The sequence below is a fragment of the Aquila chrysaetos genome, chromosome 8 (genome assembly GCF_900496995.4).
Source record: "Aquila chrysaetos chrysaetos chromosome 8, bAquChr1.4, whole genome shotgun sequence".
Taxonomy (NCBI): Eukaryota; Metazoa; Chordata; class Aves; order Accipitriformes; family Accipitridae; genus Aquila; species Aquila chrysaetos.
The window spans coordinates 25430346-26583778 of NC_044011.1; the positions used below are offsets into that span (position 1 = coordinate 25430346).

At 41.2% G+C, this 1153433-nt stretch overlaps 16 protein-coding genes and 2 long non-coding RNA genes across 87 annotated transcripts in view; 12 read left to right on the top strand and 6 right to left on the bottom strand.

Moving 5' to 3' along the window:
* The first annotated feature begins 21737 nt into the window (after window positions 1-21737).
* LOC115344842 (vesicular inhibitory amino acid transporter-like) lies at window positions 21738-47169 on the top strand. Its single transcript, XM_030022791.1, has 2 exons — window positions 21738-21974; window positions 46018-47169. Exons 1-2 carry the CDS (start codon window positions 21738-21740, stop codon window positions 47167-47169), a joined length of 1389 nt encoding a protein of 462 aa, XP_029878651.1.
* Window positions 47170-96211: 49042 nt separating this feature from the next.
* On the top strand, window positions 96212-513258 carry PTPRK (protein tyrosine phosphatase receptor type K). 19 transcript variants are annotated; one of them, XM_030022191.2, is made up of 35 exons: window positions 96212-96801; window positions 187231-187353; window positions 236751-237022; window positions 288995-289076; window positions 290996-291111; window positions 305381-305555; window positions 341254-341547; window positions 415785-416087; window positions 426584-426693; window positions 427940-428141; window positions 431078-431183; window positions 438235-438508; window positions 441339-441375; window positions 475703-475841; window positions 476953-476994; window positions 479120-479149; window positions 482662-482831; window positions 484974-485009; window positions 488020-488031; window positions 489201-489385; window positions 491154-491241; window positions 492057-492133; window positions 492328-492345; window positions 494777-494813; window positions 496516-496613; window positions 497343-497459; window positions 498216-498370; window positions 499473-499608; window positions 501493-501642; window positions 502213-502386; window positions 505416-505547; window positions 505778-505903; window positions 507853-508016; window positions 509304-509439; window positions 511984-513258. In XM_030022191.2, the coding sequence occupies exons 1-35, from the start codon at window positions 96690-96692 to the stop codon at window positions 512035-512037; spliced, it is 4482 nt and encodes a 1493-aa protein (XP_029878051.1). In that variant the 5' UTR covers window positions 96212-96689; the 3' UTR covers window positions 512038-513258. The 19 variants fall into 19 exon arrangements, with proteins under 19 accessions (XP_029878051.1, XP_029878052.1, XP_029878055.1 ...); XM_030022192.2 differs by having other exon boundaries at window positions 96217-96801; window positions 475706-475841; XM_030022193.2 differs by having other exon boundaries at window positions 96218-96801; window positions 482671-482831.
* On the bottom strand, window positions 434320-436253 carry LOC115344603. Its single transcript, XR_003924566.1, has 3 exons — window positions 436095-436253; window positions 435876-435976; window positions 434320-434512 (listed from the first exon to the last, which is right to left on the bottom strand). It is a non-coding gene; the product is annotated as an uncharacterized LOC115344603 (long non-coding RNA).
* Window positions 513259-532384: 19126 nt separating the features above from the next.
* THEMIS (thymocyte selection associated) lies at window positions 532385-613165 on the top strand. Its single transcript, XM_030023567.1, has 6 exons — window positions 532385-532475; window positions 547749-547907; window positions 555928-556386; window positions 559429-560471; window positions 603498-603651; window positions 613005-613165. Exons 1-6 carry the CDS (start codon window positions 532385-532387, stop codon window positions 613163-613165), a joined length of 2067 nt encoding a protein of 688 aa, XP_029879427.1.
* Window positions 613166-628405: 15240 nt separating this feature from the next.
* C8H6orf58 (chromosome 8 C6orf58 homolog) lies at window positions 628406-642681 on the bottom strand. The gene is made up of 6 exons (XM_030022807.2): window positions 642360-642681; window positions 637030-637116; window positions 633239-633423; window positions 631922-632055; window positions 631233-631471; window positions 628406-628760 (listed from the first exon to the last, which is right to left on the bottom strand). Exons 1-6 carry the CDS (start codon window positions 642679-642681, stop codon window positions 628573-628575), a joined length of 1155 nt encoding a protein of 384 aa, XP_029878667.1. The 3' UTR covers window positions 628406-628572.
* A 34618-nt stretch (window positions 642682-677299) lies between these two features.
* Window positions 677300-689836, bottom strand: LOC115344251 (THUMP domain-containing protein 2-like). Of its 6 annotated transcripts, XM_041125049.1 has the most exons (11): window positions 689035-689836; window positions 688253-688685; window positions 687734-687866; window positions 686066-686478; window positions 684804-684881; window positions 683404-683456; window positions 683001-683088; window positions 682314-682385; window positions 681575-681689; window positions 679693-679810; window positions 677300-678151 (listed from the first exon to the last, which is right to left on the bottom strand). In XM_041125049.1, the coding sequence occupies exons 2-11, from the start codon at window positions 688655-688657 to the stop codon at window positions 677833-677835; spliced, it is 1794 nt and encodes a 597-aa protein (XP_040980983.1). In that variant the 5' UTR covers window positions 688658-688685; window positions 689035-689836; the 3' UTR covers window positions 677300-677832. The 6 variants fall into 6 exon arrangements, with proteins under 6 accessions (XP_040980983.1, XP_040980981.1, XP_040980982.1 ...); XM_041125047.1 differs by lacking the exon at window positions 689035-689836 and having other exon boundaries at window positions 679693-679768; window positions 688253-688762; XM_041125051.1 differs by lacking the exons at window positions 677300-678151; window positions 689035-689836 and adding an exon at window positions 678160-678667 and having other exon boundaries at window positions 679693-679768; window positions 688253-688968.
* A 94-nt stretch (window positions 689837-689930) lies between these two features.
* Window positions 689931-737691, bottom strand: GPCPD1 (glycerophosphocholine phosphodiesterase 1). Of its 6 annotated transcripts, XM_030021217.2 has the most exons (21): window positions 736841-737056; window positions 728200-728285; window positions 723787-723871; window positions 722824-722908; window positions 716228-716303; window positions 714346-714387; window positions 712949-713072; window positions 710029-710275; window positions 708767-708929; window positions 708545-708677; window positions 708261-708315; window positions 706208-706300; window positions 703845-703922; window positions 702670-702709; window positions 701817-701878; window positions 700842-700907; window positions 699714-699850; window positions 698882-699017; window positions 698378-698538; window positions 695345-695445; window positions 689931-691703 (listed from the first exon to the last, which is right to left on the bottom strand). In XM_030021217.2, exons 2-20 carry the CDS (start codon window positions 728246-728248, stop codon window positions 695391-695393), a joined length of 1887 nt encoding a protein of 628 aa, XP_029877077.1. In that variant the 5' UTR covers window positions 728249-728285; window positions 736841-737056; the 3' UTR covers window positions 689931-691703; window positions 695345-695390. The 6 variants fall into 6 exon arrangements, with proteins under 6 accessions (XP_029877077.1, XP_029877071.1, XP_029877074.1 ...); XM_030021211.2 differs by lacking the exons at window positions 695345-695445; window positions 736841-737056 and adding an exon at window positions 737571-737691; XM_030021214.2 differs by lacking the exons at window positions 695345-695445; window positions 736841-737056 and adding an exon at window positions 737571-737687 and having other exon boundaries at window positions 728200-728282.
* Window positions 737692-737910: 219 nt separating this feature from the next.
* SHLD1 (shieldin complex subunit 1) lies at window positions 737911-822509 on the top strand. Of its 9 annotated transcripts, XM_041125572.1 has the most exons (10): window positions 737911-738147; window positions 738650-738701; window positions 743231-743671; window positions 747716-747788; window positions 749919-750029; window positions 751596-751679; window positions 772048-772207; window positions 772775-772889; window positions 776036-776205; window positions 819342-822509. In XM_041125572.1, the coding sequence occupies exons 9-10, from the start codon at window positions 776043-776045 to the stop codon at window positions 819860-819862; spliced, it is 684 nt and encodes a 227-aa protein (XP_040981506.1). In that variant the 5' UTR covers window positions 737911-738147; window positions 738650-738701; window positions 743231-743671; window positions 747716-747788; window positions 749919-750029; window positions 751596-751679; window positions 772048-772207; window positions 772775-772889; window positions 776036-776042; the 3' UTR covers window positions 819863-822509. The 9 variants fall into 9 exon arrangements, with proteins under 9 accessions (XP_040981506.1, XP_040981505.1, XP_029879405.1 ...); XM_041125571.1 differs by lacking the exon at window positions 751596-751679 and having other exon boundaries at window positions 737919-738014; XM_041125570.1 differs by lacking the exon at window positions 751596-751679 and having other exon boundaries at window positions 737949-737972.
* Window positions 822510-822701: 192 nt separating this feature from the next.
* On the top strand, window positions 822702-849514 carry CHGB (chromogranin B). Of its 4 annotated transcripts, XM_030023533.2 has the most exons (7): window positions 822702-829392; window positions 834257-834315; window positions 837394-837526; window positions 842980-843023; window positions 844337-844430; window positions 846129-847894; window positions 849102-849514. In XM_030023533.2, the coding sequence occupies exons 4-7, from the start codon at window positions 843021-843023 to the stop codon at window positions 849183-849185; spliced, it is 1947 nt and encodes a 648-aa protein (XP_029879393.1). In that variant the 5' UTR covers window positions 822702-829392; window positions 834257-834315; window positions 837394-837526; window positions 842980-843020; the 3' UTR covers window positions 849186-849514. The 4 variants fall into 4 exon arrangements, with proteins under 4 accessions (XP_029879393.1, XP_029879392.1, XP_029879391.1 ...); XM_030023532.2 differs by lacking the exons at window positions 822702-829392; window positions 834257-834315 and adding an exon at window positions 836389-836884; XM_030023531.2 differs by lacking the exons at window positions 822702-829392; window positions 834257-834315; window positions 837394-837526 and adding an exon at window positions 838697-838862.
* A 3810-nt stretch (window positions 849515-853324) lies between these two features.
* TRMT6 (tRNA methyltransferase 6) lies at window positions 853325-869902 on the bottom strand. Of its 6 annotated transcripts, XM_030023536.2 has the most exons (12): window positions 869732-869889; window positions 869002-869169; window positions 867438-867565; window positions 866912-867021; window positions 863923-864014; window positions 863751-863834; window positions 861632-861756; window positions 860016-860380; window positions 859691-859776; window positions 856386-856488; window positions 856215-856301; window positions 853325-854811 (listed from the first exon to the last, which is right to left on the bottom strand). In XM_030023536.2, exons 6-12 carry the CDS (start codon window positions 863780-863782, stop codon window positions 854638-854640), a joined length of 972 nt encoding a protein of 323 aa, XP_029879396.1. In that variant the 5' UTR covers window positions 863783-863834; window positions 863923-864014; window positions 866912-867021; window positions 867438-867565; window positions 869002-869169; window positions 869732-869889; the 3' UTR covers window positions 853325-854637. The 6 variants fall into 6 exon arrangements, with proteins under 6 accessions (XP_029879396.1, XP_029879394.1, XP_029879397.1 ...); XM_030023534.2 differs by lacking the exon at window positions 869002-869169 and having other exon boundaries at window positions 869732-869902; XM_030023537.2 differs by lacking the exon at window positions 866912-867021.
* A 163-nt stretch (window positions 869903-870065) lies between these two features.
* On the top strand, window positions 870066-888099 carry MCM8 (minichromosome maintenance 8 homologous recombination repair factor). Its single transcript, XM_030023674.2, has 19 exons — window positions 870066-870125; window positions 870366-870536; window positions 870721-870795; window positions 871306-871388; window positions 871566-871715; window positions 872471-872574; window positions 874566-874764; window positions 875613-875698; window positions 877235-877386; window positions 878460-878658; window positions 879460-879490; window positions 879772-879912; window positions 881647-881788; window positions 882403-882598; window positions 882874-883087; window positions 884063-884272; window positions 885346-885422; window positions 885938-886127; window positions 887377-888099. The coding sequence occupies exons 2-19, from the start codon at window positions 870410-870412 to the stop codon at window positions 887467-887469; spliced, it is 2469 nt and encodes an 822-aa protein (XP_029879534.1). The 5' UTR covers window positions 870066-870125; window positions 870366-870409; the 3' UTR covers window positions 887470-888099.
* A 2122-nt stretch (window positions 888100-890221) lies between these two features.
* CRLS1 (cardiolipin synthase 1) lies at window positions 890222-896318 on the top strand. The gene is made up of 7 exons (XM_030021964.2): window positions 890222-890791; window positions 891160-891297; window positions 891918-892047; window positions 892531-892616; window positions 893044-893112; window positions 893447-893538; window positions 895128-896318. Exons 1-7 carry the CDS (start codon window positions 890396-890398, stop codon window positions 895213-895215), a joined length of 999 nt encoding a protein of 332 aa, XP_029877824.1. The 5' UTR covers window positions 890222-890395; the 3' UTR covers window positions 895216-896318.
* A 756-nt stretch (window positions 896319-897074) lies between these two features.
* Window positions 897075-980614, top strand: COMMD1 (copper metabolism domain containing 1). The gene is made up of 3 exons (XM_030021966.2): window positions 897075-897316; window positions 919795-920076; window positions 980479-980614. The coding sequence occupies exons 1-3, from the start codon at window positions 897116-897118 to the stop codon at window positions 980584-980586; spliced, it is 591 nt and encodes a 196-aa protein (XP_029877826.1). The 5' UTR covers window positions 897075-897115; the 3' UTR covers window positions 980587-980614.
* Window positions 919973-1019476, top strand: B3GNT2 (UDP-GlcNAc:betaGal beta-1,3-N-acetylglucosaminyltransferase 2). 8 transcript variants are annotated; one of them, XM_041125067.1, is made up of 2 exons: window positions 919973-920076; window positions 1017024-1019476. In XM_041125067.1, the coding sequence occupies exon 2, from the start codon at window positions 1017033-1017035 to the stop codon at window positions 1018224-1018226; it is 1194 nt and encodes a 397-aa protein (XP_040981001.1). In that variant the 5' UTR covers window positions 919973-920076; window positions 1017024-1017032; the 3' UTR covers window positions 1018227-1019476. The 8 variants fall into 8 exon arrangements, with proteins under 8 accessions (XP_040981001.1, XP_029879164.1, XP_029879160.1 ...); XM_030023304.2 differs by lacking the exon at window positions 919973-920076 and adding an exon at window positions 992949-993061; XM_030023300.2 differs by lacking the exon at window positions 919973-920076 and adding an exon at window positions 995592-996233.
* Window positions 1019477-1049301: 29825 nt separating this feature from the next.
* On the top strand, window positions 1049302-1060329 carry LOC115344845. The gene is made up of 8 exons (XM_030022797.2): window positions 1049302-1050950; window positions 1052511-1053614; window positions 1054566-1054631; window positions 1055625-1055725; window positions 1056470-1056534; window positions 1057137-1057288; window positions 1057373-1057525; window positions 1059865-1060329. The coding sequence occupies exons 1-8, from the start codon at window positions 1049327-1049329 to the stop codon at window positions 1060182-1060184; spliced, it is 3585 nt and encodes a 1194-aa protein (XP_029878657.2). The 5' UTR covers window positions 1049302-1049326; the 3' UTR covers window positions 1060185-1060329.
* A 21269-nt stretch (window positions 1060330-1081598) lies between these two features.
* On the bottom strand, window positions 1081599-1086580 carry TMEM17 (transmembrane protein 17). Of its 5 annotated transcripts, none has more exons than XM_041125456.1 (6): window positions 1086354-1086468; window positions 1084261-1084379; window positions 1083436-1083505; window positions 1083053-1083156; window positions 1082684-1082797; window positions 1081599-1082279 (listed from the first exon to the last, which is right to left on the bottom strand). In XM_041125456.1, the coding sequence occupies exons 2-6, from the start codon at window positions 1084309-1084311 to the stop codon at window positions 1081938-1081940; spliced, it is 681 nt and encodes a 226-aa protein (XP_040981390.1). In that variant the 5' UTR covers window positions 1084312-1084379; window positions 1086354-1086468; the 3' UTR covers window positions 1081599-1081937. The 5 variants fall into 5 exon arrangements, with proteins under 5 accessions (XP_040981390.1, XP_040981392.1, XP_040981391.1 ...); XM_041125458.1 differs by lacking the exon at window positions 1086354-1086468 and adding an exon at window positions 1085977-1086056; XM_041125457.1 differs by lacking the exon at window positions 1086354-1086468 and adding an exon at window positions 1085774-1085884.
* Window positions 1086581-1086649: 69 nt separating this feature from the next.
* On the top strand, window positions 1086650-1142601 carry LOC115344607. 4 transcript variants are annotated; one of them, XR_005933018.1, is made up of 9 exons: window positions 1086650-1086784; window positions 1089332-1089478; window positions 1089915-1090118; window positions 1102858-1102931; window positions 1113987-1114056; window positions 1119818-1120043; window positions 1124152-1124338; window positions 1141647-1141790; window positions 1142495-1142601. It is a non-coding gene; the product is annotated as an uncharacterized LOC115344607 (long non-coding RNA). The 4 variants fall into 4 exon arrangements; XR_003924569.2 differs by lacking the exons at window positions 1102858-1102931; window positions 1141647-1141790; window positions 1142495-1142601 and adding an exon at window positions 1124433-1125349; XR_005933017.1 differs by lacking the exons at window positions 1086650-1086784; window positions 1089332-1089478; window positions 1089915-1090118; ... (2 more) ...; window positions 1119818-1120043; window positions 1124152-1124338 and adding exons at window positions 1134035-1135053; window positions 1137734-1137868.
* Window positions 1142602-1146853: 4252 nt separating this feature from the next.
* EHBP1 (EH domain binding protein 1) overlaps window positions 1146854-1153433 on the top strand; it is a 231399-nt gene continuing 224819 nt past the window's right edge. For 11 of the 12 annotated variants that reach the window (XM_030021255.1, XM_030021258.1, XM_030021259.1 and 8 more), the window contains exons 1-2: window positions 1146996-1147295; window positions 1148367-1148776. In XM_030021255.1, the coding sequence (XP_029877115.1) occupies window positions 1148673-1148776 (104 nt within the window). In that variant the 5' untranslated portion in view covers window positions 1146996-1147295; window positions 1148367-1148672. Of the gene's footprint in view, window positions 1146873-1146995; window positions 1147296-1148366; window positions 1148777-1153433 lie in introns of those variants that run through there. The other variant, XM_030021257.2, reaches the window with a different exon arrangement.

Below are 1153433 nucleotides of genomic sequence, written 5' to 3' on the forward strand. Positions count from 1 at the left end.
GCAGAACTGTGCACACAGTACAAAAGTATATCCTACCTGTTCTAGATATCCAAAATAATACCGTTTCTGCACAGAACCAATAAAACACAGGAAGAAACAGGCAGATGGAAAGTAATTCTGTTAATGAAAGAGTTGATCTTGTTGAATCTTTATAGGCAAGAAACTGAATGTCTTGCAGATCATCTCTCATCAAGCTTTAGCTTGACAGCTTGACTAAGATAAACAAGATACATTCCTAAGTTTGTTTTATATGATGCTGGTGACTGGATGTTCAGAAAAACAGAAGGCTCTTCATTCTGTTTCTCCTCCTCAGTCCAAGGTTGTAGACTTCTAGAACGTGCTCCAAATCTGCTTCTTCATGAAAGAAATGAGAAAAAAATGAGAAGAAACACGTTTTGAGCTTAATCTAGACAATAGAGTTCTGTATATTCTATATCAGACATGGGGTTTGTTGTCTTTTCAGGTTATTATCCCAAAGATGTTGAGATAGCATTATTTGATTTCTTTGCCATGTACAGTTGGCTTGTGGAGAGTTCATTTGCTCATGCATTTGTTTAAATTCCAGGCACTACCTTTTTTTGTTTACAAATAGTAAGGAATGGCTTGACACATACCAGAGTAACACAGTAAAATATGACTATATGCATGTCATGGTTTAGCCCCAGCCAGCAACTAAGCACCATGCAGCCACTCACTCACCCTCACAGTGGGATGGGGGAGACAATCAGAAGGGTAAAAGTGAGAAAACTCGTGGGCTGAGATAACGACAGTTTAATAGGTAAGCCAAAAGCCATGCATGCAAGTAAAGCAAAACAAGGAATTCATTCACCACTTTCCATGGGCAGGCAGGTGTTCAGCCATCTCCAGGAAAGCAGGGCTCCATCACGTGTAACAGTGACTTGGAAAGACAAACGCCATCAATCCAAACGTCCCCTCCTTCCTTCTTCCCCCAGCTTTATATGCTGAGCATGACATCATATGTTCTGGAATATCCTTTTGGTCAGTTGGGGTCAGCTGTCCCAGCTCTGCCCCCTCCAAACCCCTTGTGCACCCCCAGCCTCCTTGCTGGTGGGGTGGGGTGAGAACCAGAAAAGGCCTTGGCTCTGTGTAAGCGCTGCTCAGCAGTAACGAAAACATGCTTGTATTATCAACACTGTTTTCAGCACAAATCCAAAACATAGCTCCATACTAGCTACTATGAAGAAAATTAACTCTATCTCAGCCAAAACCAGCACAATGCACTGGGCAGCTGCAGCTACTTTTTACTTCTCTGCTGGCATTTATTGACCTTTGTTGGATGTAATATACTTTCCTTTAGTAAGACTTTTGACATCATCTCCTACAGGGTTCTCACTGGGAACCTGAAGACATATGAGCTGGATGATTCAACTGTTAGATGGGCTGAGAACTGGCTGGACTGCCAGGCTTAAAATGTTGTAATCAATGGCTTGACATCCAAATGGCATCTGGTAGCAAAATAACCAAAGGCACATAATGCTTAATTCATTCATCAAAACAGATTTGCAGATGACACTAGACTAGTTGAAATGTCTGACACAACAGCTTCAGTTCAGAGGGAGTTGGAGAAACTCAAGGACTAACAAAAGCCAGACAGAGCCATGTCTGACCTGATACAATGTTGGCAGAAGGACTGCATCAGGCAGGAGCCTGGACTAATGGACCTCCAAGCATCTCATCCAACCAACGTTTCTGTCTGTGATTCCTATGGCTTTTCTATGGCATGCTTGCTGTTGCTCAAAGAATATGATTCTTTCCTTTAAAAACTGTGAATGATCTTGTAAGAAAGTAGGGAGACTCTCATAAATTAGAAGAGGTAGAAAAAAATACATTTCCTTGGCAGACTGTAGTTAATGTATTGCAAACCATTCTCTTTATAACTAGTTTTCAAACTTGTATTTTATATCTTCTTATCCAATTACTACATTTATAAGAGACTTGTTTTTACAAATGGATAATGAGGTATTTGACATAAACTGTTTGCTGTGTTTGGAAAATTAGACTCAATAAAATCTTAAAATACATATGAAATGAATATTAAAACCATGCATTATGCTTTAATAACATTAAACATAACACTAAAATAACAATATTAAATGTGTACATATAAATATGCTTCTAACAGTTGCTATATATGGTTTTAATTTTCTGCTGATATACATATATATATATACACCCACTTGCTCTATGTTAAATACTACTTTTTAATGAAAGTCCATTAATGTATGTAAATGAATGATATATGTATCTCATAAACACTTTTCATACTATTAAAAGTTTTAGTAATACCATTGGTGTAAAGTTTACCTGAGTGGAATTGGAAAAAATCTTAAAGTTGTTTGAAAATTACCTGTAATTCCAGACTTTAGGAAGCTAATAAATTAGTACAGGCAACTGTCTCCTAGCTCCATATTTTGATTTTCTTCTACTATAAGCTTAACAAAATCTTACCAGGAACTTATCAAGACTAATCTATTGTTTGTGAAATCACTTAAAGCCTCCTGGTTCAGATTATTAAATATAAATAAATAAATAAACAATTGAATATGTTAAAACATAAATTAAATTCTATCTCAAATCTCCAAGAGGAGATTACTGATTCCTTACTGCTATGGTAGAGGGTATTGAAGCAATATTGAGGTTGTCCTATTCTGCAGGATATACATACATACAGAATGCAACAACACTCAGCTTCCTAATCTCTGGGTTAATACAAAATGGGTTCACACTCCAAAATGGACTAAATCAGTTAATTACCAGGACAGCTGGGAACTACCAGCATGAATCCTCCCCCATCCTGAGAATCTGGCTGCCTGGACTCAGGGCCAGCTCTGATACGGTGAAGGCCTTGAGAAGAGCTATGAGAAGCCTCTTTGGGGAGTCTTCCCCCACTTCTCCTGGGACCAGGACTTAAGCTCAGGCTGTCATCCTGGTTCTGTGCCTGAGTCATGCTGCAGGAATGGTTGTGCATACCTCCCTGATTCTGACCCTGACCCGCAGACTTGGCTCTCTGTCCTGGTCCCAGACCTCTCTCGGCACTACAGACTTGTTTGGTAATCACTGGACTATGTCCAGCCATGGCTACAGTCACCGGACCTGATCTGCCTTCCTTGTTCAGGTACTTGGTTCTTGTCAGTAAGACTGCTCCCCTCCCTGCCTTGGTGTTGTCCTCAGCTTCAGGTTTGCCTCTCCTTGTGGAGCAAGCCCCTTCATGCTGCTCCCTAACACTGATAGGATAGCATGCATAAGGATTCAAACTCTGCATACAGTAGGAAAGTGACCTGGCTAGGCTAAGACCGCTGTGGTTCTCCAAGGATGTCCCAGGAAGCCTTGTATTCCCAAATTAGAGATTAGGAGCAGGGATTAGGAGTAGGTCACAGTCGCCTTCTCTGAAAGGAAGGCCCATATTGTTGAGGTGCAGGGGACGATGAGGCAGTCCTTGAATCACAGTGCTCTGCTGCCATTATGTCCTGCTGGAATGGATGTGGATCCTTGGCCCAAAGGACTTGAATCGAACAGTATAGATACAAACCCATTTACATTACTTGGTATAGAGAGTGTTTTTCAGCATAATGACTGAAGGCAATACAAAATATAGCTTTAATGAGAAACAACCTTCACCTTGTAGACCTTATAAATGAAGAGGGGTAAAATAAGCAAGAAGTGGGAAAAATCCTTGGATTACATGTGAACCTGATTCTGAAAGACATTCTCTTAGTAGGATCAAGTGTGAACAACGTTGAAGGTTATAATCAGTATGAGTGAAACAATGATTTTTTTTTGCCTCACCTCATAAATGAAAAAGAAAAAACGTGTTTTAGAAAGTATGCGTATGAAAGTTTAGGCTTCTGAGTAGCAAGCAAGGATTACTTTGGCAAGATGTGTAGGCACTTATATCTGAAAAGCAAATGGAATTTAATTATTTTGACAAACCACTGTGGTTTTCAAGATTCATTGCTCATGAAGAAAAAATAATATGCTTAATAAGTGATCATTCTTGTTCCTTCCTAGTAGTTCCAAACTTTTAAGTGCTCTCTTCTTAATTCTAGTTAGCATATTAAGCATGGAATTATGTACTTTTCAATATATCATTTGAGCTATAGTGGTTTATTTAGGAAATGTGTTGCAGTCCTGGTCTGAGCAAAAACTGCTTCATCTTCTCTGCTACCAGGTATTAGTCTTCATTTAGCCTCAGCTGTGTTTTCAAGCAATATGAGTTCCCTCATTTTTTGGGTGCATTTCACCTCGGTTTCTGTCATGGCAAGCTCCTAGCTCACCTTCCATTGTGGCACAGCCTACTGTTGGTGCTCCCCGACAGTTCTTACCAGAAAGCTGGTGTATTTTATAACTAGATTGTGGCACTTGAACAACTGCAACACAGAGATCCATATCCACATTTACAGTGTTCTCCGGGACCTGTTCCAATGGCTGCCCTAACAAGAATATCTAGGGGGACTCACAGCTTCATTCACATCCATACTTTAATTTTCTGGGGCCTCTCTGAATATCATACCTGATGTGACTTCACAGTCCCGGTTGAGAGGAACTCAAGCATTAATGTTTACTGATAGTACCATTTCATCTACCACGTTCTGGGTTGATTGACAGTGAGCTACTAATTTCAATATACCTAAGTCACTCTTCCAGGACTTAACACTAGGTCTGGTTATTTCTGGTCCCCCATTTGAAACCTAAGATGACATTATCATGTTCCAATGGGGAAACATGCCCAGCTGTTCTCAGCTTTAGGCAGATACACATTCCTTCCAACATCCATGGAAAAGGATCCATGACTGGTATAAGTAACTGAAAGAAGAGACAGCTGCTCACTATACTTTAGGGTCTCTCAGTCACTTCCCATCAGCATTAGACACATCAGCCATGTTTATGATGCCGAAGATTTTTGAAATGCCAAACAGGCACCCTACTGTATTGATATTCAATGCATGACAGTTCTTACCTTCGTTGTCAGCATTGATACTTGTTTGCCATTGCTGAATGTTTAAAGTGTTATGGTCCACCAGGGCTGCATGTGATATTGATTTGATCACGTGTGCCCTTTACAAGCTACAGAAAGCAAATGAAGAATCTTTCTCACTCACATAGTTCCAGTAAGAATGAACGTTTCCCAGACCTTTGCCCACCTGATGCTGTATTAATAGCCTTGTGGATCTGGTTCCATGAGGAAAATATTATCCATAACACTATCTGCACTTACACTGATTCCACGTGCCCTAACTTACTCTAGAGTCCTCCTCTTTCCATCTTTTCCATATCTCTCCTCCTATCTTTTATCCTTCTTTCTTCCTGAAGACACTAGATTTCTTTCTTCTCCTTATAACAGTTAGCAGATGCACTGCGCTGGCTAGAGTAGGGAAAGAATGCTTTTTGCATCCTAAATGATAACTTTCTGCTTTACTCTCTCTTTACTCTCAAGTTTCACAACATCAAGTCCAAAGTCCCTCTCATATCCGTAGGTAGCATCCTGTTGTTGTACATGCCCTGTCTTTTTCGAGAAGTCTGGGTCCTGTGAGAGTTGAATGAAAATCATTCTATTCAATGCCTAACATAAGGCATAGTGGGTGGCTGCCCACACATGCAGCAAGTGCAAAAATCTGTCTGCAGTATAATTCCCACATATTTCCCTACTTTCCCTTGCTCCCCTGCTACTATCCTGAACTTGGAGCCTTGAGTCAGGACATATTACCCCATCTTTTATTCTTTTATCATCTTCATCTGAGGTCTCTGCTTCTAGGCTAAAAAGTGCTAGAATGTGCAGAGGTTTCCACCACTCAGCAGAAAGCCATGAAAGACATGTCTCCTGTTGCAGGGATGACAAGGAGAAGGGACAGAGAGAGAGAAGGGCTTTGAGGCATCAGTGCATGAAGAACAGGCTTATGTCCCCTTTCTCTCTCTCCAAGTAATCTGTTTCATTTTATAGCACCTCTCTACATAAGCACAGACCAGTTGCTAGTGTTAGAATCCCTTCCTCTACTAAAAAATTGTCTCCTGAGAAGAACAAGTTACTTTCCGTATCAGCCTAATCATGCAATTTGGAAGAAGGGACAGCAACCAAAGATACAGCAGTGGTGCCTCACTGTCTCTTCGGGGCCCACCGATGGAATGGGAACATATTTACCTGCTTGAAAGCCCAGTTTCAGGCTGGTGGCATTTGTCCTTAATGGGTATTCCAGAGCAACAATGCTGGAAAGAAGATGATTTCTGGGTGTCAGCTGACAGCCTGCCTTTGGTATTGAATTACCTCTGGTGACTGAAGGCCTGAGGAACTCAATTCCTTGCTCCTCTACATTTTCTTTTGGGTGCTTTCTGGGATGGCCTGACACTTTTACACAGTGTGCCAAGAAATAAGCACATGATGAGTGAGGTGAGGGCAAGGTTGATCTCCTCCTCATCTGCTTGACAAAGAAAGGGAAGGGTTGAAGAAATAGATGTTTCCAAGGCAGAAGACAGCTCCATTGATTACTGTGGAAAAACATCAGAAACATCCCCCATGTCTAAACAGGGACTTCATCTTTCTATGCAGGGCAATGATAGGTGTCTACTAGCCCAGACCATGCTTGTGGCCTGGTATTTTAAGCAAGAATCAGCAGTGAGGTGTTTCTTCTCTGGGACAGAAAAGTAGCCCTACATTAGCCTGTGTAGAGACAGCTCATACTCATTTTTTCAGGAAAAATAAAACCATCTTATTTTGTGAAATAAGAAAATCTCAGTGGAACAAGAATGAACAATCGCAAGCCAGTTATATATAAGCATATTAATTTGTCACTAACTTCCATATTGTTTGCATGTGTTGAATGAATTTTCCTAGGATTTCATTACCATGATCCAGCACTGCCTTGCCTTAGAAGCAGTACTGTAAAGGGAATATTCAGCCTTCCTTTAAGGTAAAAGTTTCTAGCCCTTTTGCTTGCAATGATAGAATTTAAAATATGTTTAAGTGCTACTACTGAATCACTAGTTTTAAGGAAATGAGCAACTGAATTTTACCTCTGTGTCAAGATACAATGAACTTTACCTTTGCATCAAGATACAATACACACAACTTTGTGTGAAGTTAGAAATATCTCTGGACACATCTTATTTCTAACCCCTAGCCCTCTTCAGAAAAAGACCTTTAGCCAGGTGTGTTCATAATGAGCATTACAGGTGAACAGGACTTGCTGAGAGGTGAATAGTGAGAGCAGAACACACAGAAATTGTTAGAGAGGGGAAAAATGTTTGCTTTATAAATCCACCTCAGAAGGACAGATTTGACTCTAGAGCAAACAGACATTGTACAACCTATACCAACACAACTGTTTTTAGTGAAAGTAAGTATTTTCCTGGTCTCTTGTCTAGGAAAAGAGTTGGGTTATTCACATTGTATTTTCAGCATTCATTACTTACTCCTTTCAATGTCTTGTTGTGAAAATCCATGATACAGATAATAGGGATACTTGCACTATACTGTGGCTGTATTACCTTAAATCAACAGCAATTTACTTTAACAACTTCTTATTATAGATTTTCTGCATATGCCAAGGAAACCTTCCTTTTATTGCACATTAATAATGAGAAGTCTCTTCTTATTAAAAATCTGAGAAATTGAGAATATCTGCCAGACAAAACAGCCATATGTCCTGACCATAGGTAATTTTTTTCCCATTCCTCTGGTTTACATACAACATTGTGTGAAGCCCAATATTGCTTTTCAACCTTTTTTCCTCTTGGTTGCAGCTAACAATCTCTGGTTGGGAAAAGTGATGATAATATTTAAGGGTTTCATGGAGCAAGAGATGCTTATCAGTCCTTAATTTTCTTTTCTTTTCTTTCTTAGCATGCAGTGCTTCTTGTTAAACTTTGCCTATCTCTATCAGCAAACACTTTGTCTCTGGGAAACATACAACACAAATTCAATCCTGTTATGGTAATAACAGTTGGAGTTAGAATATATGTTGAACTTTACATTCTTTTGTTTCCACACAAGGAAGAAGCTAAAAGGTTCTGGCTGTGATTTTTTCATTAAGCCACCAGTTCCTTGCTCTAAAGCAAGTGTTGTTTCAAAAGTAATCAGTGTCTTTAAAAGCAAACCAAAAACGATCTCGTGCTTGTTGTTGAAATACTAATTTTTACAATATAGACAGATATGAGTATATAACATCAAAGAGCTGTAATCTGGGTAGATAAATTAAGTATATCTATTGTTGTGCATATATCCTCTATATAGCTACTGAAAAGATTATTGATCTGTAAACCAAGAACATGTAGAAAAACTGAAAATTAAAATCATCAGCGTAACAAAAATATACTAAGAAAGACTTTGTATATCTTACAGGAAGAAATGCATGACCTTGAAGACAGGGTTAATAGAAGTGGGATGGAACTTGAGAATTAAGAAGCGCACAAAGGGCTAACAAAAATGTCTGCAGTGAAAGGGTCCATTGCAGAATACAACTGAAAAGGTGAGAGACTTGTACATGTTAGTCAATCACAAGATGTCTATGATTCACAAATGTGATGATATCATGTAAAAGACAAATACACTCTTCTACATCTCAAACATTTCCCACAAAAGAAGGCAAGATTGACAGCATTGTTCAAGCTCTGAGAGATGTCATGCGAGGTACTGTGTACAATTCTGCTTATTCGCATTCAGGAAAAATTAATTCAAAATGAAACAAGACAAAAGATTATTAGGTGAATCTATGGGAAAAGACTAAGAGACACTGGTTTCTTTCAGGAAAAAAAAAAATTTAAAAGCTCTATGACTACTGCCTAAGAAAACATTTGTGTTAGGGCAAAAGCACAGAGCTAATTCTTGTTACTATAAATTGGCATAAGTTAAGTAAGAATAAATGTAAGCTAGAAATAATAGTGCAATTTCAGTGCAATACCCACTAAGGACAAATGCCACCAGCCTGAAACTGGGCTTCCAAGTGGGCAAATATTCTCTTTCCATCAGAAGGTCCCTCAAGAGACAATGAGGCACCGTTGCTGCCTCTTTGGTTGCTGTCCCTTCTTCCAAATTGCATGATTAGGCTGATATGGAAAGTAACTTATTCTTCTCAGGAGACAAAAGGAAGACTAGGAAAAACACAAGCCCATTGCTCAATAAGACAGGGGACCTGGTTACACAGGACACGGAAGAGGCTGAAGTAATGAATGCCTGCTTCACCTCAGTCTTTAGTAGCAAGATCAGCCTTCAGGAATCCCAGGTCCCAGAGATGAAGGGAAAAGGCTGGAGCAAGGAAGGTCTATCATTGGTGGAAGAGGATCAGGTCAAGGAATACTTAAGAAAACTGGGCATGCATAAGTCCATGGCCCCTGACAAGATGCACCCACGAGTGCTGAGTGAGCTGGCTGATATTGCAAAGCCACTCTTGATAATCTTTGATCAATCATGGCAACTGCAAGAAGTACCTGATGACTGGAGGAAAGCAAATGTCACTCCTATCTTCAGAAAGGGCAAGGAGGACCCAGGGAACTACAGGCCACTACTACTCACCTCGGTCCCTGCAAAGGTGGTGGAGTAGCTAATCCTGGAAACTATTTCCAGGCACATTAACAACAAGAAAATAATCAGGAGTAGTCAGCATGGCATCACCAAGTGGAAGCCATGCTTGACCAACTTGGTAAACTTCTACAGTGAAATGTCTGGCCTGGTAGATGTGGGGACAGCCGTGGATGTTGTCTACCTGGACTTCAGTAAGGCCTTAGACACTGTCTCCCATAAGATCCTCATAGATAGGCTGTTGATGTACAGGCTGGATGAGCGGACAGTGAGGTGGATTGAAAACTGACTGACTGGCCAGGCCCAGAGGGTGGTAATCACTAGAACGAAGTCTAGTTGATGGCCAGAAACTAACGGTGTACCCCAGGGGTCAGTACTGGGTCCAGTACTTTTTAACACCTTCATTAATGATATCCATAGTGGGACAGAGAGTACCCTGAGAAAGTTTGCTGATGACACCAAACTGGGAGGAATGGCTGATATGCCAGAGGGTCATGATGCCATCCAGAGGGACCTCAACAGGCTGGAGAAATGAGCTGACAGGAACCTCAAAGTTCAACAATGAGAAGTGCAAAGTCCTGCACCTGGGATGGAACAACCCCAGGCACCACCATATTCTGGGGACCACCCAGCTGGAAAGCACTGTGGCAGAAAAAGACCTGGGAGTCCTGGTTGACACCATGTTGAATATGAACTAGCAATGTGCCCTGGGGGCGGGGGGGGGGGGGGGGGGAATGGCTAACGGTGTCCTGGGCTGCATTAGGCAAAGTATTGCCAGCAGGTCAAGGGAGGTGATCCTTCCCCTCTATTCAGCACTGGTGAGGCCAGATGTGGAGAGCTGGGTGGGATTGTTCAGTCTAGAGAAGAGAAGGCTGAGGGGCAATCTTATTAATGTATATAAATACCTAAAGAGAAGGTGCAAAGAGGACGGAACCAGGCTCTTTTCAGTGGTGCCCAATGGCAGGACCAGAGGCAATGGGCACAAACTGAAACACAGGAGGTTCTGTCTGAACATCAGGAAACACTTTTTTACTGTGAGGGTGACCAAGCACTGGCACAGGCGGCCCGGGGAGGTTGTGGAGTCTCCATCCTTGAAGATATTCAGAAGCCATCTGGACTCGGTCCTGGGCAGCTGGGTCTAGGTGGCCTTGCTCAAGCAGGGCGGTTGGACCAGATGACCTCCAGAGATCCACTCCAACCTCAACCCTTCTCTAATTCTGTGTTTCTTCTCATAAGAATAATTTAGAGAAGAAACTTTAGAAGTTTAAAATCAAATTTGATCAGTTTAAGAAACAGATTACGTGAGAAATTTGTGCATAATAAGAGAAGACGAGGATTGATGATAGTGGAAGTCTCTCATTCATATGTGTCCTACTTTGAAGTTACCCTAAAAAAAAAAATCAGTAATACCTCTCATTGAAAATACTTACTGATAGATGTAGAAATGAGATACTGCAAATATTAGGAGATTATGGTGTTTAACCATGCAGTGATATGTGTGCTATGCATAATGTAGGATGCTTTTTTACCTAACAAATAATGAGCTAGGTATTTTACACACACAGCCACAAGAAATCTTCCCCATAATCAAACCACTATGTCAACTCTCTTTACATTTAATGAGCTGGTTCACTTGGAATATACAGCAATACCCTTTTTTATGGGTAGATGTATAATATAAAGGATCTTGATAACAAAGAAAGAGCTGCAGGAGTTGGCCAAATGTGAGTGTCAGCAGAGGGACTCACTATAGGGACACACTGTTATTTCCATTCTCATTTCTAACTTCTACTGCTATCCCACCTACCTTGCTGAGGTTCAGAGTTTATTCAGTTCCCTTCTGTGAATTTGGAGTCAGCAGCTGGGTGTTGTACATACCCAAACCCCTCATGAATCTTAATTATTTTATCATCTTATTGACTGACCCTAAGTGAAAAGTCATGTGCTTGTGACTCAAAGGGAATTGTGCACAAGGGTCTGCAATTTGGCAAGAAGTGCTCAGTAATTCTGTGTTTAAAATATGAATAACTTCTTTATACACAATCTTAGAAGTAACAATAAGTCTATTGTATTGTTATTACAGTGTGTTGTAACACAGCCTGTGCACCAGCTGTTCTTGTTTACAACATGAGAAAACCCTTCATCACAAGGGTTTATGTTTAAACAGAAAGCATGTCATATAATCTGCTCATGCTATAAGCATGTAATTCTTATGAATGATTATATGTGCTAACCATACTATTTGATGATCAGATAGATCTAACTAGGTTGTAGTTGAATGAACTTTGATCTTTCATCTTATAATCTCCACATATATCTGTGCATGGATGTATATAAACAGATTTAACTTAGAAAGAACGTATTTATTATTATGCTTACTCTACTGAACAGGTAGTAAGGTGCTAATAGCACTATGTAGAATTAATTGCTTTGGTTTAATTAACTGAGTTGATTTGTATCCTCTTCTGTTTTCTCAAAATCAGCCTATTTTTTAATCTAAAAGACTGTGTCGACATATGCAATATGTAGAGTGCCCTTCTATTTATGTAATACTGATAATAAGCCACCACACAATTCCTCTTAAGTTCTCAGTAATGAAGTGCTGGCATGTGTCTGATTTTTCTCCACATGGTTTTAACGAAGAGCTTTTCAGTTTTACTAGTACATAATTAGAATATATGCATAAATCCCACTCTATTGCTCCAATGTAATTAAAGATCTTTCTTCAAGAAGAAAATTATAAAGCTTTTTTAAGCAGAGTTGCTGAAACTTGAAATCCTTGACTAAATGCATTTTTATGCATGAATCAACCTTCCAAAATAGTTCTGAAAACAATTAATAATGGTCTGCTTAAGAGAAACCATCTTAGTTGTTTAATGTGGGAGAGGAGTTTCTCAACGTTGTCTTCTGCACAACTTTTATAACTGTTAAAAAAAGCAAAATGTTCAGGCATTCTGCTCACATAGAAGATGCAAAACCCCTTTGTGATAATTAGCTTAAATAAATCTCTTGACAGGTAAAGTTATTTACCTATCTGCATGCTTTATACTATATACTCCAATAAAGTATAAAGCAGAATACTCGCTCTTACTCAAAAAATAGGCATTATAGGGCTATACAAGTAATATTTATTTAAACTTCACCTCCTTTGCCCAGGGTGCAGCAGAGGCAGCTAACAGACACAACACTTTGCACAGAGATTTCTGGGCTTCCTTTATTGCCTGGGATGGTTGGAGGACTTCCTGCAATTTGTCTAAGAATTCTTGGGTACCTACTGCTGCTGGAAAAGTGTGAGTACTAGAGGTTTTTGCTTCTAGCAAATTCAGTTTGTAAAAATGTCTGCTAGTCTTTCCTGCTCAAAAGGTGCTTAGACATTTTGTCTGCAACTGACTCCTGATTAGTGTCAAACACCCAATGAGCTAGTGCTAGCAAAAGATCCGTGTAACTACCACACCTACAGTGCAGCAAGTAGTAGGTAGTAGTTGCAGTAGTTTGTGCACAAGAGTTCACGGAAGGGAGCTGGAAGGCTACTTAAAACAGCGTGGGTCTGCTCAATACACTTGAGCACATGCCACAAAGCACAGTCCCTAGCATCAGCTGGAGCAACTAGTGGTACAGCAGAGGCCTTGACTCAGAGCTCTGAAGGGCAGATGTGGCCATCCGGGTCTGGGGCTACAGGAAGGGCCTGATGCCTCTCCCTGGGCTGGGGTAGAAGATCGTGTCCTTGCCTGCAGCAGGGGTGCTCTGGCTGAGGGCCTGCACTGCCAACAGAAGGCGAGTAGACAGTGCCCTGTCAGAGAATGCAAAAAAGATTGATTGATGGGGTCTGCACAGAGGTCCTGCAGAGACAAAGGCTCAAATCATCCAACTGCACAAGAGAAACAACAGCCAGAGATTTGTACTTGTTTAAGCAGCAAATGAAACTTCCAAGATCAGGAAGGCTGGGACTGATTGGGGAGCAGCTCTGCAGGGAGGGCTTGGGGGTCCTGGTGGGCAGCAAACCAAACATGAGCAAGTGGCTGAGGGAGAGACCAGGGCTTGTTCAGTCTGGAAAAGGGAAGGCTCCAGAGGTTCTGGGGAGAGGGAGAGCCAACAGCAGCCTTCCCATGCCTACGGGGACATTATCAAGAAGATGAAGCCAGGCTCTTTGCTGTGTTACGTGACAGGAAGTCAAGAGACAATGGGCATCAGATGAAACAAGAGAGGTTCAGACTGGCTATAAAGAGGAACTTTCTTCCCATGAAGACAGTCTAGCAGTGGAGCAGGTTGCTCAGAGAGGTTGTGTACTCTCCATCTTTGGAGTTTTTTAGCCTCAACTGGAAAGACCCTTGAGCAACCTTGTCTGACCTCACAGCTGACCTGACTTTGAGCAGGAGTTTGGACTGGAGACCTCCTGAAGTCCCATCTGACCTAAATTATTCTATGATCCTATTACAAATAAAATATTTCATGTGCTCTGACCAGTACTTGCACAAAACATGAAAATGTTGTGAAGGTTTCATATGGTAACTCTCCAAGCACAGAGGTTTGAACTGCTCTGCGTTTGGTATTTATATTTAATCAGAAATGCTTCTTGGTATTGGACACTGTCACTTCCCAAAGGAGCAGTGGTTTAAAAAAAAAAAAAAATCATTAAAAGATGAAAAGATGAGATAAAAAGAAATAAAATACATTGGGTTTTAACTGAGTTCTTGAAGAAAGATCATTGCTGAAAGGGAAAAATGGAAGAGGTAAACCACCTATGAAGTTTGAGTCATTTCTAATCTAGAGAGCAGAGCATGGCAATTTTATAGTAAGGAACAATAGTGGTCTATTCAGCTGTTCTCTGCACCTTTGTTTTCTCTGCTTATTCCAATTTAACCACCTGCAAAATTTTCTATTATTTTTATTTAATTACTGCATACTGTTTATTCTAATCTGCAGAAGTGCTGATATTTAATCTCTGTTGGAAAATGCAACCAAGCTTAGCACCTCAGAGCATTTGTTCACCTGTGAAAGGCAATGACAATGATATGTTTTGCAGTTCTTTCTTTTTTCATATATACTTACAACGATGGATGTCTGCGTTGTAAGACTATGTGATTTCACTATTTATCTACATATTTGAACTTTTTACCAAAAAAATTCAACAGAAAAAGAACTGAGTTAATGTGCCTTCTAGCATTGTGACTAAAGTTTAAGATGGAATTTGTGTTACTTTCAGTCCAGTAAAAGAATTATGCTTTGAATCACTGTATAGGTACAGTTTCTGCATGAGCTGTATGACAGACTCTTGGCATATTCCCCACAATCTGAGATCCTTTTCTAGTTCTATGAAACAGGTGCACCTCTACAGAACAGTGTAACCCAAGAACTGTTTAAAAAGTAAGCCTGAAAAGGCAATGCTGAAGAACTGTAAACACTATTTATGATTTGCTATTGTAATCTTAATTTAGCTCCTTTATACATCATTACAATAGTCATTTACCACATAATCACATATTTTCACCCCATCTTATCCTGTGCTCAAGGGATGGTCTCCACGTAAGACACAGGTATTCAGAATCTCTTTGTAATCCTCATTCTCACTGTGGAACCTCATACAAAACAGAGTGCCCAACATCAAAACCACACCTTGAGCACAGAATCATCAAATTCCTACTATCCATAAGGTTATAATTTAAGAAATGTAAGCATCTAACTTTCTAAATCAATGAGAGCAAACTACTTCCAAATAAATTAGATTTAAAATCTTGCCCTTATTTCTTTAAAAAGGAGTGAATCATTTTCTACTATAGCATTTAGCAATAGGGTTAATTACTTTCCTTTACATATATTTACATGTCTGAACAAAAGCACAGATTATCAGCAGAAATGTCAAAAAAGCTGATGAATTTGAATGCTAAATTTAATCAGTACTTGGTGAGAGCACCAAGATGGCTACATTGCAGCAGCAGTTATTCACAAATTGAAATGAGCATTCAGGAAATGCATAATATGGGATTCAGCTCACCTGCCTTCACATGACTACAGTACAAATAGGTATATAACTTTAAGCTAGTGATCCCAGATTTCCTTTATATACAGAGGAGGAAAATTATCAACTTTATGGCACTGACCTATGGCATCTGACCTACTTCAGGTGCCAGCTTTAGGCTGAAACAAACCATTCTCTAGAAGCACCTGTTTTATTCTACTATGTATATGAAAGGGGCCTAGAAAATTTCTCTGCTGCTCAGAGAGGTATCCCATCCATATTCACTCATGTAAAAACCATGGTGCAATTCACGAAGCTGTAACTTAGTGTTGCAGTCAAGCAGAAAACACATTTCTCCATTAGCTACAAGACTATCTTGTCTCTTCTTGAGATCATCAGTCGTCTTAGCTCCGTAACGATAATTCATTCCTAGATAATGGTGATTTCTCTTCAATGAGCTAGCCGATGGGAAGAAATAAACCTCTATACAGTTAAGGACTACATCATAATGCATGTGTACAAATGGCCTGAATTAAGGTCAATGCCTACTTCTGGCATTTACATCTCTTGTGAGCTTGATTTGGAGACCATATATTCCTTGAGCGTCATCCCTGGGATATGTTTAAATAGCCACTCCTGATGAAGCGTATCTCTGTCTTTTTCCTTGGCATTCTTTCTGATCCTCACAAATTACATTTCTTTTTCCAGCAGAATATCCTTAACTGTGAAAATTGCCAGAACTGATTCTCTTTCCTTCTATTGCAAGAAATAGAAACAATCTTAGCATATAGCAACTTTGAGAAACTCAGAAAAGGATTCACAATTCTGGTTACATATGGAGATTTTTGTAGCATGTCTTAGACAATATTCTATGTAAATAAGTAACGAAGTTCTTCATACTATGACATCCTGTCCTTGAACACTTGATCTTTCCAGTTTCCTTTCTGTCTCTAAGCCTGTTCTTATTTTCTCTTACTTAAACCATGCAGATGTGTGTTTCTTACAATCCTCTTTACTACTGTTTTCCTTATGCCTCCACTATTGGCTTAATTCCTTTCATGTCTCTTAGGCTTTGAATAGCTCCTTCTTCTTTGACAACAGTTGTCCTCTACAAATTCTGGCCAATGATCAAGTTCTTTCAAGAAGCTTTCCAGTACTGATCTGTTCAATGTTAAGCACTTCATTCTTTCCTTTTTGTTTTAAATTGGTATCACATTAATTCTTTCTGTCTGGATTAGAGTTTATCTTCTTAGGGGAGGGACCTTATCCTTCATGCACTTCATGCACGCATTTATAGTCATATATATTTGCATGCATGAACATAATTTTGAATAACAAAAGAGCTGTCAGAGTAATATGCATAGAGCAAGAAACAATACAGAAAACTTTACAGAAGCATACAAATACATTTAAGTGAATGCAAAGAAACCTTTCCACAAACATACAATCAACTACTGATACTATCTTTCATCATGTGCTATGCCTTCTCTGTGTCCGGTTTCCAAACTTGTATAATTGGCAGAAACACCTGAAAAAGATGAATTTTGGTAAGAAACCTGAGCATTCATAAGAAGTATCAGTTACAAGTGTGAAAAAATGTTGCAAATATTTGTAGTAGGGATCCACAGTACCAAAACTGAAATCCTTATTTCACTACAAAAAAGTACTCATCTCAGTCACCATTAACCTACACAAGGCAAACGGTGGATGGATAGTCTGTGATATTTTTTCTGGATATGCCTGTCAAACTGAACACTGTTTTGTTTCAGGTATTTTTTTCATTTTGCACCATCATCTCTATTGTAGTTTAAAGTCATTCAGGCAGCACTGAAAGCTAGACTAATACCAAAAAAAAGAGCTTCTTTACCAAAAAGGACCCTATTGAGCTTGTGCTGGAGAGTGGGATAGTCAGGATGTACCTAAACTGTGCAACATGGGCACTCAGCAGTGCACCTGCATTCCTAGTCACTCCATCATACAGCTTCATGGTTCTGTGGAAATACACCACAAATCTGTCTTTGTTTAACTCGAATTTTCATGCTCTTGGACCCAGGTTTATACATAGGCCTAGTGCATTGACATGGAAAGACTGAAAAAGCCCTTCAGTTGTAAACCGATTCCATTATGGGAAGTAATAGCAGTGCGTATGCTCTAAGCAGACATTTGTTCGATAGAAAATGTATTACATATCTAGAAGTGCTGTATTTGCCCCAGCTAGCCTCATGACTAGGAATGGTGACTACTTAAGATACCTTTTTTGTGGAGAGACATCTTTTGCCTTGTGAAAGAGTATACTAAGCAGCCATGACATGCTTCTACCCCAGTACTTGAACCAAACCCATGTCCCACAGCAAAAAGTGAGATTATAAGGAAGACATAGGATTGACCATTATATAAAAAATTCTGTTAATACACTGCTATGTGAGATAAAAGCACATGGGGTTGAGAAACTATTTTGTTGTCCTGCTTTTCACTGCTGTTCTGAAACACTGTCCTTGAAGGGTATAACTGAAGGATCCTACAGTCAAATAGATTTTGAAGAAAACATGGCCAAAGCAAGCAGCAGCTCTGAAGACCTAATTCCCTCGGGCATAAGCAGCTGCACTGTGAAATTCTACTGACCAAGATGTCTTTTCCAAGCCTATCCACCCACTCTTCCTGTTCCTGAAATTCAGTCCTCTCAAGCTTATGAATCACAGTGACAGTGTGCTGCTTTACAAGGAAAAAATTTTAATCTCAATTTAGGTACTGAAATAGAAATAGGTGTTTCGGTGACAAGGACAATGGTAACCATACTTATGGGCCTACCATAAATCAGGAAGTTTTTCCTAAGACAAGGCATAAGGTTTAATTAAACTTAAAATATTAGCTTATATGGATAAAGAACATCTGTAGAAAGAATGTCTAGCAGAAGTAGTGCATGGGAAAAAATGAAGAACTGGACTACCCGTTGACTGAGTCCAGTTCTCATTTCTTGCCTTTACTGTTTATTTCATATGGCCTGGAAGTAACACAATAAATATGAAATTTGCTGCAGTCATCTAGATGGCATTTTAATGCAATAATAAAACCAGATTTGATATATCTTCCTTTGCTCATTATTTATGTCAGTGAAACAGCCAGTAGATATACAGTGATGTAACTAAGAGCATAATTTGTCGTACTGACTGCAAAAATCAAAGCTGCAGGTAATGTATAGAATGAAAACTCCATGCCCAGTAGGCAAAGAAGAAGGATAGACTCCCAGATTGCCAAGTGTATGTCTGTCTTCTCTTGTTAAACTGTAAGCCTTTCATAAAGAAGCTATCTATCTCCTACTATTTGATTTTAAGACACTTAATCCAAAGGTGGCTGCTAGGATCTCTAAGCAGTATTATCAATACATAATAATAAATATTGTACAATGATAATCTGTGTTGTGCTGTATGTCAGAGATTAATAATGATATTTCATTGAAACAAATAGTCCCAACAGTATACCAAGCTTGGGAGATCCAACATAAATATTTTATTAAATTCAGATATTTCTGGAAACATATAAACTTACTTGCTTTTGTATCTGGTAGTCAGTAGGAAAGCAATTAATTTAAACCAACTAAAAGTTATATTTTAAAAGAGATTTTACATTATGTTTGAAGTTCTTTCGTGTAACTGTGAAAGAACATTGTTTACTATTATTTAATTTTTCTGACTTCCAGATGTGATGTGTCTGGCAGATAAGAAATCTGAAAATGGGATTCTTTCTCCTGCTGTCAGAGGGCCTTGGATAAAACTGGACAATTCCTCCCTAACCGTGTATAGGCAAATGAAATGGTCCTATATTCAGACGTATCTCTCTGTTCCTAAACTTGCTTACACTTCCCTTGATTAAGATGGCTGCGTGAAACCCTGACTAATTTACAAGGAAAACCAAACTAACTTAAAAAAAAAAAAAAAAAAGCAACAACAAAAAAACCCCACCAAAGAATAAAACAAAAACCCCACCAAGCAGCACTGATTGCTGTCTCAATAAATTCTTTTAGACAGAAAAAAAATTCTACAAACACCAGATAAACAAAGCAATTTCTTATATATTGCATCATTTGTAAATGAACAACAACTTTTGTATTTGATTTAATTCAGTTCCTCGGGATGTTAGAATTGTTCTTATCTGTATTTAATTAATAAAAAATGGCTTTTTAAATGCTAATTGTGTCCCCCATGAGGCTACACCTTTCACGAGATAAAGTCAATGACAACAAAGTGTTTCTGTGCAGAAATGTAAACATCTACAGAAGTAATGCTTAAGAATAGACTGAAAATACATACTAATATTTACCAATTCCCATGGTTCCATTTGTGTATCTCAGACCATTCTGTATATATTAGGAAAATCAACCTTGTAATTTTTATGTTATTAGTTTCACTCCGTAGATATTGTTACCAGGTTTACTTAATGTGAGTAGTGTATACACCTATCATAGAGAAGTTCCCCTGAGAAATTTCCCTGAAGCTTTCTGTTTGAATGGCTTTGATGAGAGAAGGACTAAACTGAGGTCAAAATTTGCTGTAAAAACCATAGTTGTATTTTCAAGCACCTTCCAGGTCACTCCAGAAGACCATTATATGTTTGTGAGATTGCTAGTGACATTCACTTCCGTCTTCAGAAATACCAACAAAAGGATATTTTGACAAGCAAGAGCCACTTGTTGTTCAGCTCAGGTCAACATTAGCAGATTTCACAATGTGTAAAAGAAATACTCTAGAGCATCCAGCAATAAACCCATGGACATAGCCCATACAGGTGTCAGTGATGAGGCTTGAACAAGGTAGGCACAGGAACATAATTCTGTACTGGTTGTATTTCTGAAATATTTTAGAACAGATGGATAAAATTTGGAAAGCTTCAGAATATTAGTTATGCGATGAGAACAAGACCAATTTCAGTGTCTGATCAGAAAAGACAGAACAGTGAAGGTTGTCTCCACGTTTATTTAATCCTGAGCACATAAAAAACAGACAAGGCCTGCATGAAGGATATTTCATTTTGAAAATGGGCAAGACCTAAGAGTTACTAGTGAGACTGCAGTTCATATCTATCTGGCAGAAAAGTCATCAGTTCAGAATTCTAGTTCAGAAATATAAGCTTCTAAATTTGTTTTGAGATTTCCTGAAACTTCAGCTAACAGGAAGGATGTGCTAGTGCAAGCAAGGACTGTAACTGATATCACATGGTCCAGTTCAGATCCATTATAAACAAATACTTTTTTTCAGCTTGATCAGCAGTGTTGTACCAGTTATTCAATTGTTAGTGTAGAAATATAGCCATTAAAACTCAGTACTCTTAATAAAGAAACAGAGAGGGAAGAGGAATGTAGGGCAGGCATAGGAAAAAACAAAGGAAAATGGGCATAAATAATCCTATACCTGTGCAACCCAACTCTCTCTCTTTACCTTTCTTTCACAAATTCTGTGGGCCATGCAAGGAGAGAAGAGGATACTTTCGTAAATATTATTTTTCGGATTTTGCAGTGTGAATAATCATAATGTATCACCATTTACATCCATACAGTAAACATACAATCACAGCTCTATTTCATTCCCCTAACTGTCACTAGCAACTGTGAGTTAGATATAGTTATGAACAAGCTACTTTTTTTTTTCTTGCAACTTTGAGCTTTTTTAAGAACATTTTTAAAGTTCTACTGACCTCTGTAGACACTAAAATACAGAAGAAAATTCTCACATCTGGAAAAGTGAACTTGTTTACATTCATTTACTTAGCAGTCAGTCCATCAGCTCTAGTTTTTAACGAAGCATTTTTTTTCTTTTGGCAGAACTACTTATTTGTATTAGAAACATGCATAATTTCCAGGAAGAGATTCTTGCAGCCACCTGTAGATGCTCCATGAATGACTGATCTAAGTAGATACCATAGGTAAAAGGGAAAAATATTTGAATTGTAAATTGCAGCTTGCAGACTACTAAATCTCACTGCAGACTACTCTGGGCAGTATGTTGAAGACCCAGGAGATATTTCTTTAGCTGGTATTTGAAACGGGCACAAATAAATGAACTAAGGACAACAAACTCCATTAATCATAGCTACAGTATCAAGGCTAACCTAACAAAAGGATTAACAATGTACAACTGCTGAAGAATATAAAGACGTGTAAGGAAAGATTTTACTTTAATATTCAGGATGGCTTACCTGAAGCAGACTTTTTCATCTCTTTTCAACTGCTTTAGGGAAACACCGTCTCTCTTTTTGGGAATGGCAAGATGGGACAGTTGCCTAGACACTGATGAAGAGCATGTGAATTTTGCTAGAAGAGATGAACTGAACTTAGCTCACAGTGAGGAGAGAGAGGAACCAGATGGACCCCTGAACTTTGAGCTTGATGTTTGCCACCAGGATCCAGAATACAAGTCCCCAGCTCCCCTGCCACGTGCCCAGGTCAAACTGATCACCAGCTGGGAAGCAGGATGGAATGTAACAAATGCCATTCAGGTAACCTTTTACTTCCCCACTCATTACAATCATCATTTGAAAAACCTGGTCATCAGTTAGCCTGCTTTATTTTACTTAACTGTACCATCATTTTGCAATATTCTAAAAGGTTTCTATGAATTTATCAGTAACATGCTTCAACCTTTCTGCATACAATTAGCACTCTGAAAAAATAAAGTTCCAAAGGGAATAAAAGATAGATATGTTAGCTAAAGTTTAAAAAATCTTTAAACTAGGTGAAAATGAAAAGGTGGTGATTGCACCTGTTTTGGAAGCGCAGACATTATCTTTAATATCTTTGAATTCAGTGACAGAGAAGTTTGATAGAAATGTGAGGTAAACATCTATTAAAAAGAGCCAGACTGACGTCAGACATAAATTTACTGACATGTAAGCTAGACTAGATATAAATTAGAGCATGAAGCACAAGATTGTAATAATACTTGTCAATGTTAAAGAAAATAGTCAAGTTGAAAAGACTGAAAGCATTTGGTCCCAGCATCTTGTGTGGAATTTGAGTATCTTTCTGAATCCTTAAATTTAGAATTAAAGGTTTCAGATTCTTTTTCTCACTTTTCATGATTCATTTCCTTACATAATTCTATCATTACCACTAACTTTCTGTCTGACATGGTAAGAAGAAAGCAGTATCCACAGACCCATCTAGTCCCAGTAACTGTTACTTAAACACTTTTTATGCCACTTTAATTATAGAAATATAATCTTTCCAGTGTCACACAAGTCTGTGATTATGCTGATGAACATTTGTTTATGTATCCAGTTCATCCCATAGCTCTGCAAAGAAGGAGAAAAAGGACCTCTTTCTAATCCTGCTGTATTTTCAAACATGAGCACCACCACATGAGAGCCAATACAATAACAGGGCAAAGTAGCATATCATACTCAGAAAGCGTTCAGCTGTGAATAAAAGCATGAAGTCCTAAAATACCCCAACTACATTCTAGTAACACATTTTATCTTCAGTCTCCCTCAGCAGCATCTAGTCAGGACAGGAGTCTGGGATGAGAGCCCATTGTTGTCTCTGTGAGCTTTGCCTTTGATTTCACCGACACCAAGATTTCATTCTGAAAGTCAATTTTGTCAATATTTGCTGTATGACCTTTTGGCAAGTCACATCCTCTCTCACCCATTGTTTTACTTTCTGAAAAACAAAAGTAATAATGCATCTGTAAATACATCACAGTGCCTAAAAATTTCTGAATGTCGTTATGTACACAATTACTATTAATTATTAATATTATAGCTTCCAGTTAAAAAATAGACTGATAACACAGTGTAAAAACACAAACATACAGTTGCCTATTTAAAAACAGGACAAATTTAAGCTAAATTATCCAATCAGATCAGTAACTATGGTCTTAGTCAAAACTCTCAGCATGCTGAGTGTTGCATACTGCTATTGGATCTCATTTGGTCAAATATTTTAGAAATCAATTAAAAGAGCAGTTGTCTACAGCTGTATTGAGCTGTCCTCTTAAGGCAGGCTGAGGATGGCAAAGCCTGGGAGCAGCGGTTTCATTAATAGTACAGCCAAAGTGTCCTAATGACACATTGTGAAACTGTGTGCATATGTGAACACATATGTGCATATATGTACACATGTGTGTATTCTTCCTATTTCCCAATACCTTGGCATTTGGTTTAGGGACAAAGGTAGAGAGCAGAGAAAGGGAAGGGGAAGGGCAGGAGGGGAATGGAGAGGAGAGAATTTTGAACAGGCAACTGTCAGTAAAAAATAACAGTTTGAAAAAAATTCTATGAATAGCTTTGAAGAGAAAGTCAGAGTTGTGAACAGAATGATTAAAACAATCCAAACGTTCTTGACTGGTGAAGACAATCTATGCTAAAATGACAGTTGGTTTTGCCCTACCCAGAGGAAAGGGCAGAAGTGTTTTGCATGGCAATTAGAGGTAAATATTTCAGCAGAATCCAGAAGTGTTCTAAACAGTTATTCTGGTGAATACAATTAGTCTAAAAGTGAAATTATTTCACAATCCAGATTTATTATAGGAACAATTAATTCTTTGCTTTCTGAAATTAAATACAAAGGCTTTCTTACAGTGTTTTAAATGCAAATATTTGCACATGTTTTCAAAGAAACAGGTAGGGATTTTTATTTTGGTTTTGACTTCAGCTGAAAAAATATGCACTTTTGGAGACGATACCGTATGTGTAAATGATTGCTTCAGACATTTAAAGTTTCCAGGGAAACATGCTTCATATTCCAACACTGCATAGACAAATGAAAACCTGTATCCAGTTAATCTAGGTAAGGACAGAGACCATAAAGCTGAGTTAATTCAAAAGGGAAAATGAACAGCATCATCTGGCAGAGTGATGCAAGTTGCATTTGTTTGTATATAGCAATGAAAGGCCAACAAATTTTGTACTGACTTCTACAGTAGTGCTGGATAGTTAAGCAAAGCAACAGTCACAAGGACGAAGGTAGTTTAATGGTACAGCATTTCACAGCAGAACCAAAGGACAGTAAAGTCTATTTATTTGCCAGCCACATGTAGGAGGATTGTTGTGAACACTACAGAGAATGTTTGTCCAAGAAAGAGAAAGCCAAAGTAAAAGAAAAAGGTATTCAGTCTATAGTATCAGTCTATAGTATCATGAAGGGGTACAAGACAACAAAAAAATGGAGAAAAACCAAGAAAGAGAAAGGGAAGAAGTGAAATAATGGCAAGAAGTGAAATAATGTTCATCTCAGCATAACTGTAATTTACACCATTGTGACTCTATCTCCACTTAGGTCTAAGGAGCACAAACAAATTTTAACAGTGCAAAAAAGTCAACCACTTTATCAGACAGCTCCAAAGTGCTTTCAGTATTATGATGCTTGTACAATCTTTAAAACACAATGTAATATAAGCACACAATTCTTCCCTGCACTTTTGGTAAAACATGATGTATCAAAGCATACTGAATGTGCCATTAGATCCAATGCATCTGATACTTAATGTGGCCATCTTTTGTCCCTGTCTTTTGCAGAGATTAGGTTGTGCAGAGATTAGGTTGTACAAAGATTAGAAATACCTGCAGCAGAGGCAGTTTTCTTGTTTCGTGATCAGAATAACACAACAGGGTGCTTGTCTGTTGTGAGTGCTTGTAGGAATGACAATAATGCAATTATAATAAATAATAATTATATTAAAATGCATCAATGATAAATTAATAATTATTACAGTAGTGATCATAAATATGCTCATTATATTTTATTCTGTAAATTGTACATTAGCTTAGAAAAGACTCAACACTTCCAAAATCACCATTTTTAAAAATGAAAGTGTATATCTATATATCCTTCATGGTGTGCCATTATAGATACATTTCCATATTGGGTTCCAATTTGGCTTATTTTTATTTATGTTACTCTAAAAGATTCACTTGAGAATATCTCATAGTTAATATTTATTTTTTTATGCTGTTTCCTCTGAGTTACTTGCCTTCATCTCCCTGGTATAGATTGAATCTTTAGAATGCTTACTGAGTATCAACAACTCCCAAAGACTTAAGTGGAAAACACAGTGATGCTGAGAAACAGAATTAGCAGACATGCCCCTAAAGATATAACGGCAAACATCTTTTTAAGGCATCTAAACACCCCTCCCATTAAGCTTTACTGACACCATATTTAAGCATTTTCTGAATATAAATATGTACGTGCTTTGCTTAGAAAGTTAAATGTTTTCACCATCAGGTCATTAGATGTACCGCAATACAAATCTTCTCACCCTCAACCTTAAATAATTTAGTCACATTTAACTAAATAATCACTTGGATCTTAACTGCAGTACTTGATCTTAAGTATTTATTTTCCAGACTTGAGAACAAGGGTCAATCCTTTCTGGTGCCCAGAGCAGTAACTTCCTTGAATTAAACACTGAAGCTAAAGTCATACTCTGATCTAAATTATAGATATCTGAGGGAAATAAACTTCTGCATTTCATATGAAAAGGTGATACTGAGAATTAAAGGGAGATGCCCGATGCTGATATCTAACCTAGGACCAGTAAGTAATTCAAGTTTCCAAATGGAGCTAGTCAAAAAATAACAGCACAAAGTAAAATTCCAAGACTGTAGGACTACTGTGGTGCACATAAAAATGCCAATTAATATGATTTTAGCTGAAATGCACCTGCAGTACTGGCCAAATTTATTTTTCATAGGTTTGCAACCACAAACCCATATAGCCACAACTGGAGACCCAAAAAAAGCCTAGAGCCTGGTGAGAGCCATCTAAATTCAGATCTGTTTTTCCTATGATAGAATGTCACCATTATGCAATGCAATTGATAAAAAATGTATTTTAGGGAAGAAGACTCTGTAACTAATGTTTGTGCCCTGTTTTTCTCTTTGGATTTTCTCTTGAGGGAAAAAAAGATTCCAGGCATACATCACTACTTCATATAACCTTTTATTTCAGCTCAGATGCTGCAGTAGATTTCTTTAGTTTTGTGCACATATTCATATAGCACAGAGAAGGCTGCATACAGGATATATATTCTCTCTATTCCCAACCGTACTTTCTATCACAAAAGCTTTTTATCAAAAATGTGTTATCCTGCAACAATGAAATTATATCTATTTCACAGAAATCTCTTTATTTGACATGTAAGCGCTGTGCAGTGGACTGATTTTGAGTTAACTAACTGTCATTCCCATAAATCTCGTTAGAGAATGCACTATATCAGTCTACTTTTCCCTTGGTCAGCTGCAAATACTAAAAATGTTATGAAGCCAGAACTCCTAAACATAGAGAGGTGTCTCATCTAAAATTGTTTCTTGTTCCAGGAAGAAATATTTAGATTGTTCTCATGGGATTTAAGTTGCTGTTTTGTAGGTTTTGCATTTTATGTTGTTTGTCACATCATCTGGGCAATGAACAGATGGAGGGAGCATTGAATGGATTTACCTCAGCATATTCTACTGTAACTATTATGGAAATGTTAGGAGTGGCAAATCAGTTTTCCATAGCCCCTCTGTGTCAGATTTGCCACCAAACAGGAGCTGTGATATAACATAACTACTCCACAAATTATTCCCTGGACATACAGACTAGTCCCAACATACTGGGAATTGGTTCAGAAAGCACCATACTAGCTCTTGAAGCATCCCAGAAACAAGTACATGGGTTACACAAGTAATGGATATAAGTATTGCAATTCTTGCAGCCTTCTAGATGTTAAAATGACATATTAAAAATCTTTAGAAGTTAAAGCAGTGTCATGGTTTAACCCCAGCTGGCAACTAAGCACCACACAGCTCCTCGCTCCCTCCCCTCCCCGGTGGGATGGAGGAGAGAATTGGAAGGGTAAAAGTAAGAAAACTCATGGGCTGAGATAAAGACAATAGGTAAAGCAAAAGCCACACACGCAAGTAAAGCAAAACAAGGAATTCATTCACCACTTTCCATGGGCAGGCAGGTGTTCAGCCATCTCCAGGAAAGCAGGGCTCCATCACATGTAACAGTGACTTGGGAAGACAAATGCCACCACTCCAAACGTCCCCTCCTTCCTTCTTCTTCCCCCAGCTTTATATACTGAGCATGATGTCATATGGTCTGGAATATCCTTTTGGTCAGTTGGGGTCAGCTGTCCCAGCTGTGCCCCCTCCAAACCCCTTGTGCCCCCCCAGCCTCCTTGCCGGTGGGGTGGGGTGAGAACCAGAAAAGGCCTTGGCTCTGTGTAAGCGCTGCTCAGCAGTAACGAAAACATCCCTGTATTATCAACACTGTTTTCAGCACAAATCCAAAACATAGCCCCATACTAGCTACTGTGAAGAAAATTAACTCTATCTCAGCCAAAACCAGCACAAGCAGTCCTGCTTGCCCGAACCATGGGCCCCAAATGGCATTTCCTAATAGATGTGTTGCAAGAGGTACAGGAGATGTCTCTCTCTCTGTCTCCATAAATGACTCTAATAGCCTCAATAGTTTGGCTATGACTGATACGCAATGGTCTATAATTTATGATCTTGATGTTTTAAGGTTATTACTGTGTGAGATAATTATCTCATATGAGATGAGAGGAAGACATTCTCAATTATAATACTCAACACAAACATGGATTTTAACATGCAACCTCAGCCTTAAATCTGAATATCTCGATTACACTGGATGTAAGATAGATATATTTTAAAATATCTATTGTTAACCAATACCTTTATTTTATATCTTTAACTGATTTTTACCTGAGCTTTACTGACATAGCTGTCCCATATTACATCCTTTTGATAACAGTAGCCAGAAGCACTGCTGTGCTTAAAAATATCTAAATAATTCTGTTTCAGAACCTCAAATTGTAACCTTACATTTCAAGAATGCATTTATTTGACACCTGATTTTTAGCAATGTCAATTATCTATCATTTCCAACAACTTTAGCTGAAACTCTTCTTGGCTAGTACTTTTGAAATCTGTATATTTCAGCATCTAAATTTCAAAGCCACCATATTATCTTGCAGGTTATTCTTAGAAACAGTAGCTAAGTCACTGCAATGCATAGTATACTTATCCTGGGGTTGATGTGCAGTTTGTCACAGTCAGGAAAGTCTTGTGGAATTTGCAAGTGCCTGTTTCTTGTAAGGGGAGACTTCTTGTTGTTTGTTCACTTGTAATGTAAGTTTGAAAATCTTTTGATCTGGAAAATCTACTACTATTAATCTTTTGGAACAGTTGTAATATAGGTGTGAGGCTATAGTCCTCCTACATGAAGTAGCTGGTACTTCAAATTTTGTGCATGTAAAAGGACAAATGAACTAGCAAGTAAGCATACAGTAGTGTGGCAGGTTAGCCTTGGCTAATAGCCATGCTCCCACCCAGCTGCTCGCTCACTCCCACCCACCCACAGCTGGGCAGGGGGGAGCAAAGGGAACAGGAGTGAGAAAGTGCGTGGGTCAAGATAAGGACAGGGAGCTCGCTCACCAGTTACGGTTGTGGGCAAAACAGACACAACTTGGGGAAAATTATTATTAATTATTGCTAATTAATATATATATGTTTAATTACTGCATCTGGTATTGGGAAACAAAAAGACAAACATTAAGGTAATACCCTTCTTCCTGCCTTTCTCATGGTCAACTTCACTCTTTCACTCCAGACTCCTCTACAGCCCCCTTCCTCCTCTCTGTGTGGCATTTCCAGCCCTTTTTTACACACACTTTCCCTGAGGCACCGCCATCTTGGCTGAGGGGCTCAGCCATGCCCTGCAGTGGGTCGGCTGGAGCTGGCTGGAACCAGCTGTGTCCAGCCCGGGGCAACCCCGGCCTCTCCTCACAGAGGCTGCCCTGTAGACCCTGCTGCCAGCACCCGGGCGCGGACACTGGATACAAGTAGTAGACCACATAGATCTTGCTGGTGCTTATCCTAACTAACTGCTGCATTCCAGTGCAAAATGGCAGTTTTGTCACTACCCAGTGTGTGTTTGAGGACAAAGAGGCAAAGTGCACAGACGCAGCTGAGTACTTGGACACTGATTTTCAACCACCCCTCTAACTCATTTGCCAGTAAAGGCTATGAACAAAGCTTTAGTGGTCAAAGGTAAACATGACCTCATGCTGGGGGCCCTCCCGCTTGCTCCCTCCTGCCCCGCAGTGAGAGGGAGCTCCCTGTGGGTCTGAGGGAGTCAGAGCAGGGAACGGGTGTTCCCTGGTGTGGGGTTGAGTGGAGAAGCTGGGAGAAACCAGCTCAACTCTTCTCCTTACAGCAGTGCTTTCTAGCCAGTAATAACAGGAACTTTTGTGTTAATAGGAATTTGCAAGTTGGTTTGCCATGCTGCCAAATTCAGCTTGCCAACAGACACCCTTAGTGAGGACGTCAGTATTTCTACTATTTTATATTTCAGTCAGCTTAAGTACAGTTACGTGAATGAAGTGAATGCACATCTCCACCCAAGTGCTTTAAACCCTGCCATTCTTCAAAGGCCAACTGCTATCAATGGTGTTGCTAGAGCTTGATAGACAGCCTGCCAAGTGACAGGTGTGATTTACATGCACATTTACATATATATTTGCAAAAAGAGCGTGTCAGTTTGCATTTCTCCCATGACGTATAAAATAAATTGTAGTGTGAGTAACACTGAGCATTGTGGTTCCGCCTCCCAGACCTCTTTTTCTTTCATTTCATCAGTAGGAAACTGTCAAACCTCCCGGGAGATGGCCTACTCTGGGGGTGTTAATGCCTAAAAAAAGCTTTTTCATTGGTAGGTAGATAACTACAGGCACACACGCACTTCACCACTCTATTTGTATTTTTCATTGCAAGAATTTTTCATAAGGAAAAATATTACATGAATTAATACACAGGGTCACGACCAGCTTCCTATGCTCTATACAGCTGTCCGTAACGAGGCACACAACAAATGCTGGCAATCTCTCTGGAACTTCTGCCTCGCGCCTTCCTCCCTGAGGTCATCACTTGCAGCAGACTCAGGCTCTTGGGGCTGCTACAAACACTGCCTATAGACACCACATCCTTCACTGCCTGTGGGAGTGTGTGACGACAGCAGAGTGTGTTTTCCTGGGCCGGTTCAAGTTCTCATCTTATTTAGATCCCTCTGCTGCCCATATAAAATACTGGTCTGTCTGTTCAGCAGTCAGGTGAAGCAGCTAAACAGAGCTCCTTGCCTTCCATCCAGAGCCTGCCCACACCAACCTTTCCTCACCACCTGTGAATGTCTTTGTCCTTGCTGCCATGCAGGCCTATCATCTGGCATCTTGTTTCAGTCAACCGTCTTGCTAAATCTTCACACTCAGACTTTGTCGAGCTTCTGCTTATTTTTACTGTAAAACCTCACTAATACATAGTCTGATTTACTGATCCACAAGGCTAAAACTCTCATCTGAGCACTAGTAATTCCCCATCTGGGTCACAGTAGCACACTCTTCCCTGACCTTGCCAAGCTCACCCCGTGCACACCCACCTGGAAAGCTAATGCAGTTCCATACCCCATGTGTCCACCAGCTCTTGCAAGAACCTCTTCAACCATCAAATCAAATGTAAGCTACTCATCTTTTCTTTAACAATCTACCATTTATCCTTCTGCATCTATTGACTCTGATCTCTGTTCTTCCAGTTACAATTACCATTGTCAATTTGTTAAATATTTAAACAAGCATTGCTATGAACTTATATGAAGATATTTATTTACACTCCTCTGATCCTCTTAGAAATGTCCTTTTGCTGAAAATTTCACAGTTATAAGCTACATTAAAACCACCATTTACTCTCTTGACTCACAGTTTCCAGTATTGACTCAAGGTTTCCTTGACTGCCTGTATTTGTTTCCTGTTATCTTACCCCTAGATTTTAAGTTCTTTAGAGAAGAGACCATCTTTTTGTACTTTGTTTGCACAGTGCCCTTCACAATGGGATTCCAATCAAGGACTTCCAGGTGCTCCAATAATGAAAACAATTTTGAAAGTAAGTCTCAAAATGTTTTCTATTTTACAGAAACTCTTTACAAAATAATGATTGTTTAAATGTGGCCTGTGATAAATCAACTTGGCATTTGATTGGATTTCCTCTCTTTTTTTCTATATAGAATGGATTCTCCTTGCTATTGAGACCCATTGTAGGGGCTGAGCACAAGGTAAATCAGCAGACTAATGTGATAAGAGTACCTTTAGAATATTCAGCCATTAAAATGGGCATACCATCTTAAAAATCCAGATGGTCAAGAAAGAGAATGACAGAACCATGATATCAAAGATAAATGGATAGTAGTGTTATGAAAATTATACCCTTTGAAATAGTAAATATTACCAAACAGGATCAAGTAACTGTCAGCTACTTGAAAATAATAATCACTTTATTCCATGGGAGAACCCAATGCACCACAACTTGTTGCAGAACAAGGGTCTCTGGCTCCCTCAGGTGAAGGGAATAGCTGATGTACTTTCCCGCTACAGTAAAATCAAATTAATCTACCATGCTTTTTGGTCTCATCAATCCCTGAAAGCATTTTTAACAAGCTGAATGAAAACAGATGGTATAATTTCTCCTTTTTTAATTCATGGCAGGTCACATGGTATTTAAAAACACTGTTATTAGGCACCTTTGAATTTCCATAGCTGTTATAACTGCTTACTTTATTGTTGTGATATTGTTTAACAGTCACCTTTCAGAACAAAGCCCAAATTACCTATTATAATTATTTACCAGTCTTCTCTGGCCGAGATCATTTGTACACTTGTGCCTCTCTATAGCACATGCCATTGACCAGCTATCACTGATGGAAAATATTCTTCTTAAAAATGTTCCTTCTGTCCCTTATTCTTAAACTTATGAGGTGTGTAACCTCAGTGAATTTGCTTTAATAAACCATATTTACACATATAACTCCTTCCAAGATAACATTCTTCCCAAGTCAGCAAGAACATAGTGATAGGCAGCAGAAAGTAAAATATTTTGTCAGATTGCATTCCTTTCCTGTTTGTCATAAACTTCCTTCACTGCCATTAGGAAATTTTCAGAAGGGAGCTCATTTTTTTGTAAAAAGAAAGAGTGAGCCTTAGGGTTCATCAAGGAATAAATGTTGACAAGCTCAACATCTGCAAGTGTGTATGAGAATTTAATGCTGAAAGTAAAGGATATCTGAATTATTATAATGTACTGATAGAATCAGAAATAGTAATGTTTCTGTAACAGACTTTCCAAATGGTGAAGCTTCTTCCACACAATCCGTAGATGGTTAGTCTACAGTTTACTTCAATGTGTATAATTCCTGACAGCAGGAGATTTGCTGAAATGGCACAAGCTCTGTCTGAATGAGCAAATGGAGCTATTTGAGAAAATAAAAAGCCCCAAACACTGATTACACACAGTATTGAAGATGATATATTGTAACCTAGTTTTAGCACAGTAAGCTGTATAAAACATTTTGCCCCTAAAGCTAAATAAAAGAAATTGACTTCTATTTGCATCTATTCTCCCTCTTCTCCCCACACACACCATGTTTCTTGGAAAGCAACATTTCTCTGTATTCTTGGCCAGTGGCACTAGTTTTGCCATATGTACAATACTGTGTTCACTAAATAGCTAACAAAAAAAAAAAATCAAGTTTAATATTTACTTCTAAAAAATGTAAACATATGAGTCAAAGTGAGGAAACATTCGCTTCAACTCATACACACATACTCTGCTATCCATTTCAATTTCTCTCAGTCCATTTCTTGAGTTGACACAAATAACAACACCACCAGATTATGTTTTGTAGGTCCCTAGAGCAAGCATTTTTGGTTTTTTTATGTTATCAGTTTTTGTAGCTACAGCTTTTGCCTTTACTTTACATGGGTATTTCCATTCATGATGGGTTTTTTTATTGCTCGGTTTTCCCCTCTAGGAAATATGTTTGATTCAGGCTAGTTCCTCCCTGATAAGCTGAGGATTTTTTTCAGTTTTAAAACCCATTCTAGTTTGATTAGTTCAAACTAAATCTGGGTATTTCAGAAATTATGAATGGTTCTACTGAAGCCTGAAGAAATGTAAATATAGATATAAGAATTATATGATGCAAGATATATTATTTCTCTTTAATAAGAAAGTTATTTATAAGTTATTTTTTCTTTTATAATGACTGTTAATTCCCTCATTTTACTATTTGTATCATATTTAGAAGTTGGCACTTCTATCTCACTACATTTTAAAGTTGTTCTCTTGTCTCGTTGTCTGCATGGTTTCTGCAACTCCAAATGACATCTCCCCAGCCACCTTCTCTTGTGGGACTTAAAAATCTTCTTCTAAGCTTTAATTGGGATCTGGAGTTTAAAATGAGTTCTCCACTCCTGCTCTTGTTGCTTTTGCTTGCCTGCTGACTTTTTTTCACTTCAGCTGGGAAGCCAGCTGCTCTCAGAGCTCTTCCTTTTGTACTTTTTATTGTTGTCATCTCAAGTTAAAAATACAATACCTGCACAAAACTGTAGGCTTCCCTTTGCTGCTTGGATGGGATTTCAGATACTCTTTACTATCTACTAAATTGTGAGGAGCTGCCATTCCACCCCTGAAGGTTTCCCTTCCTAATCTGAAAGGATAATCAGCTGCATAATGCATACTTTCCATCTAGCCTTCTACTTATTTCTGTCTTATGCCTGTAGTTAGATATTTCTCATATCCAGTCATTTTTCCTCACAGCCCCTTGCCCATCATATTCTCCTACCCCTTGTTTCTACCTCATATGGTTCACAACCTTATGTTCTAGCATTCTCCAGTTCACCTAATGACACCTTTTTCCCCCTGTTCCTGCTTCCCCTGGTGCAGTCATATTCCCAAGTTATCCAGCTTCCTGCTCTTCATTTGCTCTTCCAAGGCACCTCACAGTCTCATGGCCTTCATAAAGGAATTCATCTGACTCTACAGACCACATAGAGAGACAGGCCTCTCTGATGGAGATTCACAAATCCTAAAATAAGTGCCCTACACTGTTGAAATGAATAGTCCTCTGGTGATCCTTATTTCTATCCATCCTTTCCAGAGCTAGTAGATTAGCTTTACTTTTTGCTGTATTTAGATAGGTGAAGTTAGGAATCCCATTCCTAGTAAGTGTGCATCAAAGCAAAGTAGATTCCTCATGTATGTCTTTTCTGCTACTGTGTGTACTCATTCATTAGATGTCTGTTTTAGACAGAAGAAGTTGGGTGAGATTAATCCAGTTCATAGATGCTAAGAAGCGATCATTTTCTTGGGTACCAAAGAGTGTAAAAAAAGTAGTCACTTCAGTAACTTTAGTAATAGTCACTGAGTTCTCACTTAAAATCCATTCATTTCACCTCATGAATAAATTGGGACTTTGACTAAAAATTTGAATGTGGGAAATGAAAGTTATTTAGGAGAAAGGAACAGAAACTAAATGCAGTCTTAAAATAAATTTCTCAAATATGAAATCACTACAGCTCTCAACAGTGACGTATGAACAAAGGACAGATCCAACAGAGCTGAGTTTTCCTAGCACTGTCAGAATGGCTCAGGTTAAGAAAAATAAACAAAACTGGTTTTTAAAATATACAAACTTTTACAGCAATTACTTAACTAACTTCATTTTAATAATGAAAGAAGTGTTTTTCTCTCTATCCATACAGACAGTATTTGTATCTAAAAGTTAAGAATAAACTTGAGGTCTTTGTCAAAAGTCAAGAATAATCAAGGTCCCCGGTTTGTTCATCCAGAGATCCTCAGCTGTTGTTTCCAGACAGCGTCCTGTGTCCAAGTCTTTCCAGTGTGACTGCAGACTAAGAAAATAAATTTTTAAAAAATGGAAAATGAAAAGAGAAAAAACACAGTAAAGGAATATGACTTACTTTATACCTCCAGTACTTTTGTTCATGGGCCAGTAGAAGTCAAGAACTACTTTGTCACAGTCTGTACAAACAGAACAAGAAATACCTCCTCAAGTAGTAATACTTCAAGTATTTTACCTCTAGAGACATTAAGAAGACATCTTCAGCATGCATTTTACATGCCACATGCCTGGTTTCACAATGCACAACTATGTTCAAAATTTAATTTTTTTTTCTAAAAGGAGAGCTTAAATAACTTTGCTTTTATGCTGAGTACTCAGGGCGTGCCAGAAAACTCAGTCACATTTCTTTTCTGATCTTTAGTTTTTATCTTTATTATTAATTATAGACATTTGGGAATGTTTGTCTAATCTACTTGAAATTAGGGGAATTATTCTACTTTGCTGAATATTAAGAATGATGTGATCTTTTATGTCATTATAGGAGAGAGACACTTCTATTACAGGAACTCATTTGCAACCTCAACTTTATCTGTATCTGTGCATGATGAAATATCAGCAGTAAAATCAGTTGCTGCTTCTTTCATCCCAAAGGCAGAACCCTCTGGGGCTGCCACTGAAGTTTAACTGAGGTTAAGAGAGGAAAAGCAGTAGAGATTTGTTGTCTATACTCAGCCTAATTGTAAGACAGCATCTTTTCTCACGTATTCCAGAAGAATATACTATGATACTCCATATCAGTTTACTGATTCCTAGAGACCAAAAATAATAGTATCCCAATATTTATGTCTTTCAATCAGACTATTAACTGTATTCTCTCCAGGCAGTGCTCTAAGACAAATATCCCCTTTATTGCTGATCTCTGGGAGTCATTATATCTTGAGTAAGAGTCCACCTATAACTAGTGGTTGGGCCTGTGCTGAGGAAAGAAGAGGTTGATATTAGCCAGGGGAGGATTCAGGCGCTGCACGTGGCCTTTTGTTCTGCATGCAGTCATGACAAATCCTATGCCAGTTTTCAGAAAATACAACCCATCTTCCAGAAGATGTAACCTGGCTTCCTTTTCACCTCTCAGATGTGCATAAAGTTTGTTCCAGTGCAAAGTTCTTTGTAGTATGGGTTTGGTTTTTTCCATTTCCTCTTCAACCTTACTTGTTAAAAGTAACAAGAACTGTGGCTTGTCCCATACAGGCAGCATTCAAGAAAAACTCCTAACTAGCCAAATGCTTTCTCCCGGCCTGATTTTGAACTTACTATGCACTTTAACTCTTCCTTTTGTTATGTCAGTGCACACTCAAATAGTTATTTGGCTCCCCACTGCTTTGCTTTGCTTTGCTTTTAGTCTCCCAAAGTCCCCTCTCTGCCTGCCCTCAAGCTCTTTTGACCACATTTTCATGGGAACTCACTCGCACTGGATGTTTTGAGTACTTGCTTGCCTTCAGGTGAAGATCTGAGAATCTGTGATGAGCTATAATGTGAGAAATAGGTAAGCAGCCATGTTAAGGGTCCATGTTGCTTGCCACTACTAACTTTGAAAATAGTGTTTGTTTTAGTTTTGACTGCCTTACATTTTCATCTCTTTTTCCTCTCCGCTACATAACACGTAATAAAAGCCCTCATTCTTTTACCAAAGCCTGCTTTCTCCTTTGGGACCAAGCAAAATAATATGTTTTCTTAAAAGGTAATTTGCTTGGGAGATTTACTTAGTGTGATTCAGTGCATTCTTGCAGACAGCTCTGAATTTATGCAAACTAACATTTTGTATCAAACCATGCAGAATTAAGCATCAAGCATATTATTTCAGTTTTAGAACAAATATTTAAACCAATAGCAAAGCCAATGGGATCAGCTGTCACACTCAATAGCAGCAATTCCTTTTTTGTTGAGACATTTTGTTTCCTCTGTTCCCTTTCCTAATCTTTAGGAGATTCATAAGACTAATCTGGCCACTAAAAGGAGACTAAAATCAGTGGCTTCTGCCAAATGTTCACATACATTTTGCAGTGCAGACCACGCTACTTCCTTACTTGCTCATCTTATCACAGCATCTCCTGAGCAGTCTATCTGCCTTATCATCTGCTTATGGGACCTGAAGGATTGACAGAACAACACTTCTAAAGTTTCTGTCAGTATATAAGGTGATTGTAGGCATTAATCACAGAATAAACACCTTAGCCACTTTTCTTCCTGCAGCTAAAACAGGCTGGCATTGGCAGAGAGAAAGAATAAGAAAAATCAGGAAAAACAAGTTTTCTGGGGTCCAATTCAACCATCCCTGAAGTTAAAGGAAGATTTTTCACTGACATTAAAGGAGATGGATCTGCTGCTAAGGTCATACAGGCCATGGACAATATTTGAAGTTTTCCACAGAACAGCTTGTAGTATTTTTTAATACAAACTCAGCTGAGCTGTGAACAAACTGTGGAGTGGGAAAGCAGATGAATTCTTTCCCTGGTGTCTGTAGAGCAGTGCCAGGAGTCTGGGTAGCCAGCTAGGGAACCAGAAATTTTTACTGCTGAGAAGAAGTAGGATATAACTGATACTGCAAATACATGGTGGGATGATTTATGTGACTGGAATTTAAAAATAATTAGATAAAGCATATTTACAAAAAAAGAGTAGGTAAAAGAAATGAGGGTGGCACTCTGTGTTAGAGAGATGATTATCTGTGTTAGAGATATTGTCTGGAAAGAAAAATTTTATTGTTCTTGGTGACTTCAGTTTTAAAGACTTATGCTGGAGATTGTATGCAGTCTGTAGTAAAACATCATTAAAGTTTCTAAAAATGATAGATGATAATTATCTAACACAAAAGGTAATGTACCTAGCATAAGGTAATTCTATTTTGAGCCTCATTACATTGAATAAAGATGAACAGATTAGTGGATCTAATTACATTCATTATGGGAAAACAGAGGACAGTAATATATATACTTGGTACTTCAAAAGAATGAATTTTACAGACCTGGAGAAAATTATGAGAGATAATTGATTAGGAAGAATAAATACAGACAGCCAATTGTGGAAGCAAATTGAAAGTTGTTTAACAAGAATTTATGAGATGACCAGAAGCCACATCTCATAATTAAGAAATAGTACGCCTATGTGTTAAACCCCCTCCTACTTCAAGTGTGAAGTGAATGTATCAATTAAAAAAAAAAAATAGCAAAAGGGAGAAAGGGAGGGTGAAAGTAATCATTGTAAATTATAAATTACGAAGTGTAGCAAAGAGATATAGGAACCCAAAGAGACTAGGAAAAAATGCATCTCCCAGGGATTAGGACAGTAAGAAAATAATTTTTAGGATTTAAGGAAAAAAAGGCTAGGTTTAGTGTAGAAATTTGCAACAGAAATACTAATCACGGTATAAATTAAGTATGAATGGAAGTGTGTGTCTATATATGTGACTGTGTATGCTTGTCTAAAAGCACCAGGTAAAACAGCAGAACAAAGTTAAAAAGAAAGGTATGTGTTAACTGCTACAGAGCACCGTATATGTGATTTCATTCAAACGGAGAGGTAGAAAAACTGACCTATAGATAAGTGTTAAGGGAATGAAGTAGAGGACAGCATCTATAAAACATGCAGATAAGGAAAGCAGCAGTACTGTGAAAGTCAGGAATTCTGCCTAATATTTATGAGGGATGAGGCAAAATAATGAGGCAAAAGATCCAAAGCTGCATCCATTCCAGGACAGTATAGAAGGTAAATCCAAAATCTGTTTGTCACCACTAGTCAAGATGAACACCAGACACATCGTGAGCACTTGACTGCCGGCATCCCTTGTCCTCCTCCTTGTACACAAGTGATCCTGGCAAAGCCACGAGGACACACACACCAGTGCTGTTGAGTATGTGGATGTGAGAGTGGGAAAAATCAACTTAGAGATTTTCTAATGTAAGATCACCTTCCTCTTCTTTAAGATCTCTCACTGAATTTTGCTACACTGATTTCCTACATTAGCAGCAGAGGGAGGTTCTAAAATTGTTCTTAACTCTGAAAAAAGATGCAACTGTTCTTAAGTAGTCTCTGTAGAGAAACAGGAGGATGTACTCACAGCACAGAACAGTGGGCCATTTTGTAATTTTTCAGGATGGGCATCATGCTGTTCTGCATAAGACATTTAAAAGTTAACTCTCAGAGTTTCTAGCTGTGTGTCTATACTTCACTGTGTACACACTGTCTTGCCCAGCAAGAGAAACAGGCATCTCTGAAAGGAAATTCATCTCAGCTCTGCTAATGACCTATCTTAAGATAGGTGTGAGTTATAAATCAAGGTGCCTATTTTTTCCAAGCTTAGACTTGGACAATTAACTATTCGATAACTACAGTTACTATTTAAAATGGATGTTAAAACGTATCTCCTTAATATTTTGAAAGCAGAATGCCCAGCAAGTTTGCACTTGGGAGACATAACAAAGGAGAGATCTGACCTGATAATACTCTTATTCAATCACTATTACATGTGGAATTTTCAGAATATTGTGGATATCATTCCAATATTTAAGAAGCCAGTTAAATCCTGACTGGGGAAACCTAGCAACAGTTCCGAGAAAAAAAATGTAATTGTTAATACAGGTTTTAATTGATACAGATTAAAAAGCTAGGAATATAATTAGCGTCAATCATTATTGTTTTGGAGAAAGAGTCCTTACACTCCTTTTTAAACACACTTGACATAATTCTTTGATGAGATTTTAATATAGTCAGTGAAAGATAAATAATATATTTAGAGTTTTAAAAGGAATTTTGACACATTAATACACAACATTCTGATTTAAAAATTAGTGCAACAATAGAATACATCTTAAATAGATTAACAACTACCTAAATGACAAATCCCCCAAAAGTAACTGTCAGTGTGGATCTATTGTCAAAGGAATGAGTTTCTAGTAGGGTTAGGAGGTTATCTAGTAGCATAATTGGCATCTGGTCCAGCATTATTCAATGTAGTCAACAGTGATCTGGAAGAAGATACAAAATCACCATTGATCACAGTGGTGGCTGAGAAAGAAAAAAGAGCATGGAGGTCAACAAGCAAGTAGCTCTGTTATCATGGCATGAGATTAAGGGATTTGCTATATTTTCTAATTTAGTGCTAATAAAGTTGTATCTTCATATAAATACCACAGCAACACAGGCTTGCATCAGTTCAGGAAAATGATTTATTTTAAATGACAACAAATGCTAAACAACATAAATAAATATTTTGTAAAAGTGTACTGAAAAAGCAGAGTTCTTGAATTCATCTCCCTACTCTTCCAAGAAGATCCATGAAGGAGACTTTCCTGTATAGTTTCTATGCCTAGCCCATGTTCATGCAGGGAATCAAATACACAGTTGGGAAAATAGTTAGGCTTAAATGAACTGTTCCAGTGGAGTAACTGCAGATGTTGAGAAAGGCAATCAGAGCTAATTCAGCAGTCTGGCATATTAGCATGTATTCTGCATATAGGAGTACTAACTGAATAATTTTCAGTTAAATTCTTCTGAATTTCTTAATTTATTTTTCCACCTGATTAAGTCTTAAGGTGAAATCTTTTTTTCTCTCTTTTTTTTAGCATTCCTTTTTACTCCATTTTATTTCATTGTCTTTTGGCATGTGTCAACTCTGACCATGATTTGATCTTCTTTACTTTTTAATTACCTTTCAATCTGCTTTTTTTTTTCCAAAGTGTCATATTTCAAGTTAAAACAGTCTATGAAATGAAGCATTTTACCTGGGACTAAAAAGTCTTACAACTGAACATTAAGGAATTTTGATATTTTCTCAGACTGCTTGACTGTGTTCATTTATGCATTTTTCTAAACACATTTTATTCCTTGGGGAGGTGCTTGCCCTGAGATGACGTAGTATCAAACAGCAGTATGATAGCAGAAGGCCCACTTTTTGCATTCTACACTAATCCAGATAGATAGCTAGTGTTTTTAAAGAAGCGGCCAGCCTTGCTGGTGTGGAAAACACTCCCATGTAGTCCAAATATTGCAGTCAAACCATCGACAAGTGCAAAAATGTTTTAATGTGCAGATGTAATTTGGAAATCCTGATCTGCTTGTTTTGTATTGTAGGTGGATTGGTAATTTCTGGTGGTACCTGTCATACCTGGCTGCTCCCGCTTGGGGGTATTCTGACACGGCTAATAAATAGCTTCTAGCTGAGTCTGACCTTTCCTTACATGCCCTTTCCACCCTTCTCCTTGCCATTTCTTCAAAGGCTGATCACCAGTTCAGCCCTCAGTCCTTTCTTCTTTCCCGGCCCAGCCGCCTATGGCTGCTCTGGATGTTTGACACAGACCTCCACCCAGGCACATGTATGCACTCGTTGACAATGAACAGTCCACTTCCATCCTTAGTCTAGCGTGAAAATACCCAAGTCTTGCAAACGTCTTGGGAGACAAGGGAAGATGCAGCCTGCTGGGCAGGTTTGGGATCCCTCCCTATACAGGGTGGATGGACGGAGTGATGGCAAATAACACAACCACTCAAGCTGAGTCGTGATAGAGGACTGTTTCAAAAACCCCAACTCCCATATACCCAACTGCGTGAGTGCTTTTTCCCTGTGCTATTGTATTTTATAAACAGATAACCTCAAACCAGCAGATTTAGAGCTAAGATATTTGACTTTGCACTAGAACAGTTGGAAATAAAACCACTCAGACAGGAACACTTCCCAGACAGAACACTAAAACTAAGAGCTGGGGGGCAATTTAAGAAACAGTTCCTTTTGCTGATCATTTTTAATTGATGCCTCACAGCTAAGGCTGTCTGTGCCATAATTTGGAGGCGAGAACGTAGGATCAGACGACTCAATAAGAGCAAGTGCTGGGGCCAGGCTGACCAAATGTGCATTGACAAATGGTGTAGGAATTACCTGTGTCCCTCTTCCACTAGCAAAGAATCAGTGAAATGTTGACATGCTCTGTCTACATTCTCTGTACACCCACTCCTCATAAGAGGGGTGCAAAAGCTACCTTCAGCAACATCCATGAAAGGATTTCTTGATGGAGGAGGAATTTTCCAAAGATAAGTCACTCTAAGCAATGCTCTAAGGTTGCTGAGCAGCTTTAAAATGGAGAACACAGCTCCATGCCTGTATTGTTACATTACATTGACAGCAAAATAAGTGCTTATTAAAGATATCTTCTTCTTTGAAACTAAACTATTTAAACTTGGTGACATTCAGGAAATGGTCCTAACAGAAAGTATTGTTTTTGGAAAGATAAGAACAGAAGATCAAATCCAAAATGGGGTTTGAAGTCTGACAAAGGGGTTTTCGTTCTTTGAGTTCTCATCACTAACATTTTTTTGGCTATTTTGTAGAAATTTGACAACGTGCTGATACATGAAACCTTTTTTTTTCTTTTCTTTTCTTTTTTTTTTTTTTTAAATGGAAAGAAACATTTCTGGCAAGGCAGGAAAAGCAGTCATTTCACCATGTACATACTTACTGTATTGGCATGTTCAGAGTTCTCCCATTTCTCTCTACTAACCATGCTCGTATCCAAAAAGCTGCAAAACCAGTTATGTCCACAATGTTTGCTTTCTGTTATTAACTGAAAACTGAAGTTTACAAACTCTGGGAAAAAGATGTCAAAGACATCAGCTGAAAGGAAAACTTACAATTTCTGTAGAAAGGTTCAGTTTAGAAATTCTAAACTTTGAAATTGGCAATCACTGATATATGACTTTAAGAAAGAATATATAGTGCAAAGTTGGATTTGTTTAATAAGGTCTGAATTCAGAAGATGAAAAAAAAAAAACCGCAACCAAAAAACTGCACCTATCATCCTGTGGTCTATGTTAGGTACCAAACAAAATTATTTGATATAAACAACATCAAGGAGATGTCAGAGGTTAGAATTACATTATGCTCTGATTAAACTAACCATTAAGCATGGAAAGGCAGACACCTACAGTGGGGAGGACTGTAAATGGCTGTCTAATGTGATAACGTCTCTGAAAGACTTATGCTTTGGTTTAGGTTGAGGCTAGTCATATAAACGTTAATAGACTAAATTCAGCAGGGGAGAAGCCATTGTGTGGGTAAGGCCTGTGCTGACACTTACCTGTGGTTTAATTATACAGTAACCCTTTGGGTCAGCAGATACAATTTGAACTCCTAAAAGCAGGTTAAGGGGCAAAGTAGTAACGCTGTGAGTATGGAACAAATGAGATAAGCTTGCTACAAACTGCAAGGAACTGAGAAAACATCATTGTTCTTATGTTAATTTGGAAGATGACTCTGTGGCTTTTATCTTCCTGATTTTTTCATAGCCTTGGTTTATTTGTGATGGTTTTAAACTTAATCTGTTATGTAAATGTTCTCCAAGGATTGTTTTCATAGGAAAGAAATCACATTTTGTTCTTTAGGCAACTATCTAATTTGACAGTCAGTGAAAACCACAATTAAAAAAGGCATGATATCAAAAGCTACTGTTTACATGTGTGCTACCTGCAGTCTGGATACAGCCATATATCTAGTCTTTTTAAGGAAGTAGACTGTTAGGCGGCAGAAACGGTAGAATTTTGAACACTTCTGTGAAGCTCACGTACAAAAGAAATGCTAATTTCACGGCAAGCTAATTGGGTCATGAGACCTGTATTAGAATGGAGCTAAGCCATTGGAGTGGGGAGATTTGGGTGACTGAAGTGCCACAAGCTATGTAGCTGAACATCCCAGCTCCTAAATGAAATGGCACTTGTGACTTATACAAAACCATTGCTGTAAATGAAGTCATTGAAAACAACCAAAAAAGGTGTCTAGTCAATAACTTTATTATTATATCAGTAATTATAACTGAGGTACTTCCGTTTTAGTACATAATGGCATAGACCTTTTTAATCAAAATGTACTAGGGCATGTATCTAATATGATTCTTCCAGCTCTAATTCAGCTGAAAGCTGAAGATATCTGCATCTAGAGTGAAGCCTGCTGAAATAGGCAATGCTGTTCATTCATATGATAGGCACTCCATTTTTCTCATTGACTTCGAGAAAAAATACTACCCTAGTTTAAGGACATCCATTTCTCTTTTCTGGTTGATGCTCATCCCACAGTCTGCCCAAAAAGGACTGCTATTTTGTGGCTGGAAGAATAGGAGCATACTTTTTATACATCGATGATTATTTAGTGTTTGAAAAATTGCCTCTCTTCAGAGCCCTTCTTATGGATCAGGCCTGGGAGTACTTGTATCACTTAGAAGTGGGATGCTAGGTATAAACCCTACAAAGCTGAGACAGGCACCTGCCTTCTTGATGAGCTCCAGCAGAGCTGGGCTCCTAGACTGCCCTCACAGAAACTGTCTGCTGGGTATAAAACCTGAGGGAGTTCATAGAAGACACCAAAGATAGAAGCATGCCTGAAACACTTGTCACCCGCATGGCCTCATGTCCATGATTGTAGATGGAAAACTCTGAAATTAAGGTTTAGACCACCTCTAAATTAAACTCACCTCTTCTGCTTTGGGTCCTGAAAGCAGTCAGTGGCACTACCCATTTGGGAAGTGAGAGAAGAGTGGGTTGTCCCTTCTGCGAGGAGGCCTGTTTCTGTTGGGTATTCATGGGTTTTGCAGAGCAGATGGGGTTGCTCAGGTTTGGTCAGCAATAGAGTTTAGATGGGTTTGATCCAAATCAAGTCCTTCTGTCAGGCTGGAATAGCAAACATGAGCACAAATGCTCATATTTCATCGTGTCATCGGTGCTGTAAGAAATACTGAAGTAAAAATTTCTGTAGAACTAGTTAACTGTATTTTGTTTCCTCCCTTCCTTTCTTCAGTCATCAAGAATAAAAACGCCTGACCAGTCTGACTAATGTGCAATGCTTAATTTCAGCTTTGTAGCATAAAAAGAGAAATGTCACCGAAGCATCTTTCCTAAATTGGATCTTTTTATAAATAACTATTATTCAAGGGTTTTGTTGGTTTTGTGCTGATGGAAATTAAACCACATAAAAGTGCTGTTTGTCCTTAAATACAGTGAAGAAAGAGGGGAAAATACACAAGAAAACAAAGAAATACACACAGTGTTCTGTGAAACTAAAATGCCACTTTTTTTTTACTGGATAAAACAAGTAGAATTCTGTTCCTTTCAGTACCTGTTTAGAGAAAAGTATGTCTATATGTTTTACATGTATTTTTAAACACCCAAATAAGTTTGCACAGTCTGGAATCTCAGCTGTGAGAAGAATCACTTTAGCAGTGAACTTAACAAGAGCAAAGGCTGCATGAGGCACACAGAAGCCACAGAGGAAACACAGGTGAAGCCTGATGTCACTCTAATGCCATTTTCTTTCCAGAGGTCTGTTGAGAATTTTTAGACTGAAGAGAATTGTCATTACTGGATCTGCCTACAGTGCTATTTTTAACTTGAATGAAACTTGTACAGATGATGCTACAGTTGCTTAATTTTACTGATAGTGAACCCGTTTCATTAATATGCATGTTGACTGAATAACTGCCTATGCACCTTCTAAAATGTGCTTCTAATCACATCAGCATTAAATATTAACTAGGAACCTGACTCTATCATTCAGTCACATTCTCTTTTTCTTAGCTTATCATTACATGTGTGTTGATAGGAGCAGTTATTTTTGCTGATAATTTCATTTATCATAAATAAACACATTTCTCATGATTGTTACTTACTTAGGTGAATGTAGCAGGACTTCCACCATGCAGTTAGATGAAAGCAATGTTCAGTGGAGGGCAGACTTGGGAGTGTGGCTTCTAGTAAACATTTTGCCTCAGGGATTTTGTGCTATCTTTTCTTTCTCTTTTTCCTCTTCAGGGAATATTTGTCCTAGGATTGCCGTATGCTCTTCTCCACAGTGGATACAGTGGCCTGTTTCTTATTATCTTGGCTGCAGCATTATGCTGTTACACAGGCAAAATTCTAATAGCTTGCCTGTATGAAGAAAATGAAGATGGGCAGCTCATAAGAGTGAGAGACACGTATGAAGATATTGCGAATGCCTGCTGCAAAAAGCTATCTCCCAAACTAGGTGGCATAGTTGTCAATGTGACCCAAGTGATGGAACTGATCATGACATGTATTTTGTATCTGGTTGCTAGTGGGAACTTGCTGTCACATAGTTTTCCATATGTACCAGTGACTGAGAAAACTTGGACTGTAATTGCATTTGTTACACTGCTGCCTTGTGTATTTATCAAGACTCTCAAAATTGTTTCCAAACTCAGCCAGCTTTGCTCCTTAGTCCATTTCATTGTCATCCTTGTAGTGATGACTTACTGCCTCACCCAAATACATCAGTGGTCCTGGGCAAAATTCAGACTCTCCATTGAGTTTGAGGACTTCTTGGTCTCTGTAGGGGTGATCATTTTCAGTTACACTTCACAAATATTTCTTCCCACACTTGAAGGTAACATGAAAAACCCAGGGGAATTTAGATGTATGCTGAATTGGACTCACTTTTTTGCTTGTGTCTTGAAAACAACCTTTGCACTGACTGCATTCTTGACCTGGGGTGAAGAGACAAAGGAAGTTATTACTGACAACCTGCCATCATTTCTTCAAACCCTAGTGAATTTGTGTCTCTTAACCAAGGCTCTTCTTTCTTACCCTTTGCCCTTTTTTGCAGCCACAGAAATTGTGTATGCTTGTATTTCTAGAGGCAACCATTCCAATTACAGATCTCCACTATTTGCTCTGGGTGTAAGAGGCTCATTTCTCGTGCTAACTCTGCTGATGGCCATGTTCATACCACATTTTGCCCTGTTGATGGGTTTAACAGGCAGTGTAACAGGTGCTGCTATGACTTTTCTTCTTCCTTCTCTCTTCCATTTAAAACTTAAATGGAAAAAACTGTCCTTCTTGGAGAAATGTGCAGATATCTCTGTTTTTATTTTGGGTTTCCTTTGTAGCCTTGCAGGCATAGTTTGCTCAATAAAAGGGTTGCTTGAAGTATTTGAAGGAGTGTAAAAAGATTTCCTGAAAGCCAAATAAAGCCCAAATCTTATAAATGCCTTTACCCTGTTAGTAAGTATATAAGAGATTTTGTCACTAGGTAAAATTAGGCATATGCTTATGTGTTTGCAGTATCAGGGCTTTTACTGTAAAAGTATGTGGCTCTAAGCAAATTGGAAAATAACCTTTATAGCCAAAAAGTACAAAATTACCCATCTAAAATGTTGAGAGGAAAGAAGGTATTGGAGATGGTTTAGCATGAAAATGATTTTAAACTAGTCCTATATGGTTTTGTTCATACATGACATGCACATCCTAAAATGGATACTGCAAGTGATTCCACCAATTTAGCCAGAATTTCTCACAGGGTTAGATACTGTTCTGTCTCAAAGCTATCAAATCTAGCTTACAGGATATGATAAAGCTTGAGAGAGCTATCACTGCAAACAGATGAAATACAATTTGACATTATTGGCAGAATTTAATTCAACATGTGAACAGAACAAATCAGTGCATTTCAATTTTTATGTAAGACAACTTCTACTACTTGTTTTTTAAATGAGTAGGCAAAAAGAGAAATCAGTTTATAACAGCTTTGAAAGCCTGCTTTTATCATGAGTTCAAATGGGAATGCAGTCAGAATAAAATGGGCATTCTAACAGCTCACAGTCATGGAAAAGGGAATTTGTTCTGAAAGAAGCTATAGCCGATGACTGCAGCTTTTCTGCAAGTCTAATTCCTGAGATTCATGCCTCTGCAATGCAGTTATTCTATTGGTCAGGTTACAAGAAGTCTCACTGGTAGCATGAAAAAGTTAATATGCAGTTCACTTTCCCTCTTAGGCAGGAAATTTCTTTGATCTTTGCATTTTATCTGATGATATTAAAAGCTCAATGAAATAAATCAAGTTCAATAAACAGACACACAGTTAACTTCCTGTGTGACTTGATAGATCTTTAGCTTTAAAAGATATTGGCTTAATAAAAAGATCAACATTGCAATGTATTTCACATTAGTGATAAAATGTTATGACAAGAAGCAATCTAATCAGAGTACTCTAATGAATACGTATCATCGTATTGTACTAAATCTGTGTTATATTAGGTGATTAAAGTAATGATTTGAAAGAAGAAAGTTTACATTTTTGTTATGAACAATTTCACACAACCTTCTACTGCATCATATGAAAAAGTCTTTGCATGTCAACATAAGACTGCGTTATAGAGTAAAAAGCCTAGTAGTTACTGCTTAACTAAACTATTTTTTCTGTGTAGTATCTTAGCATTAATGCTTCTGTCCTGCATGAGCAACAGTGACCTCTCAAGGCTAATTTGCTGAATGATAAATAACATGCAATTACACTTAAGAGAGGAGTTCTGATAAGCCTTGTATGTCACTCTGTTCCTTTCTTTGCCTCCTAGTGTACACTTGTCATGTGGAATAGTGATGAAAAGTTTATTAAATTAATTGTGTAATTACAAAATTATTAAGAAAACTGAGGAAATAACTAGTCTCTTAGAACTTGTATTACTTCTTTGGTACAATGGGTCAAATTCTGCACTCAAACACACAACAGTTTAATTTATTGATATTGAGATTGTGCTGGCACAAACAGGAGGTATGTATTTTTAAGGAGTCTTTTTATTTTTATGTGGAATGTCAAAAATACATTACTCATTGAAATACTTGAAAGCTTGTTATTACCCCTATGACACAATCAGAAGGATATTATTACTTGGATGATGTCAATGAAAGGGTATAATTACTCTTTGTGTGGAGAAGTTTCACAGATAAACAAACACGAAGGAACAGCATTTGTTCTATCTATCCTATATAAATCTCTGAGGACAGAGGGAGGTTGTCCGAAGAGTTTTGTAAAAATTCTTCCAGCCACTTTACTTACAAACTCTCCACAAACAATTCACTATTTTTTCCGATCTCCTGCTTTTATTTAATGTGTTTTGTCTCTAACTCTTCAGAAATTCTTGGAATTGCCTCAGTGCATTTGCTGTTGAGGAGAGCTTGGAAATGGGATAAGCACTTTATTTGTATGGCAGTTTTAGGAATTCCCTGGCTCATCAGTGTGATTCAAAACTGTCTTTAGTTGGACTTTCGTCTCTCAGCCTTTTCAAGAAGCCAATGCCTATTCCTTTCAAGCCAAAGATGGTCATTCCCCGCCACGATCATGATCTCTCACTTATTCCAGCTTTCTTACAAGGGGAGATGATTTCATGTTTTATAAGACATGTACTATTATTGTCCTTATTTAATCATTTACATAATCTCAGTTAACATCAGGGAACAGCAAGAACTATGATTAACAAGTAAATAAAACTGTAAATGCACAAAAGTGAAAGGAAAGTCATCCAAGTGCCAGGCCTCGAGAAGTCACTTAGCAGAGGCCACTAGATTAAGAGAGAAAACATAGTTCAAAGTTCTCTTTTTGTGGCCGGCACTCAGGAATTTTGAAGTGTGCCATTGCTGTGGGACACAAAAGCTGTATGAGCTTCCCTTTAAAGCCGTGGCCAGACATCTTCATGAGAAACTGTCTTCTGGGTCAAGATTAAATGAACCTTCCAACTCAGAAAGGCAGAGATACACTCTCACGCCCTACAGTTCAAGCCAGAACATGGTGCTCAGCACATGCTAAAGGCAAAAATAAATATTCATAATATAAGGCTGACTCACTGGATTTCACTTCCTAAAACACACAATTGTGTATTTTTAGATATAGACTTATATCTGAATACTTTCCAAAGGCAAAATTCTATTAATAATATACCTAAATATTTGCAACTGTCTGTATTAGACATTAAAATACCATCTATAGAATATGTTCAGAGAATCTAGAAAGGTGGTATTACTATCAATTATGAAACAGGAGGCACTGTGTTTAGCTGTATAATGACTATGGGGAATTTTTGTCACTAAATTTATACTACCAATCATTAGAATCACTGAAGCTAGAAAAGTAAAAGACTGACTAAATATTAATCTATTATTTTGGCCACTCCTGGATTATTCATTGTAATATGACAGTGCTTTATCAAAATTAATCCTGAAAGCAAACAACCAACAGTAGTGAACATGAAGGAAATGCTAAGGAACAAATTATGTGCTGAAATAAAACATTTTCAAACAGTCTTGCTTCATTTGTTGTGCCAGCAAAAGTATGAGTAAAGGAACCTGTTTCCTTTCAGCAATAATATCACAGGCATTGCCCAAAATGCTTCTCCCATTTTATAGGGATTGCAGTGTCAACACCAAACCCAGAATTCCTAGTTCTGACAGTAGTTATGCAGATTTAAGTCAATCAGATTACTCTAAAATTAGAATACAGGCTCAACTAATGTACGTCTTGCACATAAACTAAGGAACTTCAAGTGTTTATTTATGAAGGCTTTCAAAAGCTTAAATCTGAAGTTAGGGTGAAAACCTCGCTTCCATTGACTCAGTGGGAGTATAATCATTGACCTCAGTGCACCAAGGCTCTGAACATCTCTAGTCCATTATCAATGCTTAATTTACTTTTACACCAAAGCTTGGTCGTCACTTCACTTCATAACTGAGGATTCTTTTCCACATTATCACATCTTTTCTCTTTTACCAGCAGTGAGATAAGTGTTTTACCTATCGATGCAACTAAAGTATTAGAGACAAGTCAGAAGACCTACTGAAAGAAGTTCTTGAGGCTAACGCTATTTCATTAACTCTTCATCCTTGATTATTCACTTCATTTTTATTTTGTGAAGTGAATTTTGAACTACATGTACAAAATTCACTTTACATTAACTGGTTACTCTGAAGAAGTGGTTGTACAAAAATGGAACAAAGAAGATCTCCTGCTAATGCTTCATTAAATCAAGTTTCAATTTTCAGTATTTTTCAGAATGACAACATTTTAAAAACTGATAGCTGATTTCTGGATGATATATTGGTCTTAGAAAATATTTATCTTCCAAAATTGAGTAGAAAAGGACATGTATCTCAAAAAATATTTTGATAATATGCTGAGATTTAGTTGTCCCAAGAGCTCATATGGGAAATAAAATGTTGGAAAATTTATTGTGTTCTGTAGTAGCTGGCAATGAATTTGAAAATACACAGTTTGAGAACCACTTAAGTATTTTTGTCCACTGCTTAAGTATTTGTCAAGCTGTTGCCACTTTGAAGTTAACTGTTTTTCATTCCTTTATGGTGTCGTTACCTTTTTTATGTGGTCACCCCTCAAACTTCTAATATATTTGTCTTCACACTGCCTCTTTGAGGGAGGGAAATTCCAAAATCTTCATTTTACAGTTGCAAAGGCAATACTCAGAGCACAGATTAACCCAAAAGGGAATCCCAAGGAGGATCTAAGCTAATACTCTTCACTATACCATGCCTTCATGGTGATCCTGACAGTCAACACTTCTTTTTTCCCCTCCTTCATCCTTCATTTTATCTCCTTTGTCAGTTTGTACCATGATAACATGAAGGTATATAACACAGCAAGCAGCCCTTTATGCAGCATAAATATTTAACTGAAAGCTGCATTTCCCATTTAACTTTTTTGTCTTTTAAGATAGAAGTATAATGACATTCAGGGAAATGAAGTAGCTAAATAATTACATATAGCGGGAAGCAGCAAGTGATAGGAAAGAAAAAAGGCACATGGGAGAGAAAGTAAAGGTAGAGCAAATGCAACCAAAAACGCAAAAGGACAGAGGAGGAGAAAAAGTGTGGTGAGGAACTGGAAGAGGAAAACTGGGAACTAGCAAAAAGTGAGAAGTTGAGAGCAAGTAAAAAGGAAAAGAAAGAGCATAGAAAGGAAAAAGCTCAGAAGAAGAGAAGGGAAAGGCAAAGCAAAGGACGTCATCTGATGTAAGAATAACATCGCCTGTAAATATTTTCTACAGTTTTGCATGAGCAGTAATTCAAGCTTCTCTAGCTGATGCAAGTTGATAAATTCTGTGTGTGAACAGTTTTCATTTCTTTCACTTCCCCAAACCTCTCATGAATTCAAAACATTTGAAATAAAATCCTTCCAATTTCTCCAGAATTATCTCTGTTTAATGTTTCCCAAAGGAATTTGAAAAAAATGCTAAATAAATAATACTATAAGCAAATTCTATTTCTCTCTGCATCCTTATCTATTCCTCTTCCTGACCTCTCTTACAGCATTGATTCAGAGATATGCGCTGCTCCTAAGCAGTTATTGCCTTGCAGCCCCAAAGACGTGCAAAAAAGATCTTAAAATGGGAAAAATCCTCTTACAATGACCACCACAGAGGGTCTTCTGCACCTTGGGCTGGAACCAAAGCTAATATCCCTGCAGAATTTCCAGTCTGGAAATTATTTAGATCCACTTAGGTGTCTGCTAGCAAACTCCGGTCAGGCAGGAGTTGGGAAAAGGTAACACTGAGATGGCACTGTACTGTACCTCTGTTGCTCCCCAGGTGACACAACATGTAAAATGGCAATTTCTGCCAGGATACAAATTAAAGTATCTCTGTGAGCTCCTTCGCATGGTAATAGGGACCTAATTAGCCTGTCAGTTCCCCCAAAATCATGAATGTGTGGGAGCAAGATCCAGTTCCCTCCAGAGAGTACGTAATACACCAGCAGGATATCAGGCTGCCTTTGGATGTAATGTGAGTACTAATCCAAATTCTGCACGGATGCTTCAGAGAAAAATATTTGCTGCAACGTCAAGAGGAGTTTTACTGTACACTTTCTGTGCTAATGCAAAGCACTAATAATGACACAGAGAACGATAAGAGATAAAGGATTTATTAATAGCTAATCAAATAAATAAATGCAATGGGAAAGAGGATGGGATAAGTATTTTGAAGTACAAATTTGGAAGTGACTGGAGAAACAAAGCAGAGGGATTAAAAAGAAACACTAAGATTGCAGTGGAAAAGAATTTGAAAGGTATAACATTAATCTTAATTTCACTCTGTGCAAAATTGAACATAATTTAAATAATAGCTGAAATTTAAGTATTCTATCAAGGTTGTCTTTCAACCTTGTCTTCTGGCTTCAGTGATAGATTCAAAAGGGACTGAGTTCAATAATTAAGCCTTGCATCATGTTCTTGTGTCATGGACTACCATTTAAAATGCTATTTACCCTTCCTACACAAGGCTCTTGGCACCCGTAAAATTGTTCCTACTCAAAGTGGAAAGCAAAGCAAAAAAAAACCCCAAAAGACAAGAAGAGTAATAATTAGCAATGAATGCAGAGTGTAGTCTACATTAGGCTGGGAACCCAGAGAACACAGGACATAGGGCTGTGTCAACATGTTACCATATTGTTAGTGCTTTAGCAATGATCATAATTCGTAATAATAATGTAATGAGCAAAGATAAGGTGAAGGCAGAAGGATTAAAGGAGAGCACTCAGTACACATAAGCCATGCTACATCTACCAAATTCCCAGTGCAGCTGCTTCAGGGATACTAAGCCTCATGCAGACAGCTGCATCCCCTTGTTGCCATCTGTGGCTTGCATCTCTGGTGCTACTACTCATGACAATCTGCACAGTTGCAAAGGCATAACCCTCCATCAGCAGAAAATATCTGCTCCCACACCTGCTTGCAGGGAGCATGGCTAGCACCCAATCCATAGGATACAAGGGCTTTCCTGAGATTTAATCAGCTGTTAACTAATCCTGGGAGTGATGGCTACAGAGAGGAATGTCTTGCCAGCTGAGGCATCAGATGGGAACACAGACCAGGCATTAAGTTATCAGTTTTATTAGACAACACTAATCTTATTGGTACAGACTTGCTAATTATACTTCAGGAGAAAGTTTTATTAAGAATGGTGGAATGGGAATCTGAAATGGGTCAAATTTTAAAGGTGGATCAACCTAAATCAATCCAAATCAAAGGTGGGTCAACCTTTTTGTGAGTGTTCCCAGAGCTCCTGAAGCACTGATTTCCAAAAGTTGTCTTATTGGCACATGGGAACTTAAAGGAACATAGTGAAGTAGATCAGAAACAGATGATTTACAAACAAATTTCTCCTGTGGCCCAGACATCATTATTGGGCAGACCCCTTCCTTCAGTCTCACCCTCAGCCCTGCAAATCAGAGATTTATTGGGTTGCAACAAATTCCACTGTCTCCCCTTGCTCCCCAGAAAAAGACTTTTCCATCACAGTTAGCACCCAGTGAGATGTCTGCTCCCTGTTCTTCTTGGATATGCCCTCATTCTCTTCTTGTGCTGTTAGTCCCTGCCTCTCTCACTTGCACACCACAAGCAACTTGCTCCTGTGTGTTTTCAGCAGCTCTCAGGAATGAAACAACTTCCCCAAACCTCCACAGGCTGCTCTTGACCTGGTGTGGCAGGCAGGGAAAGGGAAATGTAAGTGAGCAGCCTTCTCTCCTGGTTCAGTGGTGCTGGTTCAATGTGCTGCTTTTACATGATAATCTGCAAACAGGTAACAAAACTCATAGGCTGGTTAACACAGGTGGTCATTTGAATTAAAAAAAAAAAAAGTGAATGCTCCCATCATCTTTCTAATCATATCAGTCACACACCTTGCTATTGTGGGCCCAATCTTAATTGTCTAGGAACAGAAGTCATGCAAAACAAGACAAGTTACTACCAAATAAAATGTATCTGATTTAGGTATTGCAGGTAAACCAAATCTGAGCTTGATAGTTTACATTTCACAGTGGCTGCGTGCATGAAACATGTGAGAGGATCAGGCCTAAAATACCAATTCAAATCAGTTAAGCATCATGCTTTCTTATGCTCTCAAACTCTGTTAGTCGCCCAAATAAAAAAAAACCAACATAATGGAAGTCTTGTTATCAGTCTTGCCATAACACACCCATACAGAGACCTCTAGGCCAGTGTGTAATGCATCAATGGAGTCCGAAGTACAGTACAGCTATTTTCAGAGCCCTGGAGCAGCACCAAACAGGATGAGAGGACACAAATTGCAGGAGTTTTGAGAGCTGTTAAGGCCACAGATCTCAAAGAGGGAAAGGCTGGATCAGATGTCCTGAAGAAGTCCTATACTCCTAGGATGGACAATATGAGCAGCTCTGAAGGACACTTCTTAAATAAATGTCTAATGCAAAGCGTCATCCCTGAATGTTGTCCATCCAGCCTCATCTTGCAGATCCAAACCCTCAAATATGAGTCAAGGCTACAATCTAAGACTTACTTGCAGGCCTAACTTGTTTGCCTACCTGGGAACAAAAGACTGACCTTGATTTTCAATGACATTCCATCTATTTTAACTCCAATAGTTGGAAATGCTGTTATTTGACAAGGCCATCAGCTGAAGCAAATGCAACATCTTACTTGCTGTCCAGCTTTTCTGTCAATGCAGCATTTAGCCTAAGGCCTGATTAGGAATCTTTTAGGGTGATTGGACATGGTAAGCTTCTGGAATAGTGCTAAGCCAGTACAATTGGAAGAGGCTCTTAGAAGAGATCTAGCCTCTTAATGGCATATGGACAAAAGGTTAATTTGAAAACCAAGAAGTCTTTCTGCCTTCAGTTTTCAGGTCTGCAGATTTCTTCTTGGCTGAACCTGGGGATGTAGCTCTGAGACTTTCCTCTAAAGATAGAATAAGGGACACAAAGCTTTTGAATACTGACTTTGTATGGTAGAAATGGTGTATTGGAGCAATGAACACAGCATTTCAATGCCTGGGACTACTGTATTTTACTGCTTAATGTTATTAAGACTACTGCTAAAAGATTGCTTTATCTCAATGGTTAATTTCTAATACATAATATATTACATATAAGAACCATCATTTCATTCACCATTGAACTGAAACAATCTTAGAATATATAATATAAAGTGCAGAACAGAATTGGATAAGACAGGATAGGTAAGAAAAAATAATTCTGTATCATCTTCCTGAAAAGAGACACCATTGTTATTTTAGGGAGGGGCAATTGTAAGACAGTGACTATTACTAATATTGGTCACATTAAAAAGTATGATTGAATCACAATACTATCAGAATCTTGCTTTTATGCAAGAATAGCTATGTAAAGTATCATCTATTTAGTAATTATAGACCTAAGTCATGTTTATTTCACTGAGGATCCCCCCCCCCCCCCCCCCCCCCCCCCCCATTTAAATAGCAGAAGCAGGGAGCTCTGGAGGGAGAAAGGTACAACAAATCCATAAATCAAGGCAGAGGTCTTTGAGGGAATATGGAATTTCCCTGCCTACAGTATGAATCATAATCTTCGAAAACCTTAGCTTTATGGAAAAATACTATTTGATTTCATATAAGAAGCCTATAATATATTCTACTTTAAAGCTCTTGACAAAAACAGGTGACAAAATCATCCAGAGCTGTTTTGTGATACAGCCTACTGTACGAAAGACAAAACAGAGAGCAAGCTGCTGTTTTAATTATACACTCGGAGCAAATGCAATATCTGCAGTTTTAATAAACATTGACCCTTTAACTGAATGTGCCCTACAAACACATTAATGCCCATCTGGGAAATAATCCAATGAAATAATCCAATCATACCAACAGGGAATGACTGTTAGATTGGCAAGTGAGAGCTCATATACTTTGGGCTGTAGCAGGCTTTTCCCTATTAGTTTGTTGCCAGAGCTGTGCACCTTTCATAGAATTTTTCATCTTTTAAAAGCAACTTGAAAAACCAGTTGTCATGAAATGAGTGAAACTAACATGACTATGAAATTAAGCCCTCTTGGGTTACACAGACATTAGTCGGCAGAAAAAAAGGTAAACTGAATTTCTCTTTGCTAGCTTCACCCCTTGCTTCACAGAGGTGCTTTTTTCCCAGCAAAAGGGAGCTGATGTTGCTATTGTTTGCCTTCTCTTTAGTAAGTCTTCTGAATGGGGGCTGTGGTTAGAGAGAAAAATAAATTCAGTTGAGGAGACTCTTCAGAAAATTGACTGAATTCAGAAAATCTCCCAACTGCCTGGAAGGACCCAGCCCAGTTTCAGAAGCAAAGGTTCAGTGCTACCTGCTTATCACCTTTGAGACTCAGAAAACATGATGTCCAGTAAACAGAAATGAAAATTTTCTCCCTATTACCACGCTGCTGATGTTTATTGCCACCAGTTGTACCCAAACCACAGTGAAAGACTGAAACTTTCCAATTTGGGTGTTACAATGGGCTACAAAGTTGTAACTGGCTAGTGTCTCATGGCTAGGCAAAATCTCTCTGAATCAGTGAGGTCCAGCCAGACCAATATTGACTATTGCATTAATTTAGAGCCACTGCATCCTGAGAGCTATCAGGAATTTTTGAACTGCAGAGGAGTTACATTGCTGACAATATACATCTGCTGGCATAAATATAAAGCTGGCAAAAGAATAAGAGAAAAAGAGAGGAACAGGTAAGTGATTTGTCCAAGGGTGGAGAAAGAAATCTTGTCTTTCTATTTCCTGCCCAAATACTCTGTTCATTCTTCCTATAATGACATATTTTTGAATTGCATGTATAGGTGCCTACCTTCTGGTCCATGCAACTTCTTTTTGTATGGATTGTCTCCAAGGAGAAAAAGTGAGATCAGACTCCAGTCATTTGATTCACAGCAATTGGGGACTGCTAGCGAAGTTCCCATTCATGCTAGTTTTTTTGTTTGTTTGAATGTTGATTCTAGAAACCAAAAAGCATGCAATTAATTCCTGTAAGGTCTCAAGCAACAAGCAGAAGGTAATAGTTTGCATTCATTTTTACCGTTAAAAAGCAAGGGTTGTCATGAAAGTCAAATATTCATCAGCGAAGTGCAAAGTGTGAAGGAGCGTTTTATTCCTACTACCTTCATCAGAAACTCTGTGTGGAAAATGGCCACATACAAGGCACATGAGGACCTCTTTCTAATTTAAAATTCCAGCTCTAATTCGGCAACAGAGTTGTCCTGATAAATCCCTTCTCTGTTAGAATTCATAACTGTCTAATATCTACAGATACTGAGCCTTAAAGGAGATCTAACTTTGTTGTATGTTGAAAAAAAATCCAAATACAGGAAAGATTTAGAATTTTTTGCTTCTTTTTATTTTTTGTCCTCACTCAAATGATTCCTGGGTGCAGATTTTCCTTATAGACAGTTTGGAATATTTTATTTTTGCTCTATCTTCTCTTCAAGATGATTACACAGATCTTCACACACTTCCTCAGAAGCAAGATGCTGTCTGCAATTAATACAAAACAATAATTTATTATTTCAGACCAACAATTTTTTTCTTATTTCCTCAAGATCTGATTAAGTAGTTTGCATTTTTGAGAGACCAAATATTAGTAGTAGCCATGCCATTCCCTTCACACCTAAAATTTAGCCACATTTATGCCTAAGAGAAACAGAAGGTATATTCTGACTGAGACTGTGTCCACACACCAATGCATAAGGGACTTCAGAAATTACCTTTGATATGCCTTATAACATCGTACAGGGTATTCCTATATGCAAATGAGGGACTATAAATATAGCTTACTGTATTAGATCAAAAGTCCATCCAGAATTGTAACACCTCTTTGACAGTGACCCATAACAGATGTCTTGGTAATGGTGTAAAAACGAAGCCAGAATATGCGAATACTTCCCCACAATACTTTTCCAATGTCCAGTGATTAGTGCTTCAGCAAATTCCTGAATAAGAGGTATTATCTTTATGTGTATAGTATCAGGTGGATTTTTCCTCCGTTAATTAGCTTTCTGAACAGCTGTACAATTTTAATATCAAAATATCCTGTGGGAAAGAGTTCCACAGTATAACTAATTTTCTTCATTTTCAACCTACCCCTCAAAAATATCATTTGAGCTCTCACTAGCATTTGTAGAAAAAAAGTCATTGACTGTTTACCTTCTCCAGGCCATGATGGCTGTACAAAATTAAGTTGTCGCTCCCTGGCTGAACAGTGCTAAACGATTTAGCTGTTCCTCTTATGGAAGCCGTTTCATCTCTTTGATCACTGTTATTGTCCTTCCTTGAACCTTTCCTAGTTCTGCCCTGTCCCTTCTGGGGCTGAGAGATAGGAGGGAAGACTAGAAACGTAACAAAGTATTTAAAAGTGGACATAGTTTGACATGCTGTTTTGTTCTCTATTCCTGCAGTAATAATTCCCTGCTCTTTTATTGGTAGCATTGTTCTTGCTGTGGTGGCCCAAGGACTTATCAAGGCAAGCAGCTTGGAAATAGAGGTAATATGTTTATCAGAACAAATGAAAAAAAAAACACTTTTGGCATGTGTTTTGCAAGGGGGCTCATATGCTGAAGAACAAGTGTAATACCCAAAACTTCTGTCTTATTTTGTAGTTGCTTCTTTGACTTTTACTGAACAGGAAGCTGACATTTTCACAGAATTGTGTGTTACTTATCCAAGACCTTTTTTTTCTGAGTGGCAGCAGCTAGTACAGAGTTTATCACCCTGCATGTAAGTTAGTTAGGATTTTTTTTTCCACATTGTGCGTTACTTCCCAGAAATCAAAATAGCTCATCTGTAATCTCAGAATCCCTAATTGAGATGCTTGTAAAAAGTTACTGTCATAGTCGCCACCTTCCATATCTTTAGTATAAAGGCAATTTTCAGGAAGATAGTAGTTCAGCTATTTCATCCTCAATTTCCTTTAGATCTCCTGGGTAAATACCATATGGTCCCGGCAGTTTGCTACTGTTCATTTTGTAAATTTGTTCTATAACCTCCTCCACAGACATTTCAGTTTAAAACAGATCTGATATGTCCTCCTAAAGACGACTTCTGGAGTGTGAATCTCTTAGATCTTCCAGGATGAGGAAACATGCAAGAATCCCTTTCTTTTTTTCTGCTGTAATTTATCCCCTCATTGATATGTCAATTGGCCTTAATGACTCCAAGGGAGGGTCCCCACTCCCAATGGCTTTGAGGAAGGGTTTGCTGTTAGCTTTTATGCGTTTAACAAATAGTCCCTAAAACATTATTATTGGCCTGTGATTTGTGTCATTATGCCTAATTTGCCACTTTTCCCATTCTCTTCTCTTTCGCTTGCTTGGACATGGCTTTAGTTTTTTGAAGGATACTTTCTTACTTTTTTCAGCATTTTTTAGAATCGCTTTCAGTCCAAATCAAGATTGTAAAACTACATATTTAGGGGGAAAAAAAGGACAAAACCCGTTTGTGAGTCTTTGTTAAAAAGTCTTTTTTTAAACTGTGTCTTTTATGGTCTTTCTTTTCTTCACTACTTTTTAAAGACTGATTTATTAATTGCTTTCCTTTTTGCCATGTCATATACTCAACATTCAGCTCATTTATTGTTCTGTTCATGCTTTCCTGCCCTCTGAATTTTTCGTGGTCATAATTTGGTATAAATTGCTGCATTTCTTTACTCTCTGACTTATTTTTTTCTGTTGGCTGGAATCCATGGGGCACATTTTTAGGTTCACCTATGTCACATGCTGACTGCAAATGCTAAAAGTCAGATAATTGTGATTGACACGCAAACACTAATGCATCGGAAGAAGAATGCATCATGTAAGCAAGAATTTTTCTGAGCTGATCTACAGAGTTAAAGTATATGCTGTGATCTACACACATAAATGAAAATCAATAGATAGCAATGAAAAGAAAAGTACCTCCGGGTGACTCAGGTTCTACTGAGGGCATGCTCTTGACGGAGTGCAAGCATTTCAGACCAGAACAAAAGCCATTGATTGCAAGCCGAAGAGGAACAGAAGTACCATAAGTTCTTTGTAGGAGGCTTGTTCTGTCCTGTACCCTGAGCACCCTACAGGTAAGCATCGGGTGAGTTTAATGTTTTTCTTCAACTGGCTTAGCCACAGAGAAGAATTGCTGTCCTAAGAAAACATGTGTGAAATGTCCAGCCTAAGATGACTCACCTACTTAGAAGAGAAGACCTATAGATCTTACCTTTATCAGAGCCACAGAAAACAAATTTTCAAAGGATGGAGTGTCTTAGATGACTGATGTAATGAATTACCTAATCAATTTTCTGCTGAAGGACAAGGCAATTTCCTGTCTAGACTGTATTGTAGAAGTGCTCGATACTAATTTTCAGCAAGCAAAAGAATAGCTGTCTGTATTTTCTGCTCACACGAAGCCTGCAGAAGACTCTGCAAGTTTTTAAAAGTAATACTGAGCAGACTAAAAAACAGGATACATAACAAAACTTAACATCCTGCTCTCTTCAGTGTTTCTGTTGAGAGCAGACAGTGTTTATGTCAATTGAAAAAAGTCGTGATACTAAAGCTAACCTTGCCTCAGGTCTTCACTTACAACCTCAAGGCTGCATGACTTAACTGTGATACTCTCCGATCTGTTATACCAAATTAATAGAACTATTTGTGAAATAAAATGCTCTTTGAAAGTAAAGGTATCACAATTTGACTGGTAGGTTGCTTCCCCTGCTCAGCCATTTTTGACTCTATTATTAAAGTTACAATTCAAAGGACAAACTGAAACAATTCTTTTTGTTTCTGGACTGGATTTGACTCATTAAATATACTATTACTTTGTAAACAATTTCATTTCTTTGATTATTTGTCATACACTTGTTACCACTATATATTTGTTACCTGGTACTTGCTATCTCTCTGGTATAGGTGAATCACCTATTTGATGTTAGTCTTAGTAGTTGCTTGAAACAATTAATTCATAAATTGCAGTGCTTCAGTATCTCTTTATTGGTCACATATGTTCCACTAATAGCAGAAAAAATGGCTCTAAGGTTACACAGGTGGCTTAGGAGCACTGAGGTCTTGCTTAAGGACATGCATACTCCGTTTTATTCAGACATCAGGAGCTGAGTTCCATATATCAATACAATAAGAAGATATTCAGAGGCAAAGCCAAAAGAGAAATATATGCCATTAATCCAAGGCTGAAGAACTGAGTGGTAGAAATGCTCTGAAATTTCTTTTAAATGTTGAGAATATGCAATAACTATAAATAGATGCTACATGAAAAATTGCTCATACTTTTCAAATGAATCACACTGCAAAGTAGCTTTTTTCATAAAAACACAAAATCGTAAACAACCTAGGTTGGAAGGGGGCCGTGGAGGTCATCTTGTCCAATCTCCTGCTCAAAGCGGGACCTACTCAGAAGGCAGGTCCAAAGTGGGTCTGCCTCTGTCTTTTCCGCATCCTGAGGCTGAGAGGTACTCAGCTCTTCCCTGCCTCTGCCCTTCTGACTTCCCAGCCCTGTCCCTTGAAAGGCAGAGCTTGGCGGGTGAAGCACTGAGATAGGCATCACTAATGGAAAGGGGAGAGGGATCAGACAGGATGGCAGATCCTGTCAACCTCTGCAGTCCTGGGGACCACCACCTTTGTCTCCGGGGACAAGTAAACTTGCCCAGGGCAGCCTTAGAGCTGTGCTGGGGAACCTCCCCATGATCTAACAGGTGGTAAGGAGGTCACTTACTTCTTCGGGGATCTTTTTTTCTAGCATATTACTTTATTTAAATCCTTAGTAGCACAGTGTCAGATATCCTTTGATAAGTGAACTTCATATGAGACAAACTGATAGGTTTATAATTTAGGTTCTGAGCTCCATTTCCATAGGAAGTTTTTTGCTATTCAGTAGGTCCTGAATTTCAGCGTGTATTTCCTTGCCTTTGCAATAACTTAATTTCACAATTAGAGAAAGGAAGTTCCACAGAGGGTTTCATTGTAGGACCAGGAAAAAAAAAAAAGAAAAAAAAAAAGTTCACTTGTTCACAAAGGTTTTGAAATCCCATCCTGCAATTACGGTTATTGTTATGGCCCTGTGGAAAATCTGAAAGAGTCTTTCATCAAAAAAACTGGAGTTATTTGAGTTAGTCTGTAGACACTGAAGTATATAAAGCATTTTAAATGCCTGAGATAGATAGAAACAATTACGTACTTGACAGTACTGAACACACTGTTGGCACTAAACAAATACAGATCTAATTCCTGACATGTTTAATCAGTCCTATTCTGAAAAAAATCTTTTGACTTTAGGGAGAACTGTACTGGAATAAAAAGCATGTATGGACTTCAGGGTCTAACCTTATATTAACGAACAGATAAAATGTCCACCGTGTAGCCCTTGGTACACTAGGACAGAGCTGGAAGGCCGGTAGCTCTTCTCTATCTCTGCAGAAGCAAAAAAGGTGGATTTCTGACTGTAAAAGTATTTTCAGCAGCTCTAAAGATCAAGTAAAAAGACTATTTGAGGTTTTCCAAACTTAATTACTTTGTTTTATTATGACAGAAGGAGTAACACAGGCTGTCAGCATACATCTCAAAATTAAATCTGCGTGCTATGTAAAATAATACTCTCCCGCTTCCATGGCACTACTGTGGACTTCCTGAAATTAGATATGACAGGAACAGCACAGTTAATCATATTCTGACGTCAGAATTTTTCAGAAGAGGTGATTTTAAGAATCAAATTTTCAACAACCTGTACCTAGTGAAAATCCTTTCCTAATTATAACCTTCCTTTTAAAAAGAGTCAGATCACACTAAAGAACTACCTATACACATGTTGCCCTTGTATCTAGGTGCAGGAGCGGTGGTTGTGTAATGCCAGAACCAGCACGACTGCAAGTACCAGTGGAGCTCAGGCCAAACTAGAGTTGACTGGTACAGCTCAGATTTCTACCCATCTTCAGGCCAAATCTATTCAAGGCAAATTAATTTCAAATTTTAGAGTTTGTCTTCTTACAGGTCTTTCAAATATTATTTCAAACTGCCTGCCTGCTAATGCAGTGGTGATACAGCCATTTTAAAATGCATGCCAGAACACACTCCACACGTTGAATGGTGGCAGAGGTGTCAAAATTATGTTGCTGTGTACACAATAGGCAAATTGACTGGCAAGTCAGTACCAATGACAAGTCTTTACCGTTGCATTTAGCGCATCAAGACCTTGCCTGGGCTTGGATGCAGTGCTACAGCAGCTCCAGCATTCCAGCGGCAATGGTATATTTTGCAGCTTACGATCACAAGAAAAGGTTAAATTCTTCTTTGTCTTGTGCCTGATGCAGTCATTTAAATCTGCTCGATTGAGCACAATCCTGAATCAAAGCAGCGGTGGTGCAGGTACACACACCTACACTAGAGCCAGGCAGTGGGCAAGTTTGCATCAGCTGAGTCACCTCAAGCAGCTGCCACCCCTTCCTCCCCAGGCACTTGCTCCCAGCCCCTTGACCCTCCCACCACCATGCCAGCAGAAGTATTTCTACTGCTGTTCATTGATCCAGCACAGGAATTTGTGCCGGATCCAACTCAGAAAATAGGCGTTTGATGCTGGCGTGGGATTTTTTTTTTAAACCAGGTCAGTTCCCCACATGGTTCCCACGCAGAGCTGTGCAGACTCCGCGGCGTTCGCACAGGAGCAGAGGCAGCAGCACTGCCGCAGACTGTCAGATCGCAGCCCGAGGGGCAGTGTCTTGTTCCAGCAAAAGGTGCGTCCAATAGCCAAATACCAATTACAGAAAAGCCTGTCAAAACTGGAATTACATACGACGGTTCCCATAACAGCAGGGAAAATTACTGGAATCTCTCACCTCAGGCAGTAGCCATGCGGCCGGTACCATCGCACTCCACATCTCCAGACCTGCGTTCCTGCAGGCTGGCATCACTGAACTTACATCCTACTTGTAAAACTCCGTTAGGAGAATAGGCACACACATGTGCTTTCCACAAGAGGAGGACACCATACAAAACCTCTTTGACTGCTGTGAGGCTCTATAAGACTGTTGACAAAGTGTTGCAAAATAAACCTCAGTCTCTTGTCCACATTAGCCTTTGCATTCTAACTGACTGGTTGCATATTTTTGGATTTCTAAAGGAGGAAAAGCATAGCATTTTTTGTTGCCAAAACCCGGTGTAATGGTCACACTTAACCACCATTTCCCTGACTGCATCCTGTATTTTATCCTCTCTGCATGAAACAGTAGCAGTACATTAGGTATGTTACTACAACATCTGCCTTCAGTAGGAGGGAATACGTGCTTGCGTTGCACCAGAGAAAGTCTATAAATGAAGCTAATATAACTACCAGCCAGTTTGAAGAAAACACCTCTTAAATAAATAAAAACAAACTAAAGAGTAACCAGTGCATTATCACGTATATAGAATTTTTCAGCCATTGGTATTCATTTTATTCTGGACTAGTTATTTTTCTCTTCTATGTTAGCACAGTTCTGTGTCTTTGTCAGATACAAAGCTACATGCAGACATGTACATTTCCTTCTGATGCCAGTATAGATGCTACTAGATGATACTAGTACAGATAGCCATAGATGATATCTCTGGGCCAGATCAGAAGCTGGAGAAAATTGGCTTCAATGTACCGCTGACACTTTATACCAGCTGAGAATCAAGATTGCTATCTCTATGTGAAATGGAGTTTCAAAGACACATCAGAGGACTTTTATAAACTGGTTACAGTTCCTTCAGCAAAGAATTATCTTTATACTCCCCAACTCTCCAATACGTGGTTTTCTGCTTTTTCTTCCACTCATTTTAACAGTTAGTTTTGTTGACCTTTTTCTCTTCGGTTTTTGTGATATGAAGTGGAATTTGACTTGTTGACTTAACCTTGATGTTAAGGTTGTTACTTCAGGCACTTAGAAATAGATCTAAAAAATTATTTAGGCATCTGCAAGTAACACACATGTACCCAGAACTGCACTCCCTATAGCCTACACAGGATCATTGTACACTCCAAATGATTATCAAGAAATGTCATACACTGAACATGGAATTGCCTATACACTAAAAACCACTGAGTCCTACGGAGTATCTGAAATACCCATCTCTCTAATGTTCAGGAGCTAACCAGGACTCACAGTCTCAAAACCTCCACAAGAAGAAGCACTTACATGTAGGTTTTTTAAATAACTCATTCTCTTGGGAAAGGGACACCTTCGGTTCAACACCTCCTCAGGTAGAGGTTGCAGACCTACATCTCTCACCACTCAGGGAAGTGCTCTGGCCGGGCTAGAGAGCCTGGGTGGTGCAGCTGGGACGGCTGTGCGTCCCCTGCACTGCCGGTGGAAGTGGGGCACTACGCGAAGGGGCACACAGTCCCTACGGGGCTGGGGCACATTGCTCTGCAGTCGAGAGATAAGGCACGCAACAGCGGGAGAGAGGGTCTGGGGGAATTTCGTCCTTTCTGAATCAGGGATTCTGCATTTTGTGAGGGCCTCCCAGCCTGCCAGAGCATACCTGTACAACGGGGTACCTCAAGGCAGCCTCTGTCCTGGAGCCTGGCTCACTCTGCGTGGCACACAGCAGGGATGCTCCAGAGCAGAAGCACAGGACTCCATGCTATTTCCAGGTCTAACAGAAAGACAGGAAGGCCCACTGTACTGGATACCTTCAAGACTAGGAGGCAGTCTGCACAGGAATTTTTCTGAAACAAGATTTTCAACGTGAGCTTTCTCGTTTGAGTCTTACTCACTTTCCATAGGTATCTCCATCCCTTATCCAGATACCTCCATGTAACAGGAGACTGAAAGGCTTGTTTTATGATCCAGATCAAAGATTATTCTTCGTCCATCACACATAATTCTGCTACCCTTGGTACCACATTTCTAAAAAAAGATTCGGTATTTTATTTTTTATTGACCTGCGCTTGTTACATGAGAGCACCATTTCTCCAATGCAATTAATTACTTGCCCAAATCCTTCTAATTTCTGGATTCCTGTCAAAATGCTTTAAATTCTTTAAAGTATTAAAGTTCACCAAAGTACTTGAGCACATATTGAACCTTAAGCGTACTCTCAAGGCAATCTCTCTGCAGAGGCGCTCTTAGCAACACAGTTTAAGTATATGTTAACAACTGGTTTGCTGAAAAGAGGATATACTGCATCAGATCCCATCCTGATCTGGTTGAAGCCAGTATAAAAGGGTATCATCAAAAGCAATGGCTATTGGATTAGGCTGTTAACCCTCTGCTTTGAGACTAATCTTGGACAAAGTCTGATGTCCTTAATTCTACAGTAACTCTTTAGAAACTCATAGCACTTCTTCCTTACATGTTAAAATCCAAGGTATCTTATATTATGAACAGTAATTTGTACCCTCAATTTCTTTAATGCAATTTCATTATTAGAAAAACAAAACCAACAACAATCTACAAGGAAGCTTCTTGCACTTAGGAGGTCTAAAGCCACTTAAAATAATTAATAATATTCATTTATGTCATCTTTGTCAAACATATATATATTGGAGCAAATTATGTGCCGTGGCCTGTTTGGAACAGAATGATTAATCCCGCGTGCACTGGCTGAGATCACCAACACAAGCTGCACTGACAGTACAGCACCGTTTATGACTTGAGAACATTTAAAGGCTTTTGATAAATAAATGCAGTGTTAGATTAATTAATATTTGTGAAGTGTTCTGACTTCCTAAGATGAAACGTGTCAAAAGTGCACATGCTTATTTCTTATTATTTTGCACTAATGAAAAGCAAAGAAATTTACTGAATTGCAAACAAGGGCTTGTTAAGCAAGAGCTTTAATTAATGCAAAATAATGGGAATTTTCTGCATTATGTCTGGAAATATCCACATAAGCAACAAACATTTGGGGTTTTATGCGCAGCTGTTGATCTCTGCCTGGTGCTTGACAAGCATAGGGCTGGAAGGCAAGCTCAGAGGGGAGGGTGCCTAGTGAGGAGGCTGCTGCCCTGGTACTCGATGCTGAGCCTGGATCTTGCACCATGGACTCTGATGCCACCAGAGCTGTCATGGGCTTCTTAGCTTGACTCTCACTTCTCCTCAGCAACAGCCCAGTTTTCAGAGGAGGTGTAAGAGGTTCCAAGTCTCATCTATTAGAATTAAAGACACTGACCTTCATATCTGAATGTGCAGTTTTCACCACTGGGTTTATATATTTAATGTATGGAATTACATAGATTAAATATATTAAAAAACAAAATTTACAGTCATTTAAAGTTTGTGTAATTTTGTCATCATTCTTTGAATTCTTCAGGATGAAGGTGAGGATGGCTGTAAAGCAGGCTGCCTGTGAACCTGCAGTCCATCTCAGAATGGATAGTCTGTGTACCTGGATTATGAGACAAATGCTTTTTTTTTTTTTTTTTCCATTTTGTGAATTCTTCTAGACTATACCAGAGATCTAGCACTAAAGCTTCAACACTGGCTCTCTGTGAGCAACACCACGTGTGCTGTGGCAACTTCTCCCTGACACCACATATCACTGATGTGGTCTCTGTTTCTTTACCATGATGTGTATGAGATGCAATAGAGACTGTAACCACTGAGAGGAAGCAGACTTGCTTTTGTTCACGGCTATTACGCTTGGTCTTCCAACAACAGTGCAGAGTTATTAAGCTGGGTTTAAACTCTAAGAGATTTTTTTTCTAGAATTTAGGATGGTAACAGTTGGCCAGTGCGGTCTGGCACTAGACAATACACAGTTTTCTTGCTCTGTACACAATCTACCTCCTAACTGAAGCAGTCTGGGGAAGATCAAAATAAAGGTGAAAAATTCCTAACATACACTGTAGAGGGAGAAAAAGGGCTACAACTGCTTTTCTCAAAATACCACAGATACCTTTGTATCTCTGTTAGTTTGGAAGAGGGAAGAATTTGGCAAACTAGTGTACAATGGCCTGCAAAGCATTTACTGCCTGTACAAAAATTTCCCACAGGGAAAGTTCAGGCTTTCAAGAAGAAATCCTGCAGGAAATAGCTCCTTATCCAGCCACAGGCACCACTCACAAAGTGAAGCTCTGTTGCCAAAGGGATCCAACAGTAGAGAGAAATTTCACTTTTATAGAGATTTTCTTACCTCTTACTGTTTTCTGCATATCTGTGCAATTTTTTGTGTATCTGTGCATTAAAGGAATCTTGGCACTTGCTGTATCAACAACCCAACTTTCAAGCTTCAGCTCTCTTATCTAAAACCCATTCTCTAACTGTAACCTAGCTATTTATACATATATATTGATCCTATATGGGAAGAAAAATGGCTGGTGTAGTTTCAAATGGTGCAAGTGCTCCTTTCTTTGATAGATTAGTCAACAGAATAATAGATTGCAGAGTAGGATCTTCTTTTTTTTTTCCTGTGGGTTAATTTTGCTCAGATTTGTTCAATATTATTAGAATTTTTACCACTGCATCTGAGGTACGGTCTGTGATATCTCACTAACAGAGTGCCTATCATCATGTGTGTACGTCTGCATGAAGATTGGCTATTTTATCTACTGTTGCAAATAAGATTAAAAAATAAAAGTGTGGAGCATTGCTTCCCTTGCAGCTGCGTGGACCACAGACTCTTATTGAGTCCTGAAAACTTTGGAAAGGTGAAGTCAACAGAAGGTTTAACCCTCTGAAGTTAGGACTCTTGATTTCAAAGGCTCATTGCTTATAAACTTTGTTTGAAACATATAGGTTTGCACTCTGAACCGCTCTGCAATCCTACTGTTAAGATTGTATGAGGGTTTGGTGAGCACAAGATTCGGCCCCAAAATCCCAAAATATTTTAGCAGCCTCTAGCTCTAGTAAGACACAGTGAGCTCAGCAGTGACTTTCCACCATTATATCGGAAGCAGGTTCTTTCCAGTGTGCCTTATTAAAATAATTTACAACCAGAAATAGCATCACTTGCAGAACTTCATTGCCACCTTGTTCATGCCTTCTCTTGTCTGTCCTTGTTTTTCCTCACACCACTGGAAATGCATTACTTATATTTTTTCAGCAATTTGAGTGTTTATGAGGTGAGATACACTCCAGATTTTGAGTGGGAAATTAATTAATTAGGGATATTTTGCTTTTGAAAAAACACTGCTTTTTTGTCTGTTTTTATGTCCACGTTTTACACCTTCATCTCTCTTGTAATCTAATGATTAAGACCCGAGGGTGCCACCTTAGTTCAACTTTTAAACATGGAGATCACTAACACTGTCTCATCCTATCCACTTAAAGTCTTTGGCAAAACTCTTTGTCTTCCACAAAACTCAGTAGAATTTGAAAGTTAGGTGTTCCCTGACCCTAATTCTGGCTTTTACAAAGACTGATGATGTTGTTTTCTGGAATTGTGTCTAATGCAAGCAAAAGGCAAAGAAAAGACAGAAGCAATCCCTCTAATTACATCATTAGCGCCTTCAGAGCATTTACCTGGAAGGTAGGCACAGGCCTGGGTACAATCTTGATCTGCCTGGGGAATGACTGTACTTGGCAATGCCAGAATATATACCACACCCCTGGCAGTAATGGGAGAAGTTATTTCCCACTACTAACTCCTTCCCTTATGCCCAGTAAGGCAACATACTTAGGATACACAGAAAACTTTCATTCTTGCTTGACTGTTGGTCTCTTAATTTGTCACACAGCATATTTTTCACTAGGCTATAGTGGTTTCTAAAGCTGGTCTCTCCTGCTCTCTTCTGTGAAGATTTTCTCTTGTGCACAGATGTGGAAATGTGTTGGGTCAGAGAGCATGAGCTGCACCCTGCCTGATAGAGCGCCCAGAGACCTCCTAGTTTGGGAGGCTTCCTGGTGCTCTTTGGATTGCCCTATAGCCTGTGGTTAACTCATTTATCCATGAAACTGAAACAACCTTCAAATTCCTGCTTCAGCTCAGGCAAAGGACTGATCTGTATCCTGCATGCTGCCCCCCATCTTTACTTTCATCACTGTACCATCGACTATCAGTAGTGAAGAGGGAAATGGTACATGTCTGTTTTCTCTGTCTTGGAAAGGGAAGGGCTTGGTTCCTAGGTCCCTACCATTGAGAAGAATTTGCAGCTGGGAAAAATACTTATCTCTGTGAAAGGAGGAAGGAATAAATCCTGTTTCTCTTTTTGAGATTTCCTTCCAGTTAAGCTTTGTGACTGTACAAAGAGCCAAGGCATCTTAGAGCTGCTGCTTTCCCTAGGTTACGGGCATGTAACCTTTATCACAGGTGCCTCCTGAGCACTGCTCAGTGCTGTGCTCCTCAAATCCCTCTGAGCGGAGTTCTCAATCTGTTCAATTTTCAGCTGTGTTGAAGTCAGCGAAAATTACAGACTTCAAATTTCTTCAGGAAGTTATGAAATGTTTTGGATGTCACGTTACTCATCATAAGCAAAACCTTTGGGACCCAAAACAGAGTAGCAATAAAAAAGATGTTTTATGTTCCACGTTCTCTAATAAAGGAGAGGTAATATCTGCTTTGGAAGGAAGGATTCAGAGGAGTAACCTGAGACACTTCAGGGAAGGAGTACAGCTGGAGACATGCTGCTCTTTGGTAGAGGTCCAGTTTAAGCCTCAAGAGCAGTCTCACCCACCACTGCAACAGTTCCCAATGTGAATAAGCTTCCTGACAGAGGATGGGTGAGACCACAAGAATAACCATCTGCTGTCTCTCCACAAGTCAGTTTACAAACCCTTTTGGGAGTCCTGGACTCCTTGAAGGCACACTACACTCCTCCTGACCTGGGGAAAGCCTCAGTGGAATATACTTGAGTCATGACTGGCCTAAATTTCTCTCTGATGCTTTCGCTGTATGATTTTGTCTCAAATATAATTAATGGGAAAATGACCTGTACTCTTTCTCCCTTCTGTCTGTCTGAGATAATATCCAGGCCTATTTCCTTTAGCAAATAACTTTACAGAGGGAGCTCAACTTCCTTGTTTTCCAGATTAACTCAGGTTAATTAATAACAAATTCTTAGTCATTAAACTAAGGATAATTCCTTAGGGAAAAATCCCCTTTTGTTTAATCTCATTCTTTTATCGTTGTACAAAGAGAATTTTCATTTCATAATGACACACCCCAAATAATTCTCTTTTGATTAAAACCAAAAAATCTTACCCTGCTTATTCCCATACTTCTGCTATTCCTGCAAAACTCTGCAGGTACCAAAAAACACTCCCAAAACAGCCCCAGCCCCAACAAACAGAATGTGAAATTTGCCCCTTTCACCCCCCCTTCTCTCTTTCCACACACTGAGGACTACTTGTATCCGACACATCAGCACAGCCCCTGAGTCAGGTGTTCAGAGATGTGAATCTAGACTTTGTATTCAGAGGCAACCAGTTAGGGGAACCAGAACGTTTCATTCCAAAACATACATTTTGCCCTACGGTACTTTTGGAGGACCATAATCAGGGAGTACTTGCAGAGTATCTCAGGTGAGTAGAAGTGTCCCAAGTTGCTTATTTGTGATTTCAGTTCAATAGATTTAGTGACATTTTGGCAGTGACTGACAATCTAGGTATTTAACCTGTCTAGCTATAACACAGACAAGGTCATACTAATCAGCAAGGTAAACAGTGCATTTGATGTACTACAGGGGCTGCAAAGATGTTATAGACTAAAAGATGCTAGTCTTTCTTAGTTTATTTTAAGTTACTCCAATTCCAGGAATTTCCAATAACAGTGATATGACTGTACATGTGACAGGTATAACTGTGTTTGTGAAGAAGGATCAGAAATGTCGTGTTAAAGCAGTCTGTTTCCTACCACAGTGTACCTTAATGCTCAGAAGCATACGAAACAGAGCCCTGTTCCTAATGGCTCTATCCACAAAAAAAATTCAATCACTTTGTGTTGATTGCTTGCTCTGGACACCAAAACTCCCTCTAAAAAGAGGCGATTAAAGCTTTCGATTTTAGTGTTTCCTGTCAAGGCACCAAGGGAGGAGGTGAGTGAGGTTTGGGACTGCAAATACTTTTAACTGTCTCAAAGCTTGTTACATAGGAAGTGAGGCAATTCACAGGGCAGAATACTTTGTACCTCCTGGCAGCTGTATCTTTCCTTGTTTAAAACTGCCTTGTTTGCAAAAGGGCTACGCATGGGTGTACATGAAAGCAACTAAAGCTGTTGCTCGCAAGGTTCCCTAAATACATTAACCTTGTCTTAGAACGGGGCAGGGATTTAGTTTAATGGTTACAGCAGGGGCAATGAGATTCTTGGATTGAACTCTAGCTTACATCAATATTTAACTTTGAGGAAGGCTACAATTCAGAGAGCTATTGCTTTTTTCCCCTTGTTTTAATTGGTATCATTCTCCTCTCCCAAGGTATTTGAAGGTTGTAACGAGAAATATTTAGATCCCTCTTTCCATATTCATTGAATATACTGATATTATATTTTATTAAAGAGTCTCAAATAGCTTACATCCCACTCTTAATAACCCTATGCATTACAAGCTTCTGTTTCCTCAAGCTACAGACAAATCCTATTACAGGGAGTAGATTAAACTAGGCCTTGACAGATCTTTGCAATTCACTGACAAAAAAGGACAAGTTGTCTTACTAATAGGATGACATCATGATCACACTAATATTATGCATCTCACTGCTCTCAGATGCAAAAACTTTTATGCACACGCCCTCCAGCAGGCACATTACCCAAATAAAACCCAAGCAATTTTCTTTTAACAATAAGCTAAACTATCTAGTAAAAAGAATTACTTCAGATTCACATTGTGCAAACGAGCCATCAGTCAACAACTGCATGCAACAACTCATGCCCTCTGGCTCAGCATCCGCAAGGGACCCAGCTCATCCAGATTTGCTTCTGCCACTATGAATGATGTGTATGCTTTTGTGTACAAACATGAGCCTGGAACAGAGGGCAGAGCCAGGGCTGAAGGGAGAGAGCACAAAGAAGCATTTTGTTCTACTTTCTCTTAGGCTCCACAGTGTAGCAGAGGATGGACCTTGGGTTATGAATGCAAGGGAGAAGGATCACACTGCATAGAAAAACAGTTGTATCCCTTTAAAATGCTCTGAGCTCTCTAATAATCCCTAATATACAGCCATTTTTTTTTAATTAACAGAAACTAGCCTGAGTGGTCAGGTGCTTGTAATCAGATTTTAAAAGGGGCCATGTGTCTTCACATTATTTTGATGTGTGCAAGGATAAAGGAAACTGGTGGCACCACCAGCAGAGTAGCAGACCAGCATTCAGGGCAGCAGTCTGAGAAGAACCTGCCCTCCAGCAGCAGTCCTGTTATCCAGGATTTCCCACCCTTGAGAACACCCACAATGATTAGTAATAATCGATTCCTTGGATATTGCTGCGGTAAAGTTAATAAAACCATAACCAGCATACACTGAACTGGGAGACTGGAACTCTTACCATTTTCCCAAAAATAGATTTATCACCAGACTTAGTAGAAAATACCTGCAAATTATTCTTGCTCTGTTTCTCGATAAAGGTAGCTTACAACAAAACCTTAACTGTTATGCTGTCGAAGAGAAAGGCAACAGTAACACAACAGATCAATCACAAGTGGTTGCTTGGAAGAGGGAATTTAAAATCTTGCCCAGGCTTGTTTAAGTACAGTCTTAAGATGGATGTTCTTCAGAGAGAGAAACGTGACCACGTGGCTAGCTGTGGTTACACACTGCTGCACAGCCTTCAAGGGGAAGAAAGGGTCTTAGACAGCAAACGTGGTCATGATTCATGGGTATCTTGAACGATTACAGTAGATTACTTCAGCATTATACCAGATAAAACCAGCACTGTCCTTTTCGTTCACGTAGAAATCTGTTCATAGGGAAAACACGTGAACAGATAAGCACAGTTCTGGGTGTTATTTGTGTATTATTTATGTTATTTGTGTATTATTTATGTACTGAACCTACAATATACTTGCCAAAATAGATCTGTGATGCCACTAAAGAAACTCAGGCCCCAGTAGCTATTGCAAGTGACCTAAACTCTTCAGAGGAGTGTCTGGTACAGACATGCAATGTCTGCATATTCTCCCAGATACTATTTTGATACTAATAAACTGTTATCCAGAAAGATGTTATAATGCATCTCTGAGCTTTGTAAACAGAACATGCATATTTGCTGGTAACTTTTAAGCATATCTAAGTTTCTGTATCCTTTTATATTAAAGGTTGTGCTTATTTGCACCAAGGCTGTTCTTTGGTGACACTGTCATCCAATGAAGCACTACTTTTCTGTGACCTGTCAATTAGACCCATGCACGATATAGGGATCAACTAGTATGTTTCTAATAGTTTGTAAAATAGCTTATTCACTGTAAATAGTTATTCACTGTGTTTCAGAAACTCTTAGAAACCAGCCAAAGCATTATAGGCACAGCAAGGTCATTGCATGTTTGTCCAGTGTTTGTAAATAACATCTTCTGAGATACCACGTCAGACTTTCTTCATGTTGCTGTTAACTGTGTAAGGTGTAAAATTCACACAGATGGAGTTATGTCAGGCAGGGATTATGGCTGGGTGGAAATCAAAGGTGCAGCAATGAACATTCTCCATCAGTACCAGCCCCTTCCTTTGGAGAGATTAGAGACAAGTTACAGGTCTCAGGTACTTGTTCCCTGATACTATCCCAAAGGATAGTAGTGAGATCTCCATTTTCCAGGCAGTCTGAATGTACAGCTGAAAGAAGAATCACCTCCTTAATGAGCAACAATAAGTTTAAAAGTGTCTATTAGCATATCTACCACCGTGTCTTTATCTTTTTAGAGTTACAAAATGGTACAGTGGTCCTAACACTCTCTTTCTCTACAGGCTACAGTATGGACTGTGCAATAAAGACAGATAGAATAGAACTGCCTCAGGATAAATATGTTTTGAGAGAGAAAAAAAGAGTTTTAAAAAAATCAATGTATATAAAAAAATTAACCTTTCACCATGTTCTGCAGCTGGGGCTGAATCTCCATGCAGGAGTATAGATCCATTTTTTCTGTTCCTTTTGATAGCTATTTGTTTTTCTATTGCCACAGACTGGCAGAAAAATGATCATGCTCAGGTGCTAGTTCAATAAAATTTGAGGCAGATATATAAAATCTGAGACATATATATGCAGCAGTATGGGATCCTGTTGCCAGATCCATCTAGTTGTATTCAAACTCATCATGCTTTGCCAATTATAATTTTGTTACTATTTAAGACTGACATTATTTTAGGTTTATTTTTCTTCCCATGATGCTAATCATACCACTGTACGACTGACTGGAATCCTGTCCAATATTTTTTTGTCCATGATCATTCTGTACACCTTTTTTTTAATAAAACATAGTAGGAAAAAAAAAAAAGAATGCATAAAAAGTCAGGAATTCAAAGTTATGGTTCCCATGGCAACATTAAGTCCCTCATGTTGCATTGTACATGCACTAAAAATAAACATGTAATGAAATACCATATTTTGTATGTCAAGGGGAGCAAGTGAGTGCAACTTTAATTTTACTTGCCTGAGTTTTATAGATTTAAGTTCTCAGCCCCAATATTGCAGGAATGTGGTTTTACACTGATACAGATATATAATGCAAAGCATCTATTTACAGCAAGTACATACAGTCTGCTGGATGGGCAGCGCTGATTTACACCAGCTGAGCTGGTGCCATCTGTGCATACACATTTGGGGGTGCGCTGAGTCTGCAGAGGGGTGGGGACAGCAGATTCCTGTGCAGCACACAGACATCCTGGGGGGTTCCCTTATAGCTTCAGCAGTACCAGAGAGAGGAGGAAGGGGCATCACAGACCTTGCCCAGCCTGTCATTGGCATCTCATCACAAATACCAGCAGGAGCAGCAATAAACTGGTACACCATCCTGCTTTTCTCTACAAATTGCAACCCCTTGGCAATCTGAAGGTATTTCTACATGGAAAAATAATTTTAAAAAAATTAGAAATTCCACGCAAATCAAGAGCTAAAGCATCTGGGAGTGCAGAATAAGGAATAGCAGCATAAGCAAAGAGCTCCCTTTCACATTAGGAAAGGAAGAAGTATTTTGTAAATACTTCTGGTCTTCAAAGGAATTTAAATGCAATCAAGAACTTGTAGGTACAGATAAATCTGCTTCCAAGCTATTTTTCCTCTCCAGAGAATGTGAAAAACAGAACTCAGAGTACATTAGCAGTTCCAATATTTCTTTTATATGAAGGTGTCCTCAAAACCAGCTGGGCAACTGGTGTTCAGTCACTGACACATTATTTCCTTTTACCTCCAGACCTGTTTGTACATGTGTTGTGTCCTTTGCCCTAGACCATCTTATCTTTGAAGGAGGGATTGTTTTCTCCTGCACTGAGGATGCAGCACGAAACACCACATGGCTCTAACTCATGACAAGGCTCTGAGATGCTGTAATACTACTAATGCATCCCATAAGCCACACTAATACAGTTTCGTTCGACCTGCAGTTACTAAATAAATAATATCCCTTGCATAGCTCCATTTAAAATAAATGGATATCTGAAGGGTAGCTGTGGCATGAGGTGAGTTTAGCTTAAAAACAAATAACTCTTTGGGTTTGAGGTTGGTTTTTGTTTGTTTTGTTTTGAATGATCCTAAAAAACAGCATGCAAAGAAAGACATAGAAACATGCACGGTGTAAATGCTTGCAATAAGGATCACAGGCAATAGGCAGAAAAACTGGATATGTTTATTTCTGGAAAAGGAGAAAGAGGCGATAGGTCTATTACTGCACCTTTTCCTGTGTTTTGGAAAGAGGAAATCCAGGCGTACCCCTGACTTTCCTAATACTTATAGTTTATGAAATTAGTTTAATGTAATGACTGTGTCTTAAAAATATGATTCCAGTTCTACAAGGTAAAAACACTTTCTGAACATTTTTATGTGAATGGTATGATGTTTGGACTTACTAAGTACGTTTTGACTCAGAAAGCAGGTATAAGTCCATTTGCTACAATGTTAACATGAGACAAGGGACATCTCTCCTACAAGTTTAATGACCAGATTATTCAGAAATATCTGAATTTCTGAATGTGTGGAATTCAGATGCATGAAATCCTTTGCTCTGAGTCATCAGAAAAGAGAACTGACCTTAGAGCTCCTCCATGACAGGTGTTTGTGCTAATGATGATGGGAGAGCCTCTCTCAAAATGTTGTGTTGAAATGGCACACTTGTGAAACAACACATTTCAACAGAAAAAAAATAATATTGAAATTCTGTGACCAGCTCAGCTGCAGAACCATGACACCCACTTCTATGGTGATTCTAAAACTACTCCCTATAATACAGTAATTCTCAGTATAAAAACCTCAGTTCTGGAAAGTTCATGACTTTTCACAATCTTTGCCAGTTAATTTACTTACTGACTTATTTTCTCCCTTCCATGAAACCACAGAATTCACTGATCAGTTTTATGTGACAGTAAATATTCAGTGAAGACAGCAATGTCAGGGGCATATATCTATTGAGTATAAAGCTAAGGGGTCAGAAATTAGGTTTGTTTCACAGAAAGCACACACCAAATATTTAGTACAGTGACATTCTGTATAACAAGATTTACTGGTACATCTGAAGTCTTACCGATGATTGGCATAAGTTTTCAGAAAATGTAATGCTAGAACTGGCCCCTCTGGAGTGTGTGCCTCAAATGAACTCAGATGTAGAAACATATTTTCCTTTCTCCAAAGAGAAAACTGTGATGGCAGCTGGATAGCAGAGCTGTTTCACACAGATGTTATTGAAGGCAGGGTTTGCATCCTAGCTGCAAATCAACATATGGTATACTAGCTACAATTTTATTTTTCTATCTTCACTGCTACTGACTAAAGTTATTTATTACTGGCTATTGTAAGACTGAAAGAGGAACAAACCAGAAAGTATTCCGCCACCGCAACTACCATGTAAGACAGAGATATACACTCACTTTCAAATGGATGAAGTATTTTAAGACACCTCCTGGCACTCTACGGAGCTGGTGGCCTGTATCAAGGGGACATGCCTCACCTGCTTCCCTGCAAACTGGGTCTGCTTCAAGTGACTACCAGATAAGACTTACCTGAATGACTTTGTACCACAGTGAAGTAGAGAACGGGCAGTTATCTTCGGTTTGCCTTGGGTAGCAGGTAGTGAGAAGTGGTGATATCCTTCTGCCCCAGTTAGCCAAGTCCTGATAGAGGTCCATGCAAACAGCCACTTAAGGAGAATAAAACCCAATAAACCATGAGAATGTTTTGTGTTTATCTGTTGGATTTTTTTAACTGTATGACCTCTATCAGGCTAACTGCAGGTGTAAATGCAGTGTAATTAGATGCATTTTAACACTTCTCACCTAATACTTTTATCTCCTCTAGACCAAGGATATCACGAGTTGGAGGGAAAACAAACACAAAAGCCTAAGCAGTCAGGATGTTTCTATCTGTTAAGGCAGTGCAAACACTTGACACAGGGACCCAGGTTTCTGACAGGACTAATCAGTCAGAATTTGGCTTGCCATTCCCTTGATTAACCATAAACAAAATACCATCATAACAAACTCTTCAATAGTGCTTTAGAAGGGCAATTCTCTGTTCAGTGCTTCTCCACCACTACACTGCACACCTCAGCTATAGGGCATTCGCACTGTCCCTGTGTCCTGTTTCACTAATGAAGTACTTTATCGTAACAGGTCTTTTCAATCTTTTGCCTTCCTGTTTATCCCAGAAGAAATTCTCCAGACCTCTCCCCTTGGGAGTTATCTTTTTCTTCTTGTCTTTGCTCCCAGATCCTCAGTCCTTACTGGACGTTCAGCTCCACAGCAGAAGAAAACCAAAAGCCCATTGCTCAGGCTGTTGCGCTGCCCTCATCTTCCTACAGCTTTCTCAAATTCTGTTGTTTGCTGCAGTTTTATATTCCTCCAGCTTTCTGGAAAATCTAGTAAGCTTTTTTCTTTTCTTCCAGCTCTCAGTGTTTTATGGCGTCCCACCTATTTCCATCCTTCAGAAGACTCTTGCAAACGTCTTGATCTCTCACTCCCAAGCTCCTTACAATTCCTAGTAAGAAAATGTGTGTATGAGAGCATATATTTATTAATTCACTGATGCTTGTGCACTTTTCATTCTTCTGTATGTTTAATTCTTTCTTTCTGTATATCTAACTCCCTTTTTCTCTGTAGTTCTTGGGGAGTACCTCATTTTTTATGAGAACCATACCAAGGACTACTTTTTCCAGTTCAGATCAGCTGATTCTTACTAATTACTTAAGGGTAAGTGATTGTGTAAGAAACACTTGAAAGGAAGCACAGATGAACTACTGGACCCCAAAAGAACATTTCAAAATATTATAACTGAGCAATGTACATTTGTGGCATATCAGTCCTAGTCATTATGTAAGTGTCAAAGTTAGATCCTTTTACATAAAAAGGGCTACTACAAATGTTATACTTGGTACAATAAATAACTTTAGTCAGTAGCAGTAAAGATAGAAAAATAAAATTGTTGCTAGTATACCGTATGTTGATTTGCAGCTAGAATGCAATCCCTGCCTTCAACAAACAAAATTTAAAAATAGTTGAGGAAATACATGTTCTTTGGACCACATACAAAGAATGAGAAATCTCTAAGGAAGAGGTAGGTTGCAGAAACAAAATGCCTGTATTGATAATTAGTTGATGTTACAGAGAGTCAGACTAGAGTAATAAGGTCATTAATTCTAAATTTCTTCAGTTTCTATGCTTTGTGGGTTTGTGTTTTTATACATATTTGCACAGTATCTAACTGTAAGTGGGTGCTTTTATAAAACAGTTTACTATTAATAATGGATATCTGAGGTGAGGCTGACGTAGAGAGAAAAAATTATAAACAACTCAGGCAGCTAATATGTTGACTATTAATTAACATGAGCGATTCATTCAGTGCTATATCCAGACATAAAACCAGACTGAAAGATGAAAGGGCAATTTAGAAAAAGACTATAACTTGCACAGTTACTAGCTGCAGCATCTGAGACCTCAAATAATGGCCTAATTACAGCTCATCTGAAAGGTATCAGGGCCTTATCCTCTACAGGAAGTATTAATGGAAAATTACTTGCTTTTCAAAGCCAATAAGCCCATCTGCAGGTGCCATATCAGCTCCCACCAGACATATATCTTTTTACACATGGGTGGTCTGTCACATGATGATTGACTCAATCTTGACAAGGAAAGGGATAGAAAAATTATCACTTTGTGCAGATATGACCACTTCTGACTTTGGCAGGTGAGGCAATCCGGATTGCTCAACACTGACCTAATTGCAAAAGATAACGTTTTCTTCAATTCTTCCATTTTCATAAGCACCAGCCAACATATCTGTCCTTTCTGCATTCACTAATCCTCTCTCAGATTATGACTCTGCCGTATTTTGTCCATTGGGACCAGCCATATAGGTAACACTTTTATTCAGTAGTACTGAACGCTACTGAGTATTCTTTTGCATAGCAAAGTAGTGCTGAATAGCACTTTGTTACACGAATGCAGCTACTTGTAGCTGAGGTACTTCTGATTGTAAGCAAGTACATCACGTTTCTGCCCTTTTACTGAGGTGATATGTATGATCAAAGGCAAAGGAAAAACTGTTCTGCCAGGATACTGGCACCCTGGATTACAAGCAGAAATAGTGATGTGCGGGTAGTTTGAATACCAAGACCTCAGCAAGCTTGAAAAAAAAAAATAATTTTTGCCCAGGATTAGGATGTTGACAAAGTTACCTAGGATGATAGTCCCTGGGACCATGGGATCCAAGCCAATTCTGAAATGAGACACCAGGATATTCAAATCTCCTCAAACAACAAGTTTGACAGCATTCTTCCTTCCCTCCCGAAGGCTGTCCATTGACCATGACGGCTGGCCTTTGACCATTTGATTGAGGTGTTCGATACAGTGGTGTAGCTGGTCACACAGATTATTTCTAAACTTGCTCAATCTTGATTCTCTTGCAAAGGAACCAATCTCTATTCTTGCCTCATGAACACAGAATTAATGTGAAGCCAAAAGCAGGAGGTGCTGCTACACCAAACACGTCCAATGCTTACTCACATTTATTTATTTACAAAACAGATGCTTTCCAAAAGGAAGGTACAAGAAGGAATACAAACAACTAGTTACCAGATCAGTCTCTAGGCTATGTTTTAAAATACCTTTCACTGCACCTGAATGTCACTGAAGCTGGAAAAAAAAAATAAATCAACCACTACAACCTCACTTGAATAGTAAAGGACCAGCAGATGTGGCATCTGAATATTCAATAACTACTAAGCAGAAACAGTAAGTGTCTCAGTGTGGGACGGATTTTTGTTTGTGTTAATTATACTAATTAGAATTAGAACTTCCACCACTTCAATTTCATGCAGCTGTGTGGTGCTAGCTGCTATTGTTAGCACTCACAGAAAATACTCCAACAGAGGGCACCAAGAAAATTACTTATAATCTGAACACCCACACAATCCTGTCACATTGGAAAGACTGCAGACAGCATAACTAATGAAGTTATTGTGCTATTTTGAAAGAATAATAGCATGTTTGAAGAGACCATATTAACCCTGTTGTAAAGTATTGATTGCACTCTGTAGTAAAGGAAATGAAACAACAAAGACATAGTGTTTTAATTCTTTTCCTGTTTGCCTTTGCTAGTTTTACTCTGTTTCAATTTACACCTATATTTGAGAACACAGAAAATGTATCACCTATGGTTCACAAAGACAGTTTTATTTTCACAGACAGTGTTTCAGCAACTCGACGCTTTTAAGACTGTACTTCAGTTCAAGCAAATGGTTGTGAATATGAAGGAAATCCCTGTCTAAAATGCCTTGAATCCTGTTTGTCGTGTTTACTTCTGTGCAAAAAAAAGTCAACAAAAATGTCAAAATATGTCAGCTGATTGGCTCCAGACATTTCAGTTTAGATGTGTTACCAAAAAACCAAAAGGTATAATTATCATTTCAGTCTCTAAGGAAATGCTTTAATTCCATACCAGTGCATTATAAATGAGCAAAATAAGTAGTGTGTCTTTTGTAACAATTTGCTGTTGTTTTGAAAGCACATCTGCGTGCATACGTCTAACAATACAATGCCATTGTGTAAAGCTGCTCTAGATGCGGTTGAGGCAAATATTTAGGATGATTTTAAGATTTAACATTTTCACAGCATTTAAAGCACTGGTTCTCTCATTAAAATAATCAGATTCAGTTAGTTCTACTAGATTTGTTTAAACTTGATAAAAGCTACTTTCTTATTCTGTGCTAAACTGTAAGTTTAAAGGCAAGAGGAGAGCTCAATTAGCAGAGAACGGACATTTCAAACATCATCTTGTATATACACCAATATACAAGAATCAGTTCTCACTCTTCTCTATTGTAAATGAACATCATTTGTAATCATTCTCTGAGGTGATCTAGTATATATAAAATCACTTCACCTTTTTTTTTTTTTCTCAAATGGTGCTTTTAAGAGCATGATTCCTGTAATTGCATTTCCTTCCTTTTCTGTGAGAGTATCTGTAAAGACATTTGGCATCTCATCAGCAAAAACAGCAGATGGAGAAATGCCTTCCTACGTGCTCTGTCAAGGGAATTGCAAGTTTAGGTGGGGTTTTAATAGACATCAAGGATTTAGTGACATGCCAAAGATTGCATGCCTCCACTGTACCTATTATTTGTGCCTTTCTCTTTTAATAGAAATGAAAACAATTACTGTGCAGAAAAGATTTAGCTTGTCTTTGAGAGTGTCATACCATATGGTATGGGGGATGTATAGCTGACAAAATCAATGTAAAAATGAAGTACATACATTTCAGATGATGTTAGTTGAACTAAATTTATGTTTCAAATTTTAACTGAACTGATAGAAAAGTTTACAAATAGCAAAAAACTTCATATGCTAATAGCAATTCAAATAAGACATAAAAATACTTGTTACTGCATTTGGCTTTATATAAAAATGGCCTTGGGGACCAGACAGCATTTCAACAGACAACTAAGAAAGCACTGTAATTATAAGAATGAAAATCAACAGAGTTTTTCCAAATAACAGTCTTGTTATCACATGATAGCACATGAAATTGCAAACAGAGCAAATATTTTTCTCAGTTACTGAGAAAGATTTTCCTGATAGGATATGATGTTCATATATGAGGCACAAAGATATTTGTACTCGACATTCAAGGATTAAAAAAACCCCTTTTGGTAGGAGGGCAAACTCACAGCCTGTATTTTGCATATTTCTCAGGAAGCCATTAAAAAAATCTGTATCCAATGAGTTAAACCCTCAGCAAACTTGCCAAAAAACCTCCAGCTATCCTGAATTTGCACTTTTTGTGAGTAACTAAATGTGCTCCCGGAAAGCTCCTTAATGTGCCCAAAATTCTACAGCACATGAAAGCAGCGTCAAAATTCTCTATCAATCAGGCATATATATGAAATGTTTAGACTTGCTCAGATTCTAGAGCTGGATGGAAAGATTTTGTAAAGGACCTTCAACGCCCCAAACTCTTTCACTCTTTCATGATATGAGTTCCCTCCTTGTCTTGGAGGACAGAGGGAATTGCTGTCAAGCTCTAGAATTCAGTGCAGAAGTACAGAAATAACAGAGCTCAGCATTCGGTAGACCTTTGTCAACATGGAGAGAATATTCACATCCTTGCAGCAAATGTTATTTGTAGAAAATGGGAAAAAAGAAAAAAAAAAGACGAAGTAAGATTTGGGGACTTTGGGAATAGAATAGCATTGAAATATTGGTTACAGTGTTATAAAAGCACAGGGGAGTTGTACCAAGAACACTGCAGCTGCAGCAAGATCTCTTGAATCAGGTTTCAGATGGCTCAGTATCTTGGTGCACAGGGGAGAAACATGAGCTATTAATTGCAATATTAATCATATACTGCCACCGTAGTAGTGCAAGGTAGCAGTTCACCGCATGTTCACAAAGACCAAATGTCTCCTCAGTAATTTCTGCAACTGCTGAATCCTTGCACCAGGCCTCTACTCAACCTTATTTTCCAGGGTGGGGGGGAGTGTATTTCACTTGGGCTGCCTGAGCAGATCGCTGACAAAAATTCACCACAGTCACATAATCTTAAACTCACTTTCTGACTACTAAACACCAGGCATAAGACATGAAGAAAGATCCCGAGGAGTTTCTCCGGTCACCTTTCCTCTGCACATTTTTTCCTGCCTTCTCTTTCTCTCTGATCACAAGAGTATTCTTGCCTCAATCTCATCCTCTCCCTCACCAACACCTGCTGTCCTGAGAGAGCTGTATGCCCAGCCAACATGCTCCTTTCCCTATCCCCACCACAGAATACTGGTTTAATTTTGGCTTCCTTGAAACAGGAATGTGCTAAGAAACTGATCATTAACCATACCTCCTCATTTACATCTCCAGTGTACCACTTCCCAAAATGGTACTAAAGCATTTTACGACCTATAATCCTCCTAATCTGCATCTGTGAAAATCTCTTGCAATAATCAGTGTGCAAATAACCACACATTCACTATGTTATTCACTGTCACATGCTCAGGCTGCTCCCCCAGCTGTTCCCTCTGAACTCATTGAATGTTACAGCTGTGCAAGAAGAATCACAAAAAACTCACGGTGTATCCCCACCGGTTTCAAAGAGCCACCAAAGCACTGAAATGAATGTGATCGTTTATCATCAGCTAAGATCCCTTTCCCCAGTCAAACAAATGCAAAATATAACCTCTCTTTCTTTTCCTTTCGAACAAGGGACACTCAGAGTAGCTGGAAGGCTCAGGTGATTGGAAACAAGACATTAAGGCATTTATCTATGAAACACAGTTCAAATTCAGACCAGATCAGTCTTAAATGAAAGTCACTACCATGTGATGACTGCTCAATGAAAGCTGATGTTCTCAGACATCCAGATCACAGAAACTGCCACCACAGTGGTGGGTAGGTTTGGCAAAGACAAAGGACCACGTAGCCTGGATAACTAAAATAACCTCTAGCATCCTGAATGTTTCCGGGGCCGTGTAGATCGGGGCTGAAATACATTGGCAGGGTAGCTCATGGAAAGTTGCATTTTTACTAGTTGTGCTGTATCTGTACTGGGGATAAACAGAGGGCTTTCAGTCTCCCAGGGCTGTCAATCTGTCATCTTCCACACACACAGAGAACAGGTTTTGCCTTTTAAAAGAAAGAACACTGTGAACAGAAACTCATCATTAATCAAGCCTCATATCTCCATGTGAAAAAAAAAAAAAAAAGCAGAGTCAAGTCACCATCTCCACATTTGGAACCCTATTCTACTTCACAAGCTGTGGATAAAGAATATAAAGTAGAATCAGAAAGTTTGTCCTTAGAGAAAGGAAAAAGAAACACTTAGGTCTCTGTGTGGGATATGCTGGACTGTGGAAGTTGAATAAACTGGTACAATACACAATGCTATGACTCACAGTGCTGGATGGAAGAGCACTGTATGCTATCCATCAAACGTTTGCTTCAAGACAATCCTTAAAACTTTGAACACAGCAGGACGAGAAGATCACAAACCTCTCTGGAATCCATGAATGCTGCTAGGCACTCTACCTGCCTTATAGCAACCGTGGTTATAAAAACCCCTTCATGTGCTAACCTGAAATAAATTAATGAGACTGCTTATAATTTATGACTGGATAGGTAGGTTTCCACTTTGTGATCCCAAAGACTTGTTGGAGTACTCTTTGTTAGCATAAGCCAATAGAATAACCTACCTTCTCCAGGTGTTAAAAATGCAGATTTCGTTGTAAATCGGGCATGACTCAAAACCCTGACAGTTGATGATTAAAAAATTACAGTAAAAATTATTTTAACTTAAGTGCTTGCTAACAGTATATTTTTAATTATTTTATTACTGACAACCCCCTCTGAGATCTCTAGTATACAGATAAAACAATAATTAGTGTAGGCAAAAGCAAAGACTAATTTAGAGAGATATTGTCAAGAACAATTTTTGGAACTTAGAGCTTGACACATTTCCAAAATTAAGTTGATTAGTCATTGAAATCCATTATGAGGCAAAGTGTTGGTTAAAGACTTCGAACCTTCAAAAATAAAGACTGAATGCCTTTTCAGACCTTTGATTTACTTGAGCCCATCTGTGGTCACTTAACAGAGGGTATTGTTGGATGACACTATTACTGACCGTGTTACACAGAAAGACAACAAATGATCCTTTCTAGTGGCCTTAAAAGCTAAACCTTGTGATCTTGTCTATTTTTATGGGTACTTTGTATTTTTACCAGTTTGGGTGTTTTAATACACATTTTTCTCTTCCAAATGGTTTGAAAACACCCTCAGAAAGGGAGCGGGGGAGGAGGGGAAGTCATGAGATCTGGTCCAATCTAGCAAGCCATTATGATCAGGCATAATGAATGAGGCCCTGATTTCAGTGGGACTATTCACAGTACCATGTGGAGAGCCAGTGTTGCTGGACAGGGCTCTCATTGATTATATAACAAAAAACCCCAAATAACTAGACCTGCAGTGCTATAAAATGTATCATGTGAGCGCGCCGAAAAGTAGAGGGAACTCTCTAACCACTCAGGTACAATAATTTGTAGATGTTACTTGTAATCTTAAATGTAAAAATGTAGGCAGAAGGGAGATTTTAAGCAGACTATACTCCTTATTAAATGAAATATTTAGCAATTTGGAATTAACAATTCTAATCATAAATGCCAGGCAACCACTTTTGAACTGCTACCATAGCTAATTACTCCAGTGGGAAAGGAAACAGGAGAAAGGGCATTCCAGCTGTGCAAGGACAGGTTCTCCCTGAATCTATATTTTGCCCAAATAAAACCTGTAGTTAGACAGAGTTTGTGGGAATCTTAACCCTTCATCTGTAGAAACTGCAGGGTTTCTGATAATTGTTGTCTTTTTCTTCCTGCTGAATAAACTAGTGATTTTCTCCAAGACTAACATCATTTATATTTATAGTTTTCTTCTTTTGCTTCATCGCTGTCTATTATCTCCTCTGGGAAAATGATTTAATGATATTGTTGTTTTAGTGGTGCTATCGCTGGTGCTATCATTATAGTGGTGCCACATAGTCAGCAGTCATTAAGTTCTGGCATTCAGGTGGGCACTGTAAGAGGAGTAAACAACTAGCCACTGCCTCTCACTGGGACACCAAAAATTAGACAAATGTGCTGAATTATTGTGAAGAGGTCCTAAAAAGTATTTTGGAATTTCCTGGAGACCAAAATCTTACTGACTTAGAAAGGCTCAAGATCAGGTCCACTAGAAGCTACTATGATACACCTTTTGGGAGTCAGATTCATTCTTAAACACCTCCTTGAGGTGTCTGAGCCTAGAAGAGAACCCTGCCCTTCTTCTCTGGAGGATAAGCAGCCAAGAGGGGAGAGGAATAGACTGGAACATGGAGAAAAACAGGCTGAGATCCTACAGATTGCCTCAGGTCTCCTGGGGCAGTTTTGACTCAGGAAGATAATAAGCTACCCAAACCCAAGCTCGACGTGAAAAATGGCCAGTCCTTCAGACAGAAACACCACTGTACAAACTGTATCAACACTAGTACTGCTATCAGTACTGTAAGGATGTAGGGTTCCTGTTTGTATCCAAAATGCCCCTACCCAGAAGAGATGGCAGTTCAAGAACAGGATGGGATAATGCAGAGTGCAACAATAAGACATATCGATCCAGCCTTCGAACCTGGAGAAACTGCCTTCTTGTAGGCTAAAGGAAGGTTCAAAACCATGTTTCAATCTACAAGCAAATATTGCTGAGAACCTGAGGACCGTGATTTGTCTGAGGGAAGTGGCATCTGGAAGGAGTTAGGCAAAACAAAGGATGTGGGATTATTTACAGCATATGAAAGGATGGTAATGTAGTACAATATATTTTTCAGAGCTGATGAAGGTTGGCATTGCATTTGCCATAAGTATTCTTGAACTGTTCTTCTGTCCCCTAGTCTGTCGTCATTGAGATAAAACGGGCAGTAACACGGCTCAGCTGAGTAAGCGATAGCCTTGATAATGAAGAATCACTCCAGTACAGACAGAAAAAAACCCAGCCATGTTCATTATAAAAGCTGCCAGATTATTCTACATAAAATGTAAAGACATTTTCCTTGGACCTGCATTAAAACAAAAAGAATTTCAGAATCCAGTGGAGATCTACTTTTAAAACTAAAATCAACTATCGGGCCAGGTAAAACATTTTTCTCAGATCAATGGCTGTGTGAACCTTCTTTTCAGGAAACAACACATTCTAAAGTAAGTTTTCAGGTAAACCCCACTAATTCTGCTCTAAAAAGTTTTTACTTTTCAACACTCTCCAGACTCTAATAAAATTATTATTAAATGTATTACAATATCCTGTCTGAGATGATAGCATTGTCTTTCACAATGCTGTTTTCTCCAACTTTTCTGATTTGTTCCTACAAACTTATTCTAGAGAAAGAAGAAATATTCCAGGTATTACACAACTTTAACTGGGTATAAGAAACACAAGTTTTAAATTTAGAACTAAAAAAAGGGGGGGAAAGAAGAATAGAATAGCTTTACACATGGCTCCAACATCCTGACATACAGTAATTCAGAGTGAGTCACTTGCCATCCAGCAAAGACAAAGTATGGTAATTCAACTGCCGATAAACTCTTTGGGCAGAAGTTAACCTACTTTGGATAAGATATATACACATCTACTCTTGGAGTAGGTAGCCTTTTCCATTTTAGTAGCTTATTTAAAAACTGGGAATTGAAGACAATACTTCAGCTCTGAAATGAAGGAACATAAAAGTGGAAACTTAGGGCTTTATGGTAGATATCTGAAAGTCACACTGAAGTCTTGGAGTTAAAGTACACAGAACTGAGCCAGTAATATTCTAAGAGCAACCAGAAAATAGCTGTCAGACCCCAGAGACAAAGTCTTTATGAGTTTGTAAGATTTATCTGATGAGACTTTCCACTTTGGAAGAGAAGTTTAGTAGCATCTTATGAAAGACTGTTCTAATAGAGAAAGCTTTTGTGGAATGACATGAGCAATCACTATACCAGGCGTCAGTTATGACTTGTGAGTCTGCTGAGTATGTATTAATGTAGCTTGATTAATTTCCCTCGGGGATGAAATCTGCCTAAAACTATAGACAAGATGTCACCCATGAATTTTTAGCAATTGTTTCTGCAAAAGTGTCTTCAGAGCATTAACAATTTCTCAGTTTTATATGAGATGAAGATATAATTCAGTATCTATTCCTCCATTCTTTAAGAGGTCATATATCCCAACCCCAGCTAACAAATTTTACATGGTAGGCTGAAGAAGAGAGGGCTATATTTTGTTTAGCATCTTTCCCTGCCCTGTTGCAGGTAATGCTGGAAAACCTCTGCCAGATGTGACCTTTCTTTTTCAGGTGGGCTGTCACTGATCAGCAGCGTAGCCACAAGTATGAAGTCCACATACCTGGGCCCCAGTTTGGCTTTCAGTTGGTAGCCAGTGAGATTGCAAAAATAAATGTGAGTATAGTGCTGGACTTGAAATGTATTTAATCATATTCTTGTTCCCTTGAGTACAGACTGATTGATTGCAGATCCCAATTTTCATTCCTGGCTATCATTAAAACTTGTGAAGGTAAGGTTGAATCATATGCTGGGCTTCTTGAGCATCTTTCTTATTCAAATCATAGCCATCTCTTGGTTAACAGCAAGAACCTGAATATATTCCTTTTTAATGGATAAATGTGCCAGAGGAATGGGTAATGTTTTTTTATACTGTCACTTACTCGTGCTTGTTTATGCTCAGGGTTGTTTTCTTTAGATCATTTTATATTCAGGCAGACTCCTCAGCTACCCTCATATGTATCAATTTCCAATTAACAAGAAGAGGTGGAAACATGCAAGAATTTGGATCTCATAAAAGTTTTGAATACACCACTGTAACACCAACAATTACTGCAGGGAGAGTAATTGTTCTCCTCCAAGCCAAGCCTAGCTTTCTTTAGTTTCAGTAACAGGTTTTGCAGTAATCTATATTGGACATTTATGCCTGGATAAGCCAAAGTCACCTCCAATCCCAGTAGACCTGCTAAACACTACAGAGCTCTGTGTTACTTAAAAGTAATTTTTGATTTATAAGCTTTATTTATTTCACCTCAACATTTTCTCAAATAGGTCTTCTTTCAGGTAAGACTTCAGCAATGTCTGGTATTGAGGATCTAACGATAATCTCAAGAACGCTACTTCCATTATGGGAGGGAAGACTGAATTCTCAATTTATTGTAAATCTAAATAATTAATTTGCCTCCAAGGCCCCTTAATAAACTGATCACTGGATGTAGCACAACTGGACGTAACAGCACTGTGAAAGGTCTTGAGGCTATGGACTACTTGCATGTCATTACTCTCCCTAGATAAATCACACCATTCAGAGGAAGTCGTCAATTTTTTTATCAGTAATGGGGGCAGGGTCTGACATTTACAGATGCATTTCTGATGTCTGTTTTGTATGAGATGTATCCTCTGCGACCTCCGACTCGCTTAAACCTTGTAAAAAAAAAAGCCTACGAAAGAGATATTTAAGTGTTTCCAGGCCTATCACTCCATGATGTTCACAAACTGTGTGCTCTTTAAATGTTCTCAAGAGGAAATTACCCAGCTCTTGCATTTCTTTTAATGTACAAAGTATCGCCATGTTGCTTGTGACAATCGCAACATGCTAAGACTGGGTAAAAGCTGGATGAAAAGTACAATGTGATTTTGGATCACATTGATTTTACTTTCGCTTTGTTTCTTTCATCTATTAACTTTTTAGAAACATTCTACTCACTGAATTTTAAATGTGCATGTTTACCCAATTAAGCCATAAATATATGCATGTTTACCTAATAAGGGAACAGAAACAATACTGTGTGATTTATCCTGCTGATCACAGCCAACTGTTTAGCCCAAAAAGCCTCTGCTAGATGGCCCATCTATATATTATCCTTTTACATTCATTTTTCTATCAGTTTCTAGTTTTCACTGCATCAGATTAACACTTGCAAGACCTCATCCAACTCAACTGTTCTCTACCGTTGGATCTCTTTGTCTGCTGTACTTCAGTGGCAACACATGCTCTAAGGCCATCTGTCCATTTTTCTCCCAATTTCTTAATGAATCTTTGAAGGGCACACTGGGTGCCCTTTTGGAGCTGTTCCAAAACCTGAATGAACACCTTCAACTGATTTCAAGCTCAGCTTTAGTGTTGTGGACTTTAAAGTTCTACATGCTTTCAAACCATTGCAAGCAGCAGGTACAGGTACAATAATCTAAAAAGTATTAGCTAATCAGTACAGAAATGCAATGTACCTCTGCAAGTCCCCAGAAACTTCTTAAGTCTTGTTATCTTCCCCAATGGCATAAAATTGTGTTTCCTCCTATGTTTCTAATGAAGAACGTGAGCATGATGCTGTGATGAATGACATGCGGGTAGAAGACAACTAGTAAAAGGCTTCTAGGTAATGTGGAAAGATGTACTTGCTTAAACCCTGACATACGGAAAATGTTTTGCAAGAACTTGTTTAAAACTAAACAGTTCTGAGGAGTTTAATGCATTCATAATCACCAATAGATATACTGTGCCTCACCTACTAGCAGCCTCCCAAAGACCAGCTCTCGATGTCCCTTGCTTTAGCCAAATAGTGTCTTACAGAACAAGACTCTATTAAAACAGAGACTTTTACAGAACAGTTTCTTTGATGTTTAGACAAACTCAGAGACTAGTTTCTTTCTGGGCTGGACCCTGACATAAGGAATGCACAGTACAATGTAATTTTGAAGGGATGGAATTCAGTAAAAACCATTTATTTCAGAACAAGGCCATGCCTCACTCCTTCTTGAAGGCTATTCCCATGCTGTATTTCAGTTGTCAACTATTTTGTCTGCTCAAAGAGAAAATAAGACAGGATTTGGTCAATAATAGGGAATGCGCTCTTCTTTAAAAATCACAGGCTATTTTATCAAAACAGCAGAAATGACAAGCAGACCAAAGTAATATCCTGCCTCTGGGTAAAGAATGGAAAGTTCTAGCCTGAAAGGTGGATTTTGTTGAGAATGGTGGTCAAGTGAGAACAGGAGGCTCAGGATGGGAAATGCCACACAGCTCTCTCTAATCACACAAACCTGTCACTAACTCTCATGACAGGGGGGCTGGAGAACATGAGCAAGAGCTGCAGAGGTGCCCCTGGTGACCGACAGCCCCAGGGCAGTTCCCCTGTTGCATGCCCTGTTCCCATCACGTACCACGAGTAGTTGGGTGAACATGGGGTGCTCCCATTTGGAAGCTATTATCCTAGTCCAACCGTGCACACGATATGCAGCAGTGATGGTCGCTGGTTCTCTGTGGAATTAGTATGTTCTAAAAAAGCCTCTGTGAGCACTAGGCAGTAAAATAATACATTCAATTGAAATTTGCAGTACATTTTACTGAGATACTTTTTTCAGAAGTCAAAATACAATGAAGACCCTGCCATGGGCATTATTGAATAACACCAAGAAAAACTGAATCAGTACAATTCTCCATTTTCTCTAGAATCTCCAACCTTGAAGAGCCAGATCTTCAAGGCCTTGGATCTTGCTAAGGCTCATAAAATGAGAAGAGCAGATTTTCTCAAAGGAAGCAAAAGTACAGAGGGGTGGAAAGTTGGGCGGGAGCAGCAGGATAATGAGAATCCTTGACTATCTGATCTTTTGGCTAGAAAAATTTCATTTAAATCTCTCAAAATCCCCTCACGCTCTAGGAGAATGGTTAAAAGTTCCTGGAAAAAAAAGAGGGAAGAGGGAAATATTTTTGCTGTTTAGGAATATGTATTTTACTATAACATAACTATATTTTACATACTATTCAAATACCATGGGAAAATACCATGTTAGATATGAATTCTATCATATAGCATTGGAATATTGCTAATTTAAGATATTTTACTGTGAGATGATATATTATGCTAGACATCTGTCAGTCATTATGAACAAAATTAAATGATAACTTGTGTTAAAAAATGTGTTATGATGGGCTTAGCAACACCCAGAAGTGTAATGGGAAAGTTTCAACAGGGAATGCAAAGAGCAGAGAGGCATCTAGTAGAGTTTCAGAACCAAACTTTCTTGAATTTGACAGAGATTTATCTGACACTTTATTTAGAGGTTGTAATTATCAGGGTAAAGACTGTACCTTCCATGAGTTCCAAATAGCCCTCAGGCTGGAGGGCAAGATGTTATTGGGGGGTCTCTCCATCTTTCTGCTGTTACATTTGGCTTACGGTTAGCATACAAGTTGTTAGCACAGACAGTTTTTAAAAGATGTGCAAGAGGTAATATACATATGCTTTGCTCCTAATTGAAAATGCAAAAGACTGTAAAACATTTAGAGCTCTAAAAATGTAAAAGCTGGAACAAAAATAAATCCATTCATGTCATATAACATAAAAATAATCTCAAACCTGATGTGTAAGTTTAAGTATTTGTCAGGATGCCAGGTGCAGTAGAAGGACCCATAGAGTGAACTACACATAATAATTCCAGAGATACATACCTGAAGGAAAAGTGGGGTCATGTGTGCATCTCACCCATACCTTTCAAGCTCAAACTCTCCAGTCAAGGAAAGAAGAGCAATCAAAATCCTCCTTGTTGCTTTTTAACAGGAATGTGAGTAATGGGAAAGGATGAAATCCCAGGAGACTTCCACCAGAAGATACGGAAACTACCTGGATAAAGCACAGGTGACTGTACGTCAGTGGAACCCATCACCTCACAGCAGTGAAAGGGAGCGGTGACCTGGTGCTGTGCATCCACCATCACCTAACAACCTCTCGCACACTCCGGACGTGGCAATCTGCACTGGAGATATATGCGAGACTGCCATGGAGGTTAAGGGGAAGCAGGCATTAGTCCTCCTCTCCCCTGCCCTCCCAAACCTTTCACGAGTTATCTGGCTTGAAGTCATTTTTACAGTGTTAGTTCTATAGCTCCCAGCATAAAGGATGGCATCAGATACCTGTGTCCTCCCCCACCCCTATACCAAGGTGACTTGGTACATCTTTTTCATTAAAAGTTTCCACATAGCAACAGAAATGGCGATGTAACCTAATGCATCAGAAGCCACGCTGGCACACTGCTGTCTTTCACCTTGTTCAGAAGAATTTCCCATGTTTACGTGGACCTAGTACGTGGCCCATCCTTCCTGAAACACTGGGTGTCGTGAGATCCGCCTCACTCAGCTTCCATCCTTCTCGAAGTTCAAACAAAGAGCCAGTGTTCACTGAAGTGCATAATTTTATAGTTCACAGTAAGCATGCAAGTTGGTTTTCAGCCACTCCAGCCAAATGAAGTACAAGGGTTTCCAGGGGTAGAGCTTTTTTAGTGTTGTGAGGTTGGTTTTTTTTTTTTTTGGGGGGGGGGGGGCTTGAAGTACATGTTAGTGTAACAAACTGTTGTGTTTCACCTTTTTTTTGCTGTGAAAATATGAGGGTTTGCAGGATTTAGAGGCAAACCTATCAATTGCCAGACATTGGCTGGAAAGGATTTTGAATCTCAGCAAACCTTTGATGAACCTGGATTGAATTTCGAGTTTGCAATAAAACCTGTGAGTTTCCAGTGGTTTCGGGTTCTGTTGTAATCATTATACAACATCTCTAGTTACAAATTGCCACGCAAAAAAGAAAAACTAATAAAAAAAAGGTTAAAAAAATGGAGGAAATTATGCTTATCTAAACAGAAATTCCAGCACTGGTGCCTTTATCTGTTATTCCGAAGGCTTTTTAGGGTCCTAAGCTCTGGAAGCATACAGACCTGCGGTGCTTTCAGAGACAGAGAACGAGGCCTTTATTCTATGCCATACCTGGAGTCTGGATCTGGCAAGAAGATCCTGCCTCGCAACCCGCGGCTGTGGGAGTCGTATAGCTGCACACAGACCTCTCTAAAATGTCAGTTATTTATTACAGGTGGAGATGATAGCATTAATGGCAATACTGTTTATTACAATTTCAATTCCGATCAATGAGAGTTTTCTGGCACTACGAGCCAGACAAGTGAGAGGGGAGCAAAGAAAAAACACAAACCCCGACTCGAAGATGCAGCCAGGCTGCTTGATGCACGACGATAACGCAACGCTCGCTGCCCAAGCTATAGAACGCGTTTCTAAAAGCAGGAGCAGCCAGCAAATCACAGCCGGGGCGCCCGGACTTCTGCCCGGCAAATAGCGCCCGGGACCCGCCGCCCCCTCCCGCCCCGGCCGCGCTCCCTGCTCCGACCTCCTCACCCCGCCGGCTCAGCCGGCGCCTTCTCCCTTTTGCCCCTCTTCGCCTCCCCCTTCTCCTCCAGAGGCGGCAGGTTCCCCCGGGGCGGGGGGTTGCGAGCGGGTGTCTCGCAGAGCCGCCGGTAGCGGCTCCCGCGCCGTGCTGTGCCGCGCCGAGAAGAGCCGCGCCGCGCCGCGCTGAGCGAGGTTGCTCCGTGCCGGAGGGAGCGGAGAAGAGTCAAGCCGCGCCGGGGAAAGCCGTGCCGTGGCGAGGCGAGGCGAGGCGAGGCGAGGCGAGGCGGTGCTGGCCCCCGCGCCTGCAGCAGGAGGCGCTGCCGGGCGCCGCTCCGCCCGCGCCGGGCTGCCGGCCGGAGTCCCACATTCCCCCTGCCAAGCGCCGGGGAGCGGGGGTTGGACGTGCGCGCTCGGCTCCTCCCTCCCTCCCCGCTCGCCCAGCAGCAAAGTAACTCCGGAGTACGAGGGGAGCCGGTGCCGCCGCCGCGCTCGTCGCAGACGGCTGCCCCAGCGGGCGGCCCCGGGGGCCAGCGGGCGCCCCTCGGCGCGGGGGGTCTCCTGGCGAGGCGTCGGGGCGGGAGGGGCGGGCGAGGCGAGCTCCGCCCGCCGCCGTCGCCGCCGCGGGCCGGGGCAGCCCCGGCCTCTTTGGGAAACTTCTCCGCAAGTCGGCATGGGCAGGGGGGCCGGCGCCGCCGCCTCGCTGCCGCTGCTAGCGGCGCTCGCCCTGCTCGCCGGCCGCTCGCCCGCCCTGCTCGGGGCGGCCCGGGCCCAGCTCTCCGCAGGTGAGTTGTCGCTCGGCGCCCAGGTGAGGGCGGGCGGCGCGGCGGGGTCGCGCCGCGCCCGGGGTGCCCGCCGGGGAAGGGAAAGGAAGGGAGAGGGTCGCGGGTGACACCGCGCCGGGACCCGGCTCCCGCCCCTGAGGAGCAGCGGTGGGGCTGCAGGAGGGGCTGCCTCCCCCCCTCACACCCCCCTCGCCGCCGCTCTGTGGAGCGCGGTGCGGCGGGGAGGGCGACCCGCGCGTGTCCGCAGGCTGCCGGTGCAGGGCGGGCAGGGCGCGGGCTTTGGGCGCCTCACAAACTCCCCTTCTTCCCTTCCTCCTCCTCCTCCTCCTCCTCCCCGGCCAGCCTCCCAGGTGGCGTCGGTGCTGGCAGCGGGACCGGAGCCGCCGCCACCCCTTCCCCCGCTCAAACTTTTCCCGGCATTTCCCTGCCCGGCGCGGGGGGCGCAGCCTCGGGGCGCCCCGGCCGCTTCCCCGCCCGAGAGGGGCCCGGCGCCGAGCTACCCTCGGGCCCAGCCGTGGGCACGGCCCGGGCTGCCGCCGGCTACCGGAATCCTCTGCCCCCCCCCCCCCCCCCCAAAAAAAAAAGAGTGGTGGGCGAGAAGGGGGAGGGAAGGCAGCATATGGGGCCGGCGTCTGTTTTGTTTGAAAACCTCAAATTTCTCGCCCCTTCTTCCCCCCCCGCCCCACGCCACAGGGTTTTGCAGAATGAAAGCCCGCGGGGCCGGGCGGTGGGAGCTGCGGCCGGTGCAGCGGTGAGTTTTTGGCCCCGGGGGAGCCTCCGGGCAGAGCCCGCGGCGGGGCTGGGGCTGGGGCGGTCGCTCCGGGAGGGGAGGGGAGGAGGGGAGCGCAGCAGCCCCTGCGCTGTGCCGGGGCGGTGGGGGCAGTGGTGGCTCGTGCGCCGGACCCTGAACCCCAACTCCGCTGTAGTTTATGAAGCGTCCTTCGTTTGCTTAGGAGGAAGCTGTAGCGTGAACGTGTTCTTATTGCTTGCGGTGTGAAGTATTACGCGAAGGACTAGCTGAAGTAGACTTCAGGCTTGGTTTGTTTTTTTTTTTTTTTTTTTTTTTTTAAGTAGTACTTGCAATTACACCGGGTGCATCAGTTGGACAAGCGTTTGAAGCCTTTATCATAGGATACTGATTTGAAAACTGCCGTTAATAAAATTATCTACACTCATGAGACTTGGAAGCACAGTTTTCATAAGGACTGATGTGTAGTTAGGAGGCTTATATTTTTTCCCCCAGTCGTCCTATAAATTAATTTTTAATTGAGACATTTGAGATGTGTCGTCGATTAAGAAATGTGCTGAAGCAGTAAGAGAAATTGTGCTGGGCTGAAGAGATTACAGTCTTCCTATGTGGCTGATTTTGGTGTGTATAATTTAATGTCTGCATATCAGAATTGTAAGATTGCGTAAGCACCTACAAGCCTTTTACCAGGGGAGGGGAAGTGCACCATATATGCAGCTAGTATGTTGTAGGAATAGCTAGAATAAAATATGCCCAAGCATAACATCTTTGCATTCAAAACCATATTGAAATCAGACCAGTGATTTTTTGCTTTACTGTAACTTGTCAGGCTAATGTTAATACCAAAGGCAACTCTTACATAAAGATTTTTTTTATGAGCTTGTTCACTGGCATAAGAAGAATAGGAACTTCTGATAACTTATATGGTCTGTGGTATTTTATGCTGAAAATGTGGCATGCAGCCCTTTTTGGAATTTCAAGTACAAGAAGCCAGGTTGGTACCGTGGGGTATGCGTTAGGTAAGCAGAGAGGAATGTTCAACATCCTTCTGACCAGAGTAGGTGAAGCTTGTCAAGGAGTTGAACAATTTTATGTAGGAAATGTGAGGTTTTTTGTTTTGGTTTGGTTTTTTGTGCAGCATGTCAGCAGCTTCTATTGCCAAGCATCAAAAATACTGATGTGTAGCACTGGTCAGATTTATTAATTGCAGACTTGCTCAGACTTTCTTGAAGGTTTGGAGGAATAGATTTGTTAGTAGCTGGCGCTTTCAGTATATTCAGTTTAAGGTATGGTGCTCCAACTCTTACTGAATACATTCAATATCCACATGTAGAGCTATGTCCTACTGAACACTTACTTACAGTTAATCTTGGTTTGAAGGCTCTGAATTTAATAACTACCACAAACTTTGGTTTTGTTCCTTATTCTAAACTAGTCCCTGAAGAGTGTGTGTGTGTGTGTTTGTTGTTTTTGTGTGTCTGTTGATGAGACACCTTCATCCTGGTGTTAGTGGATGCAGGACACGAAGGCTGGAGTTCATATATCCGTTCCAGTGAGGGCCTCTCTGTAGCCTGCAATGAGATGTTTCTGTGTTTGGTGCACACAGGAGCATCTGTTTTCTTCATAGTCGTCTCCTCTGTTTACCAGGAGTACTGTTTTTCAAGCATCTTCCTTTGACTGCCTTCCCCCCTCCTCACCTTAATATAATGGCCTGTACTTTTCCATGTTAAACTGAATCTAACTCATTTTCAGCTTCCTTTTTGTTAGTATTCTTATTGTCTGAATTGTAAGTATTTAAAACTGTTAATTTTTCTTTGCCATTAATGAAGCTATTAATTCAGGCTGGACCTTTCACAAATCTCTCTCTCATTGTAATTCGATTTGTATTTCCTTTTTATGATGCTTTGTACTACTCCTGAGTGCGAGTGTTGGCGAGATCCAGAATTCTTCATAAAAATTTTGATATGTTTATTAAGAGTCTAATCATCAAATTACAGAGTATGAATTTCTTGAAAGTTGGCCTTCTTCAGGAGCGTGTGTGTGTGACGGTTGTTATCTGTTCTTCCTCACAACATAAATCCATGCAAGCAAATGAGAAGGCAAGAGGAGGAGCAGCAGCAAGTTAGGAAAAGGAGCAAGATACATCTTGTAATTTGTTGCTGTCTTAAAAATTGTGCTTGTATATCATCTCCACCCCCTTTGCATGTAGCTGAAACACCATATATTTTGTCTTTCCCTACAGATCTCAAATGAAAAAACCCCCAAGCAGCTTCTCTTTGCCCCCCCCCCCCGCCATAATCCACAGTGTAATGTTTTCTGGTCTCTGTAGATTGTTTCTTTACACTGCTGCTTTCCATGACCCTTCAACTTGGGTGCGTGCCTGTCAGAATCTAGGCCAAAATGTTTTGGCAGCGCATTCTCTGTTGAAGTCTAGCTATTCCTTATATAGCACCTCCTTTCATCTGCAACTCCTACAGTTCGATAAAGAACAAGTTCAGCTTGTTTTCACAACTTGGATCACTTCGAACTTACATTTTTTGAATATTATTTTTAGCAATTTGTGTGTTTTCAAATTTTGAAAAAAAAGAAGAGAAGGAAATATTTCAAAAATTTATTTGAAGAATGCTGCAGGCTTGTCAGCTAGCTGATGGAAATATGCATCGCACTGCCTCCGATGGTGTCTGTGCAAGTATGTGGTTTTTTTAAGACTAAATGAAAGATACAAGGATAAAAATTCTAGAAATGCATCAGCTTACCTGAAGTTATTTAAGTGTGATATTTCAGACCATAGGGATAGTGAAGCATAAAGAGGACTGTATGTTTTACAAGTTCAAGTCCTTTATTAAAGTAGTTATTCCTCAGACTTTCTCATGCAAAGTAGTTAGTGTGTCACAAATGAACAGGCAAGAATAAATATTTCTGGATTAATGGCACCTCCGCCCCCCCACGATAAAATAGTTGTAGTCTCTCTTTGGGAGATTATCTAACTCAGAAATTTGATATTACAAAGTAGAAGATATTACTTGTTTTATAAGGATTTTGTAATTAAATATATTTACAGAGAAATACACGAAAATTGTAATAAGCATATCTAAACATTTTTTATTTGTAATCATGTAGTCAAAGAAATTAAGGGCTTTTTGAAAATGTTTTAAAATACTTTTAAGTAGCTAAACTCAAATTAGCCCTTTGCTGTCAGAACAGCAAAAGTTGCTTCAGTCATATTTTATCCTTGAATATGATACAATTTGCATGTGATACACAAGAGACACTTGTGCAGGTAGGCGTGTATGTATAAGAGATTTCTCAGTAGCTTTTTTTTCCACCAAGCTGTTAAAAAGTATTGACAAATTATATGGAAGATGAGTGGAATTAAAAGTGAAGTTATCTTCTCGCTTTCACACCCTCCTTCCCAAATGTTTTCCTTTCCCTTATACATTCAGCTCCTTCTGTGGCACTGTTGGTTCAGAGATCACTTGTCTATCTGTGTTTTCAGATGCAATATTACGATTATAAAATGTATATACATTTTCAAAGTGGAACTTAACTGGTGCAGATGGGATTGAAAGCACCCAGAACACAGTGACCCCAGAAGTCTTGTTTAGTCCCTTTTGTCTGAGAAATCACAGTACTGCTTGATCAGTTTGGTAGTGATGTAAGCAGTGTATCTTAAACCAGGTACATGTCTTGCCCTTACTCAAGATCTACTTAAGATAATTAAAAATAATAATAATAAAAAAAAAGGCAGGGGGGGTAGGTAAGAAATCTGCACAGGATCAGGGCAGAGGTCCACCTAGCCCAGTGTCCAGTCTCTGACAGTGGGCACTCAGGGGAGAGGGATTTTGGCAAGGTGAGTGACTTCCTCTGAGTACTGTCTGTCTGCAGAGACAATGTGTCGATATTTAATGTTGTAAGTGGATTTTTGTAACTGTGATTGTGCCTAATAACATCTTCAGCCTGTATTGCTTTTAGCATTCGCTTCGCTTTGTGACAAGGAATCTGTATGTTGTGTGGAAAAAGCTATGCGCCTTTGTTTTTTGAAATTGCTAGTTGTATTTAATATCTCCTAGCTCTTGTATTAAGAGATAGTTAATAATTTCTCCCAATTTACCTTCTTCATGCCATGCAGGATTTTTCCACCCTCTCTCAACTATTCCTTTTCTCCTTGGAAAAGTCCAGTTGTAGCCACTTGCTATGGAGGTACCATTCCATATCTTCTTTTCATCCTTTATCAGCTTTCTCTCTCCCAGCTCTACATTGCTCAGAGTATCCAAGAGACAGCTGCCTGATGGATTTATGTAGTGCTTAATGATGATTTCTGTTCTGTTCCCTACCCATAGTGTGATGGTTCCTGGCACTTGCTTTGCTTTTTTGACTGTTTGTCCCGCTCCTGGTTGTGAGCTGACACTTTTATGGAACTGTCTATTTCATTACGGAAGAGCTGAGATCTTGCAGTTAAATGATAGTCTGTGGGGTGGCTGTGTCAGTGGACAGTAGGACTCTTGGAAGGGGGAAGGTCTTTAACCAGCCCTTCTGAGGGGGGTAGAACTTTTGAGCAAGGCTCTTGAAGGACCTATGACCTCATGTTGGATGTGTGGGAGAGTTAACCTGTGTAATGCTTACCACTGTGGTTCGTCTCCTCTTTCTGAAATGCTGTTAATACAAGTGAGTTAAAAAGAGTTTATCCTCTTACATGTAAAGATTGACAGTTGCGGAGATCTGCAACACTGCTGTAGAGTTGCTTCTTGCTCTGGAGTCTTTATGATGTCTTTGTATTACCTCTTTAGCTGGAATACCTTCAGGTCATCTTACCTCTCACACTAAATGTCAGCTTTGTTTTACATTAGCACCTGTTTTGGTGAAATCCCTACTCTTCCTTTTGCAACACAGATCCTGTTGAATGTGCAACAGGAAGCTCCCCAAACTATTACTTTAGTCCTGATAACTGAGTCAGTCAGGGCACACCTCATGTTTTCATGTGCTGATGGGATCCCGTCTGTCATAGTCATAGATGCCTCTCTAGTGCTGCTCCCAGGAGTGTGCACTCAGATTTGGAGCTTCAGTTACAATCTGCCCATGCCATTAAGCTAATTTAAGTTACTGCTGTCGCAGAGGGGGCCTTTTCCATCACTTAAACGGCTCTCAGGTCTCTGCCTGTGCTAGGTCTGGCTACCGTGTGGCCTGTGGGTGAGCTGGTTTAGCTTTATGTGAGTCTCTTTGGAGGGAAGATGGGACTTGGGATGAGTTTCCTTTGATCGGTGAGTTTAGCTGACTCGCAGATGTGGGGTCACATAAATGTGATGTACTGGAGGATGAAGACTGGTGGTGGGATGGCTGGGTTTGACAACAAGCTGTAATCGCAGCACAGCTCACGTAAGGTGAACCTGCGCTGTTCTGAGTCGTGTTGGCTCCGTGCTCAGCTTGTCGTGCGGTGCGTTGTTCGCCTGAGGAACTGCAAAGAGGAGGCAGGAGGGTACAGAGGGGGGTGGGAAGAGTGGTCCAGCGGGCGGGAGGGGTTAGACTGGGAGAAGGTGGTTGAGGCTGCATTCTGGCTGACTGCACGCAAACCAATGACTCAGTGCTAGTGTCTCTTTGCCTGACGTGCATCTTTGAGTATACTGGGCTTGAGTATGTTCTTTTGTTATAACAGCTAGCTAAGGCATTTATTATGTAAATGTAGAAGCAAGAAGTGGTGCTTAGTAGAGGGCAGGTGTGATGGCAAGCAGTAGAGGGCTTGGAGGAGGTGACACCGAGCGAGGTACCAGGCTGGAATTAGAGGATGTTGTGACACCCAGTTTGGGGTGCAGCAGGAACCTGTTTAAAGCCCAGTTCTGTGGTTTCACTTTTTTTCCCCATGTGATCTGGCCTTCCTCATCCCATGGGGTGTTTAAATAGGATTGCCCATGAGACATGTGGATGTGGCTAGAAGAGGAAAAATGGCTGTGGTTTCTAAAGGCCAGGGTGAGCCTGTTGAGAAGAGGTAAATGGCATCAGTGAGAATTTTGTAGTGTCTGGCTGAGCATAAGGTGCTGCTGCACCAATTTTGTAGGTCAGAAAGGCCATTACCTCGTGCTGCTTCCTGGTAAGCCTTGAATACGGGTGACTTTAAACTACATAGTTTAAAACTATCAAACTACCCAGTTTGAAGTCACCTATAGTGCATGCTTACCATGTAGTTTAAAGTCACTTACAGTTTACTCTTACCAAGAAGCTATATAGCTGAAAGTCGTGTTTGCATTTTCTAGAAGTTTTATAAATATTAGAAGGTAACAGAAACATACTGAAATCTTTTCCTGAACAAGAAGTTATTAGTATTTGTGTCAACTCAATGCTGTGTTTAAACAAAGGAACAAATAAGCAAAAAAGCCACATGCTGCCCCAGCCCCCAGATCACTGAATATGACAAAAATAATAGCTGTTTGTTGTAGGGTTGTTTGTAAGTACATGCACACGTACCCTCAGACTTGAAAAGCTGATGTTGGTTGCATGTGAAACTGTTTTAAATCTGTTTTGTCCTTCTGAATGTTGAGCTGCTCAATAACCATTAAAATTGTGGGAATAAGCTTAAAACTATCCAGTATAAAGAATATTTACACACTTAAGGAGCCCCTTTAGTTTACTTTGTATCTGATACATTTCTCTGTAAATAAGCTGCATTTGTCTATTGAAAGGTAAATGCTAAGTATTGTTCAGTGAATTTGAAACAACAGAAGTTTTCAGGTTTGCTTTTTGTTACTGAAATTTATTTTCCATAAAAGTTGGAGTTTTTATTAACAAATTTCTATATGTATTTCAGTTAGGAACCATTTATTTGTTGATCTAACTGATTCTATTTTGTGATTGCTGTCATGGCCAAACCTTTGCCATGACAGCCTTTGCACTGTTTTATTTTAAACAGTCTAAAAATATTCAACAGGATCTAATCTCTTACCTAGTATGAAAACAATGAACTAATGGCACAGTGCAGGGATTTGTTTTATTTGAAGGACTGCAGACGAAAAGTTCTGTGATGTTGTTAATCAAGGTAATTTCTGCTGTTGATTGATGATGAGGTTGTAGAATCGAGGCTGCTGAATTGAGCCTCAACAGGGCAAGGTGTCCTTAAAGCACTGGGTGGATGATCAGGAATTTGAGTCAATGTGTTTGTTGAAACATCTGTAATATGTAATTGCATTCTGGGGTAAGAACATAGCATAAGTACATAGCAGCAAGACCTGCTTTAGAGTAATAACATGACATATAAATGATACGCTAGTCTCTGGTTAAAAACATCTGAGTCTCCTTATGGTGGAGGGAGAAGAGCTGGCCACTGCCAAAAGGAAGGAGGGCCTCCCAAAAATCACAGCAAATGTTACAGCAGTGGGGCAACCTTGTACTGATAACTTTGACTCACTTTCTCAAGCAGAATAAGCCGTAATTGTAAACTTATTTTCCTGTAGGTTTAAAACTAGGGACTACATTAGGATTTTTTTGCTGGCATAGCTTATATTTGCTAATAGGTTTGGGGTGGTTTTTTGTTTGTTTTTTTTTTTTTTTCCCCTCAAATTACTCAATGGTAGTTGTGCAAACAAACAAAAAAACCCCTTTGAGTGTGGATGAGGTCTAAAAGAGACTTTCTGGTCTAATAGTCTGGGGTGTGGGGGGGAAGCAGTATTTTCCATAAGCATGAATTAACTTTAACATGTAAAAACTTGTTTTAAGCTAGAAAGTGCTGTACGTGGGCTTGTCAGGCATTTGTTCTTTTTAAGAAGATCGTATGTATATGGAATTCGCTGATATTTACAGTAATGCACAAAGTGTATGCCTCAGTAAAAGATTTGAGAGACTTAATTTCTTGAGGATTGGTGCTGTGAAAAGATTAAATTCTTTGCTCAGTACTATGGGTAATATGAGGTTATTTTTGTTAGCCAGTGCATGAAAGATTGGACCCTTCAGTTTGCCAGAAAGTCATTTACTTCTGCTACCATTTACTAAAAACATGTGATTATATTTATTAATTGAGTAGCAAAAGAAGCAGTTTCTCAACTACCATGTCATGAATTTAATTCTACTGACTTATGAGACACTGTTGTATACTTTAAAACCAAGTTCTGCTGCAATTAAATTATGGTATGTTCTTTCTAATTATTACACACTGGTTACTCAATTTATTCTGAGGTGGAGTTGTATGCTTTCTTTTGTGTGTAAACACTTGTTCTGTAGCAGTAAAAATGACTGATGAATATTAACCAGAAGAGAAAAATGTTATGAAGAACAGTCGTGGCTGTAGTTCAAATGAATTCAAAACAGCTCAGAGTGCAAATTTTGACGGGATAGATAGCTGACTTAACTGTGCTGTTGTGTTGGGTTTTTTTTGTTGTTGTTGTTATTTCCAAATACAGGTCGTGTTTGGTTGTGAATCCTATAGTGTGATTTAGGACATCTGTTGCTTTTTAAATAATTTAAGTAATAAAGAAAAAATGTATTGAAGCTCTGAAATTTGAGGCTGCTTTTGTTGTCTTTGCTACAGTGAAAAATTATAAGACCTGGCAGAGACTTGCCCCTATTAATTATAAAAATGCTCTGATTTGATATTTTATCACTTCATTATATCTGTATTTTCTCTGTGTGGTATTAGGCTAGAGTAAGATCAAAATGGGGCATATCAGTTGCCTTGGTTCTCCTAGTGTTACCCTGTTTGCCTGTTCTTTGTAAATGTGAAAGCACTTATCGGCCATGAGAAAATGTGGCCGAGTTCATGACTTCATACAGCAGGGATAAGTTCTCAGTGCTGACTGCCGTGACTGTGCTTAAAATGCTTTAAAAGGACAATTTGTTAAAACCTACTAATCTGAAATGCTGAAGGCAGTTTTATATTTTGTTCAACTTCTGGTTCCTTTGAAGAAATGCTTTTTTTAATATTTGTAGAAGACATTTCTTCAGGTACCTCTCAAATTAGTATGCTGTAATCTGAGTATTGTATATGTTTTAAGCAGACAATACACCAAAACATTGGTGTATTAACTTTTCAGTGCTTTGTCACATGTTTTACAGAGGAGATAATGGTGTAGGTTTAAAAATAATATTAAATAAATAAAAAACCCCAAACCAAGCTCAGAACCACTGAACCATCCCATAATCCCTTCCCCAGTCCCTGAAAAAAGAACTGGATTGTCATTTTCCCACTATTCTTCTTATCCCCACCCGCTGCCCCTTTTTTTTAATCTCCTTGGCTCTCCTTGGTTTTTGTTGGAAGAGTTTTATGGCAATGTTATGGGGTTTTCTGCTATAATTGAAGGGAGGCAAGGTATATGAGATTCCTTACTCAAAAATGGTTAATGAGCATAAATATAATGAGACTTTCAGGAGATTTTTATATGCTCCTTCGCTTAACTACTTAGCTGTGTCTTTGTTCATGTGACAATGTTGTTTGGTGCATTTGATGTTTAGCTTTTCAGGCTAGAAAATTTCTAGTGAAAAACGCTTTTCTCTTTTTCACAACAGATATGTAATAAAATGGTCTTTTCAGTCTTTTCCTTATTCAGTTCAGAAAAGCCAAACAAATATTCTTTTTTGCAGTTAGTTTTTACTAGTAACCCATCCTGACCCAACTTGTGAAAAAATTATAAATTGCAAACTAATTCCACAGGCTTGCCAGCTCTTCAACATGTGGATGCTTTTTGTGTGTGGTCTTGTTTAGTGCAAAAGTTTTATTTATATTAAGTTTCTTGCATTTGTAAATCTCTGTGGCATTGGCTTTCCTCTTCCTTGCTACCTTTCAGATAGTATGACAAACTGTTAACAACCCCCACCCCCAAGAAAACCCTTCATTTCCTTGCTACATACATACATAAAGCTATAATGTATGTACATTATGTAAGTGTAAAATAAGGGCAGACTATTTCCAGGTGAGAGCAAAGCCTTTAGTGTGTAATGATTTGGATTTCTGAATCAGTTGAAACAAAGCTTGGTAATGAAAGGGAATATAATTTCCCTGGTAAACACAGACTGAATAGATGGGTGTAATGTCATGGAATGTAAAGATTTTTTTTTTCTGGCTGAGGTGGCTGAAACCTGGCAGTGAGAAGTTGTCAGTCAAATTACTTTTTTTTTCTCTTTTTAATACTAAATGTTAATATTTTTAAAACAATTCTATTAGTAGTTACTGAGTTTGGATGCTGTTCAAAGCTGAGCTGTTTAGCTTTTTCTTTGATAAAGTTAGTTTAATGCTTTGATTAATCTTGCCTAAGTAGAAGGTGTTGCATTCTTAGGTGGTGTGTTATTCTCAGTACTTTTTTTTTTTTTCCTTTTCCTTTCCTTTCTTTTCCTTTCCATTGAAATCCCTGTATACTGATTTGGTTAAATACTACAGGGTAGGTTAACAGCTCCTTCTGAGTCATGTTGAAGGCATGAAGTGTTTCCAGGTTTGCAGTCCTTTCCAGGGATGAGTGAGTTCCTTGCTGGTTTGTTTATCCTGTGTCTGCACAGCAGCAGTTGACTACCAGGCTCAGTTTATAGGTTGTTTTAAACAAGTTGAAGTAGGTATACCAAACAGCTTTTTTTGAGGGTGGTGGTTGTTCCCTCTGGCTCACTTATCTGTATTTCTGAGTTTATATTCCAAATGTGCAGTTCCTCTGGTAATTTATTGGTGTTTCTGTCAACTGTTGAACAAGGGGTTGCGTTAAGTGACCAGCATTTGGGAAGGGCAAGATTATGCTCTTGTTTAGAGAGACTGCACAGATGTTCTTTATGAGCATTCAGAAGAGGAGAGACTGTACATTACTTTCAATTTGACAGAAACCATGTCTTTAAAAATCTTTGGTCTGAGCTTTATGGGCTGCATGATGAGGCTGTGAACCTGAAAGAGTAGCATTTGTGATTAATAATGACATTTGCAGACCCTAGGAATACTGAAATAATCTGTTGGATGGCTTTGCATGGTGATAGTATCCAGATGCTAACTATAAACATCTCCTTCTGCTTAAGCATGGAAATGGGAATGAAAACAAGTATTAGGTAGTTTGTGTTTCAGGGAAAGAATTTTGGCCATCCATCTCTTAAAACACCTATTCTTCACTTGTCACCTGAAAGCAACCTGAAGTAATTTATGGGTCAGTCTTATTCTGTGATGTTGAAGTTCAGAGAAGTAGAAAAAAAATCCATTTAATGGAAGTGAATGAATGATTAAAAAACAAACAAAACAACCCCTGCACTTGGTTGTGAAGCATTTGCATTGTGAGCCTAAACCTAAAAAAAAGTTAGGCAACCAGAACTGAAGCAAATGCCAAAGAAAATGCTCAAATTTAGTAAGTTTATGTATTAGTCCCTAGAGGACACAGGAACAAGTGAGTGAAGTTGGTAAATGTTTATTTATCTCCTAAATAAAACAACAATTTGATTAACTGTGGTGGTGCACTGCAGTACTGATGTTGATTACCTCACAGATACTTTAAGTTCTTACTAAATACTGTTCCCTGGGCACTGCATGGGTAGTGCTGGTAACAAAACTGTAGAGAAAAGTACTTTTGGAGAATTTCTTGCCATGAATACTGCTTTGAAAATCGGGAAAACATAATATAATCTTAAGTTTGATTTATGAAATATAGGGGAGGCATAAAGGTATTGCTCTTCTTTTTATGGCATCAAAATCCATATAATTATCTTTAGGGCGCTTCTCTCAAAGGAAAAACAACTGCTCTTATGTTTGTTGGAGGAAAAAATATTGGGTTCTGGAATCACAATTCTATAATAAAAATTTGTATAATAAAAAAACCCTTAAGCCATAATGATCCCAAATCCTCTTCCATGTTCTTCTACACTACATCAGTTATTGCCTTGTGGTTGAGGATTGAGTCCTGAGATGGTGGCAGCCTTGCAGCCACACATATGAAATAGTTTGAAGAAGAAAGCGTAAAAGTGGCAGAAGGGTCTGTAAATCCATTGCAAAAAATCTTGAAGTTGATGAGTTTCTCCAGTAGTGTGCCATCAATGAGGAGGATGATTTTAATCTCTATAAGATGCAAAAGGTGGACTGAGAGTCAAAAGAAGTTAAGCCCATGCTTGTTGCTGCTCTCTAGCTTTTAGTGCTTTAGGAATAACTCATGTTTTATCATCATCTTGTTACACTGACAATTGTAGGTGTGTGGGCAGTAATAAGTAAAATTCCAACCACTCTACTCATGCTGTGTGTTGACTGTGTTGCCAGATTAAACAGGACAGAAAAACAAACCAGTGTACTTGCCTGTGGAATAAATACCTTCTTGCTTAAGACCTCACTTCCCAGGCTCCCAGCCGCAAGTCAGGGGGTTTTGGTAACTTTCCTGATAGCTTCCAGTTTCTTCCTTCCTTCTGCTCAGCCTTTGTTTTATTGGTGTGGGGTTTTTTAAAACTCCCAGATCACAGTATCTTTATCCTCCAGTTTACTGTATTAAAAAGGGCCCATCAAGGAGGAATCCAGGTAAAACTGGTTTCTGTTTACTTCCTAATCCTTTTCTGAGAAATTCTGCATCTGAGATGAATGTGTGGTCTTTGTGACAGTATCCTTCCTGCCCTTCTTTCACATTCTCTCTCCACCTGCTTGTTTACTGTATCCCAACTATAGTAATCAAGCATCTGATTAAATTTACATTTCTTTGTGTGCGAGTTAAGAAAGAGAAGGCAGTACATGGCCACAGTGTTTAAGCAAAATGGGTCTTTCTTATGTAAAAGACTACTTTGGCTATGTTTAGGCCCAGACAAGTTGCTATTTCCTTACAATTCTGAGGTTCAGAACCCAATTTGGGAAAAAAAAAAAAAAAAAAGAAAGGGGGGATCAGACCTCAGAATTTCCCTCATCTTGGGGCAAGGGGAAAAAGTAGAGAAAGTATAAGAACATTAGAGCTGCACATATTGAAGATTTCTGTCTAAATAAGTTATAATTAAGAGGATTTGCCTTTAGCAGTGTATAAGATAAACTACCAATGATTGTATCTTCTATGTAGATGTTCAGTAATTGATGTATAGCTCATAAATGGACCCAGTGGCTGTTTGAGGAATGTGTTCATATGTGGTAAAAATCCCCTGGTTTCTTTCATATATGGTTGATCAGTTTACCTAAGACAGAGTAGTTTGTTCTCAGACACAGTTTACAGATTCTGGCATGATGAAATGTTGTAATAGCAGGGGATGAAGTGCATGGGAAAAGAAGATATTCTTAATGGGGGACAGTAATTGGTGTTTGAAAATTGGCTAATGGATTGCAGAAGATAATAGCCTAGCAGCCAGCCAGCCATAAGGACCATGTATGAAAATGCAAATGCACAGCAGAATTAAATGAAGTCAAAGCTTGGATAAATGTTCTGAAGTGTAATTAAGTTTGCTTTCCAAAAAGTTTTGAATGGAAGACTTGGAAAATCCACTCACCTGGGTAAGTAGGAAGGCTTCCTTTTTTTAATTTAAGCTTTTAACTTGAATGGCTGTGAATAGAAACATTTTAAAAAAAAATTTCCAAAGGCAAAATAAGGTTATATTTGGGTAGGATTGTCTCTGCATACTTACCTGCAGCTGCCTTATTGCTCTTGAACTTTTATGAGCTGCTACGGTGAGAAGTTAGAAGGATCTTGGTGGTTTTGTCTGTGACACTAGTAACTGTCAGGGCAATTTTGTTTTGCCATGTCTTAGGAAGACTGTGGCTGTATCTACATTGGCAAGCGATTTGTTGCAATAGATACTGGCCACTAAAAAGAAGCATTAGGGAAAGTGAGGGTCTTGGAACTATTGCATGTGGTATAGCCAGGCAGGGTTGCCTCAGATTAGATAGTTTTTTCCTGTGGGCCAAATGTCTCTGCTACGCACTTGAAGTTTTCCAAAGGGAAAACAAGTGTTGTGTTCCTAGGCATCTCACGGTGTATCATCTACTAACTCTGAACTGAGCTTCCATGTGAAGTGTTGGAGGGCTTCAGATGTCAAGGTTCTGGTTTGCTCTTCTCTGAACGTGATGGTGTAGCTCATGTGTATGAGAACGTGCTGAGAAACAAACTAATGCTTGGTAAATGGAGGCAATCAAGGTGTTTGCTTTTTCGAACCAAATTCCGAACACGAGTACAGCTTATTTAAAAAAAATTAGGCAGGACATTAGAAAGGCTGCCTGCAAGAGAGTATATAAAAATTAGTGGGACAAAAAATTGAAGAGAAACATGCTCTGAAAGAGTAGTGATATTTTTGAAATAATGTCTTTTGCTCTTTTTACAAACATGCATCTCTCTGTGTTTTGGATTTAACCATTTGGCTAGTAGGTTTTTTTAAGTGGTGAGCAAATGGGAGGTGAAGATGATGATTACATCTTAATTTGGCGATGAGAAAGTGATTATGTTTTCAAGGCTGAGAAGCAAACCTTGCAGGGAAAATGGAAAGCTTGTTTAGATAGTGAAATTAAATACCATATTCGTACAATGCTCTATATTCAGTGGGAATAGCAAAGATACAGTCTCAAAATGTTTGAGGCCAGATATCATGCAGGCTAAAGATCTCTGGTTCTGTTTTCCTCCTCTGAGATACTGTTGCCCCTTATGAGACTAATATTTGAGAGACCTGAAATACTTTAGCCTCATGATGTTCCTGTGAGGTCTGTTTGTACTAACCCCCTCATTTTGCAGGAGGAGGACTGTGTGCCCAGAGACTTGACTGTCAATCAGAAAGTCTATGATAAGGCATTATACCTTAATTTCCTATGTTCTGATTTGCATCCTAGTTCATTATCTAGCTGTGGGGTTATCCCATCCTGAAACAGGCAAGTGAAATTTTATATGAAGGAAGGCTGCACAAAATTAAACCCTGCAAAGAAAACTAGTCTTTCATAAGGCAAGCATTATCAGTATGTTTGCAAGTAGCATTGATGGCAATAACACCTATTAACAATAACACCAATAAGGCCTCCACCTGGCAATAGCACCTATGATGATTTTGAGGGAAATGGTTGGTGAAAGGGACCAAATCAGTAGTTTTCCTGTGAAAATCTCTGAAAAGTGGCAGAGGAGGGAGACAGGAGTCTTGTTGAGAAGAGCGAAGTAGAATATATTAAACTTGAAAGAGGAATATAAATCACAGGAAATTGGAATTAAAATAAGAATTGACCAGAAGAGGGGGAGCTGCATGCTGAGGCCAGCTGAGATGCCTGCCCCTATAGAGATTAATATCTCACTATGTGTGAAGACTCTGATCTGGAAATGAGATTAAAACAAGAATTGACCAGAACCAGGACATGAACCATTGCACCTTCACAGAGGTGTCCACCCCCATGGAGATTAATATGACACAGAATAACGAAACTCTGTTTTGGAAAGAAGATAAACGTGCATTCTCCATACCAAGGGGGTTATCTTATAGCACTTGCATAGTAAATAGCCTTGACTCTCTTTCAGAGACTAATGCTCTGTTGTCAAATAGATTATTCCAAAGCCATTTGAACATTTTACTTCAGCAGACTTAGCAACAAAACTACTATTGAACATTTTATTAATGTTGCAAAGCAAATCGTAGCAAGTTCACTCTTCTCATATTTAATCCTCTTTCTTACACAGTGTAAGTAATAGGCACATTGGGTTTCTGCTTAAGCAATGGAGGATCAATGTCATTATTGACATATCAAACAGTTCTTTCTACCTCTGTCATTTCAACAGCTCCTGAAAGAGTAGAGTTTCAGAAGTTAGATGTCTTTTGGGGAGGAGGGAAGTGCAATCTTTCCATATCTATGTTTATCTGCTAGAAAACTGTGTAATATATTTTTGTATTTAACACTTCAAAGTTAAAACACAACCTTTTTTTAGGAAAAAGGTAGGTGTGTGCTTATGCTTAGTTTTCCTTAAACTTCATTCTAATTTATTAGGACGAATGTGTTCCTTTGACACTTTTCCTTAAATGCCTGCAGAAATTGACTTTGAGTCAGCTCTTACTCAGAATAGTAGTATTATGGTTCATATTATGGATGAATCAGGTTAGACATACAGATCAGTTGAAAGACACTTTTTAAATTCCAAACTCTAAAGATTTGTTGCCCCTTTTTTTCCTCAAGTTCTCCTAGTGCATGTTTTCACTGAAGAAGTCAGGCAATTAATAGTATATCAAACCAGTGATCTAAAAGTACAATTCTAGACGAGATATGTTCGGTTGCACACTGGGGAAATCTGAAGATGGGGGAGAAAGTTTCCCCCAATTTTTAGCTGCAAAACTTTCAGGTGTATAGCTTTGCTTTTGCTAGAAGTCATGTGGATGCCAACTCTCAAAGGTGTGCATTTTAGTCGGCACTTGGAATTACAACTGTGCTCCTCTTCTGACTCTACTGCTTACTGCTGTCTTCATTTTCAGTGCCAATTTTTTAATGGAGGATGACCAGTGCTCCTAACTGTTTCTGATAGGGACTGTCTGTTGTTGAAATAGCGTGATTTCCAAGTGAGTTGTGGCGTCACTTTATTCTGCTACGGTAGTCATGACACATGGTGTGTTACTGCAAGTCTGAATAGTTTGGGGTTGATCATTTCATTTTGAATGGAGTCATGAAGGGCATCTGGACCAAGAACAACAGTGCATGGGCCAATCTCAGCAGGAGGAATACCCATGCCTGGATGCAGGCTGGATAGTGCCTGGGTGGCAGTTCTGCCAAAAAGGGATCTAGAATTGATAGCCAGCTGAGTATGAGCCAGTTTTTGTTTTGTTTTTTTTTTTTTTGCGAACAAAGCAAATGGTATACTGGGCTGCACTGGGAAGAGTGTAGCCAGCAGATTAGGGGAAGCTGTTGTCCCCCTCTATTCAGTGCTGGTGAGGTATGTCTGGAGTATTTTGTTGTGTACTGGGGCTCTTGCCCTCTTCCAGGTCTAGAAGGATGTGTGGAAACTGGAGTGTGTTGAGAAGCTGATGAGGTTGAGAAGCCGAGATGGTTAGGGCCTGGAGGGTGTGACCTACAAGGGGCACCTGAAGGGAGCTGGGCTTGTTTGGTCTCAAGAGGAAGAGTAAGGGGGTAATCTTAACAGGAGCTTGCAAGAACTTGAAGGGCAGTTATGAAGATGACAGAGCTGAGCTCTCTTTGATAGCAGCAAACAATACAGCAAGGGGTAGTGGCCACAAATTGTAGCTTGGGAGGCTCAGATTGGGTGCTATGAAACATTGCTTATGTGGAGGAGGGTGGTGGAGGAGAACAGACTGCCCCAGGGAATCTCTGTCCATGGAGGCTTCCAAGTCTCAGCTAGACAGAACCATGGCTGACAGTATAGTGTTGGTCATAGTTCTGCTTTGAAGGGGGTATTTGGCCTAGATGGCCTCCAGAGGTGCTTTACAAGAAACACTTCTTTGATTCTGGTAGAACTGTAGTCTGCAATTTCATGAGGTGTGGGAACAGGTTGATGCAGGTTGAAAATGCTCCAGCCTGGCAGAATGGCTGGTTGGTCTCTGCTCCAGAGAGACTTTTTCATAACCTTCATAACCTTTACTCCTTCTCTGAATAGTTGGATGGGATTTTTTTTTTTTTTTTTGAAGTGATGCATTCCCAGCTAGCCTAGTATCAAAGAACTTTCAAAAGGTTTTGTTGCTGATGAGGAACGGGTTTGCAGAAATACCTGCACTTTTTTCTGGTTTTTTTTTTGGTTTTTTTTCTCCTCCACCACCCCACTCCCTCAAGTTGTGAATTGAGCAAGATTTATGGTTCTTAATGCAGACTCATTCACAAACTTAAGCTACCTTGCAAGTCAAGCATAAAGACAGCTAGGGTTTGGAATTGAACTGCTTGCTTCTGTTTTTTAGTAAGCATAGGTCTGCTAGGAGGAGGATGTCTGCAGGTTCTTCCATATGATTTCCACCTTTCCACAAAAAAGGTGTCTTACAGTTGTATTCAACAGCACTTGCTGAGGTGAAACCCCTTGTGCCTGTTTAACCCTTGGCTTTTTAAGGAGGTGGCCAAGTGAGAAGCTGCCCTTCCATTGGGGAGGACACCTTATGTGAAGTTTTCTGCCTGGCACAGCAGTGTCCATAGATATGTTGTTCCATGTCATCAGGCCCAACTTCTCTGTTTCAGATGGCCTTTTTTTCAAAGCATGGGTGAAAGCTTGTCTGTATGTGACAATAAGGTCACATTTAAATTAAAAATGAATTTAAAACAGCTTAGTTAAATTGTGTTAAACTTCTGTGTGGGTTGCTTTCATTCAGTATTAAAATGACATATTAAAATTCACTTTAGTATAATTCACCTTAGGAATGGATTAGGGTAAATTGGATTAAAGTAGACTAATTCTGGAAAAAGAAGCTACACAAGTTTTTCAAAGTGAAATAAATGACTTCAGAGTTAATTCAGACTAATTTTCATCCTAGGGCACATACACCTTATTTTAATCTTGGCGAAAGAGTGTTTATGATCCAGCCCTTTCCTTGCTCTGCTGGACATAAACCTCAAATCACTTTTTTTAATGTTGAGCCCCTGTTTTATCCTTTTCTACTGGGAAGCCTCCGAAGGCCTTGTTGAGCCTTCTTTCTCGGTGTAACAGGGAGGTACTTTTTTAATGTTCTCCAGTTAGGTTACATCAGAAGAATGAACTCAGTTGATATATTTGGCTTATTCATGTTGAGCTGTGTAGACCAGGTAGCTTTCAGGACAAGGCTGCTTTTCAGGATATCAATAAGGAAATGTGTATGAAGAGGTGTCCCCAACAAAACAAGTCACTTACCTAAAGGTATGGCGTTAAGGTATATCAGCAAGAGTGCATTATATGTTTGTGCAGTGCTTTCATTGAGACTCGGTTGGCTTCAGCGTCAGAAATAATTCCGATAGCTAAGGTCCCTGAGGCGCCTCGTGATCTGTTTTGGGGCAATTTAAGGAGTTGTTATCCTTGACTGTCTGCTCCAGTAACTCCCATCAGAGCTTGAAACTGAAACGCATATCACGGAGAGGGGAGTGTGTCCGCTCCTTTGTGGCTGCAGTTGACAGCCAGGCTTCTGCCGAGGGGGTGATGGTTACAGATGATGTGCTGGGCTGTGACCTCCCTGGCTCCCATTCCCAGTTTCTGTGGGCATTTGCTCTGCGAAGAGGGGAATTAACTCCTTCGGCTGCTTTAACCAAATCCAGTGGGAGTTGGAGCGGCGAGCACGCTGTGTCGGCAGATTCTGAAAGGGATTAGTTTAAGGCTCCTTGAAGCTGTGTGCTCTGAAGTCATTATAGGCAACGTTCTCATGGTTAAAAACCAAGAAACAAGCTGCTGCTTACCAAGGCAGACATGCCCCCTCTCCCAAACCCTTAAAACCAGATAGCACCTTTGTGTGTGATGCATTTGATGTGATGTATACTAATATTTGGGAAACGAGCTTTATTCACATTGTCAAAACTTTTTGAGCTAATATATTCAGAATACTTGGTATTTGGGAGAAGTAGTTTACCTGCTTATATTGGTTTTAATTTATGATAAATTGAGTGACTTTTTTTGGTGAAGTTAGAATTTGAAACAGAAGCAGCTTCTGTTCCAGAAGTATAGGATTTATGTGTGGGGTTTTGTGGTTTGTTTGGTTTTTTTGTTTGTTTGGTTGGTTTTTTTTGATTTTCAGAATTTTTTTAAAGGAAGCCCCTTTCATTGTATTAAGTTTAACCATGCATTGAGTACATTGTAAGGTAGTGACATCTGGCTCCAGCTGCCTAGTGACTTAATTCACTAGTTCAGATAGAAGCTTATTACCCCTTTCTAAATGGCATCATAGCTAAGACTGCTAATTATTTCATGCTACATTTTCTTTTCAGCAGAAGCATTCAACTTTTAACTGTTCTATGATCCTAAAATCCTATCCTTATAGCAAAACAGTGGGCTGTTCCTAGAGCAACCAAAGCTTCAGTCTGTTTTGTACAAGATCGCTACAAAATTTTGTGGCATATAGACAATTTAGTGTAGATTCAGTGTAAAGTTTTAATATCCAAGTAATTTTGACTGGTTATTGTATTGCTTGGTGCTTAACTAGAAGATTAAAAAGGCAGATTAAGAGTTCTCTCTTGCTTCACTGGCACAGAATTCTTCAGCAATTTATATGGACGAGATGCCTTCTGTTGTGGGACGCCCACTACATGTAAAGATTGCTCTTAATGTCGTTAAGACTGCAATTAATATCGTATTTAAGGTATTTGAAAGAATAGTCTCTTATTCAAAATGCATTCAGTTCAGGGTTACATAACACTAATCTCTGAGACTGCTGTGATTGTAGGGCTTTGCTCCCACTTTTGTATCCCCTCTATGTATTGTGTGTTGTCTTGCTTTGTCACTCTCTGTTTGTCATTTGCATGCTGTGTTTTCAGTCTGATGAGGAATTTGATGCACAGTCTGGAAAACTGCACAAGACTAGCAACCTGTTGTCATAAAAATGTACTCTGAAGGCAAATATGCAGATAATCACAAAATGCTTGCCTTAACGTTCTGCCTTGAGAAAGGTCAGGAGCTTTAGCTGTTTTAGATGTGGAAAAAACCCCTTCCTCTCACTGGTTGCTGGTAACATCAGTTGAAATGATAGTCCAGTTGACCCAGATATGTGTTAGCTTTTTTCGTACAGTACATTGATCCTGATGACTCCCTGCCATTCAAAAATCCAGGAATAATGATAATTGAAATGCTTTTCAAGTAGGAAAACCACACTATTAATGAAAATGATGAAAGAATGAGAAGCCAACAAACAATGGAAGCACCAAAGCAAGGAGATTGTGTTTAGTGAGGTGGCTAGGTTTTGGTTTTTTTTTTTTTCATTCTGTGTTTTTTTTCCACTCTCCATGATTTAAAAGAAATATGAAGTTAGGCAGGGTCAAATTCTGATCAGATAGATGATGTAGTACTGTAAGAGGGGGATTTAAAAAAAAAAAATTAAGACAGTATTTCTTGGCCTAGACCTTTGAATCCCATTTTTAAATGCTGGCAGTGTTACATCTTGTTGAACATACTTGAAACTTTTACAGTTCCCTGGAATTTCTGGGAAAATGCTTCAGCTGTAAAGGGTGTTTCTTGCTTGTTCTTTTTAAACTGATTGTGCTTAGAAAAGTTAAGCAACCCTGTTCAGAGAATGCTTCAGGACTACCCAAACCAATTAGCATAAACTTTGTGTTTTCCAGTTAAAACTTCTCATTCCCAAGAAAGCCTATCCCATTTTTGGTTTACTATTTTGAATGCAACAAAAATTCTCAAGCCTTCAAGACTGCATTTGTAAAATAATTTCCAATATAGTGTGTAGGCTTCCAACTCGCTAGTGGAAACTGGTTTGTTCAGAAGAACATCAAAACCAATTAAATTTAAATTCTGTGTGGATTCATGTATTGGAGAATGTACTGTGTAGGATCTAGAGCTTTCCTTGGATTCTGTAGTGGTAATATGTGCTGCTTGAATGAGTTGATTAACACTGCTGGCAGTTCAAGTAGAAAGAAAAACCTGAGGAGAAATTATGTTCAAGTGGGTAGCCACTTGCAATATGATACCAGTCTTTAAATTCCTAGAGCCAGATTAGTATGATCTGCTTTATTCTTACAAATACGGGCCTTGGGGCTTTCTTCATTGTCAAGTAAGTACGTTGAAGTCACAGTTCACTGCGGAGCCATATGTGCTATGGATATTACATACTCTAGCTTGAACGAGGAGGGGAAAAAATGAGAAGTGTGAATATTTTTGTTTTCAGGCTAGGTCGATGTAAGCTTCTAATGTACGGAGAGGCAATTTTATAGAGGATTTGGCAGTGTTAGATGAAAAACTCAAAAAATCTGCTTACATTCAGGAAGATTGGTACTTTATTTTCTTCTTTGTGTTTCTAGGAACACCTTAATTAAACAAGAAATCTTTCAAGCATTGCTGAAGCAATGCTGCAAGATTGTTATACCTGTTTTCACTGAAGCTATACTTGCCCCTTTCTGTAGCAAATTTGTGAATCAAACATGACTCACTCTCCTCTTTTTACATGAGACAAGAACCATTTAAAAAGTTGTCAGTAAAGTGCATGTAAGTATCCCTATATATTTTTTCCTTATTTTCTGCATATTTGATTATTATTACTCCCTGCTTTGTTTTCTAATTCTTGAGCACTCATTCCAATTGCTTTCACTAATGCAAACAGAAGGGAAACCAAGAGAGAAACCATGAGTAAACTGAAAAGGTTACTTTTCATGCTGGCAAGTTGAAATAATTTTATTCAGGGGCTGTGTTTCTGGGTTTTTCTGGGACAGTCAACTGCAAGTTGGACTCCATCATGTGGTTATAGATTTGTCTGGCCTGATGTATAATTTGGAGCCGGTTTTATAGTGCTTTTTGGGGACTAGCTGGAGGGTTGCTTCCAGCCCAGCTGAAGTTTTCCAGCATCTGGGAGCAGGTGCTTGAGGGTCTTAAGAGTTCCTCTGAAACAGAAACTTCAGCAGGTACGGGGTTGTGCTGGAACCAGGGATTTGTGCTTTTGCCTGTCTCCTTCAGTATTTCTGTGACCTTCCTGCTCAGCCTGCTCCGAGGATGGTAGCAACTTCCCTGCGCAGACTCTGGAAAAAAGTGGGAAGGGACTGGATGAAGCTTCTGACTTGTGAGCTGTGGAAGACAGTATTACTCATGGTAGCTTTAGGCTGTCATGGGATAGAGTTTGGGCTGAACTTTACATATAGGTTTAGTGGAAAGTAGGTGGTTATGGTAATTGCATCTCCAGACCTACTTCATTTCTATGAATGGAATGTGGAAATAAGGGTATTTTTTACTTCTCCTCATGCTTGAGTAGATTTTGACTGTTGTCTAAATAACTTAAAAATGTTAATAACACATTTGGGTTAAGATGGCAAGCAGTTGTTCTTTTCCTCATTTTCAGTGAGGTAAGGTTAGGAGTTGGTTCCTCGCCAGCTGACCTGAATTGACGCTTCCCTGGTGCCTCTTTTCTCCTTTCCTTGGCATGAACCTGCCTGTTCCTGGTTTGCCAGTCCAGCCTGATAATCCAGCAGGAAACTATTCCCCGAGGTGCCACGCAGGTGGAAGGGAGGGCCAGGAGCCATGCTGTGCTGCAGGGAGGCAGCAGGGCCAGCGGTAATCCTGGGAGTGCAGGGTCGAGCTCCCATCTTGGCGAGCTCCAGGTCCCTGGCTTTGTGGCTCAGGTGACCATGAGTACCTGCACAAAGGATGGAGGCCAAAGTCGGTATGGCCACTAGGTAAGGGTGACGAATGTTAAATCGTGCCCCTAAAGTTTCCCTTCATCTGTCCTTCTGTTTACTGACAACCCTTTCAATTTTTTTTCCCGTCAAACACGGCTGGGTCGCTTTTCAGGGCTTCACAGTTAAGGCTGTGTGTATTGCTTCAGCTTGGGTTGACCACCTGCTCTTAGTTAGCAAGGGTGAAGTGCCCACTCCTTGTCCCTGGGCTCCCCACAGTTACAGCTACAGCTAAAAGGTTGGAAATCCTCCAGAATCCTCCATCCACTTCTGGGGAAAGGATGCCATTTATTTAATCCTGAAACACTGTGCAATGCTCGTTGCCACCAGTCATAGATGTACACCAATAAATTGTGCACTCCCATGTTCAGCTGTATGCTGGCTTGACCAACTCAAATGCCAGTGTGCTCTGTAAGCCTCCTCTATGAAAACATCTCCTAGCTCCTGTGTTGTGTCTCCTTTGGCCTCTTTGACACTTTATTAATATCTGTTTTCAACTCTCAAAAAGGCTATAATGTTACCTTAAAGGGTTTTGCATGCCTGTAATTCTGATGTTATTTTTCTCCTGTGATTTAAAGTAGTAAAAGTTCAGAATTGGTAATCAAATCTACATCCCTTTCTGGACTCAACTTAAAATGTATGCTTCCCATATTACAAATTATTTAGTAGTCAGGCTGTTTGTAACTTTCCTTGGAAAGTGGAAACCTTTTTATAAACATGAGCATGCTATAGTTAGTATGCCAGCATGTTGGATGTGTTTTTCCTATTGCAATTTTTTTTTCCTAAGTAGTGCTCCTTTAGTGTTAGGCAAACAGGCAGGCAGTCTCTTACTGATGTTACTAATTTCATGCTGAAAGTCTTGAAAAGGGCAGGCTAATGAAATAGTTGAAGTGAAACAATTTCATTTTTTTACTGAAGGTTACTTTGAGATCCCTCTGGATGGCATTGGTCCCATGTGAAGGTTTCTACAGTGATTTCTGTTCAGAAATTTGAAACCAGAGAGTATTTTTGTAAAAGCTGTGGTCTGTACAGCTGTAGATCTGTAGTTTGCCATTGTAGGTTAGTACTTTCTTTTTCATAAAAGACTGAAAATGCTACCTTTTCTAAATAAATAATTCTAATTATATCCTTCCACTGTAATTGCATGTGTAGTATTATTAGGTGGCATTAAAGATGTAAATGATCAACAGTTATTGTCTGCAGATTTATTCTTTTTATTGTGGTTTCAAGGCTGTTTTCTGAATTGTTGGTCCTGACAATGTTGTGTGGAGGTATAGTCTGCTGCTTCTAATCACAATTTTATTTTACGGCTTCCATGTACCATTTGATGTAGATGCAAATCAGGCTGTAACTATAACACTTTGAACAGATCTATATTTTTCTTGGTGTGATTGAGGAGGGATAGTGTTACGTGATTAAAACCCCTGAGCTTATTAACTGCACAATACAGAAAGTGTGACCGTCTCTAACTGTAGGATTTTTATCTGTGACATTCTGTTTTTTTGAAGGGGTTTGAAGCAGACAAGTGATACTAATTAAAGTAATCTTGATAGGACTATTAACAAGAATATGTGGTTAGGGAATGCTCTATACAGCCTTTTTGTGTTACCAGCAGCAGTATTACCCATTAACATGTTACCACATTTGCATTTACTAGAGCTGCGGGGTTTTTTGTTGTTGTTTATTTTATTTATTTATTTTTTAAATAAAAAAGCCATTTGCCAGTGGCCGCTGTGGCCTTTAAAGTTTACTTTGTAGAAAATTAGTCAGGAAATAACTTGTGTCATATTCAGTACTGACCTCGGGGATGTAAATACACAAGTATCTGATTTTGACAGACTGCTCCTATTATTTTTTTAATCTATTTTTTTCCCTGACTTAAACAACCAAATTTTAGCATTGTATGTTCTTATGCCTAAGCTCAGAATCAGATTTTGTGCTTCATGGGCATTTAGAAAAGAATCCGTCTATAGAAACTTCCCAATGATCTCACTGCAAACAGGGAAAGTAGAGTTGAAGATACAGATTTGAAACTCTTTTCACTGTTTTGTTTTGTTTAAGTAGTGTTGGCTATATCTAGAACAAACAGTAGAAAGATTTTATATTATCGTTCTGTATTGTGCAGACAAACTAGAATCTGTGGTGTTGACTTATTCTCATGGTTGAGTCATTCATCTCCAATTTACAGCTGTGGAAAATAAAGGGGTTTTCTGGGAAGATATAAACGTAGCTTAGAGAGGTTGCTATGCTTGTCAGTACAGTCTGGATTTTGACCGTCTTTATAGGAGGGACAGGGAGCACTGTGACGTGTCTGAGAGGTGTTGAGGTTTGTGACAGTCTATTCCACTTTGGCAATAGTATATTCATGTGACATTAGATACGGTTTTGCCCATAGTTTTCTAAAGACACAACACTTAGTTGTTGTTTAGTCCTTATAATATGCACTGAAGACTAATTCCGAGTTAGTTAACTCGGTGTTAATTGGAACATTAATTGTTCTACCAGTCAGACTCCTAAGAAATGGGATCTCGGATCATTGGCAGTGGTTGCAAAGGGGCTGTGAAGAAGGTGAGGTCGGTGTCTGGGTGGATAGAGCGGCAAGCATTTTAAATATGACGTTCTTAACTAATACTTTGCTACAAAATTACTTCTAGAGGTAAAATTTTAGACTGTCCTCATCTTGAATCTTGTTGAAAGGTCAAAGTGGGTTCTAGGTCTTGTAAGAGTCAAGTTTTGCAATATTGTCCGCTACTACCAAGTAAGGTATTACTTTGATACTTCTGGGAGAACTTGGAATAGATGCCTGCATTTTCTCACCCTTCCTGTTTAATTAATTTTTGCTGGTCGTTAAATCTATGTAGATCCCTTTGTTCAAGTCACGGAAGGAGGATGAGACGAGTAGGATTTACTTAAATTATTTATGGTGTTCCGTGGCCATCAATATAATAGCTGAAAGCTTTATGAAAACTATGAAATTTGATGTTATAACTTCCCTGTTTTTAAATAAGGTTTGTGGAATTTAATACCTTCTCTCAGACATTGTCTGCAAATGAGTAGCAGAATGTACGACAGAAAAAAAGAAATAAAGTTGATCACACTTTGCATCACACAACTGCATTTTGTAATCTCACGTGTTACAAATGCAAAGTGTCTGTGTTGGAGGTAATAGAAAACATGAAATTGCAGGTGCTTACAAGCTGTGGTTACAAACAAACTTTGGAATTTACAGGAATGGCAATTTATCTTTTTTGAAAAGTAGTCACTTTAAAATACCTAATTCTGATTAATGGGCTGGTACTGTGCTTCGTTGCAGGCAAAGTCACTCTCTCTTTCGGGTCTGCAGTGGGAAAACCTCTAACTGAGGGTAGTGAAGAAGTAATCTTCCTCTTCACTGACTACTACTCCTTATCTGTGGAAGAAACCCTTTGAGAACTTGCCCTTTATGTTCCTCTTGATTTTTGTATCTTTTTTATCTGTTCTTGCAGATAATGGAGTAAAGTTTTCAAGTTACCAAGTGTCATAACTTCTGAGTGGTTGTACAGAGTCTGAGGACTTCTACTATGAGTGGTGGTGACAGCAAAGAGCGAATCTAAACTATGTTACTACTAAGTTTTGGCAGATTTAAACTTGTAACTTGTTTAAACTTTTGAATGTTTCTAACAAAGCAATTTGTGAGGGAATTTGTGTGCATGCTGTTTGTTGTTTCTATGGAGCTGTAAATGTGAATGGCTCTTCTTTACACAAAAAATGAGTCTAATTTCCCTTCTCTAAAAAGCTTATGATCTGAGACACAAGGCAAGCTGTGGAGCAGTAGCTTAAATCAAGGAGGTAAAAGAGTATGAGCAGAAAAAAAAAATAATGGTATAATCTTCATCTGAACTGAGATGAAATTCCTGATTTTATTTTCAGATTTTAAAAGTTTTTTTCTAATCAAAGCTTAGTAGAAAACCTCAATCTGTCCATTATAAGTAGCAATTTTAATGGGAAATAGGAAAGCTGGACGTACAGCAGTTTATGAGCCCATAATTTATGATCCAATGTGCAAGCACATATGAATTGAATAACGTAAGTTAGTAGAGGAGGCAAAAGTGCCATTTTTCATAGAGGTTGAATCTACAGGACAGCATTAACTTTGTAAACATTTTAGTAAAGGTGAGTGTTAGCCAAGCAGTGATTTATAAGGAATGGCATAATTTTTTTGGTCAACACCCAAAGCAAGGTTTAGCTTCTGTCTGTATTCCCTTATTACTTGCTGGTGTTTCTTCCACTCCCTTCTGGTCCCTCGCCCCCCCTGCAAGCATTCCAAAGATAGCCCAGAAATACTCTTCGGTAAAATCAACTTGAAGGCTCTGGAGTGCTTGTTGTAAGGAAGAGATTAGATTTGTTTGGACAGGAATGTACAGTTGAGTTGCTCATAGTGTGGTGTCACACAAGTGCATGTAAATTGTTTTAACAAACAAAGTTGGTCACATTTTATTTTAAGTGTGATGTTGTTATAAGATCTGTTTCTATAAGCAGTCTATGTTGGAGACAGTGGAAGACATCAGACAACTTCAGATGCTTGTAAGCCATGTTTATAAATTCCAAAAGTGTGGCTTGGTTTTTGTTTGGGGTTGGTTGGGTGTGGTGTGGGTTTTTTTTGTTTTGTTTTGTTTTTTGTTTTTGTAAGAGTAGTGGTTAATTTTTTTTTTTTTTAGGAAAAAACCTCTTCTGTATAATTACATGTGCACTAATTATAAATGCAACATTAACTTGAAATGTAACCACAAAATAAATATGTTTCGCCAGTTGTTTAAATAGTGTGATTTCACAGATGTTGCACACATGAATTCTATCATCTTTCTATTGACATAAAATCTTGGGTGGTGGTCTGAAGTACAATTAGGTACAACCACAAGAAAAGTATCAGAAAAATTATGTTCTTATTTTTTGTAAATAGTGCATACAATTTCATGTATTAATTTTCTGACTCTGAACTTTCATTTCTCTTGGAATTTTAAGCTTCATATATGCAGCAGTTTTCTTTAAAGCTGTGTCTGGCATATTTGCAGAAGCACATCCCTTTTGTCAAGAATCAGTGTCTAAGTGCAAAGAAGTAAAATGATTAAAAAGCATTGGAGAAGAAGCCATAAGAAAAGACTTGAGGTGAATGCTTTGGTTCTCCCTACCTTGCACAGAAGCACCTTTTTCTTCTCTAGCCATTTGAGTGTGGGCCTGAAGGGATTTCTGGTGTTTCCAGGTTGTCTTTTTCGAACTAGTTGGGACCTATCTGAATGGTGGATGGGGGAGATGTTGCCTGCTGCAGTGAGGTTTAAACTTTCTGCCAGATGAGCTCGTGTAGTCATGAAGTTGTTTGGAAGCTGTGGAGGTTGTCATTGTATGGTATCTCCTCCTGGTAGCGCAAGCCATGAAGGACCCTGTTTGGGCGCCCTTTTGGGGCCTTCAGGAGGGCAGGTGGCAAGACGAGTCAGCAGATGGGTAAATATCCAGGTGAGCCCTCCCCAGCTTGCAGAGCTTGGGGTCTTGGGCTTGCTGTGGGGCAGGAATTTTGTAGGTACTCGATGGTTTCTTTTTTGGCACAGACGAAGCTGCTTTATTGTTCCCTATTTCAATAAAAACTAATATAGTCGGGGGGGTTGGGGTGTCTTACGGTTTGTCTTTTCACCACGCTGTTGGCAATCGGTTGGCCTGAGCTTGTCAGACTTCAGACTCTTGGTGTCTGTGTAGTCTGTGTCTCAGCCCAGTAGTTTCTCCTCCTGCCTCGATCAAGCCTTTTTTCCTCCTTTGTGGGGGAAGCAAAAGAAGCTTTAAAAAAAAAAAAAAAGTGCAAACTTCCTCAAATATTGGAGTGGGGTTTTTTTTGTGCGTGTGTGTTTGGTTTGGTTTGGTTCTCCCTGCTGTTGAGTTTCTTTCACGACCACCGCCAATGTCCGCCCGTCCGTCCCCAGGTCCTGAGCCCGGCCGCCTCCCAAGGGAAAACCTTTCCCCGGCGGTGGGGGTTCCGCGGGCCTGGCCGCCGCCAGCAGGTGGCGGTAGAGAACACGCACGAGCCCCGGGAGCTGGCAGGAGGCGCGGGCGGCGCTCCAGGCCCGCGGCCCTTCGTCTCACGCAGGCTGTGGATGGAACCGCCCGCCCAAAAAGGCTTCACGCATCCTTTTCTCATAGTGGCCGCTCATTCACTTCACGTCTGTTCCTGAGAATCGCTGTTTAAAATGGTGTGTATATGAATGTGATTTTTTTGTTGTTGTTTGTTTGTTTTGAGATTTTGCTAGCCCAAACGAGGGAGAAGAGAGGTAGTACGTTAGCGATACGTGTGTCTAAATTTTAATAAGCATATTCTCTTAAGGCTGGAGTCTGGTGTAAACAGATAGTGACTGCTTTAGTTAAGGCTGTGTGAACTGTTCTCTCCTGAATTCCTTATCCGTCACCTGCAAAATTGGAATCTCTTGGATTACATTTTACCAGCCATCCCCTTTTCCCAAAGGTTTATCGAAAGTCATGAGTTTGAGGCGCTAAGCTGTGGAAATGTTAAAAATTAGGGAAAGCCTAGTAGCTTTATTGAAAAGCTGATGTAGCTGAAACGGTTGGGAATTTGAATGTGGAAATGTAGCAGTGAAATACCTCCTCCCCTCCCACTCCTATCTTCATGTTGTTATGAAAATGTAAACTCTATTTGACCAACTGACAAGCCAGTGCAACCGATGTGTGCTGTATTGAGTGACAGTTCTTGCACCCTGGCTTTTCCAAGCCCACAGCATGCTTGGCAAGGGTGATCCTGCACACAATTTTACCAGCTAAGGTTGACATCCATTCCTCTGTCAGTAAATTGAAGGTGTGTCTAGCTGGTGGCAAGGGCTCCCTATCGAAATGTGCCTGGCAGAAGAGAGTGTCATGCTGTCCTGCTGTTAAATTTGAATTTTCGAATTCTGCTGCCGGTCTGCGGTGGGCACAAGGAAAGAGACGTTTGCGGCCTAGGACTGCTGTTGTCTGTGTAGCAAGACACCCACCACAGGCCTTGCGAGGTGCCATGCCTTAGGTGTGTGCCTGCAGCTCCAAAGCGTGGGGGAGGCTGGACCCAACCTCCTCCACCTTTGGTGGGTGGATTGCAAGCGGATCCCCTCTGGCTGTCCAGATACTTCTTTATTATCTTAATTCTTACATATTGGGACCACATACACTGATTTTTAAAAAGTTTTGCATATCAAATGATATGATTCAGTCATTCACAGTCGCTTCAAGAAACAGTATGTACGAACAGTAACTTCAGTGCTAACTTGCATAGAGTGCTAGTTATATATTTTGAGCAGTACGTCTGTTTGACTCCTGGGACTTTGGAAGTAGTTTCCTATTCAAAGTCATAATTAGCATAACATTATTATTTAATAGTTGTGATGTCTTACGTTTTCTCTGTCATCTCTACCTAGTGTTGAATCACTGGTCTACAGAAGAGCAAAGCAGTTCCCCTTTCCTGCCTCTTTCCCTCCATTTTGAAATTCTGAAATGCTCTAAAAGGCTCTTCTGGAAAATCGATTTGCTGTTTGTGTTGGTTTAATGCTTAACACTCGCTGTGTGTCCTTTGTACCAGCAGCTGTGGAATGCTCTGCTGCAGTTGAATTTGTGTGTTTTCTGACATGCTAAACACAGTGAGAAACTTCCTTATGAGAGGGAGGGATTTAGGTTAGTTTTCAGTATTTAATTTTTTTGAAAAAATAGTGTTTGAAGAGAAACATTTCCATAGTTCTGTGCATGAATGTTTTGTGCAATCTTGTACAACTTTTCCTATGTTGCACTTTGCTAATTAATTTTATATTCCACTTAGTAAACTTGCAACCGTTTTAGAACAACTTTAAAGCAGAAGTGCTACTGCATTTGTATTGCTACCTGCCTCTGGTGTTGCAGGGGAAACCTGAGGTAGGAGGGAAGAGAAGTTGAAGTGTGCTAGGTATTGTAAAAGTTATGTGATAAAGTTTATTTTCTGGACTTTGTTTTGTTGTTTGTTTTCCACACTGTAGGGAAGAGTGAGTTATCATCCTGAAAACTTGCTAATTAATACTTCTATACTTTGTATGGTACAGCAAGGCTGACAGGCCTAGTATATATTTTCAGGAGACTTGCTCATGCAGAATCTGCTTTGTCAAAAGGAGTAAATGGAAACTCAGAAGGGTATTAAGAATACTGCTTGGTGATCTTAAGCTGCCGTCACTATTGGGGCAAAACAATTCTGTAAGTTTTTTGGGGGGATTTTTTTTTTTTTGCCTGTTAAACTTGTTATAGAAAGTTGGAAAATCATCTAGCAGCTTTTTTTAAACTGTAATTTCCAAACTTCTTTCTCAGCAGCTTCTAAATATGAATCTTGCTGATGACTTCACAAGGACCATCAACTGCTTTGAAGTAGTTGCTGTCCTTTTGAAAACCACACAAGGAGTAATGATAAGATAGGAGACAACAGGAGAAGGAAACTTTGTAGTTGTTGGCATGTATCTTGGTATTAGCTGTGTTTGTATCTGGGAGGGAAAAATGCCTAGCAGCAAGGCTTTGAGGAATATTGAGAGAGACATTAGTTTAATATAAATCGGAATTTAATTTGGTAATTGATAAGGGACATTCACAACATGTTCATAAAGAAGAAAACAAGCTTTCTTTACAGGGAGGTATGCAAAATTGCAAGTGGTGAACTTAAAAATAGTTTAAAAAAAAAGGGGGGGGGAAGCTGAATACTGACTCTGATTGTAATTCCTTTAAGAAATTCAGTGAAACTGTTAAAAATGGGAGACACGCATTTAAGCCACTGGAAAGAGTTCTGTGGGTCAGAGATAGTCTCCTGAGTGCTCCTAGGCCAGATGAAACTTAGAGGGTAGAAGCAAAGACCATGAAGGCAAAACTGCCCAAAGAGAAGTTTTACCAGTAAAATAAGTTTTGAGCTGAGGGCTATTATCAGTGGCTGCTAACAAAAATGAAGAGTATGTATTTGAGACATGAGTGGAGAATTTCTGAAAACTCCTGGTGTGGAATTGGCTGGGGGGAAGTGTACCACAGACATTAGTTGGTTTCAGTGCTGGCTGCTGTAATTGAAATGAGCGATTCATGAAACTTTTTTTCAAGGCTTGTATCAGGAGTGGATTTCATCCAGCACATGCAAGGTTGGTCCTAGAGTATAAATAAAACAAATGCATGCTATTGAGACACAGAGCTGCATGCAAATAAGGGCAAGCTTGGACTTTGAAGGACAGTTTTTGTGACCTCTGATGTGCCTGTAGGGAGACACTACACACACTTGTGCAGTGTTTTGAACTAATCAGGTCTGTGCAATAATACCTCTAAAGCATTATGCTGTTGGAGTGAGCCTGCCAGGATGTTTCAATCCACAAATGCCTTGTCAGCACTGTCTAGTGGAGCTCTGGTGCTAGGAGAAAAACAGGTTTTGGCTGATAGCAATTATAATATAGTTAATGAGGAGGGTGCAGCTTAAACTCAGACCTTGAGGGTAGAGTCCACTGTAAAAGGATTTTCAAAGTTTGTCAGAAGATATGAGATGAAAAGATACCCTATTGATAGAGGCTTTCATAGCAGTTAATCAAAGGAGGTAGTTACCATGAAGAGCAGCTGCTTATCCAGAATGCTTTCGAAGACAAATGAAGAGGTTGAACTGTGTGATGAAGGGTAATGCTGCACTACCTTTTAAGCTGGGGTGGTGCTTCTTCAACACATTACTAACAGTCCTTCTGGGGTCAGATAGTGGGGAAAAAGTGTTAAACCGAAGATAGCCTAGCTTAGCAATATTCACCATACTCACATGCCGTGGAGTTTGAAGACTTTGATGTGTATTGGCTGTGGACTGATACGTAGGTAGCCTTGCCCTGAAGACATACTCCATAAAAATGCAAGGAGCAAAATATTTAGCAGGTTTTTGTTTGTTCTGATTTGGAATATCCTCAGTAGCTTTGGTAGTATGGGAGGAGGAGTAAAGCAGGAACTCAGGTTATCTTTGTGTATTCAGTGATTTCATTTTTTGGCATGAGATGAGTAACATAGAGGTTTGGGGTTTGTTTTTTTGTGGTGGTTTGGGTTTTTTGGGGGTTGGGTGTTTTGTTTTGTTTTGGTTTGGGTTTTTTGCCTTTTGCTTCCTGTAAACTGAATTGCTGGTCTCTTCTCATTATTAGTGAGATGAGTCTCAGTCTTACAACTCAATATGAGAAAGTTTTGTTTCCCATAAACCTAGAGAAAGTATGTAGTTAGTGGATTCACAAATCTGTATGTTTCAAAGCCTAGCAGCAAAGTGAGTAACTTTGAGGAGGGGAACACTGAAAGTCTTTTAACCCCTCGGGGAAGACTTCACAGCTGTGTTTGCCATGCTTGTGCTAGTCCACTCAGTCATCAGTGCTGTCTTCAAGGTTGCTGAAAACGTATTGCATGCATTTTAATGTGACCATAAATTAAATGGGGCAAAGTTATACCTGGGATTGGTTGTGGAGGCCTTGCAGACCTGTGTCCTGTCTCCTAGAAAATGAAGGTTACAGTAGTTGTAGAGCACTATTTTCCTGTGGTGCCTACAGCTAGGGCGGAGGCCTCGTCAACCCCAAAGGAGTCACAGTTCAGAGTTACATTTATAAGTGAAATGTGGTTACAGATCTTTTTAACCGTAGGAATTCAGCTGTGTGAAAACAATAAGAAGCAGCAATTTGTGATGGTGTCTGGTATCAATCACAGGAGCGATAACTTGGCACCCCTGAGAAAGGCCCAGAGCAGGATGGTGCAGTACAGTCCTAGAAGAGTTACCCTTAGTATGTTGGGTGGCAAGGTGTCCAAGTATCTGTCACTTCAACTACTCTTTCAGTGGAAAAAAGTAGTTCACTATTTTTGAGAAAATATTTTCAAGGTATCTACAAAATCATTGTCACTAGGGTGACTCTGTAGGCTTAAGCCTTGGCTACCTAAAGTTGGATTTCATTTTTGGGTTACCTACGGTTTTATTTGCCAAATATACACAGAACACAATACGTTGAAGTTTGCAATGCAGTCCGGCGAATTACTGTATTGTGTGGTGGGTCGTGTGTGTTCGTCTGTGGTTGGGACAGCATCTGCATCGGTGGAGTGTCCCATCTAGTTGGTTCTCTTAAAAGGAGAATGAATTAATGGAATAAGGAAGGAAATGGTAGCCGTCTTCAGGTAAAGTTTACCATAGACCATTTAGAAGAATTTCTTTCAAATGCTTTCTGCATGTAGCAGAACATGTAAATGGACTGGATTACCAGGCCCATTTCAGTGGTGGCTGATAGCACACCTCAGCGTAAAAATGAATTCTTGAAATTCCTCTGCTAGTGACTGTGAAAATGTGAAAAAAATACAGTGCTTAGTAGCCAAGCAACATAAAATTGACATCCTGTTATTTGTACTTTGATCTATGATATAAACCAGTTGATTGTAATAGGAAATGAAGTAAAGTTTTTTAAGACTTAATCCTAGAGAGACTATACATGTTGCAAAGACAATCTTTAAAGATTGTCAGCAATGTTTGTTTTTGTCACCTCATAGAGGAAGCAATGTAATGAAATAGCCGAAAATGCTATATATCTTTTCTGTGATCAGTTATGTCTCAGACCATGGAAATAACAAAAGATTTGTGTTAGCGTTACTACTCTTTTGAAAAGGGCAAGTGATCTACATAATTTTTAAAACATGGTGAGCCTAAGATTTTTTTAACTTGGACCAAGAATCATGTGTAGTTGACAATGTAATGCTTAGGAGATACTGTCCTGTCTACAAATCAGTGGAAAACAGGAGTGACTGTTTTCAGTAAATAAGAATATCATATACTGCACAGTACAGCGGAACGTGCTATAGAGTAGCAAACATCTGATTGTGAATTACAGGACACGATTGCTTTTGTCAGTCTTGAGTATATGGAAATACAGAGGCATGCTCCTGTAAGCTGTATGTTCACTGCAACTGAAAGGGTCTTATTAGATAGTCCAGATACCAGTTACTTTTGTACTTGATAGGAGACTCTTCCAATTATGGCTTTCAAACCATTTTTAAAAAAACCAAGTGAAATGGGAATAATGGCTAGAAAAATTGATTGACCAAATACTACTTTTTATTATTACAGTGCACTAATGTTATGCAGTCTTACGTGATCAGTTTATTATTTGTGTACTGCAACACGACATACAAAGATTGCTTGTTGTGTTACTTGAGAGGTGAAACAGGTGATTAAATCACAAATGTAACTGTTCTGTCATGCTATATCTTCAAAGTAAAACAAAAAGAGGGTAGAGGGCTCATCAGTAAAATAAAAAAAAAAGGGGGGGGGTTATATAATTGGTGTCATAGTTTGATTCCAGGGAAAAAAAACCCCCAAAAACCAAAAAACCTACTGTGACCTTATTCGGTCACTTCCTCTGAACAATTTTTTTTTATTAGATGCATTATTGAAGAGCTGAAGTCTGATATACCTCTAGATATGGAATTTTAGAGTGATATTGGAAGACTCACTAAAAAGTTCATGCAACCTTCAAAAATCTTGTCTTGAGAAATAGCTTTGTGTTCTGTATTCGAATACTAGTCCTTTTAATTTGTCATGTTCTTTTATACCCTGAATGCATCAGTCAAAGGTATTTGTGTAAATACATTGGAACAGACTGCAGCAATTTGTTACCTATAGATTAAGGCTTACCTTTAAATTGTTGATTTAAATTGCATCTCTGAACAGATTTTTTTTATCTTTAAAACAAAACAAAAAACCCCAAGCCCTATATGAATTGAAACACCTCAACAGTTATGTTTATCACTGTAGACTGTACATCTTTACCATCCTCAGATATATAGATGGTAAGCTAGGAAAATGATGTTTCCTTTGTACCTCCATTTAGGAAAAAGACTTTTTTCCCCCTCATGATTACCCTCCCCGCCTTGCTCACCCCACCCTCAAATTGTTCTCCTAGCCATTATGTTAATATGCAAAATTAATCATTTTATGTAGATCTGCAGAGAGCATTCTGCCTGTGATGAAGCAGTTGATATTTGTCACCTGGAAAGAAGTGAAGGTAGAAGGGGAAAGACACCTGGAAAGAAATACACTTTCAGATTGAGATTCAAGTTTTGTATTCAAGTCAGCTTCAGACTGGGTTGAGGTTTTTAATCGCTTGCTCTGAATTTTATTTTATTATGTTAATCAAGGAATAGCTGAAGAATAGCTAACTATTAAGCTATCCGAATGGCTATTCTATTAATAGCTAAGGACCAACATAGCAGTTAGCTTGCTGATTTATTTTTTTCTTTTTTTTTTCTCACCAAACTGTATCTATTTTCCCTTGCTTCTCTTGCACTGTATATGGCTAGTCCCACTGACTGAAGATGCTAACAGAGTAAAGCATTTCCTACCAGTTGTTCATAGCACTGGTGTAGCAATATATCTGTTTTATGCAATGTGGTTCTAGCTATGTTTAACTTTCCTCTATTTTTAGAGATAGTGCTTAGAACATTTTAAATAAGCCTGGAACCAGATTTCTTCCTCCAACATTGTACAATTCAACCCTTTAAAATTAGCAGAGTATTTTCCAATAGAATTAACACCTGTGGCAATTGCCTCAGTGTGTAGATATATCTATCTCCCTCTAACTACAAAAGATTAGATATAGGTCAGAAATTTACTTGTATATACCGCATCCATGGTTCATGAGCCTGTTATAAAATGGAGGAAGCATAAACCGAGAAATGTTGTTGATTGTTCTCTCGAATACTCAGTTTTCTCTTTGTATTTCTTACTCTTTTGTTAGCTTGTTGGTTAGTGAATCAGATTCCCTTTCTCTGTTCAAGCTAAAAGTTAGGAGCTTGAAAAATAATCTTTCAGTATGCCATTAATGGGCTTGTCCTTCCTACAGATGCTTTAAAAATGCATTTTTAAAATTCATGGAATCTTTAATACAGCATCACTGCTACTGAGCCAGTCGTTTACCAAGAGTTAGGAACCTTCACACGTTCTGTCGCTGGTGCAGTTAAGCCTTTTGGTACTTGGCTTATCTGAGCAAGGAAGTTGTCTGATTCCATTTGTAAAATAGCCGTGACTAAAGGTAGTCTTTTGGGGAAAGGTTAAAAGTTCTTTTGCATTAAGAAGTGTTGCACCCTTCCACACAGATGTAATATTTGCTGGAAGGAATTAATATTTGCTTCTGGTGGAATCCTCAGCTAGACTGAAGTCCACTCATTCTCGTGGTGGATTAAGAGTCAGGGAGACGAGTCTGGCTGCTACTTATCACAGTTGGGTGAATACAATCTCCAGCTGTTAGTTCTACCTTCCAACTCTCAAATCCTCTGGTTTTACCTGGCTGCACTTTCACTAAACCTGTGAAATATAGATTTAAAAAAAAAAAAAAAGTTTTTCTCTTTACTTATTTATTTATTAAAGAAAATCTGGCATAGGGAACACTTGCACTTTTGTTGTTGTTGTTATGGTGGAGATTAGGAAACAAGATTTAAGTGACTTATTAACAGTCAGGCAAGGGCCAGTGATGAAGATAGGATGGGCAGTCCACACTCCATGTATAGAGTATGTAGAGATAGGTATGCTGAAGTCAGGCCACCTTTCTCACTCTTCCTGGAGATGTCTACACCCAGTGATTATCTTCCGGATGATTATGGTGTTCTGTACTTGCCTGTACAGGATTTGTGTTTTTCCCTTAATGAAGAGCATGAAGGAACTTGTAGGGCTACAAAAGGAAAGATTTATGTTGTTTGTAAGCTGATCTTTCCTCTTTATAACAACAACAAACCCAACACAGGAAGTTTTATGGGAGTAGGAAATTTACTGGGGACATGGTGGTACTGGTGGAGAAGGAGCCTGGAGGATGTTTTCTGTTTAAGAACAGAAATAAAAATCTGTGTAATAAAAAGTGTGTATTGCTGCCAGAAGGGCAGGGTTTTGACTTCTGTCCTGCTCATTTGTATCGTTTCTCCGATGCCAGTGAAAGGATGAATGTCTGAGGACAGGGCCACCTTTTCAGGGACAGTACCTGTTTATGCTCGTTGGCTTCATCAGAACTGAAGTGTAGGTCTTGTATAGAGAAATGCAGCTTTAGTATAGATCTTGACAGGCTTGAATGCTTGTCAGTATTGTTTTCCTTTTATTCAAATTTGGCAACTATTGCATTAGAAGATATGCTGGCAGATCACCTAATGGAGAGTTTTGAATTTGCTTGGTTAGAAAGATTTGCTGAAATAGGATATGCTTGACAGATTGGTTGCAGACCTTCTAGAGGGAAAGATGCCATTATCAGTGGTTTAAATGCCAAGTTGTAAGAGTGTATAGGATAGTTGTAAATACTGATACATTTTCATCACATCTCAGATTAAGAAGGATTTAAGCCGTGATCTCAGTCAGAAACTAAAAAAGAAGATATTGGCACTTTTCTGATAAAATGGGCAATTTAATTTAGACTGTAGATCTGTAGTCATTGTGAAGTTTAACCTGTGTTATTTCCATTAGGGCATTTTGTGCTCAGGATGAGTGAGTGTTGCAAACTGGGAATCAGAAGTGGTAGACGTAGGGATTTTAATGGCTTTTTTCATGGTCTGCAAGTACACAAAATATTGTCTAAATTTATCTGATTGCATTTCAGTTTGGTAACTTCAGGGAAGTTGGGGAACTGTTTGAGGAGTAAGACAAATAGTTTGGGAAAACACCTTTGGAGGCAGAACCTTCTGTTTGTGTAGACTGCAGTTATTTCACTTTTGCCACACAGGAGAAACCAATTCTCCTTTGTGAGAATTTCTATGTGATGCTAAGCTTGACAGCCAGTTATTTGCTCTTGTTGGAATTGCTAAGTAAAATTGACTAACTGTTAATGAGGCTACTTATTCTTGCCTCTACTTTACAGTTTCTCTATAATAACTATTGCAAGAGGTTGGGGATATTTAATTCTCATAACGAAAATAGATAAAGAAGATATTTGCTGCCTTGCTTCGGATGTTATCAGACTCTACAGAAACTAGTTTTTCAGTAATCATGGATGTAAGACTAGGGTATAGAAAGCTACTTTGTATAAATTTGAGACTTATTTTCAATAGACAAAGGCAACTAGACAAAACTATTGTGAATTTCTGTGAAATTTGCTTACAGTAAGTTTTCATGAAAACTTTATTTCTATGACACTGGTAATGGGATATTGAGCTTTTCACTTTGAGATCACAACTGCTTATGTGGTCCTGGCTCAGTAGTCCAAAAGTCATTAACACATGACGTGGAAAATGAGATAATGCAAAATACTGGAATGGTTAATCCAAATTTATGTTCAATTGCAGAAGAATGAAAGAACAAATACACAAAGAGAGGCTGAATCATCCTCTTCGTTTTTTAAGTAGTGTCTTCCCAGAAGCCGTATTAGCACGATCACACATGGAGTTTCGTCTCGGAGTTCCCATGTTGTTTTAGTTTTTAAGGAATAAATGAATGAATCTCACTGTCACTGTCATGACTGGGAATATTAAATTATAATTAAAAATGCTGCTTGTATAAACAAAAACATTTGGATGTTTGTGGATAATGTGGTATCCAACCTTATAATAAACTTTTATCATAGATTAAATCAGTATTGTTCGAATACATATTAGGTTTTTCATATACCACCTACCATGAACTATTAAAACCTGGTAGTTTTCCTCTAGTTTTTTCCTTTTGAATCTAGAAGGAGGAAACAATTAATGACCATGTGCTGTCAAAAAGTCCAAGGCAGAATGCAGTTATGAAACAGTGTTCTGTGTAGATATTTAGAGAGTGAAGAAGAGCTAGTGTTGACTCACACATAGCATAATTTACCTTTCCTTTTTCATTCCCCCAGGCCTCGCAAAATTGTTTTGTATCTTGTAACATGTTTAATGGAGCCATTAAAAAGTAATATCTTATGTTTAGGAGCTGCACAGGTATCATGGGATACCACCAATGAACCAAAATCACTGAGATCAGAGTCTAGCTCTAAATATTTAAAAACAACTTCTAAGAGCATAATTTTATTCTTTTTTTTAAATTGAGATGATTTAGTATACAGAAGATTTTATGGGGCCAAAATGTCAGTTTGAGACTTTGTGGATAAATGTAGGCTCTTAGAATCATAATTTTTCAAATTTTAAAGTAGTTTGGCTAACTGTCACAGCTGAAGTAATACTTCGGCCAAAAAAAAGTTATTACAGGTGATTAGACCTCATAAACTGTGAAGGTAGGACTAGATACAGTGTTCTTCATTGTGATGTCTTTTTGGAAGAGGAAGAGGCCAATTCAGATAGAAATTCTGAATGTTTACATGCTTATTAAAAAAAAGGGTTAATGTGGGATGAGGTGATTGTGCCTTGGTGCTGCATTTGATGTTTGACAGCAGTTACTGAATACAAGTGGGTTAGGTTGCATCCAATCTGTTTAAAGGTACTGTTTCAGGGAGTTATAATTGCCTTGACTGGGTTTCCTCTCAGTATTTAGGTGTCAGGGAAGTGCAAGTCAACAGTGTTTTTCTCACTAGGTAGGCTCGAATAAAAAAAGTGTAAGGCTTTCTACCCCTACAGGAGGCACTGTAGTGGGAGAGGGCAGCATCTGCCAAGCACTGCGTTCTGCATATTTTTGGTAACTCGTATTGTGGATCAGAACAGCTTGGATTCTGCTATGCTTTCCTCAGCGCAAAAGAAAATGAATAGTAAGTTAAGGTTTCTTAATCTCCTTCCTTCTTAGCAGCACTTTGTTTCCAACTTGCCTGTGTAGCTAAAGGTATTGGTATTTGAACAAGTTGTCACAGGATAAGGTAGGGCATGAACTTCAAGCATGCCTATGACTGTAGCAGCTGTGGACTCCGTGTATGCTGCAGTACATGTGGAAAGAACCTAGTGCTTAAGTTGTGTTGAAACAGGATTTAATGGATAGTCAAGGAAGCAGGAACAGAAATACTGGGAACTGTTTTCTTCCTTGGCATTTAGCACAAAGTTGAAGAGGAGCTACTGAGCAGCAGCAGCAAGAGATGAGGGGAAAGCCTGGGACTGTACTCGCTGTGCTTGATTCTGCACAGGGGGTAGTAGCAGTACCCCTGATTGATTTCTGCTGTGAAATGGAGGTTATTGGAAAACACTGGTTTAATAACAGTTGGATGCTTCTATAATCAAATACAAAATGGCATTGCCTTTGTGGTCTAACAAGGAAATGGTTTGGGAAGGAGGTCCGTGAGACAAGCTAACCTGGATAAAGTATCTTTAAAGTTCTTTGGGATACGTTGAAAATAGGGGGAGAAAAATAGCGTGAGTTCATGTGATAGGTGTAGGGTTATAGAATGGTGTCCGTAGAAAGACTTATGGCTGTCCTCTTGTATCCAAAATAATCAGACATTGGGTGTTTTTTATAGTACAAGATTGCTTTGTAAAACAGTGAAAAAAAATTCAAGTGATCATTAACACACGTTGTGTGTGTTAACATGTTTCTAGATGCCTGTAATGTCTCCTTTATCTGATCTGTGTGCTTGGATATGGATAAACTAACTCTACAGGAGCTCTACTTTGTCATATGTAAGAAAATGTGAGGTGTGAAGAAATAAGTGTAGTAGTGATAGCAGAAGGGGATGGTGCATGGCTTCAAAAAAAAACCCACAGTCTCATGAGCAACCTGTAATGTGTATGAAAAATTCGGTGTTAGAAAGTCTTGATGTAGCTACATCTGTGATGTAAATTCAGACTTCTCAGAAAGTAATTTAAAGCAGCCTTGTGTCTGGACAGCATTTCATGTGAGGGTTTGCTTTCAGAGTGTAAATTCACATGTTTTTGTCACACATGTCATGTTATTTTTCCACCAGATTACTGGAAGATGATTTTGACTGTTTGCTTCTTGGAAGAGTCTACGCTGTGCTTAGCTGTCATGACTTTTTTTCTTTTTGTTGTTTTGGTTTGGCTCCCCCCTGCCCCTACTGACAGTTTAAACTTTCAGAGTAGTTAAAGGCAACCTTTTCTGGGGGCCTTTCTGAGCCGGGAAGTGTTACTAGATTGGATTGACTCTCGTCAGGTTACCAAATATCTGTTTTGTCAGGGTGCATGCATTTGACTGTTGTAAAAAGAGGTCAGGTTTGTTTTCTTCAGAAGGTCTTTTAATACTTTGGAGTTACGCTACTGCTGCCAGCACGAAAAGTTTAGACACCTCTTTTTCTACATAGAAGCTTAACCTAACCTCAGAGAACAACAGCAAATGGGCTGTTTTTTCATTGCCATTTGTTACTAATGTCATCCTCCCCTTCTCTAGTGGTCCCCAATCAATTTTACGATGCCTACACTAAGTCAGTGTCTCCTGCCTTGTCTTAGTTGATTCTTTATCAAAACTTCTGGCTGGTAGCTAAGATGACTGTTGTTTTCCAGATATGAAAACATAATTGGATATGCATTTGTATAATAGGTGTTTGAATTCTGCTAAGGACTTTTGAAATTTGGGAAGTGCTGTCCTGTGTTTTGCCTTGAACCCTACAGTTAATTATTGTACTTTTTGTGAACGGACTCTTCCTGAGACACTTGGTGCTAGCAGACAGATATTGAGTGAAAATTTGCCATTGAAGTGGTCAGAATTTTACTGTAAGTGCAGAACTTGAAAAGCATCAAGACTTGTACTGCTTTGACTGCTGAGTATATTTCTCTTATTTTCTATTTTCTGGTTCACTGGGAGGCTTTTGATACTTTACAGCGTACATGTACAGTTGAATTATTTCATCTGTTTTTAAGAGTTTGGAGTTCTGTTTTAAATAATTTCAAATGTTAGTGGATACTTGCACTTCTTAATTCTGAAAGCAAGATTAAGTATTGTATCCGATACAATGGCACTGTGTGCTGGGGAGATAATGAAATACTAAAGAGGTACTTAGCATTCCATGTATACTTACTTAATCTGAGTGTATGACTGCCAAATGTTTCAAGGGAGTCATCTTTCCAAAGTTTGACTCCTCCAGTGAGCTTTTGGGGTGAGGGAAATGGTCTATGTCATTAACCTTTGACGGTATGTATATTACACTTGACATAACAAGGCAATTAAGTTATTGACAATGCTTTTTTAAATATTAAAGTTGTATGCCACCCAGAAACAAAACCCCTCTATTTGGGGATATAGGTATGTTTCTTTGCAAGCTAGCACAAGAGTGGCAGTACACAGAACTATACTGTCTGTAGGAGCTTATGGAAATCCTGGAGGGTGCATGCCAGCATTGTTCTACACTTGGTCAACGGGAGGTAAATAACAGTTAGAAGGAAGAGTGGTTTTATAGGCATAAAAAGCAGTGGTGGTAGTTTTCATGCTACGTGTAACAGAAGGCGTTTAATTAGGTTGCAAGTTTGCAGTGGGGTTTTTGGCAGTTTGTTTCTCATCAAGCCATAAATCCCTTTCTTCATGTAAAACTAAAGCTAGTTTTGTTTGTGCTTTAATGAGCTACAGTTTATGCGATGACAAAACTGCCTTGGTTCACTGATATCTGAATGACAAAGCTCTCGGAGGGGAGAGGGGAAGAATTGTTCTGTGTGGTTTTTTTTTGGGTTTTTTTTTTGTTTGTTTGTTTGTTTTTTTCTTTCTTTTTTTCTTTTTCGTTTTTCTTTTTAGGATTACCAGTATTTATACCAAGTATATATTGGGGTACAGAAGTTGTGTGTGGACTGTTTCTGTGAGCAAATAGGTGGTACATATGGGAAGGGTGTTTTGGTGCAGGGTCCTGCCTCTTAACCAAACGCAACTGTTATTTTTACTAGCAAAATATAAAAATTTTGTTTATGTTCACATGTTAAGCATAAAGATATGTGTTATAAATTGAGGTAAGAGAAGATGATAGGCTGGTTAGTAGAATTTCTGATACATTATGGAATGCACTTCTTTTTGCAACATTTTGTCTTTCAGTTGGGGATTGTCTGGCAAAATTTTCAGGCTTACGGTATCAAAGCAACTTTGAAAAGGAAAAGAGTCTACCTCTTCAGAATTGATAAATACAGATTATGTACTTTCTGTCCTACAATTTAAGTTAATAGATTGCCTGGTTAATAAAGTTACCTAGTGACTTACCTTGCTGTTGACCGTGAGTGGGAAGGGAACATGTTAAATGACAGCAGTTGTTGTGCGAGATCCTCCCCTCTATGGGCTAGTGTTGATGTTTGGTACTTTTCCATTAGCTGGAAGGGCAGATACGGCTGTCATAGCACTGAATGCTTGGCTCTACATTTTTATCTCCATGATAGGAAAGTGCCTCAGAGAATAGAAACAAGTACAGTGCTACATGAAGTGTGTCTTGCACAGTGTATCCCTGACCTTACTGTCTAGGAGTCCCTGAATCTGAGCCAGCCCACTCCTTGGGTGGTTTCACTGAGCTGTGGCCATATTAAGGTTTCTTCTGTATAGGCGAGGTTTGTGTAAGGCACTACTGAATAGTGGGATGAAATCTGGATGGTTTTGGCCAAATGTTTACCATTTCTTTACTTGCAATTACCTTATTGAAGTAACTTACCAGGTTTTTTTTCTTGCTTCCCTTTCGAGTAGTTTTGTCACTAAAAAGGTCAGAAGAAATATCATGATGAAAACGCTTCTAATTTCTGTATGCAATGTTAAGAATAGCTGTGTACTTTGTTTCTAAATGTGAAGTGATAAGCAAAGATACAAGTTTAATATTTTAGCAAAGAAAGCATATAATAGTTTTAGTTTTGTCCCTAGCCTATCTACACCTCCTGATACTCACTTTTGATGGGACCTGAGGGCAGAGATATTGACCGTAATTGGGCTCAATTCACCTTTGCTTTTTTCCTCTCCTCTGTGTCCCAGTTTCTTCCCTGTGACCCATGCCCTTGCTGTTCTACAGATGAATGTAAATATCCTCTTGAGCAATCTCTGCAAGATGAAGTATTCTCTTATTTCTGGCTCTCCCCTTTCCAGCATCCACCATGCCTTCTTTAAAAAAAAAAAACCAAAAACCAACCAAACAAAAAAACCCAACCAAACAAAAAAACCAAACCCAAGCCTGTGACATATAGCAGAAACAGCCATCTATAAATAACTGTTAATAAAACTGTTTGGCTGAGCAATGCAAAATGATGTTAAATGTCTCAGGATTTTTCCTTTCATCTTTGGTGTAATCTTAATGGTTATCAGTACCAAGTATTTTTTGCTAATGAAAACAATTTCTAAGCTGGAACATGTCTTTGTAATAGGGGTTTTGTATCACTGCATTACAAATGCAGGAATGCTTCTAAGGGGGAAGAGGGCAGGGAAATATGAAGAATCCCAGATGCAGTCCCAGATGTGTTCAAAGTTAGGAGGTACAAGTTTTCTAACTTTTAGAGCTGTAGAGGAAAATCCTTAGAAGTCACAAGGATATGGACAAGTGTTCCCTTGCTGAAGCTTTGCTGGCTGAAGAGGCTGCTGCATGTAGCTGCTTGTACTTGCTGCTGTGCAGAGATGACTGCCTTCTCATGTTTTTTGCCTTCTCTCTTCACATGTTCAGTCTTCAGTCTGCTTGTCCAAATCAGCTGGTTTCCTATGTAATTTTATCTGAGAGCTAGGTTAAATAACCTTATCTCCTGATGGATCTGGGAGGGAGCAGGGAGTGATGGTCTCCGTTGGAAAGGTGCAAACTCTTGAACCCAGGCTGTTGACCTTGAGCAAGGTAGTGCAGGGCTTGGACAAACCACTGTCTGCCTGAGCCTGCAGTGGTTTGTACCCCAAAGTTACTGTTTTATTTTCAGTTGGGACTAACTTAAATAAAGAATTCAAAGTGACAATGTTCTTAAATGTTCTAGCTTATTTAAAGGGGTTGGGGGAGGAGGGGTTGGGGGAAAGGAGGGGTTGGGGGAAGGAAGAAAAAGAAAAGGGTTGAGGGATCTTGTGAAGACCTCTCCCAGCATGTATGGTAGGTACTTGCCAGGTAGTGTCTCCCACCTGGGGGACGGCTGGCAGTTTTCATGCCGTGTCTAGTCCTGGTGGATGGGCCAGGGTGTGTTTGCTTTGGAGAGGTGGAAGGGGTGCAGGGGGTATCCTGTTTTCCAAAAGCAGGAGAAATCCTGCTTTTTAACGCAAGGCTATGTATTTCTTGTTTCCCAAGGAAGGCTCTAACTTGAGATTCGGCGATTTCTGACCACTGTGGAGAGAGGCAGCTCGCTTGATATGACGAGCGGTGCAGACTTGCATAGACTTTGCCGCCTCCTTTGTGTGCATGCCCGTGATTGATGTTTTTCATTGCTGATCCTGACAACTGGCACTATTGTACTGAGGTGAGGTGGAGAGAAATTGTCAGATTGCTTAAATCCCTGTGAAGCCTGGCAGCAGAGCTGTGGTGGAGGAAGAGGGAATACAAATAATGTGAGGCTGATTTCAACCCCCCGCCTTCCTTCTGCCCAGCCAGTGTCTTTGCAAGTACGAGGGCAACACAAGGCAGTTCCGTGTGGGAAAGTTAAGGAATTAATGTGCCATGTCTTAGTGTTACTGTACTGGGGCTAAACAGATGGTGTAATTAGCCTACAGCGGTGAAGAGCTATTTTTCTGATAAGATAAAAGGAAGTAGTTGTGGGTGGTGGAAGAAGAGTCTCTTGAATTGGCAGGGCTTGTAATGTGTTTATACAAATGTATGAAATGTATGGGTATTATAGTTCCTTTCCAGTTGCAGTCCTTTTTTCTTTATTTTTTTGTTTATTGAGTAGCTTGTGAGGGAAAAAAAAAAAAGTTGAATTACTCACCAACACTTCTACCAAGCTTATCTGGAAGAGTGAAGGAATCAAAAATAGACATTCCCTTTTCTTGGCTAACGGCGATTGTATCGCTTTGGAGCAATGGTGAAAGAAATCTCCCTTTTGTTTCTTCCCACCGTACGTGTTGGGAGGATGGTGAGGGTCTGTAGGAGGTCTATTCTTGACTGACCCCACATGTTGTGGGTTTTGAGCTCCTTCACTTTTCATCTCTATTTCTGGCTCCCACTTAACTTATTTTGGTTGGGATATTTTAAAAAGGACAGGAGCAATTATAAATAGAAGTTACAAGCAATAAATGGGATTAAATTTGGCTTGCACTGTTCGAAAAAGAAAACTTCATCTAAATGAAAACAGTAGAAAAACGAAGGAATGGCAACAGAAAGAGAGGAAGAAAAGGGTTATATTAGGAGAAAACACATCTACAACTGGATCAAGGTTCAGTTTTTGTTCGTTTCCAAGTCCTTTGAATCACTTTTGCTTCCTTGTGAAAAGGTAACAGGCTTGCTTTTCAAGTCCAGCTGTTCATGTTTTGACCCTGAATCAGTAGTATCTGGTCTATCAACGAGTTAGTAATTCTGATTTTTGTATGGTTTTGTTAAAAATGGCTTCTCAAATATGTTTTATAAAACACATAGTGAGTAGAAAATGTGGCAAAAGCAATTGCTTTGCAGATTTTTTTCCTAATATTTTTCTGTTATTTTTCCCAGGAAGCAGTTAGGTTTGGTACATTGGTTTTATTTGCCTTTGCTGATAGAGGCTGTGTTCTGTTGTGCAGAGGTAGTTCCTGCCTGTCTTCAGAGGATTTAGTTTCTCCTGTTTACTCGCAGGAATCTGTGCCCTCCTTTATCTGCTTGAGAGTATATAAAGTCTCTCAATATGTTGGGGTTTTCTTTTTCACCAAAAAAACCTCAAACCCAAACAACCCTCCAATCTAAATTTAAGCCTTATTTCACAAGTCTCCTTTTTGCATCCTCTTTCCTGGGACAGGAGGTGGGTGGGGAGGGCTGCATTTTGGTGGTGGTCTGTATTAAAGCTTACAATACTGGTTCAGGAATGTCCACTGGATTTCCCCCCCCTACCCCACTTGTAGTCTAAGTGACACCAGAAGATGGTCCACAAAGTGATTTATAAACTCCATCCTCCAAAGAATGTACCTGCATGTTTCCTTGTATGGAAGCGATCAAAAGGGAGGGAATAAAAATAATAAAGGAATGTAAAAGACTTTTATCCTAATCAATACTTAGCCATAAATGAACACCATTAGGGCAACAGTTTATACAGTTTTTTTTGGGGGGGTAGCATTTTCTGAGAAGATTAGGTAGCCTTTCCATTAAAAGTGGCTGAGGAAACATGGTACTAAAAGTGATTTTTCATGAAGTCATGGTAGGTTCTTGTCCCTACATCATGAACATCAGTTGGGTGTCTAGTGTGTGAGTGTGTGTCATAGCTTCTTTCAGGCGATTACTAGTGTTACAGAACTTCCCGCTTTCATAATGCCCTTTCCTCTAGCAGCCATGTGAAATGGGCATGTATGAGTGGATGCAGCCTCTTGGCACCACTTACATAGAAAATTTCATCTAGTTCTGAATGCTCCCAAACAGGCACAGGGGCCAAAGGATCCAAGCAGCAGCCTTAAGGTCGAACTGCAGCCCCTCGCTATAGCCTGTGCCAGCTGCCTGCTTTCCTTGGCTTGACTGAATTCTCTGAACACCTCAGTCCTGGGCAGGTGTTACAGGTTAGACCACTTGAGGGTAATGGAAGAAGATTTTAAAATTTAACGGTCTTCTGTACTGAATCCATTACTCCTTCAGGAAGGACTAAGGATTAAATAGAACAAGGAGGGCAAAAAGAATAACAATGCAGTTTTTCTTTCCTGAAATACCATTTGTTTTCAAGGAATTACATACAATGTAATAATATGTTAAGGATATTTTTGAAAGTACACTTAATTCCTACTTTCGGAAAAGGCTTTAACAATGTAGCTGACACTTAGGTACCTAGTTTTAATGAAAGAGAGGGATGGTTGGATTTAGGTTAAATATCATTCCAAGTCAGCTCCTCTTCTGGTTTAACAAAAATGTGTGTGTGTGTATCAATACATATGTGTGTGCATATATATTTTTTAAATATACATACACACACTCTCTCTAGTGAATATAGAAAACTAACTATATATAAATAAAAACCAGGTGTGGGAGGATGTACATTTCTTCTTTCTACCCTTCCTCTTTTGTGAGGATAGAAACTTGAGAAATAGTGATTATGTTCACTTTTATTTGTAAGAAGTCTACTGTAAGATTTAAAGAGATATTTATTGCATCTTTTTCTGGCATTGAGAAGGATGAAGAGGTGTTTGAATGTCTTCCTGCTAGTCCTGATGTTCTAGGAGGGGTTTTCCCAGCAGGTATTACCATCACAAACGTTAGAGTGAGTTTCAGGGAGGGAACCTCTCCCCTGTGCTTGATCTCAGTATTGCAAACACTCCGTTCTTATTGGAAACCTGCAGTTCTCAAATGACAGGACAAATTCAGAGTGCATATTTTTTTACTGGATATATATTAAGTTAAAATATTTTGTGCCCCAGTTTCAGCTATTGAATTTTATTTTCTGCTGCTTTAATGTATGTAATTGTTTCAAATGAAGATTTTTATGAATAAAAATATGCTTTAATTGAAAAGTGGCTTTGAGTCCCTTCTAGATTTAAAAAAAAAAAAAAAGGACAATTGAAAAAACAAATATTTTTGACTTAGAATTCTCCATTATTCAGACCTACAAGAAAATACTCAGTGGCATTACTCTTCTTGCTTGAAGGTGTATGGACTAGAGGCTTATGGTTAAAAAATGGATATATGCTAAAAAAGGAACCTGTTTGTATAGTCATATTCTCTATGAAGAATAGAATTGTCTGAATAATGTATATTTTTGGTCCCAAATAGTCTCCCTAATTCTCTATTTATTTGCCTGAGAAGTCAGTGTTTGTATGTTAGTGTCTTTCTACTAAGAGCAAGTCTTTAGAAATCACTAACAAACTTTAGTCTCTATTACATTTCTCTGGAGCTGAACAAATTCTTTAATTCACTAGAAACTGCCTTTCCTTATATTTTAACACTCTCCAGATAAGCCTTCACCACTCTTCATGAAACAGAGGGATAGCAGGCCCAAGTTTGCAATTTTTTTTTTCTCTTCCATGAAATGATTCTTAGCAGCAGTTAAAAAATCTGAAGCTGAATCTTGGAGGGGTATGAGAGATAGGAAGCAATAGGAGGGCAAAAAAAAGTAATGGCTTTTTGGTATGTAACACAACTATTCCAAAGAATTTATGCCTGATGAGGCATTTGGGTTCTTACCTTCTTATAAAAAAAGCTACTGAAAGTGAATGGTAGTCATGTTTTATGAGGGAATATGAAGACTTTATTTTCCTAGAAAACTGAAGTCGTATGACAGTAAATTAAATGTTTATTATTTTTTCAAGTAATTCTAATGTTTACTTGATTACATTTCTGCTTAGTTCCATATCAGATAGGTACATCCTTTTTTTGAAATGTGTTTTTGACTTCCAGCCCAAGGGCATAAGTTGGGATCTGACTTGACTTCTTAACTCGTTGCAGACAACAAATACTTCGTGGACCAGAGTAGGTCCTCTGTAATAACTGTACAGCACTCTAATTTTTTTTTTTTTCCTTAGAATTATGGTGTTTTCTTCACCACCCCTTTTTGAACAAGGCTGAATAGGGTTATGGAAGTTGTTGTATGTGTTGAGTTAATGAGCTCATTAAGAGGTAAAATGCATAGGCTGGAGAGATCAGAATTAATCCTTGGCTAACAATTTGTTGATGAAATGCATTTTTCAAACATATCTGAACTTAATTGAATCTCTTTATTTAAACATTGTATAACCATTGTCTTTTATTGTTAATTCAGTAAACGAGCCAGATGTCTGCTTTGACAGACTGAAGAAAAATCAGGCAAACTTTCAAGGTTGAAGCCCTGTCCTGAAGTTGATCTGTTCTGCGTTTTGTCATGCCATGCTCTTTGCGGTGGCACGAATGTGAAACCAACTGTCAGCTTTTGGGGACCAAATACCCTGGCTGTCTTTTGAAAAAGACAAATACTTCACTTTGCAAATAATACAATGTAACATGAGTTTAGAGATACTGAAGGGCAATTCCAGAATCACTTTTATTTGATGTCTTTTTATCTTTAAATAAAGAGATTATTTGGGGGGTGGGGGGAGACTACTGGCCGCAGTAGTGCTGCACTGGAAACACTCACTGAAGCCCTGTATTAGGCCATAGTTGAAGATAATGCATTTCCTTTGTAGTAGCTATTGCTTGCTCTTAAGTATGTGTACAAGCTAGTTTGGAACAAATGTTTCCATTTAGTTGCTGTTTTGATATATTTACGTTGCTTAGTTTCTCTACTTATTGAGTCTTTCTCTCGCCCTCCCCCACCCCGGACAAAATTACAGTCACAATAGCAACTTTTGTCTGTAGAGGAAGTGATTTAAATTAAGTGTAATAAATGTCCATCATATAATGCTTGGCTTAGTTCACAAAAATTACTGTGTCCCTGTGCAGCTTTGCTCAAGATAGCAAAGCTGTGTTTGGAGGCCAGGGTGGCCACAGAAAGTTAGAGGTCATCTACTGCAGCTCGCAGGTGTTTTTACAAAAATGCTTTTACCGGTATTAGTATTATACAGCATCCTTGCATGAGCATACAGACAGCAGAAAATGTTTAGGAGGTTTTAATGTACAAATATCCTTTCTCTAGAAATGCACTGAGATTACCTACCTTGGCAGAAATTCCCCAATAGACTAGGACATAACTGTAGGACACATTATTTAAGGCACTTTTAGGGACTTAAGATCAGTTGGTGATAAATCTCTTACCTTTAAACTTTAGTTCAGAACTAAAGCAAACGCTAACCTTTTGTGGTATAAACCTTGTGTTCTCATTGACTCTTAAAGGTGTATCTCAAAGGAAAAACAGTGAAGCTTTGCCATGATTATGTATCAAATAGGCTGAACACTCTGCTTTCTGTCCTGCCCTGACAAAATATTTTAGGAGTTTTGAGTAGTCGGCTTTGATGCATTCCATATATTGTGCTTGTAAACTTCTGGGATTATTGCATTTCAAGAGGGTAACAGGGATGGTGTTGTGTTAATGTAGGACTACTCCAATTAACTTTTATCTAAAGCAACACAGTAGATATTATTTTGACTGGGCTGTCACTGCTACTTGCTGTTCTCATGTCTGGGGACCTGCAACAGTGCATTGTCACCATTTTCCAAGAGACTGGGAAAGGGTAAAAGAGTTCTTACAAAATGGAAAATGTCAGCTGGCTGTGATCTTTGGTAAAAATCTGACAAAAGCTCCAAGGTCCAAATGGCCTGAGCCATTTGAATTGACCTGGTTTTAAAACATGCGGTATATTTAAAAATGTTTTTTGTTTTAGAAACAATTCATGTTTTCTAAATAAAATGTTCCTCCCATCCAACACCCCCTACCCTGTAGTCAGTTTACGTCCTCATAAAAAAACAGAAGACCAGACCAGGTATGTTGATGCCAATCTTTCATCCTTGACATTGGCACTTTTTTTTTTGTACACAAATGTAACATAGCCTTTTAATGCAACATCTGGCCTGTTCAAAACATACGTGATGGGCCAGCTGTGGGGTAAAGAACTTCATTCCTATTCATAGTTTATAAACATTTCAATTAAAATGATGGTGGTGATAATGTGGTTTTTCATCTCTGCATGCACTAAAAGCAGTTGGGAGGGAGCTCTTCATGAGACTACTGAACTCTTCTTTCTTCCCCCATTGCTTTGTGGATGACACATTGAGCAACACTGCTGAGGGAGTGGGTTGGAGTGAATGATTGTGCCACAGGACACTTGTATATCCTGATCCCTCATTCTAATTAGGTTTTAAAGTGTTGATACACTGAATTTCATAAAATAAAAACAACTGATGGGTGGCAGGGAGAGTGTGTGAGTTAGTGCGTGTACTTGTTTGTGTCTTGAGGGAAGGAAATAAGGATGTTATATTTTGGGCAGACCCCAGAAATGTGGACAACTGGGGCAACAAGATTTTTTTGAGACGGAAATAAAAAGAGGATGATTCATATGGGAGGGTGTCTGGAATAGAGAATGAAAAGGATGAATCAGCAGGAAAAAAGAAAAGCGATGAGGTTTACAGAGATCAGAGCTTTAGAGTGAATGTGAAAGGGATTACAAGGAAGTTTGGGCTGGGAGGGAGAAGTAATAATGTAAGAAAGCCAGGTATATAGCATTGGCTTTACCAACAGAAACTATAAAAGAATGATCTGACCTTGCAAGCTCTCAGGTGAAGTATTGCCTACCTTTCTAACACAGAAAAGCAAGCATTTCTGCCCCACCTCCTCCTCCCATTCCCTTCTATGTCTCTATTGTCTTTACAGATAGTGCACGGGGCTTCCAGTCATCCTTAGTCACTGGCAGGATGTCAGAATTTCCTTAGGAGCTTTAATAGTGATTTCATAGTGTCTTGAAAGTAGATATACCTATTTATGGAAATTTTAAATGATCTCAGGGCTTGACAATGGGAAGTTTGTAATTTAATGTGTGTGTCTTAGCTTCAGGCTGAACAAACAATAAAGTACTTTAACCTTGCATGTACCCATTTGGTACTGAAAGGCTTTCTTGAACTTGATTTAGACAACTGTTTAATGCTTGAACTAAGGCCACTTTAAACCTGTAGAAGCATCTGTACAGATTTAATTTATTTAAGATTTGTGTTTGGAATTATGCATTCCATTTTCCAAATATCTTGGGTCGGAGCAGCTTGATGGGTTGGTATAGTAATCTTGGTTTGAATGGCTGTAGTTTACAGTGATGCTCTTGCTATTTTTGGCTGGAGGCAGATTTCTGTAAGAGTGCCTTAAAAGCACAACATTGCACATGTTCACATTTTGAATGCTGTTTGCATTTTTCATATTCTTTTTATATCATCTATCTTGCAAAACCAAATGCTTTCGCTCTTTTTCAGAGTACATAGAAGAACTATTTTTAAAACTTCTTTTCCATTTGTTGGTTTCTCTTATTAACAGAGAAGAGAGACAGTGAGGGAGGTGGAAAGAGATACAGTAGTTCAAGCTGGTGTTTAATTCAGCTCAACAAATAAGAACATTTTTAATTATCTGTACGTAGCTACTTCATTCAAAATTCTCTTAAACAAAAGCTTCCTTCTGTTTTGAAGAGCCTAAAATTATCTAAGCACGTCAGTGCAGTCTTAACTTACGTTAGTGGTTGTTAAAATAAGAGGTGAGGCTACCCTACTGGGGATTTTTCCTCCCCCTCTCCCTCTCTGTGGCGAGCATGGAAGCAAAACTGTTCCTCATTCTTGAGGATTTTTCTTCTTAAAAAAAGTCCTTTTATACAACATTTCATGACAATTTAAATTGAATTAATAGCAAACATGCTGAAAGTTTGCCTCTAGGTATTTTCTGGCAGAACTTCAGAACACTTTGTAGAACTAGCGGAAAGTAAGTCACTAAACTTTTCCGGCTAAAATGGGCTTGTATTGATTTCTCCTCATCTTAAGCCAATATACATATGCATACAAGGAGGAAGCAGTATTTGCATTTCTAGTCATTTTCTGTAGTGATGGATTTAATTAAGTGACTGTAATTTCAGTGAGTTGTCCAACACTGAGCCACTTCAACCTTGTTTTAAGTTTGAATTAATGATGGAAAAAGGGATTCCATGCTTGCTGACATATGGCATTTTTCTCAGTGCCCTGTCACAGTGCCTCTTATCGTTAATGCTAGTGTGCTGATTTTGCTTCCCCGGGGCAAGAAATAGTCATCTGGGCTATCTGGTCACCACTGTTTCCTAGGGTATTTGTGAGTCAATATGTTTGCTTATTTTTAGAGAAGTCGAAGGAAATGGGGGAAGGCCAGGAAGTTGATTTCTTGACAGAGATTGAGGGGAAAATGGTTTGCAGCAAGAGCTTCATCTTTCCTATGGTAGGAGGCAGCGGGTTAGCCTTTCCCCCTTCTTCTGCTGGATTCCTTGGCAGGAACTGGATAGCCTGCTTTTGGACAAGTGAAGCTGTAGACAAGGGATATTACTTAGAAGCAGGATGACGACTGAGCAGGACTGTGTGTGCATGGAGTTGGGGAAGGACTGTGTTGGGTTAAACAGCCTTTGGTCAAGCCAGACCTTTTATCTTTGGTTACTGAAAGCTAGTCGAGCATCTCTGCTATGTATCCGCTATAGCATATATGTTACTAGTCAAGCAGCATAGATGAGCCGTAATCCTTAAGGCAAGAAAATAATTATGCATCTTGTAATAAACATTGGTAAATGGTAGGATTTGGGCAATTACATTCTATTCCTGGAGATGCTTAAAAATCATAGTGTCTTACTGCTTTTTTTCTAATGCCTGGGATCCTTGATATGAAGGTGGCAGGTGTTGTAGAGCGTGCAGTTGGACACGTTTGGGTTTTTTTCCAACGATCTGCATTTAGTCAAAATATTTCTGAGAAACACGGAGTTTAAAATTACATGGCTCTCTCCAAACTGGTGATGAAACCTTTACATGTGCTGCTATCAGAAGGTGAATTTTAATTGTATTTCCTCCCTGTCCCCAATTTTGAATAGCACAGCTGGGAAGAGGGCAAATGGGAGGCAGATGGTTGTGTCAGAAGTTTAACAGAACTCTTTCCTGGAAACTGTTTTGCAGAATTCTTCACATTAATAGCAATGATGGAAGACTCTTGTTTGAGATCCTGCATCCTTCCTATGGTAATGGGGAGCAGCTTCCATGACTGAGGAAAGTTGCTTGCTAGGCGAGGGCTTCTTCCATGTTCTCCTGTCTGTGTGTCAATGCCTGGTTTGAAGGGGCTGTGCCCCCCTAGATGTTTCTGCTCCAAGTGGTATTCCTTCTGGCACTGGAATGACCCCTACCCTAATGGGGCTCTCGTCAGGCACTGCTAGAACACAGTCTGTTTTGTTGTGACAAAGTCATAGCACTACCAGTTTTCTTATTATTCCCTGACCTTTATCTAATTAACTTTGGATGTCTTCATGTGTATTCTGAATTACTGTCTGTTCAGCTCAGTCCTTGGTGATTGGCCAGAAGGTACTGAAACAGTACGTCTTGTCACACTGGAAAGATAATTGTATGAAATTATGAAGATGTAGTTAAATGTCTTCATGCTCCACCCCCCCCCCCCCCCAGTTTTGTTTCATGCTTTTTCTTTCTTACATATTTTTGAAATACAAAGCCTAAAGAAAGGACCAGCAGGATGGATGCTCAAGGAGCAGCAATATATAGGATATGAAGAAGGACCCATTCACGTCAGGTCACAGTTTGCAATACAGTACACAGATTGTGGGAGTAGAGTGGATCTATGCTTAGGACTGTGTGCTCTCACAAATTTTGGTTTAGCACAATATAATTAAAAGTGAGCGTGTGGTCAACCCTTTAATTTACAATATAGTGTAGCATTTTCTGCATAGAGCATCCTTTTAACAGGGTGAACAAGCTGAGTGAGAGAATAGTGTTCAGTGAAGATGAAGGTTGTGAAACCCCTGCTCTCCCTCTGCCAGTTGTGTTGGTGCTCTTCATGTAGTTTGATCTATACTGTCTGGCCTAAGACAGCTTTTACAGAACTCTGTTTAGAAAGCATTTACATTGCACAGACTTCCTCTTATGGAATAAATATACCTGAAGTAAAACTTTATGTAATAGCGGCTGTGGAAGATGGGATTTGTAAACCTAGTTATTTGAGGTCACTTGGAAAATCTTCCACCAGTTTTGTGTGATTATGTCACCATCTGAATGTAGAATAGATTCCTGTTAAGTAAAACAAGGCCTCTCTTAAAGATCTTACTGGACTTCTTACTCTTGGTTTGCATTTGGTTATTTACAGGTTGGGCCAGGTATTAAAGTTGATGGGGAAAAGGGAAGGAGTAACTTCAGGGTCATGAAATGTGGCTAATTTCAAACCCTGTAATTTAATTTAAATTGAAACTTAACTGCATTTGAATAGATGGGCTGCCAATCTATTTTCTAAACCAGACATACCAGCCTTCTGCTATTTATTGTCTGTATTAAAGCCTTCTCAATGCTTGAGTTTGACAGCTCGCACGTGACCGGCATAGCGCAACATTGCATGGTTACAAGTCTTTCTTCTCGATGCAGCTATGTAAAGTATTCTATGTGTGTTCCGTAACTTGGAATTTGGCTTCCGTAAGATTAGTCATCATAGATAAAATTCAGGCCTGCGCATGCTTTGCTTTCTCTGTCACTTTGCGTGGAGTGGCAATTTGTGAAGGAGAGGGTACAGACAAGGGATGCTGGGGGGAATGGCCGAGGAGAGGCCGGGGCAGTGGGACATTGTGCACCCACAGCTGCCTTCCTGGCATGGAGGAATCTAGAGGGCCTTTGGGAGGTCCAGACTGCAAATTGGTACTGCAGCAGCAGAAGAGGCTGTTGAAGCTTTGTGGTTTTTTTTTCTGGGTAGTCAGGATTGCATGTGGATTCCCTTTCTCAGATCAAGTTTGGTCTGGTCACCTGGCGAGACTACGGAGGCTCTGCAGCTGTGCCAGCATTTCCGCAAAAGGTTTTGTCGGCACAGCTCCGGTGTTTGCAGCCTTGGCATAGACCGGAGTGTCTCCCCAACAATGGTGTCTTAAAAATTGCAAGTGGCCGATATGTATTGGTGCTCGCCCTCAATAGAGCTTCAGGCTCATTGGGAAGGAAACGTGAAGCAAAATGCTACCCTAGATGATGCTTCTGTATAAGAGAGCGGTGGAGTTGAATGCCTGCTATGGGGGGAGGAGTGGCTCATCACATAGAAAAACAGTTTTCTTAAGAGCCAAGAGGCTTGGATTCAAGTACTGTTTATCCTTGTTTCAGGGCTACATCCTCCCTTAAGATCAGTGACTTACTATATAAAGACAAATAGAGGGCACTTTCAAAAACAAAGGTGATTCCCTAAATGAAGAAATATGCTATTTCATTTTCTTAGTATAGAAAAAAAAATTAATTTTCTTTTCTTGTATTTAATGTTCTCTCAAGAGCACTTGCCTATTGCACTTTGCCAGTTCCTGTTCGTTCCAGTTGATTTTTGAATTAAGAAAACAATATGTTGAGATATATTAAAAATCAGAATGGAAAATAATTCTGATGCCTGCTAGCTTAATATTTGAGTTTGCTAGAATAGTGAAAAATATCTGTGCTGCTTGTGGTATGTACGGTACACTTGCAATATTTTCTAATAGACTTGAAGCTGTGGTGAGCTTTTAAAATAATTTTGAGTGGCTAGTAATCTTCTCTAAAAATGCCAAAGTTCATGTGTACCCTGTTGGTAGGAATTTATACTGGTATCAGTATAAATTCATACTGTTATCAGTATTGTTTTTTCCCCCATACAAAAATAAGGATGCCTTATCTGGGCTTAGCTTATGAGTTACAATATCCGTATTAATTTGGGTTTTTTTTGTAATTGAGCATTTTAAAGCAGACTTGGACTAATTAACAGTCCTGATTTTATGCAGACTGAAGGCCTCTGTGTTCTGTTGTCTCCCCCTTTCTCCCTCCCTTTGTCCACACTGGCAGTTCATGGCTTTACTGTGTCCCTTGTGATAAAGATAGTCTTTTTAGTACTTTGTAGTCTTCCCCTGCATTTCCTCCTATTGCCTTCACACTTGTATAATTTTTTCTGTCCTGTACTACTTTCTCAAATTTCCTCTTATCTATTCCTACACTGCTGTCAGAGTAGCAACTTCTAATACTTCCCTCTCTTGTGTTTTATAAAATGAAACAGGTTGTGTTATATATTAAATACTTAGTTATGCTTGTCATTTAATATGAGTTATTATTTATATATATATTAAGAAAAAAACACTCCAAGGAGTCTTCCTCTTGTTTGATTGGGAGGGACACAGCTCTTGCATGTGTGTGCTCATATACAGCTTATGACTTGACCCTTCTGACGTAAAAGACTTTCTTCTCAGGTTTGAATATGTAGGTGTTTAATGAACATTAATCCTATAGAGATGAAAGATAAAGAAATGTACATGATGATGATGTGAGACCTTAATTCATATTGCAGCTTAAGAAAGGCTTGTATAGGCCCTTGAGAAATTTGTTACTCAATATTACACTTAATGTGAGTACAACAGATTTTAACTAGCTCGCTTTGTTTGCTGTTCCGTGATCTACTCACTGCAATATAGAAAGCAGATACAGAGCTGGCCAAGTCTGATTTGGAGTTAATAATATCCATCTTACTTTCATCCTGAGTCTTAAAGATAGGACTCCGTGTTTCACAGTCATGTGGACTTAGGTGTTTGACTGGAAAAGGTAGTCTGTCATGTCAAAGATGAATTGGTCTTGTATCTTTTACTAGTGAATTAAGGATAATGTTTTTCTAGGTGTGCTTCTAGTTCACGTTTGCTTTTAGCAGCAGGGGACTGTCATCGGACTCTCTCTTCTTTCCCTTCCTAGTTAAAACTTCTTTTATTTAGTTGAGAATTGTGGAGCCTTCTTCAGTAAGCAAGGCAGCAATTGTTATCAAGTCTTTTTTTTTTTTTTTTTTTTTCTTTTTTCTTCCCAGTAATAGGTTCTCCTCCCCCTTAATTATTTTCCTTTTTTGTTTTGTTTTGTCAGATTTGTACTGGATGGAGTCCTTTGTCAGGGCTCACTATGCTAGTCTGCTGCAAAGAGACAGCCTAGTCTGTGAGAATCTTGTTGTGAACAGAAATTGTTGGGAAGGTTTCCATGCTTTTAAGGGGATGTGAGGTAGGCTTTGAATGAACTTCTACCCGATGTCAGTTAATTTGCTTAGAGACAATAGGCTGGCTTAAATGCACCTTTGTTTTTTTTGCATTACTCTTCAGAATAAAATTTAAATATGCATGTTGATTATTCAACCACAGAAACAGATGATGTAGTCAATTGGCTTCCAGGTGGAGTTGCTGTTATCAGGCTTACACAAGTGTGTGAAGTGGTGATGCCTGGTCACAATGGTGTCTTTTGAGTTAGTATTCCACAATGCCAATACCAAATATGCTGCTGAGGTGCTGCCATTCCTGCTGGGTGAGGAGGCAGCAGGAATTGGGTTGAAGATGTGTGCCATGTGTAACCTGGGGGCTCTGCAAGTGGGCCATAAGGAACCTTCTTGGTTTCCTGCTCTTTTTTTTTTTCTTTCTTTCTTTTTTTTATTTTTTTTTTCTTTATTTATTTATTTTCTGTCCCAGTGTAATCCTCAGGCTCCTCACACAGCAAACATCACCACTGTGACCATGTGTGTGGTGGCTGTGCTTTGCTTCAGTGCTTTTTCCAGAGAGGTGGACAGCAAGCATCCCTTACCCCCAGCCTGTGCCCTCCCTTGGTCCCAAAAGAGAAAGGGCACAGTCATACCCTGGGGCCGGAGGTGCGGGGGTTTGAGGGAGCAGTGCTGCACGCAGCTGTGCAGCACTGCAAATCCTTGCTATCCTTTATGTCCTGAATCACGCTAGTACAGGGCTATTGATGTATAATCACCCGTAGCGCAGGAAACAGTGTTAATGTTTATTGGCTTTGTGTTTACTTGGTTTGTTCGTGCCAATTCTCATCTATAATACAGCATGCATAAAGACATAAAAATGCATAATGAATACTGAACATCTGTACAGAGTGCTTTTGAGCACTTGTTTGGTAAGAGTGTTTGAAATGCTGGCTGACTATTTAAAATGCCCACAAAGGGATCTTGTGATCCTACAATGTTTTACAAAACTTGTCCTAGACATTTAAAGACAATTTTGAGCTTTGCAAAATAGCTTTATCTGGTGTTAGTGTTATCTCTTGGGTTTGAAATGTGGTTTTTCAGTAGGCGTGTGTTTGAGAGAGAAAAGTAAGCCAAAATGATTATATATTAAACTGTATGTGATAAAATGTACCTGGGCTACGTAACATGTTCAGTATTTTTCCTATTGATGCTCACTTGAATTTGAATGCCTTCCAGAATAAATCTTTTTTTCTTTTTTTTTTTTCCCCCCCAATTAGCTATTAGGCTTACAGATCGTTATTTAATGGATGGTGTATTAATGGACTTCCCACCCTAATTACTAAAATGAGTGCTTTGCAAATGCACTAGTCAATCAATGATTGAATGTGTGTTGGATCTTGAACTCTCTTCTTTTTCACTGAACTGTCTCAGCTGTTTAGAACAGAGATATCCTGGGAATCTGTCTTCTGAATTTTAGTCACAGCTCAACAATATATAGAAATACCAGTTGTAAACATTTTGTCAATGACCTCAATGTTATTGTTAAGTTGTTACTTTAACTGTTCTTTTTGATGCTAATTGGAGATGGTGCTTTTGTTGAATGAGTAGAGCCTTGTTTGGTCCTGCCGCATAGCTCTTAAAATTCTATTATTAATGATAAGGTATGAGTTGGAAAGGTGTGAATGTGTGTGTATTGATAGCTATCTGTCAGTTAGATACATATAAAGGCACTTATATGTTTATATATGTTTAAGGCTCTGGCCTTAATTATTCATATGCTGCGTTAATGTAAAGTCCTTACTCTAAACTCAAATAAGGTATGTAGCTTAGCAATAATGTGTTGCATTTATATCAAGGTTCAAGCTGCAGAATAGTTGTTTAAGCTATTTTATTGAAATCAGTCAAAAGATGCATGCTAGAAACAGTAGCAATAAGACATGGCCAGGGCTACTGTTTTGAGTGCTGTTCTTCTCTTAAATCTTTAGGATATATTCCACAGATCAGGCTGAAAACTCTAATCTTCCAGGAACTGGAACCAGGAAAGTGGAAGCTCATTGAATAGCTTGAAATTCGGTATGAGGCTTAGTAGCATGGCTTGTAAACAGCAATAACAGCAAAAAAAGGTGTGTTACTTAAGCAACCTGTGCCACTTTCGACTTTGCGTACCAAAGCTGTTGTCTTTTCCGAATGCTCTTGGCGCATCCCAGGGTTTGGGCAGTGGGAGGTGGTTGTGTGTGCACTGCCTGTAGTGAGCCTATTTGGCTCATTAGTCTTCTGGGTCAGGTGTCTGGCTGGAAAATCCCAGAGTGCTAAACTGAATCAAAGAAAAAAAATCTGGTTTAAGTTGAAATCATTCAGTGAATGTAATAAACTTGCTGGTGAATATACTGGGAGCTGGTAAAGCCTTTTTTTCACTTGGGTCCTCACTGCTGAGCCAGTGGCTACACAGGTAGCTAAAGAGGTGTGGGTTTTGTGCAGGGGATTGCATGTTAGGTTTCTGAACACTTGCTTTCTGTCTTTTTTTTGGTCATTGCTAAGAATGTTATGAATTGTTGCTAAGAGTTACCTCCCCCCCCCCCCCCCCGCCCCACCCCCCCCAACAATTCCAGGTCAAATAGACTTGAAAGAAGATCGCTAGCTGTAGTGCAAGGCTGGGTCGACAATAGTGTAGTAAGGCAGTATAATCCTAGCTTTCAAAAGACATCCATTTTCTTCTCCTCTCATGTGGATTGCTCTAGAAGTGCTGAATAGCTTCTTAATGAGTCATAGGTTGCAACCCAGGCTGTGCAGTCTGCGCAACCCTCTTTTCTCCCTTTGGCCAGTTTATCACAGAGCTGACACAACATGACTCTTTCAACATAGCTTCCAGTCAATTATTCTGAGGCCTTGGAGACAGCCAATATCAAGAAATACTGATAAGAGTGCAGGCTTTGCAAAAATGTTAATGGTAGATAGGAGTGCATTTTTACCCCTCCAGGCAACCTGTCTCCTTGAACCCCTGCTGGCCGGGCTACTAGGAAGGAGAAAATGACCTTCATAATTTAATAAATTTTTGTTACTAAAGTTAGGTTTTTGTTTCATTTTTAGGCAAGCCTTTGAATTTAGAAGTAAGCTTGCTAGTGTTTTACAAGCAGACTTCAAAGATTGTGTTGGTTTTAGAAATGAAGTGGTTCCAATGTTTGGGTATTATGTATGCTTTGTTGAGTCTATTCTCTAAAATGACTATACCTACCATGGCCCAGCCATAGGTAAACTAGATGCATCTATCAACAACCCCTGGCTTTTTTTTAAGGAAGACATTATGGTAGATGTTTCAGTGGTTTTGTGTGTTCTAAGGTTTTCCTTTTAGAACAGGAGTAGCTACCAATAGCACTGGAGACAGTAATTGATATCTCTTAATATTACTAAGAAGTTACATTTCTGTATCCTTAAATGAATGTGATAACCACTTTCAGTGGCTTTGATAGGCTAGTTGAAAAAAAAAAATAAATGCATGTAATGTTACAAACTAAAAAGATGATGTATATAGCTACACACCCCGAATAAGTGCGAAAGAAAAATGTCAGTGTTGCAGTAAATGATCAGTTACTGGCTCACCAGCCTCTTGTAGTTCCAAAATCAAGACTTTGTGTATATGAAACAAGCAGACCTGCGCTGAGGAGTTGAAACTGTTGTAAAAGTTGCTTAATCTGTTGGAGAACATGCCTAGTAAATCGAACTTTTGGGCTTCCTGTAAGTGAAGAATAACATTCACGTAATGTGAAACACGAATATAAAGTTGAAAAACATTTGTGCATATGTAAAGTAAGCAGGTCTATTCAAGAAGAATTTAATGGAAGGAGATTAACTTTTGATGTGAATACAGAGACTGATGCCAGGATGAAGCAGAGTTTGACAGAGCTGTAGTACAGATCTGTTGTGATTCTGGGTGGGCATTTCCATTTATGAGCCTCTTTGCATGGCCAATGAATTCTGCTGCAATGAATACTCCTTAAATTTTACACTTGTGTTATAGGTGATGCTGTTGTATGATCATTTAACTCTGTCTTCTCCAGCTGCTTTTGGACGTAGTTTGTGTGAGATAAGGTAGTCTCATACACCAGCAGCAATATATCAGATGTTAAAAACCCAAAGTGTGCACAGCTATAACATAGAGACTTGCCATGCTAAGGTGATTATCGTTTCAGAATGTTATTTAACCTCTGTAGGCTACCTCTTATCATCTTTTCATAGCTTAATCTGAATCTTTCTCATCCAATTCCTTCACTTACATGAAGCAAGTCTGGTTTACTCAGAGATGGAAATGGCAAGGAAGGGCTTCTTCATCCAAGAAGGTCAGAACAACCTAGTGGAAGGAAATGTAATTATATTTGGAAAGCTTTAGTCACATAACTATGAAGACAAAGATGTAGTGGACCTTGATTAGGGTCTGATGTACTAATTAAGTATTTGAAGAGTGTTTTAATATAGAGTAAAAGTTTTAAATAAACAAAAAAAATCTTTTCTGCATTGTTTTTGTTTCATATGTCCTTCAAGCAATGTTGTGGCTATCAAAATACTTCAGCTTTCTGAAATTTGATTAGCTGCTATAAAAGTGGTCTTTGCTTTGAAACAATCTGCTGTGAGACGTGTAGTGACAGTACATTGGACAAGAGACTGGCAGCTGTGAAGACTCCACTTCAATAACTTTCTTAGGTGCTGCAGTTCTAGACATATTATTTAAGAAATATTAGAAGAAGCATGGAAAGACAATTTTTTAAAACCAGTGAAGTCCAAAAATTATACACTTCAAGTTTTTCTGTTGTCAACAGGGCATTATTAATCTTTTAATTGAATTGTTCCATGTAAAGAGCTGTCAATCATATACTGCCCTGCCTTCCCCCCACCAAGAATAAATGCTTATTTTGAGGCACAGAAGTTACGTTTACTTTTTAAAATTGAAATATCTTTTTAAGGTGCTCCGGTACAGTTTTATTTCTCTATGCTTAATCTGTTATATGGTGACTTTTCTGATGGTTTTTACAATTTCATCAACTTTGTTGTTGTTGTTGTTGGTCGTTAGAATCTTTTGTCTCTTTATTTTCATGACATGTACCAGCAGGGCTGGATTTGGGAATCTCTGGCTGGTGGCAGTAGAAGCAGCAGCTTGAATATCACTGTTTAATTTCTTCCCAGGGCATTTAAGATGGATTATTTTGCCTTTGGGGCTGTATGCATGGAGAATTTTCTAACCAGTTTTAAAACTGGTTGGAGCAGTAGTGTAGATTGTGGTCTCTTTTCTTCAAATAGGGCTGGTTTGTGTGACCTGTTTTCTGTTGAAATAGCTCAGTAAAATGCCCCCAGACTGCAGTGTTAATACACAGCTTACTGCTCTTCAAACACATTAGGAATTTCTTGTTCTACTTAGAGCTATTCATATGAAACTCTGGATTTAAAATCACTTTGCATTTATTTCTTCTTGTTTCAGTATGGTACGTTGCTGTCAAGCTCGCCTTCTTAAAGGTCAAAATGATTTGTAGGTGTGAGCACAAATTTCAGAGTGGTAATTTGGGAAACAAATGTAGAAGATGTCTATTTGATGCATTTATCTGCTACTAAATTTAGTTTGAGTTGCCTTGCATTGCATATAAACTTTGGTCAGACCTGCAAAACTATTCTGACAAAAGATTTGTTCATAAATCTGGTATTTAACTGATAGCACAGTACTCTGTATTGGGAGGTTAGGGTTCAATTCTCTCCACTGTCATTATTGCTCATGTAAATCTGGCCATTTTTCTGTGTTATGTTGGCCTTTTGCTCTGGTGAGACTCATTTTTTTCTGAAGTGGCAAACTGCGTCAAAATGTTTTACAACTTTGAGCAGAATGTTTTAAGTTTGGGTCTCCTGCTGACAGGGAAGGGTATTTACCATTAAGTCCTTATGGCAAGGAAGCATCATGACTTGTTTAAGGCTTTTTCTCAATTCCTTCTCTATGAAAAACAAACCCCCAAAAGTCACCATGACTGGCAATGTTTTTGGCTAGGCTCTGATATAAATAAAACTGTTGTTGTTTACTAGCTTTACAGTTTCATCTTAAGCACTTAAAATGATGTCTTATTTTGATAGGAGTGTTTAACATACTGCATCACAACTGAACTTCTTTTTATTTTTTCCCCCTGCTTTAATTTCTAGTATAAGCTCTTATGGCCATTTTTCAGAAGTGAAAAATGCAAAAAGCTGTAGCTTTTTCCATGCAGATGACTAATACTGGGTATGCCCATGTATTGTGCCCATTTGGTTTGCAGCAGACACAGCAGAGCGTGCTCTGAGCCTGCTGACCCAGCGCCGTGCTCAGATGAGGCTAATGTGATTTTTTTTTTTTTCTCCTTACCCCCCCCCCCCCCCCCCCCCAAGCATGGCTTTTTAGTTCAGGCTGGCCACCATGTTAACACAGTTACAAAGCTTTCCAGCAGCTCAGAGCGCTGGCAAGGCAGACTCACATCTGCTGTGGAGCTGGGGCAGAGCAAGTCACTGTCTGCCCAGTGTGGACATGCTGACTGTGTTTAGCGAGCCTGACAAATCACTGCTTTCCGTAACCTGATGTTCTGTGGTTGCACCAAATGGCAGAAGCTTGAGGAGAGCCTGCAGGGAGGCATTAGGGCTGTGGGCATGTGGCTGAAGTGACAGCGTCAGTTTCATCCCTCTAATAAGTAGTTAATGAGGAGCCCACCTACTTTTGGAGAAGCAGGGATTAATTTTGTGTGTGTTACTTAGGATGCAGTAACTGGAACACTTATTTGATGATGGGAAGACAGTTTTTAGTCTGAGGAAAGGGAATCTTTTATGTTTGTGCTCATTAGAGAAAGATTTCACTGTTCTTCCTGGACTTGGCTTTGTTCTTCAAAAAAAGACTGTAGATTTCAGTAATTAGTGGGATTTGCACATCGATGTGAGAATAGACGTTTTTCAGGTAATGGTGACAAACCTTTATCTGCATATGCATTTTAATTAATAAAGGACATAATTAGGCTCAGTGTTCTTTACTCCATTAGCCAAGTTCTAGCCTCAGAAACCAAAATGGCTAAGCTGTTCAGACTGTCTCATTTCTTAAACACTGACTGTCAAAGAGAAAAAAATGTAACAAGTAGCTACAGTTCTTGTACTGGACGCTTCTTTTCTTGTTGCTTTTAGGTTTTGGATTTAGAATTCTAATTTTTTTTTTTCTGGCAAATTTTTAGAACACAGCTCCCACCCCCGCAAGCAACACCAAAAACTCCCCACTTTACTCAAAACTCTAAAGGTTTTAAACTTTACTTTTACAATTGGAAGAGTACTAATGTGGAGTTGCTGAGAGACTGAATTTGCTTTTCATCACAGGACAAAGCACAAAAATATCTTTTGGAGAGGAGAGATAAATAACAGTAAACACTTTTATAGATCACAAGAAGTCTTAAAGACATTGTGTAGATAAAATCTCATTTGTTTGTCATACATGAGAACTTTCTTGCTCATTGCTATTTGTTAGCAGTAGATCTATGTATCTTCACTTCTAGACTGAATCTATACCAACCTTTTAGTCAAAAGCTAATGCCAGCTGCTAGTATCCTCTAGGATGAGAAATTGCTGTTCCGGGTGCCCATGTTTTGCTTGTAGGACAGAATAAACCCCAGGTATTCTCTATTTTGTATTTTTGCATTTCATTTGTTGCTATTTAAAGAATAAATTGTAGAAGGAAAATGACAATTCTTAGCATACAGACAAATAAGGTGAAAGACAATCACAAGTGCTACATTTGGAAGAAAAAGTCGAATTGGAGAAATCTGTAAGAGGGGCATGTGTGCTATCAAAGTTCTTTGGTCCCCTGTCAGCTTGTGTGTTATGGAGGAGACTGTGGAACTTTGAGGGAAAGTAATGGTTACTCCCTGGTGCTCGCTTTCCTCTCTCTGCTTAGTAAGCAAGAAGGAAGTGCTAAGTGTAGAGTAAGTTGGGTTTGAGTCCTTTAATGACCAGTCAGTTGCTTTGATTTGCTAACCAGAAGAGTGGGTTGTGAAGGTGGTGATTATATTGATGCCTCCTGTATGTAGTGGAAGCTTCATGTTCTCACTTTCTTCCAGGAGGGTTTTGTACTTGTGACACGATATCCAAACGTCCTAAGCATCTACAATATATAAATAAATTTTATACAGTTCCATAAAAATATAAATTTAAAAAAATGGTCCTGTTCAGAATTTCTATCAATTTAAAGCTGACTCTCTGCTGCTCTTTTCTCAGCTAAAAATTGTGAAGCTATAATAAATGACTGATGCATAGCTGAAAGCATGGCAGTGACCATCATCACTGGAAGTTTAATGTTCTGACGTTCCAGAAAAACTGATTAGTAACAGCAGTGGCCCAGCAAGGAGCTGTTGCAGTAGTTAAAGGCAGCAAACCTCTAGATGTATCATAGGCTCAGAGATGAACCAAGAGAAAACTCTGATTGTTTAGGAATTGTTAATCCACCCTATCTTATAGCTTCCTCAGAAAGCAGATACTGCCTACCAGTCTCTCAAGAGAAACTTTGAAAACAAATGAATCTGTAAGAATAACTTTAGTTTTTAAGCACCATGCTATATTATTGAAGACAGACAACTGTGGTACAGGTAGTGCTTAATAAAAGCTGGAACTGTTCTAGTTTTTACTGTACTTGGTTCTCATGAAAATAAAATGGAGCAGAAAGACTTGGAACTGAGTACTTCAAATAGGGCAGGTGAAAATTTCCAAGCCTTTTACAGTAAAGCCCAAATAAGAGTAATGTCATATTGCACAAAAGCAGTAGCTGCTCCTGTGTGATCACCAGCCCTCTATGTAACAGAGTAATGGGAGTGAAATGTTGACCAGTGGCTTTTGTCAGGGCTACAAAAAGTGTCTTATTGTCATCGCCCTGGGTGTATTCTATTTTGTTGAGTATATTAGTTACAAGTGTATTTTTGAATATTTTTTAATTCTAATATTATTTATTACAATGCAGAAATTTTACAGCTATTTGGTCCCATGCTTATTTTAGGAGGATATATAAAGTATTTTTTCCTGCAGAACAGTACTTGAAGACTTCTTTGTATAGATGAGTTGGCCTAAACTTGACTAAAGCTATTTATTACTTTTGTAATTGGTATCTTTAGGCGCTGAATGACTTAAGACTTGTTCCCGAAATGGGAAGTTTGACATTTTATTGTGATAATTTATCATGAAGTAATTAGCAACAGTGATTCTAACTAGAAATATTCTTTATTAATTTTTTCCAAATATTCATTCTGTTTGATTTGTATTGATGGCTTATATAAAAAGAATTCAATATCAAGTCTTTTTTTTTCAAGAAAAAAAAATAATAGTATAGTATCTAATGCTTATTCACTGCTAACCTTCTCTTTCCCATTTCAATACTTATTCTTAATTTTCCTTTTATCCTTTCATCCTATCCATTTAAAGAAAGATGCTGCTGATAGAGGAGCACCTCCCCTCCTACCCATTCCCTTCTATTTTTAACAGCCCGAGTTGAAGAAGGCTGCTGCATTAGAAGCATTAACATGTGTGTAAATAGCCCCTGTATGCATAACATCTCGACTCAAAAAAAAATCTGTGTTAAAAAGTTCTTGTAAATTTAGCATCAATCTGCACTTATGTATTCCTACTGTATTTAATCCTGAGTAACAGCTAAAGCTTACTTCATGTTGCTTTTACATATTTCAGGGACAGCTGACAAGAGGACTCTGTGGCAGGGTTCTGTCCTAGGGCAGAACTGTGTCACTCCAGTGCTGCTCCTCAGCTTCTTACTCTTCTTGAACTGACACTTTCTCCTTCTTGAATTCTTTACGTCAGCAGCAATGTTCAATGCTCCCTCCCATAGGCCAAGTAGTATATTTGTCCAAAATTCTGACTACTTTGTTTCTGTCAGCTAGTTGCTTACAGATTAAAGCACCAGTGTTTGCATCCTGTAGAAATGTAAGAGCATTTAATTTTAATGATTAAACAACATTGTGAAATGTCAGCTGATAAAAGGTCTAAACCAGAGGTATTCCTGTGCTTACCTCAGACTATGACCGCTGTGTGATAATTCACTGATAAGTTTTGGATGTCAGTGAGGTGGCAGTTTTGGGGGCTTACATAGTCACTGGCCAGCTGGAATAATTTATCTGTCACCACTTACTGTGTGGGCTTTGATGACAATGATGTCATCTGCAATTCCTAAATGACAGGTTCTTGAATAGATTTTTGTCTTCCCATTAGATTTCTGATATTCATCTTGTCTGATCTAGTATTTAAAAGTGCTTAAAAGTATAAATTGACCATAAGTTTTTAAATTGCAACTTGCGGATTGGATAAAAAATTAAAAACTTAAGGTCTAGCTTTTTTTCTGGAAATAGTACAAACTGAACACTGTTTTGAGACTTTAGAAGAACCAAAAAAGTAAATTCATCCTCCTTCTGCTTTTCAAGGTCTACAGCAACAAATATGAATTTCCTTTTCAGTGGAAAGAAAGATGAAACTGAAGCAATTAGTCTAGCACATGAATCGGTAGCAGGATGTTTAAAGGTGACCTGAAAATGTTGATTGAATAAACATAATCTTAATTCATTTATGGCTGTATAATTTAAAACCAGCTCAAATTAGATCCTCCTCTGCTTATTTTCTTAAATTGGAGATGTGAATTTCTGGTTTGCTAGACCTAAAAGCAGCAAAGAAATAAATGACTGTATCAAAGGATGAAGATGTCCGCTTGTTCCCGAGGGCAAGAAAACACAAAATTTGAACCCCATCAGCGTAGCATTGATAATAAAAACTATCTGGCCTAAGGAAAAATGTCCTTAGTTCTTCCTCTTGTCTCCTGCCATCTTAACTGTTTCTAAGTGTCTTTCAATATTTCTAAAAAGTATGATTGGTTTTGGTGGTGTAGATTTAGTATGTTCTTTTACATTTCCTCTGTACAATGTACAAATATAAAGATGATGGGGTGAGGTGGGGGGAATTGTCTCACCTAATCAACTTTGTGAAAGCTACTTTTCATAAACCCCACTGTATCCTAGTAGTGCTATTCCTATTGTGGCAATGGAGTTTTGAGGATTAGGTGGGATCCTAACTTTTAGTGGTTGTTATTTGCTGTTTGATTTAGAGTCAGTGAAGACTTTCTCTCACTTTGGTTGTCTTTAGTATTACTAATTGCATAACTATAATGTGGTAGGTAGTCACTTGTCTTGAATAATATTTGAGAACACTTATCTTGCCTAACATTTTCTTTACGAAGTATGGTGATGGATTGTGGGGCGTGTGCCTTTTTCTAACTGAATGCTGAAGCAATTAAAATATTTTCTGGCAGTCTCCTTCATTTTGTGTTCTCTGTTAACTAAGAAATTACTATTTTTTTATTTCTAGCACTTTTCCTCTTTGGGATTTTCTAGTTCTCTAGCTTATGGATTGAACGTAGTAGTATTGAGTGGGTTGAAGTAGATGGATTAGGAGGGAGGTATCAAAATATTTCCGGTAATCAAGTTTCAAATTTCATTACTACTGTTGTTGACGTATGTACAAAAACCAAGCCACAGCAGTTTTGGAAATGGAATTTCTTGCATGAGCCCGTGACTGCTCTGGGTTGAAGCCTGTCCTCTGTGAGGCTGCTGCTCACCGTATCTGCATGCAGATGTGCCGGCCCCTCCTCTCAGCTGGAGCCCAGCTGGGTCCCGCACTGCTTCCTTGCGCCAAGGGCCTCTCTGGCCAGCACACAGGCCGTTCAGGAGCATCCTGAAGTAGCGAGGCAGAGAAAAACCTGGTTGCTGAGTGGTATCTTATCCTCTTCTAGTGAGTTCCCTCTGACAAACAGCAACGTGACAAAGTTGGCAGTAAGAAAAAATTGAAGTTTGATACCAAAATATATCTGGGTACAATAAGTCAGATGAGCTTTCAATCTTTGCGACTATTTTAGCAAATGCGTATTCAAAGTGAGCAAATGGCAGAGCAGTATGACTCAGCAGTGGCAGCTGGGGTAGAGCTGCCATCTGTAGTCTGAAATGACACTCATGGTAGTGTGGAGTTGCATGACAGCTAACTGCACGTAAGGTAGGTGGGCCCAGAGTGATACATGATATTCAGGCTGTGGAGTAGCAGCACTCAAGAGCAGATGTCCAGAGAGTATGAGTGATCCCTGGGTAGATCCAATATTGCTGTTGTGTAGACTATTATTGTGATTTTTGGGCTTGGGGGGAGGGTGTTGCATCCAATTTTATCAGATGGCCGTGGTAAGCCAGAGACCTACTGAGAGTGATGCTGAGAGAGAACAGATGTGGATTGTTTTGGTAGAGCTCTTTTTTGGAAACGCTGTGCTACCGAGTCGCAAAAGCATTACTAGAGATGGAAAATACGCCAACTGTAGTAAGAGTCTGCTATAACTGCCAGCTCGCAATTCCTGGTTCCCTCAGGATTAGAAAAGGATTGAGATTAGGTACTTGGGCAGATGTCATCAGCATAGATAACTATACTGTATGGATTGAAGGGTAGCACTGGTTAGGGCTTTGAAAATGTGGAGCACTAGTAGTCATGCTGACTCTTAAGGTCTGTTCAGGTGAGCTGTTCTGTAGACACTGAAAACAGTGGCTGGTTACAAGGGTGTTGCACAGTAGAAACAGATCACTTAGGGGTTATTCTGGATAGGTTTGTTAGTAGACTGTCTTAGTATACCTTCTGAACAGAACAACATGGCATTGGTCATCAGCATTTTCTACTATAAGTTTGCAAAGTGGGGTGTCAAATTGAGACCTTGAGAACAAAGCCAGTGCTTAAAACTATCTCCGTCTTGTTAGCTAGTCCATGAGATGGATTATTAGAGTACCTTGCAGCAAATTCTGAGCACTGATTTAGTTCTACAAAATATAACTGATCTTTAGCCTGACTTGAAGATGATTACTTCTGTCACCAGAAGGTGATTATTCACCTTAGTGAGAGGGCTATGGACAAGCAAGAAGTTGAGCTAATGGGATCAAAAAGGTGTTCATATGGCTCAATTTTCCCCTGCCCCCCTGCAGCATACATCCCTTTCTGGATTGCAAAAATGAAGGCTGTCTCTCAGAGCTTGCATATGTAATGTTGTGTCTGCCAAGTTAACTCTAGGTGTAACTAATTTGGACCAGAAGATGAGCGTTTTCCATATAACTGGGCTATATAAAGAACAAGACAAAGGTGTAATGGTGCATGGGTGCCACAGCCACTGATAGACAGAAGACCCCGCTTGCCATCCAAGGACAAACTGATCACTGTTGAATTTTTACCTTCCCTGAAATCTGATATGTGGGCATTAAATGCATGTAAACATTACAAGGAGTTGTCTTGTAAAAGAAGGTGCTGACAATGTCTCTCTCTTCTTCAGCTAGTGAAAAACATGTGCTGACAAAGTTGGTCTTTTTTGGTTCCCTTTGCTCTGTAGCAGGTAGGAGATGCACACAGTGCAAGACTGCAGAATAGTGCTATTGGCTCTGAGTTTTGAGATATGGTAGCACTTCTTCGTGCTCAACCCCAGAGACAGTGTTGGGGCATCTATACTTAAAATATCTTTAAAGAACAGTTGCAGTTCATTAGCTACCTACAATACTTGTGCCTTTGCCAGGTTGGCCATTCTGACTCTAAGTAGATGTTGTTGGCAACTTAGATGAGTGGGACAGTGTGTGTTGGGGGGGGGGGGGGGGGTTGTTGTTTTTTTTTTTGTTGGAGACCTATGGGCAGCTGAAAGCAGGAAACCTAGCCAACTGAATGATTTGCTTGCCCATGCTCCATACTCCATGCTTTCTCATCTCCCTCTACACACATCTGCCTTATTCTAGCAATAGACTCTTGTAATCTCCTTTTTGGGGGCTTGTTTGACCCTTTAATCCACCTCCCCCTTAACCCTCTGGGTTATTTTAACCAGCTAAACCAGAGGAAAGCAAATCCAAAAACAACAAAAGAATAGGTTTCTGCCAGTTGCTGCCACAAGTTCTGTTGAGTTGAATTGGCTGGCTTCCTGTAAGTGGGCATAAACAGTGAATGGTTACAAAAATAAGTTTGTTCTGTGAAAATGGAGAGAGAGGAAGTGAAAGTGGAAGGCAGCCAAAGCGATGGGCTGTAAAGAGTCTTTTCAGCAGTACTGTGAATAGATAAGAGTGGGAGAAGATGCATTTGTCAAGGGCAGAGAGGAGATGTCGAAGTGATTGGGTTAAGGGGAGATGAAAGCTGGAAGAGAGTTACAGAGGAGGTGTGTCTTGGAGAAGCTTTTTAGTTACCCTTCAAAAATCAGGCATAGCTGGAGTGAAGGACACAAGAAGAGGCTTGAATGCAGATGTGAGTGATGGATGATGGTGTCTGTAATAATTGAGAAATGAGGTGCTGACCTGAGATCAAGATTGGAGTGAAAGAGTAAAAGGGTTGTTTAACTTTGTTGCGCTGCTCATAATAGCCAGAGGTTGTCAGAAAGGCAGGCTGAGGTTCAGTTTAGGCAGAAGGAAACCACTTCAGATCAGTGGTATGATGGAGTCAACCCCACAGAGAAAACGTTTTCAAATGTATTTGTAGATGAGGATAGCCAGAGATGAGATGCAGGCAAGAAGACCTGGAGTCCATCTTTGTCCCTTTGCAGTGTATGCAAATATTCACAATTACAGGGATCAAAAGAGGACCATGCCAGTGGGTGACATGAATTTGTACTTGAACTTAAACCAGAAATTCTCAATAGTCTGTATCTGTCATTTCTTGTTCCTTATGAAATTGTGATTATCTACTGGTGTGGGTGGTATGAACAAAACATTTCTGTTTTTCCACTGTCTCGTACATTTGTGGGGTGAACTGTGATATGGCAAAAAAAAAAAAAGGCGGGAGGAGGAGAGCTTTTGGTCACACCTTGAGGCTATTCTTTTATTACAAATTACATATATTCCTCTGGTACTAAAGTGTTTCAATTTAAAATCAGCAAAATTTTATTATGCTTGTTGCTTTATTCATTACATCCAGATTATGTGTTGGTTAGTAAATATTTATTTTTATATTGTATTAAACATTATTATGCTTTTCTTGGCTTTTGTCAGTATTTTCTTCTGACTATTGCTCTGCATTATGTTCTGTATTTTAACTTTGATAACTTGGTAGCGCAGAGCAAATTTTTAGCTTTCTTTAAGTTATAGTACAGAAAAAATAAGAAACAGTCAGAGAAGAATGCTTCTTTTGTGGAGGGTTTTTTTGGTGTGGTTTTTCTTTTTTTTTTTTTTTTTTTTTAATATATATACAGTGACAAGTAATGCAAACATCAGGACACACATTGCCCACTGAAACAATTCACACTTATTCTCCTGGCTTTAAAAAACAAAAAAACCCAAACCCCAAACATGAAACTCCTCAGATGTTTCCTCTTTCCATGATGTTTTCATTTTCAGATGAGATATAGTATGAATTTTAACTGATACTTTTTAGAAGCTTATCCTGCTGCTGCCTGTCTATCCTTTCACTAGCAAACTGCCCCCAAAAGTGAATACTTTTGTCATATACACATTTTTGTGAATATACTAGCAAAGGATGACTGAAAAGATTTTGTGAAAACATGGGCATGTAATATTTGCACAAGTTCTAGTTAAATGTGTAAATGCCTCGCTTAGCTTGAAAGAGAGAAGCTAGTTTAAGAGCTACGTGTAAGACGTCTTCCCCCCTCGCTCTTCCCCCCTCGCTCTTCCCCCCTCGCTCTCCCCCCCTCGCTCTCCCCCCCTCGCTCTCCCCCCCTCGCTCTCCCCCCCTCGCTCTCCCCCCCTCGCTCTCCCCCCCTCGCTCTTCCCCCCTCGCTCTTCCCCCCTCGCTCTTCCCCCCTCGCTCTTCCCCCCTCGCTCTCCCCCCCTCGCTCTCCCCCCCTCGCTCTCCCCCCCTCGCTCTTCCCCCCCTCGCTCTTCCCCCCTCGCTCTTCCCCCCTCGCTCTCCCCCCCTCGCTCTCCCCCCCTCGCTCTCCCCCCCTCGCTCTCCCCCCCTCGCTCTCCCCCCCCTCGCTCTCCCCCCCTCGCTCTTCCCCCCCTCGCTCTTCCCCCCTCGCTCTTCCCCCCCTCGCTCTTCCCCCTCGCTCTTCCCCCCTCGCTCTCCCCCCCTCGCTCTCCCCCCCTCGCTCTTCCCCCTCGCTCTTCCCCCCTCGCTCTTCCCCCCTCGGAACGGGGAGTACAGAACATACTTTATGATTCACTCTGAAGAGGACTGAAATACAGCATTTTTTTCCAGAGCCTAGTTTGATTGCAGCCTAAGTTACTAAGCTCTCAAGTGCTATTTGAGGAAAAAAGTTACTAGGGGGTTTATATATATGTGGTTGACAATTGCTGAGAAAACTACTGCATGTATGTCTTTTAACTTTATCACATCAGGAGTACATCTGCATCATTACTTTATTCTCAGAGCTGTGTATAGCCATTTCCTTATAGAGACCTATATATGCTTCCCTGCACTGGTCAGTACTTTGACTAATGGAGTCCATCGGTGATTGCATGTGGTAGTAGAGAATAGAGTGATGGGGAGTTACCAGCACAAACCTTCAGATATTAGGCTACTTATAACAATGCATATTCAGGACATGATTTTTTTCAGACTTCTTCGCTACTGATCTGTGTTGTAGTCCTCCTGTTACTCTTTCTATCTGGTTCTCTTCCATTCAATATAATATCCCTCCCTCTCTCCTTCCTTAATTCTTAGTGTCCCATTTTTGCCCTCTGAGATAGATTACATCAAATAGTCAATTATGGCTTTATTTTGTTGTACATCTTATATGTTTTCTTCTTTTTCAATACAATGTGTTGGTCAAAAGACTGATAGAGCTCAGTATCTTTTTTCAAAATACCCTGATTTTATACTCTTTTCTAGTCACTGGCAAGTCTGTAGGTATGCTTTCCCAAAATACTCTCGTAGTGGCATGTGGTCTTCTGAGCCAAAGGTGCTCAGTTAGTGTTTCTCAGCTGATATCAGTGATTCTGTCCGTCCTTCCCGCCCTGAATATCTGTAGCAGCCGTAGCATCCTGGGGCAAGGACTCTCACAGCTTAACACTGTGGTGTTTAATTTGATCCTGACACCCCATAGCTTCATTTGAAGTCCTGTAATGTTATCACACACACACAAATAAGTGGTTGATCTCTATTTTCCTCTTCATGTCACTAAGGATGCACTGGTCCTATTTCCTGTGTCATCTCTGGCTGAAAATTCCTAGTCTTTTAAGTTTTGTCTAATACTTTAAGCATCCTATGATCATCTTTATTGGATGTTCTCTAAGCCTTTTTAATTTCTGCTATAACCCTTAGGAGATGGAAAACCAGAACCACGCATAGTGTCTGGATGTGGCTTATAATGTTTCAAAGAAATGTTCAGTATTCTTTTCTAAACTTCTTTCCTTATAACTTCTAACTTTAGAATTACCTTTTAACTACTATTTAGCACCAAGCTGATGTTTTCATGAAAATATCTAATTCAGCCTTAAAATCTTAAGACTGAGTAGTAAATATCTGCTCAGAGACTATTATTGGTACCCTGTCAGTGCCTACCAGGACAGTTTTCAGCCATAGTTTTTCTTGTACTTGACTTCTGTGCAATGTATAACATAAAGGGATGCATTTGCACTTGTGTGCTGAAATTGTAAGATTGTAGGAATCATGTTTCACTGTTCTCCTTACTGTGCTTTGGGCAGTATGCCTTCAGGACACGGACAGATGATTGGCTCCGAAGTGCTACAACTTCATCGCACAGTCTAAAGTAGGATTCATCTAATCTTCAGGCTTATATATTACACCATTTCACAAAGTCACCCCAGAGAGAGTATTTCTTCGTTTAAGAAGTGGAGGGATTAAATACAACTTGAATCTGCTTGAAAAATACTGTAATGCAGCTAAGTATTCTTGTAATAGTTACTTCTATTGAAACTAAGGTGCACATTTGCAGATAAAAATACAAGTTTTAAGTCCTTGAGTTCAATTCCCTGGGGAGTCACAAAATAACATTTTCTGTATTTGTTATATTGTAGTAGAATTACAGTTCTGATTGTAAATATTTCTACCCTAAAACAGTGATTTCTTGCTAGAGCTTTACATGCCTATTGTGATTTGTCTGGAGAGGATATTTTTTACTGCACTTAGATAAAGCTAAGTTTGATGGCATATCAGTAAGCTTTGTCCAAAATGATGTGCTGGCTTGTGTTGTTTGTTCATCAGAGGTTTTGTTGAGGACTAATTGTGATGAGAGGAGAGACACTATGTGCACAATTTGTATGTTAAATCTGTTCAACAGTAAGCAGTGATTTACCCACAAGGTGTAAAGGAAGAAAGTGAGTTGTTAGCATCTTATTTTTCTGTATGTGTGCTCTGAGTGTGTTAAATAGCTTTGCTGTCTGGTGACTCTTTCCTAATGAAATCTACCCAAAATATTTTCCTGATAGTCTATGAAGTATTTTGATAAATATTACTTTGCTGAAGAAGGAAGTAACAACTAATAGAAAGACTAGCATGTGAGATGAATCATCCATTTGATGTTCATTTGATTCCGTAGGGCACCTTTAACAAAAGACTTAGATTTGTAACGCTAAAGAGGAAGGGTAAAAGACATATCAGAAAGAAAGACAAATGTCTATTTCTGTGTGTTTGCTGTTCTCAGCTTGTTTAATATGAAAAGTTTTCATATAATTCTGGTTTTTATCTTAGCTTTTCTCTGATACTTTATAGTCCACGTTTAAGCATGATATTGCAGAGGGCAATGCTATACTTGTCTGTGTGATTGAATAAAAGGTGTTAAAACTTGTAAGGATGTGCAGAGCTTTCTTTTGATACCAGAGAAAATATGAAGTATTACTGAAAAAAGTTTAAGATGAGACAATATTTTAATAGGCGATTGGGCGAGGAGAACCCAGGGAACGACAGGCCAGTCAGTCTAACCTCGATCCTGGGAAGGTGATGGAACAGCTCATCCTTGAAACCACTTCTAGGCACATGAAGGACAGCAGCAAATATCATCCGCCTAGACATCAGTAAGGCTTTCAACACTGTCTCCCACGCAGGGAGGGTCCCTCTGAACATGAGGAAACACATTTTTTTACAGTGTGGGTGACTGAGCACTGGCACAGGTTACCCAGGGAAGTTGTGGAGTCTCTGTCCTTGGAGATACTCAGAAACTGTCTGGACATGGTCCTGGGCAACCGTCTGTAGGTAGCCCTGCTTGAGCAGGTGGGTTGGACCAAATGACCTGCAGAGGTACCTTGCAAACTCAACTATTCTCTGATTCTGTAGACTGGGGACCAGTGCATCTGAAATCTGTTATTTGTTGATCTGTATCTCAGCAGGTCTTTCTCTAAATTGGGGAGCTTGGCTGTTTCCTATGGGTATAGAAACTTTTACTGTGTTTTCAAAATACATTTACATTGTTCTTCTTTGTAGCCTACCTTTCATGAGAATATTGCTGGATTGCATGAAAAGATATGCCAGCTATTAAAATGCCTGTGGCTATTTTCTTACTATAAAATGGGAAACTAGAGCAATAACTGCACTTCTGATATGAAAGGATTTGGCTTTTAGTTTATCAGTGCCTGTGTGCGTGAAGATACATTTTTGATCTCAATATTGCACATTACTGCTCTCATTCATGTGCCTGAGTTCTGTGATTCACTGCTACCTTAATTCTTCATGTACCTTGATGTTTCTTGAAAGACCTCTTCTGAGAGGTTCTTGTCATCCTCCTGTGACTCTGGATTTATACCATGACCGAACTCTTCAATCATCTCTCCGCCTTCTTGGACTTATCTTCTTCTGTGGCTTCAGAAATGACCTTTTGTAACAGCTTCTGTCATTTTCAACATCAGAGCTTTTTCCATTTCCTTGCATTTAATTTGATCTTCCTTTTTGCATGACTGTTTAAAATTTTATGCACAGCCTTATGCTCACCTTCCCCTAGGAAGTCCTCAGCTTTCATGTTGGCAATCTTGAGCTCTTTGCCCCCCTGATCCTTGAGCTCCTTTTATAGTTTAGTCTGTATAACTTACGCACTCTTCCCTCATTTCCTCATTTGTTTGTCTGGCTTCTGCACTGATGCTGTGGTAAGTTGTGATCGTTTGTTGTCCTCAAATTAAACTCCTTTCTATTTTTGAATGGTTGCTCCAACTGTCCAGCTGGAAATTCTCATTTTCATCTGTTGAACAAAATTTTGATATCCGATATCAAAAGAGATGGGGTTTAGAACAAACTTTAAATAACCTGTTTTTTCCCTTGTCACCTTGTTTTATGGTTAAACTGTCAAAGTTGTAATAGGGTGGCTAGTGTAGTTGTTAGGCCTGCTTTTGTGGTTGAATTGCTGACGTGATTAGTAGAGGTAAAAGTTTAGCTATAATTGTTTTTCTTCCAAGTCCTTATTTCAGCTTTTTCTTTTTTTTTTTTTTTTTTTTTTCTTGGAGAGTAGGTTACAAAATAACCTAGCACTCTGAATCTGTAGAAAATTTTGTGATTTAATGTAGTGGTTTTAGGGCTGTCTTCATTCAGCACTTCTACTGAGTTTAATCGCATTCTTATCCATTAACTTTTAACAGCATACTGTGAGAACATTTAGGAGAAATGCCAGAGACTGTGATATCTACATAAGATTTTCTATAAATAAGCACAACCGTGTCTTGGAAAAAGGTGTTATTTTCAGAAGCAGTATTGTAAGACCACACACATATCCATAAATAATCAAAGTGATTAATTTCATTTTGGAGCTCTCAACTGTGTCCTTGAAGTCATAGAATTTGCTTGCTGGTGTTTTAGTTACTATTGGTATAGTCATGAAAATATTTATTAATCTCAAGTACATGCTTCCACCCCTCACCACCCCCCCCCCCCCCCCCCCCCCCAGTTATTTGTATTCAAATGGTATAACTCCTTGTCACTAGTGCAATTGGTCAGAAGTCTGCTCAGTGCACCAGAGGAATACTAAAGCTTGCAGCTTATGAGCTGAAATATGAAACAGCTTTGGTGTTTTGTGGATGTTGACACTTGTGTGTTAATGAAGATCTGTTCATAATTTCATGAAACTGTTGAATCTCTTTGTGGTTTCAGAAATATCTTGTGAACTGAAATGGAAATTCTCTTGGTAGCTTCAGTTATATAAAGTGATCCACATATTCAGGGCTATTTGCTCTTCGTTGCCTTGCCCGTGCCAAGGAAGGGTGAAGAAAACACGAAAAAGACTTTAAACAACTGTGACTCTTCACAGCTACCTGTTGTCAGCTCTCCAGTAAAGAACAGAAAACCTCCCTTTCCCTGGAGAACAGGAGGAAATTTAAAGACACTTTTGTTTAGTTTAGATTTTGTTTAGTTTGGAAACTGAAGGACAGATAGTGTAATAGAGACTGATCTCCTCCCTTCATCCCTTTCCTTTTTCCATCCTGTTCACTGCTGGTAAAGCATGGAAAGGTTTCCTGTTGCCTGTCAACATGAAGTTTTTCAAAACCGGAGATGAAGAAGCCTTTTCCAGGCCTGGTATAGAGGGAAGGAACCTAATTTAATAGAATAAATCTAATAAATGGCATGGCCAGGTAGACCACATCTAATTGTGAAGCTTCATGCTCTGCCAAAATTTGGGGTTAGGATAAGTGCTGGGATTAATAGTGAAATCTTTCCCTGAAGATTACAGGAAAGGATGTCTACGTGAGGCTTCCTGCATTCCTGGTAATTTGTATCTAATATTTTTCAAGTTCCCATCTTTCCTTTCTAAAATAAGCTACTACGTTTTATTAATAAGGAATATGGAAGACATACAAAATGAGAAAAATTATGCATAGATCGGACTTGATTATGACCTGTTTTGCTTTTTTTTTTTTTTTCTTCTTCTTCCCATTTTTCTATTGGCTATGGTACTACTTTGTGGCTATTGGGGCATGGAATTGGTTTTTAATGTCAAGGTGATTTATAGCATGTAGTGATTTAGGAGTGGTTTTGTCCACTTCCTTCTCTCAAAAGTTTACATTAATAGGGTTATTTAGATAATTTGTCTGTTCTAACAGCACCAACAAAAGCCCTACACTGAAAATAAAATAGCGCTAACTTAGGAATAATTGGCCATACTTCATATTAAGCTGTTGGTGTTTACATTCCATAGGTGCTTTTGAATGAGACTTGGAGTTCCATGTTCAAGGTAAAAAGCCAAGAGGATGATTTAAACATACTGATAGTGGGAAGAAGGCTAGAAAAAATTTAAAAGGCGTTTGTAGGTAATTGAGTTTACTTGGCTTTTATTGCTCTTAACTGTAATCAGTCGTGTTTTGTGTAATGAATTCTAGTACTACAAAATAAGGTACCACTGCAAAGAAGATAAATATTTTTAGTATTTAGTATGACTTTTCCCTGTAGTGAAGGAGAATGTGTCATTTTTCTTAAGTGCTGCTATTTTCATAGTTATTTTTTAAAACTTAAATAGTGCCTCTGACCTTCTGCCTTTTTGGATGCCATAGGTTAATTAAGGTTATTTCAGAGTTACATTTCAGTGAGTAATACTGAACATAAGCATTTTAACATAAGTCATTACAATTTATTCTCAAACTGTATTAACAGCAATTCATAGTATATTCTTAATAGGTGTCTGAATGCTCTGCAATCAATGTGTTTTGAAATGCTTGCAGCAGAAGTAACGTAGTGCCTTTAGAAGATGAAAATAACCTGTGCTTCAAGGTGTGCTGTGACAGAAACAGGTAAATTAATGTGGTAGGTGGGCGATTTTAAAAGCAGAACCTTTTCCTGGATATATGACTGACAAGAGACCTGCTATAGCACCTTTATGCTCTTCAAGCTTTGAATTCACCAATCGATGTGAGGAGAAAATTAAATTTGCATGGGACTTTTACCTGACATCCCAGATAAACATAATTTTGTACTGGGTTCTTATGAGGGAGCTATCTACTTAGATAGATTTAGAGCTAGTCATTATGCTTTTACAGCAGGTGGTGGAGAAAAATAAAAGGATGCTGTTGAATAAAGGGAGCAGATTGTTCCAACTAGTCATTTGAGCTGAATGAGAAAAGAGTATTTCATTCCTGGTGTGACACCTTTGTGCGTATGAGCCCTAAAGAAACCCTTGGTAACTGAGCCCTGTGTAAGGGAAAAGTTGTGATGATGAAAGTTTGTTGTGGGCCTGTAATACAACTCTTCTCTCATGCTAGAATTTTTTTTCTCTCCTGTATTGGTGATCTGCTTGTTCTTAGTGGATCAATTTCTGGGCTTATAACCAGCTCCTTAAAATTGAGGAGCATGAAATTTAAGCTGTTACTAGTTTATTTTGTGTTTTACATAACACCAGAAGTAGTTGGATGCAAGAAGAGATCTCAGAACTGTAAAGTTGTGTTCTTTTGACTGTCCTTCTATACATGCCATTCTATGGCTGAAAAAATCCTTGCAATGCTGATAGGTTATAGAAATAGGTAATGAAGAACACTTCTAAAATCAGTTTGTTTCAGAAACCTAATCAGGTACTCCAGTTTCCCTTCTCTACCCCTGCCCCAAATCCGGAAGATGCAGTTTTCTTTCATTGCTTTCCCTTATTAGTTGCTTAAACTTTGTGCCAGATTTTGGTGAGAAGGTACTTGGCAGTTCTAGTGGATAGATATTGTTACTATGGGAGACTTAAAAATAAATGCCTTCTTACTGTTGTTGCATATAATTTGCTATACTAATTTTTTTCTTTATTTTTAATTCTGTACAAAGTGTGATACAAGACAAATATATTCTTTGTTGGATTTAGAAAAGTGAATGCCAGCCACTCCCTTCTCCTACCCCGATGCTAAGGGCCGTCTTTTTTGTAAAGGTGGTCTAAATCATGGCCAGTAAATGTGTGTTATTCTTTATCAGCTAGATTTATCAATAGGTATTTAATTTATCGCATTTTAGTAGTTTTCTCAATGTTTTGAATTGTTTGTTTTACTATCGCTTTTCTGAGTGTATATTAAAGGGCAGTGGAGTTGTTTAGGTCTAATTAAATATGAAAACTAATATACAGAATTTTTAGGTGATATGTGGGAATACTGTCTTTTATCTAGAAGTCAGTAGAACTCCAGTATAGCAGCCTTATAATGCCATTCATAATAAATGTTACAGGTATCTTAAATTCATGTAATATTGTGTACAACTGACTGTTTCTATTCTAAATAGTAAAAGTGATATGATCTGTAGGAAGTGTAGTGAGAACAGTGGAACTGTTAGATAAAGATCGATAGTTCAAAATCTGAATCAGTTTTCCTTTCTGTCCTGAGCTGATGAGCTGGAGGCCACTGTAAAGTTGTAGTGGATGTCCATTTATTAGTTGGAGTTACTGACCCGTACTTCTGTTAGTCTTAAGCTTATTTGTATTTTCACCTGGTAGGGAAAAATCTGATTCTTTATCTGTTCAGCTCTTCTTTCCTGGGTTGGTATGGAGGGATGTAGGATAAATCAAAATCACAGAGCAGTGTCAGTACTGAGTGCTGCTGCTAAGGAAATATTGTGGTAACATTTTAAAAAATGGGATTGGTCTTTAAATTCAAGCCTCTTTAAATAGCTTTTTATAAATGTATTGGATTTGCGTGGCAAGGTTTTGGCGGGGAGGGGCTACAGGGGTGGCTTCTGTGAGAAGCTGCTAGAAGCTTCCCCTGTGTCCAACAGAGCCAGTGCCAGACGGCTCCAAGACGGACCCACTGCTGGCCAAGGCTGAGCCCATCAGCGACAGTGGTAGCGCCTCTGGGATTACAGATTTAAGAGGGGGAAAAAGAACCTGCACAACAGCAACAGCAGCCAGAGAGAGGAGTGAGAACGTGTGAGAGAAACAATCCTGCAGACACCCAGGTCAGTGAAGAAGGAGGGGGAGGAGGTGCTCCAGGTGCCGGAGCAGAGATTCCCCTGCAGCCTGTGGGGAAGACCATGGTGAGGCAGGCTGTCCCTCTGCAGCCCAGGGAGGTCCACGGTGGAGCAGATATCCACTTGCAGCCCGCGGAGGACCCCACACCAGAGCAGGGGGATGCCCGAAGGAGGCCGTGACCATGTGGGAAGCCTGTGCTGGAGCAGTCTGTGCCTGAAGGACTGCAGCCCGTGGAAGGCACCCATGCTGGAGCAATTCATGAAGCACTGCAACCCGTGGGAAGGACTCACACTGGAGAAGTCTGTGGAGGACTGTCTCCTGTGTGAGGGATCCCACTCTAGAGCAGGGGAAGAGTGAGGAGTCCTGCCCCTGAGGAGGATGAAGCGGCAGAGACAACATGTGATGAACTGACCGCAACCCTCGTTCCCCGACCCCTGTGCTACTGCAGGGGAAGGAGGGAGAGGAACAGGGAGTGAAGCTGTGCCTGGGAAGGAGGGAGGGTTGGGGGGAAGGTGTTTTAAGATTTGGTTTTATTTCTCATTATCCTACTCTGATTTGATTGGTAATAAATTAAATTAATTTCCCCAAGTCGAGTCTGTTTTGCCTGTGATGGTAATTGGCGAGTGATCCCTCCCTGTCCTTGTCTCTACCCAAGAGCCTTTCAGTAGATTTTCTCTCCCCTGTCCAGCTGTGGCTGGGAGTGATAGAGTGGCTTTGGTGGGCACCTGGCATCTAGCCAGCATCAACCCACTGCAATAGGTGATGTGTAAACCTTGACTACATGATCTTTATTAAATTTAGGTTAAGATTAATTTTAAGATTAAATTTAGGTTAATCTTAATGACCTTGTTATTTAGTGGAGCTTTAATTTAGTTTCTGAGAGTTCAGTGTGGGATATTCATATCTTTCTTTTTATAATGAACATTTAAGATTCTTTATCTTTTATAAATGAAAATGGACATGTCAGGAAATTTTTATGAGGCTAGTATAATTTATCACTTATCTTTTAGAAGGATGTTGAAGAGGAATGTGTGAGAGTTCTAGGTGTGTTTAAGCTGAAGTTAACGTCATGAAGCATATGGGAAAAGATAATGGAAACAGTGAATTGTTGATTTCCTTGGTTTCTGTGGAATGTACATGTTTCCCAAATACTTCCTCAGCAACTGAACAAATTGGATTGACCCAAAATACAGTTAGCAGTTTGACAAAATAACCATCCAGACCTAAAATTCCTTCTGTCTTCCTAGCTTACAATTCCAGCTGTCAATAGGGTGTTTGTTTCTGATGGACTACCTGATTCTTCTTTTTGTTAATTTGATTGTTGAGGCTTACTTGATGGCAGCTGCTGCTGCCACTGCAGGTGTGGCCAGTCATGGCTGGCCGGTGCTGCCTATCAGCAGAGCGTGCTGCTTGTCCCTGTCCGGCCCTTCTGGGCCATGTCCTGGTGGCAGCATCATTTGAAGGGAGGAGATGCTGGCTGCCTTGCGTGTGAGCCCCCAAGCCCACATCAGGCTGTTGAGGTTGGACCAGTCTGGTATATTGCTGTAATTGCTGCTGCTGCTGCCACCTTTTTCTGAAGCATGACATTAGAAATCTAAAGTGAATGTGGATTTAGGTACTGCAAGGTCCAAGAGCATATGAATGTCAGCACTGTGTGCTTCCAGCTGGGAGATTGAGCAGGGGTGCACAAATCAGTTTGTGGCATGGTGTGTGTGTTGGTAGGTATGCACAAATTCCAGTAGCAGGGTAGTATTGAAGATAAATTGTAGGTTATACATCAGCTGTAGCTAAAGGAATGCAGTGGTGATACATAACGAGATAGTGGTTGGTAGCGAAGTACCTTTTTACTGAGTTTTGGGGGAAGTTACAAATGGCTGAGTTGGAGATTTCTAACTTGTCATTTGTAGGATATTAGCAGGCTGTTGTCAAAATGTTTGGCAACAAATACGAATGTGTATTTGAGTTCAGCTGCTGAACCTCATTGTAAGGTACTAAACATTCATCAAGCCGATCCACTTTCTTCCCTGAACGGTGCTGTTACATTATGGTGGAGAGTGGCCCAGTAGCTGAGTTAGGGTGCTAACAAGTCCTGACCTATGGTATAATTCTGTCAGATGTGGTTTTATTTTTGAGTGGTTAAAGACTGATTTAAAATGTATATAGTTTTGAACAAATGACTGGGAACAAAATGTATCATTGCAGGTTTCACTCACTCATCATCTCTTCTTGTGTTTTCCACACTGCATGTTACCCTAGGTTTATCTCTTAGTATCCAGAGTTACCAAAATAGCACGCAGGCAGTTGACTGTTAAAACAGAGAAGGGGAGATCCAAATTTGCTCATGTTTTAAGTCAAAAGGAGTAGCCTGCAAGGGGTTTAAAATGCGTAGTCTCTCTCATCGTGTTATACTGGATAAATTGCTACAGCATTGGCTTTTACTTTACTTGCCTTGAAATGTGTTGATATGTTGGTAAGAGAAGGTGGTGTGCTGCATGAGAGGAAGCCATTGGTTTAAGCAGTTGTTACAGGGTGGATAATCTGTCCTGATAAACTTTGTTCATGTGTATGCAATAAATGGACAATTTCTTGTTCTGTGGATGCAGCCATGATATGCTACACACAAGGAGGTTTGGATTGCTTGCTGTGTATTAAGAGGTGTGTTGTTATCGATAATCAGAACCCTGATAACTAAAATTAATAGTGGGCACAAAGACGAGCAATTAAGGACATTAATTTTCCAAATGAGTCTACAAGATTCATTGGTAGTTTAAATTTATATACTGGGGGCACTTAAACCATTAAAAAGGGTAATGGGTGCCCTGCAGGGATGTGTTTCAAAGCCATATGTCATTTTGGTGCTGGGACAGCAGACAGTGATAACTTCCCTTTAAGGGAAACTGCTATTCATTTATCAATTAAATGTCGAAGGAAACGTACATTTTTGCTGTAGAGTGATCATAGCAGTGTATTGTAAGTTAAATAAAAACCCAAGATTTATGTTCTAAGCTTTTCTGGCTTTATCATGATAGATGTTAATTAGGAAAGTCTCTCGGTGGTAATAGGGCATCGGAGTTGGGACTTTTAAAGGCATAAATGTTTCTTTGATGCACAAATATTTCTCTTCTTGTGCCTTGCAGTTTTTGACAGTGACACTGATGTAGTAACCAACTTAGTACAGAGTATGAAATGTTGGGGCTTCTTTGTTGTTGCTGTTGATGCTGTGCTTATGTGTCACAGGGTAACATTTGAGAAGCTTTTGCTAACATGTAGCTGAATATGAAGTTTTAAGGTTTTATGGTACAAGGATTTAGCAGAAATTTTGCTACAGTGTAGAGTTTTCTTTCTCTCCTGGCATTGTTCTTGCCAGCACACTGGTTAACAGGTGTTTCTGGGAGTTCCCAGGAATGGGTATCTGGCAATGGTTTTTGGTGAAGTAGAGTTAGCTAAGACTTGGTTTTGTCATTTGTTCAAAATAACAAATACTTATGCACAACTGTGGGAATTATCTGAGTTGTCTCTGATTGAAGATGAAACATAATCTCAGTTTGGGACACAGTCTAGATTTGCTGATGAAACTTAGTAAAAGGGACTTCCCCTTCCCCAAATATGAATACTGTTTTTACAAACTCTGCCCATTATGTGACATTTGAATACTCCATTTTTGGTAGGTAAAAAATACTTTTATCCTCAATTTGGTGACATACATGCCCATTCTTCCTTTCCTTATTCTCTGGCGTGTCCTAGTTCCAGGTCATGAATGTCTTGTACAGAGGGCAGAAATGAGCACAGGCTGTAGTTCTTCATGGTCCTCAATCTCATGTCCTCTTTCATACCTCCAGCCCATTCTCCGGGGTGTAGTGTGGGCTGGTGAGAGCCTGGCAGGCATGGGAGGCTGTTGATGCAGTGGCAGTGACTCATCTTACAGTGACACTAGAATTTATCATAATCAGGGTTTGTTTTTTGTTCTTGGGACTTGCAGTACTTGCCACATATTTTATATTCAAAAAGTCAGACAATGAAGTCAACACAAATGCTCCTGTTATTCTAGAGGTGTCTTCTTAACAAGAGGAGTTTGTTGTAACAACAGTTGTTAATTGGATTGATATGCCCTAACTACTGAGGACACGGAGAAGAGGATGCAAGAAATATCTCCCCTGATTTCTGAGAGTTGTTTATAATCTAATTCTTGAGTTCTTATATAACTTCTTTTCTGGATAAAAAAATACTGCCTAAATAAAGATGAATGCACTGTGGTTTCTCTTTCACTCTCTCCTAGTCTTGCCTTTTTATTTTTGAGCAGGAGGAGCACACTCGAGGACTGTGTGCCATGAATGGAGATAACAGATGCTGCAGAGTTGTGTGCATGACATCTGTATTTTTTTGCGTTTACGCTCTACTTTTTCTTTGACCAGGCTCTTTTGATTCCTTTTGTTTCTTTTTTCTCAAACCTTGATCTCTTTCTGTGATCATTATGTTTTCTTCTCTCTTTTTCCCAGCCTACTTAATTGCCTTGAGTGAAGAATGTAATAAAAAACTTACTGAATGAGACGGGGCAGACATTCCTGTGTTCCACAGGAATTTTGGGGTTTTTTTTCTCCCCCATCTTTTACATTCCTCCCTTCTTCTTTTTCCCTGTCACTTCTGCTCACAACTTTTGTTGTAAGGTTTTCATATGCATTTTTTGTGTGACCCTGAAAAAGCACCTTTAATTTGTGGTGTTATGCTAGATTGATTTAATAAAGCAAGATTATCCAATTCATTCTGCAGCAATTATTTCATTTCTAAGTAACTTTAATTATTTTGTCTGACTGGTTTTGTTTTGGGCACAGTATTTATCCTCGTCGTTGCTGTTTGGAATACTTATGCTTTCAGCGCATCAGAGTTGTTGATTTATACTTTTGTTTTTTGAGCCTAGTCCATTATTTTCTGTTTCCCCCTTGGTTTAGACAGTGTGTTGCTTTTTGTCACGCAGACACTGGGCCAGGTTTCATTTTGGCTGAGTGACTCAGCCTGTGATCTCCTGCTCTGACAGAAGGTGCTCTTGGGGGAAATCGGTTGTGTGAAGCAGAGACGGTTTAAAAAAGAGAGGGGAACGCTGATGCATGAGCTGCTTGCGGGTGTTAGCTTTGCATGGGCAAGCCTTTGAACTGTGCCACAGGCTGTGTGGGCTCTGTAGTTGTGGTGTGCCCAGGAGGAACACCTCTGCTTGACTCTTGAAAGAGCTCTGCTTTTAAATAAACTAATAATAAGTTTCTTCCCTAGGGGGATGTACGTTTGATGATGGCCCTGGACCCTGTGACTACCACCAAGACTTGTATGATGACTTCGACTGGGTACATGTCAGTGCTCAAGAGCCTCACTATTTGCCGCCTGAGATGCCTCAAGGTGAGAAACCCCACAGATACTGAAGGGATAAGTTTATTACAAAGCTCAGAGTCTCACTGAATATGGCCTCAAGGCCATACTCTGTGATCTCTGCTTTAACCTTGATAATGGAGATAATCAAAAGAAAGAAAAAGAATAAATATAACAGTCTTGGTAATTGAGAAACCTTCTTAGATCAAATCCCCCTTTAAAGTTGGGGGACACAGGGAAGGGAGAAAGGAAACCATAACCTCCTCTTTATTCTGCATCAAATTCCTGTTGACTCGCAGTAAAATTCTGTGTCTTAAATGACAGCTAATGTATTGATTGAATTATTCAGGAATGCATTAGAAGAAATGGTGAAAAAAAGGATACATGTAAAAACCTATACACTGATTCCTTCCCTCCCCTCCCCCCAACTGCTCATCATCTGAAGGTAATCAGAAAAGTTTTGATTTTGGAAATATTGCTCTTGTTAATTACTATTTAGGACAAGTAATGAATAACTGAAGAGGTACAGCCTACATGACCTTGCCCGCTCACCTTTGATGAACAGCTTAATCGGCGCTTCCCAGACAGCATGATATGCTGAGAAAATGAAAGCATTTGAAATTCAGCTACATTTTCCAATTAATAATACATTAAGTAATTAATCATGCAGAGGAGGAAAAAAGGTCATGGCTATTTTATTTGTATCTAAAAGGTTTTGTGAAGTGAGGTATGTGTGGAGAAGGAGTGCGAAATGTTGCCACACAGAAGTAACCTAACCTCTGCACCATTCCTTCCCCTCCTTTTTATATATTGTTGTGCATTATTAATGGCGGTGAGTTTATGTAATTTTACTTCTTAACTGCTAACTAGCTGAGTTCCCCCTGCTTTGGAGTCACTGATATCAGCAGCTGTTAGCATGCCCCATATCTTAGAAAACAGGTAATTAAGCAAGATCCACACTTTATTTAATGGACTGCTTGGTGCTTCAAGTTTGCATATGGAAGAGCAAATTTAAGCCCTGAAGCCTCAGCATTCATGATGGTCTTGTATTAACAAATTCAAAATAATATCTCCCCTAGGAAGGACGAAATCAGTTACTTTTCAGTTTGCGTTTTTCAGAGTCTACATGGTTTGTTAAAATGGTTGGCGATATCTTAATTGTGATGGAAGCACCATTTTGTAAAAAATTTGGTTTTCTCAGACCTCAGGCACACCTCGTATAGGAAAACCAGCAATTTGAGGAATTGTATTTTGAATTAATCTAAATGATAAGATAGCTGCTTCTTGCTTCTGCCAAATAACATACTTGTCATCCTTAGGCAGTTTTCAGAGTTAAATGACACAGTGCTCTCTGACTTTGGCACCTGATTTCTGTTCAGTTCTGCTACAGACCCTTTTTCCTCTGAGTGTAGCACATGGACTCTTCTGGAGGTCTTCTGGAGGAAGTTCTTTTTTCACATCTGTATGTGAAATTGTGGCTGCTCAATAAAATCTAGCAAAATAAAGGAACGTTTCAGAGATAGTCCAAAACAGAGACAGAAGAAGCTCTAATTATTATTACTTTTTCTTCCTCTGGTTAGAATTCTAGACTTCTTGGACCACTGTTAAAAAGTTTGATGTTCAGTTTTTGAGATCCAGACTAAAAGTGAGCAGTCTTATGTGATGAGCTGCCCTTAAGAAGTTCACCGTCTTCAGATTCTGAGGATCTATGCTGAATCTAAATACTTAAGCTCGTTTGTGTTTGAAATAGCATGATTTTAAATTAAGTCTAAGAATGTAAAACAGTTCTAAAACCAGTGCTGAATTCCTCTGATGGGTCTGCAGGAAGTGGAGCAGCAAGAGGTTCAGGCAAAAGCAGAAGTGAAGTAACTGTGCAGTCATCTGCCGTGCAGTTTTTTAATGGTGCTGACCCTGTCTGATTACTGTTGAAACTGTAGATTATAAAACAGTCCGGTACTCATGAAGAAGTCATCCAAGTAGAAGAAGATGTGGTAATGAAGGTATAGGTAAAACTAAACTACTAGTGTTTTCACTTTGAAAAATGTCGGGTTTTCGAACATGTGGAAGCCAGGGATCTCCTAGGGACCAGAGTCAGCCCACTTTTTCCAGCTCAGTCAGAGGATGAGAGGAGAGAAGGGGTACCCAGAAAAACTGAGCAGCACAGATACTGAAGTGCTAGGGTAGGGACCTTTTTCTTTTCATCTTTTCTTCTCACGCTCTATAATGCTTCAGCTAGGTGCAGAGCTCCTTAATGCATGTGTTGATGTTCTCTCCTTTATAGTGTTTGGAGCCCTTGTCTCTTGCATCTCTCTGGAATCCAATATGATGTCCTGACCTTGGCCTTAGTAAGGGAAATATGTATTCCAGTACAGCTTTGTCTCAGAAGGACCACTGTTTTACCAGTATGTTAAAAAGATAATACCCTTATGCTGAGTATGTGACTTTCAGGGCTTTAGTTTTACCAGATTTACCCAGAACCATTGTAGTCATAAAGAATTACAATGAATTTTCAAATGTCAATTTTTAGTCTTCAGTAGCTTTAGAAATTCTTATTAAAAAAAAAAAAAAAGAGAGAGGGAGAAAAGGATGCATAAAAATAGGAAAAGGGAAAAATTTGTCAGTTGACTTCATGTTTTACTTTGAGTTAAACCCCTCCCTTGAATCAAATGTTGTGCTTCAGAGAAGGATAGATCATGGGAAATGTCAGACCTAATGGCACGTGCTTCGGAGTGCTATGAAAATGTGAAAACTTGTCCTAATGGAAAGCATTTTGTAGGTATAGCAATAGTAAACACTACTGGTAAGGCAAGTGTAATTACCCCTGAGTAATTAATGCAACTTCAGAATTTTTTTTTATACTGATCTACATTGTATTTCTCAAATTATGAGCAGAGGCAAAAGCCACTTATCTTCTGTTATGGGAAAAATAAATGCAGTACATAATGATTAATTCCGAAATAAAGCGAACGCTTAGAGCAGGTGCTTGTGTACAGCTTTAAATACCAACTTGTAAATTGTTTGAACCGTAGCTTATGTGATAAAACCTTTGGGTTACTTATTAAAACCTTGGAAAACACCTGATGTCCAACATTAGGTTTCTAAGAGCATATAAAAGCAACTGTGCTAGATCAAGCTACGGGTCTGCTGATTTTGAGAGTAGCCATTAGCAGTTGCCTAGGGAAGAATGCAGAGGTAGGACAAATGAGAGGTGATCATGCCCTGAACGCTCTCCCATCTCCCAGCTGTTTGGCATTTAGGAATTTCCTCAACCAGAAGTGGTCTTTATTTGTGATGTTCTCAATGAATTAATGTTTTTTCCCCGTCAACTTTGTCTTACTGCGTGTGGGCTCCTTGAAGCCTTCTAGTATCTGCTATGTCCTATAACAGAGTGCTGTCTTTTGTTACAAATTATGGGAAGACACAGCTCTTACTTGTTTTGAACTTGCACATGACTTCTGTTTAATACATGTTGGCCTCTTGTACAGGAAGTGAGCAAAACTGGTTCCTAATCACCTTCTCCCACCCATTCAGGTTTTTTTTTAAATACCTTTTAAATAAAATACGCACCCTTCCCCTGACATCGTTCTAGGTTGAATGGTCCAAGACTATTGAGCTGTTCCTTACGCAGAAATGGCTCCACAACTGTGGATTTGCATTTTATGTGAGGCAAGGGTGGTAACCAAGTGTTACGTTTTTGTAGACATAGTGACAAAAATGAAGTCAAATTATTTACCTGATGGTCTTTGTACCTCTGAAGAAAGACATCTTCTATATGTTGAAGCAAACCCTTTAGAGCATGCATTATGTTTTCAGGTGTATGATTTTTATACATTATACTAGACAAGATAGAAATCAGAGAATGCTATTAAGATGAAATCAAATTTTGGCTATGGATTTTTTTCCAGTTATTTTAGGAGACTATTCATTGTGTGTGGATAAATTCATTTTGCAGAAGATGCAGTAAATGATAGTGCTTTCTTATATCACTGGGGATGTGCAAACGGGTGATTTTATCCATTTTAATAATACATTTACTGATGGTTTTTACCCTTAGATAGAGAAGATAGTTTATTTACTGTGTTTGGTTTGCCTGTTAAAAGCAGCATTATTCTGAGGCTATGCAGGGTCAGGGCATGAGAGCCTGTAATGGGCTGTGTGACGGGGAGCCACTTAATGAAGGGCTTTTTTAATGTAAGGGCTATTACCCTCCTGGATACAAATGCAATTTGAAGAATGTCTAAATTTAGTGGACAATAGTGACATGCTGAGATGGACATCTTGTTTCCGATCTCTCAGATGGATAATGTGCCCGGATTGGATATGTGCTAATTTTTTTTAATTGGTTTTCTAGAAATCAGAGGAAAATAAATTAACAGTAGTGGGGGAGGTTCTTAGTTGCACTTGTTATCTAGCATGACTAAAAGAGAACAGATTAAGTCTCTAAAGATGTTCCTTAGTAGTAGAGTGTGTTTCACAAATACAAACTTTTATTTTTTACTCTGAAGACTATTGCAGAAATTATTTTACATTGCAGAAATTACGTGTGACCTTACATGTTGGCTCATTTTAAAGAATAAAACTATATTCACTACTATGCAAAAAAGGAAAAGAAACGAAACAGCCCTGAAAAGTAAAACATAATATATTCTGGTAGGCTGACATTTTGGGGTCCCTGGTGGAAAACTGCACAGTTACCTCAGAATGCAGAACATACATAGTGAAAGGCAATGGAGATGGGAGGAAGTGTGTTGACAAGTAATCTTAGGCCACACTTTCATGGTAATTTGTTTTCATATGGGTTTTAGGCAGAATGTCTCTGGCTGCTCATTCCCATGTCCTGTCATTCCTAGAGGCATTCTCGCGTTGCTGCCTCCTCCTGGTTGCTCTGATGTGCAGGTGGTTGCAAACTGGTGTGGATTGAAAATAATAATGGGGTGGGGGGGGGAGGCAGGGGGCAAAGTATGCAGCATGGGTCAGTTCATTAACCCGGTTCATTGTGTAGCTGTAAAAAGAGTTGTTAACACTGGTGCAGCTGATGAGGACCATGGAGCTGGTGGTGTTGGTGGGGACAGGGATTGTATAAACCTCTGGGGCACCTGGAAGAAATACGGAAGTTACACCCTTAAATTTGTGTGCAACTTTAATTTTCCTGTACAAATAGCATTGAGTAATTGTTGTGATCTGGAAAGTCAGTTGTGTGCTATTTAAGTTCTGTCTTGTACAGAAAGGAAATAGCTTTTGTGTCACCTGCGTGACCCAAAATGAATTTCAGCACAGGACCAATGTAAGTGTTTATGAAATGTATAAATGAGAGAGGGGAGCCAGAAGGTCATGGAACTTGTGCTTTAATATAGATCTCATGAGTGTGGCTCAGGAAGGAAAGCTGTAATGTAGAGGTCCTATAGATGAGACTTTTGGCCTTTTACTTCACTTAAACCTGAATTTTTCTCCTGTAGAAATGAAACCACCAACCCATAGATTTAAATTATGTGGATGTGTACAGATACAGTCAGACAAAAGTTAACTAGGAAGTAGTGTCTGGTGAAAGCTGGGTGTTTCTTGAGGCATTGAAAAGTCAAGAGCTTGGCAAGCAGCAGGAGAACCCTCACCATGTCCCAGGTTACTGAGCTCTTACACTGAGACACTGCTCCACACATGATGCGTCAGCTGGCTGTTTTGCACTATAGAAGGGTGAAGTTCAAAGAGAATGCTTTCTGGGTCTCTTTATTTTAATAGACAGACTAACAAAGTTTACCAGTCCACTGAGCAATTGAGAACTGACTTTTCAAGGTTTTGCGGCTGTATGGCTTGCAGTGCCAGTATAAAGGTAATAGATCGGAGAAACTGTGCGCAAGGGAATTTATTGACTAGTCCGTGGATTGGCAAATGCAATTCAGGAAGGTAGTGGTTTTAAAGTTTGATCATTGAAAGCTGAACTGGGTCATTACATTATGAAATAAATTGCAAAAGCTTGGAATCTGTGTTTGGGGCTGCTAAGACGTTCTGGTTGTCTCTCTTCCTTTTACATTTCATTGTGATGGGGTAGATTGTTTTATTTAAGGTGACTGAGAGAATTTTTTTTCCTCCTTAGATACTTCAGTCTTCATAAACTCCTTGTCCCCAAAAGTTGACTGATACTTGTTTCCTGTTTAACTTGTCAATATACTACATAGCTGAATTTATTTGAAGTACTTACTTGATCAGAAAAATATATTTTACTGCTTTGCTTATTCAGTAAGCCTTGTGGTTGGTTTCTTGTCTGTATTGTTAGTAGCAACTTTAACAGAAAGAAGCCTAACTCGTTAGTGCAGTGCAATTAATGTCTACCTCAAGAACACCTGTAAACATCCTGATCCTGTTTGGCTCGCTCAGTACAGTGCACTAATCAATCTATTGACTAATTCCAAGGATTCCCTGTTGTTCTCAAACACACTTCACTTGGTAAAAAGTGAAGAGAGGAGGGATGCAGGGAAGGCTTTATAGATAACACAGTGTAGCAGTGCTTTTGTACATTTCTATAAGCCATTTTTTTATCAGGAAATTTAGGCAGGGGGTTAGTAAGGTTTTTGTAGTAATACAAATTATTTTTGCCTATGAGTAACATCTATGGTTTGGTTTTTCATTCATTGACACGGATTTATTCTGTTACATTTGGGTGGTGAAAGACAGAACATTTGAAAAAAGATTAGTTGCTGTATTTGCACAAAAAAATACTCCATCTTCAAGGCCAGCTACTATACCTGCTTATGTAGAGTGGTGTTTGGTTGGCTGTGCTTTTTTTTCCTTTTCTTTAAAGTTATTATAGTATTTTGTTCAGCCATACCTCTTCCATGCAATATGGATTTTCAAAAAGCTAATTTATTCTTGAATAGCTTGTCTTTTACTGGCTTGTATGTGTCAAATAAGTGTATTTTACTGGTGTCAGTTATGTTTTAGAAAATCTGTCAGATTCTTACTTTGAGTGTAGTGTAACCAAACTCCAGTGGAGGCTGTATAAAATGCTACCTTCTGAGAAATTGTTCCTTTTCTTTCTTAGTTTCTTCTTTTTTTTCCTAGTTCAGTATTTGAAGTATATTAGTTTATTACTCTGAATCTGGAGTAATAAAGCAAGGTGAGAAATCTGTTTGCTATAGATAGAGTTCCAAAGTAGCAGGTTAATCTTGAGCAAATCCACTTTTGCCATGCCGGTACCATCAGAGCATTCATAATAGTGTTCTTGCTCATGATGCAGCCTTCTATTGTGCGGTGCAGCTTTCAAGCTTCCGATACCTCTATCATGAGGTGTTCAAATGGTACTGGCCATCACTGCAACACTGTTGGAGGATAAATGACCAGTTCTTATTAACTCTTAACCACTGTTAGTCAGGAGCCTGGGCTGTCAGTGGAAGTGTTTCATTGCTTATACGAAGTCAGCTGCTGCTTGGGGAACTGTGAACGTCAGTAAGAGGCGTTACCTGAAGCTGCTATTCTGGTAGCATTGTGAAGAGTGAACAAAAAGCAAAAGGGTACTGTGCTAGCCTTTCAGAGTTGCAGGAAAAACAGGGTTTGAATAGCACCTTGGTAGCCTGGAAGGTGTTCCAGATTATTTGAGGCATTTAGTGTTCAGAGTGTGCAAGGCTGGAAGCCTGAAGCACAGCTGAGGACTAGTGCTTGTTTCATTTCTCACTGCTTCCCTGCATGGAGAGGAGCAGGCCAGCCCTGCTTTTGAGTACTGTTTCTGCCTGTTGTGCCATTGTCCTACCGTCACTCTCAGCCTGCTCATGTGTATGTGTGTGTGTGTGTATATATATATATATCTTTTTTAATATATATATATTTTTTATATATATATATATACACACGCACACTTTTTTTTTTTTCTTTTCTCCTGAAGATAAAAGTAGTTTGCCTTGCCTTCAAATTTTCTGGCTATCTTGGAGTGTGGTGGAGGGCCAGACCTGAGCTAATGTACTGCTGCTTCTCACATGGCTTCGTTTGGCTCAGAGCATGGGGACACCTCACGCACTGCTGCCCACAGAGCATGGCATGGGGTCAGCACATCTGGTAACTTTGTATCCTCTGTTTGGCACCCTTTGGCTGGACACTTTCACAGAAAAGATAAAAAGTAGACAACTAGTGAACTTATTTTATGTTTACATGGCCACTTCAATTTGCTCTAAGTGTAGCTGGCCCCCTCCCTTCTGCATCTTTCTGGCTGCTCCTACTCTTTAGCTTTGACATTTCTGTAGGTTGCTCTGACTGGAAACCTTACTGCTCTGCTTTGCACTCCCACTCACCTGTGTGTAATTTTTAGCAGTCCAACAAATGCCAGATTCAAGCAACAATATAACTACAGGCTCTCCTGTAGGAGATGGGGAAACCAGGTTAGAAGAAGGGGAACAAAGTAAAATAATTTTACTACTTAAAAGAGGGGTAAAGAAAACCAGGGCCTGGGAACTATTTGGGGGAGGGAGTGAAGGAAAAACACCATGGTGTATGGAAAAGAATGATGTTGAAACAAGATGGAAAAGAAGCCCTGTAATAGAATGAGTAATGTACAGTGGCTGCTAATGCAGATTATTATTTCTGAAGCAGTAAGCTTCAGAAATGTTATGTATTTCTGCAGTCAAGGTGCTGTGGTAACCCTTGTGCATGGTTACCTCACGATCTGAGAGACTATCTCCCCTTCCCTGTGCTAACTTCTCACTTCCCATCACATCAGAGACAAAGCCTCTTAGTAGTAGTGGAGCTGTGAGATACTTTTCATTGCAGAATGAGGGCATTCCCAATCCCACTTTTAATATAGGACCTATTATGCAACTGAAAACTAATATCTGAATTGTCTGCGTATCAATAATCTGAGCAGTGACAGCCCCAAAAACAGAAGCAGTGATGCCTGTAAAAACAAACAAAAAAACCTTAAAGTAAGATGAGGTGAAATTCAGTAAGCTGCATAATAGCAAGAAAACAAAGGAAAGTGATGCTTTCCTCCATACTTTTTTCATGTACAGTGCCTGAATTTTTCCTGTCTGCTTAAATATTGATTTCTGAGCTCTAACCCTTTTGCTGCTCAGTATGTAATTTATGTTCCCTTGTTGTGCTTTTGCTGCAAGTCCGTGCTGATGCAGCAATCATTGATGTTTGTGAATAGTGACTAAAGCTGTGGTAATAATAAAACTATATATTTTTACAGAACAGAGTTTGAGTCAACTGAGAAGATTCAAACTTTTTTCTTAGGTTGTGGTGAACTAGTGAAACAACTGTATTCAGAAAACAGTAAGATTTTTAATTTGGTCATTTCTATTGCTACTTGTACAGATACTTGTTCAAATTGCTGTTATCACAGTAATTACTATCAGTAAGGCTTGTTTAATCTCCCCCCCCTCCGCGCCCCCCGCCCCCCCCCCCCCCCCCCCATCATTGCTGGGATTATTTTGTTCCCTTTCCCACCTTTCTATATAGAGATACTTTGAAAAGGCAAATCTGTTGTTTGAGGGTCATACAAACCTCATTTGCAAGCATGTAGGCTGTGAAGAGGCAATTGCTTAGGTGGATATATTAGAGAAGGAGCAGGTTTATGTCAGGTACAGGAACAGATTCAGTTGTGTTGCTTTGCCTTATATGTGATGTTTGTGTTTGTTTCTGAATCTTGCTTAATCATTAGCATGGGTAATGTTGCTGCCACAGATACAGCAACATCCAAAGCTGTCTTCCCTTTCTTCCCATCTCCTCCTGGACTTGAAAGCATAACCTCCTTTAAATATGTTTTAGTGTAGAGTTTAGAATATTATTCAGAAATTAAATCCATAAAGATGATCCACTAGAAAAAAAAAAGACTTTTAAAATGCAGTGCGTTTTTTCATTCCAAAATGTGTTGTTTCTGTCCAAAGGTGGGTGGATTTTAATCAGATTTAAACTGTAGTTAAAATTAGCAAGCCAGAAAACTTGAATTAGATCATACATTTTTAACTTTGATTTGCATTTTACATAGTGTCTATTTTGGATAAGAAAAAAATATTTTTTTTTTTCCCCCTTGTACCCTTCCTCTCAAAGGATTCTTGTCTCCTTCAAGAAGCCATTCACCAGAGCTGTCAGCCACATCACAGGCTCAGATGGCCTAGCTATCAGAAGTTATGTGGTCCTCTGGTGAAGGCGATGTCTGTGTTTTATAATACTTGTTAAGAAGTTGAGTTTTCCTGGAGGTGTTTGAAACCCCACACTCCCCCTTTCCTGAGGAGGTACAAGTGGGAGTATGTGTTGTAGGGAGGGCCAGCACTTGCATCTATCCCAAGGGAGATGCTGGGTGCTTTACAGGGCAGCCTGTGTGTGACTTGGGAAAGGATATGCACCTCTTCGCATCTCCTCTTTTCAGTTCGTATACCTGCAGTGTCAGTTTGGTTTACTCCCACTTCCCTACAAGAGCTTGAGCCCTTTTCATTACTGACATAGCATACGTGCTGGTTTCTTCAGGGCCTGTTGCTGGAGCAAGCCATCGAGTTTCTTCCAAGAAGGAACCTGGGTCTAGGTGCTGAGAACTTTGGATATTCAGGTAGTGGCCACATTGCCTCAAGTTTCCTGCTTCCCAAATGGGGCAGTCTTCTAATGCTATTGCAGCTGTGCTTGTGTCCCAGAGCATCCCTTCATGTCCTGCAGTTTACAACGCATGTGCTGCACCCTAGGTGTTATGCTATAAATATGTCTCTTGGGTGGACGCAGAATTTCCTTTTTACTATTTCTGATAGTGTGAACTGAAGAAAAAATGTCATGTGGACAGCGGTTGTCAGCAGGGCTCCAGAGGAGAGCTGGGCCAGTTATGAGCCTGTCTTCTCCAGAGGGTGATGAACCTGGCCTACATGGACAAAGCCAGCTGTCATCAGTTAGCTTGGAAGCTAAAGTTCATTCCCCCTGCCATCCACAACAGCAGGATAGACACAGTGATAGTCTACCCAGGTCAAGTTATCAAAGTATAAGCAGAAGGAACAGAGGTTCCTGGCAGGTCTTGAAATAGATTGCTTGTAGCAGAGTCTATGCATCAGTGGAAAAGTATAGAGAAGACAAATATCCTACCAGACAGCTATGAAAACACCAGTCTACTTTTTCACTGAATGTTTTACACCTGTCCTACCAGAGTTGAAAAAAACCTGCCTGGTATCAGGACCCTACTTTGGCTGGGAAGGTATAATTAAGAAACACTCTGGACTAATAAAAGCACAAGGGTGGGATTCTTCCCCCCTGCCTTTTTTTTTTTTTTTTTTTTTTTTTTGGGTGCACTTTTGGTTTTGCTCTTTATTTCATGAAGGGAAGATGCATTTAGCTTTTATTTTGTTTCAGAGGAAATAGCTTTTAAAGCTCTCAGTCTGTTCTACAGTATAATCACAGCTTTAGAAAAAAATGGATAAAAGTGCAGAACTTACAGGTACACTTACAATGTACAGTGCTGGACTATCCAGAGATACTCCAGCTAACCTTGTGTTCCTGAGGTAGGAGACATGGCCCAGCTCTGAATCTGTTATTGAGTTAACTTGGTTGTATGCTGTACTGGAGTAGCTGTTACTGGTTCAGGGACACATGTATTGCGCAGCGCTGGGAAGACATGTTTGTGTTCCTGCATTTAATATATTGTGGAACCGTGTATGCACCAAAATGGTGATCACCAAGGGATTCATGAGTACTTTGTCAATACTTCAGTATTTTGCAGTTAAAGAAAAAAAAAAAACAAACAAACAATAAAAACTTTCTCCTCTTCTTTTGTCTTTCTAAAGAGCAGCTGTCAGGATGTAACAGCTATTTACCCTATTTTGGATCAAACCATTTTTAACTCCCTTGAGGAACAAAAGCTAGCCATGTATAAACACAAATCAGATATACTGTACTATTTTAGAGAAAGCCAACAAACAGTATGAACTAAGCATTTCTCTTGTGCATTTGGTTTCTCTTAACTAATTCCCATGAATGAGGGATCAGCAAGCACGTGGCATTCAAACAGAAGAAACTGTTGTTAATTTTTCCTGTTTGGTGTAGCTGACATCTGCTAAGCCAGCCTTTACCTTTACCTTCCATCAGCTTCTCCCACTATGTATTTGTGCCAAGCTTATGGAACACTCTGAGATCTACAAACTTGTGGACTTTCTTAAAAGAAATAAAGCAAACATGCAGCTGAGTGACATCTGCAGTGCCAGTAGCAAATGTCCCTTGTGCAGGCAGTAGAGATGGCAAGCTCTTTGTCCCTGTTGGTTACAGTGACTTGAGAGCAGGTTGCTTTTGCTCCAAGTTTTGTAGGTGGGCTTCTATCACTTTCCTCCTGAATGGCAGTAACAACTCTGCTTTCTAATTAGACTGCATTTTCAGGTAGATATTAAGCCAATATAAGTTTCCAATTACGCTGCAGCTTCACAGGTCACAGTGAGCTAGCCTAATACCTTACTGTTGAGTAAAGGGATGGTTCTGCTCCTCTTTACTCCTCCTCCCTTGCCTTCATGCTTCAGCTAGCTTCACTAGTTAGTTTTACTCATCAGAGCTTACTGAGAGCTGATATAACTCATTATCCCAGAGAAAATGTTGTTGTTTTTCTGGATTCAGCTGGCTTAGTGAATTGAGTTGACTCAGGGAAAGGTCTGACAAGCATCAGAGCCAGCAGCACAATGGAATGAAGGAGCTGGAAGGAGGAGAGGCATAAAAATGAGAGGAGAGGCAGGCAGGGAGTTGTTAGGTCATGCCACCTGTAAGCTGTGAACAGCAGCTTGTGTTTTGAGTTTCATGATAAATATAATCTCATTTCCACCCTGTCAGCTCCAAGTTTTTCATTGCATGGACCTGCCAATGCCCTTGTATTGGATCTTGTGTGAAACCAAGAGATGAGTCTGTTCATCTTGCGAGTCAGATAATGGACATAGGCATTTGGGTGTAAGTGCCCTCTCCGTATGTGGAGAACCATGTAAGTAGCTTCTTCAGAGGTTTCAGTCGGGTATATAGTCCAGACCTTTTGAGTGTATTGATAGCACATTGTTGCAAAACATTCTCCACTGGACTTCATTAAGTGCAGAAGGAAGATGAGGTTATCACCAATTAAAAAAAGTGATGGTTACCTAGGAGCAGGTGACTGCACAAAGAGAACTGCTGCATCAAGCAAATGCAGCCTACTCAATAAAAAGGTTGGTGTATCATAGCTTAAAGCAGTCATGGGCAAAAGTGTATGAGAAACTTTTTAGACAAAAAAAATCAGATTATTTCCTCTAGAATAAATACATTTTGCAACCTCATCAGCTGATCTAGTATTAAAAAAAAAGCCTTAAGATTACCATGTAAATTTACTTACATTTGTATAAAATTCATGTTACTCATAATATATAAAATTTAATTTACATATATAATTTATATAAAATTAATGTAATATTCATGTAGACTTTATATAAAGGTTTTGATTAAGGAGGGTGAAAGAAGGAAAGCTACAAAGCAGTAGATAGCTTATGGGTAAGGATCAGAGGATAAATCAGCACAGTTGATATTGCAGGAAGAACTGTTGGAGTATGGTTGAAGGCAGCCACAGCTGAAATGACCATGAGACTTGAGTTTAAGATCCTGAGAGGAGTCACCAAGGCAAACAGCAGAATTACAACCTTGAATTTTTGAAGAGCAGATTTTGACCTGTTCAGGGACCTGCTTGGCAGGATCCCATTGGGAGGTGCCCTGAAGGGCAAAGGGGCCCAGGAGAGCTGGTTGATCAAGGATGGCCTCTCGGAGCACAGGGATGGACTGTTGCCTTGTGCAGAGAGTTGAGCAGGCATGGCAGAAAGCCATCATGGATGAACATGGTGATCCTGACTGAGCCTGAGCACCAGAAGAGACAGAAGCAGGGACAGGCTACTTGGGAGGATATGGAGACATTGCCTGATTGTGTAGGGATGGAGTCAGGAAGCCAAAGCTCATCTGGAACTGAAGCTAGCAAGGGAGGTGGAGGACAACAGGAAAGGTTTCCTCCATAAGTATGTTAGCAGCAAGAGGGAGGCTAAGGAGAGTGTGGGCCCATTACTCAGTGAGATTAGGGACCTAGTGACAAGGGAAAAGTGGATGTACTTGATGCCGCCTTTGCCTCGGTTTTCACAGGTAAGGCTTATTCCCAAACCTGGCAGAGTCTGTGGGAGTGAGGCTGCACTTGCAGGAGGTGAGGACAGAATTAGGGATCACTTAACCACTTTGACATGCACAAGTCTGTGGGACCAGCTGGGATGCATCCAAGAGCTGGCTGATGTCATTGCGAGGCTGCTCTTTGTTATCTTTGAAAGGTCATGGCACTTGGGGGAGGCTTCTCAGGACTGGGAAAAGGCAGTATCACACCCATCCTTGAGCTGGATGAGAAAAAGGATACAGGGAACTACAGGCTGGTCTTCAGCCTTCCCCTGGGAAGGTGATGGGGAGCAGATCATTATAAAAACAGTTTCCAAACACATGAAGGACAAGAAAGGGGTTGGCGGGAGCAGCCAACATGGGTTTGAAAAGGGCAAATCATACCTGATCAGCCTCACTACTTTCTGTGACATGAGGTGGACAAGGAAAATGTAGTACATGTCGTATACCTTGGCTTTAGCTACGCCTTTGACACAGTCTCTCATAGTTCACTTATCACTGAACTGGTGAGAGATGGGCTCTGCAAGTAGATGATGAGTCGAAAATTGGCTGGACTCCCAGGCTCCAAGTTGTGATCAGGGGTGCAAAGTCCTACTGGTAGTCAGTTTAATGTCTTCAGTACGCTGGCGGGCAGAGCTGTGGTCAGAGGGTCATGGACAGTTTGCAGAAACAACAGGTTGCAGAAATGGACAGACAGGAACTTAATGAAGTTTAACAAAGGGAGATGGAAAGTCCTGGCCGTGGGGAGGAGCAGCAGCCTCATGCACCAGCACATGCTAGGGCCAGCTAGCTAGAAAGCAGCTTTGCGGAACCTGAGAGTCCTGGTGGACCATAAGCCAGCAATGCATCTTTGCAACAAAGGTGGCTAACAGCCTTGTGGGCTGCAGTAGGCAGCAAGTGATCCTTCCCCCCTGCTCAGCACTGGTGAGACACATCTGAAGTGCTGTGTCTGGTTGTGGGCTCCTCAGTGCAAGAGAGGCATGGACATACTGGAATGAGTCCTGCAAAGGGCTACCAAGATGGTCAGGGACTGGAGCACAGGACATGCAAGGAAAGGCTGAGAGAGCTGGACCTGTTCAGCCTGGAGAAGAGAAGGCTCAGGGGAGACGTCGTTTGTTGTCTAGAACTGCTTGATTGAAAGATACAGAAAAGGTGGAGCCATACTCTTTTCTCATGGTGATGGGATGAGGGACAGTGGATGAAAGTTGGAATATGGGAAGTTCTGGTTAGATCTCAGGAAATATTTTTTACCATTAGAGTGGTCAAATACTGGAGCAGGTGCCTAGAGAGAGTGTGGGATCTTCATCCTGACAGGCCTGCTGTGTGGTTTAGCCTAATTTGTGCAGTGAGTTGGACTACAATGATCTCCAAAGGTCCCTTCTGACCTGAACCACTCTGTGATACCATGAAGGCAGGTACATGAGGATGCTGATTAAGAATGAATATAAATCAATGATTAGAAAACTAAGATGATGAAAATTAAACAGGAAAAATAGACTAGTGAGTTGAACAAAACAGAAGGAAAATGATGTGGGTTTCTGCTTGTCACAAATTGGTATTAAGCAGTGGTAGTATAGATCTGAGTGAGTTGATAGTTCTGCTCAGGAATAGGTAGGGTGCAGCACTCCTTACTTGGGTAGTAACGTACTTTCTGCTTCTACTGGTAATTGGGATATCAGATGGCAACTGCTGAAAAATAAATACATTTTAAATCTGTATGATGGTATAATTTACACGTAGTACCCCTTGAATCAAACCCTTGATTCAAGACTTTTCCAAGCCATTGATACTAATTTTTTAAGATGAGCTAGATATTTTTAAAAAAGACTACAGGTTATTCCAAGTTTTTGTGCTTTTCTTTTTTTAAATCTGTGAGCTTGTTGATGTGATGTTGTCATTGTATGAGCTAGGATTTTTTTGAAGACTAGAAATGAAGCAAAACTTTTGGTGCCACTTAAAATAACGTGCTTGGGAGGCAGTTAATATATTGTCAGCAGAGCAGTATCATGGGATGAATGAGGCTTAAAGGTGGTAGCATAAGTAGATTTTTTTTTTTAATGTTTTTAGTGTTTTATTCCCAGAGTATTCCTTGTTTTGGTACCTGTGTTCAGTCGGCCATTTATGACTAAATGTATTTGTGGGACTGCCACTTGAAAAACAATGACTCAGAAGGTCTCAGGAGTCACAGGCAGTCTTACAGCCATGTATAGATGTAAGTACAGTTGGAGTGTGAATTGTTGGTGAGCAGATGCAATTGTGTCTGCAGTGAGCATTTGCCCTTGTGATATTGTCCATTTCAAAACCAGATGCTGACAAATGGGAAAGAACAGAGCAGTGCGCAAGGTTAAGGATTCGGAAAGGGCCTCTCGATGAGGCTGAAGAGTGACAGTCTCTTCAGTTGATCTGAAAGAAATTTCAGCTGTTTTGAGGATGGCCAGAATGTGGCTGCATGAGGAAAAGGTTTAATTGATGATAGCTGTTTAACACAACCAACAAAGACATCATAGGATCTAGTGATCGTAAGCTGAAGTGATATAAATTCTTCTCAGCCTTATTTTAAATATTTCTTTCCCCAGTGAGGAACGTTAACATTAAAACAATTACAGTTACTTTAGATTTTTTTTATTGTTTGTTTGTTTGTTTTGCCAATTCTTAGTTTTCAGTGACTCTAGCTGGCCTACTTCAGATCTTGGTTTTGTAGCTTGTTTACGTATTTATTAGTTTGCACATGTGCAATCTGAAAACAGAGCTATCTGCTCAGTCTGAACTGGAGAAGTGATTGCACGGATGTGTGCTATGAAGGTGCAAAATGAGTGATGAGCTGGAATGGAAAACCCTGAAGGCAGATAGGCTTGTCCTTGTCTGTCTTGGGGAGAATTAAGTTTATTCAGTTCCAGGAAGTTGCTTGGTGGAAAGTGAATATATATATATATATATATATATATTCAGAGTGTGGCAACGTTTTAAAGTCTGTACTAGGGATGTCCAAAACTTTCAGATTTGCAAGTTGGGAAATTGTGGTGAGGCCAAGAGTTCAGCACCATCTCCCTAGGCCCGGATGACCCCTCACCAGCCCAGTACTCCTCCACTCTGCCATCCCTCCCATCTCCTAAAACCAACTGCCCCCTCTGTATTCCTTCCCCATTTCACTGAGGCAGGTTCCCTTTGCTCCAAGACTCATTCAGGCTTGAGTTCTCAAGGGATGACCCCATCTGCTCAGTCACATGAACCAGCAAGCAGGTTCCTGAGAGTGGAGCTGGGACCAAATGCTACAGCTGTGGTCACTCTTGAAACCATATATAGCTTGAAACTGTATAATGCTTCAGCCTCTCTTTCTCCTTGGTCTGGTGTGGCCAGTGTAGCTGGCTGTTACAGGTGCAATCCCTAGACGTGGGAGATTGCAGCGGTGCTGGAGAGACGCATGCATGCCTCCTCAAAGGGACCTGCAGTATTTGTATGTTGTTATATATTATTTGTATAATATCTATATATTTAAGGTGTGCTTTGATAAGGTTTTAATAAACATCATATGAAACTGCTTATTAAACTATACAGAGCTGCACTGCCGCTAGCTTCTTGGTTCTGGAGCTTCACGTGCAATAGAGTCTGTTTTAGAGGTAGTAATATTTTGCGATTTCAACCTTTCTAAGATAGGAGAGCAAAGGGAGTATTTTCTCTGCCATCATGACAGCTGTGGCAGGTGTGTATATTGGTGAGCAGGCCTTCGTTAAGCCAGGGATTTGACCAGATCCCTCACATAGGCTTCCCAGTGTCAGCTAATGGATTACAAGAAAGCAAGTGAAAATCACAGTTAGGTGTTAGTGAGGGTTGTAACTTTTCCATGAATAAATCAGAAATAGTAGCTTTGGGGGGAGAGCAACATGTTGTCGCAATGCAGCATTCAGTGTTTTCTGCTTAATGTGAGCAACAAACAGTGATAGCGTTAAGAAGAGGGAAGCAGTATTCGTACAGATCTTTGCTAAGTGTTTCCTATCAACTTCTGAAAAGGCAACTGGGAAAAATCTTTGCTGCTCTTTTTTGAGTCATGTGCTGACTGTTACTGGATTGCTTGGAGACTTAGCTGACTTTCCTGCTGGGAGAAACTTTCAAATATATCTGACTTAAATAGATGAACACTTATCTTCCACGTGCTTTGATAGCTCCTCTTAACAAGTTTCCTGTTAACAAAGATATTTGCATTTAAATGTTTGTCTCTTGCATCCCATCTGCTCCATCTCTTTGATCCTTAACCGAAATCCTAATTATGATAGCATTTATGATTGTTCCCCAAGTAAACTGTGATATCACTCATATAGGATCTAACATCAATCACTACAGCAACATTTGAAAAGGTAAGGTTGCAGTTTGACTCTTTTTTTTTTTTTTGAATAAAAATTTGATCTGTACAAGGAACCAGATTTCATGTTTAAGAGTGTAAATGGGGAATAGAAAGGTACTTATTCAACAGTGTTTTACTGAACTGGAGAGAGATGTAATGTGATGCATGGTTGCCATAATGAATAGGTACTGAATTTAACAGATGAATGAAGTTTGTTTATTACAAATCTTCATGTTCCTCAATTGTGGAGTAGGTTATGTTGTTCTATTCAGGTCTGCTGCATTGAATTTTTACTTAGAAAGTTAAGTAAAACAGAAAAAAAAATGAATTAGTTGTAAAAATAATGAAGAAAACCCTTTGCTGGAGAGAAAGAAAATAAAATTATGCAAGCCAGAATCTTGTGGAACTAAAACCTATGATACTTTCAGAATAGCCTAGAAAATGATAATTTCTTTAAAGATTTGCATAAGGGTTTCTATAATTTACCTACTCACAATCCTATAGATAACTGGTCAGGATACTGCAGCATGTTTGCAGAAGAGATCATATAGCCTTTAGAATGTAATTTTCTTTTTTTGGTCACTGCATGAGTCCTGTTGAAGATGAACAAATATGACAACAACTATCCTAAAGTTAGAGGTATAAAAGCTTTGTTGGAGGTATGGAGGGTGTTACATCTCCATGACCTGTTTATCTTCCTTCACTTTGAGACTCAGCATGACTTGTTTGAAATCTTTTGGGGGTATGTGGGGGTTAAAATGAAGAAAATTGACTTAATAGAACAGAAGACTAAGTATCAGCTGAAAATAAGAACTGTTATGTGCTTGCATCCCTTCCTCCATATATAAACTGTAAATGTGGGACTAAAACCTCTTTGGTGATATACTTCTCTCTGAAAATCTAAGTGAGGTTGGACAGTTACGTAGAAAAAGAAAATCCAGAGTTAATGTAAAACTGGAAGTAATATTCAAGGAATTTTATTGACAAGATTATAAGATCTGAAGCTGATGGTCTGAAAGTTAAACTATTTGGCAGGTTTCATAAATATTTTATAATTTTGTTTAAAAGTTTATATTTTGAAATAAAGTTTGAGAAATAAAACAAAGGCATGATCTAATCTAAAATAAAAGTATTTTTTAATGTGGACTGCTACGCTTTTGTATGTTCGATCACTAAGTTCAGCTCCTATACCTGTCTGCCCTCAGATCATTCCCAGGAATATGAGGCAATGTTTTATGGTAAATGTTAATCAGAAGTTGCTTTTAACTCATCATTTACCACAACTAAGTCTTTGTTCCATAATGTTATCAGCATATTAGTTTTCTGTAAGATCTAAAATGCTATAGATCTTGAAAAAACAAACTTTGATCAAAGATCTGAACTTGAAATATGTATACTAATTCTTCCCATATTTGGAGTTGATAGGATAGTGAATATTTTTTTGTGTTAAATAAGCAAGTTAATTTTAATATTTTTAAAAACCTATGGTAATTTGCATGCTTCTCTATTGCCTCTGTACTTGATTGTAATTTACAATAGGAACAAAAATTACATATAATGATGTTTGTCTTTGACCTTCCATGCTAATTAAAATGGTAACTATCTCTAGTTCTAGTTCATCACCTAAATGATGAAAAACATTGATTTTGTACTTCGTCACTTCTTAGCCATCCCTTCCCCTTTTTGCTCTGACTCTTCCACCTCCCTCTCCCACCCTCCTGAAGTCTTTAACCTACCCTTACATATATAGGCACAAGGTCATACAATAAAAGGACATCCAAAGCTGCAGCAACACGACTTCAGTGCTTCCCAATTTGTTTGTTTGCTTACATTAATACCTATGCACAAGATCTTAAGGATTATACTATTCCCTTCATGTCTTTCCCTCCCTCAAGTACCTTCGTATGTGCTAAATGAGACTAAGTGATGCACTAAGGAAGCCTGAGGCAAAAGAACAACCAAGCATTTTTCATACATCTTTGCACTGCTTATCAAAAAAAATTAATGACTCAAGTTTTAATCTTCTCTCAATTTGATGAGATGCCAGCCATTTGCAGAATTCGTAATTGACCGTTGAAATATAAATCAAGGAGTTTTTCACCAAATTAATTCTTCTGAAAAGAAGTCCTGAAGACAAAACTCCCCATGAGTAGGTGGACATGTTGGAACACAATGTAAATAAGGAGTATGTAAGATGACCCAGAGTTTACAGGATGATTTCTTTGCTTTTTATTTATAGAAGACTGACTTAACATATAAGGATAAAGAATTGCTCCTGTTGCTTTAGAAGCCAGAGCATAAAGAGAGTTAATGTTGCCATTGTATATGCCAAAATTTAGGTCAGATATCTTTGATTTGGAATTTGTGGCCGTGTCATAATGAGGGAGAACAGAGACAGAGTGGCTTTCTGGCTCAGATTTTGTTCTGGTAAAATTGGTGTGACAAAGGCCAAGTGTCCTGATGCTTTGAGCTTCGTAAGATCACAGCTGATCTTCCACATCTGAATGAAATAAAAAGCTAGATCACCAATGAAAATAGATGGTTTTACCGAAAGCACATGTTTTTGCTTTTAAAAGAGTTTCTCTACCCAAGGGTTTTCTCCGGACAGCCTGCTTAAATACACAGTTCTTGCGTGATGTTTCATTTTTTTAGCTGTGGGCTTTCTTTCACCTGGTAGTGCTAGTGTTAGGCATGGAGCCTATGTTACTTTTCTCTAAATCTGACAAACGTATAGTCTTGTGCATCAGTGAGCTAGGAAATAGGGGAATCTTATCAATGCACGTAAATTCTTGCAGGGAGAGTGTAAAGAAGACTGAGCGAGGCTGTTTTCAGTGGTGCCCAGTGACAGGATAGGAGGCAGTGGGCACAAACTAAAACATAGGAACATCAGGAAACACTTTTTTACTTTGGCTGTGACTGGGCACCTGCACAGGTTGCCCAGGGAGGTTGTGAAGTCTTCATCCTTGGAGATATTCAGAAGCTGTCTGGACGCGGTCCTGACCAACTGGATCTAGGTGGCCCTGCTTGAGCAGGGGGGTTGGACCAGATGACCTCCAGACGTGCCTTCCAACCTCAACATTCTCTTATTCTGTGAAATCTTTGAATTTGATTTTTTTATTTTCCGTAACTGTGGAATACTTTTAAAATAAGATTTACTGCTTCTGAACACCAAGACAAAGGAACTTTCCATCTCTGAAAGTATTGTCCAGCTTTTTTATTATTGTGGTCTGTCTATATGGAAACAGATTTGGTTTTGTGTAGACTTCTATTGGGAACAAAACTAGAATATCATTGGAAAAACTGTTCCCTCCTTAAAGTGTTGCACAGCTGTTATGATTCCTGTTTAACTTTTCCCATCTGATACAGGCACTATTGCTCACAGTAAGTGTAACTCAAGCAAAACATCTTCATCTTATGCCACTTTTTTTTTTTTTTTTTTAATAATCACAACTTTAGCATGATTTTTCTGATGGATTTCTCATGTTGGCAGTGTTAATTATATATAGTTCCCTGGGGCAACACAGACAGTTTTATTACTGTTATGGCTTTTCGTTATAATGAAAATTCTACAAATAAGTAGCATGCATGTCAATATTGGAGACTTGTGGGAGAGAGAGGAGGGAAGAGTAGATTTGTTCAAATTTTCTTCAATCTTTGTCTAATTTTTTTTTTAAATATAGCTGTAAAATAAATCTTTTTCAAAGATTTAATCTACTCAGTACAAGTTTGTAAAACTGCAGAAGGTAGGTATAGTTTTATTTTAGTGTTTTTAAAGTTTGAGGTTTATGACTTGCCATATTGTATTAAGTGTATGCATAAATGGTAGCACATTGGGCCATTAACTGGCACGATATAGTAATTTCAAGTCTTTAAGCACTTTACTAAGGGATCGAGAAATTGGAGATTTTTTGCTATCCAAGAGAAGAGAACATAATTAAAGGAGGCGCAAACTCACATTTGTAAGATATATGGCACATCTGGCAGCTTGTGTGAAGATAATATGTTTGTTTGGCTGTGGAAATGCCTGCAATTGTATCTGCTGATCTGACACAGTAGGAGTTTAGCTAATGAGGTTGCCTAGCAAAAAGTGCATCAGGAGGAAGTCAGGGTTAAAAATAAGCATACATATGAAGAGAGTGCAAAAGATTCATAATGGATGTAGAACTGTTCCAAGTTGTTATGGCAACTAACATTTTAGACCCATAATTACATAATAATAATAATGCTGCCAATCCTAAATAGATTGCATTTTTATTATGTGTTTTTTCAATATTTTTTTAAATCTTGAAATATTTTCTAAAATATTCACTATTTGAAATACTCTGTCAATGATTATGTAAAGCCCATATATTTTCATTTCTGTAGAACTACAGTGAACAACAAAATAAAACTTAATGGAATAAATCTAAAAACTAAAATACAGGAAAACTGTGTGTGATTTTGATACGAAAGTAATTTTTTTTGCTTAAACTTGCAGAACAGCTATAAAGATATAAATCCTAGTAGTATTTGTTAGCTTAGACTTAAATCATGGATTTTTTTCTAACTTTTTAAAATCAGGCTAATTATGCTGTTTACTGTCTTGGGATAATTTGTAGGAAAACCTTTGAAAACATACAGAAATAATAACCAGAATGCATAGTGTAGTTATTTGCCCTAGTTGTCCCAAGAGGGAGAATAAATCTGTTTTGTTCCTGTCACCTCTTGAAGCCACGTTTTTCAGAAAGTCTATGTAATAGATGATATAAGAAATGAAATAAAATAGAGTTGCAGTTCTTCCAGGAGTGAAGAAAAATTTTAAGTACAAGCTTTTTGCATAGCAGGATTTGCACATCCAAAGAAGAGCAATGAAGCTGGTGAAGGGTCTAGAGCACAAGTCTTATGAGGAGCGGCTGAGGGAACTGGGGTTGTTTAGTCTGGAGAAAAGGAGTCTGAGGGGAGACCTTACAGCTCTCTACAACTGCCTGAAAGGAGGTTGTAGTGAGGTGGGGGTCAGTCTCTTTTCCCAAGTAACTAGTGATAGGACAAGAGGAAATGGCCTCAAGTTGCAGCAAGGGAGATTTAAATTGGATATTAGAAAAAATTTCTTTACTGAAAGGGTTGTCAGGCATTGGAACAGGCTGTCCAGGGAAGTGGTGGAGTCACCATCCCTGGAGGTGTTTAAAAGATGTGTAGACATAGTGCTTAGGGACATGGTCTAGTGGTGGACTTGGCAGTGTTAGGTTAACGGTTGGACTCGATGATCTCAGAGGTCTTTTCCAAGCTAAATGATACCTAATTCTATGACTATTTCTTGTCTCTTAAGAACTTACTGTGCCATAGCACTCTTAAGATTTGGTATAAACAATTACTAAGTTTGGTCAAATCATAATAAAAGTAATAGTGACTTACACATTTCGTATTTAGAAGCCACCTTGGAGTGGTCATAATGTGACATATGCATAGTCTGCCTTGACGTTGTTCTTATTTTAGGCTTTATTTTTTATTTGAGGAAATCAGAATTCCAGCCTTTTTTTCCCCTGATGTAATATAGAGAACTTCCTGCATCATCTGTGCAAGAGGGTTGAGTCAAATATGGGAAGGTAGTTGCTGTAATCCAGAACTTGCCTCTTTTTTTTTTTTTTTTTTTTTTTTTTTTTTTTAATGAAGTGGGCTGAAGCAAGATGATACTTCAGTTATTTGAAGAGTGTGAAGATGTTGTGAAGGAGAGTAAGCTGCTCCAAAGACATGCTTAGGTACAGCCCTCTAAATTTCTTCCAGGAGGAGCTGTGGCAAGGGATTGGATATTTAAGGAAAGATGTCATTCTGCCCATCTCAAAAAATGTGAAATTGTCATCCCAGCTTAATTAAGTGCTTTTGTGACACTTGGAGCACTGCATTGCTCGCTTGCTCACAAGTTTTTCTTGATTAAGAAATAAGCAACGCGGGTATACTTAATTCTTCTTCCAGCTCAGATTACTCTATGGTGTTGTGTTTTCAGTTCTTTAACCCTTCAGTTTTTCACATGTGTGCAGGGACTGAGCTGTGTAAGTTGCTTGGAAAATCAGTGGACCTTAAGTTGTTCAAGTTGTGCATAAAATTCTTGTGGTCTTATGAAAGACTGGACTATGTTCTTCCATGATTTGTGAAGGTCATTACTAATGTCACAGAATTGTTGGATTTATATTTCTGCCATTGCAAGGACAAGCAGTTGCTTAATGCTCCCAACTCCAGATTCAATAGCGTTACTTAGTATAATGTAGTGAAAACTATTTACCCTCCCATCTTTCTAATAAGGTCATATTTACAGTGAGATGAAGAGAATTGCTATTGATAAGTGTGGTGGTTGATATATCATAGGCATGTGTGCATAAAACGGTGACTTCAGGTTTTTTGATAATTTGAAAAGTAGGGAATTAAGCTGGAAAGAAAGCTAACAGCCTGACAGAGAGCTTGAGTTGTGAATCCAAGCTTTGTTAGCCATAATTGAAGAATGAGGTTACTGGTAATGCGCAAGGTCTTATTTTTTTATTAAATGTATTAGGAGTGTGAATTATGTACCAATGAGGAAAACAGGAAAGAGTACAAACCCTAGAACACTAAATGCCATGTTGCAATATGGCTGTCAGACAGATTTTTAGTAGGAACTTGCTAAAAGCTTAGAATTTAATTAAAACGCCAACTTTTTGTGAGACATCAGAAGCTAAGAGCTTGGAGGGGGCTGTTGGGGAGAGCACATATTGAAGGATTAAAAAGAACATTCCAGCTCACCTTATTACAGGAAAGCCGAATGTGTTATTTGAACCATATATATGCCATAGAGGAACTTTTTTGTACGAGAACATCTATGGCTCTGTTTATAGGATGTCCCCATAGCGAATACTGTACATTGCAAGGAATCACTGGCAGCAGCGATAATGTTCCAGACAGCTGAAAGAAACTCTAGTGTGAAATTGTGGAAGTGTCAGCTGGTGTCCTGACAATTGCTGACACTGCAAAGTGACAAGTCTGGTTCTAGCCTTTTAAAAGGGCTACAGTAGGAAGTAGGAAAGATAGCTAGTCTTCACAGTGGGGAAAGTTATCCGTAGGATTTCCAAAGTATGTCCTGTAACCTTTGAGGTTCCACATCAGATGTTTTGTTAAATGGGGTAGATTCTGGGACTAAAAAGTTGCCATGTAAAATTAAGTTATTAAGGATGATTAAACCTGTGGCTTATTCCAGAGAGTTGCAGAAGACTCTCATTAAGTGGCTGGATGATATCAACAAAGTATTAAAGTGTGTGAAGTACAATGCACTAATCTAGTTATCCCAACTATGGAATAAGTCTTCGTTTACTGTAAAAAGTGCCTGGCAAATAGTCAATTATTGTGTTACTGTGGAAGTTATTGGGTGGGAAAATGGAAAGTGTTTGTAGGCTAGAAGAAAATTGTAGTTGTGTGCTGCCTGTGGACCTTGCCCAGTGCAAGGCAGATGCAATAGAGAAAGACCGATCTTATTAGAACTTCTTTTGTTAGATGTGGGGCAAAAAAACCCTGACAACTGCTGGTGCTCCCTTGTACTAGGCAATTTTAGGTAGCTCTTCTGTGCATGGCAATATGTCCATGGTCAATGGTTGCACAGGTGGCATGATCTTCCAGTCCAACTCACTTTTAGTACAATTACCTTTGCAGACATACATTGGCATGTATACTGCTGTTACAGATGTGTTAAAATACTGCGCTTTGAAAGACCCTTAGCTTTGCAGTAGTTTGTAAACCCTCTTGTAGAGCATTTGTTTTCGCTAATTTGTTCTGTTATTGTGAGCACACAGATGTATTATGTGGTTAAGGAGAGTGTGGTCAGGTGGTGGGCTTGGGTTGATGGAATTTTCTTTACCAAAGTGGTTGTATAAATCAATGATGCTTTCATCTCTTCACATGATCAGGACTGAATTGAGTATTATCTGAAAGGTTGTAACACTTCTAAAAAGATAAAGCAGCAGAATAAAAAATGAGAAAGGTATAGAGAGTGATGGCTCTGTTCCTGCCTTTACTTGAAGGTGATGAATTTTGAAAAACACTGAGTAATGTAGAGCAGTTTGGACAGGAGAAGTGAGAGAGCATGTATGTTAGACATTACATACAACCATGAAACAAATAGTATATATGAATACGGAATAGTTTTTCTTAGAATACCAGTAGTAGGCTGAGACAATGAAAACAAGCAGCACATCATGGTGAAGGATGATACGTATGTTTGCTCGTAATGAATTTTTTTTGACAGATGAAAGTATAGCTGGACTAAAACAAGTGCTGGATGAATTAATGGATGATAGGACCCTTAGCACAGGAGTTCAGTTATGAAGTATGGCTCATTAAGTTCCTGATTTGCTTGCCGGAAGAATGAACATAGGAAAAGATTAGTCCTTTTCTTGTGCTGTTCCTTAAACATCCCAAACAGCCAGTGTCACAATTATTATTATGTTATTTTAATGTTTCATGAAAGAATGGAAGAGACAATTTCAGAAGTTCCTGCCTACTGCTTTCTGCAGGTCTATGCTGGCATGACTTGGAGAGAAAGTGGCTGGTTCTAAACTACCTTTGGGAAGCAGAAGCGTTGGCATGATAGATTAGTATTCAACTTTCGATTCTGCCAGGAGATGGAACCGGTGTGGAGTGGCCCACAAATGGATCAAAGGGTTTTAAGAATAGCTTTAAAGTGGCATGTGAAGCTGCCCCTCTAAGTAGCTTCCTGCAAGTTCTTCTTTTTTCCAAACAATATGGATGGAACCTACTGTAAAACTATGATTGTTTCTGTGATAGATAATAACAGGACCTGAATATTCTCAGTTTCATGCTGCATGGCTTAGTGGCAGCTGGAAGAGGCGTGCTGGGAGCTAGCTTGTAGTCGTGGATGTTGCTGAAAAGGTTGGCTGTTACAGTTAAGCAAGGAGAGCTGACTCAGATTCTGCTCTTTAGAGGAAACCTGGATTATTGCAGGACTGTTGTTGTTCGGATACACCTTCTGGAAAGGTGTAGGCCTTTTTGGGTTTAGTGATCGTTAATTTGCATAACACCTTCAGCATCTTGGATTAGGAATTCTTGAAGTAGAAGTAGTTCAGAAGGGAACTGTGAGGCTGCATTCATTTTATGAAACAACCTGTAATTTATTTTCTGAGTGGTAACTTATGTAGTTCTGTGGTGTCTTCAAATTAGTAGAAATCTTGTTGAGTAATCAGGAAAGTATGAATCACTGATGAGCATCTTCATACAGTCAAGAGTACTGTTTTCTGTCTAGAACTGATTAAAAATATATTTTTATGGTAACAGGATGTAATTGAAACAAAACAATTAATTTTAAAAGTGCATTTAAAAGCATTCTCTTTTTGCCTTCCTTTTTCTGCGCTGGAAGGCAATATTCAGCTTTGGTTTTTGTTCATTTAAGGTGTGAATTTTGGTTCAGAGAAAAATATTCTATAAAAAAATTACAAACAAAAGTGTTGACAAGCTGTCTAGCTGTAAACGGACAACCGTGTTTTTGCATCCCTTTCTACTACACAGAAGATTTGATTTGATAGTCTCATAAAGAGTTTATGGGGAAAAAACTCTGGATGCTGTTTTTCTGCCCACGAGTATCTTCTCCATCTTGTTGAAAATTTAGGCAGCAACAGGCAGGTCCTGAAATTAGCAATGTTGGAGAGATGCATCTTCACTCTCAGCATTGTTAGCAGTAGTGTGCTAACAAGGGAGAGGAGTGTGGTAGCCAGCTTCTAGGAAGCTGTGCGTGGTGGAGTTGGCCCATTTATGTGTCTTAAGCATCTCCCTTTATAGGTTTTCATAAATAGTGAAGTCTTTTGTGTATATACTACCTATTCTTTTGCACTGAGAAAACAAACAAATGAAAAGTACTGCCTTTCCCTTGTAAGTTATATGGTCTTCCTAAAGAACGTTTTTATCTCTTTGTTTTGGTACATGTTTTTCCCGTTTACTATTGTTTCTCCTTAAATTTAGACTGTAGTTTCTTTAGGTTAAGGAACAAGTTTATATGTACAGAAATAACATATCCACTCAGTCTCATGTAATCCATTTTTAAAATAAATATTTTTAAGATGAGTTGCATGGACTGGAGAAGATGCCTGGTTAAAATGTGGGAAAATATTAGCAAACATTTTAAGCATAGAACTAGCAAGTTGAACGGTAACTCACTGGAGATGATTCTCTAGTAAGTCTGCTCAGTAACATGAGCTCAAGCAGCTCATTGCTTTTAGATATGTGCATATGTGTGTTGAAGGATTTGTCTTGTTTCTTAAATTATTAAATAATATTGATTGGTCAATTGGAATTACTAAATTGTATGAAAAAGTAAATTAAAAAAATACATAGGTTTTCGCGTTCAATGAGTATTTGAAAAACTCGAGTGTTATCCTTCCTTGTCATTTGTAGTAGTCTGGAGGGTGTTCATGCTAGACAAGAATTGTTTTTTTTTACAAGTGGTAATTTCACAGGTTCTTAGTTTTGCTATTTTTGCAAAAAGACTTGATCCAGTAATAAAATTAAGCTGTAATCAGTTCTTCTATTAGATTAAAAGTTTTTATAGACTTGATCAATGGGGAGTGTCGTGAAATACATGTTGAAGTTGCTTTCAGTGCATTGTTGCCAGCTCTTGTTTGTGTCCTTCTGCCCCCCCCCCTTCCCAGGGAGTTGCAATTTCTTAGATATTCTTGAGAGAGCAAATTCTTGGATATTTTTCAGAAGGAGTTGAAATTCAACAGAGAGTCCAGGTTTGGCAAAAGAGTTTAAAGTTTCGTGTGAGTAGTCTTTTATGCATTATATGGCTAGGATGGATATGGGCTAATATTTCTGTAGTTTCCCGTGAAATGCATTTTTTCAGATGTGTTAATAATTTGATTTATTTAAGGGTTAATACATGGGGCCCAGTTCAGTGCCATGTTGCGTTTGCCTTCACAAGAAAAGCACTGTGTATTGAGCAGGCTGTATTAGGGAAGCAGCGCACATGGACAGAATCTTTTTGTAAGAGACCTGGTGCAATTTGTATGAAACAGAAAGGAGCCGTGGCAGGTTGAATCACTTCACCAGCGTGGCAAAACCTTGCTTGGCAAATATGGCAGCACAATATACGTGCTGGAGAGCAGGAAGAAGATGGAAGATAGAATCTACACTTTGTCAGTGGTGAAAGAGATTTTATTTCTGTCTCACAAAAAGGGAATCTAGGAAGAAGTGGGAAAGGTCACATTAATAGTCAAAGGTCTGGTAACAAACAGAATTAAGGGGACCAGGGCTGTGTTTGCTGGGCTGTGCTGTCCATTTCTCCAACTGCAGTTCTCAGGTATTTCACTATCAGTTCTGGTCTCACAGTTGCTGAGATTTTTTTTTTTTCTTGACAGAAGCTGAATGGTAACATATTTTAAAGGGTTGGCAGTGTTTCAGTATGATTGGTTGATGTTGGAGGAATGAAAAATGACTTTTCATCACCCTTATCCCCCCATCCAAAGCTGTATGTGGGGATTTCTTGTGAATGTGTGTTGGGTATAAGGCATATTTTATTTGAAGAACTTACAACAAACAACCCCTCTCATTCCCCTCACACCCCCACCCCCCTAAACCCAGAAAACAAAGGCAGTTCCTCAAAATCTGATTATAGCATCTTAAATCAAGAATTTAAAATTGCACATTTTTAAGGAAAATAGTCATCATACAGTAGCATGCTTCATAACTTTCATTTAACAGTGCACATTACAACTGCATCAAAGGTGTGAGAAAAGGGTCTTTTTTTGTGTTGCTGTTTTCCATTGGCACTTACAAGAGTGAACAGTCTTTCTAAAATCTCAGAATTATTATTAAAACCCCTAATACTCAGAATTATTTCTGAATGAAGTGGCAGTTTCTCTTCAACTATCCAGTTAACTCCTGTTCTTTGCCCTCTGTTCTAGCCTGTTCTACTTACTAGACACTTTTTTCTTTTCTCTGCACCTCTACATTTTGGATTTACAATTTTATTTTGTATGATTATCGAATCTTAAGAGACACAAGACACTGGAGAGGCAAATTGGGAATCCTTGTGATTTTATTTCAACAATTTCAAACATTTTATACCTCCCCTACTCCTCTGTAAGATACCTATACCTTCCATTTGTATATTCTCTATAGCTAAGCCCTTTACAGAAATACATAACAGCAACAGTTAATATGAAAGATAGGAAATTGTTTTGGTTTTTTTTCTTCCTAAAGTAGAGCTACAAGTGGAATAAGTAATAAAATTTTTCACTTGTACGTGTGCCTCAAATCCACAGGAATGTATAGACTTTGCTTATCTGTATCTGAACAAGCAGATCAGAGATTTGTAAGAGAACTAGAAGCAGTTTAGTGAGAAGAAAAATAATAAAAAAAGAAAATCTCCAAATGTCATGTTAATCTTCAAACAAGATGCTGCAAAGCCAGCTTGGGAGCCCTTTAACAGTTACTTCCACAGCCTTTCCGCAAGGACCCAGAGAGGGACACAGAGCTTCAGAAAACCTGCATTGGTCTCAAAGTGTGTCTCCTCCATTCAGTCCTTCCTCAGGGAAGGTTGAGGAGAGCCCCAAGTGGGGCTTGTTTGGGGTTTTTTTAAGCCTATTTTCACTGCTTGTGAAATATTTGAAGTTTTTTGTAGTCTGGAGGCCTAATTATTTAGCTATCCACAGACAAAGACTGGAAGAGTTGTTCCCAGTCTAGTCTTCTATGTGTTGCTCCTGTGCCTGCTTACGCAGAACAAAAACCCTTAAGTACTTTGTTTTTATTGCTTATTCTCTTAATGCCGTCTCTACTGAAATTAAAGTAATAGAGAGTGGGTTTTGTGAGGCAGATATTGGCCTTAGGTGTATTGAAGTCACTAAATTGATGTTATCTACCAAAGGATTATATTACCAGATACTTGCTACAACAGCAATCCTGTTCTTGAATTGGTAGCCTAAAAGTGGAAGGTTTTGCTTCCTAAACATGGGTGGGGTCTGTATATAACAGAAACATATCCTGGAACTCTTGAAATAAAGTTCCGAGGGCATGTTGTTTTGGGAAGAAGATCCTTCCAGGTTTAATGTGCAAAATCATTTAGTAAAAGCTCTATTTAAGAGGGTGTTAGGATCATGTAGCGTCATCTTTCAACCACCCATACTGTGTAGCTGGGCTTGGTGAAGTTCTACACTGCTTACCACTATTTGAACTACAGCCATCTCTCTCTTGAACCCGTCTCCGGCTTCTCTGTCTTTTCAGCTGCTGGAGTCTTACAGCTAAACTCTTTAATTCCTGACATTTCGTGGTTTACAACTGTATTTCACCCCTTACTCTCCTTTCCTTTGATACCCTTTATTTGTTACACTCTTGTTCTCTGTTAGTTTGAGATGTCTCCCAGCTTTGTATCACAAGCAATCTTGCAGAATGTTACTGCTTTTTTGTACTATGTTGTATTCTAGGGCTGGTCCTGTAGAACTCTGTTGTTAACCTCTCTACAGCCTGATAGTTGCCCTTTTAACAAAGTATGTGGGGTTTTTTTTCTAGCTATGGTTTCCTTTCACATATTTATATTAATTTTCATCTCTGCTGTTCCATCTGGTTTTGTGATGCTTTTTTTTCTACCAGCATATTTGATATGATTTTTATGAAGAGTTTCAGGGTGATGAAGGCCATATTTATATGTAAGCTTCAACTGAATTTGCTATTTGTTGATTTTTTTTAATTTTTTTTTTTTTTTTAAATTCTCTCCCTCCCCCCCCCTTGCATTTATTTTGTTCTGGGCAGTAAGGTTCTTGCCATAGGAGTGTGAACTAGCTAGCAGAATGGAGCTTAAATCTTAAGAAGAATTTTCTGCCTACTCATCTCATAGTGATGAGTGGTCTTGAGTATAAATTAATAAACCTAACAGAGAATTGTGTAGTATTAAATTTGTCTATTAAATTGGCTAACTCTCAGAAATAATTCAGAACAATATTGAAGTGTCTCCCTATGTAATTGTATGTAGGTATGTATGTTATTGTCTTGTTCCTTCCTCAGCTTAATTATACAGAAGCCAAAATGATTTGTGGAAAGTGAAGATGGTTTCTGTTGAATCTGATGGGTAGGGTTACTCCAGCGCTTATCATTACTTTGGGTACCACAGGTTAGTATGTGTCTAGTTTGAAATGAAAGGGTAAGTGTAAGAGCCTTGTTACATGACTCACTATTACATAGAGTAGAAATTTTCCAGTATGCTGTTTAAAGTGAGTCTCTCTGGCAACACGGCACTTTCAATAGTGTTATGATTTATCGGTATAGAATCTTGCTATCATACCAATGTGATGCCCCTATCAGTCTGCAGTAAGTAATCAAATTTTTAAGGCTTTGACTGGAGGTGAAACTTTATAACCTTTGCTTCTTTGAAGATGGGAACAATTTTTTTAATTGTTAGAGATGATAAATAGCTGTCCAAGTAATTGTACCTTATGAAGACAGTAAGGCACTTATCACTCAGAGTAGCAAATGTGCTTGCTGACCTTTGAATTATAGGTGAAATTGTGGCAGATATTAAAAATCATGGTCTATTGGTAGTTTTCCTTCCCCAAAGTTATGCCTATCTGTGATTTTGAACTTGAGTAGCATGGTTTAGATAACATTATCATTCCTTTTTTCATGGAAACTATTGATTAATTGGATATCATATAATATGAAAGCGTTAGCATTCTCAAGCAAATGCTAATTTGCCAAAAATTAATTTATTCTCTGAATATAAATTACAAAAACAAACTATGACAATTGATTAGTTGCTATGAGACAACTGAATAAGTTCTGGCAAAAGAGAAGCATAAAATTAAGGACAGAGTTTTGGAGTAATTGTTTTAGATAAACTACAGGTGTCTGGCATTACATAGGTGTACATATTATGTGCATTCAATATATGCTTTCATTTGCTTCTGTTGGCTTCACCCTCCCATATCCCTGTACACCCACAGTGTCTGAAGATGCCTTTTGTGTAGAATTATTGAGCCTTGTAGGAGAGGCATTTTTCTTGATAATTCTAGCAATATGCATCATTTTATATGCTGATTTTATCACACATTGTTCAAATTGGTTCATTAAAATTAAACATCATTGAATACTTCCATAGCCACCTGCACTGCCTTAATTCCTGTTTCGCGAAATGACTGAGCCATACGGTTGCTGCAAGCCTTGCCTCGCCCTTGCTATGTTGCATATTACAAAAATGCTTGATTATATTAAAGAAAAAAACAAGTACTTGTTTTCAAAATATATCTTACATCTCTCAGTGTATTATTTTTATTCTGAAAAGTTTCTTAGTAGATTTACAACTAAAATGGTAATTAGTACATGACATTGAAAGTAATTAATGGGTTTTTTTTAGCTGTATAGACTTTAAAAAATATTTTTAGCTTCTGAAGGTATTTAAGTTTTTTTTGTTTATTTTCCTTTTTGTTCAGGCAAAGCAGTTGTACCAACCCAAGCTCTACAGCCTAATTGCTCTTGTGGGTCCCCAAATCTCTGGGCTTGCTTATTTATTTAATTTATGTTTCATGTAATAATGAGAACATTGGAGAAGGGAATGGGAGAAGTTGAGATTGCAGATGTGTAGAGTCAGAGTGGCTTTTTTGTGTTTATAGTCACAGGAATCCTTCTCTACCTCACTCGTCTTCATCTGTAGTCACACAGTCGGTTACTAGCAGCTTTCCCAAAACCAGTCAGCCAAAAAGCCCCAAACCCAAACAGTTCATTCCTATATGAAGTAGATTATGAGAATATGCATAACTAATTTCTGTTGTTAGTCTCTAATTTTTGCTTCATAAATTAACACTCAACACTCAAAATGGAAATAGCTGTGTTGCAGTAAACTTTGCTTTAATGGGGCAGACATATTCCAGAGCTGTAGGTTTCTTTGCTTGCATGCTGTAGTCTGTAGTTCAATAAGAGGTACCTAAAGGAAAGCCGAGGTGTTTACGCTGTCAGCTGGTCTCGTTCCCTCACGGGTCCGGGTTTTGCAGCCCTCCGTGCTGGCCTGGTGTTACCTGACTCCCAAGTCCTCGAGGTGCAGTTCTGGGCACTGCTTGGCTCGCACGAACTCTCTTCCAGTTCATGCCTTACGTTGTCCACCAGCATTTCAGCACGTCTTCTCCTTCCAAAAGGCTAGCTTGAGGTGTGCAGCGATAGCCTTGGCATCTACAAAAGCTGCTGAAGTGCAGCCCCCTTCCCCCCCTTTCCCACACCCAGTGTTTTGAACAGAGAAAGCACCCGCAGGGGCGTGGGGAGGGTTCCATCTTGGAGCTGTGGAGGTGACACACAGGGCGAGTGAGCCAGGCGTGCTGAGGCTGCCTGGCCCATCTGGATGGAGTTACCCATACGTGCCCTGGGGGCAGGTGTCCTCGCTGATCCCCGCGGGCCAGGCAGCAGCTGCTCCTGCTGCTGACCTGGACACCTTAGGGGTAGGCATTGAAACGCGGTGTCTGCTGTCCAGCGGAGCTGATCATCTTCAGCTCCTTAACCACCTTCCAACACAACAGTGTATTTTATGTGGTGGTGAGCAAAGGTACACGTGCTGGGGAGTATGGAGAAGGAAGTTCCGTAATATTTAATGAAGTGCAAATTTACTTCTCTAAATATACATAAGGAGAAGAGAGTGAAGCAGTAGATACCACACATCTTAACCTATGACACTTATTCCATTAAGCTTAGGGAAGAAACATCTTGATGAAACTGAAACTGCTTTACAGTAGGTGAAAAGTTGCTTGGAAAACATTGATAGTGTCTAGTCATTCTTAACATTTTCATTAGTGCTGTGGGTGATGGTACAACAAGTGTACTTCGAACTTGCTGAGGATATCCAGGTTAGCGAGCCTGCAAGCCTATTTGAGGGTAATCGGGTTTCAAAATGATTATGGTGGATTGGGGTACTACTAATCAAGAAGAATTGAAAAACAATGAAAAAGAAATTATTTGGTGAAACTGTGCAGGCTTGCAACTACGCTTAGGTGAAATGATCAGCAGCATGAGTGTTAGATGAAGTAGTAGATCCACGCAAATAGTTTTTGTGGTTGCTGTGAATTACTAATTAAATGCGAGTCCACATTGTTATGCTCTTGTAAAAAAGGCAGCTGTTGTGATTGCTTTGTATAGGATACTCTATATTTAAATATATAGTCTTTTTGTTTTGTTTTTTTTTTTAGTGCAGTTGGAAGAATAAGTACTTGTATTCATTTTGGACTGTTGAAGAATTCCCATTCTGGGAAGGCTCAGAGGAAAGCAGCAGAAATGACAGAGGGCTAGTTAGCAGCGTATCCTCTCTGGAAAGACTGAAGAAATTAGGATTGTCTTTTCTACAGGAGAGAAAAAGGAAATGGAAGTTTTCAAAAAGTAAAAGGTTGGGGCAGAGAAGGTCTTAAACTAGTCTTAGTGTTGGCTGGTGACAGGTTAAGCAGTAATAATCTTAAACTGTAATAAGAGAGATTCAGGTTGGTGATTAGCTAAAACATTAATTGAATTCTGGAATTGAGTGCTTAATAACTGGCTCTTACCAGAGTCATAAGTGTTCTGCTATCTACTGTCACAGTTTTACCCCTCTGAAATGTCTCTTATGTGCATAAATGCAAGGAAAAGTTGTGTGTCTTCTGTATGTGAGAAAAGAACATGTCAGCTAAGAATACGCAGACTTTATTGCCTATTTTTATCTATTTTTGTTGGAAAGTCTAAATTCCTTTTTCTTTCCCTATTTGTTGTGGATTTCCATTCTGTGTAGGGAAGATGCTGATTAGCCCTTGATCCGCCTCAGGAGGATTAATAGGTAAAGCATAAGAGCAAATAATTTTTTTAACTTCTTTTTTTTAGAAACTGTTGTCATGATTAACAGTTGTGTCTGTTTTCTAAATTTGTTTGATATTCCCTTCAGAGAAAGAGGTGTTTTTAAAAAAAGTTTAGTGTTAGAAGACAATACTATATGATTAATCTCTTCATTTTCTGAGATGCTTCTTGACACTTGACTCTGAATATCTTATTTGGACATTCAGAACATTTGAAGGCAGTATTACGATTCATAGTTGTTAACAACTTCAGATTTCCTTTATGGTTTCGGCAAATTCTAATTTTGAAATAAAAGTTTTAGATGCTGAAATCATACTCTTAGTTCAGGATAAATTACACATTCCCTTAGGAAGTACAAGTGCAAAAACTTTGTTTAAAAGCTTAATTGCAGTTTAAAATAGAAAAGAAAATGAAATGGCTCCTTGGATGACTTGGTACTCTGGTATCTGTACTGTGTCATTGGAGAAACCAAAATGTGAAATAACTCAATCACAGAAGAAATTTGCATGAAATTACATTTGGAACATGGGTTCAATTCCTAGTCCTAATAATTAAGTACAAAGTTTGACTAATGAATACTAGTGTTAAAAGTTCACAAGTTGTCTGAAACAGAGAGTAGGTTCTCATCTGTCACTTGGTACATCTTTTGGTAGATTTCTCTGTTATGTATTTTTTAGAACTTTAGGTTCATCACATTAGTTGGTGTCAAGCATTAGCTGGTAACCTCTTGCAGGTAGAGGAATGTTTTATGGGCTTGGATGAATATGCTTAGTGTATTTTGTTGGCATTGTGAACTTCAGTATTCAAAATAAAGGAGGATTTCAACAGCATTAGCATGTATAAACTATTTGGAAGCAAAAAGCTATTTCAGATTTTTGTTAATTGGAAAGTGCGGTGTCAAGCGGAAAGATGTTTATCTTCATAAACTGAGATGTTTTCTGAGAACAAAACAAAAATCCCCCAAACAACAAGTAAAAAACCCACCAAACCCCATTAATAGCTGTGAACTTCAAGTTTTCTCTAAAACAGTGTCCTAGTTTATATGCAGTCTTTCTCCTTGCTGTTCTTCCCATTGCTGTACACCTAGGCCAATTATTTCTTTCAAAACAGTATAAAAAACCATGCTAGTATGTTAGCATGAGTGATTTTTATAATAGGTAGGGTTGTTTCCATCCATCTCAAAAGTATTTCCCTGTAGAAGAAAGATGGTGTGTACTAGAGTGTAAAACCAATTGAGCTGCTAATATAATTTGAGAGGCCAGGGTTTATAGGGAGAGCTTATTTATTTATTTATCTATTCATTTATTTTAAACCAACTAATTCAGATGGAAAAGATGACGACTTCTTGGATGTCCTAGCCTCCATCATGTCTGATGGAGATGCAGCAAACATCAAACTAAGTACAGGTTATAACCATTACTCCAGATGTAATGTATTAATGCTAATCAGTTTAAGTATTTGGGAGAGAAGAGTAGTTGACATCTGTGGAATGGAGGGCTGTTAGCAAGAGGTGAAGCATGACGAGCATTGTCACACACCATAAAACCCATGTGTCTGTTTTAACTGTGAGCTCCAGCATCTAGGAGAGAAAGGAATTCTAATTTCTGAACTTAAGTTTTTAATGTATTTTCTAAGCCTTCTTAGAGTATCAAGACAAATGTTTCAACTGTGTTTTGGGTGGGTTTTTTGTCTGTCTATTTTTGTTGGTTTTATTGCCTGTATGAATTCTTTCTGGTGCACAGCAGATATTTAGGGTTTTTAATCTTGTTTTCATAGTATTTAATATGATGGATTATGAATGCTCATATTCTTGGATAGGATTCTTCAATAACTATTTTGGATATGTAGGATCCGTGGATTTTGACTGTTCTCTTTAAGTTGTGTTGAGTTATTTATTATGGTTATCATAGAGATGCATTAGAGGGCTGTTTGCACTTGCAAGATCAGCATCACAGTCAGTAACTGGAAAATCAAAAGAAATTCCAGACGTAGCTGTCTGTAGATGTTCCTTTTTTTAGCCTTTTCCTTTCCATCTATGCACAATTCAGAGCTTTATGGGGCATTCAGTGTTAATGTACCACGCTTGTTAAATTGCTTAAGATTGTATTTTACAAATATGCATAACCATGTGTAGCTGATGGTCTGAAGACAGATTGAAGACTTCCTTGGTAATAATAAACTTTAAGGTTTACAGCTTTTTTTTCCTTAAGCAAGTGCTTAAGTTCACTAAATAGTACTGCAATTGTATTGATAAAGACATGACTGCTGGTTATTCTCAACTGGAGCATGAATCACTGCAAAGTAAGGTACCTACTTCAGAGGGGAGGATGGGTGATATTTTGAGGAAGAGGTAACAATTTGCTATTAGATCTATATTCTGAACATATAGGTATTATTTCCACAATTTAAATATCATTCCATATTGTTTTTCAAAACTTCTCGGTGGTAACTTTTATGAGTAGTTGGTTCTTAATTCATGTTGTGCATTTAATCAAGGGATATACAGCTCCTTGAGTATAGGTCCTATACCTGTAGAAGGAATAAAATCTGAAAGTAAAAGATGATTCTTCAGGTTGCTGTTGCATAAAGCAGTGTTCTCAGGAAAATTGTTTTCATAGCAGGAAAAATTATTATTTGGTGCCAGGAAAAAGTGGTCCCAAAATAAAGGAATGAATACTCTTCCAGTTACCAAAAAAAAAAAAAAAAAAAAAAAAAGTGTTAATGAAACTATTTTATAAACCTCCCATGCTTTAAATAAATTCTAAGACGACTTTCAAAAAATACAGGGCATATAATTTCCTCTTCTGAAAGGTCTGTAATAACAATTGTAATCTGCTGTTGCATATGGCAGTGATTACAGCTTTTGAGCCTTTATTTAACTGTTGGTGATCCTTGGGAGTGGTATTCTCAGCAGATTGTTAATTCCTCTTTTCTGCTGTCACGCTCATCCAGGGAATGACCAGTTTAACTTCTGTTTTCAATTTCAGTGTCTTAAACTGATAGGAATAAGTATCTTCTCAATGCACTTTAAATACTGTTGCTTTTGGAAGAATGATTAATGTGTTAAAGACACTCTGAATATGAATGCTGCTTCAAAAATTATATTTTCCCATTCAGTTAAAATCTAAATGCCACTTAGGAGGGGGGAAAAAACCTAAGGAGTTTGCAGGAGTTTTTTTTAGTTGGCAACAAAGAGAAAATAATCCTAAAGCTATTCTTTGAGCTGTCTTTCTCTAAAGACTTGCCAGCTACTTGAAAGAAGTTACTTTTAACTAATTTTTTCTTTTTTTTCTTTTTTTCCTGGGGAAAAAACCTGTATGTATTGCAGCTTCAGTTTCCTCTCATATCTTGACTTGGCTCTGGTGCTAGTTGGGCTGTTCCAGGAGGCAGTTCATTTCCCTCGCCTGGGAAGAAATCAAACTTTGCTGTCTCCTTGTCTCTCTCAAGAGCGTGACACGAGACCTGGCTCATTTTTTGCTGGATTTGCGTGTTGATTTGGCTCATGCAAGGGTCCGATGAGCACAGATGGAGGAGGACATGAGGTGTATCTGTGTGCTCAGAGGAAAAGCCCTGTGTGTTTCAGTGGCAGTGAGCTTTCAGGTTGCCTCGGCTGACATTTGTGAATTCTCTGTGAACTCATTTTTGTGCGCTGCAGCAAATACACAGTACACTGAAGACTTATGCAAATGCTTAGCGCTCACATTTTCTGTAAGACTGTCTGCCTTAGAATACTTTTAATATTTTCAAATTTTACTTTAATTTCTTTCCAAATAAATAATACTCTGCAGAGGAAGTGGATAATTTGATCTCTGTCTGCTTGTAACCTTCTCAGTAAAGGAAAGTGTGTCTCTCTAATCAGCATTTGAAAAATCTAAGTGCTCCTTGGCTTGAGGGTCTGTTTGGGTGTTCAGTTTGTGTTTAGTAGTAGCGATGATACGGTGTTGTCCTAGTCCTGTAGGTGGACACAGAATGGCCAACACTGGTCTTTCATCCTGGAAGGTCTGCCGCAAAAATGGGTGGAACAAAACTACACAGGGAGATGTCTGTCTGTGCATTACTGCTCATCTTATCCAGCCAAGTAATATCAGAGCAGTTTGCAGCAATGGTGAAGCAAAATGGATTTCAACTCTTTTCTGCACGTGTATTTCATACAGTGAAGTTGTTGCAAGTGTTTGTAGGTTTCTGTGTCTTCATGGGACTTAATTTTCCCCAGGAGGTGCAGAATGCCTTGAGGTTTGGCAGTGTCAGCTGCTGCTCTGGGAACAGCTGCATGTTGGAACATCTTACTGGCTTTAGGCTGTGCAGGCACGAATGGTACCCGGTTACTTGACATGCCAATTGGGTAACTTCATACTGAGTTGACACTATTCTAGAGTAGGAAGTTTTTGGAAGTGTTGCTTAGAAAATATTTTTTCTTGCAGACAAATAGCCGACCAATGCATGCTGCTTCTTTGGCAGCCAGATTAGCCCCTAGGTGACTGAGCAGCATCCTACAGTCGCCGTGTCACCACCTGTGGGATATTTGTGGGTTTACAACAGAATTTCAGACAACTCAGAGCTGTTGTTACTTTCATCTTAGCCATCCATTCATGGACGCTGACGTTAGAAATTCATGACTGAGTGCCTCGCTTAACTCTCAAATAAATATGAAACTATTCCATGTGCCTTTTGGTTACTTAAATGCAGCTTACTGTTCAGTAACATTGTCCTTTTAAAAGCTTGCCTGATGCACTGTATCAAATGTCATTTTCTGAATGCTTTGTTGGAAGAGACTGTTCAAAGGAGCACATCATAAGATATATGCTATTTTGTACAGATGCTGCAAGCTTGCATTACAAATTTCAGTTGCTGACATTTTTCTGTCTCAGATTTTGGAGTGCTTAAAGCCTATGTATTTGCTAAAGATCCATCACAAGAAAAAACAGGGTGAAAAGACTTAAATTATCATACCTCAGAAACTGGTATCTCATCATGTTTTCTTTCTCTGCATCAGTACAAACAAATCCACAGGAAGCTGATGTTATGTATAAGAAAACTAGGAATTCAAATACTTCAAAAGTGTGTATTTTTCATGTTTATTCATATGTAAAATGTTGATAAGGGGAACAGAACTTTTGTAGCTGGTTATAGCCTCAGGAATGATTTTCAGTCAAAACTTCTTCATAAACTTTGCTTCAAATACAGGAATACCTTTGAAACGTGGCAGGTTTTTTCTTCCCCCCCCCCCCCCTTAATTGGCAAACTTTTTTGTGTTATTATGGAATAGATGAGTCATGAGTAATAGCAGTATCATGCTAGTAGTATCATAGGTGTGAATACTGGTAAAGTGTTGTGGTGCCTGTAATACTAATTCTGTGGCTGACCTGGTTCTGCTTTTATTTGCCTTGCTTGGATTGGTCTTATTCTGTGCTGCCTTATCAAGCTGTCTCACTGTTGCTTGACCTCCATGGGTGTGGAAAATGGGGAAATCCCAGTTACATGACCCTGCTGTAGAACAGTGCTTTTGGCATCATCAAGTACAGGCTGGAGGGCAGGACACCTCCTTTCGTCATATGAAAGTGCAGTGTCTGTGCAAAATTGATGAGCTTTTGCAGTCCACTAGTTTTTATTTGCATGAGTGAGTACTCTGCCTTTATTAACACAGTGTAGCTTAATGCCTGTTTCGGTTTGGTTATTTTAATAATTTTCATTCTCTGTTGGAAGTAGGGGGAAAAAAAAAAGGGTTGCATTCTCCAGAAAAATTTCCCCTGTCTTTGTGTTGTGTGGGTTTTTTTGTTGGTGGTTTTAATCATTGTAGTAAATTGAGTCTTGACTTGCATTTTTGTTGTGGTGCATTGGCAGCGAGCTATGCAGCGAAGCTGAAGTTGGTGATCCTGATTTTTTTCCCCCTTTCATTTTGACAGTCTGTAAAGAAATTGAAACAGGCCTTCAACAATTGGGTCTTGTGTATGGAATAATACTGCAAGCAAGTGAAGTGTGTGGAAAGGTACCTCTGAATTGTAGCCATTTAAAGAAACTTTGGAGAACTCTTGTGTTGTTTATACCAATAACATCAGTTTTGATTTTTTTTTTTTTAATGAAAGCAGCCGACTGACAGGCAAATCAGGATATAGTGATATTGTATATTTTGTGTGTGTATCAAGTATATATCTTAAGTGGGATTATAGTGTCTTTACATTTAGTTCTAGATACGCTGCTTAAGGCATGAAACTGAACAGGTGGGACAGGCCATTAAAATTAGAAAGCTTAATAATTTCTCTGGTTTTTCTTCATAATTTCTTTAATATTGTTTTTTCTGTGTCCTAGGGTGGCAGATACTCACTATGTGTTGGGTAATGAAAGGAGAAAGAGGAAGAGGAGGCTATAATGGTTTAGGTTTTTTTTTAAACCCAAGCAGATGGAGGTTTATCTAGAGTATATTTAATTTATTCACCAGCTTTGGTTTTTGGTTTGGGTTTGGTTTTTTTTTTTTTTAAAAAGAATATCCTTCGTGAAAGAAGAAAAAGTTAATAGCTTTTGAGGTTTTGTCATTAGCCTTTACTTTTTCCCTTCTTGCAAATTACAGAAAAACATGTAACAGGCGCTCTGTGAAATGATCACAGGGATATTACTCTGAGGAACAAAATAAGCATAAATACTAGTGTGTGGGAAATGTAAGTTTTCTGTGAATTAATATGGTTGTTTCTGAACTTCTGTTTGCAGTCTACTTCCAGTTGCAAGCCTATTTCTGTATTTCAGTGTCAGTTCATTGCCCACTGTGTCTCCTAAACGTTGCCTGAAACCTCATCGGGGACTATAATGTTATGTAGTTGTTACTAAAAAATGAAATAAAAAGGTCACATAGTCCTGAGCTTTAGGATAATGCACTTAAGTACCTTGATTCTCCACCTCATGTCATTGACGTTGCTATGAAGTAAAAACAACACATTCTTTTAGCTTTATGGGGAAGGCTTCTTTTTTACCTGGTCTTTTTCTGTGAATCTGTGGGGTTTTTTCCCCATCAGCAAACCACAAAGTTGAATCAAGTTCTCTACCCATAAGTCTAGTTGCATATGAAATTCAGAACTTTCTGAACTATTTTTTTTTTCACCTGAAGGTGATATAATCGTGTGCTAGTAACTGAAGGAGCACACTCACAGGTAGAGATGTTACCACAGTGTGCCCTTGAAACGGAGATGGTTTGATGGTTAGTACTTGTTTGGAGGAAAGAGGATTTGCAGGAGTTGAAGACCAGCCCGCTGAAAATTACAAGTTTCACACCTCAAATAGAAGCCCGTTTTTCAGGGAGCAAAGAAGTGAGAGAAAATAATTTGATCAGGAAACCGATCTGCCACATTGGTACATTACAGCAGGCATATTTTATTTAAGGATTCCGCCCCCAGTCTTAGCATGATTTCTTACCTGCAGTTAACTGTTATATGATACGAAAGCTTGGTTTTCAATAGGGGATAAAAACTAAGGCTTTTCACAACTGATTAGTTAAGGAATTCATTAATTGTGTAATGATTGGTCCTTGCCACTGAGCTAGAACATAAAGTTCAATGCTTATGAAAATAAACAAAACATGGTGAAAGTTAAGAGGAATATAGAGATATATTTAAAAAATATGGCTAAGGAAAAGTCTGATGTCTCTTACTCCATACCTATGTAGATGCCTTTTAGCGGGTTCATGAGTAAGTGCTGAATAGGCATCAAAATATTCCTGAAAGTCAGATCCTAAAGTTGAATTCCTGGCGTGAGCTGGGTAAAGGCTCAGGAGGCAGTGCCATTTAGCTGTTTCATACTCTGATGTTTCTATTCTGTGCAGGAGAGAATTGGATTGACCTTTTACATCAGGAATAATATTAGGAGCTATTAACTGGCAAATAAATTGAAGGCACTTAAGAGGAGAAGAGCAAAAATGAGAGGGTGGAGTTTGATTTAGAGAAATACAAACTACGTGTAAGTAGGAAAAATTAGCACTTAAGTGTGTTGGGGGAAAGAGAACATGCATTATGAATTTTAAAGATTGTAAACTGACGCGGATGGGGAAGACTTTTGGGAATTACTGAAAGGAGGGTGAAGCAGCATCAATGTCAAACTATGTGTTTCAAGAAAAATGTTACTGATGACTTACGATGCATTTTGTAACTGCCCTACTGCCAGAGTAACTAAAGACTTTGTGCTTGGGCATGGTAAAAAATAGACAGTGAAATGAATAGGTAAGAGCAATGGCTCTTTTGTTCAGAGCTCAGCAGTGACTTTGGATAATTTTCACCTCTCATTTCTTACGGCATCATCCAAAGATGAAATTCATCCTTTCTGTCTTGTAAGAAGAAAAAATGAACTTTTGCTTTTTCATGGTAAGTTTCTCTTTCTTCATTGCCTAAAATATGGATTTATTTATTTATTAACATTTGGGGGTTTAATGAGGCAATTCAGTTGCATTGATATTCTTCTTGTAAAATTCTACTGGAAACAGAGCACAGGTCAGTTGGTTTTTTTTTTTTTGGGGGGGGGTTCTTTTTCTTTCTTGTCTGCAAGGGAAGTAGGTGTATTTAGTGTTTTACCTCTGCTTGTGCTTGATCTGTTAGGTCAATAACAATGGGAAAAATCACAGAGCCTGTCTCCACTGGGATTTAATAAAACAGCTAGTATATGCAGTTAGCTGCATTTACAGTAACTGGTTAGCTAACACTATCTAACTCCTTCCCTTTTGGCAACTGTGGTGAGTTGACCTTGGTCAGACCCCCACCCTGCTGCTCTTTTGCTCTCTTCCTCAACAGCACAAGGGGAGAAAATAAGGTGGAAAAGCCCACAGGTCTAGATAAAGACAGGAAGATCACTTCTTTGGTAAATCACCAGTTACTGTCAAGGGCAAAACAGACTCAACTTGGCGAAAAATTAGCTTGATTTCCTCTCCACGCCCCCAGCACAGGGGGATAGGGACTGGGGGTTGCAGTCAATCCATCACATTTGGTCTCTGCTGCTCCTTCCTCCTCACCCTGTTCCCCTGCTCCAGCTGGGAGCACCGTTGTGAGTAGTTAGCTCTAACATTTGCTCTACACTCTTATTCAAAATCTCAAATAGTTAGTTAATCTTGGGGATTAATAAGATTGTGAGTGTTTCCCTCATTTATACTTTGCATTTCCACCAAGTCCGATAATATCTTACCATCTAGCTTGCAATCACCTGTCCTCTCGTTATTTCTCTCTGTTTGAATGTTAAATATCTGTGTAATTGTTCTCTGTTGCTTGAAGAAGTTTGCCGAGGTTTACATACTACCTCTTGATTTTGTATCTTGCCAGTCTTACCAATAATAATAATCCAAGTTGTTGGTTAGCTCTGTGAAATGGCGTCTTGGCTGTTTTGTCATCCCTTTATTAAGTATATCTATTAATAGAAAACTTTTGACTTGGTAATAATACAATATTACAGACTTATTTCCTCTGTGACTTTTTTTTTCCCATATGCAGTTATGCCTATGTTTTATCGTTTGTACATAAATATAAATGCTGTCTGCCCATTTACATGGTCAGCTGGGCTCGCGTTAGCTGTACATGAGAACAGGTCAGATGTCTGCCTGACCACCTGGGATCTCTGTGTGCCAATATCTGTGCGTACCCTGGAGCATATGTTGTCTTTGAAAGTCTTGTTTATAATACCCATATATTTTGATGTTTATTTGGATAGCATTATAAATTACTTTCTTCCTCAAATCAACACAGTTCCCATTCTCTATAGCTAATTAATTATTTTAAAAAGAAAGGAAAATCTTTTGACACTGGTTTTATTTAATCTTTTTACTTCATGTCTCATAACATTTATGAAATACGTACATTTGTTTTGGTACATGAAGGGGCACTTGGTGCTAATACTGTGAGTACTTATTTTCATAAGGATGCATCCCCACTGTGGTCCTTCTTCCAGAGGGCCTTGCTTTATAAAGTAGTCTAGCATTAGCCAATACTTTTCAAATCCGAAAACTTTATAGCTTGATCTCATCAATGCTATACTACCTCAAAGTTTGCTGGACATCTAATTATAAATGTTTTGTTTCAAACACTATCCTTTCTGTAATTTCTATTATTCATATTTATGTGGCCTCATTTATTTTAATAGATTGCACAGAAACCTGTGCTACGTGCATAGTACTACAAAATAGAGTTTTCAGTGTTAAAGGAAATATTTGTTTAAAAGAAACTGTAGAAAGAGTATGGCTTAAGTTTTGCTTAAGGGTTTAAGTTTTGACATAGCATATTACAAGCATGTATAAATGGGAAAAAACCCCCAACTCTTTCAATCCTATAGTATTTCTTTACAAATAAAGAATGACTTTATTATAAAGGATGTAAGAAAATATTTTCTGTGTTTTTTCAAAGATGTAAATTTGATGTATAGTTTACTTTGGCATAGGCTTCTGATTTTCTTGGAGTAGGTAGACAACTGAGGAAAGAGCAAGGTTGTGTACATTCATGGGATATAGCCTCTTAAGTTTAAAGAAGGGGGGCAAGGGGAAGTAGTTCGCGAGATGCTGAACAGATGCTTTTGCTTTGTGATAAATGGTTTATGAACGCTGTCTGGAGCTTTCATGAAATGCTGTAGCATTAACACATGTAGATAGATATATGCAAATTTACTGCTAAGTATCTGTAAATGATGAAAAATGAGGTTGAAAAACTGGAATACTATAAAATGTGTTGATATGCAGAAAAATGTATGTTGGAGCTTCCAAAGGCTATAGCAAATTATCTTACTATAGGAATAAGACCTTGTTTATTCTAGTTTATTTGTTATAATTTGATTGTGATTTTCTTTTCCTCCCAATGGTTTTATCTTGAGATACATTGAAAGAAACAACGTTTCAAAAATTCTGCAAAGGTCAATTCTTATATTCTGTTCCTTTCTTCCCCCTTCCCAGATTCCCTTCAGAAAATTTGGAGGGTTTACCTGCTTCCTGATCTTAGCTTTAGAAATGTTAAAAATAAATGTTTATTTTGTGTAGGAAAAAATCAGTGGCTTTTTGTGTATTGCTTAAAAATATTTGTAAGATAAATGTAACAAAAGCTAACAGGCAATGTAGACGGCTATGGAGAATCTGTGCTAACAGTGTGGAAAGCAGTCTTTGTAATTTTTCCCTGATCCTTCTCAGTTTTCTAACTCTTATGTAGAAAAAATCCCCAAATTGCTGACATACAACATCCCCCAGCCACATGCATAGTATTTATTAACAGGACTTTGAAAATATTATTCTGTAGTGTGTCAATCATGAATAATCAGGTGCTTATAAGAGCATATGTATGATTAAGATAGAGATTACAAACAAGCATATTACTGAGTTTATTCTAGAGTCAAGGGGTGTAAAAACTGCACACCAGTGGATGTGGTTTACAAGCGCTTTTTTGAGCGGCTCTTGTGCAATTGTCAATTAATTCTAGCCAATAATCATGAAAGACTTCTAATAACAGCAAATCTAAATAGTATAATATGATTCCTTTGTGTCTTTATAAACAGGTGTTAATGGTGAAGAGATCATCAGAAACTGATACTTTGCCAAATTCTCTAATAAAAAATAAATTCAATAATGGATTCTGTATATCATTCTAAATATGAACTAGTTGCTTATATTACATTATAGTAGAATTTTCTTTAAACTTTTTTTTTAAGCTTAGTATTCAAATAAAGATCTCAGCACAGTACTTTAATAAGAGCTGCTTTCATTCTATAGTATTGCTTTCTGTTTTGTTATAAATTTTTTAGCACAGAATTGGTTTGCAGGCTAGTAAATTAGCATGTCACACAGATCACTTAATCCATATACATAAATTTTTATATTTCCCTGAGCAACAGCTTGTCAACAGTTTTCAGAATAGTTAATACAGCTGTTTAGGACATGCTAGAACACAGTAGTTCTTTGCTGCCTAAAAATCAAAAAACAAAACTTGACATACAGAATGATCATAATTTATACAAATATATACTTAAGAGAAGATTTTTCACCAATAAATGCTTATTCGTGTATATATTCTCAGGACTTCTGTGAGTCTACTCATTTGGGCAAATGCTCACAAATCTATGATTTTTTTAAAATTTTGGTTAATTTTTGAACTTTATTTTTGATGGACTTCATCTGAACCTAATTCAGGAGGAAGGGCTCTTTATTGTGGTGCTCTTTAGGACTTAAAGTAGAAGGAAAATCTGTCAACGTGAAGTTTCTGGAATCATTAAGCAGGAGGGTAGGCAAGTTCAGGTTAGGACACCTTCCTGCAGGTAGGATTCAGATTGTATACTGAGTTGGATTTTCTCACTTGGTTGTAAAGTTTTGCCTGGCACGTCTCAGAAGCTTTGTTCTGTGGGGTTCATTTACTAGATAGTACCTGGTATGGAGTTGTTGCTCTTGAAGAAATTGGGCTGCTCTAGGGCTAGCATAGATGGTAGCCCTGTCTTTACTGTCCATTCTGCAGAGCAACAGGAAAAACTGTTTCAGCATTATGTCCTGTATAACCTGTTTAAACATCTGATTTCTGCTTTCTGCCTTTGTAGCTAGACAGGCTCAGCCTGTTCCGTCTTCTGTATACTGGTAAAATAAATTTACAAGATGGGCTCTCTTCCAGCTCTAGAAACTTCTGTTATCCCTTCAAATCCATTGGCCAATGGAGCAGCAAACCGAACTTTTCAGGACAAATGTGGCTTGCTGTCTTAAGTGAGCTATTTCTATTGCTAATGTATCTAAAATTCAAATCTGCCTCCTCTTCTGGGTAGAAAAAAGTGTGATAAAGCTGCATGGAGGAACATGGACCTTATTATTCTGTATTTTTCATTTTCAGGAAACCTGTGGAGCAAGTTGAGAGAATTTTGACCTCAGTGACTTCAGAATAATGATGATCCTTTGCTCCTCTCATTATTTTTATTCAGTCTGTCTGTGATCCTATTTCCAATTATCTGATCCTAAAACAAGAGAAAGAAAAGTTAGTAGGTGGAAGCATCTGGATAGGTTCTCAGAGATATGTGATGTCCTCTGTAGATACTGCTTTAGTGATGTTTCTAGGCATTTTATAGCTTGCTGGATTTCTTGCTGGTTGAATTTTGAAGTTTTGGGACATGAGAACCTATCATTCTATCCTTTTTCACAGTGAACAATCAGTTTCTTAGCATTTATCTTTTCCTTACTACTGTTTTGGTTTTTTTCCTTTCCCACTCCCCCTTTCTTTAGGATCATATATGATAGTGATTTCCTCAGACCATGACCCCGGAGAAAAGACTCGACTCCAACTTCCAACGATGAAAGAAAATGATACTCACTGCATCGATTTCAGCTACCTTCTGTACAGCAAGAACGGAGCAAACCCGGGCACTTTGAACATCCTGGTTAGGGTGAACAAAGGGCCACTGGCTAATCCCATCTGGAACGTCACCGGCTCCACTGGCAAAGACTGGCTTCGAGCTGAGTTGGCTGTCAGCACTTTCTGGCCCAATGAGTATCAGGTAAGCTTGCAATAAATTCTCACCACTTTTTAACATTTATGGTGAGGCTCTATGCAGTTTGTGTTCATTTTGGTCTGTTCTGATAGAGTATTTTCCTAGTGTCCTTAAATAAAATGTTCTGTTCAGAATAAATAATTAATTGGGGATGGGTATTTTTTATAGGACGTGATCGTTCAAAGTTACCTGTTACTGTATAATAGGAAAAAAATGGGCTGGAAACAAGCCTCATTAAAAGAAATTGTAAGGTTAAAGTCCAGGAACATCAAAAATGATAAACTCCCAGAAATAAATTGCCTGTGCAACTGTAATTTGTACCTGTCTTCCCTCCTCTTTTGGATATGCCTGTGTTACTGTGTCTAATTACATGACTGTAAACTGTGGTTTTTTCCCACATGACATTTGCTTCATTTGCTGTGCAGACAGAATGGTGCTCACCTAATGAGCAGCTGCTCAGGACGTGTTTTTCTCCTGTTTGCTCACTATGGGACAAAACCACCTGCAGTGTAGGGCTGTTGTTTAGAGAGAAAAATCGTCTTTTTATTACTGGATGCTGTTATTTGATTTGTTTGATTAACCTGAGAAAGTACCTGCAGCTGTTTCGCTCAGTGGGTATTTGATGTGAAGGATGAATCTCATACACAGGCATTTTTGTCCTGGCGTATAGGAGGGGGAAGAGTTGGATTAGATGCACTCATCTGAGTTGTTATACCATGAGGTGTTATGTCACTGTTGTACGTAGTGCTTACAGGCCTCCTGTCTAAGGATGCTTCAGGTCATTAGTGCTCTTGCAAACAGTTTGGATATCCAGACTAGTTATCAAATGAAGCAAAGTGGCCTCTTTTTTAATGTTTTGGGTTTTTTTTTTTTGACTAGTGGTATTGTAGGAATATTTCTTAAAGTGCCTTTTCTAAAGTTCTTCGCAATTGCCCACGATGAAAATAATGTCCCTAAAGAAATAAGCATCAGCATCAATGCAAGCAGCCTTACTTATATGGTGAAACTGATGTAATTTACTATCACTTTATGTTTTTCTTTAGTTTTTGTTTCCGTGTTTTTAATATTTTTATTTAAAAAGGAATTTAATCTATCAGTGACATTGAAACTGGGTGAAATTTGATTTAAAGTTCTGAAACCTGGTTTCATAAAGCTTGGCTTCTGAGGAGGTGTTTTATTAACCCTTTTATGTTGCTAGAAAGTAGCTTTTGGTGTGCTTAAAAAAAACCAGGAGCCTTTTATAGCAGTATAGTAGTAATCAAGTATAGCAGTATTATATGCAGTAAATCAGGTTTCTGCTGACAGATGGCCAGGCTTGACAACGAGATTGGTGGTTGGGGCCTTATCTTAGCAACATGGCCATTTTTCACTTGCATTATAGCCTTCACATTATCTCTCTATAGACTGCACTTAATTCATTCTTTCCCTTGCTTGGTCATCCAGCAGAGTATTGAAATCATGTGTAACACAGTTTATTTATAAATTAAAAATAAATCTGGAGCAGGACTGGAGAACTGTTAATGCAACCTGCCGTGATTTGTGTATGACTTGCACAATTGCTTTTAGGAACAGGAGGGGAAATCTGCATGCTGTCCGTGTACGCCTTCTTGTTTGCACAAACAGGGTTGGTATTTTTGCAGTTTTAAGTGGTCCTTTGAGGTGTCAAAGTCAACATTGCTCTTCATTGGTTTTTGTTGTTGTTCTTCTTTTTTTGTTTGTTTTTATTGTTAGCTTTGAGTTATTCTTCAGCATGGAAATCTTTTTTCATTTTTCTCATAAGAGTTCTTTGCTGTGGAGCTCTAGCTCGTGATTTTAGCACTTTGATCTACCTGCTGGTCAATGAGTTTAGCTAGCACTGAGGGAAATACGCACTGATTTTTATAACAAGATGGAAGTGGTTCTTTACTAAAGTGGGAATTGGATCCCTGCCTGTACAAGCAAGGTCACTGCTAAAGATCACTGCGGAGCACAACTGTTTGCATGTACTTTGTTAATCAGGTCAACTTCACTGCCATTTCCTTCACTTTTAAGTGAAGGAAGAGAGTAGAGATTAGCAGGGGCTGAATAGCACAGGTTATGTTATAAGGAAGTCTCATATGGTGACTTGGAAGTTAGCAGGATGGCCATGTTAATAGTACTAATAAAGTGGTGCATCTAGGCTAATTAGCTCCTAAAAAGCATTTCTGTGTTCCGCTGTGCTCTCTTGAAGCTTTATTGCTTCCTGTTCAAAACAAGCAGAGTGTTTTGCATGTAACTCTAGTACACAGTATAGATACAGTTTATACGTTTTTGTATGGACTTAACATTTCCTTTTACTTATGGGATTATTATTATTGCTTTTAAATAATCCATTTACTTGCCTTTCTTTAACTGTATTCTGTTGAGCGATTTCTTTTTTTTTTTTTAATTATTTATTCATTTTCTGACAAAACGTAGTACAGTTTATTACAATAGCTTTAGTGGATCAAACAGAATTTTTGTTTAGCTTCATATCCTGTCTCTGATGGCAGATAACAGCAGAAGCTTGTAGAAGAGTTCACAAACAGGACAAACTCATGGTCATGCCTCCCCCAGAATACACTTCCAGCCTTGAGCCTATTTGTGGTTCAAGAACTTTGAGCTTAAGAACTGAAGTAGTGCCTTTCCATATTCCTCTTAGTCCCTGTGGGTTTTTTGCAATGATTTAAGCTTCTAGTGTCTACAGTGAGTATGACATGAAATTCTACTGTTAATTCCACATTAGGACTGTTCCCGTGTGTTTCTCCAAGCATGGGGTCTGTAACTCTTCAGTTGTCATATTTTGCACTTGGGGAGTTTCGGCAGTCATGTAATGGTATGATCTGTCTTATTTCTCCTTCTAGCAAGGCATCTGCATCTTCTATTCTGCTTGTTTAACATGTGGATGAACTGTCAAGGAAAAGGGTTTGATTAGAGAATCCCTTGGGATCAAGGATATGATTTGATTTTGATCCTTGTCAGTTCTGGAATCTTTTTTTATCACTCTGTTGGAAATACGCCACCTTTGACCTGCCTCGAGTTTGCTGCAAAGGAAAAATATTTTGGGACTTTTGTTGTTTAAACTTTGTTACTGTCTGGGAGTTTTGTGTCTCTGTTGTCTGTGTTGGTTACTCCTGTAACTCATTAATTTATTTTAGTTGAGATATTTATTCCTGTCTGAATGCATTGTTTTGTCTAATGCTTCTTTTCATTTCCCCAAGTTCTCTCCTGCTTTGCATAGTAGGAATTATCCAATTGCTGAGGGCTGTCTCTTCCTTTCTGCTTCTGTCACAGTCATTTTCCACTTCTCTTGCTACCTATGTCATCCTTTTTGAATTTGGGTTTTTGTTTTGGTTTTTATTTGTTTGTTTTTGAACACTGTCTCCCAAAAGTCCCTTGACCACAGGGTCACATCCTTGCTCAGTTAAATGTCCACTTTGCAGTCTGAACCATGGGCTTTCCAGTTTTGGTTTTATATTACATCTCTCTGTTTTTTGTAGCCTTTGATCAGAAACTGCTAAAGAAACTCTTAACTTGGAACCATAAATCTCAAACTTGTAAAAAATGAATTATTTGGTTTCTTTATGGTTCTTTAGAACTTCATTATACAGTAATGATGCTCAGTAGTTTAACAAAGAGGCTGGCTAGGATTCCGGCTTGATAGGAGTGATGGTTACACTTGGAACTATAGCTAGCAAAGTAAAAATACTGAACTGCACCAAGAAGAAATTCTTTTATCAGCTCAGGAAGACTAATGATGCGTGACTGTTTCAGAAATAGCGTGGCCAGCAGGAGCAGGGAAGTGATTGTCCCCCTGTACTCGGCACTGGTGAGGCCGCACCTCGAGTTCTGTGTTCAGTTTTGGGCCCCTCACTACAGGAAAGACATTGAGGTGCTGGAGCGTGTTCAGTGAAGGGCAACAAAGCTGGTGAAGGGTTTAGAGCACAAGTCTTATGAGGAGCCGCTGAGGGAACTGGGGCTGTTTAGTCTGGAGAAGAGGAGGCTGAGGGGAGACCTTACCGCTCTCTACTACTACTACCTGAAAGGGGGTTGTAGTGAGGTGGGTGCTGGTCTCTTCTGTCAGGTGGCTGGAGATAGGACGAGAGGAAATGGCCTCAAGTTGCGGCAAGGGAGGTTTAGATTGGATATTAGGAAAAATTTCTTTACTGAAAGGGTTGTCAGGCATTGGAACAGGCTGTCCAGGGAAGTGGTGGAGTCACCAGCCCTGGAGGTGTTCAAAAAATGCGTAGATGTGGCACTTCAGGACATGGTTTAGTGGGCATGGTTGACAGTTGGACTTAATGATCTTAAAGGTCTTTTCCAACCTAAATGATTCTATGATTTTATGTGACAGTCTTGGTTTTGGCTGGGATAGAGTTAATTTTCTTCTTAGTAGCTAGTACAGTGCTGTCTTTTGGATTTAGTGTGAGAATAATGTTGATAACGCACTGATGTTTTAGTTATTGCTAAGTCGAGCTTATCTTAAGTTAAGGATTTTTCAGTTTCCCATGCTCTGCCAGCAAGCAGGTGTACAAGAAGCTGGGAGGGGGCATGGCCGGGACAGCTGACCCGAACTAGCCAAAGTGATATTCCATGTTATAGAACATCATGCTCAGTATATGACTGGGGGGGAGTTGGCCAGGAGGGGCGGATTGCTGCTCTGGCATCAGTCAGCAGGTTGTGAGCAACTGCATTATGTGTCACTTGTCTTTCCTTGAGTCTAATTTATCTCTTTTTGTTATATTACTTTTGATCATCGTAATTATTATCATCATAATTATTATTATTTAATTATTACTATTATGATTATGATTATGATTATGATTATGATTATTATTATTATTATTATTATTATATTTTACTTGAGATAAGAACGGTTTAATCACTAAACCCATGAGTTTTACTTGGGTTTTTTGATTCTCCTCCACATCCCACTGGGAGGGGGGAGGAGTGAGTGAGTGGCTGCGTGGTGCTTAGTTGCTGGCTGGTGTTAAACCATGACAGTGACCATTTTAAAAAGTGCAGGAAAACTGTAGAAAACAAAATAATTTTCTTGCTTAATTGTGAATCCTGATTTGTATGATGAATCTGGTTTTTATTTTAATATTGATGGTTTATAGGATTTATAAAAGTTGAAATTGCTCAAAGATCTTGGAAAGTTATTTTCCTTGATGATCTTAAAACATCTTTAAACTGTAATAGTAGACTGAAGATTCACTAACGGTGTGTACAGTTGGGCCATATGCCAGATAAGGTAGGAAACAGATTTCTTGTGAAATATGAGAATTTGTTGCCTTTTTGGATATCAGATCACTATTTGAAACTTGCAGACATGTGAGACTGTAAACAAGCTGCATGCAGAAAAGTTTGGGAAAGCAGGGGATTAGATTTGATTTAGTCAGTTGATACAGCTGAGAAAGGAAAGCAACAAGTGGAATGCTAGTGGAAAGTACAGAAGTACGTAAAGCCTGTATGAACTGCGTAGAATTGAGTTATAAGGCAACTTAAGAAGAAAGCCACTCTCCCAGACTCCTACTTCCTATTTATAAGACCTTGACTGTATGTCGTCCCTAACCTTTGAACACTATGTAGCATCAAGAAAATCCAGATCCAGAGAAGGCCTTTAAAAAAAGGAAGCATTCCAAAGGACTGATATTTTCAAAGGATTTTATTTAAAATATATTGGAATACAGAAAATTACTTAAAATAATATCAAAGACATACTGGATGAATAAAATTTGGAACTAGTGTAAGTTTGTTGACTAAATAGGTAAGAATATAATATAGAAAGTGTTATATTGAAAATTTTAAAAAACATTGATAAGCAGCCAACCACTTAATGTGAAAACTTGCTCTGTAAGTCTTGGATGTTGAATTGCGAGACAGTGAAAGTCATCTTGTGGAAATCTCAGCATGAGTAAAAGAGTTGAGTGCCAGAAGAGCAGTTTGTAGCCATGCATGAGACACAATGCTCAAATAGGCTAAGTTTCTCTGGTCTGGAAAAAGACACAGTTCAGGGGAATATGATAGAGTTCTGCAAAACCATCGCTGGCATGAAGGGGAATCCTCTTCCAGTTCAAGAATTAGGGGCCTTTTTGGTCTGGTGGGGCAATGTTGTGGTTTAAGCTCAGCTGGTAACAAAGCACCACAGCCGCTCGCTCACTCTTCCCCCTGCCAGTGGGATGAGGAGGAGAAAATATAATGAAAGGCTTCATGGCTTGAGACAAGGACTGGGAGGGATCACTCACCAATTATGGTCACGGGCAAAAGACAGGATCAACTTGGGGGAAAAAACAGAATCAATTTAATTTACTGCCAATCAAATCAAAACAAGGATAATAAGAAGTAAAACCCAAATCTTAAAACACCTTCCCTCCACCCCTCCCTCCTTCCCAGCTCAACTCTGCTCCCGGTTCTCTCTACCTCCTCCCCCCGGTGGCACAGTGGGACAGGGAATGGGGATTGGGGACAGTTCATCACACGTTGTCTCTGCTGCTCCTTCCTCCTCAGGGGGAGGACTCCTCACTTCCCCTGCTCCAGCATGGGGTCCTTCACAGGCTGCAGGTGGGCATCTGCTCCACCACTCACCTCCATGGGTTGCAGGGGGACAGCCTGCCGTCTCACCACGGGCTGCAGGGGCATCCACCTCCTCCCCCTCCTTCCTCGGTGTCTGTATAGGGGTTTCTCTCGCATCCTACTTCCAAAACTGCAAGTTCCCATTCTTATCTGTGTTATCCCAGAGGCGCTACCATTGTTGCTGATGGGCTCAGCCTTGGCGAGAGGCGGGTCCGTCTTGGAGCTGGGGAAGCTTCTAGCAGCTTCTCACAGGAGCCACCCACCCCTGCAGCCCCTCCCCTGCTACCAAAACCTCGCCACACAAACCCAAAACAGGGAGCCAGACTGAAAAGAAGCAAACGGAGGTGGGTCACACAGCAGGCTGTAGATCCATAAAAGTCTCTGTCAGAAGTAGCTGTTGTGGATGCCAGAGGAGTATGTAGGCTTAAGGAGATGCTGGGCAAGTTCTTGAAAGAGAACTATTAGAAATCAGTAATTAGGCAAACAAGTCCAGTAAGTCTCATGAGCTGAAAATAGCTGGAGGAGCAGAGAAAGTTTTGGGGGGCACAGAGAAGTGATGTGCATTCCTGCCCTGTTCTTACCTTTTGTTATGACCACTGTTAAAGAAAAGATGTTGGGGTAAGTAGACCTTTAGCCTGAACTGCTAAGGCATGGTTAAGTTTTATACAAAGGGCAAAGGCCTCTTTTATAGCGGCCCCCCCCAAGTGGATGTGTACTTAAATTGTCTCTGTATTCCTAGGCAGACTGAATGTATTTTTTATATTCTGTGGTTACCTAAACCAGTCTGTTCATATTCTGTGGAAGTTTTTGTTCTGGCTGAAGAAGTGAGGACTTAACTTCATCTGCCACTACCAGCCCTATGCCCATTTCTCTTGACTCTTTTCCCCTTGTCATCATTTCAATCTAACTTGGGGAACATATTTTTAGACTTTTAAAAACCGGAATTTACAAATTAAGCTTTTTAAATTCTTCCAGTTTCTAAGGATTCTCAGAAATAAAGTATGAATTAGAACTTTTGTTTTGGTGAGTGGCTCTGCTATTCTAGCAGAGATATAAAAATTGTTTAGTAAAATGTGTTAGTAAAAGGTTGGCTAGCTTTATAATTAAAGAAAACTAATATTTATTAAACTGAGACAGCTTTTTTTTTTTTCCTTAAACTTGCAGCAGCTTGTGTTTGGTAGGTAGCATAAGTCACTGAAATGCTCCTCGTGTAGGTGCATCATTCTTTAGCACTCCTTTTGTGGAATAACTCCTTTGAGACTACTCGGTGGCTTTTAAGAATTTCAGGTGACTGTCCATAAGCTGTTTTGTTCCTAGTTCGTTAATACACAAAGAAATGGCTTATACATCTGTTTGTTTCTTTTCCTTCTTTCCTCCATAGTTTTCATGAGTTAGAAGCACTTTTGACTGTCTCACTGCTTACCACTGTCACTAATGATTGAAAATTGAACCCCTTTGGATATATATGTCCAAGTAGGAATGACGTTGCTTTCATGTCAGAAATGCTTTGTAGTCCCCTAAGTGTTCTCCTTCCTGACTGTTACTTGCTAGACAGCACTTAATCAAAAGACTTTCTTTCTTTATACAGTTTATTGAAGAGTTACTCAGAGAAATGCTTTTTTATAATGAACTTTCTTATTGCTTCTCCAAGACTTGTTAGTACAAACAAAACACCATCTTTTTCTATCTGTTAGGATAAACATGAAAGTGTGCAGGCATATCTGTCACATTTCTGTCTCATTTCTTCTGAGATGTTTATCAATTTGGTGAGGACAAAGAAAGATTAAGTTCCAGCAGAGTGATTACCAGCAACATTTTAATAATTAAGTTCTGTAGATCACAAAGCACTTACAGCTCTCAAAGGACTTCTACAAATACTGTCTCATTCCAGTCTTCAAACTGGAAAACCATAGTGCACAGAGTGAAAACGAGCGTTGCCCAAACAAGCCCCGTCATGGCTGAGGGTACCATCCTTCAGGTTTTCAGTCCCACCTAAGCATTGCAGATTTCATGGATGCTCTTTTTTTTTTTTTTTTCCTTAGAAATGACAGTGCTGGTTATGACTGTTAGTTAAGGTCTGTGGCATCGTTTCAGCAGGGTATGTTCTGCAGGCTAGCCACAACGTGCTTTTTTTCCATCCAGAGTTAGTTCATTTATGAGCACAGGAAGTTCCTGAGGGGTAAGGGAATGATGGTGATATATGCTGTTGTCCTCTCCCTTGTCTGTTGTGTTGTGTGTCCCCCCTTTTTTTTCTTCACAACTTTTAAATTGTCGTATGGAGATGTGTATAATAGCTTTCCTAGCTTGGTGGATTTAATTTTTGCTAGCCTATTTTGGAGATACCTAATTTGTTTTGGGGTCTGCTACATCAAAAAAAGGCAAATATGATAAAGTAGTATCAAAGAATTTTTACAATTAAAAATAGCAGAGATTATTGTTAATCAGGTAAAAACTGTCAGCCTTGTCAAGTCAGTGACCCAAGTTGTACTTCTCCATTGCAAGCAGAGACGGCTCTGCCTCCACAAAACACCAACAACTTCATTCCAGCAGGGACGTAGAAGAAATCACTTTGGACACCTTGGTTTTTACAGGCTAAGGAACTATGGAGACTGAGCAATCACTTATGTTGCTCTGTCCTTAGTCCGATGCTGTAGAAAAAATGAATTTGCAGAATTTTAAAACTAAAGTGTTCGTATGTCTAAAAAGAAAATTTTAGCAATAATGTAGCTCTTTAGAAAATAACCTGCTTTTCTATGTTTACTCCTTCCCTTTTCCTTTAAGTTTTTCAACACTCTCTTTTCCACTACTTTGCTTTCTGTTACATTACAGTCTCTGAGCAGCTTTCTTTTGTTCTACCATGTTCTGGGTTTCCTTTGCTAAATGTATGATCTGAACTTAAAAACTAAGGTAGAAATGTCATACTTGAAGCACTGGAGTATTGTCAGGAACTGCATGACTATATGTACAAGATGTTCAATTCTCTTTCCATTGAATAGCATAGTGTCAACGAAGCTGATGAGCATTTTGTCTTTTTTCACTGTTCCCTGCAAGATAGTGGATATTTTCAGGGCAAGGTGATGAAAATTTAGTAGATGCTTGGCATTTCCAAAGGCAATGAAAGATTTGGAGGTTAATGTGCTCTATGAGTCCATGTTATAAATTATCTTTAATTACCCAAAAGTCTCAGGTGGAAAACTGACTGGCTGTAAACTCATGAAGACCTACTTTGAGATAAATATGTAATATTTTTAGCCAGTGTTTAATTTCTGATGAAATATATGTGTCTTTAACCTCAGCGCTCTACCAGGAAACATTCTAATCATCAGCAAGGTGGTATGCAGATTTTATATTAACCTTGATTACCAAGATTATGAAAAGCCTGTAGCATTCCCCTCCCTGTCATACAGTAGGCGCTGTCAGGCAGTGGAGAAAACACTATTGCTAATCAGCCACCTCAGAGTGCCTAATTCAGTTTTTCAGAAATACAAGATTGACTTAAATCATGGTGTGTAAATAAAGAACTTCTGGATGGTTCCTTTTGTCAAGATTTTTCTTTTTTAGGATTTTTGTCTATAGTTGGAAAGCATGATTGCTTGTTATGCAAGAAGCTCAGATTTTGTCATATTTTTATCAGCTTCTGCAAGATCTCCCTTTCGAAGAAATATTGCGAATATCACACTATCAAGGAGCTGGCAATGATATACTTTTCCACTCGGCTGTTCTTTAAAACATGTTTTTATTCAGATGAAAAGTGAAATGAATGAAAGAGGGTTATGGCAGAAATCAGTGATATATGCTTCAAGTAGATGGTTAAAGGAAAGCAGAAATTGATAATACTTTATCACATTATACAGGTTCTGAAAAGATTAAGTAATGAATTGTGCTCTGTTAGGGGTTTCCAGACTATCCCTAAGTGAAAGTAAATAAGAGAAAAAGTGTAATAGTGCAGTATTGAATTATTATCCAAAAGTTCACTAAAATCTCTGCAATTCAGAAACTGGGCCTTGAAGAGTCAGGGTCTTTGACTTAAGAGTATGAAGTCATCAATTCATCACTGATAAGATGTATTGTTAGGTAATTTTTGCTGTGAAGCATTGTATGCTGCTAGTTGTGTGGATTTTCCCTGACACGACCCCCTCGCCCCCAATAATGCATATGTTGGAAAAAAAATAATACTGACAATTAAGCAGCCACTTAACTTTCTTTTTGTCCTTTCCTGCCTTTTATTATTTAGGGCAAGATGAAATGCTCTAGAAGAATTTTTTTTTTTTTTTTTTAATTCTGTCCATACCATGCTACAATGTGTTGGTTGTTTTGATGGTTTGGGTTTTTTTTTTTTTTTTTTTTTTTTTTTTTTTTTTTTAATGTTTTTTCTTTCTAATGCTAAATGGTGAACAAGCCTGAGGCTTGGAGTAAAGTCAAAAGGCTTTCTTCATCCAGAGTAGTATGTAATAGGAATCCCATGTTGACTGGTGATATGACCTCCTCATAGGGAAATGAATACCTCATATCTTTGTAATTCTCACTACCCCATATGTACTTCTTTACTTTAGTTTAGGCTTTTTTCGAGGTGACATTGAAAAACCAACTGAGATGGTAGCTTTGAAGGAAAAAATATTCAACATTCTAAGATGAGGGAAGAAATGTATCAATTACTTTGCACTAGGATCACATTCTGATTAATTACACAAGGTTCATGTATTTAAACAAATAAACAAGCAAACAAACCAGTATGGTTGAATTTTCCCCTTTGCCCAAAAGATAATATAAAGCATTTTAAGACACCCCTGCCCTCATTGGCCCCTTCTGCCAGAGTGAAGTAAATTATACCCCTATTCTGGATATTCTGAAACACCATCTGAAGTAGAATAATTTCCTGGCTCTAAGGTAGTGATGGGAAGTTTGCAAACTAGTAATTGCCCTGTGGGATGCAGGGTGATGGCACAGTCAGGCAGATAGTGCTCTGGGCTCAGAGCCAGGAACTGTTGCATTGTAGTCTTTGCAGACATACTATTTTCTTCTTTGAGAGCTCTCTCTTTCTCTTATTCTCAGTCAGTTGTGAAGCTCCTTCACTATTTTCTTTAAATGTCTTTATGTGCAACTCCCAGAAGGTTTAAAGAATTATTATAAAACTTGTTGAAGTGGATTACTTCAAGTAAAGTACTTTGGCTACCTAGAAGAAGCCCTGCACAATCCCATGAGCCAGGCTGCGTTTTTTCCTGGTGTTTTGTTTTTGGTGGTTTGGGGGGGGGTGGTGGTGGTGTTTTGTTTTGTTTTGGTTGGTTGGTTGGGTTTTTTGGTTTGGAGTGGGTTTTTTGTTTTGTTTTGGTATGGGGTTTTTTTGTGGCCTTGTGGTCTTCTGGAGTCTTTTACATGTGGTCCACGAGACCTTTTTGCGTACCATGCATTTGCTGGAATAGGTTCTGTAGCTGGAAACCTTTTTGGTTTTAAGGTTTACAGTTGCTTGCTGAGGTTTCCTTGATGCAAACACCAGGATTACCGCATCTCTGCCCGTGTCTCAAACAAGCCACAGCAAACGGAAACTCAGTCCATAGCTTGTCCTCTGTGTTGAGCCGGGACAGTGCATTAGTGCTTGACAGCTGCAAGACAGAGTGAAGAAATGCTTTCCACACTGGTGGAGGGGGCAGATTGTGCGAGCATCCCTGCTAATATAGAGCAGAGGAATTCATGGGGTTGTGGCAGTGTCACTTTACTGTCCTGCTGCAGTGTGATGATCATTGTCTTTACCGGGGTAGTGGTGTGTGCCTGTTTGGTGGCTATGTGAGTTGTTACCTTTAGAAATTTTGTAGCATCGATTTTTTTTTTTTTTTTTTTTTTTTTGGGGGGGGGGGGGGGGTTGTGTCTTAAGTAATCAAGTTTTTGGCTTGGATAACAAGATTGACAATTATGGCAAAATGTAGTCTTTGCTATGCTTGGCAGGCATTGAATTCATCTCATAGGTTGTGCGTTCTTCAATAGGTATTGTCTGTTGGAGGAAAATAACTTGTCAGTTATTTTTTTTTAAATTTTATTATTGTGTTGCATGAGGTAACTGAAATTTCAGTGCTGCAGGTTTTTAATTCTTCAAATACAGGAGGCACACATCTGTCACGTAGGGGTAGTAGATGTTTGTTGCTATTTATGGAATGAAATAATTTACAATCAAGGAAAGCACGTGTGTTCAATTTGAATGGTTTTATGATCATATCATAGAATGGTTTAAGTTGGAAGACACTTTAAAGATCATCTAGTTCCAACCCCCCTGCCATGGGCAGGGACACCTTCCACTACACCAGGTTGCTCAAAGCCCCATCCAACGTGGCCTTGGAACACTTCCAGGGATGGGGCATCCACAACCTCTCTGGGCAACCTCTTCCAGTGCCTCACCACCCTCATCATAAAAAACTTCTTCCTTACATCTAATCTAAATCTACCTTCTTTCAGTTTAAAGCCATTACCTCTTGCCCTATCACTACATGCCCTTGTAAAAAGTCCCTATCCGGCTTTCTTGTGGGCCCCTTTTAGGTACGGAAGGCTGCTATAAGGTCTCCCCGGAGCCTTCCCTTCTCCAGGCTGAACAGACCCAACTCTCTCAGCCTGTCTTCCTGGGAGAGGTGTTCCAGCCCCCTGATCATCTTCGTGGCCCTCCTCTGGAGCTGCTCAAGCAGGTCCATGTCCTTCTTACATTGGGGGCCCCAGAGCTGAACACAGTACCCAAGGTGGGGTCTCATGAGAGTGGAGTAGAGGGGCAGAAACACCTCCCTCGACCTGCTGGTCATGCTTCTTTTGATGCAGCCCAGGATGTGATTGGCTTTCTGGGCTGCAAGTGCACATTGCCAGGTCATGTTGAGCTTCTCATCACCCAACACCCCCAAGTCCTTCTCTGCAGGGCTGCTCTCAATCTACTGATCGCCCATAAGGCCCGTAAAGGCCCATAAGCCTTCAAAAAAAAAAAAAAAAAAATCTGTATTGCAGCCTTCCTCCTGCACTTTTGAAGCTCTGGAAGAGGAATGAAATATTAGGGATTTTGTGGTGGCATTCAAGTGGTGGTAGTCTTGAGCTGTAACACAGAACAAGAAAAGAAGCAATAAAAGAGAAAGAGAAAGGAATGAGTGAGAATATCGTATCTTCCATCTGCCAAACTTCAGCAGCAAAATATATCTAGTGTGTGTGTGTGGCAACTGATTGCTGCCCTTTGAGCAATGTGTTGAGCATGTGTTATGCTCGTATCGTGTAACTTTGGTGGGTTTGATCATTAGTTTAATTGGTTGGACCTGATTAATTTCAAAATTTGTAGTTGACTGGTTAACTTCAGAATTGGATTTAATCTGAAAATCCAAAAAAAACCCCCAAAACCTCCCAAAAACTAAAGTCCGCTAACTTTGTGGTCTTTAAGGCAGGAATGGAGACAGATAATCTTTCTTTTCTCTGATTTTTTTTCTTTCTTTCTTTTTGTGAATTTAAAGGCAAACTCACATGCTCACCCTCTCACATGCGAGTGAACCTGTGTTTCTCACCCCCACATTCTCTACCAGGCTTAGGTGATTACTGTAAACTTTCTAGCCTTCACAAAATGAAATAAGAAATGGTTGCAACCTCTATACATCTCTCTCTTTTTCTGCCTTTTTTTAGAGTTGTATTACCTTTTACATTACCTTTATGTCACCCTTGCATGTCTGCATTGCCGATTGGTTTGCTCTCTCAGAGGTTTTGTAAGTTAAAAAAACCACAAAACAATCAGTTTCAGCTAGTGTTGGGTTTGAATTGCCATGTTGAACTTAGGTGAATTGAACTTTGGCGCTTCTCTAATTCTGGTTCATTACAGTGTGGCCACTGGGCCGTGTGTCTGGAGAGGAAGCCAAGGAGCAGTGAGGTCCTCCCTTAATCTCGGACTTTCTTTCAGAAGAGCAGGGAGGGTGGGAGCACTGTGGTCCTTGCTTCCCTCTCCTGCTGCACTCATGGTTGCAGGCAAGAGGACTGTGATGCTCGTTCTCCCCTTCCCACCACCCCTTTTCCAGGCTTCTCAGCTGCTGTCCTTGGAAAGGGTCTAGGGGAGGTTGGTGTCTGTCTTCCCTCTGCGCTGGCACACGTCCCTACCCTGCTGTGTAATCGATCGCAGGCTTCCAGTGTGATATTTGGTCTACTCCTTTGTCAGAGTGAATATGTGCTGCCCTTTATGCTATGCTTGTACTTGTGAAGAACACACAAACCCAAAGAACATCATGATTCTTGAAAACAAATAAAACAGTAATTAATAATAATGAATAATAATACCACCAACGAAATAAACCCACTTCCCTTTTTCCATAATGGTAAGCCAAGGGGATGACAAGTTCCTGTTACCATGTTTCCAGTGTTTTTTAATGTAAATCTTAAAAGTGGGGTAACAACCTGTTGTTCGGTTTTCTACTGCTCTTGATGAGAAGAGCGTGAGCCTACCATATTGAACAAATTTCTCTCCTATATGAACTGAATTATTAAGCTGTTTTGTAAGGTACTGAAAACTGTGGTAAGTTATCGATGTGGTGATGTGTTTTTTTGATACAGGTTAAGATATCAAGCAGCTTGCAATGCATTGTAGTCAAATTTGCAGGTTGCAAATGAATATTTTCTGTCATAGATCTTGACAGGAGACCAGTTGGTTTTTTTGTGCAACTTAACGTAGAAATCATGCAACAAAGCTGGAATTTGCTTGGCTGGCATCTTTGGTCCTGGACGTAATTATGAGATCTTAACACCATATATGTTTGAACAACGAAAGGTAATACAGGTTAACAGCAGCTGTCTGATTTTCCCTAAAGAGCTGGAACATCAGATATACTTATCTCGGTAGCATTGAATTCAGTCTGAATTACATTGCTCAAGTGTTGATTTAGTACTAATTTGTGCAAACTATAACATGTAGTATAACCAATATTTTTCAAAAAGCTATGTGAGTAGTTTCAGTTTTATGTTTGTCTTAATTCAGAAATCCTAATGAAATAGAACATGGCATGCATTTTAATGTATTGTTTGTTTACATATGTTAGATAAATATTGCATAGCTTTTTGAAACAAAAATGTGTTAAATGGGTATTTTGTCACAACAAAGCAGTTAAACTAGACACACACACTTTCTTTGGCTGGAGCTTTACAGAACCGTCAGTTAGGTTCAATATATTTGATAGAACTGCACCCCAAACTAGAAAGGGGTTGTTTGTTTGTTTGTTTGTTTTTTTCTTTTTCAAAATTGTAACAGTAGAGCTTTCATTTTCCAGAAATGTATTTTTTTTCTTCTCCTTTTTTTTTTTTTTTTTTGTCTTTTTTTCTCTTGTCAAGGGTATTATCTGTGCTAAAATAGTACTGAAAAATGTGCATGTTTCAGGACCTGTTGACTGGGGTCAGATCTGTAATGGGGAGGTCTGCTGAAATACAGATGTCTTCATGCTTCTACTTCTAAAGTTAGAGAGTGTTTTATTTTGAGCATATGTATGTCTTGCTCCTTCCCAGAAAGGAGTGGCAGGATCAGTAGTGCAGGCAATAAGCTTAGTTTCTTTTTCTGTGAATCTGAAAATGTCAGTGTAATCCAGGTACAGATATTCTTAATAACCACATAGAGGGTTATAATTTTACTCAAAAGTAAAGTCATAACGAAGGTAAGTAATTTTCTTTCCAGTTTAATTAGATTGTTAATTAAATTGGGAAAACTAGCTTGTCCATTTTCAAATCCAGAGTAATTTTGCTACATTAAGTCTACTGTAGTGTTAAAACCAGTTCTGCAAGTGCTGTGTATGGCTGAGATTGCAGAGCAGTTTCCCTGCTACAGAACACCTCTGAAGCAAACTCTGCAGAAACCACGTTGGTAGCTTCATTTAACAGCCAATATTTGGCTAATGCATTCCAAATCCTTGTACCTTCGCAACAATCTTTTCTGGTAAGTTTGAGGAAAAAATACTTAGGGTTGGGCCAGGATGAGGGCAAAGCACAGCACGTGAGAAATAAGTTAATTGTGTCGTTTTGCACATGCTGCCTCTTCCCCTCGGTGCTCTTTGGCTTCCTCCCTGAGCAGGTTCTTGCTATATCAGTGGGGAAAAAAAAAAAAATCAAAAAAATAACTAAAAAATTGCAAGTCCCCCAAACCAAAGCCTAACCAAACCATACAGCAAAAATAAAGTCTTTGCATGCGAGGCTGGTGAGTTGCCTAGGGTCGCTGAAGAGTGTGATGCTTCCCAGTGGGGGTGTGGGAGAGTGGCCAGGGTTATGTAGCCGGGGGCAAGGGCGGGGAAGCGAGGGAGCCGTTTGGGGACCAGGAGGCTCCAGCACTTTTTAGCCCAGAGGTCAGCATGGTGCTGCCTTTGATGCTGTGACCTGCCCTTGCTTAACCAGGGCTGCAGCAAAACTATTGCGGACTTGTAACTTGACGCTGCACTCGGCAAGCCAGCCCTATTGATTTGTGGGGGAACAAAAGGCTGTATTTCCATTTAAGATCGGGGAGGTTGTTTTCTCAGGGGTGGTTGGGAGAAAAGCTTGCGCAGCGCTGTTTGGAAACTTGACTTGACTTTAGGCAGGTCTCCAGCCTTCGTGTTCGGGAAGGGAATTTTTTGAACCCGTAACAAATGCAAAATGCTGTAGGGCCTTTTTCTCGGAAATCTGCAGGCAGACACAGAAGGAATAAAATGCAGGGAAGGCTCCAAATGCGAGCATCAGGAGAGCACAAGCTGCTGGGGCAGTCAGCACCAGAAGGCAGAGGCAGGGGGGACGGTGGAAAGTTGTCACTTCAAGCTGCAGCTTCCTGGAGCTGGGACATCAGTAATGGGCAACAAATCTTTATGGAGGCATTATTTAATGGCCAGTGAAGTTGCCTCCGGAGCACGGATGGTGACAAGAAAGTGCACGAGTATTCCTAGGGAGAATTTTTTTGGGGCAAAAATTGTTAATGATTAGGTATTTGCTTTCAGAAAATATATGTCAAAATGAGAGTAAGATCTGCTTCCTTAAGTGTAGTCAACAGGTTTAGTGTGTTTATTTGCCAAAAAAAAAAAAAAAGAATTTGTGGTTAATGTTTTTTTTAAAGTTGTAACAAAAAATCAAGTACAGTTTTCATAAAAATGGAAAACCAGGTCAATTTCAAACCATATAAATCGGGAACTTTAATAATTTGAGTATTGTTTGGTAAAGTTGATTTATTCCAGAGAGGTAACAGGGCCAGATACTTCATGCCTCCAAAGATCACACAGGGCAGGTGTGCAGCTGCAGATGGAACTTGTCTCTGTAAAATTTGACCCTAAGCCGAAATGATTTTTTTTTTTCCTTGCACTTCTCCAAAAGTGCTAGATGAAGCTAAAGCTGAACATCTGAAAAATGATTCAAAAAACCTTATCAAGCATAGAAGCTGGACTTCTGGTCTTCCATTGATAACACTCATATAGTTTAAAATCAGATTAGTTTATTAAAGAAAATGACATGGTTTGTGTTTAAGTTAAAATGTGGCTTCGACTGCTTCACTTCTATTAGTTCAATTACTGTAATTTTAAATGTATTAAATTTTCATGGTGTACAAAGGAGCCTTATAGCAGATCTTAATTGCTTTTCTGAATTCTTTAGTTTCATATAAATATTGTGATTCAAGTTGATAAGTAATTTTTACCTATGTTATTTAATGTTGAGGTTTTTACAGGTGTTTCCTCCTTTAGTTCCACAGTGATGATATTTAAGATATAATTATAAGTTTACAATTTAGAGCTCTAGGAGCTGTTTTATCTCTGCTCTCATATAGTTACAAAATGAAGTTGGCTGTGTAGAGAACAGGAATAAAATTCAGTTGCAAAGCTGATACAGATTGCCTGCAGAAATATACTAAGTATTCAGGAAAGAAAGTTTTGTAGATTTTTTTTGTGTACGATAGTTTCAAATAAACGATGAAGAAAGGGTGCTGAATGAGTCTGTAGTTTATATGCTATTCTGGTGTAAAATTTTTCAGGAGGGGATTGATATTATTCTGACATTCTCCAGGGAGGATTTTCACACACCCTATTTAAAATAAAGCTAGGATCTGTGGGTTTTATTAGTAAATCCAGATGTGATTATTAGTAGGCTTTAATGTTTTCACTTATTGTTGTTTCTTTTTTGCTAGCTAATATACTTAAGCTTTGATTTTTCTTAGTATTAGGAAGACATATCAAGTGGCTGCCATTGAATGAAAGTTCCCACATAGCAGTGGGAATAGTATTTCCTATTTACTTACTCTTATTGCCGTGGCAGGTAGCAGTAATTAAAGGCAACTTTAAAGATGGTGGTTTAGTTTCTCTTTCAGGTTTTCTTTCCCAAGCCAGTTAAAATGAAAAATACCCCCCCTCCTCTCCATCCCCCAATCATTGCTGTGTTATCTCTTCTCTTCCACCGTTGCTTGGTGGTAGCTTCGTAGGCAGCATGAGACACCTCTTCTGCCAAATTATGGAAGATTCAAACTTCTGACAACTTTATTCTACCTTGTCTTCCTCATCATCTTCTACCTAATTTGCAAATTCATCACCCATATTACAGTGTTCAGTATTTTAATTTTACAAATGAATCTTTGCTATTTTTCTCAAAGGAGTAATTTGTTCCTTCAGACTTGTTTCCTTTCCTGTAAACGAGCTGTTGGTATTGTGCTGGTTGTAAGCTCTCTTTTCTAAGGATGATTGATACTGAGCCAATATGCTACAGCTGGTGCAGACCAAGGAAAACAGTGGTCCTGAAAACAAGTAACAACTCAGTTTGAACATGAATTGGTCTGTCTCTTCTGGTTAGCTGCAGCATCCTAGGACATGCATTTCCTGAAGTGAAATGTAAACAGTTTTTAAGAACTGGTCCTCGATAGCCGATTTAGATATTTTGTGCACCATTAATCTTTGTCATGTCTTGCAGGCACGTATCCATCACTGAAATCAGCCCATTAAGAGTGTTTGGTAACACAGATTCAGTATCTACATGCGTCACTGCAGCAGCTCTAGGTTGTCAGTGTTACAGAAAAGAGGATGAGGTCTGTTAAGTGAGCAGTGTACTATAAAGTTGAAGATGATTTGCGTGGGTTGTGTTAAAAGTGGTCTATCGGCACCTTCCCAGTGAAATCAAACCTGACGACTTAGGTGTATATAAGCCCAAGTCAGCAATAAAACACAGCCAGAATGCAGTACAGTGTGACCACTGACAGACAACTACAGCCGTTTGGTGGAACTGCAAGTTCAAGAAGTCCCCAAAGTCCGCTGTGCTAACCGTGTTCAGCTTCTCGCATGCAAATTTGTAACACAGTCAGCAGTTCCAGTTTGCTTAGCATTGTAGTGGAGGTGGAGACATGGTCCATGTTACACCCATCTTAGTCCCTCAAAGGACTGAAATACAGATGCAGCGAGCACAATGCACAGCTGGAGAATAAAGGGATTATTCATAATACTAAGGCAACCTGCATGCTGAAGTTTTTTGGTAGACATGGTGTTAACTTAGCATGCATTTTCATACAGTAAACAATGAGATATTTTACTTGAAAACAACACGATGAGTATATTTTGTATGTTCAGCTGCTATATGGAACTGGAATCCGTGGAGAAAAGCTAATACTGCCATATGTAATGTCATTTTGGCAGTGCTGGGGCTTAACATTTTTGGTGTATTCAGTGGTTATTTCTAATACAATAATAAAGTTCAATGATACTTGTTTGTATTAATCTACTACTGTAATTTCCCCAATTATGAACATTTGAGTCAAACTTAATTCATACTTAGCAGGTATATGCTTTAAACCACTTTGTAGTCTGGTATTCCTGCGTGCCTTTTGAACATGCACATGTTAAAAATAGTTATCCTCCCAGTCCAGATGGGGTGTTTCTGGGCTGCTTTCAGAAGAAGCTGACTTCGCAAGTCAAGGCCATATTGACTTGTTTCTACTTGGAACAAGTCTACCTCAGCAGTGCCTTGTGTGTTGTGGATTTTGTTGTTGTTCTTGCTGAATGGCAATTTCAGGAGAAAACTGAAAAATTCTCACAAGGCTGCAATTGCCATCTTTCATCTTAAAATCACTTCCACCAGAAATAAAAGATCATTACTCCCAGTGTGTAGTGATAGGTAGTGTACTATCATGTCATCTTAGTTCAGATTATTTTCACTTATTCAGGAGGCCAAGGCAGGAAGGATCTGAGATGACAGTGGTGCTAAACTGAACTCACTGAAGCTGTGAAGGTTTTACAGCTCGTCTGCCAAAGAGGCAGCTGAACTACAGTGAAAAAGCAATTACTTTTCTCAAGATAAAAAACCCTTTTGATAGAGATGTGGTTTAATCCAACTTCCTAAATTAATATGAAACATAGCAGTAAAAAGGTTCTGCATCTATCCACATAGCTATACTTGTTAGACATGTAATTTCTTCTTCTCCCTCTGACTTCTTAAGGACAAGGCTGTGCTGGCCAGTTCTGCATTGTGTAGATAGTGGTGAGCACGTAAGTAGAACCTATTGTGATGAGTCATATGGACTGGTTTATATTTAGTTACTCATAAGCACCCACTATTGAATAGTTCTTTATTTGGGTATTGTCATTTCAAAATATCATATTTCTGTGCACGCTTAACTACTGGTTCTGTAAGAATGCCCTCACCTTGGACTTGTTCATGAACAGCTGTACTGAGTAACTGCATGTAGACAAGACTGTAATCTTTCCTGATAAGTATAAATACATATTTATCCAAGTAGCTGAAACTGTTAACAGGTGGCAGATGGAAGTAAAAACATTTTGTGTGTGCTGCTCCTTCTTTCTGCATTCTTCCCTCTTCCTCTATTTGGGGAAACTAGAGAGAGAATTATCACATGTTCTTGAAAAGTGGATGTAACCACTCTGCCAATGAGCTTTCAAACACTTTGCTTCCAATAAAAGAGTTTTAACGTTCTCATGCCTTTGCAGAGTTGGAAAATGTTAAATAACAGGTCTGAGAAAAACATCATAGCAGCTCCTTGTCTTCTCTTTAGAGCAGAACATAGATATTTGTAAGAGAGAATGTTAGTCAGGATTTGAAGTGATATTTTTTTTGTTTTTGTTTTTGGTCCATTTGAATAGAGAAGTCCTTAGTTCTGCTGATGTTATAAAGATCTTAAAATACTTAACTTACTGTGCAGAACAGTGATTTTTAAACAATTTTGATGGAGTTACAGAATCTTGAACTCCTAGTTATTTTTGTAAGATGATGAGGGAAAACCTTCCTTCCTTGTAGCGTATTAAGCAATACAGTTCCTCCTTAGTTACTCTGCCCGAAGGGTCATTTTTCTGTAGCTTACAGCAATTGAATGAAATCCTCTACAATTTTGGAAGCTTGCTCGCTTTTTTTTTTTTTTTTTTAAACATCTGTCCCAGCAAAGAGCTAGGGACTTTTTTGTTGTTGTTTTTGAAGTATATCTAAGGCCATTGGTCATTTGGAAGTATAAGTGCTTCTTTTTTAAGAAGCAACCTTTGGGAGGGATTGAGGGCTACAGTAATTTGAAAGGACAAATACTTCTGATATTTATTGCCGTCTTGTTAAGTTAGTGTGAGCTGCAGTTACTCACTCTTAAAGCAAGTTGCATAGGGTTAGCTGTCAGAAGTGAGGTTTGGGAACCCTGTGGCTTCCATGTAGTTTTTATTTTTCTATTTCACTGGGGATTTGTTTGCTTTTTCTGAAGTGTTTCAATTTTATATTGCGTTATTGTTCTCTCCCCATGATAACTCTTTTTTTCATTTGAAGTTAGGGTTAACAGTGAGTTTAGTTATATGACATTGGATAAAAATGGTAGGAAACATTCCATGATTTCGCTGCTCAGCTTCTTGCCTAAATTACAGCACATCTTCAGAGAAGTTTTGCCATTGGAAGACTTCATTCACCCACTTTCCTCATCTAAAGAGCAGGAAACCTTGTGGGTAAGATCTGCAGGAGAGCAGTACAGACAAATTAAAACTGTCAGAAGACTGACATTTGGAAATTCCAGGAACTGCAGTTTGAACTGGAAACAATAAAATAACTTCACTTACTGAAGGAGTAGGAAGACTCTTGGGGCATGGTTGTAAAATGAGTCAGTCAAGCCTGCCTGAAGTTTCATGCGAGTTTATGAACGTGTTCCCCTCCCCACCATCCCCAGCGTGGGTCAGCCGGAGTCTCCTTGGCCCTGGACGGCTTCCCCTTGTTTAGTAGGGGAAATAGTATCTTGTCACAGGGAAGTATGAAGCTGCTTCATCTGTGATTTCAGTTTTGTTATTGCCCTGAAAAGGTGAACTTGTTACAATTCCAGTTTATTTAATGCAGTTCTTTCCTTCATGGGTAGACCTGTATTGCATGAGCATTGAAAGGCAGCAGGGCTGGAGGAGAGGAGAGGGCACTTTTGCCAGTCCCCGAGCCATGCCATGAGGGCCTCTCCCCTGTTTGTGGCTGTGCAGGGCCACTGTTCCTGCTCTGCATGCTTTGGGACCCGTTGGACCAGCCAGCTGGTTTAACCCATTAGCCTGGCAGAAAAACCTAACCCTGCAATAAAAGTCAGTAAAGCAGAGTTGCTTTGGCTTCTGGAGGGATCTGATGAGCTTTGATGCTGGCAGAAGGTGGGATGTGGGCTGTGCAGGCAGGAGCAGTGGGATTAAGAGGGAAACCTGCCCTTGCTGATGGGAAAGTGCTAATAGTGTCAGCTGCTATGTTGCCAAAGCTATCCAAATCTCAGGAAAGTAATAATTTTTTGTCTTTGAAGTGTGTGTCTCTTAATTTATTAGCCCATTTAAAACACTTACTTTTACCTATCTGTGAATCTCCACTGTTTCTTAACATGATAAAAAGCTGAAAATTACAAGTTGTTGCAATACAGACACTCGTTAAAAACCAAATATATGAGGGATCTGAAAATAACCCTGTGAATAGCATCTGTATTTTTTAATACTCCTTTAGAGTCTTTTTGGAACAAGCAGGGATCTGTTCTTGGGGTTCTGAAAGAAAATGAAATGCTATTTCATGGGTTTATATATTAAAAACTGAGCATTCTGTGTTAGCTTTAAAAAAAAAAAAGTCACCTGTTGTGTACTGTGTCACAGAGATCCCTTTAATTAGTCAGTGTCAGTCACTTTATCTTGGAGTGCTCACTTTTAAAACCTTGCTTACTGTTTAAATGGGCTTCACAATGAAGTTTGACTGGTTACTCTTAAAAATTTAATTTTAATCTGCTGGGTTAAAGTGATACCAAATTGTGTATATTAGTCTGGAAAAATAATTTTTGCTTTATGTTTCTAAACGTAGTCTTCACTTTCCACTTTGATGCTCAAATTATCATTACCCTCTAGTAACTACCCTAATAGTAAATACTACTATCTAAAGATGGTTATTTAAAAAAAATATTTAGTTATTTAAATTATTTTTAAAAATAACCTGAAAACTTCTAAAAGCATTTGGAAGTAGCACTTACCATGTAGTAAAGACGGGGAAGCTGATACAGAATAAACTATAATTAACAGCTTCTTCTGTAAGTTTTCAAAAGGCAGCTTTAAGTATGTTTTTCATATTAGAATGTAAAGAGAGACACATCACACTGATGAAGCCATTTTGCTAAATATGGGGAAATTGCATTCATGTTCTTGGAAGAATACATGAAGGATTGAGAACTAGAGTTTTGTGCTAGACAGCTGTTTTGTCTTGCTTGTGGTAGATGAGTTGTCAAGTCCATAGTTTAGTTTAAGCTTCACTTGTGATTCAAGGAGTGTTAGAGAATACAACAACTGAAAAGCAGCTTCTCTTGGGACCTTTCAGAGAAGTTGTTTATTATTAGCTACAGTATCTAATGACCTTTTATCATTGTGGCCTGTTGTTATACCTTCTCCAGTGCACAGCAGTTTTTATTTTGCTTCCAACCATATTAATTACAATAATCTTTGTCATAGCAACCAAGTCTTACAATGTTTGGTTGCTAAGTGTTTTGTTAAAATGAAGATTAAGTACACTTAATTGGGGATTTTTTTTGTTGTTGTTGTTAAAATGAAGGCAAAGCACACTTAATTGGGGATTTTTTTTTTTTAATTAGTGTGACTTTACATGAGAGTGGGTTTTTTTCCCTGAGTCTTTTGACAAGCTCAGAATCTTCTGCTGAATTTGTAGGTTCATTTCTACTTTTTATTTCCTTTAGTAAAGTTTTAATAAAGGGTAAGATATGCAGAAGAGGAAAAAAATTAAAACTCAAGAAATATTCCAGTAATATTCTGTCTCTGGAAATATTGGAAGAATCTGTTGCTCCTAAGGAAATAACTCATCAAAGGAGGGTAACTGGGTGCAGGGGTCCTGCACCAGCTTGTTCACAGGGCAGCATCAGGCTCTTAAAAAATTGAGACAGCCCCATAAAAGCATGAAAATTGTGAGATGAGGGGGTTTGTTTGTTTGTTTGTTTGTTTTTTCCCTCAGAGAAACCCCCTCAAAAAGTGAAAGACATTATGCACCTGATTAGGAGGAATATTATACTAGGACTGTACTCCTGACCTGGCCAGGATGGTTACTGTTAATGGGATATACTAAGCTAGTAATACTGGTGCGTGGGGTAAATATTAAGATGCAATGTGGAGAGTAAGGTTTCACTTCTATGAATGGTTATCCCTTGAGGTAACTAGTTAGGAAACCTACCAAAGAGAAACCTCTGTCTAGCAGAAGAAAATTCAAATCATTATTATCTCTATGGGTATTCCATAGGAGTGATCCTGTTCCATAGGAGCAGTCTCACAGGAGTGAGACCTTTCTACAGCAAAACAAAAAAATACATTGAAAGGAGCAGCTGAAAGGTTAAAGCAATCACAGGTAACATGGAACAACCCTCCTGTGTAAAAGAGGTCAAGAAGAATAAGTGTAAGAGGATCAAGAATATCCCAACACCACTAAAACCAAAAGCTGTTGTGATTTAAGACCAGAGTGAAGTGACTATTACAAGGAACAGGACATCTTTTAAACAGTCCAAGTCATGTCCTAATGAGAGTAATAAAAAAAAGGGAGTGAGAATGTGAAACAGTAATACACCAGGCCCAAAACTTTAATGACTGAAATAAGAGGAAGGGGGAACTGATATTTTTTGGTGTCGTCTCGTTTCCTGCCCGCGCGCCTCCCCCCCCCCTTCTTTCCCCCAGCTTTTGTTGCTGAGCACAATGTCATATGACGTGGGATATCCCTTTGGTCAGTTGGGGTCAGCTGTCCTGGTCGCACCCCATCCAAAGCTCTTGTTCACCTGCAGCCTACTTGCTGGTGGGGCAACGTGAGAAACAGAGAAAACCATGATGCTGTGCAAGCACTGCTCAGCAGTAGCTAAAACATCCCTGTGTTATCAGCGCTGTTTTGGTTACAAATCCAAAATGCAGCACCATATGAGCTGCTATGGAGAAAATGAATTCCATCCTCACCAAAGCCAGTACAAATAGCTAGGACATGAATTAAGTGTACAAAAAATGGAGTATACTGAAGCCTTCATCCACTTTATGGAAATAAGTTATTCCTCATAGATAGATCCTTGAGTTCCTAGAAAAGAATCGTGTGAGGAAATGTGTAAGGATGATTCAGTTGATATTTTCAGAGATTCAATATGGAAATTTTTGACTAAAGGTTTTTTGCCAAGGCTTAAATTTGCTTGTGAAATATGTCAGAAAGACAACTTACAGGTCAGTTGCCTATAAAATAGGAAATTATGGGTAGGAGTAAAATTTGTGGGCATGATTGGGAAGTTGAAAGAAAAGCTGATACTGGAGTTTTGAAAAGATCTGGAAGCCGTGCAGTTCAGCATCTTCACAAATGAGTTAGAAAATGGATGGTTAAGCAAGTGGTAATCTTTCAGATCATTCAAAATTATTTTGGATAGTCAAAACTAAAATTGTCTACGGAGAGATGCAAGAAAGTCTCTTCCAGAACAAGAGTGAGGCAGATGAGTTTAGTAATAAAAATATTACAGAATAAATGATGGGTTTTAGGGGGAATTCCAACTAATAATTTGTATCTCATGATGATCATGGATGATAGCAAAGAAACTGTTGCCAGGAGGAATGAGCTATTGGAGTCATTGTGGATAGTTCTATGAAATCTCATTGTTCAAAAAGGTAATCATAAAGAAAAATAGAACATTAGGAATTGCTGAGAGAGGAATAATACATAAAGAATTAAGCAGAAAACATTATGGGAATAGTTCTAATAGCTGTATGGCAGGCAAAATTTTAGAATAGTCAAAACCTGATGCTATGTAAACTGTGGGTTAAAAACAAACAAACAAACAAAAAACCAAACCAAAACAAAAAAGCCAACTGAACAAAGAAAAACAGCTCCCTAAACTTTCAGGATAGGTAAAGACCCTTAAAAAGCAGGAAATACAGTGAATATGTGGTTTCATTAAATGTATGTTTCACAATTGGAGAAAGGAGTATTTTCTTACCATTTATGATACATCAGGTAAACTCTCCTGTAAATATTTTTTTGGTGTAGTGTTATATAATATAGAACAATTTCATTCAAGTTATTTTTTTTGTCTGTTTTATATTTTATAACTTTAACACCAGTTGATTGACTCAGCTTTATGAATAAATGTAATGTTGATCAAAGTGTGAGGAGCAATGTTAGAATTATATTTCATTTTGGAACTCACATTTTGACAATGAAAATGATATTTTGAGTCAAAATACAAGAACTTTGGAGCTTCTGCTTTGGAAAGTACTTAATAGGATATCATCTTTTATAAACTTCTGGCATTCTTACAGAGGCAAGAGAGATCAATGCCATAGGTATTCAAGTGGTACAAATGAGAATAGTTTAGTGTATTCTGTTAGTTTTAAGCTATGTAGAGGAAAGGCAAAGTTGTCTACTCTCAACCTATTCAACTTTCAAATACTTCAGAATAAGTTCTAATCTAAAGGGTTCTTCAGATATCAAATGCTATCCATGTGCTAAGTGTCATCCTCTATTCTGAACTATTTTCTTTAGTACATTAAAGATGTCTTCTTGAGGACTAAAGGTTTTGGTCTTCTATTTTAACCATCTTTGACCCTGAAAGGGCAAGCAATAAAATGGAGGTTCCCGTCATTTAGTGTTCCATAAATAATCATACCAAGAAGGAAAAAATGTATAGATATTATCAACTTTTCTCACTGTCATCTTGTTGACATCATTTTCTGGCTAAGGAAACATACATCTCATTAGCTAGAAGATAGAAACCACTGAACTGCTGCTTAAAAGGGCACATGTTATTAAAAAGTTAATAGAGCTTAGGATCTCTCCTCCTAGTAATCAGAAATCTCTGGATGACAGGCTTCCTTTTTCTTGTGGGTAGAATTGGATTTTGACCCTCTCCTCTTTCTGTGACTGGCTTTCACAAAGTTTATGTGTATGTGGATAAGCATAAAGATACATAGCATACTTTCCAACAGTATGTGGAAAAGCAACCTGCAAGCCAAATTAGATATAAGTATCCAAAGTTCCTAGTGTTGACCTTGAATCTACTGCCTAAAGGATGTTAAAGAGAAGATGGAGCTGTATTCTTCTGAGAGGTGCCGGGTAAAGGGATAAGAGGCAGCAGTTAAGAGCTTCTGACTGGATGTAAGGAAAAAATGAGCAGTTAAGCACTGGAGTGAGTGGCCTGGAGTGGTGGTGGAATATCTCCCCAAACTTGATTGCATAATCAGGTTGCTTGTGGCCTTAACTTTGAAGTTGGCTTGCTTTGAGCAGGTGGTTGGACTAGATGATCTCCAGAGGTCCCTTCCAAGCTAAATTATTCTATGAATCCATAGAAATGAGTCTGTTACAGCACCTCTGTCTACCTGAGGGTTTGTTTTTTTTTTTTTTTTTTTAATGGGAGGAGGCAGTGACATAATAAATAGTAATCCTGGAAGTACTGTCTTCTTGTAGAACATTCTTAATTAAGTTCTTGGATATTCAAAGGCAACTATGATTTGGATTTGGAATCTTTCAGAAGGGAATGTGGTCAGTCTTCCACCCTTTCATGGACAAAGTTTGTAGGTGGAATAATAATTCCTTATATTGTCCCAGAATTTCATGTATGGAGTCTCATGCACTGCTACTGGAGTCACCCAAGGCCAACTATTTGCTGCAGAAAATTTTGACTGCTCAGTTGTGGGTGAACTGGAAAGGGGATGCTTATATAGGGTTATATGGTTGGAAGCAGTGGAGGAAATCTTTATGAAATGATTACATACAGAAATAATCCCATTCATTTCTTTATGGGATTGTGTTAGCATCAGAATGATGAAGTTCTAGGCTTGTGTTATGTTAATGCCAACATTTGTATATTTAACTTTATTAATTTCCCAGTCTGCACTTTGCACACCATCCTGACCATATGGATGCAGTACATCGCTCTGGGACATATTTTGCAAGCATGGCGTGTTCTGTAAAAGCAAGAGCCAACTCTCAACACCTGGACAAAACCAGCTGCTTTTACCTAGAGGGGAAGGACTTCGAGCTTTCAAGGCAGCTTTCAAGGAAGAAGGAATGAATGAGTTCCTCACTTGCATGATGGACTGAAAAATAGACAGGCATGAGGAAAATAATGAAGATGAAAAAACCTCTTTATGTGTGGAATGTAAAAATTGAAAAAGAGGTGCAGAGCACTAGCTGACTCCTAAAAAGCAGTAGTTTGCAACAAATACATTTGAATTGAGCACCGTATAATGTTGCAGAGTGTAAGTTGTGTGTGATCTTCGTGGGTGGGCTGAAAACAGAAATGCTAGGCAGTGCTCTTTGCAGTCATTGACATGTGATCACTCTTTGATTTGTATAAAATAGATTTATATTTTATTGATTCATAGCAGGCATGTTGTTATAGCAGCAAGCAGCTTATTTACAAAGGGAAAATATGTAACATAAATGACAGTGACTCAAAAGAAGCATTACAGAAATGTGAGCAGAAATGTGATACTGCTAAGTAAAGACTGAAACAAACAAAATTATGCCGGTAAAATAAACACTAGTTTGCTTGCTTGCAGTTTATTCTGAGGCATACACGTTGGACCTTCTTAGTTAAGGAGGAATAATTCTGGGTAGGTGGTACTCCAGACAGATTATGAACTATTCTTTAAAGAATATGATTCTGATATTTAAAAGCAAGAGCAAAACCAACAACTGAACAGACTTCAGTCACTTAACTGATAATGTGGTCATTAATATGCATATGTATAGTTATTGCACTGTAAAAACTACATCACTTACAGGTAAATGTTACCAGATAAAAGAATTGCTTTCTTGGATACAGGTGTTGTGAGTTCTTCTATAATAAAAATACTCTTTTATTTTCAATAATAATTATGTACTTCTGGTAACATAGATGGTTCGGTGCATCAAGCGTGAATTTCTTTAAAGATTTCTACTTGGGCTCTACTTTTGAAAGACTTCATATCAACAGGATTGCTTTCCATTTTTCATCTTTTCTAGCTGTTTTGTTTTTTTTTTTAAATACCTTTTTAGCAGTTACTGTGAAGTTCTGTAAATCTTTTCAGACTACACAATTTTACTCATAGTAGTCCCTAACCCGATAACTCTGGCAGTTTGGTTTTCATTTTAAATGGGAGAAATTTGGCACTTCTTGGATACTTTGCTGCTATAGTAACACCACCTGACCACTTTCTCTTTATCCCTGTTTTATTTTTTTAACCTGCATATAAGACAGTTTCAAAAATCAGTATTAAGTTAGTGTCACAGCTAAGTTCAGTACTTTATCTCAAGTTGACAAAATGTGCTAGATCTAGGCTAAGAAAGTATATTTCTTTGCCTGTAGTGTATTTTTGAAACACAGACTGAAATCTTTTTTTAAGAACTGCTCATTTTTCATAACAAGAATTAAGTGCATTCCTAACAATTTATATACATATGTATATATGTGAGATAATAAGTTTCTTCAATAACTGTGTTAAATAATCTCACTTTTTTTTTTTCTGACTTGCAGGTGGAATAGTTGAGATGAAACAGTCTTTGTGTTACTTGTAATTCAGATTTAGAGTGAGTTAGGATTAGTAAAGCAGCAAGGAAGGCTTGGTGGTCCAGAATACATTATATCTCCTGCTTCTAAGTACAAATTACATACATTCTCCATGTCCCTAGGCAAAGCAGCAAACCTGCTCATTTAGCAAGTCCTGCCCCATCTGTCAGCAGCAGCGTACCAGGCTGCATTTTCAATCCTTAGCCTGGGAAACTGCTCCCTATCCAGCTGAGTAAGTCAGAGTTCAGATCTGTCTTAAGAAGCATTATCATGTTTGGTGAATGTCAGCATGGAAAATAAAAGCAAAATCAGAACAAGTAGAAAAGATAAGTGAAAGGTCCTGTATGTGCAAAGACATGTCGTTTAGGAAGGTAGGACTAGGAAACAAACCAGTGATGGTTGTAAATATATCCAGGAAAAGGGCAAAGGGTCATGATTTGACTGTAAATGGAGGTTTTGGGTAAGTGACTGTAACACTGAGAAAGAAGTGGAGAACGTGGTCATCCTTGTGTTATGCCAACAGGTGATGCATGACAGGCACTGTAGGAGAAGGGAAAAAATTGCTTCAAATCCTTTGAGACTTTGCTGTAGTTGTACAAGTTTGTTATGCTTAGCAAGACGCTTTTATTAACAGCACAGCAAGATTGCCAAGAAATGCTTGCCCGCTGTTCAGACATACTGTGTGCACATGGCTTCTTGTTTTGCATATGTTTTATTTTGTCTTTTAGAAGTGGATTAAGGGCTTTGTTCTTGGAGATGTATGTAATTGCTGGATTTGCTGAAGTCACTTAGTGAATTGGTTGCTCAGTCATTTAGAAATTTGCCCAGTAAACACTGAAGACTTTTTATTTCAGTGGAGTATTTTGCAACATGTGTCTTTGAAAAGTGACTTTAAGGTAAATTGGTCTTACTAGTTAGACCAGACAAAGCATATGCTTTGCTGGCAAGGACAACCACAAATGATGAATTGCAAGACTTCCCCACCTCCCGAGGAGAAGGAGAAAATATGGTATAGTAGTTAAGAAGCAGGATTTCATGTTCTTTTTCAGCAAAGTTGCTTAACTTATAAAAGACAGTATTTGAATACACTCTTCATTGGTTAGTTTTTACAGATGACATGAAAATCTCTATAGGTGTAATATTCCATGTCTTCTTTATTTTCACTTTCCTCAGGCCTTGTACACTAAGAAATTTAACTTCAGCTAACTGCTGTGAGCTTGATTTCACATTGCATCAATTTTAAGAACTGTTGCTGCAGTGACAATTGTTATCCAATCATCTGATTATCTTTTTTTCAGTAAAAGCGCTGCTGGAAAATGGAGGCGAAAAAAAAACCAACCAAAAAACCCCCAACACCCCAAAACCGCCCAACCTCAAAAAACCCCTAAAACCCAAACCCTGATTTTTTTTCTCGTTTATCCTTTGATTAGCTCCTCCTCTGTTCACTGAGTAGAAGAAAGGTTTGAAACTAAATAAAAATTGAAGAACTGAGACTACATAGTAAATAGTTAGAGTTTTTGATGTATGGATGTTTAAGAATATATGTTTGAGGATGCACTGTAGGAAGTACCTCAAAGAGTATCTTCAGAATGAATGAGCTGGTTTTTGCATGCTATGCAATGGTTTATGTTAGGGCTCTGTAAACTGGTAAAAGCATGAGATGCTGTAGTAACTGAATCACACAAAGGCACAATGGTCTGCTGAAGAAAAGCTGTATGGAAATAAGCACACTGTGGCTGTGTCAGGAGCATTCCCTTTAATAACACTTATGGGTTTTCCCCCTTTTAAATTACAGTGTTTTGTAATTACAAAGCAGCTCTTCTTGTATTTCTTATGTATTTCCATTACAGTTAAGTACTATTCTACATCACCAGTTGTCTGGGTTTGGTACCTGGTAAGTACATGTTTTGTTAGTTTCTTTCATAAGGATCAGAAACAGCCTTTCAGCATATGTCCAGCTTATCTATTTTTGTATTTCTTTAACTCATAATAGTGGCAGGGTGGTATTTGAGGCATAGTGAGAGATGCTGGTAAATACCAGGGGTTTGCAGTTTGTAGAAGTGTGCTTTAAAGCCCTGGGACGACTTAATGACTTTTTGGCATTAACTGTACCTCAGTCTTACCTTCTGCTGCTCATCAAAAGTTTTGTTTGGATACAAGATATAAAGTGTTTTGTGGGTTGAACTAAGATATTTTTTAAAATGTCTCACTATGAACAAATTGTACTTGAATTTTATATGCTTCTTGCTAATGTTTCCTTATATTTGGAAAGCTAATTCTGGTGAGAACTGTATACTTTCTTTTTTCCTGTAGACCTTACCATAGTGTGTGGACGAAGTTTTTAGAACAAACATGGAAATCTTTCTTGAAGGTCTCTTACAGTGTCTTGAAATCTTTTGTGTTGCCAGAGATAGTGGCAATAAGACAGTAAGGGGGAAAAATCTGTGAAAAATCTGCGTGGAAACGCATGCATGTGTGTGTTAAGACCCATACACATACATAATACGTTGCTGAGCTTACAATGTGTGCTGGTTTTGGCTGGGATAGAGTTAATTTTCTTCATAGTAGCCAGTATGGGGCTATGTTTTGGATATGTGCTGAAAACAGTGTTGATAATGCCAAGGTGTTGTCCTTATTGCTGAGCAGCACTTACACAGAGCCAAGGGCTTTTCTGCCTCTCACCCCACCCCACCAGCGAGGAGGCTGGGGGGGGGCACAAAAAGTTGTGAGGGGACACAGCTGGGACAGCTGACCCCAACTGACCAAAGGGATATCCCAGACCATATGACGTCATGCTCCGCATATAAAGCTGGGGGAAGAAGAAGGAAGGGGGTGGGGGGGGGGGGGGCGGTGTTTAGAGTGATGGTGTTTGTCTTCTCAAGTCACCGTAACGCGTGCTGGAGCCCTGCTTTCCTGGAGATGGCTGAACACCTGCCTGCCCATGGGAAGTGCTGAATGAATTCCTTGTTTTGCTTTGCTTGCACACGTGGCTTTTGCTTTACCTATTAAACTGTCTTTATCTCTACCCACACATTTTCTCACTTTTACCCTTCTAATTCTCTCCCCCATCCCACTGTGAGGGAGGTAAGTGAGTGGTTGCGCGGTGCTTAGTTGCTGGCTGGGGTTAAACCATGACACAATGAAAGCGTTTTTCTCAGAAGTGCATCCTGGATTTAAGGTTTGAGGCATTCAACAACTTACAGTAAGGTAGTAAAAGATAAAGAGGAAGGAGGAAAAGAAGTCATGACTGTTAGGAAAGAATTGTTCTACATACCTTTCAGGCACAAGATGAATGGCACCTGAGTTGCCTAGATATTCTGACAACCACTGAATTTATGGTTCTACAAACACCTTGAATTTTTTCACATCCAAAGACCTGTTTACAGCACAGAGATGGATCACACAGTTTTTTCTTCCTTTAGTTTGTATTGTCCTTATTCATCACTTACTTTTGTCAGGACCATGATGTTTGACTTTGGTTTTGTGCACAGGATTGACTGAACTTAAGCCAAGGATAGCTGGATGTGCCAAAGGACAAAATGACTATTACTCAATATGTCGTGTTTGCCGTTATTAAACAGTAATCACTGTAAGGGAGAGGAATAGAAATGCTTTGAATAACCCTGTCCTATCACTATTTGCCATGATCAAAATGTGGCTTTTGCCAAGGTACACTGGTTATTTCCCATGCAAATTACAGAGGAGAAACTGTCCTCTGGAATATCACTTGGTTATAGCTATCAGCAAATGCTGATAATGTAAAGGTGATCTTTGAATATTTTGTAATATTTTGGGGGTTAGTCTCAGTTAATGAAACATTTTCTCTTTACTGCCTATAAAGGAGCTGGCCATAAAAGTTATTGAATCATATTTATGGTTCTCTAAGCAAGGTGTGCAAAAGTGATTTTAGCAACTGTTATGAAATAAATTAAAACAGAGAGGTGTTTGTTTTAAAAGAATTAAATCTGGGTAGAGCTTCTGTGCTCAAATGTCAGGAGTTGAGGTCTAAAGTAAACCTGGGCAACGACCTAAATCTGCTGTTCAGGTTTACAGTTCCAGATTGCTTTTCAGAAGTAATAAAGTCTTGCTGCTTTAGCTGACACATGACTGACTGAACCTCTCCGGAGCATTACACTGCCATGAGACAGAAGATCTAATCGCACCAGTTTTCTCTAAGTCTCCCAAGTGCTTCTTATTTAATATTTCCTAAGTGTTTGGTTACTCTTCATATTATTTGTTATGTATCCTTAGCCAAAATATAACTTACCTGAATGAGTGATTAAATACAAAATTTAATGGTTGTCATTTTAGGTCAGGATAGTTAAGCAAAAAGTGCAGTGCAGGAGACAGCATGTTTTGCATGTGAGTGTGTGTGTTCTGATATCTGGTTCCAAATAATGGAGACTTTATCAGCTCTCTGCAATTGGTACATCTCAAGCCCTGGTTTGCAACAGGATGGGGATTGCATGAACTGGGCTGACACACTCTGCTGAGAGAATATAATTGTTGGTGCTGTATAAACACCTCAGGGAGATAAGATCTCTTTGGAAGCTCTGTAATCCGAAGAGCTGGGGGATGTAACCAGAAAGCCTCGAAACCTCAGGCTGAGGTTTGGGTAATGAGAATGGCATATCTGGTCTGTAACTGCAAGGAGAGAGGGTCTGAAACGCATGGCTGAAGTACTTGGAAGCAAAGGGAAATTGTGTTTATCAAATTGTTTTTCCAGATTACTGTGCTGTGTTAAGTTTTATCCTCATGGCCTGTTGATATCAAGTGAGAGGAGAATTTACCTTTCTTATACACAGTATAAAGCATGTATTTGTGGGGGGCAAGTTCAGTTTACATCTGTGGGTGAAATGGAAGTGCACAAAATAACTTAGAAAAGTACTATCAGTTGAGAAAGTGTTAGAGAAGCAGCAGCAAAAGGAAGTGCAGCACTCCGATTTCCAAACTGATTAGAGTCAGATTATTAGAAGAAAATCTGAAGAACATGAACAATACAAATAACTGGTGAAATCTCTGGCTATTTTCTTCCTAAAATTCTGTAGGTACTGGCTGTCATATTAATGGATGTTTTGGAAGCGAAGTAAAACCTTGGACTACCTGTAGTGTGATCTGGGGCCATTGTGTGTGTATTTTTTCCCTCCCTGTTTGGTGATGCCCATTTTCATGACAGCAGTGGGCATCACCAGATGTGATGGTTATACCCATCACGCCAGATGTGAGAGTAATCAGTTGGAGTTTGGGATTAGTGCTAACTGCATCTTCAGTGTCTTTGTTGCTTTGTGATGCCTCAATGCTTGTGTTTCCAGTCTCATTGTCCCATTTATTTTATTCATGCACTGGCCTTTCACTCAGCTGCCTGAGATAGAAAAATCTTGTTTACTCACCAGAAGTTGCTCCACCATTTTAGTTTTCTATTTCAAAAGTAGTAGAAATATATTTCAGTTTATAACTATTTTAGTGCCTGAGGGTGTCAGTACTGTAACAGTTGCTGTGCTTGTTTCATTGGCTGTTCTCAGCAATGTGGTCCAACTGAGGGAGCACATCTATCTGATGGAGCTCTGCGCTTTGACTAGTTTGCCACTTTTTCCTCAGAGAAGGTAGCAAATGGCTTTTCGGTCAGTGTGTACTGACAAAGAGCTAATACTTTCTGCACTTATTTCTGGGATTCATTGCCATATCAGTAAGGTCCGTCAGAGGTAGGAAATGGAAGGGATGTTAAAAGAAGCAAGCTGTGCTGCAGCTGTCCAGGTTGTGTGTGTCTCATGGAAGGTGCTCCATCTTCAGCTCTGCTAGCACTGCGCTCCATCTCACAGCTTACACTTAGAGGCAGGAGATTTGTTCCCACTTAAATACTTCAGGAGCTTATGCTGTCAAGTAAGTCAATATCCAAATGGAAAAAGAACTTAATTTCTAGACTGTCTATTGTCTTCTCTTGATTGAGGCAAAATAACTGTCAAGGAGAGGAAGGGAATGGGGAAGAAAAAAAGAGAGAAAGGAAAGCATGAGACCAACAAAGGCTTAGTAAAGCTCCTGCGATGCCCCAATTCTACAGGAACAAGAGAAACCTCAGGTGACATCCCAAGAGAAGACCTAAAAGAAAATAGTGCTATGGAAGCCAAGTGCACTCAATTTTTGAAGAGAGGACAGTAAGACAACTTGTCAGATAAGGATGGAAATGAATCTTAGCTTTGTTGGGGGATAGATTTTGGTGATGGTAGTTTTGCTGGGAAAGATGAACCAAGGAAATGGAATAGTTAAATTGGAGACACTTGGAGACAGCTTCATTGAAAAGAGACAGAGAGAATTAAGGAAGGTGGAGCTGTAGTTGGAGGGAGCCTTCTTTTCAGATGGGCAAACTGAGCGTATTCTCTTGGGAAAGAGCGAGGAGGACTAGGTGGGTGAGGTAGCAAGTAAAGGCAGATGAGAGAGTCTGGAAAACACAAAGCTGTCAGGAAATGTCTGATAGAAGGGTATGTTGTGATGAGGAAAGGAAAAATGAGGAGAAATGATATTTGCATAAGGAAGAAGTTGTGCATTTATTTTTTTCCCTGAAATTCTCTTATTTTTATTTCCTAGGAAGGCTGTTGGGAAGTGTGACACTGAAAAAAAATAAAAAATGGAGGCGCTATTAAAGGATGTATTAATATAAAGCATGCATTGAAAGTTATTTTAGGATCTCCATGTTTATTTTGGTAGGATATTGTGCAAAATACCTTTGAGTTAAGTGAGTGTTTCTTTTGTGGAATGGAAGAGCTTACTCAGTGCTGTAGGTCTGGTGCAGGTACAAAAACATGCAATCAATAGTCATTAATCCAAAGCTGCCAGGAAGCCTGGGGAGGAGACCCTCTAGTTAGGTGGAAAAGAACCGGGTCCGCCGTAACCGAGGGAGAGGAAAGGGGTAATTCTGGGAATCTGGTAATTCCATGTGGATCAGTTGAGCAATTAGAGAGAGCTTGGTTTTGACACCTTTTTACAAAAGGCTTTTATGCAATCCAGATGACTTGCTCCAAATGCCGTGTTGCTGAATCTATAAGAGAATATCTGAAAATGTTGCTACCTAAGAATGGCATCCAACAGTCTGACAGTTTATCAGCATTCTTTGGATAAACCTAGTTAATGTTTGCTAGGACACAATGCCCTGTTCATTGTGTGTGATCAATATCTTGTACAAATTTGAAGTATGTATAGACATGTGTAAGCACATGCATGCATACATCTATATATCAATTGCTAAATGCAGAAATGCTTTCGTATGCTATAATCAGATGCCTCGTTCACTTCTTGTGTATAGACGTATATAGATTTTCACTTCCAGTATATAGAAGTTGTGTATGTGTATCTTGTTGGACTTTGCATTACAGTTTAGGCTTGTGGTTTTATTTAAAAGTTTTGTGAGACTTGGTATCCAGAAGAAATTCTGTAAACGGATGAAGGCCTGTAGTTTTTCACACAGAGATGGATTTGGGGTAATTTTTGTAGCTCATCTCTAGAATTGTGAAAATAAATATTTTTGCATATGCATTTGAGCATGAGCATAAAGTAAATGTGTATTCTGTGGTGATCTTTGCCAATTTAAATTTACATGGATTTTCCAGTAGGAAACAGTAGAGAATTCATTGCAGAGACTCCGGCACTGCCTTCAGTATCTATTGTGGTGGAGCAATGTACTTGAATTTCACCTGGGATTTGTCTGTGGTTGTTAAAATTGTGTTTTAATGTTGGGAATTTCTTGTGGCCTGTGGTGAGAGTAACAGATGATCTGCAAGCCTTTGTGAACTGAATGGGATGATAATTGCCTGTAACTGCAGAAGCCTGAATCTGGTGAGGAGGGAATCACCATTTCAATCCCAATCCCTAATTTACTCCTATTTAAGAATCGCCTTTGTCATATTTTATAAAATATCATGTAAGCAAAAAGCACTATGTTGAACATAATGCAGCATGCTGTGATACAGATATAACTGGATCCACTGGTGGGACAGTGCCCCTGCCCGCCTGTTGGAAAGAAGGGCAGCTTAAATATAGGTTTTGACTTTCCTGTGATTGCCAGTGGCACATTCTTTAATAACTTACAATGGATTACAATAATGAACAATGAACTTTGAGAGCAGAGATTGTAAAATGTGTTTGTTTTGGGATTGAAGTTTATCTTCAGAAGGTTACTGGTAAGGACGTCCTTCTCTCTTATCTGCTTATTGTAGATAAAAATTGTAATTTTATGAGGTGAAAGGTTAGTATTCATCTATGCAATCTTTTTCTGCCATTTAATAATCCATCTGTTAGAAAATGATTTTATAGGAATGTTAAAAATACATGTCTCAAAAGAAGCTATGGTAGAAGGTTTGTTCTGCTAGTTATAAAACCTAAGCTGTTTCAAGAATAGTAATTGCTTGGTGCTGCATAGCTATTTTTCTGAACAATTTAAAAAAAAGTTGGTGCTTTATTCTGAAAAAGTTCAAAGGCTGTGAGTATGAATGGTTCTTGGTTATTTCTGTCTTTCAAGAGACAATATTTGTTCTGGTAGTGAGTATTTTTGCCTTTCTCTTTCTGTGGAGAAAAATGATAAATTTATGCGCAGTACCAGAGACCATAACCATTACTATTTTGGTAGCCAAAACTGCTGAAATAGCTTATGCGGTACACCTATAGAAGAAACAAAGAATGTCTGCTCAGTATTAATCTTCAACACTTAAAAAATGAAAACAGATTTCTTTCAGAATGGAGAGATGCTTTTCTCTTGAATTTAGGATTCATCATTCCTTTGTTTGACTTTTCATTTTAGTTTGTTTGCTCAAAGGCCAGTTGATGTAGCAGATGTCTTTGCAGACTGATCAATAGAGGAAAGGTAGAAGGGAAAAGGACTAATAAGATTTTAGTAGGTATATTCAAGGTAAGGGTATTAAGGGGGACAGAGATGTTCTTTGCCCCCAAGTCTCTGTCTTGTTGATTTTTATCTTCCTGTGATGTGCCTGACTTGACTTGTCAGTAACTTGTCTCCTCTGCTCTGATCCAGATTCATTTGTTCAGCTCCTTAAGCATCTAGCCCTTTTGTACTTGTCCCTGCAAACTGAGAATATAAGGTGAATAGCTATAGCTTTCTGCTCTAAATAAATGGAAGAAACTACAAAGGTTCTGTATTTAATTCTTTTATTATTAATGATATAATGCCTGAAAACTTTAAATATATCCCAGAAAAATATGTCTGGAAAATCCCTTCTGAGTTGTTATAACATATTGGCCTTGACCAGTGGTGGGGTAAACTAGAGCTGTATCATTCCTGACTGATGTTTATTTTATCGATATCAGAGACAGATTCCACAGCCATTACTTTTGGTGCTTCATCATCTTTGCTACTCGTTTCTGATGCAGAAGTACTTTGAAAAATAAATATTTCACTGTCACAATCTCAAATGCAAGTTTCTGCTTTAACTAGGAAATTAGGAAATTAATCTGACTTGTCTGGTTTTGTTAAGCAAGGCATGTGATATTACATATAACCAAATCATAGTGACAGTTTAAATGGTTTCAACGTTACTCGTCTAATGTTTTCAGAAGTAGGAAGATAATTTTCAGAGAGACTTGTTGAAATAGAATCTGAGTATCTGGAGGTTTGGCATATCTGGTATATCTAGAGGCCTTTTCAAGGTCTTTCTCTTTGTAGTCTCGCTGAAGGCAAAATTGCCAAAACTTGGTCTGAAGTGTAACATGTCATGTCTAGGGTGTACAAGGATGTCAGTTAATATACTTTGAAAGATTCACTTACTGATTCTATTCTTCTGTTTGGGGTTTTTTTGGTGTGTTTGGGTTTGTTTTTTTTTTTTTGTGGGTGGGTGTTTGGGGTTTTTTATTTGTTTTCGGTGGTGTGAATTTTATTTTTTTTATTTTTTTGACTTTACAAAAACATCTTAAATTTAAAGACAAAAAAAGCTGTGGATACCATTGTGTGTCTATGGAGATGTATTCTGATTTTTTTAAAGGGGATATTAGTTTATGCAGACAGAAGCACAAGTTGGTTTAAGCTCTTTCTTCTTCAGGTTCACATATTTTCAATGCATCATGCACTTAAGAACCGCCTTGTTCTTTTGCTTTTTCATTCACAAATGTGAATTTGATAGGTTTCACTGTCACTTTGCTAACCATGAGCAATTTATTTCTTTCAACTCCGGTAGGAACAGAAAAAAGGGAGTCAAACCAGTTATTAGGTGTGGCTTGGGGTTGTTCTTCTATCCTAACCCTATGTGGGAATTACGCTACTAATGCTGAAGTAAAGGTGTTGCGTGTCAAACTGATTTGTGCAAAACTACTATGGAGCAATGAATTAATGTGAGCATGGTTAACAGAATTTAGCTTGCATTCTGTTGCTTCACTGTGACAAAAGCCATTTTATACTTGATTTCTTTGCTGTTATGTGCTTCTAGAGAACTTGCATGTGCTGCCTTCTCCATGCAATTGTTCCACTTGTAAATTATGGTCCTATGATTATCCTTCATATATAAGTGTGCATGTGTGTACATATATATGGGTTTCTTTGGTCTGTAGTCATTACTGATAAAAAAAAGGTCATCACAGAAAAGGCAGTAACAACTGGTCCCTTAAACTTCTGGTACATTAAACCAAAATGCAGAAAAGTTTTGAGGTGCAAAAACCAAGTAAGAAAGTATCAAAAAGAGCATACAAGATAATTTAGGAGTTACCGTATCAGTCAGCTCAATAATCCAGGCCAGCATGATCCTTTAGGCCTGGATACTCACATGGAAACAAATGGGAATTAAGATAATAGGTTTTAGGCTTTGGATTTTAAAAAACCTTCCTTATTATGGCTATTCAGATGTCAGCATTTGGCAACCAAGCCTCTGTGAGCTCACTCTACAAGCGCAGAGAGTAGGGCAAGATTGCTCAAGGTATATTGCATTGTCTCTTGAAAGAGTCTCTCTTTCCCCATTGACTTGAGCCGTTATGTTTGAGTGGTTAGGGATAACACTTGTCATGGCTAAAAATGGTTGCTGGAGAATCTTTTATAGTTCAAAACTTTTCTTTGTTGATAGATTATATTATGTTTTTACTAGGTTCTAGTGGAAGGAGATAGCAAACCTTTCTGAGTTAGGTAGTCCAGGTGATTTACACAAATAGTGCTCCCATCATCCCACAAATGATTCATAGGCAAGAGTTATCCTAAACAAGCAGGTGTTACTCAGGGGCAGGTTTTCCAGCAGAATACCTCTAGCAAGTATTAATAATTGTAAAATGCATACATGAAAATTTTCGATTCACCCTTTCTAAAGATGAAGGTGTTATATGCAATCCAAACTACAGTGAATGTCTGGAAGAAACACAGTCAACACTGAACATTAGCCCTGCTATTTAATATCAGTGAAATCAAATTATTTTGGGGGTTAACAGTTTCACAAAATCACAGAATGGTCAAGGTTGGAAGGCACCTCTGGAGGTCATCTGGTCCAAACCCCCTGCTTGAGCAGGGCCACCTAGAGCCAGTTGACCAGGACCAAGTCCAGACAGCTTCTGAATATCTCCAAGGATGAAGACTTCACAACCTCCCTGGGCAGCCTGTGCCAGTGCTCAGTCACCATCAAAGTAAAAAAGTGTTTCCTGTTGTTCAGAGGGAACCTCCTGTGTTTCAGTTTGTGCCCATTGCCTCTGATCCTGTCGCTGGACACCACTGAAAAGAGCCAGGCTGCGTTATCCCAGAGGCACCACCACCGTCGCTGATGGGCTTGGCCTCGGCCAGCAGTGGGTCTGTCTTGGAGCCGGCTGGCACTGGCTCTGTCAGACATAGGGGAACCTTCTAGCAGCTTCTCATAGAAGCCACCCCTGTAACCACCCCCCACCTCCTCCCTCCCCTCCCCACCCCCAGCCTTGCCACACAAACCCAATACAGGAGCCCAGAACTGGACCCAGCATTCTAGATGTGGCCTCACCAGTGCTGAGTAGAGGGGAAGGGTCACCTCCATCAACCCGCTGGCAACACTTTTGTCTTATGTAGCTCAGGGTACCGTTAGCCTCCTTTGCCACAAGAGCACATTGCTGGCTCATGTTCAGCTTGGTGTCTACCAGGACACCTTGCTCCTTTTCTGCTAGCTGCTTTCCAGCTGGGTGGCCCCCAGTATATGCTGGTCCTCAGGCATGTCTTCCTTGCTTCTGACTTTCCTCTTGGTCTCTGGGTCCTTGGATTTCAGAAGGTCGATTTTACTAGCAAAGGCTCAGGTGACAAAGGCAATCAGTACCTCAGTCTTTTCCAAGTCCTGTGTCACCAGGGCCCTTGTCCCATTCAGCAGCAGGCCAACTTTCCCTAGTCTTCCTTTTGCTACTCATATACTTACAGAAGTCCTTCTTGTTGCCCTTGACATCACTTGCCAGATTGAACTCTGCCAGATTCAGTTCAGCTTATTGGATATTGTGCAGGACTGAGAGTAAGGAAACGTTTTGACATCATACCTCCTGTGTGTTCAGACATAAGCTGTTTGTACAGATGGCTGTCATCTTCTGTGTTTGTCCAGCACCCAACGTGTTGTGATTAATGCAAAAATAGAGATGATAAAATAAGACGATATACAGAATTTGCAGATAGAACTATTGCTACTGTGTTTTGAAGTATGTTTTGGAGATAACGCCAGAGTAATTTCCTATACAAACAGTGCTAGCTTCATTATTAATGTGCTGATGCAATGAATATCTCCACAGTACTGTTTGAGATAACCTGTCCATTGCTTTGAGTGAGTTGCTTTTTCTTTTTTATTAATTTTTTTTTTCCTTGGAAGTATTTGATCTGTGTTTATTAAATACCTGTTAAACTGTATCTAGTAAACTGCCCTCCACTTGTGTTAGAAAATATTTTGTCCTAACTTCCCTGAGTTAAGAGGTGTTGATGTTGTTCCACACTGTTCATGGTGACACAGGTGAGCAGAAAAGAAAAGGGAGAGGAAAGGAAGCAAGGTACCTGTCAGCACCTTGATTGGTGATTGCTGGAATTAAAACGTGGTATTGAACAGCATCTTTTTCTGGAGCAAGCAAATGCATGGATATGGATTTGACTTTCTGCATAGGTGTTTCAAATTGTTTTGGCTGCTGTTCTGAAAATAAACAATTTTAGATATTTTTCTCTGATATGGACTGGAAAAAGTTGTTCTAGAAAGCAATATGTAGGGTGCAACATGAACCTATGAATTTTGTCTGCTGGTTTTAGTCTGCTTGGCTTGTTTTTTGCAGTTCTTCATAGACTAATTCTATGAAGTTGTTTTGGGGTTTTGGGGGTTTTTTTTTGTTTTAAATTGAATATGGAGAAGATCCCATGGTTGAGAAACTCAGAATTTTATTTGTCTATATAGTATTGAAGCAGATATTACTTCAAGGGATAAAGGTTATGATTACTGAGTGTGTTCAAATGTATCAGTAATTTGGCTGGGAATACCTATGGTTTGAGACAGAGCTTTTTTTTTTTTTTTTTTTTTTAAATAATGTTCCCCATATGGTAGGGAATTCCCAAGGGTCACTGAAAGTCAGAAAGGACTGACCTCTGCTCTAGGTTTAGAAAAGTACAGTGGCATCATGCCAGACTTGTACTGCTGCATTTTCTAGTAGCTACCCATGTTCAAAAGGACTGCTTCTGTCCTACTGGAAAGCATTTTCTTCAAGTTTTGGTCTATCACAAAAGTAAGTGAAATATTAAGTATCTCATTGATTCTTAACTTGTCTCTTACTGCTACTGTCCCAGTTTTAGCCTTTAAACATTGTGATTTACCATGCTATAAAGGTTTTTGTTTCCCATGGTTAAAATTCATGTCTTTGCATTGTTTTTAAATCTCAATCATTTAAGAACTTTCATCCTTAAACAAATGTTTTGGTTTATTGAAGATCTTGTGTTTGCAGACTATGTAAGGATGCTTTTTCTTCAACTTCTTCAGTCACTCAAGAGCAGGGTGGGTTTTTGTAAGACTGTAAGTATTCCCAGATGATAAACTACTACTGTTTCAAAGCCAGAGCAGCTGTAACTGCTGTGTGGTGCTTCATCCAGACATTTTCTAGGCATGATCCTAGAAACATTTGGCATAAGCACAGATTAAGTGGAAGGATGTGAGGTTTTTCCTCATGTTCCTAACTAACATAGGGGTCTCCAGGGTCACTGAATCTAGTCTCTAGCTTCCCCTGTATCAGATAACTGTGTCATACAGGCCCTTTCAGAGGTTTATTATGCTTCATCTTAATTATGTGTTTTCTGGCAACATGTATGTTGTTTGTGGAGGTAAAATATTGTTACTAACTCTCCTCATGTTTAAATTGTGTAGCTCAGCTAAAGCTCACCTACAGTTCTTGCTTACATGTAAAGAGACAGGTTTAGGGTTGGGGGGTTCCCCTGCCCTGCCCCGCCCCCCCCCCCTTTTTTTTTTTTTTTTTGTTTTTTTTTTGTTTTTTTTTTGTTTTCCAGGATTGAGTAGTGGAGCTAGCTCATTTACAACTAATAAATTCTTTGAAGGTTTACCCTTTTGGACCATTTAGTAGGCATGTTTTCTGAGTGGTTCCTCACCACAGAGCATGAACTGAGATGTGGCTTGGAATATAGGATTCCCCATTTTGAGTGGACCTTAAATATGAATTTGGGTTGAGAGAGGAGGTATGTATGTCAAGGTTCCCTGTGGGTGATTCTGAGACAGTCGAAGAATCTGTGAGCTGACCAGCTCTGCTCGTAAGGATGCTAGTGAGAAGATAGCCTTAACTCCTTTGGTTTTCAATCTCAGGAGGTGTGTAACTGAGAAAAAAAGAAGTAATAGGGTGTTAGCTGACTTGGCACAATTGAGATCCCAAAGTTTTCACCCAAGTGTTTGATTTGCTGTGCTGGAAATTCTCCCGGGCCCTGTCAGCAGCAAAGGCTGCCTCACAGCATTACTTAAGCATTCATACGGAAGTAATTATGTTTTCATGATTTCTAAATTAGATCAGTAAAATTATCTATAACTTTTACAAGGGAAATGCTTTTTATTATGTCGATAAAATTTTTATATGTTAGGTAAAAATTTGTTTAGCTGTCCCTTTCTTTCAGCTAGCTTCCATCAAGTATTTCTTTTGTAACATGATACTATTTTCATGTTTATATTAATTTTTAGTTTCTTGGTAATTAAAACCTTTGCTTTAGTATTTTAAAATGCCTTTAACACTGCAAAAAGATTGGATAGAACTAGAAGCTTGTCAGGGAATAGGATTCGTGGTGTTTTATGTATAACTGGTCTTGCTGTTCATGGCTCTTCATATGTAGGAAGTTATTTTATTACAAAACAAACTTGCTCCTATGTGCTGTTTAATCTTAACCAATTCCAGTGTAAGTACTAGGTTCAAGTACTGGAGTCACCCTACTGTGCTTTTACAAAAATTAAAATGAATCAATGAAGGAGATGTGTATGAAGTAGAAAAAATAAATAATTTTAAATGTTTTCTTTTTATATTCTTACGAAAGACTTTAAGGCTTTATATCTGGTGAGGTTAATTAATATAACTCCAATGCTTCTTTTGGTTCCGAGTAATTTATTCTTCATTTGTTTTATTCACAAGTTGAATAGATACGATGTAGGAGGTGTCAAAAATAGATCAAAATGCACACCATCAGGATTATGCATACTGGAACAGTGAGGAAAGAGCACAAAGTTTCCAGTAATTCTGGACTCTAGTTGAAGGGGGTTTGGTTTTGTGTTTTGTTTTGTTTTTAATTATACTGTGATTTATCACAGACATGATACCTTCTGTTTGCTTACAGCTCTCTAATACACCTTTCCACCAAGCATTGGAATTGATCTATTTACAAATTTGATTTCAGATAATTAAGCTAGTAGAAGCCCTCCTATAGCTGAACAAAAATGTGTTGCAAGTTGAACGCTCTGTGGAAATTACAATTTTTTGTTGTTGTTTCTATTTCCATCTCAAATTCCTTTTCAGCTCTCTCTAATGATGTATATTAGAGCCTAGCAGGAAAAAATAGTCAATGAAACACTACATTTCTGTTGTAACTAAGCATGTTAATACTCACTTTTATCTAATTGATCTATGGATGTTTGCTTCATATATATGATGGTCTGACAGGACTGTTGTCAAAACTGTGGTAGATTCTTGCCGCCTTCAGTACTGTGAGTAGTCAGAACTAGTCAAGTGGAGGAAGGACAAGGAAGGTCTCAAACTGTACTGAAAATACCCTGTTTGGTGTTGGTGGTGTATAGTTTACAAGAACACAGCTTTTACAAAATTTAGGGAGAATTATGTTCTAAGAGTAGGCTTTGGGCTCCAGAGCTGTTCTCTCTCTTTCCTGACTGCATTTTGTACTTAATTGACTATGTATGCTTTGGGAATGCTTATTTTCATCAGTGCCTGAAATGAGCTAATAATGAAGATGCCTAAATTTTTTGGATCCCGATAAGAGTTAAAAATACGGTGAGGCTGGTCCTTAAGATGTATATTTTGTATATTCCAAATATAAGATGTATATTTGTATATAAGTGCAGGCTTAGTCTTCATGGTGATTACAGTATGCAAGGTTAGGGCTGTGTAGGAACGTGAAGGTTTGAGTATTTCTTAAGCATTAAATTTCAGCAACTAAATCTCTTTAGGGGTCTCTGCTGTAATAATTACTACTTTTTCCATTGCATTCAAATACTGTTGAGTATTTAAGATGTTCACAGACATTTATTTCTGGAATAACATTAGGTGAAGAGTGATTGTCATCAACTGCATTTTAGAGCTGGGATGCAAAAACAAAGTATATGCTACTTTGCAGTGCCCGATACAAAACAAGTAGATTTTTTTTTTCCTCTTTTTTGCTGTATATTGCACATCATATGTTTAATTTTCGACCTTGGAGCCCTTTAGAGGGGTCAGCAAGCATATAGATAAGGGTGATCTGATTGATACAGGCTAGGTAGGTTTCCAAAAGGCTTTTGACTGTGTCCCTCTACAAAAGCTTGTAGTGAAGCTAAGCTGCCATTCTATGAGAAGAAAGATACTTCCATATATAGATAATTGTTTAAGAGGAAAAAGAGAAGACAGGAATAAACTGTCAGGATGCCCGGAAGTAGTCACCAAGGCATCCTATAGAGATTCATGCCTTTCAACATGCTCATAATGGACCAGAGTGGGGGCCAGAGAACAGTACAAAGACAAAAGTTTGTAGGTGAAAGCTACTTTGGAATAGCAAGGACAGTATATGATGGTGAGGGCCTGTAGAAGGACTGTCACAATATCACCAACTGTGAGTGATTGGGCAATAAAATGGCAGGCAAATTTTAGTGTAGATAACAAGATATAAAATAATGCACACTGCATAAAATCCTAATTTCACACACAGAATGATGGACTTGGAGCTTGCCATTGGCACTCTGTAGCAAGATCATGGGGTTCATAAAAATGTCAGCTTAGAGCACAATGATGGTCAAAAAAAGCAAATGAAGTGTTAAGAATGGTTAAGGAAGTTCAGTATAAATTAGATAATGATATTATGCTGTTGTGGATGAGTCATAATTTATACATCTTGATCACTGTGTGCCAGCTCTTCTGTCGTTATCTTCAAAGAATATAGCGCAGTTAGAAAGAGCTTTAGAGAAGGATGAGAAGGATAATCAAAGAAAAGGGAATGGTTTCTATATGAGATAGGCTGAATAATCTGGGACTCTTCAAATTCAAGACAAAATTACTTGGGGACATAAAATAGAGGTCTACAAAATTGTGAATAATATAGCAGGATGATTGGGATCAATTTGTCATTGATTTGGGTCATTACAGGAAGCCAGGTACAAACAGACAAATGAAAACGGCTCTTAATGCTGTCAGTAGTAAACCCATGGATTTTCCCACATGATACTGTGTTCACTAAAAGCTCGCATGGTTTTAGGGGGAAAATGGACCAATATATGGACAAGAGATGCATTAGTGGTGGCTAAATAGGTAGGAGCATGTCCAGTTCAGGGAGTTCTGACACTGCATCTTCATTTGCATCTGAATGCAGGCACTTCATAAACAAGGACATGCCATTTTATTTGGGGAAGTAACTAACTTCCCCAAATAAAAGTATTTGATTTGAGTATCACCTAGGAACTGTGTAGAAAATGCAGGGATCAAATCTAATTCCCTTGAGTAGCATTTGAATTACCTGAGCTATTCAGCATTTCCCATTCTCATTCATTGTGGTGATGTTGCTACAAATGAGACGGGATAGCTCCTCCACAGCCCTGCTCTGTGCAAGCCCGATTCATCCCCTGAAAATAGTGTCTCCTCTTCATTAAAGGAAGCAAGCATCTCTCAGAAGTGCACTAGATGAGCATGCAATTAAATTGTAGTAAGTGGAAGGACATTTGCAGTTGCACAGGCAACTAATGTTTTCTGGCTAGAGTGATAATCTGCATTATTTTTCAGCTAAAGTGAAAGTGTTTCAGCCATTCTTTCTAGGACTGTAAACTGAACAGCAGTGCAGACCAAGTGCAGGATTCACTCCCAAAGCACTGGTGTCTTATTAGGGTAAACATTCTCTGGTGAAAGGAATAGCTCAACATTCTGGTTTTTCTCAAGTAGCATGTGTGTATGTGAAGAAAAGAACTACCTCAGGTTCTGGTCTGACTTGTCAGCATTTTAAATTGCTGTTTTCACCTATATATGCAGTTCCAGTTTTCCCTTTCCCATTTTAAATGTGAACAGATATTATCAAATTAAAGCCTGATAAGAATTTTTTAACTGAGCTGCACCTTTTGCTTTATAGTGTCTGTAGTTATGAATGTTTCATAGATGTATTTATTTATACCAATTATGAATGTAAAATAAAAAATAATTTAGTACTGTATATGTGAAATCTCAGCTCTCTAATACCTCTGTCTTTTTAATCACTTTATTTTTCCTTTACTTACCTCATAAACATTACTCCCTATAATATTTTGTAGGCTTCTTGCATTTCTGTATTTCTTAATGTTTTTTTGTTTGTTGTGTTGGGTTTTTTTTCTTCTCATGGATTACCATGTCTTAATCTTAATCTTTCCTGTGAACTTTGCTTTTTTTGATAACTTCCTACTCTTGGAGGGTGGGGATTAATTAAATTAATCTGGAAGAGGTAGGAAAAAAACAAGTAATTTCATTCCCAGCTCTGTCCCAAGAAACATTACTTTCTTCCCTCTGACCCCAGCGTAGGAAGGTATCAACAATACAGGGGAGAGACATGCTTACACAAGGCCAAGCTTCTCTGGGAACTGGATCTGAGTTACTTCCAAATGAATTAATAACAACCCAGTTCAGAATGAGGTGTAAATTTAGTCCAGCTCTTAATGCTGATGTTCAGATTTCTTAACTGGACTTTGAGAAACAAAGTTCTTTCAGAGTTTGTGTATGTGATAGAACTGTTTTGTGTTGTAAAGAAATTGATCTGTCAGAAGGGCTTTAAATATAATATTTATTTCTTACTGAGTTGTTTGTCTTCCACACCATACAACCATTTAAAAAATGAAAAAAAAAAAAAAAAAAAAAAAAAGGAGGATTCATCCAAATTATTAAAGAATTGAAGATATTCATGTTGATGTTCCTTACTGGGAACAAATGCCAGGTCTCTGAAGATGCCTGAGGAGCTGGTGGACACTGTCAAATATCGCTCTGGTCAGAGAGGTCGTTGGACCAAAGGAGTGAAAGTAGGACCCCCAGACACTAAATTTCTTTCCACCAAGCTGTTGTTGGCCAAGGCAGGAGGAGGAGGCGGCAGAGAATGAATTGGTTTCTGCAACTTAATTGCGTTGTGGTGCAAATAAAATGAAAAGGAGGAAAAAAAAAAAAGTGGAGAGAAGTGCAGCCAGAACCTCAGCAAGAACTTCTGGAGAAGTTGGAAGAGGGATTGTAGCCTGGTGCTGTCAAACTATACGTGCCCTACAGGCTTCCTCTTTCTGCAGTCAAAGCACAAGTTGGGAGACCCTATGAACCACATCATGAAAATGCCCATATCCACCTTTCCTTGGAAGTTTTCCTTATTTTTCCCCCTTTGAGGTTGTGGAATTAGTTCTGAGTACAAACAGGCCACCTGGGGTCCCTGCCCCCTTTGATGGGAAGATAAATTGCACTTCCTGTCTGGGTGGGATGCAAGGGTGAAGAAATGCAGTGAGTGGAGCATAAGCTGACAGAAGTGTTCCTGATGCAGCGTTCAGAGCCAAGTTATGTAAATGCCAGGTATCTTGCTGAAGAGGGTAGTTTTTGTGAATGAGAGGACCAAAAGGAGCTCCAGAGGTACTTGGGAGCTGCTTGCTCCCAGGACTCCCTTGAGACTGAAGAGTGCAGTGGTCATTATTTCCTGGCGAGGTGCCATGCGGATCCCCCAGTAAGATGACCTTAGAGAAGGTCTTCCCACCTAAGAGAAAGGTGCTTGATGGGGACAGCATTCTCCTGCTCACCTGCAGGGGACGTTGGGTTGTTAATCCATTGCCTTTGCTGCTCCTTTACATTGACCCCAAGAATGAGAGATATAAACTACTTAAAAAGATTACATATAGAGCAGGTGACTGGCACAGAAGACCCCAACAGATACCTACCTTCGGCAATCACAACTGCAAGTTTGTATTGTATCACTTGACTCAGTCTTTACTAGTGCGCTTTCCTCTTTCGTATCTTCCTTTTAGTTTAGACATTCATGCTTCATCCTTTATTTTTTTCCTTTTACTCTCACCATATTCTAGTTTTTTTCTGGTTTTTGTCCATACAAGGAGGCGTGAATCTTGACAATAAATTTGTTCTGGTCAGCTGGTGTTGTTTTGCTACATCTGTAGCAAAAGACAGCTCTGTGCTCTGGAGCAGTCCAAGAGCAATTCTTTGTTGTTACTGCACGTTTGGGCTGGGACAAGAAGTTGGATGTGAAGACAATCTCTTTTCCTTCATGCACAGCAAATTCCCCATTGCCTCGCAAGAATGAATGAAGTTAACGACTACTACATAAATCTCATGCTACAGCTGTTCTTTTCATTGCCACTGGGGAGTGCTGCACTGTTTCTGTGCTGCTGTATGTTTTCCTGTGCAGCTACACTGCAGAAGGTTACAGGAGACTGTGGACTATACTGTGACCCCCCTCCAACAAGAAAATAAATTTTGTTAAAATTGGTTGATCAGTTGTGTGCTGTGATGTTGAACCTATCTGAAAGTAATGGTGTTTTTCAGAATTGAATCATGTTTATACATTTAGCAAAGTGAAAGCAGTATGCTGTTAATTGAAGTAATAAACATGCTTTTCTGGTGTGCCATAAGCAGCAAATCCAAAGCAAGTCATGTATATGAATGAGTATGGAACTGCAATACATTAAGTAATAAATATTCCACTCAGTCGTCAAACCTTGTAGGAACTTCAACTAAATGAAAAAGGCAATGTGTCTTATATCTACACGCTTGCCACTGTGGGAATTCTGTAGAAATGAGTGTTGTAAACATTTTTTCTTTCATTTTGACAGGTAATATTTGAAGCTGAAGTCTCAGATGGGAGAAATGGCTACATTGCCATTGATGACATCCAGGTTCTGAGTTACCCTTGTGGTAAGTAATGATTAAGAGCTGCATTCTTCTCTGTCTTTTCAGGACATATTTGATATTGCTGTAGACTGCTGAGTTTTCATCACTTGATCACTGATGTTCTTTGTTCTTTCAATAGTATTTTTGTTGCAGCTTCCAGGGGAAAATGTAGTGTTGTAATAGTGATTTACCTGGGTAAAATTTCTGTCTGCCAGAAGTATATAGAAATACAAAAGCAAAAATTCTTCAGTGTCTTTTTAGACATACTATAGTTTGTGTGCATAATCAAAATGGGGTTTAATGTTAATGTGTATACTCACTGATTAAAGAAAATTGAATTGGCAGGTACATGTAGGAGGTTTATCAGATTTCATGCCCTTGTTCTTGTTCTTCCCCCCCCCCCCCCCCCCCCCCCCCCAATGGATACAACAGATTAAAAAAAAAAAAAAAAAGGAAAAAAAAAAAGGCTTCTGGCTATTGAAGTACTGAAGGATTGGGTTTTGTTGTTTTGTGTTTGTGGACAGACTTCAGGCATTTATGTTTCTCTTTCCCTGCTTAATCCTGGGGAAAAATTACACACATGCAAACACAAGTTGCAATAATGAGTATATTCTACAAATAAAAAGTTGTGAGGAAGAAATTACTGCTGTGCATTTCTGTCACTTGTTAGTACATTTTTTTGGTAATTTGGTTCTGTTCAACTCTTTTGATCTTCCCCTTGACATCCCCTTTCTAAAATGTGCTTTCATTGTAATGTACCTCATGGCTGACAATTTAATTGCTTTCTGAAATGATCAAGATATAACAACCCTCTCCCCCAAATTTGCAAAACAATGCCAAATTATACAGTTGCAGTGGCAACCTCACAATTTATTTTCTTCTACCCCAAACCTGTTAAGACCATAGCTCTTGGGGGCTACCAAGCTTACAGAGTATTTGAGTGAGTTACCTCTTTATATTTCAGCCAGCCCAGCTCTCTGATGTCTGTACTCAGCAAAGCTCTGCTCGGTTCAGTATCTGGCTTTCATTTTTTTTTCTTCTGGGTTGTTTTGGGGTTTTTTGGGGTTGGTTGTTTGGGTTTTTTTTGTTGTTTGTTTTTTTTAATTTTCTGGGTTTTTTTAAGTGCCAAAACAAAAGGCACTTGGGTACAGCCGTGACGACAGATTATCAGCATGATACAGTATTCAGATAAGCTCTTTTTTGTTGCTCATGTTTAAACCCTTTTTGTTCCAATTTGCTGTTTTTTCCTGTGTGTTGGGGTTTTCTTGGTAAGGACAAAGAAATAACAGTTCAGTTACTGTTTTTGTTAGGAGTTCTTGAGAAAGGGACAGACGAGAGCTGTGTGACGTACCCATTCCTCATATGTGCCTGTCTGCTTTCTTACATCTAATAAATCCTTCAGGTGGTTGTGCCACTGAGCTTTCCTAGGGGCTTTGTCAGTGTGGGAAATAGGTTTGTCAGCTCCTGAAATACTGTATTCAATGGCACAAATGATTTCATTTAGTAAAACAACAGAGCTCTGAGTTACACTGCAAATAATCTGAATGGTATCTATCTATTTGCCTGAGCAGTATCCTGCTAATTGGGTTTTTCTCAGTATGATGGGTTTCATACAATCGAAAGTCTTTGGGATAATTTTTGTAAAGTGCTCCTGATATTTTTGGCATTTGATCTCCTTCTCTTGGCTTTGATTTTTAAAAGACTTTATTATAACTCATGTATAACATAAAGTTAGTAGGATCACCAGGGGAGAAGGGAAAGGACTGAAGGCACTCTTTCTTCCCCAACAGAGATGAAACAAATAATTTTCTCTCTTCTGTTTCTGTTTTTTTTTTTTTTTAGCCAAAGTTTGTTACAATATGCATCTTCAGGGAGACAGTAATGTTGCTGGCACCTTTTTTAGCAATAAGCATTTTTTGTAATTTTTCCTTCTCCCTCTACAGATAAATCTCCACATTTCTTGAGGCTGGGGGATGTAGAGGTCAATGCAGGGCAGAATGCTACATTTCAATGCATTGCTACGGGGAGAGATGCAGTGAATAACAAGTTATGGCTCCAGGTAAGGCTAACTCATGCAAGTCTATTTGGCTAGAGGACAGGCTGCTTTCTGGAGGTGAAATATTTAAATTCCTAAGCCTTTTTTTCTTTTGCATGTAAAATATTTAGTTTAAATACAATTTTATCTCTGTTAAATGGAGCAACTTGTAATCAATTTTGTAATGTTAAAAAGCTTGGAATAAAAATTAGAACAACTGGTGTGGACAGTGGAGGAGGGTTGGTCTTTGAGGCATTGTGGGCCTTCTCTCCTTGTTAATCAGCTCTTCTGTATCAAAATTTATTATCATTAAATGCAGATAATTGGCCTTTGGGATCTAGTAAAACACAGGTGTAACACAGCTGTCATAAATTTTGAGGATTATGTTATCATATAAATTACAACTAATTCTTTGTCCAAGCAGGTGGCTGGAGGGATGTGGCTGTACTTCCGTGTGCATATCAGTTTTACTCAGCAGCATATTTAATAGGACAACATAAAAGGACTGTTGCATGTCCTTTTTATCTGTTTCCATAATAGGAGGGACTTCAACTTTTATCTCTGTGTAATTGTGAGTAGTATGTATGTTAGAATCTAAGAGATGACTAAAACCAGAAAATAACCCTTCTCACTAAAAAGCAAGAAAAAAGAAGAAACAAACACCAGCATCCCCCCAAAACAACCTCTTTGCTTTGTGGTGTGGGGATGGTGTTACTTACAGTTAAGACCACTGGTTAAGTAGAAGGATGACAAAGTTTCACAGTTGTTCCTTAAAAAATTAAATTCTGCCACTTAAGTGCCTTTTTTAATCCTTATTTAGTTGTATGTGTACCTTTATGTGTATGCTTTAGTTTATACATAAACCTTAAGCACCAAGACTCCTTTAGAATCGTTTCTAAATATGCCCTTTAAAACTTAATTTTTTTAAAATGTGTATTTCTCCATATTTTCAGTACTGTAAAGTATATACTTTTGGGGAAATGTACTTTGAAATGAACTATAATCAGAACTTTAAAATATCTATTTTTGGCAAGCGTTGTACTTTGAAATGAACTATAATCAGTTACTTCAATCTGTTTGATTTTTCTTTTAATAGAGAGTGGATCTGACAAACCCTGAGTAACAGTTGCATATAGACATATGATAAACTTAAAATTTTAAAGAGGTTTTTTTTTAATAGATAGAATGAGATTGGAAAAAGTCCAATATGCAAAATGTATTACTGGACAAATATGCTGAAACATTAAAAAAGGAACACAAACCTACACTAACTCCATTGCATTTAGTGAAAAGGTGTCATAGCAGTAGGAATGATTTTTACTCGATGTCTTTGAGTAGTAACTTGTTTAAACTGAGCAAACATGTAATGGATTCATTGAGGAAGAGGACTTTGATTTCAGAGACTTCGAAATACAGCACACAAAGCACACCAAATGAAATTGAGCTGGGTTTTGCTATATCAAAGGCAAGACTATAGCAATAGGAGCATACCAGCAAACGCATGAAGCACCACCTTCGGTTGATCGTGGGTCAGAAAGGCCCGATGGAGACAGCCAGCTGGAAATCTTCCCTATCACTCACTCCTCGAAGTCAGATAACTCTGACGGATTATCCTTTCTAACTTTCATTCCCCTGAGAAGCCTGGTTAGCAGCCAGAACAACTCAGAAAATATATGTTTTGTTCCTCCATATACTTCATGGGTGGTTTGGGTTTTGGGGGGGGGTTTTTGTGTGTGGATCACAGATGTAATAACTTCTTACAGAGTGAAAGATAAGGTACCTTTGAGGTTATAACTCTGCTTGCTTGTGCTTATGAAGTGCCTTGATATTCTTGAAGATACCTTGCTACTAAAATTATATACTTGAACTTCTGTTCCCCTTCTTGTTTTCCCTTAAAGAGTGCCAAATTTTCACCAATTTAAAGGTGACCCATTTTTTTCTTCCTCCCTCATCGTTCCACCCGTCCATCCTACTTGCCCAACAGAAGCGTGAATCAGCAGCTTTCCCCCTCTGAAATCTTTTCCTTAGATAACACAGCAACTTACTGCTGTTGTGCGCAGCTAATAGTGAATTTACTCCTTTTCCTTAAAACACAGGGTGGATATGTATGGGCCTCGTGAGGCTCCGGAGTGTGACTTGGAAAAGGTTCGCTTTAACCTTTGACCAAACCGGAGATTCATAAAGCCCGAATACCCAGAAAGGAAGAACCGGCAGATCAAATCAAATGCCTAAGTAATTGTTTTTGAGAGCCCTAAGCTGAAACATTCCAGGAATGTATTTTTCTCATAACAAGAAAGGCCATTGGAAGAAAAAAAAAAGTGCAAAAATGAAAAATGAAGGGGGTGTGGGGGGTAAGAAAGAAGACACCTTCCAAGTACACTGTGTTAGAGAAAATAGCTTTTGGTTATGTCCTTATTGAAAGAGAAAAGATATTTCCTTGGAAAAAAAAAATAAAAAGCAGCAAACAATTTGCTATTAAAACACATTCTTTGATAAGGAAAGATCTGAGGTGCAATCTGGGACACTAGGGCTTTTTCTATCTGAAATGATTTAAGATCTCATTTGCTTGCATTGAAGTAATAGAGATGTGCAGGTACAGATTTCGTTACAGACTCTGCCAGTGCTCTCTGGCTCTCCCAGCCCTCTGTTTCAGAGAAGGGCTAAAGTAAATTCAGCAGCAGCAGGAAAAAAAAAAGGCAGTCACCCTGCTCTGTGTTCAGAGGCGTGCAGTCCCACAGCTGCTTCAGTCAGGCTCAGTCTGAGCTGCTGGCGTCTCAGCTTCGCCCTCCTCATCCCTCTCTGCACTGACGCTGGAGCTTTTGCAGCTTGCCAGTATAAGTCAGTTCAGGAAAGTGATCTGGCTGAAAAAGATTTTGGCCCAAGTTGGACTTCTGTTGTTGTTGGGGTTGGGGAGGACTGTTTGTTTCGTTTTGTGTGTTAATTTTTTTTCTAGTTTAGCTTGATTAATGTCTGAATTACATATGTAAATAGTGCCAGTAGGTAGAAAATGATGGGGATGTTTGGTTAGAAGCAGGGAAGAGGGAAGGATTATAACAACCTGAACTGAAGTAAAAGTGGATCTCGGTAGCGTGTGTCATTGTAGTGTCCTATGTAAACTTCAAATTTTTTTTTAGTTATTGGGGAAAAGCCCTGATCATATACTAGATGATCTATGTGCATGCACATTTCCATGCTTATGGGTTTTTTTTCAGTGTATATATAATTAAGTGCACATACCTTTGTGTGTCTGAAAAAAAAAAAATGGATAAAAATAGGCACAGCATTTCAATACACTGTTTCCTGCGTCTGTCTTTTCATCAACTCCATTTTCTATAAACGTATGTCTGTAAACATTTCAGACAAATGGGAATTAACATTGAATTGAACTCCTGACTTTCATGGCTGCAGATTCTGCTCTTGTTTTGTTTTTTTTTCTTTTAATTTTTATTATATCTGGGCTCTTATCCCCTTTCATACCCCTTCCCTCCCACCCCTGCATTTTGCAGCCCCATTGGACCAAGGTCTGGGACAGTCAGAGCTCTGGCATTGACAGATAAGCAGTAAAGGTAACAGAAGTCTTTAAAAGTTGCAGCTGCATTAATATGAAACAAATATTTGCAGAGATAAAGAGATTTAACTGGTTGAACAAGATGATCTGAAACACACCTTTTGTGACAGTGTGAATAGTGGGTGTGGGAGGGGAACATAAATGAAGGTCTCAATTTTTTTTGTTCTACACCTTTTCAAACTAATCTACTATCAAATCTATTGTGATTGGGAGCTGATTCTCTTTATAACCTGCAATTATTAGGAAATTTTGAAAGAGTTTCAAAGTCCTTAGTTTTTGTTTAAAGTGAGCATTGATGTTGTTTCTGAAATACATTCAGTCTTGGTGTGTATTATCTTTTTTTGCCTGCAATCCCCATCTGAATGTAATGGTGTGGGTTTTTTTCTCACACTATTTTCCCCCTCCTCTTAAAATTTCCACTGTAATATGTCACACACCAACAGCTGTCATTTGGTGCCACTGTACACACTGGAGCAGTTGGGTTGTGTGATAGGAGTCCCCAAACCCAATATGGTAACCTAGCTTTTCCACCTGTTATGCTTTGGTATGCTCTGTCTTACAAGCTTCAGGAGTTAGCAGAAGTTCTTGCTGAAAAATTTTTTCCTGTAGGAGGTGAACATAAGTGTGTGTGTGTGTGTGTAATCTTAAAAGATTGAATATAGCATGTACAGAAATCATAACTGATCACTTGTTGCTCACTTCTGCAGATTTTCTTTTTTCTAAAGCCTATGAATTGTCTTTCTGAGAAAAGACACTTCAAGAATAAGGTTTCTTTTGTTGACATTAGATGCACCTTGCTGCTTTGTGCACATTGATTTGCTGAATTAGTATAAATAGGACCCCCTTTTTATTCTGGTTTTTTTTTCCCTGTGAAATGCCATGCATTCCAGTGGAGTTACATCAATAAATAATCTTGCAAACAAGTCTCTTCTGCACGCTAATCCTGTGCTCAAAATGGATACATGTTAAGTATTAAATATTTGAAAGAATAGCGCACACAAGGCATTCTAAACATGAAAATGCAGGAGTGAGGTGGGGAGGGCTGTTTGCCCATTTGATTTGGAGATTTCTGCATGGAGAAAGCTTCCACAGTTTTAAGCTTTGTTTCTTTACTAAGACAGTAGAGAAATAGAATTGAATTGACTGAATAGAATAAATAACGTTTGGGTACACAAAGACTCCAGAAAGCAGTGTATGTATTGTCCAGCATTTGTTCTGTGGTTCTAATTGGGATATCAGAGCAATAGGGTTTTTTGCATAATCGGGCTGTGTTTAACGGCTTCCTGAGCTGGGAACAATCGTGGCTCCCAGAAGCCCAATACGATTTTCAGTGTCTTATTGATGTCCAGTTTAACTGGACACTCGCACAGTGCGGAGAATAGAGCTTTTTGCTAGAACATCTGTTAAACCATATGTCTTGGCACCTTGTTCAGATGGCGATAACTGCGGCACTAATGAGTCCATCCATCATTGCTGAGCTTTGCATTAACATAGCATTGGATTAGGGAAAGCGGCTTGTTCTGGCTTTGCAGTCGGATGTGTTTTGCCACGGTCTGCAGTGATACCATTTGCTTTGGCGAATCTGAAATTCAAAGGGGTACCGCATGCATTTAAAAGTTTAATACATGCCTGGTAATCCTGTGCAGATTGCCATCAGAACGGTGGCGAGCGGGCCAATCTGTCAGCAATAGCTGTGGGTGCTGGCTAACCGCCGCTCCACTTGGGCTGCCAAGGCTGGCAAGGCAGTCCTGCTCTCGCCCGTGGAGAGGCTCGTCAGCGTTAATGCGGTCTGATGCAGCTCCTCTCTCCACAGAGGAAAATGTCGTTCCTTGTGGAATAACAGATAATTAAAGCAATTGCCTGAGTGTAATAATTGAAAAAGTGAAATTAAACAGCATCATGGAAAATAAAATGCAAATTGCTGTAAAAACAATGGAGTCGGCTCACCTCCCAGTGGTACCAACTGTTACCGGAGGATGAACAAGCGTCTGCACGGTTGTCTGTTCAGGCTCAAACAACTGGCCGTATCCCACTCCCTTCCTTGAGGAAACTGCCATAACTCTTAATGCCCTGTTTACCAGCACCTTGGGTTTTGGTGCTGGTTGCCACAGAATGTGATTTGGTATTTAGAATTCATTTTTCTTGCTAGATGCTGCATATGTGTGCTCTTCCACAAGTCTTTGGACTGGGCACATGCAGATGGTATCCTGTGACGATGCATTTGGGCAGATCATTGTGCAGGACCAATATAGTATTTCAGGAATTTAGACTGGAGAGTGTATATGAGAACCTGTGCCTCTGGCAGGGGTTTGAGGGACACAACATTGACTGTTTCATTTTGCTCTTTGGAAGGACAGTATTTCCTCTCAGAGAAAAGAAGTTGTGCTACACAATTCCTTTCTTCCCACTGTACCCAGAAGGTGGAGGTACGGATCAGTATTCAGCAGGAGGGTTTCAGTATGGGCCGTGGGCCTTTGGGGTAAACCATTTAGCTGGCAGTGAAGTGGTGGGAGGCTCGCTCGTGGTCTCAGAAAAGATGTATCTATAATAGGAGAGTCATGTCCAATTTAACTTGTTTTACGTAGTTTGCATGTTTTTTCTGCTTTGAATTTTTCATAGTTTTCTAATGTAACTTTGCCTTTTGAGATCCCATTGCATTTTGATATAGTTAATGAAATGGTTAAGATACTGTTTCTTTAGTTTGATGATAAAACATTTGCTGTTACAGTGCACCTGCCTATTCACCATTTTCACTACGTTTGGAGAATGTTTTTTTGTTGGTTTGCACAAATTTTATGACACCTGAAAGTTAAGGGGAGCTGAGTACACCCTGAATGTTAGAGAAACTTTGTTATTTTGCTTTTTCTTTTGTGCGGCCTAGAGAAAGTTCAGAGAAGGTGCCTTGTTAGCACCCACAGGGTTTCAGCTGTGGAACTATGATGGAGATTTTTGGTCCCCATTTTGGTTTTAGTGAACTGTCAAGTTTGATGCTTTTTGGTGTTGAACTGAAATAAGTCAGTCAGGCCTGCTTGCCCCAAGGAGGAGTTGAAGCCATGATGTTGTGTGGAGGCTGCGGGTAGAGAGAGGATCAATCGCTCTGGGTTCGCTCTTCTCCCCGGGTGGCAGGAGAGGTGGGTGAACCTCTGAGGAGCCTCTGGGGAGATAGCAGACTTTTTGGATGATCAGCATCATCTGTCCAAAACAAGTACTAATTTGTACAGCAAATCGGGCTGCTTATACCAAACCTTCTTTCCTCAGCCAGTAAAATGCCACTCAAGTCTACATCTTCTTACCTTTATCTTGATGACTGACAGTGGCCAAGCAGCCTATAAGTTCTTTTTCTGTGGCGCTTGAGGCTTGCACAGAAACTTCACTTCCCCCATTTGTCTCATCATTGGTTGCTTTTACTTATAGAAAAGATGTTTCTGAAAGTGAACAACAGAATAGGGAAGCATAGAGGACAGGGCTCTTCTTTTGCAATGACTTGTCTATTTTACCTGCACTTTCACCTCATCATATTTATGTGCTGTGATAGATGTTCTGGTTTTCCAAACATTTTTTCAAAGATGTATGAAAAGCTGCCTTCAAGTGACATATCAAGCTCCTTGTAAATGACTTGACTTGTAGTTTATTCTGTATCACACACTGCTGACTCGACTCTGACGTGGTTGTGAAGAATATTCACCAATGAAAAATACAGTATTCATAACTTCATATTTGAGATTCTCCTTCTAACTTGTTTGTTTCACAAAGTTTTTTTTCCCCTGTCTTTTCACTCTATAGTCACCTTTGATGTTATGTCATTTAACCCTGAATGAACCATTCTCCCTCTCTCCCTTCTCAGTTTATCAGGTTCTTGGATAAATATGGCAGTTCTCCCTAGATGCCCGGTCATCTTAGGTTCCAGCAACGTGAAATACTGTAATCCTCCTGGTTTTAATTTAATTCTGCCCCAGTTAACTAAGTCCTTCAGCCTGCGTAGCTACAAGTCATTTTGTTTACATGGCAGCCTTTGGGGTTATCATCCCTGTAGGTCTTCCCTAGGGATGCTGCTGCTTCCACGGCGGCTGGAGCATTGGGCACTGGGGGGGCTGTGGCGCTGCCGCTGCCTGTGCCCGCAGTGGTGCCGGGGGGCAGCTCACCCACCACCTGTAACACCAGGCACTGCCTTCTCCTGCTGCCGTTTTGTAGTTTACGGCTAGACCAGCTGTGCTGGAAGTTTGGTCACTCTGTGTAGCCCTGGTAGTATTTCCTCAGCCAGCCAGTGGCTTAAACCCATATAAATGAGACGCCTGAAATTAAGGTGATGTTTATAAAAACATATATTGTTATAAATTCCTTGACCATTAAGTCCTGTGAGTCTTGTCTGTTAACACCGTATTCAGGTTGTCTCCTCCTCAGCGGTGTGATGTGCGGTAGGTAGCCTAATACCCAAGGCCCTAGTTACCTCAAATAGCTGCAGGACTTAATGAGTTACAGAAGAATAAGAGCAGCTGGTATACTTGGCTGCTTTTAGAAAAGGGTAAAATCATCTGCTGAGAAGGGTGTTGGTGTTCAGTAGTGGGTTTTTTGCAACTTTTTTCCTTCATTGTCTTCTAACTAATCAGATTTTTTGTTTCAAGCTGCAGATTGAATGCTGTAGTTCAGCATGCACTGCTCAAGGTGATATAGATCTTTAATCACTGTGTCCAGAATTCGTATTTCTGTCAATTATGGTTTTTTTTTTAAAAAAATCAACAACCCTGCTTTCAAGAACTATAGGTTTCTGAAAAGCTTCTTTATTTTATTTTTTTGAAATATTGATTGGGGGGGGGGATGTTTTGATTTGGTATGGTTTTGTGGCATGTGTTAGATTAGGCTCAAAATAAGAGGCTTTAAAATGTCCAGAGAAAGCAAGTGTCATTTTTATTTGTCATAGTGGAACGGCCAGGGACACTATAGTATGAATTTTGCTATTTTGCCTCCGGTAGATTTTATTATAATAAAATAAATTAGGATTGCCACCTCTGAAGGGCCAGATGGCTCTCAATTAGATTATTTCATGAGAACCCTTGCTTTCTTCAGTAGGAGGTTTAGTGCAGTGTGAGAGAAACTGAGCCACTTCAAAGTGGACAAATTTGAGTAACAGCAGTGCATGTAACCAAGACATTTCAAGTAATGATGGATTTTTCTGTACTGCAGTGCAGCATATGGGATAAAACTTGGCTTCTCACATTTATTCAAGATCTTCAGTGTATGTTTGCATGGGAAAAGCTGTGTCGCTTTTCCTGCTAATAAATGAACACATAGTTTATTGGAAAGTAGAATCTTAGCCTGACTTGCTGTACATGTAGGAAGACCACCAAGTTAAAGCAAGCTGTATTAATTTCCTACTAAAAAAAAGTTTAACTGCGTGCTTTCTCTTAAAAATCGATCAAACAAAAGAAATTGCTACTTCACCTTCTTGTATACTAAGAAGATAGGACTATCTAGGCATATTATTTAAGGTATTGTTCCAATTCATGTTCTGCTGGAAAAAAATTATTTCTTAGGCTTAAATCATATATTTGTAAATAAAATTGACTGGAAAAAAAAATCCCACTTGTTCAGTCATTTTCTCTTTTGTGGGTGGGGAAAAAATTAAAATTTTATTTATCATTTCCTATCATAATTAGATGTCATGCTTTATTATATTTCTAGTATGTTTAATAAGTTTTAAAGTCCCAAGAATATATTGGGACATTTGTGTAAAAGAATAAAATAAAATAAAAATAATAATAAAGAAATTTTTTTAGGAGGATAGATTTTTCTATGTTTGGAAATTGTGTCCTAAATGCTCTAAAAAGCATACTCTGTGTGTGGTGAAAAGTGCCAGACAGCTACATGTAAGTAAAATTTTTAAAGTATAGTTATTTCTGTTGTTTATTCTGCTCACTTTGTTTTATTTTTCAAAAAAATCTTTTAGCAGAGATCGTATGTTATTGCTGGCATTCAAACTATCCACATTCAACCCTTTTCCCTCTTGCAAAAGATGACATTTCTCCCTTTATACAATGAGTAAATCCAGGAATGTTTTGGAGCACATTATTTACAAATTCCCTTTTCCTTGGGGCAGCAGAGGTGTAATTCCCCGGGCTGCTGGGGACATCCTTCCAGCCCTTCTGCTGTCCGGTGAAGTTTTGATTGCACCTTTTGGGACCAAGTTGCTTAGACAAACCCTCGGCTTGTGCCCTGCTCCCCGCATGGATCCTGCCCTCTCCTCTGCTCCCTGTGGCCCTGCAGTGAATCCAATCACGAGCTTATCCGTTTGTTGATTATAATATATGGGGAGGGATTATGTTTTCCAGAAAGGTTGTTTTTTATTCTAAGTCAGTTTTCTGTATGAGCACAGGAGTGAAGGCGAGGAGGGAGCAAGTGGGGGCCAGCTGAAGTAGGTGCTGCTGCCAGAGTAATGTGTGTATCACTGCAGCCAAAGTGTTGACATCTTCTGATCTCTGGAGGCATCCTGGCATCCAGCCAAGAGCCCGAGAAGGCAACCAGGGTTGACTGTAATTATTAGCAGTAGAATGGACTTATTTTAAGGTGTTACACTAAGGATGGGATGGGGATGTGTAAGGTTGAGCTGTCCAGGCTGATAAAACTCACTGGTATGAAAATAAAGAGTTCAGGAAAATTTAGAAGGAACATCACCGCAGAAAGTTATGGTAGCTTATTGCTGTTTAAACAAAAAAGCAAAACCCACCACTTTTCAACCTGAAAAGCTGAGAGGGAAATGCAGATAAGTTTTAAATTTGTATTAGAAAATTAGAAATGCACCTCAATTCTACCAGTTAAATATGATATTGGGGTTTAGATGCTTCTGGTTCCGTTCAGGTTCTGGAAGATCCACTAAAATTTCATGTCATGTTTATTAAATGCTTGATTTCTTTCATGAGAAAGAAGAGAGAAATTTAAGGCTAATTGTTAATTTGCCTATGATTGTTTTTTAAGCTGCATAGGCTTTACTGTTGACTTTGTTTAAAATACAGATGGTCTGATTTCATTGCCTGAAAAAAATTTCAATAAAATGATGTTCCTTTCAAATTAAAAATAACCTTGGAGTCATAGAGACTTATTTAAGGTCATCATTTTAAATGCCTGAAATGCCAGAATTAAGGAGGTTTTTCTACATGCTTATATTTCTTTTAATCAAATGTTTATAGAGCGTAGTTCTTTGTGAAGCCCAGAGTTATTTTCACAAAAGGAGGAGAACTGCCTGGTGGTGACCTCTCCTAAATGAGCAATTCAGGGTTATCAAATCAGACAGCAAGGGACTGGAGAAACCAAGGATCGCACAGGGTACAGCCATTACCTATTAGTATAACTCCACATTAATTTTAAATTGAATTTTTAAAACCTAATTGAGCAGCATTTTCAAGCTCTGTTCAGTGTGAGCAGGACATAAATTGGAACAGTATGTACCAGGAACCCTCTAATAAGCAGAGAGCACTGCTGCCTTTCTTTCCTCTCCTTTAAAATCAGTAGTAATGCCCTGACATTAAAAAGAAGAATTTAATTAAGAGATTGTGGCAGTGCATCTGAACTCTGACTGGCTAACGGCTTACCGGTGTAAGGGATATGCGCTGGAATGAATGCAGGTTATTTTCTTTAACATTCATTTTTAAGTGAGAACTCTCTTCTGTTTGAACTTTCTATAATTTTAATGACTGAAAAATATTTTAACGGGTAATCTGTACATGAAGATAGACTTTGAAGATGTAATTGTGCAGTTGGATTCCCAAGAAACAAATCCTAATACAGAGAAATCTGAGCAACTACTCTAAGCCTTGTAAGATAAAGTGGTAGGGAATCACTGATGTAAATAGAAAAGAAAATCCTAGGTTTTGTTGCTGGAGTAGAACTGTAAAGCGTGTTAAATTTCATTTTGATTAATTGCTCTGAAAGTGCATTAATATTTCATTTTAAGTAGGAGTCCAATTCGCTTTGTTTCTCAACATGAAGCACGCAGATGAGCTTAAGTAAGCAAGTTCTGAGCTTCGGAGGGTAAATTATTTTACACAGGAAGCTTGGATGTGCTTCTTTGCTGCAGACTGAGCGCTTGGCATTCAGATTTAAAGCACTGGACGTATTGAACATAGTCCTTCATTTTAAGGAATATTTATTTTTCCCTTCATTAGCAGAGCAAGAATGACTGTATTACAGGGGTTACTTGTCAAGTCTACTGTCATACCATTTTTAAAAAATACGCCTTCTGTTTATTATATGCTGCTTGGTCATTTTAACAATTGTATGGCACGTTTGTGTTTAGTGGGGGAGCTTGACTTCCCTTTGCTGGCTGGCTGTGGTGCGGCAATGAGAGCATGCACTCTGGGAGGGCACAGACAAGCACGAGAGGAAGAAAGTACCATGAGGTTTGTTTATTTTGGTTACTTCAAGGCACTAGATCCAAGTTTTATATTAAGTTATCATTCTAGAGAGTTCAAGCCTTTGGTTGAAACTGGGAGGGGGGGTAGAAAGCAGCTTGAAAATCCTGCTTTTGGATTTAGCTTTTGCTATCAGGAGAAGCCAGCTAACCGGAGGGGGAGGTACACCTCCCACAAAATAATTTTACTGTAGCTTAAGCAGCACCGAAATAAAGCCTTTAACATCACCCCTCATTTGCATGATATTGGAATTTAATAATTTCATTGATCCCTGAAGTTCAGTAAGGCGTTTCATTCATAGGAGTCTCTGCAGGCATCAGCAAACTTCCTTAATTCTTCTTAATAGGAGACAGATATTCGCAGAGCTGAGGAAGGAGCCGATGCCTGCGGCAGGGTGACTCGGCTGTGCTGTGGTGGATCCAGGTTTCCAAGTGCCCAACCTCCATTGCTTTTGCCCTGTGAGCACCCTGTCAGATAGCATCCGTGTGATAAGCAGGCTTTTGGTGGTTATGGGCTGGCAAGTGTTTTAGGGAGAAGCAGTGAGAGTACCTTTTGGAAGTGTCTCATGTGCCATCTTCTTTCGGAGATCTGATTTCACTCTTTGCATCTCACTGTATTTTCTGGCCCAGCGTTGCAGGCTGAGCTTACCCCTGGGTAGCAGCTCCCTGCCGTTTCTGGTGTAACGGCAAAGAGGGTGGCTGGGGGCGGGAGGGGGCGGAAACTAGTTGTTGTCTTCATGAAATGAGGAAGAGTCACACCAATAAACCTGCTTTTGATAAAGGTGATGGCATGGTCTTTGTGGTGGAATACCAGTGACTGAAATCTGCCAGGTTGGTATAAATGAACATTTTTACCCAAAGCTTGCAGTGAAGCATGGGATGGGTGCTTTGACTGCTGCAAGAAAAATGGCAGAAGCTGAAATTCATTTGTTTAAACATATTAATAGTTAAAATGAACACTTGTTTCAGTGAGTTTGTAGTAGTGCTGAACCCCTGGCTAATCTACCACAAAACTGTTTGGAGAGTGACTAACCCATCCTAAGATCATGAAGGGTAGATGTAAAATGAAGTGTTTGAGTATTACGAAGTACTCCTGCCTGTGACAGGAGGCTGGGTAATATACACATGCAGCATTAACTCATCTCCTTTTTCTCCCCATTGTATTTTGCCACAGGCTTTCAGGTTATTAAATTCTGTGGCTCAGCAGTAGCGCTTCTTGTGTTAGACAGAAAGCTCGAAGTTTAAGACCTCAATGAAGTTTCTCATTCCAGGGGTTGATTAGAGCTAAAAATGGCTGTGGAGGTCACATTTTGCTACGTATCGAGCAGAGCAGGCGATGCAGTTACAAGGAAATGATGATGTCTTTCTGGGGACTGAGCAAAGCTGAGTGCTCAGAAACTGTATCCTGGTCGGGGAATAACATGCAGTTGATCCATGGGAGAGAGCAGTGACATCGTTTGTTCACTTGGTGCATGTTTCTGGGGGTTTTTTTTAATGCTCTCCACTTTTGGTGGAGAGTCTGTTTTTCGATTAAAATCAAAATTGAGCATTTAATGTGAATGGTAATAAGGAAAAAGGGTCACAAAAGAGCTCAAACTGTTTCTACCTTACTGACCTCTCGCCCTGCCCCGCAGCTCCAGACAGATTAAATTTTTCAGTGATTTGTGGTAGCTGTGATTTTTTCAGAACTCTTTAAGCTCCTTCCTTTAAATGAGATATACATTATTCCTCTTTTAGCAGCTTCCTTTCCTTCCCTTCCCTTTTTATTTCAGCTAGCTTTAGGTAGATAGGTGCTGCTTAGTTTAACAAAGGTACAATTTTAGAAAGTATTGAATTTGGACAGATAAAAGGTAGCATTAAAAAGGAAACATTGGCTGGTTGCTGAAAAAGAGCTGTTGAAAACCTGTGAAATCCCTCAATGCCAGATTTGTTTAAATATTTCTTACAATGCACGCAGTGTGTCTGTTATAATTTTATTTAAAGTTGAATGAATTTTCTTAGGAGTACAGCTGCTACTGCTGGGCTCTCCTAGGATGGTTCCAGCTATGAAGCAGTGGCAGTTGAGTATGTCGCGGTCACGTTTTGTGGCAGTGCAAAAGCCTGACGGTGCTTTTCACCCCCGAACTTGAATCTGAAATGCTTTTGAGTACGCTTGTCTGTTGATGGGACCTCAGCACTGAACTCTTCTACCGTGGAAATGCAGCACGGACTGAATGCATTCGGGTTGGTTTGGGGTTTTTTTATGTATTCTTTGTATGATGATCATGATAAATGTCTTTTGTATTCTTACAAGATAACTCTGCCTTGGTTACTCTTATTTTCAGAGAAGAAATGGGGAAGATATTCCAGTTGCTCAGACTAAAAATATCAATCACAGAAGATTTGCTGCTACCTTTAAGTTGCAAGAGGTGACAAAAACCGACCAGGATTTATACCGCTGTGTAACTCAGTCAGAGAGAGGTTCTGGAGTGTCAAATTTTGCTCAACTTATTGTTCGAGGTAAAGTTTTAATAGCTTTCATTTTATCCAGTTAAATGCTCTTAATACCAATGCTTTCTACTTACACCTTTTATTTAGCCTACAGATGCCTTGATCTGAAATGATCATACAAAGATAGCCCTGTGAAGCTTCTGAAATTGTCATAAAATGAAAGACTAGTTTGCAAAACTTCTTACAGTTGCTTTCCATAGAATGCACCTGTGTAAAAACCCTGATCCTGCAATGCATGTAACATGCCTGTATGGTTTTCTGTAGATGCTATTTGTTGAACTTAAGGTGAAAACTGCTTAACTTTTCATAAATACTTTTACAGGTAAGAGAGATTCCATTGTACATAGTTAACATTCCCTTTTAAAACCTGTTGCCTTGAGTAGTCTGGTACTACAGCAAATAATAACTTTGTACTGTTACTTGGGAGACAGGTATATAAAAATATTTGTAAATTTTCACCTACCCAAGGACTGAGAGCATTACGGAGATTTTCTGTGATGATTTCCAGCCTCTGAAGAAGGAGGAAGAAAAAGAAGAACTTGCTTTTTCCACTTGAAATAATTTTTTTGCTGCAGTTTATTCAGAAGCCTGCTGGGGTGCAACCATGGCTTGTGTGTGGCGATGTTGGGTTGGTAATTTTCTTATTTACGCATTTTGTGTTCTGGAAGCATGTAAACTTGACTGGCCAAGGATATAGCTGAATATGGGAGTTCAGTTCAGTTTTCCCTTCCAAAAGTCACATGCTGTTTGGCCTGGGATAAGCTGTTAAGCCTCTCCTTGCCTAATTATGTCACCTGCAAAATTGCCCATTTCACTCTTAGTTGTGGTGAGGCTTAATGTTTTTTAACTGGAAAAAAGAAGTGGTGTATAAAATCTGTTGTGCTGCTGCCCAGTGCGGGGGCTGTTTTGGACAGGTAAGTGCAGGGGTCGGTTGCACAATGGGCTCTCGCTTGACCCATTGGTCCAGCAATGGGCTCTTGGTCAGTCAGCATCTGGGAGTCAGCCACTGCGTCTGGAGCTGGGACAGGGAAAGCAAGTTTGTCCTCAGCTTGTAGAAGCAAAAGTAGCATAGGAAATGCTCTAAGATATTTGGTATCTGGCATTTGCTGGCACAGGTCTTTTCCCTGGGAGACCAGTTGATTGAGGTCAACTAGGTTTTATGCCTTCTATATAACATCAATAAAAATGGGCTTTGCTGACCATACAAGGATTTAGACAATATGTTAACAGCTTTTTTTTTTTATTCTGTTAGATGTACCTTTTGTCTAGCAAAGTGCAAGACAGTCTTCATCCTAATAAAATGAAATCAGTCCTGTTACAGCATGAAAACAGATTTTTTTGTTTTGTTCTTAGACAAGCAGGGCAAATCGATGTATTTATCCAATAAATGAAGTTTTCTATTCTTTTCTAGTATAATAGAGCAATAAAATGTTGTTTAAAACACTGTTTCTCTCAAAAAATGAGATAACAGTATCAAGCTTTATAGGACTCTCTTTTTAAATGCAGCATATTGTCCTGCTGAGAAGCTTAGGTTATTTGATAGAGAATACCATCTTTATGGCCTGAAACATAAACCTGCTATCTAGCTATATATACAACAGCTATATAGATTTTATATTTTAAGGTTAATTCTACTTTTTGTGTGCTTTTTGGATTGGAAGCGCAAGAATTTTAACTTCTTTTTTTTAAATATATATGTATGTGTGTGTATATATATACACACATTTTTTTAAAAAAAGAAGAATAAAAGAAAAAGATTAATCTTCTAAAAACATTTTCATTTATTTGACGTCATGGTAGAGAACAAAGATTTATGTTTTATAGTAGGATTTATTGCTTGCTGTTATATTTGAAAAGCAATATACAGTAATATATTTTCTTGTTTGTCTGGATAACCACTAAATAAATCTTGTTAGCCAAAAAAGCATACCCTTAGGGATCAGCTACCCTGGTGTTAAAACTGTACTGAAAATTAACCATAATGACAGGTCTTATATCTCAGTGGCACTTTAAAGCTGACATCCTGCTACATGGATACAAAAGATGATAATTTTAAAGGAAATTTTTGGGCCACTGATACGAATTGCCTTTAATAAGAGCTGGCATAGTATTGCCCATTGTCAAAGCTGACCCAGGGGGAAGAGTTTATTAGTGCGTTTCCTTCTAAACTGGAAGTGACAGGGCATGCTTGGGGCCCTTTTGTTGCTGTTTGTAACAAATGAAAATTTCGCTGCAGAATTCTTATGCTGAGGAGTATTGATCTGTGTGTTCTCACAGCCGGGGGGGGGGGGGGGGGGGGGGGGGGGAAGGATGAAATACAATTTACTTTGTCATAGCTTTAGTATTGTTTCCAGATCATTTTGAGTAATGATAAGGTCTTCGGTTTGTGGAAGCCAAACTTCATTGACAACAGTTATTATTAGAGAGTGAGGGATGATGAACAGGAGTTGTTGCCCGGTATCTCAAAACCTGGGTGTTTAGGTATGTGGCCAAGATCCTTACATATTCCACATCTGTACAGACATGTGGTACCATAATACAGGTGTAGAGGTGTCAGATACTTTTCTGACTGGCAGTCCATAAGTTAGTCTTGGTAATGAAACTTTCCAGTTTTATAATGTACATCACATTGAAATGTCGTTATTTCATTTTGAGCTTTAACAGAAGAATTACACTCATTGGAGTTCTAAACTTTATTACAAATGTAGTTTCCTGTGAGGGATGGTATACATTTAAAGACCCTGAAAGGGGTAACTCAATTACTCTGATTAATTTTTTTGAAGAAAAATCAGAGTAGGGTAGGATTTTTAATTCAATTATGACATTTTACCAAAAGTAGGTCCAGTCCATGATTTAATGTCTCACCTTTGCTTAGAGCTGGTCTTCAGTTCCCAGCTCAGTGGCTGCATTGTATTGATTTTTTTTTTTTTTTTTTTTTTTTACATGGTTTCTCTGGCATTGCTGTGATTCTTGTACACGTGTAGAAGGCACTCTCCCTTTCCCCTTCCTTTTACAGGAAGCTTGATGCTGTCATTACTGTTAGTTGACTTAATTCCTGAATAAGTCCATCTGATTAATCATCTATTTATATTTTCCCTTGGTGGCTGGTAAATTTGCAATTTCTGGGAAAGTAATTTCTTGAAGTCTTCAGGGTTGTCTACGCTGGAACTTGAGGGAGATACTGGGAGGAACAGTAGCTGTGATATGTAAGTAAGAATGAACAAGACGACACCAACAGTTTCTTTCTTTTTACTTGTTTCTTACTTGCTTTTGAGAACAAGTATATCATGCTCTCAAAGTCTTCCTGCTCCTTTTGCTACTTAACATGGAACTGTACAAATTAAGTGCCCAAAGACATCCCCTGTGCCCCGGCTCGTGTATACTTGATATATACAATTGTGTAGACTTTCCAAGTTACAGTACCAAATGTACTGATCTTCAGTCAGTAAAGAACTTTGCCCTGTAATCAGTTCTTGTACTGTGTCATTGTTCAGAGCTCTTAAAAAAACTACTGGAATATTTGTCTGAAGCTGGCAATATTTATCAGAAAAGTGATCTTGTGCACCAAGAAACAAGTAGTTTTCATCACAGCAGTTGTGATCAATTTCTTGGTTGACTTGGCATGTTAAAAGTGGCTGTCAGGAGGACATGAAGCTGATGTTGCATTCTGATGTGGTTTGTTAGCAAAACTTTGTAAAATAATCCAAATTTAGTTTGTCCCTGTTTGGTATGTCTTACACTCAGGCAATCCTGCAGGGACCGTGAATAAAATCACCATTTTCTTGGCTGCAGTGTACTTTAAATTTTATTTGAGTCATAAATTATAACAATTTTTTATGTTTTTACTAGGTGAATGTAGTTTTTCTTTTTAACATTTCTTCACCCAACCCAAACAGCTCTTCTGTGGTGGGGTCAAAGCAAGGGGAGGCCTACACCTTGATTTATAGTTCCAATATGGAATTGTCTTCATGTCCCTGGTAAATCCAAGTTAGCAACAGAAAAGAAAAGAAAGGCAGTTTTCCTTCACATGTTTTCCTCTACTGTCTTCTGACTGTTCTTCCAGAAGTCACAAGTTCTGGTAAACTGACCTGTTTGTATGAGTTCATTAATATGAAAGAGGCTATTTTGTTTCTTGTACTTGCTTTGACATGGCAAGCAGTCTTCCCTCTAAGTCATTAGGTTCAAGTTTTGGCAGGATTTGTGATGATATTCTTCATTGTTTCCCTTACTGGACTTAGTCTGCCATCAGGAGCAGTTCTTATTATGTAAGTATGTCTGGCAGTGATATTTCTGCCTTTCTTGTCTGAAATCCCTTTAGGGATTTTATATGGGAAAACCAGCAATTTGTCGGGTCCCTGGTGATGCCAGAACACTGTGAAGAAGGAGTTTCCCCCGGCAAGTACTTCTCATAGGAGCATTATTTTTTTCCTCATACAAGAAAACTCTGAAGTATTTCCATTTGAGAAAGCTGTGGACTGAAATTCACTTTCCAAATTCCACTAGTACTTGTTTTGTCTGGAAAAAAAGTGAGATATCTGGACTTGCTCCAGATATGTATCCTCAATTTTGCTACCTGGTTTATGTGTTCAGTATAGTAACAGACTTAAAAATATACCTACGAGAGCACTAGGTGGCAGATAGAAGTAAACGTATCAGGTAGTCTGCATATATACTCCCTGCTTGCAAATAGGCTAACTCTTTTTGTACCAATTTTGCAAAATGACCCATATGTCTGTCCTCCAGTATTAAGTTCTCTGTCTGATGAATAGTAAATTTTTTTTTTTTGCACCTCTGGTCATATCACCCACCGTCATAAATGCTAGACAAATCAGGTTATTAGTGATACTTTGTAATATGTTCAGAAATTCAGTGTCCAGGAGACAGTGGTGATATGTAATAGGGCTTTGGACTGTATCTCTGAAGAGTCTTGAGCTCGATCTTTGGGTGTGTGTTTCTCTGAATTCACTGAATTTCAGAGCAGAGGGGAAACTGGGGAGAGAAATTCCACAGTCCAAGTTGTTGAAATCTGTGGACTTTACATCGTTATCTTGGCTAAGTGCCCCTTTGAACCATTGCCAGGCTTCTAGAGGAGTATGCAGACATTTTAGTTGTGAGTTGGAAGACCTATGTGGCTGCTATGTTTGGTTCATAAGGTGCATTCCTGGAGTACAGATATTAATACAGTTACTCCTTGGACCCCCAGCCTGCCTTCAAAACTACTTCGTATTCCAAGTTTTCCCATTAGTTGAAGCATCATTCTCTCACGGTTGTATCCCTGTAGGAAAAGCAGATGACGATGTCTTAATGACTTTGCAGCAGTTGGAAAAATAATGACATGATTTTGTAAAGTTTCTCTAAACCTCGCTAATAAAAGACAAGTTATTTTGGGTGTATATTTAAGTGTAAGCATCCTTCAGAGAGTCTAGGATCCAATTAACTTGATCTTTTTGTGGCATGCTCTCCTCTGGTTTTAATTTCTCTACCATATTAAGATCTTATCCTCTTTAAGCAGGTTTAACACAGGAATCTTCCTATTTTCAATCCTCTGTTTCTTACAGCAGGTAAAGAGGGGCTATTACCCTGAAGTCAAATCCTGTCTCCTTTACATAAGAAGAATGAAACAAGAATATAGGAAAATACCTCAGTAAGTCTATATGTTCATAATTAATAAATTGAGCCAGATAGGTGTCCCGAGTTCTTCATACATCTACCATACCAGAAAGAGTAGCGGCCTCACTTTCTCCTCAGGCAACTCTTCTGCGCAAGTAACTCTGGTCAACTCCTTTGCTAAGGCAACATTTGTCTCTGGTTTATGTATGTAATAGGTACATTGCTCATTTTCTTTAGAAAGCACAGGAAAGTTGCTTTTCCTGGAGAAGCCAGAGAAAATAGTTTTGACTGGATTTTTACAAGAAGCCAGAGAGACGTGGATTCGCAGCAGGTAACAGGAATGCAGACTGTTTGGAATAGGCTCAATTCTATAGGTCTGTGTTGAGCATTCTTGTCTGTGCAGGATTGCATTTGAAATGACAGAATCAGGGAATGGTCGGAAGGGACCTCTTGAGGTTATCTGGTTGAACCCCTTGCTCAAGCAGAACCACCTAGAGCCGGTTGCCCAGAACTGAGTCCAGATGGCTTCTGAGTATCTCCAAGGATGGAGGCTCCACAACCTCCCTGGGCAACCTGTGCCAGTGCTTGTTCACCCTCCCATTAAAAAAGTATTTCCTGATGTTCAGACAACCCTCCCGCATTTCCGTTTGTGCCCAATGCCTCTGATCCTGTCACTGGACACACTGAAAAGAACCTGGCTCTGTCTTCTTTGCACCCTCCCTTCAGGTATTTATATACATTGGTGAGATCCCCCTGAGCCTCCTCTCCTCCAGGCTGACCAGACCCAGCTCTCTCAGCCTTTCCTCAAAGGAGAGGTGCTCCAGTCCCTTCATCATCTTTGGATGTCCCTTCATTGGACTCTCTCCAGTATGTCCATGTCTCTCTTGTACTGAGGAGCTCAGTGCTGGACCCAGCACTTCAGGTGTAGCCTCACCAGTGCTGGGTAGAAGGATTACCTCCGTTGACCTGCTGGCAAGACTTTGTCTAATGCAGCCCAGGATACCATTAGCCTTTTTTTGGCCACAAGGGCACATTACTGGCTCATGTTCAACATGGTGCCCACCAGGACCCCCAGGTCTTTTTCTGCCAAGCTGCTTTCCAGCTGGGTGGCCCCCAGCATATGGTGGTGCCTGGGGTTGTTCCTTCCCAGGTGCAAGACTTTGCACTTACCCTTGCTGAACTTTGAGGCTCTTGTCAGCCCATTTCTCCAGCCTATCAAGACCCCCTTGGATGGCAGCGTGACCCTCTGGCATTATCAGGCACTCCTCCCAGTATGGTGTCATCAGCAAACTTGCTGAGGGTATACTCTGCCCCATCATCCAGATCGTTAATGGACACGTTAAACATGAAATGCTACAATGCTTTGTACCAGTCAGTTTGACTGTTTACTTTTTTTCCAAGGGAGGAGCAAGGTGCTTTCATTTCTAAGTCTTTTCATGTGTATGATTTTTTTAAAGTTTGTGTGGTATTATCGCTAAAAGTAAAACCGTATATTCTTGACGAAGATTAGTCTCCTGTTTGGTGTGATGGACTCTGCTTAGTCGATCACTTCATTGCAGTATTGGTTTAGTTTGGGTGGAGAGTGTTTCTATCTCCTTATAATCCTCTTGAAGTCTTTTTAATGTGAACTGTTGCTTTATTGTAGTTCTGTGATTTGTTCTTCAGAAAGATCTGAAGCATGTAAGGTAAAGCACGTGCTCTGCTTTTATCTGATAAGACGTGAATTTTGTACTGCTCAATATAGCTTAAATATTCTCATTAGGCAAAAGCTAGCCTTTTCAATGTTGATATGCATCTTCTTACTGTATTCCCTGAACTTTAAGGTGACTGATCTGGATCAGAACAAAAGCCAAAGTCCTGTAGCCTGTGTCCTACCTGTGGCTGGGCTCAGTAGCTGGTATTGGGGGCAGAGTATCAGAGAAGAGGAGACAGATATAGAGGTGTGTCTTGTTGGCATAGGATTTTACCTCCCCAGGGATCTGTGGTTCAGGCATCTTTTAAGTAGGGGCCAATACGCTCTCAGCTTGTACATCAGTGTTACACCTTAGTTTCTCATTCAGGGGAAGATGTGTGAGTGTAGAGCAGAGAGGCAAAGTACAGAGGCAGAGAGAGAACACTGCTTGTCTTACTATGCTGTTTGCTCTACATGTGAAGCCACAGAGCCTGTCAAAAGGGTTTATCAGATACTAACAAAATACAAAGTTAATGGCTACATCAAAGAAGTGGTGACCACGCAAGGTGATCGAGCTGATATGAGCTGGGTTTTTTCAATCTTTATTTTTATTAGAACCTCTCCTAACCAATCAAATTCAATCCTGTTATCACTCACGGGTAGGAACGGATAACATATAACCTCTTGTGTCAAAGCATAGATTTATAACCTCTGTAGAGTTTTGCATAACTGCTAAATATCTTTATATAAGGATCATAGTTAACTTTAAAATCACCTATTGAAAAGTAACGATGCAGGAACCAAACCAGATTCACAGTTAACTAATTAACTAATTTGGTGAAAGGGACATTGTCTATTTATGGTTTTCATTGCCTGGTGTATACTTTCCTGACCTCTGTGGTGGATGCTGATGCTGTGTGGAACTTTGGTTCGTGAGTCCAAGCAGCCAGCAGTTCCTGTTGTGTTTCCTGCAAAGCTTCATCCCACCTGCATGAGAGCACATGGGATAGCAAACCCTGTGGAAGTCCTCTTATATTCTCTCTCCTCCACTCATTTCTCAGTGGAAACCATGATAGGAACTCTCTTTTCCACAGGCTCTGGGTGGAAACCAGCAGGACAAAGGAAGAAAAAAAGAGGAGGAAGGCTGGGAATGCTGGTAATTAGCTAGATCGATGTTTACGTGGCTATTTTTATTTCTTTCTGAGCATTGCTTTTATATATCTGAAGCTGATACATTTCTAAGCATCTGATCACATTCAAAAACTGGAAATAGTTTTCCTTGTATGTTTCCTAATTATTAGGTGTGACACTATTTTGTGTGCCAAACGTTCAGACAGGAATGTGCTTTCAAAGCAAATCTCCAGATTGCTCCCACTTCCTGGCCCTTGGTTTCCATCAGGGCAAGGGTGCTTTCCAGCTGCCAGTAGGCATTCAGTAGTGACTAAAGTTCATCCCAGGCAAAACTACCTGAAATGCGCATAGAGGGGTTGCTGGGTCCTTAGCACCGATACCTTCACTCTGGAGGTCCGCTCCTGTTGTCCCACACCACTTGCTAGCACAGCGTTGGGGAAATCCCATCAGCTGATAAAGCATTTTTTGGTTTATTTTCCTCCACCAAGATTAACCCAGAAGAAGAACTTTTGAAGTTAGGTTTGCAATCCAGATGCCTCTCACCATGTGGAGCAGGAATGCCCATGCTGGCCGAAGAGGGAGCAGTGCAGAGCCAGGGAGTGCTGGGCCTGGGCCTGGCTTTAAGGGATCCCTGTGTTTAGTGTTCTGGTAAAGTGGAAGGGCAGCTGTTGGCAGGGAGGGAGACTTTGCTCCTCTCCCATGCCCCTAGCCGCACACAATCTCTCTCGTCCTTCTCTTGGCTCTAGGGCTGTGTCGCTTCTGTGGGCTGGTTCAACAAACGAAACGGGCATCGAGCTGCTCCCTCTCAGCCTGGCTGGGACAGCTCTGCCCCACTGGGGAGGGCAGTCAGCTCACCAGAGTTGGCCCAAGGGCCAGGAGCCCAGAGCGGTGAGGAGGGCAGGAAAAGGGCCCTCCCCTGCTTGTCAGGCAATGGGCTGCTACCTCTTGTTGTCAGGTCTTGTGGAGACCTTGCTGAGATCTGGCAGTAAAATAAATACAGCTGTAGGGTCAATCAAAATTAGTGGAAGCCTATAATGGAAAGTAGTGACCTGGGATGAACTTGGCCAGGTGGCTCACAGTTGCAGAAGAGTTAGCTCTGTGCCAGCAGGCTTAGTGCTGGCTTTAGGTAATGTTCCTTTGGGGTCTTCTGCCTCTATGGCAGACTAGGTTTTATCAGCCCCTTTACAGGCAGCATAAGCTGGGTATCACCTGCTCTGCCTAATCCAGCAAAGCCAAGATATGATGTGGCTTCACTCAGCCCGGTTCAAATTTGTGTTGCTGGTGATACCACAGGTGTGGCATTAATGATTGATTGTGTAAAGCGTGGTCTTGCTGTTTAGGTGTTGTCCTATACCTCTGTCATTTTCTCATGTGCCTCCTTATTGGGAGAAGACGTAGGTGAATCTAAACAGGAAATAAAGCATTTGGGAGTTTAAAATGTAATCACTCCGAATAGTGGGATCCCTGTTTCCCTTTAGACTTGATGGGAGGCAGTACAAAGGAAAGAAAGAGGTGAGGAAAAAGCTCTTGGCAGGTGTCATTTCAGGGAGGAAATAAGGGGGTTTCTTTGTTTCTTGTATCTGCGTTTTATCCGAGTATAATGACATGAAGATCATTTGCAGTAATGTGATTTTTCTCATCTTAATTAGAGATGTCTCCAGACTGCCCCACGACATCAGTGCTGTATTTCACTTGGATAATTTCCCTTCCAGTATCTGGTCTGTCTCTACATTTACTTAAATCAAATGTTTCGTTTGAATGCTGCAGCTCATGATGGTCTGTCTCAGTTTAAGTACCATTGACGTTAGCAGGGATGTTAAGAAAATATTTACTTAAGGGTAGACAAAGTTCCCTTACCTGCCATCATTTTGCAGTGTGGGGGAGGGGAAAACCCCTCTAGGTTTGACATCTCTGTGTATTGTGCAGGGTTGTTACAAAGTGTGCCGATGAGTAGATGCATGGTAATGATGAAAAGGAGTGCATTTGGAATTCAACATAGATGGCAGAAAATGCAGGATGTCAGAGAAGCCATATATTAAAGGGAATTTGAATTGGAAACTGAATCCCAACCTGCCACTGGGGGCATTTTGATCATTTTGATTTATTAAACTTTTATAACAGCATTCAGATGAAGCTGAATTAAAACGCTTAGTCTTGGGTGGTTTATGGTACACAAGTCATCGTGCTAGTGAAGTCTTGCCATGATCAATGTAGAGTTAATCGAAGTTCCTTTTTGAATGCAGGTGCACCTGTGTGCTTTAGTATGTATTTAAAAATCTAATAGTGTTCCAATACTGAATCACTTAACAAAAATACAAAGTGACACCACCCCAACATTAATTTTCAGCTGCATTTGAGTGAATCTTGCTATTAAATTGTAGATGAGCTGCAGGAACACAAACTGCATATATATTCCTATACCAATTTTATGTATTGATAAATATACATGCACTATAAAATAGCTAGCTATGGAAATATAGCAATATTTCCTTGGAAATGGGTCATATTCCTAAAGGCATAAGACCCTTGCTTTGTGGTGCTGTCTTGACCATCTCTCAGCTTCAGCAGCTGTACATAGTCTTACTGAGCACCATCTCTGCAATAAAAAGAAATCAATTACTATTAGAGTGGCACTGCAGGTTAAAGGCATTACAGGTTCACACTCAGTTTTGCAGCAGGAAAATGATACTTAGCTGCAAATGGGGAAAGATGCAAAAGATGGATGAGACAGAGTTCAAGGAGCAGTAATGTGAAGGTCCAGCACTATCATTCCAAGCTGTCTTGGAGACATGATGGATGGTTCGGTGGCAAGAAGCAATGATACCACATGATGAGAGATTCATCTCCAGATCTTGAGCCCACTGCATGCTGTCTACCTGTTGGTGTTCTAGTGGCATAATGATCCCTGATGTGTTATGAAGAGCTAAATTACTGTACTTAAACAACTAAACTGGTATGTTGAATTTAGTAACCCAGGTTTTTTGGCAGCTGCTAGAAAAGCAAGTAGCATATCAAATGCTCCTTCACATTGTAAATTTAATTACCTCATATTTATGCATAGTACTAGTTGACAGGATCTTGTAAGCTATGCTAATATGGTAGGTAATTTGTTACCTCCAGAAATCACTTTCCGTGTGCCTTCTGATCATTATCATGAAACATGATAAATGATCTAGCCCATGAGGTGTAAATGAAAATGAAATGGATAATTGGATTCTACGTCTAAATTGTAGCTGGAATAGTTGTTGCAATTATAATAGAATTTATCTCATAAAAATATGCTTTGCAATGTACTAGTGACCTTTAATCATCTTGGTTGGGAGTTATTTGAGGATAATTTTAAAGAGATTACAAAAAGTTTACTCAGTAGTTTGGATAGAAGGGTTTTTTGTTTCCTAAAGAGTTTTAAATATTTGTCTGTTTAATAATTCATATTGCAGGATTATCCTGCAGTGTTAACTGCTGGAAGATAGTATACTTGCAGAATTATATAGAAAATGGTGAGAAACATATCTGCCTCTCCTGAAGAAGAGGGAATCTTAGCTACGTGCAGAAAGAAAGATTTCTTCCTGCTGAGATGCAGTGTTGAATTTGGATGTGCTGGTTTGCTAGAGAGCTTGTCACTGAGACTGATATGGAACTGCAAACAGGCATGTCTTGGAGAATTTTTAAGGAGTGTTGTAAGGAAAATGAATGTGTTTCTCTCCCCTGTTCCCCCAGTATGCGCATGTTGCTAATGGCAGAGTTTGTGCCCTACCTGCTCCAAGAGGAAGGATGACACTGTGGTGTTGGGACTGAAGTTTGAATTTTCAGCTCTTCCCTAAACTTTGTTTGATTGGGGGGGGGGGGGGGGGGGGGGTGTTGGGTTTTTTTTTTAGATTGCTTTGTGTCCAGGACCTCATCTGTAACATTTCATGTAGTTATTTTGTGTCCCTTTTTCTTAGCCATTTAAATTTTAAAACTTGTAGCATATGTTGTACTGCCAAACATTTTGAGTTTACCATCCCAGCGGATGTCCATACATGGTAATAAGTGTAATTTTTCACTTTCTGGATTCTTGACTGGTAAATGAAAGAGAAAATTTCCACTCATAAGCTTGTAGACTAAACAGAGACAAAACCTCGGTGAACGATGGTAGAAAAAAGTGAGAGTACCTTCTTAGGAATCCCAAATTGCCTAGAATTGACTTACATTACAAACCTTAGAGCGAACAAAAATTATTAGGAGGGATGGTAGGGAAAAATCTCTCAACAGTCAACTTACACGCGTTACCTTTAACCTACAAGAAAGAAGGATTTGAGTACAAAATATGTTCTTAACCAATGTGATCTGGAGGGCTTACACATTGCATAGTGTTGGTTCAAGGCTTATAAACTAGGGTCGACATCCAATGAGGAGTTCTAGTATTATTAAGAATGATAGTCCTAACTTTGTGTGAATTACTTAATTTGAATAAATAAATAACAATAAAAATACTTTGCTCAATTTACAGGTTTTGTTTAGACTTTCCCCCAATTAAATGGATTATAACTTAACTGAATTTAAGCTTTATTTGAAATTGCCACGCTTCTTAGAAGATAATATCTGTAACCTAGTGGAATGTTATATTCGAATTTTTGAGTATTTATATTAGCTTTTTGCTCCTTGTGTCTGTTTTGTGGTAGATCCCGTAAGCCATATGGAACTGTACCTTTTTGTGGACACAAGGAAGAATACTACAAAGTGTCAAGGCCATACATGGTTTTTTTGTAAAGCTGTCTGTAGACCAGCTTGCTGATTTCCTGATAAAATCAGGATTAGTGTATTATGTTGATTATCTGATTTATTTCACTATCTAATAAGGACTAAATCTAAAAAAAAAAATAAAAATATATATATATATATATATATATATATATATCTTTGGGTTTGGGGTTTTAGGGGGTTTTTTAACCTGAAGTTGAAGTTCACAGTTTATGTGAAAATCTCAGTTTTATTCTTACATTGACATCCTCATGGTAACATAAGTTGTGTTTTTTAACAACTGGAGATTTAAAGGCTAGTGCTTTTGAAGGGAGATATGAGTAAACCAACTGCTTTTCTTTGGCTTAAAAAATTGAGATTGTAGTCTCATGATTTTTAATGCCTGCTTTGAACTTCACTCTGACTTTTAAATGTGTTGACAGCAGTTGGAAATGTCTTGGCTAATGATTTATTCTTTGACTTTCCACTTCTCTTGGACTCGATGACTTGCATGTCCTAGAGAAAACAAGATACACTCAAGTGCAATCAAACCTGTGATCTGTGGGTTGCATCACCAGCCATGGGAATATTTTCCCCTTCCCTTTATTGGGGATAGAAAGGAGCAGCTGTCTGGCAGTGTATGAAGCACTGCTTCATGTTGGCAGCCAGATACTTCCAGGGTTCATTTGTAGGGTGGGTTGGGTTTTTTTTTTGGGGGGGGGGGGGGGTTTGTTTGTTTGTTTGTTTTTTAATATGTGGGGTTGTGGCACAGTTCTTCTGTTGGACCTATGCAGCATAGCACTTGGTCACCTTAGTGGACTGAAGAGGAACTCGTGTTCCTGTAGTTGAAGGCTTGGGTCATCTTACAGTATAGAGTTTTCCTCTTGAAAGCCAACCAGAAACATCCTCTAGTATCCTCTAGTCTTTTTGCCCCTTTCTAGTCTAGTCTGCCCCTGCCCCAGAGCAAGAGGAAAGGCATGAGTTCAGAATATAGGGAGAATAAAAGCTGCATCTCTGTAGATCACCCTCCCATGCCGTCAAACAGACTTCTGATCTCTGCGATATCAGAACACAAAATAGTGAGGGAAGCCAGCACAATTTTTTCCAAGTGTAATAATGACTGAAGCAACAACTCCTGCTCAGCTCTTGAACAAGTTAAAGCAGATTGGGTGAAATCAGTGGACCTCAGCATTTTGACAGTGGATAAGTCTGAGTCCTTGTCTGTGATGTTTTTCTCCATTTTGCTTTTACTTAGGTGAAACATGGCATATGTTCCAAGAAGCAGGTAAAGTAGACAACTGTGGGGGAAAAAAACCTTTCTGCAAACATGCCATCAGTATTTCTGCAAATATACTTTTCTTCCAGTTGTTCCAGGTGCAGCTTTAGCCTGTTATTTGAAGCAAGGGACTCAAACCTTACTCCTGTGATGACACTCCTGTGATGACTCTGTCAGCTCATTGACTGCTGCCTGCAAAGTCCCATTTGTCATCCTCTCAAACCAGGCCATTTGGCGTATGCTCCCACCCAAGAAAGTACAACCAAATCAGCTCAGCTACTAATTTTTGGTTGGTGTCACATTAATGCAGCATCAAGAGTATGCGCCTCTCCTCTAGTTCTGCAGGGCAGGGACTTGTCTCACCAGTTTTCTCACGCCTCTTGACCCCTTGCGTTGGCTGTCCTTCAGCAAGTTAACAAAGTGATGTGACGCACACTCACAGCTTGCTGGTAATACCCTTCTCTGCTAGTTCTCACAAGTATGGCATGCTGCAATCCTCACTTTTGCCACTGCCTTCTCTCTATATTTTCTCAGTTTTTCACTAACAGACCCTCTGCTGGACTTTCTGCAATGTGGTTTAACTCTGCCATCTTTTGTGCCCTACCTGCTGGTTGTTACTTTTACCAGTGGAGCAGAGAAAATGCTGTTGGGTTGAATGTGCCAATAAATGACAATGAGGTAATTGAAAGGTAGTTAAAAAGTCTGTTTTACTAGAAAGAGTAACTCCTTTTCCAAAACGTTTTGTAAAAGCAATATGATTGGACAGTTCAAGAAAAAGATTGGACTATGCCAACTTTGTGGCTGGCTGCAGACATGTTTAAGATATATTTTGAGTTTAGGCTTACAGACTTCTCTTCTTTCCTGAGATTTGTCTTTGTTTTATGTGAGAACCTGCCTCCACCTTCTCATTTTTTCTTTTTACCACTTAAGTTCTTTAACTTCAGCTGTTTCTTAATGCTGTTTCAGGAATCTGTTTGACTTTCCTCTTGCATTTTTCATTCAGCATTGGCTGCCTGAAGAAATATTTCATGAGTTTTATTTTTCCTGAGAACACCTCCAATACTTGACCTCAAAGTATGTGGAGTTTGCAACAGAAAGAATTGTGCCCCAGTGACACTTCTTTTCCCTTCAAATTACCCTCATTATCAGTGACATTTTGACAATCAGAAACAAAGTGATCCTCCTGTTTTACTTCCAGTTGTTCCAGGAGTAGCTTTAGCCTATTCTTTGAATAATGTAAAAGGTTAAAGAATTGACTGAGAGAGCACAGGTTGGCTTTTTATTCAGGCCAAGCCCAAGTGGCTGTTTCAAGAAGTTCACCAAGCAACTTTCTGGAGTTGCAGACAGATAAGAGTGGTTTAATTCATGTTTTGTTTTGACCAAATTTTGTTGCCTTTTATATAAAAAGAAAATGAACCCCAAAATAGGAATTTAATGGTATGTCAGTGCTTCTAGGCAGGAACAAAGAATTTGTTAAAAATGTGTAATGAAAGGAGGAGAGCGTTCTCGCTTTGAAGCTGAACAGTTTGTACAGCTGCTATTGCTTACATTAAAAAGGGGGGGAAGTGTGTGCCAAACAGTACATGGTACGTGCAAACTGTCACCTTATTAAGGAGACTGTCCCCTAAGACATTTGCACCATTAGGACTTCTGATAATTAAGACGAACTATTTTTCAGCAAGAAGACAGCCTTCTGGCCAACTGACTAAGCAGATGCCAGGTGGAAGCAAATGAAACTAAGTTGAGCTCTCAGGCAATTAACAGAAATTAATGGACCAGGTACCTACAGTCTGTTTCCTGCGGGTGTCGGTTCAGTGTCCTTGCGCTTCCTGCGCTTCCAGCTCTGCTGACTTTCAGGGGTTTGGCACCTGAGGTTTCCTTACTGAAGTTTGCTGGGATTTATCACCTGCTTAGCAGAGTTCACAGGATTCCTGGGGGAGATTAAAAATTTTACAGGATTCTGGAATTTTAAGCAATTGAGGGGGAATCATTGAAGTGATCCTTTGATGGCAAGAATCCTGTTTTGACTCACAGCATTGGGGTAGAGGAGGCCTTCCAGAGGGACTTGCACTCAGTAAAGAGCTGAAGCCTGTTAGTCACTGTTTGGTCTGGTTTCAACCTGATTTCTGAAACATACATCTCCATACTGCCATAATTAATGAAGCTTCCTAATCTGTGAAGGAATTTTTTGCATGTTCTGTTTTTGACTGATTCTGTGCCTCATTAACAGGTTCATACACTGATTATTTATTTGTTATTTGTTTGTTGGACCCTTTCTGAAATATTTATGTAGACATGGGCAAGGGCTGTATATGTGCATCAGTGTCTGATGTTACAACACATGCACCAGAAGGCATGGTCCTACTTCTCTTTTCCCTCTCCCACTCCCAGTGATGTGCTATTCCTGCTTCTTCTCTACCAGAACTGTACTTGTCCCTCTCTGCAGTGAGCTGTCTGGGGAGCTAAACTAACAAAAAACAGACACTCTAGAAAGACGTGGGTATTTTTATGTCAGGATAGTTTTCTAACAATAGAACCACTGGTCTGGAAAAGATGGAAAGATCAGGGAAGAGGTGGTAGTTCACTCCCCATGATGATGTGGTCATTTTAGGTTGGCTTAGCTATAATGTGAAACCGCATCCTCAGTCTGCTTTGCAAGTGAATTACACTACACTGCAAAAATCTTTGTGCCTACAGGGAAACGTGTGGAATGGTTCCTGAAATAAACACCATTGTCTTGGGGTTTTTATTCTGTAGCAGCTTCCTTGTATGAATATGCCCTTAGAGGAGTTGATATAACAGAAGGGGGCTGACAGGCGATACTGGTATGTTGCCTCAAGCCCATATTATCTTGTCATAGCAGAGATAACCAGATACCAGAATGATGGGCCTTAATGTAATAGCCCTGAATAGAAAAACCTGCAGTAAACCTCATCGGTGGATTGTTAAGAAAAAGAATAGTTGGACTTGGTATGGAAGAGGAGGGAATCTACCAGGAAAAAAAAAAAAAAGTAAATAAAAAGGAAAAGAAACGTTAAGGAAAGTAAGTAAAACGTCTCCCTTGAACTGAATGTCCAATTCAATTCAAGTTCAGAATGCTAATCATGACATTTAAATACATAAATACAGTAACACTTGGAGTGGCTTTTCCACAGTGAAGTAAGCCAGTATGATTTGTATAGGTATAATTAGTGTGGAAAAACAAACATCTGTGTAGTAGTTGTACCAGTAGTAGTGAATGAGTAAGAAGATAGACAGCTATGCACACATCACTGTACTGCTGTAAAGTGTATTTGAAATTTTCACCCACAATAAACCCTTACAAGAAAAAAGAAAGTGGGGAAAAAAAGCACTCTTGTCAAATGATTTGTTGAGTCAAAAATATTCTTCTGCTGAAGAAAAACTGACTGGCTTCGATATTACAAGTAATTCAAGTTGCTCAGAAAGACATTTAAAAGGAGGGAGGCAACCAGAGAGCACTGTTAAGGTTCATAATTCAGAGAAAAACAGAGAAGGCAATACAAAGGCAAAACTAGTATACTGAAGAGCAAAGGATTATGAACCTGGATGAGCAAAGTGCCACTAAAGACACTTAGGTGGGATTACAGGTGAGTGGTTTTTTTATAGTCAGTTAATATATGGTGTAAATGACATAGGGCATGATCAGAAACACTTTATAAAATAACTTGAGAAAAATTAGACAACATATCAAAGGGAAAATATCTAGGTTGCTTTAGTGTTTTCAAAGGGTACTTTGAGCTTCAGCAATGTTACTGGCCCCCTTCCATTACCCATTTTTTCTTTTATGTGTTGTAGAGAAAGAAATGATAAATAATTCAGGCCAAGGAAAGTGTAAAAACCACAGGGTTAGAATACTTACCAGTGGGGGAACTGTTTATACTGACTGTGAAACAAAGGAAGGCAGCAGGGCAAAACATTTTGCCTTGGCAGGAGAGGCTGTGTAGACAAGTGGTAATTTTATCTTCTTTTAAGGTATTTAACAATTGTAAGCCCCAGTAATACTCATGGATTGGCCTGCAGTGAGAGGAAGAGTTAAAGGAGTTCAAACAAGCTATTTTACTTCTGACTTTGTTTACCTTCACTGTTTATTTCCCCCCCACACGTTAAAGGGATGATGGGATGGGAGAAAGTTTTTCATAAGATATTATGTATGTAGGATGACTTAGTGCAGGTACAACATAATTATGCTCTACTTACTACATCTGTATTATGTTAACCATTCAGGGATGTGAGTCAACAGAAAATTAGTCTCTTTTTTTTCAGTTCATTAGCTTATACTGCTTTAGCTCTGCAAAGTAGCTTGTGTTTTAAAACCAAGAACTTTCCATTCAAGCATCAGGAAAAAGAAACTTGATCATTTATAATAAAATGGGAAGGAAATGTGGCCATACAGCCATGCACCATTTACACCCTGAAAGAAGAGATGAGTTGGAGCATTTATAGTTTTATGTAGAGGGCAATAACCTAGAATGGATTGAAGCCTGTATTTGTCTTTCTCCAACATTCAATCAGTAACTTGACCACTGCTGGTTTTTTTTCCTCTGGGGAATGTGATAGCAACTTAAGAAAACACTGCTACTGGGCCAAAAATCTACTTAGTTTAGTATATAAGCTTAGGGGAACATGTAAGAATGGGAGAGGCACACAGTGATACACTCCCTTCATGCACCATTGTAGCATCTAGCAATCTATAGCTTAAGATTTATCAAGCCAGAGACTATATCAACATATTTGTGTGTAATATCCTTGATGAACCTTCTATGAATTTGTCAAATCATTTTTGAACTTGTGTTTTTGCCCATCATCCTGCAGCAATCAATTCCTACAGTTAACTGGAGTTAGAGAAGAAAGTACTTCCCCCTGAAGCTGCGGGCTACTCTTTTTTAAAAATTGTTATGCACCATTTTTTTTCACTGCAAGAAATAGCAAAAGTCATTCCATATTAATCTTTTTCATGCCACTTGTCATTTCATAAACATCTAGGATGTATTCCTTCAATCATCATTCTTACATGTTGCGTAATCCAGATTTATTTAATATCTCCACATACGGAAGTTGTCCTAGGTCTTTGATAACTTCTATTTGGCCTTTTCTGTGTCTTGTCTTCTAGCCCATCCAGCAGGAGATGGGAAGACCAGATCTGTATCTTTTATTTTAGGTGAGAGAGCATTATGAATTTACACAGTAGCACAAGATATTATGCTTTCTTTTGTGTTCTGTTCCTAATAATCACTGATATCTTATCTGGCTTTTTGTCTGAATTGAGGTGATACAGTCATGGAATTCCCCACAGAGATATTATTCCTGTCTGATTATACTGATTTAGAGTCCATAGGGATTCCCCCCCTCACATGCACTGCTTTGTATTTATCAATTTTGACTTTATTTGTCATTATATTTCTTAATTCTTTAGTATCTTAAGGGAAATGAGATAAGCTGGATGCATCTATTCACAAAATACTACCACCACAGATAAAAATACTGCTGCACTAATTGGAGCCACGACTAAAAACCATGTTTTCTTCCTGACCTTCTAGGTGGACATATGATTTAATGAATGTGTTGCAGAAAATGGTTCAGCTTCAAAAGGAGGGATGTAGAGACTCTTCTGAGAATCCCTGAACCTGTAGGTTAAGGCACTGTCCTGAGAAATGGGAAGTCTCTGCTCAGCTCCTTGCTCCAGTTCAGTCAGACAAGAGGAATGGATGTGGAATGTCTTTATGCTGAGAGATTGAATAAGCCACTTCTCTATAGACACAATCCTGAACTACGCTCTCAATGCCCCATACTATTATCTAGTGCCCCACGTGCAACTAGGCTGAAAAGTCAAAACATGTTGTTTTGGAAATGCTAATGTAAATATTTTCTACTACAGCTATTTGCTGAATTTGGGTGAATTATTCAATTTTTTTATCTTAACCCTCTGAACTTTTACTGAGTGTTTTGCTACACCCCCCCCCCCCCCAACCCCCTACAAAAAACCCAACCCCAACCTCAGCCTATCTAGCCCATTTCATTCCCAAGGAGAAGGAAGATTTTTTTTATGTGGAGTTGTTCTGTTTTCAATTTCTAAGCCTCTGTACTTAGGAAGGTATAAAATATGTGTGTGTGAGATTGGTTTGTACTACCTCTGTATTCTTGGCTGTAACCAAAGTTAACTACAAAATAGGTTTCCTGCACTTGTGTGGCCCTGAGAAAGGGATTATTTGAGGACTGGAGAAAAAGCCAGAATTGGCTTTGTGCTCAGGGTCGCCTAGCCCCTGAATTTTCACTGACTGGGTGTGGGTACTAAGCAGAAGGATTTGCACCCTGACAACATGCCTCAGAAGTCAGAATAGAAGCTGTGCCAGCATGTCGGTGGGGAGAGCTTAGAGACACACATCTAGCTGATTGCTGACTTCTCAGTTCAGTGGCCAAACCATTTAACTTCTTAAAGTAAAACTCCAGTGAATTTTGGAAGGAAAAACTATTTTAAGTAGAAAGGGGAAGGTTATTGGGATTTTTTTAAATGTCAAAATGCTGTATTGTGGCTTGTTACGCTCAGAAAAAAAGTCATGTGCACCTATTCTGAATGTTTCTGTAAACCCATCTTGCCTTTCTCATTACAGCGTGGGGAGGAGGGTGAATAGCAGGCAGAGGCTTTCCTGAAAGCAGGCAAGATAATTATTTGGATCCAGAGGTAGAAGCTTAAATAGAGTTCAGTGGGGCAACTTCACCAGTCCTCTGACTGAGTTGAGAGAACTGATTTTTTTTCCTGAAACCACATTTATCAGAAGGGAAGGAAGTCCCGTGAGAGAGGTTTCCTGGTGCTTGCAGTTATTTAAAAACAAACAAATGAAAAAAAAAAATCCTTCAAAGAACACTCACAAATCAAAAGTTTGAGGCAGGACTTTGGGATCTGGCAGGAAGAGTCATGACTTTCCTTGTCTTCATGAAAAGCAGTATTTAAAATTCCTGAAAAAGTGCTACTAGCTTTGTGTACTGGGGCCAACAGAGCTTGCTGATAAAATTATGCAACATTTTTTCTCCATGGTTACATGCTTTTGTTACTAATACTTATGTAAAATGTCAGGGCTTCTTTAAGGTACTTTCCTATTTGTTTAACTGGTAATACGGTGACATCTGATTTATTTTTGTCTCCAAGTACTATTGTAATGTGCTCTTAGCAGCTTGGTTCAACATGCAGAACCAGCAAACAGAGTCTTAGACAAAATGCCCGTATGCACAGCCAATCTGAATTTAATAAATAACAGAGTTTACTTGTGTAATCTTTAAATGTAGTAATCTCCATAATGGTGTATATTATTATAAACCATACTATTAGCAGTGAATCTTATATTTGGAGAGGAAAGCTGTACCGTCCAATTTCTACCCTAGTAATTTCTACTCTTCTCATTATTTCTGTAGCGTTGTTGATTTTGTTTGCCTTTCTTGTGTGAATATACAAAGCTAGTTACTGAACTTTCAATGTGCTAGCTCAGCCTGAAGAGATGTTGATTAGCATCATATTCAAGAATTAAAACATGCAGTAGTAGAATAAGAAGCTGTACGTTCTCAGGTTTGCTCATCAAAAAATTAATAAGGTAACTTAGAGTGGTTAAAATAAGGTAGCAAAAAAAAAGAAATTTTTCTTTTAACTTGACTATTATAGAAGCATAATTTATTTCGGATATTAAAGCTGTGATGAGGTGGGAATCAGCTCAGTTGCCTGAATTAGGGCAGTGTCCATTTGGCAATGAGACTGCTTGCTTTTTTGGCATGAAGACCCCTTCCTTTCTTCTTTATTTTTGAGCCTGCCTTCTGCTTGCTTCACTTCATGACCTGTATTTGCTGTATTGGAAAAGGCGAAGATTGATTGAATCCTAACATCTCTCAGGTGTGTGATTTTTGTAGAGCTCTCTCCACAGTATTACCCCTAGATCATCTCTCTTCCAACGTGAAGATCCCTACCCTACTCAGCTCTATTTCTCATATCAGGGTGTTCCACGATTTCAGTCACCGATGTTGCCCCTTACTGAAACCTAGTCATAAATAGGCAGATGCCTTGAAATAAACAGGCAGGTCTGGAGGGTTGTTCAGGATGGTACTCTTTAGGTGGTGAGCACAGTATTTAACAACATTGTTGCCGCATCCTCCCACCCAGTGGAAGTGCAGACCAGATTTCAAAGCCAAGCTTCCCCAGTTGTCCGCCATCATGTTGTCCGTTTGTTCTGAGGGAACATTTCTACAAACTCAAGTGCAAGAGCTTCTGCCTCTCAGATGAGTGGTATAGATATGGTATGCAACCCATATCTTAAGGTACGGTTGACTCTTAACTGCTAATGAGTGAACATTGAGCACTGTGGATTAGTTGTGCTGTAGATCTACAGACACTTGAGCTGGCTTTTATTGATTGTCCAGTTAGGTTACGATTGAATGGATCTAATTCTCGTGAGACCAGAAAGACAATCACTGACTTCCTAGTCAGATTTTTCCTGGTGTAAGTGGTCATGCTAATCACATAAATATTATTACAGAAAAGCAAATGTTTGTGTCAGTAGAAGTAAGATGCAAAATTTAGACTCTCTTACTGTACTCGGGGAGTTGCTATTCCAGAGTGAATGGTTGGTAGTTTTTTGTCATATTGATACTTTGAATCTTTGCTGCAACAAAACAAAGATAACAGGATATTGTCAACTCACAAAAAGCTTCTACAAACTATTTCTCAGAACATGTTTTTATAATTCAAATCCTCTAACACACATACTCATTTTTAAGCTGTCTATGCTTTTATGTCCTGTAGTGAATTTGGGATTCAATGCACTGGGTGTCAATTTAATTACAAGGACACCCTCTTCATAGCAACGCTATCATACTTGACAATATACACATTTTCAAACTCTTGAACAGAACAGCCCCACCTGAAAAGTAGATTATGAATATATCCCAATAAAACCAGTCTAAATACTTTTTAGGTCGAAAAGCTACCCTATTTTCTGTTAATCTAGTGTGCTGCTTTCTCTTTCAAAGGGAAATATTCTCATTTCCTGTTTTTGTTGCACCAGCTAAAAAAAAAAAAAGCCCTTAAACCAACTTGGCCTCTCAGGAGTGAAGCTGTTCTCATGATATAAATGAAATGGTCACCCCTCTCCATTGACTATGTAAGAATTTCATCACCAGCTTTGCTCTTCCATTTTTACTTCAACACTGCATTATCAAAACTCTTAACAAATCATTAAATTTTGTTCATTCCTTTAAAGAAAAAACATATCATAATGTGTTTTTTATTAGCATGCAGAAGAAGTGGTGAGGATTTTTGTTCTGGCTTGTTTTTCTAGAAAGCTCTTCCAGGCTTTTCATCGCAGTCAAAATCTATTTGGCAAGGAGAAGGTGGGCAGCTGCTTTGTTACCTATGCCCTTGATTTCATAGGTATTTCTTACCATCTGTCTAGGTGCTGTGGCAAAGATGTTGGTTCCTTTTGTCTACCCCGTTGCCCTGCCCCTTTCCGAAGGTGGCTTTCATGGTAAAGCTAAGCAGATGTAATGGCCAGCACCTTCTGAAAAGGCAGTCTCGCTCCTTGCCCTCCCTTTTCCTCTCTCTGAAGCACCTAGACTTGTGCTCCTGCTTCTGTGCTGAGACCGGCTCTTGTCTGAAGCCACTGGGAGCTGCTTCAGGGACCCAGAAAAGCAGGAAACCTCTGTGTACACCCCCACCAAGATAAGTTTTAAACCTAAACTGCCTTGGATGTAGAGTAGATGAGTGGCGCTGCAAGCAGCACTCATGGTGGGAAGTGGAGGAGCAGGGTTGCCCTTTCAGGTAGGTGTTAGATGATGTATAATTCACATCTGTGATGTAAAACTGTGGTGTAAAAATTAACCAAGTGGGTTTCCATTTTGGTTTCTGTTGGTTCATTGCGTAGATCGAGGGAAGTGTCTCAGTGCCTCCTAAAATTAGCCCCCTTCTCTGTTATTCCAGTGGGCTGCCTTCTGGCATTTTTGGCAAGAAATATTTGGGCATGCTGTAATAAGAGATGTGAAGACATTGCTGGTGGGAACATCTAAATGTGTCTTGGAAAAGGTTATGAATAGAAATAGAGGGATTTGAGCAAGGAAACAGTCCCTCAAAAATAAGTTTGCTCAGAAGTGATGGATTCTGTCATTTTTCCCTATAGACTTGAATAGTCTGAGCACACACCAAATCTCTAGATAATCATTAATGTGTAACCCATATACTAAATTGTATCAATTTTTCCTTTGATGATAGTATTGAAATGCTGACAGAAAGCTTTTAACTTCAATGAAATGGGATACCTGAGGAAGAACTTTGGAGAAGGGAGGCATTATTTATCCTGTTAGACAGGCATTGCTGGATGCCCTGCTGCTCTGAAGGGGAAGGGTTTAAGTTCTTCTCTGTCTCCTATGCATTTGTAAGGGTCTTGCCTCAATAATATGGCGTGTGAGCTGCCTTCCTTCTCACACCTCCATGCATCAAGGTCTGTGATTAGGGTCAATGCTTACCGTAAAATCAGCCTTTACGTAGCTTTCTTCATTTGATGGATCAAATAGCCAGAAATAGAAAGACACAGAGACACAGGAGGAGGAATTGGGGCTGCCTGGATGGGCTCCAGGGTGCTGCTGGGCAGGTAAAGTTGAGGGAGAACAGTGTGAGGTGGTGAGGTAGGAGCAGCCTCAAGCAAATGATTTGGCATGTAGCCCTGTAGGCATGCAAACAGCTTGCAGGCGCTTGGCTGTCATACTTAAAAACCTGCACAGGTACTGCGTGGCAGTGAGCAGTTCTGGGAATGCTAATGGAATCTTAGGTGCCAGGTGAGCAGGTATATTACAGAGGATGGGGAGGGCTGGGAAGGTGAGATGTCCATGACTCATGTCTTACATGCTTGAAGTTTCTGTAATTACTATTAAATAAAACTGTAAATGCTTGGAAACCCAAGCCATGCCAGCTATTCCTCTCAGCTGCAGGTACTTAATATTTCAATACCCTTCTGGTACAGCAGTATGTACAGCTCATGGCACTTAAAGAGCATGTTACAGTTTTGAATTCTGCCTGCCTATGATAATGTCCCAAGAGCACATGAAACATTTTTCTCTGTCATTTAAAAGGCATGCAGGAAAGCTGATGATAAAAATTTGGATTAGTGCTGGCTGGATATAATGTGACTTCCAAAGTGAGACATACAGGAGTCTTCCAGGACAGGCAAACACCCCAGCAGGAGGGTCAGTCGCTACCCAGTAAAGTGCAAATCTCCCAGGTGGCACAGTTGTGTCATCAGTTGAGGAAAGCTCCACCTTACCTGAGAAATACAGCTGGGCTGCCTGTAGGTAATTGCAAGTTGTTATCAGTAGCCTTATGCAGGCAGGGTAGATGGCTTTCACTGAATGCCAAGAGTGCTGGCTGGGTGAGGGTTTTTTAGCTTTCAAGTTTTATAACGATGTAGAGCTACTAAGGCATAAATCTGTGATAGTTGGGGGGGGGAGGGGGTGTCACTGCATTCTACTAAAATACTCTAGTTTTGTTGCAGGGTGTTTGAAGTATTTGAGTTTGATGATAAATATGTCACTGTAACATTTGTCCAACAGAAAGTTCTGTGCTTAGTTTGTTTAGGTAGTAAACTGAATGTGAGCGTGACTATAGCATCAACAGATACAACAACAATGTAAAAATCTTTGCAATACCAGTTTATTGGGACAGTTCAAACTTGAAATTAAAAAAAATAAAATAAATCCAAGTACTTGAGAAGCAGGAAGAAAAACATAATTATATTCTCATTACATAACTATGTAAAAGAAAACCCTGGAGTCCCTAAAATAGTATTTTGTCCTTCTTTAGGCACTCTTTCCCTAATCTGTAGTTTTATTCCTTCTCATCATTGACAACATGTGGACGTGCATGCGGAGTGCAGTATTGTTAAATATCCCATTGCAAAGCCTTGTAGAGTTGAGAGTAATTCTTTCTTGGGAAGTACCAATTTTTGAAGAAGGCATTCAATTTAGTTCTTAACCTGCTGGTTCCTGACAATGAAGCAGATAAAATATTTCTTTCCAACAATAATCTCAACATTGAGATCTCAAGGGATTTACTGATACATGTAGATAATGAAGTCATTGTGATCAAGTCTCTTCCTGAGACATTTCCATAGCTGACTCATTTATACTGAGTGATTTTTTTTTTTTTTTTTTTTTTTTTTTTGAGATTTGAATGTCTTCTCATTAAGGTCCCTCTTTTTCTTACATGTATTCATTTTTCCTGTAGGAGTATACTGCCTAAATGTCTTTTAACACAGTGCAATCTTTTTGACAAAATATGTCATACTCTTCTAATTGATTCCCAGAGTAGCATGGCCTGCTGTCATTCAATAAATAGACATGTGTTCAGTTCATAAATTGTGTAGAGGCATGACATGCTCCAATTTTTAGAAAGTCTTTTTTTTTTTTTTTTTTTTAACATGTAAGCTGGACATGAACTTAACCTTGTTTACAGTTTCTGCTGACAATGCTAAAGCTGCACACTGTTCCTTTTATTTAAAGGAAGATAATAAAATGAATGCAGTGGTGTTTCAAATCAAGGTGAATAAAATGCCATAGTGATGCATAGGATATAAAATCACTATACAGAAGTTAGCAGTTTCCACTGTTGAAATAATTCTTATTTCAGCACTTCAGGTGGTCAGTAACTGCCATGTCACTTAAATTAAATACAATTTAGCTGCATGAGCTAGCAGACTTTGCTGTACTTACCACACAAACTTGATATATTAGGCAGGTGCTCAAAGATAAATCAGTAGTTTGAGGTGAGCTCGTGACATAGTATCCCCATTTGCAGACCCAAAATTAAAGGTGGTATTACGGTGAAATATGTTAGTGTCCTAACTAAGCCAGCGTCGTGAGCTCGCTGTTCAATTTGCCATTTTTGTTTGTTGCTGGTTTTTCTCCAGTGACGGATTCTCTAGGTAATAACCTGAATCTGTGTTATAGATATTTATTTTGAATGTTTGTTTAAAATAGATTCTCTCAGTTTTTTCATTCCAAGTAATACAAGACAATCAAAATGGTCTTGCAGACTCTCTGCAGTGGATTGGATAAATCACTTGATAGGACCTGGTCACTAAGCTATTGCTTAGAAGGAGTTCTTCCGTTCCAGACAACTAACTCTCTTAATTAAAATGTAACATTTTGTAGGTAATGTGTCTCAACCTCAGGACTAGCAACTAGGGCAAGATAACGAACAGTTGCGATAAATTGTATTTTAAAGTCACAGAGAGAATGTTTCTGGAGTCACAGGAATTAAGTCTGTATAAGCATCATTAAAAAGAAAAAAAAAGAGCTGGAGAAAAAGCTTTGTGGCAGAATACTAGATCAGAAGCTGTTCAAGTTTCTCTATGGAGCCACCATCGCTTATGGTCACAGGACAGCAGCTGAGATAAGTCTGAATGAGCTTTTGATTGGTTTTTTAAAAAAATATAAAGGGAGGCTTGTGGCTATTTGCGACACTTAACTGTAAAAATCTACTGATTTCTACACAATTTTCTACATGAAATCATTACATGGTCTAATAAGTTAAAGTCAGTTATTTACTAACAAGGTTTTTGCTGTCTTCTCTTTCAGTATACTTTTGGGGGGAGGTGTTGTTAACTTGCATGAGCAGCAGAAACCCAAAATAAATGCTTCCTTCAAGTTGTCTGCAGAAGACAAGGGTGGGAGTAATAGAAACTTTTCTAGCAGAAAAAAATAACAATGTGGAAAAATAAAGCCGCTGTTAAAATGAGTTAAACTTGATGAGCAGAGAGAAGTTTTTGACCATTGGGGAAAACAAACAAACAAATTTCTTGCAAAAACAGTAAATGATTTTATGAACAAAAAGAGAAGCCAAGCAATGGCTTAGGGAAATATTAATTAAAACTGAAGAATGGCCAAGGCTTGTGAGAACTCCAAAGTGCTTGCAGCTGGTGGGTTTTGTATTGTATGAATCTATAACCAGTATTTGGTCTTGGAGTAGAGGAGGTGATTCTAAAATTCCTCTGAGGTCTCTGTGTGTTATTTTGAGTGTTACAGCTGGTTTAAGCAAGTGTGCCCTCCTGCAGCCCGTGCAACATGCACTGCCTGCAGTTGAGTTCATCGTGCTGAAGCCTGTTTTTGACTGCCACCGTGCCTGGGTATCTTTCAAGGTGAGACACAGGACCAAGCATGGGTTGGGCGGTGGTGACTCATGCCCAGGTGGTGGTGTGTAATGGGTACTAGCTACCCAACTGATGGGGTGGGAAGGTGGTAGACAAACGTGTAACCCTTGGGGATAAAAGAGGTTGGGAGCCAGCTGGGAACAGAAAAGGCTGCTGTGATAGCTACCTCTCACTCCAACCCCTCCTTTTTCCATGGGCACCCCTACAGCAATTGAAGACTGGCTTGTGCACCTGCTTCTTTATTCTGCTGTTTTCCAGATGCACCATGTCTTTTGGGCAGGATATCTAGCTGATGCATAGTATGTCTGGCCGAGAATAAGCTTACACTTACTCTTTTCCTTTGCCACAAGAATAAGGTGGGCTGCCCAGGTGAGAAATTCAACTACCACTATATGGTGTGCAAGCAAGAATCCTGTGAGCTAAACCCATAACAACAGCTTTTCTCTACTTAAGGATGCACGTGTGTCTGCATCTTTGAATTGGTTAGTTAAGATTGTCCTGATGTAACTTTTGTTTAGTGGACTTCCCACGTGAAGTATTGGCTAGTGGCTAGAAGGTTTCAGAGCAATGTACATCTAGAGGTGTGTTCTTAATAATACAGAAAAATAAAATATAAGTTAGAAGAGTGACAGCTTTTTTCTTTTTTTTGTCTTCTTTCTTTTCAGAAGCCCAGTAGAGTACTCAACTCTCATTAATGAGCTGTCCTCAGTGTGTTGGGCAATCTCTTTGATGCATAGGCTGTTGGTTTTTTTATTTGTCTTCTGTGTGTTATACAACAAAACCATTAAGGACCTAACTACTCACTAGAGATGGCATGTACAGGGTGGCAGACTGAGCTATAAGTGTAGTCTGTCATGCACAGAAAGTGAAAACTTGAGATCTTGTTGGAAATTTAAAAATAAACTGTAGAGGCTTTCTGTGACTCTAAGGTTCATGATACCTCTGCTGTTAGTCAGATCTGTGCTTTCGGTTTGGGATCCCGCAATCCCCTGCATTAACCTCCTTTTTTAACTGAGTAGAAGAATTTCTCATCAGGCACGTACTGCTTTCTGTAATGCTTCTCCCCTTACTTGGCAAAGCCCCCTGTTTGTGTCAATACAGCCTTTGTTGGCGCTGAGGGTGACAGGTCTTGTCAGGCTGCTGTCAGCGTAGAAGACAGCCAGGTGTCCTTTCAGGCAGGCACAAGTCCAAAATAAACCTTTTTGTCTTAAATTCTGAATTTTTTTTCCTAGCAGAGCAGTACTTCCTAACCATTTTGGAGAGTTGAGTGAAAATATTTCCAGTTCATATTAAAGATATGCCACATGTGGAATGATTTTTCTAAAAATAAAAGGAACCCAGTATTTGTGCTGAAAGTCTCTATGCTTTTTTTTTTTTATCCTCAACCTTTTTATAGCTCATTTTGTGACCACCTTCATGACCGCATAATTTCTTTCAGTTGTACTTCTTCAGAGCCTTACATATTGTTATCATCTTCTATTTTTTTACCTTAACATATAATTTATAAGAAGACATCCAGCCTTGACTGAAAACACTCAGAGAATGCAGACATTTCCTACAGTATTACCAGTTATTGTTCTTCAGTTACTATTCTCACTGTTAAATTTGTTGCTTAATACCGTATCTGAATTTAAGCTTTCAGTCGCTGCTTCTTGTTAATTCTTTTTTTTTCCATTGGATTAACCAGCTTTTAAGACCAAGAATTTTGTCTCCCTGCTAGTACTTGACTGCCATAATTCTTTCTGCTAAATCTCATACATTTTCTCCAACTTTTGAACAAACGTTCCTGGTTCTTCAGTTTTTCAATATTTTTTAACATGTGTGAATCCCAAAGCCATATGTAATCTTCCAGTACAGGAAGAGTGCCGAAGCAGTATAGCTGTTGCATGGGATCGGCAGCTTGCTTCCCCACGCTCTTCTGGCTCCGTGCCGTGGGTCTTCTGATGCAGCTTTGCCACGACATCTCTGTGTGCAATCTGGAGCCCCACGCAGAGGCACCAGCATGCTTCTGCATGGGTCCAGCTCCTGGCAAGCAGGGATTTTCCACTTGGCCTATATGCCTTGGGTGTCTCAAACTGCACTCCCTAGGGCCCCGGGTCCCAGGGGCTTCATATGGCAAAGATCATGCTCTAACTATACATAGCCAGTGTGGGTCAGGCACCGAACCTCAACTAGAAACCCAGAGTACTTGCAAGAAATGTGCAGACATACTTAAACAGCTTTGCAAGAAGTTTCCCTAGAAGAGGAAGTGAGTTTGATCTAGATGGGAGCTGAGTCACTCTTGAGTCATTTGTGGAGGCATCTCTGCTGTGCTCCCTGGAACATCCAGTATTAGCTGTATTTATGTGGATTTATTTGTTTGTTTCTCTGAATTAAGAAAAATTTTAAAGGAAATCTGTATTCTTTTGATTTACCTGCTTTCTTGACAGTTTATGGCATGGTTAAGACATACCGATTTTTGACTTCTGGAGGGGTGAGGCTGATGTTAGGATTCTTTTAATAAATGAATGCTTTGTTATACTTTTTATGATTACCCCTGTTGTATATATTGAGTTAAACTGTTGACACCCATCAGCATACCAACTGTATAGCCTCATGTAAGGTATTTGACCAAGAAGGCTGAACATGCCATCAGTAGAGTGAAGGCACACTGAGCACATGAGCAGAGGGAGCTTGCAGGCTATTAATGTGTGGAGGCTCCGTACGAGGCAGGGGTGGCACAGAGAGTGGGAAAAATGAAGGTACTCCCCTATCTTCCACGTTCGGGCTGTGTGGTGACCAGCCCTCTCCTCTCTACCTCCCCAAACTCTTCTGCTGTGAGCAAGGCAACAGTCTGCTGTGACTGGTACACGTTATGCTGAGCAAATTGTGACTTCATGTAAATAAATAAGATTTCATCAAATATGCATCCAGTATAAGCTTTTCTTCCAAAGTGGAACAACTTGTAGGATTCTGGTTTGGTTTGATTTTTATTTTTTTTGTTCTGCTTTGAACTGATCACTAACAGTATACGATTACCACTAAGATACTAATGAAACTCCTTTCCTTTATTTTAAGTTTAGGAGGGGTTTAGTCTTGGAGGGCAACGTAGTAGAGCTATTGTCACCCAGGCTGAGTAAATAACATTAAGCAACATATTATGCATATGTTACTGGGGAATATAGGAAGTTTTATGCATACTAGTTACTGTACTAATAACACTAGTGACCTTTTCTGGTTTGGTTTTTTTTTTTCTGTCTATGAATATGTAATTATTTGCACACAATTTTAATATTAAGAATATGACACAACTGCTTAACTGTAGGAAGACTTATAGCTGGGGTTGATGTGCATGCTTATTCTAGTCATTGGTGCCTAAATATCACAGTACATTTAATATATAATGTCATATACATACTGATGTGAGCATAATGTACTGCTAGTAGCTCAGCAGAATGGGAACTTTGTACTGATGAAATGTCAGTCTTAATTTTTGATTAACTTAGCTGTGGGCATTTTATGTCAAAACCAGAACTGACCAAATACTGTGAACTGCTGTGCATGAAAATACTTTCATTTCTTTAATGTCTTGCAGATGTACAAGTGGTCTTTTTATATAGTCTTTCAGAGATATTAGTGGCCATGCATACTGGAAGGGATTTCATCAGATTTAGCAGCTTTAAGCAGTGGCTGAAAAATATAGTCAGAAAATGAGTCAGTAATTAAACTAGTTACACTGCAAAAGGAGTTCTAAATTTTGTGCTTAGCAAAGGAAGAAATGAAACTCACCGTACAGGGTCTTTGTTCAAACTGTTTAGTGCGAGTGTCCTAAATACCTATTGATTGTGATTCTACTGAGGAGTTAATAAACCATCGATGGTTTGAAATATTTTTTCATAAAATGTTGTTTAGAACCTTCATGGCTATTCACAGAGGGTTCATGGCTGAGAAAAGGGGAACTGTGCTCCATGAAAATTGCTTGCTAGGAATACTGTGTGCCTTAACCACATCTGCTCATAATAATTGAGGGGGGTGGATTGTTTTTTAGCAGAAATAAAGGGTACCGTTCCCCAGTTTGGTTGCAGTGACCAGGGCAACGGGGAGATGGAGGGAGGTCACCGTGCTGCCTGACCTGGCTGCGGGTGTGGGTGACTGAAAGCCACCAAATGCGTTTGAGCAGTGGCCATCTGCAGGCAGAGTGCCTCAGCCGGGCCAGGCAGGAGGGAGGCTGTTGCCGTGATGGGTGACTGGTGAGCCTCAGCTTCCTGCAACGCTACCTCTGATCCAGGCTCTGGACTCCAAAGCTGTCGCATGGCTTGACTGAAGCTGAGTTTTTATATTGTTTATAAACTGGACCGAACTTCTGAGAGGGTGATCTTCTTTGGGGTTCCCTTTCACGCATCTCCCTTTTTTTTTTTTCATACGTCATAGAAGAGGTTTTTCATTTTTGGCAGGCTGTCTTCTCGGGACACTCTGAAACTGTGATAATTAGTACTAGGTAGACTCAGATTGCTAGAGTGAGAAGCCAGCAACATCACTTCATTCAAGGATGTAAATTGCGTTAAAAAACCCACTGGAAGTGGAGTATTGTTGATACGTGTGACATTTGCTATGGGAACGGCAACCAAAACATTAATAATGGCATTGTTCTGTCTTTTAGTTATCAATGGCAACTTTTAAACCATAAAAGTTTCAGGTTGCTGTATACATAAAAGGAGATTATGTGATTTCAAATTATAGTTGGGGAATATTTGATGGATCTGGTTATAGAATGACGAATGAGAATAATTAATAGAAAGTTAATTGGGTAACATCAGAAAAGTTTATCCTGGTACATTGGGATTGCATGCTTCAGTTGATACTTAGTGTACTTTTGGGATTTCTGGTTGCACCTCACCTCTGGTTCTGATAGTATATTGTATTATGAAGAATATTAATAATGCTGCAGAACAATTACTTGTTCATTTGCTAACTGATTAAAATTCATGCATAATTTATTGGAACTGGGAGAGACTTTATAAATAAGTCTCCTTGTCCTCAAGAGCTTAAAAACAAAATGCATATGCTAATATAAGAATACGCTTTACCTCTTAACATAAAAATTTAATATGCAATGGTATATTAGTCTCATTAATGTGAGGTTTTATTTGTGATAATTGTGCTCTTAATCAAAGTGTATACTTCTAAACATAGCCTTACGTTTTAGAGGTTTGTAACTCGGAGTTGGTAGTGCATCATGCTCATCAACGTTTATGTTTTCTGCCATAATATACACTGACCTTAGAATTCATTACTTCGACATTTAATGTGTTAGTTCCACAGCAAATAAACTGCCCTCATTAAGCCCAGCTGCATTTCTGATCTTTGATGCAGGTAGGGATCTAAATTAGTTCATATGCACATTTCTTGCCAAAACAGGGTAAAATATGTTAATAATTAATTGAGATACTTTCTAGAATTTTGTATATCCCGAAGCAGAAATGGGAACACCTTAGAGCGTTCACCTTTTCACTCTTGGAGGAGAAAATCAGCTCCACTTGTAGCCACTACGGCACATTCACAGATTCCCTGGCCTCCTAACTGAGTGGCTTGAGACGCAGCTAATTTAGAAAAAAGTCTGTAAGAAATCGTGTTGTGCCAAAATGTGGGAAACTTGGTTGCTTACAGAGCTGGTAAATACACTGTTGGGAGCCAGCTCTGGTATCTGGAGGGGAGACTTCATTGCTGGATGTAGAGAAGCAGGGAGTCAGTCGTTAGCCAAACTTCACCATGCAGGGAGTTTGGGATGTCAAAGGAGGGCTGGAGGCCCTCTGCAAGCCCCTCCATCACCACTCCCCCCTTCCACAGGCTCTGTCAGTGACACTGGTGGGGTCATTCCAATGAGGCAGAACATGTGCAATGCTTCTGCATCTTAACTTCTCTTGTGCGGGGGGTTGGGGGGAGTGGTGATGAGAAGGGCCCCCCTCTAGGGAAATCTTATGTTCTGGGTTTAAATGTTATTTTTAATGTACTGGCCATGAGATCCCCTCCACCTGCTCAGAGTTGCCGTGTTGTTAGTTCTGCATCGCTGCTGTGCGAAACCCCTGTGTGCATTGAATTTAGCATTGTTGCCTAATTAACTGAAACAAATTAGTTGAAATATGAGCCATCTGGAATGAAAATGAACCTTCCGTGTTTATCAGTGGATTCATTTTATTAGAAAAGTACATGTTGCTTGTGATTTGTTTCTTAAAATAAATCATGCTGAGGCAGTGGGCTGCTTCTCTACATAAACATGTCTCAGGGTAAAGGGGACCTCACCTCCCTGTTTGGTTGGTCATTACCTTTTCACTTTGCAGCTGTGTTGAAATATTTAGGCAGGCAGAAGCTGATGAGAACAGAGGAAGACAAAAGGCAAGGTACATCCTATAGTTTGAGTTTCTAAATCACTAGTAAGTTACTCAAGAATAACATATTATATGTCATTGCTATACATCTTTATTTTGTCATTCTCCTGGCAGTTTTGCTCAGTTCTGAGTATTCTGAATGCCTGTAGTAGGCATCTGTATCTTTTACCCTAACTGCATCTGGTGGGTTTCAAATGAACTGCTGTGATACTCATTTTTAAGAATGTTCTGTGCAAGGCTAGTGTATCAACTATTGCAACTGTTTCTTTAAGGAAAGTAGGTATGTGGCTTCTGTCAATAAAAAAAAAAAATCAGTTATCTTTCTGAAAATCTCAAGTAATTGCCATATTAAATTATACAGATGAGTATGAACCCAGTTTGGGGGGGGGGTTGGTTGTTTGTTTTGGGGGGGGGGTGGTTTTTTTGTTTTGGAGGGGGGTCAGAAAAATGTTAAGTAGCAGCAATATATAAATCAGATAGGATTTTGTGGTCCCTAGCTGAGATTTTTAAATGGAAAAAATAGCGTTGGGCAGACACCAGTGCTGCACCACTCACATCCATCAGCTGAAATTCTCCTCAGCTCTTCTTCATTGATGTCAGTTTGATTTTGCTTTCGAGTTTTGAAATCTTTGCTGACCAAAACCTGACCACTTTCTGTGGAAAGAGCCCTCTTCTTAATGGGTTTTCCAGCTTTTGTTTTATCGCTGGCTTTTGGTTTTTTGTGTCTCCCCTACAGAGCCGCCTCGGCCGATAGCACCCCCGCAGCTGCTGGGCGTTGGGCCCACGTACTTGCTCATTCAGCTGAATGCCAACTCAATCATTGGGGACGGACCCATTATCCTGAAAGAAGTGGAGTACCGAATGACGTCTGGGACCTGGACCGAAACACATGCTGTCAATGCACCGACTTACAAGCTCTGGCACTTGGACCCCGACACCGAATATGAGATTCGGGTCCTGCTCACCAGACCGGGCGAAGGTGGGACTGGACAGCCAGGACCACCGCTCATCACCAGGACCAAATGTGCCGGTGAGTGCCGCTTTGGAAAAATGAAGAAACAAACCTATTTATTTAATGATTTAATTGGTTGGCGGGCTTGTTGGCTCTAATTAACTTGTAGCGGAACTTAAGGGTTCCCTTGGCACCCATAGGATCCCCAAGTTTCTGGGCCAGTGAGGATTTGCTGTGTCTCCTGCTTTGCCTGGTCACTGTCTAGGCTGCTGTTCGCTAACCCTGGGAGAGTAGGTTAGGAGGTGGGATGTTAGAAAGCTAAGAAAATATTTTACTTCTCGTGCAAGGAAGGAGACCTCATTGTTTCTGGAAAGGACAAACCACCTGTTTTTTCACCTTCATATTTTCACTTACATTTTAAGGAAACTTGCACATAAAGGAACTTGCGTGGGGAAAAAAAAAACAAACTGTTGAAGAAATAGAATTTTACAAAAAATGTAGATATTCATGGCCTACCAGAATTTCCAAGAACTTAAATGCAACAACTAAAATCTGTAGTTCCTAAAACACAATTGCAAGTATTAGTAGAGTGTTTTCTCCATTTTTTGACTGCCACCACCAAAATCACATGCTGCTGAATCCTGGAGTCTCCTTCTGGTTTTCTAGAGTGCCCCTGCAGGGCCAGCACCAAGAAGATTAAGCACTGCCAACTTGTGTTATATGCTGTTCCTTCTAAAGGTACTTAAAGTTATTTTAATCTCAGCTTTCATAAGAAGAAAGATAATACCTACATCTCATAGTTGCAGAGGAAAAAAACTAAGAGATTTAAACATCAGACTGGGTGGCAAATAAGCGGAAATTAAATTAAATTATGGGGTTTTTTTCCCTAATCTTAGGACTTTTAGGGCCTGACATTGTTTTAAAGTTTGCACTGTATTAGATTTAGCAAAGAGTGCTGATAGCCATCTATTCAAAACTGCATTAAAATAATAAGAAAGAAGAGCTGCAGTTGCAGATTTCCATGTGTCATGTATATATGTGCATATATAAAACAGAAATATAAATGAAATTTTTTTCACAAGTTGGTGACAGACCTCAGTGGGACAGCTATTGGAGTTCTCATCTAAGCATGGATGACCGCTTGTTTTGTTTACTGAAGGAAGAGGGTCAGGGTCTGGATCAGAAGCCAGAACTTCAAGCGGACTAGGTCAATAGGTATGAATCCCAGAAAACTAGACAGTCTTTTTTGAAATTGTGCATAGCACTGTCCGAAGCTGAGGCACACAGCTGGAACAAGACTAAACTGCAGGCGGTTTTTGGAATTTGTGACCTTATTTATAATTCAGTCTGTCTTTCCTGTGAAGTAAAAAGATCTGTGTGTCCATCTCAGTTAAGATGACAGTCGTTGAGATCTATGCAAGATTAAAGCATTGATTTATTGTACTGAATCGGTTTAGGCATAGTTTTGAAAAAGCAGGAATTTGAAAACAGTTTCTGTTTTAAAGAGGGTAAGCTGAGACTAACAAATCCCAAATGTTCAGGTTCTTTTTCCCAGCACTTGAAAAAATATGATTTCATTTACCCAGGTTGTGACGGACTAAAGCTTTTTAATGGGAAAGGAAAAGAAAGGAAGTAATGATTTACGTGACTTATTTTTAGAAGGCAGTTAGGGGAAACAATGTCATTGTGGGTGTGATTTTATTTTTAATTTGTTTTTAACTTAATACTCACATATAAGGCACCAAAATCTAGTCTGGCTTGAGACAAATTTTCAACTCAATCCACTATGAAAAGAACCAGATCAAAAAAATACTTGAAAAGAAAAATCCGAGCTTCCGTGGCAATATTATTTTAATAACAATAAAATTTCGAGCTCTTTACCTTGCGGTCGGACTGGTTCTTCTTATTCAATGAAAGCGAAGGTGAATAAATGTTACTATTAACCAGTTTCAGTTAGAAAAAGGTGAGTCAGCCAGGGTTTGTGGAGAGTGAAGTATTGTGCCCAGCATCAGGGATGAGTCAGGGACGGCACTGTGTTGAGCAGCAGGTTGCCCTGTTGCCTCCTCACCTGTCTGGAAAATGAAGACAGACCTTCTTTTTCCGCAGTGCTCTCCCAAGGCTTCTGTAAGATAACTGCAAGCCCAAGTCAATATGAATATTTTTTTTTAAATATTTAACTCATAAAAGGCAAACTATAAACATAAAAATTAGTCTCTTCCAAAGAGATTTATAAGAAAAGGTAAAGCTAACAATGGAATAGCTCACCCTGCAGTGCCTGCTGGTGCTGGTATTGTATGAGTGACTGGCAGGTGATTTACTGTGCTATATTAGATGACATCTCTGCAGCAATATCTTCTTTCTGGAGATTCTTCAATTATTCCTAATTCTTGTTTCTGACAAGATCACTTATTTTCCAGACAGATACTCTCTTTTCTGTCGATGTTCTTTGTCAATTTTGTCTTTCCATAAGTTTTGTACATAGTAGTTCAAATTCTGAAACAAGTTATAATTGATTATCTGCTCTGCGTCAAATGGAGTGGTGGGAAATAAATGAATTTTCAGCATCAAGTTTGACTGCTCTCTATACGGATTAAAAAGCACACATTAGCGAATGTTGATCTGATGAGGTTTTAATGTTTACATTCCAAGTAGCAGCAATAGCAAACTCACAGACACATCAGTAAGAATAGGTTAGTATTCTGCTTTCTGTTTATTTAATATCTAAGCAAATATTAGCATTGTTTTCAAATGAAGTTTGAAAATTATTTTTTTCCATAATTCATAAGTATTTGTAATTTCATGACATTTCTTAATAACATTATTGATCAGTTGGCCTGTGCTTTGCTGGAGATGTATCCTACTTCTGAATGATTTGAGCTATGATTGTACTTATCTTGATATCAGACATGCACTTTTATTATTAGGTATTTAGATTATTTTCTGTCTTCCTCAAAGCAAAAGCAGTGTCTGGTGACTCATTTAGTAAATGTTTCCGCTAATGCTAAACAAAATTGTTTTCTAATGAAGAGATAATTCTTCCACTAGTTAAAAGTCCTTTGACAGCCTGTTTGTCTACCCAGCATTTCCCAGGTAATCTGTCCTGTGCTGAAGCCGAGCGACGGCATTTTGCTAGAAAACTTGCATGTTGTTTTATCAGTCTGCAATTAAAGATAGTGCTGAGCAGTCAAATATGTGAAACCACTGAGTTTTTTTAAATAGCTGAGGTAAAACTAAAACATGTGAAGCAAAACATTATTTTCTGACATTATCTTCTTAATAGCCAGGTGTATGCTTTGTATTTCCATTTCGAAGCACAGCTGAAGTCAGTGCTGGGCATGGCATTGTGTTCCTGGTTGCATGTGGTTAGACACAAATAATTTCAAGCTGCTGATACTGAAGGCTCCTTCCTCCCCATCAATCCTCACGGGGCACCTGGGCTTTATTTCAGTACCACTACACCACTTGCCTGGTGTCATTGCTCAAATTATTCACTTCTGAAGCATTTTAAAAACAAAATGAAAGGCAGAGGGTAGCATGTTAATCAGAAGTAATCCTTAAAGCTGTTTTCTGTAGCTTAGGGGTGTGTTGTCCTTCTGAGCATATCCTCTGACTTGTGATTGTCTTTTGTTTGGGGGGGTGTAGAAAATATGTGATGATCTAAAATTGTCCCCTTAGCCTGCTTTATCAACTGTAAGTTAGAAGTTATTCTCGTACATTGGCTGTTGCTTCTGAGTTACAGCTCAGTTTTATGATTAACTGATATTTTAGTGGCAAAGGAGGTCAACAGTTCAGCCTGTCCAGAGCTTAATATATGTACACAGTGGAATTGCTCACTCCTACTTTACTGAAGTTCAGTGCAAGGGTGTGATTTTCAGTAAAACATGACTGTTCTTCTTACATGAAGAATTGTTGACCACTCGGAGAAAGAGTCCTGTGTGGTTTCAGCTTTTTTCCAAATGACTTGATTTTAGTAAACTGTTGCCTGTATTATTTGGTTTTGATAATAAAATGAGTAACGGGGAGGGGAAGCTTTATAGCTTTATCAGAGCTGAGAAGGGAACATTATTATTCTTCTTATTAATTTATTTATTTACATATTTCGTTGTTCAAAATCGTTATCCATCACAGAGACCTAGCTATTGGTAACAGTCAGCCTCAAGGCACGATAACAGAGATGCTGGTTCAGCGGTGCAGTGCTGGCGTATCATCACCTGCAGTTGAAGGCTTGGGAGCTGTGCTGCTTTCTGCCTGCTTTTTTCAAGCGCAGAATGTTTGTTTACAATTTGCAGTTATTAATTTTGAAAACAATATACACAGAATACAGGATACTGCTGAATTCACCTCTAGAAAAAAAAACAAACCCAAAATGAAACGTGGGGAAACATTGAAAAACAAAAGCAAGCTTAAGGTTTTTGTTCACTTTTGGGGGATTTTTAACAGAGGGACCCCAGTGATGTTGCCATTGAGAAAGTGATCTTGCATAGCCATCTGGAGAACTAAAATGTTGTTCTGGTTACATGAAAATTGTAATTGATTTTTAAAATGAGTGGAGTGAAAGGGACAGTGCAGTACAGAATCTGCTTGTGCCAATGTGGGATGCGTACAGTGCTACTTCAGTCAGCGTTGTTTGCCTTTTACGCTTGCAGAGTGGAGGTGGAGGGTTCAAGGTGGGGAGCTGGATTTATAGGCTTTGCTATGTGCAAACTGGGTACAGTCAACATCACAGGAAGGTTCTGGAAACCATGGCACTGAACGGATAAGCTGTGGTCTTTATTTTGGTCTATTTGTGGTCTCTTGCAGTAGTGCATCTTAAATTATTATTTAAATCTTTGAAAGCTAATAAAAGTACAGATAAATAGGTAATTTTCAACCATGTAATTTTTTTTAAAAATGCACAGAGAGAAAATACAGCAAAGCGGTTATCTTAATGTTTCAAACAGAATCTTTACCTTTTTTCCTTCAAAGTAGATATTATTAGAGACTTGCAAGAGGATCTTAAATACATCTTGAGCACTTAAACTATGTGTTTTTATTACTCATGTTTTTGTTGTTTACAAGTTGAACACTTTTTTAGAATAAACTGAAGATGAACAACTTGAAACTAAATGAATGTGATACTTTTAAAAATTATTTTACATTTGTCATTGCAGAAAAGCCCACATTACACCAATATTTATAAGTTGGTGTTGTTTTTACAAATGTGTTTGGCACTCGTGACTGTTTCTGGGCTTTTGGCCAGGTAGTGATTGGAAGCATTTAAGATCTCGCTATCAGATACCAAATGCACCAGTCTCTTGTTCCATATAGGTTTACCAGTTGCTATGATGGGGGGGGGGGGGGGGGGGGGGGGGGGGTGGGGGGGGGGGTGGGGGGGGGGGGGGGGGGGAGGTATTTAAACAATGGAGAAAGTCTGGACTACGGAAGTTCATCATATTCCCTTTAGGATTGAATACCAGAATTGTTATTGAGAGAGCATCCTGTAGAAGAGCTATCTGATTTGGACCATTGGCTGTCACATGTGACCATACGCTGCTTATTGTGCTGGTTGCCACTGTTCAGATACCCATACCACATATAGAATCCTAATGATGCTTATATCCATAAGAAAGGACCGTAGCGCAGCTGAGTTACCTAGCAGGAGACCAGGCAGACTGCCTAGCCAAGTCCTTGTCAGATTGTGTAAATTAAGCACGGTATCTTCTTTTTCAAAGGAGCGCAATGCTGATGACTCAGTTGAATTGGCAGTAAACTGCAAGTTCAGACACTGACCTCCCCTTAATTAGTTTTCAACTTTTTTTGTTCACTATATTCAGCCTTGCTTAGTATCCTTTTTTTGGTATTTGCAGCTGCAAGCTCCCTGTGCACTAACTGGAAGCTTTCCTCCTGCGACATTTTGAGTGCCATGTTATAAAATGAGACATGGGTTTCCTGAATTCTCTCATGCTTCGTTTTGGGGATAAGCTTTTTTCATGGCTAGTTCTTTATTGTGTAGTGTCATATTCAGCAATCACACTGGTGCTTTTCGCTCTAGGGTTAGGGTAGCAGACCTAGGTAGGTGAGTTCCTCTAGCATGGCCACCCACTTTTCAAAGCCCCTGTTGTGTGCAGTGACCTCTTCCTTTGCCTTCTTTCTGAAGTCTCTACCAGCGGGCAGGGCGGGAAAAGTTACCTATGGCAAGATGTGGTTATGGTCATTGGCACCTAACGTGCTGGCCAGTCAGGACTTCGGTGCAAAGTCCACCAAGTTGAGGGAGGTCCTTCAGTTGAATTTAGTGGCTTTCCTTCTGGCAAAGGACACTGGGTCAGGATACCACTTCAGCTGTGTGATGGAGGCTGGGGGAGGAAAAGGAGCAGCTGCCAACCCCACCCGGAGCTTCCCTGTCTTGCAAGCCAGTCCCCTGTCTTCTGTCTCACCTCGGCTTGTTCGGCAGCTTTTCCCAGAGCAGAGCGTGCCACAGCACTGAGACCAATTGTGATTTATCCCAAGTGCGTGTAACTAGTCAATAGATCACACTTCCGAGAGGAGCACTGTCTGTGGCAAGAAAATGTATTGCAGTACATTAATCCACGGCGCCCATTCCAGCTGTAAAAGAATGGACGTGTGCAATAATTCATATTGCAGCACTTGAAAATGCTGTGGGTGCACACGGGCCAGATAACTCAGAGCCTGATTATAGCTTCTTCAGAGTTTGGGGACTGATATTCACAGATTTTTTTTTTGTCTGTGTTTGCTTCCGAAGAGCATGACTGCGAGTTGAGATAATCCTACCCTTTCAGAAGAATGGAGCTCTTTTTTTGAACTGCAACTTCTATTTTTAATTTCAACTGAAATAAATGATATTTTAGTATGATTCATTAGTGTGCTTGATACTTTATTTTAGTATGCTTTCATAATTAAGGTCTCTCAACTGTTTAGGAGTGCAGTATTACTTTTTTAGTGTTTGAGGATTGGTAAGTACCTAAATAAAACAAACTTCTATAGGACTAGCTTTTATCGTACTTTCATTCATCACTATTAAAAATTAAGCAGGGAAAATTTTAATTAGGTTTTGAAAGTTGCTCTAGTCATTGCAGCACTTAAATGTACAGTTTTGGAAGCACACTAGTTTTTCACTGTTATTTCAACACTATTGGCAGAGTAGTGTGGAGTAGGTAGGGAGGGCTGCGAGTAGCAGGAGTGGTGATGTGGAAGGGTGCAAGAGGAAAGCAGTACCAGCAGGCATGTGCGGGAGGGAGGGATGTTGATGAGATTTCCCAAATGCATTCATTATTCTTTCTCTCTCCCCCATGTGTCTTTCTCCTCCAAAGCCATTACAGAGAAATATCATGTCATCCATGATAGTGTGAGATTTGGATAAAGTTCAGATTAACGTCCTCCGAAGGTTAGGACAGGCCTCCCAAAAGCCCTGGTTCTCACTGGCATTGATTCTTTGGGCTTTATTCTGCTAGATGAATCTTTGTTTTTCATTTAATTCTTGTTTGCTTTTTTATTTTTCTCAACTTTGCTTCATTTTAAAAGTGGACAGCATAGTTCTTTCCTCCTAATTTGAACCTAGGCTGTGTGAGGCAGAACTGAGTAAATTTCACTTCATTTTTTCTCTCAGTAAATACTCCTGCTGGTGCTGAGAGGGGGAATGGACCAGGTGATGCTTTTTTATAGTATGATAATGAAATAGCTTCCATTACAACAATAAGTTGAGGAGCATATTAAGCAGCAGCTGATGTCAAGTTACACCTCAGGTGACCAGTAGGTCCAGAATCCTAAAATGGCTTGTCAAGACTTTTAATGTTACCTGGTTTTGTTTGCTGTTTAAAAAAAAAAACCAAAATAATAAAAAAAAAATCTGGAGCTGTCCTGCAAAGTTCAAGATTACTTGAAAACAAACATTAAAAATACTGACATGAAGGATCAGGATCACCCAATTAATTAAAAGCTTGTCATCTTGACTTTAATTCTAAACAGAATAATGGAACTGCCAATACAAGGGTTGATTAATGAAGAATTAAGAAAGTAATATAATTAGAGACAGTCAACAGGTTTATGGAATACTGATCTTGTCAGAATAACTTGATTTTTTAAAATTAGATTACAGATTTGGTTAATAAAGGCGATATTGTTTTTCTCTAATGCATTTAATTTGATATAAAACATTTTGATTAAGAAACCAGAATAGAATAAACTCAAATGAAGAAGAACTGGCTGATATATCTAAAACCATTTTTATGGTTCAATTGAATAAACATTTCTATTTGGGTCCTATCAGGAACAGTTCCATGTAATTTATAAAGAAAATGTAACTACGATAAAGCTGGCAAATTGCAAAAGATTATGAAAGTGGTAGAAAAAACTCACTCCAAAAAAGAATTGGGTTTCTAATTTACAGTGGTTTGAATTGAGTGATGCTAATCTATGCTTCAGATAGGCCAGCTGCAGTATAATAAAAACAAAGTAGTCTGTATGTACAGAGTGGGAAAAGGTGGGGCTCAGGCCCTATGCTTGGGCTGACACACGTAGGGATCACTGACTGTTGGGCTATCACTTGGGCACTGGAACTAAAAGAGCTCCTGTAGTCCTTGATTGTGTAAACTGGAGCAAAATTTCTTGCCTTTTCCTTAGTATTGGAGAATGTTTTAAAGCTTCTGAAGGTGCATATTTGAAATTGCTTATCAAATTAGTTTGCTTCTGACCCAAGCCCTTTACCCCCATCTCTCCAACTCCTCCCTAAATCTGTGTAGCATCCTGTTCTATAGAATTAAAGATATGGTGTTGTGTAAGAGGTTGTTGTCAGGAGGATTAGGAAACCAAACTAAAAGAATTCTGGCAGAAGCGTAAAATCTGGAAACATAATTTTGTTGTTAAGGTGTGACATGACCAGAATTAATACTATTTTTAGAGATGCAGGCGTGATTTAGGCAATGATTTCTCATGTGGCTGAAATTTATTTTCCTTGTTTCACATGTCCAACCCCACTGCATAAACAGCCTAGCATTTCATTTGTGTACTAGTATTTTTCATTTCATATTACCTTTTAAAACTATTTTATTTTATGCATTTTGTTTTCCAGGTCATTAATTGCTGAAAGCTATTTTATTACTCTTGGAAATGGCAACATGTTTAATTATCATTCAGATAATTACACATTTCAGATACTAACAGTACCATAAGCGCACATTTTGCAGTTTATTACCTTTATTTTAGAGAATTATGCTCAATGTGAGGGACTGGTGAAAATATATTTGACAATGTACCTTCTTTTGTCTGCAAAATGAACTCGACCAATTAGACAGAAATGTCAGACCATGGGCACCCACTGGGAATATGATGTGCTGCATTCACAGTTTAAAACTTGTAGCAGCATAGATGATTACAAATAAGTAAACTAGTTCAGTTGCACCATATTTCCTTAAAATAATGACCTTCGAAGACAGTGCTGAACTGCAGTTCAAAAAACCTGCTTTCTGTTTGTGGCAGTTCTGTCACCTTTGACAAATCAGTTCACTTTGCGTCTCAATGCCATTTGGAAAGCAGGGTTAATATGCATGTTTCCCCAGCAATTTCTCCCATTTCCCACCCCACCACACCCCGCCCCAAGCAAACACTCCTCTTACTTTTATTGTGCTGGCTGCAATGAGATCTTGGTTTTATCTGTCTGAATGCTTTCCACAGATAAATAATTTGTAATTAGAATTTAGTACAATGAAGATCATGTTAGAGAAGAAATTTTTATTCATTCAGTGACAAATTTTGTTACTGATGTAATTTTTGTGGTCCTGTGGACTGAGCCCCCTTGAAAATAAACAACTGCTCTGCATTCAGCTCTTCGTGTGACCAACGTTTCTTTGTGTCTGTCCATGCAGAGTCTACTCTTGGTGTTCACTTGATACAGCAAGGGGCAGGATGGAGAGTGTGGGAAGAACGCAGCAATCATACTGTATAGAAATCAATGGAGATCAATTTATTCCTGAACTTAATTTTTTTTTTGGCTGTCTTAGCACTTGTCACTTATCCTCTGAATGGCCATAATTAAGGATCATGCTAGTTGAGCATGTTCCTTTTGTGTGTGCCACTTCATCTCTAAGACTTCTTAGATTGCCATTACCAAGTGTTCTTTTTCTGTTGCTCAGCTTTTTGGTATTTTTTGGAACACAACCATACACCAACACCACCACCCCAGCCACCCCCCAAACCCCAGCTATTCCATCCCTTCATCCATGAAACACAATTTAAAAATTAGAAGGAAAAAATACAGATGCTTCTGTCTAAACAATGGATGAGGGAACGAATAATATGTTGTAGAAATTATTCATATTGGGTAATGTGCTTGTAGAAGGTTTGCAGATTGTACGGTGATGAATATAGTATAAGAACCTATATAGAAAAGAAAGAAGTAAAAAGTTTCATAGATATGACTTATCTTACCTAGCAGTAATTGGAAAAGGTGGTGAATGCATATTTGAAAGACAAATTAAGATGGTAGACATTTTTCATTGTCACTTTACTGATGGGCATATTCAGAGCATGTACCCATAGTTTATACAATGAGAAAAAATATATAAAACAGTATTATTGTATAGAAATCAATAAACATATATAACCATGATCTTTATGTCTTCCTGTGAATTATTTAGTCCTGAATTTACTAGTTGCCATGGGCTTTAAATAAAGTCAGTTCACAAACTTAGGGTTTTTGCGTTAATTTGATCTGGTTCCCGCAGTGGAAACAAAAGTGCTACCACTCTTCAGTATTGGCTTCACAAATCAGCTTACTGTCTCCACGTTTAAGAAAGGATTTGCAAGTTTAAGGTGGGAATTGTGAGTCTGTACAATCATTTCTGTGATGACTGTAGGTGATTTAAAGGTCTCTTGGAAACAGATATGCTGTGGGTTCTAAGGGGTGAGGCTTCAGCTGGGCTGCTGCGCCCCACGGGAAGCAGGTTCTGTGGAAGCCATGCTCTCTCAGCGCACTCTGAAAGTCTGCCTCGTGGACAGACTTAAACTAGAAAATGTCAGATGCTTCCATTATACACTTTGCTCTCCTAAAACTAATCTCTTGGACACTTTACATATTCTCTCAGTGGACACACGTGCCCATGTGTGTTTTTTCCAGCCTCCGAAGAGCAGCCATCCTGCGCCGGTAGTTCCACGTAAGGCTCTCGGGTGTGGTGGGCCGCCTGTCTTCCTTCCGCCTGTCTAGACAGTAACTCGGGCCAGGAAACAGATACGCAGCAGTTGTCCTTTCTGTGTTTCATCCTGTGCCTTACTCCGGCTGGTGTGGGCTTGTAGTGGGGGTTAAGTATCGTAGCTCTGACAGCTCATGGAGAACCGCTTTTGTCTCTGGTGCTGAAGGTCTGGTTTTTGGAGCGGGGTTTGCCGAGTTGTTTTCTGCATGGAATAACTGCTGGTGAGAGAAAATTGGGGTACTTGAAGCAGTGCAACTTCTGTAATAGAAGTTCCTCTCAGTGTTTATGATGGCATTTAAAAGAACATGGAAGTCATTGTATATCCTTTTTTTTGTTTGTTTGAAATTTTAATAATTGAATCCATCTCTTTGAATTTAGCCATGTCAGGAGTAGTCTCCTTTATGAGGAACAAGAAATTAAAGGAGGACACGAGCCTGGGCTGCTGCAGAGTAAGATGCCTTGATGCCGGGGGCTGAGCGTCCTTGCAGACAGGCAGCGTTGGGAAGCAGAGCTCTAATGTAGTGGCCAGCCTGTAATGTTTTAATTTCTGCAAGTAAAGTGTAACTTTTCATCCTTGGTAAAGTGAGTGTCTACCTATTTAGCAAGGGACAAAGCATAATGTCATCATTGGAGAGATGTATTGTCAACTTGGACAGGTGATATTTAAGGAGCCTGAAGAGAGAAATGACCTGGCAGTGTAACAAGACGTATCACAAGTGACTGTCTCAGAAAGAATGAGAACAAGACAGACAATTTCCATTACTTCTCAGTGTTAAGGTGCTAGCATTATCCCCTAAACAACCACATGCTCCAAGCAATAATCATGCACTGTCTTCTTCTGTACTAATATGAAAGTGGAATTCAATCTCTTTGACACATATTGCTTCAGCTTCTGACTTGTCAAGTTGTTTCTCTATTGAAGCTCAGCTGATATATAGTGAATGGGCTTTGTATACTGACTGAAATGGGGAAATAGTTATCCAGTTTCCTTGAAGCTGGCCGCAGAGGTGCCTAGAATATGCTAGAGGAGAGAGGCTTTGTTTGTGGTAGCCTGTAAGTTATTGTTGCTTAGGATACCTGTGAAACCTCAAGCCCTTCTTCAAACTGGTTTCTCTTTTGGAGTCCATTCTCCAGTCTGAACTGAGTAGCCTGTAGCTGTGTGTTAATTCCCATAACAGCTTGGAGAGAGGCAATCGGGTTTTTTTGGCTGTCTTCCCAGCAGTGTATGTGTGTGCACACGTGTGCTGGGTTTTAGGGCAGAATGTCATGCCTTCCCCCCCACCCTTCTCAGCAGGAACCTGTTTTTGCAATAGCTGGTAGAGAGGCTCTACATCCTCTGTATCAGTCTAGTCTTGCCTTCCACTGACAGTATTCACTGTCATTATGATATTCTGCCCATTGATGAAATACATTTTGTAGTAAACTTGCTTTAAATCTGCACTAATAGATACTAGTCTTGCAACTGTTAGATTTCTGTATATGTAAGGAGAAATTAATTTATTATCTGTAAAAATGAAGAAAATAAAAAACATCCTCCAATAATAGTCAGTGCCATCCTGGAACTTGCTGCTTTTTCTTAACCTGTGGTGTGCTGGAACAAACTACTACTTCCATATTTGAAAATTTAAAATACTTGATCTGAATCAGATACAAGAAAATTTTAAAAAATCAGTATCTTATGCATAACCCAAATAACTTTTCTAATAACGTAATATCTCTTTAGTATGCCTGTGTTTCTGTTCTTTTCATTTTAAAGCAGTAGTGTAAGCTTTTCTTAGCTGCAATTACAAGATCAATTTGTTAAAGTTAGGATAACTGGATTTTTTTACATTTACAGAGCAAATTGAGGACATGTTTTCTGTAGTGTGACTGCATCAGAAAACTGATAGATAAACTACCCTAGCATGTGCTGAATCAAATGGTATGTTGTGAAGCTAATATTACAACAAACATCAGTAGCTTACAGGCCAGGCAAACCTTTCAGGATGTTCTCTGGTGAATGCCTAGCGGACTATGTGCTTCTACGTACAAAATGTGTGTGAGGGCTCATGCAGTAAGACACCGATGCTGCTACACTTACTTTTTCCTACAGCTGTCAGTAATGTGTGTTCTCTGATACGTCTTTTGCGATCTGGTTTGATTATTTAAAAGCTGTATACAAGGAATATGGGAAAAATACATACACAGTTGTATTGCTTTTTTTCAGCCTGTGCCACCTACATTAGTTGACATAAAAATATAATGTATAGATTTTTCCGTGTTGCCTTAAGGAAAATCATGTGTTTAAACATAGTATCATAATGCATATGCATAAGGAAATTGAATTAAGCTTGTTACTGATATCTCAAAGGTGGCTTTTCTTAACTTTTGAATACTTTCTTTTGCTCTCTTACTGTAATATAGCTTTTGTGCATGTAATGTGCTATAAATAACAACAATAGACAAGAGTATCCTTCAAATTCCTTCACTTGAAAGTTTCTGCTGGCAGTTAGAGAAAAAGAAAATTAATAAAAAATGCATTTTGACATTTAAAAGAGAATTATTTGCCTTAAAATGCATAAAACATGCAAACACTTAAATTGCTTGAGTTTGCACATTTTAGAGCATTACTCTTGATGTTTATTAGCTAAGTCAAAGTATGTGTAGCAGGCTTCTGTGTAGCAAGCTTCACCTTTGTTTCATAAGCTAAATCGAATTAGAAGAAGTAGCCTTCCAACTCTGAGAAGGCTACAGAAATTTTTTTGTCATCGACATGTCTTTCCCCACCCTATTTAGATCTTGGATGTAAAGCCAAACATGACCAAGTCTGTTTCCCTGTAACTTCTTATCTTTTGGACTTGCATAGTCAGTGCCCACCTCCTTGATCCCTACATTTTTTGTTGCTGTTTTTGTGGTGTTCTTGGAGCACGTGTAAATCACTTTCTCTGTAGCAAATGGTAACCTCTGGATTTGTATTGGTAGTACTGCTGTGTGTGTGCTAGGAGTTAACAGACTGCATCCTCTGCAGCTGATGGCCCTCAGGCCTTTTGCTTTGTCTGAAGGATCCTTCTGCTCCCTTGACATTTACACACTGACAGAGCAAATCTCGGAAGTGGTGAGGCTAGGGTTTGCTTACCAAAACCCTTCCTCCCCATCCTTTACTATGTCAGCATCAACTGAAGTCCTTATACAAGACAGCACTTCCTATTTAAAAATAAAAAGGGCGGGGGGAGAGCAAGAGAGGTCTTGAAATGCTCACTGCTATCATAGGTTTTCTTAGGAATTAACTAGATGATAGACTTTACCATCACATAGCTACTGAAGCTCTCCTCTCCCAGCTGCTTCTAGCCCATGTAGTTCAGCTCATGTTGTCTGGCAAGGTTGTGGGCTCTTCTTTCTTCTTCCATGAGGCCACTAACATGAGGAGGCAGTTCCTGGTTTCCCAGGTCCTTCAGGAGAAGGTGCATAGGGTACAGTCTCATATGGGCTGAAGGGACCAGAGGAGATGAAGGTGGCAAGACCCAGATTTAGCAGCTAAGATCTACTGTATTGGAAAGCTGGGGAAGAGATCAAGGCGCTGCAGGACACGAGAATCAACCCGTCCCTTGCAAATCCTTGCTGCTTTCGTGCTGTTGAAAGTCTGGCATGCACTGCTGTAACTGAGTGGCAGGAGTAGACAAGAGGCAGCTCATCCTTGAAGGCTGGGGTCAGGAAACAGCATGTGGCTATGAGGGGTAGTATGTTTTCTCATCTGTCTTTTGTATGAAAATTGTCCGAGGCATAGGGGGGGAAGAACCAACATGAACAGTTCCTGAAGAAGTCATGGTGAAATACATGTTTCAAAATCAGTCATTCTTGCTTAGCTGCTTTAAAAAAAATAATAAAAGAAGGCAGACCAATATTCTCTGCTCTGTTCAAGGACAGGAAAATATCTAGCTTTGTTTGGCCTTCAGTGTTGAATTGAAATCTTGCAGTCCCTGATTGCTTCCAGCAATTGCTTGCAAATGTCCGTCACCATTCATAGGTGTTGCTGGCAATGTTTTCTGCAAAAAGATTTGAAACAAATAGAAAAACCTTTGTTTTGATATTTAAAAACATGTATGTGCACACAAACACATACATGTGTTGAAATATATATCAATTTCAAGAAGAATATTCTGATAGCTTTCAGCTTACTGGAACGTTTTTCTGTATATTGTTATAATATCTTTAATAACTAGTCAGATGGTTAGAACTATTTTCTCTCCTCAGTGTATTACAATAGATTTGAAGGGAAAAAAATCCATACCTGCAGTATTTTATGAATTTGAAAAAATAGACAAAACTGTGTGTTCCTGCCAAGTACCATTTGCAAAGAAGCGGCCACTTATTTTCAGTACATTTTTCCAAATTGTCATCTCTGCATTGTAGTCATGTCTAGGTCTCAGTCAGTCATGGGAGAGGGATACATAAATTACACCAGCTACTTGGATGTCTGCAGCAACCTGAGTTCACTTTACTATTTAGAAACCCCTGCGTCATAAGGATAGGTTGCAGTGAGAGAAGGAACTGCTTAATCTTACAGTTGTGTCAATGAATTACATTAGGAGTAAAAATAAAAGAAAAAAAATTGTCATATAGATATAAATAAATGCAGTTTGGAAGTTAAAAATCCAAGCATCCAAGAAGTAGAAGTTGAGATTTGTTTTTCCAATTAAAGATGAGGAGGGAAGGAACCTACTTTTTTTTTTTTTTTTTTTTTAAGATCTTTTAAAAGTTTCTGGAATGGGTTTTGGAGAAAACATAAAAGAATTGCTAGAGATAGAAAATTATGCTTGTGGCATGAGTGTTTGGATATGCCAGTCGCTGATATTGAAGAGATCGGATTTTCTTGTGTTGTACATGTGTTGTAGTAATCCTGTGTGTCAAGATTGCTGATGATCTCTGCTGGGGCCAAGAGTGTCTGCCCTTTCTCCTCCCCCCAGCCCCCTTGGTGCATAATTTGCCTTTAGGTGTTCTGCTTTTAATCTTTCTCAGAAGCATTGGTCACTGGTTTTGTGTTCCCATCTGGCATCGTCGGGACTGAACCAGTCTTTGGATCTGTGATCAGAAGGTCAAACTTTATTAGGGGTAGACTCAAGTATGCCATTGGTGGTATATCTGGTAGCTCATGGACGCTTCCTGAAAGGTACCTGCTTCTGTCTGGAGGGTAAATGGGTCGAGGCAGGCTAGCAGAGTTTCTCAGTTGTTGTTATTGCAAGTAATTTCAGTTTTCCAAGTACATGTTTAATGATGTTTCCCTTGTGAGCGGTGTTTAGTGATCTCCTCAAAACCAAGCTCCCACTGAGGCATGGCCAGTGAAACCTGACGTTGAAATGATAATGCAAGCTGTGCTGAAAATTAATTACTGGTAGCATTCTCTCTGCTGTTTGACTTTTAATGAATAAAGAGTTGCTGCAAGTTTTAAAGTTTTTATAGACAGGATGCAAATTTGCTTTTTTTTATTTTTTCCCAAATTGATAGCTCAGTTGCTCTTGGTGCAGATTATTGAAGACATCTTTTAAGAACTATTTTCATTTTTAAAGTTTCATTATAAAATAAAAAGGAAATACAATGGTTTAATGGCATTTAGAAGCTTACTTCATCAGTTTAGTATTATACTTGCAAAGCACATAAGCGCAATACCAATTTTGCATTACTTTAAATTTAATTTAACAGTGTTCTTAGAAAAAACTGTGCAAGTCTAATTTATGTTGACAAAGGCAATACAAAAGTATTTTGTAATAAGCAAGTCACTAATACAGCACACAAAAAATCGATTTCATATTACACTTTTGTATAATTAAGTGAAGTGCTAACTTCGAGCTCTTTCTTATGACAGCCCATAAGGCTGTATTTTTTTTTTTGCACTCTTGCAGTTAGTGTTTAAGTTGAAAAGCACATTTAATTTAAAAATGTTTGCTGCCAAGTATGCTAATATAATTGGCACTAAAGTACTTCAGCTTTATATATTTTATTATTAAATAGAAGTAATTCTGTATAGATTTTGTTTCCTTGTTGCTGTAATTTTAATTACAATATTGGGAATACCCCACATTTGAAACATTACTCAACTTTGTCTAGTACAAAGTGCAGGGATGTAAGATAAAACCATCTGCACTTTTTCACCTATATTCCTCTCAGGAATTTATGTTACCACACAGCCTTTTCCTCTTACTCAACATTGCTTGCTTTCATATATTTTCCTTTTTCTTTTAATAGTAGATTTATTCACTTCATAAATGTAGCTTCCTGTTTTAGAAGTGAGTTACGGAAGTATGTCTTTGTGAAGGTTTTACACCAAACTTCCAGTCCTTTGTCCCTCTTTCCTGGAAGATAAAAGTTAAGGTGTTTTGTGGTGGGTGGGTTGGTAGTTTTTTGGGGGAGGTTGTGGTTTGTTTTGTTTGTTTTTCTTTTGAAAATATAAAACAAGGCAGAGGATGCAAGGCTGTTGTATTTAATTTTCTTCCTTTCAGCCATTTTACCGTTACCCTAGTGCTGATGGCAATGAATTGGATGTGCTTTACCACTTCACATGTTTTTCTCATCAACTGTCCAACCCTCGGGTATTCACTTTCCACCTTTCTGTTGTATCAGGATTTCAATTTCCAGTTAAGTATCTGATACTGAACCTGGAAATTGAAATACATCTGTGGACGTGTACTACTGTGAATCAAAGGAAGGCTGTAGTTCTGTCCGGCCAGCATCAGTGTCTGCTTTTATTCCCTTTGTATTCGTTCTTCTCTGTAACACCTGTCCCAAACTGCCTTTGCAATACATATAATTTTATGACTGTTTTTCTTTTTTTTATATGTCTTTTGTCCTCTGCTGACAAGGCAGAAGAAACAAATTATTGGAAGAAGATGGGAGGCCAACCCTTTCCTTTCTTGTTAATAAACCTCTGATGCAAAATAAACAAGGAAATGACCATATTCAAAATAAAATAGTGAACAGTGATTGACTGTTTCAGGTTATTAGTAAGTCGGAGTATCTTAAGTTGTGCCTGATTTTTAAAGGATGTGTTCAGCACTTGTTGAAAATTAAGAGAAGGAGCTTCCCAAGGCACAACTTCCTGAGCTTTCGGTAACATGATTTTTATGATTTTTATCCTTTGCTTTAAGCATCAATAGAATGAAACTGCATGCTTGGCTTAAAATCTGACATAAACCGGTCAGACACTTTATGTTCTGCAATGGCCACAAAATTCTTGGTGTAACCAAAGCTGTAGTTAATTGGGATGACCTCAGTGCGTAACAGTGCCATCAGGTATGACCTGTTTGTTTTGAAATTTTATTTGGCAATACCATCTCATTGTATTTGGACTCACTAGAAAACTCAGTGTTTGGAGAATATTGCATTCCTTGGGTAGAATGTTCAGCTGATGCTTCAGATTTATTATTAATATTAAAAAATGTTCGGCAGTTCAGCTTTCAGCATGCAAACCTTGGGTCAGGAAATTGCATACATTCTTAAAATGTAGAGACTGCACCACCAGGATTATTCTTAAGAGGTATTATGCTCTGTTTCCTGTTAGGAAGAAAATACTCTATAATGAATTTTACTTCTATGTTGGTTCCATATACATGCAATGGAGAAGTTTGCTTCAGTATGCTTCTGAAAAAACATTGGCTCTGCTACTTATTATTGTAAACTCTTTGGGTCAAGTTGATAAGTTCTAAAAAGCCATTTGTTGCCTTTCTAAATAACTCAGTTCAGGCAGTTGAAAGAAAATCATAAAGATAACTAGTTTGTTTTTCCTAAAGTTCTTATTGCTGCAGTGCAAATTTCCACAGAAAATAAGAGCTGAAACAAGGGTATAGAATAACATTAAAGTTCAGTTATCTCAATAAACTAACAATGCAGTTTGATTGAAAGAGAACAGATTGAATTACTGCAAATGTGATATAGGTAATAAATGAGTGCAGTCATTTGCTGTGTAAGAAGCCTACCTTTTGAAAGACAAAGTTTGCTCATTCTACTGAAAATTGAAAATAGCAAAAATTAAGTAACACCTTTGAGTCATATTCCCTTTCATTAAAAATGAAAAAAAATTATCAAGTGTCATAAAAATAAATTAGTCAGAATAATCAACTTCCGAGTAATTACCAGTACCAAATAACAAGTAATAATAATATTTGATGCCTGGAAAGAGTGGAAAATCAGCAATAAAGTACTATACGATATTACTGTACCAATGTATCTGATGTCTGAGAATTTAAATACTCTAATATTTTGAGCTTTTTAATCAAAAAGGTTTTCTTTTCATTTTCCTCATTTCCAATCCCAAAGAGCTAGAGTGCTTGCAAAGCTTTATGACAGCAGTGTGATCTGTGCCACATAAAATGGTCCCCGAGTTCTATAATGCAGGAAGTAATGTGAGATTTGCCATGTGAGTGCTTGAGACAGCCTAACTCAGAACAGCAAGAAAATAAAATCAGTCCAATCAGTGTGATTCTTCAGAAGTGTGGAGGTACATCAGTTGTATGGACATAATCAGAACTATGTGTCTTAAGACTTCCAAAAATTCCATTGTCTTCCTGTACGCGTTTTTATCTCAGAGTATTTTTCTGAGTACTGGTGAGTTCTTTCCTTAAAACCAAGCAAGGTTTTACATTACTTAACTTGCTTCTAATAATTTTATCTTATTTTGTTGCTGTATGCTAACTGCAAACTTCGCTTTACATATACATGGCTTGAGGCATTATTGTCCTTCAACTTCTCAGCATTGCATCTCTCATGGATGGTACCACCTTGCCTTCCCCAGCCTTCCCTTCAGCAGGGAGAGCAGGAAAGATCACACAAGGCCTCTTTGCTTACTGCCGTGCAAAGCCAGCCATGCATATTAACTTGAATCCCCCTTGTTGGCAATTTAATCGGAGCTGCTTGACTTTTTCACTGAGGAAGATGAGATCTGCTCATTGTACTGGCAGAGATTTTGGGCGAGAGAATTGCTGGCTGACAGGCATTAATTAACTAACTGCTGGAGTGTTAATACTTTCGGGCCAGTACCAAGGTTTTGATGATCTCTCTCTCCTTACCGTGGACGTATATCTACAAAAGTATATGCTGCCTAGATGATGAAATGTGAATATTTTTAAATTCCCTGTGATGAAATTGCCTAGAGACAAAAGTAAAGGCCAGCTGGCACAAACACTAAAACTGGAATTCTAAGTCAAACTTCTAGTTCCCAGCTTCATGCTGAATCCACCAGTAAAAATAGTAGTATTAATGTTAATATAAGGCAGTAGGTCAAATTCTTCCATAACCATTAACCACTGCATTGGGGTTTTGATGTGTTACGGTGATGCCAAGCCTCCCGTCTTAAAGTAACTGTGGAGTCTTCCCAAGGGAGCTGGCATCTTGACGTGTGCTGCAAAAACCAAAACATTATTTGGCTGAGTAAAGAAATGTCATGTTTATGTAACAGGATCTGATGTCTAAGCTGTAGACACCAGGCTCATATCAACCCATCTGATTTAGCCTGTAAACCAACTACTGCCCCCCCAACTGTTCAAAGTTAATTATTGTCTGTAATTTTTTTTACTGCTAGTTTAAAAATAATGAATGTACAGTGCTTAGAAACAATTAACTCTGTAATACTGAGCTTTACTACTTTCATTTCTGTAGCATGTAGGAGATGATTTGGCTTTTTCGTGGATTGAATTATGCTGTGCCATAAAGGACTATAACAGTACTAATTTGCTTGAAATGTGGTTGAATTTATCACACCCAGCACAAGCTTGTTGTGTTTTCTTTCCTGTTTGATTTCACAAATACAAGAGAAAAAAAAATTAATTTCCCTCCTCTGTTCTTGTAGTTCCCCCTCTCCCTAACTCATATGAAAAGTCATCCTTTGGAGCATGTTCTGAATTCTCGTTATTAATACAACTTACTGCGTGTTTTATTCTTAAATACATTATACCGAAAAAGTGAGGCTGGGTGGGTGTCTTGTGGGGGTTTTTTGTTTATTTTATTTAACTAAAAGAGAAACTATAAAAGCATTTTTCTAGTGGATGTCATATGAACAAAGAGTATTGATGAAAGCCAGTATCCTCGGTGTCTTTCCAAGCAGTCTGTGAGGGCTACTGTTGTTTAACCATCTAACCTACTTCCCCTTCTCACTGTAGACATTAACCTTGTAAGCCCAAAGTATTTAGAAGTTGATGGCCTGTTATACAAGTCTAAGCTTTCATGGTGATGGGATATTAAGTTATTTAAATGTATTTTGCTGTGTAACTAAACCTCAAGTTGTGCTCGTAAATAATCGCTCAATTTGTTAGTTTAAATTGAGCGCATCTATTTTTCTGTCTTCGTAGTCCTTGTTGTGTTAGGATTAGTATTAAAATGCGAGTCTGGTAAACATCAGCATAAATCTCTTACCTTCCCTGAGATAGCGAAAGAAGCGCAGATCATGAGGTTTTTTTCCCCTTGAAATTAGAAATTTCAAAATTAACAGATTAAGGAAGATAAATTCAGTAACAGTATGTTCTGTCAAGACCCTTACGTGTCCTGTCAAGCCTCACTGAATTTCATTTTAGATTTTGAAATTTTTGAAGAGTTAAATTTGAATCGAAGCTAATGTTACTGACAAGAGGAAAATAGAAGCAATTGGTTTGCACTAAACAAGTTTGAATGGTTGTTAATGTGAATGACTTTCAGGCAGCAAATGTCAGAGAACAGTAGATTACTTTCTTTACCTCGGGCATTTTAAGCCATCTCCTGTGGTAGGCCTGACGTTATTTTTTTTTTTCTTGAACACAGGAAGCTAAGTAATTGGAGTCTGGTAATTTCAGCCCATGGCTGATGAAGATAAATCATAACGAGCTACTGGAATGCACACTGACAATCCACATAGGGCTACTAGAACATGAACTCTCACTAATGCATTATTCAAATTTTGTTTCCTTCTGATTCATATTCTAGAAGGCCCCTGAAACTGTTAATTATGAAGCCAACCACCATTTGTTACTCTGCCGAAATTTCATGCCAGAAACCAATTGCTTCAAAACGCCTTCGCTTTGTTCCAGGACTTGGGCACCCAAGCGCCGTGCTGCTGGCTCGCCGGTGCCGGGGCAGGTGCACAGGCTTGGCTTATTTGTCTGCAGGGAGCCAGAGCTCGTTCTGTAGCTTCCGAGCAAAGTTGCCCTCCAACTGAAATGGGCAACTGCTCCGCCTGGCAGATGGTCACGTCGTTCCACCCCGGCATTTGTTTCCATTAAGGTGTGGCTGGCTGGCTGCAGAAACTCATCCCAGGCGATGCAGCTAATGACTAGCTGCCTCACAGGGCTTTGGCTGGATTCACCTGGTCGCTTGGGGTTAATGCTTGACCGAAGGGAAGGAATGCGAAACTGGCCTCAGGGCAGGAATGTTGGGTTATGCTTCCAGGGAATTGCACCCTTTGTGACTTTGCGCCTTTTCAACCCTTCCTAGCCAAGGATCCTCTCCTAGCCTTGATCCTCATGGCTGGTCTGGACAGTCTTCAGTAGCAAGACCTTCCAACCATATGTGGTGGCTCTGCCTTTGTCCTTCTCTGGGAAGAAAATGCAGATACATCTCAAATATTTTTCACATAAAAACTCTCCATCCTGTTGTTTCAGCCAGTTAAAGCAGACACCGGTGGCAGTGCCACATCACCAGGTGGGGGGAAGGCGGGGGGGGGGACACCAATGGGAATGTCATCTTCTCTTTGGCTACTCCATCTCTTGTCCTTGAATTTAAGCAATGGCATAGTTTGCATCCCACTGCAGATTACCCAGCAGGCACATTGACTTATTTCTGTGGTCTCGATTGCACTCATAGTAATGCTTGATGAAATTGTTTATGCAAGTAGTGTATTAACTGAAAAGACACAGTACTGTATTGATCAAAGCTATTTTCTTGTTTTGATGCAATTCATCCAGTAGTTTCAGCTGAGGAGAAATATTGGGAGCCTAAATATTTTATTTCAGTGGTTTCAAAGTGAAATGGCTCCACTTCTTTGATTTTGAAACAATGTTTTGTTTTGAAATTGAGCTAAGCTAAATTTTTAAAAGGATAAAAACTACCTGGCAACAATTATATTGTGAGACATCCAGAGAAAAAGTTTTACTTCAGTTTTACTGAAACTAATTTTTTTTGTTGTTGTTTTTCCACCCCCACCCCCCTTTTTTTTGGCTTTTGAACTGAAAATACCTTACAGCTCTGTATGTGAGTGTTCCTTGGGGTTATACAGAGAATTGTTTCATTTTACATCTCAATACCCTGTTTCCTTCCTGTTTCACAGCCAGGGAATAGTTCACTGCCACTGGTAGTTTTCAGGGGACCAGAAAACACAGAGGAAGAGAATGAGTGCTTTTCTCCTGGGGGAGGCCTTCTCCTCTGATTCAGGACCAAGCCTCTCCATGTTTCCAATTGAAGATTTCACCTGCCACTTGCTATCAAAAGCCCTACATATATCCAAAGAGGATATTTATGTGAAGAAATGCTTTCCTTTGAAAGGAAAGGGGGAAATCACCTATGCTGTTTCATAAAAATGCTTCGCAAGTCTGCTGGCTTCTTCCCCAAATTCAGCATTTCACTTGTGCCTGGGTAATTTTGCTATGAGCCCTGTGAGGTTTATTCTCCTTGGGGAACCATGCAGTGCAGAACAGCCCTCCCAGTTAGTCGGTCTCACTCCAACACCTGTTTTGTGGCTGGGAAATTGCGATTTGGCTTTGAAATCTTGAGCTTGCCTACAAAACGGCACTGAGTTTGCTTCTGCTGTTGCCATGTGCTTCAGGAGACTGCTTGTACCTACATGACCTGGACTTCAAGGCTCATGGTAGGAAGAGGAAGACCCTGGGCAGCAGGATGGGGAATTTGGGGGATTCTAAAGCTTAAAAGGTTTTTCAGCACCAGAGGTCATGTACCTGGTGGAAAGGTGCATACGGACTGAAACGTTCAGCCTAGGTATTTAAACTCTTAGCCAACTAGTTCATTTTCCTCATAGCTCTATGTTTATAAACCTTATTGCAGTTGCAGAGATTGTATGCAGGCTAACTCAGTGGAGATGCTCCATCAGTGGTCTCCGACCACCAAACAGCGTTTAACTGGTAGCATAAAGTTGATGCTTCCATGTAGATCTAGTATCACTTTCTGGCTGATAACTAATTGGTAGCTTCATCTGACATACCTCTGAGGATGTTTTATTACTGCAGTATGGATAGCCTGGCAAGTGAGATAAGGGACTCTGACCAGAAGGAAATTTGGTCTTAACATTTCCAGCTTTTTCCTGCAGAGGTCTTAAGACCATCTGGGCAATGATTATGATTTTATAGCCCTTTTGGTTGAATCATTTTATTCAAAGTCTTAGAACTTTAAATTGTTGTGAAGGACTGCTGCTTGCCAGAAAGAAGCTGTATTTTTAAGTGCAAGTATTTTGACAGCTGCTAAAAAAAGTCATGTGAACCAAGAACAATGAAAGCTCATTTTTAAAGTGGTAGTCATCAGAAAGGAAATTTATCTTCTAAATCTCAAATCTGCTTTTGCCTAGTCATTGATTTCTTCAAAAATTGTCACTGTATCATATTGAAAAGAAATCAGTATTTTTAAAGAGTATGTACCGCTTTATCAACGACTTCTTCAGATATTCTAAAGGCCTTTTTTAAAGTTCTTTCTAGTATGTTACTTTTAAAATTATTTGTTATGTGAAGTTATGAAAGTTTGGGAAAATCTGCTTATTATATGGGAAGACATGCATTAATGCGAATTGTAATGCCAGGCTCATGAGCCTGGATTGTTTCATGCTTACCCAAACACTTTAGTGTTTAAGAACAATGTGACGGTGAACACAAAAACAAACAAAAAAGGAAAAAGTTAGAAAAAGAAACAATATTTAACAAACAAACCATGTGTCTTATATCATTCAGAAAGTAATGGATCCATTTTTTTAATGGCTGGTACTAAGCTAAATAATTATAACACACTCTAGTAAGGAATGAGGACATTCTATCATTTTAAATAAAAATTAAAATATAATAGTGTTTTAAATTGCTTCCTGCTATAATCATAAAACACATAATTATCTAGTAGGCATGTGTGGAGAAGTAGGGTGAGTGAGAACTGAGAAAAAATATTTTTTACTTGCATTTGCATACACACTGGGGATTTCTAAAATCTATCACCAATTGTCAGACTTCAGAAGAAGGCTTTAATCATAAGACCTAGTGCTCACACACACAGAAAAGGAAATTCACAAGCTGATTAGATTATCATAGTCTTTGTTTTTTATCCAGTTATTTCAAAATGCTGGATCTGAATAAGGGGACTTGTGAGTTTGGTTTTTTTATATATGATTATTATGATTTTGGGGGGGGTTGTTTCATTTGGTTTGGGTTTTTTTGAGTACCCTGGTCTCTTCTACTATATAATTTTAGCTGGGAATTGAAAATCTTATGTTTGATCTCTCAATCTATTGCCATGGAAATGAAGGGTATTCCAGAAATTCTTGCTTTCTGCATTTGTCGACTGATTCAGAAGGGAGAAAAGGTGAAAAAAAAATAAAACATCTTTGATGAAGAAGGGGGGAAGAGATTATCAGAAGTGTTGTAGTAGGGTGACTATTTTGCATTGTTAAAAACTTCATTGCATTTAAATTCCACATGTGATATTTAGTGCTATATATAATACCAATTCTAAATATTTTTAATTATATTTTTAACCTGAGCTGATAGTGGAATTTCAGCATCAATTGTGCATTCGTTTGTGACTTTTAATACATGATTAACTACTTTGCTAGTGCATTTGAGTGCTAGTCAGCATTTGAGTCAGCAGAAATATTAATGATTTGTAATGATGTTTGGCTTTTAAGATAACTAGCTAGAACTAGTCATAATGACATCTTATGTTAGGCAGGTCTTCATTTAAACTTCAGCTGTAAATTATGCCTATTCTCCCAAATTTCTTGATTCCAAGCAATTTCTGAATAGAATGGGAAATCATGAATGAACTAAGTCAGTGTTAGGAATAGAAGAGTTCAGATGTTGTAAGTCCAGCCCAGTGAAAGCTAATGGAAATGGGGACAACTAACACAGTTTTCAAGCACTTTGTTCTTTTAACTGCAGTAAAGAGTTGCAGTAGAAAACAGTCATAAAGAAGCTGGGGAATTATGGAGAAAAAACATTTCTGAAATGTGAAGTACACAGCACTCTCATAAGACATGCTGCATCTCCAAAAGAGAGCTCAAGAGGAAGGTAATGTGTGGAAAATTTGGCTGTACTTGGCTGTCTACTTTTTTTGTCTTTTCATGATGGAGGGGGATGTCACAGGATGGAAAAGGGCTTTGGCTAGAAACCACAGACCATGGCCAGTTTACACAGGTGAACTGTTAGGAGACTTGCAATTAACCACAGGTAAAGCAGCAAATGTGTCAAATAAAATACAGTACTGTGAGCAGACCAAAACGTGCGGAGAATAAAGCTCTGATGTTGAGTGCTTGAGAAAACCCAAAATAGGTACACTCCTGAGAAGGAAAGGTAAGCAGGCTTTTAAGTCCAATGCCCAGAAATAGCAAGGACAGTGGTGTGCAAGAGGCAGTACCTGTAAATGTAGTGGTAGACCAGAACTGTAGTTGTGAAGACATTCTGAACATTTCTCCCACCTATCTTTGGAGCACTGGTGGGCTGTGGGATACTGCAAAGACAGTCTGCACTCCAGACATCAACAGTAAAATAGAAAAGGGAAACAAGACCATATATACATAAGTGCTGCCTCATACATAGGCTAGCAAACAAAATCCAAAGGTCAAAAGAGCAGCAAAACCCAAAGGTTAGCCTGCTTTGCATTTCAGAATGAGCAGGAGTCGTAGCAGCACCACTGTGCAAAGCAGTCTGTAGACATTTCCCTGTCCCCTGTCTCCTCTCTGCAAGAGTCCAGGGGATTTTTCAGATAATCTAAGACGAAAACCTTTCCTCTTAGTCTCAAGCATTTGATAAAAAATGCAGGAAAGTGGAATCTGGCACTAAATAACACAAAGATACACAGCTATCTGAATAAATTTGGAAAGAGGTAGCCGCAGCTGTGATTTCTCTCAGATAGTTGCTGATCATTTCCTCGTGCCGTGTCCACAGTCAGGAATTTCTGGGGTAATCTGTATGTTGTGGGAAGCTGCTCTCAGCGTGATGGCCTCACAAGATGCATGTTGGAACTAACTTCTAAAGAGACAGATACATACTGCACAGCTACCTTCACTAGGATATTAGCAGTGTGTGGAAGAAATCTGGGTGGTGATTTTTTGGCAGTGCACCTATTCCTGAGCAAGCACCTGTTCCCAAGCAGACTTTGTTCGGTAAGCAGCTTCATTCCTAGGCAGTGCCTGTCTTGTGCTGTTCGTGAGGTCTCTTTCCCTCCCTGTTCTTTTTGTCATTGTGCCTCTCTCTTGCTATCCAGCCAGGGAATTGCTGTGAATAAAGGGTCATAAGAGAAGAGAACCTAATTTGCTCTGCCCACAAGAGATGCTCTGTGTAAATAAAGAGAGATAATGGAAAACTACCTTCTGTCCTGAAAAGTTAATGTGAATGACTCACGGGTGGAGGCACAACCAGTATTTGAAAGAGAATTTTGTGACAGTGACTAATCTTCTTTTCCTTGTTGTAGGAAGGCAGGGGTGCCATACAGAATACTGAGGCTCCCTCAGGTTTTGTTTTTTTTTTTTTTTTTTTCCTTATCTATTTCTAAAATTGAGGAGGACTGGAACATAACCTTTTTATAAACAGTCATCATTAAGTCCTAGAAAAGTGCTATTTTGATTAGGCTGGTGCTGTTTCTTTCCAAAATTGAATGTATTGTGTTTCAGAGCCCTACCTTATATGTCTACCCTGAGGAAAAAGAAATACATGGGGAACTTGCAAGGTCAGAGACAGTACAGTGTAGAAATCTGCTTCTTTCGTTTCATAATCTCAAGTATATATTTCCTGCCTCGTTCCTTATTCAGTAAAGATACATAAAGGCTAAATGTGGCAGAAATTGAGCTTAGAGCAAGCTTCTAGCATAAAAGCAGAGATTTGTAATAGAACTTGGCAAGTGGATGTTATCTTTCATCCAGAGATCACAATCCACAATGTGTACTTTGGGGATTGCAGCCGCGCCTGGCTGGACAGGGGGATTTGGAGTTCTCCTCTGCCTTTCCTCTTTTTAAAAAAAGTCCTCATCAGTTTGATTGCTTTTGACCGAAGGATATGTGTGTGAAAACTTCTACTTTTTTGGGGGAAGAAGGGGCACTCAAAGGTTAGTGACTATGTTACTTGCATTTGGAAAAAAAAAAAAAAAAAAAAAAAAAAAAGAAGGAAATTAATTTCACTTGCTGCAAAACATGTGCATCAGCGAGGCATAGAATGCACTTTCTTTTCCTAGTCCTACCACAAACATTAGGCACACTGTATGTTTTTTATATATATATATGGACAACATATTTGATGTAGCAGCAGCAAGTGGCCATTTTTACATCAGTTAAGACCAGAATGCCACTATTAAAACTGCTTTATAGCTAGCAGGCACCCTGTATATTTTGCAAAGCAGCACTTACTATAACCTACATTTTTGGGGGTGGCTTTTGTCTAGCTTTACGGTTTTGGTTCTGAGGATCCCTTGTGGAACTGAGGGGTTATTAATAAAGTAGCTCAGTGTATTGGGTACATGTCTTATTTGGAAGGCTGCCAATGTTGAGCTGCTCAACAAAAACTTGTGGTGAGTTCCTGGCTCACAGCCATGATTTTTTTAAAGTGGCTTTGTAATTTCTTAATATGCATATGCTGTTCCCTTACTGATCTTTCTGAAGTTTTTAGCTTATCTGTTTCCAACAGGTTCCTTGGAGATATTATTTGAATGGTCTATTAGGTGCCCCCTCCCCTGGTAGTTGCTCCAGAAATCTCTGACTTTCAGCATGGAGGAGGAAAAGAGCAACTTGGCCTGTGCCTAAGCCAGGATCAAAGGCAGGTCAGTTGTTCATGGAAGTGCACCCTCGTCCAAATGGAACTGCCTTCAGGTCTGCTAGGGCTCGTCCCTCCTCCGAGGGAGAGGGGGGACCGCCTATTCAGTGGCTTTCTTGGCATACGGATGAAGTTTTGTGAAACTGGATTGTGTTAGTAGCATGTACTGGGACCAATTATAGCATGGCTAAAGAATTAATACTTTAAAGTTGCCAACATGGTCTATTCTTTGGCGTTCGTCACTGTATTTTATTGGAGTTCTGCCCCTGCCAAAGGAGGTCGGACTTCAAACCAATTGAAACACGCTCTATATTGGTGCAAACAGCTGAAGGAATCAGCAGAAGAAAATTACTTCCTTTAACATACATTGCAGGTGCATCTTAAATGATTATTCTCTGACACAGTGATTGTTGTGGTTTAACCCCAGCCAGCAACTAAGCACCACGCAGCCGCTCACTCACTCCCCCTCCCCCCCCAGTGGGATGGGGGAGAAAATCGGGAAAAGAAGCAAAACCCGTGGCTTGAGATAAGAACGGTTTAATAGAACAGAGAAGAAGAAACTAATAATGATAATGATAACACTAATAAAATGACAACAGTAATGATAAAAGGATTGGAATGTACAAATGATGCGCAGTGCAATTGCTCACCACCCGCCGACCGGCACCCAGCTAGTCCCCGAGTGGCGATTCCCCGCCCCCCCTTCCCAGTTCCTATACTAGATGGGACGTCACACGGTATGGAACACCCCGTTGGCCAGTTTGGGTCAGGTGCCCTGGCTGTGTCCTGTGCCAACTTCTTGTGCCCCTCCAGCTTTCTCGCCGGCTGGGGATGAGAAGCTGAAAAACCCTTGACTTTAGTCTAAACACTACTAGCAACAACTGAAAACATCAGTGTTATCAACATTCTTCACATACTGAACTCAAAACATAGCACCATACCAGCTACTAGGAAGACAGTTAACTCTATCCCAGCTGAAACCAGGACGGTGATCCAAGCATTTATTGATGAGTCTGCAAAATTTTAATGGCATTGTGTTTTTTGGGAGGAAACATTTCTCAGGATCAGAATTTAGGGGCCAGCCAGTGACTGAAAGACCATCTTGGCTGACAACATTGTAAAAGTATTGTTTATTTCTAGAGACCTTTCAGCCCATATTGTGCAATATCAGTTATGCTGGCTGTAGCATAATTGAGTGCTGCAGTAATTCTTCTATATCTAGTCCATGAAGCATGCCAGTATGAATTTTTTTTGAGAAATCTTTTATAATTGCAAGCAATTAATCCCATTAGATGATGGTTGTAAAGCATTTTTGAGCCTGGAAGCCAGTCTACAGATGTAGGTAAATTCTGTCGGAGTGGTGGTGAAGGGGGTGAGGGCTGAAGCAGTAGGAATAGGACAGCCAGGCAGGAAGTAAAACTAGTGTTGCCTTCAGACCCTTGTGATCTCTTGGGCAGAAATTTGCACAAATAGCTGAAGCCCTTTCTCCATTGTCATAGCTCAATACTCTGTCCTGAGACCAAAATGAAGCCCTGTATTTCTACAGTAGAATAGGCAAAGTCAGTGGGGAGCTATAAGTCAATAGATAGGTCTTTCTAGTGAGCAAATAAAGAATCAGTTTTTCAGCTACAGGCTGTTCTTCTGGTTGTGATAGCTGGTGTATTTTAAGGAGCCCATCACCTACTCCAGGAGCAATAGAGCAAAGAATACTTTGATGCTCTTGTCTGAACTGTGATGAAATCCAACCTCTGCATGTTGCTGCTTTTGGAGAGAGAGATAAAAGTGAAGATCCCCCAGGTGGGATAGGTACTGTGCTGGATTGTTGAGGGATTTGAATGTCCCATGCATATGCTGGCTTCAAAAATCATATCTTGGTAGCTCATAAATTGGAAAGCATAAAAATTATCCCCTTGTTCAGTAATCACAGACATCTGAGCAAAAGTTAATTGAAGGACAAATATGCAGAAGGCAGCCTGGTAGTGGAGTTTCATAGCAAAGTGTTTGGTGTCAATACTCTTTAAGGTATAGGAGTGGAGGTCTTTCCTTACTGGTTTTTGAAAGCCAGATGAGTTCCTTGGCTGGGTTTGCAGCACAACATAAACACAGTTATATCAGCACCTCTGTGGGGGTGATTTCTGAAATGCAGGAGCTGTGGTGGGTGGCCACATGTGCAGTCAAGATCTCTGTAGACTTGTATCAGGTTGGAGGCCCGTGTAGCATTTCACTCCGAGTGTGGAGGGACAGAACAAGAACAGACCTTTACAAATTCCCATGGGAAAGAGAAGTGGGAGATGTTCAATATTCCCAATTAGTTTTCTATTTTAGGAACAACCTGAGTTACAGAATCTCAGTTACTGCTACAAAAGCCTTCCTGGAAGTAAAACAGCCTTGCTGGTGGGCAGAGGGGAGTTATCAGGCAGGGAGGAGCTGAAGGAAAGAGATTGGGAAAATGGTCATAGGTGTTTGCTTGCACTGTTCACAACTGGCTTTTGCAAGTTGTTCTACATAGCACAAGTCATTTTTTAAAAACCCTACTTCGTATTCCAGAAGCGGTGCTTATTACATAGGTGGGTATCTCGCGGTGCCTTTTTCAGGTGAGTGAAGACTTCAGAGTTGAGCTGAACAGTAAACCATTAATATGTCCCTGCAGAGTGACTATTCACCAAAATGCCCAGTGAAACTGTATTTCACAGTGTACAAAACTATTTTTTTCTTGTTGTTGTGTTTTATTCAGAGGTTCCTTATTCTGCGAGGAGTGTGATCTTACTTAAGAGCACGTGTTCAACTGTTGTTATTGCAATATTGCTGCTGCTTGATCTTGACCTGCTTAGAAGTTACTTTTCTTAGGAACGTGCCAGAGCTACCAAAGCTTAAATCTAAATTGCAACATAGAGTAATAACTTTGCAGTAGAGTGTATATTGGTTGAGTTATAATGAACAGTTGCTGCTCACTTGTAACAAATGAAACTCCAAGGCATAGCACCGAGCATATTTTAAGAAGAAAATGTCTTACTGTTGTTTTCATTCTTTCAGTTGGACCTGCGGAGAAAACACTGTGGTGTTTTTTCCTGCGTCCAGTGTGGTTGGCTTGCCGTCTGCTGTTAGGAGAATCACAAAATGATTACAGGATGGGACAGAGGACTTCTCAACCATAAAAACGTGTCAGTACATGTTTAGTGAATGCTAAGGTTTACTTTTATCACCCATAACGCTTAACTTAATAAAAGGATTACAGGGATCTCAACAGAGAAGATTCTGCCTTTTGGATCATCTTCAGAACTGGCCTTGATTTATGCACAAGAAGTAATTAAGGATTTATAGGATATGATTGGACATAGTTTCATGCAACTGTGCAGCAGAGTGAATATATATTGTGCGTGCCGAGTGTAGCGGTAGGAAAGCTGTAGAAACTGTGATAAGTAACAAGTAAACCATGGGGGGTTTTGTTCTGGTTTTTTTTTTTTACTGAAATCTGTAGTGTTTTCTGACTGCTCAGAAACTAATGCCTGGCATGTGTTATTGCTTAATTATATCCTGTTGGGTGATTTACAATACATGCAGCCTGATCCTGCAAAGAAATGGTCTTTCAAAATTATAATATGTTCTTCATCTTTAGTAAATCTTTGGATTTTGTTGGAATGTAAGTATGGGCTGCTTTCACTCTCTTCAGTTTGCCATTGTAAAAATGAAAAAGTTTTTTTTTTTTAGTGTGGTTCTAATCGTAGATCTTCCCCTGTCAGGTTGTCAGCTATTTCAAACCCTTAAAATCCCCGAACAAATTTAATTACAAATCTTTCTGTGACTGTTCATTTCCAACATGCTTCTGTTATCTTTCCATCTGTAGCTTTATTAAGGGTGATTGCCCTGTAATTCCTTGCTTCTTGCTCCTCCTCTGGCTGAGCAGTCAGACTCTTAGAGGTGCAAAAATGTGTAACCCATTCTCTGCTGAATCTTTTTGAGGAGACTTTGAAAAACTGTGACATTAAGGTGGAATACATAAACAGTTTCTGTTTAAAAACAAATCCAAAAAACTCCCAATCAACCGCCCCCTAGCCCCAAAACCCCGCAAACCCAACCAAAAAAATCCAAAACCAAAAAAACCTTTTACTTGAGTGTCAAGAGTCATAATGCCTTTACCAGGATTTTGAATAGGATTTAGTATCTTCTTAGTCATTTATTTGGCTCTCATAGGCTACTTCTAAGGCTACTGACAGTGTGCTTTGAGTATTTGCTAATGTTAGAGAAACTAGGCTGGCTGATATGTTCCACAGGCTATTTTCTTTCATGTTTCTTAATTATGAATAGTTAGCTTGAGTGGGCTGTGGTTTTTGACAACTTTCAGAAGAATATTGCAAAAAAGTCATTCTAAAGCCGCTGTTTGAATGTGGTACAGACTACAGAGATATGACATCTCTGTTGTGTTGTTTGTTATTGAATATCTCAGCCTTCACTAACTGATCCTGTTTTTCACAGTGCAGGCAACTTTGATGTGGTCTTTGTCATATAAAACAAAAGTATAGAATTTAATACAAAAGCTGTAGGATAGCTGAAAAAGCACCTTAGTGACTCCAAAGCCCCAAGTGTCTGAACTGCTTTTGAAATATTTTTTCACACATTTGTCAGAATTTCTCTGGTGTTGGCTCTGATCATTCTAAAAATTCAGGTGGCATTATCATTACATCCCAGCCCTGCAAATAAAAATGTCTGTAACTATTCATTTGAGTATTCCCAGCAGAATTACAGCAATTCAGCTGAACTGTGTTTGCATGCAAGGTTAAGACCAAAGAGACCGAGGATGTTGCTAGCCATGTTGAAGGGATGGAGAAATGGATTCTGAAAGGGTAAACCTTCATTTAGGATCCTGTCAGGGTTGTCTGAATGACAACCTGGATAAAGAAGAAAACACGGACATGCTTAACAAAACAAAAAAAGAAAAGGTAGATACTAATAGTATCTATTAGTTCCTAATCTAGTTTTCTTGCTGCAGCACTGACTTTTTGTTCTGGTCCTTGGTCATCCTTACATGCCAAAATGACAAGTTTTATCACGGTTCTACTTTGCGCATGAAATGGTGATTGAAGTCACCTAGGTGACTAATCTTCCATGAGATCTATAATTTGTAACGTTACTTCCTTAAGATATCCTAACAGTCATTACTTTTTGAAGACAGTGGGCGATATTCGAGAGACAGGCAAGAGCACGCACAGCCTGCCCCAGAGGGTTAGGAGAAGCCCATGGGATTTTTCCCTTGCTTTCCCTCCTGTGCTGCTACTACCAGAGAACAGAACATCTGTACTGAAGTTTTAATGGGAAAGGGAGGAGGTGGATGGTCTTCTCTGGATTTGCCAATATTTTCATGGTATTAATTTCATTTTATTTTCATGGTATTTCAATGTTTTCTTTCAACCCTCAAAGGGCTAAAATACAGTTATGAAAGTATAAAAGATGAGAAATAAAATGACATTATGCCTAGCTTGTCAGGAATGAACATCTAGAGCATGCTTACTTCTTCTTTCCCCTCTGCCCCAAATTGTATGGCTCATTGTTGCTTTAAAATGTCTTTTAAACTCTTATTCCTAAGTGGGTTGAAGTAGCCCAGGTAAATCAATGTCAGACTTTGGAGGGACCGTACAGAGTGTGTGGCTGGGGGGAAATTCCCCTCTGATCTGCCCTGCCTGCCCAGCATCCATTACACAGCACCCCTTGTCCTTTCCACTGGATATTGGGAAAAGCTTTGCTGTGGAGCTACTGCCAGGGACGTGGCAAAACATGCCTCCCAGCTTCAGAGTGCTCATGACTTTTTTGTGGTTTTGGAGCCCGCTTATCAGATCCAGCTGGTTAATAGGCTAATGAGTCTGTGAAGCCAGAGTCAGGAGAATGAGCAGGCTGCTTCTGTTGTGGCAAGAGAGGAGGAAATGAGACCCAAAGGAAGGCTAAGCTTCCTGCGCTGGAGTCATGCCTGACTTGGATTACACGTTTTAGTTTAACAGTCCTGTAGATCAGGCTTAAGATTCAGCAGGCTTGGTAGTTTCTGGTCCAGTAGAGTTCAAAAACAGAATGAAATTTTGTCTCACAGAGGTTGGATGATCCACAAAAGAATAGAATTATAGTTTTCCAGACATAAAACCTGAACAACCTTTTTGATGTATACAGTTGTTACTGAGTGTGGCATTTGGGTAAATTCAGATACCACCAGGCACAGAAAAAGACATTATACAAAGGATTTTAACATTATGTTTTACATTGAGTGTCCCAATTTGTCCACTTAAAGAGCAAAAAGAATGAAAATAGGGAAAGAAATATGGAACTTAATGAATATTTAGGTTATTTAACCTATTTTGTTGGTTGACTGCTGAGAATTTTCTCTGTCTTAATCAGAGATCTGTAGTTTGAGCCCGTCTTCCCTCCTGCACTTTTTGTTATTTTGGAATATGGTTTATGGTCATGCTTTGGACTGTATAGCTGCAAACAGGTCCACAGGGAGGAATCAGGCATAGTCTTTGTTCAGAGGTGTTGATGGTTTTTGCAATGATTAGTACAACTACAAGAAGATCTGAGACACAGTTGGCTCTCCTTTTTTCCCTCATTATCCCTTGCAAAATACACCCTTTCCGCTGTAGCCTTTGTCCTTCTGTTTTGTTAAGTTTATAACATTTGGGGAGCCACTAAATTGCTTCATGATGTCCAGCGTTCTTTGTTTTTCCCTCGTATATTGTAAGTAACAGTTTTCTATATGTCTGTGCGTAACTAACCGCAGCGAGTTATGCATGGCAGATCAGACCACAGCGCAGCCCAACTTTGGCCAAACCTCCAGCATTCTGTTGCTGTTGGCCAACAAAGATTTCTGATCTCTGAAATACCTATGTCTTGCCTCACCATCACAGCCAGGGCTGGTGACTCCCCTAGTTTTGTGTCACCTAGTTCTTGGGTTTACATTTTAAGTTATTATATCAATATCTTCTGACCTGGACTCTTAAGGGAAAGCAGAAACAAAGACTGAGGTCACGTTAGGGAGAATGAGCTTTCTTGTACAGTAGTGCATATGCAGGCAACTGGTGCCAAGCAGAACTTATGTCTTTGAGTAGTATTTTGGATATCCTGGCCCCATGTAAGATGTGGCGGTAGGAGTCCAGAGTTGTCCTGCAAGGAAAGGGCATGGTGGATCTCTGTTCTCAGAAATCACAGAGAAGTGCTGCCAGGTTGTCAGCACAATCCCTCTGCCCCTCTGCAGAATACAGGCACCTGCAAGTAATTTGCAGGGGATGGATGCACTTGCTGATTGAGCTACAGAGCTGTATTCACCATGACTAGGGCTGTTAGTTAAGCCAAAATCCTGTGGGAAAAAAGTATATTAGAACACCGAACTCAATGGGAGAGAAGAAAAAGGATAAGGCTGGATCTAAGGCATAAAAGTAGTATGTGCCTCTACCAACCACACCATATTTCAGGGTAACTTAAGAAAGCCTGAAGGTTTTGGAATGCTTAGAAGTATTGACTGTTAAGTAGAGATAAGTTCTTAACCATCATATTAGAGGAAACTATAACATGCTAAAATGAGTGTTTTACTTAAGTATGATTAAGTAATATACATACTTAAGTATGATTGCCATCCATTCAGGGATTTCTCTCCAACTTCCTATTCAGGTTATATCTGCCTGGCAGACGTAAGTAATCTTGCTGAAACTTGTGTAAACCTGGGCACCTTACATACTGGTAGGAGTATTGCTAAAGGAGCAGAGAGCTCTGCAAAATCTGAAACACCGACCTAGGTACCTGGGCAAGCTCAGAGGGTCCCTGCCTGCACTGAGCTCCGTGCTGCCTCACCTCTGGTCCTACATAAATACCTGTGCTGCTAGCATAAAAATAGGATGTAGCCAGGCAGCATCACATGTTGTACTGTGGTATGGATATCATCTGAGCTTTCAAATAAAAATGAGCTGTTATTTGTGCTTTTTATGAAAACTAATAAGATAACTTGAGGCCCTAAAAGAAATTTCACGATCTTAATGTTCCATCTACAACTTCAAATCCTGAAAGTGTCTTTTCTATCACACTCACCAACATTTTGCTTTCCAAAGCAGGAACTATCTTGGTGTTTACTACTCCTTTTATTATATTTTTTTTCTTGCATCTATTTACTAATTGGCCATTCTGGATTTTCAAATCAGCTGTTCTTAATGTAGTAACTTTAATATTAGAACAGGTATTTTTAAGTATCACCAATAGCTTTCCACTAAATTATGACTAATTTGGAGGGGGGGAACGGGCAATTGATTAGGGGAATGAAAATTGTGAATATAGGCTAAAACAGATTTGCTTCAGAGCTGAGAATCTGAAAGCCAAACCTGCTCTTTCAGTGAACTTCTGGCATGTTTGCTCATTTGTATGCAAGAGTTAAAATTCAGCTTAGATTGAAGGAATGTGGAAGCTATATCTCAAAAGATAACAATGTACTGAGCTGAAGTAAATTATTTGCTAATTATAACAAAACAGGGAGAATGTTTCCATTTTGCCCCTCCAGTGCATGTTTTTTAGGCTGTTCGTTTGTATTGAAAAACGTTCATATTTGAAGCAATTGCACGTTGTGTGTAGATTTCGCAAACAAGATATGAAACTAGTTTCACTGCTCAAGAAAGAATATTAAAGTATTAATTCTACTCTTGTCATTGCCCCAGTACACATTTGCAAATGCAGCAGTAAAGAAGCACTAGTTTTCTGAGAATTTGCCCATATGTAGTGAGCCCAAAATAACAAATTTAATGGAACAGAATTACAGCCAATGCTAATTGACACTCCGGCTCACTTACCATATAATTTTTTCCTGAAATGTATTCCTATTTTTGAAATGGTTTAAGAGTATCAAAATACTTCAGAATATTTGCTACTATGCTGTGGATTATCACGGTGAACAACATTCACTAATGTTTATTCCAACTAATTATACATGTTTTTTCTTTGTTTTTAACTCATTTGCTTCCAATGTCAGGAGATTTAAAAATTATCTCCTCTGTGTTGCAGAAAATCATCAGTTTTCCTCTGAAACAGCATAGGGCTCCTCACTGCTGTACCCAGTACAAGTGTGAGGAGGGGGAAAAAGCCAGTCCTTGCTATAAATCATTTAGAAGCTAAGATTGAAACAAGCGACTGGCAGAGACAGAGGTCAAAATACAAGGAAACATGGGATATAGCTTAATGGTTGTCTTTTTTTTTTTTTTTTTTTTTGGAGGAATTGTGGTCAGGAAAAGTTTTAGATAAGGAATAAGGACCCTTATATTTCTTCAGGAGGAACTGGACCAAAGCCAACAAGAGAAAGCACCCAGGCACTTGGATAACACTATTACCTGCTTGACACCTGTGGCCCCATCAGAGATGGAGGTGTTGTTACATGACAGATAGTGCATGACAACCTTGAATGTGTACATGAGTTTCAATAAATAAGCATTTATTCAAGCAGGCCAGAGTGAGATGGAATCTTTTGTTCGTTTGGAGTTGTCCTAGGAGAAGACGTGCAGACCAACAAGCACCAAGATGGGGCTTCTGCAACAAAAGTGGGGCCATCAGGGCAGCCTCCTCTAGCCCCAGCAGCCTTCCTGGTTCCCTTCCACCTTCAACAGCAGCAACAGCAACTTCGCTGTTTGGAATAAGCCTCAGCTGCCTCTTCCTCTCCTGTTTTATACCTCCTGGGCCTTGGTAAGCGCAGTGGTGCTGGATTAGAGGGGGCAGCTGTGGTTGATGTGCGTACGGGTAGGCTGGTGCTGGTTAAAGGATTGGAGAGGACAAGCTGCCATTGCGAGCAGGGCAGGATGAGATGAGGAGGGGAGATGTGAAGGGAAATAGAGCTTCATAAAACACTGATCCAATCCTTCTGACAAATTAGACTAGACCATCTCTGTAGAGTTATATACTCTGGTTTTGTTGCCAGCTCCCAAAGCTCTTGCAGTATAATGAATATACAGCAGACAAAGCAGCACCACTAAGTGGCATAATTTCTGAGGGCTTTCTGTGAATTCCCACCAGTTTTATGGAAGAAGAGGTGGGTATGAGTGTTCATTCCTTGATTCCATTACACTTCAGTGTGTTAGCAGCTTGTTGTAGTATATTTCACTCCAATGTTGATCAGATGCAAGACAATAGCAATAAATATTGCAAAATATAGCGTTGTTTTAATATTAGAAAAACTTGGGTTTGTTAACATTTAGTCGTCTTGCCATGCTAAAACAAATGAACCAAAAATGGTGTTTATTATGATAATTTGTTAATATAAAGTGAGAAATCCATCATTAAACCTGCTATTTTCATCTTGAAAAATATCATGCGAGACACTCTTGGGTTTGTCTTTGACAGTGCTGGTTACAACCAGTAATATGTTATTGACATTATTTGATAAATCAGAATTCCTCCAGATTTTTGCAGTTTTTACCATGAACATTACATATTTTCCTATTGTCAAACTGTAATCTATTACTGAAAATAAATGAATGGAAATACAAATGCTGAAGCAGCTCTTTGTCCAGATTAAAAAAATTTTCATATATATATATATGCAGTAGGATACATGTGCCTGGGACACTGGGTCTCTTTCAGATCAAGAAGTTTAGGACGTTGTCAGGTTATCATGTGTGCAAGCTGGCAACTGTATAGAATGAATATTGATGTTCTTTGTTGACTGCTGCAGGCTAGCCTATTAGCTGTAATTAAAAAAAAAAAAATCAACCAACAAACACAAAAAAACACCTAAAAAACCAAATGCATTTTTATTTCATTTTTCAACTAGGTCATGTATAAAGTGTGAATGTAAACACTAATTCTGAAGAAATTCACTGTGTTGAAATAAGTAAGAGTGACTGATTTATCTTGGTGACAGGTCTGAAGAGAAATTCTGTGCAGAAGTTGTATGAGTGCTTAGTGTTACGGCTGATAGGCTAACAGACCATTCGTAGAAAAAGGCAGGATGACCTCATGTTTGGGTTTTTGGTTTTTTTTCCTTAAAAGAAATATTAAGAATTGTGACAATTTATGCTCGTTAACTTACCTCCTTTTAAAAATTTCCTTCCTGCTTCTGGTCATTCTTTGTTAACCCAACAGTTGAGGAAGAAAACTTCTTCCCTTCTGCTTTATGTTCTCCTAAAAATATAATGTGTACTGTAGAACTCCATTTTACTCAAAACTCTAAGGCACATTCTTGTAAATGTAATATATACTCTTTGAGATATTTATATTCATAACTCTGGCTGCATTTTGTGCTTTGTTTTGCTTGCATGGGTAAGAGTTGTGATGGATTCGTTCACCCTAGATGATATTTATTCCTTTTACTTCATTACACATAATCCACCTGTGCTAGATCTTAAGGTCTGTGTACACTTTATACTCTACTAGAGAGCTTATCAGCTTCTCTGCAGGCAGCTCAATTTGAATTTTAAAACTGAAAATGAATGAATTTGCACTGCTGCTTGAGCTTCTGCACAGAGCTACTCTTGCACGCTCCTATTGGTGTGATAACTGGAGGATATCAAGCTTGCAGGTTGTTGTTGATTTTGGCTGAAGGGTTTATGATTTCAATCTGATCAGCAGCTACTTCTACTATTATTTTTTCTGCACTCCCCCACCTCTTTTCCCTTATGAGAAAGTCTGAGATTTGTTGGCTAGGATAAAGACATCAGGAAGAACAAGAGCAATTGGTACTTTTAATTTTAGACAGAATCAAAGTCCAGGCCCAAGTGTACAAATAATGTTCATGTAAATTATTCGCTTCATTATCCTGTAAGACAAACGTTAACTCACGCTTGGCTTCCAAGCCAGGTAGGTGTTTAAGAAGTTGCTGAACATCATTGGAATTTCTTATTGGTAGCCTAAGTTTCTGCACATTCCTTATGAGGCAAACCTAAAGTCATGACAACATCAGATTTTAAAATCAAGTCGAATTCAACGTTTGAATGCATTAAATTTTTTTAACTTTTCGGTGTACTGTAATCTACTCAAGCTAATCATCATTGAAACATCTTAGGGATTATATATATTCTAGAATTCCACAGCATATAGCAGAGAAGTACCTTTCCTGATAAATCAGCTGTTTCAAGAAAGGAATAATTAATCAAACCAGTACGTACAATGCCTTAGTATGATGATTTTCTCTGCCTAACCTAATTGTATACACAGTATATGACTTAATTGGACTTATAAGACATTTATTCTTTGCCCTAACAATAATAACTGTATTACACTGTCCTTATTAAGGAGTTGGGTTGGTTTTTTAATATATATTTTCTAAGAAAATGCTACCAGTTTATCCTGATGTTTCACTCCATAAGTTTAAGGCTACAAAGACAATAGTAGAAGGCAGGTGCTTGTTCTTGAGGTCTTTATGGTGTTTTGGGGGGTTTGGTTTTAGGGTGGCTTTTTTGTTTGTTTTCCAAGGGTGTCTAACTTGCTACCTAGCTGTCCAGAACTTGGGTTTATATCCCTGAGGAACTGGAATACTGGTACTTCCTTTTCGACTCTAATGGGCTTCCTAGCGCTCGTGAAGGGGTTTCCCACTCCAGTCAGTTTATGCTAAGCAAGGGAGAGAGAAGTCTACTACAAAACATTTTTTGCTATTCTTCAACATCTACACTCCAGTAACTGAGCTGCAAGCATTATCTTCAGTGCATGGTTTGCTATAACACTGATCCTCATTGAGTGAGTGTCAGTCAAATAGTACTGTCTATTTGGGTCATCCTTTTCTATGAATATAGAGTCACAGAATGGTTTGGACTGCAAGGGACCTTTAAAGATCATCTAGTCCAACCCCCCCTGCCAAGGACAGGGACATCTTTCACTAGACCAGGTTGCTCAAAGCCCCATCCAACCTGGCCTTGAACACTTCCAGGGATGGGGAATCCACAACTTTTCTGAGCAACCTCTTCCAGTGTGTCGCCACCACCCTTTCAATATTGAAAGAAGTATTTGCAAACTGTTGCTCCTCCTGTGGACTAGAGGATGCCTTTCTTCCTACAGAAATTTTAAGTAACATAAAGAAGGATGGTGTTGAAGTAGAAAATTTTCTTTAGCCCCTTATTTTGATTTCTCTGGTTAAAAAAGGCACTTTTGCCAACTCTTAGGAGACAGTTTATAAAATGATGGGCAGAGAGAAACAGGGAGAAGATAGACCATGAGAACGAAAGGTGAATAGTTAGCATCCAGTTCTTTTCATAGCAAATTGTAATATCTTGATGAAATACAGAGGTAGAGAAAATTGCTTTTTTGTTTAACTAGAAGTGATTTTATCTTCAAATATTCTGTCCAATATGTTTTGACACTGTAAAATTTGTGGCTTTATATTTCCATTTTTCTCAAATAGCATATCCGTTATTTTGAAATATATTTTTATTTTTATATTCTCTATATTCTTTAACACATCTAAAGCTGTATTAAATACAGATCTGACTATGACCTAAGCTATTTATCATGAAGGGTAACTTAATTATGTTTTTATTGGAATTAATGGAATTAATACAACTATTTCCTTACCTGTACTTGCAGGAAAGGTGGAAGAAAGATGACATTTCTTGACAATTATTATAAATTCTTTCTTGTACAGACACGCTGCTTTTTTTTCTTGATCCCAGATTTTATCTACTATGGCCATACTTTTGGGTTTTTCATCTTAATTTCATATGTTTTCCTTCTTTTTCATCTAGGTGCTCAATATCTCTTTCAGTGATTTAACTTGGTTTAGTCGTGGATACACTTGCATATGATGACCAGTGATGTTCTTCCTTTTTTTGTCATGTCAGGATGAAACCAAGCAATATTAATGAAATGTTAACTCATTTGATGGTGCTGTTTTAAACTTTGCTTCTTGAAAGTTTGTGTATATTTCTTATTGTTTTAATACTAATCCCATTAATGTGTTTGAAGGTGGGGTTGATTTTTTTTTCTTCACATTTGAAACCCATACCATTCTATTTGAGCTGCAAATAATAGCTATCTTGTTCTAGGTTTTTCTTTTACATTTCAGAAAATGAAAAGATGCAAAATCATAGTGTAGAGATCAGTTGGATTACATTCATGTTTATGCCTAAAAGAAGGTATGTGTATGGTATCTGTTTCATCTTAAGTGGCTAAGAATTTGAAGGAACCTGCAGTAAGTGAAGGAACTTCATTAGCCTGTCAGTGCACTCGTACTGAGTTAAGTGATGGAATACCTTCCTTTCTGTACAGCGTAATTTTATTGAGGAGATAAATTGCAGGGTGCATTTTTTCATGTTGTGGTTTTGTGTTAGTTGATTGTAATTATTGTTCGTGGGGTTACTGAAGTTAATTTCTATATGGGAGAGATATGTAATTTTCCTAGCTATATAATGCAAAACATGTTCAACTGTCACTAACACATTTAAGTTTCATTAGAGTGAATTGTTTATCCTGATTAGACAGAACCGTAGCATGTGGGAAAGAAAAGCAGAGAGGTTATAGGATGTGCTTATAGCTATGCACTCTGCATTGATACAAGTGTTTAAAAGGAAACAGTCTCCAAAGTTCAAATAAATCAAGTGGGCAGAATTGTGACCTTCCCAGCTGTCCACAGTCATGGTGTGCTTTCATTGATACTTTCTTTTCTCTCCTACTTTCCTTTTGGCTGCTGGCTACCAGTTGCTTTCCATGCCATACATCAGTAGGAAGGAGATGTGTTAGTTCTTGGACATTTCCAATGTCACTCCCCTTTTTATGCCCTTAATTTCTGAGCCGTGTGACTTGCACCTTCTAATAGCAGATTTGTAGAATTTGAAGGACAGATTCCACAGCTGTTGGTAAAATAAACTGGGTGTGACACAGGCTGCAGGTAAGATGTCTCGGAGTTTTTCTTCTAGACTGAAAGGGAATCTAAAATACTGGTGGCCTTCAAGTAAAATCACAAGCAGCCTTTTTGGGAATACAAAGCTTTTGAGAGAGTGAACTTAAAATCAGTAAAGCTAAGTTAGATTAGCCAGTGCTAGATGGCAGTTGCAGGCAGGTATGTATCAATTTGCACAGCCATGGCATTCAAGAATCCTGATCATAGGTTGTCTACCCTTCTACCTGCGGCAGAAGCATGTGTACAACACCGTGCATATTCTTTGAAAGTGAAGAGAAGGATGACTCTGATTTCTGCTTTGCCCAGTGCACTCATGTTTATCCCCTGAAGAGATGACACATTTTTCCTGAGGAAAGCAAACAGCCTTACATGGTGGGTATTTGAATAAAAGGGACTCATTTTAATATCCCTTGATAGCTACTAGGGGCTGCTGTGGTGGAGGTGATGATATGAACAACTGTGGAAATCTGTTGGACTATATGGCATTAGCTTTTTTTAGAAGCCTAGCAGTTACCTAGATTTTGTAGTTGGCCTTGTGATGAGTCAATTTGATATTGTAAGAGTTCTTCCTGCCTGGTGAGTAGAAAGTGAGAAGAAAGTTAATAAAGGAAACACTGTTTCTCTTTTTCTGTAGGTCACATTTTCATTAAAAAGAACTGTATTTGTATCATTTTGTAACAAGTCCTCTGAAGGTAGCATTTTGCTTGCTCAAAATGTAGTAGAGCTATATAGTTTGTTGATGTTTTCTGTCAACACAGAAAGCTTCACAGGCACTTCAAATGTCACATGCTACACTTGCCTCTTAAGCAGCAGGCCAAGGGAAGGGGTCAAATCTTATCATCATCTTCATTCTTATGGACCTTTGTTTAATATCACTATTTCCTAGCTCTTTGTTATTTTAGCAATAAGGTAGTTTGTTGACTGATTGGTGGGACCTCAAGGTGAAAAATTAAATGGCCCTTTTAAAAAAAATCTGCCTTTTTTCTCAAGAACTTTGAGGTAATGAAGGAGAAAGTCTGCCCTGGTCAGAATAATTACAAATATTATTTGTACGTATCTATCAACCCTAGACTCATTATACTTGCATTGTAAATAACAGCAAAGAGTTTTTCAGTTATTTCTCTCTGCACTCTTGTCACAGTGACTCTGCATCTGGCTATAGACCTGTTTTGTCTTCATTAGTCATGCAATGACACTGAAAATAAGTCCATGTTAAAACTTGGAGCAGTCTGGTGTCAAACATTAACTTTCAGGAAAACCACATGTATAGAGTTTAACCGGTGGGTGAACTTAAATATTAGCCAGCATTCCCCTCTGTCCTTCCTTTCCCCTGTCCAAAATCATGCAGTCATGATTTATTTTTCCTTAGCTTTTAAACTTCTATGCGGAAATATACCTTTGAAAAATACACTTCAAGACTGTAGGATTTTAAACATCTGTAACATTGTCCTTTAACTGTGCACAATTTCTGTTGTGGGGTTTTGTTGGGTTTTTTGCATTGTCTTAAATTGCCATAGCAATAACAACAAAAGTTCTTTATCATTTTTGAATGAAGAAAAGCCCTATTTTTATCTTTAAAGAAAGGATGCATATGCATAAATGAGTAATTTATTTAAATGTTTTGTGTATGAGTTACACAGGGTAATTGTCTACTTTGGGGAAAAGATCAGAGTAAAAAAGAGCAGCTAATAACACCACTTACAACTTCTGCATCCTATTATGAAACATCACAGCATTAGTTACTGCTAAGTTGACATAATGAAGAAGTGGTATAGATATATTCTTTATGATTAAGCAGTTAACTATACTTTGTTTTTAAGACAAAGGAAAGTGTCTCCTTTTTACAACATTCTGCTACTTGCATGCATATTGCTTATGTATACACTATACAGGGGGTTCTATCATAAAATTGTGCTGTGGCACCTAAGGGATGACATTGTGCTTCCTGTCAAATTCCTTTTTTTCTTTTCTTTCTTTTTTATTCCCCAGTAACTGAAAGCTCTTCAACTATAGCTTCAATCAGATAGGAAAGCTGTTATGAGAGGTCAGTGTCAAAAGAAGCTTTCAGGAGAAAACCAGTGAATTTCAACAGTGACACCTAATTAATTGATTATGTGCATCTTAATGACTGTCCATCCTGTGGGTGGACAGAGCACAATGCATACCTAATCTGCCCAAGTTTCCTATTGATCTCCATTAGGTCAGGTTTCCTTTCAAACCCCCACCCTTAGTAGTTCATGTTTAGTTACCAAGGCAAGGAGTTATTCCTGTCAGGCACATCTTGGATTTGGAAAACTGCCATAATTACAGACACTTGCTTGTATTCCAGTTCTTGAAAGAATGCCAGAATTAGAACTGCTTTTAATTATACGAAGGCTGCTGTGATTGCTTGATCTTTTGCATAGTGTATCCATTGTAGATTTCTACTTTAAAGTAGCATGGACTTTCTCCAAAGAAGAGGAGGTCTTACTCATCACTGTATTTCCTAATTTATCTATGCGGAGTAGCAATCTGTCCTTACCTCTGAGCAAAGATTTAATGGTGGATGACTGACATGAAAGTTCCCATTATTGCAAGATTTCCTGGCTCTTCCAAAATACGCTACAAACTTTCTTAGGAATTTAAAGCTGTGTTATATTTGTCCAGTGAGAACAGTATATTTTTTGACGCGTTACCCCTGCTTTTTCATTAATTTTAGGACTGAATCCCCCAAAATGTAGCTTGAGTGAGTAAGATTCTACTGAGGTCCGTTTTAGTGAAAAGTATAAATGGATTTATTTATGCAGTTTTGAAGGAAGCTGAAAACTGAAAGTTAGTGCAACATCTGTGCTTAAATACTGCTTCCACCTGCAGTCCCATGAATAACACTGATTTATGAATCTGTAAGATGATGTAAGAGGGCAAATATTAATAAACACCTTGTTATTTCTTAGGTGTATATTCTCACACTTCTAAATTTCTTCCTTTCCCTTGCTTCTTGCAGTTTATTCTGACACTAAATTAAGAAAGTAACTTGTGGGATAATCCATTCTTCACCTTTTTTTAATGGTGATGTTGGAAAGTATCTTTCCACTGATCGAATTATACTCACGAAAAGCAGCATTCTGGGCTGTGATGTGGGCTAGTTAGAAATGGATCCTTGGTGATGATGAAAAACAGACAGATGAGAAAAGTTCCTATCCTCCTAAATATACTCAAGAAACTTATTCTGTAAAGTTAAGTTAGAAACCGCACTGTGTTGAAAAAGAAGTACTGAATTGTTACAACCTCCTACAGTGCAGTTGGTGTCAAGCTGTATATTCTGGATTGGCAAGACAATTGTCTGGATATGGCATTATCTGATGACACTCAGTAAACCCTTACACATAAAAAGATATCAAGAGTTGCTTCATTGGTTCCCTTGGATGGTGGAGGTTTTTCTTCTTTCAGAGTGTGAACATGATTAACGTACTCAACTCACTTGGCTTGCATCAGAAAACATAAAGACTAAAGGGACGATAGGTGTGGGCAAAAGAGGTGTAATAGATCTTAAAAAAATACACAGACTTTTCCTAGCATTCCTGCCTTTTACTAAAGATCATGAAATTTAGTTTAGGATTATATTTGATAGCATCTGTGCTTGAGAAGTCTGTAGGTCGTCACTGAACTTGCTAAAACTCAATTTTATAAATGGAAACTGTTTCTTTAAGAAGGCTAAGAGTAAAAGTGTGCAGGAACTATTCTGTGGGATTGGCTGTGTTTACCAAGCTGGCTGCCACTTCCCATTAGTTACAGAAATGTTTATTGCTTGCCCTGTTCTCAGTTGTGTATAACATTGGGTTGAAATTTTCAATGCCAGGTGTTTAGAGTTTTAGTTGTCTTTTGCATGGGAAAAAAATGAGCCAAAAGATTTTAGAGATTTCTGAGAGCAACGACTAAGGGATACATGTTTTGTCTGCATCAGAAATACAGAAACAGTATGATGTCCCTAAGCTTTCAAGCAAGGACTTGACTCTTCGCAAGGAATTTGTGTCAAGGGAGTGGCTTTTTCTATTCCGGTGAGAATCCTGTCGGAGTTGTAAGCCTTTGAAATACCACATCTCAGCAGAGACTTGTTAAGAACTCAAAGTCTAATTCCCCATAGATTCTGTCTACATTGGCACGTTGCTGACCAGTACTGCAAGAGGCTGAGCAGATCTTTATTGCTGTCGTTCTGGGCTATTAAAAGCAGTTTCCATCTAGACACTGGAACAGAGTAGGACACACGTGTGTCCCCCTGTGCTCTTCATAGTCTGGTAGTTTTCTGGCATCATGGGAAGGGAGTGAAAAAAGGAAAAAGAGATGAACCTGCAAAATGAGAAAAAACTTGGCAGAAAGTCTGTATGAGGGAGACAACGGAGACTGAAGGTCAGTTCAACAGAGCGTAGGTTGAACAGGATCTGGAAAGCAGCAATGCAGAGGAGCCGAGGGTAGGGGCTGGAAATAGCTGGGCAAGAGCCAAGGGGAGCGGCGTCTGCTAAGAGAGAAAAAAGGTTACAGAGCTGGGGCAGCCAGCAAATATGGGACTAGAAAGAGGAGGCTCATGGGATGACTAGGGCCATGAAGACTGGAGTATCTGCCATGAGAGAAGAGGCTGAGAGAGCTGGCAGTGTTTAGTCTGGAGAAGAGAAGGTTTGGAGGATCTTACCCATGTGTACAAATACCTGATGGGGGGAATAAAGGAGATGGAGCCAGGCTAGGCTCTTTTCAGTGGTATGCATCGAAAGTGCAAGAGGCAGTGGGCACAAACTGCAATACAGGAAATGCATAAGAAGAAACTTTACTGTGAGGGTGGTTGAACACTGGATAAGGTTGCCCAGAGGGGCTCTGGAGTTGCCATCTGTGGAGATATTCAACACCTTACCGGACAGTGCCCTGAGCAACCTGCTCCAGTTGACCCCACTTTAGCCAGAGAGTTTGGTCTCAACAATCTCCAGAGGTGCCTTCTGACCTCAGCCGTTGTGTGATTCTGCGAGTAGGGCAGACTGGAAAGCAAGCACTGTGATGAGAAGCCTGGAGTCAAAACAAGAGTCTATGTGGGAGAAGTAATACTGGCAAGAGGAGTGATGTCAGGAGAAAATTAAATGTGGGTCATGGACAGCCTGGAGGATTGATAAGAAAGGATCAGATTTAGAGAAAGCTGCGAAGCGAGCCTGAAACGTAGTCCAGGATCACTGCATGTCACTATTTTTTGAACGCCAGCATAAAACTGCAAAACTGACAACTAAGTATGTCATCCCTCCAAAGTGACGTTCCGTGTATCTGTACTAGGTTGTCAGTCCCTCCCTGTTGCCCCATTGCCTCAAAGCTGCAGATGTCTCTGCTGGGGACATGAAAGCTCAAAAGCTATTGATGATTCTGGTGGATATCTACGTAATAGCATGAATTGTTCTGTGAAGGAAAAGAAGTTGTACACAGGTGTCAAAGTCAAGCCTTTGTTAGTTAGGAAATGCCAGGTTTTGATTGCCAGTGCAATCTGTTATTTGTTCCTCTTCAGGGTACACGCTGAGATAATGTGCAGTTGTCTCATTAGCAGTAATCTTTAGCTCATTCAGTGAGGAGGATGATTGTGCTCTGGGGTGTCTCATAAAGAATCAGTTATTTAATAAAGGGGTCTCTTGGCAGTAAGACCCTTACTGGATTTGCAGAAAGTTGAGACTCATTGGAAAACAAGGCAAAAGACTTCAGGAAGAGAAAGAATCCTTTTTTGATGAAAGAAATTGAGTTCTGCTCTCAAAAACCTGGATTCTGTGGAAATTTCAGAGTGATTCTAGGTAGGTCTTATTAAACCAGATATTTCACAAGTGGCCATTGATAGAATTTAATCTGGGCCCCTGCGCTGGGGTCCCAGGGAGCAACCTACAGAACTGCTCATTTTTCTCAGCTACAGCTGGAGTCAGTGGGGACTTTACCCTGCAAAATATTTAGGAATAGTAGCACTGTTGTATTTGTGATGGCCAATGATATAGGGAGGTAGCTTTATGGTGGAAAACGATGTAATTTATTAGACCCAGTGGTACACCTGAAAAAAAAGCAAGCAAACTTTAGGGCATACAGGCCCGTGCTGAGAATGAATGGCTCTGTCTGCAGAACAGCCCTTGGACTGTGCACAGCTCACCAGGCCAGGTGAGAGGCACAGCTCAGCCTGCGCGAAGGGTGAGGACGGCATATGCTCAGGAAAAAGCAGTTCTTGATGTAGAAAATTAATAATTTTTCTCTAGCATGTTTAATACAGTATTGATACGGTTAGTTATGTGCCTGCGTGACTTGCAAATGTAAAAATAATGCATAGTTATCTGCTTTGGCATATGGAAGGAAATCATGGGCAATAAGCAGTTTAGCATCAAATTCAGCTATTAATTACCAAGATGTCTAAGCAGAGAATGTAGTTCAATTCTAAGCTCGATAAGTTTTTCTGAATTCATTTACAGTTTTATTGTCTTTAACAATACAAAAAATACTTATGGTGATTAGTAATGAAAACTTGTCTGCTTTCACTTGAGCTACTTGTGTGTACTGTAAGTGCATTTAAATGGATCCTTTGGCTCTGTCCATGCCACGCTGATTTTTGCCAATGTCTTCCCTGAATCTCCAGTTTTGGGCTAGTTTTCTTTTTTCTCCTTTTCAATCGGTGTTCAGACTGTTGGGTTTTTCTCTTTCTTAGCTGCCTCTGAGCATTCATAGTCCTTGGCAGAGTGCCCAGCAGTGCTTGTCCTCACCAAATACCGTTTGCATGCTTTTAAAGTGACACTTACTTGAGAAAAAGGGAAAACTAGTATCAAAATAAATGGTAAGATCAATACAGGCACAGCTAGAATGTTAGATCTTGAGCCTGTAGCTCTTGGTGATATGTTTGTGATACCTGATGAAATCCGCTTAATTTTTTAAATCCTTGCTGAAAAAGTCACAGTGTGTGACTTCAATTTATTTCTCATTTCTCTAGAGAAAGTTTGATGTTTTAGCAAGTTGTCTTTATATAGGGAACCTCCGAGCAATGGGGAGAGGCAGTTATGGTCTAAGGCTTTGTTTTACACCCAGGCATCCCTTTAACATTTTTTAAGTCACTTGCTGACCTCTTCATTAATCGCAACATTTGAGTTAATAGTAATTGATTCAAATGAAGTGTACTTAATTTTCTCCTGATTTCTACAGAGACATCATTTGCACATCTGAAGAAGTTTTTGAAGGTATTTGAGGTCTCTATGGTGTACACAGAAAGATAGCATCTGCGTACTTAGGGGCCCAAGCTGCAAGGCCCTACCCAGCCCTCCCCAGGGGTTCCCAGCCCCCCGGGAACCCCCAGACCCCCTAACACCCTGATATGACCACTGGTAGCTTTTTGTTGACTTTTTTCAAAGACAATATCCTCTATCCTGCTTTTTCTAGTCCCTTTCCTCCTCCTGGAAGAAGGAGGATGGATGTGTGTTTCAACTGACCCTTGGCTCCAGCCCCATGCATTGCCTTTCTGCCTGGGAAATGCGATGGTGTATTGCAGCTCCTTCCCAGGAGAAATGGGGAAGCTTGAGAAATACAGGATCTCCACTAGAAATGGAGACACCGCATGCCTTTTGCCTTTCCAAGCAAAAAATGCCCTTGTAGTCCTGACCTAAGCATGGTTCTGGGTTTTGTAGCCCATTTCTGGGTATTATGACAATAAAATAACTCACTGCAGTTTCTGTCTAGAGGATTTAGTAGATATTATTCATCAACAAGGGGGTATGCAAAGTAGCTGCAAATTAAAGTCGCTTTCTCTGAATTCGTTTCTTTGGGTTTTGAATTGAATCGTTAGAAAAAACTACCTTTATGTTACAAGAACATCTCAACTTGTGTCCAGCATAAGGGTGCCGCTGACTTTCTGCAAGCTGTATTTGCATTTGTCACATCAAAAATACCGTTATTTCCCTGTTAGGCAGAGCTGCTGTCTTGTAGGGTAGAGATGACTATGAGTTGTACCTGTCCGAGTGTTTCCCAGGCTTCTGGGGCCAACCAGGTTGTATTCCCTGTGCCTGTGCAGCTGCTATCCCACCACCACCACACCAGGCTGGAAACATTGTCCCAGCTATTTGAACTTGATCACCAGCAGAGTTCAACTGTGAGTTCTGGATTAATGTTCAAACAGCAGAGGAAATTTTTAGGCAGCTTTAGGAAAGGTCAGCAGTTTCGAGCAGTGTGGAATATAACCAGCTGTGAAGACAGAGAGATAAGATGGGGCTCACTTTATTGTACCAGGTTATAAATTGATTTCTGTGAGATGACAGCTATCCTCATGCTTGCATGAATTTTTATGCATGTTTCTTACCTACTGTTAGTTTTAATGATATACTGATACAAAGGGTTTTTTTAAAAAGTTAAATTTTCCTTAATTCAGGTTCAGGTTTTTTTCTCCAAGATAGAAAGAAGTGAGGATATATCCATATGCATGAAAATATTATGTGTTAAAATAATTATTTAAATGTGCAAATGATAAGAACCTGCCTTAATTTTTTTTTTTTTTTTCTTACCTGGGGACACCTTTTCTTGCAGTGCTGTGTTACCAGCAATGCTGTGGTTTGCATTATAATGGCTCTGTATTTGCAACAGAAACTCAGAGAAGTAATCCTAGAGACATTGAAATTTGCATCAAGAGTTTCAGAGTAATTTAGGCTGCTGATCTCCAAAATATGCATACACCGCACCATTTTCTCCTGTCCCTGATATTAAAGCAATTTCCAGGAAAATCGTGCTACATGTTCCTTATTTCACTTTTCCTGGACTCACTGTAGCTGGACACAGTTGCTAGTGACAAGGGGGCTGCGGATACAGGCAGAGTAGGAAGCTGTGTAAAATGTCTGAAAACCTGGTGTGGTTGTGGATTCACTGTCTTCATGCCCACCTCTGCTTCAGCTACTGTCCAAGGCTGAGAGCATGAGTTGTGTTATGGGGGGAACCTCAGCTTACCTCCAGCTCTCGTCCTTTCTGCCTCCTAGGGTGAGAGCAGGGGGAGACAGGTCATGGTCTGCTTTTCCTTTCTCCCACCTTGCTCTTGCTTTTAGTAGCATTGGGAGTCTGAGGGAGGCAGGGTGGAGCTCGTTTGGGCTGGGGGCTGCATGTGTCAAGACAGTAAGCTCTAGGAGGTCTAAGGGGACTAGCTCTGAGGTGTGAGGGAGGTGTTCTTATCAGAGATCACCTCCAAAGGCCCGCTCCACCCTACAGCAAGGGTAATACAAGTTGTATCTCCTCTTATCCTTGGAGAACAGCAAAATTCAATTTTGCCCGCAGTTCTGCAATGTTTTACAGCAGCCTCAGCTGGACAACACTGGTAGGTGCTTTAGAAGGACTAGAGAGGACAGAGCGAGCTTGGTGCCAGAGCTGTGATGTGGCTTGTACATTGTGGACATACCGCTGAACATTTTGCATGGATTCCTTATCTGTGGATGTTCAGAAGCAGCAATCATTAACCTGAGGAACGCTTGGGCAGCTTTCTTGTTCAGCCAGGTTGTACTGTCGCTCCCTCGACATCCTGACCTGCCAGCTTCCTCCCTCCTCCCCTGGGCCTTCGCTCCAGCCATTCCTGCTGCTGACAGACTGTGCCCCCACCTCTCCTGGTAACCCCCCGTTGGTCCCTGCGGCTGTTAGCTGGCGCGGACGGGCTGGGGAGATGCCTAGCACTGCCTGCCTTCTCATCTTGTTGAGCTGCTGCAAAATCTGGCCTCGTGTATAACCCTGTTGTTTCCTTGTGGGGGACATAAAAGGTGACTTAGTTCTGCCTGAGCACCAGGATAGCATTTGTGAAAGCTATTAAAAAGTTTGTAGATGTCAAGTAAATGTATATGATTAAATAAGTGATTCAACTAGTATAATTAACAGATGGCAGGAACAATTATATATTCATATTTCAGGCCAACAACATTTGGTAGATATAATTACTTTACAGGTGTTAACTGCCCTTTATCGTGAAATGAGGTGTCTCTAAACACTAGAGGTACTCTGCAAAGTGACTTGTGGTTATGAACTTACAAGGAGGTTAATGGCTCTCCTTTTGCACGTGATGTTGGAAAGCTAAATTCAGCTTCTCGGTCTGATACCAAATCTAAGAAAGTGGAGTGAAAGAGATGAGCAGGTGTTACATAATCTGATTTCTGGAAGAAGCCACCGAACATTACAATGGGTTTAAAATTCACTTTGACGTTTGAGAGATGCAAAGTCCAAGTAGGCAGGCGTTCAGGGAGGAAGAGACAGCTGGTAGGAAGAACTCCTTTGATTTTTTTCAAGATTACTTTTTTTTCATATGTAGAAGAGTAAATTGCATGTAATTTGGATTGGATTCTAGTACAGATTGTGATGACTTGTGGCCAGAAGAGCAAAAATGAATAAGTAGGTTGTAACTTTATGCTCATTTTGTAACTGATTTTTTTTAATAGAACTAAAAAGTGTTAATTCACTGTAAGCTTTACATAATAAAGCTTGCCAAAGATGGTAAGTTGCATATACAGAACGCTCACAGAAGCAATAAATTGTATTTTTTGAAGGTTCTTTGGTTTATGCCTTACATTTAACATTTGCATTAAACAAAAAGAACTGAAAGAATCCATGGAAAATGAAATCCTTTTCATTGGCAGATAAATAGGAAGTTAATAAAATTTTACCGTTTTACCATTTCCACAGATGGACGGGATAAGGTTTACAATCAAGAGCAAAGGCTGATCCTTATTTTCACCTTTCTTGATATTTGGTACCTAGAACTATCAAAGCCTAAGATTTACTTCAATATTATCATTTCAGCATTGCATGATTTTGATTAAGGCAATTAGGTTTCTAGCCTAACTTATTTCTGTTTGGCATCAAGGATTGCTATTTATTAAACAATTTAGGCAGCTTAAACACTAGCTTACAAGATCACACTTAATATGTTCACATTGAAAGTCATATATTTATACACAGTGTTTCTTCTTGTGTTGACGCTGGTCATGGTTTTCAGGTGTGTTTGTCAGGGGACACAGCAGTGGTTCCCTTCGAGGTGCTGGAAGATGCAGGTTAGGTGAGAGGGAGCAGAAATGGTGTTGAAGGGGGAGAGGAAATGAGCCTGGGAACTTCTCTCTGGTATAAACTGAAATAGAGTGGGAAACCTTGATGTCTGCAAGCACTACCAGCTGAATGCTGTAGCACAGGTTACATACATTTGTGCGGTATAAAAGCCTGCTACGGTGCCGACAAGAATTGGGAGGGCCTGGGTGGTGTGCAGCACTCGAGCTATGGGCTCTGCTGCCTACGCTGGGCATGGTATGGGTTGTATGGCCATAGTCATGTCTGACTCGATGGGTACTTGAATCTCGAGACCCGGAGCGTGAAGAAACCTTCCTAATAATTAAAATGTTTATCTCTTTCCGAAGTTTTCCTGTAGTAAAAATGTCACATGCATTATTCTTGTTATGCAAAATCGCAGCAAATGGCAAAAGGTCAACAGTAGCTGTCAAGATTATCAGAGAGTAATTGTAGTAGCTTCATGGCATATCAAATGTGAAGGCTTTTATTTAATAATAGTTCACATGGAGTAGCTGGGAAGTAAATATCAAATGCAAAACAAATGCTATGTGAAAGGAATAGAAGAGGTTTCTTTTTTTCACTTTGTGGGTTTGTTGCTCTTGCTCGCTCAAATCATTTTGAGTCCCTCTATCGCCACAGCAGATGTTTCATCTCCCCCACCTCTGATTATGTATTTTTGACAGTTTTGAAATCTCTGAACGTGTGAGCTGATTATATCTTAATTTCTTTCTTTTATAACCTTCAAAAAAATTTTTTTTCTATTTTTATTCTGACTAAAAAGCATGGAAATGCACCATTTCAGCAAAAAGACATTCTATACTGAAGTGGTTTTATAATGTGACATACTTCCAAACTGAAAGGCTGTCCTGAGCATACAGAATTAGATCTCCTTGGAACAGTTCTGACAAATGCTGCTTGACTTACCAGTTGTGCATTAGAGGCAAACAGGATTGTTGATAGTTTGCTATTTTCTTATAGCATATACGCAAAAATAAAATAATGCTGTGGACTTGATCCCATATGGTTGAGGGAAGGGAAAGAATTATGTTATGTACTACAAAGCCTGAAAGTATAGGGCAATATGGTATAAAAGGAAAAATTGAAGAAATTAGTTTAAAACAAAATATGCTAGGTGCATTCCAAAGCCCAGAAAAAAATAAAAATATATACAACTTTTTCCTCTTTTTTTTTTCCTGTTTTCTGTTAAGAGAGTACGAACCTAAATATTTGGATCACTTCTTTAATTTATTCATTTATTATCATAAGTGATAATAAACTGTTGAGGGCAGCTGGTTCATTATGCAGTAGGTACATAGTAGAACTAACCAATTAAAAGATTGGTTTAAGCAACTTGGATTGCTGTGTAATTCAGGGCTAAGTGACAATTGTTTCCTACTGGTTTAGCATTGAGTCGGTCTGCTGAACCCACTTTCAGGGTTAGGAAGCACTTTACTAATTTTGAGTACTGTGTATCCTGAACTGGAGTATTTGTCTTATATAGATTGTAGTTTTACTTCTTTTATAACTCCAGTAATTATTTAAAAAAAAAAATAGTTTAGGTAGAAATTCCTTGCAATAGAAAATAACATTCAGCCTTTTACTTGTTTGGGTTTATTAGGCTGATATTCCTAGACAGAATTGGCTAGCAAAACATAACCAGTTTTCAAAATACAATATCAGGGCTCTAACAGTGATTTATTATTTCTGGCACTATTACAGGGAATTAATGAATTTTCTATAACAATTATTTAATATGGATTGCTATGTCTATGCTGTGCATTGTTGCTATTATAAAACTACTAATCTGCTTGCATTTGTGAAAAAATCTTTAGATTTTTTTCTTAGCAAAACATTGTTTTCACAAAGTATTATTTTGTTCTGTGTAGTTGGGGTGGGCAAGAAGTAATTCTGATGTTTTCCTTATTTACTGAGTTAACCTGTGTATAGCACACCTGAGAAAGAAGCTAACTGTGCAATATTTGTACACAAAACTGGGGGTTGATATTGCCAGTGACAAATACAAAAATGTGTTGGAGGAGGCTTTCCAGGACATTTGATAACTGTGACATGAGACTCATCTGTAAAACAGCTGAGAGATACAGATGGAAATACATACCTCACCTTCATATGGCAAGTAGTTGATTCTGAAATGTGATAATTAATAAATGTGATAACAAGTGTTTAATATACTGATTATCTACAGTGGAATTGCAAAAGCTGTTTTTTAAAGGTTAGTTGTTTATCGGTATATCAACAAATGAAGTTCAAAGGTGAGGAGGGAAATAAAGTACAAAAATTAATTTAAAGTATTTGTGTACTGTGTTATGAATTAGCCGTAACCATAACTCATAGGATTTTCCTTGGGGTGTTTGGAAAGTTTGTAGTGTGCCGTTATTAGAGATTTTGTCTTGATTTACCTGGACTTCAGCTCCTAGTGTAAAGTAGAAGAGGGTGAAAACTTGGGGAATTTTTTGACTATGTTAATTCAGTTCAGACTGTGAAATTTCCTCTGCTGGAATTCTGTTTTATTTAAGGCTTAGTTAATTCAGCATCTAATGTCTTGACCAAAAAAAAAAAAAAAAAATCAATTTAACAGCTTGTTTATTGATTTATCGTATTCAGTTGCAAGACTAAAGGAAAGTGGATGAGGCGGCAGTCCACTCCTTCGCGCAGCATAGGCCTAAGGCTGTCTGGACCAGAGATGTTTCCTCCCTGTCAGCATGTCTCATTTTGATGTGGGAGGGAGGTGGGCAGAGGTGAATGGGAGACTGGCATCCCAGTCGTAATTTTGGGTAGAGGTGTGTCCCATCTGGTTTTGTCTGTACAAGACATGAGCTCTTCAGAGATGCCCCATTCAGGTCGAAGCCCGAGAAACACAGAGAAGGTAGGAGAGGGCCTGGCACTGGTGGAAAGAAGGTACAGAATCTGAAGTATGTTAATCCTGATTTCTAAAATGCTTTTCTGATTGTTGTGAAGACTATAAACACATTTTTATGTTCACAGTGAGTGTCTTGGTTCTGTATCTCTTGTTTGCAAGTAATAAAATGCAAAATACCTTCGATTTTTGCCTTGCTGTGGGACACAAGTATGTGGAATTGCTGTGTCTGTATTTGGAATTGCTGACAACATTGTTAGATCAAATCAAGAGCACGGAAATAGTTTTTTCAGCTGTGGTAGGAGAATCAAACACACCTGAGCCTTTAAGATGGAGCATTTTTGGAGTAGAGGGGATTAAGGAGCTAGGTGGGACAGGAGGAAGAGGAGTGTTTAAGGAGAAAGCGAAGAGGCAGCGGGTGCGTGAAGTCTGCTGGAGACCCTGGCGAGCTGTCAGACATGTCCAGAAAGACACTGAGTTCTTGCTCTGTGATGGACAAAGGCTCTGGTAAAATGGTTTTCTGAATGAAGACTTTTTTGGTTTTATCCAAACGATGCATAAATGCTTGCCTTGCTCTAATTACTTACTGCTTAAATTTTTCTGAAGAGCTAATTTATGAACAAATTTGGCTAGTTCTTAGGGGGTACTGGTGTCAAGAAATGTGCTATGCTTTCAGGCTCAGCCTAAGTCCTAAAAGACAGGGGGATCATTCTTATACCTAAATCCATGCCTGGACAGGAGTAGCTCAGAAGGATGGTGGAAAAGCAAGCAACTAGGAATCTCCTTTCGTATAAACCCACAGAAGTAACACTTAAATTTGTAATGCGTTTTTGTCTTTTAAACGTTGTTATGTTGATAATGCCAGAAGATAGTATTTTGGAAGGGAGAAAATCTGATATAGAGTGGCAAAAGGAGAAGATTAGCTGAACCCATCTGCTTTTATTTTAGTTGTTTTGATACTTGTTCAGATATTTGAGTTATTTGGATTTTAAAACACTAAAGAAAAACAAGCAAAACTGCCAGTGCAATCCCAGTGGTGTGTTTTCCTGACCAGAAGCTGCAGGAACATTTTAAATGGGTAAGAGGATTAGGTTTCAGAGAGGTGTCTTTACGTTTGGCCTCTGACTCTAATTCAAGTTGTCCTTGGGGAAGCTTCAGTGACTTTCAGTGAGACACTAGTCTTTAAGAAAAAAATTGTATGATTGTTTTTTGCAGTCAAGCATGACTTCTTTTTTTGTGTTGTTTATATGGGGAGACAGCATAACCCCCTTTCCTGCTGCATTGGCATTCTTTTCTGGTTTTGTTTTAGTTTTCTTTGCAGTTGATAATATGACATAATTGTCATATTTTAATTCAGACAAATGTGAGTATACATAGTCTTCATTTTGGGCGACGAGCAAAGTAAATTAGTAAAGATGTCTGCAGATAAGGTTTACTGCCCTTCACTTTAGCCTGTTGTGTTTACCTTTAATCTTTTGCATCTTTTGATTGCAAAATGCATTTTTGCAACATTTGCAAAATTGCATTTTGAGCTGTGAAGTGAGACTCTGCAAAGGTGAGATAGCTCACTGTATAAGTTGATGACATTATACTTGTTAGAATTTTGTACTTGCTTTGAGATTTAAATTTGGGGTTTGATTTTTGCTTTTTTCCCTCTGATAGTTTAGAGATAGTATAGATAATATGGCTTACTATACACACAAATGTAAATAAATGCATGTATTTGGAAGAAGTAATACAGAAACCCAAAAAGAATTTTGGGGGACATAGGTCAGCAGTCAGCAATAATTCTTTATGTAGTGCTATGACAAAAATCAGGGTCGTAGCTAGGAGTAAAGATGTGTTTTTATGGGTATGACCAATATTGATATACTGCATGCACATCTGGTGTCCGTGCTTTCAACACACTGACGAAGATTTGGGAGCAATGGAGGAAAGTGCCACAAAGAGAGCCATGACTTAAGATGTAGTCGTACAGTAGGTGACTTAAACATCTCAGTCATTTAAGTCTATCAGAAATAAAGTGGGAGGTGAATATACAGTATGTATATAGGGGAAAAAGAATAATACCAGGTACAAAAGGCCTCTTTCCTCTAGAGGAGGAAAAATGTAAGAACCTCAAATGGCTGCATGCTGAGGTCAGGCTCATTCAGATTAGAAGTAAGGCATGCTTATTTATCTTTAACAGTGAGGCTATTAATCATTGGAACAAATTACTGAGAAAAGTGGTAGAAACAGACAATTGCCATAAATTATAACTCCCTGAGGAATTACCACTGGATTCAGTTATTGGTTTCACCAAAGAGGCATATTATGGAATCCAAATACATTATCTGAAGGAAATTGAACTCAAGCAGTAGCACAAGCCACATAATGCTATCAGCTGTGCGGTACCAAAACATAGTCATAATTGTAATAGTAGCTACAGCTCCATCATTTGTTTTTACTTCATAACGGTATTATTAAAATGATTTCTCATCCTCTTGTCTTTTTTCAAGGAATGTTAAGGAAATGAAAGTTGTTGGATTTTTATACTCAAATGCAGATGGGGCTAATGCAAATTTTACGACTTCACTTACCTTTGCAAGGAGTCAGTATCATTTTGTTGTCAATATAATCTGGTATCTTTAGGCTTTATTACGTGTCCTTCTCAAATGCCAAATGCTGATTGTTATACTTAGACTTTTAAACCACTGTGTAAACAGCAGGCTGCGTAAAACTCTGTTTTCAACCAGTTCTGTTACAGACAAAGCTGTTTCATTTGTGGGCCATTTAATATAAATTAATTTCTTCCGAGTCTATGGATAACTTCCTCTTCTGATATTTTATATTTAGGTAAATTTGAATTGATGCAGGATCATCATAAATGATCACAATCATGATAAAAATAATTAAAACCAACTCAGAGTATTTTGGATCCTTTCTAAGACAGATAGCAGCTTTCCTAGCACGCTACTCAGTCATGGCCTGGTCGGGGCAAGAATGAGAGTTCAGAGCCAGCAACAACAAAGAAACCAACCAGACATTTCAAATACATTTCCTTGAGGATTTTTGTGTCTAGAAAAAAAAATATCTGAATTTAAATGGAGAGTAGCTAAAAAAAACCCCACCAAACTCCTCAGCAAATGAAGGAAACTTCATTTTGTACGCCCTGCTTTAATTAGGCAGTAGCGTTTGTGTCCAAAAGACAAGCAGTCTGTTGTCCCTTTGGGATGAATGCCTACTGGATGTGTTTCTTGAGGGACACATGCCTTGGGAGCCAAACTGCAAGTAGAGCATGGATTACATTCTTTGCTTAGAAATTTCTATAGCTGTGGTGACTTTTTCTCTGAAACCATTCAGGAGTTATGCTTGAAATACAGCCTGTGCTCTTCCTTTTCAGAGTATATGCCCCCTTTCCTGCAGACTATGTGTCACATAGATAAGCCAGTCCTGCAGCCCTGGCAGAAATATCTGATGGTAGACCTCGTTATTAAATAAACTAGTTCACCCTCTCACTAACTGGCTTGATTTAAATGCTTAGCTGTGAAAATCATATATTCTATCAGCCTCTTCAATAGCTGTATAAAGCCTTCGCTCAAAACTGCTTAATAGAGATTACTCGTTTTGTTGTAATGCTGAAGAGCACTGCACTACCATGGTACTATAGCAGTTTAGAATAGAGACTGAAGGCATAAATTTCATTAATCATAGTAGTGATTACAATGACAGTACAGATCAGAAAAGCGTAAGGATATTAGCCAGTTTCTTACAAGACTCTGATATGCATGGTTTTGTCTGGGTGTCAAAACATCAGCTTCCATGCACAGTACATTCAGATGTAAACTATTGGCCGTTCCCATCTTTCTTTTAATTTCATTAAGAAGTAAAGGCAATGTACTTAGATGCATCACTGCGCACTTGTGATGATTGAGTATTGTTCTTGGGTTCTATTATAATGTCCAGTTGAACTAAAATCCAACCGAATCCCTCTACACAAAAAAAAACACCCAGCAACTAATTTCTAGTAGGTATGTATAGTAACCTAAGGGTTATTAAACAGGACAACCCCAACCCATTTTGTTTAGACAGCTGCCCTTTGCCAAACATCTCTAAATAATGGTGGAAAATATGCAGAGTAGAGTACAGTAGATTGATTGGTGGTTTGCAAAGAGGAGAGCTGAATTCTTCTATTCAACTTTTTTTTGCACATTTAACTTAAATACTGCAGTTAAAAAGAATATCTTTTATAGGAAGCAATGCCTCTGATATTCTGCAAACTGCAAAGTTGTATGTCAAACAAGGTGAAGCAAGGTGAAATTTAAGTGAAGTACTTGCAGTCTTGCCATCTAACAGAGGTCAGTGCCAGATTTTGTGAATCAAGCTTCAAAAAATTCTGAGGTTTTTTAGGGAATTGTGGAATTCTCTGCTTTTCTGTCTTGTTCCAAATACCAAATGGTTAGAAATCAGCTCAAGCTTTGAAGTTGCATTTGTATCTCCTGTATATCTTCCATGCCTGCTGTTCTGAGAGGATGTAGAATCTTCCTCCTTGGAGATCTTCAGAAATAGCCTGGGCAAGTTCCTCAGCAACCTGAGATAATTGCTTTGAGCAGGAAGTTGGGTTATATGACCTCCAGAGGTCCCTTCCAAGCTGAAGCGTTCTATGATGCCATGATTCAATCTGTCTTCCAAATATCAAAGTCAAAAGCAACAAGTGAAGGGCTGCTGGGAAAGGCAAACATGTGCTTGGTTTTTGGTGGTTGTTTTCTTCCTCTTAGCACACATCCGTGTCATAGCTCAAATTAACAATACTGTTATAATTTTGCCTAAATGTTGAAGTAGCAGATGAACTTGGAAAGGCAAGAGCTGCCGTAACTTTAAGGTTCAAATCAAGGAGAAAGAGAGAAGGTTGTTGTGGAGATCATGGCCAGTGGGAGATTAAGGCTGACATCACTATCTGGTATGAATGGGTATGAATATGAATAGAATGACCACAAAAGGGAAAGCAAAAAGCTGTCAAGAATCAGATACATAGGTAAAAAAATAATTTCATTACCAGTCATAACAGTCTTCAAACCACCTCTGAGGAATTTTATATTTCTAGACATTCTACAGCAGATTCTTATTCCTTCAAATTATCATGGTTGTCGATAAAGGTTATGAGCTAGTGGGTTGATTGTGGTGACAAGAGGGGATGGTAGTAGATTGCGTGTATGCTCATTATGCCGGTCTCCAAAAGGTTAACAGTTAGATGACATGTAAAAAAAAAAAAAAAGTATAGAAGAGAGACGCTAGCTCTAAAATTGCCTAACAGACACTCGGGAGAATTTTAAAGCCTTTCAGTAATAAGCTGGGAGGAAGGGTTTGTTGTTCTTTTTATTCTTAAGCATTTATTACTCTCAGCAATAAATCTAGTTTAAATGACATAATGCTGGTGTCCAGCAATTAGCCTGCACTTCCAAATTAATACTGCTTTCGCCTGTGTGGCCTTGACTTGACTAATTGGCTGCCTTTCCTTTTTGTATTCTGTTGTGATTGTATGATGACAGTGATTCAGCATGTACAACATAGGCATAAAAAAATAATTTAATGCTCCACTTACTCAGCAGGCGTGATTGACACTCTCTTGGGTGACTGTTAGAGTAGTGCTGGTCGGAGTAGCACGTCGGCAGTTGCTTTGCAGTAACAGCGAAGCCAAGACAACTGTGCTAGTACAACATCTTTTTGAGAGTCAAAATGTGGTAAAATCATTGAACATGACTGACAGCTTGAACTAGATAGATCTCTAGATGGGTATCTAGAATAAGAAAACAGGTAGTAAAGAGTGGTGACTCCTTCTGCAAGTGAAGACCTAATCCTTTACATTTGCATGTGAATGAAAACTAAGTTTGTTGGGTTTGCACCATCTGTTCTGTATAAAGCCAGATCAATTGCTCATTAATTAGTCACGTTTTAGAAAAAACACCTCATTTTCAAAGGAGAATAAGTTACTATCAACAGCATCTAAAATTATTTTTCTTTTGCTGCATCCAGTAAGCTGCTGGGTTTGCCACCTTCTTCTGTTTCACTCATCCAGCTTTGCTGTCGACTGAAAGTACTCTGGGGTCATTTTTTAGAAGCTTTTTTGTGTCTTGGGATCATGGAATAAAGAACAAGTGTTCAGAGGAAGTTTGCAAAGAGAAAATTATTTCTAAAATAAATTACCTTGTTTTACTGTAGTGAGTTATTTTATGTTTTCCAAGTTTCTGCTTAGACAGGAAACAATAGCTTTGTGAAACTAGCTGGCTGAAAGTAAAGCAGCAGGGCAATTTCTTTAGAGTATTTTATGCAGCTAAATATTAAATAGAAATATATTATTTAGATTTCACAGCCTATTTTAGAAAGCACTTCCCCAGCTTGCCAGTGCTTCTGTTTGCAAGCAAGGCATTTTAGCTTTTGCATTCTTTGTCACAAGGACCCTGCTTCACGGTAGAGGAGAGGTGCTCGCGAGCTCACTTCTACAGGGCTCTGCTCCTTTTGAGTGAAGCCAGCTCCAGGAACAAAAGGTTTGCAGTATTAGGTCCCAGTTCCCAAAATGGCCTTGCAAACCTTTGTAGCCAGAGGGTGGTAGGAAAGACAAATGATACCATGTGAATTCTGCCCAGACAACACAAGTCGACGTAAAAAGCAAATACTTCTTATCATCATTTTCCTTTCTGAAAACAAACATTTTAAAGAAGTTTTCGGGGGGGGGGGGGGGGGGGGGAAGAAAAGAAAAAACCGCAACTCCCCTGAAAATTAACAACTTTGGACTGTATTTTCTAATGAATATTTCATGACTGTTCCATTAGCAAATTGTAAACAGTGCTTTGCCCATTTATTCAAGAATACTTTTTTTTTCCTCATCATTACATCAAGGGACAGTTCAATAGACATCAGGTTGCTTAAAATGCACAGAAAGTTTTTTGTATAAAATATTTGTAAAGAAATAGCAGCTTAAGGTGTGCTGGAGGCATGAGGAAAAAGGTTTCCTTACGCAGGGATAGGTATTATATTTTGATAGTTCCTTGGCATTGGTCAGTGAAAAATAGATTGAGAAGGTTTGTAGCTGTACATAGGTTTTCACAGGTGGCCGAGTGACTTAAGTAACAAAGTTTCATTGAAATTCAAAGGTGGTAAAAATCCATGGTAATCAGGTATCTAACTTAAAAAAGAATTTGCTGTTTGCCACCTTACCAGCATTTTTAGAGTTCTGAGTACCTTTGAAAACGGTTTCTGGTTTTCTATAAGATTTTGATGCCAGATGAATTCTTTTTTGCCCACCTGTGTTATTTTTGACTGCATTTATGAAGAAAACAAGCTTTCCTGTATTTTCAACTTGTGTTCATAACTTTATTTGAACCAATGAAGAAAATAAAGCCAATTCATGAAATAAATTTCCAACCGGTTATGGAAAACTTTTCTGTACAACAGAAGCCCCAAGTTTGGACATTTGGAGTCAAAAAAAAGATAAATACCAGAATTGTCTCATTGGCAGGACAAGAGACAGACAACAGATGCATTATATGATGCAGTATAATTTCTGGGTTTAAGGCACTTCGTGAATTTTTGTTTCAGCTGAGGTTTATCATATACGTTACATGACAGATACGTATCACTACACAATATATACATAGTATGACATATATATAGGTATATATTGATTTGGGGAAAGGGGCGGAGCAAGAGCAAAGTGGAACATACGGTTACTACTCGTTTTTACCATACAAACACACCGTTGGAAGGGTGAGTTCATGGGCTGCGATCCAGATTGAAATTCCAGGTTTTGCTGGTTGCAGGGAGTGGGCTGGAGGGTAGGTGGTTTCAGCCAGGGCCCCAGGGGCTGCAGGAACCAGATGGGGCGAAATGGGACCGGCGGCAAATTGGATTGAGAATGTTTCAGTAGGTGTGCAGAGAGAGAGGATGCATTTTGCTGCGTGTTTTATCTGCATGTGGGGAAATGTATGCGTACGCGCATACGTGTGCAAGTATCTGTGTGTATGTGTGTAGCCACACACATATATGTAAAAGTTATAAATTAGTATTGTGATTACTTCTTGCAGTTTTCAATTCTTAGTCATCAGAGGTGAATGTGGCACTAGCTTTATTCACAGTCTGCGTCTCTCTTCTGTGCTTACTATTTATTTATTACGGACTGTGTTTCACATTTGGTCACTTCATTTCGTATGGTGGTATTTATGCTGCCTGACTTGGAGGACTGAAATTTTTATATACAGGAGGAAGGAACTGAAGCTCTAATGATATCCATAGAAAACTCTTGTTTTGCTTGTTCACACTACTCCAATGTAAGCATTTTGCATAATACTCATAACATCCTAAGCTCCCAAATATATTGTTCGTAAACAAAACCATAAAAAGATGTTTATGAATGTGCATTGGAGAGAAATGAAAAATGTATCATCTAAGCAAACTGGTGATTTATATTCAAGTAAAAGTTTGTAATGTGGGTAAAAAGTATATATGTGTGTGTGTAAATACATATTATGTATTCTTTTTTAATATATTCTTTATAATATAATTGTTATTGTTTTAGATGATGACTCTTCCATTCTGTTTTATATATCCATGTCACTAATATTTATGACAAAGGTTCATTTTTTTCCCCATCACTGTTAATTTTGTAACTGACTTTACACAATTAAACTTCAGCATTGCAGTCCTGGACAGGTTTCCTAGGAATTTTGTAATGTCAGGCTTTCCCTGTGTTTACTCTTGCACTCTGATGCTTGTTGACACGCTGATTCATGTTTTACGCCACCAGATAGGTTTTCTTCATCTGGAGGAATGAGCTGAAAGAGGTCATGCCAGCTTTTCCTCTTTCCTCCTAGACTATATATCCTTTTAATTTAAACTCAGAGGAAAAAAAAAAAAAAAAGGAAAAAAAAGTGGATTTCTGCAGCTAAGCTAAACTGGAGAAATCAATGGAATTTATTGTCAAGGGATGTCTAATCTCTAAAGCTAATACAAGACTTCACAGCTATTGATTACATGCTAAGGATGCACAAACTGTTAATCATGCATGGAGGCAACAGAATAAACATACTATCAAGAGGGAATGAGCAAATAATTGTCAGTAGTGCAGTTATATTCATCTCTTTACTATACCTCTGAAGCAGGGACAGCTATATTTTGCATCCAAAAAGATACGTCCTAAAATATATTGAATATCCCCTCATTGCTACTGAAGCTAGTGTAGTACAGCTGATTATCTATGTAATAATTCAGATGTTTTCTTCAGCTCCCCTGAGGTATGTGGTCAATAAGAAATTTGTAAACTGGTTTAATAAGTCAGTCGCTAGATGAAGTGAAAAGAGAAAAAGCTCATAGATTTTCATGCAATTGCATTATAATTTTCGTTTGCAACAAAATAAATCTGTAGTGCTAGTACAGTATAAATGCCATTGTTTCATTTATTCTGGGTTCATATTTCACATGACAAATAGATGGACATACTAATGTATACAAAGTGGGTTCTTTTTCTGTTTTCATCCATATTTGTTTTGTATTCTGTATGTGTTACACATCTGAGAAAGGAGATGCCCAGTAATCCCTTTGATTTTTATTGTGGGAATATGTACCTGTTAATTTTTCATTTTCTGTCAGACTGCTGAAATTACTTCAAATTGTATGACTTCTGTCAACTTCTTTTGATTTCTCTTTCTTTGATGTTCACTGTTTCTTAATGCTTCTAAGTTTAAAAAGATGGAAGGCCTGAGTTTTCAAATTTGGCTGCCTAAAGTCCCGCCTGTAAACTGCTGACATGGAACTAGATTTGGGGAAAAAAAAAAAAAAAACAACCAAAAAAAAAAACCATGGTGAGGCAGGCTGTCCCCCTGCAGTCCATGGAGGTCCACGGTGGAGCAGATATCCACCTGCAGCCCGTGGAGGACCCCACGCTGGAGCAGGTGGGTTCCCGAAGGAGGCTGTGACCCCGTGGGAAGCCCGCGCTGGAGCAGGCTCCTGGCAGGACCTGCAGATCTGTGGAGAGAGGAGCCCACGGAGCAGGTTTTCTGGCAGGACTTGTGACCCCGTGGGGGACCCACGCTGGAGCAGTGTGCTCCTGAAGGACTGCACGCCGTGGAAAGGACCCATGCTGGAGCAGTTCGTGAAGAACTGCAGCCCGTGGGAAGGACCCATGTTGGAGAAGTTCGTGGAGGACTGTCTCCCGTGGGAGGGACCCCACGCTGGAGCAGGGAAGAGTGTGATGAGTCCTCCCCCTGAGGAGGATGAAGCGGCAGAAAACAACGTGTGATGAACTGACCATAAACCCCATTCCCCGTCCCCCTGCGCCGCTTGGGGGGGTTGGTAGAGAATCCGGGAGTGAAGTTGTGCCCGGGAAGAAGGGAGGGGTGGAGGGAAGGTGTTCTGAGATTTTGGTTTTATTTCTCATTACCCTGCTCTGGTTGATTTGTAATAAAGTGAGTTAATTTTCCCCAAGTTGAGTCTGTTTTGCCCGTGACGGTAATTGGTGAGTGATCTCTCTCCTGTCCTTATCTCGACCCACAAGCTCTTTGTTATATTTTCTCTCCCCTGTCCAGCTGAGGAGGGGGAGTGATAGAACGGCTTTGGTGGGCACCTGGCAACTAGCCAGGGTCAACCCATCACAACTAATAACAAAGGTAATAATTGAGAGTAATGCAACTGCATTGCAACTGCAAGGTGTGGAACCTTTGTTTATTGTTTTCTTACTGCACGTTTGACAGCTATTCTGGTTTAGGTTGTACTTCCTCTGGTGTTTTTTCACTCACACCATTCTTCCATGCTCTTATCAGGGGTCTTTTTAGCAGAATTCTTCACAGCAACAGGACTGTAACTTTTTTTTTTTGAGTTTTGGGAACATTTTGCTTTTGTAGGACCTTGCATGAACCAAGGAAGCAGCAGGAGCCAGAGTGACACCTTAGAATAATCCTCTTTTATTTCCCACATGCCAAGGAGAGACCTATCCTGGAAAGGTCAGGAGAAGCCACAGGACAGAGAGGCACATGTTCTCATAGAAAAAGAGTCTGCGGAATTCCAGTGGCTGTTCAAACTGGGAATATTAGCAGAAAAATGAGGACTTCTTTTTCTTCTATGTCATTTTTGTTTTCAAATGTAAAGGCGAGATAATTAAAGGAGCCTCTGTGAGAAACACTGTGTTTTAAATTACAGGGTTACTATCTTAAACCAAATTTACTCTACTTCTTTAGTAATTGTCATACATTTGCTTTTGTATGTCAGAGTTTTTATTTAATATAAGCCCCACATGTCTCTGCAGTGCCCTCAAACCTTATGCAAATTTATGCATTAACTCACCCTCCAAGTCCAGTTAGTTTTCGCTTGCTGTGTCACCAATGAAGGCGACCTGGGTCACTCTCAAACTTGTTATGAATTTCAGTCAGTGTGGTTAAAGCAGAAATTTTAAGTCAGCTCCTAAGTGTAATGCCATACCAGAAGGAGTTCAAGGGCAAGGGGAAGGATGCGAAAGCCAACCCCAATTAAAGAATTGTATGCACAGACAGTATATTGACAGTATATGGTGGTGTTCAAGAAGCATCGTTTTTATCTGAAATGTTTGTGCTTTAAAATTTGTTGGATTGTTTCCCATTTCATACAAACAAATGTGTGTTCTGTCTGCTGGTCAGAAGATTCAGTCCCCCCTCCCCTGCCAGGTAAATGAAAATGTAACTGTGTCTTGCAATCAACATATAGGATTTCTGAGGAAAGGCAGCAAAAGCAAAGGACTTGTCATGCTTTACTAGCCTCATTTTATGGGATTTTTTTGTCACAACTTCAGGACATCTGTTTGTCTCTGATTTGGCAGCAGGGTAATACTTATTATTAAAAATAGGTTCTGAGGAAATGCATGCTCTCACCTTGCTGCTTCTGCAACTGTGAAGGCTTTTGTTTTCAGTGCCATCTCTGTGTAAGTGAAGATAATCTCTACAAAGAGGCTCTGATAGTGACCTGTCGTATCACATGTTGCTTATCAAGCACTAAAGAAATTGAATTTCATTTTATGTTATCTGGAGCGTCTTATTAAATCATCCTGCAGTTGAGAGGTGCTATGGGGTCAACAGGTTCAGTCCCTTTTGCCATCTATCCCTGGATTATTAACCTTTGGAGAATTACTAAAGCTGTTCTTTATTTTATCCCATAAAGTTGGGTTAAATCTTCTTGATCCATAAATTGTTGTGAGTGCAACGTGCATGTAGTTCTTTTACTTAATGTGGTTTCTGGATAAGAAATGAGGGCTTAGTAATCTGTATAAGTGTAGAGATCTCTTTTATTATTCTGGGGTGTTTTTATGTTCTTTTGATATTCTCCCAATGCCTCTGGTTTTAATTGGTTCAGTGAGAGTAAAAACAGTCAGATCAGATGATGGATCTGAGTCAGCGAGCGCTTGGTAGTATTCGTTTGCCAAGAGATAAAGAGGCTGAGGAGGAGGAAGATAATGGAGCTGCGTATTATCAGGCATTGAGAGCAAAGGGCAGAGAGAGAAGCTGGCCGTAAGCAGAGGTGGGAATGGGGTAGAGGTTGTAGCAGCAGCCCATGGGCAGGAAGGGTCTGGCAGAAGGGAGCCTGCCATCAGCAGAGGGGCTTGGGAGGATCTAAAGGTCAACCCTGCCACCACCACCACCACCAAATCCTCCATATGCCTCGTTGCTGTATTTCTGTTGGAAGGTGTGACTTTGCCACTCAGGATGTTCGCATTTGAGAATATGATACAGTTACAGGATATTGAATTTCCTGCAACAGCAGAAGCCCTGAGTGCTTTCTGCTATCACCACAAGGAACTTCCTCCAGTCTTAAATATATTTTCTGCTGGAGAAAAAGACTTGAAAAAATAAATTATGAATACCTCCTCCCAAAATTTTAAATACAAGATCTAATGCAAAAAAAATGCTGTTTCACTCAAGTTCCAAGCTTTCAATCAAGAAATCTTTCAAAATTAACAAACCAAACTATCATTTTTCAAATAACTTGTCCTTATGCTCAGATACTTACTTAGTGTCTGGCCACTGTTAGCATTTCAAGCTTGTTCTAAGAAAATCTGCAAATACTCTTTTGAAAAAGAACTAGGATTCCAGAGCAGAGTTAGCATTTCTGTGGAAGCACTGGCAAATAAAGTGTAAATGAGCTCTCTGAATCACTGCTGCTTGCCAGTGCTGTCTGGTGGCCAGAGCACAGGTGACCTGGGAGCTGGGCTACCGTTTAGTTTTCTTACTGCCCTGGCAGTAAATCAACTTGTAGCTTTGAACAAGCTATTAACCTTTTTGTGTCTCTTTCTCCTTGAAGAAAAGGATCAACACCACTTACCTGTCTCACAGGGGTAATTGGTAGATTAACGTTTGGAAAATATTAAGTGCTTCCTGCCATTATTATTGAAACTCCAGCTGACAGGTTAAGGAATGAACAGAGATTTTGAGTCTTATTTCTTCCCTCTTTGACATAGGGTGCTGATTTGACATGAGTAATTCAACAAAGAAGTGAGAAGTCATGGGCTTGAATGTCCATGTATTTTGGATAAAAGTTCTAGATGTGAGAGAAAGAGGAAAGGTGAGAAAACAACAACTGGGAAGACAAGATGTAAATTGATTTACTGGGATTAGCAGAATTGAAAAGGTATCCGGAGATCAGAAGAGAACGCATGAATTGAAATTAAATCCCAGTAGGATTAAGGAAATGTTTCAGTAAAATGCAAACCCTAAAGTGTGATGGGAAAAGGAAAAAACAGCAGATGAGCTCTACTTTTTGCCCCCATTGAGAACAAAGTTGTTATTAATTAGATGCTGAGATTTTGGGAAGCCTACTCAAAAATTCAATAGTGTTTTATCTGAGAAAAATAATTATTTGAAGATTGCTTTCTACTGAGGTGTTACAGATGGAGGCTTTGTGGTGTGGTAGTTTAAAACAATTGTTCTTTACCTCTAGAGATCCCCAAGACAAATGTTGCCCAGAAGTGAGAGTAAAATTGTGTTTTTAAAGCATCATTTTAGGAGCAGTGGGACAGTTGGCAGACTTTACCAAAGCTGTTGAGAGACTCTGCAGACTTTAATTACCATCTCAATATTGCAGAAGTTGTTTAATTTCTGCCAAAGAAGGGAATAGTTGTGAGAAAGCGAGATCACACTCTGTCTTTCATTCTTTCCTTTTTGACAGGTGAATAAAGGATGCTTTTCAGTGTCTCCTCTGATACTGTGACACATTTGTAAAATTTGCATAGAATTGTAAAATAATTTTTCTTTAAAATTAACAAAGCTTTTTTTTTTTCTTCTCTTTTGAAAGTGCTGTACAGCATAGCATGAACACAGTTTAAGTCTTGTCATGAAAGAAGCAAGATGAAAATGGAGTGCATTTTCTGCTACTGATTAGTCAGCTTCAAACATTAATAGCTTCAACCTTCATGGCCAGACAATATGTATTATGTTGTGTTTATTTTAGAGACTCCAATAAATTTTTAATTCAGGTTTGAATTCCATCTCTGGTGTGGGTGGTTGAAGGCACAACCTGGATTAATAGAATAAAGAAGAAATTATTAAAATGAGAAGAATCATTCCCTTTTAGAAGGAAAAATAAGCCTATAATACAAAACCTCCTTGGTATGTTTACTCTTTTAGGCCTCAAACTCTAAATCAGAGTATGTATAACTAGGTTTTCACTGTCATTCATATGAGAAAAAGGCTGATAATGTATATATTTTTTTCCTCTTTTAGCAGTTCTCTTCCTCTGTGACACCTGACTGTGTTCAGATTTTTTCTAAGTGCTTGCAGTAGCCAAGGAAATACTGATTCTTTGAAGACTCTTACCAGCTCCTTCAGTAGATCTACTGTGTTCCTACTTTTTTTTTTTAAATGACTGCCTCACACCTGTCTGTACTTGCTAAAGCACCAGCCATTGTTTACTCTATAAAACCCCTTTTTTTCCTCCTTCTCTTCAAGTCTCTTATCTCTCAAGGACCTTTTCAATGCTATCTTTCAGCTTCAGATCTCTACTGTCAAAGTACACAATACGTTCAGAAAGCTACTGCCCAGGAAGTCTACTTATTCATTTGTATTTTTCGCCATATATATGATAAATCGGTACTTAAGGGCAAAGGGAACACGCTTGTTCAAAATCCAGAAAGGGAAGGATAGATCATGGAAACAAATAGGCACAATTTATAATCCTTAACACTCATCATGTTACTAGGAATACCTTTATGTTATATTTAGAATTTGGTTGTTTTGATGTTTGAAATTAAATGTTTGCAGTTTGTCTGGCAAACTGTGTGCTGAATAGATTACACTGATTCACATTTCCTTATTTCAATATACCATCTGTGCTTTTGGCTTGTTGTTAGCCTGGTTGGGACTTTCGTTTAATAAATGCAGGTTACAAAGAACTGTTATGCTCAGAAAGAGAAATCCTATATTTCACTTCCTTGAATAATCTCAACTGTTTTGACCTTACAGCAGCAAGGACACGAGGCTGAAGCTGTACCTACAGCAGGCTTTATTTTCTCTGGTGAAGAAGGAGGTATTAGCAGAATATAAAGATCCCCTTGGTATATTTCCAGTGAAACTCTAGTATATATAGTCATGGTCATGATTTTCATTGTGTAATCATTTTAATTAAGTTTGACGATAAAAGTTAGTCTTGCATGAGGAATGAATGCACTAGAGAGACAATGAAAGATTGATGACAGCTTGGGGAGCATCATGTGCTCTGCTGGTGGAAATGCATGTGTGAAGAGCCGCGGAGCTTGGGTAGCAGGTCAGAGGTCACCAGCTCAGAGCAATGTCCAGGCAAAGTTTTGGGGATCCGAAAGAAGCAGGATACAATGGGAATATCCAAAAGCATCTTTGGTAATATTTCTGAGGGGTTTTGCTTGAATGAATAGCTTCATTACTAAAATAATAAACATTAATTAATATCTGCATCATTTTTGTAACTGCTAGCTTAGTAAGGTAATTAGTATAATTAGTATACAGTATTGCTTGGTGGCATGATAAATCATAGTGTCGTGAATGTTGACTCTTTACCATTATGAGGTATTATGTAATTTACGCAGGTGAAAAAAAAAAAAGGTAAGGGGGTAATCAAGAAGGGAAGCCAGCGGTGACAGCTGGGTGGCCTTTTGGTCACTCTTCCTGCATCTGCTGCCTGTATTCTCAATTGCTTTGAATCACTGCGCTGTTAATTAGCAGTTCTTTTTCTCACTGTTGCTAGGTCTTAATCACTGATTGAAACCTGCAAAGAGAGGCCAGAAAAGAATGAAGTAAAAAAACAGAGACTGGCAGGTTTTTTCCCTTCAGGGTACTTGTACAAAGGATGATACTTCCAGTAATAAGCCTGCGTTTGTTGGGCATCTCCTTTGCTTTCACATTCCTGGAGGCATCATCTACCCGTTAACAGTTCAGTGCAAGGATGAAGAATATTAACAATGTTTTTCTTCATTATATTCTGTTTTCTAGAACCTATGAGAACACCAAAAACATTGAAGATTGCTGAGATCCAGGCCAGACACATTGCTGTGGATTGGGAATCTCTGGGCTACAACATCACTCGTTGCCACACTTTCAATGTCACTATATGCTACCACTACTTCTGCGGACACAACGAGAGCAAGGCGGACTGCTTGGACATGGACCCCAAAGCACCCCAGCACGTTGTGGATCACCTGCCTCCATACACAAATGTCAGCCTCAAAATGATCTTAACCAACCCAGAAGGGAGGAAGGAGAGCGAGGAGACCATTATCCAGACAGACGAAGACGGTATGCATAAATGCTGTTACAGAAATTACAGCCAAGTCCAGTCTAGACAGGTGGAAGGAAATGACTTTGTGTTTTACAATATGTGTTCCAAAGGATGGAAGTTCTCTTCTATTAATGTATTAATTAGCCCTAAAACAGTAGCTTTAAAAGTATTATACCTGTCACCCAGCATATATAGCCCAAACTGTCCATGTAACGCAAGTCAAACTCAATCTCTCTCTTGCAAGAAAGAGGAGGATGGCTTCCCAGTCATTTCAAAAATGTGTTAACAGAGGTGACAAGAAACACATGGTGGTGTTAGATGAAGGCTTCTTCACAGTATTAGGTGTAGTATTTGAAAATGAATTTAATTCTGTGAATTTAAATATTGAGTTCAGTGCTTAAAGAATCTATTCAAGATTTAAAACCTCTTCAGCAAATATATTTGAGCAATAATTTATGCTGCAGGTTACAGTATATAGTATCTATTAATTGTTTGAAAGCCACACATCAAATTAAAGTATTATTTTGACAACTTGGGAATTGGACTCGATGATCCTTATGGGTCCCTTCTAATTTGAGATATTCTATGATTCTTCTATAAAATGCTCTCGATGAAGTTTCATTGACAAGACAGTTGAACTTATCTTAGTTAAGAAGAAATAAAGAATAGATGCAGATGTTAACGGTGATATTCAGTGGTTAGGCTATGAATCTTGGTATGAAAGAGATTAAAATAAAAATAGATATTTTTCCCTAATTATTTAAAATGTGGTAGTAAAGAGAAATATTAGTTTCCTTTTCTTATATTTAGATTTTATTAAAATATTTACAACCACAAAATGAAAACAGATACTGCCATCAGTAACCGAAAAAAAGAATACTTGGACTAATGTAAGAGTATAGATACATAAGAACATAACATTGGAAAAGGTAGTGTGTTTGCATGTAAAATGGAGGAGAGAGTATAGCTTTATATATAGATAGCAATCAAGGTTAGAATCTGGTAGCACTTTTTCCCCATACATTCTCAATTTTACAAGAAATAGAAGAGGAATATGTTTACTGTTGCAATAAAGAAGAGAGAACAGCTTATTAAATAGGTAGAATATAAGGAGCTGTAGAGAGCTATAGAGACATAGGTGCATCACATGAAGATTTATTGACAAGTACAGAACTAGAATATTTCATGCAATTCAAATTTTAGCATTACTTTTTTAAAAAGTTAAATGTAATCCATGATTAATTATTTCTGTACCTGTGTTTACATTATAGATATTTGTGGTTGCTATTTTCCTTGACATTAAAAAAAACCAAAAAGTAGCAGTAATATTGTTATGTCCATGGAAAATGGTTTTCTATTTCTTTTTAACTGAGTTTTCAAGAAAGGTTATGTTTTCTGATAGCCTTTATCTAGTCAGATGTGCAGAGGTGGTGGCTGGTCACTATAGCAGTGCCTGTCAAGAGCAGAGTCAAGTGCATATATTTGGTCTTCTAGTTTTGTTGTGGATTATTCTTGGAAAATGATGCACACAGGGCAGGTTTTGGTCTCAAGCTAGCACGCCAGTGTGCTATCAGTGAACTTGTTTAGATTCAGCTTTGGTGTCAGAGGTACCATAGTGTAAAAGAAGCCTCACCCGGTGAACGATGCTAAGGTGAACTATTTCAAGCAGATGTTGTTTTCAAAGAGGGATTAATAAATTTTAAAAGGTGTACCTATATTTAGGCATACTGGAGGTAATAATGCTTGTGACCTGAAAATTGCCTCGTGAGGTCTACTCAGTGATACTACTGGAAATGAAATGCAGATTTTTAATTGTGCATTTTTGATTGGTTTGAAAGTCTATGTCCATTTTATCATGTATTTCAAAATACGGAGCATGCAAGTAATGTGCAATATGGAGGGCTTTCAGCCATCTCGGGATCAAAGGAGTATTCACTCCTGTGTCTCTCCTTGAACTCTCATAGCAATAGTAAACTGAGTTCTGTAGTTGACTGCCTATGTGTATGCTGCTAGTTTAGTCCCATGATCAAGTATCTGTCTGAAAATGTTTTTAAACACAGTTCGCAGCCTAAAGCAGGACTCGGACTAAGAAGATGAGAGCTACAGGAAGATACATGAGTCCGTGCCCCACATATTTCACATGTGGTCAGAATTAACTTCATTGTCATGATGGGTTTTGCAGGTTTTGTAGAATGACCATGGTGTTAATTAGATAGTGGGGGCATTATCAGTGATTCATTTATGAGAAGGAAAATAGACAATCACAGTATTTTCCTACATTTTTGCAAATAACATAATTAGAAATAGCCACCGATTACATGATTATCTGAAACTGTGCACTTACATTGTATACTTTTCATAAATAGAAACTTTGAAAACTCCAGATGACAACAGATAATTAACTTTTTGTTAGCTTTTCTGTAGTGTAGCATTCTTCCAATGGCATTCTTTCTTACAAGGACCTGCTGCTAATCAAGTAAAAACTTTGTAGACCGTTGGAGTTCATTAAAGGTGTCTACCTCATATTTTCCTGTCTCTCTGCATCTTTACCGTTTTGCTCTCATCTTCTGTTGCTTTGTCCATCTTCCCCATGCTTCCAGCTCTCTGTCCCTTTCATTTTTTTGTTGTTGTTGTTTTGTTTTAATCTTTCCCTTCATGTCTCTTCTTCCTTCGTTTCACCTCCTCCCTTCTGCTAGGAGATTTACACATATTTGAACTTCTGGGATTTCCTAAATGCAGACGATCTTGGACTTTTGCGGGGCTCTGGTCTGAGACAGTGAGGATCTCTGGTTGTCTTTCACAAAGGTTCACATTTATATAAGGTTGCGTAGCTGGGCCAGACCTCCCAGAGTGGCGAGTGATAACTGAGCAGTGTATGGTACCAGGAGCAGAATTAACTCAGGAAACAATTAGTAGAAGAACAGGGTAAGATTCAGAAGCTGTGCTTCAGACCTTTGGGGCTGTGACTGACAAATGAAGGTTTTAATAGCTTGTAATTCAGTATCTGCAAGAAAGCAAAGCCAGGACTGTAAGTCTGAAAATAGCCTCCTTTCTGACCAGAGCTACATCTGAATACTTGGTGGTTTTAAGATTTCTATTTAACTTGGATAGAGGGAAATAATCCTTAAAGTATATTATAGTAATTTGCAAAGAGCTGTATTCCACGTAAAAATTAAGCCCTTGAGCAATACACTGTTAAACAAGTTCTGCAAAAAGAAGATGAAAACAAGCAAATTTGTCTGTGTTTCATGAGTGAAACGCCATCTTTCACTTTGGGGAGAGATCACACCATCACTAAGATCTGGGAGAAAGCTCTTCTGAGTACCTGGGTACTCAGCGTTATCTGTGCGATGACAGGGACTCACTGTTTCACCTGCCTTGTTTTGGAGATGGACAGTGAAGGATTTGATAAAGGAAAAAGAGGAAGGCTCGCACAATCTGGGGATGCATACACGCTGGGCAGAGATGATGTTTGGCATTTCGAACAAAGTACAAGAATCAGCAGTGAATTTATCACTTAGCATGAATCAGCAGCGTGCACGCGTTCTTGGAGCTGCCTGTTCACAAGGGCGCTGTGAACTCAGAGGGACCCTCTTAAGAGCAGTGGATGGTGAATGGGATTAAAGCAGATAAATGCTTCCTTAATTTTTAAGTGGAACCAGATGCAAAAGGCAGTGGATTAACAGCAATAGTGGCATTAGCTCTCAGAGAGCAGCTACCGAGAAAGCAAATCGTGACGCTCAAAGTGTTTGATGGTGATTTTATAACTCATAAGGGAGTGTGCCAGCTAACAGCAGGCAAACAACTAATTGAAAAAGATCACTTGGAATACGGTGAGTACCCGTTTTAGGCCTTAAAGGATACCAAAGCTTTGGTCTGAGCCGAAGGAGACGCTCATTGGACACAAACGAGGCCCCCTGATCGTTCAGAGAGTGTGGCTCATTCAGCTCCATGCAGAGATACCTAGAGCTACAATGCAGGGTTAAGACACCAACTGTCCAACCATTACTCATGCTCCTGGGAAAACTGCAGCAGGCTCACCACTCTGGGGAAGAGCAGAGGAGGGGGGGAGATGTTATAATTAGAGGACCAAAAGATTAAAAAGTGAAACGCTTTGTGTACTGTCTAAATGTGTGAAGAAGAAATATCTTCCACCAGCTTCAGGCGGGAGGATTTTATGGAAATAGTTGACATTTAGTATTTTTCTGTGATCGACAGGAGTAAGTTTTGTGTTGCCTTTACAACACCCACCCACCCCAACACCACCCTCCTCCCCCCCCATTTATTATTTGCTCTGAGAAGCATTTTTTCCTTTGTGCTTTTTCAAGTTGTTCTGGCACATCAGGAAAATATTGGGGGTTGGGGGGAGAAGAGGTAGAAAATACGCTTTGATCAAAGGAAACAAACAAACAATGCTTCAAGGAGCTTTGAGAAAACATAGACATAAAACTCCACTAGTAGCATTTTAAAAGTAACAAAAATAGCCCACCTGGGAGAAAAGTTAATGCAGTAAGACGAGCAGGCAGTATGTCCGTTGCAGCAAAGGAGGGCTGCAAAGATTGCTTGAAATGGCAAACTGTCTCAAAAAAATGTCTAACTCATGTAGCTGAGTGATACATGCATGGATGTCAAGTGAACCCGGTATACTAATCCTATTAGGAAAAAATTGGCAAATGGTTGCAGTTAATAAAGAGAAACCCATGACTAAGAGATAAAAGTTTCAATGTGAAGTTGTCCATAAATGCTGCTGCTAAAGGTATTGACCTCAGTCCTTGATCTAAAAGGGAGACTAGTAACCTAGGTTTCATAAGCAGTGGCAAAATTTAGTGTCAATATAGCTAAATAAGGGAGGAATTTTTATGTCTTTAGCAGCAGTGAACTGAAACTGATTATAACCGACCTGCTGCCATTGGTAAAAGGCCTGTTCGTCCTTCAGCTTGTGAAAATAACCCCAATTCTTTTTTTCAGATGGTAGGTAAGATTTGCTATTGGTGTATCATCAAGAGAGAGAAAAAGTGGTTGCAGAAAGACACATGAGCACTTTTTTTAAAGACATCAGAAAAGTTGATTTGTGAGAAAGTAAGAAAAATATTGAAATTATTAGCAGAGATTTGTTTTAAGCTTACACTGAATGAACGACAAATGAAGTAAGCTGTTTTAAGGTATTGCAGAGACTAGAAATACGAGCTAGGTTTTATATTAATAGCTCAGGAAAAATTGGCCCCGAAACACAGAATTATTTACCCTGGCTGAAACAACTTCCTACTTTCATTTCCTTTAGGTACCTATATTAGAAGCTTTGTAGCTGAAAAAGTGATATTGCATATGAGGTGCTTTGTTGAAACAGTGTGTTTGACATAATGATGCCCGCAAATAAGCCAGAATTAGTGGCTATTTCAGCAGTTTGCAGTGGAATGCAGGCTTCCACCTGGGCCCACAAGTTCCTGTTATTCCCAAACTGTGTGCTATGTGAAAGCACTCTCTGAATATTGATTTACGTATTTTTAGAAAGTTATAAGGTATGTGAGTATGTGAGGTTATTTCACCCTGACATGGAGAAACGTTTCCAAATCCCAGAAATGAGGGGTACTGAAGTCAGCATTTGGTGTAAAAAGCCTTTAAACAAAATACTGTGTTAGGTGCCTGAGGCCCCAAATTCAGCAAATCCAGAACTCGTGGATTTAACCCCATTTGATATTTGCGCCAATATCTACAGCAAGTGCCGCCGCCGCTGAGACTGATTAGCCTCTGTCAGCTTGCTCAGTAGCTTGGTTGTAAGCATTTATGTTTGTTACGTTAGTAACTGTATATAGGCTGGAAGGTTCGTCCCGGTCGCAGGCGTGAGCAGGTCAGTGCCCGCGCAGTCCAGCAGTGGCCCCAGGTGGGTGACGCCAACCTGTGGAGGTGGCCCAGTGCCCCCCTGCTGCCCACCGCCTGGGGAGGGCAACACCCCTGCCGCCTCCCAGGGCGACCGCGCCAGCCCCGCTCCTCCAGGAGGAGAGATCATTAACCAAAGAGCATGTCCACCGAAGGAGACTGTTAATATGCAAGCTGCTTTCTTCTCTATAGCACTCAATAGCATTTTGTTCTTCACTGCAAATCGTGCAACTCGAGCGATTTCCAAAGAAGTCATTTTTGTCATCGCCTTTGGTGTGAATACTCATATGGGAAAGACGACTAGTAGCAATTCTGATTTTTTTTTTTCCTTTTTATTACATAAAATTTGCTTCTATTTAAACCTTAGTCTCAACTTGTAACAAAGCATGAAGTTAAAATGGTAAATCCCTCAGAAAAAGCCAATGGAAAGGTGGGCTATTTTAATTGCTTCTAACATTTAAACGGTAGAAGAGATTGACTGTCACCGTCTCCTGAAAATAAGCACCTACCTTCGGAGAACGGCTGTTAAGTTTTGCTGCTGATACACTTTGCTTTTTGAGTACCGCAAAGGAATTTTTCCCAGTATAACCGTGCATATATCTGCACATAGCCTTTACCATATAGCATAATAATACTCTGCACAGCTTTCACAGAGTATAATGATAATAAAAATACTCTGTTTACATGCGCTTTCATTATTTTGTAGCAGGAAAACTGAAGCAATATAAATTCATTTTTATAGTGGTTGGTGTCAGTTAATACATTGTTCTTCCAGAAGTAATGTATTGTAATATAAATTTCCCATTAAGTTAGTGTAGAACAAGGTTTAGGTGACACTATTTGTGAATAACAATTTATTTGTGACTGTGACATAATTTAATGCAAATACATTGCTCTAAAATGAATTGGTCTGACGTCAGATTGATGGTTGGTACTTTTATTATGCATAGTATTGATAAAAGTCCACCATCCCACAGGTATATAGAAGAAAAGATTATCAGCTATTCACTATATGAATATATAGCTTCATTAAAAGGGCTCTGGAGATGCATGTAAATCGTGGAAGAAGAGCTTGTGATGTTTCCACTATAAAACCTTGCTGAAATTCCCTTTGAATTTGTTTTCTGTCACTTTTATATACATGTGCATTTTATGTTGTATACTTTTTAATAGGAAAAACGGTATTTTTTTTTGCTTAAGTTCAAAATCTCTTCTGAATACCCGTACAGTTAAACTCACCTGAAGGATTTCCCTTCTTCAGATAAGTGTAAATCGTTATGTGTTGGAAGTTTAGCATAGAATAATACATGTGAAAGAAAGTGTTTACTGTTGTTGTCACTGAGAGAGACTGGGGTCACACTTCACAAGGTCAGCAGATGGAAAGAAAATCAATGGGACCAGAATCTTTTTAAAGAGAGGGTGCAGAGGCCAAAAGGTCCAAGTCCAACTCCTCTAGCAGCTACTTACACTTTTTGAATTATTCAGACACCTGGCCATTGATAGGGAATCTTAAGCAATGTACTTCACCTTAATATACACTTGTAATAGTCGTGAGTGTTTTGATTTACTATAGACTGTCCGTAAGTTCAAGGAGAAGAGCAAGAGCTCACGTACGAAGAAGAATGAGAGTTGAGAAGGCAGCAAAGAGGCACTGTGGTGGGCCATGGGGCTTCTGGAGATGCACACACAAGGCTGAAGAAAGCCTTTTGGGCTGTTTGTGGGGAAGTTTCCAAAAGCTATTATCAGCACAAGGTTGATGTTTACCTGGCTGTTTTTCACCTGAGTCCTTGCTAAATAGCGTATAAAAGAGAAGGCTCTTAACACTGCATTGGGAAGGTGAAGTTTAAGGTACTTCTTCAGTCCTTAGAGTCCTGCTGGGAGTTGTAGGGAATAGACAGCAATCGCTGTCTACATGGAGAGATGCAATTTGTATCAGAGTAACAATTTGTAACAGAGTAGTGTTACCAACAGGTTACCTTGCTGTTGTTCTTTTGTTGGTGGTTTTTTGTTTGCTTGGGGTTTTTTTACTAATTTCAGCCCTCTTAAAATTTCTGTTTGTAACTAATACTGACCTGAGAACTAAGACACAAAACTACAAATGAGGATGTTTAGGCATTATTTGGATTAACCTGACTGATGAATGTGTGGGCCTGCTCACAGATACTCTGTTCTTTAAGCAAATTCCTTTGCTTCTGCTTTTCTCCTTCCTCACTTACCCTTGCCCCTTTGGCAAAGCTGTGCAATTAAAAGATGCTTTTACTGTGGTTGAACTGAAAAATGGAAAGGAAAAAATAACTTCAGACCCATCAAAATGAGTCCTTCAAACTAAAATTAATTTATATTCCTTTTTCTAGGCATTTGAATTTTTATTTGTTTCTTTGTTTTAATTCCAGTTGAGCTCTCAAGTAATTTAAGCTGATCCCAAGATTCATTTTTGGTGCATTTGTGGGGGTGGGTGAGGTTTGTGGGAATTACTGTTCTCTTTCTCTAGACACTTGCTCTCTTTTACTTTCGGACCTTATTTTTACTGGGATTCCCAGCAAGCTGCTCATCGCTGTGCTAGCTTCTGTTCTTGTGCCCTTCCCATGGCAGTGGGAAGAGAAGCATGAAACTAACTGGGATCATGTAGTTCCAGTCAGTTTAACATTGCTGCTGCTGCCACAAGCAACGAATTTTATGTTGCAGGAGAAGAAAACACAGTCATGCGATGTGATGAGCCTAGAGGCTTCTCCCACTTGGGCATTTAAACAGAAAATGTAGGCAGCTTTATGCAACCCTCAAACATAGAGCCCTGCACCCAGTTTCAATTGAATATGAAACAAGTTCTTTAAAAGCACCACGCAAAAAGTATTTTGCAGGTTTTTGAGCAATTGTGTCTGTTTTCTTTTTACCTCACCTGCTTTAACGTGCTTTAATGTCAAATTTCATATTGTGTGCGTGTCCGAGTGCATTCCTCTATTCTCTCCCAAGCACAGATGTATATGCACGCACACACACACACGTGTGCATGCATCATCCAAGCAAAATGTTGTGTGCGTCAGGGTATATTCATACCTCATCTGAGATGTAGAGAAGAAAAACAGTAGAGCGTTCCCATGAAAAACAAAGCATTGCCTACAGCAAGTCTCTCAATGCCTCTAACAGCACACAGGGGCTGTCGTGGTGTGTCAGCCTTCATCCACTGCCCAGTTTGTATTGGGACAGCGAAGCAAAGCAGCAGCGTATGATTTTAGTTAACTTCTTCTAAGTTTTCATTTGGCAGATGGATGAACAGTTTCTGTGAAGCTCTCATCTGTTTGCTCATGGGCTTTTTTGACTCCATGAAGTTATTATTAAGTGCCAAATTATGTTCTTTGTACCAAGGGTCAGATCATAATTTATAGCTTCCATGTAGACTGAAATAAATACCACTATTGGGACAGACCACTCACTCCTTGGTGCTGCTAGCACAGTGCCTGGTGCTTCCTTTGATCCAGCGGAATCCAGTTTAATTTATTTTTACTCTTTGTAAAACTTCAGTCTGCTTTGATGATTAATACCCAAGAATTGTCATGTGTGAGGCTCACTGAAAGTTGTGCAGAAGAAAATAGCCTGATTAAGAAGGGGAGAGAAATATATGTCAATATATTAAATAGAAGTAACATTTCAGCTTGAAAGACTGCAGATTTGGGCAACTTTGGCTTTTTGAGGGGGGAGGGTGTTTCTTTGGGTTCAGGGTTTCTTCAGGTGCTCTCTTATCCTCATCCTCTTCTTTCAGCATGTGTGTGTTCAAACCTAGGTGAGCTGCTGTGATTAAAAAGGAACCGTATGTGTAGGCAAAAATATCTTGTAAGCTGAAATGGGAGATAACTAAGTGCTCCCACCTGGTGTTGATGGGATTACCAGGTACTGTGAATCACTCAGGCAAAGAGGCCTGAGGTGACACTTCAGACTTGTTATTACACCAGCAATATTGGTTCCGTTTAAAATAAGAAAGTGGGGTCACCTTAGTGTGGTTCAGTTCCCAGCTTTGAAAATGTCTCTTACTGGAAAGATTTGAAGTAAGCAGTTTTGATCCTTCTGCAGCATGAGCATGTCAGTGGCTGAAAGAAGTGACAGCTGAGGGGCTGTGTTTGCCCCGTGCCCAGCCCCCCCTTTAAACAAGGATTTCTTTTAAAACAAGAAATCATAAGAAGGGGTGACTGAAAACTATTTTGTAAGCATTTCTCTCGTTTGGAAGATGCTGTGTAACAGAGGCTCTTCCTTGCCTTTGATTTTTCTTTTTAAAAGGATTTTAAAACCATGTAGTCCTTGTCCTAAGATATGCTTATTACAGAGTTCAGTGATGTTCCCTGAAGTTGTAATCTAGCTTGAACTGTTTCCCCTGGCTATACTACGAGACAATTTGACTTTGCATGAAGTTTTGAAAACCATATGTGGGGATAACGTTTCAACTTCATGCTCTCTCCTCGCTGTGAATGACAAAATACGCTTTGAAGTGCTTTTTCATACTCTCTACCACTGCCTTTTGCATGCGAATGGATATTAATAAAAATAGGCCCGCGCTCACTTTGGGTTTTAATAGGATGTTCTGTCATCCCTTTAATTTTTCTGTCTCTTGAATTTCCTATTTTTAAAAGTTTTATTTTGTTCGTAGTGCCAGGCCCTATACCTGCCAAGTCAGTGAAAGGAACTCCTTTTGAAGATAAGATCTTCCTCAACTGGAAGGAACCTGTGGATCCAAATGGCATCATTACTCAGTATGAGGTAATCATTAAACAGCTAATGAGCATAGGATAGGGCTAGGAAAGTGCGGCAAGAGGGGTGGGTGTTGATGCTCTCTAGGCAGCTATTCAATTATATGCTGCTTTCATTTACAGAATATGGGATTTTGTGTAGTGATTAGATACTCAAGAATCGTAATTATTGTGCATATGTTGTTGGCTGCCCAGCCCTGTCAAGTGGCTTTGGCATGTGAGTGTAACAGTATTACAATCCACGTGGGAGGTGCTAGTTTTAAAAATCTTGTGTCATTACTATACACCCTTCCAAAAGCCATGACAGCTATGATCTCTGAAATCTTCTTTGTTGGAAGAGAAGGATACGTAGAAAGTAAGATGGTTATTAAATTTGGAGCAGTGTTTTTTAGCTTTGTCAGGTCTTTAGATACCACCCTTCAAGGAAACCTCCATATATGTTCTATTTAAAGGGTATTTAATATATGAACCTTCTGAGGACCTCCACAGGAGGTTGGGATGAAATAGGAGCTGATCTGAGAAACAAACACCATCCTCTCCAGCACTCCTTTTTTAAAGGAACAGACAATACAAATTTCTATACTAGTGAATTATAGGAGGAAGACAGACCAACTAACCAAACAAACCCCCTTAAATCTGTTTGTTTATCTATTTAATGCTAACAAAGTTCTTTAAATAGTGCGGTTAACCCTGGTGGGCAGCTCAGCCCCACGCAGCCGCTCACTCACTCCCCCGCAGTGGGATGGGGGAAGAATCAGAAGGGCAAAAGTGTGAGCTCGTGTTTTGTAATCACAGATCGAAAACACAGCACCATACCAGCTGCTGTGAAGAAAATTAACTCCATCCCAGTCAAAACCAGTACATTAAGATACCATTGCAGGCTTTAAATATATTAGCTTGGTTTGGACAGCATTTAAACATAATTATTAGAAGAGGAGAGGGAAATGTAACAGGAAGTGAAAAATAAAGGGGTTTGGTGGAGATGGGGAGGGTGGTGGTGGTGTCCTAACTTAAATAGAACGGTGTAATTTTCCACGTGTGAACTAAAATCACAAAGAAAGAGAGATGAAGGGCATCTGCATAGCCTTTCAAGTGAAGCAGACTCTACAATAATACACATCAAGTCCTCATGGTATCCCCAAGACAGCTGGGTAGCTAGATGAGCATGGGTCTTTTGTTTCCTTTGCAGCCAAGACAACCTAATCCCCTTGTGCCAAAAACTGTAACAATTGTTACAAAAATAATTGTTTTCACAGGTCAGCTATAGCAGTATACGGTCATTTGATCCTGCAGTTCCTGTCGCAGGACCTCCACAAACCGTGTCGAAGCTGTGGAACAGCACACACCATGTCTTCTCACACTTGCATCCTGGTACTACTTACCAGTTCTTTATACGTGCAAGCACTGTTAAAGGGTTTGGACCAGCAACCACAATCAATGTAACAACCAACATCTCAGGTAAAAACCAAAACAACAGGAAAAAAAAAAAAGGAAGGGGGGGGTGTGTGTGAATGTTTTGGGGATTTTTTTGTAAGGCTTGAAATATCATTAAATGGGAAAGAAACCCCCCCAAAGAAATCCTGTCACGTTGTGAAACTGTATTACTGAAAATGTTTCAGAGCATATTTGCCAAACAGTAGCATAAGTTCAGGGATAAATCCTTGCATGAGGTGGAAATTGCACACCTGTAGTTGTTAACTGTTTGATTTTGTGTAATCTTGTACTTTCATCTAAAGATTTTGGAGTGCTGTATAAACCTTAACTAATTAATCCTTACAGCACTCCATAGGTCACTAAGTACTGTATTTGTTTTGCAGATTAGTAAAGTCAGATGCAGAAAATTAACTGACGTACTCAAGGTGACACCACTTAGCAGCACACAGCTGTAACAGAATTGGGGTGGTTGGGAGGAAGTGTGAATTTATTTTGCCAGATTCCTATAGGTCTGCTTCCTTGTGCGTTTATTCACTTACTGCAATGCACCAGAATTGACACTGTTCATCTTAATAATGCACTGCAAACTCTAGAAGAAAGTAATGTCAAGTGGAATGCTTTAGTATTTTTATTTTCTTAAATTTCAGTATTATTCTCAAAAAACATGATAGTAGCTTATGCAGTTGATAGCAGAAGATAAGTCAATGCTATATCTAGAGAGACTGTTGATTTTATGACATGGCGACTTCACAGCTTGGCAGAGATCAAAAAAGTCAGTCATTTAAAAATTCAAACAGCACAAAGCAGGCTCTTTTCCTTATTATCTGCCATAATGAAACTTACATTATCCTGTAAAGGGAAGTTAGTAAAGTATTGGAACGCCCTACCATTTCTATAGGAAACTACTCACGTAGTTTCCTCATCCAGTTCTCAGAAACATGCACATAAATCAAAATGTGAGAAAATTCAAGGCAGAGCTCCTTGAATTATATAGCAAGTGAAATTCTGTAGTTGTTGTAGTTAACTGAACAATTTGTTGAATTCCATCCCAGCACATAAGCACTAGCATTCCTCATACCCCAGCCCCTTCAAAAAAAACCAACCATACCACCAAAAAAAAATGAAATTACATGTTCCGTTCTGTTTATCTAGCTATTAGGTTGTTTTGAAGTCTAGTGTTTTATTCAGGTTGTTTTAAGGTTCTTTTGTTTCTTCAGAACAAATTCCTGTTCATAAATGTTCAGGGATAAATGGTGGTGTAGTACTTGCATATTTGTCTTCTAACCTCTTTGTAGGAGGAAAAAAAAAATCTACCTATGTAATATCTTGCTAGCATGTGTGTCCCCCAGACGTTTCAGTATTTTGAGAAATAAGCACCTCAACATGTATAGATTATTTAAGACTACAATGTGTTCAGGCTTCTTCAGATGTGCCCTCTTTTTCCACCCAGAAATTTTGTCCAGAATCCAGTCTACCACACTTTCTAGACACAGTATGGGTCATCTGATAGTTAGCAAAACATTGGTTAATACTAGGAAAGCTTAAAGGCAGGCTGTGACACCCTTGTATCTGAATTTCAGCCTGTTTTTTTTCCATCATCTTGCTTTATACTGAACTGTTGTCTGGTTTCGCTCTGTAAAACTGATACTTTTTATGAAGCAACACATATGTTTCAGGAAATGCTAGCTTTATTTTCATAAGGAGTGAAATTACTCCTTTTAACCAAGCTTACAAGTGGTTGCCGTGATCCTAGTGAACATGGTGTAAACAGTAATTTATAACTGAACATTGAATGAACGTTATTTCTATAAAGTAATAGTTCCTGAAATAAAAGCAACTTTTGTGTTCATCTAGAATCTGGGACTGATGAACCAAGGCTTTTAACCTTTCAGTGTTCTTCTATCTATTGATATATTATTGTAAAATTATTATGACTTAAATGATTGACATGCTGCTAGGAAACACCTTTTTTGTGAAAGTTCGTTTTGAAATACACAGGCATCATTAGCAATTTTATAAAGGTAGAGCCACATATTAAAAAAAAAACCCATGCAGATAGTTTTCAAGCTTGTTAAGGATTAGTAATTAATAGAAATCTATTATTTTCTGAATCACAGAAAATCCTGTTTCTTACCTTGCACTAGAGGTGAAGTCAGCAACAGTATTACCAGTGAGGACTGTAACAGGCTTGTGGCAGCACATTAAAGTCGGATGGTTGAAGTAATCACCAACACCAGCCATCCAACCCACAACAAATATTTCTGCCACGAAGGCCTGACAGCCAGTCCATTAGTGAATCGGTTCCTGAACTGCTTCTGGTCTTGACTTTGATTTTGTTATTTCTTAATACCCTGGGCTGAAAACTGCTGTGGTTCAGAAACTGATTAATGAGCAGCTTGGCCATCCATTGTTAGAAACGGAAGGAGAAATGGGCATGGGAAAAGACTACCCCATCCAGTTCTAGTCCACAGATGCATATCTATCCAAGCTCAATTTTCCTGCACTCTGGTCTCTCGTGACATTTAAGAGGAAATGTGAAAGGTTCTTCAATTGTTGGAGGAAGAAAAAGAGAGATGGTAGAGGTTGGGTCTTCGAGATGGTGAATATAGTTGTTTGTAAGGTAGAAAGAGTGAGGCCAAAATGGGATTTTGTACTCTTAGGGTTTCTTGGCAGTCACCTCCTCCCTCTATTTCTGTCCTTCTTGAATGAACCTGTTTAACTTGATAGGTATCATGATTTGAGGGGGTGCAGGTAGGGATGGGGTTATCAATTGTTGGTGAAGTCCCATTCACGCTCTAGTAAAAGATTATGCCTGACTGGAAAATCATTAAAAAAGATTACGTAGCTGGTGGAGATTGTGGCTTTGTACTACATCACGAACAGCCACAGTCTCATGAAAATTCAAAATATTTTCACTTATTTGTTTCTTGTTCTTTTCCTTCCCACTCAACATTAATCAGCTCCCACTTTACCAGACTACGAAGGAGTCGATGCATCTCTCAATGAAACTGCTACTACAATAACTGTACTCTTGAGACCGGCACAGGCCAAAGGTGCACCAATCAGGTAAAAAAAAAAATTAAAAATAAAATTTAAAAAAAAATCAAGAAGAGACTTTTTTAGTTGATTATATGCTGTCTTGCATCTCATAGAGCTGTTAATTTCCAAGTGATATTCATTTAACGTTGCTATTGTTTTTCTTAGCTAGACTGAGCTTGCCAATAGATCTGTAATTAAAAAGAAAAAATTACTGGGTTTTTTTCTTTTTTAAAAGATAGTCATGACCTGAATCATCCAGCTGTCTGTCCTGTTTGATTTAGGGTCTTCAGGACCACGTCCTATCCATTATAATTTCATTTTACTTTCTCACAGTGTCTCTGAAATATGAAGTTGAAAGGTGTTTGTCAGAAAGTGGATTTGAAAATAACACTTCCTCTCCAGTGCTTCACATCAGCTATTCTATAGCGTATATGTATGATTGGAAAATTGTAAGTTCAGAGGAAATGGGAGAATAATAGTGATGAATACAAACTATTTGACCTTTTTCCTCTCAGAGTACTTCTTACTAGAAATCATGTAGCAAGCTATTAAATTTTATTTGGCGTGTCCCATAATCATATTAAAATGTTTCATTTATGTTAACTTTGAGGGGTCTTTCCCTTTCTGCTCTCTATTGAGAGATAATTTAATTCTGTTTGCAAAGATTAGTCCACATCCTGCTCTTTACTTCGACTTGTTAGTGCAAAAATTTTGTGATATGATTTGATTCCACTTGTGTTTTACTGATGTGGCTGCATCAGCAATATTCAGGGACAGGGTTGACTAATTGGGGGTTAATTAGCTACTGAGCATCAGAAGCTTTTCATGTTCTTACCCTTGTGACATTTTAGAGAAATACAGGCTAATGCATTTCATTCTGTGTTACATTAAGTTGGTTACTGTGGCTCAGCTGATGTCAGGTAATGTGCCTGAGCCCTAAAAGTAGAGGAAAATTAACTTTCTTAAGTCTGTTTCCATTAAGACGAATGTATGTTTTACATGGATGTTGCGGGGATGAGTCACATACCTATAAGCATTTTTATATGCTTATCATATAGTAACGCATATGATTGATACGGTCAAGTTATTTATTTATATTCTGACACAGAAGATAATCCAGATTCATCCCCTTTATAGGAGGTATTGATGTGTTAAATTCATAAATAAAATGGTAATCCCATACATCATTAGTTTCTGAAAGACTGCCCTGGAGCAAACCTAGGTTTTTTGGGGGTGTGAAGAATGATAAAACGTACAGGGCTACCTTCAATACAGGACTTGGATTCTTAAAGTAGGGTTGTTGTTGAATTGATACAGTAGAAACCAGACCTGTGATCTGAAAATGCTCCCAAGTTATGCAGATGCTTAAACTCACTATACGCCTTTGTAGGTGCTTTTAAAGCCTTCCAAGTGTCCTGCTGCTGGCCATATCCAAAGCTGTCCCTGTTTGAGAAATGCAATATCTGTCTCTCATCTAATCCGTGCCAAATCCTTTCAGTCTTGCCTGGTCCCCTGAGGGGGCTGATGCGCAGGCTCGGCCAGAGCCCGCCTGCCAGACACCACTGGGATCTGCTGACGGTGGTGCGTGTCTTCTTTACAGCAACTGGTCTGTGGCATATTTGTGCAGACAGCAGCGGGCTCCCGCCTTCGGACCCGCCACTCACCCCGAGGGGGGTCAGGCTCACATCCCAGGTTTGTCTCCTGGGAATTTTCTTTCATGAACTGGTAGCGTGATGGGATGTGGCTAGAGGATTACTCGTCCCAAGCTCAGGGAGCTCTGGTTTCTCTGCACTGTACTGGGAGGCGAGTATGTCACTGCAGAGTAAACCTGCAGCACACCACCTTTCCTTACAGCATCCGCAGTTCTATGGCATGAGCTGGTGACTCTGGCCTGTGAAGGTGGCAAAAAGGATCTATGTACTAAATGTTAACAGATAGTTTGATAGGGATAGTTTGATAGAGTATCAATAACTGTTGTTTGAGTATGTTCTCAAAAAAGCATACGTCTTTATTCCTGTCTCCCATCTTCCCTCTCCACTTTAATTTCAAATACCTAAGAAATTACATTAAATTTCTAACATCAAGAGGCCAGGGAAAGAAGTCCTTCACCATAACCGGGGAGCTGGGCTCTATTCCTAAAACAAACCAGGTGTTTTATTCCTTACTTGGAATGAGGAGCATTCTCCAGGGGAATGCAGAAGACATGGTCCTGCTCCCTTTCCTGAAGTTATGCATATTGCAGTCAGGTACTTTGCAGCAGCTTCTTAATAGGGGAGATAAATGTAGCACACTGAAATTCTGAATTGATTCAATGCATTTCACTAAACTTTATGGTGCATTTTAGTGAAGGTTCACTCCATCCACACTGCAGTTGTGTTTCTACTACGAGCTGGCTTGCTGCCATAATGAGTGTAGGTGGGAAAAAATGCATCGCTGTGCCTGCAGCAGTGGTTGAGTAAAAGGGACTCGGATGCTGTTCTTTAGCCTGACACTGAAGAATACAGTTGGCTTTTTGAAAAGGTTTTTTTACACCCAGTCCTCTAATCACTAGAGCTGTAGATGGTCAAAAGATCATTTTATTTAATAGCAGTAGGTCCATGTTTTAAAAAAAAAAAGAAGTAGAAAACAAAAAAAAGCTTAGTCTGATACTCTTCTGCTTTTACAGACAGAATTATACTACGATCAGCTTTTGTTGTACTTCAGCCTCTCCATCAGCACAGCCTCCCAGGAAACAGATGTTCCTTAAGTCAAGTGAAATCTATGTGTGACTGTCAATCATTTCTTTAAGACACTGCATGCCATAGTTGTCACAGTTTAAACATGACTCCAATCATATCTTCTCTGTCAAGTGTTATCGTGTAATCTCTAGCATTCTTTACGGCCTCCTGAAGTTTTAAACCAAACTACAAACTAGAAATGCAAAGGGAGACAGGGCTGGATGGCTCAGGCTCATTGTGAAGTGTGTACCATTTCACCATCAGTCTCGTGGATGAGATCCCAGTCAGTAGCATCAGTGGTGCTTCAGTGATTCATTTGAAGATGTGATTTGTCACTAGTTTTTCTGAAGGATCCTAACTGAGCACCAGCAAAACAATCTTTTGTTCTCAAATCCTACTGCAGACAAGGATTATAAAGCGCATGTATCGGAATCACCATAGACAAATTTTTAATGATGACATATATTTTATTTGATTGGTAAAGTGTTTTTTCTTATACCTCCATATGCAAAATCAAGTTGTTTTCATTTTGCCACAAGACTAATTAAGTGGACCGTGGCAGGGAGCAGCTAAAACTTAGTTGTCAGTCGGACTTCCAAGAGCTGGGGTTGTAACTTGGGCTGTCAGTCAGTCTGGTACCTGTCAAAGGAGAGGATGCTGTGTCTCCACTAGGCACGTAGAAGGATATCTCTAGCTGGTATTAAAGCCTAGTCAGAATAGGGCTGAAGTACGAAAAATGTGTTCGCTGCTGCCGTACCCCTTTGGGAGCCTGAGTTTTTAAGGAGGGGTGAAAAGGAGTATCTGTTGGCAGGGGCCTCCTTCGACTGTAATCATCTTGGTCAATAGGGAGGTACTGTGCAGGTTTTCTTAAGTTAAAAAAAAAATTTTTTTTTGACATGAAAAATAATTTCTTCATGCAATATCTCAGCTGAGGAGCTCTTCACCTGCTGTATCTTCAACATTTTCTCTGGTTACTTGGCTGTCTCAGACAACTGTTTGGCCTTTATGATCCTGACGACTTATGTAACATTATTCTTCAGAATAGCTCAGAATTTATTTTAGTCATCAGGGAGAAAGAATATTGTCATCTAGGTTTTCCACTCCTCCCACTTTATTTCTCTCTTTTATTCCTTCTTTGCTGTATGGGACGACTGGAAAAAAAATGGCTATTGTAGGAATTCCCTCAGCTCCAGTGACAAGAAAGCTCTCTCAATAATTGAATTCCCACCATTACACAAAAAATGTGTAGAAAACGTAAAATAATTGAAGCTAGGATTAGTGATATGTAAAAATGCAACGATAGGCAGTGTACATAGCCTTTAAACTTTCACTTATAGCCTGATAGCAGACCACATTTGCAGCCAGTGAAGACCCCGCTTTTCAAGTTGCAATTTTAACTTCGGCTTCTTTCTTCACATCTTACAGCAGGGTGACCATTCTGAATGCTATTATGAGTACACAGAGTAACAGTGCTGCTTTGGAGACAATGTAGTGTTAGTGTATGGGTTTAAACAGATGATATCACAAAGGGCCCAGAGGTAAATGACTGTATTCCTCCACCTTGTTAGCCTATAAAGTTGCACAAAAAATACTGCCAGATCCCCTTTCCAAAGAGGATAGGCACATCTTTTATTTAAAAAATACTTCGTGAAAATTTAAAAAATAAATAAATAAAATAAAAAGCCTCGTTGGAGACTTTAAAGACTTTCTGTCATTTGCTATTCTTTCTTTAACTAAAAGTAATTGTATAAATAGAGATGACTTCAATGTGTATGTCTATTTCTTGTTTTCCACATTTTGTAGCTTTTCAGATGTAGGGGCCTGAAAGGCATTATTTTTGGAAGCATATTTTATTTAAAAGAGAGCATATTTTATGTAAATTATTTGAAAATTTTTCAGAACATTCACATTTTATTGTGATCTCATGCTTAAAATTTTGTCATACCTTTTATATTCAAAAATTACTGCATATTTTTAAAGAATGCTATTAAAAGGGACTTACCTAATATTTAACTCAGTATTTAACTCTCATGCCCTTCATCTTTGATTTTTCAGTTTGTATCGGTCTCCAAGGAGAATTGCCCCTTTAAAAAAGATATGCACCTGTAAAAAAAAAAGATGCCTCATTTACCCCTTAGTCTTTAAAATGGGGGGGGGGGGGGGGCAGGGAGGATTTAATTTGGAAACTGGTGGATCTCAGCTTCTGAGCTGCGTGACAAACCGGGCTGTTCCAGGGGTCGGTTGCCGCCATCGCGCGCAGACGTTGCACTGTCCTTCCCCTCTGCCTGCTGGCTTTCCCCTCCTAAGTTGGCGGGGTGTCACAGATAACAAGTTTCCCGCTCTCCTGGCACTTCGGAGAGCAGAATTTGTGTCAGACCCAGTTCTTTGGCAGCTCGCGAGAGAAGACTGCAGAAGGGAGGGAGCAGTGCCTGTGTTCCCAGTACTCTCCAGTTGGTTGGCTGCCCAGTTTGGGAGCGGTGGTTTTAACCCTGCCTGGGTCCAGGGCCAGGCCAGGGAGGGAAGGAATGCCGATAGTAATTTCTTCCCTTGGGACGTTATGAACAAAAACTATTTTTGATATTTTACATCCTGTCAAGTTTGTAAAATAACTATGCTTTTAGGTTTTTTTGCTAGTACATTAATTCTGAAGCGTAAAGAAAGATTCTCAGTGCGCAGGGTTCTTGTGGAAGTGATTTGTTGGTGCAGGCCGCATTAACAAGACATGGTTAATAGATAGTTTACCACAGAAGGTGATTTATAACCAAGCTCAGTTCACAAAGTTTACGAGAAACAGAGATCCCCGGAACTAACTCATCATTTTTTTGTTTACATTCTTCTTTTTACCTGGAGTTTCAAAAATGAGGTGACTTCATATCTTCCTCTTGGACACTTTGAAAGGGGAGAGGCTTTCTTCCTTAATTTTTTAGGTGCTAGGAAAAGGGGATGCTAACTTTTTCTTTAAGCTCAAGAAAGACGTGAAACTAATTTCTTATTTTTTCTTCTCTACTTTCTTCCATTCCCCAGTATCATACTTCATCTCTGCCACTACAGTTATTGGGTTTTCTGGGCAGTAGCAGCAGAGAAAATTGACAAAATAATTTAATGCTGCCCCATAAGTTCTGAAAAAAGGAGGATTGTCTTTGCCTTTGCCTTTCGGACTCCCTGCAGCGATGCTTCGAGAACTCTGTTCAATTTTATTTTTTCTGTTTAGAATGCTTTCAAACAAAACCAAGACAGGCAATTCTGCCAGTGTAATTGAATAGCTTCAGGTCTTGTCTACACGCTTAGGCATATTTTCTTACTCATCTTTCGTAAGGTCCTCAAATGTATCTGCATATAAATGAGAAATTGTATGCATGTATGCACCTGTGTGTGTATGTGTACATATAGTTCTTAAAACCCAAAAAACTCTTTTTTTCTTTTCTTTTTTTCTTATAAACTGAAGAATTGCCTCCTGTTCTCAGTACGTAAGTTCTGTACTTCTGCAGAACAGAGGAAGCTGGTATGAGTTGGTAACATCCTGCAGTTAGGTAGTTCCCCTAAAGGAGAAAGAAGAATTATAATTACCTGTTCTATTTTGAGCAGGTGATTTTGAAAAGTGACCAAGCCATGGACCATTTCAAAAGAGGTATTGGGAGGTTGGGAAGGTGTTTAAATGGGCCCAATGCCATCTGCTTCAGCAATTTGTAATGTTTTATCATTGACAACTGTAGAGGAATGAGGCAGTCTATTTTGGTGGAATGGACAGATTTCTGTCCATCTGTGCTTATATTACAGCATGTCACTTGTACTTTAGATCTGCATAGCTCTGAGCCAAGATAGAAGCCACAGCAAGGTCAAGAGGTGGAGAAGCCTGTCAGCACATTCTGTCTCTAATGATATGACAACTGCAAATTGGGCTTCAAGCACAGCCTGGAGGCAGTCATTATGTTGGGCCTTGAAGCTTAGCTTTCTCTAATAATTGTTTCAAAGGAAAATGCTAACTTTGGATGCTTCTGATTAGCCAAGAGTTTAATCTATTGTAGTTTAAAGTCAGATTCATTCGTGTGTTTCTTCAAAAGAGAAAAGCCTAAAAAAAAAAAAAATTCATTGTTAGGAGGTTGTGTATAGATTTGTATTGTTGTTTTTCCTGAAAAAAATGGATGCTGCTTCTTTCCAATGGCTGAATTAGATAGCTTTGCTATATTTCAAGCCTTTGTTTCTTCTCTGAATCCATGCATCTGCTGTCTTTACCTTTTTTTCTTTCCTTTGTTTTCTTTATAAGTTTACACAAAGCAATCAGGTTAATAATTTTATGACACTAGAGAGTTGACCCTACCAGGTGACCTTAAAGATATGCTGGTCTTCCTCTGTCTCACTAGTGCCTACCAGATCGTTGTTGAGGAGCTGCATCCACACCGAACAAAGCGAGAAACGGGTGCCATGGAGTGCTACCAGATCCCTGTTACCTATCAGACCGCTCTTAGCGGAGGGTCGCCATATTACTTTGCTGCTGAGCTGCCCCCAGGAAACCTGCCGGAGCCAGCACCCTTTACCGTGGGTGACAACAGGACTTACCAGGGTTTCTGGAACCCACCGCTGGCTCCTCGGAAAGGCTACAACATCTATTTCCAGGCCATGAGCAGCGTTGAGAAGGTAAGTGCCAACCACACCTCTCTCCTGGAAGGAGTCAAAGACATGCCCGTGGTTACAATTAGGACTGTCAGAGTTGGACGTAGTGGGTGTTGGCAGTGGCACTGCTGTAATCCCTTCCGTGCTGTGACAGCATGGCAGCGTGCCATTCACATTTCACACAGCCCTTGTGTCACTGTAACTGCTACTAGACAAGAGTTTAATACATCTCGTAGTAATCATCTGAGCGAAGTAATTTCAGTGCTGTGACTCTGCCTCCTCGGTAAAAAACATCCACAGTCCTTTCCCCAATTCTCAGTACTTGCACACTTCAGAAGATTAAATTACTGTGGGATAAACAGAATGTGGGCTGCTCAGCTGGCTAATAAAATGTTACAAACTTTTTGAGACTCTCACACTGAATGTCAGATAAAAAGTAAAATTTTGCTTGAGCAAAAGTAACCCCAGGCCCACGGTGTGTTTACGAGAGCCTTTCTGAAAAGGTGTATACTTCAGGCTTGCTCCACTGCTGTGCGGTAGTAGAAGTATGGCTGTCACTTACCTTCGTTACGTCCTCGGTGATTCATTTTTAACTCTGTTGCCGAGTACGGCTGCTGGCTCTGTATGCATATGAAACAGGGAAAAGCACTAGGGAAGGAGGTGCCAGGTGGGAAGAACAACTGTGGCTCAGCAAGCCCTGTGCTGTTGCTTTTGAACAGTTTTTCCTCTCATAAATGAAAAATGAGGCAGTGGGGAAATGACCAATGAGGAGGGAAAACGTGGTAGACACAGAAGCTTCAGATATTTAAAAATTTAAAGTTTTGATTTATAGTTTAGAAAACTGAAGGACATTGCAGTAATATGTCCATAGGAGTCTCCATATGAAGTGTCCAGGCAGGTCAGAAAGGAACTAGAAGGGACAGCTAGATTGATAGCCGCTGAGACGCACGAGAGCCATCGGAAAGGAGAAGAAGCCGTATTTATCCTTACTTACGTTTGAGTTTCTGCGGTGACTATACTAGCTAACAGGTAGCCTTGCCTTGGAGCCTTTTGAAGAAACTCTCACCTTCAACCTATGGTTATGAAAATTGCACGTGCGTTAAGACAGAATGGGGACAAAGCAGGAGCTAATGAAACTTTACTGGAGCTGCTTGAGAACTGGATGCTTTTTCTGATGGAACAGACCATTCCCTCTTTTTAGTTCTTATCTATAGACCCATATAAAGCAAACAAAGCAAAATAAAAGGTAACTGCTAGACACTCATCCATATTTCCCTCACTGGCTACAAATAATTCCCTTTGCTTTTGCTGGCTTCCAGCAGACTAAATTGTAAGGAAATTTGTTTCATTCCCCAAGAAATAAATAGGAGGGAAAAGTAAAATAAAAATATTAAATACAAAAGTAGATCTTTATTTTGGCTTTTACATTTTGACAGATAAGTAGAAGATGAGGGAAGAACACATTATTTTTTACTTTAACTTGATTTCAGTTTGTGAGAGAGTTTAATCCTAAAATGGTTTTCTCTGGTATGGTTTAAAACTTTGGATCAGATTTCTGTTCCTACAGGGAAATACACTGAAATACACTGTAGGGTTGGGATGAGGGTCTGATAACTGTGATCCTTGCAGACATTTTGAACAAAAGTGGACAAGTAAATTCAGTAACTGGGGAGAATGCTAATTTGGTAAGACTGTATCGATAAACTTCGCGGGCCTTTCATTTAGACTGAAAAATTGTCTTCACGGAACACTTATGGGAAGCCTCAACTCACAGCTTTGCTCATTCTTTACAAGCTGTGTTTACAAAACAACATCAACATATTTTGCGTGTTGCTCGGGAATCTTCGAGACGAGATCCCAGGGGATGTATTCAGGGATGGAGTGCTGGGGGGTGCTGGACTAGAGGAAGCATATTTTATAGAATGAAACTGTCATTATTATATTTTCTAATTACATGCTAATATTGTTTGGAGTGATCTAACACAACAGCAGCTGCATCCTCTCATGCAACCTTATGCTGTTTCAGTATGTTTGCCTTTAAAATGACTGCACATTGTACAAAAAGGTCAGAAAACCCATTTACGACTGACCCTCATCTGTTCAAGTTGTCCAAACTGTGCATAACCAAGTCATTTCTCTGTTCATTTGTTTCAATTGCTGACCAAACTTCTGAAGGAGGGAAAAAAGTAAAATACATACAAATTGTCTTTGCATGTGCAACTTCTTCTGAAGCACATTGCTGTCAAATCACTGTCTTTCCTGGGCAGATTATATAGGTTGTAGATTACCTGTGTCATATGTGAAGGGATACCTGGGCTGCTTCTGTGCTCCTTCCACACTCAGAAGCATGAGGGAGTGCATTGCTGATATGTTTTAGGTGACTCTGTTCAAGATTGTCAGGATGCAGCAACACAGAAGTTTGGAGACAGTGCTGAGCAAATGCACCTTCTTTGCTGCATGGCACTGTTGGAGGTCAACACTGGCTCAGGGTTTCTGTGCCATGACATAAATAGGAGCACCAGTCCTCCCCTTTTCTTCCACTGCACCTTCTCTCTGTAGTCTTATGGCACAATTTGCATTTGATTTGAATAATCTGAAATCTTGCTACATTTATGCTGTCCTGCACCTTTTCTCCCCATTGTTATCCTGGATAGTACAGACCAATGTCTAGGTTTCATGCAGCTTTTGTAAAGGCAAAATCACCCAGCCTCCTCCCCTGCTAAGCCCAGAGCCCTGAGCCACCTTGCTGGGTTGCCCCAGCTGATCAGCAGATCTAGGACGAATTTATGGAGTGGGGAGGGCAAGAAAAAGCAACCTGATCTGACTGTCTTCTTTACTTTTCCCTCCTCAACAGGAAACCAAAACTCAGTGTGTTCGAATAGCTACAAAAGGTAAGAGGTTCGTCCCTCCATGCAAAGTAGCTTTTTTTAATGAAATGTGGCATTTCTATTAAATATTTGAAACAAAGCCAGTACTATCCCTCTATTTTAAACCACTTGATTGTCTTAAAATGTAATGGGCTACTGCTTTTTATTCTTTGGTATTGGGCCAAGAGAGTATGGTTCTAGCAATACTCAAAATTTAGGCAAAATAAGCGCTCCTTTTTTTTCCCCTGTCTGCGGTTTTCAAGATCTGCTTTTAGGCTGCTGGAGCATTGCAGGCAGCAGAAAGATGGACTGGAGACTAGAAAGCACACTTGGTTAAACTGTCTGTTATGCTAACAATTCTTTCCAAGCAGGGGTGGAAATAATTTAAATGAAGGACACGATAGTTAATTTTCCTAAGTAAGAGCTCTTAGTGTTAGCTAGATATAGGGGAGGGTTGATTGGAGGAGGGCTCGTGTCTTTGATAGCAAGTGAGGCCCAGGGCTAAGGCTGACTGCATAGCTGTGAGAATAAATCATATTGACCCCACATACAGCGGGTTAATCACATACTGCTCACTCAAAAATGCTGTTTCATCTTCAAATGAGGACTTAGTTGTTCTGCTTACTGTTAACTCTTGCTTTGACTGTATTTATAGCCATTCATTTTGGTTGCTCGATTCTGTCAACATGAGAGTTGTTTGGTAGACTCCGGCCTCATAAACATGGAAGGAGCTTACAAATGCTGAAAGAGTACTCTGCAGAGGCCCAGCACTACTTACATTGTCTCTTTCTAATTGCATATTGATATGCAGTACAAAAACAACTTTAGATATGACCAATCAGGCATTTAAAGTACTGCGGTGGCACATCAGCACCATTTTTTCAATTGCTGCTTTCAATTTAAAACTTGTTCCAGTCAAAAGTAGATGCCTCTAATGAGGTGGTAGCAACCAAACATTTTCTTGAGAAAGTGGAAAATAAAATGTACTTCTCAAGACATGTTAATATTTTCATCAAGTGAGGTAAGCTAATAAAAACAGGAAATTAAAACTGTGAGCTAAGTCTTCTGTGAAAAGTACATCAGCATTATCTTTCTTATGTTTACCTGGCAAGATTAAATGTTTGAATTAAAATATATTTGCATAAACAAATAATTATGTACCACAAGCATGTATTGCTAGGATTTGAGTCAAAGGAGAGTCTTGAAAGGCTCAGAAATAACCTAAAATATTGCAGGACTGAGGAAGGGGAAAGCGGTGGTGTCTCTCATCATAAATTTTCTGGATAGTAAAAACAGGGAAGCAATTCACCTGGCTTACGAGGAAATTAATTTTACTTAACCATACTCAGTTCACCGATCTCAAAGCAATGTTCATGGAAGCAATGGTCCTGTTGGTGGTTGCTTCTATGCCTTCCTCTGCCGTAACAGTCATGTTCACCCCAATGGCTGTAGTCTCAAGGAAATGGGAAATGAGTAGCAGGTTTCTTACCATCGTGCCATAAATCTTGCCTTTGCCACTCTGGCTAAAGACAAGTTTTCCTGCGTAACTGCTTTGCCTGATATGTCAGTACTGTATACCTTGAATGTGGAACTAAAACCAAAAATGTTTTCTCTGACTTTATTTTAATTGATAGATGTGAAATGTGGGGGGAAGCAACATTAGGAGCAAATGCTTTCTCTTGCTCTGAAGGAATGCATTTAATAGGGCATCATCACTTCAAGTCACGTACATTCACACATCTCAAATGACTTATACTGGTATTCTAAATCATTTTCAAAAAGCTGATACTGAAATTTTTTCCCATATTTTCATTGTAAAAATAATACCATGATTTGTTGTGCTTGAAGAAAACTGTACTCTAATATATTGCTTTAAGTATATGTTCATCTGGTTATGCTGATTTTTTTCGTAGCATGTGAATTTGCTCACCTTACCTAATGCACCCCAGTAAAGCTAAAGTACCCTTTTAAAATCAAGCAAATTGTCTAAACTATATATTCAGTTATAGAAGTAGTGTGTAGTTCTGTGTCATCTCCTGTGACTTGAAGCAGCCTACAGCTGGCCGAACTGAATTTTGCCTTGAACATGTTGAAAGGGCATTAAAAATCATAAAGAGCTGGGGTGGAAGGGGGCAGGGGGGGAACACCATGAAAGGTGCATGTAAAGACAAGACAAAATTTCTCTGGTAGTGAAGCTCAGTATTACCAGCAAAGGTACTTTCTCATTTTTATCCCATTCAAGGATTTGGTGTTATCTGCTGTGTATGTTCACACCGATAAGATGTAAAGATGGAAAAAAATATGGTACTGATGTCATGGCTTGGTCCTGGAGAAGTTCATATCCCTGTAATTATAATCTTGATAATTTAACTTCCTTAGATGTGTTATTTCTCTGACTAATTTTTTGTTTGCTTGGGCAGTTCCCTATTAACATCATTTACATGTATTTTAATGCATAAGGGATTTTGCACATATCATTCCCGTAGGTTGCCTTCTACCATTGAGAACTGATGGAATAGTTTGTTTATTGGTGTCAAACTAATGAAAGTCAGCAAATTTAAATTGAAGCACTCTTACCTTTTCAGTCCATATATTTCAGGAGCAATGTTCTTGTGCGCTTCCGATAACAACATGCACTGAAGTGTGAACTCATCTAAAAGATGGTGCCAAATTATGACTAAAGTATGTTGCTGCTTTTGGTAGGTCTTGAAAAAATGTTTTTAGAGTAAGCTGAGAGGCTTACTAGTGTCTAGTGTATTAAAATACACTGAGTTAATTTTTCATGGAAGAAAATACTGGAACAGCACCAGATTAAAAAGGAGTCTCCTAGGCAGTTCCTGTGTAGTTGCAGCTGAAGGATGAATGCCAGAGTGATTCTTTGATGGCCCTGATTTAGGGTAATAATAGGATTCCCCCTTTATCTGGACACCTATTTCCACAAAACTTGTAAGAATTTAATGACTTTGTGACTTTTGCCCTTGTGCAGGTTGGACTGAATTGGCCAAGAGAGTGCCAAGTTATTAGATGTGGTGGGAGAGTATGAAAGTTGCACATGTGTACACAGTCTGTTCACGTAAGCTTTGATTCTTGAGGAAACCAGGTTAAGAATAACTCCTTGTGATGCAGATGGTGGGTCGAACATACCTAAAACACCATTTCCATTAAAAGTGTAGCCCGGAAAATGTATGAACTGTGAACCATTTTAATTCCTTGGATACTTTTAGCCAGTATTGCCTTCCTTTGTCAACCTGAATTCCCTTCCCATTCAGATCCTCTTAGTAACCAGTGATAAGCATCAACTGAAAAAAAAAAAAAAAAAAAAAAAAACAACCAAAAAAAAAAAACCAAGACCAGTTAATTGTTCTCTACCTCGTTATTTTTTCGAATCTAGGTAGTAGAATTATCCAGTCTCTAATAATCCGGTTTCCCACACAGAGTAACTGAAGGAGAAAAAAAATCTTGTTTTCTGAAGTGCAGAGAAGGGTACAGAGACTGAGGTAATAGGTCAGATATTCATTAGGAATGGAAAGATGGAATTATGCTAGGAAGCGTGCAGTATTTGACAAAAAAGTGTTACATATAATTTCCTAAAGAAAGTTCTCAAACTTCCTAAAACTAATTTGTTAAGGCAGCGTTCAACCAGTCCGTAACGTGCTCATATCACAATGAATACCTGATAACTGAACCTGCCTAACCAAGGTATTGCTAGAGGAGTGAGTAAAAGATGTGTGATTCCCATAGCATGCACTTCAGAGTAACACAAGATGTTGATGACTGATCAGTCACATCTTGGAGTTAAGTTTGACTGTGTAAAACTTTGAATGGGGTGCCTCTCGCACATGACGTTGGCATTTCATTTTACAGTCTAAAATGTTGTCAACTGCTAAGGGAATGAAACCGGATTAACATGGTCAGAGAAGAGTGATGCTTCAAATCGTTTAGTACATAAATAGACATTTAAGAGGACAGAAGGGACAGCAGAGCTGTTATTAAGCAGAGAATATATGAAGTTTACATTTCTGACAGTTTTTAGGCTGCCAAGTTTGAGGCTAACACTGATTCACATGTATTTTGTTTTGTTTAGGGGACTAGAGAAAAATGTTGAAAATTTAATTAGAAGAAATCTACTGTGGCAGTAAATAAAGAAGTAGTGGGCTTGGCAACTCTATCCCAAAGTAGTTAGAAGGAATAAACGAAGTCCAAGGTTCCTCACTCTGTGTTTAAAACATGAACTTCTTCACCTCCAAAATTATTTTCCCTTGTGGTTTTCATTTGTATTATTAGTTCAGGCAGTGGAGAACTTCTCTATCTCTATGCACATTTGATTCATACAGATGGATGAAAATGCCATTTGAGATGATGTGCATCTGGAAGTAATTGTGAAATAGCAGAAAATGACTTTTTAATCTGATTTGAGGAATAAAAAGGTCTGGGTGGTAACATTCCAACTGCAAGTGTGCATTTAGTCCACCATCATTATTGCTCTGAATTCATTCCCACAGCAGTTGGGGATTGATCCAAAGGCCTTTGATGACAATGGGAGTCCTTCCACTGACATTAATGTGCTTTGGATTAGGTCTTTAGAAGTCATAAATCTGTCTAGACCATAATTATTTCCTTGAAATTGTTCCTGATGATGTTCTGCTTGTAGGGAAATTTGTGAAAGTCAAATCACCTCCTGTAGCAGGATGCTCAGATATGTCTGTTACTGATTAATGTACAAATGAGGGAAGATGTCAGATGCTAAATGTATATGAAACGAAGCTTCTCTCACTGTTGTTTTTATGTTTGGATCAATGCTCCTACAATGACTTTTAGCTGTAACATCACAATAGGCACTGGAGACCTAGTGGCAATATAAATTCAAAGAGTAATGCAGATGTTGCCTAAGTCACATCTTTCTTTTCATTCATTCATAGGAAAAAGCTATTAATATGTTCAAACTTCAGTAGTCTTTTGCATAATGTCTTTTATCTCACAAAGAGGAGATTTTAACATACTTGCTGAACTTTCCGAAGATGGAAACAGAATATTAGCATGGCATATTTTCCTCTTTTGTATGTGAAATTGCAGTAGCTCACCAAGGAACCACATCTGCAAGCCCTGATAAGTGATACCTTTGGTTGTAAATAAAAAATTGAATGATTCTTTGATGGAATACTTGATGATGGTTATAAAAAAAGCAGTTAACTGAGGGACACCTCCAGATTTCCAGACACTAAACCTATAATGTGGGTGTTTTCATATATGTGAAGAGACTAACAAAATCATGGCATTCAATTGTCAAAACTTCATTTGAATAAAAAGGAATGCAGTGCAACAGCAGCATTTATTAGGTGAAGCTACCTGATGGATATGCATGGGACAACAATTTTCAGAGAACGTGTTTCCCGTTCTTAGAAGGCATCAAAGAGAAGTACTCTTTTCTGCTTCTTGCTTGACATCTCTGAGAAGTAAGGGTTCCTTCTGAGGGTAACAGCAAAAAACTCTAAATTACCTAATATTTTTTACACTTGTGGCATTGCCTGAGCTGAACCATTTCTTTTAACTGCATTTGAGAATAATTATGATAAGAAGTACTTTCTAGTTACCGGCCCCTTTCCCAAGTCTTCAGGAGTATGGGTTTATTACTATGTTTTGAAAGAGTATTTGACTGCTTTTGGTCAGAAAAGTTTCATGGATGAGTAAATCTAGTAAATACAGTTAATAAATCTAATTCCTTTACTAGAGAACTTTATTTTTAAATACATTGCTTAGTGAGTAAGTGTATTACATGCAAACATTCTTTTATTAAATTTAGCTTGGTTTTGAAAGCTACTTTTTTAAAATCTGTAAGTTTATAAGAGGAAACACTAGTGATACATTTCAGTGTTTTTAAAAAATCAGCCATTAGAATGAAGAAATTTTAAGTCCAAAGATATAATAAATATTAGCTTTCCTTGTTTTTGAAATGTTTCAGTATTTCTTCTGGCCTAGATACTTAACAAATTACTTTGTGCAGATGCTATAAACAGATTGAAATCTTAGGAACTTTAAAAGTTTCCTATAGAATAAGAATTTTAAAAGTAAGAATTCGGGTAGACGATTCTAGTTTGTATTTAAATATTAAGGAAAGAATCCTACATGCTCTAAGTGAAGGATCAGCATCTTAACATATATGCTTTTTTAGTAGGTGCCTGGTTTCTTAGGTCTCTTCAGCTATTATGAATATTATTTCATGAATCAGATTGTGGGCATTGAATGTCTTGCATCCATTGTTAAAGAATATGGAGACATAAAGGTAGAAATCTACTGTTTTTACAAAACCCATTAGACTTTTAACTGCAATAGAAAATCCTTGGTTCCCCTTATAATAGATATGCAATTAAAGTGACCATTAAAATGACCATTTGCTGATAGTGCAGTGTGTTGGGTTTTTTATTTTAGCTCCCCTTTTTTTTCTGTTCTTTCATCATTTCTTACTTGACTTTTACTTATGTCTTTACCTTCTTTGTGTCATTGTAAAATTACAAGTGTTTAGAGAAGGTAAACTCTATCATCACCTGATAAGACTGGGCTCATGAGCCCCTTTTCACACAGCCAGCCTGCATCCACTTTCATTTTGTATTGTAATTAACTGTACTATTGGATGAAATGGCCCTTTGCAATGCCTGGGGTTGAAGGGTGTGTGAGGTGGAACAGGCAGAGATTGCTGCCTCTAACAGTCCATCACAGGCATCTCACGTGCTCGTTTGGCCCAGGAGCGACAGGAGTTTGGCTTATCTGTGCAGCAGCGGAGCTTTAGAGCAGCCCCATTAAGGGACAGTGCTGTTTCACTTTTTCAAAGAAAGGAGGAGAAAGGGGTCTCTAGGAATTATTAATTGTGTTTACATCCAGTCAGTAGTCTTCAGCCAGAATGATGCTTTCTCCACATTACTGGGCATGTCAACACTGACAGTCCAGAGTAGGTTTTGCCATACACATCACTGACATGTAAGTTGAATTCCGTACCAAATAAAGCAACTAATTGCTGATGCTAGAAGTATCCCTACGTACAGGTATCTTACCACCATTGTTAGTGCCAGTACAGAAATTACAGCTCAAACTGGTGAGGTCAAAATCAGTCATGCTTGGAACTAGTTCCATGAAATGGTGCATTAGATTGGGAGCTTTTAACATACACACATTTGTTGGATTTGAAAGTCTGTAGGAAAGTCCCAGATCATTCTGGAAGTGGTAACAAAAACTCAAATAGCACTCCGGTAGTGATGGTGTGCCCTGAGCCCTAGCTGGTCATCACTGTCCCGTAGTTCTGATATGCTGTCATTACAGAAGACATCATAGTTGCATTCAATGTTGAAATAGTAGTAGCTTCCTTCCCATGCTACAACTTAGCACTGGTGAAGTAAAAATCATTTATGGGGCAGATTGATGATATGATCATTAATAATGAGGAGTTGATGTCGGTAGATCACGCATAAGCCAACACAGACAGAAAATAAAATTCTTAGAGAGTATGTATGGCTGGTGGTTACAGAGCTGGTGGAAAAAGTGCCTGTCAGCAGCTCATTGCTATCCCTGTTACAAATGACTGATCTCACTCAGATTCACCAAAATAAACTGACTTAACATAGTAAAAGTAATTTTAAATGTTTCCTAGGTTAGAACAATTGCATAAACAGTTCTGAAAACAGGGTAGAAATGACCATACATGCTGGAGTAGTGGTGAAAGGCAAGGGGGAGGTAGTCTTCACTGTCTTCAGATGCAGCCAAAAGGTCTCAAGGTTACGTTTAAAACTGCTAGAAGAAATTGAACCTCAGGGTCAAAGCTGCTTCAGTCCAACCACAAAAAAACAAAACATAAAATGTTACATCAATATGCGATACTTTAGCACAGAGGTGATAATCTTTGCAATTATCCATCCTTGTATTAACAGCTACCTAACACGGAGATATTTTGAATAGAAGACAAAATATTTGTGAGCAATAAAGCTGCTCACGGTGCACCTGGACAGGAAGGACAAGCAGGACTTTATCTCAGAAAAGAATGATGCCCAAAGAACGCAGAACTTCGACATCTAAATCAGAAATGTGCCTATTGATTTTTATGAAAACCATTTATGGCCCTAAAAGCAGCATCACTGTGTTTCGCTGTATCTAATCAAACACTCTTAACTAAATGAAAAGAAGTTCCACCTCATTGTCATGAACATTACAAGGGTTTATTAAACTATTTGCATGTCATCTCTGTCAGAGTGCTAAGTGAAGTTCTACAGCTAGTCATCTAGAAACAAGGCGCAGCATTGCCAAGCATAGTAGCACTTCCTAAACACTGTCAAATGTGTTGCAGAGCAAGTCAGTATGGTTGATTGGCACTGCTGCCAAATTACTCAAATACAGAGACTGATGCTTTGTCAGCTGTGTAAGGAGACGATGGCTCTGAGGTTCAGGAGTGCAAACTGCTTTCTGCTCTGATGGGAAGTTGTGTGCTAACCATGCTATTTCTGGAAAGATCCTGATTGGAAGGGTACGCAGATGGACCTCACAGGAGGGACAATATTTCTAGAAATCATGTGGTTATCGCACATCTGTCTGTCAGAGCAGGAGACAGTTACAGGCACTGTTAAAGCAATTTTTGTAGCCAGGTAAATTCAAAGCATAGGGAACAGTATTATGTGGTTCCCACACGATTACCACAAAATCGTGTGGTTTTCATTGCTGTCGACTTTGGAAGTATGTGGAGGCTTTTGTGCATCTTCAGCAGTCTGGAAAGGACTGTGAATATTCTCCGTGCTTCACAGCGATGTGGTGATGAAGGTTCTTGATCAGGATGGACTTCCAGAAGACTTTACTGTCAAAGAGGTCACAAAACAGATTGCGTCCTTTGCCACTTCGAATTAACATTTGCGTTGTTGACTCAACAGGAAAGATAACCACATCAATACCATATAGATACCAGAATATTTAACCTGAACATTAAATCAGAGGTCCCATATCTGCTGACTTGTGTTACTTGATCTTTGCTGATGACTGAGTATTGGTTATTCACACATATGTAAGCAGACTACATGTTATTGACTGTTTCAGTCCGTCTGCCAAGTGGTTTGGCCAGGCCATTAGCATAGAGGAAAAAGAGTTCCTGCTCTAACCTTGCTGTGGTGGAAAATATCCTGAGGCAGTATTCTGCACTGACAATTCACTACTGAAATTTGTGAGAAGAGCAATGCTACTTCAGCAGCATGCTTTTTTCAAAACACCACAGTTAATAGCAAAGTCATGCAGGGAATAGCAAAAGCCAGTGTAGTATTTAGGAAGCTAAAGCAGCACATCTGAAATAAGAGACATCTGGCTTCAAATAAAAGTAAACATCTTTTGTGCATTAGCTGTTGCCACTCTTTGAATAGCTACAAAACTTGGACCATTTATGGTGTCCACATCAAGCATCCAAACCATTTCCAATGCACTGCTTTCATGCCTTTGCTGCCATAAAATTGTGGGATGTTACCTTGGATGCTGCACTCCTAAATTGCTGTCATATTGCCAGCACTGAAGCAAGATTACAGGACATCCAGTTATGACAGACCTAATTCTCATTTTGGACAACAGATTGCCCGAAGCCGGTTTCTGTGGGCAGTTGAAATGCAGAGAAAAGCATAATGAGGTTGTTAATGGGCAAGTTTAAGTCAAATCCTCAGTTATGTGTCATCAGTTTCACAGTGGAAAATTACATCTGAAGATTTTCTGCTCTGGCAAAGAATAGGTACTTAAGCCATCATAACATGCAAGTAAAATCAGAATGGCACTGTATGGTATAAGTGAATATGGTAGCGAAACAGATTATGTCTGTACACTTCACGGTTTCATAAAAATGGGCCTCTTTCTGGGACAATAAACCAAGTCCTTATGTACTGATGGAAAACGGGCATCACAATCACTCTCTTTCCATCCCTGGTGCTACTGTATTTCTGACTTTGCCATTTCAATGGGCTACTTATGGATTATGTAAATCATATTTTTTGTAAACACTGGAACAGGTTGCCCAGAGAGGTTGGAGATGCCCCATCCCTGGAAGCATTCAAGGTCAGGTTGGATGGGGCTCTGAGCAACCTGATCTAGTTGAAGATGTCCCCGCTCATTGCAGGGGGGTTGGACTAGATGACCTTTAAAGGTCCCTTCCAACCCAAACTATTCTATGATTCTGCGATATGAAGATATATTTGTACAATCAGAAAATGTTTTAAATCTTATTGTTGGTAGTCTTAAATAATGACAGGAAAACCAAACTGTTGACTATTTTCTGGAACTGTCGAAGGAGTTTTTGCTATTACATCCGTGTTTTTAACAATAGTGAAAGGATGACTCTTTTTCCATATGAGAGGGAGAGAGGGTAGGATTCTACAATTACTGTAATCGGCATTCAAATTGTCTCAACATATGGAAGGCAGCTGATTTGCACAAGTACAGGCGTTTTTTAATGTGAACCTTAATTTTTATGTACACTAACACTATCCAGATTATCTGAATTGTCTGTTTGTTTTGTTGATGCATTACAATAGAAAATATGTAGTCGAGCAAATTTCAAATTAATCCTTGATCTGTGTCTAATTTCTCAGATTTTGCTGAATTGAGACTATCATGCCTGTTTTGAAATGACAGTGCTGCATTCCCTAGAATTTTGTCACAAATTTTATAAGGACTGGTAATTGAACATGCTGTCATTATTTTCTGCAGATGTAAACAGATTTTCTCATAGTTCTTTAGTGTTTATGACTTCTGGTAGTTCATAAAGACTTAATCCTGAAGGGCTTAGTATCTGATATTATTCCAAAATTCAGAAAGGTTGTCAGCTAGTTCCTATTCTGCTTGAAATCACTGAGCCATAATGTTTATACAGGGATTTACATCCATGTGTTCATCTTTCATAGCATTTACTTTTGTACACCTAATGGAAAGGGTTACCATTCCTTTTCCTGGTATAAAGGTTTTTAAGATACTAGGCTGTGAAACCTGGGAACTGGGTGCTTCATCTGCTCAGTGAAACATCTAGAAGGAGCCTCTGTCCTCTATATCTCAAATGTGATCAAAGACGACAATTGCTCTATGTAATAATACATTCCCTTTTCTACTTGCACATTTACAGAAAATTCTGCTATAGATATCAGGTGGGAAGGCTGATCTTTCAGATTACTCTGTCTGTTGAGGAATATATGTTGCAAGTCCCCATGAATAGCCATCAGATATTAACCATCAGGGTTAGATTGGATTTTTGATCAGTAACTTAAACTGTGAAGCGTGCCATTGCTGTTACCAACCACTTGCATGTTTCAGCCTAGATCATGCCGCACACTAAGATGGGAAAGGCTGGTGGCTATTTGCAGCAGTTACTACCTATTTCTAAATCTACCAAGTTCTTACTTTGCTTTTGAACAGAATTTAGAAACCCTTATTCTACGTAAGTAGCTGGCAGTTTAGGGACTGAGAGATAGTAAACTGAATCTCATTATATGCTTGTCCAAATATGAAAGCTGGTAATCTGGTTGCCTTTGTGTAAAAAAATACTGCTTAGTCAGCATAAACTCTGAAGCATGATGTTACTTAGCCAATCAAATAGCTTTACTAATATAGATTGAATTCAAACTGAAGAGTTTTCTCAGACTCAGAAAGTGAAATCAATTTGTGCATGCAGAGAATCGAGCAACAGAAATCGTAACTTCCTAGATGTCCCTTTTTGAGTAGTAATGGTGAAATTTAGACAGTAAAATTTTATACCCATGGAACAGAATGAGCCGAAAGCATTTTTCCAAATTGTTTTGGGAAGTACAAATCTTTTATACTTTATCTTTTAGTAACCAGTTCAAGGAACTGTTTCAGATGAATGCAAACAATTACTTGGGTAAAACACTTTGGTTTGCTGCAGGAGGAGGTCTCTAGTCCTTGGATAGATCATAATGTAATGTGATCGATCATAGGCACACAGCATTGAAGCGTTTGGAGGACAGTGGGCTGACTTGCAGAAGCTCAGTTCCAGGAAGGCCTGTTCAGTTGTTCGTGGCAGGCCTCCTGAGTCATCTTGTGTTTGTGGTTAGAAAAGCTCAGCAGAGCCCTTGTTCTTCAGAGATAGCATAGCTGCATTGTGTTTCGAGTACAGTCTGACGATGTGGGACTTCTAGATTTTATAGCTGACTGCTGACCCAACTGTTGGACCCAAACCTGACAGACTTTTGTATGAGCTAATGCCTATAAGAGGAACAGCCACCTGGGTACCATTGCTGCCTGAGCGTACAGCAAGTGTGTACTGCCTCGTCTGCCACCAGCCAGCCCGAAGAGGTGATAAGCTGTTTGGGCAGATAGGTAGTACATTGTGCATAGCTGGGCCCCCACAATAAACCTGTCAGGGACCTGACCACGGGATGTAGCCCCTGTCACTGCTGAAGGGGGGTCATGCTGCCAGAACAGTAGAGCCCTGATTGCTATAATTACTCATTCTGAGATTTGGGAAAATTAGAATGTGTCCATATGCTGAAAAAGACACTTGACTAGTTTCTCAAAACTATAAAACCAAGTGACAGCTGCTTTTTATCAAGTGATAAAATTTCTTAAAATATTACTCCTTCCACATTTGAGCTGCTTGCTCGCTCAACCTCTCTTCAAAGCAAAACACATCAGCTGTATGGCATACTCCATTCAGCCACGTATGGAGGCTCCTTGAGCCCTACCCAATACAGAAGTATTTTTTCAAGCCAAATTTTGTCATTGCCATCGCTGTCCATGACGTAATAAGAAATGCAAGGTTTACAACAAATTGTCTTAGCATTTGTTAGGCTAAAGGGGAAATATAATCATGCAGGATAAGCTGACTGTAAGTCTTTTATCTTTTTCTCTGCCTTCTCAAGATGTAGCTATTCATTGTTTGAACATGGTTAAGGTAGTTGGAACCAATTTATACTGTGGTATAAATGTTTGGGACAGAAACACAAATGAAACATCCCTAAACCAGAAGCTAAGTACAGATATATATATCTGTATATATAAGCTTGCTAGCTTTGAAACTGGCTATTTAAATTCATTTTTTATGAGAATGGACACTCAGCCATTTTCCTATCCTGCTTGTGTTTGTGTAACATTCATTTTGAGAACTATGTGGTCTTTGTCTCCTGATTGAATGTCTAACTAGATGTTTTACAGCAAAGTGAAAAAAGATATCATCATAATTAACACTAAAAAATACTTACTTTATCTGTAAGCATGATGGCTAGCTTGTGATATTTACAGTCCCGCAATGTAGTTGTAACTTGGTTAAACGACTTTGAGGACTTGTTTCTGGTTTGGGGTATGGCACATGAAATATGAATGCATGCTTTCACGTTTGCGGTGAGGCCTTTCCACTGTCTGTTCTATTTTATTATTATTACTGTCCAGTTTAATATGAGGTGTTTCAACTTTTCTGGTGGGAGTTCTTTATTAAAGAGAAAGGTCTTGTTTCAATTGTGATATACAGCATTGCCTTTCCTAGCCATGCCTGTGCTTTCTACACAGTGTGTCAGAGCTGCTTTTCTGCGAACAGAATAGCTCATTTCTTTAACAGCACACTCATATAAAAATTAATATTGTAACTTCGTTTTCAGCAAACAAGCAATGGCAAATCAACAAGTGTCAGGAGGCAAAAGAGAATGTGTGTTCTTGTACCTGAATGATTTGCTGCGTTTCAAACAATTGGCTGCATTTCTTGAGATATGTTAGGGGTTTGAGGCTGGATGCTGGATCTTGCCCCATTTCTCGGTGTAGCTGTAGATATCTCTCTTGGAAGCGGACATCTCATTAGGATCAGAGCATGAGATTTTGGTTGGAGGATTGCTCTCCTGTGGTTTTTAACTGTGGAGTAAAGGGAAAAAATACACATACTTCACCTGTATAGAGTGAGCATAGTTACTGCAGCTATGTATATGTTGAATAGTAACTTGCAAAATAACAATAACCAACTGCTTTTTCTATGCTCTGAGGACTTTCTTGCATTTTAAAGCCTGGCTTTTATTCCACGTACTCAATTTCTCCACTCATATGTAACAATGTGATTATTAGTAAATTCCCATGAGTAGTATTGAAGAAAGATGCTGTCTTAGGGATATTTTAAGTTTTTCAAGACAAAAAGGATTTGGTATCAGAATTGTTATTGATTTCCAGTCACTGTAAAGTACACACACATCACAATAAAGGTTAAATGCCTAGAAGAATGTGAAAGAGCAGCAACTTTAAGTAAAAAGAAATTCCAGATTAAAAAGAAATCAGACTAAAGTAAATGCAGTGAACTACTTTCTTTATGAATAAGTCTGGAATGTTTTCTTCATACTGCTACTGTAAACAGGATGTTTTCTTTTTTTCTACTTAACACAGACATGAACACATCAATATTTAATTTGACCACAAGTAGTATATGTATTGCATTTAACCCCAAATATATTTCAGACTTTTTATGTTTTTATAATGATGATACGAATTTATAAATCCTTAATGCCCTTAATGCCACCCATATGTTGTGCTGAAATCCTTAGGATTCTGTAAAAATAAAAATCAAAAAGATAGTAATGGGCTCCGAAAGCTGACAACCAACCTAAGCCAGTTTAACAGCTAAAGATTTGTCAGCTGGCTCCTAATGCTCCTAAACCTTTGGCGTAACAAATGTTGCCTTTGAGAACTTATCCCATTATATCTGGGCATCTTAAATCACTGTACAGAATAATATAAGATAAAATAAAATGCTCTACTTCTAAATAGAAGGCATGATCCTGGCATCTGTGCTTCTGCCCCAAGTGCTGTCCTTCTGTGCCACAATCAGCATGAGCTTTTCTTAGATTTATGCTTGTTGGCATATGGACAACTGGAAGTCATTTGGAGATGCCAGTTGTCCTCATTTTTTTTTTTTCTTTTATCCTTATCCACTGTCAGTTGCTATGGATGGTACTAGTTTTACTCCGAAGCAGTATGCAGTCAGATTGCTTTGTGTACGTTTTTGAATTTCAGAAGCAGAGATCAAGAGAAGCCATTATAAGGACTAGCATGTGTGCATATACAGGTATTTTCCACCAACAGAAGATGGTGCTGATTCCTCAGCCTGTGTAAAAGCTCAGTCTCAGGTTTTTACACACACTTGCCCAGTACCTGCTAAAGACTAGTCAGGTGGAAGCAATCGGATGCTCTCATCAATTTATAGGCTTTCCATGCCCATTTGAAACCCAAGACTTTTAAAAGCTACAGGTCATTACTAGTTTGGAGGCTACCCTGCCCATGGGAGTAAGAATTTCTGCTAGTCGTCCTGTCTTTTGTTGGTAGCCTTTTGTTAGGCGACAATTGCTTTCTTCCTTTCACACCAACTATTCATGTTGCTCGGTTTTATTTTCCCATCCACTCATAGTAAACTGATGCACCAGCTCAGCATTATAATGAGTTTCTATTTGGTTAGGCAAAAGTTGGATTGTCGTGAGTAATCGAATTACTCCTCTGGAGACAGGATTTCTAAGTAAAGTGATGAAGTGAAGCGATTACAGCTGTAACCCTTACAAGCATAAAAAGATGTGTTATGCTAATCCTTTGTGAATGGGTTGAATTGAAAGCGAAGGGAATAAAAAAGAATGCTCTTGGAAGAAGAAGGGGGTATGAAAGGACTACTGTGTCATTTATTCCCTTTTCATTCATCCTCTGTTGCTATAGAGGAAAAAAAAAAGTAGTGGTAAACTGGAGTGCTTTACCTTTCAAGTCTGTCATTCAAATCATTTAATCTTAAGCTGCCTGAAATACTGTGTGAAAGATTGAGGGAAAAAAAAAAAAAAACAGGAGGAAGGATAGGTATAGCAAAAAGAAACATGTGAAGAAGTGCCAGTAAGTGTAGTTTGCTTTTTTTCAGGTTGCTAAGCGTGGTATGACCTTATCTTACCTTGGTATAAAAGCAGCAGTGAGGAGGGGGAAAAAGACACTGTGGAAAGTAAGAGTTATGCTGAACATTACCTTTATCTGCAAACATTCATAGCTCAAGTGTGAGATCCTTGTTACCCCCAGGCTTGTTTATTTTCTGTTTCAGCTTTTTCAGCTGTTAAATTGGAGTGCTCTGTCTCAAGTTAATACCTGAAAAGACTTTTAAAGGTTCAGCTAGAAGGAGAGATGGCATGTGAATTACAGCATAGTAATTAACTGAATAGAGCAGCATAAATATGTTTTGTTAATTGGAGAAGAAGAAATAACTTTTTTGGTTTTAGATGACCAACCTAAATATAAATGTCTTCTGGTTTTTGTTTTCTTTTGTTTTGTTTTTTAAGATTTCAAACAATTTTCATTGTTGCTCTTTTTTTCCCTTTCTGTATACTTTTTGGAGGGCAGGTGTGGTGGGTTGACCCTGTCCAGCAGCGAAGCACCCGCCCAGCTGCTCACTCACTCTGTCCACCAGCAGAATGGGGAAGAGAATCAGACAAGCAAAAGAAAGCTTGTGGGCTGAGATGAAGATGGTTTAATAAGTGAAGGAAAGATTTTTTTTTTTTTTTTTAAAGTGATATGAAGGCAATCGCTCACCACCTCCCACAGGCAGTCCAATGCCCAGCCAGTCTCCAAGCTATGGTTACTTTGGAAAAATGAAACTCCCAGATTTTATTTCTGAGCACTATATCATATGGTAGGGAATATCCCTTTGGTCAGTTGGGGTCAGCTGTCCTGGTTGTGCCCCCTCCCAATGTGTTGCCCACCCCCAGCCGACTCACTGGGAGGTAGCATGAAAAACAGAGAAAGCCTTGATGCTGTGCAAGCACTGCTTAGCAATAGCTAAAACACCCCCGTGTTATCAACGCTGTTTTGGTCACAAATCCAAAACACGGCACTCTACGGACTGTAGTGAGGAAAGTTTACTCCATCCCAGCAGACCCAGTACATTCCCTAAGAATGCTTATGGTTTTGGTCATGCTTTTCAGCATACTGTCTTTCCAAGGAGAAGATTGGAGAAAGTTTGGGCAAAATTTCTTCCGCTACGTATGCCTACAGTGATGGTTCAAATTTGGTGTTCTGAAGTTACATGTTAATGAAATCCTCCGTTAGGTCTAAATTTGGAAAAAAATACCAATGGTCACAGGGGTATGACTGTTTATTTTTCTCTGCCAGGTATCTGAAACTAACAGAAGTTTAAGAACAGAGCCTTTGAAGGAAAAGGAGAAAAAATGTAATTTCCTGAGCAACTACTTTAGACTTGCGTTTCCCCCAAATTCCTTGAGTTCAACCTCCCTGGAAAGCCTCTGTTTACTACTCTGTTACTGTTTTGCCCACATCCCTCTTTAAATTTTTAAGATATTAGCCAAGGTGAAAAGACTTGTTTTAACCTCAGAAGTGATTTTTCAAACCATTCCTGTTCAATTCATCATGGCTGGAACAGACCCTTGTGCACAAGGAGTACTGTCTGAAAAGGAAGGGGGATAACCCAGCTCTGAATTGAACTTGCCTTAATCTCAGCTGTAATCTTCCCTCATCCAGCGTTAAAGACAGGAATGAAATCCAAGCTGAAATCTTTTGTTAGTAGAGTATTTGATGGGCCAAACATGTGGGAAAGGTCTTTGCAAAACACCGAGCAGGAGTCTCTTAGAGTTGTTACCCACTTGCAGTAGCGCAGCCATGGTGGCAATGCTATGGGAGAATGACACTTGGTTTTAATGAGGCAGTATCTGACAGTATAAAAAGCTAATTCTTCTAGGGCTACAGAATGAGGAATATTTGGCTTCTTTAAAAAAAAAAATAGTTTTAATTTGGCTGTTGCTGTCACTGGGTTTTCAATCAGCAATTGTAATTAAAGTTTCCTAAGTATTAATGGTACTTTTTACCCTTGCCAAAGTCAAGATCAGTGTAAGATGGTTCAATGCAGTGAAACTTGTTTTGAATCCACATACACTAAGTAAACATTGTTAAGTCAACAAGCTGAGTGAGAATTAAATTTAGTTAGTGTACTGCTATGCAGTAAAACATTTCATGTGTTTTACTGTTTCCTGAAAAAGGCTTTATAAGTGCTCAATAAACAGATAGAAAATTGATATTACATAAAAAATATCTTCTGGTGATGAAACTCATTTAATAAGTACCTGCAGTATCTATGAATGTTTAATAAAGTATTTTTTGGTTAGTGGGCATAAATACATTTTGCTGTAAATGAATGAAAAGAAGATTTTTTTGTGTATGGGGAGCTTAGAGGCAATACATCTAACAAATTGTCGCAAAATTTTGCAGCGGGTATTGCTTTTATGTAAACTGAAAGTCCTTAAATTGTCATCTTTATTCACTACATTTGATGAAGCAGAAGACGAAGAGACTTGAAATAGGGCTTTTCTTTTAGTAGTTTGTATTACGAGCGGTTGAACCACTCCTCTGTTTGTCCGTCCTGGCATAGCCCCAAGGATTTCAACTGAAGGTCCGCTCTCAGATGCATATGGAGTTGTTTGATTTCCCAGGTCTCAAGGGAGTAGCTGAACGTAAAGAATATTTGAAGCAAAGTGGAACATTTTTAGTTTAAAAACCTGTTCACACTTTTTTTAAAAACACCTCTGTGTTTATGATACTAATAAGAAAAAAATTGAAAATGAGTAGATGGATTCTAAAATTTGGTCCTTGCTTTGCTTATATTTAGGCCTAATCTGATTTTGATTCATTCATTTGGTCAGTAAAGATTACTTTGAGAAATAATTTCTTTATGCTCAGAAAAAATTATACCGGCTTAAAAACTTTGTAAGAAGGATCAAGGGTAAAAGCAGAGCAGTAGTTTTAAGGCGGGGGGGTGTTAAATGATGAGGTCTGCATTGATGTTTTCTGTTAAGTAGAAGGTAACACCACTTCCCTCATTTCAGTGACGTTGGTTGGTTGTTTTTTACCTGCACAGTAAGAAACAAAAAGGAACGTATTTCTTACAACTAAAGTTGAAGACTTAGTAGCAGTGACCCAAGGTAATATATATCACAAGGAGGTTGATCCGTAAATCACTCTATGCGCCTCAGTCATGATTTGTAATGCTGTTTACGTTCTTGTTCTGCCCAACTCACAAGAAGGCAGACAATTTATGCAGTTACATGGTACTTTTGTGTGGTGGCAGCACATGTAGTAGCATCTGGAGTTCCCATTGCTAACCAGCACAGGGAATGGCCTTTCTAGAGTGTGCAAAGTAATGTTTGTAACAGGTCTTGGATTGTGCCTTTGGAAAGAAGGAAAGAAAGAAGCCGCCTGTTTTGATCACAGAGATCCATGTTTGGGTTTGCTTCTCTTTTCATTGGCGTGTATTGCTCAGATTCACGTAGCAAGGGAATACAATTCAAGTCCAATTTAAATTGACATTTACAACCAAAAATCATTGATTTAATCAAAAATAATTTATTTTTATCACTAAATTTTAAGGATTTTCTATACAACCACTATCCTTTCTTCTTTTTTGTATTTTATGCTTTCTTTCTTTTGCTGTTTTCCTTTTTGCTTTTTTCTTTTTCTGTTTTCCTAATAGTCCAATTCTTTCTTCATCATGTTTTCTTTGTTCTGCATATGTGTTTTCCAGACTCTTTTTCTTTTAATTTCTTATTCCCTTGCCATGTATCTGTATTTTCATTCTCCTGTCAGACCTAGTGCAGCTCCTTTAACCACAAGCTGTGTCTCTGCCACTAAACCCTGAATCTCCCCTCTTTTATCGCCACACTCTTTCTTACAGCAGGGTTTCTCCAGCCCTGGGGGGGGGCCTGGGGAGAGGTCCACAAGCAAATGAGGAGAGCATTTCAGGGAGGAAAAAATCACATGCTATAGGCAGTAAGTTCTTTTACCCAGTATGTAGCCAGATTAATAGCAGCTTGAAAGGGTGCTTTCTATCCCCTTTCTCAGTTAATGAAACTTCAGCTGATCAAGATGCTTTCTGGTAAGCAAGGACTAACTCATCTAATGTCTCTTCTCTGCTGGCTTGAGAGGCAGGACCTGAAGAACAGTCTTCGTCTTTATAGGCAATCAGTGGCCACTGAGAATCTTTTAGCAAAGCAGAGCATGAGCTTTTTTCTTAAATACTCAGGGCCAGATGCTTAAAGCTACAGTCAACTTTAAAAAATGCCTAGGAGCCAGCTCCAATTGAATCTTAGTGGATTGGTTTTGAAATTGCAACAGCCTTAGAAAAAAGCCTCAAACGTGAATCTAAGTGAAATAGTGAAACTGAAAGAAATACAAAGTTAAAACTGCATTCCCTGCATTTCAGAGAATACTGTTTCACGTATTTATTTATTTATGAAAACAAGGCAATAATGACTATTTAAAGTAATGAGGTGAACAGAGTCTCAGTTGGTGTCTTCATGTATGAAGTAGGAATCTTGGAATAATTCAGGTTGGAAGGGACCTCTGCAGGTTGTCTGGTCAAACCCTTACTCAGAGCAGGTGCAGCTTAATTGGATCTGAATTGGAAGTTAAATTAGGTTGCTCAGGGCCTTGTCAAGCTGAGTTTCGAATGTCTCCAAGGCTGGAGATTCCTCTTTGGGCACCCGTCCCAGTGTTTGACCACCCTCGTTGTGGGTTTTGTATTTTTTTTTTTTTTCCATGCTATCTGCTTTGGGATTTCCCTCGTTGCAAGTCATGTCTGTTGCCCCTAGTCTTTTTGTTGTGCATCTCTCTGAACAGAGTCTGGCCGTGTCTTCTCTACATGCATCCACCCATGAGGCAACTGAAGATGGCAATAAGATCAATTCTCTCCTTCCTTGTTTTCTGCAAAGCTGCTTTCTACCCCTAGGCTGTACCATCTTGTGGTGTTGCCATCCCAAGTACAGAGTGTTGCACTTGTCTTTTTAAGTGGAAGAAGGTGGAATTATTTACCACGGAGAATATCACGTGTAGCTGACTAGAAATATATCAGCCCTGGTACAAGATTGGGAGCACAGAATTGAACATTTATTTTTATCAGTTACACTGAGTAAAACCCCTAGGTCTACAAAACTGAAAGATTACTAAGTCCCTTTTCTTTTCTTAGTCGGGAAATGGTAGGTGTATTTACCGCTAAATGATCAGTGAGATAACAAAGATGGTTGACCTTTAATACCATAGATTTTCTAAGATTTGTATTTATTGCACGGTGAAAACAAGTTAGTGTTACATGTGATTTTAGATCAAATTACATTTTTATTTCCTGCTTTTCCTTTTCAGCATTTTGTCCTGCTGAAAAAACTTAGATAAACATTTACCTTCTAAAGTGTTCTAGTAAACAAAAAATTCTTTTATAGTTTTTTTATGAAGTTTAATATAGTACCAAGTTGTTTAATGTTTGGTTCAGAAATACATTATTATTCTCCACTTTCTATTTCTTAAATGCTTGAGGTATGCAAACAGTTTTGTATTTAATTTTACTTTGGGGATATTATGTAAGTACCAGACATGATCATGCAGGATTGCACCGTGTTTTCATGTAATACTTACTAGTCTTGTTATTACACCAGAGTCAGGCAAGAGGAGGTCTTATCTGGAGATATTGTCATTGCATTGATTGGCTAATATGTTTCCCCGGGTGTACGCTTCTTTTCAAACATTATTTAAAATATGACAGTACGTCTGATTTATGAGAGGTGCTCAAGCTATCTGAAAGTCATCTCCTGTGATGGTGCTGTCTGAATATGTCAGGGTGACTTCATCTACCCAAATATGAAAATTTTGGCTAGCTGTCTCTGAGAAAGCTGATAGATAAGATTGCCTGGGTTTTAAGGAATAAGAAGCTGAAGTGAGTCATTCATTAAAGTCATATCAAGTTAGTCACTGAGTAAAGCCATTTTTCCATTCCTTGAAGAGAAGGAATGCCACTGTGGATGGTCAGGAATACCTGCTTATAAATGGGAACTCGCACTGTGGAGTGGCCTATGTGTTTCAAACTGCAAGTCACATTTTGCCGAAGGGACAATTTAAATGAGATACATACAGGTGTGTCTTAGCCTCTGTCTGTGAACACTAAAGCACATTGTTTTCATGTCAGTCCTTGTTTAATTCAATTTTTGTTCTTATTTTAAAATGCAAATTTGTTTTTGCTCATTGTTAGGCAAAGCTCAGTGCCTCAGTATAGATATTTTTGCCACCTTATTTGCAAGAGTTCTTGGCACTCCTTCAGTTTAAGGTGATTTTCTCCTCCAAATCAGTCACATTTTAATCAGATCACAACTGACTGAAAACCCTAAAACCAGATTTAGAGCATAAATACCAGTACAGTAATCTTCTTTGCCAGCAACCCACTACATAAATCATAATACAATATTTGCATGTTATAGTTGGCTTCATTTATTTTGACTTCCATGTGAATTTGAAGCTTTTTGTTAGATATATTCTTTTTTTCCTTTGATACAGTTGTATTTTCCTGGAGAAGCTAGCTGGGAAAGCAACAGCCCAAGGCGTATCCAATACAGAGCAGCTAATTTCATCCTCTGGATAAAAACAACTAAATGCTCCACTACCCACAAAACATGCAGCCGAGGGGGGCCACAAATCCACTTTCAAACTGATACCTTTTAGTTCTGCATACTGCACATACCAGTACTACTTTTCCTACAGCCTGGCTGCCTTCTGTCAGAGTAAGCTTTGTGTAATTAAAAACTGGTTCATCTTTACTTTTTATGAACCAGTGTAATACTAGATATAAAAAGTTCATCTAACTTCAATCATTGAGGCTCTTTATTACATCTTATTCCCCCATCACAGTTTTGTGTGAGTATTTACTTGAATAATGGAAATAACAAAAAGTCTCTTATTTCTTCCAGAAAAGAGAAATTGATTAGAGTTTAAGGTTTGAAGGCAACAAGACTTCTGTATGAAAAGAAAAAAAATGTGAAAAAGTAAAGCCAAAGGTTCAGAAAATGGCAATACACATTAACAGTCTTCTTTCTTGCAGGCATGTTTTGTCCTGTAGTCTGCAGGACTGCCACCTCTTCCTCCTGCTTGAAAGTTTCTTTGAAATATTAGTAATATAGGGATATGTAGAAAGAGAGGCAATGACACAATGTAAAAGGCTTTTAATGTCATTACAGGTCCTGATCTGAACTCGGTAGTCAATGGCAATCAACCCAGAGCTGTGAACTTCAATGTGTTTTTTTCACACAGTTGTCATTGCATTAGCTACATGTTGTTGCAGTGCCATTACAGCTGCATTTCTAGATGTCGGATGCGGTAAACAAGCCTATAAACAGGCTTTTGACTTTTTACACAGGGTTTAAGGCTTAGGTAACATGTTTGTGTTGCAATTGTTTGGTGTTGCGGAAGATGTCAAAGCTTTCTGTCAGCTAAAGGCTGTTGCCCTCACGTCGCAGCTGGTAGACTAGTGTGGATAAGCACCGTTGCTTTGATGTTTCAGTGCAGAATCAGGTGGCCTAGCTTAAAGTGCTGACCTAAGACCTTTCAGATGTATTTGGATAAGCAGATTCGGGAGCAACTGCATAATTAGGGTAATGGCTGAGACAGTACTTGCAGCCTGCTACGATGTGCAGCTGGGTGATACCTGCTTGGTCTGGAAGAGGATATTTGCCTTTCCCTCATGCTCCCAGACCTCTAGCTGCTTGGACACCTATTAGTGCTAAGGAGTTCAAGAAAACCTCAAGAGTTTTGACCCATGTAACTTTCTGAGAGTGGGTGCTCTTCAGACGGCAAGATTTTAAAGAGAAGGAAAGTTCTCTGCCATGGGTGTCACACACCAGTGCATCCTGTGTCATTCTCCAGCTAGCCCAGTGGACCCTATAGGACACTGAATCGTGTCAGGAAAGTATTATATAACTGAAGAAGTTGCAAAAAATTTCTCTAGATGGAAGAATGGAATCCATGTGAAAGAAAGCATCTTTGATTCTTTTGGGGTACTTATATTTAGTCTTTCACTTTATTTGAAAAAGTACCAGATTTTACAGGAAACCAAATACTGAAGGCTGGCAGTCATGACAGTAAGAATCTGGGATACTAATAACCAAACAGGTGCTATGAAGGACTAGTTTTAGCACTGTATAAGCTTTAATCTGTGTGGGTTTGGTTTTATTGAAAGGAAGAAGGGAACACTATTTCTGTTCCTCCTCATTGCCTTTGTCTTTTGATTCCATCCTCAATGTTATTACCACTGCATTTGATCTAAGATAATTTTTCATCTTGGAAATTTCTGTATTTTAAGCCAGTGTGAGTATAGTTTGGGTTGAGAGTTTGCAGTTTTGTGGTGGAGAGTTAAGCTGTCCTTCCTTCCTTCAGCATAATTGCACAGGTCTGCAATAACTCTGCAACTCCTACACTACCAGTAAATTCTCACTTACAATTTTATAGTTGCTTAAATTAGCAGAAGTTATTCACAGAATGTTATTTTCAATAAATATAGCAAAATGGAACTTCAGACATTCGAGAGTAATATTTTTCCCCATAAACCATGTTGTGTGCATATATAAATGATAACAATCATTATAATGTACTTTCTCTGCTAAACTTCTTAAATGTTACCTGGTGGAAAGGCACATAAAGATGAGGTATTTAGTGTATTTGTTACCAAACATTGCTTTTATAGTAATTTTCTTCTCAGGTTTAATTCTGAGCTAACAAGCCATATAGACGTCATTGTCAAAACCAGATAATTTCTTAATGCAGTTTTTTGCATAGTTGAAATTTTATAACTAACATCAAGTGAAAATTTATTTTTAAAAACACATTTTTGAAAGCAGGCTGTTTGTTCAGACTAAAAACTTGAAAGTTGATTAATTTGTAATGTGGCCAAACACTAACACTTGTTTTTTCCTACCCTAAAAAAACTTCATAAATGATCTCATTACCAAAAGGCTGGCTGCCTTTATATGTTGTCAGGAAAAAATGCTACAACAGGTCTAACAACAGGCCCATTGTACTTAGAAAGTAATCACAGTGACCTTAAGAAATGGTAACAGTCCCTCCAACAAGTCATTGCTAAATGGTTGTGATAGGGTGGATCAGAGTGTTAGAGGACCATTCTTGATCAATACCCCTTTCCAGAAAATCAGGGAGAAGCAGTGGTTTAGATTTCATTGTTTCAGTCTGATACTTTACAGCATGCATGTTAAGTGTTTCTACAACTGGTTTTTTATGTACCCTTTTCAAGGGATGTTAGCACACATGCAATGAAAAAATTTGGTTTGAGTCTTTAGATCTCTACTTCCATATTGGCTACTGAAAGAAGCGCATCAAGTGGCTCAAGAAAGTCTTATTCTGAAAACTGATTTTTTTCCAAGACACAGAAAGTTAACCAGATTTCAAAATAAAAGATCACATTAGGTATTTTTCTTAATTTTTCCAACATTTCAAACACGCAGCTCTTACAGGATGAGACCTGGTATTGTGAAGCAAGTACTTAGTATTGTCCACAACTTATATTTTAGGAGATCCTGTAGCTTTCTAAAACCTGAGTTCTCGCACAGATTAGGATTTTTTCAGGGTAAGTCTCTAGCCTTTGCACTGTTGGTGACAATTTTGAAACGATGACCTGAGAGGGAACTTCAAAGACTGAAAAACACAGTACCATACCCTGGAAGTATGGTATTCTGATTCCTTTCAAATATTTGTTCTCATTTGTTTTGAAGGTAAGGCAGGCCAGAAGGGGAGAGGAGAAAAAAGGTTGTGACATGGATTTTCAGGTATCAGACAGACTAATGAATAGACTCTGATTTATCCATGGGATGTATTTCCACTGTGTAAACCCAACAACATCATTTGTTCTGTGCGTTTTGGAGTTGACGGTTCCAGAGGCAAGCACAGCTCTGCCACCTGGACTCTGTCATGGGCTACAGCCAGGAGGAGTCTCCCCTCTCTTAGGCAGTGCTGCTGCAAGACCGCGTTCCTCTGACCTTGGAGTTTGCTCTTTGCTTTGAGAGGTGCCATTTCAGAAGCCTTAGTCCACATTTTTGTCTTGTGCCCTGTGCCAGTTAGAACAACTGAACTAGAAGCTGACAGTGTAACTTCAACTTACACCCCTGTGTAAATACCTTGTCACAGTTGATATCTGCATTCACCCGGAGCTTTTTGTGTCCTGCGGGCATGGTTGCATCACTGAGCCAGCTTGCTTAAAGCTAGCTTAGTTAACTCTACATAAACAGCTGTTTCTTGCATGAGGATAATAGCTTGCAAATCAAAAGCTGTGCAACCTGTAGATTATAAGATGCACTGAACATCTTCATTCCCTATAACTGAATCCTATCCTTGCTGTACTTGGAAAGATAGTAAAGTGCCTACAAAGTACACGCACAGGTAGTACGTCTTAGTGGCAGATATAGTAGGAATGCATTGAAGGCACTAATCTGCTCTTTCAATGTGACCCATGGACAGCGGGGCAGGTTGTTGCTGGAACATTGTCTCCTCAGCATTGTTCCTGCTTTGGCTCTCTTCATCTGCACATGTTCAAGGTTTCACAGCTAGTGAGGCAAACGGATTCAGCACTTTCTTCACTTCTTCTGAATCTTTTAAGGTCAGCTCTTCATAATTAGTTATAAATTCATGGACATCACTGTTTTCAGAGTAGCCATTGTGAATTTCAATTGCTTCTCTGTGGAACATTGCAAGAGTAAGTCCTCATCGATTTTAGTTTCTGTCCCTAATAGCAGCAGACACTTGGTTCACCTGATGCTGTTTTCCTTGTTTCCTACCAAAGTAGTACCAGTCAATGGACTGATCTGAAAGTGTTGGAAACTAGTAAAGATGGGATTGATTTTTTTAATTATATATCAAAACAATATATATCTACACTTGTGAGGGCTTAACAATACCAGTCCAGAACCAATCTTTTATGTATAAATGTATATAATATACTGGAATTTCCAGGTAGCATTCTCATTGTTGTATGGCAAGATATGCTGTGTTAGTTTGTTTAATTAATTAAAATGCATATAAATATTTTTAAGCTGCACGTTTGTCATTTAAAAAGCATCGAGTAGCATAAGCTCAGGATATTTTTCTGTGTTATCTGGAAGCAGGATGTGTAAGCAGGTGGGCACCTGTTTACCTGGTACCATATTTGCATGCAGAGCCACCTGTGGGACTTCCTATGCTTAACTTCTACAGCATCTTACACCATCCCAAATCTGACTAGAGGTTAGCCTGAAGCTGTATTTATTTCATTTTTGCACATAAGCCATCCTTTGAGAGAGATCAAAAAGCTCTTTCAGAAGGAGCCGTAGGGGCCTATGAAACAGCGTCTCTCTCCATTTCTGCAGCAATGACCTCTTATGTAGAGAACAGTGGTATGTAATTCTTTTCGTACGAGGGCTTAACTTAAAATATCACAAAGCTTTGGGGCCTTGAGGACCCCCTCTGTTAGGCATAGCTGGTAGCATCTGTGACGCCTCCCCCTTTCCCCCAGCAAGGGACACACGTGAGGACAAAGATGGGTGCAGTATGTTGCAACACAAAGTGAGGCAGCAGATTTTAGCTAAGCATCAGCTCACTACCCTCCTGTTGGAGCACAGGTGAGGAGAAGAGGCTGGTGGTGCCGGGCATCTTCCTTTTCACCAGCAGAGCCTGGTAAACTCTTTTCCTTGGGGCAGCCGTGGACCTTGGTTACCATGGTGACAGGGATGAACCTGACACTTCAAAGCACAGCTCGGGGAATCACGTTTTCGATTCATAATCAAGTACAATTTTTCTTTTTAATAATGCTACCCTAAAAAGCTGTAATTTAGAGTCCTGGAAGCAACAGCTTAGATGTACCCAAACCCTAGTGAATTTCTAGCATGCCTTCACCTCCCAGAAGCTGTACTCCAAGAGAGAAGCTCTTTGGAAGATGTAGAGAAGGGAGAATTGTGGGGATTCCTTTCCCAGTAAATGTATCTCCAGCTTTCAGCCTGAAAAAGAAAAATCTTAAAGAGAGGCTGGCGGTATACCAAACTGACTCACATGCAGAAATCCGTAAAATCTCATGAATCATGTGCATAGTTTTCTGGAACAAGTTGCACATCCCGTCTCCCCCATCCCTGCAAAAGCACATTCAAGTGTTTTCATCAAACAGAATCAGCTGACACTTTTTTTTTTTTTTTTTTTTTTGACGTAATTAAGCTAAAAGGGGTTACGGATCTTCTCTCTCTGAACTCAAATTTATTAATTAACTTTCAGACTTCTAAAAATTTCCTTAATTGCACAATGATTATCATTCTAGCAAAACAGTAACTAAACTGATGGAGATGGAATGATCTTTCTGGGCAGATGATTAAAACACAGGGCAGACCAGTCTAAAAGAAAATATTCATCAGAGAATTTCACTAAATTTCTCAACAAGCCCTTTTCTCAGGTGGTAGACTGACATATCTCCAGAGCTGGCTGGAACTCCAGTTTCATTTGATGTTATCCTGATGTTACCTTGTTGAACTCATTCAGACATCATTCCTGGTTTTAATTAAAAGTTTTTGAATGCCACATAACAAAGGTGCAGAACAGATTATCTTGAGCAGAGCTATTTTGAATATCAAGCTATGCAGCAATAACACCAGTTTGTGAGAATTCAAAGATCTGCCATAAACAGAAATTAACATTCAAAGAAAATGCAGTGTAATAAAATAGCAGCTTTAATAATGCATAAAACAGAGTTTATTCCCTTGCTCACACAAAGGAAACCCAGCATAAAGTGCTGTGAATGTTAAGAGAGTCAAATGGTATGGTAAGAAGGTTACATATAAAATCTTGTTCAAAACCTCTGATTTAAAAGCTGTCTTTTAGAAGGCTGGCTATCTCTAAGTGGTACCATACAAGCAGCCCTGCGAAATCCTACCAGAATTTTCTGCTTGAATAATTTTGTTTGGATGAGCGAGTAGAATATCATTATCTTGATTCCAACACCATCTCCTTAGGAAGGTATAGGTGAATAGATTTTGTGCTGAGTCTCATAAATTCTCTGACAATTTTGCAAGGCTGTGTGTAAATTCTGAACCACAGAAGGAAGGAGGAGACAGGAAAGCAATATGTGCCATGACTGGATTCCTTATGCCACGGTACACTTTAAGAATTAAGTATGAATATTATGCATACACCCAATTTTAGAAGTGGGTGTTGGATTTGTAGGTGTATTTGATTAAAAACATGATAAAAAAATGTAGAGGAATTAAGTACATCAGGAAATTGTGAGAATAAGATGGACTCTACCTTACCAACTCTTTAGAATTTTACTGTCCCTGTGAGCATTAGCAATCCTAGTCTAATTTAGTGCCGTTCACAATTGAACTTCATGCTGCTGATCATGGGAAGTCAGCTGGTTGAATATTGTCCTTAAGTATCTATGAAAACAAGGAAAATTACTTCTTATATTGTGACTATTATTGGCAGTGTGCAGAGCCAGAATCACTGGATCAAGTTATTTTATGAACTTTGTGAATGGGACTGTGGAATATGATTGCTGTTACTGTTCATTAGTTCAGAAGAAAGGCAAGTGGATAAGTTGCTAAATCCAGTGTTCTCCTCCCAATCTAGCTCATAAATCTTCTGTGTAGGCAGCTATTCTTACAGGGGGGAAAATGTAGTTAACTCTCTGTTTCAGATCAGAAACTCTTCTTGCAATTTTTATGCAAGATGAGTTTGCATTGGTTGAAAACTGTAGGATTATCTCTTCTTAGACTTACAGGGTCAAATTCTGAAAAATATAGTAATATGCAAGGATATTGTAAAAATTAACACTTAACTATAGGTCTGTTAGAGTAAGGCTGGCCAAAGGAATTAATAGCCAATAGAGAGTCCATTTTCATATGATCATCATTCTGTTACCATACAAGGTTCTTTTTCAAATCAATAAATTACCTTTTAATACAGTCTGCCGTTCAAGACATAAGAAAGGATTGCAAGACTAGATTACTAAAAAGGAATGTTAGGAATTAGTAAAGCAGGTGTTTCTATAACTTAAACAATTTTAGACCATTTTTACCTTGCTTAGAAATATGCAGTAGTTAACTCCAGTTATCAAAATAATTCAATTTTTAACTACTGTATCTCTCCAATTGAGAGAGAAAGATGTTGTGGGAGACCATGTCAAAGGCTTACAGAAGTCAAGATAGATGACATCAGTAGCTCTTCCCTTGTCCAGTGACAGAGTCACTCCATCATAGAATGCCACTAGGTTGGTTAGGCAAGATTTGCCCTTGGTGAAGCCTTGGTTAGTTGAGTTGCTCTGTTTGGCAAAACCAGCAGTTCAGCCTATAGAAAAGCCACTTCAGAGAAAGAAAAATCCTGACAGTCTTGTAGTCTAGAGAGAGCAAATTCTCAGTCTCAGCAGAATTTCTCTTGCTGCTGTAGTCCTTGTGCCATCAGCAACCAGGAGACACTGACTTAAACACGTAAGTTTAACACATAGGTACAAGGTTTCTGTGGTTTTGTCCTTTAGTGATGTATGTGTAAGCTCACACATGCTTATTACAATACACTTTGAACTGTCAAAATTAAAAAACAAGTGATACGAAATACTTTCAAATTCATAAGTTTCATTAAATGATTCTATGCTGCATTCAATAGCTTCCTCAAAATAATATATTTTATTGCATACAATGCGCATACACATAAATAATAGATTACAGTGTGATTTATATCTGTAATTGCTTTCATATAGTCTCCAAATGTAACATTTAGTCTAGAGAATGCATATATTATCTGTTGCTGGAAACATGCCTATAATAATCCTGGCTTCATTTAAGTCAAAAGCAATTTTTCTGTTGATACTGGGGAGAGGGGTAGCATTTTGCCCATAGATTTTAGCATTTTGGATATAGGAAACTCAACCAATGGTTATACACTTGCTTACTTAGTCTATGATTTTTCAATATAATTTTCTCCACTAATTTAGGACTCTGTGGTACATTTCTAGTGGGCACCAGCTTTTATCTCATAAGCAGCATTGAAGTTCATGGAATGAGTTACTGTTTTTTACTTCAAACCCCTTAGTGTGAGGAAACCAGGATAAATGGATAAGCAGTTTCTTCCTGGCTTTCCACTGTTGTTCTAAAAACTGAACAGAGAGTTTCATTTTCAACAGTTGAGTTTGGTGATCCAAACTCAATCATTTCTTACAGAATATATAATAAAACACCAGTGCCTACGTCAGGTGAATAAGTAAACTCCCTGTCCTGGTTTCAACTGGGATAGAGTTAATTGTCTTCCTAGTAGCTGATACAGTGCTATGTTTGAGTTCAGTATGTGAAGAATGTTGATAACACTGATGTTTTCAGTTGTTGCTAAGTAGTGTTTAGTCTAAAGTCAAGGATTTTTCAGCTTCTCAAGCCCAGCCAGCGAGAAAGCTGGAGGGGCACAAGAAGTTGGCACAGGACACAGCCAGGGCACCTGACCCAAACTGGCCAACGGGGTGTTCCATACCGTGTGACGTCCCATCTAGTATAGGAACTGGGAAGTGGGGGCGGGGGGATCGCCACTCAGGGACTAACGGGGTGCCGGTCGGCGGGTGGTGAGCAATTGCACTGCGCATCATTTGTACATTCCAACCCTTTTATTGTTACTGTTGTCGTTGTATTAGTGTTATCATTATCATTATTATTTTCTTCCTTTCTGTTCCATTAAACTGTTCTTATCTCAACCCACGAGTTTTACTTCATTTCCCAATTTTCTCCCCCATCCCACTGGGTGGGGGGGAAGTGAGTGAGTGGCTGCGTGGTGCTTGGTTGCCTGCTGGGGTTAAACCACGACACTCCCTCAGTCACATTTCCTTCAGATTTTCTGAGAAGTGCATAGTTGTTTCTCTAAGCTAACTTTTCTGAATGAAATAACATTGTGAGTGGCCAAGCAATGATTTTAAACATGACTCTGAGAAGCACCTGTATTGCAGCTTGCTTTATCAAGCAGTAAGGGTACTATCTTTCTCCAGGAAAGTGTGAGACAGGTCTTTCATTCTTTCCCCTCTACTCTGTCATCTCTCACTAATATTCCTGTGAAAACACCCCCATCCTGATCAAGGCTCAAAGCTTGTGCTTTTGGATGTATTTTTGAGACTTCAACTTTTGAAGTGCATCTTCAGGTCAGATCCAATCCTTGTGATTCGTATTTTGAAATCTCTCAAAGACCTGGTCTTGAATCTCCATCCACACAACTAAATCTCTTGCTCAAGCCTTAGTTATTTTGCAGCTTGATCAGTTCTTACCTTTGCTAGGTCAGAGCTACCCAGCTGCGCTCACATTGTACTCATGGCAATTCCAGACACAGCGACTATCCTACTCCTGCATGCTCCCGTCTCTACCCTTCCCACGTCCTTGCTGTTTCTCAGTACCCCATACAGCAAACATGAGGTTTTTTCCCGTTGGCATATAAAGCCATTTATATTTTAACTTTGATTGGTCTTTTGACTCTACTGATTGGCCTTTTGGCTTTACTGCTTATCAAATGTTCATTCGTATTTGTCACATCCAGCCCAGCTAATAGTAGACTGGGAGCCGATTCATTTTAAACATTGAGAATCTCGAACACCTTCTTCTTCCAGTTCTACCTCAATAGTCATCCCCCTTGTTTCCTGTTAGACAGCATCGTATGCGTATCTGGCATTAATTCTAGCTTGTGTGTGAGTATGTGTTGTGTGTATGCAGCTACACATGCACGCACCATTTACCTGATCCTGACTCTTACCCCTGGACACCTCAACGACACGTATAGTACTAACAAAATATATAGGATTGAGTCCACGCAGGTTATGTATGCAAGTGTGTATGCAGGCATGTATTTACACAAAGGAGGAAGCATTTAGTATTTCTCAGCAGACAGAGTTCAAGCTGTTGGGGAGAGAGATAATTATGATGATGAAGTCTTATGATGATGATTAAGTTTTATGATTAAAGCACTGCCAGATCTCTCACTGTCTGCCTAGCTCTCGCATGGGTGTCTGGAAGGGAGCACGTTCCCAACTCAGAAGGTTGTTCTGAGGGCAAGTTGTTAGTAAGTGGTTCAGATACTGCTGAGGTGGAGGTTACAGAAACAAGTAATAGTGATTTTAAATAACAGCATGATCCTTCCCTCAAAAGATAATATGGGTTCCTGCACGTGGAACCTGAATAGAAACAGTCTGAGTAACATAGTTAAAGTATTAGATACCAATTATCCCTGGTACTGACTACGCTGGCTTTCTGAAAGGCCTGTGGAGCAGATTTTCAGGGCAGCGGTAGTCCTTCTCTGGTGTGGCTTCACCTCGGTTTTCGTTCTGCTTGTTTTGGTGGTCTGTTGAGAAGCATCTTAGTTTCAGAGTAACGGATATTTTCTGTGTAATGACATAGGCATGATGATACCAACAGCTTGTAACTACTCCGCGTGCAGCTGCTGTGAGGGGGGAGAGGTTAAGTGGCACCTGCTGCATGCCGGGTGGAGGGTGAGAGAAGACGGGTCAGAGAGAGCGAGCGAGTGTATGTACCCACCCGTGCCTCGTGAGCAAGCAAACGGCAAAGTGCTAAGCCACAGCCTTAGAAAGTAAGAACTAGAGAACTGAAGAGCCGTTTCCTATTTTACAAGTAAACACCTCATGGGATTTTACCCGTGGCTGAAACCTATTTATAATTTTTGATATTTTTGCCAGGCTGGAAAACCCCATGATCCTGATGCTTTGTACGCCAGGCTGTGATGCAAAGAGGTGCAGACTGAATGGCTGTGCTCTTTCATATATATTCTGTTTTCCTCTCTGCTGTAACCTGTGGCCTCAGCCCACTCAGCTGTGTTACAGAGTGTTTTCGCCTCTGTGTAGAATAGCGATTTTTTATTATTATTATTTTATTTTTTTCAGGGCCTATAAACAGAAATAAAACTACGGCTGACTTTAGGCTTGGCTTTGTGAATGACCTTATTTGGAGAATCAAAATTCCCAGTAGAATGCCGGGCAGATGCTGTAGGGTGAATTAATATACAAAGGTGGACTGAAACTGGGTGAAGGAGAGAAGGACTAGAGTTTAGGGTGCCAGTTGCGGCTTGGAAAAGAAAGTGTAATTTACTGTTTGTGAGTTAACGTAATCTCACTAGTCAATGTTAAATATTCCGTATTTAATATCTGAAAAAATAACATTAAATGAAGTAATGGTGATTTAGTTGATAGATTGTCTCTGCTTTGTCTTCTGCTTTGTAATACAGTAACTTGTTTGGAAATCCAGATGCATATATGCTTCTGTATACAGGAAGTTATGTGTGTATATTTATATATTTGTACCTGTATACACACATACATAGTCATATGTTTGGTGTTGCAAATGTATGTCATATAGATTGAAATTTATAGCGTGTCTATGTACATATGTGTAGATGTGTAAACACATGATGCATGTATCTATATTCTGGCTACTGTATTAAAACACACACATATTTGGAAATTATCACCAATTATGATTTCCTTTTCTCTAGTGCTTACACATTTAAGCAACTTCTTTTTTGATTCATTTAGCAGCAGCAACAGAAGAACCTGAGGTGATTCCGGATCCAGCTAAACAAACAGATCGAGTGGTGAAAATAGCAGGAATAAGTGCTGGAATTCTGGTATTCATCCTACTTCTCCTTGTTGTCATATTGATCGTCAAAAAAAGGTAAGAAAATGATCTGTGCTGATCCCTCTTTTTTTTCTCCATATCAAACAATAATGAAATGGGTATTTTTTACAGGTCTTTTAAAAAAAAAAAAGTTCAGGACCAGTAGCTCTCCTCAGTTTTTGGATGAGTTCTTTGTGTTTCCTGTTGGTTTTGCTGTGATTCTTATGATGGATTTAAAGAGAGGATTTCTTTATATTTGGGATCAAATAGCTATACATTTTCTCGTACTTATTTACAAGTAGTTTTAAGTTGCAGTTGGAGGAATGTACAGAATATTAAAATTGGTGGAACTGAAATTCATGGAGCCTTTTTTTTTTTAAAGCAAAGAACAAAAGAATAACTTACTGTACTTTTCATGTTGTAATCACATAATGAATTTGATTTTCTATATGCAGCTCTAATGAGTTATTTGTATCTGTGTGTTATCCAGCTTGCAAAATAATGTAATTTTATACCTCTATTTATGCTCTTGTAAACCTGGAGTTTTTTCTTGAAAGTCATACCACATCACTGTAAAATTATCTAGCAAGTCCTTAGTGCATGAAATTGTTTAAAAGTGTATTAATTTGAATGAATTTTTATTTTTTCAGTGCTTTCTTAGACAGTAAGCAATATCGCCATCTTCTGGCATAGTACAATGCTAACTCTGCATCCAAATGCTCCTACCTATTGTAAATTGTGCTACCCTATTCCTCGGTCAGTTTTTAAAGTCTCGACTTCCCAGTAGTTGCAACTCTTTTAACCTGGCATAAAAGTTCATAATATGGCTCTATAAATCCGTAGTTATAGCATAGAAACCAATTCGTCTCTTTCTGTGCACCCCCTCCCTGGCGGGTCCCCTTTGCAGGACACGAGCTGATTTTTCTTGGGTAGAACAAGACCTTTATCTTCCAGTGGTGTGTGCATTGCATTCCCTTGCCTTTTGCAGAAGTCTTAATGAAAAGTATATTTGTAAATGTTGCGAATGCTCCTCTAAATGCAAGTTGCTATTATTTTTAAAGATTAAGAAAAAAAATTAAAATTGTACCTAAGATCATTCTATATGTTATAATTTCTGGTTTGCATTAGATTTTTTTAATTTATTGCCTCTTTACAATTATCCCTGGAGATATATAACTTGGAGAAGAAACGTCTGCATTAGAAACATTAGGTATGCTTATAGTGTTCTGTGTTAGTTAGCTACATATGTGATTTTTCCCAAAAGTGCTTTTACTTTTCTCTGTTGTTTACCTCTGTGGTTGAGAATTAACACATATGCAAAAGGTCCAACTCATCATATGCAAAAACAGTCAACCAATTTTATTTACACAACTTTTGAAAAACAAAAAAATAGTTGTTTTTAAGCTTTCAGGAAGAAATCTCTATTTTATAGCTTTATTGCAAGGTATGTGCTGGGGAGTATCATCTTCTCAGTGTGTGTTGCAGTGGTCCCCTTATGTATAATAGAAGACTCTGTGTGTGTGCATGTGTGTGTGTGAGTGAGAGACTGTCTACCACTATATATTGTCAGTCACTTCAAGATGGGATTGACTAGTTTTGCAGGTAACAAAAAAAATAAGCTTTAAATTCAGTGTGTTTATTTTTCCTATCCTTTTTACCTCTTGCATTCAAAGTCCTTTTAGACTGGTACTTTCCCTGTTAAATTGTTTGATAAGTTAATCATGTCCAAGAAATGATATTTTTAAATATCCCCTTTTTTCCCCTTCCCTTTTCTGAACCTGTGAAGTCCATATCCTCTTAGGAATGATACTTGATCATCATTCTAAAGCACATAACATTTCTAAACTCCTGTGCCATTTTGTATTCAAAATAGGTGAGAAATTAACCTGTTTAATGAATCTTTAATGTTTGACAATTTTTCATCATGATAGTTTAATTGGTTTTCTATCGCGTACGTTATAGGTGTGCCATTCCGTCCCTGACCCCGCTTAGGGAAAGTGGGCAGGTTTTTTTTAATACCAGCTTTAGTCAAGGTCTCTTACAAAAAGCATAGAAAGCCTTTGTATACCTGAGTTAATTCAGCCCATCTAGTGAATCAGGGTAATCCACATAATGAAGCCAGGAACAGCTGTAAAAACCCTGACACATTCACACGTACATAAACACACTTCACTTAGTTGTGGTGGGACTGAAAACTGATCCGTTTGAATCATCTTCTGTAGTGTACATATTCAGTGATCCATTATGTAGTATCCCTTTTGGTACCTGAATTGACCACAGCTTATTACACGGAAAAGTTAATAAAACAATGGTTTCTGCATTTTCATTGGTTTATTAAGTCGTATGCACAGCCATCGCTATCTCAATCTGATTAAATGCAGCATTACATTTTATTGAAAAATGGAGTATTAAGCAGTTTTGTTCATGAGCTTGAGATGTTTTAGGCTTTGCCTGATCATTTTGTACAAATTGATTTGAAGTTTTCCCGAATGAAGCTCTTAACAGCTCTCACAGAGTTTTACTGAAGTAATCAAACCAACTAAGAAAAGGGATACTGCATCTTTAACAAGCAATGCCATTTTTATTTTCTAAGTCATTGTTGGACTATTTCCAAATGTCCTTCATTTCCTTCCATTTGTTTACCTTCCATATTTTTAATGCTTAGCATGACTACATCAGCATTTCCAATTATAAGATTTTAAAATAGAAGACATATGTTTGCATTCAGGAAATGTGTGGTATATATGTCAGTACACACATATCTGTTGTAAACGTGCATTCTTTAAAATGTGTGTACTCATATAGCTACATATAGTATGCATACAAACATATACGTATACACCTGTGTACCGATAAAGATGTTAAAATGAATGACATGAAATTTGTTTTCTGATTAAATGTATTTATTAATGCAATCTTTAGTTTTTGTAACTGAAAAGTAAAAAGCATATTTACTGCACAAGATTTGTACACAGCTGTTCATTCGTCATGACATCTAGGTGTTGATCATTATATTATGCTGAATTGCATGTTGAAAATACACAATCCATTTAATTTTCAAATTTTTTGGCAATAAATGAAATCTCAGCATGTAATTTTCTCAAGTGATCTTTCTAAAAAACAAACCATTTTTATATGCTAGTGTATTTTTTTTTTAATTGCATGGCAAAGTAAGGCTAGTTTGTGCATGAGCAACTTGAAATGCTAACCAAAGAAACATGAATTTTTCAATTTTTTTTTAAGCGCACATTTCTCTGCTTTATTGAATGTGACAGAGTCACGCTTTTCATTCACCATTGCTTCTCTTTTTCCACTGTCTGTGATTTGCTTGCCAGGAGGAGCTACTATTCTTACTCCTACTATCTGTAAGTAGAATACGGGTGACTTACTATTTTACGTGTTTTAAAGATGCAGTATCCCTTTTTAAAAAAGAAAACCAGTCTCTATAATTTTCCTAAAGTTTTATTGGTAGTTACCTTTCTTTATTCTCAGGCTTGAAAAATTGCTGGTATCATTGTTCCTGTTACTCTTACCCTGTGGTTTTTTTTAAAGGGATATTGTATTTCTAACTGTATATTGAGACTTTTGCTTCTTGCTACAGTTTTTCCCATAACTATCATTTTAGTTTATTGTAATCATAATTTAATTTGCATTATGATTCACAGCAACACATCACACTAAGGAAAAAAATCTCTTTTCCCATTTCCTAGCTAGAGAACTGTGCTTGTAAATCACAAATTGTTCCTTCTTAGCGTATCAGTTAGCAGGAGGGATCCTGTGCACCACTTTTCCTACGCAGATTGTAGGCAGATGCCAGACCTTTATAAATAGGTCTCTGCCCTACCAATGGCAGAGCAACACATCTACCTCTGTGGTACCAACCTTTTTTTTTTTTTTTTTTTTTTTTTTTTTTTTTTTCCCCAGAAATATTTTTTGTGAAGTGGTCTGCATCTATTGCTTGTGAGGTGCTTTCCATACACATTTTAAAATGTGGATCTTACTATAGGACATAGGGTTTGCATAATGTTTTGCCTCATTGAAGCAAAGCTGACTTTTTTTATACCTCTAGACCAAATTAGTTTTTGTGAGGGCTGCAGCAGTTTTGGCTGTGATTGAGCAAAGCAGTTACACACATTCTTAATTTTAAATAAATGCGTAAAGCCCTTGACTTCAGAGGGGATCTGAGAATGCACTCAAGTGCTTTGATGAACCCGTGCTGTCTGATAATGATGCTCTTCCACATTTTTAAGCAGATTAGTTGACTTCTTTAAACAAACTTAAAAATTAAAAAAAAGCTAAGCTGGCTTAGCTAACTGCCGTTCTCCCGTTTATTGTGACAAATTATAATTTCCTTGTTAAATAACAATTGCTTCCGCTCGAGATAATTCACCGCACAGTTTCATCCTATGATGGAGCACTTTTCCCCTCCAGCTCCCACTGAAACACCCACCTGCGCAGGTTCACCCAACTGGATCCTTTAGCAGATAATGAGAATCATTTACACTTTCTGTCAGCCTCGAGTACTTTAACCGTGATTTGCTTAACTATCGTGAAGCATAGATTGCATGTGCCTTTAGCCAAGTGAAGGAAGGAAAAAAGGAAAGGAAAAACACATCAAACCCCGAGGGAGCCAGGAGCTGTTAAACAATAAAGCTGTCCTCCCATTTCCCAGCAGCTTTGGGTTGCAGCTCTACAACACAATAGGCCTTTTTAGGAGTTGAAGCAGAGCATACGAATTAGAAAGTAGCTACTCTAATAAGCTAATAACTTGAAAGCCTTAATAGCTGTTGATTTATTTAGCGTAGTTAGCAAGTTTTGTTACAAAGTGGTGCTTCAAAGAAGGGCTTAATATAGTCGAGATGAGATGTAATAATCTTTTTGTTCCATTTCTGAGGTGGCATTAGAAAAAGGCAATCTTCAGTGTATAGAGACTATCTGAAAGGCTTTGAAACTTAAAAAACCAGTCTGAACTAGAAATGCCAGTTTTGTGAAAGCTTTGATAGTATCGGGAACCCAGTTATAAAGCTCAAGCAGTTTCACTTCTGAAGTTCTGTTGGTCTTCATTTGTTCAACCAGAGCATCATTTAAACCAATTTTTCTTAAGTAAATAGGAATGTGTGGAGTAAATGTATAAAATAAAGCATTTTAGGGGGGACATCCAACTGTCACTGGTTCTTTAGTTTTCACTGAACAACTGATACACACAGAACCGCCATGTACACCACAAGGGTTTGATGGAAAAATGAGAGGTTGAGAGACCACCTTTGGGATTTTTGTAGCGAGCGGGTTATTGAGTAGTCATTTTCCAACTAGTCTATCTGTAAATGGGGGAAAGAAAAGAGGGCGGGGACAAAATAAGGAGATGAGTCTGATAGGTGGAAGAATCTTTGTTATTCTCAGGAGTGCTCTGCCCATCTGTATCCTACTTTGTGGCCCCTTACTGTGAGCAAAGACTATTAACATAAGAAACAGTCCTCTTAACATTTTCTTAAATATGCAAAAACATGAAGTGTGTCCTGCCCCAGAGGGTGGCGTGGGTCCTTTCTGGTGGATGTGCCCAGGACTTAACAAGTAAATGGGTGGATAATTTACACTAATATTCTCTTTGTCTACTGTTAGAGTGTGGCACAGAATATTAAAAGTTATCAGAGAATAGAGGAAGAGCAAGCAGTCCTTTTAGTCAGAGAAATGTAAGATAAATACAGTCTAAACAGTTAACAGTATATTTGATGATATTTTATGCAGAAAAAGTTTGTGAAGCTAAGCTGTGTTTTAAACACGCATTTTCAAGAACACAGTACTTTTGGCAATGATTGTATCTCTCCCACGTGGTGTCAGATTTATCCAAATAAGCAGGTTGGCTATGTGTTATACTGCAGTCACAGCTTCAGATGAAAACAAGATTTCAGAACAGTGTGCTGTATGTCACAGGTTCCTGCAGAACCAAGGTGCACTTCATGCTGCTCTGCATACTTCCTACTACTGTAGATATATGCTTTAAGAGTCGTAGGCTTTAAGTGATAATTAAAATTTATTATCTGCTTCCATCTGACTTCTGGCGACAGTGAAAATCGCTTCCCGTTCTTCATCAAAAGGAAAGAATTGAGATATATTTCTGAAGTGTGCACTTTAAGGGCATTGGCTGTTAATTTGAGGGCTTTAGTTGTACAGATTAGGTTGCAGTTTAACTGCAGATACATTTAGAGTGCAAGACTGTTAATGTCAAAATTTAAGTTGTTCCCAAACTGCATGAAAGGTGGGGGGGGGGGGGTTGGTTTGCTTTTTAAAGAACCAAAATTCAGTATCAGGAACAAAGTGTGGTATCATGTTGTATCTTGTGTACTGAATGGGAAGAAAAACTTTTAGCATAAAAGGTAATATGAATCCATATCGAATAATTATGTTTCTTTTGTTATTTCATAGGTTTTTTTGACTAACAAAGTAATTTAGAAGGTTAAATGATTTCTTCCTAACAAGGCGAGCAAGGGGAATGAATTATCCATTTATAAAATCAAAACACAGATTTAAATGGAGATGGTTGATAAAACTGCATGCACAGATGCTTCTTATTTATCATTTCAGTTAAAATGTAATTATATTCTCTAATTTGTTTATATTAGTATAATTGCTGCGCAGGAAAAAAAAAATATTACCAGGGTACAGAAGTTAGCACTTGAATTACAGCATTTGTGTGTATACAGAAAACACATGATCGTGGTTCTTTCATAGCAGCGTGCATAGTTTTATCAATTTCATGCTGGAAAAGTTGTACACAGGAAAATCAGCCAAACTTTTCAGTCACTCAGGATTATAGATAATGATTACTGTAGACATCAGTGTTCATCAAATATTAAGGTGGTTTGGGTTTTTTTTTTTGGCTGGGCAGCAAACTTGCCAAGAAGCGCAAGGATGCCATGGGGACCACCCGCCAGGAGATGACACACATGGTGAATGCGATGGATAGGAGTTACGCTGACCAAAGCACCCTGCATGCAGAGGATCCCCTTTCAATCACGTTTATGGACTCTCATAACTTCAGCCCCAGATGTAAGTACAACAGCGATAGATACTCTGGAGTGTAGGTGAATATAGAAACACGGAAAAAAATTCTACTTTTTTAAGGAAAATTGTTGTAAGCTCCAGGTTTTCTAGGGACACTGGTAAACCCAAAGGTTGAGTAGGGATGTTTGTATGTTATCCTTATTGGTATGTGGCCAATTATTTAAATATTTACATGTACTTTCAGTATGCATTGATACTTGTTCCAGGGAAAATATTATGCTTCTAGAATATCTCAGTTAAAATCTGAAATTGAGTTTGCCCCCATGAGGATATTTAATACCAACATGTTAAATATTACTGTGTAACTCCATGTCTGTAATGAATAATAATATGAGGTCCAAATTAATTTCTTTCTTTTGGCAGTAAGGACATTATAACAGAAGGAAACTGACAATTTTCCTTGCTGTTTGTGAAGTTTAGGAACAAGCTTGTTAATGTATCTGCAAATTTGCTCTATATTCATATTCCTTTTTTGTATACTTGCCAACTGTCTGGTTTTGACAAAATTTGGCAGTTTGGGTTTCTGACAGTTAAGTGTCTAGGTTATAGCTACCACTGTCCAGCACACCTGCCTCCCAGCGTCTGCACTATGCCTTGCACAAAAGCAGGATACTCCACTGGCAAACTCAATACCTCAAAACTAGTGTGTAAATTACCTAAGGGACATAATTCTGCCGTGGAGCTGGCAGGAACCTCACCTTACAGTCACATGGGCTTGTGGCTTGGCTTTAAACAGATCTGAGCAGCCTGAGCTGCTTCTGAATTGCCATCTTTTGGGAATGGCACTCCACCTCCCTTCTCTTGCCTCCCATAGTGCTTACTATGCTTGAGCAAAATACATCCCTTAAGGCTCTTAAGTTCTTTCCTGATTGTTGTAAGGGAAATGGATTTTGGAGGAGGGTTTATTGCTCAGTTTATTGAAGCTTACCAAACTGCAGAGTGCTAACATTTTAAGTGTCTCATAACCAATTATAAATGGGAGTTTAGTATCAGCCTGTGAGTTTTTCTACACAGTTTTGGCTGGAACTGTTTGAAAATTCTCCCAAGTTTGATGTCTTATTGGCATTGAAATTTGTGGAGGCAGGTTTGCAAAGAGTTTGATTTGGACTAAGTTATGGTGCCAGGCAAAGTATCCATCAGGAACCTACATGGCTGTCAGTGAGCCAGGGCTGCCAGGCACTTGGGCAGCCTTCCAGATGGACTAATGTGACACCAAGAGCCCATGAGCCCCAGCCACCACAGCTGTCCTGGCTGGTTGGCAAAGAAGTTTAGCATCACTGTTTTCCAGTGTCCTAGGTATGTGATTTTTTGGGGTGTTGGAGGATTCAGTTCTCCTGACCATCATCTGTGCTGAGGCAAAGAATCTTCCAAGCTTCCGGGGTTTCCTCCTATGCAACAAACTTTTAGGCAGATTGCTTGAGAACTTGAGCTCAGTTTTGTCACAGATCTGTTGCTATTTTAAATTTTTGTTCCAGATTGGAACAAAACCAAATTCTGGATTCCGCCATTTCTGTCTGAAACAGCGCATTTGTCTCTGCACAGTTCTAGTTGTGATAACAAAGGATAAAATTCTATGAATTTTGTTCAAACATCTGCATCTGTGTATCTGTGATTTTCCTGTACTCATTAAGAGCAACATATTTGGCACTGCACACAAAAAAAGCTATTAACTGTAAATATGTATATAATTTTTTTAAATTACATGGAAGACTTTAAAGAAATACCATTTTATTTTGAGATGAGCTATTCAAGTAGTACATGAGAGGATGGGTTTAAAAGGAAAGGAGTTGGTTCTATGAAAGTGAACCTTTATTGTGAAGCAAAAGAACAATAGTGAAGGAGGAGCCCTTTCAAAAACTAAATTGCATGTAATGTCTTCTTTATTTCATTTCAGTAAGAACCTCTTTGCCTTTGTCATTACATTTCCAAAGTCCAAAATAACTGCCTTTCATTCCTCTTTTATTCAGGATGCTTTCTGAAACTGTGTATTCATTCTGGTTTTCTGCTGTAACAAAATTAATGGGGTTTAGTTATCACTTGGTTATACTCTGAAGTACATTGTTTTTATTCTTAAAAATACACAAATTGAGGGTAATGTATTTCTTCATGAGCTTTGTTTTCCTACAGTGCCCAATGATCCACTTGTGCCGACAGCTGTGTTAGGTGAGGACCCTAGCCCTTCATTATCCATTCCTGCATGAGTTTTGTCTCCTTGCATGGTTGAATGTTGAAACAGCTTGTTTTATGTAAAAAATAGCTATGCTGTTGTCAGAAAATAACTCTACACTCAGTTTACCAATTCAGAATTAAACTGACACTGCTTTTAAAATAAAAATTATTTTATGTTCTCATTAAGAAGTTATTCCTAGTCAGTGCTAACTGAAAAATAAATGAGGAAATAGGTAAATGGAAAATAGTAAAACTTTTCTCCCCAGAGCATTCAAACTGACTTCCAATGAACTGGCATGGGAAACTAGAACTCTATTAAGAGATACACAAAAATAAAATTCAGATCCATATTAGTATTACTTGGCATCCAAAGCTCGATTTTCTAAGTAACAAGAATGATACGAAAAATAGAAAAGGGAAAAACCTCCGTAATATCCAAGAGGAAACAACAGTTTTGTAAGTTCTGTACAAAAATTCCTGTATACATCTATTTAAAAGTTTTTCAACTTTGTACTTACTTTAAAAAGAACAGATGTTGGGAGTGGCCAGGCTGCTTATTTCTATGTCGCATCTAACACTGAATGCATGTTTTAGAGGTTTTTTAAAAAATACAAAGATAAAAGTATAATTTGTACCCGAGTTCTTGGTTTGATAAACGCAATGTGCAATACTGAGTTTCAGTCAGTTGCTGAGGTTACTTTAGGATAGAAGAAAAATATCAGGAAGTAGATATGAATATAAACTGAAGTTGAAAATTAATTTCCTAGAAGTAAAGCTTAAAGGGACCTGGAGGCAATTTAATCCCTCCTCTGTTTTGAGATGGGACGTTATACGTATAATATAGACTCCTTCTGGCAATTGATTGTCTACTGTCTTTTAAAAATTTGTAGTGAAGACAATTCTGCTCTTGCAGTGGCATGTTCCAGTGCCTTGCTCCTCCTAAATAAAAATAAAATTCAGATCCATATTAGTATTATTTGGGACCCAAAGCTCAATTTTCTGAGCATTAGTTACTACTAACTGGGTGTTACTACTGAGTACTATTGCTGCTCACCCCCAGTTTTTCCTAACTAGACTAAATCTTCATTGCTGTGGATTGAGCCATTTCCTTTTGAGAGACTCATAGAAAATATGGAGAAGTGACACACTCCTGTCCTTTTAAAACAGTCTTTTACCCATTGAAAGGCTCATGTGTCCTCAATTTTCTCTCTTCAGTTGAGTTAAACCCAGTTCTTTCACCCATCATCATGTAGCTGATGTTTTCTAAATTTGTTATCATTCTTTTCCTCTGAACACTTTCCAACTCATAGGTCGAATTTTTTAATTGTGGTACCCCAAATCTGGTACAGTTCTTAGAAGAAGTCTCAGTGCTGAGCTGAGTGGAATAGGTACCCCCATGCCCTGCTTGTAGTGTTCCTGCTACCTGAACTGTATTTTGTCATTTTTATTGCGCTCATGTTGCTGACTGGTATTGAGTTACCTGCTGAAATCCCAGTTATCATTACCCAGCCCGTCACTCCATTTTGTAGTTATACATTTGACTTCCCTTTCCTACACACAGTATGTTGCATTCACTGTTTAATTCACCTTGTTGATTTTTGCATTGTCTCCCAAATAATCAAGATAAGTTTGAAATCTGATCCTGTACTTGTGAAGTGCTTGTGGTGCCTTACAACCCAGTGCCCTCTGCCCATACTGTCAGGGTATTTTCTATCCCATTATGCAAGTTGTGGGTGAAAATATTGATAGAAAGTATACCCAGGAGGAGCCTTTGCAGATCTTCATGTGAAGTGTCCTCTGAGACTGACAGCAAATGGCTTTTTGTGAGTAGTCTTTGGTCTTTGTCAAGCTGGGTATACTCACCATGTGGGAGATTTATCAAGCCATATTTTGCCTATTTCCTTTTGATAATGTTGCAAATGCTGATCTTTTCACTACAGTAGCCTCTGAGAAAGTTTATAACCATCAGAGCAGTTAGATGCTGGAGCCTTCCACTTTGGGCCCAAGGAAACCTAACCACGTGATTTAAGAATTTTATGAGGGGTGGTGAAATAACACCATTGCCTGAAAGAGCAAAGGGGTAGACTCAGTAATTCTGAATACTTCCCAAAATCAGATCAATGGACTTACAGAAAATGAGTCTTTTCCTGAAATTCTTCTAAGATCTTCTTGTATCTTTTAGCTTTATTTCAGGCACTTACAAGCTACATAGATGCTATTTGGTGATAGTTGTCAAGCTATTCCTAATAGCTCATTTAGGCTATAAGCATATTCCAAAGGTCAATGTGTTGCCACTGCATTGTGGCAGACACAGACAAAGGCAGCTGTGAACAGCGAGGACAAGGGCTTAATTGAAGAACAGTTTAATAGTTCCTGTCTGCATTTCCATCTACTGTAATAGTGTTTGGGGCATGATAGTCTCCTGGTATAAGCGAAGCAATGTTAGTTGGAAGAGGTAATATTTTTCATTGTATGGACTGAAATAGCGGAGAGAAGTAGACAAGATTTTGGGCACACCATGTAGAACGGGTTGGATACCCATAAGCTTGTTCCTTTGGAACTAGATCATTTGGCCTACTCCAACTCCATGTAACCCTTGCTTGGCCCAGCATCACAAAACAGTTTTTCTCTGTTTTATTTAGAGATGAGCAAAATTTTATGGGCTTTAAATTATAGAACGTGTTATTTTATATGAAGCTCTTATTACTCTGTAGCTGCACTAGGTTTCTTTTTCTTCATGTATAGGTTATTAATGCTACTCTCCATTCTGTGTACATTATCACTAAGTTAGTATGACAATTTTGCTTTTCTCAAGTCCCTATCATTACATTGATGGCATAATAATGTGGCCCTTATATTTTTAAAATGGCTTTCATTGTTGCCTATTGTGAAGCTTTAACAACTTTTAATGTCATTTTCTTTTAGTAATTTTCTAATATAGTCCTGAAATAAATTTCTTATGTTCTGTTCACTCATTGTTTTTTGCTGCTTCAATGGGTTAAAGTGCCTATTACTGGTAAGTACACTGCGAGGAATGGGGAGAACTGCAAATCCTGAGGTGGTTTGAAATGTGTGTGATTTAATATGGGTAACACTACAATAAAAAGTGACTGCTGCATGTCACTCGCATTATTAGGCAGTTTAGTGAGGCATAAATGTACTGAAATTAGCAACTTCTGTGACAGTTCAAAGAATTGGGTTTCTTACTAGGAGATCTCATTTCACAAGGCATTAACGGGGTTTGCATTTTGGTGGAATTACAGAAAATCCCTTGGGGTGTTCATGTTTTGCCTGGAGTGTTTTACTTCCTAATCTGGATTCTTTGCAAGGAAAATGGTAAACTGATTTCAGAGAAGTGTAGGGGGGGTTGGCTACCCACTTCTCATTTTGGTAACTACTTTCCAAAAAGGTTTCAATTAGAATTTTTCTTCCTCTGTAAATTCATTTGAACTAGTGATTGCTAATTTAAAGGGAAAAAAAAAAAAAAAAAACCAAACTATTTCACAGAAGGGATCGACAAAATGTGATCACTTCATGCAGCTTTGACGTGGTTTTGATAAGAGGATTGGTGCTGCATAGGGCGTTAGAGAAGACCTCTTTGTTTCTACAGAGCAAAAACTGTGGCTGGAATCAGCACACTCAACAGTTTCGTTTCTCTACTAAAATACCTGAGTTAAAATGACCACTCTGAAGTGCTGATTCATCTTCCCAAATGGAGGTGGTGTTCTGAAGCGGTAGCATAATTGCTTCTCTTTTTTACTGGGATCTCAATTTAGTGTTTGTTGGCTTTAGACAAATGATGTGCTGATACCACTACAGAGTTATTCTAATTTATTGTTTAAGGTGTAGTATTGCTGTTGATACATATTAGCCATTAAAAAAGTAACTTTGGGTGATAGAGGCTGGAGTTTCCAAGTACATTAATGTCATAAAGTTTTGTAGCTTCAAAAAAATGCCCTTCAGACATCTTTATTGCAGGATGAAGGATTGCAAACTTTTGTATGTGTTTGCAGTTAAATTCCTTTATGTACTTTGGAGTATTTATGTGCTGGAGCGTAAGTGCTTTGCGTTCTCAGAAATTAGACACGTTTTTGAAGGAAGAGGTTGAAAATAGATGCTGATATGTATAGCAGCAGGTGTTATTGCCCCACAGGTACCTAATGCATTGATTTCTTCTGAATACAGATGAAAATCACAGTGCAACAGCAGAGTCAAGCCGGCTCCTGGATGTCCCTCGTTACCTCTGCGAAGGCACAGAATCCCCGTACCAGACTGGGCAGCTGCACCCTGCCATCAGGGTGGCGGATCTCCTGCAGCATATTAACTTAATGAAGACCTCTGACAGCTATGGATTTAAAGAGGAGTATGAGGTGAGATCTTCAGTGGTGGGTTTTTGCTAGGAAAAATCCCTTTGAAAGGGACAACCTTTTGTTTGCATTGCATTGCAAAAGGGTGCAACTAAATGTCATGGGTTTAAGTGAAAAACAGATAAAGATAAGCAGGCATGAGATTCCTATATATGTAACCCAAAAATGAAATAGTGAATGGAGTCCAGTGGTTTGAGCCTTTACAAGTGCCTGGAAAAAAACCTATGTGTGTTCCTTAGGGTAGAAGACAACATGCCCTGCTGAATCTTTGCGACATATTGTAAGAAGTTGCCACTCTTTTGTTGCTGCTTTTTAGTTGAAATGCTGTAATTAGTTATGTGAGCTTTCTGAGCCATATTCAGTGCAGATCTCCTGAATTAGGTTAAAGTAAAAGTTTGACCTGGCTGGTTTTGCAAGAAGCACTGACTGGAAGCACTCTCATGATTTATGATAGCATCTCAGTAGAGCAATACTGGGACTAAACTCCAGCTGAGAAGCAGTAAAGATGTGCCAAGGGTAGTAACGTCTTGAAGTTCTAATTAGACCTGCCTGAGCATGTGTACTTACAACTTTAATGTTAAAATGGAAGCAAAAAAAATCCCAGCACTGGAGATAGAAGACGAGTACAGATTCATTTCGCTTCTGGTCTCTGAATCTGTTGTGATTCTTTGGGATTAGAATATCAGGCAGGATACACAGTAAAGATGAGAATGGTACTGCCAAGGTCGCTCGCAATACAGCTAGGTTTAAAATGAGTTCCCTCTGAGTAAGTAATCTCTTCTGACTCAGTTTTCAACCTTCTCTCCTTTCTGCAGCTGTCTCTACTGTAACATAAGAACTGGAATAAATAAATGTGTGGTTTTTAAAAGAATATTATTCTCTTTTCCTCTCTTTTACTTAAATACACTTCGTTATGCTCTGCCTAACTTCAGGGCTAAGCCCAAGTGTCAACCACTGCTGGGGGGGAGGGTGGTCCCTGATGCCGCATGAGGTGTTTTCCTACTTGTTACTTCTTCTGTTACCATACACAACATCTTTGCCCTGGCTTGGGCTTCTGAGAGTGCATTAAAGTTTTGTTTCCGTGGCTACTGTGTACTTTCTGGAGGTAATTTACCCAGATCAGGATAAGAGAACATCTGGAAGGAAAGAATAGCATAGACCTGCAACAGCTGTAAAGTCTCTACGGGCAATGAAGAAAAAGCCGAGGAGGAATAAAAGCTGCTTCTATCACTGCTGAGAGATCAAACTCTTAAGAAGAGTTCAGAAATGTAGAATAATTTTGCTAGTGGCTAGTGGGAAGGATATGAGGAAAAACAAGAACAATGAACATTGGCAGAGGAGGCTTCCTGGTGGCTCTGTAGGAAGAAAAGCTGTTTTACTAAGCAAATGAGGAAAGCAATGTAATGCTGTAGTAAACAGGCTATATATTACGGTGTCTTGTAAGAAGGGTGATCAGTCTCCCTGTGCTTTCTCAGCTTACTGTTGTTCCTCCTTAGCAAGGATGTCTGAGCAAGTTTAGCCTTCCAGCGATTCCAGGATTTGAAATCCCTCTGGAGTCCCTCAATGACTTGCCCATTGACCTGTAGCAGTCAGAGGGAGAGAGCTTCCCTTCTTCTCTAGATAGATTTCTGTACGATGGTACCGCCATGGGTGACCAGAGCGGATGAGCAAAGCTGAGCTTACTTTATGGTAGGGCAGTTCTTTTAAACTGTTATTTTTGGAGATAAATTAATGGTCAGAATGTTTTCTTTCGGAACATTTTTATTTATAGAGTTTCTTTGAGGGGCAGTCAGCTTCTTGGGATGTCGCTAAGAAGGATCAAAACAGAACAAAGAACCGCTATGGAAACATTATAGCATGTGAGTATTAGTGTGCTTGGTCTGAGCAATAGCCATAGTCGTGTGTTACTCTTGCCATGTTCTCTCTCTCTTTACAAGTCTCTGGTGGCACAGCTGCTTAATACCCCAAGCAGAGAAGGAGGACAGTGCCTTTTCCAGCATTTTTTTTGTCCTTCACAGTTCAACTTTCTTCCTTTCATAACTCAGGCTGAATTTTGCATTTGCATCTCTGTTGTGCAAGCTGTGGTAAGCATATAACAGCAACAAGCTAGCACTCATTTGGATGTTAATTCTGTTAATTCGCAATTTGTTACTGTTTTACAAATGCAGTTTAACACACAGGAATGAAGTGAAGCTACCAGAGAAGTCCCTGAACGGGTAGATCTACCTCTTCATCAAATCCCAAGTGCATTGCTAACCCTTATGTTGTGACTTTGTTATTTTTTTTTAATGTCTCAATATGTACTTAAGCAGGCTGGGGTCGGAAGTAAGGAAACAGTAATCAGGATTTTTGGTTTTCTAGATTACCATCAGTGGAGCTGATGTTGAAAGGGACTTTGAGCAAGTAACCTGGTTTCTTTGTGTCTTTTTAACCATGTGTAACTGTGATTGATACCTTTCAGCTACACTTAATGAAGTTTAGTGAATGTTTTTGAAGTAATTGGAGACCTCACTCAAAATGGTTCTTCGTAATTCTGTGTAAACAGTTACTATTTAAGACTTGTAAATTGTGAGGCGCTTATGCCAGCTGATTCTGGTTTTCTAGATGACTTACCGTAATATCTTACTTAAAAATCACACTTCAAAAAGGCACCATAACCACTTGGTTTTTACAGATGACCACTCCAGGGTGATTTTGCAACCTGTTGAAGATGATCCATCTTCAGATTACATTAATGCCAACTACATAGATGTGAGTGGATTGCACAGCTTTCTCCCTCTCAATTTGCCAGCTTCTCTATGTGAAACTATTGCATGTTATGCCTACAAATTTATTGAAAGCTATCTTTTATTAAGAACAAAATGTACACTTTCCTTGTTCTACGTCCTAGTACTCACTGACATTGTTGTGCTTTCTTTCACATCTGACTTTGGTTTGGGCTGTAGATTTGGCTGTACAGGGATGTAAGTACCACTATATGTGAATAACGGCATCCTATTGTAAATATTTAATATAGATATTGTTATTAATTACTTTCCTCTTCTATTTTTATCAGTCAATAACTATGCATGCCTCATCTAATTTATCTCATCTGTTCCTTTAAAAAATTTCCTTTTGTGTGAATATTTTTTGTACCCGTTTTGAAAAGATAATTTATCCTTCTAACATAGCTCTGAATATTATTAGATAATGTTAGATAACTCTAGTGAACCTGTCTGTTAAAGAGCATTTGCTGTTCACTTTTTTTTATGATGATTTTGGCCACTAGCTTTCCATTTCCCCTTTCCATTTATATGTGAAAAGCTGGATAGTACGCTGTACTGTAGTTGTCTGAAAATGTACCTGTGAAGTAGTTGTAAGATATGTTTGGCAAAAAGGGAGGGATGATGGCCTTTTGTGGGAGGGAGGCTGTTTGTTTGTTTGTTTTTAACAACAATTTAGACAAGCAATATTTAGCTGACATTTGTCTTGAGGTGCTAATTTATGTAATACAGAGTATATACACAAACATATATATATATATAAATATTTTAACGTAGTAGAAATTTACTCGCTTCTGCAGAAAACCTCTAAAGTTTGAAATTCCATATTTTGATTAAAATACAAATTAAATTGTAAATTTTAAAAAACTGATAACAACAGGAAATTTGAACAAATTCTGCCAGGTGTTTTCATTAAAAAAATATAACTTTTATCTAACTAATGCCTTAGGAATAAACAAATGGTTGTATTCAAAGTAATTCCAAAGTAATTCGAAAGCTACTGGAATAGCTAGTACAAGTGTTTTTAAAATACATGGCTTTGGTTACTTTTCTTTATAATTGCACCTTATTAATTTTTCCTGTCCACTGTTAGTTGATAAATTATTTAAGAACCTCTTGACTTTCCAGGATGTAAAGATTTAGTTCCAGGTATATCGCTGTCTTTTTATTTTGGTATTTTAACATGGGAATCTCTGTGAAGCGTTAGGCCAGTGATATTTTGCCTGGGGCCTTAAACAAGAAAACTCTCCCAGATTTTTAATAATTCCAGTTGCTTGAGGATGTTTTTTCTCTTACTTAGGAGTAAATTGAATCTCATTATAACCAGACAGGAAAGCTACAAGTTAAAACTGGTAGTTTGCAATTTTAAAATTACACTTTTACCTTCTTCTGGAAAGCATTACTGAGTGTAAAACAGTATAGCACAGGTTCTACTTTCATAATTTGAAGCTGGGGCCTGATATTAAGGACTCCGGGAAAAATTTTGTAGTCATCTGATGCAATCTTGTTCTCTTGTAAAGCCAAGAGTAAGATACTCAGAAGTTTTTTCATAGGCCCCAGAGGAAGGTGCTCTCAGTCTAGATAGGATAATGAAGCAGTCTGTGGAAAAGGATGTAAACTCCTTGGGTACATTGAAATCCTTCGCTTTAGTAGCATCTTGTGAATACCAGAAATCCAAGGACTCATGCTCCCCTGTAATGCAATATTTGAATTGAGTGGCCTAATAAAACTGTAACCTAGAAAATCATTGGAGTTATTTCTTTAACATTTGCACATTGTGAAATGCTGTATTGGCTTCTCACCAGCAATACTAAAGTTTCCTTCCTCTTTGTAGCTAATGTTGCTGGCACTGGTCAAAATATATTCTGAATGATTTCCTCAAGAGCAGCAGCTCTTTGTCTTGTAGTTTCCATGCAGATGATTAATGCTGTACAGTATCACTAGCATTGGCATAGACCCAGCTACCTGGAAAGGCTTAGTTGTGTAGGATTATCTATCTATCTATATATGCATGTGTATATACTTGGGTGTATCATGTCCAGTATAATTGGTGCACACTTTGTGCAGTAGCACAAAGTATTTTGCAGAAGATTCCACTGCAGTAGGACCTTGATTCTTGGCACACACCACAGCGTGCAGCTCTGTCCCCGTTAGTTATGGCTCACATACATACATCTTTGTGCCTTACAATAATTCTCTATTTAGAAGAAAACAAAAGGTGTGGATTTTTTCATATTGGATAAGTTGGGAACACAGATCAACTATTGAGATAATCTGGTGGCAAAGACAATTTTTACTAAATTTTAAATAAACACCCCAATGTATTCAGCTGGGGAGATAATGTCAGTAGAGGACTAATTTTTAGGCCCAAGGGACCCGTCTAGAATACTCCTTCCCAGTACGCTACAATGTCTGTTCAAGTCAGATGTTCTTATTTCCATTTTATCTGTTGTCATTTGAACCTTTTCAGTATTAACCGTTTTTTTAGGTTTTGAGCTTCATGCTGCTCTTAAATATTGATTTGTTCTGAAAACGTTACGTAGAGATAAGAATTCTGTAGTACCCTTATGCTTTTATTTTCCACTCTCTGTTAGTGATATGGTACTCAAACCAACTTATATTGCTGTTTCAGGGATATCAGAGACCAAGTCACTACATTGCAACCCAAGGTAAGAACCTGCCAGCATTAATCAAACCGAACAAGTGTTCTCTGTAGTGTCTGGCAGTGTTTTGGTAAAATGGAAGCAGATGAAAATAAAGCATATACAATATTGTGAGTTGTCATCTTGTGTTACGGTAAATTAACATAGCATGTTCAGGTGGTATGTGAATAAATGCAAAAACTGCACTAATTTATCATGTTAATTAGCTATTGAGCAACTCTTTCAGTGATAACTTCAGCTGATAAAGTCAGAAGCTACTACCATGATTTCCAATTATGAAGATGAATAGAGAAGAGAGACATGTGGACAGAGAAGAGAACAGTTTCAACCTGCCTTGAGGCATTTTTCTTTCCATATTACAGTGTATTATTTTTCTGTCTAGGATTTAGTCCAGGATGCAGACGGTGAAGATAGTAATGATAAAATAAATGCTATCTCAGAAAATCTGGGTAAAGTAAGGCCAGAGAAGGACAAAGCCTCTTTGTGGGAAGAAGTGAGGGAAATCTTTATCATATAACAACCTGCTAATAAAAAGGAGAGTTAGAGGAAAAATTTGAATTTCTATGGAAATTATTCATTTTGTATTTCTGATAAAACTTCTCACAATGAGGAAAAACAAATAGATTAGTCACAGATTGCACTGAAATATCAGAGGCTGTGAATTAAAGTAAAAATAATTAGATTTAGATGTGTCATTATTTGATCTGTGAGTATAATCAGATAGCTGGCTGGAAATACCCTGTTATTTGTGCCCTCAGATGATTGTAGCTGCACACAGGAAAGACAAACTGAAGGCTTGTTTTAAAGCAGGATGCTCAAATTTCTGTCCACTTTTTGTTTATTTTTGTGTAAGTGCTGTCTAAACAGGTCTCTCTATGGCAGTTAAGTCTACATTTGTATTTTATTTCTGGTTTACTATGTAAATCATTGCACATAATAGTGTGTAAAGGACACAAAAATTTATTGCTGCTTTAGTATGCAGCCTTCAATCTAGCATATGAAGGAATATGGTTGAGTCTTCACATGTGTGTTATATAGAGTAATATTTATACTACTGCTGGACTGTGGTCAGGGAGCTGTTTCTGAGATGATTGTAACAGGGCAAAAGCCTCTGTCGCTCAACTGAACGTGTCTTGTCTCTGCAGCAGAGCAGGAGGCAAAGCTTAAACAAATGCTTCTCATTTGCTTCACAGAAAAGTAGTTAAGTTAGTTTAAATACCCTTCAGTGGGAAGTTTATGGCGCACTTTGCCGCGAGCTAGATGGTAAATGCACAGGATCTGTACCGCTGGCCCTCCTGACTGATACTTCACTCTGGTGAGGGCACGTCCGCGGTGAACATCTGAAGAAACTCACACTCAACACATTATATTTAGCAAATGTAAAACAAACCTAGAAATGTAACTATAGATGTAGTCACACATTGCTGTGTCCTTGTAGTTTTCAAACAACTTCTGGCATTTCGCTACGTGAAACACCTGCTATTAATTTCTTTCAAGTGGTGATTCAGTTAAGCTGAGAAGATTCAGTGTTGGTTAGAAATAACAAGGTAGTCTGGAAACTTGCACGGTGGTATGATGATGTGGTTTCACGAAGCTTTCATCTTTAGGCAAGTGTGTATCAGCTCTGAAAAGCACTGGATTTTATTTTTAGCATTCACTTTGACTGTCATGGTTTTTGCAGAGTATTACCTGGAATTTTTTCTTACAGGTCCAGTTCATGAGACTGTCTATGACTTCTGGAGAATGATATGGCAGGAACAATCAGCTTGCGTTGTGATGGTCACAAATTTAGTGGAAGTTGGAAGAGTAAGTTTTTGTTTTGTTTTTCTTTTAATGCTACAAGCCTAAAGAAAAACCTGCTGACAAGACACAAGGCACATTCTTCAGCAGAATGTGGAAGAGTCTTGTGAAGGACAACCCTGCATCCTGAGAGGAGGAGAAGGGGGAGAGTCCAGACATTGTTGCAGTTATGGTGTTGTGTAAAACCAAAGATAACTTCTGAAGAAGACTGATGCCGTGTTGCTTTCATGAGTAGTGAAAAATTGTCTGAATCCAAAATTCATATTTCAGCAAAATGGATTGGTATATTGTCACTCAAATGAGCAGAGTAAGTGAACTAGTGAGCAAATGTGCTTCTATTTCAGTGGCTAGAAATCAGCAAAGTATTTACAGTTTAGCAGTAGCACATCCCTCAGGGAGTAATATAAAGTATCTGGGATTACTTGCAACAGTTTGATTACTGATATGAAATGCATCCCGGTTTAACGTAAGTGGAAATGTATTCCATAGCTCAGCACTAAAAAAAATATAAATGCTCATTTAGAAATGGATTTGGCATCTAAGTACAGCTGTGTAAAGCAGTGGAAACTCCTTGTAGCTAGTGCTTAACTTGACAGAACAGCCATTAGCCATGACAAGCCACATGAGTGCATGGTCATTTTGGAAATAAATGTGGTGTAATGCAGTACATGCAGTAACATATCCTCAAGCTTTTATTTTCATTTGGTGTAAAATGCGTTTCCATTTTGTATTTAGGTCAAGTGTTACAAGTACTGGCCTGACGACACAGAAGTTTATGGGGACTTCAAAGTGACTTGCGTAGAGATGGAGCCCCTTGCGGAGTACGTCGTCAGGACATTCACTCTGGGAAGGGTGAGCACATTTTGAAAGGGCTCGGCAAAATACTGTTTCCTGGTAGCAAGGAGTATGGAGGAGGCTATGCTTGTGTGTGCTCCTGTACAAAACCAAATCCCTCTGTCTGGTTAGCAGGTCTACAGCGAGCCTTACCTCACCGTGGGAGTAATGCATTGCATCAGCGCTATCCAAACACACGTCTCGCTGTGGGATTTTGAATTTCCCCAGAAATGTTGACTGCTACCCTCCCCTCTCTTGACAGTCACCTCTTCTCTGTAGCTGCACTTCTGAGCTGAGCTCAAGTACTGGGTTATGAGTCATGCCTGTCATTCATCTCCATTCACTCTGCCCTGAATGCCGCTGAGTCAATCTCACTTAAAGAGCAAACTCTGTGAATGCAATATATGTGATACAGTTGTGGTCTTCTGGTAAATCATTATATTTGTCTGTAAATATAGCAGGCCATTGTCTTGAATAGCAAAACCTCTGAAAATCGATGCAAATTGCATCTGAGTCTATAAAAAAAAAAAACTAATGAGGGAAAACTAGCATACTTAATGGCAAAAGTACGACCTTCAAAATGAAAAAAAACCAATGACATCTTTAAGCTTCATATGGTCTTTGCTGTAAATAAATTGGTGAAGCGATGAAAACAGCACGTAGATTCTATCAGTGTGTGTTATAGTTTTTTGAGTCAGAGAATATCTAGTCTATTAAATACTTTGAATTTCATAACTGTGGGGTTTTTTTGTTTTTTTTTCTTCCCTTTTACAGAGGGGCTACAATGAAATCCGTGAAGTTAAACAGTTTCATTTCACTGGCTGGCCAGATCATGGAGTTCCTTACAATGCCACAGGCCTGCTTTCCTTTATACGGAGAGTCAAATTATCTAACCCTCCTAGTGCAGGGCCTATTGTTGTCCATTGCAGGTGTGTACAGAAGAGTTAGATTGATTTTCTTCCACAACTGTGTATGTGATTATTTACAGTAGTCTCTTGTGAAGCATCCATCATTTTGAAGTGTTTTGTTTTTGTTGTTCCTTTTTTGAATTGCCTAATTCACACTGCGGTAGGATTTGGTTGTCTACAGCAATGTTTGGAAATAACCGGATTCTAGTACACTTTTCCTAAATAGAATAGCCAGAGATTTTCTTTTTCCTGAAAGAGCTGCACAGCTAAATCATATGATACTTCAGGCTATCATTTTAGGTAGTCTACAACAATTTTGTGACAGCATTCAAGAATAAGTGTAGATACAGCTGCTTTGATAGCTTGGTGTTGCATATAATATCTGAACAGATTATTAATTTAAATCAAAGTAAACAAGTAGACAAAAGAAGATGGAATGAGGTTAATGGCAACAAATACAGAATGTTGTTTTTCCTGTGCAAGTTTTGCAAGGTTTGTGTTATTGGGACACAGTCCTTTGACAAATAGAATTTTCTTTTGGCACCATCAAATGTTTAATTACATTCTGTAGAATGTTACTCAGCCTTTAGAGTTTCTAAGAATTCACTGTGCAAAAACTGCCTGTAGCTTTATATAAAACCAAAAAAAATCAAGAGAGATTCTTCTGGATACTGTTAGGTGTGCTGCCTGAACTAGCTTAGAGCTTGGCTGGTAAAACATACACTTGAGTTTCTTATTGTAATATATCACTTTTCATCCTTAGTGTTATTAAACAAAACCAAGATCTGTCATATTTTGAAGTGCATGAGCTTAATCATACTCCAGATTTCAGTTTAACTAACTTTTCTTTTTTACTTTAAGTATTGATCTGGGTGATAAAAGGAGGAAACAAATTTTTTTCTTCTGTTACTTAGTGGATCAAATCTCATGGAAGAAGGTTGTTTTGGGCACATCAAAAGATTTAAAGGACATTATGAAGAGAGGGAGAGAAGATAAAAATTAGATAGTAGTTATGATGAAAGAACTGAATGATCTTATAAAAAATCCTCTCAGTAGTGGGTTTATAGAGCTTGTAGGTGTTTTCATGGGGCTATTCCTAACAGTATTTACTGATTCTTTTTAGTGCTGGTGCTGGACGGACAGGATGTTATATTGTGATCGATATCATGTTAGATATGGCAGAAAGAGAAGGTGTTGTGGATATCTACAACTGTGTCAAAGCCTTAAGGTCCCGTCGCATCAACATGGTACAGACAGAGGTACGGCAGTTCACCTTCAAAGCGCCTGATGCTTTCTGAAATATGCTAGGTCAGACCTTCAGTGTTACTCTGAAAAGAGCAGGCAGTGGCCCTCTTGAGGGGTTATCTCCATTGTGGAGCGTTGCTCAATGCAAACAGCTCCCAGAACCAGGATGGTGGAACAAACCTGCCAGCTCTTTCAGTCTTCACACAAGCAAGTGCCCACCTAACTTTGTAACAAAAGGAAAGCAAGGAGGATTTTTTAGGGAAGATCCTACAGTAGGCCTGTCTGGCACGTCTCTCCCCAGCTCTGGTATTAGCAATTCCAGGAACCCAAAGTTGGAATTCCAGCAGGTTGCCACTGGTTTTAGGCTATCTCCAATCACTTTATCCATAATTTGACTTACCTGTGGAACTTTATGTCCATTTAACTTTCCCTTTTCAACTCTGTTTTTATTTGCTTTATTAACTTCATTGCCAAGCCTTTTTCCTTTTCTACCTTTTTTGTCTTTTGTCATGCCTTCAGCAACTCCACAGTAAAACCGTTGCCGTAATGACAAAGCTATAACAGCTCCCATTCTGCCACCTGAGTATCACTGAGCTTCCACAGAAACATAGGTTATTGATTTGTATTAAGACAGGTTACCTGAAGTGCTTTGCCACTTCTCTCTCCTGTCCTCTATGTGGACATCTCCCTGAGAAGTTATCTCACCTGTGACCACGTGCAAATCTCTGCAGTTGGCAGCCAGGCATATCAAGGTAATTTGTTGCAGTTTTTATTCCATGCTGCAACCTGTGGCAGTTGAACAAATAAGTATACTCGCTCAACTACCCCCTGCAGGGCCTTTGGGAAGTGCGTGGGGTGGAATGTTTCAGTGTGACTGCTTCAACCATCCCAGTTTAATCTGCTCTTGCATGTGAATTAACACCCCTACTGCTGTTCCCTTCTCTTTCTCTCCCTTTTGCCTCTTAACCTCTCATCATCTCTCAGAGGCTCATACTTACGCAGCAAAATAAAGCTGTAATTGCAGCAAGTTCTTGTGATGGTCATCTAGAAAACAGTGATGGCAATGGCTCCGTAGCTATGTGGGTAAGGCAGCATAGGCTGTAGAGCCAGAATACAGCCATGGTCCCTGGACACGTGCTCTTGTTACAGGCACATGTTAAAGTTTGTGCTGTTAATAACCTCATTGGTATCCACAATAGCTAGGTGAGGCTGGCACAGTTCTAGCACTTTGCTGTATAGACATGATTTACATCTCTTACTCTCAGGGTGAGTAAATATAATAGGCATTGTGTAAAAATTGACAGGAGGCCTGACTGAAATAGTAATGCAGTTGTCTAGGACTCAGGATATCTCAGAGCAAGTCAGAAGAAAAACCAGTAAGAAATGCTGTTTCTGGTGGGACACACTTGAATTTATTACTGGCCTCGAGCCCCTATGAGACAATTGGTGTACTAGCTTGCACACGCATAAGGAGAATGCGGCGTGCCAAATAATTGCTAATCACACTAGCAGTGCTTGAAGCAATTTACACTTTCCGCTAGTATTATAAGACTGAAAGCTATTTTTAAAAAACCAAAATGAGTAAAGCCAACAAGTCACTGGCATATACACAGAAACCCACAAGCACTGCAAGAAAACTGAAAACCTCCCATTAAATAAATTGCTATGCCTGTCTGTTAAGTTTTACTGAATTTAAATTAGTTCTGAAGAAAACATCCTTGTTAACTGCATCCCAATTAGGGTAAGATTGTGTTTGTACTAAAGCGTTATTTAATGGATTGATGGACACTACCTTGAATGAGTTTTACAGTGTGCAGGAGATCTGTTTATCCTAAAAGAAGGAAAGATCTGTTGTTTTTAAATGGCTATAATTTTTGTTTCTTTGCCTAATTTGGTAGGAGCAGTACATCTTTATTCATGATGCCATTCTAGAAGCTTGCCTATGTGGAGAAACTGCCATTCCTGTCTGCGAATTCAAAGCTGCTTATTTTGATATGATTAGAATAGACTCTCAGACAAACTCTTCGCATCTCAAAGATGAGTTTCAGGTATTTGCAGTTCCTACTAACTCTTCATGTGACAACAATTTTTTTGCCTCTAGATACATTTAATTTATTTAAGTGAAAGGGCTTTTGTATCACGTTTATAGCATTTGGTCCCTTACTTTTAGTCCACGAAATAAAGTACCCATGCTTATGTGCTTTGCAAAGTTACTTTAAATATGGAATATCCTCCTTTGAATAAAATTGCAGTAAATATCTGTCTGGAATAAAGAGTACTGACTAGGAACCACAGAGAGTTTTGGCTTGCATTTGCACAGCTAAGGCGTAGCTCTTTAGGGCTCCAAAGGATCTTTTTTGGTTTATTCCCTTTGGAGGGGATGGTGTCATGCAGAATCTGTTGAGTGGTACACGGAGCGCCTTTTACACCTGCAGCTCAAACCCCCTTGAAAAGCCCCAGTATGTCCATCAAACAGAGAGGAGCTCTTATTTGCTAATGTCTTCTTGCTAATGCCTCACGTTTTCCCATATTGCAATATTTTAAATTAAAACTTGGGGAATCTCGAGTCTATTGTCTGTTAGTTCAGCATGCTAAAGCGAGCGTCCTCTCTCCGTTAGACCCTGAATTCTGTGACCCCTCGCCTACAAGCGGAGGACTGCAGCATAGCCTGCTTGCCAAGGAACCATGACAAGAACCGCTTCATGGATATGCTGCCACCTGACAGATGTCTGCCTTTCTTAATTACTATTGATGGGGAGAGTAGCAACTACATCAATGCTGCTCTTATGGACGTAAGAGACTATCTTCTTTGTCTGCATAGTGTGCCACAAAAAGCTGTGTAATATGAGAGAGAGCACTTGCTGGTTTAAGAAAGGGTAATTCTTTCTTACTGCAACGCCCGGTAAAACAGTCCGAAGAAAGAGGGATGGGGGGAATGGGTAAGAAACCCCACCAGCTTGTGTTGCTTGTTCAGAAGGTTTGTTATCCTTAGTCTTTTGCATCCTTGTGAGACCCACTGGAAATCTTGCCGTTTCAACAGCATTATATAAAGCTCTAGTCTCCAGACCTCCAAATCTCAGATCTCAGCAGGATCTCAAAAATCTGCTGTTTGTCAGGAAGTAAATATTACCTACCTGAACCTGAGGTTACTGTCGCTATTTTATAAAAAAGGCTATGTATATTGAGGCAGGAGAGACAGGGGAAGAAGGAAAAATAATTGTCTTTGGCATGTTTGGGCATAGCGTTGGGGGTTTTGTTGTTCATTCATATTTTGAGTTGCAGCTCTTTAAAGTTGAAGTTTGAGTGACAGAAGTATTGTCAGGGGAAAAGGTGAATTAATGGGGAAAATGGAGGTGAACCTGCTCATAGGTGTCTGATCGATAAAGCAGTTCATCATAAGTGCTGTCAGATACCTGCCTGTGCCTGCCATTAGCATTTCCAAAGTTAGGGCCCTAAAACCACCTTTACAGTAAATACTTATTTAAGTGGCCTGATTTCCAGGAGCATCTCCCCTTCCTCAAAAATGAAGTGCTGTCAGAAACTGTGGTGTCAAGAAGAGATGCTGGAATAAAATGGCAAATAGCAGCAGAAGGCATCAGGACTGAATGGTATAGTCATCCCAGAGTTCTGCCTGAGCTAGTGCAGGAAACATTTGAACTGCTAGCAAAATGCAGTCCTTAATCTCACAATTAGCTATTGTGCCAGAAAAAAAAAAGAGTAGCACATGTGAGACCAATATATTAGGGAGTCACTGGGGCTGAATGGATGAAGTAGAGCAGTGAGCAGAATTTTGGTAGCAACCAAAATTGTTTAGAATTGCAGTTAAAATTATGTTAAGCACCTGGATAAAATTGATGTGCTATGGACCAACCAACACAGCTGCATAGAGGAGTGTGGTCTGGGGAGAAAGGAAGACAACGCAGGCGGAACGGCTGGGTGGCAGGAGGACTCTGAGTGTGTAACAGTGTGTGGCAAACAGGGACAGGAACCAAGCAATGTATTGGTGGATGAGCAATCAGAGACAAGTAAGGAAAGCCAGAAATGGTATTAATAAAAGGAAAAAAGCAGCAGAAAAAAAAAGTAATATATTACAATGAAGACATATAACAAGGCTATAAGTACAGGGTTAAAACTTTGGGTTAGCTTAAAAGCTTTTTCTTGCCCTTTCTCTTGGTTGTTTTTTTTAAGACTGATTTATTCAGAGAGGGGAACCCCACTGCTGGGCAAGGAAAGGGGACTTTTGATAGCAAAACAGAAATGGAAACTTTCCCCTTTCCACAATGTACTTGTCCCTGTGTTCCCACAAGAAAGTGTCTGCTTCCCTGTGTGACAGCAGGTCTCCTGCCTGTTTTTTTTTTTAAATCTGATCATCTCAGACTCAGTACGTTCTCTCATCTCAGGGAAAGACCAGAAATTATGGGGAAGAGGACTAGGAAAATACCAGCTAGTACATATTTTATTTCTTAAAAATACAAGGGAATAATCGATATTGGTTGTTCCTGTTTGCTCACTGGGCAGGTCTAGGAAGTAGGACATGAGCTGCTCCTACCCCAATATGCTTCCTGCATTAGAAAAAGATAGCAAATATATATAAAAAAATTGTCAGCCTCCTTATGCTTTTGTCAAGTAAGTACTGATGCTAAAGACATTAATTTGTTATCTTCACAATTTACAGCAAGTAGAAGAGTGAAAAGAATTGTATTTTTTCCTTCTGGGCCTCACACTATGATCTTTGAGGGTACATCAATATATTGCACATGAAGATCCCTCATATGAACCTACAAACAAGCAAGCTTCCATACCAAAAGTGGTTTAGCTACCCTACCGGGTCTTTCTCCTAGGTTAACTTACTCTACTTATTTCAGTAAAAAAACAGCCAAACCGCTCTTGGTACCAGCATGGGTGCTAAACACAGGGATCTGTGTTGCATACAGCAGTCCCAGCACTTCATCTTCAAACTGGTGACTTACCATCCCATCCGCCTACAAGACTATTCACCATCTTACTCTGTTTCTCAGATTAACCTGTCAGTGCTTCCTTGCCAGTTCATATCTGTATTCCTTCACTGCAGAACTCTTCCGTGCATAGTTACAAATTGCCTGCAAAAAACTTCGGATCTCTCCTCTTCTGCTTGCTGCTTGTAATACATGTGCTGCAAGGAATTAGCTCATCTCTATTAGCTGCATCTCAGCTAAGCTATGCAAGGCTGGAAATCCCTATTTGCAGCTGTGTATAACGCAGCATACAGAAAATGGAATCTGCTGCCATGAGAGGAAATAGTATTTTGCTGTTTAACTTCTGCTTTCTGCTGGAAATGGGCCCCGGTAATCCTGAAGGTCAGTTCCATGGGTGACCCTGTGGCTGTGGCACTGAAGGAGAATTTGGGATTGAGCTTAGTCCTCGATTCAGTCACAGAGCTCACGTGTAACCTGCTGCGGATGGGGTGACCTTCTGAGACCTCTGCACCCCTCTCTGCAACACGGGGAGAAGGTTTCCTGCTCAGTCTCCTGGACACAGTGCCTGGAGCAGAGTTGCCCGAGCCTCAGCTCAGCAGAGCCCTGAAGACCATCTTCAGTGCCCCGTGCATATCTGAACTGAAACAGGGCTTGGCCTGTAACAAAGCAGAAGGCAGACCGGAGCAGAGTAACCTCTTTGTTCTTGGTGGAGACAGTAAGGTATTTTTAACATCAGCTTTGGTGAAATCTGGCGTAATTGATGTCGGAGCTTTGTTCTATTTATATGTTTTTTCTGTTGCAGTGTTTGAGTGGAAGTTATTAAGCACTTCCTCTACCGGTGCTAATAAAATCATTTGCCTTTACAGAGCTATAGGCAGCCAGCAGCTTTTATTGTCACACAACATCCTTTACCAAACACTGTGAAAGATTTCTGGAGATTAGTGTATGACTACGGCTGTACTTCTCTTGTGATGTTAAATGAAGTCGACTTAGCACAGGTCAGTTTGGGGTTCGAGTTTTCCATGTACTGTCGCATGCTTTAATCACTCTGGATCCACTACATGATCAAATGTAGAGCAGTGCAGTGATTTTACAGTTATTGTCTGCTTTACAGCAACTAATTAGCACTAGTTGCTCAGGAAAGGTTAGGTGAGATGTCTGCAGTGGAATAAGGCAACATGCAAGTTGTAACTTACCATTTAATTATGCCTGTTTTGCTCTGGTGCAGGGCTGCCCGCAATACTGGCCCGAGGAAGGGATACTGCGGTACGGTCCCATCCAAGTAGAATGCATGTCATGTTCAATGGACTGTGACGTCATAAACCGAATTTTCAGGATATGCAATCTAACAAGAGTAAGCATTATCATAACAATATGTAACAGAAGGGTATGTCATTTTCAACACTCTAGGCTCTTGTGGGTTTTAATTTTGAGTAATAGTAAAATGCTAATGTTCTTAAGACATTACCCAGAAAAGAGTCAGTCAAGCATCGGTATCTAATACTTATTTCTAGTACTTTTCTATAGCTACACACTAAGCAGGGAGAGCAGTAAGGTGAATGACTGTTGTTCTGTGGCATTCTCCCTGGTGAGCAAAAGATATATGACAAGTATTCTTTTGGTTTGGTGTACAGTGAAGGAAATATCCCTGTAATGAACAGGTAGTGACAGGTATTTCATTCATAGCTTCTGTAAGACGTTTTCCGTGGTGAATAAGGAACAGGAGTGCTGAGGCTGGTTATGCAACCAGCACCTTCTCAGCCGAAGATGCGAGAACCACAACATAAAAGGAGGATTGTGGCACACAGCAAAGCGCGGTGTGAAAAAACTCTGAAAGCTCCTCTGCCTCTGAAGGGTTCTGCACCACTGCACGTCGACCTACATTTATCATTTTTTTCTCAACTTCAGTAGCAGTGCCAGTCTTGCATTCTTGTCAGCTCCTTCACACCTTGCACCACCTTGTCTTTTTGCTGTCCCATAGTGTTTCACACTATCGCAGCATCTTCTCAAACCCTCTTTGCCATGCAGTGTCTCCTCCTTTAGCTTACCTCTATAAATCACTTATTTATGTTGCCTACATGTAAAGAGTTACAGATGTTTGTGCCACCGATATATGTACAGTTAACCATCAGTCCCTATTTTACTTACCATTCCTACTTTGTATCTTTCATGCAATACTGAACTTACACGCCACCAATTGCTACTTGGAGTATACATTTAACTTTCATTAATGTCGAAGAATAGCTATGGAGAAAACATTACTGTGTGTACAAAGATTTATTTTTTCTTTTATTTTGGTCACATTTTCATTTTTCAAAGTGCAGAGTTTGCATGTGGCCAGTATTTTATCCAAACTTTTATTTTGCTTATATTCAGAGCTAAGAAAAACATTTTCAGCTCTTCATACCTTGTTTGGAAAGTACAGGAAGCTAAGGTGTAGGCACACTGGCAAATATTACGCCATAACACTTTTTTTGTTGTATTTTTAGACTTCCTCTTTTGCTTTGGTTCATTTCTTATTTTCACTTTTTCCATTTCTTCTTTCTTATGATGTTTTTGATTTTCTACTCCTCTACTTCTCTTTGTCTCCCATGCCTTTTCACCTTTACCTCTTGCTTCTAAATATCTCTCTGCTCTGTTCTTCCTTTTCTAAAATCCACATTCCTACTCCTTCTTGTCTTCATCAGCTCCAAGAAACTGAATAAACTATTTATTCTTCCAATTATTGAGGCCTTTCTTGTGACAGTCTAATTCTATTCAAGCTCTCCCTGTGTAACATCTAGCACATGGAAGGCTCAGAGGCTGGCAGCCAGGGTCTCATGATTATCATAGTCCAGCAAAAAGGGAAGACTTCAAGGAAAAGAGTCATATTTGTGCACCTGTATTACTTGTTTATTTATAACTGGGTCAGTTCATGTATGGGAGCCGAAGGTATGTCTCTTCATTTCTGTAGGTCTAAGAATTTAACAGTGATGTTTTTGATTATTGATGTTAAGGATAAAACCCCTTGACACGTAGAATCTAGGCAATTTGTCCAATCACAAGAAGTCAGGATAGGTTACATTAGTGATTGATAAACTGTGATGTTGTCTTCAATGTAGTTCCTTTTTTTTTTTTTTTTTTTGACATCTTCCTTGAGCTCAAGTGATACAAATTAATGGAGACCCTTCCATGCAATGTATATACATGTTAGAATTTGTCCACAATGTAAACACTTAGGTTTCATGTTAGTTTTATATTTTGGTTTTCTAAACCAAGTTGTAAAGGTGCCATATTGACCTAAAGCTCTTTGATTTCCCTCAGCCACAAGAAGGCTATCTGATGGTGCAGCAGTTCCAGTATTTGGGATGGGCTTCTCACAGAGATGTACCAGCTTCCAAGAGATCCTTCTTGAAGTTAATTCTCCAGGTTGAAAAATGGCAAGAGGAATGTGAAGAAGGGGAGGGCCGGACCATCATCCATTGCCTGTGAGTAATTGGGAGAAAGTCAAATTGCTGCTTTTCAAATAAATGCTTATAAATTAGTTCTTGTTTTAAGTTCAAGTATATTCTTATGGCAACATTCTTTTGCACATGCCCTTGTTTCTCTTGTTTAAAAAAAAAAAAAAAAGGTACCACTGGTACTGTAGGTTGGCTTTTGGTCAACTTTCAGAATTGTCTCTCTCAGGTCAAGGTACCATGGGAATGAGTATTTTGAACATGATGTGTATTGTCTCCATCTGTACATAATAGCATGTTTTCCTGGTACAAAATATGTACAGACCAATTTCTTCTGTACGGTTTCAGTAAGGAAGTCTTTTATGCTGTGTGCCAAATGGTTGGTTTTTGTGTATCTCTTGCATATCGTCTGTTGCGTTTTTTCCAGAAGGCTTACTATATTTTGAGGGTTTTAGACTGAAAGCTATGGATCTATGAAATCAGAGAAAAGTTCTATAATACAGTAGGTGATCCTAAAACTATTGTTGGTAAATGACCGTTGGCTGCTTATCTGAGCCTGATATTTAAATGGGAGCTGGTTTGGGGGTGGGTTGAAAAGGCGGCATCTTTTTCTCCCTAAGCAGAGAATGACCAATCTCTCTCCTACCTTATTTAAATATAAAGTTTAAAACTTAGAAATTGAATTATGCATTCTTCCTTACTTTTAAAAAAAGGCTTCTGTTCAAATGTTCATAATTAACTTGTGGCCCCTTTCTGCCCACCCCTCCTCATTATCCGTGGAACTTTCTGGCTAATTTAAGCTTAAGAGGAAGAAGTACCTACCGTAATTTCTTTGAAATGAAGATTAAAATAGTTCAGAAGTATCCCCAAATGTCAACAAGGTATCGAATCAGTGATGCCTTGGCATTACTCTGGCTAGATAATCCTCATACCATAAGATAATTTAAGTGAGTCTCTTTCCAGAACTAAATGGAAAATTTTGTACTTGCCATTGAATCTGGTTTTTAATTTCTAACATTGTACTTGCCATTGACCTTAGTTTTTTTTTTTCTAATGCCTATGTAAATTAGGCTGTAGCATAGCTGGGCAGCATGGTTGGCTGTAAGGGCAGAATTCAAAAGAAGTAATTGAGAGGAAGGTCAGAAACAGAAAATGTCTCAGACCAAACCCACTGGAGCTGCAAGGAGATTGCTAAAGCCTGCTCTCCCTGAGGGGCTCATGAATCACTCATGCTTAAAGAGTGAAAGAACAGAAATGTGTTTTGGATGCTCTCTTACACAGTAGCAACATTTAACCAGCTCTTTTCCTTGTGTACAGAAATGGCGGTGGCCGGAGTGGGATGTTCTGTGCCATCGGCATTGTGGTTGAGATGGTAAAAAGGCAGAACGTGGTGGACGTTTTCCATGCCGTGAAGACTTTGCGGAACAGTAAGCCCAACATGGTAGAAACTCCGGTAAGCACCAGCCCATCGGGGTTACTGCAAACAACCAGGGAGCCAGAGGCTCTCTTGTTGTGTGAGCTGCGTTCTCAGTCCTGTGCTCACAAAACAGAGCAAACCTGTGTTGGGCCACAAGAAGAAAGGGACGTGGGGTTTGGGTCTTGGGCTCCTCCCCCTTGTAGTATAGACTGAGCAGAGGCTGGTCTGATTCTTGGCATGAATGTAAGGTTGGGTAACGTTACATTCTGTGGTGGAAATTTATTGAGTGTACACACAAGTTAGCATCATGAGGGCAGGCTAAGCATTTACACTTTTCTTGTAGTGGTACCGTGGTTTTCACAGATAACTTTCTGAGTTAACAGAAGGGACTTTAATCTCCTAAGATAACCTGGTCTATTTGAAGAGAAGTTGCAGTGTGTTGTGCTCATACAAACTGTCTCGACATTTTACGGAACAAGGCATTTCTTCTTGGTAGGAATAAGCTGTAAGGTCCAGATTAGTAGCTGGAGATGTAAATATTTTGCTTCTTAATAACAACTGCTGCTTTGAAAGCTGTATTGAATAAATGTAATGTTTGTTACTCAGGTTTGTAGTAGTCAAAATGATACCTCAGAACTTTAAAATCAAAGACTTGGATCTGGTATGTTGGAAATGAAGATACAGAATCATAGAATCATTTAGGTTGGAAAAGATCCTTAGGATGATTGAGTCCAACTGTTAACCTAAATAATAAACAATATAAACAATAAACTAATATAAACAGTATGAGCCTGAATTAGCAAAACCACAAGACTAAATATTTGTATGTACATTGCCAGAACTCCAAATAACCTTCGCACTTCTGGTGAGTCTTTATGTATACAGTATGAGTGCATATCCATCCATGTGATCACTTCAGTCACAAAAACTGAACATTGTGGAAAGTCCTTATAAAAATTCTCCCAAGTGGATTTTTTTCCTTCCTGTAGGTGAATGTGAAAGCAGGTTAGACAGTGTTTGGGAGTTTCTGCCATTTGACTCTCACACTGCCAGCAGCCAGTGTCACTTTTCAGCCAGATGGCTGCCTACTGCATAAAAATCAGGGATGCCAATTGACATTAAAAACATTTTTACAGTTTATGCATAACGAAAATTATTTCTGACCTTCTGAACTTGCATATTGAGCAAAATGGCTGTAACTGCCTCTTCCCATATTGCCCTTTTTTCCAGGTGTCACTGTTTGCTTAGTATCAAGTAGCTTCTGTGGCATGATTTGCTTAATTGTTGTGCATCACTTCCATCCCTTGCCACCACATAAATTAAGAAGGTGGTTAAAATGTTAACAGACAGAGCATCCTGTAGCAGTAGTGACACTGGGCTAGGTATTGCCGGTTTTGCCGCAAATACTTTGCAGTTTGCTGTGCCATAGATGTCTGAGACGCAGCGTACTGAATTGCTGCCTGGATTTCAGTTCACTGCTGTGAAGAAAACAGGTCAGATCACATGGAAAATTACTTGTGTCACTGTAAAGGGAGGCCAAGGTAGATGGTGTGTGTTTCTGATAAATGGCCTGTAAATTTATATTTCGTTTCAAAATAGTCTTGAATTCCATTGTAGCTTTAATCTGCAGTTACTGAATTTCCGTAGTTATGTATTTCTGTTGTGTGGGTTTTTATTCAGAACTCTTGAACAGCAGCAGCTGTTGAGTCGTTAGTTAGAAAACAAACCAGGAAAACCAATATGTAACACTGTCATGTGCCCTACATTCAGCAACATGATCAGATAACAAAAATGAGCAGCGCAATAAGGGCTTTAAGATATCCCCACCGCTTCCTGCTAATGGATCACGCTGGCTTCCTTTGCAAACAAAAATACATCACAAAAGCAGATTTGTTTTGTTAGGTTGCAAGGACAAATAGAGATCGAATTCATTTCCTTGGTTTTTCTTCTTCTTCTTGCCTTCTCCTCTCTTCTTCCTCCTCCCTCTCCCCCAGTATCAGCTCTGAACAGAAGCCTTGTTAAGGAGAAACACTAACCAAGATGAAATTTTGAGCTTGAACTTCCCTTTTAAATGTGCATCTGATCTCTTGGACATTACATCGACACAACTGTACAAATGGGCTGTGAGCCCAGAGCAGCTTTGTGTCACAGCTCGGTATTCCTGAGCCATTCCCTGGCTCTCCAAGCAGCAGACACTGGTTAACTGCTTGGTATCAGCTAACTTAAATGTAAATGGTATATCAAAGTCGAGGTGCTTTCACTGCAAGAATGCTCTGACTGATAGGAGAACTTTTCATGTTTGATAAACCAGTTCAGAAGCTGAAAAAATCAGAGAAGCAAATCATTGCATTTCATGGTCAGGTTTTTTTTCCAGTTCATTGGTTAGGGTGAGTTTTTAAATTAGAACTAGTAATATATTTGAGTAGTAGGGAAAAAAAAAAAAAAGAAAACCCAAACATGTCAGGCTTGAAGTTAAAATTGCACAGTAGTTAGCAAAGACTGTTCTTGTTTGTAGATATTGCTGCTAATACTTTAAGAATCTTAATTTAACTTTTTTTTTTTTCCTCTTTCCCCTTAAAGGAGCAATATCGCTTCTGCTACGATGTTGCGCTGGAGTACTTGGAATCCTCTTAGTCAGAATGGATGTGACAAAGTTCACCAAATACATGAATCTCAATAAGCTGTTTTGAAAACAGTTCTTGATCCTGTGAAGAAAGATTTTAGGGGAAGAGGGGGGTGGGAGGGATTTTAAATTTTAAATGCAAAGTATTTTTCTTATGAAGTTGTGTATCTTAATAAAAGAACTCAATCTGTTTCTATGCTTGTATACAGTATCAGCATTTAGTGCCACATAAATACTATTTAATGAAAACCAGAGTCAGAAGAGATTTGCCCAAAATAGGACTTTTCAGTGTTTGTATATGCAGCCGTCTCTCAATTACAGTAGAGCGACCATCTGTTGCATGTATCAATATTTCCTATATGGTATTAATTTTTCTTTTTTTTCTTTTGATACATTGTTAAAGTACAATAACAGTGCAAATTGATAGTAAGGTTCATTCTTTATACGTTTCAAGTGTTGCATATATATATTATATATAGTAAAAAAAAAAACTGGCTTATTTTGTTTTAATGTGCAATGATGGCTGGATCACATAAAGATCTTTATAAAGAAACTTAAACATAAGCCAAAGACTCAAGTGTAAATATGTCTATATGGAGAAAGCACATGTATTTATTGTTTACTTGCATTCCTTTTTTGATGGCTGAAAAAAGAAGAATCATTTTTCTTGAAGAAAGCTTTTTTTGCTGAAATCAAGTGTAAACAATTTTTGTAGTTTATTTTTTGTATGTTTTAGTGTAAGTAGAATACATACTTTTTATGCATAGACCAAGAAACATTGGTATAGTGGTTTTGTTGTGTACATGCTTGTGATTCAAATCCATGTAAACAACTCTGTTATAGAAGGTCTTTAACTACAGGACCAAAATCAAAACATTTTCCTGAAAATGTATAGTTTTTCACAGTTGCATTAGTTAATTACTGATCAAAAAACTATGTAAGGAAGGGCACAGATCAAAATGGCCTTGCCTATGACTTGCACAATATTGGAAGAAATTTTTAAGCACCCTTAAAATTGTAAGGGAACCAGTTGTTTAAAAAAATATTGAAGCACAGGTCAACAGGAGAACTGCCGGACAAAAAGATGGCTCTGCATATGCCCTTCAGGGTAAAAAAGTATTTGTTTAGCAAACTGTAAAATTAAGCAATGTTTATTTTGACGTTTACGAACATGTAAGCTTTGCTTCCAAGAAAGCAAAATTTGAATAAACCAATGCCAGATTCTGATTATAGTTGTGGTGTACAGAATATTACTGTGCTTTCGCTTAGCTTGTATCCATTTGTTCACAAGGTTTCCTGTATTTTACCAGCTAAAATCATTCCAGTCTCTTGTTGGTCTTTTTTAGAACTGACAGTAAAATGATAAGGTGCTTTTAAATAATCTGTAAAGTAAGAGTGAATTAAACTTTTATTTAAAGATTATTTTATATTATTTCCTATTTTGGTACCCTCTCACTTACTGTCCTTGTTAAGGAGTCATTCTTGTCCGGAAGACCGATGTATTTGCATAAAGAAAATCTCAAAAGGAAATTATATTCTTTTTCACCTCTGTGTTTCAGGGAGTATTTGAGAAGACTCCATGTCTCATGTATGCCCTAACTTTCTTCCTTTAGTTCAGACACATGGAATTACCCATCCAACACTATAAATGGCAGAGAAATGTTTAGAGAAATTCTACTTCTCAGATTTTTTTCAGTGCCTCCACCTGTATTGCATAGCTCCACCTCTTCCAGATTTAAAAAAAAAAGTCTTTTTCTTTTGTCACCCATTGTTAGTTTCTACCTATAAACAGCAAGGTAAACAAATCAGGTTTGAAAACGTTCACTGGGTCTGGGTTCTTAATACTCAAAATTGCTCTTTTTTTATTTTGCCACATTGGAAAGGGGATTATAAACTGCATGCAACAGAAATGCTTTCTCTGTGAGGCCATTGGCGTTCAGCTAACTTTGGCAGTCAAAGTGCTGGATGTATCGTCTAAAGCTAGCTGTCTGGTCACCACTTTTTGTGGAACCGACACACCATTTCCACAGACTGATGCATCCTGCCTGTTAGACATGTGTCTGGGAGTAAATGAATTGGACTCTGTAAGAACCTCCCTCTGTTGTCCATCAAGGGTGTTGAGAAGATTAGTCTAGAAGTCTAGATTAATTTTTTGACGGATGAGATGAGTAGCTCTTAGGGTTGTGGAATGCAAAAGCCACATTCCATACTGACCAGAATAATTTGGGGTTTGGTTTTTTTTTTCCTTTCCTGAACAAAAACATAGCATTACCATTAGGCTGAATGAATGGTTATTTTCCCAGAGAGCTCGTGTGTTGGGGACAGTGGGGTACATCCCTGACAGTACTTCATAATCCTTGGTAAGATCTTTGTGTCCACTTTCCCCTGTACATTAAGCATGACTGGTCCAAATGCCAATATGAATCCTGGCACACTGTGCCTGCACAGGGGTCCTCCATGGGAGCATCCCCCTCAGCTAGAAGGTATTATAGCTGCCGGTGGTTATTCTGCAAATGGGAACTCTGCCTATGTGTTCAAGTACTCTGAGAGTCACGTAATTTCTGTAACTGTAGCTGACTGTGGTGAGCTAATGAGCTTTTGCAATAGCTTGTGATTGAAAAACTTGTGGGGAGTTCTTCCTTGCAAGGCCAGGGAAAAGTATGCAGAGGGAATATGATGTTGAGAAGCAGATTGGAAATATCATTCTCCAGTAATGGTATATCTTGGGGGTCTCTTAGGCAAAAGACAATATTAGAATCGGCTTTTTTAGTATAAAATCGAGAAGAGAGAGTTTGCTTTCATTGTGGCAGCTCTTTCCCCTCTCTTATCTCACCCAGTAGCAGCAAATGCCAGCTTTTTTTTCTGGGAGCACAAGCTCTGTTCCCCTAGATAGATGCTGCTCCTTTTCTGACACCTGTGCAAGACAGAAGAAAGAGAAGTGGGCGGATGATGAAAACCTGCCGCAGGGGAAGAACAGGTATTTCTCATAAAGGGAGTGTGCAGTGGAGGGAGAGAAGCATTCCCGACCTTGGGCACTTGAAGAGGGAAATATTTTACTCCCTGAGGCAGTGAAAAGCCACCAGCACCAGTATTGCAATCTGTCGGCAGCTCCTGCCCTGGAGCAGTCCATAGGTTTCAAGACTCCTCAAAATCTTTCTGCTGGCTACCACCCTTGCTGAAATATTAGCATGGACTCGGTCAAGTGGCTACAGCCTGCCAGGTACATGGGCTCTGCTTTTCTCAGTAGCATATAAAATGAAGACTGGGCCAACACAAGCAGTAAATACAGAGAGAGCAAACGGGCATCAAGTCAGAATACAAAGAAGAGGCATGAAAAGACTTCATCCATGGAGGAGTGTGAGATGATTCAAATTTGAAATGAATCAAGTTGGAACTGGTCTAATGTCGCATAACGAAAGGAACCAAAGGAGCCTGCAAGTTCCCAAAAACTTGATTGCTCTGTGCGAGAAGGTATTCTTTGCTCTAAAACTGAGAAGTGATGACTCCAGTGTGCTAGTCTTGGTAGTTGCTAGTGGAAGGAGTTCTGAGTGTCGCCTTGATGGCTTTGGTTCATTTTCTGTAGAACGGTAACCAAAGAGGTAACTTAGGGATGTGATCAAACTATCTGAATTGTCCCCAAATAACCAGATCTTAGGATCCAACACTGAAGGACCATATCAGGCCTCGAGCACCTTAAATCCTTTGATTTCAATGGAGATTGAAGTTTGCTAAAAGAAGAGCTACTAAACCTCAGGACCCTGTATGGAGAGAGGCTTCTCTCTCTCTCTTTTTTTTTTTTTTTTTTTTTTTTTTTTTTTTTTTTAAGTTCTCTGAATCTGCCTTCCCTGTTCATAGTGACCCAGCTCCAGCAGAAGGAGGTGTGGAGACCCACTTTTTGAACTTTTATCTTGGTCCTGAGAGATCAGACCCCAGCTGGTTGATGAGATCCTAGAATTTACATTTCCTGCTTCCTGGGTAAATGCCACCATCAGGAAACAACAGCTTTGAAAGAGGCTTTACCTTCCTGGAAAACAGTCACAGGCATGAGCTTGAAGTTTAGTATCCTCAGCATATGCAAGCAGTTACTGGGACTTACTTCATTCAGGAAGTTGCTCAGATAATAGAATTATGTAATTTATGGTATGTCCTTGCCTTGCCCAAGGTACTACATTAAGAAACGCAATATTCCTTAGAGAAACATGAAAGCAAAAGCTACTGCAGGAGTGTGCTCTTTCAAATGGGTTAACAATTTCCAAAATCCAAGGTCTAAAAAAGCAAACTGGGGAAGCAATGGTAAGCAAGTGCTATGTCACTGAGCCTCCAATGAGAACTGAAATGTTAAAGGACAAGGAAGGGGCAGCCTGAGAAAAAACGTTGCAGAATCATTGCGTGGCCAGGCCACCTGGACTGACAAATGACTGTATAAAGGGCCTCTTTTAAACTTCATTCTGCTGCTGTGTCAGAAGAAACCCTGAGATCTTGAAATAAATGTAAAAGCTGCTTTTATAGTGCCCGGCTCTGTACTGAAAAGTAACTCATTTTCTGCTGTACTTTCCTGTAATCACGTAGAAGTCTGAATTGAGTTAAGTGATCCTAATCTCACAAAAGAACCTTTGTGGTGGTTTATTGCTAGTGCTCTTCCTTTGTTAAACAGTCAAAGGTCTTGTACCTCTGCAGATCCAGGATAGTCAAGGGTATCTGTGAATATTCACTTGCATCTTTACCTTCTGGGGTTGAATAATTTGCTAGGAACAGATTGTGTATACTGAGGATGAGAATTCCAGAATATGCAGAGGTTTATTCCCATAAATTTCCCTTCAACTTTATGCAGCAAAACCTTGGCTTTATTATTGTTTTAACTAGAGGCTCTGTTTGAGCAAAATTTGAGTTGCCGACAATATAGAAGTGTTTCTAAATTATTTTAAGCTTGCTGGATGCTTTTTCTTTAAGCCTGAGTAAAAGAATGATGTGAGATTGTGGTAGTGGTTGACAGGCATAAATGTTATTTTGGCCCACACTTCTCAGAAATTAATTCTTTCCCTGCTGTTGGGTTTAGAGTCCTAATTTATGCACAGATTGACATGTATGATGACAGGCACAATAGGATGCTTGCCTAATAATAATGTTTATTAACTGTGTCTTGGCCCACAAAGAACAGATGTTTTTGTGCCTTGTTGTGATACAAAAGCTTGATTTCAATAGTCTTTTGTAACCCCTTCTAGCTTGCAGCTGAATCAGAAAATAGTCCTGACTTCACAAATTACATCAAGATAAATTTGAAATCCCCACGTGCTCAGAGATTTTTCAGATCTCCACTAAGCAAGCAGGAAAAATTAAGTCTATGTTAAAAAAAAACGGCAACAAACCTTCTCTTCTGGACATGGAACCAAAACGTGATCTTTCTGCAAGCTTTGGAACACCCTGGAGCTTTTTGGTAACAAGCACAAAAACGGCATCTGGCAAAACACAGTACCTCCAGATTGTGATAATATGTGTGTATTTTCCTGCCAGGTGCAAACCAGTGTGAGCTCTTTCCATTTCACGGTGGAAAACTTTTGTCTTTCTTATGTGTATCTAATCTTTTGTAGAATAGTAACTGAAAAGACACAGTATTTTGCAGAGTCCTGAAATTTTGAAGAAAGTTACTGTCTTCTTGCACTCCAATAGCAAACATGAAACCAGAGATTATAGTATCTTCAGAGTTTCTCTCGAGGTAACGAGAGTGAGTTGGTGTTTGTAGCAGCCATAAAGCCAAACTATGGTAAGTTTCAGAGAAGTTTTGAAAGATATTTATTTAGCTTAAGTCCCAGCAGGTGAAATCCCAGTTCATTTGCAGTCAAGAACAGTAAGTCTCACTGCTCATTTTTTATTAGTCTTTCTGATCCATTTGCTGTATCCAGGAGCGGGCACAATAAATAGCCCATCTGGACCCACAATCCGAACTGTCTTCAGCACAGAACCTGGTGCTGTAGCCTTTTTCCCCCAGTTTCAGGATGAAGTTGTTATGAAACTTGCTGATGGTACAGATAAGCAACACAAAATTGCTTCTATTTACTGAAAATGCTTGAAACCACCTGCTGAAGAGGTGTACGCCTTCATTTTGAATTAGGTAGAAATCATAGACTTAGGAAGCTGTGGCACTGCTACAACCTTTTATGTTGCACAAAATCGTGTCATTGACGCTTCGGTTGATACGGTTTGAACTGTATAAATAGGTTGCTGCTTAGTTTCATCTTCTGAAATGATCAAGGTTTCCAGCTTACCTTGCGTTAAGAAATACAGTAGTGTTTGAGCAGTAGTTCTCAGAGGTCAGACAACTTCAGGGATGAGGATAAAAATGGAGCATAAAAGCACTAGGCATAGTATAGGTTCTTCTATTTCTCCTCCAGTGAGATGAGGTGGTTCAGCTAGTGTGACAGTGAGCTGTAATTACAGCTGTGAGAAAATAGCTGTGTGGTTTTGTCTGTGGCAAAGGCTTTTAAAAATGTCTTTTAAAAAGCAGGAAAGAAGTGCAGGCTTTGTTTCTACTTCAGTGTGCCTTCCTTTCAGGCGCCTTTACTTCAGATAATACCCTTGCTTAACACAGACCCTTTCAAAGATGGTAGTCCTTTAAGTAGTCGGAGTCACAGCCTGCAGCAGTCTCTGTCCTTAAATACAAGCAAACTGTTTGCATGTGGATTAAAGGTAGCGGGTACAGGTATGATGCATGCTGTCGTGCATTCAGGGGAAAACTGCAACAGGCAGAGGCCCAAGGAATAGTCCTTTTGCTTTTGCACAGGGGGATTTATAAGCTTTGTGCAAGAAGAAGAGAATAAAATAGTCAGTGAACTGACTGGGACCAGCATGAAGATAGGAATCTTGTTCGCTGGTTGTCTGGGCAGCAACAAAGAAAGCACTGGCTTTCGATATAAGAATAGGCAGGGTGGAGAGTATGAAAAAATCTAGATGAGATGGGAACTTCCCAAAAAGCATGCAGTTATGCAATATATGGAAGGAAATAAAAATCCTGTATGCCCCAGTCAGTGAAAAAGTTTCAAATATTGAGTGTATGTTGTGCTTGTGGTCAAGCAAGGTTGAACAGATGGTTTAGGCCACTGAGGGGGAAAGATGCTGAGCAAGGGAGTGTCAAGGAAAGAAATGGGCAGTTTATGTGAGCAGCTCCTTCAATAAAGGAGCTGAGTAGGTATCATGAAAGATTTAGAAAATAATAATCCCCCCAAACCAGACTTAGCACAGGCAAGAGACTTGAGGATCGGTTCACATACCTCATTTTATGACCTATGAACTCCACTTGATTTTTGGACTCGGGCAGTTAGTTGCCTTGAAGCCCACAAGGTGCAATTTTTGTGATACCATATTTGTCGTTGCTGATCAAGAAAAGGAGGAGAACACCACTGCTGCAATGCTGAACATGATAGTTCTGATCATCCTTATCTCAGTTTTGAGGACAAGCAACAAGTGAGAAGTAAATGTGACAGTAACTTATAGGTCAGGTGTGATTTCACAAGCATGATCTCAGCCCCTACTCCACTTAATTGACAGCTAAACAGTACTTCGCGGGCTTCTTTCCGATGCTTGGTTTTTAACATAATTATGGTTTGGTTTTGTTTTTCCTTTCTTAGAAGAAGAAAATTTATACTGAGAAAAGCAACGTTAGAGACTGGGGGGTGAGAGGGGAAGCATTCTGGGAGAGCACTCCGGGAGGCAGCTGCTTGGCTATGGCTTCAGGGGAGCCACTGTAAAGGAGGATTTTGAAGACTGAGAAGAATTCTGACTGTCTTGAAAACGTAAGCCAACTTGATAAATGAAATAGCTTCTGAGTCCTACGCCATCTAGCATTTGTGGAAAATTGCAAAAATTAGGTGGGGGAGGGGCACATGCCCTACAAGTTGTTATCTGTGTTTACAGTCCAGCATGCCAAAATAAAAATTGAATCAGCAGATGGCCCTGGGAAAAGAAGAGAATAAAACGTAACGATTACTTTGATGATATACATGTACAAGCCTGCATTTTCCACTTCTTCACTTCTAAGACTTTAAGTAACACACCTACTTGGTCATGCAAAGACTCATTGCAGTGTCATGATGTCCTGATCCTGCTCATTAGCTTGAGTCTCCCGGTGAGGTGTCTATTCTGGACTTGTCACAGGTCACACAAACATTTAAGTAGGACAGATGCTCACCTCTTTTCAAGACTGTGTGTTTTTCAGACTGGACTCTTGTCCAGTTAATTTTCATAGGAACCTGGGAGGTGGGGGGGCATAGCCGGGGCAGCTGACCTGAACTAGCCAAGGAGCTATTCCATACCATGTGACATCATGCTCAGTATATAAATGGGGAGTGGGCCGGGGGGAGGGCTCTCCTGCGCTCTCTCGACTTTCGGTGGGGGAAGTGGCGGAGCGTCGGGTCCCGGGTGGTGAGCAGTTGCACTGTGCATCACTCTTTTCTGTATACTCTTTCATTAGTACCGTCGTTGTTGTTGTAACTTTTTTTGCGTTGTCCCAGTAAACTGCCCTTATCCCAACCCTCGAGGTTCCAGTTTTTTTCTTTTCTCTCCTCCGTCTCCCCCCTATCCCACCGGAGGGGGCGGGAGGAGTGAGCGAGCGGCTGCGTGGTCCTTTGTTACCGGCTGGGCTGAAACCACGACAACTCTATACTCTTATCTGATTTTTTTCCTCTTCTTCCAGTGGTCTTTGTACATGATTGGGGTCCAACAAATGGACGTTGTATACTGCCCTTTCCAAAATATAGTTTAGGTTGCTCAATTTTGTTGTTTTGGTTTGTGTTTTTATAATTCTTGTTTTCAGTTATGGTTTTTTCCTCCTTCACTCTTTTATCTTCTACATCTTAGCACAGGCTGAAGCTAAGCAGGCAGGGATGGGACATGATATTATCTCCATAATGCATTTCAACTTCTCAGCAGAAAAGATTTCAAGGAGTAGTTTCAAATTTACACAAAATTGCTCGACCAACACATCCCACTCCCTGATCTCACCTGAGCCAGGATCAGCTGGCATCTCTGAAAGCAAGCTTCTTGCTGTTTGTCTTTCAAAGTCTGCTGAGTGTGTTAAGCACGATGACAATAACTTCATTACAAAGTGAAGCAACTGCAACTGGTCTTCTGTGCCTTCCAGTGCTTCTCAGGGGTGGGGTGGAGGTGAAAAAGCCTACTCCCAATTCTTTAAAGGTCTCTCCTTTCCAATTCTTTAAAAGTCTGTGGGCTTTAAAACCAATGTGAAACAGCACAGGGAGAGGTTTGGTTAGTGATGTGTTTAGGTGTGTTTGATTTGAAGAAAAAGATTAACTCAACAATATATGGGTGGGGTTGGTTAACTCAACAGAAGATCGTAGGTGTAAAGGGAAGGGAAGTAGGAATATCTGGGCATGTGTACTCCAGTGTGTATGGTGTAACTGACTTTCTGTCATGGCAGTTCCTGAAATGTGCTGCAGTGAAGTGATTTTGAAATGAGACTTAAACATTAACTGGTAAAGGGAGTGTGGCAAAAATCAATTTCCCCACACACAGCTTCCAACAACGTTACCATAGCTGGTGTCCACGTGGGAGTGAGGAGGCATGCTCTTGCCTCTTTGCCATGGTGCTGGGTTAAAACACACAGCCCGGCAACAGAATTCAGAAATACAATGTTCTGGGAAGACCATAACTGCCCAAAATGAGTGACGCACCCCAAGTTACAAGCAACTCTTCAGTTGATTGCTCTTTTTGCTGCTGTCCAAGCAAGGAGAGAGGACAAACCCAGGGAGCAACAGCATCATGATGAGTGCCTATCACAGGGCAGGCTTGGATGAGCAAGGGGCTCTGCTTATCTGCTAGTTTTAGGAAGGTGTACAGTACTCTTAACTGTCTGTTAAAATAGGAACCAGCAATTTTCTTCAGCATTTTTGTTCAATCTTTGGGCTGTTTTTTTGCTGTGACTGCTTGTTTTGATTTTATTTTATTCCTTCTTCTATGAAAAGTTTGAGTGTTTGGATTGGATGCTTTTTCCCCCTTTTTTAAGTACCTTCTCTTATGTGATGTATTAAATCTTCCTTGGCAAGCTTGTTTCCAGCCATACTCTGTTGGTGGGTTTTGTAGGTGAGCAGAGAGCAGAAAGCAGAAAAAGAAATGAGCAAAATATATTGTTTGTAAAATGGACTTTGGTGTAAGTGATGCCTTTGCAGATTTCAGATTTCATCCTCTAGCCGTGGCAAGTCCGTTTGAATTAATTTGTTGACATAATTCTACAGGAACACTTATAAATACATTCCTCAGAGAGATGTGAAGGGAGCTGTAGTCTTTCATTTTTCAAAAAGTATCATGTGTCTGTATTAATACATGAATAGATATTCATGCCGGCTGTTTGTTAGATCTCACAACATGCTCAGCACCAGAAGGTCCAGGATGCTGTAGTGCCCCACAGGCTCTCAGCACCCCCTGGCTTGAGGTCTCTAGCAGCATGGTGAAGAGAAGGAAGGAGAAGGGTCCAACTGCTGCGCTGTATGCTTCACCCAGGAGAACATGTGCTAGGAACACATTGAAGGAGATGCCCAAGGGTCACAAATGCTCTTGGATGTCAAATAAATGTAAATGCAACAAACTGAAAACAAGATGAAAAGCTGGCAGAAGGACTTAAACTCCAAAGTGAGAGCCCCAGGATGTTTCCTTACAGACTGTTTGAAATCTTTGATAATTTAAATGAAGTTTGTGGAGAAGAACAAGGTGAAAGGGCTTTGGCTGGATCATAACATATGTTCCATATTGCAAGGCTGCCTACAAGAAATGCATGCAGTGTATGCTGCTCAGTAAGTTACCGCTCTACATGAGAAGTAATGAGATTTATTTAGCTTTGGAAAAGCAGACAAAATAGGTAAGAAAACACATGGTGAAGCTTCTGGATTGAGTATTTTAATGGGAAAAGGTCTAAAATACACACTATTGAAGTTAGAATAAATGCTACGCATGGGTTCTTCAAGAAAAAAAAATTTATTTGCAGTCTTTTTATAGGTTGTTCTGCAGAAGACCCCCTATGCTCTTTCCTTCTCCACAGCTGGGAAGACAGGCTTATTGACCAATTCAGTAAAGAAATACATTTGTTTTCCAGCACTTTTCCCAAATGAGTTTCTAAAGGCTTAGCTTCTCACAGTGGGAAGCGTGCTGGATGGTGTTAGTGATCTCCCTGTTTGTTGTAGTCTACCAGAAAGATGGTGAAGATTGTGTAGGACTCAAAAAAGGTGTTGGCCAGCAGCTATTGAAAGTACTGCATTTCTCTCTTGTGTGAGGTAGAGGATGGGACATGTGCCACCATTGAGGGCATTAGAGGGGTTTTGGTGACCACCTTGTTTATGTTAATGGTACCAGGCATGGCAGAACAGGCAATACTCTGCTCTTAGAAAGAGAGAAGTAGGACTGGAAGACGAAAAGAGGGGGATGCTTATCTTTGCTTGACATGAAGAAAATGTACGTTGCTTATGCTGCTCTCAGATTTTTTTTGTGGCCAAATGTACCGGAATATGCATTAATTTAAAAACCAATCTCTATTTAATTGCACTGGGACCCTTCCCTGAAACCAAATAACTTTATGGCTGATAAGTAAAAAAAACCCCATATGACACAGACATGGAATAGAGCACTAATTTTATCTGTGCCTGTGATGAAATGCAGGGGGGTCCTGGCCTCCAACCCCTCTGTCCCTTGGGATGAGGAGTCATGAGGAGAGACTGAGAACTCCCTGGGCACCCTCTTCTCCCATGGGCTGAAACTCTGGCGGGTGACGGCCCACGAGTCTGGCTGCCTCTTCCAATGAAATGACCCTTCAGCCTTTCTTTATATCAGATCTTGGTTTTCCCACAGCTTTCTTAGACTTTTTCAAATCCCTTCATCTATGCTCAACTCTCCTGTGCATTTCCAAAAAAAAAACCCTCCAAGAAAGAGGTCCACCAATTCTTGCAATCTTTATACTGCTTCTTCTTAAGAAGGAGCAAGGGACACCGGGAACAAGGCCATAGGTGCAGATCACTTAAGCAGCAACTGCATCTAAGCTTTCCTATGGTAAAATAATAACCAAAACGCCTTGCAGCAGGGTAATATTAATGCCTTGAAAAAGGTAGGAAATTAGAATCAATTTAACTGATACATTGGCAAGTGTTAACTGCATTTTATGTGGAGCCTTTATTCTTTGACGAAACCCAATTTTCCTGCAGAAACAATTTGCTTTTAGATTCAACTTCATACACGGAGTGGAAGTAATTGCAATTAAGTTTGTTCTCCAATTTTCTGAAGTTGTTTCCAAAATCAGGCCAATAAAATTGTGTTCTTGACAGACTATCTTTCTGTGTACCTTTTTTAGAAATGTTCCCGTTAATGGTTAAAAAAAAAAAAAAAGAGGGAAATGCTTGGGTTTGTATGTATTTTAAAATGACAGCTGATATTTCAGTTCCAATGAAAATGGGCAAACATATTCAGTGCCACCGTTTTATCATTAATTTGAAAGTCAGACAACAAGTCTGTCATTTAAGATAAATATTAAGGATGACAAAAAACTCAAGGTAACCATTATTAAAATAAATGTTTTGTTGATTTCTTCTCCGGCTGCTTAGACTAAACTCTGGGTTCTAATGCTCGCATAAAAAGGGGTTATTAGTGCTCTTTCTTCCAGTAATGTAGACATTAGAGAGGTAAGGAGTGCGAGGTGCCAGTTTCCATTCTAGTTCTGTTAAAGCTCTTTGCTGTCAGGGAAAGTCAAACTGTTTTGCTTCCCTTCTGTAGAAAATTGTCAGTTGATAGGTGGAACTTCAGGAATAATTAGTGAAAGTAGATGTGTAAATTCTACTGGGGGAATCAATCTTTCACAAATATATTTAAATGAATTCAGTGTCCTTTTCTTTGAACAGTGGCAGGGTGCAAAAAAATTATTTTGGATTCCTTTAACAGCATCTAGAAACCTACATTGCCTCTTTAAAAATAAATTACAGCACACCCCACTCAAGAAATCACAAAGGGAGAGAGTGATATTTAAAATTAATTCAAAAAATTTCTCCAACATACCTCCAGCTGTCAAAAATGCATTGAAGATATGCCAAACATAATTCAAAACACTTTTTCTAATTTGAAGGTATCTCAAGTATATTTTCCTCCCAAAGTAAATCTTTAATGGACCTGTATGTCTGTCTCCCTATAAGTGTGGGATGTCTTTTTTTTTTTTTAGGTCCCTCCCTTCTTTTCTCTTTCCCCCAAAAAACCAACCACTCACTGAAACCAAATATTTAATGAAATCTGCAGAGGTGGTTGGGTTTGACTTTTTTTCTTTTTCTTGGTTTTTTTTTAGAGGGAGTAGAAAACTAGTTCTGTGGTGACAGCGCTCGGGTTGGGCTTTGGAGATCTGAACACAATCCATGGCTCTGCCATAGATTTTCCATGTAGCCTTTGGGTAAGTTGTAATTTCTCTGCTTTGAGTCTACTGCAAAATAATGCCTCAAACTGAGTATGGAAGGTAGAGACCAAAAATGCTTAATATTTGCCTAGCAATTGGAATGCTGAGGATCAGTCAGATGCCTGGATAGATTTTAGGGTGTGATGCCATGTACAGAGCTATTAATATTCCTGTGGGAATACTGAGTTCACGTTCTGTGCTGTTAAAAAAAAGTGGTAGCACCAGTTGGGGGTCACCTGTATGGCCCATTTTGCATAAACAACCATTTTGACAGGTTCCTCTTTGTATTGGAAAGGCCCCAAACTCCTTAAACTGTATTAAACATTTGCATTCTACTTTATTTTCAAAATACTTTATAAACACTTAAGAATCAATCATCTTAATACATTTATGAAGACAGGTAGCATTAATTAATACCTGTCAATTGATGGAGGAATTTTTACCTTGCAATTTTGAGTCCATACTAGTGCAGAGCTTAAAAATCTCAGATCATATCCTTCTGTCTGTAGTTGAGCAAAACATTAGCGGAGCTGCCTGCTTATGCAGCACTTGAACTATTCAGGGGTTTGAGTGTCCAATTCATACACAGTGATAAAACTTTAGATGTATTTATTAAGACCATGACGCTAATCACACTTACTGACAGTTGGAGAGAGTTCTGGTGATATATTTCCTATAGTTTACTGATGTGTGCAAAGCAATTACTCTTTGTTGAAGAAACTTTGGAAAAAATGCACGTCAATATTCTTTGCAAGACTGTAACTTAAAATGCTATTATCAGCAAGGTGTTTCTATGGGAAGCCACAACCAACTGAAACCCATAACTCTTCCTTATTAAGAATCTGCTCCAACCCCTATTAAAATCAATGGAAAGGCCTTTCTGACTCTAGTAGGTACAGAATTGCTCAATAAAATGTAGAAAATACCCACAGGTTATTATTGGTCAGTCCATAAAAACAGTCAGCCAAAACCTTACTATTTTTCAAAATCTAATGTGTGTACATGTGCTTCAGTTCTTTTAAAAGCACTAGGGGATCCTGGTTCCTCAATAGACTGTTGGAAGTCAAACATTGGCAAACAACCCTCTGGGCTCAGGAGCTTTGACTAACAGCCTTTTGTTCACACCTGCTATGCCATTTAAATTTCACATGAAGAGCACATCTAAGATCTCTCTGCCAAGCTGCAAGGAAATGTCAAAGAACCCAAAACATAGTTCCTGAAAACATAAAGGAAAGTTCACAATACAATCACAGGGCACTAAAATATTCCAAGCTTTTAAAGCCAGGAGCCATCACAATTCACTGGGGTGACTGCCTGCTTTGTGAAGGTGTCAGGTTTTTCAACCCAATCATTTTTGTACCAAGTCCAAAAACTTGGAGCAGAGCAAGATAATATCTTTAGAAGGGCAGATTTTATCTTTAGCTATGGGCTTCAGCTGATGGTGAAATAGTATAAATTTCTGCGGGTAATCATCCTTGCTTTATGACATGGCTCCTTATTTTAAATTTCCGCAGGATCTTGCTATGCCTTTGTCTGCAGGATGAAAAAGTCCTCTACCAAAACTGACTCATCCTAGGGGGAGTGTGAGTGGGAGCTGCCTGTGGATGTAGGAATGTTAAAAAACCCCACGTCTTTTGGGGGTCACTGAAATATGCTGTGCAATGAGAACTTTATATTTTAATGTGAAATTAGAAACAATTGTTGCAGGTGCTGGAAGGTAAGTTACATAAATGTTAGGCTAACAAAGCTAGGTTACTTTGGAAGGAATGGTTTCAGTGTTTAAGAGGTGATCGTTTTGGCTTTACTGGGCAATCGATCCCATCCACCTATACATACAGAAGCAGCAGAAAAAGCTTGTACACAAAGATCCATCCATCAGGTTGTAACTCATGTTACAACAACTCGTGTTGTTGTTTCAATTAGGTCTTTAGCCAATTCAGTCCCTCTCTCTCTGGGACAAATCCAAGGGTACCATTGTAGGGGTTGGATTTTTTGCTTATGATGGGGACAGCCTGTTCAAGCTGCTGAGACGATCAGTTTACATCACAGGGGCCATTAAAAAGGCATAGTTGTCAGCTGAGTGTTAGGTGCCCTTTGGGTGGGTTGTACAAAACCTGAGTGATCCTACCAGAACCGGTGCTGACTGGGGGAGGAAGATCGCGGCTCCTGAAGTCTCTGCAGCTTCTTTTCATGCTGGGTTCACTTCTGGAGCAGTTTCAGTATAACACTGTTCACCTCATTTGATCGAGCCAGTAGACTCCTATAAATGAAGGGTGGCACTACAGCTGATCACCTATAAGAATAGATGACCTGCCTCAATTTCTTTATCAGAACTGTTCTTGATGGTGTCCTATAGTCCTATATTTATTCAAGGCCTTAACATCCCAGGTGTCTACTTGTTCCCTTGGGAGATTATTTCACAGCCCAATGCACCTGTGTCAGGGAGGATTCCCTACAGTTTAGTCTGACTTTATTTTTAATGACCGGTGAAGTTTCTACCCTACGCTGATAAAAATACATAAGCGTATTGAACTTCCTGCAGTACTTTGAGTTTGATTCAAAAGATAGCATAACCATTCAGTAAAAATCTCACTCACACCTGCCTCCCTCCCAGGGCTTGGCTGTTGCTCATTTCCCTAAAGCATCCTCCTCTTTGGAATTATAGTTCTGCCAGCTCAAGTATCAAATACATTTCCCTTGTGTTTATAAGCTCAATAAATGGAGCGTATCTTCCTGTAGACATAATGCTTGGTTTCATATTTAGAGGAGCGTTTTAAAGATTCCCTTCAACCAGCTCCACTAATGGCTGCATTTATCTGGAGAATGGTCTGAGCTTAAAAAAAAAAATACCACAAACCTTCACAGGCTCGGAACTGATTTTATTTGGAAACTTGAAACACTTTATTGGCTTCCTGAAAACCAGTAAGTAAAACAAATGAGTGTTCATCAGCATGGTAGAAAAATATTCTTGGAAATAGTTTTCAAAATTCTGTGGTTTGCCCATTTGTCCATTCTTCTGAATTAGCTAACCACCACTCTTCAGGCACATTCCCCTACAGCTGTCCCCTGGGGGAATGAGCAGGGGCTTCTCCACAGGAGAAGTGGGTCCCTGTTTGTACATGCTTTCCAGAGCAGCTGGAGCTGCTGACACCGTGGCTGCATGAGGACTCATGGCTGCTTTGGATCTTGCAGTTTTCCCTGCCTGGCTTGACCCTCACCCCATTGTTGACGGCAGGAGCTGGAGTGGCCAAATGAATGCTGCCTGCAGATTGCTGTAGGACATGGGTAATATGGAGCTCCCAATAAGCTCTTCGTGAAGAACTCAAAACTTAGAAATGGAGGTGTGGTAAGGAGAGGTTTGTGACCTCTGTTCTTTCAGTATGGGAAGAACAGGCTCAGATTTTGCCTCCTCTCAGTACAGTATACATGCATTTTTCAGGAGCTTGTCTTGATCTTCAATATTGAAACTTGGACGAAGCAAAAGGAATATTTCCAAGTCATGATCCTCCTGAGGATTTAATCTCCAACAGGATAACCCCCCAAAACGATCCCTTATGACCAGCAGTCCATGACGATGGTGTGATAATCTTCCACTGTGGGACCAAGGATAGTTTGGAGATGGCAAATTCTTTTTCTCTGCACTTGGCATTGCACTGCAAACTGGAAAAAGCTCCTGCAGAGCATTTGGGAGAACACATCAGTGGTTCTCATTTACCAGTCTAGGTGCTAGCAGAGATGAGGACTCCTCTGATAACATGTGAGCAGTGGATAGCATTCCTGATTTGGATTGCAATTTCAGAAGAGTATATATATATAGTTCCTTCATTGCACCTAAGCTGGTCTGTTTTGTTAGGTTGTGTGATAAAAATCTGGTCTCTGCAGACACAGAGGAGCGCAGAGAAACAACAGTGGGTGGTGGAACCCCAGAGGTGCCCTGCCCAGGGTATTTTCAGGCATATTACAGAAGACCCATCAGCCCAACAACAACTCATCTCCCCACTGAGGAAGCACAGAGGCACTGCATCAGCAGGGCACCCCAGTAACCCAGCAGAGAATTGGGGTCCTGCCCAGACCCCCGCCCATGGCACTGCAGAAGGTTGACCACCCCTTGAGCTGGGCATAACACCCACCACAGGAGTTGAGGGGAGAGTGTCTCTGGAGTACCTTACAGACTGGGGCCGGGGGGGAGCTATGCTTAGAGGTATGGGACTCGCTGTGGGATGTAGGGCAATAGAAGAGTACAAGACTTACTGTGGGATGTTTAGGGGGACGAACCAAAGGTGAGGAAAGGAAGGGATCAAGGTGGTTTGGGGAGGAACAAGGGTGGGAAAATAGGGGGCTAAGGGGATAAAAGGGGCTGGTCACACATAAGTAGGCTGTTGGTCTTGTCTGGCTGTGCCCTGTGCAGCATCAGCACAGCCTGTCCTGGCTTCTCATTTAGCTCCATTTCTAATTATTTTCCTGCGTGTCTGGGGGGTGATGTCTAAGTGCCAGCAGCTGGAGAGGGACCATGGGTCACAGGGCTGTGTGGTTGCCAGCAGGGCAAGTGGCTTGGAAGCCGGGCGGGGGGGAATGACTGCGTATGTTCATGTGCCTCTGTGTATCTGGGGGGGAAGGGGGGCTGTACCAGCCACTGGCATGGGGCTCTGTATATCGAGGGCTGCTCGCATGCCCAGGTGCCAGCAAGATCAGAGGCCAGTTACTGGGTGGACTGTGCCTAAACCCAGCTACCAGAGGGATCCACCGCATATATGCATATATATATTTCTCACTAACAGAGCTTCATCTGGATCAGCCAGAGAGTGGGACAGGATGAGGCCATTGGTGCTCATGTGAGTGCTGTGGTTTCTGTGTGGCTGACAGAGTACTTATCTGGATAGGTGCTGTATACTTGTGTGGAGCCCATGTGGCTGGTTGGCCCTGGGAGCATGGACCTGCAGCCACCTCCTCCATGCTGTTGGGCTGCTGGATTCAGCAACATAAAACAGGTTTTGTTCTTATTTTTCTTGTACGAAAACCATGCCTGTTTGTACATTTGCTTTGTTGGATTCAAGTGATTTTGAAACCAGTTACTAATTTTTATGTGCATTTGCAATCCATGTTAAACGGTTTTTGTGGTGGTGTTCCTGGCAATCTTAGCGAAGTGAAGAGCCAAATACAAGTGAATTCAGGAATAGCAGAAATGGTCTTAGGGGCTCTTTATTCATAGACCAAACAAGTGTAGACAGGTAAAGCCCAGCTGCTGGCACTGACACAATACCTGACAACCTTGGGAGCTGGTACATCAAGAAAATTGGCTTTGATTTGCTGGAGTTGCACACCACACATAATTTTTAAACATATAAAGATGTCCCGCTGAAATAGCTGAAAATACTCACACATTTCAGTGCTCTGTACCCTGTAAGAACCAGCTTTTTACAATGTGGGTCTTTTGATTACCGCTGAATGTGTGTGATTTCCCCAGCTCTCTCCCAGATCAATTATATTTGCTTAATTCCACTTGTGTGTTGTTAGGAGGGGAGAATGAGGGATCTTTTGTGTTAAAATAGTTGATGAGTGGTTGGCTATGCATGTTCTCTAGTTTGGCTTTTACTAATACCTGTCACCCCTAGACCCAAAGTCCTGTTATTCATCTTGCCCGCAGCACCTGCAGCGTTAGCAACTGGCAATAGCGAGCTCTGCACCTGCAGGCTGCTCGCTTATAAAACCTATTTCACACTCTCTGGAGCAATATTTGTTAAGACTAAGTTAAACTCTTCAAACCCCACAGTTAGACTGACACTTCCAAGGCCTGGGCACCCAGTATAAGCATTTTTTTTTTTAATATGTGAGGAAGATTATATTGTCTCCTGCAAATTATCACATACAGATGAAATGCAGCTACCAAGCTTTTTGAAAATAAAGTTGGTTATCTCGCTCTCCATTTTGTCACAACATCGTGCTTCCTAGTTTCCCTGACGCCTCAGGGAAACAGGAAAGCATTGTAAGGGAACATGAAATCACAGTCACTTCAGTTTTCCTGGTGATCTGAGTCTGCTGCTTATTTGCTCTGAGGGCTCACTCTTCAGAGGAGTGCTGCTGCAGTAACAGTGCTTGATCAGGCTCAGAACAGCAGAGTTGGGACCAATGCTGCGCATTTACCCTCAATGCAGTCTGAGTTTCACGTGGTAGTGGGCAGTAGCCTCTTAAAATTCATTCCCAGATGCAGCATCTCAAATTCAAAGCCCCACAAATCACTGGTGACATTAAAAAAATCTTGGCCATTTTGCATAACAACATTTGTGTTTTAATGTCCATTTACATGATGAAGTCATTTGTATTCTATTTGTATGTCTTAAGTCCAGATATAATACTTAAGGCAGCAAAAAGCATCAGAAAAAAATGGTTTCATTTCTTTTCTTCAAAGGCTGTTTCTGGTTTTGGAGAGAACAAACACCAAACTATTTTGCCGTGCTCCAAGAAAAAAAAAAAACAAACAAAAAAACCTCAAAAACCACCCAGACATGACAGTTTTTTCTCCACTTTAGGCAGGGTCGATATTCAGTATCTTCTTTTCACAGGGTCAATAACCACCACCGACGAGATGGAGTTTTGTGGCAGATCCCCCTGCCCCCTCCAAAGCCCAGTACCCGCAGCACGCCCCGCACCTCTCCCAGCCCGGTGCAGACCCTCGGTGGGTACAGGTACCCCAGCCTGGTGGCGGGGCCACCTGCTCGGCATCCCCCTGCCTCACGCCACTCCAGCTGCAGCCCTGGGAGGAAGCGGCGAGGGAGGGGAGGAAGAAGAAGTGCCTCCCCATGCCGCTCCTCCCTCCGCCGCGGAGCCCCACGGCTCTCCCGGGTGCAGCATGCACCAGGCTGCAAGTGTTGCTGCCTCGAAAGCTCCTCACTGGTCTTTACGTGCCCAACCCACATGCTGCCTTGCTGCGGACCATGGCATCTACCCTGGAGAAGTTCATTCATTCTCTGGACCCGAGAGCCCTTCCTAGGGTCCTCCAAATCCAGTCAGGCATCTATTTCCAAGGTGAGCATCGGATGCTTTCTGGCAGGGCTTTGCAAGTCTGTCTTTGACATCAGGTTCCCCCTTGGGACCGGGGTGGGGGGGAGGCAGAGGGAGGATGCTGACAGAGCTGTCTCCCAGCAGTTTCCCACTAGCTGCAATCTTCCCTTTGAAGAACCAGCGTAATGATCCATGGCTTTGGAGCTGTTTTGGCACAGTGTGCATCTGGTCTTCTCGCGGGCAGTGAGGAAGGAGCTGTAGTTAGTCCTCGTCGTATCCTGGAAAGAGTACTGGAATAAGTCAGGCATTTGCTTTCTGTTCACACAGAGCCATCAATCCAGCAATTGCAAATCACCTCCCAGAGGTTAATTGATTAAATCTAGCTCTGCTCTTCTGGGATTGGCATGGAGCAGTGCTCTTCTGTCTCAGAAATAAAGAATCAGTGTGTCTGGAAAGTGACTGTGAGGGACCGTAAGATTTTCCTGAAGATCTGCCCCGCATTTGGGGGTACTTCAGGTGTGCAACAATACAAAGGAATGGGTATGAGCCAGACAGGAGCATCACCAGGGTGATATTTTGCTGAGTTTTCCTGCAGCAGGTCTTTTTATGGTGTTTTTATTGCTGGGCTCTTCTTGTGCACAAAACACAGCAGAAGGATAGTAAAGATGCTTGCACTGGAGGGAAAAGTTCTGCGCTTGGTCAGGGCATGGACTTTAATGACAGCGAACACACCATGTCAGGCCCATGTGTTAGTCTAGGAAAAGAAAGTTACCTCCCTGCCACTGCAAGGAAAAACTTGGGGTCACACTAGATAAGACAGAAGGAGCTTTATGAAATGAGCTAAAGCCTGCTTCAGCTTCAGCCAAACACCTGCTTCCGGATCCACGATATCTATCTTTATGTTAATCTAAAAATCCCCATGCTGCTCCATAGTAGGAGGAGCAAGGAGGTGGTCACTGTCAGCTGTGGCCATGGAAAGTCTGAGCTGCAGTCTTAGCACTGTGGCCGGAGTTGCAATTCTTCCCTCCGTGAGAACAGCCCCTTGGGGAGGGAAGAAAACAGGAAAGGGCATACTTAAGCTGTGGTGGTGGAATACTGTCTAAGTTCTTCTGATTGCCCATCCTGGCTGCTCTAGAAGCTGCCTAGGACACATGAATAGTACTGATGATACACAAAAAGGCATTCTGGGAAACAAACTTGGCCAAAATCACTAGAAACTTTTGAAAATATGCTTTTTCTGACCTTTGACACGTGGCCTGTTCAAGTTTTACATTTTAAAATGGCCCAAGAACTTTAACTGAATTAAGTTCTTGATAAGGAGGCTACTACCTAAGTGATGGAGAGTGGAATTTAAACTAAAGGCAGGAAGATCACCTCCTTAAGTTGGAGCAGCCACCATATTAGTCTATTTCCACACACCTAGGAAGCAGAGGTAATATAAATACAAGTTGCCTGTATATGTACATGCATATGGATATATATATGTATGTATATGTGTACACAAAATACTGTGAGATATAGATGTATATACAAAATGCTATAATAAAATTACAGTAGCTCAGCTGTCAGCAGGTTTCTGAGTCCCTACAGTCTGCATCCTGCTGCTAGTGGATGATAAAGCTCATACCACTACATCTTTGGAGCCAGGGTATTTCAGCATGTGCTTCCATTTACTGTGTAAACTCTTCTACAGAGGAGAAAAAAAACAGTGGAGACTTAGCCCACAGACCATTCTGCAGCAATGTCCTTGCATGTGAGAGAAAAAGGCTATTAGCTGATGACTGTCGATAATAAAAGAGCCTACACAGCCTTGGGAAGGGGCGGTATGTGCTGTAGTGACCCGGGAATGTTTGCACTAAAAGCGAGAGGCCTTGTGCTGCTCAGATGCTTCTTCAGCCTTCAGCAGCACCACCTCTTCCTGTCCTCTGCTCCCGGTGGCTTCCTCTCAGCTGTACTCATACGTGTTTCCACCAGCAGGCTAGGTGCAGCACTAACATACATGCAGGTGTTTCTTTCCTACACAATGAACAAGGCTGACACAGATGTGCTATTTGGCTCCTTCCCCTCACAGTCAGCACTGTTGCAAGTACCTAGAAAGCCTGATGTCTGCTATCAGGCTTGTGTTGGTTCCTCTCTCTTCTTCTTCCTTGCTTCAGAGGAAGCTTGAGACACTCGAGACGCTCTGTGCCTGAGAGGTTTGCAAGATCTAGGGCTACCAAAGGTCGTCTTGGGCTACACTCTCCCTTCCTCTCCCCCGCTCCCTCCCTGAGCCCTTTGTCCGTGTTGGATCTCTCCTGAACATTTTGCTTCCCTCCATAGCTGGCAGCAGGGGTGAACATGCTGTTCTGTGATTGCATTATGATTTATGTTGCATTTTCTGAAGCGAGAGTAGTGCTTCAGAGAGAGTCTGAAGTAATCCCTGTTATATTGCTGAACAGGAGTGGACCACTTTGTGCACTTTGAATTTCCATTAGGACAACCATTTTCTAGTCGTTCCTCAGGCAGATCCCCCTGCCCCTGCAACAACTCTTTTGATTTCTCTTACCACATGCAGTACACCAGCAATCACATTGTGGGTAATGGCAGGTCTATTGACAGGGAACATGGGTTTATTACTGTGGTTGCAGGGACCAAATCAGTGTTCGTGCGCTGATTGTAGTAGCTCCCAACCAGCTACAAAGTCAGCCTGTCAGCTGAGTCCTACCTGGATTAGCAGTTTTATGGAATTGGATTTCATAGGAATCTTTACCCATTCTCAGCACAACATGCAGATAGTAAAGGAGAAGATTTATTTTTAAATTTTAAATTTTTAAAACTGGTCAATCACAAGGCACAATTAATTTTCTGTTGTAAGAATTTAAAATAGCGAGAATTTGTACTTATGTACATTCTATGTATATTCCCCTCTCCACAACCCCAGAAAAAAATTACAGCTTAATGTCAGCTTAACCAGATACATAGAATGGCTACTGGAGTAAATAACCATCTACTAAATCCATTAGAGCCGTCACATCAAAGCTGCAGCGGCCAGCCAATGAAGGCTATAGCTATCTAGGTGGTAAGGAGACGATGGAGCTTAATTCATTCACTAGTCTTCTGTGGTGCACTGTGTGCTGTGGGGTTGAAACTCTTAATTTACTCTGGAAGCAACATTTTGCACACACTGCACTTACGTCTAGGTGATTTTATGAGTAAATATGTGACTTGCAAATTAGCCTCACTGCTTTTGACAGAGTTTCAGTGCCTCTGGAATCATAAGGAAAGCATAATGCTGTAAGCCTTTGTAAGGATGGATGCATTTTTTTCCATGTGGTAAGGTATTTTTATTAGAAGCTGCAAAGTCAAACTCCAGGGAAAGAGTAGGAACTCGCTTGCCCTTGGGCAAGGCAAAAGCTCTAAAAGATCCCGTTCTGCCTTCATACCCATGTAGCACCAAATGCAATCTAGGTCTCTCTTTTTAGACACAAGCCAGCCTGCTGCAGCTCCTGGTGAAGGGTAAGTTGAAAACATGTGCTGTGTGCATCCATTCCACCATTAGTCTCTCTACTGGCCTATAAAAAAATTATGCTCCTGCTGCTATTAATGGAATTGTGATTTATTTAACTGTAGCTCCCACAACTGCAAATGGACAGGACTACATAGACCCTGTTTCCTTTCATAATACTTTAAGCTGGAGAATCTACAGGCGATTGAACTTTTGCTGTTGGTAGTGAATACTATAACCCAGATGCCTTTCTGAGGAAGCTCTGTTCCTGTTCACCTCTCTGTTCCTGGCTTGAAGCAGAGGGAAGGGTTTCCCTGGGGTGCTATCAGTGTGTTTCATGCCACACCTGGAGTTTTGGGTTGGTTGAAGGCTTACCCAGTTTGCCTCAGGCAGGATAGCCAAGGTCTGAGGAGCTTGTTCATACTGTCGTGTTCCCAGTCCCTTTCCCTCCAGCACTGGGTGGCTGCACAGTCACAGCCCCAACCTGCAGTCACCACCTGCAGCTGCCCAACGCTACGCAGAGTCAGGAATGTGGGGGTTTAGTAATAGCCCCGAGGTCTTCTGAAGTGCTTTTCATTCATCACACGCAAAGGACCATACAGAAGTAGAGAAATTATTGTTATCCCTGGTCTGAAAAGGAAACACAGGTGTAAGGAGAGGGTGGCTCTGCAAACCCCAGGGCAGTTGTTTTGGACTCTGCAGTCATATCATTGCTACTGAAACTGGACTGTTGAATCTCTGAAGGGAACACGAAGGCTGATTATAAAATGCGGGCAAGTTTGCCAGATACAAATGTCTTGGTAATCAGCACTGATTAGAAAGGAACTACAGCGCAGACTGAAGTGCATGACAATTTAAAAGCTCATTAAAATACGTTATTAAAAAATTAAACCACTGAAACTCCATTGGAAACTGGTTTTATTGACTGAATACTTTTCTTTGAACATTTTAGTAAATATTGATGCTTAGTGAGCTAAGTACTGTATGACTGCTGATTTTTACAGATACCATGCAAGTACAGGCTTTCATCTTTATGTTGCAAAAATTATGTCTGTTTTAATACTGATATAATTATTTTATGGGTAATTGAATTTAATATTCTCCAGGCTTAATTTAACCAGTGGCAGGACAGTAAAAAGTGTCAAACTTTAATTGTGAAAAATGTAGAACTGCTCAAGGCACCTATTCTGTTGGTGTTTCTTGCCACTAGCCATGTTCCTCTACCTGTAGCCTTCCCATTTTTGCTCCGCCTAAATAGAAATCCTGCATTGCCTTTTTTTATTCCCCTAAAGCTAAATGCACACATCAGCAATGGGATTAGGACCCCAAGAACTGGGATTTGCCACAGTACGGGGAGCGTTGGTAGCTCCTCTCTGCAGTTCTGCTGTTCAAAAGTAGCACTTGTGTAAATCACAGTGCCAGGATATCTCCTCTTTATGATGGACCCGTGAGACTCATCAGGAAAGTTTATGCTGTGTGCTCTTTCTCTGGAGAGAAGGGATCTGTAAGCCAGCAGCCTCCACCTCCGCAGATTGGGAGTGCAGTGAAGCAGCAGGCTGTAAATGTGGTGCTCCGCTCTCTGCTCCCTCTCCCGGGGCTCTGGAAAGTGCCAGGTCTCTCTGCACAAGGACAAAATGGTGGGAAGAAACAACAGTGGGGTCACATATAGATCCCTGTTTAATGCCATTCCAGACCTAAGGGAGTTCAAGATGCTCCGTATTGCCAGGTAGCGATACCCTCTCCAGGCAGCTGTTTGGCACTCCCTGACAGCTGCATGAGGGGCAATGCCAAAAAAAAAACCCCACCCGTCGGGATTTGCTGCTTCTTTGGGGAATGTGAATAGCTCCATTGCAAAACTCTCTTTGGTGAACCATAAAGAACACGAACATGCTTACGCTCACGGTTCCTCTTGGCTCTCCTTTGCTGGCTGCGTATCCACACCTGCTCGCCCTCTCTGCGGTTTCAATTTCACCCTTTCTGCTTCTGCTACTGGGAAACAGCATCTTTCCAGCATGGGCTTCTGTGAACCTTTCAGGGCAGTGATGGGTTTGGCTGGCCAGCAGCAGAGCGCTGGAACCACTTAGAAAAGTCCTGTTAAGCCCGTAACTGCAACTAGGTAAACTGAGCAGAAAAGGAATCATTGTATACCAAGTCTCAGCTGTCCCAAGTCCTAATTTAGACAAGAAATCGCTCTCAACGCTAATAGTTAGAAAACGATCGTGTAGGATGGAATGATTTTTTACTGATTTTAAGCCAACCTAGAGGGAATGAATCCTGCTTTCTTACCAGTGTGAAAAGCCAGTGAGTCAATGAAAGCTAGGATATGCAGTCTGTAATACGTATGAATAAAACAAGCGAGCTGCCTCGTCAGGATTAATAAAGGCACTTTTTCTTATAAAAAGCAACAAGGCAATTTAAACAGAGGCTAAAGTATGGACAGCTTTGAACAGCTTTGATGAAGATAATGAAGGTTGTATTTCTTAGAGGTGGAAGATCAATAAAAATGACCTGTGCATTTACTGGGTGGAGTCTCAGCTGAGTGCATGCAAAAGGGAGAATTGCACGTTAAATGGTATAGGGTTTGCACGTGCTAATTTGTCTCATTTTTTTACAGAGATAAAAGCCAAATCTCTCTGTAAACATGGAAGGTTTTTATCCCCCTTGAACATAGCTGTTTCCCTTACTCTTGATTCAGCAGTTAGGAGCAAGAGCCCTAGGTACAGAAGGAGTAACAGATAGTTTGGGTTCTCTTTTGTGGTCAGTAGTCAGAGCATGTTGGTAAATTTTCTTTATTAATATGTGCTGCTGAAACTCTCCTGCACTTGTTCAGGCTGCTTCAAAAACATGTTTTATTCTGAACAAGAAGGAAAGTGCCCTTCAGTGAATGCAATATGAGAACAGAACCTGACTTTTATGGGTCAAATATTGCTCGTTTTATTCACACTGCTGCCCTTAGTGGGATGACTCATCCAGACACACTGAGAGAAATCTGAGCCTGGGTAGCTAGCACTGTGGGTGAAGCTGTTTCGAGGATCTCCTTGCAGGGATTTTCTTTCCATGACATTCAGTTTCGGGCCTCCGTGTGAATGGCACAGGAGGTGGGCAGAATACCCAAATTGCCCTGCTTGTCTCAACGCAGGGGTCAACCCCTTGCCTTGCCTTGCTAAAGCTGCCATCGAAGTGCTGGTTTCCTGCAGTGGTGAGGGCTCCCCGGCTGTTGTTGCACTTGGGCCTCCGGGGATGCAAGGAGGAGGTCGGCAGCAGGAGGAGCCCTGTTTCCCTACATATGAACCTGCCATCCTATAAAAATACCAAGAAAATTTTCACAAACTCTGTCTCTGGGAAGATAATGGGACATCTATAGCAAATGACAGAGGAGGGAAGATCCTGGGATAAATGGACACACAAGCCCATGACCATGCACCCCTTCTGAGTTACAGGGCTTTTGTGGGGTATTTTTTTCTTCCAGAACCTGGTGATCTATGCATGAGGGAACATGGCATTAGTCCAGGTTCACAGTTTCTGATTAGCTCCATTGGACACACAATGATGGCACAAGGGGCAGCGTGCTGTGATCTCAGTAGGGGAAGATGCTTAAACATGTTTCCAGTTCTGGGCTTCACCTGTGAAGTGGTCAACACTCTGGCCTGATGCTGCAACTTAATTTAAGCTGCCTACTTAAACCTAGTTCAACAAAGCACAGATTTCCTGTTGAACATACACTTTAACAAACATACCTTAAGTCAAAGTAATTAATTCTGCAAAGAAAATTAATAAAACCAAATAAATCACGAACAGCTAAACCAGTGACTAATGCTGTTCAAAAGCAGCTTTTGGCATTCTCTTCACCACTGCAGTAATTCCAACTCATGCGGGTAAACCCAAACAAAAGGTTGAAGATGTTGCATTTGGAGCTGTGATTTCACTTGCTCTTTCCATTATAGCGGGTGCTGCACGCACAAAGCTCTGCTGCCACATGCAGAGTGCAAGCCCTCTGGATAGATGAGAATCAGAAGAAAGTATTAAAAAAGGGCCATAAACCTATCAGGAAAGGAATAAATCAGAAATTGCAGAAGTAATTTTTTAAAAAATTCCATTATGATTGAAATGGCTTAAAGCACTTGACATTTAAAGTTTGACTTTATATGGCAAAAGATAAATCTTACAGCTTTTGTTTTTTGATGGTTTTGTGCTGGCAAAAATCAGATCCTCTGCAGCCTAATTAGGTACGATCAAGATAAGATGCTGCCTTTGCACAGAGCCTTTTGAAGGGAGTTTACCTCTGTGGCAATTCAGCAGCTGAACTCCTTGAAGGATTTGTGTCCCGGACTGACCAAACCTGCAGAGTTTTGTTGCTTAGGACATGTTAAAGAGAGAAGAGCTGCTATAAAATCCAGTAAGTTGCTCTGTCACTTGATAGAGGACCTTCTACACAAATTCACGCCACCTTTGTGACCACTGCTACCCCATGGCCTCTGGAGCACCACGTGGGCGCGGGGGAGCTGGGCTCACACGCTCTCGGTGGGTGCACCTTCTGGGGGTAGGATGGAAGGGGTGCATGAAAGCCATACAGGTGCTTTATACTATTTGCAGCCACTCTCGAAGTGCACTCTCTCCTGGGGTTGGAGAGAAGCTGGGGCATGCTTCCTTCTTTGCCTGCCATTGTGCATTTGATTTTCAGCCTCTTTGTATCTTCCCCACAAGATGTTAGTCTGTTTGAGTTTAGTGGGGAAAATCCAGCATGCTGATAAGCATCTTCGGTCCTCAGGAGGTATTTGAATAAAAAAAAAGACACCTAACTTCTCACCATCAGAAATTGGTTGCTTTGCCCTACTGCTTAATCAGAGTATAATATGATTAAAGTTATTAAGCAAAACTCTCCTCCCCGCAACTCTAAAATAGATCTCTCTTCTTGCCAAAGAACATAAAGGCTGAACAATTGGCTAACCCCCAAATAATGCCCATAAAGAATGGTATCTTTTTTATTGACACTAATTATAGCTACATTATGCCCTTCATATATTACTTTGGGAGCCTGCAGCAGCCTTAATAAAACAGTGATTTCAGCTGAGCTGTGTCGTAGGGGAAAGCAGGCTATTGTAATTCTGGCTGAACGGCTGCACCAGGGGCCTTTTTATGTGAAAGCAGAACCATTTCATCAGCCCCTGAAACAGAGTCACCTCTGATCCAGGAAGACAGCACCCATATGGGCAACTGATGACAACATAATAGTGGAGAAAGAAGCACTGGGAAAAGGACATCGGGACAAAGTTCTGCTCTTTCAGGACATGTTGGAGATCTTTCATTTCCCTGCAAAGCAGCCAGGTTTCTGGTTCTTTGGATCTTCTTTCAAAGACCGCTCAGCCTGCCAGCTGCAATGAATTCAGTGGGTGCTACTGAGAAATGAAAGGGAGACTTTTTTCCTTCAAGGATGCAAACTCATGGGGCTAGGGAGTCAATGCCTAGTGTCTGGCCTGCAAAGTGATTTGGTTTTGTTAGAAGAGCTTGGTCTTTGTTAAAAAAAAAAAAAAAAAAAAAAAAAAGAAAAAGAAAAAGAATGGGGGATATTTGGAAGTGCTTAGCAGCACCCTGTAGCAGACAGACAGACAGACTGGGAGTCAGCCAGCCTGGGCTCGAGCTCCAGCCCTGCTGAATGATCCTCTGTGCAACCTTAGTGAAGCCTTTTGTCTTGTTTGCGTTCTCTCCCTAGCCCTCCTTGCTAAACTGCCCAGGGGCATGCAGCAAAAGGGCCTTACGTACGACTGATGTATTATTGCTGTTTAGTCATGGACCTGGTTTTGAGTCATACTTCCTATCAGCATCAGTGAATTGTTCCCTCCGAGAGCAGTCATTGAATAGCGCTCTAAGCTGCTGGGAAGAAAAAGGGAAATATTACTGAGATGTTTGCTGTTCTACCTTGTATTATAAAATATTTCTCTCAGTGGTACTGTCATATGCCCTGACATGAAGAATGACATCCTCCATCTCATGCATTCACTGTGTTTATATTTTATATTGTTGTTTTTAATACAAAAAGACTCTTCTTGTACCTATAATGACAAATAAATCAAATAAAGGGTTCATGTTAGAGAGGATGGTGGTGTGGCTGCTTAGCATTTTAGGAAAGATGGAGGAAAAAGATATTGAACCAATTATTAGGATTACTTTGATGTGATCACAGCAGTTGCTAATATAGATTGTCAAACTAGACACGAGCTTATGAAAGGATATAAATGTGTTTTTTATTGAACAAAGTAACAATCCAGAAAAGGTGGTTTCAAAGGCAACAAGCTCTTTAATTACAGCCTTCAGGGGCATTGTTTGATCACTGTAAATAAGCTGCTTTATTCTGGGTTCTGCTAAAATGTTTTTTTGCATTATACTGCATACATCTTTTTCAAATCAAAAAGATTCAGTCCTTAAGGTTACTTGATTTACATTTTCAACATCTTACACTTTCTTTGTGGCTTGAGTGGGAAAAATACAGTTACTGTTGTGCAAGGACAAATAAATGTACTAAAAGGTCCGTTTTAATTTTATTTTTCAATATATTGTGTATGTGCATCCACATCACACAGCTGAAGTAAAATCTTTCAGGGTCATGTTGTCACACAGCGGGTATTTTCACAATGTTTTAAGACTAATTATTGTGGCTTTTAAAGGAAAAAGAATTTTTATTGTCCCTTTTGAAAGCCATGCAGTTTCCCTCCCTCCCTTTTATCAGCACAAATATTTGCTGCAAATGCCTAGATGACAAATCACACAGGTAACATTTTTCTTGTCTGAATTTAATCTTCATTGTACTATTCCAGGCAAATCACCAAGCAGGGGCTAAAATCAGGGCTAAGGCAATCTAGTTGCAGACAAATATGTAATTACAATCAATACTGTATGTGCAATTGTCGTCCCCCCCAAAATGAATCTGTTCTTGTATGGCTGGCAGTTTCATTTCTTAATGATTTTTTTTTTTTTATCCTGGTGTCGTTAAAAATGAGGCTTCTGCAATCACGGTCTCATTTTGTTAGCCATCCTCCTCCCAGATTCTCACCTTCATAGTCTTTCAACCTCTTGGTCTATTTCAAATGATCTGATAAAGGAGGAGGTAATTAAAATCCTGCAAGTTGCCCATGAAAATGGTCATCTAGGTAGACATCTACCTACATACATATATACACATCTATCTCTCTGTCGATCCACTCACGTATGTAAGTTTTACTACTGATAAGCTGTTGAAGGTTGGTCTCTGACTTCCTTAATTGGATGGAAAATGTGGTGGCATACCTCTGTTACTCAGTCGTTATATGAGCAATTTATTGAACTTCTCTTCTGGGATGAAAGGTACCGTCCTATGGCCATGAGTCCTGGGATTCTTGGGCACTCTCCACTTCTACTCTGCTGAAAGTTTTCCTCTCTTCTAGAAGACTTAAAACATACCCTTTCCCTTCTTGACGATGCCAAAAAATACATCTTTTCTTTCTTCCCCTTTTTTTATATCAAGAAGGGGTTCACTTTACTTGGTATTATTACAAAGCATTATCTTTGCCAGTAGATTATGTACCCATGTAATAGTTTATTTCTTTGATCTAAGACAACCAGCTCTCTTGATTTTCTTTTTTTTTTTTTATTTTAATTAAAATCATGACTTTTTTTTCAGTTTTAATTTTCATCTCACTTTTTCTAAAACTAATGCTTTTAGATGAATGATCCATTTGTTTCCCACAACAATGTTATGTTTTGTTCTGACAAAAGTCCCTGAGAGTTAAGGTGCTGTGACAGCCCTGTGTGTCTATTCTGTGCATACTCTTTTGTGGCTTTCAGTCTGGCATTTATAATCCATCTTTTTTCTGAATGCATTATCTTGGCCCTTGATGTTTCAAACAGAGCCTGCAGCTCCATGTAATGCTTTTTGTAGACTCCAGCTTGAACTCCATATGCTTGTCTGCCTCAGGTACTTTCTCTCTTTTATGAGTGCAGATTTTCTTTTTTTGTGTATTTTACCCTTTTCTTGCAGTGTTTTAGATTCTCTGCCATCTTTACAGTGCCAGGCCAGCCACTGTTTACCTGTGTAGGTTCTTATCTGCATTTGTCATGTTTTGCAAATTTTGATTGCTTTGTCAAAGGCTAATTTTTCTGTCATCCAATCGTCTATTTTTGAGTGTTTGGCAGAGCTAGTCTCTTCTCATGGATATTACCAGATTGGATCTTCAGCCTTGGACCCGTCACTAACTGATCAGTGTTGTCACTTTTTTGCAAGCGCCATTTGTACTTTTTATTTTGTGATGGAGGGCAGGACTTCTCAAACTCTATGTAGTATAATTTGCAGTTAAGCTATTGTGCCTGAGGAAAAGAAAACCTGATAAAAGTAGTAAGTCCTTCAGAACCAGCCATGGTCAGAAACAGGGCCCTCCTCTGACTCCCCTCTTTATTTCCTGGTGGCACCACTCTGCTGCAGATATAGACTGAAGTAGTAGTTAGACCTTCTTCAAACACATCATTTTTTTGAGAGATTCAGCCACTTAACTGCTCCATTCTTCCCCTCAGGGCAATTGCTTGGTTTGCTCTCCTCCAGCTACCATGTTATTTGGAGAGGAGCCACAGTCCGCAAGGCCACCCAACCTGCGTGGCTGGGTGCCTGTGCTCGTATGGAGCAGCACTGCCTGCTCGTGGGTGCACGGCAGGTCCCGGCTGCGTCAAGGGGCACGCTTGCAAAGGCTGTCTATCAGAGATGAAAGCAAATGTGCCCAAAGCCCATAATTAGTCAGTGTAGTTACTTTCATATGTTAAATGGTTTCTAGGGGTCTATTTTCAAGTGAGGTACTCTGGAGAAGCTGGATCTAAATCTGCACTGAAGAAAAAAAGCCTCTAGAAGCCACAAGCTCCCATTTTGAGTAGGTTTTCACAAATATTTGTTGAGAGGTGAGAATATTGGAATTCTTTGCTCATCTTTCCATGTTTCTATAATGCAGAGCTCACCACGCCAGGTCCTCTGGGATTCCCTGTATCTAATAATATCATGGTTGTTTGTGATCTGTACTGTGTCTGATGTGAGGGGTGAGGTGGTTCAGCACAAAAGGAATATTACCCTCTTCGTGGCAGCTCAATCTTTCTCTCCCTCTCACTCTAATATGAAATAAGTATTGCACACAGACTTTTCTGACTGTCATAAAATATCCTATGGAGCTCAGCTAAAGCAATGAGAGTTATGATAATTCCTCATGTGTTTATTAGAGCAGCAGCCAGCCTACTGACGGGAGCTGTAGCAATATCCAGTGGAGACATCTGAGTTAGTCAATGTTGAATTGCTCAGGGACTAAAGGGAGAGCAAACAACTATGCACTTTTCATATCTTTACAATAAGAAAGTCAGACTGTTCTTTTTTAGTTAAAGGGCAGCAGCTCCCTTGGTCTTCTGCTTAGTACCAGATAGGTTGAAAGGATGCATAAACAGCACGTTCTTTCACCTGACTGTGGCTGATATTTGTGTGGCATATAATCCAGAATACCTCTGTGCTAATCATCATCCTGGTATGCAACAGAAAGGCAGTAGCCTGCTGGGGGAGTTTAGAGCCTAAGTACAACAGTTCCCTTGATCCTGTGTAGGATTCTCTGCAAGGGAAACCAGGCAATGTTGTTATATCCACCCACCAAAAGCATCCACCACATGATTTTTTAATTTTTTTTTTTTTAACCTAGTTTCTTCTACATAGGGTTAAAAATGTACATCGTACCTGCCTTCCTCAGGGGAGCAGCTGGGGATTTCCTGCTGTCTATCATCTCAATTGTGAGAGCATTGCACAAGCAACAGACAGGGTTGCCTGGACGTGTCTTCACAACAGAGTACTTAACCAGTTGCTCAGTGTTACTCTCCTTCATCCTCCTGTCCTGACATGAACCCATTTTTCTGTGGTGCTCTACTGAGGCTTTGGGTTTAGGCTAAAACCAAAGCAACTTTTGCTCAGGTTGGTCTCCCAGTGACTTCCAGTGAGGCCAAGGGGGTAACCAAGTGCTTGTCACCTGCAAGTGCTGCAGCAGAGTTGATAAATATATCCCAGACTCAGTAAGAGATGCTTATTAGCCCAGGCTATGGTCATGACTGGAATGATCTTGAGTGTGCATTAGGAAAATCACTTGGCTGACAGTTGCATTTCTGATATGACACCTGGCAAAAACAAACAAACAAACAAAAAGTTGTGGGTTTTTTTATCCCCACCAATTGCAAGGAGATCTGTGGAGTAAAGAATGTTACTTTCTGTAGGAAGTGAGTTCTGCAGGCAATGGCAATATTTCAGTACAGGCCATCTCAATTTTTGATTGTTACTATATAGCCAGAGGTCAGGTTTTAAGTAATCTCTCATTGCCTGAGACCATTCTGGTTACCTAGGTTAAGAGGGAAAAAAAAAAAGAAAAGACTTTAAACCGAACAAGATGCAAGAAAGGGCTATTAGAAGGATTGTGGGAAGGAAAAGCTGTCTTCTCAGAGGAGATAAAAAGAACTTGTTTCTTCTAGATTTTTGTCAAAAATGTGACCAGAGAAGGGCAAAATTAACCTTGCAAACCCTTTGGGGAAGGGAGAAATGGAAATGAGAAAAAAAATATTTTGAGTAAAGTAGCAGAGCAATGTTAGTAGCAGAGCAAATGAATACACTCACCAATGCATTGGGAGTGGAAATGAGACTAAGGTTTCTCACCAAGAGGGAGATGAAATTCTGAGATGGGATTCCAGAAAGGGTACTTCCACAATGCTTCAGGACAGAGCTTGGTAAGTTTTTGGAAGGAACTGCACAGCATGAGAAGAATGGAAGCTAGCATTAAAGTCAACATTTCTGATGTTCTGTGTTCAATGCAATTCTATCTACAAATGGAACACCATGTGTTTACTGCACTGCCTTTATATATAGCTGATTGATCCCATGCCCCAAACCTTCTGCTAATCTCCTGTGGCGACCAGGAAGAATTTTCCTTCTTCTGCATAACTTGGCTTTTGTTTTGTTTTGTTTTGCTTTATTCTTCTCCCCCTGTCCCCACTTCTGAAACAGCAGCTATTGATCACAGCTGGAATGGAGAAGGGAGGGTTAGTTCTGGCAGGGCAAGCTGCAGTTCCAGGTTTTACTGTGGAAGCTCTGAAACACTTGGTTGGATTGCCTTGTTTGTGCTCTCAAACTTCTGAACATAACAGACAAAAAAGGAATTTTTTTGCTGCCAGGTCAGAATCAGTAGGCTTGTTTCAGCATGGGGTAGAAATTACCGCTGTTAATTTGCCAGTTTTCCAATTTCTTGTACTTTCTTCAGTTTTTCTGTTACCACAGAAAGCTCAAATGCTGGCTGCACTTTGATGTCTCCTGGCCTCTCCCTGGGCACCTTCTAGGGTTTATGGTTTTTTGTCTTCTGCTGTAGTCTGTTGTTTCCTATGGGATATGCTATGCCCCGTGCTCTGCAGAGGCATCTTTCCTGTCCAGGTTCCGCTGCCTGCTGACTTCAGGAGGCAGCTCCTGATGACCCAGGCGATCCTATGCTCCACCTTGTTTTGTTTTGGTCTAATAACTGGAAATGCAGGTTCTTCAGACCTTATTCTCCTTTACGTGCGTGTAAGAACAGTGTACACATAGAGCTGATCTAGAGGTCACTGAAGTCACAAGATGGATTTTCTCGTGACACTAAGGAAGAAAATGAAAATTAGGTTAGTTATCACAGGATAAGTATTATTTCATGTAACTTATTTTAAGTATTTTCACTTTCATTCAAAGAGGTAAAAACACTTGACAAAGTGAGAAAAAGCTGAATAATGTTTTTCTTTCCTTTTGTATTTCTTTTCAGGCTCCATCTATGAAATGTTTGGAAATGAATGCTGCCTGTCAACAGGAGAAGTCATTAAAGTTATTGGCTTCAAAATTAATAAGCTCATAGCAAGTATCTGTGAGAATAATGAAGTCAGCCGGTTTTCAGCCAAAGTGGAATTACCACTAAATTTTCCTGGTATAGTATTTCATGAATACATGTTTTTGAGGAATTTTAACCCTGAGTACCTTTGTTCACTTCATTGATTTGCTGTCTTGATTGATATTTCTTTGAGGTTACAACTCAGCTGTCAAGGATAAAATTTTATCAGATGGCACAAGACACAATCCATTCATTTTTAAATTTCAACTCTTACAGTGCTTTTTCAAGCCTGGATAAACTTTATTAATGTTATAATCTTTGGTAGTAATGCTTCCTATACTTGAGGTCACTCAGTGTAAGAATTTTTACAAAAATCTTCTTTTCAGTTACTTATGACTTCGACAAACTTTGTCAGAGCTGAAATCTTCCTTGCTGTGTGCTCAGACTATAATTTATTTGCTATTACTATATTTTTGTTTTATTATTTTGGATATAAAATATTTTGAATACTTTGTTTTGTTTTGTTTTGTTTTGTTTTGTTTTTAAGGATTTATTTTAATTCCAGTGGCCAAAGTGGCTGCTCCATGCCTGGAAACAGGATTAGAGGAAAATGGATGTGGTTTTCTGCTTAAAAAACACTTCAACTGTTCTATAGAGAAGTCCCAAAATATTCATATTTCACAAGATGGACTTGAAATTTGGCGTGTGGTACTGACTTGTTATTTGAAACGTATCTTCCTCTGTTCATGTGGCCTTGTTAGGGAGAGCTGGCCAAGACTTCATCACATGTCATATTAATCCATTTTTCAATTCTGCTCTCATCTCAATTCCTGCACTATAGGGCCCAGCTGTGTTAAATAGGGAAGTGACTGAAGTGCAGAGGGAGAAGTGCTGGACTGTGAGTATCCGTGTGTGGGAAGTGGAGGAGGCAAGCTAGGTTAGGAAACTGATAGAAAAAGATTGGACCTTGGAGCAGGGCAGAAGGATGAAGGTTTGATGTGCAAAGATCAGAGACTGGAGATGGCAGTGGAGGTGGTTACCATCATCAGAGGAGGTCTGCACCCACACAGACATATATATGCAGGGCATTTCCTACTCTAGGAGTCTTGCAGGCAGCAGAGGTAATGGGAGCCCCTCGGGGAGACGAGATATAGACAAGCAGGCTGGAAAACAGCACAAGGAGACCAGTGGAATGTGGGAGGGAGCCTGTGTATGTCTGGGAGAGAAAGTGACTGGACACCTGCAGGTAGGAAACACAGGGACAGAGCACACACAGGACACAGCAGCCCTTGAGAGCCTGAGATCACTTCCAGGACTCACTTTGGCCAGCAGTCTAGCTAATGCACTGAATGAGACTACAGTTCTGTAGAGAAAAAAATGAATGTAAACATTTAATTAACACTGTATTGTACTGGAAGCACATGGGAGGTTAAATTGACGCTGCACAGGGAAACATAATATAAGTGTTTTCTAGTGTTTGAGTGCTTGACTTAGTAAGCTCATTGATGTTCTTCTAACGTGTTGCTGAGCATGTGAGAACGTGAGCACATGCATATAAATGGTTTAGATTATGCCAGTGCCCAAACTGGTATGTGCTTTTTCTGCAGAGGGAGACAAAGCACACTTCTTGAAGCAAATAAATTGTAAAAGTACATGGGAGTGTAATGTTTCATCTGAATTCCACAGGAAAATGTCTTCTGCCATCCCTTCATTTTCCATCTCCAAAATACAGATTTCTCTCTGAAATAGTCTTTTATATAAGTTTCCTTTCCCCAGTAGATCCTCAATTTATTTTCATGTTTTTCTTACTCAGTGAATCAGAACAATTTGTACGACTACTTATTAAAAGACTTTTTTGGAATGCCATTTTCAAGCACTAGCAGGGCCCAAATGTAGTGATCAAAGACATTTTAATTATCTGTGGCTATCTAGAGATATTGAAGTACTGCTGCGCTGTGAACTCTCAAGATACTTGGTATTTTTCTTGAAATCCAAGCTTCTTTGCTATTATTAAAATTTCTTCTATCTCTAAAGTATATATACATATAAGAAGTCATATTCTAAATCTTGATTGGCAGATAAGTTTGAACATTTGAATGCTAAAATATCCAACTCAACTGAGTGATAAAAGTAATCCTATATTTATTAATGTTGAGTCTCCTGATATTTAGAATGGAGTGACTTGTGATTTCAAATGCTTGAACCCTGGTGATTCTGGGTTTGTTTGCATTCAAGTGATCAATTTTACAACTTGGCATTTGGATGCTGTTGCCCTATTGAGCACGTTTTCAAATTTGGTCTAATCACTACAATTTGCATGCATACTTATGAAGTCTCCCAACCAGCGTTCTAGAAAACTGGGTTATTTCACTGGAAAAATAAATTCAGAGTTCATTTTGCTGAAATTTATCATTATTGTCCTCCACATGATGGGTATTACTGAACAGCAGCACTGAAGAGGGGCATAATGACACTTATTAGCCCAACAGGGAGCACCGCTCTCTTGTTTCTCTCTGTATATGTACTCTTATGCATTCAAGAGTTTTTTGGGTAAGATGTAAATTTGCCATTTCTCTAATTTAGTTCTTAGCTGAAGAATGATTCTGCTTTACAAAGTCAAGATGTCCCAGTCTCTGCTTTTTCTTGACCTTTTTCGTTTTCACTTTATTACGTACACATGCTAAGCTCTGAATGAAACATTGTATTAGAGCATTGCTGGCTTGCCCCCATCTCCAGAACAAAGCACAGAACCTAACTGGAGATGATTTTTTTCACACTGCCATTGACTTACCTAAATAAAAATTTCTGCAGGTCTCTAGGAGTCTGGCACTGTGTTTACATTGTATGTACAGTGCTTTCTTGCCAGTGTTGATGCGAAGAAATCTTTTGCTTTGATGTTATTTTCCATTTCCTCTGTTGTGAGTTATCATTTGCATGTGACGGGCTCATGTATCCTTTCACCGTGTGCATGCTGGCATAAATAAGCAACGCTTCTAACTCTGGGGATAGCGTCTCTCTGAGCGAAGAACTGGGCTCATTGGCTTTAAACGAACCTTACTCTTTGTCTTTCTGAATGTATTTGCTGTCTACAGAATTCCTTTTTTCTGCTCTGGCAAATCAGATCCTTGATAAAGGCCTAATCTGCCCTTTGCATTAGAGAAACCGCTGCAACCGCAAGTTCACTATCTGTGTTATTTCATTTTATCCTCATCCTAATTTGTTCTTTTTCATGCCTCAGAGGGCCAGGCTATTCTTTCTATGCTCATACACTGGGTAAAAAATGAAGTCTGCTGTTACTCTAGACACTTCAATGGCTACATCTAACAGCATTTTGAACTCCAGTTTTCACTACTAACAAATCAGCAAAGACCGGTAATTTGCACAACACCCGAACTGCATGCCCGCACAAATGATTTCATAGTGTTCTGTTATATTCCTTCTTCTGCAGAAATATTGCTGGGCTGTCCTGTTCTCCGGAGGTCCCTGGCAGTTGCTGCTGCTCATTCCTACGTGGACTGACAAATACATAGCTGAGCACAACTGTCCCTTTGAGCTCTCATCCTCTGCGAGCCACAAGACAGGAGACTTGTCTGTGGCCACGCAACACATGTGGAAGGACGGGGGTTAGGCATTAGAAGGCTCATCTCGACAGGAGATGATGGAGAGATAGGAGAGATGGTCTTTGGGGCAGGATGGGGAGAGGAGGATGCTGGAGCAGAGGAGGTAGCACAGTGAGTGGTGGAGGTGAGGGAAAGAGGAATAGCAATCAAGTCAGCTCCAGAGAAGTTGGGAACTGAGCTCTTACCACTCTTCTGCATTACCTTGGGGAACAGAAACTGCTAGTCTGGGACAGAAGGTCTTTCTGCTATTTTTTTGTTTTTTCCTTGAAGGCTACTTCCTGCTCTACTAGGTGAGCCTAACTACTGGTTTTCTCAGAAAAAAAACTTCCACAGAAGCAGGGAAGAGAGGAAAAAGAGAGAATAAAAAGGATACTCCTTTCCTTCAGGACTCTAATTAAGACTGAAAATGGGAAGTCTATAAAGCTACAGGGAAGTACACTTTATCACTCTATAACCAGTAAAAGAGAGCTGCATATGCTGTTCTGTAAATAGGTGGTAAAAAAATCGCTCTATCAAAACATGCTTTCCTACAGGACTAAATGGGTGATCCTTGGGCTGTTTTCTCTCCCATACCAGTAAAAATAATTTTTTCAGATTCCCAAACCCCCTCTCTCTACCAGTGTGTACATCAGTGCCTAAAACTTTTCTTGAAAATGATGAGCTGAATAGATTTGGGGCTTACTAATTATCGTATTATGGCTAGGCAGGCACTTCACCTAGTGAAATGCTATTAGCTGCAGAGTGTTCATGGAGTGTGATGATGGTTATACATTCCTGTAGTTATTATGTATGTGTAGTTATTCTTGTCTCTAGTTGTAATTTTCCCCCAAACTATTGGGGTCTCTGCCTGTAATTTTCCCCAAAACTATTGGCCATCAGTGCACTTTGGTTGTAGACCAGATTACATTTAGAAAGTAGGTCTATAGGAGCAATAATGCCAGCTGTCAGTAAACCAGCTGGACTTTTTTCCAGGTTTGCTATTTCCATCTGTCTTTCCTCCCAGAAGTCTACCAAGCTCTCTTAGGCAAGTCTAAGTGAATTTGAGTCAGTCATTTTATGATTCATGAAAAAGTCCAAAAATATTTTTGTTTGAACTCAAAATGTCCAAACTTCAGCATCTCAACTTACCATATGTCTCCTACTCCGGAGATTTCCTTGCTGTCTCAGGTTTGGAAAACATTTGGGTTTGTAATTTGATTCATAATTATTTTAATAAGATTCTGAATGGTTCCACATAACAGTGTTTGGGTTTTGTGTTGGAGTTTTTTTTTTTTTAAATACATATTGTAGCAAGGAGAGCATTTATGAGAAGATACCATGGCAGATTATGGCACTTTTAGGAACCACAGTGGCTTTCATCCATCATACCAAAATAACTTTTTATATAATGACCTCTTTTCTATATGGAGAGAAACATATGGATCTTTACATACTCATAAGCATAAACAGGTCACTATTAGGTGCCTCTATTTCATGGGTCTCATCAATACAGAAGCTAAGGGTGCAAGGCCACATGGCTCTTTAGTTGTCTATGCAAGCATTCTGTTACCAAAATTAAGAAAACTAGCAGAACAGAAGGTGAAGATTTTTCGGCTCCCAACCCTGACAAAGTCAGTCTGCTTGAGCCCAACAGGATAATCAGTTGTCTAGTTTTGTGTGAGATCTGGTAATTATGCTTCCATATGAAAACTGCTTTCCAACCCAGGATGCTCATCAGTTTGTTGCTGAAATAGCTGGCTTCCAAATAGCTATGTAGTCCCAGCAAAAATTAGTAGAGCCTGAGTCTACTGTCAAACTCATAGAGGAGAAGAATGTTTCTCATACCTGTACATAGCCAAATATTTTCAATTGGGAGTGTTTTTTTAACATAGTTTATGGAGGCTTTGTAATGCAATTCTGGAGGTTTTCTAGGGGCAATGCACGTGCTCCTGTATCACAGATGGGTAAACATAGTTATTGCCTTTGGGATACATCATATGTACTTTGAAGACACTTTTTAATGAAGAATATTCTTATTTGCTTTCTCCCAGCACTGCCAGGAGATGATGCCCATCTTGTGCTTGCAAAGCGTGACACTGGAACACTGTTTGGGGGAAGCTGTCTTTTCCACAATTTCAGTTTGTCATAGGTGCCTTGTCACTGCGATATTTTCTAAATGCTGGTGAACCAGTTTGTCTTGATTTACACTGACAGCTCCAGTAGTGATTAGGAATGAGGTAGCTAACTTGCTTATTAATAATTGCATTAAAAACGGCTGTGAGAAACAGTAAAAATACCAGCAAGAAATAAAAGTGTGTTGAAGTTGTGCTTCGTATTTGTGCAGTTACATTCATGGATGCGGCTTCCTTGCAGCCCAGAAAAAGGACTGAAGGCTTTCCCGCAGTCCTGCAGGGAGGACATATATGTAGAGGATGTATTTGCACAAGGATACTAATTTCACACAGGAAAAGCTAACTGTCATACAGACAACTGTGAAGGCACAGAACTGCAGAAAGCAGTTGCATAGGCACAACTAGTGACTATCTCTGCAGTAGATCAAAAAAGCTATTACTGTTTAGGCTGCTGACAAGCCCTCAGAGCTGTTAGTTGCCACAGATCCTAGTGGGATACCTAGAACCAAACATGCCCAATCTGGCGATAAATTCAGTTAAAAGCTACTCAACAGACAGAATCTTAATAGCATCTCCTTTAACAAGAAGGGTGCTAAAGCTACGAAGTGAAAATAGCAGGTTTTGTTACAGTGAAACAAGAATCACACCAATTCTGTGGCAAAAAATAAATAAATATGGCTGTTGTGGTGGAGGGAATGGTTTGATATATGCTTTTTAAAGAATATAATCTTAAGGAGCCTCTGCCTCCATGCAGGCCACTCAGTTGTGTTGATTGTGGTTGGTAGGTGAAACTCAGTAAGGGAAAAGGTGTGGGAGAAAATAAGCAATTTGGAGGTTATTTTTAACTGAAGCAATCCTCCGATCTAATTTGTTGAACAATCCCACTATCAGAGGAGGTCTAAAGAAGGGCATGAGCATCTTCCCAACATCCAACAGGAACTGCATTCTGGCAGCATCCCACCTTGCTGAGACCCAGGTATCTGCTGGGGCATCCTACCGTTTTCTCACACTCTGGTCCCCACAAGAAGGGAGTCATAGCCAGTGTGGACCCAGTTCCCACACTAGGCAACTGGGGGCAGGTGGATGGGACACTTAAACCCTGTAGACATGGCAGAAACCACTCATGAGATGAGGAGCTGCCATGAAAGAGCCTTTAGTAGTGCCAAGCAGCAATCCTTGAGTCCCCATCCCATGCTCCGTAACTGCCAAGGTGGGAGTATTCCTTTACCACAAAGATACGATGCCCTTTTTGTGGTCCAGAGGAGGCAAAAGTGTGGAGCAGCAGAGGCCATAGGGTTCCTGCTAGTTGGCTTCGGGGGAAGGAAGGAGCAAAGCATCTCCCAGGGAGCTTGGCTGCTTTGTTGCTGTAGCTGTAGCTACCAGTTAATTTGTGTGGGTCTCCTGGCTTGCAAACTCGGCCTAGCAATAACCTCTACGTTCAGTTATATTCACTTGGAAGAGAGCTTTAGTCGATGCCTGTCCCAGGAAGCTGCAGTGTAATTCCACGAGGCAGCATTCACACTGCCATGTCTGGGGAAGGAGACAGCTGAATCATACAGTTCAGCTAAAGCCTACTGTTTAGTCCTCTAAACCATCCACTTCATCTTCCTCTATAAAAACAGTCATGCAAATATAGAAATGCATGTATTTTTCTTGCAATGTGGACTCTTAATGAGACAGCTCCAAGGGGCATGATTAACATGAAATAATAATGTCCCTAGGGGATAGGGAAGCTCGGATGCAGCTTCTGCCTTGCAGTACTTCAGCACTTTAATTGCCTTGTGATGGGCACAGTGCTGCAACACCCAAACTTTGGATTACTCCATCTGGTGGTCTGGGCTATCAGATATGCTAAAATCAACTTCCTTTGCTCATTCTTATCTGTAGGCACTACTTTTTCATTTGTGATGTGTCCTTAAACATACTTGGTCTAGGAATCCCCAGTCTGTGTGTGGAAGAATACATAGTACAATGTTTAGCCAGAAACTTTATCCTGCATTTCACTGATCACGTTAGTGTTGCTCTTCCTCATACCACGTCTGCATTTTTTTCTTAAAGGTTGGTTTCCTGAGAAGACAGATAAGAATTTAAGATAATTTTCCTTTTTTCTGTAGCAAAGAAAATAACTTTTTTCTCTTTTTACCATGGACGTAAAAATGTTGGATGTCAGAAATTACCTGCAGAGTAGAAAGGGCTAATTCCAGCTACCTATGATTTGTATCATGTAGTTGATATTATCTTTATAGAGTCACATTTCTAGCAAACTGTCAGCTATGAATTGTTTGATGTGCTTTGCTCACCATTTTTATTGCATTCACAGTCTAAAATTTGGCATGGCTTCCTTCATATATTTCCCTTTTTATAATAAAGGTTTTCTGTTCTTAGGTCTGTATAAGGTTGTGGCAGATAAAACTCCATATGTCAGCATTGAAGAAATTACAAGAAAAGTCTCTATTGGGCCAACTAGATTTGGCCATCCGTGTTTCTACAGCCCTGAGGATATAAAATTGGCAAACATCACCATCAAACACGGTGAGCAGATCACCTTCAACTCAGTGGAAGAGGTCAATGGAACGATGGCTGTGAACTGTGGTGTGGTCAGAAATAACCAGTCTCATTCCTTTACATTGCCCTTTTCACAAGAAGGAGAATTCTACGAGTGTGAAGATGACCAGATATACACCCTAAAAGAGATTGCAGAATGGAAAATCCCTAAGTGCAGAAACCGGATTGTCAAACTTTCCAATACTTTACATACGTGGGACTCCTCTAATCCACTCCCTGAGAATTTTGATGGCTGCTTGATTCTGACGCCTGTCTATGAAGTGCAGGCAGTAATGAAATGTAAGTAGGAATCAAAGCCAATGTCCTGTTCATCTTGGTATAGCAAAGTACCCTTAAATACACAAAATTTGCTTAAAATAGGCAGAAAGGATTCAGTGTGGTCAAGAATTCCTGACCCATATTTGCCATTGATGCTAGTTTCAAGATGAAGAAAGATAAAAATAATATTGCCTTTTTTATTCCTCTATCTGCTGCTAATTCAGATAGTTACCTTGCATTTCTTTCTGTTGCCATTTTTTTGATCACCACAATTAAATCATTGTTTCAAAGAAAATATATTGCATAATGAAAAAGTGGAGCTTAGGAATTCTGTTCGGTTCTCAGATTCTCTTTCTTTGTGTTTCAGACTTTGGCCGTGAAGAAGCCACTTGATCATTTATGGCTATAGCTAGGAGGTAGAAAAAAGAGTATAGACCTACATGTTGTAACACACTCAACTACCATTTATTTTTCAGAATGAGGATGCTGCAGGAAGTAAAACCATATTATTTTACTCTATTGCAGAAACAAATATCAATAGAATGTAAACAGAAAAGACTCACAGACAATTTCTGAAACTTCTAGGTTATGAGGAAACAGGAAGATATTAGAAAACCCAATATCCTTAAAAGCTGTAATTTGTGTTACAAGTTTTTATTAAAAAAAAAAAATTATTTTGTCCATGGCACATTATCACTGTTCTAGTTGTTCCACCAAAACATTGAAACTGCTGGGGTTTGTTCTTACCTATGTCTTTATCTGTGCCTTACTTCAAACGTGTTAGTGAAATTAGTCACAGGAATAAAATTACAAGGTGTGCAAGGGTATAAGCACACAGTGAAATTCGCCTGAGTTATGGTGACTTGAATAGCCGAGCTGCAGTAATGACCTATGTGTGCATGCATAGCGTACCCTCTCTGAACTGAGATACCTACCTAAGCAAAAAAACAGCTTAAGCTAAAATGTTTGACCTTGCTTGAGGACAGCCCAGGCAGTAGATGGAAACTTGCTACAATTCTAGTTGTTGATGCACCTATCCTGTTAAAGTTTGCAGGATAGGAGCTTAGCTTCTGGGAAGGTTTTGCTGCCTGTGGCGTTTACTAGAAGCAAATCAGTCAGCTCCATAGAAATGAAATCCTAGCAGAAATATGTTATTCATGAGGATATTAAGCAAGAAATCTTTTCATAATTGAGCTTTCTCTGATGAATGATGTAAGTAAATGGATAAAAGAGAAAGAAAGAAAAGTGGGCAGAGACTGTTAGCACAATACACTATAGTTGCTACGTGCTTATCATGAGACATTCAGCTGTGCTTGTTATGTAATTTAATGTGTGAGCTTGGAAAGTGTATCTTCACAAGATAAAATACTTCATTTTCTACAACTCTAGCTAGATTCAGGAATCTAGCCCACCTCCTAAAGCTGGATTCACTTAGGTGTATTCCTATACCCACTTAGATATCTGTGCACAATCAATAAGAATTTAATGTTTCTAAAAACCTTTCCGAATATTCAGAAATGTTTGGTATTCACTTGTCTTCCAATCAGGTATTCCAGGGAGAGTTGTATTTGTTGATTTTATTTCATGGCCATTTATGTTTCATAGCATGTTCAACATCTAAGAAGCATTAAATATGTCCTCAATAACTATTTAATACAAACTTGAAAAGTAGGCTTCATGGTACATGATGAACTACTTACTTTCTTGTGGTCCATGAAAAATGGATTTTCACCATTTTTAGAAGAACTATAAATAGATACAAGATAAAGTATAAGAAATACTATCCACAATTCAATAAAAAAAGATTCCTGATAAGAGGGATAGCAGATTACATTTTCACAGGCTGTGGGCAGGAATCCTCAATACTTCTCATTCTTAATAATGAACAAATTATGTGTGTGGAACTCCCCTAAACACTCATAGGAAACTTCCATTTTCACTAGTCATTCCTCCTTCATTGACTTTCCCTTGTGGTGCTTAGGAAGTTTGTCACCTGAAGGTGTCAATGTGACAAAAGCAGAGTTGGAATAAATAGATCCTGAATCAATGTCATAAAACTCTGTCATATAAAATACATCTGACACCAACCTTTATGTATAAAATATTGGTATGTCCTGCTACAAGGAAGTGTGAATCCAGGATATACTATCCTTGTGTGCAGGTCTATGCAGAATAAGTCTTACTGAAGAGAGTCATTAAATATTTGCTTGTTAAATTTTACTGCCCTGGTCAGTGATCTGTGGTGTCACTGATCTGGAGCCAAATTCTTAAACAAGCCTTAATTGCATAGTCAGCTTTGTGCTTGGAAGTTTTACATCCAAAATTTTGCAAGTTCAGTTGTGATAAAAGAGTTGTTGTTCCCTGTCAGACTGTTAAATGCAATGGCTCCATTCTGATAGTGAGTAAAACCAGATGACGAAGAAAAAGATGCAAGAATTCCACATTATAAGAGAAATTTAATTCATTAACAATAAGCTTAGACTTTGTTATACAAAGGTTTTTCCTTTTTTTTAAAGTGATATTATTTTCTAATAATTATAGATGTTTGCATTATTCTTATAAATATCAAAACGTCTTATTTCTCTAGGCTGTGGGAGAAATGTGTTAATGGGTTCAAATGCTATTTATTTATTTATTAAAAATGTTCCCCCACCCATGCCTTTGGAGAGACCATAAGTTACTATGAGTTAAAACATAGAAATACATCTTGTACTTAAGAAAAAGAGTTTGATAAGACAAACAGCTGATTAAATTTGGAGGTGCTGTGAGAAAGATAGTGAACTGCATTCCCTTTCCTTTTTCTTAAACTTTTGATCACTTGCACACCTTATTCTCATCTCCTCTTGTTTCTCTCTTCCTTTGTGAGGTCTCCTGCGTATCTGATAGCCATATATCTCAAATTAAAACAGTTAGACTTTGACTGGTGCTATTAATTGTGCATGTTAACATACGGAGGTGCACACCTCAGAGGAGGTACTTTTAGCATCTGGCCAACAGGACATGTATATTTTATTCCAATGTCAGTTTGAAAACAAAAATCAATATATTTCATTTTCTTTTCAGTTCGAAAGGACATAGTTCATATCCTCTCAGATCTAGATGTCGAAGTCAAGGATATAACAGACTGTTATGATATTAGCTCTTTCCTTCAGCCACTCTCTTTGGAAGATGTATTTGAGAGAACAAGCAAGGAATTTCCCATGGTTGCTGAGATAATGGAAGGGCCTTCAGGAAGCCAAAAACCTTATAACTTATTGTATACAGGAAAAGAGATCATCATCTACAAAAAGTACCAGGCAACACGAGTCCTAGCCTCTGAGATCAGAAGTGATTCCCCTAAAAGACATTTTTTAATCCCTATGAGCTACAAAGGAAAGTTCAAGAGACGACCTCGGGAGTTTCCAACTGCCTATGACTTAGAGATAGCAAGAAGTGAAAAGGAACAACTTCATGTTGTAGCAACTAAAGCCTTTGATTCCCCTCATAAAGAGCTTTTTTCTGTTTCGGTTGGAGATCAATTTCTAGTTCAGCAATGCCAGACTAGTGAAGTTCTGTATGAGGGAAGAAAGAAACTCATAGATGTTTTAGCTTGTGAACAAATACTAAGTGATACATATAAGAAAGTGCTCCTCCCTATGTATATGGAAGGTGGCTTTGTGGAAGTGATTCATGACAAGAAACAGTACCAGCTTTCTGAGATTTGCAAAGAATTCCGTTTGCCTTTTAATGTCAAAGTGTCCGTGAGGGACCTTTCCATTGAGGAAGATGTCTTGGCTGCTGTGCCTGGTCTGCAGTTTGAAGAAGAAATCACAGACTCCTATTTGCTGATCAGTAGTGCCAGCAGTCCAGTGGAGAGCTGGGAGATTCCTGTGTATCGCCTAAACATGTCGGTCCATTTGCTCAGCAAAGATGGCCAGACAGTTGTACCACCTGTGACTAAGACAACAGTGGAAGAGATCAGCGAAGAGCAATACTATATGGTGCGAAGATATGAAAACCAAACCCTTCATCCACCACCAAGGCCTCCCAAAAAGCCAACACTTGCACCAAAACCTGTTTTTGCAGTGCCTAAGCAAGATGTGTCTGATGTACTACAGGCTCCAAAGGTAAGGTATCACACCTTGTCTTAGAGTCTCTTACAATCATAGGTCATGTTCTGTTGGTTTACAGTCTCCATTTCTCTGGTGTATCCTTATGGCACGTACACAGATGGCTCTCAGTTCCCTGTAATAGGCAAATTAGCCATTATAGACAGCAATGGCTAAAATCTCCAGTGTGTGTTAATTGATCCATGAAAAACAACGGAACCACGCTGACTCACAGCAGAAAGCTTGGCCGTATAATTTTGCATGGATAATCCTTTACTGCACCAATACAAAAGATTTGAAGTGGCTGTATTTAAATATTTATTAAGGGGAAGCATATGTTTTCATGATATAAAGATAATTTTGCTCAGCTGGAAATGGCAGAATTAAATTCACAGAAAGTCAGGTTGTATAGATATTTTTGACTGGATGTTTTTGCACTTACCCAAGTGGCAGATAGATTTGGAATAAAAAGGACAGCCATTTTAGAATAGCACTTGATGTTAAGAAAGTAGTGCCCCTTCTAGGACAATTTTCTTCCTGGTTAACCTAAGGCAATGCATCTGTTCATTAATTTTTGTGTTGGGTCTGGCTGAGATGGAGTTAATTTTCTTCACAGCAGCCTGTAAGACATTGTGTTTTGGATCTGTGACTAAAAGGGAGTTGATAACACAACAGTGTTTTGGCTATTGCACAGCAGTGCACCCACAGTGTCAAGGCCTCCTTTTTTTCCCAGGCTGCCCCCCCCCTCCAGCAAGTAGGCTGGAGGTGGGCAAGAGGTTGGGAGGGGAAACAGCTGGGACAGCTGACCCCAACTGACCAAAGGGATATTCCATAACATATAATGCCACGCTCAGCAATAAAAACTGAGGGGGTGGTTGGTCTGGGAAGGTAGCCATAGCTCAGAGACTGGCTGGCTGTCAGTCTGCTTGTGGGAGGTGGTGAGTGACTGCCTTTGCATCACTGGGGTTTTTTCCCTCTTTCCTTCATTTATTAAACTGTCTTTATCTCAACTCATGAGTTTTCTTGCTTTTGCTCTTACTACTCTCTCTCCTGATGAGAACATCATCCTGATTCAGGGAGGAGTGAGCGAGCACTTGGGTGGGTGCTTAGCTGCCAGCTGGGGTCAACCCACCACCATTTTCTTGCATATATTGAAAGAATCTAAGGCAGGCACCTTGATGGACTTTAATGAGAGAGACTGTCCAGGAGGTGCTTTACTTATGTTGCAGTTGCCTTCATGTGCAAATACAAATTCCATACAGGGGAAGAAGGAAAAACACTGGAAATACTTTCAGGTCTCTGCACTGTGATTGTGCTGCACTTTAGATGCAACGTAACTCATGGAATTGTATTTTGGGGTGTTCAGGGAAAGGTAATTTTTTGTGTTGCTATCAAATTAAGGTCCAATTGTAGCCACCCTGGAAGGGGAGCCTTTGTGGGTACCTCTCCTTACCTGCTGGAAGTGTTCCTCCCCTCAGTGCCAATTCCAAGACCACATGCATATCCACAGCTCCACATAGGTCCTGGGAGATGGTTACAACAGCCCATAGGAGAAGTCCATGGGTAAGGTGGGTTCCTCAGATAAGGGTAATACAGCAAAAAGCTGCATCATTTTCTTCTGTCTTTACTTGTACTACAGAAACTTCTTTTCCGCCAATTTGTACAGCAAACCTTGTAGCAGCTTAAATAAGCCATCCTGTTAGGCTAGGGAAGATACACAAGAAACTGTTCCCTGGAGCTAACAGACAAGTCGTCAGGCTGGTACTGGCCTGGGGTAGAGAACTGGGGAAGAATTCCCTAAGGTGTGTTTCTGGTAGACCTGTACCCTTGTCAGGAGGACTCAGACCTCCTGCAGTTACTAATGGCTGAGTGTGGAGAGCAACAGGTAGATGCTGAGTCTAAACTAGACTTCTGCAGAAGATAATACTTTCCTGAAGTGAGAAGACAGTGAAAAGGGCAGGAGAGGGATGAGCTGAGGTTCCTGCACATTCATGAGTGAGAGCGACCTTAGACTGCAGCTGTTCAGGCAAGAAGCACATTTAAGCAGACTGTTCCAGAAGACCTTTTTTTTGTCACATGCCTGTTATAAACAAATGTTATGTGTTTGTGTGGTGCAGGTTTTTTTGGTGGCGGGGGAGGGGCCGCAGGGACGGCTCCTGTGAGAAGCTTCTAGGAGCTCCCCCGGCTCCAAGTCGGACCCGCCTCTGGCCCAGGCTGAGCCCATCAGTGATGGTGGCAACACCTGTGGGAGAGCAGATTTAAGAGGGGAAACCTGCAGTGAGTAGGGGATTGGAATGTGAGAGGAACCCCTCTGCAGATACCGAGGTCGGTGGGGGAGGAGGGGCGCCTGAGGAGGTGGATGTCCCTGCAGCCCGTGGTCAGATGGCAGGCTGTCCCCCCCCAGCCCGTGGAGGTGAACGGTGGAGCGGAGGCCCCCCAGGATGGCCGTGACTCCATGGGAAAGCCCACGCTGGAGCAGTGTGTGACTGAAGATCAGCCCACGGAAAGGACCCATGCCAGGGAAGTTTGGGAAGAACTGAAGCCCGCAGAAAGGACCCACGCCAGGGAAGTTTGTGAGGAACCGCAGCCCGTGGAAAGGACTCACGTTGGAGAAGTTTGTGAAGGACTGTCTCCCGTGGGAGGACCCCATGCTGGAGCAGGGGACAAGTGAGGAGTCCTCCCCCTGAGGAGGCAGGAGCGGCAGAGAACGTGTGGCGAGCTGACCCCAACCTCCATTCCCCGTCCCCCTGTGCTGCTGGGGGGAGGAGGTGGAGAGAACTGGGAGTGGAGTTGAGCCAGGAAGGAGGGAGGGGTGGGGGGAAGGTATTCTAAGGTTTGGGTTTACTTCCTAATATCCTTGTTTTGTTTTGATTTGTAGTAACTTAAATTGATTTTGTTTCTTCCCCAAGTTGAGCCTGTCTTTTGCCCGTGACCACAAGTCATGAGTGATCCCTCCCAGTCCTTGTCTCGACCCATGAGCCTGCCTTTGTATTTTCTCCTTGTCCCACCGTGGCTGGGGGGTGGGTGGTGCTTTGTTACCAGCTGGGCTTAAACCATGACAACAAATAATAAACCGCAATCGGAATGCTTAGAGTTACGCTGATTCGTAAATCTCCTTCCCTGGAAAGGTGAAACAAATAGAGATCCCTTATTCATAAGATTAAACATCCTGAGCTGTAACGTAATAGATTTAAAGTCACACAGAATGCATTATCTTTTCTATCCCGAGCACCATGAATCCTCTGAGAGGACATGGATGGTAGCAGATAGGCTCTGCCTTGGCCTCTCTGCCAGCCGTAGCAATAGGGGAGACTGCATTTTCTTCTACATGTATCAGGGATGCCTGAGGGTTCAGAAAGTTGGAAATTGTGCCAAACTGATAAATGGCCCTCTTTGCATATTTTGTGGCTATGCATAGACTTATTTGCATAAATAACAGACGAACATCCTAATGAGCTGAACTTAAGCCTGACAAGGTGGCAGCCTGGAATAAGCTTTAGTGCTGCATGAATTGCCGTGCTGCTCCTGCAGGCAGCTCCCTGCCTGATGTTTAGGGAGCTCTGGCTGCTTGCTGGAGGGTGGTGAATGGCTTCCTTGCCCACCAGTTGGGAAGCTCTGCTTGTGCTTGGTGCTCCAGGATTAAATGCTGCTGCTGCATGAGTCCACAGAGGACTAAGATCTGGCTGTTTTATGCCAATACCTGAGGATGCTCTGCAAGGGTGGGTCACCTCTAGCTACAGCTTGCTTTGATTGCCTCTTAGCTCACAGCAAGGCTGTGAGGGCAGAGGGGCTCCAGCTGTCTCTGCCTGCTGTTCTCTGACCTTGGTAAGGGAACACTAGGCCCAGGAGCAGGACTGTATGTTTCACTGTGTACTTTTGGTCATGTTAGTCACTGAATTGTATGAGATTAACAGCAAGCATGGACTGGAACCTCAGATGAGTGCAAGGACTGGCTCTGCTTGCGTGCAAGGTGCAATGCTGTAGAGACATGGATGTTTGCACAGTTCAGCAAAGTCCAGGGACAACAGATGAATTCTCAAACAAAATATAGCTGCATTAACCAAGCACTCTGCTCAGTCTCTTCGCAGGGCTAATTAAGTTGGCTTGGCTCCTGCTGACACAGCTTTCACTTCCAGAGCCTGGGGATCTCTCATCTTTTCTCCACAGTGCAGTGTAGACTTTCCCTTTCCCTCTCACCTGATCATTTTGTTTGGATAAGAAACATCCAGGCCACATATGTTTGCAATTTTGTATTAGTTGTTAACTGAATAAAGAAAGAAAAATCCCAAGAAAATACATGCAAAGTAAACACATGAAATGAAATAGCATGTATTGAATGATGAAATTAATCTTATATTTCAGATATATCTCTCTAATATCAATATCAGATATCTATCTAATAACTAGTATCACCTCTACCCACAAACCCTACTGACTTTGCACCCCCAGCTGAGGACAGTCAAACAACAATTGTACCCTTTGTCTAACGGTAAAACTTGGGATACAAGTAGTCATTCACAAGAAATCCACGTTTTCCTCACTGGATTCATTGGAATAATGTCCTCAGGGAGCTCTAACTGCCATGTTGAATTAAATAGTTTATGCCATTCAGTTTCTGATTTGTGAGCTTAGCTAGAAAATGAGAATGACCTAATAAAACCCTGCAGTTAATGCTACTGATTTGAGAATGGAGCAAGTCACTCTCTTGCCAAGTTGTTCCTGGAGAGAAGTTCCCATGAGAGGAACCAGTCAGGACCTCATCTTCTTGAAATTAAAATTAATTTAAAAAGAACAAGCCAGATGTGCTTGTTCTTTTCACAGTTAGAAATACCATGGTGAATATAACAAACCAAGTTTTCACTTAGTAATTCCAGAATAATGTTTTGGGTGGGACCCTGAACAGAAAAGGCTCAAAAATTGTTTCCTAAGATTTCCTCAGGCTTTTTACCTCCTACCTACAGTTTCCTCCCCTTCAAGGGGATTCAAGCAGCAAAAGTTTTCTAGCTTTCTTTTTGCCTATCATCAGAATTACCTGTTCAGCTGGGAGACTGACACAGTACTATGTGATTAACAGATTGAAAGAAATTGCCAACACAGTTCTGGCAGTAAATATCCTACAGATTTAAGAAGGTGTTAATATATGTCCCTCAATGGCTTTGTTTTAAATGGAAACAATCAAAGAAGAGCCCATGCCAAATATTGCTAGGTGCATGTTAATACTTGGGGAACTGTAATCAAGGCATGGAAGGCCACAGTTTAGTCCTGATGCTCGTAATACCCCAAGGGCACTAAGTGCACTGCTAAAGGAAATTTAGAAAGACAGTATTTGGCTCCTGATAAACAGTAAGAGAGGTTAGCTACATCCAAGGCTATTTTCAGTGGTTGGCTTAGGCATGTATCTAGCCTGGGCAACAGTAGTATCTGTAAAATACTCACCAGCTTCAAGTTAGGATTGCTGCTCAATATCTTTACGAATGTGAAACTGGAAAAGTCAGTCACAGGCAGTAATCTGCTTGGCTCTGGCAAGAAAGCTGAGAGAATTCCAGCCAGGGAAACTGGAATTTAATAAAATAGTAAGTATCAGGGCATGATAGTTAATCGTCATTCTGTGCTAAGGTCCATTATCCTTCAAAAAGTCATTACAGTGTTACGATATCAGGAACTTTCTTGCTTTCTTGCTTTTTATTTCAAAATTAAAATGAAAGAAAAATTATCACTTCCATCGGGCTTTGCAGTTCTACAAACTGAACTATCAAAATCTGCCATTAACATATTTATCGCATCTGTCTTCACAGCAAAATGAAGACTTATCTGGAATTAAATTGATAAGACATAAGCTGCAGCAAATGAGTTTTCTTGCAGTGCCTCCCTTCCTTCCTCCTAACTATTTCTTTTCTGCTTCCAGAGCATTTTTCACGTTTTTAGAGCCTTTATAGAGTAGATTTAACACAAATATTTCTGCTGTGTAGCAAGAAACTAACCTTCCTAAATAAATACATATTAAAAAATGCATGCAGGACAGCTAGGAAGGAATAGGTAAGAACAGACTTCAGGAATTAATAATCTTTTGGCACTGGAAATGAGGGAGGAAAGTGTGGTTCATTAGGAGATGCAAAAATATGCATATGCAAATATAAGAAAGAGAGTTTCTCTCTGACTGGTGCAGCATAGTGGCTGCTGAGGCTGCAGCTGTTCTTCCTCTCTTTTTTTCTCTGTCCCCACTGAAGAGGAGGCTTCCCTCTCCCTGGAGTCTAACCTTTCACCCCCCCTCTCCCCCTCCATCCCCACATCTCATGTACTGTTGCTCCCTGTTGCTTTCCTGTAGCTTTGTAAGTCCCTAATAAATAGCATGGGAAGGCTGGAAGCACAGCCCCCTACATATTAATGACCACCCCATGTTGTTGTTATGGCCAAGTTCTTGAAGTCTCTCAAAATCCCATCGCCACCCAGTGAGTCAGGCCCCAAATCCCCAAGTCCTTGCGCTGCAGCTTCTCACTCCTCCAAGCACTACATCCACACTGTGCCACAGGGTCTGTTCCCTCCTAACACCCATCCTTGTGCCACATGTGCCTGATTTCACCCAGACCCAGGCATCTTGGGCCCCCGAGCACTGCACTTGTCATGTGCCCTTGAGCCCCCCCCAACTTATAGGACCATGGTTCCCCAGTCCTCTCTACTGATTTCAGACAGGCTTGTCTTTTCTTCTTCCCAACACATCTCACCCACTTGCTCTTCTCTCATGCAGTGAGTTGAACCCAAGGCCACAGGCATTATTGGGTAGGAGCTGCAGGGACATCCCAAGTCACAGATGGGTTTTCGTCTCTTTCCCCAGCAGCACCTCTTCCAAACCTCAGCAGAGCGTTGGTCTTCAGCTAGGTTCTTAGGAGCAAAACTGGAGCAGGCTGTAGGTGCTGACAAGTGTCAAGCCATTTAATTCTCTTGTAGATTGGACAGTCCGAGCTGCAGGACTTTATGTTGCTGCTCTGTTGCAGAGATCTTTATAGCTATGTCCATATCTGGGGCCCATGACCATTTTCTGGGAATACTATATGCATCCTGATACCATGCTGAGCTGAAGCCTGCATGTGTGCCATCCTACCTCATGTCCCAGGTTTTTCTGCAAAAGAAACCAAGCAATGCTGGCTGGAGAAGCACTCTTATCTGGATGATGGGTGACCAGGACCGCCAGGTACCCTATGGACTTTGTATGTACCAACAGGAAGGAGTTAGAAGAGCAGGGAATGCTAAAGCCCCAGCTAATAAATGACTGGAGTTTTTCTGATATTCTCAGTATGGAGAGTTGGCATTAAGACCTCTTTCTCTCTTAAACAATACTAAAAGCTTAAAATTTCCACAGAGAAGCATCAAGTCTGTAGCAGGCACTTACTGTGGATTGATGTTACTCTCAAAATGAAAATACAGTGGGGAAGATAGCAGTGTGCCTGCCAGAAGGACAGGCAATAGATAATTGCCTGAAAAACTAGCAGGGCAATCTGAGGTGTAAGTCTCATTGCAGAAAGCCATTACTGCTACAGGAAATGCTGATACAGTACATGAAATTAAGGAAGGTACAGATGAACATTTGGATATGCTGACTGATGAAAATGTCAACTGGTTAAAAGCAAATTGCTTAATTTAGAGCTAAAAATGAATTACTTGGAGAACAAAGAGAAAAGAAATATCAAAATAAAAAGGATGCCCAGAAGAAATAAAAAATTGGACCACATGAAAATATGGAACACTTGATAAGAAGAAGGAAAATCCTGCATGGAGCATTTGAGCCAAAAGCCATTGATGTCAGTAAGGGGAGAATTGGCTGGCACATTTTTTTCTCTCTTGCAGAAAGTGCATAACATAACAAAACATGTAACATAACAAATCACATAATTGTTTATGATTATAAAGCAGGAGAAAAAAGTAGAAAAATAAATCTAAAGTTCTAGGAAACACTGCAGCAGAATAACCCTCCAAAAATATAATTGGGGCAGGGGAATCTGAAATGTTTTTTTTTTCAGCTGGGGTTCCAAGCAGCCTGACTTCCTGTGAACCTCTTTTCCAGGCTGCACTCTATCATTTGCCCTTCTCCTCACGGCAAGAATGTTGGAAAATTAAGTTTGTGGATAGCTGGTTATTGAAGTGCTACCTATCATGGCCTGTATTTTGGTCTGTTCGGACGTCACCAAAGAGTTTTCCAGTTTAAACTGGCCCGAGATAATCTACACCACAATGAATTTCCAGCAGGAGACACAGTCCCTGTACTCCTGCAATGTCCGCCTACAGCAGTGGCAGCGACCTGCTGGGCAGCTCCCGCAGAGCCAGCTGCTGGAACTCCAGGCAGCTGCCAGGCTCTCTGACTCCATCCCTGCTTAAACACCTTCAGGGACTTTTCTGGGCTCTGAAGGCCAACTGGCATGAGGTGGCTGATGTCTCTGCTAGGAACTCTTTCAGTCTTCAAATTTGTGGGGCTGCTTGCAAACTGCATACTGGGAGTGGCCCTTGGGGTGCTCTAACTCCTAGATCATGCTCCGGACCAGTTTGGGAAAGTGCTAGTTGGCACAGGTTGAAACTGAGCTTAGGGATGTTTACAGGCATGGTTTAATCAACTTGTGTTGACGTAGCCTCCGTTAAAAAAGAAAAAAAAAGAAAGAACGATGCTCATCACAGTCACTAAAGTGTTGTATGCAGTCAATGTAAAAGCAAGCACTGACATTTCCTATTTGCATTACGCCTTCCTTCATGAAATTCAAGCTTTTGCAGTACTATCAGAGCTGGGCATCCCAGAACTGGAAGCATCCCAGAAGGTTGGGATTATGCTTTGAAATATATCGCCCCATGAAATGAAATGAGAAAGTTGCTGTCAGTGTGACAGCAGGGTCAAATCCCAAAGGACCTGTAGGCACGACTCACATTTTCCAGAGAGTCCCTGCAATGAGGAATTGAGTGATTATCAGGAAACAGAGTGCTGTGGAGAGACTCATCAAATCCATTAAAATTCGTGAAGACAGTCAAAGTCCTGGGCTTTCCCCCTCTTCTTTTTGAATGTGTTAGTCCATACACATGACATAAAAAGAATGTTGATAAATTGAGGTTTATCAATTATTATATGAGGGAGCTTTTAAGAGCTGAAAACCGATGTATTTAATGTCTGTATTGAGAAAATTAACTTCCCTTCTTTATGGATAGAGGGGTATAATTTACACTGAACTTTGTCAAGGTATTTAACAGCATTATGTTCTTGTTCTACCTCAGGACATGAAATAATTTTACCAGCAAATAGTTTAAATGGCAATAGTATGTTGTGGTGCTGTGGTTCAGATTTTCAGATTTTCCTCCCATGGGTTTCTTCTTCTCTTTTCTTTTTTTAATAGAAAGTAACAAGGAGTTTGAGGAGGCACAGGGTATTGAAAAATCAGAACAATAATCCCAGGCTTGCAATGACTGTAGGCAGTGGCTTGTATCAATGGTCCACCAGAACTAGTGTAATGGAGTCTTTGTAGAGTATCACTTGATAGGAGTCACTGGAGAAAAAAGGAAAAGAAGCCTCTTTTTGCTAGTTTGTGCCATGCCATGCACCACCCCACTGGACAACACAGTGGCTAAAGACTGCTTAAACCGCACTAATTCGGACCCTAGATTAGCTAGAGTTGAAATCTGATGAATAAAACAGGAGAAAGCTATTCCCAAAGCATCACTTTCTTTTAAACTTTAAATTTCAGAGTCTTTGAAAAAGTAAATAGTATCTTATGTGTGAAATGAAGAAACTGTATCTGGAAGCTACTTTTACCGATCCATCTGTTTTGCATCAGAGGTATATGCATGCTTTGCAGTATTAATGAGGAAAAGAGTGGCTGAGTTTGCCTGTGAATTGCTCTCATTGAAGGGAGATGTGCCAAGCAATTGAACAGCAGCTCTTCAAGAAAATTCTGGCCATGCGAGGAGTGGGGGTTCCAGGAGCTCAGTAGATCTGGTTTACATTCCCACTTCTGTCACATGTTGCTTCGGTGACACCAGATAAATTGCATAAATATCATTGCCTCAAGATACACAAAGAAACTGACATGTGTAAAGAAAGAGTGTGGATTTACAGCTCATTAGTTACTTTATATGGATGCTTAAATCTCAGGGAAATGCAAGATACATTGCCTCACTTTCAGTAAGGGTCAGAGCTACCTCACATTCACTCTGGAGCAATAACCACACAGACAGTTGCCATGGAGTGGTTAATGAGCTGTAAATCCATGCTCATTTACTTGGTGGCAACTTGTTCATGTAGCTGTCTCTTCTGTCTATGAAGTGGGACACAATGCTTCATTTTCCCATCTAGGATATTTATAGAGACGAGCATGATTTTTGCATGTATGCAGCATTTTTTGCATTGGCTACCACAATAGGAACAACAGTAACAACATAAAAATAACAACAACAATTAAATTCCTGGACACTAGTACATTTTTACCTTGCTTAAAAATTTTCAACTGAATGGTAGTTTACAGAAGAGGTGCAAAAAGCAGGTGACTTGTCTACAACAGCTGGATTCTGAAGTGTGGATATTTGAAAGAGGAAGAAACAAGAAGAGAGGTGTGAACTCGTCCCATTTAGCATTGCAAGGTGTTAATTTTAAGACTCACTAACACCTTTGTAAACTTGGTTTTTTGTTAACCACTTCATAGTTTATTCTTATAGTAGGCATCGGCCTTTGTGCTTGCCTTCTGCATCTGCTGTGGTATATCTAGTGTCTTAATCCAGTCTTCACCTGTTGGCTTACAGAAGGTAGCAGTCAGTTTCAAGACATGAAGGGTTATGGATGGAAACTCAAATGTTTCTCAGGATGCCTCCATCCCCAGTTTGTGGCACTTTGACAGATGATAACATTAAACTAAAAGTTGTACAGTAAAGGTTAGTTTGTGCAAGCATGCAAGGTGTCAGCAAGGGAAGAAAATGAGGAAAAGAGACCGCTACAGTATGGGTTATATATATTTTTATATTGATAGATCATATTTGGATGAAAAGTAGTGGGATGTAACTGATGATGTATAAATGAATGCTGGACTAAGAGGCCATTTTTTGAAGTCAGCCCTAGCACACAGCTTTTTACAGCCAAATCATTTATACTACTTGCAGTGATGGAGCAGCACCACCATTTGGATGGAAGAGAGGATTAAGGACATAGGCTAGGAAAGTGAAATTGAGAACTAGTGAAACAGAAAAATGGGATATCCAGTTATCTTCTATCAAACTGTGAAATGGGATAGGAAACCAGAATTTATGTAGGGTGGAGGGAATTGCATTTTTGTTATAAAAAGGCTTTTTTGAGAGGGAGGATTTTTCTTTCTAAATATGTTCTTTTCCCCTTGTGAATACCCTAATTCATAACTATCCTGCCCTTATTGTCCCTCACATAAAAATGAAGAGTAGTGTACTGTAGAAAAAACCTGCTCTGCTTGAACCACACACAATTATTTTAAAATACATACTTAGACGGTGGTTAACCTGAAATATCTGCTATTTATCTGCTGCTTTGCACCTCGCTGAACAGAGACGGACCGTAGAGGTCTTGGTTTGCCTCCTACTTATACTCCATACTATCAACATCTGATGATGTGGACACCCAGGCTACAAACCTCCTACACTACTGATACTCCCTCTCTGTTCTTATGGTTCAAGCAATAAGAATGTGTATGCACAAATATGGAAGCTAGGAGGAAAACAGAAACTAAGTCCTTAAATACCAGGCTTAGATTTTGCATAAGGCTTTTCATTACTTTGCATCTTCAGAAAACACAGAGATAAAATCCTCTCATGAAATATTGAAACCACTTCTGCCCCATATGAAGATCTACATGTGAGAGATCTCCCTCTATGCTCCAAAGTTGAAAGTAAACCTTCTTATGATTGTTATGAGTTATTGAATAATAATATGCCAGTGGTCTGATGCTGCTATTGTTGAACCTAAATGAAAAACCTTATTAATCATGGATTTGACAGCTCATTCAGTTATAATAATGTTTCCTGTCAGTCCAAGCTCTCATTATAATTGGATCTTACTTAGAAACGAAGATGCTCCATTGACTGCTCAGGTGGAGGAAAATACAGATTTGAAAATGAAAATACCATTCCGAATTCTGTTTCCAGGGAGCCTGCTTATGCGTGTACAAGTTGGATAACATTTTAATCCTTGCTGTGTGTCACATTTGGACATTGCTATAATAAGATTCTCTCACTGACTAGACACCAGCTCTCGAGTCATGACAGTGAAAGTGAAAGCAAGAAGAGTAAATGAAACTTTTTCTTCTCAGGGATGCTGGTATATCATCATGTCGTGGTTTAAGCCCAACCGGTAACAAAGCATCACGCAGCCACTTGCTTACTTCCCACCCTGTGCCCTGGCCACAGTGGGACAAGGAGAAAATCTAAAGGCAGACTCATGGGTCGAGATAAGGACTGGGAGGGATCACTCACCACTTGTGGTCACGGGCAAAAGACAGGCTCAACTTGGGGCAGAAACAAAATCAATTTAAGTTACTACAAATCAAAACAAAACAAGGATATTAGGAAGTAAACCCAAACCTTAGAATACCTTCCCCTCACCCCTCCCTCCTTCCTGCCTCAGCTCCACTCCCAGTTCTCTCCACCTCCTCCCCCCAGCAGCACAGGGGGACGGGGAATGGGGGTTGAGGTCAGGTCGCCACACGTTGTCTCTGCCGCTCCTTCCTCCTCAGGGGGAGGACAACTCACTCGTCCCCTGCTCCAGCATGGGGTACCTCCCACGGGAGACAGTCCTTCACGAACTTCTCCAACATGAGTCCTTTCCACGGGCTGCGGTTCCTCACAAACTTCCCTGGCGTGGGTCCTTTCTGCGGGCTTCAGTTCTTCCCAAACTTCCCTGCTGTGGGTCCTTTCCGCGGGCTGATCTTCAGTCACACACTGCTCCAGCGTGGGCTTTCCCATGGAGTCACGGCCATCTTGGGGGGCCTCCGCTCCACCGTTCACCTCCACGGGCTGGGGGGGGGGACAGCCTGCCGTCTGACCACGGGCTGCAGGGACATCCACCTCCTCAGGCGCCCCTCCTCCCCCACCGACCTCGGTATCTGCAGAGGGGTTCCTCTCACATTCCAATCCCCTACTCACTGCAGGTTTCCCCTCTTAAATCTGCTCTCCCACAGGTGTTGCCACCATCACTGATGGGCTCAGCCTGGGCCAGAGGCGGGTCCGACTTGGAGCCGCAGGAGCTCCTAGAAGCTTCTCACAGGAGCCGTCCCTGCGGCCCCTTCCCTGCTACCAAAAAAACCCACGCCACACAAACATGTAACATCACTACAACCTAGTTGCAAAGAATTAACTGAAATAGATGGCTTGTCTACATAAAGAAGTGTGCTAGGGTGTGAATTTACAATTAATTTGGTTTTCTGCATGGCCTCTTTTGTCATCATTCAGTATGCAGAAAGTATTAAATATTTCACATGGCATTGGGAGAGGATTAAGTTGCCTCAAACCAAGGCAATTCAGTGTGCTGTAGGAGTGTTTACAAAGACAGTTAGTAGCAAGGACCCGTATATTCATACCATAACTTACTGCTCACTGTCTTTATAAACAAGGCCAGAGACAGGACAAACAGCAGAGAAGGTTATAAAGGCAGACTAATATTCAGGCTGAGACTGAAAGCACTTGGAAAAGCATCTCAAATAATTGCCATTTAGAAGAGACTCTGTAGGCAAAATCTATAAATTGCATATCGGAGGCCCCCATTCCATGGGTGTAGCACAGGGAGGTGGTGTATTTCCATGCAGGCTACAGTTCATTAAGGGTAGAGAAGCCACAGGATAAGTATAACTTAGACTCAACTTAAAAAATAAAGTTTGTACAGAAACCACTTTTCTAGGGCAGCTGAAATGATAATTCCCAGAAAGTGTTCTTGTTCTCTGATAAACCAATATGGCTACAGTTACAATAAATGGGAACTTAAAGTAGCTTTCTAATGACCAGTATAATGCCAGCAAACATGGAGACCCCAAATTGTTTTCACTGCCTTGCAGGACAAGTAGCAAATAATCTGGTAACATCAGGTCAATGTACAGATCAGAAAATGGTTATAAACTAGGAAAGAAACCTGTCATTTATATGTCATTTTATATCTATGAATAGTAAGCACTCCCTACAAGAAATCATAGGGGGACCTGAAGATGAAATTTTCAATGCAACTTGTTTTGAGGAAAATAGAAGTTGGAAAAAATCACCAGTCTGCTCTGGCAGAAAATAAACAGAGGCAAAGTGGCCAACAGAAGGCTGTTGCAGCTGGCGTAAAGGGTATGGCAAGTCCTTTCACAGCTCTGATTTTGGACATGCATGTGCCTGATTGATTAACTGATGGGCAAGCAAATTTATGTCAACTTCAAGCACTCCCCATCCTCCTTCAAAACACACAGTTTAAGGTCACCAATGTGCTGGGATATCAGAGCCATTTGAGTATTTGTAGTACTGGCAGTGACCGTTTTCTTGTTATGTCCCAAGAGCTTTTTATTCATGACATGACCTACAAGTCCAGCGGGGCTAGAAGGCAAGTAGTCACATTCAATAATGCTGTTAACATCTAGTAGGCTTTGGGAGTGAAAAAGAAATAATAAAATTATTCTATTTAATTCTCAGGTTTCACCCAAAACCTAGCCAAAATTTAGGAGTATCTAATATTTCATGAATTAATATGCCGTCCTTGGAGCTTCATGTGCAGCAATAGATATGTATTTTTCAGAGTACACATGAACTGTATCTTGTAAGGCTTGTGTAAGTTTAATTTAATGGAATTCATTGCATGAGTGTAAAGGCTTACTGTTTGTGTGCTTGATCCTATGGCAGATATACACACTGAGAAGAAGAGAGTAAGCAATCTTTTCTCCCTCAGTGCCTCAACCAGATGAGGCACAGAAGGGAGAATAGGCTGCAACCCATACCAGAATTTAGTAGCCGTACTGAGACAATATGCTTGCTTCTATTATTTCTCTTCAATCATTGCAGCTCAGCACTATCTTTTACTTTGCTTTGTGCCAAGCAGAGACAACTTAGTCTTCACTGAAATTGCAGTGCCTGAGAGAAATAAGGAAAAGGCTAAGAGTGAAAGTGCTGCAAATGTGAACAGGAATAAAATTCCAAGAGAAAGTGGAAAGGGCTTGTTTTGGTTTTGTTGCTCTGCATTCATTTTCAAAGTTTTATGCATGAGTAGCTGACTGATTTCTCATCTCTGAATGAATAAATAAATAAATCAAGATTCGTTTCGGGTGAAGAGTTAATATCAAAGAGGATTTCTTTTATTGATAAAGTGCAGAGAGCATCCAGTCATAGACCAGAAGTCATCATATGCCTCTACAACCACTCACATAGTGTAAATCTGTGGAGGTTATGCAATGGTTTGTAAAGTGCCTATTAGCATAAAAAACCCATAAAATTTGCCATGGAACTATGTAATTTGTATGGTGGAATAACATTTCAAACAATACTTTTCACAATATATAACTTGCTTAGAAGCTGTTGAATGCATAAAATTAATATTTATATTCAGGGGATATCTGTGAAAAGGTCAAGTAGGAGACATTTTAATCTGTGTTTTCAATTTGTGGCTATATGTTTGAAGTAATAAAACAACAGCTTTCAAAAATAACAACAGCAACAATAACATACGACTCTAAAATCTCTATGGACTGTAGATGAAACTAATTTGTTTTTCCTGAGCACCTAAACACATTTTCTTTATTTGTTGGTTGTGATCTCTTATGTAATTACAAAAAGAGATTTGATACCTAATGGCATAAAACATTATGCTAACAATTTCAAAAGACACATTGCCAAGCACTGCCATCACATTTTCCATAACTTTTTGAAATGTAAATACATTTTCAAATGTACAAATATGATTTGTATTTATAATTTTCAAATGTAAATGCAACATTTCACCCCAGTTGCAGGTATGGCACAGGTGTAATATCATGACAGTCTGCAACACTAATTTGTTGATTTAAAAAATCCTTTACAAATTTGTTACATGCTTATACATTGTATGCACTCCTAACCAAAATGTCGTGCTTGGGTTTCTCTCAACATGTAGTGTCGTTCAGATGTAACCACAAAGAAACCTCCGCTCTGATATGAAAATGCCTGTCAGAGCGTTTGGTTTTTCTAGCTGACGCTGTTCATTAGGCAGTGCCAAATGGTTTCCTTTCTGAAACCCTTACTACGAGCTCTCTTTCGACTGCTTTACTGTTTGTCTAGCTGCTCAGCTGTGACTACCTTTTGATGCCTATGTTCTGTCTCAGGCTGCCTGTGCTTAGATAGATGGATCTGCCGGGACACGCACAGTACTTGGTATAAGGAAATACAGCTCCATTTGCTTTAATGCAATTGAAACTTTCTCCAAGACATGCAAATTTGGAAGATTTGTTTGGGGAGAGGAAGATGGCACATGTGTTTCTTCAGAGCTGGGCCAGCATGCTGCAATGACCGATGGGCTGGGACAGCCCAGCTCCAGAGAAAGACATCTTTGTTTAGGTGGCCATGTGCATGCTACATCTCTAAGCTCCCATTATGGCCTGTACTGTCAGCAGCACCTAGAGAGCTAAGTAGACACTTTGTAGTTAGATGAATCACTTTTTAACTGTATTGATGAGGTTTCCTGACTGTAGTCAGAGCAAGGATATGTGGAGCATGTAGATGGGTACATGTAGTTATGTACATTTTTGTGCCTTGATCTGGAGCTGAACTCCACCCATGGTGTAGTAATTAACCCAAACTGAATCACAGGCGTCTCTTTTTCATGATAGTGTTTAGTGCATTTACGTAGGGAAAGCGTCATTGTGCCTGCAGGTACGCACGAAGCCTGTCAGCAGTTCAAGCGAAGCCCTGATGCCATGGTTGTGCTGACTTGGACACTGCAGGGTTGTGCGGGCACAAGGTCTGAAGGATGAGGTGAAACCCTGGTTCAGAAGGAAGGGCTTCGGCAGGGAAGGCTGAGGCTTAGGTGTCCCTGTGTCATCCAGGAACCTACAACACATCCACCTGTAGAGGAAAAATCACATTCTCAGAGGACTCTTTTCAACCCCAGCCTACAAGCTGCTCTAGTGTCTTGCCTTTTTGGCTCTCCCAGGAATGTGGCATGTGTCTTAGTCTCTCAGGCTTGTTCAGGAGTTTCATGGGGTCTGGAAGTTTGGTCATATGCATATCAAGGATGAAGTTCACTGCTGCACAGAAACAGGCATAAACATAATTTGATTTATAAGTAGATCCTCAAAACAAAGGTTTACGGATCCATGCTTTCCTGTTGTGCACATCTCATTCCTACTGAAGTGAGGTGTTTGGTGAAAATGCGTAAGTATGCATGTAACAGAATTACTCAGTAGGGCTGGAAAAATTTTGTGTTTGTCAGATTTGTTTTTCTTAAATAAAACTAAATAATGTCATGCCAATTCTTTCTGGACAAAAAGATAAAGTAAGAATTCAAATGTAAGCTGGTCATCCTGTTCCCACAGCTCTTGCAATGCCAGTAGTTGAAGGGCATGCTGGATTGTAGGATGTCTAACAGATCCTTGTTTTCATCCACCACTTTGTAGCATTTATAACAGGAACTAGGGGTATAGATGAGAAGATGAATGCATGTTTCAAAGGGATCAGAAACACTGACCACTCACAAGTGACAACTGTGGCTTTTGTTTGTTTGTTTTCCAAACTCTTATTTAAAACAGATAGTATTTGCTTAGCGGTTGAATCTTTGGCTCAAGGCTTGAAATTCATGAAGAGTGTCCTTTGCCCTCTACAAACATGCACACATAATAAGTCAGAAAAGATGAAAATTGTTTATTTTGACAGTCTACCACTATAGCATGGCCCATGCTTTTCTTACAAGATGAATAATGGGGATTTCTGAAGCCTTCATCTTCACTTCTGCTAAAGATGTGAAGTACCAGCTTGAATTAAAAAAACAATTCCAATAAGCTTTTAATACCTTTCTTGTGACAAAGAAAACTTTAATTACATGAATTTACATTTGAAAAATCCATTTACATTGGTAATGTGTATGGTTTGTACTCCTGTCATAAATTTTAATTCCTATATACTGAAACATTGCACATGCCAATGTGTCTGTTCAGCTTCCGTTTCAGCTATAAAAGAGTATCCATGCATTGTGGTTTTCCATTCCTCATCAGTAAATAAACTCTAACAATTTGTTACAATTCTGCCCCACATGTACAGGGTTGCATAACTGAATAGGTCCTGTCCCTCTTCTTCCTCAGTGGATATTGCCAAATGTAGCACAATAGAAGTACAAAATTTTTGAGCTTTCCTTTTCTTTTTGAAGATTATCAATCCATTTCATTCATGCTTATTACACAAGAATCTCACTGTATTGAACTTCTGTCCTAGATAATTTTCAATAGCAGATAAAAGAAATCATCCACAGAACAATTTTGTACTGAAATTCTTTTTTTCTTCAGTATTTAATAAATGTGTCCCCAGCTACTAATCGCACAGGGTCCATATTTTCATTAATAGGTGCAATAAAGTGAATTTATTTCTCTTTCATGTTACTTTCTGATCTTTATTTCACTAACATTTCTCTTTCATCTGAAAGATGTATGTGAATAGATTTAATTTATAGAGAATTATGATTTACAAAACACCACACCATATTGGGAACCCTCCCCTAAAGCCTAGTAAGTTAGGGTTTTCTATTAATTTACCTGAAACGGTCATAGCTTACAGACTGAGATAACCTTGGATAAGACTTTTTTTCAAATCTGGGAGGATTATCTACTGATATACAACCACTAAGAGCATTTTTGTGCACCTATCATTGCATTAACTTTAAAAGCTTGTTCAGTTAAGGAAAGATGCCATCTCTACTGTTTCAAACAACACTTCTGTGGAGAAAGAAACCAAACCCAGAAAAAGCACATTTTTTCACATTAGAATTTGATTCACTTCTGCCTAGTCTAATAATAACTGCAATATTCATCTGTAAAAAAGTTTTTTAGCCACTTAGCCTGTGTTTTACACTTTACAATAAATGGGGTGATATAAAATCTTCATTTAATAAATTGATCAGTCTGGGAAAACATCACTGTCATTCAACTTGCAGAGCATGACTGATGAGTAAAATGTTCCTAGTAAAACATATTCGGTAGAAGTCCAGAGGACGAAGCACTTGCTAATGCCTCTATTCAGAGTACTACCTAGTCTCCTACTGCCGCAAATCTTTTTCTCTTTAAATAATTAAAATGTGTATTTTTAACATCACATATGTCTTGCTTTTTTGATTTGCCTTTTGTGGGCCCATTTGGATATATTTTTTGAGAAGAGAGAATGCATCAGCAGTATTTTTAAATAGAAGGAATTAGCAGTAAGAAAATAGGAGCATAGCTGTTAGCTTCCAAACATTCCCAAGGAGCATTTCACAAGTGAACTGTCTTGAGGCATGTCAGCAGGTAAAAGTACCATTATCTAATGTCTCCTGAGAAGAAAAAGTAAAAAAAAAGCAATATTATATCACCTTTGAAGGACCATCAATGTATCATTGAAAGATGAATAGCCCTGTTGTAGTCCCTCTGTTTGAAGGGATCATAACCGGTTGCAATAAAGTACAAATGCTTTGGCTCCAAGGCAATGTTCAATGCAGCCATGTCATTGAGTCCAGTGATCTTGATGGATAGCATCTCACATGCTCTTCTCTAAGCATTTAGAAACATGATTCCTTCTGGCTGTAAGTTGTACCACTTTTAATTTTTTTTTGGACAAGGCTTTAAATTCCATTACAGCAAAAATTAATATTTTACCACTCTTTTGTGACTGATACGCATTCAGGCAGGAGATTACGTCCATGTGTTGATACTAACAGCACACACCGGTGGCATGAGGAGCATGCTAATGCCTACTCTACTGCTGTTGCTTCTCTTCGGAAAGATGTACAATCTCCACCAAGGGACCTGTAAGTTCAGAGGATACACTGGCTCTGAGAATAATTAATAGTTAAGGAATTTTTTTTCTTTAAATGTAAGCATATCTAATTTTTATGACCATTTTCCCTGCTGGTATTTATGGCCTTTAAAGCCAGAATTTCAGTTTTACCTAAGCAGCCTAGAAGCCTTGGTTATAGAATTCCCTTTTTTTGCATGGCTCGTCCCTCTGTTCCCTCTGCTTGAGAGCTGAAAGGTCTGATCCTATCGTTTTATGAATCTATATATGGATTCTCTAGATCTACAAATGTTGTAAAATCATTGAGTCACTGGAGAGGCCCAGAGGATTAATAACTTAAATAAAAACAATCAGGACAGGGTTGCTGTTTTACAGTCAAGAAATGTCTTCTTCCCATATCATTTACAGTCAAAAAATGTCTTTTCCCCATACTGTTTCCCCTTCTGGTGCATAAATAATTCCTCCAGCATCAATAGAGCTATTCTAATTTATACCCACAGAGGACTTGGTCTCAAAAGTCTAATTCAGATGACAACACTGAAGTGCAAGGACTTGCCATTTTTATTTGTATGTAAAGTACCAGGCACTCAAGTAGCGGTGTGTTATTAAATAATTTCTAGAAAATAAATTGCCATTTGGAAGGCTTGCTCTTGGGTGAAATTGTATCTTTTTGTATGACTTAAGACAGATGCAATGAGTTAATTTGAACAGCTCCTCTTCACTTCCCTAATTTTGTTCTCTCTCCTATCTCCTGTCTCTCCTCTGCTGAGCATGCCTTCTTCACTAGATCTGACTTAAATAAATACATCCTTGGATGGTAGCTCATGTACTTCATTGCAATGTTCCTTCTGTTCTGAAGGGCCTTGGTAAAAAACGAGGTAGTAGGGCATAAAAGTACTCAATGTCAGCTATAGCTCCTGGGGCAGCTAAAAGTTGGATGATAAGAAGACTGTTTTAAGTCATCAAAGCTCCCTCTTTCTCAGCTGTAAGTTTTTTGTTGCACAGCACAGAATTTCACCCTAGGGTTTTTGACGGAATAGTGAATAGTCTCACCTGCACACTGGACATGTAACCATTAATGGGGCACTTCATTTCAGAGGAACCATGTAATTAAGATAGCTGATGTGCTTCTACTTTTCAAGTCTCATGTTAGTAATTTTGTAAAGGCTGTATTCTGTTTTCGGTGGTCAGTTTTCTCCTCAGCATTAAGTGCTGGAGTAGTTTCCTTAGTGGTACCTGAGGCATGCTTCTGCATAGGCCTGGTCTAGCTCTGATGCTGCCATTCTTGCACATTAGCCTTTCCTTCTGACAAAATTAGTTTGGAGTCAGCAGGATAGCCGTGTGCATATGTAAATGCTGCTAAACATGAGAGAGGGCTGGCTTGTTTGCAACCAGCAAAAAAGAAATTATCCTTGCTGAAAGAGCTTGCCATCTGAAAAGCAAAATCTGCAGAAAAAAACCTGTATCAATGTTAAGGCTGGTGTTATAGTTGATGTAACTGAAATGGAAAGCTTATGTGGCCTGTAAAGACATTATGGGCAGTGGGGGAAACTACAAACTGACCCTATTGCTTACTAGTATTTGATTCTGTGCCTGTCATTTAATCTCGATTTTAATCAATGCTTACCTGCATTGCAGCCCAGTGGAATACAGTGTACTGCATTCTGCTTCCTATTTCACGTAAGTCAGGTCCCCGCAGTGTCTCAGATAACACCGTGAGCCGGTTGGTAATTATTGTCATGGTGACCAGAATATATGGTGAACCCTCACAAAAAGCAACTCTTCGTCTTGAGGAATCAGTTTCATGTTTTCTCAGAGGTTTTAATATATTGGGGTTCAGATAAACACAATTCTGCAAGGACACTGTTTTTTGATGATAGACAAGTTGGTTGCTGGAGACAGGATTCTTTCAATAGTATGTACAGAAAAGAAAACAGTTTTCTTTATTGGCAGACTATATTTAAATCAACTCATCTTTGCACCCTTAACCATAACTTAGTGCAATCTTTCTGATGTCAGACCTCTGCTTCATTTAGAAGGTTTCCAGCATTCCATATTCAAAATATGTGTATTTTATAAATATATAAATATTTGTGTGTGCATGTGTCTATTTTGTCAAGACAAATGAATTAAGGCAAGCTTGATTTTTATTTTTTTTCCCACTTTTTTCATGTTAGTATTGGCTATACAAGAGGACTGTATAAGGGTAATATGAAAAGAGATGAGAACAAAAAACTACTGTTAGTTATAAGGATCCTGGGGAGGTATTTAATACTATTGCAGCTGTCTGTAGCTTCAGTTTCTAGGCAGCTGGAGGGCTTCTCACACCTGGGGACTTGCCTTGGCCAATCACCAGAAAATAAGGGTGGGATATTTGGATGAAATTAAATTCTGCTAGGAAATGTTGTGACGGTAAAGATCCCTTGCACGGATATTTACAGTCATTGTATCACCCACAGTCCCATGTGGAGGGAGAGTCTTGGGGTCTTTGAGGCCTGCAGAAACACGCAGTGAGTGGCAGTCCCAGCAGAGATCCTTATGCTCTAAATAGATGGAGAACACATGGCAAAGGGAACAGACAGCAGATGATGACTTGCCTGCAGTCACTCAGCAGGTTAGTGGCTACGTTTCTTGGCTAGCAGACCTGTTTTGTCCTGAACTAAATTTCTGGACAGGAATTTTTCTCTGCAATTTTGGGGGAGAAAAATAGACTGAGATTCCAGATACAAATTTTGTCAAACCACCAGCATACAAGCTGCATTCACAACAACTGTAGTAGCTTTTAAGTCAACAGTTTGTTGTTCAGGTTGAATTAATGCTGCCCTTGGAAGGATGCACTTGTCACGAGGATGTAATGTGTCCCTATACATCTACATCAAAGCCTAGTGAGAAGTTCTGTGTTAGAATAGCCTTGTGAAATACTATTGGGTATTATTTTTGCAAAATTATTCCACAGTAGTTGGAGATCATCACCAGACAGCTCCTTCTTGAATGACGCCCACTTTTGTACTGATAGCAGGAATAAATTTGCCACCTTGCTCTCCTGGAAGCCCCCCCTCTTCCTCTCTTTTTGGTGGAAAGATGAAATGTAGGCAGGTAAGAAGAAATCCTGGAGCAAGTGACTACTATACTCAGTTCTCCTCTGGAGTAAAATCCTCAAGACACCCTTTTGTGACAATGTGTGTTACAACTGTTTCCCTGGCCCAGAACATGAAATTCCACCATGGCCATGAGAGTCCTGAAGTCAGATGACTACCTGAAATGAAGGATTTTGGTAAGGACTGAAATAAATGTTTTTGAAAGAGTAATTTTAAAAGGAAATATTTGAGATGGGCAAAAAAGATTATTTTAACAAAGGGTGAAGTCTACTCTTCTGTGCTACTGCTTTAAATCTTTAAATGACTTTGCAGCCATTGATAATGAGCAGCAGTGAAAAAGTGTGTGGCTCCATTCCTGCCTCTATGCATTACCTGTTAAAATCTGATCAGTTGTTGAGGAACAGTATTGGGGCTTGACCAGCCTTTTGATTTTATGCCTCTATAATGCTACCATGTTCAGTAAAGTAACACCTGCCTACACTGGAAATCCACTACAGACCTTTGGTTTTGCTTTGTCTTCCACTTAGGGCTGTGACCTAATAATTACCAAGTGAAAGCAGAAAGATACTGATTGATTTTATTAAAAGCCCATGTGATAAGTTTCTAACAAATAATAAATAACTAAATAAACCTTTTCATCTATAAAAAGAAAAGCATCACTGATCCTGATGTATTTACTTGAACCTGGATTGATTTCCCTACTTTTGTCACTAGCAAGACAAAAGTAGCCATCAGGAGCAAGAGATGTGCAAGACTCTGGAAGAAAACAGAGTATATTAATGACATGTACTCAGCAGAGAGCCTATTATGGTATCTGTCCTCTTTCCCGCACCACTGCAGAGCTAAAAGTGATTGATAATAACCTTGTAGTTACTGTACAATTTGCCTACAATTTTATAGTTGCAGTCATGGCATTGATCTACAGTTAAATGAGATAATTCCTGTGTGCTATCTTGCCAGTCTGCCAGGAGCAATGTACCAATTGTACGTGTAGAGTCACAAAAAATGAATACCTGCTTGAATCCAGGGCTTAATATAGAAGTTTTAGATAGCTACACTATGAAATTGCTACAAAGAATATTCTTAAGTTTGTAAGAGAAATGTGATGAGGACTATTTAAACCTAGAAATTTCTATCAGTAATACTGCTTTTATCAGCAGAGTATTTTGTAGCCTCTGCTTTCTTCCTCCCACTATATGAATGTTGCAAATCATTTTTTCTGGGGGAAAAAAAAAAAAAAAGGAAAAATTCAAGCTCTTAGAAATTTTACTGGAAAATTCCAGTGAAATCCTACTTTGGCTTAGGAACCAGGCAGTTCAGTGAAGATTTCCTGATGCTTTCAAAAATATGCAGAAATCTTTCACCCAATTTCTTCCCAAATGTCTTCTTTCACCCAACCCCCCCAAACTTAAAATGAAACGTTTGTGTCGCAAAACCACACAGACCACGTCCTGCAAAGGTTTGCTAAAACCAGAGCATGGCAAAACTCACTGGCTTCAAAGAGCTCTACACTACAAGTGTGGCTTCTTACTCCTCCCTGGGTCTAGCTCTCACTTGCATTGAAGCCTCTTTTTGCTATGCCAATGTAAAATGGGGCCTCAAAAGGGAGCCAGTTACTGTCACAGAGGGGCATGTTCCCCTGTTGCTAATATGCTGGTTATAGAGGTAGGCAAATTGGCTCAGAGGAGTCAGAAGTTGCTGACCCGATAAATTCTGGCTTGGAAGGAGGTGCCAGGGGTATCCTCAGGTCACCTATGATGCAACTTTTTAATTCACAGCATTTTGTTTCCATTATTTCAGTCAAGAATGCAGAATTTGAGACTGTATGTCTTAGGAAATGAGTAGTGCTGAGGGGAAGGCTTCTGCTGGCAAGTGGGGTTGTGTCATCCACAAACTGTTGGTACTTCACAGATGCTCTCTGAGGATCCATGTGAAATTAATGAGATATTTTAGTCCAGCTCCAGGTAGATTAGAGAATTTTCTCCCGAGAGCCATTGTCACATGCAGTGTTGCCTGCTGTTGATCTCATTAGTTATCCAACAAGCTGAAGTAAGTGTTGGAGGGTGAGGCTAACCTGATATCTGCATTATTTATATAAGCTTTTCAATGTCACCAGGCACCAGAAAACATAGATGGGTTTGTTAGCTTTGAAGTTTTCTACACCTAAGTAAATAAAAGACTATTAAACCACAGAATTAATGATAACAAGCTGTACTTCCTTCTTTTATTCTTATTAGGCTTCTCATGAAGCCATAAAGAAGCGAATAAAGAAATGATGCCAAGTTATTTTCTCTATTTATTATTTGAATTTTGGTAGCACCCACAATATGTTAAATACAGACCTCATCTGTGGAAAAATATAGTTCCTTCCCTGAGTACTTTTCGGTTTAAAACATACAGGATACATTGTGTATCTGATAGATTATTTGGCTACATTCTATAATTTCCTTAGTGCCAAAAATACGCTTTGTTGTAAAAAACATTGAGTCCAAGGTCCTGATCTTGCCAACTGTTAGGCCTGTACAATACCACGGTGAGATTTTCCATTTGCCACATGGGATTGTTCACCGTAGTAAACTTAAGTATGTGTGAACATGTTGGCAGGGTCAAAGTCTGTAAGGCTCTGCTCCTGTGAACATTTACGCATGTGCATAGCTGTAATCACAGGAGGATGCACATTGATCTTAATAAACTAATTTACTCCAGCTGATTAGATATTTTTCTTGCATTAATCTCTTTCTCACTGGGTGTTACAGAGGCATGCACAATCAAATCCAACAGGTGTTAAAGCTCAGATTTATTCTTCAGTAAAAAGTTAGTTAGAACTCCAGTAACATTTGTAAACCACAGGCTCAATGATGTAAGGGGAATTAGTACTACACAGCCAACTTAAGAATTCTTAAGTTTTAAAATGATGGCTCAAAATGCGCTTATCACTCACCTAAAAGATGAGGGCTCTCAACCTGCAGGAGTGACCTCGGGCAGCGTCCCGACCCAAGGGGGAGTCCCCAGCTGCAGACCCGCTGCTCCGAGGAGGACTGATTTTCCCAAAATGGCCTCCAGCGGGGCCCTGTTTATACCCTTGTCCAATCTGATCTGTGGTCATTTTAATCTCTATTGGCCAAAAGGTCAGTTCAGTGTACCTGGCACGTCTCGATTGGTCAGTTCAATTTTCAACCTGCAGCCTCTAGGGTTTGGGTTTTTTTCCTCTCCTCCCTGCCTGGAGAAGTGTCGTTTCCTGACGGGGGGGGGGGGGTGTACTGCCACACTGGGTCAAGAAGACAACATTAGCCAAAACCAGCCAAATGTTTTTGAGAATTTGTGTCGCTTTCATTAAACTCTCAGCAAGCTGTTTTTCAACCAGCTTGAAACAAGCACCAGCCACCTCATCTTTCTGCGACTTGGCTGGGGTCATTTCAGGTTTGCTATTTTGCTTCAGCTTAGATGACTTCACTTCTGCCATATGCCTCTGTTTGCACGATCTACACCGCTCCTCATCTGCTCATGGTAGCTGGCCGAAGGCACAGCTGGGAGACAGCCCAGTCTCTCCAGGCCTGGAACATTTTTGCATCTGCTTGATGCTGTGCCCCTCTACAGCACCGTACTTCCACAATCTGTGTTTTTGGTAAAAGACACAGAAGAGAACAGCTCTGGAGAGAGGAATGTCTTCTCACAGCTGGCCGTCGTGAGCCTTTCTTCTCCAAGCCCTGTGTTTCTGGCTGGCTGCGCTGGGCAGTTTCCCAAAGCAGCAACGACTAATTCCTGCCACTTCAGCCAAGAGCGAAGCCTCCTCCTCTCCTGCCTGCCACCATTTTGCAAACCAGACAAAGGAAATGAGGAGAGGTTGGAGATCAGCAGTCATTTCAGCTGAGAAAAAATAAGTCCTGCTGCTGCCAATGCTGCCAGTTTGATTAGATACAGTCTCTTTTTTGCTTCTGGAGCCGAAGCATGAGAGCTGAGTTAGTAGATCTGGGAGACCAGCCTGCAACGCTGCTTACAAACTCCTCTGCAATATGCAGCACGAAAGCTCTACTAATAATCTGAGGTGTGACACATACCATTGAGGGGAGGTCTAGTCTCCATGTTTGAACTACTTGCTGTTAGTAAGAGTGAGAAAGTTGTCTTTCTTTTGCAGATAATAGGACTACAAATACTACCTCTCAAGACTGGCACACGCTTGATGTCATAATAATCTCTTTTAAAAACTTCTGTGAGCTTGCTTGGGGTCTTCTCAACTTCCATCTCCTGAGAAGAAAGTATTCACACCAGAAAAAAAAAAAACAACAACTGACCATCTGAATGTTGAGCATGAAGCCTGAGGAGAAGACAGCATTATAATTTTAAAAGTTGCCTGCTGAACTGAAAAGCGAATGAACAGTTAAGCTTGGTTCAAAGACTGAATGAGATAAAATTTTAGGCTGCAGAAATAAAACCTTTTCTAAATTCCCAAGCTAATTCAGTGGACTGAGGAAACCAAAGCAGTCCTATGTGATCAAACTTATGAGAGTTACACAGCTCTTTGTCCTCAGAGCTAGCTGAAAAACACCTTCTTGTCAATAGTTTGAAGCCTTGTCAACCAAGCAATTATTTATTTCCTCAAAGAATCTTCTATCTGGTGTATATTCTGTGGTCATTGTGGCAAAGCCCTCTGAAGACGTATGTGGTTGTACTGACAGCTCAGAATTTAACAGCTGTGTCTGTGCCTAGACATGGGACATAGCAGGACTAGCCATGCCAACAGCTGTGTAATACATTGGTCAGCTGCATCGGTGCTTAAAAACCCTGCAGTGTGGATGTCTTCTTAGGCTTTGTAAATGTAGCATGGAAATTATTTATTTCATTTTTTTGGTTAGGAAATGCAGATACTTATCATTGACAATGTCTTCTGCACATCGGGTCTTCCAGGGAAATATTAAATAAGTGGTTTAAAAGGCCTGGTTTAGTATATTGAGACTATATGCAAAGTTCAGACAATATTTCATTAAGTTGGACATAGTCTGAACACAAATGAATGTGAACTGGGGAGAAGCACACTTTCAGAGCTGCGTGATCATTAGTGTCATCTGCAGAATGGCGGAACTAACAACTGAGGTTTTATCCGGGTATCATTAGTTTTTAAGAGAAATGCATACTCTAACATGGCTGAAATTTCGTGCTCTCCTTTTGAGCTACTACAGCCAATGAACAGATGTGAGAAAACACTTTCAGTGAGATTAATGAAATCCCTATTCTCCTATTTTTAAGCAAGCAAGCCAACCATTATTATAGCTGAAGTATCATTCTATAGTGAAGAAATTGTCCCATATCAGAAAGAGACAAGCAGTCAAAAGAGACCTATTTGTCAAGCATGCTGTCTGACCGAGCATAAAATCTGGCTTAAAGGTCTAAAAATTACGTAAATACTTAAATACCTTAAAAGATTTTATCACAGACCTTTCTGTGTCTGACAAAAAAAACACAGATGTTGGCTCCTGTAAAAAGCATGACTCTCTTAATTATACTTGCAAAGCATCAATATTTACTTAATGGACTGTTCACATCCAATCTACCATAACTGTGATAAGAACATTGTCACTTGTAGGTGGACTACAAAGAAACTGTCTACTCAAGACAGGTGACTGGGAACATGACTGCGCATGTAAAACAGGCAGCGGCAACCAGTTTGCTAAAATCTGTTTCATTTGAACACAGTATTGTCAGCTTCATCATCAGTGCCAGGGGAGCTCACCAGGAGACAAGGTGGATCCTGATAATGTCATGCACTGAGAACATAAGCAAGAGATTGCCCCAGGGACTGAGAATGATATTCCCTAAGGACTGTGTGAGAACATTAACAAGGTCATCAAATACAAACCTTATATTCACCATGTGATTCACCCAAGCCTTTTGTATCAACTGGAAGTACTTGCCTGCCCTGTATGATACATCCAAAAGATCAGAGCAATGAAGACAAATTGCTTATACCTTCAAGTTTGTCTTAACTGCCTTGGTGGTCTGTAGGAGCTGACCTGTTTCAACCGACCAGTCAGTGGTACGTACCCTCTCATGTCTCACCACTGGCCATGCTATGTTGAGCCAGGCAGTCTAGGAAAATCAAGTGAACCAGGCTGAAGACTGGCTACAGCTCAAAACTCCTCATAGGGTTTGTTACCTGCTCACAAAGGATTGTGCTGTTACTGATCCCCTCCGAATTCCTGCAGAGGGAGTTTGAACTGAAGTTCATCAGTAGCCATGAAGGCCCAAGCTGGCATTGCCCAACATTCATGATTGGATGCTTCCACACCCCAGTTCTGATAGCTCCCCTAAGAGCTTAAACCATAGGTCCCTGCTCCTCTTCAAGAACAATAATACAATGGCTCGGAGTAACAGGCTAAAAAATGACAACTCACCACGCCGCTTTAGCCAGTCCACCTGAGCTGCTGGCCTGTGTCCTCACAGACCTGCTGAAGAGACCTTGTTTGCTCTGAGATTCTGTGTTGGCAGTCCCTCACAGCGAACACAGCCTTCGCTTTTCACCATGAGCTGGGGGAGTGAGTGTGGCGTATCTGACAAGACTCCATGTTGTTTCCTTGTTAGGCATGCTGTTTACCATCATAAAATACAAATATGTAGCATTTGCAAGGGATGGAGGGAGGAGGAGGTTGTGAACAGTTTGGAGGTCTGTTTTCTGCTTTCTTTCTGAAATGTTCAATTCCAAACATGAAATAGTATGTGCGTTTGGTTTACACAAGAGCGTTCACATTCACAAAAATAATGTGATTTATTTCCCAGTTGAAATAACTTTGAAGAATTGTGTAAAAGAAAAAACTTGTGTTTCTTAACTGCCTTCCTCTTTCTTCTCTCCCATATACAGTTTTTCCATTGTTTTATGTGTTTTGTAGTTGTGAAACAATTTTAGATTTAGGTAGTGTTTAATCCTTTCTCATCTGATTTAGCTCCAGTTTCAGTGTGAAAGCCAGTATAATTTTAAGAGGCAATACTGGGAGAATTTTAGTTTACCTGTATTTTACTTTAGCTATAACTTAAGCCATAGTTCTGCAATACAGATAGTGGGTACATTTTCATGCTAATCTTTTTAATAGTATCCTAAATAAATAGAATACATTGAAAATTAGTAGCTACTGTCTCCAGTGTAGTTCCTTTAGGAGCAAGAGAAATGAGTGTCAAGGATACCATCACAGTCACCGCAAGGGAAGAAAACACATAATTGCCATGTAACCATGGGGAAGAAGATATAGGAGGCAAAGCACAGTGGTGCTGTGTTAGAAGAAGCCTGTGATATGGCAGACCCATCTGTGTCCTATGAACTAACCCATTATGCATTAATATGCACAAGTATGTTACAGGCCTTGACTACCACAATAAAATCTAAAATGACTGAATATAAACCTTCTTCTGCTATTCAAAATTTCTTAGTGTATGAGCAAAGTACCACCATCACTCTTTTCCATGCTGCTTACTAGGATGACATTCTAGTTGCTTTTCTGTAAGCCAATTTTTAACACTGAGCCAAGAAATAACAGGCTGGGATTTGTACAGATCCTCTCTTCTCACCTTTCTCTTTTTGAATGGACTTAAAACGCTTTATAAATGCTACAGAGGCATAGCTCTGAGAACCGCTGGAGTGCCAAGTCTGTCCTACAACCCCAACTCTCTGGAGAGAACCTAGAAATGGAGTGGATGTAACAAAAGTGCTGGAAAACAGTTATGAGCAGAGGACAACATTTAATTTTCATCCTCATAGCCTGGTTTTGAGGCAGCTCTGGGTTTGAACCTCCAGCCTGGCTCTGAAGTGGGCTGGTGACCAGGGCCTGCCATTTGCCATGGAGATAACCCAGTGAGAGCTCTCAGACCTCCAGTAGCTCCAGCCAGCTCCAGTGCCCAGGAAGGAGAGAGGTTCAGGGAGGGGGCGGGAGGCAGAAGAACCATGTATTACACAGTTTCATTTTGATACCAGGGAGCAAATGCCCTTGAAAACCTTCCCTCCCCTTCCTTTTTGGTCCCCACACTGAACTGAGGAAATTCAAAATCTAAAATGCCAACAGACAGAAACAGTCCCCTTTTAATAGTTTTGATAAGTACTTGTAATTAGGAGTGAATCTTTTCGGGGGGGTAGGCACTTCCCAATTTGCAGAAGTTCCAGGATGCAAACGTCCTTTCTGATGAGGAAGCAAAACCTACTGTGACTTGGCCAGGTTTGCTAACCACCGGTGTGCAGTTTAACGCAGCTGCGAGTATATCCAGTGTCAGAGCTTCAAAATTATCTCAGAGAATAAAGAAAAAAGAGGGAAGTGAAAAAATGGGGCAGAATAGTTTATTTCTGTGAAAACAGACTAGCTTCTAGTGGGCAAGCTGAAATATTTATGCAGCCATACCTCTGTGTACATTTATATGTGTGTACGTGTGTGAGAAGGCAAAATTCTTGAAGGGATCCAAACATTGCAGAAATACCTGTTAGAATAGGAATGCATTTTACTAATAAAATAACCCTTTTCTCCTTTTGTTCCTGCTGTTACATTCCCCACTGTGGCCTGGAAACCAGATGATTTTGAAAAACAAGAAGCCTGATGCTGAATTCAGCCATGACTGAGTAAATCCAGAATAATGCTTCTGAACTGCAGGGAATGACTCCAGATTTACACCCAGTTTCTGAGATCCAAATCCAGTCTGAAGTATTTAATTCCTAGCAACGCAGTGTCCTGCTGCTTTCCCAAGGCTGCTCTCTGCCACGCACAGCGTTTTCTGTCATGCAGTAAGAGGAAGCACAGTGTGAGCTCTGCAGCTGGACTTGCAGACTCATGCTAGGAAGGGCAGCACAGCAGTAAGAACTTGAAAACAATTTATTTTTAAAATCTTGTCTTGCCCCCCCCCCGGCCCCGCAGGGGCACAATTAGAGGAAATGGGGCAGGATACCTTCAGACCAAGGGGAGCCAGAACAAGGCTGGAAGTGAATCAGGAGTTCAAGGGGAGACTGGACAAATACTTGGAACAGGGACCATTTGAGGGTTACTAACAGACAAACCACATCACACTCAGGAAATTCCCTGAGCTGAAAATAGTAAGAGGCTGAGAGTGTATTTGGAGGTAGCAGATAGCCTTGCTCTGTCCTTAATCTTCCTTGGTATTTTGACCTGAGCCAGTGTAGCTGTTACTTCATTTTTTAGGGGCAGCAAAGATCTGAACACTGAGGGAGAGACAGCTGGGGGAACGGTGCAACGAGGGGTGCCTTGTTTGAGGTTCTGTGTCAGGAGTTAGAGGAAATTTAGTTCTTCTTTTAACTGGGTTTCAATTCAAATTTTCCCCACACTAAACTGCACTTATGTTCACATCGGCTTCAGCATTCAGATTTCATTCTGTTGAGTAGATTCCATCTGCAGTTTGGCAAACCTGCAGATAATTAGCTCTCCCTTGTAATTAAATTTCCAGTTAATGTCCCATTAAGATAAATGAGAAGAATTCGCATCTTCTACTTAAGTGGTGATTTCAAAAAATGCAACATTTCATAGTCTTTGAACAAACAAGCACTTCCATTTGCCGAGGTGAGATGTATTTGTAATACAGAAGCAGATCTTAATAATTTACATCTTCAGATGTACACTTTTTTTCCCTCCCAAGAACTTCAGTGCTTAGTAGGTGAGTAGCCCAGGAGAAGAGCAAAGCCTGCCTTGGAGTTAAGGCATCGGACTCTCCATCAAACAACAGAGTCCTCTTCTCGCTTCCTTTCACGGTTGCCTTCTCAGCCATGAGTGCCATGGAAACCAGGATTTTCACAGGTGGCTACTAACTACGTTTCATTGCCCAATCTGAGACAGCCTAGGCCTAATTTCTGTAGCTGAGTGCTCACAAGTGTGGCTGCAGTCGCTGGGCAGGGTGGGCAGGCAGTGCCGCCAGCAGCGAAGGCAGGGTGGTGAAGAGGCAGGGTGTATGGAAAGGTGACAGCTGGGGGAGACCTCACCGGTTCCTACCCACTTTTTGAAGCTATGTGGAAAAAAGCACATTTCAATTTGCCAGCATGTAAATTGCAGAAAAGAATACTTACCTTTCACCGCGCAGTGTGTTGAATAAAGAAAGTGCTGTTTAAAACTAAGCACTCAGGGAAAAAAGGCCTTAAAATAAAGACATATCTATAAAAATAAATGTAATGCTAACATCATATACATTACAGTAAAGATGAAAAAACTGTTCTGTGCTCTGAGGGTCTGGGGATCAAGTGCCCCCCCCCCCCCCCTTCATGTATTTAGCAGGGAGAGGAGAGGAGATGGAGCTGGGAGGGTATTACGCAGTTCTGTATTTTGCATTTGAAGTATTGCTAAAAAAGATTTTAAAATACCCTTTTGGTTTGTAACACTAATAGCTGAAGATGTAGGTCTGGTGATTTTGCACTGGCTAATACAGCATTGTTTCATCCCAGGCCACTCAAGGGTGCCCAACAGCATTTTCTGTTCTCTTCTGCTTGTGCACACACAGAGCAGGAGAAAAATGTCTGGGAAAAGAGGCTGACAGCTCTAGTTACCCATTGACATAAAAGACCCTTTCGTAGCAAAGCTTCATTTTAAAGTCTCTTGAGACATACTCTGTACTATTCTGGGAAAGATTTTGGGAAAGAAAAAGATCTCATTCAACAATAAACGATTAAATGAGTACTGTGAGCAGTGAATGAGTACATGAAAGTCATTGGATTAAGAACAAAAAGCTCAAGGTTCTGCATTTCTGGAGCAAGTAAAGAATTTAGTAGAATATAATAGCAGTACACCGTTGCATGTTTTTTATTGATAACATAATGCAATTTATTTTGTCTCAATCAGCTGTAGAAAATTTATCTGAAGTGTGGGAACTGTCAGTGAAGAGTGGCACTATTTAATTACCTCCTCAAAGCCCTCATGAAATTTCCTTGAAAAGCGTGGATCCTGTTTGCTACCCCCCCCCCCAAATTATTACACCTCAGCCTGTTTAACTGTCAGATTTTAACATTGCACCACATACCATTGCCCCAAGAAACCATCAAATCTGATGAAGAATATTTTCTTTCACAACTACGATATTTGTTGTGTTTGTAGTTTCAAAAGGGGGGCGGCGGGGGGGGCGACCCAGAAGGGGAAATCTTTGTCAGATGAGAGCCTGCCCGCTAAGTTTTCACCCACTGTTCTACCCTTGAACTGTAAGCCCTTGCAACCAGGTTTCGGGTGGGAAGGCCGGGGGGAGCTGCGGGGATGCGGCAGGGGATGCAGCCATCTAGCGGTGCCGGGCGGCCCTGCCCACCGGCAGCGCCCACCCCGCCGGCCGAACCCCCCCGCGCCGAGACCCCCCAAAACGCAGCAGCTTGCTCTGTGCTTGCGGAACCGGCGTTTCCTCCGCCCTTCGTTCTTTTCTAGGCAGTTTGGCAGCGGCGCATTTGTTCAAGCTGCCAGATAACCCGCGTGTCGGGCAAAACTCGGGATGCTCCGTCCAGGTGCCGTCGATTTCCCCGAGACCGTTCGGTTTCATACCTTATTTGCTTTTATTTTTGCAGAAATGGATATAGCCAGATCATGACTTTCTGCTCTGTTGTGGTTTTTTAAATCCAAATATTCTTATTCAAGCTCTGAACAAGGATTAACTACTTCTGTCCCTACTGTTAGGAAAATAGCACTTTTAAAATACATTGTTTGAACCCTAAGAATGAACCTACAGTGGCATCTGCCTACAATCTATGATGACATTATTACATAGCCTCCGCCTTTTTTAATCCTTGGGAAAACCTAGACTACTGACAGTGAAAGTCAAATTAATTGTGATATTGTTGGCGTGTACAGAAATGAGGGAGAAGAAACCTGTTAAGAGCTGTAACCCTGATCAAAAAAATGTAATTTGATCAGATGTTTTGTGTCCCTTTTAGGCAGAGAAGAACTCACAAACTAATGTAATTTTGTTCTGTCTTTGAAATGATATAACCTTGACCCTTTCTTTAGCAAAAATAGTTCATCTGGAGTTTATAGTACCTTATGAGTTCTGCAGGCAAATAATAATTCTCCAAAGTGCTCCTGTCCCGTATGTTAATGAGGCTAAATGAGGATCCTCTTTATTGCCCATGGCCTTTCAGAAGCATCTTCTAACTAGCTCTTCTCCTTTTCCACACTCCAATGGACTGTGGAAAATGAAGGCTTGATATCATGTACTGGAATCAGTGCAATGGGGAAGCCTCTTAAAATTCTTTACTACAGAATCATAGACCCTCATCAGTATCCTTAACTATGGGTACACTGTGCCCTTGCAAAAATTACCTTGATGTGCGAGATAAGTTGGCTTGCAAATAGATCATGCAAGAACGCTGCCTTGGGATACAAATGAGTAATAATCTAAAGGTAATTGTTTCCTTTCAAGTGGAATAAATCAGTCCTAACTGTCTGCCATAACAATGCAAATTTCCTGAGAAGTGTCAGCAGTTTCCATGTGTATATTCCCATTAGTTGAATTTGTGTTTCCCATCTGTTAGGTAGAAGTACCCATTCGTACTTCTAGTCACACAGTGGGTGAAATTTTGAGTAACATTGGTGTAAATCTGACCAATGTAGTTACTCCAGAATGTAGTTATTCCAGCTTATGCTCTTTCAAACAAGAAAATAATTCAGATCTGCGTTTCATGATGGTCTAAGGCTCTGACTGTGATAGCACTTACCCTGGTTCTGTATTGATACAATATGGGAATCAAAAACTGTGATTCTTCTCTGACTCACTGCAGTTCCAAACTGTCCCTGCAGAAAGTTATGCAGATATAATGAATGTTGGAGCAAAATGATATAGGTAGGTTGTCATTCTGTAGGTTGCTCTGAAACTCATGAAGTCTTCTCTATAAATCAGCAACTATGAAAAACCTGTCTCACTTAGACTGATAGGTCTCTCTCCACCCATCTCTCATAATTTCCTTAAAATATTCTCCAAAATATTAAAAGCTAAAGCTTTGTTCAGCCTGGTTTGGCCTTCCCCATGAATACAGTGCTGTTTGACTCTCTTACAGAATCTTCATTTGTAGCTTGGGATAAATTGTCTTTTTTGTCTGGAAATGTGTTTGGACTGCAAAATCATTCATCACACTTTCATTCTACATATACAGATTTTTTTCTGGTGGAAAGGTGCATGCAGCAATTAAGCATTTTACAGTATACCTGTGCAGTATATGCCAAAGCAAAGATATATATCTACAGCTTTGGCTTGAGTTTCTGAAGGCAGCAAAGAGTGCCACTCCAAGCTGTCTTTAAAGATTGCAGTAAAAGGTTTATGATCTGTATCTACTAGCATGGGTGACTCATAATAAATGTACTCCAAAGGTGTAGTGCCATGTCCAGCACTGATTGCTCCGACAAATGAGTACTCCTCTTCACTAGAGTCATTTGTAATCATGTAACAGCTCTCTGGAAAAGCATAGTTTTGTCAGATTGGTTTATGCCACTACACCTCTCACAGCATTTTCAGAGACTATGACAGCTGTTGGTTTCATATTTACTCCCACCTTTTTCTGTACTTTAAACAAATGTTGTTTCTCCTTCTTTACTCTGACTATTCTAGATGCTGTTGAGGCTTTCTTTCCTTTAAAAAAAAAAAAAGAGGAAACACAATATTGAAAAAATAATGTGTATTATGAACATATGTATTATTTTCTTTTTTTGTAAACAGATTTAACACCCTTTTTTTTCTTACTTGCTTTAAGAGCTTCTCTTTCTGCTATTCTATCTCAGAGGTTGCACTGGTTTTGCTGGGCGCCTGCAAAGTTTTGTGGGTTTTTTAATTTTAAGAAATCCTGTGCTATTTTCTTGGCTTACTGAGTAGTTGTGATCAAAAGCTGCTGTCTGGAGTATGTGTGGTATATGGACTGCCTTCAGTAGTTTTGGTTTCTGTCTTGCAAAGAAGCAGGAATTTCAGGAGCTTGGTGCATCATGGATTACAATTTGGCTCCTGTAAGACGAAAGATTAAATAGACCAGAAACTCCTCAGCCTGAAGAAAAGATGACTCAGGAAAAAGAGTAAAAACCTGAATGCAGGGAGAAAATGAATAGAGAGGGATTACAGCAGCAGCATGAAATTATGAGGTAGGGCAGTAAAAAAAAAAACAACCCCAAGGAAATTTTACACAATAGGAAGTAAACTCTGGAACTCATTGCCACATGACATTGATAACAGAAATGTAAATGAGTTTAAAAAGGAATTAGCCACAGTAATGAAAGAAATATTCACAGGGATACAGCTGTTAATAGCCAGAATTTTTGAAGTCAGAGGTGAACAAACCTTGGAGTTGTGAGAAGGGTATGCTAGCATACACTTAAATTGCAGGGGAAATCAGCATTTTGGGAACAGGTTTTGTATAACTGGGGCTGTAGATAGGCAAAGCGTTATGATTTGTGCAGTGCAATTGGTAAGAAAAAGAACTGCTGTCAGATTTCAATGCTTCTACAGTGGACAAGCAGAGGGAAACCTTGCTTGTGGAAGAGAGCTCAGGCACACACGCACACAAATGCAGTGCATTAAGCTCTTCAGGTAATCAAAGGAAATTAATTGAAACCGTTCAGTTTGAAACTCAGTTTGCTACTGCAGTTTTCAGTTTCTGCATCTTTGATAAACTCTGCACTCACAACTCCTGCAGAACGCTGAAACTTTTGTTCTTACTAAAGTGATGCATCTCTCGCCTTAACTCTCACACTTTTTTGTATCCTTTTTAATATAACACCTCCTATTTCCTGAGAGGAACTGTGCAAACTTAGGCTACCTTACTGTGGTGGGTTGACCCTGGATGAATGCCAGGTGCCTGCCAAAGCCATTCTATCACTCCCCCCCCCTCAGCTGGAGAGGGGAGAGAAAATATAACAAAGGGCTCATGGGTTGCAATAAGGACAGGGAAAGATCACACAACCAATTACCATCACGGGCAAAATGGACTCAACTTGGGGAATTAGTTTAATTTGCTACCAATCAAGAATAGGGTAACGAGAAATAAAACCAAATGTTAAAAACACCTTCCCCCCACCCCTCCCTTCTTTCTGGGCTCAAATCCACTCCTGATTTTCTCTACCTCCTCCCCCAAGGTGGCACAGGGGAACAGGGGATGGGGGTTGGAGTCAGTTAGTCACACATTGTCTCTGCCCCTCCTGCCTCCTCAGGGGGAGGACAACTCACTTGTCCCCTGCTCCACCGTGGGGTCCCTCCCACAGGAGACAGTTCTCCACGAACTTCCCCAACATGAGTCCACGAACTTCTCCAACATGAGTCCTTTCCGTGGGCTTCAGTTCTTCACAAACTGCTCCAGCATGGGTCCTTTCCGCGGGCTTCAGTTCTTCACGAACTTCCCTGGCATGGGTCCTTTCCGCAGGCCGATCTTCAGTCACACGCTGCTCCAGCGTGGGCTTTCCCATGGAGTCACGGCCATCCTGGGGGGCCTCCGCTCCACCGTTCACCTCCACGGGCTGGGGGGGGACAGCCTGCCATCTGACCACGGGCTGCAGGGACATCCACCTCCTCAGCCGCCCCTCCTCCCCCACCGACCTCGGTATCTGCAGAGGGGTTCCTCTCACATTCCAATCCCCTACTCACTGCAGGTTTCCCCTCTTAAATCTGCTCTCCCACAGGTGTTGCCACCATCACTGATGGGCTCAGCCTGGGCCAGAGGCGGGTCCGACTTGGAGCTGGGGGAGCTTCTAGAAGCTTCTCACAGGAGCCGTCCCTGTGGCCCCTCCCCTGCTACCAAAAAAACCCACGCCACACAAACACATAACATTCCACCCCTCGCCTCTGTGGATCACATATTTAAGAATTATCACTAAAATCACAAACTTCACTCACATCATAACAAAAAAAACCTTCCCCATAACAAAATTAACATAATCACCATCACAATACTAAACAGAAGTGCACAATATAGACACAATCATTCCTCCACCACAATTACAAAACCTGAAATTCCCAGGGGTATTTCACTAACATTGTTCAGTCTGTGTTTTGCCTGTTACCTCTCCCAGTTACTATCCTTATATCTTGAATTATTCTTCTGTCTCCTGCCTGGCTCTCCAAAAAACAACTGTAGTTATCTCAACCCCCTTCGTGCCCCATGTTGGGCACCACAAAAGGACTGTCATGGTTTAAGCCCAGCCAGTAACAAAGCACTACGCAGCCGCTCGCTCACTCCCCCCTCCAGCCGTGGTGGGATGAGGAGAAAATCTAAAGGCAGGCTCGTGGGTCAAGATAAGGACAAGGAGGGATCACTCACCACTTATGGTCATGGGCAAAAGACAGGCTCAACTTGGGGAAGAAACAAAATCAATTTAAGTTACTACAAATCAAAACAAAACAAGGATATTAGGAAGTAAACCCAAACCTTAGAATACCTTCCCCCCACCCCTCCCTCCTTCCTGCCTCAACTCCACTCCCAGTTCTCTCCACCTTCTCCCCATGACGGCACAGGGGATGGGGGTTGAGGTCAGGTCGCCATACCTTGTCTCTGCCGCTCCTTCCTCCTCAGGGGGAGGACAACTCACTCGTCCCCTGCTCCAGCATAGGGTCCCTCCCACAGGAGACAGCCCTCCATGAACTTCTCCAACGCAAGTCCTTCCCACGGGCTGCAGTCCTCCACAAACTGCTCCAGCGTGGGTCCCTTCCACAGGGTGCAGTCCTTCAGGCACAGACTGCTCCAGGGTGGGTCCCCCGCGGGGTCACAAGTCCTCCCAGAAAACCTGCTCCAACGTGGGCTCCTCTCTCCACGGGGCTGCAGGTCCTGCCAGGAGCCTGCTCCAGCACAGGGTTCCCACGGTGTCACAGCCTCCTTTGGGCATCCCCTGCTCTGGCGTGGGGTCCTCCCCGGGCTGCAGGTGCATATCTGCTCCACCGTGGACCTCCGTGGGCTGCAGGGGGACAGCCTGCCTCACCATGGTCTTCCCCATGGGCTGCAGGGGAATCTCTGCTCAGGCGCCTGGAGCACCTCCTCCCCCTCCTTCTTCACTGACCTGGGGGTCTGCAGGGTTGTTTCTCTCACATGTTCTCACTCCTCTCTCCGGCCGCTGTTGCACAGGGTTTTTTTCCCTCTTCTTACCTATGTTACCCCAGAGGCACTACCACCGTTGCTGATGGGCTCAGCCTTGGCCAGTGGCGGGTCCGTCTTAGAGCCAGCTGGTATTGGCTCTGTTGGACATAGGGGAAGCTTCTAGCAGCTTCTCACAGAAGCCACCCCTGTAAACCCCCCCTGCTGCCAAAACCTTGCCACGCAAACCCAGTGCACTTACCTTTATGGCTTTGTGCTTTGTCTTCTGAGTTGTTTCTGGACAATGAGTGAACCTAGAGATGTATTGGGCAATGCTTATCCATTGGGGTAAAATTTTTAGTTCACGCACCTGTAGCTGTTGGTTGGATTTTTCCAAATGCTGAGGTTGGGGGTTTCCTCATGAGTAATCTGTTATAATAAATGACTTTAGTTCAGATCATGAGTTTTAAACTGAATTAGTGTTTCTTCTGGCAGTAACAGTACTGGAAACCATGGCTGATATCCTGACTTCTTTAAATTAGTGGAACAATGACTCCACATAGATGGAAACCCTGCGCTAGTAAGGCTTCCTAGTATTTAAAAGCCTTCACTCTTGTATAGTTTAAAAAACATCTTATCTCTGTTGGTATAATTGTTATCTACAGTGCTAATAAGAATGTTAAAACAATATCAGATTTCAGCATACAGTGAAGTGACAGTTCAATTTCTGTAATCCTGTTTGTTTTTAAATGTTTGAGTTCTGCATATTTTAATTTGTTTGCAAGATGCCCAAGGTAACCATTGTATCACAGTGTGTGGTTTCGTTGATGACTGATAAGATTAGCACAAATTCCAGCTATGTTATTCTTAACGAGGGGATGATTCTGTTTTGATATCAAGGCTTGTTTTTAGTTAGTTAAGGCAATGCAAAGTAAATAATCTCAATTTAATCATTCATTATATTAGTTGCTAAGATTAATTTATTAAATAAGGAGCTGACTAGAAAATAAGAGAATTAATGACTTAAAAAATAATAATATTTTTTTTATGTCTACTATTTAAATTAAGGTTCCCTTGTTACCTGAAAGCTGACTTTTAAGTGAAAGCTTTCTGTGTGCTAAGTATGTCAACTTGAATACAGGAAGAATCTGCCTGTAAATAATAATGGTTCCCTGCCCTTCCCAAGACTTCTCATTCATGATAACTGGTATGACTGATACTGAAGATAGCACAAGTTTAGTGACAACTTTGAAAAATGGTTATTTAAGCATGTATCTTCCCTGAGCAGAAGGCGGACATTTCTCACTAATTACCTGTAAAGTGTATTCATATTACTAGGCCACACTGGCAACAAACAGGTGGTGCATACAGGCATGTTTAAGTGCAGATGATCAAGAAAAGAACTGGAGATGAAAGAAAGGCCATGCTGTGCTGGAAAAAGAAAGGCAAAGGTCCTGTAACCTCACTGAAGCTATTCCACAACACACTAGCCAAGCATCGTCCTGGTTTGAACAGTGCCTTTTCCATTGGGTTAATTTTCTGCTGTGAAGAACTTCTTCTGACATTTCTGTCCTCTTTGCAAAATATTTGTCAATCTCAATCTCAAAATATTTCTTTTTGTACAAATCCTTGAGGTTTTTGTGAATTACATCACTGCTTAAAGCTTTGCTTGACCTCAGAGGCTCTTTTGCAATCAAGAAGAGCACTACACAGCATTGTACAGCCTGTACTGCACAAACATGCACTGAATACTGTAACTCAGTCAACCTCTGCAGATCGAGCTTGCAGTGTTAATTTTAGAAAATGTTCAGTGTTTATTTTTAGAAAAACCACCGTAGATTCCTTTAACAGAAAAATGAGGGTCTTCCACTTATGTCGCCTCATGATCCGCCACTGAGGAAAGTCGTCCATACATTTTACAGATTTCATCTTCATCTGTTCTTCTTAATACTCTCTCTCAAATTTTCTGTTTCAATTACCAGTGACTGACTTGTTGCTAGCTGATACCTTTTTTAAAAAGGGGCAGATTGTCATAAAATGTGGGCTCGGGTTGTGCTTTCACAAATTGTGGGTTGATTTTGAAACAATCAGACATTATTACTGTGTTACTATGTAGCTACCATTAGTTTTACCAACACAACCTTCTCTCTCTGAATAGGATGGGCTTTGTCATTGCTGAGGAAAAAATCTACCTTTAATGTTGAATGGAAAATCTATACTGATTATTTTTTAAAATATATACTTTCTGGCATAATGATTACAATTGTACTGCACCTCCACTGCAGCTACTGTGTAGCTTCACTGAAGATATACTGTTTGACACTTTTAATTGACTCTTATTTACACAGATGAAAAATATGTATTCAACTGAAAGTATTTATGACATAAATACCTCAAAATTAAAAAAAAAACAACAAAAACCCAAGTAGAATTATAGAAATGTATGTATCAAACCTGAAATTCAAGCAGTGCAAGTATTGCAGCCATATAATTTACTTTCTGCAATGTAATAACACTATAACTAATTACTCCATCATTGCCTGTTCGTATTATCTAACTATACTCTCTATGCTATAAATGCTATTGGATAAATGTAATTGAAATGTCAGACTTTATATGAATTTGTGATGTAATATTACATTAATGTAACTCATTAAATGAAAGACTGATACAAGAAAAAAGTTAATCAGAAATCTTTATCAACCAAAAGGAATACATAAATCTCCCTCCTTCTGTTTGCATGACTCCATATACCCCCAAAAAAAGAAAAGAAAGACTAGAGATATATTTTAAAGGTAATTTCTTCACCTAAAGTGCATTCTGGTCATGTTATTTTGTGACTCAAAGACAAACATTATGGTAAATGTGATTGATGACTTTGACAAACAGAAGGTTTGTGGTTGAAATTCACGGAAGTAACACAAAGAACGTTGCTTTTAAGTGTCATATCTCTGAAAGCATCCAGTTTGGAGTAACAATTTACATGTAAGGTCAATGTGCTCTTCTATGTAATTTCAGAATTTCTGTGTAGACACCACCAAGAAACTGTTCTCAAATCAAGCTGCCAGTGTTTCGGAATTACAAGTTAGTTGTCAAAATGATTTGGTGCATCGTGAGAATAAGAAGGACATGACTGGGAAAGCTACATTAGTGGAAACCAGTGTGATTAAAGGTCAGTTAAGCTTTATGGTTTTGAGTTATTAATATAACAAAGCTTAACCCCAGCCCTGATAAATAATTTCCATACAGGATTATCTTGTGTGATTTCACTTGGAATCTGTGGCTTAGTTAAAAGAGATGGAAAGTGAACATTTCTGTTCTTCCTCCATAAATGCTGTAAGGCAGATTCATCCAAGCTCTCAATAGCAGCATGGCATTAAACTCTGTTTGACACTGTAGCATGAATATTCACTAGCTTTTAAGAACAGACGTGTGGAAAAGATGCACTTCCCTTTTGCTTTAGGATGATGCTTAGTCATCATCTGTTATAAAGAAACATGGATTCCAACAGGTTTGAAAGACTAGCAAGCAATTCGCATTAAAGATATGAAGATGTCTTCACTCACATTTTTGTATTTTGAAGAAGAAAATAATATTGAGCAAATTACTTGACCGATAATTGTTTTTAAAGTCACCATTTGCTTGGATTTCCCAAGCATTTTTGATAGCTGGTTAGTGTTTCTGCTTACCTTTCAAGTTTTCCCTTTTTCAGAAAGGAAACATATTGAAGTTGAGAAGCTAGATGATAAGAGGACAAATCCAAAAGACTTTGCAGTTAATATAAAAAATTTCAAGTGATTTAATTATCTCTCAGGCACATGTTATATCTGAAATATGAACACATCACATTAATTGCAATGCTAGAACATTTGGGAGACTAAAGCACAAATACTTATCCTCACAGAATTCGTTAACTGATAATTGATATTAGTATAAGAACTTCCCATAAAGTTGCTCTTTATTGTCTTGTCATCCAGTGTGTGAGACTCCTAAAAAGGACTGCCTATTTAAAACTATGCATACTGAAACTTCCAAATGCAACATAAACAACTTTTATAGTGAAGAATTACTGCGGGCTGTTGAATATTCACTAATCCTTATTGCTGTGGAAGTTGATTATTTGGGGACTGTATTTTGAAAGGTATTTTCGTATCTGGCTGCTTTGAAAGACAATCCCAAATTTGTTACTTTGTGGCTTTGAAAAATCTGCCCACAGGCTCCATTTGTCACTGCTTAATGATTTGATTAGATTTTACAGCGGTAAATGCTGAAGCTTCCATATTGGCAGCTACAAGGACAGTATCCTCTGTTTAAACCCCAGAAAAAAAAATAACGAGATTGGTTAGTGTTGTACTCTTTTGTGCCAAGGGAACTACCTGCAAATCACTAGGGCTTGACTTTGAAAACTGCTGTCTGTTCTACAGGGATCAGTGGGATCACTTGCATGGATTAGTCTCTGTGGGGTGAGGCAGGCATGGGAAGGAAGCAGGAGGGGGCATACCTGAAGAAAACATGACCAAAGCATCCTTACTGAAGTAAAGCAGGCTTAAAGTTTATGCTGAGGACAGGCTTATTTGCAAGCACAGGAGTCAGTGCTCGTGTAGGTGCTTTATTTGATGGGTTTAGACTCATCACAGACAAGAAAAGCCACACAGGTTAAAGTCACGTTGTCATTTTACAGTGAAGCTTTTTCAAAGATTTTTCTGAATGCAGCTGCTCAGTTCATGCAGTGAGAAGTGGAGTCGTACAGTCACTTCCTGTGCCTCTTACAGGAACTGTGCAGTAGTTTCTAAACTGAGATCCCTTAGCTGAGAAAAGAAGTTTGGAGCTATCGTTGCTAAGGCTTCAGCTCAATAACAGGACTGGGAGGTCACCTACTCTTTCCATTCTTTGTATTGGAAACATTTTCCTGCTGTGAAAGTATTTGTTACCACTTGTGTTTCTTTTGTCACTGCACCACTGAGAAGAGTCTGGCTCCATCTCCTTCGCATCTTCCCATCAGGTATTTATACCCAGTGATAAGATCTTCCCTCAGCCTTCTCTTCATGAGGATGAACAGTCCCAGTCCTGTCAGCCTCCCCTTCTATTTCAGGTGGTCCGCTCCTTTGATCACCTTCATGGCCCTTTGCTGGACTCAGTCCAGAATGTCCATGTCCCTCTTGTACTGGGAAGCCCAGATCTGGATCCAGCAGTCCAAGCGTGCTCTCACCAGTGCTCAGGAGAGGGGGGAAGATCTCCACTGGCACCTCCTTGCCTAATGCAGCCCAGGAGGTTGTTGGATATCTTTGTCACAAGGACACATTGCTGCCTCATGATCGGCTCGTCTACCAAGACCCCCATGTTTTTCTCTGCAAAGCTGCTTTCCAGGCAGTCAGCCACAGCTTGTACTGATGCATGGGCTTATACTTCCCGAGGTGCAGGACCTTGCATTTTCATTCGCTGAACTTCATGAGATTCCTCTCTGCCCAGTCCTCCAGCTTGTCCAGGTGAATGGCAGCACAACCATCTCAGCTACTCCTCCCAGTTTTGTGTCACCTGCAAACTTACTGAGGGGACACTCTGTCCCATCATCCATGCCATTAATGAATCACTGTGTCTGTACCAGACACCCACAACAACATTGCCCATGTTTGTCTGTGCACTAAATCCTGACCCAGAACCTCTCAGCGGGCTTTTCACCTGTTCCTAGGCTGCTTCTGTTAGCCATGCTACCAGCAGAGTTTCTGCCTTCTCCTTCATGCTGCTTGTTAGCTCATGTAATTTGTAGTTCTGGACACTAGAAAACAGACATGGACTTTTTTCAACTGTTCTTGATTTGGACCTTCTACTGAACATGTTTCAGCACTGCAGTGAAACAAGGCAATGTTGCTGTCTCATCCTGGTTGGAGCCTTCTCTTTATTCATTCTGATCCAGTAGCATTTCTCTTTTGTCTACCCCATTAAGCCTTATTTATACGTCCTTGATAAACCTTTTTCAGAGTCTCCAAGAGGACTTGATTTTTATTTGCTATTTTTCACTTTCTAGCTCAAGTCTATTTTTCTTAGGCAATTCTTCACTTGTTTTTAATTCTGAAACAATCTAATTGAGAAGAAAGCTTTTTCTAGGGACTTTTTCAAGTTTTAAATTATTTTCTGTCAGCTGATCTTGCTCTATTTCCTTTGGCCTGCATTCCATTAAGATCCTAACCTTTGTTGTGCTATCCCTTCTGTGAAATCAGAGTTTTCTTTTCTGCTGGTTGAGACCCACGCATGAATCGTAATGGTAGATTACTGACTTAATTCTTCCTTCTTCCAGTAGACACATTTCTCTTAAACTTTAGGTATCAGTCAGGCGCATTTTTTCCCTGAGTTTATGGCTAGAGACCTGTGCATTGCAGGTAGCCCTATGTGTATGGCCAAGAGTATCAGAGAAAAAATGGTGTTAGGGCTGCTGAAGGCTTGCTTGCCTCTGGTCCTGCAAAGATTCACAGCACTAACTCTTCCCAGCTAGCCCACTTCTTAGGCATGTTTCTGATTTAAAAGCTCATTGATGATACGTCTCCTGCCTCATTCCTCATGAAAGTTGCAATTAGTTAACTTTAAGTTCATCCTATATACTGTATTAGCTTAGACTACTCACAGAAAATCAGATAAAAAATAGCCTTGGTTACTGAGGGTTTCAAACTCTTAGTACCTCTGTTCAGTACACACACAGAAAATCAAGAGATAGTACCATAACGTTTCTTCTTTTGCAAGGCTAGGAAATTGTTTCTTGCTTAATTGCCTTGGAATATAACCCTGCACAAACTTTCTGTAAATTTGACTATTGTGTGAGTTTGAGCTAGGCAGATTTAATGTAGACCAAAGAGCAGTGATGGATTGTACGCCAACATACCCAAATCAAAGCTGAAGGTTTTTCTGAAAGATGTGTGTTAGTATAGTTCAAAATTATTCAGCTTAATTCAAATATAGCTGCAGAATTATACAGGAGATTGGATTAGAAGATATAGCAGGTCTTCCTGGCCAGCCAAGGAATCCCCACGAGTCCACTGTTGTGTGCAGCAAGCTTGCCTGTTCCAGAGAGTATACTCTGCTCTGCTAATTCAGCAGATAATGGATTAGAAAATATGTGAAGACTAATAATGCAGACACTCTTCTGTGGTTTTTGAGTGGGAGGAAATGCAGCATTCACTGACTAATCTTTAAACTTCTACTGGTGAATGTTGAGCGACTCTCCAAATCACCAACCTGTTTCAAATTCCTAATAATGATATTGAATCTATGCTCTCAAAAAAACCTGTTACAGAGACAATTACTATTTCTTACCAAGGGCCAGATAGTTCCAAAAAGAAAAGCAAGATGGTTTTCTTTCAGTTTTAAAGCCTCTATTGTCTTTCCTTACAGAGTTCATGTTAATAAAGATAAGATTTATTATCTTTGTTTCTAAGAAATTGAACCTTTTTCCTCTGCTACAATTAAACCTGAATTGACCACTAAAGATATTATCTTATTTTCTTATATTTGACTGAGTTTGAATTCATTAGAAATAGTAGCAATATCTGCAGGATAATAGCAATCATCAGAAATCTGCCTTATCTGTTTTTCCTTAACCTTGAAATTTATTGTAAGTGGAGTTTCTAAAACAGTACCTAATATTCTTGCTCATGGCTTAGGTTTCTGGAGTTGTTACAATCTGCAATAAAAAAGTGTTTATGTTGGTTTTGTTTATTGATGTCAGGACATTTTAGGGAAGATCTTTATATATTCTGACTTTAGGAATTTGATTTAGGAGACCAGTGGGCTGGAGAAAGAAAAAAGTAATGGGCCTTCTGATTGCAATTTAGGATGCACATATAGCATCTACTAAATTTGGCAATGAACATGGTTTAAGAAATTCCTGCCCCTGTGCTGTAGCTTGCTGTCCCATCAGTTACGGCAATACATTTGGTTATGGGGCTGTGCTCTAAACCAACTATTAAAGTGAATTAAATATAATATCCCCAAAAACTTAATGCAAAAGATGGAATTCTGAATTATTTTGAAAAAAGGTGTTCTGTGATGTCACAGGGATTTCGTATTAGCATTCTGAACTAGGTGCACAAGTAAAAGCAATATGAATTAGGCATCCTTTACTGTATGTATGACAACTCTCTCCACTTTAGCTCAGTGCTTGATTTGGGCAAAACTGTTATTAGATCCTTTGGCTCCTATGGTCCTGTAACTATCTTTTAAAAAAATAATTGGACTCTTTTTCCTGGTTTTTGGGCTGTGAACACAAAACTTATTCTTGGCTGACATGTCTGCTGAGATAAGTTTAAAAAAGGTAAGAACATAAACTAAGGAGATCACATTATTTCACAGCATGGCGAGTACACTTTAGTAAATCATATTTAAACATTTTCAATCACTTTTCTTCTTAACCAAACTCATTGAAAGTTAGGAAAGAAAGCATAGACTATGAATCCTTACATATTTCCCTCGTTTATTAGATATGACTGATTTTAATTGCAGTAATACACATTGGTTCCAGGCAGCACCTTGTAGAAGTGGTTGCAAGGAGGAGGCATTGCAGTGTTCCATGCAGCGCAACTAAAGGGGACTTTGCAGGAGACACCTCTGCTACTATCTGGCAGTGCTGTCCAGCTTTGTGGCCCTTCCCTAACTCCTCCAGCCCTGCACAAGAGCAGCTGGGAGCCTGGGGAGGCGTGCGGCAGTGCCCTAAGCCCTTCTCCTTACCCTCTAGCAGGAAGGTATGATGAGGCCTGAAATATGCAATTGTTTAAAACTTATGGCAAGCGTTTATTATCTGCAAGAGCTGTGGATACACTGAGGATTTATTTTACAAAAAGAGGCAGCAGTGCAACAGTGGAAATTAGTGTCTTTAGGAATTCAGTAAAACCAGCAACACAGACTAGAAAAGAAGTGACAAAGAAGAAAATTAAAAAATAAAAGGACAGTGAAAGAAGTCAACAGATGTCTCAGGAAATCCAAGATTTTTTAAGAAATTAAATTTAAGATTAAACTTTTCCAAACAATGGGTTAGTAGATTCCAGAAGGCGATAAATATTACCCATGCATGAACTGTAACCCTACAGTGCATATGAAGTGTTGTGATTGTGGTACGTAACAGTTTTTAAAGATACGCTACATCATCACGTGAAGGAATGGTTGATGGATACCAGCTCAAGGAACAGTCCATTAGTTTTATGGGCTCTGATTCTGCTATCACTGAATAGCTTTCAGTAGCACTCCCTAAGAAATTAGTTCTCATTAGCACTGAGGAGCATCAGAACCTGGCCCACAGCAAATAAAATGCTACTGTTCATAAAAACACTTCGGCTTATGCATATGCCTTCAGTTCTGTGCATTTTCACTCAAGTGACGTGCAGAAATCAGGATTTGATTCTACCATGTCTAGTTCACAATATTATTGCACACAATAATTCACAAGTATCTTTTCCAAGTTAGGCATAAATAAACAAACACTAAATGTTATTATGTGGTTGAATGTTAGTTTATGCAGCATAAATCCTGAACTATTTACCACACCTATAAAACTGTGTTATGGTCACAGCCAGGGGCGTTTAGGTGTGCAGCCTTGTATGTACGTAAGTTGGGGTTTCTAGCACTGGTTTCATTCAAGCAAGGGTCCTGATGGGTTGGGTTACTTCTGTTGCCTACATTTTGAAGGAGGGCAGAATGGAGAGTTATGACAGATGTTTGTGACCTTGAAATTTGTGAAAAAAAAGCAAGTATGTGTCAAGGGAAAAAAAACCCAAATCGTACTCACTCAAGCATACAAGTGAGATAAATGGAAATTCTTAGTCTGCACAGCACTACCCTTCCACTATAAAGGCAAATGTAATTATACAAATTGTTTCAGGAAGAGCAGAATTAATGAAATTTGGTTTAATGAGTATTCAGGTCTGTTGTCCCCTACTGCTCCTCTCCCCCTTCCTAGATAATAACCAAAACTCTCCTTATGGCACTGCTATCAAATGAAGAAGAGCAGGTCTGGAGCTGTGTGTGTTGAGTGGCCAACCAATATGCACATGCTGATTTATCCTGCTGTCTGCTGCCAAATGGAGTGTATAACAGCTGTGTTGTGCATGCTTTTCTTTCAATAGAGGAACTAATTCAACTCTTCGTTTTGTAACCGCATTGAGACTTCTAGCCCCCTTTTTAAATCTGACTGAAATTGGCAAAAATCTTTTAAAAGCACTGAAGAGATTGACGGATGGATGGACAGCACAATGACATAAGCCTTGTTTTCTTAGCAGGCTGCGATGGCATCTCTGATTTGGCAATTTAGTGTTGAGACTAATAGTTGGGGTTTTTTTTCAAACAGCGAAGCAAATTGTATTGATTTCACTGTTCAGAATCCACTTGGGATCATTCAACTTGTCCCATTCATTGCTTAATGCTTTATTGAAGTGTAAATGTATACATTTCAGAAAGCATCCTACACAAGTTTGGAACTGGGGACAGCTGTGATTTAGTCTGGCCCGATGACATTAATTCTTTTCTCCTTGAGCTGTCTTGCTTAGAAGCATATCATTTTGCTTGCATGTGTTTGGAAAAGAAGAAAGTCTAACTATGCCATCCGTGAGGAATCTGTACTTTATATCCGTATTAGCAAGTCTAAGCGCACAAACAATATTTCCCTTGCTGAATCACAGGGATTAGCTTATTCTTTCAGTGCCTGTTTTATTCATTAGTTTACTTTTACTGATATCAAACACAGCCAACTTGCTAATGAACTACAAACCTGGAAAGGCTAATTAACAAGATAGTGGCCACATGTGTGAGTGAGATCTTCATTAAATTTCTCATCATAGGTTTATGGTTTGGGGTTTTTTTCCTTTTGATGCCTAGATCTAGAAATACTTTGGTAATTTACTCATTCCTAAAAGTAGCAGGGGGAGTTGTAGGTAAATTGCTCTATGATAAATTTTGTGCTGGTGCAGCCAGACAGCTGCTTGATTAACTTAATGGTTATTTCTGGCCTTAAAAAAAAATCTATAAAGGAGAGGATCACAAGTTCAGAAAGAAGTGAGTCCTACCCAGTTTTTCAGGGAGAGACACCTCAGCCATGGAGAGTCTCAGGAGGAACACAAATGGTGTTTGGAGACCACCGAGAGAATATACGGCTATTTTCTTGGTGAAGAGGCACACAGTGGTTGCAAGAGTAAGCTTGAGAGGATTCTTGTTTGAGAAGCTCAGCCCCATGAAGAAGGGCCTGTTTGACAAGCACGGCCTTGCTGAGAGGTCAGACAGGCTGTGAGGCCTTGTGCGCATTTGCAGGTTGTTTCAGGTTATGTCACAGCAAATTAACCAAACACAAACAGCTCTACCAAATACAGTGTTTCACACTGTTTTGCCATTTCAGGTGAAACTTTTTGCTTTAGAAACACAGTATCCTCTCAGATTCATTAAAGGTGAAGCTTCCTGATAAACCCAAAGGGCGAGCCGCTCCTGGCAGGGGACTTCTGCTGCTGCTGCCTCAGCCCTGGCTGGCTCTTCCCCACCACCGCCTGGAGCAAGGGATGCGGTGGCTCGGGGTTGGGGGGATGTGCGGCACTCGGTGGCTGATCCTGGTCCGGTCGTGCTCCATGCGACCGGTGGTCTCGTACCGTGGGGAGCTACCTCGAGGCCCAGGGAAGCAGCAGGACCACCCAGGCAGGGGAGGAGACCCTGGGACCTTCTGGCAGCGGCCTGTAGCTCACTGGTGTGAGCTGTAATTGGAAGCGGTTGCTGCGCCAAGACTCAGAGCACAGCCGGCCCCAGCGCCGGAGCTGCAAAGAGGCCGCCCATGGGGGTCTCTGCCCTTGTGGGAAAAGGCCACTGCTTTTTGGAAGGTTTGCCCTCGGTATCGCCTCAGGCTGGTCTAGGTGGTCGTAAAGAAATGTACTTCAAAACTTTTCATTTTAAGCTGAAGCCACTTTCAAGCCTGAATCTCTGTTGCTATGCTGCCCTCTGAATAAGAAGAAACTGGTGGCTTTGGTTCTAGGAAATCCCGAATTTTCCTAGCTGCAGAGGCTCATCTCTTCAGGCAGCGAAACACAAGAGCATGGGAGCACATCTGCAATAGAGGTAGTATGTGTTGCACATGGGAAGTGGACTGCTCTTCTCTTGATACAGGGAGACAATTTTATCTGCCTGCTTTTACACTGTCAGTGGTCAACCTTTTTAACCATTTTAATAAAACTTAGAGTTATTTGTGGACAGCTAGCAGGGAGCAGACAACAGATTATCCTGTTTGCCCACAGTTTTAGGTACAAGTATTATGCAAAAACTGAAGTAGGAATTCATAAGACTGAACACTCTCTTATAAAATGCTCAGCTGGGTTTCATTCTTGATCTGCCACAGATATTGTTCAGGAACTTGAGCAATTCATTTAAGATCTATATGAAAATGAGAAAAGTGAGGAGAACATTGCTTGCTTTGTTTTTTGCTTTTGTGGTTGTCTGTATGAATTGTACATTTTCTTGGGGCAGGGGCAGAGCCTTCAATTTCCTTACAGTTATATTTTGCTAATTGCTCAGGTCTAACAAATAAGGCACTTGGAAAGTGTGAGGCAGAAAATGAAGAGGAAGAAGAGCACAACTATGACTATGTGGATGAAAACATAATCGAAAACAAAAGAAAAATAAGTCAGGACACCATCGTTAGAAATAAGCATGCGGTCTCTGAAGGAAGACGGTAAGTATGACCTATGATCATTTACGGATGCAAACAAGTGCGGGCAGAGTGATTTTTTTTTTTTCAGACTGTCCAGTAACCTTCACTTCCCAAAACAAGGGAGGGTTTCGCCTGGGAGCTGCCGCTATTACCCCAAATGTCCTGTGAATAATGCAGGAAGGACACCTCTGAGCTGCAACCTATGACCCCCTGTCACTTTTAGCAATGTCACCTTTGTCAAAGTGATATCATCATTCTGGTGATAGAAGTGCAGAGGCAAGACCAGGTTTACAGATAGAGACAAAACCTTCATTAGACCAGCAGTCATCCTTATATAAACACACAGAAACCCAGAGAAAGGCTTTGTATCTGAAAGTCTGTGTAATTTTTCTGATTTGTGCCACTTTGCTGTAACAAATTATAGTACTCTAAATGCAATCCTTTTCCTCTTTTTGGAAATGGATGCCTTGTTGTGCCTGACTAAGGTTTGTCTCTTAAGAAGCTTTCAGGAATTAGCTGTGTTTTCACTAAATCCTCAAGGTTCTACTCTGGTACTCTGCAGAGACTTAAAGTGCTAGTGAAGAGGGCCTTTGCTTCTAAAAAGCTCCAAGCATCATTTCCAGCTAAACACAAATTAGACTTTTTTTCTAGATCTGTGTGAAACTGTGTAGTCCCGGCTCTTCCCACTGATAGCTGAACCTTCTATGAATTTCACTTGATTCTGCTGAAGTGCTTCTTTTGTTAACAGAATCCCCTGTAAACCCAGCAAAACTTGAAATGTTGTTTCAGAGATTTTAAAATGATTTTATTATAAAGAGGTATTTTATTTCAAAATGTACTTTGTATGTATTTTTAAATGGCATGCAATATTTCTATTCTATTTAGTTCGAGTTAAGCAGGGCACTGAATCTGAAATAAGCTGTTATTTTTTTCTGAAATGCTCAGAAACACGACATGCAGGGCAGCGTGTTGTATCCGTGAGGCCACGTCTTCCTGTCCTCACAGCCACAGAAACTCAAAAGGTGCAGGAAAGACTGAAAAATGAAACAAAAAGTAGGTGTTTCACATAATGCATTACTTCCTAAGTCCACATGCCGCTGAGGATGTGGACTTGCTCTATCACTTAAAGATGTCATGAAAGTGAGAATGAAACTCTCTTTTGACTAAAATAGTCCTTTTGACTATAGGCATTAAGGGAAAAGCACAGTTTCACAAAGCAATGCCAGCCTAGAGGATCAGCCTCTAATTATACAACTCACTGTCATGACATCAGATCCTTTAAGTCTTTATCCACCTGCCCTTTAAACTCCCTATCAATAGAGGCAAGGTTTTACTTTATGAGATGTCTTCTTTGAGGGCTCTAGCAAAACATGAAAAAAAGGACCTTTGCCACCTTGAGGGACATCACCGTCTGTCTTGGGATTATAAAGCAATGCCACAAATTATCATCCTTGGTGGATGACAGAAGTATCTACCGTCTTAAATCATTAGCTAGCCAAGGAGCATGTAGCTCCATGTCTTCCCCCGACCATCAGAAATCCTCCATTATGGCTTTTATCTTAGTACTTAAAATTTCTATCAAACTTCCACACTTGCACTTGTGAGCATTTTGAGAAATACGGATTTGATGTGTGCATATGAAATTAACCTTTAATGTGGTGAAAAGCCCTGTAAAATATCTCACCAGGTATAATAATTGATGGAGCTTAAAAAAATCAGCTTTTGAGAATGTATGCTACAGAGCTGGTTGAACGGGCTACTAAAAATAACCAAATTAGCTCTTTTAGGCTTACTTACAGGCAAATAATGCACAAAAAGTATGTTGTCTCTTGCATCTGTGCCAAATGCCTAACGTCTGATCATTTTACTTCTACTTCAAGAATTCGTCACTCCGCCGTTTCACACCCACGATCCCTCCCTTCCGCAGGACATTTATGCTATTTATGAATATCCACTTTTAATTATTTGGTATATATGATTATCAAAATTAAATCTATTGATCCAAATTACTTTTAAATAGAGTCATTAGGGGGGAAAATTTGTTTTAATGAAATATAGAAGTAAAGCTCAACAGCCAGGTGTAATTTCAGAAAATTGGTAATAATAATATTTGCAGTGTTTCACCACTGCCCCAAAAAAATCTTTGCACAATCAGGGCCAAAGCATGCCCGGATGACACTAGTAAAAGCTAGTCCTCACCCTAAGCAGGAGGGAGAAAGACCAGAGATTTACCTCAGGTCATTGCTATGTTAATTTTGATAGAATAAATGCGCCAGAGGGTCAATGATGTTAACATGACCTCATCACTCCAGAACAATAAGCAATTAAACAAGGGACTTGACTACAGACGCCTGAGCTTGCTATAGCAACAACCACCATTAACATATTTTAATCTTTCATTAAAGATTCAAGATAAAGTAGGAAAAAAACCTGAAAGCACTTAAAATCTGTGGCTTTCTTTTTAACAACACAAGTTTCTTTCCTTTTACTGCCACTAGTTGGTTTTGGGGCGCGGGGGGATTTTTTTTTAGTGAGGAAAGCCCTCAGTTTGACAGTCTTTTAGAACACATTAAAGATGTCAATAGTGGTTTTTCTTGGTTGTAAGAAAAATGGGGAGAGAGGGGGTTCACTGCAATGAACTGCAATAGCTCTGGTGCTGCTGTAATGTCTCATCCCATGTCCCTGCAAACAAAAATGAGATGGAGGCATGCAAGAGCAGCAACAACAAAAAGAACAGCAAAACCAGGGAAGGCAGATTCTGTCTCCACTGCTGATAGCTGCTTGTAACTTCATGACTGCAAAAGGACAGAAACAACATTGTCCAGCCACCTGGAGAGCTGAAAACGAGTACTGGTGTCAGGCTGTTTCAGGACATTGCTTTCTGGACTTGAACTTTACACAAGTGCTGGAAAAGGAACGGTCTCAGCTGAATAAGCCTGGGTGCTTATTGAATAGGACCCAAAAAAGGATAAGTAGAAAAGAGAGAGAAATGCATTAGGGACTGAAAAAAACTACAGGGCTGTGTTTTCCTGTTGCCATGAACTCAACAGGTCAGGTGGTTTTGTTTGGACAAAGTAGTTTTCTTTATTTTAATTTGTACTGATTTTTTTAAAGTAATTGTATGAAATAGATTTAGGTGTAACTTTTTTTTACCTTGGATCTGCTGAGATGTAGGTTCCTGCAAAACTGAAAGCTAGAGACAGTGCTACAAATGAAAGACAAGCTTTCTGACCCCAGCGCATCTTCATTAATGCTTTTGTACTGTTTTTCTGAGACATTTCTCTGGAGCTTTCATACCACTCATCCTGTAAGCTAGGTGTTTATTTCGTACATCCCCTTGTGTCTGGCTGAAAGGCTGAGGCAAACATTGTACCCTTGGGAATACTGGAGTGAGGAACCCAAATACATGACTGGAGTTGTATGTTCTCAGCACTTTTGAAAGTCCCCCTGCTAAGCACTTTCAAATGCAGATTTGGGGGCAACAGCTACCTTGCTATTTTTCATTGTTAGGTAATTTTTCTACTGCCTGGTGTTTTCACTTTTTCCTAATGTGCAAACTAAACCTTTTTTCCACAGTGCAATCAATGGTGATTACAGAAGGAATGACAAGTTGAGAGGGAGCAAATAAACAGTGTGCTGCTCTGAGAGCTGCAATTCAATTCTTACCTTTGATACAGGCAGGACTCCAAGCAGCCTGACTCAAAGCAGTTGTAGAGAGACCCGAAGGGCAGGGAAGACTACCAGACCATCATCACCTAGATGTTCATCCTACATGCGCACGTCTTGCCATTCCCCTAGAGGGCAGATTAAAACGTGGTTTTGTAGTGTGGCAGAGCTGGGGACAGGGCCCACTGGTGAAGTCTTAGCACGCTGGTATATTGCCATTAAGTATTAATTAAGTTACTAATTAAATTCCCTCCAGGCCTGCCTCTCTGTTACCCCAGCCCCAGGGCACACCCTTTGGAAACCTGTCTCTAAGAGGCGCGTATCTCTTCTCCCATGTCTGCCAGACCAGCAACTGGAAAAACACAGGGAAAACTTTTTGCTGGAGTCACAGCTTTCACTGACAAAGTGAGCTCTTTTGCCCCATATAGGTCAAACATTTCCCTAAACTGCATAAGCTATACTAGTAAAAGAAAAATTTACTGGTATATTTCACACACCTAGGCAAAGCTGCTGGCATAGCTTTGTCGGAGTCATATATTAGCTTTATTTTTGCTGTAGACTTGGGATTGCTGTATAATTGTACTGACAAACCATTTTATGGCACAGATGAGCCCTAACTTGCACACATTAATTTGACTCAAGAGCTCATTCACCTGCACTGTCTGTGTAATTTTTAAATCCGATGTAAAGGTTTCCTGTTTCACATTGTCATTTTGTTTTGTTTGTTTTCAGAGATATCTGAAGCAAAATTATTCTGAAATTAACTGGAAACAAATAGGAAGCTGTGTCCTTCACATATTAAGATCGACCACAATTGTAAGAAAAAGCTGCTCATGAAAGTCTCCTTCTTGTCTCATGAAGAGCATATGAAGCTGTAATTTAACTACAATAATCCCCTGAGAAACTAAACTGCTTACTCGTCCTAAATAAGAAGTCAAACCAGCTAATGTCTCATGACCCTTTGAAGGGACAAAGTTCTTCTTTACATATTTATTCATTAATTCAGATAATGATGCCGAGTCCAATCCTTCATTCTTATTGCACCTGAAAGACCAGTTGATTTTCTGAACCACTGTAGAGCATATACAAAAGGAATATCCCTTAGTGAAATAGCTGTATGGTTGTTTCCTCTGGAGGAGGGAAGGGTAGAGATGGGAATGCAGGGTTGTCTAAGGTGAACGTCCATTTCTTTAGCCAGTCACATATGCTTCAGGTTAAGGATCAAAATTGCAAATGGCCAGATTCTGCCACTCTTTCAGACAATGAGCAATGATTTATTGCATAAGTAGTACTGTTGTACCACAAGTTACTCAGCCTGCAAAGCAATGCCACTCCTCATAGAGGGAAGTGCTGTTCAGAAGGACCAGGGGTGCCTAAATTAGATAGCATTGCCGTCTCCATAATGCCTTGCCTTGCACAGCTGAACATATATAGAATCACACTAGAGCAGTATATTTTGCTATTATGTTCAGCACTTTGCTGAAAACACAGCCAGGAAGGAAGAACAGAAGCTGGAGCTGAAAGAGTAGAGTTCGTGCCAGCCCTCCCAACTGAGAAAAAGGCACAGGCTCCCCTCTCTAAGAGGTCTTTGAAAAGCAGCACTGAAGAGCTTCACCTGTACCTTGTGATACCTCATATTCCCACACAAGTGTCTGGAGGAAGAGGCGGCCCCAGGTGCCTCTCTGCATCATACGTCAATGGCCAACACTACCCCACTGGAGAGAGGGCACAGGAACAGCAGCACCATCACCTCTCCTTTTTTAAACAGAAGAAGTGTTTGCTCTGAAGGATTTCCATTTAGTTATACTTCTGAAAATGAAAAATGATAGCCAAATGGTTACATGGTATCTGAAAGGATACAAGACCTCCTGGCCCAGAAGGAGGGACCTCACTTTGTGCCCTGCACTGTCCGTAGGCTGTGAGTGCCAAGCAGTGGCAGGGAGAGCCTCTCCTTACACAGATGAGCATCTCAGTGGGCTTGGCAGTGAGCACGTAATTGGTGCTGCTATTAGAGCTGCCGTATTCCTGTGTGGGATCTCTGTGTGCAGTCACACAAGCCGCACACGGAGACTGTGCTTAACATTTCTGGGTGGCACTGGACATAGTCCTTGTGTTCTGGCAGAGCGAGTCTGATGATAGCCATCATTTGCGGCATATAAGAATAGGAACGGGGCAGCGAATACATAAGCAGTGCTGTGTATCTAGAAGTGTTAGATGTAGGGCAAGTGCGTATCCCTCTGGCAGTACTTTGACTCTCAGGGAAAACTATTGAGAACTGATGTGTGAATACACAGTTGATGTGCCAAGAGTTTCCAGACTCAACAGCAGCTTGATCAGAGTGGTACATCCTGAAATCCCAGACAGCAGGGTGGAGAAAGGGAACATGTTTAGAAAGTCTAGACATGCCATATTTTTAGTCCTGCTGAGGAGTTGAAAAGCAAATGCTCACAAAAATGCCTTAATATAGTTTAAGGAAAGTCTTTTCAAGCACACAGTATAGTATCTTCAGACTTGCCTATTAAAATTCTACTGAATGATTAATTTTCATTAATGCAAATTAATTTAGAATTTCTCAATATTGTCTCACATTAATTTATTCAAGATAAATATTCATCCTTATTAAAATCAGTAACAATTAGGTACTAAGAATATTGCTCAGAGTGCTTTGATTCCATCCATATGTAGCATACAGCATTTTGCATATCACTGGTTAATAAGGAGGCTTGCAGGTGTGTACAAAACTGTAACTGGCTGACACATCACTTGTGGGTATTTGGAACACATTTTAAGCATTTTTCACAAAAATCTATATTTCACTTTGTAGCAGATCAAAACAGCCCAGTTTGTTATGCCAGCAAATGCAATCTAGTATTTGAATAAAAGGAATTTCTAGTGTATATGACTGACTTCTTTTTCTTTTTCTACTGAATGTGATGTTATCCTCTGCTGGATGTCTGAAAGATATGGTATGTTACTACCACAATTTGCCTTCACTGAAGTACCAGAAGCCTGACTTCTGCAGCTAGAAAGGAGGAGAGGAAAGCAAACAGCCTCCTGGGCTGCATTGGCAGAGAGTGCCAGCAGGTCAAAGGAGGTGACTCTTCCCCTCTGCTGAGCAATGGCAAGGCCAGATCTGGGCTACTGTGTCCAGTTCTGGGCTCCTCAGTACAAGAAGGATGTGGACATACCAGAGAGAGGTCAACAAAGGGCCATGAAGATGATTGAGGACTTCAAGCATCTGACATACAAGGAGAGCCTGAGAGCGCCTAGAAAAAACATGAGGCTCATTAGTTGCTCTAGGGGTTAGGATGGGTGTGAACAGGGTGGGATGCAGTTAGTTTTCCAACAAAGTTGAGCTTCTTTCAGATATTCTATAAAAGTATTTGGGATGCAGTTTGTGACGAAAACCAAGACTTCTCAGCCCTTTTTGCAACTTCTTCCCTTTAGAATACTTCAAAAGAAGCAATTTCCCTGCTTTGCATACATCGCGTCACATAAGGAGTCTGGTTCTGCCACCCTTGTCACGTGCAACGATCCTGTCGTGTATATTCAACATCATTGAGTTCAATGAGTTTTATTCATCTGACTTAAAGTGGCAGATTTTATGAACCTTGTAAATATAAATATATTAGTAGCAGAGATGTCTGCAGTATCTTTTTCCTCAGGCACATGAGCCAACATCGTATCCTATCAGAGAGATGAGAACTAGCCTGGCTTTTCAGTTTACATGACGCAGAGGGACAGTGGCATTTGCATTCAGATCTTGGCATAGAAGATAGGCCGTGGTGCTGTGCTGCAAGGAAGGGACACCTAGTCTTGTCGGGGAAAGTGGAGGGGAGGGAGGAGGCATGAAGAAATATCCTAGTAAAAGGCTCGTGTTCGATGTTTAAGACTTAGTAAGTATTGTGATTCCCTTATGCCATACAGATGACCACAGTGATTTCGTACTGTTTGCTAATACGTGTTTGACAAAGCTATAATGTCATCACAGTCCTTGAGGGACCTGGTTATCATTCCCAGACATTAATGCTCAAGAAGACTGCACTGGAGAGGGAAAGCCATTTTCGGCTCAACACAGAGCACAATCGCTATGCCTGAACAGAATAAAAGTGTATTTAAATAATAAGATATTTGCTTTGCAAAAGATTGGCATAAGCTTTTGCACAGACTTATTAGCTTAAAGGCTTATCTCTTTCAATATTAAGAAATATTTCCAGTGTGTTCTCACTGAAGGCCTGTTCAGGAGCAGCTGCTTCCACAGCACTCCGTGTGTGCAGAAGCCCTTAGTGAGATGGCATTTTCTTTTTGGATGATCAACATGCAGATTTTTTGTATATCCAGCCTTTGTGCCTGGAAGATAAGAAGAATCTTCTCCCTGCACTCTTCTTTAAATGCCAAAAGGTCTTTTCTTTAAATACAACACGTCAAACAAATGGTTATCTACCACACTTCCCAATAAGAAGCCACTGTTTATTCTTGCTATCTCTTCACTTAACGCGCATGATACTATTCCTACCTCTCCTAAGACTGCCCAAGTGTCTTCCTAACATTCTTTTTACTTTGATGCACCTGTACCATGTTAACTTTCAACTCCTTGACACCATATTAAAACTGATATTCTCAAGACAAAGAGTTTTCTTGCTTCTATTTCCTGTATTAGTGACAGGTTGTTGCTGGTTTTTTTAATTTTCCTCCCTCCTTTTTTTAATGCGTCTCTGTGCTGCAAGTGTCCTTGTGCTTTGCAATAATATGTCTGTTTGATGAGCTTCGTCTGTCTGTTTTCTTGGGGTTTTGCCTCTTCTAAGGTAGCCTTTTACAACTCTTTCTGTGGGAGTAAAAACCATGTAGGTCTGATGGAAGTGCAGACTGTGAGCCGTTGGCAGGCTGGGCAAGAGGAAGGATTACCCTGCCTTTGCCTTGGTGCTGCTGCTCCTCTTGCCCCAGTCCACTGCTGTCGGCCACCGCCAGCGAGCGGATACCGGGATGGATAGCCCAGTCTGGCCATCTTTGTATTCTCATGTAACTCTAAATTCCTCATGTGTGTTAAGATTTGGAAGTATGTGGAAATGGCTACATGGTGTCTCGAGGGCTCAATCCTGCTAGGATTTAAGAAATGTGTGTACATACAAGCACCTTACCGCCATGCTTTCTGTGACATTGTCCCTGAGGCTGTGGGCACAGCAGCGCTGGCAGCTGGCAGCTCAGGCGAGCCTCAGAAAGCGGCAGCGCTTCTTTAGCTCTTCCTAGGGCAAACTCAAGAGTTACGATCTTTCTTTCTTGGAAATACACTGACTCCTCTGTAATCCCCCGGTCCTCACGGCACAGAGGAAGGGTCTGAGCGGGGCTCAGGGGTTGCCCCACCAGGTACTGCAGCTACGTTGTCAGCAAAAAGAGTCTTCTCCTTTTTCCACCTTATTACAGCTGCCTGTTCTCCTTAGGTTCAGTGATAACATCTGTTAGTATTTTGGGCTCAACATCGCACGAAAGGAGAGGCAGAAACAGCCTTCCTTTCTAAAATGACGCTTTTCTCCACTCGGCAAGGCTGGTTTATACTGCTGTTGTCTGTCCCACTGTACCTGCTGCAGTCCTTTCCTGCACAAATGGTTCATGCAACTCTTTCTCACAGGTACAAATGGTTTGCAGAAAGAAGTGAGACACATTAAGGATTTTATTTCATTGCATTTTCTGTCCTGGAGAGTTTGGTTAGGCATGAATCAGTCAAAAAACTTTAGAAAATTATCATTTTTTTTCTACATAAACACATTACATAAATTGAGTAATATTTTAAGTAAGTATAAATGCTTTGTAACAAAATTTTATGTGATTCTGCTTCCATTCTTCATCCTCTGAACCGTATTTTGATTGACTGTTTATGCTTCCCAGCCACAGCAGCCGTTTCCAGCCTATGGAGCCTGGCAGGTCTGCAGGCTCTGGGCTCCCATAGAGATCCTTACCAGCCCCTGCCTGGGGCAGCGCTACACGTCATGCCTCACAAGTTGTTCCTAAGACACCTCATTGCCCATTTTGTCTCATCCATAGTAGAGAAGATTAGATCAAAAACATCCTATTGGGTCTTAGGAGCCCAAATGCTTGGGTGGAAATGGGCTGTAAGCACTTCAAACTTAAATAGAACAGAACCCACCAAGTGCTCTGATGTCCAGCATCACTGCAAAAATGAAGTGGCAGTGGGACAGGTGGTATCAAGCCAGGATTTTTCTTCAAAAATTAAACTGAAGTAAATTCCAGATCTTTTTCAGGTGCCAGCTCTTTGCACTCTGTATATGAAGGCTCAACACATGCTTAGAAAAAGACAATGTGCTCCTCCTGGAGCCACCAAGGTTAGGGTGAGGGAAATGTTGTAAAATGCGTGTATCATTTTGAATCTCAACAACTTCAGTAGTGGGAACTGGACGTCCACAGCTCACAACACTCTGCCAAGGAAGAGCAGGCAACATGCCCTGGCCTGAAAACATAGCTGAGCGGTTTGTTTTTGGGAAATGTGGGTCCTTTTTACTGTTGTGCATCAACAAGTAAAACCTAGATGCCAGGTTAAAGGCTGCTGTGGGCAAGAACATCTTTGCACTCCCTGCATACCTGGCAAGTGTAAAGGAGAGTCCTTTTTCGCACCAGCAAAAAGTACGTTATTTTGTATTACAGAGCATAGGCTGGAAAGGAAGACAGCCCAAGTAATTCTGCACAGATCAGGGATCATAGGGAACGGGAAAGCCAAGAATCCAATTCCTGATTGAAAAAAATATGTTTTTCTGCGTTTTTGCTAACAACATCTTTGCATGTTAACCCTGTAATCTCTACATCTCCATATCTAAGAAAGCTAAAGTGACTGCTGATACCTGTTTAGAGCTCTCTGAAGACAGAGCTACTTTTCCTAGAGAAAGGGAAGGGTGCCATTCCCCTTATGGAACAAAAAGGGAGATTGCTGAAGAAATCCACCCTTACATATGTCATAGAATCATAGAATCATTTAGGTTGGAAAAGACCTTCAAGATCATCGAGTCCAACCATCATCCGTGCCCACTAAACCATGTTCTGGAGTGCCTTGTCTACGCACTTTTTGAATACCTCCAGGGATGGTGACTCAACCACTTCCCTGGGCAGCCCGTTCCAATGCCTGACAACCCTTTCAGTAAAGAAATTTTTCCTAATATCCAACCTAAACCTCCCTTGCCGCAACTTGAGGCCATTTCCTCTCGTCCTATCTCCAGCCACCTGACAGAAGAGACCAGCACCCACCTCACTACAACCTCCTTTCAGGCAGTTGTAGAGAGCGGTAAGTTCTCCCCTCAGCCTCCTCTTCTCCAGACTAAACAGCCCCAGTTCCCTCAGCCGCTCCTCATAAGACTTGTGCTCCAGGCCCCTCCCCAACTTGGTTGCCCTTCTCTGGACACGCTCCAGCACCTCCACGTCTTTCCTGTGGTGAGGGGCCCAAAACTGAACACAGTACTCGAGGTGCGGCCTCACCAGTCCTGAGTACAGGGGAACAATCACCTCCCTGCTCCTGCTGGCCACACTATTTCTGATGCAGGCCAGGATGCCGTTGGCCTTCTTGGCCACCTGGGCACACTGCTGGCTCTTATTCAGCCGGCTGTCAACCAGCACACCCAGGTCTTTCTCTGCTGGGCAGCTTTCCAGCCACTCTTCCCCAAGCCTGTAGCGCTGCACGGGGTTGTTGTGACCAAAGTGCAGGACCCGGCACTTGGCCTTGTTGAACCTCATACAATTGGCCTTGGCCCATCAATCCAGCCTGTCCAGATCTCTCTGTAGAGCCTTCCTACCCTCAAGCAGATCAACTCTGCCTCCCAACTTGGTGTCATCTGTAAACTTGCTGAGTGTGCACTTGATCCCCTCGTCTAAGATCACTGATAAAGATATTAAACAGAGCCGGCCCCAACACCGAGCCCTGGGGAACACCACTTGTGACCTGCCGCCAACTGGATTTCACCCCATTCACCACAACCCTCTGGGCTCATCCATCCAGCCAGTTTTTCACCCAGTGAAGAGTACACTTGTCTAAGCCATGAGACACCAGCTTCTCAAGGAGTATGCCAAGAGAGAGAGGGTCAAAGGCCTTGCTGAAGTCAAGGTAGATAACATCCACAGCCTTTCCCTCATCCACTAGGTGGGTCACCTGGTCATAGAAGGAGATCAGGTTGGTCAAGCAGGACTTGCCTTTCGTAAACCCATGCTGACTGGGCCTGATCCCCTGTTTGTCCTGCACGTGCCATGTGAGCTTTCTCAAGACGAACTGTTCCATAATCTTCCCTGGTACCGAGGTCAAGCTGACAGGCCTGTAGTTCTCCGGATCCTGCCTCCGACCCTTCTTGTAGACGGGCGTCACATTGCCAAGCACATCTATATTATGCATGTCTATATTATGTGACCGTTTAGGAGAATGTTTGGTAAAGCACAGGCCCATTTTGCAGTGGCTCTGCTCCCAGTTGCAAAGACATAGACAAGGACGAGAACCTCACTTCTGACCATTCCTCAGAAATTCCTCTCTTGTAGTTAAGACGCTGAAAAATGCACATCTCAGAAATAAGGAGCTGACCTGCCTAAAAGGAGCTGGGATGACCTTGGGTGTGAGTAGACTTAGAAGAGGAAGGCAGTGCAGTGGTTCCCCATCAGCCCTGCAGCGGTGTGGGAGGGGAGCAGGGTTCAGGACTGTTGCCCAAGCTCTGAGGAAGGTCAGGCTCTTTCCTGGTGGATTTTTATTCTCCCAAATTCTTTTTTTAGCATGTATCCATTTCTAATCTTCTCTCTTTCCCTCCCAAATGTTGTTTGTCTCAGTCCCCTTAGGCTGGCTATTTGCAAGCATGTACAGAAGTTTAACTTCCTGGCTCTCCCGAGCTGCAGCCAGTTGTGTTTATGCTTTCTTCTAACAGCACCTTTGTCACACAGCTTTCTTCTAACAGCACCTCTGTCACACAGAATGTGGCTCTGCTTAATGCCAAGCAGTCCTCAGTAAAGAGATTACATGTGTGAAAGGCATGAGAACAGAGCTGAATACCCCACACAAACGCTGAGGAACAAAACCACTTCCACTTTGTAAGGCCCCCTTGCTGGGCAAACCCCTGCTTTGGTAGTTGTCAGCTTTTGCTAGCTCTGACTAGCAAGCAGGCCCCTCCAGTGCTCTCCCATCCTTCTCTAGAGACATCCTACCATACCTGTGCTGCCTTCTCTTGATACACTTCTCTCTGCTTAGTTTCTGATACCTGTATATTTTCTCACTAGGATGCATCTTTTCTGTTTCAAGATACCTGGATCTGCTCTCCCTGTAAGAATCCACCATCCCGTGTTTCATCTAAACTTCTATGCGTGCATCAACTACCAAAGTGCGATTGCTGGCCAGTTTCCAAAGCCTTTGCCTGGGTGGTTGGCATGCTGGATTCCGACAAAGTGTCTGAAATACCTAAATGCCTGATGCTGTACTGAGCGAGATGGTTCTTTTTCAAAATACTGAAATGTTTCCTAATGTTACCATAAATTCAAGTAAGGAGATACTTGCTTTTCAAAAACGTGGTACAAATATCCCCTCAAGCGCAGCAGTTTGCAATTTGTAAGTTTGTTTTCCCTATTTGCATTAATAGCTCTTTTTTGTTTTCTCAAAGTTCAGCCTAGGTTAAATCTGAGTTAACCACAGAAAAGGTCAAATTTTTTTTCCAAACTTTTCTGGAGCACAATTAATATTTTAACAGCTGGCAGCTGTGGTAATTACTTTTAGATTACACCTAAAGTCTGTTGAAATCTAATTACTCTGATCTATGAACCAGGTAATTGAGGGAAAAACTCCCACATTTTCTTAGAACTCGTTAATGTATTTCCTTTGAAAAGTGTTAGGTAATGATGGTACATTAAGAGTTTATCCATAAAATGACAATGAATAATTAAAACCTTTGTCCCGGGACATTAAAGGACAGAAGAGTGTTTACCTGCTCAATGTCTTTGATAATTACTTCTTAATCTGCGGTTCAAATACCGTGCAAGTTTGGGGAGAAAGGACCCGTCAGCCTGGGAAAGTGGCACGGAAGGGCGCAAACCCTTTCCTTCTCCTTCGTCTACTCGGGTACCCGGCCAACAGTTCGGGAGGTGCGGAGACTCCCGAGGAGCTGACGTTTCTCCCGCTCGCTGCCCGCACCTGGACCGGCAGCTCAGGGAGGCACCGCGGCCCTGGCACCCGGCGGGCGGACGCCGCCCGGCCGTTCCTTACGGAAAGCGCTGCCGGGGGTAACGCAGCGCTGCCCCGCCGGCTGCAGCACCGCCGCTCCCCCCGCCCGGCGGGGCGGGCTCTTCAGGGCAAGGCCGGGCAGGGGCCGGCCGGGGGCCCTGCCGGAACGGCCCTTGCTGGGCTGCTGCCGACTCAGCCGGAGCCTCCTCCAGCTGAAGCCCGAACCACCCCGCTCACCCTCCGCCGAAGCCCTTTGGCTGCCGCCCGCCCGCAGGGCCGCCGCGAGGAGAGGCAGAGGGGGAGCGCGACGGAGTGGCGTGGGAGACGTCTCCCGTGGGCGGCGGGAGAGCCCGCGGCACGCGCCTTTCTCCTTCCGAGCGGGGGTATGGGACGGAGTTACCCACCGGGATGCCGGGTGCAACCGAAAACGCGGGGCGGGTAGAAAACGGTAGCGAAGCGAGGCTGCTTTCCCTTATTTTGCCGTAGGAGTCTAAGGGCCGTGTCTCTTTTAAACACCCGCTTCGGCAAGCTGTAACCTGCTGGGATGCAGCAGGCAGCGGCTGTACCGCCGTCCTCCCCTCTCCACCACGGCAAGGGAGCTCCAGCCACGCCTGCTCTCTAGGGGAAGTCTTCATAAGGACGGAGGAGCCAAGTCAGCAGATCTCCTAAGAAACTTCAAGCCCTGGCTGCCTGCAGGACCCCTGCCCCGCTTCCCCACAACCTGTCACGGCAAGCTGTTATAAGTGATTCCCCGTATGTGTTATCACCCAGACGACTGGGATCAGCGCTTGGGTCAGAGCGCGCTAGGCGCTGGGAGTGCAAACAGCGCAAACGCATCTCTTCCTCGGTAATCAAATCTAACGTATGGCACGCTGCAACAAGAAGGGTTAGGCACGGGGAAACGGAAAAGTAACCTGTGGTTATACAGACTATGTAATCACATAAATCGATAGATAGATCAGTGTTTCCTTGAGGTAAGTGAACGGAATCAAATGCCAGAAATCTCTGTTGGTCATGGAACAGCTGCTACAGAATAAGCTCATTTGCTTCAGGACTTCTCAGGACTGGCTCCACAGTACCACGAGGCACTTAGGTGTTTGTTACAAAGCAGCATACCAAGGGAATCCATCTGTACTCAAGTATTTAATCTGCTAAGCCTGAAAGCTTCGAATTTGATTGCAGGCGGTCTGCAAAATAACGACTTTGGCAGGAAGCAGTCGAGGCATTGGTTTTGTACCAGAACTTCAAAGAAAAGTTTTGGATGATTATCTATAGACCATCAAGGACCTAAGTAGTTACATATCTGGTGGGAAAAAAAAACAGTCTGAAACAGAATATAATCTGCTTGTATTTAATCTTGTCTCCAATAATTACATATTATTTATAAAGTCCAAAAAAGTAATAAAGTAAGATTTTCTGTGAGGCATTTTATTTATAAGGAAATGAGTTAAACATATGAGCTAATTAGGAAAATTAAGTATAAAAATATTGATTCAATATGAGAGAGATGCAGACATGGCAGACTCAGGAAACCCTGCTGTAAGAAATTACCAAGACACACACATATCTGTTAAAAGATTAAATCAATCAATGTTGGAACTCCGTTTTCTCAAGAAAGCGAGCGCTGTCAAATCTGCTCCTTTCAAATCATTATATATTCCCACTGGGTCAAAATTCTGGCTCGAAGCCAAGTCTTCAATCAGTTTTCGGCCCATTTTTCTTCCTGCTTCGGTGGACATAGCCTTTTGCCAGACCTTCAGCAGTAATCCTCCTTGGAAAGAAACACAACGTGACATTGTCAAATCAACATGGAGCACACGCAGCTCGCGGCACACAAGGGACAAAGCGCAGGTCTGGCAACAAATACCCACCGCTCTCCTGTGGACAGTGAAATGTACACAAAGCTGGAGCATGCCGATGGGGTAATAATTGCCTACAAATGTGTAGGGAGACACAGGCTGTTCATTCAGCTCAGGATCCTTTGTTTTGACAGACAACTGGGCTTGTTCCCTTGTCACCAGTGTTGGAAGTCAAAATGATTGAAGATGCATGTTAAGGTCTTGGTCTGCAATTGCACATAGCTTCATGGCTTATGAAGCAGTAGCCTGGTAGTTACAATCATGCATGTCTTTGTTTTTACTCTAAAGCAACTAAGAATTTGCACTCTCTGCCAGCTAAGGCCTCAACCTAAAGAACAAAATGATCCTAATACTTTCATCCACGCAATAAGCAGTGGCTCTCTAAGAAGTATGCCTGACCAGTCCAGCATAGCACTAGTTTGCAGGAGAGTCATTACCTGCTCCCCACTCCTCTAAGTGCTAATCTTTTTAGTGGATAAAGGGTCCATAGAGGAAATCTGAGGGTAAAAAAAAAGTCTACTAGAAAACCAAGAGGAGATTATTCTCCTGCAAAACATGTTTTTTACATAAAAATGGCAACAGTGAAGAACTGACTTCGTAAGGTATTGTACTGGGGAGATGAGGAGTTAAGAGGAGAAGGCAGCAAACAGTGCTTTTGCCTAGTAGGACCACAGGAAAGGTTAGGACAGCAGGGAAGGTCTCAAATAACAAGGCATCTGCTCATCTGCCTTCAGATATCAGTGGGGGGCAGAGCATAAAAAGAAAAGCTTCTGACCATTGATGAGGCAAGAAGCTTTAGAGGTAGCAGAGCGCTCTCTCAATACAGGTCCTTGCTGGACAGGCAGAGGTAGCTAGAGGAAAATAAAGAGTAATCAAACTGTGAATCAAGAAATCAAATCTCACTCTGGGTTGGACAGGGTCACATCGTAAGAGGTACCGAGACCCTCTATCTGCTGTTGAAGTTTGCAGCACCAGAAGAGGACTCTGCAGCTCACAGGATGTGTTTAAAAGTTTTAAGAATCCAACTCTACAAAAACAGTATGTCACATTTTGTCATCTGCGTTTTGTGTCAATAAGATCTAGTGTTTCAGGTCCCCACTGAAGCTGTGGATCCAGACGCAAGTCAAATTTGGTTTAAAGCTCCTTTTCTGATCTGCAAATCACTCACCAGGTTGAGTTAGCTGGCATTTAAGCCCCAGCTGAATGCAAAGCACATCCCTTCAAAGCATAGTCAGGGAAATCTCCCGCCTGCAAAGCAAGGGATTTCAGCTATGGACTTCATTATGGCTGCACCTGCATGAAACTTCGTCATCCCTCTCTTTCCTTCCTTCTACCATCTTCAGCATCCATGCCTCTTTTCCTCTCTCCTTCCAGTGCTGTTCTCATCTGCTCTGCTCCCCTGGTGCTCTGCTCCCTCCTTGCTGCCCTGCTAGTCCTGCTTTTCCCTCCCGTGCCCCCCTCCCCTCCTGCAGGTAGGTCAAGAAAGCCTGAACTGTTTCCTGAAATTCTGGCATAGACTGCCAGGGACGGGATAGAGCTGTTAAGATCCTTATTCAGATTTTGAGGAATCATGCTACGTGAAAGGTATGAGGGAAGCACTCTGTGATGCGAGGATGCTCTTTTGTAACACTGAGTAGCTTCATTACGCATCTTTTTCAGCTACGAATACAGCTACTGAGAAAATTTTCACTGAACTGTGTGGGCAGAAGAGGATCACAAAACAACTACCATAGCTCTGGATACTAGTTTTTCAGTGTATTTTTATACTGTATTTTCATTTAAAGATTCAAAAGAACTTTACTTCACAAAGGACAAACAAAAATATCCAACCCAGCAATACCTACGAATGAACTGAAACCTCAGGCGCGTGCAATTCTGTGTCTCACCGCTCGATGGCGATGCAGAACTTATTTTAGTGAACGTGGAGAAGCCAGCATTGTCTAAGGATACGGTTTTGCTGGGACAGATGATATTCATCATTTGCCCGTTTTTTGTAACGACCTCAACTGATCTAATAACTTTATTTACAGCCTTAATTGTTTCAGATTTAACTGGTGAAACACAAAGTTGTGTCTGTGTTTTTAAAGATCCTGTGAAAACTGGAGAAAAAAGTAAGATCATCTGCTCCAACAAAAGATGAATTTGTCTGATGGGAAATCGTCAACGCTTATCTTCAGTGTCATCCCATCTACTGCATTTGCTCTCTGGTGTGTTGTTTACTTATGGTTGTACTTTTAGCTTTACTGTTTTGCTGTTAGTCTCTAGGAAGTGTTTATACTATTTTATATCAAAATTCACTGCGTTCATATGGAGAAAGGTATAGAAAGAGGGAACAAGATATTAAGTATCTAAGAACTACAGACATTTGTAGGTCGGGCTCATACCTGTTAATTGATTTGCTTTATGAAGAGTTCTCATTGAAAGCAGGACTCTATTTTGCTGTGGACTGAAGTCACTAATGGATGGGAGGACATCCCCTTCAACAAGCATTCTCTGGGGCAGAAAAGCCTGGAAGTTGTTTGTGGTCAGAAAATCTGTAGAGAAGTGTGTGGCTGCAATGAAATCCACAGCATTAGCCCAGTCTTCACCAAAATTTGCTTCTGGATCAGAGAGATATTTTAAGCTGGAAGAGATCAAAATAAAAATGTAACAGATAATTGAAATCCCCTGTAGAGCACAGGAGTTGATCATTTATCCCAAATGTGCTTTGTTCAGTATAAAATCCTGAGTGGTGTCAGGGCCACAGTGACTTACAACCTCCTTCATCACTTTTTACATAATTTCTTCTGGCATCGCTGCCCCTGCTGAGATTAAGCACAGCTCCTGACTCAGGCCTGTGCTCCCAGAGAGCAATCAGCATCTATTTTTAAGCCCACAGCCTGCCCGCCCATCGCAGCCTGGGCAGCCATCTCTCGCTGGTCATCCCAGGCTGCAAGACAGCGGAAGGAAGAGTGGAACCTAAAGAGTAGAGGCCTAAAGTAAGAAAGATCATGTGGACTTTTTGGGGATACTATCTTCCAAAGAGGCATGCAGATGGGAAGATCCCCCTTGGCCATGTCTCTTGTCCCCGTACCTGTCCTGGAACTTGGGCAGCGCATAAGCAATGGAGGCGATGTGTGCCTTCCACATGAGACGGAGGGCATCATCCAGTTTGAAGGAAGAGAAGGTTGCAGGGCTCACGGCTTTGTGTCCTGTAGATAACAGATACTGCAGCAACAGGGAGGAAAAAAGACAGAGAAACAGGGGAGAGGTTTAAACCCAATGAATTTTTTAGACTTAGGTACATACCTCACAGAACAGTAAGTTTGCAAGCTAAGGGAAATTGCTTTTGGGTAGTTAGAATGTGCTGCTTTATAAGTAACTATAATGTCTACTATAAGGAGAAAAAGATGATTAATATAGATTTATAAAGTTAATACATATCCCCACTGAAGTTAACGGGAGTTGCCATTCTTTGACTTTAACAGAGCAACAGTTTTATCCACATAAGTACCTAAATAGGTATTCTGCCACAATAATTCAGTGGACTTTTGTATCTGAGTGCCATGGAAGCTTCCGTGCTGAAATATTGGATTCCTTGAAAACCTGTTTATACTCTTTCGACCACAACTTTCAGAAGATTTTTGGGAAATTATCCTTAATGGTTATCATTATGGCTATTTGAGAAGCAGATCTTTTATAATAACTTCTGAAACATAGTGCTTAGGAAAAACAGTCTTAAGATAACAAACCCAGTCTTGCTCCTAAAACCTCTACCTTCACTCACACTTGCCCAGAGGGACTTATGGTTTAAATTTTCTGATCATTATCAATTATTTGCTTACCAACAAAAATGTTGAATATAGAAGCCTATCTATAAAAATAGTTATTGAACTGTGAAGTGAGAAATATTGTCATCTTTGAGATTAGGGAAGAGCTGAATGAGAAGGAAAGACAACATCTACTTGCATAAATAAGTGTCCTTCTGAATGAAGTTTTAGCATTTTCAGATTTTTAGATGTTCGAAGGAATAAATAAACCCTATAAAACCAATGCAAGGCCATTTTTCAAGAGTAATGTTCTATCTCGCATGCTTATTTTGCATTGCTAACATAAGCAGTATAAGAATAATACAGATTTAACTGTTAACAAAACAGTCTCTTGGGATAGACTCTAAAATACAGAATTATCTTGAAGGAAGGAAAAAATCCATAACCTGTAAAAATCCTGGCCCTCTTAGCTCTGACTCACTTTATGTTACGCTTTTCATTTTTCCTGCTTGTTACTTTTATATCAAGCTGTTATTGAAAGCAAAGCAAGCTCTCTGAATCTTAAAAATAACAGTAATAATAAAGCTGATATTCTGGTATCATTTCCTATAAAATATGGAAAAAAAAGTAAAATTATTTACTTCAAAATAGGCCTTCCAGTCATCCATGAGCTTGGGAATGCGAGATCGGCAGTCAGCAACGCTATAACAGAAATCAGCTCTTCGCTCTTCTGGTGGCAATATTTCTATCACGTACTGCAGCTGCCCAAAGAGGCCAGCCTCCACTGCCCCCAGAAAGGGTATGACAGCCAAGTAGTAATTCATACCTGTGACAATAATGAAAAAGGAGGACATATTAACCACAAGCAAATAAAAATTCATGCATAGAATAATGAACACTCTCCCATCCAAATGCTATCGTTTGAAATTGCCACTGATACAACCGTGTTCAGCAGTGGGACGTATGTACTGAAATGCACTAATGATGATATCTGTATTGCTTTAGATATGATTTGTAATATTCATTTCTATATTGTCCTTTAATAGCCATGCATGAACCGACAGTGAGCTATACTTTGCAGGAAAGGACAAACAACCGATAAAAGTTAGATCTTTATAGGTTGTCACAGACAGGACATCAAAAGTCTCTCAAATATTAGTTGCAAGCTAAGTACAGAAAGACTAAGGGGTACTCCGTGAATATTGTTTTCATTAAAAAAAAAACTCTTCTATGCATCATGGGCATATAAGAAAGGAAAAGGCAAATACTAATGATATTTTACTGGAAAATAATAATTTTGCTTTTAAAAAAGATTTTGCTCATTTTCAGGAGGAAAGGTGTGGCCTGTCAGAAGAGCAAAGGAAAAGTCTCAAGTCACAAGAAGACAGTGTCCCACTGGCAGTCATTGCTGAGCTCGGTCTTGCTTCTTGTTCACTATTTTCATGAGAAGTACTGAAACCTGGATTTCACATCAGAAAGTACTTACATTCTTTTCAGTGGTCTTGCATACATTACATATTAGTACCTGCTTGGGTGACTCAGAGGGCAGAAAAATAATGCAGGAAAGGACTATACTGAATATTATTCTAGGTAAAAAGGGCTGAAGTTCTTAAGCAGGGAGAGTCTCATACACCCTGGGCTGTATTAAATGTGAGTTTCTGATTTAAGCTGACTTCTGGCTTCATATGACTACTCGTGCCAGAGGGCTGCCCTGAAGGCCAGCCAAAACCACTTGCACTCTCACAACAGTAAGAGACATTTCTGTGCAGTCTGAAAGACTTTTTGCATGTTCCTGCTGCAATAGGGTAAATTAAGGCTAACTTTATACATTTTCTGGAGGCAACAAAATCAGTATGAAGGAAACATGCAGTGGTTAGAAGTAAGTAAAGAGCAGGAAAGCAAACACTGAGAAAGTACAGGTGGTGGTTTCTATTCCAGGAAGGTCCCCTGCTTGCACAGGGCTATGCAATGACCCTTTTTACTTGGGACTGCATGTGACACCTTGCCACAGAGCACCTAGTGCTAGCCATCCACAGAGATGGGAAACTGAAGTTGGAGTATCACACTGAGCTTTGGTTTTACTCTAAATTTATATTTGAAATTTACTCTATGCTGTTATGGATGCACTGCCACATATGCTTATGCCTTTGCTCAGTTGAAGATATATACATTTAATTGCTGGCTCACAGCCAGAGGCTTCATTCAATGGGTCTCTAGACCAAAGCACTCATGTGGCAGGGAAGGGACAGAGCCATTCGCTGAAACCTGCTAGCAGGTCTGGTGAAAAGAGGGACTTGGGACAGGCCAGCAGGGAAGCTGAGAGAGCGAGGCACAGAAGTGATAGAGGGCAAAATGTGCTACAGGAAAAAGAATATGAAGCTTTCCCTTCCCTGGGAGGGGAAAGAATACTTAAACTGGAGGACTTACAAGGGCTTTAACTCCTTAAAAAATGAAGATTGCCATCATTTCATTGCCTTTAGACATAAGTAATGATTGTAATCTATAGGTTGGTCTTGTCTTTCTTCGCCCCACCCTATGTGTCTGTTCCATTTCTTTAAAAATAGAAGATAAACTCTCTAAAAGAGTCAGAGTTTGAGTCTCCAAAAATACTGACTTTGACTCAGATCAGAGAACAAGGGAATTATTTTTTTAAATAATATGTTCATTCAGCTTTTGAAAAATGGAAACAAAAACATTGTTTGGGGCATTCTATTAGGACTGGTTGGGATATACAATTTGTGTAGGCAAATTAATTAAATATTTTTGATTAATCAAATGAGACAATTTAATGGTTGTTTATGTTTTTTATGGGCTCAGAAGAAATTACCTTGTAAGATGAACTCTGTGGAAATCTAGGTATGCATTGTTGTTTGAGGAGTGTGTTTCCATTTAGGCTGTAAAAATACCAGAGGGAAATAGGCTACATATGTTCTTGCACTTGAGACAGCGACCACTGTAGTATTGGTGCTTTTTGTATTGATGCTACAAGTGTTATTCATTGGGCTGCCCTGCGCAACAATAAATGGATACCCTTGAGTTGCATGTAGCATTCCAGATTCCTTTCTTTCCTCTTCTACGAAGCTCTTAGCCAGCAGTGGATATAACCGCTTTTTCCTTTCTATGTAAAAACCTGGTTATAGTATCCTGTCTCATACACTATTATTTCTCCCATGATCCTGGCAGTAGACCTACTCTTATGTCCCATGGGAGGACAAGGTGCTCTACCACATCTACCAGGAGTGATGCCAACAGCACATATGGCTGAGTTAGCTCACACCTGGGTCTTCAGTAGAGTTTGACACTTTGCTTTTTCTCTGTGCTGCGTAGTGCAAAGGTGGTTCCAAATTTGATACCACTATCATCGAGATGACGTTGCTTCCTGCAATGCACATTTGCTTAGGTGTAATGGATAGAGCCACTCTCCTGTTACACCTATGACAGACATTTTTACAAATGAAATTCTGGTGTATCTCAGACTAAGAGAAACCATGCATTAACTTGATCCCTCCAGTTCAACACAGCAATATACAAATGGCCTGAATTATCAAAAGCATCCAGGAATTTTGGATATTTCCATTTTGGGGAAGACTGAATTATCTGGATGTGTGTCTTTAGAGATACTGAGGAAAACACTGAAAGTATCAGGGGCACTGACAATAGAAATTCAGATCTTTACACTTTCTCTGTGACTTCAGTTTGTTGCTACTCATTGGAATAATGAAAAAATTTCAACAGAATTTCAACCTACTAGAACTCCAAAGCCAATATTAAAGTGAACAGAAATTGCCTCATAGCTCATGTACACCAGGTCGAAGTATTAACTAAGTTTTAGATGAATACGTGAAAGCCTGCCAGATAAATGTCAGTGTAATAAAGATAATGAAGTTATTTGGATATCATGGGCACAAAGTCTCCCTTTATTTCTTTCTGTGTAGCCTACTGACCACAGTGAAGCTGTGGAGGTGCAACTGAAGGCAGAAAAGTCCTGTCAGATTTGTATTACCAAGGGTGATGCAAGAACCACAGAGATTCCTGCCTGACATTCTCACACCAAGTTTTAATTTGAAGTTCCAGCATCTAAGCTGAACAAATCTGCTCTAGAATAATTGAAAACTGTGATTTCTACGAATGTCTACAAATATAGATACCCGTCTTGGTGTTTCCCACACATTTTTACATGCATTTTTGCAATGCAAACATTTTTAAGCCTGAAAATTGGCATTTTTTTCCTTCCTCAAATAAGTTATCAATGTCAATTAACTTTCATTTAGTCACTCACACTTAGGAGTCTTGCTACAAGTTTTCAATGGAGAATTATGTAGCACTGAAATTGCTTTGTAATATAGAAGTCTAAGGGGAAGAAAGATTCTAAATTACCTTCTACGACACTAATCATGTTTTGGAGAAGAACAATGTAACAGCACATACTTACAGGACCACCAGCTTCTTACAGATATGCACAGGAGGTCTCCATCTTCATAGCCACAGGAAGTCACACTGGAAGGATCTGCTAATCTGCCTGAATCAAATGAAATAATACACCAAATACTTCTCAATCTTTTTTCCCACAAGAAATCCCTCTGAGATGAAAAAATTATATAGCAGTAAAGCATGCACCATTTTGCTCAGAGAAGCAGAATTACTGTTGTTTTGCTTCATAAACTACTATTCCTAGAGTAGTTGAATTTCTCAGTCAATACTTCATGCAGTGCATTGTAATTTGATTGTGTTTTACAGTTCCTCACTGTAAATGCATTCTGAAATTTATGGAACTGTCTGAAAGTAGGACATTGCAGTGATATTTTTATAGAGCTCTAAATATACACGCACATATGGACATAAACACATGTATAGCTGATGCATCATTTTCAATGGATGCAGGGCTGCTAGTGTAGGAGAGCTGCTTAACAAGCAGAATAGTGCAAATTAAATGTGCTAGTAATTGTCTCACCTAATTGCATTGTGTGATACAGAATCTCTTCCTGTTTAATCATGCATACAAACATGGCCTTACTGTGAGGCTAAGCATGCAAACATTGTTGTACCTGATTAGCAGGGTTTTCAAGCATCTGTGCTGTAGCAAACATGCAAGACATTTCACAATTATTCGTGACAGCATGTAAGGCACATTTTACTTTAAGCATGTGACATGGAGAAACAGCCTAATTCCTGAAAGCATAATGTACGTATACATTATGTGGTTTTTAGTCATGTGAGTGAGTCAGGAAGTCTGCTTTAAGAGTATGACATGAAATCACCATGGTCAGGTCCAATGACTTGAGCTGTTCCAGAAGCTCCCAAACTCTGCCCTGCAGAGCACTTACTGTCTGGTAAGTCAGCTGAATAACGACACTGTCATTTCTGTCAGATTAGAACTAAACCTCATTACATTCTTTAAAAGCCTAACCAAATTTTCTGATACTTTTTACTCGAGAAGAAGAGATGATCATGAACCATGTGCATACAGATTATCCTAATTATCCTCTCTAGCTGACTGGACAGAGCTTGTGCTTTGGGACATGCTAGCTGCTCAAGCCTATATCTTTCAGTAGCAGAGCACTGAGGGCATGAATTTGCAGTGTTGAGGAATGCAGTTCAACAGGATATTTTTTAATGAAACATGGTATTTTTTAATATTTACAGAAAGATTTTTTTTTTTTTCAAGATTCTACTTTCACACAGGGCATCAGAAATAGGCAGCAGTAGTTCACTGGTGTGCAAAGGGAATGAATGGATAAAGGATAAATGGATAAAGGAAAAGAAGAAAAAGACAGCAAAATATTGCAAAAGAATTGTACATTAGATTTACCAAAGATTGTTAGCCTAGGTGGTTTCAGAAAATGAAAAGTCCCAGGCAGTATCAGTGATAATTATAACATATATATGAATTATTTGGAGCTGGAAGCACTAACTCTACTTCCAGGTCTACACTCCAGTTTTATTCTCTCTGGTCCCTCCTATTCCCTGTGTACATGATTGTTATTTCAGTCTTCAGGTCTATCCAAGTGTCATGGTTTAAGGCCAACCGGTAACAAAGCACCACGCAGCTGCCCGCTCACTCCCCCCTCTGGCCATGGTGGGACGAGAAAATCTAAAGGCAGGCTCGTGGGTCGAGGCAAGGACTGGGAGGGATCACTCACCACTTATGGTCACGGGCAAAAGACAGGCTCAACTTGGGGAAGAAACAAAATCAACTTAAGTTACTACAAGTCAAAACAAAACAAGGATATTAGGAAGTAAACCCAAACCTTAGAATACCTTCCCCCCACCCCTCCCGCCTCAGCTCCACTCCCGGTTCTCTCCACCTTTTCCCCCCGGCAGCACAGGGGGACGGGGAATGGGGGTTGAGGTCAGGTCACCACACGTTGTCTCTGCCGCTCCTGCCTCCTCAGGGGGAGGACAACTCACTCGTCCCCTGCTCCACCATGGGGTCCTCCCATGGGAGGCAGTCCTTCACGAACTTCTCCAACATGAGTCCTTTCCACGGGCTGCGGTTCCTCACAAACTTCCCTGGCATGGGTCCTTTCCACGGGCCGATCGTCAGTCACCAACTGCTCCAGTGTGGAGCATGGAGTCACGGCCATCTTGGGGGACCTCCACTCCACCATTCACCTCCACGGGCTGGGGGGGGGACAGCCTGCCGTCTGACCACGGGCTGCAGGGACATCCACCTCCTCAGCCGCCCCTCCTCCCCCACCGACCTCGGTATCTGCAGAGGGGTTCCTCTCACATTCCAATCCCCTACTCACTGCAGGTTTCCCCTCTTAAATCTGCTCTCCCACAGGTGTTGCCACCATCACTGATGGGCTCAGCCTGGGCCAGAGGCGGGTCCGACTTGGAGCCGGGGGAGCTTCTAGAAGCTTCTCACAGGGGCTGTCCCTGTGGCCCCTCCCCTGCTACCAAAAAAACCCACGCCACACAAACACATAACACCAAACTATTTGTGTCTTTCTCTGTATTGACAGTGCCTCCCATGTCATTAGCATGTATGTCATTAGCAAGTATGTGCAATCTCATAAGCAAGATTTCTCTGGTATATTTTTGGTGGCAAGGTTGTTAATGAAAAAGCTAAATGACATTGTTCTCAAGAATGATAATTGAAGAACTCTGAGCATATCCTCCATTTAGCTGTAAACTTACCTTAGCAACACTAGTCACTCAATTCTCCTTCAGGTGTTCTTTTACCAGATTTACAATTCCTTGTTTCATTCTTATTTTGTAAAGTGTCATTAAAAACTTTGATTCTATGCTTTGATTTTACAAAGGGAGGAAATGCATTTCTGGACTTCGGTAAAACATCACTTATAAAAGAAGGTATCGAGTTAGTCTGACACAAACTACCTTTGATTCACATAAGCTGTGCTTTATGCCTTTTTCTGTTTAGCTGCATGTCTTTAAATATTCTTTCCTCTATACTTATTCTAATGTCTCATCTACTGCTGATGTAGGAGAAATAAATATTATTGTGTCCTTATCCCATTTTTCCTTCTTCTTCAATATAGGTATAACCTTTCCTACTCTTCAGACATACAATACCACCTGAAGCTTTCTTAAAGTTATTGCTCCTGGATTTGTACTTCTATATGTCAATTCTTCCAAGTGCGGGTAGAAAATATCCAGTTTCCTCAGTCTATGTAGGTAGGACTCTGAGTTTAACTCCATCTCCCAAGTGATAATTTCTGTTTCCGCAGCCTCATTCCTACCAGCTGTGCTGTCTCAACATCACTGTCTCTACTGTAAATTTAGGCAAAGTACTGATTCCATTTTATGTCCCTGAGTATATTATTGCAAATCTTTGTACTGCTCTTATTAAGTAGCAGCTTCACTTGCTTTTTATGGTTTATATAGGACCATATAAAAAAAAATATTTTCTCAGCAACATAACTTTCATAACCAGACAGAATTGTTAATTCAACAGTTTTTGTAGTATTTTCAAGGATCTGCTGTCTGGCACGATGAACTCAAATCCTGCTTTCATTTGCCCAAGCTTATTATGTCAATATACAAATGCTTCAGTCATTACTCACTAATCTAGCCCAGCTGCCCATCTGGATTAGGTTTAGCCAGTTGCTAACCTCACTGCTGTATGCACCAAAATTATGTCTTTCTTTCCCCCTTATCCAGTCATCCTTCAACTTCTCACATTTTTTAGTGTAAAACGCTTTCCAGCCGTGTGGTATTTCTCCTTCTACTATTTTTTTAACCTTCTAATCATGTAATTTCAAAAATATATCTCCTTGCGTAAGGACTAGTCCTACGACTCTTTGGCTGGTGACAGCAGGTCTTTACCTTTCTGTGCAACCAGGTGCAAACCTTCCTCTCACCTACTGTGTCCCTCATCTCTATTTGGGAACTGCCACTGCAACCAGGCACATCTTCACTTTGTGGATGAGGCCACACTACATAACTAGATCCTTTCCAGCATGTCGCCACTCAAGTGTAGCTTCTGCATCCAGTCATCTTTGCCTCTGCCACACATTGGGTCAACTCTCCTGTTGCACCAGCCATCCTCTTCAACTTCTCTTTCTTTTCCTATACATAAAGAAGGGAAAGAGGAAAAAGCTTGCCTAAACTCCAGCCAAATTCTTCTTACTGCTGTCTGCTTGCCAGCTAGTTGCCTCCTTGGATTTTGCTTACTCTACCTCCTTTTCCTCATTTTGACTTAGCAGTTATTTTCCATTAGGTGCAACTAAATGCTGGCAGCCTTCCTTCACCACCAGCTGCAGCCCCTCTGTCTTCTTCCAAACATACAGCTTCAGCCAAACCACCACCTCATGAAACTACAGACTAAAACCAATAGAGAAAACAACAGGCAGACAGATACATTTGCTTATGCCTTGTTACTAAAAAAGTTCCTGAAAACATGATTGACTCTTATTCTCTTCTTTCCACCTCTCCTGGTTGCTAGAACAAGGCAAGTCAACTCTGGCTTTGAATGGAAAGCTTCACTGCCTGCTGCATGTGAAGCAGCGTGTGGGAGAACACGTTCTCTGATAAAGCCCTCGATAAGATATTGCAGCCTTAGCCTCAAGGGACCTTTCACACATGTTTCTGTATCTGCTTCCCTGGCACAGCCAACAAGCAAACAAGAATGACTGCCCCAGATAACAACCAGCTTTGGGGGGATGAGGCATTAGAATTTGGACATAATTTAAAAACCAAAATAAAAACCAAACAAAAAACCCCCAACAAACAGAACAAACTTTAATTTTGTGTAAAACACATTTAGAAAATAATGAGGCTACTCCTAAACTGATCAAAAAGAGCAAATGGAAACAAATTCTCAGACGGACAGGTGGACTTTCAACTATCTGTATTAGAAATGAAACTCAAACCACCAATAGAAGATCATAACATAAACAACCAAAAAAAGCCTATTAGTTAGCAATTTAAGAACAGCACTGCAGAATGCAGGCCCTGAAACCTACCTAATATAAACAGGAACAACTGTGAATATCTTTACAAAGATTTTCAGCTAACTGAAACATTGCCGATCTAAACCATAGATCTTCTGGGTTCTGACCAGTCCTGTGTAGCAATACATTTTTCTGTTAGGACGTTTAATAGCTGTTGCTCAACAAGGCAAGGGTGTTCCCTTCATTCAGGATTTCTTTTTCAAATTAGCAGCTTAGCTCAGTATGTCAAAATTTACACCATCTGAGGCTATACTGGGCTTGTGAGGTAGAAACCTTGGAAAGGATGACCCAAAGTGGGTCTGGCAAACACTTCGCTGTTCTAGCAGCTTAAGGACTTAATTCATACCTGTACGAAATTGCCACCCATGTTGCAATGGTAATCCCCAGAGAATATTGCCAAAATTTTGGGATCCAAAGGCGATAAAATATTTGGCTGAAGAGTTTAGCAAGTTCTTATACACTCCCAGTCGTTCTTGATAGTTCCAAGCATTGATGACAATTTTGTTGTCCTTTACTAGGAAATCCAGCAGGTTTTCAGGTGCAAGGTCCCACAGAGGGGGATAGGCGTCTTCTCTGGTGGCACCTTTTTCGCTCTGTGCTGCGGCAGTCACTGGATTCAGGGTAACAGTCACTATAAGAAGAGTATGTATGCCAAAGCAGGGCTGCATTGTGAAGGTTTGTGACCCAGGTGTTTGTGCCTGCAGGGCTTTTATCATGAAAGGTGAGGGCTGGGCAAAAAAGGGTGACTCAGATGCAGAGGTCTCCAGCTCCCTTCCCTCTTTCCAGTGACCCTGACATGGACTTGCCAGATCAGCGAGCTGTGAGTAATGCTCTGTCCTCCCCATGGGATCTGGGAGCAGCAGCAGATGTCTAAAACGGATCAGTCTGACCAGAAAATGTTGAAATCTGTGCTGCCCACAACGTATATCCACCCTCCCAAAAGGCTGAGGTGCTACAGGACTGATTGTACAGTTGTGTTGTCAACCTTTTTGTCTCTGTGTTTCTTACCAGCTCTCACCTTCCCTTCCCCTGCCTAGTTCCTTTGGGTAAAGAAGGGACAGCAATGTCATAGAGCTCACCCCAAAACAGGCACAGGCAGGGTTAGGGCTGAGGTGCTCTGAGGAGGGCTCCAGGTGCCGGCTGAGGAGCAGCAGTGACATATGGCAGGTGCTGCCATTGGCACCTTTGTCTTTTGGCTTTGGGAGAATTGCCTGCAGCCTTCAGGTCATAAGAGCATTGGAAGTAGCTAAATCAGAATGGTTGCAGCACCTGGCTAGCTGTGGTTTTAGTGGTTGTTTGTCTTGTGTGGAAATGGTCATTATGAAGACCTTAAGTCTCCTACTAAACTTCCATGGTCTTGTAGACTCCAAAGGGAGTAATACGAAGGCCATCCCTCCACTGATAAAATCAGTATCTAAGTTACACTCCAACAGAAATGAAACTGTCCAGCTACCTTCACCTCACCTACTTCTAGGACTTTATAATCTTCAGCTGCTTTTTCTCAGATAAGCAATGGTTACAAGAGAGCACACAGCAAACAAACACATCATTTGTTATCTCTGTAGTCTTTCTTTTGCATGAGAAAAACTGCAAATGCCTATTTTCTTTGAAGTAATTATGTGAGTTTTGGTTGGGCTTTGTGTGCTTAAAGTACTTTAAACCCTAGATGAGAGCAAGTGAAAATTGGCTGCAAACTTTTGACAGTAAATTTAAAAGAAATCTATCGGTTCAATTAAAAAAAAAAATCCATCTTCTCTATTTATTAAAGACACTTTCTAGTAAATAGCATAATTTTTCAATGGTCAGTTTTTATTTTTGGCTCCACTACTGAGACAGAAACCAAAAGGCTTTTGAAAAACAGTGTTCAACAGAGATTAGCACAGATCTGAGAACACTTTTCCTAATCATGCTGCCTCACAGAGGTTTCAAATAATAAAGTTTTTCTTTCATTAAGTTTCCATGGGTGGGATTTATCTAACCTAACTGTGGACATTTAAACATTAACCTAGCTATGTAGATTCCCTTGATAGCCAAAGCAGAGAATCAGGTATATCCAGAACATAACTTGTTTAAAACACACCACTGAGAGATTTATTGCTTTTGACTGACTGTAGAGGGAGTTGAAATTACAGGTTTAGACATAGAAAAATACTTTTAGATTAAATAAAATCAATATTGTTATTACTTACTTTTATATAATAATTTCAGAAATGTTTTTAAAGATACTTGTTTTTTCTTCAAAGATGACGTTCTATGAAATAATCTGGAGGCTAAAAGCCAAGAATTGTGTTGTTTTTATATATACATATATTTAGGCTTTAATTGAGGCAGTGGGCAGCAAGACTTACCTGAAAAGCAAGGGATGCTGAAAGGCATTAGCTAGGGCACAAGATACAGGGAGGAAACCTGTGATTCTATGAAATAAAAGGCACAAAGGTCATAATCACACTACGGCAGAAATTTTAGTTGGGAACATTAAGGAGTGAGTAACGCTGGGGGTTATTTTTACCATCACTGAAAGAAGTGTCCAATTTGGGATTCTAACTCTGTCTGCCTTTCTATAGTCAAGGAGGAGAGCTTGAATTCTCCTAGTGAGAGATACCAGTCATTCATATTACATGAGTGATTTCACTTTAGGTGCCTAAGGTAGAGATGTGAATAAACATCTTCATTTTTCACAGAGATACCATGTACTTACATCCTCATGGCAGATTACATGTAGTAAATTGACTGGTTCCATGTCTGTGCGGAATTTTATTGTGTATGAAAAACTGTCCTCCTGCTCTGCCATCTAGAAAGGCAGACCCTATTAACACCAGTCTGGGCAGGCATACAAATATGCATTACTAGTCTTGATGCAAAAACATACTTTCTCAAAAGACTTATAATAAAGAATTAAGATAAATTAAGGACATAATGCTTGCCTTATATACATTTTTGAGCTATTTGATTAAAAAAAAAGTTTGTGCTGTGCACTAAATGGTAAATAATGTAAAATAAGAATACACCTACTAGACAGACTGCTGAATTCCTTCACTTTTTGAAGTTTGAGCCTTTTGCCTTATTATAGTAATGAAGGGACTTCAACAACCCAGTTAAGCTTTAAAGAGTAAGAATAAGTTTTTAAATTAATATAATAAAAATATTTTTCCTGCAAAATATTATAATTCATTTTATAGCTCTTACACCATTTTCCCACTTATCTGTGTGGGCAAATAAGTTGCTGCAGTTTTTGTAAGACTTTAAGGACAACAGCTTTCCTTTGAGAAATCTCTGCACTGGCGTTTCCAGCTTGGAATCCAGTCCTGTTGGTTTGCTCCCCTGGGCAGGGTGAGAGGAGGATTCATGTGATGTCAATTGGACTTGAGTGGTGGTGTTGTCTGGTCTTGAGTCATAGCATCCCTTCAGGGATGTCAGCATTTTAAATAAATGGAAAATTAAGTAATGTCAGCATCACTATTCTATTCACCAGTCTTTTAATAACTCTACCAGTTACTCAGTACGGCTGTGCTCTTACAGACATTGTAACCGAAGCAGGTCTTGGAAAGGATTGTAGGTAGTGATAGATGATAAATTCAGGTCTGATATGTAATTGTTGTCAAGTTTCAAGAGACAACACTGTAGTTTTCAGCTGGGCTGCAGAATTTGCTTCAAGATAACTACAGAAAAGCTGATGAGCACCAATTAGATTAGTTAAGGTGACCATAAGAAGAAATGGCAGCCCATGCTTAAATCCCCAAACTATCAAAACATAAAGTTTCTTAGTCCTGATGGGACACACCGAGGAAGGAACTGGCAAGCCAGTGAGGAAGAGGCATCAGCACCCCCACTGGAATGAACTCAGAACTGATGCAGAGCTTTGCAGATGAGAAAACCTTCTGGTAAGCTGGGGATGTCACTATCCTTCAGTCACGTAAAACAGCACTGAAAGGAAGGGTTCACCCTCTTTCTTTTAGGGCAAATGTCCTAAGGGGAAGAAGAATGAATTTTCTTTTAGATGGGATATTGGTCTGGATGAGACTCCCTGTCACCTGGCACCCTTTTTTCATGCCCTGACACTTCCACCAGTGATTGTGAGTGCTGCTCCATTGCGAGCGGCTCCAGGGAAAACAAGACCACATTGTAGCTAAAGGTATTCTTCATGTATTTCACTGAATAAACTTGCAGTAGTGAATATATTTAGGTTGTTTACCAATCTCTGTCGCTATGGTCTGCAGCTATGTCTATTGCTTTGAACAGACTATCTATTTCTTTTTGTCCCAGGCCTTTGGTATTTGGCAGGGAGGCTTTCTCTGGCTCCAGTGTCCTCCAGCAAAACCCCATGACAGGGCTATAAAAGGGATTTTAAATTGCTACTTCACCTCTTTTAGATGAGGTTGTGAGTAAAGGTCATCAGCCACAGGCCGTGGCCACATGAGTGGGCTCTACCACTAATGCAGCAACACATGTTGTGCTGAGAGCATCAGGCATCCAAGGGGAAGTTACATTGTGTGTGTGGTGGACCTAGCAGGAGGTGCTCCATCCTCATATCCTGGGTCCTCCATACATCCTTGGACCTAAAGCTTCTCCTTCTTTGGAAACCATCATTCTCATGTTAGCTATTAATCCTGTTCTCCCCTCTGCAAAAGCCTTCCCATGTTATCTGCTGATCTTCCCTCACCAGAAGGAGTAACCTGTGCTGCAGATCCTGACAATTCAGGCTTTAAACTGTGCTGATAAATCCTGTTGATGAAGGGTGGTCATAATAAAATATTCACATTGTCTTTTTTTTTTTTTTTAACAGAAGCAATCTACTGAATTGGGCATACACAGTAGCACAAAAAATAAAGTTAAATTTAAATAAACTGATAATGAATAAACCAAATCCAATTGCTCCTATTTTAGGAAATACCAGATTCATAGCTGTGGTGGGATATTTACCATATACAGTTTTTCTTTCGCAGATGAAGCAGTCATTTTCCCATGAGGCTGGCTGCGTGAATGACCAGATAAATAGCTACAAAGACAAGTGTAAATCCAATGTTTCCAGAGTTCCAGTTCCTAATATTAAAAGATGAATTACAGCAAGATAAAAATATTGATTTAAGAGCAAGCCTACACACAAAATGTGTAATGGGTACCTGGTTCTGTCACAGATGTACTTTTTCAGATCAGAGTGCTCCAGAGGAGTGCAGGCAATACTCAAATTGCCTGAGCAGGCCTGCTTGCAGGACCAATGTTTAGGTATTTATATAAAACCCCAAATAAACAGAACCCTCTCCATCAGACCTGAAACAGGAAAATTTGAATTAACCTATATTTTTCATTTTCATAATAATATTATGGAGGTGTATTTACCTTATAGGCTACTTCAGATGGTACCATAACATTCATGTCTTTTTGTTATCTTCAGCTCAGAAGGTGAAGGTTAAACTGATCATGGAGTTAGATATCTGTAGTACTTAGCACCTAGAGGTACACGACCTTTATCATCACCTCATTGACAACACTTATCCTAAAAGACATCAGCCTTATGTACATAACATGATGGAACTCATTGCTTTGATGCAGACCATGCAAAATCCCCACTCACTGAAACACGTATTCAAAATTTGGTGAAACCAAAATAGATAGATATATTCCTGAGAGCATCAGGGTTGTAAACAATTGTCTAATGTGGGAAGATTATAGTAATTTTTTAATATAATCCGTCTATTGTGTCTCAGAGATAGTTACTCAAATACAGCCCTAAGTCTGCTTATAAAATCAAGGAAATCTTTTGGCTGTTTGTTTGTATATCACTAGGGAAAGAGTGAACCGCAGAAAAAGGTGCCAGGATCACATTGTGAGTGGGCTTTTTAAAAACGTTTCATTAATTAAACATCCATTTATAAGACAAATTAACTGAATCTTCACTTATATTTTTAGCATAGCATTTTAATTAGATGAAAATGAGAATAAGTGGCAATAACTAATTAGAAAAAATCAGCATAATGGCAAAGATTTATTAAAAGAAAGGCACAAACATCCAAAGCAGTAAATCTGTAGCTAGATGCTAGTGCCCAGATTAACTGATGTGAAGTATGTAAAATGACAGCATCAATTAGAAACTTGGACCAAAACAGCTTTTTTGCCATTTGGAAGGAGTAAACAATGAATTCAGAAATTTAAATCAGGAGATATTTTCACCTCTTGAAACTCAGAGACTGCAGAGAAAATTTTCAGAGGACTGTGACCCATTTTCTTCCAGGTGCAGCCATTTTCCTTAGACTGAAAAAATAAAAAGGAAGGGGAGGGGATAGGCACAAGCTTCCTTGCAAGAAAGGAAAGGAGAGTTAGCAAAAATGTTTCTCAAAGAAATAAATTAGTCTTTATTATGTAAGCAAGAAAAATAAATTTTGGTACAGGACAACTGGAAAGAAATGTAGTAAAATAAAAGACAGGAGGTATAAATCATCCCTACATTTATTGCCTAATTTTGCTTCTGTCATGGGAAAGAATAACACTCTTGTTGTTTCTAATTGGTATTCTGTGTTGGTATACAACGCAGTAATTTGGTTCTGCTGTTTCATTCACAATGACAGCAGAAATAAGAGTGATTTTCAAGAAAAACAGATTTCAGTCTTGTTTAGAGAAGTGTGAATAACTCACCAGAAACAAGTTCCAAACCTATTTGATTAAATTAACATGTTTATTTAACATAAACTTCCAATGCCAAATCATCCATTTCTGAAATGTAATCACGGTACTATAGACCTAGGAAAGGTATGTAAGGAGCAAACATACACATGGACAGATATTAAAAGAGAGAAATGACTGGGTATTGACAGATACTTGCACAACAAAGCTAGCATTATTTTGAAATAAGACCTAATGATAGTATATGGAGAGATGTCACATCACCAAGTTGAGACATGACAGAAAACACATTTTTTTAAACAGAATATTTTTCTGGAAAATATGATAAGTATTTCCACTGTCCATTTTTTCGTGCTTTTGTTTCACTTCACTTTTTTTCTTTTCAGATTGCACCCCAAACTCTAACACCTGGACGCTCCCAAGGACTCTGGTTCTGAGATTTCTCACATGTTTTGGGTTTGTGTGATGGGGTTTTGGTAGTGGGGTAGGGACTGCAGTGGTGGGTGGCTCCTGTGAGAAGCTGCTAGAAGCCTCCCCATCTCCAAGTTGGACCTGCTGTAGCGTCTCTGGGATAACAGATTTAAGAAGGGAAACCTGCAGCGGGGGAGGAGATTGGAATGTGAGAGAAACCCCTGTGCAGATACCGAGGTCAGTGAGGAAGGAGGGGGAGGACCCCACGCCAGAGCAGGTGGATGCCGCCCAAGATGGCCATGACTCCATGGCAAAGCCCACGCTGTTCGTGAAGTTTGTGAAGTGAGCAGTTTGTGAATTTTGAGCAGTTTGTGAAGAACTGCAGCCCACGGGAAGGACTCACATTGGAGAAGTTCATGGAGGACTGTGTCCTGTGGGAGGACCCCACAGTGGAGCAGGGGAAGAGTGTGAGGAATCCTGCCCCTGAGGAGGAAGGAGCAGCAGAGACAATGTGTGATGAACTGACCGCAACCCCCATTCCCCATCTCACTGTGCTGCTGGGGGGATAGGTAGAGAATCCGGGAGCGAAGCTGTGCCTGGGAAGGAGGAGGCGGGGGGAGGTGTTTTAAGATTTGGGTTTTACTTCTCATTATCCTTGTTTTGATTTCATTGGTAGAAAATGAAATTGGTTTTGTTTTTTTCCCAAGTTGAGTCTGGTTTTTGCCCGTGACCATAATTGGTGAATGATTCGCCTCTGTCCTTGTCTCGACCCATGAGCCTTTCATTATATTTTCTCCTCCTCGTTCCACTGGAGGGGGAGGAGTGAGCGAGTGGCCGTGTGGTGCTTTGTTGCCAGCTGGGCTTAAACCATGACAACATGACACGATTTGCTACACACCAATATGAATTCCGTAATACAAGTGTCCAATGCATAAAGATTCGTGTGAAATATATTTCCTGTAGCTGACAGCTATCTGCTGATATTACACAGCAAACATAAACATGACTAAGTGCCACAAAGGCCACCAAGCTTGGGCCCATAAATAAAACCCTGTGGTGCATGACTGGGCAACTGTTGTGGGACAGGGCTTTCTAGTCCATTGCCCCATGTCACCAAAAAATTAGGCCTTGGATTATCAAAGGAATGAAGAGAAACACATGTTTTGTTTTAAATGGGTTTGAAAGGAATTAATTTTAGTCCCCAGGAATTCCTATCAAACAAGAACCTCTGAGGACTCACTGATTTCACTGGAAAAAATGTCCAGCTTCCCAAATATTCCTGGACTACTCTGAAGAGCCATTTGCTCAAATGAATGTGACACAAAACCTTACTCAGCTGAAGTCATATTTAATTGTCATATTTTATTCTCATCAGGAGATGAGGATAGTCTTTGTTGAAAAAAAAGTATGTCTCAGCCTCTCATCCAGCTCTCTGTTCTCTTGCCACCTTGGTTCCCCATACAACCTGCCTTCATCATATCCCTGCCTGCACCGTCGCTTGGGTCATGCTCTGTGGTCTTTATGGGGAGCCACCACACAGTGCTGACTCATAGTGGATGGCATACCATGGGAAACCACCCAGCAGAAGAGGCTGGGGAGCTATGAGCTGAATTTTTTCTGCTGTTTGGGTGGTGAAGGGAGCTGCTCTACTCCCTAGGAATAAAGGCTGCCTTTCCCAGAGAGTGATGAGACCTGTTAGAGATGACTAGGAGTGTCGTTGACACAGGTATAAGAAAACCTTACACTATAGCCTAGACTTAAATGAAAGACCAGGGTAATTTTTTTTGCCTTAGCATAGACCTTGCTACAGGCTAATTTACACATACTAACACAGTACACAGTTAAGCACAACCAATCTTAAAATCTTGAAGTCTTAAGCTTTTAAGAAGGAGGCAGAAGACAAACCCCCTCCAGAATAGCGAACGTAAACAGACAAGCTTTATACAAGTCAGATTTCTGAAGTCTGTGACTTCCTCCTAGATTTCTGTTGCATTTTCTTCTAATTAATCTAATTTAAAAATCTCAGCCTTGGAGCCAGAAGATTTGGATTCCTGTTTGGATTCGCAGCCTTTGAACAAGTAATTAAGAAGTAAAGTATTATAGTTTATTTTGTCAAATCTGAGTGAGTACATCAGAATTCTGGGCTTTTACTAAAATTGCACACCAAAATTCTTTGGCTTAACCTCATCTGCAAGAAAACTTGCAGTAAGATATTTCATATTCTTGTTCCACAACTGTGAATGCTAACAGCGTAGGCATAACACAACTTCTAACCGAACATTCTATTTTTTTTTTTTTTTTTCCTTAGAGTCCACAGGCTGACAGCTGGAAATAAGGAATTTACCTCACATTTTCCTTTGGAGTCAGCACTGGCGCCAGGTATCTGAATCAGTAAGGGTGGTGAAACTGCAGGCTCCTGTAAATTTGTATATGACCACTAGATGATGCTATATAACCTTTAAATCTCTCTATTACTCTCGCACGTAACTGGGGCGGGGCGGGGAAGCCAAACGAAAACAGACGACTGCAATAGAACTTGGTTTTAATACGCTGGCGGCAAATATGCACGTAAGCCAAATCTTAGCAGTTAAGTAAAAAAAAAATCTACATTCCTCTCCCTGTCAGCAATTGTTGACAGATGGATGCAATGAGAGGGTAAATCTGATTTTAGGGCTCCTTGTGCCAGACCAAAAATACTGTGGCGATGTGCTACAGAATTATTTTAAACAAACCTTTAACAGCAAAGGTGCTTTCAAAAACTGGTAAAAAAATAACTTTGCCCAGCGGTTTTTATACTGGATCAGTTATCAGCTCTTTTCCTGCAGTCAAGGTAATGCCTTAAACATCATGTGCCTTACTTGGACTAAGTCAGCTTAGTTTTGATCCAGATGAAACTTGTGCTGCCAGGTAATGTGGTAGTGTACAGGAAAAGGCTGTGGCTCAGAAAAAGCTTTGGAGTCATTCTGACTTCTCCTACTTTTCCTATAAGAAATAGCTCCTCTGATCTTTATGACCCTTGTATATATGATGTCTTTTACACATTTCAGATTTCTGTGTCACTGTTCAAACACTAATCAACCAGTGAATCTGAGTCTCAGGATGGATATAGTTATAGAGACAGACAAGTCCCTCTCCACATATTCATGAGTTTTTCATCATTTGCAGAAATACTGAAGGGGAGAACCTCAAATTTTGCTGTCTGGGAAGTGGACTAGCAGCTGCTCGTGCCCCAGGGAGGTATTGATCTATGCGGTTTCCAGAACTCACTGGTCTGGGGACACTGCCTATGCACTAATATGCTCACCAGACAGTCATGGAAATAACTCTGCCGTCATAGATGGGCTCATCACTAGTGCAGGTCACCATTATCTGAATGGCTTGACTCAGACTAATTGGAAGGGTAATTGATGAGGGCACAAGGGCTTGAGTTATGCTTTAAACTTGCTTGAAGATTTAGTTTGATCCTTTGCCAAAGCTTTGATAGTGATTACAAGATGTAGTTTTAAAAGTTTCTTCACCAAGAGCTGCAAAATACTTCCAAAAGCTGAGGTGTCTGGCTAAATCTAATCGCTTTTCTTCTTTTTGGTCATTTTTTGGGGGGGTGTTGCAGTGATGAAAAGCAGTCTCACACTTTTGTAAAGTCTTCTGAACTTTAGAAGCCATTACTCGGAGACAAACTCTATCCACTAGATGGATGCACAATAAATTCCTAATTTTCAGGAATGTGACTAAGGCAAGTTGTATAAACCACTGATTAAGTATTAGAGGTCTTAGTGGATAAAATTACGTGTTCTTTCATACGTAAGCATATTTAGTCGATCTGCTCATTTTCTTAAGGTTGAAATGTAGTAATGCCCTTGGATTATGTTTATTTTGCTTGGCACAATTTACCCATTGCGTGCTCTCAAGTGACACCAGATAACATATCAGGGTTAGCAGCACCACCTACACCCTGTTTGTCACACACCATTCCTAGATCAGCCTACTCCATCGCCCTGCTCCTGCTCCCCTTCCTCAAAGGAGAGCCAGGGAGGATTCTGCTTCTGACAGCCCCCGCTGCGTCTGTTCAGCGTTGCCCCTACATGACAGAGGCAAGACACAATATCTCTTTAGTTATCTGCTGCCTCCCATACTGTTTCTACCCCAGCCTGGAACAGAGGGAGGTTCAGGAAGAATTCAGATGCTAAATTCCCCAAGAACTGAGGGGGACACACATGGAGCAGTGAAGATCCATGCTGGGCTTTGCCTCACCTGTGCAAGGCTTGCATTTCATCCCCTGGCTGTCAGGCTCTGGCTCACCATTGCTGCTGTGGTCTTGCTTTGTGAGGTTTGTCCACCAAGATACATGGGGGAATTGGGTGACTATGTTTAGTTCTTGACTTGGCAAACAAAAGAGGTATGGTGCTAAATAACAGCCGCATATCTTCTGTTCCTAGATAACGATATCATCTGACATGTCTTGAGCCTTCTGTTCCTGTATCAGAAAAAAGCCCTACCCAATGTATCAATACTATTAATTACAGCATGTTAATAAAAACATTCATTAATGCATAACTGATATTTAACAGTGAAATTACAGAAGGTGTTTCCACTGCCTAGTCGTTAAGACATCAAAATATCTGTCTGCATTTTTCTGTTGCTTTATATGTGGAGAAACAGTTGCGCCTGTCTTTCGCAAATGATGAAAGTCTTATGGCATTTCACTAATTTGAGACCTAGTAATCATAGTGTTCACTTAATTCTTATCTAAAATCAAGAAAGAGACAAAATGCAGCAAGTATTTGTAGTATCTGAGAAAATATGTATTTTACTGAACACACCCTGAAATGAATACAGGGGAGAAAAAGGTACAGCAGTTCCACTTGTATGCAACTTATCCATCTCTTCTAAGCTGTCATTTCTGACTCTATTTATACCCTGTTCTTGCAGATCCTTTTCATTTACTGTCTATGTTGAAGAAGAAAAGACATACGCATTTTCAGCATATGAGAAACATAAAACAGAGTTGGGTGAGCTGGTTTTGGCTGGGATAGAGTTAATTTTCTTCACAGTGGCTAGTAAGGGGCTATGTTTTGGATTTGTGCTGGAAACAGTGTTGATAATGCAGAGATGTTTTTGTTATTGCTGAACAGTGCTTACATAGAGTAAAGGCCTTTTCTGCTTCTCACACCACCCCACCAGTGACTAGGCTGACCCCAATTGACCAAAGGGATATTTCATACCATATGACATCATACTCAACATATAAAGCTGTGGGAAGAAGAAGGAAACAGGAGGATGTTTGGAATTATGGTGTTTGTCTTCCCAAGTAACCATTAACAGGTGATGGAGCCCTGCTTTCCTGGAGATGGCTGAACACCTGCCTGCCGATGGGAAGCGGTGAATGAATTCCTTGTTTTGCTTTGCTTGCGTGTGCAGCTTTTGCTTTACCTGTTAAACTGTCTTTATCTCAACTCATGGGTTTTCTCACTTATGCTTCAGATTCTCTTACCCATCCAACTGGGGGGGAGTGAGTGAGCAGCTGTGTGGTGCTTAGTTGCCGGCTGGGGTTAAACCATGACACTGAGCATTCAAATTTTTTTTTAAAAAATTGGTGTCTCCAGACATAATGAGACAAAACTTAAAGTGCAGTACAGAAAGGCTTTGACTGAATACTGGGAAATAATCTGAGCCATGCCAGTAAAAGCCACTCCATCTGTGGAGCCAGCTGACTTGCCTGTAGCATTTATAAATCCTTTCTGGACAGGAGCTGTTGTGTTCCAGGGTGTCACTGCATTACTTCTCAGCTGGAGGAAGCTGCTTAATGAAGGACCATCCTGTGATAAAAGAAAAATGGTGTGGGTGGGTGGGTGGAGAAGTAACAGGGAAAACGGATGCAAAGAGTGTTTCTTCCTCCCCACCAAGCCACCTGGAGCTAAACCAAAAACCACTGCAGTTGGTTACAAGAAAGAAAAGGTTAAATGGTTGTAATGAAGGCCAGGAGAGAGAAGCAGGGCAAATGAGGCACAGCCAAATGTTAACAAGAAATCAGTTAGCGATGTTACTATGAATGTGGCAATTTAAATGGTACGGGCTGTTACTTTAGACTGAGACTAGTAAACCTACCTCCTTTCATAATGCTACTGTGCAGAACCCCATCTTCTATTGGATTGGATTGTTGTAGTCTGCACTAAATCACTATAGTCCAGTAGTAGGCAACATTGAAACAGTGTTGGGTTGCTTTTAATGGCAAGTACTTTTCTGTTGGTACACTTTTAATGACTTTCTTTTTGAACTCTTCTGTTCCTCTGTTCTTTTTTCCAAGTTTAACTTCTTTGCAAGGCCACTGAAACCAACGGAGCTGTGCAAGCCTGCCCTTGGTGAAGACATAGTCTCCTTCCGTAGGAGCATTATGTGGGCACAGACTGTGGATGTCAGGAGTGGAAGAATTCCTACTTAAGTAATAGAGAGTATAGAGTCCATCTATCATGTTCTCCTCAGAAATAGTCACCTATATGTGACCATACAATCACAGTCTGTATTGCTAACTGGTTTTTGTCTCCCTGTTTTTTTGTACTTTTTCAGCAGGAAGTTCAATATCTTTCCATAGATTATAGAGAGTAGCGTAGAAATGGCCATCTCTGGAGAGAGGTGTCAGGCCTTTGAACCCATCGAGGCAAAAGAAGCTCTCAAGGTGAAAATATTTTATGAGGCGTTGTTTATTGGATGAAATTCATACATCTTAATTGGTCCATAACAGTTGACTTTCCCCTTACAGACCAGCTTTTTAACAAAACCAGTCAAAAATCAGTCAAACCAGAAAAAAGTCTATTTGAATTCTGCCAAGTCTCTTCAAAAGTTACCTTCATCTTCTTAGCAGAAGAGGTACAAGTGCATGACACATGTGATTTCCCATAGATGTTTACTCCTGAAATGTGTGTGAGTAAACAAGGAAGTATAACAATGTATTGGGTTTGTGTGGCAAGGTTTTGGTAGCAGGGGCTACAGGGGTGGCTTCTCTGAGAAGCTGCTAGAAGCTTCCCCTATGTCCAATAGAGCCAATGCAGCCAGCTCCAAGATGGACCCGCCGCTGGCCAAGGCCGAGCCCATCAGCAACAGTGGTGGTGCCTCTGGGATAACATAGGTAAGAAGAGGGGAAAAAAACCCCTATGCAACAGCAGCGGGAGAGAGGAGTGAGAACATGTGAGAGAAACAACCCTGCAGACCCCCAGGTCACTGAAGAAGGAGGGGCAGGCGGTGCTCCAGGCACCGGAGCAGAGATTCCCCGGCAGCCCGTGGGGAAGACCATGGTGAGGCAGGCTGTCCCCCTGCAGCCCATGGAGGTCCATGGTGGAGCAGATATCCACCTGCAGCCTGTGGAGGACCCCACGCCAGAGCAGGGGGATGCCCAAAGGAGGCTGTGACCATGTGGGAAGCCCACACTGGAGCAGGATCCTGGCAGGACCTGTGGACCCGTGGAGAGAGGAGCCCACGCTGGAGCAGGTTTTCTGGCAGGACTTGTGACCCCACGGGGGACCCACCCTGGAGCAGTCTGTGCCTGAAGGACTGCACCCTGTGGAAGGGACCCACGCTGGAGCAGTTCGTGAAGAACTGCAGCCCATGGGAAGGACTTGCGTTGGAGAAGTTCATGGAGGGCTGTCTCCTGTGGGAGGGACCCCACACTGGAGCAGGGCAAGAGTGTGAGGAGTCCTTCCCTTGAGGAGGAAGGAGCAGCAGAGACAATGTGTGATGAACTGACCGCAGCCCCCGTTCCCCATCCCCCTGTGCTGCCTTGGGGGAGGACGTAGAGAAAATAGGGAGTGGATTTGAGCCCAGGAAGAAGGCAGAGCTGGGGGGAAGGTGTTTTTAAGATTTGGTTTTATTTCTCATTACCCTACTCTGATTTGATTGGTAATAAATTAAACTAATTCCCCAAGTTGAGTCCATTTTGCCCATGATACTAATTGGTGAGTGATCTCTCCCTGTCCTTATCTCGACACGCAAACCTTTCAGTAAATTTTCTCTCCCCTGTCCAGCTGAGGTTGGGAGTGATAGAGCGGCTTTGGTGGGCACCTGGTGTCCAGCCAGGGTCAACCCACCACAAACAAATATAGGATTATTGCCATTTAAGCTTAGGAAACTGAGGGATTTAGTTCTGGGAATGAGTGTGAGGATTTTAGGAATCTAAACGTCTCCTTGGGAACAGTGTCTGTACCAACATCTTTGCTGCTTTCTAGTGGTACATACAAAACGAATTTTGGTTTCTCTTCATCTGGTTACTTAAAGCTACAGCCTACAACTTTTGAAGAATGATTGTGCTGTCAAATACTCCACCTGTCCTATGAAAATACACTGCTACAGCTTGAATATTTGACCATCATCTTCACAATGAATTGCAAGGGAACTAACTCTAGGCTGAGAATGAATGACAACTTTGTTTCACAAATTGTGTCTGAATGGTGAATAGAGTGAACTGAACCATTTGCAGATAACCAACAAGAAAACATATCATGAATATGTACTTTATGTAAAATCTTTTGAATACTTTTCCTTCATCTGTGTAAGCAAGTAGAGAGACAGTTCATCTGCACAGCTGAGGCCGTGGTTTTTTTGGACATCTGCTAGATTTCTGTATGGCATTTGTGAGCCCAGAGTTTGTGTAGCTGGTACAGGTTTGAAAAGGGTCTGATTGTAGGTGGACAACAGCTAGCTTGTGAATGGCTGGCAAACAGACTTTCACCTTAAAACTATGAGCATAAGAAAAAAGTCTGTAGGGTTTATGATCCTTCATCTCTTAATTTTTCCTTTTCTTTCTTCTCTACCCTTCACATAGGTCTGTGACCTGTGCTGTCAGTACCCCCTGGGGTAAGGTATTCAGTCTTCTTGGTATTTCAGCTTTGATCTTTTCTTTTTTCTGTTGCTAATTTACCAGACAGCTACCCACAGTTCCCTGAAATTAGCCCCTTGCATTTCTGTTCCCAGAGAACCCCCCACGCCTTGGCTGAGGGCTTCTGCTCTTTCCTCCCTCCAGCAGGTTTCACTTCATTCCTGGTAGTCCCAAAAAAGGGCAGGCTGCTTTGCCCACGTGTTTCATCCAACTTACCGTAACACACCTCTTTTAACTGCTTTGCCCTCTTCTAGAAGAGCTGCACTCTCTCTCTCTCTCTCTCTCTCTCTCTCTCTCTCTCAGGGTTCACAGCAAAAGCCAAGTGATACCATACCTATATCTCTCACTCTGGTCTTCACAGCTATGGACTGTGAAGTTATTGCCCTATTCTGTGAGCACAGAAATAATATAGCTCTTTATTTACCACTTCAGATCAATATAAACCTTTGTCCTCTCCCTTCTGGCCTCCCTGTGAACACCAATGAATTTATGGATTCACTGCATCTTTCTCCAAGACAGAGCCAAAATGGTCTCTCCATCAGGACTGAACTCCTAAGGACAAGGACTCCTGGACAGATGTTGGCTGGCAAAAGCTTGTGGAGTTGTATGGAGGAGACAGAGCTGTAGTAGTTCACACTCCTGAGACTAAGTACTTTTCTGAAATCCCTTCAAATAAGGCATTTAAAAGGCTAAGAATAAAGCTCTGTTGTAGCCCTCAGCCTCACCCGTAGCTTGTAAATGTGCTTACTAACAGTGGAAACTAAAAGGCCGCAATCCTGAAGAAGTAATGGAGAAAATGTTAACCTGTTCTTGAACAAGGTCTTTGGTTTGTTTTAGTAAAGAAAGCCAAGCACTTTCTTCAATGAGAAACTCAGGGAAGCCTGAGAGAAGTGAAATCCACTGTGTGTGAAATGCATTGCATATCCTTGTATGTGAACTGTCAGCATGACTCTTACACGTACACCAGCGTATCTGTTTCTAGAGATTACAGTCACTTCATTAATAGGTTTATGCCTCTTCCAGACTATCACTACAGACTCACTCTTCCTTCAAGATTCCCCTTCCCTTGGGAAGATGGTACAAAAGGTGACACCGTGCCAATGAGGTGTGAAGGGAGGAAGAGTCTGTTACCTGTTGGTCTCTGTCCAAGGCGCCTGCTGTGAGAACTGCTGCCCCAGATGAAATGTAAGAGTATTTGGTACACTGCCTTTCTCCTGTTCTCCTCCCAAGGCATCACACCTATGCCTTGAAGAAGTGTCTTGCAGACAAGGGGAACAGGCTCCGCACAACCCCCATTCAGTAGAGGCTATGATAATCTGAGGATTTTTTCTTAGTTTTCTTGTCTTTGTCATTATTCAGTAGGAGTTGCACTGACACTGTGTGCTCACTCCCGCATGCAATACTGAGTTCAGTACCACCTCCTTTATGTCTTCTGCCAGCTTCCATTAGAAAGGATTCATAGCACACACTGGTGTATTTGCTCCAAATGGCACCCTCTCCCATTTGGGAAGGGTTCTTCTGAAAATCTAATACAAAATGGTTAAGGCACCTCTGGGGATTTATTTTCAAGTTGCTTGTGCTTCTGAATTTGTATGAAAATGTTGGGGACCACATAGGGTCCCCCAGGAGAGCAACAGGGGTCAGTTCAGGACAAGCCCAGCCTCAGGGCGCTGTCCACAAGCCTTCCAAAAAAGAACCTCTTGTGTCACAAGACCATTTCTGGCCAATTTTCAGAGCGATTTTCACATCTGCCAAGTAGACAGGCCAGGTTTAGTTACTGAGGAAAGTAAAGAGCTCAGAAACTCATGACTTAAGTGATTCTGTAATTGACATCAGGCAGATTCAATCCAGCCTTTTAAATGCACATAACGTCTACCTGCCCTTGGCACCTACAACATCTGCAGTCTGTTCCACAGCTCAACTTTGTTTCTTTTCTATCTGCCAACTGATAATTTCCTTTAAGCTCTCTGTTCCTTGCATTATGAGGTGCAAACTGTAATTCCTTCTTCTCCTTCTTTTCACTCAGGATACCATAGATCTCTTTCAAAGTGCCTCTGAATTATCCTTCCACAACATCTCAACTGCATTTCCTTTGCTTCATTTCCAGCCCATTCCTCCTTGTCCTCAACATGGTGCACGGGGAGACGTCAATTCGCTTTTTCTTTGCAGCATCCTTTTAGATATTTAAAGGTCCTTACACAGCTCTCTTTTGCCTTCTCTTCCTGACCTTAAACAACAACTCCATTCACCCTATGATTAATCCTTCTTCAGAGACCATGTTTTCCAAAAGCCTGATCCTTCTTAGTTGTATTCTCTGGATGCCTCTAACTGTCATGTATCTTTCTTGAATGGTGATCCTCAGAGATGGCCACTGTATCAGTGGAGAAATAACAGGAGACCCCAGCCCAGGCATGCATCTGGGAGTGGTTTTCCATCAACCATTGGTAATTGGATCGAGACTAACCTCCAGTAGCCTGCTCATGGGAACATCAGGTGAGAGGGTGTGGAGGCTTTCTGGAGTCCACATCCAGGTACCTGCCCTTGACAAGGTGTTACGCTGTCAGAGAAGGGAACTGATTTGTTGCTCCTTTTGCATAGTCCCCTCTTTGTTGTCATTTTGTTGTGGTTGCCTGAATACATGTGAACTATTGGATAATTTCTTTTTACAAGTATTTTTGTGGGTGGGAATGGAAATTTAACTCACTACTTAAAATAACGTGATTTAATTCTTAAATGAAATTAATGAATTTTCAATTTGATTTAATTTTTCTTTGCTCCTTCTCCCTCTTATTATCAACTCTTCACCATCCTGCTGTGACAAACCATGTTGCTCTGGGGACATGGTTGAACCGCATGGGGCTGGTGGGGCTGGTGAACATTCTTGGACCACAGACACACTTTCCTTTTCAGAAACCAGCCTGATTGTGTTCAGCATGAGCATTTGTTTTCATGATTCCTGCAGCTTTTGTTGTGCCTGTTCTCACCTGTGTTTAGTGAGGGCCACAGTTATGAAACTGGGGCCCCTCTACCTTTGTGGTGGTCAGGCAAGAAACAAGTGGCTGACATCAGAGACAGTCATTCATACATCAGATGACCTCACAGTTGAGTGCCCAGCTGTAAAGGGAACTAGGCCTTAAGCCTCATTGTTTCTAAGACTATTCATATCAGATATAACACTAATGATTAGAGATTGTTTTAGATGTGATTAATAGAATGCAGGTGCTTATAAAACAATATGCATAAGTTGCTTATTTGTCCCTTGTGTAGCCCTCACCATGGCTGGCTTAAAACCCAGTCAAGCTGAATCAATAGAAAAAGGATCATACATCTTAGACCTAAGACATAAGAATGGATAAGAGTAAGTGATTAACTTTAGAGTAAGATGAATAGAACAACCTGAGTGATTCTCAGAAATTCAGAGGTGATCTTTGATGTGTAAGAAGATAAGTGACTGTGGTGACCGGAGACCTTCTACCTACAACCACTAAAGTCGGAAGAACCGGGACAAGACAATAAGAATCAGTTGAGAAAGGAAAATGTATTGGACTTATGAAACCACTGGAGAATAGAGAACTGGGAGTTTCTGGAAGAACACCTAGAAGTTCTTTTGACAAATCATCAATTGCATACTGTTTTGTAAAATCGTATATGTATAGAAGGAGTTTTTGAGTTACCTTTGGCCATTCACTGCAGTGGTGGCCCAACTCTGACTTGTTAATAAAGCAAACCTAGAGAAACCCATGACTGAAAATTCTTTAACACCAGCCTCACTGGTGTCGCCCAAGGCATCTCCAGCAGTCGGGAGGAGGGGAGAGAGGTGGATGGTGCATTTTGTGTCTTCCCACTGGGATGCTGATGTCCTAAACCCCTCTGCCACAGAGCCAGACCCGTGTCTCTCTCTCAGGAGGCTGGAAGTTTTAATGAGCCCCACCGAACTCTTCCAGGTACCATAGCCTCTATTTTAGCAAGATTGAGCACAAGTTATGGTTGCGCCCTCAAAAGAAGAGAATACGCATGATTTCCACTTTGTTGTACATCCTTTCCCAGTTTGGCAGAAGCCCTTCTGACCACACTTCCCTACCAACCCGTGGCTATAGTAACTACAGGCCAAACTGCCATAAAGACACCCTGTTAAATTCAGCCCTGAGGAAAGGCTGTGCTCTTTGAGGCAACCCCTCGGCCAGCCGGGGTTTGCTCCCAAGTTTTACTCAGGGCTCATCTACACTCGGCACTGCCAAAGGTCTTGTCTGTGGTGTGAAAGGTCAAAAACTGGAAAATACCGGAATGTAGGCACTTTCCAGAACTGTTTCTGGAAGAACTGAAGAAGCTGAAGCAAACCCTGCAGGTCAGTGGGAGTTTTCAGTAGTATTTTCCCCATGTCAGTGCTCAAAGACTCAGGTCAGTTGCTGAAATGGTGAAATGCTGAATTTTTGTATTGTGCTTGTAATGGGCAGACCTCAAAGTGCTCAACAAAGATCATGGTTTATATATGTGGGGTTTTTTAGAGATTGACAGATGGCTTCTGGATATGTATTTTTTCCTCTAACACTGTAACTGGTTATTAATATGTCTGTTAAATAAGGCATCCACAAGACACTGTCCTAGTGGTTCCCACAGCAGGTGTTTTGCCTGTGCTGAACCAAAGTTGTGTCTGGACAGCAAGGAAAGAAGAGATTTCTGTACTCTCAAGCATGGAGTTTTACCAAGTTTATTCCAAGTTTATTCCTTGATGTTTTTGCTGCAGGGAGTCAACATGGATGTTGTTGATACTGACATGGAAGACTGTTACAGGGCTTGGCTGAATCGCCTCTCTCCCTGCAGTGGGGTGAAGGCGCCGCTGTCCCGTGTGGCTGCCAGTCAACGGTGAGGAGGACTTTGCGGACGTGGTGCCCTCTACAACACCCACGCCATGGTTTCTGACTGCCTCGTGTGCCCGTCTTGTTGCAGCGAACAGGCTCCTCTCGGGGGACAGAGCCGAGGGGGAACCGAAGCTGGCGTTGACTGGGCCCCACCGCTCCTGCCCCGAGCTGCGCGTGGCCGCAGCCCGCCCTGCAGCCCTGCGCCCTGCCGCTCCCCCCGTGTCGGGGCCGTGTCGGTCCGCGCAGTGCCGGCCGGCGCAGCCTGGCCCGGGGCTGCCGAAGGGCCGGGACGCGCAGGAGGCCCAGGGCCCAGCTGGGGCCCCCGGCCCCGTCGCCGAGCAACGGTGCCAGGGCGCTCGCCATTGGCCACGCCCAGAGGCATCGTGACCGCCGGCCAATGGGGCGGCGCTCTGCTGGAGGAGAGAGAGGCTAGGGTGGTCACCAGAGCGCCTCTGCCTGCGGGCAGCTGGGGCTGCTGAGGCGGAGCCCCCTCGGGGGAAGCTGCCCTCGCAGCGGCGAGGCAGGGCCCGGGCCGGCCCAGGAGAGCCGGCCTGGGGGCCGTGCCCAGGGCCCGGCTGGAGCCGGCCGTCTCAGGGCAGAGCCGCCCCAGGAGGGGCCGGAGCACGTCTGTAGCACGGGGCTGGGCCTTGCCCCAGGCTTGGCTTCAGGTGGGCCGGGGCGAGGGGCCGTCGGGGCTGCGCTGGGCTTGCCTGCACTGCCCTGCCCTGCCCGGTTTTGCCCGCAGGGCCGGTCCCTGGGGCGGGCTCTGCCTTGGGCACCGCTTTCTCTCCCCTCTCCCTGCTTCCGCCGGGCGCTGCCTGGCGGGAAGCCCTGCCCGGCTGCTCCTGCCTCTGGCCGCGGCTCCCTCCCCTCCCCTCTCCTCTCCCCCCACTCTCCCCGTCGGCGGGTGCGCGCGCGGCTTCGGGAAGCTTCGGGCGGCAGTGGCCGGCGCGAGGCGGGGCGGGGCGTTGAAGGCAACGGCCGCCGGCGCGGGGCGCTGCGCGTGGAGCTGCCCTGAGGGAGAGGCGGCCGGAGGAGCGGACGCCTCGTCCTGAGGTACCGGCGAGGGGAGAAAGAATGCCGCTTTCCTCCGGGGAGCAGGCGGCGGGCAGCCTGCCTAGGGGCCTGGAGCCTGCGCCCAGCCCTGCCGTGAGGAGCCGGCGGCGCTGCAACAGGCACCAAGTGTGCTCCAGGACTGTGGAATGTGGGCGCGACACTGAGGGGTTGAAGCCTGAGGTCCCAGCAGTTCAGAGGCTGAGCACTGAAGTCGGAGGCTGGGGACCTCCGGTGCTGCCTGTTTCTGCCTCAACAGAAGTCATTACAGCACCCGCCCCCTTGGCATTTGGAAAGTAGCAGAGTTGTTTTAGCATTGAAACAAGGGGCCTGTAGGAAGGTTCATAAACGTAAACATACTCGAAACCCTGTTCTTTAGACAGAATTATTTGTGTGGAATAAATGAAGCCTGGCCCATGCACTGAGCTACACCTGGGGTTTTGGGGGCCAGAAACCAGCCAAGGGCTTTGTGCTCAGTGAGCTCTGGTCTTGCTGTGCTGGACATGAGGAGAAGGGTGTGTGAATCACCCCCGAGCCGAGCAGGAGCTGCCTGAGCAGGAGCTGCCTGAGCAGGCTTAATTCTGGCATTGGCCAGCTTTGTGGTGCTTGAGTGAAAAGGTGGTGTGGAGTCATCTTCTCAGAGCAGTGTCACAAATGTGTCTTTGCTTCTGGTGTGGGTGCCTGTTGCTCTTCCATCCCTGCTGCTCACAGAGGGAGGAGGTGACTCGCTTTCAGAGAGGCCCACCCGCTCTCGTATGTGTGAAAGTCTTGTAGGGTGTGGTCTGAAGTGCACTGGCTTGCTCATTGCTTTCCCTCTTAAGTACCTGTTTGCAGAATTTGCTGGATTCTGGTGTTTGGCAGCCCAGAAATTAATCTTACTGCTTTATTTTTGTTCTGGAACAGACTGTAGTAATGCGGCTTGTCTCTTGCAGCATCTTCTGACAAGCTTGGAACGAAGATGAGGAGACTAGAGCTGACTGATGACCGGGTAGGCTTCTCCACTATATACAGCTGGGACCAGTTCTTAGGTGACTTTCCAGCTCCAGGTGAGAAACTCGAGTTGCAAAGAAAGAGTATTGTGAAGGTGAAAAGGTGAACGGAAGCAAAGATTGGTAGAAACAAACACCTCGCTTAGCTGACACTGAGTTCAGATTTCACAAGCTAGCTTAGTGGTAGCTTGTGTTCACACTCAGTGATGGTGTGGGATTCTTTGACCTGACTGAAAGCCAAGTGTAGCCTGTTCTCGCTTCCCCTAGCTTTTACTATATGTGTATCCTCCAAGTACTGGTACCTGACACCTGCTGTCTGTCTGCCTGACAGGTCTGTTTGCACCTAGCCACACGAAATGAGGACATTTAGCAGTAGCACCTCGGATTATTCTAGAATAGCCTTTGCTTTGAAATGTATTGCTTCTTGCTAGAAAGCAGGAAACAGCCAAGGCCAAAATACCCTCCACTTGACACATTTCATAAAAGTTCATCTCTTTTCTTAGATCAGCCTATTCTGTCGAAGGCTTATTGCATTCCTGAAGAGCAATCTTTTTGGTTCCTTCCTCTGTGCCTTCCCAAGGTAAATTCACTTGGTAGGGTGGAGGGATTCCACTTTCTGCTTGGTACATACAGTGTTGTATCTTGTGTTTGTGGTAGCATCTTGCTTTTGGGAAAAGCAAGCAAGGACCATTTGTTCCTTGTGGGGATGCCAGCAGCAAGGTTTGCAATTGTTGTGAACCCTCACAGGACAATATCACACCTGAGTTGTCCCAGGATAGCTGTCCTGGGTAAACATGCTTTCCCTTTGCTGTATGTGGCTCTCTGTGCTTGAAGCATAGTCCTGCCTGCAGTTATATTTAAATGGGCGTGGTTTTATGAATGATATTTCTCTAAAAGTACTGATATTTTATAAGTCTCAGATGGCTTCAGGTGCAAAGACCTAGCCTTTAAAGTCTGCATTCATTTCCTTCAGTTACCTGCCTGAAATGGCTTTAGTGTGCCCTAGGCTTGCCATGCTTCAGCTCTGCAGAAGTGATGGAAGGTAAGGGTTGCTCTGTCCAGCAGCTCCCCTGATGTCCTAGGAGCAAGTGTTGTGCTCTGTAAACACTTCTGTAGAGCTTTTAACATGAGCTGTGGCCAGTGATGAATTGGGAGAATACTGGAGTGAAATGAGAAATCTCTGGGGATTGGTAGAGTGGGGTAGGTCGGGTGGGTCCTCCCCATGCCATCTGGTCTGATTTCCTGCTCAGAGCAGGTCCAGTCAGATCATGTTGCTTCTGGCTGTGTCCAGTAACATTTTGGGCTATCTCCAAGGATGGAGATTTCAGCATCATCTCTGGGCAACTTGTTCCAGTGCTTGGGCTCCCTCATGGTGAGCAACTTTGTCTTGAGACAGAATCTACAACTTGCTGTTGCCTCTTCTCTGTCCAGCGTGCCCCTCAAGAAGGGTCTGGCTTTGTTTCCTCCAGTGTGGGAGAGAAGTAAGAGTGAGAAGTGAGGCAAATACCCTCCCCAAAACACCCACACACACACACACACTCCCACCCCATGTAGCACCTTCTCCAGCTTTTCCCCTGTCCTTTGCCAGTAGGTTCCCTTCCTGTTGAACTGTGGCTTGCATTTCCCTTAGCCTTCCTTCTGCTTCCAGTAGCCTTTCAGAAGCCCTTCCTGTTGTCCTTCATCTCTTCCTAGTTTGCCTCCAGCTAAGCTGTGGCTTTCCAAAATCTATCCCCGCATGCTTGTGCAATGTCTCTGTGTTCTTCCTGGGTATCCTATCTCTGCCTGCGCCTTGTGTGTTCTTCCTTTTTTGCATTTGAGCTGGGTCAGGAGTTTCCTGTCTGTCAGTGCTGGCTGCCTGCTACTTGTGACTGACTCTGTTGGCATGGACCCTTCTGGTGTCTGGGGATGGAGGGGGCTGTTGTGGTTGAAGTTCAACAAGTTGCCCTGGGCCCCTTTGCCCTCCAGGCCAGCCTCTTGTTGGCTCTTGCCTAGAAGTTCTTCAGGAAGTGGCAGTCTGCTCTGCTGAAGTCCAGTGTTGTGATTCTGCTGGTTTGCTCACTTCCCTCAAGTTTTTAAATTCTACAACCGAATGGTGGCTGCAGCGAAGCATGCCCTTGACCTTTGCATCATTGATCAGTTTTTCCTTGTCTGTGGACAAGGAGTCCAGCGGAGGGTAGAGACAGGTGCCCAGTCATTCTGTTTTCACACATGGGGTGTGAGATGATTTTTTCCAAGTGTGCTGTCCCCTGGATGCCTCCTCACTGTCCCCCACGCCCTGCCTGCAGAGGCTGAAAAGCCTGTGCCTGGTATATGTGGTTGCAGGCCTTCCTCACTGGATTAGCCAGCCTGCTAGCAGACTCTCTTGCCAGCTTAGTCAAGGAAGCCCTGTCCCTGGGCCAGCAGTCCTTGTTCCTTGTGTTCCTCAAGGAAGGGTCCTGTAGTCATAGGAGCCAAAGCCCTGACTGTGTGACTAGCCTGATGGTGCTAAGCAGCAGGATGTGTTTGCTCCTATTTGAGCCTTCCTGAGGAGAATCCTGCCACAGCCCTAGGCTCTTCCCTGTGGGTGGTGCTTGATGTTCTGGGGATGAGGGCTTGACGAGCCTCACCAGCCTCCCTGGAGCATTGTGGACCCAGTGAGCTGCAAGCCACTTGAAACTTCAGGTCAGGTTGGCAGAAGGGTGCTTCTACCTAGCTGCAAGAGGGGGGCTCTGATAACTGGCAGCCTTGCCTTGCCTCACACTTCTGCCTGTGCTCTACAAAGAGGGCGTTGCAGGCAGGAGCATCCCACCTTACCCTGTGGGATATCTGGAAAGCAATGGACACATAGTGAACAATCCAGACACAATGGAACTGATTCATCTGTGAGCCAGAGGCCTCTGCAGGCAGCAGGCCTCAAGGATGTACCGAAGGTCAACTGTTGCTACAAGTTTGATGAAGCAAGCACAAAAAGTAGAACAAGGTCGGGTATACGCGACTGAAAGCAGGATACAAGACAGGACACAGGCAGAGGGAACCATTCATGTGATCAAAAGACCTTATCCGATCAATCTATTGCTTTAGGCGTGTGGACAGCACATGCTAACCAATCAACAGATGGCTTGCGCGTGAGCAGGAACTAGAATGTATACTTAAACCAAGCTATTTGGGCAATAAAGTGGCATCTGCTTGATCACATTGATTGTGTGCAGTGTCCGTGACTTCCGTGTCAACATTCCCCTGCCTCTCTGGGTCTGTTGTACAGATGAGCAGTATATGTTCTAAGTACAGAGACATTTCTCTGGTCTATAGGCAGCCTATATTCCACATACAGGCAGAAGAGTCCTGTACTTACTAACTGTGTGCACCACGTCTTTGCTCTGCAAAGAGAAAAGCCTCACCTCCCTTCTTTGTGTGCTTCTATAGGCAGAGTGTGCCTGATGCACAGAAAGACATCCCGCTTCAACCCCCAGTCTCCCCAGATTTCACATGCAGGTGGGTGGAAAAGCCCCGCCTCACCTGGCCCATCTCTGCTCTGTAACCAGAATACATTCTGCGTCCCAACAGGAAAGTGGTGTGCGGTGCTCTTCATGTGTATTCTCTGTACAGCAGTTTTATAGTCTGGATGGTGACAGAAAGGTATTGCCCCACCTCACCCTTCTCTTGTTTTCTATTCTCTATATAGCCAGTGTACACTGTATAAGCAGACTAAAAAGCCCTGCCTTGGCAGTATCTAGTCTATGACTAGATGGAAGAGACATGCTTTGCGTGCATGGAGTCTATCTACAGATGAAATATGGTTTGTATCTAGAGAGAAAAGCCTCACTATCTCTTTTCTGATAGACAGAGTATATCCTGATATACGCTGCATACCAAGAAAGCAAGCCTGGCTTTGCCTGTCCATGCATAGTCTTGAGGAAGAGAGTATGTAGTCTGTGTAGTGACAGAAAACTCTCCCCTTGTTGGTGTTGTGTATGCAGATGGTAGATATTAGATGTGGAGGTAGGTGAGGCACTGCTTTTCTATGTACGTGTGTTATATTTAGCCCATATATTCTCTGTGCAGACAGAAAAGCCTCTCGTCACCTTGCCTGCATATATTCCACGTACGCATAGGCTGTATTCTAAAGAAAAGACTGAAAAGCCTTCCTCTACTATCAAATATATTCTGTAGGGATTAACCAAATCCTCTCTTCAGCCCTGTGTGTATTTGGTAGCTAGGATCTCTTGTGTGTACAGACAGAAAAGCACGACTGTATGGGTCTTCTATAGTCTTGTATGGAAAGAGGCCATCTTCTGTAAGCGGAGAAGACTTGCCTCATCTCTTTGTATCTACTCTACATATAGGTGGTGCATATTCTATATAACAGAAATACATGAGCTCTATGCCTTGCCTCTCTCTCTGTGTATGTCTGCATGTAAAGTATGTGTATTCACGTGCTTGTGTTCCAAGTCAGGACAGCATACACTCCACACACAGAGAAATGCCTTTCCTCCCTTGGCCTCAGAATGTCTGTGTCCCATGTAGAGACACTATCTATTCAACTTAAAGACAGCAACATTCATATTCACCATAAAGACATAAAGCGTAGCTTCACCTCACGCGTCTGTCTGTTTTGGGTAGTACGTATGCAAGTGACAAATTGTATGTCTATTCTGTATGTTCTGTGTATGTGTTCTGTGTAGAGAGCGCATCTACAGAGAGAAAAAGCATGGTTGTGCTTCCTGTGTCTGTATACTTTTTTATGCGTAGATGATGTATCTTCTGAATAGAGAGAGGGGGAAAAAGCCTCAGCAATATGAGATCAGCTGAGGGTTCTCTTCCTGGAGATAGAGTATATAATGTCTGTATAGCCTGTGTTTGTGGGTATGTCTATGTATAGTCTCAAAAGACATATATTGACAAGTACCTCTATATGTCTGTCTGTATATGTTCTGTTTATACTTGCTACATGTTCTCTGTATATATTCTAAGCGCTTAAAGAGATCTAGATGGTGTCCTAGCTGCGCGTATTTTATATCTGGACAGAAATTGCCTCGCTCGGGCAATGCAGGACTTGCTCTGTGTGTAGAATATACACAATCTATGCACAATATACAGATAATGTAAATGAAACGAAGCTAAGAAAGCTTCAGCTAAGCAAGGTGAGGTTTCTTTGTTTCTACGTAAAATACATAGTCTCTTCTTTATGCCCTGTTCACAGATGCAAAAGCTTCAGCCAGACTCTTCCGAGTGTAGACAGCAAACATACTGTTGAGTTCTAATCAACCTATAGATGCAGGGATGTAGTCCAAAACCTTTTGTCCATCTGCTGAGTCTATGCTGTCTCAATGTCTTCAAGCTTCAACCTGGGGAGCTCGGCTGAGTCTTCTGCATTGCCACAGATGTGGACTTTGTGCTGCTTGTGTATCTCTTGGGTAGCGGGCAAACAGTGAGGGCAAGGTGAGAGTGACCAGAGGAGCAGAGAAATGGCTGCTGGGTTAAACGGGAGCTCTCCAGGTGGTCATTTGAAGGGGCAGAGGGGAATGTTTTGGTGCCTACCTTGTATCTCGGCCAGAAAGGGCCTTCTGTGAGTTGCAGTTTCTTTAAAGGCAAGAGAAGTGGGTTGTGCTCCTGTGCAGGTTCCACGCATTCTATGGCGTGCATCCGGGACCAAGCACTGCTTTATGTCGTGCGTCTGGGGATGACTGCAGCTTTATGGCGTGCATCTGGGGCCAAGCGTCTCTTCATGGCGTGCGTCCGGGGCCGAGCACCGTTCTGTGGCATGTGTCTGGGGCCAAGCACTGCTTAATGTCATCCATCTGGTGCTGATCGCAGCTTTATGGCGTGCTTCTGCGGACGAGCACCGTTCTATTGTGTTCGTCTGGGGCTGAGTGGCACTTTATGGCACACATCTGGGGCCAAGTGCCATTCTATTCCATGCATCTGGAACCAGGCGCCCTTTTATGTCATGCGTTTGGGGTCGAGCACCGTTCTACGGCATGGGCGTGGTGCCAAGCGCTGTTCTATGGCGTGCATGTGGGGCCGAGCATCTCTTCATGGTGTGCGTTGGGGGCCAAGAGCCACCTTTTACGGCGTGCGTCTGGGGTCGAGCGCCCTTTTACGGTGTGCGTCTGGGGTCGAGCGGCTCTTTGTGGCATGCGACTGCGGCCAGCCACCATTCTATGGCGTGGATCTGGGGCCGAGCACCCTTTTATGCTGTGCGTCTGAGGCCGAGTGCCCTTCTACGTCGTGCCTCTGGGGCAGAGCATCATTATATGGTGTGCGTCTGCTGCTGAGTGTGGCTTTATGGCGCGCGTCTGCGGCCAAACACCTCTTAATGGCGTGCGTTTGGGGCTGAGTGCCGTTCTGTGGCATGCGTCTGGAGCGAAGCACCCTTGTCTGGCGTGCCTCTGGGGCCTGGTGTGGCTTTATGGTGTGCATCTGGAGCCGAGCGCCATTATATGGTGTGAGTCTACGTCTGAGTGCCCCTTTATGGCATGTGTCTGGGGCCTAGCGCTGTTCTGTGGTGTGCGTCTGGAGCTGAGCGCTGTTTTGTGGTGTGCGCCTGGAGTCGCTCATCCTTTTATGGCGTGCGCCTAGGGCTGAGCGATGTTCTATGGTGTGTGTGCACCCTTTTATGGCATGCGTCTGCAACCCGGCGCTGTTCTATGGTGTGTTTCTGGGGCTGAGCACCCCTTTATGGTATGCATCTGGAGCCAAGCACCATTCCACGGGTGTGCGATTGGGGTCGAGCACTGCTTTATGGCGTGCATCTGTGGCCGAGCCCCCTTTTATGGCATGCGTCTGGAACCTAGCACCATTATATGGCGTATGTTGGGGTCGACCACCACTTCATGGCATGCGTCTGGAGCTGAGCGCCGTTCTATGGCGTCTGTCTGGTACCAAATGCCACTTTATGCCGTGCATCTGGGGCCGATCACCCCCTTCTATGGCTTGTGTCTGGGGCTGAGCTCTCTCTTATGGCATGAGTCCAGGGCCGAGTGCCTTTTATGACATGCAATTGGGGTTGAGTGCTGCTTTATGGGGTGTGTCTGGAGCTGAGCGCCGTTCTATGGCATGTGTCTGGAACCTAGCGCCATTCTATGGCATGCATTTGGGGTCAACCACCACTTCATGGCATGCGTCTGGGGCCTAACGCTGTTCTATGGTGTGCGTCTGGAGCCAAGCACCATTCTGTGGTGTGTCCCAGGAGTCTAGTTCCTTTCCATAGCGTGCATCTGGTGCCAATCACCCTTTTATGGTGTGGGTCTGTGGCCAAGTGCCATTTTATGGCGTGCGTCTGGTGCAAATTGCCCTTTTATGGTGTGCATCTGGGGCTGAGTGCCGTTTTAGGGTGTGCGTCCGAGCTGAGCGCTGTTCTATGGAGTGTGTCTGCTGCCAAGTGTGACTTTATGGCGTGTGTCTGGGGCTGAACACCCCTTTATGGTATGCATCTGTGGCACAGCGCCATTTATGGTATGCATCCGAAGCCGAGCGCTGTTCTGCGGCGTGCGTCTGGAACCAGGTGCCGTTCTATGGTATACGTCTGTGGCTGAGCGTCATTCTATGGAGCGTGTCTGGGGCTCAGCGCTGTTACGTGGCATGCGTCTGGGGACGATCGCCTCTTTATGGCGAGCATCTGGGACTGAGCACCCTTTTATGGTGTGCATCTGGGGCTGAGTGCCATTCTATGGCACGCGTCTGGGGCCTAGCGCCATTCTATGGCGTGCATCTGGGGCCGAGCGCCCTGTTATGGCATGCGTTTGGGATCAAGTGCCCCTTTGTGGCATGCCTCTGGGACCGAACGCCATTTATAGTGTGCACCCAGAGCCGAGCACCGTTTTGTGGCGTGCGTATGGGGCCAAGCACCTCTTTATGGCAGGCGTCTGGGGTTGGGCGCCCTTTTACAGCGTGCGTCTGGAGCCAAGCACCATTCTACAGCATGCATCTGGGGCCAAGCACCACTCTGTGGCACGTGACTGCGGCCGAGCACCACATTATGGCGTGCAGTTGGGGTCGTGCACCACTTTATGGCATGCATCTGTGGCCGAGCGCCCTTTGATGGTGTGCGTCTGGAACCTAGCGCCGTTCTATGGCATATGTTGGGGTCGACCACCACTTCATGGCATGCGCCTGGGGCCTAGCACCATTCTGTGGTGTGCATCTGGAGCCAAGCGCCGTTCTGTGGCATGCGTCTGCGGCCAAGCGCTGTTCTATGGTGTCTGTCCAGGGCCAAGAGTGCTTTTATGGTGTGTGTCTAGGGCCAAGCGCCATTCTATGTGGTGCGTCCAGGCTGAGCACCCTTCTATGGCGTGCATCTGCTGGTAAGTGCGACTTTATGGCGTGTGTCTGGGGCCGATCGCCTCTTTATGGTGTGCGTCTGGCACCTAGTGCCATTTATGGTGTGCATCAGGAGCCGAGCGACGTTCTGTGGCGTGCGTCTGGGGCCGAGTGCCGTTTTATGGTGTGAGCCTGGGACTGAGCGCCCTTTTCTGGCATGCATTCGGGGTCAAGTGCTGTTTGCCGGCATGCATCTGGGGCCAAGCGGCGTTCTACGGTCGAGCACCGTTGTATGGCATACGTCTGAGGCAGAATGCCGTTCTATGGCGTGCATCTGGGGCCGAGCGCTGCTTTATGGCGTGCTTCTGTGGCCAAGTGCCATTCCATGGTGTTTTTCTGGGGCTGAGCGCCCTCTTATGGCGTGCGTCCCGGTCCGAGCGCCACTTTATGGTCTTCATCTGGGGCCAACAGCCCTTTTATGGCGTGTGTCTAGGGCGCAACGGCATTCTATGATGTGCATCTGGGGCCAACCATTGTTCTATGGCATGTGTCTGCTGCCAAGTGCAGCTTTATGCACGAGTCTGGGGCCGAGCACCCATTTCTGGCATGCGTCTAGAGCCGAGCACCATTCTATGGCCTGCGTCTATGGCTGAGTGCCATTTTATTGTGTGCATCTGGGGCCAAGCACCATTACATGGCGTGTGTCTGGGCCAAGTGCCACTTTGTCATTTGTCTCGGGCCGAGCGCAATTTTATGACGTGTCTGGGGCCTAGCGCCGCTTTATGGCATGCGTCTGGGGCAGAGCGCCATTCTACGGTTGTCCATCTGGGGCCAAGCACCCTTTTATGGCATGCATGTGGGGCCAATCGCCATTCTACGGCGTGCGTCAGGATCCGAGCACCTTTCTATAGCATGCGTCTGGGGCCGAGCGCCATTCTGTGGCGTGTGTTCAGGAGGTCTGCACATAAGGGCTTTTTTCGAGTGTTTCACCTTTTTGTCTTTTGACAGCCTTTTACGGTTTCACTGTTTTCTGGAATGCTACAACACATGGCATTATTGGAATGCGTCACTGCACCATCCCAGAGGAGTGCTTAAGCTTGCTGTCCCAGAGGAATGTAACCCCATTTGGTTTATTTGGGAGTCCTGCACCTTGGGGGTTTTGGGGGGGTCCTGCATATACTAGGATTTTTTGTAGATCTCTATTCCAAGGCTTTTTAAGAGCTCTACAGACTGGGGCTTGTTCGCAGCACTACGCTGTTCAGATATTTTGGAGTCTTCCAGGCTGGGGGTTTTCAGAGTCCTTCATCGCTTGGGTTCTTGGGAGCTCTCCAACCCACGGCTTTTTGGGATATCTGCACCCTGGGGTGTTTTCGGAATGCTTTTGTTTTTAGGGAGTCCCTTATGGCTGCAGTGTTTTCTGGCACCCTACAACACCTGGCATTATTAGAATGCTTCACCCCATCGTCCTGTAGGAGTGCTATCCCACACCATCCCGGAGGATTGCTTCAGCATGTTGCCCCAGAGAAATGTATCGCCATTTTGGCATGCGTTTGGAGTTGAGCGCTGTTCTATGGTGTGCGTCTGGGGCCGAGTGCTGCTTTATGGCATGTGTCTGGAGCTGAGTGCCATTCTGTGGCATCCATCTGGACCCAAACACTGCTTTATGTCGTGCATCTGGGGCCGAGCACCATTCTGTGGCGTGCGTCTGCGGCTGAGTACCATTGTATGCGTTTTTCACGCACGTGCAGAGAAGAGGTTTGTGCGTAGGACTCTGAAAAATGGGAGATGACTCAGGTTCATCTGTTCTGGACACATTCTCTTCTGGCAACACAAAGGAGTGCTATCAGAAACCAGAGACTCCAAAACACAGTTCAGAGCAGTAAGCAGTAACAGTCACCAGCTGTTCCCTAGAGATACCCACAGAATCTGAGAGTTTCAGTGTGAAGCAGTTGAGCTAGTAGATACATGACTTCCCTCACCAAAACCAACTCCCATGCCAAAGGAGTGGGGAGCAGAAACTCAGGCTTTTTCTTTTTAAAAATGACACTTCAAGCAAAGCTCACCCTACCAAGTTCTGTGTCTTCATTTGTTAACTGGATGAAGCCATAAACAATGAAAAGAACTGAAATAAGGCAGACATGGTATAACAGATACCTTTGCAAGAATGATAATCTTACTAATTATCACAACTATCTGAATTTCAGTAAAGTAAAAGAAGGGCCTTTCTTTTTGTAAGATGCTGAAAATCTTTGGAAGGGTCCACCCACACTAGATGAATGACCTGTCAGATGGCAAATAAAGCTCAACCTTTATTAAACTAAAGCAATGATTATTTTTTTTCTGAGATATGCTGTGATATAAATTACTCATATGAACAAAAGAAATGGACCTACAATTGCCTCAGAATCTACTTCAAATCTATGTGCAGTTACCACCAAAACCAAAGGTGTTAGGATGGGCGCAAAGAAAACAAATTATTAATATGGTGTCTGTGAGAATACCACAGGCAGCACTTGTAATCCAAACCCTAAAAGAACGGCATAAATTACAGAGGGCCTGGGAACAGGGATGATTAGAATGGCAATTTCATACCAAGACACACAAGTCTTTCTAAATGAGAGATGAAGTAAATACAGAGCAAACAAAATTAAGCAACCACCTCATTTAACTCTGGAACTAAGCAGGACAGGACAGTCTCTCTTTTTCACAACCAAAAAAACATAACTATTCTTTTACACTTTGCTGACCACCCAACACAATTAAATTCTCCACAGCAGTGACATACAAAACCACGAAAGACAGAATATTACTTATATATCAACAACTAGTTTTCACCCTTACTAGCAGGTGTCATTTTGGATAAGAAAACTGGACGGAAACAGAAGGTGAAATGCAAGAATCTTCCTGACACGTAACTGCAATTTTGCTATCAGTCTCTGAACTAGACTTTAAGTGAAGCTGAAATACTGGACAAGTAAGTTTATTGAGACACAGAAAACAATGAAAATGTGATGTGCAACACTCAAGAATACTCAGCTCCAAAAAAAACCACTATTAGCAGATTGTCTGTGTTTTGTTACAGATACATCAGCCATCTTACAAAGTAGTAACTATTTCACCATTAACTTTAGCAGTCTTCAGAGGAGACATCTCTGGACATGGGAACAGATTTCAAGTCCTGTGCTTTACTTAAACTTCTAATGAGAACTTTTTAATATTAACATTTTAGCTATCTATCATGGCAACGTAGCTTCACTAAAAAAAAACTTTAAAAGTCAAACATCATCTCTCTTTCAGACCCTTACTGAAAACAGTGTTATGTCCAGTGTTTATGTCCCCAGGACACATTAAGAACTAAGCAATCCAGATAACACTTCATCTCCTACAACAAACTTGCACTGGTGCTAGTTAGAAGAGACACGTTGTTGACTGTGCATATTTGATAGAAAGCTAATGGCATGAACAAGTTACCCATTACCTTTCTTGTGATGCATTCATTATCGTCTTCTCCAAGGCCTCTTTGAAAGCTGAACTTGGGTGGGAGGGCAGATAGTTACAAAAATATTGGTTTAAGCCAAAAATCCATACTTGCAGTGCACTAGCACGTTTCCAGGTACCAGCTAAACAGCAGGACTGTTTCAGTCTGACTCATATCCTCATTCCCTTCAAGTCTCCATAGGCAAGTCTCTCTCTTCAGTCAGCACCATGGGCTCTTAGTTCAAATTCTAAGATCTCCAGAGTAGAGACTCTGCCATGGAAAGCACACAGATAAAGTAATGATTACAATAGGCTACACACAACCAACTTCAAAAAAAGAAAAAGAAAAAAAGCAAAAAAAAGCCCAAACAAACCCAGACACACTACTAATTGTTATCTCCATACTAATCATGGCAGAGGAGCACAGTGCATGAGTCCATCCCTGCTTGCCAAGTTGCAAATGCTTGTCCAAAATAGCATCTGAAAACAATCTGCAGTCATTCTCTATAAAAATACTTCCCTGTCAGCTCAGCAGCAATGGGAAAGCCTTGAATTAGACTATTCCCCCTGCACAAATACCTTTTGTATAGATTAAAAGAACTGCTAAGACCTCTATCTCTTCAGAATTTTTCCATATGCTTCTTTGGAGACAGAAGTCACTTCTAATTGTTCATCCACTTGGCAGGTTTTTCCATCTTTCACACTGTGCCCTTGGAGTAACCTTACCAAGTGAGGAAAAGCATACCCATTAGACACATGCAGACACTGCAAAGAATTAATACAGAAAATAGTTTTATTTTCCACTCCAAGAGATCTCAATAGCAACATTTCAAACTCATCAGAAATGAGCTTTAAAATAAAATACAAGACTGCAAGGTAAAGCATACATCCAGCCCTCAAAAAGAGCTGGAGACTTCTTCAGGCAAGATGTGCTTCCTAAAAAATACTGCTGAAGGCAAAAATCCATTTACATTTAATATTACCACATTTGGTTTTGCAGTTCTGCAAATAAAGATTTTCTCTTCCAAAGAAACTCCTCCTGATACCGAGAGGCTTTCCCTAAACAAGGATTTGAGGACTCTGTCTTATGACAATATTTTACAGTAAAAACATCTGAAACACTAGTAGGCATCTTCCACCTCTCCTAAAAACCAAAGAGAGAAAAGCAACGCCTTAGGACATCCAAAAAAAGCGAGGCGAGCTAACAAATGGCACAGGGTGTGGATCAGCAGGGTTCCACTGGATCACTGCCATGCTGCTTTTCAAGCATATCAGGATTCAAGTTCATTTCGGTGCAGTGCAAGAAAGCTACTGATTCCCAGCAGAAGAGATCTTCCTGTATTTGTATATGAAAGCATCTGTCTTTCCAAGACTAACTTCATAGACGCCATCTGGCACCAGAGACCCAAAACGTGTCTGTCTGCTGCTGAGAAAGGATTCTTCAATACCGTTCACCAAGGAGGATGAATTCCCATCAACATTCAGGGCTTTTGCAGTGGTGGTTTCACTTGCGCCATCAGAAATGGCATTAGGAGAGTCATTTTCAGCATGCTTGGTAATGCCATCCATGCACTTATGGAGATCTTGGCTCAGCAACAATACAATAGTGCCTCCAACACGAAGTACTCTGGCAATTGCAGGAAAAATAAAGGTTAGGTGTTCATTCTGCCTGGCATCAATTTGTCTGTGCAGAACTCAACACTGCTGACACTTCAGATGCCAGTTGCATTCAATAAAGCACCTAAGCGCATTAAGGGTCATGGGTCAACTCAGTAAGCTATGTCTCCAAATGGAATTTAAATTCCCTATTTTCATAATTCTTCCTAAATGGGAGAACTGGGCCCTGTCCTGACTCCCAAACATTTCTGACCTCAGGAGTTCTTTCCATTGGGTTAGCAGGGAAGATGGACTCAGCTTTTTCGCTCTTAGTATTCTCCAATGATTGAGGGCACTATCACCTTCAAACCCTGGGTTTTGGGTCGCATGAGCCTCCACCAGTCTGCAAAGGAACAGCTTCACAGTGCAGCAAGAGCTTTTCAGGCTGGTAAGGCAATTCTGAAGCTGGCCTTTCCCTTCAGAAACTTTAAAAGGTCTGTGCTTTCCATGTTCCAGTAATCCTTAATGGCTTTCAAACTCAGGAAGCCTAGGAAAATTAACCATTGTTTGTAATCCATTTTTCTTAGTACATGAGCAAACATTACACTTTGAAAGAGGGGAAAAAAAATTACTATCCTGGCTTTGTTCACAGCAAGTGGATTGAACAGTCTTACTGGTGGGGCTCTCATGGTAATGTCCCCTTCCCCACCTCCACCTTTCCAAGGAAATACTTTGCTTAGGATGGCCCAACAGAGCAAATGAGACCAGAAGACAAGCATGGCCAAAGGGAGGGATGGTCAGTGCAAGCTGACATAAGATTGCCCTGCCATTCTATGGAGCTACCTCACCTTCTTCACCATCTTCCCACCGCATTCCTGCAGTAGGTGAGCAAGATCAACACCCACTGAAGACCAATCCTACAGAAAGGGCTTGTTTTCAGCCAAGAAAATAAATAAAGGGGCAGATAGTTTGAATTGCCCGTTAGAAGCACCCTGCTATTAGCTCGGCTCAACTCTGCCACAAAATGACAGCGTGAGAGATGAAAGGAGGCATCTAAAAGCAGACCAGGTGGCTAGCTGGATATGCCAGTATACGCCAACAGAAAGGAAAACACATATCACCATTTTCTGGTCTGAGATCCTTTCTGCCCACGCAGGCTGGTAAAAGTTTGGTTGTGAACCCAGAAGAAAAGCCCAGGATTTTACACAAGCAGACCTCAACTGAGAAAGGATTTTTGCTTGATTTGCCTGGCCATGCTTTAAGTTTGTGTAGTGCATCCTCTCCTCTTTCTCCATTCTGCCTTGTAAAGAACATTTGTGAGTGTGGCTCACACAACAAGCTCATTCCTTGTCAGCTTGTGCTGCTATCAGCACTTCCACAGCTTGCAAGACAAGCCACAACAGCCTTTAAGGGACAAGTAAAGGACTCGGACTTTCACAGCCTGCACAGGACCAGACTGCAGAGCTGGAGACTGTTTGGAATAAAGCAAACCTGAAGCTGACTGAACACTTATGATCGCAAACCATCAGGACATTTACGTCAAACCCCAAGAATGTCAAAGACCACACGTACCTCTCCATTTCCTGGAGAATATCCGGTAGGAGCTGTATGTCTTTTGTGATCTTGAACTTCTTCCCAAATGGAATATCTGAAATCACAGCATCAAAGCTTTCCGAAGGCAACGGCAATGCTGCAGAATAAAGGCAGGTCTTTACAACTGACTACATGAAAAACAAACAGGAGCTATGCCCTCATTCACCTTACAAAACTGCCTAACAGCTCTTTCGTGGGTCATGCATCCAGATTCATAGGTCCTTCTGTACTTATCCTCACAAATGGCACTACAAAGCTACCAACACAATGCAGACTGGGAAGAGACAAATACATGAGAATGTGGTTTAGCTTGCAGATTCCCTGTTACTGGTGATATGTTTGCCCCGATAGCAAGACTTTCCAAACAGGGGACTGCATGGTTCCAAACCAACTACTGCTTCTCAACACACAGTACACCTTTACAAGCAAAATGCAGAAGAAGAGGTAAGCTTGCAAGCACTTCACTTCGTGCAGCTGTTCAGATGCACACATATGAATGGCAAGGAACCATGTTAAATTCCTCTCCATTCCCCTTTTCTCCCCCCAAGAATCTGGTTACAGCCAGAATCACTTGGATTCTGTCAGAGCTAGTGTCTTTGAAGTATCTCCCCAGAGTTTTTGTATCCTGGGAATAGTCGGTTCTCTTGACCGTGATACAGCACTGCACCCTTGTGGTGGAGGCTGGCCACATACCAGGCTGTGCTGGCCAGAGCGTAGCCAGCACGTGAAAGGACAATACTGTGGGTTCTCCATCGCTCAGGATGCTCAAAACTCGACTGGACAAGGCCCTGAGAACCTGACCCAGTTTTGGGGTTAGCTGCACTCCCAGCAGATGACAGGACTGAAGACCTCCAGCAGTCCCTTCTCACCTAAACCCTGCTGTGATTCTATGCCAGCCTTTCCAGAACTGGCTGGAGATGTTTCTTGGACCATCCTCAGATCAACACTTGCAGCACAACAATTTTTTAACAATTTTATCCACAAATGGAAGGACAAGTTACCTACAGTCCTTCTCAAGACATGCAGAAATAACAGCTTCTGACCAGTGACAAAGACGTCAATTACTTGTTCAGTATTAGAAAAGCCTGACATCAAAGCACCTTCCGTCATCCTAGAAGCCAAGCCCAATCACAGCTTTTAAGTAAGAAATAAAGCTATATATATTCTTATAAAAAGACAAATAATATTTCTTATCATTCTGGTAAGAAATAAATATCGCAGGGTAAAAAAATATGCATACTTCATCACCATGCACAGGGAAAAACAGCCAGCTTTTATCTGTCATGAATTTCATAAAGGACTAATTTAGACTCAGGCTTTGAGGTCCAGAATAAGGCCATAAAATTATTACCTTCTCCACAGACTAGCTCATGAACTGAGAGCAAACAGATTCCCTCTTCCAGGAGAAAGGCATCGTCACTTAAAACACTCCTACTGCAAAACATCAACAATTCAGCTGAGCTTAATGAGTCCCCACCATTACTCATCTGATAAATTTAATTTACAAGCCACGTTTTATCTGGATTTGTCCTTGCTCTGTTCTCATAAGACACAAAGAACTCTCACATAGTATGTACTCCTTGTGGTATTCACAAATTCATCATTAAGACTACTGCCCATGTCTGACAATTATTTTCATTGTCTTCTGCTGAGTTTATTCTTGCCAAAGTTCCTGGGGGCAAGGGGTGGGGAGGGGAGAACAGATAATTATCTATTCACTAGCACTACAGAGTCACTACTCAGCTATTTGTTGAGAGTTGGCTCCGCTACAGATCACCTCAAGAGAACCTACATTACCTGTATAATCCCAGAACCACAAAAAAATGTCAAACACGTCTCCTTGGAAAGCCTACAGACATACCTTTCACAGAAGCTTTAAGTAACTCAATCTTGTCCATCAAGCCTGCAGTCCTAATATTCACATCTGCACCCTCTAACTGTGAATCACTTATATCAGCACCCCAGTAACAGGCTTCCTGTTCAGAGAAAAAGAGAAAAGTAATTTTGTTGACAACCAGGTGTATTTATTTTATAAACCCTTCTCAGAACTGCCTTGTTGCACAGCTCTTCGAAGACAAACCCCTTGCTGGGATATCTCCTACCATTACACAGAGCTATACATGGACCCAGAGGACAGAGGAATGGGGGAAGTCTGTGCTGTCTTCACTCCTTTTCATGTTCTGGTCTGCTCAAGACACTTGTAACTTACAGAAATACTGAGGCTATATCCTAACAGCAAGACCCCAGCTAGCTACAAACAGCCATGCTGCCTCTAATACTGACAACTGACTGTACCGTCACATTGACACGTCTGATCCCAGGATAATCCGAGGCAGTTTTAAAAGTCCATGGTTGCCTCGCACAAATTCTGCAGTATAAATAAAGGGCTTGCAGCACCTGCCTTGCTTGCACAAGGACTTGCTTTCACATTCCTGTGGAGGAAGGTTTGTACTAAAATACTTTTAACAACTGCCTAGAAAGACCAGTTTGGTTCCAGCTTTCCAGTAATGGACTTTGGTATAACTGTGGTACAGATTTTTTCTTGATGCAACTACAAGCCATCTTGCAAAGATCCTGCCTGTTGCCAGTGTGATACTCACAGGCCACTCTTTGGCAGCTTCCAGCAGTATCGTTCCTAGCCCACACATAGGATCCAGCACAAAGGCACCTGCCTACAAAAATAAAGGGGTTATTGCATTGCAAGCAAGACAGACTCCTCCCAGGACAAAGCTTCCTCGGGGATGTACGGATCACCTACATATTCCCACTGAATCCAGTGTAGGTAACAATAATCACTGGTTTGCCAGGCCAAACTTGCTTGTAAGACAAGATAGTAAAAAGTATTAATAGTTTCACTAAAGACAATGCATCAATGCATCCAGCCTTGAGGTGACATGTAGGAAAAAAAACTGTGAGTGGACTGCAGATGGATATTGGTACCAAATTAATCCACGGAAAAGATCCCACTTGCTTCTGTTTTTCCTTGGGAGAACAATCCCAAGCAAGATTTGACACCTGGACAGTGAAAAAATCTTGCCATTTAGACATACATATTCATACAAGCAATAGCACCTCTCCTGAGAAGAACCTGGGATTACAGCAGATATCTGGTTGAACAGCAGGTGACAGCACACTCTGATCACAGCTAAGGCAAACCCTGCCCAATGCATTAGAGGATGAAGCATTAAAATCAACACACCTCTTCAAAGCTTCCAGCTCCAGCTCTAATGAGCAGCAACCCCCCCTTCATTCGGGACTCTACATCTTTGCCATGAACATTCACTTACACTGATTTCAGCCAGAGATGCCATGGCCCATGCAATTGTTGACCGCAGTCCTGCTGTTTTAATATACTCTCTGTTTGCCAACGGAAGTCTGCAGGCAGCAAAAAAATCAATCTAAGATAATGGTACAACCACCCAGAAAAGCCCATGTAATATGAAAGAACAAATGAACTGGACAGATCTGTAGACAGACAGACAGATAGAAACCATAGTCTGCTTTTATCCATAACTCACTGCAAAGTCTGGCCTACATGCTCAGATAAGCTCCAGACAAACCACAAGACTAACGTGACAGTCCAGTGAATATTAAACCAGAAGATAAATACTCACAGTGGACAGCAAGACTATTTAGAAATTATGCCTGTTCTGATACTACTAAGACACATCTGGTGAGGAGAATGCCTACCTGAAAAGAGGAATCCCCACCACAGAATGAATGTCATTAAGATGTATAAAGATCTGAAAGAGGAAAAAAAATATGTTAGAAACTCTCAACCTGACACAATAATAGCTTTAACTCATTTAAACCAGACAGAGAAGATGTTTCTATGAACTTCTGATCCTAGTTTTTAAGAACAAAAATACACACTTTAGACAATTATGATTAATTTGAAGAAATCACACTACATAATCTGAATGCCACTTTAAAGGGGATTTAACATTTAAGCAAGCTGGGAGGGGAATTTTGTCAGCCAGGAATCCATCAGCAAGCACTTGAATCTTTAAGGGAACTGATTTTTGTAACACTGAATGGATATTTTTAATTACAAAACCATTTACTCTAAGCAGGAGAAGATTATTCACTGTATACTAGCACTCAGCTATTCACATAGCCGCCTCCTTTTAAAAAAAACCAAAAAACCCTCAAAAAACCCAAAACCACAAAAAACCCACAAGTGCCACTAAGGGGCATTTCAGATGGAAGGCAAATATGGGTAATTCTTCCAGAAATACAGGCAGCTCAAAGAAATTGTCCTCCTGTTCCACAGAAGCATCCCAGAAGATGACTAAGCTCCCCAACAGGTCTTGCATGACTGCAGTCCCTCCCCAGGAAGCCCAAAGAGAAACATGATGCTTTTGCTGTATCACAGTCCTCAGCACTTGAATGGTTTCAGAGCAAAAATGTGGACAAGAACAAGAGCCCCACTTGAGGCTCAACAAAGCCATATTTAATGCATAGCCCTGGGAAAACCAGAGCCAGTAGATGAACTCAGAGCATTTAGAGAAGGCCTCAGACCTCCTAGCATCAGTGCTGAGAGCAGCTTCCATACGCCAAGCACAGGAATGGAGAAACAGCTTGTCAAGAGCAATGACTCCTTTCCAAGGTCTCCAGGCAGCTTGCACCACAGATGGTGTCTTAAGCAAGCTGCTTGTCAGGGACAGGGTCTAGGAGGAGGCTCTTCCAGAAACAGCACTCTCTAGTTCCTTGAGAACATGACCTTGCTGCTTGGTCTCTTCACCTACAGAGGCTAAGCTAGCTGCCCAATGGCTCAGGTGATCTCCACTTTTAACACAGAGTCCAGCAGTTTGTAAGTGTGCCGGATCCTGAGACATCGCCTGTATGGATCCTTTGCCTAACGTACAGGCCCGTACTGGCCATTCTGGTATTTATTTCAAGGCACATACACAGTGGCTACCAAAAAGCTTTGCTCAGCGCTACCAGATGATTTCTAGTTAAATTCAGCAGCAGAAGGACAAACAGGGAGAGGCCATGGTCCTTGAGTGCATAGGGAGCATTGAACAAAACGATAACTGGGGGCAAATCTGGAAGAAGCAACAGACCATCTGGCAGACAAGCACCACTACCTCTAGATCAGCGTCCCGCAGATCAGCCCGCCACCCACACTGCTTCATGAGCGCTATGCCAACAGCTCTTCCAATCTCCTGCAAGGGGGAAAAATAGTCACAGGCAGTAAAAATAACAGAATTAAGAAAACTACAGATCACAGCCTTGACTGCACAATCCTTAGAAATACCTGGGAAAAGAAAGAGTCTCTCTCTATCCCTAGGAGAACAATTTGTACAAAGACCAGAAGAGGTACAAGAGGGCAGAGCAAGCGAGGGGCAGAGCAAACACATCATAGGACAAAACTACTATCACTTAGCTGGAGTGTGGAAGGCTGAAGCTCAAGTCCCGCCCAAGTTACAACACAAGTTGTCATCATTTTAGAATTATATATCACACACAAAATACTTCTGATGGCTATAAACTAGATCACCTAAGAGAAAATCTGTGAATCCATAACTGCAACTCACAATTTTAATGCTTTTATGGCATCTAGAAAGCTCTGACTACCTTCAGAGTATGAGAGTTCAAACACACAGCACAAATTTAAGCAAACATTCTTGTGGGCAGGCTCATGTATCCCATCTTCCCAAGGTACTAGCTTTAGTAGGAAAAAAAAAATCTAGTTAAACAACTGTTCTCTTCAAGGAAGAGAAATCTGCATAAGTTGCAGCTATACAGGTTTTATTTTTTTTAGTTTCCCCACAGTAGAAAGATATTATAGATGGGAAGAGGGCCAGATGAAAGGGCCGCTGGATGTCTCTACCCCAGTGCTCTCTCCCAAGGACTAAGATCCACCCCCCAGGATGCCTCCCAGGGCTGCACCACCCTCCTGGGGAACAAGTTCTCCCCAACACCCAACCAGAGACCACCGAAGCTGCAAAGTTCTGGTTTTGCACCTTCTCTTACACTGTCTGCCACAATTGAGAGGAGTGTGGCTCTTGTCCTTGCAATGGCCCTTTAAGTAGCTGTAAACTACTATCAGATCACTCCTCAGACTCCAGAAGCCCAGCCACCTCAAACTATTCCCTTTACTTATCCTCAATAAAAGGCATTGATTTGAAAAATATTCAGGGTAATAGTGCCCAGAAATTAACAACAGCCTTTGTATTTCCACTTGTTTAAGGTAAATGCAGGTTAAGGGCTTTTTTGAGAAAATACAGAAAAAGTTTTGATCAGTTTGTTATTCCAAAACATACAACACATAATTGAAATGACAAATTAACTACCATCTCCCTTCACCTTTGCTAAACTCTTTTAAAACATAGACACATTAGCATACCTGTGAAGTAAGTATTTTGGCAATCGCTCCACTACAACGACAAGAAACTCTGAAACTGAAGCTAAGCTGCTCGTTTGCAATAGGTTCCTCCCCACTGCTTTTGGAAGGGTCTTCTAAGGAAGTCTTGCTTTCAGTCCAGCAGTCCTGATCACTCTTTCTCTCTGGTACCACACACCTCTCTCCGCCTTCCGCCTGACATTCCTCAGACATAGTCCCTCTCACTTGTTCCATTTTCTGCCTTTTAGTTGCAATGTTTGCCTCTTCTGATTTTCTCTTGAGAGGCGATGGGTTTTCTTGAGAGACATTATCTTTTTGTCCCCCACACCCATGAAGGTTTCTCCAAATAGAGATAACATCTAGCCAATACTTTGGCTCCTCAATGACAAGGCTTTTAATCTCATGCAGCACTTTCCCTGGAAGAAAAAGCAGTTTCAGGTTAGGTAGTTCATTCTCAGCGTTTGATTTTCCTATGGATTAACAACAGCTGTTAACAGAGACTGTGTTCACATCTCATTCATGGGTGAATCCAGGAACCACAGCAGCAGCAGCAATCACAGGCACAGCTGAGCTCTCAACACCCGCATACCCCATCAGCAGAGATCCAGGCACCCCTCTGATTACAAGCTCTGCAGAACCAAGATTAAATCGTGCAAGGGTTGAATTCTGCAGAAGAATTCAGCAGCTCTAGAAAACCAGACCACCTTTGAGAGTCATTCCCAGGGACGGAGGACCAGCCTGCTATCCATGCCATCCTCCCCAGAAAGCACTTGGTCCAGGATAAAGAGATGTGGGACACTTTCCGGGATTGAAAGACAGACACAAACATGAATCAGTTTGATTCAGCTCAGAATAAAAGCCACAATTTTATGAAGGAAGTTTCTCCTTGCTATCCATCAACCTGCCTTCAATCTTGCAAAGTCTCTGCCACACGCCTAAACTTACACCCATGGGTAGTCTTCTTGAGCTAGCTATGACAAGAGAGGCACGAGGAATATAGAGGCCAGTTCACTTAGAAACCTTGAAGCTGGTCAAGGTGGGGGCAGGGGAGAAGGTACTTATAGTTCTCATTTTAAATTTTAGAATCATGGTTAAATTTGATCCTCAAAGCTGAAGGCCATTTGTGATCTCCCAAATTAAATCCCACCAGCACGCAGATATCAATCCACCTTACTTCAAATTCTTACTCCAACACTGACAGAGAATGTGACCTGAGTAACTGAGATTTACAAGAAATCTGTGTACTGAACAGTTAAGTGACCCAGGATATATGTCTGGGTCCGCTTTGACTAAAAGAAAAAGACCCATCGTTAAAATGCATACAACACTGTAGTTCAGTGTCGGGGGGGGGGGGGGGGGGGGTGTTGGGTTATTTTTCAGCGTGGTGGGGAGGTACACATACACATATATGTATGGTGCCAGCAGAACACAGGCAGGTAAGGCATCTTTTTAAAACAATTTTACAGGCATTTTCAGTGCAAAAAAAAAAAGCATTTGAAACACACCTAGGTGAAAGATTCTTCAGAACTGATTATTGTCAATTAGAACCACAGCTGCTAGTAAAAAAAATAACTTTATGAATAGGACTTGAACTAGGGCTTCACGTTTGTGCACACACCCCCTGTGAACAAACCGGAGGGGATGACCCAAGGGAAGGAGTCAGTGCCATACCTTTATTTCTAGAAACGGGAATCGGGGTGTGTTTCTTAAGCAGCAAAAAGAGTCGCTCTCCAGACTTGAGTTTCCTCAGCTCGCCCGGCTCTGCCTCTGTGCTGAAGAAGACCTTTCCTGAGACGCGGTCCACCTCAGGGGAAAAACAGAAACCAAACCGGAGCGGAAAGGTGTTTTGGGCGAGGGCTTCCAGCAGACCCTCACGCCCGCTCGCAGGGAGGAGGGCAGCGCACACCTCGGCTCGCCGGGGGTGGCGAGGGGACACGGCCTGACCGAGCGGCAGACGTCCCTGCCCACGGCGGGGCCGGGACCAGACGGTCCTTAGGGGTCCCTTCCGACCCACACCCAGACCAAAACCAGGCCCATGGGGCCCCACGCAGGTGGCGGGCACAGCCCACGCCGCGGCCGCCCGGCTCCGGGGCGCGAAGCGAACGAGGCCGCGTTCCCCGCGACGCGGACCGGACCGGACCGCCCCGGGGGCGGGGGGGGGCACCGGCGCCGGCTCCCCCCTCAGCTCACCTCCGTGGCGCCGAGCCGCGCCCGCACCTCCCGCGCGAGGAAGGGCTCCAGCCCGCGGCCCGCCGTGCAGAAGTACCGCCCGCCCCCCGCCGCCATCTTGGCCCGCCCCGCCGCCCTCAGGGCGGGCCAGGGGCCCCGCCTCGGGGGCGGCTCGCCCGCCCTGGGAGCGGGCCGGCAGGCGGCTGCGTTGGTACCAGAGAGAAGCGCCTCAAAGCGCCTGCTCCTGGTCGCCCGTGGGACCGCTCCACCCCTAACTGCGTTTATCACCGTGACGGGAGGTGGCGCCCTGAGGGAACCATCAGTGCAGGCGGCGAGACGAATTACTGCAGTGCAGCTCTCGCTCCTCCTGTTTCGGCAGAGGACCGCGCCGCTGCTGGCTGGGCTGATGGGGAGGGAGAGGAGCATTGCTGCGGTGCGGAAGCGGTGTCTGCATCTGCACCATTTGGGAGGAAAAGGTGTAGACCTCCCCCGGCCCCGCCGTGAGTGATTCAGCACCCACAGCCCAGGGCGACGCGCCAGGAGGGGAGCTAGGAGCCAGCAGCTCCCCCCACAGGCGACCTTCTCTGCTGCAGCCTGCGCAGGAACTGTGATTTTCTGCATTACTGTGTGGTACAGGGCAATGTTGTCATCCCCCCTTGCCACTTATTTACAGGGGACAGAGACAGAGTATAACACAGATGTCATGAGCCACATATAGTCCAGTCTTTGGGTAGGTCCAAAAGGAAGCGCTCCAAAAAGGAGTGGAAGCCTGACAGCTGCCTTTCACCAGGCAAGATGCTTACCTTAGTAAACAGGAGAGCAGCTGCCAGGGCAGTCAGGCTGCATAGTGGTCTCAGCAGAAATCCTGCATTTCCAAGGTGCCTTCACCCAGCTGGGCATCAGTGCAGGGTAGCTGCATGCTCATGTGAGGGCATAGGGATGGAACAATTTCACAAGGTTACCTAAAACACTCTTTGGCCAGACCACCCTCTCCCTCCCCACAACCCTGCTCTTTGGTTCCCTACACCCCTGCTGCCTTGCTCTGTCAGCTGTGGCAGAACAGCTATTGCACATGGCCAAGCTGTGAGCTCAGCTCTAAGTGACACAGCAGAAGAGCTTGTTAAAGCCTAGTCAGGTTTGGAGCAAGTTGCTGACAACTTACTTGTAAATAAGGGAGTCAGCAAGAATACATTAAAATTGTAACACTGCTCAAAAGCATCTTGCAAAATCATCACCACAGTGGGTGGGTGTATTTATTTCCAGCCCCACCCCCTACAAACAGTCAAATGCTATTCTCTCAGCATCTGAAGGTTAGGAAACAAGTTTTTAAGGGTGCCTAAGCTCTTCTCAGCATCACATTGTGATTAGTCTGAGAGGGTGCTTCAGACAGCACAACTTTTAAGCCACCTTCACACAAAATAGCTGTCATGTTCAACATCTCTGTGGATGCACTGCCCAGCATTCATGAGCAGTGACATGCAACTCTGGTAGGGGTTGCACATCTGCTGGCAAAACCCTTGAGACCTGTCAAAAGAACCCACAGGGATATACAAATAAGAAAAAAAAAAAATCAAGAATTAATCACATGGGTGAGGAATCTGGACTTGCTGTATAAAGGTAACAGCCACAGGCTCCTGATGTCAAGAATCAGGTTCAGTGTCCCCTCCGTCCCAAAAAACACAGCTCACACACTTCCAAATTTTGGTTTAATTTTTATTTTTTTTTAAATAAAAGACAGTTTCCAGATACCTAATCATTACTGTGCTGTTTGTGCATGACGAACAAACTTTAAATACTAAAATGCACAAGGCAAGTTGAAACAAGCTGTTTGTTTCAAATTGCTCAGCAGTGCAGGCTCAAGCACTTACTTGCAATGGCTTTACTCTTTGTACAATCAGTTCTATGTAGCAATGACTGTATATAAAGAATATAGTACACGCTATTGTTTTCATTGTCAATTTACAAGAGAAAAAAATAAATATTTTCCATTCTTATTGTACATTAACACTTCAGTAGAAAGTTACAGCTGTTGTGTTGGCATGACCTGCAACTTCAGGAGGAAAAAGGACATGCATACATATCTATTAAGAACTCTAAACTATGACTTCGTAATAAATTACAGAGGATAGATACCAGCCAACAGAATACCGATTATCTGATTTCAGTACATTTGTGATTCTTGCTCTGAGGAAAAAAAAAAAAATTCTTGCAAAATACAAAAGCTAGTCTCTGGTATTATGTAAATAAGACAAACCATGTATGGTATAGCCTTTTCTTCAAATGTTTGTGAATAACAGGCTTGTGGTTTTAGGCAAAGATTAAGTAGTTGAGTTAGTCCTTGCACCCTTCATACATAACTAGCACCGTAAAGATGCAAGGACCTCAGCAAACACCTAAATTTCATGCTTAATAACTAAAGCATGCATTTCGTAGAGTTTGTGCATGTTACATATTCTGTTTAAGGTTACTGTGCAAAAAAGATTCTCAACCACTGAAGATGTTTCTGTAATTCTGTTTAAATTATTTGCAACATTTCTAAAGTTTAGCAGGCCTGTGTAAGATTAATGAAAAAAATCTTACTTGTGGTTCACCCTTGACTGCTATACACAGACACTGTACCAATGAATTGGCAAATTGGAAAATAATGGCAGCAGCCTAAATGTCCAGTGAAGCAGGGGAAAATGAGTTAACATGCATTGCCATTTACTTAAAAATATATACATATTTTTAAATGGCACAAAGCTTTGTACAGGTGGATCTATCAGTGCAAATACATATATATGAGGTACCAATTTATCCAGGCCAGATCTAATTATATGTATCTTACAATCACTCTCATTTTTCTGTTGTCAGATACAGGCTGACAAGATTTAGCATTGAAGTAAAATCAAAGTCAAGACAATTTTCCAGCATATTCAGTATCAGATCGCTGTCATTTCCCTACAATTTCATTTCTGAGCTTCCACTCCTTTGACTGCTTAATATTTTTTCTATTTTTAAAAACACACTTAGTGTTAATTTTCTTTTTCAAGATTTGAGACTATTATAGGAAAAAGTTAAAACTGTCTATGTAAACTGGAACAATAACTATAGCTGGCTAAATATTTTAACATTGTTTGAAATTTTAACAAGTACTGTCAAGGAGGAACACAGTTATTGCTATTTGGGGACTTAAAAATCAAACAAATAAACAAACCTGAAGGCATAGAACAGCACTGTTCCAATGGTCAAAGTTGAATAGATACAAAACTAGCATTCTGCCTAGAATCAGTCCTTTTGCATTTGAACACTCTTCAAGTTATCTACAGCTTTCTCTTCCAGGCAGCTATGATGACATTTACATGGAGATATGGATTTAAAGTGGCTAACTGTGGGACACACACAGCTTTTCAACTCTGGTAATTCTTTCTTGAGACGTTCCAGCTGCTCCACCTGGAATATATTTGGTTGTTCAGGATTCGAGTCATATATCCTGAATAAACAAGAAAAGAAAACACACTAATCAGTATAACCCAGCAGTTCACAGAAATGCAGACTAGATGAAGCAACTAGGATTTTTTTTCCCTACTAGTGTAAAATTAGGTATCAGCAAGTCTATAAAAACAGTATGTTCCAGGTTAGTACCCTAAGTTTTGCCGCTCATCTTGCGATATAAAATGGTACTCCTTTTACACAATGCTTAATATTTCATTGGATATACTAAAAAGCTACCCACTGGCATTTATCTCGCTTACTCTCCTGCAAAATGTGATTTTACAGGTGGCACAAAACAGTGAAGTAAGAGCAGAGTTCCAGGCTTCAAACTTAAAAGTGTAAGAAATTTCAGAGCCCTGAGGTTATTTGAACAGACTGTGATATACTACTCGTACATAATACTGAATGGAGTTCATACTTACTGTTTCAAGAAGTAGTTCACACACACCCCCAATTCAGAACCTTTTTTTTTTTTTTAAATTACCATTACAATATTAGGTGAAGAGTAAAAATGAGAAAACCTGATCTTTATTCATACCTAATGCAAATTTAACTATCTAAACTGCTTTAATTAGTATATCCTTTTTTCACTTTGTTTCCACACATTTAAACAAAGCTGGAGGATTTTAATTGTCAACATTGTACCGGATTGTCCAATTCCAAAACACATTTTGAGTTTGACAGTGTAGGCACTGAGCATAACTCAAATACTATTTTGGTGTAATTCATTATAAAGCAAAAGCATTCGTGTTCCTGTAAGCTAGCTTTAGTACAACACTTATTTTGACAAGGATACATTGTGATCTCCCAACATTAATTTCTAACATCAGTATGTTATTTATATCCAAAATTTAAATCCTGGCACCCAGTTCCCCTCACTTGTAGCTACTGCACATATACAGTTTCAGGTGTTACAGTTCTCCAGGTTTATCTCCTTCAAATGAAAACTTCTGGAAGAAATTACCATGGCTTCTATCTTAGTCTCTTATGAATATTCATACCTGCATTTATGATTCCTTCAAGAAAGTGGTTTGGTTTTATTGCATTCATCCTTTTTCTTTCATACCATAGTTTCAAGGCATGTCCAAAAGGAACACAATGTCACAACCAAAACAACAGAGTGCTGTGTGATACAGTGCCAGGTGCCTTTTTACCCCAGCAAGACAACTTCTGAACTGTTCGCAAGTCTAAGACATCAAAAATAATATGCAGCTCAAACAGTGATATAGTAAACAGGACTGAAATGAGGAAACAGTTCTGTGGGAAATATAGATATGGATCACGTTCCCTACAGTAAGATCAAAGATAGTTTCTGTAAAGAAACTCCTAGAAGTAAGGACAAATGCTGTCCAGTTTTATGGCATATGCACAGAAGGCACAGCAGTTAAATTACTTGCACAGCATCTATAATCCAATACAGCCCTAAGATATGACCCCAAATTGCCTAACAGAAGCTATCTACAAAATAAAAGCCCAACCTTCCTTCCATCCTTCCAGGATGCAGGTACGACCTGTGCTTTCTTCAGTTAAGTTAGCTTATACATTATAACTTTCTCTATGCATTCAAGACAAAGCACTGAAGTTAGAAGATAGTTTTCTACATAGCAACACGCTTTAGGAACTGCAAAAATCTTAAGTCTCTCCCATCAGTTAGACACTAGAAGAACAAAGGCATGTTTCTAAGACCCTTGTTCACAGAACATGGCTAAGCATGTTTCTAAGCAGCTTCTGGCAGGTATTTTATTAGTTCTTTACTATGGCAAGCATAAATTCTGAATTGCTTCATATTCAATTCTTTTCAGTTGAGATTTTGGATGAGTCCAATCCTCCAAGCTCCTTTCAGACTGTCCACTGGAACCAGTCTGCTCCAATGTGTATACAGTATTTCTTCCAAACCAAAAGCAGAGAACACAATTTGAAGCACAGCTACCCTTGTACCTCAAAATTTCTTGTCCCCACTTTTCATTTGGGTCCACGAAAGTACACCAGCAGTTGGCAAAAACACAGCATAGCTCCAGGACTTCTCTTATGAATTATTTCCAACATCACCATCAAAATAAGGCATAAACTCTCATCTCCCTATCCTTCATTCTTCAACAGGACAATTATTTATAAATATGCACCAAAGTTCCTCCATTTGACTTCCTATTAATAAGCAAGCCCTGTGGAAGACTGGGAAGTCCTTTGAATATTACTTTTTAACATTAGCACTTTCTACAAAAAGCTCTGCAGGACATTCCAGGGTTATGCAGTAGGCATAGAACTGATGTGCTTAGCTCCTGTCAAGTGTTTCTGCAACCTCTGAAAACACACACATCCAGCAAGTCAGTCACAGCTGTTTTTCTTTGCTATTGCTTGATCCCAAAGCAAAGATTCAGCAGCACTGAAATACTGTTTTCATGCTAAAAAGATTTTCTGAAGCTTTTGATTAAAACTTTTAATTTTTCTTTACATCTCAAGGTAAACGAGTTTACTTTGCAATTTGCAGAATAGGAAACACGTAGACTGCCATTGCATAACGTCTTAATTCAATCATTGAGTAGATTAAATTATAAATCAGCTAATACTAGTTAACTTCCTACATATATCCATGCTCTTATTTAACTAACATTCAGTTTCAGGCAAATAAAATGGCACAGATTTAGACAGTCTTCTAGTTTTGAGAATTGTTTTGAATGCTTTTGCCTTTATTGCCAGCTGAATTTGTGTTAGTTTTCAAAGTTAGTAATACTAATAGAGCACAGAGCTTTTGTCTGGAGTCTGCAAATGCAACACACAGCTGTAAGGAACTGTAGTGTTTAGAGAGGAGACTAACACACTGAAGATTCTCATGGAAAAGCTTTCAGCATAAATGTTTGAGGATTACTGATTTAATGTTTTCATGCAGCTGTGTGTATTATTCAACAAACAGAACTCAGATCATGGAAAGTGACTTAAAAAATTAATGCAAGAGTAAGTTAGCAACCACCCCCTCTCCACATTGGTATTTAATATACAGCTGGTGTAAAAACCTAAGACTGCATTGTTCTTACTGAGTTAAGTATATTCAAACAGAGAAGTATTTCCTGGACTGTTTACAAAGCTTATCCAGGAGAAAAATACCAGATAAATCACCCCACAAATCCTGCTTTAAAATTCATAATTTTTGCCAATCCAGAGAATTTCACTACAACAGGTTAAAGTTTCTTCTATAAGTAAAATATAAACATCGAATTAAAAGCATTTTAAGCATGAGATTTAATTTTCTGTGTGAACAGAGGATACCCAGTCATGCATTTAAAGTACTTTTCTGGATTAGGGCCCAAATAGAAGCCTGGAGGCAGAGGTGGTACCTTTTCTGTAGGTTGCCCTTTTAACACAAGTAGTTTGGATATTTTAGATACTGAGATGAATGCTAGTTGAACACAGGAAAAAAGCAGAATATTGTCCCTGCACTAGACCATCCATTTACTTTAATGACTTTGGGTATGTCTAATAATCTGCAGCCCAAGTGGAGAAAGGACTGGGGCGGGGGGGGGAGAAGGAGAAATCTTCCCCTTGCCCCAGTGAGATCGTTCTTTTAATAGTGTTGGCATTTGTAAGCTTCCCAGATTCAGTCTTGCAGTTTTTCTCCATGCAAAACAAAGTCAGACCCCCTACCTGCGTTTTTTTTTGCCCGACACTTGGTATCAGCAACTTTTGGTATTCAGGACACAGTTTTTCTGCCATCTTCGCAAGTGGCTACAATGTTTTGCTCAATTCTACATGGATGATTAAAGTTCGAAAAAAAATAACTTACAGAAATCATCTCTACCCAGACAGTTCATAATCTTTGAAATAATTACCACATGCAATAACAGTAACTCAGGACCATATCCAAGCAACCTAAAATTCATTAAAACTCCTGTATTCTCACCTCCTAGCTTATTCAGACAAATAACACCTATTAAGATGGTTTAAGTAAAGGTCTAGTAAACAGCAACACAAAACACCAGGCACAGCAATTTTTGATAAATAACTAGACTTGGTCTTAAGTCCAGAGAACAAAAATTCTGCAGAAGCCATGGAAAAAGCACATCTTGATTCAGCCCTGGAAGTATTCTGGAATTTGAAGATGCAACCAAAACATAAATGGGCTTTACACTAATAAACAGATTCCTGCAATGCCTACTTATTTCTAGACCTTGAAACAGGCATGTACATCTCTCTCAAGTTCTGCTTCACAGTAGTTTTGAATTTATCTATTTCTAAACTTCAAACAGCACAGAATATGGATGCTTACACCATACCTATTTAAGCTTTTGACAATTTAAACTCTTGATATTAACTTCATACTCTCAAATGATTTGAAAGGCTGCCTCTTTACCCAGCAGTTCCAGCTGTGAATGTAAACACTTGCTGCCAGGTTTTACATTTAGACATGCCATCCAGGACTTGCAGGTACCACCTGCATTTCAAAGTGTCCAGCTTGAGATATCTGATGCAATTTTCATAAAGTGCCATGTTCCTTCTAAGGAACCTACATTAAGATTAAATTTAATTCTATCCAGACAATTAGTAAATTTTGAAAAAATAATTAAGAATTGTAAAGGAACATTCCAGTATTTGTTTTGGCCTACAGAAAAAAAGAGTCAATAACATTTAGAAACTAGAGTTAACAAGCCTGCAACAATTCTACTGAAATGAGATAGTTGTTTGCTACTCAATTGCAGTTTGTAACTTGAAAAAGAAAGAAAAAATGCACTACTGAACTACTGTTTTTTTAAACGGCTTTGGAATTAATATTAATTTTGGGGTTCCTCTCAATAAAGTGTAAAGATGTCAACAAGGTGGAAGAGATACACAGGAGAGATGAATACTATTAAGAATTTAGATGGTCTAAATAGTGCAGGAAGGTTAAGAATTTTTTGTTCAGTTAAATCCACAAGGGAATTCAGCCTATAAGCAATTCCAGTCAATTGGTTAGTCAGCAAAAGGTGAGGTAAAAGGTGTTCTGCTATCATACTGCAACTTAAAACACACTAAACAGTACAAAAGAGAACATAAGATGACATGTAGCAGACTTGCAGCCTTGAGATAAATGCAACATTACTTAAGTAGTGTTGAGGAATTAAGCATCTGAAAAGCAACAAGTCAGAAATAAGGCTGTCACCTGCTTTACTATTTTACCATAGTAGTGCATATCTATTACATCAGGAGTCGTTAAGAACTATAGAAGACTGGATTATAGTAGACATCAGATGAACAGACATTTCATAAGAACGCTTTATGCAGTACTATTTGATTAAAACACCCTACCTGTCTATAGACCAATAACTTATCACTTCAGGTTATGCATACCATAGGATCAAATTTCATAACAGCCCTATGACTGTACAATAAAGAGTCCACTTCCTCCGCATACTAGTCCAGAGATATTTTTCATCTACCAAAGGGGACTCAAGATTGAGTTGTAGGAGAGGTACAACATGTAGTGCTGCTGTAGCAGGAAAAAGGACTTATGTTTCAATTACTTCAGTCTGAAGCTGATCCCCAATGTAAAAATCTTGTTACTCCTTTTCACTACCAATGAAAAGGAGAAGACATTCTAAGCAGTACAAGAAGGGAGACCTCCGGCAAAGCAGAGAAGCACTGGACCCACCACTCTGGAAGGCCTCTAGGTAGTCAAGAATAGATTCAAGGGAGTTAACTACTTTTTTTACACTGGGAGCCTAGAGCTCTAAAAGCAAACATATTTGATTTCTTGCCTCTATATATGTTTACTTGACTCTCAGTTTTCACTTTATAAAACAGAGCCCTTCACAATTGCTTGATTCCCGCACCCCCCCACCCCCTTTTTTTTTTGGTAAAACAATATGCAAAGCAATGCTCTTGCTAAAGCAAGAGGCTTGAAAGTCTTCTATAATTTGACAGTTCAGTTACACTCAATGCTTTTCCAATTACATATTCTTTGTAATCTATCAGAAATTCTAATTTAATACAGCTCCCCAAATTAATCATCATCTTGTAATAATGAATTTCACATCTTTTATGATAAAAGAGCTAAAACTTTTGGGTTTTGTAAGGAACTAAAATAACACTTTTGTTCAAAGATTGACCATGGTATTCTGATGTCCACCTGAATTGTGCAGATATATTAACTACTTTCTGAAGTGATTAATTTGGCAGTTTACCCTGGGAGTCACTCCAAGCTAATTTTAATAGGAAAAATGGTGAATTCACAGCTTTGAAACAAACAGAAGGTTGGCAAAAAATTAACTTAAAATAATTCATTTAAGTTGTGTTAACTATTTGCATAACTAAACGTAGAAAGCTGTAGAAAGATTTCGGCCAAACAATTAAATAACATTGTCCTCATTGTGTCATGTACAAAGTTTAAAAATTGCCATCAAGAATGTTAATATCATGTTAAATGTGTATGCCATGCACTACTTCTTTAAAGAATCAAATTACATTTATGTTAACCTGCAGAGAAACAAAAGTTATTTTGTTTCATATATATACCTGAAAGAGGAAGAATTAATGTTAGTCTTGTTCTTGAACTAGGTTTATGAGCTTCCAGTACTTACAGTACAAAAGGAAGATATTCTGCACCCAGTCAACCAAAAAGCAATGTGAAATTTGAGAAGAATCGGGATACAATAGTTTCTTAGCTTTATCATTATTATTATTTTAAAACCACAATTGAAGTACCTGTCATATATTAGCCCATGAACACCATATTCTCTCAACCTCTTCCTGTTATCTGGGTCATTTGCATCATCACCCCATGAAAAAATAACTAGGCCTTTAGATTTGGCCCTTTTAATAAACGATGGATTCCTCAGCAGATCTTCAGAGTGCACATTAATTCCCTGAAACACAAAAGGCTTCAGTTAAAACCCATGTTTCTGAAACAGTCACATCAGGGGTTTTTTTTAATCTTTTGACATTTGCAGCTCCTTACAACTTCATCTATAATAAAAAATAATTTAATACAACTAAAGAGTTTACTGAGAGCACTGTTTTTTAAACACTGAATTAAACAGACATTGGAAACAAAGGACATTATTTTGGCAGTCACCAAATGTTAGTTTATTTCTTTTATAAGGTTAGTTGTAATTTTAAGCATTAGTGTCAAAACCAATAGATTTGCAACAAGTAGTAATAATTTAGTTTCATTTTACTGCAGACTAATACCAGAACTTGTCAGCTTACCAGCAAGTTTTCAAACTGTGCAAAAGTAATGGCAATTGGAGTTGTACGAGATCTAAGATCCATAAGTTCTGGATAGAGTTTAGATTCTCCTTGGGTGAGAAATAATACAGGATACTTGTTTTGCTTATGCCGAACCCTGTTAGAACAAAAAGTTTGCAAGGAGCAAATGTGTTAAAAAGCAGGGGAATTCAGTCTTACTGTTTGAGGAGAATTACACTCTTTACTGCACGTTCTAGTTCCTAGCTGGTGCAACAAGATGGTACTACAGTTTAGTATCAAGCTATGTGACAAACTGCTCCAACTGTTCCTTTTGCCACTATTGGAGATTAACATACAGTTTAAGGGAAGCTAGACTTCCAAGTTGAACTCAGATCCACATCCTCAAAATGTTTATATAAAACCCTTGAAGACTGTTCAATTCTGTAGTTTTCTTCTTAAGTGCATGTTAAAGTAAAATGAAGATTCATTGTAAGAATTTCTAAATGTGGTTGATATACAACACCTAACCTTACTAACGTATTTTTCAAGTCAGATACCAGTACAGTGATATGAAATGACAACAGATGGAAGCAAAGTTTTGGGATTAAACGTGTTATGCACTCTTCACAAAATCTCTACTTTGACTTTGTTCTCCTATTTTATTTTTGGCATAGCTCAGATGGCAAAGTGGTCTCATTTCAATTCCCAACTATTTTGGCACTGAAAGTTTAGGTCTAATTAAAACATGTTTTATTTCTTTCCTGTTGGGTATTCTTATGTCCAAAGTAAATTTTACCAAATGAAACAAAACAAACAAACAAAAAGAAAATACATTATTTATCTCTTAACTTACATTGTACAAATATCAGCATTAAAAGAAGAAAATACAATTCTTCTTCTTCCAGCATTCATCAAAACAGTTTTTAGAATGATATCTAGAAAGAGGTTCATATCAAAGTAAGTTGACAAGTTGCCATCCCACTGTCCATCCTAGAAAAAGAAAGGACAAGTTTCAGCCATTTAAGTTAATGCTTACTAAAATTATTTTAACCAGCAACAGTCTCTCATTCAACCTGAGCAAAATGAGAATTCAGTTTCCCAGTCTGAGTACAGAAGTCACTCCTTCAGTCTACTGAATGCTAGTTACAGCTCTACAAGACTGTCAGAATTCAGCTGCACCTCACAGGCTGACAGCAATAAGATTCACTGAAAAATTCACTGTCTTCCCATCCAAGGAAAGAGTTTCTAGGAAGCCTTTTCTAATTTTGAAAACACAAAGGAATTTCATGAAAGATAACTAAAAACTATTACAGATATTTTGTATTGCTATTTCTAAATATAAAAAGGCAACAATAAAATTAGTAGAAATAAATGAGATATCCTTTGTCTTTGAGAATAGCAGGTACCAGTCTTTCTGTAGCTGACCTGTCTCAGAGTACTAACATGTCTCCATGCATATGGACTTCCACCTGCCACTCTATGTAGTTTCTTTCGCCCACTCCAGGCTTCCAGACCTAACCTTGACAACAGTTTCCTTCTAGACCGAGTGCTAAGCAATCCAGCTGAGCCCGCAGTACTGCTGACTAGAAGAAAACAGTTGCTTATATTACTGCCCATGCTGTAGCTGCTCCTGCACCAGGCCAGGAGAGTTTGAATTTCTTGTCACTTTTCCCATGTATAGCATGCCTCACCTGTTGTGATCCATTGACTTTAAAAAGCATCTTCTACTAAAAGCAGTCTGAGCTGCATTATGAACTCAATCCTATAAATACTTCCTATTATTTTAAGAGTAAGTTTGCTCATTTGCTAGAGCAGTGCTATTATACTCCCAGTTTTAAAGATAGCGGGTTATAGTAAAACAAAAGTCAGAAAAAAAAAACCAAATTATGCCTTTGTAGCTCATAAATTGCCATGTCAAATTACAAGCTTTAGCCATGAGAATGGCAAAGTATCAAAGCAAATAACAAGTACATTTACTTACCCTTTGTTGGCAGATCCATTTTATTTCTATGTTGAACCCAACATCTTCAGAAACAGACTCCAGGACCTGAAAAAATTTCATTATGAAGAGACCCCACAGCAAAGGAGGACAACTGAGCACTATGAGGGTAATTACTGGGAGAATACATTGGAATTTAACACCAATGGGGTCCAACAGTAGAATAAAAACCCTAAGTCTTTAACACTTACCACAAGGTACAGATACACCTTCTTCTACTTCAGTTTCAAGTTAGGAAATACATAAAAATGGATAAAATCTTAAGGACAAAATTTTGACAAGGTACAAAAGCAAGTCCTTAACATGTGTGAGAAATGCCCCCTTTGTACTCCTAAAGAAGTGTTTTTGATTTGAAGTCACCTTACAATTAATTCTTTACAAGAATTTAACATAATTTTGATCTGATCATCATAATGGCAACCTCATGGATGTCATACTTGGGACTATGTGTTACTTAAGATACTTTTTGCATTAAAAAAAAAACCTCCTGGAGAGTTGGCAAAGAGTCATAAATGGAAACATACTAGAAATTCACTTAACATTTCTCTGTGTCCGGCTCTGCTAGATGGCCCAGAGTATGTGATGAACTGCCAAAGGCCAGGTTTTTTGGGGGGTTTGGTGTGTCCCGTCCTCCCCCCTCCCCAAATTAGCAATCAATTGTCAATGCATTAAAATACAATGCCCAGATGTTAACCAGCTGTAAAACTGAGTGTATCCTGCGCTATACAACTTGGGTTCATGAATTAAGCAGCTTGAAAGATATACAAACTATTACTTTCAAATACTGAAAAAGCTTCAGTGGACAACAATAAAGCCTATGTTATCAGTTCCAGCATTGATATCAGCAGCCTAAAGCCAAAAATACATATCCCTTGCTACGTGTGCAAAGCTGAAAGAAAAATGCATGTTTTCATGTTTCACAATCATTATTTCTATTGCTCTATATTCACTGCTTACTCTCTGCAGAGAAGGAAATGGCTGAGTCTCAAAAGCAGAGTTTTCTTCTTCTTTAAAAGATGCTGAAAAGTAATACAAAATATTGAATCAAAACAAATAGCAGCACTGCTAATCCCTGCGAGAAAAGAGTGGCTCAAAATCTTAAGGCCTTTAAGAGTAAAGAATTGGAATCAGGTCTATCTTTTGACTATCTAAGCCTTCCCTCTAACACTGACATACTCCAATGACAGTGTTGGCAATTTCTGTTTTGCCAGTGGGAAAATTTTTTGACCTCCATTAAAAGCCTTGCCAGAATATTTATCAGAAACAGCTTTTCCCATCCCTCACCATTTCAGTCACTGAATCACATCCAGTAAAAGCAGCCTTGTCTGTCAAGGCTTATTATTTATTTTATCTTTTCCCAGACAGGTAGGATGCGTGAGATACTTTGCCATTTTGCTGTCCCTATAAAGGGTATGAATTAAGGCCAAAAATTTACAGCACCAATAAGACACCCTACAGCAGTTACTAAAGTTCTTGTTAGCAATTCTGAAGAGCTGCCAAAAAAGGTAGTTAGAGAAGTGTAAGATGGAAACATTAGTAGCAAATATTAGGAATATTCACAAATACATATTTATCTATGCATTCACCCTCTACCCTCCCGTCCCCTCTTCCCAAGGGAGTAACTCCCATCCAAGTATTTACTTCCCAGCAAAGAACTCTACAGCATGCACAAAATTAAAGTAACTCCATAAGCATTTAGAAGTGTTCAGGAAGAAGCCAAATGTGATTAGAACAAGTGACTGCAACCACAGACTATATATCATTACATGGTAATAAATAAATCTCAAGACTCTTGCAAACTAGTACATACCATTGTGATCTTTTACTTTCAGGGCAGTCACATGAGCCAGCTAAAGAGCATTAAGAAGAGTAAAATTAACAAATACTCCACCCGTAGAGATATTACTACATGTAAAATGTAACTAATTTTCCTTATAAATTGTTTTTAATGTAAGGGTTACAGTTTTAGTAATTTGTAAAAGAATAAAGGAAATCCCAGTACACATCACAATTTTCTTTCAAACTTTAAAACAAAGATTCCAAGGAAAGCTCAAAAACAAGCTGGAAATATTCTTACTGAAAATTCAGAAAACATGTTCAAGGGTAGAAACACACATAATATAATTTAACATTAAGATGTCAAGAAGTCTGAACATTAAACTCTCCTCTGTCAGATGTTAGACTCCATGTTTCCAGTGAAGTGCAGACAGAGGGCCGACAGCGGTTTTATAATGTAGTTGCATACTGCAATAGAATCGGGCCAGGCATAGGACCAACTCTCTTGCTCCATTCAAATTCTCTCTCCACAAAAAGGAGGAGACCAAGTAATTTTAAGTAAAAAGAAACATATAGTTCTTGAACCAGCCAGGTGCTTCCTTGACTGAGGACAGATATCTCAGCTGGGTCTTCAGTGGCCCAGTCTCATCCCCTGAACCCCCCTTTTATGTAGGCAGGGCACTACTGTTCGGAAGATACAGTGACACCCAATTAAATAAAAACAATTAATTAGTTCTAGCCAGTTTGTCCAATCCATACCATCGAATTATGGACCCTTCTACACCTCCACATGCACCTCCAGAGAGTAGTTCAACATAATCTGGATCTCCCTTGTTAACAGGGAAACATTTGAAAATTAGCTAGACTTTGTAACAGATATCTTTCTTCAACAAAGACTCCAAAGCATTGCATCTCAATGAACCCTACCACCACTTTCAGCCTGTCTTATTTTTTAGAAATTATCGTTAGCATAATGATATGGACCTACACAAGTTATCAGACCATCTTTCTAGAAGATATAAGTAATGAAATTTATTCAAGTTATAATGATGGTGCAAAAATACTACTCTTGGAATTAGCTACTTGTTCCACTTGTACAATTTTTAAAACTTGTGCTCTCCCAAACTATCTATAGTTACTCCAAAAAAATTTAAGCTTCATACACCATTGGAAATTCTACACGTATCATACTAGCCAAAGTAACAATACCTTCAATAACTGCAGCTGATCAAACGTAAGTTCTTTGACTGCAATCTCGAACAGTTCCAAAGGCTCCGTATCCAGTTTCTTTGAAGAGAAATAATACATAGTTAAGCATCACTGAAAACTGAAAAAAAGCCTACATGTTTTTAATATGGTAACATTAAAAGCAACTAATTTTTTCTCTTTTATCAATAAAGATACAAGTGATATCTTATATAAGTAAGATGATCAGTTTTCAGGAGACAACACAGGCACTCAGAAGCATAAAACAGGTGTCAATTTGAAAAAACAGGATTTCATCTTTCATGCAAGTCAGAGGCTTCAATGTTCTTTCTTCAGAAAAGGTTATCACATTTATTTGGTAAAAACTTGATCAGTTAATGTATTCAGGAAAAAAGTTTGCAAGTAAAGAAATGCATTAAAAAATACTCCAAGGCAGTTCACTTTATTATTGTCTATTCAATGTCTCAGAAACTAATAAAACCAAACCAAAACAAACAAAAAAAAACCACCAAAACAAAACAAAACCACAAAAAAAACACAAAAACAACAAAACAAAACCACAAAAAAAACACAAAACAAAACAAAACCACAAAAAAAACACAAAACAAAAAAACAACCAAAACAAAAAAACCCACAAAAAAAAAACAAACAAAACAAAAAAAAACACAACCAAAACAAAAAAAAACACAACCAAAACAAAAAAAAAAAAACCACAACCAAAACAAAAAAAAACACACAACCAAAACAAAAAAAAACACACAACCAAAACAAACAAAACAAAACAAAAAAAACCCCAAAACAAACACACCACACAACACAAAACCAAAAAAAAAAAAAAACAACAAAAAAAAAAGGACAAGTGTCCTGGTAAAACTGAGACATGCATACCCCTCCCCCAAAATAAAGAACTGGTGTAGAAAAAAAAAAAAATCTGTCAATCCAGTTTTCACTTCCTCTCTTCACTATAAAGAAAATTTTACTCAACAAGACAATACCGATTCAATACACACTGAATATGCGTCTCCCTTAGTCACAGTTCCATTTCCACAACTGTTCAAAACCAAACTTCTTATGAATTGCAATATCGCAATGGGTGTAAGAGTTTGATGATGCAGACTTAGTGCCAAGAAGAAAGACAGAACTTATCTTGCAATCTGCTCTGCCATGTTATCTTTGTTTTCACTGCCAGAACTAGAAAGGAAGAAAACTAGAACAGAACAGAGTCCAACCTCTTTGTACTGCTGCTGAATGCAAGTATCCTGGCCTCAGTGGAGAACATGCAACAGACCAGATGGAAAAGCACCTCAGTAGCTTTTTGAGTCACCAGTCCTTATGCCTATGGTTCTCTCGTTATTAAGGAGTCTAATGTCACTTTACTCTATGAAAACATTCAATTGTTATGCTTCATAAAACTTGGGTATTTAAGAGCTATTGTGATGGACTGTTCAGAGCACCTTTTAAAGGAATGCTTATCTATATGTACGAGTAACGGTACTATTCACTGCTTCTTATATTATAGTTCTCTGGATGCTTACGAAAACAACAGAAAAGAAGTTTTGGTTAAAAAAGAAGGAACAACTGCAACTTCATGAGGTAAGCAAGGAAAGGAATAGGATGCTTGCTTTCAAGAGCCATTTTCCTGCTCCTAGAACCTCTGCCTCCTTTCCTTCTGTTCCACCAAGCAATCCAAAAGCAGTTCTTCACAGCCCCACTTACTGTCCCAATGAGACATGAAGTATATTATTTACCTTACAGTTAAAGGACAGCGCAAAATGCTGAAGTAAAAAAGGTTTAAAGAAAGGGTTAGAAAAACCAATGGAAGCCAAGCCATTGGCTAATCAAACTCCCTAAATGAAGGAGAGCCTTGTTTCTTCCGCTTTTCATCTACTGGCCACTACTAGGATATCAAACAAGGTAGACTTTGGTTTGATCTACAGTTTTTATGAGTACATAACTACTTGAGAGAAGTATACATTTAAGTATCAGCAGGAGTGAGAAGTCATGCTGAGATTCACACTAACTCTCCCTCAAAAAAGAGACAACCAGAAGTTCTTACTCTGACAGTCTAAGAGAGTCCCAGAGGTGCTACTGAATATAGTGGAGTTGTCTGCTTTTTTCCTCTAAACCATAAATAAAAAAAAGCTAAAAAATAACTACAAGTCTCAAACCATGCATCTGAAATGCTGTTGCTACTACATCAAAAGGAAAAACTCAACTTCCCTGCTCTACTTTATACACACGGTAATGCTGCATATTTATTCCCATTCCATCCCTTGATTTCCCGAAATTATTTCTATGAGAGCTTGGCATTTTAGTTTCTGGAATGGTCACATTTAAAGATAAAATATAGATATCATCATCTTTACCTTTTTCATGGCCATGCAACATGTGAGATCATGGTATACGATAGGCACATGATCTTTAGAAAGATGTACATCAAATTCCACATAGGCTGCTCCCTACAGAAAATTTAAAAACACAGAACAAAACAAAAATCCATTAACTATTTATGCATAAGGACTACAGAACTGCAGATGAGTTACAAAGTGTTCACAGGTCCTGGACATCAACCAGAAGTTGAACACAACTGGCTGTTACCAGTTAAATCATACTCAAAAATGGATTAGAAATGAAAAAAAAAATCATATGGGAAAGTCTTTTAACTACCATAATGCAGCTCTGATATATATAGCTTGCTTAATCTTGTAAACCCTCGAGTAACATTTAAGTATTGTAAACTTGATTTCAGAGAAAGGCTAAGATCATGTTTTTAAACATAGATGCCTTTGTGGTGCCCTCCCTCCCTCCTCCCCACCAAGAGACAAGCAATTGCTATAAATTGTCAAAGCTTCAGGGAGATGCTCCATATACCGAGGCGCTTCTGGAGTCACTAGTGAGTAACACAGTAGTAGCGTGTTATAACATATGCAAGAGCAGAAATAGCTGCGTCCAGTATTCCCGTCCTTTTCAACTGTATGTTATTTTCTGTGAACCTTAAAAAGGAAGGAGGTTCAAACAAGAATGCTAAGTACCATCTTTTTGAAAAGAGGGAGGGCCAGAAAGAAAGAGATAAAGCAGCACACAGAACCAATTTTAGTTATTTTGACTGTCTGTAAATCTTTCCTTTGAAAGGCCTCCAAGAATACCATTCATCAAATTATCATCCTGACTTGCATACTCTTTTTCAATCAGTACAGAAAGAAAACAAAACAGGCTTTTTACAGCCCTCTTCTCAGCAGAAATATTTTTAGAGTGGTAGCTTTCAGCCTTTTCAATCTGCAAATAGTTGAAAGTACTTTTCTGGTGATGCTGCTGACAACTTCATGGTAAATTTCTGCCTCAATGCATACTTCTCATGGGCTTTTTAAAAGCTGTCTATAAACCTGCAGCGTCCACCCAGAAATTAAGAACTACTGTTCAAAAAGATAATTTTGTAGCTGCAGTTTTTCTTTCGCTCTGCAGCCAGCGCATGTTCCAGACACTGTGTTCAAATCATACTCTGACTTCCAAACAAGAGAAAGCTTTCAGCTATGACTCTTGGGGAGTACAGTACTCCAGAATCAGTAACCAGTAAACATAATGCTCCAGATTCTGCTCCCATCCCTTTAACAACTTCAAAAGATGTTTGGTAAGAATCTACATTAGTGAAGAAGTACCTGAAAAGGCTTAGGCCTAATCACAAGTTAAGCAGCAGGTGATATCATAGCAGTATCTTTATGTGACTGTAACCACAGCTCTTCACTGTGAAAACAGGAGCTAAACAAGGAACCTCGGAATGCGCTTCTGACTCCAGCTACTCTGCTGCAGTGCCTCACTAGATTGTCTAGATCAATCTTATCATGGATCACTCAGTAACACAGATTATTGGAAAAAATAAAAGTGACCACCTCAGTCACAGAATTTAAGCACCTGAAGCTAGTATCTCCCAAATTGAAAGACTAATCTTAGGATTCCAAGTCTTCATTGTAGCAAGCACTGGAACAAAGGATTGTTTTATTCTACCAGCTCAGCTCCCATGTCTCATTTTTGGACACTAATTTTAGGTACTCTGCAGTCCCTGAACAAGACCTTTGCCACCTGAGAGTATGCTGACAGACTCTAGCAGAGCCAGTATTTTATTCATGTGTTCAAAATTATTGCAAGCCTATGTGTCTGCAGAGTTGAGATTAAATTTTTCCCTGTATTAGAACACCACCAGAACATATTAGATGGAAGTGTTGGTTTTTTTGAGGAACTTGAGGAGAGTCTAATCTAGCTATTACTTCCCTTCCTATCTCTCAGGGAATTTCCATGGTGATTTGATGTAATTTTTTATCAGTGCAATTACCATTCATTGTATTGAATCATGGAAATTAAGCATACAAGCCAAGCTAGTTTTAACTATACAAGTACTATGTGCATGCAAATGTGTGTACATACGTGACTAGCAGCATTCCTCAGAGAGGCAATAGTGTTCTCTTGAACTTTAGCAAGTCTGAAATAACAGCAAAGAAAAAGGTTTTGTTAAATGTAGCATAGCATAAAAGTCCATTGAAACAACAGAAATAAAAATCAGAAGTCTTTGTTTTAGAGAACACCCACATTTGATATTGAAGTGACTTAAATGATTATGGGTTACAGCTTTTTATTTAAACTGTTTCCTCAATTGATGTCAGTGAAACTAAACATAATGCCCCCCAAGATTAAAATGCAAATGAACTTACTTAGCTGTTGTTGTAGAATTTCCTGCTCCCCTGTGTCCAACATCTAGAGTTGTTCTTGGTTTCCAATATTTTGCATATGAAGCCTTCATATCACAAGTATATCCCTGGATCGGCTTAATTATTATGTAGTCCACTACAAGAAAAATACCAAATGCTTCACATGTCAATAGATAATGGATGACTTCGAGTAAAGTTATCTACATCTGCTTGAATCAACTGTACCTCTAACTTTTCCAATTGTCTTCCTTGGATTTCTGCTCATAATAGCAAGTGTAAGAATTCCAGCACTCTTTCCAAGTTCTGCAATTGTGGATGACAGGAGGCAGGCAGAACCTACATGACCTGGGAGCACATCACCTTGCACTACTTTCTCACCTAAATCTTCCTAAAAACAAAACAAACAAAAAACCAAAACACCTACTGTTATCTGTACATGAGATTTCTGAACAAACTCTTCTTCCTTGCTCCTCAGGAAGATATTTATAGGCACTGATGTAACAGAAATTTCTTGTGTGTTACAGAAAACACTAATGTCAGGCTAAAAATTGTTTAATATTAACAGTGTGTTGCAAATTACAATCAGGAATATGAAATTGTTGATGGAAATCTACAAAACTCATGTACATTTGTCTTTGAAAACTCTTAGATTTGATAAGCTTTTCAGATCAAAATTGCATGCATGGAATAGTCTGTCTTCTAAAAAGCCTCAGTCGTGTTTAGAACAAAGATGAACTGGAATAATATATATGGTTAAAGTAATTTTGTATTAATTTGCAGGGAAGGAAGAGGGCAACTAACATGCAGAATGTGCACTTGACCATAGTCAAGTTCAGGAACTATGTAGCCACTTTACAATTATAAGCATAAGTGGTCTTAAGGGCATTTTCAGATCGAAGAGAGAATGCTTAAAACTTTCTTGTGCATGAACAGTATGAAGAGACAAAAGTTGTTTTCCTTTAAAAAGGACTTGGAATATTAAGATATTTCAGGGGGAAAAAAAGAGTGCAAAATAACAGATGTAGTAGCCAGAATTTGCAAATAACCAGTTTTAATTTGCACTGGTTAGTTCAGAGAAATCTCTTTTGTTTATAACTTAAAAATTAAGATCAAATAATTGTAATGTAACTAGTTCATATACACATTGTTTATGCTCAAGAAAGATAAGCAAAACTTCGCTCTGATAAAGGATAAAAATCAAGCCAACCTAACTACACGCAGTACTGCACAGCAAGATTTGGGTCTAATTTGTACTCACTTCTAAATAAGCAAAAACTGCAAAACTTTCTGTGCCATATCAAGAAGACTCACAAAACCTTCCTGCAAAATAGGGTAGTAGCCAATAGTCTCATAACTTGTTTACGCAAGTCTGGAAGGATCAAGAATATAAGGCAATAGCCCTATCCCAACAGTGAAATCTTCATGGTAATCGACTCTTAACTCCCAAAGGCAGACTGGGGTTGCCTCTTAGTGGTAAAGAAACATACCTCAAAAAAATCAAAGATTAATTCCAAGTTATCAGGCTCCATGGTTTGTATCGTGTATTCTATCCATCGGTCTGGCTGCAAAGCATAACCACAGTCTGGCTGAGAGTGTCGACATTTATATTCGTTGTTACTTATTAAGGAGAACTCCACAGTGTTTGCCATTTTCTGAGGGACAGTAGGGGATGTTTTCTCTTGGCCCTCTTCGTCATCTTCATCTTCCTCTAGCCCTTCTAGAGTCAATTTTACTCTACAACCAGAAATACAAAACAAATGGTTAAGTCACAGGAGTGTCTTTGGAAACACTGAGGAATCCGAAAGAAGCTTGAGCAGAAGCTCATACAACACAAGAATTCTTCTCAACACCACCATCTACAGGACAGCACTGTACACAGCAGGCCCTCACAAGACTCAAGAGTTTGCAGCTGTTGTCTAAATCTTATTTTAGTCAGATTTAAGTGCTCAAGTCACTTCTAAGACTGGAACTTGGGTAAACGTGAAAATTGTACTAGTCATCTGAGAAGCAGCACTCCACCAAACTAACGATTTGGGCTGCCAAATAGACAGCCTTTCTCCACAGATTAACATATGCTGTTATAATGCTGAAAGAATAATAAAAAGCACTGAAAGTAGCAGTAATCATCAGGATCAATACCTGAACATTGGTGGCTACTGATAAGTGCACACACACAACTTTAAGTCTCTTGGAACACCGATAAGGCAGATAAATGTATTCTATTAGATATAAACAAGATAGCCTGAAGTAATTAGTAAGTACCTTGAGAAATCCTAAATGATCATTTAAAAGTAAACTGAATGCAATTTCTGAAAAACCCTGGACTGAGAAGAATAAGCCTCTCTATAAGACTCAGAATTCATTATTATACAGAGCAAACCTTCCACACAGAATGAATTATGCCAGTGATAGAAGCATACGTGAGTAATCCCTTTCTGAATCATCTAAGCAGCAGAGGGGATAAAGAGTTGTCATTTAGCTAGATGCCAATTCACTAGTAAAACTGAAGTCACATCTCAAAGAAACAATTACAATCATAGAAATCCTTTACACTAAGTCCACATTCCTAATACCCTCATAAAAAAAAAAGTCACAACACAGATGCTTCACAAACTTGAAAAATGACACTGCCATACCAAGTGACAGTCACAAAAACAACCTGGGCAGATCCAACTTTTTAGGCAGAAGTGGAAAACGGTATCTAGTGAATGCACCCAGCTTATCAATTTTGGATTTCAGCCATCTAATTTAGACAAGGATCAGGCTTCTCTTTACCTGCTAACACACAAGGAAAAATAGCAAAGCTCTGGCGAACAGGACATAAGTATTAATTCTTACTGAAGAATGTTGTATGAAATAAACTTTCCCCTCAACAGAGGCTTTGGAATGGAGGGGCAGGGGGGGTTAAAAAAAAAATAAATCAAGTGTCAGACCGTCAAAATAAGGCCCACAGTACAGAAGTAACTCCCATGATCTGAATGATCTGCAAATGACTTTGATAGCAGCGTGCTGGAAGTTGCTCATATGTTACAAGCTCAAAATCTGACTTCTAGCAATTAAATATAAAATTGTTTGTTTGTTTTAAATGTTTTCCATTAAAGGAAACAGGGAACCACAATCCTTTCCAAACAAGAAGATGGGTTGTATGCAAGATTAGGACTGGGAGAAACACCATTAGTCTGTCAAAGGATTTGAGCACTCCTGCTCCCCTCTTTCCCATTGGTAAGAGTAATACATGGCTAACGTACTATCTAAAAATTGCTGTTGTGAAAAACCACTTTTGCTGAGGATTGTTAGTAGTAACAACCATCATGCATTCAGACATGTCAGGTTCTAGTTAAGGAGGAGAGGTTTTTATACATGTCAACTCTTCCCCCCACCCACCCCCAGAAAAGACTGTGAAAGATGCAGAAAACAAGCCTATACCACACAGTAAAACGATATATGCTGGGATAAAGTCTGGCAGCCACAGAGCTCCAAAAAAAATGCAGGCAGGAAGGAAAGGGGCAGGGGGAGAGAAGAGAAGAGAGCAAACTCCAGATCCCAGAAATTCAAGAGGGGAAGGCGATCAAACACTAGGGGCAATAGTGCAGTCCTCAAAACATCAGGACTAAGACACACACTTCTGTCAGTCAACTGTATAGTTATAATAATGCCTGTTTTTTGAGACACCTCTGCAGATAAAAACATCAAACTGATCTAAATAGCAACAGAAGTGATTAGAGAATGCTATTATCTCCACTATTGACATTGACTGGAAATCTGTAATGCCAGCGGGGAATTAACCATATACTAAATGGAGAGGGCTGTTTACTTTGCTAAGGAGAAAAAGTAGTAAGCAACAAAAAACCTGGAAGCCTTCCCTTTCCCCCAACTTCCACTTCCATTCTGGTCTTTTCAACAGGTTAAGAAAAAAGAACAAAGAAGAAAACTCTGAAAGTAACAGTGGAGAACTACTTAAGAACATTACAGTTCCACCCAAGAAGCAGGAAACACCAAGGCAAATATGAAATAGTATTTGTGAAAGACACCTGTTACCTACTGCTTAACTTGTATAAAGCAGATGTGATAGCACATATTTAATAGCTTAATAACTATCAGAAATGCAAGAGCTGAAAATTGTCAGCAGTGAAACTAGAATAGTTTTGTTTGACTGTCTTCCTTCACTAAAACAGAAGAAACTCTTCTGACACTACATTAATAATAAAATGAGGTAACAAACACACCACTGATTTGATATTCTCACCATACTTTTACAGAGTGCTTAAATACTTGGAAATTGACCTGACAGTACACCCCTATTAGCAACCCAAAATTAATTTAAAGGCTACATTAAGTAAAAAAAAAATCACTAGTACTGACAATTAACATGAGAGAAATTGCAAACTGAGATGAGCAGGTTCTTACCTAAACCTTGATGTTTTAAATTTCTTCTTAGATATCACTACAGGTGGTTTCTCAGAATAATGCAGACGTAATCTTATTTCTGTTTGACATGTCAGCCACCCAGCATCCACAGTTTCAATACCATCTATCAAAAATTAAACAAGAAGTAGAAGACACTTTGATAACTTGTTTTAGGGAGCTCTAGATGGTTTAATGTATAAAAATATAAATACAGTTCCTCTGACACCATCTTGCAGACAATCCTCCTTATGACCAGCCTTATTCAATAGTATTTCCACAGCAATTGTTGAGCACATCCTTTCACCTGTCTTTTCTGAACCACCCAGAACAGAAAACAGATACTGCAGTTGTTTGCTGGCTTCTAAGGGAATTACATAGGAACAATAATCCTTGCCAGCTTCACACATAAACTGGAGAGCACTAAGTATTCCAGTGTTAATTTTATTTACAGTATCAAGGGCTAAGTTAAGTCTCCAAAGGTAGACATAACATTCCCTTGCCCTGGGATCTCTCAATACATGGAATAACACTGATAGAACCCTGAAGACTCATACACAGCTTGAGACTCCCTGTTTCTATTAAGATACAGGTGTAAAATTAGCTCATCATAATCAATGCCAGTAAAGCAGTATAAGTCTGCAGGAGACACAGTAACAGATATGATGGGGAAACAAAGCATGGAGGAGAATCCTCAACCTCACCATCAGGACAAGGAAAGCCTACAAGCAGGATGGCAAGAAAGCACAAGCCACCAGACCAGGCACTGAAGCAGACCCCACAGTTTTGAAGAGTTCCTAGCAAAACCTATCATTTGATGAGGATATGAAGAAAAATGGAAAAGCTTTAAGACAAGATGTATGAGACATGACAAAGAGTTACCTTAGGCAGCACAGGATTGAGCATTAAGTGAGAGGTGGGTTAGAACTGCCCAAAGTGAGACATATGCATGCACAACAACATGAGGTTTGAGCTTATGAGAGGTTTTCGCAGTTATGTGTCTAACTGAAGAGGCAGACTGTGTACAGTTAGTGTAAGTGATAATATTTTTCTAGGCACAAAGAGTTTTTTCTAAGGCTAGGTTTTAAGAGAAAGCTAAGTCTATTCTGTATTTCCAAAAATACATGCTCACGATCCAAAGTTCACATCAACCTTTAATACCAGCACACTGACAATATTTCAACTGTTCCTAGCAGTCTTTTTTTAACATTAGAAAGGATTACAGCCTGAGTGTGAATTCACAAATGCTGGATACAAAAATAACCGTATAAGCAGAGAAACAATCACTTACAGGCAATTCCTGTCAAAACTTAGTATTTCAAATATTTTTCAACTACAGCACTTAACCTTGTTAAAATTAAATATGTGGTGAAGAGTAAAGGTCAATATATCTCACTTACTACGGATTCCAAAGTATCCATCATCAATAGTAATTTCATTTTCTAGAATTAAAAGGAGGGGAAAAGAATGAAAGAAATTAATTAGTATTCACATTATAAAGAATCATTGCCAAGTTAAATTAATTCTACTTTTCCACTTCACTTCTAAAAAGTACATCTAATAAAAAAGTAGGAAAACTGAAACAGACAAAGAATAAGCACGTTTATTGCAACCTTCTATAAAGCTTTTTCCCAATTTATGCTTTTTCTTAGTTTCTGCAAGAAAAAACAATCAACACACAAAATGCCATAAGATGTTTTACCTAAAGTAATCTGAACTGAGAAAAGCAAGAAGGTTGCATAATTTCCTAGTTTGCTGCAGTAACTTGCTGATAATATCTACATCCTAGTAGAATCTAAGATGCTTTTCTTGTTAGTGTTAAAGACATTAAAGTTTCTTGTAAACACACAAGAAAGCTGTCCTCCTGCACATTTATAGTTAAAGCTTCTAAATCAAGTTAGGCACAATTAAAATGCTTATTCTGCCCATGTGACAGAAACCAACCTAGGACGAAATATTCAGAACACTCATTTCACACTTAATTTTATCCTTACCCTCTCCACAGTTTTAATAACTGAAATCTTAAGGCACTAAGTAAATTCACCAGCATTAACAGAATTGCACTTGTCTAAAACTATACATTTCTCAAAACAAAAATCTTAACAAAATTTTGTCTCTACAGCCATTAATCCCATTTTTTTTCTAAGAAGAATTATGGGCCTGCCCTCAATTTTTAATAACCACAGGCAACAATTTAGGATCATAATGACCAAGTGCTAACATCCTGGTTTTGCTGCATTTTCTTAAAGACTGCTTATGATGCATAGAGTACTACTTGGGGAAAAAAAAAATCCTAACTATTTGGAATGAAGTTATCCAAATTTAGAGATAAAGTCTAGACCCTAGCAGAGGGTAGACTGCTTCCCTAATCAGTTACTGACAAATACAGAAACATAATCTTGTTACAAGAATAGAAACACAACTAATTCAACTGAAATTAAAAAAAAAAAAAAAAAAAAAGGTGGGGGGGACAGGACAGGACAGGACATGATCATGGTACTATTCATGATTAACAAACAGTTTCTTTAATACCAGCTTCTTTCTAAAAGACCTTTTTTCAGTGAATCAGAAGGTATTTAATAGATGTGAACTCCTAAGTGTGGAAGAAATAACATTTTTCATATCCTAGAAAAGACAGTGCATAAAACATGCCATCCCATAGCAGCATAAGAGATCTAAATTACAAGCTACATTCAAAGGTTATTTCAGTCACTCTTAAAAAACAAACTTCTTCCCTGTTCAGAACAGCATTAGGAACTTGTATGCAAGTCTGCATGCCACCTTTTCTTCCAGCAAAATAAATTTCTGCTAAATTGCCAGGTAAGTAAGCCCATTCATGTTTCTATTTACATTAATCCATTTACTTAAAGAAGCCTAAGAATTTTTGCTTTAAAATTTTACTAATGAAATAGTAGTTAAATCAAAACAGTAGTGACTTCACACCCTCCCCCCTCCCCACATTTTCTCTGAAAAAATATGGATCCTTAGTCTCAAAGAATTAAACTTACAGAAAATTATTACAATTCCAAATTAATAAAAAAAACCCACATAATATTAAGGATGGCAGCAAAGAATTTCACATCCACTCCATTTTTAAGCCACTTATATATATATATATATTTGAGAGTAAGGCCCATGTTGTGCAAAGAAAAAGTTCATACCTCCAACACATTAATAAACTTAAGTATCTTAAAACTATAGTTATCAATCCCTCTAAACCAATGTGCAGCATATTAGCAATCTTATGCATATGCCTCAAACAGATGCAGTTGATGCCCATACCTAAAGGGGTAATTGATCGTGGTTGTAGATGAGTCTCCCACGTGTGAACTATGACTTCGCAGGGACCATCGATAGTCTGTAATTTAAAAGTTAAATGTCTGCAATAATTTCTTTTGTTATATCTGATCTTCTACCCATGTAGCTGTTTGGGATGGTTGTGAATTAAACTTCCAGATTTAAGAAAGAAAAAGAAGAAGAAAGAGAGGAGGACAGAGAGAGAGAATCAAAAAGAAAGAAAACAGATCAGGCTTGTTTCTTACCCCTGCAACTGCTGATGACGCTATCTGATGCGTCAGGTATACATATGACAAAACTTGTGACAAAGTCTGACAGGGTGGAGATGTTACATGGAGTTACTAAATCTTTACTGCTTACAGTTACTCCGCTGGACTACTTTAGTTCCCTTCTAATACAAAAACCCGAAGTGTCTCTGAACTCATTAAGTGTGCTTGCTTTTTTCTTAAGATACTACAGCAACAATTTATGAAAAAACATATCCCACATCTCTAATTCCAAACAGCACTCAACATCTACTCATGCAGTTAACAGTTGCAGGGGTGGGTTCTCCCTCAAAATTTGCTTGACTAATTCAAAGTCTATAAAACCCAGTTATTTTAGTTGTGGTACAGAAGAGGAAATTATTTACCATCTAATGAAAACATAAATACTTGGAATTTTGCTGCCTCAATTTTTGCTTTCCTCAGAAGCAAAAAGACACTGATACAATCCAATCAGCCAGCAGCAAAGCCCCTGCAGTCTATTTCATTTGAAGCAAGATAAATTAGATTCTTTCACAAAAAAAAAAAAAATTACTATCCCTCAAAAGACTACATTTGTTGACAAACATAGCCAATACTCAGACAGATAATCAGAACAATAACTCAGTCTCTTCTTTCACAATGATTTCAGTTTGAAATAGCTTTCTAATTAAAGCTTTTAGGTAACCACTGGCTAACAACAGAAAGAACACGCCTGATTCCCAGCTCAGCCACCCTAGAGAAGTTTCCCTTAACATTGTGTGGTTGTTGCTATCAGTCATAACAGCCACTGTCAAATAGCTGCAGTTCACCATTTTGGTGGTTTGGGGCCTGAGTAATTCGTATTTCCAAAAAGACTTGCTACTATTGCCAGAGTCATATAAGCTTCAACACCAACTTGTCCCAGTACTTCAGGTTCTTATTTAAATAGATGATCAACAGGGACTTCCAGACAATTCAGCAGTATAATTACACAGTACCATAATGCTTTGTTATCTTACAGCTCACTGAATAAATTCTTTAGCAGCAGATGGGATTTCCTGACATATATCAAACACATTTAATCTACTATGCTTTTGGATGAGTTAACAGCAAACACCAAATATTTAAAAAGTGCTCAGCAAGACAGGTTTGCTCTGTGAGTCTTAGCTAAGAGCAATTCAGTTTTTCTAATGAATTCAGAGGCATCTATACTTAGGGGTCATGTCAGAATAAAATACATATGCTTAAAGTTATGCTTTAAAGATAGAATGCATGTAAATACAAATAAAATAAGATGATACTATTGTTTTCAGTTTATTCCTGTTATAGGGCAGTTTTAATTCTCATCTTCTCACTGCTGCCACAATGATCACTCTTATGGACTTCTGGAAAAGTAAATAATGAGAAGTTTCTTCCCCCTTCTTTCACAGCAGATCCACACTTGCATGTCACAATCTCAGTTTCCGAAACTGAAACGTGTGTTTGCAAGTAGGGAGGCTATCATTTCCTAACACCATGCAGGCCTGCAAGATCGACAACAGCAACTCCCATGAACATACACAGAACTTGTAACTTGCAAACCTGGGGAATGCAAGTCTGTCCTAACATGGATTAAGCTGTTTTCTTCAAAAGGTAAGCGAAGGTTTTTCCTTGTAGAAACCCCCAAAATACCAATACCAGTTTATTTCTTACACTACTGTAATTGTACATTTTAATTTTAGGTTCTAAAATTATGAATGAGAATTTGAGTAACATCCCAACAGTAAGCACAACACGCTGGATACACTCAGCAAAATTTCATCCCCTGAAAGGAATACAGTGGTCTGATTATGCATTTAATCCCAGGAATCCTCAACACTTTCCATACTAAGAAGAGGCAAGCAAACCTACCAGAAGAAAAAGGGCAATGGATTAGAGAACAGGCACATACATGACTGAAAGCCCTCTCACAATGCCTGCTCAGACAGTCTTTGCATTTATAGGCATTTAAATAATGTTTTAATTACATGTAACAGAAGCCATTGTAACTAGGAGGTTAAAATACTGATGTAATTTCAGTGGCATATACTGACCACATTTGAACAACAGCCCAGTTCAGATCAGCCTGCAGCGGAAGTAAATGATGTGTCATCAATATTCATAGTATGGTAACGTTACCTAAAAGTCAGCCTCTGTTAGGACAGTCTTAAAAGGGCACCTATCCAAATGTCACATCAAGCATCCCAGTGGGCAGTACACTGAGATTATAGTAAGTGGCACTGTATGGCATGGATTCCTCCCTACTAACACAGAGAATTATTTTTTTTTTTAAAGCAAACACATAAAAATTATGTTGCTTGATTTGTAATTAGCTGAACATCTGAGGCAATTTTAAAGCTCTTAAAGGACATTCAAGAATTTTCTTTAAAAATCAAGTTCTCTTACATTGTCAGAAGCTGGGGGTCCCCCAGTAGTCATCAGACAATTTTAAGATTAAGGGTAAATTGCCTATGTAGCATAATGTTCCAGGGGTTCAAAGCAGTCTGATGCACAATCTGCGTAAAGTGCTTGGGTGCTCAGTACAATTAAAAAAAATGAAAGCACTTCCGTGGATGTTTAAATGACAATCTAGGAGGCCAGTTCCAAACTTCCTGATCCAAGGCAACATAACAGTGTAGGCATTAGGGAAAAAAAAAAAAAAAAAAAAAATTGTAAAACCACCACACATAACTACATTTATCCAACTGCACTTTAATTCTTAAAACTATGTTCCAAGAATATTAATCTACTTCAAGAACATGAACAACTAAATGAATTAAGACTTAACTGCTGATGCTGGATTTCTGACAAAAATCTCTCTAGATTTCTGTACCATGTAAGAGACAATAGTTAAGCACAAAACCAAACAATCAACCAAAGCCATTCAGCCATCATAACTAACTTTGCAAGGCAACAGCACATATAAGTCACCTGCCGGGAAGCCCTGGGCTAAAAAGAGATTTTACAGCTCTAGTATTTCCAGTAACAGTTTAATACAAAATCTGCTATCAGCACAGTCACAGCAGAGGTGTTCCTTTGTTTTTTATCAGGTTAACCATGGGTTATTAGTCTAGCAAAAGCTTTTCTGAGGCATTCCAATATTAAAGAAATTAGTGACCCTAGACCTAAGTTTCACCTTTATTACTATATTCCAGGCACTAAATAGATTTGATTAGTTTACATTTTAGAAAAGTAAATTTAAGTCTCACTTGAAACCTCTATAATTAAGTAATATTCTCAGAAGTGTGAAAAACATTCACCAATCCAGTTTTAAAAGTCCTGCTACATGCACAGATAGCTTAGTTATTTCACACTTTCCTTGAAAGGAATAACCCTAAACTTGCATGCTTATTTGCTGTTGGAAAAACAAATATAGAACATAGCTTAACAGAATAAGGCATGTATTTACCTTAGTAAGGTTTTCAAATATGCATCACACAAACAATACATATAAAAAACATTCTCCTAAAACATACAACATACAGAAGACTTAAATTCAGACAAGGGGGTTTTGGTGTGTTGTCTACCCCAACAAACAGAAGATATGTGTAGAATAAAATATGGGAAGACCCTTACAGTGAGATAACTGGTACCAAACTATATTTAAGAAAAGAACAAACCTCAAGCAAAATAGTTTAAATTACTGTCTTATTTCATCAAGTGTATGTATTTACTTTTCTTTTAAAATGCTTAAGATGACTCTTCTGTTATCATTAAAACGTTCACAACATAGTAAAAGTTCTTGATATGCAGGAGCCAAGACTTGCACCAATTTTATAGCAAAATGTTCTTTGTATATACATTCATTTATTTGTATAGAATTTTTGTAGGGATACATTTCAATCTATTATTAAAAAAAATACACTCTATTTACGTAACCACAATCAACACCAAAATGCTTCAGTGCAAACAAACCAAACTTCCCATGACATTGTACAATCCTTCAAGCAAAATAATTTAACAGAGATCAAATGATGACTTTTTTTTTTAAAGGGAGGCAAGAAAAATACTTTCCTATTTGTTTTTTTCCAAAATGTGAATTATTATATCTATTTTTGCATCTAGTCTGTAGTAATATTTTGGATAATGAGAACTATCATTTCTCTGTGTAAACATGTATCAGCCCCAGCTTTGCCACCATGTCCATCTCAAGCATCTTCAAAGATGCAGTTGATATAGAAAGGAAAGGAACAGTAATTTCAGCTGGATCTGTCTTCACCATGATTTACTCAATTATGTGGTGTCAAATTCATATATTCAGACTTTAACATATATTTAAGACTACACATGTATTTAAGTTATCCTACTACAGCCCATGACACACAAAATTGTGCTGATATAAAAAGTTAACAGTGTCTGAGGGATCACATATCACAAGCCTAACAAATTTAGGAGATTAATCACATGCAATCCCTAATGAAAAACTCACTGAAATAAAAATATTCAGAATAGTTTAACTTAAAAGTATCTTTTCCTTATCAGAGTTGTTAATGCTAAAGTCCTCCATACATTGTTTCATTTGCACTATACTGTGTATTATACTCCTGTTAGAAGGAAGGGATCCTGCTTTTTCATTGTTCTTCAAAAAAAATTACAAAAAAGAGGAAGAAAACATTGTAGCTGGAATTCTTTTCTTCAAAAGACTTTATGTTATAAGAAATAAAGTCCTGTGAACTTAACAGGTACAGGCTAGACACCGCTAAGTGGATAACCATATACCGGGGCAATTCACATACTTTGTTTTGTAGGGTGGTTTTCTTTTTTTCTCCTTTTTATATACAGTAGCTCTTTATGCTGGTATTCCATAAAATTTATACTTACCTTGGCAGACTCTGCATCACACGGTACATAAAGCGTGCACGATACAGAGCACCTACTTAAAGAAACACACTCACCAATACATATCGTAAACTTTTTCAAATGTTAAAACAGAAATTGTGTTGTCTATGAGCACGTTTTCTGCCAATCTGTTCTAAGTGTGCTTTTTCTAGTGTGCTATTGCTTACATTTTAAACTTATGGGCATTTGCAAAAAAAATGTAAGAGTCCCATCAATGCTGCTAGCTGTAAGAACTGATCTACTTTTGGCCTCAGTTTGACCTCAGAAAAAGAAATCTATTATTGGCCTTCCCTTCTTTTGCCTCAGAATAACAATTTAAACACCAGTTTCAGATTAGACTATTTCACATGCTGTAATGAAAAAACAGAACTGTTTCATTTAAAATTAGTATCCTTCACTGAGATGATACCTCTGTCAAATATTTTTTCAGTGAAAGAAAGGCTAGTCCAGCTGACAACAATTTACATGCTCTTGACAGTAATTTAAAATATTTAAAAGATATAGACCAGATGATTCTATAACTCCTTTGCACATTTAGCTACATCCTTCATAATCCCAATTTCAATGAAGAACTAAAGCCCAGGGTGAATAGCTACAGGATATTAACAGAGTAAAAAAGACAGCAAAGATAGCTTTAAATGGGTTATTTCTTACAGTTATTACTTGTTATTAAGAAAAACAGTTAAAGAGTAGCTCCTTATTTTCCCAACTTAGTCCAACTTTTTTCTGGATGCAGTCCCATCCCTGGTCTGAAGAACTTCCCCCTTACCCTAGCACAATTTTTACAGACCAGTATACTGCCACATACATTCAACTCACATGCAACTTTGACATCAAACCTGTAAAAACACATCTGTCTCTGTCTCTTGGGTTGTTTTCGCCCCAACTCATGCAAATACCTATATGCAAACCTAGAGAAAACACTGGGATGCCCCATTCCTTGTTTCACCTTTTCACTCCAAGAGATTAACATATGTTAATTATGCAGCACAAAAGCTAGTTAATACTTCTCATGCTTCACCAAAAAATCTGCAGTAATTTTAAAAACTGTAGTAGATTAGGCAAATTTAAATATGCCTGCTCACACTAACCATTTTTCTCCTGCTATCACTTGCTTCCATGCTAGAAATCCTTGCCCTGCTGAAGTCCATATTCAATTATAACTGTAGAAGTTGTAGCCCCACTATAACCAATGAGAACTTTACCATATCATTTAAGCTTTATAATAATGTCAGGCATTTCACTATCACTGGAATTTTTAAAACACTAACAGTGGTGAAAGAAAAGACAATTTAACAAAAATAATTACAGTTAACAGCATATGGTCATGTATTTCCAGAAGTGAACTTGTATTTCCACATGTGTTTTAATGTTTCATATGTTACAATTTAAGATTTCTTCCTAAAAACTCAAGTTTAACTCAGAAAATCCTTTTTACTTCAAATAAGGGAATTTTTTGCTAGGGATGAGCCAACTTAAAATAGAAAAGGTTGTACATACCTTAGGTTCAAGGAAGTACCCTTTAAAATACCGATACCAAACAGGAACTCCTCTAGGAAGCTCTACAGTAGCCTTCCATAATTGACTGTGGGAAAAAAAAACAAAACAGTTCCAAAATACAGCCTAACAGCCACCTCCGACATATGTCTGTCTTAAGTGAAGTTCTAAAATAAAGTTCAGCGTATTGCTGCAAGAAAGGTTTTTACAAGGTAACTTAGCCAAACACACACAAAGCACAATAAATACTTGGAACTGAAATTGCACTTTCTAATGTACAGATCTGAAGTGTTCTAAAGGAGCATGAATTCTCTTCCTCATTTAACAGATGGGGAAAACATAATGAAATAATTCAGGGACTCATCCAAGATCACTCAGCAAGTCGCTGACAGAATTATAAATACATCCTGTGAGCCCTGCATCATACAAACAGCAATAGGCAGGACACCATTTTAAGAAAACAGTGAATTCCTCTGCTTAATTGAAGCCTTCTTCATGTACACTCATGTTTATATACACACAAACCCCTTAAGAGTTTTAACACAATTCCCATTTTAAATAATCTTCTCCCCATCTCCTCATAGCCACAGTAATAACTTGTATTGGTTAAAAAGAAAGTAAACACTATAAACATCTCCTATAACTTGCTGTATAGTTATTGGACTGAGAATTGTCCATAGCTGTTTCCTATTCAAAATGTCTACAACTAAACTACTGAAATATGTCAGTGACAATGGTAGAAGCATCATCTGTAACTAGGAAAGCATACCCAAGTTAAACATTTTCTTAGACACATTCCTAAGCATTCAAAATGTGCAAGGGCAACACAAGAAATTCTGGAGAGTTTTACTAACAGTACATGTAGCTCAATAGTTTACAAAGTCAAAGCCAGAATAAATTTGTTGCTCCAGAACTCCAGCTACTTCAAAGGGAACAAATTAAAAAAAAAACAAAAACCCAACTTACCGATCATCAGTTTGGAGGACCACTGCAACTTGTGGATTCCAATTTCCCAAAGCACTGCAGCTCCCACATATTGCAAAAACCTCTCCTAAAAAAAAACCCAAGCAAACAAACAGAAAAACCCCACAATCATCACTACTCAAGCCTACATGAAATTAATAAGTACAGCCTACATGGTCAAACCTTCAAATATTTTAAACATATACACCAGAATCACCCATCTAAACTCCCTCTTTTCAGTTCAGAAAGGAATTCTCCCCCCACCCAAAACTACAACAGCATTTTCTTCACCATTGTAAGAATCTCATTGAGAGAGGGACTACTGACAAGCCCAGCCCTTAAAAGGGTTGACTTCCAAATTGTTCTGCAGTAATACTGTTCAAAAATCTCTGGAAACACAGCAGGCAGATTTTCACTGTAAAATGCTTACTGTCAAGACGAACCAGTTTTTTCCTATATACTGTCCATTTTTTTAATATATGTACCTATACACACACAGTACTGAGTAACATACATGTCTAAAAACATAATTCTCTAAAATTCATACTAACAATCTAGAAAGCACAAATAGGAAGTTGCTAGCATTATTCCCAAGACAACACATCCAATTAATTTTATTCCTGAGAGAAATAAAATGAATTTTGCTGCTATGCTTTCAGTTTTTTATTGGATATAAAAACATAACATTACACAAAACCACCATGAAATTGTCACACTGTCTACCCTAATGCATACATACATAAAGAATGAATCCAAAAGATTACAATAGTACAAGAATGCTTGATTCTGGGACATCCAGGAGTTAAAGTTAACATTGCAACTTACCCTTGTTTTTAATACAAAACCTGTATGTATATGACTGCAAGAACAACAACAATGATAAATACAACTGGAAAGGACAAACTAGTATTTTGCTTTTGCAGGGTTTCAACAATATTTCTAGACACAAGAAAAAAAATCTGTTGCAGAAGGAGAAAATGTGAAGTTTTAAAGTATATTTAGGCACCATTTGCTTAACCTTTTAAGCTTGCTATGCAAAATGTAAGAACTACCATAGTGTTTGAGCAACTTATAAATAAAATGTAATTAAAAAAATACTGAGATTTACTTCAACCTCTAACATAAAATGCCTAAATGTAAATTTTCAAACAAAGTCACCCTTAAACCAAAGCAGACGAGGAAATCTAGCTAAAGTCAAATTAGTCCCTTAATTGGTGGAGGGGGTGGAAGCATTTAAGAAAAAGGGGAGAGGGTATCCAGAACTATCCTGCATGCCTCATCAACAGGAAAAGCAAAGATCAAATTGACAGCTAAAAAGTCTGAGAGAAAAAGTATCAGTCTTAACAAAAGCAAGATACAAGCATCTATGATGGTGATTTCCTGTTCTCCAACTGGGAAAGCAGTAGCAATAGAGTTGGAGCCACAATTATCTCAAGATACAAAGTAGGCAAGCTATATACAACAAAGATACACTACCTTTTACTAAGCCAAATATCATAGCTGGAACTTTAAAGTCTGAAATAACCATTTTGAGGAAGTCCTTATGCCTCTAAAATTGTGTCCATTTTTTCCCATTATACAGGTTAATCTAATATGAGATACCACCAGGATTGTTTATGAAAGAAACCCCTGCAGACCCAGGGGTTGCAAAAAAATCTACAAAAGCCAGGAATTAAATAGGATAATTTGTTCCTAAAAACAGCTTACTGAAATAATTTTAAAGAACATCTTGAACTACAGTCCCTTTTTTTTTTTTTAATAAAATCTTTTGGTTCAATTCATTTAAAAAAAAATCAAGCTTCTTGGATGCTCACTGTAAGCACACAAACGCAGACAAACATCAGCTGTATACTTACTATGCAATTCATTGCACACAATTGCCTCGGTCAGGCACTTTACCTTTCCCACTCTGTACTGAGGCACATTATGGTTTGTTTTTGCAGGGAGGAGGTAAAAGGGGGAGGGAAGACCACCTGAATGCCACACAGTTAGAATTTCTGACTGGATATACTAAAGAGAAGCTAAAATTCTTTTAATAACACTCTAAAATAGCAGCATTTAGTACATCTTAGTGTACACACCAGCCAATCTCTGAAGTGCCATCTAAATTATATTCCTCTTAGTAGCAGCTAGCTAAAATAGTTTTCTGGCCTTCTTTTTTAAACAAACCTGTGAACATTCAGTGAATACTTATAACTCAGCAATGTACAACACACAAAAGGCAACATTTGAACAAGATGTGCAGTCACCCCTAAACTCACTTCAACAATTACATTGCAAGGCTGAATCAGGATTTGTAAAATGCTGCTTAAATTATCCCAGGAAAGGCACAAGTGAAATGCATGATAAACTGGAACTGCCTTTTCAAAGGCAGTTCTAAACTCAGTGGGGTTTGGTTTGGTTTTGTGTTTCAAGCTCAGGGGTCTTCAACTTCTCCCTCTCCCCTTGCTGGGGAAATCTGATGCTGCTACTGGCAGAGCTCCTTCAGCTACAGCAGAGGAAGCTACTCCAGGCGTTCTGCCCAGTCTCAAAGCTTGCAACAGCCTCACTGATGTTGCAACCTCTCTGCTTGGGCCAACTCTGTTGGAGAAGAATCTTTGTGTACAGTTGGGAGCTAGAAGCTCCATTTTTTTATTTCATAATAGCTAATCTTTGGCCACCTAGCAGTCTCTTGGTATGGGACTGTGTCCTGATGAAGACCTAACGGAGTCACAGCCAGTACTCAGTGACCCTCTTCCTTCCACTAGGATGAGGCAAAAAGCAGCACTCCCTGTCACAAATATGTAAAAGTCTACATCAATGTGTTGGGCTTCATCACCAATGCTGATTCCAGAAGTGGTTTGGCTACAGAAAGTGAGTCAAAGCTCATTCCTATGCCGGTGATGTCCTTTTATCCTGCCAGTTAGCCTGGAATCACTGGCTTTGACATCAACAGGAAGGGAGTGATGAGGACACAGAGAGCACGTTAGCACTAAAGGCAAGGATTCTTGTGCCACCAACTAACTACTCACCATGGTGATCTGACAAAATCAGTACATGATGTTTCTAAATAAACTGGAAATTTTGCTGTTTGTAGAACTGCTGATAGCTCTGAAAACCTACTTCTCTTCTTTAACAAGACTGCATCTTGCCACTGCTGCATCTAAGAGCTCTTCTCCCCAGTCAAAACCAACAGTATCAATATTGTCATAAGCAGAAGCAACCTTCTGTGTCACCTCTTGATGCTATAGATATGGCAAGTATTTCCAGGTAATACTTTGTAACCAGCCAGCGAGACAGGATCTAGGTCTCCCTAATCCTAATTTTTGTTCCAGATATTATCAGCACAAGAAAAAGTTACACATCCAAAGTCAACTCTGCTAGTGACAGTGCCATCACAACAGTGGAAGAAACACTGTAAATGGGGCAAAAAGAGCATGGCTTGCCATATTCCATTGTATAGCTACACCAGTGCTTTATAGCTTCATTTGATTTAAAGTTAAAGAATGAATTGACCTTAGAAGTTTTCTCCAGAATGCTATAAAAACACTACTTCTTACTAAAGGCTTCATGTCCACCTTGTGTGTCAATGTTCAGTTCCCCATTTCCCAATCAAATGGGAGAAACACAGGAGAGGTCTAACATGGGGCAGATTTCAAAACTTGTAAAATGTTTATATCATTTTTTTTTCCCCAACTACAACAGACACTTATGCCATCTGGTATTTGCCTGTAACAGGAATTTTGCCAATCTGTAAGTGTTCCCACATTCATCTGCTTCTGTTAGGCAACCACCAATTACTTTTTTTGGTGACCTTCCTTCAAAGTTCCTAAAGATGAAGGTCAAAATAATAAGCACAATTTATCAACACTAAGTCTTGGTGTTCTACATGATCTGACACCTTGTGTTCCTCATTTAGATTATGGAATATATTTTACACATTTTTGCACAGATAGAATATCAAATTAAGCTGCATATTCTTTCTGTCCTAGTCAACTCCTAGAAGAGGTCACATCTTGTTATGGACAGCCTTCAACAGGAATGCAGACAGAATAAAAAACCAGAACAAACACGTCAATGCATGCCTGACTATCATGGTTCAGAATGTAAATACTCGTTTCCATGGAATAAAAAGTTACTAGAGACAGAACACTATTTTAAAACAATCATAACCACTTCAGTTAGCATCAAAATCTCTAGCACACTATGAAATTGTTGTTCGAAGAAAAAGGTAAAAATTAATTCCCAAATCTCACTTTCAAATTCCTATGTGAAATTTCTTAATTCATGTATTTTACAATGACTTATCATTTTGGTATTTGAACTCACATGTTCTTTGACCTCTGAAGAAAAAAGACAAGACAGCCTTTGAACATTCTTCTATTCAGTTTTCTTCTAGTTAAACCATACAAAAAGGAGAAAGCATGATTTGGGTACCTGGTACTGATGGTCCTCTTACTTCAAAAGTGACTTGAGAAGAGGTCATACCTGCAGAACTTTTGTCTTAGGATAGTTGAAATCTCCTACAGTGGGAGGAAAAAGATACTACATTTCAGGAACAATACATTACATCTGTTGCTGTCCTAAGTAAGAGGAAACACAGATCCCACCGCTTATAGGGAAGTAAGCCACTAGTGATGTTACTGTTTGAGTGAGCAGTAAAAATAGAAAGTTCTCTAAAACCAGCAGCAGCCCCAGAAAATAGCATCCAGCTGCAGAAGACACTGTTGCAACACTGGCACAAGAAAAAGACTAGTAAATCAAATACCATTTGCAAGTATCAATATCATGCAGCATTCATCAGTCTTAAGCTGAGATTTTTCAAAAACCTCTGTTTTGACTAATTTTGCTCCCAAAGAGGCCACTGGAAGTTATAAGACATTTAAGATTATGACCCTTGGCAAGCAGTAACTCCTGTCTCATCTATACTGTTCTTCAGCATCCTCTTCAAAACACAAGAAAGGTTTCATAGACAAGCACTTACACCTTGAAGGAAAAAGGGGAAGAACCCATGACAGATGACAGCTCTCTGCTGTCACAGGCAGTGAGTTGTTCATCACCTTGGACTGTGCTCCCCTACCAATACTTCCACCCTTTCACATGGAGCACCAACAACTAGAAGCACCAAGCAGTCTTCAAAACACCACAGCAGGAAGGGACTGCCTACAGCCTCTGTAGCCAGGACTGTAGCTGGAAGATTGACCCTGCTTCAATTTTCTACCCTCCTCCAATACACAGTAACTTGATGGAAAAAAGCTGGTAGACTCCCACTGTCCCAATTTCAGCAGAAACACTATTGATATAACATATCCTTTTATGTTATTTATGAAAGTAGTAGTCATATTAAAGTCCAAGTCTGGATGTTGCTAGACTAACCGTTATCACCCAAGTATAATCCTTTGGACATGGGCTGCAAAATAATATACTAATTCTATGCAGAACTAACTTTGCAATGCTCTCAACTAATCCATTTCTTTGTATTACTGTAGGTTTTGGGGGTTTGTTTTTGGGTTTTTTTGTTTTGTTTTTTTTTTTTAAACCAAGCAAGTAGAATGTTTTTGTTGCTATTTTTTAACAGGACAAAAGCACTTTATTTCAGTACAATGTTGGTCAGCAATCGTTTAGTAACAGCTTTAATAAGAAGACAAGAAGAATTAGCAGCACTAGAGAAAAATCTACCTTTCATTAGCTCTACTACAAGCCCTTACCTTCAAAGGCACAGGGCAGTTTAACAGATGCCTTGAAAGCAAGAAAAGCTAAAGAAAATCAGATACCAAATAGGAAGAAAAAAAAAAAAGCTCATAATCAATCCTTATTCCTCTCAAGCAATCAGAAAGTTAGTTAAGGTCTGAAGTTTAAACACCTACAATTTTTCTTCTGGATCTTCTTCTCCTCCTCTCAATCTATTCCTTTTCTAACTATTGCTGCCTTTACATTCCTTTTTCTCCACCCCTATTTCCCTCTCTCCATGTCAAGGGAGAGGACTTTTCAGTGGTAAAATGAGAGCAAGAAGATGATATCAATATAGATGTTTCTGGTCATATATTTCAATTCTGCATGTAAACTTTTACAAGCAATATTTCTGCAAATGATAAAATCCCAAACTAGTGAAGCTAGAAACAAGCACACTTTATAAACAGGAATTCCATGAAGCACACACCCTTTATGAACTTTGTCATATGTGTGATATTAGGTGGTCTGTATGTTAACAGTAACACATTCTAGCATTTATTTTTAGACACAGAAGTGCAGCACGTTTCAGTGCTGAAACTAAAATTGGACTTGTGAAACCAGTCCAGTATGACACAAAAATCTCCATTTAAAGCAGAGAATATAAACTACTAGTGTGCATTTATCATGACACTAAACAGCTCAGGGCCTTGGCTGTGTTCAACGACTGTCCTTGCTTGGACATCCTTTAACTGAAAAGGCAGAGGAGCCAAAGGGGAGATGGAAGTAGGCAAAAATGCCTTGCCAAAGACTACAAAGCAGGTAAGTGACAGCTGAAGCCTGAACCCAGCTCCCGAAAGCAAGAACAGGCTTTTGCCTTGTAAAAAAAAAAAAAAGCTTCCAAAGCCAATGCACCATGACTTAAAATGAAACTTGACAAAAACCAGCATGTCTGTCTTACTCCAAATTACTTAACTACCCATCCATTCCTAGAGAAAAATCTGAAATCCTGTTAAGTCTATAAAGCTTTTAGCCAATCTTGTAAAAATTCTGTGTATCTACTTGCAAGACGTTTGTGGGCTTTTCTAAACCACCTAGCAAAAGAATATTACTTTTCTATATAACAGTAGTTAATTGTAAAGATATTTTGATAAACTGACTTTGTAAAGTTGTCAAAATTCTGCTCAAAAAGCACTTTATCTCAAAGACCTACTCAACCTGCCCATGGGATGTATATGAGAAGAAAACTCTAGTTTACATCACCAAATACAGGGATGATTTTTCTAGCACAACTGCAGCTACAAGTATTGCACTTACATTCACGTTTAGAGTCAAAGTATTAACCCTCATTTTGAAGAAACATCTTTTCTAGCAGAACACTGTATGTAAACACAGATCAAGGAAAAAAAAGATCTGCTTTTTGTTAATGAATAAAGCCTGTGTTGTATATTATCATGCACTTATAAAGCATTCTGTACTTTCAAGACATGATACTAAAATGCTTTATTTAGGCATAACTTTAGCTGTCTAGTTACTGATGGTTCCCGAGGAGTAATTTAATTCCCAGAGAGAAATGGCAAAAAGCCCTAGACAATAAAACCCTCTGACCAGCAGGTGTCACGCTACCTTTTAAACCCTATGTTCCTTCAGATTTTCAGCACTGCCTCACCGAAGAAGCTGACAAAGAATAACAAAGTCCTCCCTGCTCTCCACACCTGTAAAGATGGACTGTTTGGGAGAACGTAAAGAATGCTGAGCTCAGAGGGGTCATAACTGTCTGCTTAGGGGAACTGAAACAAGTTAGAACAATTACACTAAAAATGTTAAACACTTCCTAATCAGCAAATATTAACAGTCAACCCAGCAGATTTATGAACTAGAAGTCCTTTTGCAATGACCATTTTTAAACATTTGGGTTCAAAAGTATTAAAGCTGAATTCACATCTGCCACAACTACATGTGTCCAAATGCTAGCCTAGGGTGCAAACAATTGCCCCTCATCCTATGTCCCACTTCCTCCCTTTGGTCAGCTTATGGACTGCAACTACATGCAAGCAAACAATGAACACTTGAATCTCAGTCATTTCCTCATGGGAAAGAGGTCTCACCACAGTAGACAGTCACACAATGGTATCAGCAATTCACAAAAAAAAAAAAAAAAAGTGTTTCTCTACCTAGAGACTCTTGCTTTTACAACAGAAACATGTTCTTTCCCCCAGCATGTCACAGTTCAAGTCTCTCTCACTATCCTCCTTTCACAAAGCAAACCCTCACCTTTCACAATCTCTGGAGGTTTCCTGAGGAGATGGTGACTGCAGAGCAGCACTCTGAGTCCTGGGGCTGTACTGACATGCTGCATTCAAAAGCTTGACTCAGGTAACCCTGCCCATCATCCAACCTCACTGTATAAAATAGGCTGTCTGCGAGGCTTCCAGAGCAGGGGCAACATCAACAGCCTACTAGGTAGGGTCATGTGCAATCTTGGTTCTCCTGCCACAAGACAAAGCTCTCATCATGGTCTCAGATGAGAAAAGCAACCGGGAATCTTGCAATTTCAGAAGTCCACTTACTTGCCTTCATACACCCCCCCCCCCCCCCCCCCAAAAAGCAACAAAGATTTAAAGCACAGCATTCTGCAGGCTGAATGGAAGAGAAAAAGCGTACTCTTTGTTCTACTATTGCCTGTAAAGCTTCCCTTCCACTATTTTCTCCTCCTCATGGGCACCAGAAGGAGTACAAGAGCAACAGGAGTTAACGTACTTCCCTAAATAATAGGGAACCCAAGCTCTCCCCTCCTGATTCTAGAAGGGCACTTCTAGAAGATGCAGGCAAACAGCCATGGACCCCTAAAGGCACTTGGAAGAAGTGAAAAGATGACATTTCAGACTCTCCTTGTAGCATAACACAATCAACTATTAATGTATCACAAAGTATTATAGCTTTCCTCTAAAAGGAGGTAGCAAAGGTCATCATGGATGGGGAAGACCAGGATAATTTTTGGTTGTAGTCAAAATATACCAGAACATGGACTTAATTTAATAATTCCAAGCTTGGAGTTCATTTGAACCTTTTAGCTTACAGGTCTGGTGGTATATAAAACCCCTTCATGACCCTTCAGCTTTAGTACATTATTCCCCCCACCCCCGCCAAGTTTCCTTAACCTTCCCGATATATTTTAAGAGGTACTGGCTGTTTGCTGTCCCATATCTTATTCTCAGTATTTTAGGCAAGTAATCTGGAACAATCTTGAAACATAATAGCCTAGCTTGCAAACACTGAACAAATTTTAGACTCATAAAAATTCATAGCATTCATAAAGCCAGATGACATGCTCTCTCTCGATACAAGTAAGATTTTTAATAGCAACTCAAATAGGTTTGTGAAGCTCTGACTTCTAACGCTCTAATGGCAATGTCTGAGACAGGCTTGAAGTAAGATGTGATCATTTTTTTCTACTGTAGAGACTTACAAGCCTAAAGGCCTTGAGCTTTCTTTTTGTTGTATGGACAGAAGGCTTTCAAAATTAGGCAGGGAACACTTTAGGCAACTATATTAAGATAGATCTGAATGAAAAGCTGCCTTTATCAACTGTGAGTTGGCTGTAAGGGCTGCAGAATAGTTGGTTATACTTAGCAGTGGAAGGAAAAATACGCATTGACACCTAATTGGGGAAGACAGGGGAAACAAACAGACCAAGCCTCAGGAAATTCTACACTAGCTTTCTAAATTGGGGGCGCCCGCAGGGAAGATTTCTATTGAAAGTAATCAGAACTCATAGCAAAAATTACTTCAAGATTAAAGGAGAAGCAAAACATTGCTCTTCCAGTGCATGAAGGGAATCCAGAGTTTTTTGCAAATATTATCCTCTCTAGGATGGATCTAACAGAGTGTGAACTCAAAACAACTTCATTTGAGCTCCTAGAAGCTATATGACCCAGGTCATATGAGACCTTGACCCTTTGCATGGACTTACTCCATTGAGGATAATCAGTATTTGGCAACATGCTGATGAGAAAGCCAAAAAAAGCAGCAGACTTACACCAAAATATACTGTGTTACATTTCTTCCCTCCTCTCCCCCCAAAAAGCCCCAAAACCCTATCTAAAAAATTACTAGTAGAAATTTCGGATGTAAAGCTATCAACCCAAAACTCTCTTGCATAACATTGTGTTTGAGGATGACTGGATAATACACAGTACAGATTTTTCAATGAGGGTAAAATAGAGCTTACAAAAGTATATTTTTAATGGGTGAATTTATTTTTTTTTAAGATATCCAGGTATTTGAATTTTTTTATAGGTACTTAATGGGATTTTTCAAAGGTAATTAGACAGACAATTAAAATGAGACAGCTAGGTACCTAGGTGCCATGATATTCCTGGAATGCATTTTAGTACTTTCAAACATCTGGTTCCTAACGTGAGAATATTTTTAACCACTATATTACTGAATTTGCTTAGTTATCTGCAGAAAAATAAAGATCATCTGTGCACAAACAGGATCTTCCATACCATTAGCACACATTTCATCACAGACCACAGTGCAGACTACTGGTATGGCAAAAAGTAAACATATGCTCAATTATTTCAAATTATCACTCCTTTTTTATTTTTTTGCATATAAAGTTCAAAAGGGCAAGGACTAGAAGGCTGCAGTATTTTTGCTTTTATTTTTCTGATTTAAGCAGACATCCTCCACCTTAAAAGTACAGACTCATGAGACCTATCAACACCAAGGTCAGGTCCAGCTCCAGCCTGAAGCAGGAGAAAGGTGCCACAGTCCCAGCCAAGTCATTGACAGCTGAGAGTGCGTGCTGGCAGGAGCAGGGCCAATGCTGGGCACCACAGCCCCCTGCAACCTCCCTCGGGAAGCCTGTGTTTGAACACTACCATGCACTGCAGGAGAAGGTACTGTACTTATATTTTACTTTCTTGAAGGCTGTACCATATGCAGCAACAGAAAATCCACCATACGTCAGATCTGATGTTATGCTGAACAAAGAAGAGATATGAGCCTAACCACACAAAACTAATGTTTTAAGACACAGTTTTGTCGTTCTTCCTCAGAGCATTAGGCTCTTGAGCATAAAAATATCAACTTGAGCTACTTCAGACTATACCTTTAATATTTAAATATTAATACCTATTCAAAGCTGATTAAACTAGTAGTACGAAGAACAGATTTTGTTGCTTGTGATTGGTCCTAACAAGGTATAAGAATTATTTATAAAGTACATCTAAAGTAACAAATTAGGTATGTAATAAAATTAAGCAACAACAGTTGACAACACCTGGATTTTAGAACAAGGTCAGAGGATATGCTTGTCAGGACATTCACTCTAACAACTGGAGTTGAATTTTTAAAAACTGGAGAATTTTTAGAAACAACATTACAGCACCAACTCCTTCATTGTCACCGAAACAACCAGAAGGTTCTTCCTGCCCCCTCCTCTCCCCCCGCACCTTGACTGCGTGAGAAAGGACAGCTTTCTCATACTGCATTGCAGTATTAACACTGGACAGAAAACAAACTTGCATACAAGATTTGGACATGCTGTTCTGATTCAAAGGCAGGAATTTACCAATAGGGTTATGCTGACATTTAGAAAGAAGCAAAGCCCGTGTGCTATTTCTGAAACAGCATCACATTAGTACATAGCAACAGAGAAAAATATATTTAAGATGCTATTTTCAGTATCAATTTAAGTACCCATTTGCAAGGCCAAGCCAGCCCTGGTAATCAAACACAAGATGATCCCTATCTGACATACTATGTTCACCTATAATACATCTGCTTTGTTTTAAATAACAAGAACTTAATGTTTTTCAGCATTTCTTAAATACCTGTCCATGCAGCAGACTCCTCTGTCTTAGCTATGTCACAGCAGTTTTGCAGACAAAGTTCTTGAAAAAGACAGGAAACAGCTGAGGCATATTTGTAAGTAAACCAGAACATCCTCAGTCTTATTTCTCTTTGCTGAAGTGTTGTTCGTTATTAGCGTGTGGCTGACAAGATCTTAACCAGGTAGTAATTTAGCTTTTGTGACCATACGAACATTCCTCACTTAAAAATGACATGGACAAATAACATGTATAACACTCCCCACAGCTCTCAGTACTCAATACAACAACAAACTTTTTAAAGGGTTTTCAAAGCCTGTATCCATTTTATTGAGGAGCAGCCTGCTTTACTAAGAGATGAATTATGCAGCAGTTTAGACTAGTAGCTTCTATGCAAGACAAACAGCACTCCCCTGATTTTTTTAATATTTTCTATAGTTATTTTACAGGCAACAGTGCTGGAATAGAAATACATATAAAAATCTATAAGGAAAAATACCTTTTACGATAAAAAATAATTCCACTTATCAACTATTTCACTCTACCACTAACATCTAAAACACTCTGAAGGCCAATCTCCATCTAACAGTGCATGCTTTAATAAACTAAAACACTAACACCCTGCAAGACAAGCTGTCGATTGAAACGGAAAAAGAAAGTACAAGAAAATGAATCTGCACCTCCTGCAACAGCGTGGTTAGGAAGCAGGTAACAAAGATTAACAAAGTTAATCGAGACTTGTCTTATTAGTCCCCGGCAGATCAAGAACACGAAAACACATGCCGTTAGCATTGTCAGCGCGTTCCTTTAGTCCAAAGCAGAGACCGAGAGCAGAGTAGAGCACCCCGCCGCAGAGCCCACCGGCGCCGCAGCCCGCCGGCCGGGGACTTACCGAGCGCTGCCCGCCGCTGCGGGCGGCTGCCGCACCGCCAGCCCCGCACGGCGCGGCGCAGCGGCCGGCTCCTGGCCGGGAGGCGGCGCGCCGTGTCCCGTCCCGTCGCAGGCCCGCCCCGTCCCAGCCTCCCGGCCCTTTACATAATGCGGCAGCCACGGGACCGCCCCGGGCGAGGGCTTTCGGCGGGGACGTAAATAAACTGACCCGCCGAGCCCGGCGTGTCCCCGGCCGGCAGTCGCGGCAGCGCCTGCTGCCCTCCCGACACGATGCCGCCCCCCCCCCCCCCCGCTCCGCGCGGCACCCCGGTCACGGCCGGCGGCACGCAGCCGCTCTCTGCCCGCCTCCCCGCCGCGGGGCACGCAGCCATGCAGCCATCCCCCTCCGGGAAAGCCGCGCCCGCCGTCCCGCTCCCCGCACCCCGCGCTCTTCCCCCGGGTCCCCTCAGGGCCGAGCGCCATCCCTCCCCTCAGGTCGCACCGCGCCAACCGACGCCCCCCGGTAGCTCCCGCGGGGAGCGCGGCACCGCTGCCCCAGCGCCCTCCCCACACCGGGGCGCGAACCGACCCGACACCCCCCCCCCGCCCTCAGGCCCCAGGCACCCCCAGGCGCGCACCGACCGTCCCCGGCCGCTGCCCTGCCCCGCCGCGACACGCGACCGACGGCGCGGACTGACCTGGCCGAGCGCCGCTCCCGGCTCCCAACCCCTTTGTGCGGGGCTGCGGGCGGCGCCGCCCGGGCTCCCTGCCCCTCCTCCGGCGGCCGAGGCCTGCGGCCGCTCCCCAGGGCCGCCCGACAGCGCGGGGAAGCGGGGGAGGGGAGGGGAGGGGAGGGGGCGGCGCGGCCGCCAACCGGTTCCAGCTGCCCCCGGCCGAACAGGGGAGGGGCAGGGCGGCGGAGGTGACCCCACGTGACCCCCCTTGCCGACGCGTTACTCCCCGTGGCTTCGGCCCCGCCTTCCTACTGCGGCCAATGAGACGCCAGCAGGAAGGGCGGGGGGAGGCCATGCCCTTTCCTCGAAAGCCCAAGCTCTGCGGGAGGGGGCGGGGTCTGAGGGCTCAGCGCATGAGGGGGCGGGGCGAGGGAAGGGGGCGGGGCGAGGGAAGGGGGCAGCGCGTGAGGGGAGCCGGGGCGGCGGGAGGGGGCGGCCGGGTTGCGGCCGCCTGCCCGCGGCGGGGGGGGGTAGGGAAGCTCCCCCCTCGCCATCTCTCCTCAGGGCCAGGCACCAGCAGTCTCCTGCATCGCAACCCACCAAGTGCCGAGCACCGACGCCCCGGTAGCGCCTTCCCCGGGGCGCGAACCGACCCCCCCCTCAGGCCCCAGGTCTCCTCAGGGGCACGCATCAACCGTCCCCGTCCGCCGCACAGCCCCACCGCACCCCCCCCCGGCCGGCGGCGCGGACTGACCTGGCCGAGCGCTGCACCCGGCTTTCCAACCCCTTTGTACGGGGCTGCGGCCGGCGCCGCCCGGGCTCCCTGCCCCTCCTCCGGCGGCCGGGGCCGCCCGACAGCGCGGGGGGGCGGGCCGCGCGGCCTCCAAACGGTTCCAGCTGCCCCCGGCCGAACTGAGGAGGGGGCTGACCCACGTGACCTCCCCTTGCCGACGCGTTACTCCCCGTGGCTTCGGCCCCGCCTTCCTACTGCGGCCAATGAGACGCGAGCAGGAAGGGCGGGGGGAGGCCATGCCCTTTCCTCGAAAGCCCCGGGTCTGCGGAGGGGCGGAGCTAGGGAGTGAGGGGGCGGGGCCGAGGCCGAGCCGAGCCGAGCCGAGCTGAGCTGAGGGGGCCTTGCCCTGGGGGAGGTGAGGCGGTGGGGAATGGGCGGCTGTGTGGGGCAGGGGCGAGCTGAGGGGTGAGAGCTGGGTCGGGGTCTTGCTGAGGTGAGGCAGGCTTCCGCTACCATCTTTCTATCCCCTGAGGTCACTTTGCCTCAGGCTGGGTCCACGGTATCCAGCCTGGGAGCGTGAGGGCTGCTCTGGGGACAGGTAGCCTTATTTCCTTGAGGTACCATTGGGTTGCAATGGTTTAGTCCGGCTGTGAACTCACGGCGTCAGGGGCACGATGGCTTTTTTTGTGGTATGAGTGGGCAGGCAGCATGCTTTTCTTGAAAGGCTTTGGTCTCTGTGGATTAGATGGTGGCCATCTATCTCCATGTGCATTTTTCTGAGGTCCTGTCTGTGCAAGTGTTCCAGCCCTGCTGGCAGGCTGCGGCCTCCGTCACCCACTGACATGTGGGGTGGCAGGAGCTGGTGCCTTCTGCAGCCCGCACACCTGGGTCGGGGCACCCAGGGAGCCTCCCTGCTGTCGTGCAGGCTCTGCCTCTGTCTCTGTGCAGGTCTGGTTGCCTGAGCAAAAGGGCTGTCATTCATGGTACAGCTAAAAACATGTCTTCACCGCAATAGCACCAAGGCAAACTGACGTGGGAATGCCCATGCTGGAGTTTTGAAGCTGCAGGCAAAGTTCAAGTGTGACACTTCTCTGTTTCAGGGTAGCTGAGACTATTGGGTGAAGACCCCAGGGAGCTTTGCTGCGCTAAAAGGTAGTGTTGTGTTTGGGACTATGACCTTGTGGCCCTCTTGAGACCTGGTTTTATGACAAAAAGGGTATCATGCTGGAATTCACCCAACAAAGTATTAGCAAATAAAGGGAAACTATTTTCCTTTGTGTTTTTGAGGGAACTTGTGCTCTGTTTTGTAGCAGAGCTATGGAATTGTGGTAGTATGACCAGTCCTTTCACTCTAATAACAAGCTTGCATAAATAGTTTGGTAACTAACTTGCTTCTGCTTTATGCAACTTGTATCAGCCGACAAAGAAGCTGCAGTTCGAGTATGCAGGGAAAACGATTATCCTGTCTTGCATTGGGAGTTAGTGCTGTTACAAGTATGCTGCTCTATGCTGTCCATCCATCTGTCATTTAAATAGAGGGCTATTTTCCATTCATTCATCCCCTGCAAATCCAGCCATGTTAGGAAGTAATTTGTGACGCAGCCCTGGATGTTGTAGGGAATTAATGTTAATATCAGATGTTCTGTACCAGGAAAATACGTAATACTTCTGAATTGCTGAGGTCTTCATGTGAGTATTGCAAGATCAGAGTACCGCGAAGGTAGGAAAGGAAAAAAGGTAGGGGGAGGTATGGACTACAAGGAAATGATAGCCAAAAGCAGTTTATTTTAAATCCAAAAGGATAAGAGGAATTCTTCTGGGTAAGGAGGAGAGAGGGTTGGTGAAAAGTGCTTGTTGGAAAGTAAGGATCTTGTTAAACACGAATGTGAACTGCTCCAGTTACAAATCCTTAGTAATTAAGTAAATATTAGGAGCTATCACTTCTACAGGTGTAATCAAGGGTGAACTGAAATTAGAGGGAGAAGAAACTTCAGAGAAAATACTATTTAGAAAAGTAATTGCCTACTTGTTTTCTCTTGCCTGTTTTTAAGATTTATTAGTTCAAGTAATTTATTGTAAAGGTGGGATAGAATTGAACACTTTCAAACGTGCTTTTTGGTGTGTTAAAATAAAAAAAAAAAAAAGGGTCTTTGATATGGTGCCAGTTGTTATAAAATTGTGCCATGAAATTTTTGTTAAGAACTAGAAGTATAATACTTGGTCTCTTTCAGTCCTAGTGCTTATTTCAAAAAATGCCTGTATCTAGACAAAACTATAATTGCATTTTGTACAATAATTCATTATAGCTAAAAATTGCAATTTAGGCCCTAAATGGATTCAAGAAATACTCACATGTTCATTTTATTAAAGATGTACATCTACTTCTTCACAAAGATAAGAGAAGCTAATATAATCAGCTAAACTGAAATGCTAGAGGAGTCTCTTTTTCCTTGTAAATGGGTGTGGTTGATTTCACCTAAAAGCTGACATTCTATCAAATAAACCATTTTTTAATTCTTTAGGTATCTTAAAATAGTATATATTTATTCATTTGGAAAGAATGTTAATAGGAATTTCTATGCTGCTTTAAGAGAAACAGCTGATTCTAAACAGCATAATTTGTAATGGCAACTTTCAAGGACTAATTTTCTTTTTAAAGGTAACTCAAGTTTGTCAAAATCAGGGATGATGTTCTTCATTCTGTAATTATTGAGGCTTTTCAAAGGGAAGATTTGATTATACAAAGCTGTATGATTCTTTTCTCTAAACAATTAATGTTACCACGATTGCATCAGTAGGATTGCTCTTTGGGTTGAGGCAAGTCTGTTCTTAAGCCTTTCACTGAAATACAAGTTTTAATAACTTTATTCCTGTAAATAATCCCACTGCATGACTTCTTGGTCTTGCTGAATAAAACAAAACCAGCAAATTAAGAACGATGATTAAGCTTGTGCTCAGTGTAGAGCAAGTAGGGAAAGGGTGAGATGGGAAATATTGTTATGTCTTGGCTTAACCTGAGAAAAAGCCTACATTTAATTAAGCTTGCTAGTGTTTTGGGTTTGTGGGTTTTTTGTGGGGTTGTTGGTTTTTTTTTTTTTCTTTTTCCTCCTCAAGGAGTTGCTTCAATATGGTTGGATCAGATAAGGTGATACTTTGCCATGACACAGCAGGCAAGTCTCAGCTACTCCTGAAATATAATACTAAAGTGTACAGTAATTAGAGCACGTAGATGAGTTTATAGAACTCTTCTTAAATATCTGTCCAAAAAGGTAAGATTGGTGGTCTGCTTTTCTTGTTTACACAGCAACAAAAAAAAAACCAAAGTAAATGGGGTTTTATATCATATAACCTCAGTTGAATCAAGTTGCTCTTTGCAAAAGTCCCAAAAAGATCTGGAAAGACAAGGCTACAAGATCTATTTCAAGTGTGCAAACACAAACTCTATTTAAACTATGTGTGCACATGTTGGAAAGCATGTTTTCCCATTTCCACTACAGCAGTTTAATAAGAATTACTAGTACTTAGCCAGTACTGTCTGGCAAACTGCTTTGTCTTTGTTCTGGCAATGTAGTGATGAAGTCTCTGAGCAGGAGTGAAAGAGCTAAAAGATGCCGTGTGCATGCAACCTCAAACACTGTGGAAGCTGCCTTACTCCCAGCCATGACATAAGGTATGAAGTGGGGTTGAAGGTGGTGTGCACCATAGGCAGTATATCAAAGTAGCCTTGAGGCTGTACTAGTTGAGACATGAAGCCCAATGGGACTTATGCAGCCTGGGTTTTATAAATAATGACAAGAATACTTGCCCAAGTGCAGGAAATACGTAGTTGAGGCTCGTTTATAGAATACACTAGCAAACCTATACTAAAAAGGCACTAGGAAATGCCTTCGAGGTTTTATGTCCATTTCTGTAGCCAATGTAATATTTTCTTTAGCTGCCAGAATTACAGATTCAACCTATAAATCAAGCTTCATTCATACTATAAGTAGTTCTAAAGATTGTGAACACCAAACTACAGATGTGCTTCTTCCTCCTTCAAAATCTGCATTATCAGTTCCAGTGAACTGGTTATACTGACACCAGCGCCCACAGCTGATGAAAGCTGCATGTATTTAGATGAATTGTGCTCCTTATTTTACTCCACTTGATTTTTCTGCAGTTGTTCTGGCTCTGATGAGTTATTGTGAATAAAAATAGCTGGTAAAATTATGCAAATGAATGCACAGCATTAGGCATGCAGTATGTCATTAGCTATTTTTTATCTTTTTGTAGAATCACTTATTCTCGAAAATGCACTTCTGACCTTTTTTCTGGCGCTGAGAGTATTGCTGTATCATTACCTAATGTGAAATCTGGACAATTTACAGGCACTAAAGAAAAGCGATGCTAAGAGACTGGAAGTATCAAGCAAGAATAAAAATTGCAAGACAGTAGAACTGCTATTAGCATGGCAAAAGCCTCTCAGTCTCATGGAGAATGATGAGAAAGGATTATTAGAAAAAGGCATGTTGTGCAATGGCATTTTCTCTGTAATGTATACTGTAATATAGTATAATATATTCTTCTCTGTGGACAAGTTAGCAGTTAGTCAGGGAGCATAGATACACATTAGAGAAGTGGGTCATAAGAATTAAGCAAGAAGATAAGGCTGTGTTCAAAACTTGAAACACCTACAATGGGGAAGCCTAGAAGGTAAGCAAAAGGTATGGAGGGAGGGGGGAAATGCTACTCTAGATTTGCAATAGCTCAGATTTCTCTTTGAGTAGGGGAGGTTATTGCCTAATACAAGGACTAGGTGTGCTGGTAGCAAATGCAACAACATATCAGAAAGGTGGGTGAGAGCATCACTAAATATAAAATAACAAATATAAAATGAAACCCTTACGTGGCTACTGTTAACAATTACCAAATTTTTAACATGAAAAAGAACAGTTACAGATATTTCACTTTCTTCTATAGAAATTCAGTCATTTTCAAACACTGTTAATTTTAGTGTATAATCCGGCACCAGTGGTAGACAATGTAACAACAGAAAATTTTCCAAAAAAAACCCCAGGTCTTAATACAATATTGCAGAAATGAGATTTGAATCAGAAATGAGACATATTATAATCTAGTCTTGAGGGTAGTGAGCATGATTTGCTTCTTCATCTAAGCTGGTTTATGAAATGAAACATGTATAAGATAAGTTTTATTGTGAAACACCTAAATAAAGAACTAAAGTACCACACCATCAAAGCACAACATTTAAACTGGCCAAAGTCAATTACAAATATGAAACTTTTTCATCTTACTAGATAACTTGTTTTAGTTATATAAAAAATTTTATGTATGTATATATAACAAGTTATATAGTAGGTTACATACATAACTTTTTTGTTTTATTTTTTTATATATAAATGTATATGTGGTATTCTGTGAACTCCTAGCTCTGTCTGCATGCCAGTTACAAGCCATTCCCTTCTGTTCTTCCACAAAATCTTCTTGTGTTACAATCTCCCATCTCCTTGCCTCTGAAATTGTACTCAAGACCTCCGGTGCTCCTTTTGCCAGCAGCACCCATTTTACTGTGTCAGAGACAAGGGCGGTCAGCAAATAAAGAACAACGGTGGTTGTGGAATATGACACAGATAATGTTGATTTTTTTTTTTTCTGTCTTTCTTTTTTGTTTCTCATTTCAGCAAGGGAGGAACACCTGCCCTGAGATAAGAAGAGATGGGGTTTCCTACGACAGCAGGAAGGTTTCACACTGGTGCAGTTCAAAATCCCATTTCAAAGGTCATTTTTGTGCTTTAAATGAAATGTGAGGCTGAACTTTATGCTCTGCCAGATAATAATAGTAGTGATGCAAGTGCTTCCTTTGGACTCTGCAGGTCAGGGCTAGTGATGATGTGGGGTTGTGGTATGGTGGTGCCCAGTGTTTCCCAGGGGGGAAGGACAGTGGTGCTCCCACTGCCCATGTGAACACCAAAGGGCCCAACAGGGCCAGAAATATGCCACTTCTTATTGTCCATTGAAGCTCTCTATTTCCAGACTCAACATTTCTTGAAGTGTGCCTGTACTGAATATTCTACTTACATGGAAAAAGTAAATGGGAGACCTCAAATCCAATAGGGGAAAAAGTTAGCTTTTCCTATCCTCTATCGCTTTTGTTTCTCCTTCATCTGCTGCACATACTAATAACAACAGAGAAACGTGTTTAAGTTTCAGTTATTGACATGAAATTCTTTAAAAGTACAGACTCTGGTCTGTGACTGATATTTCTTCCTTTTTATACTTATTAAATTGGTATAAATTCTCATGTGGTAACCCAAGGTTTACTGCACTTTTGTTCGTGGGAATGCAGCCATACCCAGGGACACAATTTCTTCCTTGTGAGCAAAGCTCAGCCTGAGGAGAAGCTAAGGGGGTCCCTGGCCTAAGCCACTCTAACATCTGGCTGCAGCATTTTGGCTCTGCTACACCTGCTCTTGCACTCCCACCTGCCCTTCGTACTCTCTCTGGCCCTTGTCTAACCTTTCACTGAGCTATACTAGCTCTCTGTCAGAAAGTGCTGGGAGTTTGTTTTGGTTTTTGTTTTGGTTTTAATTAGGTTAGTTCTGTGTTGGGTCAGTGGGCTGAAACAATTCAAAGCCAGGTTTGATGAATGTTAGAGCTGTCTTGGCACAAGTGGGGACATCAGCAGCTAGAAGTTAAATCCTCTTCAGCTGCCAGGGAACTGCTTGCTGTGACAATGGAGCTGTAGAAAAAAACACTCAGAGACAGATTTATCACTTGAGGTTTAAAACAGAGATAGCTGTCAGTGAGTGACCTCAAAGAGGACTTCTGTAGGAAAACAGGAGAACATGTCAGTTACTTCACACCTACTCTGTATTCTTGGCTGTCTCTGCCATGCTCAGCCAATAGCTCTTGGAAGCAGAATGTGCCTATTCTGCGCACAGCATTGAAAATGTCCAAAAATCAGATTTTTTTTTTTTTTTTTTTTTTTTTTTTAAGACTAACAAGATACAAACCAAGAAAGCTTTTGGAGCAATTCTGACTCTTCATTCTCCTTGCTGGGAGGAAGTAAGAACTCTCATCTCCAAACTTCTGAAGATACATACAGTTCTATGTAACTTTAAACATGACAACATCCCTTGTTTTACAAATCCAGATTTACTTGCAAGTAGGTTGTTGCTCCAGCTGAGTCTGACAGTTCTCCTCCGTGGCTGTCTCCACATGAAGCAGTTCACAAGTTTGCCATTCACATTTTAGTCAAAGCTTTAAAAATTAAGTGCAACAACTATGAAAATGCAAGATCAGTGATAAAAATGACACACTGTACAGCTGAACAATGCATAGCATTTGTGTAACAGCAGCAGAAACTGGTTTATCAGGTTCACCCCAGACGTGTAAAGGATACATTAATTTTTGAAACAGTACAAAATCTGTTGGAGTATTGGCTGGTTTTCTCACCAGAAAAAGAGTGCCAGGACTAACGGTAGCAAAATAAAAGCTGCAAAATCTAGGCTGTAACTGGTGTGAGGTAGTGTTGTTTGGTGTGAATGCCCTTTGAACGCCCTTTTCTGTGAATCACAGAAAAGCACTGAAAATCTCCCCAGCTGCTCTCAGCCGTGAGACCAAAAGAGGTCAAGGTGTGCCAGAGTACTGGCCTGATGCCAAGCCTGTGTGCAAGGGCTGCACAGATAAAGCTGCAGACAGGCTGCAGACAGACAGAGGACTGATAAAACTAAAACGTGCAAGGCTCTGTTTTGTCACTGCTGGCAGCTCTGCTGGCGAGATTGCAGCCATGAAGTTCAGCGGCTGTTCATGATCTAGGGAAACTGTGTGTCGCTGGAAAACAGCTGCTGAAGGAATAAGCCTCTGTGCTGTCTTGCAACTCTTCCTCTTGGGACACAACTCTGCAGAGAGCTCAGGAGAAATAATGATTAAGATAATCCATGGGGAAGGGTCCCAGCGAGGAAGAGCTGTGTTGGAGTCCCAGGCTGAGTTTGGTCATCCTGAACACAGGCCAGCACTCCACAAAACACAGCAAGCACATTCCCACTGGGTGCTACTGGCAGGAAATGGGGCAGTGTTTTGAGGTGCAACAATCAGTCAGTTGAAGACTTAAGTTGCAGGAGTTACTCTAGAAGACCCTTGGGGCAGAAAGTAGCTTTTTGTTGCACCTTGCATTTCTCTGGGCTGCAAAAAATCCCACTGATTGGCAAGGAGGTAGTCTGAGGCTCCTACCACTTTTGTTAACGATTGTCTTGAGCTGAGACTGTGTTGCAGAGAGGCATGGTGCTGCATAAATAGAACCCACCTACTTCCACAGCAGAAAAGTATTTGCCTTTAAAATCTGCTAGTGTTGAATTATGGCCAGTTAGGCATTGTATTACAAAACCTCCATATTTTTAAAGTACTAATAAATGTGTTAGCATGAGGAGTAAAGTGAGAGCACAGAAATGATCTCTTTTAGTGTTAATGGCAAGCCTGTAGCGTTTCCCTGCTCTCTTCCAGAACAAAATGCAGCTATAATTATTTCTGCTGTTTCCCTTCAAAGTATTGGTTCATAAATAGTTATACCCCTTAAAAATTGAACCAGTTTTTAACATTATTAAAACAAACCAGAGTTCTAGTATCCTGGGGGCTCAGAACGTGGACTGTATTAAGGGATCATATGACACTCAAAATACTTTTTGGAGACTAAACATTCACCTTTGTTCAGTGGAATTAGAATCACAGAATGGTTTGGGTTGGAAAGGTCCTTTGAAGACAATCTAGTCCTGCCATGGGCAGGGACTTCTTCCACTAGATCAGGTTGCTCAAAGCCCCATCCAACCCAGCCTTGAACACTTCCAGTGATGGGACATCAGCAACTTCCCTGCGCAACACGTTCCAGTGCCTCACCACCTACATCATAAATAATTTCTTCTTTATGTCCAATCTCAGTCTACCCTCTTTCAGTTTAAAACTATTATGCCTTGTCCTGTCACTACAGGCCCTGGTAAAAAGTCTTCCTTCATGTTTCTTATAAGCCCTCTTTTAAGTATTGAAAGACTGCAGTAAGGTCTCTTAGATGAATGAATGCTGAGAATCAAACAACAGAAACAAGTCTTTCAGTGGGTCTCTCTTTTTGGGCCAGGTCGCAGAACTGTGTGTATGCAGTCAAAATCTGCGAAGGTTCTTAGATGCTGACTGAAATGAGGAGTCTTTCAGGGAATGGGTGTTAAAAGGCACCTGCAAAATCCCATTCTTTCCACCCAGGGATGGAATTACTTGGAGGGTTTTGAACAGAATATGCTGATTCTGAGACAGGGGGACTGCCTTGCCTCAACAAACTGTTATGTTAGCTTTCTAATTCCTTTATCCCATGGATCTTCTGCAAAGGATCCAAGCCAAAGGTCAGGCTGAATTAAATCAAAGTAATAGAAAAGACAGTAAATGAACCAGGGTTTGACATACTCTGAAGCATAATTTGTGATTTGTGCATAGGGATTATCTCCTCCAGCTGCAGAGCAGAGATAAAAGTTTATTTTTTCAAACTTGCTAAAGGACAGAAGGGAATGATTCAATTAAAGCACGACAGGAAAAGCAGCAGTCACCAAAAAAAAAGAGAGCGAAAAATTCCTGGAAAAAATACACAATGGGAAAGGATACTGTTTAAATCCAAAGCAAGGCGAACTGACCTTAATATGTTGTGGCTACTTAGTCACTTATTTCCTGTTTATTTCTGTTTAATTTGTTTTGCAACATGCTCCAGACCTTTAATATTTTCTAATCTAAATAAAGAGTTATGGTTTGTTTTGTCAAATAACTTCACACACAGCAGATGTTTCTGCAAAAATACATATTCAGAAAATCCTTTTTGTTTCAGTAAGGAAAGCATTTTGCAAACTATTACAGAAACAAAACAAAGATATTTTATTTTTCCAACTCACGCAGTTTCACAAAATGACTGCACTGCTCAGAGATGTTTCTATTTTTATTAACTGAGTTGAATCACTATTTTTAAAAAAGTGTTTCAAAATTAAATGTTACAGACTATGGAGCTAGAAGAGTCTGACTGTCAGCATCTTTCCCACTTGCATGTTTTAAATACTAATTTCACGCTGCAGGCTTTCCCTCAGCAGTGACATATGAGCTCTGTCTCTCCTGTCCTGACTGTGCACCTCATGTCCTAGGATATTAAGATCCTGTTCAGCGCCACGGGGAGGGTAAGAGGACAAGACAGCGCAAGGCTTTTTCCAGATCTCAGTAAGAAAATCCCAACAACAAGTGGCATAATAAAATAGCTATTTTAATACAATAGAATAAAAAATAGGAATACAGATAGTGAGTAAATTTTACATCCCTTCAGGTGCTGGGAATCTGGCTTGCAAATGGCATGGGACAGACCCCAGATGGATTTTCCCGTGGCCCACTGTGCAGATCCCATCCGTGGAAATGCTCTGCCTCCCTCCCATGCCATGGTGCCTTTTAGTTTGCATAACAAACAAAACCAGGCATATCTTCTCCTGACAGCCTGGACTATTACCTCTGTGATAACACCCACCAGTGCACAGCACAGGCTGGCATTGAGGACTCCAGCAGATTCCCTTGCAGTGGCTGCTCATGCTAATGTACAAGCTGGTCAAGCACCTGCACACAATGCCTGGTAGGGCAGACATGGTCTGTTCATGGTCACTAACTCCTCGAATAAAACGTCTTTTGTGAGGCTCCCAACAGAGATCCCAAAGGCCCTTGCCACTTTGTCAGTATAGTCCAAAACCAATGGATGGATTGGATTCCAGAATGTACTGGAAAGCAGGAAAACATAAACACACAGCCTAGCCATGTAAACCTTGATTTTCTTAGGGAATTGGGAAAAAGAAACTAAGCATGTTAAAAAATAAAAAGCAAAATTGGCACTAGCTGAGAGGATAGCAGGGAGAGTGACTTGCACAGAATAACACTGAGCTCCTGCCAAAACTTTATGCCCTGGGTGACATTGTCACCTTTGTTTGCCCAGACACACATAGGTTGCAACCTCAGCCATAACTTTTCAGACAGTAGCTATATTTAAAAATAGAACCATGGCTTTGCACTGAGAACAGTTTTGCTCATAAGCTCAGGAAGCAGTGAAGCTTTGTGACTCATGGCCATCCTGACTTCATTATCTGCCTATTTCTAAACATTAATTAATAGCTGTAATATCATACTTTGTTTACTCTGCATCTTATCTCAGGGCTTCATCCTCCAGCCCTTAGTTGTATTGTAATCCTTGTGTTCAATAGGACTCTTTGCACAACGGAGGATTATTCATGTGAATAAATTATTAACTGAAAAGCATGTGTACAAGTCTGCTGCAACTACTCCACTCAGCTGTTCCCAACTCAAGAAGTAACTAGTTATTTGCTAAAGGCCTGATCCAGCATCTGTATCCATCAATGAGCAGGTGTTGACTTCAGTATGCTTTAGTTTAGGCTTTAATACTGTGGTCTCATCCTCTGAGACCTGGTAGTGACTTCCACATTGCATGTCTCTTTTCTGGAGGACAAGGGTTGGGAACATCATGGAGACAGTACCCACAGCTGTCATGGGGAAAGGACCCTGTCCTCGTCCCAGGTGAGCAGAACCTACAAGGCCAATGTAAGTGCTTATGCACTTAAAATTTAGCATGTTCCTCCAGGACCTTCATTCCTAAGCAGTAGCAATTTCTAGGGGGGTCACACTTATCACCCCATGGCCCCTGTTTATTCACACAAGGGTGTTCTTTATCCGCAGGCACCCCCCTCCTTAATACCTCAAGCAGAGCTGACACTGTATTGGAAAGGGGAAGAGCAACGACACATGGGACATCAAAATATGGAGCCATTTGTGTGCTTTCCTACGTTTTCTGTGGAGGACTGCTGGGGCGAGTCCTGCAGCCCTCTTCTGCGGGGGTTTCCTGCCATCGGTGAATAACTCACCTGGCAGAAAGCCTGGCCCTATAAAGCATCTTCTGAACCTTTTCCCAGGAAGCAATTTAAGGGGTGAAGTCACAGCTTTTCCATCAGCAGTTTCAAATAGTTTGATCAATACTGCAGAGGTCTGGTGTCGCATGTGTAACACCAGGATAAAGTGCAGAACTGTCAGGTGAATATATACCTTTGATGCCAGGGTTTGCAAAACGGTTGAATGCCAAGGGTTACAGTGCCTTCCCAGCACTGGCTTCAGACAAAGCCTCCTAACTGCGTCAGGCTCACTCGGCAGGAACTGAGCATGTCCTGCTCCAAGAGCAAAATACAAAGCCTTCCCTTGAGCCCTGCGTACCTCACATTGATAAGTTGCACATACTGTGGGCAAAGCCTTCGGCTCTGTCACCTCCACATCATGCTGCCCATTTCTTTCTCATCCTCCCCACAGGGTATCTGCTGTGTCTGTACTGTGCTACACACCTCACTGGGAGCCAACCCCAACCAAGAGGAGAGCAGCTTGACCATGGAAGACACGGAAAGGAAGGGAGAGGAAATTAAGGTAATCAGGCTGAAATGGGCCAGATTATTTGGCACCTTGGGCTCTCTCCGATGTTTATACAGGTTAAAGCAGCCATTCTCCATCTGTCCTGGGCAATGGCTGGACACAGTACGCAACAGCCAGCTCTAGGTGGCCCTGCTTGAGCAGAGGGAATGGCCCGGATGACCTCCAGAGATCCTTTCCCACCTCAACCCCTCTGTGATTGTGTGATCTCAGAGCCAGCTGGTGCAGGTTTCCCTGTGCAGAAGAAAACTCCCAGCTGGTTCATTAAGTTAGAGAAGCAGTGTTTTTTCCATCTGTGCCCACAATGCCAGCAGAGAATGTGTTCAGGAAGTGAGAACATGTGGGAGACATGGGGTAGAGCTCTGCTCCAACAGCTCCCACCTTTTATGCAGTGACTTGGTACTGGGGGGACAGAGGAATTAATTCAGGATTAATATCTTCTGGCAAAGATAGAGGAATTAATTTCAGAATGTGGCTCAGACACCACAAGGATGGGCTACATATGGCATTTTAGAAAATGAAACAATACATTCCTTTTTAGATGTTAACTCTATTTTCTAATGTTTGGGTGCTTCATATCTCAGTGTGCAAACGGATAAATATTAACTGCTCTAGAACAGTAAAGTATCACTTTTACTGCAGTTGCCTGTATTCAAAGGCAAGAGGAGGTAATTATCATTGTTTACATTAGCCATTGCCTTGCAACTATTGTGTTAAGAGAACAAGTCCTAGGATAATCAGTGTTTTATAACTGTTTTTTCCTTCTAAAGTGTCTAATCTTTGTGTTGTCTTTTTCTTGTGGTGTGATCAAGTCTTGCATAAAGGCAGATAAAATCTTGAAGTTGGGAAACAGGTGAAGAGTTTGGGAGACGGTATATTTGTCTTTAATCATATTCATATTGCAATGAATAGACATGGCTTTATTATTTTCCCAGACAAAATGCCACATCATATTTTGCACTTCTAAGTTGTCTAACAAACATAACAACAACAGTATCTTGGATAAGGATAGTAAAGGAAGCACAGGGTATGAAGGCTGGCTGGTAAGAGAAGACCAGAGAGTACACAGAATATTCATCAAATAAAAGAAGCTTGTTTTCCTGGACAAGTTAAAAAAAATCATAAGACCAGTCTCTCAATCCAAAATGCATATGCATTTTCTTACTTACTTGTCGAAGTGGTGAACAATGGTCAATCTGAGTTTGTAATGTAAAGAGAATATGGTAAAAATCTCTGGAAAAAGAAATCACTTGTCTCAGACTCCATGTTATACTTTTGCTTGATAGACAAAGAAATGCAAATGAAATGCCTGATTCATCAGGGGAATGTGTTCTGCTTTTCATCCAGGACGAAGATGAGAGAATTTTAAATCCCAGAGCTGCATCACAGCACATATACTCAATACCACTTTAAGGATGAGCAGAAGTGCACATCATGGCTCTTCCTCTCAATATTAAACATGCATATTTTTTGCTGTGATGGCACCATAGAGGAGCGTACTTTTATGGACTTTAATAGTAGTTTCACTCTTTTCATTGTATTTTTACTCTTTTCACACCACAGTCAGGCCCCTTGCACCCCTTGGATGCCTCTGCTCCTCCAGAGCAAGGATGTAGACAAACAAAACAACCTGCTTCTCAAAGAAAGGTACACAAACGTTGAAAGGTAAAAGGAAAGCTGACATGGCAACTTAGGCAGCTTTTAGACCCCAGAAAGCTCAGTAAATCTCATTAAAACCCTGCTAGAACTCTCAGAACTTGAATCCAGCACTTGGGCTCCGTGGCTCCAGCTGTGCTGGGCCAGCACTTGAGAGCAGCGTCCTGGCCACAGTGCTCTGTGGGCTTAAGAAAAGCAACCAGGATATGAGTTGTAGGCAGTGATGTCCCCAGTGATGTGACAGGCAGGCAGATGGGCGTCTCTGCAGAGACTTACAGCCAGCCTCTGTGAAGACATACCACTACCTAATGGCCCAGGTGGGTTTAACTCCTAATACAGAGCACTTTCACTCCAAATGGATCTTTCCTCTGCAGCAATGCCACGGATCTTCCTAAGGGACTGCTCTTTTAGAATACAATTTATAAATACAATCTCCTCTCTGCTTAAGAAGATTGTATTTATAGAACGTGTCATAAAAACTGCCAGCAATTTTCTGTAGAGAGGATGAGAAAGAATGAGGAAGAAAGAAGAAGAAGAATAGCATTCAGAATTCATTTACCTGTGGGAAAGGCTTAGCAAGGACAAAAATGTAGAATTTGATTGCAGATTTGTGGTGGTCACTCCCAGAGTTGCTGCATAAAGACGTATTCCTCTGGATACTGCCACTAACAGGTATACATGAAAAACTGAGAAAATGGTGCTTGCTTCTAGGACTCAAGTGTATTGTCAGCACAAAATGCACACCTTCAAATGCCAGGAATTTTCTGGTGCAATATGGGCAACTTCCTTCAGCTGCAGGGAAACTGTGCTGATAGCCAGCTAGGGGAGAACCTCCATCTGTCCTTTGAATCCCCAGTTCAGCCTATCTGCTTGCCATGGTGTTTTTAAGTTTACTACCTTGGCAGTTATCTTGTTTGAACTCTTTGGTTCTTCCTCATACATCCAAAGCATGAAATAGCTTTCTCACCTTTTAAATTCACCAGTCAGGAAATAAGTGACATTTTATTGGCACACTTTTAAAGAACTAGTCAGCATCATCACTTTTTTGCCAGTTGAGTGGCACAGACCTATCCCAAAACAGGAAGCAGATTCTTGCCTAAGTATTGCTGCATAGAAGTTTCTGAGTCAACACTGGCAAGGTCTGGTGGGTGTTAACTTGGTGTGATAACGCTTGTGAGGGATAGGTGTCTGGGGCACACCTGCAGAGAGCCTGCAGTGGGTGGCCAGCAATCCTCATGAGAAACCACGCCTTGGTTTCTGGAAGCTGATCAAGAAAACATCTGAAATGTTGTCTGCCAGATAACAAAAATGAGTTAGGGATAGGTTTTAAAAAAAACATCATATGCTTCTCTTGCCCCAAGCTGGACTGCTGGTGAAAGACTGCAAACTTGGGAAAGACCACTTTGAGGAATGCTCAAAATCTCATGGTGAATTAAACAATTCTTGTTTTTCATCAAAACCTCAGTCCTGTTCCCATTGAGCTCACTGGCAAAACTCCCTCTGCTTCCAACATGGACCAGAACCAGCATCAAAAATTTGTGCTGCCTTATACAAGCCTTGCCACGGGACTGTGTTGCTGGAAGTAACTGCTTTCTGATACAGTTCCCAGAGTGGCCTGCACAATTCCCAAAGTGAAAAAAACCATAGCTATAGCAGATACCTTTTCCCAGCAGACAATCAGCTCATTTGGTTATTTGCATAGGTAGTTACGTGGGCTGGAAGTCAGATACACACAATGGGCAAGGAAATAGATGAAGATAGAGGCTGAAGAGGCTAGAATTTACACAGAGGGGGAAAAATCAAGACAAAAACAACAAACCTCAAACCCTTTGTTTGCTCTTGTTGTCTGTCTACACATCTTTGGAGTTCAGCTGCAGGCAGTTAACATCTAAAATTGTGGTAAGATCTTGTATTTTCTTAGATTTTTTCAAAGCTGTGGAAAGGGTTCAGATGCCAAATTTAAGCCCACAGACATAATCTCAGCCACAGCTTTTTTTGTGTTCCCACCATACAAAACAAAGGCAGCTATATTTATAAATAGATTTTCTTGTCACGATGGGTGACTTCAAAAAGCATGGTCTCTCTGTCCCTAGGAAATAGCTGCCAGCTGATTTTCTTCTCATCCTTGCAGAGCAAGGGAGGAGTGGCAGCTTGGCTGGCCAACTTTAGGAAAAGAATTGGAGGTGCCAGACCCAGGTCAGTGCAGTTCAAGCCACTAATTATAAATATTGTCTTTTTGTGTATTCAGGGAAGCCATGACTGTTTCCTTGACCAATAATATCAGCTACAGTTTCCTGAAGCCATGTAGATATTTTACACCTCACAGGCAAAAGGACCCTCAGGCAGGCAATGATCTTGCCATGCTTCTCCCAGGGACAACACAGGGCACAAACATCATTTTACCCAGGAAGAAAGGGGGGCTCTTAAGGGTAGGGCTTATTCCACTGCACATAAAATCCATCTACAGCCAAGCATCTCCTTTATCCTCCCCTCCTCATCAAGGGAGGAGAAAAGATTTCTCAAACAGGGTTATTCTGAATTGTTTAGGTGTTTCCCTTAGGATGTAATAAGCAGCAAGTCAGACATGCTTGTTGCCCTCCAATGACTGAAAATCTGCTCAGCCTACTTGGATCCAGGAGCCTACACTGTTGGCATTTCAAGGAATGATAGATGAATCTCCCCTACTGCTCCATGAATGCAAAGCCCAGCTCATTGCAAGCATGAAGTCAAACTTTTCCAAGGTCAGCTATGTCCTTGTAAGTGCTCAGGGAGCCAGTTTCCAACAAGAAAGCTGGAAAAAACTAGCCTCTGTTTTAAGGAGATTATCTTCAACAAAGATTTGTCAAGCTGAAGTACAGCAAAGGGTGAAGCCAAGGCATGTGTTCCTGTGACCCAGTTACCTTCAGGAAACCCAAGCAGGACAGAGAGGATTCTGGCTTCTAGCTACAGGAGAGCAGCTGAGCATTAAGACATAGTAACCTATAATTAATTTATTCCCCCAAAGGATAATTATTAGCAATTTTTTTTTTGTTGCTGCAAAGTAGCAGCCTAATATTGGTGCTGATTTTAATTAACTAGCCAATGGGAGGCGGGATGGGCTGAGGAGAGATTTCATAGAAAAGTTAATTAATACTCTGACCTAGTTTAAAGTGTTGCTTAAGTGGAAATTGGGGGGGAAGTTGAAATCAACCAGTTACAGATTTTTTAGCATCCATATTACCGGTCATATAATGAGTCCTCCCATGTGATCCACAGAACTTAAATTAGCAACCTAGAAGAAATTAGTGAACACACAAGAAATAAGGAAGTAATTTCCAAGGCAAACATAGTTCCTTCTTCATGAACACACCTGAGTTAGAAGAGGGAAAAGCCCTTCTTGCTCAAACCAAGCACCTGGTTTATGGCTGAGCTCAGCTCAGGGCACTGCTTAGCCAGGAGGCACATCTGAGTAGCACCAGTCTGGCTGAACCAAGTAGTGGGACCAAGCCAGTGTCCAGCACATGGGAGCAGAGCTCAATACCTTTGCTCAGTGTTACTTGTAAGAGCTGTACTCCTGGGGGACAGTATTTTGCACCTCGTGGAAAATGTGCTGGGTTTACAGAAGCATCCTGATGATAACTCATTATGTCTTTAATGAGACTATAACTATCTCTTGGTTTCTTCCTTTTGTTCTTCCCAGATCTGTTTTAATCATATGTGTCTCAGAATAATAACTTCTGCTTTGATTTATTTTCCCATTACTGAAAATAAGACACTTGAGGATTTTATTTAATCTTTTTGTTTGTTTTGGAAATAAAAGATGATTTATCTTACTGATCATCTGTAAATTCTTCATATAAAAGAAGATTTCTCCTCACCTCTGAAAACCAGGGCCCTCTGTGGTTCTTGTCTTGGGCCCACAGCTATTTATAACCACCTGCAATCACTTTTGCAAACTGATGCCAATGAATGCAGGACATCATTGATTATTGCCTTATTATTCTTCATTTGCTTGGCACTGCCCCTGTCTTGAAAAGTTAGCCATCTGAACAGGCAGAAAAACCACACTGTGGGAGAAAGGAGGTGTTAGTTCACTCCTATTTCACAGGCAGGAGTCTGAGGCACAAGGACATGAAATTACTTTACCAAGGCCACAGTAGTGCAGAGTCAAACCATCCCATCCTTTGCCCATTCCTCAGCATTACATCATCTTCCTCTCAGCTGGCAAAGTGCAGTTGGGATTATTGCAGTTGGAAGGGTACAGAAAGACCTAATTTTAAAATTAGCATATCAGGTTAACTACAGTCTTGTAAGAATCTTTTCGTTTTCATAAACAGCTTCATCAAGGTGGTTGGGAGTCAGATCCTGTACCCAAATTTTGTGAAATGTTGATTCACCAGGCAAGCAGCTCTGCTTGAATCACTGCAAATCACTGAAGCAAATGCTATCTGGCAGCTAAGCATCACATCCTTGTTTAGGTCACTGCATAGATAAGCGGTGGCTTAAACACTCTACTAGTGGAGCCTCACAGCCTTTTCTAGGTCACTTCACAAAAAACCATATAAAATTACTTCTTTGCAAATCACAGCCTAATGTTTTGTTGGAAGCCTGAGGTGACTCCTTCCTGAGAGGCAGGAATTACACAGCCTTGGGTTCTGACTTCACCCTAAAATGCAGCCCAGTCCTAGGTGAGGAATATGTTTAGACCTTTCAGAACCCTATTAAAACCCCTTTGTGTTGAGGATACGCCAAATATCTCTTTTCTCCTTTTTCTCCAGGAACATGTAAATAAGGCATGTTGTCCAGTTGGCGTTCAAAGAACAGCACGGCTGGAAAGGGTTAATGAATTGTGGCCCTGCTTTTAGCACCTGATTTAGGTAGGGGAGGCAGGTTCCTACAAGAGCAGCGGGAGCCACATTCAGCTCTCTTAAGGAGTTGATCAGTGTTTGTAAATAGCTTTGGGCTTGGGGGAGGCTTTAGCTTCTTGCTGCTGGGATTTTGTCCTGAATAAGGGACCAATGGCTTTCATAGAAGAGCCTGAAGGACTTAGGTGCCGAGTCCAGGGTGGTAGGGAGGGTAGGCTGCCCACCTTTAGTTATCTATTTTATTCTTATTTTAAATATTGTTGCTGTTCCCTTTCCCCTTGCGGTATTGAATATTCTACCATTTTATCTAGTTTTCCTCCATTTCTTCCCTGAATTGAGATGCTTCCTGAATTGATGCCTGCTTCTGGTCCCCTTCACCCTTCTGCACCAGGGGTGGCTGAAGACCAAAGCTGTGCTGTATGCCTGTGGTAGCCTTGGCATGAGGGGCTTCTAGCCTGTGCTCTGCTGTGCTGCAAGACCCCTGTCTTGCATCTCTTGGGGCATGTTTCATTTCCATCAGTTCCTTCTTCCTGGCCTCTGGAGGCACAGGAGAAGAGGGCCTGGCCTTTTGTAGGGCCCTGCTGATCCCTTCTACTTGAGGCTGTGCACACTAAGCAGAATTAGAAATCACGTAGGTCAACGTGCCCCAGCCATGTCTAAAAGGCAATACTAGTTGTTCTGATAGCTGTTGGCTGCCCTCAGAGGAGGTGCTGTGTCTGCACTAAGGAAACCAAGACATGGTCTTGTTGGGCACATTCAATTTTTGAGGACGATTTTGCGGTGGCAACCACCTTCAGAACAAGACACCTCTCACCTGCCAGGTAGGTGAGCATGCTGCTGAGACCTCTTCTCCATAGGGCTGCTGATGTCCTACCTTGCACATCCCATCTCTCCTCCTGGTTCCTGCCTGCACACTTTGCATACTCCTCCTCCCGTCTTGAGAAGGGCACCCCATGAGCTCTGTCACTAAAACTGGGGAGTATTGAGTGGTGGTGTCCACGCCCATATAGGGAGCAATGCTCTTTCCACTTCTTCCACAAGTACTTCCCGAACACTGGACCTTTGCCCCATGATGCTTGTTTGGGCTTGGCTGCACAGCGGTCTCCTTTGGCATGTTCTTGCACAAGATTTCTGTGAATATGGCTGAGCTAACCTGGTCCTGGAAAGAGACATCTTTCAGTAATGCTTCTTGTCTTTATTACAGCTTCTGTATTTTTTGTTTACATGGTGATGCTTGATGAACCTCTTAGATCAAAGAAATACTCCCACCCCTCCACTCCATAAGAGATGCAGGGGAACTGAATAGGCAGCTGCTAAGAGATTCCTGGCAGAGGATCTTGCCCTTGGCACCCTGACTCAAGGCACATGATTGCTTGGCTCTGTCTACAGACACCCGCTTGCGTGGATGCTACGTGGCTTGTTTGCAAATACTGGCAACTCCAGCTGAAAGGTGCCAAGTGCTTACAAGCATCCAGCAGGATGTTGTTGGTGACCTCCTTTGTGAAGAATGTCCCATCATTGGTGCCAGCAACAAAGTCCTGGCATGACCAGGAGGCTCAAGGACAATGTAATAGTAGCCTCCAACCTCTTGAAGGGCAGTTGAAAAGATGACAGAGCCAAACTCTTCTTGGTGGTGGCAGAGGGTGTAACAGGAAGCAAAGATCACAAATTGTGGCTTGGGAGGTTCAGGTTGGATGCTGGGAAAAAAATCCATATGGGGAAGGTGTGCAGCCCTGGGACAGATCACCAGAGGGGTTGGGGGAACCTCCATCCTTGGAGGGGGTTCAAATATCTGCTAGACAAAGCTGCAGCTGACCTGCTTTAGCACTGGCCATCATTCTCTTCTAAGCAGGAGGTTGGAATAGAGACTTCCAGAGGTCCCTTCCAACCAAATACCCATAGGATGACAATCTCGCCTGTTGGCATGTGCTGCGGGAAGACCTAGGGTGGAGCCTGTGGGTTTGTGACTGCCAAGTCTGATGAGCCCATGTAGTGGGAGGAAGAACCCAAATGGCAGCAGATACTAGCTGGCTCCCAGGCAGCTTGCATGCTGTTCCACCAGCAAGCAACCCCTCTGGCCTTTCTCTAGACACGGGGCAGTGCAGCATGGGATGCACTAGAGCTATGAGCAGACAGACAAGATATTTGCCCACTTCTGATGCTGTCATGGGAGTCAGGGGGCAGAAGGAGCTGAAGAGCATCATGTCTAGTGAACCTGACTTTCTGTGCTAGTAAAAAATCAATGTGAAAGTCCAAGTCTTGATTAAAAGGAATCATACAATCCTTATCCTCCCTGTCCATATCTTATCCAAGTCTGTCCAGTACCTATGCATGTGTACCTGCTTAAAGTTTATGCTGACATGTAACATACTAACTTCTGTAGCTGGTCAAGGCTAATGACTGCGATAATTCAGAAGTTGTATTACCTCCAGAAATGGAATACCAGCCCTGGAGGTATGTGGCACGTTATCTAGAGCCTATTCTGGGCTTAATTTTGTCTAAAAATTGTATTTAAATGTGTTTTAAAAAATAGCTGTTATATCATTATGGATTGCTAGTCTCTTTGTCATTCAGTATAATGAATCAGTGGTCAGTAGTTTCTTGGCAGGCAAGTAAAATTACTGTCTTGAATCATATTTGAAATAAGACAGCATGTACAACCTAAAAGCTTAATGGGCGAGAGACCATGTAAACAGTATGTCATTTTACTTTGGGGGGGGAAGTGGGGGGCGCATGTTGTAGCTTAATTTAAAGAGTGCTAGGCCTTTGAGGAAGGAATTGGAGCACTAAGGAAGCAACGTGTTACTGGGAGGCAGTTATATGCTAGTCCTTGGTTTTGGGAAGATGGAACCTTATCTGTAATTTTAAAGGCTTACAAAACACAAAAATGTATTTTCAAGGGGAAAATTTGGATGAATCCTGCATCTTGTAGTTACACAAGGGAACTGGATTGGTAACTGTTATTAGTGCTAATGTAAAAATTGTCTGTACTCCATTCGATCAGGGGCACCTAAATGTACCATTAGCACTTAGAAGTCTCAAATTAATGGATTAGTATCCATGCTTGTCCTGAATGAGGTAATGTTTTTCCTGCTGAGAGGTAGCTATAAATGACAGGAACACGGAGCAATCTCTGCATGGTGAATTTTTGTCCCTCTGATCATACCCCAGGTAAGAAGGGCAAATTTGGGCAGCTATTGCGATCAATTCACAGCCTTCAGTGCAAGCGGTTTGCTGGCACCAGCTTTTGGACTGTGGAAGTCCATCCTTTGCTCACTTCTTGGCCTGATGTAGCTGTGTATCTTCTGGAGCATGCATCACTGCTTGTCACCAGGGACAGATAGCCCTGGTTTGAACCTGTCTGTGCTGCTTCAGCATGCAGTCCTGGCCATTTTAGGGCAGAAGAGGCAGATTTGGCTGTGCTCTGTTCCCTGCCCTAGGGTTTGCCCTACATCTGATGGTTCAGCAGCCCATCTCTTAAAGATTTGGCTGTTGCAGTTGAACCCAAGGTGTTTAGTTTGGGGGGTTTTTGTTGCCTTCAGCAGTCTTTATGATCCACTTTCCTGCAGGTCATGTAGCATGGATATCCTGAGCCATGGTAAATGCAGGGTGCAAGCAGGACTACAGGGTGTAAGCAGGACTGCAGGGCCTTAGCCCCTGGGGGGTTGCTCACCAGCAATGGCCCAGCAAGAGCACTTGGCTGGCGAGTGTTTAGAGGCATCATTGCTGCATTGAAGGGTGAGGTCCTGCAAGATGCTGAAGGTTATCAAATGGTTCCCCAGTGCCAAACAGCTTCTTCCTCCAAAGCTGGTTGTACAGCCCCTCTAACCCTGTGTGCCACCTCTAGTGCTCCACAGTGAGATGGTTTAGCTGGCACAAAAATTTCCTGCTGTGGGGGGAGAAAAGTTGGGCTGGTGGTCCTGCACACTGAATTGGCTCAACCAAGGGGCTTCGGGAACACTGCAGTGAGTGCAAGGAACAAGGTGAGGCTGCTGGTTTTGGTGTCAGCCAGCTGTGAAATGGCACCCAACAGCCCAGGGACCATGATGGAGGGGGCTGAGATGCAGCCATGAATGCAGCAATTTCATGTAATCCTGGGCTTGGACCTGATGCTGGAGCTGCTGGAGACAAATGTGGGGGTACAGCCTTCTGCCAGCATCTCTTGTTACCACTACCCCTGTTTAAAACTGGGATGGCTTTCCCACTGGGACCATCCCCATGGTCTCTTTAGACCTTAACTCCTTATGACTCAGATTTCCTTTCTGTGCTAAGCATGAATGGCACAGAGACTAGCACCAGCCCTGGTATTGCAACACACATGGAGGGGATGTATATACACCCTTATAAACTTCACAGTAGCTCTCAGCGATGGGAGATCCCACCCACTAAGAAGCATTAGACCTGCTACTTGTTTAAAAAATTTTAAAAGTAAATTTTTTTTTTCTCCCCCTTGCCAGTTTTGATTGAAAACTACTTGGGCACTCAAGGAGACATCACTGTGTTACCTTCCTGTGGAAGGAATATCTTCTTTCTGCTGCCATTAGGGTTAAAGTTTGCTTTGAGTGATGTGCTCCTACTAATATAGGTGGGGGTCTCTTACAGAGAAGCCCTTTTAAGGGTCATTAAGAGTTGTAAATAGAGCTTTCATTCGTTTCTGAAGCCTTCTTTATACTGAAGCCCATGAATCATGCCAGCCGATGCCAGCTCAAGCTCTGATGTCCAATAGTTTCAGTGCTCCACTTAAAGCTCTGCAGGGAAAGTCTCATAGATTTTTAAGTTTTATCCCATTATGGTAAGTTGTTACAAGATTTTAGATGGATTTGATATTTATGTAGATACAGAGCATCTCTTCTGATCCAGTCACAGTTTGGACTTCAGATCTAGTCTGGCATTTTTAACTGTGGTTCACAGACTTCTGGATGCTCTACTTAGGGCAGGATTTCTGAAGGGAATATTTTTCCCACCATCTCTCAATGTTAACAGGGAGTTCCCAGCAGGGATATTCCAAGGATATTTTGCATTTTTGTGCTGGTTCATGTCTGTTTAGTTGCCTTTCAGTCCTCAGTAGTTCCTCGACTTTGTGATTACAGTCTCATTTAACATCCTTTGCTATGGAAACTTGTATTAGTGCCAGGGAACTGCAAAGCAAATGCCAATGCAGAGTTTAAGAGTGGGAGGGAAGCATCATGAGACATGATGTTTATGAGGGAAGTGGAAGGTGGAATTCCTTTCATGTAAACCCAAAAATCTGCATCAGTACTTTCATTATATCAAATTTCTCTCCCCGCACCACCCCCCCGACTTTCTCAGGTTCCTATGGTTTTGCACTTTTGTTACCCTAAGTATCTAATTATTTTCTTAATTTATCCAAGAAATGAAGGGATTTTCTAAAAGAATAATGAGGATATTGTAAAGGAAACAAAGCCTGCTTTGCCAATGCTATCCTCTTCCTCAAAAATGGGTGGATGGGGACTGGAAGGGAGGGGGAAGATGGAGGAAGGGAGGATGCATGTATTGCCAGAGCAATGGTCTTGCAAGAATCACGTAGCTGTTTTAAATTCTGTAAAATGAAACATGCTGTGCTCTAAAATGACAAGATTTCTTTCCAGTCTATGGGAAGTTGCTGTTATTTAGTAACTCCAGGTTCCCCTGATGGTGAGTTGCTATTAAATAATGTGAGTCATGGAAATTATAGCTCTGTGGAGACCCAGTTCTGGTGCCTAGCTGCATGTCCCCGTGTGGTACCTACCAAGTGAACAGTCCTGGCTACCTAAAGTGACTGATTTACGGCCATACAGTACTGGTAGGTGGAATGGCTGTTCCAGAGAGCAGCTGTTTTTCAGACTCTGTGACAGATCCCACTAAAATGTTAAACATACCACTGCTCTAATTTCTGATTTAAAAGGTCAAATGGAGGTTAAAATACCTGCTTGGCCCTTCTAAGGTACAGACGTGCATGGTTTGGCTGTGACAGTTTTGCCATAGTAGGTACAACCACTTAATGCACTAGGCTGAGGGGGCTGGCTTGCTTTCTGAACAACATTGTGACACTGGAAAGAAAGTCACAGACTTTTATGTGGCCAAAGTAGGAACTGGTTGACTTCTCCCAGCTTCAAGTGACTTGAGTTGCTGTGTGTGTATCAAAACTCCAGCTGGAGAAGCAAACAAGTACTTCCCACCATAGGATAAATGAAGAAAGAAAGGTACGTTAGCTCTAGTAAGAAGAAACCACGTACAAAAGTAAAAATGGATACTGTATAGAAACCATTCCAGCCCTTGCTTTTTGCATTAGAAGTATGAAAACCGTATGCTCAATTTAAATACAAGCTTCAACAGTGTTTTGGAGGCCTAAGTGCAGTTACTTCGGTCTCTTAAGTTACTGGTTAGTTCCTTGTTGGTCTTCAAAAATACATTACAGATCTCTTGGCTTGCTTGCCCATACCGGTGCTGCTATTTGGAATGAACTCTTGGCTTGAATCTTTCACAGTTGCAGCAAAAATTGCAATGAGCAGCACCTGCCCTCTGATGCTGAGCCCTGAGTAATTTGGGTCAGAAGAACAGGACTAGCTGGAGCTTCTGGGGTATAACCAAGCCTTTTTGGTTTTCTCTTTCGTGTAGTTGGGGAATAGTGTTTTTCTTACAGAGATTCATCACTGATGCTGTGATCATGCATCAGAAGCCCTACTGTATGCTGTTTTTCCTTGAGATGATTAGCAAAAAGCTCCTAAGCTTACCTTTGTCAGGTTGAATATATATATATGAATTATACATAGAAATTCATCTACTCTAATAGCCACTTGAAAAGCTGCAAACTTTCCTCCAAAATGTCTGCATTCCAAAAATTCAGTTTTTCTTGTCAGCCCAGTCATCATGAGACTTGGAAACATTTGACTTCGATCTTCTGGGTTCGGGTTCGAAAGCCTTGCAGTGCAAAGCCACGGGACTGGCAGCATGGTTTGGTCTCTGTGTAACGTCCAGGCAGAACTGTGGTGCAGAAAAGCCAGAAGGTTGCTGTCTTCCCCACCTAGAAGGGAGATTTCTGTGAATCTGAAAATTCTGTGAATCATGCTTGGGATCCATCATGGTTGTCTCCATTTGGAGGAAAAATTGGTAGTAACAGCCTGATAGGGTTTTGTGGGCTTGTAACAACAAGCCAAGACAGTATTTCATGAATACACAGGGGTTTGCTTTGCTCAGGTAGCTGAATAGCAGACAGACATATCCTACTTCCCAGCTGTTTCTGATGCCTCTAAACACAAACACCCCAGACCCTCTGTTTATTATTGGAGAGGAGCTGTGGCTTGCCAGGTCCTGGAGCTGCCCTCCCTTGGTTTTGAAGACCTGGTCAAAGCAGAGAGCCACAGCCAGCTCAGGCGTCTCAAGTTTAAGGCTGTCCTCATGGCTCTGACATTTTTTCCTCCAAGACTGGAAAAAAAAAAAAGTGGTAACACATTAATAAACATTGGGCCTGTTGCTGTCTTGGGATCAGGGACTTGGTGACAGCTAATGGAAAGCCTCAGCAAAACAACATGAAAGCCTATGTTACAGAGCACTTGAGATGCCCTCCTGCGGTGAATGAAGGGTGACAAACTCCTTCATTCCCAATCAGGTGATCCCTTACTAAAACCACAATGGTATCCATGTCTGGGCACACTTCTGCTTCCTTTTTTGTATAAAGAAGGGGTGCAGAAATACCCCAGGCTGAGGAGCAGAGCACTGCAGTTAGCCACCCTTCATCCAAGCCTTTGCTGCATGAGCTTGGCCAGGGTGCAGAAGAGGTGCCCGTGCAGAGGCAAGGCTGTGCAGAGCCAGGGAGCCCCTTGCAGGGCCTTGTAAGGCCATCCATCTGAGTTGGGGGTGATTGGAAACTGGCAGTGGGGACAGGACAGAAAGTCAGCGTGAGTGGCTTGTGTGATGTTGAGGAGGTGGCTAGCACTGGGAGCTAGTGATGCTGGTCCAACTGCAGTTGGTAGACTCCATCAGCAAACTTGGATTCTTTGTGGGGGAACAAAGGGTTCTCCCTGCTCCCCCCTCCCCTGCTTTTCAGGAGGAAAAGTTGAAAGTTTGAAGTCACAGTTGAAAGTACAAGAGGAATATCTGCCTGTCTGTCAGTGTAACGTAGCCCTGAGGTATGTGCCAAATTCTATCTACTGCACCCTGGTTCAAAAAGTGCTGAGAGGCCAGGACTTGCAGATCACATCACCCTTGGAAAAGAGGTCTCCACCTGGGAAATCAGCTCTGTTCCCAGCATAATGTAAGCCAGTGACTGAGCCACTACAGCTTTGATTTTTCTTTTTTTTTTTCATTAATTTGATTTTTTTAATTAGAGGTCTCTTCCCATGCCTGCTTAGGCCAAATTCTGTCAGTGATCCAGTCAGTAGAATATAAACTGGTGCAATGTAACTGCAAATAAAACAGAGGGTTCAGTACTGAGAAATGTGAGCATCAAAAACCTCCACGTAAGTAGGCATCAAGCAATCTCTTAAAAATAGCTAATCTAAAAATAACAGATTAGGGAGGGATCTCTCCTGAGAAGTAGTTAAGGAGCTTACGTCTGGAGACGAAGGACAAAGAACAGCGCTCTATCTGTAATGTATCTTTACTTTTAGGCAATATATAAGCCTTAGGCCAGAGGGCAGGGTCTCTTCTGTAGCTGTTCATATGCACGGCCTAAGGCAGTCTTAGTCGGATGCTTTTACCCAAGGAATTCAAGGACATCTCCAGCTGACTCAGGAACACGGTATATGAAATCGTGCTCCAGCAGGGCAGAGGTCTTTGTGGGGCTCTCCTGCATCAGCCCAAGTCCAAAGCTTTCATGTTCCTTCCCCCAAGCTGTGTCAGCACTGGGAGTGGAAAAGCAGGCTGAACAGCAGTGGGTATGCGCCAGCCCTGGAAGCTGCACGGCTCTTCCTGCTCCAAAAGGTATGACAGGATGGGCTCTCTATACTAATCGGAGGCCACGAATAAATGCAACTAGAAGGACATCAGAAATACTAGCCTAAAGCCAGCAACAAGACTCCAATCTCTTTAAACAAAAAACATTGTTGGCTTAAATCTTACAGTAGTAGTGGGGGCTTTTGGAGCTGTGAGGGTTGAAGCTGGAGGTAAGTGTGATAGCTTGGTGTTCCTTCTGAGGTGGTCGTGTGGATTTATTGCATGATAGCATGTTCTCGGTGTTGGTGACACTGGAACAGGGTAGCTCATGTGAACACTCACAAGCAAGCTGAAGGCTGCCACAGACTGAGGGGAATATCAGTTTATGCATTAATGTAGCACTCTGCCAGGTTTAGCTTTGCTTCCCTCTTGATCTCCAGGCTGGGGGACAATTTTCATTGCGCTTCTACTCTACTGACAGCTTAGAAGAGGAAGGCCCCAAACCACTCTCTTACTGCTGAATAGCCCAAAGCAAAAAGGTAGCAGCAAAGAGAAGCCTTTCCTTTCCTCCTGGCATAACTGCTAGGCCTCCCAGGGAAACCAGCAGGACTTTGTGAGCATTTCACAGCTTAGGAAAGAGCCCTGCCCCGCCCAGGTGCAGTACTGGAGAAGAGCTGGAAGCCAACAGCTCTCTGAGCATTTTCTAGCTGCTTTTTTTTTTTTTTTTTTTTTTTTTTTCCCATCAGCAGCACATCTCTGGAGAGAGTTAGAGCTCAACAGTGCGCATTTCACGTAGGGGCACTGATACACACCTGGCTTTTGGTGGGCTTTAGTCCTTTAGCTATGACTCAGCCAGTGTGCAGGCACTAGAAGTGGATATTTCTTAAACAGACGTTAGCAGAGGGCCAGATTTTAGCAGCCATAACCTCATAAAAAGAAATTATGGGAAAAAGTGTAACTACTCCAACCCTCCCCCCCCCCCCCCAAAGCCCCAACCCACCCCACCATAATGTACGGGGCAGGTAGTAAGACTGTCGTCTCAAATCAAGATACACTGAATGCGATCAGAATGGAGCCTCCATTTTAAGTTATAAAAATGCTCTCCTAGAATTGATGTGTAAAATTAATACCAAAGCCACTGTCAATCCTATGCCTTATGAATGAGAACTCAGTTAAGGTCAAATGATATGCTGACAACTGCAAAAACTAGTTAGAAGCTCTATGAAGCAATACAGTGGAGAGAACTGCTGGGGGAGCAGATAATGTATGTGAGCAGAAGGTGATTTTCTTCCAGCACTCCATGCTCTCTGGCCTTCAGTTTCACTTCATTCATCATAACCCCACTTGCAGGACTGGAGCCCCCTTTTAGCACTGGAGGAATTCTAGTGGAGAGAAATGCATGAATACTACAGTTGATACTTTTGCTGGACCTCGGTACTATATCAGGCGCTGGAAAATCCAGACGAGAAGCCAGACTTTATTTCCTGTTCTCCTGGGACTATTTACTTCAAGCAAGGCTGGAAGCATCTTTTGGAAATTCCCTAAAGGCCCAGCAGTATGAGAACATGACGAATCCTTGGTGGATATTTATGTGTGTATAGACATACGTAGGTCCAGCTGTAACAATTTCCATCCAGATCCCAGGAGTACAAGAACTGGAAACTCAGACACACACTCCCTGCCAGAATTAAAGGAGTCCAGTTGCTGGCTGGTGTGTACGGTGACTAAGAAGCTGAAGAGACGGTTCATAGGGTAGAAATAAGAATGAAAGGGGATAAACAGCAGAGGATAAACCAATGCTTAAAGGGTTATTTTGCCCCAAAGAGAGACTGGGAGATGAGCCTCAATAAGACCTGTCCTGTTACTCCAAATATCTCTGCTATTTCTATGTGCTTCCTTCATCATGGCTGCAAAGTGCAGGATTGCCATTGGGCAGCAGCTGTGTCACAGGCACAGGCAGAGCAATTAGGATGTACAAAATCAGTGGGTAGCAGGAATGCAAGTGAAGCACATGGATGTGGAGACTTAAATAGAAATACATTGCAAGAGGGGAAGTCTGGAAGAAGGAAATACAATGCTAGTTAAGACAGACCCAAGTTGTGCTTAGGTGCAAGATGAGAGCTAAGTTAGTGTGCTTCATGTCTATCCTTGATCACATAATGTTTTTGTTTTATGGTTAGTGAACGGTGATGCAGAAGGGCTCTTTGTAGGGAGGACATGAGGCCCCACAGAGCCCTACATCTGCATCTACTGTGCTAAAAGCTTAAGCAGAACAAGAATAATAGTGTTAGCATCCTAAAAAACTTTCCTTCAAAGTGGATTCAAGCAGCAGCAGATGCAAAGGGGGTAGCCCAAAAAAGAAGAGAGGTGGTATCAATCAGAGAGGTAGGAGCCATGCTTCTGTGCCCATTCCAGCAAAGGCTCTCAAAGGAGAGAGTCAGGATTTGGTACAGCATTGTAAGAAAAAAAAATTTGGCTCCTGCTTGTACTGGAATATCCCCAACATTCACATTTTCAATCCTTTGCCACAGAAAACTACTTTTTGAAGAGAGAGCGAGTTTCTCCTGAAATCACAAAATTCCAAGACATATTAATACATGAACTGCCTACCATGATTTCACGTTGAGTTTAGAAGTGGCACCTTAAAAAGTCAGATACTGCTGGCAGACCCACTGCAACAGATTCACAGGAGGGGAAAAAAAACAGAAGTCAATTTACTGCTATGTGGTACAGCAGAAATAACATTTGGTCTTTGAAACCTCATGTATTTTAGGGTGTTGACTGCAGCCAGCAAAAGGCTTAAACTCCTAGTTACTGAAGGAGGAAGCAAAAAGCATTACTTGTCTTACAGCCAGGGAAGAGAAGGCCAAGAATTTTTCAGATGCCTGGCTGACCCGCTTTTTGTAATGTAGACAACTGCTTGCTGTTCGTAACCTTAACCTATCTGGAAGAGAACTACAGTTACCAGAGTACATTTTATGGGGTTGGGGTAACTTGGCAGATGCCTACTTGACTATGCATGAGAAGGACAAGTAAGATAGCTTATACATTGACCTTAGTGTTAACCAGGAACCTGAATCAGCAGTAAGTGCTCTGTGATAGTTCAGTCCAAACTCTGCAAGGCATTAGCCCTGCAGGTATCACTGGTTGGAGATAGTAATGACAAGGAGGGTTACTTCAGTTTAAGTGGAACTGACCCTTTAGAAGGAGGTTTGCTGGTTTGAATGACTGCCTTTGATGTGGCAAAACATGAAACACACAATGTGTTTTTATGTGGTCCTGGAAACTTAACTGCGGCAAATGTGGGGGGACTAGTAATACCCTTTATCCGAACAGCTAACATATAAATCAATGAGTTTTAGGGCAACCAAACCCTTTTGGGGGGGCAGTTGCACAGGTACGATTTGGGTTCTTTTTCCAGGTAAGCAAGTATATTCCCCCAAGTATGCTAACCCAGGTCTGGCCTTGGTAGGAATCAGGATGGATAATACACCTAGACCAGGGAGCTTGGAGATGCTCCTTGTGTGTCTGCTGTCATAATGAAGCTTTTATATCTTTTGTCTCTGCAGCTGAGCTGCACTTTCCATCCTGTATTATGGTGTGCACACAAAGGACACAGCTATAGGTGAAGGGATGATGATCATGCAAAAAGTTACTTGAGAATGCCAGGTGTCTTACCTTTTATGGGGTGGTGGGGTGGTGGAAAAGAGCTTTTCTTCCAGCCTTCCTCTGCCTTTTGCTATTTGGAGTACCACCAGCAAACCTCACTAGTCTGGAAGGAGTGGAAATGAGTTGCCAAGTTGCAGTTTCTCATTTCATGGGTTCGAAGAGCTGTTTCTCATATTGGCTTGCCTGAAGCCTAAAAACACTCATTCCTGGGTAACTGCAAGAGGCTTTTGCAGAGCAGAGGCCAGTAAAGCACTGTCTGCAGAGCTTGGGGAAACTTCAGAATGGGAATCCAGTACAGCCTGATTCTCCATCCGTTTTAGTAACAGTCTCTAGAACTGGGAAGTAAAACGCATGCAAATAATACATTTAAATATACTGATATTCTTTCTTGCTTTCAGTTTTGAGAAGAAGGGGCTAGTTCATTGTGAGGAAGTGAACTCAAAACACTTAAGTATGCAAACTACAAAGTTTGGTTTAATCATTTCTATTAAACAACAGAACAATCTTTGTATAATTCAACAGTGAGAAAATCAACCTTGTTTGTGTCTCCTTATCATCCCTTCTGCCCTGGGCACTTCCTGCTGAATAGAAGCTATTCAGCTGTTACTCTGTTTTCATTGTACTAAATTCACTTCTAGCTATTGTGAAAGAAGGAAGTGAGTAGACAGAGTAGCTCCCTTGTGGTGTGACAGTGGGAAAGGACTGAAAAGACATAAACTTGCTAGTTCTGCTGTTTATGACGACAGACTTGTTTTCTTCATGTTATGCATTAAGTTTTTAAAATGGTAAGTCGGCAGATACATATTAGCTTCAATGACATGAAACCATACAGCTTAAGACTCTGGCCCTGAGACTGTCAACACTCCGAAAACTCGCATTGCAACAGAGCTGCAGTAGTCAGAAAATGTATTTCCTTTTCTCCATGTGTAACTCTCAGTAGTTTGACCTTTGGTAAATGTCAAATGTGGGGTTTAATTCTGTGTTTCCTGGTTTTCGTGTACCTTCCGCTTTAACCAACTTCAGACATGGCTGCTGGTGTAGTTTTATTATGTGCTAACATTAACACACTGATAAAAAAAAGGAGCATAGTACGCACTTACAGACTTGCCCTAAATACTGTACGCAAATGTAATCTTTTTGCTGATAATGCAGTCCATAAGGAATAAAGGTAAAGAGTGTAGATTACAACGGCAGGAGGACCAGGGGAGTGCACTGCTCTGTCAGGAAGGCACAGGACCTCTCCCTTCTGGTCAGGGAGAGGAGGGAAATGAAAGTAAGTTCAAAGATTGGTTGCCCACCTAACATGACAAATGGAAACTGGTAAGCTGGAGATGTTTGTTAATAAGCACTATGGCTTCCTTGTCAGTTCTGATTGCTGGAGCTCCTTGCTTTTCCAGGAGCCACCAGTACCTACCAGCGGTGTTCCCCACTGCCAGAGTTTTTCTAATGGCAGAGACTTGGGATGATCCAGTGGGGTAAAATCACAGAGATGTCCGATTTCTGGATGCTGTAATATTGCATGTGCTTCCATAGCTAAATAAAGCAGGTCCACTGATGTTTTGCATTCCCCAGCTCAGCTCCAGCCCCGAGGGATGGGTAGTTCTTGGGGACAGACAGTGAATGGCAAGTGGTAGCCTGGCACTAGAGCAGTGTCTCAGTTTAGTTACAGCCCAGGAGGTGGCTAGGTTTGCATCTCTACTTGTGTGGTGATCCCAAAAGCCTAGGCCTGGCTCGAGGGAGGCTGTAAGTGCAAGGCAGAGTCACAGCTGCTGTGCCTGAAAAGCAGACTCAAAGGCTCTCCCTGTGGGAACCTTCCCCTGCTTGAGCCAGCTCACCTGGGAGAAAAACAAAGCCCTCTTGGCAGCCACAAGACTTTGAATTTATTTTCTCCCTTTTAACGACTTCCTTCTAAACACATCAGTTTACCACCAGTAACTTCGCAGTCCAAAGGCTCTTGGAAAAAAATACCAGCTCCTTCCCAGTCTCCCTGGTGGCACGTGTGCCAAGAAGTATAGCCAGCTCTCCCCTGGCAGCACTTCTCCCCGGCAGGCAGGCCAGCAGCATTCCTCCCTGCCTGCCTTCCCAGACAATAAAAGGGGGTGCTCCCTGACCTCCGCCGGTGGCAGTGTCTCAGGATGTCTTTTCAGGGCTGTGCCTTGGGTCGGGGCTCATACAGTGGCGGTGGAAAACGACCAAGTCCTGAGGGGGCCAAGACAAAACCCGTGTGCAGGCACAGGGTGGTGCCGCAGGCCGCCCCACTGCTGCCTCGCCTCGCCCAGGTGAGGGGTGGGGGCAACAAAACCTCTCCCCTCTGAATTCACAGAATTAAAACCAAGTTAAATGTGCCTTGAGGAAAACCTGACCGAAAAGAGCTTTGATATTCCCCTCCCCCCGCCATATTTCTCCCCGCACAAAGCCCGCCCGCAGCCCCGCGGGGGGGCCCGGTCCAGCCGCCCCCAGGGGCGGACCCGCCGCCCGCGCAGACGCTCTCGCCGGCTCCGATGGGCCTCGTCTGCCGTTGCCGCCCGGGTCCGTGTCAGCGTGGGCTTCGCCGTCCCCCCAACCCCACTCCGCAGCGCCGTGCCCGCGGCCCGTCCGGCCGCGCCTGCCCGCAGCCAAGATGGCTCTCCCCGCTTCACCTCGCCCGTTGTCGACATGGCGGCCGGCGGCGTCGGAGCGGGAGGGCCCTGCCCGGGCCCGTCATCTCCAGTTCAGCAGCGGGGAGGAGGGCCTGAGGGGGGGCTTGGGGGTACGGCCCGGCCCGGGGCAGCCCGGGCATACTTTTGGCTTTCCCCTAATGTTTTGCTCTCCGTGGGGTGCTGCAGCCTGCTTTTCTCCTCAGAAAGCGGCGGGGGGGCAGAGGCAGCAGCCATGGCAAGGCTCTGGCTTTTGGGGGGGACTGCTCTATGTTGCTCTTGTTTCCCTTCGGTGCCAAGGGAGCCGTTATTGAAATAACACGTCTCTGCCTGCAGGAAAGGGGGCAAGAAACAAGGCTGAGAGGAGAAGAACCCCCTCCCCTGCACCTTCCAGAACCAGTTGAGCAGGGCAGCATGCATTTGCGAAATTCCTGGTTGCAGCGCAGCGCCAGCAGTTCAAGGGTGGCCTGGAGGAAAATGCAGTTTTTCCCTGCAAGTATGTTTGTCCTGGTTGCTCATGGAAAATAATGAGGTGGTAGTAGAGGGTGGGAAACAGGATTTGGGTTTCGTGGGCCTGTGGCTTGCTCCACACACTGAGTTATGTAGCTGTCTTAAAACACATTTCCTGGTTGAGGTTTGACGCAGCACAGGCTATCAGTGTTGGCGTCAAAGCACCGCTAGATAAACCTGTTGGAGAAATACCTGCTCCTCCGCAAGAGGGAGGAAAGGATGGCAGCTGTAATTCACTTCTCTGCTTTACGGGTTTTGAATAAGCAGCCAATCTGGCAGCTTCTTGTAAAGAAAATCTTGGCTTTATATCTAGAGTGTACCAACCCCTTTCCAGGAGGTCTCCATTGCTGTCAAAAGATTCAAGGGCATTACTAGATGTGCTGTTACTGATTTCTAGAAAAAACTTTTCTCTGTGCCAGACCCAATAAGCAGTGGTATTATGTGATGACTGACTGTTGACATCAGCTGGCATATGTGCTTTGAAAGGTCACACTGTCTGTCAGCCCGATCAGCTGATGCAAAGCATGTAACTGACCTGTTTGTTTCATTCCAGGAAGCTGGGATTGACAAACCACAAAGGAAGGAGGAGGGGATCCTGAAGCAGTAACAGACTGTTTGCTCCCAGACTCTGTCCAAGCGGACTGCTTCCGCATCAGTGCTGTTCCCAGGTATGGCACAGGCATAATATTGTGTCTCTTTCATGTGCCTGAAGGCACAGGGCTGAGCTGAGGTCTTGCTTATCCTCAGAAACGAGTCTCACCATCAGTTTTGGGAGTAGGACTGCTGTATACTTGAGTTAGGACTAGAGGGAGCTGATCCAAGGGAAACGGTTTTTTTGTTTGTTTGTTTTTTAAAAAAGGTGATTTGTTTTATCTGAACCTGATCCTCACCTGGCTGCATATGTTGTTAGCCCTGTTGTGGCAGTACGAGGAAGGAGGCCGGCACAGGCAGCAGGCAGAGGCAGCCAGGATCACAGCAGCCCGTATTAATGACAGCCTTACCACAGCAGCAGCTCCTCTTGTTATAATCTCCCACTTGCCCTTGGAGGGATAGCATTGGTTGGGTTTTTGGTGTGGGTTGGTTTGTTTTTTTTTTCCCAAACCAAGGACTGAAATAGGCAGTTTTGTTCTTTTAAAATATTCATATACTTAAAAAGCAGCACAAATCATGAAGACAGTATTTGAGGAAAGCTTCTCCTTCTCTGTGTTCCTTACACAGAGATCATCTGTGTTTCGGGACATGAAGAGCAATGGAGGAGAAACTTCTCTCTGAAGTGACTGTTGGGCAGCAGAGGGTTGTATACTTTGTTTTGTTTTCAGTATTCCACTCGTATTTTTCCTGGAAACTTTCTGTGAATGCTCTGACCTTGCCTGTCCCTCCAAGGCAAGGCAGCTGGTCTCCTCCTGTATCACAGCCAACATCTCCACTTTGTTCATTAGCGAGTTAGTCAGCATTCTGCAAAGGTCAGAGGTGAATCTTAGCTACAAGTTTACTCAACATAGAAGCACCTAAGGAATGGTGTGTGTTTTTTAAAAAATCTGCATGGGCGTATTTACTTCATTTTTCAGTACTAATCCCTTCTAGGGATTTCTTTGGCCCCTGTGGCTGTAACATTCCTCACTGACAGTACCCCTGAGGTAAGAGTGTGTTGCCTTCTTAGTTTTATAGAAGAGGAAATAAATGTGAGCCTGCAGGGTCCCAAGCCATTGCCTGACCACTGGACCTGGTTCTTCTGTCGCTCACTGTAGAGAGTGATAACTCTTTACCAAAATAGCAGAAGGATACAGCTGGTTGAGGGGGCAGCACAGGTAGCCACAATCTGCTTTTTTTTATTGCATATAAGTAGACAAAACAGATGAAGGAACAAACTTGCACAAAATCCCCTGGAGTCTCTGGAAGAGCTGGGAACTAAATTCACATTTCACAAGAAGCAGTCTTGTTCTGTCCATGTTTTTTCCATGAAAAGCTTAATCAGTTACTTGAGTAAGGTGAAAAACCACGATGTCAGCTCACATTTACCACACTCAATCTCATCATCAGTGCCCAGTGGGTGTTTAAGTGAAGCTCCTGCCTGAAAGTCCTTCTGGCATACGTCCTTGCAGTAAGGACTGAGTGTCGTGGTTTAACCCCAGCCAACAACTAAGCACCAAACAGCTGCTCACTCACTCCCCCCACCCACAGTGGGATGGGGGAGAGAATCGGAAGGAAAAAGGTAAAACTTGTGGGTTGAGATAAGAACAGTTCAACAGAACAGAAAGGAAAAAAAAAATGATAATAATAACAATAATAAAATGGCAATAATAATAAAAGGATTGGAATATACAAAACAAGTGATGCACAATGCAATTGCTCACCACTCACTGACCGATGCCCAGTTAGTTCCTGAGCAGTGATCCCCCCAGGCCAGCTCCCCCCCAGTTTATATACTGGGCATGATGTCACATGGTATGGAATAGCCCTTGGGCCAGTTTAGGTCAGCTGCCCTGGCTGTGTCCCCTCCCAACTTCTTGTGCCCCTCCAGCCTTCTTGCTGGCTGGGCATGAGAAGCTGAAAAATCCTTGACCTAGTATACACACTACTTAGCAACAACTGGAAACATCAGTGTGTTATCAACATTCTTCTCATACTGAATCCCAAGACATAACACTATACCAGCTACTAGAAAAAAAATTAACTATTCCAGCTCAAACCAGGATACTGGGTCAATTCCTCTTCTATTTGGTATTGCTAGAGGCATGAGCTGGAGTACAGCAGTGCTCTGCTCAGAGCCTTTACTGTTCGTGGAGAGTCTCAGCTGCCTTACAGGGAGTTATACAGGGTGGCCAAAGGCTAGTGGCTGAGGTATCGGGTGAAAACTGAGGGTGTTTGGGGCTCTTCTGCATCTTTCCTTGCAGATGTCTTTCCTTGAGAGCCTCTCTTAACGAGTCAGTGCTAATCATGCCTCAGCCCAAGGATTCGTGCTTGCACTCTCTGTCATTCTGTGACCTCGTGCCCCACCAAGTTTTTGCCTTTCACTCCTCTCCTGCCCCAGACACTTGTGTGGCTGTGCTTGGAGCTGCTGGACTGGAACACTTTAGTTTCATCCTCTCCAAAAGAGTTGCCCGTCCAGTGTGGCCCTTGATGCAGAGCTGGGTGGTACCCGCCCTGTCCTGCTCTCCACCCAGCTATGTGTTCCTGCCCTCTGTAGTGGTGGACTGGTTGAGAAAGCTCAAGAGAAGGGTGTTGGGATGTGGGGATGCTTCAACCACAGCTTTCCAAAGTGCTGTTCACAGGGTATACAACACAGCTGCCCTAGTGTCTCCACACCAGGAAATCCTTGCCATCCCTGTGAGATTGAGACTACCAAGTTTTAAGATGCTCTTTCTTTCTGCTAGTGAGCATGATGAACTTCATGAACTGAGCTAGGAGGGATGAGTTTAACTTGTGACTTCTAGAAGCATCAGTGGAAAGGGACCCTCTAGAACATGTTTCCTTTTAAATTGCACACATAAGATACCCTGAAGGGAATAGTCTCCAGAGCTTTCTGGTTTTAGGGCCTGAATCTGTACTTCTGGGAAGCCTCTAGAAAAGCCAGATTTGTTGTGGCCTCCTGGTTATCCTAGTTAGGGCTGAGGGCTGTTGTCTATGGGTTTTGCTGTTGTTCTTCCTTTGCATCTTTAAATTTGCTCTTATTTTCTTAAGTGAAGTAGGAATATGGTAGAACAGCTTCTCTCAGCTCATAAAGCAGTGCTAAAATGCCCGATCATTGGTGTTGACTCCTGCTGAGATTTTCATGCTCTAAAAACCCAGCTCAGTCGCATTTGTGTCTCTGCAGTGGGACTATGGAAGGAAAAGAGACATCACCAAGTCATCACTCAGAGGAGAGCAGCATATTGGACCTACCGTCTGTTTGTGACCTAGCAGAGCACTTTCTGCCTCCACACAGCTCTGAAAACAGCGAGGAGCTTTTTCATTCTGTGGATACTTTTCCCTCTCCATCCACAGGTAACAGCTTCTGCCTCTCCACATGCTCTTTCTTTAGCCAGTGCATTATCTATTTAGGCAGTGTGTCATTTGACTGAGTAACTGCAGTCTGATGCTGGTGCATATCTGCCTTGTCTTAAAACACAGAACTACCAGAACTACAGTCTGTTCCAGCTTGACAGATAAAATGTGAACTGTGAGTTGATGAGACACAGGAGAGGAGTTCAGAGGATACTATCAGGTGCTAATGTTTTGACAGCACTGTTTCTTCATGTTTAGTTAGTTCTCAGAGGAAGAGAGTTACTTGAACTAACCCACAGAGCAGTCCTCCAGACATCAGTAGGAAATACTGTCTCAAATTACCATAGTCAGTAAGAAATGTTTTTAAACTTCTCCTTATGTTCTTCATGTGCTCATCATGTATCTTCCAGTCATGAGCTCAGGATGTGGCCTCTGTAGCCCGTTACTTTAAAATTATGACAGTGGATGTTTGCTTGTGCTAATAAGTGTGATGAGAACTGCTTCAGTTCAGCTCTTGGGAGACAGCAGTTTCCTCTCTTGAAGGAAGACTGATTCCTGCAGAAGTAGCATTTTAGGTCAGCCACGACTCCAGATTCTTAGGAGTAGTGGTGTATCTGAGAAGATCAAGTGATAGCTGATCAATAGATCTATATCAATAGATATTCTGATTCCTGCACTCCTCAGCCCAGTCAGTATAAATATATGGCAGGAAATGTGAAAGTGAAATGCACTGGCCCAGTGACACTTCTTGCCATATATTCATACTGGCTGGGCTGAAGGTTGTAGTAATTATATTTCATATTGTGGAGGGAAAATAAAATCTGATCAGCAAATAATATGTGGAGACGGTTTGTCAAGGCACCTGAGCAGGTGAAACATCACTGATGACGTTTCTGGTTGCTTTGGAGTCTTAAGTAGTATAAAAGTAGAGTTTGGCACCTCTTCTTCCTCTGGCACTGGGTGGTTTACTTTGGCCTAGTTCCAAGAAGTTAGGTTGGAATTTGACGGGTGATTTTTTTCAGTGGGAATTCCACTATTTTGCATGCTAAACAGGTAAGCAGCGGGATCTACCAACTAGTCTAGCTCTGTTGATGTTGACTACTTCCCTGTGCAGTTGTCTTCACCTCTAATTGTGGGACATCCAGAACTCCTATGAAATCTGCAAACAGTAGATACCAATCCTTGCTTTGTGTTTCCTATGCAGACCAGGAATTCACGTGTCTTACGTTATTAATGATGCAAATCTTCTACTGTAACCTCTACTTTAAACGACGACACATCACATTCCATGATCCGCATTGCATTAGAGGAGTAGTGTATCTGGTTTGAGATTTTGCTTTATTTTTTGTGCATAAGAGTGGTGATGACCACTATGAGGAATGTCCTGAGCAAGCCTTTTCCGCTGTTGTGTGAGAGGAGGACGGGGATGTTCCTCAACAGTGAGATGGGCTGGAAGGCATTTGTCTATGCAGATTTCACAAGCCCTATGTTGCAGGTATGAAGAAATTCTGGGAGCTGTGAGGCGGTTCCTGCAGTGTGTCTAGGGCAGCTTAGTTGCTCAAACATCATTTAGTGTGGCTCAGGGCAACTGGACTTGATTGCTCTGATGAATGGGATGCACAGAAAAACTGCATGACTACTCAGCAGTCCTAAGACTGGTCTGAGACGTAGCGGCAGTGACATATGTGGAAATGAAGATAGGCAGCTGTAAACCCAAATGACAGCATTGGGCAAGTCGTTCAGGGTGCATGTGTGGAGTCTGTAGCTGAAGCTCAGTACCAAGGTATGCTGAGAGGCCAGGTCCTGCCTCCTTGCTGTCTCCAACACCCCCTGGTGTCAGCAAAGATTCCAGGTGTGCTAAGGAGGGCAGATGAGGCCTATGAACCTTCTCCTTCATCGCAACTGAAACCACTTGGCAGTAACTGTGGGATGCATGCTGTAAAATGGTTCCTTACCCTGTGCTCCTAGGAGTGAAATAACCAAGTATGCTCTGAACATCTCGGTTCCTTTGTCCTTATAACAGCATCAAGCCAATACACATACTCACTTAAACTCTCTTTTTTGATGCAACTTCAGCTTTCTAAGCCATTGAGTTTGGTCAGCGTGGCAGAAGGGGCAGGAGGATGGTTTTAAAAACAGTCTGCCTGTGTCAGATGTTCTTGGACAAGCAAGTTCTGTCAAACATGTCTTGGGAAAGGAAGCTCCTTGGCTTGTTTGTTTTCTCATGAGACATTGTAAACTGCTGCTGTGACACAAAATAAATTAGGAGAGCAGGGGTGGCTATAGCTTGCACCCAACAGTATGAGCAGAAGATTGCATCCTTGGGCTTGGGCAGGATGGTGATGAGTCTTCTCATCAAACTTGAAAGATTTTTGTTAGGGGTGAGGATCTTCCTTAGTGATTCAAAAGCATTTCCAAAAGGCTGTTAGGTCTCTGGGAATGTGACAGCTTCCTTAGGAAAGAAGCAGACTGACAGGACAGGCTGTGTTTTCTGACATCTGTCACATGAACTGGACTGAGACTAACTAAAATACCATGCTGTCTGAGCCTCAGGAGTCGGAAATGTATATGGAGGTATTCCTAGTGTCTGAGTCACTAGTAATAGGTCTTATTAGCCTAAAGAGGCTCTATCACTTGTAATAGCAGAAGATAGTACCCATTAGCCATGAAAACAGGGCCTTCTGAAAGCAGGCATCCCTAGGCAAGAAAACAGTAGTCCTGTGGGAATACTACTAAATGTCTAAGTTATGTATAAATGAGTGGTTTTACAATTTGTGTGGGAGTGAGGGTTCTGCTCTTGCAACAAACACGCATACTTTTATGTTATAGTGAATTCAAGTGTTTACATGGTGATAGACTGAGAAAATTAAATTGGATCAGTGGACCTTTCAGTATGCTGCTTTTTTTTTTTTTTACCCCATACTGGAAAACAATAAAAATAATTAATTTTGTAGTGTTTTTAATCTGCATCATTCAGTTGCACAATGCTGCAGCAACACCTTACTACTTCCTCTGTATTAAGAAAAGTTGCCAGCAAAAGTTCTTACTTGGCAGCACTTGGGGGTGTGTGTGTGGAAGCCTTAATTATTTGGATTAATGTTTGAAAGGCAGCTAATAAAGGTTGTTTCCAGTGAAGTAAGTCACTGGCAATGTTCCTTTTTCTTGTACGGCACTGAACCGGAGCATACCAGGGACAGTGGAAACACAGTCTTTGCCTGGAAAAATTGCAGCCTAGAAAAGGGTTAGAGAATAGACTATAGATGTGCTCTACAGATTGGTGCAGGCAGGGTCCTGGGCTTTGCCTTTGCTCCGTGGTCTGACAGAGATGAGTTTGCCAGCATAGCCCTGGAGTGATTCAACCAAGCTTGGGGGCAGCGTTTGAAAGCTCAGCTGTGGCACCCTGCTTGGAAGACTGCCTGTTTGAAGCATGGGCAGAGGTCAGCCCTATCTGCTTACGTGGCTGTTCCCTGGGGCTATCGATCTTGGGGGGAATGGGTGTCTCTTTGTCCCCTAGCTTCTCCCTTAATCGCTTTTTCATTGGAATGAAAAGTAGTTTAAAAGCTGTGTCCTGAGGAGAATGGATGGGTAGACAGGGTCACCCAGCGGAAGAGGAAGGTGCACGGAAAATGTAGTGTCACAGGAATAGAGAAAGTAGAGGAAAGATGACAGTAGGAGAGGAAGGATGATGCTGGAGAGATGGGGTGGTGAGGGAAGACAGAGTTCACTGTGTGATTGGAGAGGCCTGTGTGTATCTAAAAGCTGGCTAGCTTATTTAAAAAAATAAATAATAAAAGCCAGTTTGGGAGGGTAGAGGTGTTCAACCTTTAGTTGCCTCTCCAAAAGCACTACTTCTGTTCCTGCAGTTTGCTTCAGGTTTGAGCCTAGGCTTGCCTTTGTTTATTTTCCATGGACTGCCCTGACCTCTCTAACGCAGGCTACCCCTGACCATGCTTCTTAGTCCTGCTCCATCCTTAGCACTGCTGATCAGGTGGCCACATGAGGAGTCACCTCAGGGAATTGGCCCAGCTTGCTGGGCAGCCATGTGAATATTTGTGTGGATGAGACAGGGACAGCTGCTCTTTCTGGCAGCAACACAGGTGTATGGCAAGATACAGCAGTCTGCAACGTGTCCTGTTTTTCAGATGGGGTTACAGTCTTTCCAGAATGGTGGTTTCTGGAAAAAGTAGTGTTAGTATTAATCACTTTTCCCTTGTGGGGAGCCAGGCTGTAGGTTCTTTTTGATCAGTCGTGGGTTTTGTAGGCTTCATTCAAAAACAGTATGTTTGGAACAAGTCATGAGAGATTGGGGGAAATGGAGCAGAACCATTTCCCTGGAGACTCACTGGCACCAGGTAAATCAGTGAGTCTGGGCCACAGCACTGCTGCTGAAATTGCCGCTGGAATCAAGAGGACACCTGATCACAAGATTATCCCAGTTTAAAAATAAAAGCCATCATGATTTTTGGACTGTTCTGGTTGCTTTCTGGGTTTTCAGTCAACCAAGTATGTGAGTTAAACAAAATAGAGATTTCCAACCTGTTAACACAGCCTTCAGTTCTATAGGCAATTTGGATTCCTCTGAAAAAATTGCTACATATACCCAGTAAAGTTACACGCCTAGTTTTGCTGTGGGTTGCTATGTCTTTTAATAGCAATTGAGGAGTCATACTAATGTTGGTGCATGTGTTCTAACTTGTCCTTAAATGCTTTCTCCTGTTCACTGTGTCCACTTGCCTGTCAGGAGTTGCATAATCTTTTTCAGGAGTGTGTCGTGTTTACTGAAGACGTCTGGCATGGTTTGTGCTTTTTCTGTATGGGAGTTGTGCACAGGTGCTGACATAGAAGCTGAAAAAGAAAGGAGCAGGCTGTACTTGTCAGCAGCAGCCTTTCAGGGCTGGCACTTGGTGGGTGCTTGGAGATGCAGTTCAGTCCAGAACTCAGTGTATTAATTCATTACTTGGTATCAAAATTATAGCTTGTCTGTCTGAGCTACCACTGCTACCAAAAGTTGCGAAATTTCCAAAATGGCTTTTTGTCTGGCCATGCTGAAGACAACCTGAAGGCTAAAGACCTTTATGTGTAGTTTCATTTAAGAGGTCTATGTAACTTTGTAAATCCAAAACACATGTGATATTTTAAATCACTGTCAGGCTGAGCCAAAGCTGAGCTAAAAAGGACTTGTACCTGCACTCCAGGCTGCCATGGTTAGGTACAGAAACTTCTGAGAGTCTCCCTTTACCAAAAAGATACAGATCACCCTAAGAATATTTTACTTTTTGGCTTGATGAGGAGGTGGAGGGTGCTGTGCAAAGGTGCTTTGTGCTGTTACAAAGAGTCTCCTTTGACTGCAGGAAGTTAACACGCTCTCCCACTTGCAAACCCACTTCAGTTTGAACTGTGATCCCAAACACCGTCAGAATTAATTGGGTTTTTTTAAGGCAGATGACCTGTGCATAACTGCCTTGGCCTTGATGAAGGTCATGGCCCCTTTTTTGGGAATTAGTGCATTTTTATTGGTTTGTTTCCTGCTGCCCTCTAGTGAGCAATGTTACCCGTTTCTGATGCCACCAGCCTTGCATGCTCAGAACTTAGAGGGCTGGTGATTTTTTTTTTTTTTTTTTTCCCAGCTGGTGGTGGGAATGTATGTCACTGTACTGAGCTCAGTCCTGTGTCAGTTTACTGCTGTTGAGAAAAGATGCTAAACGGTCCCCAAGGCTGATGTGGGAATACTTCTGAGGAGTGTTGGCTGCTCATTGTTTACTGCACGGGTCTTGGCATAAGGTGGCTAATGTTGCCTGTTTGTGAAGTATTTGTTTTTGTCTGGGAATAGCCTTCCTGCTTCTGTCTGTTACAATTACAGCCATGATGGGATCTGATTTTGTTATGGAAATGAAGATTCTTTAAAGCTTGGTTATATTATACGTTTTTTGGATGCAACTGTAATTTTTTTAGCCTTTCCAAAAGTTCTTGTTTTAGCAACTTTTTTAACCCTGATACTGGTATAAACATCCACTTATTTTTCAAGGCAGGTGATTTGTTTAGCTTATCAAAAGCAAAGAAGCACCTATTTTTCAGTGAATATATACTTTTTTTATCGATGATTTTTAACCAAGTACACTCTCAAATATGATCAAAATACTAGATTTTTCTTAATACTCTAGTCTTCTCAATAGGAGAAAAAAGGTGAAATGTTTCAAATCCTAATAATTTTGTATAGATGTTGTGATCCAGTGGGGCAGACACTCAGTGGGCTTGAATTTATGCAGCTCCACTGAAGTTGTGGGCTGGCCCTTGGGTCAGGTAACTACATGGCTGTGGTGAGTCTGGCAGCGTTAACTTTCCAAGAGTCTGTTTGTGGCCCAGTTGTGTTTAATATTGAATGAAGCTGCAAAGTGGAATTCATGCTACCTTATGTAAAAGGAGTAGAGGGAGACAACACAACACAAAAAATAAAGCACTCGGCACCACTGAGTCACTGAAGGTCTTACATCTTCTGTAAATTAATTTTTCAGGAATGTGTTACATAAAGCATCCAGCCAAAAATAACTCCTGGAAGAGAAAAAGACAGTGTTTTATTCTTCACAATCTGAGGAAGAAAACTAATACTATTTTAAGGAGAATTAGAGCACTATACTTACATGAGTAAGGGAAAAAACTCAGACCCGTGACTTGCCTTTTAGAGTTTAATGCTTCAGAGTACCTCTGTGTTCTATGAAAATGAACATTTTATACTAAACCGTTAAAAATTAGAAAACAAGTCCAGAGGAAATGCTTCAGTAACAAAGACAAGGAGTTGCTCTTATGCACTGAAGTTGTCTGATTGGATTCTCCATTCTGTGTGTAAAGGAGAGCTTGGGAGTTTATCTCTCAGAGGTGCTGGGGAACAATCATGCAGCGCAACTGTGTGCTGTAGTCTGGTTTTTATTGACCTGTTTGGAGTTGCATCTTCTGTTCAGAGTGAGTTTTCTTCTGCTACACAGCTCGTATTTTTTCCCTAGAAAAAGAGGATTTGGTAGGCTCGCTCTCATTAAGCACAGAGTTTCAGCTGTATCTAATTACCAAGCCTTTCAACATGGAAAGGAGCGTTATATGTGTTCTGCATGTTATCTCGAAATCCTTAAAAAGTGCTGGCACAGTACAGAACTTGGAATTTGTATATTTGAGGGTGACTTTGGGGGACCATGACCATTGTTTCCTTTCATTCATTGTTTTTAATTGAGCGTATAGGCTAATTAAACCCTTGCTAGCCCCTCTGTGTAGAGGCAAAAACAGAATGGGTTGATTTCCAATTCGGGATGCGCCCCTCAAACTTTAAACAGTGAAGTGGTTTCTAAATTGTTCTAAATGTTCTAAGTTTCTAAATGTTTCTAAGTGGTTCTAAATATTGGCAGGGGTTTTGTTTCCTCCCTAAAGCCAGTCCTAAGCAGTTGTCTATCAAATTTGTAACTGGATGCTGTAGCCTTGTACTGAGAACTACTACATGATTACTGTAGAGCTAGGAGCTAGTGGCTCATCCGCATAGTAGCTTTAGGAGTGGGCCTTACCTGTAACAAATTGCCATTGCTTAATGAGTCATCTTTTGTTAATAAGTGCAACAGGCTAAGTATCTGTGGAAGGTGATGGGGGTATTGGTTTGTGGGTTGTTTTTAATGATATATGTATGCATGTGTTCTGGTGCTGGATTTAGAGCTTCTCCAGCTCTAATAAGCATGACAGAGATGAAGTTTTTGTTTCTGGTACTGGACAGTAACTTTCGAAGGTGGGGACTGATCCAGAGCTCCTTGCTGATGCCAGCTAATACTGGTTTGGGTCTGTAGAGCACAGCCCTGGAAAGTGCTGAGTGACTATGCTTCCACTGACTGTCCACAGAGTTGGCTGCTCAGCTCCCTGCAGGACTGAAAACTTTCTGTGCATTGCATAGATACTGTTCTTCAAGCTAGCAAAACATACCTGCTTTCTAATATTTAATGCTAAGTCCTGATGGGGAAGGGGGGAAATCTTGTGGCTGAAGATGCATGCACTTTAAGATTTGCCAGTTTCTTACCCAGGAAGTAGTTCAGGTGAAATCTAATAGCAAAGAACAGATTAGATCTGTGATCTGAGCCAGACTTGCAGAGATGGTCTTTTTCTCTTCCTGAAATCACCATTCTGCAAAGATGTTGCCATGTATTTAAAGGGTGATGATATACCTAGGATTTCTGTACCAGTTAATGAATGGAGGCAAACAAATATGCCACACATTCAAGACTGAATATGTTTGTTCAAAGCCAAATTCTGCTTTTATCCCACCTTCTTACAGTCCTTTTCCTGTCAAATCAGTTGCATTGACTGCTGCTGGTCTGCTCTCTGATCTTGGGCATGGCTCTTGCCCTGGTTTGAGCTGGAATAGAGTTAATTTTCTTTCTAGTAGCTGGTATAGTGTTATGTCTTGGGATTCAGTATGAGAAGAATGTTGGTAACACACTGATGTTTCCAGTTGTTGCTAAGTAGTGTGTATACTAGGTCGAGGATTTTTCAGCTTCTCATGCCCAGCCAGCAAGAAGGCTGGAGGGGCACAAGAAGTTGGGAGGGGACACAGCCAGGGCAGCTGACCTAAACTGGCCCAAGGGCTATTCCATACCATGTGACATCATGCCCAGTATATAAACTGGGGGGGAGCTGGCCTGGGGGGATCACTGCTCAGGAACTAACTGGGCATCGGTCAGTGAGTGGTGAGCAATTGCATTGTGCATCACTTGTTTTGTATATTCCAATCCTTTTATTATTATTGCCATTTTATTATTGTTATTATTACCAGTACTAGTTTCCTCCTTTCTGTTCTGTTGAACTGTTCTTATCTCAACCCATGCGTTTTACTCTTTTTTCCTGATTCTCTCCCCCATCCCACTGTGGGTGGAGGGGAAGTGAGTGAGCAGCTGTTTGGTGCTTAGTTGCTGGCTGGGGTTAAACCATGACAGCTCTTGACAGCTGTGGTCTCTTTCTTGTACCTGTGGGCTCTGTGCGTCTCACTCGCATGGTTGATGAGCTCCATGGGGCAGTGACCACACTGTGCTGCATAGCTATCTGCTATACCGAGGACAGTGAAATCTCCAGCTTCCTTCTGGGATAACAAAGCCCAGCAGCACCTTGTACCTGTCTGACCCAGGTACAAAGAACCTGTTGTTTTAAACTTTTGAAGGAAGTTTATTTAGTCCTTGTTTGGTCAGAGAAGGTAAAACAAGGTTCAGAGTAAGGAACAGTAAATACTCCCAGTTGAACCATTAAGCCCTGAATCAGAGAACACGTTCGACCTGTTCACCATTGAGAACAAGATGTGTTTCTGAGGTAGCTCATAATTCTTTAGGTTATTTTTCATTTTAAATGCAAAGTCCATACGTTGTGAAGATGATGCAGAGTTGCTATATGTGTGTATGTGTACTATATAATCTAGAGCCTGGATATTGAGTTGCCAAATGTGCTTATACGTAGTAAGGCTTACTAACTGAATGTATGCTGCTGCATCCCTTACATTGCTGAAAGATTTTTAGTGAGGTTTTGTTTTCCTGTGTGCAAAAATGTGTCAGATTATTTTATTTTTTCAGACACCATTCACTTTGTGGAGGTTTCTCTTAAATGCTTCAGGTCCTCGTTTGCAAATACTGAGCCACCTTGCCAGGAGACATGAGGTGACATAGTCTGATTGACAAGGCCTCACACAAATGAACTTTGGATTTAAGTGGTTTTGTCAGTTCAAACTGACACACAATACAACAGGAATCATCTCCAAAGAAGAAAAATGCAGGACAGGGTAGTATGAGAATGCCCTAAGTGGGTCAGAGTTAAGATTGCTTGAGTGGTAACTTGACATCAGCAGCAGGTAACAGTGATATTTATGAGCAGTACAAGCAGAAGTGATCCCATCCCTGCAAGCCTTTAGCTACCAGGACTTCTGGTTTAGGAGCCATAGATGGCATACCACTGTGTCACTAGCTCCTGATGAATGATCCTTCCAGGAATTTGTCTAACTGATTTTGGACCTCTCTCTCTCTCGATGTGGGAGTGGGACTGGAGAACCACTGGCTTTGTTTTGCATCTTTTGCTTCCTTTGATCCCCTGAATCTCCTGAGTTTCTGCAGGCTAAGGAACAGTGTATGATCACTGCTGTTTCTTTCTCAAAGCCATTTGTGGTCTTACAGACATCTTACACATTCTCCCTGTTGTATTATTCCAGGCTAAAGAAACCTGGTATATTTTATTTTTATCTCAAAGAAAAGCCATTCCAAGACTTTAGGCAGCTTTAGACTATCCTTCTGTGTGTGCCTTCTAGCTTGTCAATGATCTGCAAGAGATGTGAGGACAAGAACCATGCCCAGTGCAATGTCTGTGACATGGCTCAGAGCAGTCTGTCCTTGCTTTTAGTTCTTTGTGCATTGTTTTGCTAGATTTTTTCCTTTTCTCTCTTTTTCTCCCCAATTTGGTACCTGTACTGGGGGAAGGGAAGTCTTTCCTTGCTGGGCACTGAACTATACCTTGTCTAGTACAATGGTCCTGAAAAGATGCTCTCTTGAAAGGTCTCTTACTACCTAGTAATATAAGTCTAGGATCCCTGCAGGTAGGTCAAAGTTGTCTTTTGCTTTTTTAATTGTCTTTTTGTTCACTGCAGTCTGTTCACATGCTTTGTTGTCTTCTTTCTTTCCCATATGATATTCCTTGCTTCTGTATTTTCACTGCCTTGTTTCCTATTTGTTAAAGAATTTACGAACGTGGGTTTCTCTAGGTTTGCTTTATTAACAACTCAGAGTTGGGCCACCACCGCAGTGAATGGCAACCCTCCAAAAGTTTCCAAATCTTATATACCCTTTTGCCACCCATTGTCCCAATCCAAAGTCTCTGTAATTTCCCAGCCAAAGTCTCTGTAATTTTCCAGTCGATTCTCTGTTCTCATATCGTTATCATCCATCATCTTATCTCATCCATTTTCCATTCTCATGTCTTGGTTCTTCTGGGATTGGTGGTCACAGGCAGAAAGTCTCCGGTCATCATCATCACTTATCTTCTTACACTTCAAAAGTACCTATGAATTTCTAAAGAAACTACTCAGGTTATTTTATTAATTTATCTTGTTCTAAAGTTAATCACTTACTCCCATGTCTTAGGTCTAAGATGTATGATCTTTTCTCTGTTGATTCAGCTTGACTGGTTTCTAAGCCAGCCATGAAAAGGGAGTCTCATAGAACAATTCTGCAGCTCTTAGATATTGTTTCATATGCACCTGCATTCTATTAATCATATCTAAACCAATATCTAATCATTAGTTATATGTCTAATATGAATAGTCTTAAAACAATAAGGCAAATAGTCTTAAAACAATGAGGCTTAAGGCCTAGTTCCTTTTACACTATTCTATGCTAAATTGTGGTGGTGTTTTTTTTCCCCACGTGTTGCCATTGACTGCATACAGCCACCTACTTGCTGTGGATTCTGGGTAATGTGGTCCTTTTTATCCCTAAAAGTATACAGACCTTTCAGTAGATGGTCCTCGAAGCAGCATGGAAATATTTACTCTGTCAGCCTGTAATGAAAGACTAGAAGTTCTAAATGCTATCCTCCCACCCTGTGCTGTGTGCTGAGTCTTCAACATGTTCCCTAAATCAACTGTTATTGCTGGACTTTTATTTCAGGAAACTTCATGGTTTTTATTGGCTTTACTTCCAAAACCCTGCTGGCACAGTTTTCAGTAAAATGTTTGCTCTGCATCTGCCTTGGATGTTTGCTGTGCTTGTAGTCCTTGTATTTTCCAAGGTGGTTTTCTGGTCTTTCCTGGTTATAAGGCTCAAGAGTTTGGCTTAGTCTTGAAATGGCAAAACTAAAATGTGAAGACAGTGCTTTAGTGATTTAAAAAGGTCAGACAGGCCTATGAGTCAGGTTCAGGAAAATAAATGGGATCCTACTTCAGTAGCCAGTGCAGGGATTTACTCAATGTTGAGTGAGGAGGGGAATCTGCACATCTATATAAAATGTCATAACAAACCATTGTTGGTGTTCATTTCAAAAAGGAGGCTGCGCAAAAGCTCATTCCTGCTTTCAAGATGCCATATAGCTAATTTTATTACTATAACAGATGCATTTGTAGCTTTTCTTAAAGCTCCATCTACTGGACATGACCAACTCTGAATGCTTTACTTTACACTGATGACAGCAGTCTGGCTGTTAGCTATAGAATATCATAAAGCTCTAAAAAGTGCACACATGCCATATAGAAACAATATATATCCATTTTAGATCTCATTAATCTTTTACCAGTTGTCTGGTGTGAGAGAGTCCTAGTTCATTTGCTGGTAATAACAGCCATGCTATTGGCGCACATCAGTGCCAGACAGTGGGATCTGTAATAGGTATGTAGACCTGTGTCTGCCCACCAGTGGGACTGTGGTCTTTTAATCTCACTTTGCCCTGCAGCTGTGGTGTAAGAGTCCCTGTGGGCCACTTCATCCTTATCTTTATCTAAAATGTCATTCCAACCTGGGCTTTTATTTCTCTCATCATAGCTGTCAGTGTTTGTCCATTGCTGTGACCTGATCTAATTCAGACTGCAGTAATGTCATTATGGCAATTGGTCCTAAGGTGGCTGTGAGGCAGTTTTGTACATACTTATGCCAGTGCTGTTTTATCTTAGTGAGCATTAGCTGTTTAAATAAGAAGGAATTAAATTCTGTAAATAAATGACAGAGAACAAGACTTTGTTCAATTCTTTATGAATCATTTTCCATCCTCTGAAGTGCAGCTTTGGACTCCTTCGAGATGGAAAATTGTAGATTGGGAACAGAAACCATTCAAGTACGTGTTTTATAGAGGAATGATAGACAGCTTTAGACTCTATAAACCCTGTGCCTTTCAGCCATCGTTTGTAACCACCACAATGCCATTAAATATTATAGGGACAAATTAGAATTTCTGAGATAGTACAAGAAGACCTCAAGAATTCTTACTGACCAAGATACAGACTGATATCAGGTTGGGATGGGGGTGTCTTTGGGCAGTCAGATGCTACTGGCTCTGTAAAGCTGCAAAATACAGTGCAGACATGGCTGAAAAGCTGATCCTTGCTTTGGGCTTCTCCTTAACGGGTGCTTCCCTGGGCTTCTCCATTCCATAAATAGGTTTTTATCATGTATGTAGTGCAAAGTTTCTTCTGTGCTTGAAGCTTTCTTTTGTAGCCCTACTCAGCTTTTTCAAAAACATTAGCTCTGTTCCTTACCCTTCGGAGTCATCAGTGGAGGTGGATCTGTCCTGGAGCAACTGGATGGCAGATTTTGGCAGTCAACTGGTGCTGCTGGAGGGAGCAGAGTGTTTGCTGAAGTTAATAGTCACCTGTAAAACAAAGGTCCACTCGGGATGGCTGCCTTCACTACACTGAGCTCCCATCTGAAACAAATTTGTCTATAAATTGTCTTTAGTTGGGCTCCAGAATCTTCAGGGAAAGGCTGTGTTAACAGGTCTGTGTGGCATCTGTTATGTCTCTGGGTAGCCAGCATGGAAGCCATTGCCTAGGACGATATTGCAGCAAGTAAATATCATTCCTTGTCTAGTCTTTCAAGAGCATGACTCCAAAATGCACTAATGCCCGTCATACCAGTTTCACACCCTGGTGTTGGTGCTTTTCCATGCTTCTGAGTGTGGCTGCAAGGGATTTACTGAATGCTCCAGAGCAGTGGAGTCTGGCCTGCCATGAGCCTCTGGCTTGTCACAGGCAGGGAGACAGGGATTAGACATTCTTATTTTCCTGTGACAGTCATTTTAGTGCAAAGCTGTAGTATTTTTATAGAAGAGATAAATGCCTTGTTTTGACTCATCAGCTCGATCTTGCCCAGGGACTGTTTTTACCACCTGCTTCTCACTCAGGTGCTGGCTTTGTGCAAGCAGCAGGAGCCACTTCCTTTACATTATTAGAATCGAAAGCACAGGCAGCTCTTACGGAGATCCTTATCTACTTCATTGCCCGACTCTGTTCCCCTCAGCAATATTGTGGCTCTGTGCAAGGGTGCTGAAGTGCCAATAGAAAGGATATGGGTTGAATGAAAGTGCAGGATTCAGGAGTGGAAAAGAGGAAATTAAAGTGTCTGTGAGGGTGAGGGAGAGGCCAGGAAGCCTGTGCAAAATGAGTTGCTTATTCTCTAGCTAATAGCTTTTGATTAATTTTGTCATTATTCTGAAGCTGGGGAGCTCTAGGAACGATCAGTGATGTAATTGTGGGGCTGAAAGGGCACGGGAAGACAGATAGCAATGGCAGCGATGGAGAGAATATTTTACATGTATGTGGGAGCTGGGCAACATTCCGTCTTTACCCGTCACCTTGGGTTACCATTTTAACTGCAGTACGTTTCCTCTTTTTCAGACCAGTCACATTTTTATGTGCTGAATTCCTAGATAACCCTTTATAGTTGTACTTCTTAACATTGAGAAGTGACTGTTGATTAGTGTGTTCATGTTACTTGGATCCAGGTATCCAAACAGTATTTCACCAAGCAAAGTGCAGAGGGCTGGGAGAATGTCCTCTTCTTTCCTGATGTAGCAGTGAATTTGGGTGCCACTTGTGTGCAGCAGAAGGACACAATCATCTTTTTTTCTCCCAGGCTTCTTTGCAGAGTCTGGAGGAGGGCCATGCTGCAGGGAGACAGACTTTCGTTCTTTGCTCTGTTGTTTCCCAACTTTGAGAATCTCTCTTCAGAGGCCCATAGGAGAGGATTTCATAAAGTGACCCCTCTTTACAACACCAAAGCTTTGATAGGTTTTCCCCATTATCTGATGTACAGAGGCTGTGACACCTGAGAGCCGGTCCTGGAGATGAATGCATCCTTCCAAATCTACTCTTGTGCTGGATTGGGAGCTGTCCCCTCCCCACAGCAGACTGAATGTCTGGTTCCCTTCATCTCTTCTTTCTGATGTGAAATCCAGCAAGTGCTCCATCCCTCTTGCAATGCTGTGTTGCTGTAAAAGTTGGGTTGGGTTTCTCGTGCTGGTGTATGTCTAAACAAGGATAATACGAACCAGATTTCAATGTGTGTCTGAGCAGTGAGTGGTCTATGTTTGAAACATTGAGAGGCAAAGAAAGAAGTTCGCTTTCTCTACTACTGTGGAGAAAAAGATCTGGTTTCTTTTTTAAAAAAAGACCAAAACATCTAGGGTGTATTTTTAGCTTTAAAATCATGCAGGAAGTTTGCATTAGAAGATTCACATACATGAGAGTTACGCCAAGGGCAAAGACCACAGAGGAGAATGGGAACACAAAGGGATTGGACTGTAGCTCCTGCAGACCCTGCTGTAGGGTGTCCAGGTTACACTTGTCCCATTTTTAGTTCTACTTTTAAGGAAGAGAAGCATCTTTTGTAGGAAGCAGTTTCAGTGAAACTCCAATTTTCCTTAACAGCTGGAGAGGAGAAACTACAAAGCAATCATGAGGCCTGTAAGTCAGGGTATGCGTTCTCATAATGAAGTGCTACAATAATACAGTAATAGCAGCTGTGAAACATGCTGCATGAATGTTTCCAGTCACTTTGGAGTGCAAGAATTGCTGTACAGCTGAAACATCTCCACAGAATACTTTACTTTTTCGTGAAGAAAAATGAAAATGCATGCCATGAATCCTTAAGTAATTGAAATAACTGGGGAAGGCTGTATAGAAGCTTGACTTCTAAGTGTTCCTGTTACCTGGACACTTGTTCATTGCATCTTTTCATCAGTGTTAGATTCTTTTGTGTGGGGCTCCCAAGACGTTCGTTCCTTTCTTGTGTAAGGCTGCTCTTTGCAGCTTGGCATTATGGTCTTCTTGTAGTGCAGATACTGCAAAAATGACCCAAGACATATATATATATGTGTTGAGCTGCCAGCAATGGCAAAACAGGAAATGACTGTGATGACTTTGTTATGTAAAACCAGCATTACCCTTCCCTGCTGTCTGCAGAGTGTGCCTTGGTGTCTCAGCTTGTCAGCTGCATCACTTATGTGTGGGTGGTAAAGATCTGTGAAAATGGCTTAAAATCCCAGTTTAAATCATGAAAGATGTCTGTCTAGGACAGAACAATGACAAAGGGCAAATTGGCTTGGAAGGCCATAATAAGGCCATCCTGTGCCAGCCCATGAGGATATTTCTTTCCTAGCATGGCACTGTATGGGTCACCCAGGTTAGCTTGGGCTTTTGGGAAAGCGGTATAGCTGCATCTGTCTGAAATGCAGCTATACCTAAGGCAGAGAACCCGGGTGACAATGCTACAGAGCTTCCAGTAGACCCTGAGATACACACATCTAATCAGATGCTCTGGAGCGTATCACCTCCAGTCCAGCTGTGAGCAGTGTTTATAGTTTAGAGGGCAATTTGATATTGTGGTGATACAACGCATAGATAAGAAATGTCACTCTTCAAGTCTCTTTAAAACCTCTCGTTTCCATGTTTGTTCTTTTAAATACGCTGGTTTTCTGGCAGTGGCTTTAATTTCTGCTTGATTTTCTCAAGTGTGTGCCTCTGGTGGATGCATGTTTCACCTGCCCTGCACCTAGCCTGGCTGCTTGCACTGAGAAGCTTTGCCCTCTGTTGCAGTCCAGGGAAAGACAGTGGTTTGCATCATGCCAAATGTTGAGCATGTTTGTACACGAGTGTTCCTTCCACTGTGACGATGCTTTTATGTAATTCATCATAGTTACTGCTGAGATAGCAAACAGTCCCCTGGAGCTGCATAAATAAATAATCAGAGAATGTTCTTTTATTACGAGCTTAACAGGGATAGCTTATGTAAGTAACATATGCCAGAGCACTGCGTGCTGAATTACTGGTATCTCCTGAGTGTGTCTGAATGTCACTGAGATAAGGTATATGAGCCTGTGTGAAGTACCTCCATGGCCTAAGCAGTGAACTTGTACAGTAATGAAGGATGTTTCTTCATTACTCTATTAGCAAGATTTTTACCCTTCTTTTTTCTCCTGATCTGATTCTAAATGAAGGGGTTTTGCCTTGAAACTTGTCAGATTCACCTGTCCTGTTACACAAAACACCTTGGAGGACCTTCAGAGACCTAAATTCTCTGAACTGCTTTTGGGCATCTGTTACACCAGTGATCATTTATGCACAGCCTGACTTTCTCCTTTTCACCAGGAGGCTTTCACTACACGTCTCTATCATTCAAACCTTTTCTCAGACATATAGTGTGACTATGTGCTAGAAAAATGATCTAGAGTTTATTGGACCCAAAAGGCTCTGCACTGACAGTTGTTGAAGTGCAGCAAGAGAAAACAAGATACATCTGCCCCGATTGCCATGGTCTCTTACTGCTTCTGAATTTATTCCCTGATTTTGAAGCTTCTTTAGGTGCTGCTGTGAATTGGCAACAGAGAAACACATCTTGGGGAATCCTCTGTGGCTGGTGGCAGGGAAGAGGAGAAAAAAGGGATGCCAGTGCTGTTGAAATGAGAAGCTGTATTCCTTGCTGTGCTCTCAGGGCTCTGCTTAGCGTAGAGGCCAGACTTACTGCTATGAGAGGACACAAATTGTTCCTACCCAATTCTGCCATGGCAAATTTGGAGTAAGAGCTGAGCAGGAGGCTGTGGGCAGGGATGCCTTCCGTTTTCTGTGCGTGAGTAGATCTTATGGTGGATCCAGTGCCTGGAGTGTTGCAGGGGATGCACCATAGCTGTATGACGAGGTAGGACATAGTGCTACTGCCTATGCCAGCCATTACCATCTTCTGACTGGAGGTCCCTGCTTTCTGCAGTGATGTGGCCTGGATTAATCCCAGGATTGTGGGGATCATTGTGGAGTTTTTTCCTGGTTTTCTGTGTAGTTATTTAGTCCCTGCCTTTGCATTCACATGCTGTTCTCAATGTCTCCTTGTTTCCCCTCTGTAACATCTGGCTTGTACCACACCACATGCATTGGGTGCAGGTGGAATATTCCTAAAGCCTCCCAGCTGAGGCACCTATCACAAAAATAAATGACGTTAAGTGGGGTATCTGGCACTGGTTTAAACTAGTTCTCTGTGTGTCTTAATTCAGGCCTCAATTTTTTTGCATGTTTCTTTGTTTTACTTCACTGAGCTCATTGGTGTGCAGCTGATGAGCCTGCAGCATAAAAGCACAAAAAATAGTGACTCATAACCCTTTAGTAGCAGACTGCAAGTATAAAATATAGCACACTTTCATCATCCACAGTATTTTTTTAAACAGAACAACACAGGCCAGTGATTCAGCATCAGTGTGGGTTATAGTACATGAAGTTTTATCCTGGAGCCCTCCTGCGTCTGATTTCTTCCTTCATTGCATGAGTTTAACAACCCCTCACCCCCCTTCCTTCTTGGTGTTGTATGCTGTAGATTTGATAGTAGCTGAGCCCCTTGGCTGGCTTACGCATGCACATATATATTCCTATAAAATCTCCTCCACAGACAGATGGAATGCTGTCAGGCTGAGCAGTGCTTCTGTGTTTACAGCAAGCCTCCATGCTAAGGGTATATGTGAAGGGTAGCAGGCAGCTGGTTATTCATTGCAGTAATAAGCACTGGCAAGCAAATGACAATATTTTGTGCTATGTGCTGCTTGCTGTTCTTTTCAGCATGTTGAGGGATTTCTAGCTGTGCCCTGTTTATGTTCGTTCCCAGGTAGAGGTGGAAGCAAGTGGCAGCTTGAGTTTTGCAAGTTGACTGTATTTTATAAAGATAGTGCTGCCTATGTTGTAGAGTTGATCTTACTCCAAAAGTTGTTTGGGTTTAAGAAAGTAAGCCCTTTGCATTCCTACCTGCCATAAATGCCCAGAGACTATTTTATACACCTCTAAGTAATAATATGATGCATGTTAGTACTAAAGGAAGTTCCAGGCTTGTGATGCCTGACAGGAAAATGAAAATGTTTTTTTTTAAATCTGAACAGATGAGACAGAAAGAACCAGAAAAGAGTAAGCATGGGAAAGCAGACAACTACACTATAACATCTTCTGGATGAATGGGGGCTTTGGTACTTCCATAGTGGTCTGTTTTATATGTGTGCTTCCATCTCAAAGAATTATACAAAACTTGTAATTTTTTTTTAAAGAAAGTTAAATCCAGAAAATAATAATGATCTAGAGAGGAATCTGAATGTTGGTTCTGCATGTGTTGGAAGACAAGGAAAAGGAAAGGTAGTAGAATCAAAATCAAGCACTTCCTTACACAGCAGGTAATTAGATCATAAAACTCAATGCTACAGGAAATTATTGAGGCTAAGAGCTTAGCAGTATTAAGAAAGGGGATTATACACTGATTTGGGTAATAAGAACAAGCTAAGTCAATAGTTCTTGCTGACACAAATGTTGCTGAGATACTGGATACATAGGGTGGTGTTTCAAGGCTTGTACTAATTGCTGCATAATTTCAAGTGTCATATCACACGTACATATCCCCATTACCACATTTCCCTGTTGCCACCTAGAACAGACCACAAGTGGAGGGGACATACTAGACTAGATATACTTCTGATCGGATTCTGCCTGGCACCTCCTTCCTTTCCCCTTTAGACAAGAGTAAGAGATATTCCCATACTGCAGATGGCAAAGCTGATACCAGTGCTTTGATGTGTACAACTCTTGTCTGCAATAGTCTGTGCCTCTTAAGTACTGTTACTTGAAAATCCTTGGATAACCTGCCTAAAAGCAGAAGCAGGAGGGGGTTGTTGGAATAGAGAAGCAGGCAATGCAGAGTTGGAGGAGGAAACAAACTTTTTTTTGGTCCACAGCTTAGGTTATGTTTGCACATGAGTAAATTTTACAGTGGTATTTTCCTTTGTTAATGGATAACCAACAGATAGCATACATCAAAAATATGGTAACTTGTACAGACCTAAGGAATATTCACCCTTAACATGCTGACCCTTTGCCTAGCCCCAAGTCCTTCTGTACTGTTCATAATACAAACTTACTCTGAATTTAATGAATTAAGCAGTTATGGTCTATAAAGATTGCAGAGAAATATATCATCTTTACTCCTGGTCATGGTATGGCATAAGTGGGATCTGTTTCGTGATATCTTATAATTCAGTAGCAATTTCTTGAAGGGGTGAACTTCCTGTTGAAGTGCTGAATTGAAGCAGACCCTGATTTACAGAGCTACCACTGCAATCTCAGCTGAATTTAACATTGCTCTACATTGCTGCTTCTCTGGATGTCTAATGAGGTTATTCCTAGGTTAATTTTAATCCTGATGCAGTTTTAATTAAAATATAATGAAGGCAACAGAAAATGCAGAATAAAATAACTTGAGAAAATCCATTTCATGCTGCACCAGTGCTTTGTGGTAGGATGTTTGTTATTGCTGCTAATTATTCTTTATGTGAGGCACTTGTCTAATAGCATGTGTGTGCATGTGAATCATCTGCAGAGCCTGTGGCAGCATTCCAGAAGTGAAGTTAGCTCCAGTGGCTGAATCACTGAGTTTGCACCAGTGCGTTTTGTTCCTGTGTTAGACTGAATGTGAGGAAATATTAGTATTCTTCAGCGCAGCAATCTTGGAATATAAAGGGAAATATTTTTGCGTTGTTAAGAAGTCATGTATTGTTACTAGCTTTCAACAGTCCGCTGATAGTTAATGAAGACAGTGATTTTTTCCTGATGAGGATCTAGCTCTGGATTTTTTTCTCTTAAGAGAAAGAAGAGGAATCATTCTTTTGCAGAGGGTGAAAGCAAAAATGAGGTTGAAAGTTGGATCTGATATTCAGAATGTAAGCATCATGCTCCATAATTAGCAACTGTGAAATGCATACCCACCAGGATGAGTTAAACCATGTGGCAAAAGAGGGCGAACATGCGTTATCGGCAAATATCATTCTTCACAGAAAACAAAATGCTGGTTTTGCCTGTGCTATTCCCACACACGTGCACAAAATACTCAGTCACTTAAATTCTTCATGACTTCTCTCATATTAAGAATACCTGACAATGAAACATTTGTAGATGAATCTTTCTCTTCAATTACGGATTAGTCGACTGCTATCTCTACAGCATGCTGAAGAGCTGGTCATAGAATGAGGTGATATAAAACCTAGTGGTATATTTCAGGCAATAATCCACCTTTAAAAAGTGCATGTGGCTGGTTTTAATACTTCAGACTAGTAACCTGCTTTGTTACATCCTTGGTTTGCCAAAATCTTCCTCCCTGTAGCACAGAACAAAACCACTGTGCTGTTGCAGATGCCGATGTCTAACTAAGTTTGTGTTGAAGTGTTGCAGTCTGTGCTTTCTGGGATCATAGCAATGGTTTTCCCGCTCTTGATCTTCCTGTTAAGAAGAAAACGAACAGCAAACCAGTCTAACCACTTCTTAAGAGTACGACCATTTCGGAAGGAAATCCTTCTGAAATGATCTGGCAGGAGTCTTTCCTGCCAGTTCACCTTTTCTCAGCTGTGCACTAAAACCAGAATTTGCCTTTCCAAACTGGTACTAAATGAATGTGTAGTGATCAAACTTAGCCAAATTCTCTTTGCAGCTAAGCCATGGAAATGAATGCATTATTACAGAGCTGTACTGCCGCAGCTAGGGGCAAATTTGACCTCCTTAGAATTATTATAATTCTGTGTGCCTCAAGATCCTGCTCATCTTGATTCCTATGCGGTCTTGGAGTAGATATTAGTAAGACCAGAGTGATCCCAAAACAGTGGGGTGGCCAAATTTGAGAGAAGATGGGAAGTTGGTTTGGTTCAGCAGCCTCAGTGAAGGGATTTACTCTCAATCTTCCAAGCTTTTTGAAGCCCTGCCAGGCAATAGCTGGGCCCTCCCTTTCTCCTCACCTCTCAAACAGACTTCCATAGCTTTTCTCAGCCAGCAATTTACTGGCTTGCTGCAGGTATCTGGTTCCCTCCCTTGATTATTGCATGAGAAAGTAAGCAGTCTTCACTGCTGTTTTGGAAGCTGTTACATCTGATAATGTCTCTGGGGTTTTCCTTTTGCAAAACACCATTTACTGCCAATTTGAAAACAGTTGTTTCTGCTCCCCTCCAAGGAACCAGTGTGCTCCTGTGGATTTTACTTCCCTTCTGGACACCATGGTATCCCTAATTGCTCTTGCTTTAGTGACTAGTGAATGAGCAACAGAAATGGCCTGTTGCTTGAAACTTAAGTGGAGAGTTTGGATACGTATATGAATATCTCTGTGCCTTGACTCCAATACTGCATTTCTACCTGTGATGAAAGAAGGGAGCAAGCAATGAAGCAGAAGCAGAGCCTATCTTCTTCAGGTGTGCAGAGACCAGATAAGGACTTGAGCTTTGGGTGAATGCTGCAGGCACCACCCCACTGCTCTGCTTGGACAGCTTACTGCCACATACAGTACCTGCTAGACTTTCCCTCTCTGCACCTTTCCTGCCTGCACCAGGAGAGAGTAGCGCTGTGAGAATAAACACTGTAGGGATTATAAAGTTATTGGGAATACAAATATATGAACTATCAACTCAGTACTCCATATGCTTATCTGCCTAGAAAGCTTTACTTGGAATCCAGTTATTGTGGAATAATACACCTGGAAGGGCGTATTGCCCTTACCTGTGGCAAGTTGGTTTGATAGTAAGGCTGCGACAGTGAGAGGAACCAAAATGGGAAAGGAGATGGTGTGCCAAGTAGCACCCTTTGGTCTCTGTTTCCTCTTCTCACAGTTGGACCATGGCCATGGATCTGGGTGCTGCTTGGGCCTGCCAGATAGGTTTTTACCATTACTGCCTGTTATCGCAGAACATAACTAATTAGGCAAGAGCTAAACTACTTATGGAACTTAAATGTTATCTAGAACTACGTCTGGTTGGTGATAACTCACTACAATTTTAATATAGTTGTTCCTGCCTCTTCTTGCTGCTGTTAGTAACCTGGAGAAGAGGTTAATGTTCTCAGTTGTCCATCTGTTAGAACATCACCTATGTGACTATGCTGATTTAACTCTTGCTTTGTCCTTTCCTGTAACATTTTTCCCCACACTATCTTTGTTTTTGCTCTGGGAGCGTTTGTGGGAACATCTCTAGTTTCATTAATGTTGATGTGAATATTCCCTAAAGCTCAGGGCGGTCTTTGAAAAATATCGTTGTCCCAAATGTGCTTTGGTGCACGTTAAGTCCTGCTTGAAGGCAAAAAACTAAGACAAAGGAGACGCAATAAACCATCTGTTGTACCTTAGCTATACCTTGATACAAAGAGCACTCTTGGGGCTGGATGACATACAGCATGTGACACCCTGCAGAGCATGTGCATCCAAAGGAGAGCATAGAAGCGAGTACTGATTGCTTCATTTTGTACAGTGTCTTACTCTGTGGATGTCTCTTGAAATCATACTGCCCAGTGCCCATTAGAGAAGACTCGACATGGATGGTATAGTTCATTCATTGGATTAATTTGAACAAATAAAACCTACTGCATTTTTCCTATCTGTGTGGAGCTCCAGGCACTAAATGCATGGCAGACGAGTGCTGCTGGAGGGGCATGGGTATAGGTGCTTGGAGAAGAGTTCGAGCCTTGTCTGGGATATGACTAGGTTTCTCTGAAGCAGCCATTATTGACTTTGGGAAGGTTGGTCACACACAGCTAATGCTTTTGTTTGTCAAAACTGCTGAAACTGATGTGCCTTGCCCTGCCTTGAACCTTGGACCTTACCTTTAAAATAATGGTGAGAGCAAATAGGTTTTGGCTAAAAGTATCTGGGGGAAGGCTGTCCAAAGAAGGATTCTTCTGCTTTTCTGGAGACTCCGGTTGTAATTCTGCTTGCTAATGCTTTTTTCGTCATAGTCAACTCTTTTGCTGACCCTACAGCCAGTCCCTTGGTTTGGAGCTAGAGTGCTCCCTGTACCTCAGGGGCTTTGAGTTCCTTGTGGGTGTGCCCAGTGTCAAAGCCTGCCAAATAACCCTGAGCCAGTCTAACAGTCCATTGTAAAACTGATGCTGGTGAGCTGGGGCATGGTGTTGCCCCATGTGAAATGCAGCACAGAGTACACTGAGAACAGAAAAATCTTAACACAGTCGAGGTCAGAGGCAGCAAATCCGAAGGGAGTAAGGGCTCTACCAGATGACACAAGTGTGGCAGTGAGCTGGCATGTTGGGTTGCAGCCATACATATCAGTTAAATAGCTTGTGAGGCTGGTGATACAGGAAGGGAGCTTGGGGCTGTGTTTTGGAGGCTCGAGTCTGCAGACCTGTCTGATGACTTAATCTGTGGCCTTACTTTATGCTGGCCTCTGTGTCTTGCGACCTCTTTGACTGCCAGCTCTTCGGTGCAGTCTGCTTTGCTCTTATCAGAAGCAGCCCCCAGCCCAGTCCTGCTGCCAAGGTGGCCAGTGTAGGAGCACTGTGAATCTAGTGGCTGCTGGGGAAAGACTCGAGACCACGGTTAGGATGGGCTGGGGTAGTGCCAGGAATGTCTGCACTGATCCACACTTACTGTTTGATGATACTGCACTTTTCTTCTCCCCTGCTGCCCCTGAGCATGCAGAGAGTAGGATATCAGTGCTACAGTCTGCAGTGAGCTGGGAAAGACCATTGGGAAAGTTGATATGAAGATGTTGGCACCTCTTGCTAAACACTTTTTCAAGTCTGCAAATTTAGAGTATAACAATATCGTTACCTAGATGCTCTGCTCTTTGGGTAATACTGCAGAATAAAACAGCACATTAGCTGTAAGAGAATATTTTATTAAAATATGCCTTAGCTTGTATGCAGGCAAAAAGCTTTTAAAATATTCTTCCCTTCATATGTGTGTGCTCAGTAATCTGTTCATCTGTTTTCCGTCATCTTTTTAATATTTTTACAGAACTGGGGAGTGTGTTTATTTTTTTTTTAAAGGAAATTAAACTCTGTTTTCAGCTAGGGAGCTTTCATCAGACTTAGTCTGTAGCATGTGTCTCTAGCATTAGGAGGTCCTGATACTAGCCTGTAATTGAGTTTTGCATTCTGTCTGCGCAGAGTTCATCTCAAAACCTAAAATCTAAAGGAAAAAATAATTTGTGCAGATGGTCTTCATAAAACAAAGGCAGATTAAATCTGGAGCTGTCACAGAATTGCTCTTACAGATGCAGCTGCTGCAAAATAATTACCTCTCTTGAGCCCAGTAAGTTAATCAGTGTCTTTTGTTTGTGTCTGCAGTGAAAACAGTTAAAAGCTCATCTCCTATTTTTTAGGTAAACTTACAGATTCTCTGATTTTTAAGGGTAATTAGATTTATTTTGATGTGTATCACAGTCCAAAGTGTTCCTGTTGGACAGCTAGCTGTCTGTAATATAATTTACCTGTAGCCAGGATGTAATTTCTTTTCAATCACCTTTTTTCCTTGGGCTGTTTTTTGCTAAAGAGTTCAAAGTCCTTTTGTCTCCTTTCATGCAAATTGCATTTTAAAAGCTTAGGGCTTTTTGTACAAACATAAGAACTGCCATTATTTGTATTTATTTCAAATTTTCTTTACCTTCATTCTCTGCAACATGAGGAAAAATTCTATAATGTAGTTGAGAAAATAAACACTGCTACTACTTTGGTTGTAATCTATGAAAATCTGTATTGGGAGTCTGATCTCTCAAACGTGGTGAGACACTTGTGCAGTGTGTAAGTGCATGCAGGTAGAGGGGACTCCACGGAGACGGGCAGTGGACATTAGAAAGCAGCTACTGACGATGGCACCTAATTTCTAGAAGCGCATCTGAAATTCCTAGGAGACTTCCACGGTGGGATTTCCAATAGAGATTTTCCTCAGTGTGATTTGCCGTGTCCATCAGTATGGCTCAGTATCATGCTGTGGTTTCCCAGGGGGGATAAATCCCACCCCTCCATGCTGAAATTACTTTGCGGGGTGGACAGTGGCAGACCTGGACAGAGCACGCCACTTCCCTCGTGGTCCAGAGCAGCAGAGCCTGCTTCCTCCCCGGGATTGCAGCTGCCAGGGAGCGCATAGATGGTGCTGTGGTGAACCTATTTTCTGCTCAGAAGGCTCCCCTGGAGCCTGGACCAGCTGAGCATCGCACCTCACGTGCATGCACTGTTTTAACCATGGGAATACTCATCATGCAGTTGACCACACAGTGTGAACACTGCCACAAAGAGTGAGGCTTTGAAAGGAGGCAGCATGGGCTGATGCCATCGTTTCTGCCAAGCCTCTGCTAGGTAGCAAATATCTTACGTCTTTCTTCCTGCTTTGCACAATCCGTGCTCCTCCAGGACAAACCACTCCTTTGCTGTCTTCAGATTGACTCTGTTCTCTCTGTAGTGTTAATGTTGTGTTGATCAGGAGCAGATTTAAATAACTTTTCCTGTTCCTTTTCCTCATGGCTTTGCAGGAGTATGAATAAGCCTTCATTGTTTCACTGGAGGTTAAAAAAAAAAAAAAAAAAAGAAAAAGACCCAAAGATCCTTTAAACTCCATAGTACATGGCAGTGAAGGTGCAGTTGTGTTGAAAAAGAACAGGATCACACCCCATGATTAACCTTGCATGCCTTTGGATGGCTTCACTTTGTTTGCTCTTTGTGCTTTGCTTGTGCTTATATGTTGGCATTAGACCACAAGTGCTGCTGTCACTAAAATGCACCTTTTGTCTCCACCTGTGTTTGAATACCTTAATCTCTGAATTATTTCAAGTCTGTACTGCAGCAGACTGGCCTTGGTACAGTGAGGAGCACTAAGGGCACAACTGAGCCTCTGTGCAGACAGACAGATACTTGTTTTCTTTTTATTCTCAGTGACCTTTATTTTATCTTGATTCGATTGCTCACTCGAAGGCACCAGCCTTTTTTGTGCCCTTAATGCATTAAACAGCTAAGGGAAGCATCAGATATATCTCCTGTTGTCTTATGAGTCACGATTAACCTTCAGCAGTGAATGTGACCAAGAGGAAGTGGAAGAATGTGAAAGTGGAAAGTGGATTTGTTTGTAGAATGGAGGAAATGAAGGACTCTAGTGCTATGATGGTAAAGGTTTTAAAACTTCAGAGCTGAGGATCCCCTGAATGTCAATTTCATTTTCCGACAGCTGTTCCTGACAATTTAATTAATAGGAAACGTACCTACCCACCTTATTTGTAAGTTAATAATGTTCAAGTCGTTCTTGGATATGAGCATTTTCTGGTATGCTCTTATATCTGTAGCTACACCTTCTTTAAGAGGCACAAGTGTCTATACAGTCAGCAGAAGTGTCCTCCCTTATGAGGGTACTGAGGCTTTGGGGATGGCTTATGAGAAAATGAAAGAGATTAAGGAAGCAGGTTGTCAAGGTAGTGGAATACAAATTAATTATTTATGTCCTCATGTTGTCCACATTTGATCTACAAAAACCCTATTAAGTAGCTTTTGAAGACCAATCCTAAAACTTGAGCTGAAAATGTTCACCGAAATCTTTGTTTCAGAATTCCCTGCTTTATTTATAAATAAAACAGATGTATTTACTACAATCACAGAATCCAATCTGTTTGAGTTATGTTTTCTTTAAGCCCTTTAAAACAAAATTCTTAAGCTGATCATAAATTTTTGGAGTTAAAAAAATTAAAAGAAAATTACCCAAATGTATGATCAGCTAAATTATCTGGACTATCAAATCCCACCCCACCAACCAATCTCAAACAACAGCCAAGAGACTTGAGCTTGTACTAGAACGCAGCTGTCAGGAATATCTCCAGCCTAGATATAGGAAATTGAATAGTGGTAAACTTACCTTTTTATGTGAAAAATGGAATCTACCTTCACTGTTAAGGATCTCTTTTATATACACATATCATACATATCCAATTTCATCATTGGATAAAAATGTCCAATATTAAGACATTCATTGCATTAAATATTTGCCTTTTCCTTTGAATAGGTGAATGGCTATATTAATATGATTAATATTATTAATTATGTTTGTATTACTGTGTGCCAGGAGTGCTAATCAGTGGTGACCCGTCATTAATTCATTGACATTTTAAAAGAAGAGGAAGTGTTACTCCAAAATATGTGTGAACTTCCATTGTTCGAACATTTGTCTGAAAATGAGATTTGATAGCTGAAGTTGGCAGATGTTTCCATTGCTGGAATGAGTGAGTTTCACGGTTTGATCAAAATTATCTTCAATTTTCTGTATTAATTTTAGCCACATTATAATTTGACTACAAGTAGCAAAATCTGAAATGGTCCAGCAAAATTTGCACAGGCCTATCATGCCAAATTTTTAGGTGGTGTTAACCCTCCTTTCTCCATCACTGAGACATGGTCCAGCAGTTCAGGCTGTGGGTCTGGAAAACTTACCTGCTCCTAGACACTCCCTGAATGATTTCAGGTCCTGGATTGGTGCTGCTTACCTAGGAATTATGAGCTCCATGGATTTGAAGCTATTTTGTTAATTAGACCAACTTTTCAGGCTTCTGTAACCATTTTGCCCCATGTTTCAGTGAGACATTCCACTTTGTAATGGGTTTTTCACCTTGTCTGGTTAACTGGCTCCCAGTGTACTAAAAGTAACTAAATACCACCCTGATGGGATTTAATTTATGTACGCCTCTGCCTTCCATTTCAGTGTAGACTCATTCCAAAACATGTTCTCTTTTCAGATTATTTTTTCACATGGACCAGCAAGCCTTTCTCAACAAGTAAAGCAGTATTCACAAGCATGTTGTCCTTCCCCCGGCTCTTTAAAATATACATCCAGAAGCAAGATGGTGAGGTATCTTCACTGGTTGAGATCAGAGTGAAAAAAAACCCAACTTTGAGCAAGGCCACCATATTGAAGAAATTTTTTTTTTCTTAAAAGAATCCCCATCACTAGTCCAAGGATAACTCTAAAGCCATCTGATTGGGGTTTCCTGGTGCAGAAAGCTGATTGCATGCCCAGAGAGCTGGGTTGGTTTTAGTTTGTATGTGGTTTTTAGGAACATAATTTTCATGCATTTAGCACCTGTGTTGGTTTTCATGCATTTAGCATACCTGGTTGTATGGACTCAAAACCACTCTCTTTTATCTGTTGACTGTCCATTTGTTCAGCTTTACTCATGTTTATTTTCATAATTTTTGTTTTTGTCTTTTTTTCCCCTCTGTTACTGTTTTGGAGAGAGGAGCAGTTGCATGTGGAGACCTGTGTTCTCATTCAGATGACAAAAGAGCAATGGGAGTTGCCAAATGCCCCAATAACATTGGTTGCTTTACATGTGAAAAGAGCCAGGCAATTTTGAGACTCTGATCAATAAGCTACAAATTCTGAACTTACTGGTGTTTCCCAGTGTCTGGGTGTCTGTTTCTGTAGTCTAGTCTGTATTCAGAGAACAAATTCTAAACAAACATGATCATAATTCATCTCACTACTCTGTTGAAAGTCATACAAATGCTCTGACATCACCTTGAAAAGTAGTTGGGGTGTTGTTCTTTACTATTTGGAAATGACGCAAATACTTATGCATGCAAATATCAGGTAGATTATGAAAAACATACATTACAGTGTTCATAGATGCCTGCAGTAAGCCCTAACTCTCCTACGTTTTTAAAAGGTTTTATCTTTTTCCCTACCTTGTTGCTTGTATGATTATATTTGAATGAAGTAGGTATTTTCAGTTAGGCAATCTCATGGCCTAAGGTGGGTGAAAAATGTTTCCTTTAATAAAGAAACAATTGAATTGCTCTAACCTGCTATGGCTTATCTGTCCTTTTATTTGCCTTGTTTTGCAGGAATGAATTAATTTTTTTGTTCACAAGTATTTGTGAACATCACAAGATGTTTTCAAGCTATGTGTGGTAATGCAAGATCTTAATATCTCTTTGTGCTGGTTTTGGCTGGAGTAGAGTTAATTTTCTTCAGAGTAGCTGATATGGGGCTGTGTTTTGGATTTGTGCTGAAAACAGTGTTGATAATACAGGGATGTTTTCATTGTTGCTGAGCAGTGCTTACACAGAGTCAAGGCCTTTTCTGCCTCTTGCATCACCCTGCCAGCGAGCAGGCTCGGGTTGCACGAGAAGTTGTGAGGGGACACAGCTGGGACAGCTGACTCCAACTGACCAAAAGGATATTCCAGACCACATGATGTCATGCTCAGCATATAAAGCTGGGGGAAGAAGAAGGAGGAAGGGGGGGCATTTGGAGTCATGGCGTTTGTCTTTCCAAGTAACCGTTACATGTGATGGAGCTGTGCTTTCCTGGAGATGGCCAAACACCTGCCTGCGGATGGGAAGTGATGAATTAATTCCTTGTTTGCTTTGCTTGCGTGTGTGGCTTTTGCTTTACCTATTAAACTGTTGTTATCTCAGCCCACGAGTTCTCTCACTTTTACCCTTCCGATTCTCTTCCCCATCCCACTGGCGGGGAGTGAGCGAGCAGTTGTGTGGTGCTTAGTTGCTGGCTGGGTTTAAACCACAACACTCTTGTGTGGCTTAAAAACATCTGTGTCATAAATGTGTGGTGAACAAACATTACATGGTTGCAGTAACTATCACTAACCACAGTTCGTCAGTAGTTGAAGGTGTTACTGAAAAACTGTCCAAGCAAGTGGTTCACACACAGCACCAGGCTCTTGCCTGATAAAGTCTGTGCAGCCTCTCAGCAGAGCCATCTGGGTGCAGAATTGCTGTAGGGTAATAGTATGGGATGGGCAACATGGAGTTTTATTTTGTTTGCTTTTGAAACAGGATTTGGGCTCTCACTGACCTTCGTGGTTTACCCAGAGTTGTGTCCACTAGTAATTCAGGCGAACAGTTTGGTTTGGGGCAGAACTGAGAGGTTTGATTGTACCCAGATCTGCTCATGGCTAAGAAATTTTCTTAAAAAGGAGGACTAATAGGTTATGCAGCCAGCTAAAGGGATGCAAACAAATCTGGAGTGACTGAAACCTTTTACTGTTTGGCCTTCAAGGGCAAAGCTGAATTATAGCAGGGAAATGCCTGTATTGCCAAGCCTTTCTCGTGACTGGCTGAGAGGGCAAAGTGAAGAGATAGGAGTAGAGACTGCTCTAGTTGCTTGCTCAGTGATTTTTCTCCCTTTTAGCTTTTAAAGTCATATTCCTTTTTAAGGACTTTCTGCTTTCTCCCTTCTGCTCTGCCCTTCAGGTTTTTTTAGTCCATTCAGAGGCTTATAGAGTCTCACAACCATGACACCACCTGAGAAAAGATTGGCAGGTGAGTACAGCCCATTAAGGGCCTGAGGATTCACTCCCAATGCAATTCGTATGCGATAACCATTTCCAATTTCAGTTTTCAGGTGCTTGGTTTATTAGCAACACAGCAATTCCTGCAGAAAGCTGACTGATTAAATGGCAAAATGCTTCTGTTCAAAACCTAATTTTCTATCAAGCTGGTTGTGATGGAAGAGATTTTCAGTGATTCCCAAAACAGCATGTAGATAATTAAGAAAAAGCCCTTGTGGTTCTCAAGCCTCCAGCATTTGTGAATGGTCTATAAAAGTGTCTATTGCTCTAGTCCAATAATCTTTCTACTCATTACTTGATTTGAAGTAATAACTGCAGCAAAACTAGATGGCTCAAATGTTTATTCAGTGTAATTCTAAAGTGGCAAGCCAAAATGTCACAGACTAGTGATGAACAAATACCTCCAAGTTATTAAACTTGTATACCTTGCTTGCTTTTCATTGTATTCTGTTCAAATTCCGTTTTCTGTCTCTTGAAGATTTCCTTGATGACTAATATATCTGACTCTGATTTCTTCAATATGAGGATGTTTCATTTATTAGCCTGTGGAAAGCTGATAGGTGGAGATTGGTATCTTGCTTCCATTCTTATTTTTGAGTCTGGTTTTTCATTTTTGATCAATGTTTGATGCACAAGCTTCCTCTGGCAATGCAGAAAAAACCAGCCCCAAGCTGTGTGATTCCACATCCCACACGGTGGGGCTGGAGAGAGGACAGAGCCGTAGGTCTGCTCTTTCTGTGCCAAGGCACTCTGAGCTGGCTACCTCTTTGCACAGCCTGTTCAATGCATGCAGCCACGTCAGGCCTGCAGGGAGACTGGGAAAATGCCTCACTCTACCTTCAAATCTTCACCAGAATATCAGTAGATTTCTTTACCTTTGTACCTGCCATTTGCCTGTGCTTTTAAAGATTATTTCTTTGTGGTTTTTTTTCTACTCCTGCTTCTAAAAGAAGTGCAAGCCTTTCTGTGCTTGTCTGACATGCAGCATATTTTCAGGAGCATGACACAGACAAGCAGTGTGGTTTTAAAATCATCTTATTGCAAGTAAATTCAGAAAACCACCTCTGCAAGTGTTCCTCTGTTGTTCTTAGTGAAAGATCAATCCTGACTGGAGGTAAAGAGCTTTGATGTGAAGAGGGACAGACTGCACACATTCAGCTATTTCTATCACATCTAGAGAGAATCAGTCTATCTGTAAGCATTTCTTGTGGTATTCCCACACTCATGCTTTTGGCCTTAGACAAAAATGAAAGATCAAGACCATAAAATCTGAGAACCAAAAGATACCTCTCTTGTTTTTCTGTTGTACAACTTGTTGTGATCTGCTGCTGAAGAATTAGTAAAGTTAAAGCTTAGATGGCGTTGTCTTCAAAAGACCTAAAATTTCTGTGACTTCTTTTAAATTTGGTGAGAGTATCTGTGTATTCAGCACTTTGAAAATTAATCCACTGATTTGGGATCTTGAACCTAAATAATAAGTTGGTAGAAAGTTAAAAAAACTCACACAGATGCATTTGGGTGAGACATACAGGTGTGTGGGTTGGAGGGGGTAAAGAATTGGAAGGAAATTGTATTTAATTCAGCCTTCACCTTCATCTGCCTTATTTGACTCAGTTTTCAACCTCTACAGTTTTTAGAGCATTTTCTCTTCCCCACAGCAGCTGTTTTACTGTAGATGCCCTGTGGTACCCAGGCACCAATTCCATATCAGGATTCAGGCCTCCAAGTGCAGGGCCTCCTGTGAAGATGGCTAATGGTAGTATTATAGGTCATAACTCTCTTGCTCTGAAAAATATTTACAAGTAGTGTTATTTTACCTACAATTCAAGAAGGATGCTTAAAAAATATCTTGCTTTGCAGTATTTTCTTGGTCTAGAAACTGCCTTTCTGCCTATGATTCTCATGTCACTTTTGTCTACAGCTGTACATAGCTGGTTGGAAGCAGAGCTGAAATGCATGTGAATCTCTGCAACGTAAACTGTGTATATGTTTGAGGATGCTAACCTTGTAATGAATTGGACCTTCAAGTGTTACAATGGCAAGGGAAGGCAGTGTACACTGAACAATCCCCCCCCTTTTCCAAGTTCACGCAGTCTGTAAATAAAGCAAATCTTTTGCTAGATTTTATATAATATTTTGGTCTTCTAGCCTGTTCTTTTCATTAAAGAAATACTGTCATGACAGGCTCTTCCTCTTCTATTTTAGCTGTATGAATAGCATCATATTCTTGTTTTTCTAGGCAAACTGTCATGCGTGTCACTCTGCAAGGAGATGTAGAAGGTAGAATTTTTTAAACTGATGTTGAAACTTGAGCTATTGATCTCCAGTGAGAGCTGTCTGCTTATTCCTATTCTTGCCAAAGGCATCAGCTGAGGATTGTCAGTCCTCTTGAGTACTGAAAATGTGTGACTGAGTGAAAGACAAAGTATTTAATATATCAAGAAAGGATATTGCTTTGGGTTTTTGTTTTCTTTTTAATACTTGCAAATACAGTAGTATTGTCTTACTCAGTAGTACTTGTAATCTAGAGTTGTTTCCTGTCATTGGCAATGGTCATTACTGAATATTTCAGAATAAGAGGCAGTTTCCCTCTCTTTATTTCATCCCCATCCTCCAAATAGGGTGTCTGCAGCATACAATGTGCTGCCTGTTGGGCCACATTCTTGCCTCTAGCAGAGGATTTGTTAAAGCCCTGAAGAATGGGATTTAATAACTCTTCCAGACTTTTTTTGGCTAGACTTGTCTATGATTACTAATTGTCATCCAGATAGATGTTCAAGTCCTTTTTTAATTTCAGCTCACAGCTTCATCAGTTCTGCATGACAACATCTGCAGAATATCTAAAACTACAGTATCTTGCCTTTGTGTGTCTTGCCAGAAACGGGAAGGATTTTCCCCTGCTTGTCTTTTACCTTAGAACTATGAAGAATGTTGTCTTTCATCAGTCCCTCTTTATCTCTTTGAGAGGTCTCCTTGGATGACTCAGGTTCCCCAGGGACTTTCTCTGCTCTTAGCTGAAGAGGTGGGCATAGCAAATCCTTTTCCAAATTCTGGAGTTAACTAGCTAGGAACTGAACCCAGGGGCTGAATAAAAGTTCCTTCCCTCTCAGTTAATTAGGGTTCTTTGGGAAATTCTTATGTCAGAAAGCTAACAGTTCATGAAGACCTGACTCTATAGGGTCAGCTGGAAAAAAGAGAACAGACAAGACTGGAATTTATAATTTTTAGGCAGGAAAAAAATATGAAGGGAAACAACTACCATTTGCTTTAGCTGTGCATTGTGAATAAAGTGAGAAAGCTCCTTCAAGCACCATAAACACAAACCCCAGTTTTTATTCATAAAATTCTTTACAAATCTTAAGCAGTGAAAATCAGGCAGTCAGAATTGTTTCTCACCAGTTTCAAGCACCAGAATTTTGCTTTTATTCTGAAATAGGAGGAACTTAAAGACAAATATGATCTGGAGCTAAATTAGAGCCTTTCATGTATAAAAAAGCAACACTGCAAGTTACTGATTAAAAGAAGGAAAAATCGATCTTTTTAATAAAAGGCTTCTGCCTGCTTACAGGAGGAAGGAAGTCAAACTTTACTCAAATGGTGTGAATCCTCCTTGTGGGCAGAGTGAGGCTGTGGTTCTGGTGAGTAAGGGACTTGACATGAAAGGATGGTTCTTACTTTCACCTGCAGAGAAGGCAGACGCTTGGTTTGGGGATGCTCGTGTTGGATCCTGTCTGTCAAGACTGAAAGCCCATTTTGCTGTGGCTAGGAGAGGCTGGCCTAGCACAGCACTGCTGTGTCTGTGCGCGTGAACATGCATGGTACTATTCTTGCAGGCACTTCCCTGCGCTCTCCTAATACCTAATTGGAAACTAAGCAATTAGCTTAAGAAGCCTGGTCAGATTTTCTTTTTGGAAATTGGTGCCTTTAGTGTTACAAAGACAAGGTGAGTCTGGCTGTCAGTTCCCAAGACTGTATATGTAATAGGAAAGCAGCAGATAGCTGCAGTTTAGTAAAGCCTCTTGATGCCCTCATCAGCTGGATAGTAACTTCAATTGATAGTTAATGTTTTCAGCTACATAAACAGGTTTTTTTATTATTTATATTCCAGAGTGTCCTGGGTTCAGCTGGGATGGGGTTATTTTTCACAAGGGGCTGGGAGGGGGCACGGCCAGGATGACTGACCCAAACTAGCCAAGGGGATATTCGATACCGTACTCACATCATGCTCAGTATATAACTGGAGGAGATGGACGGGGAGGGGGGATCACGGCTCAGGAATGGGCTGAGCGTTGGGTTCTGAGTGGTGAGCAATTGCATTTATAATTTTTAGGCAGGAAAAATCACTTTACATATTCTTTTATTAGTAGTATTGTTATTATTGTTTCTTTTCTCCTTGTGTTCTCCTATTAAACTGTCCTTATCTCAACCCACGAGGTTTTGTCTTTTTCTTCTGATTCTCTTCCCCATCCCACCGGGGGGGTGGGAAGTGAGACAGTGGCTGCGTGGTGCTTAGTTGCTGGCTGGGCTTAAACCACGACACAGAAGAAGGTTACTCTTGATAGTAAAGTCTTTAACCTTAGATCTTAAGGTGCTTTTTTAAAATCACAATTTGAGACAAATAGGATGCTTTAGGGGTTTTTCTGTCTACAGAATCATGTAAATTAAAAAACTCTAAGTATACCTATTTGAAGAGTTCTTAACTTTGCCTTTTCTATTTTTAGAATGGTGATGAGCTCCAAGGCAGGAACTTGCCTTGTAAAAATAAAATCTCAAGCACCCCAGTTAAGTTGCTGCCCATCTCTTCAGAGATACCTGGGATCTTTGCAATGAGAGATGTTCCTGTATGCTGTTGCGCTTACAGCAGCTGTTCACAGACAGTTACATCCAATGCGCATTGCTCTGAGGCTTGGCTGAGGATATATCAGCAGCAGGCTCTTGGGGCACAGCCGTAAGAGATGGTATTTATGATGCTGTCACTGTTTCTGCCCATACCTATTGCCCTGGACCGTGGGGCCTGGTTGCTTAGGAACAGGTTTGTGAGATGGCAGTGGTGCCTATCTCTTGGCTTTCAGCAAATAAAGAGTGTTAATTTGTAAGAGTTCATATTGTAGCTGACTTGCTCTGTGGTTTATTAAATCCAGCGTGTTTAACTAGTGCAATCTCTGAAAGATTTCATTTAGCTGAGTTTTCCAGCTGCCTTAAAAGTATGGCACAGCAGGCATCAGCTGTGAGCTCTCAGAGCAGGGCAGAGCTTAATTCCAAGTGTGACATTTGGAATAGTGTCTAGGGGGATGTGCTGTGCCTCCTTATTGCATTTCAAAAGCACTTTACCATTTGCCAGGCTTTTTATTTTTCTTGAATTTTAAATTCCTAAGGGAGTTAGACAGAAAGGGAAGGGTTTATGCTTCCCTGGAATAACTGCTTACAACTTATTGCACGCAAATTAAAGCCCCCCCAACATTTCACACCACAAACATGCAGCAGGTAGAAGAAAAAAGCAGGGAGCCTGACTCAGTACTGGACTATACCCTGTGCTATTCCTCCATCATTGCCTTCCTTTTCTGCTCCATACCCCAAATTCCTCCAGCCTCTTCCTTGCCTTCTTGCTGCCTTTTGCCCACCCTCCCACACTCACCTCCTCCAGGTCTCCTGACAGAGCAGCCAGTTTTTGCACAGCTCCCGGCTAGCTCCTCAGCAGTCAGACACAGCAACATGTGCCTCTCCCGTGGGCTGGTGGATGAAGAATATAGCTAGTTATGTCATGTGTAAAGCAGAGTCTCACAGATGCTGTTTTGTGAGCTATAGTCTACTGCATATTATGGCATGAGAAGGCTGGTTTGTGTGTCATGAGGGAAACAGCAAGGTAGCAAGGCTTATTATGTTCTTATTTTCACTTTCAGTTCACAGTTTAAATACCCACAAGGAACAAATTTTCTCTGCTTACAACAGTTTTTTTGAATGATAATGTTATTGAAAATTTCATTTTGCCTTTTCTTTAAATGCTGTAAGGTTTTCCAAACAATGATGCAAGAAGAAAACAGCTGTTTTCTGCTAGGCAGAGATGTGTGTAGAGAAATTGTAAACTCTACCATAATTCTTCAATACTGTACAAGAAAGGCTTTAAGATCTGTCATTTACTCAAAGTGATAATAGGTGTTTGTACAGCACCTAGCAGAATGATACTTGATTTTTGATACTTGTTTTTTTGGTGCTATTCCAATTTAAATGTTAGTAATGGAAGTCATACAATGCAAATATATTCTAGTTCATGTAAAGGGATATAATCAGCAGTTCTTTTTGGGTTTTTTAACCGTTGTAATCAATGGAAATTTTATTAATGCAAGTAAGGGCAATAGGATTTGGGCCCAAAACGTCTGACTTTGCAATGCCTGAGCACTCTGGTATACGATTACTGGCAGGCTGAGGTGCTGTGTGAGATTGGCGTATAATGAGCTCCTGCTAAATTTTCCTTAAATTTCTTCTTTCTTCCCAGAGCAGAGTGGAATTGCATTACCATGATGATATACTCACTCCTACTGGAAATCAGCCAGGTGGAAAGAAAAAAAGGATGGTTTTCTCTGCATTAGCTGTCTCAAGTGCTCAACACATGTAATTGCAAGGTGCATGGGCATGTAGGGAGTTCTGCTGTGACATGGGACCGGTTCTTGCTTCCTGTGCAGATAGATGCATCCCCAAAATAATGTGTTTTGGCACAGATTTGCTGTCACCTGGGAGCTCTGCTCAAGCCCAAGTAGTATCGCTTCTGCTAGAGCCTTCCCACGCCATATGGACATGTCTGATGGAGAGGCAAGAAGGGATTTTGTAGGAGTGGTGAGACGGCTGTAGCAACCCTCAGGGATGGCATCTATGTTCACTTGTTGTATCACTTAATAGCAACCACAAAATTAAGGACCCTTTCTTATTTGTGGATGATTGCTTTCATCCCAGGTACATCCTAGCAGGTTGATGGGAAAAGAGAAATAATACAATCTGTGAGAACTTCTGAATGGCCCTTTTTTAATGAGTGCCATCAACCAAACCAACTGGTAACTTTTGTCCTTCTTGTATGAGTCATCATTGCCCGTGGATGTCAAGAATGTGTTGACTATAACTGTAGCAAGTCACAGTGGGGAGAAGACTCATGTGGGTAGAAAGAGCACACTGAGGTACAGGTGGCAGCGTCCAAGACAGGTGCGGTGTCCAGGGCAAGAAGTGGCTGATTTTGTGACTGACAGAGGAGAGTCTTCTGTCTTTCTCTCTGAGGAAAAGTTTGGGAGCACCAATTAATTGTGGTGCCAAGAGGCAGGATCTGTGGTCTCTTGCAGATCTTGAACTTGACGTAAAATCATGGTGGTGCCACGGGCGAGGCAGTATTCTAAGGTCTGACATGGGAGTCCATAGCTGGAGTTTGTCTCCCCAGCTAGAACATATCTCCTGCTCTTCAGATCCTCTGAAAAAAAGCTGTATTCAGTTATGCTCAGCCCCATCTACTCCCAGGGAGAGTAGGTAAAGTATTGGCGACTTTTAGGATAGTTGTCTCGCGCAAGGAAAGAGTTTCTCTCTTATCTAGCTCTCTCCTTTCCTTTGTTTTTCCTTTCCACTGTTGTGTTGCTCAGTTCTCTCGTAATCTTTGTTCAGGGACATTTCTTCAGACAAGCTAATCCTAATGGTCTCTTCGGGCCTTCACAGCCGGCAGGATGGCTGTAGCAGGAAGGAGACACACGTTTTCTCAGTACACCATCTCAGAGTTGAGTACCTAAATAATCTCTGTCACTCTGAGATACTCTGGATAACAGTCCTATCATTGGCTTTACAACATAGGGATGTGCTCTAGCATCATCTAACCAACATCTGGTTGAACTTCAATCACTAGTGTGAACATAAGGGTAATTTGTATGTCTCCAGATTAATTTAGTTCTGTTCAAAAAAATTATTTGCTTTTCTCAGTATCATAGTGTTCTTGGTCCTTGTTTAGGGTAGCACAATAGAGGCACCCAGAGAAATTCAGCCCTTGCTCCAAGGTATCCACAGTGTGTGGTCAGTCAAATAGCTGAAAGGGGTCAAGGGCTTGAACCATTTAGAGATGGGGCTTGCTGCCCTTGTTGAACATGACTGCTCCAGTAGTGTCTAACACCTGAGAGCACCAGAGCAGCTCTGGGATGGATATGGGATTGACATTCATTTGGTGGGTTTGGACTCCATCTGTGCCAGGGATGAGTCATTCCTAAGCCCGAGGGCAAATGATTCCTGCCCTAAAACAAGTGATGTAATTGCCCTTTTCACAGAACTGCTGATGACAAAACACTGTGGTTTAGGTCTCCCATACGCAGATCTACAGGATAAATCTCACAGACTCTCATAATAGGATGGGCCTTTGTGTGCTGAGCGGGAGGGGAACCACACATCCTACACACAGAGTTCCTGGGAGGCAGTCAGACTGTGTGGGAGAGGGCAGGAAGCTTGGACAAATCCAGCTACAGATGTAACTAGAGAATTAGCAGCTGCTGGCATCCAGCTAAACCCCTGCAAGGGACAGAGAGAGGTATCACAGCAACACCAGCTCAAGTGAAGCACCAGCAGCTGCAGGGATTGCTGCCCACCTGAATTGGGGGGGATTTCTTTCCCCAGAAAGCCAGCAGTGTAGGAGCTCTGCTGTTTGAAAGATGTTTTATTTTACACTCTGACTGTATGTGCTTGAACACAGTTATATGGACACTCAAATCACTAACTGAGCTGCTTTTGTAGAGGTGCAAATAATATTGCAGAGTTGTTGCATCACTGAAAGTGGCCCAAGTCCAAGGCAGGATTTGGTTGTGTGCTTCGGGCGGTAGGGTTATGTGCTTGTACCAGATGGAGACTTTAAATTTTCATCAGCAGATTTATAAACACAAAGAATATCCTTTTATCAGCCCCCAGGTCTTAACACTAATAAGTTGCAAATGCTGAACTTCAATTAGCACAGAGTGGAGGCGCAGATGAAATAATATACATTCTTACTTATGATTATCCATCATGTGAGAATGAAATCAAGACATGAGTAATTACCTGTTTCAGTTTTGGGGGGCTTTTTTTGTTGGATTTTTTTCCCCTTTAACACATGCTTGGTAGTATAAATGAGTGAAAACAGCTAAAAATAATTTGAGCCAGATTCTCTGGTGGTGAAACTCCATTGCAGGCAAACAGAGTGCGAGTTTTCAGCCCTGCTCATCTTTACATTGACTTTTGTAGGTGTTGGGCCAACAGCTGTGTGTTAAGTTTGCCATGGAAGGATAAAGAGTTTACAGAACTACGTTTTTCCTGCTGCTAAGAGCTGGCCAGAGAGGTCTAGCTTTGAAGCAATCCTGCTGTGTTATCAGGGAATCCCGGCTTTCTTGAGGGGTGCAGGTGCATGGAGAGGGAAAGGGAATTATTAGTTTAATGCTTCCTTTGCCTTTAGCAGCATGTTTGCTGGCCTATGTGGTGTGTTTGTGTGCTGTACGTGTGCCCCAGCTGAGCAGCTATTTCTGGACTCTGCAGGCATCCAGCTACTGGGCTTCTGCCCTGTGGTTTGTAAATCATTCAGGAGATCTGTGAATTACAGCAGCAGTATCAACTCTTTAGAGGGTGTCGAGGAAGGACCTCTACCTTGACTGATGTCTTTTAGGGAGGAAAAGGGTTGAGTGTATTTGCAAAGATCAGTCTTGGCGTATAGTTTGAGAAGGTATTGGGAAATTGTCAGGAAAGCTGAGGAAAGGTGCAGCTTTGTGGGATATAGATTGGTTCTGGGAATTCTGCCTCTAACTTTTCATGTCTTGCCTTAAGAAAGCTTTGCTGAAAAGTAATCCACTAAGAGGATAGGGCCTACTGTTGAAAAATAGAGATACATAAATTTGAATCAGTAACTGAAAGAAAACTCTTCTTCCAATAATATAATTGAGTACTTTCTGACTAATCAAACCCCAGAATATACCCCTGAAATACTTAACCGGTCACTTCTTCGGTGGATTGTCCTTCAACAGAGGATGGCTGCTTTATAGGTCATACTAGAGTAGAATAGAATAGAATAGAATAGAATAGAATAGAATAGAATAGAAGAGTTTAAGTTGGAAAAGACCTTTAAGATCATTGAGTCCAACCATAAAACTAACACTGCCAACTCCACCACTAAACCATGTCCCTAAGTGCCACATCTACACATCTTTTAAATACTTCCAGGGATGGTGACTCAACCACTTCCCTGGGCAGCCTGTTCCAATGTTTGATAACCCTTTCAGAGAAGAAATTTTTCGTAATATCCAATGTAAGATCATGGGAGAAAGGCAGAATATCATTGCAAAGGTCTCCCCTGACACCATGAAACCAACAGGATTTTGCTCTTCACAGATCATGTAGGGTTGAGATTTGTAGCTGGAGGCAGCTGCTGCTCTTTTACAAAATATGTCTGTGAGCTGTGCGTAAGAAGTAGCAAGATGACAGCCCGGCACAGGGGTTTGCAATTGCCACAGGAGTCTGAGCGCAAGTGCCACTTGATTGAATTATCAGAGATGCATGAGGCTTCAGTTCTAACTTATAACATAGGCACCAAGGCTGAGAGATTATTGAGGCAAAATGGACCTGTTCTCTTTGATTAGCTCTGATTTGCTACTCTGATGGCATATATTGATGTTAAAAGAAGGCCACTGAGCTTTTCTTTGTACTGCATTGGAAATGACACATTGCAAGAGGAGGAAAAGTTCTATTTAAAATTGCAGAATCAGAGATGAAGTGAAATTGAAAAGAAAGATCAAAGATAGGAAATAGGGGAAGGAAGAAAAAGGCAATGTACAGTATGGCTGCACAGACATCTTAATTTCATTTTAATGAATCTCTGATCACTCAGGAAGGGAAGGTTAGCTCTTTGTGTACTAGGAGGGAAAGAACAGCCTTCTGCCACCGCACTGGAATTTCCTTTGAACGTGGTCTCTTACCGAAATGAAGGATTGCACTCTGCTTCATATTTCACAGAATTAGAAAAGACCAAACTATTTTCTGACTCCCTGCATCCTGCTTATGTAACTTGCAGGTGACGGCTGTGCAACCTCTGGCTGAGTCCTGGAAAATTTTCTTGTCGGTGACTCAGGTGCTTGGCAAACAGGCTGGCGCAGCGGGCTCGGAGATGAGATTGCAGTTAGAGGCACTCCCTGGGTACCAGAGCCCAATTCAAGGTCTCTTTATGGAGGCTATTCCTACTAGAAGCTCTGTATGGCTTGCTGATCATCCTGGTCATGTCATTGCCAAATGTCTCTGTGCTGATGCTGTATTAATTATGTGCAAGTACAAAGCATCCCTGTTGATTGCATTGGAGCAGAAGAGAACCACAGCCCTGACTTGTCCAGAGATGTGGGTCAGCAAGGAAGGAAGAGAAGAGCTAGGCAAGAATGAGTCCTCAGCCTTTACATAAATGTTACCTATAAAAATTCCTGCAGGATGAGGGAAGAGTGTTTAGTGCAGCTGGGCTGCAAAGATGGGACTTCATGGGGAAGCACAAACTCCATGCAGTTACTGTAACAGTTTCAGTTTGGAGGCTCTAGATCTCCCTGAAAGCTGGAGTACAAGACTGCACATTGTGCTGTAGGAGTAAAATTGAGAACTATGAAAAGGGAAGAATTAGACACATGGACAAAGGGAGAAAAAGGAAACACGCAGAACTGCTTCAGCTGCAAACTAGACTTTCCTGTGGGTCAGCCGTTGTCTCCAGCAGCAGCAGATCCCAATTTTCACCTCTTTGGAAATATGACCGAGAGGAGGTGGGAGGTTCGTACTACCAAGTAGGTTCAATCACTGCACTGCAATAGGGTGAGGCTGGGACAACTATGAGATCCCCAAATACAGCCCATCTTGTATCAATCTATGCATCAAGCCCCTCTGGCAGTCCAGGCAAGTTTAAAGCAGTACTTAGCTCACTCCTGCACAGAGCCTGCTTGCCAGACTGCAGTGAGGGGGGGGGCCAAAAAAAGATTTTGCCACAGGGATGACCTGGTGACTAATGAGTTTCATTGATCTTGTGCTTGCAGGAGAGAACAATCTACCATCTGCAGCTCCTCCGAGCTTTTCTGTTGGAAGCTCCGGGAAAGCAAACGTGAGATGTTATCCAAAAGTGGGGCTGTGTGAGACCACTGAACCTAATGATGCTGCTCTCTCATGGGTGTATGAACATGATAGTGCGGAAGATACCAGTGTCAGGAAATGTCTTGATGGCTTCTACAAAATGTATTGCAAAAAACGGCCAGACAGAATGGATCCCACCTACAAGGCTGCATCAAAATGTCTGTCGCAGAAGATTTCAGAGCTGGCAAACCGGGATGGAACAAAATACGTGTCGCGTTGTCTGCAAATGGCCCAGGTGGTCTTGAATAGAGATGGGTGTAAGATCTTTCCAAACCACCCCAGTACTGCTTGTTTTTCAAAGCCAGCTGAGGGAGAAGTTGTGTTGGAAGACAGAAAAAGAACACCTGGACTCTCGGATGATGTCCTGCAATTCCTCTTGAAACAAACACGGACAGAACATAGCCTTAACGTGCCACATGAGAAGTGAGCAAGATGCTGGTTTGTTTCTGTCATGGGAGCTTGGCTTTCACTCTGAAAAGAGGTGACTTTCTTGGAAAGACACTGTTCTCTTATCACTACCTTCAACACCACATATTCCATGGAGGGGTTCATCTGGAGCAGACCTTGCCACCTTGGCCTCTGCAGGGCAGCACCGCATAAGGAGCATCTGTGGTCACCGTGTAACTGCTTGGGATGTGCTGACTAATTGAGATGCACAATGGGTGATACAGTGTCTGTTGCTGGGACATCAAACGTAGTGATTTCTGCACACCAGACTTTTAAATTGACCTACATCCCTACCCCTGCTGAACAGTGGCCCAGCCCAAATTCAGCCCCTGTGTGGGCATGGATGTCCAAGTGCTGTTAACTATAACAGACTGATTGAATGAGCTTGGCACGGTACACCCCAGACCTAGGGAGGAAACTTAAGATTTGTTCTGTACCTGACTGATACTGTAATGCCTTTGCCTCCACAGGAGTGCCTGATAGCTGTGTGTGTTTACCTACAGACATATGATCCCACAGATCATGGTTGCAATGTGCGTGAACTTTTTCTACAGAAAAGTGTGTGTGCATGAGAGAGGGAATACAGCTTCTGAGCAGGTTTTTTTTTTTTAACAGGAGGGATAAAAAAAGAGAAAGAAAAGCTTTATCGCCCTAGTGATGTTTCTAACACTTCAAATGCACCAGCTGAGTAGACTGGGGATTTTTTCCTATCTATATGAGCTGGTTTAAGAGCAACCTGAAATAGATTCATGAGTGAGGGCTCTGCAGAGGTGTTCATAGGGAAGCTGCAAAGTTGGTGCCAGCTGCCCTGGTAGCTGCCTGCTGTAAGATGCAGAATACCTAAGAAAAGCAGAGCTCACATCTCAGCATGCCCAAGACTGTGGGTTGCTTGGTTGATCCTGTAGGCGCAATGCTGCTGTCTCCAACTCTCTCCCTGCCCATCAGCCCCCACTGATTTCTGCTACCATGAGGTCTGAGCCCAGAACTTTCACAAAGAGGAAGCCAATGCTCATTGCTTGAGTACACTGTGTACTTGGCTCTGCACAAGACTTTGAGATTACATTCCTGGTGTCTTGATGGATGAGGGAAAATGTTGTGTGAGATGTTTGAACCATGCCATTGGTTGGTTACAGCAAAGGTTCACTTCTTCTAACAAGTTCTGCTGCTGTTTATACCCAGAACTTTCTTGCTCTGATTTTAGTTGGCAAGATCACCACTGGCTGCAGCGGGAACTGGCCCAATGCATTGGTTGCCCAGCTTGGGTTGTGGTGACTGTCACTTGCTGTATGACATTAAGAGGTGGCTTGAAGGACTAATTCCCAGCAGTTGGTTTTGGTCACTGCCACCTGGAGAATTTACAGTGCACTTGGGCTGATGTATCGCTATGAATTTGGCAGGCCTAATTCTCCTTTGCTTTGTGCTTGTGGAAGCTGGGAGTGAATCCCAAACAAAATAGCTGCACAAGGGATGCGGGACTCGGCTCCCTCTGTCGAAGCCTTGGTGAGAAGTGTGCTGCTGTCGTGCAAGGCTGCAGTTCAGGCCCCTCTGCTCAGCAGGTGGGAGCCCTTTGAAGTGGTCAACCAGGAGCAAGCAGAGCTTCCAATCCCTCTCTGGACAGGTTGTCAGTCATTAAAGCTATGCTTTACTGACTGCAGTTATTCTTATAAATGTTCTGTTCTTGAGTGATGTATCAGGCTCTAAAAGAGACACTTGGGTGGGAGAAGATAGTTACGTGGTATTCCTTACCAGGATTGCGAGGCCCACTGCTTTGCTTTGTTTCACAGCTTGTTTAGGGGGCTTGCAAGTCAAAGAAACCTTCTGGAAAAATTCTGAGCTTTGTCTTCTCCAAACTTTTATTGTTACATTTTCACTAAAATTTAGAATAAACCTAATTATTTTATGGCAGATTTTCATATTTTAGGTTCTTACAGAAGCAGAGCAGAGCTCAGCTGGATAAATTAGTCTCCAAAATTCCATTGATTTTTAATGATAACAAAACAAGCTAAATGTTTAGGGGAGTCCAACAGTCTTGTCAGTTATCTGGTGTTAGGAGCTGAAACATGATAGAGTTTAGAACACCTGATCATTCCTACTGTGAAAAGAACAGCTCCATTTCTGGAGAAACACTTAATTTTAGGAGGTGTCTCACTGGGATCTTACAGTTCAATCACTTTTATTAAGTTAAACAAGACTGCAGCACAGAGAATAACACTCATCACTTCTTTTCCCACTCGCTGCTAATTAATTTTTTACAAACTTGTGCTGGAACCTGCTGTATGTATTTCCAAGTCTGCTGAAAGCCAAACCATTTGTATTACTCATTTCCTTGATAAACATCTCTCCTCAATTTCTTCAAGACACAGGGAGACGAATGCATCGCTCTCCTTTGCCAGGTATTCCAAGCAAGACTCACCAATTGCTTTGAACAGGCTGTACTCGAAAGCAGCGTAGTCCTGTTTGGCATTTTATGATGCTACATAGAAGAAATTGTAATAACAAATATTACCTCTGGTGAGCAATAGCACAGGAGGCCTAACTTATGTCTTTGAATTTCTTAAGCTGATTTGCAGTTATAACTAAGATCTGTTGCTTCGAATTAACAAAGTTGGATTCTTTTTTTCCTCCTATTTTTGTGGGTCTTTTGCTTTTTTTGTGTGTTGCTTCTGTGACTTTTCTCAGCCTAATACAGGGCAATCTACCCGTGTTCTGGATCCACTAAACTGCTCTTTCAAAGACTACTTCACCCCCTTCTTGCAATGGAGTCTTCAGAAAGGTGGAGGCAGCTTTCAAGGAGCAATCAGCTTAAAATGTGTAGGGCTGCCAGGATCCTGTGTCAAACCAGTCCTCAGCATTGCAGAGTGGGACAGCTGTGTAACAACGCCAACATGCTTCTCACCACTGCAAACACAGCCACGGGTGCCTTGTCTTCTGCTGCCAGTTGTAGAGGCACGAACTTGGCCAGAGCAGCTGCTCCCCACAAACAACAGTGTCCAGCCAGTGCTGGGAGAGAGGAGGACAGACCCCAGGAAGAGTGAGAGCACAGGGAGGAGGAGGAGGAGGGATTTGGCAGGGGCAAAACTGCCCCAGGAGCGTAGGTGGGTGAGTAGATGCCTCAGGTTGAGCTCTTGGGCAGCTGCTCTCCTGGATGTTGCCCTCCCCACCCCCAGCCACTCACCCTGTGGACAGGGGAAGGAGGCAGCCCTTCCCTGGGGCAGTGAGGCTGTCCCAACAGGGCAGAGTGCTCCCAGGCTCCTTCCCCTGCCAGTTTAAATGCAGCTTGACAGTGCTTCTATCCTGTTTCCCTTCCTACCATCACCCCTCCACCAGCCTCCAGTTCCTTTCTGTCTTTCATGATGGTGCTAATGAGATCCCTGGAGAAGTTTTCCCTTTAAAATGAAACAGGTCTTGTTGAGCCCAAAGAGCCTGATGTCAGCCAGCCAACACAGCAATGAACCCCCACACAACCACTTAAGGTCTCTCTCTTGGAGGTGTCCTGTCTCCTGGCTCAGTGGCTTCTTTGCTGCTTTACTCCCTCTGCCAGGAAGACATGTGCCTTTGTGCATGTTTTCCAACCACTGGTTTGTCCACTGAAGGAGTGGTTTGCCGTGGTGATGTTGCTCGCTAACTGCGGAGGCCGTTCATTCTTCAGTGTGGATGTGTTCAAGGAAGCACAGAGAGCAAGAGGAAGGGATGTACAGAAGGTGACAGCATATGGGCAAAAAAGAAAGGATGGTTGGGATCTCAAAGGTCAGTGCCAAGGTTCCCAGCTAATGTGGTTACTCCAGTATGGCTACCCCTCTTGCACAAGTTTTACCATTTGATCTTCAGCATTTCAGTTTGGAGATAGCTCTTACTCTGCCAGCTCAGCTGCTGAGACCTCACATCTGTTACCTTTCCATGCTGCCCAGATCCCAGCACAGGTGTTTGTGTTCTGTGTATGTCAGATTCCCTGCTGCAGTTTCACATGGGTCTGCTATTCCTGCCTTGCTGCCCCTGGCAGGTTGGCATAGCTGCTGTGCTCTGCAGGTGTTTCCAGCAAAAGCAATGGAAATTTGGCTGCTGACTTTAACCAGAGCAGGAAGAGACCCAGCTGGCTGCAAATTATGGCCAAGATCTTTGGATTTAGTGCAGTCTTTCTTTGCAAATAGATTTATACTGGGACTGTCTGGGTTTAGGTTGCTGTCCTTGAGTTGTCATGAAACTGTTACATCTGGCTTCTTGGTGGCTCTGCTTGATATGTTGCTTCCTTGCTTTTATCACAGGCATGTTGTACTTGTGCTGGAGAGCACACAAAATACTGGAGTAGACCCTCAGCTGTTCCCCCAGCTACTCAAGTTAATGGTGCTAGGGGAAAAAAAGGAGTTGAGATGATGATCCAGCATAATTTCTGTAGTAGTAGATATATCCGCAGGTGCTGGTCTGTCAGAATCCAGAGAAAAGTATCCTGCAGGCAAAAATTATAGAGAAAGGTAATACCAACTGCTTCAGCAATAGATACAGCTGGAAAAAACAAACGTGCTCTTGAGTGTGCTATCAATAATTACAGTAACAGTACTAGCCTCTCCCTGCCAGCTTGCATTGCTTAACCACCACAGATCTGTCATGGCTACAAGGGCATTAATACTGACTGATGTAGGTAGCTATTGCTAAGGAGGTACAGGGGAGAAGGAGGGTCTTCAGCGTGAATCAGATGTTGTTGCCTTACAATTTTTTGCCAGCATTTATGCTTTTCCACATGGTTAAATATGAGTTGCTGTGCAAAACATTTTAACTGCTGTTTTAAAGGAAATAACCTCCCAGAAAGAGAGAGCTGGAGAAATCAGAGGACTGCATCTAAATCCCTTCAGTATTGGGTTTGGTGATGAATTGGTCTGTGCTTTGGATTAGCTCTGAAACCCCCTGGTCTCCTGTTCAGATTTTTAAAAAAAGAAGAAAAAAAAGTAAAACCCATACAATTTCCACAAGGAAAGCTCGGAGCAAAATATGGGGTTCCTGTCCTTTACGAGAGGCCTGCTGCTACTGATGTTTGAGAGATACCTTCTGGGTTTTGATGGAAGAGAAAAGAAGTCCTAATGGACTCTAGTTTGACCCTACATCAGCCCCAGAGCCAAATGTGGCCTTCCCCACTCATAACAAATGTGAGGTATCTGCCTGGAGCCCCTCTTTGGTGCTGTGAGGAGAAAGGGTCCACTCAGGGTGCTCTTCCTGGGGCTTGAAAAAACCTGAGCTGCCGTCTTTTTATCTGCTTTTTGAATGAGATTTAGAAAACATTCAAGGGAATAGCTGTTCATTTGTTGTTAAGGGTTTTAAATGATGGCAAAATGAGGCAATCTTAGTTTGGAAGGTGCATGTCCACACAGGCAGTTAATCTGGGGTCCTGCTGTGGGGGGGTTGTGCTGCTTCTCTCCACACCAGGGGCCAGAGGGGAAGCGAGGTGCCTCTGAGAGGTCATGCTTCTGCGTCAGCTCCTCTGGGCTTTTGGGACTGTGCAGCCACCACCTTTAACATCCCAGTTTTCATATTAGAAATTTCTGATGCAGCAAGGAAAGGAGTAAGAGGACTCATTGCTCTTCAACCCTTTAGGAAATGAGATGCAAGCAATGACAAAACAGAGAATAGGTGGCTGCTGAAAGAGCAGATACTGGCAGAGAGATACATACTGGCAGAGGAGAGCATGAAACTGTTCAGTTTTAAAGAGTAACGTAGGCAGAACAGACTGGGTGCAGCTGAAAAATTTGGATTATGACTCACATCTACAAACCTTGGCTGGCATCTCGCAGAGGACATGGTAAGCTCTGTGCTACTGAAACACACAGTCTTTTGAAAAGTTTGCACCCCTCATGGTCAGGAGTGCCTGTAGTAGTTCTGTGTACTGCTCACTTCCAGGTACGATATTCAGCTCATGCCAATAAGCCTGCCAAAAACAGATGTGTGTCTGACGCTGAGACAGAAGGAAGGGCAAAGACAGAGCCCCTTGGAATAAATATCTCTGGAGCAGGTGATAAATTCGATGCAGGTCTTGTGTAGAGGAGAGGGGTTTTTTTCTTAACTGTGTTTGGTTTCTTTGGAGTATGAGTCTGATTCCTGTGTCCACACTGATTTGCACGGTAGGTAGAAGGGTAAATTACCTACAAGGAAAATGAATAGGGGATAATGCTCAGTTCACCACTTGTTTAGGTAGGTGATAATCTGGCATCCTGGGATGTGGTCTGGAAATAGTTGGCCAAAGTGATTCTCTTTGCATGGTTGGAAATGCTACTGCAAAGCACTTCTGGGTTCACTGCCTTCACAGGGCCCCCACACTTGTTGCAAAATGAAGGAGAGGAAACTTGTGGCCTTTGTGAATAAAACCAGAAGTTATGTGCTTGGGGCGCCTTCCTGGAAAACAAATGAAAGTTCATGAAGCTTGAAATTCCATTCTGGGATTGGAGGGAATCTATATCTAGGATATCTAAGTTCAGATAGTTGTAGCAGTTACATATAGAAAGGCCTTGCACTGTGGTTATTTTTCACCTCTTCTGAAGTCAAAGACATGAATCAACCCATGCTCTTACTCCAAAGGCCCAATGCTTTTGAAGTGACCTAAGTCTCTCTCTGCCCTATCCCGTCATATAGAAAAGGATTAACACTCCCATGCAAATGTTCCTGCCCTTAGACATGTCTGGTCCCAGTGTTCATGTCCCAACTTTGCTGCTGCCATGACCCGTGATACACTGCTGAGTTTACACTAGCTGGGTATCTGTTACTATGCGAAATATCTGCCTTCTCCTGTCATGTTGCTATTCCCTGAATTTCAAGTATTTCAAGATGTTTCAGCCCTGTTGCCTTTTGGGTGGGTTTTTTTTGCCTTCTATGGCTGGAAGAACCCACAGAAACACAGTCAGAGGCTCATTAGTTTTGATCTAACTCTGCTTAGCTGCCCTCAGAAGGACTGAAATAGTGGTGTTGAAGTATGGCCATCCATGGGTGGACAGAAGATTGCTCCTTCCAGGTAAAGAACAGTTTTTTCTGGATGTTTAAGTACTAAGAGTGGTATGAGGACCTCATGGAAATGTCCCACCTTCTGTACATTTCTCCCAAGCCTGTGCAATAACCTCCGAGAAACTTCATTTCCTTTTGAGGGGATGAAGTGCTTTCCTCTGCCTGGCTTGCACTGCTTCCATGGTTTCAGCACTCGGCAAAGCGCAGATCATCTTCTCAGAGGCATGTTGCTGTTGGTTTCTCTCCATTTGCTTTGTTTGCTTCTGTGACCCACCCCATCATTTTATTTTTTCTCCACTGCATTATTTAAGGCAGGAAAGAACCTGTTGCCCTGGAGGCGAGGAACCTGGCGGTGCTGGACCACTTTGTACCCAAACATGCTCCACCACCGTGAGCTCAGTAGACAGCTGGGCTGCTTTGGTTCAGCTTTCAAAAGCAAACTTAGCTGTAACCACTGAACATTTAGCCACTGGGCAAAAAAATGCACCCAAAGTTACAGTCTCTTGAAACTCTCCTGCCAGTTGTTGCCCATGCTGTGTGCATGCTCTGGGCAGGATGGCTTGTAAATGGCACCTTTGCACAGCAGGAAACATCCCTCCAAGTTGCTGGTTTTCCCTTGCTCTGGCCCAAGCATGACTTGCCTCTCAGCAGGGCCGGCTGCATCATCCCAGGGCAGAGCTGCCCGGCAGGGTGATCACGGGGCTCTCGGCACGCTCCTGCCTTCCGCTTCCTGCCTGCTTCAACAGCTGTAGGAGGGAATTTTCTGAACTTTCCCTAACTCATGCTGCTGCGGCTCTGGCAATTTGCACAGAAGGGAGAGCAGGGACTCCTGATTCCTGTTATGAAGGTTGTACACATGAAAATCATATTTGTTTTCTCCCTTGTTGCAATGACCCTGCCTGAAGCAGCAAAGGTGTCCCTCCCTTGCAGCCCGTGTTCCCTCCACCCACCTCCCCTCCATCTCCCAGTATGAGCCCCTAGAGCTGCATGCCCTGCACCATTCCAGGGCTATTCCCAAGAAGCTGTGCCTGAGCTTTGGGCTTCCCATGAGCCCGCTGTCACCTCTGTTTGTACCCGTGTGCACTCTGGTAATACGTGGAGGCTGCTTTTGCAAAGGCATTTGGTGCCTTCCCTGCAGAACAAATCTGAGGGTTTTTTTCTTTCTGCTTGTTCAAGAAAGTGTCCTGGCTCACAGCGGAGGAGCAGTACTCCAAGCCTGGGTTAGAACAACACCTAAAACCCACAACATCCTTTGGAGTGTTGTGTATACAAGATCCCACAAGATCTTCAAGTGAAATGTGTAAGTGAAGTAAAAGATGGGGAATAACATCAGCCCCATAGGGTATGACAAGCAAGGCCAAAATTGATTTGTCATTGCCAAGTAAGAGGAACACAGGACATGGTGAGGGAACTTGACATCCAGTAGCTGAGGGGTTTCCCTGCTGCACAGCCCAGATCCAAAGCCCACCTGAGGTCCATTAGAGATGTGTGCACTTTGGCTTGGATATTTTCCAGCTGAGCTGGACCAGCATCCCTCAGTGTCTCAGAGGGGTGACTCACGCTGCTGCAGGCACAAAGTCCCCTGCCCATGCGCACCAGCAGCCTGGATTGCCTTGGGGCTCATCTTCGGACTACGTCTGGCAGGCAGTGAGCGCTGCCTCTCTATTCCCAGAATGAACCTTACATAAATGCCTGATCCAAACTATCTTGTCATCCTTGACGAATCCTCCTGCTATTAAGTCATTCCCCACTTTCCTTGGCTCGGAGCTCCTCCAAGATGTTTGCTATTGATGGCCTTGCTGATGCCTACTCTGACAGAATTTTTATTTTCCCTCCCACGCAGCTGCTAGTGGGAGGCACTGATTCATGCCAACGACCTGCCCGATCCTGGAGCTGAAAGGCAGCCAGGGAGAGAGCTGAGCTCCTGCAACAGGCAGGTGCCGGAGCAGATCCTCAGTAGGCATCAATGAAGTAGCTCCCAGCCTGTGAATGGAGCAGGGCCATTTACACCAGTGGAGGATCTTTGACAGGAGTCTGAGGTGTTTTGGTATGTGTGGGTATATCGGGACATATGGTTGCTAAAATCAGTGTGTACAACAGGCAGTATACATCCTATATAAATGTGTCTATTTCATTATTGAGTGTAGGTGATTTTGTGTGGGGCATATGTTTTCACACAACACAAAAGTTCATTTTAAAAATACCCTGTTCTGTAGGCTTTCCCTAATGACTATTTTTCCCCACAGATCTATTAGCCAACAACATATGCCAGCATTCTTTCCTTAAAAGTAAAAGCTGGCACACAGCAGAGCATGAAATAATAAGATGTGATTAAGACAGGAGCTGGAGCTAACCAAAGCCAGAAAACTCATGGCTGAAAGGTCAAACCATTATTTAAATTGCCTTTGCAATGGCCTATTTATTTGCAGGTGCTGTGAATTATGAGGGAAGGTCTTGTAATGAAAGAACATCTGGCATGGAAAATCTCACCTCAGTTCAAGCTGAACAAAGTTTCACTTGCGCTGGAAGGTAGGTTCTTGTAATGGGAAATGTCAGTCAACCTCAGGGCAGGTAACACTATCCAGCGTTATCTGTAATGATGGTACTTCTGGGTGAGACACAGTACATGGGCCAGGAATGCTGCTAAAGGGGTGCTAAAATCAGCACCTCCAGCCAGGTAAACAGGATGATTCTGTGATTAAAGATACTGAGGTGGGTATAGGGGAGATCAGTGCTACGCCCTGCAACACATTTTCAGTGTGACCTTCACAAATTGGGTGGTTCTGAGTTGCCAGCAGCTTGTTCTGGGTATCTGAGAGCTTCGAAGAAGTGAGAGGACAGGGCATTTACACCCACATCTTTGTCTAACAGGAACTCCCCTAAAAAGGCTGAAGTTAGAGGTTGAAATAATATGGTTTTGTGTCTGTGGTCCAGGCCCCCTTGTTAAAGAAGTGACTCAGCATGTACTCTGTGAGGTCAGCTTGTTTTCGCATCCTTGCCCCCTCATCCTCCCTGGGTCTAGGGGGTCCCTGAGGGAGCATCGCTGCTCTGGGCAGTGTGTCCTCCCAGAGTGTATAAAATGCTTTCTGCTCAGCCTTTCAAACATCACGTGGAGTGACTGGACTGAGTCACCCCCAAGGGCCTCCTGTCTGAGTATGGCCAGCACCAGCTGCCAGAAGAAAGGCTGAGGAAACCCTGGGGCATCGCTTAAGGCTGAGATACAGGGCCAAGGCAAAGGGAGCAGGCATGGCTGCTTGTTGGAAATCGAGAGAGATTGTGCCAAAGAGAATGCCCCACACGTGCTTTTTCAAGAGACAGGCCTCAGAGCAAGGTAGTGTGGCATCAAAGGTGCTGAGGACCCCAGGGAGAGCTGGCATCACCCCCTTCCCATGGGAGCCTGGCTCCCAGATGGTCAAGGCCACCTTTGCAAGGTCTGGAGAAGTAAGTGGTGGCAAGTTTCCCACATTAGTACCCCTGGATAACAGGTCACAGCTCTTGGCATCTTCTGGTTTCCACCTTGTGAGGACATTTAATCTTGAAAGAGCTTTTTTCTATATTCTCTGGCAGGCTGTGTGCTGGCTCTGCATCCCTGGCAGGGGGCCTGCAGCACATTGCAAGGGTTTGGGGCTGGAAAGCTGCAGAGGCAGATGTGTGATGGGATTTAGAATGTCAGCAAAGATACCCATTGGTCTCTGCCTGGTCTTGCTGTAGGCTGCCAGGTGCCAGCTGCAGTGAACCTCTGCTGCTTGCAGTAGGTGCTACTCCTTGGAAATTGGTGCTTTTCCAGGGAGCGCAACAGGAACCCAATATGCGCTTTCTGGCGGCCACGAAGTCATGAACTTCTCGTTGAGACCAGCTAGATGGACGGGATGGTGAATGAGCGCCAGGCAGTGTGGAGTTGACCAGGAGTTGACTGTGCTCCTCTCTGACCAGGGAGGGATCTTTGGAGAAGGGACAGAGCAGTGGCCCTGGTATGGGGCCATGGGATCCATGTGTAGCATCTGTGCTTGGAGCTTTGGTATGCCGGTGCTGCCTGGCTTGTTTGTACAGAGGTGGCAAAGCCAGAAGGTTTGTGACCATGTGTGTTTGAAAAGAAGGACCTGCATTAATGTTACTGGCAGATGGATAGAGAAGAGAGACCCAAATTAGTGCCTCCCCGAGGGAAAGAGAATTATGTCAGCTCATGTCCATCCTGCCAGCCGGTCACTCAGCACTTGTCCTGTCAGCTGGTCAGCACTTGCACAGCTCCAGACTGCACCATGCCTAACCAAAATGGTTGAGACAAGAGGGAGGGAGGGGAGCACAGGGCACTGGAGCAGGTGGATGGCCAGGCCAGGATGCAGGAGCAAGCTGGGATCCCTGGGGTGAAAGGGGACACATTCAAAATCATTTAATTCAAGTGTCATTAATTCTGCCTCTTGCAGAATAGCTCTTCTACTCGGAAAAGATTCTGATTGGCCTTGAGTGGGTGTTTTCTTGGTTATTGCAGGGATGGAGGGAAAGTTTAGGTTGCATTTGAAAGCCTTTGCTTTTGGGGAGCCAAACTTTGGGCACTCCTGCAAGGAGGAGTTACTGCCACTTGGCTTGCAGAGCCACTATCTGTTGGGCTTTTTCCCACTGATTGTTCTCACTCCCAGCTGCTCATTCCTATTGACTTTAGGTATTATGGTGGCTGCTTTTCCAGAGCCAGGGCAGACTGCTTTCCTAGCTGGCGTGCTGCAGTGGCAGGGAGGGTGTTTTGCAAAACATAAAGTCAGCACCAAAATGCGGTTCCTCTGCTTCCTCTGCCTCACTGTCGGGGTGAGTTATCTGAGGTTCCTGGAGTCGTAATGGGGGAGATGAGACTGGAAAAAACTGAGGAGCAGAAAGATGGTGGTGTCCAGTGAACAGGGAGGTTGTGTGTGAGGAAGGCAACATCCCTGACAGGCCCCACCTTGTCCACATGGCATTTTGCAGAGGAATTATAACTATCATTTGCCTCTGGAAAATTGTCCCTGCATCACAAATATAGGTAGTTATCATCTTACCCAGGAGGGAATGCCTGAAAACTCATGCGTCTACAGCAAAGCCTAAAATGACAGGCCAGAGATGTGCTCTCTGGTGCTGGCTCTCAGCTGGTATCATATAAATGTAGTCTCTGAAGTCGATAGAACTAGACAAATTTACACTGACGGAGTATCTGCCAGGTATTTTCAGTTCCCAAGGCTGCCTTTAAACTTCAGCCTCTGAAGCCTTTTTTATAAGCCCACAGCCTTTCACACAGGGAGCCTAAAAGTCTTAAAATCAGTGTATGCAAAAGAAAAAAAGGATTTTCTAATGGGAAGACATCTCAGCAAAAACTCCTCTTGCATTTTGCAGGTTTTGCTCTCTGTTTCATAGGGTCTTTTTGCAGCTGGGTTTCTGGTTTTAGTGCCAGTGGTGACTGAAAAGAGATGATTGAAAATTTCTTTGGTGATTCCTTTTCCTGTGTGAGTACTGGTGTCATGAAATAGATCGCTCACCACTGTGTTTTCAATCTGGAATTATGTGCAAGGACATAATGGGATTTATTTTTCAGTATATATGTCGTTCAGCAATAAAAAGTTTCCTTTGAAATCACTATGGTCTGTTGCAGAAATCTCTATATTTTTATCTTACAAAAATGAAATTTGCCTCTGAAGTTTCCATGACACTATCAACCACAGAACAATATTGTTCTTACCAAACAGAACCCTTGCTGGGAGTCAAAGTGCTATAAATATTTAAAGAAATTAATTACTAAGTAAGCCAGACTAGTGCCCCAGTCTGTAAATATTAAATGGAACATACACAGTTGACAAAATGCAGGCAGAAACACTGAATGGGGCTGTTTCATTGCCTAAATGAAATTATTTGCAGTGCAAAGGCAACTGTAAAAGTCATTTTTGCTTAATGACAAGCAGCACTCAGAATATGAGGGCTTAAGTCAGCATTTTGCTTGCTGGAAGAAATTTCTATCCTGTTTTACAGTCTACTGCAGAAGCCCCAGACTTCTTCACCAGTGAGGTTACCAGCTTGGTTAATTGCATACTTTAAAAAAATGTTGGGGGGGTTGGGCAGGGGTTGTTTTGTGGGTTTTTTTTTTTGGAGGGGGGGTCAGGGGGAGCCTAAGTGTGTAGCTCCACTGTGCACAGGCTGGAGGGTGAGATGCCCCATAGCTCTCAGGCTGCTCTCTGGGCATAGGCTGCCTCGGAGCTCTGGTCCTGCAGCAATGCCAAGCATCCGAAAGCTGGGCCAGGGAGACATGCTGGCAGCTTTTGGGGGATGTTCATTGTCCAGGACTTGTGTCTCATGAGGAGGGTTTTGGGGTGCTGTTACTGCCCCCCTTGCAGAGGAGGAGGTGTCTGGGACTGTGGAGGTTGCTCCTGTTGTCGGCAAGGCAGTTTCATTATAGCTGAAGCTAGGGGAGAATTTAGTCATAGCCAAACTCATAAAGCCATGAGTAATCATGTAGGGGCTTTTTGAGCTCCCGTGGATCCAAAGCTGCGTTTTAGGTTGGTGATTGGTTCATATGGAGTGGCAGGTTTTGACTGGGACTCCAGCACATCGTTTTCTGGCAGCAAAAGAGGAATTTATAGCAAGGTGAGAAGTGGCAGCACAGATAAAATGAAAAGACTTGTGACTGAAAATCCCAGAGGTGCAACAGTATTAGGCAAATTCCGACTTTCTCTTGTAGGAGGGCAGGAAACACACATGTTGTTTCACATCAATGTCATCTTTCACATGGATACCATACCAGTGTAATTGCAAGAGCTAAGTTGCATTTACTGCCTGGAGCGAGCAAGGTCAGCGAATTGCTGTCAGGGAAGGACCTAGGAAGTGGCACTGCTTTTTAGTGGAAATCATGCTGACAGTGCAATATGGAAAATTTGTCCTTTGTTCCATAGGCCCCAAAGTCTGCTTCTTATTTATATATTTATTTTTGTGTTGCAGCATAATCTAGTTTTCTCCCATCTGAGCTGACAAACACCAAGAGAGGAATGACCGGGGAGGAGAGATGGTGGGGGGGGGGGGGGGGGGGGAGGGGCATATATGAAGCTGTTCATGTGGAAAACCTGGGATGTTGGGGAAATAGTTGTGTTTAGACTCGGTCTTCCCTTTCTCACTTACCTGTGTTTTGGGTTTTTTTGTTTGTTTGTTTGTTTGTTTGTTTTTTCACTCTGGTGATACCTTTACAGCTTCTGTAGCCCATGAGTGTATCCAGAGGCCCTAAAGAATTGTATCAGCTGGCATAGTGCTTTTTTCCAGAAGACCATAGCAGAATCTGTGCATATATTTTTAATATCCCTTAACAATTATGACATGTCTTATAGGTATATTTTAAACCTCTTTTCAGTTTTGCCATATAACATTTGACCTTATTTCTGTGGCATAGATACATCACTGAAGAGCTGGAGCTAGAAGGATGCTGCATGGAAGAGAAGAGGGTTACAAGTGAGCAAAATCTTTTTTTTAAAGGCGACTTAAGACAGACAATTCAAGAAGAGTAGACCAGAACTTTTAAGGCTCTCTTGGTTCTGAAGCAGAAATATCCTGTAGATTCTTTAGATTTTCTTTGAAGAAAGTCTTTGAGACTAAATTCTAGCAGTTGGTTTCTAGCAATTGTTTCTGTACTGCCTAAGAGCATGTGTCATGAACGAAATCCACTGTGTGAGGTACTATATAAATATAGAAAGGACAAAAGATGGTTGCCCACACTACAGAAATTACACATCTATACCACACAGGGTCTCTTCACAGCTTCTCTGTCTCTCAACTGGAGCTTAGTTTGCTGGGCAGTTCCTTGATACCATGTGCTAAGGCCACGGGCAGTGACAGGCGTGTTTAACTTTCAGGGGAAAAATGACTCAAAAATATTTCAGTGGATGCAAAAGATGTGCATTTTAGATTTAAATTGGAAGCTGGTTATTGTGTAAATACAGAATGACGTGGTTTTATATCTCGGTGCATTCAGGTGATTTACATTGCATGGACTCAGTTCTGCTATGAGGGTGCATTTTTTATCACTACTGGGTTTCGGTTGACAGGCTACATCAAAATGTGCAGATGTGACTACCCATTACGAGTAACAGACTGTACCAGCCCAATCTGCCCAAGCACAGGCTGCTGCAAGGTGTGCTTAGAAGCATTTTGGCTTATCGAATAGCAGTATCATTTCATCTCCCATGGATTCAGCTGGAGCAGACACTGTTCCTGATACCTCTGTCCCTGTCATTTGTCAGATCCTCCTGTAGCTTGACAAGCAAGCTCCATTCATCAGCATCACTGCAGGTGCCTGGTACAGGATAAATAGTCTTTGCTCAATAAGAAGGGGGAGGTCTGAGTGTAGTCCTGGCTGCTGCCTCTTACAGAGGCTTTGGCTGGAGGCGTGCAAAGATTTTGGGGTGTATATGGGCTTATGCACTCCTGAAGTGTTGTCCCTTCTGCTTTGCCAGGCCCCTTGTCTAGACACAGTGCAGGTGAGATCCAGCTGAGTACCTGGTCTGTTCCCTCTCCAGTGGATGTGTCTGATGGATTTTGAGTCCTCTTCAGAGCCGTCACCATACGAACAAAGAGATGAGCCAGGCACCTGGTCCTGCCTCACTGTAGAGCTACTGAGATGATAATTGAATTCCTGGGGCATGGTTCAACTGCATGTTGCACCAGCTCTAAGCCACTGTAACAGTTGGTGTTAGTGAGCTATGGGTAAATATATATACGGTAATGTATAGCGGCAGCAAAGCCTAAGTGTCTGTGCAACTCCATTGTCCGTTATGTTGCAACCAGCATTGCATATGCATAAGACCTCTGAAAGGACTTTTGCTGCCATTAGTGAAGCTGGATAGATGGTGTCCCTTGAGGTGCTGGCTTTTCAGATTTGATTGGTGTTTTTCTCCAGATCCATCCCCTTAGCACCTTCTGAATGGAAGAGATGAGTTTGTTCATGAAATGGGCTACAGGATTTTCATTCCATGAAAACTAATTGGCATCCAAGAATGAAGATAATCCCACTAGCACATCTAATTAGAGGAGAACAATCCTCATATTCCCCGAGCACTCTCCTCTCAATTTAGAAGGAGCTCAGCCACAGAAACTCGCTTGTCATCCTTTGAAGCTCTAGCTTCTAGCATGAGCCAAACGTGTATTTTTTTAAGAGTTTGTATTTGAGAGAATCCAGCAGGATAAGTACTGTTTATTCACAGAGTGATAGATTGTCACAACATTGAGGCATGTATGTCACTGCAATCGAAGTTCTGACACATCTGAGAACGGAGGTTGGGGTGTGCCACTCACAACTGATTGAGTGAAATACGCTACCGCCTGCTGTAATCCTGACTTAATGCCGTCACATCTCTTTCCTAATCTGAGGGAAGCTCGTGCCAGCTGATGCCTGTCTGTAAAAGTCCATCTGAAGCAACATTGTTTTGAAAATACAGGCTGACTTAATTAACTGTGGGCAAGGTGCTTGGATTCTCCCTGGTTTTCCAGTGCTGGCAGAAAAGTCTGTGGGATCATGTTTTGAAATCCTACTCTTGGGTGTTGAAGATGGAATTAGATACACTCCATCCAATTCTGTCCCTGCTGCTGTCACGGACCTCTTCGGTGACCTCCTGCAAAACTTGCAAATCTTTGTAACCTTGATTCTGATCAAATCTGAAAGCAATAACCTGTGCTCCCATGTAGACCCTGATGTAACTGATGGCAAAACATGCCCCAGCAGCACTTTAACATCTTCTTTTATCAATGACAAATACAGGATTTCTTGATTCTTCTGGATCAGCCCACACAATGCTGAGGTGACGGAGCGTTTCAGAGAGATCCTACAAGTCAAATATAAATAAGCCACGCAGCACAGGGAAAACAGCTGTGAAGTCCCAGTGACTGCTGCTGCGGTGCAAGGGATGGATTAGGAGCCCCGAGAGGCAGGGGTGTGTGACTGCTTAATCTCAGCTGTCTGTTCTGCAGCAAGAAGGCTTCTGTAGTGGTGGTTGTACCTACTATCAATAGGACTTGTGCGATACAGGTACTTAATACAAATACCTCGTAGATACTAAAATAGCTGGCTATTTTTATTCAGCATCTTTGTATCACTTGCCCCTTTTGACTGTCATATCCAAGGTAAGTATAGCCAGGCACATGCTGGAGTAGAGCAGTTACACAAGGGTAACCGGAGAGTGCTATTTATATGCCTGGGGAAGCAGAGAACACTTAAAAGGCAACTGTTTCACCTAAAATTCTTTCTCATGAGCAGCTGAGGAGGTTGAGGCCAGGCTGAATGCTCACACGGACAGGGGAGGACATGGTGGGGGTCTTGGAGCCAGTGAAATTCTTCATAGGCTTTTGAATCAGGCTCTCGACTTCCCACAGTCAAGGCTGGTGGTTCCCAAAGAGGCATCTGCCTGTGGAAATGGGCCTTGTATAGGCAGTACGGGAAAGGCATGGAGGAGCGGGAGGTTGAGGAAGCAGAGAAGATGTTGCAGTGTTGATTTGCATTTCATGGTGGCCAGGTAACTGGGTTCTGTTATTTTGCAGAAACTGTAATCTGAATGGAAGGTGAACAAGGTACCTGGCTTTGCCTCCTGGAGTTAATAAAGGCTGTCTTCTGAAACAAGCTTCAAATCGAGCTGAAGTTCCTGGCTTCCTTTACATACAAATGAAGCTGCATGTGAGTTTTACTGGAGTGTTGTGTCCTTGTGTCTTGTTTTATATGTTTAAAGGCTATATGATTATAGCAGCCTGGCATTGTTAATACAGAACGATAATAGAGTTAACTACCATTTTGATGTATAGATCCATTGTCCTCCATGAACACTGGCAATTAGAGGGCCATCTGCTTAGCACTGAGAACAAAAAAGAACAACTGAAAAATACACAGAATTTGGAGAGGGCCCTCTAACAGTTAATGAAAGGAAAAGCAAAACAAGTCCTAGTCTTACAACGTCTTTGCCTGGCTCTGAAGGCAACTGGGGGGAGGGTTCAGACTTGCTCTGTGGAGAGCTCATCATAGCTTGTCATTTGTGCTTTCCAGTCCATCAAGGACTAATTGGGACAGTGGGGTCTGTTTAAGAAAATTATGTAAAACTTGATCTTTGTAGGTTTGCTCTGGCTCCCCAGAGCATCATCACAATAAATAAGAGGTTTGCCTGTGGAGATGGATGCTGAGAGCAGTGATTTCCCTGGTAAAACTCTTGAGGAACACCGCGTGTCATTCATTCACCAGATGACATAAGTACGGGGATGACCTTCCAGTCGTTCTCTGGTTCTGGGTTTGCTGTGTGCGGGGCAGGGGGGCAATGATTTGAGTGGAAGGGACAGAAACCTTGCAGGAAAAAAAGGCTGCCGTAACACCTGAAGAGGCTTTGATCGGAAATGGGTGTGGAAACGCAGCGGTGATTTCTTGTGGAAGCTGTTCCAGAGGGATGGATTACCGCACCTCCGCCCTGTAGGTAGAGGTTCAGCATCCTCTGACGGTGGGAAAGACCTCGGGATGATACCGCATCCTCTGAGCTGGAGAAAGGGGCAGGGAAACCCCGCTTTTCTCCTTTTCTGAGGGTGTGGCGGGGCGGGGGGATGCAAGGGGGTGTTGGGAATATCGGGCGGCGGGCAGGAGGGGGAGATGTGGTAGTTGCAAAGGAGGGGAAAACGAGCTCGGCTTTCCCAGCCGAGGAGAAACTTCCCCCGTGCTGGCGAGCCGCGGGGGCCGGGCGGGAGGGCGGCCTGCGGGGGCGAGGGGGTCCCGCGGCTGGGGGCGGCGCCGCTGTGGGGCAGGGGAGGGGAGGGGAGAGGACGGGACGGGGCGGTGGCGGGCGGCGCCGCCCCCGGGGGCTCGCAGTGACGCAGGCTCCCGGCGGCGTCCCCCGCCCGTCTCCTCCGCCCCCGCTTCCCCCTTTAAATAGCGGCGAGCCGCCGAGCAGAGCGGAGCCGAGCTGAGTCGAGCCGAGCGGAGCAGAGCATGGGGCCGCTGGCGCTGCTCGGCCTCCTGGGGGCCGCCGCCCTGGCAGGTGAGCGGGGGCGCGCCCCCCCCCGAGGGGAGGGCCGCCGTTGAGCTCCCTCAGCGGCGGGTCCGGCGAAGCCCGCCCTCGCCGTGAGGGAGAGGCGAGTGAAAAGCCGCACCGGGCGCGGGGTGGTGTGGGGGGGCGGGGGTGGAGGGGTTTGCCTCTGAAGAGCGCTGCCGGAGGGGTGACGCCATCGGTGGGTGTGTGACGTCATGCCCGGCCCGGCCGCGTCACCCCGGGGTCGCCCGGCCGGCCCGGCGCGAGGGAGGGCGAGGTAGGGCCGGGGCTTGAGGAAGGCGCCAGCGCCACAGCGGGGCTCCCGCCGGGCTGCCCGGAGCCGTGCCCCGGCTGCCGGCAGCCCCCTGCTCGACGCTGCCGGGCGGACGGCAGCCGGCCTGTGCCCTCACGCTGTGCGAGGGCCGGTCGGCTGCTTTCGATTTATTTCTCTCCCCCCGTAGAGTTTCCTTCCACGAAGCCTTCTCGGTGTAATTTTATTCGGGCCGTGCTGCTAGATTTTTGCCAGCTAGTTCTTGATAGTGGGAGATGATCGTGAAGTAGCAGGTCTGCAGCTTTAACTAACAGAAAATTTTCTGGCGTGCGGCATTAAATATTAAAACCACACCGCAAAATGAAGATTAAATACAAGAGAATGAGGTGATTGCTTGGCTTTATATCTTTTTATGCATACTACACCATTTCTTGAAAGAATCGGTGTCACTCTGAGTTGAGTAATTGGGCTTTAGTTCTATTAGAGGTCTCCACAGGGAAGCGCTTCTGGGACTTGTACAGAAACTCTGTAATGAAGTTGACTACCTTCAAATGCCTTTATTGTAATCAAAGGGGAGGGTGGAAGATGGCGGGAGAGACCCCAACCCAGAGAAGCTCACCGGACTTATTCCACAGACCTCGTGGGGATTTCTTACCAAATACTTTTTCCTGTTTATGCCCTCAAACAGGTCAGGTACCTCTTAATGTCCTTTTTGGCTCTCTTGCTTTCAAATGTCAGGCAGAATCAATGAACTAAGAAGTTTGGGGCTGGGTATCAGTGAAACATTAACTTCAAGAACCTTCTAGTGCTCCTTCTGCAAATCAATATACCAAAGTTTCCGTGATCTTTCCTGGGAAGGGTTTTTGCTGTCATTTTGATGAGCAATGGCACTGCACTGAGACATTGGCATTAATAAAGCAAAGCCATGTGGGGATTTCATCAGGGACCCACCAAAAGTTCTGTCCCAATCATGGAGATGCAAGCAAACGTCATGTGAATTTGTCCTGCGTTTCTCATCCTTTTTCATGACCTTCATCAGCTTTCAGCACTTCTGCAAAATCAAATAATCCGATTGTAACTACCTGGGCAGATTTGGTTCAGGAGGGGAAAGCAGACCCAGGGCTTTGTTTTCTTTTGTGGGTCTGTGGTCTGGTTTTTCTGCAGGGGAAGGGTTTCCATCTCGGTGTGTGCTCTGACTTTGTTTCTGCAGTGAAACCCTGCAGTTTTACCGTCTGCTGTGTCCCCACAAGCCCAGTGGGTGGGTGCCCTGCTGCCTGTGTTGGTGGTGCTGGGGTGACGGCCTGACCCCTCCTGAGCACATGTGGAGAGGAAGGCAGAGGTGTTGGCCAGCCATCTCCAGCTGGCAGGTGGCCCCAAGGGAGCTCTTGCCAGCTGGCACGGGCTAGTGCTGCCGGCACCGGTGTAAAGTGGGGCATGCTGGATCCCCACGAGCTTCCTATCTCAGCTCTGACGGAGCAGCTGCCTCAATAGATTATTTCAGACTCTGGAATGGATTGGATACTCATTTTGTTCCTCCAGGCTGGTTAATATGACATATGTCCAATACCATTTGCTGCTTCTGACATTGTTATGATAGCCTAATGCTGCTTCTTTGTCTGTGTGTGTCAGCTTTCATCACTAACCGAGCGCTTGCTTAATGGTCATTAATCTGTCTGTAAATCTTCTTGGAGAGATGGGAGCTTGGGAATGACAAGGCAAAGGCAGTGAGTACAACCTGACTTTATATTCCTGCACCACTGACATGGCGCTCGAGAGGCAGCCCAAAGTTGGCATCTCTAATAGCAAAAGACGTTCCAAAGTTTGTTCTGTGCTTTGTCACATCAACTGGGTGTAACTCCCAGGAGATGTGCTGTGGCAGCATCACTAAAAGGACAGAATCCGACTTTTGCCCTTGTGTGTGTCGTGATTTCTCATGGGCTGGAGGACCAGAGGAGCCTTGTCAAGAAGAGGCAGTGAAGTGGGTTGTCCCCTCTGCTTACATATAAGTAGTGACTGGGAGCAGCTTGTGCCGTAAGAGCAGCATCTCCAACCCCTGTGGGACTGGAAGAATGTCCTTTTAGTGGATAACACTTTTTTTTTTTTTTTTTTTAGTAGAAGGGACTTTGCTGCCAGTCTCCTGCCCCCATGTGTATGCACATCCTTGTCTTCTGTGCTCAGATGGAGGATGCAGGCAGGTTAGGCTGCACCAGGGTCAGCATTGTGCAGTGTGGTAGTTATTCACGTACTAGGTTAGTAAATAAAGTAACCTAAAGCCTGGCTCAGTCAGCACTGAATGCAAAAGATGGGGGAGAGGGTTGGCTCGGTAAAGCATCATCTCCCACACACACCACCTGGCATTCTGGGGAAATGATGGAGTAGGGATGTAGTGCTATTTTAGGGGAATCCCTTCTGTGCTGTCCTCGTGTGGGTTCTCTTCTCTGATTGCAGTTGTATGTGCAGAGAAGAGACGGCGGCTGGAGAAGCACATTCCTACATATGTGTTTGGGGGAGCAAAAATAGGGGACAGTAGAAATATCAAGAGAGTTATTATTGTATTGTGTTCAGTTATTACCCACAGAGTCAGTGCTCAAGAGGATGTCTGCTTCCTCTGCAGACACAGAAAAGTTTTGCTGCTTTCAGTAGTACAAGGCTACATGCTCCTGTCTGCTCTGCAGGAAACTTCCTTGGGGCAGTGTTAGTTTTTCTTACGCTGTAAGGTAAACTGACCCCCTTTGTCTCCATAATCTGCTTTGTGTTCATCTGTTACAGAAGATCTCTCACTGTCCCAACCAAGCAGTATTGCAGAGAGGGTGATAGATGTATTTAAGACTATCCTGACTTGTGTAAGAACTTCAGAACTGCACCCCAAGCTGTGCATTTGTGTACTGTGATTATATATGATGCGGTAAGTCTGTGAAGCCAGGATACAATAAACCTTGCTTCTACGTACTCGTGAGTGGCTGGCAGACTTGCTTAACTTCACTTCTGCAAATCTCAAGGTGGATGAGAATTGACATGGTTTATTAATAATGCACAGCAGCCAAGCTCGTTAACCAGCTGGAGACATATGGCAGCAGTGATGGCCAAATAAAGCAGCATGGAGGTTTTATTTGCAACTGCTTCTTTCCAAAAGCAAATACCTTGGACCAGGTATAGTAGAAGTGGTGCAAGGAGGTGTTAATTACCCCACGTGTCCTCAGGACAGAGAGAGAGAGAGACGGGTTGTTCCGCTTCCTTCCAGAGTAGTGTTTTCCGCTGGGATTTTGTTTTTGTTGCTTATTTCTTGGGGCGATAACGGACCACTTGGTGAATTGAAATTTTCTTGTCCCTTCTGGCTCTGTCCTTCCCTCAAGGAGCTGCCTCCTACCCAAGCGAGACAGGATTTCTCCGGTAGGATTTGGACAATAGTTGCTTTAAAGCCTTGAAGAATGGTCTCCTATTGGGGAGGTGGTGGTGGGGCAGCCAGAGCCCCTTGGAGAAGCCAAAAGGTTCTTGGGGTGCAAACAGGCCTTGCTTGTTTCCTGTTTTTTTTACCACCAAACGGGTACAACTACATGAAGATCTGACTTGCAGTAAAGCTCCGGTCTTGGAATTTAAGCATTGCTTTCTATTTTTTGGTGTATATTCTTTTTGTGCTAGAAATGTCAACCTGCCTCTTCTCTCATGCCAGGCTGCAACTTTACATTGCTTTTCCATCCTGAATAAAAAAAAAGCTGTAATGCAAAATGTGTCTGGTTTACTGACCTGCCAACCCAAAACTCAAGCCATCTCATCAGACCAATTTGAGTGAAGACTCCTGTCAGTGATGCTTGTTGCTAGGATTAATGAGTGTGTAATAATTTGTTTTTCTTCTAGGTGTCAGTGCAGTTCCAGTAGAAAAAGACCATATTGAAGAAATGGTGAGTAGCTGTATGTCAAAGCAGATTTCAGAAAATATCATCTCTCCATGTTTTGTCTTTAAACTCTCAGGGTAATGTTTTTTTTTCCCAAGGGTAAACTCTTAAGAGATCATGGGTGATGTGGAACTGAGAGTCCCTTTAGCTGTCAGAAGATACCTGCATGCACTTCATTGCATTTGATGAAAATGGAAGCTGGCTTACTGTGTCAGTGTGGTACTTTTGAAACTCTACGTTGTACAGCCGCCCAAAAAATTATCTGAAATAATATTTGATAGTACACGTTATTGGACTGTAAAAAGTGAGATGGCAACTTTGAAGAAAGATGAAATACCTACACTTACCAACTATGTAACAGACTTTCTAATGCAGTCCTCCTATCTCCTGCTTTGGAAAGAGATTCTTAACCTGTTTGATTAAATAAATGCCATTAGCTGCTTTCAGTACCTGTAACCTGACATCAGACCCTCTCCACTGGTTGTTAGTGTGATCATTTAGATTAGTAAACACCTGGTAATAACTAGAACCAGTTAAAAGACAAATGGCTATATAAATGTTTTATTGTCTCCTCCCATCCAGCCGCCCAAATTGCGAGCCTGAGACTCTCGTACCCCTGACGATCTGAGCGCTCGCCTCACAACCAACAACTTCAACACTTGAAAATAATTTTGCATGAATTTGTACAGAAGAGCTACTTTGGTAGCGCTTAGGATTGGAGGAGGTTGTGTGACTTTCCTAAATGATTACATTTTCTCTGCTTCCAGAAGACTATCCAGTTGAATGTTAAGCACTAAAAGAGGCAGGGCTTACAGCACACACACATGAAAAACTGTGGAGCGTGTCACTTACAGGGGATATAAAGGTGGTTTTGGTTTATTGTCAATCCAAGCAAGACTTCTGGTAACACCTTTGCAGCATCCTCATTTGGACAGATCCTATAGGATGATCCTCATCTTTTGAACGTGTGTTTTGTTGGTTATTTTTTTTGTAAGGTGCTGTTACCACACGTTGTTTGAGACTCTTTTGTACTGAATAGGGTATTTTAATATTTAAAAATGTACAAAAGGAGCCTGTTCCCTATTGAAACAAAAGGGGAGATAAAAAGAGCTAATGACTATCCTCTTAATGGTATGGGAGTGAGGAGCAAAGCGCTGGTTGCCCAAATGCACAGGAAGTTGTGGTAGAGCTGGGGATTACTCAAAACTCAAATATTAGCCTGAATTCTCATCCTAAACTAGCTTTCCTCACTAACTGGGTCAGAAGTAGGATTTCCATTTTTGCCATGAGAATTTTTTCTCCTATTTTCTTTCTTCCAGGTAACACAGTGCATAGTGGAAGTTCTGTCCAATGCTCTGTCTAAGCCAAATGCACCACCAATTAATCCTGAATGCAAAGAAATCCTGAAGAAGAGTAAGTACAACATTATCTGTACTTGTGAAAGGAATTTGGTAGATGGATTCTCGCTTGTGTTGGAGCTGGTGAACTGTTACTTCAGCCCGTGTGAAACTGTTGCCTCCAAATTTCAGTGTCAGATTCTAATTTCCTTCTGTTTAGTCTGACTTGCTCAAAGAGCAAACAGCCTGACCTGGTAATTGTCAGGGATTCTTGGCTTACACGTGTGGCTCTCTACTTAAGCCACCTGGAGAGTCTGAGAGGACTAGAGAAGCTCTTTAGGTAGCCTGAGAGGTCAACAGATGTAACCGTGTTTGGACCACATGTTGAATGCATCCCAGAGCATAAGAACTGGCCTCAAATAACTGCCACTTAAATCAACGAGGTTCCTGCACCTGGTGGCAACTGAATCCGTGCCCAGCTCAGGAGAGGGGAGTCGTCTGCTAAGCCCAGAAAGGATTAAGTTTGTGGTACTGATTCCAGAGGTCTGGCGACGTGTGCTGAAAGCTCCGTGTGGGAGTGGTCATTTCAGATGAGCTCATTCCTACAGCATGGTGCTTAGCTGCCTCGATGTCGAGGTGTAAGCCTGTTTGCATGTTCAATTACTGTCTGTAAGTGAAGTGTGGTTAAGTTTGACGCTGTGCCAAACTGCAGAACACACATCTTTCTTTTCTGCCCAGTTAAATTTATTTGATTACAGAAGAATAAAAAGGCTCTTGAACTTACTTGCCAGCAGGAAGCAATAATGAAACCCATCTGTCTCCTGCTTGTTTATAGAGGGAATAATGCATGGCCCTAATACAGTGATCAGAAAAGGGTGGATTTGGGCCTTTGGGAATACATATATTTGTATCTAACTTGGCCCCAAATTTCTAGGAGATGCTGAATGCCATCAGGCTTTGTTTATGACATTGTTAATTTCAGAAAAAACCTGTATATTTGCCATGTTTTGGAAAATGAAAAGACACTTACTGGAAAGAGGGTAAGGACCATATTTTTGACAGATCGCCTCCAAGAATATTGGATAATGAGAAGCTTTTCAGAAATAATGAGCTATTTTTAAATCTGTGCAGCTATTGTCTGAAAACTTTTAGTTTGTGATCTATTTCTGATGTTACTCAGACACAAGTGGAAATATACTGTTACCATTGTGGTCAGAGTCAGACTTTCACTTAGCATTTAGGAAATAGTGGAAGGAGCATGATTTGATTAAACATAACTATTGCAAAGTAACAGATTTCCTTTTTTTTTTCAGTCAACTTAGAACTTTTAAAATTTGCTAAAAGGCCTAGATATTTTGGAGTAGCTTGAAATAGATGGTTGTCTTTTTTGTGAATAAGTGTATGGGATGGATAAGGTCTGAAATTCAAAGTACTGAACACAAATCCAGATCCCATTGATTTTTTAATGGAAATGAGAGTTAATTTAATTCAAAACTAAAAATGTGATAACAAACTAAGAAAAAAGCCAAAGAGGAAAAATTATTCTGGAAATTTCAGTGGAACTTTTAAAATGCCTAATTAAATGAAAATTAGTTAATGCTTTTCCAGGCAAACATACAAAATATTAGAAAATTACTAATTTTAAAAGCAGAATTAAAAAATTAATTCTGTCCAAACCTTCTTGCTACTTTGGGAAGCCAGTTATCTATTTAAACTGAAGTAATGCTTCAGTGGAGAGTTGGATTACTTCATTATGCTGCTTTTGTTATTGTAGGTGATAGAAATGACAGACAGAGAAGCGAAAAACAACTTGAAGTGAGGCATTTGAAAGACCTAGCAGAGATTGAAAAACATCACACTGGGAGTGTGGAGAAAGAACCAAGTCAGGCAGAAGAGGAATCTAAAAAGTACATGAAAGGAAGTGATGAGGAGAAGCTTGGTCACAAGGAAGGTAAAAGCAAGGAAGAGGAGGATGGACTCCACACACCAATTCGAGAAGAGAGACTTCATACAGAAGAAAAGAAACACTATCAGGAAACTGGAAGAGAGGAGGAGAAGAGTTACCACAGTGAAGAAGAAAGCAAAGAGAGCAAGCATCATGACGAAGAGGTAGAGCATGCTGTTCTCAACAAGAAGTCCCACTCTGGAGGCACAAGCACAGAGGAGTTCCCTGATGGGAATGATCAGCACCCCATGGGCCACTGGCACTCAGAGGAGGGAATGCAGAGCCCAAAAAGAATCCATGAAGGTGAAGAGGGAGAGGCAGAGGAAGAAAGAAGTGAAAAATACCACCATGAGTCTAAGGAACGTGATTTCTCCCATCAGCAAGAACATGAAGAATTGGATGAGAGTGAAGAAACAGAGGAGGAAAAGCAACCCTACAAACCCAAACGTTATCATGGGAAGCATAGAATGGGTGACTTCTCTGAAAAGAAGAGGGGCCATGGTGGTGAGAAAGAGGAACTAGCTGAGGAGTCAAACACAGAGGAGGCCTATCTCTGGGACAAGAGGAACCACCATCAGAAACATCATGAAGAGTCTGAGCAGCAGCGTGAGGAGAAGAGTGGTTATCGTGGGAGGCATGGGTCTGAAGAGGTGGAGGAGAAGAGGCATGCAGGCCAGGAAAGTGAGTACAGAGAAAGGTGGCAGCAGAGTGAAGAGAGCAGTGAAGAAGAAAACAAGAGGCATCGCCACAGTGAAGAAAGTAATGAGAAATGGCACGAGGAGAGGAGACACCGTGATGGATCACATGAGGTGAGGAGGCAGCATTCTGAGGGAAGGATGTATCTTGGAGATGAAAGTGAGGAAGAGCTGGATAGGTATCTCAGTGGCGGCAGCAAGGAGGAGCAGCATCATGCTGGAGGGAGATACCGCTTGTGGGACAATGAAGATGAAGGGTCACAGAAAGCATACACTCAAGAGCGCAAAGGGCAAGCCAGAAGACACTACAGCACTGAGGACAGTGTAGAGCAACAGCGCTACCCTGGCAGCAGTGAGGAGGAGGAGGAAGTAGAAAAGAAGCATCACAGCAGTAATCAGATGGAAAACGAAGAGGAGAATATGGAGGAGGGAAGATACGCAGAGAGGGAAGAGTACACAAGCCATCTCCCTGCAGAGAATGAGAAGAGGACCGTGGTATCCTACAGCCCTTTCTACCCACTGCTGTGGTGGAAAAGCCGGCACTTTCAGAAAAGGGACAACACAGGAGAGCAGCTTCTGGAGGGCAAAGAGGAAAGCAGGCCCACTCTGAATGAGAAGAGTCTTTTCCCTGAATATAATGACTATGACTGGTGGGAGAAAAAGCAAATCCTAAGTGCTCTGAACCATGGACGCATTGACAAGAGGAGTCTTGGCAAAATGAACAGATACGATATGAAAAGGCAATACAACAAGATGGATCAACTTGCACAACTTCTGAATTACAGGAAGAAATCAGCTGAATTCCCAGAATTGTACAATTCTGGAGAAGACATGAAAAAACGTCACGTAATCGGGAATGACAGAAGAAGTCTGAGCCAGAGGCCTCTGACAGAAGAGGAGGTATGTGTACAGGTGTTTCTCTGCAAAGCTAGGGGAAGCTGACTTTACATGTGCATTTCTAAATCCATTCCCAAGGCAGCTGGTAAACTGTGCATGGAAAAACACAAACAAGATTAAGTCACATCGAGAGCCAGATCTTCAGTGATTTAAAAATCTGCTTTCTTTGAATGAATTCAGTGGAACTAACCCAGGGCATAGTTCGTAAAGACAATGTGCATCATCATTAGCTTCTGTCTAATGCAGGACAGGAAGAGAAAGGAGGTTTTCTTCCTCTTTGGGCCCTACCTCTCCCTCTAGGGTCTTACATACTAATATAACAAGGATGCCTGTTGCAGCAGGAGCAGAGAGGTAATTGGAAGCACCACTTGGTCTGTCAGGTTGTTTAAAAGGTATAGCTGAAAAGTAAGTTGAACATTCAGAGTGAAATTCAGCTGTCCGTTGGCTTCCTGGCTGTAATGCAGAGCGGAACCTGGCTTGCACTTGTAAGCCCGATTTGTGCATGTAGTTCCCATGTATGTGAATCCTTTTCTTGTTGGACTTCCTGTTCTGCATCGGTGTCCATGAGAAATGAGTCTACACCCATCAGCTAGATGCTCTTCATGTATGTCACGGTATATCTATGGCACAGAGCTGGGCTGGGAGCAGTGGAGGTTTAATACTAATTTATATAGAGGTTAAACTGTGTTAGCAAGTCATCATAATAGACAAGAATTAGCCGCATAACTTCTTTTTTTTTTTTTTTCCCCTAGCATCTGGTACTGTGGAGGTGTTCCTCTTGTTGCACCCTGTGCTTGCTGTGTGTCATAAGCCTGAACCACTGTGATCATAAGGTTATGGCCTCCTAAGGGACCTTCACTTGGGCAGAAGTGACTGCATGCTGGAGGGGGCAGCAGCTGTGAGATAGCAGGAGGTCACTACTGGATAATGGAGCTTTAAAGCTAGAAAGATCAAGCTGTAATTAGGGCGAGCTCTCAGAATGAGTATTTTGATACTTTCCCCAGCCCTAATTCGGTTAAAAGCAGGAAAGCGCACAAATCTCTGAAGTGTGTGTTGCACTGCTGTTAACACCCCTTACCCCATCAATCTGCCCAGGGGCCAGTAAGTAGCAGGAGATGTCTGCCTCAGAAATGGTCTTTGTCTCTCATTTTCATGGAACACAACATTTGCCAACATTATTTGATGTGGAAAATGCTCTATGTTTTCACAGGAAAAAGAACTGGAAAACCTGGCCACTATGGATTTGGAGCTGCAGAAAATAGCTGAGAAGTTTAATGACAACAGGAGAGGCTGAAGATGATCTGCTTTGGCATTTCAAAGCTAGGTGTAGCTGTACTCAAAATACCTATATTTTGTGGTAAATTCACTGCCACTGGATTGTTGTTTGCCCTAAAACCAGGAAATACTATTTACTGTCCACTATAGTGTAGTGATTTATACAGCTGAAAATGTCTTTAATTTGCTATTATGCTATTGAGATCTGAATAGCATGAATTTTAGTATTATAACCTTTCATGCAAGGCAGGTATTTTTAATATGCTTGTGAAAATAATTGTGTTAGTGCTGTTCGGAAATATATTTGTCTGAGTTTGAAATAATAAAAAACATTGATCTTGGGCCAAACTTTCTCCTTGCTTATTTGACTGATTGGGTTATTTCAAAGTAAGCTGTATCAGATGGATAGATTGTGTACAAAATGTTGGCTTGTGGTTCACCAATATTTTTTTAAAATTACAAGGAGCCTATCTGTGCCTTTTATGTGCCAGTTAGCAAGAGCACAAGAGGTAAGAAGGAATGCCAATTAATGTGCTCCGGTAACTCGTAAATGGCCTGCGAATTATTTAGTTCCGGAAATTAGTCATTAAAGAAGCAAAGAGGTTGCAACACCAAATGGATGCTTGTTAATTTGGAAAGCACGTGGTGCTTCAGAATCAATGCGTTATGTAGTGGATTGGTTTTGCCACTTACTCAGACTAAGTAGTCGCATTAATTTAACCACCTACCAAACATGCTTGGCTAACATGTTCTTTCTGCCTACTGCAGGCAAGCAGGTCCTGGTGAGAAGTGTTGCAGAGCCCGTGTGCTGCATTGGAGCAGGGCTGATCTTGCGCAAGGCGAGTTTCTGGGCAGCCAGCGAGGTGGGGGCAGGATGGGCTCTGTGTACTAAATGGTACGATGCCTTACATGAGCAAGTGGTGTGTGGAAGGAGCCATTTGGTAATCTTATGACACTATGAAGCAGTAAAAGAAATGATCCCATAATCAGTTTCAATTACTCTAAATATCTGGGGTTCAATTTAATTAAACTTACCCAAATGTGTTTTTAAAAGACTTTCTGCTGTGACAGTATCTTCAGTTACTTGTATAACACCACACACAGGAGAGAAGTGCTATACAGAGAATTCAGCTGAGTCACATTATTAGTAAATGTGCAGTATCTATCATCTCAGCTTAACCCATTTAATCCACCTGCTCATTAAAAGACAAACATACTCTCCAATTAACTGTAAGGCAATATGAACTGAAAATATTCAGTGTGCTACTGATCCTTGAACTGTGTGAGCATGTCTATGCCTAGGGATTTTGGTAAGACCACTCAAACGTTTCATCTTGTTTGGTTAAGGTACATGAAGATTGAATCTTGGCTCAAAGAAGTTGACAGAATTTTGACTTCAGTAGGACCATGGTTTCACCAGACTTCCAGCAACAGTAAGGAAAGTTAGAAAGCATCCCAGCTGCAGAAATACTTTGCTGTCTTCAAATTCCGAGACTCTCCCTTTTAAAATCTAGAATACCCTACAATAAGTATTGCAGCATGGTACTTTTTCCCCCCCAGCTGGTATGAGAGAAAGCATGTCTGTGAGTACATAAATAGCTAAAAGCAAATAGCTTTAATTGTAGCACAGAAAACCTAAATTGTTCAAGTATGCAACTTTAGTAATTTTTTTTAAAAGCTAAGGTTATGCAAATACGCATTCATGAATCAGCAATGTTTTGCTTAGAAACATGTCCCTTGAAAGACTTTAAAATCAAGTATCATTCAATAGCTTTCAAGAGCGTTGTGACAGCCCTTTTATTTGTCATCTTTGTTCTGCTTGTGTTGTTCTGCGGGGCTGATGACACAAGCACCGAGAGCCCAGTAGCTATTTTGACTGCTCCTTGCCCTTGACTGTTCTATTTTTATCTACACGTTTGCATTGTCTGTTCAAGCTTTTTTTTAAAACAGCCCTCCAATACAATTTACACTAATTTGCATTATTTAAAGGCAAATTGCGTGCTTTTGGCATCGAAGTTAGGTGGTACAATTTAAAACAAGTATTGGTGTATTAAGATGCATAACCTTGTTCCAGGAAATCAAAGGAAGCAGAAATGGTGGTTTTGGCTTCTGAAAAAGCGTTGTCCCGCTTCTGGCTCATGCACCCCTGGATAATGGTAAATTTGATATGTAGTTTTAGTAAAACACAGGAATGGAAAGCTTGGTAACTACTAGAAATATTGCTGTTTTCAGCAAATTTGCATAGTGAAGGCAGTTTTATGTTCTGCTTTGTGACTAAAGAGGAATAAAACCAGGTACCAAGTGACTTCTAAGCACGGCGATACCTTTGCCTGACCAGGCCCAGACCTGCCAAAGACCCGCAGCGCATTACAGAAGCAGAGGCTTGAGCGTTTCAGTTGGCTGGTGAGATTGGGTGCTGCCAACTGCTGGAGGAAGGCTGAAGTTCCTCTGAGGTGTAAATAGCACTTGGATCTCCTTCATCACCCTCACTGGGCAGATTTCAAGCTTGGAGTACTTCAGGAGACACAAATGTGGCCAGACATAGACAATGCACTCATTTCCAGACTGCAAAGTAACAACTGCTCTTTTCTGACAGCAGGTGCCCATTTGAAGCTGTAGGCAAGTTTTTGAAAAAGTGCCAACAAATTTTTTTTCAACAATCATTTGAAGGCAGCCACTGTTCAGCTAAGGTGACTGTAACCACAGCTGAGACAGACAGGTTTGATGAGCACTTGCGCTGTAAGGTAACGTGCCATCCCAGCGATAGCCCTTCATACAGCAAATATGCCTGTATGGGCTTTTCAGGCTGCCAACCCAAAGCCAGGTCTCTGCTCTTTCACAAGGGTGGCTTCTGCCACTACCCTTCCCTGTTCCTTATCTACACGTCATTGACCAAAATTAGGTTATACCAATTTGTTATGTTCTATAGTTCTGAAGATCAAAGTCCCTGGACAGCCTGCCTTGAGGCGCTAGTGATGGTCAGGTTCCTGAGCTATGCTTTATGGAGACTAAATACAGGTATGCAAGTATTGCCTTCCTTTTGCTCCACCACCTTGTCCTTTCTCTTAGAGATGCTTTTCATTATGTCATTTATTTTCTACTTATGTTAAGATCTTGCAGGATGCACTCTCTTTCTTCTCATTTGTTCTGTATTTTCCCTAATTTGTTACTTGTAAAAATATAAAGGCTCCCTAGAGTTTCAAACAATCATAACTTGGATTTCTACAATGCTTCTCTCTTTAGTTACATTTATTCATGTGTTTCAATTAAAATAGGAACAATGTTACATCAAGATGCACATACAGAATATGTTCCATCAGCTTGAAATGTCAATACTTTTAAATATTTTACATTAATTATTTCTTGGTTTCTTACTATCCTTCATTGGTACAAGCATTATGGCACATTTAAAAACTGGGGGACAGGATTCAGTACTGAGAGTGCTGGTGAAATGAAGCCAGTTTGGCTTTGATCTGAAGTAATCTTTCAGGTGTTCCAATATTGTTTATTTCTCAAAACTGATCTTTTTATTATACAAATAGAAGAGATTTTTTTTTCTCATGTTATTATTTTTAGCACATTATATATGATAAGAAGTCAGATTTAAAACATATGTTGGTTGCTTAACCTAACTTTTACTGCGTAAGTTTTTATACCTTTGTAGTGCTATAAATATGACAGCCGTGTACCTACCAGCTCAATGGAAGTGGCAGAGCAGTGCCTATGCCTGCTTGACAGGTAAGAAAACTGAGGCAAAGATAATTTTTCGGTATTAATCTCCTGGCTTACACTGACTTCATCACTTTCTTGCCTTTCCGTAGCTTCCAGGCTCTCATCCATTGCTCTAAGCTAGGTTGTCTCAGAATTTCATCACATACTGGGTGTTAGCTGCTGTCAAAGTCCCAGTTTACCTTTAGTATGCATGTGTGGAGATATGTAGTAAAGCAAGACTTATCTTCACACACACACACACACTTTTCCCCATTAGTTCTTGAAAGAAGTTGAGAAATCCAGAATTTAAAAAAAAACTTAGTAAAAACCACACATCACCTTTCTATTCCCTACATGTGATCTGCAACACTTACGCTGTACAGAAAGGTGAGAGGTGCAAAGCATGCTTTTCAGATCCGTATGGTTGGTGGAATACAGAGGAGACGGTGAAACCTACAATCTCTCCATTTATGTGTTCTTCATGTAAGTAAGAGAAGAAAAGCTTTCCATAAAAATAGACAAAAAAAATAAAAATGGGAAGTTTACAAAAAACAGAACAGAGGCAGACAAACACCTGAAGATACACTGTACCTGTTCACGTAAGAGAAATCTTTAACTGCTTCTTTACACAAATTACAGCCCCTGTTTTATGTTGTTTTGAGCTAATGGTGTCCTAGAAGAGCATTACTTTTATCAATGTACAGAATTTTACAACTTTATGAAGTCTGATTACTTGATCCCAAAGCTCCAGCTTCCCCCTGACGAGTAAGTTCAGGAATGGAAGCCAAGTCCTGCTGGCTCTACCAGCTCCCATACGGGCCTAAAGCTCCCCACTGGGGGTTCAGTGGGGTGCAGCCAGCGAGGGTATTCTCCTCCTAAAGCCTCTGCTAGACCCTTTTATTTCCAAAAAGAGGAGAAAAGTAAGAAAAAGAAAATAAATCTCATTAGGAAAAACATCCTGCAGTTTAATTGAAATGGCAAATGCAAAGTTAAAAAAATTAATAAAAAAGCTACACATCATTAAAGATAAAACAGTAGAATAAATATATATACATATAGCAGTTTTCAAAATAGTCATATCTTAAAATAAAAACATACAACAACTCCCAGGAAAATGACAGGCAATACTAATGAAGACATTCTGTTTAAATATTTGGTATTTTAATTTATGAACATGCACTTTCTCTTCTGTATTTATTTCAGGAAAACATGAGGTCATGCTGTAAAGTTCTGGTCTTAATCTCTTTTTATTGTTCCTTTGGAAAGAAAAGTGTATGACTTTTGCTGTTCGTTCTAGTTCCTTAAACTACTGAACGCAGCCAGGTTCTGTGTCCAAAGGGGGAGCAGATCACTACGCAGAATGTTTTACCCTGATGCTGTTGTGGGAAAATGGGGAGCTAAGTTAGATGTGTTGATTCGGACTCAACCTTTTAAAAAACTACTTCATCATATCCACTTTTGGCAACAAACAAAACAGAATGCCTTCACTGATGTTCTATCTTCTCTTGATCTTCTCTTCTTTTTGAAGTTACTGTGTTTTCAGTGTGACATTTGCTTCCAAGGGACACCTGCTTCTCATTCTGATCGTGTAAACTGATAAAGAGCAAGACAATCCTCCCTACCACACAGTTCTGATGCTTTTTGCTGACAGATGTATGACAGGTACAATTTCTGTACCGTCAAGAGCACAGAAAGTATATTTGTTATTTTACTAACAGTAAGACTCCTGAGATCTAAAAAACAAATCAATACTTCAAATATTAACAATGAAGGTCTTGAACTTTGCATCTTTTAGATGATGGCTCTTCCATCTTCAGTGCTTCTAAACTACTAGAATCCGATTTGCCCTTATCCAAGACAACAGTGGTACCAGACAGAAGGTACCCTCCACCTCCGCTCATTGTCAGTTTTGGATGGCTTCGATCTGGTAAGACCTTTAAAAAAAAACAACAAACCCAAACAAACAAAAAAAACCAACCAACAAGCATCTGTAAAAACTCACTCTATATGTGCACATCAAATTGTGTAATTTAAGCTTACAGTGTAAGATGTAATTTTTTTTTTCCAGCCACCACAACAAACAGCCGTTTGGAAAGTGTATTTATCTTCAAAGGGCAAAGTATCTGCATACCAGAAACCAGTTACAGAAACATGTAAGAATACAGGCTGCTGCCTTACTGATTACTTCTTTGTGGCATTTCCAGCAAAGTTATAAAGTCAAGGTCTGTGATACATTGAAGTCTCATTAATGTGTTCAGAACTGGTGCACTTTGCAAGAAACCACAGCTGGTCTTAACACAACAGCATTAAGTAATGCAGTAATTTCCAGTTCTGTCAGTATAATCTTTATATAGCTACCCCCTTAAGGTAAGACACAGCAACGGACCATCACTTTGAGCTACATTACTCGTTTCTGTAAATGCTTTCTCTTTGCTTATGCTTCCTCCTTGCTTTGACTGCTGTCCCAGGTCTAAGCTGATTTATGTGTATTGTTCCTAACTGCACCCAGGCACAGTAACTGTTGCCAAGCCTGACTTGGGTGAACATCTTCATCTATGAATCTCCTGATCATTCCCAATTTGGTTGCCTGATCAATAGTCAGCAATTGTGGCCACCCTTGAATTAAGTCATCCCCTAGACAGTAATTTCTTATGGACTCCAGAAGCTATGGGCAAGGAGAAAATCAGTAAAATGCAAGAACCTCTTCAGAGGTGGTAAGCTGCTTAGAGATCAGACATGCTTCTGCTCCATAGTTGAGAGGGTACTCCACATTTGCAAACACCTTGTTCCAACAAAGGTAGTCCAACTGACATTTTCCACTGTGGAGACATTCTCCCCTCTCACCTTGTGTTCATTGTTCAGTTCCCAGACTGGAAGCTTCTTGTTACTTTAGTTCCAGGAAACGTGTTATTTGAAGACACTGACTTTTGTAAGTCACCACCATTCTTAACGTTACAAATTTTTTTTTTCAGCCATCAAACCAACTGGAAATTAATAAACACGTGCAGTATTTTGCTACACCTCTCTTATATGACATTAGATTGTCCCTTGCTTTAGGCTAGCCACTAAAGCAGCACAACTATTACATCTGTCAGTGTGCTACAAGTATTTCAGCAAAATGTTTAAATGAAATGCTCTGTAAGAAGAAAATAAAGTATTTCCATTTGAAATTGTTGCAAGGAAGCATTAAATCTCTTCAGAATATTTTCCCACTGCTCTCAGGTAAAACACATGCATGAGCTTATACATTGTTTTGGTCAGTCCAAAAACCGTATTTTCGGAGAGTGTTTTGCTCCCCAGTATTGCAGTTTTGACAGCCACTTACTGGAATCCTTACCTGGTAGTTTCGTAGCCAGGTTTCAGACAGCTTTAGGTTAATAACACCGCCTCTTTCCCTCAGCTTTGTGTAACATTCTAATAATGGCTTAAAAAAAACCAAACAGTAGGTTATACAGCAGAAGAGTCTCAAACTTGAACGGTAACAGCTAAAGTAACGTACTTGATTTACCTCTTTATACTGGCAGTAGACAACAAAAGGCCTTGAAGGAGCAACAAATTCCAATAAAGAAAGTAACAAAGGAGTGGGATGAAACTTGCTGGCCACAATTAAGCTGCAGAAGAAATTTCACGCGCATTAGTTTTCTGCTTCTAAAACCTATTCAAGTGACATTTTCTCCTACTTAGCACAGCGATCAATTATAGCTTAAATGTTGCTAATCAGCATGTTTTCATGGCTCTAACAACTCCCCAAATATAAAAACAAATCATGATTTCCTACTTGCATAATTAAGAGGATAAAACACTTGCTCCCTACAGTGCAGTATATTAAACGCATTGCAGAAGCTGTGTTGAGCTCTACAATAATTCTTACAACCCAAGAATTTGCATGCTGCTTTCTCTACCCTAAGACCATTGTCCAAATACAATTTAAATTTTGTGACTGCTAATTGTTGCTTAGAATGTAACCTCAGTTGTGATTCTTTAGACTGGGTAATCTTCATTAAATACAGTTTTATATAAAAAAGTTATTACTTAAAAAGAAAATAATCCCTTAACGGGCATGACTGAAAACCTTTTAAAAAGAAATTATGTCCTTGCCAACTTAAAGGCATCGTATTTTCTTCTTCATCCTCATTTTAATATCAGATTATAACTCGTATTTACAGATGCTTAAGATTCTCCACAGGTATCTAGAGTTTTTACCAAACCCCCCCCCCCCCCCACTCCTAAACTATACTGCAAGAAATGGTTAAGATTCAGTGAGTTAATAAATTGTACTTGTGCAGAAAGAATGGGCTAATTAAACTAATTCTCTAGTATACGGTTACTATATGAAAAGACCCATCAATTGATTAACATTTGTTCTCCAGCAGAATGTACATCACTGGAGATACCATCAAACTTGCCTAACAAAAGGGAGGTAAAAACTGAGGTTCAATTTCCTAAACACAATGGATATAAAGAGGCGAGACAATTTTACAGTTGCTTCTGTTTCAGTTTTCTGCTGGCCATGGCCTTGCAGGCTACAGATTTAACCCTAATTCCAAACCTCAAAAAAATTGTGTTCCAGTAATTAACCAAGTGGACTGTAAAGAAAAAAGACTCCAGACTGTGCCTTGGAAGGCTTGGAGTGCTGCGCTGACACTGCCAGGAGCTCTGCCAGACAATAGGAAGGTAAGTGAGGGATGAGAGAGACTCTGAAAAATCAAATTCTGTTCTCTCATATGGCAGCACATACTGCTGTCAGCAGGTAGTCTGGCCAGTCATGAAATTAATGTAATGGGTGAGAGGGGAGAAGGAGGAGGTAGGGGAAGGGCAGGGAAGGGTAGAGAGAGGGGTTGTGGTCTAATTCTGAACACGTGGAGTGTCTATAAACCAGTTTCTGCTTTCACTGTATCAGAAAAACTTAATAGTCTATCTTCAAAAAAGTCTTCCTTAGAAGAATACCAAATCCCTAATGAATTGTCTTCCTTTTCTCCCCCTCAAAGACCTATGACAGGCTTCAACTCTCATGAATGGAATTAACAAATAGATCTAGTACAAGCAATGTTTTACCACATAACAGCACAGAAGACATAAACGTTGTACAATTCAGGACCTCAAGAAGTAATTCTCCTAAAGTTGATGCCCAACTTTACCTAACAACCAGTTTTTTACTCTGACAGTTAAGTCCTAATCTTTCTCCCCACCTCCAATGTTAACCAGCTTTTACCTATCCTTCTGCTGTTTCTCTCTTGCAAAACAAAACAAAATAAAATCCTAACTTCCCTGCCTACTTCTACTCACGTGCCAAGTCATTAGCTCGAAGCATTTCTTTATTCCATGCCAATTTTTCCTGGCTTAGCAGTGTATGTACCCTGTGGTTCTTGATCTAAACAAATGGCGGGCTATAAAAGGCAGATGACTAAACAAAGGTGATCTTGATTGAGCCATCTGGGACAGTGCCTTCAGGCAACCATAAACTTCTCTTCCCCCCTATCATGCTGAAGGCTTCCTAGAGCAAGAAATCGCTCATCCCTTCAAGCATATAATTTGTTACAGCTTTCATGCATTACAAAGGACAAAAGAAATATGCAAGTGATTGACAACAAATGAACAAGAGACAAATATTAAATAGGCTTCCTTGAACTCAATCAACAACCGAGTATACTATTTTACATTACAGGAAGAATCAAGTGAAGTCAAACATTAATTTTGGCTTTGCCAGACTATGCACAGACATCAATTATAATGATGGGTGCAGGGGACAGCAGTAAAACCAGCACAAAACACTACCACTGTTGAGGCAGCTTAATGGTCATCCACAGGCATCACCAGTGGTGCTGCTGCTGCCAAACAGATGTGCAGTACTTTTACAAACCTCCTTTAACATTTTATTGCTTCAGAGAACACTGAATGACCTGCCTCTGCATCTTTACAGAAAATGCTAATTCTGTGACTTGAATATGCTAGATGAGATATACTAAAATATGAATGAGCATGAGTTAAAACATTTCATAATAATAAAACCAAAAATTACACAAGCATTTAAACATAACCAATAAATGTGTATTAAAATTTATCTGAGCAGAATGGCTTTATTCCCAGTGAGCCAATATTCTTAGGAGGAAAAAATTAATATGAATGTTATTAAATGAATTAAATCAATGTTAGTTGATTAACTCAAATCACTCCAGCATTTGCTAAGAACATCATGAAAAAGTCACAACCACCAAATGCTCTTGCACTATTGTGGGGCTGAATTTCTAGGAATATGTTTATCGTATTTGTTTTAAACTTCTGATATTAAATCTTAATGTGAAATTGTTCCTTGAGAACAATCAATCCTGGCTAAAGCAGGTAAAATTAAGTTATGTGTTTTTCCTGTGTAAAAAAGAAATGAGTTTCTAAAAACCAACCAACCAACCAAAGCCCCAAAACAACAAACTTAGTTTCAATTTAATAAACTTAAAACCTGAGGTTCTGCTTTGCCAGTTAGAATCTTTTGATTTTTATCGTCAGTCATTTAAATTCTGCCTGGATTCTGTTTCTCTTTGGATAGAATAGATTTTTTTTTTTTTTTTTTTTTTACTCACAGCTAGTCAGGAAACTATGACTTTTACATCATGACATTTCAAACCATTTAAATAACAGAAAAAAGCTCAACCAGAACCAAACAAGACCCCCCACACACCTGGGTTGACTGCTTGCTTGTAAATATTAAGAAAAAAAATATGGTATTTTTCAAACAAAGCTTTTATTTGTTTCAAAGAAAATTATTTTCCGTAGATGTGTTTTCAAGCAGAAGACCTTTCTGATTACAAACTCACTCACCCATCAGCATTCTTCTCTCTCAACAAAGCAGCAGTTTCTATTAGCTTTTTCCTTCTCTCCCATTGTTTTCTTTGCTTTTCCCGAACCTTTGAACAACAAAACAAATAGTTTGCACTTTAACTGGTAATTATATATTAGATCACTATTGCATGGACTGAATTTTCATTTTTTGCATCTTAGGTGGCTTAATGAAAGACAAAAGACAACTTCCAGAGTTCCATTTTAACACCTGAATAAGCTGTATTTCAGCATGTCTGATTCAGACGGCAGAGTTTTAAGTATATAGATGTTGTAAAATTTGAATAGCCACAACAAATATTCTTACATTTTCTTTATTTTCTTTTTCTTTGTTCTCTTTAAATTCTACATCTTCAGCATTAATGTCCATTGTTTCTTGTTCTTCTGTTTGGCTGATCTCCATAGCTGCTTCAGCAGCAGATTCCTCTTCTGCTTCCTGTAGGGAAGTCTGCTTCTCATCAGTCAATCCATTGCTTTCTTCCTCCAGTAGCGCATTATCTTCAGGTTCTGAAGGCAGAGTCTCTGTAGAAAATGTCCCAGAGAGGAGACTATCCACTTTGCTGAGAGGAAATTCATGAAGATTATCAAAAAAAAGTTTTGGAAATCCAAAACAACTGGTAGCAGCTCTAACAGGTCCTCCTCCTGGATACATCTGAATAATGGATCCATAGCCTATGAGAGCAAAAGAATCAAAAACACACTGGAAAGCTAGAATTTCTTAAATAGAATATTTAAGCAAAAATGCTTAAATGAAGCATTCATTTAAGAATACGTAAGTAAATTGCCTGCTCTTAATCTAACCTTCATCAAATTTAACAGGCTGCTAAAGTATGCCTCAAGGTAGAAAATCTTTATTGGAAGGACAACAGTTACTGCAACTCAAAAGGACAAGGTAACTCAAAGATTATGCATGTATTAAACATGTATTTAGGATTAGCACAGAACATCTAGGCAGTGGCAAATTGTTAGAAAAGCTAATTTAATTAAGATTTAAAAGACAAATTTTCTACAGTATTTGTTACTTATAACCACGGAGTGGGTTTGATTAAAAAAAAAAAAAAAAAAGCTAATTTAAACAGCATTAATAGGTAAAAAATTTCTTCAACACAGACTCTAAAGGAAGAGATGTCAGATGTTTAAACATACTAAAAAGAACTTTTCAATAGTTATATTGAAATTGCATCTTACTTAATTTGCTTCAGAAAGTATCCCTATGGCCAAAAGTTGCTGAAACAAAACCAATTTATAGTACAGCTGCCTGTGTGCTTCTCAGTCAACAGACAACACATCTGGGTGCACAACATTACATCACATTTCCTACCTTTCTGGGCTTCTGGAATATAATTGTCACCTCTGTCTAGTGTCTTTGAATGATTTATGATTAAACTAATTAACTGAGTTTGAGAAATAAAAAAACAGGTCAAACTTCTCCTAGAATATGTTCAAGAAAATGTCACATACTACTTTTAAACTACACGTTTTGCAGACATTAAATCCCTGGCGCAGTGAACAAGAGGAATAACAACATTTTCAGTGCTGCGGGCTGTCTGAATTCCAGTGTTACTATTCCTGTTTTCTGCCATTCACTTTCCCGGACTTCCCAGAAGCCTGGGAAGAATCTGCATACAAGCTGCTTACAGCCTTTTCTGAACACAATGTCATTATGCTGAGACAGAAACTAAATGTACAGTGATATCAACTTTAATCTTTTTTTTTTTAAATAGTGAAAAATAAATCCAACTGAAATATGCAAAATACAACTTTCTCCAATGGAAAAACAAGTATCTCTTTGAATACTGGAGACAGTAAAAGTAGATTTTAAAAACTGAGGAAAGTATTTTGAGTACTGCCTTTTGATGCGTATTTCTTAAGTTTCAAGTAAGGCCTCAGTCTGTACATTACCAAAGCTACCGTGTTACTTACCTCCCATTCGCTCCATCACCGCACCCAGCACAAGGCCTGCACATGTTTCCATTACAATCATCTTGTTGCCAGCACGGATGTTTCCTAAAGTCAACATCTGAGCTAGGGTGTCATATCGCAAGTGGCTAGAAGACAAAGGGTTTTAAGAAATATCGAGTTAGTTTTCTTAGAGTTAGAAATACTACGTATCAGCTCAGGAGCCTGTCAAAAAAAGTTGGATTACAGGTAGGTTTTCAGGAACAACATAGTGGTCTTCAGAGTCACCATGCAGAGCAGAAACTTACAATTAACCATCTGGTAATAAAGAAGGACTAGAACCAGAGCCAACAAGAAATTAGCAGGGAATAGCAAAAGTAGGATATGAAGTAGGGTGTACATACTTAAGTGGACATCACATGCCATGTCAGTCAGACAAAATATTTTTAAACTTTTCTTTTTTTTTGTTTTCTCTGACATGTCAGTTTGGTAAAGAACAAATTGTATTTGAATGCATTTCCTAATCCAGTAATGTATTCTTTGTGATTTTCATCTGTTTGGCAGTAGCACACACCACCTGCAATCCAGGATCAAAACCTAACTACTGACGATAGCACATGCACTGAAGAGACTGGTGATGGCCAAGGAAATCACAACTGATCTTAATAGATAAATAAAGCCAAGTGAAGGAGATGGAGGAAGGAGAAGGAAAAAGGTTTGAGAAGCCTTAAATAACATAAATTTCAGGTTTTCAAGCTCAGCTTCTTAGATCTACTATTGCTACTTTAAAAATAACAAATCAGTCCATCTTAAACAATGTCTGTAACAATGTATCATTTAATTTAGGTAAGAGAAAATCAACTGCAGCTAGATCTCTGCTGTCATTGCCCCCCCACTCCCACCCCTGAATGTTAACTCCATGTTTTTAAACTCTCGAGACTTCTGATTGAAGAAGATTTTGAATCCCTAACACATTAAAGACAAAAACCCCTGCTTCTGGTAGGTGGCTTGTTATTTTGATTACTGAGCCAGAAAAGAGAGGATATGCCACTGACCAAAACCGGGTAAGAGATACCTCTGAAAATGCAAAGAGCCTCTGCCTACATAGGTAATTAGCAAGATGGTGGTGGTAGGGAAATTTGGTAAAAGTTGATGCTGCATGCAAAACAGTTTTCCTCTTTGCTGCAATAGCATATTGATTCGTTTTCTATATCATATTATTTTTCATGAATTTGCAATCTTTCCATTAACAGGAAAAAAAGAAGAAATGTGAGTATTGTATTGTGACGGTGTGCTCCCTGTCCCCCCCAAACCTGACCTGTATATCCCATAACCCTGCTCGAGTGATAATCACCAGTGGGGGTCGTAACGGATGCGTCCGGTCATGTGGATTCGGGGGGGACAGATAACAACACGATAGCCAAGGGCTAATTCGAGCAATGCACCCACCTAACCACTGTGCTGGTCAATGTCCGACTCAAGCCAAATCTGGAAGAAACTAACATCTGTAGTCAGTATGTAAATTATCTTACTCCATAAACAGCAGGCAGCCCAGGGCCCACTGAGCTCTCCTACATGGCAGCAGACTGAATGCCAGGATCTCCCCCTGAGTAGGGACACCTCTCAAGGTTACTCCTCGAGGCTGAGGGAGTCCTTGCCGCAACGGATTCTTGATAAGTGATTAAAAGCATGCTAAACTTTGAAATCTTAGCTAAGTGATGTAAAGGATTGATTGCACGTATATAATCCTTTAGATATAAACTGTTGACCAAGTCTGGGACTAGGAGTGGATCCAGCCGCACCTAGACTCCTCTCTGAGGAGTTTAGAACGCAAGGGGGTCCGCTCTGAACCTTGTGACTCGACAGGAGGGTCTCCCTGACAGTTTTGCCTGACCCTGTCCTCTATGCAGTAAATAATCAAGTGTACCTTGCTATAGAATCTTAGTAAAGCCATCAGTGGTTTAACATCAAACCTTGTTAAATCGCTATTTTATATCAATAAACATATTGCTACTTCTCCCTTACAAGCGAAGTGTGTCACTCCATCTGCAACATATATACTCTGGTATAATACAGGTATTTTGAAAAATATTAAAATATCTTTCTGTTACAATTTGAAAAAAGAAACAAAACGAAAACTTACTTAATTTTTCCAGGTTCCCTTGCATAATACATTGTTGAAAGAATGCGAGTGGATGGTTTCACAATTGTAATAACTGCCTCATATCTGTAAGAAACACATAGTAATAGTCTTATTTCAAGCTCAACAAATTAGAGAACTACTAAGTATTTTCCACATTTTAAAATTCACTTACTTTTTTTTCTTCTTCTTTATGTATTTATCTTGAGCAAATTCTGTTTTGTCTCTGAATGTTGTACTGTTCTCTATTAACTGTTGAACTATTTCCTTGGAAGAGACAGTTTATTTTTATTATAGCTGGTACTTATTTCTCATTCATTTCATATATAGTATTTTTTTAAAAAACACTGAAAATATTTTCTTCCAGTAAAGGCATGTATACCATTAACTTCTATTGACATTAATGGCAAAGTAAATTTCTATTAATCAACATGACAAGCGAGGCACTACCCTGACTATGTGCAGGAATTTAATCATATACTTCTGTCTCTAGGTGTCCTTTTTAACTACATAATGCCAGCATAAAAATGATAAACTGAAAATGGTTATCCTGGAAATGGGGTATTTTGTGGGGAAGGAGTCTAGTAGGTGCCAGAACTAACCCATGAGAGAGGGCAGACCTGTATGGCCAGAAATGAAGAAAAAGCAGGATTATTCCTTTCAGCATCAGCAAGTTGTTATTTCAGCCCTTACTGTGAAGCCTTAGTAGCTAAATATTCTTATCCTATGCTGAATGTGAATGACACTACCCTGCTTCCTCTAAGTGATTAGCTACTTTCAATTATTCTGTATTTACAATGAGGCAGAGTTATGTTTATTGTCAGTTACTATGGCACAACTGACATATATTCTGTCAGTGTAACATTCCCCGTAGTAACTGGATTACATGACAGTACCCCAAGTCCTGTGTGAAGCTATACAGGCAAAAATATCTTACAAAAACAAAACAAAACAAGGAACCTGATGTCATATGTAATATTTACTTTAATCCAGCTCCTGCCTTCCTCTTTGGGTCTCTTGTCTGACTTTAGCATCTCTCTCTCTGCAGGTATCTTTTTTCCATCTTGTGCTAGTTCTTCCCCTATACTCTGGATACTTATCAGACATCTCCCTTACCCACTTAATTCTGTCTGTCTCCCAAATTGTGCTAGGCTCCTGTACCAACTCCTTGCACGATGTCAAACTCCTTAGCATTTACAATTTCCTACAATACTCCTGCCGACTTCTTCCTTCTCCAGCTCCCAGGTTTTCCTAGAATTCCAGTTTTTGTTTCCTGGTCTCCTTGTTCTAATCTCCTCCCTTTGACAATCCAACTCTTCCTCATACTTTTGGGTTCCAGCTGGAGGGATCACTAAGACCTCCAACAAAAAAAAAATTTCCATTGCTCAGGGTTTGTCTCCATGCCTGCAATACAAGAACAAATGCTGCAGAGTGCTATTTTGGTTGTTGTGATCAAAGTAGTTTAATTGCTAAAATTGTAAGTTTCTATAAAACGTGTAGGAAGAGCAATAGTATAATCCAGCCACACAGGATTCTGGAGAGGGTGGTGGTGAGGAATGACAAAAGGAGTATTTTCAATGTGGACACTGCCTCTCCCATTGCACTTTAAGAATCTGCTCCAAAATACAGCAGTGCAAGTACTTCTCACTTGCTATTGCTGCTTTTCAAGCCATTATTTCTTAAAGTCCTTCAAACACTTAAAATGTGTTATTAATGGTGTGAAACAGCATATCTTTCTTTTTTTGCCTTATTCTTGGAAAAAGTTAAAGGCCGTGTCTGGGTTGTTTTGTTGGGGTTTTTTGTTCCAGTAAAATTTACAGTGGGAAAACTGGGGAATGTTTCTCTAGGGTAAGCAAAAGCCAAAAGGAAGCTGCAGAACTATGCAATGCCCTGGGAATACATGCCACTTCATGTCTTCATCCTAACACCTATCCCTCAGGACCTGGGAAGATTTGGAAAGTGATGGGAAATCAAACCCCATTAACACCAAGGTTGGTTTATTTCAAATAACAATCATCTCTAAACTGAGCCTGCGTCACAAAGACATGCCATTCACAAACACAAGTTCAGATTTTACCAGACATTTATGGAAGACTAATATTTATTGCTGCTAATATAACACAGTCTAAAATGAATATCCAGCTACAGTTCAGAAACCAGAGTTAACAAAAGTAGGCTATTTCAATAACCTAAAATAAAAAGTATGGTAGATATATGGCACAGACATGCTGAGGACACACAGAAAAGCCAGAGTGATCCTGCCACGGCTAATGAGAACGAATAGAAACCGTCAAAGCTATCAGACCGATTAGTACATTCTTCTCAAAGAGATAACACAACGAGCAGTACAACCATGGAAACAGAAGCATTCTAAACTCCTTGGACCCATCCATTATTAAGCAGGCAAAAGCAGAACAGCAAGATGCAAAGAGATGAACTTGATGTAAGCATGAGCAATTTCTTATTTTTATTAGAAATGGTAAACCAAAGATGAGAGAGAATTTTGCCTGGTAACATGTGCAGAACAGAACTGGCTGCAATGGTTTATTAACATTTAAGATGGCCTCACTTCTTTTTGACAAAGTGGAGGGTAAAAACCAATCCCTTTTCTAACAGAACAGAACTGATCTCTCAAGAATATTCCTAGCTTTTGAGGTGCAGATAAAACACAGGCATCACATGTGTTTGGTAGGTACCGCCTAGAGGCCCAGTGATAGTACATTTGTTACGTAGTGTTATTTGTTAATGTTTCGGTGTTTATCCATAATCCTTTCCTACACCTTTGATAGTTTAATTATTGCACGATTTTAATATGTCTGTAACACAGAAACAGTATTTTGAATCTTATAGACAAACAAAGCTAAAAGGTGATTATGCAAGCTGTATTTCCTTAACAGAATAGTATTCCTTTTTGTCTGTTAGGACTTCTGATGCCATAAAAATTTTACTCTCTATTGACAAAGTTGCCAACCTTACATGAAGTTTTCTCTGAAGATAGCCTTTGCATTTTTGTAAAAACAGATCTTTAGGAAAAACATGACTTGAGCAGAAGAACAAAGAAAAAGCACCAAAATCTATGCACCCATAAAAAGAATAGCCTATTTCATAAACTAAAGTATAACCATCAAGGTAGCACAGAAATGACACCAAAACCTTATTTTTACCTGTCCTTTAATACCCTTGTCCTTCAAAGCCTTTATGTCATCATGAGTCAGTTTTTGAGACTTTCCATCGTCAACTATGTTACGATTATCTGTACCTGCTTCTTTTGTTTCTAAAGGAAAAGGATATAGATTTGTAAAATCTAGCTCTAAATATCTTTAAGTTGGAGAAACATGATTTTAGTTTCACAGAAAGCAGAATTCTCAGGATTAAACCCACATGCTTCATGGCCTTGCAAATTATTGCCTAAGCAATCAATAAAACGTAATATGTAAAATATACCTTAATATATGTATTTTCACCCAAACTAAGATTCAAATTTTCTCCCATATTAAAAAGCTTATTTGTTACAGGGCTAGTGAAACAGCAGATCAAGACAAAACCATGCACTTTTATGACAGAAAGAATATAAGTAACGTTAAGTTAACAAATGATTAATAGAAAGCTTTTCCATCATCTTTGGTATTATCAAAGAAACAAATTAATTGGAACTCGTTTTTCCAAATACCGGTCAATCCTCTGTAATACCTGTGGTAGTCTCTTCCACCTCTTGCTTTGGCTGGAGGTTTCCACCACTGGTTACTTCAAATGTAGTTCCATAAATATGTCCGATGGCATTATCCAGATAGAACCATTGCTTCTCAAAAATAATTTTTCTGAAATAATAAAAAAGTTAATGATATTAAAAGCATTATTTATACTATGTCTGAAACCCACAAACTAAACTATAGCTTCATATATGCCATTTTTACCTATATCCTTGAAGAAAACCAGGACAAGCATAAAAAGTGAAATGCTAACTACTGTTAAACACAAAACCACATTAAACTGGTTAGAAAAAGAACAAAGAACTTAAATCAAGTGTACAGTAAGAAAAATATTTTTTTTTAGTTCAAAAGAATTCTAAAATCACAGATAAAACAAGGATATAGCACTTGAATTGTATAGTACCATTGTTGACAGAGAAAGTCAGAACAAGGCAAGGAATGAAAATAATCTAAAGTATCTTAAATCTGGACCGGGTCATGCAGATTAGTGCAAAAAGATGAGCATGAACCTGTATTTTGCAGAGCTCCTTTGAAATAACATTTGCCAAAAGACTATGAAGAAAACAGACAGCAGAATATCTTGTAATCTTAGAAATGTTTAATAAAAAAAAAAGGGGGGGAAGGATTTTATTATCCCTTTCATTTTGGTTGCAGTAAGGGAGGTTTGCATTCTTCCTTCTTCAGACAAAACAGGATCCACAAAGCCTTTAACTTTCAGACTGACCTACAAAGGTTTCCTTGATAACCAGAGAAATACCGATCTTGTAAAATGAAACAGGTACCAGTGTATATGCCACACTCACATCTGAATCAAAAGGTAGTAATATGAGCTCTTATTATGCTGATTATACTCATCACTAATTCTGAAGCTAAGCAAAAAGGTTGAGTTCTTTGTTATTTCCAGTTTTCTACTGACTGAAGTACGCAATTCATGCATACATTTTACATATGATATTATTTATACCCCCAAATACAATCCAGAATTTAAATAAAGCATAAGAATAAAGTTTTGTCAGAGACATTACCAAATCCTCTTAATAAAAAATTAAGGACATTATAGTTGCTCCTGTAAAGTCTATTAATCCCTGCCAACCCAGATTTTAAAATAATAAATGACTATAAAAGACTTGAAATGACTGAAAATAATTTAAATGGATAAGAAGTTATGTGCATGTGCTCAAATTTCATTCTGATGACCATTCTAAATAGAATATCCAACCACAGCTATTGTCACATATTCTTGGAGTGTCCTCACCCTCATCAGATTATAGAAAAGGAAAAATTAACATAAAAGTTATTTAATTTCCCGTGGCAATATTTACTCTTTGACTGTTTTTCTTTCTTTTGTGATAGGGGTTTTAAACAAAAACTGAAGAGGGACCTAATGCACAGATCTTGGCAGTGCTCTGCAGGCTAACAGAGTAACTACCTGATTTTGGTGCCAGATTCTACTGGTGAACATTAAGCCTGTCAATAACCAGTACTCCCAAATTCCTAGGTCTGAGCTATGCCATTTTTAAACCAGTCTCATTCAAGCATAGTACCTTTAAATCTCCATGCTACTGAATCAGATGTCTGGCCACATTACCCAATACTGACTTCTACACATTGGTCTATAAAATTGTCTGCTGCAAGGGGAAGAGCCCAGGCTGTGTCCACTGATTATAGTATTTCCTGCTGGGGTGCAGGCACTTCTTGCTATGCCAGTTGGCCTAGGAAAAAGAAATAGGAGACCTTTCGTAGCATCCTCTCCAAAGCAGTAATTATTCAGAACCCACAGCTAGCATCTTCCTACAGTCTAACACCGATGAGAACACTGAAGCCAATCCCTATTAACAAGGCAATGCCGCATCTCGCAGAAATTACATGCCACAGCGAGATGAGTATGACGAAGATATGCTTTTCAGGCTGCTGCACCTTTTCTCCTCTTCAATCGGCACCAGTTTGACAACGACAAGAAAAAAACATCTTAAATATCTTTCAAATTCTTACAAGAAACGCAGCCAGGAGATCTTCCGGGGTTTTTTTGGTCACAGGAACTGAGACGGCATTAAAATCTTTCACGCTGCCTGTCACATCGGCCTAGCGAGGCCGTTATTTCTGACTGGCACCGCACTAAAGCTGTGGGTCACATCGGCACCCTCCTTCCCTCAGGCGGGGCCGCGCGACGACCGTTGGAGTCTCCTCACGAGAGGGTGGGGAGAAGGGAAGGCGGAAACCTCGGCTGACGGAGAGATGACAAGCGAGATCGAAAGCCCCGGACCGGCCCCTCACCTCCTCCTCAGCACGGGTACCGCTTTGAAGACGTCGTCCCGCTTCAGGACGGCGCAATCACCCTCACAAATGCGCGGGCCCGGACTCCTACCGTCCTCCATCGCCGCCGCCGCTCGTGCGCTTCCCGTCGCGGGCGTGGCCAGTGCGCACGCGCCGCTCGCCCGCCAATGGCAGAGCAGGCGCGGGGAGGGGCGGCAGCGCCTGCGCAATGAAGCACTACTCGCCAAAGCGAAGGGCGAGTGGGCGGAGTGAGACCCCCTCGGAAGGGCAAGAGCCGGCCAATGAGGAAGGGCGAGCCGCTCCCCCTGCTCCATGGCAACGCCATATGCTCCCCCGTGATTGGTTGCGGCGCCGGAAGGAGCGTATCGGCGCCAAAATAGAACTCCGAGAGGGGGTACGAACACCCTCGCGAGTGGTGGCTCTTGCTGCGGGAGGTCGGTGTCGTTGTTTCGTCCCCTCATCGCTGGGGCCGCTTAACGGAGCTCCTCTTTGCTTTCTTGTGGTAGGGAGAGGGACGCCGGATTTTCCTCAGGGCCTTCGCTCCCAGCCCAGCAGGCGAAGCCCGCCTCTGCCCCCCCGGCAAATAACCCTCGTTTAAATTAAATGTCTTCTGGTAAAATTTCAGTTTCTTTAGCTCAGTTTGCCGTCGTGTCCCCAAACTGACGCCTGCGGAGCGAGATGAGTAGGGACCTCAGAGGCAGGGGATGCGCCCGGGGAAGAGGCTTTCAGGGGTGGCGAGGAGGATGGCGAGGTGGATGGCGAGGCAGAAGACAGAAGGGAGAGTGGAGAAAGATGCCCGAACCTGGTGAGCCGGCTCCTGTCCTTCTACCTGTTTTCTGAAGCCACGATGCTTTTATTTTGACCCACTTTTGCACTAGGCAATTACAGCAGTTTGCCTCTCGGTGGTCAAATGAATCACTGACAATAACACTTGCAAAGTTTTAGTATCTACATTGTTTTCATTCCTATTTTAATCTTTTTTTTTTCAGTAAGATCTCAACTAGTTCAATCAACATTGGACCAGTTTATTCCCTATAAGGGCTGGAAACTTTATTTCTCTGAAGGTATTTTTAGACCAAAATTATATGTAACACATGCTTTATTCCATTTTTTCTAGAATTGGTTATAAGTAGAGGGGATAAGTTCAACAGAAAGCAACTGAAATTCATATTTGTTATATAAAAACATGAATACAATAGAGATTTCAATCTTGTGGCATACTGTAATCTCTGTGGACTTCAAAACTTGGAAAGGAATCTTGAATAGTATAAAATATGGTCATTCTTAAACCTGTTCGGTTAGCCACATAAAACTTGCATCTATTGAAGACTGGAATATACATACCTCTACTGTACTTTTCTTGATCCTAGGTGCTTGTCCTATGTCATCTTAGAAAAAGTTCTGGTTTGTAACAGGTCTTATAATAGAACGTTACTGTGATAACGTAGTGATCTATCATCTTCCTCAGTTTTGGAAAGCAGAAAAATAATAGAAGAGAAATTGCCTGTTTATGTATTTTGTGAAATGCACATAATTATTCCTGTCAGTTACTAAAATGGCATGTTTCTAATTAGCTTATGCTGACAAGTCTCCTTTTGTCCAGAAGACTCAAGCCTTTGAAAAGTTTTTCATGCAACACATTGAGCTTTATGACAAGGTAAAAACAAAACATATCCCGCCCTGACAACCTATTGTTGATACACAAAATTTGTAATTTTATTGTATTTTCTCCATCAAAAATAATCTCAGTATAGATATGAAATGTTTATGACATGATTTGGATGTTTTTTGTTTATAATTTGAAGTATATTTTATAATTTAAAATGTTTCACAGGATGAAATAGAAAGAAAAGGAAGTATCCTTGTGGATTATAAGGAACTAATACAAGACAGAGAATTGACTAAATCAATACCAAATATATCTACTGAATTAAGGGATATGCCTCAGAAAATACTGCAATGTATGGGTCTGGCGATTCATCAGGTAAATATGACATTCTAATACATAGAAGCATAACCCTTCCAACGAAAAAGAATCAGTGGGACTTAGAGGCAATTATGTCATAAACCCCAAACCTCTATGTTTTTCTCTCTTACAGGAAATTACTGTCTATTTAAAACTCAAACTCTTCCATTTCTCTACCATTTCTGTATTTCATGTTTTAAAAATGCTTTGGTCTTGGTGTATTTTGCTTATTCATTGCCAAAGCCATTGACTAAAACTAAATGTAGTTCTAACTTATGTTACTCCCTACTGGGAGTTCTAATTCCTGGTTTTTGTAATATACTGTGAGTTATTTGTGCCATGTGTCCCACCTCGTGCAGCAGAACAACAGCTGGTGGGTGAATGGTGAGCAGATTCAAGAATTCCTGGCTCTGTTCAATGTCTCTTAAAGTAGTATGTCACTGCTTGTTGACAGACAAGTTCTCAGATGTGTGTGCTTTAGTCAAACAAAACTCCACACATTGACCACAGGATTAAAGATTATTATATACTTTTTTAAAATTAAAAAAACAAACACAACAAATATGTTGATTTTAAATTCCATTTAAAATGAAGCTTAATACTGCTCAGAAGCAGAGAAACACTGTTTAGTGGGCAGTCACTGGACAACAGAGATCTTTAGACTTCAGTAGGGGGATCTGATTGTAAGGGTTGGTAATCGAACTTAATAGCAAATTGAATCCATGTTGCATGGCACATTCCATTTGTGTCTGCCTTTCTGTTCTTCTGTCTAGGTGCTAACAAAGGACCTTGAAAGGCATGCTGCACAGCTGCAGGTGCAGGAAGGATTACCTCTTGATGGAGAACCTATAATAAATGTGCCTCTCATTCATGCGAGGTAATGGGTGTTGAGTATTTGGTTGTTTTTTTTCCAGGAAAATCTATTTGCTTCTTGTCTAATGGTTGTCGGTGTCCATCCATGGTGCTGAAGGCATGCTGAAGGCAGTATTTATTTTATTGAGAGACTTGACTCTGTGAAGCTATTTCCAGAAGAACAGTCTACGTTTTTGCTTTTTCCTTCACCATGACAAAGGCTAAACTGTCCTTGTGAAGAAAAAAGTGAAACAAAACCTGCTTAAAAGTTGAACAAACAGCTAGTAACTAGAAAAGCTTGTGAGTAGTGAAGTAACTTATAAGTAGAACAACTATTTTGTGAAACATGTATTGATTAAAACCAGAACTATTTAAATTTCTGCTGTTTACTGGAGAAGTTAGGAAGTGCTTATGATCTAGCGTTTTGTTAGCAAAAGGCTCGTCTTTGTAAGGAGGCTGATTTGGAGGGCGTGGACATAAACTACAGCTGGTAATATTTATTATTCCTTGTTTGGATGTTTTGACAGTGGTGTATGATGATGTGTTATTTCATATTAGCTTAAGCCTAGTAAATGATTACTGGTAGACAATCTGAAGAATATTGTTTCTAATTAATCAAACTTAAATTAGAAAATAAGAAGCTGAGGTTACACTAATTCTGAATAAGCATGTACTTACAAGAATCATAATTACTGTTATAATTTTTAAAATGTGATTTCCCTTGAGTTCTTAATGAAACAAGTCTTTAGCACAATTTTATTTTTTTTTCTTTATCAGAAGTAATGGTGTCTCAGACTTCAGGACCCTGAGGGGGACTGGGAGTATAAGCCCTGTTTGAGTTTAAATTCCTTTTTTTTTTTTTTTTTTTTTTAAATTCTGTACTGGTGATGGCTTGGTATGGGAAAGCAGCATGTTTTGGCACGACAGGTGGATTTAGTTTGGGGGTTTGTCGCACTATAATATATTTTTAAGTTTTGCATTGTTATAAAACTGCACACTTTTAATTACACAGTAAAATGTGTTTAGAAAAAAACTGTGGCTGAAAAAGGTATATACAAGCTCTCAGATTCTAAGGGACAGTTAATGGACCATTATGCTGTAGAGGAAAGTATTCAATAAGTCAAAAAATATCATGCTCCTAAAATGGTTCTGCAGCATAGGCAGGGTTGAACGATGAGATGGTGGTGTTCAGGGCCCTAAGTGGAGGGAGCAAGGAAAGCCCTGAATTTCAGGACCCAGACTCTTCTCATTGGTGCCCAGTGACAGGACAAGGGACAGTGGGTACAAATTTAAACACTTAAAATTCCTTGTGAACAAAAGAAAACACTATTTTACTGTGAGAGAGGTTGTGTAGTCTCCATCCACAAACATAATCAAAACCCAACTGAACATGTACCTGCACAACCTGCTCTAGCTGACCCTGCTGAGCAGGGGGGTTGGACTAGACCCCTGAGGTCCCTTGCATGATTAAACAATTCTGTTTAAAGTTTGTGATTCTGAATTATTTGGCTAGGTATTCTTTGTTGTCCTTAACAAGGTGCAGTGTGTTGTACCTGATGACAGGTTCTTGTGTCCTTGAAACACGAAAACTCACCCTTCCTTTTGGAGCACAGACATAATAAATCTTTGATCCTTTTATGTTGCAAGTGTAAACCCTGGTCTTAATCTGAAATAATTCAAAGAAATGGTTATAGATGACTATAAAGTAATTTCTGTTGTATCACTAGTCTCAGTTATTTACAGGAGGGAGGTGTCACTATATAAACAAACTGTACAGCTGTTGAGGTTATATACACTTGGGTAATATTAAATGTTACGCTGCTTTCTAGAACAGGAATCGAAGACCGTGCCATGGGTCCACAGACAAAATATTTCTGATCATTGCTCTGGATTACTGTTAATAATTGGGCATGGGATTTTTTTTTTTTGTTTGGGTTCTGTTTTGTGGTTTTGGTTTTTTTTCCTGCATTTAAGTATGGTAAGCTTTCAAAATGTTAATGCTTAACTTTTGTGTAGGGTGTACAACTATGATCCGCTAACTCAGCTGAAAAACGTTCGGGCCAACTGCTATGGGAAATACATTGCCTTGCGTGGTACTGTTGTGCGTGTCAGTAACATTAAGCCACTGTGCACTAAGCTAGCTTTTGTATGTGGCTCATGTGGAGATGTTCAGGGTGTTCCTCTACTTGATGGAAAGTATACTCTTCCAACTAAGGTAAGTTAAAACCATTTAACTTCATACTTTTCCCTTATCTGTAGTGATTTGATGAAAAGCAGTACCATTGGTATTAAAAACAAAAAAACCTCCCAAAATCCCCCAAAAAACAGAAGAAATTTTAAAGCTGGGTTAAACAACTGACACATTAGAAAAAAATTAAACTTGCCATGCAACTTTGTATTACTGCATACCCTTGTTATTTGAAAAAATTGTATCCTGCTGAAACAAAAGCAGTATGTAGAAACTCCCTCAAATCTAGGGAAAAATAAATAATTTAAATTCCGTTTCACCAGTTACATTTAAAAAGCCTCCTCCACCTCACTGTGGTGGTTTTCTATGCTTAGATTGGGGAATTTTTTGTGGGTTTTCTTTAGAACTTTCTATTTTAATTTCACTGGTTTTTATCTGGATTAAAGTCATTAGACATAGGACAGTACCCAGTTATTTTATATTACCTGATGTGCTCAAGTGAAAGCAACATCTGCAAATATTTAAAAACAAACAAAAAACTCAACAAACTAACAAACAAAATGCCCACAAAAAAACCCTCCCACCACCTCCCCTCCCCCAAAAGCCAGCAACTCAAACCAGTTCACGAAGGGGATCATACAATTCAGCTGTATTTGCTTTAACAACTATGAGTCAGGGTTCCGGTGTCTGTGCTCAATAGCTCTTCCTTAATTATGTATGTGCTAATTTGGAGCCCTAATTTAACTAGCTTTTTTTCCTGAAATGGTGTTAATGAATTGCATTGCTTTGCTTTCTTTGTTCTAAATCAAATAAGGCAACTTCAAATTACAATTTTAAAAAAGGTTGAGAATGAATTAGAATTACTATTGTTACAGTGCCTTGTTCCAGAGTGCCGTGGCCGATCCTTCACCGCTGACAGAAGCTCTCCTTTAACCACTACAGTGGACTGGCAGTCTGTTAAGTAAGCATGTCTTCCCTTCTGCACAAAAATATAATGCATCAGGGTAGTAAAAAAGTGACGGGATGTCTTGTTCCATGTTACATTGTGTAATTTTAATAATATGCTTTTGCAGCAAGCACTCTTCAAGACTTGTATATACAAAGCGGTTGTTTCATCCGAGCACTAGTATACTTTGTGTATTAAACCTACCTAATATAATAGCTTCTTGGAAATTCCTCCTACCATGACTGAGTTCTTTGAGAAATGTTCAGTTTGTGCTCTTTGCAGCTTTTCTTGATAATTTCTAACTGCATCTATTATTTAATGATTCCCTTTAATGACCTGTAAGTCAGATTGAAAAGCCCTATTAAATTATGTTGGTCAGCTGTGACAGTTGACTTGAATGAACTGAAAGTAAATTTGAGGGTTAAAAATCTTAGTTCGAAGTGATGCTGTGCCCCCTAGCCCTTAAGGTACACTAGTAGAACGAAGTAGTGCTGCGCCTGCCCATTCATCTACTTTCTATGTCTAATCAGCAAGCAGGTATGCCTAAAATTTGTGAGACCTTTGCTATGGGAGAACAAGTTGCAGTTTCTACAAAAATTAACAACGTTAAAGTGTAGGAAGGTGGATGGTGGATCTGGTTTTCATCACTTCCATCTTACTATGTGCTATTAGAGCTATGACCATCTTACTATTGCCCCATAATATATGTTCAGAAGACAGTCATGTGTTGTTTCTTGTCCATCCCATTAGCTTACTGCAATAAGGGTGTCAGCTTGGAAAAAAAAGGACTCTGCTTACTTTTTCCCACTTCTTACATTCAGATTCTATAAGTTCACAAGCTCTGTATCAAAAGTCTTAATGTGCCAAATGACATCTAAATATGTTTTCTTTATTAACATTCTGTGATAAAAGTAATGTAAAAAAAATCATTAAAAACACAGTGCTGACATTCTTGTCAGCAGCTCTAGAGGGTGCTGTTTATCACAGCTTCCTAAGAAAAGCTTGACTGAGCTTCAAGGAAAACTATTGGAGCTCTAAGCACAGAGCCAAAATTGGAACCTTGTAAAGAACTTGTTAGTTGCTAGCCTTTTACGACTATACAAAGCGTGAGCTACTGTTCTTATGATCCAAGGAATTTCTCGGGCTTTGCTAGGGTTAAAATGTCAATTAAGCATTCATCAGGGCTATAATGTCTGACCTCTTAATTTTTATGTATGAGGTCCATCTTATTTCATGTACTGTACTTATTTCTACATGAACATGCTCATCAGTGCTAGAAAGTCTGAATTTCAACTTTATTATTTCTGCAGTTCATAGTTATTTTCTTTTCAGGTCTTATGCATAATGTATACCTGTTTATTAAAGTCTGAATTGAAAAAGTCTGTTTTGCCAAATTCAGCACTGCTGTTTCTAGGCTTTATCAGGGCATTTCTGCTGTCTCCTTTTCAATTTAGAAAGGATTGGTTGGAAGCACACAGCTGCAGATCTTGTATGCCATAATTGAATTGGAAGTGGTATGCATGGAGTATACGCTCACCTTGTGTTTTGCAGGGTGCAGGAGCTCATGTCAGATGATCAGCGAGAAGCAGGCCGAATCCCTCGCACAATTGAATGTGAACTGGTGCAAGATCTTGTGGACAGCTGTGTCCCGGGAGATATGGTCACAATTACAGGAATAGTAAAGGTGTCAAGCACTGAGGAAGGTAAAATACATCATCTGAGAACACTTCTTTCCTAGGGTGGGGATTTTTCTAGTGATTACATAAGAACAACAGCCATCCCCCTTAATTTGAACTCTCAAAGTTGTAAACACATGAAGTGTATGTTTCTTCAGAAGTTCCCAAAATTTTATAATGAGGAGTTATTTTGTAAAAGCCAGAAGCAGTGCTGTACAAGAGGAGCACTGGCTCTAGTGTCCACTGAAAGGGAGGGGGTTTTACAACCCGCTGGTCTAGACTCAACTATGGTCCTGAATCTGAAGTGCCAGTCTGACACTGGATGTTTTAGTATGTCAGCTGATAGGAAAGCCTTCTGTGGACCACTGATGTAGGGGGGACATCCTTATTTCCTGAAGTCTTGCTGAGACTCATTATTTGCTTAATTTTCCCTTTAATGTCTCCTTCAAACGATAGGAAAACTGTCATGCTGTTGCGAAGGAGTATAATCTTTCTTAGCTTAGTCGTCCCTGGAGAAATTTTACAACTTTTTTCTTCTTTTTTTTTTTTTCCTTTTTTTTCCAAAGTGAAGAAATATGTTGTGCATAGCTGCAATAGAATATATTGCAGAGAACTGCAGTACTGATTTACTGTGAGACCACATTCTCTGCTCAGTAATCATTGGGGGATATAGAAAAGTATTAATTATTAAGCTATGTGTTTAATTCGTCTGCACTATGGATTTTTTCCTCTAAATATTGAGTGGAAACATTTTATATTCAACTTTTATTTGACTACAATAATGTAATAATATTTAAAATTCCTGGAAAACTTCATTTATTCTGGGAGAAAATTCTCTCTATATACATATACCTTCCTAATCCAGCGAAACATTTTATTGTGTACCTAAATGGAGGGAACTTGAAGAACAAATGTAACCAGTAACTTACTTACTTTGCATCAATTTTTGAAAATGCAGATGTTCAATTACGTAAATATGAACATTTTGCACATGACTGTACTTAATATTTCTGAATGACCCTATGCCATTGGTAAATAATATCAGTACTTAAGAATAGAAAAAAAAATATTCCTTCATCCTTTCTCAATTTTTCCAACAGGAGCTTCCAAAAATAAGAATGACAAGTGTATGTTCTTGTTGTACATTGAGGCAAATTCCATCAGCAACAGTAAAGGACAAAAACAAAAGAATTTTGATGATGAGACTTTTCAAAGGTCGTTCATGGAGTTTTCACTTAAAGACCTCTATGCTGTTCAAGAAATTCAAGCTGAGGAAAATCTGTTCAGGCTCATTGTGAAGTAAGTTGTGTCAGACCTAGACTAGGTCTAGGATTAGACTTCTGAATCAGCATGACCACCTTCGGACAAACGTGACAGCTAATCTTAAAGTTATGAAATGTCTAAGGCTTGTGCAATAGATACCACAGAGACTTAACAAACTTTAGTGGGCAAGGGGCTTGGGAGGAAGTGGAAGTATTGCAGTGGGGATGTTAGGACTTTGGGAGGGATTTAAGGATATGGGGATGTGAGGAGTGTTTTAGTTCAACCCGGAGACAGAAAGCTATGGTTAAAAAAAAAAAAGCAGTTAATTTTGCTCCTCGCTGAGTAAATTCAACTCATGAGTACTGTTTTGTTCTCCACTCTGCTTTTCTGCAGCAGAGGAAAGAGGTGCAAGAACTGAGCAGGGGGTGTGGAAGACCCTCAGTTCAGACTGAGAAGTACTCTTCTAGCTGGAGTGTCCCTCAGGCCCTCCCAGTGGAGTTAAAGAACATGAAAGTAGGACCTTGAAAAGGAGGGTTACAGGTAGTTACTTGATTAAGATAAGAATGGGTGCAGAAACCACTGGGAAGCTGATTCTCCTCTGTGTTTGTGTGAACTCAGATGAAAGGTTTTTCTTATTTCAAGCATATCTGGTTATCTGAAAATGTCAAGAAATTTGCTGCTGATGATTTAAACTGATTCTGTTGGAAATTCAGCAACAGCTAACCAAAAGTTTTTTATATTTATAGAGGTGTTCTGTAACAAGAGACAGAACAAGTGTTTATTTACTAATAATACAAGATCTATATTCCCCTTACATTAGTGTTCTTTGTTTTTCAGCTCTCTTTGTCCTGCAATCTATGGCCATGAGGTAAGTAATTTAACAGCTCTGCTTGCAATTTTAGTTTGACATGTTTATGCCACAGTAAACTCGTAAAGGATTTATAAAGCTTACCTGGGGTGGGGGGAAGGGAAAAGGACTGTATTTACAGGTGACTGTGACTCACAGTTGCTTTCAGTGTCAAGGTAGCAGCCTTATACCCTTAAGTTCAGCCATCCAGAAGGAAAGGGTTGTTACAGCCAATTCTAGGGCGCTGTTAGTATTGATTACCATGATCAAATACTTATTAGTTTTGGTATGTACCACTACAGATTGTAAAGGCAGGTTTGGCCCTGGCGTTATTTGGAGGATGTCAGAAGTTTGTAGATGACAAGAACAGAATCCCAGTGCGAGGAGATCCACATGTTCTGGTCGTTGGAGATCCAGGATTAGGAAAAAGTCAAATGTTGCAAGTATGGATTGATTTACTTCTATTGTCTGTTTGCATTTTTCTCTAATTCCTTGTTATCTTGACTTCTTGTAAGCATGGTAGAGTAGCTGTGCTAAGACCAAAGGGTTGCTTGAGCCTGACTGGAGCCATCTATTCATGTAGGATGCCTCAAATGTAGGATAGTACCTAAAGGGGTCCCCTGCTGTCCTCTCCTTCCAGGAAGCCTTGCAGAAGGGATCAGGCCTGTTAAAACACTTATCAAAGCAGGCATACTTGATCAAGTGTGTGGGCTTTCAAGTATAGGCTTGCTGCCCTGCCCGGATATAGGTTTTTTCTTTTCACCAACCTTTTTCCTTGGTGAGGAGTTTCACTCCTTGTCTTCGTTTAGCTCATTTGTTGTCAAATAAAATAACTACACTCTCGGAACTAATGCAATGTTAGATACCATGTCACTCACCTTCTGTGAGGTTTACTTTCATTCTCTTGCCCTATTTCTATGTTGCTAGCACAGATCTTGGCTTTTTGGGAAAGGGACCTGATGCTGCGTTTGGGTTTTAATCTTGGTGGACATTTCTGCATGACTGACAAAATCAGTTAGTAATAGAATTTTTTCATCTTAAACTGAATGGTTTTAAAGTTACACGTCTTTTCCCATGGTTACTGTGAAGTGAAAGAGGGACAGAGGTCACCTAGACGTGCAGCTTTGCATACCTCATTTAAACATACCTTATTTAAAAATTCTGAGTCTTTCTAATGTGGACATGTTATATTAGGATATGACTTGCAATAACTTAAGTGACGGATTTGCATGCAAGCATATTGGCAAAGAAATTTTAAAATTATTTTTTCATTGAATGGGGACTCTCTAGCATACAGTAGATGATTTCTTTTTTTCACATTGTTACTAAATGGAATGCCATTCAAGAAAAGCTAGTAATCTGTTCCTCAGATAAGACCCTGAGGCAAGGCTCCTCTCAGTCATCACTGTCACAGAAAAAAAATTCCAGGGAGAAAACCAAAGCTGTGTCAGAGTGAGGGGGTTTTTTTGGTTGTTTTGGGGTTTGTTTGGTTTTTTTTTTAATTCAATATTCAGTGCCTGTCACATATCTGGTACTGAGCAAATATGCTTTGGCTATTAACTTTTATTTAAAAGAGGCACCAGTAACTATAGAGATTTACTGGGAAAATCCAGTTATAACTACTCTAGGCAAATTTAACTGCAACATGTCTGTGTTCAAGCTTACCATGCTTTGCTTTTCTAGTTCTTATTTCCAATTATAGGCTGCTTTCTGGATATTAGAGGCATGGAGAAGACTAGGACTCTCCTTTATCTCCTAGTTGTGGGGAGAGCTATGCATGCTTCCTCTGAAGTAGCATGTGTTGGGCACTAGGACAAGATATGAGTCTAAATAGACCTGGAGTCTGAAGATACAGAAAATACATATATATGCAATTCTGTGACGGATAGCGTGTTCCCAAGCATTTCAACATACTTTGAAATCTAAGTGCTGTGCCCGAGGTCCTAGTAGTTTTGATAACACAATAGACATGGCTGTGCCGCAAGTATTGTGACCAAAGTTATTCCTACTGTTACGCAGAATTATGTCTCCTTGGGCTGCAAAGAGTTGTAACTTTACTGTTGAGCCACATTAAATAGAAAGAAACAAATTTGAGTTTACTTTGAATTGTTTCTCTAGAATAAGGCTTATGAAATTCTTCACCTTGGGGAGGGAAAAAGTGTTTATTTCTCTTCTAGGCAGTGTGTAATGTTGCTCCTCGTGGTGTGTATGTTTGTGGCAATACTTCCACCAGCTCTGGCCTGACTGTTACACTGTCTAGAGATTGTGCTTCTGGAGATTTTGCCTTGGAAGCTGGTGCTTTAGTGCTTGGAGATCAAGGTAATACATGTAATGCTACAGATTTTGAGTGGTGGGGCTGTGTGCGCTGCTGAGTCTAAGATTAACTACAGTGCTTGCATAACTGTGGACTAAAAATTAAATTTAAAGTATGATATTGGCTTTCCACATCTTGGGAAATTCTGAGCTTCTCCAGTGACTTCTCTGGGGGTGGTGCCTGCTTTCCTAGGGCTTAGGATGTGTATGAAACTGGAGTTCTGTGATTCACATACCAGCCGTACTTAATGTGTCAAAGAACTAGGATTTCCTTGTTGAGAAATCTCTGACTTAATGGCAGCTGCTGGACTCTTACTGTTTTTGAAAAATAGCTGGCTTATGAGATTTGCTGTCTATTTCTATTTTTAAAAAGCTTGTTTTGTCATCTTAATGTGTAATCAAGACACTGTTTCTGGAAGCCAGGCCAACTTCATAATGGTTCGGCTGCGGCACCATGAAATGAAAACAAACCTTGCTGAAATGGAGACTTGGCCTGATGTCTCCTGCCATCCCTAGGACTCTAGGTTGGACTTCTGATGTAGCACTGGATTGTAGCATACACTTGTCCATCAGTTAATGTGTTTTCTAATAAGTCTTTGTCCTGTTTTAATTGCTTCCAGGAATTTGTGGAATAGATGAATTTGATAAGATGGGAAACCAGCATCAGGCTTTGTTGGAAGCCATGGAACAGCAAAGCATCAGCCTTGCTAAGGCTGGCATTGTTTGCAGTTTGCCAGCTCGGACGACTATTGTTGCTGCAGCAAACCCAGTTGGAGGACATTATAACAAAGCCAAAACAGTGTCTGAGAACTTAAAGTGAGCACTTTCTGAAATGCTGCTTTCATAGTTCACATTCTGCAGCAGATGCTTCTGGCAGTCTTGTAGCTTGTATATAATTGCTTTCTAGTTTCCTGGAGCCTGAACACAAACTTACTGTAATAATTTTTCATGGCTTTCGAGAGAGAAAATGCTGTTCTACTTTATTCTGAATGAATGGGACAAGATTTTTTAAGTGTCTTTGAAGTGGAGCAGAGTTGCTGTAATTTTTCCACTTCTTTGAGTACTGTGTGATTTTCTTGTCTTTACTCTAGAATGGGGAGTGCTTTACTGTCAAGATTTGATCTAGTTTTCATTTTGCTGGACACCCCAAATGAAGACCACGATCACTTGCTGTCTGAGCATGTGATGGCAATCCGAGCGGGAAAGCAGGCAGCATGCAGCAGCGCTGTTGTGACTCGTACCAACACACAGGATCGCTCTGTTCTCGAAGTTGTTTCAGATCGACCGCTGCTTGAAAGACTAAAGGTAGGACTTGTGCTGTGACTGTTGCTATGCCCCTTCCTGTGGTGTTCCTTGCATTTGGGACCTGGCAACCCTGACCTGCTGGATGTCCTTCATCAACCACTCCCATTCTTCTCATGGTAGTTGGCTCTGAAGTAAAGAGGAAGCATTTAAGGCTCCAGCCACCAGTTTCTCCAATTGTCTGTTGTACCTAACATTACCCATCCTCCTGGACCTGCTAAAGATGTGTCTCAAGCCACCTTCATCTCCACACAGAAAAGAATCTATTAGTTGAGCTGGTTTGGGGTTTTTTGGGGGTTTTTTTTTTTTTTTTTTTTGGTTGCAGTAGTGAGAAGACACTTTGCATGAGATGCTGTAAAGCAAATTTGCTGTGTTAGATTTCAATAAATAGCTACAGAACTAGACTGGATATACTAATTTGATATAACACAATGTGCTGTGAAGTACTGAATCCAAATAAAGCAGTGTGTAAACAAATCCCTGGGCATCTGCAACTCATGACAGATTTGGGGATTATAGGAGGGGAAGCATATTTCTTATTAAACTGAAGTGATCAGTTTGAGGGCTGATATTGTCAAATGCCAGGTCTTGGGAGAAATCCCCTACTGGAGCTAAACCCATGCACTTTTGGAAATGGGATATCAGCTGTGATAGTGTAATTTTCTGTGGAGCTATATCTTACAACAATTGGGAAATTGGATTTTCTCTTTTTGAGAAAGAATTCTTGATCTAGTTAAATCATATTTGACACTTCTCATTGCAAATGAGAAGCTTTGGCTGCCTTTTCTGAAATGTCTTTAATTACATATCTAACCATAGTGTATGGACTTTTTAAGTACATGGTTCATATATGAAGCACTAAAGCCCTTACAGTGAAGATTTCACCAGATAAAGCATAGAAGATAAGGTTTTATGTTAAAATTTGTATTGTATAGGGTTCTGTCAGACTGAAATCTAAGCTCTTTGTAATTGGGTTAGATCTTACCAGGAGAAAACTTTGATGCTATTCCACATCAGCTGCTGAGGAAGTACGTTGGATATGCTCGGCAGTATGTTCATCCAAAATTATCTCCAGAAGCTGCTCAGGTCCTCCAGGAATTCTACCTTGAGCTCCGGAAACAGAACCAAGGAGTAGACAGCACACCAATCACCACAAGGCAGCTAGAGTCATTGATTCGACTTACGGAGGTAAATGCAAGCTGTAATACTTAAGGGATTGAAAGCAAAGAGATTATTCCTAAACTACTACTGATACCCTGTAATTTTTGACAGCTTATTTGCTTCTATGCTGCTTTGTTGTGTTTAAAAAAAAAAAAAGAGAGACTGCAAGAGACTTGCAAATGCTTAAGAGCTACTGCTGCTTAAAGCCTCTTATAAATTAAAACACCCTTGAGGGGGTGGAAAGAGAATCGATCACATTCTCCCCAAAGGAGGAAAAAGTAGGTGCAGGTGGGAACAAGCTGCTGCCCATCTTGAACTTTGAACTGCTGCTCTTTTCCTTAACACTATGCCTTGATAACAGTATTTGTGATCTGCTACTTCCCAAGAATACACTGTTAAAAAGCAAATAAACTCCAAGATGCAGCCTAATAATGTGAGTATGCAGGAGATGATATTGAAATGTGTCCTGGTTTTGGCTGGGATAGTTAATTTTCTTTCTAGTAGCTGGTATAGTGTTATGTTTTCAGTTCAGTATAAGAATGTTGATAATGCACTGATGTTTTCAGTTGTTGCTAAGTAGCGTTTAGACTAAGTCAAGGATTTTTCAGCTTCTCATGCCCAGCCAGCAAGAAGGCTGAAGGGGCATAAGAAGCTGGGAGGGGATGCAGCCAGGACAGCTGACCCAAACTGGCCAAAGGGATATTCTATACCATGTGATGTCATTTATATCCAATCCTTTTATTTTTATTGTCATTTTATTATTGCTATTATTATCATTATTAGATTCTTCCTTTCTGTTCTATTAAACTGTTCTCATCTCAGCCCATGAGTTTTACTTTTTCTTCCTGATTCCCTCCCCCATCCCACTGGGTGGGGGGAAGTGAGTGAGCAGCTGTGTGGTGCTTAGTTGCTGGCTGGGGTTAAACCATGACAAAACACTATCAAAAAAAGAGAGGAATCTTCCTCTAAATCCTGTAGGTTCAGGTTACATCTCTGCTCCTAAAATTTGTGTGTGTTGTGAAAAAAATGCTACAACTGCTCTACGTCAGCTATAATATATCTTAAATATACTTTTGTGGGTTTTTTTGTTTTGTTTTAAGGCACGGTCAAGGCTGGAATTAAGGGAGAAATCTACCAAGGAAGATGCTGAGGATGTAATAGAAATAATGAAATATAGGTAATACATGCTGTTTTAAAAATAAATACAGCATCACAGTGCTATTAATTCAAAACTTTTTTTTCAAACACAGATATACAAATACAGTGAAGAAATGACTTGATAAAGTTTAGGCCTATGATACCAATATTCAGATTTGTTAGCTCTTCTTTAAAAACTGACAGCAGCCCTAAGCTGAATACAGTTGCTTAGGCCTTTGAGTTGTATCATTGTAGCAGTTATGTATACCCATGCATGTAACTTAAGGCATGAGGTGCTGCTAAAGGTTTTTTTTTTTTTTTCTCTTGTGTGATTACTTTCTGTTGTTGCAGTTGAATGATTTAAGTTTAAAAGTGATTTGGACAGATGCTTAGTCTAAGTTCCCCAGATAGTGTCTTTCTTACTAGGGGATGGTTTCCTATGTGGCTTCTGGGAGCTTTCTCAAGCAGTTATGTGTCAGGAAGAAAATTCAGGTGCTCTTGTACTTTTATCTCCTGTTGATTTTTTTTTTTTTTTTTTTTAATATGTATTTTTAGCATGCTGGGAACATACTCTGATGAGTTTGGAAAACTGGACTTTGAACGTTCACAGCATGGATCTGGGATGAGCAATCGATCACAAGCAAAAAGATTTGTTTCTGCCCTTAACAGTATTGCGGAGAGAACTTACAACAATCTCTTTGACTTGCAACAGCTTCAACAGATTGCGACGGAGCTACAAATACGAGTAAGTTTGGAAATCAAGCATTTCTTCAAGAACAAACTGCAAGACCAGTCAAAATTACTTATTGCAAAATGGAAAGTGGAAAAGGCACATCTGTCATGCCTCTCTGCAATGAACAGAAATAAGCAGCGTTTGCTGCTTTTAGGCTGAACAATCTTCCCGAATTGCCTTTGTTTGTCAGCTTTATTAATCTTACTAGCTGTTTGACAGTAAGAACTCTTTGCACTAGTAAGGGCTGGTTCTGCTTCTGAAGCTGGTCCTTAACAAGATTCTGCTTTGTTTTGTGAAAGGCAATTTTGGTTTCAGTATACTTTACTTCCTCTGGCTCCCCAAGGGACACACCTATTTTTGTTCCCAAATTTAGACTGTTGTGACTGTGACTGTCCATGATCTATTTCAGCAGTGCAGTGACGTTTCTGCTTGGCCTTCTCTGGCCCAAATACGCCTTTTGAGTTTTCATTCCTGCTTCAAGCATCCTAATGTTGTAACTTGATAGGAACGTTGTGTAGGAGAGACAGCCACAAATCAGTTTTATCCTGTAACTGATTTGCATTCTGTACTTTTGGGGGACTTCAGCCAAACAAAAATATTGGTAGCTAATACTACTTTTTGCTTCACAGTAAAAAGCTTTAAATGCCAATTTAAAACTTAAAACTGGATTTGAGGTTTAATGAGTGAAAAGTAGTGATAATGAATTTCTCTTTATGGGCAATAATGTTGTTGTTCTTATTGCCTGGTTAACCTACTTTGGCCTGCTGGGGCAAGATAACTTCAGTCTCCAAACTTGTTCAAACGTTGACAATACATAATCCTGTCTGACATAACGTGTTATTGTCAGCTCTCTTCTCACATGATCATTCATTCATCCAGCGATTAGCTACCTATATAGCTAACTCAATTAATTCTAATTTTCCCTTTATGTATAGAATATTTCTTGCCCATTCAAAGTTCTATACCTGTAACAAATACTTGGAAATCAGTGAGAGTTGTAGAAATCAAACTTTTCTTTGGTAGATACTTGTGTTTCAGAACTCTGTATATTTTCTGCGTGCTATAAAGTGTGTAAGTAAAGCACAAAAGCATGCAACTGACTGTATGCCACCACCTAGTAGGTCAGCCATTTGCTAAGGAAACTAACCTATTCTTAGCTCACTTTATTTCACTAAGTTCTTTCAAACTGTTTACGTTGCTTTACATCAGATAAAATGTAATTCTTCCAATTTGATATTTATTTTTGTCTGTCTTTTCCCAGGTATCTGATTTTGAAAGCTTTATTGGATCCCTAAATGATCAGGGTTATCTTTTGAAAAAAGGTTCAAGAGTTTACCAGCTTCAGACAATGTGAAGAGAGCCATTGTGATAAACTTTCTTGAGACATAATCGTTACATCCAGAATGAACTGATGGACCTGCAGCAATAAAGCACGCTGAACTGCAGCCTAGCACAGTAGTCGATGCTCTGCTGGCACAGATGCTTACTGAGGTGTGGGACTCCCTTTCAGAAACTAGCAGTTGCCCGCAGGCTTGCTTTAAGCTGCCAGCGGACAAACTGACATGTGGTATTGCTGCTTGACTCATTCTGTAGGTCTGCTAGCCCAAATGAGACTCTGTAAGACTAGCATGTACTTTATCCTCCTTGAGGAGTGCATAGTGTGTTTTATATTGACATTATCACAGTGCCACAACAGATTCTACTTCCAAAAGAGATGTTGGACCCACAAATTTAAAACCAGAAATCTTTTGTGAGAGATGATGTGAGTTGTATTTTTAGCACTGTAGTTCATTAGAGGAATTTAAAGTATAGAAATGTTTCCAAAAAGTCAGAAACCTTCATGTTGATACAACACAGTTTTATAGCTGTTAAGAAGTGATACCTTATTGAAACTGACTTGATTTTCTGCTTTGCAGCTCTGTATTGGTCTTTGTATCTGAGATTTTATTTGAAACACAAGTCTGATTTAAGAAAATATCTTTATTACAATATTTAATTTGTAAAACAGGAACTGGATTTTATTTATGTCTTTCATTAAACTTTATATATGAGAAATCTGTGATTTGTTCAAGAGCATTATACAGTACCAGTGAACACTGGTGTGGGTGTTAATGGCTGTTACCAGATATGTTAACACGAACATGTTACATCTGTTTCTGGGTAACTCTGTTCCTGCCGCAGAAGAATGTGTGTTCTGCAAGAGAGTAAAGTGCTGGATATTTCCTGATTTTTACAAAATCGGAATCACGGTCTAGTGCAATAAAATGGCAGATGAGAAGCTTTCAGTCTAAGTATTTGGAAAAAAAAAATAATTCAGGCATGCATTGCTGATACTTCTGTTTTCCCTCCTTTTTTTCTAAGGTAAAATATGATACATAAATTGTAAGACAAGAAAATAAGCTTCATCGTTTCTGCTTAAGTGACATAAGGATCTGATTTGATCTGATTTGCAGCATGCTTCCACAGCAATTTTGTATGAAAACACAAGCTTTATAGATTTGAAAGAACATGTTAAACTGCTCAATGCTACCTTAGTGTGAATCTACTTCAATATCTAATTTGAAGGATGGGATGCTTAAGAGAAAACTAAGCAGCTGTAGCACTACATATGAACTCAAGTGGCAAGCAGCCTGCTCTTTCCAGGTTGTGTTTGCTCATGAGGGTAACTGTGGTTAACGGCTTTTTTTTTTTTAATGGATGAACTCTCTGTCTACATGTGCATACGGTAGTTGTCATCTGTCTGTGAGAGCATTTGGGCAGCAGAGGAGATGCACCTTCCTGCAAACTGGGAGTTAATCCTACATGAGGAGGCAACCTATTCTATCACAGCTAATGGGAAGCAGGTGTTAGATGTTGATTTCTTAACCTTTGCTAGCAGCTTACTGCAGAGTTTGGGGTGGTTTTGGTTTGGTTGGGTGGGGGTTTTTTGTTTTCTACTTTGAGAAGATTTCTTCTGACTTGCACAATACAACCAGGGCATAACAGGTAGAGGACAGAACTGGAATTTCTGCCCTCCCTGCTTAGTGTCACCATGTCCAGGTGTGGGTGCTGAACTTTACCAGGTTCCTGTCAAACTAATACTCTGCCTGTTGAGGTCCCTCTGGATGGCAGCAGGACCCCCTCCCGCCCCAGCCCCGGTGTATCTGCCACTCTTTTGTGTCACCTGTGCCCTTGCTAATGGTGCACCCTGCCCCAGCATCCAGGTCATGTTCTTCTAGTCCTGCCCTTGCCCTCCCCACGTTTAAAAAATAATTATTAAAAAAAATATCTAATTGAGTCAGTGGAGGAATTAATAAATTAAGTCATACACATTTTAGCTACTCTTTCTTGATTCTTTCAAACAGCTGCGGAAGAGGTAGAGTTAAATACCCTACATTCGACAGGTTGGGGTTTTTTGTTTCTCTTGGGTGGGTTTTTTTGCTTTCGTTTGGGGTTTTTGTTTGTTTGTCTTTCGGTTGGTTGGTTTGGGTTTTTTGTTTGGTTTTGTTTTTGTTTGAAGAGCCTCCCTTTGTTTTGCTAGTTATTGACTGTTGTGTGTAATTAAAGCTGATTGAACACCTGGGCCTCAAATCTTAGCTGGATGGTAAACTGATGCCAGAAACCTGAAACATACCAGCGTCCCTGGGCGTTAGGGAAGGTGGGCAGGAACAAGCCTCAGACGCAAACAAGAGATTGCACCCAGAAAAGTAAATTCTTTCTCCTTGAGCTAAAGTAAACGTGGGCGAGGGAGGGAGGGCGAAGAACAAGTACGCAGAACAAGAGACTTCTTAAGTCCTCTCAGGAGTCTCTTACGCTAAAGCAAACCTTCACCTTCCTCCGTTAAGGGCTTGCAAGAGAACAGCTGGAGCAAAAACGCGCGGCCCCACGGAGCCGCCCTGCCATGCCGCCATAGGCGCCGCCGTCCGCGCCCGGGGGCCCCCGGGGGAGACCCTCGGCCGGCAGGTAGGTAGGCCGGAAAACAGCAGAAAAGCGGGTTTCCCCTTATTTCTGCTCACAGCTGGGATTTACTTTTTAATTCGGCCGCCGGGGGTGGCAGCCTGCCGTAAAGCGCGCGGCCCGGCGGCGAGGGGGCTGCCGTAAAGCGCCGCAAAAAGTCGCGCGTCCCCCCCACCCCTCGCCGCACACGCACAGCCCGCGGCTCATACCGTGTCCCCGCGCCCCCCCCCCCGCCGGTCTGTCGGGGCGGCGGATGGCGCCGGCGGCGGCGGCGGGAGGCCGCTCGCTCCCGCGGGCAGGGCCGCAGCGCGCGTAGGGGCCGCGGGCAGGCGCCACCCCACACCATGCTGGCCGCCGCTTGGCTGGGCAGGGGTTTCTGGGGGCTTCTTCGCGGCGCGGGGCGGAGGCGGCCGGGCGGCGGCGCAAGGCCTCTGGCCGGCCGACCCGGGGCGGTGGCGACGGCGGAGGGGCGCGGCGGCGGGGCGGGCGGCCGCCGCCATGGCAACAGCGGCGTCTTCTGCCTGGCGGCGGCCGCGGGGACTCTGGCGAGGCCGCGCGCGGCGCCCGCCCTGCGGCAGCACCAGTGGCTGCTGCGCGAGCCCCAGCGGCTGCTGCGCGCGCCCGCCGCCGCCTGGCGCCTCCTCAGCGGCGGGAGCGGGCAGCGGCGGGCGGGGAGCGGCGGGGCCGGGCCGCCGGAGCCCCCCCGGGAGCGGCGTGTGGCGGGGCGCTACGCTGAGCTGGTACGTGACCGTCGGGGTCGGGGGTCGCTGACGGGCTCGGGGGGGCGCTTGTTACCCCGGGGGAGGGGGCGCGAAGGTCCCGCTGCCTGCGGGCCACGGATGTCGCGCCCGACTTTGCAGCCGAACGAGGGCTTTTGGGGTCCCTCGGTGGCGGGCGGCGTAACCTCCTTTTGAGGGCTGAGTTAATGTTTAGTAGTAGTTCGAGGCCGCGTCCCTGTGTCCTGCGCAAAGGGCAGGTTGCTCCCAGGAACTTGCGAGGCTTTCTGGCCGGTCCAACTTCAAGCGCCTGTTTGCCTCGCTTAGTTCTGCTGGGCGCCAAGGTCGGGTTTGCCTTCCCGGCCTGAAGTTTTTGCCTTCTTGCTTTACAGTATGAAAACCCCTGGACGATCCCAAATATACTCTCGATGGCAAGAATGGGTTTGGCGCCAGTTTTAGGGTATTTGATCGTTGAAGAAAACTTCCGTGTTGCGCTAGGTGTCTTTGTTTTGGCCGGCGTAACGGATTTGGTATGTCTACGTCAGTTTGGAAATACTTTGGGGATAGCGTGGGTTACGGTGATCCCATTGACGTGCATTGAAATTTAGACTCCCAATATAGAATGGAAATGAATAAAACAGATCCGTTTTGATAGTCGTTGTTTTCTAGTAACACTAAACACATCCTTTGCGACATTGTGAAGGGAGCTCGCAGGTGCCCGAAGGGGACTTGGTGCTGGTGGAGCAGTGGGGGATGTCGGGGTTCCCTGACCGGCCCTGGGTGGGCATTGTCCAGTCAGTGCTTATGCATCTAGTGATCTGTTGACATGTGCAGGTGTACCCGCTGCACCCATCATGACAATAGCAGCGTGAATTTTAGAACATCAGATACCTCTTTTCTCTCTCTTTTTTTTTTTTTTCCCCCCCTCTAAATAATGAGAATTGAGTATGTTCAGAGGCTTCCAGAACCTGGAATGCAGTGTGAAAAAAACATGATACAAATATCAGCTAACAGGTATCATATTTCATCTTAGTTAAACTAGCTGTATTATATGATGTCATTCATGAAATATCTCTGTAACAGTAGCATATATAGACTATTTTTATTCTAAGTTTTCTAACAGAGAAACATTGAACTTTGTTTTTCCTAGCTGGATGGATTTATTGCACGAAACTGGGCTAATCAGAAATCAGCTTTGGGAAGTGCTCTTGATCCTCTGGCTGATAAAATTCTCATCAGTGTGCTCTATGTGAGCCTAACTTGTGCAAATCTTATCCCAGGTGAGAAAATGTCAATTCCACGTACTATATAAGGTAAAGCAGCTAATTTTCTGTATAGTAATATTTCTGTGTTTCTGGAAGGAAAACTTGTGTATCTCTTGGAACTCTTGCTTTGTCAGTTGCACTTTGCTATGTGCTGCTATTAAACACTTAAAAAAACAGCCCCCCCAATAGACTTCACAGAAAGCATATGCTGCCATATACAAAAACAACTGTCATATACTGCCATTTTCAAATGTAGCTTCTTTAAAGCAATAATAGTTAGTAGCTATATGAAAGATTTTCTCATAGACTGGATTGTTTTAAGACTTCAGATTAAACCCTTTCAGAAGTTGTGTTAAAAATCTTCAGTCACGCATAAAACCTTGTTCAGAAGAATTTGAGAGTGGTTATTTCTTCTTGCTTCATATTTTGTGTTCATTTGGTTTGGTTTTTAATGATGGGCGTGATTTTTCACTAGATCCTGTTGGCTTGGTTTTTCAGTTTCACTTACTTCTATGATTATTCTGAGGGATGTAGCGCTCATTGCTGCTGTTTTTTATGTGCGATACAAAACTCTTTCTCCACCGGTAAGTGTATAGCATTAAACAACATTGTATGAACGTGTAATCATTTTATTTTTATTAAATCTTCTGTATTTTTACAAGCATTAAAAAAATGAATAAGCCTTTAACAAAGTTGTAACCAGGAGATTTTCATCTTGAGACTTGAGGATTGCTCAAAACTTGGGTGGATAGCCTAAGATGTAATGCTGTGCTTGTTCTTTTGCCAGATAGATATGTAAGCAGAACAGTATTTCATAAAATAGGTTTCATAAAATTGAGTCAGAGTACTGATAACTTTTTTTCCTGTGTATGATGTGTAATAAATCATATAAGAGCGGTAGCAGTATGATTCTTTAGTGCTACAATTGACTTTTCTGTATCACGTGAAAAGGTATATCAAATTGAATATACTGAATTGCCTTTTTTTTTTCCTCTTTTCTCCCCCTCACAGAGAACACTCAGTAGGTATTTTAACCCCTGTTATGCTACTGCCCAATTAAAACCAACATTCATTAGCAAGGTAAGAGTAGTAACTCGTTACAAAAGATAACCCCTCAGTACTTGGGGTGGTGTGTTGTAGTCTGGAGGGAGGGGGCTGTTTACTACTACTGCTGAGTGCAGTTTCAAAATAGTGCCAGCTAATTTGGAGGCAACTTAAATCCTGAAAGATTTTCAACTATACTGACAGAGCACATGCTAATTTCGAGTGTGTAAGATGCTTCATTAAAAGAGGTTTCTAAATAAATTTTGTGTATACAGACTAAGACTTAAACCAGTAATAAAAGTGTATACTGGTATTCCTTGCATAGTACATGTCTTCATTTTGGTCACATTTCCTGTTTTGCTTTTATCAGATGAATACAGCAGTTCAGCTAATTTTGGTGGCAGCTTCTTTAGCAGCTCCTGTTTTCAATTATGTGGACAGCATATATCTGCAGACATTATGGTAACTTACCTCTTCACTTTTTTTTCAGATAATTTAATGTACTCCTAAAGAAACTGGTAATTGAGATTAATCTAATTGTGTGGAACAAAAAACCTGTGCCCAGATGATGTAATAGACCCATCTGCCTGAATTTTTACACATTTATTCTTAACTGATGCAGGCGCTATATATTCATTGGCGCTTAATTTACTATAGAAGCAAAAAGTAGTCAAATGAAACTAGTTAAGATCCAGGAATAATAGCTAAGAAACAAGTCTTCAGAATAGACACAGTGTACACAGGCAAAGTGTAAATTCAGATTAATAAAAAAGAAGGGCATGGGAAGAAAGGCTGCATGGATTCTTTATTTGTTCATGCCGTAAGTGTCCTTGAAAAAGCAACCTTGACACCAGGGTCTAAAAATAGACGGGAAGTGTTTTCTTATATTTGCTTTATATTGTACCTGCTATCTTGAAATCCAGGTTTCCGAAGCCTCTTTGAAAAGCACCTGAAGAAATCGGTGATTCCTGCTAGACTATAGGAAGGAAGGGGAGGAATTGAATGAAAACAGGCATAGAGGAGCATACTGCCTTAAATAATGGCTGTTCCTTTCACTGGTGTCATTGGAGATCTGAACTGTATCCCAATCTGAAATGTAGCAGGTGTTACAAGTGCAGTTATTTCTCCTGAGCAGTTAGGTAAGAGTTCAGAACAGAGGCTGAACAGCAGATAGCAGAGTTACTTAGTAACTTAGTTTAAAGCAGTGGAAAAACAACTGTTATTTGTCTGTTAGGAAAAAAACCCAACCAAACAAAAAGAAAAAAAACCCAAAGCTTTTAAGGAACCAGGAACCTTGATCTTAACAGTCAATATGGTTTTTCATCCTGTTGGAAAGCCAAATCTAGAATTACATCTGTTAGAGATGCTTACCTTGCTGCTTATCTGGGACTCTGAGAGAGTTACCCTGTTGTGAGAAATGTTGGGTGTAACTTACCAGGGTCCTCTCTAAACACTCTCAAAAATGACCTGGATGAGTCTGGCAGTGTGTCCAGGGAGGGGCAGAGCTCTAGTGGTGACTCACATCTGAATGGTGTCAGCCTTTGACACAGAGGAACACTGCTAATTTAGAAATATATATATGGTTATTACCCAGCGTCTGGGAAGGGAACAAAAGGGGCCAAAGCTGAAACTTGGGCTTTAGCTTTGGAACTTGGTAAAATGATAAGTTCAAGTCTTTTGAGTCCTCCCCAGTCATACTACCAAGGGATACTTTCTCCCATCAGTCAGTTCTCAAGCTGGTAAAAATGATACAGGGTACAAATACTGAAACAGATCTTTTGTCTTCCCTTCTCTAAAACAAGTGCTAATATGGTAAAAATTTGGCCTAGTATGCAATTACGCTGAAACATGCTACTTAGTGCTGGATGGCAGTTCCTTTGTTTATCTAATCCTCCACTTGGCGCTGAATTTCAGCATATAAACTGTAAACTGCATTTCTGTAGGACATAGTCCTTGACTGTGTTGTGAAAAATAGGGAAGACTCTTACGAATAACACTTTTTATTATTGTACTTAGACTCAAATGACTTACAGGAACTATTTTCCCCAAAGGTGCATCACAGCTTTCACAACGGTGACATCTGCGTACAGCTATTACCACTACGGCCGAAAAACGGTTCAGGTGATAAATAACAAATGAAGTATTCCTGGAAGGACCGTGTCTCAGCAGTGTGGTGTGCTTTACTGCCGAAGATGGTTGTATTGCAACTGAGTTTTGGGTCAAGAAATCTTGTTTTTCTGCTTAAACCATGGCATCGCAATGAAGTGAAGTTTGAACATGTACTGTGTATATATATAGAGAGAGACTTTTCAGTGTATTTTTAATTTGTTTAAAAATAAGGTTGTTTACAAAAACAAATAAATAATATTCTTAAAGACACAGGTTACTGGTTGCTGCCACGTGCATTCTGAATAATTTTATACTGTTTTTGAAGTCAAAATATGCACTCTTCACTGGCTTTTTTTGTCATCTTTGTGCAAGGCAGTGAGTAGGCTGAGATCTGAGAAGAAAAAGCAATTATAAGAACAAGTTTGTCTTTGTACTTCAACCTAAGTAAGTAGACCAGCATTGCTCATTAGGACTTAATCAGCTTGCAGCAGAAGAAAGTATGTCATCGAGGAACAGTACCTTCAGAAATTTAAACTGGAGTGATGGAATTTTTACTTCATAATCTGTGGTGATACAGATGAGCCATGAAGAGTTACTACTCTGCTCCCTTTTCTTTTTAAATGGGAGCAGTGGTGAACTGTATTCCTCAGAGAAGAGTTTTGAATCTTGGAAGGGTCAGCTGTGCAGTGAAGAGTTTGTACCCAAATGGAGTTACATTTCTTATACTGTATATTCATTTCTAGTGATTGAAGGGAACTCTTGTATGTCCAGGTTCTTTAAAGCTTCTAAAGATGCCGTTTAATCTAAATACCGTGGGAGAAAAAGGACATTTTAAATGTCCAAATGGATGGAGAGAGTGGAAGAAACCTTCAGATGCATGTACTGTCAATTCTTCTGTACCTCTAGCTTCAAGAGGTGTGCGCTGTGATCCCCCTCAGGCAAGGGCAGTTTGCACGTGTTCTTTGCCTGTCTCCACTTGCAAAAAGATGCAGAATAAAGAACTAGGCAGAACAGATCATGTTGATCATAAACTTAGGTTTTATATTTTATCGAGCAACGTGGTATTTCTTGTATGTCATAAAAAAGAGTGCAACTATGAAGGGCTTAAATAATTAAAATTAGGTGGTAAATGATACTGTTGTGTTATTAGCAGAAGATTTTTTGTAGACATCTCTTGTGAGAGCACATGGTCTCTTTTGTGACTGCGCATGCTTGTATATATGAAGCATTTTAATTTTTTTTTTATTTAAACTTGTGTGGAATGGTGGACAGAGAAAAGACTTGATTTTTATTAGTACCTTTTTCTTAACTGTTCCCGTGTTTTGTGGTCTGCCCTGCATCTTGCAGCAAAGGGACGGAGAGCAAAGCCTGGGGAAGTTTCCTTGAAATATTGGAGTGTTTAGTGAAATGGAGTACTTTTTCTTGAAGAAACAGTTTAGAAAGCAGAAATTTATTGTACCTAGTGAGGTCATTGCTGTTCGGGTTTGGTTGGTGGGGAGTTTTCTGCATGTTTGGGTCCCCCCCCCCCTTTTTTTTTTCCTTTTTTAATCGCAGATACCTTTGAAACATTGCAGGGGCGGGAGGAGTGCTGCTCAGCGGGGATGCCTGTCGTTATGCCTGGCCGTGGCCCCGGGGCGGGGGGAAGAAGTTAAATGCACGCTCGTGGTGGGGGGTACCCCCTTGGATGTCTGTGTAACGTAAAATTCGCCTGGATGGTAGAGCCACGGCTTCTTCCGCTTACGTGTTGGGTGGGTGATAGTAGCGATTAGCTTGCTAAGAGCGCGGTCCGTCTCACCCCCGTGAGAAAACTCGGTCGTACACGCGTGGGCGCAGACGGTGGGGGCGGGCGCGGCGCGGGCTGTCTCCGCGCGGCCGCCGTACCCGTAGCCGCGAGCGGGGAGGGGCCGCCGGCGGCCCCGCCCTCTCCGTGATGGCGGCGCCCGAGCAGCCGCCGCAGCCGCCGCCGCCCGAGGGCTCCAAGCCCCTGAGCGCGCTCCTCGGCGGCATCGCCCAGGTCGCCTACTACGGCAACGCGGACATCACGGAGGAGCTGCTGCGCGGGCAGCTCTACCCCGAGGCGGCGCCGGAGGAGTTCCGCGCTCTGCGCGCCAAAATGGGCGGCCTCCTCCAGGTAACGGCTGCGGAGGGGGAAGGGGCCCCGGTCTGGCGGGAGGAGGGGGGTCTGCCCTGGGGGAAGCCATTTCATCGGCTTCCCCGCCTCTGGGTGTCTGGCCGCCCCCTCCGCACCAGGATCAGCCGGGGCGGGGGGAGCCGCGGGTGCTGCCGCGGGAGGGGGCGGTGTGGGGGGTGTGTGAAGCCGGCCGCCTTCGGCGCGGGGCTGCGGCTGTACCGGGCGCTTCTGGTACAGGCCTGGCGCCGGGACAAGGTCCCGAGGGCAGCCCGGCCCTGCCACGGCCGGGAGGGAGGGAAGGGCAGCCCGGCGTAGGCTTTGTCCGCGTCCCTTCCCGCTCATCGCACGGCGAGCAGCCGGCCGGCGGTCGGGCGCTTCTTTCGCGTCTCCTCAGCAGCAGGAGCCCCTCGGGCCGGTGCGCTGGGAGGGGCAGAAGGCGACCCTCGGTTCTTAGGCTCGCGGAAGGAAGTATCGCTCCTAGAGAAGCTCTCGGGGAGAGCTGCTGTCCAAAATACAGCTGTGTTTTGGGAAGAGCATCGCCAATCGGGGAGCAAGCTGTTTTAAATAGCAAGCAGAGTTCGTTTTACGTGTGAGAGAGGGGGAGGTGTTTTTCCTCCTGAACGGCTGGTTTTTGCTCTCCTGGGAGAGAGCGGAGCGCGGGCGGCGTCCCGGCCCGACGGGCGCGGGTGTCCGCTGCCGCCTGCTGGTGAGGTCCCCGGCTGCTGGGCAGGATTCATGAACTTGGTCGGCGGTGTTTTGGGGCGCTCCTGTCCGGAGAAAAATTACCTGAATGCAGTAGCGTAGCTTTAGCTGGATAATTCTTCACGCCCAAACCCCCGTATTTAGCAGTGAGCTTTTTATGTTGTCTTTTTCCCTTTCTAAAGTGTCGGGTTTTTTTACATACAAGTAAAGCTGCAACACGTTTGCTTGCTGTGCTTTCCCTATCACCACACGTTATTTTTACTGCATGCTATTTGTATTGCTGAAGATCATCGATCTGTTTTTCAAAACAGCATCTTTTAAATTACTGTTCTCTAAACAATGCTCGGGATTACCTTGTGTTAGTCCGTAAGATGAAAAAAAGGTTAGAAATTTTAAAAGGAATTGGCTTTGGTTGTGTTGTCCCTCAATGGGGTTCATTTACCTGGTGTGCAAGCCAATAACGCACAGAGTCGAGGTATTTTCAAATTAATCTTATTGATGCGCGTGAATGGGTGGGTGCCTGTCTCCAGACAGCACACCTTTGTCTCAACAATTCCCACATTTGTATATTTAAGTAATATATATTCATTATTATTTCCAGGAACTAATGGTTCTTTCTTCTTTGCCTCTCGTGTAAATTAGTGCGCAGACTCTATCTTCTTTTGAGTAGGTGGTATCATTTGAGTAGGTTGTCAATGAGTCGGTGGTTGCCATTTCCCCGTGTAGGAATTACGTTTTACCTACTTCTTCCCTAACCTTGGCAGTTCCAAGTGGTTCTTCAAGGTTTATTGACCAGACCACAATCCGTTACCTTCTCTGACATAAGCATTCTATCTATCTACAAAGCTCCATTGTCTAACAGTTTATTTCTAAACCCTAAATCATGATTAGTTATTGTTTCCCTATTTTAAATATTAACTGATGGGGGCTGTACACAGGACTTCATCAGTTCCCTGGTTATTTCAATCATATTATACATATTAATTGATAACACTTGCTTTTATCTGTGTTCTTATTTGTTACACGGTCAAAAGTAAGTGTGCATGTGCTTTTTAAAAGAAAAATTACTGTCAAATGTCCTTTTTTCTCTCTATTGCTGCTTCTGTATGAGGAGTCAGTATGTTAGTGCAAACATGCACGTTAGCCCAGCAGATGAACGGTTAACTGCTGCTTTAAATGACCGAATCATTAAGTGCAGTGTCACCAGATTCAGCAGAGAACACAGCTTAGTCTCTCATAATTATGCTGTGCCCACAGCGCTGTTAGCAGCAGCCTCCCTCTTTGTGGGTCAGGTAAGGAACTGCATGTGTGAAACATACCGCTTCAATTAGATATTTCTTTATTGTTGCTCATGCCTGAAGACAACCACCTTGGTGGGCAGAGCAGTCAGATCTGCCACGTGTTCTGCAAGATGCGGTACGCCAGTTGGGACGTATGTTATTGCCAAAATGGGGGGTCTTGCCCCTTTCACCCCATCCACTGCCACTTCTTACCTTTTGACAGCTACAGTGCTTTCTGCAGCGCTCTGTGAACTAAGAGTTTTCTGTAGGATTACTGAATAACTCAAAGGGAGGAAGAAAAAGAGAATTACTGCAAAGTTCCTGACTTTAAATTGTCTCATGACAAAGATCTGATGAGCATCAGAGATGATTAGAGAAGACGGTTGGGACTACATAGCCAGGGGTGAAGGGGAGCGGGAAGCAAGATGTGCTCTTTCTTCAGTAGCAAGCTGTTTTGTTGGCATATTGAAGTAAGCTGAAATCAATGGCTGTTGATATACTGAGCAGTGAACTAGAGTTTCTCAGAATTGGACACACTGCCTGTTCTCTGCTCTGTTTTGTGAGGTGATGGTGACCCGCATTACCAGAGCTCAGGAATCAAAGCCCGGTGAGGATCAGAGTCCGAATCCATGGCTGAAAGCAGGAAGTTTTGAGTTCTACCTGACAGTATCACTGAAAAAAAAGATGGCTTTTTGCGGTATCACATTCTTTTAGAAAAAGAAACTAATACTCCCTATATTCTTCCCCCTCCCTGTGTATTCTGGCTGATATTTCAACTCTTTGCTGTAGGTTCCTGTTCAATTCTTGATTTGCTTTTCAGGTTTATTTTAAAAATTAGCTTCCTCTCTAAATCTGCCTAAGCCAAATTTTACTGTGATATCCATTCTCCCCTGTTCTGATAGTAATTTTTCAGACCAATGGTTATATCCTTTTCTTCCCCCCCCCCCCACCTGTTTTTCTTGGTGCTATTTTCTGAGGTGCTTTTGACTTACCTTACAAGAAACACAAGTAGTATTTTTCTAGTTATTTCAATGCAGTACTGCAGTACAGTAACTTCAGATAAATGGTAACTTCATATGACTAATTATTGGATATTTACCCATTGTTGTAATGTAGGCATATAGCTTAGGAGAATGGTAATATTTTGGGGAGAGGATATCACATTCCCCGTGTGCTGCTTTAAGAACTAAAGCTGGTAACAGCTGTGGTCTTTGAAGTCATGCCTTCCAATGTAAATTAGCACCTTGCTGTTATCAGGTGTGTCTCATGGTCTTCATGGCCACCACTCATCTAATCTCCTTATGGACAAAATTGCTGGTAAATAACCAAAGTTTATGCAGTTCAGCACACTTTAAAGTGGAAGTTTTGAGCTAAGCAATACACAAACTACTTTGTACAGACACAACTTCATGTTGAGTATGCATGGATTTTGGGGTGCTTATTTCTAGTGGGTGACTTAAAGGAAGTAACACCTAAGTCCTGTGGATACTTGCAGGATCTCGGTTCTAGAGCATTTGAAAAAATCCCTCGGCTTTCTGGTCATTCTGAGGGCCCTCTCTCTTTCACACTTCCCAATATGGGGGGAAAGGTTGATATTAGGGTTGTGCTTTGGAAGTAGGGAGGCTTAAACTTACTTTCCTCTTCCTCCATCTACCTACTGGGAAAACCCATTGTCCTAGCTATTATTTGTGATACCTCCTTTTCAGTTCTCACAGCTAGCCTACAGATCTCTGCCTCTTGCATAAACTGACTTGTCTGAAGCCATCACCCAGTGATACGGTGTGAGCTGTTTCTTTTTGTTTGAACTATGTGGCAGGGGGAGGGGAAAGTCGCCTTGACCCTACAGGTTGCTTAACTAAATCTTCAAGCAGCTGAGAACTGCCAAACACATAATTGCATGCTTCAGGGAGTTGTCTGGAACACTTTTAGTAACTGAATTTAAATATGGGAGGTTTTTTGCATTGTATTGTATTTACTGATAACAGAAAACTTCAGAAGTGTTTCTCTGTGCTTATAACATCTTAAGTCTTTGGACACGCATCTTGGATGCTGGTGTCTCCCCAGCACCTGAAGGAGCCAGCTCCACTTGAAGATCTGTGTTGTCCCTTCGTTGTCAATTGTCACATGAATTTCTGAGCAGATTTCTTCCAGTCTAGATATTTAATTAATTGTGAAAAATCTGCATGATTAAAATGTTAACAGCAATGTTTGTGTTATCTTTTTGTGGTTTTATTTTTTCCTTCCTCCTCTGGGTGCTGGAGGAAGGGGAGAAAACAGCAGAATAGCAACAGAAAGTCAGAGTACTTGTTATGCAGCCATTTCCCTTGAGTGCAGTGATCTGCATCTGAAGTTCAGAAGAAGACAGGTAACTTTTATGTCTCCATTGATGATAATACCTAATTGCACCAAATACATTATTTTGGGAGGTGGCCATACTGTTTATTTTCAAATAGCTCATTTAGAAGCCCAGGTCCTTTGTATGGCCAATATGGAAAACATTAGATGTCTTCTGTTGACTTTATATGGAATGTAAGCACCTGAATTGGATGGGATGAAGAATGCCTCGTTTCTGTCTCTTGAGGATTTTATTTCTCTGACACCCATCTTCTTGTTGGTTAGAAGCAGAGAGATTCATTGCCCTTGTGACTTAATTGCTGTAGTACTTCATGTCTTCTAAGTAGTAATCATAGGTCTGTACCATAAACCAACCACCTGCTTGTATTAGAGCTGAGTACAAATAAGGTAAAGGACTTTCCTGTACCCTCCTCCATTCCACCTGTGCGAAGCATGGCACCAGTGAAAAGTATGGAGATGAATAAGGGCCACAAAAGTATCATATTTACTGCAGCAATAAGTATTTAAATGTTTATTTTCCTCTGGTTGTGTATAGAGTAGTCCTGGTTTTGTATTTATGAAAGATGTCATTACTTCTTAGAGCTGTTTCCTTTCCTGCCCATAGATCCACTGAATGTGCATGAATCATCTGACCTCTTTCTAATTTATTTTGTAGAGAAGTCACGTTACTTTATTAAATTTACTTTTGTTTAAAGTCTCATTCCTTGTGTGGAATATCCTGGAAGGTAGAACAAAGCCCAAGGAAGGCTGGCCCTGGAGAACTGTACCATTTCGGTGTTCTGTCAGTTGTTTTTTACCTTCTGCCTTCATATTTCACAGCCTCCTATCCCATCAGGATGCAAAACATTGAGAAACTGGGGGAGATGAGCTTTTGCAAATTATCACCCCCAGCTTTTTTTGTTTTCAAATACTTCTTCATCCTGATTAAAATACTAAATTTGTCTCCTCCTTACATAAGTGTAGTTTACTGTATTAGTTCCACTGGTAATAGTTACTTTACATCTGGAAGTAATTCCACTGTTTTCCTTGTGGTGGCAGTAGGCTACTGGATTTATTGAACGGGATCATTTGCTGCTGTGTTGGAAGTGTCCTGGTTCGCTCTTCTGCTTCAGAACGATCTGTACCTTGGCTAAATGACAATAAAAATTTCGGCATGAGGAGCCTAAATATTTTATTATACTTGCTTTATAAGTATTTATTTTCACAAATACTAAGGGTGTCACCATCAGTAATAAACATACTGGTATGTCATTGGTAAAATGTTAATCAGAGTCTATGTTAGTAATACGTGAGAAACAAGAGCTTGATATCCAACATATAAGATGCACCCAAACTCTATGTGTACCCTTTATAACATTCACTAGCCCTTTTCCATCGGTGGTTTTCATTAGGAATCGTGCTGATATTTCTACCAGATTTTTCTGATGACTGTGATGTTTAATTTCACTGTTTTTCAGCCAAGAGGCTGATGGCACTGTTGTTATTTGGCTCTGCTGTGCCACTGGCACACATGGTGTATGTAAGTCCTGTCTTGAAGCTATTTCTGTATTGTGAAATGCCCAGCGATTTCCAATTATTACTTTTGTTTGTGCATTCGGAGGAAATCTGTTGAATAAGAAACCTTTTGATCAAAATCTGATCTAAAGGCTTGTGGGGGAAAACTCAGTGCCACTAGTGGATAAAAGTGCTTGGTGTGTAAAATGCTCTGGAGTTGCACAAGCAAACTGCGGGTGCTGTGGAGGCTGCTTAGTGCCGTTATCATGGGCTGTCCCTAAAGACTGTCACTCCCCTGCTAGGGACTGCAGTCCTTTGCCTATGAAGTTGCTGCTGTTACCTAGAGAGGACGTCCCAAAGCATTACTCCCCCTGCTTGAGAAGCAAAAGACTATTTGATCTTCATAAAAGGGGCCTGCCCTTAGGTGAAAAGTCAGAGCAGGAAAACGGTGGTAGGGTTCACTCAGTTGTGGAGGATAAAGGCCTTTGCATCTTCTTCAGCAGGATTTCTGCTGACAGCCGCTGGTATGAAATAAACAACTTCTTACATTTTCTAATAAGGGAAGAGAGTTGCCATTCTTCCCTCTCCCCACAAGGATGCCTTGTGATTCCTTAAGTACGCGGGCTGAGTCGTGAACTCTTGAGTGCTTTGCAGTTGTCCAAGCTTCTGCAGGGCTGAGAGGCAGAACAGCCTCGGTCTGAAGACAGGTAAAATCATTTGGGAAAGAGTTAACAGGAGAGAGACTGCTTGCTTTCTGCCATTTAGAATTGCAATTGTGCATGCATCTTTTACTAACCATTTACTAACTAAAAAGATAACTCAACTAAGCAGGCTTGTTCTTCTCAATTCAGGTAAAAGGAAACAAGTTGCATGTAAATTAGTATCAACAAGTACTGTGTCCATATGAGGTGCTTTCTACCCAAATAAAGCGTCCTTTGTAGTGCTATACCTTTCACTCCAGTGAATGACTGTACTAATTATGAATAATGGCATTTGTTATTGGGCTAGGCAAAAATACACTAACGATAACTTTGCACAGAATTTTGGGAGAGAGGGAATGTCTACAGTGTTACAATTGGACATACATGAGAAAATTGTTATCCCGATGTTTGCCTGGAACAACTAAATAACAATCCTAGTTTTTTGTTTTTTAATTCAGCAAAACACCACTGTTATATAGCTCGCTAATCTGAACACAGACACCTCTACAGTGTCTGGTGTTGCAGCACCCGTTTTCTCAGTTATGAACCTACAGTTATTGCTTCTTTTTTTTTGCCCTATTTCAGCATTGTCTTAGGAGGGTAGAATATTGAAGTTTACTGGAACTAGCACCTGCTGTGTTGTGGTGATGAAAATGTTCATGGATAGTGCCCCAAAGCATTCTTATTAGTTCTTCCAATGTGAATTATTTTAGATTTTAGGTATGTGCTTATGCAGTCAGTTCAAATAAGGACTGGTGCGGCTGGCAGCTGTGGGAATAACACAAAGTAAAGGGGGAAAATTCTTCAAAAGAATGAACTGGAGAGGAAGGTTGGCTGCAGGATGTTACGTAGTTGAAGAACATTGACAGGAGCGGTAAGATCAGTGCTTTGCTGCCTAGAGCAGCAATTTATTGCTTCTGTGTGTCAGCTAGAAAGAACAATGTACCTGCATCATTCTGGATTTTTTTAATACTCCTTTTTTTGTGATTTCTCCAGTTGCAAAACTTGGCGTTTATGTTGTTAAAGCCTTTCATATTTGCAATACTGTTTTCGTTGCTGTTGTAATTACTGAAGAGATGCGTAGAAGGCGATGTTATGGCTGGTAGCTGCGTGATGGTATTCTGCACTGTGAGCAGATCTATATGAATTGGGCTGTCATTTAAACAATGGGGTGTGAGCAAGGAATCCGCACCTCTGCATTACAAACCTCATAGTCTTCCTAGTACTGTGCAAGTACAAGTGCAAATCCTGAAGGCAGGCAGAAACAGGAGGACTCCCACTGTTATAATGTTGTTCATTTAATTAGTAGTATTTTTTGTAACTCAAGCATGAGATGGAGGTGAAAGGTCATTACCTAACAAGGCCAATCCAGGACTCATTTCATTTGAGATTGTAAAGTGCCGATATCCTATAACTGTGCCACTTCAGTGAAAATGGCTTACCTTATGTTTAATGGTTTACTTGATCTTTTGTGTCATATTATTTTTTTTTTGTTCTTATCCACAGAAAAGCAGTAAATTAAAATAAGTCGGCAGACAGGCATCACTGATGTATAATAGGTGTGGTAAACTCTGTATTGCCCAAATGAGAAGCAAGTGTGTCTCTGTTTTTCCTCAATTACAGTGTTGATTATATCTGTGCAAGTAGAGATCTAGTTGCTTTGTCCCAGTTGTGGAGGTGGGGGCTGCCCTATCTGTTCTGTCTAGAGCAGGCAGGTCAGTGCCAGCTCTTCATGTTTATAATGACTCTGCATTACCTCTTAGTTTTAAAAGGCCCTACTGAAAACCTGCTAATTGTCTGTTAATGGACTTCCAGAACAGCGTGCTGCTGAGAAAGTTGGATTCCCTGGTGGTTGGAATGCTTTGTATGCTGTTGCTTTCCCTTCTCGCGTCCAAATGTATGGTTCAGTTTGTTGCATTTGTAGAAGTTCTGCCAGTAAGTAGTATTTTCATCATTAATAACACCAGCCAGTTTTGGATGCACTCTTTATTTCTCGAAAAAAGCCCCACACATGTATGGTTAGGATAAGTTACATGTGTGTATATATGTGTGTGTGTGTGTGTGTGTGATTAGTGTATTTTGTGTCTACATGTGTGTGTATGCACACACATGCATAGAAAGGCAAGTATATTGATTATGCTGAAATTCATTAGTCCAGTGTGATGCCTGCAGTGTCTCTCTTGACCTTAACAAGAGTCTGCTCTGATTGAAGACTACGGAGTCGGATCTTGCCTTTGAAGTTCTTTACTACAAATTGAACACTTCTACTATACTTAATTAGTATTCATCAAACACATGCTGTATGGAGTATATTTGAAAAGGGAAAAAAGACTCCCTTAGGCTTCATGTGTAGTTTCATGCCTTTATTTCAGTGTCACTAATGCTCCATTCCCTATTCCCCAAAGTGTGGGGGGGAAATGCTGAAGAGGGTAATGAAGTTCACTGCCATCATGTCAGCACTGGTGATTTTCTGGACTAGTATGAGTTGTCTTTACTCTTTAAATGTGGCCTATGAAAAGGGGAGGACTTAAGTTGTCTCTTCAATTTGATGCATAAAGAAGAATTAAAAGGAAAGGAAAGGCTGTACACTGAAATTATGTTCTTTATTATATGATACTTTTAAAATTGTGTCTTACAACTGGTGTGAAGGAAGATTAGTGCTTGCTCGCTCGCTCCAGGAGAGTACTGATGTTGGCAATGGAGTAAAAATTATTTTTCTAACCTTGCTGGTCTCATGTGAGGCTGCCACACAGCTGAGCAGATAATACACTTCTTTCTTTCTTAATACACGTTTTTTTCATTGCAAGTAAAGATTAATCTTACTAGGAAAAAAGACTAGTCAATGGATCCTTTACATTGGGGTGAGCATAATCTCCTCTGCTAACGTATACATCCTCATTTCAGAGAAAGTTCAGAACAAGAAGAGAGCAACGGAAGGAGCTGTTAATGCATCAAATAACCAACACCCTATCAAAGATGCAGAGCTGTGGCATTCACTTGCACCACTGAAGTTCACAGCTCACCTACGAAAAGCACATTTGGATGACACTTAGAAGTCAGCCTTTTTACAAGCTGAATATCTGGAGTTTTCCATTCCCAGTAATGCTTAGCAGCTGCAGTCTTGGTATGACGTACATTAGTTTTTGTAGCAACTGGATGCAGTATATCCAACAACTTCTAAAAAAAAAAAAAAAAAAAAAATAATAAAAGCTGACAATACCAAAAACTTAGAGTGGTGAAAATGCTGTGTGGCTAGAATTATTCCATTTTGCAGCTTGTCCTCTCTGGATTTCTTCCAGCCTGGTGACCGAGTACGATGGAGCCTTGAACTCTTCAACATATTTGGATGACATTGATTTTTGCAAGACTTTATTATTTAATTTAATTTTAAAAAAAAAAGCATTACTGGCACAAAATATCAGGTGCTACAATTGTTACATTAAGTCTTTTGTTCATTGATGTTTTAGTCATTGAGCCCCATGGGGCAGACGTCAGGTAAAAACCTCTGGCAACTTGAGCCGCAGTCTGAATGGCCGGTCTGGTTCCCTCTAAGTCTCCCTGGGTGGGAAGGATTCACTGCAGCTTACTGAGAGGCCTCCAAGTTCGTCCCTAGAGGATGACTGGCTTTAGAACAAGATGAAGTGAGTGATGTTTTTTAAAGGCAGAGCCTAAAATATCTTAATTTTTAATTTTGTGTTTATCATTATAAATATAATTATAAATATGATAATGACATGTTTTTACCCAATATCTTAAAAAATTAAAAAATTATTAATATATGGAGTAAGTCAGAACTGACTAGAACATGGATGGCCTCCATTGTGAAGGATTAGGAGTTCATTATTGGGAAAACCAAAATGGTTTCTTCTTTTGGGGCATTTTTAATGTATTCTGAACACCTGAAGCTTAGGCACAGTAGGTTTTCCATAATTGTGTTCCATTGTATATAGTAGTCATATACAAGGAAACTAAATCTTACAAATCATACAAGGAAACCAAACCATCCTACACTTCTTTTAGCCACCCAGTGATTTAAAATTGCACTGTTTGAACAAAGCAAGTGGGATTTACCTTTCAGTTTGCTTACAGTGCACAAGCACCTGTTTATAGCTGATAGCCCAAGATCTAGTTCAGAGTACTCAATCTGTTATAAAGTTGGTAGTTTTATAGTTGTATAGCAAGCCTGTGACTCCTTCCTTCGCAGCTCCCCGTGGAGTTTGGTTTCTGTTTATCTGCTCTCCTTGAGGACTCTGTGTTTCACTTCTAAAGGTGACAGTGATCTTGGAATACGTTTTTTATCCCTCTAATTCTTTGGCATCTTCTATATTTACCTCTTAACAATGCTGCTGTGTGTGTGATTCTACAGAGGTAAAAATAGATTACAAGGGAATCTCACTGAAAGAAGACATAAAATATACTGTGCAGAGCAAATGTGAAATAATAGCCAGCTTGTCCAAACAATTTTTAGACCTGAATGTTTTTCCTCATTATTTTTTAATATTTTTTTGTAATTATCTCATTTTGCATATGTTAATGTATTTCTGAAAGCATGTTTTTCATATCTGTCCCTCTCCCCTAACAATAAAAAGTGGCAATGCAAATATAGTTTGAGTGAAATTCTGTGTTTTTTCCAAATAAGGTTAGATTTTTTTTCTGGTTGAGATGTTTTGGGATCTCTGCCAAAAGATTCTTACCTCAGCTTGGTGGGTAGTTTTTTTCTTTCTTTGCTGTCTTTATAAACCATGATGCCAGGATTATGAAACATGTTCTGAAGATATATGCAGACACTGAAGTAGTATCTGTGTAAAAGGCAAGTAAGCAACAGGCATTTTTACTCCTTGTCTGACATTTACACATGGCTTTGTTGTCTCTCTCCAGACTGGCGCATCAGATGTGCTGTTCTCTTATACTCTTTTTGCCATTTCTGGTTCAAGAGTAGTTTATATTCTGTTCTAACAAGCTGTTTGTATAAGTACCCTTTAGTTTTCCGTGGTCAAATACAGCACAAATATTTTATACATTTGAATTAGTTGTGATTTCTTTTGCTTTTTTTGTTAAACTCAGTGTTTACCTTTTTTGAAGTGAACAAAATGTTTGTAACTCCCTTTTTCTGTGGAAGAAATGGCACATTTAGGCAGTGTGCTATTATTTTAGTAGATGGTCAGATATTCATATGGTACTCATGCATACATGTTTACAAGATATGTATGCACATATACAGAGATAAGAAGAGAGGTCAGAAACAAGTGCCCTTCTAACACCATTCAGTGACACACTTAGCTTTTATACATTGCCTAGGGTGAAGATGATGAGCTGTGGTTCTGAGGTTGGTTGGGGTCTTGCAGTACGGCCCTATGGTTTGCTTTCCAGTGTTAACGGGTGAGATGTGCGGGTCGCCTGAGCTGTGCTTTACCGATGGGTCCTCCAGAGGCTAGAGGTTGTTATGCTGCGCTTCAGACCTCCTGAGACCTCTGAGATGGTCCTCTCTTGAGGACTCTAAGGAGCCCAAAGGCACAAGCGGCTGATGCAACTTTGCAGAAGGACTCTTTGCCCATCGGTTACTGGATATGTCTCCTTGTACGCGAGTACCCGTGTATGTGCCTCTGTTTTGTGTCCATTGTATAAAGTCTCCTGAACGATCAAAAGAGAGGGATCTGGCTCTGGCTTGTTGTGAACCAGGTTAGAAGAGTGTCAGTTCCTTGCTTGGCAGGGGGAGTGCTTTTGTTCACAGGATTCATTTTATGACATGTCAGGAAATCTATAAAGTCTCATAATGAAAAGAAAGCACTAGAGAAATTTTCTAGTGTGTGTGGACAAATGGTAGGGAGTTTATTGAATATGAGTAGCCCCCAATTCGACTAAAAGCCAAAGAAAAGCCATGGGGAAAAATTAATTCAATTGTTTTTGAGGGCTTGGGCTGCAGTGTGTTGGAGCATTTGAGTGCTGAAGTTTTTAGCTGTTAAGGCCTGCAATGGTGAAAACTAAAGCCAGATTTTTTTCGGCACAATACCGTTTTCACTGGTAGCGTGTGTCTGCAAGCTCTGCAAACCACTGTCGTGCATGTGCGGCTCTCAAGAGCAATGCACGTTGTCTCTGGAGGCACAGGAGTGTGGACTTGTTCCTACAAGCTCGCTGGAAAACCTGATTACTTGGCCAGCTCTACTGATAGATGACGATCAGGAGCCTAACCTGATAGAAATAGAGAACCCCCTCTGGGGTAATTAAAGGGGTCATTAATATTTGATGTGATTCTATTGGAGGGTACTTTCAGATTGGTATTTTGGCTGTTTCAGTAAGTCTTTAGCCTTTTTCTCCCAAAAACCATTTATTAGATTTAGTTCTAAGAGCATTTTTGGTACAGCAAATAGTACTTAAATCTTCAGGGGAAAGCGAGGGATGGTTTCTTCTGACCTCCCTGGTTTGGGCTTTGCTCCCAATCAAGTGTTGTTTTCCAGCACCAGGTTTGGAGCGGGGACCTTTAGTTTAGATCAGTTGTGATTCCTACAGTGAAGAGTTTGACCTGCTGCTCCTTTCTCCTCATAAAGGCTCAGCTGTTAACAACTGCCATGGCTGCTACTGTTTTTGGGAATGTGTTTTATATTTTACTGAGCCAACAGGAGGGAAAACCATTTTATCCATGCCAAAAGAAAGACCTGCTGGCTGGTATGCTGAGACTGGAAGCTTACCTCTCGCCTGTCAAACCTGTCAATGTGTAACATGAGTTGTCAAAATAGGTGATGAATGACCAGATGGTAAAGCACTCTTGCTTGCTTCCCTTCAAACTGTGTAGTCTGTAAACTTGTCTCCTTTACTTGCTGATCTCTTTGCTGCTGTGAAATGTGTCTGCAGGGTTATGGGCTAAGGCAGTGATGCGCTGTGGTGCGAGCCTGGTCTAGGAGTGCAGAAACCCTTCTCCTTCCAGGTAGGAAAATGTAACTCCAGCTATTGCCCAGAATAGTGCAGGTAATAAATATACAATAGGGCCATGAAAGGAAGGAAAGCAGAGCATGGAGTCAGAATTTGGCTCCAAATCAGAGTATATGGCAAGACATCATACAGTTGAGGGGTGTGACTCATATATTTCATGTTCAGTGCTGGAGCATCTATGCTTTGCTATAAAGGAAGCTGATGTCCAAATGTAAACCAAGGGGGAGATTAGCTGAGTTAATGGTTAACTTTTAAGATGCAAACAATCAAGATACACTGAGTAAAAGTGAAAATTAAGTCACGATGCTAATTCTGTTTTTGGTGCTTTGTTCATAATAAAGCAAGTTTGTGCTTTGCCTGATTCACCGACAGGGTCGCTGCCTGCAGAGTGCCACAGCAAGCTCTGCTAATGTCTGCACCATTACTGCACTCCGGGTAGGGCTACTTTTTTTTTTTTTTTCCCATGTGTCTTCAAAATATGAGCTGTTCCAACTTCTATTTTTAACTCTTCTAAGTGAAACAAGATTAAGCATGAAGGCATAGTCCATGGCAGCAAGTAATTTTCCCAGAATGATTGTAGAAACCTGATAAACACAGTTGTCTCTTATTGTAACAGAACAGAGGAGCAGGAAAAAAGGCCGACCACGTGGTCTCTTAAGAGAACGACAGGTCATGTCACCAATTCCGGGACTGTCACTGTGTGTGTCTGTCTCTCTTTTCCTGCTTTTACTCCCTCCCTTGAATTTTTTTGTATTTACCATCTGGTATTTATTCTGTCCTATCTGCCTTTCTCTCTGCCTTTTATTTTTCTCTCTGTCTTCAGCAATACTGCATTAAATGGCTTCCATCTGTTGAGAGTTCTTACTTCTGAATCCAGCTCCTTCAGGAGGACTGAAGAAAAATCCATTTTAGACTGAATAATGTAACCTGCAAAGATTTATACATTCTCCAAGAAAACAACTTGCTTCCCATAGTTCAGGGAGCACATGTGTATGCACATTTGTTTTGAAAAAAGTTGAACCTGTCAAACTTGTCTGTAACATGGCTGCATGTTTAAGAACTACTGGAAATGTGACATTTCTTTGCCTCCACCCCAAGTGGCAAAGTGCTTTCTAAACCATAGCAAAGAATTTTACTAAAGGGGGGAGAAAATTGATAGCAAAGCTTGGGATTTTTTTGCTGTAATTCAGTTCAGTACAGGCCAGGATGGACAATTTATATTTGTGTTTTTAATTTTAATATTTTTATATTTTTAATCCTCCTATTTGACCCTTGTAGTTGCAAGTATATCTGCTATTAATAGAACATTTCCTTATTTTTTTGGTTCCCTGTTTCATCTCCCTCTAGCCTGTCCAAAGCCTATCTGTGCTCTGAGGAGCGCTTTCCATTGCCTTTTTTCTTGTACATCTCTTCCACTTTCTATTTTAAATAATTTAAGTAGTTTGGGAACTATTATTCAGGAAGCGGATGGTAGTGCTTTTTTTATGTTTATTGCTTTAAAATCCAAGCTTTTGGTTTCTATTCGTAGTCTGAGTATGCAGGCATTCTTTGGAGATCTAGCTATGACTAATGTTATTAGTGAGTGGGTTTGTCCTGTTGGTTTGGGGGTTTTATTTATTTATTTATTTATTTATTCTTGTTCTGTAAGTGGTATAAAGCCTAGGCAGAGTCTTTAAGTAGGTCCAGACAGAGTAATCCTGATGATTCTCAGCTTTCCTTCACATAAAGGTGTTTTTTAGGATGAGGCTGGGGTGGGAGAGCCACTTTTTTGAGCTCAGCACAGCAGGTTTACAGGAAGTACGATCTGACCACAGGAGGAACATGGCTCAGGTTGCGGTTCATCTGGTGGCTGCCTATTTTAATCAACCTTTCATCCTCCTTTGTCATCAAATGAGTCTTCATACCACAGAAAAATGACACCTCCTACAAATAAATTTAGGAAGTGGTGTTTTATGGAATTATGAGTTCAAACTGCTCATTTCTAGCAGACGCACAGACTAATGTCAGAGGCAGTCTGGAGGAAAAAATGTTGTGGTCACTTCAGATGCTTTTAAAAACTAACGCTGAGATCTCTTTTGCGTTCAATTGTAAGCTAGGCCAAAAATAGCTGCATATCTGCTCCCCTGTTATTGAACTTAGTGTTCAAATGAAAAAGTAATTTTAGCAGAGAACATTGGGTTTGGTGAGCTTGTATGCAAAAAAAATAAGATAGGGGTTTGGGGGGAGAACCTGGGAACCTTGGGGGAGAAAATGGAGGAGTCAGTCAAGAAGCATGGAAGCAACCCATGAAGAAGAGTTTTATCCCATGTGTGCATTTGACAAGTCTGGGTGGAATCAAGCTTAATGAGATTAGAAGTGCAGGAAGGATGTAATTTTTGCCTGAAACTTCATCATGCACATAAATTTTTCCCATCTGCAGTAGCAGTTAAGTAATTTTTTTGTTGTTGTTGTTGTGTGTTGCGAGTCCTTCTGTCCAAGAAGAAAACTTGATGAAAGTCAGAATAACTCAAACTTAAAAATACTTACAAGTCTACTGAATGTCCGTTGACCTGGTTAGTGTTTCCTCAGCAATGAATCAAAAGGCTCTACAGGTTGGAATAAGAAATAGTTGTTGCGGAAGATCTATTACACACTAGAAAAAAACTGAATTACAGGTTTTAAACAATATATATGTATTATTATCCTCTTAATGATTCACTGTTAGCTCTTTTGTATTAGCAAGCAGTTTCATTTCACTTTTAACTGTGTATTACAGCTCAGTAAGAAGCAAACTAAAATAATATTGGGATGTAGTATGGAACTTGAATAAAAGAATTTATGTGATCTCCCATAGATTACATGAAGACTTAAAGATTAGTTAAAATCTTTTTACTTTGATGTAGAAATACTAAATGTATTGTTAAGATCACTTGTGATTTCTGACTTACAGATTTGTGGGGGGTGTAGAAGCCTTTAGCTTTGGGTTTTTTTCTGAAAGATGGATCACCTTTTTCAAGTGCAGACAAGCAGGCTGTTGCATCTAATTTTATCTTAATTCCAATTCTCAGGAGAGCTCTTGAACTCTAATAAGCACTGTTTGTGAGGCACAACCTACCAGCTAGTTGAAAACCTCCACTGTCTCCAGAAATGTGGGAAAGTCTACTGGACTAATATCCAGGGAACATCTATGGGAACAGCTCATTTATTACAGGACTGGATATCTCAGCAGCCCTTGGGAGGAGTCTGGTTAGTACATACTTACAAAGGAGGACCCAAAACCCACAGGCTTGCAGAGATGTTCTCAAATTCCTCCTGTCCAAAGCTACTATTTGCAGAAGAACATGCTGAGCTAACTTTGACAAACAGCTTAGTGTCACTGGGACCCGCATGTGCCGTTACACCCAAAGATGATGAGGGCTGCTTCTGTTCCCCCTCATCTCTCCCAGGGTTGCCTTTCTTTTTAGGTAAGGAGAAAGAAATTACACACACCAAAGTTGCAGGCAGCAGGCACCCCCTGTTTGCCCCAGATCCAGTAAAGGTTTTCTTTGAAGGATGATAAGTGAAAGAAATGCATAGTATTCTGACGTTAACAAGAATGGACTTTGTGTGATCAAAGTGTTTTGGCTGAGCGGGGTCCTGTGGCATGTTCCTCCTGTCTGTGGCTGGTCCCCCCTCTCTGTGCATGTGCCCCAGGGGTCTGAGACAGGGTTTTCAAGGTTATATTTCTAAGAGCATCCGAATTACAAGGGTTGTGGTACAGGAATAGCCTCTCACCCCCACCTCCCAAAAACCTGAAGAGGTGAGTTCATTAGTATGGTACATGGCACTGAATTGTTTGTTTTTCTGAGCTTGTGATTTCTTTGTGCTACAGGCTGGCAGTAGCCTGCAATTGTGAGGGTCAGCTGGAGAAAATGCTTACACATGCTGGCATGGCCAGTTCTTGGAGCTCTTCTGTAATGGTTGACAAGTAATGTTTTATTTCTGGAACTGAAGTGTCTTTTTTCCTAGTGGGTTTTACCAGTTGTTGTTTCTCACTAGTATTGCATGCTTGTCAGGCTTTATTTCTCAGAAGAGATAATGAATTTAAGTCTGTTTTCCTGTTCTGTGTACCAAGGCACATGTCTAATGGATCTAATTAAGCCAATACAAAACTCTCCAGATTATCAAATATCGTTCCATTAAGGAAATAGTATTTGAAGTCATATTTTTATTGTCTGAATTATATTTGAAGACATAGTGGGTATGTGTTGAAGCTGAATACAAGGAGAAGTCAGTATGACCAAAACTGTTTCTTGTTATTTAAAAGGATCTGCCCAGCCTCTGGAAAGAAAGGTGTAGCCAGTTGCTGGGGATAGGAGTTGTGTGCTTGTAGTATGACATGCTGTCTATAAGCTGTGCTTCCTGGGGGCAGGGAAGTATATTTTGACAAATCTTAAAATACATAATGTGAGGAAATTTTTAATATCTAATGGTTTTCTCTTACAGACCCTAGTTTTGAAAATAGTTGGGTTTTTTTACTTAGTCACTTGAGTGAATAGTCATATTAATGTAAATTAAATTACTTGCTGGCATAGAACAGCTATAATTGTATACATTCTTAGAAAACTTTTCTGCTTTTTGTTAGTTGAAGATTTTTATGTTGAAATAGTAAATAATTTGTGATTACCAATAAGAACTGGACTTAGGTCCAGTTTTTTTCTTTGATGTCATACTTTCAACAGAGTGCTTCTTGACATGCTGAAGAACTGTGTACAGATGAGACAGTCTGTAAATAGAAAGGGGGCTGTGATAATATATTGCAAAAGTATGCTTGTTGAGGACTGAAGTGATAAGGTGGGAAACAACTAAGGCAGAATCTCCATGTACGCACACTTAGCTCAGAATATAATGTCTGTATAATATAATGATGTGTGTCACTGACAGTACAGTGACTCAAGGTACAGCAGTAGATCCTGCACTTTTTAAGGTCTGTCTGGACTGAGTAATTGGCATTAATAAGATGTATCCCTCTTGAACCAATACTGACAGTGATTCAGCTGTAGGAGCTGATGGATAAAACAGGTTTCAACACCTTTAAGTCCTGAGAAGTTTCCAGTTGTGATGCTAAAATATGTGTGTTGCTTATTCCAGTAGTGAAACCATCTTTATCACTGCTGTGGGAGCTGGACAACAGCAGGTCATTGTCCTGGTGGTGGTAAATGCTCATCCGAAGCTCCTAGGATGCTCCTAAAAGCATGAGGGCAGAGACCTATAATCAGATATATTTTATCTGTCTTTAGTTGTAAGCACAGAAGAACCACTCATGTTTTAACTTTAATTTAATCCTTAGAAATATCAATAATGTGTATTCACTTAATTTGATATTCTATGTAATAAATGAACATTGTTGAAAGTAATGGAAAGAACTGTTTGTAATGCTGTGCAGATATGACTGGAAATACAATTTTTTTGCCAAGTTAAATTAAAACATTTCCTCAAGCTTAAAAAAGTCCAAAATTTAACTGTGGTCATTCATATGAGCGGTGGAGTAGGACTACGCTTGTTTAAAGAATGAGTTGTGTAAGTGTTAGTACAATAAAGGAGATGGAAGATCAGCAAAGACCTTAATTGTTCTCTCATTCTTTGTAACTTATATCAGGTTTCCTTTTCACAGTTAAATGTTTCCAAGTTAAGATGAAAAAGAATATGAGATGGAGTTGCTTTTCTTATGTGATTTGGAAACCTTTATAGCTGGTGGGTTTTGTTGAGGAATTTCAAAGAAAATATGTCTTCATTAATATCTTTGTGCAGCTATACTGAAGTATAACTCATTGATTGTTTGTACTCACTTCCAATTAATTTTTTTTTTTAAAAGGAGTTTTTAAGTAGTAGTTGTATTTCCAAGCAGAGAGAGATTCTAGTCTGAATGATGGACTATATTGGTATATTATTTAAAGCATTCATTATCTGATAAATATTCCACCAAAATACAGTCTGGTTGTTATCTTCTGGTTTCTTAGCTGTGTACAGTATAGTGACCCATAGTGTGTGTACATGTGCACACATGTCTGTGTGAGAGAGATAAATGATTGCTAATTATGATACAGTTTCCTTCCTCTGTTTCATGTGATAGTATTTTGGTAGCAAACTATATCAGGGTGCTTATAGTACATGAATGTGCAGAGTTTTTAAATGTAGCTCGTGCCGGATCTTAACTAATCATCAGTCTGTTGATGATCTTTGCCAAACAGGCAAGTTTAACTGTCCTATATAAGCCCTAGTAATATTGTTTTGTCTTCCTCATGCTTAAAACTGCAAGGTTGGTCATAAGCTTCCTCTTTTGGATACACTTCGAAGTCAGGTTTATATCATGTGTCAAGCACAGTAAGGAACTTTGTGCATGTGTTTTTTATCAGCTTAGCAAAGCACTGCCAGGAATGTTGCTGCATCTTGCAAAAAGAGTTGTTGTGAAGGGGGTGAGGTTTAAAAAAAATTTAAAGAATTACAAATGTGAAATATTTGAAGGTTATAAAGTCAAGCTTAGAAAAGAGTTACCTGGTTATTTGATCCAGTGAATCTGCATTAGGTTCATATTTAATGCAGATGAGATGTTTCTCCATGACACCTTTGCTTCATTCACTGCAGAGGACACAGTTTATGTTCTTGGTTCCTGTGCAGGAATAAAACAGAAGGCAATTTTCTGCACAGCTGAACTGAGAAGAAAGTCTGCATCTCAACTTGATCTTGGTCTTGACATGCTTACATAAAGTGCTGGGGTCTGAGGTTGTTGATTCACCTCTATTCCTCCCCCTGTTCACATAAGCCAACACAAAAGGTGCACATAAGCGGTAGTTAGTGTCACACAACACGCAAACAGATCCCCACATAGATGTAGTGATATGAAAAATATTAAACCAGAAAATATTCCACACTGCTGTTAATACAGTCCTGTTTGTGTAAGTTGTGGATGTAGGAAGGGACTGTGAGTCTAAATAGCTTTTCTTCTGAAAATGAAAAGAAGTGCTTTTTTCACTTACAGCATAATTAGCTATTACAGGATAATTACCTCTTAATTATCTTCATGATAAAAGCAAGCAATATATACAGATACAGTGAATGCCCTATAGAAAAGGCAGAGCAGTGCACTATGCATCTCAAATTTTATAATAAATTGCCAGATGCTCCCAATAAGCTGGAACCCTGATGCAGCCAAGCAGTTACTTCTAGTGTGGATTGCCATTTCTTTTCTCCATCACATAACAGATGGCAGCTAATCCATTGCGAGAGTGAGGGAAGGCAGTTGCATCCCTTTAAAAAAAAATTAAAAAAATACAAATGCTTCAGGAGAAAGATCTTATACACTGGATGATACAAAGCAGCTAGCCATTGTAGATCACAAGTTATTTGTTGGGTTTTCTTGGGGGGGGGGGGGGGTTGCTTCTGGTGTGCTTTTCTCTTGGAAAAAAACTCAAGGTGAGGAGGATGTGGTGGTATATCTGCTGAAAGTTGAGAGCCTTACGATGTTGGCTTTACTCCCTCCAAAGCAGCAAACTTGCTGCTGTTCTCCATCACCTGTGTGATGTGTGAGCTCTTTGTTTTGGGTTAGTTCTTATGGTGGCTTTTTTTTTTTTACCTGCCATTTTATTTCAGGCTGCTCCTGATGGGCCTAAGATCCCTTTGACATCTGTCCCGTCTAGAGGAAGGCAGCAAAGCCGGCCGGTGGCTCACCCCGCTGACAGTTGTAGTTCATTGCCAATGAAGCAGCAGGTCTCATGTCCTCAGCAAGCTCACAGAGCACTAACCCCTTGTTTTTTAGATAAGCGATATCCAATTTTGCAGACAAGCAATGTGAAGCACACAGCGCGTATCCAGCCAAAAGCCACACGGTGTTACCCCCTTGGCTAACGAGAGTGAGATTGTTATTTCCCTGAACGTGTAGAGTACAGCAGTAGGAATACCATGTCAAGGAAAATTAAGTTAAGGCAAATCCCAAGGACTGCAGCGCTGGCTGTGCTCCACCTTGCTGTGCTCCATATTGGCACGTGCTTGGATGTGGCATGTTCATTTAGCATAAGCTGCATCCATTTTGGGTGAGAATGAAGCAAAAGTGTCTGCTTGAAACTACCACCAGGAAACTTCGCTACAGTTTCCTCTTTCCACCTCCCATCCTCCCCTCCCTTCGTGACCATATTTGGCAACCACTGCCAGTTCAGCAATACAAATTTAAGGCTGTAGGATTATCAGCTTTGGAAAAATAGGTGGGAAAACTGGATATCTATTTAAAAAAGGGGTTGGGAAGAATAATTTCTGTTGTTGCGCAGGGAGGAGGAGTAAATGACCCCTTACACTCCTTTGCAAAACACAAACACAGTATTTAGCCTGACAGAGTCCACTGATGCTTCGGGAGAAGCTGCAGTTGCATTTTTAAGGATTGGTCCACGCATACAGACTCTCCCTCAGAAGACTCGCAGTCTCGCTGCTGCAGCCAGCACGCCACCATGGCCGGTTTACTGGTGCAGCACTTAGCAGTTTTGCTTCCTTGTCTGCGGTGTGGAGGTGGCAGATGAAGCTGTGGATGTTGCAGTGAGCTGGGATGTCTTTGCGCTTGTTTCAGCCTTGGCCAGGGGCATGCCGTGTTTGCCTCTGCTTTCCTGTTTAACAGAAAATCAGAACAGCGGTATCGTGCCTGACCCAGTGTTCCCAGCAGTCATGAGCTGGGTCTACCTAGAGCATACTGGGGGAAGGGGCCAGGCAGATAGTGAGAAGCCTCCTTGTTATCCTGTACCAGTACTGCATTCCCAAAGGTGCTCCCGGTTTACTCATCACTGTTAACGAGCCATTACCCTCCAGCTGTCTGAGGCCAGGAATCTGGGATAAGTGGTAGGCACTTGCAAATTGCCTTTTAATGAAAGTTGTGAGGTTATTTCCATAACCCAGGTTTGTTTGCACTAGCCCTTTAAAATCTGATCTTTGTAAAACCCTAAAGAGTGACCTTTTGGTAGACTGTTAAAGAGTATTTTTGAGTAAGCTTTTCCCTTTTACTTCTCTTATTTCCCTACAGTCAATTGCTTCAGCAGATATGGATTTGAATCAGCTGGAGGCTTTTCTCACTGCCCAAACTAAAAAACAAGGTGGCATCACATCAGATCAAGCTGCAGTCATTGCAAAATTTTGGAAGAACCACCGAATAAAGATCCGTGAGAGCCTGATCAATCAAAGCCGTTGGGATAATGTCTTGAAAAACATGAACTGGCGAGTGGATCTGAAGTCACAGTCAAGACACAAGGATCAGATAAACACTCCTGTTGCAATAGTTGAAATGGAACTGGGGAAAAATGGGCAGGTAAGCTTTCTTTTGCAAAATATGTAAATCTGTTTTAGCTACATACGTGCTGAGGGATTTTACCTATTGCCGAATTCACTGCATCCAAATCAAGTCAGTGTATTTTTCACCACTGGGCCCTTGATGTACCTGAATTCGTGATCCATCTTTGGACAGAAGGGTATGTTCTGGGTGGTGAATGCAATTTTTACTTGTGTTATATCTTCATATGTGTATTGACAGCTCTTCTTACGTTAAGCTTGGAAAATCTGAGGATGTAGAAATTAAACATAAAATCAGCCATACTAGCAGTTATATTAAAATTATATTTGGTTCTATGCACTGCAAAGTCAATTGGTCTTTTTTTTTTTTCTTTTCTAATCAAATACTAAAATTAGGTAATATCTGCAAAGTAGAAGCTGAAAAAGAATAAAGTTCCCAAATTATAAATGATCAAGCATCCTTTACATTTTAGGATAAATGAGGGGAAAGACTCCTCTTTATTTTACATAACACCTATTTTCATGTTACAAGTACATCTTTATTACCAGTCATATTATGCAATCTGGTCTTATCTGCCTGAAAGAGATATATAGTTCTGTCAGTACTGAACACTGCACTTCTTTTTAATTTTTATAATTCATATGAATGTACAACTAAAGGCACAGCTTCCCATCCTCAATTTTTCTTCTTCTGACAGAAAATGTGTTTCAGTTTGGTATCTTTCCTCTGCAATGTGGTAGAGAATCTTAAAACCTCATTTCTTAGCAGTAGCTACTGCAGATCATACCATGAGCTAGTTTTGGGGGTTTGATGTCAGTAGTTAACATTTAGTATGTTTCTTTGGATTTTGTAATATTTTAGTAGCTTATAGCAAAGAGTACCTGGATTAGATACACCTAAAGAAAAATTTATATACACACAGACATACACACACATATATACACACACACCCCCCTGGAGTATACCTATGCAGAATGCATGATTAGCTGAAACTGTGTGGCTATTCCAAGGCTGGAATGAAAGTACAAGTAGATTGGGATCCTACTGAGACAGGAGATATTGTTGAAGTTATTCTGTTAGTCCATGTTTCCTCTCAGTCTTCGAAAACTTAGCCTTCCTAAGTGCTGACCCTCTGCCTTCCACTCGTGTATCTCTACAGTGACTAAAACAAGAATGGTGTGTGGTTTTAGGTTTTTGCCCAGCCTCAAAAAAGTGGAGTTTTCTGTTCAGGATCTTGAGATTGGAAATAATTATGTTCTATTAGTAACAAATGGAAAAAGTTAAAAAAAAAAAAAAGTTACAGTGAGTACATTAGAATGAGTACATTAGTGAGCAAATGGGGAAAATACCCATGTTTAATGAAAAAAAAAAAAATCCTTAACTCAGGATCGCTGTTGTATTTCATAAGGGAATTAGGTAGTTAGTGACTCTTGTTTTGAAATTGTTTTTTTTCTCTGGTAATGGATTATTACGGTAACATCAGTCAGCAAGTACATTTATATTTCTTCCACCCTGTGCAGAGAGAGAAAGGGGATGTGAACATGAAGGATGAATAGACATTTCTGAGACACTGTAATTTCTCTTACCAAAGAGCCCCACAACAAAAGCAGAATGAATTATTTTAGCAGTGCAGCTTCATATTTCAAAGGGAAGTGGTTGTGTGAATGGATTTTTTGAACTGCCATCAGACATAACTTTTGCCTCCTTTGCTGAGGACAGTCCAGTAGTGAGCTGTTGGCAAGTCTGACTATCAGTGCGAATAAGGGTATTAGACCAGTGCCTACAGAAGTAATCATGGACTAATTAGGATTGTCACCACTTGAGTCAAAATTGTCATTTATTTTAAGGCGCTGCGGTTTCATGTAGTCTTTAGCTTTGGTTTAAATAGGTTTTCTGCTGCAAAGCTTTTGGCTGAGGCAGTTCACAGCATGCTCATGAGATGGGCTGAGGCACGGGAGTTGGGGGAACCCTGGGACTGAAGCAGCAGCAAGTGGGTTGCCAGAACAATTAATCCAGCCCTCAGCCTCTTCCCACCTGTGTTCGGGCACGTCCTGGAAAGATGTTCACAGAGACTGCTACCGGAGGTTGAACAAGTTGTTCTTGCACACCGGATGCAGCCCACAAACTTAAACCCATCAAGTTTTATAGCCTTTATATGTATTTTTACTTTATCATTAGCACACTTATATCTGTTCTAGATCTCAAGTTTTGTAGCACGTCAAATACACATATGCTGGTGCCTTTCTGAAACTTAACAGAGAGAACATCTTTTCTAAAAGGTTGTCAGTCATAGATGTGATTTGGAAAAAAGTGAAGATCTGGATTTGTAGAAGAAAGCTGGCTGATGATTCAGGAGTAAATTATTCAGAACAGACTGTTTTCATTTGGACACTTGATAACAGGGGAGTATACAAATGCATTGGTGTGTAATGAATTGATGTTAATATTTCATATGTTTCAACAGAAGCAAAGGAATGCTCTGTAGAAAACGTACCTTTCCAGAATTTAAAGTCACTCTGATTCTTCTCTGTGTCTCTGGACTGGATTTAGATCTCTGCCCAGCAGAAGGCCAGGCAGTTTGGTGGAGTGTCTGCTCCTTCTGCTTCAATAAGTAACCTTGCTTTCTGCTTGCCATCTCTGAGTTTTAATCGGTCAATTCTTTCATGATGGAAAGACTGTATGCGTAAGAACTAATACAGCTAGAAATGGGGAATTTGAAGTGACTGGTTCATAAATGCCAGTAGGCCAAGTTTACATGAATTACGTCAAATTTCGTGAATGTTTTCTGATGGAAGAGAGATGTTTCTGGGTTTGAGAATGCATTACAACTTGCATGCATTAATTCTTACTATCCTTGGAATTATTCATATTAGAAAAAAATGAACCCTTTCCTCTTAATTGCTCTTAAAAACACTCCTAATGAGAAACATTCAGAAATACTGGTGCTCCAAACTTCGGAAAGTTTGGTTCAGGATCTGTAACTTGCAGTTGGAACTCTTTTTCTTGGGTAAAGATTTTACAGTGACATTTAAAGTTTCCTTTATGCTGGTGATGTAGTCTTTATACATCCTGGTTAAAGGCAGATGAACATGCTAGCCATGAAGTACTCTGCTTTGAAAGCCCATTTTCTTTAACAATATGACTGAAAATAAAATCCTAAAGCAGTTGCACTTTAGCCTGCATTTGCCTTCATCTGTTCATGATATTCAGTGCTCATCACTGCCAGTTCATTCTTTCCTTTTGAACAGCCCATCTTTTCTTTTGCACAATGGTTTTATCCTCCTGTATCTCCATACCTTGCTGGCTTTCTCTTAAAACATCTATAGATCCCTGCCCCCTTCTTTATGTCCTTTTTAATCTTGTTCTCCCTCTCGGAGCATCGCTGTAAAGCTCTTTTGGCATGAAATTTCAACCGGACACGAATCTGCCGGGAGGGACAGTGGAGTGAGCTGGAGAGTCGCCCTTCTCGTGCCCTTCCTGCCCCACTGCGTCAATGCTGCTCCATATGGTGAACAGGCGCTGCTGTGCAGGTTACCTGCAGATTTCAGTCACAAACTTATATCTGACCTTGTAATTAATAGAAAATAAATGCATTGGTTTTGCACTGTGGCTTTGCATTAAGATATATTTAAATTTGTTTTATGGCCTTTGTCATGTTATTTTCCTTATGAAATGTGCCTCTTTCCCTTGGGACTGTGTTATTCCCACTAGTATTCTGGGCTGATTTGCCAATAAGTTTTACTTTCTTGCAGTGTTATTTATTTTGCAGTTTAATATCTGAGACTGATCAAATATTATAGATTAGCCTAGGTATTTGCTCTTGGCTTTTATGCTTGAACTTATTTGCAGAGTGGGTATTTTCACGTGCATTTCTTTTCAGTGTTTAAGATAATTGTAATCCATGGAATAGCACTTTTATTGGTGTTTTGTGGGATGTTAAGCATGTTTTATCAGCAAAGAGTATTTTCTGCCCTAATTTAACATGAAGACTGGGATTCCACTGTAGGATTCTTCCCAGAAAGACCTGAGGAAATCGCATCAGGGTTATGGATTAGAGGTTTTTTTCCCAAAACATTGTATATCTCTTCTCTTTCCTTTCTTAAAACATCTACCTCACAGAGGTGTCATAAAACTTAGTTAATAGTATACGGTAGCTAAATACTACTATATAGCAAATACTAAGAGCCACAGTATAAGTTAAGAAATTAGGATCATTTCTTTCAAATTTAAGGGCAAAAGCAGCCTCTCATTCCATATCATTTTTCTGAAGTCTGAAATCACCAGCGATATGTAACTTCATATAAAACAAACATCTTTCTTTAAAGAATGGGCAAACATTAGTAATAGACTTTTGATAAATTGGAAATCTAATATTTGCTAGTTCTGACTGTATTTTGATTGTCACTTGAAACTCTCACCAGTGAGACAAATACTTTCTGATGAAAGGACTTACCTAGATGAAGTGATGCTTTGCCAGTGCAAGAACTTACCTGATACTGAAAAAGTTAAGAACTGTCAGCTCACCTTAGGTATATTATGTCTGCTCTCTACTAATGGCTGTGCCCAGACCTTGGTAATTCCAAGGAAATTATAATAATTCAGGTAATAATTCTGATAATTCAGGTGCAGAAAGAATTCATAATGAACGAAGACAATTGTCATGTGCTATATGTAGGAGGTAAAATGCTATCAGGATTTTGAAGGTCTGGAGCTTGAAATTTCATCAACTTTTAGTTTGTATGATGGTGAAGATTTTATTCTTTTAATGTTCTGGGAAGGAGTGAAGTAGGTCTCAAAGTAAACTTTTGGGAGATCAGAATTGTTTCTGACTTGTTAATTATGTATATTCTACACAAATTTGGTTGCAATTTGTATCGAGCATGCTATAAACGAGTGACAAGCTGAATTCATGCACGTTGACAAATATTAAAATTGAACATGCTTTCACAGTGTAATAAAAAAAAATCTTAGGATTTAGCATCTATAAATCTCATTACCTTGCTAGGATTACAGACTAAATGCTGCTGAGGATCTGTTGGTGTTTTGCGCATTTTTGTAAGCACGGGTCTCTTGGTTTCCCTAGGCTGCAGTTATCTCCAGCAATAGCTTTCACTACTGAAGAAAGGTCAGATCAAGAAAACGTCATGAGTAAACTCATGCTATAGGGAAGAAGGATTATGGCTGCGCTTGCTTTTGCCTCTGTGTGACTCCAGGTCAGGCTGCTTCAGAGCTATCACTGAAAATAACTTCAGATAATGGACTTCCAGTCCTTTTTATGTAGGATCTTCTCTGAAAAGACAGACCGCCTTTTGTAGGATATTGGTATGAGCAAAGCGATGCTTGGGGGGATGAAAAGCAGTTCTAGGTACCTGAACCAAAATAAGGGCAGCCTGCCCTGTGAAGGGGAAGGAAAAACAACCACCAAACCATTTTTCCTTTCCAGCCTTAATCCGTTTTAATCTTTGTAGTTACTAACATTATTGGAAATATTGTTCCAGTCAAAAATGGGAAAACGTGGGCATTTAGAAGCCAAATCGATCAACTTAACTGCAATGGGCTTAATACTTTTATGTGATTAAAAATATAAAACCCGGTAAGTAGAAGTTAGTGGAAAAAAATCACCTTTGTGGCCAAGCTGAATGTAATCACTTGAGCTTTTGTTCACCTTGGAAATTTATGAGCTGAAGGGAACAGTTACATAAGGCAGCACAGTGCAAAAGCAAATAAAAACCAGAGAGGGCAACGGGTCACTCGGTACAGAGAAAACTGGAACACAGTTGACTGACTTAACTCAGTTATTTCCTTAATCCTCTGCATGGCACTCTCTGTAGTCCTTTGCTTCAACAGTTCAATTTTTTTGTCACCTTCTCCTGAAAGCAAAGTGAAATTTGGGGAACAAGAAGAGAATTTTGTTGTTTGTGGCTCTTGGGATTTTTAAGTGTAATATGTTACAGAGATAAGAGCATTAAATTGAGATATTAAATAACTGTCCAACTCGAATTGTCACTTTTCCACTGTATGTATTTGACAATATTTTTCATGAGTACCTCATCTGTTCATCCTATACGAAGCAAGGGTATTCTGCAATTAGTGGTACTAACAGTTTCCATACTTGTTTATTTGTGCCATGTATATACGCATACGGGTGTGCAGGTGCACACACACATATATTCCTTGTCAGTTTTTACTCCGGAACTGGATTTGCTGCAGTAGTTAAATAGACTAATTTAAGTGAGACATAAATATTTTTTTATTGTAGCTAAGTTCAGGGTATTATGGGGAGAATTCTAGATTAATTGAAGGTGAGCTGTATGAAGATAAATGTTATTGTAACAATGCGTATTTACTGCCTTTTGTCTGCCTAAATTCAGATTCAGTCCTGGACGCTTGAATTTTTTTACTGTCTTGCAAAATATATTGAGGTCTTGGACATTATGACAGGGAACTTGCCATCTGCTATGTATCTCATGCGATCAACAAATATTTTGCAATCTAACATCAATCTGGCATTCTCATGCAGCAATAAAATGTTGTGTAGCTTTGATGAAACACCTTCCAGAGCCATCTCTTGCAGCCTTGGGATACAGACTACGACAAAGCTGGGACAGGGGCAGCTGGGTTCAACAGACCTGTCTGTGGAAAATTGTCTCCAGCAAATGCATTTCATCACTCAGCTACAGCTTTTTCTGGAATTGGCACTACACACAAGTTAGTCAGAAGGACCTGTTCTTTCTCCTTCTTATCATCCCTATGTTATCCCTGTCTGCTCATGGCTTTTCTGGAAGTCCTTGCCGTGGTTTTCTACCAGCTCCCTTATCCCCCGAAGTGGTTGGTACACTTTTGGAACCTACCCTTAGCTAACAGCCCTCAGTCCTCATCCTGGCTCCCCTACTGAAAGCATTTCTATAACTTTTCAACCTTTTCTTTGCTATTCCTGCAGTGCTAGGGTAGGTTACCCTGAGAGTTTGTGGCAGTGCATGCTTTGAGATCTTCAAGACTCAAGCTGGATACAGTCACTGTGGTCAGACATATGGTCAGGGTCTCTGCCACTACAGACCTGAGCATTTAGCCTGCAGACTTTCAGGTGAAACGGATGGTTTCATGCTCCTTGTTTAAACCAGTCGCTGTGTGCATTTCAGTTCCTTCTCTATTCACCGAACCTCATGTGGAAGATGGAGCTAACAGCATGCTACTGTTGCTTTTGTACTTAGTGCTTTAGTTTAGTCTGAATGTGTCAACTTCTGGGTCAGGAAATTGGGAGTCCGGTTTCAGCAGAGAGAGAGAGAGGTTGTTTGGGAACTGTGACACTGAATGTTGGGGGGGGGGGAGCTGAGAAAAGCTGACAGCATTTAAAGAGAACACATTGCAGAGGCTGGATGCAAAGATGGCTGATGAGCATCAAAACTTCCACAGCTCTGGCTCTGTTCTCTAATTTAGATTCCTGTGTCACTAATGAGCTTAGAGGATGATTATGAGTTTCTTGCGCTTCCTCATCACTTTGCATTAACTGGGTAATTCAGAGACCCTAAATTGCATGCCCCCCCATCACCAAAGGAATTGCTCAATCTGAGGCAAGTTGGCAGAGCTGTTTCAACATGACACTTGCACTACTGCTGTCATGTAAATAATCACAGACAACTCCACTGTCCGTGCAATCACCCACCACCATGGACTTGGAGTTGTATAGAGACTGACTGCAAATATACAAATTAGAGCGTTGTATTTGCACAAAATGCCATGTGCAGACTGGCACCATTTGGCTGCATGACCTTGCTCTTAAACAAGCCTAGTCAGAGCTTTTGCCTTCTTCAGAGCACACGGCCTGGAGCCTGGGTCACTGCCAGAAGGTAGAGGAGCATTCTCACATCTACCAACCAGCTAGAGATTCAGCCTTGCTGCAGCAAACCCAGGCTTTGAGATGAAACGTAGCATAAGGCTTGCAAAGATGGGGCTTTAATGTATGAAGTGGAAAGTCTCTGGAGATTTGCAGAAAGTGAGATAAAACTGAAATGGAAAAGGTGGATTAAAAAATACCACCATTTCTCATTTTACTAATACCAAGCCTGGGGCAGGAGGCAGAGGGGACCACACTTGGCCAATGTGATCAATTCCTGGCTTATTAAAAAGCAGCTTTGCAATGCAAAGATTGGGTCTATTTGCTGCCATGTTCCCAACTGTTGAGGACCCAGAGAGAGCATTGGCTGATGTAAGGCCTCCTGGGGTAAATATATAGGAGTTAGTGATTTCTTCTGGCACTGCCCACCTTTTGTAAAACCAGCAGCATGTAGTTTGGGTGTGAAAGTGAATGTGGTCTGTTTTCTGAATTAATTTATCTTGGGATAGATATATTTTGTTAAATATAGTTACCCTGGGAGGCCTTCAAGGAAGGGGAACATGGTTGAAGGACCAAAAATTGTAATCTCCGTTAGCTGCTTTTTAACAAAAGTAAGAAGTTTTGTGTGATTCTCAAAAAAACATTTTAAAAAGGGGGAGTTTCTTTGCTGGAAATCAAAGCGACTGACCTCTTTGTGTCTTAGCTCTGGTGTTGCTGGCCATCTGTGTTCTTCAGAGGACTTGGATGTCAACATTAGCAAGTAATTTGTTCTTAGAAAACTCAGGAAGAAAAAGGAGTTGTTATGAACATAAGTGCCCACTGCATTGGCTGACAAAGCATCTTGTTTTTAGAGGCCTAGCTTGGCCAAGTACATTTAAAATTGCTTTGCCAGTTGGCCAGCCTTCCCACTCTTGACACTATGCCACGTTGCCGCTGAAAAACACTTTGGAGATCCTTCCAGGTTTGTCATGATCTCTTTTGAGATCCCTGAATATTAGCGTTCAGGGGTGTAAATAAGAACAGCTTCTTACTTAATTTAGTTTAATTAGGAAGAGCTGCTGTCGGAGAAGGTGTCAGAAGATATAAAATTGGAAAGCTGGCACATAACTGGGGAGAAATGCTTGTAACTTACACCCTTCTTTGCTGCTTAATCTTTTGGATTCTCTTTATTCTGTCTTAAAAAATATATATACACACACACTCTTCATAAAAGCTGGACTCCAGCTTTGGCTGTGCAAGAACTGATCCAACAAAAAACCCAACATAGTCCACAGTAGCAAAGCAAAAATCACTGCAAACTGTACCATTAAACTTGTGATGTTTCTCTGCGTGTATTAGTTTTTTGAGGGAAGAGTGAACATGTGTCATTTCTTTTGAGCAGCTTATATGTTATCTGCCAGCAGCTTTGTTTTTTCACCTTTCTTCACAAATTGAATTCCCATGTGGTGAACAGTTCTATTAATACATTAGGCAGCAGAAGGCATGGGCAACAGGAGAATGCAATTCGTAGGCAGTTCTCAGTGTAATCTTTTTATCGAAGAGATATTTCTCTTCAAGTTTCTAGCAAGCTGTGGCTTTCTGTCCTTCTAGTGCTTCTACTCGTGTGTCTCATCCTAGTTAAAAATGAAAAAAAGATAAAACACTTTTTTCCTTCCTTTTCTTCTTATCATTCCATTTACAAAATCTCTAACTGAAAGATTTCACTGGTAGCTGCTGGAATTTGCTGGTGTACAAAACTGTCCTTGGCAATCTATAACTGAGCATTAATGCTGAGGTGTTACGAGCTCCCTGCATGGAAATGTAGTTAATCAACATGTGAAATGCTTGGAATACTAGTGGCGTGTTTGTATAAAAGCAGACTCTAATTCCTGCTGCAGATGCTTTTGCTGCTATCACTTTATACTACTAGCAATGGTACCTAGGGACTTCTAGATGCCAGCAAAGAAATTTTGGGAGAGGCTCATGCCCCTTGCCAAGGGAGTGAATCAAGACTGTAGGAAGCAAGGCTCTTTTTGCAGATACCAACTGCCACATTGTACAGGTTAGGTTTTCAGCAGATGACTGGTGGGAGTTTGTACCGAAGAAGCTCAAACATTTCATCTCCATTTGCAGGTTCACTTACCTCCATGTTAAATGGATTTGTCTTACAGGTGCACCTTAGTACACTGGCCTTTGCTTCATCTTGTTAAAAACACAGACTGAAAGGAAGGCAGTAAATAGAACTGCCATGGAAAATCACATGTGGGTCTTAGATGGTAGTTTTGGGTTACAGGTCTTTTTCTTACAGCAACATGGGCTTAAACAGTTCCTGACCTTTGCTACTTGTTCCCACCATTGCGCTACCCTGGTAGTTGCGCATTTACAGAGTTGAAAGTGGCTGAGTACAAATTAAATTTTTTTGTTCGCTCCCCACCCTCTTTATTTTTTTCCCAAAATTATTGTTAGTCTGGATCAATTTGTTGAAGGGACAGGGTAAGGGCAAAATTGAGCAAAAGAAATTGAGAACTCTGCCTTGCCATGAAAAAAATGCTCATTTAAACGTACATGTTCAAAGGATCACCTATTAAATCCTAGCTAGTGGTCTCCTGAACATGAGAAGTAAAGCAGCTTTCCTTGAGCGCTAAGGATAACATCTCCAAAATGCCAGCTTTTTTTCAAAGAATGGAGGAGGAACAGAAAATGAGACACAGCTGTTGGACAAGTTTGGTATTATAGACTTAATCTGGAGAAGTTTGGAAAAGGTATCCGATTTGGAAATGATGTAAAATGGTATATGGAGGTGGGAACCTGCTAAGATTGCAAGAACAGAGGAATCTTGGTATTTTAGCAGTATTAGTATTCTTTGTTTCTAGAAAATTTCTCAGCTATACACATTTATGATGGTCATTAATGAGAAACATGATTTAAATACTTGTCTTATTACTTGTCCAATTATTTTCTCCAGTGTTAGGTGGGACATATGGGAAGCTGAACCACAGAGTTGGCTGAGTTGCCTGGAGTGATGCTAGAAGTATGGGAACAGCAAGGAGTAGAGCTGAACAGCAAGTGAGTCCTGGCTTAGTCACAGCTTTAACAAATAAACTGGTTTGGTTATGGTTTCATTCAATGGTTACAAGTCGATTGCTGTCAACAATTTCATCATCAAAATAGCCTTCCCTGTTTCCTTGTGTGCCTCTATTCTATTTTTTTCTTCTTTTTGCTTGTTTTGAGAATACTTACTGAGGCAGTGTGTTGAAGCATAAGTTTCCCTGCTTTTCTCTGAAATGAGATGGTTGGGATGAGATCGCTAGCAGTGCTTTTGGTTAAGACATTGTCCTATTTACTGCTTTAAAAGTTGAGGAAATTACTACTTTGAACATAATTCCAAGAGCAAGTCCTCTTCATTTAGAAAGAGATTCTCATTTTAGCTTATAAAAAAATACAAAACAACCCTTTGATTAAGGAATCTCTCTAAGCTGTAATTTTGCATAGACCTTGACATGAGGGTTGGGTTTTTTTTCTGTCCTCCTTTCAAATTGTCAGTTGCAAAATTCCACAAAGATAATCAGACATGCAAATCTTCGATACATTTTTAGTTCAACTCGCTGATGTATATTCATTAATATGTTAATATGACAAGGAAAGCATAATTTAAATTGCATATACTTAATTTGGTTAATAAATGCTTGAAATATAGTCCCATTTCTAAAAGTAACCATACAAATGATGCCACTTTTTCAGGTGGTTTTTTCCTGCTTAAGTCAGAAGGGGTGTATAAAGCCTCTTCTTTTAAGGACAACAGTAAGTTTCTAGTGGTTTTTACCCTGACCCTGCACAACCAAAGGACCTCTGTGCTGGATTTTAGTCCTCCTTGTACGCATCGTCACATTCCTAATGATTTAATTGTAATAAATTGTGCCAGTGGAGACCTAGTGAAGATTATGGTGTTGTAATTTGAGTTTCCAAACTGTATTAGGTGGAGTTAGATAGGCAGATAACAAGATGGAAAGAACAAAGTTTCCTCATGTTCAAATAGGGCTGAGCTTCTCCAATGCAAATGGGGAACGTGCTTGCCCTGTATTTAGTTTGCAGTGGCCTAACCAAATGAGATACTCAGAAATTACTACTGGAATTAGAATAAATTCTCTGACAGCTTCTGAACCTTCGTTAAACATGCAAAGCTGCTACAATATCTATTTCTTTAAACCTCTGAAGAGATATTTGAATGCTTACAGGCAATAAACTTTTCAGTCAATTGATTCCATTTCTGTTGAATTGCTCTCAAAAGTGGAGCTGTGCTTTAAGAACTATTAAAAAAATTTCATTCCATTTAACCTGTAAATATGCCACAGGACTTGAGAAAATGAGTTTAATAATGGCTTTTTTTTTAAGACTTCAGCCTGGAAGGCAGCATCTTAAAAAAACCTCAGCATTGAGGAGAGTCTCTAATGTATCCAGTTACACTGGCCTGACTGACTTGGTCTGAAGTAATGAGGCATGACAGATCATGAGTGCAGAGCATCATGTTCAGAACCAATAACCCCTTTCAGAAAATTACATTTCTGCTTTAAGCAGTCATTTTGAGTTATCTGCAGCTAATTTTAAACTGCCTGCTTTTATGGAAATGGAGCGCTTGAGTTTCCCAGTAAATATCACCATGATGCTCAGAGGTGGCTATAAAGTGTGACTGTCTGGGAAAAAACTTAAGTCTGATCAAACTTAATGAGACTGGAACCTGTTCCCACCTACAAATACCTTGATTATATGATGGGAACAAACATGACACTTGACAGAATTGGCTTTAGTGATACCTACGGCTGTGAGGATGTGAAAAAGAACTGTTGATTCACACGCTCACTCTTGCTGAAGGTGCAGGCATTGGCAACGGCATCTTCCTGTATTGTTTCTCTTCTTACTGACCCTTACTGACTGAATCCAGTCAACTTCTGTGTGTAGTAAAACATGATTTTTTTCATTGCCATTGCTGTCCTGTGGTGTTTAGGTCGCCACCATTGGAGTTTCAGAAATGAGCCATGTGTGCATCCAGCTGGTCACCCAGGGCTCACCAGAGAGCACATGGAGAAACCCAGGCTGTTTGAGGGAGTGGTAAATCTGGTTCGGTTTAGGTGTCTGCCTTGGACTATTCCCTCAAAGAATCCGTTTCCACGGACTCGGAAGGAAAGCAAGTGTTACTAGCTCAGCTTCATCAACTTTTGCTCTGCACAGGCAGTACTTTATTTCAAAGAGCTTTGGATGCTGCTTTTCTCAATCATTGCTTTTTGAAAGTTGTTGGAGCTGTGATGCTGTGCTCCAAGCCTGCAACACAGCCTCGTTCCTTCTGCCCCATGTGCATTTCTTGCAGGCTGTTTGCATGACAACATGTAGAGCTCTCCACAAACTCTTCTGGCTCCCAGAAGAGATTTGAACTCATACCTTTCTCTCAGGGCAGCAAGCAGAGCACAGGGCTAGAGGGCTGAGTATTGCAAGTGCTTTTACGTTGTATTGGTTTTGCTGGCAAGGTTTTGGTAGCGGGGGGGGTTACAGGGGTGGCTTCTGTAAGAAGTTGCTGGAAGTTTCCCCTGTGTTCGAGAGAGAGCCAATACCAGCCGGCTCTAAGATGGACCTGCTGCCGGCCAAGGCCGAGCCAATCAGCGATAGCGGTAACGCCTCTGTGATAACATTTTTAAGAAGGAAAAAAGTTGGGACAGGCAGATTCGGCAGCCGGAGAGAGGAGTGAGAACATGTAAGAGAAAACAACTCTGCGGACACCAAGGTCAGTGAAGAAGGAGGGGGAGGAGATGCTCCAGGCGCCGGAGCAGAGATTCCCCTGCGGCCCGTGGCGAAGACCATGGTGAGGCAGGCTGTCCCCCTGCAGTCCATGGAGGTCCACGGTGGAGCAGATATCCACCTGTAGCCCGTGGAGGACCCCACGCCGGAGCAGGTGGGTTTCCCGAAGGAGGCTGTGACCCCGTGGGAACCCTGCGCTGGAGCAGGTTCCTGGCAGGACCTGCGGATCTGTGGAGAGAGGAGCCCACGGAGCAGGTTTTCTGGCAGGACTTGTGACCCCGCGGGGGACCCACGCTGGAGCAGTGTGCTCCTGAAGGACTGCACGCCGTGGAAAGGACCCATGCTGGAGCAGTTCGTGAAGAACTGCAGCCCGTGGGAAGGGCCCACGTTGGAGAAGTTCGTGGAGGACTGTCTCCCGTGGGTGGGACCCCACGTTGGAGCAGGGAAGAGTGTGATGAGTCCTCCCCCTGAGGAGGATGAAGCAGCAGAAAACAACGTGTGATGAACTGACCGCAAACCCCATCCCCGTTCCCCCTGTGCCGCTGGGGGGGGTTGGTAGAGAAGCCGGGAGTGAAGTTGTGCCCAGTGAAGAAGGGAGGGGTGGAGGGAAGGTGTTCTGAGATTCCGTTTTTTTCTCATTACCCTACTCTGGTTGATTTGTAATAAAGTGAGTTAATTTCCCCAAGTTGAGTCTGTTTTGCCCGTGACGGTAAGTGATGAGTGATATCTCTCCTGTCCTTATCTCGACCCACAAGCTCTTTGTTATATTTTCTCTCCCCTGTCCAGCTGAGGAGGGGGAGTGATAGAACGGCTTTGGTGGGCACCTGGCAACCAGCCAGGGTCAACCCATCACAGTCTTTTTGGTGGAGATGCCGGGGAATGAACCCGTGTGTGGTAGGGAACCATCGAAAGTGGAAAGCTGCTGTGTGGAGTCCCACACGACAAGTCATTGAGGCCACTGAAGGAGAAGGCGAGTCAAGTCAGTTTGCAGAAGTGAAAGCCATCCAACTAGCCCTAGACATTGCTGAACGAGAAAAGTGGCCAGTACTCTACCTCTATACCGACTCTTGGATGGTGGCTAATGCCCTATGGGGGTGGCTACAGCAATGGAAGAAGACCAATTGGCAACGCAGGGGTAAACCCATCTGGGCAGCAGCATTGTGGCAGGACATTGCTGCCCGTGTAGAACACATGACTTTAAAGGTACGTCATGTAGATGCTCACATGCCCAAAAGCCGTGCCACTGAAGAACATCGAAATAATGAACAGGTAGACAAGGCTGCCAAAATAGAAGTAGCTCAGGTGGACCTGGACTGGGAGCGTAAGGGTGAGCTATTTGTAGCTCGATGGGCCCATGAGACATCGGGACATCTAGGGAGAGATGCAACATATAGGTGGGCTCGTGATCGAGGGGTGGACCTGACCATGGAAGCCATCACACAGGTCACTCATGAATGTGAAACATGTGCTGCAATCAAACGAGCCACCAGAGTAAAGTCTCCCTGGAACAGAGGGCGCTGGCTGGGTTTTCGATATGGCGAGGCCTGGCAAATTGACTACATTGGACCACTGCCACGAACACGCCAAGGCAAGCGCTACATACTCACGATGGTGGAAGCAACTACTGGTTGGCTAGAAACGTACCCTGTAAACCATGCCACTGCCCGAAACACCATCTTAGGCCTCGAAAGGCAAATTTTATGGCGACATGGTACCCCAGAAAGAATTGAATCAGACAATGGGACTCATTTCCGAAATAACCTCATAAGCTCCTGGGCAAAGAAACATGGCATTGAGTGGGTGTACCACATACCCTATCACCCGCAAGCATCTGGAAAAATTGAGAGATATAATGGACTGTTGAAGACTATGTTGAGAGCGCTAGGCAATGGGACATGGAAGCATTGGGATAGAAATTTAGCAGAAGCCACTTGGCTAGTTAACACCAGAGGATCTGCTAACCGTCCTGGTCCTGCCCAAACAAAACCCCTACATACTGTGGGAGGAGATAAGGTCCCTGTAGTGCACATGGGGAAGTGGCTGGGGAAGGCAGTGTGGATTTCTCCTCCCATGGGAAAAGGCAAACCCATTCGTGGGATTGTCTTTGCTCAGGGACCTGGGTGTACTTGGTGGGTAATGCGGAAGGATGGGGAGACCCAATGTGTGCCTCAAGGACATTTAACCTTGAGGGAAAAATAATCTGTGATGTGAGTTGTATGTTGTAGGAAGTAATGTAGCAGGAATGACCTGAACTGCAAAGGAGTGAACTTCGCAAGGAACCAGACAAGTGCATCGGTGACCCAAACCAAGCCGGTGTTGGTGCCCAACGATCGAACATACTGCTTCTCCTGCCCTCACCACTCATCTTGATGGATGGGGCCCGAGTCATAACCTGTGTGTGAACATCTGGAGGAGTGGAAGATCTATCTCTTAAAGGACAGGGGATAGTAATTAATAAGAATGTATAAATCTGTATGTTGGGTATAAAAGTGGTTTAAGTATGTAGTTACAGTTGTAAGTGTTGGTAAGAAGGGATTTCAGTAATGAGAATTAAATACAATGGCATGGTTAGAAGACATCTGTATTAAATTATGTGGGACCTGAGCATGACGCAAATGGTATGGAATAAGGGGTGGAGATTGTATTGGGTCTGGCTGAGATGGAGTTAATAGTCCCCATAGCAGCCCTCATAGAACTGTGCTCTGCATTAGTAGCTAGAGAGGTGTTGATAACACACCAGTGTTTTGGCTACTGCTGAGCAGCACTGGCACAGCATCAAGGCTGTCTCCCCAACATTTTTGCCCCCTCCCTCAATGGCAGGCTGGGGCAGGGCAAGATCTTGGGAGGGGACATAACCAGGACAGCTGACCTAAACTAACCAAACAGATATTCCATACCATATGACGTCAGCCCAGATATAAAAGCTAAGTAAAGGGAGGCGGAAGGGAAGGCATTTTTTGTCTTCCCGAGCAACCACCACGCGTACTGAAGCCCTGCTTCCCAGGAAGTGGCCAGACATCGCCTGCTGATGGGAAGTAGAGAATAATATCATTTGTTTTTCTTTGCTTTCGCGCGCGACCTTTGCTTTCATTTTATTAAACTGTCCTTATCTTGACCCACGAGCCTTTTGTTATATTTTCTCCCCCCTGTCCAGCTAAGAAGGGGGAGTGATAGAGCGGCTTTGGTGGGCACCTGGCACCCAGCCAGGGTCAACCCACCACATACGTGCAAATGAGATGTGAGAAATTAGCTGTTGGCCAGGAGCTTGCACGTGACTTCAACTACTTGCTGTGCTCTGGGTCAGCCTGGCTCATGATCTCCCATCCTAATTAGTGACAGCAGTGTCCAACAACCCTCCCTCTGCTTGGAGGACAGGGCTTTCTCCTTTGGGCAGTGAATTGTCACCAGGGCTCTCCCTTTGTCGTCTCACTGCCTTCCCTGTTTGGCACCATTCCCTGCTTGAGCGCAGCTTCTCTGCACCCTCCTTTCTTTTGTGCCCTTTACTTGGCTCTGGTTGTGTATTTGTTTTCTCTCCCACACTGTCTCTGTTTCATTTGCTGCCCAGGATAATAAGGGGCTTGTTGAAAGGGTGCTGCTAAGTAATTTGTCGTCTTCATTCATTCTCTCTTTATTTATTTAACATTCGTTTTCAGTGTGCATTGAATACGAAATTATGAATTTCTTTGTGGTTTATTTGAATAGTACTTATTATTTTGGAGGCTCCTATGCAAACCCTCTTATTGCCATAAAAATCTCATAAATAAATAGTTATAATCAGTTATGATGGTGTTATAACCCCCATTTCAAGGATACAGTCTGAGGGCAGAGAACATAAATGCAAGGATTTCCACTAATTCTGGTGCCCAGTTTGAAATACCCTCAACCCGAGTTCCCAGAGTGTTGAGCCTTGGCGGTATAGCCAGCGTACATTTCTGATTGCGCACCCGCAGCTGTGATGGACATCAGTCCTTCTGCAAACCAGACCCCAGATGCCTCAGACTGAGCCCGGAGAAAACAGGGAACACACACTGAGTGACCACCTGGAAAAATGTTGGCGTGACTCGCCTGCCATTTTGCAGCCTTTCCTGTAAAGGCACAGCCCCGTTCTCCAGGGTATTGGTCAGCTGGGTTAGCTGCAAGATCCTTCTTTCTCTTCCTGCAGTTCCACATCTGCTTTGCTCCTCACCTTCCAGTTTCTGCAATGCAAGTGAGTGTGGGCAGCCTGCAGACCACAGCTTGCTTCGCTACACAGCCCCCATTCATTGCCTGGCCACTGCCTACAACAGAGTTCAGCCAGAAAATAAATAGTATTGGATCTTGACATGGCAGCCTGTGTTACAGTGCATATGCAAAAGAGTAGAAGGTTATTTAAGGTTGCCTGGCAACTGTAATTCTGACATTTTCTGTATTTTGATAATTTTGCATTGTAGTGCTCGTGTTTTTAAATACAGTTTTCAAGAATGGGGTTGGAAAGAGTTTCTTAAGGTTATGCATGCAGAAAATCCTGGCTTGGACCTCCTGTAAGCACGCAACAGCGTTTACCTGTGGGCAAGTACGTTTACTTAATGGCTGCATGCAAATAAAGGTGGAACACTCATGATATTCATAAGCCACTGGAGAAAATATTAGTGGGATTCTTCCAGCCAAAGAAAATCTGAGATGGAGGTATATTGGAGCAGAATATTAATACCTCCCCATCCAAAATCTGGGAAATGGCTTTTAGTGCTTCTCATTTCTTTCCCTGTTGTTAGAACCTAAGTCAAATGCTGCCTTTTATTTGAAGTGGTTTGCCCAGAGACTTGTGCTCTGTGCGAGTGTATGTATTATCCAGCCTCATCCTTTCCTTAACATCTTCCTTTTTCCAAATTTTGAAGTGTGAAGCAATAGCATTTTATACATAGTGAAATGTAATCATACAATTGCATTGTATGCACTCTAGTCAATAAGGTGAGTCTTCGGCATAGCTAAGGGAGTAGGCAATCATGCAGAAAAATCTAATTTATACTGGTGTAGTAGGATAGGTGTAATGCACCTGTGCTTTTGGAAACCAGAGCCTGCCCACCTGCGACTGAAGTACAGCCTGGGCAGGTGCCACCTTTTTTTTTCTTGGCTAAAATGACTATTTTGCAAGGCTGACAAGCTAGGCAGGAAGCACATTATAGAACAATTAGCGCTGGGCTGTGTTTGTCCAAGGAAGTGTCTGTCATCTTTGACGAGGGAGAAAGGTCATTTTCTTTGGAACATTTGTAGAAGGTTGTTCAATGTGTGACAAGCCAACATGCAGGATTTGCTTTTGAGATACTCTGCTGCTTTTCTAAATGATAAGCCATCACTTGAAGATTGCCTGGGCATCAGTTACGGTCGATTTGCTGGTAGACGGGGGACTATTTCCAGGGTCAGCTGCTGAAGAGGGGACTGCTTGAGAAGAGTCAGTTGGGAGTAGGAGGCTTTAGCAGAGATACCCAAGCCAGAGTCCCGGAGAGGGCTCAGACTCCAGCAGATCCTGAGATGCAGGTCACCTCTCAGCGGTGGCAGCGTACTCCTCGCTCTGTGTGAGTCTTCCTGCTTCTCCCTTGCCTTTCTCTGCCAGTTCTGCTTTCATTTCTTCTGCTTCTCTTCTTTCCTCTTCTTCCCCCACACCCTCAGGGTGCTGCTCTGCTTCTTTCCTCCCTCTTTTTGTCTCCTTGGCTTCCTCCTCGCTCTCAAACTTGGTTCTTTGTTTCGTTTCAGCAGAGCTACCTGGGTTTTTTTCTTTATCGGGGTTGTGCAGCACAGCAGAGGGCCGTGAACAGGGCCAGGTCAGAGCTGCCCATGAACACATGAAAATACAGCGGCTTTCCTGGGGAAGGTTCAGGTTTGCAAGGTGTCTCTGCGTGCTGTCTCTCTGTTACTGCGCTGAGACCTCTGCTGTGTTATGGAAACACTGTATTATTCGCGCTCTGTGGCAAAGCTTATTTTTCTAGGAAGCTGTGAATAGATTAAGTTGTGTTCTTGGGGGTGTGTGTGTGTTTTGTTTTTTTTTAAAGCAGTGTATGAAATCTTCACTTGAAACTGTGCATGAAATTCCTTGTCTAGTTCTTCTGTGGATGTAGTGAACTGCAATATCAAAGCAGAGCTTTAAAAACAGGGATGGAACATAGAGGAATTACTTGGCACTTGCATGTTCTACTGTATTCTAAATAATAAGCTTTATGTGGTAAGTGTATGTAGCTGTACTGTATAATTTTATGATGATGATTATACTGAGAATCAGCTTTGCTAGTTGAGATGCAGGTGAACACAACCCAGGCTTATTACCCTGGAGACTTGATTAGCAATAGTGCTGGAATTGGGCAGAGGGCAGCTTAAAAGTAAGCATATTTGCATTTTAAGTGAGCTGTAGTTGGCGTGAAGGTGTGCAAACTGCTCTCAATAAAAATTGTACGTCAGAGTGTACAAATGATGCTACACGCTAATGCTCTGACACGTGGCTCTAGGGTGCATGAGGACACGGGTTCTTCTTTCTGATGTTTTTTCCCCTTTGGACTAGTGGATCATGTGGCAATCTCAGCTTCAGACAGGATGCCATCAAGAGGTTTAATAGATTTACTGAGAGAATTGATTGTGCATGTGGTGGATGATGTCTTCATATGTCTCACTAAATATCAGCAAACCGAAGGGTCGTCATCTCTTCCCCCTCCCCCCCCCTTACTTCATCTGTCATCTGTTTGTAGCCTGCACAGAAGTCTTCCTCTTTAGATCTGTATTTTTGACTTGGACTTACTTGAAAATAAATATGAAGAACTGAAGATTGACATATCTGAACAAATGGGTCCATTTATTTAGAGGAGACTAGCTCTGTATGTTGCATATGGAAATAGATATTTGTTTTTTATTTTCCTTTCCCCAGTGGTAAACATACTTCACACTACAAGCATTGTTAATGCAAAGCCCAGCATCCTGTTGACACTCGATATTTTTGATGGAGGCAAGGGTTGGGTCACCAAAGTGGAGAGAACGTGACTTTTTGTGCTGAAAACAAACATGTTCAAATTTCTTACAGTTGAAATTATGAAGACATGTTTTGTCTGTAGTTTCTCTCTCCTCTGTACAAACACATCTTTATCTCTCAGGTTTGTGTTTAAACTTCAGACTTGGCTAGTACTAATTAGAGACAAACCAGGTGGAAAGCAGTGAGTCAGATGTTGAGGAAAAGCTGTGGCTTTTTTGAACCAAAGCAAAGTGCTTTATGTATACAATTTATGTTTCTGGATAAGCAGGAGGACTTTTTCATGTCCTTCCAGTGTATTTTTGGGTATTAAAGTGATAGCATGAGAACCTAAACAGAAAAAACATCTTGCAATTATGGGTGTGTTGCATCACCAGAGAAGCTGCCTTCATGCACAGTAAGTGCTGCACTGTGCTCGTGGGCAGAAAAAGTCAGGCTTTACAAAGCTAAGGGCATATCTGCATGCCACTGATAAATTCTGAATATATTTTGTTTCATATGTAGCCTTTCATTTGCATAAACATCTGGGCGTCACAAGCTATTCTGGCTTTTCCTGCTCTTCACTTTGTCTCCTCTTCCTTCTTACCTCTGAAATTTCCATTCTGATTTGAGTCATTGCAATGTGTCGAGTGCTCTTGTAACTCACCCCCTCGCAAACACATACATGCCTATGGACTTTTATCTTTTTTGGAAACTTGTGTTCAAACTCACAAGGCTGCACCCCTGCCAACTTGCTGTGTGTATGTGTGCTGGGCGCAAAGTACCAATTACTGACGCCGAGGGAAATTTCCAGGGTGGAGTAGGCCCTGGAGATACCCAGGGAGCATTTCTTCTGAGGTTCCTGCAAGGCTAGAAATCTGGTTATTTCAATGGAAATCCAGTAGTCACTAGAAATAAATGCAGAGGTCTGCTTTACTTATGTTAGTACCAATGCTATCTATGTTGCCCTTGATTTAGTTTTTTATTTCTGTCATATTAAAAATGTCACATGTGTAATAATTCTTATGTGTCCCAGCACAGAAGTGGGATACAGACAGTTGTTTCTGTGTCAGAGATGGAGATGGGGGGAATGCAGAGCTTATAATTTGCTAGTTCATTATCAAAATCACTGTTTGCATTAAATATTTGCCATAGCAGCTCTTCATGTCCACAGGTCTTTTTGTTTGTCTCCCCCCTCACAGGAGTGCAGGCAAACAGAAATTCTTCACTTCCTGGATGTGGAAAAGAGATAGGTTAGTCCTATATGTCATGATTATGAACAATGAGTCCCAATGCTAACTTTACAAAGATGGTGTTGTGTGCTATATTTGTGTATCTTCAGAGATTATACTTCTCCTCTAGCATTTCATTTCTAATAATTCCTAGATTAAGGGAACGTTTTGAGGGGAGGGAGTACATACTGGTTTTAAAGTACTGAATTGCTTATTAGTGTAAGCTGCATCACCCTGGAGTTATTTCATCCCCACACAATCATCATCACTAGGTTTTCTGAGTGTTAGAGGAAATTAACTACCTTTTCCACTGCCCCCCCCCCCCCCCCCGCCAAGTTGCAAGGTCTCTTCTCTTGCACTAAATAATACCAAGAATATATTTTCTTTGTGCACTTGCCTCCCCTTTCTTTTTCCGCCCAAGAAAATCAGAATCTAAAAGGGAGCCTCAGAGCTTGTCTTATTTGAAACACCTCCACATTTCTGGCTCGCTGTTGCTGTCATTGCAACAACGTTGCAGTCAGGTACCATGGTGATCTTAAACACTGTCACTCTGCCTGCATGTACTTGTCAAATAATTTTTATAAGTTTTTTTTATTGCTTTGATTCCAAGATGATTAAACAATAGGCATATCTAATTCCTGCTGCAATGTCAATGCTATTTACCTTAGCAGAAACTCATTTTTAATGATTTGCTTAGTGCTTATCAGTGCCTTATTCATTTGTACTGCTTTAGCTTCAGGAGAACAGCTTCGGACATGGGAATCTGCCTGTGTAAAAGTGCTGCTTACTGAAATACAACTGGCTCCCTACTTCTAGGAATGTGTTTCAAATCAACACTGGTAAGGAACTCTTTTGTATTTCTACTTTGAAAGTAGAAATACAAAATAATGCAATATTGTCCTAACTTCCCTGGCCTTTAATTTATTCATGAAGCAGTTCCTAATGGTCTTGTTCTGTAACCTGAAACAGAATTTTCTAAAACATGGGAAAATGCATTGCATGCAGACCTCAAGGCCATGGCCACAGGCATGAGAGCAGAACCAACTCAGATTTGTGTTTAGACATTGCTAGTGTATAATTTTCCTTCCCTGTGCGGCAAAGCCTCCTGTGATTCCAGAATCATGTTAGAGTTACAGGTGCAACAGTATCCTACTCCTTACTGGGTAGGAGGGTGGTTAGTATCATGATTTAGCTACTATTATCCCGGTAAAATTTGATACATGGATTAAGATTGAAGTTATATTGAAGTTATGCATCATGCTTGAGCGGGTCTAACAAATTGTCACAGCTGAAAGAGAGGTTTTAGTCCCCTTTCCCCTTCTTTGCTCCTTTTCTCTCCCAGAAAGTGATTCGCCTGCTTTACTGGGTTGATTTTTGGCCAGGTTAGTGGACAGAACTGGCTCACAGATGACTCCAGTGATTGCCAGCACTGGCATAGGGGGATTTTCTGGAGAGGGGGAGAGGACCTCTGTTTGGCTGCCATGCGGAACTCGAGGAGGCTCTGCTAGAAACTTGCCGTCAGTGATGATGCTCACAAGCTGGCTGTGATGGTTGTGATTCTGAAGGGTTCATCCTGTCTCTGAACCAGCGATGCTATAATTACTAGTTCTTCCTAACCTGAAGCATACTTTGTTTTCAACAGTCAAAATAAGCTAAAGATTTATTTTGAGAGGCTGTTAAGTTTGGTAAAGTCAACAAACAAGTTAATGAGAACTTGAACTATAAGCATACCATAATTCTTTCTTTTTTTCTCCTATTCCATGGGTCACATAAGGACCAAGTGGCCAGAAGAAGCACTAAGAACTAACTTACTGCATACCAGGAAGCTGGGGTGGGGGGGTGGTGTGTGGAATAAATCTGTTGAGTAGGGTAGCTTTCTCCTGGGAGAACTCTAAGAATATAAGCATTGAAACACAGAAAATCTGGTTCTGTTATGTCTAAATCACTTGTCATTTTGGCTTGACGAAGGCTAATTTTCAGTATCTAAAGTAAAAGGGGCCTTTTACTGATTTTTGGGAGGCTTATTCGTTTCTAATCTCAGGATCTGAGATTCAGAATAGGTTGGGGTTTTTTTCTCTTCCTTCAAAAAGAAAGCCACAGGCTTGTTGCCATGGGCTTGAGGAAGATAATTCTATTGAATTTCACAGCAAGGACCCTGTTTCACTGTGGACTTATGAGGAGCTTTGAAGAGTGATGCTAAGTCGTATTAGCAATAATTAGATTTAGAAATTAAGAGTGAGATAGATATATATTAAAAAAAAAGATCAGCTGCCAGTAATATAGGGAGCTGACTCAATAGAGAAACGTGAAAGATGCAGTGGATCATTAGCTAAAACACTTCTCCAGCAGAGAAAATCTACTAAGAATTAGTGAAAGTAGATGTTTGATCCTGCTGTTTCTCTATCCCTTGCACGCACCGGAGTCGCGGGTTCGCAGGCTTTTCCCAGGGCTGATGCCATGTGTTAGACAGCGCCCATGGAGAAAGACACGTAGAGTTTGGCCCTCTGTTCTGTTGGGTTGGGTGAAGTTACAGGGTACTGAATACAACATGAAGAACAGAGCATTTCAACTTTAAAATGATGAGATAGATGGTGAGTTCATAGCAAAATAGCCTCCCATAAAGGAGTATTTAGGTGCTGGCAGCCCTGCTGAGTCATTCCTCCTGCAGAGCTCTGCCAGAGCATGCAGTACCTACCTGGGGTCAGGCTTCCCGGGGCAAAGCCCTGGGGTTTTTCGTTTGTTCACCTAAGGTGGTGAACGTCTCTAAGGCTGTCCTTGGTTTTTGTGAAAAGAGTACAGAGAGGGACAAGAGGCTTTAGGTGATGAATTATGGGTCTGTTTTACTAATGGCTTGTATTTCACTGAGGACCTAACTGAAATCCAGCAATAGCACTTGCTCAAAGAGATGTTACAGCAGGAATTTTGAAAATATTGCAGTGGTTTATTTCTTTCCGTGAGGACTTCAATTCCAACTTTTCTCTGTGATGCTCATCTTCCCTAGCGTAGCCTCTTTACACTGGCTGCCTGTTTTCCTGCTACCCAGGGGCTTGGGATAGTGTCTGAAAATGTGAATTATAGTGAAATGAATGGAATTACTTGAGTTTTAGTTTGTTCCCCCTCCTGCCAGCAGCTGAAGGACAGGATTTGTTTTCAAACTACAGTGCCAGAACATCAGTGAAATTTCTGACAGATGCTGTTCTCCTGAGACATGGCAGTACTTCGTCCTTCTTCAGCTTGGCTGGACCCGCAGCAGTCTTCATCTGCAAGTAATGTGGGTTTTTTCGCTGTATTATTGATCCTGATACGCTTACAGACATTTTGGCTTTTCCTTGAAGTTTGTTGATAGTGCGAGCAGGTTCATGGAGCTTGTATCCAGGGTGCCAGAGATAACCTTGGAAAAGATCTTTTTCTAGGGGATACAAAATTAACATGACCTGATGGGCCATTGGAGTAAAAACAGTGACAAAACCAACAATTAAACAAAAAATTCAAGCAACTGCCTCCACAAAGTGCAAGGTGACAGCTGGCAAGATTCATTCCCTACCTAATCTTTGGCGACCAAAATTGCTTCTGAACTGCGTGTGTTGAGTCCCATCTCTGTAGGTTCCTTGTGTAGTCAGTGGAGGGAGAGGCTTCTCGCGGGAGTGACTCAGGGTTGATTCAGAGGGCAAATTTAGCCTGAAGAAGACTACCTTAAGCACTGTAGCTACCTGGAGCTGATGTGAATACTCCTCACTGTGATTTATTGTGCAGATATTTGTAGAAGACTGTTGGTTGTTCAACTAGCATCTTAGAAACCCATCTTCCAAGTTCAACTGATGCAGAAAAGAGAAGTTTCTTTGTGATACTGATATGTATGTTTACTGTCAGTCCTCAATAGACGACTGTCATCTTTTCCTATCCTGCCCCTTCTTTATCTTGTCTCCCTCCAAGATCACACACACTCGTGCTTTGAGTGGCAGCATTTTCCTGCATCTTTTTGTAGGTCACAGTATTTAATCTTTTTGTTGCCAGTGGTAAGAAGGGGGTCAAAAGGAAGAGTGTGCTATGAAAGGAATTTTTAGTGAGGTATTTCTTTGTCTCATGTTGTTTCGGTGACATTGTAATAGCTGTGCCTGTAATATCATCCTTAAATAAAAGCTGAGAGTTTGCTGGTTGTTAGTCTCTGGTGTTGGAGAGGTGTCCTGTTTCGTTCTGTGCAAAGCAGTATTGCTTTGTCTTTTACACGTTGACTTCTCGGTTTTTAAAACAAGATGGAAATCCAAGATGAGTGCAATTTTGTGATAAAGGTTACGTGTTTATAGAAGTTGTAATAGAAATAATGGAAAAATACTTTTCTGTTTGTAAAAAAAGAGGGAATTTTGTTCCCCTAATGCTCTAAATGAAACAAAATCTTCATCCACAAATTGATCAGCTGTTGCCAACAGAAATATTTCTGTGTGGCTCTGAGTGGTTTTCTAAACTTGCAACCAAAGATGTGAATGCTTCCACAGAAACAATTAAATCTCTCTAATTCTGTTTTCCTTTCTCTTTCTTTTGCCTGAGACTGTTCTGCCTTTATTAATCTTTAGCAAGTATATCTTTCCATCTTAAAAATATGGAATAATTTAAATTTAATATTGTATCAATATTTTCACAGTGAATACCAGTTATAGTAAGAAAGATTTATTGTAGGGTTAATAAAATGACTTAAACATTTTATATTGTAACTGTAGGAAACTGTGGTGTATCACATTGCTCACTGCGTTGTGTTTAGAGCAGGAGGGACTTGATTTGACAGCATGACTGTGAAGATAGAGAGAATTAAACCCAATTTGTTTTATCTTTTCATTGAAAGATGTCAGTTTATCCTAAAACCCAACCATTTATTCAACTTTCAAACACTACCTACAATGGTAAAATTAATTCCTTTCTGTCTCAGCAGGAAGTGGCCAGCACTATCTGCGGTGTTTTCCCATTAGGGATAAATCCATAGGAACACCTGCTGACCTCTCCGTGTCTTGAACTTCCAACTTGACTTAGTCTAGTTTTCCTGTTTATCCTGTGCACTCCTTGGGTACGGGAATTTCATGACAGAGAGCAGCCCTGCTGATATTCAGGATTCAGAAACCTCCTTAAAAAAAAATTACAAGTAAATGTGTAGGTCAAAAAGAGGGAAATTTTAGTTGAGGTTTTATTGGTGATTTTTTTTTATTATTATCACTTTACAGAAATGTATTTTGTATTAATAGGAAACCAGACAAAAAGCGTTTTGTATTTTTGCTTCTTAGGAGGTTTATGCATACAAAACATACATCTTTGAAGTTACATATCAGCTAATTCATTGCTAAGGGAAAACTCCTGCTGGATTTCATTGTGGGGCTTTCTGTGGAAGCAGCTGTCTAGTCAAATCCTGTAGTCAAATGATACCAACTTAAAAAGGTTTTTCAAATTCTCACATTTTGGTGTTGTCAACTGTGGTGGAAGGATTGCTGGCACAAGATCTGCAGTGAATGGGAAGGCTGAGGAGTTTCGGAACCACCAAGCTCTGAGTTTCTCTCTCTTCTAGGTTTAGGAACAGCAGCGACTAGGGGCCTCTTCAGGAAGGACTTAATGAACAGGACTGGCTTATATATAAGTGCAGGAGTCCATGGTTTCTGCTGGCAGGAGAGCCTGTCTTCACCCCTGCTCACACTGCCACAGCTTTGCTGTTCAACCCTCTACCCAGGTGTTGAGGGGGAAGCTGCACCCTTGAATTTCATGTTGCCTTCCAAAAATCCATGCATCTGTGTTGTCATACTCTGCGTGTATTTGCATGGTAAAGAAAAAAACAAAACCCCAAACAAGAAAAAGGTGTTGAGGTGATGGCCAGTAGCTGAATGGTGCAGCCCGGCAAGGATGAGCAAAGTGTTTGGCTTTGGGACAGGGAGATCTGCAGTTCACGGCAGCCGGTTTTTAAAGCTTCGGGTTTGTTTCTGTTCTTCCCAGCATGCGGAAAGCTTTGTTTTTGTAGTGTTTCTGGAGAATGACTAAAAAGTAAGGTTAAATTCTTTCAGGACAAGTTCATTGTATCTGACCTGGGGGGGGGGGGGGGGGGGGGGGGGGAAAGTCTTTTGTGCTTATCTCTAAAGTGCATTTTAAATTAAAGAAAAACAATAAACAATGAAGGAAACTGGGCTATTTCTGTAATTTGATATTCTGCCTTCTGTCCCATGCACACATGCTGTAATTTATCGTAGTGTTTGCACTTGCATGAGGTTAGTTCAATGCAGGGCATAAAACATTTATAAATTAACTCCACAAAGTGATTTTTTGCAGAGGCGTGTAATGGTGTGCATGCGTGCACAAAGCCTGGGAGGAAGACGAAGGCCTTTTCCCTGGCATTGTGGTGGCTGTGCAGTTGGGGGTCGGAGGAGTCTCTCCCCTCTTTCTAGCAGGGAAAGAGATGTTTTCCTACAAAATTTGTCTTCTCTCACGTTGGCTTGCTTGGTGCCTGGTGAAAGAAGAGTAGCGGGGGAGAGCGTCTCACGAAGAAGAACTGGAACAGCATCTCCTTTATTTTCGGTGTTTAAATTTAGTACCTTTTGGCTTTGCTACGTGAAAAACATGGGCCTGATGGCTGAAACTTAGCTTGCCTTACGCTTTATTTATTCAGATTGCTGTTCAGCTTGTTCACGTGGGAAGGATTGGGTCTTCTATTGTTTCCTGGGCACTGAATTGCAGTCCTTGTTATAGTGCCTGATTATAAAGTCACATCTCCCAAGAAAGACGTTTTTGTCTGGTGAAGTGCAGAAGGCCAAACCCTTGGGAGCAACACTGTCTGGCCAGCCGGGCAGCAGCTGCAGGCTCTTGGGTTTTCAACGCTTTGCGATGGTATCTGATGGGGGCTGTTTCCAGCCACTTCTTGCCAACTTAACTATCAAGGTGCTGATGCCTGTTATGGTTTACAAATGGGTCACTGAAAAAGGTTTGGGGGCAGGGTATGTTTTCCCAGGGAGAGGGCTTGTTTTTTCCAAGGTGTTTTCCACCATACTGTTGCACCAGCGCTTTGTGCAGGTGTCATGGTAGCCACCCATGACATCCCCGTGTCAGGATGCCATGTGTTTCCTCAACCATGGTATATCCAGGTCACCCAAAAGGCTTTAGGGACATTTTGTGACCTGAAGCCGTGCTCGGAGTGTGACCCAGCCCAGCCCCTCATCCCAGTGTCAGGGCCCTGGGCACGTTCCTGGTTTCCACCACTGAGGTAGGAAGGCTTACATCTCTTGCTGTTCAAATAAATATAATTAGTTTGGACTTTGTTTTTTGGACAACACACATTAATTGTGTGGTGAGTCTTTTATTGGCAATTACGTGTTTGCTTTTCCCTTGTGAAGTTACGCACGCACCGACATAGTCGTTTGGTTTAAGAGACAAGTTTATTGGTGAGACACGGCATGTTGCCATCATCTGAGGTTACCTCAGTCTCATTCTTGGCAGCAGATCTTGCCTCTTTATTTAGAAAATGTCTTTGACAAGATCGCAACCTGTGTCATTCAGCGATGCTTTTTCCTCTTGTGCTGGGCTTAAGTCTCCTGTATGCATTTTCTTGCGCTGCTCATTAACAGCATTCAGAGACTCTTAGATTGCACATCCTAAAGCTTGTTTCCATTGGTGTCCTGAGGTTTTGTTGTTGTTTTATGAACAACAAAAAAGTTGAGGTGAGCTACACTTTCTCCTAGCATATCCAGTCTTTTGTGTGTGTTTAGGTTTTTCAGGCTGCTGTTGAGAAAGGAGAATCAAAATATCTGAGATTTCATTATCCAGCTACTTCAGAAATTAATCCAATAACTGTTTCGGAAAGTTTCCATCACAGACCTGATATGAAGTTAGTGGCGAGCCTTTGTTACAAATTATTTTTAGCTCACCATGTGTTTTTCTCAAACCTTGGCCATATTGCACAAGGACCGCTGCATTTCAGACCAGTGGTTTCGAGCAGCAAGCACAGTGCTGCCCCTCAGCATCAGTATGTGCCCAGTTTGAGAAGACACGTGAGATGTCCATCACCCATCCCTGAGCTGATAAGCTTCATTTTCTAGGAGGGGTTTTTGATACATTTGGGGACCCCTCAGTCATGTGTTAAATACGGTTTTGGTTTCCTGTGGCTTGCTTGTCACAATCCTGGATGTCCGATAATCAAACTCTCACAGGTCTTCTTTCCCACTTGCTTTATTCTGTTTAATAGTATGCTATTGGTAAGATGGGCTTCATTTTTATTTAGTCTCAGTGAACACTCTGAGAAGAGAATTAATCTTGTCTCTTCTTGACAAAGTAAGAAATGTTCAGGATCAAAGTCAAGGTGCTAAATTACATGGAAGTGCTGGCTGTGGACTTGCTGACTTCATTGCATACTCCAGCACATGTGTTGGACATGCACGTTTTGCTGCTGAAACTCGTTAACTGTTGGAGCATGGCTCCTTGTGAGCTCAAGAGGATGCAACACAAACCACTAATGCAGTCTAAGCATATAGATAATACTTTTAATAAAGTATATTAATGAATACTTTTGTGAACAGAGCAGTTGTAGCTAAATAGTGCATGGTTAGGGTCCAGCAAAAGCTGTATTTTATGAAATCATCAGCCTTGTAAAAACAAAATTATAGCTTAGGCATTTACAAATTTGGGTTTTATTAGTTCTAAATGTAAGTACCTATTTCTAAGAATTCTTTTTATTACTTTAGTGATAAATCATATAAAATGCAAAAACATTTAATGATTACTGTTATTCAGGAAATTTGGAATTCATTGCAAATTTAGAAAAATATTCTGATATTTTGTGCTTATTCTATTACTAAGCTTTGCTGCAAAAATAATTGTTATCCCTTCAAATGGTACTTAATTCTTAAAATTAGCTGTGAGTACTCTCTGTCTTTAAGGTGGGAGAAACTGATGGTGTTCACTATTATATCCAGCTGTCTTCCCACTCCTCCCGTGAGTACTTAAACCATATGCAAATAACACCTTACACTCCATTTTACATTGTTTTGATTAAACGCATCTCTTCCTCTGTAATTCTCTATCTTCAGACATTGGTCATTCTGCTGGTTTTCAGGGTCTTTCTGGAGAAGGTTGATTACTTGTCCCTCACTTGCAGAGATAAATTATAAACTGCTGTGAATTCCTGTTAAGCTGAAGCCTTATGAATCTGCTGTTAATAATTTCCATTTCTGACAATGTATTAGGTAGAAATGCATTGTATAGCATAAAGCATGCCTGTGTTTCAAAGCAAGAAACATGGGAAATAGGGAAATTACCAGCAAGTAGCTTTGCAAGGGTGCACACTGGGATTTACTAAGGGCTGTTCTTTTAACTATAGCTACACAAAAAGATTCTTTCTCATTAGTGTGTCAACCAATATAAGCAGTAGTATTTGGGCCAAAATAAGCAGGTCAGGGACCTCAGAGGTGAATTTTTGTCAACAAATGTGATATTTTAAAATAGTGCAGCAGATGGACATACTAGACTGGTAATCTGCAAGTTTGGGTTGATTTCTGGGATTTGGGGTGGGGGATATCTATTTTGGGTGAGATGCCCAAGTCTGACAATGAAACCAGCTCCATAGACAAACCACCTATAACAAAAGTTTCTGTGATGTGTTTGGTGTGAATAAACCATCAGGTTTTATTACCAGTAAATATCCTGGTAGTGGAAGAGGGAGTTTTTGAAACATAGAACTTGCAGTGAACATTTAACAACACTTGGGAGAAAAGCAGATTGTTCAAGCATGGATGTTTTAATGAAAAGCCTCATTGAAACTAGCAGCCTTTTCCTGTGTTCATTCTGTATTTTTCACAGTCATCTGTTACTTAAAATATTTTCAGTTTTGGGTTTGTCCTGCAGCTTATTCAGGATGCTCAATGGCAAGCTTCAGGGGGAATATTTGTAATCCTGTGCTTTGAGGAGAGTGTCAACAACTGATAATCCAGGACCAGGAGTTCAGGTTGAACTTGTGGAATTGTTGACTCTAATATATCCTACCCTTTCAGATACTTGAAGAGCTAATTAACTATTTTCTGGCTTTCATTTCTGACACCATATAGCTCAGGCTGCTGCACTCCTCTGAGCTGGAACTCTGTTTGGAGCCTGTAGGTTTGGTAGTTTTGAGGAAAATAAAACTGCTATTTTTGTTTCTAATTCCTTTGGCAGGCATAACGTACAGAGGATAACGAGGGAACGATGCTTATTAAACTGGATAATTTTTTTGGTCAAAACTCTCCTAAGGGCAAGCTATTTTTAGAGCTTTATCTGTGGCATGAGTTAACTGAGGTGTTTTGAAGCTCACTCCAACAGGAACAAAGATTGTTTTACCAGCAAATGTGAACAACTTTGTTTTGTAACTTGAAATCTGTGTTTAGTTACTCTGTCAGTGTTTTTGAGGATCACAGTTGTGAGAAGATTCAGGATGTAGATAGCAAGGGAAGCTGCTAAAACAAATGGACCCAGGGAGCAAAACTGAAAGGGCTGTGGAAATGTATTGTGCCTTTTTTCACATAGATTGCCCAAAATAACTTTGCTTTTCATGTTACAGAATATTGATTGTTTTACATAATTTGCTAATGACACAATAGCTCATCTGTGTTTAACAGAATGAATGAATAAACCCAACCCAGATGCAACATCAGCCTCAATTAAATGTAATAAACCTTTCATTAACAGGTTCCATAGACCTCCATTTCCTAAATTTTTTAGAACAAACATCTTGACAGGCATCAATAAACAGAGTTATAAAAAAGAAATGCTGAAGCTTTCTGGTGATGCTAAGCTAATTTCTTTTGTGAGAAGGATGAACTACTTAGCCGGGATCAGGAAGGGCCCAAGCAACTAGGTTGCAGCCCAAATGCTCTCATCAAGTGAAACCAGGGGTTTCTCTTCTCTCTTGCCGTGTGCTTCTTAACCCATACACTGAGATTCCCAGATAATATTTCGTGGGTGAGTTTACTACCAAACTCTTGAAAGTTAGCACATCAACTGCTATATTGATCAGGATATTGAGTACCTTGCTCTGTCAATCTTTAACCTGTTAGATTTTCCATGGTGTGCAAGTAATAAGTGTACTGTTTTTTTCAAGAAAAAAAATACTGACAGGTACTTCAGGGCTTAAGAAAAACAAGCTTTTGTAGCGTAAAAGTAGTTGTTGCTAATGAAACCTTCAAATGAGAGTAAAATGCATTGGAGCGAGGCACTTTCACATCAGCATAGGGCATTACGCTGACACTTCCTTACTCTACTGAGAATATCCAAGCCTTGAATTAATCAAGATTGCCAGATGTAATAGCAGAAGTTTGTAGTCTCAGGTTTGGGTTGTATTTTGGTTTTCTGCCTTTTAATGGATGTGGAAAGAGCACTCCAATTAGAGCTCTACTTTCAAAAGCATGTACTGTAAAAACTGAAAAACAGGAGAAATCCCTTTGTCAGGCCAGATGCTTTCCTCACAAGTACTTGATTGATGCTGGCATGCACCCATAGGCATCCCTTAAAAAAAAAAAAAGTGAAGTGTAGGTGAGAAAGACTTAAAATCCCTTCAGGCTCCTGGAGGCCCCTGGAACAACGTCTGGACCTGCAGACAGGAGCTGGTCCCATCGTTTTTAGTTCTGGCTATTGTTTCTCCTGGTCCTTAGTGATCAGCCCTCTCCCAGCACAGGGAGCTTCAAAGAGCTTCAAAAGCCACTTGCTTTTTCCTTGATTTGCATGGAAGGAGGGATGGGATTGCTTGCTGCCGAGACTTCATTTTCTAAGGTGGCAAGTCTCAAGTGCAGTTTTTCTTTGGGAGATTTGAGGATCTGAAAGATTCCTTAGCCATAATCTTGGGTCTTTCACCTTCCTCCAAGTTTTGAGGTGCAAAGCCTATCTTACAGCTCTAAAAATTATACCAAGCTTGAATTTGGCTGTTAGCTGCCATTGCCAGCTTGTATTGATCCCTTGCTAAACTATGACTTAAAAACAAGTCCATTTACTTAAAAACAAGTCCAGTTGTTGTCATCCGACAGAGGCAATTGATCTGTGAGGTTCTTCCCTGCACCTTTAAAAGTCTTTTTTTTTTTTTTTCAATGGAAATCAATCTGGATTTATAGGTACCATTATTAATGGATGGTAAATACATACAAAATTTGTGTAAAGCTCAGTCTGAAGGATAAAAAACAAGTGTCACACAAACATTTATGCAAACATTAATTCATCTCCAATATAAACATTCTTATTCATAGCAAACATCATCTCATCAGCTCATCTCAAACATTTTCAGGTTCTTTTTCTTACAAAGAGAGAACTACACTGATATTTTTGGAAACTAGGTTATAGACTAGACACACTGATCAAGATGAAATCCATGTACAATCCGGTTCTTGTAAAGCTTAGGCAACAGGTTTGCAATCTTATACAAACTGTTTTCACACTAAATATGTTATGGCTTTGTATAATATTAGTCTGATGCTATGTCTACAGTTTTTAAAGCAGAGCTGGATAATCCATAAGCAAAATAGTAAGGGCATTAGAGATTAAATGGAAGACTAATGACTACTGATGGATTACTGAATTTCTGGTTTTCAAACTCTAAAGCTAGTCACTTGCCATGTGAACTGGCATCTCTGATTGCAATAACTAGGTGGGCTCAGGCGTTAAAGCAAAAGCTTTGTGTGAACTGCTTTGCTGCAGTGGGATTCACATTATTCAATTAGGGATGTTTACTTTCTTGTGCAGTCCATACCGGTAGTGCAGAATATAAAATTCTGGTAATAAACCCAGTCCTTGATTAGATATTTAAAATATACCCATGCCTTACTGTTCGCTTCATATGAGTGGGGTGCTTTGTACGTGCCTTCCTGCCTGTGCTTTTTCAAAGTGCTCCAGGCACATGGCAGGGCAATTTTAAGAACTTGTTGGGTTATGCAAGAGAAAACTTCTGAGAAGCAGGTGAGGATGATCTCCAGCAGAGTAATTCAGTGCCATGGCTCTGTTGTCTGTGCAGTGGGAGGTGGCAGCTTCCTTATAACCCTTTCTCAGAGAGGGCCATCACGAAGGATCCCTCCCCACCCCAGCCAGGAATGGTGTTTTATCACATGAGGAGCAAAACTCCTGAAAGGTCTGATCATGTTTCAGGCTTTTTCTCATGTGTGGCATTTAATAACAAATATTTTAACACATTAACAAACCTTCAAAATCATGCTAAGGTATTGAAGAGTATTTTTGAGATAGGAGACTTTGTTTAAAGGCTGCTTCAAATTTTGCATTTCCATCCTAAGTTGTATTGTGCTTCATGGAAATTAAGTCTCAGATGGCTCATTTAGATGCCCTGTCAGGTCTGCTTGTTTGCTAATAGAAAGAAGAAGAAAATACATGCTAATTTTGATTTCTTCAGCCAGAAATCTTTCGTGCGTGTTAGGCAGTTACATCTGTAGTGCTTGATGTTGGTGATGTAAAAGAAGCGTTAAAGGATTTCCAGGGGCTTTCTTCCCTCCCAACAAGAAACATTTCTGTATTTACTTCAGAGTGCTTCCCGGCTGTGTCACCTATGAAAACATCAAATGAAAGGCAGAAAAAGCACCTGAAAAACTTGTTTGTTCTGAGGACCGATTTGGTAAGTTGGAAAATTGCTGTAGTGGAGTTTTGTACTGGCTGACAAATTGCCTTGTCCCCCAAATGAAACCATATCATCCTTCATTTGCTGTGAACTGCTACCCTTATTAGCTCAAAGGATGGAACAGTTCTCCACTCTTTGACCTTTACACTTTTTTTTTCTAACAACCTTTTTCCTACTATTTTTTTCTTTTTCCTCTTCTACCTGTTCCTCCTCCCGTCTTCATGCAAAAGCACATTGATCATTAATATTCGTACATGTGGCTAAAAATGTGCCTTTTCAAACCTGCTTTTAGCTGAGGTATAAATATTAACCAGCAGATCCACCAGTAGCTGTAGGACCACTTTTTAAATACTGCTGCTATTAAATGCCCCATTTTTGCATTTGAGAGGTACTAGTCTGCCATTATGCACTTGGAGTGCTCAATCCATGGATAACGGACCCGAAAAATGAACAGCAGTATTAGGGACAGAAGTGACATGATCTCAAAATGAGTATAGCACATGCTGGTATTAAGCAGCCTTCCATTTAATATAGTCTTGGGATGGTGCCTGTAGTGTGAGATCATCTTTTCTGAGTTGTGTAGCCCAAAATATTTTGCTGGAGGTACTGGACCCTTTGGAAGCATCACACGTGGGTGGCTGCAAAGCAAAACTATGAAATTAGTTTTCTTTGTTAACTCTCCCTCATCTCTTGAAACTGGTTCAAGGATTTCAGGAAAAAACCCGCTGCATTAGGTGTGTTGAAAACATGTTGTAAGAAATGATCTCTAGTTACCAAACTGCTAATGGAAAGCAACACGGGAAGATTAAGAGGAAGAAACAACTTCTTTTTTTAAATAATGAATGCTGTTCTTTACATTGGTTTTTCTTTCTGCTCTCTTTGCTGTGATCACAAAGTCACCCTGGTAGGAGTAAACGTATTGCAGTTGGAAAGTAAAGGTGCCTTAAACATATACCAAAGGCTGTCCCAAGGAAGGAGTATTGTAATCAAAGCAGCAAGTGGTGGTTGTCTTTATTTCTGCAGAGATGGAGAGAGGAGACATGAATCAGAAAAACTAAAATAGAGAAGCTTATAATATTGATGACATAAGATAGAGACAAGAGAGAGTATTCCACTGGTGTGAAAAAGAGGAAGATGCATTAGATTTAGTGTTAGATTTAATCCTTGGCCAGCTGCGTACTTACGCTCTCATTATCTGACATTCTGGACTGCAAACCAAAGTGGGATGTTTAAGCCAACAGAAAGACCAGCAAGCAGCTCTTCTCAGGCCTCATTATACATTTATAATGTTTCTGTGCTTTTAACAGTGACATTAGAGCCGTTGCTCACCACTAGAAAATGTCAGCAGTCACAACTGCAATGCCAAGAAGTTATTAAGGGGCATGTTTCAGATATAAATCAAATGCAACACATTCAAATTATTTAGTTTTGGGGGGGCACTGATTACATCTTTTCCAAAGAAGAGATGCGAAACTCAGCTTTGTAGAGGATTTGGGTTTTCCACTCAGAAAATTGTGTTTCCTGCTGTTAGTGGAGAGTCCCCAAATGCCTGCTCTGAATCACACGGAGACAAGCCATGTCAGAGAGAGTCTATGACAGGAGGAAAAATTAGATCACACACCAAGCAAACAGTTGCAAACTGAAAGGCATCTTTCGGCAAAAATATCCCCTGGGCTCCATGGTCCAGATTCCCCAACCCTCCTTTGAGGAATAAACCAAATTTTTTTCTTTCTGTAAGTAAATTCAGACCCAGGTGAGCAACTGCGCTGGTTGCTTCCCCTGTTTTGGAGCTGTCAGCTGATGGCACATGTCTGCGCCTGCAGTGAGATCTCACTGCAGCAGCATGTCTCTCGGGTCAGGAAGAGCATGGGGAGGGATGATGTAACCGAAACTCCAAACATATGGTGGGTTTGGGTTTTTTTGTTGGGGTTGGTTTTTTTCCTCCTAAAAAAAACCAACTTGCTTTTGCCCTTTGTAGCTGAAAATTAAGAGGACGGTGATTAGAGCTTTTACCTAAGATGAAAAAATTAGTAAAGCTGCTTTTCTGGCCATTTTATCTAATAGCAATAAATCTCATGGAGCAGAGTGCATCTATCCTTATGGATGCAGCTATTCTGAGACTAAAGAACTTCAGATGGTGCTACCAGCACCTTAGACCAAGGTACCAGGGTCTTTTCACTCCTACAGTGGTTATATTTTAGTGGGTGAATCTGTAGAGATTAGGACGTCAAATGGTGGCTCCTCATTACAGTCAGATAAATGGGTTATAGCTGGGGAAAAGTATGGTGATTCATTTTTTAATGAAAAAAATTGCTGCTGTTCTGTTTCTGGTAATATACTGTCTTCTAAATGTGTTGTCTTGAAAGAGTCTAATCCCAGTTTTAAACACTACTTTTTTTTTTTATTTGAACTTTTTGCCTTGGTTTTCCAGTATGAGTATTCCTCTCAAGCTATTGTTTTTAGATGCTTAAGACTCTTGTTAAAAAATAAAAAGTATGTAGCTTGGAGTTTAATGCAGCCAGCTCAGTAAATAAGAATCATTTTACAGTGTTTCCATCCCTCCATCCTCCCCATCTGGAGCTCCTGATGGGGGTCTATATTTTTATTGTCCCTTACTGATGAAATTGTCTCTAGTTATTATGCCCATTACAAAGGGGTGAGGGGATGGTCCAGACGGCCTTTATTGTCTTCATCCTGTTCATGAATGATTCAAAGAACAGTATCCAGTTCCTGGAAGCTCTAGGGCTTTTTTAATTTTAATTTTGACTAATTGTTTTCTTGAAATAATGAGCAGTGATGACTTCAGAAAGCACAGTCTTCTGGCGCCCAGATCATTAATGACTCATTGTATCTTTAGTAACAGTTAAAAATATGCTTCACCACAATTTAAAAAGTCCTGGCCATGTTGCTCACAAAGGATGTATAACGTACAGTAGGAATAAGTGGAGATGTTCTATTTGGTTATTATTTCCTATTCATGGCCATTTTGAGACACAGAATCTGAGGCAACCAAACACTAGCAAGAAAAAGGGAGTTGCATTGGAGGACTGGTCCAGATGGAAAATATTGTCTAGGGTGTTTTTTCAACGTGGGCAGTGACCCTCTTGCCTCCTCCTTAACTCCTCTACAGTGATGCAGTGCAAGTACCGCTCCCTGTTTTTGAGGCTCGTATGTAGTGGGAGCCCTAAAATTAGTCCCCTGTTCAGGAAGACTGGCTTTCTTGGAGATTTCATGGTGGAGATTTCATTGCACGTGTTCTTCAAGAGCAGCACTGGAGGACAGTGGAGGGAGGAGAGCATGTTATCCACCCAGGGTACCACGTGGGAGAGGTTTCCAGCAAGGGAAATCCCTCATCACTTGTCTGAAGTGATGCGTGAGCAGGTCTGTTCTCATCCCTGCTTGGTTTTTCTCTTGAAGAGAAGTCGTGTAGGGCCTCACACTGTCTGAACTTCAACTGCATCTATGAAGTTGCTGCTCAGGATTGACCATTGAGTCTTTCCAGCCTGGGGTGCGACAGTGCTCTCCCGGGCCCAGCTCCCCATGCAGCGGGGCAACAGCTGCCCTAAGCAAACACCTTCAAGCTCTTAGCCCCTCATCCAAAATGTGCTTTCCCAGGTGCCAGTTAAACTTTTGGTCAAGACCTTCCCATGCTGTTGGCCACTGTGTGTACTTCCCAGTGCCAGTGATGCCCTGAAGGCCAGCGGTAAAAGAATGGCTACGATCATCAGTTCCTTTTGGAGAAAGCCACCTGCCACAAATAGCACACAGAAAAGCTAGTCAGAGATCATAAGGAAGAGAAAGCTTGATGCAGAGAGGTTATCACGTCAAAAGCAGGGCCTTTGGCATGGTTTTCACAAAGCTTTGGGGTGGTTATGTGATGGGAATGGAGAAGGGCTTTTTATTTCCACGGGGAGCATTGACTGGAAGGAAGCTTGGAAGTGGAGGCAAAGAAATGTCATCCTGGTGTTTGATTCCCTATCACATCTTCCTGAACAAAACACAGTGCCAGTAGGTATGCATTTGTGGGTGCATATATGCAAACTGTGTATATGCACAGACACGCGTTTCTCAGTCTATGTCAGCTTTCACTCTAGAGAGACCCCAAAATACAGACCAACCATCTGAGTCAAAAAGAGGTGGTGAACCATGACAGAGGAGGATGCATTTGAGGCATAATACAGGACTGCCTGAGAATTCAGTGTCCGGTGTGCTTGGGAGAAATAACGTGTAGGGGTGGTTGTCCTTGGGTATAACTCTGCAGGCATCTCTCAAATTTGCCTAGTTTCAACCTCAGTGGTGTCCAAGTCTGTTGTAAGGTCAAAAGGTTGCATGGGATTGCCTGATGTTACAGGGAAAACTATAAAAGTCAAGGATACGGTATCCCCAGTTCAGTGAAGGACAGCTCTACTTGGCAGAGAGAAGAAATGTGTGGCAGAGTTTTGCCAGCTATTGCAGACACTTTGCTATTAGTCCTCTCAAAGAGTTCATGTATCTCTGAACCTTTTTTCTTTTTTCAGTTTGGTGACATTGGGGTTTTTTTAATGATATCCAAAACTGCTGTATCAGAATTTCATCAGATCTGATGAGATAATATCTAAAGAAATATAGAAATATATATTTCTATATATCGACAGCCAAGCCAGTGTACCCACCTTGAAAGACAGCCATTGAATGGTTTGTTCAGCCTTTCTTCCCTCCATCATTTGCAATATGTTGTGAAATTGTATTGAGAAGAGCAGTGTGGTAAGATAAACCCAGTGAGGTTAAAAAAGAAAAAGCCAAGTCTAATGTTGTCTGTATCTATTTTATTGTTTAAAATTCAGCAGTGGCCTGAAATCTGTATCAACCCCTTTGCAGTAGCACTGGATTCAACAGCACAGAAGAGTCTCTTCCGGAAAGCATCTCTGGGATGTTTTTCAGCAGGGCTGTGTTGCTTTGTTTTTATAACACACCAAAGATGTATTTGATTTCTTTGTGTGACTGACTGGCTTTGTTAAAAGTTATAGTGGAAGTTACTTTTTTGGTGCAGGGGATGCTTGTGGTGCCCAGTGTCCTCCCCTGCTCTGCTGTCACAACAACAACAAAAAACCCAAACAACAACCTATCACTGCCACCGCAAATGGCAGTGAAATGAGAAGCTGAGGTCTGTAACGTCAAGATAAGGTATTTTATCAGCGTTTAATTACAGCCCTTTGTTAAATGGGTGCATACAGAACTAGCACAAACCCATTAAATGGTAATGCTGAGTTCTCATCGAGAACTTGTTTATTGGAGAATCAATCGAAGGAGACCAAAAATGCCATCTTCACTCCCCATTTATTTTAGGAGCTGATTACAGCACAAACACCTTTTTCATAACCCAGGCTGATATTTTAGAAAACATCACTGTAGTAAAATTTTCTTTACATGTGTACAACTTGTTTCCAAGACTGGTAATTGGGTTTGTGGGGAGAAAGGGTGTTCCAAATGTAAAGCTGCTTCCCAGCGTACTTTATCTCAGGATAATCCTTTTATCCAAAGAAATTAAGGCACATTTTATAACATCCAGTAGTTCATTACCCAGCCTACAGTGAAGCAGAATGAATGCAATAAGCCCAGCATGCCACTGTGCTCGTTTTTCTTAGAACTTCTTAGCTATTTATCAAACTTTGTTTTCAATTTATGAGCAAATGTAGTCCTCCTGAAAATGAAACACTGCTTTTGGCTTTGCATCAGGCATAATGCAGGCAAGCCCGTGCTGGTGTTCACCACGCAGCCCTGCCAATGCACCTCTCTCTTTGCAGCACCGCCAGTGCATCGTCCTGCGCTCTTCCTGCAAACAGTTCAGCAGGGTCTGAGAAATTAATCACTATGGTTTTGTGATAGATACAAACAACAGCTAATGTGAGTTGAACCCAGCTTTGCTTATTAATATAGCCAAGATGAATTTTTTTAAATCTCTGGAAGGGAGGCAGAATGATGCTTCGGAGAAGGAGTCATCTGGATTTTGTAAACCTCTCTGAGCTCCATGTGTGCTGTAAAGGCTTGTGAAGGAAGGGAAAGCCAGGGGTGCAAGTGTTGGATGGTCAGTGAAAATCCCCATTCGGCATTCAGCAGCAGTCCAGATAAAAGCCAGCTTAAAGAATGAGAGGAAATAAACCTGAAAATTTAATTATTTACTGCTACTGCAAAATCTGTGCTAGCTCTTGTCTTCTAACCTTGAAGAAAGATATAATAGACATAGAAAGATATAATAGACATTAGCAGGGTGAGGGGAGACGTGAAAATCCTGTGGGCAGGGAGGGTAGGCAGACATTCCCTGTTCTCGTTGCCGTTTTTTTCCTTTATATGCAGGCCCCTTTTTGCCCTACTAGCCCCCAAAATAGTCCAAATCTTTCCATACAATCTCCACTACCTCCCAGCCCTTTGGTAGGACAGTAAGCAAGGGAATCGAAAAGCAAGATATTTAAACCAGGAACAAGTATTTTTATTACTACGGTGCACAGTTAGTCCTGGCTTTGTTAGTATCTTTTGGTCAAGAGTGCAGCAGAAAGATCAGCCATCGGTACAAACCCCTAGGCTTGCAAGGGTTAAAGAGGTATAGTGCTTTGATGTTTGAAAGGAGAAGAAACACATGCATTTCAAGGACACAGGCCCACTCACAAATTTTATTATACTTCCACTTTAGGACAGCTAAAACCAGGCAACAGCGTTCGGTATTGCACGTCCTCCTCCTGTTCCCTGCTTCCTTAAGGAAGGGGTGGCTTTGAGTTTCATAATGCTGCTCTCCATCTCCCTGCCTTAAATCACAGCACGATTCATTTTTCTTTTGTCTGAGAGCTGCTACATGACTTGGTGGTTCTTCCATTCAAGAGCTGCAGCGAGAAGACAGGCAGTGGTGTCACTGCACCCTTACGGCCGTGATGTGCCAGGCCAGCACGAGGTCCATGAGGCAAGGTCCTGGGTGCTTAGGTTGGTCTCCCAGGAGGACAAGTTTAGTTTGATTGCAGGAACGGGGAGGAGGTGAAACACGCCCTGTTTCTCGCAGTCCTAAAGCAAGAGCGATGACCTTATATCTGCCAAGGGGAACTGGTCACAAATCTTACATTTTGTTGATGCAGAACAGGGCTGCAGTGTTACAGATTTACTACCAATGAGTAATGTGTCCATTCTGCTAACCGCTGATGTCCAAACTGTGGATGCAGACCAAAAAAGAAAGGTTGCTGATGTGGAGAGAAGAAAAAGAGAGACTTCTCCTCTGCTTCAGAGACACAGAAAGCTAAATGAGTCGTTCACATCATCTCCATTTTCCTCGGGAGAAGTGGTTAAGTTCTTTTATATTTCATCACCCTCTCCTCCCCTTGTTCATGGGGAGAAAGAGATAACTAATTAAATATCTTGACATGAGAAGCTGCAGCCTTTCTTTGTGCAGAGGTATCTCTGATTCTCACATACTTACTTTCGTATTCAGTTTTCATATGCCGAGCAGATCACTTATTAATTGTTAAATGACTGCTCTGCAATTCAGTTATGGAAGTGATTTCTACTTCAGTATTACTTGCCCTTGAATTGAGAACAAGAGGTCAACCAAAATTAGATAACTTTTCTTTGAATCTTTTCTCTTTCTAAAAAAAGATGCAGTTCAACGTGATGCCTGTTAAGAAGACTACGAAGTGCCATGCATTAAAACAATCTTCATGGCAAGGCTGGTTTTGGGATCATGTTGGGAATTGGTGTCCTGCCTGCTCTGGTTAGACTTTTAAACAGATGTATCCAGGTGTGGTGCATTGACTGTAATGCAAAGTTTGTATTCTATTGCCTGTATTCATTTCTAGGATGAATTTTGAAATTTCAGCTTGAATAAAACAAAGTTGTAATATTAGCTGAGGCAAAGAGAGCTGTGTAGGCAGAGCCCGCAGCCCCTTGACTTCAGTGGGATTCTGCACAAGCATAAGTGTCCTCCCACGCTTATCTCTTTGCAGGATTGCACCTACAGCTTCAGCTTTCATTGTGAGCCTTTGCTTTTCCTCTTACACAAGGAAAGAGGCTGGGGAAAAAAAAAGAATTTACGTGTCATGCAGCAAATATTAGCAAGGACATACTCTGTGTTTAAAAAAAAGGGGGGGGGGGGAATGCAAATCTGTAGCTTCTCCATTTTTTTCAGCAGAGAACTATATTCCTCCAGTGTCTCCCTGCTGGTACGTAACGCTGATATTTTACTGCATTTGATCCAAAGGTCACTGAAGTCGGTGCAGAGGTTCCCACTATCTTTAGTGGGCTTTGCACCACACTCAGCAAGAGCTGCTGTTTTGCTGATAAATCCGAGCGTGATGCCTGTCCCGAGGCTTTGGAACAGCAATAGCAACAGTGTTGGAGGGGCTGTAAACCAGGCTGGACTGCGAATACGTGGCTGCCCTCCTTTCCATGGGAGGTTTCTCATGACAAATTGAAAGACAGCAGTTTGCATTCTAAAAGAAACGAGAAAAAAATATAAAAAATTAAATAAAACAATTTTTTTCCAATTTGGCTTTTTTGCCCTTGTAAGTTCATACATTCGAATTATTAAAAAGAAACAAGTACAGTTATTTTGGTCCCGCTGAGAATATGTGTTTGCAGTGGCAATGTAACTCTGAGTAGTCCCTTTTGTCCCCATAAATTCTATTTTCAGATCATCGGAAAGGGTATAGATAAATGCCGTAAAAACAGCAGGAAAAAAAAAAAAACATGTTTGGCCCGACCGCTTTGTCTTGTTCTATATTTTAAGAAGGAAAACCCAGCTGAATGCATGCTGAACTGCAGGCATATTCTCATATATTATGAGAATATATATTCTCACCATATATTGGTACACTGGTTTCATATTTTTAGATGAGCCCTTCTGCCCAAATGAGAGTAACTTTTCACTCTCCATTTAGAGGCATATTCATGTGTAATTCCGGATTTGCATGATGCACCCGTGTGCCAGGGACAGAGGATTAATGCTTTTATAAGGAGATGGGGATGCTACTGGTGGTGTGTGTGCCTGCTAGGATCTGTTTTGCCAGGCTTTGGGCTCTTCCCCCTCTAGGTGGTAAAATACCCTGGAGCAAATGGATGCCTGGCATTGCTGTGATGCTATAAACACAGCCGGGATAGATGTGCATAAACAGATGCCCTTGAAAAATTACTTCATGAAAAATTCCATTTTGTGGGCACAAACGTATTTGCTGCAGCTGGGTCATGCTGACCTAAGAGCTTAGGTGCAAGAATATAGGGACTTTTAGAATGTGGGACTTTTTGAGGGCACTGCCTGTCACTGTTCAGAGGCGCAAACCAGCAGAGGATTTACATGGCCTTTACTAAACACTTGCGAAACTTGAAGCAACCAAAATAAACACTGTTGTACTTTTTGTTCAGCTCTGCGTGTTGAAGTATTTCAGCAACATCCCCTGTACTCCCCTCATCTACGCCTCTGTTTCAGGCAATTCAGGTGCCTTTTAGATCACAGGGCAAGTATGCACGGTTCAGAAAGGAGCAGAAAAGAAGGTTTTAAACACATCTTATTCCAAAATGCTGATTCAGAGTAATTTTAATCTTTGGTCTCTTCTTTGACCAAAACAGGTATGGTCTTGGCTGAAGATAGATGGGAGTCGAAAAGCCAAGATTTTCTAGCTATTGTCATCAACAGGAGCCAGCACTGCCTGCTGTCATGGAAAATAAGGCCACTTGAACTGTCTTAGGGTATTAATTTCCACTCAGCTTTTATATTTGGCGTAATACTTTTAGACAGGACATTAGTGGACACTTGAATCCTTTATATAACAGATAAACTAAAACATTAAAGAGCTGCGAGGGAGCAAGAGAGATCTGTTTTGGGGGGTGCTAACCAAGTTATTAAGCCTGCAAGCTGATAGTGCTCTCAGCCAGAATATGCCAGGATCCCAAGTCACGCAGCTTCCTAAAGCTCACGTATTCTCTGCTCAGGTTTTGACTGTATTCTTTGACTGGGAGATTATTTTTAAATGCGGATTACTTGAACTGTGTCTATGTAGTTGCTATAAAAGTACTTCTTAACACAGCTCATTCCTGTTTTCCTGCCAGTAAATATTGCAGTAACAGAGGAACGTGTTTTACACTGATTTGATGAAATAAACAGTTAAGTTAAAAGCACAGGAATTTCCTTATGTAATTAAGAGTTAACTAAATGCGCAGTCTGCAAACTCCAGTCTTGGTGATACCCTGTAACAAAAACATGCCCCAGTGGCACAGAGGGTTTGATGTTATAATGCAGTACTTTCCAATACAGTTAAGAAAATGGTAAATAATGTCACAAAGTAGTTGAAACTTGATTCTGAAAAGGGGTTTTTTTTATGATGCTGAATGATGCTTGATTCTAATTTTTTTGCGATGCTGAGTGCTCCTATGTTAGATAATACAGAGGTTAAAATGTAGTGAATATGAATTCCAGGTATGATAAATTTTCTCACTAGAGAAGCCACATTTAGGGTAAAAGCAGAAGATCCTTCCACTAAGGGCTTTCTTTTTCTTAGACTAATTTCATACTGCAATTAAGTGCTACAAGACTGAAAAAAAAAAACTAGCCTAGGTATTTGGAAGTTAAGCATGTATAGAGAAAGCTGTAGACTGATATTTCAGCTCTGTGAGCAGGCTTAAAACACCAACCAAACAAAATATGGTGCAAGAAAACAAGTACAGCTGTCAAACAAGACAGAAATAGAAAAATGCAGATCAGCACAGGAAGGCAACGATCATAAGTGAGGAAGGACATTTACCCTTTAAAGTCCCCTGCAGGGGACTTTCAGAGGAAAGTACGTCACCTTGCAATGGTTCCGCTGAGAGTCTCTCAGTTAAGAGCTGACACAGCAGAGTTCGAATAAATGATGATGGAGCTTTCTAGTCTCTGGTACCCTTGTGAGCACCAGCAGTGGAAGGACTGCCAGCAGTGGGGGAGCTGAGATGAGCTGGAGAAAAATGTGATTAAGAAGTAAGATGAGAACCTGATACCCTGCCAGAAACTGAGTGTATTTCCTTAAGTTTTTAAATACATGTGTTGATTCAAATTTCACAGTGATACAAAGGGCTGTCTTTATATGCTTCTCTGTACAGTTTGGGCAAACTTGCAGGTATCGCTGTATTTTTTTTTTTTTTTTTTTCTTTTAAAACCTCTTAAGCCCTGCCAGATATCTGTAAGCATGTGCTAGGGCATTCACATGGAGAAAGATACGTACAAATATTACACATAATATTTCAGGCTCTATTTCCCTAAGGTTGCATCCTATGGCAGACACTGGAATTGCATAATAATCCCAAAAGCCTTCTTCTAAAGGAGGAAAAATAATATGAAACTTTCAGTCTAATTTACACTTTTGAGGGTGACTGGGGACTGGCAACCGTGTTTGTTACAATACTAACGTGATTCCACATAAAGCTGTTAGGTACCATGTCCCAAATGGGGGTTAGACCAGTGATGACCAGTCTATGAGGGTAGATTCATACTAGATATAAGGAAGAATTTTTTTATTGTGAAGGTGTTGAAACACTGGCACGGGTTGCCCAGAGAGGTGGTAGATGCCCCATCCATGGAAACATTCAAGGTCAGGTTGGATGGGGCTCTAAGCAACCTGATCCAGTTGAAGATGTCCCTGCTTATTGCAGGGGGGTTGGACTAGATGACCTGTAAAGGTCCCTTCCAGCCCAAACTATTCTATGATTCTATGATTTCCAAAAATTGACCACAAGCTCCTAAATAAATTCTCCCTAAATTCTCCCTTAAAAAGCCTCGACCTTGAAGAGTCCCTGGCTCTCTAGGCTTGTATTGCCTCTTTCTTGTTGTTGTAAGGAGGAAACAGCCATGCCTGTAGGACAGGTGAAGAGCAGGTCTTTCTCCCTAATATGCACACAAAGTGATATAAATCCTTGCAATCCATCTGCACGGAGGTATTTTAAGCTTCCCTAATGGAAACAAAGTTTGTTAAAAGAATAGTCAGAAAGCAAATGCATTTCTTAGTTGGTGATTTTAAATCTCTGCTTGTTTACACCTTCTTCTACATAACTGGGCTTAAGACCTAACCAGAGTTGCATACAAGCGTCACTGAGAAAGTGTCAGCAGACTAAGCAGGTGAAGTGATTTATTTTGCATGCTGTTACACCTATTTACTTCAAGCTGGTCAAGCAGCAGGAGAAAAATGCCCCTGTTGAAGAATAAACATCCCACGCTTGTCATTTTAGGGTTTGAAAGGACTTTCGAGCTCAGCTGTGCTTTCAAAGGTGCTGGAATTCAACTGAAAACAGTCTTGATGTGCTTTTTGTGTCAAAATAGTGTCCGTAGGGGCAGAGAGGAGTTGGGGGGGTGGGGTAGTTCTTTTTGCATTATTTTTTAGAAATCAGTTTAGATACAGAGATGTCTCACTTTACATTCCTGCACCAGGAGTTAGATCGTAAGACTGTTTGTTCTCTTGCCGCACCTCCATTCCTATCTAAAGAAGGCAAAGGTGATGTCAGTGCCTTTAGTTAGGATTACCCAATCCTATATTTAGTGGCCTTCAGCTTTAACCAGTTTACATGGTCAGTATTTCCCATGCCAGGCTGAATCCTTCCCCAAACTGGTTTGTCCATCTCCAAGATCAAGACTAGGAGGGAAGAATGTTCTAGGGGTTTCTCCTTAAATGTCTTTTCATATACGAAGTGCTATAATGCTTTTTGGGGAAAAAAACCTTGGAAAGAGTAAGCTCAAGGTTTACAGCAAGGTCAAGAAGGTGCCTCTTGGTGCCCTTATGAAAAAAAATTGTCCTAAAAAATTTAGGACCCTCTGAAAATCTTATTTGTGCATCCTTGGTAGAGATTTTGTCCAGCAGCTCAACTCCTAGAGTATTTTGCCTGACTCGAGCATGTTCCAGAGCAGAAATGCGGCCTCTGCATGCTCTGGGCACTGCTGTAGGTACCCAGCTCTGGGTTCAGGCTGATGAACAGGCTACCTGAGGGTAGGACACAGGGCACTGCCAGAAGGTAAGAGACAACCTCATGCATAAGACAGTGAAACGCAACCTCCTGGCTTATTTCAGTCCGCAGAGCCCTGGCATGAGGCTTGGTGAAGCTGGTCACAGCTGAGTACTTTGGAGTCGTTTCCCAACAAGATGTTCGCCATTTTCTGGGTGCCCATGGCAGGGTACATCTGCAAAGAGCCATATGCTTACAACCACAGGTGGTCAGAGCCACCTTGAAAAGGTATGGAGCACTATTAAAAACACTACAGGTTTCTGAAAAATGGGGTAGTTTTCTCAAACTGTGGCTACACCGGAGGGATTTTAGGTTCTGCATCTCTTTGCCTGTTTACCAAGTGCTGAAATGAAGCCGATGCAGCTTCATGGGGGTGATTGACTGCAACCTTAGTATTGGTGCTCAATGTTGGCATGTGTGTCTCGGGAGGACAAACCAGGCTATTTTTGAACAATTATTGTTAATGCATTTCAGTCATTCCACATTTATGAAGCTGGTTGATTATGGGGTTGGAGAAATCACTGGGAATTCCCTATCAAATTCACAGTTTTATAACTAGTGACTTGAACTGTGAACAGACAGGAGGCCAAAATGTACATTATATACATTTAAACATATGCCGCTTTTCAGGGAGGGAGAGCCATAAAGGATTTTCCTTTCTGTTAACCTCCCATGATGGCCAGTGACCGCAGTAGATTTGGAAAGGCATTTTATGGGGTAACTTGAGTCTCAACTACTCGAATACGTTGTAAAAGGTGTTGGAGGAACCGGGTAAGCAAGCTTAGCAAGTGACGATCAGATAAGCCCACATAAAAAGTTACAGATATAATCTTGCAAAGAGTCATCCATAAATGAGAATGAAATTTGCACTTTGTCAACATAAACAGGTCTTTTTTTCTGAGTTGCGTTGGTACCAGCAGAACTGCGGCTTTCATAACCTTTTGTTTCTGGCCACAGCAAGTTGCCGTATGAAATAGCTCAGCATTTGGGTATTTGAACGTGTTTTGCCCTCGTAGGAGAGACATTCGCAGTGTTTTCTGCAAAGCAGCTGAGGGTTTGGTCTAATCAACATCCATAATAAATGAGCAGTGTCCTAGCAGCATCTGGAACACAGCGGTTATGACTGAGCGCTCTTTCAGTAATGAAAAGAAATAGGAGATCACTAATCACAAACGCAGGGTAATTACCCATGTTAGACATCCACCCTTTGTTCATTGTCAGCCTCTGTATTTAGGCATTGTGGTATAATATTTTTAAGTGGCGGCGTGGATAAGTAACCCCTGTAATACAGAGTTTGTGTAGGGAGAGCAGACAGGGCAGGATGCTGCTCTCTGGGCGGGATATGGGGAGTACATAAGGTTAAAGCAGTTCAAAAAAAGGAAACGGGTACGAATCAAACTGATATTTTTAAAAAATCAAAAAGAGAGGAAGTTGGAAGGCTTACAGAAACCAATGCAGGTTAATATCACCAGTTTGTAAACAGGATAGCCATAGAGAAACTATATAAAGCTTGCATAAAAGTGTTAAGCTGTCTTTTTTTCTTGTTAATTCTTTATTCTTTGTTATTCTTGTTAATTCTTTGATGTGAATCGTATAAGAACTACAGTGTGCACTTCCTTCTAATTAATTATACTGATTAAAATATGGTTTGGGGTTTTTCCTGTAACACTTTCTGAAAAGAAACCTGTGCTTCCAAAAGACACAAAGACCAGCAGGTTAAAGTGTGTGCATCTCTGCATCCATAAATACATATTTTTCATGTAAGGTATTAAATACTAGGTAGACTATTTTTCAGTAGGCTGATAACATAAAAGCAATGACATTACATTTGCTGTGCAGTATCAAAGACCTAGTCTTATGCTTCTGGAATTATTCCAATTTCTACAATCCTTTATCTATTTAATCTGTGATATTACAGGCTTGATGTTACATTAAAAGTATTAAAAATTCCGCAAGCTGGTTAACTTTTTTTTTCTATGGGGATGTAATAATCATTCGCTTAAGAGATTCTTGGTTCATGTAATACTAAAATAATGGAGAAGGCACTTTCAGTTACAAATATTCGTGCTTTATTTTATATAGTATTATGGAAATGAATTGCACTTTACCTTAGAGTTTTTGAAGGCCATGATTATAGGTTTGTGGCAAAAATATCTCTGAATTGAATTAAAAATAATGAATTTAGTATTGTCAGAAGCGTGGTCATATGAAATCAATGGATTGCCATCCATTCCAATTTTTCTGGAATTATCTAGACTTTGCTGTCATTATCTTATGCCCCAGTGTACCTTGCAGAATATTAATGAATCTAAAAATAACTTCTGAAGTTTGCAGTGGGATCATGATTGATGCAATGTGATAGAAGATTTGGTGCAGCATCTTGTACTTTTATTGCCCTGCATTGGTTTCTGGCGGCCCAGGGTTTTGGGTTTTTTTTTTGCTTTTTACCATTTATCAGGTGTTCCTAATCTGAGAATCTAAGCAGCAAAAATAAATTGCTCTCATAAACATCTGACATGAAATATATTTCCCCTTAGCATGAATCACCGAGTTCAATGTGGTATTACCCTGATTTTTGAAGAAGAAGAAATAAGCTCAAATCCAATCTTTTTCTTCTTTTTAGGTTATCTTTTCCTACTTTTGAGAACATTGTCATGGTAACTTACACATTATCTTTGACTATTCTTTTTAGCATGAATTACACAGGTCATTTCTGTCTCAGTCTCCCCTCAGTCCTGCTAGGAAAGGCATGAGCAGGTATTCTTGGGAGAAGCAAACCTGGGGCAGCCAGGAAGCGCTCAGTGCAGGGAGGGTTCTTCTACCCTGATGGTCAACAAGATTAAGTGTTGCTTGTTGTGTATTTTGACATTCCAGCAGCAGCTACCAGAGACGTTTGTGTGGAAGAGGGATCTGGGGCAGCATTGCACATAAAGCACGTGTAGCAGAACAAAACCCAATACCTCTTAACCAGGCAGCCCTGATGAGTCACATTTAAATTGTGTACACCAGGTGCTGAGGAGAGGCCCTCCAAAGAAAGGCTTGGAAGCAAGTAATAGTAATAGTAATGCTGAGTTTATCAGGGTTTATTTATCACACTGTATTTATTTTCTGCCATCAGACAGTACAAGAGCAAATTCCCACAGTAATGAGTAAGTAAGAGTAGTCTGTGATGAAGGGAGGCTTCTGCAATAGAGCTTGGCAGCATCATTGCAAAAATGACTTTTAGATGTGCCTTTTCCAAGGAAAATGCATCCTTGCACTGTTTTAAAAAGTGTCTAATTTCCAGTTTGAATTTCAGGTTATGTTGGAATTTTTTAAAATTTCTTTTCTCTTGTCTGTTTGGGGATGGGGGAGGGTGTTTGGAATTTTTTTCTTTCTTTTTCCTTTTTTTCTTTGTTTTTCTTTTTTTTAATTAAGATTTGCATTTCTTTATCGTGCAGGCCTCTAAGCAGGTCCAGCTAAACCCTGAAGGTAATATCTTATTGTTTCTGTCTGTGTTAGAGAAATAACTCTAACATGGAGCGTGCTATTAATACCTTCTGGCAGTGGCCAGGTAGCTGGCACGACTGGGGCTGTTTGCCGGCTTCCTTTTAACCCTGGAACCAGTGGCCTCGGCAGGCAGCTTGCTGTTGCTGCTTTAGAGCCACCTCCGCTCCCCCTGCTCCCAGCAGCACTGATGTGTCGAGGAATGACCGAAGCCACCTTGTACTTCACATCTATTGACTTAAAAACTAGCCAAGTGACCCTGATGGAGCACTGTGTAAAAAAAGGTCTAAAGGACTTTGACTGGTTTCCATTTTTTTTTTACTTGCCAAGTTAAGGTGCAGTTATTATTGTCAGGTCTGTGCTACCCCCTGCCAGTTCTCTAGGTTTCCTCACTGGCTATTTCCAGACACTTTCTTTTCAACTAGAATTATAACTGTTTAGTGATTAAGCAATAAAGAAAGGGATAACTGAGAATGTGCACCTCTTGGTTGTGAGAAAGGGAAGCTGAATCGTACTGACACAGGCAAAACCTGCTCTGGTGCTGAGCCAGCAAGGAGAAAAGCAGACCCAAAGGGAGCATCAGTACCTCTCTATAAGGGTAGCAGGGTATAAAATGGGAGCTGATAAGGTAGTTAGCCATTATTTTCCCGTTGAAATACTATTATACTTGTGACCTGGGTAGTCCCTGCAAGTGTTCCGCTAAAATAGTATTTGAATGGTAATTCTAACTCATGCTGCTGAAGCACGTTATATCTAAGCCCATGCATACATTTCCTTTTACTCCAGATAACCAATGTCTTAATACTTGTTTACAAAAGTGGGGAGAAAAAAAACGGTAGGCTATGGATTTACTCTGAAATCGGTTGTCTTTTCTGTTTAATTAATGCCTTGGAAACAAAGTGGCATTTGTTTCTGCATGTAGGTGTTGTTGGAGAAGATGAGTGTGCTTTGAATTCCCATGCATGTTTGCTGTCATGCTCGCTCCTGTATGATGCAAGCTGAACGCAAGTTCAGGCGTATGTGGTGTGTTAGTGACCAGCTCCTGGTACTGCACCACGAGCAGCAGCTTTCTCCGGGATTGTTTCATTTACCCCCCTCTGGCTTTTCTGTTTGCAACCTAATTTGCTTGTATTGTGAATTGTAAGATACTCATCTGGTGTTAATACATCACTGATTTAACCCTGACCCTGCTGCTTTGATGTAAGCAAAGCCCACAATTTCTTTAGAGTGCTTAGAATAAAAGTCAAAAGTGTTTTCTAGATACGTGTTTACAAAGATAATTCTGTTTGAAAGAAAATGGTTAGCTTGTAATGTATGTGGCTTTATATATCCTTGCATTTCTTCTGAATATAAACCATATATTATTCAGATAAGTAAGTATGCCTGAAATCCTCCAAAGACAGGTTGCCCTTCTATACATTTCAGTACTTTTTCCTGCTACAAAGAATAAGCCTGTCTGAGCAAGATGCCTGGCACCTGATTTTGCAGCAGGAGGTTGCCCGCAGCTGAGTGCGCTTGCTGGCGAGTCGGCAGCGTCCACAGAGGAGCGGTGAAACCCCCCCTGGGCTTGGAGGGGGGGGCACCTTATCTTTTCCCAGGCCCCCGCCGCGCTGCTGCACACATCCTACCGCAGGTCAGCGTGGGTTGACTTGCGGCGTGTCAGCCAGATGCAATCTGCAGATGACTCCTGGCCCACCACCTCTTCTGCAGAGGAGACCGGGGCAGCTGTTCAGGTGGAAAACTGCACATGGTTGTCTCCTGGCATATTACTGTAGAATATTGTATCGTTTTGGAGGTATTCCCTGCTGGTTTTACTATCCAAGCTAACATAAGATACTGAGAGGTTTGACAGTCATGACTCCAGAGTCTTTGTTTGCCACTGATTCACTTAATTACTTATGTAATATATACCTGGTGTTTTTCCTGGTTAACAGAGGAGGTAGGAGATTTGCTTGGCTGCAGAATATTCAGTGATCTGGAAGGAAAAGTGACATGGAGTATTAAAAAAATTATTAGTTATTGCTTAGCCAGGAGGAACTCAGAAGTTGTTAAGAAGCAGCAAAATTCATTTTTATAGGAAATATTATGCTAGATATTTCTTTGATTTACCCTCTCACACACCTAACTAAGAAGTGGAGAAATAAGTTCCATTGTATTTTAATCATGTATCACTGAATGGTTGGGCTTCAGACCAAAAAACAAAGGGCAACACTTCTGAACTCTACTACTTTTGTTAATAACTTTTATTGAAATTCTGGCTTCTGCAGTTCTTTTAATTAAGAAGAAACCCTCCATAAAGCACTTTGCTTACCACAGTATCAAAACCTGTTAATAAGGATAACAAGGTTTCCTTGCTAGCAAGCAAATGCATAACTGCAGATGTAAAACTATTTTATCAGCTAGTCCTTTCCAAAATCACTTAGTGTCTTTGTTGACCAAAAAAACTGGGAAGGCTGAAAATTAATGTGGGTTCTTAATCACAGTGAAAGCTACCAGGATGTCTGAAGGCAAGTTGGGTTTCTGGTGACGTTATAGATTCAGTTTTTACTTATGCAAGGGACAGCTAAATCTTTAAAACATCCTACTCTAAGGCAAAACCTAAGCCAGGAGAATAAAATATCTTCCAGAGCAATGAAATTACGTTGAATCTCAACCTCTGTGGAGCAAATGACTGCGTGGCCTGTACCAGAAAGATAAGACCCAAAACCCCACAATACTCCCATTCCTCCAGGAGGCAGCTGCATGGGTACAGAAGTCCCTGTCTGTACGTGGCTGGCTGGCTGGCTGGCTGTGTTTGCACACAGGCATCAGAAGCTGATGCTTTTTCACTATCTAAAGAGTTTGCTTTTCTGGTAACTCAAGATTGGATAATTCCTTTTCAAAGAGCCTTTACAATGATCTTACAAGCACCACATCAAGTTAAGAAGGCTTTTATGCATGGGCCTGGTGCGTTGGCTGGTGGCTGCCCGTCATGGGGTGTCACTGAGGTTTCTTTTTGCCTCCCGATCACTCAGGACAAGGTCCGTGGGTCCCAGTTCATGGCATCTCTGCTCTTCCACTTCCACATGATCTGAAGCAGTTTTCCTGTGGGCCCATCTCAGCAGTGGCACCCATAGCCCAGTGGCCTCTGGGACCCCAATTGAAGGAGCTGTGAGTGGGCTTGTTCCCATGGGATGTGGACCCTGTGCTCACTCCTGCCATGTCTGAAATCCACAGAGAATGAGGATGGGCACGCAGCATCACCTGTATTCTATTTGCGTAGAGTTTTAAAATGTGCCTGCTTTTAATGTGAGGTAGTACCTAACTGGACAAACCCTGCATTTCTCTCTGTCTCAGTTCCTTGAATGCCATAGAGCACTCCCTGTGTGAAGGTGAAATTGGCTCCTTCTCCCTTTGCACGTGACACCTCTGCTGAACCATGGAGACCTGCTCTCCTGGTAGCTAGCCAGCTCTCTGCTTGGCAGCACTTCTCTGACTTAATGGAAGAAAAGTCCCTGAACCTCTGGGTTTTCTGAACCCACCTGGGTTGTGGCTGTCGTCAACACCTTGGCATCTTTGTTCAGTTGCTGAGCAATTTTTGTTTCCTACCCCTTGGCAGGGTGTTCTCCTTACCTCTCTCAAAGCTTTGTCTGAGGTGTTTCCACCTGGGTAGGCAAATATTTGCACATAGGAACCTTCACTGTCTTTGGGCCAGTGAGCATGAGGCACGGCACCCCACTGATTGCACCCGTACCAGCATCTCCCTCATGACCAGCGTTTGCTAACAAAGCTGACTTCCTAACTTCTGTGTAGGGAGATGCCCCAAGCCACCACCCTGGCCTGTGGAACGAGCTTTAGTCAAGACACTCTGAGATCCAAATCAAATTTACCACCAACTTACGTTGCAGTCCTGGCAGTGACCAAGCTCCCTGAATTCTGAGTGTTTTGGAGGTCTCTGAATCAAGTGGAAATTAATATGAATAAAAAGATATGTCAATTCAGAGGGGTTTATTTTTGTTTTTCCAGTATAGTGGCTAGAACTTAAAAATACTGGATGTATCGAAGTTGGTGGGAACCATTTCAAGTAGCTGGTGAAACTGAAGCAATAGAGAACGATAGGGTTTTTTTAAGTTTGAATGTGTGAGGATTCGTTTTCTAAAAATACATGGGTTTTTAAGTGTAGTTGCTGAGATACAGAAAGTTGTGCTTCTTTTTGTCTCTCATATAAATATTTTTGCAGCGCGCTCTTGTTCCCGAAAAAGAAAAAAAACCTAGAAGACCTAATTCATGGCTGGGGGCAGGGGGAGTTTGTGTTTCTTGAATGTTTGTTTTGCAGCTCCTTTTTATAGCCCAGGCTCAGGAGGGAAATGGGAGGAGGGGTGGGAAAGCATGTGGGGAGAAAACCAAGACGGTCGTAGGACATGGATGTCCATTCCCACACCTTTCTGAGAGCATTGAGCATGGCTTTCCAACCTGAAGGTGGGGATGCACATGCCGTTTCCATTGCACACGCATGTGCTCTAACAACCCCACTTGTGCCTTTTTCCAAAGATCACATCCGTTTCTGTGAAGGGCTCAGCTGAAGGCCAGATTTCAGTCTAGTAGGCAAACGTGCCATGCTTCAGGGCTTCGAGGCACTGCTACTCACACTTCTGGTATGAAACATTTACCACAGCAGGTCCCCGTCCAGTGAAGGGGCTCACGGTGCCATCATTGCGTGTTTGGTGGCTTCTGATAAGTGAGTGTTTGTTAGCTTCTGGGTTTATTTTTAATGAACGACTCATTCCATTTTGGGTTTGCTTAACTACAAGAGATCCAAGTGGGCTGAAAATTTCTATAACAGTAGGAAGTATCAAAAGGGATGCCTTGTTTCTTGCTGAGAAGGGAGCAGAGACACCAAATTTGTCCTGCTCCTGAAGGACATCTTAGGGGAGCGATGAGAAGTTTTAATTTCACAGCTTCATCTTCTTTTTTCTTTCTTTTTTCTCCTCCTTTGGAACTTTATGGAGGATATAAGCTAACGAAGCATTAAATAAAACTAAAGCCAAGTTCTGAGCAGCCTGATTTACAGCCCTCTCGGTCACATTTTAGGTTGGTCCACCTGAGGGTGTGATAACTATTTAGATACCATCCAATCCACATAGGAAAGTTTTAGCTGCTTTACAGATAAGACTATGCTTTATGAGTACACTTACACTTCTATAAAATGGCATGAAGAGACTTAGTGTAATCCAAGAGTGTCCTTTTGCTCAATTTACATTCCTTTTAACTGACAAAACCTGAAGAGGAAAAGAAAAAGCCTCCTTATGCCTTAGGCTTGTGCTAAAACATCTCCACCAGAGCTGGGAGCTTCGGTCTTCTCCTGTCTGCTCACACTTACCGTGTGATTAAGCCATAAAATCATCTTATACAGAGCTTAAAGGCTGCATGGGCAGACCCTGGCCTGGGGAAGTCTGTCGATGGGCTCACATGACTTGGCGTGCAGTCGTGGCTGGAAAGCCACAGAAGTCAACTAAGAGTTTGGCCTTGGAGTCCGTCCTGTCAAGGACTATGAACCAGGGCTGCTTAGCCTAGTGCTGCCACTCGTTCCCTTCCCTAAAAGGTCAAGACAGAAATCAGCCCATGGCTGTGGCACTCGTGTTGAGGAAAGAGAGATGAAGTTATGGAGAGAAGACCCGTTTTCAGATGTTGTCCGTGAAACAAGACTTGTAACGTGTTACAGATAAGGGGATGATTTTAAGTTGGTGAGAAAAGCTGCTTCTGCAGTAGTGCTTCTGTGAAAGTGAGCTCAAAACTTTTTCCCAGTGAGGTCTGGGAAAACAAGGATGCTAAAGCTGGGGGAGCTGAAGAGGCATTGGCTTTGCAGTCCCAATTTGCAGTTGCACCAGTTGGGCTAACACTGCCTGTTTCTGCTCATTTCAGTGGAGAATGGTTTACTCCAGCAAGAGTCTGCGATCTGGTTTCAGTCCAATGCCTCACAAAGTCTCGGGCCTTAACTAATGGATTGCTTGAGATTTGACTTTTCCAGTGCTTCCTAATCAAGGAATGTATAGAGAGGTATTTCAGGGTTTTGTTCAGGCTTTGTTATGCAATCTCCTGCAAACACATCTTCTTCAGGCAGATCCAACCTGGATTTTTTTCAGTGCACTCTTAATCAGACAGGAAAATATAATAAAGCCCACTGCCAAATGGAGTTAAGCTGTCAAAATCCTCACCAAACATTTTCTTTCTGCACAGTGACCAGCTGTAATTATGCTCTGCTGTAATTACGCTTGCAGAGATATTTTATACAAGGTATTTTCCATGAGACATGTCAATAACCGTTGCCAAGGACAAGAAAAACGGTGCGAGAGGGCACTTGCTTCCAAGTCCTAGATTTCATATTTGTGTTGTTATTGATCCCTAATGTTTAATGCTACTTTCATGGTGTTTTGGAATGTACTAAGTAATATTATAGAGATGTACGATTAATTTAAAAAAATTCCATAACCTACAGTAATAGTTTCCAATAGGATGTTGTTTATGAGCGTAATTGCTTGCTCAGGCAGAGGCCTTTCCTGATAGTCAACTCTATAGTCTATATGGTATATATTTAGTTACATGACCATTACTGAACTTTACTTGATTCATCATTCAATCAAAATTCCCCTTAATTCTACAAAACCTTTTCTAATCAGAAGCATCCACATCCACATCAATACATAACTTGGTCTCTGCACCTTGGTCTGTTGGCTGATTTGGTCGTTAGCAGATGAGATGATAAATGTTTCATGAAGACTGACTCATCCAGTGGAGCTACCGTAAGTTGCTTACCAGCACTTGAGTACCAGCATTAGGGGAGAGGCAGTGATATTTGAAGACAAAAAAAAAGCTTAAAGTGTATGCTGCTCTCATTGTATGAGGTCTTCCTTCTTAGAAAGTTTCAAGTTTTAAGGTTTAAATCACCGTTTTAATTTCTGCCTTGAACTGTGGTAGTTCCCTTTGTGACTGATGTCCGGGCAGAAGCCCTGGCACAAATTTCTTCATGGACTTCCACATGCTCGGCTTCCTGATCACTGACTTCTGGCACCTCATTTCTTTCCCGATAGCATTCTTCTGGCAGTGCCTTTTGTGATAATTGCACACAAAATGATCCTCTTGCTTCTTCTGTCAACATTTTGGTTCATATCTCACTTGCTGGTTTGGTTCTTACAAAAAATGAAACAATACATGAATCCTTGGAAGTACAAGAGACGGTAAAAGGTAAAACTACCCCTGATGCCTGGGGGAAATCGCTTGTAACAGTCCTGAAATGTGGTTAGTAAAAGTTGATGGGTTTAATTTGTCCAATGATTTTATCCTTGTGTATGAACTACTAATTCCATAAATGTAAAGGATGATGTTGCGGTGGTTTGGGTAGATGCTAATTGTATGGAAAAAAGGTATTTTGAAATAATGATAGAAATTTTAGTCTGGTAGAAAACACACAAGACCTGGAGATGCCCTTCTGCTTTTATAAGCACCACAGGGTCTGTGTTACATATAGAAATTCAGTGGATATACAGTGATTCTGATTGCTGAAACTATTCCAATGACTCATAAGGAAACCTCCCTCCATGCTGGCTGCACTTCCATCTCCAAATATTTTCAATTTGTTTCTCTATCACTGTTGGTGCTTCACCTGGAATGACTTTCAGTACACAGTCATGCTCCCGGCAATCTCAAATGTTTCTTCTGCCAGACTCACTATAGGAAATAGTTTGTAACTATAGGCATACCAGTAGGTAAGGCTAATGGACTGGAGATCTCAGGAGGCCTTTTCACATTGGTGTTTATTAATGAGTTCCCTATCATTTGAACTTTTTTTATATATATATATTTATTCTTTATTTTTATTTTTATATACATATATATATTCTTTATTTTCTGGGCCTTTGACAAGATCCTTTTACTATATCCCAATATCCATCTTGTCAGAGAATAACTACTTTTTAAGATGTGACAGGACTTTTCAGAGCAAATCAGTGCTGCTTCTTAACTTGCTTCTAAGTTTATATTGACAATAGACCCCATGTGTAAGGGAACATAAAACTCTCCTGAATTTCCAGACTGCAATGTCCTGTACAAGACTGTGTTTTGGATTCTTGTTTTCCCCTGTATGAAATCTGTTTTTTGTATGTGATGAGCTTTGTGCAGTGGCTCCAACCGCTTTGCAGTTCCCAGCATCTGCAGCAACAGCTTTGGGGATCACCAGACTGGAAAGAAAAGTGGAAGTCTCAGATATAATTAAATTTATACAAGTTTTGCAAAAGTCTGCAGCTAAGGAGATACCCAAACTGATGCCTACATTGAAAGGAGGGGTGGGCAGAGCCCAGCCTTCCTATGTCCTCTTTGGCAGCCGCTGGCTGGCCAGCTGGCATGTACTGCTCTCGCTCGGTAGGTGTGGAGCCAGTCTCTGGTTCTACTGAGGTTATTTAAGTGGTACCAGGAAAAAAGGAGACATGGGACACAAATCGTCAGGAAACCAGAACTCGCTATCCTGCCTCCACTGTATGCCTGAAAAAACATTATCTTTCTCAACTATTCTTCTTGCAATTTTGTTTTGTAGGAATCGGAGTTTCTCTGTCTGGAGTTTGATGAGGCCAAGGTGAGCCAGATGCTGAAGAAACTCTCGGAAATAGAGGAGAGCATGTCTTTGTTGACTCAGACCACTTAACCAAATAAAGAGATTGCAACTCAGAAAATGAATGACCCTCAGTACTTTCTCTTAATTCCTGTTTCTGCACATAAAATAGGGAATGATTGTTAAATCCCGATTATAACTGCACAATGCATTCTCAACCAAGTATGGGCTAAGTCACACTGTGAAGCTTTCTCTATCCCCTCCTCCAGGCCTGTTTTCCAAGGCGGCGGCAGCATTGTTTGCGTAAAGCTTTGTGTAATCAGGCCTTCAAGTGTAGTGTAGTTTTTCTCTTTTTCCCCTCAATCAATTTTTGAGTCTTCCAGATCCTCTAAATACTGGGCTGGATAAACAGCAAGGGTAAATTGGCCAGTTGTGGCAGGGGAGAAATGAGCAGAAGAAGCAGGCAGACTAAGGGGGGGGGCTCATGTTTATCCTTCCAAACCATGGGCTATGTAGGACAAATCCACCTGCATGAACTCTGCCTGCTTATAGCTTAAAGCCTGGGAAAGTAGATGAAGTGCAGCAAGTTCAGGGAGCAGAGACACAAACATACATTTCTGTAATTGTGAGCCTCTATGCTGCTGAGGATTAAATGGTTCCCATGGGTGTGAGGTGGCCAACCTTGCTGGCCCGTTCAGTCACACCTACCCGATGCCACGGGGAGCCAGGGGACAATCAGGGGGAGCATTTTTGGGCAGTGGGAGGTGCTGGTTTCCCAGAAGGAGCAGCAGCCCTCCTGTATGTGCTGAGTGCCTGATCCAGCAACCTGCTGGCAAGCCTTCAAAGCCACTTCTGACCTGCCTCCCTGAAGACCGCCTACGCTCATCAGCCTTCCCGCTCTCAGGCTGTAGTGGTGCAGCCCTGGCACCAAGCTGCACAGTGTGTTTGAGAGGCCAGCGCTTTGTCAGAGCACAGTTTAACTTGGCTGCTCTCAGTCCTGTTTGTCATGATGTTTGTTTTGACCTCAAAAAGCCCCAGGTTAAACCCAGGGTTTCTAGTGGGTTCAGCTTGGGATTTGGGTAAAAGGAAAATGCCCTTGGCAACTTGGCAGGTCAAAACCCTATTGATAAAATAGCTCTGTGAAGAAAGCTTCCAGAGGCTGATAAGGTACGTGCAGGGCACCACGATCTGAACTGCCCAGGTTGCTGTGGCTCTTGGCTGTCACGGGCACCCACATCTCTCTGCCCTAACGCCAAAGTGCAGAGCAACCACTACGCTTCCAGCGAAAGAGGACTGAGCAGAAGTGTTTTCAGTTTCAGATGTTTCCGCTCAGGGATGCAACCTTGTCGGCCTTGTCACGGCAGGATGTATAACCACACTTACCGGCTTATCAGTGCAGGAGGACCTGGAGGGGCTGTTCTGAGCAGGCTACCATTCGTATGGAACATGATGGTCCCTACTGGAGAACTGCCTGCTAGTCCATAAAATGGTGACGGACCAGCTGGAGGTGACACCGGCTCGCTGTTTTGCTTTGTTACTTAACCAGAAGGTATGCACACACATTTCGTGGAGGCTACATTGATTCTTTCCATTTTATTTTAGCTTCATAAGCAACCTCCTCCTGAGCTAAAATTATATTGAGGGCTTGTACCAAGATAGAGATGACAACATAAAATGTTCTTGTGCCGTAACTGAAGTACTCCTCATTGCTTCTCCTTGTGAATTTATTGCTTGTGGAGTTGCCAGGTTGTGCTTGGAAGCAAACTCTCTCTTCAGAGCAAGGGATGGGCACCTTTTCCCATCTGTCTGGTCAGAAGGGAACACATCACTCAAGCCAGTTTGTATCACTGCATTGGGAATTAACATGTCCTTTCCCGTGCCTGTCCCACTGCCACCTCATCTCTTACAGCCACCTGGTTCTCCCCTCCATCTCGTGGAGGGACTGCGCAGCCCACAGCTCCTCGCTTTCCCCATCTGCTTCCAGCTGATACTTGTCAGAGTGGAACTGGACTGTAACCACCAACCGATCCTCACGTTGGTCCCTGGGTAACCGGCTGCCAGTGCGGGTGTGAAATGCCGAGTGGTTGCCGATTCTCTGAGCTTTCCACTTGCTTTTTCATCAAAGTTCATTAAAATGTTTTTCTGTGTTTTAGAGCATGTTTAAAAAAAAAAAATCGAGGTCAGGGAAGGATCATGATCTTAAGTAACTTGCACCGTGTCAAACATACTTATTGTTTTATTTTAACATGATCAGAGAATAGGAAAATGTGCTATAAATGGAAATTAAAGAGAAACAAACTGGGAACAGATGTCAGGAAGTATTATTTCATGCAGAGAATAATAAATAAGTGAAATGGCTAACCAGGCAAGGAGGCTGAGGCAAAAAACGTTGGGGTCATTTAAGAAATAATTGGATACTTTCCTAGTAGAGGTGTGAAGTTAAAAAGAGGCATGTTTTTATGGGTGGCTGCTTCTCTTTCTTCCTAATCCTCCCCTGCACATCTAATGATCCTGATTTTCTTCTTGGTGGATCTTTGTAAACTATTGTGCAAAATGAGGAAAAAAAAGCTGAGTGTTTTGAGGACCACACTCTGCCCGGCCCTTGGTAAGGGCACAGGGAGTGTTACTGGGCAGCAAAATCATTTCTGCTTCATGAGGTTTGCCATGAGCAGGGAAAGAGGATGCTGCGCTTCCCCAGATTGCTGTAATCCCCAGCTGCTACTGGGGCACAGAGAACAGATTTCCCTTGTGAGCAGGACCATGCATGCCTTCCTGCTGAGATGGTTTATGTACGTGTCCGTCCATCTGTCCCTCCCGACAGAGTTTTGAACCTCTTGGCCACTTTTGGCTGAACTTGGAGGAGAAGAGGCCTCCAATGCTGCTCTGCTTTGCTTCCTTGACTGAAGGACACAACCACCCATGGCTTTTGTTGGGATTCATGGATGTTACTTGTTATCGATGGTCCAGTTAAATATCTTGGTGGTGTTGGCAAATGAAAGCTGCTCCTTATGCCCTTCAGGAGAGATTTCAAATTCCTTCCCCAAAGCCCAGATGTAAACCAGACTTGGCCTGAACACACGGCCGGGCAGCTTCTGCTGTGGCTAGGGCTAGGCATGGATGCTGGCCTCCTGCATGGATCCGTCTGAGCAGGCATCCCAGCCCAGCCCTGTTGGCCATAGGAGCCTCATACTGTTTTGGAGGCCACTGCTGCCTGCCATGGCACCAGCTCCTGTGCCTGCATGCTAAGCCATGCCAGCAGTGTGACACCAGGGCCATCACTTCCCCCTCCTCTTCCTCCTTCCTTCAGGGGAGCAGCCACATGGCAGCGTGCCCCGAGCTGCCAGTCGAGCCTGGCCGGCAGTTTGTAGATTTACAGCAGGGACATGAGCAGCTCAGCACAGCCAAAGGAGGAAAGTGAGGGAGATGGGGAAGCAGCAGGAGGAAGGGCTGAAGGAGGGCACCTGCCTGAGTCCCACCTGGGAGAGGTTTCCCTGCCTGGTCCTCAAAAGCAGCCAGGGAAGGAGCTGGGACACAACTCATGCGACACTCCAATATCCTTAACCTCAGAAAACTCCCTTTTGTACCTGCCCCCCTGCAGGTATACCTGCCTGCAATCTGCCCGGTCTCCATCCTTCCTGGTCTACTAAAAACTAAAAACCACTTGCAAGTGGGACTGCCATGTGCCACTGGCCTGGGGCAGGCTTAGTTTCAATCAAAGTCTGGATATTTAATATAGCCTGCATCACGCTGGTGGAGGCAGGGCAGGGAGCATCCAGGTAGATGCTGCTCAAGCAGGGGAGAGCACCCAGCAGCACCAGCAATTTCCTCCGGTCCCACTTTTGCTGGCGCTTTCCTGGGTGACAGCTTGCCGAAGCCATGGTGGATTTGCCCTCCAGTACGCTAGAGCTGCTGCAGCAGTTCTGGCACCATGTATGTGACGACTCCAGATGTGCAACTCCAGATGTGCAGCCCATTCCAAGCTCTGCTGCTTCTTACTGAAGACTCAGAAGCAGCAGCCACATGTTGTTGCAACCTTCAGTAGGTTCTTCCTCAGATGTGACCTTTTGGACCACTAAAATTCCCTGCAATTTATTCATGCAATCACTTCTTGTTTTCTGGGAATTCCTCCAAGTTGCCACTCGTTTATGATCTGGTGCTCCCTAAAATATCTGCAAGTGCTGTCACCTTCAATCACACATTACACAATTGGAAAGCCCTGGACTCGCTCTCTGCTTGGCAAGACAATTCTTCTTAGTGCAATTTTCTTTTTTCTTGGTCCACATATTCCAAGAACTGCTGATTTTTTGGAGTATTTTTCTAGGCATATCTGTATTTGAAAAAAATAATAGTTTAGGCACACCAGGTTTTTCCAAACCCAAGCCAAGCAAGCGCTGTATTTCATAAAGCTTTGGGCCATGGAAAGCAGCAGACGGTGAGGCATACTTATTTTATATAGGTGTTGATTTACTTTCCCATTGTTCAGGTCACTTAGTCTCATTTTATTTTACATTTCTTTTTTTATTTTTCTTTCTTACAGGTCCTTTTTGAAAGTGTAAATATCAGAATCAATGTTTTTGCTTTTATTGTGTTTCACAGGAGGGTTTTCGCTGGAGTCCATGAACCCCACATTTTATTGTGCTTTAACTTTTTGATAAACTGGTTGATATTTTGAGAGATTTTCTTTTCTGTACATCAGTTCTTTGCTATCTATTGATAAAATAAATTGCTTACCATTTTTCTGAGGAGATTTCCTGATTTAGATATTTACTGACCATTTCTAGATGCGCAAGTCTCTGAGAAGTTTTACCTGATGACTCAAGCTTGCCACACATTGCTCGCGGAAATGTTTCCTTCGCCTTCTGGGGAATTTCAACAGTCTATTCATTTATTCCAAATATTTATAAAGAGGCGCTCAGTCAGTGCTGGGGACAGAGGGAGCCTTTTTAAGAAGGCGGTACCTCATGGCGACGTCTGGGCAGGGGGGAATGCAGTGGTCCTTTGCAGCAGCCGCTGACAACCTCTTAATGTCTTATGTTTCATGTGGCTTGTGACCGAAAAAAACAGACGACTCCTCACCTTGGAGCCGGGCCTGTTAAAATCTGCCTCTTAATTTATTCGCAAATCCCGGGGAAGCAAGGCTCAGGGTGCCATTAATCCAACATGGAGGCCAGAACTGCACTCCTGGGCCTCCCTCACTGTGTCAGCAGGTAAAGGTGATGGTGCAGGGAGACAGGCAGCTGTCACCATCGATGCTTTCTCCCTCAGTGCAGCAAAATAAAGTTGTTTATACCCATAAAAGTCACCCTGGTTTAGCCAAGCCTCACCAAAGCTGTGGACAAGTCCCCCTTTCCTCAAAAGGGATACACGTACACCAACCAAAATGCCTTTTCCCAGTAGCATGAATCCCATGGGTGATCCCCAGGGCCACCGGAGTCCCCAGAGGACACGATGTGCCACCTCCCATGAAAGGGTGGCAAGGGGGATGCAGCTGCAACCTCATCTGGTGCAAATCCACCTCTGAACTGCCAGTACCACTTGGGTAAGATTATTTTGGGATATCACCTGAGCTTGTTGTCCCTTGCCCTTCCTCCTTTCTTTTGGTGGTAGCAAGGCAGATCTTGAAATGCAAGAAATTGCAGGAAAATGGGTTTGAAATCACGTCAGAGGGAGGGGGCCGGGGCAGCCAGGGACAGAGAGCCTGCCTGGGGTGTTTGGCCCCAGGGCATTTTGCCGGTGGCCCTTAGCGTTATTGCAGCAAGCAGGACCCAAGGGGAGGTCCCTGAAATGCGGTGCTCTCAGAGGACATCGGCCAACAGGGAGGTATGAAATATTTCTCCGAAGATGTTTTCTTGTTTCTTATCTCCCCTGAGTGCAGGTGACATAGACCTTGCATTTTAATTCACTTAGTGGCCGCCCACGCTGAAACTCCAGCACTCAGCCATTACCTTCTGTAATGAGATGGTATTGGAGAATATGTAAAACCAGGTAATTGAATAAATGGCATTTTTGGATGCTGGCAAGTGTCTCAGACCCTTGAGGAGTGACAGTTTACAGGGGTGGATGGGGGGAAAAACAGCAATCGCAGCACAGAACCCAAAGCCATAGTGCTTCTGAGCGGAGCCTGGGAGGAAACATTGATCATTTGGGTTTGATGATACATAGTTTCTTTGCCATATTTCCTGAGCTTTCTGGCCAGTTGGCAGCCCTGGCCAAATACAGCATTACCAGGAAATTATATGATATAGTGCATTTTAGTAATAAGTGGCACTCTTCCTGCCTTGCAAATCAAACCATGTAGAGCATTAGAGTCTTCATGGCATCTCTGTTCTTGGCAGTGAAAGAAGAAAATAAGCAAAGCCATGGCAGGTTCAAGCTGAGAGAGGTGTCCGTTTGATCCCAGCTGCCTGCAAATGGCTCAGGGCTCTCCCAATGCTCCCAAAACAAGGCAGCTGCCCCACCACCCTTCACAAAATATCTAGGGGCTTGGTGAGCCCTGGCCTCCTCCAGGCACACCCTTAAAATAAATTTGCTACTGCAGAAACTCAGGACAAATCTGCATTTTTCTATGGCCAAGGAACACAGTGTGTAAAGCTAATCCGCCGCTCCAAGATCCTACGAGGCAACAGCATTGCAGAAGTACAAGGTTAAAAAATGCCATCAAGAAGCAGCAGCCGGGAACCATAAATACCTTTCAAGCAGTCCTTAGGCACATCAGGAGATGAGCAAGCAAAGCAACTGGAATTTATAAACTTACATAATTAATTTTTCTTTGCGGGGAGAACAAACATTCCCATGTTCCATCTCTCTTGGGGCCTTTGACAACCGGGCTGCTTTCTATAAATAATGTTATGTAAGTTTATACATTTCAGTTAGTGCTTGTTCTAGCCTCTCGCAGCCCAAGGATGTTTTCACTCCAGTTTATTATTTAGGCTGTGGATAGATCATTTTGCCTTGGTGCATCTATAATGCGATTTAAATTAAGATGCTTGCAAGCAGCATAATAGTAAGGAAACGGTCTCTGGAAAACATTGGCATGTCCCCAGTGAGAATGAAAGAGAGAAATGAGCTTTATGTTGTGGTATCCAACAAAATGTCTGCACCCTCCTCTGCAGGGCAGGAATGGGATTTCTCTGTCCGAGGACGTGGCCTGTGAAGGGAGCGTGCTTGTACCTGGGCTGCGCCATGGGGCCGCCGGCAACACAGTGTAATGGCAACGGATGGTTTTTTTCCAAAGCAGGAACATTGCAGCGTCAACCTACAGCCCTGTAACTACAATGTGCTGCAATCAGAGCTGGCAGAAATGCTTAACCCCGACGGCTTAATCCCCAGCCATTGCAAATTAGTACAGCTCCATTAACTTCAGAGGACTATTTACATGGGGGAGGTTAAATATGTACAGAATCAGGCACAAAACCTGCAGTGATTTCGTACATGGGGCAGTGGTTTACTAATTTACGAGGCTAGATCTCATCTGTGCTGCGTGCTGGTTTCTGAAGTTTTATTTATTTATAGTGAGCACATCCACGTCAGAGGGATTTCTCCATTGAGCAGCATGAAGAAAACCCTTCATTTATTCTGATTATGTTGCTGATCTCAGTCCCTAATTCAGGAGGTATCTTCCCTCCAGGTCATATTTCAGTCACCCGTAGGTAAGAGGCTGGATATTAAAACTAGATATGTGGATTATTTAATTTCCCTTTGCCCTGTTTTTTATTTCTGAAGTTTATCTGCAGATCCTACAATAACAAGATAAAAGCTTTCTAATCTCCTTTGATATATTGTAATTCTGATACACTGGGGGCCACATCCTGCACCCCAGGTGATACTGCTGGCCTCCGCTCAGTGCAATGAGGTCCGGGCAGTAGTAAGTGAGTGTAACTCAGCAATGCAGCACAGCAAATAGCCTGTGGCCTCCGAGGTGGCTTTTATGAGCATATATACACGTAAAAAGGTTACAGGGGAACTGCGGGGCCTGGGGGAAATCAGATGAGCCCTGAGTGCCTGCGAGAAGCCATCAGCAGCTGGATGGTGCGGAGCAGGGAGTGAGGCCCCTGGGTGCTCTGCAAGCTGGGTGCCCAATGTGCTGGAAGGGTGCCTGTACCCAGGGGCTGGCACAGAGGATGCAGGGAGCAGCGGGACTGAAACCAGGGCTTGTAACTGCTGTCCTGCCAGGGTCCCCAAAGAGCTGGCACAAATCTCCCTCTGGATAGGGCCTGATGAGTGCCTTGGAGGGAGATTCAAAACAGCCCAGTTAGGTCCCACCCCAACCCTGGAGCTCCAGGAGCGAGCCACCGCTATCCCCTTGAGACAGGGCCACTCTCCTCACCCTGGTTTTGGAGACCCTTCTGCTCATGCCACCCAAAGGAGGAGCCCTCAGTGAGGAGTGCCAGCCCCAAGCCCTGGTGGCAAAACACTTGCAGTGCCCCCGCTGCTGGTCTGCAACCCCTGTGGGCTGAGCAGGATTTTATTCCAGTGGTGGCTGCAAGCACTTTGCCAAAAGGTTGGGAGCATCTTTAAAAACCTCCTGCGTACGGTGTTGGCTTAGTTTTCTTTGCCACCCAGAAACAGACAGCTTGGACGTCGGCACCCTTCCAGATACAGGACTGGTTTTAATTGGGGTTGCCTTACCCAAGCTGGCACTGTGAGCGTCCAAGGGAACTCAAGCAGCAGAGCCTTGTCCAGGAGATTTCAAGATGGTTTAAAAAATCTAAGTGACATGTGAGGACTGGTGATTTTCCCACAGATGGGATTTTGCTGGTGCTTAAAACTGCTGCTGCTAAAAAATAAAAGCAAAATGGAAGCAGTTCAGCTGAAGCAGGTCCAGTACATTTTTTCCTAAGTATAAACAGTTTTCTCACCTTCAAAGAGACTCGGCTGCAGCCTCTGCTGCCTGGCAGTTTCCAGTTTTGCAGCTCTTCAGGTGTTGCTGCAAAACACTGTAGGATGCCTCTGAACCGAGGTAAGGAGAGGTGTAAGGGGCTCGCATTTCCAGGACACAAAAAAGATGTTTTGTACGTAGCGGGCTTTTTTGGTGTTTGCAAAATAATTATTGTCTGGTTTCTGCTGATACAGAAGCTGGAATTCAAGTGGATTCTTCTCCATCCTCTTGCCTGCACTCTGCACTGCTGTGCCTTCTGTCTGCAAGGAAAAGGAGCCTCAGTGGGAGGAAAATGCTGTTAGTTACCACAGCCTTTGTCTGAAAAAGGCAGGTATGTCCTTCTAGAGCAGGGAAACACTGACTTTAATCCAAGCAGCTGAGAGAGTAATTATTCTTGGCAAATGTGAATCAATATGAGCACAATGCAGCTCTGCCCACAGCTTGCAAATGACAGCACACAACATAGCAGGGGTGAGTTCCTTTCCCCCATCACTATCCTGCCCTGCTTTGCCTGCAAGAGCAAGCTGCAATGCTCCAAAAAAAAAGTGGCGTTCGGGGGACATGGATAGATGTGCCAATCTCTTCAACTTGAGTGTTTTGGCCAAAGCTGAACATACCACTCGCATCTCCCCCATCTCACCAAGGCATGAAAACAAAGGGAAGTGGAGCAAAACAGCTCTGTAGCAACTGTTCTTGCTGGGCTGGTTTGCATGCATGTGTCAGGGGGAGAAAGTGTGGGAAACGACTGTGTGAGGAGACCACTGAAATGTTGTGTTCAGGTTGCTGGCAAGCCTTGCTGACAAACCTTGCCTACTGTGGGAGAGGCTCTTTGCTTGGCTGAATTCCAGGCTCAAACATTTGGGTGGGAAGAAACAGGTTTGTTCCTGGAGGAACTGAGATGCTCCAGCTCCAATTGTACGTCATCTTTGCATTTTTATTTTTTCTTATCTTCAGTGTTTGAAAATCAGGGTTGCTGCTACAGTGCTTGAATACCGCAGGAACAGTCTTTAGGCTCCTGTTATTATTTAAATTCTAACCTCTTATCTTGCTTTCTTATCCTCCTTGGTCACAGAAGCACACTCAGGTTAGTCCCATGCTTTCCAGGTGTCCTCTAGCCACACCAGTCTGTCCACAAAAATCAGATAGACCTGTGTCCTGGATAAGCTTTGGTCCATCGCAGAAAATTAATTCCAGCTGCACTGGCCTTACAGAGGCATTTGACCCAGGAGAATTAGGTGAGTATTTACAAGAGAGAGGTGGGGAAGCATTTCAGTACGTGTGTGCCTGCAGCCAGCAGTATTTTTGGCCCAGGCAGCGGGTGCACACTTTGGTGCAGGAGCTGTGGTGCTAAGAGATGTCATTAATGTTACGGGATGTGGTGTGAGGGGTCTGGGCCAAGCACTTCCATAATGTCAATGACTACCAGCCATGCTGGACTTACAGGTGCTCCCTGTGGGAAGGAGCTAGTCAGTGTTTCTGATGAGGTGGGTGCTGGTCCCTCACGGCGAGCTGCTGCGGGGGAGGAGGCACTGACCATGTTCACAAGGGTGGCTGCAAGCAGGTACCTGGGAATCCCCGGCAATACACAGATTCAAGGGAAAATCCTGTGTCCACTGCTTTCCGGTAGCTGGGGGAAGATGTGCCTGCAGCTGCTGCAATAAGCCCAGGAGACGTGGCGGGGCAGGACAGGACGCACTGCGACATGTCACCCCGAGGAGAGCAGCCCATGGCCCCCAGGGGTGAGCACCCCGTGGCCGGGCCCCATCTCCACGCAACCTGGCTGTGTCTGACCTCTCTCGCTCTTGCTTTGCTACTGTGAAACAGGAAGAGCAAGATAACCTTGATGATTTTATAACCTGGGACTCGTTCCTACTTCTCCTTTGCTCCTGGCAATGTACCAATTATTAATTAACAGGCAAATGCTAGAGAAAAGGCCAATGTACGTAGCTCATTTCCATAACTGTAAATGCGGTAGCCCCCCAGTCAGCTTTTATTCCAGTGAACCCAATTGCTATGACAGCAATGAATAAATAGCCTGGAAAAAAAAGAAACGATTTTGAACTTGATAAAAAATGAGAGTTGAATCCTTTTAAAAGACTCTCTTTTCTGGCTGTCATGCATATCACACTACCTACGGAAAAAATCAGGCAACAAGAATTCGTGTCACCAAGTGACACGACACCAATGCCCTCAACGCACAACTTCCCTGTAATCAGCCCTTGAGAAATGTTTGATGCTCTGCAACTCACTGCAAGGGCTGTACACTGGGTCTAATAATTTGCATCACGATGCTGAGTGAAGGTAGTATTTTTTAATATGTAGGCAAAAAAGTTATTCCAGATTTAGACCAAATTAAAGTGTGTATGTGCCACTGACAACAGCTGCAATCAAAAGCATTTGCTCTCTTTCTCAGATGAACAACAAAAATATCAACAATTTACTACTGTGGCTGTAACAAAGCTCAGCTTTACAGACCTGAAACATTAAAATCCTGCTTCCTTTCTAACGAAGCAAACTGCAGAACAACTTTAAAATCAAATTTTTCAGGGCTTCCTTAGTTTCACCCAAGCACAACCAGCCATCCAGGAGAGGTTGTACATCTGTGTTTAGATGCGGTCCCTCATGTCCTGCTTCATCCTACCGTGCATGCTGGAGGTGGCCCAGGGACCGTACTCCCTGAAAGTCACACTGGCAGATGTAATTAGTGTCTGCTCCATTGTCAGTGCTTTAAAAAGTGTATTTTTATGAGGTTACTCCTTTTAATCTGGCACCCCACTACCTGTCTCAACAGCTGGATGCCAAATCCTCTTTCCCAGCAGGCCCTGTCAAAGCAACAACATCAACAACAACAACAAAAGCTTGGGAACAGCATGTCTGGGTACTGTTAGGAACCAGTTCCTGTTAATGTATAAGGTTGTATCAGGTCATAACACAGGATGGCGGGGCATCAGGTTGATTTGCATCCTTGCTTGACAGTGTTGTTGCCTCCTGTCTGTGGCTGTAAGCAACAGGACCTGCTGAAAAGGGAGAAAGAGATAAAAATAAAATAAAATACATATCAATCTGAGAGTGACCAAGGTGCTTCTAAACAAGATGGGGTGCTGGCGTGGGCTTAGCGTTACGCCACGCTAGCCACTGCAGGCAGAGAGAGGTATGGAAAGGAGGCTGGTTTAAATAAGGTGGGCTGTCTTCAACGTGAGCTTCCCCACTATCTCGCTTTGCAAAGGAGTTGGTTAGCCTGTGTTAGCTAGCATGCTCGCCCCGTCCCGTAAACCCCGTTGGGGACAGGGATGTACGGGGGGGTGGTCCTGGGCCCAACGAGACTGCATGGGGCGGGAGGGAAGGAGGCTGCTTTGGAGTGAAGCCTGAGAGGAGGATGTCACGGCAGGCTGGGGGGAGAGTTGCTTCATGGGAGGATTTTGTGCTAATGAGACTTTATTAAACCTGACGATTGACAGAGGAGATTTGAGTTTAGAGCTGGACCAGTTTTCGTACCATTGTAGCAGGCTGAGGCACACCGAAGCCCTGCAGCCCCTGCCCCAGGACAGTGCTACGCTCACTGTTACTCCTGCTGGCACCTGTTAACTGGCAGCATCAGGCGGGAAACCTCCCCAGGCTTAACACTTTGCCCGACGTGGTGCACAGATTCAGGGAAGGTCGAGCTGCCTGCACTCGGGGGGAGCAGGGCTGGTAAGTGAGCTCCTGCCTTACTCCTCACTGTGGTTTTTAGGGTGTAGCTGCACCGAGCACAGCGGGGGCATCGCAGTTAGGCAGTGGTTTGAAAATACGTTTGCTCAGTGGCAATGTTGGGTCTAGGTATTTTCCCCCTTTCAGCTAATTTTTGAGGCTTGGCTGCCAATTGGATCAGGGAATATATTTGGATTAAAACACCTCCCCCCCCTCAAGGTTTCACAATGCAGCCCCGTGACCAGCTGAGTCGGTGCGATTACAGAGGAGCAGGCACGGCCGTGGGTGTGGGACCAGGAGGAGGGAGAAACGTCTTTCCCCAAAGACAGCAGGCCATTTCACCATCATCCAAACTTTTTGGCTTTAATGTGCTTTTCCAGGCTCCTCAGCACCCAGTGTTATGTGACACGCTATTCTAGTTGATTTTTGTTTTCCTTTTTTTTTAATTGATCTCAAAACATATTGTTATGAAATCTCCCATGCAGTGGAGCCAAGATCCTGGCTGCCAGACGCTTAATTCTCCTTTCGAGCCTTGTGTTACTTAATGGACAAAGATGCTTGCCGATTTAGGGTAATTCCTCCCTGTGCTGTAATCTTTCTACTTTGATGAAAAGGACAGCTTTACTCAAACGTGAAGCACATATATAAATATTTCAAGAGGAATGAAATATGCAGTGTCCCTCCCAATGCATCGTGGACGGGGACGTTCCTTCCGGACTCCCAAATGATATTTTGGAGAGCTCCAGGAGACTCACTGCAGGTTTTCTATGGGCTCCAATATTTAATGACCCAGAGTATGGGGAGCTCAGTACGTGCTGTGGATACTCATGTTGTTTACCAAACCAGTAGTGTTTATGGCTGTGCACATCAGCTACTGAATCTTGGCAAAAATGAGTGCTGTAAAATGGAAGTGCATAAACACGTATTTTCATGGATCGTGGCGACACGTTTACCTCTCCCTTTGCAGTGAAAACAGTTTTTAAATGACTGTGCCAGGTGACATTGAGATAATTGCTGTGGTTGGGCCTCTCCTTATATTGGATTGAGAATGTAGGTGCTAAAAATAGAAACAAATGACATGTGTTCATTTTCTTCCTGTATAGGGCAAAAAGCTGTGAGGTTCACAGTCCATAGGAACTGTAAATCTGTCTGCCGGTTGCTATTGATCTGGCCACAATGAGACTGAAGACTGTACTCCTTGCTGTAACAGCACACATATTTATGTTTTATTTCAGTAAGCATCCTGAGTCTCAGAGATTTCTCTAGTTTGTTTCAGTAGGGATGTTTGGCCAGGATTTGTAGTCTCATCAATTTAGCAAGTAAGCAAGCAACAAAAAAAAAAAAGAGGGTTACTAATGAGTGAGTCATGCCTGATTAGTATCAGCTCTGCAGGGCAAATTTCCAGAATCTGAAACTTTCAGAAACTTACTAAGGGAAACATTGACAGCCTAAACCAGTCCTTTTCTTCTCCCTCCTGGACTCAGTAACAAAAGCTTTGTGGACTACCACGTAAAGCTGAGCCAGTTGCAACTACCTTGCTTAAAAAGGAGAAACATTTTTAATAAGTGATGTGGAACAGCATTTTTCAGCATGGCTGGGGTTTTTCTTCTTTTGCTTGATGCCACGTGGAAAAAACCAAAGGAATGAACATTGTCATAAAGATGTTTTGTAGCCGCAACCAGCTGCCCCTGTGACCATGAGAGACCGCCAGCCTGTAAAACTAGAAGGTATTTACCTCAGAAAACGTGTTTTTATTATTGCAGGAGGGAGGGAAGGAGGTGCCACCTCACCTTCTCCTGCCAATGAAGCTGGCAGACATAAACGTGTTGGTGTGTGCCTTTCTGCCGGGTCAAGTGCTGCTGCCTCCCTGTGGAAATGGCCCCCAAACCAGGTGCCTTCCTCTTGGGGGGGAGCCCCCGGGTGACACCTCCCTCCTGTGCCAACCGTCAGCGCTGATGTGTTTTGTAGCGAGCTATGGGTGTCTGCGGACACCTGGGGGACACCAATTACCCCTTCTCGGGGTGTTTTGCCTCAGGGAAGGGGTGAGGCGTCGAGGGAGCGCATGGCGGATGGGAGGTGGGGCTGCGGGCAGCCGCCATGGCGGCGGGGTCGGGATGTGGGGATGGGCAGCTCCGCGGGGCAGGGTGGCGAAGCACAGTGTCCCAAGCCGTGGGGTGGCGGGGGTTGGTGGGTAGACTGTGTCCTGCTAGGGAAGGAGCCGGCGAGGCGGCAGTGCCAGGCCTCCCCCCTCCGCCCGCCCGCCCGTCTCCTCAGGGACACGACAGTCCGGCAACCGCGGGGACGACCGGGGCCAGACGGCGCGCAGGGAGCCCCCCTCCTCCCCCGCCCACGTCCCACGTGCCCCGCCCGGCCCCACGCCGCGCGGCCCCGCCAATCCGCTGCGCCGCCGGCCGGACAGAGGCGGGGCTTAAGCGGGAGTGCCGCGCTCAGTGCCTCGTCCCCCGGCCCGCCCCCCCCCTTCACCCCCCCCAACCTCGCCTGCAGCGCGTGGTGCGAGCCGCGGGGGCTCGCGCTGCTGCGCGGCGGCGCCTGGCCGGGTAGGCGGCGGGCGGTGTGTGCGCGCGCGCTCGCTCGCTCGCTCGTGCGCGGCGGCGCGCGTGACGAGCGGGAAGGCGGGCGCGCAGCTCTGCCACAGGGCAACAAGTGAGGCGCTTCCCGTCCCCTCCAACGGCCGGCCCGCCTCGCCCCCCGCCCCCCCCCGGCTGCCGGAGCCCGGAGCGCTTCATTTGGGGCTGTTCTCCTTCCCCCACCCCGCATCGCTTTTCCTCTCGCTCCCAGCCCCGCTCGGGCCGCCGCGGGGTCGCACCTCCGCCGGGGCGCGTCGCGGCCGGCCCTGAGGAGAGAGCGGCGGCGGCTGCGAGCGCCGTCCCGCGGGGTAGGGGACGGGACGGGCCCTCCGTGGCTGCCTCGGCGCCGCCCCGGCATCGTCCTCAGGTGCGGAGCCTCCGCCCGCTGCGGGGGCTGGCGGAGCGCGGCGGCGGCGGCATGGAGCCCCGCCGGCAGCTGGGGCCGTGGTAGGGCGGCAGGCCGGCGCCGGGGGTGGGGGGGAGGGACCCCCACCGCGTAGAGGCAGCCCGCGGCCGGACAAAAGCATGGTGGATGTGGAGGCGGCAGCAGGAAGAACCCCGGCGGAGACCCGCGGCAGCCTGGCAAGGTACGTGCGTGAGGGGGCTCGGCTGCCGACCCCGCCAGCGCAGCCTCCTCGGGCCGGGGGGCGTCGGCGCTGCGAAAACGGCTGAGGAGGGGCGGGGAAAAAATAAATAATTTTTTTAACTTAATTTTTACCTCCTCTCGTTTTCTAGATCGTGAGGGTTTTCTTCCTCGTAGCCCCTAGCTTATTTGTGTACTGACAGCTACAAGCTGGCGGGCGGAGGTGGGGGCGGTGCGAGCGGTCGGAGACGCATATATTTATTTGGAATTTTGGGTGCCTTTTTTTTTTTTTTTTTTTTTTTCCCCCCGATGGGGGAGGTGACAGGCGGTGGAAAGGGTGGGGTTAAACCACGCGGATGCGAAACATCTATCCTGGCGCACAGGAGCATCGGCAGCCGGCACATGTTGCAACAAACTCGGTGAGAGCGAGGCAGAGGCGCAATGTGTTGGCATGGATGAAACTTAGGCCAGCTCAGCCGAGTTAAATGACCGTATGTTTGTCGTCTTCGCTTTTTTTTTTTTTTTTTTTTTAAAAGTGGGGAGGAGGAGTTGGTGCTGAAACCGTGAGCTTTTTCCAGAGAAAACCTAAGACGTAGGGTTGCTGCAGTGCTGGGTGCTGCTGCAATCCTCTCCTTGGCTGGAGGAGAGAAGCAGAGGGGAGGACGCGGGCACGGTAGCGCCCGTCAGATTTTCTTCGGGGGTGGTGGCAGAGCTGGAAGACTCGCACGGCTCGTGGGGTCCGCTAATTAGCAGGCTTTAACCGAGTACGTTAATTATTAGTATCTGCGCAGCGTTAGGATTTTGCTGTTACAGTATAGTGCTGAGGTGGTGGCTCTAAAGTATGGACTTCAGTGAACCTGAAAGGGTGAAAATTATATTTTTGCTAGACTTGGCCTGAATGTATGTGCTTCTGCACGAGATGATGCTTTTTAGTCCTTCAAACTTCCTGAGACATACTGTACCCTGTCAGGAGGGGACTTCAGGTTATTCGTTATTCGCAGTGATTGTGGCCAAACTGGAGCTCACAATTCATTAGTCATCCTGCAAAAATTTATGGTGAAAGTTACTTGAGTAACCCTTTAGTCCAACTACCTAAAATGCTCAGTGCTGTTGGAGTTGATTATTAAACACTAATGTTTAGTTTTAACTATGCAAATTAAGAGTTTACTTGGTTCAGTTGGGTTTTTTTCCCCTGTTTTTTTGTTGGTTTGGGTTTTTTTTTTAATTATTTTGGACACAGAAAGTGGGTTTGGGCATAAAAGAGTTTAATCTGGATGTGGAAGGATGTATGCATAAAATTACATGCTAAATATATAATCTGAAAGTTGTTGAGGAAACATGATTATAGCGCTCTCCTTTGAGGAAATTTCTGGTTAATTATTCCTCCTCTGTCTTAAAGTGAGACAGTCTCGAATTTAGTTCTCTTTCAGAGTTGCTTACAACGGTTTCATGTTCTTGCAGTTCCGCTTTTGCGTCATATTTTCATGCTGTCATGGAGGGGTGTGTATGTGGGTGGGGTGAGGGGAGCAGATGACACTCCGGTGAGTGGTACAGTTGGCACTTTGTTCAGATGACAAGCCGAGGAACTGGCTGCTGACAGTGGCTACCTTGTCACCTTAGTGACCCAGCCTAATGCCTGTTGATACCACCGGGGGAGTTGAATTAGCTCCAAATCATTACCAAATGCACGAAGGAAACAAAACGGAGAATCAGCTTTTCTTGTTCAGCAGATGTAATTTCTAATGTTTTTTTCCAGGGCCATGAACAACTTGAAAAGAGAATAGGCTGTTTAAAAAGCAATATTGCAGTGGAGATGAGTTAAAATATAGAACGTTTGTCGTATACTTAAAAAATATAATGCTATCAGTTAGAATCAAAATCTTTTAGCTTAAAGGAAACCCTGATTTTGCTCCGTGCTTTGAATGTGTGGCTTTTTTACCTGAGATGTTGTGCAATACTGTTGTACGGCTATAAGGAAGCTACAGACACTGCATAAAGTAATCAAAAATTAGAATTTGTTTTAAGTAATTTTGTCATCTGTAGACTGGTTTTGCTTGGATTTTTGCTTGTTTCTTTTCCCCATGTCCAATAAATAGATGAGGGAAATGGAGGAAAATGAGGTACAGCAGCAAGGTAACGCTGCTGAAGGGACTTGTTTTGAAGGTCATGCATTAGATGACTGGGAGTGCTAGCTAGCTGTCCAATGCTCTGTCTCATAATAGATACATCTCACTAATCTCCCTAGGGATTGTTCCTAATGAACACAATGTCACTGGTGGTCACATTTTGTTATTCTTGCCTGTAAGCTCCTCCTAAATTTTTTGAATACTTCTGGGTAATGAAGATGCTGCTGAGGAGATCAGTATAAAAGTAGTGCTCAGAAAGGCTTTGATGAAAAATGAGAACTGGATAAAGTGGTTTTGTCTTCTATGCTGACAAATATATGCAATTGTCTGCATGAATAAGTTACACTGTATATGGACGGAAAAAATGCAGGATTTGAATCTTCATCTTCTTGCCGACCCATCAGACTCCTTGGAGAATCAAGCCTTTTAGAGGGGTAGTCCTCCATGGTGACTTGTCAATGCGAAGACCCTCAGCAATTGTCATTTTACTGCCACCTGGTGCAGCTATTTTTGTACTGGGACTAGCTCTGATAGTGATTTTTCCTGTTGGCTGTGTGAACCCACTTGAAGGAGAACAAAAGGTGATGATAAAAGACAGTCTATGTCAGTGCTGATCATGTTGAAACATAGGACGTAGTCATATGTCTCCTACCACAGCCAATGTTGTCATTATCACAACAGTCAAGAAGCAGGAATGGCTTGTCATTGACATGCATACTTGACTGAAATCTATGTAGCCATATTTCTCCAAATTAACTAAAGGAGAGGAAAAGTATTGAACAGTATCAATTAAAATCCTCAGCTAACTTCTTTGGTAACTTGTTCTTTTTCAGCAGATGACTTTTTGACAAATATGTGTCAAATTATCTTGTAAAATCTTTACTTCAGACAGCTTGTGAAACTTCACAAAGCTAGTTACTTGATGGGCTTTTTCTGTGTGCTGTCAGACTTGTGGGTTTTGAGGGAAAGTGACTGAGCAGCTGTCAGAAATGCATCAAGCATTGATATTCCAGATCTCTCTATTTTACTGGATTCGGTTGTGTTTCCTGCTGTAAAAATCGCATTGATTTCTTCTTTTTCAGTTGAAGCATTTGCACCCTAAATAGTAGAGCCTGGTAGGTTTCTTGTAGGTTTGTCACACGCTTAAAGCTTCTTAAACTGTATAATTTTTAGTTTGATTGGTGTGTTTTTGTAGAAAACACAGAATATAGAAAAAAGTTGTATATTATTTTAATAATCAGCCTTTCAACTTGTCTGGTTTTCATGTTAATATTTCTGGAAGGCCATTAGGATTGATCACCTTCCAAAAGCTTGAAACCATCTTTGTCCCTTTCGTAGGTTGTCAGTTTGGGATTTTTTTCCTAGTATGTCTATTTATTTTCTATTACTATATAGTAGAAGTACATAAGTAATTTTGAAGCAACTAGGCATCCACTTGCTTTTCAAATTTAGACTTTTAAAATCTTTTTCAGGTATACCCAATTTTAAGCCCTGATGGTTGTTTGTAAAATAACACTTTTAACCAAAGTGTTAACAATTAGTTTAGGAAGAACGTGGGGTGGTTGTGGTCGTGTGCATGAGAAATCATGGGATTAGTACTTGATGTTTCTTGTACGTTGTAGGGTGTATTCAGACAAGTGCTTCGCATGGTTTAGAGAAGAATTTGTGCCTGTGAACGTAGTTAACAAAAATTACTAATGTAATCTCCCTGTTATGCCATGTTCTGACCTCACAAATACATATTTAAGTGTTTTGATTGGTCTGCTACTACTTCACAGTTGCATTGCACAATCCTTATGTGTTTAAAAACCAGCAAAAAATAACCAGGAAAGATGATGATGATGATGATATATTGAAATACAGGCTCTTCCCATTATTTTAGTGAACAAGTCACTAACTGAAAGTTGGGGAATAAATATCTCGAATCTGTTCAGGCGCATTGTGCTTCTTACATAGGAGGAATTGACAGGTATCTTGGGCTTGATCCTGTACTTCCATCTTTTTCACTGATTTCATTAGGCCTTTTAGGACTTAAAAGATGAGTACGTAAATCTCCTCAAGTCTCCAGATCCTGTAAAACCCACTGAGAAGACTGGATCATTAAAATGTCTTGTGATGAACTGTGCAAAAGAATGATTGAATTGATGTCTCATGAGAAGCAATTAGCATTTAAATAAGGAAAAGAATCCCAGTGTGTGATGGGTGTGGTGCTGAGATTTTTGAAGGGAGACTTGATGAAACAATTTCATCAGCAGTTGGTTAAGAAAGCCTTGTTGTTTGTTAGAAATACAATAGTAGGAGTTGAAAAGCATTTAACTTGGAACTAGTTTTGTTCATCTTTGTAAATAACTTCTGAAATCTAGCAGCTGCTTCATCTTAAGCTCATAGAAGAGTTACTCTGGGAGAGAATTGACTAATCGTTTAATTTGTAAGTCAACTATCTGAATCAAATGAGCAAGAAATCTTTTTTTTCTTGGTGGATGACTAATTTTATTATTTTTCTATAAAAAGGTTAATTCGCAGTAGCTCAATGGATTATGAACCACCAGAGGATATACATATTTGTATCAAATTTACAGTAGCAGTGTGGTATTGAAAGTTTATGTGCCCCACCAAGGAGTGCATGCATGTGGGATGCTCGGCTTCCTGCCACAGACACCTGCCATTCAGCCTGCACCAGGTTTCCTGCTGATAGCATCCTTCTGTAGGCTGGTGCAGTTTTGAGGCATAGCGGCTAACTGCACCCGGAGTCTGTTGTGCTGGCGTAGCTGTTTGTGCAGCTGTGTTTTGAACTGAATTGAGGAACAAAGTGGGTTGAGAAATAGCCTTTCTGTTTGCTTGTCTTTGGGGTTATATGTAATGTCATACAGTGAGCTACGCATATATGGGAATTCATGGACTGGGGAAGGGTGGGATTTTTTAATTCAGTTTAAGGAGTGGTGCAGCTGAATGTTAGACTGTACCCTGAATTTAGTGCTGTTTCATCTTACTTGGGCGGTGATATTTTTTAATCTGATATTTGAATGTTAGAAAATGGTAATGGAAGGCTGTCTTTGGGATGGATAATGTTACTGCAAACTTATTGTTGATTTGCTTTTAAATAAAAACAATTAAAAGACATGCAAAACAGCTTAAAGTTGATTACTCAAACCACTCTAACATAGGGGATACTTCGAATTGGTGTGCAGGTAACAGGTACAGAAGTTCTTGCTTGGATTTAGAAGTCTCTAATCCGGTTAGGTGCTTATCTGCCATTAATGAAAATGGGAGTTAGCTGCCTAACCTGCTTAAAGATCTTTTATAAAATCCTCCTGGTACTTATATGCATCTTTAGCTGCCTAAAACTGCTGGAGAAATTGTTCCCTTTTCCTTAAGCTTGATAGGCTGGAATGAGATCTGTATCTTAGGTTTCACAAGTTTGAAGGAGGAAAATGAACTTCCCTACTTACAACTCCACTGATTTTCTGAACTTTAAATGAAATCTTCAGAAAGATTAAATTTTTTTTTCCTGTACTTGTTAATTACATTTGAAACCAAAACCAGTTAAAGGTGAAAGTCTTCACATGTTTGCATTTTAAAATGTAGGTTTTGCATTCTTAAACATTTATTAGTTCAGTACTGTAAATTCAGAGGCAGATCCCAGAATTCTGACCTGAATATTCACAGTATGAATTTGGTTTGAATGGACTTTTGATTGAGTAACTGCATAGCACTTGTAGGGAAACATGACTTGAGATGGCTGGGAAGATTACCGTCCCAGCTGTGTATCCCATCACCTAGCCACTGGCTGCAAAGGTAGCAGCTCGTGGAAATCAAATTGAAAACCAGTGTCTGTTTATTTTTAACCCAAAAGGGCAATGGTCATCGGGGTCAGTAACCTCATCAGACATACCAAGTTATAGCATCCTTGCTTTTGAAACAGTTTTTAGTAGTGTGGCTTATGTCTGACAGTCTAACATGGGCAAGAAGACAAAGTAGAGGTAAAATTGTGATGACTTGAAGTATGGTGCTTAAAGGACAGTTTTGTTAGTTTACTAAATAATGAATGCTCTCTATGCAGACATAAAGGTGGTTGGAATATGGTTAAGGCAGTAGTAATTACTGGCTTTAAGACAAAGCTGGAAGAGATGCCAGGAGGACATGAATTGTCTTGTTTGTGGAAATTATGGTTATCTGCATCTTGAGTAGGTATACTAAATCACCTTTTTTATTTCAAACACAGCATAAAAGTAAGAAGTGAGACTGCCTCTCCAGCAGACTTTTTAAATGTCCGTTGCAAACCCGACTGATGCTTTCAAGGTGTTACCCTTTCTTCATTCTTTATTACCAGAACTAGCATTGATCCACATGCTAAATATCTGGGAGGAAGGTAGTTCATTATCCACTTCCTTAGCTTTCTAGTAATTACAGGAAGATAACACTCACACAGACCACACTGGGAGTAGCAGAAATGGGTTTTGCTAGTTCAATAGCTAACCAACTGACTTGATTACAAAAAGTTTTAGAGAAATTCAAACCCCAGGGTATGTCTTGTTATGGTTGAGGTTGCCTAAAGGCTAGCTGCTTCTGGTGGACCAGTGCTGGTGCTTGTCTCGCCCTGCCTGTGGGATCTCTGTGGATGAAGGTGGGAATAAGATCAGTGGTGTCAGGCTGCAGCGGCAATGTGCTGGTATGTGAAAGCTTAAGCTGATTGAAAATGGGATCTGCTGTGGTCTTGGCTTTGTGAGTCTTCCTTCTCCTACACTGTTACTGGTGTTTGTGCAGCACAGTGGCAAGCAAATCTAGTGACGTGAGCCATCTGAAAACTAATTGCTGCCTTATTGCTAGGTTCTTTATTGTCCTCTTTAGCTCCTTGAATTGACTCACTACAGTCAAATCCGTGCAAAGGTGGGATGGGACTATGCAGTTTATAGGGGAAGGAATAAATTACAGGAATGTATCAGCCATGACTGAAACTGTTTTAAACTGCCATGGAACTGTACGCCCTGACTTGTAATCTTTGTGATGAATGACAATTAATTTTCTTCCAAGAAATATTTCTCTGCCACTCAGTTAAACCTCTTCTCTTGCGTCTTTATAATTTACTATTTGTTGAAGCTGAAGCCTTCTCAAAGGTACGTAAAAACTGAAGTTTGTAAATCAGAAGCTGGCAGCTCTGGGTTATTCCCAACAAATCGCACAATGTCATAATTCTACAGCTTGAACTGACCTTAAAATGACGTGTGATTTTTTTTTTTTTTTTTTTTTTTTAATTGTATACTGGATTGGGAAAAACAGGCCACTTTCACTACTGTGAGCCCTCAAATACTGAGGTATTAAACTTTTAACAGTAGTTTTCATAGCAAGTTGAGATCTTACCCTCAGTTGTCAGTGTGAAATCTCAATTACTAAAAAAACTGAAACCAACAATCCAAACCCTTTTTACTCTTAAACAAAGAAACCAAACTTTTTCTATCCCATTTTTTTTTTTCACGTGCAGTTAGGAACACCTTCATAGATGTTTAGTGTGGCTGCAGGTATGCCAGTATAGAATGGTAATGTTAGCACAATGTACTAATTTATGGGGACACTGCCATGGTTTAAATTGCCTTATGTAAGTGTGGTGTACATGTGGAGCTCTCTTGCTTTTTTTTTTTATCCCTGTAGAAAATCTTGAACAAACTCAAGTAGTTTTTACCAGTAGAAAAATTGGAATATACATTAAACCTGGCACTGAGTTTACAGAAAACTTTTTGTAATGACCAGAGGGCTTTTCTTGCATATACCTTGATCTTCTGTAGGAATACTTGAAACAATTCAAATATGAACTGAACATTCTTTCAGCTAATCCAAAGATTTAATTTTAACAGAAAAAAAAAAATATTTAGGCCTAACTTGTATTAAATTCAATAGGTATACAGTATTTAAATACCTTCGTAATTAAAGCCAGACCTTTTGTGAGAGACATCTGTAATAACTTAAAATGTAGATGGGGTTGGGATGATCTGAGTGATTTACTGGTAGCTGACTTTCTAATTAGAAATGGATGAAAAAATAGATCACTCTCCAGTTGAAGGTTTTGTGGCTATCAGTTTGATTCAGGGTTAGAAGTGTTCAGTTTGAGATAGCGGAGATCTGGTGGTATCTCTTCCATCTGTAAGTATTCTGTCAGGCAGAAGTTTTGCATAAACTGTTTTTAATTAAGTTAAAAATAAGTTTTTATTGTCCTGAATTACTTTGTAAAGATAACTTGATGCAAACTTTGTGGGTGTTGCTGCAATGTTTCTAAGCAGCAATAGAGTCAACAAAATTTTTGTTTTATAGATGTTATTTTAAATAGTGTACCTGCAAAGGTGACGTTCTGGTAACTTCTCTTTCCTGTTTGAGGAGCTAGAGGGAGGAAAGCACCTGGAATTAGTCAAAATGGTGACAGGAAACATAGCAGTAGTATAACTTACTCTGAAGATTTTGGGATTCTGGTATTGAGAACTTACCATTCAGCAGTAAATGAAAGGACTATTCAGTTTTAATACCACAGTTGGAAGCTGACGTCAGTAGTCTCAGGACAGCAGTCAAGTAGGCTATTAGGGGTAGGGAGTTTTGGATTCTCATTATGCTTTTACAAACTTTGATGTACCAGGGATTTCCCCACCTTTTTGTACCAGCTTCTAAGTTAACTTCTTGCGTTTCATCTTGACATAACTGCTTTGAGCAATGCCTTTAAATGTTGTGCATTATCTGATTGCTTTGAGAAGGAAGACTCTGCAGAGGATAAACCTGCTGACATTAGGTAGTAGTAGTCTGAGAAATTTAAATGTTTGTAGTGCTCACAGAACCTTTCAGATAGCTGCAGGGTCTGTCTGCATTGTGCTTAGAGGAGTTGGCTTCAATGATAATGTGATTGTCTACTGACAAGCTTGTAGGACGATGTTCTTACCTAATGAAGACTGACTCTTAATCCATGCGATTTGGAGTCTTGGTGAGACCCAGTGATGGAGTGTGGTCAAATCTGTCTTATGCTGTAGATAAACCTTGTTGGAACATGTTCTGTCTACTTGGTTGTGGTTGTGACTTGGATGAGGTTTGGGAGGCTGCAAGTAGAGTCTTAAGTTGCTCTTTCGCTTCAGAATTGTAGCTCATGTGGGATGCACGATGACTTTATCATCTTTGTGCTTTCCTTCTATAGTAGTTGCATGGGTTTTTTGGAAGCAGCTGCCTAGAATATTTGGAAGTTGTCCTATGGATCATAGGAAACAAATGAGGTAGTATAACTAACATAATAAAGCCATTTTGTGTATTTACATGGTGCCAGATAACAGGCACTATCAGCCTGTGTGGAGAAAAATATTTATCTGTTCTGTAGTTAAAATAGTGACTTCTATTCTGTAAGGCAACAGTTGTTCACAAAACTGTGTTGTGAGTTACAATTCTATATCGTATTTAGAGAAAATGCCATGTATTTTATGTACCACTGCATTTAAAATTCTATAAAGCATGAAGTTATGTTCTCTTGCATTTCTAATATTAGTATGTTGTGTAATAACCTTCATGAGATGTTTTTGTAAAATAATTTTTATTTATGAAGTAGTAAATGCAATGGTGATGTTGGTTTCCACCTTACATGCTGTTTGAGGCTATTCCTTAATTGCTGCATTAAATCCACCATAGGAAACATAATCCAAACAGGCTTCTTGGAACGTCACCTTCATAGTATGGTGGCTGCTATAAGAATGAATGAGAAGGGAGCTGTTCGGATATGGACTATTGCTGTAGTGCTTGATAAAGTCAGTCAAAGTTTAGAAATAAATTCTTTCATTTTCACTATAGTTTTTCCTTGGCTGACGGCAAAAATTCAGGTTGTTGAAAATAGTTTGTGGGACTCATTTTGATGATTAAAACAATGGGCCTTGTGAGTACTACATTGCAACATTTTAAAGGTTTTTATTCAAGCCACTTAATTACCATTGGATTGAATAGTACGTGTTCATTAGATCAGCTTGTCTTTCTTAAGTATATTAACCACTAAAGAAAAAAATAAAGAGTTCCTATAGGATACTGAGTTAAATGCCACATGGAGTGAGACGTTTTCTGTCTAGGGAAGTTGCAACAGTTTACATCTTCTCCTTTTTTTAACACCATTTCAGTTGGAAGCTAGGGTTTTTCACCCATCTGTGTGCAGACATATGTTTATTCAGCATATTTTTAGAAGCTGGGTCTAAGCTCTTATCCCTGTGACTGCAAATGTGATGTGCCAAATGAATTGAGAATGAACGGTGCAGTTATTTCCTGAAGTCTGTAGGTAGCTCCAGTATTGCTGCTGCTGCAGAAGTTTTTGTTGTAATTGGGGGTGGAGGCAATGTAGAACTCTCTGAAAACAGCCAGTGAAGCTGAGAGGCATTATTTCAAAGCAAGAACAAGAGTATATTTGAAAACCCTTCTGTAGGAATAGGGCTAACAAATGGGCTATCCGAAAAGGAGGGACAGTGGAGAGCTTTGTCACTATGCCTAGGGTAATTCTAATGCTTGGGGTTTGGAGATTTTCTTTCACGAGAGAAGCTTCAGTCCTTCTGTACCAGTTTCAGACTTGAAAAGTGTTGAGTTTGTAACCTATGAGATAAAGCAGTAGTAGAGCTGACGAGGGCCCAGATTTATTATCGTAGCTACTGTAAAGGCACTTTGTGAAGTGGCTGAGTGCATGGATTAGGTGGAGTGGAAAATGGTGCATAACGAGGAAGCAGTACCTTTTAAGGCAAAGGGTGAATTGAGCAGATGACCACAAAAATACTTGTATCATTGGAACACTGGCAACAGTTTTAACAATCCTCTTTCACACTGGCAGTTTCAGATTGATTTTAACATTTAAGAGGGTTTTACTACTTATTTTCATCAGTCCATCTCAGAAGAGAGGGGCAGAATCCATCTGGGAAAGGAGTTATGGCATGGATAAGATAAGCAAAGTAACTTTTAAAGTGTAGTACAAAACTGATTAAATTGTCTATGATTCTATGCAGTTTATGCTTTATTCCCTTAGATTGTAGGGCGTGGCCTGGGAGTAACTGGGTTAGTTAAGTGTAGCATTGGGAACACTGAGGCTTCAGGTCCAGTTGATCTTTTTACCAGACAGCCGAAATAAGTGTTGATTAGTGATAATTTTAGTGTGAAAACTTGTGGGTGCTGGGTCACAAGACAGTGATGACTTCCTGAAAAATTAACTGGCAAAAGCTCAGCATCATCCACCTGCCATGAGGGTCTTGGACAACCAGTTACATGTATAGGTGTTTTAAATCAGAAAGCTTTCTAAGCTAATGGAAATACCCTGAGATGCGTGTGGGAAAGAGTTCTTTCTCAAATTTTGTGGTTATTTTGGAAGCAATTCTCTCTCCTTATTATGTTTAGTGAGACTGTGTATACTATCTGGCTTGCACCTTATACCAAGCCCGACTGATATATGCCTTTAAAAAAGTTTCCACAAATTCTTATTTGTGAGCTTTAAGTACTAAATGCTTTTTTTTGTTGGTGTTGCCATATCAAATATGATCTAATAGAAGGGGGGGGGTAGGGTGGGGGGGGGGAGACAAGGTTAGTCAGAAGTGCAAAATAGTTCCAGAAATAAAATGACTAGGACTTCTTAGTGTGGCAGAGAAGGAACAGAGGACAGATAAAGGTTCGTTATATAGCTAGTATGGCAAATGTACATAGAGAAAATCACTGAAATTTTTTTGTTCTGTTGTATTTTCCGAGGGTTTCCCTCTTGTGTGGTAATAGAAAAGCAAGTAATTCCAAGTTCTTGCTGTGTGAAAAATTGAGGAATTCGTCACCAGTGGAATTTATAAAAGTTGAAAATATAAATGGGTCCAAAGAGGGATTGGACAAAGTGAGATTAGGTTCAATAACAGTAATTAAACATGGTTCACATGTGGTTCCTGGCCCTCTAATACCTTATTACAGAAAGCCAGAGAAGTATTACTGGAGAAATGCCTCACTTTGGGGGTACCATTGGGGGTTTTGGGGTGCAGCGTTTTTTGGTGGTTTTTTCTGGTTTTACTTTTGGGTTTTTGGTTGTTTTGGGGGCATGGGGGGTTGAACAAAACATGCAAATGTGCTAAAGATAACTAGTGGGAAACAGAATGTGAAGTCATTTATTCAGACTCTTTATAGTTCCTTATGCCTTGGGCTGGATTTTAGGAAAATACAAGCACATCCTTCCACAGTCTTGCTAATTACTTGGATCTTGAAATTCCATGCCCAAGTTGCACTGGTGTTAAAGTATTGGAAGAGTAGAATTTTGCCCAAAACTAAATAATGTGCTGAAAGATGGCTCAAAGCAGGTATATGCAATTAATTAAAACTAATGTTAAAATAAACATTAACTGCTCTGAATTTCATTGCACTTTTTGATGCTTTGTGTAGTGTGTTGTTATCTTGGTAACTTTCCTCCAACTGGAACATTGTTTCAAACTGTCTGTGGTGTTTGAAGAACACAGAAAATATTGACTTATTCAGTGGTAACCACTGTGACATGCTTCTGCAGAAGCAGAATACTGATATCTGTTGAATTTTTGCCAGTTCTGAGGATGTTCTTAATTACTATTGTGTAAAAGTGGACTTGTGTAAAGTTCTGAGGGGAAAAAGAGATATGATTGTGTGTAGTTAGAAAAATAAATAGAGTGTTCAAGTTCTTTAAAGCTGGAAATAGTGAAGACTTTTTATAACAGCCTGGGGCTGTTAAATCTTCACGTTCTAAAACTGTGTTGCTCAATCCAGGAATCTCTTTTGATTTACTGAACAGAACTGAGGTATTGGGAGAACTGATGCTCCTCACAGGAGGTTAGAGGGACTGCATATGGCTTGTGATGTGTTTAATAATAATAATGTTAAAAATTATCTTCAGAACTGTAGTGTCACTATTGCATGCACTATTGCTAGCGCTACCAGAAGTTGTGCTGTATGTACAACTGCTATAAGGGAGATCGGGCTTCAAAATGAAGTTACATGGTGAGATCCAAGTCTGCCATAGCCCCAGTTATAGCTAGTCTCTGCAAAGAAAGGTGGTAGTATCTGTTAGATACCTGCATTACAGCTTTGTTTTGCCAAATTCCTGATAGTTTAGTCCTGAACCAGTAGAGCGGTAGGTGTAATACCTGCAGGTAATAAGGATTATCTTATCTTTTGTCAGCCCCAGTGAGTAAATAGACTTTTAATGCTTGGGTTTGGCAGTCAAATAATGTAGACAGGTTAGGTTACTCAGCCCACATAGCAAATACAGAATAACTCCTGTCCTCAGTAGAAGATACAAGTATTTTCAGTTAAAGGTCATGGCTTCTGTCAGACTTGAAGGAGGTGGAAAAGTGAGATGTTTTTCCTTGCATCTGCACAACTTGTTCAAAGACTGGTGTTACATGACTGTTTGCACCAAGGTATATGTATAATGTTGTCATTGTGATGATGCTAGATACCCTCTTGTTAGAGGGTGGAAGGGATTATGGATCCAGAACCAAGGCTCAGTTCCTGGTGTGTTGTCGTCCCTGCTGAAGAGGGGAGATCTGTCTGCTCCCCTTCTCTCTGCTGTGTGCTTTCACTGTAGCTGCTGTGGTGCTTATCTGGTGTGCATCTCTGGTCATTGTTAGTTTTCTGCTGGGTTAGTGATGTGAACTGATTTACAGAGGCCTGGCAGAGCACCAGAGCCATTGCAAGGGAGGGATTGGGCCTGAGTTCTTGGAGTCAGAAAGGGAGGAGGAGAAGGTCTCCATCAAAAGGAGGGGTCAGGCGATTAGATTGATTCAGCTGCTTGTGGATCCACAGCCTGGAACTGCTGCAAGAGGCAAGGGTTGAGGCAGGTAGTCTGGTTAAACATATTGTTTTTATTTCATTCTGGTGTTGCGTGAGCATGCCTAGGTTTGGTTTGGTGCCTTGAAGTACAGATTTGCTACTATGGCTGCATCTGCTGTGGAGCACTTTGCTGGTGCAGGAATGCTTGTGCAGGTATATGCAGTGTGGGAAGGAACACCACCTGAGGTAGTCTGTATCATGTTATCTGGCATTCCTTTCCCAAGGGAATTGTTAATTGTCAATGCTAAATATTCAAGCTGTTTTAAGGGAGTTCTGCTTTGGGTGTTTGCGTAGCTGCAAATCTGCATGATACGCTGCTGTTGAGACTGGTCACTGGTAGTCACAGCTTACTTTTACTGCTATTGAGCTTTCATGTGGAGACTTGAGATCAATAAATATCATTCATAAGTAAAAGCATAAAGGAAGAATGTTTTAATAGCAAAGGACTGGTCTTGGAGTGAAGAAATTGATGTTTGGTACATCTAGAAACACTATTTAAATTTATTTTTAAATAGAACTATAACCTTGAAAATGGCTGTTGTCTTACCTGTCTTTTGCTCCCTGAAACTTTCCTTCTTTATGTAATAAACAGGAATACTGCATTTTCCTCATCTTGTTGGAAGAGTTTGTGAGTATGCCCGTGCTGGGCACTGGAATGCAGCATGGGTCACTGTGCTACCACAGGCTATGCTGCCTCTTGAACGCAAGCTAACACCCTTGTACTGTTCAGGGTTGTGCTGTGTGAACCTGCTTGCTGACCTGAAACTGCTTTTAAGGTTCCTTGGTGAGTAGTGTCGCATTGCATTGTGCCCAGTGGTGGTGTTAATAAAATTTATCCCTTTATCTGAAAGGGAAATGATGGAGCCCTCCTGCAATAACAAGTAATACTTTTTTAGGTGTACAGTTTTAAATAGTCACCAGCAATCTGTCTGATTGCATAATTTATCATGGCCTTCAGCACTTAAGAGCAAGGAAGATGATTTTTCTGTCAGTATTGAGACACATGAGGTAACAGCTGCTTTCTAAAGGCTTGTTCTTCAGTTTTATGCTATAGGTGTACTCTTACTGCATTGCAAGGGGGAGCTTGGGATGAGTAGTCATCTCTACAGAGACTGAGTATGTAGAGTGCTGCAGAAGAAGCTTTAATGTACAACAATTGGGCATTTTAGTAAGAGGTTCCACTGGTTAGGAGCTTAAATTAAACATCAATAACAGTCAACAAATATGATCAATATTTGGTGTATGAATATATGGTTCTTTGGTACTCAGGTGGCTAAATAGAAACCTAGAATAAAAGAAAGTTCTACTCATTTAGGGAAGTGGCATTCCTGAAGTTGTCTTATGATATCTCAGTTAATGTGTGAGCAAGCAGTTAATCCTCTGGTATTCTAAACACTTAGTGGGTGTTTTGTTGAATATAAGCAGAATGAAATAAGTTAGATACAAACTTCATCTGACTTTAGGAAAGAGGTTTTTTTAATTGCTTCATTGGTAGAATTGGTAGGATTGACTCAAAATTTATCCATTTGCCCCTTGCTTTCATTCTCATCAATGCCTGCCTTTGTTTTGATGGTATTTTCAAAAGAGCACCTGCCTGTCCTACCTTGAAGGGGTTTACCATCTATGGTAACATCTCCAACTCAAATGAAGTAGTGCCTTGCTTAAAAACTGTAGGAAAGAAAAACTGCTTCATAGTTCAGGGTGTTGTCCAGCATCTGCAAAAATCTGGATGTTGAAGCAAGTTCCAAGTCTTTAAAATTCCTGTTTGGATTGATTATAGGCTGCACTCAGTGACTGCACATCTAGGTGTATTTGTTCTGACATCTTGCTGTAGAGGATGCACTACTTAGTGCACCATCTGAATCCACTGTGTTTTGTTGTCTATACCCTAGAGAGGATTGCTTTTTCTGAACTTCTAAATATACTTTGGTGTTTTAGCCACTTCTTTGCAACATCTGCCTCTTCCTCTTGCCTTTTTGTCTCCTACAGCTAAACCTCAGTAGAGATTTGGGCTTGGTTTTGTGCATAGCAACGTCTTAGTAGCATTAGTTTAAAACAGTTAAAACTGTCAACACATGTTTCACATATTAATTTTGTGAAGTTGTTACAGAAAATCAAGTGCTGTAACAGGGCTAATCAGAATTCTTCTGCAGGACCCTGACTCCAATGTGAGAAGTTCAAACTGATGTATTGTATGTGCCCTAAGTTAGGGGCTGGTAGACTTAGATGTTCTTGGTCATGGTCTTGACCTTGAGCTTGGCCTCCTCCAGATGTAACCCTTGTCTTTTGTCAGGGGGCATCATGGCCCCTGTTCATGTAAATTCTTGCCTGCAGAGAAGAGTGTCTCTTGTATAATTAATTCCTGGATCTGGATGGAGTGTGCATACTCAGTACTTGGAAAATGCTTTTGGATATATGGTTTAACTTTTAGGTTGCCCTGCATGGAGTCAAGAGTTGGACTCAATGATCCGTATGGGTCCCTTCCAGCTCAGGACAGTGATTCTGTGATTCTCATTCTTGTTTCATACCAACTCTTCCAGGCTTCTGAATAGGTTCGGTACAGGCATTTGGAATACATTCACTCTTGAGATAAAGCATAAAGTAATACTGTTTAAAAAAACGCTGTGAACAGTTTCTCACCATTTTGCATTAATGTTATTTGGACTTAAAGCTTTTTGGGCGTTTCGAATCTTTTCTTGTAGCTCATGGCTTCTTTGTAATGCTTGTTTTCTTCTTCTGTTGTGGCTCATCTTGTTTTATTGATTGCTGCCTGGTCCCACAGTGAAGCTGTTTTTCTTCCCAGGTTCTGCTGGCTTGCCTTTTCCCTCCATCTCTTGATCCCAGTGCTGCTTTTGTGGCTCCATAAATCTGGTCCCTTCTATCAATACCTTAGTTTTGACTGAAGTTAAGTGTAAGTGTGGAGTGGAGTTGAAGAGGGCAAGTCCTCCCTCTTTTCTGCCCATTTCTGCAGAATCAATCTTTCCAAATACTGTATCTGTGGCAGAATCTTGATTTATTCAGAGTGCAGTTAATGTTAACCCTTTTTTTTCCCTAGCCACATGGATGTTTTCCACAAGCTTTGAACAAATGGACTTTATGTATGCAGTGATACTGATGCATTACTCTGTACAGCTGGAAGTTGCATAAGCAGAAACAAGATGATTTGTACAAACTTGAACTGATTGCTAAAATGGTCTTTGTATCAGTGTAGCTGAGAAGTTGAAAACAGGTATTGAAAAACTGTGTCAGATCACCTTTGAGTGTAGGTAACTCTCCTCACCTTACCTGCTGAAGTTGGAATAAATTTCTGCAGGTTTTTCTGTTCCTGAGGTTCTGTGTGCTGTGACTTGCTTTACCAATACACAGTGTTTACTCTTGCGTTCTGTGTTTTATCCTAGCTAGCTAAGTGTTCTAGCCTTTTCTTTTTTAATACCTAAAGCAGGAGGAATTTTTCAAATAGAGTATTGCTTTGTACTGCTCATCTTGGTTCTTCAACAGCACTGGTATAAAAATGCATCAGATAGATGTAAGTATGAACCAGATTGCTTTTAGTTTCTTTTTAGGTTCCCTAACAGATCTTCCATTCTCAGCAGTAAAAGGAGGCAGCTGGGAATTTTTGTAATATTAATGCTGATAGAATAAGCTACTGCTGGAATAGGAGAAAGTTCTTGTGATCTGTCCAGATGGCTGTCACTAAGCTGTAAGTAGGAAATGGGCACTGTCTTGTACTCTATGATGCCGCTCCTTAGCAAGCTGCCGAGTGCACAAAATCTCCATCATGCTGACACTTTGGTCAATCACTGCAGTGTCAGCAAAGCAGATGAAGAAATTAGTTTTGCATTGAGACATGGGCTGTGGGTGTTCACTTGGAAAAACAAAACAAAACAACCCAAAAAACCCGCCTGAAAAAACTCCCAACCTCCTACTAGCAACAACATTACAAATGCAGCACACACCGCACAACCCCCTGTTGCGATGAGGGTTGTAATACTGTGCTTTGTGATAAATCCAGTTCACTTGATGTGAAATTGCTGAACTGACATCCTTTTATCAATTCCTGTCTTCAAGTGTAGTGGTTAAAGCTAATACATATTAATTGCAAAATTGAGGATTCTATTTCAGTTTATAGAAATAGTCTCTCTGAAGTCTGATTGTTTTCTATTTGCTTTAAGTTCAGGAACCTTGATCTAATGCTATGAATGAGTGTTTAATACAACCTGTCTTTGCCCAGTTTAGGAAAAGGACACTTTAACAAAGCAGTTTTTATCCCTTTTTTACTTGGTAGCCCTTAGCGTTTGTTTGATACTCTTAATGAGTTAGGTTCTTAACAAATTGATAAAAACACACGTAGAATAGCTTTTGATTACAGAAGAGAAGAATGCTTTCATGCAAAATTGGGTGTGTGTGTTCATGTCTTGCACAAATAAGAGTTTTATATTGAATGTTACTTGTTACTTATCTTTTCTCAGAAATATTATTACCAATATTGGATAGCTTTTTAAAAAGGAGACTGAAAATGATACTGGCAGTATTTACATGTGGGACTGATAGCATTTACCGTGCTTTATGTGATGGAACCGCTGTCATCTTGCCAGACTCGTAGCTTTTCTAATTAAAAGTTCTACCAAGTCTAACAGTAAATGGAGATTTTTCTGTGTAGGGTCCCTGTCTCAGGTCAAGCATCCAGATGACTTACAGAGGTGTTGAATACTCCCAGCTTAGTAGCTGGGGGCTGTGACAGATGAGCTGTGTGTGGTGCTACATATCCTGGAAAATCAGGCTCTGGCTGAGCTCTTGACAGCCCTGTGTTTGTTAGCTAGAACCCGTTGTCTCGGGAGTCCTGGGATCATAGGTCAAATCCCACGTCATTTGTTGTTCTAGTGAGAAGTGCTATAGAGGACAGGGTAGATAAGCACTGATGTGCATGCTGAACTGCATGGAATAGTACAAAACACAGGACAGCTGCTTCTCCAGTATTTTTGTGTGTACTGAAAGGGAAGTGAAGAAAAATAGTATATAATGATCTGTTTTTAGTGGAAGCTGCTGTGGCAGTTGAAAGAGGAAGATAAAGTTTCTTTGAACTCTGTGTGGCCAGCCAGTGCTTTCTAACAGTTCAGCTGTTTAGCTTAAATGATGGCACTGACCACAAGTATGTTTTTGTCTGTGGGTATAGAAGAAAACTACTTTAAAATTAGAACAGCAAACTTCATATCTGACTGAGAACAGGCCATTAAATGAAGTAGATCAGGTCTGAGCATATACAAGATAAATATGCAGATGGTACGTGAGGTCAAATGAAAGAAGAGTAGGGATTTTTCTCTGAGCAGTCTGTTGTTTCTAGGAGTGGCTTTTTATTTAAATTAAAAAATACTCCCCTCTCCCCCTGCTTTGGATTTAATGAGAATCCAGGGGTCAAATGAGAAAAAAAAAAAAAAAATTACTGATTATTTACCTGCTGCTTTCTTACTAAATTTTGTGTTTAACTTGCTGAGGAGTAAAAGAAAGTGTGGCTGGTCAAACCAGAAGAGACCAAGGGTCAGACTAGCTGAGGTGTCTAGTGATGGCTGGAAATGAAAAGAAGAGCAAGTACAAGGTGTACTTCTCAAGTGTACCTTCCTGGCTGCTGTTGCTCTGTGACTTCAGGACCTCTGAGGCATTGTTTACAGCTGGGCTTTAAACAGTGATTATGAATCCTTTATTTCATTAGGTTTTTCTGGTCTTCCAATAATCATTTATACTCCTGGCAAAGAAAGTCTCTTCAACAGTGAGTTCTGTATCAGACTTAAATGTAGTCTTATTACCTTCCTTATTAATTCTGAGTTATTTTCTAGTCTGATTTAGAATGGCTTGTTAAATTTTGTGTAGTTTGTACATTGACATACCCCTGGGCTAGTAAACAGTTTGGTAAGCACTACTTTAGAGGAACATGCTGTTTTCATGTTGCTCCTTGTACTGTGCACCTTTCATTCTGACAGCTGTGGAAGAAAGAGGGGTTGATCCATTTTCTCTCTCAGTAAAAACTGGAGATGAGTCACAGAATAACCTTTGCTACAACAAGGGAAAGGTACACTTACTATTCCTGGTCTTACATATATGGGAAACCTCTCCTTTTTTGATTTCTTTTCAGTTTCTTTTTCCTTCCTAGGAATAATGACACTTTCTCTTTCTGCTGCTGTTCATTTCCTTTTCCAGTTGGATAGAAAAAAATATCAAAATGCATGTTCTCTTCTGTCTGCAGAGATCTGAATACCAGCAATGCAGCTGGCCAGTTTTGTCAGCCTCTCTCCCAAGGAACAACCAAGTGAAATGGACAGAAACTAATAGTATGCTTTAAAATTCAGCTCTGCCTATTATGTAGTTGAAAGGTATAAAAGTGCAAATATAAAAGCTTGAAACTTAATTTAAAAATAACTGACCTTATCGTATAGCAATTTATTCTATACCCTTAAGCTCACATTACTGGCAGAAAAAGAAGTTTCTTTGCCTGCCTTTGCCAAGGTGAGGGCTCAGATTCTAATTATTATACAGTCAAGTGTTTCAAGGAGACTTAAATGAGGAGCAAAAACTACTGGCTAATTTAGACGCACTGAAATGCTATGTAAAATTCCTATGTACCAAATGGAAATTTTACATTCTTAAGAGCTTCTTGTTTGCTGATGAAACACCAAACCCCTACTAGCTGTAGGTGTGCATGTATTAGAGGTAGATCAGTTTTGCTTTTTTGGGGGGTGTAGGTAACCTCTGTTTTTAGGCTGCTAACTTGCACATTCTTCATCTGAAAGTAGTTTGCATTTTTATGAGATCAAGAACTTGACAGGCAGAAGGCTGAAAACCTGTCCTTTTTTTTTTTCTCTTTCCAGATATGAGAAATGAGTGTTGGACGCAGGAGATTAAAGCTGCTGGGAATTCTGATGATGGTAAACATTTTTATTTATGTGATTGTGGAAGTCTCAAAAAGTGGCAGCCAAGAGAAGAATGCAAAAGGCCGTGTTATTATACCACGCAGCAAATTCTGGAGAAAATACACTCCTCACAAAGCTTATTGGAACAAACAGCAACAGAAGCTTGAACTGCTGTACAACCCTATTCTGACCTTGCTTTCCAATATGACTGTGGAAGAGAACTTAGTTTCTAACTCGAGTGTTCTCAGTTCCTGTGACCCTGACCCGTGGGTACCTTCAGAGGTTAGTGACTTTGCAAACTTGCCAGACAGATTCAAAGATTTTCTACTTTATTTGAGATGTAGAAATTATTCATTATTAATGGATCAGCCAAACAAGTGCAAACATAAACCTTTTCTGCTGCTGGCTATTAAGTCACTTACACCCCATTTTGATAGAAGGCAAGCAATTAGGGAATCCTGGGGCAAGGAAATAAAATCAGGGGATGTGACAGTCAAACGGGTCTTCTTACTTGGACAGACACCACCAGAGGATAATTTTCCTGATCTTTCAGACATGATAAAATTTGAGAGTGAAACCCACCAAGACATTCTCCTCTGGAACTACAGAGACACTTTCTTCAATTTAACTCTGAAAGAGGTGCTGTTTCTTAAGTGGGTCAGCAGCAGTTGCGCAGATGTCCAGTTTATTTTTAAGGGTGATGATGATGTTTTTGTGAATACCCATCAGATCCTGGATTACTTGAAGAGCTTATCAAAGGACAAAGCCAAAGACTTATTTATAGGTGATGTGATCAAAGATGCTGGACCTCATAGAGAAAAAAAATTGAAGTACTACATCCCAGAAAGTGTTTATGAAGGTTCATATCCTCCATACGCAGGAGGCGGTGGGTTTCTGTACTCTGGTGATCTGGCATTAAGACTGAATAATGCATCTGACCAGGTACTCCTTTACCCTATTGATGATGTTTATACTGGAATGTGCCTTCAGAAGCTTGGGCTTGCTCCGGAAAAACACAAAGGCTTCAAAACATTTGATATCGAAGAGAAATACAGAAATAACATATGTTCCTACACAAACTTAATGTTAGTACATAGTAGAAAACCTCAAGAAATGATTAAGATTTGGACACGCTTGCAAGATCCACACTTAAATTGTTAAAGTAATGTGCATAAGTGTCTTAAGTCCAAATAACTTTCCAAGTTTGGGTCTGAATTTCTTGGTGGACCATTGAAGCTCTGTTTAATAGTTTAATTTTCTCTGGAAACTTTTTCCTGTACTTTTGAAAATGAGAATAATACTAAAATTTGAGGAGATGGCTTGAAGACTTCGTCCTGATTTTTCCACTGTCCTGGTGGTCATTATGTTTCAATATTTGTCTTAAATTAATTTTAAAAAGAACTTCAAGGATGTAACTAGCTGTCAGTGATTGGTTAGTTGTATTGGAAACAGGGATTGCCTACTACAATGCATCTTTCATTAATTGTGATGGTGGAAGACAATTTTTCCTTGAGTAGTGTGTGTTTGTGGGTGCGTGGAAACCACTGTAAATTGAAAATTCACAAATTGGAGGAATGTAGTTTAAGTATGAAACACTCTTATGAGACTTTAACTATTGAATTTTTTTAATTTATAGTTTTCAGTCTTTTTGCACCCTGGAACAGTATTTTCTCCTTTACTTATGATCTTTTGTGCAAAGCGTGCTTGTGTCTGAAGGATTTACCCTTTTATTAGATGATGCTTTTTTTTACAAAAAAGCATAATACTGTTTGAAACACCCCATAAAAGAGCTGAATATGTAAGGAAAAGGAAGAACAGATTTTGTTTGGGGCTGGACAGTAGATACAGGTAGGTCTGCCCCTGCTCCGAGCTTATGGGCGGTAAAGCTGACTTATTGCTCATGTTATTTATGTGAAAAGCTACTCTGGTCAGTCCTTGTTTTCTGTTTTGGCACTAAATGTGATCAGGTAGCTTGATTTGATGCAAATAACTGAAATTGCACATTGCTTATGAAAGCATGGTTTGGACCTCCTATAAAGTGGTAGCAAATCTAGAATTGTGCAGATCCTAAGAGTTTTGAATTTTGAAACAAACTTCGAAGTTGCATGATGTCTCATGTAGAGTTAAACATGTTCTCGAAACTCAGATCTTCTGTATTTCCACATCTTGCTTATAAGAGTTATTCTAAATAGTGATTGCTTCCTTTGTATATGTAGAAGTGCCTGTCTATTTATTGTTCGGATTGAAGACCAAAACATTTTCTTAAATATATTTTGTGTAACATTTTATTTGTATAGTGTTGTCACTCAGATATTTAAATAGAGCATGATATTTTAAATCTGTGAGATGTGTAACATGTTAAATAAAACTAATTGTTATTTTTGAATTTGAAAAATAAAATGTGATTTAAATATTTCTTGTAATGCTTCATTTGAGTCATAATGTTGACTTACAGAGCAGTTGCACTCTGCTGCATGGTATTCAATAACAATGCATTTCAGCAGTTCAGAAGCAAAAGGCTTTGTTCGGCAACTTTCTCTAATGCTTATGTAGCCAACTATCAAGAAAATGTTGTCACAGTTGTGCATGGATTTGTTAGATGCTGTAATAGATGGACAACTCTGGCAAAAGCAAGGGAACATTAAGTGCCCTAGGAAAAATAGTACGTACAGAAATAATGGCCTGTACAATAATAACACTGCTTGTACAATTGAAAGGAATCAAGGAATGGATTGAATGGCTGGCACTTTGGTCTGTTTTTTGTTTGAAATAACTTGGCAGCTACAGCTCTTTTGGTTTCTTCACCTGCTTTCTTGTTCCTTCGTTCACCTTGAAGAACAAATGTGCTTTTTTTGTTTGGGGAGAGGTGAGGTGGTCTGGTCTTCTACCTCTGGGTTCTGTAGATGTTCATGTTGACCCCAGGATAGATAGATTAAAGACAGCCTGTGCTCTGGTATTGTGCCATGAGGGTTGGCCCTGTGCCTTGTCATTCCTCATGAGAAATTACACCTTTCTGAAAGAGCTGCAGGTTTTACTGTACATGTGTTACTTCCTACTCTGTTCTTCCTAGCCATGCTAAGCACCCTGTTTCTTTCTAAATATTAGTGGGATTTTTGTCAAGAGTTTGGGCCAAGTGAAAGAAAAGAAGTTATGCTCATGATGCGTAATGCAAGTAGAGATGTGGTATTAAGAGTCTTCGTGGCTGAGAGAGAGAGAGGAAAAGGAGGGCACTGTGGGTGAGCAGAGACATGGCAGGGGGGAGAGAGAGGAGACAGAGGAGAGGCAAGTGAGCACTAAACCTAGTGATGAGTTCCAGGGAAGGATCAAACATAACAAGAGCTGGTTGCAGAAAAAAAGAGACAGGAAAAGAGACCAAGAATTTAATCATATGAGTAAGATAGGGTGGAGCGCACATGTGATATTAACCTGTAAGTGAAATGGGTGGGATTGGTGGAGTGCCAGCATTAATTATTTATTTTATACCCTTCCTGTGTAACCATGAGATTAAAAACAGGCCTCTTGTATACAACACAGCTGAGAATAAGGAATAGCAGACTGAGTGGTACTTGCTAAGGAGAAGTGCTGTGAGAAAGCATCTACCTGCCATCTGAAGTGACTAGAGAAGAGAAAGAGGGGAGAGGAAAAGACTGAGCAGGTGGCCCCAGCAGACTAAATAGGTAAAAGGTACGGGAGAAGAAATTGGACAGACTAGTTTTTTTTACACTGGGTGTGGAAAAGCACCAGTGACTGTATGGTCTGATTTGGTCTCCGGTCCACTCTCACAGAGAAAGAATTATCTTGACAAAGAATTTGGAGTGTGTGGAGTAAAGATTAAGCAAAATAAATAAGAACAGAGATAAGGAAACAGAATGCAACCAAAAGAAACAACATGTGGTGGGAATGGGATTTGGGGACAGCTGGGAAACGGAAGATGAAAAGTCTTTAAAAAGCAGATACAGTATTAGGTTGTTGTATCTGGGTTGGTTTGGTTGTGTTTTGTTGGGGCTTGGTTTTTTTGGTGGTTTGTTTTTTTTTTTTTTTCTGGTTGTCAGTTCCTGGTTTTTGGAGCATGGCTTGAGTACTAGGTACTTTAAATGAAAAGTGAAAGTCGTGTAATTAAATCAGGAATAACTTTTTTTTTAATATGGACTGTTTTCCTGTGAAGTAAACCTAGAGTTGAGGAAACCATGAGCAAAAACTGGTAACTACTATAAAACAAATACATGAATGACTTTTTTGGAATTACTTAGTGAAAAGTGATCTGAAAAATACAGGGAGCTGAAGATGGATTTTTTTTTTTCCTTAAATTTAAGGGAGAGGAAAGAGTCTGCTAAGATAAAAGCATGAGAAAATTTGACTACAGTGGGAATAATGGTAATAATGGAATTTGAAAACTGAAATGAGAGGTGTTTAGATGAGACAGTTGAATGTGGATGCAGTCTTCCTTTTTTTTTTTTTTTTTTCTTCCCTGAATACAGCAGGGAAAATGAAGTGCTGCTGTGATTAAATGACATTGCATCAGGGTAAGCCATTAGAATCCATTAACTTGTTTGTATAAAGGCTCAGGCCTTTTCTTCTAAATCCAGTTGGGAGGAGGAAATACAGGCCTTTGGATAAGGAAGGTAAATGAGCTATAATTAATGCACAAATTATAATGTTTATCTTCTAGAGGATGGAGTCCTTTTTTTTTCTAAACAAAAGATTTTCTGCCAGTCGGTTACTTGGAATGTATGCACTTAGCCTTGGATCCCTTCTCCCCCTACCCAGTTTTATTTTGTTATGTAGGCTTGAGTGAAATGTACCACTTGACAGGACTGGTGATAAGAGAATTCCTGACAATCCTTTCTGCTTTTCAGTGTTGGGAGCACTGAAAGCCAAACTTCAGAAGAGTTTTGGCTGGAGAATACAAGAAAGATGCAGGCTAGAATTTAGTAAACCTTTTTGCGATAGGTATGCAATTCAACAAGGATCCACATGCAGGTAGTACTTAATTTTGAGCTTTGTGATGTGGTAATGAGCAATCTAGCTCTTATCTGGTGCTGCTGTTGTGCTGATCTAGCTTACGGTAAGCAGTCTACTCCTGCAATCTGGCCTCCTTTCCCTTCCGGCTTATTACACCTCATATGCATAAGATTTCCACTGTAGTTGTGTTTGCCTGAGGGCACCAATCCAAGTGAGCTCATGTCTACACTGAACTATTTCCTTCTCACAGAATAATCATGAAACCAATTTAGCAAGCAAATAGGGCAGGGAGAGCTGCTTGATGGATCCATTTTACAGATAATGCAGGGAGGTGGTCTGAAAGGAGGAATGAGCATAAAACATCACTCTTCAAATTCTCTTCAGTCTCTTCCTCTAACTTTTTAAAGCTGTTGCCTTCTTCCTTGCTGGATGAAGATGAGAACAGGAGTGGGAGTGAGAACTTAGTAAAGCAAATGCAGTTCTGGAAGCCAAGTCATGGCTAACAAGCCCCATGATATGCAGAGAGACATCTGCTAGTGGTTTTCTCAAGAAGGAAAGTTGAATGAAGACAGGGTTGGAAAGAGCCAGTCTTGATGTTAACCTCTCAGGAGCATTTTGATGTCTTGTTTTCCTGTAGCTCCACATCATGTTACAAACTGTATGCTGAGAGATTTAAGCAAATTTTCTAAATGTCAGGGGTGATGAAATACTGAGCAGGTCAGGTTTTCTTCTCTTGTGCTGCTAATCACAGTTTATAATATTTGTATTGGCCCAGCCTGCTCAAAGTAGTGTTTGAACAAACAACTCTGGCTAGACTCTGCTGAGGTATGGCTGAACAGCACCTTGTAGAGTTAGCATGCCAGCCTTTTCAAAGGATTTACAGTCTGTTTTCATTTGTCAATATCTAACATCTGACTGAACAAGGTGAATTGGACATAAGATGGTCTTGGTGTGTCAGCCTTCACTTCAGGGTCTGTTAATATTTATGTAAGTACAGAACTTGATCTGTATGATCAAATAGGGAACTTGAGTGTGATCTCAAATTTTGCTCTGTTTTCCCATATTTGTGTGTTATTGCAGTTACATTTTTTTTTTTTTAATTGCCCTCCAGCCTAGGACTTCAGACCATGAGTTAATGTGCCTATAACTCAGCACCCTTCCCTGCTGCAGGGGCTGGGGCACTTGGCAACATGCAGCATCCTTGCTCTCTGAAGAACTGTGGAGGGAGGCCTCAAAAGTTGACCATGTAAGTTTATAGCCCAAATTTTCTGTTCAGGTCAGCAGTAGCATGTCTGGTATGTGGTATGACTGGAGAGGCCTGGCAAGTGTCACTCAGTTCTGACCACAGGTATATTGGGATGTCAGTTTTGTGGTGGCTCAAAGGGAATTAATTCAGCCCTGAAGGACAATGAAGAGATGGGATCTCTGCTTCTGGGATCTCTCCTGTTGCTGTTGGTTGAGTTCTGTAAAGTTACTGATCTTAGGTCAGGCCCTTCTCTCTGTCTTACCCTGCTCTCTTCTGAGAGGGGGGAGTCAATATGAATGCATACTGAATTTCCTGTCAAAGATTTATTAAGATAGAAATATGCAGTCTCAAATTTTATAGAGAGAAAATTCCAAATCAGTCCTCTAATTTCTAGGCTCCTTGACTTACCTCTGCTTGTTCAACTAGTGACCTGTGTCATTTCCAGTCTTTGCTGCTAAGCTCCCCAACTAAATGTGTCCATCTTTCTTGCCTTGTCGTCATGTCTTTGTCCTCTCTATCTTGTGTTGTCTCAGCTGTTGGTGGAGACAAAGTGCTTCCCTCTCCAGTAAACCTCAAGGTTTACTGACAAACACCTCTTTGGATTCACTGGAATAGATGGATTTTTCCTCTCTAGCAGATGGGTTTTGACTCCCTCAGAGTAGTCTTAAGGTACTTGATGATTTTGTGGCTTCATGTTCAGTGACAGACCCTTGGACTATAGAGGAAAGAGATGGTTTGGACAGTGTTCACTGGGAATTCACCTGGGAATTCAGCTTTTAAAAAAACCACCACCAACAACAACACTGCCTTCTGTAAGAGCCTGATTCAAACTGTTTGAAACAGTGAAGTAAGCGGGGGAGGTGGGGGGGCAAGTGCTGAGCTGCAAATCAAGCTCTAAACTTTCTGATTTTGAAGTTAGCTTTTCTGCTGTCACTGCCATTGTTTCTGTAAACAAAACTGCCCTGGGCACATTTGGAGAGAGTTTCTACAAGGGTTAGAAATAATCCCTAAAGATCCTGTTAGTTTTTAAAGCCAAGAGCTGCAGCCTACTATTTGTTGCGTCTGTATTTTTGTGTCCTTTTCCCCTCTTCCTCCATCCCTCTGGCTAAATTTTGACTGAATTCTTCTTTCTGCTGTTTCTGCTGTGCGAGGGGGTTATACATGATTCATTCATTTGTGTTTCTTTGTGTTGCTGAAATGTCATCTGTTTTTTCCCTACTACTCCTACCACCACCACTGATATTCCTCCTCCTCCAGAAAAGTCAGTTATCTCATGACAGTCTGAATTTTGTCTTTTGGGGACACCACATATACGTTATGCCAGCAGACCAGCAAGAATGCATGTGTGATGAGTATTTGAAAGCTCTCCATAAAACCTGTGACTTCCTTTTAAGAACACAAGCCTTTCATTTGTACAATACATTTGAGTTGTAACTTCAGAAAATGATATCATCCTTCAAGCCACTTCTTTCCTGTTTTCTTACCTGTAGGATCACTCCAGTTCTTAATGTTTTTGTTACATTTCGTGCTTTTGTTTTCCTGGTATCCTATAACATTAAATTGTTAGCTGTTGTAATAGAGCTGGAAACACTTGTGGGATTTATGTTGGGTCTATGTAACTACTCAGCCAAGTAGGGAGGCTAGCATCTGTCAACTCTTTACAGAAGTCAAACCTGAAAGCTCACCTTGTGAGTAGAGGCGAGATTAAAAATATCCAATTTTAGAGCAAAATTTTACTGAGATTTGAAATATTCAAGAACATTATTGAAGAAAATAGAAGCATGTTTGTGTACCTAGAGAACCCTTGTGTTGTTCTTTTCCAAAATCTGCATCATGGTTTGCATTTCTTATTGTCCCATATTCAAACGTATACAAATGATTTAAAAAAAAAAAAGGGGGGGGGGGGGGGGAATCCCCACTACAGGTAAGCAACAGGCAGTGTAGGAAATCATAGGCTAAGCTGAAGGAACAAATGACCCTTGTTATGCACAGTGTGAAGTGAGGGAATACTTTTTTTTTTTTTTTTTTTTTTTTTTTTTTTTAAGATGTGAAACCAAAGGAATTTGTCTCTTTTTATTTCCCCTCAATCTTTTTGGTATGTGAGGAAACAGACTTCTGCTTTAGACGTAGGTTTGGCAGCTGCCCAAGAGACCTGAGAGAGAAAATTTCATCATCTTGTTAGTTGTTGACCACTCTGCTTATGTGAAGTAAATGCCACAGAGCCCAGTGAATTGTTCTGTTTTTCTTAAATCTATCCTACATGGTTTTGATACAATCCCAGGTGCTCAGCAAAAATATTAATGATGTTTAGATGAAGATAATGATGAATATCACTATCAAAAAAGTTGAAACATAAGCCATGCTTTACGATACCTAGAAATTGGATGAGTTTCAAGAGAGGCGAGCTGCACAACCTAGCTTTGTTTGTGCCCTTTAGATTTCAGAGAGGTTCCTCATTGGAACTCATCAGAGAACTTGTTATTAGAGCAGTCATCCGTTCTCTGTATAAATATAATCTGGGTTGTTCTAACTTATACTTGAGGAAGAGCTGTATTGGGCCAAACCAAGGCTAGATTAGTCCTTTAAGCCCCTCAGAGGAAACATAAAATGCTTCTGGTAGCTCGGGAGAGCCTTTAGTCGTGATTAGAAGTTGCTTCTAGGCCATGGTGGTTAGTGACAAGCAACAAAAATATCTTCCAGGAATTTGTCTGGTTTTTTGTAACTTCACTGCATGCTCTGGCAAAGAGCTCTGCAACATAATTAAGTGCTGTATGAAAATTCAGTATCTGGCACTCCAAGAATGAGAAAGTCATTAGTCAGCTGTCTCCTCCCTTCATTGCAATTTGGAGTGGACAAAAGTACTAAACCCCCTTCCTTATCAAAGCCAGTAATCTATGCCTAAAAGCTTGAAGAATTGACTTGTGCAGTAGCAACTTGCTTTTGAGCAAAACACTGTGTTGTGCAAGACCTGCAGCAACAGTGTGAGAACTAGTATGTATGTATGATATACTATCGCTGTTCTCCTGCATCTTCTATGCCTACTGTGTAAAAGCCTGCAGTGCTACTGCAGCACTCTCGGCATGGAGGAAAACATGCATCGAGGGAGGTGTTGCCCCCTGAGAATCCATACAGCACGTGGATTTAGCACAAAGGGTATCTTTATTTTACTATCTATATCTTTTTGGAATGGACCATCCCCAGTGGGTGTTGGTAGTACAGCCATCAGTGATACAACTTAAACCTGATGCCCTTGTGGTCTTTTAGTAACAAAGTATAACAGGAAAAATTGAAAGTTTTGCTGGTAGTCAGTTACTGGTTACAGGATGCATTGCACAGAGATTTTTCTCTTAGTGGAGTATACCTTCGTGTGATATGTGTCAGCAGTTCTAACTCGATGCTGATTATCCATTTATTCTCCTCTGGCTTCCTGATTTTTAATTCCTGTCCTTTCTTCCTCACCAGAAAGCAAGATAAAACATTTTAGCTACAAGTGAAAGAATATTAAGTGCGAGAAAATTGGGTTCAGAGCTGCTGGAAAGTGAATACCACAGTAGGGGCATTATGGAGGAGTTGTCTTTGGACCTCTAATTGAAACACCTCAAACTTTTTCAAAATATTCACTTTTGATCTAACTTTGGAACTGATTTCCTAGTATTTGCTCCACCAAAATTGCATTTGCATATGCCAAAATTTGTCGTATTTTCCAGCTCTCTTGTGTGTTGCCTGAGCCATACTGTGTGATGTAGTTGCAGCTGCCTGCTAGAAAGTTTCCCTGCTCAAGGAAAAGTGAAATATGTGCCTGCGTCTTGGGAGGAGGAACTGGCATGGACCCAGCATAGTAATTCTCAGATGATGCCTGGTCCTTTATCCCACTTCCCAGGAGGTTCCACCACATGTGAGGGTCCTCTCAGGTGTGCACGTGCTTTTCCCCTCCTCTGTGCAGGGGAGAACGTGGACCTCCTGGTTCTGCTCTCAGTTGGGTGGTTAAGAGTGTAATATCCTTTCCCCTGGTTTATTTTTGCTTGTTCTCAGGTGGTCTGTTTTGGATTTTCCCTATTGTAGGATGTTTGTTGTATGTAGCTGGTGTTTAATGCCAGAGAGATCTGAATCATTCACTCAGGGTAATTAATACTGACCTAATTACATGGATGAGTTTTGCACTGAAATTTTTAATGGTACTTAATAATTAGAAGAGTTCTTCATTCCCCACCTCTATGATTCAGTCCTTTGCCTTTCGTGCCTCCAATGAATAATGGCACTTGATGAAATGAATTCCCTGTTTATTCTGTGTTGGGTAACTCTCTGAGTCCCCGTGCCTCCTGCCTGGAGAAACAAGGGAAGCTGCTGCAGTTGAGCCTCTCTGCAGAGAAAGCTGTGGTTGAATTCAGTGACACTGTATTGTCCCTCATCTAAACCAGGAGAGGACATCAATGAACTTTGATCTCTGTAGGAGATTGCAGAGGTCAAATGGGGATAGGGAGACTCACAGAATACAGCTTTGTCTGTGGCTGTTACGCATAGCGCAGCTTTCTGTTCAGGAAATCCTTAAGCCACGTTCGCTAAATGGGAAGTATGCTAGAGAAGACACATCTTTATATGCCATCCTATTTATGTTCATCCCCAAAGTGTCTGTAGAGAGGAGGCTCCTATGTAACCCAGTAGAGTTATCCCTTCTTAACTGATGAGTGTGCAGGGTTGTGTCCTAAAGCGCTGCAGTAAATAGGAGAAGCCCAAATGATAAAGATATCACCCCTCCCAATTTCACCAGGCTAGGGAAAAAAAGCATTAGAGGCCAGCATAATTTCAGACCTACATCACATCTGTAATAAAGCAGTTGGGCACTTCAACCAGCAATCCAGCCAGGCGAGAATGGTGCTGCAAGCAGTCTCATCAGCTGAAGTCGTAAACGATGGACTTCACCCACCACACTGCTCTTGCTGGTTGAGGCTTGCTGAAATGGCTTCCTGCACTCCTCTGTAGAGGAGAGTGGGAAGGAGGGTATGTAAACAAAGATGAAAAAGCTTGGTGTGGGAGTGTTTTTGTAAATGGAGGGCCTGCAGTTTGCTGAGGGGCAGCCAGGGTCATCAGAGCTGGAAGGGTTTCATGGTCAATGGCAAACTGGGAGCTGCAGGCAGGAACCTCGGCCCACTCCTGCATCCCAAGAAAAATCTGGTGGAAAACTGACACACAGTAATATCTGAGTGGCTTTTTTTCCCCTCGGTCTGTATCTCTTCCATGATTTCAAGTGAAGCACAGGGGTTTCAAAAACACTGTGGATAGCTTATTTCTAGATACAATGTATGTTTACACCTTGCATGTCTCCAGGAGCTAAACAACTGCCAGAATACCCATGTGGCTGTAGTTCTGTGAGGGTGAGCAGATAAACGTGGTGCTTTGGGGCTGATGTTATTGTTTCTATCCCCAGAAGGGAGATCTGTGAAATGAAAGGGCCCAAATTGTGCAAAAGAAAAACGCTACAACCGGCATTTCGTGTAGTCACTCGGCGTTTGCTTAAATACATGAGTGCTGCTTTAACGTTCTATTAAACATCCCTCCCACCTACTTCCCTTTAAATTCCCCCTGTGTTTCTTCCTTTTATTTCTGGTCTGTTCTGAATATCCCAGTGTCTGGAATTTGTCTTTTATAATGATACATAGTGTGGCGTGATGCCAGCCTCTACTCAGGGGAATTTTTGTTCATGTTAAGATCTGAAAATCTTTATAAACACACCCTTGGAGGAAAAATAGTCTGGTATTTAAGAAACAAAATAGAATTAGAAGAGCTCAGTACTCTTACCAGCTGTGTCATATCCTCCTGGGCTGACATTCTGGGGGGAAAAAGGATAACTTCTGAAACTTAGCTCCAGGATGCTTCCACACTGATTCATGGAGCTACTGTGGAGGAAAAGAGCATCTTAGATGTACTGTATAAATATAGGTAAAAATTCAGTGAACAGCTTTTGTCCCTAACTTCTTGGGCACGTGTTGGGCCCTGCTCTGAGAGTAAAAGAGTAAAGATTTGAGACACACATTTTTGAGAAGAGCCAAACGATCTGTAACAGAAATTAGACCTCTGCTTCTTGCTCACCCTCTTCAGTCCTAGGCAGGTGAACATAGGACAGTTCCTTACAGGAACCAAGATGATCTTCAACCTATTCATGTTGAATTGGAGGTGAGCAGTGGGATGGGACAGCTTGCTTGTGAGATGAAGTTTCTGAGGGTGGTGGTGAGGAGGACGCAGGGGAGGTTCAGAAGGACTGCAGGAGTCCAAGTAAAATGGGAGGTAGATATGAAGGAAGATAGGTGGAAGATGGCACAGCATGGGGAGAAGGTAGTGTAACCTAGTGCTGCTCTGGAGCAGGATCTTGGGGTTGCTGCAGGTAGTGGTGGGAAGTGGTCAAAGCCAATTGCACGCTGAACATGGCAAGGAAAGGGAGAGTGTCTTTATGGCACTCTGTAAATCCATGGTCCATTTGTATCTTCAATAATGCATGCGGTTTGGGTTTCCTCATCTAAAAAGGACAGAAGAGAACTGCAAAAGGTGCAGAAGGAGACAACAAGGATCCACGCTGAGCAGCTCCAGTCTATGTGAGGTAGAAGTCTTGGATTTAGAAAGAAATTACTGAAGAGGGGCATGACAGAGGGCTACAAAATTATGAGTGGAAAAGAAGAAGCAGGGGTCTTCAAAGGGAGCCAGAGCCAGAAGCACAACAAAAACCGGTGGGTTTTTTACACACAGCAGGCAGTGGATCCACGGAGCTCCCTGCCTGAGGATTTTTGGATGTTAAACATTTACACAGGCTCAAGGGGAAACCAGGCAAGTACTTGAAAAAGGGAGTCTACTTCAGGAACGCAGTATTTATGTGGCGAGTGTCACTGAGCAGAAATTATATCTGCCTCAGAAGACCTCTGAGCTGAAACCATTTGAAGGTAGGAGAGCACTGTGGGGCAAATACCTTACATGGTCACCTTGTTCTTACTCTTCCCTGGTCGTTTGCTCATGACCGCTGTTGGAGGTGAAGACAGGGCTGGATGGACCATTGGCCTGACCTAGTGCCAATTCCTATGTTCGTGTTCAATAGTGTTGTCAGGAGCCGGCCCAAAAATCTTTGTTTTCTTAATATACAAAATTCCTAGCAATTACCAGCAGTATAACATGCAAGAACACCAACTCTCTAATAACTGCACAGAAGATAATTATTTTCCTCATTTTCACAACAAGCCATTGCATGTAGGCAGTGCTCATTTACTTTGTTGTCTTCGTTTTGATGAAGCTCCCCAGAATGACAGTCCTAAAGCTCAGGATTTGAAGCAAGAGTAACTCTGGCTCTGCAGACAACTTGCCAACTTCTCAAGCAAGAAGAAATGAGTGGAGAAAGGGAGGAAGCTGGTGTCACTTGGTGGTGGCCAAGTTCATTGCTCATGTGTCTGCTATTAACCTAATACTTGAGGTTTACATCAGTAATGCTTTGGTTCTCACTCCTTCCTTCCACAGGAGACCATACCCTTGGAGAAAACAGTAAATGCCATTTCTCAGCTGGTTTTGCTGGCTGTGTAACCGCCTGGGAAGGAAAGGCCACTTGGAAATTGGTAGGTGTTTTGCCCCAGTGCCTGGAGGGATGGGATGGGCAAGCTGCTTTGCCCCACGGCAACGCTCCTCACTTCTCACACAGGCTTCTGCTGCTCTGTCCATCTCTGTCCACATGACTGACTGCTGGAGCACCCACTGTTGTCCTGGATGGAGGTGGTTGGGCGTGGGCAGACACTGCAGCCCCAGCTTACATTCGTTTTGCATCATGGACAAGTTTACATTAGGACGAGTGCCTGCTTGGTGAGGAAGGTTAAGCTGGATTTCTCTGTGGCTGTACAATGCAAACACAGCTGGGGATGAGCCACCAGCCAGAGCTCTGGGAGCCCAACGAGGAGGGACCTGGCAGAGAAACCAGCCCAGGAGAGCAAGGGAGGGCTGGGAGTGAAGAGGTTGGTGTGATATAAAGTGTATCTCTCTTGCCAGTGGGATTTACAGAGCGGCTGGAGGCAGGGGAAGATATTTAAGGCTGTTTGAGGTAACTTGACAGCTCTGTGCAGAGCTTTTTTGCAGACGCCGAGGCATTTGGATGCAGATTGTCTTCTGAACCAGCGCTGCCCTGCAAGTGCTTTATGTGGGAAGGATGTTGTTCCCAAATGCTCGTGTGATGGCAGCCGGGAATTTGCCTGGCAGCTCCCAGCCCAGCAGCTGAAGCGTGCTGGCAGGGCAGGAGCAGGCGCTGTGTGCTCCGACCCCTGCCAAAGCCAGGGAGGCGTGGGCAGAGCAAAGCCTCAGGTGGGCTTCAAGTCCCAGTGAACACATTTGAATAAATTATTTCAATAAATGATTGTCCTTAAACCCTCCCCCTCCAACCAATGGTGCTGGCATGTCAGTAAAGTTTAGATTTGAGACTGTAAGTCTTTTTCTATATATATAAAAAATTCCTATCTTCTGATTTTACTCTATTAGGGCAAAATGCCGCATAGAGAATCCTATTTACAGGCACAAGGCAGCTGCTTTTCATTAGGGTCATTTGCCATAAGCCTGGCTGTCGAAATACTTCTGCAGTTAAAGAATGTGGTTGACTCTCCCAGCCCCTCTCTCTCCTCCACAGTGAGCACGCTGCTGGGGCGAGGGTGGTGGTGGGCGAGCTGTTTTCAACCAAATTGGGGCTGAAGACCTTGAAGCCTTGAAGTTGTACAAGCCCCACAACACCCAGCTGAGCACAAATGCCCCAACCCGGGGGATTTTTGATGGGTGCTGGTGGCTAATAGACACCAGCCAGTCTCACTGGGGGATGTAAGGTCCTGTTCCGCTGCAGACAGACATCTTTGTTAAAAATACGTATATACGCGTTATTGGATGAATTGAGTCCTGGCCCAGCGTGGATGACAGATGGAATCAGCCCCTACCGTGGCAGCGCAGGCACTTGCAGCCCAATTGCTTTGGACAGAGACCCGGAAAAGTGGTGGTCAAGCTACCATTTTACAAATACCCTTTCCAAGCATACCTCCTCTTATTGACTTTTTTTAACTTAATTTTAATTTTCAAAGCCGTGAAGAGCTGCAATGTTTCCTCAGTCTATTTTTTTTAACCAAGCATCATCCTGGTTTACTCCAGGTGGGATTTTTCTTTTTGGTTTGGGAGTTGCTGTGGCTGCTGGCAGTCGTTCAGTTAATGCAAGCTGTTGCTCAGCTGGGTTTTTGCTCCCAAGCTCTTTCAGAGCCCAGCCAGCCAGGAGAGCGGGGAAGCGTCACACACCAGACACGGGCCAGCTCTTTGGCGTGGCTGCCATTTTTAACATCTGGATTCCTTCACGTGAAGTCATTAGCAGAAGTAAAAGAGAGTTCAGGCTGAAGGGAGGGGAAATTTCCTTTTGGTAGCTCTCCCAGTCTACTGTTTGAGGACATTCGTGTTGCTGCGGTGGCCATTTGAACGTCCCACTGGAGGAAGTGGATGTGTTTCTAATTTTCTCTCAAAGAGCTGATGTGTAGTGGGGTGATGCCTGGGGTGGTGCTGCCAGTGTGGTCCCAGTTGTCACCCCTGTGAATATGCACAAAGCATCTGGGCTTTAGACCTTTCAGGGTGAGCTCGTGTTTGCCTTGAAATCAGGCAGACTTTTGCCGCCAGCTTCACTGAACACCACCAGTGCAGGCAATGGGTTGCTTCCGAGCAGCCCATTCCCCAAGGGCTTTCCACCAAAATATCTGACTTTTGGCCGAAGCTGGAAGCGCCATGGCTCATACCTGGATGGTTTCCAAAGAGATGCTGCCAGACATGATATCTGGGAGACATTTGCTCCCTGCGCAGAGCAGTAAGAAGGATCCATCTCTTTTATTGGCTTTGCTGCTGCAGTCCCTCAGTGGCTCTGTCGCGTGGGTGTAGGGAGCAGTGTTTCCTGCAGCCTTTCAGAGCTGGCCTTTGTCCTCATTTTTATGATTTGTTTGTTGGATTTTCAACATTTCTCTTCGCTTCTCCTCCATGTCAAAATCTTCAGCAAGAGCAGGAAGCAGTAGCTCTGTACCAGGAATAACATTGTTCTCCAGAACCATGCGCAGTTAGAGGCATTAAAAGAAAAAGCAGTGACGTGTTCTTGATTTGAACTTTTGCACTGTTTCTTAAACTGATTCCTGACTGTAACATCATCCTCAAAGCTCTCTTTGCTAGCATCACAGGGGATTTTCATGCCGCAGCAATCCCTACTGCCTTTCTCCAGCACCTTCCAGTCCCAGCTTTGCTATGTGCCCAGCGACCCCAGTGGCAGCGGCAGCACGTTGGAAATGAAACCTTTCCCCACACAGAGAGTTGCAAGGCGACGGCACTGCCAGACTCCTGGAGTAGCTACTGACTGTGGTGGGGCCAAAGGATATGGGAAGAGAGGGGGTTATCAGTCCAGATGAAGCATGTTTGAACACATCTGGTGTAGGCAAGCGCCATGCATTGGCTCTCTGCCTCTGCCTTCGAAGCCCTTTGGCCATGCATGTCTGCATGTGGGGCAATGAGTATACCCTGCAGAGTCCACCACCAGCCCTCAGTCACTGCCACCAGCTCGGTGCACACATCTGGTCAAGGTTTCAGCAATGTGACCCTGTCCCTACCTATGCGCCGTGAACATCGGAAGCAAGCACGTATGTAACAGGCCTTGCTGAGAAGATGGGGTGAGTATTAACCCAGGGTAGATGGGGAGCTTGTCTAACTGGGGCTGGGCAGATCCATCCCAGGCTTCAGGAAGATGTCTCTTCTACGGCCTCATTTTCATGGGGTGTTTTGCTATGACACCAGGCAGGCTCACCAGCCCTACCCATAGCTGCGACAGGTCAGTCTTTTTGCAGACCAGCACATTACCCCAGCCACGCTGACTTGAAGCGGGGGTAACCTGATGCAAAGAGCATCATTCTGCACTGAGCCTGTGCTGGGATCAGGATGGGACCCATGCAACACCTTAGCACTGCATTCCCAAGCAGGCAAGGAATAAACCACACCAATCTGGCCACAGCCTTAGTGGCCTCTATTTTTTCTTGGTTTTTTTTTCTCTTTTTGATGTGTTTCCATTTGTTTTTCTTTTTAATGGAGAGGTCTGGATTTTTCCCCCCCCTCCTTTGCAATAACAAACCAACATGGAGAGGAATGGCAAAGGGTTGCAGCCACCTCACACCCACGCGTGCTGCTGCGAGAGCGCAACGGGGAAGGAAATGTGGTGGGGGAGAAGGGATCTGGCCACTGAAAAATTGTGTCTCTCAGCACATGGACCTAGGTACAGTCATCCTGAAAGTGTGGTGGGAGCTAATGTGTCAGTTCACTACTCAGTGCTGTGCTGGCATCACGTCACCGCCTTTCTGAGCCCAGGACAGGCTGTTTTGGGGCAGAAGGAAGCAATATAGCTCTTTTTTTTGCCAGCCTGGGGAACTCCCCAAGGTACCGGGCTTTTCCCACATCGGCGATGCCAACGCAGAGACATGAGACTGCATCTTTCCCTCCCCAGAAACCCCCCTGGCCACGGTGGGAGCCAGCATGGTGGCAAGCCAGGTGGGAAACACTAGTTTTCATTATCAGCTCTCGAACTGTGGTCACTGCAGAGGAAACGGGCTGTGGCTTTGGCCATTGCCAGCATCTCCTTTGGTGCTGCTGCTGCGTCCTGAGGCAAAACAGCCGCATGCAGACATGCACGGGGGGGATGGACCCACCCAAGCAGGGTGGCTGCCCGGGGAGGAGGGTGGCCCCTTCGGGGTGGGGATTCAGACAGAAGTCTCCCTCGACACTGTTGCCACCCCAGGAAACTCTGGACAAGTCCCTTCTGCTGCCTATTGTGGCCGAAAACAGCAATTACCAGCAGAATAACAACCACCTCCCCGGGGCTTATTGCTCCCGGGCGGTTCAATTAACCCTCGCTTGCATAAAGCAGGGGGGATAACGCCGCCGCTCTCAACCCGGCTGCATCATTTTTATTTTCATTTCTTCCCAGCAAAGCCTCGCCGCAGGATCACGGCAAAAGGAGGGGATGCGGGAGCTCGTCCTAACAACCGTGGCTCCTCTGTCCGGGTCCCCGGCAGTTCGGATGTGATTTTCTACCGTGGCTGCTGGGAAACGCAGCCTCATGGGTTTTTTTGTGCCCAGCCAGCGTGAGAGTAAAAATATGAGTCATGATCCCGCAGCCTGTAAAATTGCTTTGGTCTCCCTGTTTTGGACAGTCGTTATTGATTATTTTTAGCTGTAAAAGGGGGCAGGGAAGAATGAGCTAGGACACGGCTCCCCGCTGCTATTTCAGGGGATTTGTTAGGTTTGCAGCTGACTGTTGAGAGATTAATAGACAAACCCCAACCACTTTGGTATTGTGTGCTCTTTATTTTTAATATAAATCAGTTTTGCAGTGGTTTGCAGGACACAAAGCTGCCTGCAGCCCGGGTTTCCTCCCACCAGAATGAACGGCCTGGCCAGGCGCGTGGGTCAGCAGCCGGGGCATCATTGCCGCAGGGTTTTTGTTCTGCCTTTTCTTCCTCCTGCTGCTCGGGATGTGCAGAAGGTGGGAACCGCTCTGGGAATGGGATCAGCCTGCCCATGCCTGGCTGGACGCAAGCCCTCCCAGGTCCCCCACAGCTGGTCCTCCCAAGTGAGCCCCAGCTTGGGAACATCCTGGGGCCGAAGAGATGGCCACCAGCCCTCTCGCCTGCCACAGTCACCCTGGTCTGGGGCAGAAGGACGATGGCTGCCCCTGGCAGGAGGGACTAGGGGGGCATAGTTCCCACTGGGGTGGGTGCAGGGAAGAGGTTCTGGTCCTGCCAGAGGTTGCTTCTGGCATCTATCTTGTCCCAGCCCTGGGTCTCCTCTCCACCATCACTGAGCAGAAATTACTGTTGCTAGGGAGATGCTGAGAACTACTTGCTCTGATACCCTCCATCACAGCCACAGGAGAAGAAACCTCCATGAGAGATCCATCCTGAGCACGGGCCGGGATTTGCGCTCGAACAAGAAGGTTAAAAGAGAGCTGTACTGTCCCAGATCATGGGTTGATGTGACCCGGTGTCTGAAAACAGTCGCAGTGGCTTACAGGACTAAGAAACAAGATGTGCACGGAGAGTAACTTCCCTCCCACCTTGCAGGAGCACTTATTGTATCACACCCTCTGGACCATGAGACACTTGTGTTGAGCATCAGCTGGGCAATGTAGGTGCTGACCCGGGGTCTGCTGGGGCTGGGATCATGCCGAGGCGCTGAAGCCCTCTGCAGCCAGGAGCTGCTGCTGGCTGTGTGGGCTGTTTGCTCTCCCCCAGCCAGGCTGTCTTGGGGGTGCTTTCATGGCTCCCCCCGAGCATCACAGCCACCTGTCCCCCTGCCACCAGTGCCCTGGCAATCCCCTCTCCCTGGGGACACCCAGCCAAACAATCTGGCTTGGTGTCCTCTGATACCTGAACACAGGGAGAAAGGCTGATCCAAACATCTTTTGAACCGAGGAGCACCACCTGCATCCAGATATCCATCCCCAGACCCTTCCTAGGAAACTGTCCTGGTTTCGGCTGGGATAGAGTTGATTTTCTTTCTAGTAGCTGGTATAGTGTTATGTCTTGGGTTCAGTACCAGAAGAATGTTGATAACACACCGATGTTTTCAGTTGTTGCTAAGCGGTGTTTAGACTAAGTCAAGGATTTTTCAGCTTCTCGTGCCCAGCCAGCAAGAAGGCTGGAGGGGCACAAGAAGTTGGGAGGGGACACAGCCAGGACAGCTGACCCAAACTGGCCAAAGGGATATTCCATACCCCGTGATATCATGCCCAGTATATAAACTGGGGGGAGTTGGCCTGGGGGGATTGCTGCTCGGGAACTAACTGGGCATCGGTCAGCAAGTGGTGAGCAATTGCATTGTGCATTACTTGTTTTGTATATTCCAATCCTTTTATTATTATTGTCATTTTATTATCATTATTATTTTCTTCCTTTTCATTCTATTAAACTGTTCTTATCTCAACCCACAAGTTTTAATTTTTTTTTTTCTCCCGATCCTCTCCCCCATCCCACTGGATGGGGGTGAAGTGAGCGAGTGGCTGTGTGGTGCTTAGTTGCTGGCTGGGGTTAAACCATGACAGAAGCCTTCACCCCCAAAGGGAGCCTCATCTTCCTCACTGGCTCAGCCACATGGTCCTCCCTGCTCACCCTCCCCATTGCCTGTTCCTCTGCTGCCCAGCTCAGCGGCACCTCCTGTTCCCTCAGCAGTCCTCCCCCATTTGGGTTGGAGTTTTTTTGGTTGCTTTGATTTCCTCCCGAGGATGACAAGCCCCCCCCTGGGTCATCCACAGCTGTAGCGGGGGGTCCCGTAGCAATTCAGCAATGTGCTTCCTTCCTCCCGGCCCCTTTGTGCTCACCAGCCTCCTTGGCAGCTCCCAGCAGGGATGCTGTGATTTTTGGCACCCACCAGGTCAGTAGCTCCACTGAAAGCCTGGATTAAGGCTCCAGGAGGAACAGAGGACTTCACCAATTTTAGGTGTGAATTTCTTGCGATGCCCTTTAAAACATGATAGGGAAATACCAGAGCAAAGTGCCAATCCCTGGTGCTGCTGGCGGAGGAAAGGCTCACAGACGGCATCCTGTTGGGCTCATATCCAAAATAAGGAACCATCAAAGAGGAGGGGAGGTGGCCTCTGTCTGCTAAAGTGGGGTGAGGGCTCCATTTTCTCCATCTTTTGGAACTCCCCGTGGAGTCCAATTGCCCGTGTATCGCTGTGGACACATGAGCTCACTTAAAAACCTGCTTTCCCAATGGAAAACTGGCCTTGGGACCTAGTAGCAGGGAAATACTTCCTTTGATTTTTGAAAGTAGTTCATCAGAGCAACGCTGAACTAAATAAGTGAAAAAAAACCAGGCACAATGAAGCAGTGGCTCGCATGTTGTATGTACGAGATGCATAAGCTTCTCAATTTTAAAAATATTTTGTTGAAAAATATTTCTGCAGGTATTTATTTCCATCACCTCTTTTAAAATGTGTTTTACCACGAGTTCTGGAGAGCAGCTCATTTGCAATGATGTTGCCATGCTTTAAGCTGGAAAAGCTGGAAACCTCTTTTTTTTTTTTTTTCTGCCATCAGGGCAGAGTGATGGCCACGCTCAACCTCTGTCACCAGCCCAAGCAAAACCGGCACGTAGCGAACATGCCAACCAGGCTGATCATGACCTGAACTCAGCCGTGGGCACAGAAATTGCTGACTGGGGAGCGGCTCGGGGAAATCCCACCTCTTCTAAATAGAGGGACGAGGACATTTCCCAAATCTCTGGCAGAGCTGCTCCTTTGGGAAAGCCTTGGCCCCGGCGTGGGTGGGAAACCACCTCCTTGGAGAGGCGAGAAGGGGAAGGGGTGCGTGCGTTGGCTCAGTAAGGAGGGTGGCGAATTTCCGAGGTTACTCATTAACTGGGTGCTGATACTCTGTGCGGAGAAGGGTATTTGGTAACCATGGCATGTGTTTTTCCCTCTAGCGCTGCCCAATTGCCAGGGAGAAAAGCCAGGCAGGAGGTGCCACCTCACCCACCTGCCTGCTGCCTTGGGGTGGATTTGCAGCTAGAAAAACCAGTATATTCCTACCAGACACAGACTTAGGAGCATGCTGTTTTTTAATCTTTGCCTGTTTTTATTTTGTTCTTTTTTCCCCACCTTCCCCTCCCCCTTTCCCCCCTTCTTCCTTTTTTTATTTTCCCCCTTTTTTGTTTTTTCCTTTTCCCTTTTTTCCTCCCTCTTTTTCTTCTCCTTCTCCTCCTTCTTTCCTTTTCCCTTTTCCTTTTTTCCTCTTTCCTTTTTCCTTTTTTCTTTTTTCCTTCTTTCTTTTTTCTTTTACCTTTTTACCTTTCCTTTTTCCTTTTCTTTTTTCTTCCTTTCCCTCTTTTTCTCCTCCTTTTTTCCTTTTTCTCTTTTCCTTTTTTCTTTTTCCACCCCTTTTCTTCTTTTTTCAAAATTTTTTCCAGACCATGGGGGAACAAAGTCACCATTTCCCCTGTAGGGAAGGTGGTGGTTTGGGATGAGCCCTCCTCATCTTGATCACAAAGGGGTTTTGGGGGGAAATCACCTGGTTTGCTCACAGGGCATTTCCAATTTGGGTCCAGCCCTCAGCTGGTCCCTGTGGCCCCTCACAGGGCTTTGCTCTTGCTATGGGGCGTGTAGGAGCCGAGCTCCTTGTCCGTGGGAAAAGGGGCTAAAATACACAGTTTGCTAATTAATCAGCTGAAAAATAACCATCATCGATGCAGGAGACTAACCGACGGCCCTTTAGTTCAGCCTTGCGTCTTCACCACAGATTATTGCAACTGGAAGTGGGGGCTACTTTTGGCCGAGGAAAATAACCGACCAAGTTTTTGGAGGATGTTTGAGAGGCACAGGCAGTGTCGCCTTGCTTGTGGGTCCCCTCTGCGCCGCCCCGGCATCCCACTGGTGTTGCATCTCCCACAAAGGCTGAGCTAGCTAAAAAGAGTTTAAAAATTTAGTTTAGTTGGAAAATAGTAAAAAACAGTTTAAAAAAATGAATTTTAAAGTAACTGCATAGAGCCCTAACTTGATTTCTAGCTGCAGCCTGCGAAAGGCTCCTTGCCTTGAGCTGGAAACTACATGGCCTTTGTGGGCTGGCTGGGGTGACGGCTGCTCTGACCCTCTTATCACCAGGTGAACCATGTCTAAGGCACCGCTAAACCCACCTCAGCAGCTTTCATCTTCTTTTTTGGTTGCAAGCAGCTTTTCTGTCTGGACACAGGCCTGCAGGGCAGTGGCAGTGGCAGTGGCTGCCGTGAGCCTCTATGTTGAAGTAGCAAGTCACTCTGCAGGGAAAAAAAAAAAGCAGCAGGGATTTTTTCCTGCTAATGAGCTGAAGTGGCAGAGCAAGGTGTCAAGGAGATGCTCGATCCAGCAGCGGGCTGCACCCGATGAAACCCCCTTCTACCCTGCAGGATAACCGCATGGAGAAAAAAATAGTGCCAACACCTGAGGCTGCCCTCATGGGCTAAACAAGATGTTGCAGCTTGGGTGTTAACTTGGACTTCTTGGTGGTTTCTATTTTGTTTTATTCGAGCAATACTGTTTTTTAGCTGGATTTGTGCCTTCCAGCTGCGGTCGGAGCTGACTGCAGGTGTTGGTGCAACTGGTTGTGCTTCTCTGGGGAGTGGGAGCATCCTTCGAGGTGAGGTGGGAGGTCAGAAATGGGTCAGGACCAGCAGCTCTTGTTTTGTGGATGTGGTAGTGGGTCTAACCAAGCCTTCCACATCTCAGTTGTGGAAAAGACAGGGACAATATTTTGAGTCTCAGCAGATAATTGCCTTGTGCACCTGCCTGGGTTTCTGGGATGCTGGAGATGTGCAAAACCTCCCCGGCCAGCACCTCCCCGTCATCCTCCTCACACCACTGCTGGGAGACCCTGCATCCCAGTGCTCATCACTCTCCCCAGCTGCAGTTTTAATAATATTCCACATCAGGCTATTCCAATGGTGTTTGGAAATGACCCGACATCCCACGTGGTTTTCCCTCTGCCACCTGTTACCCCATGAGGAATCAAGGGCGCTCCATGGGGGGATATTGTAGAGCTGCAGCAAAGTGTGATTTTTCCAAACCATTATGTCCTGCTTCACGGGGATCCTCCTGGGGGGGTGTCACACCTTCAGGTGGCAGGAGCTGAGGCTGTGCTTGGGTCCGAGGTGACAGCAAAAGCCGTGCAGGAAAAACACTTTTTGTGCTGCATGGGGTGCTGCTCCCTGGCCTGGGACATTACACCAGTGACAGAGGGAGACCTGGGAAGAGAGTTTGCCATAGGTATGTGCCACAGCCTTGGGAGCCCAGAACCTGGACCCAGGGGATATCATGGACCTCCAACACAAAGCCTTACATGAGTGGCAGCAAGTGCTTTGGGTGTTGGGGAGGGGGATAAACCGTACCATGAAATACAGTCAAGGCAGAGATGGGGGCAAAGGCTTTGCTGCCCCCCCATAAGGAGGGATGGGGGACTGCAGGAGCCCTGGGCCAGCCTGCTTTTGGGTCAAGAGCTCAGCTGTCCGGTGGGATTGGAGGCACATGTCCCAGCGTTATCTGCTGGGAAATGCCTGTGAGTGGTTGCTTTCTTGGCATGCAGCAACATTTGTTTCCATCTCATCTCATAAACAGGTCGAAACTCAGAAGTCTGTGGTCTTTCAAGCCAGGATGGGCTGTAAGTGGCCCCCCCCCAGGTACCATCTACATGTCAAAGCTGAAACTGGGTCCTGCTGGTGTAGCTCTGTCTGCTTACCAGGTAAATGAAGAGAGCTAGGGACTTGCTCACTTTATGAAATTTATTGTCATATTCAGGACTTTTAATGCTGTTTTACAGAGAAAGGGCCATAGATACATGTGGGCTCTACATCTGGACATAGCCACACAAACATCTGAGCTCTAAGGGCTCTGGAGAAGGGCTCCATGCATACATGTGATGCTCTGCAATCAACAGCAGGAATCTTTAAGTCAAGATCTATGTTGCATATGGATCCTGTAGCTTTCTCCCAGTGAGGTTAAATAACAGTGTCCACAGACTCCCAGGTCAGGATAAAGAAGGAATAGGTGCCTTGAAGGCATCAGAAAGCCCAGAGAAAAATCACTTTAGCCCTCCCATGCTACACATCTTCTTACACAAATCTTGCAGGTGTGCTATTTATGCTATTTGTCTGTAGAACTCCCACAAAGCGTGAAGTCTAAACTATATATAGGTTTTATTAATAGTATTACAGTTCGTCAGCAACACAGGTAAAAGAGTCACCATGATAAACTGGAGCGTGATGGCATTGCTCATTTAAAACATCCCTGAGCACAGTCCAGAGGATTAGCAGCCAAATCAATGAAAAGTAGCTGGTGATCAAGGAAAGACAACTCCGTATTTAAGGAAAACATCAGCTCCTGAGAAATCCCTTACCTTTAATTGTATCTAAGAGCATAATTGCATCTTTGGCCCCAACTGACCTAAAATCAATCAAGCTAATGAGTGACACAAAGAAATGGGAATTAAACTGATGCTTATCTCTGGTAACTAAATACAGGGATCTCCTTCTACATAATGTATATATAAATAATAGAGTAGCTCCTGCAGGCACGGCACTGTCAGCTCACTTGGAGGGACCGAGCCATTAAGATGGCCACCCCAGATGCATCCCCTGGTATTTAGCTGGGCACCTTGCTGAGTTCTAAATAGTAACACAACTTTTGAAACCTGTTAGAAAAAGACCTTATTGGTGACATTACCACTTTTTCCTAAAAATATTCTTGACTTTGATACACTGTTCCTCAAACATTTTTGCAGCAGCATTTAGCTGCCATCCATGTTACCCTTTGTTTTGGACCTTAGTTATCAGTGAGGTGATGAGTGAAATCCTAATTTCTTGTCCTTCTTTAGCTCTTCCAATTCACTTTTGGTGCGTAAGAGAATCATGAATAAGTGACAGAAAAAATGAAAGCATTCCATTACTTTGATTTGCTAAGAAAGCAAATAAAAATAACTATTGCCCAGCGTGATTTTTGCTCTCTCTTTATGCAGCAATGCAATCACTAGAGGGAGGCAGACGGTAAATTTATCTATCCTAGGCTCTCAGCCAGTTTATGTTGCCTTATAAATGACAGCAGAACAGTTGTAAGTAGGAGCTCCTGGTATGCCATGCTGCCCGGGGAGGGGGAAATTTGAGTGCTTGCTGAAATCAGCTTAATTTTGGTGACTCTCCCTTTGGTGGACCTGCTCTCACCAGTTGTCCCCAAGGCGGCTGTGTGCCCCCCAGCAGCTGCAGCCAGCCCAAGCGCCTCAGCACCTTCAGAGCTGCCCAGTTGCCAAGGTTCGTGTCGGGTCCATTGGCTCGTCCTGGGAGAGTGTAGGGTACGGCATTCGGAAGATCTCGCGATGTCACGGAAAGGTAGAAGGCTAGTCGTCGCCTCCCTATGACATATCAGTAATCCCACCTACCGTTGTTAGTATAAAAGGAATTAACTGCGCAATAAAAGACGGAGTTGGCGCTCACACCGTGTGTGTTATCTGTCTCTTCCCTGGTCCGGGCCGACCAGTGATCTAATCGCGGCACCTTGATATGTAGCAATGCTACAGAGAGATTCAACCTTGTACTGAGAAAGCAGGAGTGCAGGAGCTGGTAGGGAGGCCGAGACCTGCAATTCGGGTTTTTTGGCCCCGTTGTGCAGAGTTTGTCTGTGCAACTAGGCACAGGCCAGCATGAATGTGCCCACCAGCTCTCCTCCAACAGATTCTTGGGTCAGGTGACCCCAATATAAATAAGAAAATCAGCAACCACTGAGCATGAGGATTTAGTCAAAAGGACCAAACATCCTAATGGACAATTTATGTTTTTATGGAAATACTCATGATAAAACTCAAAAAAAATTGCTACCAAACAAATGAAAAAACGCCCTACACGTTAAAATTCATCACTCAAATACTTAGATATCAGCAAACTAAAAATAAACTTGGCCTTATGATTTATTTCACCACCTCCACTCTACTATCTGCTAAGCTAAAATGAAGAAAACACTCCTGTTCTCCTCATGAACCAGATGATACCTTAGGGACCTCCCTGTTTTGCAGCAGGGTATCCAGCCAGGATGATTATCTTCCAGGGTTTATAGCCTAGTAGCACAACCTTGTTTGATGTTCATGAGGGCAAACTCCATTTACATGGGGTTTACACCACTTAGAAACACACAAGTCTATGGGGCCAGATGGGATCCACCCAAGAGTACTGAGGGAGCTGGTGGAAGTGCTCACCAAGCCACTTTCAATCATTTATCAGTAGTCCTGGCTAACCAGGGAGGTCCCAGTTGACTGGAGCTTAGCAAATGTGATGTCCATCTACAAGAAGGGCCGGAAGGAGGACCCCAGGAACTACAAGCCTGTCAGTCTGACCTCGGTGCCAGGGAAGGTTATGGAGCAGATCATCTTGAGTGCCGTCACATAGCATGTACAGGACAACCAGGTCATCAGGCCCAGTCAGCATGGGTTTATGAAGGGCAGGTCCTGCTTGACCAGCCTCATCTCCTTCTATGACAAGGTGACCTGCTCAGTGGATGAGGGAAAGGCTGTGGATGTTGTCTACCTAGACTTATTAAAGCCTTTGACACCGTTACCCACAGCATTCTCCTGGAGAAACTGGCTGCTCATGGCTTGGACAGGTATATTCTTCATTGGGTAAAAAACTGGCTGGATGGCCAGGCCCAAAGAGTTGTGGTGAATGGAGTTAAATCCAGTTGGCAGGTGATCACAAATGGTGTTCCCCAGGGGGGTCCCAGTACTGGGGCCAGTTCTGTTTAATATCTTTATCAGTGATCTGGATGAGGGGATTGAGTGCTCCCTCAGTAAGTTTGTGGATGACATGAAGTTGGATGGGAGTGTTGATCTGCTTGAGGGTAGGAAGGCTCTATAGAGAGATCTGGACAGGCTGGATCGATGGATGGGCCGAGGCCAATTGTATGAAGTTCAACAAGGTTAAGTGTTGGCTCCTGCACTTGGATCACAACAACCCCATGCAGTGCTACAGGCTTGGGGAAGAGTGGCTGGAAAGCTGCCCTATAGAAAAAGACCTGGGGGTGCTGGTTGACAGCCAGCTCAATATGAGCCAGCAGTGTGCCCAAGGTGGCCAAGAAGGCCAACGGCATCCTGGCCTGTATCAGAAATAGTGTGGCCAGCAGGAGCAGGGAGGTGATTGTTCCCCTGTACTTGGGACTGGTGAGGCCGCACCTCGAGTACTGTGTTCAGTTTTGGGCCCCTCACTACAGGAAAGACATTGAGGTGCTGGAGCGTGTCCAGAGAAGGGCAACCAAGTTGGTGAAGGGTCTAGAGCACAAGTCTTATGAGGAGCAGCTGAGGGAACTGGGGTTGTTTAGCCTGGAGAAGAGGAGGCTGAGGGGAGACCTTACCGCTCTCTACAACTGCCTGAAAGGAGGTTGTAGTGAGGTGGGTGCTGGTCTCTTCTATCAAGTAACTAGTGATAGAATGAGAGGGAAATGGCCTCAAGTTGCTTCAGGGGAGGTTTAGATTGGATTTTAGGAAAAATGTCTTCACCAAAAGGGAACAGGCTGCCCAGGGAAGTGGTTGAGTCACCATCCCTGGAGGTATTTAAAAATGTGTAGATGTGGTGCTTAGGGACATGGTTTAGTGGTGAACTTGGCAGTGTTAGGTTTATGGTTGGACTTGATGATCTTAAAGGTCTTTTCCAACCTAAATGATTCTATGGTTCTATGGTAAGTGTGGAGTGGTGTTTGCAGGTCTGTCTGTGCCTGCCGTAGGACAGCGAGAGGGAATTTGGGGTCGCTTTGGACATATGTAATTACACAGGCAGCGGTGGGAGGAGGAGGTTTGTGCTGCTGGAAGAATTACAGCCTCTCACTGGCCTTTTGGCCAGCGGGACTGCATGCAGGATGGGCAGAAAAGCTTAAAAACAGGGAGCTAGGATGCAGTCGCTTGTACCAACGCCACTACAAACCCCAAGCAGCTGGGGAAGGTCTGACACACTGCTTGTTTCAGCCCATGAAAAAAATGGGTGTATTTGTCCCTGAACATCTGTCAGCTTGTCAAGCTGTAATGACTTAGAAGAAAGAAAGGATTTTTTATTTTATTTTGCTAAATGATGATTGACATTTTAAAAGGAATATTGTCAGAGCCGCATGTCAAACAGCCTAATTGCCTTATCTGCGTGGCCCCTAATGACAAGTTAGACTATTACAGCTGAAAGAATTTTAAGCATCTAATAATTTACACATCATCACCTGGGCTATTTGCTTTCCCCAAGTCGTCACTAAGTGTAGATGAGGAGAGGAGCCCCTTGTGTTTCAAGGCAGTTTCACCTGTTTCACTCAGTCCTGCATCAGGATGGTGCAGCCCCAAGGGAAATCAGCCCTCAGCAGAAGCCAGTTAAAATGTTGTGATGAAAACACTTTTACATCAGGGTTTTTTTTTTTCCCCTCCAGTAATTGAATCTTCTTTTTTTTTTAAGAGAACAAGCAACTTGGGCTCTGCTTCTGGGTCAGGTTGGGGTATCAGCATCACTGTAATTCCAGTTTATAGCTTTATTCATTATAAACAGATAGTGGATAATGCTTTCTCACCAAGACACCCAGCAATGGAGGAATACTAGACAGCAAATTGAAAGAGCAGGTCTGTCCCTAATGAGTGATAGCTGGCCTCATTTAATTGATTAGCTAATTGCTATCACAGGGGTAGCAGGGCAGTATATGAGTGAGTAGGCTCGCAGATTAGACCCTTTACAGGGATGTGGTTTGGGGAGGGCCTAGGAAAGGTGGTGATTCTGTGTTTGCTTTGCCTGGGGTGTTATTTTAGAGAGGGAGAGGTTTTCCTTTCCTTTTCTTTTTTGGTCTTATTTTAATGTTGCACCTCTGGTAAACCTCTGCCATGAAGCCTTTGCCCACCCTGATGCTTCTGGCCCTGCTCCTGGTGCCTTGGGTGTGGGGGCCTGCCACTGGCAGGCAGGCTCCTGGGGCGATGCTGAGGTCCCGCTGTGATGCTGCTGGCTGCAATACTGCTGGTGCTGAACCGGGGGTGAGTGATGGGAAGCAAGGACACAGTTCCCTGTAGGAAACTCCCTTCCTGGGCGCAGTGTCCTGCCTGCTTACAAATCCTTTTCTCCTCTGCATGGCCCCTATGGATTAAAGCACAGCTGGGTTTTGCTTGCTGTGTTTTTGTACTGGCTGTGGTCTAATAGCATAAAAGAGGCAATGCTTTTGGAGGTAGGGAGGGGTGAATGTTTATCATCACATGGAAGAAATGAGGTAGCCTAGGGGCTTGGTCCAGGCACAGGCAAAACCCGAAGCTACCAGGACACGGCGGATCTGGTGCTCCCTTCCCATCAGGTTTGGGTTGGGATCTCTCTGAGCAGCTTTACAAGCATGGGCAGTGGTACTTGGGTCAGCAATAAGACTCTCTTTTCTTTATAGGCATGCAGATCGTCTTGGGAATATCAGAAGGTTAAACCAGGTAAGAGTTAATCCTCAGATCAGCCTTTTTTTTTTAGTCTGAATAAATCCTCCCCAGAATTTGCTGGGTACCTCAAGCCATGGTGTGGAAAGCCAGGAGAAACAACCTGGCACTGGGGTAGCATGGAGAGGGAAGGGATGTGGCTGATATTGAGTGCTGGGGGAGGGGAAAAAAATCAATGCTAGCATGGGAGATAACATGTGGTGCTATCTTGCAGCTGCCAAACCCCTACCACAGTGCAGGACCCTGGAGGCAGGAGCAATGTGCTGCAGCAAATCACTGTTAGGCAGCAATTAAAACAAGCAGCAAAAGTTCAATCCAAACTTTAATTGTCCTCCTGTAGGGTAAACCTGTCACTGGCTTGTGGCTCTTCTAGATTTGAGATAGTGTTTTTGGAAAATACTATATTTCTTCCCGCCCAAGGGAAGGGGTTTCCCACTTTGAGGGCTGACTTAGCTATGGTGAGATGCTAATGTTGCTCGTCCTACTGAGGCTCTGAGGGCTTATTCCTTGGCTGAAGCCTTTGCTTTAAAGGGGTTGAAAATGCCTTCAGGAGAGCTCTACCTCCCAGCTCTGCAGGTGTATAAACAACAAATGTAACAGTGCACTCGTTGCTTTTGTAACTCATCCAGATGTGGCAATTCCCCAAGCCTTTATCTTTGATTCCTAAATAGCCTGACCCTGCAGATGGGAACCTGCCTCCCTGGGACAAGCGGCACTAACTGTGTGGCCATGCTGGGACCTCTGTGCTCCTGCATGGTCATGTCAGGAGGGACTTGAAGCATGAGTGTGCCCTGCTCTGGGGTGGTAGCAGTGGGGGTACAGCCTGGCTCCCCATGGGGCAGGAGGTGGTGGTGGCCAGGGCTTCTCCAGCTGCCCCCAGTCTTCCAACTACTCTGGAGCGGCACAGACAGGTAGGGTAAGTGCTGACAGGGAGGAGGTTTAGGGTAGGTTGCTAGCAGGTGTGGATGGAAACTGTCACTTGGGATGGAAGTTTTAGGCTCAGCCCAGGCTGGTGCATGGGTGCATGCTCAGGTGGCCTCCTCCTCTTCACCCCAGGACCTGATGTGGTGTTACTTGTGTGTTCTCCTGCTTGACAAACTGGAGTGAGAGGTGACAAAACGGGGAGGTGAGGGACCTTGAAAATAATTTCTGGTAATAAGGACTAGTGACTCTTTTGGGGAAGTGGAGATGGAGGAAAACTTGAGGTTATTGCTTCTTGTCTTCCAGGGTCAGAGTCTCCTTGGATATTGGCATATGTGCCTGTAAGAAGCTGCCACAGAGTCCTGAAGGACAATCATGGGGAGTTTTCTCCCCCAGCCTACCATGGCGATTCCCCCATAGACTTTTGGTGCAACTGGACAATCTGGGCAGGCTCCAGAAAGCATATAATAATTTATATTCAGGGCTTTATCACTAAGGAGGGTTGCAACAAAAATGAGGACAAAATCCTATTTGAAGGAGTTTCTTCACTGGTGGAAAACAGTGTCGTTTATGCTTGCTGGAAAAAGGAGACGCATGTTTTTGCCACATTTGCTCAGGCTGTCCACATTGTGTTGCTGAAGAGGTACTTGCCAAACTGCAGAGATGCACAGTTTAAAGGGAAGTACTACATCTTCCAAGACCAGGAAGGTGAATCTTCCTCCAAAGGTGATGTGATTTCTGAAACTCCTGCTCCAAAACTACCAAAGCAAGACAGTATTTTTCAGTCTGGATGGGCTGAAAACCTTAGAGATGTGCCAGGCTTTGCAACCACATGTAGCACCGTGAGCCTTGGCAAGACCACAGTGTTAAGCGGAGAGCTGATACAGGGAAGAGGGATCATGCTGGCTACTACTGCTGTGGGAAGTCCTGCTGAGCTTGTCCCAGATGAACGGGCAAGGACACCACTCCTGGAAACAAAAGCTCCTTGTGTGATGGGGTCTGAGCTGCGAGGAGGTCTGAGATGCTGCAAGGAAGCTCAAGGCAGAGGAACACCTGAGGGTGTAATCCCCACTGCAGCACAGGATACCTCAGGGCAGAGTCTCTCTGTGAGTGGGGACATCACTGTGGGTTTCGGTTATATGCACAGGGTTTCAAGTGTGCTTTTGGAAACTCCTTTGCTTGGTGCCTTGCAGGTAGCAGAGCCTTTTCTGGAGCCAGCAGGTGTAGGTCTGGAGAACAGCCAGTCTGTCCCACACCCTACCCTGAAGCTGAAAGATCTGGGTGACCTACAGTTTACTATTAAACCAACACACACAAGCTGCCTGGACTTGGCTGCACACTCGCAGTGTTTTTCCCCTGGCAGAAGAGAAAGCAAAGAGAGCACAGATACCACCATGTACCGAGGGCTCAGCACAGTCAGCTTAGAGAATGATGAAAGCCATCCCCAGTCAAGCATTCCAACTGATGGCACAGTGAGCAGTGAAGCCGATGGCCTTGCAAAGGACCTGATGCCCAGCCTGAGTAGCCCGTATGAAGTGGTAAAGAGGGAGCACTCACGTCTGCTACCTGAGAGAAGCCAAAGATGCCAAAGCAGTTTCAGGGATTTGTCCATGACTCAACCTGAGCTGGGAACAACTGGCCTCCAACATATGAAGCTCATGGATATTTCCCCCTTGAAAAGATTTAGGGAAGTCATCAGGGGGAAAACAGTGCTGCATCCCACAGCACCGTGGGACATCCTGCAAGAGCATCCTCATTTGCGTGGCCAGAGCACTCATGTCCTGCAGTCAGCCCCTACAGACCCTGGAAGCCTTCCCCAGAATGCCCAAGCACACAACTGTCCAGCTGCTGAGAAAGCTCGTGTGTCTTCCTTGGGTGTACAAAGCTGCCACCACCAAAGTGACAGAGCTGCACAGCCAGGGCTGGTTGTACCCCCTTTGCCAACAGGGCTGGAGCATCCTCCCACAGCCATGTCCACCCTAGGGACAGAAACAATCCCTGCGCTGGTGGTCTCCTGCACAGAACCTGTCCCCGCAGACTTTGGCTCTACTGATTTCATCCCTGAAGCACCTCTTTCTCCAGAAGCAGAGCCTGTGTCCAAGCTGGTCTTCTCTCCACCAGCTGCTTTGGATTTGGACTCTGCCAGACTTAGGCAAAGGGCAGGCATCTTGCTGGCTACCCCAGGAGGACAGGAGATGGTCTCCCTTTTGCCACCTCACCATCCATCAGTAGCCTCTGAACTGGGCACAGATGGGTCCCCCAGATGCCTTGGCCCTGGGATGCAAAAGCTGGCGCTGGGAGAGGTGGGTGGCCAGCAAGGAGAAACCTCAGCCTCTGTGGGCTTGATGGCCAGGGGTCCCTCCCCAGCTTCTGTCACTGTCCCAAGGCCTGGTGTGGTGTTTCCTCTGCCCGAGGACCATGTGAGCAGTGGCTCTGGGGGGGTGGCACCAGCTTCTGGGCCTGGCACCTGGGCAGTGAGGAGAGAGGAACATGTGATGCCTGTGCAGCATCAGGGCACGGCTGCTAGTGACAAACTGGCATCTGCCTCCATCCTTGAGGGATTTAAAATGCAGAAAACCACAGAAGCTCTCCAAGTGGGTGCAGGAGAGCAGAGAAATGTCTCCTCGAGCACTGCTCCTGCACACCCTGGTCGTCTCACAGCCCTGTGGGGAGAAACACTGTTGAAAGGCCAAAAGCCTCAGGAACCTTCTGATGTATCCAGAAACACCCAGATGCCAGGAGGACAGCAACAGAAACATGCTGGTAGGTCTCCCAGTACTTTTTATCTTGGCACAAACCATCTTTAGAAGGCAGAAGTACTTGGTGGGGTCAAGGATGAGACTGTGTCTTTCACCTGCAGTCCCTGCCTGGTAATCGTAACCCGCTGTCTGGGGAGGGGAAGTGTGGTGGGTTGACCTGGGCTAGATGGCAGGTACCTGCCAAAGCTGCTCTATCATTCCCCCTCCTCAGCTGGACAAGGGAGGGAAAATATAATGAAAGGCTTGTGGGTTGAGATAAGGACAGGGAGAGATCACTCACCAATTACCATCACAGGCAAAACAGACATGACTAGGGGAAATTAATTTATTACCATTCAAATCAGAGTAGGGTAATAAGAAATAAAACCAAATCTTAAAATACATTTCCCCCACCCCTCCCTTCTTCCCAGGCTCAACTTTGCTCCCAAATTCTCTACCTCTTCCCCACCAGTGGTGTAGGGGGATGGGGAATGGGGATTATGGTCAGTTCATCACATGTTGTCTCTGCCACTCCTTCCTCTTTGGGGAGGAGGGGGGGAACGGGAAACCGGATGGGACGACTCCTCACTCTTCCCCTGCTCCAGCATGGGGTCCTCCCACAGGGCACAGTCCTTCACAAACTTCTCCAGCATGGGTCCTTCCCATGGGCTGCAGTTCTTCATGAACTGCTCCAGTGTGGGTCCTTTCTATGGGCTGCAGTCCTTCAGGCACAGACTGCTCCAGCATGAGCTCCTCTCTCCATGGGTCCACAGGTCCTGCCAGGAGCCTAATCCAAAGCAGGCTTACCATGGGGTCACAGCCTCCTTCGGGCATCCACCTGCTCCAGTGTGTGGTCCTCCATGGGCTGCAGGTGGATATCTGCTCCACCGTGGACCTCCCTGCACTGCAGGGGGACAGCCTGCCTCACCATGGTCTTCCCCACAGGCTGCTGGGGAATCTCTGCTCTGGTGCCTGGAGCACCTCCTCCCCTTCTTTCTTCACTGACCTGGGGGTCTGCAGGGCTGTTTCTTACATGTTCTCGTTCCTCCTTCCATCTGCAGTTGCACAGGATTTCCCCTCCCCACCTTCTTAAACGTGTTATCCTAGAGGCACTGTCGCTGATGGGCTTGGCTTTGGCCAGCAGCGGATCTGTCTTGGAGCCAGTTGGCATTGGCTCTATTGGACACAGGGAAAGCTTCTAGCAGCTTCTCACAGAAGCCACCTGTGTAGACACCCCACTACCAAAACCTTGCCACGCAAACCCAATACAGGAAGAGTTCCAGCAAGTAGTATTGTTGGCCAAACCTCTGTTGGAAGCAAACCCACATAATTAAAGCTGCTGAAGGCTGGATGGGCTGTAAAGGGCCAGATGCTTGTAGAGCAGCTGGGGCCCCAGCTCAGCATTAAATGCAGAGCTGAGATGTGGCTCCAGGGGCTGAAACTAGAAATCTTGCAGCAGGAGAGGGTCTGAAATGGGGCCTCTTCTGTGGCAATTTGCAGCACTCTTAGAAGCATGATATCCTTGTCCTGGTGCATACAATAACTGTTGACGACATGTTTCTTTTCTGTGTTCCTGATGTGTCAGAGCTAGGACCTCCCTGGGCAATAGAGTACTTCCCCATCAGGAGCTGCCACCTCGTCTTTCAGGATTGGTCTGGGATGTTTTACCTGCCATTTCTTGCTGACATTAAAACCAACATCTGGTGCAACTGGACCATCTGGGCAGGCCCCCAGAAGCATATTGTCATCTACATCCAGGGGTTCCAGGGGAGTGACGGCTGCGGCAAGAACCAGGACAAGATCATCTTCCAGGGGGTCTCATCAAGTGTGGAAACCAAAGTGGTGTATGCCTGTCACAACCAAGGCACTCTGATCTTTGCTGCACAAGCTACTGCAGTCCATGTGTTGTTTCTGTCAGGGAGTGGTTCCCTAAGCCATGAATACAGAGATTTTAAAGGACAGTATTATGTATTCAGAGACTCTGAAATTGTGGGCTCTTCAAATGATACCATAGCTCCCCGAGAGCCTGTCCAGGAGACCTCTAAGAAAGAGAGCTGGAGGACAGCGGTAACAAAAGGTTTCTTGTCCATGCTCAGAGCCTCTCCGGGCCCATCAGCTGCACCTGCTGGTGGCAGGATCCAGCCTGAGCTTGTGAGCCCTGATGAAGAGGCCAAACACCCTCCCGATCTCATGGAAGATGCTCAGTCTGGTGCTAACCTGAGCAAGTTTGACCTGAGTGAGCGCAGTCAGCTGCAGGATGAAACCGAGCTGGAAAGGAACCTTAAGGATGGTGGCACTGAGGGAAGAGAAACTAAAGATGATGTGTTGGTGGAGCCAGCTCCAGCTGGGCAAGATGCTGGGCATAAAGCTGAGCCGTCTGCCTTGGAGATTGCAAAGGGGGATGTAGAGCTGGTGTCTGCTCTGGTCACTGTAGCCCCATGTCACTCAGCGGGTGTCCCTTCCTCGGAGGAGCCCAGCAACAACGTAGGTGTCTCTGCCAAACCATCTGGCCTGGATCAGGCCAGTGACAGCCTGTCAGAAGAAGTGGTTGCTGCTGCACGTTGCACACAGACACCAGTGCTGGAAGAGCCACTGCTAAACATGAATACAAAACCTTCTCTCTACCCCTCTCCTGGTGTGACTGCTGGAGATACAGTATCTCTGGGAGAAAGGACTGAAGAGCTCTTTGGTAAGGTGTTTTTTGGGTTATTTGTGGCTGAACTGATGCCTGACACTGTGCAATATCCATCTCCAGTGATGCAGCACTCTTAAGAGGTTTTATTTGTAGACATGGATATTACCTTCATTTGGTCCATGTGGTAGCACTTGTGACTTCTTCTGTATGCAAGGAAGGTGGTACTTGAGAACAGATAGGATTATCTGTTGTAACATGGGCATCTATGGGATGATGCTCTTAACCAGGGACAGGCTGGTTTCTAATCCAAGTGCTTTGAATTATCCGTGGAGGAGCCAGCCTCTCAGCCATGACTTTATACCCAAAGCAGACTATGAATTTTCATCTTGGTTTTAAACAGTTCTGGCTGTAGCCTGGCACGGTGCTCCTAGCCACGATAACTGAGTTTGAGCTCCGGATGTTAGAGGGAAGAGGGGAAAAAAGGGGGGTTGTCTCCTAAGAAAGTTTAGGAGTTGATGGTAGACTTCTTTCACAGAAATATTTAGCCACTGATATGTATTAATTTCTTCCTGAAGGCAGAAGAGAAGATGTTTTCAATTGGTCTTTCTTCCTCTCCAAACTGTTCTTGCCCCTTCCTTGTAGATGTGGGGAAAAGTTTATTTAGCTCTTTTGCAGTTGCTAATACACAAGCTGCTTTGCTCCATTGGGGTCCAAGGCGGCTCTGTTGGTTGTAGGAGCTCTGGTGGCTTCACATAGATAACATTTCATCCACTTCCAGAAATGGAAATGAGGTTTATTGGGGTGATTTCCTTCTAAAAAGCACTTCCCACTGTAGAGAAGAGTAGATTGTATTTAGAGCTTGATACTTAATTTCAGTATAAGGAATATAGGAAGGAGCTGGCACATGGTACTCTTCTTGCAAAGTGACACATACCTGATGTACTTTTACCACCTCTTTCTGGTACGCTGAGGTTAGCAGCCTGATTCTTTCCCTTGCTTTGACAGATCTGGTTTCTGCCCTGGCATCTCTGGAGAACAACACAGCACTGCAATCCCAGCACCATCCTGGAGGTGAGTGATGCAAAGAGTTAAGCTTGTCTTAAAACACTGCCCTAAGTTCAGTGTGCTGACTGGTGTTGTGCGTGGACATCACCTGCTTATCAAGTTTAGAAAGCAGTGGAAGGTGCTTCTGTGTAGTTATCACTTGGAAGACTTTAATTTTTAAGATATCACTGCAGTCCCATAGTTGTGCATTGGCGACTTTGTACTTACCCTGGAGAAACCTGAGTTCACATGCAAAACCTGACATAAATGCTGGCTTGTTTGAGTTCAAGCATTACTTGTTGACTGTTTAAAGAAGATTTTTCTAAGGTGAATGAGTCTCAATTTCTCCAATATACTCCAATGGGTGTCTCATGACTAACTGGATCAGAAACCTGTAGGAGTCCTGCTCCTCAGACCAGGGAGAGAAGCAAAACCCCCTTATGGGAGCATTAGCAACTAAGCAGCATAATACTGGGCTTATATGGCAGAGCAAGCCACAGAAAGAGCTTGCAAAAAGGAGTCAATACAGAAGGAGCCTGAGCTTTGAATAGGAGAAATATTGCTGAATAAATAAGTTTTAAACAGCAGACTCTGGCAAATCTGTGCCAGCCTGGATTCAGCCAGACCACAGCAGTTTATCTAAGCTGATCCCAAACAGAGATGGGTGAGAGAAGTGGGCTTTTAGACTCCATCACAAATTATGATGATACCTTTGGGAAAGATAATAGCTAAAGAAACATGAGTGTGATCAGATACATATTAATGCTTTATATACTTTTGCTGAAAGATCAATTCTAATATTCAGCACCAAGCATTAGCTAAGGTTTGTTTTCACCTGTTACTCTACAACTTGTTCTACCTAATGCACAACCTCTGGAAATATGCATGTGACACTGATTTATGCAAACATGTCCTCGTGGAGCTGTTCTGCTAGTGTTGGTGTTTAAGGACTAATTCATTTAAGGACCCTGTTTGTGTCATGTGGACTTAAACATGCTAGGGTCTTGTGTCTTCTGGTAGATGTGCTGTTTGAAGTAACTATTGAAATGAAACCCAAGGACTGGATTCCTCATGGTGGAAGTGAGCTCCAAAAGGGTCTTCTTGAATCTATGAAAAATCATGTAAGTCTGGGCATGGGGAGAAAAACAAATGGGATGTCCCAAATCTTCAACTACTAGAGACCATGTTGTGCCCTTCATTCCAGGGATTTTCTGTTAAAGCCACACGATGAACCAGCATCTGAGTTGCTTGTGCTGGTCGTCATCTGAGGCCAATGCCGATGCCCTGGCAGGGTGCCTGGTGACAGTGGCTGGTGTTTAGCTGCTGCAGCCCTTCGTAGTGCTGTGCCATCACAAGGCAGCAGAAAAGCATGCAGAGACAGGGATACAACCAACAAAGGGCTGTAACTTGCCTCTAGAAATGGGGCAGGCTGTAAGCCACAGCCTAAAAGACAGCAAGCGTATGAGCATCTACTTTCAGGGCTGCACCTAAACTTTCCTTTCTGTGGTGCAAACTGGAGCACAGGGTTCAGCCTGCTGCCTAGCCTAGAACGCCTCCATCCATCCACTGCTGCTCTGCAACGGTTTAGTACCTAAACTCTTACCTGGAGCTACTATTGCCCTTCCTCTTCCCAAATTAGCTTGTGTGTTGGCAGAGGTTGAGATGAAGCTAAGCAGAAAGGAGCGATTACTATTCTCATAGAGAAAATGTCCAGAGCACTGGGCTATGGGACATTTAATGTGTCCTGAGTGGTTTGTGAAGGGGAAGTCCAAGGGGGAAGGGGAGGATGAAAAAAGAAACTGTTTGCTGCCATACTCCTGCCCATCAAACCTCAAATCAGTGCTGGTCACTCTTTTGCTTTGCAGATCCAGGAGAACCTGAAGCTTTCTGCCAACAGAGTCAATGAAATAAAGTTAAAAGAAATCAAAAGGTAGGGTTACTGCTGTGCTGCTGGCTTGGCAGGTGACTCTGCTATAGCCTGTAGTACTTCTTGGATAGCAGTGGCTTGGGTTCTCATTCTCCTTCCCCAGGCTGAGACCCAGCCTTGCTCTTCTCCTGTGGTCTGTAACTTGACTTGAAAGTAGGACAAAAAGTCTGTTTTCTAGAGGAAAGATGGTAAAAATGGATGTTTAGTGCTGCCTAGGGCCTTAACAGGTCTAGACAGATTTAAACTCCGGAGAAAATGGGGATCCTCACGCCTGCCATGGTGTCTGCTGGAGAAAGCTGGGAGCTGTCAGCAAGGTCCCTGCCACACTTGGTTGAGGCTGACTTGGGGCTGCGAATTGCCACTACAATTTGCTTTATGTGAATGTCTAGTCATTTCAACCTAGCTCCAAGTGAGGAGCCATTACCGGGCTTTCCTTTTTCCCTTGGTCCAAGTGCAAAGCTTCCTCTTGTCACAAATAATCTTTGCAAGAGTCTGCAGCACCACAATCTAATACGAGTGAGTGGAAGGTCTAAATGGGCTTTCAGAGCCAGGCCTGGTGGTGATGCTTTCCTTCTGCCTCACCCTGGGCTCTCCCCTGCCCACAGGATTAGTGGTGCCAACCTGCTACTAACCTTCTGGCTGCACCTGAAGCCAGAGGAGAGAAATGTGTCTCTGCTCCTGCGCTCCCAGCTGGAGGAGCTGCTTGGCACCTCGGTAGGAGTGGAGAACCTGCAGCTTATTTCGCTCTTTGTTAAAGGTGGGTGCTTCACTTTTCTCTGGGGTAAACCCTTTTATGCCAAGCCTGACTTGACTTATGGCACCTATTTCCCCCCCGTTACAGACGTGAATGAGTGCAGCGCTGGGGTCAGCCTCTGTGGGGAGGAGGCAGAGTGCTTCAACGGCGTGGGCACATACCTCTGCCGCTGCAAAAAGAACTACGAAGATCATTCTCCCACCAAGTCTGGCACCCTCTGCATCCGTGTTCCCCGATCAGGTAGAAGACAAAGTAGTGGCTCTGCTTTCTCCTGCGGCTGGGTGTTTTTCTCATGTGAATGGGCAAGTAATTTATGCAGCATCACTCTTGCCACGTGCAACCTGGAGTGAGTGCATCAGGGTAAGGGGCTCTCCCCTTGAGTGGGGTCCTACCAGTTGTGCATTGCATGTGATGCTTAAAAATGGTACCACTACTACAGTGGTGGCTTTAGGTGTCCTGGTCTGGAGTGGGAAGGATATATAATATCTTTGCAAGGCAATTCCCAGCTGCTTGTCCCCTTAGGCTTCCTCCTTTGGCATTAGGAGCTCTTCTTTGGGAGTTATGTTCAGATATGAGCAGACTTGGAAGCAAATATGATTCTTCTGGAAACTAAGGGGAGGGAGGAAGAGTGAGGTTTAGGCAGTATCCTAAGTTAGGATGAGAGTCTTGTACTTAAAGGTGAAACAGCCTTTCCTGGACTCCAAAGGCATCAGCTTTCAGAGGTTAGCCTAGATAGGCATCCAAGGGGTGACCTGCATCACTTAACTGTCTCAGGTTAACGTATCGCTGCTCGTTGGGTGTAATTCAGTGTGACATGTATGCTCCCAAAGGCTCTCCTGAGTGGTGCCTGAAAGTTTTAGGGAGTGTTGTTACTTCTGGGCACCTCAGTACAAGAGAGACATGAACATGAGCCCAATGAAGGGCCAAAAGGATGAAGGGACTGGAGCATCTCTCCTATGAGGAAAGGCTGAGAGAGCTGGGACTGGTTAGCCTGGAGAAGATAAGTCTCAGGGTGATCTTATCAATTTATATAAATACCTGAAGGGAGAGTGGAAAGAATTCAGACCCGTGCTCTTCTCAGTGGTGCCCAGTGACAGGACCAGAGGCAGTGGGCACAAAGTGAAACATGGGAGGTTTGCTCTGAATATCAGGAAACACTTTTTTATTGTGAAGGTGACTGAACACTGGCACAGATTGACCAGTGAAGTTGTGGAGTCTCCATCCTTGGAGATATTAAAAAAACCTCTCTGGACTTGGTCCTGGGCAACCAGCTCTAGGTGGCCCTGTGTGAGCAGGTGGGTTGGACAAGATGAACTCCAGAGGTCCCTTCCCACCTCAGCCCCTCTGTGATTTTTCCCCTCCCTGCTCGAGGGAGGCTGTGGATGAAAACTCTTGGTAAAGCTCATGCTCCCTGGGAGCAGTGAGTTGATGTGACAGCCAGCACTTGAACCTGGAGCTTAGCCTGGAGTATTTAAAAGGAGTTTAAATACTGGTAACAGTCCATGGTGTTTGCTGCTGTGCTCTGCTCACTGGCTGTGTTGGCACTTGCAAGCGTAAGCTCTCCATGAGACTTAGCCTCCCTTTCCCCACTCTGCTATTTTCTCTGCATCAGGGTTACAGCTTGGCACGTGTGGCCTTTATTTCTCCAGACCTTCTGCACCCCCTGATCTTGGCTGCTCAGGCTTATTGCTACAAGCAGACTGTGGCCCAGGGTGATTTATGAGTTACCTCTGCTGAAATTGATGTGATCCGCAAACTTGGTTGCTCCTCTGAGTGCCCTGTGGTCTCCTGTCACTGTGTAGATCTTGGTGAGAAAGACATTGATGTTCCTGGTTTTTACCTCAGTGCTCCCCTGACATGTTTGACACAAGGCTAAGCAGATGGCATGTGGTGCTTGACTATAATCAGAGCTGGCTAATCCAATCTTGCAGAGTAATGGGGCCTCCCAGCCTGAAAAAGACACCAATATTCTGCAATATGCACTCAAAACACTGCTGCTACTTTATGAAAACTACTACTTATCCCTGCAGCATTGGAAGTGGCTTAAACCCCAATGTGAGCTTGCAGCCAAATTGCATTTCTCATCCATCCTGTCACCTCCAAATTCATTAACCAGTTATGCAGTCTAAGCCTGTCCAGACTGGCTGGATATGGTGTTATATTCATATATAAATAATTTTGTAAATGCATACTTATCTCTTGGGTCAAGGAGAGGATCCCTTCATGTCTGGATGGGAATGGTAGCGGGTCTTCTAGCCTCCATGTAGCTGCATATGGGTTTGGCAATGGCTTTGCTCTGTTGGGGCTTTCCTGGGGTAGCACCAGCCCTGTGCTCTTTTCTGCAGGCTGGCTCTTGGTCTAAATATTTCTTTGGGATGGAGGTTTGGGAGAGATGCTCTGCCCTGGAGGTGGCTGTGAGGGTTTCTGGATGGCAGCAGGGGAGATGTTGACCCTGTTGGAGGAGCACCCACAGCTCCAGGTCTCACCCCTGAGCTCTGCAGTCATGATGTGGGGGACTTTGTGAGCACAGTGGGGGTCACTGGGGCAAGCAGGATGAGGCCATGGCCCTTCTCTTGCAGGGATGAGCTTCTTCCTCCGCCACACTGACATCCTGGTGGGGGCAGCCATCATGGCTGTCCTGGCAATGCTGGTGGCTGCCGGTGCCTGGTGCAGGGTGGCCAGATGGGGATGGCACCCCAGGAGGAACCTGAGCCCCGAGGAGCCACCGGTGAGAGCTGTGGAGGAGCCGGCAATGGAGTTGCATGACCTGGGGGAGTGCCTGCAGCTCGACCCATTCCAGCTGAAGTTGCGGGCCAGGCCCCCTGAGTGGCTGTGGAGCATCCGTGCCCGCTCTGGCCAGGTGTACCAGGTCTTCCCGGAGCAGTCCACCCTGCTCTGAGGGGGTCCTGGGGCTTCCCCAAACACCCTGTGGCCCTGGTGACCTGCGCAGTCACTCCTGCCTTCCCTGGCTGACACAAGCCACTGGCTGTGCAAACCCTTCTGGTGTGTTTTATGGACCATGAATATCCCACTACAGTCTTCCTTGTCTTGTAATTTAATTTTTTTAATACTTGCTCGGCTTGGGAAACAAAGTGCTTGCTCCACACTGCTGTACGTCTTCTCCTGACTTATCTTGCTTGAGAGCTGTGCAGAACTGTCAGCACATGGAAATTAAACACTTTTTTAAGGAAAAAAAGAAAATAAGGTGTTTTGGTGCTTAATTTAAGAAACTGAAAAATTGTTCTGCATCTGTGCTCAGTGCTGTCTGCTTTCCACTGCCCCTAAGGTAGAGCTCTATGGGAAGCCCTGGCATGACCCGAGGATCTGGGGGTGTCTTCTTCCAGCCTGGCTGAGAAACATCCCCAGAGCTTCACTTAAAGTTTTGGGGAGACTCCTGGCCAGGTTATGGCACATAGATCCCCTGTCACTGAATGATGGGGACAGCATTTTTGGTGCTTGCATGAATGCTGGTTGCTGAGATGCTGGCTGCAAAAAGCACCACCACCAAATAAATCCTCCTTGCTGGCAGTAAAGCACAGTTGTCTCCCCAGCTTGTCCTGCAGCTGAAGTCTTGGAACGTCTCTATTTGTCCAGCTTAGGGCTTTTAAAATTTGAATTACCTCCCCCCCTCCCTGCCTCTGGGAAGACGTGTGAATGGTGTGGTGGCAAATGTCCCACTGGAGGGCACTGTCTGCCACCAAAAACCCAGCAAGGGCTGCTGCTGCAGAGCTGTGGCCCCGTACTGGCCTGGGCAGCGACTGCCAGATGTGGGGCACAGCTGAAGCTGGGGGTCCCTGAGTGAACCGGGACCAGTTAATGCAGCTCATGGATAGTCTCTTTGTACTTGTTGACCAGCTTTGGCCAAGATGTGTCGTGGAGGTGCGGGCTGAACGAAGCAGCTTGCACATATGCATGCCCAGCTCAGTGTTTGCTCTCCAGGGCGAGCTTAAAAGGGGTTGGGAAAGGCCCTGCTGTGTTTCTCTGCAGGGAAATGGCAAGGATGCCGGTAAAGGAGGAAAAAGGGACCTTGGAGATTTCCCTAGAGTAACTCTTTTCCATCCTGCCCCTAAAAAGCAATTCCTATATCTTGGCTGTTGAATCATGGGAGGAGCAACAGTTGCAGCGTGGAGGGGGATGTGCCAAGGCGGGGGGGGGGGGGGGGGGGGCTGTGGTACAAATCGGGACATTATAAATGCCAACATTGTGCAAAACCATGCGAGAGCATGTTACTTGCACTGAGATGATAAATAAATGAGTGCCCCTGGCACTTGGCTGACAGCTGCGGTGCCCCTCTGGTGAGGGGGGACTGCTGCTCTCCAGTAACAGGCTCATCCAAATTAGTTGGTACTGATGGGGCCCTCCTGCCTGCAGAGATATGCAAAGCAGAATGAACACCTCCCTGCACATGCTCCCCCAACAGCAACTCACTGCGGTGCTGTTTTGTGCCACCCAGGTTTGGGTACCGGTAAGGTTAGACAAAAATAGGTCTCCCAAAGACATCCTGATCATTGCTTCCTTTGACATACATGGAGCAATCAGCTCTTACCCAGCATTTTCTATGCATGGTTTTCAAAGTATTTGCAAATAGCAGAGAAATAAATGCAAATGTCTCCCTAGGAGGCAGATAAGTGTGTGTAATTTTCCATCTAAAGAGAAGGAAACCATTAATGGGTTTGTGCAGAGTGTGCTTGTTTCCCTGCCGAAGTCAAAGAAAAGCAGCAGGGGCTAAAATAGTACTGTCCCTGTCTTGGCCTTGGATTTGGCTGGCCACCATCTCCCCTTTTCCCTCTTTGGCTCCATGAAGGGTGCTCTTGAGGCTGCAAATTCTGCTCTCTCCTAGTAAGGTAAGGTTTGGATCCCAAAGCCAAGCAGCTAATGAGCAGATCGATGCTTCTGCTGACTTTCCAGGTTTTCCAGGAGCAGGGTGAGCCCCAGATTGTGCTCCTGTGTGGGAAGCTAGCTCCTGTAATGCTCAGCGGGTTAGCAAAAGCTGTGGTATCTCCCCAAGTCTACGGTGCTGTCCAGGAAGGAGCAAGTTAAAGGCACCAACTTACCTTTCATAAACATTTTGAGATGCCACCCCCTGGCCTATTATGAAACCAGTGCATCCCACTGCTTTCCACAGCCACAGCATGTTTTGTCCCATTTTAAGAGGTTTCCTCAATTTTGATTATCTTGATTGTGTAGCTGCTGGAACGCATGAGAAGCTGGGTGTTTAGTTGCTCTCCTCCACAGTGTATTGAAGAAAGGGGTGATATACATTGGAAATGCAGCTGGTGTTTTCAGGAGCTCATGGCAGCTCCACTGCATTGCAGCTTCTGTAAGTCACAGTGCTTCAGACTACATATTAAGAAAAAATAAATTTATCCATCTGTGCTACAAGCACATGCTATGAATGCTACCCACATAGCAAGAGAAATAATTCCTCTCCAGGTCATTCCCAGCAGCTTGATCTGAAAATTGCTCAGGCTGACCCAGAGCTACTGCAGCACAAGGGGTCTTGGGGGGGACCCTGCCTGTTTCGGCACGCTGGCAATGATGTGCTATTCCCTGGCTTGGCTTGTTTCAGATACAGAGATGATTTAGGGCTGAGCCAGGCCAGGCAGCACCTGGGCCCTGTTACCCACTGAGGAGCTACATCAGCATGGGGGGGTGGGCTGCCCCAGCAAATGGTGGACTGGGAGAGGTGCTGGTCTTCAAGTTTGCAAAAGGTGATGTTTTGCTGTCTTTAGGGGTTTTCTTTTCTCTTTTTGAGTGTGCTGCTCTGGAGGGAGGCAGTGAGGTGACCTATGGCAGAGAGGGGCTGCTGCAAGCCCCAGGCCCTCAGGGTTTTCAGTTCTAGTTTGTACTGTGGTTTCCTCTGTGATTTTGGAGAAGGCAATGTGGAGGTCAGGGGCACGCTTTGGGAGAAAATGCAGACTTAGAGATGAGCTTAGTACTTGGCCTTGAGGGAGCAAGGTTTTTCCTGCCCCATGGGCCCCACCAAGGCAAGGGGTCTTCTCCCCAGCACCATGACCACTCCGGGATGAGCAATCCCTGTGATCCCCAAAGCAGAGGTGCTCTAAGGGGGAGGATGGAGACCCACGTTTGGGGGTGCTCCACAACTGCAAAGCAGGGAGACAGCCTGCAGCATCCCCTGCTGTGCAAGGGAAGGTGGGATGATTGCTTGGCAGCTTTCAGTCAAGGCATCCAAACTTTGAGACAGTGTCTTGTACGTGCATGGGCACATACACAAGAAGGTGATGGGCTGGAGACCTCCTGCTCTTTATGGAGTGATTGTCTTCATTTTCTGTAACCAATGCCTCAGAGAAGAGATAGAGTGAAAGATTCCCCCCCCCCTTGTTTGGTTTTTCTTTGGTCACAAAGTACCTATGATACAGTGAACATGAAGTGTTTTAAGTGCTTAAAGAATCTGATCCATGCTGTGCTGATTCCCAGCCCTGCCTGTTGTAGCTGTACCGTTAATAAGCAGATCATCTTCCACACACAGCATTATGCTACTGCAGAGCGCAGCTGGGACTTCTGGCAGCGCTGTGGAATTATCTCCTCCTTAATGGCTCATCCCCGCTCCGGCATTATGGCTGGGAGGTATGTCCTCAGAGATATTACGGCATACCACAGAGATAATAAACCTGAGGATGGAGCTGGTGCTTCCCCCCCGGAGCCCGCACTGCCTGCACCCAGGCCAATGCACGGTTAGCAGAACCCCATCAGCGCTTGGCGAGAAAAGGAGGAGATACAAGCATGGAAATGGCTTGCTTGGTCTGCACGCTACAAGAAGGAAGGAGATGATGTCGTTCCTGAAACAGACCATCAGCTGAGCTGTCACTTATCATGGACGGGTTTCAGGCTGGATATGTGTGGCAAACGCTACAGCAGAGGGAGCAGACTGGAAGGGTTTCTGTTCCTGGGTAGGATGCCAGCCAGCTGCATCTTTGCCGGCTTTTCCCTATCTGTAGAAATGTGATGTAATCCTTGCCTAATGCAAAGGGATGCCCTACTCATAAGTGCATTCCCATGCTTTCGTGTTTATCCCCTCCTGCATGAGAAAGTCAGACACCTTTCCTTATGTAAAACGAGCAGTCCCTTTTACAGGTCACGCTTTGAGAGAGGCCAGTGGGTTTCTCTGAGATTTTGGATGCTTGGGGTTGTTTCTGGGGCTGGCAGAGCCAGAAGAGGATGGCTGGGCAATCTTGTGTCCGGCTTCTGAAATGGGTGTCTCAGAAACACTTGTTCAGCCAGGCTCGGGCTGGATCTCTGGCGTGAGATTGCCCTGAGCAAGCAGCCTGCAGGTTTGGAGGCTGTGGTCTCCCAGGTAGTGAGGACAACGGGCAAAGGTCTGCCTGCCTCTGCTTTGCCCAGCACATGGCTTGCTCTTAAACCCAGGAGGGGAGAAAAAGTAATGCTGTGGGGAAAGTCTGCAGCATTTAATTTATCTACTCCAGCCTATTCCCATGCACTAAGGTTGCCCAGCGAGGTTGTGGATGCCCCATCCCTGGAAGTGTTCAAGGCCAGGTTGGATGGGGCTTTGAGCAACCTGGTCTACTGGAAGGGTTGGAACTAGATGATCTTTAAGGTCCCTTCCAACCCAAACCATTCTATGATTCTACGACTTCTTAAATTCATGCTGTAAACCACTGAGGGAAATCCTGTGACTTCCACTGCAGCACAGCCAACTGCTGGGGGAGGACCCAGCCGTGTGGACCTGGTGGTCCAAGGCAAGGATGGGAGCTGGTTTCAGCTCATCATTTTTTATTTCTATTGCTTGCAGTCTGCACTGTATCTCAGGCTTGAGGGTCCAACTGGACCATCTTTCCCTGCAACCCTTCATCCAGACAAAATGTCCTGCTGATGCTCATGTGCTGGCCCGGGGGAGGGAGGAAAGCCCAGTGCAGCAATGTGCCCAGGCAGGGCTTGCTGGAGCAAAACTCACTACAGCAGCAGGTCCATCCAAGCTCAGTGTGAAAGCAGGAGGTGGAGATGGCACACTGCCTCTTTCCTTATCGGCTGTGAAGTGACAGCACCTGCCCCTCATGGCTGTGCTTTGGAGAAATGTCAGGCTTTTCTTGGAAGCATCTAAGGTGCACGTGTGATCTGTGTGTGAAACACAGCAGGACCTACATCCTGATATGAAGCCCATCATAAGCAATAGGTGTTACGGTTTCCCTTTTACAAATATCCACCGTTTCAGTCCCGAATAACGTTGCTTTTTATTTTCCACTAAGGCCGAAGGAGCTGCATGGAGCCCTGCTTCTCCTCATGAACGCCAGGCTGGCTTTAGGAACAGCCCATCCCTCCTTTCCTGCTCTCCCAAGTTGAATTGAGAGGGGCTGAATTTCTTCCCTCTGCTGCAGGTCAGGCTATTGGCATCTGCTCTTCTCTCTCATCTGTGGTAGAGTGAACTAATAGACAATATAACAAGACAAAAAGTAAATCTGTTGGTTCTGTGAATCTGAATTTGGGCACTACAGTCCAAGATTGACTGGAAGCTCTGCTGCTTCTGACATCCAAAATGAATTTGTCACCTTGATGTGCAGCGCTCTGCTCGCTTACACTTGGCCACACTAAACGACACACTCTGTTGATTTAGGAGCCACTAGGTACGATTTTTTTTTGCAGCGGGAACTGTTCTCTCATGCATTATTGCTGAGTGACTGCAGTGTGTGCAGAGGTTTCAGAGAGTCTGTGATTAACTTGGAGAGCAAGAGATGTCCTAGGAGCTGCGGGGGAGGAACAGTATTTGAAAGTCAGATGACTTATTTTTTTTTAAAAAGACATTTACTGAGCCCTGGTTGAGCTCATTCTTCCAAAATGCTTCAAGTTCATCTGATTGTTTTTTCCCTGTTGTGATGGGTTGACCCTGGCTGGTTGCCAGGTGCCCACCAAAGCCGTTCTATCACTCCGCCTCCTCAGCTGGACAGGGGAGAGAAAATATAACAAAGAGCTTGTGGGTCGAGATAAGGACAGGAGAGAGATCACTCACCACTTACCGTCACGGGCAAAACAGACTCAACTTGGGGAAAATTAACTCACTTTATTACAAATCAACCAGAGTAGGGTAATGAGAAATAAAACCAAATCTCAGAACACCTTCCCTCCACCCCTCCCTTCTTCCCGGGCACAACTTCACTCCCGGCTTCTCTACCAACCCCCCCAGCGGCGCAGGGGGACGGGGAATGGGGTTTACGGTCAGTTCATCACACGTTGTTTTCTGCCGCTTCATCCTCCTCAGGGGGAGGACTCATCACACTCTTCCCTGCTCCAACGTGGGGTCCCACCCACGGGAGACAGTCCTCCACGAACTTCTCCAACGTGGGCCCTTCCCACGGGCTGCAGTTCTTCACGAACTGCTCCAGCATGGGTCCTTTCCACGGCGTGCAGTCCTTCAGGAGCACACTGCTCCAGCGTGGGTCCCCCACGGGGTCACAAGTCCTGCCAGAAAACCTGCTCCGAGGGCTCCTCTCTCCACAGATCCGCAGGTCCTGCCAGGAGCCTGCTCCAGCGCGGGCTTCCCACGGGGTCACAGCCTCCTTCGGGAAACCCACCTGCTCCGGCGTGGGGTCCTCCATGGGCTACAGGTGGATATCTGCTCCACCATGGACCTCCATGGACTGCAGGGGGACAGCCTGCCTCACCATGGTCTTCACCACAGGCCGCAGGGGAATCTCTGCTCCGGCGCCTGGAGCATCTCCTCCCCCTCTTTCTTCACTGACCTTGGTGTCCGCAGAGTTGTTTCTCTTACATGTTCCCACTCCTCTCTCCGGCTGCCGAATACCGCCCGTCCCAACTTTTTCCTTCTTAAAAATGTTATCACAGAGGCGTTACCACTATCACTGATTGGGTCAGCCTTGGCCAGCGGCGGGTCTATCTTAGAGCCGGCTGGTATTGGCTCTCTCTCTCGAACATAGGGGAAGCTTCCAGCAACTTCTTACAGAAGCCACCCCTGTAACACCCCGCCGCTACCAAAACCTTGCCACACAAAACCAATACACCTGGGTTTTGAAGCAGGGAGGGCAAACCTCGTCTAGCCACAGAGCACTGTCCTTGGACACCAATCATCAAGCTAGGGGAGAAGATGTGGAGGCAGTTCCTTGTGGGAGACCCCTCACCCTACCCATTTGCATCTGCCTCATCAGAAAAGCCATGAAGAATGGGAGACACCTCATTCAACACGTGGTGGCCGTGGCTGGTGCCTCAGCCTGGGTAGTGAAAGCAAAAAATAATGTGTGGGAAGAACTGTTGTGAAGGGAGATGCTGGAAAGGAGTTTGGTTTCCTTTCCCACAACCAGGAGAGAGATGGGAAAGGAATGTGGGTGCTCGCAGCCTGCTGGGACAGCACTCATGTCTTCTACTGCTCGTGAACATCTGCCCATTGGTAGAGGCTGGGGTATCGCTGAGGTTATTGTCATGCCAAGGGAGATCTCCAGAGGCTCAGATGTCCTTGAGTGCCCTGGCAGATTTAGGAGGACACCCCTCCTCTTGTTCCCTGCTGATCTCCTCCTCTCACCTTCCTTCTCTATTGCATCTGCATGCTGGGGAGGAACGTCAGACTCATCTAAGGAAGGTATTAGATGGTAGAGCAGCAAATGGGCCGTAAGTGAGCAAAGAGGGGATTTTCATGGACAGATGATAAAGAGATGTTTATAGGAGTGGGGATAAGATTGGAGACCAGAAGGATGCTTCAGCTTTTGCTGCAATTGCTCCATGTTGCAGCGGCAGTGGAAGGGTCTGGTGGCACCCAGGCACTCAGGGCGCCCATGGGCACCCTTCTGCCCTGGGAAAAACCCCACACCCCATGGGGACCCGGGCTGTGTGGTTGGGCGGTAGCAGGGCTGGGGCATGATCTGCTGCTTCTCCCCTGCTGAAACAAAGATTCTTGCAGAGGACCAAGCAAGGAGGTAACAAACTTTGAGACAAATTTCTATGGAAATATTCATCATCTGAGATGTTGGCTTGCTTCTTCTTGTAGCTACTGAGTAATACAGGTAGTAAATTTCCGATGGCACATGGATGATCATTCAGCCTGTGTTCCACAAGGCAGGGGCTACCAAGGAGTCTCCAGGGAGACTTTCGCAGGGAAAGAGTTTTGGAAAAATACCTGAGAAGGTAGTTGTATGCAGCTCATCTAAAAAGGACTGGTGGGGGAAAAAAAGCTTCCTTCTTCCTATAGATGTTTTTGAGTGCCATTGATGCACTGACTTTGGCAGGATGAAATTAGCCATGTCCAGACACGGATAAACCCCGCTCAACTCTCTTTTCTCCATCTCCTCAGAGCAATTTGAATGCATCGCTGTGCTTGTTCTAACCAGACAGCAGATAAAAAATACTACTGGCCTTGCATTAAGCTTTGTGCTTTACTGAATTGGCCAGCCATGTGGCTACGTGTTGTAGCACCACTGTTGTATGAGGCACTCTCCACCAAACTGAACCTTTCCTGGCCACAACCTTTACATGCAAGGTACATATGGGATATCCCGAGCAATCCCTTGCAGTAAAGGAGGGTGTGGAGGCTTGAGCGAGCCCCCCGGGAGGGCAGGAATGAGCCCTCCCTCAGGCAGGCAAGGCTCATCATGAGTTGCCTCTGCTTGCATTGCAGAAAACTGGAATGAAACCAAAGGCTGAAGCTCAAGAGAAATGGCAAAATGGCTTCAGCTTTTTGCTGCTGTTCAAAAATGCAAGTAGTCATGGGACTGGCTGGGTGATGGAAATGATTATGGTTTGGAAGGGCCCCTGGATGAAAAGCTTAGGGATTGGTGCAGCTTAGTTTAAAGGGGAAAGAAATAAAAGGCTCTGGTAGTGATATATATCCTAACTGGCTTGTCTCATGGTAGAGGAATGAGGGGACGCTCCCTGAAAGCAATCTGAAAAGGCAAACTTTAAACTCATAAAGGAAATATTATTTTTTAATCATGTGAAATGGGGCAGTGGAGTTCACTGACAGCAGATACAGCTGAGAGCAAGTTCTGCGGTGCCCAAACGGGAGTTAGGTATGGGGGCAAGGACCGAGAACAAGCCATGGTTAAGTGAAAATATATGATAAAGGGGCTGAAAGTTTCCTGTTTCAGGCCATAACTGGTGGGAGTGGAGCAGAGGTTTCTTTGCACAGCAGACTAAACCACATGGGGCTGTTGCTCTGGCACCTACAGCTGGGACTCAGCTGCATAGGATCATGCCATCCAAGGATGAGGACCTTCCTCCGATCAGTGCCATGGCGAAAACACAGGTCTTTGAGAGGGCTGACGTGATGCTCTGTGGTAGAAACGGCTCCTTGTTCCCCACTGAGCACTGGCATGAACTTCTGGGGCTTTGCTGCACACAGGGAAAAATGGAAATGTGGCTTTAATGCTGTGGTTTGAATGGCATTAGGCTGGTGAGGCTGTAATATAATCACAAGCCGAGGACAACCCCTCCTGGAGAAAGTTTTTTTTACCATATCAGTTCAAGTGCAGAAACTTTTAGCAGTATTTTGTTGACTGACTGGGTGATACCCACCCAAGTGAGTGATTGTGACGTGGAAAAATGCTGCAAATATGGCTAAGAAATTACTTGGGGATGCCGGGGAAAGCCCCATCTCCTGGAAAGCTCAGGCTGCTTCTGAGCAGTGATTTCCCACTGAACTTCCCTGGGCAGCTGTTCGAGAACCAGCAACAGCGGTTCAAAAGCCCTAATACTAGCACTTAGACCATGGGACGGCCATCCCTGATGGACAGAGGCTTCGAGTTACGCCAAATCCCTCAACATCAGTTGGAGCCGGGCTGCTGGAGAATGTGCAGGTCAGGCCACGCAAGCTGGCGTGCAGCGAGGCAGCAAATGGGCATCACGGGGAAGAGGCGAGCACAGGGAGAGCAGGCTTGGAAAGCCTGCGGCTTTGCATCTGAGCAGCTTTTGGGCTGAAAGCTTTAATTAAGCCATCCTGTGATGCAGGTTTGAGGACGGACAGTGACAATGTGGGGAGGCTGAAGTGGTTTCCAGTTAGGCACTGCCATGCCACAACGGGCGGTGTGGTGGATGTATTAAGTGTAGGTAGATCTGTGTCAGCTTCAAATGAACCAGGTGGAGCAGAGAAATTAAGCCTGCTCCGTTGTGAAATGATGGTGTTTTTCTTCTAGCCTGATCTAAAAGCCTGTTCTCCTATTTCCTACGTCTTCATAGGCAGCAGCTGAGGCTCCCCACCCACCCTGTGGATATTACATGAGAGTTTGATTTCTTCATTGGAGCTGCTGCCATGTACACAGTTATTACCTGCAGATGTGTGTGTGCAAGCACAGGCTCTGCGGGGATGGAGCGGAGAAGCTGGCTTTGTCGGGGTGAGGAGCACTAAATAGCGAGATTTCCTGGAAGGAGACAGCACATACTGCGAATTGGGTCTGTTCCCAGAGCATCTTAACTTGCAAGTGATTAGCTGTTAATTATTATGCTATAAATTACTTAATAAATGAGTATTCTTCACCGCACCTATTGTACCACATGACATCTGCTAAGCTGTGTGAAATACACATAATTACTGCCGCAGAAATGTAATTATAGCTCTTCCCCCCCTCAAATTCTTGTGCGGCCGCCAGCCGTGGCATGGGTGCTTGGTCCAGTGCGATGCACGGGCAGTGCCACCATGCATCACCAGCCACCTTGTTCCACCTCCAAGCTTGCTTTCAGCTTTCCAGCAAATGCCATGATTAAACCTACAGAAGGCGAAAAAGCTGTGCCCAGCTGCGCATTGCCTGTGTTTCAGCCTCAGCATCAGGCTTAAAAGCACCCTGAGGATAACATTAACCTCTCCGTAGTTAGCTTTAAAAAAAAAAATTTTAAAAATCCTACTAAACATACTGATTTTATCCCAGTTTTGTTTATAAATGTTTTTGCCTTGTAAGGCTTTAATAGTTAAAACTCCCAGGAAGAGTGCATTCTCCTGCTGGGGTACTTCAGATCAAAATGTTTTTCTGATGATCCAACTTTGTTTATGGCCCTGAAGAGGGAGAGGTGGAGTCTCTTAACTGAGATCATCAAAATATTTGTGCTGGTATGTGCGTTTTAGACCTGCCCTTGAAATTATTCAGTTTAGCTGTGGCTTGACTTGTTTTGGGCTTTTGAGCTTTAATTTTTCCCCCCAGTTCTTGTTGGTCTGACTTGTGGTAATTGGCTGTGGGACTGTGTAATTGTTGGTTTGGGTGTTTTCAGCTAGTTTTTGGGGACATGCAGTGATCTGGGCTTGCTCAGAGTGGAAGGGGAAATAGGGATGGAGAGTGCAGCAGAAAAACATCTGCACATAGCTGAGTAAGTGCAACAGCTTAAACTTATTTAAGAGGTTTTCTAACATATTGAGCCAAAATGCCTCTCTTAAGGCGGGCTGCACATGTGAAAGACATATTGCAGTAAAGATGTGTTTGATAATGCTAACTGTAGTAGGGTTTTGGTCTTAGCTTCTACAGTTAAACTACGTGGTCACAGTGAAGATGAGCAGTTTTATTCTAGGATTTCCATGTTCCTCGCTAGGTCCCTCAGACCTTGTCATGCTCTCCTTTCCACTCTGGAGACAGATCATGGAAAAGAGCTGACAGAGTTTCAAAGGTACAACCTGGGAGCATTTAAAGTGATCAGATTTTATTTTTTGAAGGTGATGATGGGCATTTTCTAGAAATTAGATCTCTTAAAGTAGACGGCTGAAGTCAGTATATCCTGGAGAAGGAGCTGCGTGCTGTGTCTCAGCCAAGAGGCTGTCCTCCTACTGCACACCAGAAACTTTTGCAAAGCACTTTTTGTTGCTAGTTCAATTTGCTACACGATGCACCGCTTCAAAATCTGGGTGTATTTGCTCTTTATTTCTACCAACCGTAGAGGAGGAGGAAAATAATCCCTTTTCTATCTCAACCAGTGGGAAGTAAGGTACGCTATACCCACCCACACTGCCTCTCCCTGTGCCCGTGCCAGTTACACAGCATCTACTGCATCTCCCCATTGACAGGTTCTGGTGCAGGCTGCTTATATTTTTTTCCATTTTAAGGAGAATGAAGGCACCTGAGATAGAGGGTCTAGATGACTTGGGAAGGTTTCAGCAGTGAATAAAACCCAATCCACTGCAACTCTCTGCTTGCTCTCCTGCTACAGCTTCTTCATAGGTTGCAAGGGAGCAGGAAGCTGTAAACAAGGATAATAAGCACTAGATATTACAACAGGGATTTCTTACATTGCTAGCAAGAGAAAAAGCTGTCCTGCCCCTCTGCTGGCTGAAAACATCATAGAAGATATTTCCAATAATTTTTCTTCCCCTAAAAGGTTCCAGGCAACAGCATCCATGTAAGTGCATGCTGCTGACTGTGAAGCCAACGCCTCCATTTTTATTAGTTTCCAGATCACACTGACATAGCAGCAGAGCAAACAAGACCATAAGCATTGCTCTGAACACAGTCCTGAAAAGCACCGTTCACATGTCTAACACATCAAAACCATACAGAAGTGAAAGCAGGAACAAGCTACATGTTAGAAAGCCTACAGGGTATTAATGATGTATAGTAAATGGGTGCTAAATAACAGGGCTGTCACAGCAAGGCTGCTGAAGCACTGAACCAGCTGTATGTGCCTGTTCTGCATACAAACAGCACCAGGATTTCTGCAGGGCTGAATTGCGTGTGCCTGGGAAAGCACCTAATTCCCATAAAAAGTATGGGAAGAGCTGTGTTCTGAATATCCTTCATATGGGATGGTGATCTGATGGTATAAAATGGGCAATACTGTATTGTGTATGTGGCAAGCAGGACTGGCTGAATTCTTTCAGCTTTGGGGGAGAAGAGTCCATCAGCCTTCAGACCTAGAATATCACTTGTTCACTGGCCAATTACAGAAGTACTAACAACAAAGCAGTAAAATGTCTCAAAGTAGTGTGCAATTTCTCTAAACATCCTGAGCCTCCAAGCATGAAGAATAAGAAATTATTTATTTATTTTTACAAGCTCAATCCATTTGTTCAGTGGGACAATGGGCAGAGCTCTTACCTGAAAGAGATGTGTTTCCCCTCAGGGGTTTAGCTTTAATTCTTTAATTTTTTATGCTTGAAATAGGGCAATATCAATTTTTGAGTGCCTAGTCCTCTGAAAAGGACCATAACAGTGCAGACACCTTTTGAGGATGGAAAGGTACCAGGTGACATTGTTGGAAGTGACTGGTTTTCTGCAGATGTCCTGAGAAAGAAGTTGTATTTACCCAAGGTGCTGGGGGGGGGGGAATACAACAGATTTCCTACTCAAGCAGGATGATATGCGTCTTCTGGGGCACCTTGAGCAGCCCATGTGCTTACTCTGGTTTTGCATTCACACGGACATAGCAGAAGCACGAAGGTAGGCTGGACACAGAGGCCCTGCTCAAGCTCCTGTCACAGCTGGTGACCACGTTGCGCTGGAATATTAGCAACTGGCTACCAGCCAGCACTAAAAATTCAAGCCGCTGGCTGCCTGATTAACTACCAACAATACAGCCTGAAACAATGGCAGCTGGCCATATGGTGAAATTAAAAACACAAACAAACTCTTCCTTGGATCCCCACTGACGGTTCATCTTTTTCTCAGAGTTAAAATCCCCATCAGCAGGGGCCAGATTTCAGGGCAGCGGTGTTGCTGTTTGCATTTGTGTGGCGCTGGCGCATCCCCCACCCAGGAGGGTCCCAAAACTGCCCTGCACCCAGGGACTGGTTTTGCTGAAGGAGGAAGGACCCCTCGGCACCCCAGGTGGGAACATGCTGGCCAGGGATCACAGGGACCTGTACTGCTGCTCCCTTGCCTTCCCGGATGAGTAGCAGTCCTTTAGCAACATATAATTGAAAGCTGTACTGAGAAATGTGAACACGGGCAAACATGTCCCATCTTACTCAGAGCTGTTGGGCTGCTTTGTTGCAGGTGATGTTTAGGACTGAACCAAATTACTCTTTCAGTGCATCCTAAATAAACCTTAAAGAATTTTCCTTGGCTGGGTTTTTTTCCTCTTTTCCAATCTCCGTTATCACTGTAATATTTCATGCTTCATGCTTCTGGAAAAAAAATTCAATATTCAAGAACAAAGCAATCCACAGCTTTCCTTCATTTCCGACTTTTGTGTCCTAGGGCTGTCCTAACTCAATAACTGAGGGGTTTTTGTGTCACATTTCACCGTTGCTGACTGCAAGCAGCCTGGCTAATCCTTTTGCTGCTGCCTTATCAGTATTTTTTGTAATTCATTGTTTGTCCATTCTACTTTCACAGCTTTTAGGGTTTTTTCTTGTCCCCCCCCCCCCCCCCCCCCCAATTCTAGGACATTTGTGGCTGCCCTCTGTGATTGCTTGGTCTGGTAAGTGGTCACATACAAAGACAAGCAGGTAGTTAATATCGGGAGCCTGATTTTGGCAGCTGCCATCACATTTTCTCCAGTTAGGAAAGAGGAAAAATTCAATATTCTCCAAAGTCAGCACACGGAAAGATTTCCATTACTGATGGGAATGGTGAAAGAGCAGAGAACCACTATATGATCCAACCTCCCTGTGCACAGGGTACAGATCAGCACGTGCATTTGCACATACGGAGAATGCTAACCTCTGTGATTTAAGTGGTGTTTACCTGCCAATGCCTGCTCAACATGGCATGCAAGCCCCAGTGACAAGATCCTACCTTTCCTAGGGCACAGGTTGCAGCTGCTTCTTTTTCCTAAGTAAAATTGCATAAAAGAATAGTTTTAAATTCTCAAGCCCTGCCACACACTCAGGAGTGGGATCAAGGTGATTGTAAAATGACATTGTCTCTTCATTTAGAGAAATACAGATTTCACCATGCCAATGCTCTGCTATGAGGGTGCAAGTGCCTTCAAGGCAGGAGAAGCACGTTGTTTCTGCTATCTATCAATCAAAGCAGCTCTATCAAATAACTGGACAAGCTGTGATTTTTTTTTGGCAGATGAGAACACTTTCAATTTTGAATAAATAAATATTTAATAATCCCTCGCACTGGCTAAAAGTTCATGTGTGTATGTAGTGGGCAGTGCTCATGTGCTTGCTTCTTACTCTTAGCACAGCACTGTAGATATTGCACAGAGGTGGAGGCAATTGTTTTTCTGTTTGGGGATTATACACATACTTGTTTGCAGGCACAGAGTACTAGTATTTTAGTGCCTACCAGCACAAGACTAACCCTTATTTCTTCCTGTGTGATTGATTTAAAAAAAAAAAAAAAAGGAAAGAAAATCATTGCCAAATGTCAAAACTGAGTGGTGTTTCTTTTTGGTGGGACACATCAGCTGAGCATACGTGCTCTCATCACACGCTCTTCAATGTGGCGCACGTGAGCGGTTCACCAGGTCAGCCCTGCATCGCCTGCTGTTGCTGCTCCTCACCAAGTGCCCTTGTATCTCCTGGGCATGAGGAGACATCTGCTAATTGGCCAAAGCTACACCCAGGGCATCCCAAACAGCTGTCCCCATGCAACCCATTAATTCTGATTTTTGAGTTCTTTCAATCAGGGCTGTGAGATACTCCTGAATTTGTTCCTAGCCGGGGTGCAGCCTGAGGTTATTTAATCCTTTTCCCCTCTGCAGTAAAGTTTGCTCTTCTGGAGGTAACTTCTCAGGGTGGTGTTGGTCTTTCTAAACAGCTGTGGCTTTCAGGTGAAGCCTGAGGTAAGCAACAATCAGCCAGTTATTCTTTCCTAGGAGCATAGCTTTGTCTTGGCTAAAAGATGCTAATAACTTTTGGAGGTATGTTTCTAACAGTGTGATAACATTGAAACTTTTCCATCATCACAGTCTCTGTTCAGACTGCTCAGCTGTCCTTCAGGGCACTCTGAGCCACTGTCACTGCATTTGAGGCACTCAGAATATAGGGGGTGCCTGCAGAAAGCCACTGGCATATGCTGAGGATTTTCTACTCCCATCAATTCTGGTATTTCTTCATAGGCTGCTGGAATAGTTTGTGTGACTATTGGAACATCCTTGGCATAACACTTGCCTGCCCCCCCCCCCCCCCCCCCCATGTTTTTATACATGCTCTACTAACCGTGCTGAATCATTTGAAAAAAACCCGAGTGAGCTTTAGGTTTCACCAGGATTTTCAAAGTGAAGGAATTGTTCAAAGACTTGTTGTTCAACTACTCCCAGCTGCTTTGCAATGGGAGGATTTGTAGTATTTCTGGTTGTGGTAAGATTTCACTTCAAACTGAGGTGTTTTAAAAACAAACAAACAAAAAAGTCAAACACAGAATCCTTTAGCTATATATTTTAATTTTTTACTTTTACATTAATAGCCTGCAGTCATTAGCATACTCAGGTATCTTCTGATGTGCTCTTGCAAGTTTTAATCTTGTGATAAATTCTGTATTTCCTGTGCAAAAAGCCATGGGGTCAAGGGCAAAACAAAGAGAGAACAAACGTCCATGCTAAAATCCTTTCTGTAATTCAAACAGGAGATCAAACACATTGACTGATAGGAATCACTCTGGATTGACACAAGCAGTAGGCTCCTCTTTAAGCAACTGGGGACGAGTAGCTGCATGGAATAGGAGGTTCTGTTCAAAGCTCCAGCCTGCCATAGGCTTTCTCTGTGTAAACTCATAAGAAATACATCTCCCCTGGCATTAGCAGTACAAGGGATTAGGAACAGGTATATCTGATATTCTTCTCACTTTAATGAATTCAGCTTATGGCACATCTTCAATAAATTGAGAATGTGGTAACTAAAGAGTGTTCAAGCATTTTTGCTTGAATTTTTTACTTGGGAACAGTGTGGGTCTACCACTGTGAAAAAAGAAGGGTCTTTTCTATCCCTTAAAGAACAACAGTAGCTTCCTTCACAGACTGCAGGAACTCCTTCCCTAACACTGGATGTTCAAGACAGCTTTCAAGGAAGTCACTAATACTTCCTAAACTCACCAGGGAAGCTATAGGTCTTAGCACGGTTGCGCTTGCAGCTGCCTGACAGGTTTGTTCGTTTCTTTCCGCGGTTTCTCTGTTGTGCTCATGTCTCTTGGCGAGTATGTGCTTCCCAGGGACTATATTTTTGTTACTTTCAAACTTTGATCATCTGAAGAAGAAAGTGTTTTTTTTAATAACGAGCTGCAAAAGTTGCATGTATTTAATGAATGTGGAACTGTGTCCTGTAGGCAGCTGCTTAGCTGGGGGAATAATGTTTCCTCTGAATCCCTATAAGATTTCAAGCTAGTAACCTCGCACATTTATTTCCTTTTAATAAATCCTCTGCTTCGTGTCCCCAGGGGCTCCGTCAGTGGCATCAATCATCAACATACACATTTTTCCTCAGTGTTATGCTTCTTGAACCTATTTATTCTGTTATAGTTTAAATTCTTCTTGGTCTTATCAGCTGACCCTTATATACTGCTTTGCCTGCCTCCTGTAGAAGACCTCTTTCTTATCTTTGCTTTATTTGAAGCACTGAACAAAGTCCTTTTTAATTGCTGCCATCCGATCTTTGTCCTGGAGAAACAAAATTTGTTTTTCAAAATAAATGATCTCTGCAGCTTTACCTAGCTATCAAATATTACTATTGACTATCTTATCAGACCGTGTAATGATGCCAATTCTACCTGTTTCATTAACTATTTAAAGATTAACACTAAGTCTAGTCTAGTTTATAAGAGACAAAGGCAAGAGTGAAATGTATGATCTCATTCCTTGGGGTGCAATTCTTTCAGCAATCTGGAAGAGTGAATTGTTGATACAGAAAGGTTAATGTTGTATCCCCTTTTTTATCAATTGTCTGTTTTTTATCAAATCTGTGCCTTATCTCATGTCTGCTTTATCAGATCTGCTTGAGTAAGGTACATAATTGAAGCCTCTTACAAATTTAATTTCCCCTTCTCGTAAGTCCTGCAACTATTAAAAAAAAATAAATCCTTTTACAAAGTCTATTTTAGACAAGGAACACATGCTGAGTTCAGGTATTAACAACACGGCAACTATGCCCTTGAATGCAAAATACTCCTCATCTTCAAATTGATCAGTAACTTTAAAAAAGAGCATTTTAAGATAATATACCCATTCCTCATTTCTTTTCTTCAGTTAAAGGAAATATGTTGGTACAAATTTCCTTTAAAATTGGCTGTTGGCCTTTCCTAACAGTAAACTTGGTGAAATGAAATAACTGAGTTCTGTATATAGACTTCTGCTGTTCAGAGATCTTGTTTGTGAAGGAAGAGCTATTGGTGGCTATTTAGATCATCAAAAAATACATTTTGTGGTTTTCTCTGCACAAACCCTAGTGTGGCAAAAAGCCACTATGGTACAGCTTGTGTTCAAAACTGTCTAGATACTGCTCAATGAACTTCTACTAGTTTCCAATGTTCTTGAGTTCCCTCCTTCCACCTTTGTTTCCATCTGTTCTGGGGGGGAGGGGGAACACCAAACCCCCTCACTCCCCAAACACCTGATTTGCTGAATCTTAAATTCTCATGTTCTACTCATGAACACTTTGCACTGCAAGATGAGCGTATTCTTCCTGCTATGGGACAACACACCTGCCCATAGCTATCTGAGTAACAGGAGGAAGAGGCTTTATGAAGGACTGCTAGCTTTCCTGCTGTGCCCGTTTGAAGTTCTCATGTACCTTTCACTGCTTCCAGTCTGTTCTGGCAATTATTCCTGAACTACTTCATTAGAACCAAACCAAGCTTTCCTATGTTTTTCTTTAAAACATTAATGCCATTATTGCTGCTTTTCTCTCGATGCTAAAAAGTTCCTCCACTTATTTTCTCATTTATACTTACTGTGCAAGTACCTTCTGTAGTGTTTTTCCTACTTTTCTTCTCCTCATTTATTTCACTTGATTCTCTTCCCTGCCCACCCCAACATGCTTATAGAAAGCTTCTGCTCCAAATTTTGCTTTTATGTGTCTGAAATTTGACTGTTACAAGTGACTAGTATATTTTCTGCTTGTTTGACATCTCACCAGTTCTTGTAAAATTTGGAAACTGAAGGAAAGTTTCAGTGCAATTCTCCGTTTGTTGTTCTGTTTTCCTGAGCGCTACTGTAATTTCTTCCTCTTGTCTCTGGGTACACGAGCAGAAAACTCATGGAAAAACTGCAGCTGTAGGCACTTAATGTGAGTTCTAGGTGCTTGCAGGCTTTCTTCATAATTAAATGTTTAAACTGGTAATGATGAAATTAAAAACAGACTAGCAGGTCTGTTAGGAGGCCTGAGCAGAGAGAATGCAGAGATATTGTGTTTATCGAATAAGTTGCTGAAGCTTTACATGACAGACTGGTTTCTACCTTAAGCATTTCCAGGCAACTCTACTTCTAACAGTGTTTCTCTGAATTCTATTATTTCCTGTATTGCCTCATCGATGTTTTCTTGTCGATATGATTTTGAATCATACCTCATGGTCTTAGCCTGGAGGCTAGCTCCTTGTTGCCAGGATTGGTGTATGGTTGACTTTTTTTCAGCTTTATCTTGTATTTGATGTAGTTGGCATTAAAAACCTTCCCACCCATTACACTCTTAATCTCACAGAAGAGTTTAAGTTTTAAACTTTTTAAGGTGATACAGGAAAGAAAACCAAAGGATATGCCATTTTCTAGTTAAGGCAAGAGATCAGATTACTATACATAATCACTCTACCTCCTCAGAGCTTGGCTTACTGTACCATCTCAGTATACTTCCCTACTAATCTCCCATAGTGGGCTTCTAATAAGGGGAACAGGCAAGCTACATGCAGAGCAGAAGGGATGGCAACTGCCCTAGTGCACTTCTAAGCTGTCCCAGTGCTTGCCCTGTCAATGTTATCAAGGGCAGATTCCGAGAGCCAGTGTGCCTATGGAAAAAGTACTGCTTTCCCTTAACTTGGATGTTCTCTTAGACAAACTGTTGGAAGGCATTGAAAACTAGCAGTGCTTGGCTCCTACGCTGCACCATCAGCCTGTATTTCTCTAACACCCAGGTCTTCCTAGTGCTGGATGTGAGCTTGGTCTACCCTACATCTGTGGCCAGGAAGGGCGGCCTTTGGTGTTAGTCCCACTGTATTTGGGCAGGAAGAGGCAGCTCTGTATGGTTACTGAGGCACTAAGACATCTGAGTTACTGGTGACAATCACTGGAGAAAAGATGCTCCAAGGTATTTGATGTTTCTGGCCTGTCAGGACCCATTATGCCGTTATCTGTTACTGTAGTGGATCCTACCAAGCTTTCCCTGTAGCTCATCAGCCCTGACCTTGGCACTCTCCAGTAATGTAATTGTGGCTGACATAAAAATATGTGCAATGTTCCCGTCGCATCAGTTAAGAATGTTTTTACAAGTAGTTTCTAATGCTGTAAAAGTGTTTTTGAAATGACGTAACTTCTGCTTAAACCTCACTGTCTCTCTTGCAGGCTCTAAATATGGGGCTCTAAATGTTTTATATTAACTGTTAAAGGTACTCTTGGAGACTCTTACAGAAAGCTTCTTTTTCTGCACAACAGCCAATCCAAGCCAGTAATTTGTTTAAAAACAAAGGGGTATGTGCTCTGGTAATATATGCTTTATAATAACAAAATGAAGAAGGAAATTTAGTAGAATTAATTGTACCACTCATGGATTAAAAAGAAAATGAACTGTTTTGGTATAAAACAAAGCCAATGCCTTCTTTTTGCTATAAGCTTTAAATATGCAGCAGCTTTAAGCACACTGTGCATTTTTCACGTTAGACCCATCTTCTTTACATTCCTTTGAGCAGTTTGGATGTTTGTGCCAGCTCTCAAAACTGACAACTCTTGCCCTGCTTAAGACTCAAAGCATTCAGATGAAAATTTTATTTTACCTTTTCATCCCCATCCCTCCTTGACAGAAAAAGTGAACTTTTAGCCATTACCGAAACTGGAGAAGACAGTCTAGACATTAATACAAATAATAGGAATGAGAGAACCTTGGTATATGCCCTGGCTTGTAAGAAACAGGCTCTGCCTTTCAGTGACAGAAACCAATTTTTTTAATGGCTGTAATTTTGTTACTGCTGACTTACTGAATCCTCCATTTGAGAAAACTGCACCACCCTCTTTGAACGGGTTGATAGTTAAAACTCTAGCTAAGCCAAAGTAGGTGAGTGTAGGAGTTTTGAGGAAGAAGTACTTTTAAAATTCCATCCCTAGTTTATTAGTAAGGAATTCCTAGTGATGGAATTATCTGGAAGACCACCTCTGAAACTGTAGTCTTTATTCACTATCTTATTATTGTTCTTTCTGGGCCTCAAGATTTCTTGGGGTTCTTTGTTGTCTTGGGTTTGAGGGGGGGTTGGGGGGGGGCTGGCTTAACTGAGGTACCAGACATTAAATATGTGCAACGTATCTGGAAGAACAGAGAGAAAACTGGTATCAACGCAAATGAAAACATGTATAAAAGATTTATTGTAAACAAAACAATTCTGTGCAAACAGTGAGGAAAAAAGGCTTCTGATTTTTTAAAAACACCACATGACTTCGTAAAATGTAAAAACCACCAAATCCACTCTGTTGGTACTCTACGCAGTAACAGTCCACAAATAGTCCACTCAAGCCAGTTATGTAATTGGCTTTGATTTTTCTTGGAGAGGGGAGCTCCAATCTCTGAGGTTTAATGTTGGCTCTTAAGCAAGACCTATTCTTCAATGTCACTGATGTAGGAAGGTAAAGAATGACCCAACAAAATGGAAACAGAGTTGTAGCAACGTGAGGCTTGCCTCTGTTAGCTTCTCAGGCCCTCAGTGTGTGATCTCCAGCCAGCACTGGGGCCCCTACCAGCCATGGAAACTGCTCTCTCTTCTTTACCCAGGCTGTAAAAATCAGGCACAGGATGTTCCTCCAGCTGGTCAAATTCATTAAGGCGGAAGCGAGTTGCCAGTTTGTTCACCATTCTTCTCAAGGTGACAAAGGCTGCAATGACTTGGAAGGTGAGGAAGAGGGCAAAGACGATATGGACTGCTCGCTCCAGTGGCTGAATTTTCAGACCTTCATTGAATAGCAAGAAGAGAATTATAGGCAACTGCAGGAGGAGACTCAGAAGCCAAAACCCAGCCAGCTCAGGGACCTATAACAGGGAGACATCACCTATTAACTGGCAGTTGGAGATGAAAAAACCCAAAACTTTGTGGAGAAAACCACATTTTTTTTTTTTTTAATCTTCCAAAAGCCACCACATAATGTAAAATGGCAAAAGTGAGGTAACGTTTCCATATACTGTGTTTTTAACCATACTTTTTTTTCTGACGAAACAGTTTTGGGGAGTGAGAGGGCTCTCTTCTGAGGGAAAACTTTATGGAATGCACAAAATTAAGTGGAATCTGATGCCAAGGGAATAGAAGATGCAGACTGTAACTTAAGAGAAATAACCATCCCCTCAACTTAAATCTCTTAGATGAACTGGTAGACCACTTTATGTTAAACTCCAAAAACCTCCCCTGCACAAATACATACATACATGTGGTAACATACCTTCTCCTGCAGATTGCCCATGTATCCCAGGTAGAGTCGAATGACCTCTATTAGAGAGGCTAGGATCATGACTGTGACCAGGATGAACTTGTAGTAATCTGACAAGACCGGATACTAGAGGGAAGAAGAGAGTAAAAGTTTCGCTGTGCTGTTTCATAACATGCTGTTTGTGATTAAATGAAGACACTGTATGCTACTGTAAGTTGACAGTGTTGTACTGGCTTTCAAATAGTCTTGAACATCCAGTTCCAAGGAATTCCCAAGTAAACCTAATAATCTCTAACTCCAGTGACCTCTATGCCAGTACTAGGAGGTGTTTGATCAGAAATATATTACATTTGCAAACCATCACTTTCCTTCAGGACTCACCTTCAGATGGAGCATGACAACTGTGCTGAGCCACCAAAATGGGAAAAAATAAACATTGAAATAGAGGGACATCTGCAGTGGTAAACTGGAAACTATTTCATTATCTGTAGACAGAGAGAAGTCTTTATTACTCCTAGTTTGTTTCATACTTCCATAAACATGACAGAAGGATACTGTTACATCTGAGCTTCAAGCAGGGCATTAACCCTCTTCCCAGTCAAATTAAATGTTAAGAAAAATTTTTTTATATATACAGAGGAAAACTTCTTACCCTATCTTGAGTTACACCATTTCCTGGAATCTAATGCAACTTTCAGTTCACAGGACACAGAATTTTTATCACTTAGTCACATATTCAAGTTGAGTGTCTGATTGTTAATCACCTGGTGGCTTATTGCTTACTCCACAATCTCTGACTGATAGGCTTAGCTCAAGTAGTGCTGTACACTGACACTGCAGAAAAGTTAGTGGTTATTTCACTGCTGTTCCTAAGAGAATGGCCAAAGTTTAAATGAGTACATGCTGGATTATTGTTATTTTGTAGATGATCCTCCTGACTAATGACTTACTGCTAGAGAGCAGGTTTGCATTGCCCACTCTTCATTGTCAATCTTTATTTAAATAGACATTTGGATGGAAGCGATGTTGCAAGAACCCAGTAATTCTTCTAGTTCTTAAGAGCTAACAATTTCAAATATGTGTCAAACTAAAACTTATCCTTTAAAGTCTGGAGAGAACAAAATGCATTCATACAATGTAGAGAAAAGCAAATATTGAACTCTAACATGCAGGTGATAAGTTCTGTATTTAGGATTTTATAATAGGCCTACAAGATTAGACTTAAAACAAGGAAAAATTAAAAGGGCATTCTAAGGGAATCATTCATTTTTAATGGGTGACATTTTATTGTCATATTCTAGTTAACTGACACTGTATTCACTTTACTTCAATTACCAACGGTCTCCTTTCTCGTGTTTTCCCCAAATGAAGTCTGTAGGCACATCTTCACTTGGTACTACCTGAGCAAGTTTAGAAAGTATTCATTGTGACCTGCTGATTTGTATTCAAGACCTGTGCCCCTGTCTGTCACAATGGTGATATTCGAGTGAAAATGAGTCTGAACAGTCACACTGTCTTCCTTCCAGCCTCAGAACCACCTCTCTTCTGACACTGACTTCTCTTTCCATATCTTCCAATGACTCTCATACCTGTCTTTGTTCCATCTCAGTCTGGCATCCCTTTTTCCAGTCCAGCCACATGCAGCCTGGTACACTCTGTTCCAGAAGCCTTTATGCCAGTTGCAGAAGTATTCATGGTAGCTACTAGACTAGATGGGAAGGGAGGAGGATTTGGGAACAGAACTGGGACGGACGTTAAGGGTAGGGTGTGAGGGGCAGGGATTTGTTATACTGAAATAGAAGGTGCAAGACAACGAATATATATATATTTAATAATCCCATTTTTAAGCATCAACACTTTCTTACACCTGCAAAGGAATGAAAATCTATAGGTACCTCAAAACCAGTTTCACCATCTACCTAAAATTGTCCCAGCTGTCCTAATGCATGAAGCTCTTAAACACCAGGAGGACTTTGGAGGCCACTGAGATAAAATTCTAAAACAGTTTTATCTTCCAAAAAACCATGACCATCCAATTACAGGTAACTATGTTTATGCCCTGTATGTATTGGATGAAAACTTAGTGGTTCATGGCCATGTTACTTAAAAACAGAGAAGCCAAGAGCTCTAATTTCAATTGTGATGACAATGTTTTAGGTATGTTAAAGGTTTCATTGACATAGCATTGGTATTTGTAAGTTCTGCTCAAGTTTTAAAACTCTGTTTTGGATGAATGTTTAGCAATATAAGCCAATTCTAATTCATCTTTATCCCTAAATTGAACTAATGCTTATTTTCTGGGATTGGTAAAATTTATGGAAAAGCCAGAGAGTATTGCGATGGCAAATTCTTTGATGCTAGAGCAACTCACTAAGGTATGTATGTGTAAACTTAATTTTTGAAATCCTGATCTTTAAGAAGCTAGTGGTACATTTGCAACTGGTTTCAGTGGGTTAGATATTCACACAGGAGTTTTCATAATGGGAAACAGAAAAAAAATTACTAAAAATAGAAGCTATTCCTGGAGTTAAGAAAAATATTTCCGTGATGATAAAAGAAACGAAGAATTAGTAACTTAGCAGTATAACTACACAAAGAAAATGAGTACTCCTGTCTTGAAATAAGAATGACTTTTTGATTAATTTTATCAGCTTGGAATGGATTTATCAGTTGAAATGATTATAGCCTTTCTATGTAGAGAGACTATTTTCATGGCTACTCTAAAGGTATGAAAAGGGGGCATGTTGGCCTGCAAGTTTCACTGGCAATATGATGAAGGAACAGTTATCAGTCATTACGATAGAGCTGGAAAAATAAAGAGAAAGCTGGCATATTGCAAGCTTGAGTTTTTGCTGTCTAACTCTAGCTTAGTACACCTCTACATGCTTTAAGTACCTGGTGTCCTAACTGTGCAGGACTACTGAGCATAAAACAACAGCTCAGGTCTTTTATTTGCTCCGTGTTCTCCATAAATCACTTCTACTTTTTATTTGGGCACAGGCAGAGTGCCCGGGGTGTGAGTAACAATGGATTTTTAACTGCAATATTTTACGCAAGCTTGCTTACTAAGCTGCAAAGGCGGGTGTAGAGCATTCTCCATACCTGCTTTTAAATCAAGACAGTTCCCTGCTTCACATTTTAAGCCCGTCTCAGGCCTGCAACACCGCGGCATGGGAAGCACAGGGTCATAGCGCAGCTGCTGTAGTTTTACCCCAGACAGCATCCACGAAGCCCCACTACGCGACTGAAATGACACCAGACCTCGTCTAAAAGGCACCTCTGCTTTTCACCCCCCGGGCCGGTACCTGTGTCGCCAAGGTTACTCTGAGGCCCTCGCCCGGGACCCCCCTTGATCTGGAGGACAGCGACGGGGCTCTGGGACAGGCACCTCAGCCTTCCTGCCCGGCGGGGGCGGGGGGCGAGGCGGCTACCCCTGCAGATGGCACAGGTCTGCCTGGGGGAATCCGGGAGAGAGCCGAGGCCGCCCCGCCGGTGGGAGAACACAGCCCTCACGGCGCTTCCCCGGGGCGGGCAAGGGCCTCAGCGCGAGGCCCCGCCCCAGCGTCGGCCAGGGGACGGTTGACGCCGCCATCTTCATTCCCGGGAAGCTTCCCCCCGCCCCAGCCGCACCCGCCGCCATTTTTGTTGCTGGCGCGCCGCTCGGCGAGGCGCTGCGCTTTACCTGCGCGGTCGCCCGGGTACTGCGGGCCGGTGCGGTGGCTGTCGGTGAAGACGGTGCGGCTGAAGGAGCCCAGCTGCCTCCTCAGGGGCTCGGGCAGCGACATGCTGGGGCGCCGCGGCCCGCCGTTGCTGTGGCGACGAGGCGGGGGCGCGCAGGCGCGGTGGGGAGGCGGGGGCGCTGGCGGGTTCCCGCCAGCCGTGGGCCGGGCCGTGGTTGCCTCAGGGGTGCGGGACGGTGGGAGGCCTTTCCCGGCTCTGGGGGGAGGAGAGCGGTGCCTCTGACCCGGGGACAGTGTTACAGTGGAGCTTTCTGGGAGAGATACCGATCCCAGAAATTTATGTTTTCTGGTATGATGTAAAAGCATGTTTATTTGTGCTACGTGCGTGAGAATGGTCACTGCTGCCTTGGTGTGCGCTTACGTGCACGTAGAGGTACGTTCCCGCTTACTTCTGTGATGTATATGTGGATGCAGGAGAACGTTTTTGCTTGTCACAGTCACTGCGCAAGCGTGGTGCTTTCCTGCCCTATTGGGACTGTCTGTCATCCCTGGAAAATGAAAAAGCAGCACCCAGTAGGCAGGTCACCCCAAGCCATTCATGGCACAGTCGGCAGCGAGCGCAGCGTGTGAGAGTTGCTCAAAACGGCATCCTTTTGCCTCGGAGGTGCTGGTGCGTGCCAGCCCCAAGTGGCTTTCCTCAGCTCCTACATCGTCTTGGTTCCTTTCTAATCAGTCGGAGTGGATTTTTTTCTAGTCTGTTAGGGCAGGGTTTGGGTTGTTCTGTAAAGGTAATTACGAAATACTTGTCTAAGGAAAGCAGTTGCAGGACTGTTCTGCTTCTGTCAGGATAAATCCAGGAGAATGACAGTGCTCGATGATGGCTGGAGAGACGGGGGAGTAAAATAAGGATGGATATGAACAGAGCTATTTTAGTACTTAAGGTATATATGAATTATCCTTGCTTTATGAAGATTCAGATATAGCTAAACTAGAAAATACCTTTTCCTCAAGGAAACCTGTCTGTGTCACTGTTGAGTTAAAAGCAGCAGTGAGATCAACACAGCTGTTTTATTCTAGTTAGCTTTTGTCCCTTATAGGACACCCTCATGGCATTATGCAAAGTTAATAATGTAAATACAAGTTCTGCTGCTTCTTTTATTTGGAAAATGTAGTCCCCCTAAAAATGAGGTAATCTGTTCACCAGGTTTTTCAGCACCCTTAGGGCCTGATTCCTTCTGAGGAGAAAGGATGCTGCTCTTAAGTGCGCAGGAAATACTTTTCTGCGCGATCAGAATGAAAGAGCAGCTTGTGCCTTTTACTATAAGAACTGATAACATTTGTGATTTTACTGTACCTAATATGACACATCAACTCCTTTCTCCTACCCCCCCTCCTCTCCCAAAATCATATTTACCTACTTCCCTGGGTGATCATTCTCCAGTATGGCTTTCCAAACTCAATTATCTCTGACTAAATAATTTAAAGCCTAGTTTAAATTTAATTTCATTCTGTCCCACTGGGAGAACTACAGAGAAAGATGGCTAAACAAGCAGGAGTTCTGAGAAATCCATTTGGCTTTTGAGCTGATGACTGATGTGGTATTGACAACAGATACTTTTCAAAGAACTTTTCCGAACACGGGTATGCTAGCAGAAATCTGAATTAAAAAACCTGAAGACCTTCAGAAGAAATGAAGAGGAAATGATTTTAAAATAATGGCACAGATGGGAAGGGAAAAGGAATTAAAGATATCCCAGAATTTCAAGGGATGCTGTGCAATGTCCCCTTAGAGGCAGGGAGGGCAGCGGGCTTTGCTGTTTAAGTACTCCTAGAAAATAACATTTGCAACACAGGTAAGGGTTATCCCTATTTTACAGATAAGACAGAACAAGAAAAGTTGAGTCCTGTGAAATGCTGTTTGCAGTTTGTGTTGAAACAGGCACATTACAGAAAAAGGCACGTAATTCAGCACATCCTGGACATAAGCAGACAGATAAGTCATCCAGTGAAAAATACTCCTTACAAAGTATCAAAATGTAAGGTAAAAGAAAAGAGGTGATGTAGCTTTTGTCATACAAGATGTGTCTGTACAGCAGTGACCGCAGCTCAGCAATGCTACCTGGTCTACCTTTGAACTAGGTAGCTCAGGCTTGCTAGCAAGACAGCTCTACAAGCAAATAATTTAGTAAAGGTAAAAAGTCAGAGTATTTTTCAGTTTTTTTGACCTGACTATCTTGAACTGTGAGGCTCCCGCATAACCAGAATAGTGACTGTGATGCCTGTGCTAGCTAGCCTGTTTGGGGATGGGTAAAGCAACACAAGCTGCAGTCATAGACATACATGTTGTGTTGTGTCCTAGCCAGATGTGGACCTCAAAGCTCTGAGCTGTGAAGGCACTAGAGGTATACTGCAGTTTCAATGATAAAAATCTGTGAGTGGATGCCTGATAATTGACTAACTACCTCATAAATAACAGAAGAGTTTAAAGATCACTTTTAGATTTGAGGAAGCATTATGAAAAACAGCATTAATGTTAGATAGGTTTCTGAACTTTAAAAAGTGCAGTCTATATTTGTTATCTTGCCAATTACCCGTAGGTGCTAGAAATGTATTTCCTGTCAGGCTCAACAACTATAATGGTGACTCTTGCACTATCTAGCAGATCTCACCATAAAGTTCTCTGCTATAGACAGTGGCAAGATGATGAATCTGTGCAAGATTTCTAATGAGATTGCCTGAAACCTTGTTTTACTATTGTTGCCTTGGTCCTGATCAGGTTAACCACTCTTTAAGTTAGGGAAACACTAGTCCCATACTCTCAGCTAATTAGACACAAGGAACGGGTTTATATGAATTAAAAGTATGCCAGGGTTTTGATTAAGTCAGATATTCACGGAAGTCTCAGGTTTTTCTCATAGTATAATCCGGTGGCCTGTAAAAGTTCAGCCTTTAAGGATTTTCCTTTTGATTACTTTTTCAGAATGAAAGAAAGGAAGAATTTTGCCTGAACTGCACGATGTTATGCCTTTTCCTGATGCCAGTGGCTTTGAGTGGGGGCCCTGATCTCCCAAACACTTTGGTTTTCTTACGTTCCCCAATTCTGAAAACCTGTCAAGCATACAGCCAGGTATTCTGCCAGCAGCTCTGTGACAGTCAGTGGGACTTTGCAAAATTGGGCTCTCCTTGTTCAAAAACTGTGAAGCAATCCAGCTTAGCAGTCAGTGAAGTGTAAAACTGAGTAGTAGGTAAAGGAAAGGCTGGTGGAATGCAGACACCACAAGAAATGCATGGATTTGCCACGTGAACTCAATTTCCAGACTCAAGGTGTGAATCTGTGATATTTGGCAGCCTTACCTTTTCAGCAAATGGCCAAGCATCCTACATGTCCCCACGAAATAAAATTGTGCACACTTTTGTTTAATATTTTTGTCTATGCTTAAAATATTCCCTGAAGATGGAATATATATACACTTTATTTTTACTAATGCTGTTTAATTTTCTTTAGACTGAGACATACAATTTTTTGTCAATGTAATGAACAGAATTCTTCTGATTTTCTGTAGGGAGGGTTAGAGAGCACTTACTCCAGTTTCAAGCAGAAGAGAATCTTAAAACTTCAAGGATCAGAACACCAGAGCATCTTCATTGACAAGTCAGCGCTTCCTGTAACAGAAGGATATAAATCTGTGCCATAAGGAGTGGAAGAAGAAAAAATATTTAACTGTTATGTGACTGTAACAGTTACAATGACCATCTGTATAAATAGTGTAAGTGTCCAGATTTTGTGATGAAACTGTATTTGGCCTTTTCCTTTTTTAATGGAAAGGTGTTCCATTACTGATTTTTTTTGCGTCTATCCATGTATGAATGGTTAAGGTAGAAATAACCAGATTTCCAATTCTCTGTGCTTCAGAATAAGCTATTGAAATGTGAAACTGGAAGAAATAGGCCCATAATTGCGCAGCATATTAAATGACTGTTTTATTTCTCTCCACACATGCTAGCTATAAATAAAACAAAAGTCTCTGAAAATCTGCCCGAAAGCTTTAAATCAGAGGAATATTGGATCTTTGTGTATCCACAGTAGTCCAACTAAGTTGGTAGACACTGGCTTGGCTCCCAGACCGAAGCTCCTGGGGCTCTCTGGCAACAGCACTAAGCCATAAACACCAGATGCAGTATATCTAACGAAATTAAATATCGGCAGTTTTTTACAGTTGGCATTTCAGAAACACAGAGTTCATTTAAATGGTGCCAGTGGTTTATCTTTGCACCTGAATCACAATTGCTATATTTCTGAATACGCGGGTGAAGAATCTCACAAATGCAATTTTCCCTGGCATGCCTGTGCTGCTCTCTCTTATGTAGCCATAAGTGTGCAAGCAACAGAAATCACTCTCCTCCTTGCTTGCCCCTTAGTACCTGCCCAGTGTTTTAGCAGAAGTGCTGTAAAACATGTAAAAAGTGCTGGTGAGCCGAGGTATGTGCAGGCAAGCAGAGTACAGGCTTGCTTTCTCCTCATGTCCTCAGAATGAAGTGACGGATTGGGAGTGTCAACAAATTACAAATGCCATGAAGACTCTAATGTGTGTGTTTGAAAGGATCATGTTATTAGCTGTGACAGTGTCTGCCAGAGCAATTTCACAGCTGTGCTCCTGGCTTCCAATACCCCAGGACAATCTTTTCTCTGTGTCACATGTACACTAGTCCCTAGTGTTCATTTAACACCTACAGGATATTTGTGTCTGGTAAACAATTATTGTTGATGATGAGACTTATCCCAGGCCCCTGTTTCAAGTATTACATATTGCTGCAGTCATTCCATGCATTAAATATATCTTGGCTATTTTAGTCTTAAGCATAAAGACAGCAGGAAAAAAAAAAAAAAGGGCTATTACTTGCTCCTGTGGATTGATTTTTTTCTTGCTGTACTTGGCATTTAGTTAGAACCACTCACTAGCTTGTTTTATTTTGTTGATTTGTAGTTCTGTCAAACATGTTGGGAAACTCTTAAGGCTGGCAGAGCTATTAAACAAGTTTTACAATTTGTGTTGCTAAAGTACTCCAGATTTTTGTGGTATACAAGATTACTGTGAATGGATGGATTTTGAGCCAGATTCTCACTTCCGTGAAGATCCTTGACGTGCCCTTAAAGGACTCTCTGCATGACCTGGCAAGTGCAAGAGGCCCCTTACTTTCAAAAGGTGGATTTGGAATAGCGAGCGAACGCCATGTTATAACACTGCAAACAGGCTGGGTACCTTTTTTTATTTGCCTGATGACAAGTTTTGTCAGCAAAATGATGTTCTTCCTTTGCTTCCAGACCTTGTTGGGGATAAATTCTGCCCCAGTCACGCCTGCAGATCTGAGCAGGACTTGAGACTTATTGAGGCTTGAGACTTGTTCTTTCAGGAGGTACTCAGGAATGTGGTGGGGGCTCTCAGTAATTCTCAGCAAATAGTGTTTTGTCTGGTGTGTGGTTGGAATAGCCGCACTGTTCTCTTTGTGCAGAAGCGTGCACTGAGAATCCTGCTTTGGCTCTAGAGTTGCTTTGCAGACCTCTGCAGTTTGCGGGGAGTATGTGTGGGAGGATCTTTATGGCAGAGGATCTGATGGCTTTAGTCTTGGTCCCATCTTTGCTTGCATAGGTGGGCGAGGTAATCTTTTCTGTGGTAATTTAGGTGTCTAATTATTATTTATACAATCCAAACTAGTTAGAGAGGCTTCACGTCTATGGTGGGTTCCCGCAGAAGGCTGTTCATGGAAAGGAGTAATGTGCTTGCTGCATGTGTCTGTCCTTCTCTGATTACTGGTAGAGTCTAGTTGTTCTGCTAAATCAAGGTGTCCAGCTGTTTGAAAACTGAACACTTTACAGAGATCTAAGCTCTCCCAGAGGTTGTTTTGTGGATCCAAGCTCCCCCAGATAGTTGGGCTGTTTGTGTTCCCTGGGCATCACACCAGATGCTTTACCTGTACTGAGTGTAACTTTTGCAAAATGCTTCCTGGGATGTGGGCCCTGAGAGCATTGGTGCTTTCTCTTTTTATTGCAGAATCCAAAGATGGCACTGTATTTAAAAATTCAACTCCAAGGTGGCATGTATAAGCGTTATGATAAACCCATGCAAAGGCAGGGTTTATTTTGCTATTGCATGCTGCTGACAGTTCCCTGTAATAGCTGTTTTGCACATCCTTTGCAATTAGTTCAAGCCGAAACCCTGAGCGATATGGGGTAACATTAGTAATTTGATCATTTAGAAAAAGAAAAAAAAAAAGCCACTAGGCAGAGGGCTGTTGTTTAGTTAAGAAACTAATCGCAGGGTTGGGTTTTTTATTTTTAGTTTCTAAATTCCTATTTGGGCAGTTACATAAATGCCTAATTTCAAAAGTGTAAGTTTGTCAAAACATCAATGCAGCTTCAGTGGGAGCTGCAGCAGTGCCCTAAATTGAGGCCAGATATTTGGATTCTCTGATATGCATTTGGGTCCCTAAATTTGGATTTCCAAACAAGAGCAAACTCTCCCTCTGCTTTAAAGCTTTGCTGAATGTAAAGGTACATGTTGTCTTGTCAAGTCAGCATCAGTGTGTTTCCTTTATCTGTTCTTCCTGTCTAGGCCAACACTTCTTCCTTGTGAGAGTAAAGGACTGTGAGAATGACTAGAAATCCCACAAGTCTTACTGCCTAAGATTAAGGCATAGAAGCAGAGTTCTGGTTCAAGGCCTTTAGCTTCAAACATCATGGGTTATGCTTTTGGGGATGTTAGTGCAGCACCACTGCGTTCTATGGTATCTCTCTGTTGGGATGCAGATTTGGCTCCATATTTATTTTTGTTCGTAATCTGTTAGCTTCACGCTCTTCGCTGTGTTTCCAAATAAAGCAAACTTGGCTCAGATTTTCATCAAGTAGTAAGAAGGGAAGAGTGTAGTGACTCTCCAAAGTTCCAAAGAGCACTTAAATAATTGAAAATGTAATAAAGAAAGAATTAAGGCAGGGGCTTCTTATTTGTGGGTACATGTTGGCTACTTGTGCCATTATACCTCGGTGTCGGCTGTGATACTGGTTGCTGTCGTAGTATGAATGATCATTTTGAACAACTCTCCAGTCTGCTGTCTTTGAAATGTAAAATTTCTACTTGTCATTTGAAGATGGGGTTTTTCATGTAACCAGAATCTATAAAGTGGTGCTTAAGACTGGAGAAAGTCTAAAGGGATTTTTGCTATAATGATGTTGCTTAAAATCAAGGAATTCCTTTCCAGCATGCTGCATTGTTCCCATTCAGGGTGGAGGAGGCAGGATTGAAGGATCAAATCCAGCTTGCTTGCTTGTCCTCTTTTTTCCCTGAAATGCTTTATTACAGGACTCAAGAGCAAATTTTTCCCTCAGACTCTGTCTACAAGGTCTCGCCTGCCTTTATGAAATATTGAATTTACAGCTGCAGGATTTATTGCAACTGTGTTTTAAAACATTAAATGCTGGTGCAGCAGCTCTAATTAGAAATGAACTGAGTTCACTGTGCAGGTGAAGTGTTGTTTTTAAACTGCAGCATCCATATCAAGAGGCAAATACATACTGTGTTTATACATGTTTAAAAGACAACCAGAGGTACCCGTGGGAAAAGCTAGAGCCTGCTGTGAAGTGCCACTGCACTGTGATTTCTTTCTCCTTTCATTTGAATTTAGCACAGCTTGGGCCAGATTTTTTGCCTCTGTAACATCACTGAGTTGCAGCAGTTTAGTTGAGAGGGAAGACCTGTGCTGAGGTGCTGTAGGCTTTGTGTTAACAGTGTGACAAATTATGTACTTTGCCATCATGATCAGTAAGACGTAATTAAAGTGGGAGGTGGAAATCAATGAAGTCAACTTGACTAGTTGATTTCTATTCAGCTAGTCACTTTTGCTTTTAAAAAATCATGAATATCCACTAGGTCTTGTGAAATGTGTTCATCTGATTCGTGTCAATATAAACAATGCTAGGGCCGCATAATAAAATGTGACCCTCACTGTATATGTAATCTTTAACCATTTTGTCGGTCCTCATATAACCGCAGGCTGGGAGGAAACGGATGATATGTATATAGTTCTTTTTTGCCAGCCCAAAACCGGTTTTGTTGTTAACTGCGCAGTGTTAAACAAGAGATCCTAGGGGAGAACTGAGGCATTTATCATAGTATTAAGCGAGGTTACGAACGGGGTGATCTTTAGTATGTATGAATAGAGGGTGTATTGAAGTGGCAGTGTGTAAGCAATTTGTTATATGCATTTGTCGGGGGGGGGGGGGGGTGGGGGGGGGGGGTGGGGGGGGGGGGGGGGGGGGGGGGGGTGGGGGGGGGGGGGGGGGGGTAGGTGCTCTGTTGCGAACTTGCTGGGGTTTTGATGGCCACAGCTGTGGTTGTGCAGGGTGTCGCCTGTTGCACAGGATGTCTGCTGTCATGCCCGAGCAGTGAGGAGCTTGGTAGGAGATACATTGTATAGAAGACCCCTCAGCCAATGAGGAGAGTTTGAGAAGTTTCTAGGAGAACTACTGCACCTGCACAACCAGGAGGAGGAGAGTCTTTTGGAAGGACACGATGTAACTAATGTTAGACTATAAAAGAAGATGGGTTGTTTTTCACAGTGTGCATCTTGGTAGAGCAGAGACTCCCGACGCACCCAGGGCTGTTTGCTTGCCTTTATTCATTTAATAAATTGTAAACTTTGATTGGAATCCTGTTTGGGACTAAATTCATTTATCACAGTCTTGTCTGGTGTAACGTGGCACATCTGACTTGCCTAAAATCCTCCGTGTAAATCAACAAGGCCCTGGAGAGGGAACTTCATCCTCCTGTCCCAAAGCCAGGCCAACCATGTCCAAACCACACCTCTCCAACGACAAAGACTATTCAGCCTTCCTGGGCAAACCTATCCTGGTGATCAACTGACTGTATCATTATGAAATGCAGTCCTAATATCTAGCCTAAGTCATGCTTTTTTCAGTTAGTCCTTTAGTTCTCATCCTACCCGCCATGCACATGCAGCTACTTAACTGCTTCTTTCTGCAGCTACCTTTTCATTTCTGTATTGTATGTTCCCTCATCTGCTCTTCTGTAAGTAAAACAAATCTAACTGAACAGATCCATGTCTGTTTATGCTAGATGTTTATCACAGTAGGTATCCCCTGATTTCCTTGAGAGGAAAGCTAACAGGCAGAGATGGGAAAAGATTTAGGAGATGAATACACTAGAAGAGTTTTGGTGTACATTGCAAATTGCCCACTGTGGTACCAGACAGCCCTCATTGATCACACCTAAAGAACATGTTCTTTCCTTGAACATTAAATGTGGCAACCCACTGTACTAGGACTCAGCATTGATATTGCTGTCCTGCAAGGATAATTAGGAATTTACCAGCCCAGATTAACAGATGCCTTGAGACACACGAGTATGATTAACTTCATAAATACATATTATGAAATCCTGGGTAGTGTTCTAACTGTAATGTATTTTCCCTGAAGGAAAATATGCCTGAGTAAAGAAATCAGAAAGAACGTGATGCCAAATGCAGAGTGGAAAGAAATTCCTATAAGGCTGGAGTCTATGCATTTTTTTCTGAGTGGTCTTTTCCTTTGAAGAATTAGATGAGGAGTTATTTCTCTTCATTTTATCATCCCCTAATCTCCAAACTCCATATCACTTTCCTAAAACACACTAGCATGTATCATGTGCATACATAACATAACATAACATTCCCTAGGAGACTTGTTAGTGCTTAATAGTTACTGCAGGTGAATTTGTTTATAAAAAGGCAAGCAGCTACTTGAGACAGAGGAAGTATAAGTCAGTATTTGTTTCTGTGCTGAAAGTGGATTTCTGAGTGTGTTATAGTATAAAGGAGATGATTTTTCTACAAAGCTGTAAGACCAAAGAACCCTGGAGGTGGATTCAAGCAGTCCTCATAAAGATTGTTTATTATAAAAGTCTCAGTTATCAGATGTGGAGGGCCTTTAACATCAGATCTGGGTTAGCTGCTTGAGTTTCCAGATTAGTCTTAAAGCTTTCGGGACGTCCAACTTGACATTCAGCCTTGCCTCAAGGAGTTCTAGTTTAAGAGCAACTGAAAAAAATTGCTAGACAGTCCCGTCTCAGCAGTCTGTCCTGGCAGAAGGTGACATGTTGAGATTATTCTTGAATCTCGCTGACCCTTGCTTGTGGGAACGTCTGTTGGCAGCAGACATGGCACAGAAGAGCTTACAGATTGACCCAGCTTGCATGGGTGACTGGGCCTAGGAACTGGCAGCCATAGATTAGATGTACACAAAGCTCCCTTAAAGCAGCCTCACGCCGAGGGTGCGTTCTGCATTGCCAGGAGGGAGAATTGCAGCCTCAGAGCCTGGACTGACAGGGCTTATTCCAGCCATTATGTCCCAAAATCTCATCCTGGTGAAGGGTGGAGTTAATCAACTGAGTAATTTATCCTTCTGTTATTTCCATTCTGTTCGCAATGGTTCTTTCCTCTGTGAGAGTGAACTTCTGTTGGACAAATATTTTAGAGCAGCTTTTTGCTGTATGCCTTTCAAAGGAGAGAGAGAAGAAGTGCCAAGTTAAACTAAACTTCAGAGTGCCACATTATTTGAGGGAGAAAGCTCATCAACTAGAGTTGGCAGTGCAATGGGTAAAAAGCTGTAATTCCTTTACTGGAATAATAAAATAAGCTGATTTATTTTTGCTAAAAGTAGACAATTAGTGTAGCTGTATTTTCAGTCCTGTGTGTGATCAAGGTCCTGACAGCACTGGGCACTCTGCTGAAGTGGGTTAAAGATGTGGTTTATTTTTTTCATGTAAGGAAGAGCTTTAACCTTTCACATGAAACAAGCCATGCAACTTCACTAGGCACTTCTGTAGTGAGCTTTGTAACTCCTGATGCAATAAGAGCTTGTCTCTCGTCCAGTCTTGATTTAACTGGGTTCAGCATGTGCTTAAGAGCTTTGCTGAGTCTAGGCTGGGGAATACTTTTCATGTAGGAATGCTGCAGAAAGGATGATGACCATGAGTCTGGATAGCAGCAAAGGCTTCGCCCTGATCCCTTTGTGCCTCAACTTGTCTCACTTTGACATGGGCAGGATGTCAAGATGTAGACTTTAGTTGAAGTAGAATTTTTCTTCCAACAGATTTGTTTACTTTTTCTTTGCCCCTTGCTGCCTGCCTCTTTTTGTCTACATGTAAGCGCTTTTCTAGTCCAGGACACTTCAGATAAATTGTCATTTAAAAATCCTTTGCTAACTACACCTGAATTTTCAGTCAGAGCTTTCATCAAATTTAAGTGCTATTCAGTTCATCAGTGTTGGCTGATATTTGGGCTGATTAATTTCACATACTGCTTTCTGGAAACTGCAGTGCTCTATTGCACAGGCAAATATTGGCCCAGCGTATGGAAAATGGCTAGTGATCCAGCTGCTTTGGGGCTCCCAAGTAGAGATGCATTAAAAAGAGCAGGTTTTCAGAGCGCCTCCACCTTCTGAAATGGAAGTTATTCTTGGGTTTTACCAAGGCACTGAGGCCTTTAAAATCATTGCTGAATTTAGAATACTCATTGATCACAAACGCAGTTCCACTTTGTCCTCCCAGTATTATTCATCTTAATTATGGCAATGGGTTATAATCAAATAGTGGTGGAATAAAGGGACTAATATGCTATGCCGATGCAGCTTGATACTTGCTTGCAGAAGACACCTGAGACAGCACAAGCACATGGTGCTCAGTGTGGCACAGCTGGCAGTGCTGTACATGGTATGCCTCTGTGTTAATGTATGCTGGAGGTGTTCCTTACCTGTCATCAATCTTTCTGCTTTTGTGGTAATCCCTTATCCACACCACCAGTGTGCTCAGAGTGGTTTCCTTCCTGGTGGGCCGGGTTGAAGTCATGTAGGTGTTCTCCTGATGGTAACCAGCTTGTGTTATGAGACCAAGATCCACCACCAATTAGCGCACTGCTTAGCCATGTTTGTGACCCGCAACTGATACAAGCCACATTGCTGGTAAAAGTTATTTAGATAAAAAGTCCTAGGACTGTAGCAGATCATGTCAAATCAACCCCCAAGGTTCCCCTCTTTATGCCATGCCACGGGGTGTTGTAGGTGCAGTCCTGATGAAGCTGAGCTGCTTATGGATGCTGATAGTAGGGAGCACACAGAGACATGCACATAGAAATAATTTAGACCAGACACCAGCAAAAAAGTCCGTGGGTAACTCAAGCAATCCTGCTCACTTCGATCTGCTTGTTTGTCCGGGTGTGGATGTGCAAAAAAAACACCCCATAGCAGTGTGTCCATACCGACATTGCAAAGCCACTTTGAAAGGATACTTCCTCTGTTCTTTGTGGAACTGGTGGGGGACTTCCTCAACCTCATGGTGAGAAGCCAAGAATCAAAATCAGTGGTTTTATTTTTGCTTTTTGGAGTTTGTTCTCACTCTTTGTAGCCCAAGGGAAATTTTCTGGTAAATTTTATGTGTTGGTGGCCTGAAAGATGAAGTCTGAGCAATGTGGGCTTTAAAACACAAGAGACAAAGCAGTTGCTTAGAATTTTGCTCCATGAGAAAGTTGGTAAATTTTTCTCTCTGATCATGTAACTTGTAAGAGGAGAGGGGGAAATAAAAATTGACTATTAAACAGTTTAATGCAGAAATTACTCAACACTTGTTTTTCTAAGCTTGAAACTAGAAAAACAGTCTTCTGCTCAGTGTTTCCACCATATCTATAGTCTACAGTCTTCAGAGAAAGCTAGTAAATTTGGCAGGTTACCAACCTCTACTAAGGAGCACGTCTCCATTGCTTGTGATCCCCAAAGGCTTCTGTACACGGTCATTTGGAGCATCGCTTTTTTCAGCAGCTAGACACAATCATATGTAAAGGTCACATAGAAAATTCACATTGTTTTCCCATTTGATCTTACAGATCAGCCTTTACAATCTCTCAGCTGTTTTTCTTAAGTTGGGAATTTTATCATTATTGGGCTCATCCCACAATGATCTTGGCCCTCTTCTAAAGGATGTATGTAATTTGGGTCCCTCTGCAGTGACAGCTGTGTGAAGATGAGTTCCATATTCTTGTCAGGAGCTCCGTTACTTCATTGGCCAGTGCATTTAGAAAGCTGCTGTCAGTCCAGCTGATTAGTTTCAACGGGATATCTTGAGTTTTTCCAGTGCTGCTTTTATTTATTTATTTTATTCCTGCATGTTGGGTAGTGTCTTAGCATAGACAGCGACCTCCAGAATAGCTATTTCTTCTGCCTTTTTCTAACCCCAATCATACTCCAGTGTGAATACTGATTGCAAAGACATTGTTTGGCTTGGTTGCAACCTCCCTGTTTGATTGCTCCCTCTGCTTGCTGGGTTTGTCAGAGACCTACTGTTTCTCTAGGCATCTCCCTCCTGATACACTTAAGGCATTTTGTATTATTTCTTCTGGCAATTTATTCTCCTAGATTTTTTTCTTTAATATCTCTTTTTCATGTTTCCTGTCAAAGTCTGTTCCGTTGTGTTAAAAGACACATGAACTGGATTTACAGTGCCTGAAATATTGTTTTGGCCCTAAAACTCACCCCCTGCCGTACCACTAGAAATTATTGCAACTTTTCTGTATCTTTAAATATTGCATTGAACCCTGGCAGGCATGTTGGGCATTTTTCTAGCAGGAGAATATTTATTTAATCCCCGTATAGAGAAGCAGAGAGTGAAATCCTAGATCCATTCAAATCAGTGGGGCTTTCCCTGGGCTCCAGCTGAGCCGTGCCTTAATGATCAGGTTTGTGGTCTGTAGTCAGCCTTCCAGTGGGGGAGATGGAAAACACAAACCAGGATTTTCACTTCTATATTCTGGGATGAGAGCTGAGCCAAGGGACAGTGTGCTACAGCAAGAGGTGGAGGACTTGGAGGACCAAGTTTTCTTCCTGGTTCTTCCACTGGCCTCCTAAAAGATACTTCCTTATGTTTTAGCATTTGCCTGGCTGTAATATAATAAAGTTCCTCAGCAGCACAGTACTATTTAGATGTGTAGTTTTGCTGGTGTATTGCAATTATATTTGAGGTTCTGGAGATGCATGTCCATCTGGGACATGCTAAGCCCATAAAGCAACAGATAAGCTTAAGCTGCATGTTTATTCAGGTGCTTAAGTGCGTTGCCTGGATGGGGCCTTACTTTGTTCCCTGTGAATTGTGGTGGTGTGTCCCAGTGGAAGTCATCTGGTTTGGTGACAAGGCCGGCTTATTCTCCCAGCAGAGAAGCTTGCTGAAATAAGGTGGGTTAAAACAGTTTCCCCCTATTCCCATCCCTAGCTGAAGAGCAGTTTGAACAGTGAAAACCGTCAAGAGTGCTTATTCAGAGAAGCAACGTTGGAAGCTGAAGATAAGAGCATTTATCTTCATGTCAAAACTACTCAGTGTCTTTGATGGGCTCCCAACATGCTTTAACAAGGAGCTTAGGCTGGAGATGCTGGAATGCAAAGAGTCCAGGGGGTGGTGTTTATCCCACCGAAACATGGCACACATCAAATCAATTACACGGTGCAAGCGTATTTCCCCCCCATCACCAGCCAGTGTTGCAAGCTCGAAGAAAATATGTTCTCCTAGGCACTAGAGGAGCCTCCTCCCTTTAGATGCTGATTTAATGTGAAATGTATATGAAAGGGGAGAGAGAGAAAAAGAGGGGGAGAGGGGGGAATCTCATATGTTCTGCAGCAGATTGCCACATCGATCTTGTCATTTAGGCAAACACAGTTGGACCTGAGGCTATGAGTCTGTGGGATGTGCTGTATTTCTGTCATGAATTGTCAGCCTCAGAGAAGCACAGGAGAAAGAGAGGCACCATAACAGAGTAGAAAATGCAGTAATAAAGGGACCAGCAAGCCATTTAAGAACAAATGAAAGCAGTTGCCATTTTGGATTGTGTTCACCTTCAACAGCTAGAAATATGCTCTGCCCTCACCTCCTCGCCCAGTGAAGCAGTGATGGGAAGAGGCAAGACATAAGGGAAGGACTGGTGTTTCTATCAATCAAGGCTGCTCGGCAGGAGTTAAGCTGTTCTGCATGGCTAATGGTACCTGCAGGTCCCAAAGGAGCCCTCAGCTTGCCCTGTGCTTGCCCTTGTACCACTCATGCTGTGGCTTGCCAAGCCCTCCCTGGTGCCATCTCTGAGCCAGCTCCTCCATGAGGATTTCTCCTCTGAGCTTGCACCCTGAAATTACAACCTGTGTTACACATTGCTGATGGCCGTTTTGGGAGCTGTTGGGATCACACTCAGGTTCTGCAGGGACCTAATCCTGGATCAGAAACTTTCCTGGAATAGTTCTGTCCATCAGGAATATGGCTTAAAAACCTGGTTTTGTTTAAATGATTGCTCTGGTAGGCATTGCACTGCTGGTGGGGGCCACAGCGAGATAGTTGGAGTGGCTTCCACTGGAAGGTTCAATCAAACAGATATGCTGGCAAACTCATCCTAATTAATATCAGGCCTTGGGCATCCCTCCGCCTGGATGTTTGTACCATGCTGTCTGGAATGATGTCAGTGCCTTGGGATACTTGTGTTTCTCCCGAGCAGAGCAAAGACACTAGAGAGCGCCATGTATTTGCAGATTTTGACTTGGGAAGCGCAGTCTGAGGATGAGTGCTCCCAGCGGGGAGGACGTGGGAGAGAACTGTTCTCAGGACCCGGCCTGGGCTTGCTGCTGTGTGCTGCTCAGGAAGACTTGTGTATGGAGAGGTGGTTTCCCTCTGCATATCTGTAGCTGCAGATGCAATGTATCTATGCATTTCCTCCAGCAAGCTCTGTGTCTTTGGGAGAGAAAGGGCAGTTTTGCTGTCAGGAGGAAATCCCTTTTGTCTCACTGCTAGTAGAGGAGATGCATATGAACCAGCAGTCCTTCCCAGCCTTCTGTGCAAACCTTCTGTCACATTGTCTTGAACATAGCAACCAAGAGAGGGATACCAGGAGAGGCCTGTCCAGCAATCTTCCATCTTAAAGAAATTCTCAGACCAGACTAGGGTGAAGTGTCTCAGGAGCTGCCCTTCAGGCAGCTTCACAGGAGGATTGCCATTGCTTTTATGCTCACGCTTTTCAGTCCTCGTGAAGAAAACATTTAATTTTCAAGTACTTCAATACCTAAACAATGTTTAATATTTTAGTATATTTGAATGGCTGAGTCATTTCTTTAAGAGCAGGCTGGAATTGGATTGTTTTGCTGTCTCTTATTCCCACTCCCCCAAATGGCATGGGCTCCATGTGGGCTCCACCCTCCTCTTCCTCGTGGGAGGGTGGGAAGCTCATGACCATTCCAGCAGTGCAGGAGAATAACTGTCCTTGCTGTTACACCACACACTGTCCTGTATCTTCTCCCATCACCCAAGGCCTTCTGAAGCTCCTCTCTACCCTAACTTGGTAGGGAAGCAGTCTACATGGCATCATGCTCCTCTTAATCACTGATCATGCGATGATGATGACTAAATTTTCATTACAATGAGCTGGCTTTTTTTTTCCTCCCAGGAGAAATGTTTCCTGCAGAAAAAATGAGGCTTCACCAAAACCTGACTTATCTTTCAGAAGATACCCATCTCCGTGTGTTGAGAAGTACTTTTTCAGAGAAAAACTTCAGTGGGTTTTTTAAGGGAGGCGATACTTAGATATTTCAGAATTTTAAGTTTGCTATATTTGTCCTCCTTTTCTTGTGCTACTAAGTCTAAAAGGCTAAATGAAGTCTTGCAGTTATTTTTCCTATCACATCTTTTTTATTGTTTTGTGGATGTTTTATTATCTTGCCATTTCTGAAAACATTTCACATTGGGAAAGCTCAAAAATAGTAAAAAATAAAGAAAATGGTAGAAAAGGAAAAAAGGGGGTAGTGAAAAGATATTTAGGAGGAAGTGGTTTTATTGCAGGTGCCAACAGGAGGAAAAAGAAGAGGGAATACATTTTTTTTCCTCATCAAAATTCTTAATGATGTAGATGTTTAGAAGTTTAATTGAAGAAAAAAATCATATTTGGCCACATCTGAATGGATACAATTTTTCCTGCCCTGTTTTGACCTTCTTCAGTTCTCCTTGGCATTACTGCTAGCCCCTTAGGCTGTGTCGGAGGCATCTGGAAATAGCAGATAAGAAGGAGCCTTGGGGCAGCGCAGCTTGGAAGCTGCGGCCACGCTGGAGGGCAGGAGGCATCTGTGTGCTTTGGGGGAACTACATGGACATGAAGAGCTGCTGTGTGCTGGGAGGAGCTCCTTTCCAGGGGGAAGCCATCAAAGGGGGAGGCTGCACCTGTGTGCTTTGAGAACTGCCTCATCTTTCCTCTCCATGGAAGGGGGAAATCACCCATCCAGCACAGATCTAGGCTGGTGTTTGCCAGGAAGATGGTGTGCCTGACAGTGGGCTGAGGATTGCTGGCTGCAGAAATAACTTTCCAGGAAGTGCCTGTGGAGAGTCTATCTTTTCATTTGGAGAATGTTGGGTCTATGCAAATCCCTGAGCACAGGGAAGAAACAACCCTGGGCACAGGGCTCTTGAAATGAAGAAAAATGAGCCCTAAGTTAGAAAAATGGGGCAAAGCACTTGGGCCCAGAAATACGTTAGAGTTTGGTGGAGGTGTTGGAAGTAGCTTCAAAGATTCCTTCCCATTCCTTAGTGCAGCGGTTGAGACAGTGGTGGGAAGCACGAAGTGCCTCTCTGAAGTATCCTCACTCAGATCTCAGTATCCTGTTAAGTGCCCTGTGTTATCTGTGGAATATCAGAAAATAATGGCTAATTAGACAGAAACGCCTTCAGACTTCCCCTTTGCACTTACATGTAGCAGGTAAAAGTGCAGATATGAATTACTTACATGTAGGAGATATGAATTGTTAGTCTGATTTCTTGTACTGTCCATCCATTCTTTACCCTAAAAAGCTTTGGTAAGTGTTGAGCAGTTTTGATCAAATTTGGCCAAGAGGGAAAGGTTTGAAAAATATTTTTTCCTGAAAATCAGTGTCAGAGTAGGAAAGACCCATGGGAGTGTGGTCCCTAAGAAAGGGCAGCCCCATGTCTGGTCTGAGGAGGAGGTAGTTTCTGGGACCCTGCAGCTTCTAGCTTCTTTACCCAAGGAGTAGTAGTAGGAATAAAGATAATAGGAATGAGCTGGAAGGTTTTGTGATAAGAATATTGCCAAACTGCAAATATTATACAAATGTAATGGCTGGGGGAGTAAGGCACATAAGATATAAACCTCCAGAAAACCAGATTTCATGGCTCTGCTGCTCAGAGAACAATGTGTTTACTGGGAATGTTGGATTAAAACTGGATTTCTCCATCAATGACTGTGATCAGCGTGTGCTGTGTTGTAAGTGGGCAGGGGACTTTTGCCTGCATTAAATTAAGGAGTGCAGTGTTATGAATAGTTTCCTTAGGATGGCATTACTCCAAGCCTCAAGGTAATTTATATCTCAGGTAGGCATGCTGTAGTTTAACAAGGCTAAATATGGAGAAATGAGAGCCTGATGTGGGACCATATGCTCTGTAAGCAACAGCAGAGTTTATGAAGGATTGTTCATATTGTAGGAACAAGCATAAGCAGATTTTTTTTTAATTGGATTTTGGGACAAAGCACAGCTGGTACAAAGCTTTAGCAGGAATTCAAATGCTGCTGCTCATTAATGCAGCGATTATTTACAAGTCCTAGTTCTTTCTTTGCTGTTTAATACTCTGACAGCCATAGACCTACGTAGCATTTTGCAAACATAAGGTTTTCAGAGAAAATCAGCTGCTTGTTCTTACAGCCCCTCTAGAATTAAGGTATTTTACCAAGCCTCTGGAAGGTACTTGGGAAGGCAGGAGAACTTAGCCACAACTCGCTAGAGGTAATTTTGCACCTTCCTTGGCAAAGAATGGGTGGGAAGCAAGAGACGGGACAGTGTGTAAGCATCCTTCTGGTCAGGGTAAAAATAGCAAGCTGGAAAAAAAGTCACACACATGACTTAACCATTTTTCTTCTCTCTGCTTAGAGAACTGGGAAGAAGTGTGTTTGGCAAATGAGTTATCATGTCAGCCCTCGGCAAAAGAAAACCTTTTTAAGCGAGAAAAGAACCATCCTTTCCCAGTTACTTTGTAGTTCTTAGTTTAGTGTTTTGGGAATAATGGTCGTTTGGGGATTTTTTCCAAGGTTTTTTGGGGGGGGGTTGTTTTTGTTTTTTTAACAGAGAAGAAAGGAGGCAGCATGTAGAGACATTAATTGGTTGCTCCTTCCCTGCTTCAAGATTGCTGGTGGAAAAAGAAAACCCAGTGATCATCCTTAGTGCACATGGGCTTCATAGTATTTGGCACAAGGCAGCACACAAGATGAAAGTGTGTCTCTTGACAGCCAGCTTCATACTGGCAGCCTTTACTCCAGGCAACAAATTAATCCACTCAACTGTGTTCTGCATAATTGTTGATACTGTCTTAATTGGTACCATACGTTTCTCTGTGTCGACATGTCCATCATGTTAATGTCTAGGGACTGTTGTTTCCTGTCAACTTGGGAACAGCACAGCCTGCTCCATCCTAACTGAACTCCTACCTAAAATGCCGTCGTAAGAAATTCGACTTTATGGCAAAGGGAAAATGTAGAGCCATGTTGGGGCATGACTCAAAATTCATGGGAAAAAAAAATGGGACTCCTGATTTCAGTAGCTTTGGAGATGAGCCGGCTCTTCCAGGGCTCTCTAAAGGCAATTCAGTTCAGCTGAAGTCAAGTCCGAAGGCAAAGGAGCTTATTCTCCTGCTCCCAGGAAATCTGTGGCAGGGGCTGGCAAACATTTTCCAAGCATGTGTCGCAGTGGGGCATCCAGGGCAAGGCAGCTGCAGAGCTAATTGACCCCAGTGCACTGGTGGTTTTGTGGATTGGGATTAGCATTTTGAATTTCACCCATTATTGAACTGGCAGCCAAGGCAGAGCCTGGAGTGCAAGCGCAGTCAGCTCTCCCCCCAGCTCTTCCATATGCCATGGTAACAGGGGCAGGAATATGCTGGGGAGGTAGAGAGCTGGGTGCAGTCCAGACCATGCATGGGCATCAATAGTGTTACCTCCTGAGAGGAAATAGCCTTCTCATCACTGGGCAAAGGCATCACTGACCCTTCCCTCCCTGGCAAGGCAGGCTGAAGGCACTAGGAAGCGTTACTGGATGCAGTTGCCGCTGAAGAGTCAGCCTCTAAAAATCCCAAATTAGGCACTGAAATAAAAGGGCACTTCTGACTGTCTCTATGGCCGCTTCCATGTCTCCTAAATAAGAAGTACCATTCCTTTGTTTCACTAAGGAGTTGCATGGTTACAGTCATTAAAGCTTGCAAGCAGTCAGGATCTATAGGGTAGGCATCTCACTGAGGTCTATATGGAAAATGAATAGTTCTGTGTTCAGAGAAGCACTGGAACCATGCACAGTACATAAGGCATGAGCCAGTAAACTGAGTGATAAGGATCAAATGTTGAATAACTTTTTATTCAGTTAGTGCCACCTCTGCTAAGCATTGAATTATCAGGGATGGAAAAAATGGCATGTGATTATGAAATGTAAAGCTCTAGCATAAGGTAAATGTGCAGGGAGGGCAAATAATGTTTGCACAGGTGACTTCACTTTGGACACCTCCAGGTGCTAGGTTACTAGACTTTGCTTCTGCAATGGAATTGTTTACTATATTATTGCCTGTGCACATATGCACACACAGACTCTCTTATTTCCTCTCTCTGCTCCTACGGTTAATTGATATGAGCTACACTTATTTACATCATTTTATGTGCCATCATCTCTTGTTCAAGCTGTTGGCCAGTTTTAAGCAAAAATATTTATGTAGAGATAAGGGAAAAAAGGCTTCTTCCCTATCCTTTTGCAAAGCCATCACTGAATATTTAGGCTACTGCCAGTGTGTGGTTGAAAAACTCATTTAAGAGAGCAGCAAAACACATGGTAACATGTTTTGTGGAGGTTTGAAATTCTAATGTTGACATTTGGATCTGGAGAAGAGAAAAGCAGGAGGGGAGTAAGGAAGAACTTTTGCATGGATTTTTTCAAATGTAGCTAGAAAATATAAGTCTATTGATCTATAGTGTTTTATTTAAGAGTCCTGGTATTCTCAGAAACCTGTTTTTGCATGTGGAGTGCAGTGGCAGTATTGGTAATCAATATGCCAAGAAAAATGTCATTCTTTTGAAAGCTGTGGGCTGCCTCACCCTTTGTGGTTCCCAGGAATTGGTATTGGGAAATAAAAAAAAAAAAAAAAGAAAAAAAAAAGCTGCTTCAGCAAATAGACATGAGAGACAGATGAAATGGCTGAACTAAAGGAAAACCTTTATGCAAAAAAAACCGCAAAGTGAGACCTCCACGCTATTTCTGGCATCTCTCCGTACATCTTTGGTGTGCCAAAGCACATTTGCAGTGCTGAGAGTGTCCTGTCTGATGCAACTTTAAGCTCAGAATCATGCAATCCCACAGCTTCCACCCCAAATCCTTTCTACCCTCAGAACTCAAAGGATTTGGCTAACAGCTGGATGACCTTTTTCTTTCCTAAGTGTCTTGAGGAGCCTTCCATCAGTTTAGTCACTGCAGATGGGTGCAGTTGAGAAATGCAACATTGCCAGGTAGAGGTGATTTGAGACCTCACACAGAAAGCAAGTGGGCTCAGCAGCCTGTCTCCTGCCTGGGGGCTTCCCCCATTCCTGGGAGCAGGGCAGGATTTGGCCCCGGCACAGCTGCTGCTTGTGCAGAGCAGCCCCCTCCCTCCATTAGTGCTGGCAAAGTCAATGCAAGTCATCGCTCTGGTCCCAGCATGGCTGGGAACAGGGAAGCAGGTGGGACCTGCAATCCCCTGGCCATGATCATGTGTGTCTCCTGGGGGGAGAGCCCAGCAGGCACATCCCACCTGGTGCCATGAGACCTGCACTTTCGGGCACTGCCTAAATGCCGCTTAAGCATCACTTAGTGCTGACTTGCTTTAGCATCTGATGGAATTGTGGTATAAAGCGGTTCAAAACAGGGATCAAACTCAGGATCCTTGAGCTGCTGCTAGCAGGGCCAAGGTGTTTCTGAAGGAAAAAAACCCTATATATTTATGATTATTGTAAGATACCCCCCCTCTCCCCCAATGACTTTATAAAGCAGTATCTGGGGAGCCTTTCAGATTTCTGCACTTGTCTTGTGTGCTTCAACCTGTGAAGAAATCATCTTAGCTAGGCTTTCTAGAGAGCTCTGGAACATTTCTCTGGACTTACGCTGTAGCAACAACTCTGTAAAGAATCCTCAAAGATGTGATTAAGTGTGTTTTTTTCAGCACTTGAAGTGGAGATTTCGTCATCTTGTAATATATGTATATAAAATCAAGTCATAGCAGTCTTCCATTTCATAATGCGTATCACTGCGAGGGAGACTTGAAAGCTGCATCTGCTGATCAGATGCATAGTACAGTGCTGCCTTGTTCCCCTACTGCTTTAATTGCATGTGGTGGCAGTTTTTTAGGACAATAAGTTTATATTATCTTTTCCACTTGAAACTTCGTTGAAGTTGAGTAAGGAATTGCAATTTGGGTAGGATATTGTGTCTAATGTAGTTCCTTGATCATTTGGAAAGATCATTTAGGGACCTTGAATGATAACAAACGGGGCTGCCTGATGCTTCTGAATTAAATGTTGCTTTTCATGAGAATTCTCTTTTAGAATATATTTCTGTTATAAAATCATCCACTGTTGTTGTTCTGTACTATTCAGTTTAACCAAAATGCCATTGTTTTCTCCATTCCTTCTATGTTTCTAGTAGTATTTTTTTGCAATTTTCTGGGGAAAGAAAAGGTCACAAACAGATTTGGCTCAAACACTACAGTGGCTTTTGGTTGCTTCTGCTTTTGACCAAGTCTAAACATTGCTTATCCCCAAAAGATGTCACTTCTGGAAATGGGGATGCTTTTCTGGGGCTAATGCCAGCTGAGGGAGGAATGGTGTTGTTTCCTTATCACTTCTCATAGGCTGTAGTGGTGGATGCTGGATCTGCCAGTGATCTGAGAGCCTTCAACCCTGCCTGTCAGCTCCCACCTTGCCCTCCATAAACACCTTCAGCCAGTCCACCCTTGCTCAGCTTGTGAGGGGAACAGTTTCAGTCCAAGCCAGAACCCTTGTAAATCACATATTAAAAATGTTTTACAAGCCTGTGCACTAGATGGGAAACATGCACACAGGGTGCATTGTTCACATATGGCTGTAACTGAAGCCAGAAACAGCAGGAAAAGGAGAGTGAGGCCACATAAAAAGCCCAAGGGAAATGGTCCCTAGTCAAGCAACTACACGACCATGGGCCCCTTCACAGGTTGCTGGCTGGTTGCTGCAGCTGTATTCAGCTCTCAGAAGCCTTTCTTAATGCAGACTCATGTAAAGATGCACCAAAAGCATCCAGGAGCCAGACAAATTCAAACCCCTACTCAGCGAGCAAAGAGGCTGCTGCTGATAACGAAGGGGAAAGGATCAGCTTCCCCTGGTGCCTTGGGGCAGAGAAGGGTCCAGGTGGAGGGGAGCAGCGGCTGTAAGGGCAAAAGGCAGCAGGGCACCTGGAGGGACAAGATGAGCTGTCTCCCAGGTATGAGGGATGGGGCTGTTCGTCAGGGAGCAACAAATTGGTGCAAGCCCCACAGTCAAGTGGAAAATGTCCTGAGGACTCGCTCCAGCAGCACAGTTTTGGACTTAAAGCCTGGGGATGGGTCTCCCAGCGGCTGCAGGCGTCGAGGCAAGCAGCTGGGCTGCTGTCCCCCTGCAGCCGGAGACCTTGCACCCTGCAATTTAAATTAAGCTGGCACAGGCCTCAAGATGTTTGTGCTTTCATCCTGGCCCAGCTAAACTTTGTCTACTCGCTTTTTTTTCAAGCATGCAGACAAGACCAGGGACTTGTTAAATGGGGAGAAATAACCTTACATAATTATAGTATTTATATTTGAAGAAACAACTTGAAATAGTTTTAATGTTTAGCTGTAAAAATGGCTTTAATATTTGAGATGGGCCTTTATCCATCCACATAAGTCTTTTTTCCCCCGGGTTAAACTTGAACTTCATAAGCACTGATGATATGAAAAGATACAATTAAATAAACGTATCTAAAGAAATTAAGTGCATTAGGATGCTGCCAAGCTTTTGTGCAGGGCTTACCTCTCTTACCTTTTCTTCGGTGTTGCATCTAGGCTCTGTTCCAAGAGTTTTTACACCTCGCGTAGCTTTCTCGGCCTCGCTAAAGCTGCATCCCAGCATACTGTGCTCTCAGATGTAGCCATGGGAGTTGAACAGGTGATCCCCATGCGAGAGGCTGTGCATAGCTGGGGTGGTAACATCTGAAAAGACAAGGAGGTATAACATAAATGTAAGTTATGACTTTCAGAGCTGATTTGAACATCATGTTGAAAGACAGAGCAGGGCGAGGGAGATCTAGGGTGCCTTTGATTTTTTTGTCAGCTGATGGTGGTGCTGGCCACCCATGATCTTGCTGCTGAAGTGTCTTGTTGGCAAGCAGTGATTCTTCTGCTGTCCTAACAGTAGCTAACAGCTGAGGGCTGCGCTTTTCACCGGGGAGTGTCTTTATTAAGAGTTGCACTGAGAGAGGCAACTTTGAGAGGTGTAACCAGCAGTTACTGGAGACTCTCAGTGGTGACAGCTTGGGGACCTCAGCTCAAGGTTTTCATTGACTTTGTTTTATGAAGGGTGTTTTTTTGGTTGTTAAATGGGTATTCAAGCCGTCATGTTCCCCATGTGAGTGGAGGTCAGCAGGAGCACCCTGCATGACCAGGCTGGGCACATTGGGCTGTGAGGGGTGATTTCTAGGCAGCGCTGCTGAGCTGTTTTACACCCTGAAATCAAACTGCTGCTCTCCAATGTCTGCAGCTGCCTGGGCCTAGGAAAGTAGTCAGAAAGCTGACTTCTTGGAGCTAAACCCACCATATTTTCTCCCATGTCCCCTTCAGGACTCAGCTGTTAGAGGCTGGAGTGCATGCAGACCCTTTCCAGGGTCTTGTCTGGAAAGGATGTGCAAGGCAAGCAGAAGTGATCCATCAGAGTCGGTGTGACTCCCTTGGCTCAGTGCTGGTAAAAGCAATCCTAACAGTAGCAACAGAGTAGTCTCGTTTTCTGTGGCACACCCTTTGCATCTTCTGTGCCAGGAATCTGAACTGTCATTGTCTCCCGGTCTTTGCTTTGTGAGCACCAAATTTCGGTCTTTTCTGTAGACTTCTAGATTTGACAAGATGAAGCTGGTCTTTAAAGTAACTTGTACCTGAGTTCAAGCCAATTCCTAGTTCCAGTCACATATTTCCTAGGTGTCACTCGGCTGGAGGCTTGGCCAGCCAGTACAGTGGATCTGGTATCTGCCACAGCCAGTTGATGTGGATATACTGATACAGGAGGCACACAAGAAAAGAAATAGTGACAAATACCTTGTTCAAAAGTGCCCTTTTGGGTTAACCAAAGAATGACAGGATAACAGAGGCTGGCAGGAGTCTCTGCATGTCCCTCCTCCAACCCCTGCTCAACACAGGTCCAACTGGATCAAGTTGCTCAGGGCCATGTTTCGTTGCTGTTTGAGTATGTCCAAAAACAGGGGTCCCACCACCTCTCTGCACGTCACTCCAATGTTTGACCACCCTCATGGTGAAAGCACTTTTCCTAACATCTAAGTGAATTTTTCTATCTTCCATCTTTTGCACATTTGCCCCTTGTCCTTCCCCTGTATACCTCCGAGAGGACTCTGGCTCCATCTCCACTGTAACCCTCCATCAGTATGGAGTGAACTGGGCGCTTGGCTGGTTTCTCAGAAGCAAGACGAGACGAGTGAATAGCTCTGTAAAGCCAGCCTGTATTCTGTGCATGAGGAGAGTGAAGTCATGCTGATGGTGACAGTACTTTGTGTTGGAGAGTTCATTATTAATTGTGTTATCTAGACTTTAATGCTCTCTTTGTGGTGTACTAAACAACCACTGTTTAACAATGCAAAGCACTCCATCTCTGGGTTAAAGAATACTTCTGGGTTCTGTCTTTCATTAAATTTGTTCTGCTGTGTGTGCACAGCATTCCTTTCCACTTAGCCAGCTATCCTCCTAGGCTTTTAAGCAGGCCAGGCCATAAAAATATTTACATTTTTCTATAGCACTTGGTCTGTACACAGTCAAACAAGCATGGCACTCGCTAAGAAGTGGTGGGACTTGGGTTCAGTGGGAGTGTGCTGTTTTAAGCTGCAGCAGGCTGGCTTGCCTGCTCCCATCCCTGAAGTGAGGATCATCCCTGCATTTCTCATGCAGAAATGTCTCTGTTGCAATGAAACTTCTTTGCAGGCCCCAGAAAGAGGCAGTGTGTTGAAACTGCATATCTAGACATAATTCCAAGCAGCAGATTGTTAACTTTATTTTACTTGTAGGAAAAGCTCTTCTTTGTTTTAAAGACAGATGTGGTGTTCGTTCAAGACATGTTTGACACAGTTAAAGCCCCATACATAGGAAGGAGATTATAGTAGATGCTCTCACCACTGCTTCAGGCTGTTAGGACAGTGTTAGAGGTGTCTTCTCTCTTGAGTCAGTCTTGATCCTTCACCTGCTCCCCGGCATGCTGCTTACATCAGCTCTGTGATTGATGGTGCAGAATCTGGCCTTTGGGGCTTATCTTGCTGAGCAAAGGTTTGGTGCTTCTATGTGCACGTTCGTTGTTCCCTGTTCTTTGTACCCCAGTTTCAGACCAATTGTGGCAACTAGGGGAAAAGTGAGCTCAGTGGGAGCAACCATGCTGCAGCATGGGTAGAACCGGGGGCATGTGGTCCAGTTCTGCAGCACTGGGAGTACTCACTGGTGCAGGGTTTTGCTGGAATTGACTGGATCCAGGTGTCTCAGTTCCACTGAAATTTGGTGGGGTCCTGGCTCCAGGAACTCAGTCACATGCACCCTGCTGTTACAAGTGAGAGTTAAGTAGCTACAGAGATTTTCCAGCATGCCTGGGCACCTCACTCCTGCTAATGTCAGCATAAGATAGCAGCCTTGGCGTGTTTGAAAATCCCACTAGACATTTATTGCAACCCTGCTCAGACAAACCCCTCGGCCAAGCTCCTTTTCCTTTCGGCTGTACTGGAGTAGCCCTGGAGATAGAGGGAACAGAAATGCAGGAATTGGGCCCCAAAAGTGCTGAACTGATACCTGGTTGTCCTGAAAGACAGCAAATTCTTTCCAGATGTTAAGAAAAGTAGCTTAGCTGTCTTCCTCTGTTATGAGGCAAAACCTTGGACTGAATTTATATCAATTTATGTATTTTTTTATATATATCTATATGTATATTGCTGTAGCTAAGCACAGTACACATTACACTGTCTGATGTGTCCACTGAAAGCCAAGAAAGTTTCTGTAAAAGCCACAAGGTATTGCCCTGTTCTACTGAATGGATGTATGAATTTGATTTTATGTATCCTTTCACATATGTATGTGTGTATAAATACAAAAATATGGCTCTATAGACTTATCTATCATTCCTATAGACTCTCATCTGTCATTTCTATATATACTGTATCTATGATCTATCTATCTATACAGTGTAGCTCTATATTCATCTGGTATATATCCTGGCAAAGTGTTTTGGGGTTTTACAGAAATATTTCTTTGGTCTTTGTTTTGACACAGATACGTGAAGCAACTTTCCAAGATGACCCTCCAAGGAGTGCACGAAAGAGCTCTGGAGAGCTTGAGGGTGGTATGTACAGAGAGGGGCACACCTCCGAGCTGCTCTTGACTGCCCTGAGACATCCCACTGACACTGACATTTATGTTAAATGACTTCCTGCTGATCATATTATTGCAGTAAATACTAAATGAATCTGATGTTGAATGCTTACAGTCTTACCTTTCTTGATAACTCTATGTTAATATTACATTAATTATTCCTGACTTACAATGCTGTTGAATGTTGATAAAGGCTGAATTGCTGCTTGAAATGCTGATCCTGACAGTCCTGTGGCAGGCACTAAAATGTGATTTCCAAGTCTTAGGGGAAAAGAGGGAATACATTACTACTTCTGATTAGAGGACTTCAGAAGAAACATATTCTAGTCACATCTCATGGAGCACTCGCCTGAATCCCTCTTGCTTTTAGTAGCTGATGCCTTTGCACAAGACACAAAAGGAATATACACTTCACTTTTTTTATTTAAAATTTTATGGTGATTGCTGATGTAGAATCAGTTCAGCATGTATGAACAGTTCCCCACAAGAAAGATGCTGTGTGTACGTGGAACAGTGGGCATTTCCTTCGCCTATGAGAGCTGACACATGGGAGTAAAGCTTGCGGAGCAAACAGAGAGACCACTTCTGACTCGTATCTCCTTCTCTGCAATTTTGGATCTGAGCTTTTTGACTTCAGACTCTGTCATGGTCCATTTTTGTGCACTTACTGTTTATCTCGGGTATCCCTTGTGTAACACTGCCTTTTTCCTGATTTAAAGAACGTGGAAACTATGTAGCAAAGCTGAAGACTGCCAGGACTGGGAAATCACAGTGCTTAATTTCCAGTGAGTTAAGTGAAATATTGGAAGAAAAAGGGGTTGGGACAAAATTAACAACAGCACCTAAGTAGCTTAGGAAGCCTCAGCCATAAATTATTGAAAAAACCCTCTGTGGTGACCTCAAGTACTGCCTCTTTCAGCTGGGCATTCCTGCATGGGCAGATGCTCTGATGAATGCCCATCAAATGCTGTATTAATGCAGGGTCCCATCAGCTATGTTCAGCTGTTGTCCTCCAAAATCCCTTCCTCAGGTACTGCAGGAGGAAATAATCAGCTGTGACATTTCTCAGTACCTCCACCCCTCCCCAAAGTCTGGATGACCTGTGTGGCAGGGGAAGGGACAAGGAAGGGAGGAGAAATGTTTATAAAGTAGGATTTTGGGGAGTGGGGGGAACCTTCTTCCACTGTCCTGCACAAGCAACCCCTCCGGCCTTCACTGTAGGAAAAATATTCCATCTTTCAGAGGGTGTTTGAGGTTTCTGTTTGTTTGTTTATTTAAAAAGAAAGCATCTGGCATATGTATGCAAACATTAATGAGTCATTTAAAATATACTCAGCACTGCATTTGTGAGGCTGTGATCTTCCAGCTAGAAGAAGAAATGTGATGGAAGGGAGTAGGCAGACCCTGAAGGACTGCTTTCCAAGCATGAGAAGGGGAGACAAATCTTATTTTTTACCTCCCTCCTCTTGCCCCCTCAGCACCATTCCCAGAAGCATTTCCAGCCCTCTAAAACCCCTTGGTGAGGACTTCGAAATCCAAGTTAAAATGACTGTCTTTGAGACCGCTGTGCCCTCCATAGAGAGCCCAACACTTGCTGGTGGGTCTCTCCAAGAAAAGCAGTTTATTTCCGGCACTGCACAGGGCCACAGATAGACTTGCCAATGAGGAGGTAGAAGGGTGGGTTGGTCTAGCTCTGTCCTTTCTGCAGTGGCAGCTGGCAGCTGGAATCAGTCAAATCAATTAAAATTCATAAATAGATGAGAAGTGAAGCTCTAAGAAGACTCAGCCACCTTCTTGGAGGTTTATGAGTAGTATGGTAGGCTGGGAATCTCTGGCTGGAGCAAGGTTCGAAGGCCAGCAGACGTGGGGATCTGTCACGATGCTGGAATTATAGGAACTTCTGGAGTTTTTACGGGACACAATTTCTTAGTATAAATTGAACATTTAAATCTTTGGCAGTGTTACACTCAAAGAATCCCAGTTTTGGGAGCAAGAACTCTTCTTGCTTTAGATTTGTTTCTGGGAAGGATGTATAACCTAAATGTCCCAACAGGAAAAAGATACTTTTATATTGGGTTACATTTTCAACATATGTTACATCAGTGGCACTATGATTACATTGTGTTGGCTGTGCCAAGCATTTTCCTTCTGTAAATGAGCCCACGTGCTCAAAGGCTATTAGAATGAAACTGCTGTTCAAAATCAAATACTTGATTTTGTTTACTGCTTGTTTTTGTATATTCCTGCTTCTCAGGCCTTTACTATAGAGAGGGGAACAAGAACTGAAGTAACTCTGGCACCTGGGACATGTTAAATGGAGAGAAGACTTGTGTGATCCAAGCATCTACTGAAATGTCCCCATTCACCCAGAAAGATGCTCTCTCCTGGTTTTTCCCTCTGTCCTAGTGAACTCATTCATCCTCCCAATTGCAAATGCAAAGCATTTGACACTGTCACGCACAACGTCCTTGTGTCTAATTTGGAGAGACATGGATTTGATGGATGGACCACTCGGTGGATAAGGAATTGGCTGGATGGTCACACTTAAAGGATTGTGGTCAACAGCTTGATGTCCAAGTGGAGAGCAGTAACAAGCGGTGTTCCTCAGGGGTCGGTACTGGGACTGGTGCTGTTTAACATCTTTGTTGGCGACATGGACAGTGGGATTTTGGTGGTTGTCTCTTTTAGTGCTGCTTGTAAGGCTGAAAAAGGACTGATGCTTGGGCAAGAGGGAGCAGATATCCAGTCCCAGAGCTAGAAATATGAGGGATGAATGAAAGAGTGGAAGAACAGGTAAATTTTTCTACAGATGGCAATGTTTGCTGAAGGGGCCACAAAGCATGTGATGAAGAGTGCGTCTACAGGATGCATTTCTGCATCCAGGCTGGAGTGATAATTAATCTTTTGTGATTCTGACAGATGCCTGCAGAGGAGCAGAAACAAAAGATCACGGTCTGACAGTGATTAATGCATCGTTATTTGTCAGACTAAGAATTTTGGAAGTGGGTAAATAAGCTGTAGGCCAGGCTGTTGATTGTGTTTGAGAACACTGCAGAGGATTACAGCGTGGGGGGAGCTAGGGTTCAGGACTTATTTACCACAGGCACTTATTATGTTTGTTACTTGTCTGAAACTACCCTGTTCCCAGAACAGGAGGAGAGGAGGGAAAATGGGCGTACAATTTCTGAAACAAAGCTCTGCTTCAAGCTTTGGTTATGCTGAAAAAATGGCAAAAGACAGAGTCAACCCCAGCCTATGTTGCCCTGACATCCTCGTGGGGTATGGAGGTGGCTGGACAATGGCTGCTACCATTGTCCAAGACACTGCAACACTGCGAAGCATCTGTGAAGGAGGGAAACATGGTTCTTGCTGTATATATTCACAGCTGTGGATGGTGGCTTTAAGGTAACTGAAGGATCTGCAGTGCTGTGTGGTCTGCTGGAGAATGCTTCGGCCTTGATCCAAGAAAGGCCTTGTAGCCGCTGAACGCCTGTCATTCCCTGCCAGGCGCCAAGGCTGCTGTGGCGCACCAGCCAAGCCACAGGCCTGGGGCGAAGGGCAAGGCCCCGCTTGCTTCGTGGGAACTGCCTGGGGGCAGGCGATGCCCCACTGGGTGCCTTTCCCAACTGGTTCAGTCTCATGCTTCCTCTCCCTCTTGCACTGCCCTGGGGCTTGCTGTGTCTTGCTCCCTGTGAGGTGGCTGGGGAGTGGGGGGGCTGTTGGGGAGCTCCTTGTGCCCCACAGGGCAGGTAGCAGACAGGATGGGAGCTGCACGGGGCAGCACATAGGGTTGGGTGCTCCCACGGAGAGCTCATCCTCTTGTGCTGCTGCAGCAAAAGGCATTTCTTGGGGGGTGGTAGTGCTTATCACCATGTTTCACCTGCAGGCTGTGTCACAGTGTGCTCCTGCTGCACCTCCCGGGGTGGTTCCTGCTGGGGATGGGGGCAGCGCTGCCAGCCCCAGCCCCAGCCCCGGGCAGCAATGCCAGACCTGGCAGCACTCAGGTGTGAGCTGGAGTGGAGATGTTTGGACTGGAGCAGCTCTGGACACGCTTGGGAGCGGGTTAACAGCTGCCTATGGAGGCTGAGAGCTGAACCAGGAGGCAGCAGGCAAGTTCAGGCACCTCCAGGGCTCAGCAGCAGCTGAACCAGAGTATGGAGCTCCCAGATTGCACTTTTCAACCAAGATGCCCAAATTCTGCCAAAATCTTGCTTAAGCTGCCTATGGTATTTGCAGGTTTTGTTTTTATTTTAATGGTGGCAGCCTTTAATCTCTGTGGCTCCCATTCTCCTTGTGTAAGATGGGGCTACTTATGCTCAACCCTGTTTTGCAAAGAGTGCTGCTATCTCTGGGTGAATGTTCCTGTAGACAACCACAATATTTAACATATAGCATCGCTCTGTGGCTCTGCCCAATTCTTGTATCGGTTTCCAAGCTTCTTAATGCCTGTACCTTGGGTCTGAGATGTTTGTCAGTTAGTTTTTGGAAGAGGCGTTTGCCCAGGAGTAAATCTCCACAAAGGGCTGGGGAAAGAGGATGGCTGTAAGCCCTCGTTAACCTTAATTAGTATGGCACAAACAGGGTAGGGGCTGCACACATCCCTTCACCTCGAGCATCCAGCACTGCACAGGACCCATTGCTCAGCACTGTGCGCAGAACCGGCATCGAAGTATTAGTTATAGTCGCACATGGCAATCCTGTGTTTGCTGATTTTCTTCTGGGTGTCTGAATAGAAGTGCTTTAATCCTTTCAGGTCTTGGTATGAAAAGCTGTTTGCAACCTCTATCCCACGCTGGTGATGAATATAACGGTCCGATCCCACTCTCCTGACTGCCCATATCAGAAGCTCTCTTGGGCCTGTTGCAGCTCTCCTCCAGCCCCAGCTCCAGCTCCCAGTTTCAGTCCTAGAATGTTTTATTTTGTTTGCTGGCCATTTCCTCTAGTACTCATGTTGTCATTCACTGGGACTAGTACTGCCCCATTTCTTCTCCAGAGTAATGCAAAGCAAACCAGCCTCCCAGGCAGGGCTCAATGCCCACATGGGCATCCAGCCTGCACCATCAAGAGGCTGCTCAAAACCTTTCAGGACTGACCTCCATGCCATGAAAATATGGAGCCACGTTCTTGGGCTGATGTAAACTGATGTAGCTCCATTGATGTTGATCCAGCTTATACAAGCCAAAAATATGCCTTAGAGTAAATGAATCATTCTGCTGAAATGTAGCCAGCTCTGAAGCATACCTGTCCTATGGGGATGCTGAGAAGTTGCTTCCATCCTTTTTGGCTGATAATCCACAAACAAGCCACAAATCTGGCATGGAAGAAAGGCTGTAGTGTAATGCCTGAGTCACTTTACCCACTATAAATTGTCACCAGTTCTGGAGAGAGATGCAGCAGCTGTTTAGCAGAATGTAGCCCAGGTGGAAGAGATGGTCTTGTTATTTATGCAGCTCCATAAATGAACTCACTGCTTTGCAAAATAATAGCCCTTCCTTGAGCAGTTTCCAATGCAACTTGCTCTAGAGCAAAGCGGGACTGGGCTGCCATGAGCCCAGTGATGTTGCAAGGAAAGTCCCAGCCACTCCAAAGGCCATAGGAGCAAGCCCTGCAAGAAAGAGTGTGGTGTTACCAGTGGGGCCACAAATGCATGGCAGTGCATCAGAAAGGAGACAGGTAAGTGCAAGGTAGGGGGAAGAAGCTACACTCAATGTAGCTCTTTTGCTCTCTTGCAGGAGAGGTGAGGAAAAGAATTGCTCCGTCTTGCAGCTGCAGATGTGAGGCATGGAGGTTAAAGGCCAGATCTGAAACAGATTTAGGCCTATGCAAAACAAGATGCCCCAAGACATGTTTCCTCATGGGGGCCAGAGCCAGCATGGCTGAACAGCTCTCCCAGAGGGACCTGCTTTGCTGCAGGAAGATGCTGCCCAGGACAGTAACATTTCTGTTACTAGAGCTAAGGTAACATTTTTCAGATTCCCCTGGATTCAAGGGTTTTTGACATCTGGTCACATCCATCTTTTGTCTTTTTTTTTTTTTCTTTTTTGAAATTCCCTCTTTTCTCAGGGGGAGCCCAACTTGCAGGTACCAGGAGGCTTTTCTCATGGTTAGGAGTAGGGCTGCAGGACCATGAGCTCTGACTCCACACCAAAAGGGAGAAGGAGGTGGAGCAAGAGGGAGGCAGGCTACTAGATGCTGTGAACCTGGGCTTTCCCCAGGGTTGTTCATGTATGTGATCACAGTTTTTTTCCAATGTGAAATGCATCAGCAGCCATGTTAGGTGATGGGGCAGGAGCAAGCATTGCCAGTGCTACAAAGCTGCGCCCTGGAAAGAGCTGCCATGATCTGAAAGTGGAGTTTATTAACTCCAGATTTTCACAGTGTAGCTGGCACACCAACAATATGGTCCAAACACAAAGAATCACTTGCAGATATAAATCAGGGGAAGGCATCTCCAAAGGCTCCTGCTAGCCTGAGTCATGCACAGCCACTGCGCCAAGTGCCAGCTGCTGAACAGCAGCAGGCCTGCAGCTGGGTCACAGGCACCAAGCCCTGGGGGCATTACTGATTGCCTGATTAGCAAAACCACTAAGAATGGCAGCTGCTTCACTGACTACAGAGCACAGGTGTCTTAAACAGTGGGCTTGTCCCTTACTTATAGGCCAAGGGAGCTTGGGCTAGTTGCTCAGTTAATAGGGGAAAAGGAGAAGGTGAGTTATAGGTCTTGTGGTGGCTTAGTTGAGGAGAGGCCTTAGGGAATAGCTAAGGGATTTACCCCTGACAAAGGAATTAGGGCAATAGCTATCACTGTCCCAGCCATCATAACCCTCTGCCTGTTTTGAGATGTTTAGAAATACCTTTACTGCCTTTTTGTCTACAGGAGCAGATGGAAAGGCTGGAAAGGTTACCTCCTACTGCTGCTTGATGCGGTCCCTCAGCTGGAAATAACTGTCCCTGGAGCTGAGCCAGTAGGGTGAAAATGTGTGTGCACCCTTTGTCTGCACTGGCACAGCATCAGTCTTCCTGCGGGGAAGGGTCGGAGTCTGAGCCTCCCCTCGTGTTGCTGTAGTGGACTTGCACTCACCCTGCTGGCTAGGGGCTTAAAGCTTCTAGCTATGCTTGGAAGAGAACCCTTCATTTTGTACTATGTCCTTCAGAAAGGTTTAGGAGAGGGTTGGATACAGCAATAACAGCTGACAGGGTGGGGAAAACAGTAAACAGTTTTGCAAGCAACTCTCTTGCTGTGCTCCTCCTGTGTGATACGTTTTTCACCTTTTGACTTCACTGCAAATGCTGCTTGAGCTCATTAGCATGTGCTAGCTTTATAGGAGGTAAATGTGTAATTCTGTCTTTTTTTTTCTTTTTTTGAACAGGGGAAAGGCCGTATTTGGGGCCTGATGTTAGGTCAGAATTGGAACTGAAAGTTTGAAAACAAAGCTTTTTCCCCCCAAAGTGGTGCTCTAAGCTAGTCCCTCGGCCTTGTACTCAGGTAAGGGCTCTAAGACTGTTGAGCACTGAAAAAATTTGCTTGCTGCTGCTAAATACAGTAGGACTCAGGTGAATGGTTTTTGCTGTTCAATTCTGTCCTGAACTTGCTACTTTTCATGTCCTTTTTAATAACTGATTATCTTGAACCTTCCCATTTTTCTTGGAGTATAAACTTTTTGTGGGGGCACTTGCCTGTTTGCCTCCACCCTGTAGATCGTGGTGTTAATCTTTGACTGGGACCTTGTTGGTATTTCTACAGAGTAAATAGAGTTATCAAATATATTCAGAACTTAAAATTCAGGTGAGAGCAGCTTGTGTGGGTGCAGGGATGTGCATAGCAGAGAGAGGCAGAATAAAAGTTCAGTTATTTTTCTTTTATTTTGTGTTGCAGGACAAATATTCCAAAAAATGAAGGCTTTTCCACATGTTTTCTATAACCAGCCAAATAAAATATTATGTTTTAAAGCATTCAGGGTCAGAGGAATAACTCAGGCTCCGGGCTTAGCATTTTTTCTTCCTCACAATAGCTTCTGCTGAATGATAATCTTTAAAACTATGCATGTGGGGGGCCAGATCCTGACCTCCATTGCATCTGCTCTGCACTGCTGCAAAAAATGCAGAGCAGGCAGAAAGTTAGCTTAGCTGGATTGCTGGAGATTACCCTGACCCAGTTTGTCAGCTGTGGTGCAGGAGACTGGGCACTGTGACCAGAGTATGGCAGAAGGAAGAGAATTTGTTGTGATGCTTACCTATTTTGGGTACGTGTTGGGTGGGGTGGATATCCCCCTGTTAGCACGTTAAGGGTGAAGTGGTCCCTAGCTACTCTCGCAACAGGGCTCTGGCGCTTGGCAGCAGCCAGAGCTATAGCTTTGACTGTTTTTCTGGATATACGTGTCATTGCCCTATGAGAAATGCATGTGTTACACAAAGCATAGCTTATACAGCTTTCTCATGTGGATGTTTCTTGATGCAAACTTCAGAGAGTGTTTCGTTGCTAGGTAGCAATCTAGAGCAAGCGCAGCAGCTGGGGGTAATCCTGCTGCAGTCTTCCCGGTGATCGAGTCTGGGTACAACCACACACATTTCTGTCATGAAGCGATCTCCTGTAAATGTTTCCTGGAGCACGTTTTCCTTTTAGCAGCAAGCATGGGCATTTGCTGTATTGGAGGGCCACCCTGGTGTCTAACTCAGTGCTGGTTGCTACAAGCAGTGGCAACTTTTTCTGCATTTAAACAGAGAAAATCAAAGTGGAGTGGGCTGGAGCTATTCATAGAGCATGCTGTCTTTGAGTAACCCAGCCTTTTTCTTCAAAGACTCTGAATAGATTGGTTTATATGGCTTTTTTTTCACTGTTTAAAATTGATATCTTGTTTTAACAATAATTCAGTCTTGGCTAGTTTATTTAAAAAAAAAAAAAAGTCTGCATTGAGTTTACCCATGATTATCCACCTCTGGAATTCCAGTTTTGCCTATTCTCCATTTTCTCACAAATCGACAGTAGTCTGAGATTTCCTCAGAGGCATGAATCCTGAAACGGAGAATAAGGAGGAAATTTCAGTTTTCATTACAATGTAATATTGAAAAGCATACTCTTTTCTTTTGTAATGATGGAGAAAAGATTGAAAACGAGAGCTGAATGTACTCCACAGGCTGAGGAACCAGAAAATAATGAATAAAGAACCCCAAATTAATTGAGATTTTTTTGTTTGCTTGGGTTTTTCTGTTTTTAAACTAGCAGTGGGATTTAAGAGACCTCATTGGCACATTTATCCTTAGCAATGGGCAATGCTGGGATCCTACTGAATACTGCAGGACAGCTGCTCCAAATTGCTCTGCATTTTCCCTCATCATTAGTCCCTTAACCTGCTGAAGGTCCTTCCTCCTCTTTCTACCCTGATGCAATTTCTCTTTGATTTCATTTACTGAAGCCTGGAGAGCTCATCTGTGTAGGGAAGCTCCCTTTGAGTTTGCTTCTGTTACTTGTGCTTGTACGACCTAGACGAGCCTGCAGCTTGCAGGATATGTGCCTGATGACTGTGCCTTTCACAGGCATTTCCCACAAGATAGGGGTCTGCTCCTGGAGTGGATTGCTGCAGGACATGAATAGATTTCCTTGATGCGCTCATCCAAAACTGGGTGATAAATGGCCATGCTTGGTAAAATACCAGCCTCTTTTGAGGATTGCTGGTGGTGGTGAACCTCCTTGCCCTGCTGGCTGGACTTCCTGGCAGTTCGTGCTTGGTGCTGCTGCCTGATTGCCCACCTGACTAGCTCCAAGGGAGCGAGCCTTAGGTTCCCCTTTGGCACTGGAGATCCCCAGGGCCGCAGGAGGCTGCCTGACCCCATGGCCAGAAGCAGCTATGGCCATAGGAGGCTAGTATGATTTCAGAGTGTTGGTGTCTGCAGGCTCCCTTTCGGTGTGTGTCCTGTTTTAACTTTATGATCTGGCAGTGCTGGCTCTCCTCAGCTTTTTAAGTAGCCAGCCCTGCGTGGCCCTGGTGTTTCCTGGTAGACTTTCCAAGGTGGCAGTTGGGGAGAAGTGCTGTGACTGAAATTACTTTCTTCCCTTGTCATCCTGCAGAGAGGGGCAGCTTGCCCTGAGGAGCACCCTATCTTGCCGTGGGCTGAGCCCGTGACCTGACTGCACATGTTGTGATACCTCTTCCCCTGGGGCTACTCTGCGTGCCAGGTGGCTGTGAACCACACTGTGGGTGCCAAGCATCTCTACAGGTGGAGAAAAATCCCAGGGAAGGAGGGTAAAAGCACAGGTACTTTCTTGCTGCACCTTAAGACCTTTTTGCCAGGACTTTGCTGTTTTGCTGCTAGTAAAGAGAATTGTATTTTTTCTCTGTCTCCTCCCAGATTTCTGCAAGAATGCATGCTGTTCCCTACCCATTTCATGCATCCTGCTCTGCAGCCCAATCAAAACCCCACTTAGGAGGAACAGTGCTAATCCTGGATCTCTTGTTCCTACCAGCATGCATCAACCAGTTGGGCTGCTGCTGATGTGGGGAGGCACAGCTCTACCTTCTTTGCTCCTGAGCACTTTCTGCTGCTGGCTTTGCTTGTCTACTTGCTGTTTATAGTAAGGACTCATTAGAGATGTAAACTCATTAATCATACCCAAGCCACACTTCCCTGGTTCCACTTATAGTGTCTTCCCTCTCTATTCCTTTTCACAGCTCCCACCTTAGTCAGTACTCAGTTCTTGGCATCTGGGCTTTGTTTTTATTTAAGCTTGGAACTGATAAAGCATGAGAAAAGGGGAAAATTCAGAAAGGCAGACCAATATAATAAGCAAAGTGTATGCAGGGTACATTTAATGTTAGACTACTTGGCCTAAAGTGTATGGGCAGAAGACTGGCAGCAAAGATATTGCATTAATTGAAATAGAGACCATTTACCCTAAAAAGTTAAAAGGCACAGGACATACAAACAGGAGCCCTTTCATCCTCTTGGGACTTCTTGTGTCCTGCCAGCAGCCGAGATTGCTTTCCTGCCCTTAGCACTGGTCAGTCCAGTGCTGATCCTCGGCCACCAGCCTGGCTGGGAGTCCCATGGGCAGCCCACAAGAGGAGGGGAAGCGATGTGAAATCTAAAAGTCTCTGCAGAGGTATTTAGGTGCCTGAAGGTGCAGAGAGGTACTTAGTAGCCTTTTGGAAATTCCTCAGGAGATTGGAGGGAGAGGGGAGGAAAATTCCCATCTCGGGGATTGAGTTTGAAGAGCCTGACCCACCTCGAGGCCTTGGAAAACCTCACCAGGCACCTCTCTTCATGTCTAGACTCTTAAATATCTTGGAAAATCTGCTCCAAAGTGGTTATTACTTCTTTTGAGCAGTTTCTGCTCACCCAAGACTGGGAACAGAGTCTCAGCAGAATCCCTTCTTGCTGTGTGAAGCTGCTGCCATACCACTACAGCGTGAGTGATGTACGGGTCCCAGGGAAGACATTACTCCAGCAGCATGTTTCTAGCTGACATTGATTTGCAATAGGGCTGTCAACAGCAGCTGGAGACCCCTGATCCTGGAACACAATATGTCAGTTGCCTGGGTTGGTTTTAATTCTTTAATCCTTTGTCTGCAACCTAACATGTTGCAGCATTGCTTAGAGATGAGATGTGCCACTGCTGCTGCTTTACTCTTGCTGTTTTGGAGCATGGCGTCTGTCTGGCCAGGTCCAGGAAGAGCTGGGAAGATGGACTGGCTTGCAGTACTGTCTGAAAGCTGCACAGACCTGTAAGTCACTTGTATTTATATAATTTTGTCTGTCTCTTTCTACATCTGAATTTTAAACATCCATTATCAGGCAATACTGCTTTTAGTGGTGAGCCAAGTTTTTCTTCTAAAACACATGTTCCCTAAAGTCTTAGTACTTTATTTCCTTTGTTCTGATTTATTGCTGTTGTCTTACCACATGTGCTAGGCACAGAGGAGAAAAACTACCAAAAACAAAAAAAGAGCCTTCTCTACCCCCTTCCCAGACCACATACATCAGGATTAACACACTGAATCTATTATTTCAAGTGTTTCAACAATGAACTAACTTACCTCTAATTTCTTAGCTGCCTCCAAGTAGATATGCTGATGAAGAGTGAGTGTAGGTTAATAATGTGAAGATTATGGTAAACCCAACAAAAGCTACTGTGAGGAACTGAAAATTGATAGACAGCTATATCTGGAGAATGATAGTGAGATTAAAAAATAAAAATTGTTGACTGCATTTTCTAAATAGGTATTTTGTGGATATCAATTTTTATGTGCCTTTTATCAATACCTAAAATGGCCTTATTTGTAAAAAGATGAACTTTCTTCCACAAAATAAAGGCCACTTTTTGATATCTCGGGGTAAGCATCAAGCAGCTGAGGCATGCAATTGCTGGTCACTTGGGAAAAAAAAAAATTGGCTGTTACTGTGAGGTTTGTAGAGCTCTTTGACATAGAAAAGTTCTGTCAAAGTTTGCTTTCTTGGAGGTTGTTCAGCTTACAATAGCAGAAAGCTAAATTATTTTCATTGATACTTATACTAAAGTTAGTGCCATGTTTTCCTCCTCAAATGTGAAGTGATAGTGCAGAGGTTGACCTGTGGCCATGAGTCAGATGGACCTCAGCAGGGAAAAACTGATTTGATACTATAGGGTGTCTATGGCACCCACCTCTTGTACCCTCAGGCGCACCTAGGAAATACCTGAGTCCATACTCATAGCTGGTTTTGTTTTAATTCTTAAAAAACTTACCTGTTCATACTGGAGTTTGTAACTCATTGAACATATATTGGATATCTGGTGTCTTGGCCTTGTCCTTGGCAGGAGGAGGTCTCTCTCCATCACCTCTGTGACTATGGTGGAAATCGTGACAGACTTGCTACATTATCTGTGAGGGTTTCCAAGATGTAGTTTGTGCAAAATCCCCACTGGCCACTCTCATGACTGTGCTTAGCTATGTGCACCAAGAGTAGAGCTGCTGGCTGGTTCAGGCAGTGCCCGTGTGCCATGTCAAAGTGGCTGCTACCAGCATTGCACAGGATTTGGGTATTTTGGGAGTTGGTGGTTGCCACTGAGTTCAAAGACATTAGGATGAAGCCTCTCTTTGTAGACAGACCATTTGTGTTCCCGGTGGCAGTGCTAGCAGGGTGCTGGGATACACTTTCCTCTGATGTCACCATAGGCTTTAGAAAAAGCAAAGTGGTGAAACACATTGTGTCCCAATGCTCTGTGAACATAAAGGTCAAATAAAGCTAAGCGATCACGAGGGAAGGGATGTCCTGACAGAGGGGAACACTCTTAATACTTGCCGCCTTAATGCTCTCTTCCTTTCCGTAAACCAACTCGACAGCAGCTTGTGCTCTGCCGGGTATACTCACATCATTGTTTGAGCTGATGTATCATGGGCTGCTTTTCTTTACTCATGTTCTCCCTTTGAGGCAGGCTATTGATGTGAAGCTTGTTGTCATATTCAGGCCTGTTAACTGTGTTACTTAACAAAGCAGAGCATTCAAAAGCCTGCTCAGAGGCATGTTTGTCTTTTTCTTTTTTTCTCCTTTTTAAATGGAAACCAGCTTTCCTAGCAAAATGTTTTACGGAATCTGCTCCCTTGAAACCAGTATGAGGCAACAGCAGTGATTGCAGCTAGTTGCAACATCTCATCTTGCTAGATGAAGGCACATCATGTTACAAGTGGTGCTTCTAGCAAAACCTCTGCGAAGGAAACCTACTGAGACCTGTCTAGCTGGGGGTTGTTAACTCATCTGAGGTGAGCTAAAGACCCAATTTCACTTGGGTTTCTTTGAAGAATAAGCTGTACATACTCAAGCCAAGTTCAAGGAACTGAAGCTTCAGTAAACCTAGACCTGAATTTGAGAGAATTTGGGCCAATAAGTTGGTATTAGTGAAAACTAACTCAAACTTGGACCCCAAACCAGCAAAGTTTTCTGATTTTTAACATCTCTTGAGGATTCAGTTAAGCCAGGAAGTCAGAGGCGGTGATAAGACAGAAACTTGGTGCTGGTGCATAAGTCTCACCTAAATCCTAAAGGCAAGATCAAATCCTGATATAAAATGGTCAGACCACTGCTTTGATGAAACTCAGAGCACAAATACTGTAAAATATATATCATTGAGCATCTTTATAATTGTAATAAATAATTTTAGACTGTTTTCAGGTCCAACCAAACAATGCTTAAAGCAGTGTTCTTGGTACCAAAGTCCAGTAAATTATTTGTATTAGTGTGGCTTGTGAGGTTCTTGGAAGCTTTCTCAAAGGGCAAACTCTGTTTTGTTTGGGGAGGGGAAAGGCAAACCATGCTTGCCTGGTTGAAAACTCCTTGTGAGAAGATCTTTCTGAGAAAGGACTTAAGAGTATTGGGCCCTTTTTTTGTTTTCTTAGGAAACAGGAAATGAATTTCAGCTCTGCAGTTAACTTGATTTCTTAAGTGACTTGCTTTCTATGATCACTTTTGGGTTCCGGAATGCTACAGAAATTATCTGAGGGCATTTTCAACACTTCAAAATTAAAATCAAATTGTTGAAATTGTGCCAGCATTTTAAATGAAAATTATTTTCTTTAAACAAACACTTGAGGACTTTCAATATTTTTTTAATCACAAGAGCATTCTTAACCCAAGCACCTTTTCTTCGTGGTTTTTCAAGTATCCAGTCTGCACTGCTAAAACCAGATGTGTCTTAGGATGTAATCAAATTCAAGATCTTTTTAGCCAAAAACTAGATGAGCAGGGAGTGCTAGTTTTTCACACAGCACAAAGACATAAGTGGGTGTAACTGCAAATACGATCTCTGCCTCTGTGCCCATAGAAGTGTCTGGGCAGCAATACCAGTACAGACTTCTGCTGCATGGAGAGGGGTCAGGCATGGGGCTGGGCATCTGGGGCCTGTGCAACTCATGGCAGCGAGCAGGGAATAACGGAGGCAGGAGCTGGCTGTAAAATTTGCTGCTGTGCAGATGCTCTGATATTCAGCTTTCCACACAGTGGAGATGAGAGCGCCACAGAAGCTGCTGCAGATTAATGAGGGAGGATTAGCACAGCCCTTACATCTTTGTGTGTGGGGGGAATTGGTAAGCTTATACATGGCTCAGGAGATGTTGCATGTAGCCAGAGAGTGAGTCTGGGTACCAGGAGCAGCACCTAGTCTGGAGCTCTGAAGCACTGGAGCTTCTACATGGAGCTCTTCAAACACTCAGGATGTGGGTGGCTCTTGCTCTTTTCCCATGCAATGGGGTGTAGCTGGCCCTGAGGTGTTTCATGGACTCTAAAGCTTCTCAGGCACAGGTTGGGCTTGAGCTGCAAATCAGAACAGCCAGAAGCTGCCCTGTATCCTGTTGTAGACACCTGGAAATCCAGGGACTGGTGTTTCTGTCCAAGTCCATCTAGGCCAGCATCTCATCCCTGACAGATGCCAGCAGCAGCCACCTAGAAGAAGAGTTTGAGAACAGGACACGTGTGTGACAAGATCATTCCCTCATGCTCTCAGCTAGCTCTGGGATTTTTAGAAGCAAAGGATTTCCATGGGGCTCTGTGACCCTGTCCTCTACAGAAAACCCCAGGCCAAGTTCCACATCTAGGCTCTGAGTCCCAACCCTGCTGCCTGTCTAAGGGCTAAGGTTTCTAGCAGTGACGTGTGAAAGCTTGTCCCTCAGTGCAGTGGCTCCTCTTGGAGAATGATTGCTGTCCCTTGGTGAACTTTCAGCCCTGCTAGAATAAGGCCTTGCTTTAGCCCCAGGCAGGTGTTTGGTTACAATTACTGGGTGGTAGTTGGCTGTGGGAATGGGAAATTAAGTTGATGTCTATGAAAGCAGTGGTTAAGGGTTTTTGTCATCATTTCATAGGTGGAGTTGGGAGAAGAAGGAAGACACATTCAGGTCAAGGAAGCTAGCCTGGTGGATGCCAGCTGAGGATGTGGTCCATTATTATTGCCTCTTTGATAGCCCAGGAGGACTGAACAGGGTGTTTCTCCTTTACAGACCAGAAGTAGGACCGCTTGAGGAATATGTACCATCTGGACAGGACTCTGTCCTGTCTGTGTGTATTAAATGAAGCAGCCTGAAAACAGTTCCCTTCAGCAACACAAATTACTTGCTGTTATCAATCAACTGCAGACCTTGTGTGTTGGCCAAAAAAAAAAAAAAAATCCTTCCTAATCACCCCAGTGACACATGCTTCTCAATCAGCTGCAGGTGAGGGAGCCAATACTGTATGTGTGCTTTCAGAAATGGTGTGGAGCAGACAGCATCCCCTGTGGGAACTGGGGTAATTTTTTATCTGTTGGGTGCTATTGGTTACACTTGCTTTGTCAACAAATGCTTTTAACAAGTGCTGTCATTCCTTTGCTGTGGAGAATGTGTAAGTACAAGTGACCATGTAGCACATGTGATCCCAAGACTTTGATGTGTTTCTCCAATATATTGGATTTTCTGGTATTCACTTTGAGATTAACCACATTACAGAAGCCTGCCTGCAAGATATATTTCCTATAAAAATTGTTCTGATATCCCTAACTTTACTAGCCTTTTCCTGCAGCAATAAGTAAACTCTTTAAAGAGCTGGTTGCAAGGGAAACGTTATAAGTCTTAAGAGACTTCTCCTGATGTGTAACCTTAAAAGTTACAACACTGTGATCTAGAGAAGCTACAAACAAAAAAGAGCTGCATAAAACCTTTTTAGCCCTATGGACATGGCGGTTCTTCAGACCACAACTCCAGAATACTCTTCTCCAATACATATTGCCACTTATCGTGAAGGTAATGCTGTTACCCTCAGCTGGCTTCTGCTTAACTATTCAGGCCTGGCTGGGGCTGGAACTGCAGAGATGTGAGTGGAGATAGGATCTCCCAGAGGCTTATGTTGGCCAGGAAAATGCTGGCTTGGAAAAGGATGTGGAGCATGTCCAAATAAGAAGAGCCTGGAAGGAGTTTGTGATGGTCTGTTATTTCATTATTAGCTAGGAGATGTGAAATTTCCTTTTCCAGATGAACACATTTAATGTTTTGCATAAGACAGCAATTGCTTCTTGTAAGACTTAGCATTTTGCTAATTTGATGAGTTAGTCTTACAAATTAAGTGCATCAGTCATTGGAAAGGCCTTTTTCAAGTTCCACAAGCATGTTTTAGACCTCTTGATAAAGTCAGTAGCATGCTGGACTTTCACAAGCAGAAAGACCTCCAAAAGTATGCAAGTTATTTCTGGCATGTTGTATTCTCAACATGTCAAGGAAACATGGATTATTTTTACACAAAGAGGCAAATCAAAATGGTTCCTTAGCAAGCTCCCATGAACATTCCTGGGCCCTGAGAAAGAAAGAAAACCAAAAGAAGAACCATTGCTTCTGAATTAAGTTTCTTAAATGGATCATGTTGTCACAGGTTCAGAAGTTCATTTGCACCAGTTTGGACCTCCGACAAACGATGGAAGGAGTGAAGGATAAAACAGATTTAAAAACAAGGACCAGGAATTAATTTGGGTATTTGATCTTTGAGTGGACTTTTTTTTCCCTTACTGTGAATTTATCACCAAATGTAGAGCATGACAAACTGCAGACACTTTTGGAAGTTCTTTTTAATAGTTGTTAATTGAAAGGTGATGTGTAGGTGTTGAGAGGAAAAGGATCTCTCGAGCTGAACAGGCCTGTGTGGAAAGCACATGCCAACAACTTGCTGAAAAGCACAAAGCAGTGCAGCAGCAAGATTACTGGAGTGTCCTAAACTCTCTTGACAAGGCAGCACACAAATTAGGCTATACACTTTGCAAATATTGGAGTCTGTTTTGAAACTCCCTATTAAGGATTACAAGTGCTGACTGCAGTTTCTAGGCAAAGGCAATTAGATATCACAGCTATGGCCTCAGCTCTGTGTTTTATGTCTGAGCTCGTATTACTGTGTAGGGTTCTTATGCATTAGATTACCTCAGCCAAAACCAAGTTATGACACCCACCACAGCTGAGTCCTGTGATTAAGGTAAAAAAAAAGTACAGCCTTGTCTCAGCATTTTTTTCCATTTCAGTGTAAAAAAGTATTTTCCCACACAGTAAAGGGGCTTTTTAACAGAAAAGAGGTGTAAAGCATGCATAAACATTGATACTTAACATGCATCCTCATCCATAGTTGCTTCTCTGGGTAGTGTTTTTACTGGTTCAATACCCAGGTCCAAATTCAGGAATAGCACTTGTTGCTTGGGCATGGTGGAGACACAGCCACCTATGTCAAGGTTCATTTTGGCCCAGCTAGTGTCATTAATGCTTACACAGATGAATGTCAATAATTATCAATAATTATGCCTTTACTCAGTGTGAGGGTAGTTCTTTTGCAAATACTTTATCCCAGGAAAAATGAAAGGGAAGAGGGCATTTTTGTGCAGTCAAAACCTCCAGCAACAGAATGGTCTTCCAGGTATGTTGATGGCTAGTGCAACACAGAGACAGTGCTGCTGCGTGATGTACATTGTATCTACATGAAATGAAAGTTCACGATGCCTTCTCTTTTTTCCTTTTTTTAAACCTTGCACTTAAAATTTGCCCTCTCTCCTCTGACAAGCCTCAAGAAGAAGCTTTGAATGTGGTGCCAGCACAACAGCAGACAGAGTGAGAAACTGAGACAAGTACCTCTGATACGATTAACAGGTGATACTGTTATTTCCTATTTTTCATCTGAATCTCCACTCCTGAGAATTTGAGCTAAATCCTAAGTTTTCTTTTTTTTTTTTTTTTTTTTAAACAGAACATCCAGCAAGTTAAAAGTCAGCATCATGAGGAGGTCCTAAGATGGGGTTTGCTCCAGCTTTCCTGCTGAGCAACCGTTTACGAACTGCTGCTAGAAAATGTCAGAGAAGATGGTAGTTGCTGTGCTGTCACATGGGCTGATACAGCACAGAACCTGCTTAGCATTCTTGAAGGGAAATTATCCAGTGCTGCAACTCACAATTTATAATTGGTTGCATATTAATATCCAAAAAAGGCAATAAAATCTACTGGGTGTTTAGAAAAAAAAGTAAGTAGGAGTATTACAAGCTGAGCAGTGAAAATCTGGAAGACTCTTTGGCTAGAGCAGAGCTGTGTGCAGTGCTGTTTCTCCCTTAATTACAAGCAATTTTAAATCATCTCCTTCCTTCAAAGAAGGATTTTGTTCAGCATTTGTGTTAATTTTAATCTCACTAACGTGATACTCTCTTGGAACCTCTCCCTCATGTCGTAACAGCAAGACATGCTGCCTCTTTTGTCCCTGCTGTTTGGGAAATGCACAGCTACTGCTGCTTGTCACTGCGGCCCTGGGGTTGTTACTATCAATATATCTCCCTTTAAAGGAAAAGAAAACAGAACAAAACCCAACAGCAGCATTTTTTTCCCCAGAGTTCACTTTTATTTGTAGTATTTGAGCTAGACTGTGCAAGTGCTTCATGAAAATCAGGGGTTTAAAATGTATAGTGCTGTATTGTAGTGGGAAGCATGTTATTCAGCATACTAATTATTTCTTAGTCACTGTATTTATGAAATGTCATGTAATAACTACCTCACCACAACGCAAAGTAAATAGTGCAAAATCAGGCGTTTTATGATTTTGACATTTTAGTGTATAAACGTATTCCTGAGTCTCTCGGGGGAGCTACTGGGAATTAGATAATGTTTTTATGACTCTAAAAAATGACACTGAATTTCATAATCTCTAACATTCCATATATATAGTCCATGTTGTGCATTTTATTACAGCCTCAGTGGCTTATATGGCAAGTGTCAGCTGCAAAGAGAAAATGCACAAAGGCTGGTTTGTGGAATAGGGGGGTACAACATGGTAAAACCTTACAGTGCACACATCAAAGCCCTTGGGACAAGCTGTAATTGCACACGTGGGCCGTGCTGGGACACCAGAATTCACCCTAAGCTTTTTCTGTTTCAGGATGGATTACAAAGACCTCGCTGAAGGAGGTTTTCTGGCCAGTGCTTGTTACTAGAGGATAAGTTTGGGTTTTTGTCAATACCTGTGTGAATGACCCATTAAATCCAGAGTAACTGGGAGGCCTCGAGTGTCTATGAGTGACAAACTGGGAGTGAGTACAGAGGGGAAGAAGAACGGGTTGCTGCTCCAAGTGGGCTTCTGAGTAGTCCCATGTGGTCTCTGAGAACAATGGGTGGATGCTTACCAGAATATGTGATTTCATAAATTATTGTGCGTAAAACCAGGCCTTTTGTGCTCCTTTGCAAGCTTGCTTGGTGTTACAAAAGTCGTGGGTCATGTGCTTGAATGCTGGGACAAGTCTCTATTGGCATAGTTACCAGCACCTTTCTGGAAAAGAGCAAGTGGTGATGAAGCAGCCACAGGTTCAGAAAACCTCAAATTATCACTGAAATTAAGAGCAAGCCATGGCCTCTCTTGGGTGACAGTGGCAGTAGGCGTCCGGCAGTCAGGCATCTTACTGCACGATCTGGACGATAGGGTTAGTCTGTCCATTTCTGACATGGAGCTGGTGTTAGCAGCCTCCTGGAGACTTGGCAGTGTGTCAGAGCTGCCAGCCCACTCGCACATGTACACGAGTACAGGATGGGGCCCTGAAACTGTGGTGGATCTGGCTGGGTCCTGCTTAATCTGAATTTACAGCTGTTGGCAGACTCAGGTGACACATCATCTCCTTAGTGTTTTACCTGTTGGCATTAAAAAATTACAAGGAGCGTGATCTACCATACATTTTGCTGAAAGTGGTGAGATGATTCACTCTTTCCATATTAGGATATAATTTTCTTCATTTCAGAAACAGACTCATAGTCTTCAAGCTATTTAACCATAAATCTGGTTTAATTGTTATCAGTCTCAAGGTCTTGCAGAATGGTGATTTTCCTGAACTAAAGCTCCATGGAAAGTGAAATTTTGTTAATGAAGCAAAAGTGAAATAATGATTTTTACCATTCCAGGTGCATGGCTACTCTGACTTCCTTTTCCTTTCATGTTCCAAGTGCAAGAAATGTACCAACAGCTGGTACTGAGAGAGGTAGGAGGCTTTCATGCATCTTTAAGACTCCATATTGTATATATTTTCTGACTTTTCTATAAATAAAAACAGCTATTAAGAATGCCTCTGGCTATTATATCCAAGAATAAGTGTTTGAGATACATGAGAGATGCTCAGGGAATTGGTAAGTCTTCAGGAGAAAAAAAAAGTCCCGGGATCAATTTCCTGATTCAGTAGTGAAGTCCTCATATTATATAAAATGTAATGTGATTGTCCATGGCTCTAATAAAATCTTGATTTTTCCACCAGGCTTTCATCTATAAAAATCAAATTTATCCAGCATTAGTCTGCATTTTGAAAGGGATAGGGTTTTTTTTTGAAATAGATATGATAGTAATCCTTTATGGTACATTAATATAGGAGAACAATAATCTGTTGTGTTTTCTTCACACAGAAACAATCAGCTGGGAGATGTGCATAATAATTGTCTTTGTCCTTCATTGTCACAGGCCATTAGCTAATGAATTTAAGCTGTACTTGGCTCTTGCTCCAATAAGAAAACGACATTAGAGATCTTGTAGCCTTGGCATTATATAAAACCTTTCAGTGGGTTTTATTTTAGTCTCACTGAGGTGATGCTGCCATAGACTGAGGAATGCATCATGATTTTTGCGGTAAGCAATGAGGATGACATTGCCTGATGTAGTGGGTCAAGCAAGCTGAAGTGCGTCTACAATTATTAAAGTTGCCAGATGCCAGAGCCTCTTTGTTTGGTTCCTTATAATTTAGCCAAACTTTTCAGGCCTGCTTCTGTGACTGTTTCAGGTTCATCTTTTGGGTGGGAAGATTTGCTAAACTTGGTTCAGCTATTCTAAGATTCATGCTGGGGAAAATAAGTAGTTTGGGCAATGCTTTAAATAAGCAATAGGAGCATGTAACAGTAAGTTGAGCAGTTTTACCACCTTTTCAGTTTGCCCTCTCAACTAGAAGGCTGGCAAAAGAAAATCCTATGATGGAAGAAGAGCTCTTCACTGTCCTGAGAAAATCCTCTCACATTCTGGCTATTTGCAGGAAAAGATCGTATGCAAATGCATGGCAGCATTTGTTTAGCAATTGTTCCTCCCCCAACAAAATAATTTTAGCCTACTGCAAAGGGAACTGCATTAGAAATTACAAAACCTAGAGTACAAGTCTTCTTTCCTATTGACAGTTTGTAGCATATCTTGGTCCATCACAAAGTGCCCGAGTATTTTAATCCTACTTTTAAAGGTGGGTAAGCATTGTTATCCTCTTGCTGCAGAGAGAACTAAGAGGCTGCATAAGCTAACCTTTGGCAGAGCTGGTAATAGAAGCCACTTTGAGACCTTTAATCAAGCTGCTTCTCTACATGTGTCATTAGTGTGCTTGGCTGGGACCCTACTGCTCCTCCCACAGATCAGAAGGACACGACATGGGACGCCTCTTCCTGCAGCTCCGTCTTCCCTCAGCTGTCCTAGGCCAGCTCTTAGGAGCTGTTGCTGCTGCATTGGGCACCCGCATCTGCAGGCCACCAGGCATTGCAGAGTGGAGCTTCTGAGCCACAGCACAGAGAAGCAGCAGGATTGCCCAGCTGCTCCAGCCTCAAAAGAGGCACTCCTGCTGCCGAGCCATACTGGACCACACCAGTCCCCCAGCTATGCTGTCCTTTTCCCCATCTGTGTCACAGCTGGGAAATGACACACCATTCCTACTTCTTCGTGGGTTTTGCCTACTCCCAGGAAAGACACAATCCATGAGTTCAGTTGGGTTGCTGCCACCTTTGGGCTGCCAGAATGGTGTGCAGAACAGCAGGAGGCAGAGACAAAATCCATACCACTGTCATTTGTGTTGGGCATCTTATCGGTATCAGAAAAAGGACCTGAAATTTCTAGGCATTACTTTGTATCTGAGCTTTGAGCTCATGGCTGTCTTAGATTTGGCAGAAGAATGGATGGTGACTATGTGATACACATCTGCCACCTGCAGAGACTCTCAGGAGAGCAGTTGTGATGTAATTCTGCATCTGTTCAGGGATTATTGCTTCTGCATGAGCTGCAACACCACAACATTTGAGGGATGGCTGTGGCAAAACAGTGGTCAAGTTTTGTTGTGTCATGTAGAGAGAGATGGCGCCAGACAGCCAGCAGCACAGGCTATTTCACCTGCAAAGTGGTGTGAGAAATTAGTTGAGACTGCCAGTCCTGTTAAGAGGCAATATTTGCTCCCTTACCTCTTTTCATCTCCATAACCCGAACCTGAGGTTTCCATAGCCTGGGGACCCCCATTCGGTTGTACTGTCTGCCTACTTGGGCAAAAGTTTAATAGATAGTACAGGAAACGTTCTGAATGCTATATCCAAAAATGTGATGCTTCAATGTAAAATGAGCATTGCTTGCAGCAGAATAAATGGCTAGAAAACTTTGGCGCTCTGAGGTGTGCAGAGGGCAGGTGCCAGATAGCTGCGATCACCCATTTTTCTAAACCGGCAACACCTACAGCCCTACTGATAGAGGTTGATTCACACTAGAAGAAAATTTCAATATGCATGAAAGGACTCTTGTTGTTCTTCAGTGGAGAGCATAAAGAAAGACTGTCAGACAAACTAATCTCTCTCTGATAGTTTTCTTTTCAACATCATTGAACTGTCATTTCTCCTGGGCTTTGCCAGAATGTTTGATGTATCTGTTGTTTTCCCAAACAGGCAGATTTTGCTAGCTTGGATGATACAGGCATTTTTGCCAGGAAGAGAGAGGCTGAGATGCCTTCACCAGCCTTCTGCTGTTGCTGTGTAGGTCCTTTGCTGAGCTCCAGACCTGTGGTTAGAGATGAAAGGAAGGTATCTTGGTGACTGTTGAGGTTGCATCTCTGAGTGTAGCAATGGAATTGTTCCCTGCACTTGCCCTGGGCTGGAAACACATTTGCTGGTGCTTGGGGATTCTACTTTTTCTGGAGCTAAACCCATTTATGCCCCCAGATCTTTCATTTCAAAACTAGTGATTCAAGATGGCCCTAGGCACCACTGTGTCACCTAGCTACAGTTAGAAAGTATCCCAAACTAGAGATTTCGGTTTTTTTTGATCGTCCTTCTACAGAGCTGGCAAAGCATCCACTCCTAAGCATGTGTGAAGAGTCAGTAAGATTCTTAAAACTATTCAGAGAAAAAAAAATCTGAATGTACCCTTCCCAAGACTGTGGATGAAAGATATCTACATTGAGCAGCCTCCTCCTTCAGCTGGGGACTCACTGGGGACTCTGCCATAGGGATACATGATCAGTAAGGCTGCATGTCCTCCACAAGCTCTTGCAGAGGAATTTAGCAGAAATAGGATTCTGAAGTGGGGCATACTGGAGGAGCCCAAACACCCCCATGATCTGGCAAAATGAGTCCTACATGCCATTTGTAGTGAGCTCTAATATTTTATTTTTCTGATTGTGCTTCAACCATACACTCCGTAAGTTATCCTGGATATCACCACCACTGGACAACTTAGGTTATTACCTTAGGTGTTTAATGTACATTTTTTTCCCCTTGGAAAAAGTGTTTCTGGGGTCCTCAGGGCAGCCAGTGATTCTGTACGGATCTGGAAGGGGCTGAAGAATGGTGGTCCCATTCTGTAGCTTGGGGTGGTTGGCCCTCTGTGTAAGTGAAAGCACCACATGAATTAGTCGACATTTGCGGTTTTTTTTCCTAGTGCAGGGCTGCCAACAGAATATAATAGGCAGAGTTTGGGGCTGTAAGGAATGCTCCCCAAATTTTGTTTATAATTTGTTAGAAGTGTTTAATGATTGATCACCAGATGGATTTCAGCCTACACTCCTGCCAGAGCATACGCACCAGAATGCTCTCTTTGCCATCATACTAGGACCACCTGCAAGAGGTACCTTTTCTGCATGGTGTGATGCATATTCTTTGGAGGACCTAGTAAGCAAACTCGCAGCGCTTTATATAGATGAAGTTGAACACAGTGTTGCTGCATGCAGAATTTGGGAAGCTAACTGTCCCCATGTTTTCTGACAGTCTGACTTTAATATATACAGTTTTAAAAGCGTACAGGGAGATTAGTGATAACTTAAGGTAATACACTCAGTTAAAAATAACTTGCAACACCATCTAAATCCATGTGGGTTAATCTGGACATATCGAAGAGCAGTCTCCGAGTCTGGAATTACCTAACTTGGCTGTGATTATTTTGTTTCATTTCCAGATTATCTAGAGATATTTATCTAAACTGGGTGGCTGCTGAGATTTTAAAAGTTGCAGCAGGAAACTTTGCAGTCCGTTTTACAACACAATTAATCGCTTGTCCTTTCAAAACTGATTCTTTCCACACCATTTCACACCTGCCCCAACACCACAACCAAAGTCTGCAAACACCTGTCCACTTGCGTACATGAATAGGTCCATGGGGCTCATTTTCATTAGCTATAACTTTGCTAACTATAAATCTTCTGCAGGATGAAGGCCACACTGCATATGCATATTCCTACTCTGTGCTTTGAGATCCTTTTCATCAAGCACTAATGTCCTATTGTATGTATGATGTTTGGGATTCTGGTTGTAGAAGTTGTTAGATACAAATTTCTTCTTGGTCTGGTAGGAGCACCAGTTTGCATAATAGATTGTCTTATCACATCTGCAAGGTAATTGCTTTTAGACAGGCTTCCAAGAAGGCCTCAGATTTGATCTATGAGGGTCTGTGCATTGCTAATGTCTGTACTCCAAGGAAGCGTACCTCTGTTACTGATGTACTGCGTGGATGACTGATGGTGTAGATCCAAAGTTAACTAGGCGTTCTCTTTAAAGGCAACATACGATATTATATTTGGGGAAAGAGGAATTTCCTGCATAATCTTTAGAGACAGCTGTATTACATTTTATGATTTCTCTGACATTTATGCAGAGTTACAGAAATACAGTTAAGGCTTTAAATTTTTCCAGTTCAGTATTCTGATTGCATGTCCAGCTGCTCATTTTCTAATAAACAGGATCTCAGTAGAAAAAAATGTATGGGCTGTGCACCCTTGACTCCTTGACCTTCCCACCTTTGAATCAGCAGTTTCCTTAGATGCCTCCATGAAGCATCTACAGCTGGTTAATCAGAGATTTGACATATCCAGCATCATGTAGAATGGGTGTGTGTATGGGAGCTAGGAAGCAAGTCTTCCTCTGAACTTGCTCCATCTCTTATTTTCTTAGAAAAGGGTCTTTCTGTTCTTAATCTTTGTCTGTGGAGAAAGTCTTGCTTTCATACTTGTGCTGCCACACAAGTGGCATCTGAGATGCTTTTTCCAAATCCTAGCCATAGGTTGCTCCCTGTCTTTATCTTGTCTAAAGTTTTGCCCTTTCACTTTCAGCTGTCTCCACAGAGTTGTTGGTGGTAGTCTGTGTAACAAGCAATTAGGTTATGAAAAAAGTATATATCAAAAAAGAAGGCCATGTTCAAAGTTGAAAAGAATGTAGAAAAGAAGAAAAAAAAAATATTACAATGAGAAAAAGTGAACAGTTCCAGAGAATCAAGGTCATTGTTTACAAAGGGCATCTTAAATTAAATTAACAGCTGTGTTATTTGGTAAGAAAACATAGAATCATAGAATCATTTAGGTTGGAAAAGACCTTTAAGATCATCAAGTCCAACCATAAACCTAACACTGCCAAGTTCACCACTAAACCATGTCCCTAAGCACCACATCCACACATCTTTTGAATACCTCCAGGGATGGTGACTCAACCACTTCCCTGGGCAGCCTGTTCCAATGCCTGACAACCCTTTCGGTGAAGACATTTTTCCTAATATCCAACCTAAACCTCCCTTGCTGCAACTTGAGGCCATTTCCTCTCATCCTATCTCCAGCCACCTGACAGAAGAGACCAGCACCCACCTCACTACAACCCCCTTTCAGGTAGTAGTAGTAGAGAGCGGTAAGGTCTCCCCTCAGCCTCCTCTTCTCCAGACTAAACAACCCCAGTTCCCTCAGCTGCTCCTTGTAAGACTTGTGCTCCAGGCCCCTCCCCAACTTGGTTGCCCTTCTCTGGACACGCTCCAGCACCTCAATGTCTTTCCTGTGGTGAGGGGCCCAAAACTGAACACAGTACTCGAGGTGCGGGCTCACCAGTGCCGAGTACAGGGGAACAATCACATCCTCAGTCCTGCCGGCCACACTATGTGCTGTTTATTTAAAAAAGAGAGGGACAAAAGCATTCTTTACCTCATTAGTGCTGCAGGATGTCCTTACACAAGCATAATTATACTTTGCAAAAAGGCTAGGAAGACCACACAGGAAGGGTATTGAAGAACTGGAAAAGGTACAGGAGACACAAAGCATGATAAAAGATTGAAAGTTATTATTTATGGACAAAGTACAGGCTGCTTTTTTTTTTCTTTTTTCTTTTTTTTTTAAGAGAAACTGGAGACACTAAGAGATGTTCTCAGGGATATTAAAAGGTTAATGACAAAACTCATTCAGACCATTGCAAGCTGACTAGCAGGAGAGTTCACAATAAACTTGGAAAAAGCAGTGCTAAACCAGAGTTTTATGATACAGAACAGGGAAACGCTGTCTGTAGCATGTGGGTCTCCACCATCAATACCCCATCCTTTGTCTCACCTCCACAGGCTGAACTGCATTGCGGCTTCTGTGTTTCAGGAATGTGACTCCTGTCCTTGACCTCGTCTGCAGATAAATACAACATGCCCCTTACTGCTGAGTGGTTTGGGAAGAATTTCAGCCAGACGAGAGGGGAGATAAAGGAAAGACAGGTGAGGATGTTTTTCATCTGCTCTTTTTGAACCAGTCTGCTTGACTTTTTGCCTACAAGACTTTGGGCAGTAGGGTTAAGTGGGGCAGGGCAAGGGAGTACATAGTGCCTCTGGGGTGGCATAATGAAGCTGGTCACAGGAGAGCAAAGGGGCTGTGACAGCAGGTTGCCACCCATGGAACGGGCCTTTTGGGTACCCCTTCTGGCACAGAGCCTGGAAGGGAGGCACTCGCTGCCTGGCTGAAGCACAGCAGGGTCTCACCACGCACAAGTGCGGGCTCCAGCCACAGCAGGAGAATGGGAGAATATAGAATCCATAAAAAAAGAGGTGCTGGTGAGTTAACCCAGACCCTGTCTCTGCAGATTACCCTTGGCAGCAGAGCTCATGTGAGCTTGCCTTCTGGGGGGTTCAGGCTTGGGATTAGGAGGTTTAATAGGATGGGTGCCTGTACACAGGTTAGTGCCTTGGGCTGGGACCTGGCCCGGGCTAGGAATGCCGCGCAGGTAAGCTGGTCAGTAGCTAAGTACCAGGCTGGCCTGTCTGCCTCAGCCCATGCCAGAGCGTTAACAAAACACAAGCCCACCAGAGCACATCCTAAAATCTACTTCCTTTGCTGGTAAGGCAAGAACAAATTGTGGTGTTTTAATGCCTAGTGCCTTAAGCGCACCTGGGAGTATTGCTGAAATTATATGCTTTCATTACAGGCTATGACAGTAACTGGGCTATCTAATTCTGCAATGTGGAAATCGCCTTTTCTCAGCTGCCAGTCTCAAAGTCAAGCTTTCATTGTGCAAATAACATGGGGTATTCCACCCTCCTCCCCACCCTCAATTGTTGCCAATATCTAGCAGAGGGAATATTCAAAACGTTTTTCCGTCCAATACAGAATGGCTGTTGGGTGTCATCAGGCCATGTGAAAAGACAGCTGAGTGGAATTTTTTCAGCAAGAAACAAAAGAAGGAGGGAGGATTAAAAAAGTGATTTTGTTGCTGCATACATTTTTATGATTTGTTATGTGTGTATATGTATATTTTAATTACTGTTGGGATGTGAAGAAACAAAGAAAAAGAACAGACAAGCATGCTGCCATAGAACTTGGTGAGTATTACTTGTTACAGAACTGAATTTTATGGTGTCACGCATCAGTTAAGTGACATGTACTGGGGACCAGGAGGATGGTACTTTATGCAAATTCCCTGAGGTCAGTGCAAATTCTCCACTACCTTCATTAACATGGGATCCAACTTTTGATGGGACCTAAAACCAAGAAAGTTTAAAATGTAGCAGGTGAGGGTAGCCTCATGTGCACAGCCCGTTGCCTCAGAAAGCTGAATGCTCTTGCAAATTTGACATAATCCAATTAGCTGATTTCCTCAGTGACATTTCTGCAGGCTCATATACAGAAGGACAGGGAAACTGAGATTTATAACGATAGCTATTTCTAGCAAAGGTCATTTCTTTATTGGTGAACAACCTGTCCTTAGTCATGCTGATGATGAGGCGTTGAAGGATAAGGGAGAGGCTGTATAGCTTTAAAGCTTAACAGCGAATAACATAAATAGAGCATAGATCATCTTTCTACTTGGACCAGGAGGCTTGCAATCTACCACCATCAGGCCAAAGCCAGGGAGCAGGAGTCAAAATCCAGAAAAAAATAAATATTGGGATTTCTGTCGAGATTGTGAGGGAGCCTGGATATTTCAGTGTCACCATAGTGGGGGGAAAAGGGGAGCCACAGAGCACAAGCATATATTTTTGGATAGTAAGGGTGTCCTTGGTGGAACCAGCTGCTTATAAAGAACCAGGTCAGGCTGCTCTGGGGACTCCCTGGTTGGCCCTGCCAACTTCCCAATTTGAGCAGCTCTCAGCATCCCGCTCCATGCCATTTCCAGAACAACACAGATAAGGGCATGCTCAAATATACACAAATACACTTCCTCAGCTGTCCTTCCTTAGGCAAGGAAGGCAGCAGTTTTGACAGGACTACGGTTTAAATAGATTGTATCATACAGATTGTGCATCTTTAAAGAATAAAACAGCATCTGCCTATTCATCACGACTATTTTTCCTGCTTGCAGAAGAAAAGGTCTTTGACACTGTACATAAAACGATACATCACGAGGACCCTTCTGGGATTCATGTGAGAGTGGTTCATTCAGCTATTGACCTTCAAAGTGAGTATTGGGCACTTTGGTGTAACTAGCTTTGCTCGTTTTCACCATCAAGCTTGTAATATTGCATTAAGTAAAAACGTGACTGTTTCCCTAGATTTTGGCTCAGATCCTGAATTATGCTCTATAGCTGAGCTATGGTTTCTGCTGGGTCACTGGCACAAATCAGGCTTATGGCTGGCAGGACCGGTCAAGAGATCTTTTCAATATGGCAATGAAGTCAACACAGGGGTTCCTCACTGATCCATCAGAGTGCTCTGACCAGGGCAAGGGGTATGGGGTTCTTCATCCATGCCCTTGCTAACACCTTTTTGCCAATTATTGATTCCTTTGGGGTCTGAGCTGCCAACAGAAGTCACAAAGGCTTTTGAGTTGGTCTGGTCTAGGACTCAGTCCAGTAATCTGAGAACGCTGCGGTGGCCTCTAGTTTCCAATCTGTGGCTGAAGACCTTGCCCTTCTTTCCAGAGTAATTGCTCACACCCTTTGAAATCTAAAGCTTTCCCCAAAATTGCAAGAGCTGAGGATTGCTACTCTTAAAAACTGTAAAATAAATAGATAATCTGTAGGATAATTGCCTATGTTATGATTCTCCCCACACAACAAAGGAAAAAGCAACCTTATGCTGTGTACTTCTTAGGCCTGGTGTAACTTGAATCCGAAAGCTATGAAGGAAATGGAAAATGTTAATAAATAATGATGTTTGAAACACAAGTCACTGAACAAACCACCAGACCTTCTGTGTTTATTCCACAGGACAGAAAATGTCTATCTCGGTTTGAGGAAAATAAAATCTTGGCTAAAGATATGTCTTAGGAATTAGCCTGGATGCTGCATGGTATTCAGAAGATAAATCAGAGAGGCTTACAGATGATTAACTCTTGGTAATGTATAAAGAATAAAGACAACTTTTGAAATAAAATCACTACAACTGACTACTTGACATTTCCCTGGTATGAGGAAGCAAGGATCTCCTCAGGGCCACTGGAATTTTAAATTACCTTGTTTGATCCACTTTACAGCTGCCAGATTTCCGTCTGGTATTTTCCAAGTCAGAACCAAGCATATGTGTGCTCCAGACTGCGTGTTCTCAGTCTGATGTGTTCTGGAAATCCTGGCCTCATTTCCCAAATCCTAAGCAGGTGATCTGCACTTAAAAAAACAGTAATGTCTCCCTCAAGTGTGTTGGAATTACTCTGTGCGTGCAGACCAGCTGCAAAACTGGAACAGAAATCTTAGACAAATGTGCAAAATCTTCAAATTGTAGCTTCAAAAATATTCAGGAAAAAAAAGAGCATTTCCAAGAAAATCTGTACAAATAGTACAACTGTCTTTCACATTCCAGTGTAACACTTTTAAGAAGGAAAATCACTGCCTCTTCCAGGACAGCTCCAAATAGGTAGGAAATGCATGCCCTCTGGCAGCTCGGATAAGTAAATCTGTCTTGAGAGAAGGCAAAGGAATGAAGACTAACACATTATAAGCAAAGAGCTGACTTTTCTAATAGCCCAAATATTCACCCTCTCCAAAGTAACTTAGTCGAGCTTAGGCCTGTGGCCTTCCACACAGTCATTCTTTCTCTCCTTTCACTCCAGCCACTGAAAGCTGGCAGCCTCTGCGATATGCCGGCACAGAAAGAGGCAGCTTAGGGAAGAGGAGGAAAAGACTGGAACAAGGAGCTTCCCAGTCCATGGATCAGGCTTGGACTCCATTTGGTTTGTCATGGGAAAGAACACAGAGGAGGACTGCAAAGCCCCGAGGCTTCAATTTCACAGCTGCTCTCAGACCTCCACTGCATTATCTTTCTTATTTTCCTGTGCTTCCACTTGATAGCTGGCTTAGTTTCTTACTTGGTTTTGGATTAGCTCCCACAGCATCTCACACAACCACGTCATCCTGACTCTGGAATCCCACTTGTTGCAAACATCGCTTTGGGATCTAACACTTAACACACCCTTACGGGTGTAAGGAGGCAAGCGGGCAAAAAGCTGTGTGGCATTTTCTCTCTGAACCAGAATAAAGCACCATTTCATTTTAGATCAATACTGGAATCAAGGGCTTACACCTGGCTCCTGACATCCCCTTAAGGGCGCTGTGCTGTAGAAGTGTTCAGCCAGCGTGGTTACTGGAAATTCCCAGCCCACAGGGATCGCCCCCCTCATTGCTCCCTTCTCCCCCGCCGATACTTTTACACAGAACTCCGCAGAACATCCAAACCCAGAGGTTTGGGAGAAGCTCACAGAGGACGTCATCAAGCTAACTCAGCAAAGAAATATCGCCCCGCCTGCGTTACTGAATTTCGTATTTCATCTCCACCAACTTCCCATACCCACAAGAACTCCGGAGCACCTCCAGGACCAGGGCCTGTGCTGCAGGATTTGGGTCGGGCTCGGCGCTGGACCGACACCTCCTCAGGGCCGGGCCCGGCGCCGTTACTCTCCCTCGCGGTGGTCTCCCCTCCCCTCCCCTCCCCTCCCGCCGCCTCCATCCGCCCCCCGCGGCCGCTCCCTCCCTTCAGCCGCCCCACGCCGACCTGACAGGCGGCGTCCGGGGCTCCCGCCCCGCCCCTGCACCGGGCCCCCCGCTGCTCCTCCCGGCCCAGCAGCGGCCCTTCCCGGCGGCGCAGCCCTCGGACGACGGCGGCGGGCCTCCCCTGACAGCCCGCTCCTCCCGCCACGCCCACCCCGCGGCTTTAGGAAGCGTCGCCGCCAATCGCCGGCCGCTTCCTTGCTGACAGGCGGCCGCCCTCACCTATCCAGTAGCTCCTCCTTAGAAGCAACCCCGCCTCCTCGGGGGCTGCCACCAGTCAGAAAAAGGATTGAGTTGGGGGCGGGGGAAGAGGGCCTACGAGCTCCGTCTTCCCTCAGTACCTCCCTCGCTCCGTTGCGCGAGGATCGCCCCTTTCGCCAGCAGGTGATTGACACGGGGCGACAGCCAATGGGCTGCGGAGGGCGCGCGGCGGGGCCAATGGCGCGGCGGGGGCGGGCTGCGCCAGGCGCCGGGCGGCGGGGGCGGGGGCGGGGGGAGCGGCGGGGCTGGGGTGAGGCGAGGCGAGGCGAGGCGAGGCGTAGCGCAGCGCAGCGCCGGCAGGAGGGCGATGGTGGTGGCGTGAGCCGCGGCGGGACCCGCGCTGGCTGCCCGGCCGGCAGGGCGAGGAGAAGCGGCGTGTGCCCAGTGCTCGCCATGAGGCTTCAGGAGGACGGGGACGGCCGCAGGGCGCTGCCGCCGGCGGTGCTGCCGCAGTAATGGACAGCGGCAGCGCTGCCTCTCGCCTGCCGTGTGGTGCCAGCGCCCGCGCCCGCCCGGCGGGGACCGCCCGTGAGGAGCCGGGGGCAGGTGAGTGCCGCGGCACGGAGGGAGCCGCCCGCGCTGCCCCGCGTCTCTTCCCCCCCGCTCCCCGAGCCGCCTCCGCCACTTGCTCCCCGCCGTTGGCGTTTTAATTTTTAAACCCCAACGGCTGCGGGGGGGCGGGGGGCTCTGCCCCGGCGGGCTGGGCGCTGAGGTGACAGGGGCTGGTGAGGCGGAGCGGGGCGCTCCTCGCCGCGGGGCTCCGTGGGGACGGCCCTCTCCAGGGGGACATTCCTGGACCCCAGGTTGCCTTCTTGCCAGCTCTGATGCCATCCTACCCTGCCTTCGCGCCAGGCGCGGCCACCTTTTGCTTCCCCGTATTCCTAATGAAGAGGCTTTTTCCTCCGCGCCCGGCGGAGATGCTGCTTTCCTTTGGAGGGAGACGACCCATCTGGGTTTCTCCTCTCCCTTTTCACCTCCCTGATGAGCGTTTCTCAGTTGAGGATGGAGAGACATTTCCATTTCAATATGATGCAGCGAGAAAGATGGGGAATCCTGGGCAGCCAGGGCTCAGGAAATGCCCCTTCCTCTTTCATCCTCCTCCTCACCCTGGCACAGGCATTTAAGTAGTAACACTCCCTTGCCGGCTTCTTGGCTGTTCCTTCTCCTTGGAAAGAGAAACGGGAGCAGGAGGTGTGTGTGTGTGAGAGGAAACAACTGTTACACCTTTTGTCATCAAGACAAAGAACTTGTCTTCATCTCCCTGTGTCCCTCCCTCTGGGTGCACATTGGCAGCACCTCAGCCACTTTGCATTGCTTCCCGGAGATGCTTCATAACGATTCGGTGTGGCCCTGACCTGCCCTTTTTTGTTGTTGTTGCCAGTTATGATGGTGCTGATAAAAGGACATGTTGATATGTTTCCAAACAGACTCGTGGTTTGCATTCCTGAAATTGCTGCAGCATTCTTATTTATTTATTTAGTTAGAGGGGGGGATGACAACAGGAAGGGGGTATGTTTTTGTGGTTTTTTTGTAGTTGTTCAATCACGTGCAATTGCAACACTGTAGTATGGAGTATATTAACCAATGCTTTCTCCCCCTGTCTTACTTGTCTTCCAGTCCTGCAGTGTCCCCATCATCTACTGTGTGAGGAGTGATGATTCCATGAGAGAACTTCCTTTCAGTTACCTGTCTGCTCCTATTGCATGCTGCTCCTGGCCACTGATGAACTATTCAGCTAGGCTGCGATTTACCATGAAGAAGGGAGAGGCAGAATATGAGTTGTAGACAGCCCATCAAGTTCCTCCCGACTGTTTTTACTGTGTCTGTATACAAATCTGCTAGTATTGAGCACACGCACTCTTAAACCTACATTGGTATTCACAGAGTTGCCTCTGTGTAAGAGGACTAGCATTTCTCACCATCATGGCCTCAGTTTGGAAAAGACTGCAGCGTGTTGGGAAACATGCATCCAAGTTCCAGTTTGTGGCCTCTTACCAGGAGTTGATGGTCGAGTGCACCAAAAAATGGTAAGAAGCGGCTCATGTTGCTGCACAAATGGTGGAGTAAGTTGCTGGTGCTGAAATAAGAAGGATGTTGCTCATTTTGTCTTGCTTCCCCTAGCTTTCTCTTGCTTGCCCATTGCAGAAGCAGCTGTGTGGGGTGCTTGTCTTTCTTGATGAGTGGTTGCTTTGCTGCATACTTATCTTGGACCTGTTGGTTCTGTTCTGTACTCTGATTTACTTAGCTGGCATTGTTGTTTTCATGCAGCGGATGGTGCATTTATTAGCTTGGCATCTGTGACTTAGTGGTGTGGTTTTGGTTGTTGGTTTTGTGTGGTTGTTTTTTAAGGTTTCCCAAGAGCTGTTTTCCAACTTCCAACTCAGCTCTTGGTGCTCAGTGTTATCTGCTGACACTGTTGGTAGCTGACTGAGGCATTTGAGATCAGTCCTGAAGATGGTGGTGTGTTAATCTGGGGTGATTACCCATTTCGATTTTGACTTTTTTATCTGAAGGTGTCTTGTCTCTCCTTTTCCTTGTTCCTTTCCATCTTTTAATGGGAAGAGGCAAGAGACAGATCCTTGGGAATTCTCTTAAGGTATTTGTTTAGTCAGACAAGAATTTTGTGCAGTGGTGGTCCCATTGCATGGCTTTGGAGCTGACTAGACAGCAGTTAACAGTTAATGATACGGGTCTGGTGCATTTTCCTTCCTGTGCAAAATGAGCTTAAATAAATCTGCTAGGGAAGACTGGAAGTAGCTTTTAAATAGTAAGGCAAAGAACTCCATTATACAAATACTTAAGTGCTTTTTTTTATGTTTGGAATATTGATGTTACTGACATAATTCCTCACGTTAGTGTGAGCCTGTAGTGTCAGGGGACGAAGGAAGTACTTTCCAGACCTCGTGGACTGAGATGTTCAAATTGCCTTGTAATAAACTGCAGCCTCCTTTCTAATACTTGGCCTTTCTTCTTGCCAACAAGTTTGGCACTTGCATTGACTGCTTTCACTGGTTATGAGTAATTGCCTCTACAAATTTAAATTCTGTCTCTTGGAGTTGGAAATCTCTGTCAGATATGCTGGAACGATGCTTGCTGCTCTGTCTTAAAGGAACACTGTCAGGTTAAAAAAATTTTTAACAAGTTATCTTCTTGCCTAAAATGTTTTGAAAGATTATTAAGAAGCAGAATTGTTTTGGAAGTTGAACTTGCTTTCACAGAATAAACTACAAATAAAAACATTTTAAAAGTTGAAAGAGGCTGTTGTGATTATCTTATGGCATCTACTGTCTAGTTCAGGCCAAAGAGTTTTCCACAGTAATTTTGGTTTATCAGGTTTATTTCAGCAGTTGTGTTTATTACTTTTTATGTTTTGTTTGCATAAACTAGTCTGTTTTGGCTTTCATTTTCACTTTGATTCACTCCTTGCTTGAGAATTTGCAGAATGCTTCAGCACTAAAGTATGAATGCTGCAGGGGAATGTTCTAATTGGATCTGCAGCTAACTTTCACTTGATTTAAGAAAAAGTCACACACAAAAGTTCTCTTGTGAACAATCTTGTTATTTTAGAAACAATTACGTTATTGTTTAACCACGAACTATAGTGCCCACCGAGCAAAATGCCTGTGTGTGAAGTAGTGAAACAGCCTTTCAAAACCTCGGATATGCAAATAATTTTTTAAAAATAGGTTGTCTTTCTGAACCTTCATTTTACTTTCTTGAATTTAAATGTAGGCAAAATCAGTGCTTGTGTTGGTTATGACGAAGCAACAGTATGGTGGTGAAATGTGGATGAATTCTAGGAAAAATAACAATTGGGAAAGAACATCACTCGCAGTCATTTGATTGTAGGCTTTTCTATTCTGCTTCCTCTTGTTTGGAGAACCTTAACAAAAATGTTCTTTAAGCATGCAAGCTAAAATACAATATTTCTGCCGTAAGTGGAACTCCTGTATAAAACAAAAGGGTAAATATTTATATATTTTGAGAACCTTCAGCTAGGTCTTTCCTTAACTTTAGAGAAGATAGTTTTGCACGTGCTGACAGAATCACTGCTTCCTCTGTTTCTAAAGCTTGTCTCTGAGTTTGGCCCATGTGAGAACAAAACAGAAGAAATGAACTCCATATGCTGTTCTTGGTGAAAGCATTCAGTATATATTAAGTGTCAGTGCTGTAGTCTGTAGTTTGTTTGATCGAAATGTAGTAAGCAGTAAGTTATTTTAATGTACTGGCATTTTAACAATGCAGTGTTTCTGGAGGAAAAGAATGCTGCATTCATATTGTAAAATAAATGACAATGCAGTCATAAGCACACTTAAATTGAGATGTGTCTGTGTGCGAGGATTGTGCGTGACCAAAACAGCCTGGGTGCCTCTCTGTGAACTGCTATCTTCTGTTAGGTTTACATTTGTCTAACTCTTCAGAAAATGACTTGTGTGTTAGAATATTTTTGTAACTGATCCTGTGCGGTTTGCAATGTTGGGTGTGTTTCTGGTTGGCTTTAATACTTTTTATCCCCTCTGGACTTGTATTGATTTGAATTTTTTTTTTTAAACTTAGTTTAGTGTTCAAAATAGCTCCTGCTCTTTTCTGGAGTTATGCTGGCTGTGTGGGAAGTTGCTACCACTCTGGTGTTGCTGCTTCACTCTTTGAAAGTGTTATTTCTAGGTACAGCAGCATTTGTCCAGCATAGGCTGAAACTCCTTTTCTTTGCTTTTTCTGCTCTCTACAGTTTCCGATTCTTGTCTCTACTGATGATTAAAGACAGCCACTCTCAGACAATTGCTTTTCATTGGTCGTGCATTTGGGGGGGGGACAGGTTGTGATGGAGTGTCCAGTGTTGTCACTGTTTCATTAGAAAAACCTTATTTTCAGGTAACTAACAGGACTGAGTCGCTTCTGTGGCATTCTGGCTGCTGCCGCTGACCCAGACCTAACTATTGTGGCTGCTCAGTACCTTTGAAAAATTGAGCAGTTGGTTCATTTAGAGCCTTTCATTAAAAATAAATAAATGTAGTCTTTGTCTTTAATATGGATTAGTGACTCCTGCTACTGTGAAAACGTCATGCTTTGCATTAATCATATAAGCACTTGATTTTTTTTGAAAGGCGCTTGCTTGGCAGTGCTGGAGTGTGTCATCCTCCACTTACCCTTCAAATAAGCTGGGGCAGCGCAGGATTTTCCACCCAGCCTCGCCAGTGAGCTGCAGTCCTGGCCTGGAAGGACTATGCATGGTAGGAGAGAGTTAATTTAGTGCTTATCCTCAGTGCTGTTGAATAAAACCAGAAGTCAGTCTCATGCGTTTTGCTTAAGCTTCTACAAAAAAGAGTTGTATTTGCTGCTCTGTGCTGTTGGAGCAGACTGCTGTGTGACATGGGAGTGTGCTGGGCATCACTGGCAGGTGTAATACTGTGGCTTGCTCAGGGGACCCAGTTCAGTTGCCTGAACACTGGTGTCTAGCACTGTTTGAGATGCCTTTGAGTTTTCTGCCAGTCCCAGCTGCCAGTTTGGAGAAGCCCAGGTCTCCTGTGGATCCTGTGTCAAGCCTGCCAGCCTGGCATGCATCCCTTGTGTACCCTGCAGCTTCTCAGCTGCTGGAGGCCTCTGTTCAGGCGACTGAGTCAAGCAAGGCTTGTCTGAGGCACAGGCTCAGCAGAGGAGCCTCACGGGAGTAAAATATTCCTTTGGACCAGAGATCAGTTCCAGTCCTTGGACCTGCAGCTGTGATAGCTGTTTTACAGAGCTGCTGAAGCATCTAATGCTGAACACATGAGCTCTCCAGGATGGCTTTTGTGTTTCCTTATTTTTGAGTGATATCTTGCAAGTCAAGGACTCAATAGAGGCTTCAAGTGTAGTATTGACTGGTTTCCACAGAGAATGGCCTAACTTACAGAGCTGAGGTTGCCAAGTTCCTAATGTCATTGTCCATTAGATGCTTTTATGAGCAAGAAAGCTGCTTACCTGAACGTAGGTGCTAACTGCTTAAAACAGCTGGAAAAGAATAAACATAAAGATGCTTTTCGACAGGATTTGCCATTCAGGATTGCTTTAGAGGTAAAGAAATATGTTATTTTTTACAATGTTTGTAATACCTGTCATCTCCTATATGAACTGCTTTGCTTTTAAATCCCACTTAAAAATACAGCGAGCCATGATGTTGTCAAAGGGTTAAACTTTTCTTGTATGCTGCCTTAACGGAAGACAGGCTTCATTTCCATGAGGCAAGTTGCCTGCTTTTGTATCAATTAGGTATGGTCTGAATTAAGTTCTGTATTTTCAAATATACATCTTTCTCTTTTGGAAATGAAGTAATGCTTAATCTTTTTTTTTCCAAAAGGCTTTAGCCATCTGTTTCTCTCTTCTATTGTAGTTTCATAACTGGATGCTGCAGGAATTTTAAGATTTGGCTTGCATTGTGCATGGGAGAGAAATGAGCTTTTTGAGATTCTGCAGTTCACACCAGTCTACTTGCCTTCTGGTCGCTGCTTTTCAGCAAACTCTTCAGTGCTGAAGGCCACCAAGAGAACTGGAGTTAACTGGTTGCTGTAGAAATCCTTGGGGGTTTCCTGTACAGGGTCAGGCTGTCAAATTGCTCAGTAAATTTCCTTGCTTTGCATGGTCATTAAGAGGGGATTTTGTGAGCACCTAAGTGCTTTTAATTATTAAGGTTGATTGTATTGAAACATG

Excerpts from the sequence above, each read along its gene's own strand:
- LOC115344842 (XM_030022791.1), top strand. The coding sequence starts at position 21,738 with ATGGCAAGATGGGACAGTTGCCTAGACACTGATGAAGAGCATGTGAAT. Across the intron at positions 21,975-46,017 it reads ATGTAACAAATGCCATTCAG|GGAATATTTGTCCTAGGATT; the intron begins GTAACCTTTTAC and ends TTTCCTCTTCAG.
- PTPRK (XM_030022191.2), top strand. The coding sequence starts at position 96,690 with ATGGGCAGGGGGGCCGGCGCCGCCGCCTCGCTGCCGCTGCTAGCGGCG. Across the intron at positions 416,088-426,583 it reads TATCCAGACAGACGAAGACG|TGCCAGGCCCTATACCTGCC; the intron begins GTATGCATAAAT and ends TTTTGTTCGTAG. Across the intron at positions 476,995-479,119 it reads GTCTGCATTAGAAACATTAG|GAGGAGCTACTATTCTTACT; the intron begins GTATGCTTATAG and ends TTTGCTTGCCAG.
- THEMIS (XM_030023567.1), top strand. The coding sequence starts at position 532,385 with ATGGCATCTACCCTGGAGAAGTTCATTCATTCTCTGGACCCGAGAGCC. Across the intron at positions 532,476-547,748 it reads GTCAGGCATCTATTTCCAAG|GCTCCATCTATGAAATGTTT; the intron begins GTGAGCATCGGA and ends ATTTCTTTTCAG. Across the intron at positions 603,652-613,004 it reads GGAAACCAGTGTGATTAAAG|GTCTAACAAATAAGGCACTT; the intron begins GTCAGTTAAGCT and ends CTAATTGCTCAG.
- C8H6orf58 (XM_030022807.2), bottom strand. The coding sequence starts at position 642,681 with ATGCAGCCCTGCTTTGGCATACATACTCTTCTTATAGTGACTGTTACC. Across the intron at positions 633,424-637,029 it reads TGTAAGAAGCTGGTGGTCCT|GTATGAATTACTACTTGGCT; the intron begins GTAAGTATGTGC and ends TTATTGTCACAG. Across the intron at positions 628,761-631,232 it reads TAAAGCAAATCAATTAACAG|GAGGATTACTGCTGAAGGTC; the intron begins GTATGAGCCCGA and ends TTTCTTTCCAAG.
- LOC115344251 (XM_041125049.1), bottom strand. The coding sequence starts at position 688,657 with ATGCTCCTCTCCCTCCCCATCAGCCCAGCCAGCAGCGGCGCGGTCCTC. Across the intron at positions 683,089-683,403 it reads GTGGGGATTCCTCTTTTCAG|ACTTCCGTTGGCAAACAGAG; the intron begins GTAGGCATTCTC and ends TGCTGCCTGCAG. Across the intron at positions 681,690-682,313 it reads AAGCTGCCAAAGAGTGGCCT|GAAGCCTGTTACTGGGGTGC; the intron begins GTGAGTATCACA and ends TTCTCTGAACAG.
- GPCPD1 (XM_030021211.2), bottom strand. The coding sequence starts at position 728,248 with ATGACCTCTTCTCAAGTCACTTTTGAAGTAAGAGGACCATCAGTACCA. Across the intron at positions 708,930-710,028 it reads TAATCTTTGATTTTTTTGAG|GAAGATTTAGGTGAGAAAGT; the intron begins GTATGTTTCTTT and ends TTTTGTTTTTAG. Across the intron at positions 699,018-699,713 it reads AATGCTGATATTTGTACAAT|GGTTCGGCATAAGCAAAACA; the intron begins GTAAGTTAAGAG and ends TTGTTCTAACAG.
- SHLD1 (XM_041125572.1), top strand. The coding sequence starts at position 776,043 with ATGGAAGGAAAAGAGACATCACCAAGTCATCACTCAGAGGAGAGCAGC. Across the intron at positions 776,206-819,341 it reads TTTTCCCTCTCCATCCACAG|GAGAGAACAATCTACCATCT; the intron begins GTAACAGCTTCT and ends TTGTGCTTGCAG.
- CHGB (XM_030023531.2), top strand. The coding sequence starts at position 838,814 with ATGGGGCCGCTGGCGCTGCTCGGCCTCCTGGGGGCCGCCGCCCTGGCA. Across the intron at positions 843,024-844,336 it reads AAGACCATATTGAAGAAATG|GTAACACAGTGCATAGTGGA; the intron begins GTGAGTAGCTGT and ends TCTTTCTTCCAG. Across the intron at positions 844,431-846,128 it reads CAAAGAAATCCTGAAGAAGA|GTGATAGAAATGACAGACAG; the intron begins GTAAGTACAACA and ends TTGTTATTGTAG.
- TRMT6 (XM_030023534.2), bottom strand. The coding sequence starts at position 869,832 with ATGGAGGACGGTAGGAGTCCGGGCCCGCGCATTTGTGAGGGTGATTGC. Across the intron at positions 867,022-867,437 it reads GGTGGAAGAGACTACCACAG|AAACAAAAGAAGCAGGTACA; the intron begins GTATTACAGAGG and ends CTTTTCCTTTAG. Across the intron at positions 860,381-861,631 it reads GGTGATGGAGCGAATGGGAG|GCTATGGATCCATTATTCAG; the intron begins GTAAGTAACACG and ends TTGCTCTCATAG.
- MCM8 (XM_030023674.2), top strand. The coding sequence starts at position 870,410 with ATGAGTAGGGACCTCAGAGGCAGGGGATGCGCCCGGGGAAGAGGCTTT. Across the intron at positions 870,796-871,305 it reads GAAACTTTATTTCTCTGAAG|CTTATGCTGACAAGTCTCCT; the intron begins GTATTTTTAGAC and ends GTTTCTAATTAG. Across the intron at positions 878,659-879,459 it reads CTGTTCAGGCTCATTGTGAA|CTCTCTTTGTCCTGCAATCT; the intron begins GTAAGTTGTGTC and ends TTTGTTTTTCAG.
- CRLS1 (XM_030021964.2), top strand. The coding sequence starts at position 890,396 with ATGCTGGCCGCCGCTTGGCTGGGCAGGGGTTTCTGGGGGCTTCTTCGC. Across the intron at positions 891,298-891,917 it reads TGGCCGGCGTAACGGATTTG|CTGGATGGATTTATTGCACG; the intron begins GTATGTCTACGT and ends TGTTTTTCCTAG. Across the intron at positions 893,539-895,127 it reads ATATATCTGCAGACATTATG|GTGCATCACAGCTTTCACAA; the intron begins GTAACTTACCTC and ends TTTTCCCCAAAG.
- COMMD1 (XM_030021966.2), top strand. The coding sequence starts at position 897,116 with ATGGCGGCGCCCGAGCAGCCGCCGCAGCCGCCGCCGCCCGAGGGCTCC. Across the intron at positions 897,317-919,794 it reads AAATGGGCGGCCTCCTCCAG|TCAATTGCTTCAGCAGATAT; the intron begins GTAACGGCTGCG and ends ATTTCCCTACAG. Across the intron at positions 920,077-980,478 it reads AACTGGGGAAAAATGGGCAG|GAATCGGAGTTTCTCTGTCT; the intron begins GTAAGCTTTCTT and ends TTTGTTTTGTAG.
- B3GNT2 (XM_041125067.1), top strand. The coding sequence starts at position 1,017,033 with ATGAGTGTTGGACGCAGGAGATTAAAGCTGCTGGGAATTCTGATGATG.
- LOC115344845 (XM_030022797.2), top strand. The coding sequence starts at position 1,049,327 with ATGCACAGGGTTTCAAGTGTGCTTTTGGAAACTCCTTTGCTTGGTGCC. Across the intron at positions 1,053,615-1,054,565 it reads AAGGACTGAAGAGCTCTTTG|ATCTGGTTTCTGCCCTGGCA; the intron begins GTAAGGTGTTTT and ends TTGCTTTGACAG. Across the intron at positions 1,057,289-1,057,372 it reads TATTTCGCTCTTTGTTAAAG|ACGTGAATGAGTGCAGCGCT; the intron begins GTGGGTGCTTCA and ends CCCCCGTTACAG.
- TMEM17 (XM_041125456.1), bottom strand. The coding sequence starts at position 1,084,311 with ATGTGGCTGGACTGGAAAAAGGGATGCCAGACTGAGATGGAACAAAGA. Across the intron at positions 1,083,506-1,084,260 it reads CTGAGATGGAACAAAGACAG|TGTCAGTGTACAGCACTACT; the intron begins GTATGAGAGTCA and ends ACTTTTCTGCAG. Across the intron at positions 1,083,157-1,083,435 it reads AGTAAGCAATAAGCCACCAG|ATAATGAAATAGTTTCCAGT; the intron begins GTGATTAACAAT and ends CTCTGTCTACAG.